Source organism: Phyllostomus hastatus, unplaced genomic scaffold, assembly GCF_019186645.2.
Source record: "Phyllostomus hastatus isolate PE091 unplaced genomic scaffold, TTU_PhHast_1.1 phas_contig_432, whole genome shotgun sequence".
NCBI lineage: Eukaryota > Metazoa > Chordata > Mammalia > Chiroptera > Phyllostomidae > Phyllostomus > Phyllostomus hastatus.
Window position 1 is genome coordinate 638,645 of NW_025333880.1, and position 1,153,433 is coordinate 1,792,077.

Here is a 1,153,433-nt window from a genome sequence, read left to right on the forward strand (position 1 = left end):
TTCTTGGATGATGCATCTTTTTCAGTTCACTCTTTACCCTTAATGTGCTCAGCATGAGGCTACATCCTCTAAGAAGTGAAAGACTTCCAACTCTGTGTACTAATTTCTAATCTCTTAACCACATTCTTTTAATTTCTTTTAATTACAAATCACCTATTAGATATTCCACTTGGATGTCTTACTGTTAGCTCAAAACCAAAATTTCTCAGACTGAATTTATCATATTTTATTCTAAGCCAGCTACTTTACTTAACTTCTACTTGCTGGTGACATCAGTATTATTCTTATCACTCAGATTTAAAAACCTTGTTTCATGCTTGACTTTTATTGTTTCTTCTTATCTTTTACTTTTTGTGTACTAATAAGTCTAATCTATCTTTAGGTGAATATAGCTTTTCTTAGAAAATGGCTCTGGTGGACATTTCATCATTTCTAGTCCTCAGACCAATATTAATACCTTTGCCCAGGTTTTTATTGAGTCACAATGACACCCACTTGGCAGACAGGAAACACATTTCAGTTAATCGGTGCATAGCAGAATATCCTATCAGAGTCTGCCCTTTTTAAAAGTGTATCTCAAGAGAGAAGCCAACATTTTGCCTTGGAATCATCAAAAGTATCATCAACCTTCAACTTCCTCCAAAGATGTAAGGGATCTTCCACAGCAGGGTAAAATTACCTTTTATTCAGAGTATTACCTTCCCCAGAAGAATAACAACTTTGTGTTTGGAGAATACAAGATGAAAAACTACCCAACACCCTGGGGACGGAAACTAAAGTGGTCTCTGGTGGCTGACCTTGAACCAGTCTGGAGCCCAGAATGTTGAAAGCTAACAGCTAGAGCCTTGGCAGCTCAAGTGAGGGGCACTCCTGGACTTAGCAGTGAGTGAGCAGACTCCTACTTCCCTGCAGTGTCCTGACCTTAGATCTGGATTATCAAGTCATTATTTTAGTGCTAGATTGGCACTGATTCTTGGATTTTGTAGAGCCCAGCTTCAAGAGGACTGAAGACATAGCAGCAAGAAGCAATGCACAAGACTCTAGTGTTCTTCCCAATTAGATGTTCAAGTTAGATGGGTGAACACTAGAGGTTTTGGTTGATGGAGGGAGGGTTCCAAAGAAGAAGGCACAGGCTGCCTGCTCATGGAGAAATTAGTGGCTCAAGACAGTATTCTGAAATGTGAAAGAGATTTAACTGTATTTACATTCTGAGTTTTTAGGGCACTTTATACCAGTTGCTTGTACAACCACATTATAATTTCTAGGGCAACACAGATTTGCTCAGAACAGTCTCAGTTTACATTTGTTATCCTGGTGTAATTTTGAACAACTTTCTCTTTCATCTTCAAATGTATCCTAATTTGAAAGGCACATCATATTGTTACCCCTTCCATGAACCCTTATTTTGGGAGGGGCTGTTTACCCCTCATAAAGAATTTGGATTTGGGGACTTTGGTCCTCAGACCAAAAAACAATCCTGCATATTTTGAATCTATTTGACAAGAGGCATCTACTAAACCAACAAGACTTCCAACAAGAACCAGGAGGCTGCAGCACATTTTCTTTTTTATGCAAAGCAGCAGAGGACACAGATTTCCAGCTTCCTTTACCCATGTTCCCCAGGCCCCCCGGATTGGTGGGAAGTATAAATTCTGCTTTGGTGTGTTTAGTGCACAAAACTAGAATTACAGGATAGTTTTTTAGTGAAGGAGCATCCAGGATAATTCAAACTTTTGAGGAACAGAATTCAGGTCCACTAGCAAGACACAGCTCAATGAATCGCATTCTCTGACCAAACGGATTTACTTCGCTCTCCTTTGCATTCAGTAAGAATGTTGCCTTTACCTCTTTTTCTTTATAGAAGAAAGGAATTGGCATGGTCAATCCCCAAAGTACACAGTTTTAGGCTTTTTTAGGCTATGGTTTCATAATTGGTGTTTTTGTTCCCCGTATACCTCCATTCCAATATGTCTTATCTTTGGTCACTGCACACATAAACAAGAATTTGGTTGAAATTTCAAAGCCCTTCACTATCTGTACTCAGTTTATAGCTACAGGTTTACCTATTTTATCTTTTCAGGCCCAGATCAAGGATTACTTCCTCCATAACAGTACAGACTCAGATTTAAGAGGTTATGATGGATCTTGGGATCCGGTGAAAATTAAGATTCTCATTCACAGGTCTGGGTTGAGACCTGGCCGAGTCTTAGGTCTCAACCCAGCTTCCAGCTGTTGCATTTGTCACTCTTGGTCTTTGGACCACATTCTGAGTATCAAGGCTCTATAAGTTCTCATTAAATGTCTCTAGCTCAGTTTAGCCCCAGTTCTTCAGAACATCCAAATTAAGGGTTGCAAAATTTGGTTTGGTTGTTCTTAATGACAGAGTACTCATTTGAAGCATATATATTCTCTAGTGTTACTGTTTAAATGTTTTATTCTCATGTGCTGTCATCCCAGGCAGACAGAAAGCTCCTTCGGTGCAACAATGGGTGTCCATCACTTCTGTAGTGTCTTACAGCGGGTTGCTCTGCCTCGATAGGTCGTCTGCATGAAATCTGCTGATTGATTAATTATTTTTGATTCCTTCTTATTGTTATATCACATGAGAACTCCTGAGGGACATTTAAACTTACAGTTTGACAAGAAACAAATGTTTTAAGCAAAATTATAAAATATCTTGGAATGAGGAACTCTGAGCCATCTGAAGAAAATGCTGTATTTGAATTGTTAAATTACAATGTTAAAGCAAGAAGTAAAGGCCTTTGCTATATAAATGGCAGTATAAATCTGAAGTTATTATGAACCATGTTAGGGAATAATATATATTATTGTATGATTATGTTATGGCTTTGATGTGTTATGGAAAAGTCACAGATCATGAAATTATAGATTATAATCCTGATAATTACTTCCAAACTTATTTTTTTAACATTGATTTCTTGGACACAAATATAATCAACTTGTATGGGTAGAATACATTCTCATAGAGTGTTCTTATTAAAGAGTTTTGGATAATTTCAAAACTTGGTCTATAGAAAAAAATGTGCTATGAACTCTCTTCTTTTCAGAACTTTGAATCAGAGTTGGAAACCTCCCACAGACATCAGGATGTACCAGCCTGTAGAAAGGCTAGGGACAATTTTAGAAAAAAAAAAGAGTAATAAAATGGTCATAAATCCTGACGACAGACACTGGATCTCAGTTTTCAAATGGATATATTGAGTCATCTCTTAACATTCTCAAAGGAAGTCAAATGCTTCCAAGTACATTTATGGATATCTGTGTTTCAAAATTTGTGCTTGCCAAGAGTTTGCACTTGCCTTCAATGGAACCTGCCTTCTGCAATCACTTTAAGCTTTTCCTCATGAAAATATCATTGCATCTTAATGATCTTAGGGTTTGGGAATTTATTGGAAGGACAATACATTTTCTCAGCATCTACACATCATTCTCTTTGAGATTTTTGCTCAATTTTGCTTCAATTTTAAATTAATGAAGTATTTTTGGGGCATGTGTCCTTATGACCAGCATTCAATTTATATTTTTCCACTCATACCCTAGTTGGTAGTATTGGCAAGAAAGAAATGGTTCTTATCTAGATGTTTCTAGAGATAGTTGTGCAATTTTCTTGTAAACAATCTAATCCTCTCTCTTCGCCAGCATGAGCAGAGTCGTTCTATCTGGACACTGTGCACCTCTAACAGTGGGGACTTACATAAACTTTGATTCCCAGGTAGATTAATGGTAACTGGTATTAGCACAAAACAGAGTAAGTAATAAGTGTTGCCCTGTTAGGCAAGATCTGATTAAGCTGGGAATGAAATTGGCTTTGTAAGTGCTTATGACTTCAACAGTTACTAGGAAAATCTCACTAGTCTGCAAAATATCAAGGAGACAGACATTAACATTTCACATCTGCTCTCCTATGACAGTTATTACAGTAGCTGAGATATGTATGACTCTGCCTTCTCTATCATATGTATGACTCTGCCTTCCCTATCATTCAGTCCTGCTCCTTCCTTTCAGGATCTCGGATTGCCGGTTGTGGCTTGAAACAGGTGTTTATGCAGAAGAGGGGTACAGTGAGTGAAGTGTCAGGGGTTTCAAAATAAAGTATCTCGGTTTGTCGTAAGCAGAGTTGGGTCCTTATTAAGCTAATAAGAATCTTTTAAAAAACAGAATGTTTGAAATAAAATTAATGCCTATGTGTACATGCATACTTTCTCTTCCACACATGCTTATGATACTATTTAGGTGCCAATAAGAAAGCACTTAAATAATGGATTTTAATGAAACAAAAATTAGAAATATGACAGCTCATTCTCAGCAGACATATAAATTAAGCCTCACATGTATAGTATTAAGAACTAAGAGGTTTAAAGGTTTTTCCTGTAGTAAGTCATACAATGTAGATTCAAATACCTTTGTATCTATCATCTATTATGTCTACATCTATCTATATAAATGTAATGTGTTTCTTGAGTATTTTTGGATTGCCAACAGTGATAGCTTTGAATTAGGTGAAGTTATGGAAAAAATTCTATCTTCATGCTATTTTTAACTGGTATTTTGCCTGAGCACTATATCTTTTATTTGTCCATCATCTACATTATTTGTATTAATAAGTTAAACTTTCTGTATTTGAATTCCCAATAGTTATGGTTAAGGGGACAATTCTGTGGGTGGCATAAGAAAACCAGTGAGCTGGTCTGTGCTGGTGTTTTAATCCCTAAAGGCACTTTGCCGAAAAGGTTAGAGGAAACCAAGAACCCATAGATGAATCTAACGAAGTTCCTCCCCAAACTGGCCCTAGTCAGTCCCTTGGTAGGAGAAAAAGGTGCACTTCTGTTGCTGTGCTTCATGGAATAAAAATGAGTAAACTTTCATGGCTATCTACCCTCCTCCAGTTACTATAATAATTCAGGACTGTTTCCTCTCTCTCCTCTTCCATATAACTTCCAGTGTTGGACTTGGAACTTTGAATGCATAGGAATAAATAAGATTCCCTTCAGGAGAGATGAACTTTGTAAAGATCTACTGATTTGAGGAACAAAGCTCACATGTTTCTGAACTTTTCACATATTCAGTTAGACTCTCTGCTGGCTTAATGGAGGGGTGACACTCGCTATCCATTTATGACTTATTTTGTACTTTACTGAGTGTTCCCCTGAGAGTGTGGCTTTGTAATCACTGATGAGAACAATGAAAAATGCATAATTCTTTTCCATATATATTGAGCTACTCAAATTGAAATTCCTTTACCCGATTCTTTTTTTCTGTAAGGAAAGGAGGACGTTCTCTTGGTGTCTCAACCTAGCAAGCACATTTTGAATTTTGATTTACGCTGTCAATGTGTGGCAAGAGTGATTTTTTTCTAACTTCGTCTTTTCTCTATATCCTCTGGCATGTGGAAGAAAATCACTCTCTGTTCCATTTTATTGTCATGCCAGCTAGTTCTCCCATTTTAGTTTGTTTTCCCCCAAATATAAGAAATCTGTGCAAGTAAGGGTTGATCAAGTACTGGAAGTCAAAATCTACTTTTTCCCCACCACCTAGAAAATCGGGATTATTCTAACAGAAATAAGGCAGTTGCCTTGAAGAAACTGAATACACCTGGCATTTTCTGATACAATTTTGTTGGTTATTTATGGGAATGTGTGTCTGCGGGGAAATTCTATGTCATACAGCTTAAAGCAGGTGCCTGCTTCCTCTCATTTCATGATCTAGGTGTGACTCAGGGACAAGGATTGTGTATTGCAGGGATTTTTTAGACAGAAGCTTAGTTTGGGTCAGTGGGACTAGCATTCATGTAAATGTATAAGGAAGGACATTTTTATGGCTAAAAATTTCATGAAATCACCAGGTAAAGGTGATTTAATGATATAAAACATCTTGATAGATCATGGTTTCGAGAGTTATGCACACTCCACATTTCCTAGAGGTTTATAGTTCCACTGTCATAATTCGTGATACAGAAAAGTATAAATCTGCTATTCACCTAAGTACCTCTGCACAGCTCATAACTGCTTATTGCTCTTAAACCCGTCCTTTAGAAGGTTCCTGGTGCTGTTGCTCTCCCGACCAACAATAATGGTTGTCATGAGGCCTCTGGGAGAGAGAGAAATGTGATTCTGGGCACCGATGAGCGCCGAAGTGGAGGACTCACAGCTGGCCAGTCTTGCTCATTTTCTTCTAGGTAACCAAGGCTATAAACAAGGGGGAGCAGAACTGGCCTGGAAACCAATTTGCAGAACATTACAAAGGTCACCATGGTACAGAGTCGTACGCTGCATTACTTAGAGTGTGTGATGTGCTAAAACGCATGCACCACATCTCGGAGGCAGTAATTGTGATATAGGAGGGGAACACGTCGCCAATATCCTGTTAATGGTTTTTCTTTTAGAACAGACTGAAACCTATTTTCAGGATTTTCATTTTAAGCTCTTTGTCTATTGTGCCTTTGTGTGACTTTGCAGAAATTGTATTAATCCATTTTAAATTAAACTTCTTACTTAGAAAACTAAAACTGCAGAGAAGTTGTGTCTGTTACAATTTACCTATCTTCACCTTTCCTTAACATTTGTTACAGTTGCATACTCTTTCTTCATATATATGTCCATGGATACACATTCCTAAATAAGAATAAGAAACAGACACATTTTTATTCTTACGCAAGCATTTATTATTTTTGTAGCCATTTCCGTATAAATTCAGCTGAAGTCTCCTAAGAATAAGGACATTTTCTTATGTAATTTCACTGCTACTTTCAAATTCAGGTACTAATCTATTTTTAAGAGTCCTCTGATTTGCCAATTTAGCTTTTTATTATTTTTTTTCCTAAGGAGATCATCTCCATAGTGAAACTACACCAGATGTCTGTCTACAATGGACACTTTCCAGACGAAGGCTGCCCTGCTGCCCATAGCGACTTCCCCAACTCTCCTTGAGTGTCCTTTCTTTTCACCATCTTTATCTGCCTTTGTTCCTTATACGTTTTCCCCTGACAATTGACATTTTTTAAAGGCCACTTATTGCTGTTCTCCATTCACCTAAGCAACTTAATTACATTTCTTGAAGCTGCACTGCTTATTTAAGTGTATATGTGTAGGAAAAGAAATCTAGTTGACATTTTGCAGTTTGGGGGTGACTGTTATTTCCTCCAGCTTTGGTAGAAGGAGACCTCATTCAAACCTTAAGACCTTTCTAGAGTAAATAGTTCAGTAGCTGCAGTAGTAATTAACATTGTGGCTATTTGAAAAGGCACAGGCTGGTTGATCACTCTTAAAGCTTTTTCTCTTGTCAGCAATTCACCCGATGCTTTGGTTGGCAACTCAGAGCTCTTTTAGGGTCTTCTCCCTGGAGCTCTTGTCTGTCAAAGCAGAGAAATGCCATGGATCCTAAAGAAATCTCAGAAAGAAAATGCAGTTTAGCAGTCCATTTCAGAACTTTTCAAAAGCAATTGCCAAGTAGAGGCAGGGCCTCATACTATAAAAAAGAGCTTATCCCCCAAAGATCCTTCCTCAAGGATCCAGGTTAGTAGCCTGAAATCAATTCAAGCAGCTGAAAGGATGAAAGGAGATTTCATGGTCCGTGGTGTCTGACTCCGAGTGCTCTGGTTGGGGGTTTTCTTTGGCCGTCTGACTAGAGGCAAAGATTAGTGACGCAGCGCTGGCTTTCAGTGATCTGTACTTCTGTGCTTTTTCTTGGAAGGAAGCCCGGGCTGTGGGAACCAGGGGGTCTTAAACGACTGCAGGTTGGGATGGACGGGGTTTACATAGCTACATTTGCACCAAGGCACCAAGATGAGCAGTATTTGCCTTTTGAGAAGGACGAGGTTATTTTTAAAAATTTTTAAAAATCATCACCGGAGGATATGTTTATCAATTTTAGAGAGAGGTAGGGGAGGGGAGGGGGAGAGAGAGAGAAAGATAGAGAGACAGACACGTGGGTGTCAGACAGAAAAATCAATGGGTTGCTTCCTGTACATGCCCCATCCAGGGATTGAACCTAGGTATGTGCCCTGACCAGGGATTAAACCCGCATACTTTTGGTACACAGGATGATGCTCTGAACAACTGAGCCACCAGCCAGGGTAAACATGATCAGGCTTTTCTTTCTTCTTAAAGCAAGGACAAGGGAAAGAGTAGCCTGTTTGGGAAGGCAAATCAGCTCATTTGTAGAGCCAGAGAAGACTAACTTTTCATCTGCTCTTTTCTTATGCCCTGGATCTGGTGGCTGGGTTTGAGGAAAGAAAGCATCGTCTTTTTTTCCTGAAGTTTTTCTACAGTCTAGTACACTAAAGGAACTCTTTTCAATACCATCCATAACTACAGTGCCCCTAGCTTTTAGCTCGGAATTCTGATGGTTTTTCTGATCAAGTCAGAGTAGTTAAAAAAATATATCACACACACAATCCTTCTGTAACTTTTTAGGGAATTGGGTACAAGAATTTTCTTCTTATAAACTCGATGGAGCCACAACACTTGTTTTATTTGGGGATAGGTTCCTTTTGAATACAAAAGGTAAAACACATCTCAAGATTTTTAAGACTTAATCCAGGGCCTGGCACATAATGGGACAGTGGTTCTCTGTGACCCCTGCATCTGCAGCATGAGCATCACTGGGACACTTGTTGGAAATGACAGCTAGAACCACTGCAGTAGGAGCTCAATAGCTGTTTGCTGGATCTAATGCCGATTTCTTAATTCTAAAGGAGAATGACACCATTAATACCGCGATGCAGGCAGTGGTTGCCATCTGTAGTGCACCTCAGAATAATCTGTTGAAGTGCGGAGTGCTGGCCCTGCCCCCAGCGTTTCTGATTCAGTACATCTGGGGTGGGAGTGAGAATGTACATTTCTAACAAGTTCCCAGGTAATGCTGACATTGCTGCTCTGGGGACCCCACTGTGAGAACCCCTGGTCTAAAATGGAGATTCTTAACTCTGGCTCAACACTAGAAACACCTGGAGTTGCTTTAAAATATAGAAAAGACTGGGCCAAACCCCAGATCAGATAAATCCAAAAATCTGTAGGTGGATGCGGGCATGGGAACCTTTAAAATTTCCCAGGTGATTCTTATGAGCAACCAGGTTTGACGTGCACTTTACGTCATCACAGAAGATGTGGTCCTCACACCTGGATGCCCATCAGAATCACCTGGAGGGCTGTAAAAACCCTGAAGTCTAGATGCCAGTACTTGGGGTTCCAATATAACTGGTTTGAGGTGCAAAAATTAAGATTTTTGAGAGCTTCCCAATTGATGCCAATATGTACCTAAAGTTAAGAAGCACTGCCCTAGAGATACCCTCCAGCTACAAGAATTTCATGATTTTAGTATAATCCTATACAAGGAACAGAACACTCAAGAAAAAAAACCAAACATTCCTATAGAGAAGAACTGATTTACTCCACAGTTTTTGTATGATTCCCAAGTTTATACTGAACTGATTTCCTTAGCAGTGCAAGTTGGTATATTTATAATAAATTAGCTAAATTTTTAATCAAAGACTTATCCCAAATGCCCATAACATCTACTTACTTTCAAATACAATTTTGTTTGGGCCACATCCCAGACCAAAGGGAATATGAATAACTAACTGCATCATCCTTTCAACTGACTCACACATTTTCTTGCAAGTTAGTGTTTATCTCTATTATAGTAAAATGTATGGGGGGAAAAGAGACAATCAAAGGACTCTGGCCCTGTCACTATAACATGTTTACTTGTCTGGTTTGGTTGATCAGTTATACATTTATATAGCATTAAGGATATGGTACATAGGTAGAGCACGACCACACAGAAATGACAGCAGCCAGAGGAGCCCCTGTCAGAGGAGCCACTTTTTCCTCAGTGGACTTGATTCAGGGAGGCATCCACAAAGCCTTAGCGGTCCCGACGCTAGCCTGTGAGACAGACCCCTTCTAGAGTGGAAGAGGGTAAGGGGTCAAGTGATGTTTGTCAGACTAACCAAAGACTTGCGAATATTTACAAGATACACATTCAAATTATTTATACCTGTGGAAAACTGCCTTTGTGTTACAGTAAAGCATGTCCTCCCTCCATTAGCTCCACAATAGCTGCCAAACAGCTGTGTGATACTGAGGAAACTCTTTAACTTCTCATGCCTTCAATTTCTCATTTGTCATGTAATGTTTATCTTGCAGGATAAGATATAGATATCTTAAGGAATGGATACGGTGCCATTGTCTTAGTCTTTCTGAGTGGCTCTAACACAATATGAGAGACTGGTTGGCTTAAACAACACACATGTATTTGTCACAGTCCTGGATACTGGGAATTCTAAAATCAAAGCACGGGCAGACTTGGTGTCTGGTGAGGATAAGGATTGTGGTTCTTCTCACTGTGTCTTCAGAGGGAAGAAAGGGAGAGGAAGCTCTCATTTACAAGGACACTAAATCCCATTTATGAAAGCTCTACTTTCATGATCTAATCACTTCCCAAAGGCCCTACCTTCACATACTACCACACTGGGGATTAGGTTTCAAAACTCGAGTTTTTAATTTTGGGGGGTGTGTGGTGGGGGGGACACAAACATTCAGTCTACATGCTAAACAAGCAAAGCATTTAACTAGGTATCTGATACATACTGGGAATTCAGAAAGAGTAATCCTCTCATTTTCCTCTGTTCTAATATTATTATGAGCTTCGCTTATGTCACTCTCTCCTTTGTCTTTTATCATCACCATAATCATCAACAACCCAGATGTCTTCTCTCTTCCTTTCCTTCTCTCTCCCAAATCCCTATTTATTGAGCTGCAGCATCATGGCCAATGTGCTAGGTGCTTGGGGTTACAGAAATAGTAAACTAAAGTCTCTGTCCTGTACATACTCAGTCTAGTGAGGAAGCAAACAAATAAACATGTCAATATTATACCTAAAGTAAGAAAAGTGAAGACACTGGAGTTAGAATGTGGCATCCTTGCTTTGTGCAGAGCTCATAAAAATATATAAGGTCTAAGAGGATAATACGTGACTCCTGCCCACAAGATGTTGATACTTGAGGTAGATTCATTCCTCCTGACAATACATTTTTCCGACCCAATAGTGTTCCATGCGTAATTATGGAGTGTCTATTACCCTATGCAAGAGTGACTGTGAAGTCAGTTGGGTTGAACTAGACAAGACCACACTGAGTCCCCTACTGCCTCCTGTCCACCCCCTGGGAAAAGTTTGGGGTTGAATGGGTATCACAAAGAGGCTGTTTAAGTATATAAATAAAACAGTGAAAAGTGATGGTTACAATAGCAAAATAAATTGTTTGGATCATAATTTCTGTACTCCAGATACATATGTGGTGTCATTAAACCATGTAAATTTATCAACACATTCTGTTTGGACTGTATGGTGGGAATAGCAGAAATCTGAACCTTACTTGCAACAGCAGTGAGAGAACTGCTAATTGAAAGATGCTTTTCAGTGAGGGATAGAAAAAGGCCAGACTAGATGTCCCCCCCCGCCCCCCCCTAGAATCCAGTTTATTCTCAGCCTCAGAAGCAGCTCCCATTCATAGCTTTAGAGAGAAGGTGCCTGCGGTGGGAAGGTGATGTATCAGATGATTCAGGACTAGAGGCTGGAATATACCTTCAAGCCTGTTCTTCAAGGATAGGAGGGAAGAGAAAAGGAGACGCTTCTTTAGTTGAGAGAGGAAGAGAAAAAAAGGTTTTTCAAGGTATTCAACAACTGTATCTTCCTGCCACCACCATCCCTTCAAACCCCTGCATCTCTGCTTACAGTGATTCCCATTTGTCTATGTGCTTTCAACGAAGAAAGTCGGTGCACAAGGACAGAAACGAGAGCGACTGAAAATAGGGGTATGACTTGTTGAGCATACAAATCACATCCCCCCATAATCTCCAAGGGATGGGGGGGATCCCTCTTACTCTCTCCTCGAAGCTTGTGTTCTGCATTACGGAGAGGAGGCTGAGGCCGGCCTGCAGGTAGGAAAGTTTTCTCACAGGGAATGCTGGATCCATTGAGCTCCGACCGAGACCGAGGTCGTCCTCCGTGCTCCTCTCTGGGCCAAGGGCCCTACACCCCGAGACGCGTCTGTTTCTTTAAATTCCAGCTGCGCGGTTGGGAAACAGCGCCACTCGCCGCCCGAGCCGGCTGGGGGCTGCGAGCTCGCTCGCGCTCCCGCTCCCGGCTGCGCGCCGGGGAGGGCTCGCTCGGTCCGCGAGCTGCTCGGCGGCGGCGGCGGCGGCGGCAGCGGCGCGGGGCGGGAGGCGCAGCCCGGGAGAGGAGAGAAGACAGAGCAAATCGGGCCGAGAAAGGCGCCGAGCCCGGTCCCGCGCCCTCGCTCCGCGGTCACAGCAGTTTTCTTCAGGGTGCCGAGGATGTGCCTGGCTTCTGTGTGTGTTTTTTGTCCCTCCACCTCTTTAAGACGATTTCCATAGTAACCTGATCAAGTGGCTCTGTATCGAAAACCTGAGGATCTCCGCGGCCCGCCGGCTTGACCCTAGTCAGGTAAGGCTGCGAGCTCCTTCTTGTCCATTGCAAACCGCTGCGCTCCTTCCAAACTTCCTTTTGTGGAAAATCGCCCAGCCCAACGCAACCCGGGGTATTTGCAACAGCGTGTCCCTTCCTAGGCGCCTGCCACGGGTCCTCTGCCCTGCTGGTCCCCCAGGACCTATGATCACATTATTAATTTTTTTTTTACCCACCCCCTTTTGATTTCCCCATCAATGCGCTGTTCTCGGCTCCCCCCCCCCGCCCCAAGACTGGTGATGGGGGCGCTGGGAGAAGTCGGGGGCGAGGTTGGGTGGCGAACGCGGTCCAGGGAGTGGCGGGCTCGTATGGACTGGCTGCGGTGGTTTACTTTGGGCATCTCGGTGTTGCCTGAGCCTGGCTGGGGTATCCGGGAGGGATGTCAGCACCGGGGCGGCGGAGCCCCGAGCCCCAGATCTCCAGACGAGCGAGCGAGAGACGCGGGCTTGGGGCTGATGGAGCGCTCGGCTGGGTGGCTGGCGAGCGTCCATACATCATAGCTTTTCTGCCTACTCCCCCGCCCCTCTCTGGGTTTCTCTCTTTCTCGTTTCCCGTTCTCATTTCTTTCTTCCTTTCCTCATCACCAGCTCCATTCTGTGTCCTCCCTTCTCTTTTTCCTCCCCTCGTTTCCTTTTAAGAGAAAGGGTAATCGTTTATAACCCGTTCGTTCTGCCAACATGGGAAGAGCTGTGAAACCCGCAGCGTGGCTGCCTCAAACTGGTCGCTTTCAGACTCTCTCCTCATCCATCAACATATTTGTTTCCTGAGTCTATTGATCTCCCTCGATTCTGCAGAAATGCATTCTAAGCTGGGCGTCTGTGTGTCAGAACCCTCGTTCTGCAGCTTGCTTCAGTGCTTCAAGTATTGTAAGGGTTGCATATGTTTTAGAGGGCTGCGTATGTTTTAAATGCCTATCACTCATGAGTATTAAGAGAAATCCAGCTTAAAAAATCTAGTCTAATTATGGAGAAAGTTCCCTCTTAAATTATTGATGTACTTTTTGAAATTTAATTTTAGGGGACTTGGGAGACAGCCTCCCCTCCAGTTTATGAGGAACGTGCAACTTCTCCCCTTAATTATCTCCTCTTTGAACCTCATTCAGTTTTGCACTTCCCAGTCATTGGAATAAGTAGATCATAATTAAGGTTCAGTGGCTTGCTTCCCAAAGTCCAGGCTGGCTGCAGAGGCAATCTCTGGTAGAAGGTGCTTCGAGAGAACTATAGGGGCCAGACAAAACTGCCAAAGAATAGAAAAAGCAGAGCAACTCTTGTGTGAAATACACAACTAGATTCAGACTTTAGTACTGAAGACATGAAAATGCAATAATACCAGACTTTTGTTCTTGGTTCTTAGCCTATGTGTAACTATACTAGGTAGGTATATGTTAATACTTATATAAAAAAACCTGAACCACTCTATTAAAACAGGACCCATTCCACCTTGTTTATGTTGAGATGCTTCCCCACTCCTTATTTTTCTTTGAAACATGTCTGTATTATGTGAAAACAAAGGGGAAAAAATAGAGGATGACTTGTATTTAACCACAAATAGGATTTGTATGTATTTTTGTTTGTTTGTTTGTTTCTCAAAATATCTAGTTGTTATGCTCTCAAGTTTTCTTGAGGCCAAAATATTTCATGGGTGAAAACAATAGTAATCAATGATTTCTCTCTGCTCTCCATCAGTGGTGTACACAGTGTATATAGAAACAGGTCTCAGATTTAGAGAGCCTCCTTTCCTTTGTCTGCACATTTGTTTTTCCATTCAACTATTAGTATAGAATAAAGAATCTTGGAGCACAGAATGAATCAGGAAGAAGAGAAACTACTGAAATAATGGAAAATGTACCCAAACCAAGGAAAGATAATTACTGCTATGCTCTTCCACACTATTGTATTTGTTCTTAGCCAATTAAATTGTAGGTTTTAAATACATTTTCATCTTCTTAGTCCCACACCTATTTCTTTTTATACTGGAAGTTGAATTTGTCTAGTTCAGATAAATATTTATAAAAGATGTAAAATTCCCTTGTCAGTAAAATCCAAAAAACAAGGTTTTTCTTCTAACATTTCCTTCTTTCTTCTAGTGAACAGTGATAGTAGTAGTGGTCCCACATTATTGTTTTTACGCAACTTCTGATTTTGGTGTTTCCTTGTTGTGTGGGTTTCTCCTGACAAATTTACCAGATGCTCTTGGCAGGCTGCATGGGACTTGAATACACAATTGATTGTAGATACAGTAAAATGTTCATTTTTCTTGTTCTTGGTTTAAGAGGTGTCATGCCCTCCTGGACATTGAATATTGTGGTGTGACTGCTCCTTTTTGTGTGTGCATATATGTAAGAATTTAACATCAAGTCTATTCTGACTAAACCTTGTATGATTTGAGGTTAAAAGGTATATTAGTGACAAGCCATAAATTACTTTCTGATTTACAGTACATTGATCCTGTAACTGTTTTTCCCCCCTTGTGATTGCATCTGTGTATGGATCATTTAATGAAAGGCTGGTAATGATGAGTTATCTACTTTATAAAAGGAAAAAAAAATCCACAAGTTTAATTACCTCAAGCACTCATTTTCATGCAGCAGGAATTAACAAATGCTTTTGATCTGATATTTTAATAGACTGTATTGCTGAGCACTGCTAATTACCAAGAATGTATTTTGTTAATTCTGAAATTGGTCTAAGATAAGATCTCTCCAAGTTGTCTGGAGGGCTCCAAGTGCTGCATCCTCGTAACCCATGGCAACAGGAAACAGGTTTTCTCGGGTGCAAGCTCAAGTGTGGACACAGATCCACACTTTGCGATCATTCAGGGACTCGATGTGCAAGTGTGCTGGCTCTTTTGCTAACACAGATTGATGCTAACTCCTTGACTTTTGTCAGACCCATGAATCCCAGGCCTAGTTTTCCCTTCAGCTCCTCATGTACTTAATTAAGAGTTACGAAATTCTCAGAAAACACATAAGTTAATGTTACTTTTTTAAAAACAGAAAATAATTCATAAGGAAGTGTGCCTATGCCTCTGACTTTGGGTATACTTGGGATAATTAGGGTGATAACATCACCAGATGGAACACAAGAGACTGTCAACTTTAGAAATGGTGGGAGTCAGGGAGCAGTGTTTGGAAGTAGGAGTCAAGAAGTCAAGGTTAAATTCCCACTTTTCACTGCATCACAGAGTTATTCTTGTGGTGGTCTCCTTACTACAAATGTCACTTAGTTGTGTTTTCTCCAGAAGAAAAATGGACATGGTAACCTTTTCCTGTTTTGAATTCTCAAGTGTATATGAATGTATGACATAATCACCTATATACACAGGTTTACATAGGAAGCAGTGGTAGATTCTGAAATACACACAGACACATACACATTGAGAGGCAATGGACAAGTCTTCTTTATAGAGAAAGGAAATATTTTCTTCTACCACTGACAGATGGGTAGTGATGCTGGATATTTCCTTCCATTCATGAAAAGGTGAACATATCATTCTCCGGGAATAGGTAGTAGATGCTCAGTGACTAAACACGTCACATAATATGCAGAACTGAATGCAGAACTGCCAGCAGGTATCACCCTTTTACTTCACTTGAATGCAAGTGAGGGATAAATTACTCACCCCTTTTTTTTAAACCATTAAAGTCAGTTTCTTCCCTTTCCCCCATTCTGTAAGGAAAAGTAATTTTCTGTAGGGTTAAGTGGACCACAGGGTAGGAAAAATAACCTGGGTGATCCTTCTACTCAGACCTCATTTTTCCTCCCAAGTCTGACCCTCAGCAATAATGTCCAAGAGGAGCCTCTGATGGTGCTGTTTCCGCAGGTAATCATACTTCTCCGTCCCGGGTGAAGTCCAGGACAAGCACTGCAGTAGCATAGATTCTGAATTTAAAGCATCATGTAAGCTGGTTATGTAACTCAATGGTCATGTAAAAAAAAAAAAGAAAGAAAAAAAGAAAGAAGAAAAAGAAAAGGAAAAGCTCCAGGTCTTTACATTATATGTATTTACTATTTTCTTGTTATAAAATGATTTTACAGTGTTCAGACAAAATAAGCCTGGTGCCGGTAATGATTTAAAAGCAGCTTTTTTCTGTCATTAGATTTTACAAGGTTTGCACAATGGTACTTTTTGTTAATCTATGCAACATTTTCATAAAAAGGATAGCAGTTGGGACAGTTGCTAGTTGTGCTTGCTTGGGTACTTTCTTAAGCTAATGGGGACCTAGAGATTTCTAGATCTGAAAACACTGCCAGTGACATACAGACGGTTTTCTTGAGAACAGAAGGGGAAGTCAGTATTTGGACAAGAAGTGATTTATAACAGTTCAGGTACAGTCAGGAAGATTTGAAACAAACTTTTGTGTTTCTTTCATCTTGCTTTGCATATATTTATATGTGGTCCATTTGTATATAGAACTGTAGGCCTCGTATCCACCTATCCACCTGTGTATTTAGGTGTTTTCTTTACTGGGGAGTGTTGTTTAGGTCCCCAACTTTACTTGGTGGCTTTTGGTAGGTTTGTAGGCATGACACTGAGAAAGAAATGGTACCTTTTATGTGATAATGTTGTAAATACAATTATGATCACAAAGTCAGACCATTGGGAGTTTTTTTCCCAGTCAAAATAAGCATTTATATTATTGAACATCTTCTTGTGCTGCTTTATCAAATAACATGGCTGTCTGGTTTTATTGATCCTTTTAAAGGTAGTATTGTGCAGTACTTAAAGACTAATCTGGAGTGGACTGCCTGAGTTTGAATCCCAGCTCTGCCAATTAAGTATGTTGGTTACGTTTGGTAACTTTCTTGATATGAGTCCCATTTCTCCCATGTTTTACATAGTTGTTGAGAAGGATTTCTGTGAAGGTTAAAGAAGAGAATATATTAATATGATATTTAAGAGTGGTCCTGCCATATGGTAAATATTAATTGCATATTCACTACTATTATTATTGCTCTTGCTGCTGCTGTTGTTGAAATATATCAGAAGGCTTCAGTTATTTTTCTGTTTAGATTTATTTTTCCTTCCAAGTCTCAATGTGAACCATAATGTCTACATATGAGCTGTGCCACCTTCTTCCTTCCCCTCCCTGTGCCCTCCTTAGCTTTTGCCTACAGTTTGAAGCTGAAAATAATGACCAGGTGCCTGAGAGATAAGAATGTATTTGTTTGGAAGGGGATCCATTCTTGTAGTTTCCAGGAAAGCTTATGTTACTTAACCTTTATTAATATGCAGTGTCAATAATACCCATGGATTTTTCCTCCATAAATTGAAACTCTAAATCAGGATTAGCGACAATAGTAATATAATATGCCCGTTTAAAAAACCTGACAAACATAAAACCTCTATCTTATAGTGTTGTTTACTCATAAGCTACATCTGCCTACTATTACCCTAATGTAATCTCAAAACTACAAGCTTTTGCTAAAGAATGTTGCTGAACAATTCTTTTCGTGTGAAATCACTGGATATCTCATGGTTGAGATGTCATTTAAAGAAGTGATGCTTTGTCTTTGCTTTTTTTCCCTTTGTGAGTTCCAATATTAAGAGCTGTATGGAGTAGATAACTCTGTTTACATGTTGAGGGGATGTCCTCATCTGGAAAGTGATGCAGTGGATTTGCATACCCTTTTAATTTTTTTATTGTGGAACATTTTGAATGAACACAGAAATAGAAGGGATGGGAGGATGGATTCCAATGGACCAAACATTGAACTTCAATAAATTAGGTAACCTTTTAAGATTTATTCTGCATCTGGGATTTTCTGACCATGGAAATTTTAATTTACATTGGCTCTGAGGATTTAGAATATATGCTTTTCAAATAATATCGGCACTACTATCAATAATATTGTTACTAAAATGATATAGTTATTAAATCATAATTCAGCATTTAATGGCAAGTCAATAAAATATGATAATTCAGCAAAAATGGCAACAGAATGATACATGAGAAATATGTTGGAACTGAGCAAGTCCAATGTCAGGCTTAAAAATTATGGGATTAGTTTGGTTCAATAGATATTTGTTCAATACCTCCCCCACAGAGTCTAGGATCTAGTAGATCATACTTAAGAATAATTTTCAAAAACTTGGGCTAAAACAAATAGTTCTAAAACTGTATTGAGTGTTAATCATTCTTTCACTTGGAAGCTTATCTCAAGGTTGTAATAGCCAGCCTCCAAGATGGTCCTCCGAGATCCTTGCCTGTTGCTGTTCACATCATGCCCTTGTGAAATCCCCTCCCACATCGCATTGGTGTGTTCTGTGTGATCACTGGGATGTGGCATATGTGCTGGTGTACCACTTCTGAGAATGACTGCTAATGCTAAGTCATGAAAGACACGGCCACTTTCACCTTGATCTCTTGGATGTTTTACCCTGGGTGGACAGATGCCGTGTTGTGAGGACACTCACGCTGACCATAGAGAGTCACGTGGCAAGGAAGTGAGGCCTTCTGCTAACAGCCAGCACCAGTTTACCAGCCATATGAAGGAGCCACTGTATCCTCTTAAGAGACCACAAGCCAGAATCACCTAGCTAAGCTGCTTCTGAGTTCCTAACCCAGAGGAACTGCATGAGTCATTGCATATTCACTGTTTGAAACTGCAAAATTTTGGAGTAATTTGTTATGTAGCAGCAATACAAAAACTTTAAACTCCCTCAGGGTTGTTGTTACAAATACTAGTTTTTATTTTTATATGTAGATAGGTAGAAGTGCCAGTTAATAGAGTTCTAGTTGACAGAATGCTGTGTAAGTCTGCACTTACCACAGTGAATTACTGGCATCCTAGTTTTATATAACTCTTCAGAATGAATCTTTTGTGGACATTATCTATAATTAAATGAGGGCAGAAGACATGATGTTTCCCATTAGTGGCTAACCTGGAACTAATCCCAACCCTTCCTTTTGGCAATGTATCTGTTAAAAATTCAGCTGTTGTGGAGTTTTGAATGAAAGCAGGGACTGAGGGTTGGGGACTGGGACATTTTTTGGTTGATACTTGGGTAAACTTTGAGATAGTATTATAGTTTACTTTCAGGTTACCCTCAAAAGAGCACCCCTACTGCCCAAACACGCATATGGAAAGGCCTTTATGATTTAGGATTTTATTGTCCTAGCAGCTATTCTTATGTTAGTCACTGAACTAGTTAACATTCAAATGCCTGAAATATACCCCAAACGAGGCCCAGATAATGTTGCCTACCGTAGCCATGCTTCGTGAATCTGACTTTGGCCTTTTGGGTATATCGCCAGGTTTCCCTGCGTCCCCATGGGTCTAGAGTGTATATATATATATCAGTCTTTCTCATTGTTCTCTTATAAGCTTAACAAAGTCTAAAAATTGGGTATTATTGTAGGTAGAATGGACTCTATATAAAGTGTAAAAGTTTTGTTACTACCAAAATGCTGTGGACCAGAAAATCAGAGAAAGACTATAGCCTCACTTTTTACTTCATAAATGTATTTAATTTTGTCTATATTAATTGCCTGCTATAAAATTAAAAAATTTAAAGGGTGCCTGCTAAATCTTTTATATATATTTTTTTACACAAATTAACCCATTTATTGTAGGCTACCAACGTTTCAAATTATGAAGCTTCTACTGGTTTTTCAGTTCCTTCCGTCTTGTGATGACAGAAGTGGTGCTGTCGGTCCAGGCTCTGGCAGCTGCTGTTTTCACGTAGGAACCACAGTGCCAGGTCCCACAGCTTGTCTCCTCATCTGGTTTTGCCACAGAAGCAGCAAGTGCACTTGGTGTGCTGGCTAGTTTCAGTTTTCTTCACCATTTTCCTGGCAGGCACCATAATGGGCCCCATATTTACTGATGATTCTGATCTTTTTGGTATGTTTTGCCTATATGTGTATACACACACATATGTACATATAAAAACTATATATAATATATTATATAATATACACAGTATTACAAAATCATAAGCACGTAATTCTGTAACATAACAATATCACACTCAAGCACACCATATGACATATTAGGTGAAATGTTCAAATTATACCTAGAAATTATTATACCCATATTATTACCCTACCAACCACACTCAAGCAGACTTTACTTCTGCTGGGCCCTGTATATGTAGGTGCTACCAATCTTGGAGAATACTAAAAAGTTATGTTTTTGAGCACAGATTGGTGTGAATATTAGGTCCTTTCCCTAAATAAACTACCAGTCTTATGGTCTAGAGTGTAAGGTTTTAGTACTTTTGCTGTATGATTTATTAGGTAGGGTAACTAATAAGATTCTTGCTCCTGAGAAGTTTTTTCAGATCCCTGGTTACCTTGATATAAAACAGTGGTGGTTTTCACTCACCTGCACCAGTATCATACTCTATGGAAAGTGAAATTGATTTTTTTTTTGGTTCTTGGCATATACATTGCTATTTGAACAAGCACTAACTGTGAGGACTCCAGAAAACCAAGAGGCAGTCATTCTGAAATTGGTTTTTATGACATCACAGATAAGTTGCATCACAAGCTTCAGGAGAAAGTTAATGAAGTCACTAGTTTTTTTTTGATATTTTTATGTTTGAGCACAATATGTAATAAGAACTACCTTGAAAGTTGAGGATAATCCACACAGATCCAGTTTTTCTGTTCTTTGTGAAATAGGTGGAAATAAAAACACTCCTGGCAGCTGGTGAAAGGCTACATGGAAGATTATATGGCGTCTGGGGGTGTTTTCTTAGATGTCTTCTGATAAGCATGCTTTTGTTTATGTGTTGAATAATGTGTTAATGTGTCCCATTTCGTGTGCTGTGTTATGTGCTTTGCACATTTGGCATTGCATTAATTTACCCGGTGAAGTAAGCATGGTGTTTAAACATAAATACATTTTATAGATATATTAATTGCCGTCTACATTGTGATAAGGATAACATGGCACAGAAATGAATAAGATAGGATTCTTGTCCTGGAGGAGGTTGGAATACAATTTAATTTTTAATTTTTTGTATTCTTTAGAGTGTTTGGCTGCAATAAGTAGATTTTACAATTTATTATGGTCAGATTGCTCTCAACACAAGATCGGGTTGACTCATGTTACCATAATTGAGCAGTTGCCCTGAGTTCTACATTGTTAATGAATGCTAATGTTCTTCTGAAGGTCTTCTATATATGGCCTCAGTAACCACAAAGGCTTTTCTGCCTACAGCAGCTAAACTCCCAACAGTGTCACAGGAAGCTGCATTAGAAATAATGCTACTACTTATAGCTTTTTCCTTTTTTTGCCAACTAACTGATATGTCTCTTCAGGGTATTCCCTGTGGGGCAAATGTCTGTATCATACTTTGAAAACATATTTTTCCCTGACAGAGTGGAAATGCATTCATGCACTTTTAAGTGAACTTCCTGATATGTGTGCTTGTTAATTGTGTATTTTAAGCATTGAGATGGGGTTTTGAGAGTAGTATGTTAGGGACCCAGAGAATACCTGCATCTGCCCTGCTAGTCACCCCTATCCCTGTGTGTGTGTGTGTGGGCGGGTGGGGGCCAGAGAAGATGCATGCAGCCAACGGCTGCCAGGTGCTAACCAGAGTAGCGCTTCAATTAGAAGCCTGAGGGAGCGCCAGCTACCCTCGATTCAGGGCCCTTTGGAAAAAGGTGGTTTGGAGCACACACTCTAGGCTTGAGTCCAAATACATATATTGCTGGTTTTGATACACTATTAGGAAGAAAGTCAAAAAGGGAAAGAAATGGTTATGTCCCAAGAGGGGTTCTAATTTCATCTTAAGAGCCGTAAAAAACTAGAAATTCGAAAGAGAAATAGAAAGAGAGAAAGCCTTGGTTGTGTGCTCTTTAAAGCATAGTGACCTTGCACAATCATTTTTAAGGTTCAGTCATTGTTTTTGGATCTGATCTATTAGTAGAGCAATTAGTCTTTTGAAGGGGTGAGCCGGTGTGGCTCTGTTGAGGAGGGAGAGATCCACTAGTGTGGATAAATGATGGTATAGGTCACAGTCTTTTTATCTGAAATCCTAAGGATAAGAATATTTCAGAATTTGGGCTTTTCATATTCTAGAAAAAGAATAGAATGTGTAATATGCATATATATGTTGTGTGCATATGCTCATATGTACATATATACATATATGCACACACAAACATATACATATGTTTTGTGTGCATACACACACACATTATCAGTGTGGCCTCGGGCAGTGCCTTTTGATCAGACATCTAGCTCTATAAGAAAATCTATGAATATTCAGAATAAGTGGGAGCAGGAGACAGAATAATGCCCTACTCTTAAAATGTCCACATCTCAATCCCTGGAACCAGTGAATATGTCACCTTTCATGGCAAAAGGGACTTTGCATTTGAGATTAAGTTTTGAGGACTTTGAGTTGGGGACATGATCCAGGATTACGTAGGTGGGCCCAGTGTAATTACAGGAGTCCTGAAAAACAAAGAACCTCTCCCAGCTGAGGGTGGAGGAGGTATGGTGAAAGAAACAGGGTTGTGGAGATGCTACCTGCTGCCTTTGAAATGGAGGAAGGGGTCCTGGGTGAAGAAATGCAGGTGGACTCCAGAAGCTGGAGAAGGCCGGGAAACAGGTGTCACCTGGAGCCTCCCGTAAAGACTGCAGTCCTGCTGACTTTCAGCCCAGTGAGACCTCTTTTGTACTTGTGAACTCTAGAACTGTAAGACAATAAATTTGTGGGTTTTTAAAAAAGATTTTATTTATTTATTTTTGGAGAGAACGGAAGGAAGGGAGAAAAAGAGGGAGAGGAACATACCTCTTATATGCCCCCAGCTAGGGACCTGGCCCAGAACCCTGACATGTGCCCTGACTGGGAATCAAACCAGTGACCTTTTAATTAGCAGGCTGGCACTCAGTCCACTGAGCCACACCAGCCAGGGCAAATTTGTGTTATTTTAAATGTTCAATTATTTGTGGTAATTTATTATAGCACCTGTGAAAAACTAATACAATGAGATAATTTTCCTTCAGGTCCAGTATGGAAAACCTTTGCATTTTTAGAGTTTTTGGGATTGTGAAATGCACTTAGGGACCCTGGATTAGTAGAAGGAATCAGGAATCTTGATATTTTTGCTGGATGGATGACCTCATGGTGTTTGGATTTTTAATTGTGAGAAGAGCTTTAGAAGAAAGCCTTTTGGTAGTTACCATCCTAATATCTGCACCTTTGCTGGTTTCTTAATGTTCACTTCCATTGTCTGTATGGATCTTACAGTGGTGGGTGATGGCTCGGGCCAACTTGGCTGACCACAGACTCACTGGGAGTCAGATTACGGTGATAATATAGGAAGGGGCTCAAACTGTAAGTACTATGCAAATGTACATTGATCCTAGGTGACTGTATTTATTATTAAGTAGCTGTCTCCTGTCCATCCCAGTTCCCCACATCTCTGCAGTGGTGTGTGGCTCCAAGGGTGGTAACGTTTGGAATGGTGTCTCGCCACAGAAAGGCTAGATACCATGCAGCCCAGCCATGTACCTCATTGTCCATTATTTAATTATATTAAAATTTCAATTGAGAAAGACTTACATTGTTCTCCTTTTCATGGTAGAATCCAGGGCAAGACTACATATGGAAAGTTTTCCAGAAAGTATCCCACAAACTATACAAACTATAAAGCATATTTTAGAATACAGGGCAAGAGTTGACACTAAAAATGCAATAGTTGTTTTTTGTGATCCTCCACTATTGTAGTATTGTGTATTCCATTATTCTCAAATGGTTGCTGTTCTCTGGCTCATTTTTGAAGGCTGTGTTTTCAATGAAATATTTCAGAATGATGGTACTAGCTCTGATTCAAAATAAAATACTAGCTCCGAGCATGTACGTTGCACTGCCCTTGAGCTGTGGCTGAATCTTCAGAGACATCAATAGTGCTATTGATTCTTTCGATGTCCAAGTGCAGGGCGAGTGAATCTTACTCTGCCTGGCAACTCTGTATGTGTGGTGTGTTATTTCTTTCCTTCATCTTAGAAAAAGTGGTAGGTTTGGGGCTGTAGTTGATGATCAAGTATGTGAATTCAAACTTTGTCCCTCAGTGAAGACATACATCCATCTCCTCTCACCCTGACGCCCACACTGCCCCTACCTGTAACACAATACTCTTCTTCACCCATGTTTTCAATACGATGCATTTGGAATATTTTCTTAGCTTTTGACAAGGGTGATTGTAACTCAAATACAATTTTACAACTTGTACTAGACAAATTATTGTTTTGAGACCTCACGTCTATATAGTCAATAATGAGATGACCAGCAAAGTTTTAAATAGTTTTTATCTAGATCAGGCCCCCAAATAAAAATCTAGCATATTGGGAACTCTTGAGAGGAATTTTCTCATTTGAAATTTATCCTGGAATTGCTATGATATGCAATCATAAGTTTGTTTTAACATTTATTGATTTTACAGAATTTTAATTGAAGTATATATTTAAAGTAGTTTCAGAACCTAGAAAGTGTTTTAGTCTTCACATCATAATGTACCGGGCACTGGGCTATGTGCTGGGTGGGGAGAAAAATTGCCCTTAATGATTTTATGTCTAGCAGGTAAGGTAAGACTCATACAAAGGAAGAAGTGACGTGTTCTGTAGACCAGTACAAATACCCGTGGAGAGGAGCAGACAAAGGAGGGGAAGGCTTCTTCTGGGTGGGGGAAATGCAGAGTGCTTCATAGAGGAAACGGCATTTGACCGTGATGCGTGGCATGTGAGGCAGAGGCGGAGGGCGGACCGGACCTTCGACCTGGGAAATGGGGCAGTAAAGTTTTCTCACAACATTCAGTCAGTTCCGTGGTGAATGGACTTCTGGGACTTGGCCCTGCCTCGCCTGGCCTCTAGCCGTCTTCACCTCGAGTTCCAGCTGGGCAGAGTGGTCCGCAGTGCCCTGAGAGTGTCACACGCTTTCTGCCTCGCACCCCGCAGCAGGCATAGTTTCTGTACAAAACTTTCCATGTTGGGTTTTTACAACTCTTTTTGAGACATAGACATTACTCCCTATAAATCACATCTTCATAGTTGTTCAGTGTTGCCTGCCATAAAGTCCCGGAATTCCAGACCCCTATGTAGGACATGTTTGTTGTTCAGCTCTACTAATGCCACTTATGCATGTGTTCCTTTGCTTATTCTTAAAACATGTCCATTGGTGATAATACAAGGATGACAGAAAAAGTAGTTGCTCTTTTTTTTAAAGATTTTATTTTTAAAAATTTAGTTTTAGAGGGAGGGCCAGGGAAGGAGAAAGAGAGGGAGAGAAACATCAATGTGTGGTTGCCTCTCATGCATCCCCTACTGGGGACCTGGCCTGCAACCCAGGCATGTGCCCTGACTGAGAATCGACTTGGTGACCTTTCGGTTTGCAGGTTGGAACTCAATCCACTGAGCCACACCATCCAGGGCCAGAGTAGTTGCTCTTAAGAAGCTCACTGCTGGTGAGGAGCTGACATTAAATGTATGAAGAAGGTGCATGGGAGAGCAAAAGTGGGAGTGACCATTCTGCCTGCAGGCTGGGCATTGGGGAAGGATGCCCAGAGAGGAGACACTTGAACTGAGTCATCAAAGATGAGTGGGAACCTGCCAGATGGACAAAACAGAGTAGGATGTTTCAGCATGTGATTTTGCAAGTGTACAAAGACATAAGGGAACATGAAAAGTTTGAGAACAATCAGTCCCCATGAACAAAAATGTGTGCATGGTGAAGCTGGAAGGATAAGCAGCCCAGAACTGTAAATGTTATATCAAGGGTATTGTATTTATTCTAGAGGTAGCAGTGATCATTGAAGAATGTTAAACAGGGATGCCATATATGTAGTTTCCTTTGAGAGCAGATACCAGGATTGTAACATCTGAATATAAAATTGATCAATGCAGAAGCAATACCATGTGTCAGCTAAGAGCCGAGTCTTCACAATGTGATAACACTTCATATAGGCTGTGTCAGTGTGGAAAAATTATGTAACTTCATATCACAGTTTCTTCATCTGCAAATTTGGAAGGAAAATTGCACCTGTATCAGAATTGATGTGAGAATTATGTGAGCTATTGTTGCTACTAAAGAACCCAGCTATTATAGTACATATATAGTAATTAAGTACATGTTTATGAGTTTTGACTTTTATTAAGAATAGAGATAGATATCAGATAAGAAGTTGGCAGTGAGGGAATTGAAAGGGTCCTTATTTTAACTTCATAATAAAGGCTGAAATCCATAAGCAGAATCTTCAATAGTTCTTGAAATTTGAGATTGTCTCCTTCACCCACCTGAGGAAGGATCCTTAGAAGATGAGATGTGGTAGAAATGAAGAATGAATTGCTAGGGTGGCAAATGGTGTGTGTGGGACCCTGACTGGGATTAGACAAAACTGGGTGAGGTTACTAAATCCTGTCTCACGGTGAGCATCACTGTGTCCCAATATGAGTGAAGGTAGAGTCATCTCATGAGGCAACCTGCCAGAAACAGGGGATGTCTGGGTCTAGAGCAATGTGAGCTGGACCTGGGGCACCAACCAGAGGTTTGCCATGGCCTCTGCTGGCCTGGTGAGGCCAAATGGCTGTCGGTGAAATGTGGATAACCAAATAACCATGAGAAAATTTAACTTGAAAATCCCTCACATACCATACATACTTAGATATTATGATTCAGCTAATAATAACCACTTATACATAATACAAATTTTCAGAAAAGAATGAGACATGGAGTTAGTGCTTCAGCTGGTAAAAAATATGTGCATTAGTGAGTACAAATTATTTCATAAACAAAAACATTCTAACAATATGAGGATTCATATACCAAGATGTATTGTGTATATACCCTTGGTCTTTCTGTTAGTTAAAAAAATATTTTTGTGAGATGATAGATTGATACTTTATAGCATAGATATGGTTTTATTAATTGATAATTCTTTTCTTTACTATGAAAAAAGTGTTTTGAATTAATCTCCCTATTACCATAGCAAGATTTTAAGGTAATAATCATGATAATTTTGGGGGGTGGGAGAGTCCTTTTAATTCACTGATTTTCCAATTAACATTGAAACATTCTATTTCATCAGATTAATGTAAACAGCAGGACTTTGAAATGTTTGTAACTTCTCATATAATGTGTCAGATGTAATACAAAGGTGAAGTCAGACATTGGCCCTTCCTGCCGAGCAGTTACTCAGGACTGGGTAGTGAATAATCGCTGCTCTCCCTGTCCTGTGAATCATGAGCGCCAAAGGAAAGCCCCATCTAGGGAAGTTCCTTGTGATGCGTTGGTGTTGTTAATGAAAAAGAAGTGGGTGGTAAATTATAGCTCTGAACCCTAAAAAGTTAACCTCTAGCACATATTAGTAGTTTCATTTTTGCTTACAGTTGCAGGTTAATTCTTTCATAAAGCTAATTATTACTGTCTAAAAGACACTTAAGTTAGAAAAATGCTTCTTTTGTGTGTTGCTCACCCAAAAGGGGCAATTTAACAGCAGCCATGTTATGGTTGGTTTTCTCATTTGCATTCTGAACCCCGCTGAGGGCTTTTGTTAGGAATCTCTACAGTATAGATTTATTTGTAAAGGAGGACTCATTGAACTGGACCTCAGGATTAAATGAATTCCATGAATTAGAAGGATGACCTTGTAGACAGAAAAGGATTTCATTATATGTCTTCTCTGCTGTCAGTGTAATAGAATTTGTGTTGTGTGCCTCATGTTTAGTCTTTGTGTGTGCGTGTTGCAGTATCAAAACAATAGATTGAAACTCAGTACCCAGGCAGCAGACAGTAAATTGGCTGAGTTCTAGTTGTGAGGATTATAGCGCCATGCTTTATTTTTCCTCCTGTCATGCTCAGGAAAGAAATAGTCCATTTACATGTCAGCCTTCAAATGTGCCTACATCTCTGGCATGATGGGAACGCCACACGGTCAGATTATGGTCAGAACTCGACTTGTATCGATTTTTATTTTCTGTGTGTGTAGCCAAGGAGTGTGCAGCCTGCTTTTGTGCAGGCATTAAAGCTTTGCAAGACTGAAGAGGATAAAATAGAAGGGGATGAAAGAATCAAACTGCCAGTGTCTGTTTCTTGTGGAAACAGTTCACAGCTGTATGTCAGAGGGGGAGGCTTTGGAAACTTCAAAATGATCAAGCCAAATGGTCAAGCCAAATGGTAAAGTTCTAACCATTTACTGCTAATTGATTAGCTTTATGTATAAGGAGGTGCTGTTACATGCTAGTCCAGCCAACTGTCTTTTTTTTTTTGTAAGTTTATTGGATTTTTAAACCAGATTCATTTGCTGCTGTTCAAAGCGGTTTTATTCTCACAAGGGCCTGATTGATTTGATCAAGGTCTGAGTCTCCAGGACAGCTAGCTGTGACGATGGGGGTAAATTAAAATCACCTATGGCCAGGGTCAGCCCGTCTCTGAGAGCTAGCAGAAGAGTCCCTAAGGCCTGATGACTGTAAGTGCTCAAATTCTATTTTCTACTCTAGTTAAAACAAGGTGAAAAATGGTAGTACTTAAAGTACATAAAGTACAATAAATCATTTCTTCTTTCTACAAATTGGTTTAGAGAAAGAAAATCTCTGTGAAGACTAAAAAAGGATATTTTATGGTTCCTGTGGCAATTTAATGTTAATAAGAAAAACCCATTTATTATTTATTGCATTGTAGCATTTATATAGCCCTTTTGATTTTTCTGAAGTTCTTTAGCATATGAGGGTTTCAAGTTTGGAAGGTACATAGTACCTGTACTTGCCCCCCAATTAACAGGTAGCTAAACTGAGGCTTAGAGTAAAGTTCAGTGATTTATTTGAATTCACACAAGAGATTAGTGGTAGAGTCGAATTAGACACAGGTTAACTAATGTCTAGACTTTTGAGCTGACATTTGCGATTAAGGAAAGCATGTCATCGCTAAGGTAATGGGGCAGGGATTCTATTCCTCATTTCTTTTGGGGCATGCTCAGCTGTGGTAGCACTCCAACACAGAGGGAAGCCAAACACATTTTAAAATCAACAATGACAGTTATAAGGGAAAAAAGCATGATCTTTTTAAATTTCATCAGGGAGACATGATTGGAAGGAAGTATCCTTCTGCAAAGCACTTCTTTTCTGCTTGAGTTTTGGGGTCAGTGTCTCCTCTTTGACATGGGCTGTTTCTGCAAAGTCAGCAGAGGTGGTGTAGTTCCTCGATGCAGCCTCTTCCTTGTATACATTGTAAGTGTATCAAGTATGCTATTGTTTTGTTTCCATTCTCACTGTAAATGATTGCTGTCAATAATTTGCCCACTTTTCTCAAGTGTGTATGATTTAAAGTATCATCATGTTATTTAATTCTTGAAAGGGACCAATAAAATCCACCTCCGGAATGAATAAATACATTATTATACATGTCAAATTGTTTAAATAGGAATGTTTATCCCTTCTTTTTGTAAAGATATATTACCCCTACACAAGCATTGTCAATCAAAGGGTTTGAAATTGTCCTTCAATGAGCTCAGGATCACTTTGGTCACATAGCACTGTGATCAGCCATTAACATAACTCCGATCAGGTTTCCCTGCCAGACAAGTGACTGAGGAGGAATAACCGCCAATGTGTACAGCCCTGAATGTCCCCTCCCCACCCCCAACAAAAAACAGTCCTTTCAGGAAACCATGCTAACATATTTAAACTTGTGTATGCCTTAAAGTTTGAAATAGTTGCCCATACTTTAGGAGGAATATGGGAACATTTGATTGTGTTCAGGAAAGAAAGTTAATTTGGCATTTCCTCCCCGATCCATCTCTGTCATTAAATCCTCAGATCTCCATGTGTTACTTCCTGCATTCACCTTTTCTCTCTACATCTTCAAGGGGTCCTGAGGCTCAGGAGTCCAAGAGTGCAACTTTTCTCCTTGGCGACATCATCAGTTTGTCATGGGGCAATTTCCTGGCCCTCTTAGGAAAGACTGTTCTACCTTCCCATGGTCCTTCCCATATCCTTATATATGGCTTTAGATATTTCTAAAGGTCCCTAACTTATACAGTTCTACAAGTTGGTAGTATATGTTTTCACCTCCTTGAGGCTCAGTGAGGCTGAGATTTGCACAAAGAGGTTATTGCTGGAATGCAGACAGGAATGCAGGTCTGTCTCCTTCCAGATCTTTGCATTTAACAAAGAAAATTCAAAAGTAATGCAATTACCAAGGTGAAATAATCATTTTTTCTATTTACAGTGTAGCCTTTGTTGTATCTTAGTTAGGCATCTGTTTATTGCATGAGCACATGCAATAAATATTGTTTAAAGCTGCAAGGGTCAAAAAATAGCATATTGTTCCAATCCAGGGACTATTGGAAGATATGCTATAGCTTTTCTCATCACTATTCCATTGTTTATTTACTACTTCTTCTATTTACTTTTCCTTCTGCCACCAGGAAGTTTTCATCTGAGCATTAGGAAAGTAGCACTGAGTGACAAGATTTTCTCAAGTCAACAACTTGGCATCTTGCTGGGAACCTGGGAGCCTGAAATATTAGGAATATACTGATAAGAGGCTTGTCATAATCCTTGTTCTTTGTTCCTGCATTTGCATTTTCTAAGTAGGCCTCTGATGTGCTGAGGTGAGGCGGCTGGGTCGGCATTTCTAAGGTAATGCTTAGTAGTCTCATCTCGAGTGAGTTTCAAAGTCCTTCTTTCCCCTGACTATCAAGAAGTCCTGTTTGGATATTAATGGCCTGAATGGGACTTGGTCTTAAGGGGTGAGGTCAAAAGCTGAGCCCTTTCCAGGGAGGCTCAAAATAATGAATGCTCTATAAACAAATGAGGTCACATTCTGAAAGGCAATGGTAGTGACTGCCGTGACAGGTCAGGGGGTCAGCCATAAAGAATTGTCATGAACACCCACAGAAATGTCCATCAAGTCTCAGTGCTCCTTAGTGTGGAAGAAGATGGTGTGTACATGCCCTCAGGTTTGTAGGGACAGTTTATAGAGACAAGTAGGAAATTGCTCTTAATTCTCACATTTGATATTAAAAGTGAATGTAGATTTTGCATTCAACTTTATAATTTTTGTGTTATTTATATTACTAAAAATATGTAAAGTTGAAACTGTAGAAATAAGGACCCCATTTATACTGGGAATTATTGTATCCTTTGGTACATGTCTCTGGGTTACTTCCCCCACATTTTTATACCTCACTTTAAGTCATAACTCTACTGAAAAAAAATCCAACAGTCTAATAACATCACTTTTCAAAAGGATTGTACAGACTTCTGGTCAAGATTGCTGTGTAGGTAAACACAGCTCACCTCTTCGCACAACCACATTCAACTTACAATTCAAAATTACAACTACACTGTAGAACAACCATCATTCAGAACTGTCAGAAATTGAGTGGAATGGAAGTTCTGCAACTATGGATTTAAAGAAGAAAGCACATTATGACTGGTAGGAGGGCCAGAGATGCTGAACAGGTTGGGTCTTACATCCATGGGTGGCAGATAAAAACAGGAGGGATATCTAAGGAATGAAGGGTCCCAGCCCCACACCAGGACCCCAACCCAGGGTTCCAGTGCCAGGAAAAGAAGTCACACTAACTCACTCACTCACTCACTCACTTTGAGTCCAGCACCAGGCAGCAGATTGAAAGGCATCAGAGACATAAGAGGAACTGAATTGTCCGGCATCAAGGTGAGAGCCCTGGGGCATCTTTCTCCCAGATCGAAGTGCTGACAGAAGTACTGTTCCTTTCCTGAGCCCTCCCCTCACAGAACCACAGAGCTGGCAGGCTGAGTGCCATATCTGAGACTCCATCAACCTGGATCATACTCTTTACCCCACCCTGGTTATTCTCTGAGGCCCTGCCCACCCAGCTTTCAGGCCCACCCAAGCTGTTTCCAGTGGCTTTTCTATACAAATGATTTGTCTTGGCCCATGCTTCAGATTTCCCTAAATTCTCTCAAACAAGCAGCATCTAGCTTCAGTGAGCCAACCCTGTACCTCTGGTTATGTGGCCCTAGGCCTGGCACTAATAGCTGCTGCCTTGGTTCACAGCTTGGCCTTGCCTGGGCATCTCCAAGCCCAGCACAAGTAGCAACCACCTGCAGATCACTCTGTAGCTTAAGCTGTGTGATCCTGGACAGAACACAAGCAGTGGCTGACTTGGAGGCCAATAGCAATCAAGGCTCAACTACAAGAGGAGAGTGTACACAGTCCACACAGTAGGTGTACCTCGAGTACCCAGCTTGGGGGATAGGGGAGGCTTTGCCACTAGACCTTACAGGACACCTACTACATTAGGTTATTCTGCCAAGCCTGGGAGACATGGCAGCTCTACATAACACATAGAAACAAACACAGGGAGGCTGCCAAAGTGAGACAAAGAAAATGGCCCAAATGAGAGAACAGAACAAAATTCCAGACAAAGAACTAAACAAAACAGAGCTAAGCAAGCTACTAGATAGAGAGTTTAAAACACTGGTTATAAGGATGTTTAGTGAACTTAGTGAGAACCTCAACAGCATAAGAAAGATCCAGTCAGAAATGAAGGATATACTAACTAAAATAAAGAGCAATTTACAGGGAATCAACAGTAGAGGGGATGAAGCTGAGAATCAAATCAATTATTTGGAATATAAGAAAGAAAAAAACAAAACACACAATCAGAACAGAGAGAAGAAAATATAATTAAAAAAATGAGAGCAGTATAAGGATCCTCTGGGACACCTTCAAGCATACCAACATTTGCACCATGGGGGTGCTGGAAGAAGAGAGAACAAGAAGTTAGAGACATATTTGGAAAAACAAAGACACAAAACTTCCCTAACTTGGTGAAGGAAATAGACCTGCAACTCCAGGAAGCACAGAGGAGTCCCAAACAAGATGAACCCGAATGGGCCCACCCCAGGACACATCATAATAAAATGCCAAAGGTTAAATACAAAGAGAGAATCTTTTTTTTTTTTTAAAGATTTTATTTATTTATTTTTAGAGAGAGGGAGAGGGAGAGAGAGAGAGAGAGAGAGAGAGAGAGAAACATCAATGTGCGGTTGCTGGGGGTTCTGGCCTGCAACCCAGGAATGTACCCTGGCTGGGAATCGAACCTGGGACACTTTGGTTCCCAGCCCGTGCTCAATCTACTGAGCTATGCCAGCCAGGGCCCAAAGAGAGAATCTTAAAAGCAGCATGAGAAAAGCAGTTAGTTACCTACACAGGAGCCCCCATAAGATTGTCAGCTGATTTCTCAAAATAATCTTTGCAGACTAGAAGGGATTGGCAAGAAATATTCAAAGTGATGAAAAGCATGGACCTACAACCAAGATTACTCTACCCAGAGAAGCTATCATTAAGAATCAATGGACAAAGAGCTCCCCAGACAAGAAAAAGCTACAGGAGTTTATCACCACCAAACCAGTATTATATAAAATGTTAAAGGGTCATTTTGAAGAAGAAGAAGGAGAAGGAGAGGGGGAGGGTGTGGGGAGAAGGAGGAGGAAGAGGAGAGGAAGAATATGAACAATAAAATGGCAACAAATACATATCTATCAACAATCGAATCTAAAGAAATAAACAAGCAGAACAGAATCAGATACAGAGAACATTTTGATGATTGCCAGATGGGAGCGGAGTTGGGGAATGGGCAAAATAGGTGACAGGATTAAGCATGAATTGGTAATTACAGAATAGTCATGGGGATGTAAAGTACAGCACAGGAAATAAAGTAGCCAAAGAACACATATGCCAGGCCCATGAACACGGACAGTGGTGAGGGGATTACCTGAGGGAGTGGGAGTGGGGCTGGGTAGAGGGGGGCTGAGGGGGAAAAATGGACAACCATAATAGCATAATCAATAAAACACAATTAAAAAAACGAAAGGATCATATAGACAGGCTCTGCAGAGTTTGATTAATACCCAAGGAAAAGAACCAATGTGGTACAAAATAAGGAAAAATATCTAGTGACCATTTCAATTTTTTTCATGCCTGTTATTAGGCTACTTTCCATTTTGGTCAAACAAAAACAATAAGCAAATAAAATATTTTTATCTGATAAGGAGAGTGCTATGCACTAGAAAGAATCTCATGAAACACATTCTGGTACTGGCTGAACCACCTAAGAACAGAGGACCTTAGGCAGATCTGTAACACCTCTGGCTTGGGTGACTATATAGTTCATTGTCACTTTGGGGAGGTGCTATTCAAAATGACAGTGGGACATCAGGCATAAACCTGAACTGTCTTGGGAAAACTGGTTACCACTTCTTCAGTTCTTCGTGTTTTTTTTGTGGAATGAGATATTTGGATTAGATTAGATGTTTTTAAGCATTTTTTTTTCTTCACCAAGGCCAAAATATAAAAGAGAAGTCAGGTTCAGTTTGAAGATTGGACCGAGGCAGGATTCCTTTTCCCTACCCTCTCTTCCACACACACCCCACCCAAAGATCCCGAGAGATCACTAGAGCACAGTTTGAAAACTCTGACATTCCATGAGTATGTTCCATCCATCATTTGCTCTCAGCTGGAACCCCATGCCACATCTTTATGTCCAGAAGATAGCAGGCAAATGCAAGTCCTTGCAGAAGAAAAAGAATGCAGTCTCACCTAAGATACAATAACCTTTTGGGTTTTACCTTCTTGGATGTGCCTTCTTTTTTTAAACTCATATTTGTCTTCCCATCTGGAGTACGTGCTCGGGTGAATTTCCTTTCTTCTAACCTTTTTACTGTTTCTTGTTTGAAAGACCTGAACCTGCAGAATATGAATTTAGGGGTGCAAACATAGATATTGTCTTTAAAAACACATATCAAATCAGAAATTCTGTGTATCCAGGAAAGTGATCAGGTTATTCCCTGACCCTCCATCATCATCAAGAATACCCTATGTTGTACACAGTGTGAAAACAGGGTGTTTTGGGAGGAGCTATATGAAGGTACTGAGGGAAGTAATGGCCCTGACTTGCCTATGAATTTCCCCAGTGTGCATTATCAGTTGATTGCACCTTGTCCTCTTGTTTCTTTGCTGTAGTCTTTTCCCTTCCCAGTGTCTTTATTGCGGATGTCCCATCCATCTTCCTGCACACAATTTGGCAGTGTTGCTTCTAAGATCACCTAATCATTGTGTCTATATACTTCTCACAATTGAAGCCTTATCTCCTGTAGGTCTGTAACATCCAGACAGCAGGAATCCAAGCTGCTTGCAGAGGAATGAAGTCAACACCTCCCCACCCCACATCACTGATACACTGGCAGACACACAGTTAAGAGCAGTTGTAATCCTCATCAATACTGGACATTTGCTAGAACAGAAGAGCAGAGAAATCATCTTTTATGTCCCCCCAGTTTTGTGTTTTTCCTCATTATTGACTAGGGCAGGCTCTTGAAATTTTGTTTCTCAGCCATTCTCACCTATCATCTAGAGGTTCTTCATCATGGATACCATTAGGTAGGTAGGCTCAGTGGTCTTAGACCTGACCTGAGGCAAGTAGAAAATGTTTTTTATTACTCTTTTCAAAGCACTATGTTTTTTTTCCTTCTTTGATTTGCATGACTGCCTTGGGTTAATGATATTTCTATCCAGGTTTGCTCCTCTTTAGAATTCAGCTGCTTGTGGTTGGTGGTACTTCCCTATCTGGTTCATTTAGTTATCTGGACTGTCTTAGGTGCAGTTATCTGGGAATGAATGGTTATAGGATGATATCTATCTATAACTGTTTGCTCTGTGGTAGGAAGCATATAGGTGGCTATAGGTAACAGATATTAGCTGCAATACAATACTAGATGCCTATGGTTTCTTTGAGAGGCAAGAAGTGTCCTTAGTAACTGATATCTGTCAAATATAATTCAACAGCCATCATGTACTCAGTGCCTACTATGTGCCGTGTTTTCACATTTAATGTATTGATGGGGTAGTATATAAGTATCTCATTGTGTCTGTAACAAATTACCACTGATGTAATAGCTTAAAGCAACATCATTTTTTTAATGTATTTATTTTTAGAGAGGGGAAGGGAAGGAGAAAGAGAGGGAGAGAAATATCAATGTGTGGTTGCTCCCTGCACACCCCCTACTGGGGACCTGGCCTGCAACCCAGGCATGTGCCTTGACTGGGAATTGAACTGGTGACCTTTTGGTTCGCAGGCTGGTGCTCAATCCACTGAGCCACACCAGCCATGGCTATAGTTGTAAATCTAAAAGGTAACAAAGTTCTTATAGTTTTAGAGGTCAGAAGTCCTAAAATCAAGCTGTCAGAAGGGCTGGGCTCTTTTTAGAGGCTCTAGGGGAGAGTCAGTTTTCTTGTCTTTTTCCAGCTTCTTGAGGCTGCCCACATCCTTTGGCTCATGGTCCCCTCCTCCGTCTTCAAAACCAGCAGCCTGTCATCTTAAAACCTCTCTCTGATTTCTTCACCTATGGTTGCATCTTCTTCTCTGACTGACCCTCCTGCCTTCCTCTTTGCCTTATAAGGACACGTAAGATTACATGGAGTCCACCTGGATACTCTAGGAGTATCTCCCCGCCTCAAGATCTATTATTTGATCGCATCTACAAAGTCCCTTGACATGTAAGGTAACATATTCATAGGTTCCAGGGATAAGGATGTGGCCCTCTTTATGTTTTCCATATATTTCCTGCAATAGGCAGAGATACCTCCTGTTATCAGAATAATAGCAATATCTAACATGTGTTAAATTCCTACTATGTTCCCGTCAGGTCTCATTTACCCTTCACAACTTAGGCATTATTCTTATTTACAGTTGAAGGTACTGAGGCTTAGAGAGGTCAAGTAATTTATATAAAGCCACACAGAAAGTTAGCCACAGACAAAGGATTACAGTCCAGGTTGTTTGATCCAGTGCTCCTACTCTTACCCACCACACCGACCCACAGTGGCTACTTCTTTAGAGCAGGCAGGTTTAGGTGAACAGAGGGTGCTTTGCCCAGGTCACCTAGGTAGTCAGTTATGGGGTCGGCATTCAAACCGAACCTCTTTGACTCCACAGCCTCAGTCTGCAACGATGTTCTACATGTGCTGCTGACATCAGACCCCTATTCTAACCTGAGAATTTGGCTTTCAGCTGTGATTTCCATGATCTTTGTGGGTTTGATTTTTCTTTCTGTGTGGTTCTTATTTACTGGTGAAGACAGGAGGAGCAGGCTGTCCTTCAAATTGTGATGTTGCAGGGATGGGAGTTAATGGGTGAAGGCCTTTGGCCTGGAGCCGCCGCTGTCACCTGGCTGGTGGCAGCAACTCGGCTCTGCTCAAGTGGAATTTGTTTCTGGAGCAGGGGCTTCTTGGGGCTGCACCTCATTTGGAGCAGAGACCCTGACTCACGTTGAATTTTAAACACAGTCCCTGTGATGGAAAGCTAATATTTTATGGAACCAGCCACAGTCTAGTTACCATAACAACTTGGTAATACTCATTCTTCCCCAGCGTACCGCCTCCGAGGGTGATGTACAGCAGTCATTCTGGCCAGCTGAAATGGGCACTCACCTTTTTCTTGTCAGGCATATTGATAAATGGCTCTGCTTCATGACACACGTTTCAAAGTCATCACTTTTTCATGCTGCTGACCTTCCCTTAAGCTGCAGGCTGTGCAGAGAGAAGCTGCTGGGGTGCCACTGGGATTGTGTTGCGTTTCTTGTCCTGAGCTGTTTTATTATGAAACTGTATGGCTGTGTGTTTGAGGAGGGCAGGAGTGGTGAGGAGAGAATTAGGTAGATGGTTGAGTCCATGTTTTTGGAGCACAGTACCATAGTGTCATAGTAGTCTATTTATGTCATCCACAAAAAGGCTTGAACTAGTGTTAAAATGAGTCTCATTTCTTTATGCAGTAAAGTACAGACTCTGGAAAAGGTATGGGTAATACAATCAAAGAGGGATCCTTTTTTTCCATTCAAGCATTTTATGTGCACTAAACCATTAGTGTCTGATGTTTGCTTGATGACAAGTAACCTGTAGTAGAATTTAAATTTTGTGAATGGGGAAATAGATGGCCTGGTGGGGATTAGAGGGAAAGCAGATATCAGGATTTTGTCTTGTATTCTAGTAGGTACAAGAGTGTTCTTTGCTGATTCAGAAAGGGTTAATAGGTATTCCTTGCGGGGCTGGAGCAAAAGGCAGGGTAATGATGCATTCTTTATTCTTCTCTCGGAGACACAGAACCTATATTCACATTTCAAGGCTCTGGAAAGTCCAGTAGCAGAGAAACCTATTAAATTAACTGTTTCACTCAGCCATGGGGGACCCTTTCCAGCAGAGCATCTGTGAACATCTCATAGAATGCTGTTGGGGAAATGGTCCTTTAGAGCAATAACGCTGAGGAGGAAACCAGTGTCTGGGTTGCACCTTCTGTTCCTGTCTCTGTAGCGATTCAGCTATGGGATAGACTCAGTGCTTTCATTCTTTATTGAGAGCTGATGCATTTTATGCTCCTCTTCCCAGATGTTACAATGACATTTCTTATGGCTTGTACCATTTAGGATTCCACCTATGCATGGATTTTGAGCAATTTATGTAACATTTTATTAAGCCTCTTATCCTCCTTTAAATATGTTAGTATATTGCTAAGGAAGATTGTGAAATGTCACTTGGAGAATTCTGAGCAGAAGTAGTGACCATTATTTTTTTCCAGAATGGCTAGAATTCAGTCTTCCACAAAATAGGAATACATACCCTAAAATCTTATTTTTAACCCAATTATTTTGTGTAGAAATGTGGAAGTCTAGTTATTAATAATATGGAAAATCTAAGCTCTTTGTATATGTTGGAAAGAATCTTAGACTAGATTAGTTATTCCTCTGTCCTGATGATGATGATGGAAAAAACTCCTGTTTAAAGAAATGGGTTACCCAGTGTCACCAAGTGAGAAAACTGGCTGCCGAACCTGGGTCTCTTGGCTCCTTAAGAATGTATTCCTGGGTCTTCTTATTGGTAATGTTAGGAAATTAAAGTAAGCAAAACTATTTAGGAAAGGAAAGTTATGAAGCTCTCCCTTGATGGCATCCTTTAAGAGGCAAGCAGGAAAGATCTGTGTCTGTGTTGTTGGCTCTCCAAAGCATAGACTATTCAAGATACACTCCACTTACTGAGGAGTGGAATTTTTAGTATGATTCTCTGTGTATATGCCTATCTAAGATATTCTCCAGTGTCAAATTATTTGTTTCATATCCAAATGAGTTGGGAGAAAGCGCATTTGAGTAACTGGGTATTCAGAAACAACGTCATTGACAACTGTTCACTTCATAGACATTCTGAGATGCATTCCTGGTCCAGCTGGCATGCTGGATATTTGACCACAGTCCCTTGAGTGCTGGTGGTCAGTGCATTGTATGGGGTCTAGCAGTCAGTGGCTTTTCTAATTCATAACAGCTTTTGTGTACTGTGTTGTCTGCCCATGTGTAACATTATCCAAGTAACAGTGCCACACTATGGTTCTGAGGCAATTGTTAATTTCTCTCTGATGAGGCTTCCCCATGTCCCGTTTGTTAGAACCCAATGTTCCTGTTTTTCTCTTTCTTTCTTCCTTAAAGATTTTTTTCTAGTTTTGAGGAAATTGAATTTTGCATTCATTCTAGTTAGAAAACAGCCATGGTTCTACACAAGGGTTTGGATTCAGCCATTGCTATCTGTATTGTGAGCCAAAGGGATTATGCTCTGGAATGACTTGATAATGATGCACTGAAATGTATGCTTTTATTTAAAATTTTCAAGTAATTTCTTCTTTGGTGATATAAAATTAGAGCTAGTGGCAATCAACAGATACTAATCGAAAATGTTAACCTAAGATGTTTTGAAATATTTGGGTACCATACACAACTTAGGGAAAAGAAATAGTGTTTATGTGTATGACTGCAGAAATGCTGACTTCTGTTTATTTTCAATAAACATAATAACTAGTTTCATATGAATACATAGCTTCTTGGAAGAAATTAGAAAGAGCTGGCCTAAGGTGAAACATATGTAAGATGTGTGTGTGTGTGTGTGTGTGTGTGTCTATATCCACTAAAATATAATTCCTGGTACACACTCACTCAATTTTCATTTTCAGGAGGGAAATCAGATAAAGACAGTATGTTAAAAATCCTTCTTGGCTTCAGAAACATTATACTTTGCATATTTTCTTAGGTGCTGTTAGAATGTTTACTCATTTCCTGGTATGGTGTGCTAAAGTATGTCTTAATGATGATTAAAATGAGAAGGAAAAGGAATATAAGAATTGGGCTTTTTGAAAATTATCTCCCAAGGCAGGGCAGACAAAGAAATCATCTATGTTGCTTCAAATAAGCTGTGAAAATAAGGCATGCTGTGGCATAAATAGGGTCAGAACCCAGTAAGTCAGTTAGATACAATAAAGACAAGAAGAAATTAGTTGACACTATAATTTCACATGCTTTATTTTTATCCTATTTTATTTTTTTCTGTTCAGATTAGCTGCTAGGCTAAAGACTTTCTCTTAATGTCATTTAGTCTTTGATTGGTTAGTAGTATGATTTAGCTTCTTCAGTCTGATCAACATTTTTTACTAAAGGAATTGAGCTATGTAAGGACCATATCCTGGATTGTGCTGAAATTCATTGAAGTTAAACCATGCCTTTAGGGTGGGTATTCCAGTCTTTCCTCTTCAACACCCCATACTCCTCACTTGACTTCAAAGAAGGGGCCATTCACTATGGGGCATGAAGAGGAAATGCCTACTTTTGGGCTGCCATTCTTGGTGGTGTGGTGGTTGCTGGTGGGGGAGGATTTGAGTTATGGAAGTCTTTAGAGATCTTTCAGTTGAGTCTCATAGAATTTTAAGAGTGTGTGAGAGTCATGGAGAGGTGAAACAGAATGACATGTGTGGGGTACTGGAAATATGCTGGGAGTGCCTCATGGCCAGAGCCCAGAGTGCACGGCAAGAAGGGGCACTCCTGAGGTGTCCAAGGGCAGACAGGGACCGCATCATACCGGTCCTCACCTGCTCACAGGATTAGAACCTGTGGCTCTGGAGAGATAGTGATAAGCTTTCATTTTAGAGAGGTACGTGCTCCAGCATGAGATCGTCAGTGAGAGGGATAGATCAGAAGAGGAACAAGACTGGAAAGTAGGAATTTAGTAAGGAGACACATTCAGCAGTTTATGTTAAAGGAGATGAGGACCTAAATGAATGCAGTGGTGGTAGGCCTGGAGAGAATGACTGATGAGAAATTTAGGTGCTATGATCCTCAAGACTTGGTAACAGAAATGGGGAGTGAAAGATTTCAGTGAGAATTAAATAATATATACATGTTTAACACAGCCCATGTTAACTGGTACATAGTAAGCACACAAGAAATGAGAATTTGTAATTCTCTTTGTTACTCATATTGAGAATAAGAAATACCTTGGAGATTTCTGTTGGTAATAACAAAAACTGAGGATTGCACCTCAGAACAGCCCCATTTCCAAATACACACCCTGGCAGATGTCATAGTCTTAGATTTTGCTTGTTAGGGAGACTGGCCATCTCATGTTCACTTTATGTTATGGCCTAACAGTCGTAATATTGAAGTATTTTATAGTTTTTAACAGTATCTTAACTTTTACAAGCCCTTATCTAATGACCTGACACATGTTTTAAATACGACTCAGATGTGGACCGCATCTGTTCACCTTTATGCTGTCATTAATGGGGAACAGCTCAGCCCCCCAACTCATGTTTGATTATTTTTCTAGGGCTTTATTCTGCAAGTATTTCCTTTCCTTCTGTGTCTTTAGACATATATTTTAATCCTTATATAAATGCTACAGTGTTTCTTCCAATTTAGTAAGTTAGGAGATCAGACTATTCTTAACTCTCGGTAATACCAGCAAACATTTTTTTTTGATAGGATATATTAGTATAAAAGTAGTGTATTAGTCTGCTTGGGCTGCCATAACAAAATACCATGGACTCATTGGCTGAAAAAACAGAAATTTATTCCTCACAATTCGGAAGGCTGGGTAGTCCAAGGTTGAGGTTCCCTTAGATTTTGTTCCTGGTCAGGCCACTGTTCCCGGCATGCAGGAAGCCAGCTTTTCACTGTGTCTTCACGTGGCAGAGAGAGATTCCTCTCTTCCTCTTCTGATAAAGCCACCAATCCCACCATGAGGGCTCTTCTCTCATGACTTCATCTAACCCTGATTACCTCCCAAAGGTTAAATACCAACACATCAGGGGTTAGAACTTCAACATACGGATTTTTTGGGGCGAGGGGGGGAGGGCACAATTCAGTTCATAGCAACTGTGGTTGGGAAGTATGACTTTTAGTGTGTTTTCTGCTTTTATGCCCTTCCTTGCATTTTGTCAATTTTGATGATTATCCTAAGCTGGTTGTTTTGGTTGTTTGAGATATCTTAAGAGTCATTGATTGACCAAGATGGAGGCATAGGTAGACACAGTATGCCTCCTCACACAACCAAAAGAAGGACAACAACAAATTTAAAAACAAAAAGCAACCAGAACTGACAAAATCAAACTGTATGGAAGTCCAACAACCAAGGAGTTAAAGAAGAAACATTAATCCGGGCCAGTAAGAGGGATGGAGACAGGCAGTCGGGTGGAGAAGACTCGTGGCAAGGCTGCAGCTAGTGGGCAAGGTGGCGGCTGGCAGACCCAGCAAGGCGGTGGATTGTGGACCAGGCAGTCTCACATTCACATGCAGGTAAACCAGGAGGAGCAAGTGGGGAGTGAGACAGACCCCACAACCAAGGGCTCCAGTGTGGGGAAATAAAGCCTCAAAGCCTCTGACTGAAAACACTTGTAGGGGTTGAGGCAGCAGCGGGAGAAACTCCCAGCCTCACAGGAGAGTTGGTTGGAAAGACCCACAGGGTCCTAGAACATACACAAACCCACTGACCGAGAATCAGCACCAGAAGGGCCCAGTTTTCTTTTGGGTAGTGGGGGAAGTGACTAAAAGTCGGCCAAGACCTAAGCAAGCAGCACTGTTCCCTCTTGGACCCCTCCCCACATGTACAACATCACAACACAGCGAACTGGGTTGCCTCACCCTGGTGAATACCTAAGGCTCTGCCCCTTACTACACAACAGGCATGCTGAGACAAAAAAAATTGGCCCAAATGGAAGAACAGATTAAAGCTCCAGAAAAATATAACTAAGTGACAAAGAGATAACCAACCTATCAGGTGCACAGTTCAAAACACTGGTAATCAGATGCTCACAGACATGGTCGAATATGGTCACAAATTAGATGGAAAAATGAAAGTTATGCTAAGTGAAATAAAGGAAAATGTACATGGAACCAACAGTGATGGGAAGGAAACCAGGACTCAAATCAATGGTGTGAACTAGAGGGAAGAAAGAAACATTTAACAGAACACAATGAAGAAACAAGAATTCAAAAAAATGAAGAGAGGCCGAGGCCTAGGGACCTCTAGGACATCTTTAAACGTTCCAATATCCAACGCATAGGTGTACCAGAAGGAGAAGAGAAAGAGCAACAAGTGGAAAAGTTATTTGAACAAATACTCAAGGAGAACTTCTCCAATCTGGCAAAGGAAATAGACTTCCAGGAAGTCCAGGAAGCTCAGAGAGTCCCTAAAAAGTTGGACCCAAGGAGGAACACACCAAGGCACATCATAATTACATTAGCCAAGATTAAAGATGAGGAGAGAATCTTAAAAGCAGTAAGAGAAAAGGAGACAGTTACCTACAAAGAAATGCCCATAAGACTGTCAGTTGATTTCTCAAAAGAGACCTTACAGGCAAGAAGGGACTGGAAAGAAGTATTCAAAGTCATGAAAAGCAAGGACCTATATCCAAGATTACTCTACCCAGAAAAGCAGTCATTTAGAATGGAAGGGTAGATAAAATGCTTCCCAGATAAGGTCAAGTTAAAGTAGTTCATCATCACCAAGTCCTTATTATATGAAATTAACAACTGAACCTAAAACTAAAACTAAAAACAAAAACAAACTAAGAAAACAACTAGAACAGGAACAGAACCACAGAAATGGAGATCACATGGAGAGTTATCAGCGAGGGAGTAGGTGGGAAGAGAGAGGGGGAAAAGGTACAGAGAAGAAGTAGCATAAATGGTAGGTAGAAGATAGACAGGGGGATGTTAAGAATAGTATAGGAAATGTAGAAGCCAAAGAACATATATATGACCCATGGACATGAACTATAGTGGGCGAATGCAGGTGGGAAGGGGTGTGCAGGGCGTAGGGGAATAAAGGGAGGAAAATGGGACAACTGTAATAGCATAATCAATAAGGTATATTAAAAAGAGTCATTTAACTGATTATCATACAGTCACAGAGCTAGGAATCAGAAGTAAATAATATAATTTTGCCCTTAAAAGTATATAAGCACAGCTGTAGTTTCTTAGCTGGGAGGAAAAGAAACACATGTGCAGATTTTTATGGCCGTAATTGTCTCTTAGGGGTGGGAATCAGGGAAGGTAGAAAATCGGGCTTTTGGCAGGAAGGATACTTTCCAAGATTCCTTTAAGACCCAATACAGTGCTTTATTTGCTGCTAAAGTTGATGCTGCATCATGCTGTTCTGGTCTGTGATTAAGTAAGTGGTTGAGTTAATGTTCACTACAAAGATGGATAATTTCCTTTCAGGTAAGGTCCTATACTTAAAAGAAGCTGTTAATATAGTTACTTGTAGTTAGTATGTTTTTTAATGCTAAAACACACATTTTCCCACATTTTAAAATTGCTGAAATCAGAATGTATCTTGCAATCAGTGGTTAAATCAGTGCATCTTGTTTAGTTGGCAGTCTTTTTTTCTATTCTTCTTTTTAATAGTATATTATTACTATTAGTATGTAATAGTATCTTTTCTTCTTTTTAATAGTATGTTATTTCTTTTATATTATTGTTATAACATAACAGTATATTTTACAGTTGGTTGCACTGAGTAGTCAATAAAATGATAGCTCTAATAATATGTGAGTGAGCTCTTCCCTTACTATCTCATTTAAGGTTCACAATCCAGGGGCGTCCAACCTTTTGGCATCTCTGGGCCACACTGGAAGAAGGAGCATTGTCTTGGGCCACACATTTGATACATTGCAACATGTAATCACAAAAAACACCTCTTAATGTTTTAAGGGAATTTATGATTTTGTGTTGGGCCACATTCACATCCATCCTGGGCTGTGTGCACCTGAAGGGCCACAGGTTGGACATCCCTGCTTATGGTGTTCAATTTATGGAAGCATTGGTAATATTAAGTTACTTGTCCAAGGTTGTTTTTTCTTTAGTAGTTGAAATTCATTTAATTCTTCCATGAAATAAATACATATTTTTTCTTAGTAAGCCAACCCACAAATCTTTTATTAATTCTCTAAGGCTGCATACTTTAGAGGAAGATATTGATGAATTTTGCTCTAAATTTCATATGAATTTAAATCACAGCTGTTGGGAGAAAAATCTAACTTCTTATATTTGCTGATGTTCCTTAGGAGGTATAATAGTTTTGTTGTGCAACCTTTGAGAAGATAAAGAGTTCTTTGAGAACAGCCAAGATGATGTGTCTGGATTCTTCCTCCTTTTTGAAAGTCTGGGATGCCTTAGTTCTTGCTTGCAGGCTTATTTTCATCCCAGTGTCTGAGGAGAATTTCTTTCTTAGTCAGAGGGTATTTCAGAAACCTGAGTAATTCTCTTGATTGGCTTAGCATAAAATTAGTCCTATTTCTGGTCTTGCTCTTCACAGTGTTTGTGTTTAGTTCATTGCATTCTCTTGTGAACAAACTTTGAACTTAGTGTCAGTTGCTGTGTCTGTGTTACCTCTCACTCCACAGCCTCTGTCATGGTTCCCTGCCCAGGTCTTCAGGACCAGGCTTTGCCTGCCTTGATACTCCCTGACTAGGCCTTGCACCTCCTATATCTAGACCTGCTCTCTGATGTCATACACTTGCGTCATATTCTGCCTTTCTTTGGGGCATTCCTCAATGAGCCGTGCTGGCATTACCTGGCCCTGCCAGTTGCAGTGGGGTCTGGGTTCTGTCTGTGGTCTCTGCTCTCTCTGTTCTCTGCCCTGGGCTCTGATTCAGACATCAGACACCATGCCCTGAATATACCTGAGGCTACGCTAAGCTCAGCCTTAGCCTGGCATTTAAAATCTCCAAAGTGGCCTCTAACTTTTCTTTCCATAATTTTGTACTACTTACTACTATCAAACTTACTGTCTTATGGTACGTTTTTACTATTATGACTTCTGTATTTGTGTAATCTTGGATAGTATACCCTTGAATAGGGGACCATGTCTTTTATATGTATATCTCCCCATAGTAACTTAGATATTGTAACCAGAATGAATGAATGGTAGAGTTAATGCTTATTAGGCATCCAACGCTTACATGATGATTAAAAGCTTGTAATAAACAGAAAATCATTCACAGGAAGTAGGCCCTGAGCATGTAATCTGTGCCTGATGTGTCCATGTGTCTGGACTTTGGAACAATGCTGTTAAGCTTCTGGGTATTTGGTTACATATTTCTCTGATTTATGTAGTATGTAATCTATTAATATTCTGTGGAATTGTATTGCTTTTTTCAGCTTCTGGGATTATATTTGACATACGATTTATACATGAAATGTACATATAAACATTGTATAACATTTCTATATGAAAGAGTTTTTCATACTTGAGCACTTTAGATCTGTTTAAATGTGTCACTAGAATATAGCAAGGTCAGTAGCTTTCTTTTAGTTTATTTCTATTTGCCCAGTTGTTAGAACAATATCTATCACATAGTAGGTGCTCAATAAATATTGAATAAATGAATAATTATAATATCCTCTACTTTCATGGGGAGGGGAAAATATCAATTTCAAAAATTTTTAGATCGGATATATTACTTATGGTTTGAATTCAGCTATAATTTCCAAGTTTCATGAGCTTATAGACTCTTAGGGTTGGAAGGGAACTTAAAGCTAAATATAGTCCAACTTGTCTACCACAGAACAGCTAGCAAGTAAGTATCAGGCATGTCAGTCAGAAATTGTCACAGGAAGCATGGCTGTGAAACAGCCATGAGAAAGGACTGGTTCTTCAAGCACTTCCCCCTCCCAGCCCCGTAGCCCACCACTTAAAGGATGGCTTATATGGAATCTGCAGAAAATTACATTATATTAAAGTGATTTTTTATGTCAGCTGAAGGGTCACAAAAGTGGCTTATTGTTGATTTGAGAGATCAGAACTAATTTTTCTGTTGTGTTTATTTAGCCTGTTTCTGTTCCATCTTCTCTGCCAGTGGAAAATGGCCTTGGGATTAGGAGAAGGAAAGGGAAATGAATTTTTGGAGCTGTGTTTGGTGCCATATTTAAGATTTAAAGCATTTTCCTGGTTCATCTGCTTAGCCCTCTTTTGATTAAAACCATATTTTTAGAAGAAAGAAATAAATATTGATAACCTAAGTTTTGTAGTTGACCATTTGGCATTAGCAGTGAGTAACCGGGTAGCTAATTAGTCCTTAGTGTATTTCAGATTAGAGTATGTGATTTTTCTATTACTGGTTAATAACATTTCCACTATTATTATGATGGATCAAATATCATAATCTGTCTGGTCCAAAAAGACCTGAAATGTTATGGAGTCTTTTTTTGTTAAGCTTGAATTTTCTCTATAACCTTCCTTTCAGGCGTTACTCTCTATATAATCCCTCTTTCCATCTTTAAATAATGCTAATGCTTCAAAATGAAAATTCCCCTTTATTTTAAGTTGCTGTTTGCCTGAACTTCCTATCTGTTACTGGTTTGATGTCTGGTGCCATCAAGAACATCTAATTCCCCTCACTGACATATTTCTTCTTGAGTTTGGTCGGCTTTCCCAGTTTAAATGGCCATAGACCCTCAACTGCTTTTCACCTGCTGTTGCTGGATCCCCGTGCCGTACTGGTGTCTTCAGATTAGATGCATCTCTTTTCTTCCATTACATGCTATTTAAAAAATTCTGGATAATGTGAGCACAGAGTAAGTTACATTCTTGTGTATAATCTTAGAACTTTGTCTTGAAGTAAGTGAAGTCTCGTGCATTGTGAAGTAAAAGTTGTATCTTAACAAATGAAGCAAAGATCACTTTTTTCAGTGTATAATATGTTTGAAAATGGTCGCTAGGCCTCTGTATCTACTATTATGATCATGAGTTTCCCCTCAAATATAAACATTTACAAACAGAAGGGACATAAACCTATAATTGCATAGCTGAGACTTAACGCTAGAAGGATTGTTTAATAATGTATTTAGCATACATAAATGAGATTTAAAATGAGAAGCTACATCATGTTTAGTTGCTCTAGCCCAGTTCTTGTTCATTAAAATGAAAGACGGTTCATTCTGTTTTTGGAGCATTGCCATTATAAAAATAAATGCCAATATGTTTCATACTTGCAAAATTTTAGCACTTGTCTACAAAATGCCAAAGGATGACTATACCAGGACTTCTGGATATGGGCCGTGTACTCACAGTAGAATGACATCAATTTAAAAATGTAAGATTCTGATGTGTCTTAGGGGAGTTTCCTAGTTGTAATTGTTATTTAATTATACTAAATGCCTTCTCGATTGGTGACTTCTTAGAAGAAAGGTAGGAACACTGTAAATGTGGAAGTATTTGGTGGTTTTCTCTCTACCACTTACTTGCTCTGATTCAGGTTCTATTTTTTTCTCATTTTTCCCTCTGGCTTTTCTAACTCCTTCTCTCTTTAATCATTTCCCCCACTTGCCTTGCACCGAGCAGTGATGGCATTACTTTGTCCCAGTGGTGGCATAGGGATTTAATAAGATTGCTGACCTCTGGACCAGAAAGTCTCTACCCTGGCTGACAGTTGTTAACTCCTAGTGGGCTATGTGGGTTAGAAAAGTGATGTGATAGAATTTGCAAGAGCTGCTGAAACAAAAGGTGTTGAAGACTAGGGACCTCTGTCAACACTTCTTTTTTCCTAGCCCTGGATCTTGTTGGGTGGTGAACTAATTGGTCCAGAATTAGACAGGAAAAGCCTGGTATATTTATTTGCATTCCATTTTGCTTTAAATCACCTATCTTCGCTGCCATGCCTTAGTGAGGTAGAAGGGAAAGAGAACAGGATAAAGAGGTGCTGTGGAAACCAGTTGCATTTTCCAAAACTGTCCCGTCCCTAGAGAAAGGCTTCTGGTGGAGGGTGTGAAGGTGGAGCTGCTGTGTTAGTGATGTGAATTGGGACCTGGAAAGTGGGTTTGGATGACCAGGTTCTGGGAACATTGGGGTTCGTGCCATTGTTTCTAGGATGGTAGTGCAGTAGAGACCTACAAGAAAATATTAGTTCACTGTTTGCACAGTGAAGGTCAAGCCAGCTTAGTAAATTGCACATTTGCCTAATTTATTCCTGTTTACAGAACTGCCAGGAGGCATATAAAAATGTATCTCTAATTTACAGACTTAATATCAAATAAATGGATACAGTTTTTTAAAGCAATGAAATATTCCATTCTAGTTGTTGATATCTTGTGACTTCTTGATATCTTATCATGTGAATTTTCACTCTTATGTATCTGATTTATAATAAAAAGATATTAATCCCCAATTGGTTTCATATGAGGTACCTGTGAATTCCTAGTTGTGGGAACAGGCAGATCGGATTCAATTAAATAGCTTGCTCTGTTCACTGATTCACAACCCTTTGCTACAAAGAGCTGGGGGCACAGGGGGTGGGGAGTTTTCTGTAATCTACTGGGTTTTCTTTCCCCAGTACAAAATCAAATAGCTAATCTAAAGCAATCAATTTCTGCCCATCTTCCACAACCCTACCAAAAAATGTATGTATTTGACTTGATTGAGATATATGATTGAACTTTGATAATGATTCTTGAGACTATTCTGCAAATATGTCTATTTCAATTATTTGAAAATGAGAGGGTCTTTTGAATTATTTGGTATTCCCCTGTACCCCATCCACCAATGAGACATAACAAGACTTAGTATCAAGTAAGTCTTTGGTTAGGCCAGCAGTGATTTATGAAGAGCCTGTTAATGTGCTGCACAGAAAGGAATTGAACAGATCCGATGAATCAACAAAGTGGAAAAGGGAGAATACATTTCCACCCCTGGTTTTGTGAGCCAGGAAGCACATATCCCTGGCTGTGGTTATGCTCTAATATCAGTCGTGCAAAACAGAGAGTAAACTGGTTTTCATTTGTGCTGATCTCTTATGCTGTGAAAATGCTGTGTGTGTTTAGCCCTCAGAAAAGCTTCTGCAAACAAAGTTCTAACAACTGGTCATAAGCGATTGGGGAGATTGTTTTATTTTTTCTTAAAAGCAGTATCCTTCCTGTCAAAGCAAGGGGTCTTAGATGGCAGAATCAATAACTCGGTAGTCTGTGGGACTTGGTAATATACAAATTAGTGCATGGCGTGTATGAGCTTGATAAGCTTGAAAGGCCATATTCTCTTAGTATTTTGTGGCCATGTAGTCAAGTGACAGAATAGACAGAAGCATTGTAAGGAAATGAAATGATATATATCATATTCTTTCTAGGATGTTAATTCACACGTGCAGTGGTGACAGCTGATATCTATGCACTACCTAGTAGCGTGACAAACTCCTGTGTCAGATCACTGGTATTGTGTATGGTGTGTTTTCCTAAAAAGCAAAAGTCAGATAAAACCTGATAAATATTTTTTAAAATAAGAGCTCATCATCCTTTGGCATGTATAAATAGGAAGTATTGGCAAATGGATACCCTACTGTCAGATTATTCTCTGAAATGCTCTTTTCAGGGTTCCGTGTGAAAGCATTAGCTGTGTCAATTAGTTGAGATGAAATGACATAATTTATTAACCAGGAGTGGTAACTTTCTGAATACATTGAACATTTGGCGCCACATAACTGAATGCCTTGCTAATTGCTCAGATGCATGCCTGCTTTCGTAATCAATGTGCTTCTTGAGCTAGCCTCAGCAGAATTTGTCCCCTCATTTTTTATTTCACACTACTTAACTATTTGCTGGACGGCATCTCTGACAATGACAGTCTCTAAGGAGAAGCATTCCTGTGTCAGAGGGCAGAGGTCTTCCTTTTTCATGGCGTTGGAATCACTCTTCCATGTTCTAAGAGGAAGGCAAAGCAGGCAATTTGCATTTAAAGCACGGCTCTCCAAGGTTACATTCTGTTGAGTATATCTTTCAGATAGTGGATATTTATCATACCGTAGCTCTCAAATATGAAATAGCTGCTAAAGGTATAGCTGAGGAGCCATCACAGTCCTCGGGAACAAGGTAATAAATCAAGCTGCCACACGATCACTATGGTAACCATCAGGCCCTGTCACACCTAAAGCATTATTGAAGGATAGGTACAATGTTCAGCTCATCAAGTGTTTGTGATCATAAACCTGTTGACACTATAGATTTCATACGACCATATTATCGTGTTTGTGAACCTAAGGGGACTGCTATCACACCCCATTTGGATGGAAAACAATATCCTATTTAAGGCAACATTTACCATTGCAGTGTTGAACTTGTCATTGTCAATTGGCGTAAGGCAGTAGTGTGAGGTTTTTATTTTCAAGTTAAAACCTAGTTTTTCAACACTGCAACTGAACACTTTTATTCTGAGATATTTCATGCTGTGCTAAACATATAGATGTATATAACTGTGTGTCCATATTGATTTAAATCACTTAGTTCCAGCTTCTTAATACTTAATATTCAATACTTCTATTGATGCAATTCCTTTATTATGATTTTCAGAAATAGAGATGTGGGATCTTGACAAGATGGTGTTTTCTGCCTTCTATATTTTAAATATATGCACATAATTGTGTTTTGAAATTTTATTACTTGACATTTAGATTTAGATATAGGTAGCATCTTGTTAAAATTGTTGATGAATTTGTTGTGAAGCATTAGAATATAAGGACAAGATTAAGAAAAGTGGTATTTTTATTGTAAGAACTAACTACACATTCTTAGAATTATAACACAACTTAGGTAAGTGAAAGGATATACTCCCAAAGAGCAAAGTTCCTACATTCAGTACATTCTATGTGAATGTAGTATTTTCAATACATTTATTCATAGTGGAAGGTAGTTCTCCCCCAAAGCTTTTAATATATCATTGTTTAACTTTTTATTAAAACACATATATTTAGAATTGTTTAGTAGGGGAGGAAATCCTCACATTTATTATTATAATACAGTTGTTAGTATTTTCGTAGTTATTATTTCATTTTAACATCTTTTTTTCCAACTGACTGACAGGGCATTACTAAATGTTAATGACAATAACTGGTAATTCCCTTGTGAGAGAGATCGTTACTCATTAAGATCATAATAAGGCAGTTGCTTCTATCCATTCCTCTTAAGGATCTGAATTTTCTTTCTTTACCTCCTTTCAAAAGAACGATCTAACATTAAATTAGTAAGCATATATCCATTATTACCTTCTTAAAAATGTCTATCCAACTATAGGCAGGAGGAAAAATTATAAGGGTTGCTCTGAGCAGCCCTTAGAGAGCAAAGTAGGTACGAGGAAGGGGAGAGGGAAGGAAGGAAGGGAGCGAGCGAGGAAGGGAAGGAGGGAAGGAAGGAAGGAAAACCCTCAAGCACTTCTGATCTCCTTTTATGCACAGTGCATGGATTTTGAATCAGTACATTTTAGTGACTAGCAAAGGAAGAGTCACAGCAAATGTTCAGCAGTTTTTAAAAGAAAGGTTTCCCCATGCCACCCTTTTAATTTGAATGACAGCCTGCAGTAAGATCTGCAGCTCTGGAAATGTAGTGCAGTTCGATGATATGGCCTGCATATTTGAGTGTAAACCGGATTGTGAGTGCTGCTGTTTCATGTGGGATGCTGAGCAGCTGGCAGATATGGAAGGAAGTACGTTGCACCTTTTGTGAGCTAGAGTTAAAGCAGCAGGCTGGAGGGGACGTCGACTGGGGGGCCTGTCAGCTATCCTCTGAGGCTCTGTCTGAAAGAGTGTTTATCAAGGCAGCAGTTATGTGCTACATTATATTCACTCAGTCCACATTTCCTAGTCTCAGTTTCCAATATTCCTTTTACATTAGATTCTTATTCAGAAGCACCTGCCCTAGCATTTTTATAAATTATAAAGAAGTTCAGGAAAATTATACACTGGAGAGGAAGGATAATATTTATGGTTCATATGCTGTGTGCTAGGTATTCTGGTAGGTATTTGCACACATACTTTAATGCTGAGAGCAACCCTAGGCAGTATGTGTTATAATTCCCATTTTGTGGATAAAAGGACTGAGCCTAAGAAAGATTAAAAAATCTTCTATTTTTATGTCCTGTTTGAATAAATGTTCAAGAGGGCATAATGTTTTTCAGTTTCTTTCTTTCTTTTTGTTATTGTGATAAGAACACTGAACTATGAGTTCTACTCTCTTAGCAAAATTTTGAGTAAATGATACAGTTTTGTTAACTATGGGCAAAATGCTGTACTGTAGATCCGTAGAACTTATTCATCTTATATAACTGAAACTTTATACCTAACTTTACATTTTCTTCTTCCCCTGGCTCCTGGCAACTACCATTCTATTCTCTGTTTCTGTGAATTTGACTACTTTTGATAACATAACTTATGTAAGTGGAATCATGCAGTATTTGTCCTTTACTCAGCATAATGTCCTTCAGGTTCATCCATGTTGTTGTATATGACAGAATTTCCTTCCTTTTTTTAAGTCCGAATAATATTCAATTGGCTGTATGTATGTGTATGTATATGTGTATTTTTGTATATACACATATATTGCATACAAAAGTCCAACCATTGTTAATATAATGAGAACGGTTTATGCAACATCGGTATAACCTGGCAGCCAAGGAGAGTGGACTGTAATGCATATGCTTGAACAATGATGACTTCACTGTACTGGTCAGTGGGTATGGTAGATGCCATTGAGTGAGCATGTGTACTGTGTGGCCATCACATTCAAAACTAGCAAGTAGAGCAACAAATCTGCATCAGATTTTGCATTGAGCTTGAACATTCCTCTGTGGAAACCATTAGGATGATTCAGAAGGCCGCAGCTATGGGCATCTGGTGATTGGCAGCTTCATCATGACAACACGCCCATTCATGCATCACATCACGTGCAGAGTTTTTTGGCAAAACATCAAGGCACCCAGGTGACTCAGCCCCCCTACAATCCAGATTTGCTGTCCTGTGACTTCTCAGCTTTTCAGCTTTTCCCCAAACTAAAATCACCTTTGAAAGGGAAGATTTCAGATCATCGATAAGATTCAGGAAAATACAATGGGGCAGCTGATGGCAACTGGGAGAACTGTGTAAGGTCCCAAGGTGCCTACTTTGAAAGGGAATGAAGCATCTTTGCCCTATGTACAATGTTTCTTGTATGTCCTTCAGTAAATGCCTCTATTTTTCATATTATATGGCTGGATACCTTCTGGATAGACCTTCTTTATGTATCTATATATTCATACATATGTATCATGTTTTCTTTATTTTTTCATCTGTCAGTGGGCACTTGGGTTGCTTCTACATCTTGATTATTGTGAATGATGCTGCAGGAAACATGGAAGGACACATGTCTCTTTGAGATCCCAGTTTCAATCCTTTGAATGTATACTGAGAAATGGGATTGCTGGATCATATAGGAGTTCTATTCTTAATTTTTTGAGGAATCTCCATATGATTTTCCATATGGCTGCACCACTTTTCTGCTGATAACGTGCAAGGGTTCTAGTATCTCTGCACTCTCTTGATAATAGTCATCCTAGTGAATGTGAGGTGAAATCTCATTGTGGTTTTGATTTGCCCTTCCCTGGTCTCAGTGATGCTGAGTATCTTTTCACATGCCTGTTTTGCATTGTGTGTTGTGTTTGTTGAAATGTTTGCTTAAGTCCTTTGCCAATTATTTATTTACTTTTTGCTATTGAGTTGTAGAAGTTCTTTATGTATTTTTGATATTAAACCCTTATCAGATACATAGTTTGCTAATATTTTTTCCCATTCCATAGGTTGTTTTTTCACTCTGTCAATTGTTTCCTTTGCTGTGCAGAAGCTTTTTAATTCGATATTGCCTGTCTATTTTTGCTTTTATTGTTTGCATTTTTTGGTGTCATGTCCAAGAAATCTTTGCCTAGACCACTGTCATAAAATTTTTCCCCTATGTTTTTTAATAAGGAGTTTTATAGTTTCATGTTTCATATTTAAATTTTTAATCCACTTTGATTTGATTTTGTGTATGGTGTAAGATACGGATCCAATTTCATTCTTTTGCTTGTGGAGATCCACTTCATTCAACACTATTCCTTAAGGAGACTACCCTTTCCCCAATCTTGACACCTTTGTCAAAGAGCAGTTGACCGACATGCCTGGATTAATTTCTTAGCTCTGTATTCTGTTCATTGGTTCATGGGCCTATTTTATTTGCCAGTATCATACTGTTTTAATTACTTTGGATTTGTAATATAATTTGAAATCAGAAGATATGATGCCTTTAGCTTTGTTCTTTCTCACAATTTTTGGCTACTTGGGGTCTTTTGTAGTTTCATATGAATTTTAGGATTTTTTTTCTTATTTCTGTGGGAAATGCAATTGGGTTTTGGTAGGGAATGCATTGAATTTGTACATCACTTTGGGTAGTATGGACATTTTAACAACGTTATGCCTTCCATCATGAACATGGGAGAAATAAAACATATCCAAATGAGAAAGAAGGAAGTGCTTATCTGTTTATAGATCGTGTGGTCTTATATGTTGGAAACCTAAAGATTCCATGAAAACTGTTAAAACTAATAAGCACATTCAGTAAAGTTGCTAGATATAAAATTACCATACAAAACTCAGTTTCTTTTCTTTTTTAAAACTGAGGTATGATTGACATATTAGCTGCTTTTCTGTGCATTAACAATGAACTATTCAGAAAAGCAAATAAGGAAAACAATGCTATTTAAAATAGCATCAAAGAGATTAAAATACTTAACTAAGGACAAGAAAGGATTGTACACTGAAAACTGTATAACATTGATGAAAGAAATGAAATAGACGTGAATAAATGGAAGAACTTATTTCAGATCCACTGGTGCGTATTTGAATGTTTCTACTGTGTAGTTCATCACTTCTTAGAATTACATTTAGACACTGAACCTGTTGCTGGGAAAGGTATCCAGGTTCAGGCCTTTGGAATTCCGTTTGTTGTCACTATAACTAAGGACATGTAAGCTGCTTCTTGGAATGGTACGCTTACACTGGTGCACTTAGGTGACCAAAAATAGAGGAGCCTGTGCTCTTCTTAGCTCTAGTGGAGGCAGATTAGAGTAAGAAAATCATGCTTTAGCAATTTTGTACTTGGAGTTTTGATTTCAGGCCTCATTCTATACTTTAATTTTGGGCAAACAACTTTACTTCTCTGGACCAGTTCCTGGGAATGATAATGATTACCTCCCTGTGTTATAGTGAGGACTGAGTGAGGTAACGGGTGCCGAGGACCTGGTGGAGTGGACTGCTCATCTCCATTCTTACTTGCTGACACTTCTGTTTCTAGAACATCTAAAGGGTTAGGTTAGAGTAAAGACAAAAACTTTTATGTTAGGGTCAGTGTTCATGTTCATGCAACTCCACTATATATAATATACCCATCCATAGTGTGACATTCATACTAATGGTATTTTATTTATATCTTATTTCTTATTAGAGATTATTTTTTCTCTTCATGATACATTTGAAACCGAGCCATTATCTTGACTACTTGAGGCAAATATGGAAGAGAAAATGAGAAACACTATTCTCCCCAAACTTTAATCTGCAACCCAGCCCTGAGGGTGTTGCATCATAGACCCTGGAGCCTGTGCAGAGGGGGTGATTACAATCAGGAAGGTAAATGCTAATGTGCTGATCCCTAACGTTTCCCCAGCAATCTGGTCATGCCTCTCTGTCTGCTTCTGTTTGCCTGCCTTTGCTTTCCTGTCACTCTCATCTTCAGAGCAACATCCTAGGATTCATACATTTTACCTCCTCTTACAGTGTGGTATAAACCTTGGACCCAAGGGTGGACAGTTGTTTCATTTCATCTGGTTTATTATTATTGTGTTGGCCCTTTAAATGGTAGTCTTCTGATTGTTTAGCCACCCCCCCCCCGCCCCCCCCCCACGCCCCCCAACACCTGGGCCAGCCCAGGGAGATTGGTGGTAAAGGCACAGCTCTGCCTGGTGTGGAGAGAAACAGCAAACATGCTGCTGAGGGCCTGTTACAACTTCATGTCCTTCCAAACTGACCAGTACTCTTTTGCGATAATAACAATTATTTGATAACTGAAAGGTACTTCTCATAATAAAGGCTTTGTTTTAGAAATATATTAAAAAGGCTTCAATATTGTAATAAACTTTATTTGTTCAAAGCTCTCTGTCAGCTGTGATCATCTGTGTTTTGGACTTTTCTTGTGTGTAAGCTTTTTGTTTCAAAGGCTTATTATAGATTGAGTGTAGAAAGCAGATAGAATTCTGTAGGTTTTCTGTCTCAGGCAATGCTTAAAGCAGAATTGCCATGGTTAAGGCATGTTTGGGTAGAAATTCTGATGGCATTGACTTTTTCTTTACCATACTATTCAGTTTGAACAGCAGATAGCTTGAAATTTTTGTGTGTGTTAGATGAAAAATTACCCTTTTACTGTAATGTTTTATTTATCTTGGTTTTGCCTTTCCAATGGTAAACAAATAAGCAGTATTGTTTGCAGAGCCAGACAGATATTAAAACAGGCTTTTTTTGAAAGAGATTTTATTTATTTATTTGTAGAGAGGGGAAGGGAAGAAGAGAGAGAAACATAAATGGTTGCTTCTTGTGCGCCCTCTATTGGGGACCTGGCACACACCCAGGCACATGCCCTAGACTGGAAATTGAACCAGTGACCCTTTGGTTTGCAGGCTGGCACTCAATCCACTGAGCCACATCATCCAGGGCAAAACAGGCTTTTATATTTAGTTGTCTTCTAAGTCTTATGAGTTCATATGTTTTACTTCACACCTTTCTAAGAAATTGAAATTGTGCATAATTGATGACCAGGGAATTAATTTTAAGATTAAGTGCCTGGTGTGTGTGTGTGTGTGTGTCTGTCTCTCTGTCTCTGTATGTGCTTGCTTTTTGGTTGTCTTGTTCCAAAGTGATTGCTGCATTTTCTCATAAGGTTTGAGAAACCTGTAGCTGAATGAGAGACAACAGGAGACTTATTGAGGACATAAAAGTTATTTGTTTTTGAAATTTACTTATAAGTCACTTTTATAATATATAATTTCATGAGTTGTGGCAAATTGCATGGGGCAGTGTAACCCATCAGCATAGTTAAGGTTTAGAACAGTTCCTTCCCTTCTAGAAATTCTCTCATGCTGCCCCTTTGTATTCAGACCCTCCCCCCACTGCCAACTCCTGGCAACCACTGATTTGTTCTCCCTCCATATTTTACCTTTTTTCAGAATGTGATATAAATGTAATCATATGTAGCCTTTTGAGCTTGGACTTATAATGCATTTGAGATTTATCTAAGCCATTGTGCATATCAGTTCCTTTATATTGGGTAATATTCCATTGAATGTGTGAACCATAGTTTTCTCATACATATACCAGATGAGACATTTGAAATGTTTCCAGTTTTTGGCAATTATGAATAGGGATGCTATAAATGTGCATACAAGTTTTTATGTGAACATGAGTATTTATCTCTCTTGGATAAATACCTAGGAGTGGGATTATAGGATCATATGGTAAGTTTATATTTAACTTTCTCAGAAACTGCCAAGCTGTTTTTTACAAAGTGACTGTAACATTTTTAACTCCTCCTACCAGCAAAGTATGAATTTCTTAGTTGTTCTCCCTCCTTGTCAGCACTTGGTATTTTCTTTTTAAGAAATGTTTAATTGTTCTAATAGGTATGTACTGGTATCTCATTGCATTTTTAATTTGCATTTGCTAATGACTAATAATGTTGAGCATTTTTTCATGTACTTATTTATTTGTATATCTTCTTAGTGAGTTGTTTGTTTAAACCTTTTACACATTTAAAGGGATGGCTGTTTTCTTATTGTCATGTTCCTCATGTATTCTGGATATAATAAGCCCTTAGTCAAATTTGTGAATTCAAAAATTTTTTTTCCCCACTCTTTGGCTTGTCTTTTAGTTCTCTTAACAGAGGCTTTTGCAGAGCATAGTTTTAAATTTGAAGTCAAGTTTATTTATTTATTTTTTGGTGCTATGTTTAAGGACTATTTGCCTAAACCATAGTTGAAGAAACTTCTTTCATATTTTCTCATAAATATTTTATAGTTTTACATGTTACATTTAGAGTTATGATCCATTGTCAGTTAATTTTTGTATAAGATGCAGGGTATATGGCAAAGGTCCTTCCTTCCTTCCTTCCTTCCTTCCTTCCTTCCTTCTTTCCTTCCTTCATGGATGCTCAATCATTCCAGTACCAGTTGTTGAAAAGATTTCCCTTCTTCATAGTTGCCTTTGCATCATAATCAATATTAATTGATTCTATTTGTGTAGTTTTATTTCTCATTTCTCCATTCTTTTCTACTGATATATGTGTCTATTCTTTAGCACTATCATACTCTCTTCATTACTAAGATTTATAGAACGCCTTAGAGTCAGATACAGTGAGTCCTCCAACTTTGGTTTTTCAGAGTTGTTTTGTATAATCTGGTTCTTTGCCTTCCCATATAATTCTTAGAATCAGCTTGTTGATAGCTACAAAAATTCCTTCTGGTATTTTTATAGGAGTTGCATTGATTCTATAATGCAATTTCTTTCTTTTTTTTTTTAAATAGTTAAGAGATTTTATTCTAATAGCTAATAATTACAGTGCTTGTTTTGTCGAAATGAAAACTGAAAACAAGTATACAAAAACAGTTGATTACTAATTGTGTATTGAAAGCAGTAAGAGGTTCCACGACACCAGATAAACCAGTTCTGAGGTTTTCCCCCAAGATAAAGTTTAACAGCTCCAGCTTCTTCAGTGTTTATCAAAGTATAAAAGAAAAAAAGTCGAGGTTGTTGATTTTGATGTCAAACTTGACCCTTGCAGGCTGAAGGAGTGAAAGCACATGTGGACAGGGGCTCTGAGGAGCTAGGCTCTAAGATGACCGGTCACATGTCCGTGCTCCTACTGGTGAGACCCAGACAACCTGGAGCAAGTGAGCGTGCATGGGGACCATAGAGGGGCTCCTGCTCTGCCAGAGTGATCCTGCCAAAGCACCTACACCAACCCAAGGGATGGCTGAGGTCCCTCCAAGGGGTCCGCCAGTGGTGGCCACAGCCCCAGCCCTTCCCTCGGGCAGTGGTGTAAGCACAGGTACAAGCAAACGCTATGGAATGCGGAAGACCCAGCAAGACAGCCATTCAGGGACCATAAGTGACCATGCAGAATGTTTTGTGGCTGGTTCAGCCCACCACATGCTCCAGACTCGAAAGAGACCATGGGTAGACTGGACTCAAGCCATTACTACAGAACCTACAGTAGGCACATTTCCCCCTTCTCTGTGTTCAAGTGTCTCTTTATCTTGTATTTGTAACTATTTTTAAAAAATGCACTGAGCTTGGGTTAAAAGTCAACCATCAAAATGGATCTCAACACAGATCTAAAGCCCAGAGGAGTGTTGGACTGATCTGACAGCTACTCCTAGAGGCCCTGGTGCCTAAAATCCCTTCTCAGTACTAGACAGTGGGTTGATTCTCATTTTACAGTAAAAAAAGCTGAGTCATATTGCATAGGCGTACCAGAAACTGCCTCATTGGAAACAAAAACTATTTACATTAAATAAAAACCCGGTTGCAGGCTGCGTCTGCACATGTACAGCATGGTGAAGCACACTGGGACCGACCATGGAGACAGCTTCTGGCACTCACACCACAGGGGCACGGCTGCCACATGAGAGGAAAAGCGAGGGTGCAGGAGGGAGTGAGGGGGGAGAGAAGAGTGCGGCTCACTTCTGGTTCCGGGAGCTGATTGGACAGCCAGTCCAGTCCCTCATAGAGCCCGTCCCCACTGGTAGCACAGGTCGCCTGAATGTACCAGTTCCTGTGGCGCAGAGAGTGCAGGCCCAGCTTGTCCGTGATCTCCGCTGCATTCATGGCATTGGGGAGGTCCTGCTTGTTTGCAAACACGAGGAGAACAGCATCCCTGAGCTCGTCCTCTGCCAGCATCCGCATGAGCTCCTCTTGGGCCTCATTGACACGCTCTCGGTCGTTGCTGTCAACCACAAAGATGAGACCTTGGGTGTTCTGGAAGTAGTGGCGCCACAGAGGCCGGATCTTGTCCTGACCGCCCACGTCCCACACGGTGAAGCTGATGTTCTTGTACTCCACAGTTTCCACATTGAAACCTATGGTGGGGATGGTGGTCACGATCTCACCCAACTTCAGTTTGTACAGGATGGTGGTCTTCCCTGCAGCATCCAGGCCCACCATCAGAATGCACATTTCTTTTTTGCCAAAAAGGCCCTTAAAGAGGTTTGCGAAGATATTCCCCATGCTGTAGACCGGAGGGAGACACACTGGCCGGAGAAACCCTCAGCGTCCGCGCCACTGCTGCTGCTCCGAGCCAGGCGTTGGTTTCGCTCCCACAAGATCTATAATGCAATTTCTATAGCTCAGTTCTGGATAATTGATACCAAAATAATAATGAATGTTTCAATCCATGAGCATGCTATATCTCCATTTTTAGTTAGATCTTTTTTACTTCTTTTACATCAGTGTTTTATAATTTTCAGCATATACACATTGAATATTTTGTTAAATTCTTACTCATCTAAGTATTTTATTGGGGGTGCTATTATGCATGATACTTTAAAATTTTTATGCTTTCTAATTGGTTATTGTTACTTATGTATTAGTTTCTGCATTTCTACCTTGTTTCCTGTGACCTTACACAAACTCACTTACTAGTTATAAAAGGTTCTTACAAGGATTTCTTGAGATTTTTTAACATAAGCAATCATGTTTTCTACAAGTAGGAATAGTTTTATTTCTTCCTTTCCAATCTGCCTGCCTCTTTTTCTCATTTCATCACACTGGTTAGGACTGTGAGCGAGATGTTGGAAAGAAAAGGTGAGAGCATTTCCCCAATTATAGAGGAGAGCAGCCAGTCTCTCATCAAGCTTGATAGTAGCAGTAGGTTTTCTTTGTCGATGCCCTTCATTGGGTTCAGAGAATTCCCTTTTAGTCACATTGTGCTGCTATTATGATTTTTTTCTTAATAATGAATAGATATTCAATTTTGTCAAATGTTTTCTTTTTTGTTGTAATTATATGGCTTTTCTTTACTAGTCTGTTAATATGGTGAAGTACATTTATTTTTAGAATGTTGAAATAGATTTGTGTTGTTGGAATCATCTGCAAATATGACATAATATGTGTATACATTTGGTGTATGAGGGGGGAAACAAAAAACCTCAGGATTTTTTATTAAAACTTGTGATTTTATTCTTAGATATTTAAACTTCAGTCATCTTCACAGTACTCTCCATTTGATGCAATACACTTATCAACACTTTCTTCCACTGACCAAAACAGTTTTTGAACTCATCAATTTTGATGTCTTTTAGTGCTTCTGCCATTTTTTGTTTCACCTCTTTCACATTGGCAAAACACTTCCCTTTGAGGACTTTTTTTTATCCAGGGAAACAAAAAGTCACTCAGGGTGGGATTGGATGGATAGGGAGGGTGGAGCATGGGAGTCATATCATTTCTGGTGAACAGCTGCTGAACACTCACCGTGGTATGGTATGGGCAGGTGTGCTTGTAAGTCACCCATCATGAAATAGGCAAAGGTGTTAAAAGAGTCTTCAAAAAAAGTCACTGAAGCAGAATACAGCCTCTTACAACAATGCCAGCTGGTGCACTGATACAGATGGGTTCCTAGAACAATCACCTAGTTGGGGAAGCCTGTACTACAAAAGGCCTGTAGTACAGGCCTCCAGATAATCTGGAGGATTATCCTCTGGAATTATCCTCCAGAGGATAATTCTGAATTTTGGGGGATATAGATATATGAGGTCTGTCCAGAAAAATCCAGCCATTGTTAATATAACAAGAAGAGTTTGCACAACATTGATATAACGTGGCAGCCAAGGAGAGTGGATCAGAATGTGCATGCATGAACAATGATGACTTCACTGTACTAGTCAGTGGGGCAGTTGACACTGTTGAGTGAGCATGTGCACAGTGTGGCCATTGCATTCAAAATGACTGAGTAAGTAGAGCAATGAATCTGCATCAGATTTTGCATTAAGCTTGAACTTTCCTCTGCAGAAACTATTTGGATGACTCAGAAGGCCGCAGCTATGGTCAACTGGTGGTTGGCAGCTTCATCACAACAGTGTGCCTGGTCATGCATCACGTCTCATGCAGAGTTTTTTTTGGCAAAACATCAAATTACCCAGGCCTCTCAGCACCCCTGCAGCCCAGATATGGTGCTCTGTGACTTCTTGCTTTTACCCAAATTAAAATCACCTTTGAGAAGGAAGAGGATTTTTGAGATTCAGGAAAATATGACAGGGCAGCTGATGGCAATTGGAAGAACTGTGTAAGGGCCAAGGTGCCTACTTTGCAGGGACTAAGTGTCATTGTCCTATGTACAATGTTTCCTGCATCTTGTATCTTCTTCAATAAATGTCTCTGTTTATCATATTGTATGGCTGGCTACCTTCTGGAAACACTTTGTGTGTATATACACATACACACAAACACACATGCATCCATATGATATGCATATACACAAACACACACACATCCATATGATATGCTAATATTAGCTAATATGCTAATATCTGGAGGATTTTTGCACATATGTTTGTGAAGAATAGCTGATTGTAGTTTTCTTTTCTTGTAATTCCTTTGTCTGGTTTTAGTTTAAGTATAATTCTAAACTCATAAAATAAGTTGGGAAGTGTTTTTTCCTCTTTTGTTTTATGAAAGAGATTTGTGGAATTGTTATGGTTTCTTCTTTGAATATATGGTAGAATTTCCTGGTGAAACCATGTGGGCCTGGCATTTTCTTTGTTGAAGGATTTCAATTATGAATTGAATCTTTAAAACTAGTGGTAGGCCTGTTCACATCATCTGTTTCAATTTGATAATTTGTGTTTTTCAAAGAATTGTCTATTTCATCTAAATTGTCAAATATGTTGTTCACAGTGTTCTCTTATTATCTATCCTCTTAATTTTTAAGTATATTTTATGTATTATGCTATTACAATTGTCCCATTTTTTCTCCCCTTTATTCTCCTCCACCCTGCACCCTACCCCACTCTCCAGCATTCACCCACCCTTAGTTCATTTCCATGGGTCATACATATAAGTTCCATATAGGATTTTCCATTTCCTATATTATTCTTAGCCTCCCCTTGTCTATTTTGTACCTACCATTTATGCTTCTTATTCCCTGTGCCATTGCCCTCATTCTCCCGTTCCCTTCCCCTGATAACCCTCCATGTGATCTCCATTTCTGTGATTCTGTTCCTATTCCAGTTGTTTGCTTAGTTTTTTGTTGTTGTTGTTCAGTTGTTGATAGTTGTGAGTTATCTTCTTAATTTTTGTAAGGTCTGTGTGACTCCCTCTTTCATTCCTGTTACTGGAAATTTGTGTCTTCTCTCTTTTTTCTTTATAAATCTGGATAGAGTTTTATGAACTTTTCTGGTCAGAGAACTGGCTTTTGGTTCCATTTATTTATTTTTTATTGTTTTCTTATGAGTTTCATTAATTTTTGCTCTTGCCTTTATTGTTTCCATCTTTTGTCATGTTTTAGGTTTAGTGTGCTCTTTTTGTAGTTTCTTGGCATGGAAGCTTATATTAATGGTTTGTGAACTTTTTTAATATAAGCATTTAATGTTATTTTCTCTCTATGCACTTCTTTGAACCCCACTAATTTTGATATGTTGTAATTTCAGTTTGGTTATATTTAGTTTAAAATGGATTCTAATTTTGCTTGAGACTTCCCTTTTGACCTATGGATTATTTAGAAATGTGTTGTTTAATTTCTAAATATTTGAGCATTTTCCAGATATCTTTATTGATTTTTAATTTAATGCTCTTATGGTTGGACAACACACTTTGTAGCATTTAATTTTTCTTACATTTGTTTGTTTGTTTTATGGCCTGTGATGTGGTGTGTCTTGGGAATGATCCATCTTCACCTGAAAAGAATAGACATTCTGTTGTTTTTGGTATAATGTACCCTACATGTCAGGTCATGTTGGCTGGTAGTGTCATGCTTCTCCCAACTTGTCATTGATTTTTTCCTAATTTTTCTTTCAGTTCTGAGAAAGCAGCATTGAAGTCTCCAAGTATAATTATGGACATATCTATTTTCTTTTTCTGTTCTGTTGGTTTTTGCTTTATGTATTTTGGTATTCTATTGTTAAATGCATAAAAACAATTAAATTTTATTATGTCTCCTTGTTGAATTGATAGTTTTCTCATCAGGGACTGTTACTTTTCATCCTCATCTGGGGTTCTGATATCTTCTTTGATATTAGCATAGCTACTCCATCTTTCTTTTGATTTGAGTTTGCATGATGCATATGTTTCTTCCTTTTACTTTTAACCCATGTATATCATTATATTTAATGTGGGTTTTGTATGTAGCTTATAGTAGGGTCTTTGTTGTTGTTTAGTCTCAACAGTTTGTCTTTTAATTTGTATTTAATGTAATTACTTGCTAAAGTTGAATTTAGGTCTAACATTATATTATTTCCTATTTTTATCTTCTATTTTTTCCTTTCTCTGGTACCCCTTCCTGCCTTCTTTTGCATTGTTTGAAATTTTGGTCGTTCACTTTATGAATCATCTTTTTGGTTTTATCTCTTTATATTATTTTATTAGTAGTTTTTTTTGTGTGTGTGGAGGGGCTTACAGTGTTCATAGATGACTTTCGCAGTCTACCATGTAGACTTTATCCACCTCACCCACACGGTGCTAGAGCTGTTGCGTTCAGGCGTCACACTTACTCTTAAAAACTTTGAGGAAGCTACATGATATTTACCATGCTATTTATTATTTCTTTTGCTCTTACTTTATTCCTGATATTTCTCTTCCATATGAAGAATCGCCTTAAATATTTCTTATATTGCCATTCTGCTGGTGAAAAATACTGTTTTACTTTTTCAGACAATGTCTTTATTTTATTCCTAAAGTATGTTTGCAGTGACTTTTAGTCCTGGGTTGATAATCCTTTCCTTCAGTGCTTTAAAAAAGTTGCTGCATTGTCTTCTGGCCTTCATGGTTTCTCATGAGAAATTCAGTTGGGTTCCTCTCCTATATGTAGTGTTCCTTTTTTCTTTAGCTGCTTTTAGCCATTGATTATAATGTCTGGGCTTTTTATTTTTTATTTTTTTAAAGATTTATTTATTTATTTTTTAGAGAGGGGAAGGGAGGAAGAAAGCGAGAGAGAGAAACTTAATGTGTGGTTGCCTCTCACATGGCCTGCAACCCAGGTATGTGCCCTGACTGGGAATCGAACCTGCAATGCTTTGGGTCGCAGCCCGAGCTCAATCTACTGAGCTACGCCAGCCAGGGCTAATGTCTGGGCTTTTAAAATTTATTTTATTTATTTTTTGAGAGAGGAGAAGTAGGGAGAAAAGGGGAAGAGAAACATCAGTCAGTTGCCTCTCAAACATGCCAGACTGGGGACTGAACCCTCAACCCAGGTATGTGTGCCCTGACTGGGCATTGAGCCAGCGACCTTTCACCTTGTGGGATGATGCCCAGCCAACAGAGCTACACAGTTCAGGGCTATCTGGGCTTGGTTTTATTTGAATTTACCTTATTTAAGTTTCACTGGGCTTATTGAGTCTGCAAATTAATGTGTTTCACCAAATTTTGGATGCTGTAAGCCATTATTTCTTCAAATATTCTTTTTCCTGGTCCATTATCATTCTCTCATTCTGGTGATTCAATGACACAATTGTTTGGACTTTTGATATTGCCCCATATGTCTGCGAGGTTCTGCTCATTTTTTAAAAACTGGTTGTTCTCTTTGCTTCTCAAATTGGATAATTTCTATTGATCTGTCTTCAAGTTCACTGACATGTTTCTTTTTCATCTTCATTCTGTTATGGAGACAACCCAATGAATTTTTAAATTTCAGAACTTTAAATTTCAGGGGTGCATGTGTATCTCTTGGGTTAAAACAAAGGAGATAAATAAAGAAAAACAAACTGGTAAACTTGCTCTTTTTTATGATTTCTTTGTCTTTACAGAGAACTTTCTTTTTCCATTCATTTTAAGAGTATGTTCATATTTATCATAGTTGTAATTGCTTGTTTTTTTATTGTTGTTCAAATACAGTGGTCTCCATTCCCCCCACCACTATAATCACTTCTTTAAAGTCTTCATTATTTAAAGGTCAGGGTCGTCTTTGGTCGGCACCTGTTGTTCGTTGTTTTCCTTGTGAATTGGTCAGAATTTCCTGGTGTTTTGTATTTTGACTGAGTTTGTATTACATCCTGGACTTTTTAATATTATTTTCTGAGACTCTGAGCCTTGTTAAAATCCTCTTGAGAATGTTGATTTCTTTTGTTTCTTTGTTTTGGTAGGCAGTCAACCCATTTAGTTTTGTGCCACTTCATTGGATGGGTTGCTTAATGTCAGCTCTGTTTTCCAAGCCTTTGCTCTGCTGCTTTGGGCTACTTTGTGCATTCCCTACTCTGGGGTTTATTTGGGGCTTGAGTGGTGGTTTTGATTATAGGAATTAGTTGTCAAAGCCTTTGCTTTGTGTGTGTAGGGGGGCAGGTCATACAAGTGCAGGTTGGGGTGGATCTGAGACTTGTGTTGGCTTATACACAGTGTTAGAGGATCCCCTTCTCTGGCTCTTTTCTCAAAGGATTTTTCCCTAACACTTTCTCACTCATACAGGTCTGTTTTGGTGTTTCTCTGGCTAAAAAGGCCAGTGTTTCTCTTGGTTGAAGACCATGTGCTCTTGTGTAGTTCTGCCCACCGGAGCTGCCCTTGGGAGGGAGAAACTGGATAGAGATTGGAGGAAAGACAGAGACAGAAAGAGAAATGCTGATACCCTCACATTTTTTGAATGACTTGGATTCATTTGTCGTAGTTCTTTCAATCAAAACATGGGCTTCCTCTCCAGATTTTAAATGCCTGTGTCACAGCTGTGGTAGTAGTGCAACATTATGACCACAGGTGGCCTCTGGGCAGAAATGGGAGAAGAAAAAAAGGAAAGATTTCATCCACACTCTCCTGGTGGCAGGGGTCCCTTTTCCAAGTCCTCTGGGCAGAAAAGGAGAGAGGGAAAGAGAGGGGCTTTTTTCTTAGAGTTTGTTTTGCTATTGATGCTCACTGTGTGGTTCTGGGATGCATGCCCAGTCATGGGTCACAGCAGGAACATGCAGGCTGGAAAAGAAGTCTAGGAAACCACCATTGTGCTGGTGGTTCTTTCAGTTTTGACTTCCCTCCTTGAATCACCTGCTCCTGTTTATTTTTCAGAGTTTTCAAGTACAGTTGACCATTGAACAACTCAGGTTTGAACTGCATGGGCCCTCTTATACATGGGATATTTTTCAATAAATACTGTAAATGTATTTCTCTTTCTTATGGTATTCCTAATAATATTTTCTTTTCTCTAACTTATATTATTTTAAGAATACTGTATATAATACATCTAATGTAAAAAAAATATGTGTTAATTGACTATGGTATCAGTAAGGCTTGGTCAGCAGTAGGCTATTAGCAGTTAAGTTTTGGGGGATCCAAATGTTATACATGGACTTTGAACTGCCCAGGGGGTCGGTGCCCTAACCTCCTATATTATTCAAGGGTCAACAATACTTGCATTTTGTGTTTGTCTAGAGCTTTTAGTTAAAATTGGTGGTGGAGAGAGAGGGCTTCCTCCACCTTGGCCAGCATTAGGAATTCTAAATAATGTTTTTAAAGTTAAATATTATTTTGTTTTCCAATAACCAAATACACATGATAGAAAATCTGAGAAATACAAAATTATCAGAAAAAACTATCCATCCTCTCCTGACTTAAAATTAAGTACTCAGCATTTTTATGTATCCCTAGTCTGCTCACTTTTTAAATGTACAGGCAGCTATTTTTTAGAGGCGATTGTATTATGTACAGTTTTTCATCTTGTTTTTGCTTTCATTTATTACAAAGGAAGCTTTTTTGTGTTATTAAAATTATACCTATAATGAATTTATAATGGGCATATGATTGTTCATTGAATAAATCCATTTAGTCATTTCCCTATTGTTCGCTATTTTTTCCAAATACTTGCTCCCATGAAATTGCTGTGATTAACATCTTTGTGTGTAAATATTTACCTAAATTTAGATTATTCTTTGGGCTGTCTTTCCAGATGCATAATTACTAAGCCAAAGGGTGTGACCATTTTTAAGGGATTTGTTGCACGATTACGACTTATATAATATCATCATCTTAGCGACATACTGTCCCACTGGCAATGTGTAAATTGTGCCTCATTCCTGGCAATTGAGGTTGCTCCATACATATTTTAAGGTTAGGAACCATTATTCTAATCAGGGTTCTTTTTATTCCCTAATCAGGACTCTGCTTGCTGCCCAGAACTTCCACATTCTGAACACTGTCGTGTTGTGCCTCACAGGCTTTCCCCCATGTGGACCAGGTGCTGTAATGACTGTGCAAAAGTCGTACCATCTGAGCCAGTCTCTTGACAAGCACAACTGTGACATCCTTGCTTCCCTGTTGAAAGCCCCCTGTTAGCTCTCCATTGCCCATGGGAAAAAGTCCAGGCTTCCTAGCATGGCATGAAAGGCCCTTCACCTTCCACCTTATCCATTTGTGATGCTCCATTTCTTACACCTCTTGTCTCACAATTGCTGCTCTCCAGTACTGACTTGTTTGTCTATACCATGCTTTTTCTCACCTTCATATCTTCTTCATTCCTGCCCTTCCTTCCCATGTCCTCCCTTCTCCTTCCTCCCCCCTACACCTGCCACATAATTCCCACCCTACTCAAACAGAAGCAGACTGACAAACTTTCTGGTACGTGTGTCCTTTATAACTTAGTTGATGTGTCTTTTCTTCCCTGAGGGTGTTATTTCCTGAATAAACCTCTGTACCGCTCAGCTGACCATACTGTGTTTGTTTTGGCTGTATTCAAATTATTTGCGTACAGACCTATTCCTTCAATATATTACATACCTTGCAAACTAAAAATGTTTTATTTCATATCCCTAGAAGCCAACACATGCCTGACACATGCTAGGACTTAAAGAGACATTGATTAGTTGAAATAATGCATATATGCATGAATGAATGAATACCCCTGAAATGTCCTTGCTTCTGTTCATTTTAAATGTGCTAGTGTCTTACGGGAGCAACTTGTTTTTCTGCTGTGTGTTTTCGAAGTGCAAGTATGTGTTACCGGTGATGGTGGTCAGTGATGCGTGGACAGTTATCCTTGTGCTCATGTGTTAGGAATGGTAGTTCTGAATTCACAGGGATAAAACAGAGGTAGATTCAAGTGGCTCGAGCAGCTATTTCAGGCTGGAATATGATTATAGAACACATATCCTTGTATATTTTATATTAACTGATATTGTGTACCATGAAGTAAATGCTTGTCTTTTTTGATTCATTTTTTCTACCCTTGCAAATTCAATATTTTTATGTGTATAAAAACTTCAATGTATATGACTGAAATGACTTTACAATTGGTCCATTAAAGAACTCAGAGAACCACTTCTCCTCACTCTAATAAAGTAAAAACAGATTAAAATGATAAAATACATAAGTGGTTACTTGGGGAGAAGAACATTTGGCCCAGCAAATTTGTTCATCTATAAAAATATTACCTTGGCTTTCTGCTCTTCTCTCCCCCTCATTACCTAGGCCACACCCAAACTCAGTTAAATATCGATTTTAAGGGTTTGCAAATAGGTATGCAGTTTAAGGTAAACAGGCCATGAAATAAAATGCAGGCAAATTAGTAAAGCATGATAGAAAGCAAAAATAAATCAAAAGAAAAATCTTACCTGATTATCCAGATGTGTGTATTTTCTTTGGATCTTAACCCGTAATATGGACTAAAAGTTATGTCAGAATTGTCATTGTTGCGTTCAACTTTTTTTCTGGTGTTTTCCACTTTTCCCTGTGAATAGTCATCCTTCTACATTCTTCCAGAAGTGCCATTACAGAGCCCAAACCCATCTTTTTCTTCCCCCATTTCATAAAATATTTGTGCTTGCTTCAGTTGTGCATAGCCTTTAGGTGGCCCTGAATATTTTAGGAGCTGACTCCAGCTCATGGTATGGTTGGACCCAAAGATGAGTTTAGGTTTAGAATCTGCCAGCAGGTATTATTCATTCATTCAAAAAATAATTGAGTGCCTATTGTGTGCTGAGTACAGGCAAGACATGGTGACAAGACACAGTGTCTGCTCTGACGGAGGTCATGTGGCAAGAGCCCAGTGATGAGGTGACCAAGGCTACAGGCAATTGCAGATCACAGTGTAATGTAAGGTGTGCAGGGTAAGAATGAATGAAAGGTTCTTTGAGGCCTCTGGAATAACCTTGGTGGATCAGGAATACTTTTTTGAGGCAGTGAGGACTTAAGCTGTTGATGATACTGAGTTATAATTTGGGAAATAAAAAATCCTTCTGTGCTTTTGGATATGGGTATTTAGCTTTTAGCACAGGGCTTCCAAGTATGTCCTTCCTGCTCTATACCTTATAGTCTAACAATCTGTCCTTTCTGTTTCTGGCATTGCATACTTAACACCATGGAGCATCCAAAGAACTCTTCTTGGAATCTGTGATGAAATCCATAATGCAGATTTATTCAGGGCACCTCGCTTTATCCCCTCCCTCTCTGGATCCTTAGGCCAAGTGGGAACAGTATTGTCATCAGCGTTTGCCAAGAGCAATTGCCAAGTATTATAGGAGGTACATTGTTAAGGTACGGTTTTGTGTGACCCACCTAGCTTGTTGACTGTTGACAAATTGTAGTTTCAATTACTTAGGGGCAAAAGAGGGAACTTTTGTCAGCAGTTTTGAATAGAGGGAAAGTGTTGTCTCTAGAGAAATGATAATTTAAGACACACTGTTTTCCATTTTGGAGTTGGTCCTAGTAGCTGTGTGCATTTTCTCTTCCTAGCTGGTGAATGACACGCTAGCAAATTGGGATGAGTCTCGTGGAGCCAGCCCTCTGGGTATAGCTGAGTAACTGCAAGTGCCCTGTTGGCTACAAATTCTCCCCTGGAGCCGTGGATGTACAATAGGAATCCACAAAAGACTCTATTCGTCTTGGGTATCAACCCTAAAATGGGTTCTAAAGTATAATGCTTTTGGGAGGATACATTTAAACAATTAACATTTGTTCATTGTTTGGTATAGTAAGTGGTAACTCGGACTTTAGATCCAGATTTGTGTAGGTTCAAATTCTGGTTCTGTGTATCCTTGCTAAGTTGGTTAACCTCCCTGTGCCTCAGTTTCTTCATGTGTAAGTGTGGGGACAGTAATATTTAAATCTTACATAAAATGATTAAGCCAGAATACATAAAGTACTTAAAACAGTACCTGGCATGGAAAAGTCCTCAAGTGATATTAGAAATCATTTCAAATCAACAACATTATATGGCAGCAAAGATTATCACACAGGGCCCAACACAAATAATACCTCTTTTTTATTACAAAATTATAAGACTGTAATTCTGTAAAACAACAGTATCACACTGAAACACACCATACGACACTTTAGGTGAAATGTTCAAATTAAAACTATAAATTATCACACCCATATTATTACTCTATCAACCACACACAAGCCAGCCTTACTTCTGCCAGACCCTGTAGATAGAAGTAGGAAAATTAGGGGTTTTCTGATAAAGATCTGCATAGCCATGGAGGACTGTTTTGTGGGGGACATTGTATATGTAAATTGGGAAAAACTGTTTGTGATAGCAGTTTCTTTATCCACTGCCGTCATTCAGTTTTCATCTATACCCTCCCTGCTTTATAGCCAAGGGAGCATTTCCGTCCCCTCTGAAATATCTCATTTCTTTATCCCCGTCAGTAATCATGTCAGTTAATTTAAACCACCATTTTGAGGTTTTGAAGTCCAGAGGTGGCCTGTGGCAGTTTTCTTGGAAGTCTCAGCTTAAATGGGTTTTATGTGTGAAGCTTGTTTCACAAAGTCTTGGTTTGTTTTCCTTCATGTTCCTTATTTACTTACTCTGCTATATCTTTGGAGTGAGCGCTTTTTTCTTTTTCTGCGTGAACTTACTATGTTTTGTAGATTGAGGTTGCCCCTCTGTTTGTAACATTGCTTTGTGATGTTCTTTGTCTTTCTGTTTTTTTCTATTTCATATCTTACCAATTGGAGGGAAATTTTTCTCTCAGTAACAAAATGAAAGGTTTGAAGCAAATTTACTTCAGTTTCTACATGGTCTTGTCCTTGTGCTCACAAACGGGCAGTGAATGGATCTGAAATTCAAGGACAGTTAGTTGCTCCCTTGCATGAAGCATGCAGCTTTAAAAACAACAAAAAGGGTAATTTTCATTTGGTAGAATTTGACTGTAGTTCTCATTTCTACTAAAGTTCTTTTAAGTCACTAGGGTTGGTATTCTTTTCTGAGTGTTTTGTTGTGTGCATGGGTTCTGAATCCATAAGACTTTTAACCTCAGCCTGTCTCATTGCATAGAGTGACCAACTAAAAGGAACTTTTTATTATGTCTTATTTTGGTCTCCAGGGGAGACCAGAAAATATGCCCTTTGGTTAGCTTAAACATACCTCATGTCAAAGTTAGTAAGCCTTCCCTGAAAAGCCCTTCCTACAGCATATATGGAAAATCTTACTTAAGAGTTAAAAGGGTGCTTAGCAAGGGGAAACCATTATGCAGGAGCTATTATGAAGTTTTTGGCAAGGGGTTACTGTGTAGGTGCAATGCAGTCTCATTCATTCTCCACTTATGAAACCCACAATTTATTTATAAACACACTTTCCCAATGTTTTCAGATACCATTTCCCTACATGTAGATGTGTTCTCAGTGGCATGGGTTCCTTTGGCATGGACTATTTCCATTGAGTTCTCTTAATTTTACAGCTTTTTTATTGATTGGGCAGATTTCAACACACCCAGCTTGTTTGGAATGATTTTTGTTCCTTTTGTTTTCTCTTTCCTTCCTTCCTGAGATTCTGTAGAGCATAGATATTGTTGCTGAGTTGTGAAATGTGGGTTGTTAAACTGTGAAATGCTTTGTTTTGCTGTTCCATTTATCTCAGCAAACGTATTAAGTGCACATACAAATACGTAAGATATTTGTGTCAAAGATAAACAAATACACAAGACAGGTCCCTCCTTTTGAGGTTCAAAACAGTGTTGGCGATCTTGGCAAACATATAATTCCTGCACGCAGTGCTCAGTTAACGATAGGGGCATGTGTGGAGAGTGCTGCAAGAGCTCAGAGACAGGACATGTGTGTAGGCAAGCCAGCCAGCCATGAAACGTTCCCTGGATGAGTTAATTTGTAAGGGAAGGTGAACATGAGCATAAGATGCAGGGTGGAACTCCAGCCATTGGGAACAGTTTTATTGTACATGGTTGTGTAAAGCATCAGAGTATATGTGGTCACTGCAAGATACAGTCAGTTCTGCTGTAACATGACATGAATTCCTAAAAGTCACTGCTGCAAAATTGTACAGAGGAAAAACCATAAGGCTTATGAGAAAAAAGCAGGGTGAGGATGAGGGGCAAAGCACTCAAAAACATCATAAGTGACATATAATGAACATGACAGCACAGTTTTACTCATGTTAAAAGGTTAAGAAATATATAAATATTGTAACAGATGTGGCACATTGCTTTGAAAAAGATCTGAAGTTTGCCTGTGGAAGTTGGCAGAGAAGGGGTGTGCAGTGCGAATTACTGCAAAGAGGTGGCAGCAGCGTTATCAGAAATGGGAGTGAACATTTTAAGTCCAGTCGTGAATCAGTGTGGCTCCTAGTAAGGTAGCCGAGGGAGCTGGTAGATGTTGGCATGTGCACGTACATGTTCTTTGCATTCCTATGGGGCTTAGTTCAGTTGGGAGCCATTCTCTTTGTTCGCCTGGTCTTTTCCAAAGGTGAAATTGCACACAAGCAAATGCAAAACTTGGGTATGCTTAAATTGTTTTCTAATGTAACCAGTCACGTTGGACCAAGTCTGAGTTTTCAAAACAAGTGCTGTAGCAGAATTAACTGTTCTAACCAGGGATGTCTGGAGTGGCAGGAAATGTAGGGTGAGTTCCAGGAAAGGCTTCCAGTTCCATCTCCATCTTTTTAATAACTCTGCCCTTTGGTTAGGCCACTATCATTTCTTTAAACCTCTAGCAAGTCCATTTGGTCTTTCATGGCCTTCCTGGTTTCCCTGTCAGTTCTGTTCCTTCCAGGGTTCCTCCTTGCACCCCAGTGGGAATTTTCACCAAGGTCATAATGCCTGTTTCGGACTCGCAGTGCTCCTGAGAGTTCCTGGCTTTGGTCTGTGGCCTGGCTTTTCCTTGGCCTCCCATCATCTCCTGTCAGCATTTTCTGCATTGATGCTGGGGCCGCTAGGAATTCAGTCCTGTGCAATTACTCAGCTGTGACCAGGACCTGCCTGCCTTGCTGTGGTTTGCTTTCTGTGCAGATCAGTCACTCTTGCACAAATGCTGCTGCTGCTATGGTTAGATGCCAGGCTTTTAGAAAATTTACCCTCAGGGTTCAGTGTTTGAATCTGTGTTTGGCAGTTGAAGTGGACCTGAGAATTAATAGTTCTTTTAGATCATTTACTTTTGTAGAAAAAGTAAGGCCATACATATCTCTCAGATGATGATCATTTAATCGCAATAAATAGCTGCAAAACATTTCCTCAGTATGTAGTGTAACATTAGGCATAATGTTACATAGTTTACCTGGATTATCTCATTTCATGCTCACAATTGCCCTAGGAGGTAGGTACTGTTATTATCTTCATTTTACACATAAAGCAACTGAAAGTGAAATGACTTGTCCAGGGTCACTCAGATGCTTGTGCAAGATCACATAGTAATCCATCTAGAAGAACCTGAGTAGTTTGATCCAGAACCCATGCTTTTAGTTGTTGCTGCATAATTGAAATGTTTTTTTAGACCTTAGTATAGGCATCTTGAGCTTGTACTTGGAAGAAGTCATACCTCAGTATTAAGGGCAATGATATTTAGATTGTTTTTAAATCACATCTACTAGTAACTAAGTCTCTACCTTTAACTATACAAACTTACCATTCCTTATGTTACATGTTGGGCACTCATTCATAGTATTTCAGTATGACTTGAATAGGTGTCAGCTAAATTTCCCACCCATATTTTTGTTGTTGTTGTTGTTTTTATTATTAGTTAAACTTGGTCAGTAAGTGGTAGCTTAGATGGGGAGGGGAGAAACGTGACCCCTTCTCTGTTACTGGTTATAGAGTCCTAATGGATATGCTGGGATGTGGGCATTTGTGTAATACTGTATTTTGCTGTGTATTACACACATACTTTTTTGCCCAAATTTTTGAGGGAAAAATAAGGGTGCGCATTATACATGGGTATGATGATTGCATGCCATGGTATAATAAACCCCTGTATAACATGCACAAAAATGTGGGTGCTCATTATACACATGAAAATACTGTATATCTCTGAAAAATATGCTCAAATGCGAGACGCGAGAGTTCATGACTATAAATAAGTGAGTTATTTGGTTCTCAGAATTAAGCAAAATAGTAAAGCTGGAATCTGAAAATGAGGACGCTCCAGCGCCATCTCATGGAAACACTGCCACAGTCAGGCTCTGCCACTTGAGTGGTTGCCTCCCCGGGTGGCACATGGTACACCACATGTATGGGGTGATGGGACACCACAACCCTGACTGCGTGTTGTGATGTGCTTGCTATTAAACAGCTATGTTTCTAACCAAATGTTTGGCCTCTAACAATTAGAGATGGATGAAATTGAATACCAAGCATAAGGGGTAACCTTAACAGATTACAGTGCCTTCCATCTATATTATTTTATTTATTGCATTTCTGTAAGGGCTGGTAGGGGAGCTATTATTCTCATTTAATAGGTAAGGGAATGTGTATTCTGAGAGGGTTAATTGACTTGTCCAGTGTCACTCCCAGTAAGTGATGAAACTGTGTCCCAACCCAGGGGATTCTACTGTGTTTTTCAGAATTCCAGAGACTGATTCACATGCAGGCAGCATCTGTTTGTTTAGGCAAATGCTTCTGCAGCTTTTTTTCTTACTATTTTGTAGTATTTTGATGCCTTTCAGCATTTTCTGTGTGACTGGGGTCTGGGATCTGATCACTTCAGATTTCTGTCAAGAAGGCCCTAAATCTATTTTCTCTAAAGTTGGATGGATAGAAAGTGATGCGTTCTTATAGACAATCCTTATTTGGACTTTGTCATCAAATATTCTTTAGTATGGAAAGAGAGCTCCTTCTATCTGAAAGGAGGAGAGAGGTTTTATTTTGGCCTTTAACAGCAGAGGACTCAACATGGTCAAACTATGCTTTCCACAGGTACTAGTTAAAGGGAGTCAAAATCTGTTGAACAAAAAAAGCTCTTGTTTCTGCTTCAGCCTTGTGGGCTTTAGGGGTTGCCCAGAGTCTGACTGAGAGAATCTCATTCTGGAGATGAATCTCATTCTGGAGATTCTCTATCCTCCATAATTTGTTTGTTGTCAGAGATCAAGGCACCTGTCTGTTCTCTTCATTGCTGTGTTTTCAGGCTCTTACAGAGCACTCAAATAATTAAGGGATAAATTAAGGAATTTTTTAAAAAAATTTTTTCTTGGGTAGGTAGTTTGATTCATTAGGAAGTTAGATGCTGGAGTCAGACGTAGCTAGGTTTGATTTCTAAATTTCTCTTTTCCTAACTATTACTTTATATTTGGAGCCTCAGTTCTTTTAACTGCAAAATGGATAGTCCTAGTTTCTGATGAGCGCATGTTGTGCATGTAAAGAATTTAGCATGTATTTGACAAATAGGAAATTTTGCGTTAACACTAGTTGCTATCATTGTCATCATTGTCACCTGGGTTCATATGGACTTCCATACTTTTCATAGAATGGGAAAATCCCAAGGTTATAATGTCTGCTTTTGTTTCATGTCTAAATATGGATGTAGTTATTAAGATTTTGGCACCTCTCCAACCCATAACTCTACATCTTATCAAACCACTTTGCATATTTGGTTGCTAGTGCTCTGGCTTGTGCTTATATTCTTTGGTCAGTTGGGGAATGAAGTCTTGGATGACAACTAGTTAGACCCTGTCATACTTGTGTCTGTATTTGTCTTAACAAACTTTTGGAGAAAACATAGACCTTTTTCTGGGCTTGGTAGATGGGCACAAGCAGAGTGAAATCTTCTTTGGATAACCTTTTCATACCTGGTCAAAGACCCTTGTTTGATTGTCCCTGCAACCATTTATCCTATTTTACAGAAGTCTAGTCTAGAAGTTCTTAACCTCAGCACCACTACTGGTGTTGTGGGTGGTTGAATGTTAGGTACTGTTCGGATGTTTAGCAGCATCCACTAGATGCCAGAAGCATTATCCCCCTCCCAATTATGAGCACCCCAGATGTCTCCAGATTGCCCAAATGTGTCCTGGGACAAAGTCACTCCTGGTCAGAAACCCCTGGTATAAACCCCACTAGGTTTGTTTCTTGCTGGATACCGCCTCCTGCAAGTGACTTTTCTTACCTGTTTCTTTTTTTCTCATAGTCATTCATTGTCTCAGTTCACCCCTTTTCCCTCTGAGAATACCCATTTGCTTCAGTTGAAGGAATTACTAAAATGCTCTATGTGAGTGCAAAGGTTTAGAATCAAAACTATTTCAAAAGTGCTCAGTGATTATAAAAATTCTCAAGGACCACAACAATCCCTAGAAAGTCAAAGTAGTACATATGTTTGCTTCTCTTTGGCAAAGGAAATCCATCCTTTTGAAGGAAGGATAGGGGTTTTTCAACATTGTAAGGAAAGTAACATTTATCTTGCTTTCTACTTTTTCTTTTCTCTTGTCTTTTAATGCTCCCTTTCCAAAACTTTACACGTATCCTGTATTTACCCCCTATACTGCAAAACATTTCACTCTCAGTTCTTACTTTATAAGGATTTCAGTATGAATTGGGTCTTAACTGTTTTTTAGGGGAGCAAAACGATCAATCACTTTTTTTCCATTTTGATGTACAGTTAAAAAGAATTTTTTTTCAATTACAGTTGACATACAATATCATATTGGTTTAAGGTACACAATGAAGTGATTAGATATTTATATAACACAGTGATCACCCCAAGAAGTGCAGTACCCATCTGAAACAATGCATAGTTACTGTAGCATTATTGACTATATTTCTTATGTTGTACTTTACATCCATGTGATTCTTTTTATAATTGGCAGTTAGTATATATTAATCCTCTCCCCCTTTTCAATCATCTCTCCAAACCCAGATATAGTATATACATACAATAACCAATCAGATTTATTTGTAATTGGAAGTAATTCATAGGAGTCACTATATTGCTTCTCTTAGAATTTGTTTTGTTAAAAGTAAAGCTTTCTAACTTAAATATGCCTCATGGATTGTGCTACAATACAATAAAGAACTTTCAGCAGATGGGTGAGATAGTTTTAGACATGAGTCTTCCTTGTACCCCATAAGTCACATCTCCCAGACAATTACTTTTTCTATATAGTGACAACCAACATTCAATTCAGGGGATTTTAAATGGAATATTCCACATTCTTGCCATCTTGGTAGCTTCTTATAGTCTTCTCCTATGGAGTATAGTCATTTCTTCTAGTTATGCCAATTTTATTGTTATTGCTTTTGGTGTGTTTTTTTCCCCCATATTCCTGGTCTGTGAGTGGACAAGGACATTGAGCAGAGGGACAAGTGGTGCATTGATGCAAGATGCTGGAAGACAAAAATCAGGTTTAAACATCAGGTTCACACATTTAAACATGTGTGAATTCTGTGGGAGGTGTTGTAGAGAATGGTGGGGTAGTTCTAGTTGTGGGAAAGAATTTATTCTGAAGATTTAAGTAATTTTAGAAGAGAAAAGGCAGCTGGAAAAAATTATACATGGCAGAGATGAGGACATTAAAAAGAAGAAGATTGAAGGAAGATTAGAGAGATTGTAGAAAACCATTTGATGCCTTGCATGTAAGAAAAGAGCTATGAGGATTTATTTATTATCTGTAAAAAGGGAATATTGACTTGCTCCCTTCCAAGTCTAATACTCTGTTATTACAAGATGGCATTCTTGAGAAGCTGGGAAAGTGGCAATGTTTGCTGTTTAATACAAAAATTGCAACAGGAGGACTCTCATTGCCTTTACAGTGAACATCCTGTAGCAGAGAAACAACTGCAGACCATGAGAGTTGATTTAGATGAAGACATGGACATATTTCCTCCTTTTCTTTTGTGGTTGAGTACATTCTGTGTTCATAGACATAAGACTCACAGGTATCTGAGCTAACATTCAAAAGTGAATTTTTCATTTTAAATATTTCACAAGATTAATTGGGTTTCTTAGGTCTTTCTGGATGTTATAAACTGTCATACAATAACATAGAGCACAATTTAGGGGATCAATATTCCATTTTATTATTTCCAAAATTAGTATGGGATTACTTTTACAAATATGTCAACAGAACTAGTACAGATGCGGTCAAAACAGGGCAATCACAAATAGAACACAGCATTAAAAAATAATTCTCCAAGAAGCCTTTATTGAATACCCACAATATGTGAAGCATTTTGCTACTATGTGCTGGGGCTATAGAAAAGGAAACAAATAATCAAACAAACACAGCAGCAACCATTTCCAAATTATAGTTTGCCTTTTTTAGTTTGCAAAAGCATGGCAATTAGCATGGAGCCAGCACACGATACCAGAGACCCACAGGCTTGGAATACAAATGGCGCGTGAGGGCCCTTTGCTGCAGATGTCTCTTCACGTGGGGTCAGCCACAGAAGTTTCTAAAGGTGGGAGGAGAAGCAGAAAATGGCACCTGCATGTGGGGGAGTGGCCTAGAGTGCTTTTGAATTCATTTTTATGTTGTTTTGGGTAGATTCTTGGTGGAACACCCTGCCCCATGTAAGTTTTCTGGAAGATTGATTGTGTGTTGAAGTTAGGTCATCTGGAGATAAGGTGGTTCTTGGGTCTTTTCTGTGTTTGAAATTCAACAAAAAAAAAAGATGGAAATTCCAGGGCAGGGTTTACTTTCCTGGAGGGTCCTCCAACCTACAAGTGCTTCACCTGCATGCTTTTGCTTTTGTGGATTCCTCAGACTGAACTCCACCCTCCTCAATCATCTTCACTAAAGTTCTGGGGATCCTAAATGTCTTGAGGTTCAGAGACAGCCTCAGGATAGGAAGGTTAGAGGTAGGTTGTATATAATGCAGTCAATCCTTATTTTGGTATAGCAGTCCTCTTTTATTTATGGGGACAATATGTTCTAAGATGCCCAGTGGATGCTCAGAACTGCAGATAGTACCAAACTCTTATATACTTTGTTTTTCCCTATGTGTACATACTTGTGATGAAGTTTAATTTATAAATTATGCACAGTAAGAGGTTAGCTAATAATAAAATACAATTGTAACAATGTACAATAATAGAAGTTATGCGAATGTGGCATTAAGTAAAATAAAGGTTACTTTAGCCATACACTGTGGTACCAGTACAGTAGATCTGATATCCCAGAAGGTTAGTAAGTGACTAACAGTTGGGTGTGTACACAGCATGGATTTGCTGGACAAAGTGATGATTCAAGCCCCACATGGGATGAAGGGGGATGGTGACAGATTTCATCACACTTTTCAGAACAGTACACAATTTAAAACTTAGGAATTGTTTATTTCTGGGATTTTCCATTTAATATTTTCACACCACAGTTGACTGTGGATGACTGAAACCAGGGAAAGTTAAACCACGGATAATGGGGACTACTGTAGTAAAGTGTGTGATTGGAAAATGGGTTGAGTTCCACTTCTGGCTTGCAGTTTCCTCTGTGACTTCGAATGAGTCATGCTTCTTCTCTAGGACCCTGTTTTCACATCTATAAAACAAGGTAACTGGGCTCGATAATTCATTCCTACATCAATCAAAGCAGAAATTGTCTATGACTGTATGTCTTCTTGCTATTTCTCTTTTAAGTTTCTTTTTTAAAAGGATAGGATTCATTCTGAAGCCATCTCATAAAACTGTAGTTACATGGATTTTGCTTGTAAAATTCTTATTTCTTCACATTAAAGAACATAGCCTTTTAAGGATGACAGTGAGCAGCCCACTTCTGAGTAAGATACCCCAATTAGTCCTACTTCCAAGGCTAAGATTTTTCAGTTTACCTATAGCATCGAAGAAGAACAGCAGCAATGAAATGGGAGAAAATAAATTGATATTCTTGCTGCATGAGCAGACACAGGAATAGAGCCTCAGAGTTCCTGGCCACACCACTTACCATCTTGTTCTTGCCACAACTACAGGGTAAAAGTGGGGGGTGGTGTCCAGCCTCAGAAAATACCAGGCTGGTTTGAGATGGAAACATCATGATGTCTGAAAAGAAAATATTCATGTATAAGTGACACATCCTGACTGAATTTGTCATCAGCCATGGTGTTTGTAGAGGAAAAATAAAAGATACATACACATTGCTTTTACCATCGAAGAGTCCATCCAGATCTAAAGACAAAGTTGAAATCTTTTTGTTGCGTTATCTCTAAGCTGCCAGTGATGTAAATTATGATTGCAGAACGCCTATTTTGGTGGCAGTATTATCAGGAGGAATACCATAGTGGTATTTCAGGTCCCAGGTGGAACATGTCCGGCTGGCACTTACCTCTCAGAGTTTGATTTATAAAGCAAGAACAAAATCGTGAGGGGAGTATAAGTGCTGCCTCACCTAATCTGTCATTTTGTTGAGTTGCATCCAATTTTATAATTTCTTTCACTAAAGCTTCCCCCATCCTTCTTACTTCGAAAAATGAATGCAGTGCTGTCATTTTTTAGAAAGAAAATTCCAGAGTTTATTGTATTTTGAGAAAACCATGAACGATTTATTTACATTGAGTACAAGAGTTTCCAGAAGTGGGATTTAAAATGTTTTAAAATTCTAGATTAGAAATGTGGGAATTTCTTAGCGGGCTAAACATTCTTTAAAAAGTTACAATTATAGGGCTCACAGGAACCAATTAAAATTAGGTCATTTGCATTTATTCTCCTCACTTCATGGTAGTATAAACCTTACATGTCGGTGATTTTTTATTTTGTTTTTTACCTCCAATCAGGATTCCAAACAGTTAACGGTATTTAAAACTGGTGGTTCTCACTGGTGCAATGTAGTTGACACTGTTCCTGAGAGACACACCTCTTGTCACCTGATTCAACTCAGTTTGACTTCGACCTTCTTCCAACTACTAAGTTGGAGGTCGGGATATTTAGACAGGAACGTAGCATATGGTAATCACCAGTAACCCTTTGCCAATATTCTGTGCTGGAAACATCTGGAACATGACTAATGGTTTGGGAAATAGGACCTATGAGTAAAAGTTAACAGGAGTTAAAAATTATCTCATATGTAGATAAATAATGATGATTTAAATAGAAATTTTAAGTTCATGAGGAACAGTTGGAAGAAGGAGAGTAAATGTCACCCATTCTTCTAAATACTAAAGAAGATCGTATATAACAGCAGGAGAAATTTGTGTGAGCAGTAAAGATGACTTGTAAGAAGGGCCCAGGGAGACTGCAAATTCCACAGTGCATTAGAAAAAGGACAAATAGGATTTGGGGCCCTGGACAAAATTATTTCCAAGGTCTATTGCGTATTTTCTTTCAGTTATCAGTGAAGTGTTAAATATGATCCCATATTTTTAATGTTTATATCACTTGTATCCATTATTCTGCAAAGGTGTGATGAGGGTCAGGTTTTCTTGGAAACAAATCTGAGGTACATAGAATTTGTTTTTTAGAATATAAATTCCAGGAGTTAGAGACTTTTCTGGATTCTCTACTGAGTATATTAGAGGCATTCTAGCAAGAAGCAAACTACAGTAAGTTTATTAATAGATGGAGTTACTGATGTCATGAGATATGAAAATATGTGACTAGGGAGTCATAATTTGATGTAGTGGAATTATGGGCAAAGAGAATTCGTGGGTTTAAAAAGTATCATTGGAAAGTGTGCACTTTTTTTGTAGTCAGACTTTCGATGTTGAAAACATGGCCTGAATTAGGGACTCACATGAAAATATAGCAAGAGCAAGATATTAGACACAATATATATTTCTGAAAAATGTTCAGTACATTGAAGGTATCTCTTGATTCAATGACAGGCTTTTTCTTTGTTTCTTTATTTCTTCGGATAATATTTTATGATGCATTCTTTTACACCATAAGCACCTCTTTGCTTCGTCTATGCTTTTGTCTGGGATTGAAATAAAACATTTAAGGCTACATAATGCTGTCAGGCCTATATGGAATCTAGCTTTATTTATGTGTGTTGAGAGGGTTTAGAGCAGTCGGAGCTGCTAACTGTGGTGTTAAGCATCGTTTGACACTCCCCTCCCTTAAATCTTTTGAAAAGAGCTGATTTTTTTTATGTTTATGCAAAAGAGCCCTGAGAGGACAGTGAAGGAGGTATGTGGTTTGCTCACTCATGGGATTATCTTTTTACTACATAAGTTGTGCGATTAATTGTTAGAGGAAGCAGCAGCTGTGGAGTAAGTAATATTGAACTATTTCCTATGTGTAGAGTGAAGTCGAGGTACTCTACAGCTTAGGAAGTTTATGGGAAACCTTGATCGTGTGTATGGTTTTCAGTAATACAAATATGCGACTCATATTATAAGATCCTAGTATGAGAATGAGACCTGGATTATATCTCTTAGTTTGTATACCTAGCACACTTTTGTTTTTATTTAAAGTACTGGGCAACTGAATATTTTCTAATTGTCCAACTGTAGATGATGATTAGTGTAATAACTGAAAATACCTGAACTGACTTTTTTCCATGGAAAATAGTTACGTTGGTATTATGTAATCACTGATGTATATTTGTATTGGGGTGTTAATTACGTGGGAAGGGACCAGCCTCATGTGTAGCAAGAATTCATCCATACTGCAATAGCAAGCGAGGCCTAACAATTAGGAATGTTAAGGTCTGGGACACTAAGAGGGATATGTGTAGAAATGTGCTATTCATATTAGCAAGACCTGCAGCCTGGGCATTCCCTGGGAGCTTGTTACAAATGCAGAATCTGAGGCACCATGCCTGATTCAAAAAATCACCTTTTTAACAAGCCTGAGGTTGCTGGTACATACTACAGAGTGAAAATGGTGTGTCCCTCACAAAATTCCTATGTTGAAACCTAACCCCCAATGTGATGCTATTTGGAGGTAGAGGCTTTGGGAGGGGTTTAGGTCATGAGGATCGAGCCTTCCTGATTGGGACTAATGCCATGTGAGGGGGCTCAGGGTGAAAAGATGTCTGTCCATGAACCAGAAAGTAGGTCCTCACCGGACACAGAATCTGCAGCTGCCTTAACCCTGGACTTTTAGCCTGAAGAACTGTGAGAAGTAAATGTCTGTTGTTTACATAAGCCATCTAATCTATGGTATGTTGTTATAGCAGCCTGAACTAAGATCAGGGATCTTGAATCTGGGAATTTCAAGCAAATTGAGGGATTTAGGATCAAAGGAGTGTATATGAGTTTGGGTTTGTTTGTTTCAGTGATGGGAGGGTGGGTTAGGCGAAAAGATGGTTGGTATTTTGAGGGATTGCCACAGTAAAATTATCATTTGTGCTTGGCATTTATCTTTATAGAGTATTCATAGCATGACCTTCTTTATGGCGAGAGGTGAAACATGTACTGGATGACTGTGGAACCTGGAAGCTACTAAAGGTCAGACTAGATCAGAGACTTGGAATCCAGCTGAGTCAAGTCTGGGGAAGTAAGTGTTTTTGGCTGAAGGTGAGTCATCCTCCCAGGGTGAAAACCAATCAAATCTTGCTCCCAAGAGAAGATATTTTATTGGTGGGATGTTTACTGAGCCAGGTTTAGCTATCTTCATCTCCCAGGTCAGGTCCTGTTTCATACAGGTGTTCTCTCTGGATGCCAGTGACCTGGGGCTTGGGGGGCAGGCCCAAAGATGGAAACACTAGCAAAAAAGCATAAGGTATGAGAAGCTGAGGTATATTAAACTGAGATATGGGAAGCAACAAGATACAATTCTCTGCTGGAAATAACAGGAAACCGCCTATCTTACAGTTGGAGAAATGTCAATAATTTTTCTGTTAATATAAAAAATTTTAACTTAATTTTAATTAAAATTAAATTTTAATTTTCAGTGTTTTTTTGTTCATTTTACTTTTAAAGTACACACATGGTAATATAAAAAGTTAAAGGATAATACAGTAAACATTTTAATCAAACTGTATTATAGTATACAAATATTTATTAGTCTGTACCTCTTTTTACACACTCCTAATTTCTGTTCCTTTTCCTCCCCATTGGTAACCACACTTGTGGCTTGGTGTGTAGCTTTCCATATCTTAGGAAGAATAAAGAATCTTACTCATGATAGCATTTAAATTTTCAGAAGACAACAAAGCATATTTTAGTAACAAATCTTCCGAATAAAAGTCATATAGGGCTTTTTAAGATTGTAGTAAGATCCAAATGACAAGATCTTTGTTTGAATTACTAACACTGTGGGCAGGAAATGATGAGATAGGTTGCAGTGTATTTTAGTGTGTGCCAATTATGCCAATGAGATCAGAGGTGTATGTAGAACATACTTAGCGGTTGCACAGAACTTGAGCTGTGGCAGTCTTCATCCTACACTCTTGTGGTTTAGCTTGGCAGATCTGAGGTGGGACATAAGCCACAAAGTGCCATGGTTCTTAAGACATAATGAAGTCATGCATTATGGTAAAGGGTAGAAAGAGTGAAAAGCAACATTTTCCGATAGCCAAGCTCTGCACATAGATGCTTCACATACATTTTACTCTTTCTGTATTTATATCCTATTTAAACTATAAAGATTGCCTTAATTTCTCCACCTATGAATTTATGGAAGTGACTTGTCTTTGTTCATGGCCTACTCAGGGTTATATGGAGCCCTCCAAAGCAGTCCTCTCTGACTGTTCTTGGGGCCAAGTCGGTGTTACATGATCAGTTCCTGTGTTCACCAGTATTGGGTCCTCATGGTGGAACTCAGCATTGTAACTAGTGAGGAATGCTTGTTGAGGTCAGTAGGTTGACTGGAGCAGTGAGTCTGGGTTGAGAGGTGACGGGGGAGGAGAGAGGAAACAGTATGGAGAGACTCCAGCCAGAGGTAGGAAGATGATACAGACCATTAGTGTGACCAGGCAGCTGGGGGCTGACCCCCCTGGTCCTTACTACTTGTGACCCGAGGAGTAGAATGTGACGGCAGGAAATGATCTCATCTTGTACAACTAGGAGGCCTTTGATCTACCACCAGAGTGTAACCACTGCTGGTAAGAATGCTTTTTTAAAAAGAAGTTAATTTTGTTTGGGTTTTATTACCTGTGCTAAAATGACATTATGTGCGATAATATAGAAATAAATGGGAATGTTCAATTTTTGGTTGCTTCCATTAGGTTTTCCATTCAGAATCATAATTATGCCTTTGATTTTGGCATCCACCTATGTTAGAAAAGGTATTAGTATGAATCCCTTGTAGAGAAGTGGCTACTTTTAACCATTTTTATAAAATCTGAAAGCATATTGGTTTTTTTAAGGAATAGTTTGGTTGGTATAGAAATGCCCATTCATTTGAGATATTTTCCCCTTGCATGCTTCTTGTTACTTTAGCTTCACTTGAGCTAGTAATCTGTGCTGTGTGCATTTGTGTGTTATTCCTTCTGATTTGGGGGGTTACTCTGAGGCTTAAATCTCAACTGTATGCATTTTTACAGGTTCAGGGAGGGGAGCTGGAAACTATCCTCTGAGTAATCCAGAGTTTTCTATTGTTTCTGTCTGTTTAAAAGCCACTAAAGCATTTCCTGAATTGTCTCCACAAAGATTGATTTTGTTTCTGAATGGTCATAGATAATTGAAAAGGAATACAATTACTATTGAATATGGGTTGTTAGGATGCACCTGAAGATATTTTTCTAGGAGAAAAAAATGTCAGCATTACAATTTGATGTTCAAGTAACTAACATAAGATTATACTGTGTACCAAATACTAAATAAATGTGTTATGTGTTAAAATTTAAAGGCTAAATTTATTGTGTATTAATACATAGTAGATATACAGTTGTTTGGATCAATACCACTGATATTTTCGTGTTCAGGTCAAGCCACTGATTTAGAATCTATTAGTTAAGTGTATATTTGGTTTTTAGAGGCAAAAGATTTTTCATGGGAGAGGCAGCCCTTTGTCTTTTGTGAATGAATCCATGGAATGCATTTTGGAAATGGATTTGCTGTGGCAAGACTTTATCCCACACATTGTTGAAACTTTTATTAGTCAGGCCTTATCAAATTTCCACTTAGCACATTCCCCCTCCATTGAAACACCAGCACAAGAAGGGAATTTAAATAGCCTAGATAACTTATATGTAGCTATTCATGGAATCAAAATACTGCCTTTTAAATTTTTGAGTTTGTCATGAAGATTTTGTGGTGAAGAGGGATAACTGTTAGTGAGATAATGTGGAGTAATGAAACTATGAGTAAAAAGCAGTAAGAAGCATAAGAATTTTAATGTGGATTTACTTTTTTTGAAGGATAGTTTTTAAAGTCCAATTTTTAAAAATTGCCTTGACATTAGCTTTTAATTCAATTATATTTCTGCCTAAAAGCCCTCCATTTAATAATCAATTAGGAAGCCAAGCTGGAGGAAACGTCACTGTGTAAATACAAAGAGATTGTGCCTATTTGTGTAAGCAGAGCTGAGGAGCTTGTGTGTGCACGTGTGGATTTGCCTGACTGTGTTGTGTGTGTGTTGGGGGCGAGGGTAGGATCTTTGCTCCTGAAGATGCTTTGTAAATGTCTTTTGTTTTCATGTATTTCTTTCCCTTTGTCTGCAGTCAGTGGGATTCTCCTCTGCACCACTGCCCTAAGTGACAGCCACTGGCGGTAATGAGGCTGCGCACTCCACTATAATTGAACCCTGTCAGCGCTGCCCATTAAGGTTGTGGTGTGCATGCCAGCTCATTAATCCAAAGCCCATTTCTTCTCCTCCGTCATTTCCCTTTTACATCATGGCACTCTTTCAAGTCCCGATTCCTCACTGTGCGTGTGAAGGTTCAGGAAGGGAGAGTGATTGGGGTTGTTGCAACCGTCTTGAGGAGTAACCCTTTTAATAAAGACATGTTCACATCTGCAAACTGAGATCATTGTGTCATGATTATGCATTGTTTGTGCTTCTTGGATAGCCTACTTGCAATCATAATTTTTTTTGTGTGAATTCAGATCAAGCATCTCAAACTCTCATAGTCCAATGATGTAAAGATAGGTCTTCGTGATTAAAAGCACACACATACATGTATACACTCATATGCACACTGGGGGGGGGCAGAAAAACCTGGAATTTATTTATAAAAAACTGTATTTATTCTTACATGTTTAAACTTCAGTCATCTTCAAAGCACTTTGCATTTGATGCGATACATCTACTGAGACTTTTTTCCACTGCTCAAAACAGCTTTTGAACTTGTTGATTTTGATACCTTTTAGTGATTCTGTCATTTTTTGTGTCACCTCTTCCACATCAGTCAGATGTTTCCCTTTGAGGACTTTTTTCATCAGGGGGAACAAAAAAGGTTGCTAGGGGTGAGATGGGGTGAATAAGGAGGGTGGGGCATGGGGGTCATTCCATTTTTGGTCAAAAACTGCTGAACACTCAGTGTGGTGTGGTCAGGTGAGCTTGTGAATCACCCATCATGAAATAGGCAAATGCATTGAGTCTTAAAAGAAAATTCACTGAGCCAAACACAACCTCTCACAACAACACCAGCTGGTAAACTGATACAGATGGGTTCCTAGAGCACTAACCTAGTGGGGCAGACCTATACTACAAGGGGCCCACCCTCTGGAAGATGATTCTGTTTTTATTATGGCCCCCCCCCCCTTGTAAGACTAATGGTAAATTGTGAAATCTCAATATGACATGAAACTGCAAGTGAGCATTAATTTTCTCTCATGCACCAGCATAAAAATAACAGGCTGCTTTATTATATGCTTGGTTAATCAAAATTTCAGAGAAAAAGTTCCCTCTTTCCCTAGATATTTTTATTTTATTTTATTTTACTTTTTATTTTTATTTTTTGAGTCTTTCTGGGCACTTTATTCTGGTGGCCAGCTATCTGAGAAGATGGGGGTTTGTACCCTAGCAGACCATCTTACATTCCATTTTAAACTGACCCATTTATAAGGAGAAGAAAGGTTTAGGTAAGGGGATTGGAATTCAGGGGAAAAGTTAACCAGGTAAAAGCTGCCGCATTCTTTCATCTGTGCCCTTGGCAGTGGTGTTTATCTGTGTCCTGTGTCCTGGATATCTCAGCCTGGAGCTCAGTGGCTCAGATACCATCTTGATGGCTTGCAGTCCTCCTGAGGCTCAAAGGTGGAACTGCTTGTGGTCTCCTGGAGTCAGGGTGGGTCATACTTTAGTTCCTGAAACAATGGCTTTTTATATACATTGATTACTAAGCTTATTGGCTGTTACCTAAACTAAAAATTTTCAACTCTTGAGTCCACCATTATTCCCCCACCGTTAGTCTAAACTCTCTTATTTCTATGAGATCAGTTTCATATGGAAGTACTCATTTTGCTGCTGAGCATGTGTCTTAGCATTAGACTGTCTGGTAGGGGGCTTAGGAATACATTTAACTGCAGATCCACATAAAGGGCACATTGTATGCGACAACAAGCTATGATAAAGCACAAAACAGTTTTTAGCACAGTTGACAAAAGTTGTACACTTTCCAGCTGGGGCTACATTAGTGACTTTTAAGGAAAACATTTCTCTGTCCTTTAGAGTTACCACAGGTCACCAATTATAAATATTGGAGTAGGTTATTTTCTTATTGATGTATTTAATATAAGTACAATTTTGAAGGCTTTCCAGGTGAGTCCAAACACCTATAAGACATGAAGTGAAAGTTTGTTCTACATCAGTTCCTCCTGCAAGACAAAATCAGAGATACTTAGAACATTTTTCTAAATGTACCCACATATTTTCATCTCATTTTAAAGGAATAAGCTGTCTGTAACATGGGGTTAAACAAAAAGTAATGAAGAGAGTAAGCCATTGTTTATGATAGATGGCTTTCAGGCCTTCTTGAGCTTTGGTGGTCCATTGTTCCTCGGGTGCTTTCTTTACTCCCGTGTGATGAATCCAAGGTTTTATTTCTGCCAACTTCACTGTGGTGGGGGTGATGAGGAGTGCATCCCAAGGTTCAGTTCACTGTTCTTCTAGTTGGCTTTCTGGAGATGTTGTCTTCCAAGTCTTGAGTGGCACCTCATCTCCAGGCTCAAAGGAAGGCAGTGAACCAGAGAGTCCCAAAGTCCAGCCCCGCAGAGTCACCAGAATATGAAACTGGAAAAGTGGGCATTTGTACCTCCTGTCACTACCAGAAACCAAAGAGCAGAGGCAGAGATTGAATCTTTATGGGCGCTTTATTCAGATGGCCCGTGATCTGAGAAGGCCATGGGTTATGCACCCTACCAGATATTTTTAAGTGTTTAGATATTGACATCAAAATAATAGCTGATTAATAACAGCATACTTTCATCTTCTTTATGTTTTTATACAGTGCATTCAAATCTTATAATTGTTTTCACTTTTGTGATTTGCATACATGGTCCTTTTGCATGTTCACCTTCTGTGATAGTATAAGCAGAAACAATTTAATTACCACTTACATGGTAAAGGTTTCTAACATTGTTATGTGTAACTGCTTAGAGCCCCTCTTTCATCTCATCACGCTAAATATACCTTTTTTAATACTGAAAAATGTAATTAAATGAAATCCCTGTTTGAATAATTTTGAGCCTATAATCTAATTGAGGCTTATCTTTTAATGTGCCTTCCAAATAGGAATCAAACAAAATATAGTTTGGGCCTTAGTCGGAAGGCATTTTAACTTAAGGTGTCACCTAATTCAATGTAGAAATGTTAGACTGGCCTAGCCTTTAGGTAGTAGGTGAGGGGAAGGGTGTGGGAAGTGAAATAGGAGGAGGTATCAACAAAAATAATTTAAATATTGAGATGAGTCCCTAGAAATTAAAAGCCTTAAATGAGTCAAATTTGTCAACATTATCATTTTCTTCTAGATATAATTTTGACTTTTTTTTGAAGTAATGAGGTTGGGAACATTTTAAAAATGCCAAATGAATAAAAATTCTTAATATTTGGTATTAAAATTACTATCTGTTGAGATATGTTGTTAGACAAGATAATATGGGTCTAAGTAAACTTCCTAGTATTAATTTTCTATAAAAGTAAAAAACAAAACAAAAGAAAAATAAAGCTAGTGGGAAAAAAATAAGTAAATTGCAACTTCTTGTGGGCAAGATTGTATTTTTTTTTAAAGATTTTATTTATTTATATTTAGAGAGAGGGGAAGAGAGGGAGAAGGAGAGAAACATCAGTGTGTGGTTGGCTCTCACGTGCCCCCGACTGGGGACTTGGCCTGAAACCCAGGCATGTGCCCTGACTAGGAATTGACTCAGCGACCTTTCAGTTTGCAGGCCGGCACTCAATCCACTGGGCCACACTAGTCAGGGCAAGATTACATTTTATTCCTTGTTATAAATTTGTTGTTTAGTTCAATGTCTGAACACAGTAAATTTTCAAGCAGAATTTAGTCTGAAGAATGAAAATTCTGTGTGGATAGAGACCTTGGTCTCCTTTTGTCTCTCTAGTATCTAGTTTGCAGGATGGTGCCTGACACAGAGGAATTGCCCAGTAAGTATTTATTGAATTCATTCATTGACTAATTTTAAAATTCTGAGAAAAAGATTACTTTTAAAACAAGAGTTTTAAATCTAGCTTCTCAAAAGATATTTAGGATGGTAGAAAGCAAAGCAGAGGCTGTAACCAAAAAACCGTAGTAATATACTTTTAGAAAAATAAGTATCCAGACTGAGTCTCCAAAGCAAGCCTTTCAACTTTCTTCAACCAGCTGACCTTGTGTTTGTATTCTTGTAAGCAGATGTCAAATTTATCTACTTTAAACCTTGCATTTTTCTGATAATTTTTACTTATTTGTCTCACAAAATGTTGTCAGTTATTTTTAAAATGTATAATGATGTAAAATCAAATTTTAGTCATTTAATCATTATTAAAGGCGACTCAACATATATCTTGATTTATTTTCTTTTTTCTTTTAGAAAACTGTTCAACAAGCTCTCTTTATGGTTATGCAATCAGTTTGAGCTATATTAAATTGGAACATTTTTAGATCATATGTACCAAGTCATCTTATTTCCAGATCATGAGATCAGAAGATACTTCAGTTTTTCTTTTTTCTTTTTTGGTTTGTGTGTGTGAGTGTGTGTATGTGTGTAAGGGGTGGTGGTGAAGTAAAATTTGAACATGGAACATGGAAGAAGATGCACACGTCATGTAGTTCTGAATAAATCAACTAAGAAACAGCATTGCTTTTAAAAACCTGTTTTTATGCTAAAAAGGAGTTAAGGTGGGTGTGGCAGTCAAGTACATCCCACCCAGCCCTGTCAGGGCCCTCACTGGCTTTGGTGTCATTAGCAATTTCACTCTTGATTATAACCACATGACTGGGATTTTTCACCAAGATAGAAAAGTGATCCAATTTTTAAAGAAATAAAAGCCCAATTATAGTGAAAGGAAGATAAAACCTGTGTTATATGTCTTACAAAATGCTTAAAGAATTTGTCATCGTGGAAGTTTTATACACTGTTTAAATGAAAACTCAGTATTTAGTCTTGGCGGCATTTGAATATTTATGTGGAAGAGGACATCAGCAGATTATTTCCCTTACTTTCTTTTTCCTGACATTCATTCTCCACATTTTCCCCCAAATTTGTGAAATCAGCCACTATTGTACTTCCTGCAGGTATCATATCAAACGAGGTCCTGACATAAATGGGTGTTTCATTCTTGTAATAAAGCCACTTCCAAAAGTTTATATACTCCTAAAAGGACTGCCTGTGTAGGCCCTGGGAGCCACAGACACTGTTTTCCAGGAGATGGGTGTATTCTCTCACAGGCAGGAGCCATGGCTCTTGAAGAAAAGATAATTACACTTAAGAAACAATAAAAACAAACACGAAAACTTAACTGACTTTCCCCTTTTCTTGCCTTTCATTTAGAATCATACAAAGACGCCCAAGGTCTCATTGAGTCCCAGTGCCTAAACTCCTCTTAGGCCCTCCTTAGGGCTTCCAAACCTGCTAATAGTTATATTTTTCACAAAAATGTGACCTAGTCTTGGGTCTGTTAGAAAGATCTTATAAATCAAAATGTAATTGTTTGCCTGCCAGCCAGGGTGGGGTACGTGTGGGGCAGCTAATGTTAACTCTGCTAGCAGATAACTGACGTTAGGTACAATGGATACCCACGAACAGACTTGAACAGGTGGGACTTTGGGCATCATAACCTAAAGCACTGTCGTGTCCATCAGTGTGAGTCAGCTCAACAGATACTGGTTATATTTATACCTTAAAATTTTGATGATCTTCTTACTGAAGTTTCTAGATGCATGCGTCCTTTTGTTTACTTTAGAATGGACATTGCCCATTACATTCATATATGATATGATTGTTTCTTGATTTGCCGATGTTCTAATTTATAATAGTTTTTCTTGGGAATATCCTCTAGTGTTCTTTGCCAAGAGCATTCATTACCTATGCATGGTTACATGGGTTCCTTCTACCTCAGAAAATATGAAACATACTACCTTTTCCTCCCAAGTACCTCATATTTACTCCTTAAAACACTACACAGAACCTGATTCTTCTGATTGAGATAAATTAGTAATTTTTCACTGTATTATTATTGCCTTGATACTCTCATTGGTGCAGAATTAACAAAACTCAACCTTTACCTGATAAAATTCATTCTGCTATTCTTAGTTTTTTATTGTGTTAATTTTTCTGTGTTGAGCTTCTGGGATTATTAAATTACACACACACACGCACACATACACACATAAAATCTGGGAGTTTGTTAGAATGTAGCACTTTAGGCCTCACACCAGACGAGGTGAATCATGAGTCTGGATGTCACCCACATCACAGGTAAGTTCTGTGCACACTAAACTTTGGGGATCTAGAGCCATTCTGTCCCAGAGAAATGGAATGCAAGCCACACATGTAATTTTAAGTTTTTAGTAGAATCATTCAAAAGGCAAGGAGAAAGAGGTGACATTAACTTTAATATATCTTATTTAATTTAGCACTTCCCAAATAATTATCATTTTAATGTGTCTGTATAAAACAATTGTGAGATACTCTTTATTTTTTAAAATTCTTTGAAACTTGGTGTGTATTTACACTTGTAGCACATCTCAGTTCATATTGGCCACTTGTCAAGTGTTCTGTGGGTACACGGGGCCAGTGGCTCTCGTGTTAGACAAGGCCAGCTGTGCACTAGCGACATTTCCACCTCCCACTTTGTAGGGTAGGTAGATTTGGTGGATTAGTACTGAACACTAGACCTCTGACTCCTTGGTCCCACGTGTTCTTTTTACCTCTTCACTGCCCATACATACATATACATACACACGTACACACCCACCCATACCCATACATACATATACATACACACGTACACACCCACCCATACATACATATACATTCACACGTACACACCCACCCATACCCATACATACATATACATACACATGTGCATACCCACCCACACCCATACGCACATATACATACATACATACACACATATACACACACATACTTTTTTTGTGAATCTCTTGGAGTGTTTTAAGAGTATTTTTCTATTGACTCTTTACAATACTGTACTTTCCTAAATATTCATGTGTCTATTTTAAATCCTTTCTAGAAAAAGTTCAACTTTAAAAAATCAACATTCAATGCCTACTGTACATTTTCCCCTTTGATATTTCCCTGACCATTTATCTTTTTCACTTGCTGCAATTTGTGACAAATGCACTTTAAGCAAATTGATCAGATATGCCTTCTATTCAAGAAATTCTTTTTCAAAATTTGGTGAGAGAAGTAAAGGAAATTGAAAACAATCAGTCAAATAAACAAAATACAAATCATAGCATTTTTCTATGTCATGTGGGGCAAATTTGATTAAAATTACTGTTGGTTCCTGGTATCCAGGAGATGCAGAGTTTGTTTTGCCTGGACAACAGAATAAAACAACCACAGGATGCGGAGGTTTGCTGTCCCTGCAGATTTCACTGTCCGAGGCTGGCAGCGGGCTGTAATTTTGAAAGTCTCCTAGCACAGGAGGGCAAAGGACAAGAACTTAGAAGTTATTTTTTCCTAAGTGTGGTGGTCAAGTTTTTAAAAACCTCTCTCATACTGTCTCCTAACACCTCCCATTTTTGAGGCTAGTAAGACTATTGACTCTGGGTATCTTATAAATAGAAATTCTGAGGCGACTATTACATCTCAGTATCTTTTGTGCTTTTGGTTCAGTGAAACCTTCCCAGACATCAGGTCGGACAACTTCTCAAATTTTAATTAAGGACCCACAGTATGTTGACTCACGTGGAACTTAGTGGACTGGAAAACACTTGAATCTAGGAGCTGGGTTTCCCAGGTTTTAATCTCAGTTTTGCCTCAAGCCAACTTTTCTAAATCTCAGTTTCCTCATCTGTTAAAGTGTGAATAACATGAAATTTATAGGATTGTGTTGAGAGGAATAAATTAAACAACATGTTTTTAGATCCTTACGTCAACTTCGGCTAACAAATTAGGTACCCATCCTTTTTCCTGAGTGAGGGCATGGGAAATAGTAATTTTCACATACCAATGGTTGGTAGAGCATTAATCAGGAGATGCTTTATAGAAGGCAGTTTGGCAGTCTTTTGGCATGGCATTATTGCCGTGTGTGTATTTGTGGAGCCAAAGTATACATCCTTAGGAGATGTGAACAAGGATGCTTATGATAGCATTGTTTGTGATAGCAAATCTAGAACTACAGACAGCTGACATGCTAGCAAATTAGGAACTGACTAAATCACAGCAAATCCATGTGGTGAAATGTACAGGCGTTACAAAGAGTGATATAGATACTTTGGAAAGATGTGTAAGATATATTAAGTGGAAAAAATGTAGCTTTCTCTTTTTTGCACAGAAAATATGTAAAAGAATATGTAATAAATTATTAAATGGGTCACCCTTGAGAAGTAGAAATGGCTGTGGAAGAAAAGAGTTTCAGTTTCCTCTCTCTGTGCTGTCTGAAATTTTTGTTATCAGCAGGCATTACTTGTCCAAAGTACTTATATCAATATGTATAACAGGGCACGTATTGCCTTCTAGCTAACTGTTCTGATTTTTGGATGAAAAAACAAATTTGGGGGAAGGGGCTCAGCATCTCATAGTCTAGTCATTTTGAAGTCTGGCTAGACACGTACCATGAAATCAATTCAATAGCCCGCCTTTTTTGTTGAATTTGATTCAGTATGTCAAGTTGGTCTAGAAGTGATTGTTCTGGCACTTTTATATTAAACAATCTAGTGTCCTACACAAAAATTCAAATGTTTTCATAACAACTTAATTTGATAGTTTGCAAGGATTCAAACGCTTTAAGTGAATGTGAAAAATGCAGCCTTAGAAAATGTCACATCAATTCAGTTTCTCCCTGCCCATCGATTTAATATAAACTAATTCGGTCTGACAGTCTTACTGGGGAAGGTCAGTTTCTAACTCATTTTATTTGCACTGCATGAAGAAACACGAAAGACAAATTCAAATTGATTTATTATAGGAGGGACCTATTCTCAAAATGAGCTTCATTAAGTAGCTACTAAAACAAATGTGGTTTATAAAAAATTTTTGATAAGGTAAGGATTTTCCTAATCCTGATTAGATTTTAAATTGTCCCTTCAGTAGTTTGCATAATTATAAGGCACTACTACAGACTGAGTAACAATAGAACACAACTCATCAGTGCCTGCTCCTCTTTGGCGTTGTTTCTGGGCATGCCTCTTGATGTTTGCAGAGGAGACAGTCTGCAGCATTTCCCTGTCTGATACGGAACATCAAAGATTGCTTGGATCTGTCTGTACTCAGACATTCCTGATTTTGTCTGAAGTGGTAATATCCTGAACAGCCAATCACAGCATGAAATTTTAAGTATTTTGGCACTTTCTGTTTCTTGTATTATTTTCAAATGTAGTGATATGAAAAAAGTAGATTGGGGTTTCTTGGCTTTTAAACAAAGCAAAACAAAATCTAGTTTTGGGGCCCAAGGTTAGAAGGTCATTATAGTGCTTAGTGCTGGTGAGCAAATGGCATTGCTTTCCAGAGCTAGGTTTAAATATCCACCACTTAGAAGCCATAGTGTGTGAGTCATTAGCATCAGTGTGTTTCAGTGTGGGGTCAAGACATTAGATATGCACCCCTGATTCATAAATAATGGGGTATTGAATCTAGAGAATTAGAATTTTACTCTTCACTCTGTAATGTTTTTCAGTACAGGTTGTGTCTAGTCGTGGTGTATCAGAGAATAGCTAGAAATACAGCTGATGACTTGCAAATGTTCACAGAGCTAGCAGTTCCTAAACCACTGACAGTCTGTGGGTTTAGACTAATCAGGCCCCCTGAATTAGAGGTGGGAACCCTTTCATATATGGACATGAATCTAAGTGTGGATCCTAAAATACATATTCTTCTTGAGACAGACACTGTGGAGTCAGTAAAGATACTTTTCTACTGATTTTGTGTGATGATATGGAGTAAATATTAAGACAATCAACCAATTATCCATTTATCCTGTAATTATTTACTGTTGTTTCTTAGTGATAAATGCTTAATTTATCAGTTTGAACCACTGAGCTAGAAATAATTATTTCTTAGTCCTATGAATTTTTAAAAATATTCTTTGGTTGATTATGTCCAATTAAACATTTTGTTTTACTATCACCCAAATAAGTTTGGACATTCAACAAAGATTGCATAGTTTAAATCACTAGATTTTTATGAGGTAACATAATGAAAAATATATCACAATGAGATACTATAAATGTGTGTATATATTTATGTATATGTATAGTTCTTTCACACAATAAGTATTGATATTTAATTGTAGTAGCAATTATAATTTCAAGTTGTTAGGGTATAGGTGATAGTTGAATTTGTTAATTGAACCACTGGAAGAGAAACATGCATCCTCTTTCTAACTTTTGACCTTGAATGGTGCATTTAGTGGTTTGTACAATATATATCCTCGAGAGTGTAAGAGAAAAATTGCCCTCTGTGTTCCTCAGCCAGATAGACAGAGGTGTGCTTTGTCTATCGCCGCTGCCTGTGTTTGGCCCTCTTGGTGGTGGGCCCTAAGTAAACACCGCTGTGGGGCCCTGGTTGCCAATGTCTTCCCTAAGGTTGGCGGTCACCACCTGTGAGATAAGACTAGTGAGACAAATGGTGTCCCTGGCGACCATACCTGAATACATGGTAAGACAATGACATTCAGGAAGTGCTTTTCCTTATGGACCTCTTTTTGAATTGTAGGCTCAATCAACTTTTTGGTCTGGATATGGATTCATCCACTACAATGTACCTTTCTTTGGTGGCTCCTGAAAAGTCAACAACTCTCAGGTTCCTCATGTGAGGAATTTCACTGTATGCATGAAAAGAACTTAATCAACATGAAGTAATATCTCTTTAGAATTATAATGGTGATTTTAGTTTCAAATACATAATTATGTTATTCATGTGACAATATCTGATTGGTTCAAATCTAGCTGATCATGACCTAGAATTTCAAAAAAGGATGCTTCTACCAACATTCTGCATAGCTGTTTTTTTCTGAAACATCCACTGCAGTATCTGGAAAGACTTAATGCTCGCACATAACTTTTCCAGATGTGGAAAGCATCAAGCGTAGTATATTCAATAAGAATGTTATGATATGAGGTCCCCTCTGTAGGGTCTTCCATTCAGAGAAATGCCTATCAGACATTGATTTATTTTTTATCATTTCCTCCACCCCCTCATTTTCCCTAGTTTTCAGATTTCCTCCAAAGCATAGAGATTTGCTGAATGACATCTAAAATTTAACTTGTGAAAACAGCACATGTATCTAAGTGAGCACTCTTCTTAATGAATGATGCTGTTAAGGAAAATAATTTATTTCTGACCTAGTTCACTACACCAAGCTCATACATAAAAACAGGTATAAAGTATATATAGATATGCCATCTCTATTTGTTTCCTAGGACTGTGCCCAAAACTGGGTGACTTGAAACAGAAGTTTATTATCCTTCAGTCTTCTAGGGAGATTAGAAGTCTGAAGTAATGGAGTTATAGGGGAGAATCCTTCCTTGGCTCCTCTAGTGTCTGGTGTTTGCCACAATCCTTGGCATTCCTTGGCTTCTAGATGCATCATTATGGTCACATGGCTATCTTTCCTCTGGGTCTTTATATCATCTTTTCTCTGTGCATTTTTAAATAAGCACAACAGTCATGTTGAATTATAGTATATTCTAGTGACCTCATTTTAACCCTATTTTTAAATAGGTTCATTTTAACCCTATTTCTAAATGAGGTATTTGTGGTTAAGACTTCAGCATTTCTTTACTGGAGGATACAATTCAACCCATAACACCATCTGATGCTGGCAACATCGAGGATGTTTATTTATTCACTTAGAAAATGTTTACTGAAGTTAGGGGATGCAGACAAATAAGCCAGGTAGTTGCAAACAACCATCTCATAATCTCTGTCATTATTCATTACTTATTCAGTTGTTTAAATGAGATCTCATGGATTGAAACAATAACATAGTTAACAGAAGAGTGAGTTTCAGGGTATCGGTGCCTCAGACACTGATCATATAAGAAAAGGTATCAAATGAGAAAAGGTTTCTGTGGCTAATAAATGTACAAAATTCCGGACTAGTTAAGAGGGTTCTTTACTGCAAGACTTCCTACAGCCTTGAATATATTATTTTGCTTTGAGAATATGCAACAGGAGGCCACAGTGCCCCCCAAATTTATGTGCCCATACAGATCTTCTTTACAGATCATGTCTAGGAATGATGTTCCTCAGAAAACACTGGAAACTGAGTCATTGTCAAACCATATGATCTTGTTTAAAATGTCACTACAGAGTTATGAAGGTTACAAAGATAATTCATAGCCCTTGGGACTGGACCAAAGGTTTTCAGAAATACACAAACTCTCATGTGGAGAGAGTCAGTCCTTCTCAAGAGAGTGGGAATTCCTTCATGACAGATGCAAGCACATACTGATTAGTGGACTCAATTGTATGTTTTATCCAGCAAATTTGATTTACTTTGAAATCTAGTTAAAAGCAGTGGCTTTTAACTTACAATTTATTGCCATATTTGAGACATAGGAATCATTCTAAACAACAAATGTTAAAGTCTGTCTGATATTTTCTGGGGAGTTTTAATACTTTATAAGGCTGTGGTCAGACAAGCGTGACACACAGATGTTGTTCTGGGCCTTACAAACACGTACATCCTGTAAACTTTTGAGACAGTACCACATTACTAATTATATATACTGTGGCAGAGGACCAGACTTTCCTCTATCCTCAGGGTTCTTCTGGATGTTCTAATAATCAAATAGACATGAGACAGACAGATTAGCAAGAGAAAATAACCAAATTTAATACATACATATGTATTGGAACCCCACACTCAAGGGAGAGTCAGAGACTCCACATGAGGGAGAAGTTCAGAGATAGAAGGGGTGGGGGGAAACATGGGTGGATAAGACATCCTGAGCCACGGGTGAGGTAAAGCACCTTGGGGGCCTCAGAAGGTCACTGCAGGGTGATAAGAAGAGTAGACCTTTGTAAAAAGAAAGTTTGCCCTGCCCTATAGGTAGGTGACAGGAAGTTATCTCTGATAATCTCTTCTGGGCCAGGCCTCTAATTCAAATTCATCTAGGTGGTTAACAATGGGGTAGACAATTTTTCATGAGCTGGCCTCTAAAGTTGCCCAGAACAATCTATATACCAAAGAGGCACATCTTGGGGTGACTCATTCTGGACCCCTACAATATCAACTTGAGGAAACGGGAAGCCCTTTTCCTCAAAGGAAATCCCATTAGGAGAAAAGTGAACCCACCTGTATTAGCATTTTACAGCTGGAACAGTATCCACACCCATTTACACTGGGAGGATTCTGGGAAATGAGGTGGTTGACTGGTGGTCTTTAATAGCATTAAGGACCACAGAGAAGGCCAGAGATGCTTAACTGAGTAACCTTGCCTCTCCTAATTCAGATGGGGTATAGGAGGGATTGGGAAAGTTCTAGGTCTGCCAGAGAGGAATAGTTTTATTATGATTATTTGCCCTATCTTTTTGGAAACCCATTTGGAGCCATGAAGTTATGGCCATTTTGAGGAATTGTGGAAACTCTTTGACCTACTTACTCTCCCACTATGGAAATGAAAGTTGAAGTTTCCTCCAGCCCTCTAGTGACAGAATCCCTGAAGAATCACTAAATCGCCCTGTGTGTGGTTTCTCAATCTTATCTATACACCCTCTCCTATTCTTTACCTTCAGTGTTCACACCTATGAATAGAGCTTGGTGATACCACTCTACCTCAGTAGCTCCACAAAAAGAGCAGGTGTGCCTTCTCTTTTTATGGGCCATGTCTAATGTCTCTAGATAGAGACATGCCTTTTCTCTAATTGTGGCTCAAATATCTATGCAGGGCTAAACATGAATTCCTTTGACTTCAAGTCCCAGAATAATGCTTTCCCAAACTTCCACACTCCACCATCTCATTAAATGTTTTGAGTTTTTTGAATGTTGTTACTATTAAATTTAAAAAGGGGGATCAGCTGTCATTGACATTTATTTTGCAGCTAACAGCGTAATACCCATGCCTGGCCGTGTTTGTTGAATTCAGTGAAGATGGTCCTGGTGTATAGATTTGTAGGAAAGCTAAGTGGGTGCTCTGTGCAGCCAGACAGCAGTTTGAAAGGTTACAATGTGTTTTAGAGATTGAAAGCCACTGCAGTAGACAATGGTTCTCCTTGGCTTCTTGGAGCCTCTGTTGGTGTTCTTTGGTTCGCAGAGTAAAGCTGTAAGGTTTGCTGAGTGCCTCTGTTCTGTCTCAATAATGGCTCCATTTCAAAATGGATGTGGACTCCTACAAGTATTTCTTAAACTTATTTTTCAGTCTCTTCAGATTAACAGCAGCATAGAAATGTGAAACACTGTGTTATTTTTATTGATTATCATCTTACTCAAGGCTACTCCGTGTAAAGAGGGAAAGCCAAGAACTTTCTATTCATTTAAGCTTATTAGAAAAAAGCAAAGTCGTGGACAGAGGGGAATTTCTGGAATGGATGCAAACTTCCCTCTGCAGTAGCCAACCAGTGTTCTCCTCTACTGAGCTCAACCAGCAGATGTTCTTAATATCTGACTGATAAAGCAAAATGAAGCTCATCATTTCAAAAATACACACCATAGACCAGTGTTCAAGTAATAGCGTTTGGGTGGAAGATATTTTACAGAGTATAGGCATTTCCTGACATTTTGGAAAAGAAGGCATACCTGAGGGTATATTAAGGAATACCATTGTGCTGCGCATTCGGCTTCTGGGAGGAATGACCACAGCATTGACTCAGTCTGAGCATGAATCCACAAGACACTGTTGTTTCTACTCAGGGCACGTGCAAAAGTTTTTGTTTACTTAAACGATCCTCATTTAATTGGAGCAGCTGCACTTAGGACAAACTTTTCATTAGAAATCCCATTGAGGACTGGAAGTGCTCTTTCCCCTTGAATTAGGACTTCCAATTTTAAATACAATTAATTAAACTGTGATTTTCAAGCCTTCAGGTTTTTCATTTTGTAGATAAAACTCATTATCCAAGGCATTTGCCATCAGGCAACTGCATGTCATTTCTTTGGGCAGCCGATTCAGATGCTTATTGTGGGCATCTTGATATGTCTTCTGCCCAATCTAGTAATGTCTTAAAGAATTCCAAAATTATTTTTGTAGAGATGGAAGCAATCTAAATCATACCATATTGTGCTGTAGCACTTTTGTCTGGCCAGACTAAAATCATTTGTGTGTATAGAAACTTTTACCAGGATGCTGAAGTCATCTATAAACGTACTAAGTGGATCGAGAAAAGGAGCTGACCCTATGACATGGAAATGATTTGTTTTCACCTCTGGACCACGAGTTCCATGAGGACAGGGATGCCCCTTATCGGCTGCTGTCTCTGACCCTGTCTGTTACCTGGCTCAGGTAGTTCAGCTTGAATAGCATTCTTGCTAATTTTGAGGTGCTTTCTCAGTAACCAGTGAAGTTTTACACCTGATTTATTACAACTTTAAAACCTTAGCTGCAGATTCACAGGATATAAATATAATTTGGGTGTGAGGCCTGTCACAACCCTGTGAAGGAGAAAAGACATATTTTCATCTCCATTTTTTGAAAGAAGAAAGACACAGGAACAAAGAGGGTGCAGAATAATTTCAGAAAGCCTTTAATTCTTTGGAATTGTCTGTGAATGATGGGGAGAAATGAATTCTGTTTGACTTCTGAATTTTAAATACACTAAAACTTGGAAAGTGAAAGGACACCAAAGTAGAATTTTATTAAAATAATGTTTTAATTTTGGTAGATTTATTTCTGGATTGAATTTATTTTTAAAATATTTCTGCTTGCTTCTACTTATGAGGTGTATGTGTGACAACAATTCTGTATTCTTTACAGAACTGAAGTGCTATAGGTAAGATACAATGTATAGGAAAACAGTTGGAAAAGTATAAAACCTCTCAACATGTCTTATTTCTTAGTGGCTTGCATACTGATGTCTCTTATGTTAGCTTTTGTACTTCTCTGGGTTTAAACTGCTTTTAATCCAGTTGGAGAATGCGGAGAAGTAGTGCCATGTGAGACCTAATCATTATTTTAAAAACGTACTTAGGTAAGCTGTACATACTCTAAAATTTACCCACTGCAGTGCACAATTTAGTAAATTTATGGAGTTGTGCTGCTATCACTACAATTCTTCCCTTTTAGAAAATTTTGACCAACTCGACGTTCCTATGTGGTGTTTGCAGTCAGTCTCAGTCTAGGCAATCACTGACAGGCTTTCTGTTTTTATTAGTTTGCACTTCCTGAATCTTTCATAAAAATGTTATGGAGCATGTAGTTTTTTGTGTCTGGCTGCTTTCACTTAGTATATAGTTTATATTATATATACTATATGTTATACAGTATAATGTTTATGAGGTTTATCCATGTTGTAGTATGGATCAGTTGTTTATTTCTCGTTTATTGCTAAATAGAGTTCCATTGTAAGGATATGTCACATTCACTGATGTGTGGTCATTTGGATTGTTTCTGTTTTTTCTTGGTTATTTTGAATAATGCTGCTATGCAAACTTGTGGGCAAATCCAGGGGACATCATATTAGAACTGGTATATTCATGCTTTAATATGTATGAAGTTAAGTTGGATTGAATTTGTACACTATTCTATCTTGGAAGTTGCATACTTGGGATTAAAATTCAAACTAAATATTAAAAAAATATTAAGGGAAGAATCCTGAACTGATTGTTCAAGTACAGGATGGTGCGCTCTGTGTTGGCACCTTGGTTAGTGGGCGCATCAGAACAGTAATGGTGCCCAGGGACCTTCTTGGTTCTGTGCAACAACTGGGTCCTTGTATGAACATTGACTTGCTTGAGAAAAATGATAAAACTGAAAAAATCAACTATATTTAGTCACTCGTATCATTAGCACTTTAATGGTCTATCTCTAACACATATAAGCTTACTTTTATAAAAGGCAATATATAGAATTTAACACCCTGCATGGATTATTCTGGTAAGGATATATTTCCAGGAAGCCTATGTTATAAAAGTCTTTAGGCTTTGTACTACTTCCTTAGTTATAAAAAGAGAGGTAAAATATATTAATGATCCTTGCGGCTCATTTACAAAAGCAAGGCTTCATATAATTTGATTTTACTGCACTTCCTGCACTTCTTACACAAAGTGACACCCTGCTGTAGATTTCTTTTCTCTTGATGTTAACAAGCACCCTGGTATTAATACCTGGATGGACTGTTGCCTCTCACAGTCTTGCTAGAGAGGTGTGCTGTGCAGCATGCTGTCGAGAGTGCTGCTGCTGAAGAGCTGTTACCATCAGGAAAGTGGGAGTGCTGGGGAGAGAAAATACCTGCCCTCTCCTCTCATCTTTCCCCTATTCCTTCCACTGTGCCCATATCACAGTTGCCTGTAATCCCTCGGTCTTTGGGTAAGGGCCCTGAGATAACTTTGATTTGATTTCTAGCTTTTCTGGTTACTACTAGCTGAATGACGTTGGACAAGGCTATTCAGTCTCCTTCAGCCTGTGATTTCATTGCCTGTAAAATGGAATGTCAGTACTTCCCTGTGCTGGATTGTTTGAAGGAGAGAAAATGTACTTACATCACCTAACATTGTGCTTAGCATAAGGCAGGTGCTTTACTGGGAATTATTGTTAATATTGTTTTACTCTCTAAATTCTTTATGATCCAAAGAACTTTTACATATAGCAGTATGAAGAAGGGAAAATGACCATATTGAAGGTGGAATACACTGAGCACCATAATGAAACCTCAAGTGTTAATATTTCTGTAATATTGCAGATAGGACTTCATGCCTTTCTCTCTCTCTCTCTCTCTCTCTCTCTCTCTCTCTCTCTCTCTATATATATATATATATATATATATATATATATATATATAACACACATATACACACACATATATAGACATACATATACGTATATATCCAAGATATATAGATATACCTGTCTTTCCTTCTAATATATGTATTTCTTCTTTTTATATTTTCAAACATAGAATGTCTAAGAAGTTTAGTTGGAGACAAAAAGACCATAGAGGGTAGAGCCTTCTGTCAAAGTTGTGGGGTGTTCTGAAGTCTACAGAATTTCCTTATTTGAATCATGTTTTCTGAGGACCCTCAAAACTTTCAACATCAGAAGAGCTGAGACTTCAATTTTTATTTTTTTTGAAATAGCACTTCATTTCTGACACTGAGTATGCAGCATTTTTAAGCCTAAAAATGGAACTCTCTCTCAATTCATAATTAAAAAGCACTAAGATCTTGCAGTTTTAACATAAGATCAAGTTAAAATTCTATTAAAATTGTCAAAGTTCAAACATTGACACTAAATGAATAATTTCTCTCTTGATATGTATCATTTAAAGCAAATAATTTCTTTAATTATTAACAGCTGCTCAAAGGATTGATTTTTTATGGGTCTTTTACATTATTTTTACTAAAAATGTAGAAAACTGTAAGATAAAATGATCTTGTGTGTTCTCATGCTTAAAATTCTTAATTTCCTTCCAACATGTATTTCCCCTCATAATTTCACATCTAAATTTCTGAGCTGAAGTACAGTTTTATACATGCTAATAGAAATAAAAATCTCCCCTTCTTCTGAATTATTGCCTCTTACTAAATATTATGGCATTTCAGTAGTTCTCATGTCTACTATTAAAAATACTGTTAAGATATCTTGATGACTAAGCCACATTATGTGTTAATACATTCCCAATTTGTGTGAATTTAATATATGTGTAAGTTTTAAGTATTAAAATCAGCTATTGTGATATGTGATCCACATAACCAGAAATAGACCTGAATAGTTTATACATGGGGTAAAAGTGTTACCTGGTGTGCACCTGGACATACAGAAGCCTACTTGTAATTTTCACTTGGTGCCATCTGGTGCAGGTAAGATTCCTTAACAGTAAGTATCTAAACAAGTTACTTTAATATTGAAAAGAAAGGGCCCAACATTTATTAACTACCTATAATTTATAATAGATGTGATAAATATTATATTTTTCTGGTTTCATTCATAAATACAGCTAAAATAATTAAACTCATATTTGATATAATAAAGAATTATGCTAAACAGCTCAAATGTGACAATATACTTAAAAATTAAAATGAAAATATAGTGTAATTGTTTATTGTTCAGTTACAGTTGTCCTGTTGTTTTCCCCATTGCTCTTTCCTACCCTGGTACCACCCCACCAACTCACACAGTCAGTCCCCCCACATTGTCCATGCCTGTGAATCCTCTATTCATGTTTCTTTCTTGTTCTTTCCCCTTCTTTCCCCCATTATCCCCCTCCCCCACCCTTCTGGTCACTGTCAGTTTGTTCTTTATTTCTGTGTCTCTGGTTCTGTTTTGCTTGCTTGTTTGTTTTGATGATTAGGTTCCATTTATAGTTGAGATCATATGGTATTTGTCTTTTACCATCTGACTTATTTCACTTAGCATAATGCTTTCCAGTCCCATCCATGCTGTTGTGAAGGGTAGAAGCTCCTTCTTTCTTTCTGCTGCATAGTATTCCATTGTGTAAATGTACCACAGTTTTTTGATCCACTCATTTATAATTTTGACATAGTTTCAACTCCTTCCTCTCCCTAAGAAACTGGTGACCTCCCATCTCCCAGCCTCATTTGGATTCATCTGGTCTTGATGCTTTTGGTCCCTTATTCAGCTGTTTTGTGTTTCTCATTCATTCTCTGCACCATGTTAACCTACGTGTCCATGATGAGGTTTGCTAGTCTTGTACTGTCTGATATGATATCTCTTAACCCCAATGTGGCTCTTTAAATTAAATTTACAATTTAGGCCCTCAGTTGCAGGAGCCATATTTTAAGTTTTCAATAGCCCCATGTGTTGGTGGCTATATTTTGGACATTGTTAAAACTAATAGACTAATTACAGTATAGTTTTAGTTTCTCTTCCTGAAAATGGTCAAAGTGTAAATATTGGTCTTTATTAACTTTTGTTTTATTTTTATTATTATTTTTTTTAACATTTGTTTTGTTGTCTTAACTGCTGCTCTATGTATTTCACTATTGCACTGCTTTGTGGAGTGCTAAGAAGTTAAGGTTGTTTTTTCCTCTCTATGCATAAAATATAATCGTTGCCACGTGGCTTGCTCTGGCTTCTTCAGCAGAGCATTGGCCAGAAGGATCAAACCTCTTCCACTGGCTCGAAAGATCAAATCTTTGCTTATTCTCCATGATTCTAGTCAGACTTTCTTTCCATTGAAGGATACTTTGATATTCGATAATTTTTAAGTTGATTTTTTCAATATTCAGTTCTCCAGGCAAAAGAATCAGAGTGTAATAGCATATATTTCTGCTTGTAATTGAGGTGAAACAGAGACCAGACAGGTGTTTGCTACTGTAAGTTCGGTAATGGACAGTGTTGTTTCTTAATGTCTCATCAGAAGCAATTATGATAAATTGCTTCATGCACTCATTAACATACACAAAGTATGAATATATAACCTGGTGGGTATCAGTAGACCACCAAAGATCCACTGACCATGTTTTGATAATCACTGTTTTAGAACTTCAGATGCCTTAGAAATGACACAAATAATTAAATTTTGATTTAAAAATATTTTAAGGAGCTATATAGCTGCCTTCTGTATTTGAAGTAGAATCACTTTCAGGGGTGTTTACAGAAGTTGGGTGACATCTTTACTGCATGCTTAGTGCTAAATTTTGCCTTTATGATATATTTATTTTTGGACTCTGAGCCCAAGATTTTTCTTGTTTCATTAGAGTGATACCATATGCTTAGTTTCCACCATATTATCAGGACAGTGTTAGTTAAATTCTTTTAAGTTGACTCCTGATAAAATTTCAATGAGCTAAGCATTTTAATGTGAAAAGAAAACTGAGAAAACTATGCAATAAATAACATTCAAGACATAACAAAGTGGCACCAAGAACGGCTGTAAATGCTTTCTTTCTATTTGTCCCTGAGTAGCTGAGATTGAATAGATCAAGCTCAAGCTGGAATCACTGCTACTTTAGTCATTAAACTTCAACGTGCTGATGCTGCTGTATTAGATGTGCTTTCAGGAGGAGACATCCAAGCAATTCTATACTATCAAGCACTTTTCAGACACATAGGGGAAAGAGATTACTTAATGTATTGTAAGATTAAAGTATTTTATTAAAAATGGCCTCTATAGAGCAAGCCATAACTCGACAAGTTTGGATCCACAAAGAGATGATATAGGAGAGTAAAATAATGACCTACATTGAAAACTGTTTCTGGCAAAGCAATTCAAAACATGGTAAACAGGTAAACACAATCTTTGGGGTCTAGGAAAAAGAAAGAGTATTAGGGACCTGGCAGGATTGCATCTAAAATGCACTTCATGCTTCAGGGAGCAGTCAATATTCCTGTCTTGCTTTTGGAAGCAGAATTTACCTACCTAGAATTTATCTACTCTATTAAAATATATTTTCCATAAATAGTCCCTAAATTTCTTCAAGTCATTTTTGGAAAATGTGTCAATGTTTTCCTACAAAGAAAATGCCACTTGCATAGGGATGGTGCTTATTAAACATCAAGTTCACACTGTTAAATAGGTAACCAGAATGATAGTTACTTCAGTAAGCATTGTTCTCTATGCCATACACAGGAAAACATGCAACTGCCCACTCCCCCCATGCACCTAGAAGACATGCTTAAACCCAGCTCTTTTCCTCTCTCCTTAAATATGGGCTCCTGCCAATTCTAGATTTTTGCTACAAGCAGTTCCAGGAAACATAAAGCACATTATACTTTTCCAAAGAAACAGCTTTTTAGTTGCATTTCTAAATAAAGACTATGTAGTTGTAACAAACAAAAAAGGTATAAAATGTTAAGAGGTTCAGCTAAAATTCACTATTGTGCTGTGAAATATGCTGTGAAATAAAGTTATGCTTTAAAGCCCATATACTTAATTTAAAAATACTGTATTTCTATTAAATATATAGGAAGTTTTAATATATGTACTCTAAAAAATTTGACATACTTTAAGTAAATATAACAGGTATAGTTGTTATAGTAAACATTTGATTACCAGTAGTTTCCCTGACTGAGAATTTAGAATGTTTAATTTAGGAATGATTTTAATTGCTCCTCTGAAATTTCTTTTAAAAATGATTATTCTCAAGTAGTTGTACATATTCCCATTATTTAAATTGCATAATCACCAAATAAGGATATTTTAATCCATTTCTACAGCTCCGAAGACCCAGACTCAGAGAGTAACTCACTTAAAATGCACATGTTTAAATCAAAATACTTTTAATTGCAAATTTAAAAAAAACCCCAAAAGCCTCTTGATCTAGCATCAGTAAAGAGAGATTTGTCATAATGCAATCTCATACAACATTGAAGGCTCAGAAGTGAAGTCTCTTTGGACCATATGGTGCCGGACCTTGCAGAGTGGGAGCTGGTTGTCTGAAATCACTTTGGTATAAAGATAAACCTCGCCCTTGCCACAAACATGGCTGCGCTTCCTCGGGGGTGGTAAGTTGGGGTCATTTCCAATTAAAGGAGTGTGGCTGGGTTTGGCATCTCAAACTGTACCTGCTGCAGAAGAGGACCAAAATCCATAACCAGGCCTCCTTCTACTGTATATGTGGTAAAAGTGAAGTGATTGCTTATTCATTTTAAAAATAGGAATAATTTAAGGATCCTAGAATTTCAAGTTTTAATCACCCTTTTAAATTAAATATGAGACCTAAATATTTGAAAAATTTTTAAGATTTTAGATGTGAAAGTTTGAATATGATTTATTTTCTCTTTTTTTTGACTTTCTCTCTCCCCACAAATAACATTAATAAAACCTAGGAAGGTTAAATTAAAAAATCCTAAAAGCAGAGAAAAATAGTCAGGGAGTCATACTTTTTGCTGCAGTATTTTGGCAGTAAAGCAAGTGTTTAATCTGAGAGGAAGATTATAGAACTTTGGAATGATTCTGTATTTAGCTTCCAAACTTTAGGCTCTGATGGAAACACCCCTATATTAGTCAATATAGGCTAGGCTATGCTGATATAATAACCCTAAAGTCATGTTAGATTACACAAGTAAAGGTTTATTTCTCATGCATATTGTGATTCAACTACAACAATATTCTGTATTTTCTTCTATTGACTCCCAGGCTAAAGGCAGTAGAGTGTTACTGATCTGTAAGAGATAGAAAGGATTTAATGCACAGTTTACTGGTTCTTAGAGCCAGAGATGGAAATTCATCACTTCTACCTACATTTTATTGGCCAAATAAAGTCATGTCGCTATGGCTGAGGTAAACATGGTGGGATGTATAATCTTCCTGCAGGCAGAGGTGTCACAGAGGGTGGACTGGAGGGAACAGAAATCCAGTCTACCACACCTCCTGCTAACATCTTCAGTTGTTTCCCAGAATTACCAGAGACAAAGGGACCTATGTTTATCTGTTTTACATTAGTGAAAAACAATATAATTGAATATATAAAATGTATACATGTATATGTACATGTATGCATAAGCATATATACATATACCCATATGTACATGTGAAAACATATATATAATATACTCACACATATGCCTGCATATGTATGCATATCCAGGGTGGGGTAAAAGTAGGATTACAGTTATGGTATGTGAAATGGAGTTTATTCTTATCTTATTATTTATTAATTATTGTATTAGTTTTCACACAAACAACTGTAAACCTACTTTTGCTCCACCCTGTATGTGTATACATATACATACATTCTTAACAGCTAACTTTGTTGTTTTGAGATCTTAGTTTCTCATTATCAGGACCCACTGGCTCCCATCATCAATACAAGTATTTATTGGGCATCCATAGTGTTCTAGATACAATAGAACACCCAAAAATATTATCCCTGCTTTTGAAGAGCTTACATTCTAAAAGGAAAAAAATAATTCTAGTTTTTAAAAAGTAGACTTTTTTTAGAGAAGTTTTAGGTTCACAGCAAAATTGAAGAGGAGACACAGCAATTTCCCCTTGCCTTACACATGCACAACCTCCCCCATTGTCAGTATTCCCTGCCAGGGTGGAAGATTTCTTACAAGTGATGGGCCTATGCTGATACATCACCATCACCAAAGGCCATAGTTTATATGAGGGTCACTCTTGGTGTTGTGCAGTCTGTTGGTTTGGACACATGTATAATGACACAAATATCTATTGTTATGGTATCAAGCAGAGCAGTTTCACTGCTCAAAAAATCCTTTGTGCCCCACTTTTTCATCCCTCCCTCCCTTGACTCCTTGTGACCACTGGTTTTACTGTCTTCCTTAGTCTTGCCTTTTTCAGATGTCATGTAGTTGGAATCATACAATATATAGTTTTTTCAAATTAGATTTTTTTTTTACTTAGCAATATAACTTTTGTTTCCTCTATGTCTTTTCATGGTTTGACAGCTCATTTCTCTTTAGCCCTGAATAATATTCCACTGTTTGGATGTACCACAGTTTATTTACCCATTCACCTTAAGGGACTTTTGGTTGCTTCCAAGTTTTGGCAGTTATGAATAAAGCTGCTTTAAACATCTGTGTGTGAGTTTTCATGTGGACATAGATTTTCAGTACCTTTCAGGAAAAGCAAGGCATATGACTGTTGAATCACTCGATCAGGGCATATTCAATTTTGTAAGAAATAACCAGACTGTCTTCCAGCGTGGCTGTTCCATTTTGCATCCTCACCAGTAATGAACGTGAGTTCCTGTTGTTCCACATTCTCACTGGTGTTTGGTTTTGTTACTGTTCTAGATTTTGTCATTCTGCATGTGTAGTGGCATCTCATTGATTTAGTTTGCATTTTTCTGATGATATTTCATGTGGAGAATGTTTTAATATGCTTACTTGCAATGTAACTTCTCTGGTGAGGTGTCTGTGAAGATCTTTGGCCTATTTTACATTTTTTATTTTCTTTGTTGCATACAAGTCCTTTACCATATGTCTTTTGCAAATATGTTTTCCTTGTCTGTGGCTTGTCTTTTCATTCTCTTGACAGTGGCTTTTGTAGAACAAAATTTTTAAATTTCAATCAAGTCCACGTTATCAATTATTTCTTTCATGGATCATGCCAGTGATATTGTATCTAAAAGGTTATCTGTCAAACCCTAGAGCATCTAGATTTTCTCTTATGTTATTTCCAGGAGTTTTATAGTTTTGTATTTTACATTTAGGTCTGTGATCTATTTTGAGTTAATTTTTCTGATGGGTGTAAGGTCTCTATATAGATTTATTTACTTGTTTGTTTGTTTGTTTGTTTGTTCATTCAATGGACATGTGGATGTCCAGTTGTACCAGCACAGTTCTTTTTGCAGAAAATGAAAGAAACCTCTTATGAAATGTCATTTGAAAAAAATATACAGGGTCTGACAGAAGACCTGTTTGAGAGTGGTTGGTAGGCTAATAATATGGGTGTAATAATTTATAATTTTAATTTGAGCATTTCACCTAAAATGTCATATGGTGTGCTTGAGTGTGATATTGTTATGTTACAGAATTACATGCTTATGATTTTGTGATAAAAAGGGACATTGTGCTGCACACTGTATTTTATTTATTATGCTATTACAGTTGTCCCAGTTTCTCTCCTTTGACCTCCTCCACCCAGTATCCCCATTCCCTCCAGCAATCTCCCCCTTAGTTCATGTCCATGGATCGTGCATATAAATTCTTTGGCTTCTCCATTTCCTATACTATTCTTAACCTCCCCCTGTGTATTTTGTACCTACCATTTATGCTTCTTATTCCCTGTACCTTTTCCCCCATTCCCCCCTTCCTCCTCCCAGATGATAACCCTACAAATTATCTCCATACCTATGATTCTGTTCTTGTTCTGATTGTTTTAGTTTGTTTTTTTAGATTCAATTGTTGATAGTTGTGAATCTGTTATTATTTTAATGCCCATAGTTTTTATCCTCTTTTTTCTTAGATAAATCCCTTTAACATTTCATGTAATAATGGCTTGGTGATGATGAACTCCCTTTAGCTTTACCTTGTCTGGTAAGTACTTTATCTACCCTTCCATTCTAAATGATAGCTTTGCTGGATAGAGTGATCTAGGTTGTAGATCCTTGGTTTTCATCACTTTCAATACTTCTTGCCAGCCCCTTCTTGCCTGAGTTAGGTATCAGTATACCCACACAAGATAAGACATTTCACAGATAAAGTTTAAGTATTGCTTCTAACTGAAGTCCCACAGTACAAACAGGAAGAACCTGTACTAGGAGAGAACATAAGCTCTGGAACAAGTTGCCTATGTTTGAATGTGAACCTTGGCACTTACTACCTATGTAGCCTTTCTCACATTCCATAAGTCTCCATTACAGTTTCTTTCTTAGTATAATACTGGTAATAATCATGTCTACTTTACATAACTTTTGTAAGAAGTAATGCACGTGATGTGTTTACTCCAGGCCTGGTACATAGTAATTGCTTGGTAAACTAGATGTTAGCTATCATTCAAACCCAAACATGTTAATTCTTTCCATGTGATAGATTATTCTGGTCTTGAGAAGTGAAACAGCGGCAGTCATTTAGGCCTGGTTGTATGGATAGAAGCTATGGGTTTCACATCACGGACGATGATACTCAGAGTTCTTTCCCTCGGTAACAGTGGTAGTAACAGTGGTGTAAGATGTGGCATAACACTTTGAGAAAATATGTTGCCATAATGAAATCATAAAGAAGAAACAGCAAAAACTGCAAATGGAGGATTAAAATTTAATGTGAACATAAGTCACGTAGCAAAACTGATAGGTCTATTCATCACAAATGAAAATGAACCTTTATCTTCTAGGGATTGCCAGCTGTTAGTACACCATTCCACTGAAGCCCTTCTCGTCATAATAAACTAATAGAAGGATGTTTGAATCCCATTTCATATTTGGGAATTGTTTTTATTTTTGAAAGATGACAATGTAGTGCTTTTGTTTACAGTCAGTCTGGGGACAACTAGGAGTCTATTGTGTTCAGATAGTAGTTGTATTAGCTCCTTTTTGTGAAAGACTTACTAGGTGCTGGGTTTTTCAACCCTCTCAACAGTCCTGTGAGTTGGGGTTGCAATCACCCCCATTTTATAGATTTAAAAAACTGAGGTACGTAGAGGTTAAGAAACATGTCCAAGATCATATATCTAATTCAAATATGATTTTTACTGAAATGAGATTCATATCAAGATTGTCTGGCCCCAGAGCCTGCTTTTAACTATTCTCTAATAGATAATTTAAATCTTTCAATAACTCGAAAAGAAAGAACATATTTATAATTGTTACTGCTGCATAAACTATTTTAAAAATCCTTTACTTTGGGCTGAAATTAGAGCAAATTCTTTAGAAATAAAGGGCCTGAGGGGAAAGGAACCAATGTGAGCTCCTTGGTGGGAAACTGTGAGATGAAACCAATACTAAAAACAGGAGACACACACAGGGTAAACTCAGTCTGGGGAGATGTTAGTTTCCATCAAACTCATTTTTTAAAAACTGCACAGTTGGATACCTTTGGTCAGGAAGCGCACTGCCCAGCCCACCTCAATTGCCTGTTCCTCCTCACCTCTTCCTTATTGAGTGTGTAGTCCCTGGTCTGAAGGAGGGCACCCAACTAGTTTCCCAAAGAGCAAAAAAATTAGTTTGTTCTATTAGTACTTCACTAAAAATCCAGCACTTCCTTTTTCCTATTTTTCATTTATTAATCTTTATTGGGACACTGGCTTAAAATACTGTATGTTGTATTTGGTCCTTGAGGTTAGAAAGTTGTGTTCATTGTGCATCTTTTGCATACAATGTGATGAGCCAGTTATTCTCAGGATCAGTTAATCTATTCAGTAAGGGTTGATCGTGTGTTCTATTTACAAATGGTACCATATATAACCATATATATTACACAGGTGGCAAACAGAAGCCCCAAGGGCTGAATCCAGCCCTCCACCTTGTTTTATCTGGCAGGGACCTTGTTTCTACCCAGTGGCAGTGCTGCACTCTTGCTTAACAGTTAAGGAGTAGTTCCATTTATACAGTCCTAAAATTACATTCAGCCCTTTGAAGGCAACTGTGAGGCTGATGTGGCCTCTGGTGAAAATGAGTTTGATGCCCCAGATATATAAGATGCTTGAATTCTAATAGTTGAAGTTGGATAATTCATTCTTATGTTCTGCCAAGTAAATGCTCCTGCTGGACCTTGTTCCTCGCCAGAGTAGTTTAGTAGAATGTAAATACAGCATTAGAATTTATAAACACAGAAGAGATGTTTACCATTGTATTGTTCTTGACATGTGCTTTGATTTTTGTGTAAAAGTCAAGAGACTGGCAGCATTTATTACTTTCGTCACCATGCATTTTAGAAATCGTTGCCTATTGAATACATTATCACACACTGTGGGGAAGGTAAGACTATAGGTGTTAATAGGCAGTGTGCGTTTCTCCAACACAGTAAGTATATAAAGAAGTCACTGAAAAATTCATAATTTTGTTTATGACATTGAAAGTAAGAAATAATTTTTTTTGGTACCTTGTTTAAGCTTTGACTTCATTGTAGAAATGTTTCTGACTAGTCTTCAGAGATGTGTTTTCAGGGAAGTTGTTAAGAAGTAAATATTGAACAACTGTAGTTCTAAAGACATTTTAAAAAATTAGTCCAATAGTATGTTCTCATGTGGTTTTTCTGTTGAGTGACATTAAGTGACATAGGGATGACATTTAGGATACAGTTGAGAGGCAGCATGAGATTACTGGCACAGACTCAACCCACATTGCCTGAGATTTAATCATGGGTCAGCCACTTCTTTGCTGTTTGTTTCAGTGCCTCAGTTTCTTCAGTTGTATGGTGAGGATAATAATAGCTCCTCTCCTCATACATTTGTGCTGAAATTAACCTGCTTAGAGCAATGCCAAGGGAACTCACTGTTAAAAAGATATGAGTGTGAACCTTTATTATTAATATTATTCTCATTGAGATCATCCTGATTATTTAGTACCAGAAAAATATAAACAAGTATTCAAATAATAGAAATTAATTTTATTTTTAAATTCCTCATACTGAAGAGTCTCTAGGGGAAATAATCTCTGTAGTCCTTGAGTTTGCATTTAGTGAGCTCCAGTTATTCATGATCAAATTTCAGCATCTCTGTGTGGAGTTCAAGGTTTTCATTGTGAAAGCATTATCACCCCTCACATTTTTAAGGAGTGCTCACCTATGCAGGTACTCTGAATGATGTGAAAATTAATTGAGCCTTCTTTATTGTTTTCTACACTGATTAGCTTTTCAGAAGTAACATTTAATGGAAAAATTCTCTACAGTTGTTTTTGTAAATGAGTGAAGAATGAACATAAAGGTTTGTATACAACACACATCAGGAGCACTGATACATCAGTTGTTCCACACTGGCACAAAGTTTCTCTCTCACCAAGAGCTGAGAGCTGGTCTAAAAACAGTTAGCCTGTTCTCTATTTCAGTGTCTTTGGTTTATTTTGCTTGTTTCTTTGTCTTGTTGTTTAGGTTCCTGTTAAAAGTGAGATCATATGGTATTTGTCTTTCACCACCTGGCTTATTTCACTTAGCATAATGTTTTCCAGTTCCATCCATGCTGTTGCAAAGGGTAGGGGCTCCTTCTTTCTTTCTGCTGCATAGTATTCCATTGTGTAAATGTACCATAGTTTTTCGATCCATTCATTTACTGATGGGCACCTAGACAGTGTCCAGAGGGGAGAGGGGAGGGAATTTCAGGGGAATTTCAGGGGAAAAGGGGAAGGGTTTACAGGAACAAGTATAAAGGACACATGGACAAAAACCAGGGGAGGGGGGTGGAAATGGGAGGGAGGTGGGGAGGGCTGAGTGGGTGGCCTGGGATGGGAGTAAAAGATAGAAAATTGTACTTGAACAACAATTAAAATAAAATTAAAAAAATAAAATGAGTTAAATGTTTCTAAAAAAATTAAAAAATAAAGAGTTAAACCACTATAAAGTTTTTCAGGTGTTCACTTTTTAATGGTAATTAATGCATAAAGTTTACAACAGGTATGTAATTTCAGTGCATCTGGAATTGGTAATTACATTTCTTACAGAATTTTGGATTTTGGATGTTAGGACACTGAGAATGTACACAGTGTAATTAGCTCCACACCCTGAGGACTTACAACAGTCCTTATATGTTTATGCAAAATCCCTGGTGTCCTGCATCATTACACTTGCTCTTGGGCCACAGCAGTACACTATAGTTTGCTCTGGTTGTGAACTCTAAATTTGGTATTTACTCTGTGTAGGAAGAATCCATGGGTGTTTTGCTTTGGGCCCAGGAGATAAGAAATGGGGTGCTGTTAAATAAGATAGAAATAGAGGATAAGTAGGAGTTTTCTGGCTTGTGAATTCAATGAGGGGAGTAAAACTTTTCAGAGATAAGTTAATTTTTTCTCTGGCTCTTCTGTATCAAAAATCTAAGCCATCTGCATAATCGGAAAAAATATATATAAGCTCTATTTTCACCACCTCTTCCAGTTCCTTGTAGACTCCTTATAGAAACAAGGAGCTCTTTAGAATTACATTATACTTTGCACTCCCCACATACACCCTTTGGGTGGAGGAGGTGAGAAAAGCTAAGAAAGAGGTGAAAATAACCACTATTAAATTTGCTTAAACCTTGCATGAATACACATTTAAAATAAACTTAGAATGTTCTTTCCCTATTTATTCTGTGGTTGGAATTCTCTGTGAGGGACTATCAACATTTGTTTCAAGTAGATGTTTTGCTATCTTACTGTGACTTGTGTGGGAGCTTGTAATTATAGATAGGTCAATGCAAACAATTTTGCGGTGTTCTTCCAAAGAAAAGAGTTTTTTCAGAGTAACTGCTATTTGTGCTGCAATTATTTGCACTTCATGACCTATGAGCTTATTTGTTGATTGTTTCTGGCCTTGTTTCTTCCATTTAGCAAGATATTTGGAATAAATCTTGATAGTGTCCTGTGGGGCACATGACAAGCTTTGTCTTATTTTTCATTTCCCATAACATCCAGCAGTATTGGGCACTTTAGCTGATATTCTATATATACTTGATTAATCCATTACATTGTTTGACTTTTCTATAGGGGAATAGGGATAACTGTTACCTTAGATTTACTATCCAGAAAACTGATTATTTAATTACTAAGGTCTCCATTGTAAATTAGGGGACCCTAATCCCCTAATTCCCATTTCCATCTGTTGTTTGTTTGTTTGTTTTGGAGTGGAGTGTAGACCCTTTGCTCATGATTATTAGTCTTTTGTAATTTAGAAAGGATTGGATTTGGATTCTGTGCTTTCCTCACCATTACATGGTTGCTTATTTCAGTTGAGGCAGTATATGGTAATGGCTAAGAGCTGAGACTAATCTTCCTTTGGTACTTATCAGCCTTATGACTTTGGAGGTTGTAATGGTACTTACCATATTTTGCCATGTATAATGAGCACTCACATTTTGGCCTAAACTTTCAGGAAAAAAGCTTTTGTTTTAATTCTTTAATGAAAATTTGTATTTATTTATATTTAGAAACAAAAGCGATTATTGTATTCGAGGGAATTATTTTGCATATAGATATCATTATTGCTTTCCAGAGTTATACTTTTAATGCATAAACATAAATAAAGTATTAAAAACATTTATATAGATACAGAGATAGCCCATGTATAATGTGCATCCTTATTTTCCCTAAAAAATTTGGGCAAAAAAATGTGCATTACACGTGGCAAAATATGATACTTGTTATTGGGACTGTTAAATAGATATAAATAAGGTAGGAAAGAGTCTGGAAACAACCATATTAGTGTTAGCCTTTATTAGTAGCTCACATTCCCCTTGATACTGTTTTTTTGTTTTGTTTTAATGAAATTTTGGGGGTGACATTAGGTAATTAAAATTTTCAGGTGTACAAGATTATAATTCTATTCTATTGTGTGTTCCCCACCCAAAGTGTAGTTTCCTTCTATTACCATATATTTGATCCCCTTCACCTATTGCATGCTTTTTCCTACTCTCTTTCCCCTCTGGCAACCACCTTTCTGTGGTCTATAGTATGAGTTTGCTTTTGTTTATTTTGTTAGTTCATTTGTTGCTTTTTTACTTTATATTGTACATATAAGTGGAATCATATGTTTTTTGCTCTTTTTCATCTGATTTATTTCATTTAGCAAAATACTCTCAGGATCCATCCATATTTCATCTTTTTTATGGTTGAATAGTATTCCATTATATACAATATATATTCAGAGAGTCTAAAAGAAGTTGGACCTAAGGAGGAACACACCAAGGCACATCATAATTACATTAGCCAAAATTAAAGGTGAGAGAATCTTAAAAGCAGCACAAGAAAAGGAGACAGTTATTTACAAAGGAGTTCCCACAAGACTACCAGCTGATTTCTCAAAAGAAACCTTACCGGGAAAAGGGACTGGAAAGAAGTATTTGAAGTCATGAAAGGCAAGGACCTACATTACAGATTATTCTATTCAGCAAAGCTATCATTTAGAATGGAAGGGCAGATAAAGTGCTTCCCAGATAAGGTCAAGTTAAAGCAGTTCATCATCACCAAGCCTTTATTATATGAAATGTTAAAGGGATTTATCTAAGAAAAAGAAGATCAAAACTATGAACAGTAAAATGACAACAAACTCACAATTATCAACAACTGAACCTAAAAAAAATGAAAACAAACTAAGCAAACAACTAGAATAAAAACAGAATCACAGAACTAGAGATCACATAGAGGGTTATCAGTGGGGAGGGGAGAATGGGAGAAAAGGTACAGGGAATAAGAAGCATAAATGGTAGGTACAAAATAGATAGGGGAAGGTTAAGAATAGTATGGGAAATGGAGAAGCCAAAGAACTTAAATATATGACCCATGAACATGAACTAAGTTGGGGGTTTGATGGTGGGAGGGGGCTACAGGGTGGAGGAGAATAAAAGGGAGAAAAAAATGGGATAACTGTAATAGCATAATCAATAAAATATATTTTTTAAAAAGGAAAAAATAAAAACAACAGATTTTTGTATATTGATTTTTATATCCTATGACTTTACTGTACATATTGTTTCTTTTTTATAACATAAGAGGTCTGAATTTTATTTAAATTTATTTCATCTAAATACATTTTTTATTGTTGTTCAAGTATACTTGTCCATTTTCTCCCCACCATCACCCCCTACTCCACCCATCCACACCTCCCTCCCTTGAACCTACCTCCTTTGACTTTGTCTATGTGTCCTTTATACATGTTCCTTGATGACCTTTCCTCTATTTTCCCCCATTATCCCTCTCCCTACTCCCCTCTGGTTACTGTCAGGTTGTTCTTTATTGCAGTATCTCTGGTTCTATTTTGCTCACTTTTTTGTTTTGTTGATTAGGTTCCACTAATATGTGAGATCATATGGTGTTTGTCTTTCACCAGCTGGCTTATTTCACTTTAACATAATGCTTTCCAGTTCCATCCATGCTGTTGCAAAGGGTAGGAGTTCCTTCTTTCTTTGTGCTGCATGGTATTCCATTGTGTCAATGTACCATAGCTTTTTTATCCATTGATTTTTTGATAGGCATTTAGGTTGCTTCCAGCACTTGGCTATTGTAAATTGTGTTGCTATGAACATTGGGGTGCATAGGTTCTTTCGAATTGGTGGATTCTTATGGTATATTCCCAGCAGTGGAATTGCCAGGTCAAAAGGCAATTACATTTTTAGTTTTCTGAGGAAATTCTATACTGTTTTCCATAGATGCTGCACCAGTCTGCATTCCCACCAACAGTGCACTAGGGTTCCCTTTTCTCCACAACCTCATCAGCACTTGTTGTTTGTTGATTTGTTTGTGATGGCCATTCTGACAGTTGTGAAGTGGTATCTCATTGTGGTTTTAATTTGCATCTCTCTTAAGACTAGTGATGCTGAGCATATTTCACAGATATAGAACAAACACTTCAAAAATTTACATGGAACTATAAACAACCCCAAACAGCTGCAGCAATTTTGAGAAAGAAGAACAAAGTAGGAGGGATCCCAATACCTGATATAAGACTATATTAAAAGGCCACTGTAATCAAAACACTCTGGTATGGGTCTAAGAACAGACATATAGATCAATGGAACAGAATAGAGAACCTAGAAATAAACCCAAGTCTCCATGGTCAATTAATATTTGACAAAGGGGGCAGCAGTGTAAAATGGAGCAAAAATATCCTCTTCAACAAATGGTGTTGGGAAAGCTGGACAGCTACACGCAAAGAAATGAAACTTGATCACCTATTTATACCATACACAAAAATAAATTCAAGGTGGATAAAAAACTTAAATATAAATGGTGATACCATAAAAGTTCTAGAGGGGAACATAGGCAGGAAGATCTCAGATATCCCATGCAGCAATATTTTCACCAATATGTCCCCTAGGGCAAGGGACATAAAGGAAAGAATAAACAAATGGGACCTCTTCAAAATTAAAAGATTCTGCACAATGAAAGAAAACATCAGCAAAATGAAAAGGGAACCAACTCCATGGGAAAAATGTATTTACAAGTGATACTTCAGACAAGGGATTGATCTCCAAAATATATAAAGAACTCACACAACTCCACTCCAGAAATACAAACAACCCATTTAAAAAATGGGCAAAGAACCTGAACAGATACTTCACGGAGGACATACAGAGGGCCCAGAGACTTAGTTATTGTTTCTAATAGTTCTTTTTTTTTAGTGGAGTCTTTAGGGATTGCTACATATGGAATCATGCTGTCATCTGCAAATAGTGACAGTTTTCCTTCTTTCTTCCCAGTTTTGATGGTCTTTGTTTCTTTTTCTTGTCCAATTACACTGGCTAGGACTTCCAGTACTATGATGAATAAGAGTGCTGAGAGTAGACATTCTTGTCTTGTTCCTGATCTTAGAGGAAAAACTTTCAGTTTTTTACTATTAACTGATGTTAGTTAAGGATTTGTTGTGCATGGTCTTTATTATGTCCGGGTCATTTTCTTCCATACCCATTTTATTGAGTTGTTTTTTTTTTTAATCATAAATGTGTTATATCTTGTAAAAGTTTACTTTTTAAAAAAGTGAGTTTGCGACAGGTTTTTACTTTCTGGTCTATGGAAATATTTGTAATTTAACCAGCTTTCTGGAAATGCAGCTGCTTATTTTATTTAGACTAGTTAGATCTTTTATCATTTTCTTTACTTCCCTTGACTTTGGGCTCCATTCTTTATCATAAGCTGTCTTCTTGAAGATTTTACTCCCTTAAAAGACAATGATTATTTCCAGAGGAGAGAGGCTAAATGACAAACAGAATATTGCTTACTTTCACCAGGTTTCTCAGTGCTATATTCAATAAAGGTGGTCTCTAAAGGGTTTGTGTGTGACCCTTGATAATTCTAATGTATAGTCCATTTAGATTTTCAGATTTTTTTGAAGGGAGTTTGAGGTTTTCTTTTTATCAAAAACAATTTACTTTATAAGAAGAACACTTGATTTTTTTTTGTTAAACATCTTTAGACTATTAGTTATTTAATTTTTTTGTATTGAAGTATTATAAAAGCATTCTCCTGATGTTAGCAAGTATGATCATATTGGACCAAGTACTACAGAAAGCCATTAACTGTTACATTCTAAAAGTCTGTAGACCATTAGTTGAATATTTTTAAAATTGACCTCTTAGGTTGAAAAAGTAACCCTCCCCTCCAATGGATCTACAGAGATTTAAATGACCTGCTTCTCATACTGTGTTATTTTTGAAATGTGTTTATTCATATCCATTATGAGGACTAGGGTTTGTAAGTCCTCTCTCTCTGACTCTGGGGAAATTGGCCTAACATTACCACTCATCTACAACTCCAAGTTATCAATTAGCTGTCAAGTTTGCTGCTTTAGAAATCAAATAGGCTCTAAAATCCAACTTTAAGTCTCTATAGATTTCTTTCTAACCACATTTGAATCATGGTCCACTGTTGTAAAGTGCTGAATTAAATCAACCAGATAGTATTTCTGACTCTACTCCTCACTGTCAAAATGAAACTTCTAGTGGATCAATTAGGAAACATTGATTTTTTTAAAGGTTCTTGTCCTAGATAGAACTTATAGACCACAAAAGTATCTCTGTGTATTTATATACAGACTTGATCAGTAACTCATACTGTCCCTTAATCTTAGCCAATACACTGTGGGAGTACAATTTATAGTGAACTCCGGTGTGTTTTATAAATGAGCCACCTATGGGTATTCATTTCTTAATGCAGACAGGAAATATGGGAACCATGTTTAGAGTGGACTTTCTGTTTTTGAAAGATTCATTTTAACATTGGATATGGTAAAGATTTTAAAATAAAGTCATGTCATTTACTTAAAATAATCTATATTAGTTATTGCCTAATTTGAGTGAATCAGCTCAATGGGAATTCTAAGTTACTCTTACCCCAAATTAAAAACTATATATGTATCTTGTGTTTTATGATAGTATTTAAATTCTTTTAAATGCATTAACAATCCAATCAGATTTATAAGTATTTAAATTAAAATATTTATTCAGGAACAAACTGAAACATAAACTGCAGAACACAACTGGATTGATTCCATTACATTTTAATTCTATTTCATGGGTGGTGCTTATATCTAGTTGCTTTTCACCATGTGAGTTTTGGCTTTATGTGATGCAACTATTTTTATCATGAACAATTTATAATAAAGTATACAAGTGTATATTGCTTTAAAATAATCATCATGTGTTGGGGGGGTTACATACTTATTCAATAAGTGTTACTAGTATCCCAAACATTTTTGTCACTTCTGTTTTGGAATTGCATACAGAGTTTAAGCCATACAGGTTAATGTTATAAAATTAAGCTTTTATTAAGTACAATGTTACACAAATTGATTACCAGCCTCATTCATGAACTTTTGTCTGAATGACTTGGGTGTGATAAAAAACTAAATAATGAACATATCCATGTGACAGTGATGCAGATTTTATAGTTAGTTCATCTTTGGAGCCATACTTATTGATGACTCTGGGGGCTTTTCTAAATAGAAACAGCTTTGTCATTGCCAAAGGAGGGAAGATTTTAAAAAGAATGGTGGAAATTTGCTAGATAGGAGAGAAGGGGAGACTAAATTGGAACTTACTATCTCATTCCAGTCCTGATTATTTCCTTCCTTCCTCCCACCCTCCCTCCTTTCCTTATATCTTAATCTTATTTACCAAGTTCTCAGAACATGTCTCAGTTCTCCTAATAAAATACTAGATTTTCTTTGGTAGGGGAATGATGGGCAGTCAGAACAGTCTTCTATACCATATGGAACTTGTTTATGTGTGAAGGGTTGATGACTATAGGAAGGTATGGAATATAAAGTTAAATTATCTTTCCTGCAATAGCTGTGTGGTGAGATTCAACAGTTAAATAAACAATGTAAAATATTTAATTAATACTAAATTTTCTAGTTATTATTGAAAATTCTCATAATCTGGAAATCCTCTTTGGTCTTCATATAATGAAAATTTGTTGAAAATGTGAATGTGTAAATTACATTACAAAAAGCTAAATAACAATAAGAGGGGACCTAGCAGAAGGCCTTTCGTGATTTATTGATGATACCTTACTTTTGTGTTTTGCAGTTGTCAAATACTTTCATGTACATCATCTTATCTACTCCCATCAAAACTACGAACACATATTATCATGCTCGTTAAATAACGATAAATAGGCTAGAGCTTAGGGGATTTACACGAGATTGTAATTACTAACTACATGTAGTGCCAGCTATAAAGTCAAGATATTTAAAAAATAAACTCTAGGATTCAAAATGACATAAATAGGAAATTTTTAAAAGGAATTAGAATATAAGGTGGATCTTGAAGACACAAGTAGGATATTCTGGAAAAATAGAAAATGATATGCACCCAACATAGGAGCACCCAAATACATAAAGAAAATCTTGGCGGACTCCAAGAAAGATATTGACAGCAGCACAATTTTAGTAGGGGATTTCAGTACCCCACTGTCAAAAATGGATAGATCTTCCAAACAAAATATCAACAAAGATAATGAGACACTGAACAATGTCTTTCTTAGATCAAATAGGCTTAACTGATATATATAGAGCCTTTCAACTCAAAGAAGCAAAGTACACATTCTTTTCAAATGCACATGGAACATTTTCAAAGATAGACCACACGGTAGGACACAAAACAAGCCTCAACAAATTCAAGAAAATTGAAATCATATTAAGCATTTTCTCTGACCACAAGGGACTGAAACTAGAAATCAACCTCAAGGAAAAAAATCAAAAACACTCTAATGGAGATTGAATAGCATGCTGTTAAACAATTAATGGGTCAAGAATGAGATCAAGAAAGAAATCAAAGTTTCTGGAAACAAATGAAAATGAACTCTCAATAACCCAAAACTTACGGAACACAGCAAAGGCAGTCCTGAGAGGAAGGTTCATAGAGATACAGGCCCACCTAAAAAAGATAGAAACATTTCAAATAAACAACCTAACCCTATGCGTACAAGAACTCGAGGAACAACAACAAAGACAGCCTAGAGCAAGTAGAAGGAAGGAAATAACCAAGATCAGAGTAGAATTAAATGACACAGAGACTAAAAGCACAATTCTAAGGATCAATAAATCCAGGAGCTGGTTCTTTGAGCAAATAGACAAGCTAAACAAATTGACAAGCCTTTAAGCAGGCTCATCAAGAAAAAAAGAGAAGGGACCCAAATAAAATGATTAAAAATGAAAGAGGAGAGATTACAATCGATACCACAAAAATACAAAGGATTGTAAGAAATTACTATGAAGAACTATATGCCAAGAAATTAAAAAACCTAGGTGAAATGGACAAATTTCTAGAAAAATACAATGTTCCAAAACTGAATGAAGAAGAAGCAGAAAGCCTGAATGGCCCAATAACAGCTGACAAAATTGAACCAGTAATCAAAAAATTCCCAGCACACAAAAACCCTGGACCAGATGGTTTCACAGGAGAATTCTATAAAGCATTTATGGATGAGCTAACCCCTATCTTTCACAGACTATTCCAAAAAATACAAGAAGATGGAACACTCCCAAACTCTTTTTATGAGGCCAGCATCATCCTAATTCCCATACCAGATAAAAACACAACAAAAAAAGAAAACTTCAGACCAGTATTGCTGATGAACATAGATGCTAAAATCCTCAACAAAATATTGGCAAACCGCATCCAGCAATACATTAAAAAGATCATACACTATGACCATGTGGGATTCATTCCAGGGATGCAAGGATATCACAATATTCACAAATCAATAAATGTAATACACCACATAAAAGCAAACACAAAAATTACATGATCATATCAATAGATGCGGAAAAAGCATTTGATAAGGTACAACACCCATTTATGATAAAAACACTCAGCAAAGTGGGAATAGAGGGAGTGTTCCTCAACATAATAAAGACCATTTATGAGAGACCTACAGCCAACATCATACTCAATGGGCAAAAACTAAAAACTTTTCCACTAAGATCAGGAACAAGACAAGGTTGTACACTCTCACCACTCCTATTCAACATAGTATTGTAAATCCTAGCCACAACAATCAGACAAGAAAAGGAAATAAAAGGCATCCAAATTGGAAAAGAGGAAACAAAACTGTCATTGTTTGCAGATGACATGATAGTGTACATAGAAAATCCTAGACTCCACCAGAAAACTGCTCGATCTAATAAATAAATTTGGCAAAACAGCAGGATACAAGGTCAATATTCAGAAATCAAAGGCATTTTTGTATGCCAACAATGAAATATCTGAAACTGAAATCTGGGAAAAAATCCCATTTGATATAGCAACAAGAAAAATAAAATACCTAGGAATAAACCTAACCAAGGAGGTCAAAGACCTGTATTCAGAAATCTACACAACACTGAAGAAAGAAATTAAGGAAGACACAAACAAATGGAAACATGTACCGTATTCATGGATCAGAAGAATTAACATCATCAAAATGTTCATACTACCCAAAGCAATTTGTAGATTCAATGCAATGCCTATTAAAGTACCAATGGCATATTTCACAGATATAGAACAAACACTTCAAAAATTTATATGGAACCATAAACAACCCCAAATAGCTGCAGCAATTTTAAGAAAGAAGAACAAAGTAGAAGGGATCACAATACCTGATATCAAACTGTGTTACAAGGCCACTGTAATTAAAACAGCCTGGTACTGGCATAAGAACAGACATATGGACCAATGGAACAGAACAGAGAGCCCAGCAATAAACCCAAGTCTCTATGGTTAATTAATATTTGATGAAGGGGGCAGTAGCATAAAATGGAACAAAAATATCCTTTTCAACAAATGGTTTTGGGAGAGCTGGACAGCTACATGCAAAAAAATGAAACTTGACCACCAACTTACACCATATACAAAAATAAATACAAAGTGGATCAAAGGTTTAAATTTAAGTTGTGACACCATAAAAGTCCTAGAGGTGAACATGGGCAGGAGAATCTCAGATATTCCACACAGCAATATTTTCCCTGATATATCCCCTAGGGCTAGGGACATAAAGGAAAGAATAAACAAATGGGATCTCATCAAACTAAAAAAGCTTCTGCATGGCTAAAGAAAACAGCATTAAAATAAAAAGAGTACCAATCATATGGGGAAACATTTGCCATTGATACCTCAGACAATGGATTGATCTCCAAAATATATAAAGAACTCATACAACTCCACTCTGAGAAGACAGACTAATTAAGAAATGGGCAAAGGACTTGAACAGACACTTCTCCAAGGAGGACATACAGAAGGTCCAGAGGCATATGAAAAGATACTCAATATTGCTAGCCATCGGAGAGATGCAAATTAAAATCACAATGAGGTACCACTTCACAATGGTGAGGATGGCCATCATAAACAAGTCAACAAACAACAAGTGCTGGTGAGGTTGTGGAGAAAAGGGAACCCTAGTGCACTGTTGGTGGGAATGCAGACTGGTGCAGCCACTATGGAAAACAGTATGGAATTTCCTCAGAAAACTAAAAATGGAACTGCCTTTGACCCGGCAATTCCACTGGTAGGATTATATCCTAAGCACCCTGAAACACCAATCCAAAAGAACCTATATATCCCAATGTTCATAGCAGCACAATTTATAATAGGCAAGTGCTGGAGGCAGCCTAAGTGCCCATTAGTAAATGAGTGGATCAAAAAGCTGTGATGCATTTGCACTATGGAATTCTATGCAGCAGAAAGGAAGAAGGAGCTCCTACCCTTTGCAACAGCATGGATTGAACTGGAGAGCGTTATGCTAAGTGAAATGAACCAGGTAGTGAAAGACAAACACCATATGATCTCACATTTAACTGGAATCTAATCAACAAAACAAACAAGCCAGCAAAATATAACCTATGACATTGAATTTGGGAACAAGCTGACAGTAACCAGAAGGGAGAGGGGAGGGGATAATGGGGGAAAAGGGTGAAGGGTTTACAGGAACAACTATAAAGGACACATGGACAATAATAAGGGGGAGTGGAAACAGGGGAGGGAGTTGGGGAGGGCTGGCATGGTGGGGAGGGGGAGGGGGGAAAGGCAGAAAACTGTACTTGAACAGCAATAAAAATCAAAAGTAAAAAAAAATAAAATAAAAAAAATAAAGGACTTAGGATGTCAATTAAAACAAGGACTCAGGATGTAAAAAAAAAAATGCAGGTGAGAAAGTTCAAGCAGTAGTGTAGACTACAACTGAGAATTAAGTTTTGTTAAATCAGAAGCTGTATGAGGGGCGTATTGCTAGACAATTCTTTGAAAGATGATTTGTGGCTAGATTTGATTTTCAACTAGGGGTGACATTTGGCCATGTCTTGGGGACATTTTTGGTTGTCACAGCTGGAGGGTTAAGGTGGTACTATTGGCATCCAGTTGATAGGGGCCTAAACATTATAAAATGCACAGGGCAGTTCCACACAACAATGGCTTTCTGGCCGCAAATGTCAATAGTGTTCAGGTTGGGAAACCTTGGACTAGACTGCAGAAGGATGAAATATACATTCAAGGAGTTAAAACTTAACCCTATATGCAATTAAGAGTCATTGAATTTTTTGTTTTGTTTGAAGGAGGGAGAGGGCTGTACTCAGTGAGAGTAGGTCAGAGATGGTAATCTATAAGACCAATTTGATTTTCCAAGTTTTTTTTTGTTGACCAAAATAAAGCTCCAAACTGCTACATTATGCATTCAGGAAACTACAGAATCACTTTGTGATAAGTTTTTCAGAAGTTCCTTGGAATGAATAGGTGGGTATTGAAAGCTAATGAAACCTTACAGGCAAATCCTTGCTAGTTGTGTGAGACAATGAAAATTCAGCTTTCAGAAAAGTGAAACTGAACCTTCAGTACAAGTTTCTTTTTCTTCAGTGACCTGGGAGGCTCCTGCTTTCCCCAGCAGAGGTGAAAGGGCACAATCAGACTGCCACTGCCTGTAAATCACAGAGATGGTTTATAGCAAGGGCAGACCATGTGGCGTGATCCCTGCTCTCCAAAGCATCAACGGGACATTCCTCACTGTGATGAGATGTGAATGCTGCCAGAGTCCATGGGAATCTTGGTTTTATCCAACAGTCTTCAGTCCTCAATTCTGACTAGATCACCAAATGTGTGTTTTCATAGCTCCAGCCCCCATTTTTAAACTGCAAGAGATTTTTTTTTAAAAAAGAAGGGAAGGGAGGGAGAAAGAGAGGGAGAGAAACATCAACGTGTGGTTGCCTCTCACATGCCCCTAGCTGAGGGCCTGGCCCACAACCCAGGCATGTGCCCTGACTGGGAATCAAACCAGCAGCCCTTGGGTTTGCAGGCCAGCACTCAGTACACTGAGCCACAGCAGCCAGGGCAGGAGATTTCAAGTCTATAAGCTACACATGTTGAAATTTAGAGGCAAGTGTCTGTGCCTTTTGTAATCATCTTCCATTTGCTGTTTCACTTTTTACTTTTCACTTACATAATGCTAGTTTTCATTCTGTCACTGAGATTCATGCGATAAAAGCTTCTTTGCTGTTACGTGTGTTTCTCTGTAAGATATTCTCACATGAGAAATTATACACTAACATTGTAAATCTGCTGCTTTATTGGGTAAGCAAGAAACGAAAGACAAATGCTAGATTATCGATTGATAGTGTGCTCGATATCAGGACTAATGAATGTGCTGCTGTGCTTAGCAGCACCTGTTTGGGCCTGTTGTCTGGCAAGAGTATGACTAATGTAATGCGCCTTCACCCAATCTAAAACCTGTAGGTTCTCAGTTATTTGGGATAGACTACTATTCGCTTTAAGTAAAAGTGCACCATTTGCTAAAGCTGTAAACTACCTTGAAGGCCAAGAAAAAAATTCAAACCTTATAGATTGCTTCTAACTAATTCAATCTTGGAAAAAGGTCAGCCTGCAAAAATTTTATTTTTTTTTTCAAAATTATGTGGCAGAGAATGTCTGTGTCCTGAGGCACATGCCTTAGCTTCAGGGCTAGGGAGATTATCATCATTTATTAATGATATTCCCAGTTTTCAGTGGCTCTCTTTCAGGTCTGGCCAGAATCATCCTCTGCACTAATGCTCACTACCAGGGGAATGTAAATGTATTTTTAGTGCATTTCATTTACTTGATCTTTAAGGAGAAAAAATGTGACATTACTCAGAGGGTATTTTAAACATTTTAGGTTGGAGCTTTAGTCAAGAAAAATACAAATGTTGTTGGAAAAAGACTTAGGAAAGTGTAGAGTGTGGTGGGTGACCCATTTTGTTGACTTGCTGCATCAACACAGAAGAAACATATGGTAATTACCAAACATTGACTATGAGATTATACAGGGCTAAACCTACATTTAGTTACTAGAATGAGGCTGCTTTCTCAATTTTATCAAATATTCTCATTTCTTATTGAATATATAGTTATAGTTACTAAATACCCTTTGAATATCAATATATATTACTGGTTGAATGTTTTTCTTAATAGTATGGCCAATGACATTTTCCTTATGTTCTGAATATATACTAATAATCTTAATGTACACCTTTGGCATTTTATGGTTAGGTTTAAATTTTATTTTGTTTGCTGTCTATTTGTATTTTCTAATTTTCTAGTGCAAGGAATTTAAGTTAATGGATTAGATAAAAGGCAAATGTAACTAGTCAGAAATTTATAGACACATACTACTTGGCAAACTTAAGAAGAGAGTTATTACACATTGCATAGCCAATTTTGAGAATATAATTCCTACTTTGAATATGCTTGAAAAAGACAACTTGATTTGGTAAGTGTAGGTATGCTAAAAGGGAATTTATAACAAAAAAAGTAAAACATTCCTAGGAAAAGTCTTAAAAATGCTCAAAAGGGTTGGAGTCACTTTGATGATATTTGTCAAAATATTGCTGAGGAATCCTTTATAAATTTTATCACATTAGGCCTAATGAGAAAACAATTGAAGTCTGGCTATATAACCCTCAGGTCATATTTAATAATATATAATATGATTGGTTACTAAATTTCTTGACCTCTGTCAACTTTGGAAATTTTTATGCTGGATAGTTTTGAAAATGGTTAAATATAGTATTTACGGTCATTTATATAAAAAGATGTTTGAACCTTAAACTTAAAGGTAGTCTCCAATTATAAAATAATGTCCATCTTCCTCAATTTATGCTTACAGTGTCTTCTGTTAGCCAAAGGAGTGTATATAGTGATTTTTGCGTTTGCCTTTGGTTTTGGGTTCTAAGATCTGGAATCATAGGAGAGATGAATAATACTTAAACCACATTGGCTAGTATTATTTAAACTATAGTAAGATGATCCAGGGCTATTAGATAACATAATTATCTACAGGATCCTCCCTGTGTCTTGTAAAATTCATGAAATGAAAACTAAGTTTTGGGCAGTTCATACCTATTGCGATATGACAACTTATTCATGCATTTACGTCCAGATTACTGTCAACATCTCAATTAAATAACATTCCATCTTTCACAAATAATAGACTTTCATATCTGATCACTTGCTAAATGATATTTGAATGTTTGCTAAAATTTAAATCAGATCAAAGGACAACCTTTGCCCCTGGGATAGCTTGGTTTATCTTTAAAAGTCAACTTTTCACTGAGAGTGTATTTTCTCCTTTTGCATTCCATTTGATAAACAGTTTGTGTAAAAGAATCATGATGTTATATTTCCTATGATACTAGTGCCATAGATATTAGGTAAGTAGTGCTTTGACCATGTGAGTCATAAGAATAATCATTTATATAAATTTCAATGCATTGTCTGCCAGCATGTAGTAGATAGATACGCAATAAAAAATAGTTTGGTATATTTAAATTACACTTTGCTATAGCTAAGTTTAAACATTCCTGAGCCTGTGCTTGTAATGCCTCTGTCCCCATAGGCAACCACCAACTGAAGTTGGACAACATCTCTTTTCACAGGGTGGCTTTGTTAGTTTTCTCTTGTAGCCATAACAAACTACCATGCATTTCAAGGCTTAAAACAACATCCCCAGTTCTGTGGGTCAGAATCCAAGTACATTGTGACTCAGCTAGGTTCTTTGCTTAGGATCTCACAAGACTGATGAGATGGTGTTAGGTGGGCTGTGTTCCTTCCAGGGGGATGGGTCCAGTGCAAGCTCATTCTTGCCCTGGCTGAATTCTGTCCCTTGTAGTTGTAGGAAAGAGCTCATTGTTTCCTTGCTGGCTGTCAGCCAGGGGCCAGTCTTTGCTGCTGGGGTCTATATGCATTCTTTCACAGGCTTTTTGTCCCCCTTCTCTGCACTCAGCAACAGTGGATTACATCCTTTTCATACTTCAGATCTGTCTAACGCCAGTCAGAGAAAGTTCTCTGTTTTTAAGAACTTGTATGATTAGATTGGGTTGCCTGGATAATCCAGGGTAAAATTCCTATTTTAGCTTTTGCAACATCACTACATCTGCAAAATCCCCTGTCACGTATTTACAGGTTCGAGGGATTAGTATGAGGGCATTTCTAAGTGTCATTCTGCCTTCTAGAAGAATGGCAGTAAAAGAAACTAAAGAACTAGCCAGTCTCCTTCAGTGTCCCTCACTAGCCAGTAGTGTGACCTTGGTCTTTCTGTTTGCTTATTGGATACATCAGACAAGGAAAACTTGAAAGTCCCTTCTGGCTATTTCCACCATGAAAACTCAGACCGATCTCTCTACTTTCCTTCTTTCTTTCTTTATTCTTCTCCTCACCCCCCATATCATATCATTTTTACTCAAACCTCTTCTTTTTCTATTATGATTGGTTTTGCCTTGCTCTTTGTTCTGCAGTGTTTGCAGGCAACTCAAAGGACTGTTGATTGGTGATGGACTTTTTTTCCATATTTAAGTGTAATACCTAACTGAATCGATGTGAGACTATTTATAGTCTTCATTCCAGTTAATGTGTGTTGTACCTTTTACTACAGGATGTTAATGTGTTTGGTTATGGCATGATACTCTAATACTGCAGACTTGTGTAATATATGGAATATCACCATTTTGCCTTCCTACAGTCTGAAAAATTCTGAGTTCTGCATCAGTTTGACCTCCATCACGTGGGATGACAGCTTTCTTAGTGCTGTAGTCCTGCACTATGATATACCATATGGTTTTATGACCTTCTCTCCACCTTTACGATGCGAGGCGTCAAATACTATTTATTTGAAATTAAAATGAATCATATTTGGCTGTGTTACATTTAAAGTACTTTTGAAAATTGCCCACCCATTGTGCCAATAACACACATCACTTTTGAGAACTAATGTCACAGAGCCAGGCCAGAGAAATACAGACTCCAAAAATGTGTTGCTAAAACTATTGAGAAGCAAAATGTACATTAAGCGTGGAGGGAGGAGACCTACTTCTTTCAGGGATATGCTTGGTTTTCAGTTAACAAAAAATTCTGGGCATTGTGCCAGAGTTTAAATTTACAGCATTGATAGCAACACATGAATTTGAAAGTTGGAAGATTATGCTAATCATGGTGGATTCCCCTAAGATACACTGGGCCTCTCCTGTTCTAGATACAAATAGTGAGGGGAAAATTTACTGTGTATACCTAGCAGTCTTGTTAATTTACTAATTTGTTTAATTTGTGATTCTAAAAATAATGCTTTTCCTTAGCTAATTTTTTAAATCTTGAAATTAGCTACTGCTAACACTTCATCTAGTTAATTTCTTCACTGGATTTTTAAAAGGCTAAAGAAAGCTTATTCAAAAATAAATCTAGGGCTGACTTTTAAATTGTTAATTTGAAGAAAAGTAATTGCATTTATTTTCTGGCAGTGTAACACAATGAATATTTAAACCAAGAATCTCATATGTTGGAGCTGTGTGTTCACATAGAGTCAAATGTCTTGCAGAAAAAGGGGTGATCAATATGTGAAAATTGCCTGCCTCCACTCCTGTTCTTTCTGGACTGTTATCAGGGAACTCCAGGTTACTTATGTTAGTAATAAGCCTTGGGCTCTTACATTTCTATTAGGAATTATTAGGATCTGGCACAGATAATGTTGCTGGGGTACTCTGAGGTGTAGGCTAAGACGATGAAAATGGGCTGTGAACCTGAAGCTGTTCTTTATTTATGGTTCTCCCTGTACTCAGCAAAGTCCCAAGGGAGATGATGAGGGTGTGGTTGCTGTTGTTAATGTTTTTCACATATTCTCATTATCTGATTTTTGGATGAAATAACCTATTTGGATTAATATGTATCTACTGTGGCAAATGAGTATTGCTTAAAATATGAGTGCCTCCATTTTATCATAAAGTTCTCTAACAGCATTGCAAATAATTTGATGTTCTGACTTTCCTTTTCTTGGCAGATTTATCTCTACTTTAGAAAGTAAATAGTAGGTAAAATGAAGGATATTTCTTTCTACTTGTCTAGCATATCTTCACTTCTTTTGGGTGCAGAACATTTATGGGAATGGAAATTTTGCTCTATACCCTTAGCTATCATGAATTTATTACCTACTACTATTTCAAAGTTTCTTAAATCAAATTCCTTTAAAAAAGGTTACTTTTTACCCTCTATTAGTTCAGTCTTAAGTTTATCACCTGATGAAAAAAGGTAGCACTTCCTTGTTTTTGTCCAAGATCCTTATCTTTTAAGCTTCAAGATGAGTGTGTGGGTTGGGTGGAAATTATAGTTCTGGTGGTGTTCTATAATTTCATTAGTGTTCAGATTACTGGATAATTTTTAACCTGTTTTTATATGACTTTTGGCCATATTCTTCTTCAGCTTTGAGAATAAAGAATACTCCCTTTACCAGTGGTTTTCAAAGTTTGGTCTGAGGACCTTTGGAGGTCTCCCAACTCTTTCAGGGGTCCACAGAATCCTCCCTTTTCCAACTACATGTCTTCGTGAGGTCAGATTATCTTTATAAATTTCAACTAAAACAATATATCTAATAGAATCCAACTGGCTGTTTAATTGCCAGACCATAAAGAGGTTAATAGAAATGTAGAACAGTGTCACTCTCCTCAGTACTATTATTTTGTTTTATAAAATATGGTTATCTCTCACAAAAGATGTTTTAACTTTCAGTGAGTACAATATTATTACTTAAAATGCATTGCACATATTTAAACACTTCTTAGTTTTAATTCTTTTCTAAAATTTATCGGGGTAACATTGGGTAACTGGATCATATAGGTTTCTAGTGTACATTACTGTGATGCATGATCTATATATGCATTGTGTACCCACCATGCAAAGTCAAATCATTTTCTGTCACCATATATTTTGCCCCCTTTACCCTTTACTACCCCCACCCCCTCTGCTGGTAACTGCCATATGTTGTCTGTGTCTATGAGTTTCAGTTTTATATCCCACATATGAATGAAATCATATGGTTCTTGGCTTTTTTTGACTGACTTATTTTGCTTAGCTTGGTATTCTCAAGGTCCATCCATGCTGCAAATGGCAGTATTTTGTGTTTTCTTATGACTAAGTAGTATTCCATTGTGTATACACACCACTGCTCTATCCAATCAGCTGTTGAAGGACACTTTGGTTGTTTCCATGTCCTTCCCACCGTGAATAGTGCTGCAGTGAACCTAGGGGTGCATATATCTTTGCAAGTAAATGGTTTTAATTTTGGGGGGTAGATACCCAGAGGAGGGGTTACTGGGTCATATAGTAACAAATTCTTTATTTTGGTGGGGAACCTCCATGCATTTTTGTATAGTGACTGTACCAGTTTATATTCCCACCAGCAGTGACTGAGGGTTCCTTTTTCTCCACAACCTCTCCAGCACTTCTTATTACTTGTCTTGTTGATAACAGACATTCTAACAGGTGTAAGGTGGTATCTCACTGTGGTTTTGATTGTGTAATAGCTATTGAAGTTGATCATCTTTTCATATATCTGTTGACCACTTGTATGTCTTTTGGGAGAAGGGTTTGTTAGGTCCTCTGTCCATTTTTTAATTGGATTGTTTGTTTGGTGTTGAGTTGTATGAGTTCTTTATATATTTTGGATATTAACCCTTGGTTGGAGCTGTTATTTGCAAATATCTTCTTTTTGGTTGGTTATTTTTCTGTTTTGGCAGTTTCTTTTGCTGTGCAGAAGCTTTTTACTTTGATATTTATTTTTGTCTTTACTTCCCTTGCCTTTGGGGTCAAATTCATAAACTCTTCTCTAATACCAAGTTCCATTGGTTTAGTACCTATGTTTTCTTCCATGTAATTTAGTGTTTCAGGTTTTATGTTTAGGTCTTTGATTCATTTTGAATTTATTTTTGTACACGAGGAAAAACTGTAGTCTAGTTCCATTCTTTTGCATGTGGCTTTCTAGTTTTCCCAGCACCATTTATTAAAGAGGCTTTCTTTTCTCCATTGTATGTTTTTGGCTCCTTTGTCAAAAATTATTTGCCTATGTACGTGTGGTTTCATTTCTGGGCTCTCAATTCTATTTCACTGGTCTGTATGCCTGTTTTTCTGCCATTACCATGCTGTTTTGATTATTGTTGCTCTGTGGTATAATTTGATGCCAAGTAGTGTGATACCTCTGGCTTCATTTTTTGTTCAAGATTGCTTTACCTATGTTTGGGCTCTTTTGTGGTTCTGTACAAATCTGACCAATATCTCTAATGAATACAGATGCAGAAATCCTAAACAAAATACTAGCAAACCACATACAACAATACATTAAAAAATAATACATCACGAACAGGTGGGCTTTATTACAGGAGCTCAAGGATGGTTTAACATATGCAAATCAATCAAAGTAATATACAACCTTAACAAAACAATGGATAAAAATCATACAATATTATCAATAGATACAGTAAAAGCATTTGATATTTTACAATATCCATTTATGATGAAATTACTTACTAAAAGGGTGACAACTGGGGGAGGGAAGTGAGGAGGCAGAGGGATTGAGCAAAAAAATGGAAAAAGGACTCCTGGACATGGATAACAGGGTGGTGATTGCCAATGACATTTTTAAAGAAATAGGACACAAAAAGTCAGTTTTATTCTTAATAGGTAAATGTTGATAGATATAACCCATATAAATAAACTATCACTGTGATCCTCAATAATTTTAAGGGTTTACAGGGGCTCTGAGACAAAAAATTTGGGAGGACCTGTTTTATACACCTTTTATAAGGTCTCCTAAACATGCATTTCCTTGAATGGTTTTCTTCAAGTTCTAATACCTGGGTACAGGACATTATATGTATTTTATATTTGGTTTCTGATACTTCATTTTAGTTTTCTGATCTAAAAATGATCAGAAAATCGGTGCTATATTTTCTGATATCTCCCCAGGGGCACTTGACTGGTTTGGGGACTGGCAATCTAGGCAGGGGGGCTGCAGCAGCATGGCCAGTCCGACACTCTAGAAGTCATCGGTGAGTAAAGGAAAGAGAATGGCAAAGAGCTGAAGACTTACACTCAGCTTTGCTAAATCTCTACATTTTTCTTTATTTGCTCATTTTGACTCTGACCTTTCTACCTTCTCCTTCTTGTAAGAACCTTTGTGGTTACTTTGGGCCTACTGGAGAATCTCCCCCATCTCAAATCCACAAAATCCCTTTTGCCATGTAATGTAACATAGTCATAAATTTCAGGGATTAAAAGGTAGATGTCTTTGGGGAGGCCATTATTCTGCCTACCATGGGTATATGTCTCTAACTTTACTAGGTGTTAATATGTTGCTCTTCAAAGTTGTTTTACCAAGTTTTCTTTTCCCATTAGCAGTGCGGGAATTGGTCAGCTTCCTTACTGACACCGGGTATCATCAGAGTTACTATTTTTACTACTTTTAGATATACAAGACTTTGTGGCTTCCTTAGTAATATCGATCCTCATTTCATTAGTATTATATATTATACTTTTTCATAATTGTTGTCTTCTTACATTGTAAATTGCCACCATACAGTATAGTTTGGTTATTTTAGCCAGGAATATTTGCTCACAGTTCTTCCCACTCACATTGCCTCATGAAGTCTTTTTGCAGTTAATTTCTGTACTTGACAAGTTTCTAGCCAGAAATAGTTGGCATCGCCTGCAAAATGAAAGACATTTATCAAGGTGTAAAATAAAAACAGTCTTAGACTTAATGATAATTGAAATTGATCCAGATACTTACCAGAACACTACTTTTATATATAATGCTATTTTGTAAGTGTATCCTTGATGATTTAAAACATATTCATATCACAGATCCATTATGGCTATACATGATTACAGGACATTGTTGCCTATTAGTTTTCCTCCACAGGGACTCTTTTCCTGTGCTGCCTGACATGATTCAAGTGCTGTGTGTATCCTTTTGTAGCCTGGGCACTTGGTATATAGTCTCTTACCTGATTTTTCTTCCTTTAGTATCATGTACTGTTTTCCCAATCTATATATAGTCCTGGAACCAGGCTCACCTCTTGAAAGCATACCTTGAGGAAAATTCTCCTCTGCAGATGCTTGCAACAGATTTTACAAACCTTCTCTATTCATGGACCCCTTTTAGAATTTAAGGACAGTTATAGATCCTTTTCCAGTGTGTATATGTGGGCACATACAGCACACATGCACACTGTAATCATTGTCCCAGAGTGTTCATTCCACATCTGTGGTCTATGTCTCCCATATTAAAGCATCTGAATTGCAGAATAAAGTTGAAACTGATTAGTCCACAGATTGAATTGTGATGCCACTTATGATCTGATCATATAGATCCCTGCCATTTGAGATTAATTTTTTATTATTGGGCTGGCCAAAATGTTTGTTTGTGTTTTTTCTATAAGATGGATCTAACTAGTGCTTAGTCATCTTTAATTTCATTTGAAACAATTTTGTTATATTGTATTGTGACAGCTGTCATATCAGTGTGCACTTAAAAAAACTTATCAAAGCTGGTGAATTTTTTCTGTAGCCATTTTAATATTGAAGATGGAAGGAAATATGCAGCATTTTTGTCATACTACTCTATTTTTTCTGTGTATAATGCACATTTTTTTGCTCAAATTTTGAGGGAAAAATAAGGTGCACATTATACATGGGTATATTGATTACACACCATGGGTATAATAATGGGTATAGTAATTCTATGTATAACACACACAAAATGTGGGTGTGCACTATACATGGCAAAATACGGTATGCTTTAATATTTAAGAAAAGGAAAAACACAACCTATATGCAAAAAAAGATTTGTGCAGTGCATGGAGAAGGTGCTGTGACTGATCGAATGTGTCAAAAGTGGTTTGTGAAGTTTCATGCTGGTGATTTCTGGCTGGACGATACGCCACAGTGGAGTAGACCAGTTGAAGCTGATAGTGATCAAATCGAGACATTAATTGAGAAAATCAATGTTATACCACACAGGAGATAGCCAACATACTCAAATATCCAAATCATATTGAAAATATGAAATGTGTCTTTTATTTTATGGAAAAAACTGAACGGACTTTTTGGCCAACCCAATACTATATCCTACATAAACATTCCATTTGAAATTCTTCAAACATTCTATGCTCTTATCATTTAAAGCTGATTCTCAGATTCTGGCTATAGGACCTGATACCTATTTCTGGATGTCTGATAACCATATTGACAAGCAGAAAACTGCTCATGTGTTTCCCAAATTCTTTAGATGGCTGTCAATGATTTTATTTTTCTCTTTCTTTGCTCTTGGTAGCCATTTATCAATGTTTTAACTTTAAATACCTCTTATGCCAATAGACATGGATGAAGGAAGATTATTTCTTCTGTAACGTGTAAAAAACTTTAAGATAGTTTTTTGCTTCTCATTGTCCTTTCTTTAAAAAAAATAAACAACAAAAACCTTATTTTTTGATTCCTAGAAGTGTTCCACAAGTCATAGCTTTTTGAGTGTCTGATAATGGGAAAAGCGAGGGCTGGCATAGTTAAGTGGTTATGAAGATGGATTCTAAAGCCAGATGGACTCTTTTAGTGAGTAACCTAACTGTTAGAAGTTTTAGAAAATGCTTTGCAGATTGGTTTAATTAAGGTCATTGTTTGACTCAGGTAACCGAAAGTCCAGCAATATGTTTTCTTCAGGTTGGGTTTGGTCTCAGCTTCAGCAGCATTTATCTGTGGTTGCCTTCTTTTAAGAATACTTTCTCTCATAGGAAAATGGCTGCCTCTCCCAGGCCTGCTGACCTATCTCTGACCATCCAAAAGTATAGAGAATGCTCTTTCTCAGCCTCATAATAAGTGTCTTAGGATTCACTTTATTTGGAAAAACTTAGGCTACATGCCAATGCTTGTGGTTAAGAAAATCTCATTTACTAGTGGGCTTCTAAAGAGGTTAGTGCTCATCAATAAAAGATTGTCTTTGAATAAATAAATAAATTTAGCATATTTAAAAATGATGGCCTGGACAAGAATATTTGGGACCAAGCCCAGGAGCATAGATTCCCCATACATCATATACCTAAATGTGTAACAGTTAAATCTACAGCTTGATTGACCAAAAATATTAAATGGGTGGTTTAAGATACCATACTTACCTTGGTAGAACCTCATCTGAAAAATGTCTACCTCAGAGGGTTAATGAGTATCAAGAAATGTGAATAGTCTGATTACCCTACTTGGCAAGCTAATAAGTTAGCCTGCCACAATTCATGTTTGCTGGCAAGACATGAGACTCCTGATTCAGATACAAAGGGCTCCGTTACTCACACTTTGTCAGTAGAAGAGTACTAGCACTTGCACTGGTTTCCTCAGCCCCTATTCCCGCAGGGCCATGCAAAGAGGCCCAGATGGTGCTAGCACAGGCGCTGGGTTACATCATAGAAAAGGCACATCCCAGCCAAGATTAGGGAAACTGAATTTTTTAAATAATATCCTCTCAGCAAACCATCCTGACCTCTGCCTTAGACAGAATTGTCATTTTTATTATATTGTAGAGTAAAGAAACCTGACCTTTGCTCCAGAGAGAGATACTGTTTCTATCTTCCAAGGCTATTTTCTACACAGACATCCTTGAAAACATGTTAGTGCCTCTGGTACAAGATGTGTAAATGTGAGGGACCCATGGAAAATTGCCTCCCCATAATATCTACCCCTTGTTTCTGCTCCATCTTGGCTTCTGGAGAATTTTTCCATGTGTATGTCTTGCTATTGGCTATTATAATTAATCTGGCTGACAGAAGCTGCATCAAATCTGTTTAATTTGTCTTGTACACTAATTTAGTCTTAACATTTAATTAGGGCTACTATCTGTGGGATTCCAAGCAGTATGATGAGGCCAACCTCATCCTCCGAGGGACCAACCAGGCCCTCCAGGGTCCCAAACCTAGCTAACTGAACAAATCCCATAAAACATCCGGGTCAATCCTAGAAAACCTTGTGGCTTTCTCCTTATGTGCCTGTGTTGACCTTTCCATTTGGCAGAAGGTATTAGTCCAGACCCAGCAGGATGTATTGGTGATTAGTGTAAGCACCTTTCTCATGCATGACAGCTTTGGCCAGTGAGCCGAGGCTGACCCTTGTGCCTTCCAGGGCCTAGGTGGTGTCATCGATCACTTCTGCTAAATTAAAGCTGGGGATAGATTTCACACCTTTTCTGATTAGATGGCTCCTGTTGTAGGGCAAACTGCCCACAGGATATGCATAAATAGCAAGTCAGTTATGCCTCTGTGAAGCCCCAGGTAATAAGGGCACCTTCATTTGGTATGGATTTCTGCAGTTTTCTGAGAACTACATGATCAGATGGTAATATTTCTAGAAGCAGGTATAGGGTTGCTTAACACCTGTGTCAAAACCCATGTTTAGAACCTGTGAGTCCCTATGTGATCTGGCCTTTGCCCACCTCACCAGATGTGTCTTGTCCTAGCTTTCCCTTCAGTCTTTCTGATCTTTAGTCCTCTTGTGATTGCCATGCTCTTTCTTGCCATGGAGCCCTTGCACAAGATAGGCCCTCGATATAAAATGCTTTTCTCAGCCTAATTAATTTCTATTTACCCTTCACTGTCTCTGCCCTCTCCTACCATCATTATCCTATTGTGCTATTTCTTGTATTTTTGAGATGTTGTGTTCTGCTTCATAGCACTTACCACACTTTTGATTTGCAGCTGTCAGAGTTGTTTCATTAGTACTTATTCAGTGCTGAACAAATGCTGGGAATGCATTTGTTTTTCCTTATCTTTATATTCCTTCACCTTCCTAGCACGATCTCTGGAAAGTAGCCAGTATTTAGTAAATATTCATTAAGTGAATTCACCCACTAGTGTATTTAAAACTTAAGCTCTCAGAAAGGGCAGTAGTGTCAAACCCTTGGGCAGTCATCCCTCATGCATCAGACATGGCTCAGCATACTTGGCTGTAGCTTAATTGACCAGGAAAGGAGGTCCAGTCACAAGACATCAGGTAAAATACAGATTGGCATGATTAGCAAAGGAAGCAGCAAGTAAGGTAGCTAAACAGACTTTTGAAGCATCTGGGAAAACATACCCTTGAAGCTGAAGGGTGTATGAACCTTGAAATCATCAGCAGTCCACTAAATGGGCAGGTGACAATCAATCAAGAGGTGACTTAATTTGTTAACAAAATTCAGGCTGCTTAGAAGGTTTAATAGAGAAGTCCTTCAGAGGGCCAGGGTACGAGAGAGGGATGTCAGCCTATTCGAGTCCTCAGCTGGTTCCTCAAGGGGTTCGGTGTGGGGAAGGCCTCAGGAGGTGCCTATGAGGCGAAGCTGTTCAGTCAAATGAATACTGACAGTGTTGACATGAAGCCACCATTCCAAATTTACCTGGAAATTCTTTTCATTTCACTTGCACTTTCAGTTTTTTGTTAAGGTGGCTTATTATTGGGGTATTCACTAGGGTAGTGGAAACACTGAAAATGTTTACTTTTAATCCATTCCCCAGTAGGCTATAAACTACTCAAAGTCAGGCACTCTCCTTATTCTCTCTGTCCTAGTCACCTAGCACTGTGCCTGGGATATACTGAGTAGCAAGTCCATGAAGTTTTGTTCTGTGGGCTCTGGAGAGAGACTTGTTAGTTTCAGCCAAGCTCTTCCTCTTTCGGCCATGTAACCTTGGAAGTGTATTGTGTATCTCCTAGCTTTTTCTCTCTCCTGGGGGTAATAAGGCCCAGAGGATTCTTGTGAGAACATGACATGATGTGTAGGAAGCACTTAGGAAGGGGCTGGCACATTTTAACACTTGAGGACTATTAGCTTTCATTGTTAGGAATGTAAAATCACTCCCTTCCAACATTTTGGTAGAGTTTGGGAATCTTGAAATCAGCTGGAACATTAATAGCTATGTTAGGACAGGTAATTAGTGGCAATGGCAAGTCAAGAGGCTCACTGGGCTGCTCTTTAAGGTGTGACTCAGGAGTTCAGAGTCCTTCCCTCCTGTGGTTCTGTCTGTGCCCTAGAGCCTCCTTGGGTTTCTAAGCTGCGTTTCCCTACCCAGCTGCTCAGTGAGTGAAGAGACAGCATGTGTAGAGTCAAACAGGCAGTTTTAGGGGCCAAGTCTAGCAGTTTTATAGTTGCCTTCAACTCACGTTCTATTGGACGGAGTTCAGTCATATAGCGCCACCCAGATGCAAAAACCCTGGAAATTGTATTCTTCTTGTGAACCAAGGAAACAGTTATGAAGAACTCATATTTCTATTGTAACAGATTCATTAATGATTACCACATGTCCATGATCAGCTTGAAATAATGTTTTCACTGCATTCAGTGTGGTTTCACTAATGTTATTTTCATCACATTTGCTTTTACAGTTTTCCTGGTGTGGCCATGTCCTGCCTGTGGGTAGATTCAGTTGGACAGCTGGACAAACTGTAGGAAAGATGGCAACAGCAGGAGCCTGCTGAAGTAGTTTCTATCTTGCAAACTAAAAGAACTTAGAGAGGTTTTTTAATGATATATATTGATTTCTCATTAAACTCTCTTTTGATTTAATTGTAGGTTTAAATAGATCTTATGTTAGGCTTCATATTTGACTTTGAGACTCTTGTTAACCTAAATATTTTTCTAGTAGATATATATATGTATATATATGTATATATATATATATACACACACACACACACACACACACACACCCACCTATATGACATCTTAGTTGATAGCTATATGAAAAGCTTTTATTAGTTATTTCTCAGGAGACTCCTGCTCTGTTGTTCAGACGTCATCTATTTCACTAAGCAGAGGTACTTAACTCTTAAACTTAAGGCAATTATTGACTATATCAGTTTGACATCCACTGGTTCTTTGGCACTATTTTTTGTTATTTTTTATTCTTTATATTATTAATTTGTTCTGTGAAGAGGGTTTTGGATTCCCCAAGCTAAGAAACAGAAGTGGCTGAGTGTGCTCCTTAGTGCTTTAAACCTGAGGGACTATCAGCTGCATTACAACTCTGTTAAGCTCAAGGAAATTTAATAACTTGCACACTCCAAATCACAAGAACATATAAAACAATTAGGACAGGAACAGCTTAAGTAGGACATTTTCTTTCTAAACACTGAGAAATAGTAGTGTTAGACTGAGTCATAATGAAACTAAAACTCAACTCCTGTGCCTTAAGACTGTGAAGTTGTAGTTATTGGCTAGTGTATTTTTGAGTCTCAGCAAGTACTTCTGCATATCATCAAAAGTGTGTGTGATACACTGATGGAGTCATATGTGAGAGACTTAGATTTGGGCCATGAGGCTATCTATGTTCACAATGCCCCTCCTTGGGAACACACGCCTTTGCTAATACTACTGCCCTTGCTGCGGGACTGATAATGCTCTGGGACCAAGAAGCATAAGAGTTGGATGTAAGCCTTAAGGTTTCTCCTCTACTTTTTAAATTAAATTTACTGGGGCAACATTGGTTAATAAAATCATATAGGTTTCAATGTACAGATCTATGACACATCATCTGTATATTGCACTATGTGTTTGCCATGCAAAGTCAATACTTTGTCATCGCACTTTTGACCACCTTCACCCTGTACTATCTCCATGATTTTTGTGAGCTCTAAATCTGGAAAGTAAAACTGCATTATTGCTGGTGGGTGTTCTTGTATTAGGATTCATGATAGTAGGACTAAAGCCTCATATAATTGAATTCATTTTCATCTAGGCCATATTCTTTCAGATTATCTGTCCCATGAACTACTGAAAATGGCCTGCATTGAAGTTCAAGTATTGTAACTTTTCTGTCCATGATTTCTAAGTAGCTCTTTATTCAATTGTATTTAGTGACCACATCTAGGAGCTGTTTCAGCCTGACTATGCATAACTAAGATTGTCTTAAATGGATTTGTTTATCAGCATGAACCTTGTACCATCCAGTAAGATGGCAGGAGCATATTTTCATCAGTATGACCTTTCTGGACTTTGGAGGGAATTTGAGGATTCAGAAAGAAAGGCAATGCTGTTTTTCTTTGATTTATTCCTTTTTTGACTGTTGTATTTTTGTGTTTTATGTGTGCTTAACAGCTCTGTGCAGTTTTATTGACTTCTAAACTAAGCAAATAGAACAGACTGTGGTGGTATAAAGTGCTAAGTGAGTGAGCCCCAGGGAGCCTATTATACCAGGCCTCTTCACTTACTGGGCTCTGGCTGACAATTTGCTTTCAAGTGCAATTCAGGAAACTGGTTATGGTCTATCAAGCCCTAAACAATCTTGGCCTTGTTCACCTCAGAAATTAGCTTCTTTTTATACCATCACCACAATTAATCATAACCTATCATTCTCCTGTCATATGTGGGAAGCTTCTGCAAACATTCTGTAGACAAGCTCTTTCTACAACATGTCTCCCTTGTTTATAATGAGTGGCTGGGTAGAAGAGTGGTTAGGAGCTGGACTTTTTGAGCCTGGAGCTCAACCTTCTGTTTTACTACATAATAGCTTTGTGATGTTGGTCAACATACTACAACCGATGCTACTTTCAGTTATCAGAACAGACACAGTACATTTCTATGTGTGGAGTAGTATTGTAAATTTTAACAAGGGTCCTTTGGTTACCACTCCCAACCCTGTCCTGCAGGTATTTTGTTTCCCCATTTTGTAGGTGAGGGCATCAAGAAAAAAAACACCGAAACTCTAATTCTCAAATTTCTCAGCTGGAAAATGTATACCCATAAAATGTTTCATAAACATCTTTAAAAAAAAGAGTCCTCAACTGGAAGTTGAGAATGACAGTACTAACTTAATAGGAATGTGGTAAGGATTAAATGAGATTTTGTATATAATAGTATCTTTCATTAAATATTTTCTAAGTGAATGTTAGCTACTAATATTACTGACCTATCACAGTTGTATTCAGGTTCTCCAGGGAAACAAAATTGATAGGATACATGTACATTTATATATATAAAAAATTTGGATTGATTATAGTATAATTAATTTAATATAGTTAGGATACATTAGGTCCTCAAATCACATCATTTCATTCAACATTGTTTCATTATTACATTGAGGAGATGCCACAGGAACTTAACTCTTGTTTATGTCAATTAGCCTATAGTAAAAAATGGTTTCATTGCATGTTTTTTCACTTAAAGTCAACAGCATTAAGTGAAGACTTACTATATATAAATTTATTATGAGGAATTGGGTCTTGTGATTATAGAGGCTGGTAAGTCCTCAGTCTTCATGGCCGGTGCTGATGGAGACCCAGGGAGAGCCAGTGTTCCAGTTCAAAGGCTGTCAGGTGTTGAGTCAGTGTTGTAGATGAAGTTCGAGGTAGTTAGCTGGAGAATTCTCTTACCTAGGGGAGGATTGGTCTATTCAGGCCTTCAGCTGGTTAGATGAGGCCCACCTATGTTATGGAGGGTAATCTGCTTTACTCTGATGATTAAAATGTTAACTTAATGTTAAAGTCTTACCATTTATTTGTTAACCTTATCTAAGAACACCCTAACAGAAACACCCAGAATAACGTTTGACCAAATGTCTGGGCACCAATGACTCAAGTTGACACTGCAGCTTGGCCATCATGGTGGTATATCTGATATAATAATTTACATGATAAATATATTTTCCTACTAAATAATAATTTCCTTAGGAGTGTGACCATGTCTAATTTATTTTTGATATTTCAGGGCTTTCTTTTTATCTGAGATTAAAAATAAAAACTATGTATGGGTGTATATATACATGTGTGTGTATTTAATATATCTAAAATCCATATTATTTGTGCAGACGAAGTACATTGCTGCTTTTTTTTCTTATTTGGGAGAAGGAATATCCTTCTTAATTCCTGGATTCCCCCTAGATGTGACAGTTGCATAATTGTCATTTACATCAGTGTTTGTTTTAAGGCTGAGACCCAACAGAGCATTCTTGTATCAAAAGTATAATTGACCAGGAGGTGGTTTTGTACAGTTATCTTAATATTAGGAAGAACTCAGTTGAAATCCATATGTTTAATACCCTATTGAAGTTCAATTTCTTGATTTTAGTTCTTAAAAAAAAGGAGAGGAAATTAAACTTTCATAAAACTCTAAATGGTTTGTCATGCTCTTGTCCCTGCAGCAGCATCTGGTTATTTCTAGGACTTGAAATGGACCCTGGGAGACATAATTTAACCTGCTTTGTGTACAAACATGCACCCATAATGAAATCAATGTGTTGTCTGGTTCTCTATAATCACACAGTAGAATGTATCTCTGGATGCAATTGGAGTAATTTGAAACAAAACACACTTAATCAGAAGACCTCTGATAATTAATCATTTCCTATATCTATGTTTTTTTCTCCATAGACTTGTTTACAAAAACTAATGCTATCAAATACTCACTTTAACTCTACTTGGCTCATTGTTTAGTAGCACATTTCCCGTGCTAAAGCTGCTCTTTAGTGTAATCTTTTGTGTAGTGACTGTTCATTTTCTCTCCATAAGCTGTGTTTGGACCTCAGAACCATATTAATATTGACATTGCTGGTTGTAAGAGAAAAGTCAGAAGAAGGGATGAAATATTAAAAATTTGGCTTCATGTAGCAGGTTGAAAAACTATTAAAATTAACAATAGAATGTGGCTAATGGGGTCACTGTCTTACTTTGGAGAAACCAGGGTAGAAAGAATATGGAGAGAAGCTGTAGAAGGAAAAAAAAAGAAAACAAAATTCCATAAAAATCTTAAATGAAGGGCCAGTAATCTTCTAATTACGTCAGTTTCTGTTTTATACAAAATGAATCTGCCTTATTCTCCTTTAAAATCCTTTCAGTGAATAACTATAGGAAACAAAAAGAATAAAAAAAATACCAATAATAAAGTTTCTCTCTAGCCTATATAATGCCCAACTTTGTTCCATTAGAAGCAATATGGTGCTCTTTTGTGCCTTTCTCTGTTTTTACACAGTTCTCCATGTGTAAGGATTCTCAGTTGATCCTAACTGTAGTTGGCCAAAAAGAATACTACTCTCTTCCTTTGAGACTCTGGTGAGATGTAGATTTAAAGACTTAATGCTCAGTGACTCTTGGGGTGATGCATTTGATGATTCTGCCTTTTGACTGTCACCCTGGAATGATGTCTGTAGAGTTTATCAGTAGTTCATTGTGAGCCTTTAATGATAAGCACCCTCTGTTGTTCAGGTCTGTAGCCTTGAGTAAGAATTAATGTATGTAGTTAAAAATGTGTATGATAGAGTAGAATCTATTTTTAGAGAATGGGCATAACCCTAACAATAATTTAGCAGGTTGACCTCTGTTGTTGACTTCAAAAGTTTTCTAGACAACCATCCCTAACAATCTACTTTGGGGAAACCTTAAGTATCTCTACTCCATTCTTTTCTTTTTTTTAAAGATTTTATTTATTTATTTTTATAGAGAGGGGAAGAGAGGGAGAAAGAGAGGGAGAGAAACATCAATGTGTGGTTGCCTCACATGCACCCCCTACTGGGGACCTGGCTGCAACCCAGGCATGTGCCCTGACTGGGAATTGAACTGGCGACCCTTTGGTTCTCAGGCTGGCACTCAATCCACTGAGCCACACCAGCCAGGGCCCCATTATTTTCTTAGATTAAGTCCCAGTTCACCAATGTTCTAAACTTAAATGCAGTAGGTTCATTCCCATGGTGAGAAAAAGCAAAACATCAGTGTTGGTAAGGTGAGATTGTTGTGGAGTTTTGAGATGGAATATACACATTGGCCCATTTGCTACACTCCACTGAAATGAAGGATGATTGTGCTAATTGATGTAGGCACTCAACTGGGAACTTCTGGCTTCACATAGAGCAACAAGAAGCAGAAACTTCTCCCTGAAGATTCATACTGCATGTTGGCAAAGCAGTTTCTATTGGTACGTGCTTTCCTGTTATGATCCTTCCAGAAGAAAAACTATTCCAATGGTCCCTGAGGCTCCTTTCTGCCTTAGGGCCTCTGAACTTAATACTCTCTTCCCTGGAAGCTCTTGACCCAGATCTTCTCAAAGCAGATGCCTTTTGTTATTTGGAAGTCAGCTCAGATATTTACTTTTTAAAAACTCTTTCCTGGCCCCAGGCTAAAGCAGTACTCCTTGTTACTCTGTTACTTCAGTGGTTTTAACATAACATTATCACTGTTCATTTGTGGTTAATTTGTGGTTCGTTTGTGGGTCTATTGTCTGTATTGTTCCATTCTATGACTAGAATGAATGAAAAATCCAGGAGTTTGTCTTTAAATTTTGTGTTGTAACATATATATATATTTACATTCATATATATATGAATGTGTGTATATATATGTTTTATATATGTTGTATATACATGCTGTAACATATATATATATGTTACATTCATATATATATATGAATGAATGATTAGGTGCTTTAAAAATATTTATTGAGTGAATTGTTGCCACCAAGAAAACAGGACCACCTTATGGTTTTAATTTACAGCTATTTATGAATAATAATAATAATAGCAATAGCAACATTCATGTATTTTGAGGATGGTTGGCCAGGTACTATGCCTCAGAACAGTGCTTTTCCTAAATTTTTTCATGTCAGGTTCAATGTAATTTTAAAATGTAGAAACTGTTATTATTCTCATTTTATTGATGCAGAAATTGAGGTCCAAGAAGATTCCTACCAATTGGTGAAGCTCACATAGCTGGTAAGTGGTGCAGCTAGGATTGAAACACAGGCCATCTGATTCTGAAGTCTTTGCAGCTATGTATTCAGGCCAGAGGCCTTTTTCTCTGGATTGTAACACAGTTACTGGGCTTTACTTTCAAATGAACAATTAAGAATACTTGATGTTTGGCAGTATGACATATTATTACAGTTTCGTAATTCCTTTCTGAGTTATATTGAATAACAGAGTCTAAGAAGGTGGTTCTTTTTTTCTTGCAGACTCCACTTCCGTGTTCTTAACCTTTTGCTGACTGTGCAAATGGCAATTGTTATTGTTCCAGGCATATTATGAAGCAATTGTTTCCTGCTTTCTGGCAATTGTCTACTGGCAATTTTTTCTGCTTACATATATCAATTATTTATACAACAGGGTGCTCCTTTACATTTTGAGTCTTGTAGTAATGTTGCCAGATTGGGTAGAAGTTTCTTTTTAGTCATTATAACTATTAAATTGGTCCAGTCCAGAACTTTAGGAAGAATTTACTTGTGATCTTCACATGTAACAAAAACAAAGGTAATATATTATGTTAGGAATCCCTCAAATTTCAGTGTGGAGACATGTGCCATGCCTGTGTCATAGATAAGTAGTAGTGCCCTAGAGTGGTGACTCTGTTTGACTGGTAACATGAAGTGAAAAATGTACCTTAGTTGACCTACACAAGCATCATGTGCCCTAATGTTTGGTGACACTAGGATGGTAAGATGGATTAATATGACAGGCATTTGATTTTGACAGACTCTCAGAAAAGTATCAGAGTAGTAGCTCTTCTGAATCACCATCCATAACCTTAAGTGTATGGAAAATACTGCATTTCTTCATATTGTAACTAACAGAATTCCAGTTTGCAGAATGTAGTGGCTCAGTGGGGAGTTCAGGCTCGCCTTAACGTTCTGTGCGCTCTCCTTGCTCCATGGCTGTGCAGAGAGGTCCCAGTGTTGTGCAGCTCAGTAGACAGTGGTGTGGCCCTCCTGTCATTGATAATCAATGTAGTCATGGTGTCTGTGAGCGACACCCTCATTTCCTTGGGGTCCCCACTCCATTATTTCCATGCTATCATTTGGGCTCAAAAATCTTAAGTAAAGTTGAGGGTCCCAGAGCCATGGTAGCTAGGACCTCCTATCTTTTTGTCTGCCACACAGCACTTCCCCCTCTGGGCTCTGTCACCTGTCTGATGCAGTGCTAGGTGCCAGTCCCCACACCTGTGTCCCCTTTCTCGTCTAAGGAAATCTTCCTTCCTCAAATTATTTTTAATGGTTCAGTCCAAATCTCTAAAATAAATTCCAAGAGAAGATAAATATTATCTCAAAAGACTATTTTATCACTGTAAATTGAACCCCTATTAGAAAATAAACCCCAGGAAGCAGTGTGATAAATGTTCATTTACCTTTTATAACAAAATAGCCATTTTGAAGGTAAGGTCTAGATTCAGGTAATGTCTACATTGATGATCACATTAAAATATTTACTCCAAATTATTGAGAGCAGGGTTCAGGATATTGTCTTAAAAATGCAGTTGTATTCAGAGCCCTGTTCTCATCATGAGAGAAGTCAATGCAGTAGATAGATTGAAAAGCAAATGAAAAACCAGGAAAAGCCCTGGCCTTTTAGCAAGGAGGCCTCATGGCTCCTATACTCTTTAGTCCAGTCCTCCCTGCCGTGAGCAAGCAGGCAATGAAAACACTCAAAGTGCTGGACACCCTGCATGAACACTGAATTTGGAGAGCTCCCTGGCAAGTGTCAGAGCAGCTGGGTGGTGAGGTGGGAAGAGGGCCCCCAGCACACCTGGCCTCCTCAGGAACAGCATGCCTTAGAGGAGTAATTTCTTCCACTTGGAGGGTTCAAACAGCAAGGCTTACAGATATTTAACAATTATAATGCCACACACACCAGCTGGCCATAGACAAGCATGCACTAGACCTAGAGAGAGGACTTTCTATTGGTGTTCATGCACAATTCATTAGAGAAGTGTCTTTTCTTTAAAAGTTGTTTTCATTTTAAATGTTCTCAGATGTGTTTAGCATTTGGATGAAAATGAGGATCATTCACATTGTTTACTTGTGGCATTTCTCTTGCCTTGCTTCAACTATTATTTAAGCCTTATTTCTAATTTTGCTTTGAAAAGCATATGATAATGGAATTAATTCTGCTTTGATCTGGGCCTTCTCTGATGACTGAATACTATAGTTTACACAATGCACTGACTTTGTTTTTCTTGGTTCAGCTTACACAGGTACTACATGTCACAACTGGTGGGGCTGTAATAATGTTACTGTTCACCGACTGTCAAAATAAAATGTATAAGGATCCTAACCCAGTAATTATTATTTTGGGGATTCTGAAATTTTGTGTTAATCAGCTGAAACAGTCTGAAGACCAAATGCCTGCATATTTTAAAAGGGAGTGTAACAAAACTGGCAAACAGGAAAATGCACAGGAAGGAAAATAAGATAAAAATAAGTAAATATGGTGCAGTCATTTAATTCTTTCCCTTTTTTAATGAAGTAGTTGCTTGCTTTTAGGGATGCAGATCACTCTTGCTATTAATCAGAATAACTATGTGTGTCACTGGCTAAAATGTTGCATGTACTGATATAGCCTTCCTGCAAAAACAGATCTGGCCTCTTCATTGGAATTACTGCATGCTGCCTGGCAGATGAATGAATGAATCAAAGAGCGAGCCACTAAGGTTCTTTAGTATATTGCTCTGAGTCATTCTTTGACTAATTGAAGTCTGTGGTTGTACGGAAGGCCGTGAAATGTGATGTCAGAAATCCAAATTCTTCTCATTACAAAAGTAGGGCAAGTCATTCAGTTCTCTGAACCACCATTTCATCATTTATAAAATCAGGAAAAGGATTCCCATGTCCTAGTGGTTCACTTACAAATAGGTTTATTTATGTATAATTGCTATGTAAGTTCTAAAGTGCTTTCCCATATTTTTTTAACCTTTTCATTTGGGTTGCTTAAATACTGTTGCAATTTCCCAGCATTCCATGGCCATTCTGATGCAACTGCAGGTGCCCCGTGTGGTGTGTTTGCTGTGAGGCCTGACCAGTTCGTCAAACGACAGTCTGAGAACTGCCTTTTCTATTGAGATATAGAAATAGTCACTGGGAAGTGTAGCTTTTATAATTTATATTTGGGGGGAAAAGTTGGCTGAAGGAAAGAGTATATTGTAAGAATTGCAAAGGTGTTAGGGAAGTTTGAGTTCAGTAGTCATGGCGATGGGATTTTTCTGTAAGTAGCCAGGTGGTCATGTGGCCAAGAACCAATCTAAGTGAAGGCTTTGCTTCTGAAGCTGCAGGCAATCTTCATTTTTAACCTTTCATTTATTTTATCATGCGAATCCCCAAAAGCTTTACTCAGAAATTTGTAGATCTCTAGGCTTGGCCAGACTTCTAAATTATACAAAATTATGATGTGTATTTTTGTTCTGAAAATAAATGTCACAAAGGAGTTATATGATGTAAGTCTATATATACCATTTCAGGAGCACTGAACATTTTCTTTTCTATCATTTCACTTTTATGAACTCTGAAAATTGAGTAATAGCAAAAGGATGGTAGAAAAGTTATATGGGCTTGAAGTGGTTAGGATGAGCATGGGCTAAAAGCTGACAGATCTTAGATGTCTGTCTTTTCTTTAATGAGTCTTTAAATGGGACACTAAAGAACTAGTCAGTTAAAGAAATCTAAAGAAGATTGAAGACCCTTTTTTTGCATAATCTGAATTACTTGTGAAGAGGAACCAGCACTTCACAGAATTCTTTTGCTTTGAATATCCCTTGGGGTCCAGGCTGCGGATGCTCCAGCATGACCTGTTTTTCAATGACATTAAGCTACATCTTTAGCTCCATTCTTGCCTCTACAGCATTCCTACTCCTTTACCTTTTAACTCTTGTTAAATTCTATGTAGCTTGGTACTCTATTTGAATCTTCATCTTAATCTGAATATGCCTGTGGTTACCATGCATCTTTTCCATCTTTTTCATCCATCTTTTCTCTTCCATCTTTTTCAAACATGTCTGAATTTTTTTTTTTTATTTTATTACCTTCCATTGAAGTTTTATATCTGTTTGAAAGCAGATTTTCTGTGAAGCTACTGACATTGAGCCTCAAGGCCCCTCATTGGCATAAATCTTTCCCAAGGCATTTATAAGGGGCTGGCTATACAATCTTATATAAATAAATTTGCTTTTTAAAAGGGGGGGTCTAAAATTAGTTAATTTTTAGGTCCCACCTAATCTGAATCTGCCACAACCAACATTGCCATACACTACTAAAATGTTAAAATTGTCAGTAACTATAGGATTTTAAGTTTTGCCTACTTGGACTTCTTGTACATAACACTGTGTAGTAATCTTTTTTTTTTTTTTTACAAACATCTCTTTTGTTTGGTTCTTATTTTTCCCAGTTTCTGTGGTTTTCTGAAAGTTTCTCCTCATCTCAGTGGTAAGCTGGTTTCCCATCTCTCTATTGGCATTATGCAGGTTCTGTTTTTAGTTCCTTCCTATTCTGTTTGCCCTTGCTGTGTGATACACTCATGTTCAAGTCTTCAACTACCCCTAAGTCTGCAGTGCCCAATAGTCACATATGGCTACATGGCATTTGCAGTATGGCTAGAGCTATGTGCTGAACCATCGTTTTGGATACATTAGTAAAATAAAATGTAACTTCATTTGTTTTTTTTCTTTTACTTTTTGAAAATATAGCTTCTAGAAAATTTAAAATTTTGCTATTTCTCTTTTGCTACTCTTCTATGATGTCTGTTTTCATTACTATTTTGGACTATAAATGACTAGAATGTGGAAAGTGAATTTGTTTAAACAACATAATACATGTTAAAAATTAATAGACTTATTTTAATTATGATGGTCATGTTGACATATTATTTATTAAGACAAGCACTAAGGAAAGTGAACATTGGCATCTTCAAATAGAAGTTACTTGGTTAGAAAAACTAAATAGCAAATCAACCAGCTATCTTCTTTAATGGTTAATTCCTGTTATATCAAAATGCCCTTCTTTAGCAATGCATGAATTCATCAATATTCACTAATTTTTTTCTTCAGAGTCTCTCTAGTGGTTAACATTCATTTTTGAACCTTGCTCTGAGATAACAATAGCACATGGCCTCTAACAATTAAAACTTCTTTGGGGTAAAAACATTGTTACCCTGATCAGTGTGGCTCAGTTGATTGGAGCATCATCCCGTGCACTACAAGGTTGTGGCTTTGATTCCTGGTGAGGGTATGTGCCTGAGTTGGGGATCTCATCCCTGGCTGGGGTACGTCTGGAGGGCACTGGATCTGTTTCTCTCTCATATCGATGTCTCTTTCTCTCTTCCTTTCTCTGTAAAATCAATAAATGTATCCTCAGGCAAGGATTAAAAAAGAAAAAAACAGAACATTCATGATAATGCACCATCCTTACCTGATTTGGAGAAGGAAGATTGCTTTATTTGTAGAAGATGCCCAGCATAGTAAAAACATTTAAGGAGCAGTCATCCTCAGATGTAGAAATGAATGATCTTGGTTATATGTCGTGAATACAGTGGTACATGGTTGCAGTCGTGTTTTGTCTTTTAAATGTATAAAGGATCTCTGTTCTCCATTGATGTCTCTCTACTTTGGTGTGATCCATTTCAATTTAATTTTTTATCAAATATGCATTCAATTATTTAAATTTCAATCCAATTTAATAAGTATTCTTATTAACGTTCTCTATTGTGAATGTTTCCATTTTTCTTCTGTGCTGAACCAGGCTTGCTGGGATGATTACATTAATAATACATTGCTCTCCAAAATTGAAGTGCTGAGTAGGTAACATGCTAATAGGTTTCATTGATTTCAACTTGGAAATGGGTGCAGGCTGGCAGAAGGCAGGTTCACACCGTACTGGCAATAAACTACTGTGAGAATACTGAGCTAAAATCAGTGGGAAGATTCATAGCTGTGATCTGAATTAGAAAAATGTTAAGCATAATGAAGTTGGAGCAATTAAAGCCTTCTAGGAGAAGTGTGCATGCTTCATTAAGGTGGCTTTGAGTGATGAGTTCTAAACTGTACGTTAGGAATTTTCTTGGTTTTCTCCTCTTTTTCCTTGGTGTTAACTGCATGCAGATTCATTCACTGTCATTTTAATTTTCTAAAAACTTCCACAATGAGGTTAAGGACACAGCTCAAAATATTCAAACATTGTAACACCAATGCACTATACTTGAAAATTAATTTAGATTTACTTTAACATTTCTAAAACTGCTATGTCATTAAGGCTAACTCTGTAATTGAGTGTGTACTCTTATATTTGCTTCTTTATTTCTGGCTTTAAATATTTGAAAGAATAGATGATATTGTACATAAAAACTGATTTTAGAGTTAGTTGGGAGGGGTGAGGGTCTCTGACAATGCAAGGCAAAAACATTAGTAATACTCCTAATCTCTCTTTTTCAGTCCTTAATCCTAGATTCCTTTTTTTCTTAAAAAAGTATGCTCCTTATGTTTGATACCCACACTTTCAGACATTGTACTTTTTCCTGGTCCAATCCAGGTAATAGTTAAAAATGGTTATTATCAGAAACCTTTAATAACACACAGAAATTGATTCACTCACTAGAAACTAGGAGGTTCATTTGTTTTTTGCTTGTTTCTTTTTTCAAAGAGATTTTATTTATCTTTAAAAAAGGGGAAGGAAGGGAGGGGGAGAGAGAGAGAAACATCAATGTGTGGTTGCCTCTTGCGCGCCCCCTACTGGGGACCTGGCCCACAACCCAGGCATGTGCCCTGACTGGGAATTGAACCACCAACCCTTTGGTTTGGAGGCCATGACTCAATCCAGTGAGCCACATGAGCCAGAGCTCATTTGGTTTGTTAAACAGTTTACAATGGGTAATGGAAGGAAGAGACTATTAAGGATTAGCCTTCTCTGTTCTGTACCTGAAAATGTCACATAAGGCAGAGGGGCTTTATATGTGCATTGTCTTTGGAATTTGGAGCATATGCATAGAAATCAAGGTAGCCTGTGTTTTAATCCCTGCTGCAACCACTTGCTAGCTGTTACTTTGTGTCACAGTTTTCTCAGTTAAGAAATGGAGCTAACATTGATAACTACATATAAAGTTGTTATGAAGATTATGTGAGTTAATTAAGTCTCTTGGAGCAATGCCTGGCACTTGGTAAATACCATGTAAATATCAACATGTATAGTAGTTGCTGTTGCTGCAGTAGTAAGTTGCTCTTGCTGTTGTTATTATTGTTATTGTTATTATAAGAAAATCCCTGGAGCTGCTTTCCCAAGAGTGGCCTTACAATAGGTGTTGCTCCATATATGACACAGTTTTCATTGTCATTTATTTTGGCTAAATCCTTTTCTTTTGCATTCCAGCCAGGATACCATAGTGCATCTAGTTACTTTTCATTTTTGAGAAGTGTGAATTTGACTTTCTGACTCTTTCTACCAAATCCTTCAGAGTGAGTGTGGATAGTGCCAGAGAATGCATTTTATTCACTTTATTAAATGGGAACACTGCTTTTGCTTGAGCAAGGACTAAATCTACCTCAGTGGCTGATTCCTATACTGGGAATGTTGGAAGTATGAAAAAAATAAATTGGTCACAGACAGGACTCTCACACCTGATGCTGCCTTCCTCAATCATCTCAAGTGTTATTCTACTGGTATAATTTTGGCTTTGATGGTCTTTTATGTATTTAAAGAATAGGAGATATCTTTCATTGCTTATGCCACCTACAGTTTCTGTGGTTTTATTCAAGTAACATAACCTCTCTGAGGCTGTTTGTTAATCTATAAAATAAAGGATAAAAATAGTATCTACCATATTTTTCAGGCTATAAGATGTACCTTTTTTCCCTCCAAATTTGGGAGGAATAACAGTTGTTAATGCTGCTGTTGACTTCTGTTTACATTTACATTGGTGAAATATTATGTTATTAAATATTTTACCATATTTTTTTGCTTCAAAATTTTTTTTCCTATTTTCCTCCTCTAAAACCTAGGCACATCTATGGTCTGAAAAATATGGTATTTTACAGGATTGTAGCTAGGATTTACTGATTCAATGAATGTGAAATGTCTAGTGTTAATACATTATACAATCCTAATCAATTATCAGTTATTAACCCAGAAATATCCTTGACAGTTAGATTCTTGGCAAGATTCATTCTGCCATGCCCTTCAGGGTGCAGCTCTGCTTCTGGCTGTGGCGTGAGAGCCACCAGGGGGACATCCGCATGGGCCAGCTCCAGGCTGAAGTCGGTGCCAAGCCCATTCTGGGGCCATGCTGCCTCCTAACCTGCTACCTCTCCATGGCTGAACATGATCCTGATCCCTTCTGCTTTCTTTATACTTAATTATGAATATTAATTTGTTTAGCTATTTAACTATAAACATTAGTCTTTGTAAACCAATGCTCAATCTTTGCTTTCTTCAGAAAGGGAAATAATGCGTTAATAGGAAATAACTGAAGTGAGAAAGATGTGAAGAGTAATCATAAATGAGAGGTAAAAGGCAAGCTTGATACATAGTGTCAGTAGTCTCATTTGTTCCACAACCAAAAGCAGCAGTGGAAAAGCAGAGCTGTCACAGATCCATATTCGTGATTAATGTTCACTGGAAGGCTGGAGCCATCCTGGTAAAACTTTTCACAAGTGTCTCCGGCCTGTTTTACCTGCTAATGACGAAGTAAAAGGGAAGATGTTGAGACCTATTCTCCCATACACAATTTTCACTGTAGCAAGGGTATAACCAGAAATTCAGCCATTAATTCACTGTAATCAAATTATACTCTTGTGAATTTTGTCTTAGTGCCATCATTGAGCATCTTATGAAACCCTGTATGTATCATTGCTACCTAATTCATTTGATGGCAATGTTCATTAGAGAGTTTGCGAGGTGTAGATGGAAGGTAAAATTGTCTATTGTTAAGCTGCCAATACACATGCCATAATTTTTAATTATATAGTAACTCCTCCAATTACTCACTTTAATTTTCTGGAACAAGGGTCATAAGAACACATTTTCTTTGAATGAAAAAGCAGTAGGGAAATCATTTGAGGCCACTGTTAAAATGCATGGTAACAGTCCATTTTTCTATAGTGCAGAGGATCTATGAGCTTCAGGAAATAACTGTTTGATTTTTTAAATGAATATCTGAAGGGGAGGAAAAGGTTTGCAAAGGATTGACACATATTTTCTTACCTACATTTGGGAAAGAACTTCAACTTGGTCAATTATGGATAGAGGTACTACTCAGAAATACTGTTCTTCTCTTATCCGCTAGATGCTGTGTGTACATATCCTCAACTTTGTAATACCACACAGTGAATTAAATGGAATTGTAGAGAACACCTCTGTAAGCCATGGCCACTATTAGAATAAAGATTTATTGCGTGAATGCATATATACTTATTTCTAATTTTACACTACCCATTATGAGTGTGTGTGTGTGTGAGTGTGTGTGTGTTTGTGTGTGTTATTTTGGATGCCCCTCCTCAACCGCAATTCAGTTGAGGGAGAATCTGAATATTGATTGATATTTGACTATTTCTTCCATTTTTGTGTCTTCACTGGTGTTTCCAGTTTATGTAGAAAGTATCATATGTTAAATTTGTTTTCCTTTCAAATTGAGTTAAAAATATGAAACAACAGACACAAAGCAGATTTGCTGGTGAGCTAATCACTGCTACAGGAAACAGATGTTATAAAATGGACTTGCTAAGTTTTCCTCCCTCCCAGCCTCCACCTTTCTTTACACTTACTGATCTTCAATTAAGAGATGTTTTAGGGAATTTCTGTACCTCATCGTCTAGGGGAAAAGGAACCAGTGAGAAACTACATTGTGCCTGCATAGCACAATTAATTAGTAGTTTTCAATAAACATTGTTTGAAGAAAAATGCAGAACTCCATACTTTGGCATTTATTCAAAGTTCATTCATTTATTCAACAAGCAATTATTGATTACTTGTGTATCACTAGGTATTACATAGGTAAAATTATATTTATGGAGTATGGCTACTTGAAATTCATTTCAGTACATTTGTTCTAAATTTTAATTTGTATTCAAAACAGTAAACATGTTTTGGGGTATATTCTGGTATAGAAAACTACAGGAATTAGAATATATAAATATAAGATTCATGTGTGTAGTAACAAGTATTATGGTACTTTCTCTCACATTTTCTTGTTTAATAATTTTGTAATATGTACATATAGGATATTATTGTGATTGCTGTAAAAACCTCACATTTGTAGGTTTCAAAAACTGGAAGTAATTTATCCTGTACTTTTATTTCTCTCTGTCATGTTTTTACTTATCTTAGAGTGTCTAAAGCTTTTTTGTTGTTGTTACCTTTATTGCATTTCCTTTTGTATGAGTAGCCCTTGACAACTACTGTTTCATTCCTGAGTACAAGGGTATAGACCCTATGCAGACTCTTGCAGATATTTCAAAAGGAGGTAATGAAAATAGGAGATGATGTGTGAAATGCCGCAGCAGTATTGATTGCCCTGCCACATGAGCAGGACCAAGTGGAATTACTGTCATTATCTGGGCCTTTTATAATTATGGGTGAAGGCCAAGGTTAAGCTGGAATGTGACTTACATTCAGAATATTATATGACATACGGATTTTTTAGAAAGGATGGAGATTGAAGAGTTGTCAAAATTGTGAACTTTGCCCTGTTACCTGAAACACATTTGTTAGACCGAGATTAAATATCAGTTTTAACTGGCAGACATACCCCCTTGTTAAATACTGTCCTTGAACTGTAAACAAGGTGGCTAAAAACTCCTTCTGTAGGAAAAAATCACATAATTGGTGATTAATACACATTAGTGACCAAAGTTTATGAACTGATGTGAGCTGACCAGTTCTAAGATACACCAAACAAAACTTTGGGAAGTAATGGTTTATCCACTTAGGCCTGTAGCCGTTAGAACTCTGGCTTGTATCCTTTTAAATTTCAAATAGAAAATTTACAGTGTCCTTCTCTGGAGTTTCCGCAGAATTTTCTTTTAGTTCTTAGGGACCTGAATTCTTCCTGTGTAAAACATTCCATTTATTTGCAATCAGTTTTTTAAAATCTTGAGTTTGTATGTGAGTATATAGGATCTGAGATAATATCCAGGTCATTGCTTACAGTCATCAAAATCTTTCAATCAATAAAATATTTTTAATATTTTGTTTTTCTGCAAATCAATACTTTCCTTTTTTTTCAATTTCAGTTAAATGCTTGGGACAGTATAGGAAACAAGCGTGTTGACTCTGTATGGTCCTATCAGTGACATTTAAGATGGAAAACCTGTTAGGCAGTAATTAATACTTTTTTTCAAAGGAAATCTTTATGAGCTGTGGTTATAGTCCATCCACACATTTCAAGGTTTGATTTCTTTTTCCTTCTTTCTTGTTGTTTTATATTTGAACGTCTTATCTCATACATGGTGGTAATCTTCTTTAGGGCAGGGAGCATGGAAAATCCCTTTATAATACTGTATCAGCTTTTCTGAGGCCATGTGCTATTACATACATCCTGCCATACTAATAAAAAAACCCAGAAAGTAAATGAAAGAATACTAAGTTCAATGATGTTTTAAATGGCCACATGGCCAAGGATTGAAGGGGCCTGAGGGTACGGATATTTCAGTCTTCTAGTGCTGGTCAGTGGTGGCAGGAACTGATGGGTAACATGGCCAGGAGCAGACAATGATGGAAGAAGATAAGGAGGTAAAGATAAGAGACTGAATTAGTGGTAGTAATGGAGGAGGAAAGGGGCAAGGCAGTGAGAGATAGCATTTTTCACATCCAGACATTAGAAATGCACTGTAAGTCAGTTATGTGATTATTGCCTCTAGGTGGAAGATTATGGCAATCCAAATGAATCACAGCATTAGGTGTATAATGAATAACTATTCATTTAATTGTCTAGACCAGCACAAACCAGAAATATAACACAAGCCACATATGTAATTTAAAGTTTTTTAGTAGCTATATTTCAAAAATAAAAAGAAACAGGAAATAATTTTGGTCATATAATTTACTTTATTCAATATTCCTAAAAGTTATTTCATTTTCTAGTTAAATGAACATTATTATTTGTAGATTAAAACTATGAGCTACTTTATATGTTTTGGTGTTAAGCTTTAGAAATCTCATTAATTAACACTTAATGCACATTGCAATTTCAGCCAGTCACATTTCTAGTGCTCAGCATCTCTGTGTGGCTAACAGTGACTGTATTGGGTGGTGGAGGTACGGATTTTTAAAAAATAAAAAGTATTCTTTCCCATATCCTAAAAATGGAAGTACACAGTTTCTGGGCACTCTCATATTTTTATGTTGCCACTTAAAGTTGTAGAAGGGTTCTCTGATGCACAGTGTGAAAGCCTGTATAGAAATTTGAACAAAACAGTCCCAGTGTCACTAATGCCATACTGTGACCTTGGGGTCTCATTCTGGCCATGAATAATGAGGAGGTCTGGGAAATTCCTAAAATTATAGCTAAAATTCTGTGTTTGTGTAAAGAGCCCAGAAATTAAATGAAAACAAAGTTGGTAACATGAAAATTGGCACTCTAGTTTAAATGCACGGTGACTAGAACTATACGTCTTTGCAAATTCATAATTAGGGCCTGTGTGTTTGTCAGATGCACAGAATGAATTAAACTATGAGGTTCTACAATACTGTAGTCATTATTAAAATATGACAAAGTGTAATAGTTTAATTCTTTACAGTTTTTACTGAGGTTTTGATATAACTTACAATGATACATTAATTAATGTAACTGGCCTGGGGGCTCTACAATGCTTTTCTTTAATGACATACTCCTGGCATACTCATTCAAAGAGTGTGATGACACTAACTTCAGTTCATCCAAGATGCTTCATTTGTGGTTTAGTCTATACCATGCATGTACCTTTGCCTCTAACCTTTCTGTGGGAGAAAGTGATAAATTCTCTCGTTGTATGATGTATGCTCTAAAGCCTATGTCATATTGTTTTCAAAGAGAAATTTTGTTTGTTTGAAGAGATCAGAAGTATAGTAGTGTTTCACCGTGGTGTATTTGGGATAATGAGAAGGCTATCTTCCATTATTTATGCACAAGAAATATCAGGTGATGAACCCTTATTTTCCTTTGTAAATAATTCTCCATTTATAGGCACATTTGAATTACAGCTGGAAAACATTTTTTTAGTAATTTGTAATTATTAATTGATTACTTCTATATAATTAAAACTCCCTAGTGACTTGTCTGGAGACAAATGTAATAAATCCCAGCATTAATATAAATTAATTATGAAAGAAAATGAGATATGTGAAGATCTGAAAATGAGATTGGAGGTGATATTTACTCTAGGAAATAGAAAAAAAGGACAAAGGTGTAGGGAGAATAGAGGTAGATAATCTCACTTGCAAGGAAAAATGAAAAGCAGAGCACGAAGGGTTGGCAACACGAATGGGAAGAACACGTGGGGTGGGCAGAGAGAGCTCTGGGCTGTGTGAACAGGCTGCGAAGGAGGTAGAGGATAATGAAATCCAGTTATTGGATCAAAAGGTGAGAAGTCTAATACAAAGCAATTTGGAAAGGATTAAAATGTAGGAAAGATAACTGTAATAGAGAAAAAGAAGGAAATTGCACAGAATAAAAAATAAAATTTGAGAAAAAGGAGCTAAGGACCACAGCGTGGCAAATGTGGGCGTCCTGGGGCAGAGCCCTGCTACCTTGCTCTGATGGGGCTCCCTTCACGTGCCAAGAGCCTCCTCCCCCTTCTCTGAGGGACAGGGGCTGACGTCACGGTTGTGATGACCAGAAATGGGTTTGGAATAGTATTTGTATCTTAGTCTGTCCTGGCTGCTGTAATAGAATACCACAGACTGGGTGGCTTATAACCAACAGAAATTTATTTCTCTCTGTTCTGGAGGATGGGAAGTCCAAGATTGAGGGGCCAGCAGACTTTTCGTCAGGTGTGAGAGCCTGCTTCCTGGTTCTCAGAAAGCCATCTTCGTGCTCCATCCCCACAGTGGCGGAGGGGCGAGAGAGCTCTCTGGGATCTTTTTTATAAGGACCCTAACCCCACACATGAGGATTCCGCCTTCATGACCTAATAACCTCCTATAGGCTCCACCTCCTGATGTCATAACATTGGGAATTAGATTTCAACACACGAAGTTGGGGAGGACACAACATTCAGTCTGATACAATTGCTGTTTTCCCCCCTGTAATTCTACTCAAGGGCTTAACTTTGAAAATCATAGAACATGTGAACAGACCTGTGCCCAAACTTGTGGGATTAAATGGATGTGAAGTGTCCACCGTCTGGGGAGCACTGCTATGTCTGCGTCTGACAGAATTCAACAGAGTCCAGCAGCTGAGGTGGCAGGGCCCTTCCTGTAACTCATGTGACTCTTTGTGGAGTGTGGGCTATGGGTAAGAATTTAGCTCTAAGGTGGCCAGAGTTATTAACAAGGGAATGGGGTTCGTTGACAGTTTAAACTTTATCAATGCCATCACAGTCTCTTCCTTGCTGACCCTTCTTCTGTGTGTGTGTGTGTGTGTGTGTGTGTGTGTGTGTGTGTGTGTGTGGGTGTAGGGTAAATAATAGCTTGGAAAGGGGAATGGACAGCTATATGTCCATCTGTTTCTCTAAACCAACACTTAGACAGATGGAGAATATGCCTGGGTGTTGATTTATTAAGAGGAGTTTAACAGGTTGGATACTCATATTTTTATAGCAAATATTGATGTATTAGAGTGACAGCCAAAGAACTCTGAATCCAGACAGTTCCTGTAGCCACAGTCAGAAATCGGTTGCTTCCCGCTCTGGGGCAGGCAAAAGGGAAGGCCGCCATTGAAAGTGCTAATTGTGTTGTGCTTGCTTGTTCCCTACTCCTCAAACACTGGTTTGCTTCATTTTGCTAAAATGAGCCAGCAGAGATCTGAGTAGATTCTCTGAAACTTTAACCTGACAGTTCCCAACAAAACCTTGGTTGACTTCTCCCTCCCCATGATGAGCATGAAATTCTTCTCCAGCTCACAGCACCTTTAAGACCCCAGCAGTGAAGTTCTGGGAGACCAGATGTGTACACAACCTGTTACAACTTGCTTGAGCATCAATTAATTCAGCTTCTTATGTCCAGGAGCTCCTAGAGACATTTATGCCCACTAAGTTGTTTTATAGTTGTGCTAGAGTTTTCAGTTATTTCTTTTGATTCTTTCCAGCTTTACTGAGATATAATGAACAGGTAATATTATATAAGGGAGATATAATCAATATAAAACATAATGTAAGTTTAGGGTCTACAACAAGATGATTTGATTTGAATTACTTCTTTTGTCATTTGTTTACATATTCTTCTAGCAGCTAGTATATTTATTTGAATATAGACTGTTAGAATATTCTGGAAGATGGACGCTTGTTGAATTGCCTAATAAAACATGCACATGTCAGTCATCCCACCTACCACTTACCGTATTTTTTTGGGCTATAAGATGCACTCCCCCCACAACTTTGGGAGGAAAAAGGGGATGTGTCTTATAGTTCAAATGCAGCTCACCTGGCTTGCTGTGTGTTGGAGGGGAGCAGCGGTGGAGCAGGGTCACAAGAGGCAGGAGCAGGGTCGCTGCTGCATTTTTCCTTCCAAATGGGGAGGGCGGGTGTGCATCTTATAGTCCAAAAAATATGGTATATATTTGACTTAGCATACCCAGAGGTGAATGATAGAGCTTTATTTTATTTTTAGCTACAGTCTGGTATTTTAAGAAGGAAAATGTGTGTGGATGAAGTCTATAAATTTTAAAAATGTTATAACAAAGTAAGTTTCTATCAATAATAACAACAGTAAACAAGTTTAGGTGTTCGGGTACACAGAAGTAACTGACCTCTGACATAGTCGCATGCAGAAAAGCAATTTTTGTCCCTGGTCACCAAGTCTGATGTGACCAGGTAATATGCATAGTCTTTAAAGGTGACATAAGCCAATAAAAGCCCACCTGTCCTTGCCGTTTTCATTGTCCAAGGCACAGAGTCAATGCCATGTGATTTGTTTTCTTCATTTTTACTGGGTAAGTAGAATCTGACTAGAATATAACTCTTAAAAATAAGATTAATGAAGGTTGATAATAAGTTTATCATACTCTGGATAATAGAGTTTGCCAATAGAAAATTTTCTTTCCAGTAACCTTGTCTAAATAATATTTATTAATTTCCCCCATGTTTGTGGTTTGTGCTATGGAAAAATTTTTTTTTTTGCTCAATACTTCAATAGATTACATATTTTCTACTTAGCATGTGGAATATTTTAGGAGAATATTGGTTTTGCTATTTTAAAATATTGTGTGTCTATAAATAATACAGTCTTCCAATTTAAGCCAAAATATTTGAATTTGAGAAATAGCCCATTTGTTTTATTTATTGTCTCCCATTTCGTCCTGATTGTATCTGGTTACTTACAAGCTCAGAGAAAAGGGATTAGTGATGGCACTAAAGTCGTGAATGTGGACTTCTCAAGCCAATTGGACTTGTGTCCATTTTGCTGTGCATTAGACGTGCTGTGTTCATGTTTCTAATTGTGGAGAAAGGACTGAAAATAATTTGAATTTCAAGTTTGGATAGTATCATTTCACTTCTAATCGAACCAAAAAGTGTGACCACTTGTACAATCTTCCTTTCACTGAATAAGGGAAAAATATATTGATTTTACTAAATGTCCAAATAAACTTTTGTCAGAAAAAAGTAAAATAAATTCACATCCTCCTCTGTGTTTCCACATTTTTTGGACAAGTGTGTAGTGTATTAGCAATTGTACCCACTGCTTTAAATTTAGAGATACTTTACCCAAAATGATTTTTAAGAGTAGAAGTAAAACACATTGAGCATGTAATATTTAAAATGTAGCTAACAAAATTTCAAGTTTTTCCTTTGTTTTCTTACTTTTCAGACACTGCTCGACATTGCAGAATTGAAAGATACTATCAAATTCTCCTCTTTATGTAAATTAGAATGGTAAAGATGAATTTACAAAATTAGTTCCAAGGATAACGTGGGCTGGTGAACAGATTGTGTTATGAAGGAAATTCAGCTTTAGACTAAACTAAGTTTGGTGAGGTTAGGACGGACTCGAGAGGGCTACTTCTGCTGCCTCCTACTGCTCACACAGCTGCGTGCAGATTTCCTGTGTGCTCCTCAGTGCCGCACAACTCCCTACACTGGGGTGCTTCTGGGTTCCCCCACCTTGCTTACTAATGGCACTCCACTGATCTAAGGATGTACGTAGAATCCCTAATGACAAGACATGCAGTGAGGTGGCTTTTCTGAGCCAGAGAGAATCCAGAAAACGGCATGATCAGAAATTAAAGGGACAGCCTGCCCATTGAGCATGAATATAAATTTTAGGGATAGGGTCACTTTTTGTGCCTCTCTTAGTATGAGGGGAGGCCCCTAGAACCCAGAATTTACTTATGTAAAAATCTTTATTCTTACATGTTTGAACTTCAGTCACCTTCAAAGTACTCTCCATTTGATGCAATACACCCATTGAGATGTTTTTTCCACTGCTCAAAACAGCATTTGAACTCATTGATTTTGATGCCATTCAGTGCTTCTTCTGCTTTTTTATGTTTTGTTTTGTTTTGTTTTCACTCTTCCACATCAGCAAAATGTTTTCCTTTGAGCACCTTTTTCATCCAGGGGGAAAAAAAAAGGTGCTCAGGGTGAGATGGGGTAAATAGGAAGGGTGGGGCGTGGGGTTCATGCTGTTTTGGGTCAAAAACTGCTGAACACTCAGTGCAGTGTGGGCAGGTGAGCTTGTAAGTCACCCATCATGAAATGGGCAAACATGTTGAAAGTCTCCAACAGAATTCACTGAAGCCGAACATAGCCTCTTACAACAATACCAGCTGGTACACTTATACAGATGAGTTTCTAGAACACTCACATAGTGGGGGAAGCCTGTGCACAAGGGGTCTGCCCTCCAGAAGATAATTCTGTTTTTTGTTGTTGTCATTCCCCCCTCATATATATATATATATGTATATATATATGTGTGTGTGTACATATATATATATATATATATATATATATATATATATCTCCAAAGGAAGTGAAATCAGTACCTCAAAGAGATATCTACGCTCCTATGTTTACTGTGGCATTATTCACAATAGCCAAAGTATGGATACAACCTAAGTGTCTGTCTATGGATGAATGCAGAAAGAAATTGGGATATATTCAATATATCATATTCCATCAAAAATATATATGTGATCAAATTTTATATATAGGATTATTCACAGCCTTAAAAAGGGGGATCCTGCCATGTGGCAACATGGATGAACCTGGAGGATATAATGCTACATGAAATAAGCCAGACACAGAAAGAAAAATACTGCATGTTCTCACTTATATGTAGAATGTAAACACACTGATTACATAGAAGCAGAGAGAACAGGGTTTTCTGGGAGTGGGGAGACAGAGGAGGTGGAGAGATGAAGGTCAAAGGGCCCAAAACTACAGTTATGTAGGATGAGTAAATCTAAAGCTATAATATACAACACAATGACGACTATAGTAAATGGAGTAAATGGTACCATACTAAACTAGAAATTTGGTGGAAGAGTAATTTCAGGTGCTTTCACCACTCACACAAAAAGGCAACTCTATGAAGAGATGCATACTTCAGTTAGCTCAGGAGCAATGATCTTTTCACTATGTGTATCAGAACATTATGTTGTATACCTTAGAAGTATATAAATTTTAGTTGAAAAAGAAAGTACAGTTCTCCAGTCTTACCAAGTTAAAAACAAAACAAAACAAAACAAAAACAGCTTTAAGTCCACCAGTCTGTGAAACAAAGTTGCAAACAATGCCTAAAAATGTAACTTGCAGCTCCAGCCACCAGGTAAGGGACCACTTCCAGTGTCTGTCATGTACGCATCTGTGGATCATACAAAAGATTCTTGGACTTCGCTACATTTTTGCAAGTAGTGGCATTATTTCCAGGAGAATATAACTTAGAATTTGGAATTAAAATTTAAAATTTTTTTAGCTGTTGTCATTTTTAGATAATAAAGATACTTCCTGAAGCATGATTAAAATATTTTCATGTAAACTATTCCACTGGGAGCCTGATGAAGTAGAGGCGAATATTAAAATCAGCTACCTGGAAGTCAACTGAAACTTTGTAAAATAATATGAATAGACTTTGCCTCACAAGGTATTTGGAGGAGGGAGGGTAAGACTTGAGTTGGACAGCCCTCCTAGTTAGGTCAGCACATTTCTGGCAGCCAGATAAACAGCCAGTGCTGCTGCTCCTGTGTTGAGTAAAGGGACATCTCCTATATGAGCAGTCCAAGGAGTTTCTTTGATACCTTTTGCAGAAAAAGAAAATTGAGACCAGATCTCTTGTATCTATGTTTAGTTGAAGAGGTATATAGGATGCTTACCCTTTGCGATGATACTTGGTTTGGACCAGAATCTGCAAACTTGAGTCTAAGAGTCCCAGTTTGTCTTAGGGAGATATCCAGAAAAAAAAATTAAAGGTGACATTGAAAAATTAGAGGTTTTAATTTTAATGCTTATGTGTCTGATTCCTAGAAGACTTGGAAGATCAATGGTGCTGAACCTGCATTCTTACGTGGCAATATTTTCCTAAGACTGTATCTCACTGCCACCTTTAAAGGAAATATATTCTCTGCAGGCCCCATAACTCTCTGTTGTCTCTGAAACTGAGGTAGTGTGCAGTGTCGTGCCCACTGCTGTTTACTTATGTGGCTCTCTAGGAAATCATAACTCTGTAGCATTTGCTGATTTCCCACCATGGCCAATTTCAAGTTACCAACAACTGAATAAGGGTAGGGAAGACACTCAGACCATCTGGTATTGGTCTGTGCTAGCATACCATGGGCAGTGTCATTTATCATCATGTCTATATTCTTTTTCTTATGGAAGAGAAATATTTCTCCATTCTTTGATCTATCAACATTGGAAACATGGAGGACAAATTGGCAAACCACATGTTCTCCCCATTACCCCTCAAATGGGAGGGTGTTTTGTTGTGGCCTAATGTGTAAATGGCTGTCATCATTTATTAGTTTGTGCTCCCTGTCCAGGCCTTCTGGGTATTTGTTTGTTACCTGTGGTTGAAAGGACTCTAAGGACAAAAAAGGATTCTCGGGAGTGTTAAAGAAACTGTGCTGTAGTGGAAAGAACACCAGACACGTTGTCAGGAATTTCGAGTTTCAGTCCTATGCTAACTTTCTGTTGGGTCTTCAGCAGGTCATTAACTCCACTGGGATGTTTTGAACCACAGGCCATTAGAGTTGAAGGAACATTGGTTGTATGTCCTGGGCCCATCTGTTCTTCCTTTTGGTAACTTGCCTAATGGAGGGCCTTGCCATCACTTCATCTCATAACGTCCTCTGCTGGGGTGAGGCCTGGCCACAGTGGCACAGTGGCACAATGGCAGGTCCAGCCTCTAGGTCCGGACTCATGCAGGGTTCTCTCACAGCTTCCAGGCTTAGACGAAGTGCTACCGGCACAAGTACATAGGATCTGGCTCCTGTTCCAGCAGTTGTGCAGATGGAAGGACAAAGGAAGCTGGCCGTGTTCGATGGTTCCCATGACATGGGGCTGACTTTGAGCAATGAGGGAAACATGACTGGAGGAAGTGTGTAGTAGATGGAATTCTCTCCTGATCCTGGTTGACCCAATGTGCCATGGTTCCAAGGGCCTATCTGAGGAACTCCCCACCGTATGCCTGAGTCACTGGCTGTATTTTTTTGTGAAGCCTTGGAATGTCTTCACATTGTATCTCCCTTCCCTGCTTCCCCCACCCCCACTCTTGCGGCATTGGAATCCATGAAGCCTCAGTTTGTGATGTTTGCCTCAGACTTGGATTTTCAAAGAATCAGGATCAAGATACTAGTTGTTTGTTAAAATGATCAGGTGACATCCTCTTGAATAAATATTTGCCGTATCTAATAAAACAGTTTTAATTATTGAGAAATCAGTTTTCCAAGAGGTACATATAATAAACGTAATTCTTATTTACATGTATTTAAAGATAAAAGAAATATCACAAAAATGGTTAAGAGTAGGGACTATTGGAATGAGAGAAGCCAGAGATCAAATCCTTGTTCCAGTTCTTGAAGCTGTGTGATTATGGGCAAATGTATAAAATCCCTCCAAGCCTAATTTATTAAGACATAAGCCTGTGACAATTTGACCTGGCAATCCCTGGCACTTGACCAAAACTGCCACAGGATTGAGGAAGCTGGCCTTTCCATGAACAGGAGAGTAGGGTGTGCAGTGGAGTGGCTGCTGGTGTGTGGTCCAGCTTGCCACTTCACATTCTGCATCAGGCAGATGGCTTCAAGTAGGACGATCATCTGATAACAGAATCCATACCGAAGACTGGAGGTAAAAAGAAATTGCAGTCAAAACTAGAAACCACTGTTGTGCTCTTAAGCTTGTGAGCTGAAAAACCAATCAGAGGTTAGTAAATGGCATTCAGGGATAAAGATTAGAATAGCAGTTTTGCCTGGAGATCTTCTCAGAGCTGTGGAAAAAGTAGCAACAAAGTAACACATCTATCTTAGTTTCCCTTTGGTCTCTTTTAGGCATAGCCTGGGGAGAGCCTGTGTGTTGGAAACATTGCCTGGAATACTGATACCTGTTTTTTCCAGACAATTTACTAATCACTGTTTTTCCATTTTGAAATGTTCAATATTTTATTTGACAACACCCCAAATCCTAAGAGTAGAAAAGGGATGAGGGAAAGAAAACTACTTCAACATAAATTTCTTTTTCTAGCTAGCTGATGTCAGTTAAAAGGAATCCTTTTGTGAAAAATTACTCATTATGTATTTTATAACATTCTTAAGTATTATGAAATTGGAGCTTTGTTACAAAACAAAATACATTTGAGGTTAAAATATCTTTTAGAAAATCTGTGTGTATATGTATATGCTATGTAGAACATCTTTGAACTATCTCCATTTTGCAGTATTTTAGTTTTACAAAGAAGGAAATATCAAGTCTGTATTTATGTTTATTGGTTGGTGATACTAGATATTTGGGTGCTATTTGGCAGGGTTCTTAAGCAAACTTCAGAATCCATTCTGGCAGAAAGGAATTTATTATAGGATATTAGGTCACCCATAGAACATTTGAGCAATTAGAGACAGAGAATTCAAGGCTGAACTTCCTGGGACACTGAATCATCAGGCTGCTTAATTGGCCTGTTTAGGAAGTTGCTGCACCAAGCAGTAAATGCCAGAAACTTGACCTTGTTGCGTTGATACCTCCGGAACATCAGGAACTTGACCTTGAAGCCACTGAGGCCCCAGGAAACCAAATGCCTACCATTCCCAGTGATGACAATATGGAAGCTGCCAACAGGGCCTGTTTTTACACATTGTTCACTTGTGAATTGATAGCTCAGAGGGTGCATCTGATGAGTGAGCCACAGGTCATATTTCTGGGATCTGGCTGCAATTTGAGTTTAACTTCAACATTGGGACATGAGACTGATTATATGGGAGTACACCCAAATATGGAAAAGTTATTTAAAGGAAGGTAGACCACTACTGATATACCAAATTAAATAGGGTTGGGGAACCCTAATCTAACCTGTGTGGCTTCTCCAAAGTTTGTGCTCATAATCGTGATGCATGCATCTTCAATACTGCCTCTGCCTTATGCCAGTGCTTCACAAAGCACAGTTTCTGGACCATCGTCATCACTTGAATACTTGCAGAATATTTGTTGGTGGTATCCCAGTTCTACTGGTAAGAGACTCTGGGAATGGACCCCAGCAATCTGTGTTTACATAGTCCCTGGGGGCGATCCTTAAGCCACTGAGGTTTGGAAGCTGCTGCCCTATGTAATACTCTACCACTTCACCACAGCTTTCTCCTTGTTGGAACTTAAGGAAGTAAAAAACAGTAACTCGTACATATGATGTTTTTATTTATTGGGACTTTATAAAGTTATAGTAATTTACCACTGTTGAAATACATTAAATGGCCAGATTTGTTGAGCTGAGCTTTTACATGAAGATAATGGAGTGCCTGAGACTTTTACCCTCTATGTTGAAGACCAGAAGTTCCCTCTGCAATTACACTTTAGTAGCCAAATCTTTTAACTTTGCATAAGCCCTTGAGGAATAGCTTGGTTACTCTCAGATGCTCTTTTAAAACAAAGGATATTTATTCAGGTCTTTTGCCAATTTTTCAATTGGGTTGTATTTTTTTTTTTTGGTATTGAGTTTTGTAAGTACTTTATAAATTTTGGGTATTAACCCCTTATCAGATGTATTGACGAATATGTTCAGCCATTCTGTGGGTTGTCTTTTTATTTTGTTGATTATTTCCTTTGCTGTGCAAAAACTTTTTAGTTTGATGTAGTTCCCTTTGTTTATTTTTTCTTTTGTTTCCCTTGCCTGGGGAGATATATCTGATAAAAAATTGCTATGAATAATGAAATTTTGCTGCCTATGTTTTTTCTTCTAGGATTTTTATGGTTTCCAGTCTAATATTTAACATACAGATGGCCAGTAGACATGAAAAGATGCTCACTGTCACAAATCATCAAAGACATGCAAATTAATACCACAATGAGATACCATTTCATACCTGTCAGAATGACCCTCATCAGTAAATCAACAAACAACAAGTGCTGGTGAGGATGTGGAGAAAGGGGAACCCCTTTGCACTGTTGGTGGGAATGCAGACTCGTGCAGCCACAGTGGAAAGTGGTATGGAGATACCTCAGAAAATTAAAAATGGATTTGCTTTTTGACCCAGTGATCCCACTTCTGGGAATATATCTGAAGGAACCCCAAACATTAATTCAAAAGAACATAAGCACTCCTATATTCATTGCAGTGTTTTTTACAATCACCAAGATACAGAAGCAGCCCAAATATCTGTCAGTAGATGAGTGGATAAAAAGCAATTATGGGATGTTTACACAGTGGAATACTACTTGGCCTCTTTTTTAAGGCCAAGTAGTATTACAAAGAAATACTACTGTTGCAAGGGAAAATTTACTCTTTGCAACAGTACGTATGGCTGGATCTGGAGAACATTATGCTAAGTGAAATAAGCCAGTCAGAGAGACAAATACCATGGGATTTCATTCATATGTGGAATCTAATGAGCAAACCAAACTAAGAAGGAAAATGTGGACAGACTCATAAATGGAGAGGAGGGTGACCGCTAGTGGCAGAGCGGAAGTGAGGGGGTAGAGGGATTGAGCAAAAAGGAAAAAGGACTCATGCACATGGGCAACAGTGTGGTGATTGCTGGGGGGAGGGACGTGCAAGGGGACTAAAGGATACTGGAAAAACATACAATGAAGATTAAATAAAATACAAAAATAATAAAGGGTATTTGTCTTCAAGGATGGTAATGTAAGAGTTGGAATTAAACATGTCTCTCCTACTTATCTGTGTATGTGTTTGGTCTTCATGAATTTAGAATTGCTGGTTTGCTATAAATTCTTAGCCACATCTACAATGAATGGGAGAGGAGATAATAGAGCAGATTGAATAGTCCTTATTCTTTCATCCATCCACCCACTATTTCTCAAGCATATGGTATTTGGAGAACTTGTTCTAGTGGCAACTTTTGGGCTAGAATTGAAACAAAATTATAGAACTGAATTATCCCCATATATATCATACATGACTTGAAGTTAAAAGAGTAAGAATTAAGTAAAATAATGTAAAATATACAGCTAAAGGCTTAGCTCAGTCTTACTTTGTGGAAAAGAAAAGGGAGGTATCATTTGAGGGGCACTGATACTTATTGAAAGTGTACTTTGGGCTGAGCTCTTTACTAGTTACTTTGAAGACATTTTCCCATGTGTTCTACAGTCCGTGTGCTGTAGGCACACTGCATGATGAGCACCGGTGGAACAAAGACGGTGAAGGGGCCACTGCGCCTGGAACAGTGACAGTGTTGGGACACCTACCAGTTGTTCTAGAATCAAAATTAGTAGGTACCCTGATATATAGAGATAAAGTGACTTGGCAAAGGTTATATAACCAAAAATTTGCAGGGCTAGGATTACTCTAGAGTGTCTGCTCTTAGGCATCAAATGAAACTGTCCATTTAATGACATCATCTTGCACCCCTTTTACAGGTGGAGGAAAGGGTGGTTTAGGGAGATTACAGGAGGCCTCCGGCTTGGGTCCGTACAGAACTTATGTGTCAGAACCTGCTGGGTGTAATTCCGTATTGATTTTTTCTCTGGGCCATATACCACATTTTGGCTAATGATTGTCAGGAAAAACATTTTTTACTTCACCTATGCCAAGTGTAGATTATTGTTTTTGGCATGAATTTTCCAAATTCATGTGGACAGGATTACCATAAACAATTCTTCTCAGTGGCATAGCTGGGAAGACAGCTCATGTGTCTCTTTTGGGGCTAATTCCTGCTGGCAGTCCTTGCAAGGGGTGGGACTGTGTGCTAGAGTGATAAAAAGGGAGGTGAGCATTTTCCTGGCCCGAGTCAATGTGTTTATTGTGTTCTCTGACATGGAACTGTGTATTCTCAGTTTAGTACTGGTCTTATTCCTTAAACGACTCAAACTTTTATTCCTTTAGGAATACTGTGGCCTTTTCTCCTATGTCATCTTGGCAACCTGTTAAAAGCTGAAATAACCTTTCATCTGGGTGGAATCAGATGCTATAGTTTTCACTGTAAAATGTCTGTTTGCCATTCCCCTTGTCTCTGAAGGCCTTTACCCTCCTCCTTTCAATACAGTATTATGTTCGTACTTTGGGTACTTACTAGAAACTATATCCTGAATTTACTCCTAGGTAGGTTACTTTAAACACATGATTCCCACAATATTTTATACAGGGCTGGCTACATAATTTGTGGGGCCCAGTGCAAAATGAAATCATTGGTTTTACTGTGTGTGTGTGTGTATGTGTGAATTCAAGATGATAATCGGAGGGTGTTAAACTCCAAGTGAAAGGTCCTTCTGAGTGTAGAGCCCTATGAGTCGGCACAGGGTACTTATCTCTGAGGCGGAACCTAATTTTAGAAAAATTGTGTAAGTGTATCCCCGCCCCCAATGTGTGTTCTGGTGCTATTCTGTGTCAAAGCTTTCACTGATTGTAGCAAATTAGGGGGGGTGGGGCATGTTAGAACTATGTAGTAATCTTCTTGTACATTTACTAGAGGACTAACCCTTTAACCTAATATAATCTACTTTTTTTTTTGCTACTCAAAATAGCCTTTCTTTTTGAAGTGATTATAATGACAAACATAAAAATACCCTTGGTAACCCCTTCTGCTTATGTTCTTTTCTTCTGTACCTTGATTTTTACTCCTTAGAAATTCCTAATATCTTGGAGTCCATAGTCTAAAGTATTTAATGAGAATATGTCATCATCAGGGTAGAATCTTCAGAAAGAAGCGTTTGAACTTCATGAAGTTATTTACTGTGTTGCCCTTAGTCTTCATCAGCCCTTGTTATAAGAAATGGCCATAAAAGGATACTTTTGCTATCCCAACGTCAAATGATATTTGCCATCGCATTTCATTATCCCCCTTTACAAATAAAGATTCACAAAATATATTCTTCCTCAGATTTAATGCCAGCAAAATCTGCATCTCAAATGAGCTTGGTTGCAAGGATAACTTTAAAACCCATCACAAAATTTTAGCTGAGTGCTAACTTTGATTTCCAATTACAGAACTGTTTTATACCCTTTTCCTAGGATCCCTCTTCCCTTCCTGTAAATGGTTTCTGATCTCTGAGATATATGTATTTTAACTGCTCTTATTCTATTGTAAATGGTAAAACTTTTCAAACTCATATTTTAGGCTAGGTTAACTACATATTGTAGTAAAAATACTATATAATGAGTGACAAGGGCTGTAAGTGTAGACAAACATTTGGTGAGCTTATAGAGCTTATCATCCAGAGGTGTAATACTCAAATCAAGGTTACACACTTCTCTTGGTCCCCTGACGCCTTCTGTAGTGGCCTCATCTGCATTTTCTCGGTAACAGAAGGAAGGTGAGGATGACTTGGCTTCCTGGCTCACATGTGTGTCACTCCCAGGCTCTGCGACATTGGCAATGAGGCTGTCGTTCTTCCTCTGATTTGTGGTGGGCATGAAGAATGAAGTATTATTTCTTTTTATTCTCTGGAATTTAAGCGGTTTCTCCATACTGCAATTTCAAACATGAACGGTAATCCTGCATTTGGCTTGAAAATGTATAGGCAAAAGTTAGAGTGTCTTGAGATTCCTGCAGGAGGACTCTCTAGCTAGGCTGGTGTTAACCTCACCTACCTGTATCTTAAACATAGGACCTTGCAAATGTTTCCTTTCATTGTGTAGTAGATGATTTGTAATTAAATGGATGAGAATTCAGTAAGCAGTGCTCTACATTCTAAAGAGAAGCTGATGCACATTTTTGCTTTTACTTTCATGATGGATTTCAGTGTGATGTCCATGAGGAAGCATTGCAGAATGCTGGCTGCACATTCCAAAAGAGACGGAACTTACTTTATTGAGTAACCAACCATGCTACATGTCAACAATTGCCCATAAATTATTTAATTTTTGTAATTTTATGAAAATGTAGTATCTGCATTTTTTGTGTATCAGGCAAACGAGGCTCAGAGCAGTAAATTGCCTGATGTGACACACTAGTGATTTGAAGAACTAGTATGTGACTGTCTGATTTCATCTGATTCCACAGATTGGGTTACTTAGTCCCTTGAATAATGTTGCTGTAACTGAGTTGGACACTTGAGGACTTCAGGCAGCCTGTAAGGAGGGCCTGGAAGCTGTGGGGCTCAAGTCCCAGAACTTCACTTTTGCCACATTCTGTTGGTCCAAAAATCACTAAGTCCAGCCCAAGTTCAAGGGAAGGGGAATCAGACTTTACCTGCTGGGTTAGGGGTGTGCTGGTCACACTGCAGAAGAGCAGGTGGGAAGGAAGGTGTTGTTGCCACTGTCTCTGAAAAACCCAGTTTGCCTGCTGAATAAAGGAGCTGGATGCTAGTCAGGACCAGCAGGCAGGAGTCAGGAGATAGACTGAGCAGGGCTTGTCTGTCTGCTTTCTGTGCTCTCAAGTTTATGATTTGATTAGTATTTTAGGAACTGCCAAGATTAGATATGTCTCCCTTCTTTTCATCAGACCTTACTCTGATTCATTTCATCTCTATGAGATGGCATTACAGAATACATCCTTATCAAGTATTTTGGTGAGCTTATGCTTATGTTCTTATACTTAAAAAAATTATTAAAACTCTGGACTATAAAAGATTCCTTATTTGCTGCAACAGGTTGTGTTAAGGTTTTCAGTGATTGCTCATTCAACAAACGACAACTATGACAGCAAAGCAGACATTTAGATGCTTAACCATTTCATTATTTTAAAGATTATATATTAGTCATTAGTAACGAGACTGAGACCAACTGAGTGTGAGGCAGCGTGCTCTGTTCTGGGGATGTAATCACCAGAGCCCTCATGAATTTCTAGTATAAACGAGTGGTTAGACTGGTTAAATGTTCACACAGACATGAATTCACATCTCAGACCCAAAAACACGTATGAAATTAACAACTTAGTCAAGCAGAGATATACAAGTACTGACTTTGTGCTGGCCCTGGGATAAACTAAATCAGCTGATGATGGTTCCTACTAATGGGTGATGTATGAAGGTCGTTACTTATGTGAGGGGGTTGGGGAATTTGGGAGTGACCTGAATAACTAACTGTGAGCTCCTGGATACGTAAACTTTAGAAAGAAGGTAAAATATGGATATAGTGATGAAGAAGGCTTTTAAGTGGTTTTGAGGACTTTGCTCCTTGCTCTATTAATTTGGATAGGCAGATATAAATGAAAAGCAATGGAAATTGCTTAAAAATAATGTTTCTTCCAAATTTTCTCATTCTTATGACAAATTTCCTATCCACAGAAAATAAAATAAAAATAAAATTATCTCTGTGGTTCCTTAAGTTAGAGAGAAATTTTTTCACCCTACAGAAGTAGTGAGGAGTGATACTTCTCTGGCCCTTTACTAAAATACTTATGATTAGTCTTTAAAAGGCATGCTGTTACCATTTAGAAAACCAAAACCTTTACATTTTGAGTCACAAAGGTCTGACTTTGAATTTAATTCCTACCTTTTACTAACCAAGCATCCTTGGGCACATCACTTAGAACATCTGGCCTTCAATTTTCACATATGTGAAGTGGGGTAATAATACCTTCTTAAATGAACAGCAAAACACTATGTAAAGCATTATGATATTGCTGTATAATTATCATTTACTACTATTTGGTAACTGTTGGGACTGTAGACTATTACAGTTTTAGCTTACACTAAGGCCTTTGTATCTCACATATATATTCTATTAGATTTTAAGATTATTGATTGAGGCTTGTCTGGTGTCACAGGTTTGATTCCCAGTCAGGGCACATGCCTGGGTTGCATGTAGGGGGCGCACAAGAAGCAACTACACGTTGATGTTCTCTCCCTCTCTTTCTCCTTCCCTTCTCCTCTCTCTAAAAAATAAATAAATACAATCTTAAAAAAAGATTATTAATTGATTCCAAAATAATACTGGACCTTGACATCAGTTGTTGTTAGGGCTGCCGGCTATTTTGTATGTGAGCTTGCCTTTTATGTAGTCCTTTGAGTAATTTACTAACTTGGTCATCTATAGTTTTAGTGACTAATCACCTTATTCTGCTCTGTGATAATAATTTTAGGGTAATATACAGAGATTTTTTGTTGTCCCTTTATAAGGTTGGGGGAAAAATTACTATAACATGAAGTTGTTTGTTGGTATTTTCCTGAATAATTAATCTCCATTCAAACATCTCACATGATGATCAAAAGATACCGTCTCATGATGCTGTATTTCCCTGCACCTGGTAGTAATTTCACAATGGGCAGTTGCTTGCTGAAATATAATGCAAATAAAATTTGAATCATTGGAAAATTAAATGACCTCTTTTTTTGAGTGAATTAAAAAATACAGTGAACAATGTGTTAGGTTTTCATGCATTTTTTTCAGAAAAATAATGCCTCTAAAATTTATATTTGAGTTATTTCTGGTCCATTTAAAATATAAAATAACTTATTATTTTATTTTTAGTTCTATTTTCAAGGAACCCTATTCACCCAGTTTTCTCAATCATTTACTCTAAGATTACAGTCCCCCTATTATTGGCTGCTTTTTGGAACCATTGCTCTACAGCAGAGATCACCTGTTGCAAACTAGAACTTAGCATCCAGTTCAACAGAAAGTGTGGCAGAAAGATGATAGCAATCAAGAAAAAAAAATTACCTGGCTGGCGTAGCTCAGTGGATTGAGCGCGGGCTGCGAACCAAAGTGTCGCAGGCTCAATTCCCAGCCAGGGTACATGCCTGGGTTGCAGGCTATAACCCCCAGCAACCACACATTGATGTTTCTCTCTCTCTCTCTCTCTCTATCTCCCTCCCTTCCCTCTCTAAAAATAGATAAATAAAATCTTAAAAAATTAAAATAAAATAAAATTTGAGGGCTAAAGTTATTTTCAGCAATTTTAAAATTGAATTTCTGTTTTTTTTATTTGTGTAAGATTATTAGTACCACGTATCAAAAATGGAAGTTTCTTAAAAAGTTATTAAACATAAATCATTGTTAATGAATTTGAATTGTTAGCTTAATAATAATCAGTATACTTCTGTTGATATTTGGGGTTAAAAGAAGTAATGATAACTTGAAGAAGACCCAGAGAGGAGTAGATAAAATATAACTTTTAGTTTTCATTCTGATTATTTTGACTTTCTTATACCTTTTGCCCTGTCAAAGACATTCATCTAAATTATACCATGATCACTAGTGACACTAATCAGGGGTTCACATCATAGAAGTACTAACACTCAGATGCAACCCAGTCCAATTAATGAAGAGTCTCTGGGGATTAAAGCTCAGGCCTGGCTTTTTAAAAAGAATTGTCCAAGTAACTCTAATGTGTGACCAAGAATGAGAACCATTGACTGAATTCCTGACACCGTGATCACTCAGGAGTGGACTTGGGATGTCAGTTAGCAAACTTCCATCTCCTGGAACCTAGTGATTCAGAAATGTCTGCAGCATGATTCTGTTCTCTGCTTTCAGCTGTTCGTTCTGTCACTCCCATTTAGAGGATGTAAAGTGTCATTATTTAGAGCACTACGGGCCCAAAGATGCAGTTTTTGCAAGATCAAGATTTCAGCTTGGCTGCCATTATTGAATGGAATTGCTTTCTATAGAGCCAAGCCATTTTTCTCTCAAACAACTTTAAACTTAATATCACTGTATATTTGCAACGGTGGACCAGCTGTCTAATTTTCTGTATACCTTAGACCCTGGTGAAGCTTTAGCTATTATGTATTGCTGTTGAAATGTAGCAATATGAGATCATGTTGGGAATTTTGCTGATTTTACATCAAGGAGCTGCCCAGACAGGCTGTGAAGTCAAGAGACCCAGCTGCTGAGAGAGATGAAGCTGCCAGGAACAGCTTTGGTGCTGAAGCCTGGAACATTGTCTGTCTTGTTCACTGCTGGGTCCCTGGCTCCTAGAACAGTTTCAGCCACAGAGTGGGCACATGATGAAAACTTGTTGAATGAAGGCATAAAGCATGAGAAACAAGTGTTGAACAGCTTTGAGGAAGACTTTTGCATACAATTCTTCCCTCTCCACCACACAGCCGAATGATAATAATAAGTTTTATTATTGAGTGCTTACATGTGCCAAACATTGCACTAAAGTTACACACACACACTCACATACATGGATACACATGTACAAATGAACATAAGTATATTCATTTCTATTTAAAACTCATAACACCAGCCAAGATGGAAGCATAGGTAGGTATGTTTTGCCTCCTTGCACAACCAAAAGGACAACAACAAATTTAAAAACAAACAAAAAAAAATAACCAGAACTGCCAGAAAATTGAACTGTTTGGAAGTCTGACAACCAGGGAGTAAAAGAAGAAATATTTATCTAGACTGGTGGCGGTGGGCAGCCAGGGCAGAGAAGATGCAAGGTGGTGGCTGGAGGAGCAGGTGGTCCCACATTTGCTTGCAGACAAACCAGGAGGAACCACTGGGGAGTGAAACAGACCATGCAACCCAGGGTTCCAGTATGGGAAATAAAGCCTCAAAACCTCTGGTGGTAAAAAGTTGTGGGAATTGCAGTGGCAGGAGAAACTCCCAGCCTCACAGGAGAGTTCATTGGAGAGACCCACAGGGTCTCCTAGAATGTACCCAGGAATCAGCACCAGAAGGGCCCAGTTTGCTTGTGGGAAGTGGGGGAAGTGACTGAAAGCTGGATGAGAGCCAAGCAAGAGGCATTGTTCCCTCTCTGAACCCTCCTCCACATACTGAGCCACAACACAGTGACATGGGTTGCCTTGCCCTGGTGAATACCTAAGGCTCTGCCCCTTACAACATAACAGCTGCACTGAGACAAAAAAAAATATGGCCCAAATGAAAGAATAAATCAAAGCTCCAAAAATAGAACTAAGTAATGAAGAGATAGCCAACCTATCAGATGCAGAGTTCAAAGCACTAGTAATCAGGATGCTCACAGAAATGGTTGGGTATGGTCACAAAATAGAGGAAAAAGTGAAGGCTATGCAAAGTTAAGTAAAGAAAGATGTACAGGGAACCAATAGTGAAGGGAAGGAAACTGGGACTCAAATCAATGATTTGGACTAGAAGGAAGAAATAAACATTCAACCAGAACAGAATGAAGAAATAAGAATTCAGAAAAATGGGGATAGGTTTAGGAACCTCTGGGTCAACTTTAAGCGCTCCAACATCTGAAACATAGGGGTGCCAGAAGGAGAAGAGGAAGAGCAAGAAATTGAAAACTTACTTGAAAAAATAATGAAGGAGAACTTTTCCAATCTGGCAAAGTGAATAGACTTCCAGGAAGTCCAGGAAGCTCAGAGAGTCTCAAAAAAGTTGAACCCAAGGAAGCACACACCAAGGCACATCATAATTACATTATTCAAGATTAAAGATGAGAGAATCTTAAAAGTACCATGAAAAAGAAGACAGTTACTTACAAAGGAGTTCCCACAAGACTATCAGCTGATTTCTCAAAAGAAATCTTGCAGGCAAGAAAGGGCTGGAAAGAACTATTCAAAGTCATGAAAGGCAGGGACCTACACTGAAGATTACTCTATCCAGCAAAGCTTTCATTTAGAATGGAAGGGCAGATAAAGTGTTTCCCAGATAAGGTCAGGTTCAAGGAGTTCATCATTACCAGGCCATTGTTATATGAAATGTTAAAGGGACTTATCTAAGAAAAAGAAGATGATCAAATATGTAAACAGTAAAATGACACCAAACTGAGAGCTATCAACAACTGAACCTAAAAGCAAAAACCAAGACAAACTAAGCAAACAACTAGACCAGGAGGAGAATCACAAAAATGGAGATCACATGGAGGGTTATCAGCAGGGAGAGGACAGGGTAAAAATTGGGGAAAAGGTGCAGGGAATAAGAAGCATAAATGGTAGTTACAAAATAGAGAGGGGAAGATTAAGAATAGTATGGGTCCCCTGGCTTGCGTAGCTCAGTGGATTGAGCCCGGGCTGCGAACCAAAGTGTCGCAGGTTTGATTCCCAGTCAGGGTACATGCCTGGGTTGCAGGCCATGACCCCCAGCAACCGCACATTGATGTTTCTCTCTCTCTCTCTCTCTTTCTCCCTCTCTTCCCTCTCTAAAAATAAATAAATAAAATCTTTAAAAAAGTGTTTTTTTAAAACAATAGTATAGGAAATGGAGAAGCCCAAGAACTTATATGTATGACCCATGGACATGAACTAAGGTTGGGGGGGATACTAGTGGGAGGGGCAGTGCTTGCAGAGGGGGAGAAAGGGAGCAAAAATGTGACAACTGTAATAGCATAATCAATAAAATATATTAAAAATCAAATAAAACCTCAAAAACACTCATGACAACCCTATTAAATAAGCACTGTTATCTATATGTCATAATCTGGGAAACTGAGACTTAGGCCAAGCAGCATTTCTGAAGTAACACAGCCAATTAATAGCGTAACTGTCATCTACGATCAGGGCTTCCAATTGGAAGCCTGCATGATAAAGTCACTATGTGATGCTAATGATATCTTTATGTCTCTAGCTTCATATTCCTTAAACATTTTCTCAAGTGTCATCCCTTTATGGAAGTTATCACTCTCAGAAGTCATGTTATTCCTGCATTTGTTCACTAGCCTGCCTTTATTAGAATATAAGTTCCATGAAAGAAAGGTATTGCATTTTTGGTTCAGCACATTAACACCTAGAGACTGGTTAAGGACTTTTTGGATGAGAGAGTATGTGAGCACACTCTCATCTTTAGTCCTTTGAATGATTAGCCCCACCATTCAGCTGCTCAAAGACAGTTGGGCATCATCTTTGATTCATTGTTGGACCTCATGCACCACCTATAACAGGTCAAATTATGTCCACTTTTCAGACTGTGTTCACAACTGGGTGAAATTTTGCCCCAGTCAGGTGAAATTAGCACTGTTCGGAGACATTTTTGGTTGTCACAGCTGGGGGTTGCTAATGGCATTTAGATTGGAGAGGATATGATGTTGCTAAACATCTTCCCAATGCGTAAGACTGCTGCCAACAACAAAGCATTACCTGGCCAAAATGTCAGAAGTGCAGATGTTCTGAAAGACTGTGTCTTAGAGAAAGCTTTCTAAACCCTCATCCTAATTAATGTATAGTCATATCTTTCCATGACTCCCCTCTTCCAACAGGGTAAAATACAGAGTTCATACTACAGCATATGGAGTATAATTATGGTTTGCTTCCTTACAATTTCAGCTGTATTTCTCTCAGCTGAAAGTCACACATTTTGGAGTTTGGATGTTTCTGAATGATCCCTTTGTCCAGATACATAACTCAGTGTCCTAGTCTACATGTTCTTTGTAGACTGGAAGTTAGGTAAGAAGATTCAATTAGATTTATGTATTTTTTGCATGAATAAGTCATAAGTGTTCTTTCTATTTCACATTTTATCACATTGGTGGGTAACAACGTCTGGTTGTTTGATATTTAATGATACATAGATTGGGTTTGGGTGATGACAGGGGATAGCCTGATCTCTTTATTATAAATGTTTCCATTTACTTTGTACTTAATGCTCTTACCACCACTGAGGACTCTTACATGAATCAGTTATCTTATTAGGCATGGAAAACTGATGGCAGTCTAATTCTTTCATTCTGTTTTCATTTGTTAAGTAGAATTTTGTTTTTATGTAGAACTGCCTCATAGCTACAAGAAATATACTTAAATAGGAACAACACATAGGTTTTAATTTTTTCTTCCTTAACACTCTCAGGTGGCATCTAGTGAGTTTTGTTTTATTTTCTTCTTTATCCTTCCTCTTCATTTCCCCCTGTAAATATTGGGTTGGCCAAAAAGTCCATGTAGTTTCTTCCACAAAAGACATATTTTTCATTTTCACCAACAATAGATTTGTATATTTTGAGTATGCTGGCTATCTCCTGTGTGGTATAATGTTGATTGCTCTCAATTAATGTCTCAATTTGATTGCTATCAATTTCAGCTGATCTACTTGACCACGGAGCATCATCCAGGGAGAAATTTCCAGCATGAAACTTTGCAAACCACCTTTGACATGTTGGAACAGTCACAGCACCTTCATACACTGCACAAATATTTTTTTTTTTGCATTTCAGTTATGCTTTTACCTCTTTTGAAATAATAAAGCATAATATGCTGAAAATGTTGCTTATTTTCTTATGGAAAAAATGACCTTGTTAGCCAACCTAATATTATTATGAACTAATGCTCCTTTTATATCTGTTACTTCATTTAAATGCATGAGGCTCTAATATTTAGTATATGCCTTTGCATATAAGCAATGAATGTTTGTAGTCTTTCCCCCAGCAATTGAAGAAATAATCTTTGTTTTAGAATTTGTAGACAATTCTATTAGAAAATAAAATAAAATAATTGTTGTTACTTAAGACAATAGATCTTATTGTGCCTGGCTGACTTCTTGCCTCCCCCCAGCAGACACTTGTTCCGCACCTCGTATGTGTCAGACACCAGGCTAGGCACTTTCTGTTGTGGATTTACTTTTGGTCATGATATCTGAGAATTATTTAGAATTAGATACCATTGGAATATGCAACTTACTGGATAATTCACAGATGTCTCAGGAACCTCACTCTTTGCAGGGCTCCTAGGGACCCCTGTGGGTCACATTGGAACCTCCCTAACATGTAGACAGTTCCCTCGTTTGAGCAAACATTAGAGGTCCTTGGACAGTGACATCATCAGAAATGCATGCGAGAGGGAGCTGATTGATATTTCTCTCTCACATTGATGTTTCTCTTCCTCTCTCTCTCCTTCTCTTCCTTCTGTCTAGTAAATCAATAAACATTTTTGAAAAGAAATGCTGATTAAAAAGGGTTTAGTCAAGTTAAAACAAGACCATTAATTTAAAGTAGTTATTCCAATTTTTTGTTTGCAGTTGATTTCCTAGACTTTCTTCATCACATTTCTAAATTTTCATTTTCCCCAAGTGTTTCACATTTAACAAATGGTATTTGAGTCTGTTTGTTTATCTTTCAGAGATATGGTGTTGTTTAATCAGTGTTATTAAAATGGATATCTTATAATTGCTTTCAAATATCCTATTCCGGTATATGTCTTTCTGCCATATAATTTCATGTCACTGAGGTACACTTGGAGTTTTCCTATGCTGTCGGTAGACTGTTTTAAAGTTGATTACAGCTTAAATTACTTTTCATTATTGAAAATTGGAGCACAAGTAACAAGCTAGCTTGTTGGGTTGTCACGTCAATTTTTAAAATTGTTACGAATAAAGTAGCTACTTGAACTGGTATTAATGATAGAATCCCTGAATGGTGCTTGTCCTTGTCTGATAGCTTACACCAGTGACTTTCTTTTTTTTTGGTATCACTAGTTTTCTCATGATTAAAATTGACTATGTCATTGGATTATCTGCTTTAAAATATTCTTAAGATTCACACAATAATTTTCATAGAAAATAGCTTCCACTTATTGGTTACTAGATGCTGGGTCCTAGGATCCTGAACTGTTTCCTTTTTAATATGCCTTGCATTATTTAATTTATAAGCAACATAATGGGTTTCCAGAAGAAAATTGAATCTTATGTAGGTTGAATGATTTCCCAGTGACTGTGTATAGTTAGAAGTGAAGTTGGGATTAACTAAAGTCTGCCTTACTCCAAAATTTATGCCCTTAGCTGTGAGCTACTGTCATTTCTAAAAAAAGACAAATTCCCTTTCCATGGAGAACTATTAAGTCATCTTTTCCAACCATGATAAATGCTTGTTTATATAAATGAGCATACATTTGTAAGTATGCACATACTATGTGGCCCTTAATAACACAGTACTTAGTACCAGAACAGCAGGGCATGTGAAAGTCAAAGTTTATAGTCTCAAATAATTGGAGATATATTTTAGTTTTTACTTTCTCTGACATTCATCAAACATTAAAATAACCTGAATGCATAGCTCACAATCAGCACTTATTAAATTTTTCTTTTCTCTCTAACTTATAGCACTCCTCTCTTCAAATTAATTTCCCAACTTTTTTCACCATCTGCCTTTTTAAATGATTCCCTCTTCTTCCTTTCAAATTCATCCAATTTAGGAAAGAATTCTTCCTACTTAGGAAAGAGATAAGGGAAAATCAAATTTGTGATTTCAGCAGTGGCTTTCAAACTTTCCTCACTACTATATGTAACAATTAAAAATTGTCAGAAAATAATGCAGTGGATTTTAACATGTCCGTTTTCTTATATTCCATTTTATTCCATTTCTCTCTTTTCTCCCCTGTTCAAAAATTCTGGTTATGACCCATATAATTGATTTTATGATCTATTAATGTGTCATGGGCAGCAATAAGAAACTGAATGACACAATTATCTTTAATTGGAGAAAGAAGAAAGTCTATGAACAAGACTAAATTAATAATTTTGCTCCTATCACCTACATAAATGTATGTTACATTAATTGCTTTGCTAAGACTTACTTTAGCAGGAATTCATATTTTATAAAGTCATATTAAAGTAATTATTAATGAAAGAAAGAAGGATAATGATTAGATCAGAGAGGAATGAAATAAATCCCTTTCAAAATAATAGGATTATAGGATTAAGTGGATTATGAATTTAATATATTTTGTATCATTTAAAATTTGTAGAGTTGTTTGGAAACAGGAGGTTCTCATGGAAAGGAGAGCAAAGCACAACAAACAATTTTAATAAGGAGTCAAATGAGACATTATAAGTATTAGAAATACATGTTTTAGGACTGACAGTGATAACTGTCGGTGAGAACATAGAAAAATTGGAAACCTCATATATTGCTGATGGGAATGGAAAATACTGTGGCCACTTTAGAAAGCAGTGTGGCACTTCTTCAAAATGTGAAACATAGTTACCACTTGATGTAGCCTTCCCACCCCTACGTGTACACCTGAGAGTGGTGAAAATATACATCCACCAAATAGTCATACAGGCATTATTCATAATAGACAAAAATTGGAAATAAGCAAATGTTCATCAACTGACACATGGATAAACAAAATGTGCTATGTTCATTCAATCTGATCTTACTTGGCAATGAAAATAGAGGGAGTGCTGATGCATTCTGCATCAGGGATGAATCTTGAAAGCATTGTGCTGACTGAAAAAGACCAGTCACAAAAAAACACATTTTGTATGATATTTTTAAATATGAACTATCCAGAATGGGCACACTTATAGAGATAGAAAGTAGATTAATGGTCAGCTGGGCTGAGGATGGGACGGGACATATGGAGTAGTTGCCATTGGGTGTGGGGTTTCTGTTTGGGATGAAAATAAAAGTTCTAAAAAACACAACTCTGGTAATATACCAACATCCAACGAATTGTACATTTTAAATGGGCTAATTTTAGAGTATATGAGTTATATCAGCAAAGCTGTTAAAAAAAGAAATACACATTTTAGGATTGAGTGAAAGTATTAAGTAAATTCTACCACGTGATGAATGAAGTGTTAGCCTCTTTGGGGTGTAGTTTACATGTTTGCTTTTCATGTTAGAGTCTTCGCCCAAGGTGTCCTCATGCTCTGCAGTACAACTAGCATGTCAGTTTGTCTCCAGTCTGCACCAACTCTGTCCAGAGGGTATATTTAATTAATAACTGAATGATATTTTCAGAAAGACATCTAGAACTAAGTCTGGTAAAATGGCAAAAATAGCTCAAGGACAGAAGGAGAAAACTATAAACAGGATAGCTTCTACAGTGTAGGCAGTAGATTTCATGTTACTAATTTTGATTCAAGATTTTTATAACTGCACTTCAAAATTAAGATTTTATTTTATTCTCATACTTTAACTGAGGACATGATTCCTCCTGTTTCAGCAGTGGTTTAATTGCAGTTTGAGGTAATTCAGAAATAGACACAGGGATTTTCATTTAATTTTCTTTTTGAAAATAGTTAATTTTAAAATGAACTTTGTATGTGGGAGTAGTTTTAGATTTGTAAAAAAATTGTGAACATGATAGTGTTTCCTTATAATTCTTGCTCATTTCCTCTAAGGTTAGCCATGGTATACTTGTCAATACTAGGAAACCAGTCTTATTACATTAATATTAACTAAACTCCAGAATTTATTTGGATTTCACAAACTTTCCTATTGATGTTTCTTTTTTTTTCATTCAATGATTCAATCTGGGTTAGTTCATTGCATTTAATCATTATGACTTCATAGTCTCCTCTGACCTGTGGCTTTTAGTCTGTTTTTTTTTTTTATGACCTTGACATTTTCAGCCATACTGGTCAGTTATTTTTTAGAATGTTCCTCTGTTTAGTTTTGTCTGAAATATGTATGTATATCTTATCATTATTAGACTTGAGCTATAAGGATTGGGGAAGAATGCCACAGAGTTCAAGTTCTCTTCTTCTCCCTTCATAACAGACTTATTCCTGGTGATATTAACCTTGATCACTTTCCTCAGGTAGTGAATGTTTGCTGGATTTCTTCACTGGAAAGTTACTATTTTCACTATCTGTATTCTGTGGAAGCAAGAAACATAATTATATATATAAAATGTGTTACATTTTGATTTTGCCCTTTTGTGTAGATCCAGTTCACCCTTGAATCTATCCATTAGGGATCTTTTATCTTTAATGAAAACATCTAATCCTTCAAATGACAAATTATTATGCTTTCTAGTCAAGCAAATTTTGATTTTTCGTTACAGACCAAAGGATCCAATATAAGTTAGGTAGCTTTTTATTTGTGGTAGTGAAGATGTTAATGTAAGATGGAAATCCTTGTACCAAAGGCATTTATTTCTAGGGCAATCCAATTAATGTTCTTTCATTGGTACTTTTTCATATATAAACAATAAAGGAAACATACTGTACTATAAATGGCATTTTATGTTTATCTGGGAAGACATGTGGCTTTACTTTTCATGTGTTTGTCTTTCCAATTATGATTTTTTTTATTCTTGGAAATGTGAGTATTTTACTTTCATTTACTTCACACACCTTTGAAGTTCTACATCAACAATTGTATTTTCCCCCAAATGCCTGTCCTTTAAATTACCTCCAGGACTTCTCCTCTCCAAGACTAATACCTCTTGATCAAGTTCCTTCCTTTCCTCACCAAGAAGAGATTCTTTCAGTTAGCTCTTCTTTTTACATAGTTTTTAATCTCTCCTTTATTATGGGTTTCTTCACCAAGGCTAGAAACAAGCTGTCCAACTCAGCTTTAAAATGTTCGAATATGTGTGCAAGGGTGCCTCGACATGTGTGTGCGTCCACACTTGCATGCACATGCATTCTCGCACTCTCAGGCAAAACACACGAATCTGGGGGGCTTAAGGGCTCATGGTCTGTCTTGGTGTCTGTCTTTGTCTATGTCTCTAAATATTTCATTCTTCTATATCACAGAAGAAAAGGCTACATTTACCCTATTTATGTCCTGATTTGCCATCTTTGATCCAGTTTCATTCTGATTGCTATCATTATCCCTTTACTGAAATTGTCTATGCCACCAGTCATCTCAGATTTTCAAATCAAATGCCTTTTCTTCTACTGAAGTACCACAGTCACTGACACACAGTGTTTATCACATAATTATCAGCTGATTGGATGTTGAAGGAACTTTGAATACTCAATGAAATGCTGGCATATAGAAAAATACTTTTTACAGTATTGTGCTTTCTTAGTTTGTTTCATTTACTGTAACTAATGACTTTGCCCTTTCTATGTATGTGAATGGAGCATGAATGTCTTGTATAGTTAGACATTGTGATAGCTTTTGCAATGTGTATGTGACTATTGTGTATTTTTAGTTAGTTCTTCATTGAGAATTTTAGTAACTGACTTGATGCCTGCTTGGTCAGTCCATACCATTCTTTTCTGCAGCCACATTATTCCTTCTTGCTCTACCCTTTGGGTCCTGAAAGGCAAACTTGTATGTTCCACACAATAGAAAATTGGACCAAGAGGAGTACATTTCTCCCAGAACAGGCTACTTGTTCTGTTCCCTGAGAGAGATCATCTGGTCACCTGAACTTAAGACATAAATGCTTAAAAATGAGGGAGTAGTCCTATTCCATGGTCACATACTGAAGGTAAAAGAAAGAAGGGGACAGAAGCAGAGAGAGTCGTCAGCCATAATAGAGAAGGGCTTTTAAGCAACGATAAGCCACTCTTTCACTGGGCAGCCCTTAACTTGATGAATCTTTTCCCCAACCCCAACTAAAGACCGATAAGAGGCGACTTCTGCATTTTGATATGAAGCCAGGGTGCTTTTTACAGTGGAGCTATATTTATCCTTGTGGGGTCCCAGTGAGTCTGTTTGGTGGTTATCTCCCGTTGTTCTCTCATGTTTATACCTTCATTTAAACTTCTTTTAATTGAAGACACATTGTGGAGAGCAATGGAATAGATGTTACTATTGGAGAGAGGGGCTGACCTCTCAGCTCAATGTCATCAAAATTTGTCTGGGCCCAGAATAACACTAATAAATATTAATGAGAGTGACAGTATCAGTCACCATTTATTGAGCACTTGCCATGCAATTGCAAAAGTCATCCAAGCATTTTGCAAACATTCTATTCTGAAGTCGGGGAGCATGTCTTTCCTATTACCTGCTGTATAACCATTCCTGAAAGAGTCCCTGGGACGTAGTGGCCATTAATAAGTGCTTATTAAATGAAATAATTATTTTCATCTTCAAAACAATCTTGAACAGGGCAGTGAAGTGTTTATTAAATGAAAGAATTGTTCTTGTCTTCAGAACAGTTCTGATCAGATCTATTATTACAGATGGAGAAATTGACGCTTACAAATAAATAACTTGAACAAAGCCATTTAACTAATAATCATCAGTATCAAATTTGAGCTCTAGTATATTAAGCTTCAAAGCCAGAAATGTGTCCACCATGTCATGGTGGTGTATCGGTAGATGGATAAAATAATGAAAGAGTGAGTGAATGAATGTATTTCACTAGCCCTTTTGTATTTCTTACTTAGCCACCCCTATGCTACCTTGCTTATAAGATATTTTACCTTTGGTTAGGGTGATAGAACTGCTCCTGCCACTGGGTAGAAGGTGGCTTTGAATTCTGCTTCCCTGTTCTCAAAATCCAAAGACTCTTTAGGGGTCAGAAAAAAACAATGGCACTAAGTTTGCAGATATACAAATACTATGGAGGCAGCCGGCTTAGGTAGCCACAGGTTCCCAAGGCTTTCCTTTTTATAAGACATGAGAGTTTGTCACCAGAGGTGCTCAGGAGTGTTTTGTCACCAAGAATGGCTGTGTGTGCATGGGTGTGTAGTCACCTGTCAGGGGCCCACATTATTTTATGGGCCTTGTGAGTTCAGGTTTCAAATATGTTGTACCTATGCATTTCTGCTCTGTGCTTTGTCTTCCCTAGAATCCGGTTAACTGTTCAAACTGGGGGAGCTCACAAATAAAACAGTCAATTTTCAAGAAAAATGGCCTATTTAAATTCAAGAGAGTGGTGGAGTCAGAGGGGAGTCTCTAAAAGGGCAGGTCAGAGCAGAAGACTGACCTGGGCAAGGATCGGAGGGCATTTCAGGAGGAGAATAATGTAGTCATTATCACACCTGGTTCACTTCAAATTTTGACCCTTTTATTTCCCCTTTCTACTTTCCCTCTAGAAATTGCTAAGGAAATTGGCCACAAAGTAGAGAGGAAAAGAGTCTACATAAATCATCTACAAGTTTCACATTTGGTTCTAAAACTTTGCTTATTTAAATTATTAGATATTTAGATGGAATAAATTATGTGAAAACACCTAAAGTAGGCAACAGCACTCTTAGAGTGCTTTCGAATAATCTATTCAGTAAAAGATAAGCTTTTGTGTCTCAGAATCTTTTGCAAATTTCCAAAGAGAGTTCTCGTGCTAACGAGGTGTATCTAATATTACTATCTCTGTATTAGAGAGTTGCAGTTGTTTAGCTGGAAATATAATTTTTTGGTTATCAGGCAAAAATATATCTGTTGTAAGCAATAATGCCTTAACATAAATTTATGCGAGATTTGGGAAGAAATTAAACCCAGCATATCTGCATTTGCATCTCTTATTCATGCTGCATGACTGTGCCAACTCTGAAGCACTGGTTGTGATTCTGTTAGAGTGTCAGTTCATACAGCGGCACACTGTTTATAGACCACTAGTCCCTGGAATTTGAGGCAGATTGAAGAAGAGCTACATCTCTTCTCTCTATAACCTCTTATTTAAAACAGTAAAATATTTTGAGATTGCTGAAGTAGAATGTTTTGAAGGTCATTAAGTATATCTTATTTTGTATTAAATCGTTAGCACTTATATTTGTGTCTTTCCTCACACATAACAGAAACACTTAAGGAAAAAAATCATTCTCCAAAATTTTGTTTTATATGTCACTGTTATGTCTACTCAACTTTAAAAAATATGATAAAACTGTTTCTTTCATAAAGGTCTCTTCAGCAGTGTTCTGTATGGTTGACAGCATGTTCTGTGTGTTTCTGCCCTGCCTTTCTTTCAGCAGGGTGGCCACCTGCCACCTGAGCCAGGGAGGCCCAGCGGGGAGGCAGGGTTTGTTCTAGGTTCAGCCACAGTCTTATGCAGGCTCTGTGTTCAGGGGCTCAAGGGTCAGCCTTTTCAGCACTCCTGCCAACTCCTACATCTTTCGCCAGAGTCTGCCTTGTGTCTGGGTAGGGTCTTGTTTGGGAATGTGTCTGGGATCCAGCAGGATCCTGGGCCAGGAAGGTTTTCTGCTCCCCTCCCCCTAAGTTGTGGTCCTCACCTGGAGGGGGAAGGGGAGGAAGTTGCTCCTCCCCATGGAGATTAAGGCTTTGCTTCACAAGAGGGAGGGGTTGGGGTGGTGGGAGGGGTGTCATGCCTGTGCACCTCAAGCTGGAGGAATCTGAGGGGTAACTAGTGCAACAACAAAACCCAAACCCCGCATGTGGGTTGAACAGACTGACTTGATCCCGCACTAACCACCCGTTAGAAGGCTGATGCCCATTTCTGGGCATGAGGACTATCTTCTGTGGTCCCTGCTGTTCTACAAAAAAATCTGACATTCAATCACAAATGATGAGACACAGAACAAAGACAAAACAACCTGTTGTCAGAAAAGAGAGATGCTGCCCTGAACATCTCTGTGGGGTCCCACATGACCCTGTGAGGGTGCTGTGGCAGAGACTCCACTTCCTGCCGAGCCTCTGGGGCTCCTGGCTGACTGTCCCAGGGACGTGTCCATGGCAGGATGCAGGTTTCCACTGGCACAAATACTCAATGCCACCTTCCTACCTTTTGCCTGGTGAAGTGGTTTTTTCTGTGTCTGGTGTTATGGGAGGCCCAGCACTTCTTGATGTGCTTATTGCCTTTTGAGTCTCCCTTTCAGTGAATCTCATGTCATTTTCCTCTTGATTTCTAGTCTTTTTCTTGTTGATTTGCAGGAATCCTCCTTTAACCCCAATTATAACCCATTAGTTAAAAAAGAAAGGGAAAGAATTCTCAGATTGTCCTCTGTTTATAGTCCATGGTGTTCTTCATTGAATAGAAATCCTCCCTTTAGATCTGGCCAAACCTACCAGTGTTTTGTCCTATCATCTGTGCATTCGGGTCTCAAAAGGTCTTTCTCACGCCAAGGCAATAAAGGTAAGTTCCCCATGTTTACTTCATAGTCACCTGTGACCCCATGATCCTCAGGCTCTGCTCTTAACAAAGCTGCCAGGAACATCCTGGGGACTGCATCCACATCTTCCACAGACACAGCTTCTCCTAGAAACATTGCTTTCTCTACGTCTCTGCTCTGTTCAGCCGGTGTTTCCTCCATCTCTGACAGTGTCTAGTTTACAAGCTTGGTGCTATGCTAACACCGCCAGCACATTAACCATCAAGGGCCTTACAACTTACTTCTGACCTGGACTGCTGTGTTGAGATAATAGAAAAATCTGAGTTAGCACACAACAAAATATTTAAAAAATATATTTGATTTTATCTATTAGCCATTTTCTAAAAATGTCTAAGCAACTAAGACATTAACATCATTAAAATGATCTTTTTAAAAAATTGTGTTCTGAAGATGGAATCTCAGGATTCTTATCCTACTTCATCATTTACTGGCTCTGTGATTTTTTCAGGTAATTCATGAACCTCTCTGTGCCTTAGATTTTGTCTAGCTTAAATGGTAACCCCCTCCCAGCCATGTTCTGAGGGTTCAATGAAATCCTTCTGATAATGTGCTTTCCTAGAATAATATCTGCCCCATAGTAAACATTATTCCTATTATGATTTTTGTCTTTGAAGTTTTATAATCTCTATATAGTTTTGATTGATAATTATATATCTAGTAATCAGAGTATTTGAATTTGTCTGCTTGATTCTTGATCAAGCAGGTTTCCATTTACTGTATTTACTTTGGACTCTTTAGCAATTTGTGGAGAATATACTTTGAGAAACCCAAAAGATATTGTATATGGGAATGAAATATAAATATATATATGTACATAGTACATAATCATTTGGCATTATTGTATTAGAAATGTTGTAACATTTCAACCTATTTCCCCTATTTGAAAAATTGTCAGGTTAAAGTACAATTCTGGAAAAATCCTGTTAAAACTCTATGCTGTACTATTTTCTTCTTTTCATCTTCAATCTAAGCCATGTTTTCAATAGATGGGCATTTCAAAATTATAAAAATCACTGAGCTAGAATGATTAATCTTTCATTTTGGCAATTTATATTTTCATATTTATACCCTTTTTTAGAGAAATATTAGGAAAGTTTTATGTTTGAAGCTGTGAAGAGCTTATTTTATTTCATTTTACAGATTTTATTTATTTCTGGAGAGAGGGTATAGGATGGAGAAAAAGAGGGAGGGAAACATCGATGCGAGAGGGAAACATTGTTCAGCTGACTTTCATACACATCCTGACAGTGGACCTAACTGTCAGCCCAGGCATGTGCCCTGACTGGTCGTTGAACCAGCGATCTTTCACTTTGCAGGACAGCACCTAACCAACTGAGCCACACTAGTCAAGGCATTGTTTTTATTTTATTTTAATAAGACATGGAATGAAAAGCTCTGAGTTATGCTAATACTTTGATATTCTGACATATTGTCAGGAAATGATATATTTCAGACAAATGCATTTTTCAGGTGATTTTCCCCCTGTAATGTATTTCTTCCTTGTCTCCTGAAATAGTGCATAATGAATATAAAATTTTCTTCATAATACAGGATCATCGTGAGGAATTTTTAGTATTATCCTACCCAGTGATATAACCCTGTCCTCAGGCTATATTAAAATATGTAGGCCTGCTTGACCATGTAAAAAATGGATCCAGACAGCTGCCTTTTATTTTGAAATCACATGTCTACTGTTATTCCTCACCACTGGCAATGTCCCTATTTCTAGAAAATCAGTCCTCTTTATTGATTCTGAATGCAAGCCATGCTTGCTGGAATTGTGTCTAAAATAACACTAGACTGGAGCTTGGGTGAGGACTTGATGTTTTCTCAAGTGCAGTTCAGTGGATAAGGGGGTGCCAGTGTATATAGATAGGCTACTGACTCCCTTAGAGAGCTCTACTGTAGGAACTAGTTTTGCTTTCTGGTACACTATTTTAATATACAATCAAAGGACCTGTATCTTTAATATTTTAATATATACCCAAGTGAAGAACTTGAGTGTAAATGCCAACACTGCACAGATAATTTTGGATAGGTTTGCTGAATCTGTAAAAAAAAGAGAAATAGAAGTCTGACTTCATAAATTATAGATCTTAAATATAATAGTGGTTATAACAGAGAAATAGAATATAAGGCAGGTCATGGAGAATTCTCTGTCCCTGGAGATAGTTCATGGCATAACTGAAGACTGTCAACTATTTTAGCCAGTTGTTTAGTAGTGGAGGTGATCATGGACAAAAGTAGACAGAGCCAAGATATACAGACCCAAACCTCAGTTTTATTTTCTATAAAATGGAGATAGTTGTTTTTGGTACAGTGTTAATATTAGCTATTATCATTATTTATATTATTGACCTTAAACAAATAGAAAGCCAGATATTTCCCAACAAAATGGGTTTATTTGGGAGCAACAAAGAATTGCAATTCATGATATGTGGTCTAGTGGTGAATCAGAGAAACAAAGGAGAAGAGTGCTCTTGTATGGACTTGGGAGAGACTAATGTAAAAGAAGCGTCCATTGGAGGAAATGAAAGTTTGAAGTAAGGTGACTTTTCAGTAAGGTGACCTGACTGAGCTATGGCAGTCAGGTCTTCCATTGGCTGAGCTGTAACTGGGCAAAGACGACTTTTCCTCTCAGCAATTTGGCAGTCTCGCTTCCTGTTAGAGATGCAGGCTTTCCTGTTGGGGTCAGTAGTGTGTGTTGAGGTGTATGTTGAGTGATAGGCGAGCTCTCTCTTCTAGCTTTCCAACTTTGTTTTAAATGAAGTTTCTGTTTATTAATGTTCACAGTGTTGTCCAATGGAATATGTACTAGTTGGTTAGTTAATGGAAAAAGCTAGTTAAGGAAGGGAAATACTGAAGAGTACATATGCAAGGTATAAATTTTATTTTAACTTAAAGCATGTAAACACTTATTGCCACTCTTTTGGTGCAGTGTTGGGAATATGTATTGAATGTGAATCTGTGATTGGAGTTATGAATTGATTTGGTTTGGCATGAACCATGCCCACAGTTATGTCATCATCACCATTATTATTATTATTATTATTATTATTATTATTATTATTATTATATTACAGTTGTCCCATTTTTTCCCCTTTGCCGTCCTCTGCCCAGCACAGCCCCCACTCCCTCAGGCAATCCCCACCCTGTGGTCCATGTCCTTGGGTCATTCATACATGTTCATTGTCTAGACCCTTCCTCTTCTTTCCACCATTTCCACCTCCTACCCTTTGGTCTCTGTCAGTCTGTTCCATGTATCCATGCCTCTGGTTCTGTTTTGTTTGTTAGTTTGTTTTGTTCATTAAATTCCTGTGATAAATGAGATCATATGGTATTTGTCTTGTACCACCTGGCTTATTTCTCAGCATTAATACTCTTCAGTTCCATCCACGATGTCCAGAAAGGTAGGAGTTCCTTCTTTCTTTTTGCTGTGTAGTATTCCATTGTGTAAATGTACCACAGTTTTTGACCCACTCATTTACTGATGGGCACTTAGGCTGTTTCCAAATCTTGGGTATTGTAAGTAATGCTGTTATGAACATAGGGGTACATAGGTTCTTTTGAATTGGTGTTTCAGGATTCTTAGGGTATAATCCCAGCAGTGGGATCACTGGATCAAAAGGCAGTTTCATTTTTAGTTTTCTGAGGAAATTCCATACTGTGTTCCACCATAGCTGCACCAGTCTGCATTCTCACCAACAATGCACTAGGTTTTCCTTTTCTTCACAACCTCGTCAGCACTTGTTTGTTGATTTGTTAGTGGTGGTCATTCTGATTGGTATGAGGAGGTATCTCATGGTTCTAATTTACATCTCTCTGATGGCTAGTGATATTGAACATCCTTTTATATGTCTATGGGCCCTCTGTGGGTCCTCTTTGGAGAAGTGTCTGTTCAAGTCCTTTGCCCATTTTTTAATTAGGTTGTTTGTCTTCCTGGCATTTAATCAAATGGGTCCTTTATGTATTTGGAGGTTAAACCCTAGTCTGATGTATCATTGGCAAATAAGTTCTCTCACACAGTTGGTTCCCTTTTTGTTTTTAATGATGGCTTCTTTAGCTGTGTGGAGACTTTTTAGTTTGATGTAGTCCCATTTGTTTGTATTTTTTTCTTTGTTTCCCTTGCCCTAGGAGATATATTGGCAAAAATATTAGTAGGTAGGATATCTGAAATTTTACTGCCTATGATTTCCAGTAGGACTTTCATGGTGTCATAATTAGTATTTAAATCTTTTATCCATTTTGAGTTTATTCAGGTGTATGGTGTGAGTTGGTGGTCTAGCTTCAGTTTTTTTTTAGTGAACCAGTCCAGTTCTCCCAATACCATTTATTGAAGAGACCATTTTTATTCCATGGTATGTGTGTGCACTCTTTGTCAAATATTAATTGACCATAGAGACATGGATTTATATTTGGGCTCTCTATTTTGTTCTGCTGATCTATGTGTCTGTTCTCTTGCCAGTACAAGACTATCTTGATTACAGTGGCTTTGTGATAGAGTTTGATGTCAGGTATTGTGATCCCTCCTACTTTGTATTTCTTTTTCAGAATTGCTGTGGCTCTTTGGGGTCATTTATGGTTCCATATAAATTTTTGAAATATTTCTTCTATATCTGTGATATATGCCATTAGTATTTTAATAAGGATTGCATTGAATCTGTAAATTGCTTTTGGTAGTATGGACATTTTAATGATGTTAATTCTTTCAATCCATGAACACAGTATATGTTTCTGTTTATTTGGTATCTTCCTCAATTTCTTTACTGTTTTGTAGTTTTCCGAGTACAGGTCTCTTATCTCCTTGGTTAAATTTATTCCTAGGTACTTTATTTTTCTTGTTGCTGTAGTAGATGGGATTTTCCCCCTAGTTTCCCTTTCTAATGGTTCATTGTTGGTGTACAAAAATACCATCAATCTGAGTATCTACTTTGTATCCCACTACTTTGTCCAGTTTACTTACTACATTGAGTAATTTTTTTGGTGGAGGCTATAGGATATCATAACAGCTATGATTTCCATTTTTGGTTCCCTTAATGTGAAGCAGAAGCTCAAAGACATCTGTGGATGTCTTTATGAAATAGGGGCAAGAATGAAAGTAGAGAACTTTCTATTTTGTCCTGTTATATAGAACCAAACTTTTTAAAATTCAAATTTTACCAGTTTATGTAATATTTAATTGAACTATACCATTTCAGTAATAAGTAAAACTTATATAACAGGTTTGGAAACAAATACAGCCAACTTCTAGAGCAGATATTATTTTACTAGAAGGGACCCACAATGTAGGGCAATACTAGAAATTAACCTTGTATTGGCTGCAAGCCTTCAGTGTGCCATGGTCATGCATCAATGTCCTTTAATAGAGGAAATAGAGAATGTCAGCAAATCTAGCAGTTGGTAACTGGGGAATAAAAAGTGTTTTACTGGGTTTTGGAAGTAGAATTGACAGGACAGGCCTTGGTTTCAGGTGAGGGAAAGAAGAGTCCCAAAGATGTCTCCATATTTGGTATAAGCAACTATAGGAAGAAGGAATTATTTATCAAGAGGGGTGGGAAGATGGGAGATAGGGTTCAAAGGTAAGTTTAAGTTTAAATGCCTGTGTTCAAGTGGCAGTATGAAACAGGCCATTGGCAATGTAGCTGGAGAGTTTAGAGAGGTGTTGGCGCACTTTGCTTGAGGAGCTGGAGGGCTTGAATGAAGATATAGTGGCCCAAGCCCAGAGTGAATTGTGCAGAACTAGGAGTCATGGTGGCTGGAGCCATGGGTGAGAGCAAGGGTCTGAATCCCATAGGCGCAGAAATGGCCCTGTCAGGTCCAAGGGTAAAGGTGAAGTTCCAAATGCAAAATCTAATCAGGAAATTACAACTATACAGAATTAGGAGATAATGAAGTATGGCAAAAAACTGATTAAGGTAAAGGCTTTAGCAGTAAGACTGTGAAAAATGCCAGGGTATTAGATGCCATTTTTATGTTGCACTGATTAGGGTGCAGACTAGCTTGGGAGTTCCTGATACATGGTCATTCAGGCATAAACATTAATTCGACTTTCTGGAAGTGTCAATGGACGTTTCATAATGCAGCTTTGATGCAAGGATACCCTTGTAATCAATGGTTGCATTTATAGACAGCTGTGTTAGGGGACGAGGCTAAAGAAGGCAATTTTGAATTTTCTATAAGAACTTAGCAGCTGACCTTGGCCTTATTAACATTATTCTGTAACAAAATAAACAGATTCTGATCTTACTAATTTATCATTGGCATGCACAACAAAAAAAGATGTTTGTTGTTACCAGTGGCCTAGATTCATATTGATGTGTGAATCATCCAGTTGTGCTGAATTCATATTGAAAACACAAAATGTTCAGAAACTGGTGAAATTATAATTAGATCTAAAAGTATTCTGTCAATCAAAATGAATATCGTGTTGTTTTACCCAGCTGAGTTAAGAGGCAAATTGTGGTAAAGAAGGAAGTGTTTATTTGCAGTCGATGAGTATAGCCAGTGGGCCTCTCAGTGTAGGGGTGTTGTGTTGTGATATGAGAGATGATTTGGCTCATTGGTCACATGATGGTTGTTAAGTAATTTCAAACACAATGGACTGAAGATTCTCATTGATTTCCCATTTCTGAAAGACTAGAGAGCTGAATCTGGGTATCTTTTCCTTTTAAAGAGGCAGTCTCTTAAAGCTTAGTTTTTTTCCTTCTGATGAGATTATGTATATATTGAATATTAAAGCTGAAGTAGTAGTCATTGATTGGGGGGCTTGATCCTTTTCCCATTTGTGAAATTCTTAAGGGTTTTAAATGTTAATGTACAAATATTTAATGCTTATTAATTCTTTAAGTATCTATTTTTAAAAACATCCATGAAGAAATATTCTTATCTGTGAGATATCTGTCCACTTCTCATGTTTATAATGCAACTTTTTTTGTTTTATATTTAGAAGGAGCCAAATACTTCATTATGATTTACCATATTCTTCTATCAGCTGCTGTCCTTTTTGATTTCATTTCTCAGCACTTGGTGCTTCCATTCAGTCTCTTGCCACAGCCAAAATGTTGGGCTTTATCCTTGACTCCTCCTTTTCTCGTTCTTACCATTTAACTTATTCTGGTGTCTGTTTGGTGCTGTCCATCTTCATAGCCACTGCTTAGCTCAGCCCACTGTCTCTCTGCCCTAGATCACTGCAGAGGCTTTCTGCATTTTCTCTGCCACTACTTTCAATCCATACTCCTTACTGTAGTCAACATAATGTGTAATCATGCCATCTCCCTGCTTAAAACAGCAGTGGTCTTGCCCTTGGGATAAGAAACAACTTGGCATGTTGTATAAAGTGTTTTAAGGCCTGACCTTCTACTTCTTTAGCATCAAACTCAGCTCTTCCTCCCTTATATTCTAAGCTCCAGGCATAAAGAAACTTAGTCTTATGTTTTTAAATGCTTCAGGACTATCTGGCCCCTAGCTTTTACATGTTATCTTCATTTGATTTAGAACACTGTCTTCCAACCTCCCAGTTCTCAATTTAGATGCCACTTCACAGGGGAAATCTTCCCTGAGCACCACAGATGAGAATTGGTGTTCATCCTCCACATGCCCAGTGTGGCCATTCTATTGAATGGAGGCACTTTTTAATTCTTTATTGCTCTTGCATATGCCCTTTTCTGTACTTCCCATTAGATTGTGAGGGCAGAGACCATATCCATTGTTCCGGTTATCTAATGCTACATGTTTTAGGTTTGTTAGGGCAGCACCTCACTTCCAAAAATCAAAATCTGTGACAGTTACTATTTAAAAAAAAAGTCTCAGAACTTAGTTGTGTATTTTGTATGCTGGTGATAATTTTGGTAATATGCTCATGGATTACATGGTCATACATCTGGACATGGTAAAGTGCAAATGTGGGATGGTTTCTCTCTGTCCACATTGTCAGAGGCAGTAATTAGGAAGACTCAAAGGGCAGGCATGCTTTAATGGCTAGGGAATGGAATCATCAGAAGGATTCTTAAACCTCTTTTTTTTTGATAAAGCCTAATTTATCTTGGTTACCCTATTGGTGTCGTACTTTTGGTGTCGTATCTAAGTACTTTTGGTGTCGTATCTAAGAAACCATTGCTTCACCCAAGATCATGGAAATTTACCCCAGTGGGTTCATGTGGTAGTTTCCACATACTGAACCCCCGTTCACACTGTGCAGGAAAAAAAATTTGTAACTTACCACTTTTCTCATTTTTGAATTGAAAAACACACATTTATATCCAGTTATTTCCTGGTTTTGGTGTCCACCAATAACTAGTATTCCCCTGAGACGTGCTTGGAAAGCAGCTTGGCTAACTTTAGGAAAAGCTGTCTGAGGAATGTACACCTGTGCAGAGCTCTATGTGTGCTCACGGGGTGGTGTTTCCCAGACAAGGATACAAGTTGCAATGATATTAATGACGTTAGAAACCACCTGCTTAAACAAACTTATTAAAGCAAGCAACTGTGTAATTTGTGCTAACGCAGCTATTAAACAGATCTTCTGAGAAAGTGTATCTGTTTTCATTCATGGAGATATCATACTGGAAAACAAGATCCAAATATCTAGTGATATCTTTGGAATTGACTGTATAAGTTAGGGCTCATTTTTTTTTCAAGCAATTAAATACTATGGCTAGCTTGAGCAAATTTATTTGAAGTTTATGGTATAATTTCCCGTACTGAAAGGAATACTGCAAATCAGGCTTCAGACAGACTAGAACCAGTCTGGCCCGTGGATGTAGGAACACTTTAATCATCTTTCTCTGGCAGCTTCAATTGTTTACCCTGCCTTGCATTACCTTACTTGAATTTCTAAGAGCCCACATTTCAGGTTGCCCCTACACCTTACTTGTATATGCCTGGCAAGATAAAAGAACCCTTATGAGACCTTTAGGCAGGCCTCTTGAGGCTGTAGTGGGAAAGTATAGCACCCTGATTTACTGCTCCACCAAGAAATTACATAGGAGGGAAACTTGTTTTCTAAAATGAAACTGGATACTGACAGCAAAGGCAGTGCCTACCAGGCAGCTCTGAGGCAAGAACTGTTTACCATGCTGGCTGTTTTCTTAAATTTAAGGGCTTAAAACCACTCTGGCTCTACACAATTGGTTCTACTTTTCCTTATAGTTCCCTTTAAAAAGAGTGAATAACCATAGTAGAGCTCATAACTAAGTGAATCTAAATGTTTTAGAACTTGCTTTATAGTGATATTGAAAAGAGTGAATATGGTATTATGCTTAGCACAATACCTAGCAAATGAAGATTAAATTTTAAAGCAAGTATCTTATAACTCCACAATAAGATAACCCAATTAAAATGAGTAAAATATTTGAAGATATATTTCTCTAAGAAGATATACAAATGTCCAGTAAACACCTACAAATATTTTTAGTCATCAGGGAAATGTAAATCAAAACAACAATGAGATGCCACTCTGCTCCCACTGGAATGGCTAAAATCAGTAAGATAGTCAATAACAAGTATGTGAGGATGTGGTGAGATTAGAAACCTTAAACATTGCTAGTGGGATTGTAAAATGGTGCAATCACTTTGGAAAACAGCTTAGCAGTTCCTCAAAATATTAAGCATCAAGTTGTTATATGACCCAGCAATTGTACCCCTAGGTTTATATCCAAGAGAAATGAAAACTTATGTAACAGAAAACCTGTACACAAATGTTTATAGCAGCATTATACCTAGTTTCCAAGGAGTGGAAACAACCCATATATTCAGCAATTGATTAATGGGTAAACAAAATGTGATATATCCATACAACAGAAGGTTATTTGACAATAAAAAGGAAGGCAGTAATAATACATACAGAAATACAGATGAACTTTGAGAACATTATGCTAAGTGAAAGAAAGCAGGCACAAAAAGCCACATATTGTGTAATTACTTATATGAAATGTTCTGATTAGGCAATTTTCCAGAAATAGAAAGTAGATTAGTGGTTGCCAGAGACTGGAGGGTGAGGAAATGGGGAATGGCTGATAAAGAGTAAAAGGTTTTTTTTGAGGTGACAAAAATGTTCTGAAATTATGTATTGCTGATGGTTTTGTAGGGGCAGAAAAATTTTCTTCTCCTCTTATAGGTTCTTCCAGCTAGTCTAATGATTAGATTGTCATGAGACAGAATGACAAGAGAATAACCAAATTTAATGACATATGTACCTATGGTAACCCCACAAACGTGAGAGGATCAGAGGCAGGAAGTTAAAATGAGATATATATGACTTTCTGAGCTAAGGATGAAGTCAGGCACCTTGAGACTTCAGAGGGTAGGAGGGTCATTTGCAGGATGATAAGAGCAGATGTGCAGTAACTAGAAGTTTGCCCTGCCCTATAATAGGTCATGGAAAGTTATTTCTAGTAATAACTAATTATGGGCAAGGCCCCAAATCCAAATTCTTTAAGGAAGAGGTAAAAAATTCTCTTTAGCCTGTAAGATCTAGATTGCCTTCAGCTCAAAATAATTAACATGCCAAAATAGCACATTATGGGGAGGCCTGCACTGAGCTCCTTCAGGTGCACAGCTCCATCAATCCACTGACTTGTATGCGTTGAAAGGATAGATTTTATGGCATGTGAATTATATATCAATAAAGCTGTATTCAAACAAAACAAAGAAGATGAGGGCAGTCAGTATCTGGGCTTGTCTTCCTATGTGATCATGAGAGAAGGACATTTTTGGCTTTGATTTTCATGAATGATGTGCTCTCCTGGCACATAGAGTGATTTTGCCCTTGTGCTGCTTTTGGATACAGTGCAGGGAAGTTCTGGGCCTTCCTTCTCACTCTGGAACCATGACCAAAGGAAGGAAGTACAGATTATCATTTAGCAAAAATTGGCATGTGGTTGAAATCAGAAAGCATTTATTGAACACCTAGTAGACAGCAGCCCGTGTGCTGAACAAAATATGCAATAATAGCTGTGATGCATTTTTATTTTATTTGTATTTTTAAGTATCAAAATAGTTTAATTATCTGAACTATTTTAAAAATTATTATTTGCTAATAGAGTCAGTTTTATTTAATTTTGACAGGTTATATTATTTTTTATTGTTCCCCAGGTTTTATTATTTTTTAGCTGTCCCCATTATTATTATTCAAGAAACTCACTTGCTTAGAACTTCGGTTCACATCTCTGCTGACAGAATTGCTAGAGGTCAGAGGAGAAGGACCATCTGTGTCCTAAACTAAAATCAGATGGCATTTCAACACATATACTAAAGGGCATAAAAACAGTCATTAATTTCCACATTAAGAATAACTTTATTCAATTAATTTGATAATTTAATGCTATAATTTTAAAGCTATGATAGCAAGTGGTTTGTTATTTGGAGTAATATGACAATAGTAAAGAACATTTTTCTATACTGTATTTTGTATATTTTAATAATAGAAATAATATATTTCTTAATATTTAAATAATATGAAAAGTCATGGGCTTTTAATATATGTTTAAAATAGTTCGAAGATAATCCATTTTGAGTTTATTCTCGTGTGTGGTGTAAGGAGGTGGCCTAGTTTGGCATGTGAATGGCATGTGAATTACATATCAATAAAGCTGTATTCAAACAAAACAAAGATATGTGTTTTTTTGCACATATCTGTCCAATTTTCTCCACACCATTTATTGAATAGACTATCTTTATCCCATTTTATATTTTTGCCTCCTTTATCAAGTATTAATTGACTATAAAGTTGTAGGTTTGTTCCTGGGCTCTCTATTCTCTTCCACTGATCTCTATGTCCATTTTTTATTCCAGTACATGCTGTTGTGATTACTGTGGCCTTGTTGTATAGCATGATCTCTCCAGCTTTGTTCCTCTTTCTCAACATTGCTGAGCTATTTGGCAATATTTGTTCTAAATACATAAAATACACCATGATAGCTTGATAGGAATTGTGTTGCATTTGTAGATTGCTTTGGGTAGTATAGACATTTTAATGACATTAATTCTTCCTATCTATGAACATGGTATATGCTTTCATATGATTTCACTTATATGTGGAATCTAATGAACAAAATGAACTAACAAGCAAAATAGAGACAGATGTATAGAGAGCAGACTGAAAGCTGTCAGGGTGGGGCTTGGGGGACTGGGTAGGAGAGGGTGGGGAGACTGAGCATAAAAGGGAAAGAGAAAAAAAACTTATGGACATAGACAACAGTGTGGTGATTGCTTAGGTGGAGTAGAGTATGGGGGAATAAATGAAAATGGAAGGAGACTTGACTTGGGGTGGCAAACACATAGTACAGTATACAAGTGATATGGAATTGTGCACCTGAAACATGCACAATTTTGTCAACCAGAGTCACTCCAATAACTTCAATAGAAAGGAAAAAAAAGAGAAAATTAAACATGCTTTCTCCATATTAAAAAAGTAGTTCAAAGATAAATCTATATTGGAATAAGGTGGTAACATCTTACATCTTGTTTGGGAGTAATTAACATCATCATACACTGTAATTTACTTTTTAAATTTTTTAATTTATTGGTTGATTTTTAGAGAGAGAGGAATGGAGAGGGAGAGGGAGGGATGGAAAGATAAACGATTTGTTTTTCCACTTATTTATGCATTTATTGGTTGATTGTTGTATGTACCTTGACCAGGATGGAACCCACAACCTTGGCATATGGGGACGATGTTCTAACCAACTGAGCTACCCAGCCAAGGCATGCATTGTAATTTAACTCAGCCAAGAGCAGCAAATTGGTTGCTTCCTATTCTCATACTTACTCTTTTTGGTGGAAAAATGTGTGTACTATTACTAACATAAAAAGATATAAAGAATGAGATATCAGTAGACTATTTTGACACATATTCATTAAATTGTCACAGAAAGGAGTTAAAGCAAGAAGTATAAATGAATTCAGTGACAAAGTAAGAACAATGAGTTAAGATAAATGTTAAAAAAACAGGTTTGGGGGCACTGATGTGTTTTTATGTCCTTAAGTTGCTTTAAGTTGCTATTTCTGCTAATAGAATTTGGTAGTTTTGAATTTTATGGATCTGTGATTCAGTAACTTTTGTTAAAGCTAAAAAATTAAGTATACCTTTTAATGAATATCCATGAATGCCATTGTGTGTGTGTATGTATGTAGTCATTAAATATAATGGCTTATATTATATGTAAGTAGTTTTATTTGAAATGCATATGGGAAACAGTAATTTCTATACTTAATACTATCACATGTCTGATTCTGTTGGAAAGAAGGAAAATTTGATTAGTTTTTATGAATCTCTTCTTTGAGATGACTGGATTCTATTTTTTTAATTGTTTGCTTCCTTTATAATTCTTTATAAGTAAATAAAGATTTTATTTACTTATTTTTAGAGAGGGAAGGGAGGGAGAAAGAGAGAAAAACATCGATGTGCGGTTGCTGGGGGCTGTGGCCTACAACCCAGGCTTGTGCCCTGACTGGGAATCGAACCTGCAATGCTTTGGTTCACAGCCTGTGCTCAATACACTGAGCTATACCAGCCAGAGCTGGATTCTATTTTTTTAATATTAATAATTCATTTGATCAAAAATTATCATGGCCAAAGATGCAAAATTTACTTCTTTTTTATAGCTATACTATAATCTAGCCTATGCTACTATAGAAAATGGTTATGTATTCTTTTTATATATGATGAGCCATAAAATCTCTCTCATTTTATATGGCAAGAATATAGAGGGAAGTTCTCAGTATTATTTCACCATCTATGCTATGTGATATTTTGTTATATATGTTGAGTTCTACCACTCCAAATTTATAGCAAATGTTATTAAATAGATACTCACTTTTAAATAATTTGGCATTTATCACAGGTTTCTTACATAGGCAAAAATATCCTTAAGGGTTTTTAAAATTCTGTTTTAAAAATAATGATATTAACACTTGTTAATGATATTATACGTGAAAGGCGAGTTTAACCAATTAATAGGGGTTCCATGCTTGATATTCTATTCAAGGAGGTTTTAAAGCAGTTATATGTAAACACTTTAAGAAGGATGCAAATGTCATTCCAAGTATTTTGAATTCATCTTATGTAATTTTTTGGATTTTGATCATTGCAATAAAGTATGATCAAATGCTTTTAGAGTGAATAGTTAAGCTTAAAAGTGTACTTAATATTTCTTAAAACCAGTATACATACATGTAAGTAAAAGGTAGGAGAGGCAAAGAGACGGAGATAGAGAATTAGAAGAAAGGGAGGAGGAGGAAGAGAAAAAGGAGGAGAGAGATTGATTTTGCTTATAAATCTACACTTTAGAGTTTAATATATGTTTACTCAAGATGAGGCTATAAGGTTTAATGTAGCTTGAAAAACATTATGATACTTGATATAATATTTAGTATAACCCAAGAAGTCTTATTTAGTTCAATCAGCTATGTTCAGCAACATTGACATTTAGTAACACCCAATATGAAAAGAAAAGAGGAGGCTGGTCAAGTCTCACCTTTGTGTGTGTTTAATCTAGAAATTGGAAGATTATTGGTAGGAAGAATAAGGCACATGGTGACCTATTTTACTGCATGATGTAAAGAAAAATCTTGTTATGCTAATATTCAGCACATATCAGTACAGTACAGAATGCATGATATTTTCATTTAAAAACATGGATAGTTATTCAAATTTCTGGTGACTCAACAGTACATTACTAAATTGGCATCTATACAGTCAAGATTTATTAGATATTTAAAAGAATTGAAAACAGGATCTCAAAGAGATATTTGCACACTCATGTTCATTGCAGCATTTTTTGCAATAGCTAAGAGGTGTAAGATAGAATTAACCTAAATGACCATCAATAGATGAATGGATAAAGAAAATGTAGTATACAGCTGTCCCTCAGTATCTATGGGGCATTGTTTCTAGGACCCCCCCATGTATACCAAAATCCTAGAATGCTCAAGTCCCCCCTATAAAATGATATATTTGCATATATCCTGTATTTATATATAGGCTACAGTGGGGTTGCTTACCTTTTACTTCATTTGCATAGATTCAGCCTAGTGTTTGGTGCATGGTGAATTCAAATTTTACTTTTGAGAACTTTCTGGGATTTTTTTCTTAATATTCTGAACTGTGGTTGGTTGAATCTGCAGATGTGAAACCCATGGATATGGAGGTCAGACTATATGCAATAGTATTCAGCTTTAGAAAGGAAGTTTTTTTTATATGCTAAAGCAAAGGAACCTGAAAGATGAAGTGCAGTAAGCTAGTCACAGAAGGATGAATACTTCCTGATTCCACTTAAATAAGATATCTAAAAATAGATTCGTAGAAATTGAAAATAGAATGTGGTTCCCAGAGACTAGGGGAAGGGAGAAAGTGGGAATTGTTCAATGGTACAGAGTTTCAGTTTTGCAAGATGAAAATGTTCTTAGATATATTGTATAATAGTATGTTTTTTAGTTAACTACTGTGTTTTACACTTAAAAATGGTTAAAATGGTAAATTTTGTTATGTATTTTAAAATTTTTATTGAATTTATTGGAGTAACATTCATTAATAAAATTATACAAGTTGCAGGTGTACATTCTGTAATATGTCATCTGTATATTGCATGTGTGTTCACTACCCCAAGTGAAGTCTCCTTCTGTTATCAATTATCTCCCTTTACCAAACTCTTCTACCCCCCATCTAATTCCTCCCCTCAGTAATCACCATACTGTTGTCTATGAGTTGTTTTCCTTTGCTTAATCACTTCACCTTTTTCATCCATCTTTCCCCAACTTCCTTTCCCTCTGACAGTTACGTATTTTTTATCATAATAAAAAACACATGATGATGAGATCTGTCTGGAAAAAGTGCAACCGTTGTTAATAGTACAAGAATGATTTGTGCAACATTGATGTAACCTGGCAGCCAAGGAGAGTGGACTGGAATATACATGCTTGAACAATGATGGCTTCACTGTGCTAGTCAGTAGGGGCAGCAGAAACCACTGAGTGAGCATGTGTACTGTGTGGCCATTATATTCAAAATGACTGAGTGAGTAGAGCAATGAATCTGCATCAAATTTTGTGTTAAGCCTGAACATTCCTCCATGGAAACTATTGGGCTGATTCAAAGCCACAACTATGGGCAATGGGTGATTGGCAGCTTCATCATGACATTGCGCCCACTTGTGTATCACGTTTTGTGTAGTTTTTTTGGCAAAACATCAAATCACCCAGATGACTCAGCCCTGCTACAGCCCAGATTTGGTGCTTGTGATTCCTGGCTTTTTTCAAAATGAAATTCACCTTTGAAAGGGAAGAGATTTCAGACCATTGATGAGATTCAGGAGAATATGATGGGGCAACTGATGGTGATTGGGAGAACTGTGTGAGGTCCCAAGGTGCCTACTTTGAAAGGGGCTCAGATGTCATTGTCTTGTGTACGGTGTTTCTTGTATCTTTTATCTTCTTCAATAAATGTCTCCATTTTTCATATTACATAGCTGGGTACCTACTGGACAAAAAGTAAATATAAATTGATCTATTTATATAAAATTATTATATATATATAAATTTTGAGCTGGAAAAAGTTTATTTTGTGGAACAATGACCAAAAACTAAAAGTAGCCATGCACCTTATTTCTTCAGGGAAATTTTCTATTATTAAAATTTGGTCAATAAGTAATATCACTATTTTTAAAATATTGGATCTGGATAGATAAAAGGAAATCCACACTTACTCCATCTTGGATGGCATGACATTTAGCGTGGAGACAGATGCCCAGGTAAATAATAGTGATGAGAGTGAGTACAAGGAGCTCAGATAGAGCTGTGATGCAGGAGCCCAGAGGATGGAGTGACTGCTGCTAGAAGCAGACCAAGGAGTCTCCACAGAGGCACTGGGACTTGAAGGATAAGCAGTAACTTCCATGGTGGAGAAGAAAGCCTCTATGTAAAAGAAAGAGCACAGATAAAGCCCTGGGATTGTAAAAGATGAACCTACCTTGAGCATGATGAGAGGTGCTGCGTGACCGGAGTTTGAAGTGCATAAGTGAGAACATTTGGGGCCAGATTTTAATGGGAAATCCTATGCGGTTTATGTTTTATTCTCAAAATGTTGAGGAACTGTGCTAACAGTGATTATACAAGGTGTTGCGCGTGGGTCACCGGCCAGCAGTGACCACGGAATGCTGTGGATGGCTCGACGATAAACACGCGAGAAAAAACAACACATGCATAGAGACAGACTAGTTTCTGTGGGGAAGTAGGGACAGAATGGCCACCCCCCCCCCTAGTGGGGGAGCGCGCTGATTTACCGTCCATACCTGCTTTTATTGGGCTCATTCTGCATAATAATTCAGGTAAAGTACAGTACTCATTAGGGGGAAGTAAGGAACCATAGAAAACAAAGAACTCTGCCGGTCTATTGAGTTGGGGGTCAAAGAGCTGTAAGACTGAGGACTGAGGAACAAACTAACTTCCTCCTAAGACCCTTCTCATTCAACTGAGAGCATTCTAAACAAAGAAGGTTTCACAGTAATTTACATGTTCTTTCTTAGGCCTGATCACCCTGGGGAATCCGCACTTCTCAGTACCAAGCTGCACCACCCTGTCATTGTTTCAGGCTTAGGTAGAGCAAGGGAACTAAGGCAACCAAGAGATAAGGAGATTTTCTTCCAGACGCTGAGAACTCAGGCTATGTCAAAGCCGAGGAGCGAGGGTCCATCACCCCCTTTTGCTGCAGCCCCCCCAAGTCCTTCTTTTGGGGGGCCTCCCAAAAGTGATCGTGCCTGTCTTAGGTTGTTCCCCCCGTGGGGAATCTTACCCGTCTTTGGCTAACCGACCAAGCTTTTTGGGGTTCAGTTATGAATAAAGCAGCAGAAGCAGCACTCCTGCCAGGAAGATAAGCTTTTGTCTCCTTGCTGGCTTACAGTTCCAAGGGCGTTCCCTTAGCCTTAGCTAGGCGGGGGTTTCAGCTTCTGATACCAGTCAGGGCGGTTCCCAACAACAAGGCACCATTTATTGGGGACTATCCATGTGCAAAGGATTAAGTTATTTACATATATTATCTTATTCCCATCTTGTAGACAAGGAAACTAAGGTTCACAGAGGTTAAGTAATTTAGCTAGAGTCACATAGCAAATGACTGGCAGAGCTGGATTTGGAGCTGCACAGTTGGATTCCAAAGCTCTGCTCTTAATGTAACACTCCACTGACTTCTATGATGGTTTTTAAGGAGGGGAAATACAGGTTGATGTGAGATATGTTCAAGGACGGTATTACAGTGATAGTGTGGAAGAAAGGTAGCTCTCAGCGCAAGTGGGACATAGTGAGTCTGAATAAAAAGCATTGGTGGGAAGTTGTTGCATCTGAAACTATGCAGATCTAAGCAGTTAATGTACTTGTAAGCTAAGGAGCTCACTTGCTATGGTAGTGTGTGCATATGTACACTGACAAACATGTGACCTCTGGATCATGGAACAGACATTTACTCATAGAGTGTCTTAGAGCACTAATGCCCATTAGGCAGTGCAACTCTGATGTGCTAATACATCTGTGCATACAGGAACTTCATCAAAGGAGAGGAGCCCCAAAATTATGGAACTCAGAGCTCATATAGGACAGCAAGCACATCTACCCTTCTACTCCTATGGTGAGAGAAATCGTGTCGGGAGTGAGTGAATAAAGGTCTCTAGATTTTTATTACCCTTAAATTGCAAGCCCTTAAATATCTCTGAAAATATTCAGGATCTCTAACTTCAAAGAGGTAGTTACCTTTCAGTCATCGTTGAACCTGGCCGGTTTCCATTAATTTTTCTCAGAAAGTCCTGACTATGCAGAAATGTGAAAACATTCATTAAACATGTACAACTTATTGAAAGTAGTAAAAATTTCCTGCACATTTTATAAGATGCTGGAATAAGTCTGTCATAAGCTTGTGTAGTAACACAAGCTGAAGTGGATAGTTGTTGAGGTCAAACTACCTGTGAAATCCAGTTTGAAAGGTATTTCGTCAACAAATCATCTGGATTATTCAGGTGATAGTTCTCATAGTTCTTATTTTGAATACCAATAGATTATGCTTGAAGAGAATTCTACTTATTCTGTGCTTCAGAAGCTTCTGAAGAAATACTGAATCATGGGTAAAAAAGGACCAAGGAACCCTGCTTTCATTCAGAAATCCAGGAAGTTATCACAATTCTAGCAGTACAGAAACATATCTCAGGAATAAATTCCATGTAATAAAAAATTGTATGAAATTTTAAAAAAGTTTTCTTTATTTTCAGCTTACAATGTATATCAAAGATTTTCTTTGGAAAAGTGTCACTCAGTTCTGTTTTTCTCAAAAAAAACAGATGTGAAGAAGAATTTTTTTATAATACTGTGTGCTTTTTAAAATTAATTAATTTATTTTCAGTAAGAGAAAGAGGAAGGGAGGGAAAAGAGAGGGAGAGAAACATCAGTGTGTTGTTGCCTCCTAGGTGCCCCCAACTGGGGACGTGATCTGCATCCCAGGCATGTGCCCTGATTGGGATCCAGCAACCCTTCAGTTTTGCAGTCCGGCACTTAATCAGCTGAGCCACGCCAGCCAGGGAAAATTTTTTCTTAATTCTTACTTGAGTATATGTTTATTGATTTTAGAAAGAGGTGGAAGGGGTAAGAGGGAGATATATATAGAGAGAGAAAAGTGGGGAAAAGGGGGGAGGAGGGCAGGGGAAGGAAGGGAAGAGAAGAGAAGATGTGCTCTGACTGGGAATTGAGCTTGCAACCTTTTGGTGTATGGGACAATACTCCAGCCAAGTGAGTACTAGGCTGGGGCAAGATGAATTTTTGTGTGTGTGTTTTATAGATTGTCTAGGCTGGTACCAAAAAAAAAAAGGAAGAAGAAGAAGAAAGACAATAACAATATTAAATCCAGACCACATTGAACCAAGCTGTCTGACATTTTGAGAGTTAAAAAAAACCCTGCTCATTAATTTCTAGTATAATACACATAAATATGCTAACTTTTCATTTCTGATATTTTTTTTCTGATTTTTTTTGGTGGGTTTTGGTCAAGGGGTAGATGTAAGGAGAACAGGGGTAGGAAATAAGCATGAAACTTCCAAGGATCTTCAAATGTTGGTATTTGACAGCAAGAAATTTTCCTAACATATTACTTACAAAATGAAATTTTAGGGATTTTTAAAAATTTTATGTTCATGTTTCTCCCTCCTTCTCTCATTGCCAAAGATGATATTAGCCTTGATTTTATCACTTATGTGCCAGAGAGAAGAAGGATATCAATAATACCTAACAATAAGCAATGCGGCTTGGTTGAAGATGAGTCTTCATTGTGTAGCTCTCACCTTTTATTTTGTATATATTATTAAAATGAGGATGGTAATGAAAAAATGTTTTAAAAAAACAATTCCCCTGTTCTGCCACCATCGGTTTGCTTTTCAGTATTACCTTATATTTTAGACACATATTTGTAGTCATCTACACACACAGCCAAGTTCCAGTACATATTAAGTAATTAATAACTCATTCCTATATGAATTATATTTGTTTATTCAAGGAGGTGTGAAGTGCACACAACAGAAAACTAAAAGTGAGAGTCAGGTGTAGTACATTTTTTTTTCTTTTAGGTTTGCCAGAGTAACCCTGGTACACTGTTAGTGACAAGGTGAAATAGTGACAGGGATAAAATGATCCCTTGTCATCTTTGTTAGGTGAGATAACAGTACCAACTTTACATTTTTATGTTGCTCATTTTATAATAGTGACTTCACAAGGACATTTTGTAAACTCAGTTGTGGCTTTATTGTAATTATTCAATTTGTAACTTCTATAATCAAATTATTTTTTTCATGTGTATTTATATATCCTTAATAATCATTTTAAGACATGATTTTGCTCAATAAGTCAAAAAGCTTCTAGAACTGTTGAAAACACATCTACATCTCAGTGTGTAACAACTCAAGTCTCATATTTTGTTGTATTCCTGGGAATGCTACTTTAAAATGGAGGTTCTTACTCATCTCTGACGAATTTGGTTTAGTAGTTCTGATGTGGGGCTTAATAAATTTGTATTTTTCAAATGTGCCCCAGGTGATTTTGATTCATGTGGTTGCTGGACTACATTGAGAAAATATCAACTTAGAGTTTGTCTGGTTGAAGCGCGTATTTAACAGATGAGTAAACTGTGGACCAAGAAAAGCAAATGACTGTCACAAAGGCTGCGGGTAACAAAAAGACAGTGGATGACATTTCTTAATGAGAAATGTTACTGGCTTGCAGGGGGATTCCAGAGGTAACATGGGCTTCAGGTATGGTTCTGTTAGGACCCAGCTCTGATCATTTTCAGTCCCTGAGCTTTTTCCTTCTCTTTGTGTGACATGTCCCTCTGCTCACTTCTCCTCCAGTAGCAAAATGGTCACATTGGCCGTCGGAATGATTTGATTATTCCTCATTCATATTTAGCAGTCACTTCCTATGACTCTCTTAAACCTCCTTTAAGCTTCCCATCTCATTGACCAGAATTGGATCACAGCTTCACCTCTAAAATAATTACTGACAGAGGAAACTGAATCACCATGATTGATGTAGACTCTTTCTTTCTCATCCCAGGAGCTGAAGTCAAATCTGTCATCTACCTTGCCTACTACTCAATGGGTAAAAGTGAAATAAATGTGGTAGAATTTGAAAGCTACAATGTCTTTTAAAGAAAAGGAACACTTATTTTGAATTTGAAATTGAAATTACACAAATAGCAGTTATCTCTCCTCTATAAACCCTTTCTGTTACCATTTTTATTTTTTTCCCAAATGTTATGCCAAGTAGCCTTATTCTAGGTTAACACTGTTTTCAATATGTAAGAAAACACCAAGAAGCAAGTTTTTATATTATCATTTAATGAAGGTTTTATTAGGAAATTTGATTAATATTTCACACTCATGTCACATCAGCTTGCTGGTTTTTGAGTCTCACTACTGCTGCATCAGAGGCCATGTCTGGGCTCAGAATAGAGTTTTGAACTCAGAAGGCCAAGTTCGTGCCTATGGAGAGTGCTTTCCAGCTATGGAGTCAGACATCAGTGGGCAATTACAATGTTGTCTTAGTTCAGGGTGCTAGAGAAATGCCTTAAATGGTATTAAATAGCAAACACTTCTGTTTTGGAGGCTGGCAGTCTGTGATCAGGTTGCTAGCACGTTCTTGGTGGAAGCCCTCTTTCTGGGTATGTCCTGTATGGCTTGTCTTGGTGCACGGGGAGAGACGGAGGAAATCTTTAAATCTTTTTATAAGGTCGCTAATTCCATTATGGGTGTTCCACCCTCATGACTTAGTCTAAACCTAATTACTTTCCAACGGGGCCTGCCTCCAAATACCATCACATTAAGGGTTAGGGCTTTCATAGGTAGTACATGATTTTGGGGTCTGGGGCACAGGCATCGAGTCCATACTGAATATGATCCAGGTACTGTGGGAGTGAGGTAAGGAGGAGCATCTAAGTAAGGATAAGAGGGTAGTGTCAGAGGAATCTGGAGGAAGTAATTAGCTGAAGTTGACCTTTGAGCAGAAATTAGGTAAAAAGGGAGAGAAAAGAGTTTCTAGAAAAACGTCGGCATGAAGAACACGGTGGGGTTGAGGGAAGCTGGCATTCAACACTTCACTGCTTCTGGAGGAGAGATGGTTAGGTGGGCTCGGAGCGTCAGTGATGTGGGTGGAGGGTGCACAACGCCAGTGTCCTCAGGGTCTGCAGAAATTATGCTGCCGGGTTGGGACTTCCTCCTGGAGTGCATAGGGAGCCAGTGAATGACATCTAAAGAAAGTTGCCATCACGGAACCTGTACTTTTAAGGAGTGACTCTCTCTATGTGATAGTGGATTTATAGAGGGGTAAGGTAAACAATTTGAAAAGTTCTTAGTGATCCACTTGAGGAATGAAGGTTGTGTAAGGTCAGATGGAAGCAGCAAAGGTATAAAAAAGTCAGGTTGAAGAGGAATTTAAGAGGGTGAAATCAGGTGGAAAAGTAATTTAAGAGGCTGAATTGGTGGGGCCTTGTGTTTAAGTTAACGTCGTAATTTGGGAACTGGGAGACTTTCAGGATTAATGGATAGGTGTCTGACCTGGAACACTGTCCAGCTGGTGGTGCTGGCCACTATAATGGCCATAAGGTGAATGCTGCTTATGCACCTTTTCAACCCAATAATACCTCTAGGACATGAAGATAAACATACTTGAGCCAGGGAAAATGATATGTCTTATATTATCAATTCTTTTTTTTAAGTTTTGCATTTTAAGTTTATGTCAGTACTGCTAATATATTTAAACATAAAAAGTGTATAAACATCTTTTCAGTGCCTCCTGAAGACCTCCTAATTTCTGTCATTTAAAAATTATCAACTTTCACTTGGGCATTTAAACATGAGCTACATGAGTTTTGAATTGTGCAGGTATTTTACTTATACTTTCATACATCTTTGTTTTTGTCATCTCATTACCTTTAAGCACTTGGGAGTGCTTTACCTTCTATTTCTTCTGTATCTTATTAAGATATCTGGTTTTGACTGATTAAAACATCTGTCACATAAAGTATAAATGTGGCTGCTGGCAAAGATACACATTAGGTAAAGTTAAAACAGCAAACACCCACCCCAGGCCTAAAAGATTAGATGTGCTGAAAACTATTCCTATTCTCATCATTAATATTTAAAGGAACTATCAGGGAATTACTATATTTGTAATTTTTGTTATTTATCAACTATATACAGAGCACCTTTATTCATAACTAAATGAAGTATTTGTTGATAAGAGTTTTTACACAGTAATTATTTTCTCATTACTGCAAAGAACAGAGCTTTCAGAAATAAAATATGATAAGGTCTCTATCAGTAAATTCAAACCAATCAGATTTGTCTCATGCAAGTGTTTCTTATTGCTGATTGTGATTTCGAAATTCCTTGCCAGCTGCAAAAACATTTTACTGCAGCATCAGGAAAAGTATATGAAGACATGAAGTGTATGTTAATTTCTTCAGTTTTCTTATTTGAGCATAAATGTTGACAGAGCTGACAGTCTTACATACACAAGCTCTTTCATGCAAAACATTTCTGGTTTAGTATTCAAACACTCAGTCTTTTTTTGCACTCTTAAGTTTTGCAGCTATTTTTCCATAAATGATCTCTTTTTTTTTGTTCATGTTATTTATTATAGGGTACCTGGGATTCCACTGTCTCCTAGGGTCTTTAAAGTATTGCTTTGATGTAAATCCTATGAATATTTTCATTTTTATATGAACTTGCATTACACATGCAGGTTGACTCGGTATCTTCAATTTTGAGTTTCATGCCCTGACTGGTGTGGCTCAGTGGATTGAGTGCCATCCTGCAAACCAAAGGGTCACCAGTTTGATTCCCACTTGGCACATGCCTGGGTTGTGGGCCAGGTCCCCAGTAGGGGATGTGTGAGAGGTAACCACACATTCATACTTCTCTCCCACTCTTTCTCCCTCTTTTCCCTTCTGTCTAAATAAATAAATAAATAAAATCTTAAAAAAAAACTTTCTGAGCTTCAAGGTCATACTTGGTATCATTTTCATTTTTTCTCATCTTATGTAAGGTATTATTTCAGAGCAAATGGCTATGGCTTGATTTTTTTCTCTTTTTTTTGCATATATGTTTATTGGAAGGATTCTCTAATTCAATTCACATCCATTATTCTGTTTTTTACTAATTTTATATTTGTATGTGCTGAGTCTTTTCAACAATTATGCAGGTCATTATTTAGCTCTAATTTTTAAAATATGTTTGGTGGGTTATTATATTTGTTTTATTTGTCTTTGTCTCTTCATCAAGAATATGCCTGCTATCCATATGTTGAAAATTAACTATCTTTAAGTTAATCATGAACCCTCTTTGTTGTAGTCAACTTTAGTATTTTTCCTTTCTGTTTTTGAAAGCCTATCAGATTTGACCCATAATTCCTGGTTTGAATTTTATATTTATTACCTACCATATCTAATGCTGTTTTTTTAAAAAATTCCTGAAACTTAATTTTTTTCCTTTTTATTGACTTTATTGGAGTGACACTGGTTAAAAGAATTATACAGCTTTCAGGTGCACAATCCACAACACGTCATCTGTTCACTGTGTTGTGTGTTCACCACCCCAAGTCAAGTCCCCTTCCATCTCCCTTTATCACCCCTCAGATTCCACCATGGCTTTATAAATGACCTATCCTTCTTTTTTACAGCTCCCCTACTATATTATTTGCCACATTAGCATTTATGCTAATTCCTATGCTGCAGGAATAAATCACCACCCCTGAAACGTCTGTATCTTCAGTGAAACAAAAGTCCATGTTTCTCATGGTACATACTCAGCTGAAGAGGATGTGTGCCCTGCTCCATGCAGCCACTCCGTGACGCAAGCTGACGGAGCCCCACTGTTACTTAGCAGCACCGTCTGGGACATGCCCCATTTTCAGTCAGAGCCCTGTGATTTAAGTTTTCCAACTTATTGACCAGAAATAGTCACTTAGCCCACCAACCTGTATGTGGCTGGAAGGAGAAGAGAACCAGATATGAGTGAACACTAGAAATTTTTAACAGGGTGTTTATGAAACCTATGGTTCTTTTAAAAAATTATTTTGAGTTTATAAAGCAGGTACTATTTAAACTTTATGTTTTTGGTGGTAAAACTTTTTCAGATGTATGATTGTTCTCTCAGAATATTGTGCTTCAATTGTAGTTAATGTATTTTAATATACTAAAATAAGATTCATGTTTTATAAAACATTTACAGACATTTTACATTATTTTCCCAGATTGAATACTAACCAGTTGCCCCTATACTGCTTATTGGGAATTTCTTTTCCTCACTGATTTAAGTTGAATGATTATCTTTGTATATTAAATTCTTATTTTTTAAGAAGCAACTACTAGGGAAAAGCATTACCTTTTAAAAAAATTTCTTTACTATTTATGTATATGTATTTGACCTTCAGTGAATTTTAGGATAATTTTAGCAGACTAAATTAAGATTTCTGTAAAAGGTGTATGAAATAGATTTACTTCATCAATATTATGCATGATTAGTAGAAAGCCTTAGGTTTATATTTTGTGGAGTCAGATTGCTGGGTTTTAATCTCAGCTTTGCTATTTAATAGCCATGGGACATTGGGAAAATACTAGGCTCTGTATCTCACTTTCCTCGTCTGTACAGTGGGGATAATAACATTGTCTAACTTTCATGAAGATGAGGTGAGTTAGTATTCGTAAAGCACTTAGTGCAGTGCCTGATACATACTAAGTTTTGTATTAGTGATTTTTAAAATACACATGAAGTAAATTAAAAACATCATGCTGGAATACAGTAGAACTGTGTGTGTGTGTGTGTTTTTGAGAATAATATATAAAGAGAAATGTAGCTGTTTACATAGGAGAAAAATAACACCACATGTGAGTGTAGGCAGCATTGTTCTTTCTGGTGTTGGTTATCAGGGCGGATGTTCTGTCACTGTACCTGATGTGATATGTGAGGTCATCAGAGATTTGAATATTTGATATTCCTGGAGAAACATTAAAAATCCTGCCAAAGGACCAGTACATTTGTTGGAAAAGGCTACTAAGATCCACACTCAAAGCATTGTTCTTCATAGTAAAGCTCGTCTGTAAGTACTTGTCTTTAGCAAAACTAAACTTGTGTGTTATGAATCCTTTTTAGCCAAAGATAATAGTTCATTAAAAAATTAGTGTGTGTAGGCAGTCATACATATTATTCTGAATGTTTTATGTCTGTTTGTTAGGGTTGCTAGAAATGTTGTGATTGTAATGCTATTTGAATGTAGATTTTTTTTTAAAATGGACTTTATATTTGAAGAATAATGAGATTTGCAAAGAAATTGCAAGACCTGATAACATCCGTCATAAATTAATATTAAAATATGGAGATGTGTGAACTGAAATGAGCATATACACTGCTTCCATGGGCAATCAAACATTCCGTGAATCATCTCACTTTAAATGTTAAAAGTCCCTGTCCTCACTGAAGTAGGAGAAAGTGTAGGAGATGAACTGTTATTACAGTGCTTGCACAAAGCAATATACCTTTCTTTATTACAGAATCAGGGAACAGCCCTCTGAGATTCTTATTTGAAGTAGAATCTAGTGAATTTTTATTGATTTGTTATTTCACTTAAGACATCATTTTGCCTTCTTGCTCTCTTGTAGTATGAGTGTTCAATGAATAATACTTTTTTTCTTGTACTTTTGACACTGAAGAATTAGTTTGGCTCAAAATAAGCCAGGTGTTTCCACAACTCACTGCTTGGCTTCTTTGTTGTTTTGTATAACAGCTGTAAGGACTGGTCTTCTTAACTGTTTTCTGTGACTTGAATTCAGGTTGTGATATCAAAGGTGGTCTGGGATCACTGGCTGACTGTCCCTTCCTGAGTGCCATGCTATGGTCATTTGCTTCTCATGTTGTCCCTGTTTGGTGAGTGATGATGGCGGCAGACTCCTGCCTGTTGTGGGTGCCTGGTAACTGATTGACCGCATCCACCTCGGAATCAGTAGCTGAGCCTGTGAGGCTGACAACAACCAGATGCATGACACTCATTTCATGGTCTGATTCAGCAGGGAGCATGGCTGTGACACAAGCTTTGCATAATTAGGGAAACAAATGACAAGACAGATCTTTCCAGAGAGGGTTATTTATATAATCAATGGTTCTGTTTGGTTTTAGTTAGCAATATAGAGGCATCACTTTCAGATTGTTTTAGTAGGCCTAAAAAAAAAAAGGGCAGAGATTCAATTTTAAAATGGCATATAGGATTTCTGTGAGTACTTAATTGAACTGAGGATAAAAGTAGAAAGCATCTTTGGTTATTTCCACAAATTCATTTCTCTGTGAAGCTGCTCTGTCCTACAGTGGAGCTGCCTAGATGGGAATGAATTTAAATGGAAAGTACCACACCTTTTCTCCTGTCAGGGTTTATAGTTCCCCCCTCTGCAAACCTTTCTTCAGGTAGGAACATTGATTATGGAGAACAGGGTGTGATTTGCCTTACATTGACTGCATTAAACTTAGAAGGTTAAATTTTTGCTGTCAGCTGACAATTCTTTAGAAAGAATATGTTCATTTTTATTCTTAGTATCTCACTTGGTCCTTCCTATTATTATAAGAACTCAGTTTACTATACTTGTACTGGGCACCTATACAGGTAGCCAGTGTTGAATTTCTACTTCAGATCTCAAATTTAACATGGCTTTTAAAAATCTTTTATTTATTGATTTCAGAGGGAGAGAGAGCTTCATTGTTCCACTATGCATTCATTAGTTGTTTTTTTTTATATGTGCCTTGACTGAGGATTGAACCCACAACCTTGGTGTATCAGGACGATGCTCTTACCAACTGAGCTACCTGGCCAGGGCCTTATTCTGATTCTTAAAGGGGTCCTGGCATTTTATGTTAACAAAATAATGTATATTTCAATTCCAAATAGTACTTTTGAATCAAACATATTTTGAAGCCACACGATGAATTGTAAATAATTCTCATTAGGTTTTAAATACATAAATACTTTGGATCATGTCCCAACATATGAATTCTTTTAAATTATGAAAAGGATTTGAAAATAGATGCTAAAACATGCATGATAATGCAAAGCAGAGAGGGCAGAAGGAAAATATACATCCAGCTATTGAAGAAGAAATCAGTATCTTTGCTGTGAATATTCATCTGTATTTTATGTGTTGTTTGCCAACAGTTTAAAGGCCTGTGCATACTCCCAAACTGTGAAAACATTGAGGTAAAAGGAAATTGAAATAGGAAATGTTTGTGAGAAATCTCCAATGCTAAGTCACCAAGTAGTATAGTAATGATCTGTTTTCCTAAAAATGGAACTGCCTTTTGACCTGGTAATCCCACTGCTGGGACTATACCCTAAGAACCCTGAAACACCAATTCAAAAGAACCTATGTACCCCAATGTTCATAGCAGCACAATTTACAATAGCCAAGTGCTGGAAGCAGTGTAGGTGCCCATCAGTAAATGAGAGGATCAAAAAATTGTGGTACACTAACAGTGTTAGAATTGTAGTCAAGATGAAGGCATAGGCAGAAACCCTTCACTTCCTCACACAACCAAAAGGAGGATAACAACCAATCTAAAATCAATAAACAACCAGAAGCACCAGAAAATCAAACTGCATGGAACTCCAACAAACAAGGAATTAAAGAAAAAATCAACCAGAGCAACCAGTCCAATAAGAACCCCCAATGAGGTAGTGTAGGTGGGGCTGGCTCAGAAAAACTGAGGTGAGATGGCAGACTGGGCAGTTGGGCAGGGTTGGCTGAAGGTGAAACTGAGATTCAGAGCTGACTGTGGACTACGGTGGGGGTTGCAGCAGTGGGAGATACTCCCAGTCTCACATGAGAGTCCATTGGAAAGTGTGCTCGAGATGAGCAGGTGAACTGCAGTATTCCCTCCCTGCCCCTCCTCCACAGGCAGCACCATAGCACAGCAAGGAGGGTTGCCCTGCCCTAGTGAATACCTAAGACCGCACCCTCTTACACTTTAGCAGATGTGCTGAGACAAAGAAATATGGCCCAAACGAGAGAAAAGAGCAAAACTTCAGAAAAAGAACTAAGCAATGAGGAGATAGCCACCCTATCTGATGAAGAATTTAAAGCCCTGGTAATCAAAATGCTCACAGAACTGATTGAGCTTGTTTGAAAAATGAAAAAACAAATGAATACCCAAAATGAAAAAAAGCAAAATATTCAGGGAACCAATAGTGACAGGAAGGAAACCAGGACTCCAATGATTTGTAACAAAAGGAAAAAAATAAACATCCAATCAGAACAAAATGAAAAAACAATAATTTGATAAAGTGCAGAGAGTCTTACAAACCTCTGGGACAACCTGAAACATTCCAATATCCAAAATATAGGGGTGCCAGAAGGAGAAGAACAAAAGCAAGAAATTTAAAACTTATTTGGACAAATAATGAAGGAAAACTTCCCCAATCTGGTATAGGAAATAGACTTGCAGGAAGTCTAGGAGGCTCAGAGAGTCCCAAAGAAGTTGGACCCAAGGAGGAACACACCAAGGCACATTGTCATTAAGCTACCCAAGATTAAAGGTAAGGAGAGAATCTTAAAAGCAGCAAGAGAAAAGGAGACAGTTAACTACAAAAGAGTTCCCATTGGACTATCAGATGATTTCTCAAAAGAGATCTTGCAGGCAAGAAGGGGCTAGAAAGAAGTATTTAAAGTCATGAAAGGCAAGGACCTGCATCCAAGATTACTCTATCCAGCAAAGCCATCATTTAGAATGAAAGGGCAGATAAAATGCTTCCCAGATAAGGTCAAGTTAAAAGAGTTCATTATTACCAAGCCCTTATTATATGAAATGTTAAAGGGACTTACCTAGGAAAAAGAAGATGATCAAAAATATGAACATTAAAATGACAGCAAACTCATAATCATTAACTACCACACCTAAAACAAAAGCAAAAGGAAACTAAGCAAACAACTAGAACAGGAACAAAATCAGAAATGAATATCACATGGAAGGATTTCAGTGGTGAGGGGGAAGGGAGGAATAGGAGGGGAAAGGTACAGGGAAGAAGAAGCATAATTAGTAAGCATAAAATAGACGGGGAGAAATAAAAAATGGTGTAGGAAACAGGGGACTGAAAGGACTCGTATGTATAACCCATGGACATGAACTAAGCGGGGGGAATGCCAGAGGGTTGCAGGGACAGGATGGAGGGGGGATAAAGAGGAGACAGTTGGGAAAACTGTAATAATATAATCAATAAAAAATACTTTAAAAAATAATGGTATACCTACACAATGGAATTCTATGCAGCAGAAAGAAAGAAGGAGCTCTTACCCTTTGTGACAGCATGGATGGAACTGGAGAGCATTACGCTAAGTGAAATAAGCCAGTTGCTGAAAGACAAATACCATATGATCTCATCTATAAGTGAAACCTAATCAACAAAACAAACAAGCAGGTAAAATATAACCAGAGAGATTGAAATAAAAACAAATTGACAGTAACCAGAGGGATGGGGGTGAATAACAGGGGCAAAAGGGGAAGGGTCACCAAGAAACATGTGTAAAGGACACATGGACAAAGCCAAAGGGGGGTAGGATCGAGGGTGGGAGGTAGGGGTGGCTGGAGTGGGTGGGAGTGGTTGGGGGAAAATGGAGACAATTGTATTTGAACAGTAATAAAAAATAATAATAAAAATATAATACATAGAAAAAATAACCTGTGTTCTTCTTTAATATTGGTTTACAATTGCTTTTTAGCCATTAATAGTCTCTTGGCCCTGCCTTGGACTCCATATTTATACTTGATAGCATTTATTGTTTGTTTCTAAAAAGAAGACATAGTGATGCTAAAATTTTTGGAAAATATATACAACAAATATTAATGAAAAGAATTTGTAATGGAATGATACATAATGAGATTTGCTTCAGATAATTTTGGGTGGGAAAAGAGGCGGAGTCTCGATGCAACTAGATTGGCCATGAAAAATTTCAGGTACGCAGAGTTATTATGTTTACTTTACTTCTGTATCCTTTGAAAATTTTTATAAGTAAAGTTAAAAAGAAAGGAAACACTCCCCAGTCCCGCTTCTCAGAGATAACTATTTCCTCTGCAGAGGTCTAATGGAGACTCCAAAGGAGTCTAAGGTTGCTCTTAAAATGCCCTTGGCAAGCTCACGTGCAGAGCTTCCACTTGAAATTTGCTGAGTTGTCATTGGCTGGTCAGGTTCCGTGAGTAAGTGAAGCCATTTTTGGGTTCCCTTCCCCATTTTGGGGGCTTCTGCCCTTAAAAACAATGAACTGCTACCTGCATTGACACTACACTATAGCTAAAACTTAGAATTTACTTGTGTTTGGTGTTGTGTTTAGACACGGCTTGAATACTTTCTGTAGGACGAGATATGGGGCAGAAATTGAAAAAACAGGGGAGGCCACCCCTTTCTCAACCTCTCTTCCTTTGTATCATTTATTCCCTCTTCCTCCGAAATAAGAAATGGAAGGAAAACTGAGCAGAACCTCAGAATGGCTTGAGTCAAAGTATAAGGAATGAAAGAACTGGATTACCACCTGCTTCCCCTTTTTCTAGCCCCTTCATATTTTCTACCCAAGCCCAAGCATGTGCCAGTTTCATTCATCATTTTTCCATACTCCAGGCAATACAAAAATATTTTTCTTAAAATTTTCAAAACAGGTCCTCAGATAACGACTCAGGGGATTCTCCATGTGCCACTAAGTCTTCTGGAATGATCATTTGTATGCAGACATTCAATCTTAAATCTTTTATTTGCTTCAAAAATAAAGGTTTTTTTTTTACACTTAGGTCCTTAGCAGAAATGCACATGTTTTCAACTTTGCATGAACAGCTTTATCCCCAGAAGTATGCGAGAGTCATTCCTGGTACAGTTGGCCTTTATCTACACTAATTTTCAGAATACTAGAAGGCAGTATAGGCCCAGGTGTGGGAAAGAATCACATTGATTATGGAAAATTTGTTTAGATTCATGAAGCAACTGGCTGCATAATTTAAAAAACTTTTCTCAGTACAACCCATGTTCCTAGGACTAGGCTCTTTTTGCATGGATAGTCATTCTTGAATAATTTTTGCAGTACATTAGGTAAATATGAAGTTTCCAGCATCCAAATTGTACCATCCCAGAAACTGTGCTGCTTTTCATTTCTATTCCTATTAAATATTTATTCCTTGTTAACATTTGAGTGTTATTTTATCCTTTCTATACTGTAATAGTAACAGTATTACACTAAAAAATTTTGTATGGTCTACATAACTAATTGCCCTTCATGAGATCCAGCTATCTTTCCATCCTCAAACATATGTTAAAATGTAAATAACATTTATCTATATACATATAAATAAAATTCAGACTCCATGTGTTTGTGTGTGCATATGTATATATTTACATACATGTGTACACTGTGATGTTTAATAGTACAACTATGGGAAAACAGTATGGGGTTCTTCAAAAATTAAAAATAAAATTACCATATGACCCTGCAATTCCACTCCTGGGTATCTGCCCAAAATAATTGAAAGCTGGATTTCAAAGATACATCTGTATACTCTTCATTTATAGCAACACTGTTAACAATAACTGAAATGGAAGCATCCCAAGTGTCCACTGACAGATAAATGGATATGCAAAATGGCATGTACATGCAGTAGAATATTACTCAACCTTTCAAATGAAGGGAATACTACAATATGCTACAATGTAGATAAACCTCAAGGACATTTTGCTAAGTCAAATAAACCAGTCACAAAAAGCCAAATACTGTATGAGTTCATTTATATGAGGTACTTAGAGTAATTAAAATCATAGAGACAGAAAGTATAATGGTGGTTGCCAGGGACTGGGGACAGATAATAGGTGGAGTTTTGGTTTTTCAAGATAAAAGGAGTTATGGGGATGCATGATTCTGGTGGTTGCACAACAACATGAATGTATGTTAAATCACTGAATGGAACACTTCAAATGGTTATGATGATATAACTTATGTATTTTTACCACAATAAAAACAAAAAATGATGGGGGATATTAAAAGGATACAAGTGCTAACCTAAAGGAGCTTTTACTAGTCAAACCCAGAACAATATGAACAGAAAATAAGTAATGAAAGCTCTGGATTATAACTCATAAAAGAAAACAAATATCCTTACTGATATAAAGAAATAACTGAATGTGTAAATCATAGAGAAGAGACAGCTTTTCCACTGAGTTCTTTCTAAAGCCCTCTAAGATCATTTTTAGGGGCCTGTGTGTTTTCAGTGACATGGTTAAACTATTTGTGTAAAAGAGAAGAGCAACTTGCTCTGTGGGAGTCATATCTTCTGAGTTCATCTGATCTATCTGCCACCAAAAAGTGAAATACCAAGGAAGTGTTGGCATGGAAAATTAAGCATTTAAGAGTAAACTTGAATCCTTGGGTACAGAAGATGGGAAAAAGAGATTAAGAACAAAAGAGCATTAGCTGGACTTGAACAGATAAAAACTTTACAGGAAGCAAAGAGTCTTGAAGGAAGATGTGTGGCTGAGGTTTGCATTGGAAAAATTTGGGATCACTATGGAAATATGCCCTTTTCCCTGGGAGCCAGGAACAAACCATTGTGATTTAGTGAATCACAGAACTGTAAGAGTCCTTTATAGGTTTCTTATTTTACTGAGGAATAACCTGAAGACCAGATGGAAACAACTTACTTCAATCATAACTATTTCCTGCTATTATATTGTTAATGATTGTACATTGATTTGTTTAAAAAAGGTTTCCAATGGCACAAGGGATGGAAAAATACCTTAAAAATTGTGACATAATATACAAGAGTGGTTGATAAGTTTCAAAAGCTAATTTTTCCACTACATCTCCCTTCCTTTCACGCACTCAACAAATATTCCCTGAAGGTTTCCTGTCCAGGAAGGAGAGTAGAGCAACAGCCCACTTTTAACTCAGAATCAAGCTGCCTGCTTCCATCATTTACTGTCTATACTGGCTTTGGTAAGTTATTTCACTTTCATATGCCTCAGTTGCCTTGTCTGTAAAATGGAAAGAATGGAAGTCTCAAATTCATAGCTTTTGGCAAGAAGGTATTGAGATGATACTTAGCACAGAGCATGGCTTACAGAAAATGCTGTATGTGTAAGCTTTTTAAAATATTTGTAGGCCATTTAAAAGGGGAGCATTAGGCTGAGTAACTTTCTGTCACACACAGCAATACAGAGTCTTCTGTAGCATTGCCATTGAAGCAGAGTTTAAATCAGAGAGAATTCAGGTTCCCTTCTTTGGGCTCACTGAATGTTTTTAGATCCTGGAAGAACACTTAATTAGCCCTTACAAACATACCAACGAATTATCTCTATTGAGGTACTAAATAGTTGGTCTGTACTATCACTGAGCAAATTGAGTAAGAAATTGACCCTATGAAAGCCATCTAAAGAAAATATATGTAGTACCTTAAACTAATATAGCCATTTTTTGTTCATCTAAAATGGTAGTCTATCATGTGAACTAATATTGCTGACATCATTTATGTAAATAGAATATGGATTTATATTTTAATGTGGAAGTAGGCAGGTATTTCTACAGCGTTTCCTGTTTGCAATTAAAGATAGTAAGATAAGCTGGGCATTGGAATCGGTATTTTCCTCCAGAGCGTAAAACCAAAGTCACCTGTTTTGGGATGTTCTTTGTTTAGTTTGTTTTGTTTTAAAATTTTATCATGTTAGCTACTCTCAATAACTTGATTGTCAAAGTTAAAACTGCACCATTTAATGAAAGTTATGGCTTTATTCTTCATGACTGTATCTAAATCCATGCAAGAGTTAATATCATCTACTCCTGTTCCCCAAACAAACCTCTATTGGAAAACTTTTCCTCTTCTCAATGTTTCTGAGTCAGGGGTTGCAATATCAAATCCATTAGTCATGTTTAGGAAATAGGCAATTATAAATGTATGAAATGATTAGTTGTAAGCCAACAGCAAGTGGCAAGGCTTGTGACAAGCTGAAAATGCATGTTTTGCCTAATAACACTTAAAACAAACAAAATATAAAAAGTAAAATCATAACATCCTCCCTCATCAGCCACAGCCCACACCCCCAACACACTCAAGGAAGCTGTCATAAGCCCTGCTATATGTCCTTTTCTTTCTTCAAGACTAAGTAGAAGGTCTATCATTCTCCTTAATTACTTCCCCATGGTCTTTTATCATTTTAAATTATGCTACAAAAATTTGAGCATAACAATTTTACCAACATTTTGCTAAAGTAGATAATTGGGATCAGAATTAGCTTGCCATTTTCAAGTTTTTTTTTTCTATATTTGAGAAAATGTCATTTTATCATGCCCTTATAAAGAAACAGAATTAATGCTTGGCATTGAGTAGGTGCTCAATGTATATGCATTGAATGAAGGAGTGCTTGGCTTGCTTTGAAAGATAATGAGTCATTTGTAATTAATGCATTCATTACTTTATACATTATAAAGTGATGTATAGGTAATGTTACATGGAACTGAAGAGCTTTGAAACAGCTAGTGCTTGCTGAAGTACTGTCTACAGTATTAATTTGCTCTTAAATTTTTTTCAAAGCTAATATTAAAGAAAAATTAAGTCCAGTGTAATTCTAACTCCTGAGTACAAATTATGTATTAGTGTGGATGGATTAATGGTGATTCAAACAGTTTTTAATACTGTATTTTACCATTGTTAAAATCTTTTTTGTTCAACGTCTGTATAGTATGCAAAGAGCTAGATTTTTAGAAACCCAAATGTAGGATAATCCTTCATAAAAGAATTGACTATTAAATTTCTTTGGTTGGCTGACATAGTCTTCCTTTTTTCCTATCTTCCTTTTCCTTTATTTCCACAATTATTTGTTAAACTGTGTACTAAGATAACTTACTCCTGAATTAAAAATATGATAATCCTAGCTGTCACTTAAGTAGCTTATTACCTAGTGGGGTTACTAGAGTGTATGTGAATGTATCTCATTTGACTATATTTTGTATTTCTCAAGATATTTATACTCAACTTATCATGAATGTTTAAACATATAAGAGTTTATCTTTATGTCTGATTTTTATGGCTTGATACCTAACATTTATGAGCACATTAAAATACATTATGTAGTAGTTATTGAAAACTTTATTATAATGATATTAGGACTCAGTATAAAACTCTAGCCCATTTGGAAATTGATCAACTGCATAAAACATACCATATATCTTCCTGAATACCTTTGTGCAGTGGCATGCTGTATATACCAGCATAAATGGAAACTTAAAACATTTTGGGCTGTTTTCTTTATTCTGACTTTATCATTTCAACCAAATTCTATTGATGTATGTGTAAACAAAAAAGAGAGGTTTTCAAGTGTGTGATGGCAACATTCTAACAGAGAAGAGGGGAACCCTGCGATGCCGTAGGGGGAGGGTGAGTAGGGCCAAGGGATCAGCTGTGCCGGTCGGGATGACTGTGGTATTAAGACGAATCCAGTGTGTGGCTTAACACAACACAGGGTTATTTCTCACCTGTATCACTGTCTGATGTGGGTCAAGCCGCTCTCCTGGTGACTGTCCTTCAGCCGTAACTCAGGGATCCAAATTGGCTCCCTTTCAGCTGCACAGAAGAGAAGGAGTGTTAGGAACTCACACTCACATATGTATTTAACTGTCTGTTTCCTGAGGTGACAACTCACTTCTGCTGTTGGTGAAAATAATGTAGCCCAAACCGTGATGAAAAATATATCCTGGGTTTGTACTGGACACAAAATATTACTGACTGCTTCTCAAAGGACATCTCCTCTGTATTTCAAATCCTACTATGTAAAGGACCTCCACTGAGTGCTAGTGTTTCTTTGATATCTATTCAAAATATACCATTGGTCCCAGTGGTAGAAAATTTGTCTTATATGCTGGCCAGACTTCTGATTCTCTACCTAACATAGAAGTTATGGTATTTAATAGATAGCATTTCCTATTTTCTGTTGCACAAAGGCCCAAAGGTTGGATATAATAGAAAGTAAAGTGTAGGTCAGTGGGCTGTAAAATGGTAACAAATAATGGCTTATCATCTGAAACCAAGGGGGCTGAGAACACCTCTGAAGGAGAAGGTGCCTCTACTCACTGCCTGTAGTGAAGAGCCTTGGCTAAAAAAGTGACAGAAATTAGGAGGCAGTGTGCAAAAGCTTAGAATATTAAGGTTTTAGGGATCCTTAGAGATTGAATATTTCACCCTTTTATACTGAAGATCAGGAAACTTAATTAAAGCTGATTCTGAAAGGCACCTTCGGAGTCCAAGGGAGGCCTTGACCCGATACTGGGGACCAGGTTCTTGTTACGGAACAAGAAAGAGTTCAATGAGCCCTGGCTGGCATAGCTCAGTGGATTAAGCGCGGGCTGTGAACCAAAGTGTCGCAGGTTCGATTCCAAGTGTCGTCAGGGTACATGCCTGGGTTGCAGGCCATGACCCCCAGCAACCGCACATTGATGTTTTTCTCTCTCTCTCTATCTCCCTCCCTTCCCTCTCTAAAAATAAATAAATAAAATCTTTAAAAAAAAAAGAAAGAGTTCAAGACTGAGACAAACATTTAGCAAAGCACAGCAATACATTTATTAAAGTGATAGGATGCACTCGAGAATTGAGAGAGCACAACTTCTGAGAATGAGATGTGTGGATGGGGTCTGGATGGAAGGTTTTTATTTAATGTTGGCAAGGGAGCAAGAGGGTGGTCCTTGGCTTCTGATGCTGCCAGGCTGACTGGGCTTGTCCCCTGTTCCTCCTCTCCAGGTAGCCACTTCTTTTTGGTCCTCTTGGAACTGTCATGGTGATTCAAGGATTGGGGGAGGTCCCAAAACCGTAATGCAAATTTATTATAAAGATATTATAATGATCCTGTTGGTCACTTTTAGGTCCATATAGCTGCCAAATCTGGTTGAAATTGGTTTTGTTTGTCTCAATTACAAGAAATTGGGGAGGGGGAAGTGAGGGAACAGTTTGGTCATTTAAGATCATATCTGAGATGTTCCAGCCAAGGCAGGAAAAGCTTGAGGCTTTTGTTTCTTATTGTAACTTTACTGCCTCAAAACCGTGATGAGTTAGCCCTGGCTCATGTGGCTCAGTGGGTTGAGCACAGGCCTGCGAACCAAAAGGTTGCTGGTTTGATTCCCAGTCAGGGCACATGTCTGGGTTGCAGGCCAGGTCCCCAGTAGATGACACCTGAGAGGCAACCGCACTTTGATGTTTCTCTCCCTCTGTTTCTCCCTCCCTTCCCCTCTGTCTAAAACAAAACAAAAAACTATGATGAGTTACACTTAAACATTTTTAGAACTTCTAATTTCAAATTTATGAAGTCCAAGTTGTTTCCTTTAATGTCATCTGATCTTTTGTTTTCAGTATTATGTATTGCTTTAATGACATTGCCTCACTACCCCCTATTTCCTTCCCCCACATTCAATAGCTTAGATAGAACAGGAAGCATTTATTTTCTGGTTGATGTGCCAGCTGTGCCTCACCTGGGCTTGACTGGACTTGGGCATCATGCTGTGGGTTACATTTAGGTCTTCTCCATATACTTCCCCTTTCTTCATGGACCACTGGCTACCTAAGGCATGCTCTTTTCATGGAGGAGAATAGGAGGGTGAGAGGGCAAGCCAATTAAAAACCTCTGCTTGCATTATTTAACTGTCCTCCTATTGGGGAAAGCAAGTCACATGGGCAAGTTCCAAGTCACTGGGGCTGGGGAGATGAGAAAATATTTCTGAAAATAAGCCAGTCCATCATGTTCTCCATCAGGCTGAGAATTCTGTATTGTTTAGGGTGAAAGCTAATTTCTCTAACAAAAGGAGTACTATGGTTCAAACAAGATTGTAGTTTGTTTTTCACTCTTGTAACAATTTACATATTTGGGAGGGATAAGCATGGATAGAAATCTCTTCCCCTAGGAGGAATTATGTAGAGAATAATCCTTCCACTGGAAAAAAAAACTAGAAAAAATTTTAAAAAACTTGTCTTAGTTAATCAATTTTCAGTGTATTTACTTTTATGATTACCCAGATTAAATGGTTGTCTGTTTGCTCTTGCAACAAGAAACAGATATGTGTTCCAAATCTCCTTATGAGTCTGTATTCTCTAAATAACTGAGTCCACGTATAGACCAAATGTAAGAATCTGATCAAATTGAAAGTTTGATTAAAATTACATAATAAGGCACTGCATGTTTATAAGCATACATCAGAATGTTATCTGCATAATGTGTGCCATATCATCTGGGTTATGACCTGAGTTATTGGAAATGCTGTGTTTTCCCCCTCTCCAGAGCTTAGAAATTCCATTTCAGAACTATTACTGCAGATCAAATTGCTGTCAGCCAGGAAACTGCAATTTCCTGTCACTTGGCCTTGAATTACTACATTGAATTTACAGGCAATAAACAAATTTAGCTAAAAGAGGCAAGCTTTTTTCCTACTTATCATTAGTACCTAAGACTATGTATGTTTTATGTTGTTCCATCTCTGTTACACATACATTTATTGGCTCAGAATGATATTTAACTCTCCTTGCATCCGTTTATCATGAACTAATCAAGTCCAAACTTCCTGCTGGAAACACATGTATGATCTTATAATTGTGGACTGCAGAGCCAATTTATATGATAGAGGCAAGTAACTTACCATTTCCAGTCTACAAAATGAAGCAGAGCAGCCGAGTTGTGGGGAACATAATGTTTTCCCTTGCTGTTTTTATTTTTCCTTCATGTCACAGGTGGGAAAGACTGAGTTGTACAAGAACTTAGTTTGTGAACCAAAATTGAGTTCCAGTTTTATAAAATGTAAATCATAAAATTTGTGTTACACGATTGTTGACTTTCTAGTTGCAAGGTTCTCTGTGATGTCAAAAACAGGAGGATATATTTATGTGCGGGGCTGTTTATGGAGCAACCAGTAGCACCAAGGCCCCATTAATTACTTGTGGCTGAATCAGGCAGGGCATAATAGTTTCTTGAGGTTAACCTGATGGAGCCCAATTCCTTGGCTGAGGGGATGATGAGCTGGCAACTCAGTTTAGGGATTATGGGAAAGAGTATGCATTATGCATCTTTTCTCTTCCTGGTCCTAGAACAATCTTTAGGACAATGGATGCTTTGGAAAAAAAAACATTATTAAAGGAAGGATCCTAAGGAAGAGTTGATTTTCTCATGGCGAGAGCCATGAGCTCCCACTGTGGTCAAGTCAGGCATGTTCTGAGGCTACTTGGTATAGTGACTGTGTCTGCCCATGGCAATCTTTCCTTGTGCTGGATTGCACCAATGCATCACAAGACGTTTGTCATTTTCCCCCTCCCTGTCGATAAATTGCCAGCAGCACTTTCCATTAATGAGACCCTATCCTGGCACACTGTCAAATGCTACCTATGGGGAGATCATAGCTCTGCAGAAAAACGTTTGCTGTAGTTCCATAGTTGGATGTTGGTTGATTGATTTATCTATTATATATACTTTTACATTCCACAAAGACTCACTTTTGTTGTCTCTTCAACATTTTTATTTTTATTGTGGACTATGTTAAGTGCTAAGATGGGCAGAGTAAGTAAGCAGAAAGAGTACACAAAATTAACTTCTGTGTCCTTAACATCTAAATTTGCCACATTTTAACATTTTGCTTTAGAAATTTTTTTAAAGAAAGAATAATGCATCATTGCAAAAACTTCCTTTGTAATCTTCCTAAACTTATTTACATGTCCTCACTGCAAAAGAAAAGCCCTGGGTATCCTGATTTGGATTGATCATCTCTTATGTGTTTTTATGCTTTTACTGTATTTATGTGTATTTCTGAATGGCATTTAGTATTTTTTTAAATGTATTTACTTTTATCATTTTTTGTTACTGTTTGAATATAGTTGTCTCCATTTTCCCACCAACCACTTTCCCCCACATCCTACCCTCACCCACCCCACCCACTCCCACATCCCACCCTCAATCCTACCCCCTTTGACTTTGTCCATGGGTCCTTTATACATATTCTTTAATGACCCTTTCCCTCCTTTCCTCTGTTATTTCCCTCCCCCATCCCCTCTGTCAGTTTCTTCTTAATTTCCATGTCTCTAGTTATATTTTGCTTGCTTGTTCATTTTGTTGATTAGGTTCCACTTATAGGTGAGATCATATGGTATATTTCTTTCACTACCTGGCTTATTTCACTTTAGCATAATGCTCTCCGGTTCTATCCATGCTGTTGCAAAAGGTAGGAGCTCCTTCTTTTTTTCTGCTGCATAGAATTCCACTGTGTAAATGTAACACAGTTTTTTGATCCATTCATCTACTGATGGGCACTGAGACTGCCTCCAGCACTTGGCTATTGTAAATTGTGCTGCTGTGAACATTGGGGTGCATAGGTTCTCTTGAATTAGTGTTTAAGGATTCTTAGGGTATAATCCCAGCAGTATAATCCACTCAGATTATATTTAGGGTATAATCCCAGTAGAATGCCAGGTTAAAAGGCAGTTCCATTTTTAGTTTTCTGAGGAAATTTCATACTGTTTTCCACAGTGGCTGCACCAGTCTGCATTTCCACCAACAGTGCACTAGGGTTCCCTTTTCTCCACAACCTTACCAGCACTTACTGTTTGTTGATTTGTTTGTGATGGCCATTCTGACTGGTGTGAAGTGGTATCTCATTATGATTTTAATTTGCTAGCAATATTGAGCATCCTTCAATATGTCTCTGGGCCCTCTGTATGTCCTCCTAGGAAAACTGTCTGTTCAAGTCTTTTGCCCATTCTTAACTTGTTTTGCACTTCATATCAATGATATCACACTCTATTCTTGTGTAACTTCCTTATTTGATACATAATCATGTTATTAAGATTTGCCCAAGTGGATACATGGAGCTTTAGATGTAGAGCTCCACATCTAAATGTGGAACATTTAAAAAATGTTGGGCCAGGGGTATCCAACCTTTTGTTGTCTCTGGGCCATACTGAAAGAAGAAGAGTTGTCTTGGGCCACACACTCAATACACACACACTAATGAAAACTGTTGAGTAAAAGAAAAGGTTTTAAGTAAATTTATGATTTTGCATTGGGCTACATTCATAGCCACTGTGGGCCACATGCAGCCCACAGACCGAGGCTTGGACACCACTGCTGTGTATCATAATTTACTTGTTTAAATTTCTGACACTGGGTATTTAGAATTTTCCTGTTTTACTTTTTTTTTTAACCAATGCCATGGATGAATATTCTCATGCATGTATTTTAGTGTGTGGTTTTCTTCCTAGCAATTCAATGGATGTATCTGAGGGGCTGTTGCCAAGTTGCTCACTATGGTGCTTGCACTGTACTATCACAGCAGTTACATACCCACTAAGCAGTTCATGAAAATAGAATTGTAACATCTTTTCCAAGAGTTGCTACTGGTAACAGTTAAAAAAATTTAACCATGTGTTAGGTGGGAGTAGTGTCTTTTTAAAAAATTTGTTTCCCCTCAGTTACTATTTTTCATATGCTTATTGGCCACTCATGTTTCTTCTTGTGGGAATTGTCTATTCATGTACTTTGCTCCTTTTTCTACTGGGTGGTTTTGTTTCTTTTGTTTGTAGTTTTTTGGGTAAGAATTCTGTTTTTAGGATATATACTTATATATACATGTAAACCATAAATATATTTTCTAGTCCTCCTGGGCTTTCTTTTCTAGGTTATATGCTCACTTTTTGTTATACAGATGGGTGCAGTCAACTTTATCAATCTTTTTATTAGATCATGTGTTTTTTATGTATTATATGAGAAATCTTTTTCTACTAGCTATATTTTTTCCCATGCAAATAACCTGTTGTTGCAGAATCATTTTTTTAAATCATCAATTGTTTCCTCATTGGATTCCATATCAATAGTCTATACGCATGTGTCTGTTTCTGTTTCTGGGACATGTATTTTATTCCAGTTATCTTTGTCATTCCCTTTGTCCATGACCTAGCTGTCTTAAATATCATTGTTTTCTATCGATCTTGATATCTTTGAAAGCATTCATTTTCAAAATGTCTTGGCTAATCTTATCCCCTAATTCCTATATATGAATTTAATAATAAGTTTTTTAAGTCCCATAATACATTTAGCTGTTGAAATTTTGAGTAGAACTGAATTGAAATTATGGAATAATGGGAAGAAGACATCTTTATGATACTGAATCCTCTCATCCATGAATGTTATATGTCTCCATCTTATATATATATTTACATATATATGTGTATATATCTCCATATATACATATAAACATTTTTATGTCTTCCAGTTGAAAAACTATATGTAAAATTCATAATATATTTTTCTAGTTTTCTTCTGAGGAGCATTATATTTACTCTTTCTCTTACTAATGGACTCTGTTTTAAAATTATGTTTTCTTTCATTGTTTTTATTGTTGTTGCTGATATAAAGTATACATTTTGCCAGCATATTATAAATAATAGTCTCGTTTATTACTTCTAAATAATTTGTTTATAAATTTTCTCAAACTCTCTATAATCAATAATACTATATATAAATAATTTTTACCTTTCCTATCTTTATATTTATTACTGTTTTTTGTCTTACCATGGTGATATGTTCCTATAATATAGTGTTTTATTGAAATGATAATAGCCTGCATCTTTATGTTATTACTGACTTTTAGTGATTTATAACTTGGTATGTGAAATTATACTTTTACTATATTTGTCTGCATTTACAAATGATACATAGTGATAATTTACATGTTTTTAAACTTTATACAAATAGCATCATATTCTATATGTTCTTCTGATAGTTTACTATTAAGTATGATACTCTCTGCTGTAGCTACTTGACTTATTTCTATTTCTATTTTTTTAGTTCTCTTTTTATATTTAAATAATGAGTAGGTATTCATGTTTGTGAAACATTTTTAACATTTTTATGACTGTCACTTTATTCCAAGAGTTTTCTAATATTTTCATGCTGGCAGAATCTTTTACCACATGTAGCAGTGGAGTGCTGGGTCTGGGACACCCTGGTACACTGGTGAGAGGGCAAGTGAACCTCTGGCCTGAATGTCCTCTTCTGTTGGAGCAACTTTTTACCCTTTCCATTGGGTCTGGATCCTTTCCTTTGCACTTTAGAGATACTGACTTACCCACATAGAGGTTATTTAACAATTCAGTATTATAATTCAAAGTGTATACAATGGCCACTTTACCTATGACTTATAATTAAAAATCCAAATGAAGTTTTCAGTCATTTTTTAGTGGTTTCTGGATCTGTGATTTATTATTTTGTCAATGGTCTGAGCACAGGAACTGTTGATTCTTTGTATTCTCTTTGACTTGAATAGAAGTCACAAAGCCTGGGAGAAATATGTAAAACAAAAGAAACATTTTTATTTTCTTCATTTTGAGCATAAGGGATCTAGAAAGCATGAATTAGATTATGGAACTGAGGATGATTAAAAATCTCAGTATTGAATTGGGCATTATTTTGTTCAATTTGTGACCTGAATTGTGACCTGTAAGCACAACCATCCCCACCACAGAACAAAAGAAAGGAATGAATGACTGCTAATTACATCTACATAGATGGGCCCTCTGGACTTAATGTTGAAAAAAAGAAAAAAACACAAATGAGTATATGCTTGTATGATTCCATTTAATATTAAGTTTCAAGAATAGAGGACATAAATCTATGGTGATAAAACAGTAGTGGTTATCTTTGGGACTATTAATGGAGAGGGGGAATGAGGGAGTCATCTGGAGTTTTGGGAATATTCTGTATCATGCATGTTGGTTAACTGAGAATGTAGACTGTACTCTTAAGAGTTTTGTACTTTATTGATGCATGTGGCACCTTAATTGGAAAGAGTATGGCTATACTGTATCTTCATCTTTACTGTGAATAGTCAAATAATTGTCTTATTAACAGATAGGGAAGAAATGGGAAAAATAAGAGAAAAAGAGCATGGATAAAATTGCAAATTCAGAAAGAGCCCTGTCTAAACTATATATATATATATATATTTGGTAGAATGAGACCATTTTAGCACAACTTTTTTAGGTTTATAGGAAATTGTTGGTTAGTGTGTGTGCATGTGTGTGTGCATCTCTTATGCTTTCTTCAGAATCATATGAATCACTTCATGAGTGATTACCAGCCTTCAGGCATTGTGTCATGCCTTGGAGGTTCAAAGATAACCACTGTCCTGACTTCTAATACCATAGTCGAGTTTAATAAGTTTTTTTAACTTTATAGAAAATGGAATCATATAGTATATGTTATTTTGGTTTGGACTTCTTTAAATTCTTAATATTTCTTAGATTCATCCATATTGATATGTGTGTCTATAGTTTGTTCATTTTACTTAAGGAGCAGTTAGTTACCTCCTATATAAACATCTTACAAGTTATTTATCCATTCTAATGATTATGGACCTTTGTGTTGTTTCTGGGGTTTTTTTTTTTGTTGTTGTTGTTGTTGTTGTTATTCTAAAGACATTTTCCTTGTGCATTTCTCTTGATGCACATATGTATAGATTTTGGAGTACATGCTTAGGGATATTACTGGGTTATACAATAGAATATGCATCTTCAAATTTAGTAGGTTAAGCTAAATATATATTTTTTTCAAAACATTTGTGCCTGTTTACACTTTGACCAGCAGTGTTCCTGTTGTTCCATGACTTTGGCAATATTTGGTGTTCTTTTTTTAAAATCCATTTAAGTAGATAAGAAGTTGTATCTCATCATGATTTACATTAGTATTCTACTGATTACTAATGAGGGTGTTCACTTTTGCCTTCATGTGTTTATTGGTCATTTATACATACTCTTTTTTCCCCTCATTTTTAATTTTTAAGTAATTGCAGATTCACAGGAAGTGGCAGAAATGAAAAGTACAAGGAGGTCCTATATATCCTTCACCTAGTTTCCCTAGTGGGTAACATCTTGTATAACTGTAGTAAAATATCAAAGCCAGGAAATGGACATTGGTAACCTTCACAGAGCTTATTAATATTCCACCAGTTTTATATACACTCATTTGTGTGTCTCTTGTTCTATGAAATTTTACCACATGTATAGATTCATACAACCATGTCCACAATCAAGATACAACATGGTCCTATTACTCCAGGGCTTCCTTGTACTCTCTCCTTTTTAGACACACTTACCCTCTCTCCCTACTCCTAACCCATAGCAACCACTAATCTGTTCTTAATCTTTTCTCCTCCTCCTCCTTCTTCTCCTTCTTCTCCTTATTATTATTATTAGTGCTTATTCAAATATTCTTGTCTGTTGTCTTTCTTTTCATGATTTTTGGATGGTTTTCTATATCGTGATATGTATAACAAGTGTACTTTTCCACTCATGGGTTGCATTTATATTTTCTTATTGATATAATCTGATGAATAAAAGGTTTTGATTTTAATATAATGATAGTTATTATTTTTTTCTTTATGATCAGTGCTGTTGGGCTTCTGCTTAAGAAATATTTCTCTCCACCCAGAACACAAAAATATTCTTCTAGAAACTTTATTGTTTTGTCACATGTAGATCTACAATCCACCTGGAATTGAGTAATGGTGTGAAGTAGAGGTCAAGTTTCATTTTCTTCCACATGGATGTCCAATTGACCAGAACTCTTTACTGAAAAGACATTTTCCCCTTAGGTTTATGACTATGCCTCTGTAGTAAATCAAGTGACCATATGTGTTAATAGTCTCTTTGGGTTTTCTGTGTTATATTGGTTAACTTATCTATCTTTATGCTAGTTATATACCATTTTACTTATTGTTGGTTTATAACATGTCTTGACATCTGGTAGAGCATATAATTACAACTTGTCCCTCATGAGTGTCTTGGATTTTCCTGTTTTTTTTTTTTCATTTTCGTATACTATATTTTAGAAGCATCTTCTGAAGTTATAAAACGAAAAATAAGGATTTTGATTGATAATGCCTTGAATTCATAAATCTTTTAGGCATGCATTGGCATTTCTACAGTATTCAATTTTATAGTCCATGAATATGGCATAGCCCTCTATTAATTATATATTGATTTCTGATGATATTTTATTGCTTTATCATAAAGTTAATACCATTTTTTATGAGATTTATTCCAAGATATTTCATATTTGTACTGGCACTGCAAATAGGCAGAAAACTGTACTTGAACAATTCAAAATGTTAAAAAATAAATAAAAGTTTCATTATTTGAATATTTGTTTCTATTGTAAAGAAATGTAAAGGAATGTTATATATTGAATTTGTATGTAAGTTATGATTAAACTTGTTCAGCTCACTTATTAATTTTAGTAATTTATCTCTTGACTTTTTAATATTTTATATAATATTTACTATTAATAAAAGTTATATTTCTTTCTTTCCTATGTTTATACTGGTAGCCTGTGTCCCTTCCCCTCCCTACCTCCCCCATACACACACACACACACACACACACACACACACACACACACATTTCTTTTGTCTCACTGCATGATTAGGACAATACAGTAATGAATAGAAATCATATTAGTAGGTGTTCATGTGCTATTCCTAAGCAAACACAAAGTCTAACCTTTAACCACAACCATGATGTTTGCTGTAGATATTTTGTGAATATACTTTATCACATAAAGTATAAGCTTTGTTAGATAAACTTGACTTTCCAAGAGCTTTTTGGCATGAATCAATGTTTAATTTTCAAATTATATTTCTGCATGAATAGAGATAAGCACTTTTTTTTTTATTTGCTAATGTGGTGAATTACACTGATTGATTTTCAAATCTTGAACCAATCTTTTATTCCTGGCACAATACCAACTTGGAATTGACGGGAGATTTATTTTATACATTCCTGGATTCAGTTTGCTAATATTCCTTTAGGATTTTTTCTTCCCTGTCCATCAGTGAGATTGGCGTGTAATTCTCTAGATTTTAGCAAGCCTTTGTGTTTGCTTTACAAACTCTTTTATCTTCTCCTGTTCAGAGTGCTTCTCTTGTGAGATTTGCTCCCTTAGATGATGATATCATCATCTGTATGCTCATGCACCCTTAAACCACACACTCACACTCATATTCGATCAATTTTGGTTCTGTCAGCTTCCACATTTTAAATACCGTATCTCTCAGTTTCATCACTCTTTCCAGTCCATCAGCTCCTTTGCCAGTTCAGGATGCTGTCGTCTCTTTCTTTTATTGTTCTCATGATTCCTGTAAGGTATCTCTGTTACAGTTTTGCTCCCTCCCATCTATTTTCCATATTGCAGTTCAATGAACTTTCAAAATGACAAATTCTATGATTCTACATTCCTTCTTAACATTTTTCAGTGACTCTTCATTGATTTCCTTTGAGCTCCTCAAATTAGCCACGTTTGCTCTCATGTCCAAGCCTTTGCCTATGCCATTTGCTTTGTGTGATGTTCATGTTTGTACACAAACTGAAATGACCTATGGGCAGAGCTGAGGAGCTGAAGAAGGAGTGGGGGTTGGCAGAAGGGTGGCTAGACAAGAAACAGTGTATGGAAACATACAAAAGGCAGTTCTGGAGCTGCTTTTCAAACACTATCTGTCTGCTCTATCATTTATTGTATGCTTGGCCTAGCATATTTTGTGGGGCCTGGAGGGTAGCTCTTATAGGAAGCATGCATGCCTAACCTTTTTCCTCACTCGGGGTAGCACAGTTTATGGATTATGTGCAACAGAAACCTCTTTTGAAGAAAGTAACCAGGGTGATGAAGAACTGTGGAAGGTGCTAGGGATCATGGACCTGGCTAAAGTGATACTTGAGGATGTCTCAGATAAAAAGGGAAACTAAAAATGTTTTGTGTACACTGATGGCTACAAAACCAAAACAATTACAAATGTATAGAAATATTTAGGAATACAGGCCTCATCTCCAAATTAGGAAGAATTATCTAAAGACTAGAGCTGCCTGAGTATGGAAGGAGCTTCCTCCTGAGGCACTGTGTTTCCTCTTGTTTAATGCATTCAAGCTGTGGTTGGTCAGTTATGCAAAGGGAATTTAAATAATATTAAGGCCATGGTCCCAAGACTCAGGCCACAGTCCAAACTAATTAAGTATAGTGTCTGGGGATTGGACACAAAAATCAGTAATTTTTGAAGCTTCCCAGGTGATTCCAAAGTGCAGACAAGCTTGAGAAGCCCTACATTAGAGAGAGGTTTCAACTCTTTAATGGTTTTCCTGCATCAGAATGTTTAGAAGAGATGAAAAAATACTGAGCCAGGTGCTACCCCTGTAACTTCTAAATTAGCACAGTTAAGTGGACCCCTGGAATGATTAAGATTATTTTATGATTAAGATTATTTTCAGGTGATTCAGTTTTTTATCTGGGTTTGGAAACCGTTGGATTATATGACCCTTTTAAGGATCATATATACATTTATACATTTATAACTCAGTACATCTCAGCCTTGTACATTTATAACTCAGTCAGGTACTTAACAAACTCATTTATGGTATCCTGTGGACAAAATATGCAATATAAATTGAGACAAGTATGTCTAGGACAAAAAAAGGGTTTTGGATTCTAATTCTATTTCTATTATTTACTAGACTTACAAAAATTCCCTTAGCCTCTCAATAGCCTCATTTTAAAAGATTAATGATAACCATTTTATAGATTGATTCTGAAGTTTGAATGAAGTTACTTATGAAAAGTGTCACTCTGTCATGGTGTCTGTTGGGCTCTTTTCTAAATTTTGTAGTTCTGTGAATGCTGTACTTAGTGAGTGGAATTGTGGAACATTTACACACATTTAATGAATATGCACATATTCCCTATTGATTTTTAGTCTCAATGTGCTGTGTGAATCTATGGTCTTAATATTCTCTTTTGGTTCAGGTATTATAACTGGTATTTTAAAGGCAACAGGGGTGAAGAATAATGCCTTTCATTTGGTATTACTTGTAAGCGGAATATAACCCATATCTAATTTTTTCTACATTAAACATTTCAGATAAGAATTTTTAATTAACTATTATATATGGTGAGAGAGAATTAACTGTGTGCTTTATTTTATTTTATTACAGGTTTACAGAAACTGTGTAATTATTTATGAAAATGGAAAACTGTGAAGAAAGAAAAAGATAGCAGTTGGAGTTAAAATTCCTGGAGGAATATTTTGCTTTTGAGACATCAGCATTTAAAAACGATATGTTGATTTGGAAAGTCCTGGGAGTAAATTGCAAAATTCATTTTTTCCATTCAATCAATGGATTTTTAATCATTCCTTGGAGTCAATGAAGTTCAGAGACGGTGTGTGATGGGAAATGTGACATGCGGTCTCTTCCTATGATTGCATCTTGGATTAGTTTGCTGCTTTTTTGAAGAGATTCCATTTTGAAGGGTACGAACCTAATGTGATGGATTTATCTTCAGAGATGAACAGACATGGGAAGAATCCAGTGAGTCACAAGCTAGAAGATCAGAAGAAGGTAAGATAACTACATTTCCGTTTACGTGGTCCTTTTTGTTTATGTTTAAAGAGAATTTTGTAAATTGAAAATGAATGTGTTTTAAGAGATAAAATAACATACCATTTCTTGGAAATAAATCCTGCCACATAGCCAAGTGTTGTTATGGGCCTGGATTTCATTACCGTTTGGTGGTTTTGTTTCTAAAGTCTTCCGAACTCATCCATCCAGTAGATTGACGAAGGTTCCACTTTGTCCTCTTACTTTTGGCCTCATTTTGATGACCTGCTGGCCTTACCTCATGTGAACAGTTTTCTGAGATCCAGGGTGAAGGTTGAGTCGTGGGGCACCCCTGGAGTAAAGGAGCAAGTTAGAGCTCTCCCAGAAGAAAACACCTGCCTCCCTGCCATCAGATACCATGGCTGGCATTTGAAATTCTCCAGTTTTATCCTTGGGGAACTTCAACCTAAGCCTTCTCATGTTTCCAGCAAGCCTGGAAAGAGAGTCATGAGGCATGTGAGTTTTGGTCTCACTCTTCAGGTGTGGTGTTGGAGAAACTAATGGAAAAATAACAAGAAAGGACTGTGCTAATATATTTTTTAAAAATGGGGTTTGGAGAGCTTCTGAGTGAGAAGCTGGGAATTGAATACTAAGGGTTGCACTTAAGTCTCATTTTTCTACCTTTTTAGAAACTCTTACCTGCTAAACTGTTGTACTATAGTGAGAACCATCTAGAGAGCACTTATCAGAAGGGTCAGAGATGGTGCCCAGGAGAGAAAGCCCACTCATAATGAAGTATATTATATTTTGTGGTGCTTCATTGACTCCATTAGTATAGGAGCAGTGTGTGGGGCCCTGGTGGCTAAGGCATCAAAGCAAGTAATAATGAGATAATAGAAAGGGGATTTTTGTTAGACCTGGGTCTAAGGGGCATGATTAAGGCTTGTTTTCACATCTGTGTTAGAAAAAAATTTAGTAGTCATTTTGTACTCCCAGAAGACAACTAGCTTTTCACAGTTTTGGAGGTGGGAAGTTTAGAAGAGACCATACAGAGTCAATAGCTTATTAATTTGTTCTGATATTATGACCAATGCCTCTAGAATAGGGGCTATGGTGGTTCCTTTGTATCAGTTCAGGCAGAAATGGATGGATTATTTATGTCCAGTTTGGTTCATTCATTGGGTTTACCTGTAGTATAAGTAAATCTCAGAAAATACTAAGTACTATAAATACAAGATGCCCAGAACCAATTTTTACATCAATGCAGGTATAAATTTCTATACAAATAAGGGTATTACCAAGTAATACTGTTGGTGTTTTAAATGGTCAGCATTTTTTCCCTACTGGCACTAATGGTGTGAATCCAAGAGAGATGGCAAGAAAAATTTCCATCTAAAGCTCTATAATTTCTTAACTACTGAGGAGCCATTTAATTCCTTTTCTCTATCTACATTCTTAAAATGTCCTTAAATCTGACAGTAATTTGCCTATTGTACTGTGTGAAAGAATAAGGAAGTGGGTAGTAGGTAAGCAATTAATATTCTGAGTTCTAATTTTTGATAAAAGTTCTGGTTTTCTGGCAGGAAAGAAAGGACCTCTGCAGGTGCTATTTCTTTATTTCCTGAATAAGAGGTATTTTGTGCAAACACAGAGATTACAAGCTGAAGAATGAGATGAATTGTAACAGACATTCTGAAAATTCCTTGTATGGAACTTTAAACAATGGTCTATGATGATGCTGAGTTTCCCAGGCCTATTCACAAAGGACTGTTCAGCTAATAGAAATAGTAATAGAGTTTAGACAAACTACAGAAAGCCATGATTCCATGAAAAGGTTAAAATACCAGCTTGGTATTATGGGATAAGAGGATCCCATTTCACTGTAGCCTCACCTCCCAGTCTGTAGGGAGATGGAGAGGAGGGGAAGCAGTGAACATTAAATAGTGAGCAGTAGCAAGAAGGAAGACTGGGTTGTAATGAATTCCTAGCCACCCAACTGGTATAGGCATTCACTCTGAATAAGCTTGAAACTCAAGATACTGATCGATCAGTCGATCAGTACTTAAGATGCAAATTTGTTAAGTGTCAGCAAAAGTATCTAGTCCCAGTGACAGATTTGTGAGTTTGTCCTACAGAGGAAAATGAAATATAGTGTCATCAATCTTTGCAGACTAAGTTCTGGGCACAGCCCTGTCACCACAAAATTGAGGTTACAAGACCATTCATGTAATTACTTCAAGCGTTTGTAGTCTTTCATGATGATTTAATTTAACAAGCACAGTGTTGCTCATCAGTGAAATAAAATGCATTTATTCTTAGTCATGACTTAATCCAGAGGTGAAGCATCTTTCTGGTATTTCTGAAAAAAAAATGTGTTCTTTTCACAGTGTTTGACATATGGCAGATATTCAAGAAAAGATTCATAGAGCTGGCTTCAGCATAGCTTCCAATTTTGAATGCTGCACAACTGCTTTCTTGTTCAGTCTACAGTAGCTCACTGGCTTTGTTCTCAATTTAAAATAGTGTGGTTTTGTACCTATGCTCTGCTTCTGAGTAGAAACCATTAGGACACTGAGCATGTGTTTGTGAGGATGTGTTCTGCTGCAGTGAGTAGGTGAATGCCAAGCAAGAGGTCAGTTATGGAGTGCTTACTGCATACCATATACCACATGCTTACACTTTGTGATTCATTAAGAAAATACCTCCTACAGAGATAAAAGCTGCTTTTACCTCCTTAAGAGATTTGGTCCTGTAAAAATGATGATAAATTCTTCAAGAATATTTATACTAAATAAAAGAATACGTGTGTGTGTGTGTGTGTGTGTGTGTGTGTGTGTGCATTTCAACATTAAAGCATTTAAATATATGTGTGACATTTGGGGCTTTTTAAAAATAATGCCTGCTCACCTTACAATATGTGAACAGAAGAGGACCTAACTTGAAAGTTAAAGGTATTATACTCACACGTCCTGCCTGGAGTACTCTTTATTATGGATAAGCCAGAGGTGTGGATGTTCTAGAAGTTGAAAATACTTCTAAGAATCTCAAATCAACCTGGGCTAGTGTAGGGCTAGGTGGAACCTAGCTGCACTTTTGAGTCCTGTGTTGTTGGTTTTTTCAGTAGAATTTCATTACTTTTACCCCTTATGGGTTATTCCTGTTCTTTCTTGTTCTTGGCATTCAGCTCTTAGATTTGTCATGGCATCTCAAGGCTCCTGAATGTGTTTTACTTTTGAAAACTTGACCTTTTTATCCTTGTTTTCTCATTGATGCCAGTGAGGTTGGTTTATTGCTTTCCACTAATTTTATTGCTTTGTGGGATTATTTCTTCAAAAGCCCCCAGAAGAGTGAAAGCTCAATTGGCACAAATGCCACTGCTATATAATTAATTGTGACCTTGAACTGAAAAGCAGAGCTCAGTAGACTTTACTGTCAGTCTAATTGCAAGCACTTTGCAGTTCAGATAGCCTTGGGGCACAGCTTTATTGCTTCACGAATATTTTGTGTGTTAAACCAAAGCATTTGTCATAGTCAACAATTTATTAGGTACTACGAAGAGGGCAGCAGGGTACACATCTTGAAATTATGGCCATGGTAATGCAATAAATATTTGGTGACCTGTTGGGATTATTTTGTTTCTGTGTTCTCTACCCAGAAAGGGATGAACAGTATTGCACATATGTAGAGATATTTACTTTTATGAAAATGTCTAAAATTGATGCCATCTCTGTTTTTTACTTCCCAAAGTCATGTCTTTTATGATGTTAAGCAGTCAGTATTATTTTCACATTGCCATGCAAACTGCTCAAGATAAATTCCAGAATACCATGTCTGTCTGTCTAAGAGATAGCAATTATTTCAGAAATGACACACTCTGAGTATAGTGAAGAAGAGCAGAAAATCAGGCAAAATAAGAGAAATGATTATATTAATTATCAGAGGAGAGGATATTGATGTGGAAAATGCCTATTATATGGTAGACTTAAAATCCAGCTTAAGTGGAAGGTTAGATAAAGCATCATCTGCAAGTGGCAATGAGTTCTTTATCAATATTTATGCACACAGAGTAGTTTTCTTCTTATATTTTTCAATGGACATCAAATGGAAGTGTGGTGCAGGAACATATTTACATACACCTGTGTTAGGCTACTCTAGTAATTTTTTTAATGAGTAAAAATAATTGATCACTTTAAAGGTGGTGCAATTCTTATTTTACAGTTTTAAAATGTACTGATTCTTTTAAGTAAGTTAGACCATTTGTTGCATTTTCTTGCAGTGTTGGAAAATAGTATCAGAGTCAAGCAGTGTATTGGGACTATTCTCACGGGTGTTAAGGACAACTTGAAATTGTTTCTGTTAGAAACTGACTACAGATCTGTCTTAAGAGCAAATATGAAGATAAATCATGAAAAAAGAGAAGGCTTAGTTTAGATTCAGCCCTTTCACTTTTTGATCTTCCTGAAGGATGGACTCATTAAATGGTACTTTATTTTTATACATCTCTTTTCTGTGTGCGTGTGAGATCAGTTAAAAGGACCATGAGGGAGAATGACGTTTCTGAAGCAAAACCACATCATTTATTAATCATCTGATCCTGAAACAAGACAGCTAACATGAATGGATTGCCTGGGGTTTTCAACAAAAGTGGTTGGTCATCCAGAACTGAGTATCCAAACTTTTAGTGTTTGAAATACAGTGAGCAGCCATTCTGCAATGTTATTACACAAGTCTGAAATATATGTCCAAACACAAAAGTGAATGTCCAGTTCACAAAAAACTAGTACTGGAACTGTGATCTTCTGTGATGCCAGTTAAGACTGCCCTACTTTCTCCCTCTGTTCTGTCGTTTTTTTATAAAGGGATTCTGCGAATAGCCATCTCCCAGCCGCTTTGCCTGGAGTTCTTTAAGGATACATTGGACTAGGTGAGCTCCTTTTGTGGCTCAGAAGTGATTCTAGAAAATTCTCTCTCAGATCTGAATTTGGATAGGCAGGTCTCAAACAAACTTCAGAAAGTTTGTATGGCCACGTGCTGTTTTGCTCCTGGCAGCACACATTTTCAGTGCAAACAGACTTGGGATGACAGAAACAACTGGAAATAGTCAAAAGCGAGTATGTATATCATGCTTCATGTTTCTACTCCTTTGTTCTGAACTAACCATGTTGTTTTTCTTCATTGGTGGATTTAAGGTGTCAACAGATAAAATGACCGTATAATCTTCATATCGACAAATAGGCCTGCGGTACATGATATTTCAGTTATGTGACATATATTTTGAACATCTGAAGGCAAGATACGTAAATTGTTATTAATGTTACTACTTTTTGTAAATTCGGGCAGTAGGGGGGCTGAGTCACCTGGGTGATTTAACATTGTGCCAAAAAACTTTGCATAAGACGTGGTGCATGAGCGGGCGCATTGTCGTGGTGAAGCTGCTAATCACGAAATGCCTGTAACTGCGGCCTTTGAATCATGTGATGTTTCCACAGAGGAATGTTCAAGCTTAACACAAAATTTGATGCAGATCATTGTTCTATTCTCTCAGTCACTTTGAATGTGATGGCCACACAGTACACTTGCTCACTCAATGGCATCTACTGCCCCCACTGGCTAGTGCAGTGAAATTGTCATTGTTCACACATGTGCATTCCAGTCTACTCTCCTTGGCTGCCAGATTACACTGATGTCATGCAAACCATTCTCATTATATTGACAATGGTTGAACTTTTTCCAGACAGATCTTGTTGTATATCTTTTTAAAGTAAATATATTTTGTGGCCTGTTTTGAATAGAAACCATATAATTGTCAGCTTCTCTACAATTGTATTTCTAAAGGGGCTGGAACTTTCCTCTCTTTGACTATATGGATATATACATTTCAACATAGCACAGTCATTTTAAAACAATGATTCAACCATGTCCTATCACCTCTCTTGAGGTTTCAGGTGAGTATAACCAGGTGGACTGAGATTCCACAAAACTTAACCCTGAGGCAGCTAAGTGGAAGAAAACCTGTGAATGTATGCAAAGGTACCATTGAAGAGTATTTAGTATCAAAGTCAGGACACCAGACTTCTGTCTGTTCTTTTCCCAGTGCCAAAGATTTGAGACTAATCACAAAATAAGAATATGAGTTAACACTAGAATGGGGTGGGGTACAGGAATAAGATGCATAAGCAGAGAAAGAGTCAGACATGTGTTGGTAATGAGCTGATATGCCTGATTTGTTTCTGTGGACAGCAGGCTACCTGCTGGTGAACAGAGCCATCTGATTTAATAGCATTAGTACAGAGTGGACAACAGTTTTTGCATCTTCCTTACGTAGGGGCTGACCAAAGATCTCCAACACTGATGATATTCAATGAATACACAATGGCTAGGATTAGAGTTACATGAAACAAAGCAGGCTTAATGATATTTTATAAAAACTGTGAATATAAGAAATTTTTCAATTTTATGTGCAAATTTAGAAAATTTGAATGAGAAATAAGCAGAAAACCATTGACAGCTTTGATCTTCAAAGTATGTTGTTGTGAGGAGCTGTATCACTTATCTGGGAGCATATAAGTAATGCAGAGTCTCTGGCCCTACACTAAACCTGCTGAATCAGAATGTACATTTGAACAAGATCCTCTGGTGAGTCTAATGCACAGCAATCTGGGTTCTTTGAGGAACAGTGCCCTAGAGACCATGTCCCAGAGCTCATCAGTGGGAGTAAACTTAATCTACTCCCACCGATTACAATAAAATGCCCTTTCTTTTCTTTTATAAAACACTTTTAACCTTTCTTTTTTTTCCCATTACCGTTTATCCCCCTTATACCCTCATCTATTTACACCCACCCTCTCCACTCCACTGCAAGCACCACACTGTGGTTCATGTCCATGAGTCCCTTTTCTTTTTTGCTCAATCCCTCTACTCCCTAACCACCCCCTCCCAGAGCTCTCAATCTGCTCTCTAAGTCTGTCTTTATCATTAGATTCTACATATGAGTGAAATCATATGGTACTTGTCTTTCTTTGACTGGCTTATTTCACTTAGCATAATGTTCTCCAGGTCCATCCATGCTGCTGCAAAGGGTAAAACTTTCTTTTCTTTTATGGTCAAATGGTATTCCACTGTGTAAATGTCCCATAGTTGTTTTATCCACTCATCAATTGACGGACACTTGGCTGCTTCCAAATCTTGGAAATTGTAAATAATGCTGCAATTAACAGAGGGGTGCTTATATTTTCTCAAATTAGTGTTTTGGTTTTCTTCAGATAAATTCCTAGAAGTGGAATTGCTGGGCCATAAGGCATTCCGGTTGTTTTTTTTTTTTTTAATTTTTTGAGCTAACTCCATATTGCTTTCTATAGTGGTTAAACCAATTTGCATTCCTACCAACAGTGCAAAAGGCTTCCTCTTTCTCCACACTCTGGCCAGCACTTATTGTTTGTTGATTTATTGATGATAGCCATTCTGCCAGGTATCAGATGATATCTCATTGTGATTTTAATTTGCATTTTCTGATGATTAGTGATGGTGAGCATCTCTTCGTATGTCTGTTGGCCATCTGTATGTCTTCTTTGGAAAAGCATCTATTCAGGTCCTTTGCCCCTTTTTAAAATTGGATTGTTTGTTTTTCTTGGTGTTCAGTTTTAGAAGTCTTCATAAATTTTGGATATTAACCCCTTATCAGATGTATCAGCAGATATGCTCTCCCATACAGTGGGTTGTCTTTTTTATTTTGTTGATTGTTTCCTTTGCTGTGCAAGAACTTTTTAGTTTGATGTAGTCCCATTTGTTCATTTTTTCTTTTGTTCCCATTGCCTAAAGAGATATATCAGATAAAATATTGCTATGAACAATGTCCAAGATTTTGCTGCTTGTTTTCTTCTAGGATTTTTATGGTTTCAGTATTTTCAAGTTTCTGTCTCTCTTCCTGACTCGCCTCTGCGTATTTACTGGAATAATCAACCAAATAAACTGTTTGCATCATTGTTTCAGGATATGCTATGGGGAAACCTAAGCTAAGACATTCTGTACTGATAATTCTGGAATCCACACAGTTACTCGTTTCAATCAACTAATGTTGGATTCTATGTTAACACAGCTCTTTGGAATTAAAATTTTTAAGAATTCTTTTTATCACTTTCATTCATTCTTATTTTATTCTTGGATATCCAGAGGGCATATCCAGATAGAAGGTAATATCAACACTTATACAGCATGGCTGACCCTGACTCATAAACACTCAATGGACAGGTGACTCACTCATAGGACAGCTGCTGCCAGCACCCATTCTAACCCTGTTGTTGATGGCTTCTGCAGCTGAAATTGTCCCAAGCAGGTGCTGAAGGAGCTGCCAGCACTAAAAAATGAACAAAGCACAGTGACGACATCTCCACTGGTGTTTGAGGTTTAGGATAGTTTTTATGTTAAATCCTCCTATTCACTCCTCTTTCCCTTTGGAGTTCCCTGCTGAGGCACTATATATACACAAAACAATAGCTAAATGGTAACAAAGGACTAGCATTATGAAAAGAATACGTATATTATAAATGTCTCCAAACTCTCCTAGAAATAGATGATCTTCTCTCAGAAGCTGTGGGGCCTTAGGTCCAGAAGCCAAATACAGTTTTTCTTGTTCCTCAAAGTAGAATCACCTCTCCACTGAGCAGACTTGAAAATGCTAATCAAGTCAGATGCGTAGATGAGGATGCACAGAGAAAGCCTTCCCAAAGAGGAGGACCCTGTTAGATGAGCTTATCACAAATGAGCAAAGCAATGGGAAAAAATGGTGATGCCCATGACTCTACCCTTAGCAGAAAGACACATTGCCCAGTAATAAAACATGGCCCACAATTTCAATCATGACCTGGCCAATAAGGCCACTGATGTCTTTGGGGAGATTTAGTAAAAAGAAATGTAGTAAATAGTTAATAGCAAACAATCCAGAATAAGACTGCTGGTGTTTGGTTCTTGGCTCTGGCACTGTGTCAAATTACTCAACTTGTCTTCTTCTACTTTTCTCACTTGTGTTTTTTTCATATAATGGGACTATTGAAAATAATTATATATAAAGCATTTGGAACAATGCCTTGTGCCTAGAAAACATGTAGTAACTGATAGCTATCAGGGATGAACTAAGGGGTTGGATGTGGTCTCCTCTCTGTGGGCAGAAGCCAGGATGTAAGTGGAAGGGAATTGTTCCTCTCCTCTCATCACCTGGCTTCTGCCCTGTGAGGAAATGCTGGTGCTGAATGATTTCCTGGTTAGCTCTAATCTCTCTCTCTCTCTCTCTCTCTCTCTCTCTCTCTCTCTCTCTCTCTCTCTCTCTCTCTCTCTCTCACACACACACACACACACACACACACACACAGATTTAGAACCAATCAACCAGTCCTGGATTATTCCCCCAAGCCCTAGGGCAGAATTTCCCTGTGGGTCTATGTGAGCATTCTCTCCTGATTTATATGGGACTTGGTGTTAATGGTTCACCTGATACCAAGTCAAGTCTAGGCTTGCTTATTTTCTGCAGTCACAGGGAAGTTGGTGCTCAGGATATTTTATCTTAAAATATGGGTATAGAATCAACCACATGTGACTGACTCACACTTAGAGTCAGTTAGAAGAGAAGTTTGTGAGTTTAAAGACATTATTCCCCTTAGGATAACAAATTTGATAAACCAAAATATTTTCTGGCCTTAGCATGCTGACAAGCACAAAGTTATCCTTAATTCATGGCACATTTTAAATAAGAATTTACTTTTTAAGTCCTAAATATTAGCATGAATTATATTTCTATTTTCAAGAGGAGAAAAAGAACAATGAACATGGAGAAGATTCCAAGTGCATTAATTAAAGCACGCCTTTCTTTTCCCTATTATTTCCAAAATAAGATTGAGAATGTAAAAATTGTATATAACAGTGATGTGTAATAAACTGTAGAGGACTTCTGGCCAACAGGGAGGCATAGGTAGATATATTTTGCCTCTTTGCACAACCAAAAGGAGGATAACAACAAATTTAAAAACAAAAAACATCCAGAACTGCCAGAAAATCAAACTGTATGGAAGTCGAACAACCAAGGAGTTAAAGAAGAAACATTAATCTAGACTGGTAGAAGGGGTGGAGACAGGCAGTTGGGGCAGAGAGGATGTGCAGCAAGGCAGCAGCTGGAGGGTTGGGTGGGTGAGGCAGGGGCAGGTGGACTGGATGGTCTCACATTCACCTACAGATAAACCAGGAGGAACAACTGGGAAGCTAGACAGATCACACAACCCAGGGTTTCTCCCCAGCAAAAGAAAGTCTCTAAACCTCCTGTGAAAACCTGTGGGTGTTACAGTGGCAGAAGAAACTCCCAGTCTCACAGGAGAGTTTGTTGGAGAGACCCACAGTATTATAGGACATATAGAAACTCACCCACCTAGGAACCAGCACCAGAAGTGCCCAATTTCAGAAGTGACTGAAACCTGGCAAGAGCCCAGCAAGCAGCATTGTTTCCTCTTGGACCCTTCTCCCACATACAGCACCACAATGCAGTGATATGGGTTGCCCTGTCCTGGCAGGTACATAAGGCTCTTTCCCTTATGATATTACAAGTGAACTGAGACAAAGAAAAAAGGCCCAAATGAAAGAACAGATCAAAGCTCCTAAAACAGAGCTAAGTGATGAAGAGATAGCCAACCTATCAGATACACAGTTCAAAACATTGGTAATTGGGATGCTCCCAGAAATGATTGAGTATGGTCACAAAATACAGGAAGAAGTGAAGGCTATGCAAAGTGAAATAAAGGAAAATGTACAGGGAACCAATAGTGAAGGGAAGGAAACTGGGACTCAAATCAATGATTTGGACTAGAAGGAAGAAATAAACATTCAACCAGAACAGAATGAAGAAAAGAATTCAAAAAAATGAGGAGAGGCTTAGGAACCTCCAGGACAACTTTAAATGTTCCAATATCTGAATCATAGGGGTACCAGAAGGAGAAGAGAAATAGCATGAAATTGAAAACTTATTTGAAAAAATAATGGAGTATTTCCCTAATCTGGCAAAGGAAATTGACTTCCAGGAAGTCCGGGAAGCCTAGAGAGTCCCAAAGAAGTTGGACTCAAGGAATTACACACCAAGGCACATCATAATTACATTAGCCAAGATGAAAGACCAGGAGAGAATCTTAAAAGCAGCAAGAGAAAAGAAGACAGTTACCTACAAAGGAGTTCCCATAAGATTATCAGCTGATTTTTCAAAAGAAACCTTATAGGCAGAAGGTGCTTGAAAGAAGTATTCCAAGTCATGAAAGGCAAGAATCGACATCGAAGATTACTCTATCCAGAAAAGCTATCATTTAGAATGGAAGGGCAGATAAAGTGCTTTCCAGATAAGGTCAAGTTAAAGGAGTTCATCATCATCAAGCCTTTATTATATGAAATGTTAAAGGGGCTTACCTAAGAAAACCAAGATAAAAAGTATGAACAGAAAAATGACAACAAAGTCACAACTATCAACAACTGAACCTAAAAAAAAAAAAACAAAACAAAAGCAAACAACTAGAACAAGAACAGAATCACAGAAATGGAGATCACATGGAGGGTTATCGGTGGGAGAGGAGTGGGGCAACTGGGGGGAAAGGTACAGGAAATAAGAAGTACAAATGGTAGGTACAAAATAGACAGGGGGAGGTTAAGAATAGTATGGGAAATGGAGAAGCCAAAGAACTTATATATACAACCCATGAACATGACATGAACTAAGTGCAGGGGTGGTGGGGAATGTTGGAGGGTCTAGGGCAGAGGGGATTGAAAGAGAGAAAAGAATGGAATAACTGTAATAGAATAATCAATAAGATATACTTAAAAATAAAATGTGTTACCCACAATAACTTAGAAAAAACAAAATATATGTAGTGAGGTGTTAATTGTAGGTATATGTGTTAATTGTAGATAAGTGTGTTGACTCTAAAATTTTTTCAACATTTCTGTATGCTTGAAAATATGAATAAAGCCACATCTAGAAATGCATTAAAAAGGTGTGATGCTTACTTTCAAGGTATGTACAATCTAGTAAACATCTGTAGGTTTTCTGCCTTACTTCCTTGAGCTTGATCCTCTCCTCAGTGTAACTTGGGCATCAAAAGAACTTTGAGGATTTTAGAGGAATTAGGGGAGGATGACTCAGGACTAGTAGCTAACACTACTAGTCTTTTAGCTTCACAAGGTCCTTTTTTCAGTGGGCTTGGGATTCTAAGCTGCTTTTCTTTTATATGGGAAGTACACACACAATTTTCAATAACCACCTTTAAAAACTTTAGGACTCCACTCCATGTGTATTCATTTTTTCCTTGACTAAAGACTAAACTCTGTGTATTCAATCATTTGTATATTTTTCAGAAGAGCACAATGACTGTGCTCCAGTTTGCATATGGAGATGTCATTTCTAAGCATTCGTACAATAAAAGCATATATCTTTTAATTATTTTTTGAATAATCATTCATGCTCAGTTTTTTCATACTTTGTAGAATAAACTATCCTTGATAAATGTTTCATGATACATATTACCCTGGACAGTATAATTGGTTAAAACTTTATTTAAAATGTGTAGTGTTATGTTGCCTGTTTAGAAGCAATTTTGGTGATTGTTTTTGCACAATAATAAAGTAGTTTCTTAGTGCCCAAAGGACATGCTTTTTGGCTAGGAATGTTCTACAGTACATTCTGAAGGCTCTGTGTAGTGCCTGCTATCTTTCAATTAACCAACCAAGTTTCCACAAGTCATTGTTTCAGAGATAGAGATGGAGGGTAGTAGATTCAGGCTAGTAATGCTGATCTTAATGTAGTATATGTTGTACTTTCACATAGTATTTTGTTTAAAGATGGAAATTATCAATTTAAGAATTGAAGAAAGATTTAAAGGATACAGTATTTTGGCTGAATTCAGTGTGTAATTGTGTATTTATGGAGTGCCTATATTAGTGCTTTGTGGTGGGTAACAGTAATACATTTCACTGTGTTAACCACATTACTGATGAGTTTATGTATTTATATCCATCACCCTCCCACACACACACACACACATAGCAAAGTGGGCTAGGCTCCTAATTCATATTTTAATAGCAACCTGTAGTTTGCAAAGCACTTTTTCTTGCGTTTCTGTCCACCCTTAAAGCTCTGGAGCTATAGATGAGATATTCTTTATGTCCAGTCTATTTACAGGCTTGTCCAAGGTTAGAAAACTCAGCAGACAGCATGTTTTTACTTTGCTTAGTGGTCTATGGTTTTACATTACATTTTTATCTACCTATGTTTAACATGTTTTCTCTGTATGTGGAAATTATATATCAAGTTATTTCTTTTTAAAAAACATAATTTATTAATACTTTGTTAAATATCTGAAGTACATGAATCTACAGAAGCCTTTCTAGTTTTCTTATTAAACTTTGATGCTGCATGAGTCTGAGTATGATATACTTACTTTGAGCAAATTTTTTTCTAGAGGTACTCCCAAAATGATTTTGAAAAGAGGTGAAAAATGAGAGTCCAGATTTGAGGAACTGCTAATTTTTTGTTGGCATTCAACCTGATTTGGTCACATTAGACTGTTCACATTTGGGAATTTAGATTCAAAGTTTTCCTGTATCTTATTTAAGGTGACTGATTTCATTACAGCGTATCAGGAAACCTCATTTAATTGTTAGGGAAATAAGCAATAAGGAACACAGGTCACATTGAAGTTTGATAAGCTATGCAGACAAAAATTGTCAGTCCACACAGGTAGGGCCACACTCCATCTCAGCTTCTCAGTTTCACCAGCTCATCAACCACCAGATAAAGCATAAAGCTTGGCTCCCTGCTCTCCTGGCTGTGCCTGTGAGACAGGTAAGTACACGCAGGTGTGTGAGCCCCCGTGCTGCCCTGGAGTGAGGCGGGATGTTTGATTGGACCAGGTTCACATTCAGAATTTGGTCACCATAGTGAATGTGAATGAGAAGTGGCCCATCCCAGAGGTAAAGTTGCTACCCAATTTCAAGGTATGTTCATATCATGTTTAAGGGAATGCTAGAAGATGAAATAAAATGGATATGTGTCCATCTTTGGACCTAATTTATAGTATGTTTGATTTATCTGATGTGAAATGAAGAAGAGAATAGTGTTCTATGCAAATGACCCTTTTGATGTTCTGCTGTGATAAGTAGTTTTAAATGATGCTATACTTATAAGCATCACATTTTTTTCATGTTCATGTTTTCACACATGCTAATAGCTATAGGATACTAATCAGAATGTGCGTACTCAGTCCTGAGGCAAGGCTGTCTCTTAAGAGTGTGACTGAAACCACGTGAGTTCTCCTGGGTGCTTTTCACATTTTGCTGCTGGTACTTAATTTCATACTTTATGTTTTTCATTAAAATTAGATGTTTTCCTTTGAAACTCTTACCAGCTGCTTGATTAAGCAACACTGTTAGGTACAATGTAATAGAGTAGTTTTACCTCATGCTATCTTGGTAAGAAGGGATTCTGCCTTTTAACAGTTATGGGTATTGGCAAATAGCAATGTTTGCAAATAGCTGATAAACAACACCTTGTATGTGTATGTTATTCTCTAATTAACACTGAGAAAAGATTTAGAGTTAAAATTTAAAAACAACATGAACTTTATAATTAATGTCTTAAATTAATCTACTTTTTGTGTAAAATATTTTTATAAACTGTATACTGATGCAGTGATATCCATATTGCTTTGGGGGAAATGTGCAAAATAATATTATATAGAAATGTAAATGTGTCATAACATTCTATAGAACTTGGAATTATACAAATGTCTTTAATATCCTTTATCAGTGACCTCCCTTATCCACAGGGGATGTTCCAAGACTCCCAGTGGTTCCCTGAAACCATGGATAGTACTAAACTCTATATATACTACTTTCCCTATACATACATACTATAATGAAGTTTAATTTATATTAGGCACAGAAAGAGATAAATAACAATAACACAGGGATGATCCATGTCCCAGGCAGCACAAGATTTTATTATGCTACTCAGAATGGTGCACAATTTTTAAAAGGGTTGAATTGTTTCTGGACTTTTCCATTTAGTATTTTTAGACCATAGTGGACGATGGGAAACTGAAATTGTCGAAAGTGAAACCACAGATAGTGGGGTCTACTACTGAACTTAATTAGTGGTCCAGATAAATACACGACACTGACAGTATTCATGGCTGTAACAATGATTGTTTTTTAAATGCACAGTACATTCAAGTTATTGCTCACCTTGCTAAAACCTTTTCATGACTTTTCTGTGCTTTTGGAGGATAGTCTGAACTCCTTAGCAGACCTGTGGGGCCCTGCACTGTCTAATTCTGATTCCCCCTTGAATTTGTCTCCTGCCTCTCTTCCTCTCCCTCATTCCATTCCAGCCCTACTGGGGATCTGTTTTTAAGTCTTTTGAACAAACTGAGGGCTTTCTCACTTTAGTCCTTTGCCTTGAGTGTTCTTTTTCCCTTGAGCAGTCATTACTCTACTTTTTTGCATGGATGGCTTCTCATCATTCAGGTCTTTGGTATTAATGTAATTTCCTCCAAAAGTGCCCCCATACTCCATCATTACATTCTGTTATAGCACCCTGTTGGTTTCCTTCTGAACAATCATTTCAATTTGACCTGTTAGCCAGGTATTTGCTTGCTTGTTCATATCTGCATCTACTAGGTCAAGGATGCTGCCTTTCTTGGTCATCACTGAGTTGGAAATCTTGCATGTGTTACAAATTCAAGAACTGTTGATATGGAACAAAGAAGAAAAAAATCTATGTGAATCAATGATCAAGCACTTATGCAGCAAAGATTTAATGAGCATTTACCAAATCTGAGTGTGATTTTTGATAAAAAGCTAAAGACAAAAAGTAAAAAGGTAAATACTCATCTTGCCCCAAAGAAGCTCTCAGGCTAGAATATTATTAAATAAGGAAATAGGAAAACTGTAACTCAAGACAAGGGATTTTTGGTTAGAGTAAATGCCCATGAGTATTCTCTGCCTATACATATCCTTGGATCTTTATTTTCCCCATGAGGGAAGAACAGAACTTTCAAAATAAGAATGTCTATGCAGCCTCTTGCATTTGTCACTGACTCTTTGAAGCCTTCCAGCTCTCCAAAGTGAGAGAAATGGCAGGTTTAAAAGTTTTAGTTTTCATTGTGAATTATCTAACTATAGTATTTTATGAATTGAGACATGATTTTTTATAGGCAGAAGTGATGCCATTTTGAGTATTTAAAATTGTTGGATACTGAGCAATACAGATATTTATGTGACATTTGGCCTCTCAATAAAGGCTATATTGAAAATTGAAGCCAAGATTTTTTAATGTTTAAGATTTGATTGTTTTCCCCCACAAATGTAGGGTAAAAGGATAGTAAATTTTATTTAGTTTTGAAATAATTATGACTTCTTCTACTGCCTACTAGTATCAACTTCTTGAGTAGTATTCAAGTACTCTAGTGATATACTTGAAGTGGAGAAGGATGGTCCTTCTTACACATCCACATGGAGATAAACCCAGTCTTCAGTTGATGGTGCTGTTTTTTGTTTCCAGATGGTACCAACAGGTGTTTCTTCACAGCCCGAGTGGTAATGGCCATCTGTTGCTGGTCCAGAATGTTCTCACAGAGAATGTGACACTGCTTCCTAGGGCTGAGATGGATTGCACTTTTGCCACTGTAGCTCCAGCGTTCAATGTCCCTTCTTTCCAGATCACATACATACCCACCTCCCAGGTAGCAGCTGGCACCAGGGACACTGCATCAGACCTGTTTCCAGCGTCTCTCTCCTCAGGCATTTATCCCTAGACATCACAGTGTACTTGATTATACTCCCTTTACCTGGGTAGTGGACTTCTCATACACCTTGGACCCTAGTCAGTCACTTTCAATGCTGTAAGATGATTTCTAGCAATTCCCTTGTTAGGGAAAAGACAAATATGAATTAATGAAAAGACAAATTTAAATTAGTCTCTGCTGTGCCATACTACCACCTGAGGTACATGATGTCAATAAACTTGTTGGTTTCCTTACCTCTAAAATATTATGCATGTCAGTTCTCCAAACTTGCTGTAATGTAATTTACACTAGCCAGTGGCTCCTTGTACATGAATTCTATTCTGTAAAGTCTTATAATATTGATTGTCCAAAAGTATAAAGATTCTTTCTTGAAAGAACAACTTTATTATTGGAGCTTGGGAGAGCACTTTTTCTGATAAGAAAATGTAATAAACCTTTTATATGCTTGTTTCATATGGCTAGATTCTTTCCAATATTCAGAAATGCTGGGGGTCCATTAGCGCACACTGTTGTTTTAACTATTTTTTTCCTCAGAGATAATGGGCTTTTCATACTCTTGTTTACAAACATGATTAAAAATAGGCTTTTATAGAGATGAATTTAATTCTAATAGAATGTTGATTAACTGAAGTGTTACTTAACTTTTTTCTAAAAATCTTAGCACCTGATAGAAACTTAGGATATCTTTTTATAATTTTTTTATTGTTGTTCAAGTACAGTTGTTCCATTTTCATGCCTCCATGCTCCCTGCCCCACCCATGCTTGCCTCCCAATCTTGAACCCACCCCCTTGGCTTTGTCCATGTGTTCCTTATACATGTTCCTTGATGGCGCTTCCCCTCTTTTCCCCCATTATCCCTCTCTTCCCTCCCCTCTGGTTACTGTCAGTTTATTCTTTATTTCAATGTCTCTGGTTATATTTTGCTTGCTTGTTCATTTTGTTGATTAGGTTCTACTTATAGGTGAGATCATATAGTATTTGTCTTTCACCATCTGGCTTATTTCACTTAGCATAATGTTCTTCAGTTCCATCCATGCTGTCATGAAAGGTAGGAGCTCCTTCTTTCTGTCTGCTGCATAGTATTCATAGTTTTCTAATCTGCTCATTTACTGATGGGCACTTAGGTTGCTTCCAGCACTTGGCTATTATAAATTGTGCTGCTATGAACATTGGGGTGCATAGGTTCTTTTAAACTGGTGTTTCAGGATTCTCAGGATTCTCAGGATTTCAGCAATTTCATTGCTGGGTCAAAAGGCAGTTCCATTTTTAGTTTTCTGAGGGAATTCCATATTGTTTTCTACAGTGGCTGTACCTCCAGCCAACATCATACTCAACAGGCAAAAACTAAAAGCTTTTCCACTAAGATCAGGAACAAGACAAGAATGTCCACTTTCACCACTTTTATTGAACATAGTATTGGAAGGCCTAGACACAGCAGTCAGACAAGAAGAAGCACTAAAAGGCATATAAATCAAAAAGGAGGAAGTAAAACTATCACTGCAGATGATATGATAGTATAAATAGAGAACCCTATAGACTCCACCAAAAAACTGCTCGACTTAATAAGTGAATTTGGCCCTGGCTGGCGTAGCTCAGTGGATTGAGCCCGGGCTGCGAACCAAAGTGTTGCAGGTTCGATTCCCAGTCAGGGTACATGCCTGGGTTGCAGGCCGTGACCCCCAGCAACCTCACATTGATGTTTCTCTCTCTCTCTCTCCCTCCCTTCCCTCTCTAAAAATAAATAAATAAAATCTTTAAAAAAATAAGTGAACTTGACAAAACAGTGGGAAATTTAGGATTATTTTTAAGAGAAAGTAGAGCTATAGCAACTATTGCAAAATGGCATCCAGAGCTTAAAAAAAGTATTTGAATCTTTGTGTCTACTGATACAGTATCCACTAGCCACTGTTGCTTTTTCAATATAAATTGATTAAAATTAAATAGCCATATTCCAAGTGTTCAGTCATCACTTGTGGCTAGTAGCTACCACATTGGACACTACACATGTACACCATTTCCTTAATTGCAGAAAGTTATATTGGACATCACTGATGAAATGTTATCCTCACTAAGATGTGATATATAATGGAAAATAAAGGGACACAGAGTCAGAATTAGGCCAATGAACAAGAGTCAGAGTTAGGAAGAACAAGAGCAGTGATAGAAGACATTCCGGGTTCTTTTCAGTGAACAAAATTGGAATGGAAAGCTATCATTGTTTTGTGAGAGAGAGGACAATAATCTTTCCTCCACCATAAATTTAGTAAAATCAAGTGTTCAGAAGGATTTTAAAGGTCAGTTAAACAAATTGTTAAATTAATGTCTGAACTGTTTTTATTGCTTATATTTGCTTACATGGAATAATCCAAAACTCCTACCATAAGAAGAAATCAATGTGTGAGATAATCAGTTTTGAATTTTAGAGAAAAGTGAATTATTTTGAGGTATTATCCATAATAAATTATTGGATAATGAATTTTCACTACTGAGCCAACATGAAGACTTCTGAAAATGCTTTCCATGTTCTCGCAGGCAACTAAATGCTGTTTCAGATCTTATCACACAATAAGGTCAGCCAACAAATGAGTGTTAGGGCAAAGGTATTAAGGTAAAAAATAATCATAAAGATACCTACAGAAATCCACGAATAATATTTTTATCATTTTAGCCAAAAATTTGAAATCACAATTGTATCCATTTATATTGTAGTTCAACTCATTCATCATAGATATTTAGTGTCTTGTTAAATGATTGGATCAGCAGGGCCATGTTTCTTAAGCCCCTCTTGGACAGAAGTTCTACTAAGCCTAGAACAAGTAAAATGTTAACCAAGTCAGCAGAGGTATCATTAGTTAAATTTGTGTTGCAGGCAATGTTTTTTTTAAATATGTTATGAAAGATCATTTGAAGTAAATTCATATCAGACCACATTAGGTACAAAATGCAAAACCACAGGGTCCCCAGAAAAGCTTGGTGAAACTATTATATTCATTAAAAATGAAAGGAGTAGCATGACATTTAAATAATAATATAAATGAGATTCATGAATACTTAATTTACCAGGAGTGCTAAGTCTTAACAAAGTTTTAAAACCAAAAGAACTTCAGAGATTGTAGAGTTCACCCTGAAGGAGTAAATCTGAGGCCCAAAGTGTCTGTGTGACTTTCTGAAGGTCACACTGCTGGATAATGTCAGAGTTTTGATCAAAGATGTGTAATAATACTTTTAATTCCAACATGCAGATTTTTTTAAAAAAATCAGGCTGTTCATCATAATGTTTAACAGCTCATAATTTCTACTTGATTTTTTACCACAGACTTAAATACACCAATCATTCATTCCCAAATTTAACACTCCCATCCACAGAAACCTGTCTTAATGATGTGAGCCAATACATGTTTACTGTGATATTGAACTAGTGATTGGATAGGAACAACCCAGTAGAGCACTTGACTTGAGCTCTGTATGCCATCTCCTTGGTGCTCTCAGACACTGGTGTTCATACCCCATCTTTTGTTGTAGTTCTTCATGGATACCTCTGCTTGAAATCACAAGGGTTAGTCACTTTAAGCCCCAGGTTTTAAGCATGTTTGGATCCTCAGTCCTAGCAGTAGGCATAGTACATACTACCTATACCTACCCTGTTTATTGAGTGAATGAATGAATGGTTATAATTTCCTACCCAATAAGGATCTTATTTTGGTAAGAACTTATAAAAAAGTAATTCACGTGAAAATTATATGTCTGAATTGTTAAACCACCTTTTTCTCCAAAAATTTTTATTATAACTCAATATTGCTATTTGTTTAATGAGAAAAACAAAATTAGGTAATGGATTTTCCTTTTCAAATTTTAAATTCCTTTTTGAATAGAGTTTTAGCTGATTCTCTGGACACTGAGCAGTAGGAGATGAGGGCGGTGGGCTGTCAATTAGGGCTGCTCACAGCAAAGTTAAACCTGGGCAAGACTGAAGAGATCTTCCAGATGGGGGATACACCACAGCTCTTTGTAAAGATGGTCCAGCATCCTTGAGTGTGAGCTTTTAGAGGTGGTATGAGGGTCAAGCTCTATCAGAGTCCAGCAGCCTGGATTAACCACTAAGATAATTGTTCATTTTAACTTATTTTTATGCATTTATTTTTAGAGAGGGGAGGGGAGAAATAGAGGTAGAGAAACATCAGTGTGTGGTTGTCTCTCGTGCATCCTCCGTTGGGGACCTGGCCTGCAACCCAGGCATCTTCCCTGACTGGGAACAGAACTGGTGACCCTGTGGTTTGCCGACTGGCACTCAATCCACTGAGCCACACCAGACTGGGCCTAAGACAATTATTTTTTTAGGAAAGAAACCGTTTATAACTTTTCCCCTATAGGAAGATCTTGGTAGCATGAAGTAGTAGGAAAATCATGGGCCTTGGAAAGAGGCAGATAAAAGTTCAAATTCTGGCACCCTCATTTAATAGCTCTGTGGATTTGATTCATTGGCTTAACCACACTTATCCTTAAATTTTCTCATCTGTAAAATGGGTTTGTAACCTTACTTCCCCTTTTTAGAACATGGCCTGCTCAGACACCGCTAGTCAGCAAGTATTTTCTGGCTAAGGAAAATGAGGATACATTTTTATTATCTCTATTTTGTAGATGAAACAAGGGACAGTAGGGTTTTCAACAACTATATTGGACATCATCTTGGAAAAAGAGAATCTGAAAAAGTATACTTTCTTGTAAGAAAATACGCAAATAGTGATGTTTGGATCAACAGAGTATATGTGTATATTGATACACTGTAGGTACTCAAATATGAGTATCTGAAAATGACAGCTAAATTATAATCAGAAATATCATGTACAGGGGTGGGCTGAAGTATCTTCACAGTTGTGAATATGCAAAACAGAATATATTCTTATATTTTTATTAGTTGTATTGCATATGAACAACTGTAAACCTACTTTTTCCAACTCCTGTAATGACAAAATATAGTCTACTGGTTTAAGATATAAAAGTATTAACTTATTTTTGTGTTGTAATTCAAAAGAAAATTATAATTGTACTCTTGTTGTAATTTAAAAATAAAAAATGATTTAAAAATCATTTCTCAGTGTTCTCATGGAGAGACCATCCTGCCTCTGGACTCTTGTGACACATGGTTGAGTGGCTTGTAGAGTGGTGAAGGACTGTAGTTACTAAAGTCCTGTAATTTTGGAAAAGGATAATTGTCCACAGGCCACTGAAAAGAGTCACAAAACCCTTGTGCCTGACATAGATGTCAGTGGTGTCTGGAGAATAGAGTTTTAACTCATAGTTAACTAGTTTAAACTTTACCATCAAACATACAGAGCAACTTGCTGAAGCCTTACTTTAAAACAATTTTTTTTATGTGAAATGATTTAGTTGTCCACCAAGGACATTTTACAAAGAATGGAAATTAAAAGCACAGACTCAGAGTCAGGTAGGCTGGATGTGAACATCAGTTCTCTCTTCGCAAGCTGCATCACCTCGATCAAATTTCTTAATCTCTTTTTTCCTTCAGTTTCCTCATCTAGGAAATAGGGTCAAAATAGTGTTTCCTCATAGGGTTGTTGAGAACATGATGAGAGATAACTCGTGTAAGTTTGGAACAGAGTGGGCATCTAGTACAGACTGGATTTATTGTCTACTGTAATTCCTGAGTGATACAAGACTAAAGCAGTCTTCACGCTCTACAGGGAAGAAAAGTCTGTCTAGGTATAGAGTTATCATTCCATAGAGTAAATAGCAAAGAATTCCAAGAAGAGGTCATGTACCCAAGCCTGCATTTGGCACTTTAAGTCAGGCAATAGCAGAACTTGGGCAGCTGGAGGACAGGGCTGTCGAGGATTCATCAGCCATGGGTTGTTTGCATACTGCCTTTTTCTCAGGCCCTCCATGATTAAGATGAGAAGACTCAACAGCAGACTCCCCAGCAGGGGGAAGGAAGTTAAGACCCCATCCTTGTGGTTTTAATTATTCACATCAATTTGCTCACTCATGGAACTTGATCATCAAGTTTATGTATAGAAGCTTATAGGAACTCTGTGCATAGACACAGGATTTTGTGGTGATTAAAAAGGAAGGTTGCAGAGTCCTACAGATCTGGGTATGCATGTCAAGGTTGCTCCCTCTTTTCTATGCAGTCATAGATCATGTAGCTTCAGTTTGTATGTCGGAAAGATTGGGTCAGACTAATTCACACCTCATTAGATGGTTGTGAGAATAAGGCTGGAGCCATGGCAGTAGAAATCCTACTGTGCAGTGCTCACTGTGTAGGAATGACTCAGGGAAAGAGGGAGATGAGGACATATTATTATTAGACAGGCAGTGGTGACTTATTGAATTGGTCCCTTCAAAGGCTGCTAATGGTCATCCAACTGAACAATTTTGGAAGAAAGCAGAAAGCATAGGAGATGCTGTTATCCTCATGTAGTTATCTTACCTCAATTCACTGCTCATGAAAATTACTGTCTTCTTATCACAATCTCTCAATGAATCATTTTCAGTTTGAGCTCTTATTTCTTAAAAGGAAAGTTGTGATTAATAAATTTGTTACTTCTATTCATCTCAAATATTGAACTTTATTTGTCTATTTTATTTATTTTTATGGGCAATGGGGTAAATCCTGTCAGCCAAATTTCCTTTACTGATTTTAGGATGGTTTCTTGTTGGAAACTTTGTAGCGTGGAAAATGCATATGAGACTTGTTGTTTAATTATTTTGTACAAAGTCCAAAGTTGAAGATGTTTCTGAACAGTACAAAAAAGTTACAGTTAGTAGTGTCAACTGTACATGGGTGGAAGAAGCTTATGCTTGGAGAAGAGCTGACTTCTTGAACCAGGCAACACAGATAAATTGAGTGGGCAGGAAACCTTACACATGACATTTTCATCACCCATATTCAAGAGTGTCAGTTGATTTCAAAACCATTTAAACGTAAGAAAATTATTCTAGGTTTGCATACTAAAAATGAGTGGTCCAGGATGCAGTTCTATATAAATATAAAAATATATGCACATATATTTATATAAGCTTAGATTTATATGTGTCTATTATGTTTATTTATATACAAGTAAATGTATGTGTGTGTATATATCCACATGTATATATGTGTATGTAAGTATAACATTTGCATGAGCATATTTATTGTATAATATTGTACTAATGATTAAGAAGTAAATCTACCCAACTTTTAGTAAAATATAAAGTAGATAATAAGTTTGAGATGGTTTGTGAATTGTAAAATATACTTTTCATTCTGTTGAAGTAAAGCTTCTAAAATAGGATTCAGTGGTAGGTTGCTGCATCGTTGTTAGTTAGAAACCAGAAATTCTGGGCCTCCTGATGGGCCAGCACTGTGGGTGTTTTGTACAGTGTCTGGCTCCAAAACCAGATTTGGATCCTGCCTAGCTCATTAGGCTTTCCTCCCAGGTTTCCTGATCAGAAAATTGAAGGCCAGCTGCTGCCTGTCATTAGGAAGCTTAGTGAAAGTCAACAAGAGGCTGGAAGCTGGCTGGGGCCTATGGGGCACCATCCATACTCGGACTAAAGGGTCATCCAGAGAGGGGCTTCACTAATGCTGCTTAGGACTCGCTGTGTGATGTTCCTGCTCTAAAGTAGCCCCAGGGAGGTTATAGATCAGTTTCAGAATGTTTTACCCTTGTAGATATATGTCATAATGGGAGTTTTTCAACAGGTTTGCGGTGAGAGAACGGGCATTCTTTGATCTCTTGTGAACACTATTGAGGCCAAATTGAGAAATTTCCTGTGTTAATCTGGAGCTTCAACTAAAGCAGCTCCCTATCCTTTCCCTCTCCAGTGGGGGCCTAGCCATGCTCACCCAATTCTTTTTGTAAGTAGTAAAGCCTCAAGGGTGATTATTTTCTGACCTCTGGTAATAAAGCTAATCGGATTATTCCCTGCAGCCTAACTTTTGTTGCTAATCTTTGGTCTGATATTTTGGGTGGTGGTGTGTGTTGTACTTGTTCACATGAGCTAAATTGCTAAACTCTCCTAAATTCCTTTAAATGTTTTGGCTGAATAATTTCCCCTGTGAATTACCCAGGTTGCCCATATACCGGTATTCTGAATTTGTCCTGTTTTATCAAATAGTTTCATACAGTGCCATATTTTTGTTTAGCAAAGCCTATTATATAAAAAGAAAATGCTGACATTTGAATGGAAAGGCCAGCAGGCTTAGGAAATGCCGGAGGAATTCTGCAAATATTCTTTGTCAGCGCCCTAGACAATTGGGATCCGATTGTTGGGCAGCCGTTGGAGGTGGTAACATCTGAGCTTCTAAATGGCATGAGTCTCTGATTAAGGGCTTGGTGCTCTGCCATGCAAACAGCCCTGCTTTTCCCAGCCTGCAGTGAGGACAGACGCCAGCTTTCAGAGAAGACTGAGCCTCTCAGAGGAAAGAGAAACTCAAACTGCCCTGGGGTGTCTGCAAATGATCACTATTTGAAAACTAATGGATCTGTTGAATAGGAATGCCACTGTTATACGCATCTGATGCTCTTTTCTCGGTATCTTACCTCCTCTTTAATATCACATGATTGTCCTACCTCTGCAGTCTCGAGCATATGAAACTTACATTTTTGCCAGCACAGCTTCTGTCACATGTTTAGTTACTAATTTTACATAATTAACAAATTTTACACAATTTTTATCTCTCCTCACTTTCAGTAGATCTACTTAATGCTAATGACTAACAAAATAATAAAAGGAAATCTTACTAAGTCTCCATACTGTTGGGACAAAAACAAAATAGATGCTAATAAATCTTGTCTTTTAACAGAGTAAGAGTTATGGGTATTATCTTATACATTTACAGTTGCAAATACTTTATTTAATAATTCATATTGCCCTTGGGGAAGGGGGCGTAGGAGGAAGTAGCTGGTCTACTGTATTGAAAATATTATCATGGACAAGAGAATATCCACTCAGAATTTTATAATCATCTTCTATTATCATCTGCCTGTACTAGGAAAAAAGAAAAACAGCTTAGCCATTCTAGAGTTTAAATAAATGTGCCCAATTATTTTAACCAGTTTCCACTGACTTGTCAAAAATCTTTGTGTGTAATAATGGTCTGCTGGTGGCAAGACTGGACAGAAATACTGTGTAGTAATCGAGTTTCTTAGTTGAACATCTGGCAGAACAGCCTGGATATTTACTTGGAAGGAATGTTCCCTGCCTGGAATATGTTTGCTCTTGGGTTTGGGGAACTAAAGTGCCAGATCAGGCTGTTCTGCGCATAAAACACATAGATGGTAACAGGGCAGTGAGTCGATGAAGGAGGATGAGGAAGGGATGAGACACATTTCACATAGGGACTGAAGATTAGATGGCATTTTTGCAGGACTTCCTCACTGGAGTTTAAAATGGAAAGTAGACATTGTACAGTAGGATCTTTGTTTTTCTTCACATTATTTGTAATTAGCTCTTCTTTTTATTAAATGGAGTTTTGCTTTTTAAATATATGCCAGTAAGATAAACCTAATTATGAGAAAAAGATAAATTGCAACAGCGTGTTTGTGGTATAAGATCCACTGATTGGAAAGTAATGCATTCCAAACACTGTCATTTGGCTTGTTTCTTATTTAACAGTCTGACATGTGTATCTGTATGTTGGATGGTTTGTTTTTCTCATAAATGTATGATTTTTAACAATCAGAAGTTCACAATGTGTTCTCCCTCAACTAATTTCACTGTAATTTACTAATTGTGCTTGTGCCATAAAATGTTGCTGTGGATATTTTTGTTGCTTATTTAATTCTAAGGATCTTGTGGTAGTGTATATTTTCTTGTGGGACATTCACAAAAAAATATACCAAGGAATTGGTGAGTTGTACTAAGCATGAATGGTAGGTTATGTTGCCGTGTCCTCCTTATCTGTATTCCTCAAATTGCAGCAGTTAATTCATTTACCTGATAAGAGGAACTCCCAATAGACTGAGATTGCATGTTAGGTAAGAATATATCCTACTGATTTTTATGTTCTAGCCCAGTTATTGACATACAGTAGATATTAAGTGAATATTTATTGAACAGATCCCTCCATAATTTATATTTATTTTCAGCACATCTTTCATCATGTAAAATACAAGTGTGTGGAAGAAATAAGCCATCACATATAGTTGACCCTTGAACAATGTGGGGGCTAGGGGTGCATAACCTCTGTGCAGTTGAAAATCTGCATACAACTTTTAACTCCCCAAAACTTAACTGGTAGTAGTGGCCTACTGCTGACTGGAACCATTACTAATACCATAAACAGTTGATTAACACATATTTTGTATGTTATATGTATTATATACTGTTTCCTTACAATAAAGTAAGGTAGGGAAAAGAATGTATTGTAATTAAGGGAATAAGAAATAGAAAATGCATTTATAGTATTTATTGACAAAATTGTGTATAAGTGAACCCACACATTTCAAATCCTTGTTATTCAAAGGCCAGCTCTACAAATGTGAAGTCTATTTGCTTTGCTTTGTATATGTTTAACTTGAATATTTGTCATAGTCACATAGTTTTAATTAGCTATATGACAAATACATTTTTTTCTGGTAGAAAGTAATAAGATAGGGAAGTAATACACTGGATTTTAAAATTGTCTTAAGTAGGGGGAAACTTACCTTAGGAACAGTAGAGATCTACTGAATTTATAGTTTTCATTCAACTGCCTGGTCCTTTGTGGCAATCTCTGAGCATCATGTCATTCCAGTCATGTGACTAGTGACTAAAAGGCTGGGCTCTGGGGCCCGGGAGATCCAAGTCCGAATCCAAACTCTGCCACTTTCTTGGCTGTTTGACCTTGGACAAGAGGCTTGATCCTTCTGAATCTCTTGTAGTCAGTAGGGATACTGATAATATTTACCTGGGAGTGTTGGGAAGATAAATGGGGCAATGTATTGTAAAGCCTTTAGCAAGTGCATAATGAGTGGCAAAAACTAAAAAAAAAATGGTGATTTTTATTATTTAAGCATATCAAACTAACTGGTTTTAGTTTGCACAGATTCTGGATTTGATCTAAGTTTAGCTTTTTATTAAATCTGTTTTAACATTGATTGATATATTGGGCTGTAAATATTTTACTCTTTAAATAAAAGTAACATAAACTTTATAGGTATGCTAGTAGGGTATATAATTCAAAGTTCATATTTTTTATATATGAAGTAAAATTATATACAATTTTATTCTCAGATTTATCTGCTAATCATATTAGGCCAGTTTCACAGATTGCATAGTAAATCAAAATATTTTAACATGCCTTTGTACTTTCAAATGAAAGGTTAAACAGTCTATTCATGGGGCCTTCATTTCCAGGTGCTGTACTATGTGCTGAGAATAGAGGATGCAAATGACATTTTCTGAGCTTTCAAGGAACTAGGGAGGAAGAGAAAAAACATTTTAACAGAGTAATCAATGGAGGAAGAGAAGATTGTGTAATGTACAGAGGTAATAGATGAGGTGGCAATTTATTATCGAAGAGATAGACTTAGGTGGCTTTTTTTGCGGGGAGGGCGGGAAGAGTCATCATTGTGTTTGAAGGTGCAGAGACCTGAACTAGGTCTGCATGTTTGGGTGTCCACATGTAGGTTGATGTTGCCAGTAAGTAAAGTTGATAGGTGAGACTGACTGAGGTAAAATAAAGTCGTTGGTGAAAGTGAGCTCTTGAAGGGTCTTACAGTCAAGGTGTGGTTCTTTGTGCATCTGTTGATTCCATGCTTGCTAATTCAACAGCATGAAATCATGATCACTTCCTTCAACTCAGAAATCTGTACCCATCAGTATTCTAAACATGGTCAACATTTGCTGGGCTTAAGGTAAATGGTGACATCCAACATGTAATGATAAAACCCTGAAAACTCTGTTAGGGTGATAGTAAGTGTTAAGTGTTAAGTGATATTTAGGGTCTAAATTAACAACTCCTTTCTTAAGTTTGTTCTCTCTTTGTTGGGATATGTTGTTAATTTGAGATAGGTTGTTACTCACTTCTCTGAATTCCCTTATATTTTAAAGGACTCTATTCAATACTAAGTTATATGATATGAAAGGACTTGTTTCTATGCCTGTCTTCTCCACTAAGCTAGGAAGTTTTGATATTTCCAGTGCACAGAGAAATTACTTAGTAAATTTCCAAGCTCTTTATTTTCTAGGCTTAGTAGTTTCCAGTGACATTAAGGAAAATAATCACTTTTTATCCATTGAGTAAGCTTTTGGCTACCATAGTGATTATGTAAATGATTAAAATTGATACCATCTTGAGTTACTCAATTATATTTTCAGGGAGGAATGTTAATTGAATATTAGGTGTTTGACACTGTCCTGAATGATGGAGATATTCAAATAGCTTCCAGTTTTTGTTCTGTCCTCTGATTCATGCAAATGATTGAAATACAGTAAGAAACAGAGGTGTGTACAAAACACAATAAGATAAAGATGGACCCAAGTCAGTTGGAGAGCACGAGAGAACTTTGACAGAATAGTACCAACATTTAACCTGGTAGCAGGATAATAGTTTTCAGGTGAATATGCAAGAGACTGGGAGTGTAATGGTGGAGTTAGTCTTGGAAAGAATACCTCCCCAAATCTCTGACAAGATAAAAGAAAAAATAAGGAAAAAGGCAGGACAAGGCACACATAGGTAGAATAAATTTATGAAGAAGGCTATTAGCACTGAAGAAACACATGCCTGGTAACAAGTGTATTTTAATTGTATAAAAATCTACACCACCTGGACTGGTTCATGCAAAAAAAGAAAAAAGAAATTAGACCACCAGACAGAATAAACTGAAAATGGATAAAGGACTTAAATATAAGTTGTGACACCATAAAAGTCCAGAAGAAAACATAGGCCATAAAATTTTAGATATCCCATGTAGAAATATTTTTGCTGATATATCTGCTAGGACAAGAGAAATAAAGGAAAAAAAATAAACAAATAGGACTACATCAAATTGAAAAGTTTCTGCTTGGCTAAAGAAACCATCATCAAAATGAAAAGGGAACTGACCATGTGGGAAAACATGTTTGTCAATGATAACCTTGGGAAAGGGTTTGATCTCCAAAATGTATAAGGAACTCATATGACTCAACACCAGGAAGACAAACCACCTAATTGAAAAATGGGCAAAGGACCTGAATAGATACTTCTCCAAGGAGGACATACAGAGGGCCCAGAGACATATGAAAGGATGCTCAGCATCACTAGCCATCAGAGAGATGCAAATTAAAACCACAAGGAGATGCTATCTCACACCTGTCAGAATGGATATCATCAGTAAATCAACAATCAACAAATGCTGGCCAGTATGTGGAGGAAAGGGAACACTAGTGCATCGTTGGTGGGAATGCAGACTGGTGGAAAACAGTATGGAATTTCCTCAGAAAATTAAAAATGGAACTGCCTTATGACCCAGTGATTCCACTGCTGAGGATATAACCTAAAAAGCCTGAAATAAACTTATGCACCACTATGTTATAGCAGCATAGCAGCACTATTTACAATATCCAAGTTTTGGAAACAGCTCACATGCCTGTCAGTAGATGAGTGGATTAAAAAACTGTGTTACATTTGCACAATGGAATACTGCACAGCAGAAAGAAAGAAGAAAGTCCACCCTTTTGTGACAGCATGGATGGAACAGGAGACTATTATGCTACATGAAATAAGCCAGTTGGCAAAAGACAAATACCATATGATTTCACTCATAACTGGAATCTAATGAACAAAATTAACTAATGAGAAAAATAGAACCAGAGACACAGAAACATGGAACTGACTGATAGCTGTAGGAGGGGAGGAGGGAAGGGGAGGAATGATAGAAGGGGAAGGGATTAGGCAAAGAACATGTATGAGTGACTCACAGATAGGGAGAACAGAGAGGGTGAACTGTGTGGAGGGGGGCAAAAGTGAAAAAATGGGACAACTGCAGTAGAATAAACAATAAAAATAAAATAGAAAAAATCTATGCCACATTCATATAAATAGCTTAAAATTAAAAAAATAGTTATATATATTCAATCTGGAAAGCTCGACCATTCTTTTAAGAATGTTATCTTTGAATATATTTGTGTATACATTTTCAGCAATTTTGTGATCATATCACACTTGCTATTTTGTCACTGGAAATTTTTATTTCATGATAAAGTGACAATTTTATAAATACCAGGTGGGGCAAAAGTAGGTTTACAGTTGTGAGTACACAAAACAGAGTTTATTCTTGTATTACTATTATTAATTATGGTGTTATTTTCCATGCACACAACTGTAAACCTACTTTTTCCTCATCCTGTATATATGAATTCTTCTACAACATCATTTAAAATGGTTGAATAGTCTCCTTTTAATGGATGTATCCCATTATATTAACCATTTTGTTATTCTTGGGAATTTAATTGCTTTTATTTTTATTTATGATACATCACTACATTGACATTTTTAATAACTAAACACTTGCTAAATATTTCAACATACCCTTCATTTTTTAGGATAAATAATAGAAATGGAATTGTTAGACAATAGTGTGCACATGTATTTGAAGCTTTTGTAATAGTTTCTAGTTGTCCTTCAGAAATTGAGTAACGATGTTTAAATCCATCTTCCTTCCCTCCTTCCTTCCTTCCTTCCTCCCTCCACCTCTCCCTCCCTCCATCTCTCCTTCCCTCCCTCCTTTTCTTCTTTCTTTCTAAGAGCTTTATTAATGTATCACTGATCTTCAAAAATACTAAATATATTAATGTATAAAAATTGATGAGGTTGGATATATGCATACACCCATAAAATTATCACTGCAATCGAGGCTGTGATAAACATAGTCTCAAGTGTTTCTTCATGCTATTTTCATGTTTATTTCTGTGTTAGGAACACCTAACGTGAGATCTATCTTAATAGATTTTAAAATGGACAATACCATATTGTTCTCCTTAGGCACAATGTTGTATAGCAGATCTCTAGAACTTATTCATCTTGTATGCCAGAAAACTTATATGTTGAACAACTCACTCCAACCTCCAGCTCCTGGAAGTCATCAGTCTACTCTGTGCTTCTATGAGTTTAATTATTTTAGGTACCTCATATAAATGAAATTAGGCATATATGTTTTTCTGTGATTGGCTTATTTCACTTAGCATTATGTCCTCAAACTTTGTCCATGCTGTCAGGATTCACTTCTTTTTTAGTGCTGAACAATATTCTAGTGTATGATGGTACAACATTTTCTTTATCTGTTCATCCATCAATGGACATTTGAGTTGTTTCTGTATCTTCACTATTGTAAATAACATTGCAGTCACCACAGAGTGCAGGTATCTCTTTGAGATATTGATTTCAAAATTATTTTGGATATATGTTTAGAAGTAAGATTTAAGTGTGGCTTCTGAATGTTCTACTCTAGGACCATTTATCTAGTATGCTACTTACCAGTAATGTGACTTATAAGAGTAATGCTGATTCCATTTATTAGATATATATTTTACATACCATAAATTTTCACTAATCAAAGATAAAACAAAATTCTGTAGGTTGAAAATCACTTCAAGATATGATACTTAATATTTTATAGTGATATATGTTTAAGCATTCCAAACACTTGTTTTTATCACCAGTTATCATAATCCTCATAACAATTATAATTTACAAAGTTCCAGTATTTTCCTCAGGTTTTCTTATTTACTTAAACATATTAGTATTATCAGAAGGAGATTCAATGCATAAACATTAAGTCAAAATGGGTGAAAGACCTAAGTACAATACTGTATGAAACAATGATTTACATAGAAGAAGATATGGGTACTTAACTCATAAACTGCAAATAAACAAGAAACCACCAACAAAACAAAAAGTAAACCAACCAAGTGGGAGAAGGCATTAAATGAATAAATAAAGATTCAAATTATGTCCTATTTTCTAATAAATAATGGTTTATATTGGAGAGATTGTACATTTTTAATCTGATTTGTTTTCATTTTATGAAGAAGCTAAGCAAAAAGAAATATGGTGCAGGAAGGAACATAAATGATTATCCAGGCTCTTATCCAGTCCTTTCACACTGTGCATAGAAAGTCAATTTGCAGAAAAATTTTGCTATTAGGCCAGTATAGCATCTTTTTAATTATTAAAGAAGCCTGTCAGATCTTTGAAAATTTATACAACATCACAGATTTTCTTTTCCTTTGTAGCTGTGGTTGCTGTCGAAATATATTTAGAAACATTGATGCTTAAGCAAATGTGTGGTCAAAGTAATGCAGCATAAGTGTAGGTTTACCCCAGGGAATGAAAAACTAGTTTTGATGTTTGTGCTTAAATATTTAGTACACAGGCCAGCTCTAGGCAGAATTAGTAAAGCTTGTCTTTGGCATTCTCATCTTCTTTGAGCTCCTTTCTATATGGAATTACTGATGCACTGGGCGGAGGTCTGTGATCTTACAGGGCCTCAATGCATCTCAACTCTCCCTCTTACTGAAGTTTCCAACACAGGTCCTTCTGCCCTCCTGACTGTTTCTTCTGCTAACCCATCTTGCTGCCTTAAAGCCTTCTCCAATCCTCATATCCAAAATCTGAAGTAGGACTTGGGTAGGGCAATGGGTTCTGGGCCATTCATACGGTGGGGGAAAGCCACAATGTTGATATGGACCAGAGGCAAGAGAACTTAGCAGAAACACATCCAGTACGTACATTATCTCAGAAGGGGATAAAAACACATCTAAGTCAGGGATGCATATGTAAATTGGGAGCTAAAGGAAAAACATCCATTAGATAGCAGAGCTAAAGAGGAAAGTACAGGAATTTGGTCAGAGAGATAAGTTGGATTCATGGCAGGATAAGTGATGATAGATGACCTTTAGATAGAGGTAAAAGTCTAGTTCAGGATCAGTTTAGCAGGCATTGGGCTGTGGCATCTATCACTATTACTTACAGGTATCTCTGCAAGTATTTTTACATATGCTGGACCTGAAAGTGGCAGGCTTCTTCCAGGTCCCTTATAGCCCTTGAAACTCAATAGATAATTTATATAGCAATTAGCCAGTTTTACAAGTGTATCCCTAGATAATAATGAGGAAAGATACAAATAATTAGGCATTATTTGTTCATCAAATCACTCAGGACCCTCTTTGGCCTCCCTTGTATCATTTTTTTGAAATTGTGATAACAACTAGCTCTTATGTAGTGCTTACTGTGGCTGTTTCTGTTTTAAGTGTTTTGTTTGTAAACTCATTAATTATCCAATTCATTTTATGCTTTATTACATGTTGACCTATTTACAGCTCATTACATATGCAAACTGATTCTGTCCTCAATGATACCGTATGAGGTAGGAGCAAGTATTATCCTCATTTCACATGAGGAAACTTAAGTACCGAGAGGGTAAGTGACATGTCCAGAGTCGTATAGCTGGGGTGTAGCAGAGTTAGGGTTGGCAACCAGGCACTGTGGCTTCAAAGCTCACACACGTAACAACTGCTAGCCCACTGTCTCAACTAATGCTCTCGCTTTTAGAAACCAAAAAGAGAGATTATGGTGGGGGGAGTCCCAGATGAATAGATGAGAGGGTTATCGCCATTGTATATTTTCATACTGGTAGGATGCTTCCTCACATTCATTGAATCAACCTTTGTATGTGTACTTGAATTTTTGAAAGTATTCAATAAATATTTACTACATGCCCAGGTGATAGAGATACAAAGACAAATAAGAAATCATTTCTATCTTTCAGAAACATAGAATAAGTCATATGTTCAAAGAAGTAAATTAAAACATGATTTATTACTGCTGTTACAAAAGTATGGGCAAATGTAATAAAGTAATAATATCTACCAGAAGATATCTAAGAACCTTCCTTGAAAATATGACATTTATTTGGGCCTTAATGGTTAAGGAAATGTTTTATGCCCAAGAAGAAGGAAAGGGTTATTTCAACTGAAGAGACTCCATGAGCAAAGGCATAGTGTCAGAAAAAGGCTGAGATAATTTTGGAAAAAAGTAGGGACTTCTGTGTGGCTGAGTGTGTGTTGCAAAGTGAGGAATGGTAAGGAGTGAGAAGGATTTTAAAGATGTATATATACATCTTTAAAGGATTTGGATTATATTTAGTAGGTAGTGGGAAGGTTTCCTTCAGAAGTTTTGATGCTGAACAGTGATAGAAAAAGATTTGTTTGATGGGAAGATTATGTTATAGGCTGTTAGAGAATAGACCACAGTGTAAGGAGCATAAGGTAGGAGACTTAGAAAATTCTAAGCCAGGGGCTTTGACAGCTAGAGCTCAAGCAGTGTTTGTGCACTTGCAGAAGAGGAATTAAATCTAAGAATTTTTACTCAGAATCAATATTTTTATTTTACTTTTTATTGAATTTATTGGTGTGACATTGGTTCACAAAGCCATACAGGTTTCAAGTGTATGACTCAGCAAAACACCTGCACACTGCATTGTGCGCCTATCACCCCAAGCAAAGTCTCTTTCCATCCCCCTCTGCCCACCTCCACTACCCTTCCCCTCTGGCTGTCACCAAACTCTTGTGTGTTTCAGTGTGTTATGTACATGTCTTTTTTTTTTTTTTTGCTTAATCCCTTTGCCTTCTTTTATCTAGTTCTCCAAATCCACTCCTCTGATGGCTATCAGTCTGTTCCATGTATTTATGCCTCTGTTTCTATTTTTGTCAGTTTATTTTGTTCACTAGAGTTCACATATAAGTGAGATCAGATGGTATTTGTCTTTCTCTGACTCACTTATTTCACTTAACATTATAATCTCTAGGTTTATCCGTACTGTTGCAAAAGGTAAGATTTCTTTTTTTTTTTATAATAGCTGGGTAATATACCATTGTGCAAATTTACCACAAACTTTTATCCACTCATCTACTAATGGGCACTTTGTACGTTTTCAGATCTTGGCTATTGTAAATAACACTGCAGTGAACATAGGGATGCATGTATTATTTCAAATTAATATTCCAAGTTTCTTCAGATATATTCCAGAGATGGGATCTCTGGGTAAAAGGGCAGTTTCACTTTTAACTTTTTGAGGAAACTAATATTAAGTGGATCAATTAGACAGGAGGATATAACCCTTGTAAACATACATGTCCTCAACATAAGACCCCCTAAATACATAAAGAACATCTTGGTGGACATTAATGGAGAGAACAACAGCAATACAGTTATAGTCGGGGATCTTTAACACCCCAGTGACATCAGTGGACAGATCTTTCAGACAAAAATCAACAAAGTAACAGTGGCTTTAAATGGCACGCTGGATAGATGGACTTAACTGATATTTACAGAACATTTCATCCCAAAGTAGCAAAATATATATTCTTTTCAAGTGCACATGGAACATTTTCAAAGATAAACCACATGTTAGGACACAAAGTAAGTCTTAATAAATTCAAGAAGATTGAAATCTTATCAAGCATCTTTTCTGACCATAATGGTGTGAAACTAGAGATCAGTTGTACTACAAAATCTGAAAAACATTGAGACAGACTCAACAAGATTTGATAAATGATTAAAGGTAGGGGAGGAGATATATTGAGGAGTTGTGCCCTTGAAGCTTGTAGCTTGTGAGATGGATTGTTCATTATTTAGAATTCTCATTAGCTGCTGCACTAAAAATCCAATTTGAAAATCGTAGTTTAAACAAGGCAGAATTTGATGGATGACTGCATCAAGAAAATGTGATATGTCTGTATACACTATGGAATGTTTTTGAGTTTTAAGGAAGAAGGGAATCTTGCCACTTGCAACAACATGGATGAATCGAGGAGACATTATGCTAAGTGAAATAAGTCAGGTGCAAAAAAAACAAATATTGTGTGACCTCAGCTATACATGGAATCTAAACTAGTCAAACTTGTGGAAGCGGTGGGAATGGAATGGTGATTGTTGCCCTGGCTGGTGTGCCTCAGTGGATTGAGTGCTGACCTGTGAACCAAAGGGTCACTAGTTCAATACCCAGTCACAGCACATGCCTGGGTTGTGGGCCAGGTCTCTAGTAGGGATGTGAGAAAGGCAACCACACATTGATGTTTCTTTCCCTCTCTTTCTCCTTTCCTTCCCCTCTCTCTAAAACAAACAAACAAATAAATAAATAAATAAATAAAATCTTAAAAAAATATGTAAAACAAATGGTGATTGCCAGCCTCTGGAGTGATGGGATTGGAGAATGAGGAGATGTTTGTGCATTTATGTACAATAGAATGACTAGAGTTAACTGATGCAGACCCCAGCTCATGGCGTCCGCCACTTTGTAGATGAGACAGGAGACATTCACATGAACTACTGAGTCCTGTGGAGGAAAAGGGACAGCATGGCTTTTCTCTCAAGGGGAGCAAAAAGCCTCAGCCCTTGCTCCAATGAGCTTTTATTGTCTTACTGGGCACATTACTAGAAGGTCCTCATTAACTATGCACAGGTTTGCTTTATTTTAGGTGGTTACCTTTTACAGAAAACAAAGGTGATGATGCCGCTAATCACATTACAGAAGAAGGATATTTGCAAATGCAAAAGGAAAAGTGGTTGAATTGGTTAGACACCATACTGAGGAATTTTAGCTTGGATTTTAGGAAGTTACAGTGAGCACTTGCTGTCTCAATTCAGGGTGAGGGAGTTTTAAGAAAAGCAAGTCTCAAAGCAGCCTAGGTACATTGCAGGCCTGATTCCCCACAGGAGAACCTATCCATGGGCGTGGGTCCTGTGCATCTCCAAGTGGGAGCTGGGCCCACGCCATGCAGAACAGTCTCCTATAGTTAACAGTACTGTTAACTATTGTATACTTAAATTTGCTAAGAGAGTACATGTTCTCACCACATTTGTTAAAAGGAAAGAAAATAAAAGGTACCTGAGAGGTGATGGTATGTAAGCTTGGTTGTGGTTATTTTCCACAGTGTATACACACATCAGATCATCAAGTTTTATACCTTAAATGCATATGATTTTTAATTGTTGAGCTTTAAAAAACAAGGCAGAAGTGTATTTCTCTTTCAGTTAAACAATCCAGATTTAGCAGCTTAGACATAATATATGGTTCTCTGGTATTACAGATTCCGATATATTTTTCCTTGTTGCTCAATTTTCCCTTAGGGTGACACAGTCATTCATATGGTTGAAGAGGTCTTATCATCAAGACAGTTACTTCACAGTCCATTAAATAGGAAGCAGTAAAAGGAAGACATGGCAATCAGGAAGTCTGGCTACATTCTCCTGGACAAAACTTAGTCACATTGCCATGTCTAGAAGTAAAGAAGGCTGAGAATCAGAGCCTTTATTCTGGATGGCCATTGCCTGTCTCACACTTGGGGATTATATTGTTAAAGGAAAAGATGGAGGTGAATATTGAGGTACAATTAGTAGTTCCTCTACAGAATGTCTGATGACCATATTAGTCGAGATGAATGAGGTAGAACAGATTTAGGGAAACGTAGTGAGATAATGAGTTCCATTTTGGATATATTAAATTTTAGGTGTCTGTGAGATCATCTGATAGCTGTGTACAAGAGGTAGCTTTTTAAGCTAAAATTCCCAACAATTAGGATTTTTATTGTGACAGAGATAAAATTGACATAGCAGTTTGAGCTGTGTCAAATGAACTCAGAAGGGCATTAATAGTGAAGATTAAAGACTAAGAACAGAATCTAAAAGATGCCAACCTTGGAAGGAAGGGATTGGAGGTAGGAAGAGAAGCCAGCCAGGAACAGTAATAGAACAGAGGATTAGATGGACAGAGAGATAAGGATGAATGCCCTTAGAATTCTCCTTTAAGGTGGTGGACCCAATTTAACTGCTGCTATTGGCAACAACCTATAACACCACGGCATAGATTACCGTGCCCATAAAAGTGATTCTACTCTGCAGCCTCTACCTATCAGAAAACAGCTTCCAAATTCCCTAAGAGTCCAGTCACAATGGCCTTTATATATGTCCTCATGCCAATGGCCCAGATGGAGTCAGAAACCATCAGTTATACAGCCAATCTGCATAGACAATTTTCTTCAGCAACACTTTTAATTGAAAGCATTCAGGACAGAATGGACACTTCTGTTTCCAGGGCAAAGGGGTCAATGGGCATAGCTGAAGGGAAAAAAATGTGAATCAATAATGCTGGAAAACTTGAGGTCCCAGACCAGCTAGGAAAATAAGTACAGTTTGGAATGAAAACATAAAAGTAACAGGAAAACGTTTAGCATTCTCAGAAAGATGAGGAATACTTAAAACCATATGTACTACCATCTTAATAAAACTATGAACTGGGGTGCTGATATAGAACTAAGAACAGTACCTAGCACAGAGTAGTAACAAATATTCTTTAAATAAGTGACTATTTTACCTGTAGGGATTATAAATTTATTCCTACGTAGCTTTTTGGTGGGGGAATTTTGGGAAAAAATTGCTCTCCAGAGTGCATTTGAGATGCAGATAGTCATTGGATTATGTACTGCATTTTCTTTGACGTTTTCACTTTGAGGGTTTACTTTGTGCTACAATAGTCCTCAGTTCATTTTTTAACCTTATTTAAATAGATTTAAATTTTATATGTACATGGTGCTTATTGGTAAAATTCCAGCTAGCTTAGGGATGTTTGGTTAGCTTATTAAGAGGATTTATTTACTATGTCTCACATCACTGAGTAGTTATCACTGTACCATTTACAGAAATAAACTTTGGTCCTTTACACTCTAAATTTAAATAAAGACTTAACTGTTTCAAATGGGATGCTGTGAAGTGGTTGTTTGCTTGAGGAGTTCAACTGATATTGCTGTTCTTTATTCAACATTTATTGAGAGCCTGGTATTTAAATTAAGCTATAGCTTAAGCTATGAAAAATGGACTGAAGACTCAATACCTAGGGAACAAGAACTAAGGGGCTATATTATCACTAACGTTGAATTATTTCAAAAGCAGTTCAATGTTCAAAGTAGTTCAATGTAGAAATGTCCCTTAGCTACAGCAATTATAAATAATAGATAATTTTTTAAAACATAGAATCATGCTTAGCAAAATGCCCTCCAATCATTTATTCAGTCCAGTCACTGAACTTTCATAGTTTCAGTTACCTCATCTGTAAAATGAGAATAATTGTCCAAAAGGGTAGTTATGAGAATAAAATCAACAGCACTTATTCTGTGATAATTACCTCTAAATATTATTTTTCTTGCTAACTTCCCTGCTACACTAAAAGACTCAATCAAATAATTAATTCTCATTATACTACTTTCTCAATGATAGTCAGAAGAACAAAGTTCCAAACCACTTGGTTGTATTTTACAAACCCAAGTAAGAAGAGTAGGATAACATTTTCTTTTAAATTTCAGCACATTTATTTCTATCAGGATCACATGAACATATTTATTTTGTCCTCTAAAGTTAAATATATAACCTTTTCCCAGAGGTAAGTGCATGAAGTCATAATGCTCCCTGCATCTCTGTTCGTAGTAAAAGTGCACACCCTGGAAGGACGGTGATCACTGGCGTTTGTCATGAATGCTTGATACTCTTAACTTGTTTTCCTAGCCTTTATTGCATGTGACTCCACAGGAAACATTTTGCTCACACAGGAATATATTTTAACATCCAACTACTATTTTATCACACTGGCTTTTTAAAATCACAGTTAACTTTTGTCCCACTGAATTTGTTGACTTTCAGGTTCCCAGAGATTTCTTATAAACAAACTCCTCGGGTAATATCAGTTATTCGGTAGTAGTTTAAGGGTTAATATTTTGCATTTTGTCCACTGAGTGTCTTTATCATGCCACACCATAAATAACAATTTGTATCAGGAATGACTTGTTGATTTCAACAGGCCCATGTTGGGTGAGAATATTAATATTTGGTATTTAAGCTACAGGAACTTCACATTGACTGCAAAGGCATAGCCACACTGTTAACTGGTAGATGTATACTATATAAAATGTTGATGTGGTTTAGTCTGGCTTTTTTATGTTAACTTTTAAAACTTGTTATTATACCAGTACTGGATTTAGGTTCCCTTCTTTTGTAACATTTCATTTTCTTCTGTTTACTTCTTAATTTATTATCATGCTATATTGGTTTATACTTTTTTACTTTTCTGGTACAAAATAGGCAACTTCAAGGCAGAAATTATGTCTCATTTTGTATTGCACCTCCAGAACCCAGTACATTGCATGCACTTAGTAAATGCTGAGTTTATGAGTCATATTTATTTTAGTTTCAGGAAAAAGTACCTTGAATGATAAAGGAATTTGATTTAATAATTTAGGCCCAATTTGACCAAGACTCCTACCACATCTCTCTGCAGTTCATTTAGCCCTTACATCTACAGGTTAGAACTTTACTCTTATGCTTGTTTCCCTCAGGGAGCAAAATACGGCAATGTGTACCCTCATATATTTAGGGCCAAAAATTGGGTGTGTGGCCCAAACTGCTAGGGACAGTCCTTAAACTCATTCCAGTTGGACTCTTTTAGGTCACATACTTGAGCCAGTAACTGTGGTCAGGAATAGAATGTACTGATTGGCTTTGCTGAGAGCATGTGTTCTGCCTTGAAAACTGATTAGAATCAGGAGACAAATGAATGCAAAGAAATTATAAAATTATTTACTAAAATTAATGGAATTCCAAGTCTGTGGTGCCCTTTAATAAGGTATAAAGAAATGAGACATTTTTAAAAAGTTGTTTTAAATCTGAAACTATCACTCTTCAATAATTCAAAAATAGTTGGACATGTTTACACAGTCTGTTAGTCATAAATCGGGCTGCACATAACTAACCGATATCCAAGATTTACCTTAGCAAAAATCATAGTGGGCATTTGTCTATACTGCAGTGCAGGAAAATCTTCTGACATTCCCAACTCCTATCAGTCTATCCACTTAAATCTGTGAGGAGTTTTAGCCTTCAACAACAAATGTATTTTCTTTTGGTAATAGGAAAGTGACTGAGTGATTGGATAGAGGAAGACAAACATGGAAAAGACAGAAGGAGGGAACCAAGCTTAGCAGAATTGCTTTTGCTTAGAGCTTTCCCTGAAGTTTCTGACTTCTTAAAAGGTTGATTTTGGGTGCACAATTACATTTTGAAAGGACATATGAGCGAATGAAGTGTCTAAGAGAGAGAATTATAGCTAGGAAGCTAAAACCAGTGTTATGGGGGTGGTGCTAACTGAGTATAAAACTGAAGTCAAGGTCTTTTGTATTAAACTTTTTTTATTGTTGTTCAAGTACAATTGTCTCCATTTTCCCACCACCACTTTCCCCTGCCCAACCTACCACCACATCCCACCCTTAATCCAATTCCCTTTGGCATTTTCCATGGGTCCTTCATACGTGTTCCTCGACAGCCCTTCCCCTTCTTTCCCCGTTATCTCCCTCCTTTGCCTCCTAGGGTCACTGTCAGTTTGTTCTTAATTTCAGTGTTTCTGGTTATATTTTGCTTTTTGTTTGTTTTGTTGATTAGATTCCACTTATAGGTGAGATCATATGGTATTTGTCTTTCACCACTTGCCTTAAGTCATCTTCCCATAGAACGTGTATTCATCACATATTTGCCTCCACGGCAGTTCCACTTTCTTATTTTTTAACCCCATACAAATGCTTTTGTTTGATAATTTTTTCTCTTATTCTCATGCTGCCTTGCAACATCATTTAACAGTTTTCATTTACATGTTTTATGACCTCAAATGGAATGTAAACATTCTTAGAGCAAGAACTTTGTCTTGTTTTTCTCTGGAGGTAACCCCAGCATCTCCTAGAGTGGCTCAGTAGGTAATAGTGCACGTGGGAGCTGGATCCAGTGATTTATTTCCCAGTGATTTGGGTAAAAGTAATTGGATCACAACGATGTGAATGTTTGCCTGACATTTTTTTTTCACTGCAAAACTCAGATGAAACCTTAAATATTGACATGCAAAGGAAAAGATCTGGTAAGTAAGGAGACTGTTGAAAGACTTTCAAAGGGAATATAACCATTTGAAATTATTTTCATTGCTTTCCTGATGCCAAGTTTCTAATGACTTTCAAGCAGATAATAAAGGCAGAAATTTTATGTGTGTGTCACTGAATTTATATTACTTTCATAAAATCCATAAAAAGTCAAGATATATGTACATGCTATAATGTTATTCAAACAATCTTCTTAAATAAATGCAGGGAAATCAGGAGGGATGGTGCAATATCAATATTGTTCCCATATTTGTTGTTGTAAACAGTGAAGTCATTGTCTTTTGTGAACTGTCAGCTTAAAATGTTCTGCCAAAACCCTTCTAAAGCAAGCCCCTATTAGAATTAATCACAAGTGTCGGCTGAGACAGTGTTACCTTTTCCATGTAATTTAAACAGACTGTTATATGCTATGTGCAAAATATTTGCTTTGTTTTAGATGTGGAGATGGGCCATAACAAGATGCTAATAAGAGAAAGAGAATCTTTTGGCCTTTCTGAGGCTCAAAATGCTAAGCAGTTGAGGTCACACCCTCTTGTATGTAGTAAGGATATTTTCTAGGTCCCGACCCTAATTTGTAAAGGCTGGAAGCAGCATTTTTTCTGTCATGTAGACCCAGGTGTGGGGGAGGGCACAGGGAGTAAGAAACTTTCCTCTCCCCTCAAAGTTCTTTCAGCTGATCTAATAATTAACTCTACATGAGACAGAGTCACGAGAGAAAAGGACCATATGTATGGGAACCCCACATAGGTGAGAGAGTCAGACACTCGACATCCACGAGAGGTTCAGAGATAAAAAGGGAAAATGGGGTACGTATGAAACTCTGAGCTAAGGATGAGGTAAGGCGCCTTGAGACTTCAGAGTAGGGGGAGAAGTTCATTCGCAGGATGATAACAAGAGCAGATGTTCATTAATTAGTTTTCCCTGCCCTATAATAGGTCATAAAAAGTTATTTTGGGTGATAACTCTTATTATAGGAAAGACCCCTTTAGATTCTTTATGGGGGTGGGGGTTAAGGTTTCTCCTGAGCCTGCAGGGCCTTGGTTGCCTTCAGCTCAAAATAATCCATATATATCCCAGAGGCACATCTTGGGGTGACTCATTCTGAACCCCTACACAGGGATTCCAGAGTGATCTGGGAATTCTCTGTTTCCTTTTTCTCACCTGATCGTTTGTCAAATCTTATCAGTCCTCTCTCGAAGATCCTGGCTGTGTCCTTTCCTGGCGTGCAGGGTGGTGGAGAAGTACCCCTGGACTGCAGACTGAAAGTCTGGTTTACAAGTGTTGCTCTTCCTCCAGTCATTTGTATGGCCTTGGTCAACATTTCTTAGCCTCAGTTTCTTTACTCTTAACGTCCTTCCAGCTTAGATTCTGTGATTTCTCTGCAAACATTCTCCCTGTCTTTTTGTCATATCACACAAAGTTGGTAATAGCCTTTTATCTGGTGCCTCTTCCTGAATTTTTCCTTCTAAGTTAGGATTCCTAACCACTGGAATATAAACTTTTCTGAAGTTTATCTTTCAAGTTACTTTATCTATTAATGAAACTTGCAATGGTGTTTATTTTTTAATAAATCAATGAGCTGTACAAGTATGACTTATGCACATTTGTATATATGGGTCTTATATTTCAACGAATAGGTTTAAAAACCCAGCACCTAAATGGTTTTCTTTGACCTCTTCCTGAGGTCTGACTCATCAAACTTGAATTTAAGGCCCCTCAACAGCCTGGCTTCATGTTAAGTTTCCATTTAAGTCCCCACTACTCTGGTACTAGTTGAACCTCACTACGTAGCAATGTTTCTTGGAGAATTTTCTCTGTGGATTGAGAAACTTAGAGGTGGAACTGAAAGGTGTTTTTTTGTTTTTTTTTCTAGATGATCCTGACTTTGCTAATCCACTTTTAAACATTTGAAAAACATTACCTTTTGTCTCACTATACCTTTACTTATATCCATGAGTCTCAAACTTTAGTCTATATCAGAATCACCTGGAGTGATTATTAAAACATAGACTGTGGGGTCTGACGCCAGGGCCCCTGATTCAATAAGTTAGGGGTTAGGCCTGAGAATAGGCATTTCTAATAATTTCCCACATGCGGCTGCTGGTTTGGGGTCCAATCTTTGGGAGCCCCCGGTTCATGTGAGGACCTGGCCCTGGAATGCCGCTTTCCCACACACGCTCTTCGCCTGCCAGAGCGTGAACCATCATTGCGATACTGCCTTCGTGGAGCAATCCCCCGCTCCCAGAGGAACGGGCATCTCTCTCTTCTGTGTTCTGCCCAATGCTTTACTTCTTCCTTTGTTGTCACTATTACATACTTAAATAAGGATTAGATTAAAGTCTTTGACACTTTATCTCAGTTCTGTACAACATCCTGTCCCCGTATCTGTGTCCCAGTGATTTGTACAAGAGAGGGAAATTTAATATGCTCATAGACTTTTGAATGAACATCAACCACTTGAAAATTTCTTCTTTAATATTTTTTCTACTTTTTACTCATAGCTTTACATTTCCCCTTCTAACTTATTTTTAAAAAATATCACACAGCATTCTTTGAGTAATATTTCTGTTTAAAATTTAAAAGGCTGTGCTGAATAATTTTTAGGAAGATAAACTCTGCCATGGAATTAGTGGTTTCTAAGATATACTAATTCTTGTCTACATTAAAAATAGTTTTCCTGTTAGTCCCTCTCAATTAACCTCAAGTGCAGCCACTTAGAATATATTTTGTCTGAAAGTGTCCTTCTGCTGTGGTTCTGATACGGCTCTAAAACTACAGCTTTCATTTGATCTCCCACATCTTCCTTGTCATGTATCAGGGTAGGTGAGAGGCCTTGGTATTATACGTATTTAGTTTAGTTTGTTAGCTAATGGGCATCTAAATAGAAAATAGCCACCACTGACATATTTCTCTCAGAGCCAGAGTTTTAGTGTTGGAAGAGATCTGTCAGTTTATGGGATATGTTCAATTTCACATTTCTAGGTAAACAGACTAATGCCAGGAATGATGAAAGAGTTGTGCTGGTCACAGATGGAACTGTGACGGAGCAGTAATTCTTACCCTAAAACTCTGTCTGGAATAGTTGGACTCCATTTATTAAGACCCAGAAGAAAATTTCAAAGCACATCTAGTGCTTGGAACTGTGGGACTTCCTCCTTCAGGACAGCTCTATAGGAGTCAAGTTCTGTTAAAAGCCCTAAGAACACGGAGCTGGGTGTTCATGGACTCAGAGAGAAGCAAAGTATCTCTTTTTGCCTTTTTATTAAAAGGCTAAGTATATTTGATCAAAGACATGTGTGATCTGTACAGTTTTAGAAATAAAATAGATAAGAAAGTAGAATAAAAGAGAAGTAAAAACTAAACCTATAATGACAGGGGATGTCCAGTTTTCAGGTAATTTTTAAAATCCTGTTTTAAAAAATCTTTAGCTCTGCTTAGTAATAATATTCATGTTTGATAATTATGAATGCCTTAATAATACTTTTTCATTTTAAATGTCAGTGTGAGAAGAGTTTAGTCTTGTACCTGTAACCCCATCAGAGGGTGAAAATGAAAATGCTTTACCAGGGTGCCCTGCAAGGCAACCCTTCCCAGCAAAATCTTTGTCCTAACAAAGCAATTTTGTTTTATAATTTTCTATTTATTTTAAAGGTCCATTTTGTTTATCTTTTCCTCCCATCAGAAAGCTTTTCCCTTGAGTTAAAGAAAATTGGTTATAATGGCTAGATTATTATTGCTCTACTTTCTGGGAAAAGAAATTATAATTTCAGTTGAGTTTGATGAGACTGGGCAAAAGAATGAAAGGCTAAATATAGCTATTTATTCTCCTATAAATTATTATTTTCTTGCTTTGAAAGTTTCAGCTATATTTTAAAGAAATATGTGCACATAATGGAAAATTAAATGCATAGAAATATATAAAATGAAAAGTCTTTAAGAAATCCTCTGTCAATTGCCTATTCTACTCCCCAGAGGCAACTACTGGTAACAAACTTTGTGTATCCTACAATGTATATAATACACACACAAAACAGAAATAGAATTGTGCTCTACATGTTGTACAAAGCCTTGATTTTCCCTAAAATATTTAAAAGTACATTTGTAAAATGATGAGCAAAACTGCTCTAGTAAACAGAGGAGAAATAGATAATTGAGGATAGTTTATCATATATATATGAGATATATACTATATATTAAATATATGTGTGTGTGTGTGTGTGTGTGTGTGTTTACCCAAAGCAGATTAACAGTACTCTAACATGTTGATCCAGAAGGCTGGTATTCTTTACCTAAAGATGTTTGCTACCAATTATTGCTTTTTTATATCCTGTAACTATTGTTATTAGCTAGAGAGATAATAACCCCAGACATTTTGAATATTGTTTATTATTATGATTTTATTATAAATGTTTAGCGTTGATTTTTAATGAATTCTAAAAATAATTTTTTATTATTTGTCAGGCTAGACCTCATGAGTTTATAATCCCATAGTAAAAAGTGTGGATAGACTTTTAGAAGTATAATTGATGGAGAAATACTTTTACATTATAATATTATTTTATATACACTGGACTACCTGAATTGGGTTGAAATACAGTCAGTATTTGACCCTGGTTGTGGAAGAATCACTCTTCAGTCACTCATGTGGAGGGTGCCTCTAGGAATGATCTGCCCTTGTAGAAAATATGCAATTTTGCTTTTTTATAGAAGTGAAGCTTCAATATCTGTTCTGCTGTTGGATAATCTGCAATGCCTATAATTATGCTCTCTTCCTGGTATAGGTGGTTCTGTGAAGGCAAATGGTGTGCTCACACAAGTGGGGAGCTTGTCACCTTGCCCTTGCTCTTTGCAGCCTCTTGTCCCCTGGTTTTCTTACCCACCTTGGAGCGGGGAGGTAGCTGGAGAGCCTGGGTGTCCCCTTGGTGGTATCATGGTGCTTTTACAGTGATTTGGCTTAATGAGGACATGATTTATCTAAACCTATCATGACTTTTTATAGATTTGGAAGTTATCACAACAGATTTTAGGATAAGGAGGTATTTTTCTCTAATGATGCTTTATTTTTTTATAGAATCATGGTTTTCCAGAAATATTTTTATGACCTGTTTTCTTCTCGTTTTAAAAATGCCAGCGCTTGGAATTAGAACAGTTTCTGTTAGCAACAATGTTTAATCTCTCATTGACATCAACTTGCCTTGGAAGCAGAATAAACTAGATTTTATTTATTTGTTTATTGGCTAGTTATCAGCATATTTTTCTCAGAATAGAATTCTCTAAATAGTGCACTGAGTGGATTTTGTGCACATATGAGTCCTCTACTATTTTAATTTTTCTTTGTTTTGAGAAGATCCCAACAACTTTATTTCCGTTTACCAGTATTTTTGGTGTCTAAGAAAGTTGATTATACTGGTGCATACTCTGGGAGCCTTGGGAACACAGTAGTAAAGAGAAACCTGGAAAATGAAGTTAATAAACTTTAGCCTCAGGGAGGGGAAATAGCCTTTTTCACATGAAAATTCTACTCCAGGGCCCTCTGTCCTTGACGTGTGCCATCTCCTTTCCCATTATTCTCTTCGCCATCATTTGGTGTTCACTTTTCAGAGATTAGTGGAGAGATATTCTTGGTATTCAGTGCAGCCAGTATTCTCCCAGCACTTGTGCCTGTGAGTTTGAAAAGGGTAATTGTTCTCAGTATTTGTGGGTGAGGCTGGAAGAGTAGTAGTATATGGAGAATGAATGGCCTTTCACAGTAGAAACCCACACTTGCTGTCATTTATGTTTGTTTCATATGGTAATTGACTCAAATTTGTTTTGTTTTACTTCACTTCTTTGTGGGTTTGTCATTTTGTCTGTTAGGAACTTCACAGTTTTCCTCCAAATAAACCATTTATTTAACTACAAACCAAGTTGGCCTGACAGCTGTTTGTTTGTTTGATACATGTGAAGATGAACCAGAGGGCCTGGTTTTTTCTTCCTCCCCCTGGGTTTTCCTTAAATAACATTAAGTGTTTGATCATGTAAAGGGGGAGCCTTGACCTTGGACCAGACACATATGGCTTTGGGTCTTGCTACTCCACTGCTACTCCATTAAACCTCTGCTGCCAGAAAAACCACCTTGCCTTCCTAAGACTCAGTTATTTCTTGAGTGAAACAACTGGGTATTGTGAGGTTTCTAGAGGCCTAGCCATGGCTTGAGCAAAATAGGCGTATTCAGTAAATAACTCTCCCCTCCACCAATGTTTGCTTTTGATATTCTAGCATTTTCTGAAGTCAGTGTTTATCTTCCTAGAAGTCATCATTTTCCAAAGCATTAGTAGCGCTCTCTTGATTTTTGAAACTATGTTTTTGTTATACTGCTCCTTAGATTTAAAACATGATGGAATTTGGAGGTTACTGGAGATTCCATAAATATTAATAAAGTATATTAAAATTAGAAGGAAATGCATGTATATGTTCAAGACTAGCTTGGTCTGTACCACTAATAACATCTTAGGCTGGACAATTCTTTGCTGTGGGTGGCTGTTCACTACACTGTAGAATTCTTAGCAGCATCCCTGGCTTTTACCCTCTAGATGTCAGCTTTTGGTTGTAACAACCAAAAGTGTCTCCAGCCATTACCAAATTGTAGGGGGGTGGGGGGGTTGGGGGCAGGGGGGCAACCTTTGGGAGGGCAGCATTGTCCCTGGAAGAGAATCACCAGCCTGTAGAAAAAGAAAGTCTGGACATAGGTAGTTCTTAAAACCATAGCCTTTCAAATGCAAGTATCATCTTCTATGGTGGCATTAGAAACCCTGTATCTTCTAGAAAACTTTTGTCCTCAATCTGACTATATTAGTGAGAGGAAACTTTGTTAATATTTAAGTTATTTATCACTGTAATCTATTTTAAGTCATTTTTAAAAATAGAGTGGAGGACCTATGTGGACCAGGCACTGTCTATGTAATGAGTATTTAAAATAAATAAGATGATGCAAGAACTAGTAGAACAACAACAAAAGAATCCCAGAGTAGAAGGAAGGAAATAATCAAGATCAGAGCAGAATTAAATGACCTAGAGACTAAAAAAGCAATTCAAAGGATCAATAAATCCAGGAGCTGGTTCTCTGAAAATATAAACAAAATTGACAAACCTTAAACCAGACTCATCAACAACAAAAAAGAGAGGACCGAAATAAATAAAACCAGAAATCAAAAAGGAGACGTTACAACCAATACTACAGAAATACAAAGGAATGCAAGAAATTACTGTGAACAGCTACATGCCAACAAATTGGACAACCTGGGTGAGATGGACAAATTTCTAGAAACATACAGTCTTCCAAAATTGAATCAAGAAGCAGCAGAAGCCCTGAATAGAACAATAACAACCAGTGAAATTGAAGCAGTAATCAAAAAACACCTGGCACACAAAAAGCATGGGACCAGATGGCTTCACAGGCAGATTTTACCAAACATTTAAAGAAGAACTAACCCCTATCCTTCTCAAACTATTCCAGGAAATTCGAGAAGAGGGAAGACCCCCAAACTCTTTTTATGAGGCCAGTATTATCCTCATTCCAAAACTAGGTAAAGATACAACAAAGAAAGAAAACCACAGGCCAGTATCTTTGATGAACATATATGCTAAAATCCTCAACAAAATATTGGGGATCTGTATCCATCAATATATGAAAAAGATCATATACCATGATCAAGTGGGATTCATTCCAGGGGTGGAAGGCTGGTAAAATATTCACAAATCAATAAATATAGTACATCGCATAAATAAAATGAAAGACAAAAATCACATGATCATATTAATAGATGCAGAAAAAGCATTTGATAAAATTTAGCACTCACATACAATAAAAACACTCAGCAAGTTGGGAGTAGAGGGAGCATACCTCAACATAATAAAGGCCATATGTGAAACCTAGGGCCAACATCATACTCAATGGGCAAAAACTAAAACTTTACTCTTAAGATCAGGAACAAGGCAAGGATGCCTGCTTTCACCACTCCTATTCAACATAGTATTGGAAGTTCTAGCCAAAATGATCAGACAAGAAGAAGAAATAAAAGTCATCCAGATTCGAAAGGAAGAAGTAAAATTGTCATTATTTTCAGATGACATGATAGTATACATACAAAACCCTATGGACTCCACCAAAAAACTACTCAACTGAATAAGTGAATTTGGCAAAATCGTGAGAAACAAAGTCAATATTCAGAAATCTAAGGCATTTTTGTACACCAACAATGAAATATCAGAAACAGAAACTAGGGGGGAAATCCCATCACTATAACAACTAGAAAATTAAGTACCTAGGAATACACTTAACGAAGGAGGTAAAAGACCTGTACTTGGAAAACTACAGAACACTGAAGAAAGAAATTAAGGAAGATATAAATAAGTGGAAGCATATAATGCGTTCCTGGATTGGAAGAACTAACATCATTAAAATGTGCATCCTACCCAAAGCAATCTACAGATTCTATGCAATTCCTATTAAAATACTAATGGCATATTTCACAGATCTAGAACAAATATTTAAAAAGTTTATATGGAACCAAAAATGACTCCAAATAGCCTCAGCATTCTTGAGAAAGAAGAACAAACTAGGAGGGATCACAATACCTAATATCAAACTATACTACAAGGCCACTGTAATCAAAACAGCCTTGTACTGGCAAAAGAATAGACACATAGATCAGTGGAACAGAATAGAAAGCTCAGAAATAAACCCATGTTTATAGGGTCAGTTAATATTTGACAAAGGAATGGGAGCATAGAATGAAGTGAAAGTAGCCTCTTCAATAAATGGTATTGGGAGATCTAGACAGGTAAATGCAAAAATATGAAATTAGGCCACCATCTTACACCATACCCCAGAACAAATTCAAGATTGGTAAAAGACTTAAATATAAGTTGCGACACCATAAAAGTCCTAGAGGAAAACATAGGCAATAAAGTTTCAGATATCCCATGTAGCAATATTTTTGCTGATATATCTCCTAGCGCAAGAGAAGTAAACAGGAAAAAAATAAACAAATGGGACTATATCAAATTAAAAAGCTTTTGCATGGCTAAAGAAGCCATTGTTTAAATGAAAAGGTAATCGACCATATGGGAAAACACATATGCCAATGATACCCTGGACAAGGGTTTGATCTCCAAAATACAGAAGGAACTCATATGACTCAACACCCAAAAGACAAACAATCTAATTAAAAAATGGACAAAGGACCTGAATAGATAGTTCTCCAAGGAGGACATACAGAGAGCCCATAGATATATGAAAGGATGTTCAACATCCCTAGTCATCACAGAGATGCATATTAAAACCTCATTGAGAGACCATTTCACACGGGTCAGAATGGCCATCATTAATAAATCCACAAACAACAAGTACTGGCTGGCAAGGATGTGGAGAAAAGGGAACCCTAGTGCACTATTGGTGGGAATGCAGACTGGTGCAGCTATTGTGGAAAACAGTATGGAATTTCCTCAAAAACTGACAATGGAACTGCCTTTTGACCCAGAAATTCCACTGCTGGGATTCTACCCTAAGAATCCTGAAACACCAATTCATAAGAACCTATGCATCCTGATGTTCATGGCAGCATTATTCCCAAGTGTAGAAATACCCTATATAGAAGTGTAGAAAACAGCCTACTTACTCATCAGTAAATGAGTGGACCGAAAAAAAGAATGTGGTACACCTACATAATGGATTAAATACTTTGCAGCAGTATTTAAAGAAAGAAGAAAGTTCTACCTTTTCAAACAGCATGGATGGAACTGGAGTATATTATGCTAAATGAAATAAGCTGGGTAGTGAAAATCAAAGACCATATGATCTCACCTATAAATGGAATCTCATCAACAAAACAAACAAGTGAACAAAATAGAACTAGAGGCATGAAAACAAGGAACAGACTGACAACAGCCAGAGGAGAGAGAGGAGGGGGATAATAGTGTAAAGAAGGGGAGGGGTCTAGTCAAGGAGCACGTGTAAATGACCCACAGACATGGACGACAGTGTGGGGATTGACTGTGGGAGCGGGGTGTGGGCTGGGCGGAGGAGGGTGAAGGGGGAAAAATCGGGAAAACTGTAACAGAACAACCATAAAATTTTAATGAAAAATAAATAATTAATTAAAAAAATAAGTACGTGGGGCTGTATTCACTTAGAAGTTAAGAATTTGAGTCAGACTGCCTGAGATTAAAGACTGGTTCCAGCATTTCTGGCTATGCGATCTTAAACAATGACTATATTTAGTCATACAAAAAATGGTAGTAATACTACTACCTACTTTCACATACTTGCTGATAAGATTTAAATGATCATAGATATAAAGCACTCTACATAGTGCCTGATATGTACTAAGTGTTTAAAGAATATCATTTGTAATAGATGTTATTATTATCTACATCAACAGCATTATCATCAAGGGTGCTGTGCTCATTCAGCATAGCAGCACCTAGTCCTGAGTGGAGGGGTGGGAACAACATCAGAAGACTTTTTGGAAAAGATGAGAACTGAGTGGAGCCCTGTAGATTAGACTAGCTAAAAGAGAGTGAGATGAGGAAGCAGGGGGAAGGGAATTCCAGCAAAAGTGTTACTTTTTTTATGTATAATCTGACAGAGACAGATAAGTATTCTTTGTGTTTTTGAAATACCTAAAAATGCAATAATTTTCAACCTGTGTTTCTCAGACTACAATTCTTTATACTTCATAAGAGTTTATTTTGCCATTAGAGAAGTTTCATGCAATGTTCCTTATACTATTTTAATGAAGTATTGATTTTACATAAACTCTTTTTCCTTGAGAACTACATGATCGTCTTGTCTAATCTTAGGATTCCTTCTGTTCATAGACCAAGAAAATCCTGGTTATCTTCTACTTACTTTTGCTTCTTTATGAATAATGTTAAAGCAAAAGTTTTATCTGATGGAGATTTTCTGTCTTTCATTTCCATGTTAACTACCTTATTTTGGTGAGAGTAGGGATTTAATCATCCCTGTGCATTTCCTCATGAATTCTTAGCTGCTCTGGTGATTCAAGTGTAATATTAAAAAACAAGCCATATCCCTTCCTAACATATATGACATGGTGCTATCTCCAACATATACACAGGCTTTTGTTACCCAAATAATAACCAAAGGAATAGGTACAAGTTTACAGGTGAGAAAACTGGGCTCAGAAATTGTGTTACTTGCCTAATGTTACTCAGTAAATATGAGAACTGAGAAGAGAAACTAGGTCTTCTTGCCTCTGAAGTCTTGTATTTTTACTTCATATACAATTGTGTATTAAAATACCCTTTGCAGTCATACACCTGTGTAGGTGGAATGATGTTTAGCAGAAAAGCTCAATATCTCTTCCTTATTTCTTTTATATTTTATAATCCTAAACTACTGCTAATACACTACTGATTATTTTAAGTTCTAACTAGTTTCATATTAATGCTTTTTTAATAATTCAGGAAGGACATAGTAGAATTCATTACAGCATTTACATGATTCTAAATAATTCCTTATCTTGTCCATTCTTGTGAGTTTCCTGAGAACGACTTCTGTGACATTATCTTTCACACATTTTACAGTTTCTCTCATTGAGTTCCACACCTATTGGAAGCTTTTTGGACAACTGACTACTGAATTTGCTAGGGTGGATAAGACAATTTTTTAATTTCAACCATTTTATAGGTGATCATAGTAACCAGCCTCCAGATGTTCTCCAGTGGTATTCTCCCTATGCCCTGGTATTCGTGCCTTTGAGCACTTCCCTCCTACTTGGACCAGGGGTGACTTATAGAACAGATAGGATATTGCTGGAAAAACAGAGTGTGACTTTCAAGGCCAGGTCGTAAAACCCATTGCAGCTTCCATTTTGTTCTTTTGAATTACTTGTTTTTGGGGAGGCCAGCTGCCACCTTATGAGGACACAGTCCTCTTATGAGGCAGCTCTGTGGAGAAGAGCACACAGTGAGGGACTGAGACTTCTCGTCCAGGTCCTGCAAGTGAGCCACCCAGGAAGTGAGTCCTCCAGCTATAGTGAAGCCTCCAGATGACTGTAAATCCTGGCCGCCATTTCGACTGCAGCATCTGCAGCATCCTGAGAGATGCTGAGTGAGAACCACCCAACTAAATGGTTACTGAGTTTATGACTCACAGAAAATACAACATAATCAATGTTTATTGTTTTAAGCCACTAGATTTGGGTTAATTTGTCACACTGAGCAATAGTTAACTAACATAGTACTTATCTGGAATGATTTTATACTTTTTATTAGGTGCTATTTAACATGCTCTGCATACTGTTTTGTCTACTTGAACTAGAATACCCTTTGTTCATCTATGCTTATTGTAATTAAACCATGATCCTATAGATTGATTTTGTTAGTTATTTAGTGTTTTAATTTAATATAAATGAGATATGTTGAAAGCAAATTACAAAGTAAGTGTTAGGCAATTGTAACCTATTAATTTCTAAACTGCTACAATGTATTTACGTGTGTGTGTGTAGATATAAAGGGTTAGTAAAAGTAGATTTATAGTTGTGAGTATGCAAAACACAGTTTCTTGAATTGTTATTTATTAATCATTGTCTTATGTCTTTGTATTACAACTATATACTTTTGTCAACTTTGTATATATGATTTCTCATAACAAAATAGCTTGAAGATATTCCCTCTTAATAAAAAAAGTTATCTCAAATGTTACCTTTATATTAGTATTTTTAAAGTTAATTCATTGATTTTGTACTGCCTCAGAGAAATGGTGACAAAAGGAACAAGAAAGGCAGATATGGCAGTAAATATTATTAGCTCTCATCTACAAATCAAGAATTGGAAGCACATAAAGTTTAAATTAACTGTCAGTAGCCTAGTAAGGGTTCCTTGTTATATCAAAGGGGCTTATAAGTTTTTTTTTTTTTTAGTTATATTGTCAAGATAAGCTTTATGTTACTTAATCAAGAATTGTATCCTTGAAATCTAAGGGGCATAAAGGTAAATTCAGGAGATTTGCTCACAACATAAAAATCTTGTCATAATCATTGAAAATATGTTTTTATAAACACCATGGTAACAGTATGCTGAATACTTTTAGCATATTATACTTCCTTCATAAAATAATTTTATTGTACTTTGCCATCTTTTGAGGAAGTGGTTTATTACATTGACATAACATAATGATTACAGCCAACCATGATTCTTCATGTTTCCTCAGAATATAAAGCTGTCTCCTTATCCACCCCCTTAAGTTTATGAATGCTGTCAAAAGGCACAAAGCTTCCTGAAATATTTAAGAAGAAGTGCATATACATCAATAATGTTTTTTAGATTCCATAAACTTCTGCTGAATAAAGTCATAAACCATGTCTGAAAGATCCAGAAATCAGAGCCTAAGTCTTTTCTGCTGGCCCTTTGTTCTGACCAGAGCAATCACATTTCATGATTTCCTCTTACTTTGACAATTTCCTCTGTTGGTAAAGTTCATAAAACTTATGTATTAAAATATAGCTATGAATCTTAACATGCTTTCTTGTCTTGAGCTTTGATTGCACGTGCACTTGTCCTTCTAAGCAGACGTTTCACAGACCTGCAGCTGGTATCCTGTTGGCTGGTGTATGCGTGATGTATGGCATTCATTGGTTTTGTACTACTGAAGGAATAAATGCTCTTCCTATCACAGAGAACACATGGGCATGGAAAATGAATAAGTAGAGCTGTCATGGTCTGAATTACTTTCTTTAAATTGTCATTTTTCTTTCAAGTGTATCTCTTTTTTTTTAAAGGAACATGAGGAGGCATTTCATTCTGAAAATGACTGAAGTAGAAGAGCTTTTTATGGGAGGACAGGAGTTGAAAATTTGAATAACAAATTGTTAATTTCTCTCTCCCTTCCTTACACCACCCATGCACCCATGCACACACACACATACCCCTAACTGTTTTGGAAGATTTCAAATGTTTCAACCTCATATTTGGGTAAAGGGTTTAATAAAAGGATGTGAAAAGCAGAGGATTCTGAATTACTTCCATTGCCTAAATACAAATTTTCTTCTTGTAAAACCAAGACTGCTTTTCATTGGTTGTAGAGAAACTTTTAGACCAAATCACAAAAATATGTGTAGTTTTTGGAAAAACTACAGATGTTGCAGTCCCACACCTGAGATTTAGCCTTCTTCTCCTCCAGCACTCAATTTGTCACTCAGTAGCTATGACACCTTGGGCAATTTTCTTAGCTCTCAGCACCTCATTTTTCTCTTCTTTATAATCGAGTTTTGTGAAGATTAGAGATGATGAAAACTACTTATCTTAGAGTAGTTGTTTAATAAATGTAGTTGTATTGGTTAATCTTGATGATGTTGGGCAAGTATTGTCTGAATCAAAAATACAGTAAAAAATATCCCAATAAAATTCATTCATATAAAGGCTTGGTGCTGGTGTTCAATGTTCTAAGCAACACATCACTTTGAACATACATTTTGTAAAATAGGGACCCAGACAACTGGCAGTTGAAAGAACACAAAAAGAGAATATTTTTGCATTTACATGAAGGAATTGAATGAACAATTGATGACTGAATGTATTAGGAAAATAGAAAGTCCTAAAGTATTGGAATCAATTACACGAGCTGAGAAACACAGGTGACACCATGGAGCACGGGTGCTAGAGAAGAGGGAGAGACGAGGAGGAGCAAACCTAGGGGCTCACACTGTTAATGCTTTAGATAAGCTATTATTGAAGAAGGATTGGACTTTTGATGAATTCAAGTTTCTTCAGAATCTCAGTTTTTCTGTGTGACATATTAGAAGTGATAAGCAAATAATCGTGTTTATCATGTCTAAGTTCATTATTTATAAAATTATTTTCTGTATATTTTATGAATCAATCATTACAAAATCCAAGTGCTGTTTAGTAAGAAGACTTCCTACATCTGTTGGGCCCTACTTTGTTGCTGTGATTATAGGCACTGACATACATAAGCCGTGCCCTCCTACTGAGCAGATCACTCAACAACCGATCAGGTCTGAGAAATGAACTGCTTTAGTTTGTCTCTGGGTAAAATCATCACTTTGTTTAAGCCCTAAGGAAGAAGCCTGAGCTGGTATAGCTGTCATTGAACTCTTCTCAACCACAAAGCTCCATTGCCTGCCACCTTTGAACTCAGAAGTCTCACCAAACCAACATGATTCTCCAATGACAGTCATCTAATTCACATTTCACTGCCCATTATACCACTTTATGTCTTAGAACCAGAGAAATAGTAAGATCTGGGTAGATACAGTATATAGGCTTCTATGGTGGGGGTGGGGAACGGTAGACACAGTCAATCATAAAATTTGTGGCCTTCTGACAAGAATGTTCTGGCTCCCTTATTTCTCCAGTGTAGTACATGCCCCAGTCATTTTTGAATGAGGCAGAGGGTGGGCAGGAGACCCACAGCATCTGATTCCAAGCCTTCAGTGTGCTCTGCATTATGCTTATCCATATGCGTTTTCATTGGAAGTTGGAAGAGAAATGATTACACAAGTACTAAGAAAATGTGATGCATAAGCTAGTTGTATTTGTTCCAAATTGTTTAGAAAATCAATGAAGTCCTTGTACTTTAGTTCCTGGCTTTGGCATATTATATTAACTACATTAATTTTGATGTGGAGAATTTATAAAATGAAGTTGGATGATATGTGTGTGCATATATATAATAATAGGTGTGTAGGTGTATTTTATATATTTTAGAAATTTATTTTCACCACGTTATCTGGTGTTGTTAACTGTACCGAGACTTAGATGCAGATGTGGCAGCCATCTAGCTGGGCACAAAAGTGCAGGTGTATATTTGTATGTGCCTGGAGAATGTGATAGTCACAGTGAGTTTTCATTGATCATATTGTAATAGAGTTTTCTGTTAGACATGTCATAGTAGAAAGTAGTGGATACCAAACCATACTGACAGAAGTGTGACTTGACAAACATCAGAGTAGGGAGAGGAATGATTCATCAGTGTGTCCGCTTTAGATGTCTTGGTTCATGAGGGCTTTGAGGCACTCAAAACACATTTGTATTAGCATGAATATGTTCTTTTCAGATTAAACAATAGTGTTTTTCTGTTACTGAAAACAGATTGAATCTTTATTAAAAATATGTAAGACCAAAAAATAAAATAATAAATCAAAATAAATGTAAATATAATAAAGGCCTGTTTTTACCTGGAGTCCCCTAGGCACCGGAGAGTTATAGGGACATGTTGGTTAGAGATGTGTTTCAAGAGGTCGATCTGGCTATAATATGTTCAATGGGTAAATAAAAAAATGGAGAATTTTGTCAAACTGCGAGAATATTACAGAGGAATCAGAATGAACCTCAAGGGCTTATAGTCTATTTCAGGTTCTTAACTGGGGGTGTGAAATGTTTGGAGACAATTTTAGTTGTTGCAGTGCCTGGGGGGGGGGGGGATGGCTTTGGTGCTGAGTCTGTGGGAGCCTAGAAAGTGAAACATTAAACAGTATGGGAGATCCCCTGCACCGCAGAGAACTTCCCACCCCCAAGAAAAGGAACAGCCCTTTGTGAATGGTGTAGTGGAGGCAGTGGGAGTTGAGAGCACATGTATCTAACAGGCAGCACGATAAGGGATAAGGGACTTCAGGGGAGTCTGCTTTACTTCTGCACACCACTACTAAGTTCTAGTATGCTCCCTGAGATAAATAGGTATCTTTATGTTTTTGTACTTAAGGAATACTCAAATGCCAGGATTTTCCTTGTTTTCTATTGAAAGACAATCAGGAATATAATTTTTAGCAATAACAGCATTTCAATTTTTAAATTACAGACAGCGTTCAATATTTAAATTATTTTCTGGGGGAGAATTATTGATTAAATTGTCTGTAAAAAACTTAGGGCATGAGTTTAAGACTCAGTTTCCTTAAAGACAATAAAATGGCAAAGAACTTGATTTATTTCCTGCTATGCTAGTGAAATGATCAGGAGAAGAAATTCTGTGTCTAAATTTATCCATTGTTTCAACAGATGTTTTTTTCAGCACCCACTGTGCTTCAGGCACTGCTCCAGGAAATTAGGCATACAGCGGTGTCTTAGGGGACTTACATAATATTCGGAAAGGCAAAACAAATAGCATCGGCTATATAGCAAGCACTAGGAAAGCAGGATAAGTGGATAGAAAATGACAGAACACACTATTTTAAATGGGCTGACCACCAGAAGACTGTCTGAAGAGGTGACTTTCTGAGTTAAAACTAAATAAAGGGCAGATGCCAGTGTGTGAGTATGTGGGGGGAAAGCCGTTCAGCAGAGAGATTAGTAGAAGCCCTGAGCATAGCTGGCTATGCATGGTACAGAGCAGTAAGGGGGCCAGGGAGCAAGGGAAAAGTTGTAGAAGTAAAGTTGGAGAGGTAGCTAAGTTCCACACTTGTGGGAACTCCATAGTAGTGCATAGAACATTTATTCAGAGCCACCTTAAAAGCCACTGGGAGATCTTGAATATAAAAGAGATACAATGTGACGAATATTTCCAAAGAATCATCCTGTACTCTTTGTAGAAAAGAATATGGTCCAGCAAGAGTGCAAGCACAGTCTATGAATACCATAGTCTGAAGGGTGAAGGTTGGCTTGGACCAAGAGGAAGTGCAGAAGTTGTGAAGAGGCTGTTAAAGGTGGAGTTTACAGGATATGCTGATGGATGGAACTGAAGCTGATGAAAAAGAGAAGAACCAAGGATGACTCCAGAGTCTTTGCATTAATCTCAGTTTATGGGATTTTTCATTTGAGAAACTAACCTTGGATTGCAAAATTAAAATTGGCATTGTCTATCAGATTTAACATCATTAAGTCCTTCCAAATTCAACTGTGTAATTCAAGACAGTCATCCCTAATTATCAGGGAAGTGTTAGTGGCTTGTTTTAGATAGTAGATTTGTCTGACCTTTGCCTTTGTTTCATAGTAAAATAGTAGATACATAGGATGTTTGAAATGCATATAAGAAATACTTCATGGAGCAATGAAGTTTAAGCAAGGGTAACATAATCAAGTGTGAATTTTAAAGCAGACTGCCAGTGCTTAATTGTTGGCATCACTATTAATGAGCTTTGCAACTTTAAAGAAATTAGTTACCCTATTTTTCCTCATTTGTAAAATGGAAATTATAATATTGCCTACTTTAGAGGATCATTGTGAAGATTTAATGGATTTTTATGAAAGATTCTGAGCAATACTTAGCACATAGTAAGTTCTTAATAAGTATTAATGATTTTATTATCTATTAATATCATTGCCAATAAAAATAGATATGCACTGATGTGAATATTTGAAAAAGGCAGTTCCAGAAACAAAAATCTGGACTAATCTAAAAATGAATAAAACAAAATGAATAATTGAAAACGAGCTTTATATAAAATTAATGAAATAAATAAAAATCAATAGATACACTCATATGTAAAAAGTTTAAAACTACATCAGATTATTCTTGCTTGACAACAAGTTGACATTTGAAAACTGAGAAAAGAAACACAGTATCAGCAAGAGAAAATGTTTTCAATGATTATTTATATCATTGAACTATTATTATTTTATACATTTGCTGGTTGTTTCATGTTTGCAAATTGCTTTTCTTTTTTTAAAAAGATTTTATTTATTTATTTTTAGAGGGGAAGGGTGGGAGAAAGAGAGTGAGAGAATCATCAATGTGTGGTTGCCTTTCACATGGCCCCCACTGGGGACTTGGCCTGCAACCCAGGCATGTGCCCTGACTGGGAATCGAACCTGTGATGCTTTGGTTTGCAGCCCACGCTCAATCCACTGAGCTACACCAGCCAGGGCTGCAAATTGCTTTTCAAGTATTCAAAATTTAAATGTATCTTGTGAATTTTCCAGAATTCTAAATTTCTTAATAGCATTCTCAAATACATTGAAAGTACTGAAATCAATGTATACATGCATAGTAAAATTTAGTTGTTCATATACTTGAAAATAATTTTCTCATTTGGGGAAAATTCTTTAGACAGCATATAACCATTGTAAGACATTTGTTAATACCTATACTCCTTAATAACAATTTTACCATGGCATAGAAATAATAAAGTTGTGAAAAATGGGGGCTGACTTCTTTTCTTTTTAAAAAATTTTTTTATTGTTGTTCAGCATAAACAAATCAACAAACAGCAAGTGATGGAGGGGATGTGGAGAACAGGGAACCCCAGTGCACTGCTGGTGGGGATGTAGCCTGGTGCAGCCGCTGTGGAAAACCAGTGTGGGCTGACTTATTTTCAAACCCATAAATACTGTCTATCTTTACTATAGTGGGGTTCCAACTGGTTTGGACACAGGTATTCAATAAATATCTGCAGCTTGATCAATATTTAATTATAAGTTTCATGTGCTAAAAAAGTGAAATAGCAACTCTGAAAATGTTGTTTGAATCACACAAACAGAGCAGAAATTAATGTTACTCTTAAAGTATAATTGTGATAAGTGACCATCAGTTTGACATTTTGAAGCTGACCAGAAAACATTGGGATCATTTTTCAATGTTTATCCAGTTCCTATTATTTAATGTGCATTGGGAATTTCACTTGCAAAGTTATGGGTAAGTACCTTTCTTCTCTGGTTCACTTTATCTCTTGCTTGGACTATTACAATACCTCTTACTCTAATTTTTCCCCAACATAAATTCCAAAACATTAAGTGTTCTCTGCAATGTGGTACCAACCTACCTTCCCAAGAATAATGCTATTTATGTAGTAATATCCTATATTATTCTCATGATTAACTATATTTCATAAATACATACCATATTAACTTTTGTACATTAATAAAAAACTTATCCTTCTACTTAAAATCCCATTCTGCTTGTTATTCTGCCTTTTATTTTGAGAGTGCCTATCATGTTGAAAACAGAAACAGAGCAAGTTTAGGAGAAGCTAGGAAGAACTAATCTTGTACAGAGTGAGACCTTGGCAGATTATTGCAAACAGCTTCACTAAATCCTTTAGTCCCAAAATTCCTGTTGTGGTGTACATAACCTAGGGCTTTTTAAGGGAGTGTGTACTGGGGCCTCTTTATGGCAACAGTGGTTACAGAAGTAGTTGTTGAATGCCAGGACTCAAGTGACCAGGGTCAAAGTTAGGGAGGGAAGCTGCAGCCACAGTCTCTGCCAAATACTATGGGACGTAGGAGTGGGAACAGCACCCCACCCCATACAGATTCCCCTCCTTCATGGTGAAGAAGCCTCCTGGTTCAGTGTCCATACCATCTTACTAGTGGAATTCAAGGGGCAGGCTGTACCTGCAGATTAGCAAGTTGTTACTGCCAAGAGTTTCACCAGCCTTCGAACTGTTTCCTCAGTCTTCTGGCCTATATTTAATCTGCTTATCTTCTTGTTCCTAGTAGCATTTTTTAAAACAACTCTTTTTATGGAACTTAATAGAGCTGGCTTTGTAACAAGAGTAAAATCATGTACCTTTAGAGCAGGCCTCCATTTCTACCCAGCATCTGGCCCATAGTAAGCATTCAGTACATGCCTTTTGAGTGTGCTGGGCATGTAAAATATTTGAATGAAGTGAGGGAAGAATGAGGTATTTTTTTTATGGCAGCCATTTTTCTGTTGTTGTAACTGCATATACTTAAGGTTCTAAGCTCCAATGTGCCTCCCATTTCTTCTTAAGATATATGAGAGAAAGACAAGTCTTTGATTGCTTTATTTCAATAAAATTTGCAGATTCACACCTGAGGATCTAATCATCTATTTTTAGGCTTCATTCACCCTCTGCATGCTGGGTGAACAACCTGCTACTCATTAAACAGATTGTACATTAAAAACTATAGAGTACAAAAGCAGAAATATCATACATTTGGTGATAATTAGTGTTTATTTCCTCACTAAGTACTAGGGTATACCACACTGTTTCCATAGCAACTTCTATTCTGTTCAATTAACTGCTTAATGTGAATATATGAATAAGTTTCTGTGTTTCAGAAAAAAGCCCCAAACAATGAGGTGATTTAAGTGTTTACAGTTATAGATGTAAGCATGTTTGTTTTACTTTATTTTCAACTTTACTTTTGGAAACACATTTTTGATGTTTTCAGGTTCTGTTCATAATGAGGAAAAGCATAAAGAATGAATGAATTTTAATGAATTTCTAAATGGCCTACTGAACCAGATTCTCCCCATCACTAGCTACTCCCTGGTTGTAAATTATGCAAATGAACAAGCTGCCTTAACTCTTTCAGGACACTAGGGTACCATTTTGCAAGGAGTTACTCCAGAGAACTAATCCATCATCAGCAAAAACAAAAAAAGGGAGAAGAAAATGCCATTTCGTAGCAATTAAATCAGTGTTGCTTTATTTATAAAATGGCCCTGGAAAGCAGGATTAGCATTATGTTAATTTTTCTGAAACGAAGAGCATAGATGTTTTTAGCAGTCTCTGACACTGTGGCCAACAGCATCCTATGGAGGAGTTAGAAGTGACTTTGGAGTCAGAGATCCAAGTTTGAGTTCTGGAGTTTCTCATTATGGAGAGGATGAGAATAATGTTGACATTTAGTAGGTTCTTACTCTGTACCCCTTTACATGACATTATCAGAGCAATCAGTTTCCCTCTTTATTTGGTGGAACCTTATTAAATGGTCAGTGTTGACCATTTTTGACCTTAAAGAAGTAATTCCATGTGGTTTAACTTATTAGAAGGGAGAGAGACACTGAGGCACAGAGAAGTCAGGTAAGGTGTAGAGTGTCCTGTGGCCAGTCATGGTCTATCAGAGCCTCCTTCATTCTCATAAAATACTGAAATGTAGTATTTGTCTAAACAACCGCTATAGACTGGCACATTTAAGGCTCCCAGGAATCATTAGTACCTTCTCTCTTTCTAATTATCAGCTGGGTAATGAGTGGAATGTAGAGAACAGAGTTGTGATCTGCCTGGTCTTGCCTGTGTATTTGGAGCTTTGTGGAAGGATAAAGATTAGTAGGGAACCTATAAAATTATTTTATATCCTATTCATTCAGCTAAGAGACTGTGTGTGTATCACTGTCAGATGTTTATCATTATCCCTATTAGCGTTACTGTACACTTCAAAGAAAAAATCTAACATCTTTTATATAAGTAATGAAGAACCATTTAAAAGTGATATATCAAATTTTGGAATTTCTTTATTCTTTAAAAACACATGCACATATGTATAGAATAAGTATGTGTAGATGTTTTCGAATAATTATACATGGAATATATTTTAGAAAATATACACATACATATCCCATAATTTAAAATGTTTACTGATGTTTAGCTTTATGCCTGGTAAGCATTCAGAAATGTTAGCTGTCATTGTACCTGTCTTCTCTTATCTTTCGCATAATTACACTAACATGAACACAATTATTTTCCTAAACATTTCCAATTTTAACTTAGAGGTTCATATTCAGAGAAAATAAAACAGGTTTTATCAGAATACATTCAATTATTGGGTGAATTTTACTGATTTATTATAATATGCTAGGTGGCACACCTATTATCTCATTGTGTCCCTCTAAGTTGTATTCCGTTGTTATCCATTTAGTATCTTAAGTTTAAAGTGAAGTTGTAATCTGAAGTTGTTTCACTACATTTCTTATAGAAGCAGACTAAAGGGCTCTAAGGATTAGTCACCATTAGACTCTTAAATATTTGTTTTCTTAATAGTTTTTAAAGCCAATGTATACCTAATATAACATTTCTTTTTTAAAGCTAATCTATAATTGTTGCATATCTAGTATTATTCTCAATAAAGAAATTAAATGATAATTAAAAGTCATTTATTTCTTTAAAAATTTATAATTCTGATGAAGTTTGTAAAGATATTCATACATATTTTTTGTATGAATATCATCATACTGGAAATAAAATTTAAACTGTTCAAAGCACTTTCCAAATAGTAAATAATTAACTCAAAATTTTAAAGGTTAAACTAAACAAATTTACATCTCAAAAATAACATTTTATGTTAGTATTGAAGTTGGGCATAATAAAAAATGATAGTATAATAGCATTGAACAGTTAAAATATTTAATTATACATCATTATTTTATTCATAAATGAGTTTGCAAGATGTCTATTTCCACTTACCACTTATTTCTTTGGGCCAGGACATGCTGAGGTAAGATAAATATGCTCATTTTACTCTACTTGAAAAGTAATAATACTGGAATGCTAATTGGAATTATATCAAATTTATATATTTATTTTGGAATATATAACATTTTTTGACAAATCTTCCCATCCCAGGATATAAAATGAGTTCTAATTGTCCAGATCTTCTTTAAAATTACTTATTTTTTATATGATCCTGGTGTTTTTTTGTTAAATTTATTTCTAGTTATTTAATGAATTTGTTGTTAATTTCAAATGGTATTTCTTATGCTGACATTTCTCATTTCTTTTTTTGAAAATATATTTTATTGATTATGCTATTACAGTTGTCCCATTCTCTCTCCTTTGTTCCAGTCTGTCCTGTGCACTCCTTCCCACTCACATTCCCCTCCCCTTAGTTCACGTCCATGGGTCATACATATACCTAAATTTTTTGGCTTCTACATTTCCTATACTATTCTTAACGCCCCTGTCTATTTTCTACCTACCATTTGTGCTACTTATTCTCTGTACCTTTCCCTCCTCTTTTCCCCACCCACTCCCCCTAATAACTCTATATGTGATCTCCACTTCTATGTTTCTCTTCCTGTTCTGGTTGTTTGCTTAGTTTGTTTTTACTTATTTATTTTTTTAGGCATGGTTGTTAATAGCTGTGAGTTCATTGTCATTTTGCTGTTCTTATTTTTTATCTTCTTTTTCTTACACAAGTGATGATAAACTCTTTAACTTGACCTTATCTGGAAAGCATTTTATCTGCCCTTCCATTTTAAATGATAGCTTTGCTGGATAGAGTCATCTTGATGTAGGTCTTTGCCTTTCATGACTTCGAATACTTCTTTCCAGCCCCTTCTTGCCTACAAGGTTTCTTTTAGAAATCAGCTGATAATCTTATGGGAACTCCTTTGTAGGTCACTGTCTCCTTTTCTCTTGCTGCTTTCAAGATTTTCTCATCTTTAATCTCAGGTAATGTAATTATGATGTGCCTTAGTGTATGCTTCCTTGGGTCCAACTTCTTTGGGACTCTCTGAGCTTCCTGGACTTCCTGGAAGTCTATTTCCTTTGCCAGACTGGGGAAGTTCTCCTTCATTATTTTTTTTCAAATAAATTTTCAATTTCTTGCTCTTTCTCTTATTCTTTTGGCATGCCTATAATTTGGATGTTGAAACATTTAAAGATGCCCTGGAGGTTCCTCATTTATTTGAATTCTTGTTTCTTCATTCTATTCTGGTTGAATGTTTCTTTCTTCCTTCTGCTCCAAACTGTTGATTTGAGTCCTGGTTTCCTTCCTTCATTTCACTTTTCATAGCCTTCATTTTTTCCTCTAATTTGCAACCATATTCAACCACTTCTGTGAGCATCCCGATTACCACTATTTTGAACTGTGCATCTGATAGGTTGGCTATCTCTTCATTGCTTAGTTGTATTTTTGCTGGAGTTTTGATCTGTTCTTTCATTTGGGCCATATTTTTTTTTTATCTCAGCACACCTGTTATGTAGTAAGGCATGGAGCCTTAGGTGTTCACCAGGGCGGAGCAACCACTTTGCTATGTTGTGATGCTTCATGGCTATATGTGGGCAAGGAGTCCAAGAGGGAACATTGCCACTTGCTCAGCTCTCTGATGGTTTTTAGTCACTTCCCTGCTACCCACAATCAGATTGAGCCTTTCTCGTGCTGATTCCCAGGTGTGTGGGCTTGTGTATGTTCTGGGACCTTTAGGGTCTCTACAATGAACTCTCTTGTGAGGCTGGGAGTGTCTCCTGCTGCCACCTCAGGTGTTTTCAATCAGAGGTTTGAGGCTTTATTTTTCCACACTGGAGATTTGGGTCGTGCAGTCTGTCTCGCTGCCCAGTTGTGGGACCACCAAGTCTGCCAGCCATCACCTCACTGGTCCGCTAGCCACTGCCTTGCTTGCCCCCATCCTCCAGCTGCTACCTTGCCATGAGTCCTATCTGTCCCTCCTACCTGTCTGAATGAATGTTTCTTCTTTAACACCTTGGTTGTTGGACTTCCATACAGTTCAATTTTCTGTCAGTTCTGGTTGTTTTTGGCTTTTAATTTTGTTGTTGTCCTACTTTTGGTTGTGTGAGGGGGCACAGTGTATCTAGGCACACTTCCCTCTATCTTGGCTGGAAGTTGAAAATTTTTATAAAAATTTGTAATTGTCAAACACAGGATATGCCTGGGAGCATTTTTCTCAGACTGAGAAAAATGCTTCCAATTTCTCATTTCTTTTGTGTTTTTTAAATTTTGGATCCAGTCATTATGGCAAATCTCATCAATTCAGGTTGTCTTATAAGAATCACTTGAGCTTTTGAGCTGATTAAAATGAGATGTGCTGTCAAAGAGCTTAAATCGTGGCTGACACACAGCAAGTCTTCTGTAAATAGTGGCTAGTTGCATGACCTGAAGTCCCGCTTTCAGACTGTGCATCCTTATATATAGAACACCTTCTCCAGAGCTAACTGCATGTATTGCTACTTTGGTAATTTGATCAGCTCATTTTAGTTTTAAAAAGCATTTGTTGAATATCTGTAATTGTATGTAGGTTCTTTTACATTGATTCTTGATAGTTTTGTGAAGCAGTATGAGCAGTAATTTCTTTGTTCTAATGGCTATCGTACCATAAATGTTACTATAAGAGACCACTAGTATAATTAGGATGGTTATGAAAATGTTCAGAAAGTGATGTGTTTCCCCTTGCATCTTCTTCACTTTTATTCAAGAATATTTTTTTTTGCATCCTTAAGCATAAAAACATGTATTTTACAGTGGAAAACATGAAACTTACTGTGTGAAACTTTGGAGTAGGAGTCACCTTTTTTACTATTTTGGAATTGCCTTAAAATATTCTTTTGTTTATGTGAATGATAAGAATTCTATGTTGCATACTGATGTATTCTAAGATTTCAGTAGTAATTAAAAAAACCACATTACCTATATAACTGATAAAATTTACTAAGACAATAAAGTCTAAAAGAAAAATGAGAACACTCTTATATAAAGATTTATCAATGCTGATCTTATATAATAATGCTAGAAAGTATTATTTTAAGGATAATTTTGCATTCTAAATGAGAGTACTATTTATATTAATATGGGAACTGTAATGCAAGTTGGGAAATATATGTAGATTAAATTTTCTCTGGAAATGTTTATATGATAGTTTTGTGTTAACAGCAGCAGGTGATTAAAAAATAAGATACAGAAGATGTTTCCAGATGCCATAATAAGTTGGGACCAATTAGCGTCTCTAACTTTCTGAACAGGAACCTTAAAAACTGTTTAAAGAGCATTTGACTGGAAAACTTAATAATAGCAGATAACATCCACTGAACACTTTGTTTCAAGCTCTGTGATTAAATACTATCCTTGAATTATCTCATTTAATCTTAACAAAAATATTATAAAGTATGAACAATTATTAGCCCTATTTTGAAGATGAGGAAAATAAAACTCTAAGAATTAAATAAACTTATTAAAGTTTTAGAATTAATATAAGGCTGACAGAATACTCAATTCAGCTTAAAGTCATTTTCTTATCCTCTATTTTCTACTTCTATAGTACAGCTGAAAAAAGTGGTATAACTATTTTTCTTTAAAGATATGCAAGTTTATAAATAGGGATGCAAAGTAGATTTAATAAGTAAAATAAATCAACTCTATAAATATTTGGGAAATTTCTAATGCTTGTGACAAAAAAATTAACCATAGAATTTATAATATTAAAACCATTAAGATACTTGGAATTGAAAAGATTAAGGATTTAAGAGCATTTTAGGGAGAAAACATTCATACCAATTTACAGTTTTTGGTATTTGGAGGCTAGAATTAAAAGAATATCCAATATTGACAAAAATATACATTTTCAAAGATGTTTATATTATAGGTCATTTTAATTAGACAAGTACATAGCAACTGCTATGTTCTAGAGAGTGTTCTAAGTACTTTATAAATATTAACTTATTTAATCCTTATATTCAACCCCTGTAAGGTATGAGTACTATAATTATCCTCATTTTGCAGAAAAGGAAATAAGGCATAAAAACTTCCTTATGTTTACTTAGGTACTAAGTATGACCATTGGATTTAAATGTAGGCTAATTCCAAAACATATGCTCAATGTTGCCTCTCACAAATATCTTCTAAATATCTAATTTAATATTTCAGTCAGTGTTTTATTTTAAATGTATTGTATATGTCTCATGACATTCTATGTTCTATTATGAAAATGTTTTGTGCCAGCCACAATTACAAAGAATATAATTGTTTTTTTAAATTGTGCCGTGATATGGTGGAGTCATCCTTATAAATACAAGTCATTCTTTTCTTACTTGGCTATTGTCATAGAAAATGTTTTAGTTAATTGATGCTTTAATTAAGAAGTCAAAGATTCTCAACAGACGTTATGTGATGCATCATAAAGCAACCTTTGTTGTGTACTTTGATGCCATTTGTCATCTTATTTGTGCAAGAAAGCACAGAACATAATGTTTCTTGTCTATAGGGATTTCTTTAGCAATTGATTATTAATTAAAAAACAGTATAGCTAAGTCTTATAAGAGAAATTAATGTGTTGTCTCAATTAAATGCATTAATTAACAAAATAGAATCTCTGAGTGATTTTTATGAATTGCCCAACTTCAAAATGCAGTCTCTTCCAAAAATATCAGGAAATAGTTTCTCCCTGCTTTGTTTAAAAGCGAAGGTTAAAGGCTTGGAATTTCTCTTTATGCATCTCACCAGTCCCAAGAAAGGATATGTGTTTGCTGTATTACATCACTATTCTCTTTAAAGACCAGAAATCCATGCAGTGTACTCATGTCAGCTTACTGCCACCTCGCACCTCTTCTATTTTTCACCTCTTCTTCTCTTTTCAGCTATGGCCAGTGTGGGCATCTGCCTTCTAGGAGAAGTCGTGGTCTCGTGTGTGTAATGGCTGTGTGTGTTTTTTCAAAGGAACCTACAGACCATGCTGGATGAGCTGCAATTCTCTCCTTTACTAAGCACCTCCTTGATATTCTGAAAATAACAATTGGAGAATAGAGCAAAATAAGAGGCTTTCACCCAGTTCTTTCAAATTATGACAGTTGTATAGTTTTGCCATCATACTTGAATAGCTTAAAACTCTCCAAACAGCAATTAAAACAGTAATATTTATAGTGGTGCCACCACAGAGATGTCTGCAATGGCCACATCATAGATATCACATGAGTTTCTTTATTCTTTACCTTGTCTTTCTATTTGACTACAACTATTTATTATGTTGAATTACTTTCTAATGTACTTATGAGACAAGGATGCAATATTTATTTAGATCCAGACTATATTTTTACCTCCACCATATTTCATGTAGCATGTTCAGAATTCCACTTAAACGATATTGGGGTAATGTTATGTACAGATTGAAAAGTAATTGGTGTTGTGAACATTGCACACTCATGTTTAGAACCACTGAAGGAGATGCAGGGACAATACCCACTGAAGTGAAGTGTGGGGTGGCTAGACCATCTCCATGTGTGTGTGGCTTTCCAACAGGTCTAGGATCTGTAAACAAATTTTTGTTTATTCTTATGTTATATGTATAAAGGGCTATGTGAGATTTCTTTGTGCATTAATTTAGTTAGCAATTTAGTTTAGATATGAGGCAATTTCTAGGTACAGGTGACTCAGAAATGTACAAGAAAGATCCATTCTCTGCCTTTATGCAATTTATAATCTACAGGGGAACATCAAGGCAGAAATGATACATCCACTTATTCAACGCACTATTTTTCTTTAGAGCACACTACAGGTTTACCAGTTTATTTATATGTTGGCTGTCTCCTTCAACCAGAATGTAAACTTCACAAGGACAAGGATTGTCTACTTTGTTCATTGCTGAAGTTCTACTCCTAGAATAGTGGCTGGCTCATCATGTGAAGTCAATGAGAAAAAGTAAGGGACACACATATTCCGTTCATCTATTAAGTATCAGGGTGCCCAGTGTCTAGTAAAGAAAGATAGGTACCGTAGGGAGTACAGAAGCCAATCAATGTGTGAACAGGCAGTCTCCTGAGAGGAGGTTACAACCACGGCAGACAAACCGGCTGCCTGGAGAAGCACAAAAAAGGAATAGCAAGCTGACATCAGAGCTTGTTAAAGGAAATGACCTTCTACTGCCCAAAGCAGTCATCAGCCTTAAAACCCAAGACTCTGAGCTTGTGGTGTTCATCTCCTCCTTGCCTGCACACACCCTACTTTCAGACACAGTTACACACATAGAAATGTAGCGCTTACACAGTTACTCAGAGGGCATAGAGAAAACAGATATTTGAGTGTGGCTAGAAGCCTAAAAAAGACCTGACAAGGAGAAATATTTGACCTGAGGACAAAAGGGAACATTGGTTAAATGTCCCCTAGGAAGAGTTGAGAATAACCTCCATGGCTGAAGGAATGGCCCAGATAAAGGTACTTGTATAGAATCTTCCTGACAATCATCTGAATTCTTAGATCCAGATTTTTAGGCTTGTTGATCATTCTTGTATCAGGCACCTTCCCACTTATACAGATATGTTCTTTGTTTCCTTTCTAAGGAAACAAAATTTCATGGTATTGAAATGTTCCAGAGGAGTAGAAGATTATAATTGCCAAGTGTACAAGGCTGTACAAAAGAAATGATGAATTTAGGAAGCTGATTACAGAGATGCAGAACAGAATAAAAAGACTTGCCTTGAAACACACAGAAAAAAGCAATTCCTTAGTGTGGGGTGAGTAATCACTTTGCAAAGAAACCTGGAGTAAAACAAAACTTAAAAAAACTCCTGATATATATTTCAAAACCATTTTGGAGAGCAATTTTGTAAGACCCAGTAATTCTGAAGTGACCAGGAACTGTGCTTTTATTAGGTTGAACCATCTGAAATAGCTGATACTTGGCTATTTTGACCTACAAAAATAGCAGTTTTGTATACTTATATACAAATATAGAGATAGATATTCACATATAGGTATCTATATATAGAGATATGTCTTAGGGAAATTTGTCCATATGCACAAGAAATACAATTATAGTAGCAAAATATTGGACATAATCTAAATGCCATCAAGAAGAGAATGGATACAATATGTCATATTTATATAATGAAAAGTGTTAAAAAGCTAAGCACTTATATACTATAAAAAAAAAGAATTAAGGGAGTGACGTTTTTGGGTAAAGGGAGAGTGCCTCCCCTATGAATTAGAAAGGCTTTAAATGCCTTAGCTGGTCCATCAAATTATAATTTATTCTGTTTCTGCATCAGCTAAAACCACGGTAAGCTAAAATCATCAGTCTCCTGGAACTGCTCTGTGCTGTAATCAGCTGTAGACTTGTGTCATGCTCTTCTTTGCTGAAATTGAGTGGACTTTTTTTAAATCTCAGAAATTTGAGAAAGTTTGGGACTTGAGATATCTTCATTTTATTGTCCTTCCATACTTCAGAAACACTTTTAAGGCACGATCAGAATATGTCACTGCTGGTTTAGTGCTATTTCTGATCCTATTCCATTTGGTACAAAATGAGGTGACTTATTAACCTTTCAAAGCTGGTACTATTGTTACACTATGTCAACGCTGAGGGATGGAACAAAGTAATACAGATGTATCACTTTTTCTACTGATGTTACTACGGTATCGTGTTTTATTACTGCTGAAAAAAAAATAAAGCCTGCCAGTCAGGAAATTGCTTGATTTAAAAGCACAGCTATACCATTCCTGTACCATATAAAAGAAAAATGTGGTTTTCTGTGCCTTAATTTACAGTGCACATCTCAATTTCTCCTAAAACAGATGGGGAGATGCAGTACTACATTTTGGGTCCTCAACCCCAGGAGAAACCTGGCAGCTATTGAAAAATAATGACATAACAAAGAGAAGAAAACAGATCTTGATCTTTCCCTGATGTGGGGCCCTCTGTCATTAGCCAAAAGAGATTTTGGCCTGTTTGAAAATCATGCCTATTTGGAAAGGCATACAAAATAACACAGTATATCAGCTTTGTCTGGTAAAAGTCCTGGTTTCAAAGGAATTTATTTGGGGGAAAATAAAAGCCAAGAAGCTGCTGGAATTTATTCAGACAGGGTCTGATCCTGAATTATGCTATAATTCAACTGTAGTTAGAGACCTGATTTTTATTATCTTTTCAGAAACACATACACATGTGTGCACCTACTGACACACATACACCGATGACACCTCTAATTTTGCTAATTAATTGGGCTCTTGGTTGGAGACTTTAAGACATGCACGGTGTTTTAAGTCAAAAACATCAAAGGTGGTGAAAATTGCAGACAAGCAATTTAATAGCTGTATTTATATCTCACAAATTGCAGTTTTAGAATATGTTACTGACTGATTATTAAATGGTAATAGTTGAATGAGGGCCAACCTGATTATTCTGCTTCTTGATTATGAGCTTGGCACTCAATGGGAGAGAGATTCTGAGCTCATTATTGTTCATCCAGTTACAGGGAAACTATGAAGAAATATATAGCCAGCAAAGTTCCTAATATTTGGCATTGTAAAATTTTTGGTGACTATTTACTTTATTTGCTTTCAGTATTTATCTCATTTTTGCCACGTGCATGAAGGGCAGACCTGATGAGGCCTGCTCAAGTTTTTTCAATTCTGCTTTCTGTGGTGCTAGAATCCTGAACTTTGTATCTCTGCTTGCAGATTTCATTGTTTAGGATAGCCACTGAGGAAATAAAGCTTTTGCTCTCAGAGTTCATTAGAAATGCCTCTGATAATACCACATCCTGTTTTGACATCATTAATTCTTCCAGAAAGTCGTGGAGTAAGCAATTTGGGACCTAGGAAAGTAGCAGGAAAGTGGTCCATATAAAATCAGACTCAGATTGTCTGCTGTAATTATAAATTATCTCTAATATCTGGGCTTTCTCAATATGGTTGTTTCCTTAGTTTCTTAAATAAATTTTAGGATATGGTTTGGATTAGACCTTGTTGAAGCCAGTGGGTATGCAGGGAGACTACTGCTACACAGATGGACCCAGATGGAAATGAGAGGTTCCTTCCTTCTTTCCTTCCTTCTTTCCCTCCTTCCTTCCTTCCTTCCTTTTCCTTCTTCTCTCTCTCTTACTTTCTTTCATCACATATTTATTGAGTGGTTACTATGTGGGAGGCATTCTACTAGGCACTGTGAATAATTTAGTGAATAAAACATAATTTGTTACTATAGAGAGTTCAAAGTCTGATAATATTTGAGTATTTTGATTTCTATATTGAGTGTTATTAATGAAAGATAGAGATAATTGGTTAGATATAACTCCTGTATGGTAGTACACCATATGCAATTATTATTTTTTATTCCATTGGTCATTATTCCAAGTTTTAATTTATCTTCTTTAATTAAAAAGCACAAATTAGCACATCATGTTGTTTGCATCAAATTATGCAGTTGAATTCTTGGATTATTTTTGATTCACAATTACAATTCAACCCTCCCTCCCTGGATTTTTAGATGTTTCTTAAGTGCCTTCTAAGTGCCTGGCTCTCTGCTGGCTTCAAGGCCTGCAGTGATGAAGCAGGCGATCACAACTCTCTTGGATCTGATGATAACAAAAAAGTTCCTTAAATAATCACACACAGTAATTGGATTTCCTGCTTTTAATATCTTGAAGGAGAAGTGTGAGAGATATTGAAAGGTGTCATTGGTAAACTTAACCTACCCTAGGCTGTAGGGTGGGGAGTGGATCAAGAAAGTCTTCCTTAAAGAAAAACATTAAAGCTGAACCTTGAGTATTTGTTTGTTGGAGAGAACGAGAGAACCTGATGAGAAGAATCACTAGTTACCACTTCTCTGCTGTCAGGAGCTTTTTCACTTGTTTTGAGTTTCCAGGAGGTGCAGCTGGCACCTTGTTATTAGGTATGCTAAATTAATCTAATATCACAATTTAGAGAGAAAAGATTTGTTTTAAGTGCAAAACTCAGATGAAGAGAATTTCATTATATGTTATGAACCATTAAAATATTTCTGTATGTCCTTGACTTATTTATTGTGGCTTATTACTTCAGTTCAAAATGATATAAATTGTAATTCACCTTTGCAAAAGGATGTTTGACTTTATGGGGGTAATAAACCTGAAAATGTTCTTGGAGACTGATATAAGTTGTAGGTAAACATTAAAGTTAATAAATTTTCCATTTATGGTATTGTTTATTAACAGGCTAGTAAAGGTCATGGAGATGGTCTTTATACTCTCTGTTATTAGGTCTGCAACAATAGAAGTAAGAATCAAAATAAATATACTGATAATGATAGGAACAGCTTCAAAACTTGCCAACTGTTTGAGTGATTTGGTCCAACTGAATGAGTCCTGAGGATCAAATACCCTTTTTCTCATAATTTTTTAGTAGATATTTTAAATCTGGATGAAATTCATCCAGACAGCTGACCATTATTAAAACTAGCTCGTTAGCATTTTAGACTCATCAAAATACCAGTATATTGTTCATTGCTGATACTTTTAATGAAAAATGCCTGAGGCAGCACAGTCCTTTTGAGTCAAATTAATTGTAAAACTCTTCCAGTTTTCAGCCCAGCTGTCTGCATAATTGCCCATTGGCAAACATAACTTTATCAGTTTCTTAGAAAATTTTGGCCATTAAAACCCAAGGGAATCCTGCACCATATTTATATTGACTTTAAAAAATACTGAAGTACAATGTCAACTGCTTTTTCTCTGTGAGCCCTTAATTGTTTCACACTTATGCTGACTGACCTATTCTTGTGTTTTCCTCACTTTTTTGGTGATTCAGTTTCCCAAAATATTTTCCCATTTCTTTTCTTTGCTTGAACAGTTCTTTCTGCTTATATGAGTGATGAGTAGATTATTTAACAGCCATGGGATTTTAAAATATCTTAAAAAAAAAAACCTTTCTGGCCCTGACTGGTGTAGTTCAGTGGATTGAGTGCTGGCCTGCAAACCAAAGGGTCACCAGTTTGATTCTCAGGCAGGACACAAGCCTGGGCTGTGGTCCAGGTCCCCAGTTGGGGGCATGCGAGAGACAACTACACATTGATGTTCTTCACCCACCCTTCCCCTCTCTCTAAAAATAAAAAAATAAAATCTTTTTAAAAAACCCACAAAAACCTCTGATACCTGGTCCATCATTAGTGCTGCCTTTGTCCTTGCCCTTAACTTCTTGAAGCCATGACTATAGATGGCACATTTAGATATATGATCAGGTGGTTATTATATATTAGGTGGTGGTCTTTCTACATTATAAGGCATTTTTTTAAGGCTACTTCAATTACATACAACAGACTAAAATGTGACCATTGAAACAAAAATCTAATTTAGTAAAAGGATGTCTGATGGCTCATGTAGCAGAAAAAACAGTGGAAATTCCAGGCTTTGGAAAAGAAAGGGCCACAGGCGCTCTGGGCTTTGAGTAGCAGCAACTCATGCTCCGTGCTTTGGAACCTCATTTCAGGGAGAATCGGCTTAGCTTGTCTTTGGTCAGTTCTCCACCTGTGGCTGGAGAACGGTGAGGGCACTCGTGTGCAGAGTTGCTTTGACAGTGGCAGTGGGTGTGTGATGACCCGAGGAAAGTGGAATGGTACGGGAAAGGCGAAATAGTAGCCTTCTTTTCTGCTTTTGGGGTTTAACCTCTCTCTAATTGTCCTTTTCTGTGAAATGGGATAATAATATTACGTGCTGTCTTACAGGCTGGTAATAGTAGTGAAACTCAGAGCACGTGAACACTGTTTAACAGCTAGTAAGCACTCTGTGTCATAATTATCTCGGTTTAACAAATGAGAAATTGTGGCTTGGAGACGTTTAACCTGCCCAACGTCACACTTCAGAGTGGAGGAGCTGACACTCAAACCAGATTCAAATGCTGTGTCTCATTATAGAGCATTCAGTCGTAAGTACAACTTTAACTTTATTGTAGTATTTCCTCTCTTCCCAGTGCCTAGCAGTTCTCACTGTAAAGTTTGAATCCTGATCCTTGACATCTTACAATCTTAAATCTTAACATTTTTTCCAAATAACATATATTGAACTTTATTAAATCTTTACAATCTGTCTTTGAGGCCAGTAATGTAATCCCCATTTTTTTGAAGATGGTGAAAATACAGCTCAGGCAAGTTAAATATTGTGTCAAAGTTCACAGGGCAAAGATTGGCAGCAGCTAAGCTTTAACTAAGTTTTGCCTGATTCTGGAGCTTTGCTCCTCTGATTGAAGTTTATCATCTTGGATGGCAGAAGAGCATGACAGATATCTTCCCCTCTCCTGAACAAGAACAATCTAAATATTTTTAAAATATATCAGTGTAAAAAGAACATATAACCAGCATATAGTGAAAATATGGAAGCTTCTAAAACAAAGTGGTATTTGTATATGTTTTGAAAATTCCAGGCAATATTCTAGACCTTCCGACATCCTAATATGATCATCCTAATATGAAGTATTGTACTGACTAAAAATATTTTCATTTTACAGCTAAGAGTACTTCACATACTAATTTCAATACTTCCTCAGAATTCTGTAGCTTATAGGTGATGGAGTCAAGCCAATAGGCTCTGTGAGGATAAATTCAACTACCAAATTTATTTACCACTTTGTGAGGGCACGCAGTAAAGAAGTTCTGTAGTTACTTTCTTCTCTCTTTTCTATAGCAGTAAAGATATAATCAGTTGACAGGAGCAATAGAAAGTCAAGCTCTAACACCCCAAAAAATGTAGGTCTGGAATACTAAGGAAGAAACGCATACCATCAAAGGACACCTAAATTCATAGTCCTGATGCCTTGCAATGAAAGACTTAACCAGTACTTAAGTCAAAAATATCATAATCATTGTTTTAATTTTAGAGAGAGAGATGTCATGGTTGTTCCACTTCTCTATGCATTCATTTGTTGATTTTTGTGTGTGCCCTGACCTGGGGCTGAACCCACAAGCTTGGTTTATGGGGACAGTGCTCTAACCAGCTAAGCTACCCAGCCAGGGCCTCTTTGGTTTTAGAAAAGGGTAAAGGGTAAATCTCAGGAAGGGCTAGGGAAGAGTAAATGTTATGTCCATTTTTGATAAAAATGTGGTTTGTGAAATTATAGGCTGTTCAATGTAATGTCTCATGGTTCTATAATGGCTGGCAGAATAGTAGAACTCATTATCAAGCAATCAGTGCTTGTGGATTCACAAATACTGTAATTACCATTAGCCTGAGAAGTGAAAGCAATGGTAAATATGTCTATTTTTTAAATAAAAGAGTTAGATTTTATACAGGGAATATCTATCATATTAGTGTTTTTCCAAAGTGTGTTCAAGTGGATGTTCATAGTTATTAATGGCTGAAAAAATTACATAGTCAAATAAATATAAAAGGCGAAACAGGTTTTGGTTTTTGTTTTTCCTTTTTTTTTTTTTTACTACAGGACTGCTCAAGCCTTTAATCTTGCTAATTTTCAAGAAGGGTTATAGAATGCAGCATTACTGAAGCTAACCCAGCAGTGATTATTCAGGAATGTATGTTCTGAATTTGCAAAATGCTTAAGTAGAATTATTTAAGCACTTACTTTGGACTCATAAGCTGTTTAAGGGCAAAGGCTGCCCTGTTTCCTTCTCTGTCACTGGTCTCTACCATAGTGCCTGGTACACACAGGGTGATCTGGGTGTTTGAGACTGAATGAATAAATGATTAAGTATTGGGAAGAATCTTAAAGAAAATGATAGACTACTTAATATCTTGAGGATATGATCTAACATACATTTGAAAAGAGGAGACTGACTTGGAACTGATTTTAACCTTTTATTTGAGAAAGGAAGTCTCTATTTTTAATTGGATTTCACAATAAAATTTAAACAAACTGAAGTTAATAAATTTCTTGAATTATCATGTGTTGGAAATATTTTCACAACAAAATTTTATCTGTTTTCACCAGTTGTTGCTCTTCCCATTTGTTGCCCCTGCTCGTCCCCATCTCTGGCAAAGTGTTTTCCAGAGTGAGCACAGCGTTATCCTTCCCCCAACAATGTGTGAGAATTCCAGCTTTCCATGTCCTCAACAAGCTTAGATTTGTCAGTCTTTTTGATTATAGTCATTCTCCTGTGAGTAATTGTATCTTATTGTGGTTTTAATTTGCATTTGATAATGACAAATGATGAAGAAATTCTGTGTACTTTTAGCTATTCATCTATTGTCTTTGATGAAATATATATTCATATTTTTTGTCACTTTTAATTGTCTTTTTATTGAGTTGTTAGAGCTATTTATATGTTGTAGATCAGGGGTGTCAAAGTCATTTTCACTGGGGCCACATCAGCTTCACTGTTGCCTTCAAAGGGCCAAAATAATTTTAGGACTGTATAAATGTAACTACTCCTTAACTGTTAAGGAGTTGAAATTACATTAGGCCCTTCGAAGGCAACCGCAAGGCTGATGTGGTCCCCGGTGAAAATGAGCTTAACACCCCTGTTGTAGATAGAGCACCCTTAGTAGATGTATGAGTTGTAAATATTTTCGTGGTGTTTTTTGGTGAGAAAGCTTTTTGGTTTTTGGTGAGAAACCGTAGTGTTTCATGATAACTTTCTGATGTTTTTTTGGAGAGAAGGCTTTTTAAATTTGCTGAAGTTCAATTTAACAATTTGTTCGTTTGATGGATCATTCGTTTGATATAACATGTAAGCAATCTTGGCCTAACCCAAAAGTCAGGGCTTTTCTTTTATATTTTTAATTTCATTCTCCTGTTTCTTTTAGATATTATATGGTTTTAGTTTGTATATTCAGATACATGGTCCATTTTGAGTTTGTTTTTGTAAATGGCGTGAGTTTAGATTCTAAATTTATTTTTTCATATAAATATCTGATCCTTGCAATATCATTTATTGAAATGCTTTCATATCCCCCTTGAATTGCCTTGGCACCACTGTAACAAATCAGTTGACATAATTAGAGAGTACATTTCAAGACTATCTATTGTGTTCCATTGATATTTATATTTATTTTGTGGAAATAGCATGCAGTCATGATTACTGTAGCACTGTCTTAACGTTTAAGACAGGTCATATAAATTTTTCAAATTTGACATTTATTTTAAAGATTTTATTTATTTATTTTTAGAGAGGGAAGGGAGGGAGAAAGAGAGAGAGAGAGAAACATCAGTGTGTGGTCACTGTGGGCCATGGCCTGCAACCCAGGCATGTGCCCTGACTGGGAATCGAACCTGCAATACTTTGGTTTGCAGCCCACACTCAATCTACTGAGCTACACCAGCCAGGGCAACATTCTTTTTAAAAATTATTCTAACTATTCTAGGTTCTTTGTCTTTACATATAGAATTTAGGATTAGCTTGTCAATTTCTACAATAATAATGGCTGTGGTTTTGATATAGATTCTGTTGAATTTGTAGATTAGTTGGAGAATTGCCATCTTAGTAACATTGAGTCTTCCAATCCATGAATATGGCATATCTCACCTTTTTTAGGTCTTCTTAAATTTTTCTCAGCAATGCATTATAGTATTCAGTTTAGAGGTTTTACACTTCTATTAAGTTTATTCCTAAATATTTTATTTTTAATGCTATCTCGAAATGTTCTCTTAATTACATTTTTAGATTGTTCATTGTATGTAAATACAGTTGATTTTTTTATATTGATCATGTATCCTATAATCTTGCTACATTTATGTATTAGTTCTAGTAGATTTTATTTTAATAGTACATTTAGGGTCTTTAAAAAGATACTCTATTCTGAATGTCTCCCAGAAATAGTTTATATGCTACCCGGGAGCAGATACTCATGTCTAGCACATAAGTGAATGTTTAATACATGCTTGTTGAATAGATTTTTGCATATATTTCTCCAAATTTGTATGCTTTTTCTAACTATAATTAATAGGTAATTTAGCATTACAAAAATGAAACTTTACACATCTACTTGATAATTATATATTTTAATTTTATTACAATTAAATTGCAATGTTTTATTCTTTAGACCATAGAGACAATGTGGGGGAAAAAGAAAAAAGAAAACAGGACAAGTTGGCAGTAAAATAGTTTTGTTTTATCCAGGAGCCTTTTGGTGATCCGATTAACATTTTTCTTTTTTCTTTTTAAAAGGATAAGCATTTTAAGTGAATATGTGATCAATACCAAATGCATTAAGTAGGCATTCCCTACAGTCAATCTTTGATTTCATGAAAGAAAAATGCTTATGCTTTATCATGTTTATTGCATAATTTGCAATTTACAGCAACAGTGCAGCTATTTAATTTTTACTTAAATTTAGTAAATTACACTTTTTAAGAATACATATAGTACAAATCTTTTTTTATTTACTTAAGTGCTCTTTTTTAACTTACAATCTGAGTCATTTTAAACATCTCACACTTTACAAGGCTTTTTTTCTTTATAAATTTGAATGAAGAGTTTTAACTACATAAAACACAAACACTTGTTTTCCCCACAGTATTAATTGGTATAATGATAAACATGCATTATAATCTGACTACTATGTGAGATGTGTGTGTCAAAACATACCTGCCTTTTCAAGTGAAGACAGGTTTATTGAGTTTTCAATTATTCTGTTTTGAAACTATCAGTTTGGAAATTAAGGTCACAAAAAGTAAACACAAACAAATAGATGCAGCCCACAAAGCTAACTTTTTCAACTACAAATAAGGATTATAGTACATACGAAAATACGTTTTTTTCAAATGTGTGGGGGTGACCCTACACCATGAATGTATGGGTATACTCACATACCTGTACCTGCACTCAAAAGCATGTATGTTTTCATATTGCACCCAGAGTATCTAATCACCATGAACTTGCTTCTTCCTGATACCTCACATTACTTCCCAAACAGCCCATCCCTCCTGACCAGCTGCATTACCTCTGTGTTACCGCTGCTCCCAGACACAGCTGTAAGCAGTGGCTAAGAGCCAGGACTCCCGCTGTATTCCCTAGGTTCATGTATCTTAACTGCCTGTGCATGTGCTTTCACTTGTTTAGGTTAAAAAGAAAAAGCCAAAAAGCACCCTAAACTCTTGTTAACCTGTGTCGATTCTTCTCTGATAACACATTATCTTTGTACACCACAAGTAAGTATTGAGTGACAGCCCCTGTAAACAACTCTGGGGTGCTCTGCCCTGCCTAAGGGCCACTATTTCCATCTACACTTTTGGAGTAGGGGCACTTGCCCTTTACGGATCCGGCGATGGACCCTTCTGAGAGTCTGTGGATGAATCTGTGAAAGCCCTGGTCCTTCTCCTCTGAAAAAAAGCATGTAGGCACACGTGTGGATAACACGTGTGTACAGTACTCTCCCCTTATCCATGATTTCAGTCACTGCAGTCAACCACTGTCTGAAAATATTAAATGGAAATATTGTTTCACAAATAAACAGTTTGTAAGTTTTAAATTGCACATTCTTCTGAGTAGCATGATGGAATTTTGCACTCTCCTACTCTGTCCCATCCAGTATGTGAATCACCCTTTTTTCCCAGTGTACCCACACTGTGCACACTCCCTTTCTGGTTCCTAGTAGCCATCCTGGTTGTTGAATCAGCTGTGGACTCTGTGGTATCACAGTGCTTGTAATTACTTAACAATGGCCCCAAAGCGTAAGAATAGTGATGTTGGCAATTTGGATATGCTCAAGAGAAGCTGTAAAGTACTTCCTTTAAATAAAAAAAGTTTGTATGTATAGGAGGAAAAAAACCATTTTCTGTATAGAGTTTGGTACCATCCATAGTTCCAGGCATCCACTGGGGGTCTTGGAACATACTCCGCGGCAGATTAGGGGGGACTTCTGTAGCTCCTCTATGTTACCGGATCCCCTAGAATTCAATCAAGGACACATTGCATAATAATTCTTGCTTCTTTAAGAAAGCCAAGGTTAATACTTCTGTGTAAATCAGAGATATTATTATAAGCCCACAATTTCTTGTATTCAGTCAGCATCACAGAAATCCTATTGCTTCTGTTTTGCAGTTTTAGTGCTATGGGCCAAATCATTATAGGCCTTGTGGCATTATTTCATATTATAGGTTTTGTGTGAGGATTAACACTTTTTGAAAAGTTATATATATCATTCTGAAAAAAAAGAGCAATCTTCTGAATCTGAAGATAATAATGTTTATACTTTTCTGTCAGGAAGTTGTGAAGAAGTCTCCATTATTTATCAAATGTCCCAGTATCTTGGGAAGATAAAGACTGTAGAGCTGACACGTATTTAAAATCTTTTATATTCTGAAATTAAATTATAAAATAAATACTGTTAAACATCTGCATGCTAGGTTTTTATATTTGGACCATTATTGATATAACTTCATTTATCCTCATAAAAATCCTAACAGTACTTCCTTCATCTTTTGGTTTGCTGTAACAAAAATGCTACAGACTGGGTGGCTTAAACCACAAATACTTATTTCTCACAGTTCTGGAGGCTGGGAAGTCCAAGATCAAGGCACCAGCAGATTCAGTGTCCAGTGCAGACAAACTTCCTGGTTCATACACAGCCTTCTTCTTGCTGTGCCCTCACACAGCAAAAGGGACAAGAGGGTTCCCCGGGGTCCCTTTTATAAGGATACTAATTCCACTCATGAGGCCTCCTCTCTTAGGATCTAATAATCTCTCAAAGGTCTCCCCTCTTAATACCATCACATTGAGGATTAAGTTTTAACATATTGATTGAAGGGGGTACACAAATATTTAGCCTATAATAGGTACACATTGTTAATCTTATTTTACAGATGGAGGGTGGTTGTGTGGGAGGGGATCCCTGTCAGTTTATCTGACTCAGCCTCTGATCCTAACCATTCCACAGTAAGTTAAAATAATTTACTTATCTCTGGCTGGCATGGCTCAGTGGATTGAGCATCAGACTGTGAACCAAGGGTCACCAGTTTGATTCCCAGTCAGGGCACATGCTTGGGCTATGGGCAAGGTTGCCAATAGGGGGTGCATGAGAGGCAACCACACATTGATGTTTTTCTCCATTTCTTTCTTTCTCCCTTCCTCTCTCTATAAAAATATAAGTAAATTAAAAAATCTTAAAAAAGTAGTTTGCTTAGAATTACCAGAGAAATGTTACTTTGATAATTTTTCACATTAGAAAATAAATACACATTATATGACATCTCAAAATCTTTACACATTTTATTTTAATTAATTTGTTAAAGAATATTTATCTAGTGCTTAGCATGAACTCTTCTTACTTGACAGATGGGAAAACTTGAGGAATCTATGAGTTTATTGCTTATTAACCTTTTGAGTATATGTACAGTATTTTTCTAATGATCTCTGTTTTTGAATTCCATGTTAAATTCCTTCAGAGAACTCATGTTGACACACCCAGCCCCCAGTGGTTTCAGTCAACTGCATGTTTAGTTTGTTATCTAGTCACCCTACTCTATTGAGTCTTTCAGACCACTGGTCAACTATTTTCAAAATATTGTAGAATAGTGGTCCTCGGTTTGTGATTTTAATAACTTCTCCTGTTAAGACAAGTGCTTTGTAAATAGCAGACAAGTACTTGTAGAATGAATGAGTAAATGAATGAATTTATAGTGGCTAGACTACAAAAAAAGTCAGAATTAAATGAAAAGATACAGTAGTTTAATCTGATGTGTGTTAAATAAGAATCAATGTCCTGCCCTGGCTGGTGTGGCTCAGCGGATTGAGTGCTGGTCTGCGAACCAAAGGGTTGCCAGTTTGATTCCCAGTCAGGGCACATGCCTGGGTTGTGGGCCAGGTCCCCAGTAGGGGGTGTGCAAGAGGCAACTGCACATTGATATTTCTCTCCCTCTCTTTCTCTCTCCCTTCCCCCTCTAAAAAATAAAATCTTAAAAAAAAAATCAATGTCCTGAACATTGTCTGTTAGGAAAAAAAATACTTCACAAGACAATGAGAGTTTCAAAATGAGAAGGAATTCAAAGATTGCAGAACAATTGGCTTGGCTGACTATGAATATTATGCTAAATGTATTGAGTTATGAATTAAATCTTCTCATTTAAAATGATGTTATTCTATCTGGATTAAGTATTTTTATTTGATTCAGAATTCTGCTTTGATATTCATATCAGATAGACAGATAGAATTCTAAGGTGGAATTAAATGTACTATTGAACATTTTTTATGTTACTTATCATGGTAGATAGTAGTGGGTTTCTTTTTGAAGTAGATTGTTTTCTGGTGTTTCATATTTAATTTCTTAAAACTTCCAAAAAAGTTAATGGTCACCTTAAAAATAAGGACATTCTCTAAATGAATAATTTATTAAGCACAAATTATATGAAATAAAGTGAATTCTATGATACTGAACACTTAATTACTCAGAAACAAATACTTGAAGATTAATGTTTAGAATGCAAAGAGGATTTATTGTCTGTATTTTTAAAAATTCATCGGTTCCATGCCCAAGTCCTAAAAATACATTCTTAATCATGGAGAATGTGAAATGGGAATGCAAGGAATTTTGTGGGAAAGTAGTTACCACTTTTTGTCAGTGTCCAAGTGGATTTAAATTTTTTATGACTATTTTGAAGGATAAAGAGAAAAGGAAATATGACTAAAGGCTTTCAAATAAAATGTGCTTTCTTCTTGTTCCTACTCTTTTTCTCACTTTTTAAAAGTTGATATGCATTTGCACATTAGTGATTCTCAGCTTTGTAGAAATTAGTAATTTTTACTAGTATTTGTTGGTATTTAGTAGTAATCGAGTATATTTTGCTAGTAAATTCTATTTTTTCACACCTAATGATTAAATCAGAAATATTAAGGGAATACCTTTTTTTTACTTACCCGTTTTGTTCAATGCTGTTTCTTTCAGTTTGATTTAAAAACTCCATTGACAGTGAATTTTAGTTTCACTATTCATACATATATTGAATTCAAATTTTACTCTTTTATAATCAGATTGCTTTGCAAGAGGCTCATACTCAGTGTGCTGTATGAATGATTCAATGGAGATTAATAGCTATTATAGTAATTTCTTATGATTCATTAAAAGGGGTAGCACTAGTAAACACTAGTGATAAATGTTGAGCTATTCTTTTAATATAATACCTAATATATAATACATTTTCAGGTTCCTACTTATAAGCATGGATTTTTTTTTAGTGAATAAGAAATATATAATCATTTATTGAACATCCATCCAAATAATCTGATTCACAGGTGGTATCAAATTCATTTGAAAGTATTTATTCCTGATTTTTTGTATGGTATGCTTGACTTTAACATTTTCTAAAATTTATCTACTTGAAAAAGAAATAAATGAAGGGATGATTGAAGATCCTTTTCTCATGGGAAGAATTTTTAACAGGAAAGATTTTCTTTCTTAAATTGTGAAATATATAGAAGAATTGTAAGTAGCTTATGTTTCATTTCTATTTTTCTACTTATTATAATAGATTATGATCAATGCCCAATGTAACGGTGTTTTCTAAAGTGGTAATTGATGTTTTGATTAAACTTTATTGTGCCAAAATCACAAGAATTGTTTAGCATTTAGAATGTGAATATAGGTTTTCCTTACAAATATTTACAACTCCCTGTATTCTCAACACCTAATTTTAACTTCCAAATTAATAGCCCCGATCATGAGATGAATCATTATTTTCAAAGAGATCTTAAAATACTATTAAGAATGTCATGAAATGTGCCATTCAGCAGTCACATAAAATGATAAAATCTGTTTCTGTGTAAATGTAAAATTGGCAAACCGATTTATGAGGTCTTAATGCAGCAGGGGCTTTGTGCCATGTGATTTGGATCATATTATCTAAAAAATTCATGATTGCTATGGTCTGAATGCATCCCTCCAAAATTCATACATTGAAATCTAACCACCAAGGTATTAAGGGTACTTTTGGGAAGTGATTAGGTCATGAGGTTGGAGCGAGCTCTCATGAATGAGATTAATAATCTTCTAAAAAATGACCTTGAAAGATCTTTTGCCCCTTTTACCATGTGAGGATACGAAGAAAGTCTGCGTACCGGAAAAGGACCCTCATATGACCATGCTGGCACAGGGATCTCAACATTCCAGCCTCTAGAACTGTGAGAAATAAATTCCTGTTGTTTATAAACTACCCAGTTTGTGGAATTTTGTTATAGCAGCCCACACTAAAACAGTGGTATTAATTTGGACTGCCTACACAGGCAAAGCTAATGACATCTGTATTTCTCACATTTAATTTCCACATTTTGAATCCCACACAAGTGTTCTTTGGAATATCTAACCAAAGGTCAAAAACCATGTGGAAGTAGTTTCACACTACATTAAAATTTTGAATGCAGAGTATTTTTTAAATTATACATTCATTTACGTCCATGCTTGATAATGAGGATGCATTGTTGACCAAGTCAGAACTGGTCTCTGTCCTCATAGAGCTTATACTGTAGAGAGGAAGACAAATGAGTGTCAAATAATTAAACATTCATGTCAACTCTAATAAGTGCTACAGGAGAACAGGTGTCATGAGCATATCTCACAGCAGGACCTGGATTTGATGGGTGGTCAAAGAAAGCATTCCTGGAGAAGTAGATCATTAGATTGGGACCCAGAAGGATAGAGAATAGGGTAAGTGCATTTTAGGCAAAGGGGGAGTGTGCCTGAAATTGTTGAGATATGCTGGGCTTATTTACACACATTAATTATTCAGGCAACAAACCAGATGGGAAGAAATATGCATTGTTACATAACTCATCATTATTTTGATTTTCTTCATGAATATCTGATTGTAATGGTCAGAGCTCAGCCAAGGAAACAAATAGTAGGAGATATGGATTAAGATATTGTGCGGGCAAGGCAAGTCCCTAGGTAAATCCATATAGAAGATCAACACAGGCTGGAACTTTGGCCAGGAGCTGTCCCAAGGCAGAATTTCCCTCAGCTCTGCTTATAGGACATTAACAGAAAGGTCCACCCAAAACATCTAGCGTAATCCCCCTACATAAAGTCTACTGACTGTGGATTTTAACCATATCCACAATATACCTTCACAGCAACGCCTAGGTTAGTATTTGATTGAATAATGGGAACTCTAGTCTAGCCAGTGTGACACTAGACTAACCAGCCTACCAATGCAATTTACATTTCTAGTTTGCACATTTAATTTTTTGACTTAATCTTTATTATATTTTTCCATTACCATTTAGTCCCCTCACTCCCTGCCCCCAGTAATCACCACATAGTTGTCCATGTCCATGAATCCTTTTTCCCTTTTTGCTCAATCCTTCCACACCCTCACCCCTGCACTAGCTGTCATCTGTTTTCCATCTGTGAGTCTGTCCCCATTTTCCTTGTTCATACAGTCTGTTCATTAGATTCCACATCTGAGTGAAATATGGTACTTGTCTTTCTCTGACTGTCTTATTTCGCTTAACATAATGTTTTCTAGGTTCATCCATACTGTCACGAAGGGTAAAACTTCTTTTTTATAACTGAGTAGTATTCCATTCTGTAAATGTCTCATAGTTGTTTTATCCACTCACCCTTTCAGGTAAACCTGAGCCTCTCATATAGATAAAAGTGTGTTGCTAACACTGTCTCTTTCTTGACCTATTTCTGTCTCTCTGATGGCATCCAGGTGTCTGGGGGTGAGAGTTCTGGGAAGGTTGTGCCTTGTGAGGCCCGAGGTCACAGAGGGGGTATAAGGCTCCCTCTCATGCTAGTCTTGTATGTATTCAGCTAGCTGGTGTTTGTGGCCTCCAGGCTCCTGCTCCTGATATACCTGGTTGGTGCATGCTCTTCTATCCTGTGGTTGACCCTTGCCAATGTTTCTGGACCCCTCACTTGCTAGTAATGTAGATCTCAAGTTCTCTCTTTTATTCCCCATTTTGACTCCTGGCCTGGAAGTTTCCATAGTCTGAGATTCACGAGGCGGGCTCAGTGGTAAACCTGTTGATTCTGGAAACAACCACTTCACATGGGAAACAGCTTCCAGATTCTAAACTTAAAGCTACCCAGTGCTGGGCAGGACCTCACCACCCTGATGTCCTGCTCCCCAGTTTGACAAGCGAGGTGTCCTCCCACAGCCTCCTTTAGGCAGGTGATCTATCCTCGCTACACCCCCAGCAGAGCCAACAAGCATGTCTTATTCTGGTTTTCATTTTTATTTTTCTTTCATAACCTGATCCTCCAGGGTTGGAAAGGAGTGGACTTTCTTTTCTTTTTGCAGAGCTCTTGTATGGCCTGGGAGCCTAACCTTTAATGTCGTCTGAAAGACATAGTTTAATATTGATCATGCTGCCCTTCACCAGGCATGGATTGAGGGAAAAGTATATTTTTTTCCTTTTTCTTCTGGTGCACTGTTTATTAGGAAAACTTAAGGGCTTCAGGGTGGGGTGAAGGTCATGTGTATTTATGGCCAGGAACAGGGGCAAGTGAGGAGTGTATTCTATAAGTTTTGTTTAGAGTCCCAGAACTTAAATGTCAACTCTAGATAGAAACGATAATTAGATTTTAAAATGGTTTTTACAGTCATAAAAATTCCTAAACCAGCACAAATGGAACATGAAGTGTTTATACCAGTGGTGTGGATGGATTCCTAATGATCCATTTATCTTTCTGAGCCCATCCCACATGTAACCACAGGCATTGTCAGCATGAGTTATTGAAGAGAGGGGTTCAGTTTGAGGCCAAGAAGTAAATTCATTTCTTCCACAAATGTTTATTGAGTGTATCTATAATATGAAATTTGAGTGCTAGTTTATAATTGTCTATTTAGCTATTAAAAAGACTTATTCTTTGAAGAATTGAGGTATTTGAAACAGTAGAATTTCCCGCATTTCTTTACCTCAAGGAGCAGAGGCAGAGCTGACTCCAGAGGTGTGCTTAGAAGGGCCCACACTTGGCCTGTCCTCTGCTGCTGCCATCTTAAAACCCTTCGTTTTTGAATGAGGTCATCACAATTTCATTTTGTGCTAGGCTGAGCAACTTGTTATAGCCGGTCATGAACAGAGGGACTTACCTTCTAGTCCTGACTTCACTTACAGCACTTAGGCAAGTTACTTAACTAATCTAAACCTTATTGCCTCGTCTGTAAAATGGGATATATCAGGGCCTACATCAGATTAATGAGATATGTTAATGGAGTTCTTGATGCATTGCTCAGCCATTAGCAACCATGCAGTAAACAGCAGCTGCTATGGATCTTACTAATACATAAATGAATGTGTTTTTAGCCAAACTATTTTTTTAGATCTGGACAGCCCACTAAAGTAGCAGATATATTTTACTATTCTAAAGTAAAAACAATAGGAAGTACTTTTTTAAAATTCCAAGCTATTACCTTAATACTGCCAACCTCTTTATTTTACTAGTCACTGGCTAGTTTTCTCACATCAAGTACACAGGATTTTTCTCCCCATAAATTTAAACTAAATTTGGAATATCTTTGCCTTACCACTTAATGATTACTAACTAGCATGATTTTCTGAAAGAGAGTAGCAGGCTCTGATATTATGCCTCATTAGCATTGGTTTGCTGTTAGGAGCTTGACAGTTTAGCTTTCATTTTAAGGAATTAATATTTTATATAGATTTATAAATAAATTAAAACACAAACTCCAATGAATTAAAAAAATGGAGCTGATGGACAGATGGGAGCGGTAGGCTGGGAGGAAGCAATAGACATAATACAGTAATATTATACATATTTTAAAGATGTATAACCAACCTTATTTGAAAAAGTATTGGAAGCAGAATACCTCATCATTTAGCATGTTAGGAGAAAGGGTAAGTAAACTTTTCTCATAACTAAAACTTAAGCAGTTATACTTGTAGTATTTGCTTTAAATTATTTTAATGGATATTATTGTTTCTGTGGAAATGTTAAGTATTATTATAGGCATCTGATTTGGAAAATAGAAATACTATATATTGTGTTTCTTTTATTAATAATTCAAGGTCATCACTATGAATGCCATGCCTTAACCATGTTTACCCTTAGAGGTACAGGAGTCCTTTAATTCTTTCAAGGAATCTCCCCAAGACTACAGAATGCTGGCTGGTTCTTATTTGTTTCATATGTTGGCACAACCTCTGTTTTCTAATGACCCTTTAATTTATGTTTCTACAGCTTTTCCCTTTCTCAGATTTTTTTTAATACATTTGATTCTGGTCAATTACTTTTTGTGGTTAGAATTAAGAGATCTGTAAAAACTCAGGAGCAGTACCTCAGCCATCTTATACTAAATGGCCCCGTAAGAAGTAGAGAAATCTGGTGTCAGAGAAATCAGAAGTATGCAGAAGGTCAGAGATGAGAAGAGATGAAGAGAACATGCTCAGATTCCTGACAGCTTTCTGTCGCCTGGTGAGGTTCTCCTGCTCCTTTGAGATTCTTTAAGTATCTCATTATCTTTTATCTGATTCCAAAACTTAGAAAACATACAGTTTGAACTTACAAGTTGTTACTTGTGAACAAAATCATCTTAAATATGATTGTGTCTATATTAGGCTTCTGAGCAGTAACTATTCAATGATAACTCATTTGAATTTTCAGTTTGCTAGCTCTGGATCTTTTTGTGTTTAACCCCAGTTCAGGACTTTATGTTCGTCTCTGTTAAATTGCAGTATTATTATTGATGTGATACATTTGAATGTTTCAATAATCCAAGTAAGAGATATGGAGGTCTCTGTTAATGGTAGGGCACTTAGAAATTCTGAAGAAACCATGAAGGATAGGAGGAGGCTTGATAAGACTTGCAAGTTGGATGTGGTGAGATGAATAGAAGAGTTGGATTCCAATCACTAAGACAGAACACGGACAGTGTGGTGAACCAGACGCTGAGTTCCTTTCTGGTCATGTTGAGTTTGCTTCACTTGTAGGAAGGAAGTGTATTTATCCTGCTCTCCCCAGAGGCAAAGACTCCTCTGATTTCTTGCTTTGTAGAATGGTTGTGTTTATTTTTGATCATTACAACCATGGGTTATGCAGTAGGTATGCTTTTATGCCTGGTATGCTTTTATCCTAAGCATGCTATTTTTGAGATTCATTCATTTACTGTACATCAGAAGCTTCTTATTTTTATTGCTAAATAGTATTCCATTTTATGTACGTGTCACCGTTGTATGTCCCTTACCCTGTTGATAGATGCCTGGGTTGTTTCCTATGCTTGTTATGAATAAGATTACCATGGGCATTTGTGTATAATATTTTGGAAAACATGTTTTTATTTTGGATAAATATGCAAGTATAGAATTAATTGATCATAAGGTGTATGTTTAGTTTTAAAAGAAACTGCTTGGTGATTTTCCAAGATGTTGAGTAGTTTTCTGCTTCCACCAATAATATCCTAGTCATCCCATTGCTCTGGACTCTCTCCTGCTTTAGATGTCTTTACTCTTTTTAATTTTGGCCATCATGTTGGGTGTTAAGTGGTATCTTGTAGTTTTATTCTGCTTTTCCCTGAACTAAGATGAGTACCTGATGTGTGTGTTTACTGGCATTCCAACAGACTTTTCTGTGGTGTCTGTCACTTCTGCTGCCCCTTTTTTAACAGGCTTGTTTGAACATCATCATCATCGTTATCATGATTTATGTGTAGCTATTATGTAGATAATGTGGATATAAGTATATAATTTATGGATTTCAGACATTTTCTGGTTTTGTGGTTTGTCCTTTCATTTTCTTGATGATGTCTTTTGATGAGCGGAAGTGTGAGGGAATCAGATTTATTATAATTTTTATAGTTTGTTTTTTTCTGTTCCATCTAAAACATTTTTTCCCAACTGGTCATGAAGCTATTCTCTATATTTTCTTAAATGAACTTTAAAGTTTGGCTTTTATATTTAGCTTTGTAATCCAGACCTAATTAAGTTAATTTTTCCAAATGGCTTGAGGTATGAATCAAGGTTCAGTTATTTGTATATAGATATACATTTAATCTAGTAAAATGTGTTGGAAAGATTTTTATTTCCCTCATTGAATTCCATTGACACCTTTGTCAAAAGTCATTTGGGTCTTTTGTGCACTCTGCTCTGTCCCATTGATCCGTCTGTCCTTATGTAGTACCAGACTGTCATGGTTATTTGAGCTTTATAGTAAGTTTTAAAGTCAGATAATATTAGTCCTCTAATTTTGTCATTTTTTCTAAAGATTCTGAAGCTGGAATTTTTAATTAGAATTACGTGGTGCTTATGTAGAGCTACTATTCTTCTTATGCTCTAATTTAAACATGACAACTTTTGAGTTACCAAAGAAACCAAATATGTAAATATGCGTCTTTTCACCAGACTTCCTAGAATCAGTGTGTGACGTGCCATGAAATTTGTAGTGTCTCAGAGCAGTTCCTGTGTGCAGTGAAACAGGTTTCCTGACATGTGTGCCACCTGCTGATCAGTGTTTCCAACTGCATTGTGCAATGATGAGCTCCTCGCCTCTCTTTGTCTCCAGTGACATATTCTCCAGTGCAGTGTGACATGCGTACAGCACACACACAAATATACACTGTTGTTTCTATATATTATTTATACCTTTTTTCCCTCTCTGCTTCTGTCCTTCCTACTCATGTACCAACTGTAACATTTTTTTCTTATCCCAGGAGGTTTTTGGAATGTCCCTGGAGATTTGGGTCTCCACAGAGTATACCTCAGAAAACTCTTAAGAATGGCTTTTTGTCATGTCATTGCCAATCTGTTTTAAACATCATTAAAGAGAATTGGTTTCTGTAAGCCTAATGCGGAGTAGGATCCATTAACAACTTTCAAAATTATTTTTGTACATAATAATTTATAAATACAAAAATTTAAACACACTGAATATATTTTCCTTCCTTATTCTATTGCCATTTAGAGTGCTTAAATGTTCTGAGTCCTGACCCGTGTGGCTCAGTTGGTGAGGCATCGTCCTGTAGAGCAAAAGATTGTGAGTCTGATTCCTGGTTAGGGCACGTGCCTGGGTTGAGGGCCAGATCCCAGGTTGGGGTGTATGCGAGAGGCAACTGATTGATGTTTCTCTCACATATCGACGTTTGTCTCCTTCTCTTTCTTCTTCCCTTCCCCTCTCTTTAAAAATAAATAAATAAAATCCTTAAAAATTTTTTGGGAAAACTTTGAAAATGTTTACTATAGACATGGAGCTCTTATTAAGCAGTATTATAGTGTGTGTGTGTGTGTGTGTGTGTGTGTGTTTTATCATTGCATACTAAACACAAATGTCTAGCTTTTGAAAGTCAGTATTTAATTGGAGAGAGGTTGACTGATTTAGCTATCTAGATATAGAGTTCTTCCTTCAAATGCCTGATTTTAAGAGTCCTGATATATGAATGTGAGGAGCCCACAGTGATTATGCTTAGTTGTAGTGATTAGTATGGATTTTTTTCTTGCATTAAAACCAGAGAGTTTGTTCTAAAGTTGGTTTTATAGTTAGGCTCTTTTTAACAAAGTTGTTTTATACCTTTTACATAAATGTAATATTAGCAGACTGTGGCTTCTAAAGCTGTTTAAGCCTCAGAATCAATGATGAGTCCTCACACAGCACCTCTGAGTGCTGAGTAACTTACATGTATTATTTAATTGTACTATTATCTCCACATATAGATAATGGCACTGTGTTTAGATGGCTGAAGTAACTTATCCCAGATCAGTAAATGGGGGAGAAAAGCCTATGGTTTAACCAGGTCCATTTGATTTTATAACAAGATTTTAATATACATTACTGCCTATTTTTCTATTTTGTAGATTTACTCTCTTAAAATACCTTCTTGTACAAAACCTCTGATGAAGTTTTCAAATATCAGTTCTTCTTGAATTAAGGTTGATGTTGTAATACACAGACACGGAGCTGTAGAACAATTTAAAAAACTGTATGTACATGTCCAAAATGCAATGCTGCCTCTTAGTGGGGTCTTTTCTCCATAACAGCCTGCATTTGCACTACCCTACTAGACATTTAGCATTGTATCTCAACTGAGCCCTTAATTCCCTGCAGGTGTTAACATGCACATTTCAATCAGGCTATAACATTTTATTTTCTTCTTTCTAGTTTTATTGAGATGTAATTGACTTATAACATTGAATAAGTTTAAAGTATATGACATAATGATTTGATATGCAGAATGGGACAAAATTAGGTTTATAGTTGTGAGAAGTGAAATAGCTTAATCTTATATTATTTATTAATTATTGTATTATTTTCCATGTGAATAACTGTGAAATTACTTTTGCCGCACCTGTATGGACAGACTTTGACTTTCCTCACCAACGTGTTCTGATGTCAGCCAGTTTTCTGTTCCCTGCCTCTGGGCTGGCAGGCTGTGGGGAGCCGGTGTGTAGTGTTCTCTTCTACTCCTGTGACAGACCGTTAGTCACAAAAACAGAAGGAAATCGCCTCGTGCATTTTATTATTGTAGGTCTGATATTTGATTGGGGGGGTATTTTATTATTTGCATTTACTATGATTTTGTATGTGAGACTATGCAGGTGCATGTGTGTGTGTGGACTTCAGGGGAAAAGTGTGTCAGCGGCCGTGTCTGTCCATGTGCACTTTACCTCCACACCTCGGTCTGTCTCAAACTCATTTCTCAGAATCTGAGATCTGAAAATTCCTCAAATGCCTGAATCTGCAGACAAGTCAGAGTTTGGAAATGGACCCAGGAAATGCCTGGAGATCATGAAATAGATTTAATTAATCAAGCTTATATCTGCCAGTGTTTTAAATGGACTGTTTAGTTGCTCAATAACAGGCCATATTTGAACAAAAAAGAACAGCATATGGAAGCATTCTGGCAGAATAAAAAGAAAAATATTCATGAGAAAAAATTGGATTCATAGACTCTACCACTGAATGGATAAATGAATTTAGATAGGTCCTATGAGGTCACTCTACCAAAGAGATGGTTATGCTTTTCTTGATTGTAAGGTACCTGAGGATCAGAATAGTCTTATATATCACCTTATTGTATAATAACAACTTAAAAAATTAATTATCAGAAGTTTTTCACCTTTTTGACTGAATATTCTCTGAAAATACTTTTATAAACAATGTAATCTAACCACATCTTAATTTTTCATTGTATCTTCATAAGAATAAAATTTTAGCATATCATAAGTATTGATGTTACGTATAACTATTATATCACACTTTTAATTATATCTAGTGGAATGTAAACATCATAGTAAATTGAAACCCACTGATAGCAATTTACATAGTGTATGTACCAACTCAGTTTTAATAAATGGAATTTTTAACTTATGGTTTCTTCTTGACATTTTTTTCCATTCAACTTCTCACCTACAATTAATCATTTCACAAAAGTTCAAGGCAACATCAATATACTTAAAATCTTGTCATTGCTAGAGGTTTATTTGAAGCACATCCTCCCCCCATGAGGTTGAGATGGTGCCAATGGAGTTTATTGAAGGGGGATTCAGGCCTTTCCTCATGAAGACTATCCCTGACCCTTTAGGGTAGGTTAGACATGCTTACCCTATGGACTTGTACCCTGTGCTACTTCTTTCTTAAAACACTGTGATTACTTTTTTATTCTCTGCTTTTCTCAGTGGATTGTAGGCACTGTGAGGGTAGGGACCTTGTTATCCTATTCACTGTTTCATTCCCAAGGACTAGCCTTGAGATAGGATAATAATAGATTTGCGATAAATGTTCGTTCAATTGATTTTTATTGGGGGATGAGTAGGTGAAGGAGACAGAGTAAGAGCTGACAGAAACATGGCCAGGAGAATATAGTGTTACATAAACAAAACAAAACAAAACCAACAAACAAATAAAATGGTGCTCAAATAAAGCCATTATTAAAAGAAAAAAATTATCGTGAAGCCAGCTGAAATTGGACAATTTGAACTGTCAGTGGGCCAGATTTGCATAGTCCCGTAAGTTTCTCTGAAAAGACTCAGCTGAAACTAGGATAATAGGATGTGGATAACAGGGGTAACCTGGAGTTTAGAACTGCAGTGGCATAGGCTTGAGAGCATTATTAAAGACCTCATCATTAGTATTAAATATAGAAGCTCTCAACACATTCAGCAGAATTTTTTCAAGTATTAACAAGTCTAAATAAGATAACATTTTCTGCTGACACTGCTTTCTTTTCCCAGCCAAATATGTTATTCTCATGTCTTGAACATCTGCTACTAGGAAGAAGGATCTCAGAAAGCTCAACATTGTATACCAGTGTTCAAGTCAAAGTGGTGCTAAAACCACTGAATGAGTCAAGATGAGCTCATCCAAGATTCCATTTTAGAACCTGTTTAGTTTTCTCCCAATGGCTGAGTGAGATGAAAGCTGTAAACTAAAGATATTAACCTCTTTTGATGTTGTACACTATCTAGTTTGAGATGCAGAACCAGTACATGAGAGCCCAAATTTCTTAGGTAGGGGCTTTCATGTTGTATGGTTCAGGAAGGTGGGCTAAGATGTTTATTAACTAGAAACTTTTAATGGACTAGCAGATGGTGGTTACCTTAGCAACCGTAGCAGTGCACTATACTTAGATGTTTTTCTCTGAGAGCTGATTGTACAAACACTTATCCTGGTGTTCAGATGTAGTAAAGAGGAAAATGGAGGAGGAACCTAAGCTGGGGCAAGGGTTCATCATAAAGGTAATTATTTCCAAGTCGCTATTGCTAAAGCAGAGTTTCACATTTAGCTATTTTTGTTTAAGGTAATACATAAGGAGAAGACATTTTAAGTAATGCATCTATTTTTGTACTACCAGAATCTTATGATAAAATTGAGTATTTTAATATTTTCAGAAATCTTATGGTAGAACTAACTCCACCCCATCAGAAGTTAGATTTTAGAATGTTAATTAGTTGTTGTCTCTATCCCTAAGAAGGATGATCCTATCAAAAATATATGTGATCATAATAGTTCTTTTCTATTTGCTCTTCTGAAATGAACTTAAATAATCACCAACATTGAGATGTTTTTTTTTCTCCTCTCATAGATAAGTGGTCTTGAAACTTTAGGGTATGTTAACATTCAGTTTTAGGAGGTCCCTGTGGGGCCATCTCTATCAGAATAATTTATGGTGCTTGATAAAATACAAATTTTCAGGTCCCTCTCTCAAGCATTTTGGTTCAGTGGGGTTTGAATACTTTTCAGTTTCACAAGTTTATTCTGATGCAGATGGCTTCTAGATAACACTTGAGATTCAAACTGGCTCAGCATGATGCCCCAGGGAAGACTTGGGTCACTTTGACAAATGAGAGACTCCAAAGGAGGCAGATAAATTTAGTGTTGACTGTATGAGGCTTGGAACACAAAAGCACTACTAAAATTTCTAGGAAATCCATTTTTTTAGAAAAGATAATGTTTAGCTGTCATTACTAACTGGGTAAGTAAAATGCAATAAGTCATTGAAAATGTTTTGTACTTTGGAAACATCTTTCTAATATAAATACTAAGTTCCAAAAGCTTACATTTTTATTTCTTTCTATTGTCAAAGACAATTTTATCTCATCTCCGCTATACAGGGCTATATGGTGGAATGGAAGGATCTTGGGTTATATAGCCAGACAGCTATGCTTTCCATTCTCCACTCTGTCATATAATAGAAGAATACTAGGCAAATTAGTTTATGTTTTAGAGCCTCAGTTTTCTCCTTTGTTAAAGTGGCGACTATCTTAGCTACAACCCAGAATTATTGTGAATAAGAAACAATGGGATATATGTGTGATGTGTGGAATCACATTCACTCAAAAACTGCCTCTTTCCTCCCTTCCTTATATGAAAAGGAGCACTTACTCTGTGTTAATAGTATTCTGAGTTTTTATGATTCAGTAACTCTTTATCGTTTAGGTGTTCAGTAACACCTAAACGATAAATTGTGCTCTCAATTGTTTTCTTACATATGTTTTTTATTGCACCAATTATTTTCTTTATATTAATCTTCCAGTTTTAAGCCAAACTATATAACATTATTTGTATGCTAATAATAGGATTATTAAAAGAAATAAATATTCCAGATGGAATATCAGAAAAATATTATTGAATCGCAATTGTCTTATAGATAGGCAAGAAACAAAATTTCAGAGGGCTCAGGTAGGCTTAATCTTTATTTTCCTAGCACCTGCAGCATTACTTGGTGTGTAGTTGGAATGAATAGTCAATCAATCCTTGGTAAGTAAAAGCGACATCAGATTAAGTGGCAACCTCAGTTTGATAGAGCAGAAAGTTAGCTTCAGTCACATGTTTACTCAAAGGTAGCACGTAATATAATCCTGATAAGGATTATATGAGTGAATATTTTTCCTATCATCTTTATAAAAATTCACTAACATTTAAAATAGTACTTACATGCACAAAATTATAATTTTGAGGTAAAACTAAAATAACAGCAGAGGAAAGCAAACAGTTGGAAATTGTAAGATGGGGCAGCAGGTGGCAAAGCCAGTCCAGAGGGACTTGACCCTCTAGAGCAAGCCCTCTCAGCACCATTAACAACTCAGTTATTGTCCTGAGTCATAACTTTAGAATTTGATTAGTGTATGACCTTCCTTTGTAAGTGGCATCTTTTATTTCTTCTTGGTTTACTTGAACCCGCATCTTTAACAGTGCAGGTATCACAAAGGCAGCTCAGGTGGTGGCCGGTGTCGCCTCTATAGGAGGTGGAATAGCGCTGCTTCCGGAGAGGAAGCACCAATACTACGACTGAGACAGAACATTCAGGACACTGTTGGGAAACTAAGAGCAGTTCTCTAAAAAATAAATTCTGTCTCATAATTTTAGTTAAAAAAATGTATAGTTTATATTTTCTTTTTATTTATTTTTTTTAAAAATGTGTAATACAACTTCATATGAATCATCAGACATTAATGACAATGAGTGTTTATGACAAATATAATTTTCCTCCCTTAGATTTTTATGTATATAATGTTGTACCTTTATTCAGGTGTATCTAACTATTAATTGTTTGCAGTTTTGAATGATTGCTTTACACTAGGTAATGCTGTGAGGCTGGCATCATTCTATAGTCCTTTATAAATGAGATCCTTGAGGCTCAGAAAGTAACTTGCCCGTGTCACACAGCTCATAAATGGAAGATCTGTGATGGAGCTCTGATCTGTCAGGATTCACATCACTTAGGCTCTTTAAATAAGGAATATATATATATGTATACATTATGTTTATATATATATACACATACACATAAAAACATTACATACATACTAAAAATATTAAACATATTAAACTCTGAGCACATTTAAAGATAGGGACTATACCATTTATATGATGGTATCACCTTTACCAATGATACCAAATGCTTATCTATGGATGACAAATCCTACACCTAAGACTGTGTCTCAGTCAACTTTGGCATATATAAATGAAAGACAGAATAGGGTTACCCAGAGTAAACATGAATTATATCTGTTTATATAATAGTATAGTATTTTATGTAGGGATACAGTAGGAATATGTAGGGATATTGTAATGTTACATGAGGCATCCGTAATGAAATATTTTACAATGACCTTTTTATTATATAAGGACTTATTTCATAACTATTAGTATTTTGAGTAGGAAAGGACTCAAACAAATTTGGTCAAAAGCACTACTTTACCATTTAATAACTTACGGCATTAAGTAAATCATTTCCTTTCTAACTCTTAGTAGGCCAAATTTGCAATAAAGAAATGATATTACTAGTCATTATGGGATTGTGGTAAGGATCAAGTGAATTTGTCCAAACACTTTATTGGGAATGGTGTCCTATGCACTTTGAATCAAGTCCAAGAGCTCCTTCCCACTACCATCCAGCACCATTATTTAGTGATAGTTCTGAACTACAGTCAGTGCTTCAGACAAAGAAGCATGTTAGCTCCTTATATAAAGGTATAGTAATTATATTTCATTAGCTCATTCAGATACTCATTTTTTGTTGTTTTGAGTGCTAATATGGTGCAAGGAAATAATAATAGGCAAATATATAATTTTTTAAAAGACAAAAATAATTTTCTCCTTTTATGTAACTTAGTAGTCTATTGTGAAAAACAGATGTTAATCAAGGAATCACAAATTATTATATAACTATTATAGGCTGTAAAAAAGAAGCACATACTTTTAAGAACATAAAAACAGAGAGGCCTTATATAATATGGGAGGCCAATGAAGGCTTTTCTGAGCAAGTTATGTTTGAATTAAAATCTGAAGCATAAGAGTTAACCAAACAGGTATGGTAGGAGCAGAATAAGGATTCTTGATTGGGAAATTGTATGTTCAAAGGACATAAAGAAAGCCAGAGTGTCCAGAGCACAGAGTAGGAGGGAACAAGGAAGGAGATGATGTCGGGGCCAAAGCATGTGGAACCCCGAGGTGCGCCTTCTGGATCCCTGCATCTTGTGAGCAAGTACCACCACATCAGTATCTCAGCACAATGCCCCCAATAGCAGGCCATCATAAGATCTTGTCGCTATTTTCATCCAAAAACTTCTGTACCTTGTAACTCAGTCTGTAATCTAGAAATCACTTGGACCAGCGTCATGATCTAGTATCAGTTGGATGCCGACTTAGGAAGATGCCATTCGTGACAACCATAAAATGACTGACAACCTATTATAGCTTCTAGTTACTTGCTGGGGACTCTAGCAACTCCTGTTAGAGTTAACCCTTCATACTATATATTTGGGTGTAATGTTGAGGCTGAACAAATTATTCCACCTGTTCTTCTGATGTGGGGCAAAACCTGTCATTATCTGCCACAGCTGATTAGCCTTGGGGACACAGTTCATAGTCTTCTTGTCCTAGAAGTTATGCTCACAACAATTATCTACTTTATTTCCTGCTCTGGATTTTCACTCTTCTCCCAAATAGCCATCATGCTCTATGACTTTCTGGGTCACAGGAGTCAGTTCATTTTCTTTTTCTGTCTGCCCCTTTTAATGTATTTCAAATGAAAGTGCATCTGAATATGTGTACAATCTTTAATCCAAACTGCCACAATGTTCAAACAGGATATATTAGAAATACTTAGGGTGCTATGTCTCTTATCAGAAGAATAATTAGGATACCTTGAAGTCTCTGGGATTTTGATACAGCAATGCAATCCCCTCATTTAATCCTCAATATCAAGCTTTATAGTACCTATGATCTCTGTTCATTTATATCTTCATTTCTTTTCTGTAAGTCTAGAACCTGCAATAGAATTCTGCAATCGAATGCCATTGTGGCCAATATTTTCCAACCCAGAGATGGTTATAAATGTGGTACCTTCTTTCTTTGAAGGTATAATCTGTCATACACACAAATCTTTACAATTCATTTTAGTGTCTTGACCACGTATTGACAGATTATCATCAGACTAGCTTTAACACATATGGTTTCTTCTTGAGCGTAGTCTTTTGAGATGATTAATATTTTTAAGTATAAAATTAGTTAGACACTTGTTAACATAGTAAGGCAGACTTTATTTCAGTACTATTACTATAGATGTCCAGAGTGATGCGATAAGGGTCGACTTTGAATACAGCAGGAAGAAGTGGGGATTTACAGCCAAGGAGTCAGTGGATGAAAAAGATGAAGAGGAGACATCAAGAATGGGGGATTCTACCAAGCTCTTATTATATGAAATTTTAAAAGGACTTATCTAAGAAAAAAGATCCAAAATATGAACAGTAAAATGACAACAAATTCATAGCTATTAGCAACTGAACCTAAAAAACAAAAACAAAAACAAACTAAGCAAATAACTAGAACAGGAACAAAATCACAGAAATGGAGATCACATGGAGGGTTATTAGTGGGGGAGTGGGAAAGAAAGAGAGGGGGGAAATATGCAGAGAATAAGTAGCATAAATGGTAGGTAGAAAATAGACAGGGGGAGGTTAAGAATAGAATAGGAAATGTAGAAGCCAAAGAACTTATATGTATGACCCATGGATATGAACTAAAGGGGGGGATGTGAGTGGGAGGGGGTATTCAGGGCAGTGGGAAATAAAGAGGGGAAAATGGGACAACTGTAATAGCATAATCAATAAAATGTATTTAAAAAAAGAATGGCAGATTCTCACCAAATTGACTTCACAGGATTCCTGCTGAAGTCAGGCTAGTGTGTTCAGACATCAAGGATTCAGGTATTCTCACTTATCTGACAATAGAATTCTCACTACACCTGGGCCAGGCAGACTGAAGACTGGGCCCAAGGACAAGTCCTAGTTGAAAAGATGGCTCAGAGGAGCCTGTCAAAGTTTCGTCAAAGAGAGAGTCTTTGTCAGTGTCCAATATTTTGGTCTTTTACCTGGTTTTATACCTTCTTTCCCAAACTGATGATTCTCTGAAAGAAGCATGATGTATAGTTCAAATTAGGGACAAAGGAATAAAAAAGACCAAGGGTCAAATCACATATCCATCACTTATTATCCAACTATTGGCAAGTTACTATAAACTGGACATAAAATAGTATCTGATATATAAGGGTGTTAAATTACCAATATATAATATATGCAGTAGGAGAGATATTTAAAGGTAAAATGCATGTAAAGCACTAGGCCCAATTATTGGGACTCAATAAGGACCCAATAAATATAACCTTCTATTCACATAATCAGTAAGCTCCCTCTCCTATTTGAATGTAAGCTTCTTAAAGACAAGGTTTTGTCCATTTTGATGCCAAAGCATTTCCTAAACTTAAAACAAATGTGTTTGTTAAATGAATGAATATAAGACTCACAAACTCACATTTCATCAATATAGAAATTAAAAGGAAGTAAGAGTATGGCCATTACTTACTGTAAAGACTTGCTACCACTCCACGTGATCAGAGCCTACAGATAGCCTAAAGAAGTCACTCTTTGCTCATACACCATCATTACTGGTATTGTTTTAAATTAAGATGATCCTGTGCTAAATGATCCTGTGATCCTTTGTTCTTGGTTGTGATGAAACATGCTGCTACATTAGAGAGACTCGTATCATGGGGAACTAAGGAAGGCTGCTGGCTGACAGCCAGCAAGAAATGAGGCCCTTAGTCTAAGAGCCTGCAAGGAACTGAATTTTGCCATTTACCATGTGAGTTTGGAAGCAGATTTCTCCCAGTTGAACATTCAAATGAGACCCTGCCCTCAGCCATGTCCAGATCCTTTGCTGCAGCCTGGGAGACACCGTGAATCAGGATCCCCAGTAACTAACCAATCCAAGTTAACTAACTCTGCCTGGTCTCCTGTCCTACAGGAGCTGTGGGATAATATGCATGTGGGTTGTATTTTTAGGAAATGTTTAATTTATTAACTTTTAAATTTTATTGGTATATAACTGACATATAACATCCTATTAGTTTGAGGTATACAACAATGATTTGTTATTTGTATATATTGTAAAATAATCCCCCAACATACACTCATTCTTGATGAACCCCTTCACCAGTGCTTATATTACAAGTTCCCAGTCTCTCAGGATAAGCACCCTGCCTATCAATTTACTTACTTATACTAAATTTGTTGGGGTAACATTCTTAATAACATTATATAAATTTTAGGTGTACATTTTAAAAAATACAACATCTTTATACTTTAATTGTACACTCACCGTCCAGAACTCCTCTTCCTCCCATCACCATATATTTGACCGCCTTTGTGTCCTCCCCCACCCCCTCTGCCCCTCTGGTGACTACCGTTCTGTTTTCTGTGTCTGTGAGTTTGTTTGTTTGTTTTGTTTAAACATGAGTTATATTTTAATCTACTAGGCTTGCGATAATTTAAGTGGCAATAGGTAATATGTCAGTCTAGCCCTCAGCAAAATTGGAAGTTTAAATGAGTAGAATGAAGTTGTCTATACTAACAGGGTCTCTCCCATCTTCTCCCTGTACTTCTGCCTCAGGTACTGCTGCTCTCCATGGCTGGTTACTCTCACTAACATCTGCTGGGACAGCCTCCTCATCCCTAGAGTAGATTCTGTTCTAGGCATCCAGCTGCTTACAGCCATGCCCTGGGTTTGGAACTATAGGTGTACAGTGGAGTGTAGGTGGTGCTCATGGGGCTGTTGTGTCTTTCAGACAATGAGAACACTAAATAGAATTTCCAGGTGATTTCATGTGTACTCTTGTGCATAAGACTTACACCTTCCATTAAAGAGCACAAGATGTAATGGAGTAAATGAGGGCTTAAGAGCCACCCATGGTCTCTGCATTTTCTGCAGAAACTGTGGCCTGTAGTAAGCCTCTGGGCTGGGTTTTAGAAACTGATTTTTTAGAAACTTGCTCTGGCTTCCTAACAAGGAGACTGACTATTCTAAGAAGAGATTGCTGGCAAGCCCTAGTCCTGAATATTTTAAAAATATCATAGACATAACTAAAGTAGCTTTCCTCTGTTGTTACTGAATAAGAACCTTCTGGTTCTCTAAGATGTACATACGATCCTCTTATTCATTATCCTTTCTGATGTGTGGCAAGACTCTGAGCTCCTTCAGTGCAGGGACCAGTGCCTCTTTCATCCCATTATCCCTAGTGACTGTCCTTGGGCCCCAAACATGATAGATGCAAATGCCTGAGCTGAATGAGAAGTAACCACTTGGAGTGATGTATGCAGAGGCTGCCTACATTGGTTTCTTCACCTACTCATGATTTAATGCTGCTTGTAGATTTTGACTCATATATATTCCCTAATTATTTTCAATTACTACCAGTTCAAAATCTGTGTGTGTGTGTGTGTGTGTGTGTGTGTGTGTGTGTGTATGCAGCTCATTAGCTTCATCTTTGGTGATACCATGGAAAACATCTTGCTGATATTTTCCATCTGTTAACTGGGTTCTTCACCTTATTACAGAGCTGTGTTTCTGTGCTGCCCCAGTTTCCTTCTCCTAGAGGACTCAGCACATCTTGGTATCTTGTGTAACTCTCCTGGCCTGGAGGAGCCTGGAATATGTAATTAACTCCCACCACCCTCTTACCTTCCATTCTCCTCTCTCCTCAGGCTGCCTTGAGCCCTTTGCTCTCCCAGCCCTCCCTGTGTTTCTAGATGCACCATCACTGTGTCATCATCCTTCTCTTCATTCTCCCTGCAACTGCCCTCAGGCTTGTCTTGGGGCATCTCCCAATAGTTCTAGACAGCAGCAATAGCTTCAGCCAGCTGACTAAGAAATCAGGGACACTGGAGTCAGGCTGTCCTAGATATAAATCCTGATTACTTGTAAGTTGTAACCGTGAATATGTTGCTTAATCTTTGAAGTTTCTTACCTATAAAATGAATATGATATTTTATTTTTGTTTTTGGTCCTAAGTTCCTATTTCTCATATTAAGCTGGCAGAAATGTCCTTTTAATTTCATAGTTTCAGAATTGTATACACCCACAGATTTGCATTTCACTGATTTATTCCCTTAATCACTTATACATTAAATACATTTTTAGTAAGTGCCTACATATGGCAGCTCCTGTTACTGAACAACAAAGGGAGTTTCACCTGCCTTCTGCCACAAAAACCAAACTTGTGAGGCAGGTACTGATGCAAAAAGAAAGAGGTTTTATTTGGGTGCTGCATGATTTGGGAGAATAGGAGACTCCCTGTCTCATAGTTTATCTTCTTTGCAAAACCCTGACAAAGCCCAACCATTCCGAGCAAGACCAGAACAAAAGGCAGTGCCCAGAGTTCCTGCTCCATTTTAAAGTACCATCCTTGGGAACCCGTAGGCAGTAAAATGGTCATCCAGGTAGCTTAGCCTGTTCCTAGCTGCTCTGCAGCTTCACGTTCCCTTCTGAAGGCTATGTATAGAGCAGAGATGTTCAACCTTTTCGCATCTCTGGTCCACACTGGAACAAGAAGAATTGTCTTGGGCTGCACATTAAATACACAAACACTAATGGAAATTGATAAGCAAAAAAAAGGTTTTAAGTAAATTTACCATTTTGTGTTGGGCCGAATTCATAGCTATTCTTGGCTGCATGTGGCCTGTGGGCCATTGGTTGGGCACCCCTAATAGAGCCTGACTGCCTTGGACATGTGACTGCTGGGGCCACAAGGTCCTGTACTCCCAGACTGGGAAGCATAAGAATGCACTGGTGAGTGCATTTACCAGTTAGGAGAGAGAGAGAGAGAGAGAGAGAGAGAGAGAGAGAGAGAGAGAGAGAGAGGGAGAGGGAGGGAGAGGGAGGGAGAGAGATATTCCCTGCTGGAGGCTATGGGCCACATAGCTACTATCGCCACATGGCCCATGGATAGGACTGGCCAGTGCACCATCTGAGTGCAGTTCCCCAGGTCCTGAGCAGTGAGTGATGAGCAAGAGAGAGCATTTATTTGTTACCATGGGACTATAATCATTTTGGGTGTGAAACAGACCAGGTGTTTTCCACAAAATGACCAATTAACTTTCTAAACTTTCATAGGTTTTGGGTGGGTCTAACTCCCAACCAACTCCTTCTTTCCCCAGGCTGAACTGATGGGCCTATCTGGTCCAGCACCTCCCCCTGCCACCATCTTGACTTCTGTGGCACATGTGCCTGCCTTCCCCTGGTCCCACCCGCAATCTGGTATTGAAGGGAGTTGGAGAGCATTTTCCTCCATCCAGTTATCTTGTTTAGCCTTATGCATGCTCAGTGTTAAGAACTTACCCCTGCAGCCATAATGACCAATAGGGGAGATGCCCTTGATGCTCAGTTAAGTCTGTACCTCCCATGACCTAGTCCCTGCATGCAGTGAGTTGTCCACACTTGGGGCAAAGAGCAGCCAAATCAAAGGTCCAACTAAAGGGACCCTGGGAACCCCACATGGTCTCTTAGGCAGTGTGGGGACTACCTCAAACGGAAGAGTGGGGCATCTGCAGCCAGGAGCAGGACCTATGGAAGCACAGCCTCTGCAAAGCATGTGCTCAGTTACCTAGGAAACGCAGCCTCACACACAGAAGAAGCTGTGCTTGGAAACTCAATGCCCTCACCATGGTCTCAGGCAGTTTGTGAAGGCATTCTTTTGACTGGCTGCACGCCTTCAGTACTCAAACCTGCGGACCTCCATCCCTGAACAGTATGGCTCAGTGTATAAGCAGCTTCTAGGTCTCATTACCATGTCCTAGCTCTGTTTCTCCTGGTGGCCCCTCCTGGTCCCTATACTCAGCCTGCTGCCAGCAGTCTGGACAGGCTGTTTACTGGTATCAGCATGGCAAACATCGTGGATAAAAAAGTAATATTTTATCCCTGTCCTCACAGCACTTACATACTAGGATTAAAGGAATAAAATTGTACACAATGCCATAATTTAAGAAACATGACACATGCCAAGTGCCTGAGAAGAAAGAGAAATGGGAACAATTACCTAGGAATAAAGGGACTCCCAAAAGAGGTGACAGTTGAAGTGGACCTTGAAAAACGAGTAGAAATTTATAAGTAAGCAAGCAGTAGAGATGATAGTCTAGTTAGAAAAGGATAGAATTTGCTTATCTGACTAATTTTTCTAGATTCTTATTTTAGAAACCGATAACTTATTCTAATAAAGCATTCAAATGTATAAATTTTCATCTATTAGTATTTGAACTGCAGCTACATATTGTTCTATGTTGTATTTTCATTATTGAATTTAAGCTGTTTTCTAGTTTCCATTGTGATTTCTCCTTTGTTTTATAGTGTAGTAAAGTGTTGTTTAAGTTCCAAATTTCAGTGACTTTGCTATATATCTTATTGCTAGTGATTCCTAACATTTAACTGTTTAATGGTCAGAGAATACATTTTGTAAATTTAAGTTTTTTGAAGTTTATTAAGACATTTTATGGCCCAGCATATGGGTTAATTGAGGAATGTTTCATGTGGACATGGAGAAAAATATGTATTTTTTAGTTATTGGATATAGTGTTTTTTGTGCATCAGTTAAGTCAACCTAGTTGGTAATGTTCATTCTTCTTATAGCCTTATTAATTTTTCTAGGTCTATTAATTACTGAAAGGGGGTTATTAATATCTCCAACTGTAATTGTGAATCTATTAATCTCTTCCTTTATTTCTGAGTTGTTGCTTTATGCGTTTTCAGGTTCTGCCTGTAGGTGTATATATACTAAGGTTTTTTGTCTTTTTGATGAATTGACCCATTCTTCCTTAACTCTAATAGTACTTCCTGTATTAAAGATTACTGTGTCTGACATCAGTACTATAGGTTCTTGAATAGTAACGTTGTTTTGTTCAATGTCCTTTCATCCTAACATCGATGAGAGAAAAAATATTGATTCCTGGCAGAGGCCAGTCTACATGTGGATTAGGTGCATTCTCCCCCTCTGTGGATTTTCCTTGGGTCCTCTGGTTTCCTCCAGCATCCCAAAGATGTGCATGTGAGATCCATTGGTGTGTCTACATCATCCCAGTCTGAGTGAGTATGTGTATATGTGAGTGCCCCCTGTAATGGAAGAGCATGCTCTCCAGTCCTGGGTGATTCCTGCTTCTTGCCCTCAGCTGGCAGCATAGGTTCTGGCCACTGGAGACCTTGAAGTAGAATCAATGGGTTGGAAAATAATTATCTTCCTTGTTTTTATTAATCTTTCATGTTTTAAATTTATAGTTTTTAAGATTTTTAAAATTTTATTTATATTTAGAGAAAGGTGAAGGGAGGAAGAAAGAGAGGCCAAGAAACATCCATGTGATTGTTGAAGAAGTCTGATGATGCTTACAATGAGTTGAGTGGTAAGGATTTGCTAGAAGACTGAATATGTATATGAGGTCTGTCTGGAAAAATTCTAGCCATTGTTAATATAATGAGAACAATATGCATGACATCAGTGTAACCTGGTAGGCAAGGAGAGTGGACTGGAATGCACATGCATGAACAATGATGACTTCACTGTACTAGTCAGTGCAGCATGTAGACACTGTTGAGTGAGCATGTGTACTGTGTGGTCATCACATTCAAAATGACTGAGTAGAGCAACGAATCTGCATCAAATTTTGTGTTAAGCTTAAACATTCCTCCATGGAAACTATTCAGATGATTCAGAAGGCTTTTGGGGACAATGAGTGAAGCACAAATAAAAGTGTGGCACAAATGCTTAAAAGATGGTTGAGAATCTGTTGAGAGTGATCCACTTTCTGGAAGGCCTTCAACAAACGACACCTGAGAATGTTGAACGTGTAACAGTCTGCAATCAACAAATGGTGGCGTACAGTGTGAGAACTAGGAGCTGATCTGGGGATTCCAAAAACTACTATGTCTGAGGTTTTAACACAGGATCTTGGCATGAAACGTGCAGTGGCAAAATTTGTTCTGTGACTTCTGCTGACAGAGCAGAAGGAACATCATGCTGCAGTTGATAATGACTTGATTCAAACCCCTACCAATACAGTAGATTTCCTCAAGAAGGTCATAACCAGAGGTGAATTGTGGGTGCCCACTTTGTAGGAGACTGAGGCATCATTGTCCTATGGACAATGTTTCTTGTATTTTGTACTTCTTTAATAAATGTCTCTATTTTTCATACTACATGGCTGGATACTTTATGGACAGATCATTTAATAGATTAGATCATAGCTTTTTGCACATCCCCAACTGGCCACCTGGCCTGTAACCCAGGGATGTGCCCTGACTGGAAATTGAATTTGTGCCCTTTCAGTTTGCAGGATGGTATCCAGTCCACTGAGCCATAGCAGTCAGAGCTGTTAATGTTTCTTAAATGTATGTATAACTCCCATTTATTACAGTGTTTAATATTTGAAGAGTTTTAGGTCTTTATTTAGAAGGTTTTGTGACCAAAAATATGCAATAGGAACTTAACTCTTATTTATATCAATTAGTCTGTGGTAAAAAATAGTTTCCTTATACCTTGTTGTGCTTAAAACCACAGTTCCAAGAACTTACTGATTTTCACATTAAGTGAAAACTGCTATTTATGCTTACCATTTGTATAGTACTTACTTTCTTCATTCATTCATTCATTCATTCATTCATGTTTTTCTATTTAAAGTGTATGTTTTACAGAGGATGTAGTTGAATCTTGTTTTTTTTTTAAATCCCGTTTGACAATTCTACCTTGTAGTATTTAATATATTTACATTTATTATATTTATTCTTTTACATGGGAACAAGTGTACTCTCTCTATTAATTTTCTGTGTGGCACATGTGATTTCCCCTGTCTGTTCTTTTTATGTTTTCATTCAGATTAATGCAATTTTAATTTTTTACTATTACCATTTGTTTACTGCTTTTTTGATTATAGTTTTCTGATATTTATTTCTGGTGGTTGCTCTAGAGAGTACAGTGTTTATCCATAACCATTATAGTCTACTTATGTTTAATATTATATCATTTCACCTAAAATCTAAGAACTGTCTAAAATTTTATTTTACTTCTTGATGCAGAAACTGGCCCGCAGTGTCCGTATCATTATGGATGAAAATGAGACATTCACATGGATTACCCAGTCTAGTGGAGGAAAAGGGACAGCATGGCTTTTCTCTCAAGGGGAGCAAAAGCCTCGGCCTTCGCCATGACAGGCTTTTATTAGGTTTCTCCGCCCACTACATGATGGTCCTCATTTACTGTGCACAGGTTTGCTTTAGGTGGTTACCTTTTACAGAAAACAAAGGAGCCAGTGCTGCTAATCACATCACAGAAGAGGGATATTTGCAAATGAAAAGGCAAAAGTGGTTGAACTGGTAACACTCATCCCTGGAAGGTTTAGCATGGATTTTAGGAAGTTACTTTGCAGTAAAAGTCCTCAATTCAGGGTGAGGGAGTTTTTTAGCAAGAGCAAGACTCAAAGTGGCCTAGGCACACTGCAGGCCTGATTCCCCATGGGAGAACCTATCCGTGGGTGTGGGTCCTGTGCATCTCTGAGTGGGAGCTGTGCCCACGCAATGCAGAACGGTCTCCTACACTTCTGTTCTTTGGCTATGATTGTCATGTATTTTAGTTCTATAAGCATTAAAAATAACACCATACAATATTATTACTTTTACTTTAAATAAAAAAAGTGAATTTCAAATGAATTAATAGGAGGAAAATAGGTAGTATTTAATATTTACCTACATAACCTAAATTTTAATTTTTATTTCTTCCTCTAAATCTGATTTTCTATCTGGTATCATTTCCTTTCAGCTTAAAGATCTTTAATATTTCTTATAATGAAATAGTCTGCTGCTGACCAATTTCTTCCAGTTTTGTTCATCTGAAGAAGTCTTTATTTCTCTATCTTTTTCAATATTTTAGTGATGGATTTATCCATGCATGCATAAAAGTCATTCTTCAAACTGTATAGTTATACTTATATATACCTATATACCAATATACCAATATATACCTATAATCCTGTATCCAGCACAGCAGTTTAGATCTAGACCATTCTTTAACCTCGAAGAGTTTTCTGATGCATCTTAGAAGTCAGTTCCCTTCTCCCTCCCTATCCTCTGACAACACCTGATCTTTTTCCTGTCCCTAAAGTTGTTCTTATTCCTCAGTGTTATGTAAATGGAGCACAGTATGTAAGATTGTGCCTTTGCGTCCTTTCACTAGCATAGTTTTTAGTTCACCCATGAATTGCAAGTGTGAGTGGTTTATTTACTTTTATTGTTGAAAGACTTCCATTCTGTAGATTTACCAAAATTCATTTGTTTATACATAGTTGTGTGTATTTGAATTGTTTCTGGTTTTGACTATTCTCAAAAAAATTGCCATAAATATTTGCATACAAATTGCATGCAATGTTTACATTTTGTAATGTAATAATACATGCAATGTAAATATTGATACACATTGGCAAGATATGTTTAACTTTATAAGAAACTGTCAAAATTTTGCAAAATATCTATAACATTTTTATTTCCACCAAGAAATTATGAAGGTTCAAATTCCTGAAAGAACAAGTCCAACTGGCCTGGTCTCAGCCATATGTGCATACTCTGGTCAAGAGGGAGTCAAATTCCTTTTCTGATAACTCTACAAAGTTAAAAGCATTGAAAAGGCTTCACTTTTCCAAATGAAAATAAAATTTTGTCACTAGAAGAATGACTGCTGAGCAGATAAAAACAGTGATATTTTCTGTAGCGTAAATCACAAAAATGCTGAAGAAGTGGAAAGACTGTCAGACCACTGGATTGGATTGTAACACTGCTGCTAACCTTGTCAGTCATCATGTGCATGACCTGCAGCACGTATGACTTCCCTGGGTGACATCTCTCTCACTTGTAATGCTGAGGAATGGAATAGCCCATCTTGATGACACCACTGCCATTCTGAGTGTATGTGACAAAGTAAGCCATAGAATATCAGTTAAACATGTACTGAATGAACAGATTTAAAAGAATGTGCAGCCAAAGGTCTTCTCTATTCTGTTTTCATATCTATTGTTTATTGTCACTTTCAAATTAGATAATGAACTATTTTCTCTGTTACTTTTAGTATTTAAAGCTATTATAAAGCTTTAAAGTTAGAAACTTACTTGTATATGTGTGTGTAGCAATGGAAAATAACTGGATTTACAGAGATTGGATTAGCAGCTGTAGTGCCAATCAGGAGTTTATAATATATTGTTAACAGAGCTTACATTTTGAAGCACAAATAAAAGCTGTCCTATCCCTAATCTTACTCAGTTAAGCAGCCCTGCTTTTTATTTGCTTAATTTTCAGAATAGTACTGGACACCAATACTCTGGGAATCCCATGATAATCCAGCATTTGTTGCCCTTTAATCCTTTAAAAATATTATGTCATACCATAAAAATTACCTTATATGAAGTAAACATATCCTTTTTTCAGGGGAAAAGTTCCCTACTTTCCCATAGTCATTAAGTGCTAAGGGCAATATTATTAATAAAAAACTAACCCTAATTTGCTAAACTGCAATGAACTGGACTCCATTTAACAAATTGAGCATTAGTAAACTAGACTGGTTAAAAGCTATGTTATTTAAAAAAATCTGAATGGATGAAATGAGATGTCCAACATAAGAAATTTTTTACTTCCCACATTTCACAGATGCATTCATGTATTTGTTCTGTCTGTCCTGTGCTATCAGATCAGAGACTCTTGGCATACCTAGTAATATCCTGCTCAAATGTGAGTTTCTGGAACAGCATTACTTCTCCATAGGATACTTGAATTTTAAATATAGTTAACATTTGTGAAATAAAAGATTTTATGGTACTATTTTAGAAACCTAACGACAAGTAGTCTTTTTTTTAAAGTGGAAGAGACAGACATAAGCAGAACAGATGAATCTTACTCTTGCCCTGATATTACATGAACCCTATTTCTATATTGGCCTAAAGGCGTATGTACCTTTGTCATATTTGTGGTTCATTCTTGGGCACCATTTTTTGAAGGGAAAAAAATGAGTTACATATCACTATCAGCAGCTCCAGCCAGGTGGGGCAGGTTAGTTGGTTTCAGCTGAGTCATTTGCATCCCTTGATTCAAGGATGGGTTCAGCCTGCCTGAAATCACAGGTACCATTTTACATGCTGAGAACAAAGTCCAAATTTATACCATTATGGAACTTATGTCCTAGCCACAGATTGGCAATATAAAGCTCTTTCTTATTAATAATGGAAATGTCTTATTATAGCTGATATATTGTTTTTAGTCTTATGTGAGTTCTCAGATATTTCTCAATAACCGTCTTACTTCTAATTTAAAGTTGCATGCATTTACACCTGTATTTCTTTTTCAGTTGGACTGGGTCTTTTATGTGTTTATCCACTGTGATTATGTTTTCTCCTCCAAAGCTATTATCTTAGAGGATGTTCTTATAGCCCATGATATCTGTAACTGAGAAAATATGATATTTTACAAAGTTATTGTTGAACAACCTCAGCTTATATTACTCATACTTCAAATCAAAGAAGATTACCCTTTTGTGTAGTTAAGAGATATGAATTAATAAAAAGTTAATGAAATTTCAGGTAGACTTACACTGTGTAAACTGTTTTGGAGAGGCCAATCATTCTGGGGAACTAAATTAACAATAACAGATCTTCCTTATGAGTGCTGAAAATACAATACTATAATTTTAATGAGTAAATTAAACTTCTAGAAGTTATTCAAACATTTTGAAATACTTCTCTCATTTCTGTAGAGAAAGGCTTTCTTCAAATTTGGGGCCAACTCAAATTGTTGATCTATACCTTCAATTTTTGAGACCTATTTTGAAACTCTTCTTATAAAGTGCGTGTCCTGATACTGCCAAGTGGTAAATTAGCGTGATTATCTAGCCTGGTCCTGATCAGTCTGCCCGCACTGGAAATGAGACGATAAAATGGACCCAGAATTAAAAGATCTGGTTGGGGAGCAGTGGTTGAAGTGTGCTTTTAAAAAAAATACTGATAACAAGGAGGCCTTTGTATGTTTATCCATTTGGGGTACTTTCCTTTCTTTTACTTACCTACTGAAGTTCTCCGTCCTTCAGGGCCCTGCATGAATTGTTCCCTTTTTCTTTAACAAGTATTTTAAGTTTTTTTCCTCTATGTTTCAAAACATTTTCATTTACAATGACTGCGTGCTTATATGCGTTTATTGTTTAAGACATTGAGTTTATAAGTGTGCAGTGCCTTTAAGAGATGTGCAACAGTAATGTGAAAAGGGAACAGTGTATATAAATGTAGTAAAGTATGTTAGGTACCATAAAGATACTTACTAGGCACAGTAAGGAATCACATCATACATAGGGTTTTAAAGTATGAAAATTCCTTTAAATTTAGGATCTCTGCTTATTTACTAAAAAATGGTGGGTTTGGTCTATCTACATTCGACAATTTAAAAACTGAGGCTCCGAGAAGTCAGGGAAAGGGCCGCTGGCGTGTCTGGCAGAGGGCTTCCCAATGCAACAGTTTCTACTGCCTTTTCCCAGCTCTCCTACTAAATCTCAGCCTTCCCATTATTCATTTTGTATTTCCAGCAATTAGCATTGTGCCTGACATTGAGTTAACACTCAGTAAATGTTTATTTAATTAAAAGGTTTATGTTTTTTCCATATATACTTTCCAGCTGTCTTTAAATTGTCTGGGTTTCAGATGTCAGTATGGAAGACTGAACCAAACCATGTAGAACCAGCAGTACAAAGTGAATGCAGGTGAATTATAGGGACCTTGGGTTCTTCTAGTATGAGCATCCATAGAGACAAATATAGGCTTGCATTGCTTTTAAAAATAATTACTTTTTTTAGTAGTACATGTCTTATGAAGCTGCATTTTGAAAGCCAGTAGTTAATCAGCAGATCCCAACTTACAACAAATCAGCCAACGATCATTCTTATCAGGGTGTGCACTTTTTTCTTTTAAATAACCTAGTATATTCCAAATATAACATACTTCAAATCATCAAAAGATTCAAGTCCACCCAGAACATTTAAAATCATTTCAGAAATCAAATGCTTTTGTGCAGGCTCTTCATCATGAAGCAAAATTAAAATCTGAACATAGGCTTAGCTCGTGTATCTAAACTGGTTGAGTTTTCTTGCTTGATTCTGGGTAATTGTGACCTGTTTGTAATGCTTGTCAAATAATGTTTTGGGTGCCCCATAGTTTACCAGCTCAGTCCAGTAAGAGCACGAGTGGAAAACTGAGTCAGGTTTGAATCTACCAGTTTTCTTTGTGATGTTAAAGCCCACTTGTCCCCTTTGTACCAACTTTTTCATTCAGAAAATGGATATAAATGTGATTATGCCCCTTTTCTCCCATAGGTACTGGTAGAAATTACTTAAAAGTGCTTAGAAATATAAATTATATATTAGCACTCAACTATAATTTAATGCAGAGAATAATAGAGATCTTACTCTGTAACTTTTAGAGACCAGAGTCCTGGAAGAGTATCTCCGACATGCACATCGATAAGGATTTGAGTCCTTTGTTTCTGTTCTCGTCATAGACTTCCACTGACATATTAGAAACTAGCGCTTCATGTTACTTGTATTTCTAGAAATAATTTAAGTGCTTTCCTTACTGTAGCTCTTGGCAGTGGATTAAATGAACTAATCAAATATGCTTGGCAAAATGCTCTTTGAATCAGGTTTTCTTTTTTTTGGCAGCTACCTTTAAACACAGATTTTAAAAATTGTTTCTAAGAATTTTAAGTTAATTTTTTTATGCTGGTCAGAACTTTTGTACTATGATATTTCTTAGTTCTGTCTCAAACCAGTGATCTTATAGAATAACAAACTGAATTAAAACACACTTCAAGTAGTATGTTACTTTGCACTTCTGAAAGAAATAAAGTTAACTGGAATTTGTGTACTTTGGAGATAATTACTGATGGAACTAAGTCTGTACACCACAACATTATATGAGTGCTTTGCATTTTGTGAAACATCAAACCCACTCACAGCCTCCCAGTCACCTGCAGTCCTTTGTGACTTTGAATTAGAATTCCTGGCATAAGCCTGAGTTTCATATGGTCTTCGCTGTCTTTCATGTGGTCTAATTCCTGCATTGATGAGGAGGGCATTCATTCATTCATTCATTCATTCATTCATTCATTCATTCTGGCCTCTGTCCTGGCTTCCACAGTCTGTGCATCAGCAGTCTGATGGGAAATTCCCAGTCTTTGCTATTCATGTTATGATTTTCCTTCCTTGCTTTCAGGGAAATCTGTCAAAGCTAGAAGAGTATTGTGCTAATTTTCTTTTCTCAACTCTTTACTTTCAAAATCTGGGAGAAGCGGCAAGAACTTTGAACTGATCTTGAAATTTTAGGTTGACTGGAGGAAATTACACACAGGATCTGATCCTTTTCTGGCTGTGGCATGGGGTGTGGTGTCAGGACCAGCTGCTGGGCAGGCCCACCTGGAGGCCTGTCAGTCTTGTTTCTTCAGCTACCTGAAGGAGAGTAGCCAGGATGACAGTGAGATAGGGAGTCTGTGAGGGAGGGAGGTGTCTGCAGAGTGGAAGGTTTTGGCTGGACTCTAGTGATGATTTTTTATCCCTATCAACTGGGAGCCAAAAGAGGGTAGCTCTCATTTCAGCTCTTGATGCCTGTCTATTTCTTCTTTCTATCTTCCCCTCCCAGGGGTCCAATGCCATTCTTTAATTTCTTGGACCTTTCTTCTTACAGGTGGGAGGACATTTTAGAGTAAACCCTGTATTGGCTTGCAGTGAGTCATATGCAGTTGCTTGGTTATACTTAGAATCAGGCATGAAATGTTTAACAGTCTATTTGGATGCTGCTCTTACTCCCTTTTGATCACTTCTAGGCCCCCATCTGGAACATTGGTCCAGGAGTAATCCTTTTCCAGCTCTAAGTTTTTTGAAGAGAAGTCTTCATTTTCTGACTTAAGTATCTATCCCATTTTAGCATGAGATAAAAGCTGCTATCCCATTAGCCACTAAGTAGCCACTAAATCTCCTCTCTGAAAATTTTCTGATTTGTCTTCTACTTAGGCTCTGTGCCAACTAATGGAGTTCAGGGTCTTTCCCCTTCGACTTGATCTTCCTGTTTCCTATTTATTACCTCCTGTATTTGGTTTTGTCTTTTCTCTGGTGGGCTGTTTCTATAGCCCTCTGCTTCCAATGAGCTCATTCTGCCTTCTTTCTTCTTCTTTTTTTTCAGAACCCACAACTCCATTAAAAACCTTTTAGTTCTTTTGAATTAAGTCTGTCTACATCTGTCCTTCAACCTCCAAGTCATTTAAACCACCTGTAACTTGAGCATATTAATAGCAAACACTGGTTTTTACCTGTCCTGTATTTTTTTAATATTGCATTTTATCATGTTTAGCTTCAGTCCACCCCTTACACCATAATCTCTTTTTCAGAAGGAGAGAGGGAGAGAGGGAGAGAGGGAGAGAGAAGGCAGTAGAGACTAAGTGGAGAGGGGAAAAAAGAAACCTCTGGACCATTAAAGATATTGCAGTTTAAGGAGATCATTCTGTATTTATCATGTAATATCTCCCTTCATGAATTTGTTCCACTTGTAAGAATACTCACTTCCAGAAAGCACCCATTTAAATGCACACAGACCCCCTCCAAAGTGAAATATATTTAGAGCCCCATCCTTACAGCAAAGCTTGGGAAACAGGAAGATGCCACTCACTAATGAATTCAGGACCAACATTTTCTGAGGTCCAAAAAGTGTTCCTAATGTCAAGCTACTTCTAATTAGAATTGAGGCCCCAAAAAGACAAGTATTAACCGGATGTCCTAGCCAGAATATGTTCATAGTGATTCAAAGGTGCTTACAACCTGTTTTGCCTGGTGGATTCTTATTAACTGGTAGTTGTAATAAGTTTCCAACTATTAACATTTATTTTCAAATGGGGCTTATTTAACTAATATTAAATGCCAAACAATTCATATCTCTCTGATATAATATGCATTACCTCAGGATTCTGTGAACTAGAGTTTGCATATTAATAAATAAACATTCAAATTGATGGAAATCACTCAACACAACCATATACAATAAAATTTTATAAATCATGATCTGTTCCTAATAGCTGGTTTTCTCACCAAAGTGAGCAGGTGACTCAGTCCTGTGATGATTCCAGAGCTCACAGCTGCTTCTTTGTGGCTCCAGCTGCCTTTAGTTCTGATGCTGATGGACCTACTTGCCCTCTGGAGTCAGGGTCACCATGGAACCTAGCTCAAACCCAGTGCTCTGCAACCGAGGGCTCAGCTCCTTTCAAATACAACCACACTAGGACCAAGAAATAGCCCGTTCAGTTGCTCACCCTTCACTTGAAGGGCATGCCTTTGCATGCCTATTCTCTGTGTTTGTACATTCATTTAGATGTTAAACAACAGCCAGTCGATTATATTAAAGAGAGAGGTTGATATCTATACACATTAGTTTCTATTTTTTAAACATCTGTTTTTCTATTTATAAAAATAATATACCTTCATTGACAAAAATTGTAGTGTGTGCAGAAGTGATCTATAGTACTATATCTTCACCTATCCCATTAGTGACTGAGTTTTAAAATTTTGGCTTATAATGCATAGTCAGTTTTATATATCATTTCTAATTTACGAAATGAATAATTTTTCCATCATGAAATGTTATTCCAAAATTTGATTTTAATAAGAGGTTCATTTTTATTTCCACATTTCAGTGTAAGTCAGTGAACTCAGAAGTAGCAATGGTGTTTAGTGAAATATAGTGAGCACTCCAGCTTATTCTATTTTAGTCTGTCAAGTTTCTTTACAATCTTCCTTAGATCTTAACTCTGGGATCTTGTGATGACTTTATTTCCCCTGTTGCATCCTTGCTTTTAATTTCCCTCCAATCTAAGATTAATTATGGAAATGTGCAAGCCAGAAATGGAGTTAAAACAAATGTATATAATATCTTGTAGTAGCGAAGGGCATGGACTTTATAGTCAGACACTGCATTTAACTCTTAACTCTAACATTTGTCAGTTCAGTGGATATTGTGTGCTAGGTAACTAATTGCTTAGATTCATTTTCATTATTTCTATATAAATTGGGGAGGATAATATTTCCTAGAAAAATTAAATACCCATTAGCTGCTATCATGATATCTTTTATTATTATACATTATTGTATTATTATAATATAACACTGTTACATTGAGGAAATACTTTTTCTGTGTGGTAGAAAATATACTGTTTTTTCAGTTTCCTTCTGGGAATATAGTGTATTATATGCAGAATGCATGGTTGGTGACTGACATTTGGAGAAGTTCCAAAGAAATTGATGTTAACATACTCTGCTATGCAAAGTCTTGCTCAGAGATTGAGGATATAAGGCATAGGGATGTAAAATCTCTATAACTTAGAAAATTGAGAAATGAAACTATGAAGAAACATTCAAATATCACATGAATGGGTAGAGAAGAGGGTCCAGTGCAACTTGAACCTGTACTCAAATTTACCTAGCGGAAACTCATCACGGAGGCTTTTATTCTGTTGTTGTGAGCTTGCCAGTTGCGTGCTTACTGGCACTGAGCCCTGTGCAGAATCACTGACTGATACATCTAGTTCCTGATCTTGTTTGACCTTATTCTACTTGGCGCCCTAGAGCCTATTGAATCTTTCTAGAATTGAAGGCACAGCCCCATCTGTGGGGTGGATTCTATTATTATTTTATTCCTCCAGTATGGATTTGAATAAGGCCTCTGCCTACTTAGAATATTCGTTTCTTTAGGGACTTCTCCAATAGGACCAAGCAAAAGACACCTGCCCATTTGATATTGAAAAATTATTAAACTATATTATATATCTTTGGGCAGGGGCTCTACCCGCAGAGACCTCCCCATCCACCATGGATGAGAATAAGTCTACCAAGACAGGATGTGCTTGGGGAGGAAAGATGGCCGATCTCTCAAAGGAGAAGGGCTGAGAGCCTTTTCCTCAATGGGCTTTTATTGGGTTCAATTTGCACAGGAATACAGGTAAAGCTCATCAATCATTTTCAGGCAGTAAGGATCAAACAATAGATAACATACAAAGAACTACGAGGGCTTATTCTGAGTTAGGGTCAGTTAGCTAAAGGGCTATAAAACTTTAGGAAACAAACTCATTTCCTGCTCAGACCCTTATCAGAAAATTGAGAGGATTCCTAGCAAAGCAAGTTTCACAGGATTTTATGCATTCTTTCTTAGGTCTGATCACCCTGGAGAACTGCCCGTTTCTGTCCAGGGATGCACTGCCCTCTGGCATTGTTTCAGGCTTAAGTCAGGCAGGGAAAGTAAGGCAGCCAAGAGATTAGGAGACTTCTCACAGACAGAATGAGACTCAGGCTATTTAAAAGCTGAGGGGTGAGGGTCCATCACCTCCTGTTTCTATAGCCCCCCAAGTCCTTCATTGAGGGCCCCCTTGTGACTGTGCCTGTCTTAAGTGGTCCCTCTCTTAAGGAATCTTACCTGTCATTGGCTAACCAGTTGTCTGCCTGGGGCCAAGCAAGGTGAAGTAAAAGGAGCAGAGATGGTGTCCCTGCCAGGTAGATAAGCTTTGTCTCCTTAGTGGCTTATGGTCCCAAGGTCTCTCACTCAGCCTTAGCCATAGGTCATTACAGTTTCTGAAACCAGGTAGTGTGGTTCCCAACATATATCAATATCATTTATCTATGCTTTTGTTTATAACAAATTCTAAATATCTATGAATTCAATTTTTTAAATGTTTGGATTAAAAGAATTTGCCTTCAAATCTTATGTACTATCAAAAAGTAAATTTGCAAAGACATTTAATTTGCCCCTTTTATAAAGTGTCCTATACAGTTTGGGAATCTTGGCCATTTTAAATAGATGCCGAAAGTATGTTTGTATAAATATTATTAAAAGGTTCACTTGGTATAAATAGTTTACATATATTTATATGTATAACATAGATTTTCAGATTCACAAAGTATCTTTACTAAAAATATATTTACTTTTCATGATTTGTTTAACCTACATGAATTTAATTTATATTAGTACTAGGGTATCAAATTCCATAAGTATAAATAAATGACAGGTCACATTTAATAGTGATTTGCCTCTCCCATTGAAATTTTAACAATAAGAACTGTAAAACATTAGTTATAAACCTAACTTTCAGAATTGTTCTGGTAAACTGGAAGTTGTGATATTGAATCAAGAGGACAAAAGGGGATATTTTTAGGAAGTATGATTTGGCAATGAAATTTGAGTAAAAAATACCCTGTGTTTGTCATTGAAAATGATATCTTCAGGTAGTTAGTTATCCTTAGTATATAGTTGTTATACAGTGTAATGAAATATTAGGTAAAATGTACACATATCAAGTGTTACAATTAACTTTGAAACCTCGGTTTTATGTACATTTTGTATTGTATCTACATCTTGTTTGTATTGCTTTTTGAATATGAATGTTTAATTTTTAAAAAAATGTTCAAAACAAATGTTTATGTAGACATGCAGACACTTATCGATATAATAGATTATTAAAATATTATTTTCAAAATGTGTAGGTGATAAAATATAAGTGAAACCTGCCATTACTAAGAACATTGTTTTCAATTAAAAACTTAAACCATTGATGATTTTTGAAGTACAGTCCTTTATTCAGTCTCTTGTCATTGGGGAGCATCTCATTACTGGAGGCACGTATGGGCGTGGTGTCAACACTTTGCTGACTCAGCCATTTTTTACTTCCTGTTGTGTAGTTTCTCTGCATGGCATGCTATTTTGCCCAGTGAAGGAAAAGTTATGGTTGTCTTCAATCATTGTTGTAGAATGCCATTTATATACATCATGAGAGCAGGAGGTCTTTATAAAATTACACCTTAGGTGCATTATAGGCACTATTTCATACCTACAGTGCAAATTTTCAGAGCTGTGGTATGTAGAGCTGAGGCCATTATTAGGATTTAGAGGCAAAAGGAAAATCATTGTACCTCACAAGCACAATATATCTCTACAGGTGTAGTTGGCAATGTGCAAAACCTATAACTGTAACTTTGAATCTCTGGTTTGTCAGAGTCTTAAAATGAAATTCAGTCTTGTTTTTCAAGTTTCTTTCCAAGCTATGCACATCTTGAGATTATCAATATTTTTTCCTAAAATAAGGGTTTAAATTAAATATTGGAATAGCAAAGTGGTTTTTAAAAATATGTTTGAATTTCAAGAAATCTCATTGTATTTTCCAAAAAGGAATAAATGAAATTTTCTTCATGCATTTAGACAATTGCATTTGCCCAATCTAGGATGCATTCATTGTTTTAGAGGAATAGCAGAAATTATTATGACCTTTAGTTTTCCTTCACATGCTTTAGTTATGACATAGAAACTTAGAAGCAGCTTATCTAAGCAACTGAAATAACTTTTTTATTTTATTTTAATTGTTGTTCAAGTATAGTTTTCTGTCTTTTACTCCCATCTCAGCCCACCCACCCACCCAGCCTTCCCCACATCCTTCCCATTTCCACGCCCCCAGTTTTTGTCCATGTGTCCTTTATACTTGTTCCCGTAAGCCCTTCCCCTTTTTCCCTGAAATTCCCTCCCCTGAAATCATTTCTTATATAAGTTGCCAGAGACAAAGAATGACAGATTCATATATACTAAATATTATTAAGGAAATGATTCATCATTTCTGTATCATATGACAGGGGATTTTAATTTAATCTGTAAGTTGAAGAAATGTGTACATTATATAAAAGTTTTATTTACATGTATTTAAACAAAACTATATGTACTGTATTTGTCATAGAGAGAAAAAAGAATGTATAGGAAATGTTCTTTGTCAGAGGGAGAAATTATTAACAAGTGATATAAGTGGTATACAGTTGTACAGATTATATTGTGCAAAAATAATAATCACTGATGTTTTGTGTTTCTGTAATTTTTTCAAATGATCAATTGTGTTTTAATAAAATTATCTTATTTCTTTATATTCTTATCAGCATATAAATACATAAGTTTATATATTACTCAGATTTTATAAACTGGAATACAGAAGTGAAAATAAAAGTTTTTTTTTCTTCCAGGGTCATAAAGACAGAATCTAAATTTTCAATATCTTCTATTGGATTAAAATCATACCTAGAATCCTAGACTTTGGAGTTTGACATACCTTATTTCTTTTTCTTTTTTTTTAATCCTCACCTGATTATATTTTTTTTTTCATTGCTTTTTAGAGAGGGAGGGAAGGAGCAGGGAGAGAGAAACATCAATGTGAGAGAGAAAAATCATTTGGTTTCCTTCTCATATGCACCCCAACCAGGGATCAAACCCAAAACCTGGGTGTGTGCCCTGACTGGAAATTGAACCCACAACCTTTTGGTCTGTGGGGATAACCCTCCAGCCATCTGAGCCACACTGGCTAGGGTGACATACTTTGTTTCAATCTAAACTGCAGTTGACCCTTGTACAACATGGGGGTTGGGGGGACTAACTCTGCTGTAGTCAAAAATCCATGTATAAACCACAGCTAACTCTTGATCAACATGGGTTTGAACTGCCTGGATCCATGTATAGGTGGGTTTTTTTCAATAAATATACAGTTGGCTCTCTGTGTTCCTGGGTTTCACATCCATGCATTCAACCAACTGTAGGTCCAAACAGCATTCCCTGTGGCTGAGGATAGGCAGATGCAGAGGGCTGACTTCGTGCATGGGTTTTGATATCTGTGGGATCCTGGAACCAGTCCCCTGTGGCTACTGAGGGATGACTGTACTCAAGTTTTGGGGAGTCAAAAGGTATATGTGGATTTTTGAAGGATTAGAAGTTGGAGCCTCTACCCCTGCATTGTTCAAGGATCGAATATATTTTTAATTTTTTGAGGAACTTTCATATTGTTTTTAATACTGGATGTACCATTTACATGACCACAAACAGTGAACAAAAGTTTCAGTTTCTACACTTCCTTGCCAACATTCATTATTTTCTGTTTTTTTTTTGTTTTTTTTAAATAATAACCACCTTAACAGGCATGAGGTGGTATCTCATAATAGTAACTGGTTTGCAGTTGCCTGATGACTGCTGATGTCGAGCATCTTTTTATGTACATGTTGGCCATTTTTATGTCTTCTTTGAAGAAATATATGTGTCTTCATTTTTGTAGGGTTATTGTTTATTTGCTGTTGAGTTGTAGGTATTCCTGATATATTTTGGACATTAAAACCCTTAGCAATATATGGCTCCATTCCATATATTGCTTTCTCAATTTGTTGACTGTTTCCTTTGTTGTGCAGAAGCTTTTTTGTCTGATGTAGTCCCACTTGTCTATTTTTACTTTAGTTGCCTTTGCTTTTGGTGTCATATCCAAGAAGTCATTGCGATTTTATATTTAGTTCAATGTTTTAAAGCTTTCTCTCTATGTTTTCTTCTAGTAGTTTTATATTTTCAGGTCTTACATTTTAGTTAATCCACTTTGAATTGATTTTTATGTATGGTATAAAATATGGGTCCAATTTCATTCTCTTGCGATTGAATATCCAGTTTTCCCATCATTTGTTTAAGAAACTATATTTTCCCTATTTTTTAGTCTTGGCCCCCTTGTCAAATGTCATTTGACCAAGCATGCATTGGTGTATTTCTGGACTCTCTATTCTGCTGCATTCGTCTGTATGTCTGTCTTTATGCCACTGCCACACTCGTGATTACTGCAGCCTCATTACAGTTTTGAAGTCTGAAGGTCTGAGACTTCCAGCTTCGTGGTCCTGTCTCAAGATTGCTTTAGTTCTTTGGGGGTCCTTTTTGTTTCTGTTTTCTCCCTGTTGATTGACTCATTTTGTTTATGTATCATTTTCCTGAGTTAATTAAGCATCTTTATGATGGTTGTTTTGAATTCTTTGTCAGATATTTCCCATATGTCTATTTTTAAGGGTCAGTTTCTGGAGATTAATTTTGTTCCTTTGCTTGGGTCAAGTTTCTTTGTTTCTTCAAGGATCTTATAAGTTTGTGTTGGGATCCACACATTTGAAAAAAACAGCTACCTCTCCAAGTCTTTATGGACAAGCTTTATACAGAGAAAGACATTTACCAATCAGCCCAATGAGGATTCTGGGGATCTCTCAAGCTTTTTCTCCGATGCATCATCTCTGGTGGGCATGTAAATTCCCAATTAGAGAAGTTTTCTCTTTCAGAACCTTTGATCTCCTGCTCCCTCTGGCGTCTGTCCTCAGTACTGCATATGCTCTGGAGCTGCCACAACTTGCCTAACTCCCCTTTGTTCTCAGTGGTTACCAGGCATGTAGAATATGGTGGCTCCCATCAGCACTCCAAGAAACAAGACAAAAATCGATTTCTTAGGCAGGCATGCCCCTGAAAACCAGAATGCTGGACTTAAACTCCTCCACGTCCTCAATCCACGGAGAAGCTAGGAATTTGGGGAGGGGGATTTTTTTTTCTTATTCCACATTAAGCATGGGAAAGGGGCCATGACCCCTGAATCCCAAGAATTTTCCTGTTGACTTTACTGTGGCTATATTTACTCTCACCTGTTGAGCAGAAGTCTCTTAACTTGTTTCTGAATATCTCACAAAAGGAATTGGTCTGTGTATTTTTGACTACCAGGTGGTATCTCTGCGAAGGGAAGAAAGCCCTGAAGCTTCCTGTTTTACTGTCTTGTATCAGAACACTTCCTCTCCTTCTATTTCTTAAGATATTAATGAACAGAAATAATTTGCACATCAATTCTTATTTTTTTAAGCCCATAGACATAAGTTGAGCAGTGCGGTTTGTGTCTGAATTGGAGACAGAGTTTGTTTTGTTTTGTTTGATAATAGAACAAGAGGATTATAGTCCACATGCAGACTTAGTGGATCCATTGTAAACTGAGCTAAGTTAAGGCCAGTCATGTAACATCTCTGAAACTCTGTTCTTTCCTTTGTAAATTTGAATAATAGTGAAATGTTCATGAGCACCTTTGTAAGTGCATTGTAAGGGCATAAAGCACTAAGCTAGTGTTATTTGTGTAATGTCTGCAGGGTATGTCCTGAAGATTTGGATGTTGGTTTTTTCCAACTCAATTCATACAATTGGCTCAATTTGGCAGTTGCTAATTTTTCCTAAGTATAACAAGCATAGCAAAGAAATTCAAGTCTACTGCCAATTCTGAGTAATTAAAATTTTGTTGTATCTCTGCTTTATATTTAGCTTATTTTCTTCATATTATATGAATACATTCATATCCACTTCAGAATACCCAAATCTCAAAATTCAATAACTTGGGTACACACTTAACACTTAAATTAGTGCTAGTTATAAGAAGGAACATGAATATAAAAACATGAAGCATTGAATCAAAAGTAAAGAGAATTGGTCTTATTTACTTATTTATCTTTTCCATATTGGTAATTCTTATTCTTTATCCTTTATATTGAAATATTTAAGACATTCCATTCAATATCTGAAATGCTAAAAGCCATATAGCTAGTTTTGGAAAGTACTTTATAGAAATGTAGCAATATACATAGCATATTTTGTCAAGGAATGTAAAGCAGTTTATGACCATTATCTGTTTTATGGGAAGGAAAATACATTCTTCTGTGTGTAAAATCACAAAGTGTGTTAATTAAAGGAAAAGTCTTTTCACAGCCTTTTCTGAATCAGGAGAGCCCACTACCTGGGCCTGGAAACTGCTGCACTGCCCGAGGTTTTGGTGGGCCAGAAACACGAGAATAGCAACCTGAAAGAACTGTGATTTCATACTGTGCCAACAGTGCCATAAACCATGTGCTCTATGTATTTAAATGGAACTGAAATCCAACTCAATTTTCTTTTGGACAAATGCTAGCATTGCAAAAAACAATGATGAAGCCCACAAACAACCATTTCAACATGATGCACATTTTTGTTTATCCTCTTGCTTTATTGTAAGAGTGGTTATTTCTGTAGACAAGGAAGGACCTGAAAATGGTATCAGTCATGTTTGATAGTATTTGCCTATGCTGTGTACTGGGCTGTGACTAACGTACTTTAGTTGATAGAAATTATAAACACCCTTTATTCAGAAAAAAAGAGATGAAAGACTTTCAGTAATTAATGTATTCTCACCCTTTCCAGAAAGGTACATGCTATGCATTTATATGTCAAAGCACCAGGTAGTACAAAAATGTTGTTGATTACGGTATATGATAGCTTTCAGCTTTTTGATGTTTGAACCTTTGCTTCTACAATGCATTGTACTAGCAATGCCCTTTAGCAGTAACTTGATTACTAAAGGGCTAGGAAACTTTTTTTTCTTTAAAGGGCCATATTTGTATTACACATAAATTATAGTAATAGGAAAAATGAAAAGTATTCTGCTATAATCTGGGAGAAATTTTGTTAAACAGTGTTATTATATGGGTTGTTGAGTGTTTGAGAGTCTTTTGAAGAGCCTCCAGGCTGTTTCCACGCTCTGTTTACATGGGGAAATGGTTTAAGTGAAAGAATGATCTGAACTATTCTTGAATTAAGCCAAATATTTATCTTATGGAATTATTGATATAAATGTTGTCATGTTCCTTGGAAATCGTGCACTGTTTATGGAGATAGCAGTTTTCTAGCCAAAACCTTAGTCATGAAGTGCAGCTCTTTAACTTTGGAAATGATCTCTTGTTCTCTCCTCTGTGCCATGCATGCTTGGCACACACCTCCGTGAGGCTAAGCCCCGACGCATGTGTTTAGTTTCTTTTTTCAATATGACTGTGTCTTCAGGCATGCCTGTAGCTTTTATGTGATCATCTATAGTGATTACTTATAAAATTTGTTGCTTTTCAGATTCTCACCCATTATTTTTTTAAATTTGTAATTTTCTGTAAAATATTCACAGTTTCATATATACTATGTTCTATGTTCTTCAACAAATATTTGTCTACTCTGTATCAAAGACTGAGCAGGACACTAGGTTGCAGAAATGACTGAGGCTTGGTCTCTGTCCTTTTGGGAGAAATTGTGTGATGTACCTAAACATGTCCCCCTCTCTGTGCCCCGCCCCACTCTTTGTTTGTGACCTAGCCCTGTCTTTTACTGTCGTGCCATCAGTAAACTGAGGAGTAGATCACTCTAGGCCTTAATGCCTCACTTTTGCAGAATTGGGCTACCTAACTGTTACACTTAATGCTGTTGAAGATGTTTGGGTGTATAGGATAGCCTGGCCCTAAGGGATTGTGGTGAAGACATGCTCCCTAAGAAGGCTGGCCAGCTCCTTGGGCCACTCACAGTCATTGACCAGTTTTTTAGCAAATCATGCTATGTGGCCAGCACTCTGTTGGCTTTTGGAAAAATCAATGATAAACAAAACAGAGATGATCTGTGTCCACTTAATGTAAATAATTTTCAATTATGACATGCCTGGAAGGGTTTGAATCTTCTGGCTCATGCATCTTCTCCCTGCAGGAAATCCAGGTGCAAAGCCACATTGTGATTCTTTGGGTGCTCAATGATTGTAGAAATAGACGATTAATGGGTAGATCCTGATCACTAGCTAGCTGATGCTCTTTCTGTGCCCTCCTACAGATTTAGGAGTTCGTCTTTTTGACAATCCTGGCATTTTGTACATATATCTCTGTTATAACAGTTCCCATGACATTCTAATTCCTTCATTTCTACCTCCTGCAGTTCATACAGTGAGTGCTTTCAACACAGCGATGAGCCTTTTTCACGTTAAATTCCAAAATGTTTGGTCCTTGAAATACTCATGATGTTAAGTAATGAATCCACCCATCCATTCATTTGTTCTTTGAACATGAAAGTAAATTTGAGTCTTTGCCTCTTCTTTTTGTTCATTATTTTAAAATATGCCAAGTAAATTATTACTTTTTTCTGCCCATTAAATGTGGACAATAACACTTATCTCATTAGCGTATTGTGTAACCAAGTGAGATCATGTATATATTTTAACATTATTCTTGGTATTCATGTAAGATCTCAGGAAATGTTAGATATTGCTGACCACATTCTCAACCTAATGAAGAAAAGTGTGGTACATTTGTCTTAAAGTTGTTCCGGTCATGTAAAATCCAGGCTGAGACCACATATATGAGTACTAGGGTACTTGTCTATGTCCTGTCATTGATCTTTTTCATTTTTTCTTTTGAGAGCAGAGGTTGAAAAAACTCATAGTGGTCTGCCAATAAATTAACTCAAATGTTCAATTTCGGAAGGAAAATTAAAAATTATCTTCTCTGATATGCTCATATCATGAATCCATAACTGGAACTACAGAAATGATTAAAAATACTGCATTGAAAGAAATCGAGATACTGAAATAAATTTGCACTACAGCCTTCCTATCAGTGCTGTAGGAGTCAGCAATGCACTGTGTTTGCCACCAGAAGGGGCTAGAGGGAAATGAAACCAGCTCTCTGCAGGAACACTTCAGACTGGTTTTTCCATTTGCTCTGGGTGTTCTGTCTCTCTAGATAATTCACTGTGCTCACAGACAGGTTTTGTATGGTTTAGTCATATCTATGAAATATCAGGGATTTGGCCATGAATAAAAAACAAAAGCAGATTTTAATCTGTTTCTTCACCGGAAAATAACTAGAAAAGGCTTTGGAAAAACGATTGCATGAATTATTTGAGAATACACTATTCATGTAATTAAAGATAAAACATTTTACTCTTATGCTTAAAGTTATTCTTTTTAGTCAATGTTATAAAGAAAGCTTCTGTTCTATGCTTATTTAAATTTTAGGTCTTTCAGAGGTCAGTTTAACCCCTTTCAAAATATGATAGAATTGAGAATGATATTGTTGATTACATAATTCTGGAGAAGATTTTCTAATCTTGTATGTAAATTTATGAAATTTGAAGACTTTGCTGTCCTCCAGCTTTCCTAAATATAAAGTGATATCAGGTGTTCATGTATATTTTACTCAGATAGTTTATTTCAAGATGATTTAAGCATCTGGGAGATGCTGGCAGTACAAAAAAATTCTATTGAGGATTTCCCTTGTCTTCCCCATTCAGGAACTACAACAAGCTTCCCAGATTCCAAAATCCTGGGCTTATTTTTATGGCTGCTATAAAGGCCCAAGAAGAGGATAAAATAGTAAAAGGATAATCATATTATCCTGGGAACCATTTCTGTCATTTAGTGCTAAATGTCATCAAGCTACATAGACATTTTCTGAAGTCCTTTTGTAATAATGAAAATTTATTCATTCATCATTTTAGGAAGAGAAATTATGAAATTTCTCTGGCTATTTATCGATATTTACCATCTATGTTTTCATTAAAAATGTCTTTGGGGGAAAATGCTTTTATATTTGAGCCAGAGAGTTTCTCCAGGCTATTTTATTATATTTCATGTGTTCAGAAGACGTGGAAGTCTTGAGCAGTGCTGCAAACCATACTGGTAAAATGGGGCTAAAGGAAGAGAAAATAGGAATTGCAGAGAGCTTACTTGCAAAAACATATAAACTTTGAAAAAGAAAAAAAAAACATGTAAACTCTCCTACAGTCTTGTATCCTATTGTATTAGTTTCTTATTGCTGCTGTAACAAATTACCACAAACTGCTTAAAACTGCAAAATACAGAGTCCAGCAGAAGTAAGACTTGCTTGAGTGTGGTTGGTGGGGTACATGAATGTCTCGCATGACATGGACAGCAACTTGAACGTTTCACCTAAACTGTCATGTGGTATGCTTGAGTGTGACATTGTTATGTTACAGAATTACATGCTTCTGATTTTGTAATGAAAGATTTTTATCTAATAAAAGAGGGCATTATTTGTGCCAAACCCGGTATTTTTATCTTATAGTTCTGGAGGTCAGACGTCCAAAATGTGTCTCACTAGAATGAAATTAAGAATGCAAGGCTGTGTTCTTTCTAGAGGCTCTGGGAAAATCACTTCCTTGCCTGTTTCCAATTCCAGAGGTTGTCCATGATCCTTGGCCTGTGCTGGTCTTTTGTCTTCAAGATCCTGACAGTGGCTGATTGAGCGTCTCCCATCCTGCTTCCTCTTGACTGACACTGACTCTTCTGCTCCATCTTTCCTATTTAAGAGACCCTTGTGATTACACTGGGCCCATGTAAATAATCCAGAGTCATCATCTTTTTCAAGGTCAACTGACTAGCAACCTTAATTCTCTTTCCCATGTAATACAACATACTCAAAGTTTCTAGGGATTTGAAACTGGACATTTTTTGTCCACAAAATGTGGAAGGGGGCATTTTTTCTGCTTGCCACATCTGCGTATATAGTTTATATTTAGCATTTTTCACCTAGAGTTGTGATTTGTATTTTTTCTCACATCAACACTTTTAGTATATATTTACACAGCCACAGAATACTATATTGAAATAATTTACCACAATTTACTCACCTACTCACTTAATATTGGCCATTCAGTTACCTAAGAACTATTTATTGTGTACCGATTATGTGAGAGGTATTCTGTAATTAAATGGGGCTCCAAGTTTAAATAAGACAAAGCCAGTGGCTTTGGGGAACTTATGGGAAAATGGAGGAGAAAGAAAAGTAAGGAACTAATCAAAGAATTAATTCAAATTCTGTCTTGGGCATGAAAATGAAGAACAGGGTGCCATAAAAAGGGGAGAGAACATTCCTAGAGGGGGGTTCAAGTGTAGTTTGTCCCTGAAAGCAAGCTGAATCCGTCCTGATAAAGTGACATTTAGGCTGGAACTGGAAGGGTGGATGGGTTGATACGCTTTAGGAAGTGAGGAGGAGTATTTGAAGGAAAAAGAATAGGAGTGAAGACAATAGTCACGAAGCTGCTGGGCACATGGGAGGAACTCGCAGAGGTCAGACAGACCCACAAGCGAGCAGTGCAGAGGAAAATGGCCTATGGTGAGGATGGAGGGTAAGCCAAGCCCAGAACATGCACAGCTTCACAGCAGCTGGGTCCATCGCCCTAATGGAATAAAGCAATGGTGGAGGCCTCATGGGATTCAGGAATGAGGAGCTCAAATGCAGAAGAGGGGCAAAGGTCGTTCTCAGGAAAATGAAATTTTTTAGACAAGATGATGTGTGCCAGGCCTGCAAAGGGGCCGGTCCTGCTTATTGGGGTGGAAGGGAGGGCTCCAGGGAAAGGGCTTTCAGAGTCAAGAAAAGTTAAAGTGATGTCTGGTCTTATGTGATATACCATAGTTATTTATAGAGGAATCAGTGACAGGAACATAGAAAACTACACAAGTTTTTCCAGAGAGACAATTTCAACTTAAATGAAAAAAATATTTTAAGAAAAGTTGACAAATGGGTGGGTGGGTAGGGGGCTGGGTGAAAAGGGGATACAAAATAACCATAGGGCCTCAAAGTACAGCATAGGGAATATAATCAATAATATTATAATAACTATGTGTGCTGCCAGGTGGGTACTAGACTTAGTGGGCGAATCACTTTGTAAGTTATGTAAATATCTAACTGCTATGCTGTACACCTGAAACTAATACAATATTGACTGTTAACTGTAATTAAAAAAACTAAATGCTTTCATGACATAATATATGACTTAGCAGTAAACAAATTTACTTAGTTACTATAATGGGAAGCCTGAATATTGACATGTGTCCATATTGTAAAAGAGAAAACTCCCTGGAGAAAACTCATCAGGGAGTAAAATTAGGGCTAAAAGAGAGAGGAACCCTCATCCTCCATATAGGAATTCAAGAGATTGTTGAACTTTGAAATAACAGGAAATGGCATAGATATTGTTTGCACATTTGAGATAAAGTCTAGCAGAATTAGCTAAAAGTGTTGAAATATTTGCCTTTCAGGAATTGAAGTTGATGTTGACACAAAGGACTACTGTTTTTATTTAAATCTTTCCAGTATTATTTAACTTAAAATAGTTTACATGTAATGTTTTGAATAAAAAGTTATATTTATATTATGTGAAGTAAAAATTAGCTAATGGAGGCTGAGGACGTGGAGACTGTGAACACAGCACAGCTGTAGCTACAATTAGACTCTGAGTGGCTGAGAAAGAGAAGTAAGGGAGTTGGATATTAACTGAACTTGAGAAGAACTTAACTTAGAGAGAAAACACTCCTATGCATAGAGAGATTTGAAGAGGCTCTACTCACTGCTTCTGAAGGCACCTCCATTAGAGAGTGGGACCAAGCTACAGGGAGGGTCTCAAAATTGCATATAAATTGCTTGATCAATTTTTGTGAAGTACTTCCCAAACTAGACAGAAATAAACATCCTGTAGACATTCATTTCACAAAAGTTTGGTAATTATTATTCACATGTATTGAAAGGTTATTACTGACCCTATTCTCATTGCTTCATATGGATTATTTTGTCGAATCCTCACCACAGCTGTATAGAAGTAAAAGTTATTTTCGTGTCATATTGAAGAGCTTTGGCCCCGATAGCTAGAAGGAGCTCGAAGGATTTTAAGGGAGAAAGTAATGTGATTGAGTATCTTTCAGAAATGGCCCTCTGACATTATATTAGAAGGTTGCTGGAAATGTCTCAGAAGGGGAAGTAACAATGAGAACATTTACAAGACTGACACTGATTCAGAGAAGTGTCAGTGGGTATAGTGAAGAGGAGACAAATATGAGAGGCATTAAGAAACTACATTTAATCAGATTTAGTGAAAGATTGGAAGAGAGGAAAAAGGGTATGATTTGTTCATTTTCTCCTCAGGTAACTAGGTAGCTGAAGCACTATTCACCATGTAAGAATACCAGGAAGAAGAGTATTTGGGAAATACAGGAAATAGAGTTCAGTATAAAAAACATCAACTCTGCAATTGGGAAACCTGTAGGTGGAGATGTGCAGTGTTTAGTTGCTTTAAAGTCAGAGGGATGGAGGGAGGGTGGAGGGGAGAGAGAGTGTGTGAATGGACGACCGTGGGTGGCCTGCATATCTGTATGTTTTGGTCTGGGTTTCATCCATATAAATCACATGTATAAATAGGACTTGGTTGGAACCATCTTAAGGACATATGACGAAGTTTCAGAACATCATCTGTGATCACTTGACAAATGTAAACTACATGTTAATGAGAAATGTGGTATACTATTGGGGGGGAATTCATATTTAAATGTTAGCTGGAGATAAAGACCACAGAGGAGATTGAAGAGGGGCTGAGTTCTGAGGGAAACCAATAAAGGACAGTTACATGAAAACTAAGAATAGTGTGCGTAGATTTTCATGGAGAGCAGTGATCGAGCTTCACTGAGAGGCCACTAAACCCTTTGGCTATTAGCAAGCCGTTCTTGACTTGGATTAGATTAGATTCTTTGAAGAAGTTGAATTAAGAGCTTCTTTTCAGTTTGTAAATAAATGAGAACTGAAAAAGTAAATGCAATGAATGCATATTAGACATTTCAGAAGCTAGGAGATAAAGTGAGAAAAATAGGATGAAGGGATTTTTTTTTAAAAAAATTAAGATTGGAGAGGCTCAAGGGAAAGAATCATAAGAGAGACACATTTGAAGGTGGCAAGGAAAAAAGGAATTGTGGATCAACACCTCAATGGGGAAGGATAGTATCCAGAGTACAAAAGGGGCCGTGTGACTCAGACAACATCTGAGGTATCTTCGTCTACTGGTGCTGTAAGGATGAAAGTGAGAACTTGGTGCAGAAAAATCTAGCAGTCTGCTAGCTTGATGGATTCTACTTCTACATCCTATCTTCTATCTTCAGTCATTTTTCCTGTCTTTGACCTGTTGTATTTTTCACTTGTGTACTTTTTATCTTCATGAAAAATGACCTTGAAATCACAGGCTACATTTGTTTGTCCTTTGAATTCCTCAGATTCTGTGTGTGTGTGTGCTAGCCACACAATAATCTTCAAGGAAAATCTTGCTGATATCTTGACTTATACATGAGAAATACCTGGTTTAGAATGAAACTGAGTTGTTAAGTACTGGCTGATGACCCTTATAGAAGCTGGAATCATGATAACTGAGCTTGAGGTTTTTGATTTACGTATTTGGATATAATTTTGCAGCCTGAGCAGATGATCTACAACATGGCCTCAAAGATCTGCATGCAGTAAATTGTAAGATGTGCCTTATTATTAGTTTTTTAACCTCCAAATAGAAGGGATGAGTCAGCCTGTCTGGGATTTTAAACTGTCAGTTCTAGGGACACTGCACAACCCAAAGCCATTGACTTCAGAAAAGTGCTATTAAAAATATTCTTTGCCAGGCTGGGCTGCCTAATGTGTCAATCTTGACCAGTTTCTTTAAGTAAAAAGAAACATTAACAATGAAAAACAACGGAATTGCCCCTGAAGGGAAGTAGCAAGCTTATTTACCTTTGAAAATTGGATGGTCTCTTTCTTTCTTTCTTTCTTTCTTTTCTTTCTTTTCTTTCTTTTCTTTCTTTTCTTTCCTGATAGCCTTGATGCTTTACAAGAGTCAGATACAACTCATTTTACCAAGGGCAAGATGAAGTTGAATCAGTTTTCTCTCTGAAAAGCAAATGTCACTGATATACAAATGTCAATGAGTGCACTGTGTATGTGCACTTGACGGTGCTGTAAGCCTTTCCCTGTGTAGATATAAAAAACATTATTATTCTCATAATTGAAAATATTTAAACACAACAATATAAAGATATTTTAAAGCAAAAAATGATAAATTACGCAAAATTTGACAAGGTCTTTTAAAGTCGTACGACACCTCAAAAATGAGTGCACTGAATATCTGTTTATAATATTTTAGTAAGAGTACTAGAAAATTATATTTATCTTTGAATATAAATGCTTAGTTTATTCTAGGGTAGGATTTGAATTTCAATACAAGTGAGTATTTGTAAAAAGTATTGTAACTATATGAATTAGCACAAAGGGGTAATACAGATCACTGTTAACAGTAGGAGCTCAACAATGGTTAGCTGAAGTGAGTGATATAAAGACAAGAGAGGAAACATACTAAACCTTCCTGTAAATAGCAGAGTTTCCCTGGCAGGAATCCATTCTTTTCTTAGCTTAAATAAAGACCTTCTTGTGCTGGCTGGTGTGGCTCAATTGCTAGAGTGTCCTCCTGTAGACCAAAAGGCCATGGGTTCAATTCCTGGTCAAGGCACATACCCAGGTTGTGGGTTTGGGTCCTGGTTAGGGCCATGTGGAAGGCAACAGATTGATGTTTCTCTCTCTTCCCCTCTCTTTCTTCCTTTCTCTCTAAGCAATGAAAACATTTTCTTGGATGAGGATTAAAAAAAAAGACCTTCATAATATTTAAGGTGATAATTTGGTTCTTTAATTTTTTTATTTTTCTTTAATTTTTCTGTATTATTAAATATTATATCATTAAAATCAGAAAAATATATATTGTTTGATTTTTGGAAATAAAAATTATAAAAATCTACTTTCTTAAATGTGGATTTATTTTAAGGTTTGCTATTTCACAGAGCATGAAATACCCATCATTTGAATCTGCTATTTTAACTCTAAACCTTTTATACAATGAATGAAGTATTATATGCAATAAATGATTGCATACCACTACTTAAAAATAAAACAAAATCTTTAAAAAGAGTTATCACAATCACAACAGAACATTGTTAACACCACCCTTCATGGTTTTAATTAGTATCCCTCTACCCTTCTCATATCCACACTTCCATCTGATACCTGAGAAATTCTAAAGCACATTTACCAAGCTTGTTATCAATTCATTTAATTTATGTCTTCTGCAGTGTTTCTTCATTACATTTTGCAAAGACTCTTGGAAAAAAATCTGTAATTGTTGACCACTGTCACATTCCTTATATAATGTATCCAAGTAAATATATTTCATTTCAAATGGATGATAAGATATTTCTCTTTTAAAAAATTACCAAATTCAGTCAAGTTTTATTAAACTACTTTTATTCTAGTGGAGGTCAACATATATACACATCTATATGAACAATAGATATGAAGACTGTGCAGAGCCAGAAGGAAACAGTTTTAGTTTTCTATTGCTATTTAATAAATACCCCCAAAACTTAATTTCTTCAAAACACAATAATTTGGGTTGGGTTCAGCCAAATGATTCTTGTGATGGTCTTGCTGGTAATAATTAATGTGGATGCATCCAGTTGACAGATTGACTGTGGGCCCCTGAGACAGCATGGCTTTTCTCTCTTCTGTGTAATTTCAAGACTGCTTCTCTTCATGTGGTCCCTCTGGAGGGGAACAGATATACTTCTTACGTGTCAGTTCAGGGCTCCCAAGAGTGCAAAGACAGGCTTGGAACTGTATACAGTTAAAGTGAAACAGATTCATGGGAAGAGGACTACATACACAAAGGTATGTATGCTGGAACCATTGGTTGATTGGAGGCCACCAGTGTCATACTCTTCTAAAAAGACTAAATTCAACATGTAGTACCCATATTTTTCAGACTATAAGATGCACCCCCCCGCCCAATTTGGGAGGAATAATGGTTACTAATGCTGCTGTTGAGTTCTCTTTACATTTTCATTGGTGAAATATAATGTGATTTATGTTATTAAATATTTTACCACATTTTTTGCTTCAATATTTTTTTCCTATTTCCCTTCTCTAAAACCTAGGTGCATTTTATGGTCTGAAAAATACGGTATGTAGTTCTCTTGGGCAGCACTGTGGAGGATGAGTTTCAGGAGATTAGGATTGGAGTTAACAAGCCCAATTCAAAAGTAGTGCAGTATTTGAAGACGGAAGTGATTTCAGCCTGCATTTACGGCTTTTCTTTTTCTCTTAAAATTTCTTTTGGCATCTTTTTAACTCTGGGATAGGGTGAAGAAATAAATATATGGAGGGAAAGAGAAATTTAATGATTCTGCATATTATAACAGCATTCACTCAGATGAGAGAGGCAGAGGGAACATTTTTAAAAAAATCTATTGACTTTGATGTTTCTTTGGATGAACAGGTATAAGTAAGTGCTAGTTATATGACTATGTGGGTTTAGAATAAGAAAAGGATCTAGAATGGAGATAATGGAGAGAAGACTTAGGAGTCTTTGGCACACAGCTGGTATTTGAGACCTTTGGAGAGATTGAGTTCACCCAAGAATGCATAGAACAATGTTGATTAAAAAGAAAGAAAGTTGCCCTGGCTGGTGTGGCTCAGTGGATTGAGCACCAGCCTGTGGACCAAAGGGTGGGTTGCCAGTTTAATTCACGGTCAGGGCACGTCTGGTTTGTGGGCCAGGACCCTGACAACTGAGCGATGTTTCTCTCACACATCAATGTTTCTTTCCCTCTCTTTCTCTTCTCTCTAAAAATAAGTAAATAAAATCTTTATTAAAAATTCACCAATTAAAAAGAGAGGAAGAAAGTATATTGGCATTTGTTAGGGATATTTTGCAAACTCTGCACTGTAATACTCAGCCCTGCCCCCAGCATCACTTGGGTGGAGAAGGAAGCATGTACACCTTGAGAACACTCCCAGGTGCTTCTTTTGTATGCCTTCTGTCCCAGAGGACGTGGACATAGATACTGTTTTCAGAGCTCTCCAGAAGATTCTGATATACACCCAGGCTAAAAACACTAAAGGAAAGTAAGAAGGGAACAGGCCAGAGCATTCCATCTAGGGAAACAAAAGTCGCAGGAGAAAAGCCAGAACTCATCATGTTATCTACAGGTGGTAGGTACAACTATGGAATATTAGCAACTGTCACAAATAAAAGGATAAGATTTATATATATCATTTATGGGAAGGACTCACAGCCATTCCCTGTGCTCTTCAACTACATGTTCTGTAAGAATTCAACAGGCAACTATTTTTCTAGAGGTATAAATGCTTGCAATATTTCACATTGATTTGCTGAGTGCACCTGACTATATTCTAGAAAGATTCAAAGATGCTTTCCTGTGTTTTTCTAGTTGCCTTTTTGGTAACAGTCAGTGTCTCTGCTTCTCCTCAATTCCATGGTTTTTCCATTGCCAGCTCTTCTCTCTTCTCCCTTGACATTCCACTCCATTCAATAATATTTCCTGTCTCCAACTCAGTGTCCCTCCTCAGATTCCTTGATGTTTACTTCAGCTTCCTTCTGTTTGTTCTGTCATGAATCTCTCTTGATTTGCAGTTCAGTCCAGGCCTAATTAGATTCTGGGAGTCAAATCACATTCAGACTGTTAATTACGGAATTTTTTCTTGGGCTTTTAAAATCTGTCTTGTCATTTGTTTTACCTCTTGACCTCTTTAATGGATAAGTTAGTGGAATGAAAATGCCAAGTCTTGATGCTTCCTACATAACCTTTCCATACTTTAGTTCCTCATCTGTAGAAAAGAGGACAGTGCACCATTGTCCTCATGGGCTAGTTGGGAGGGTTATTGAAAGCATGAGATGTGAAGTGCTTGCTACAGTGATGACCACTTAGTGAGTGCTCAGTAACTACTTGCTGTTATTGTTACTTCCCAATGACACCCCCCTTTTCTAAAGTTTATTAGCTTTTCTCAATAAATTCACCCAATTATAATTATTGGAAGCAGACCCAACAGTGCACAAGCAGGCACTCATGCATATGCACACACACGTATCTTGATTTGGGTGGTGGTTACAAAGATGTATACATTTGCCAACATTTATGGAGCTCTGTACTTAAGATTCATGCATTTTCGAGATGTAAATCATACCTCAATAAATTACTTGGGGAGAAAAAGTATAATTAGAAGCAGAATGGCAGAGTGGTTAAGATTGTGGGTTCTGGAACTGGATTGAGGTTCAAATCCTGGCTCCAGCACTAACTAGCTATGTGATTTGAGGCAGGATAGTAATTGGCCTCTGTATCTCAGCTTCCTCATTAGTTAGATCTGGATAAAAGTACCTATCTCAGAGGATTGTTGTGAGGAGTAAAGGAAGCAATTTCAAATAGTGTGTGGCATATCTTAAATAGCAGGTAAATGTGAGCTGTTTTAAATGTATATTTTGAAATGTATTTTTTTAAAAAAGGACATCACATATTTCTAAGCTATATATTCTTTTCTGCACATATTATATATCTCTACTTAGGTAGTAAATGATTTATTCTATGAATAAACAAGGAATTATACTTTTTTGTTACCCCATTATAGGTACAGCATTTAACATGATGCCACATTTAATAATTGCAAAATCAACATTCATTGACTGATGAGATGTTGATCACTAAGGTCAATTCAGGTTGAAAAAAGACACTTTTTATTGGAAAAACTGATTAAATTTTGTATTCCTAATTAGTAGTGAAAATTGTATCTTACTGATTTAAACCGAATCCATCCAAAGCATAACTATTCCTTTAGCAGCAAATTTTAAAATGATTGAAGTATAAGTTTGTGAAAAGTAAACAGATTTTATTTTAACCTCAACTATTCTATGCAACCTCCCAGAAAATTACAGTAATAATAAATTGGAATAATGTCAGATGATGGAAAATTCAAATCCACATGGATAATTGTCTCTTACAAGTAGAGAATGGCTATGGTTCTGGAGCTTTAAACATTTAAATCCAAAAGACAAACATCCTAGTGTTTTACAGTGACGCACAGTGACTTCTTTATTATAAAGTTAAATTGTTCAAATCCAGATTTAATGCCAAGTACAAATTTGATTGCTTTAACAATCACTTATATGGATTAAATAAATATCATCAATGCCTTGAAAGAAAATTTCCATGCAATAATTTTTTCAATTAATTCAATAATACCATATTACCAATTAATAGCATGGTCTATTTTTCAGCTATACAATAAAAAAGGATACCAATTTATTTTCAGTTACTGTATTGGGAACTGATAATGATCATTTATTGCATACAAATTATGTTTTAGTTCCTAGACTTGGTAGATTTTACATGTCTTCTCTTATTAAAACTTTTGCCACATAATTATTATTTCTATGTAGACAGAAGAAAAACTAACAATATGGCATGCAATTTAAGGCTTAAATATGCTTCATTAAAGTTTTAGACATTTTCTTCTTTAATGTGGCATTTGACTATATAGAAAGCTGGTATAGAATATCAAAATACTTTAAAGACTATAACAATAGCATCTAGAAAGTGATAAGGTAATTTCTCAGAATAAGGGCCATTATACAAATTGAAAACATATATTACTGTTTGAAAGAAACCTGATTTTGAAAAAATACATGGGGAGATTTATATGGAGGGAGAAGTTATTTCACTACAAATCAATTTTGAAACTACATTAAACAGTTTGGTTTGAAAAAGAATAATAATGGAATTAGAACTCATCATTCAGTAATAAAGGTGTATTTTAAGTTAAAGAAAGTATTTCACCCATGGCATTATACTGATAAATCCCATTCTCTGGTTAAGAGCACATCTGGAACATCAAATCCATTTCTGGGGGCCATTTTCTCAGAGGATACATGGGACAGGAAGAGGTTTGGTTTCCAGTGAGAATAAGCTGCTGTCATTCTCCTGGAAAAGAGAAGGCTTGCCAGTGTGCTACAGAAGGCAGAAGTAGGACAAATGGGTGAATAATGCTGGGAGGTGAACTGTGGCTCCTAGAAGAGCAACATCATCTCACATCAGAGTTTTCCAACAATGGTGTAAGTTGGTCTGCAAAGAAGTGAACTCCCAAACACTGAACATGTCAGCAGAAAGGTGGTGACCCCATGTCAAGGATGGGGTGACCAAAGATTTCTGCTTGGAAGAAAAGGACTGAAGTATACATTTGGAGAACTTCTGGCCATGATGGATGCATAGGTAGATATACTTTGCCTCCTCGCACAACCAAAAGAAGTAAGGACAATGACAAATTTAAAAATAAAAAATAACCAGAAATGCCAGAAAATTGAACTGTATGAGTTCAACCAATGAGTTAAAAAAGAAACATTCATCTAGACCAGTAGTAGGGGCAGAGATGGACAGCTGTGGTGGAGAGGACTCTTGGCACAGCGGCAGATGGAGGACCAGGGCAGGCAAGGTGGTGGCTGGTGGAACAGGCTGTTGCACATTTGTGTGCAGATAAACTGAGAGGAACAAGTGGGGAGCAAGGCAGCCCTAGCAACCTGGGGTTCCAGTGCAGAGAAATAAAGCCTCAAAACCTCTGACTGAAAATACCTGTTGGGGTTGTGGTGGCAGGAGAAACTCCCAAGAGTTCACTTTCCAATGAACTTTACTCACAGTAGAGTTCATTGGAAAGACCTACGGGTCCTAGAACATACACAAAACCACCTACCAGGGAATCAGCATCAGAAGGGCCCAGTTTTCTTTTGGGTAGCGGGGGAAGTGACTGAAAGCTAGCTGAGAGCTGAGCAAGCAGCATTGCTCCCTCTTGGACCCCTCCCCTACATACAGTGCTGCAATGCAGCCAAGTGGGTTGCTCCACCCTGCGAATACCTAAGGCCCTGCACCTTACAACATAACAGGCACACTGAGACAAAAAAAAAAGGCCCAAATGAAAGAACAGATCAAAGCTCCAGAAAAAAATACAACTAAATGATGAAGAGATAGCCAACCTATCAGATCTATCAGATGCAGAGTTCAAAAACTGGTAATCAAGATGCTCATAGAAATGGTTGAGTATGGTCGCAAAATAGAGGAAAAAATGAAGATTATGCAAAGTGAAATAAAGGAAAATATACAAGGAACCAACAGTGAAAGGAAAGAAACTGGGACTCAAATCAATGCTTTGGAGTGAAGGAAGAAATAAACATTCTACCAGTGCAGAATGAAGAAGCAAGAATTCAAAAAAAAAAAATGGAGAGGCTTGGGTCAACTTTAAACATTCCAACATCTGAATCATAGGGGTGCCAGAAGGAGAAGGGGAAGAGCAAGAAACTGAATGCTTATTTGAAAAAATAATGAAGGAGAACTTCCCTAAATAGACTCCCAGGAAGTCCAGGAAGCTCAGAGAGTCCCAAAGAAGTTGGACCCAAGGAAGTACACACCAAGGCCTCTCATAATTATATTGCCCAAGATTAAAGATAAGGAGAGAATCTTAAAAGGAAGACAAAAGGAGACAGTTACCTACAAAGGAGTTCCCACATGACTATCAGGTGATTTCTCAAAAGAAGTCTTTCAGGCAAGAAGGGGCCAGAAAGAAATATTTGAAGTCATGAAAGGCAAGGACCTACATCCAAGATGACTCTATCCAGCAAAGCTATCATTTAGAATGGAAGGGCAGATAAAGTGCTTCTCAGATAAGGTCAAGTTAAAGGAGTTCATCATCACCAAGCCCTTATGATATGAAATGTTAAAGGGACTTATCTAAGGAAAAGAAGAATTTCAAAAATACAAACAGTAAAATGACAACAAACAACTATCAACAACTGAACCTAAAAGAACAAAAACAAAAACTAAGCAAACAATTAGAACAGGACCAAATTCACAGAAATGGAGATCACATGGAGGGTTATCAGCAGGGCAGGGGGAGGGGGGAGAATGGGGGAAAAGGTACAGGGAATAAGAAGCATAAATTGTAGGTACAAAATAGAGAGGGAGAGGTTAAGAATAGTATGGGACTGGCTGGCATAGCTCAGTGGATTGAGTGCGGGCTGCGAACCAAAGTGTCGCAGTTTCGACTCCCAGTCAGGGTACATACCTGGGTTGCAGGCCAGGATCCCCAGCAACTGCACATTAATGTTTCTCTCTCTCTATCTCCCTCCCTCCCCTCTCTAAAAATAAATAAAATCTTAAAAAAAAAGAATAGTATGGGAAATGGGGAAGCCAAAGAACTTATATGCATGACCCATGGACATGAACTGAGGTGGGGGTATGATGGTAGGAGGGTGGGTACAGGGTGGAGGGAAAAAAGGGGAGAAAAAAATGGGACAACTGTAATAGCATATATATATATTACAAAAGAAAAGGACTGAAGGACTCCTGAGCAAGCTTCCAGCACTTAGCTATCTGATGAAAAGAAGTGCTCAGAAATTTGCCAGGTAGTTTACATGTTTTCAGATTAATGGAGTCCAGTATCAATGAAAAGAGAGTTTATGGGGAAAGTATTCCCTGAAATGTCATTTCTTGTGTGATTAGAGAATTGGAACTAATATTTGTTAATTTTATAAATGACAACAAAATCCAATTGGCAAAGAGAGTAAGAGAAAGAAAAAAATAGACAGGAAAAAAACAGAATACTTATAAAGTATGATACACTTGACACTTTTAAAAAAATTTTATTGATTAATTTGAGAGAGAGAGAGGGTGCAAGGAGAGAGAGAGTGATAGAGAGAGAGAGGGAGAGAGAGAGATGGATTTGTTGTTCCACTTATTTATTCATGTGTTAGTTAATTCTTGCATGTGACCTGACTGGGATGGAGCTCGCATCCTTAGCACATGGGGATGATGCTGTAACTAACTGAGCTACCCAGCCAGGGCCAACACTTTTTTCTTTCACTTCCCTCTGTCAACTTAACTATTGTTTTCTATTGTTAAATAGTATAGAAAATAACCTGAGGTTTAGATTTAGGTTATTACATGGAATATGTACATTCTATGCATATGTACTTTTAATTTTTTGTATTGCCTTTTTTTACAGTATTTGCTAGAATTAGACAACTTTTGGGGGGGCAGGGAGTGAGAGAGACTACAGTGAGGTCCTTGGATTGGCTACAGGGAAGCCAGTTAGGAAGTGGTTAAGGTAGCCCAGAGGAGGGGACAAAACCTAGAGAAGGGCAGTGTCAGTAAGATGGAGCGATACACACAGATGGGAGATGCTGGCACTCAGAGAGACTGGACTGGTGAAGGAAGAATTGAGTGTGAGGGCAAGGGCAGGGATGGTTGATAGGCAACTTTTATTAAACTGTTTTTTTCTCATTTCTAGTTATAAACCACCACTTCCTTATTCAAGACCTCTTTAATTTGACTCATTGCTCAATCAGCTGAGTACATGTTTAAATTATTTGTTTCACAAACAGATGATTTGAATAACTAGAAATATCTTTCTCTTACTTTTATACTTTATAAATAAAAATGTGACTAAATGTAGTTATTGGTTGGTCAATTATTTTCTTTTTAAAATTTTAAACATTACTCAATAATTGTTCAGGAATTTAGTTTTTTAGATGAGTGTGATCACAAATTGTCTTTCATTTTCCATTGGTAATTTTTTCTGCCTGCATACTTTTTTAATTAATTGATCCTTATAAAGAAAGAAAATCTAAGAAGTATCTGACTATAGGCTCTTATTTAATTAATTTGAATTTTTTTGTTAAGAAGACTGTGATCTCTTGAACTTCATAAACAGTTTCAGGAAGGTTTTTTTTTTTTCATTATTACCATCCATTCTTCCTCGATTCCTCACCCAGTTCACCTAAAAATCTTTGATTAGTGATCAGTTCTGCATCCTCTATAAAAATTGTCTTCTGGCATGAAGTTTAGCTCTTTGCTATTTTTCTCTCTGCTTTAGGAGAGTGTTTCAGGTTCGTCCTCTGTGTTATAGTTTTAACCATAGGATCAATCTAGTTCTTAGTTCAGCTGGTACAATTTTAGTGTCCTTTCAGCCCCTCCGCATTGAACTAATTTATCTCTGCTTATGGCTTTTGCTGGTGGCAACATAAATGTTGTAACATCATTAAAACATTAAGCACATAACTCCCATATAACACAGCAATTCACCCCTAAATATTTACCCAAGCCAAAAATGAAACATAAGTCTACACAAAAATTTATGCTCAAATATTCAAATACTTTGTTTAGAATTTCCAGAGACTAGAATGTGCCTAAATGTGTATCAGCAAGTGAATAGATGAAAATATGATATATCCATAACAACAATTTCTCCTCAGCATAAAGGAAGAAAAAAGGAAACAAACTATTGTACTGATATATACAGCAACATAAATGGATCTGAGAAATATGGTGAATGAAAAAAGCCAGATATAAGAGCACATGCTATATGATTCCATTTGTAGGAAAGTTATTAATAAGCTTTCAAATCTTATAAACAAGACAAAATAAATGTGGATGTAATAAAAATGTTAGAAACACAGGAAAAGGAACATCATGCTGAAAATCAAGATAATGACCATGTATTTGTAGACCATTCACTGTGGAATCTAGAAGTGTATTTTGAGAACATTATTTGGCACCATCAATAGAATATGAGACTAGAAGGTAGAAAATTTAAGGAAAAATCAGCTTGGATAAAAGAATAGCATTGTTCAATGACACCTGTTTATAGGGTGTCAGACTTAATGTTATTAAGATGTCAGTTTTAACCAAACTGCTCTGTAGGTCCAAAACAATTTCAATAAAAATTCTAGCTGGATTTTGTTTGTTGGTTGGTTGGTAGAAATAGTCAACAATTATTTGGGAATGCAAACCACTTAAAGTAGACAATGCATGTTTTTTTTTTAAATGCATAAGGCTATTTACTTATACTATCTGATTTTAAGACCTATTGTAAAGCTGCAGTGATTAAAATAGTGTGATATCATGAAAGGATAGAGATACCACTCAGTGGAAGAGAATAGAGAATCCAGGAATAGATCCACACACATACGGTGAACTGATTTTTGACAAATGTGGCTGAGGCAGCACAATAGAATAAGGAGAGACTTTTCAACAAATGGCTCTCTAACAATTGTAAAGCTTTGATTTTAGTTCATTGTTAAAGAGACTACTGCTCCTAGTCTGTAAAGCCTTTTTGTTTCCATCTTTTCCATTCCCCTTTCTTGCTTGGACTTTAGTCCCAAATGGAATATGAATGACTAGATAAAAGTATAGATTGTAAAGGAAGTTGTACAGCTGTATACATAATACTGAAATGGCTATCTAGTTTTGGTGTTCAAGGTCTTGGGTTTCTAAGCAAGGGGCTGTAGGAGTACTAAGTCAGATGCCTCTTGTATTTTGAATTTCTTTCAGAGAATGGTCTTCTATATTTACTAAGTGGAAGCATATATAGGGCAATGTTGTCCTCGGTGTGATTTCAGGGAACTTGTAGAGTGTGGAACTTCCTAAGAGTCTAAATGGGCTCTTTGCCATACTTAGGTTTTTATTTTTTCAATTGTTATTTTATTTACTTATTTATTTTTTAAATGTGGTGGACTTGTGATTTTTAAGTGTTTTTATTAGTACATTAATAAAAAAAGGTTGGGGTGCCTTGTGTCAGGAAACTAATAATATTTGAAATATTAAAAATTTTCATTTAAAATTTAGAAATCACAATGGATTTGTTGAAGATATGAACTAAAAAGAGTTCAGTTCTAAAATATGTCAGAAGAATGTCTTTTAATGCTGCATAACTCCTTTCTGTGTAAAATTTGCCTTTTGAGGGGTGAATTATAACCATATCTGTGCATCTCATTTTGGACAGTGACGAGGAACTTCCTACTATAACCTTATTTAATTTTTTTTTAAAATCTAGGGCTAAGGCATTATCTTTGGTTAAAAACTAGTGCTTCAGTAATTTTTGCTGATTTAGACTTTTTCACATGAGCTAGTAATTGAAACCAACACTTTGTTAGTGATAAGAACTGTATCATTCATTCTGCATGAAATTGAAGCTATTTCTGTTCTCATATTATTCCAATTGGAGTTTGGATCACTCAGCCAGATGATAATCATTGATTCTTGTGAAAGCTGGGAATGATAGACAATGATAAAAGAGCAAAGAGCAATTGAGGGAAGAAATTGCCTAGGAGGAGACTGGGGATAAGCCCCAAGGCATAGATAAAATATGTTGCCTTGGACAGTGGAGCTGAATGAAAGAATGAATGCGGATGAAGCCAGCCACGTCTTCAGGTGGAGAGGAGGGATATTTTAAGGTATAATCTCCAGGGGCCATCATCTTCTCTGTAAATTAAGAAGGGTCATCCATTCAGTAAGTACTTTTTGAATGAGTTGAAATCACTCAGAGATAAAAGAAAGTTGAATAGGTTTGATGACAGTAGGAAATTTGGGGCCACCTGTGGAGGAGAATGCAGTTAACTAGTCAATTAGGACTGAATCAAAGGCTTGCTGAGCAATAGAGAGGTCTCAGTGGCATTACATTTGTTCTTGGAGTCAATCATGATGGATTTGTAACCTTGTTGGGAGTCCTTGACAGAGGAGGGCAAGGAAAACTAAACTTGCAAAGTAAATTTGACAACAGTGAAATTTCAAGTGGATAGGAGACCAGGGATTTATATAGGAAAATGGAACAGGGATCAGGAGGCCTGATTATAAAAACTTAGGCTAGAAATCCATACAGATATACAAGACCAGCTAAAGACTTGAGGTCAAATTATAGGAACATATCATAAGATCCATTAGTAAGGACTGGTAACCTTATGCCTAGGTGGCAAGTAGATGATAAGAATAGTGAATAAGAGTCAAAGAAGATTTATTACATTAATATAGCTTCTACCACTACTGTTAGTTCTACTGTGCTGTGTATGTTACTTGTATCAGGGTGAATAGCATTTTCTTAAAGGGCTATATAGCATATGTTTTTGACTTTGTGGGCCATATTCTCTTTGACAACTACTCAAGTCTATTATCAAAACCTGAAAACAGCGTTAGTCAGTATGCAGACTCATTTACATGAAAACTATTGATGGTTGCCCAGAAACACTAGTGTCAAATCCCTTTAGAAGTCAAGAAAATAAGCCTCTGTGTAAACAGTGAGGAGGCCTTATAAAAGTAGACTTCCTAGCCTATTGGATGTTAAAGAGTTTTTTCAATCGATCTACAGGCTTCTAAATATACATACATGTGTATATATGTGTGTATATTATATTACATACCTAATGCTGTTTTAGGCTCTATGAGGAATATGTAGAAATTAAAGAAATAATATCTCTTCTAAGAAATACCAATCTATTTGGATGATATGGGGAAAGGAAGACTGGGGGAATAGAAATAATTGTAAAATATGATATAATTGTGCTGTGCATTACCACCAAAAAACAGTCACTTTATGACTTTGAGTGCAAAATGCCTGTATACCAAGCAGGAAGATTTCTAAGCCTTTGAACCTGAGATTTGAGAGAGCAGCCAACCGGGAACTCTTTTCTCACATACAGCATTTCAGCTACTCTCACACTTTTGGAAAGATGAAACAAGGACTCATTTTTCCAGGATTATTACTTACACTTCTTTCTTATGCTAAATGTCATAAAAAACTAAAAATGAAATGGATGCTTTTCATACTCAATCACACTTTGACAAGCTAGCATAGCATCCCGAGATATTTGGTTTACTGAAAGTAATGTCTTGCTATATTTGATACAGACTCCTTTTATTTCTTTTTAAATACACATTTTGTGGAATTATAAAATGTACTTATGTGGCAAGAGGTTAAGGCTGTTGGTTATATTTTTGTGAAGTTTCACTTAAGAAAATCGAAGATAGTGGATAAATTCTACTTAGTGTTTCCCAGATTAAAACAATCACTTTAAATTGCTGAATCATATTTTAAAAGTAATTTAATATAGCATGTAAAATAGTATTATATATTTGCTTAATTTTGATCTCATAGAATAGTATCTTGGGAGATCCCAGTGCTATAAGTTCCTACTAGTGATTTACAAATAAAACACAATCTGTGATTCTAGGTGGAAAATGATGGCGTCCATCATTCAGTGTCATGGTGGTATCTCTAGTCACCACAGTCAGTGTGCACACTCCATTTTTGTTTTGTTTTACTCATTGTCAAATCCCAGATTTCTGTTTTTGATGGCAACAAAATTTTGTATGCCTAGCTTTCAAGGTCTTGGGTAAGATTCAAGCTGGCCAGTTAAGTTCATAGTGACGTCAAGCCTATGTGAGCAGCCATCCTGCGTTGTTGACAATGAATTCACTGTATCACAGAGTGAAGTGAGAAAGATTCTCTCCCCACAGTCTTACTCAGAATTATTGAAAAGAGATGTTATTCTTTAATGAAAACCAGCATGATGAAGAAAAACTCAATAGGAGCTACATTTCTAAAGAGTGATTCTGACCAGCCAGTGCTAGTAGATAGCAGATGAACAGGAAAAAAGGGACACAGTTAACAGAAAAGGGATATCCCATGTCTAATCATTCTGTTTTGTTGATATATGAGGATCAGTCAATAAAGAGCTCAGCCCTGATACTTGGTTTAACATTAAAATTTTTTAAAATATTAAAACTTAGATGAAGTCATAAAATAGACATAATCTACTTTTGCAGATGATGAAAGTATGGGAGGGAGCATTAATATGATGAATGAGAAAATGAGTGCCCAAAGTAAATAGCTTGAGTTGATAGATTGCATCAAATTATGGGATTAAATTTAAATGTAAATATTTATTTAAAAATAAACTTGGACAGTTGTAAGGTAACGGAAACACCACTTGATAGCAAATACTGTTTTTTAAAAAAGGTTAAACTGGGGCTTTTCAAAAATATGATTATAAAGTTAATATGAGCCAGGAGTATGAAGTAGCTGCTAAAAACAAAACCTTAGGCACTATAGAAACATGCTGTAGTGAGGATCAGAAGTCACGGACGCTTTACACTGTGTGACATTTAGCCCTCTGCATGAAGAAGGTTGTGCTGCTGTCGATGGGCATGTTGTGTTAAGAGGGCGCATGATATATCTTAGTGGGTCCAAACAGGGCTGACCAGTTTCCTTCAAATATTTGAAATGTCAGTGGAACAGATGCTAGAATTTATTTTCTTTCAGGTAAAAGCTTCAAGAAGTGGACTTGATTCTCCTGGGAAGTCGTGGGCAGTAGCTACCAGAGAGATAGAATAATGGGGATTCTTCAGTTTAATAAAGATTAAATGGAATAACTTCTTTTTTTTTAAAGTTAAACATGCATAATTATTTTAATATAAATTAACATATTGAGAAGGTGGAAAGAAGACAGCCCTGGTTGGGTGCCTGCTGAGATGTGATGTGAGTGGGGCTCACATTCTTCATGAGTTGCTGGGCCTCCTGGGGCGTGTTGTATGGACCTCAGGTCTCCACTTAAAAACTGAAGTGCACTAAAATAATTGTGATAAACTGTGACAAGTGGTAAAATAGCAAATTCACAAGGTATGCAGTTAACATTACAAAGGGAAGTTCAGAAATAGTTTCATGTAGATTTTATTCCAAATCAGGCAAAAAGCAATAAACAAAAAACAAAACAAAACAAAACAAAAAAAACAAATGCAGAACCCAAAACTCACAGGAAGTGATAGTTTACCTGCTTTTTTTCATGAGCGAGCAGTATTACAGTTTTTGTACTGTAGTTCACTAAGAATTGAAAATAGAGGTGCCTCTGGCTACACAGTGGCCCTGATATGCTGAGTGATGCTTGTGATCTCCCAGCTAATTGTAAGACTTTTTTCTCTTTCCATTTACTTTAGGGGAGATCAGCTAAAGGGTTCTGTTTTTAGAGCTTCACAAAGATTAGTAGACCTTAGCTTGAATGAGTTGGTCCTATTATTTCTTTAGAATCTGTTAAGGTTATAAAAGTTTGGTTTGGTGTGGGTCAGGGCAATGAAAAAACATAAGGACACTGGATAACAAAGGAGAAAAAAGGATGTTTTACACCCTTTGAGCCTCTCTACTTCAAAAACTTGTGTAGAGCTGTCTCTGAAAGAACTCTTTTTCCTCCTCAAGTACCCTGTTTACCCCTATCCAGACATGCACACATGCATATGCTTCTTTCATAATCTAGAAATGTTATATGAATCTGAGAATACACTGTATATTATATTACATAGTATGAATTATATTTTTCTTCTTCCACAGCTGAATTTATCGTCAGTTGTTCTGTGCTATTAACACATTGCAGTTATTCTTAGTTTGTTATTAAAGAAAATATTGGAAATATTAGACATCTTCAGGGAAATTTTTAAAACATATTACCAGATGGGTGAACATTTATCCTTTCCAAGAATATAAAATTTGTGACTCATTTTTATCTTTGGTTTTCCACTGTAAAGAATGGGTGTCAGCTTCCTATGTAATTTTGATTTGTTTATCCAGCAGTTTTGTTTGTCCATGCAGTTTTCTGTGTGCCAGTTGTGGTCAATATTTGGTTTCCATAAAAGGTATGAGTTTTCTTTGAGGCTATTTTTCCTTGCCACTGCCAAACCCACAACTGATGCACCATTACTTTGACTTTTGTTCTTAATTTAAACTTGGCGCAGATCCTCTCTTTGGTGTAAAACATGAAACAAACTCCATTTTGACATGGAATCTGGGGAGGAAACTATTTGTTTGACATTCTCTAAAGGTCTATGTAGACAGGATGTTTGTGTTACTCTCCTACAGACAGAAATGCTACCTGATTATGCCAGGGCCCATAAGTTCAGGATTGGCACTGCTACTAAGAAAGAAAGCTTGCCAAGAATCCTTTTTTTTTTTTTGTAGCGGGGAGACTTATAGGTAAAAGCAGATAAAGATAAAGACAGGTTAAATAGTCTCAGCTTCCAGGAATGCAGAACAATCCAGGACAGACACTACCTTGAAGCCCCGTGGTGGCTTTTCACTGTTGCTCTTTAAGGACTGACTCAAGGCCACGTAGGGTTTAGACCCATGCTGCCTGAGTGTGAGCCCTGACTCTACCACTTACATGCCTCAGCAAGTTGTTTAATTTCGCTTGGTCTTTGTTTTCTCCACCGTAAAATTAGATATCAAAAGCTTTGACTTTGGAGAGCTCCTGTGAAGATTAAACTCACAGGTCTAGTGACAGCACAGTGATTGGTGCAGCATCCTCCTCCCCTCCTTGTCTCTGAAAGTCATATGTGTGAGTTCCCTTCCTGTTTGGCAAGACTGTGGCATATAGTCTTTAAAGTGTTAGCTTTGGACATTCTGGCCTCATTACCAGCCTGCTTTAATGTCCTAAGTCAATGCCATAGTCTCCTACTTCTTGTATAGCAAACTTAGTGTTTGAATGACCTGAAGGTGCTAATATGCATTTAAGATGTGAAACTTTTCATCGTATATTATGAATAATTTAGGTCTTGTAAACTTAGTTCACCTACATTTTGGAAGATTTTCAAACTATCTTCTGTAAGAGCTATACAAGGCTAGAAATTGAAAACACATAGAAACAGTAAAAAAAAAGAATCCTATGAACTTTTACCTGTCAAATCAATCCATTTATTCATATTTATTGGGTGTCTAGAACCTACACAGTAGAGAAAAGTACTTATCATTCTCATGAGCTCCCTGCCTTGCACATTATAGGCACCTAATAAAATAGTTTTTTTTTAATTGAAGTTTATTACCAAGCTTTTCACAGTAAGGTTATCTTTAAAGTATTTCTAAGTCTCTTCTTTTTAAAGTTGATAACCAGTCAGAAGTAGAGCAGTAGCAATTGCTGAACTAAGCAGTAGCCAAAAGCAAACTTCATCCCAAAGTCTAATGACAGCTTCTTGGATGCAACTTCGGAGCGTTTCTTTTCTCCCTATTCTTAAAGACAATCCGTAGGTCTGGATCCACTGCTGATTTTGCAGTTTTTACTGGTTAGGTCATATTGAGAATGATGATAGCATTATAAATGAAGTGTTATATTTTTTTATCCTTTGCCACAGTTTAGTAGGAAAGGGAAAGAAAAGAGGGGTGATCCATCACTATTGTCTTAGAACATCAAACTCTCTGCTTTTTAAGAAATGGCATGAGAGTTGTAACATTATATAAAAAATTCTTGTCTAAATTGAAATTGTTTCACAGATGAAGATAATTAGTGTTTATTGAGGCAATGGTGCATGGGATTATATTTAAAGAAGAATTAAATGAAAGATGTTTTGTCATTTCACTCATGGTTCACTGCCAAAGATCCAAAGTTCTTTACATTAATCAGACCACCACTTTAGTGCCATTAAATTTCACATAATTAACTATAATTTTTGAGTCATGACATATAGAGAAAAATTAGGCTAGGTACACTTGCATTTGTTTCAGAATTATGAATAATTTTAGGTTTATCACTGAAATTATTTTATAAATATTCCTACATAACCTTCTCCAAAGGCACCTCATCTCATAGGCATCTCATCGCTCAATATCACTGTATCTTTCCGTCAGCTTCATCCGTGTACACACCTATGTGGCCAGGTCCTTCACTCTCCTCAAGTTGATATTGACATAGGATTAGGAACACGAAAGTCCCCAGTCACATGGAACCAGTGTCAAAGAAGTTAATTGAATTGAATTATTTATTGGCCTAATTCTCCTTATACTCACCTGATAAAGGGATAACTATATGTAATAGTTCTCTTAAAGCTATACCCTGGCTGGGTAGCTCAGTTGGTTAGAGCATCGGTCCCCATACACCAAGGTTGTGGGTTTGATCTCCAGTCAGGGCACATACAAGAATCAACCAGTGAATAGATCAATAAGTAGAACAACAAACCGACATTCTCTCTCTCTCTCTCTCTCTCTCTCTCTCTCTCTCTCTCTCTCTCTGTTTCTATATCTCCCCCCTCTTCTCCCGCTTCCTCTTTCTCTTTAAAATCTATCAATTAAAAAAATTTAAAAGCTATGCTCCAATACAAGCTATGGCTATTACTATTTTCCCAGAGTATTATTATTAATATGGGGACCTTCACTGCTCCTAAAGAATTGCTTTACCTAGTCTTTCTCTTTCATGGTCTCTATTCATAGAACACAAATGTAGCTCTTTCTGTATAGCCAAGACTTTGAGGTTAACTGAATATCTAATTCTTACCCATAAATTTTGGGCAGATGCAGAAAAGTTTCTTGATCAATTTCGTGTTTCTTGCTGCTACTAAAATAGGCAGGAAAGCATCCATGTTGGCTAGTATTAATGAAACTTTATGAAGATCCTAGCAAAATGTTAATGTTCCTTTTGGCTTTGCTTCCAATTAATTAGCTGTTTTGTGAACATTTGCTTAAACTGCTCATGAGACCACTGATTCTAGGACTTTCCCCCTGCCTTGGAGAGTAGTGTTGCCATTGTCATGCTCCTTGTAACACTGCTGTTTTGCTCCTGGTTTTGTACTAAACTCAGAGTTAGGCAGGTAATGTGGTGAAAGAAGAAAATAAACTTATAATTGTTGGCATGAATAGTGAACCTCTTACCTAGAGATTTCAATATGACATTCTAAATGATGTTCATCAACATCAGAGAAAGTTTCCTCCTGAATTAAAAACACAAAATCTAATAGTTTAATTTTGCCTATTTCTGAGCTCTAACCTAAGCCTACAGGTAGAGCTCTGCATACAGTTGTGAACTTCACCATCTTGATACGTCTAAGCCTCTCCTTCTTTTCCTGAAATCTGTTATAGTCACAGAATATTTTTTCTCATAGGCTCTTTCTGAGATTGATAGAGATCCTTTATATCGCAATTAATAATTTCCAGTTTATATTTGCCTAATAAGGCTTTGTGTTAAGATATAACATAAGTTAAATACATAACTTTAATTTGGCTACAGATATTTTTATCTTGTTGTTCATTCATATCTATCGTATACCAACAATGTGCTGGGCATTTGAGTGGCATGAAGCCTTCTGCTTACATCAGGTGGGGTTGCAATCTCTTTTTGGAGAAATGGTTGGATAATAGTTAATAGATTAAAATGATCAGTCAAGTTAGAAATCATTTGAAGAAATATTTAAGGATAAGATTATTTAGAGTATAATATGCTATACTCTAAAGTCTCTTTAGAAAAAAGTCTAAATAACTAACTTAGAATTGGCTTTGGAATATTTGTGTTCTGATTTTGTTCTCAGTAAAAACAGAGGTAAGAAAAGTATCATCCTGATAGAGGTGTGTGAGGACTATGTGAAATAACACATAATGAACACTGACAAATATGTTCTTCATGCATTTTACCTTCTATTATTATCTCTAATAGCATTAGAAATAAGAGATTATAGAAATTAGAATTATAAAAGTTTGAAAATCATAGGATAGAATGATCTTTCAGAATGTTGGCTCAGATGGCTTTTGGAGTTTATGCAATGCATATCATGCTTATTTAACTGTCAAATTTATTTTTAAAATTTTAATTTCCTCTCCTATCTCCAGGAAGCATGTATTTTTATTTTTCCACCCAGTATGTATTTCTACTCATTATTCTGGACATGGGAATAATGCAGTTCTTGGAAAGGGCTAGATTATCTTGGCCATACTCTTATTACATACAGTGATGTCAGTAAGACAAACTTCTTCAGGAGCTGTGTAGTTTATGAGTCTGGAATGCCATAGAAAAAGAAATATCCATAACTCTAATTTTATTGCTGAAGGTTATATAAAGATGCTTGATAGGCTTTCTTTTCAGATTGTCTTTCAGTAATGGTTTAAATTTGATATTCTAATTATTCTTATTATATTGTTATTCTTATTTTTTTGTTTGAAAGTAAAGAGTTCCTAATAATTAAAATGTAGATGTACTTTGGAAGTCTTTGAGAGACACAGTATCTCCCCATCTATATTTAGTTTGTACATTTTAGCTAGGCTATTTATTTAACTGTTTTCTGCCATTGAAACAAATATATGTATTTATTAATACATATATTACATATATTAGATTTATCTCATTCCCAAAAAGATTCTTTTTAGTCTTTCAACTTTCTAGGAACTCCTATTTCACTCTTAGCATATGAATTTAGTCACCACTTCCATAAGATGAAGACCTCACAGTTTTCAACTTACTCAACTTTCACCTTTAACTCTATTAGGTGGCTTTTATGAACTGATGTGGCTGTAACAACAGCAACAAAAACCTGCATGAAGTCAAAGCTTTATTTCTTGCTCATGTAAAATATTGTCTGAGGCTCAGCTTCCTGACCTCTTCATCCCGGAATTTCAGCTGAGGAGCTACCTTTTTTCAGGCTATGTCAAGATCACAGAAAACTCAAAGAGAGAGGGCGAGAATCCATGCTGGCTGCTATAGCTTCTGCTCACAGGAGGCACATGTCTCCTATCTCTTCCACTGATATTTCATCAGCCAAAGTGAGTCACATAGGCACACCTGAAGATAATGTAATAGAAAGTATAATCTCCCTGCAGCAATGGGCCTGGTGGGAGAGTGGGGAGGAAGCTAGAATATTTAAACAAAATTACAGTCTACCACACTACCTTTATATTGTCTTTATGTCTTGGAATGTACTTTCCTCTCTCTAGTTACAAAATACCATGTAGTCATTTCCTATACATATGCTGAGCATCAGCTATTATCTCTTTCCCAGTCAGTGATTTTATATACTTTAGTATTAAAAATCATAAACTGAAAGAAAAGTCTTTTGACATTCTTAGCTCTTATCTTCCTGTTATTTCTATACATATTGAATAATTTTTAAAATGCTTTCCTTGAGTCTTTTTTCTCACTTACCTTTTATGATGTCAAATTTCAGACCACTTGTACTTTTTAAGTAACAGAGATGAGACTGGAGTTCTACCTCTGTAATTCATTAGCTATGTGATCTTGGGCAAGTCACTTGTTCTCTTTGATCCTGAGTTTCCTCAAGAATAAAGCAGATAGATTAGAACCTCTGGGATTAAAGTGCATTAAAAAATGTGAATCACTCAGTACAATGCTTGATGTATTTTATAAATCCTCATGCAAGTCATATCTTGTCTCACTTAACATCAAAATGTCCTAAGACTTCTCAGTTTACTCAGAATTACAACAGAAGTCCTTTTAAGATCTATACACTCCAAAATGACCTGGCCCCATTGCCCTCTCTCCCTTGCTTACTGTGGTTCACATGTCTTGGGCTTTTTAATAATTCAAAGCCCCCAAAGTACACTCCAGACTTGGTGTCTTTGACACTGCTGTTTCCACTAGAATGTTCTTTATTTAAATACATATGAAAGGATTAACCAAAGAACATTTATGCACAACCCACAGATACAGACAACAATATGGGGATTGGCGTGGGGAAGGGAGAAGTTAGGGCAGGGTGGAGGTGGAGAAAGGGAGAAAAAAACAGGAACAGCTGAAAGAGCATGAACAATACAAATTAAAATAAATATCTATGAGGCTTACCTCATCATTTCATTCGATGTCATGTCATCAGAGAGGCCTGCAACCACTCTATTTAAGATTCAACCCTTCCACTATTTTCTGTCTTCTCACCTTGACATATATTTTCCACTTTGATTTCTCATCACTTGACATATATATATATACACACATATATACATATATATATATACATACATATATATATGTTGTTTACTGGTTTATGATTTTTTGTCCCTCTAGAATTTAAACTCCCCAAGAGCGGAGTATTTTGTTTACTGTCCACCATTGCACATGCAGTGGTGCCTGGTCCGCAGGAGGAGCTCAATCAGTGATGAGTAAAACAATGTATCTTATAATCTGCCATTTAAGAGAGGAAATAATAAAAATAACCAGTGAAAACGAGACAGGATCTCCGTATCTTCTGTTTAATCACTGTGTGCACAAAAACTGGCATAGGAAAGAGGACTGAGACCTAATTATCGAATATACACATTTATGTTCCAAGTCACTAACCAATTGGATGCAATCTAATGGCTAGAAATTGCTGACAATATAAGGAACTGTAAAATATACATGATTATAATACTTTCTAAAAGAAGTTCTTTTAAATGTTCTTATAGGTAGATACTGATATATTTAAAATGTGAACTGCACTTAAGCAGGTAGGTGAAATATAAGAGTTAAATTGCTTTCTTCCTTGGAAAATAGGTAAGAAGGAAAAAATCAAACAGTACTTTTAATTCAGAGCAATGAATGTAATAATAAGGATGTTAATTTTAATAGTATTTGAAAAGTTTAAGAATCTAAGGTATTTTAAGAAGCTAAAATTTTTCATTTCAGCCCATTTCATTTCAGCATATCCCTGTAAAATTTGTTAATGAGGCCATTTACATTTGTAATACTACTTCTTTGAAATTTGATATATGTTTATACTTACCACATATCTCAGTTTGGACTGACCAGGTTTTAGTGGTCAGTGGACAGACACTGTGGCTAGTGGTTACCATGTTGGATACCACAGTCGCCATCTAACCTGTGATGCCAGTATATAAGGGTGCTTTCTCATGGCGCCTTTTATCCACCGTTATCTTTTTATTTTTCCAAATTTAAAATACAAAACAGTATTTCTTTATTTTTAATTAGTAAGAAGATTTATCATAACTAATAGTGATGGGAGCCACCTGTGTGCTAGGAAGGTAGTAGGTGCTTTTTAAATATTATCTAGTTCTTCACACACAAAAAAGGAAAAGGTGTTAACAAGAGCAGGGGGCCCAGAATGGCCATAAAATCTGTCTAAATTCACACAGCTTAGAATGGTGGGGCTGGGACTCAAGCTCAGATAGGTCTTAATTTTTGACTGACTTAAGAATTTGTGTAGTATCATTGATCTTTATTTGCTAGATAACGAAAACATGCCAACGGAAATAAATGCGAAGCTCTAAACATCATCCTCGGACTCTTACATAACTTGTCAATAAACCATTCCTTGTGCCCAGTGTAGCTAAAGTTAACCTTAGAAATGTGCTCTAACTGGAGTACATTTTATTTTGTTTATCTACCTTGTTTGAATGAGCATGTTGTGGGTATTCAGCCATCTACTAACAAAAGTGCATGTGTTGAAATAAGTTTGCTTTAATGAAGGTAGTCTGATTTTTTTAAGTATTTCTGGATTATATCCCAGTTTCATTCCATTGTTGTGAGCAACTTTTTACCCTTTTTACTAGTAAAGTAGGTGGTCTGCTCAGTAGTGCTATTTTTTCTGGATCTGAAGCTGCCACTTAGCTTCTGCTTCCATTAGGCCTCAGTGCATGCACTGGGTTTCTCCATGTGGCAGATACCCACGTATATATATATTAGTGTCTGTGCTGCTTTCCCAGGATCAGTTACCAATCTAAGGGACCTGGAACCTTTTTAATGATGACTTGAATATCCTAGACTTTTGAACATTGTAGACATCAGAAGGTCTCCAGGGTAGGATATGTTTGGTGTTTTGAATCTCAATTAGAACAAATATCAAACTCAGAGATGGCAGGAAGTACTCATGTGTATGAGGAAAGCAGTGTCTTTTAAGTCACTGAATAGCTATGTAAATATCTTTTGAGTCTTACTGAAAATTTGAATCTTACTGAAATAATTTTCTTTTTGTGTGGATTTTAGTTACACATTCAGGTAGAGATCACTTTTATACTAAAGAAATATCTTAGCCTTGGTCCTACTGTCCCAAATGGAGTAGGAGTGGATTTTGGGGGGAACCACAGAGCAGCATGCAAGTTTACTTTGGAGATAGGGCTTCTTGCCATACATGTAAATTTCAAAGTAAAACGTTAATCTGCATTAGCATCTCTAAGCCTTCACTGTGGATTTTGGCTATTGTTTAGTGTCACTTGTACTAGCAGCAGTTGGAAAATTTGAAAAGGCGTTTGTAGCCTTATTTTTCATATTACACTAGCTGTCAGTAAGTAGAACTTCAAAGCCATTATTAATAAGTTGTATTGAAAATGAATTCCATTTTAGATGCAATTCTTGGAAAGAGCAAAAGAAACATCAATCATATAGGGTTTATTATGTGGCTTTTGTCATTGTTGACTTACAGGATAGGCCTCATATGAGTTAAGGACAACACAGAGCATGCAGGGAGGGAGAAAGGTGAAGGATTATAGCACTGGATCATTAGAGTGCAAAGGCTCTACCAAGCTCAAGTGTAATGCAAGCAACTGTGAATCCTAGGAGGTAGAACCATAATTAGTTATGAGTGACAGGGTTTTCCTGGGGTACAGGAATTTTGCAAAATGTACTAAAGTAATATTAAGGCCTGGCCACTTTAAAAGCAAAATAAAACCCATCCTTCTATTGCTGTCTCTCTGAATGAAGTCTGAAGCTCACCCCAGGCCTTGGGTCAGGCTTCTTGGCACCAGAACAGATGGAAGAAACTAGAGTTCAAGCCAAGAAGAGGCCACATCCTCTCCAGTGCCTCTGTGGGCTTCCTCAGGAAGCCAAAATTGATAGTCACATCTCTACAAGAGCCCCCCCCATTTTTTTTGATTGAGCACAGCAGCAGTAAGTACAGGAATCCAACAGGTGGCAGGTATTTACCAGAATAGGGTGGATCTGATGGGGGTCATATTAGAAGGAGAATGCTAATCCATAGATAGTGCTTCCTACGAAGCAGAGGGGGTTCTGGGTGCCCATCCCTGGATGCATTTGAAAATAGGATCCTTGTCCAAAGAAGGTCTGAACTCTTAAGCTTGGTAATGAGTCAGAGGAAATGGGGCAGTACCCCCAGTTCTTTTTTACAGACTTCAATCAGGAAGCCCAGGAAGAACATTTCCTGATGCATGGATGTTGGGTGATGGAAGAGAATTAACAGATCCTTCAGGACTTTGCATGATATGAGGAACACCATATCTTGGAAGTGGATCATGGGATTGCAGGAGAGAGCATCGCTGTGGTGCTAGTAATCTGAGCCAAGACTGACCCAGGCACAGAACCTGCAAGTCAAAGGTAACAGTGAACCCTGCTTTGATTGGTTACTATTGACATAAAGGATGTGTCGGCTCCTTATGAGGCCTATTAGGGAGAAAATGAGGTTATTTGTAGATTACCCCCTAAGGTAGCTCCTAAAGACAATGTAATGAGGAAAAACGATTTATTATTTTGAAAAAGCAACTGGTCAGAGATTATTTACTACAGTGCCTGACATGTGCCCTTGTTCAGCCTTCCCTTCTTCAACTCTACTGATTTCTGCTACTTTTTTTCATGTAAAGAGAACAACGTAGAGTGGCACTTTTAATAATTTCATTTAAATTCAAATTCACTTAGAAGTCAAATAAATAATAAAAGTAGAGTTTTTAATAACATCTTAGGTTTATTAGTAGTGGTAGTAATATTGTCCAGAATACTTATTCTTCTACCTGTAAAGTAGTAGAATTACATGAAGGTAGTGATGGAACTGGATGGTTCAGAGGAGAGAGAGTGAAGGAAACAGGAAGCAAGGATCACAGAAACTACACTGCGTGGTTCCCTTGTTACCGCAGTGGGAGTGCTCACGTTCATTGCACAAAACCACATGGTTTAGTCAGCATAGCAGAGTAACAGAAGAACAATAATCTTGTGAGATTTAAAAAATTCTATTTCAAGAAGATGTTTTTAAAACTTGACAGTTAATTACATATTTACATGTGAAATTCAGAAATTTCTATCAGCTTCATGCTTTTATTTTGGTAACCCTAAGCAACAACTTGTAGATACCTGGAGTTACATAGAAAACTACTTCAAAACTATGTGGGGAAGCCACTGTCTCTCACCAAAGGAGGAGCCGTCTAAAGACCTAATAATCCACCACCACCTTAAAGATCATCTGTTTCAATCTGCTGCACAGTGCAGCTCTCATCTCCCAACGTGCATGACATTGAGTCAGTGTTGCTGGAACTCTCTTATGGAAAATGTTCAAAAGATGACTATCCAATGTATGAACAAGAATGATTGTTACAAATTGCTTTTTAGTCCACAGAATTCATCCTTCTTAAAATTTCACCCATCTCTTCATGTTCTTTATTGTTCAATGCCCAATTTCAGGCTAATTGGTTTTTTTGCAATTACAAAAAAAAAGTAGCAATGATATTATTATTTTCAGTGTCAGAATTCTTTAGAACATATTAATATTGAAAAAAAAATACATCTTACCTCTGTAGTTCCCTGGTGCCATTTACTTAATACCAGTTAGATCATTATTCATGACACTTCATTATCCATTGTTCTTCCCATTAGTACTGGCTACTGGGGGCTCCCTCAGAGGTTTTGCCTGTGCACAGTCATAACCACAGATGGCTTTGTTGTTCAGTGTGTGAAGGGAAATGTGACTCATGGTTTGCTATTCACTCATGTTAGGTTTACTGTTTAGAATTTCAGAGGGTGAACATAGGAAAAGACACCTTCTAACCATATCTTTTCTCAAACTCTTGAGGTCATAATCACTGCATTCCTGGGGTATGATCTTTTAAAATGTAGATCATGGCCCTGCTTTATACATATGCCGCCAGCATGGAGGGTGTTGAGGGACTCCTCCTGTAAGGACTATTTGTCCCTTGACTATACAGCTTAGGACTGGCCTGGGGAAGCATGTCTTTACATCTATAGGAGGCAAGAGAGGACTTTATCAGAAGGGTTCATTAACATTAGGTGAATGTGGTCTTGAAAGACCTCCAGGGAGAAGATAGACATGGCCACCCCCAAAAGACCCCCTGACAGTGAACATGGAACACGTAAAGGTGGACGGATGACAGCCCTGGATGCAGTGGGTGAGGAGCCCATGGGATACGGAATGCCTATAGCTACCTGTGCCACCCTTAAGTGCTGTAGACCAGCAGCATCTCCATGGTTGGAACATGGGCAGGCTGATGCATGGGCTTATGAAGCTAAAGCCCTAAGCCTGAACCATTGATTGCCTGGAGCCCTGAACTTGCTCTTTGTCCTACATGAATGAACATCACTCAAAATCAGTTATGTATGCACCATTCTTGTGTCCTAATCTTTTATAATCCTGTGAAGGAAATACTTCACTGGCCAGTGGAAGAAATCCTGTGGCAGGATGCTCTCCTGGAACTAGGGCAAGGTCTCTAAGCTCTGACAGGGGAAGCCCTAGCTCCTCAGAACATCTGGCTGATGTTTGGGATAAAGCACTGGAGAAGACCTTGGACAGAAGGAACAGGAATGATCCCACACAGTTCTGGTCTGGGTTTGGGGTGCCACACCCAGATAGAACTGTAGCCCCTGGTATATTCCAGGTACCACAGAGGGACTAAACTTCTGCCATGATGATAATTTTATGTTAGGTATTCTTAACACACACACACACACACACACACACACACACACACACACGAAAAACATTTAAAAAGACGAGGGAACTTTTGGAGGGAAGGATATGTCTAGTATTTTGTGAATGATGGTTTCATGGGCTTATGCGTATATCCAAAGCCATCAAATTGTATACATTAAATATGTACTGTTTTTGTTTGTCAATCACACTGGAATAAAGCTGTTTTTTAAAAGCAAAGAACAGAAAATGTCAAGGAAGTCACTTCAAGTGTGGAAGCCTCTGATGACTGGGGCCCAGGACAGGGCCCTCCTTTGCCTAGTCCATTCCAGCTGCCCATTCTAGCTGTTTATTTTTGTAAAACCAGTTTTCTTCTCTGCCCTAAGTGGTCTCTTCCTTTCCAAACTCACCCCCCTGGGTTTCTCTAACCATTCCCACCAGTGGGTGAGTGCCTTAGATGCCTTTGTTTCATGCGTGTGGCCACCCGTGCCATAAGCACTGTCTTTTTTAATGAAGTTGTACACAGACCATCTGCATTGTTTATGTGTTTGTTTGGCACTCCCATACTGAGTAATAGAATCTGTTCAATATCAGTAGAGTCACCCCAACTGTCACCTGTCAGATGCAAATACTACCACACAGGCAGTCAAAGTCATTTTGGTATATAGTTTAAGGCCCACGCATAGGACTCTGGCCATTGCAGTTATGACCAGTTGTTAATGGTTCTGAAAGGAAGACACAAATTCAGTCATGAGACATTTCAAGATTACTTTAATCAAGTTCCAAAATAGAATTTAACCTCATTTAACTTGACATTTCATTGATTTAAACATGAAATTAATTAATTTTATTACTTCACATAATTCAGAAAAGAGAGACTCTTTATTAAATTGGCTTTACACTGTTTAAAACCCAATAAAATATCATCTTTGTTAGTATTATTGCATTTTATTTTCTGGAACTATTTTCCCTTCTTACAGGAGGTCTGTGCCTCTGAATTATCTACCAAATCTGTCATTCATTAGTGGAGTGACTAGGTACATAAGTGTCAGTGTATTCATGTCAGTGCACAGGTGGCGTCTGTAAAAACAAGTCTGCGTCATTGTTTTGAAAGCATCCCAGTTCATGTAAGAAAGACCTCGCCCAGGAGGTATCTGAGGAGGTATCAGTAGGCCAGCCCTCCTTGTCTGCTTGTAAAATCTCTTAATGATGTGTTGTCAGTAATGTTAGGTTAAGAAAACTGCTTAAAGTTTTTATGAACATAAAACATTATGAAGGCTATTAAATAAAAAATGCTCTTTGGAAAATGGAAATCCCCAGTAATTCTAATCCTTTAAACTTTCTTCTTTATTCAAATCCTGTTGGAAGAGCATAGTATTTTCCTACCTGTGTCTGAAGGAAGACTTCTGGGAACAGTCTTGCTGCCAGACCTGAACTGCTTAGGACCTAAAGTTCTCTGACCTTTCTTAGACACTCAGCCGTAAATCTATGGTCCAGCCACTGTGGCCTCAGCTCTGTGCTCTTTTACCTCTTCAAATGTCAGTGTCAGCTGCTTGCCTAATAACTCCAAATTTGTTTACTGATCAAAATATGAAAAACTAATTATGGGAGAGTCTACTGAATTGCAGGCATGGTGATAGTACTAAGGCTCTGAAGATAAATGATGCATTTCAGGGAGGGATTTTTGGAGGGTACAGTCTCCTTGAGAAGTGCAGTTACAAAAGAATGTGCAGTGACTCACGAGAACACAGAAGCAGCAGCAGCTGACTGTGTTTCAGGCACTTGAAAAAGAGGGTTTTAGGCTACATTACCAGGAAGCCAAGGAAGAAAAGGACCATCCAAGTGAAAGGAGCACATGGAGAAAGACACGTTCTAAAGGAACATGGGGTGATGCAGGAACAGTATGGCTGGAGCTGAGACTGGAAATGTAAAGCATGTATGGTTGAAGCAAAGGAAACTCAAGTTAGGCATGTAGACCGAGAACAGCAGGATGGCAGAAAGGCAGAGAGTGAGACCGTGGGGAACCTGACTACATAAAAAGAGGTTATCAAGGTCAAGGGATGAGAGAAGAGAGAGAAGCAAGAGAAAATTATAATACAGAAACAAGAAAAAATGGAATGAAGGAGGAAGACATCAATGGTGAAATTCATAGGAGGTTCATGAAACCAAATGAGAAATGTGAAATGATTGTTTAATTTCAAAGCAAGATCTATTTCAGCGGACTGGTTGGGAGAGAAGCACTGCCATAGGTGGAGAAGTTTAGGGATGTGATGAAGAGGACATGTTGCATGGTCAGAGTACTTGAAGGAGAAAAGAGAGAAAGTAGCAACTGAAGACATTTCTAGGCGGGCTTTTTGTTGTTGTTGTTCCCCCCAGATAGAAAACCTTAGATCACATGTATCACACAAGGGAAAAGAAGGAGCTAGAGGAAAGGAGGATGATGAAGGTACAGGAAATAGAGGAGATTATAATTACTTTTAAAGGAGGTGTGGGAAATCTGTCAGTTCCTTTCACACATCAACACCACCTTTTTCTCTCCCTCCATTTCCTTTTCAAGTGAAACTTAATTCGCTGTTTGGCACAGCTGCAGTTCACCAGCAAAGCTATTCTTTTTATCTCAGTGTCAGAACCTGGCTCACCCTTTCCTTAGTGGCTGGCCTATTACATTCCACAGGTATCATGGCCTAATACATATTCATCAAATTGCTGCCTAATTGCCAACAGAATGCCACAACATTTGAAGATGATGATTTTAGCATAAAAACATTTTGATAGTTAAAGAAAGAAAAAAATCAGTGGCTACAAGGTCTCAAAACAAGTCACTTAAACACTGAGTTTCAATCTCCTCCTACTTTTTTTAGAGTTTTTTAGAGCAGTTTCAGATTTACAATAAAGTTGAGTGAGGTACAGAGATTTCTCCCATACCCCATACCCTTGTCCCCATGCCTATAGCCTTCCTCCTTTACCCCCATACCCATAGTCTTCCTCATCTACATCTTTCACTAGAATGGTACATTTTTTTTTTTACCAAGGCTAAAGCTACCATATTTTTGCCATGTATAATGCGCACCCACATTTTTGTGCACATTACACATGGGATTGTTATATGCTTGGTTATGTGGTCATTATACTCATGTATAATGCATATCCTTATTTTCCCCTCAAAGCTTTGGGTTAAAAAGTACCCATTATACACAGCAAAATACAATACATGGACACATCATATCACCCAAAGTCCATCCTTTACAAAGTGTTCATTTTTAATGTTATACACCCAATAGAAATGGATTTGCAAAAATGTATGACATACATTCAACATTATAACATCATATAGAGTATTTCTGTTGCCCTAAAAATCCTCTGTACTTTGCTTATTTCTCTCTCCTACCTCTAATCCCCAGCAATCACTGATCTTTCTACTGTATCCATGGTTTTCTCTTTCCCAAATGTCATATAATTGGGATCTTACAATATGTAACCATCTCAGATGGGCTCGTTTCACTTATCAATATATATTCAAGTTTCTTTTAGGTATTTCCTTTATGTCTTGATAGCTCATTTCCTTTTAGTGCTAAATAATATTCTGTTGTATGGGTGAATCAATTTGTTTATCCATTCACATATTAAAGGACATCTTGATGGCTACCAGGTTTTGGCACTTATGAATAAAGCTGCTATAAACATCTGCATGTAGGTTTTTTCACAGACATAAGTTTTCAACTCCTTTGTGTTACTACCAGGGACAATGATTACTGATGGCATGGTAATAGTATATTTAGTTTTGTGAGGAACCACCAAACTGTCTTCCAAAGTAGCAGTACCATTTTGTGTTCCCACCAGCAATGTAAGATGATTTTTTTAAAGATTTTATTTACTTATTTTTAGAGAGAGGGGAAGAGAGAGAGAAAGAGAGGGAGAGAAACATCAATGTGTGGTTGTCTCTCCTGTACGCCCCACCTGGGGACCTGGCCTGCAACCCAGGCATTATCCCTGACTGAGAATCGAACCAGCCACCCTTGGCTTTGTAGGCTGGTGCTCAATCCACTGAGTCACATCAGCCAGGGAAAATTTTTCATCTGTATATCTTCTTTGGTGATGTGTCTGTTAAGGTTTTTAGTCCATTTTTTAATTAGGTTGTTTTCTCACTGCTAAAATTTAAAGATTTTTTTGGTATATTTTATATAACAGTTCTTTATCAGATAGGTTTTTTAAAGAAGATTTCTACTAATCTGTAGCTTGTCTTTTTATTCTCTTGTTACTGTCTTTTGTAGAACAGAAGGTTTTAATTTTAAGGAAGTCAGCCTCTCAGTAATTTCTCTCATGGGCTGTGTCTTTGGTGGTGTACCTAAAAAGGCATCAGGATACTCTAAAGGTCCTCTATGTTTTCTCCTGTATTATCTTCTGGGAACTTTACAATTTTGTATTTTATATTTATGCCTGTGATCCATTTCGACTTATTTTTTGTGAAAGGCGTAATGTCTGTCTCCTCATTTTTTAAAAATATTATTTTATTAGATTATATCTAAGCTGTATTTTAGTTTAAAAATGGAAGTTTCTAAAATTAGGAAATACAGAATTTTATTCAAAGGGAAGAAGACTATTAGAAAGTGTGTTGGAAGGTCAGAGAGTCAGAGATGTAGATCCGAACTTGGCTTCTTGTATGGCAGTTTTGTACCCTTCCCTGAGTCACTTAAACTCACCAAATCTCAATTTTGATCTCTCCGTAATGGGTAGCCTTATAATTTTCTACAAGACTGTGGTGAGAATGACATGCGATGATCTTTGTAAAATAACACAAACGTGGCACATGGTGGCACCTAATGACCATGTGTGACTCTCTTCTTCCTTAAATTCATTTTGCTCGATGATATTGCCTTTCCTCAAGAAAATACTAGAGCAGACATTGAATGAAGATTTGCTACGAACCAGGAATTGTTTGAATTCCTTTACATGAATTGATATATTAATCCTCATGTAATACCCTTTGAGGTAGATACTGTTTTCGTTGCCATCTTACAGTTGAGGAAATAGGCATAGGGGTTAAGTGACTTGCTCAAGGTAACTTACGTATAAAGAGGAAAAAAAAACCAAACTAAGCCCAAGTTTAAATCCAGGCAGGTCAGTTCCAGAGTCTGTGTTTTTAACTGCTATATAGAGTTGCTATATATTTATGAAATAGTCCTTAGTCAAATCTGTGTTTGATATAAATTGCATTTGATATAAAGCTCAGCTATATATGGCTTCCAAACATTCAAATGCAATTTCTGGTATAACTTTTGACAAATGTAAAATGCCCAGTTTGTCAGTAATAGCTAACAGGAGAGCCAGCTCCCAGAGTGGTCATGCCATCTGTCAGAAGCACTTTCTAATAGTGCAGCAGTTACTGCACTGGAAAAGAGGAACGTCGATCTGCTGTGTACAGTGAGCCAGAAAACTACTTTTACATCTGAAGCTTTCTCTGTACGTGTGCTTGCCCTGAAAGTGTAATTATATTAAAGTCACAGGAATGTTTGAAGGGAAATTCAGATCATGGGTTAATAAACACAGGTTATTCTTGTAAATTAGTAAAGTAAAACTTGAATTATTGTAATAATTTTATTCAAGTGGTTTACTTGTGTAATTTAATTAAAATCCTTGATAGCATTGTTTGAAATATACTGCCATCATGGAAAGTCAGTTGTCTGACCAAGGATTTTCAAAACAGTTAAATTCATGATTATTAGACACTAATTAGGCATACCCTATATTGATTTTTTCCTGTTAACCTGGTAGTGAATATTTTTAATTTTAAAAAAGTGTCAGTTCCTATTTTGAGATAGTAACTTATCATCAATATGTTTAGTGAAATGAAAGTTCGACCAGTAACTAGAAATATTTGGATTACTTTGAAAAAAGAAACAGTTAAGGAAATAAGAGAAAGAAATAGTCTTTTTAGAGAAAATGATGGCTTTGAATTTGAGTATGTTGTATTTGAGATGCATATGAAAACATAACACACCAGAGAGTTGTCGAGACTGGAGTTCTAGACATTGTTATTATTATTACTGTTTCATTGGCTGTATTATAAGGCCGGGGTTGGGGGTGACATTGTCTAGTTTAGCGATTTTCAACCTTTTTCATCTCATGACACACATAAACTAATTACTAAAATTCTTGGCACACCAAAATATATTTTTTGCTAATCTGACCAAAAAATAGGTATAATTTTGCTTCATTCACACTGGGTGGCTATTATTGTGTTGGCTGTTGCCATTTAAAAAAAATAATATAAGGGAAAGAGGTCAGTGCCCCTGACTAAATAGTCAGGTATTTCATGTTTTAAAAATTCTTGGGGCACACAGTTGAAAATCACTGCTCTAGTTTATGAGGAAGAATAGTGGTACAAAGAACATTCATACAAGTGAAGAAATCATAAATGAGGAGGCTAAAATGCCTGCAGGAGGAGTCTTCTAAATGGAGAGAAGTCTGAGTTAGGGACCTCCCAGAGGCTGGCTGCTGCAGGAGATGTAGATACAGAAGTTACTGGGGTTGAGCATATCAAGTAAGCCAGTCAATCAGTAAGTTGCTTTCCCAAGTAACCTGGAGAGTGGTGTTTAGTAGGGACTTTTGCCTGAATGCTCTAGAGCTTCTGAGAAATAGACTCGGAAAGTTGAATTTGACTTAGAGGCAGCCAGCCAGCTTCAACAGTTACCAGGAGTTTCAGATCTCAGTAGTTAATGAAAGGCTTGGCGATCACACCTATGTCACAACTTTTGGAGCCTGCCATTCTTTCTTGCTTTTATCTCAAATTGGAGACTTCACCATTTGGATTTAGATTACCTCAGAATATGACCAAATATGAAAAATTAATACTACATATTGAACATTCATATCTACTAATACTAGCTAAAGTTTATCATCCTATTATGATGTGCCAGACACTGTGCAAGGGCTTTGCACGATAGTCACATCTGGACCTTACATCAGCTCTCAGTTTGATAACCTCAGTAGCTGCACTCACAGACGAGGATGCTGGGGCTCAGAGAGATTGTGTTTCTGGCTCCACGTGACAATGCTAAGGAGGGGCAGGGCCAGTATAGAAACTTAGGTCTGTCTGATCTCCAAGTTACACTGTTCCTGTGAAGGTTTTCAAAACTTTGTATACTTTGTCCATTCTGAGCTGCAGATGATAAAACATAAAGATGGTTTCAAAAGAAAATAAGGAGACATTGATTTTATTTGACATATTTTAGTTAATTAGGAAAAAGCAATGACAGCATCAAACTAAATACTTTTATTCATAAATCTTTGATTTCAACTCTACTTGTCACTACTTTTATGAATATATGTCTTTCTGTAAGGAAATCTCAGAACCAAACCCTTGCCAAGGCTAGTGATGGTGTTAACATTGGCATTGGCTTCACTGAGCAGAATTACAATAGTAAGGAGATGCTATTTTGTAAGAATTTTCATATTATTTGAAAGCTAAACTGTGTTTTTTTTTGTTTTATTACCCTTTTATCTTAAATTTCAATTCTTTTAGATTCGAGAGATTCTATTTCAATGGATAAACTCACAGTCACATGAGAAGCTGTTTTAAAAGGAAAATCCTTGATGGCTCAAGCAGTTGCAGTCTGTGTTGAGTTCTTACTGAGGTTTAGGAGGACTGTTGATGTCCAAATGTGCCTGTGGGACACACGTGTCACATGATAGCACCCAGACCTTACTTAATGCACTAAACAGATTACAAGTTCTTTCCTACCAGCTGTTCTGCCTCCTTTTGTTGTTTGCATTATGAATCTTTGTGAACAACAGATATATCTGGACATTTCAATAGCATATATAGTATATGAAGACATACTAATAGTGAAACAGTGAAATAGGCTAGTTTCTGAGACTCAGCCCAATTTGTGAATCATCCTAAATAGATTAAACAGATGAGTGTTTCTACAGGCTACAAAAGCATCCAATGACATAGATATGATGACATCATTATGTGATATATGAATATATCTGGTTGGCAATCAGAGGTTACTTTACCCCCCCAAAATGTTGATTATTTACTGTTATCATATTATCAGAACCCCCTGTATGAAAGCCATCAGTTATTCATTATTTTCTCTAGTGATAGTCCTCAGAGATAAGAATGTGTTGAAATTATTGTAGACAAAAGCAAAATGATTGTGATTGTTAGCAACAAAGATTTCAAAAGTGATGCAGACACCGGCCCGCAGTGTCTGCATCATTATGGATGAAATGAGACATTCACATGGACTACCGAGTCCAGTGGAGGAAAAGGAACAGCATGGCTTTTCTCTCAAGGGGAGCAAAAGCCTCAGCCTCCGCCAAGACAGGCCTTTATTAGGTTTCTCCGCCCACTGTATGATGGTCTTCATTTACTATGCACAGATTTGCTTTAGGTGGTTACCTTTTATAGAAAACAAAGGAGCCAATGCTGCTAATCACATCACAGAAGAGGGATATTTGCAAATGAAAAGGCAAAAGTGGTTGAACTGGTAACACTCATCCTTGGAAGGTTTAGCATGGATTTTAGGAAGTTACTTTGTAGTAAATGTCCTCAGTTCAGGGTGAGGGAGTTTTAGCAAAAAGCAAGACTCAGTGGCCTAGGCACATTGCAGGCCTGATTCCCCAAGGGAGAATCTATCCATGGGCGTGGGTCCTGTGCATCTCTGAGTAGGAGCTGGGCCCACGCCATGCAGAATGGTCTCCTATGCAAAAGAAATGCAATATTTACATTAACATGTTCCATTGGAAAAACTCTATTTAATTTCTCTACTATTTCACTTTGTTTTTTGCATGGCCATGTATACATTTTCATTTTCAAGAACATTCTGTTCATTCATTCACAGATGTTTATTGAATACTCACTAAGTGCTGAGAAAATTTATACCCATAAGAGAGATTCAGTCCCTGGCTCAGTGCAATGGAAAAATAATTCTTATCCTAATGAGTTTAAAATCTAGTGAGGGAGTCAGACAATACATAATATAAATATCTAAAATATGTAATATGTTAGATGGTGATAAAAGCTAAGGAGAAATGTAAGACAGAGAAGACAAATGGAAAATGCAGTTGGGAGGTATGAGGAGGTACAATTTTAATAGAATAATTCTCAAAGATTATCTCTCAAATATATATTTTGACAACCTTATATGAATTTCACCCAGTGTAGGTAATATATAGCTTTGATATGTTCATCTACTTAATTATATAATTATATTATATTCTATTTTTAAATTTATGTCTACCAATCCCCTCTGTCATGTTAATTAATTAAAAAGCTATAGGATTTGGTAGATTCCCAAGCACCTCTTGTATATCAGCAGCTGGTGGACATTAGATATGTTTATTCTGCTATTAAGCACTATTATGTTTTCATTATGTTGCTGAAAACTCTGTTAAAATTTTATAGTCCTTGCCTCCTTGCTTGTTAATTTCATGATCAGAAATTGGTCATGGGTAAAAATGCACGTACACAACATTAAATGCATTAATGTTACTGAATGAGTGTGATTGAAATAGTTTTCCTGAGGATGAAACAACAATTTCTAGTTGTGATTGTCACACTCAGTTGAGCAGCATGAAGGCTTGCCCAGCTACTATGTCATGTTCTCCTCAGATGCTTACTCACATGGCTGTCCTCTCACAGACAAGGAAGGTCTCGTAGGTGGTGCCTGCTGTTTTCCATGCATCGCCCTCACTCGATTCCCTTCCATGAAGCAGGGAGGGGAGGAGGGCTTATTAGCTCTCGTAAGTTGATTCTGGTCATATCTTTACTTGCTTTTCTGTATAACCACTGCTCAATCAGCAATATATAAAAGCTGTATCAAAGACGGTTCTCAGAAGTTGTTATTTTGATGTCACTGTTCCAAAATGCTTACCAAACCTGAAATGAGAGAAAGAATATTTCTGGAGGATTTCTTGAAAGAGATGCAGGTCCTCCACTCCTCCAGGCTGGTAATGACCAACTCAGAGGATTAGAGAGGCCAAAAAACCCCACAAAATTAAATGAAGACAAATATGTAACCTATGACATGCTTGAGTCACATGCCATTTAAGGTGCACTTACTCTTCAGCTCCACAAAATACTCTGCAGGTGATTCCTGAAAGCAGATGACAACTTTGAAACCACACATTGAAATAGACTATAATCTCCTTCTGATTGAGCTAGGCTGGCAAAAGGCCATATACCCAAACCATATTATTATCATTATTATTATTATTATTATTATTATTATTATTATTAAAGTTCTTATTATTTATTCTTAAAGAGAGGGGAAGGGAGGAAGAAAGAGAGGGAGAGAAACATCAGTGTGTGGTTGCTTCTCATGTGCCCCTCAATGGGACCTGGCATGCAACCCAGGCATGTGCCGTGACTGGGAATCAAACCGGCAGCCCTTTGGTTCTCAGGCTGGTGCTCAATCCACTGAGCCACACCAGCCAGGGCAGCCAAGGTATATTATTTTAATCTCTGTTAAAATATAATATTCTGAATTGTAATGTAACAGTCAACATTGAGGAAGTTAAATGATAAGGATTTACGAAGCATGTGGGTCTATTAACCATACTTACATATTACAGAATCCTTTTATGAGGACCCCTGGAAGAAATTGTCTGGTTTTAGTAACAAGATTAGTTGTGCTTCTACTCCAGACAAATGGCGAACTTTACTTTATGAATAAAATAAGTCGATTTGTAAACTACCATTCTATACCAGCTACCTACTCTATAGGAGCTGGTGGCTTTAGATGTGGATATCCCATTTAAAACAGTCTTTCTATCAATATTTGTCTTTTTGAGCTATCTCATTTGAACTCATGACTGAGCTCTAGCCAATATACCTCATCTTGCAGTATGTACTTGTCTATTAACACTCCAACTTTAATTTTTTTTATTCTCATTTTCCCTCTGATCCTTCTTCATCCATTTTATTTATTTATTAATCCTCAGCCAAGGATATGTTTATTGATTTTAAGAGAGAAAGGAATGGGGAGAGAAAGAGAGGGAGAGAGAGGAAGAGGGGGGAAGAGAGAGAGGTGAGAGAAACTTTGATCAATTGTTTCCCATGTGCTTCCTGACTGGGGATCGAACCTGCAAAATTTTGGTGTACAGGATGACGCTAGAACCAAATGAGCCACCTGGCCAGGGCTCCATCCATTTATTTGTAAAGTTATACCTCATTTTAATTGTATACAACTATATAGGTCCCCTTAGAACTTTTGGGAACAGGAGAGATTAGAAATAACTGAATAAGCAACTTACAAAATCTGTGTTGTTCAAAAATTTTCTTCTCACAATAGCATTGCCCACTAGATATGAGGTAGGTCACAAATGCCAATATTTTTGTTACCAAACATAATTAAATAATAATAGCAAAGTGTTTACATTTTGACATGAGTTGAAATAACTAGATTGTCCATATAATGAGATCTTAAATAAAACTATTGCTCCTTTTTTTTTTTAACATGGTAAGGGAGGTAAATCTATGCCTGATGCTGGGAGTAGGATGCAAACAGGAATTTGTACTTTGTATGTGCACATGACTGACACTGGCCTGTGTGGTACCTTTGTGTGAATAAACAAACAACCAAACAAAAACACGACATCTTGTCCTTCCAGAAGATACAGCCCAATGTCAGAGTTTGAGCCTTTGTCCTCAGAGCCTGGAGGAGATTATAGACCCCATCTTGTTCAGGCCAGGAATTATTGGAGAAGGCAGAGCTGCTGGACCTATTCATGTGTTACATGTGAATTTCATCTGCCACATGTGTCTCCAAGGAAAATGAGATTGAGAACTTATGGGGTAAATTCTAGGTTGGAGACATTTTATAAACATGTATATAAAAATAAGCAGCTATAGTCTCACAGAAAAGGAAGACAATGCAGTAGGACAGACAGGTGTCATATAGCAAATTACTTCCTTTTTGATATGTATTGAACTCTCCTGTGTTTAATGGTTAAATACTTTTTGGCAGGGCACAGTCCTCTTGTGAATCCAATGAAAGCTATGCTTCCCCTGTAGGAAAACAGGAAAAGGCATAAACATATGAATGTTTTTATTGAATTTCTGCAAGTTACCAGATGTTAGGAGACAGACTCCAGCTATTGATTATAGAGAGCTCACTCATTCATCCACTTAACAGTTTGTTCCATAGAAGGGTGACAGTGACCTTATGAAGGTTCTGTACCTCTTGGACCCTGTGCTTCAAAATCACCAAATCCTAAGTTTACTAAAGCCGTGATCTGTGATTACGTCAGTGATAGATATGGCTTCTGAATAAGTCTAAATAAGAGCAGAGAATATTAAAACAGCAATCAATAGGATTGAATGTGAAGATTCTTTTCCTTATCTATTCAACCCAGCAGTTCAGATTCTATTAGCATATTCTGGTGCTTAAATACATGTTTAATAGGAAAGCAAGGATTAAGTACAGCATTATACATTTATTGAGTGAACTGCTGTACAGTCACTTAAAAGGATGTTGAAAAGAACTAGTAATCATGTAGAAAAAATTACTGGATTATACTGTTAAGATAATAAAGCAGACTGTGTAAGAGTTTAATCAGTTTGATTGCAGTTTATGTTTGTATTTCTTTAAAAAACTATGTTTAAAAAGAGTGGAAGTTCTATATCAACAATACTAGTGATTGTCTTTGGTAAGTTTATATGTCTTCTTTTTCTTCTTCTTCATCTTCTTCGTCTTCATCTTCTTTGTTTTCATCTTCATCTTCATCTTCCTTCTTCTTCTTTCTTCTCATTCTCCTCCTCCTCTTCCTCCTTCTCCTCCTGTCTTCCTCCTCCTTCTTACACTGTCTTATTTTCCTGATTGTTATAATGAACATTTTTTACATTAAACATGGAAGAAAGGCTTATTTTAAAAATAGAAAGTAGTTTGCTAGATAAAGGAAACTATATATAGTCAAATGGAAAATTGTTATTTTTAAGCAAAGATTTCTCAGTCTTCACTTATAAAAGTATGTAATTATGTAACATCAACTGTTCTCTTTCGGACAGAGACACAATCAATTTGCTTAGTGATTTTTTGTTATGAGAACCCCACTGTTTTTCCTTGAGTTCACCTGCCTGCATGTACTGGCCCAAAGAAATGCATGAACAAGAGTTTGCTATAGAAAGAAAGAAAATAGTTTAATATTGAATTGACCAATTCAGAGGCGAAGAGCTTATGCTCTAAAACAAACAAACAAACAAACAAATAACCAAACAAACTGACTCCCTGATGGTGAGTAGGTCATAGATTACATAGGGCAAAATCACAAGACTCTGAGTTAGGGTTTCAGGGTTGTGCTGGGAGCTGATTGGTTGGAAGTGTGATAAGGATAATAAATTATTCTTTAGGTCCTAAGGACAGTTCTGAGATCTTTTCTGGTATCCCTATATCTGGTCTCATGGGAGGTAGCCAAGAGGTCATTCCATCTTAGGGCTCAGAAGCTGAAACATAACTTGGGTCAAGATGTTATCTCTTGCCTTCCAGCGGTCCAAACCCTGTGACTATTAGTCAAATCCAGGCTATTGTCCTCAGTAGCCAGGAGGGTTCCTGGTTCTGTGAGGGAAGGCTAGGTCTCTGAGGGGTATACAATATAGGGAGAGGGTTATGATATCTAAAGCTAAGATTTGAACTAAATTTTTTAGTCCAAATCATAAAATAAGGACCCTTGGTTTCATATTGCAATTGAATGTCTCAAATGACTAAAATAATTTGTTATATATAATGTGTATATCAGTATTTATAATGTTAACCATAAACCAAAAATCAGCCAGATATTTTTCCAGAAAAATAGGTTTATTTGGGAACAATAAGGAGTCACAATCTGGAACATGTAACCACGGTGGGTCATGGGCAAGGCCACTGAAACAAAGATGAGGAAAGTCTTTTACAATGGGGAAAAGGAGGTTGGGAAGGGCTGTTCCAGTTTCCTCTACAGTTCTGTGAGATTTATGTTGGGTGTGAGAGCTCCCCCTTCTGGCCTTTCTACTTCATTTTAAATGAGGTTTTGGTTTAATTTTTTACAATAATTTTCTCAAATCATCAATAAAACATTTATAGGCTTTGAAAATGTAAATTTTAAAAGTCTCTTAGGTACAAGCATCATGCCACTCTATAAATGGGAGAATAAATTATTGGTGTCTATACTTAGATTTTGTTTTGTAATGACACTTTTGTGGCAGTTGGTCACATTACTTAGTTCCGCTGCAAGTGTTGGTTTTGGGTAAGTGTCATGAAACCACTGAGATTTGTGGTTTTGGATTGAAATTTTGTCACAACACTGAAAAATCTCACCCAGGGTATAGGAATTAATTTTTTTTACTTCTGCCCACATGTTGGGTGAAACCAACACTAAAATAACATCTCAAGGGGTATAAAACCAACTATTCTAATAAAATGGGCATACTCCAAAATTGAGTTCTCTCTGCCTTGTATATATGCAGATCATCCAGGACTGCTGAAGGAGAGAACTTTCAACTATTTGAAACAGCTCAGTGGCAGGAACTGACATGTACAGCTGAGCCACCATGCGGCACAGCTCCATTGAGTTCATGTGGGTAAAGTGTGAATGGTGTCTCCTGGAACTAGGCAAATACTGGATGAAGTTCAACAGGCAAGGAACACTTTATTCATGACTATTACAATGAGATTCAAGACTATACAGTAAAGGAGAGAGGTTGTTTTACTTTGCTAAAGCAAAACACAGTAGAGTGTTTAAGTATTTGCTTGTGGAAAAGTCTTGGAGGACTTGAGTGGGTAGATTGGTCAGTGTGTTTGCTAAATGGCAGTTGATCTAAATTAGGCTCCTGCTGTCTCACAGAGACTGGGAGATTGAAGCTCTCAATCTCTTTCTTGCTGATTCCATTTCAAAGGCACGACTCCCAGATCCTTGAGAAACACATTCCTAACTTGTAGAATGGGCCAGAGGCTGGGGAAAGATTTCTCTCTAAAAGGGGACAGAGAAAGAATTTACACTCACAAATTTTCTTGAGTAAATTCTGTAAGAAATAGAGAGCAGAGGCTAGTAGTCATGAAGAACCTGTGTGTTTAGTCAAGCAGAGGGAGTCATTGAGGCCGTCTCAGTCACATTCATTTTCCTTGGAGGCAGCATGGAGGTAGAGAATTTTAACCATAAGAAGTGGGTTTAGTCCATGGCTCTGTTTTAGATATATTTTGGGGGTGTTGGTTCTTCTCTATAGACAGCAATTCAAATTTTTTCAGTTTTTCTTCTCTGCGTACCTTTGGGTCTCTCATAGCTGCACCTTCTCCAAAGGGAGCATTTCACTTGCAATAGGAAAGTCTAAGAAAAGTCTTAGTGGAGCTTAAAAGTGATATCCAGATGAAAAGGGACCAAGTCATTTGTTGCTGTCATTGTAGAATATTTATTACTTAGCTACGTTTTCCACATTTGAAAATGTACTTTAATTTTTTTCTTCTTTGCCAAGTTATCTTTTCTGTCTTAGTGTGAAAATGGAACCCGTGCTGACAGCATGCCTTGGGCTGTGCTTCCAGACTCCCACAGTGGGATGGAGCCCGAGTGGGGGGGTGGGCGGGGAGCAGCAGTCCCTTAGCGCTTGCTTTTCTCATTATGGAGCTAGGCAGCCCATCACAGGTCATCCTCAGAACATATTTTTTATATGTGCTTGCACTATCGACTCTCTATGTGGTTCTTTATTTGTTTTTCTATTTGTAATATTAAAGACACCATTTTAAAAGGTGTTGTATTAACTTCAGTTTCGGGTATAGATTCCAGCTGCAGTTTACTGTTTTGCTTACTAGGACTGTTGGAACCAATCCCCTCCTTTGTATTTGTAAAGTGCAAGCACATGACCTTTCCAGGCCTGGTAGGAAAACCTCCCCAGATGCAGCACATGGAGCCTGCAGTTCTGAGGAAAGGGAGCAAGGGCAGTTTCGGTGGCCTCTGATTGCAAACATCTGACAAGCACATTCCCTCAGGCTGTGGTGGGAATATGATCAGGCATCAGTATATGTAGGTGAATTCAACAGCTGAGTCTACCACAAGGGTGCAGTGCAGTTAGGTTGGAGGGGTGGGGATTATGTAATGAGTAAATAAAGTAATGTGGGAATTAAAATAAGGGGCCATTTAGTTGCAAGTGGGGGAATGGGGCAGGCTTTATGAAATAGGGTGCATTTGATGTGGGTCATTTGGAATGAATAGGGCTGTACCTGGAATTTATAAAGGTGATAATATTAGAGGAAACCACATTAATAAGTGTATGGCTCATTTGTTGATATGTGCATTTTAATTTGCCTGGAGTTCAGATTCCATGTGACTAAGGGGGGTACAGGCAAAGGGAAAGATGACTCTGGAAAGGCAAATAAAGGCACACATGGAGGGCTCAATTAACAGGTTAAGTGTTGTTGCCTTTTTCATGGGGGTGTGTGAGGGCACAGATTGGAGTTATGGTGCAGTGGTTAAAAGAATAGGCTTTGGGATCGGTAACTTGGGGTTCCATCCTGAGTCTGCCATCCACTAGCTATGTGAACCTGTATGATACATAATGCCTCTGACCTGCAGTTTTCTTGTCAATAAATAAGAAGCAATAGTGCCAATTTAAGAGGAAAATTATGAGAATCAAATAAGATTGTGTACCTAAAGGGCTTGGGCAAATGCCTGCACTCAGTAGCTACACTCTGAGCAGTACCTGTGATCATGTGAAAGAGAAGGATGGCAATGCCCTTGACCTCAACACAATGGCCCATTGTGGACTTGGATGGAACAGTCTTACTGGGATAAGTAGACATTGATACTACTGGACCTGGTTCGTTGCCAAATGAATTAGAACATGACTCCGATGATCTCATGGGAAGAAACTCAAGCCAAAGTCAAACAGAATGTGCAACAGAATTATCAATGAAGAGAGGAAGAATTGAGAGAGAAAACAAAAAAACAAATGGAAAACTGAAGGAGATAGAAGCCTATGGAATTTAGCCTAGAATAAATTCCTTGAGGTGATGAGGCTGGGAAAGATTTTTTAGGAGCCTAAGGCTCTATGTTGGTCAGGAAAGAATGTATTCAGGCATTTGACTGGTCTGGACAGGAGAAGGTGATGGTTCTATATCTCATCTATTAATCTATGATTTTTATTCTGAATAACAGTAGGAACTGAAGATTATGGAATTGATAGACTTACTAATATATATATTATATATATAATATATAAGTATCTTAGAATACAAATTTATGTACACTAATATATATATATACGGTCTATCTAGAAGGTACCCAGTGACATGATAAGAAAAATAGAAATGTTTATTGAAGAAGATAAAAGATACAAGAAACATTGTACAAAAGACAGTTACTCCTCAGTCCCCTTCTAAGTAGGCACCTTGGGACCTCACACAGTTTTCTCAGTTGCCATCAGCTGCCCCATCGTAATTTTCTGAGTTTCATCAATGGTGTGAAATCTCTTCCCTTTCAAAGGTGGTTTTAGCTTTGGGAAAAGCTGGAAGTCACAGGGCACCAAACGTGGTCTATAGGGGGGCTGAGTCACCTGGGTGATTTGATGTTTTGCCAAAAAACTCTGCAGGAGATGTGATGCTTTAGTGGGCACAGTGTTATGATGAAGCTGCCAATCACCAGTTGCCCATAGCTGCAGAGGAATGTTCAAGCTCAACACAAAATCTGATTCAGATTCATTGTGCTACTCACTCAGTCATCTTGAATGCAATGGCCACGCAGTGCACATGCTCACTCAATAGCATCTACCGTCCCCACCAATTAGTCATCATTGTTCACACATGCACATTCTAGTCCATGCTCCATGGCTGCCAGGTTACATCGATGTTGACAGACCATTCTTGTTATACTATTAACAATGGCTGGACTTCTTCTAGGCAGACCACATATTTTGAATGAATGGAGGCTCAGTGTATACACTGATTAAAGTCATAATCTAGATGTGTTGGTGGCTGGGCAGATAGAGCTATCAAAAGTTAGGCCATGAAGGAAATATAAAACTGGGACAATATACCTAATACAAGGACAATATAACTAATATCCTGTTATCCAATATAGGAAGTTAGAGGTGCAGGTGAGAGTCAGCAGTAAACTTAGCCCATGCCAGTAATCAGTCAATTTGGTCATGAAGCAGTTCTTTGAATTACTATCCTGTGTTTTCTATTATTCTTATATGGATGGAGAAGCAATATGTTGGAAGGATAAATGTGGGTGCAGTTGACATTGGGAGATGTATCCACCAGGGACATTAGTATCAAGTCACAGAAGTTGACTTGGAGAATGAAAATGGGAATCAGTGAGGAAAACGCAGCTTCAGTGAATCAGCAGGAAGCTCGAGATCTACACCTGAAAAATGGATAGAATCATGTGCACAGCAGAGGGCTGACCAGCAGGAGCCACAGTGAAGGTCATGTGGTCTTCGTTCCTCTGCTCTGACCCTCAGTTGTCCCCATATTAATCATGGTGTCACTTGTTCAACATTTAAAAACCTCAGAGAGCCTCAGCCTGACCCCTGCCATTGTTTGTTTATCTGAACTGGGTAGTAAAGGTATTACCCTCTGGCTTTTTTAGTGAGAGGTTGTCACTATTTCCCAAAACAAAGTGCAATGGGAGGAAATCTCCTAAACTGAGATTGGAATGCTAACTGGAAATGGGTTTGGTAGTAGGCATATAGATATTTTCCCAGGAGGCACTGAGATAAAGTAGGAGGAGGGTTTAAGGAACAAGAGAGGGTAAAGGGACAAAGAAAGAAGGTAATCTTCTGGGAGACTAATTCGAGTACTAATAACACATTACTGTATTGGGATGGGTTTGAGGAGAAGGTAGAAACTGAGCTGATCTTTGAAGGATCAATGGAGGAGAAACGAGCAAGAGCACATTTCAGAGAGTAAGACAGGTGTAAGTAGAAGCACTAAGTCTCACCATAATTCCTACCTTGTGTGTAAGCATGTTAACACTTCTGGAGTGCTGGATATGTGTGGGCTGCTAACAACATGGCCTTTCTGATGAGAGGAAAGGTGGGCTGCCTTCATCCAGGGTAATTTACAGGGGACACACTGGAAACCCATAAAACCTGTGGTCATTCCACCTCCCATTTTACTTCTGGTACAAATCCCTTAGTAATGGAGCCTGTGTGTGCTGAGATGAAGAGATGTTTGCCATAATAAACCTTAAACAAGTAAAGGATTAGAAGGAGCTGAGTAATCTTATTTGGTGAGTATAGATTTATAAGAATTTTGGCATGGGACTTAAGATCAAATTCTCTCACCTAAGCTGTGGGAGCCCATGAGGTCTTTCCAGTAAATATCATTGCAGTAGAGATTCTGGCCAAATAGTGTCTCTTAAAAGAAATCCCTATTTAAGTCATTTCTCAAAAATAATTGAAAATGTCTGTTTTGTTATGCTCCTAACTGCAATGTGGCACTATTTATTTCTTTTTGAGAGGTATGGTAGAGAATAAGATAATTCTGATTGTGGTGAAATAAGAGAACCCTGATATTATTTTATTTGGGTTTTTTTCTTTTTTGAGTTAAAGCTTTATGTTTTTGGATTGTTCATCATGCACCCCTTTGCCTGCTATCATTTCCAAATGGTGACTATTATACATGTGTTTTAATATTATTCATATGTCATTTTAATGTTGTTCATATGTTAAAACTGAAGTAACTTTTTGTTTTGAAACACTAGGATAATTTAAAGAGAATGTTTTGAAACATCATTCTATTTTGTTCTGTACTGGGCCAAATAAAATATTTTTGTACATTTGGGCAGCACATCGACAGCCATGTAGTTCAAACAGGAAGTGTGATTTCTTTCAACATTTCAGATGGAAGCAGTTCAGATGGAGGCAACATTCGAGGCGGACCCTTGACGCAGGTCCTGTTCAACTGCTGCTGAGAGCTGGTGTTACAGATGAAAGTGTTATATAGACAAAATCCCTACATTTTCAACTCTGGCCTCCTTCCTATCTTCACGTTGTCAGCTTTCATCATTTCTGACTGCTCAGGGACTCTTTCCTCATCCTACCAGCATTGGAATTAAGGTCGTAGAGGGTCACATTGTTCTTCCAAGGCTGTCTTGGCCCTCAGTCTCTCAGAGCACATTATCCCCGGCTCTGTCATGCCATTTCTCTGCTCAAACCCCACCGATTGCTCCTCATTGTGTAAAAATCTCCAAAAGAAGGGCTTTGATGTTTAAGAACTATTTACTACTTTAAGTTGTTTGAGAAGTACTCCCTTTACCTTCCCATCTACTTATACTATAACATCTGAGGCTGAGGGGCTGAGAGTACTAGTGACAACTGGGGAGAAACAAAGAAGTTCTTGTCCCTTTGGCTCACCTGCCCCACCTGTCCTTCCAGACTGGCATCACTGGCTCAGATGCCTGGAGGGTGAGTGAGGCCCCAACCCTGATGTGACCAGCATATTTTACTGGCATTGCTTCCTTTAGGAGGTGTTCTTTGTCTGCTGGGTCTGAATTCATACATCTCCACTTAGTAGTGATTTCTTGACCTAAGTTAAGTAGTTTTAAAAATAACCTCATTTGCTATTTAGCACTTTTGGAAAATATTTTATGTGGAAATGAATTACCAGACTTGTTTGGTAGGTCACCATAAAGGTAACATGCAAGGTACAATGTGATAACTCTACAAATATATACGTTTTAAAAAGTGTATCTTGATAATGCTTAGGTCTAGTTTAAAGAGCAACATGTTTGTAGATATTTGCAGTAATATAGTGTGTTACTACCTGTTGTTTTGGGGCAAAAAAAAAAAACCCCAAACCTCCAAAAAACAAAGACAAGGGTGGTTGAAGGACGGCACATTATAAAGTTGAGTTCAGGCATATGGACTCTGGGGCTTGATTACGAGGGTTCAAGTCTTAACTCCACGAGTTATTCACTTTGTGACCCTGGATAAAACATTTAATACCTGCGCCATGGTGTCTTCATCTATAAAACATGGATAATCCTCAAGGGATTGTATGAATATCAGTAGACCTCAGCAATGTCTTCACCATGGACTTTATGGAAGTAAACTCCTGTATATATGTGTCTTTCATTCTGTTATTGGAGATTATTCAGAAAGATGTTGAGATGTTTCTAGTAAAATTAGGAATCCTGAATGTTAGAAAGTAAAATAACAGGTAAAAACATGCTGCATTGAATTATTGGTCTGTGGTAGCTTTTGCCTTAAGTCCGTACTGAGTGTGGTCAGTGGAGGGGCCACAGAGCCTCCTGGGAAGAACAACCCTGTGATGGGCCCTCTCCTGGGAGATTGGTCAAGTTTTTTAACCCCTTACACCCCTGTTGCCTCATCTATAAAAATGCTAACTTGGATTACATGACCTAGAAGGTGTCTTTCGGTTCTAAAAGTCTATGAATCTTTAAATATACTTCAACTTAACGAGTTTTACACATGGAATACTCTTTCTCAAAAGCACTTAGCTTCTTTTTTAAACAAAGACTTTTTCAGGTGTTTCCTCCTCCTCCTCCCCCCTCCCTCCCTTCTTCTTCCTTCTATTATGTCTAATCTGTAGAGATTCCAGGCATGACTACTCCTTTCAGGATGGTTAAATAATAGGATTTCCATCTCTAAGACACAATAATTAAGATTACATGAGGTTAAATCCTTACAGTAGGTTGAAACAATAAGAAAACAAAAACTAAAAATAAACTTAATTTTGCCTCCTAACTGAATTTGTTACCTTCTCCATTCCCTTCCTCTCCAGACAGAGTCCTTTCTCCACTTTCCCTCCCCTCACGAAGGGCACCCCTTTCTACTCCATCCTCCCAGCTGCAGCTCTGGAGCTGTCGCCAAAGGGTCCCTCTCATCCCGACTCCACCCATGGCCATGACTACTGGATGCACCTAACACACCTAATAGTGTATCCTCTCAGTATCCACTGAATAGTGGATACTGAGGTTCAGTATCCACTAGTTCAGTATCCACTGAATAGTGGATACTGAGGTTCAGTATCCACTAGTTCAGTATCCACTGAATAGTGGATACTGAGGTTCAGTATCCACTAGTTCAGTATCCACTGAATAGTGGATACTGAGGTTCAGTATCCACTAGTTCAGTATCCACTGAATAGTGGATACTGAGGGTCAGTATCCACTAGTTCAGTATCCACTGAACTAGAGCAGTGACCTCATTCCCATGGTCACTGCTGTAGTTCAGGCTTCAGTCCTTTCTTTCTTAGATTATTCCAACTAACCTGTTTTCCTAATTCTGATCTCAAAACCTCCAATAAGTTGTCCAGTTCTCTGCCAGTTCTCTGCATTCCTAGAATGTATGTCTGATTATCATATTCTTCCCCCAGTAAATTTTTCCAATTTCTCATCAGTTTTTCATATACTGCTTCCTGCCTACATTATCAATATATATCAATATATATCAGGATATATATATATATATATATATATATATATATATATATATATATATATATATATAATATATAACTCATATAATTTGTACCTTGACTTGGTGCTTTGGGCAGGGCCTGCCTTTGTACCCTGGGTGACCAGACCTTACTTATGTTAGAGGCTGGCTGGCCTGTAAGGCTCTTTCTGGTTCTGAGGTCCTGGACACTTACCCAATCCTATGGAAGTCACCATTGAGGGGCCCTCAGCATCCCCAGCAACTCTCCATTCATTGTCTAGGCAATAAGGAGCATCCGGGAGTGCAAACTGGAGCCTCTCTATTGAGCTGCTTCCCTCTGGACTGAGGTCCATGTTATCCTTATGCTTTTGTCCACTTATTTCATGATGTTAAAGGCATTTCTCCCCATCATCCTCTTCTCCGCATATACCCCATGTCTTCCTCGAATGAGTAGAAAAAGGAAAGGAGAGAAAAGAACAAGAGGTTAAATCCATGAGGTTTTGAACCTGACGGAACCTGAATCTCAACTTGTGCTTTCTGGATTCCTGTAGGACAATAAGAAAGTTTCCCTTTAAATTGTCATCTCTTCTTTCTTGACTCATCTTCATGGATAAGATCTAATGGTAAAATAAGGTATTTTTCTTGCATTATGGAACAGGTTCTGTGATAAGAGTGAGCAGGCTTAGCTCTTAAAAACTTCTATAATGCTTTAAATATATTGTCTCACTTAGTCTTCATAACTACCCTATGTCCTGGGTGCTATTATTATTCCTGTTTCACAGAAGAGGAGCTGAGCTCACAATGATAAAGAAGCACTCCCTGGTTCCCCACAGCATGTGGTAGAACCTGCATCTGCAGGAGGCAGTACCATACAGGCCTCCTCAGTGCATCTTACGGTCTTTCATTACCAGCTTCTATTATTATTCTGACTCTCACTCCATATGCTACAGCCAGTGAATTGTCTTTTTTATCCCCCCGCCCCTGGACCATCTGTTTTTCCCTCTGTTTGGAATTTTTTTATCCCTCTATGTGCAGCAAGTACAAATAAAGCTCATTTCACAAACTCAGGTGGCAAGCAATAAAACAGTCAATTTTGTAATTCAATTTAATTTCTATTTTAACCAACCCCCTGTAATGCTGGCAAAAACACAAAATTAATCTTCAGACATTTTTAGAGCCTTCTCATATACCCACCTACCATGGCACTAAAATATCCCAGAGTGGATGTGGGTTGTGGCAGCCATAAAAATCCAGCTCTCAGACCATAAGCTGTGGGGAGCACCCTGGCCCACTTGCTCTGCTGCTGTGCCCTGAAAGCCATCACCACAGTTACACAAGCTGCCCAGAGGCTGCTGGCAGCCACTTACTAAGCATGACAGGAGTACTAAGGCAGGTCTGCTCCTAGAAGATATGGGATTCCTTTGATAAGCAGCTTTGGTTGAAGGACTCCCCACGACCTGCTGAACTATCATTTGATTGCTCAGCTATTCGAGGTTCTTGCACTCTCAACCTTCCTTCCCTTGGTCCTGCATTGGGATCAGACTTGCGTTATAGACTGAAGGCAGTCACACCTTTAAAGGTTCCCTCCCTGTTTCCTCTCCTAAGTGTTTGCCTTAGTAAACTCTTTGCACATTTAATCCTGTCTTGCTGTGTGTTTCTAAGGAAACCCATACTGATGTATAGATGATTTGGTCATCTGTTATCTCTTCCCACCAATTAATACTCACAGGCATGTATCTCAGTGGATGTTACCATGGCTTTTCAAGTTAGCTGTCTCTCGGATGGCTCATTCCATGAACCCAGTGCAAAACCTTCTCAGAGGCTCCCTACCATCCTGTGTGACTGGTTGCTCTAGGAAGTGAAAACCTTTCTTAGGTCTTGCTAATGCCATACTGCCCCACCTGTATACTGCCCCTCTGCCCTAATAGTCTCATGGGAAAACAGACAATAATAAAATGAAATAAAATGAAATGAATGAATGGATAAGTAACATAATTACAACTAATAATCAATCTTATGAAAGAAAAAGCAGTAGAAGTATAATATAAAGAATTAGATAATAATCGTACATTGAGATCAGGAAAGTTTCACTAAGAAGGTGATATTTTGCCTAAATTTTGAAAGAGAAATAGTAATTATCTTTTAGTGTCTCCTATTTAAGGTGTAGCTAAGTTGTACTGTTCAACTTATTATATCAACAGGAAAAGCACTGTTTTATAGCAAATCGTCCTTTTATAACTATCAGTAAAATCTTGGGCAAATAAATAAACTTCTTAAGGTCTCCATTTTTTTATTGTACTTAAACTAGTTGGGTTTTAAGATTCCTTTATCTCTAACTGTACCAAAGCAAAGTTCGTTCTACCACCTAGCTATTGGTCTGGACTATTGAGTTGTCTGTTATCTATCTAAAACTATGCTATTTTAGCATCAACCTTTACATTTTTCACAGCACAATACAGTAAGGTCAAAGATATTTGGATTTGAGTAGTGATTTGTTTTCAACTAAGAGGCATGACCTTGGTAAAATTTTCAACTCCTTTTTACTATAAAATAAAAGTATTAGTCCTTTTACATGTGGTGAGCATGCAGATTATATATGTACAATGCCTAGCACGAGTGAATTAGATACAAAGGAAAAAGTTTCTCACTGGTTTTTGTTACTTCATTTATGAAGAATTGTTGGAATGTGCACTGATGTCCTTATTTTACAGACTAGAAATCTGAAGCACAGAGAGCTCAACTTGCCCAGCGAGGAAGTAGCAGAGCCAAAAACAGGACTCACTGAGGTCATAGGACTCTGCTTTGTTTTTTCTAATATCTAATTTTTACATGTGGTATTCTATACAGGCAACATTTGTGAGTTCTCAGTCTATACATGTTTGTATCTATTAAACTGTTCTAACATTATTTGACTATTATATGAATAAGTCAATCATAAACACATTAGTTTATTGTTCTAATTTTTTGTTCCAATTTAAAAATAGAAGGTAATTTAAAGATCACTTATTCAAATACCTTTATCTGATGAGGGAGAAAGTAGGGTCAGAGTAGTTAACAAAAACTACATATTTAATAAATTTACTTTAGTAAAGGTAAGTTGAAATTAATTATTTCTATTGATTTTTTGAAACTCATTACTGTGAAATATAAATGGATTTAGTCAATCTTGTCTTAAAATTATAAACATAGTGAAATACTTAACCTTATATAAGTATATGGATGTAAAACTGAATGCGGAATTATGGAAAATACTCCATGTAATAGCTGTGTAGTGTTAGACAAATTAAGTAACCTCCTAAGCCTCACTTTTCTTATATGAGGAGTAACAATAAAATCTCTTTTACAGGTTGTGAGGAAAAATGAGATGACGTTTGGTGCTTGAATATGTAACGTTAGTTTTATTTTACTATCAGTTTTATTTGAAATATAATAATTGCTACAACTACCGTTAGAGGGAACTTCCTGTCTTCCAACCTCATGCTGCCCTGAGGAGGGTCTTGAGGACAAGATTCACACATGATTCACTGTTTTTTACACTGTGTTTATCACTATTGATGCATCATAAATGTAGATTGATTAATGAATTAACAAAATGGAACTATTTTTTCATCCAAATGAATAACTTAGAAATTACTTCATTGGAGGAAAAATATTGTATCAGTTAGCTTCTTCTACATAACAAAATAGCCACAAACCAACATGTATTAGCAACTTATTTTGTGGCTCAGCTGAAAGGGCTTTTCTCAGCTGCATGTGCTTTGGCTGCATTTGTGCATTTGTAGTCAGCTAGCTGGTCTCTGATGGCCTCACTCAAATTCCTGGCCATTGGTATCAGCTCTCAGCTGAGTTACATGTCTATAGCAGCCTAGCTTTGGCTTGAGCAGCAGGAGAGACACAAGGCACACCCCAAAGTGCAAGGGCCTTAAGCCATCTGTTTGCAGATAATTTTCCACTGGCCAAAATAAGTGTGGGAGGAGGAGATAACAGGAGGGTTTAAATACCAGCAGATGTGATTCACTGTGGCTTTTACTGTAATAATCTACTAAAATATATAATTTTTGTGCCTCCTTTGTGTTATTGAATTTTTCATTTGATAAAAATTATTTTGATAAATGCTTTGATTTACTTTTCTGTTCATGAATTTGATTTAAAAAATCTAAATCAATACAATCTCATAAAAAAATTGTCTAATTCTATTTTTTATCAGAATATTACTGAGCTACACTTTAGTAGCTTTGATTGGTAGTAAATGCTAAGAGAGTTTATTCTCCTTGATGCTGATGATGCTAGTGATGGTGACAGCACCCCACATCACATGGACTCTTTGCGTGTGTCATGGACTGCTCCAAGTTTTTTTTCATAAAGTCACTTACTTTATCTTTAGTCTATCCTTTTTAATATTTGAAAAACCATAGAGGAAAGTAAATGCTCAGAGACTAATGAACTTCCCCAGAGCCAGGTACTGGCAAGTGGTACAGGTGGATGGTATTTGTTGGTCTGATGTTAGAATACAGACTTACTGTAATATACAGCATCACAAATGTTATATGAGTGTATGTGTATGCCATATATATCTTAAATTTTAAATGAGTATATGTAATTATAATGTTTTATGTTATATGTCTTATTAATTAGAATGCTATGGTATTATTTGATTCTCCCAGTATCTCAACAGTAATCTAGGTGAGTACTGGGAGTCAGTGACACAAAAGATTAATGACACAATTAAATTAATGTGCTAAGAGACATTTCACCATCCCTTCCACTCGTGTTCCAAGAGGTATAGCTCAGTTAAAACATGTCAAACTATGGGTGAATGGTAGTTTAATAATAGTAGACTTAGTCTCACATGGAACATCAACAGTACTGTCATGAAATGGCTTCCGAGGCCTTGAACTTGGCAGCCACTGTGAAGATTCAGTTTGGCTTGCTAAGCATAGATAAAGGCCAAATGGGAGAAGGTATAGCTGTAAGAAGGGACTGGCCGTATTTATGGGTGGACTTTAGAAATGAAACTGTTCCTAAAGCAGAAAGGGAACATGGAACTTGACTCCCAAAGCTAACAAACAGAAGTAGTGAAGTCTGCAAACCATACCATCTTCAGTTTGGCTCTTGTTATAGGAAAGTGTTTTCTCCTATTAAGTAAATGGGTCCTAGTGAGTGTACAATGGTTCAGTGTTCTTGGGGCTCATGTTCTTCATGAGAGAATGTGCAATATTTTATGGTTACTGAATATTTATAAAATAACTGCAGAGCTTGCCTCACAAAAGTCATTGGCTAGATATTAGCCTTAATTTTCTAATATTTATTAACAAAGAAAATAGACATTTTTCATGGTTTTTAAGTACAAAAAAAAGCAACTACTGGCTATAAACAACTTATAATTTTCTTAGAAATGATTATGTAACTATACTTTAAAAATTTGAAGTAACAACACACTCTGGCATCTGTAAAATTGGCTTATCTATCTGTTTATAGCAGAATGAGTTATGAAGAATTAATTGTGGGGATATTTTTAAGATCTACTTTTTTATTGGATACAGATTTGTGAGATAAAACACATAAGTAGAAAAGTTCTCGATTATTTCTATGCTTTTTATGGAAGGCAAAAGCTAGCAGTTACTGGATTTTTTTTACTCTGAAGTCCTTTTATTCATCTAGGTTTTCCCCATCATTTTTTAGAATATTGAAATTATTCAGAGTAAATTTTATGATTTCATTAAAGAGCCAATTAAAGAAAAACATGGCAACCATTTTTTCTCAACAAAACTGATATATTTCTTTACTTTGCTTACCTGAGAATTAGATTCTGAAAAAAAGATTTTAAATGCAGATTCTAATCCAGATTGATCTTGGGCACAATATTGAATCTCATTGAGTCTCAGTTCCTACAGTAAAAACTGGCATGATTCAATGAAAACAGTGCAAAAAACAGTGCAAATTCAATGATATACATATATGACAGCAACCTGGCAGAGTGGCTGGCATGAAGATATTACTCAGGCTATGTTAATTCCCCTCCCACATTTATATGAGCACATAACACACTGGGTATATAAGTGTGTATAATACTATGTATAACATGCATTAAATACACTATTTTTGTGAACAACACCAAACCTTAAATGGATGTGGTTTTAAATATGTAATGGATTTTTAAAAATAATTATGACATGAATGTTAATTTCCTCTCCTATTTTTTAAATTTACACCCTCTCCATTTCTTTGTATCTCCCTCACACAAATATACATCTAGAGGGGGAGGGGACTACTTGTTTTTCCCGTGAGTTCAGAATTTCTGTTCTGACAAGGTGTTCTTACAGTTTGATTTTCAGCAACAAAGAAAGAATTAAGTTTTTCCCCCATTCTTTCTTTCCTTCTTTGATGAATAAAAATGGAGCTTAGGATATTTAATTACATTAAAACCCTGAAAAGGTAGTGCACTTCATCTAAATTGGAAAACATAGTATGTAAAACTTAAATCTTTCTCTCTTGGGTTTATTTCTTACTAATACAACAACCTGGAATGCTTGCTGTAACTTGCCGCCTAATACTTCAGTTTATTGCCTGGAGAATGAAGAGCTGCCCATGACATCCTAGCTTCTCCATTCCCACTTAGCACATTAAAGAATTCATCCTTACTTTTTTTCTTTATTACTGACACTATTACAGACGTCCCCATTTTCCCCACCTTTGCCTACCTCCACCTGTCCCTCCGCCCCCCTTTCCTCTGGCCATCATCACACTGTTGTCTCTCACTCTGGGTTATCCATAAATGCTCTGGCTAATTATCTCAACTCCTTTCATCCAGCACCACCCCCTTTTGACAGCTGTCAATCTGTGCCCTGTATCCATGCTTCTGTTTCTATTTTGTTTGTTAGTTTATTTTGTTAGATTCAACATATGAGTGAGATTATATGGTATTTTTCTTTCTCTGACATGCTTATTTCACTAAGCATAATGTTCTCCAGGTCCATCCATGCTGTCACAAATGGTAATAGTTCCTTCTGTATTATGGCGAGTAGTATTCCATTGTGTAAATATAGCACAGTTTTTTTTATCCAGTCATCTACTGATGGGTACTTGGGCTGTTTCCATATCTTGGGTATTGAGCATAGGGATGCATATATTCTTTCTGATTATGAACATAGGGACATAGGGATGCATATATTCTTTCTGATTAGTGTTTTGGGATTCTTAGGATATATTCACAGAAATGGGATCACTGGGCCAAAAGAGAGTTCCATTTTTAATTTTGGGGGGAAACTTTATACTTTTTTTCCACAGTGGCTATGCCAATCTGCATTCCCACCAACAGTGCATGAGGGTTTCCTTTTCTCCACATCCTTGCCAGCATTTTTTGTTTGTTGATCTATTGGTGATAGCTATTCTGAGAGGTCTGAGGTCATATATCTTTGTGGCGTTAATTTGCATTTATCTGATGATACGTGATATTGAGCATTTTTTCCATATATCTGTTGGCCATCTGTGTGTTCTCTTTGAAGAAACATCTACTCAGGTCTTTTGCTCATTTTTTAAAGTATATTTTATTGATTATGCTATATAGTTGTCCTGATATTTCCCTGTTGCCGCCCCCTCCAGTATCCCTCTGTACTCACTCAGGCATCCCCCCACCATTCTTCATATTCGTGGGTCATGTGTGTAAGTTCTTTGTCTACTCCATTACCTATACTGTACTTTACATTCCCACAGCTATTCTGTAACTATCTGTTTGTACTTCTTAATCCCCTCACCTCTTCATCCATTCTCCACAACCCCCCCCATCTACCAACCATCAAAGTGCTGTCTGTATCCATGAGTATGTCTCTGTTCTTGTTTGCTTAGTTTGCTTTTTAGATTCAGTTGTTGATAGATTTACATTTTTGCCATTTTATTGTTCATAGCTTTGATTGTCTTAAATAAGTCCTGTTAACATTTCATATAATAATGGTTTGGTGATAACGAACTCCTTTCAGATTTTTCTTGTCTGGGAGGTAATCCCTTCTAGCCTGCAAAGTTTCTTTTGAGAAATCAGCTGACATTCTCATGGGAACTTCCTTGTAGGTAACTAACTGCTTTTCTCTTGCTGCTTTTAAGATTCCTTCTTTATTTTTAACCTTTGGCATTTTAGTTACGATGTGTCTTAAAGTGGGCCTCTTTGCATACATCTTGTTTGGGACTCTATGTGCTTCCTGGACTTGCATATCTATTTCCTTCACCAAATTAGGGAAGTTTTCTTTCACCATTTTTTCAAATAGATTTCTAATTTCTTGTTGTTTCTCTTCTCCTGGCACCCCTATGATGTGAATGTTGGAATGCCTGAAGTTATCCCAGAGGCTGATTATACTGTCCTCATTTTTTTGGATTCTTTTTTCTTCTTATTGTTCTGATTGGTTGTTTTCTGCTGCCTTATTTTCCAAATCATTGATTTGATAATCAGCTTCATTCAGTCTCCTATTTTTTCCCTGTAAATTGTTCTTTATTTCAACTAGTGTATTCTTTGTTTCTGACTAGATCTTTTTTATGCTGTTGAGGTCCTCACTAAGTTCTGTGAGCATTCTTATGATTAGTGTTTTGAATTCTGCATCTGATAGATTGCTTATCTTCATTCATTTAGCTTTTTTTTTGGAGTTTTGATCTGTGAATTTATTTGGGCCAAATTTCTTTCTCTCCTCATTTTGGCAGCCTCCCTGCATTTGTTTCTGATTATTAAGTAGAGCTGCTTTGACTCCATGTCTTGGTTATATAGCCTAATGTAGTAGGTGTCCTATGGGGTCCAGTGGCACAGCCTCCCCTATCACCAAATCTGGGTACTGGAGGTACACCCTTTGTGTGGACTGAGTACACCCTCCTCTTATAGTAGAACCTTGGTTGCTGTTGGCAGATCAATGGGAGGGATTTACTCAGGCAGTCAGCTGCAAGAATTTGCTGTGACCACTTACCACCAATCTCTGCCCTCCATGTAGGATCAGCTGTTCAGGGGCATGGTGGTGGTGCACTGACATGGTCTGTAGCTGCCCACTGGGTGTGCTGTCCTAGGATTTTTGCAGGTGGTGCAGGCCAAGGTCAGCCCCCACTTATGTTTTTCCTGGAGCCAACCTGCCTGAGCTATAAAGCAATCTAAGATGGCTTGTAGATTCCCAGGCAAAGCTAAGGTGTGAATCTTGGCTGCCTGCTGCTAGTGCCGGACCTGGAGCTCACTTAGGCCAGCTCATGCTTGCCTGAAAGGATTTAGGAAGTTGTGAAGCAGGAGCCAAGAGCAGCCATTCATATGGAAAAGCAGCTTGGGTGGGCCCATAAGTTGGGTGGGACAGAGTCCCTGGAGATTTCCAAGGTTGGTCAAACAGTGTTAGCCAGGTTGGTAGTCTCAGATGTGGCACCAGCTTGCCAGGGCGAGGGTTTAGAAAAGAGACAATGTCCTCTGTTTGCCTTGATGCCAGACATTTTACTTTCTCCCTGTATGCCACTGGTGCCTTTCAAGCTGCTGCCCCAGAGATGGAGTTCAGATGGAGTATGTCTGAGTAGGTCTGTGAGTGGATTCTTTAAGAGAAACTGCTTGCAGCTCCAGAAGTTTCTTCCACGTACTCAATTGTTACTGGCTTTTGCAACCAGAAATTGTGGGGACTTACCTTCCTGGAACAGGAACCCTGAGCTGGGAGGCCTGGTGTGGGGCTGGAACTCCTCACTCCCAAGGTATCCCTCCCAAATATTTGTTCACCACAGGTAGGTGAGAGACCACACCATCCCACTTGGGGCCTGTGTCTCTCCTACCAGTCTGGATGGATGTGGTTTCTTTAATTCCTTAGTTGTCAGACTTCCATTCAACTCAATTTCTGACAGTTTTCAGTGACAGTTGTTGTATATTTTAGTTGTAATTTTGATGTGGTTGTGTGAAGAGGCAAGCAATGTCTGGCAATGCCGCCATCTTGAATGGAAGTCCTCCCTTTGCCCATTTTTTTTAATTGGGTTGTTTGTCTCCCTGGTGTTGAGTTACTATTTCTAAATGAGAAGGTCCTTATCTTAGATTCTATTTCAGTTGGTAAACTACTGAGTGAGAGATGCCATCTTACATCTTTCTAATCTTGTAACACTTTTGCTCATAGCTGTTGCTGACTAAGTATTTAGTAGATAAAGGGACGTTTAATTTCTCAGGGCCCCATATTGAACATCCTTGAATTGTACATTAGATATAAAAGTAAGCTAAACCACTGCTTAAAAATAATTTATTTTTTTAAAAGAAGCCTTTGGCCTTAAAGTACTTATATAAATACAAGAAAACGAGAAACAATTCTAGCCCAGTGGATTTGTTATATACAGGGTAGGGCAAAGTAGGCTTACAATTGTGGGTACACAAAACAGAGTTTATTCTTGTATTATTATTTATTGATTATTTTATTGTTTTTCATATGAACAACTGGAAAACTACTTTGCCCCACCCTTTATTTTGTTGCTACCTATGCCACTTTTTCTGTTATTCTGTCCTTTCCCAACTTAGCCAAGATGTCCAGGGGTCACAGGGCAGGCATCAGCTAAAAATACAGTCATAACTTTCTCTAACAAATATATAAGAATTGACTCTAAGAAAACCAAACATAAGTGATTTGAGAAGTAAGATGTGTCATAAATTTCAGGTTAAATTAATTGTGTGGTTTACATTTATACCTCAATCAAGTTAATCTGTGATTTTTAGGAAGGAAAAATTGAAAAAGGAAAAAAATGTTTAATATTATCTCCAGATACTCAAAGGGAAAACAGAACTATTCCTAAGAAATTCAAATACTTATTTTCGTGAAATGGATACTAGAGTAATATAAATCTATTTCAAGTAAATTATATTAATGAGGCCCAAAACAGCTTGAAAAACTACATTTTTCTTGTGCACCCAGTACTTTGAAAACTCCTTAAGATAATTTAAAAGGATACATTTATTATATAACATACTATATTCAATGACATTTTAATGGCAAATATTAAAATGTATCTAGCTTTATTTCCAACTCTATTTTTTATGTTTTAGCCAATGAACTTGAAGAATGAGTTACTATATTTTTATTTCTTTAGTTATATTAAAAGTTCAGCATAAAATACTTTGTTAATGAAAGTTATTTATTTTTCATATTTGAACTCTGTCCTTTAAATTGGGTTAAATTGCTAATTTCCATTTCATAGCAAAAGCACTGTTGTGTGGCTTTTTCCACGGTGAATTACAAATCAGTTTGGCTTTAACGTTTGGCAGATATGTACTTGGTTTGTGTATCAGATCTGTCTTTGGTTGGGTTCCTGGTTGCTCCAGTGCAGCAAAAATTGGACTGTCAAGTATTTATATTGGCTTGTCACCTTTGCTGTTGTAAAATATTAAATCAAGGGTCTATTAAAACCAGATCCTTAAATGCCTATTTGAACTGCTCTGCACAAGGCTGATTGTGGTTTTGCCTTTTTTCAGTTGAATTTCTAATTCTGTTGGTCAGTTTTCTAAAATTATTATTTATTTTACATAGTTTTTATTTAACATCCATTACATATTTTGTATCAATAATATAATATTACTTAGATATAATTGGATAGTTTATAGTGATACTACATGACTTCATTAATAGACTGATAACTGTTTTAGAATCAGAAAATATTTTAAAACTTAGGGCAATCTTGCAGATCCAGAAGGATTGAATAGATTTCTTTTCCAGGATTAAATACTTTTTGGAAATGTTAACTAAGATAGAACTAAGAAATCATAATGTTTTAATTCTTTTTATTCTTTAACAAATATTTCTGCCTAACCACTATAAATAAAAGTAGGCCAACATTCAAGTTAAGTGGTTTATTGAATTTTCACTTAAATGTTTTCTATGTCACTTTATTAAGTTTTTATGTTAATTTTAAAATATGTGCTATTTTAAAACATACAAAGAGTGATAAAAATAAAACAAATAGCTTTATAGTCAGATTACCCTGATATGACTGGTAACACATATTCAAGGAAATGATAGTTATTAAATGAAAAATTTTAAACTTTTCAATGCAAAAAATGTCTCTCAAAATATGTAAATATGTGTAGCAGGTGAATTTTTAAAGTGATAATAATGTGTTAATAAGCAATGTAGTTATTAGGTCCTAGTACAAATTTCTCCACCTCCATCTCTCTCACCACATGCTCTTGTTGTCCACAAATATCTATGCATTCTTTATCCATTCTTCCATTCTCTCAGTGGCACTTAAGAGCAGGATAATTTGCACAGTATCTGGACGTGTTTTGTAGCATATAAAAGTCCCTGCCCTCAGGAATTGTATGCTATATATCCTTTGTGTCAGACTTCTTTCACTTAGCATACTGTTTTCAAGGCCTATGAACATTGCAGGACATGTCAGTGCTTTATTCATTTTTATGGCTGCTCATTGCACTTTATGTACATACCATACATTGCACTTTTTGTACATACCATACTTTGCTCTGTTTCCATCTTTGGACTCTTCTGAATAGTGCTGCTATGAACATGTATGGACATATAATACTTTAGTATGTGTTTTTAATTCTTGTGTGTGTATGTCCGAGAGTAGAATTGCTGGATCATGTTTTTATGGGATTATAGTGGTTTAGAGCAAATTATGACCTAGTACTTATTTGTTATTTTAAGAAGATATTATTTTGTGAATATTAAAACTATTTCATTTGCAAAATTTGTGCAGTAAGGTATTTTTTGAAGTTTATGATTGTTTCATTTACAAACATACCCCATTATAATTATTTTCTACTATGTGTAAGTTTAAAATAGTAATTTAATTATTTCTTTGTTTTAGCCCTTAGATTTTTTTATCTTCTTACTACCACAGATCAATCACAGGTTAAAGTGATTCTTGGCTTTGAAGATGCTGATAAATTCCATGACCAGACCTAATTCTATCCCCATATTTTTATTTACCCACAACCTTGGCATTTCATGATAATGTTCTGCAAACTGGTAAACATAGGCATAAAAAATTTTATTCCATTTTTCTTGGAATCCTTCTTTCAGTGAAATGAGTATTTTCCACTGTGTTCTTTTACTTCCATTGCCTGAAATAAAAACCCCATATCCTTTGCTAAACTCCATTATATTCAATTTCTTTAATTGGAACAAATTTCACATTTCAGTTTTATTCCTTCAACTTCTCTTATACCCTCCTTTGACTGGATATCTATAAACCTTGTTCTAATGGAAACCCAACTGATTAGTGAAACGTGAAGATAAGTAACTTAAATAATCTCTTATTTCTTCCCACCCTAACTTTCATAATTACTTTAGAGATTAGAGATTAGTTCCAATAAAGGATTCGTGAATTTTATTTCTAACGTAATAAAAATCATGTTTGATCATTGAGTAAAACTCAGGGATTGACACAGACATTGTTAGCAAACACTTAGGAGTAATGGGTTCTCTCAGGCATCAGTGACTGGGCACATTTACGTTCGAGCCAGGAGCCTGTATGCAGTGGACACCTTTTGCTTTTACCTGCCCGACATTCATTACTCCTTTTTTTCTGCTGATCACATACTCAGGTCACTTTCAGTAACCAGCCATTGCAATTAGATACTGCTCTGGTGGAGTGATGGATATATCAAGGTACTCTCTCTACTTTTCCTGGGAGGGATAGAGGTGTGACCCACATTTATGTGAATCAAATTTCTTCCCCAGGAATGTGATCCTTGAATAGAGTAATAAATCTGGAATTAATCTTAGAAGGCCCTAAAGAAAGTGCCCATTAGCACCTGCCACTCAGATCGCCAGACCTGGTTGATCAGTTATCATCTCTGTATCCTTCTCCAGATGGTTACATTCACACATGGAGGAGCTGTCCCAAATCCTAAAGCTATTCCATAAAAAATAGCCTAGAAGAAAGGAGAACCCATCAAAATAAAAACACTTAGTGAAAACAGAATAAATGTGTACCAAAGAGATGGCTCATCCAGTACTGTGAGGGCAGGGCTGGTCAACAACCACACAGCTGGTGCTAGTTCCGTTCATGTGAGTAAGAAGATGCAGTCAAATTATTAGGATATGGCAGTAATCCAAAATATTTTAGTGATGAGTGCTAACTGTGAAACTTCCAATGCCCTTTTTTCTTTCATAATTTTTTTTCTGCATCTAAGGTAAATATATCTAAGTTTTTCTGAAAAGTAAATCCTCTTCCTTGCTCTTCTCTTTATTGTCCACTACAAAACAGTGGTTCCCAGAGTAAGGGCCCCAGATCAGCAGTCTCAGGAGCATTTAGGAACTTGCTAGAAAAGCAAGTCTGCAGCCCCATCCCAGATCTCCTGTTTCTGAAACTCTCTAGATGGGCCAGCCACCTGTTTCTCAGGCCCTCCAGGTGGTTCAGAAGTCTGCTCACATTAAAGAGCCTGATTTAGCATCATGTCAGAGGTTGATGGACACTCACCCATACAATCTCCCAGAGGAGGTAATGTGTCAATGCCTAAGAATTATGGCCCTTCACATGTTGAGGGGAAACTCTGATTTTGGGAGAACATCCCAACACCTCCTAACATTTCCTGCCTTGTGACAGATTTCTCAAGAATCCTGTGGGAAGACATGGTCTCCAAATCAGACATTCTGCTTTCTCTCCCATGGTCTGGCTTTGATCTCTACATCCACCACATTCTACACCATGCAAATTAAAAGAGAAATAAATAAAGCAACAACAAAGCAATGGAGATCTTTATTTGAAATGTTATACCAAGAAAACAGCAACAGGGAGAGGAGGTTGAATTCAAAGAGAATGACTGGGGTAGCGCCAGTAAAAACAGTTGATGTGTGGTGGGTGAGCAGAGGCAGTTCCAGAAGGAGGGGAAACCCGGGTCCCGTGGAAGGGACTCAGACACTGTGGAGAAGCAGTTTGTAAACAAAGAGAGTCCACGGTAGTGCAGGCCTACTTTCCTCCTTAATTAGACTGGAATTACCCATTAGTGGGACTCACCTGTAATTAAAAACCAACAGCAAAAGAGTAAAACACTGGGTATATAAGGTTTAAAATAGGTTAAGAATGTTTCTGAGCTTGTTCATGGTGTTAAAGTATTGATTAGAATTCTGCTGCTGCTGCTGCTGCTGCTTCTGCTGCTGCTGCTGTTAATCAGTGAGGTTGGAAACCTCAAGATTCTCTTGAGTGTTAATCCATAATTTGGGGGAGAGGAAGAGATATTTTTAATCACAGCAGGATGTACTGACCTTGCTGTCATTGAGGGGTCCGTGAAAGTCCCTTCAGTGGGACCTGTTGTGAACATTAGAGTATTGCTGTGTAAAAAGACAAGGTTGTTGGCCCTGAAAATGGAGGGGTTACAAGCTTCTTGAATTTTAGTTCTGGCTGTATTCACTCCCTATCAGACATTCTTCATTCCAAAGTAAAATTATAGGCTGAATAAGTAAATAATGCAAAAAGCGAATAATTTGCAGACAGAACTTCAGTCACAACTTACTATTTGGCTCAGTGCAGTCTTTATTTATGGGATTACATTCACTTACATTGTTTATACTGAAGCACATGCAGATCTACTTTGTTCAGGAGGGTACTGGAGTGGTCACTGATGCAATTTAAAACTCCAAGTGGTGAAACTTGAATATTTTGTCCTGTGAAGATACTGCTGTTATTATGCTACTATTTTCTTATTACTAGAATGACAGCATATGTATTTTCAGGAGCACATACTAAAATATTGGCCTTTCTTTTTAAATATTTGGGTAGGCTAAGGTTTGTACTATGATTATATAGTTTAAATATAGTGTATTAAAAATTCTGATATATTCCCTGATGAATGGCTTTGCAAATTATCATGGATATCATCTCCAATAAGTTTCAGCTTTTAAAGTTACATCATGTTCTGATATAATTATCACTTTATATTAGAACATTTTAGTTCTTATATAAAATGTGGTCATGGCTTCCTGAGATGTCATAATTCATCAAATCTTTTTCTCCTTACATCTCATCTCCACATCCTTTCTGAACTACACACTGTAATTTTTATATTTATATTGCCAAGTATGATCTATCAAAACTAGAACTTGGGTTTCTAGAACTTAGAAATGTTTAGATATTGCAATAAAATAATAATCTGATGCCTAGGGAAAACTGGATAATTTTCTATTAATATTTTCTTGTATTTTGGAACCTCTTAATGTATGAGTTTGCACCACAGGAGGTGAGAAATTGAAATGCATCTGTTGTGTGTCAAGCTGGTCTCATATATCAAATGATTTTTAGAGGACAGGGAGTAAGAACAGAAGAAATGGGATATATAAGATAGAATTTCAAAGGCAGGAAGAAGCTTAATGGGAGAATAATGAAGAATGAATTGGTGGAGATTTGTGGATAATTGCAAAGCAATTTAAGAGGGAAATGAACATGGTATTCATTGGAAGGGGTTAAGGGCTGAATTAAGACTTAAAAATACTAAAAGCAGAAAGTCTGGCAACAGACTGTTATTTTATGATGTACTATAGTATCAGTGTATCCTCTAATATATTCATCTGCATTTTCAGACTTGTTGGCCACACTGTAATATGATCAATATGTAAATAAACATCTTAGCTTAGCCAGAGAAGTTGCATTTTTGGAGAGAAGAAATTTGATGGAACTAAACTTCAGCAAAGTGGATACAATGGAAAACTGTTCACTTTCTGGATAAAATTGGCTGGTACTCAGTCAGAATTATCAGGTAGACTCTGAAATGATGATACTTATTTCTGTTTGCTGTCTTTCCTATGAGTTCATCATTCAGGACTGTTTAGAAGTTATTTATCCAATGTAAGCATAAATGACTAGAAAAATGAAAGGTGAAGCTGCCAGGTAGCCTCTGACAAACCCTATTATCTGCAACAATCTTTCATGGTACCGAGCTGTGGACCCTACATGTGCTTACCTGTCTTCTTTCATGCACCCCTCTGCACCCAGGAGGCTTTGAGCATCACTTACAGAAACAGTATCTTGTCCCATCTAGCTTTGTGTTTACTCCATTTTATTATATGTCACCCACTATCCCCTTCCTGAGCCAGAATTCAAGAAAAAAATAAATTCTACATCAATAGGCAAATGTGTAAAAAGTTACTTGAGTTAAATAATGTGGGTTTAGAAATTTATATTTCAGCTCAGTTCTAAACATTTTTATGATCTATAAACTATGGAGAGAATGTGCACTGTTTTCCACTGACCATTTAAAGCTAAAAAGCTCAGCAAGAGTAGTAGTTGCCACGTGGGTATATTAACAACCCTATGAATTCTTGCTAATTGACAGACTGCAAGGTGAAGGAGTGCCTAAACAGCTGGTATTTTACTTGTTCCAATCAAACTGTGGTTGCTTTTAAAAATTTTGATCTTTTTATCCTGCTTTCTAGTCTATTATACTCTTTTTATCTTCTGGGTAGCTATTTATTGACCCTTATTTGTAATTTACTGTAACTTTGGCGATCAGTTGATGGAAGGGTTCTTGCAGGGGCTCAGATGCCAAGGTATGAATTGCACCCTCCACACCCTCCCCCAAAATAATAAATGGGTGAAAAGAGAGCAAGCAGATTTTCAAGCTTATCTAAATGGAGCTTACTATTTAAAGATTGCCTGGATTTGTAACACTCTCTCTAAGATTCATGTGTTATTTTACATTTCTACTGAATATTTTGTGAAGGAATAATCAGCCCTGTTTTATTTTATTTTATTTTATTTTATTTTATTTTTTTTTTTGCAAGAAATGGTTTGTTTAAATCAAATACCCTGGAGAAAAACTCAAGAGGAAAAGCTACTGAGCTTACCTAATTTAAAACATTTCTTTCTTTCTTTTTTCTTTCAATTTTGTTGATTAAAAAGCATTGCAAAGTTGTTCTAGTGATTCTGTGACGACCACACTCTACTTTTATACTGCAGACCTGAATGGTAACCTCCCTAGAGGTTTCTCTAACGAAGCATTTTCTCCTTCTCAGCTCTTAGCATTACCAGGTGTGTCATCAAATGGTCACTACACCTTTATTATAGTTTTTGTGGCCTGTTTCTCTCAATATTTTCGTTTACATACACTGCAGCAATTATGGTCTCCGTATGCTTGTTAGGTAAGATAGCTCCTAAAATCCAGCTGAGAAGTGAAAGCTGGTGAGGAAGAATTCACCACTGGTCTCCCAGTGTCTTATTTTTACACTCAAAAGTAAATTCAGCTCTGCAAATGTGTTTCTCAGCATCTTTCCACTATCAGGCAGTATTTTTGTATAGTTCTTCAATAGCATGAAGGAAGAGATCTATATATGTTAAACCTAACCTTATCACTTAATAGCTTTGAGCTATTTATTGATATAGTACCTTTTATTTTATTTTTATTTTTAATTGTTGTTCAAGTACAGTTTTCTGTCTTTTACTCCCATCCCAGCCCACCCCACCAGTGCTCCCCACCTCCCTCCCATTTCCACCCCTCCTAGTTTTTGTTCATGTGTCCTTTATACTTTTTCCTGTAAACCCTGATATAGTACCTTTTAGATATGATTTCATAAGCAAAAGATTTAGAAGCTGAGGTGTGGTGAAATAAATATGCATAGAAACTCGGTGTTTGTGTTGATGTTGTGGGGGTATGTAGGAATTCTTCCTGATGAGTATAAACAAAACCAATTTCAAAGAAAATGGGAGTTTAATAATTTAAATAATTTTTAATAAGCCAAACAACTGAATTGAATTTATTTTTCCTAATGTTATTTTAGGGAAGCCCCAGATATCTTGTTTCATGAGAATGTAGGATATATACAGTAGAAAATGCAAACATGTCATCATTGCTCAAAGAATTGCAGACATAGAACTTCAAGAGTGCACATGCTTCTGGGCATGGTTTTTGCAACTGTCCTATAACAATGATATATTTCTAATGAACAGTTTTAATGTTTAATAGGAAACAGGGAAGTGGGCTTTATGGGACAAGATTCTATCTCATCTAATTAGAATTATGAAATTTTCCATTTATGTTTGTTCACAGTGTTTTGTTTGGTGTGCCTGTTTTTTGTCAGAGAGTGTAGAAAGTTGGCAAGTTGGCAATGTTGTCCCCTGGACTGAGTATGTGAATGCGAACACCCTTTGTTTTCAGTGACCTTGCGTAAAAGTTAACACTTCCGTTAGGAAAGTCTGGAGTAAATCAATGCAGTTACAAGAATCCCTGTGAGTATCTAATGGTTTCTATCAGCAAGTGTTTAGAGTAGAGCAGACAAACAACAAATTACTTATCTTTAATATTTGTTCTTATAGCCTTTCTGTATTTGAGAGAAGAGACTTTTGTTCTATCAATTTCAGAAATATATGAGATTTAACTTACGATAAAGAATATGAAAATAAATGTATTAATCAGCTAAGTTTAATGAAAAATTAGATTATTTTAGCTCATTTCCCTGATTCTACAATATATGTTCAGTTGTAATATGTGTTATACCAGCCCTCACTGGTGTGGCTCAGTGGGTTGAGTGCCTTCCCAGTTAGGGGCCCTCAAGAGACAACGACACATTGATCTCTCTCCCTCTCTTTCTCCCTTCCCCTCTCTAAAAATAAAAAAAAAACTCTATAAAAAATGTGTTATACCAGATGTTGATAGATTTCAGCCCATTCCATTTTCAGCAAATCTATTGGTAGTTTATTTCATTTATTTTAGCTGTGCAAATTTCCTTCATATTCTTAAAATCCATTGCGTTTATTTTCCAGTGACTAGATAGATACTTGTAAGCGATAGTGGAATTGATTGATTTCAAAGCTTCTTGTTGCTATTATAGAACTTGGCAAAAAGAGGACTGACTCATGGCAACAGTGGATATTTCTGGGAACTTTTTATGAGACCAGTGGGAACCTCATAAATATTTTTGGTGGTTCCCCCCACCTCATCCTCTTTTTTCTTTATGTCTGAACTGAATACTAGTGTAACTACAGTATAAATATGCTAGTCATCTTGAAAGTACAAGAGTTGACTAATAATGAGAATTTTAAGCTGAGGATATTAGAGTTAAGCTTCCTCTTTTAAGGGATAAAAATCTAGTTTATCACCAGATACTTAATAGCAGGTTATCAGAAAAATGTTTCTACTCTCATTTCTTTTAAGTTTGTGGAATCTCTTTTATTTATTAAATATGACTATTGAATAAAGAAAAATAGACTAACATTTTAATACCAAATTTAGTTATACATTTTTTTTTCTATTCTCATCGTTGCCCATCCCCTAATGGTTATAAATATTTTGTGGAAGCATTGTGGAGAGATAAGAAACAGAAAGCTTTTGTAATATTTTGCAGGAGAATATGTGTACAGGGAAAGAAACGAAGAAAGCAAAAGATGTTAGCCTTTGTCTAAATTGTCAACTTTGTTAAAAATTAGAAGCTCCTCATATATATCTTATGCTGATAATGATGAAAAAATTTCATGAGTTAAAAGTCATCTTTACAGAAATTATGTACTTTTTCTTCTTTTTATTATTTTTATTTTTATGCTTTACATTGGTTCCAATGATTTCTCCCTTTGCCCTTTCCACCAAGCCCACCCCCCACTTTCGTAGTCAGTCCACACCCTGTTGCACATGTCCATGGAACCCTCATGTGTGTTCCTGGAATAATCCCTTCACCTTCTTTAAAACAGTCCCCTTACCCACCTCCTCTCTTACTGCTGTCAGTCTGTTCTTTGATTCTATGCCTCTTGTTCCATTGCTGATTCATTTATGTAGTTCATTAGATTCCTCTTACAAGTGAGATCACATGGTATTCGTCTTTCACTGACTGGTTTATTTCACTTAGTATGAGAGTCACCAGTTCCATCCACGCTGTCTTGAAATGTAGGTGCTCCTTCTTTCTGCTGTGTAGCATTCCATTGTGTAAATGTACCACACTTTTTTGATCCACTCATCTACTATTGAACACTTAAGATGATTCCAAGTCTTGGCTATTGTAAATAGCCCTTCTATGAACATTGGGGCACATAAGTTCTTTCGAATTGGTGTTTAGGATTCTTAGGGTGTATTCCTAGGAGTGGAATCACTGAGTCAAAAGACAGTTCTTTTTTAATTTTTTTAAGGAAATTCCACAGTGGCTGCACCAGTCTGCATTCCTACCATTGATGCACTAGGGTTCCCTTTTCTCCACATCCTCACCAGCCAGCACTTGTTTGTTGATTCATTTATGATAGCCGTTTTGGCAGGTGTGAAGTGGCATCTCATTGTTTTAATTTGCATCTCTCTGATGGCTAGTGATGTTGAGAATTTTTTCATGTGTCTACGGGCTCTCTGTATGTCCTCCTTGGAGAAGTGTCTGTTCAGGCCCTTTGCTCATTTTTTAATTGGATTGTTTGTCTTTCTGGTGTGGAGTTGTGTGCATTCTTTATATATTTTGGAGATCATACCCTTGTCCGAGGTATCATTAGCAAATATGTTCTCCCGTGTAGTCAATTCCCTTTTCATTTTGCTGGTGTTTTCTTTAGCTGTGCAGAAGCTGTTTAATTTAATGTAGTGCCATTTGTTTATTTTTTTTCTTTATTTCCTTGCCCTAGGAGATATATCAGCAAAAATATTGCTACATGAAATATCTTAAATTTTACTGTCTATGTTTTCCACTAGGATTTTTATGGTATCATGACTTATATTTAAGTCTCTTACCCATTTTCAGTTTATTCTGGTGTATGGTATAAATTGGTGGTCTAGCTTCATTTTTTTTTTTTGCATGTACCAGTCTAGTTCTCCCAACACCTTTTATTAAAAAGATAATTTTTACTCCATTGTATCTCTTGCCTCCTTTGTTGAATATTAATTGATCATAGAGACATGGGTTTATTTCTGGGCTCTCTATTCCCTCTCATTGATCTATGTGTCTGTTCTTATGCCAGCACCAGACTATTTCAATTATAGTGGCCTAGTAGTATAGTTTAATATTAGATATTGTGATCCCTCCAACTTTGTTCTTCTTTAACAAGATTGCTTAAGGTATTTGGGGTCATTTTTTGTTCCATATAATTTTTTGTATTTTTTTCTAGATTTGTGAATTATGACATGGTTTTCACTGCCTTAGCATTACAAACTGAAAATAAGAAGATATTTTAGGACAACATATGTGTGGTTTATAAAATCAAGAAGTATGTGAGAGTTAGGCAACAGCTTATATTGCTGTCACAAGTCCTTCTATCATGGTGAAATTTCAAGAAAAAAGCAAAACAAAACAAAACCTTGGTAATATGGAAGTAAAGGATTATCTGGACATCAGCATTTTACTAAGAAAATGGACAGCAAAGTTAGGATGGATATAATGTCAGTAAAGGGAAATATAAAAAGAAATCTTTCTGGTGAAAAACAGGTAAAAGAAAAGAAAAAAACTTTGAGGTGTTCACTCAGACTTTTTAAAGAGTGCATTTGAATCCTACGTCTTTTATGGTATGTTTTCTATATATTTCTGAATCTAAAGGGTGAGATGTCTCTGAGTGAGAAACATGGTTTTCCAGTTACTGATCTCAGTTTATTCCAGGCTGCTGAGAATAGGGCTGTTGCATACCATTGGGAAGATTGCACAATGCACCACGCTGGAAGTGAAAGGCATTACAACCACAAGTGGCAGCCTGGATCGCTATTTTTGTTCAATGGAATAAATGTATATGTAATTTTATACTGCTGACTAGGCAACTGAATAAAATACTCAGGACATAAGAGTCACCGTTAGACCCCATGCTTTCATTCTCACCTTCCTAATTCCACATTCGTGTGTTCACTTCTTCAGCCAGTGTTACTCTCCCACCTCTCCCCGCCCCCCCCGTCTCTCTCTCTCTGTCTCTCTCTCTCTCTCACACACACACACACACACACACACACACACACACACAAACAATCTGTTTTGAAATATGCCCAGAGTTCCTAGTAAAATGTTGCATAATCTGATAAAGAACACCTCTGTGAATCCATTGATTTGGGTGGATTTCATGGGTGGTCTCCTAGAAATGGACATGAAAGTTAATTATATATGAAAATCAGAACTTTGTTGGAACTAAGGTAAGTATCTCCTGATCATAGGCAGCAGTTAATTTAATTCACTTTCTGGGTTAAAATCTAAAGTGATTATATTTCAGTAACCATTTTTTTATTGTTGTTCAATTACAGTCGTCCCCATTTCTCCCTTGTTACTTTCCCCTGCCCTACCCACCACCACCTCCCACATTCAGTTCTCCCATTCATTGTCTTTTTCCATGGGCCCTTTATACATGCTCCTTGACTTTACCCTTCCCTTAATTCCCCTATTATCCTACTTCCCTCTGGTCACTGTCAGTTTGTTCTTTTTTTACATGTTTCTGGTTCTAGTTTGTTTGCTTGTTTGTTTTGTTGATTAGGCTCCACTTATAGTTGAGATCATATGGTGTTTTTCTTTCACTGCCTGGCTTATTTCACCTAGCATATGCTCTCCAGTTCCATCCATTCTGTCAGGAAGAGTAGGAGTTCCTTCTTTCTTTCTGCTGTGTAGCATTCCATTGTGTAAATGTACCACAGTTTTTTTATCTACTCATTTACTGATGGGCACTTAGGCTGCTTCCAATACTTGGCTATTGTAAATTGTGCTGCTATGAACACTGAGGTTCATAGGTTCTTTTTAATTGGTATTTCAGGATTCTTAGGGTATAATCCCAGCAGTGAAATCACCGGGTCAAAAGGCAGTTCCATTTTTAGTTTTTTGAGGAAATTCCATACTGTTTTCCACAGTGGCTGCACCAGTCTGTATTCCCACCCACAGTGCACTAGGGTTCCCTTTTATTCACATCCTCACCAGCACTTGTTTGTTGATTTATTAATGATAGCCATTTTGGCAGGTGTGAAATGGTATCTCATTGTGGTTTTAATTTGCACCTCTCTGATGGCTAGTGATGCTGAGCATCCTTTCATATATCTTTGGGCCCTCTGTATGTCCTCCTTGGAGAAGTGTCTGTTCAGGCCCTTTGCCCATTTTTTAATTGGATTGTTTTTCTTTCTGGTGTGGAGTTATGTGCATTCTTTAAATATTTTGGAGATCAAATCCTTGTCTGATGTATCATTGGCAAATATATTTTCCCATACAATGGTAGTCTTTTTATCTTACTGATGTTTTCTTTTGCAGAAGCTTTTTAATTTGATGTAGCAATATTTTCACTGATATGTCTCCTATAGCAAGTAATGTAAAGGAAAGAATAAACAGATAGGACTACATCAAATTAAAAAGCTTCTGCACAGCTAAAGAAGGCTACCCTGTCTTAAAATATAAAAATAAATAAAGTTTAAAACAGAACTTTGAATTTTTTTTTTTTATTTCTTGAGAGAAACTTGATGCATCCGCAGTATATCTGAAATAAAGCACAGGAGAGTTAATATCATTCTGAAAGAGTAAGGGCAATAGTTATATTTCATGTCACAGGATGCTTGGCATATGAGAATGTGTAATATTCTGAGTGACATTCCTATAAATTCTTTGCAACTACAAGATACAGCTTTTACAAACTACATATTTATTTATACTTTTTAAATAGATATGTTTTAGTTTGTCTCCCTTTTTATTTTAACCAGTTCTTATTTATATATAACATATAAAAATAGCTGAAAAATGACAAAAGTGGCAAAGGAACCACAACTATTAAAAATGATACTTTTATAAAATAGTGTTTCAATATCTCATTATGCCTAAAATTATTTGGCTGAATTTCCCAGGAGCAAATTGTCATGACTTGGTTTAGGGTACCCTTCTTTACTTTTAAAACAGTATATTTGTGCACATGTATGCCAATAGGAATAGTTGTTTTAACAATTTTTAAAGTTATTCATGTCCTTTTTGAGTATTTGTTTAAACTTATAAGGTCCACAGTCCTGTTGGAGCACTGAAATTTATCTGGCAAGACTATTGAGATAATTTTGTTTTAATAAAATATCTGTCCTTTCTCCAGATGTGCGTGTTTTGACTCTGGGGGTTGGTGTTTCTGAAAGGGAGAGTATTGATATGCAATGCCTTTTCAAAGCTCTCTACATTTGCTTTTCATTATACTTTATGGTTAAGAGGCCTTAGGAATTTGATGGATTTTATTTGCTTAATTAACTACATCAGTAGCATATTGTAAGGAAGCCTGTAAAATGGTAAATATATGCCATAGAGCAAAAATTACTGGTTTCTACCTCTTCTGAGTTGTTCCTCATTTCAGTGGGCATTGTGTGCACTTCCAAAAGCCCATCAGCTGTTTCATTATTGTCTCCTTTGTACTCGTCATCTGACTTTCTATTTTAGCCAGCTGGTTTACCTATTTTCCCCTGCTCAGTACCACAATAAAGGCGTATCTTGGTTTATTGTTCCCTCAAATATACTGTATAGCTAATACTTCTCTTTGCATCAAATTCTTCCCAGATATCAGAAAAAAGTGATGCCAATGGGGATTCTGGCAAGAGAAATTCTAAAACAGACCTCAGGGCTGTAAGTGTTTGAAGCCAAGTCTGGAAAGTGGTTTTAACTCCATGCTCACTATATCTTATGCTATTTTTTGCTATTTAAATATACTCATTAGATCTGGAAGACAGTCTAACCCAAACAACCAAACATTTTGCAGGCAGTCAGTACAAATTATTTATTCTTTAAGGTTTAAGGAACTTTCTCAGCCAGGTGACGAGGAGACTGACACACCAAGGAAAGTTCTTGAGATCTAATGTGAAAAATAGATTACTCAAAGTGTTTTTAGAATAGATTGGAGAAAAAAAGAGTTAAGAATCTGACTCTTGCTCTGGCTGGTGCAGCTCAGTGGATTGAGCATGGGCCTGCGAACCAAAGGGTCACAGTGTCGATTCCCAGTCAGGGCATATGCCTGAGTTGCGGGCCAAGTCCCCAGTAGGGGGCGTGCAAGAGGCAATCACACATTGATGTTTCTCTCCCTCTCTTTCTCCTTCCCTTCCCCCTCTCTAAAAATAAATAAATAAAATCTTAAAAAAAAAAAGAATCTGACTGTTTACTTGTGCTTCTAACCATTATAGGCTAACAAGGTTCTGATTTAGTCTCCTATCTTAAACTGTTAGAAACTGGAAAAAAGTATAACAACATTATTCAGTCACTGGACAAAAGGCAGCACAAGTCTATAATCCCTGAGAGAAGTACAATAAAAGGGGAGTCCTGTTGTGGTATCAGCTTACTTCCTAGAGGTAGTATCCAGGTCACAGATTAGGTGTGGAGAACCCAATGAGAGTCCAGCTGTTTTGCTGTGCTTCAGAGACTGGAATCAAAGTTAATGAAAGCCTAGAGCTGCAAAGTTTCTGAGATAGATTACCACAAAGGAAGGAACTATAGAGAGATAAAAAATGAATAACAGAGAGGTGGGAGCGAGAGGGAGAGGAAGATGAGGCAGTGAAGGAGGAGGAAGGACAGGAAGAAGAGGAGCAGGAGGAGGAGGAAGAGAGAGAGAGAATGAATCAGTGAATGAGAATAAATACTGAAATTTACAAAGGCAGTCACTTCAGTTTTGGGAGAGGATTTATAGGTACATGTAAGAAAGAAACAACGGCCAAAAAAAGAAGCACTAAAAAGGCTGTGTCCTAGAACTCACACAAGACTGGGAATACTTGGTATTTCTCCAGCTTCAGTGGAGAGACCATTTAATACATGAGATATTTGTTAGAGTTTTGAAAAGTATATTTATTGTATGAATGGTGTTAAATTAGTGTTAGACCAAAAGCTGCTCTGTGTCTTATTTAAGCTTGTAATAAATTCTCAAAAGTAACTTAATTGTGTGCCATTGCAAAGTCAAACAGACTTGAAATCCAGCGCACAAAATTGTATAAATCAAAATGTCTACTATTCAGTAAAAAATTGTGAGGCATATAAAACATAGTATAACATGACTAGGAGAAAAAAAAGATTCCTTAGTGGAAACATGCCCCCAAATGATAGAGATGATAAATTTGTGGATAAGAATGTCAAACAATTATTATAATAGCTTTCATTTGTTCATGAAGGTAGACAAGAACATAAATGTGATGAGAAGAGAAATGGTAGATATACAAGACACCCAGTGGAACTTGTAGAGACAGAAAATGCATTATCTGAAAATAAAATACACTAGATAGGATTAACAACACACTACATACTATAGAAGTAAAGATTGATGAGCTGGAAAACATAGTAATGGAAGTTAATTGAATGCAAAATGAAGAACAGAGACTTAAAAAGGCTTAAAGAATAAACAGAGCATTTGTAACCTTTGGTACAAGAACAAATGGCTCAACACATGTATAACTTTTTAGCCCCAGAAGGAAGGAGGGAGGCAGACCACTGTTTTTAGAAATAATTGTCCAAAATTTCTCAAATTTCCTAAAACTATAAAGAAAGCCAATATACACAAAACAGAAGAAATGTAACAAAAATCAAATTGCTAAAAATGAATAAGAAAGAGAAGATCTTAACAGAAGCTGAATAAGATAGCCAGAAATACATAAAGGAGCAAAGATCAGAATTACAACAGAATTCTCTGTAGAAATCATGCTAGCAAAAAACAATAGAGTGGCATCTTTAAAGTACTCCATAAGGAAAATTGTTAATGTAGAATTCTATAGTCAGAACAAATTTTTTTCTAAAAGGAGGTGAAGTAAACTCTTTCAGCCAAACAAAGGCAGGGCCAGTTAATCACCAGCAAATCAGCAATAAAATAAATTACAGGAAGTTGCTCAAGGAGAAAGAAAATGATACCATATGGAAATTTGCATCTGCACAGAGGGGAAAGGACCACCAGAAACAGAAAGTATGTGAGTAAATATAAAATGCACTTGGAAAATTTTTCTTTAAAAGGAATTGAGAGTCTTAGAACAAAATAATAATGCTAATATGCTATTTTAAAGTATGTAGAAGAAAATGTATGAAATAATAACAAAATTGTGAGGGAGATATGAAAATAAAATATGAGGCTTGTACATTACATATAAAGTAGTTTAATGTTATTCAAGGGTATACTGTAATAAGTTAGTGGTTTATATGATAAGTCCCAAAAATGTTAAGAAAGTGGTATATATAATTAAGTCAATAGTAGGGATAAAAGGGAACCATAAAAATTTTAATTGAGCTGAAGAATGCAGGATAGGAAAAAAAAGAATAAATAACAAATAGCAAACTAATGGTAAGATAGCAGTTTTAAACCAATTATATCAATAGTGAAATTAATTTGAAATTAAAAGGCACAGTTTGTCACAGAGAATGAGTATGAAATAAACATGTATCACCTATAGGAAATCCATCTTAACTATAAAGACACAGATTAAAAGTAAAAGATGGAAAAGTTATACAATCACTAATCTATCAAAATATCACACATAGTCTTTAGAATGGTTAAACATATAAAGAAAAGGTGTATTTTTATTATGTATATTAAAGGAGTCCGTTCAAAAGATAAGACAATAATCCTAAATGTGTAGGAAGGCCATGATAAACCTGTGAAATATATAAAGCAAAAACTGACAATGTCATTAAAAGACAATGTTAAAATAACAGAAGAGTATCAAGAATTGTGAGGGGTCTGAGATTTTATCTTGTTGACAAACTGACAAGTTAACCTGGCATATATTTTTGGGTTCTGGCTGAAAACATTTGACTCCACTATTAGAAACTAGGGATAGTTTGTTATTCACAGCATCAGCAGTAGCCAGAATACCATTATTTGCTTTTTCTGGTTTCTCAAACCCCACTTCCTATAGGACATTGTGACAGGAACCAGGTGATGTCTGTATATGCAGTTGGTTGGGTTACGGGAGAAGAACTTTGAGCCTAGGGAACATAAATCTTTTACAATTAGTTGTAAGCAAACCTGCTTCACTTTTTTCTTTTTTTTTTCTTAGTGGGAGACGTTATCTTTATTATAGTGAAAATTCAAAAAAAATACACAGCTACTTCTTTGCCTTAGAGAGAAACACCATTTTTATCTTCCAAGGCTCTTTGCTTTTATCTTCCAATATTCTTTACTACTTAAAATTCTTGAAAAGATAGTTTAACATAACAGGACAGTTAGTCAGGGCCTCTGATCACAAGACTGCAAAAGTGTGAGCAATATATTGAAACTTGTTTCCTAACAAAAGGTAAGCTGCAACTAGGAGAAAGTGTTTTTAAAACACATATTTAAGAAAGGGCCTGCATCTGTTATGGAACAGAAAGAGTTCCTTCACCTGGGCTGGCAGAGACAAACACTAAACACTGAGAATTGCAGTGGAGGAATATCGGCCATTTTATTATGAATGGCGCCATCTGGAGAATGGGAGGCTGATGCTCAAAGCTAAACTCCTCAATAGCGTGTAGGTTATAGATCATCTAGGGTAAAATCACACGACACCAAGGGTTAGAGGGTTCAGGGACATGCTGGAGCTGATTGGTGGGAGATGAGATGGAAGTACTGAATCGTTTCTTGGGTCATCTCACCTTGGTGCTCAGGAACTGAGACATAACTTAGGTGAAGAAGTGCTCTCTAGCCTGCCAGAGGTCCTGACCCTGTGACCAATAGTCAGATACGGCTACTGTCTTCTGCAGCCTTGGGGGCTGCTGATTATTGCAGGGAAATGCTAGATTTCTGAGGGAGTTTCTCTCTTGAGATGATGATGATTTCAAGAGCTGTTTTAAAGCTAAATTTAATCAAAGTCACAAAGACTCTTTTTTTAAAAAGACAAAATATGTGAAGAGCTATTACAACTCAATAAAAGACAAAAATGGGCAAAGGTTTTGAACATTTTACCAAAGATTATATATGTGTGGCATAGCAAACAAGTACATAAAAAGATACTCAGCATCATTAAATTATTAGAAAAATTCAAATTCAGACTGCAATGATACACCACTAAAATTAAAGACTGACAAGATGAAGTTTTGATGAGTATGTGGGACCACTGGGACCCTCAGACACTGCTACTGGATTGCTATTGGACATCAGAAGGTATGCTTTGGAAAACAGTTTGGCAGTTTGATATGCAATTGAATATAAACTTATTTAATGACCCAGGAACCCCTCCTAGTTATTTATCCATGAAAAAAATAATATAGACACAAAACTTGTGCAAATATTTATAGAGCTTTATTCATAATACCCCCAAACTGGAAATAATTCATGTATCCTTTAAGGAATGAATGAATAAGTAAATTCTACTCTCTATATACAGTGGAATATATATCAGCTGTGCAAAAGAAAGAACTGTTAGTAAATATAACATGGATAAATCTTAAAATCTAAGTGGAAAAAGTAAGACACAGAAATACTGTATGATTTTACCTGAATGTATACTAGAAAGGCAAACCCAGTGTCAACAAATACTTCCTGGATGCCTGAGTTGGGAGTGGGAAGTTGACGGCAAAGGACCTAAGAGAAGTTTGTTAGAGTAAAGGAAATATTCCACCTTTTGATTGTGGTGCTGATAAAGTTGAATCATTGTTTTAGAATTCAACAAACTCAATTGTTGAATTTTATTGTATAAAGTTTGCTTTAATCAAGTTGCTAAAAATAGGAATAGGATTCTATTTTTATTTTGTATCTCTATTTTAGCAAACACCAGAGTTGACTAACCAGTTGTATTTTGTCTTTTCCCTAGCATGTGTATAGTGTTAACTTTAGTTGCCTATTTTATTTCTCTCCCTTTCTCATAAATAAATAATAGTTAACAAGTTGTCATTTCGTGAGGTTTTATAATTTGTTTTTAAAAATCATTTATATTAAAACTTAGCCAAGGTGGCATTGTCTTATTGCCTGAAACCCTAGCTCAGCTTTAGAAGGCTCTGTGTTTCAGGAGTCATTGCTGCTTTTTCTGTTAGATTTGGTGGGAAGAAATGACCATTGATCTTATTTTTATTTGCAGGGTTTTTCCCTCTGAATTGTTATTTTAACCCTTATGATTCTGGCCAAACTCTTCAATTATTCTTCTTTACCTTTCCCCAATAATTTTCAAGGCTATATTTCTTACAACATTAATAGCTCACATTTATCGAGTACTTATGAGGTGGCAGACTCCATTTAATTACTTCATACATTTATTTTCTTTAACTCTCACAGCTACTTTGTGAAAGGTGTACAATTACTTCCCCCACCCCTATTTTACAGCTGATGAAACTGAGGCACAGCATTTGCAAAAATCATATGGCTAATTAGTGAGAAAGCAGAGATTTTTTAAAACTTTTCTTCTTGTTGTTGTTCAAGTACAGTTGTCTCCATATTCCCACCACTACTTTCCCCTCCTCCCCCACCCCCTTCCCATTCTCAATCCTTCTGTCCTTTGGTTTTGTCCATGGGTCCTGTATACATGTTCCTTTATGACCCTTCCCTTTCTTTACCCTATTATCTTCTCCCTTCTCTCCTCTGGTTACTGTCAGTTTGTTCTTTATTTCAGTGTCTCTGGTTATATTTTGCTTGCTTGTTTGTTTTGTGGATTAGGTTCCTCTTATAGGTGAGATCATATGATATTTGTTTTTCACTGCCTGGCTTATTTCACTTAGCATAATGCTCTTCAGTTCCATCTATGCTGTCTCAAAGAGTAGGAGTTCCTTCTTTCTTTCTGCTGTGTAGTATTCCATTGTGTAAATGTACCCCAGTTTTTTCAGAGATTTGACTACAAGCAGCCCAACTTTAGAGTCTGTTCCCTGGATTGACATACTACAAATCCATTAAAATATGGGTCTTAAATTTTAGTGCATAGGAGAATCAATTTATTTAAATTCAACTTTCGGATTTCTCCCTGTCCCTCACAATTCTTATCTGGTAGATTTGGGAGGATCCAGTAATCTGTATTTTTAGCAAGTGTTCCAGGTGGTGGTTTCTGGAACCCAGTTTGAGACACTCCGTTTTCTGTGATGTTAACCTCATTACTTACCTTGTCAGGGCCTTTATCTTTCATTCACAGGTGATGCTCTTTTCCCATTAAATGGGATGACAGCCCCTGGCACACAGTAAAGCCTCTATAATAAGTTCACTTGTGTTCATTGTTCTAGGTGGTGGGTGTTATTTCATAGAATTAGTCGACAGTGACAGCTGTTTTCAACACTGCCTTTTCTTATGACTGAAAAGTCATAGAGAAATGGTATTGTCTAATAAGCAAAAAACTTTTCAAAGTGAAAATACAGTTTATTGAGTGTGAACATTTTTTCAATTTGATTATATCAGGAATCACAGTGCGTTCTGTTCCAGCATATGTTTCTAGATTTTATTTTTATTTTATTTTTAGGGAGGGAGGGAAGGAAGGGGGGGGAGAGAGAGAGAGAGAGAGAGAGAGAGAGAGAGAAACATCAATGTGCGGTTGCTGGGGTTATGGCCTGTAACCCAGGAATGTACCCTGGCTGGGAATCGAACCTGGGACACTTTGGTTCCCAGCCCGCACTCAATCCACTGAGCTACGCCAGCCAGGGCTCCAGCATATGTTTCTGAAATACCAATTAGCTCATTTGTAATTGGTAAATAGAATTATGTTGGTATAACGTAGAAATTGTCTAGCTTTAATATGTGATTTTTCTAGGCCAAAGGAGGCAGAATAGTCAGAGTAGAATTATTACCTTGGGTTGGAAAAGAAGCCTTCAGCTTTGATATGATACAGTCAACAGGTACCCCTTTGTCTCAGTTTTAAGAAAAATTTAAAAACAAACACCCATGTTTAGGGCTCCCTCACTGAAGGGGTAGGCCCTTTGTCTTGTGTCGCTTTTAAATATGTGCAGAATGCGCTGCCCCTGTGCGATCTGTTGGCAAGCCTACTGGCTCACAGTTGGCCTTCCAATTGAATTTTTCTCACCAATTCTAATTGAAGTATTGTCAGCACTTCTATTCAATTTTTCAAAAATTCTGAGCTGTACTGCTTGCTAGTGTGGTCCAAATTATTCCTGAGTTACCAATATTGTTTTTGCTGGTGATCTGCTCACAAGGTTGCACATGCTCTGAATGGTCCTCCCAGAACCAGTTTTCCCCACAGACCCTCTTATTTTAGGTGGGCCATTCTGTTTGCAACATGAGGGCTACAGGATGCATTTGTCTTTTCATATAGTTTAAACTCTATTTTAGGAGCTTGAACATCTCCAGATTTGCAATATCTGATAGTCTCTGGAAGGAATAGTGTGTTAAGTGGTTTGTAAATTATAAGTAACTTTCTTTCTCAGAGTGATCATGTAATTGCTTTATCACCACCAGTGTTGTACTTATTTCTTATTACTGCATTGGGTAAAGCCCACTTGGGTTACTTTTTTTTTAAAGTTGTCGAGATTTTTAACTTGTATTTGAATTTCTGCTGTACTTGTGTCAAAAGAACATATAAATTTGACTTTAGCCATTGAATCTTTTACCTGTAAATCACTCCTTTTTACTTAATATACATTATTTTAGAGCTGAAAATAGTAGACAAAAAAGTCATTTCTTTACTGTAGTCAGATATTTTCTGCAATAAACATTTGTAATTGTCATAATCACTGTCATTTATTGAATACATGCCACATGTCCACTCATTTTTCTAAAAACTTCACTTTTTATATTAGTAATTCTTAAAATATTTGATGCACATAAATTTTCTAAATAAAATAAAGAAAAAAGGAGTAAATTTGTCTTACAGAATTCTTAAACAAAAATATGTAGAGGATGGAATCAAATAAATTCCTGTTATTAGTTAGGAAATTGCTAATGAAATCCCAACACTGTCACAGAGCATTATATTCACCAAACTGTGTGGGACTTTCTTGGGCACCCATTACCTCTGTGTTCCTGCATTGCAGATAACAATGCATACTTGTCAGATGCTTTCTTAAAAACCTACCCCTACCCCGTGCTTGATTGTAGATCCTGTCATACTTTTATCAGAAATGGAATATTCTCTGATTATAATAAAATTCTTTTATGGACAGAAGCTGCATTGGTCATATTCATTGAGTACATATTTGGACACTTTTTAAAAGCATAGGATTTTAAGTAGTATTTAATAAGCTTGAGTAGTAATGTTGTACAATAAATTATTTCTAAGACAGTTTTTAAAATTACTCTTTAGATTTTACAGGCTCTTCGACTTTCTAACTGGATGATTCTGGTCAAATTACTCAAGTGAATGAGAGTTATCCTCTCTATAAAGTGAAGAAAATAAATGTGCCTATGCTTGAGCCCTCCACTGGTTAAATGTGACAGCAAAAAGTACTAGGTAGTATATTCCATGTATGTATGAGCTGTAAATATTTTTATTGTCGTTAGTAAATTTAGATACAATGATTACCTTATCTGTATTCCCCACTGTTAGTATTTACTATATTTTTATAACCTATGCAGACATGGTCTGCTGAATGATTTAGCAGCTTTAGCTAGTTGCACCATTGCATGCATTGAACCTGATTTCATGGGATAAAACAGAATGAACACCGTGGTTCATGGCTGTCAGGAGTGAAAAATAGCTGGAAATCAGACAAACAGCTTCATTGCTGAGATTGTTTCCGGGCTAAAAGTTCTTCCAACAGCTGTTTGTTTTGGCCATTAATCGTGTCCATCTTTTTTTTTTCTTTTCAGCTGGAGGAAATACGATTTTCTTTAAAAAGAGAATGCAGGCTGGCTATTTCTGAAATCAGGAAGAATGCCTGTCTTTCCACTATTGTAGTCTCTTGCCTTCTTTGACACTTGGACTGAAGGGCTTTTCCTTTTGTTTTTCCTTCTTTTTCATCCTCAGTGCTCAGGCTCAGACTGCTGTAGTAGGAAGGAAAAGTACAACTGGGAGTTCTTCAATCCTAAAGAGAGAGCTTTGTAGCAGTTACCTTTAAGAGAAGTTTACTCCCCAAAGGAGTATTTAGTATTACATACATACTGACTCACTGGAGAGAGAGAGAGAGAGAGAGAGAGAGAGAGAGAGAGAGAGAGAGAGAGAGAGAGAGAGAGAGAGAGAGAGAGAGAATGAGAATGAATATGAGATTTGAGCCAGCAAGAAAGAAAGATACTTAACTAAAGATGAAGGGAAGTTTTGTTGCCTCTTCCTGAAAGTTATATTATTAGCTGTTTTTTTTTCTTAAATCATGATGACTGCTAGTTTTGTTTAAAATATTTGTTCTGGAAATACTGAAGTGGAGTCTACCAGACTGAGGTTAGAAGCATTTTCTTTGGCAGCAAGAAGATACTTTTATAGAAGCCATGCCTGTACTTGGGGTTGCCTCAAAACTGAGACAGCCAGCTGTTGGGTCAAAGCCTGTTTATACTACTCTTCCGATACCAAATCTTGGTACTACTGGGTCACAGCACTATTCTTCAAGACCTTTGGAACTCACTGAAACAGAGAGCTCAATGCTTTCTTGTCAGCTCACATTAAAATCAACCTGTGCATTTGGAGAGAAGAATCCCCTCCAAGGGAAAGCTAAGGAGACAGAAGACAGCAAGGTTAGTGGCTGAAGGTTACCTGCTGATTTATGTAACTAAAATGCAAATTTCCTTTTAGGTGGAATATAAAGCAAGTTCAGTTTATGTACCTGAAAGGCTGACTATGTCGCCTATTTAAACCTGTACTTACAGTTTATTGTTGTTATAATAGTCATGAACGAAATTCTCTAAATATGCATGTGTTGTTCTCACCTAGTACTACTCACGGATGAAATACCTAGTTAGTCCTAGGTGCTGCTCTGTTGCTGCTAACCAAAACCAATCACAAATATGAGAAAGAGTGGAACTATTTTTATACATATTGTACTATTAAAGAAGAGTTCTTTGTAAAAGGTCCTAGAGATACCATCAGTTTTCTCTAAATATCATTTGCATCTTAAACACTTTCTGTTTGAATATGTGTATCCTAGACTGCTTAACTCAATGCACTATGAAGGAACATGAAATACTATTTTCCTTGATACTGTACATTTGTCTGGATTTTCACTTGTAAATTGAAACCCTACTGTTTTACTTATTACTAACATCTTTTTTAGTCATTTAATTTATATATTTTGTGAGCAGTAGCTCATACTCTTGGTTTTTAAGCGATGCTACAATCATTTTCTCCAGATGCTGTGGGGAAGCCTGGCCCTTTGGCTGAGGAACTTCAGGGGGATTCTTTTGTACCTTGATAAACATCACTTTTCACACAGCTTGACTATGATGTCAAGCTTTCCAAAGTAACCCTTCTCACATCTGGCTTCTTAGGGAATGGTTTAGATTTTACTGTCCCAACAAAATGTAATTTAAAAATAACTCAAGAAAAACATCTCATGTAGAAATCAACTCTACCTACTTAAAAGAAAACCACCCCTTTTGTCTGAAATGTTCATTCTATCATCACCTGTTCAAATCCTCCAAGGTCCAGCCCCAAATGCAACTTTCTTCACAAAGTTTTTGCCAGCTACCCTTTTTCCTCCTTTATTCTCCTATGAATCTTTGTCTGTAGTAATACTTACAGCACGTTGACCTATACTGTATTTTAATCATCTGGATAATTTATTTCTCACCACACTAAATTGAAAATATAAATAGCAGGGCCTTGTTCTATGCTCCAGCTCCTTCTCCTCAATGCTTTATTCATAAGTCTTAAAATTGACTAGATTAATGCCTGAATTAATTAATTAATTAATTAACTACAATTGTTTTGAGAAAGACTTAGTTCTAAGTTCTTTAGTCTTATTGGATAACTTAATCTATAAAACATAAGGTTCAAAATGAATGCTTTTTAAAGTACTTCTAGCTCTAAAATTATTCTTTGGTGTTTTAAAAAAAGCATTGCCAATGTAAGAAAAGTCAGTTAAAATAATTAATTACAGGTTTATAGTTCTCAATATAATGTATGTAATTCAGGGTAAAAGTAGTGAAGTGTAAATTACCAACAAAAGACTAAAAATATTGAACTAACTAAATGGTAGGAGAAATAAAGAACAAATTGACAGTGGCCATAGGGGATGAGGAGGGAAATGGGGGAAAAAGGGGAAGGGTCTAGTCAAGAAACATTTACAAAGGACCCATGGACATGGACAACAGGGTGGGGACTGACTGAGGGAGTTAGGGGGTGGGTGGGACAGGGTAGAGAAAAGTGGTGGTGGGGAGGGGGTTGGAACAACTCTAATTGAACAACTATTAAAAAAAGATTAAATTAAAAATAAAAATATTTAACTTATGCAAATAATTCAGTGTGCACACCGTATAACTCTGTTCTATGTACCCACAATGATTTGTCTGGATTAGATGGAAAAAATAGATGGACCCTTTTTCTCTGCTGACCATGCTATTATCTCTGCAGGTTTAGTCAAACATTCATAAATGGTCTTGGCCTAAGACTTGACCACTATAAATACTGTTTTCAATAGAATTTTGGTTGATCTCCAGTTAGCAAACATATCAGTCACACATCTGATATTCCAATGAGTCTGTGGTAAGCAATATTGTTTTTATAGGGATTTTTATAATGCCACTGATCAGATTAAAGACTTTTTCAAACAAATGCAAAGAATGCCTGGTCAGCACTTCAGAATATTTTGAAATGTTATAAAGTATATTGAAAGATATTAATAAACATTTACAAAATAGAACTGAAGAGATAATATGATCAAGGTGGTTGTATTAGAGATAATTAGACTTGGCTGAAAATAGTAGAAGACTCAACTTAACAATTGCTTGAACAAGGTAGGAGTTTAATTTTTCTTCATGTAAAGGGTAAATGTAAGTGAGCAGCCTATGGTCAGTGGGGTGGCCACACGAAGCTGTCAGGGAGGCCCTCTCTGCTTGGTCCACCATGCTCAGTTTGGGGCATCTGTCTCTCAGTCCCTAGTGGATAATTGAGTTCCATTCAATTGAATAGGCATATTCTATTTCATTAAGGATTCCTCCACACCCCCATGGCCTGTCTGTAGTTCTAAGAGCTTATCTAGCTGGACAATGGAAACTGGAAAATGTAGTTTTTATTCTAGGAAGCTATGTGCCCAGCTAAAAATTATGGGTTCCATTTCTAAGGAAAAAAAGAGACCATGGATAGTACCCACAATAGATGACAGTCATTAAAATACATTTATGTGGAGTTCTCTGCTAGCCCTTGCCCCAAACAGCCTCACAATCTAGTTACAGAGAGCAAACCTTTGTATGTGAGGGACAAACATGTGTCTTCAACCCAGCACTCCCTTCTCCTCCCCTTGTATTTCATTAGTGTAAATGCCATTGTTCCAGCCACCTAATTTTGAATTCCTAATTCAATATCTGGTGATATACATCACTAACTCACATCCCATAATTTCTAGAAGTTGAAGATTTTATACCTGGGATTTATCCCCTTACATACATCCTTGTGTGTTGGCCCATGTTAAGTCTTCTGTCAACTATTGCAATAATGCCTCTCCTTTGGAAGCTCTCCACCCCATCCACCCAACACATTCACCATCCTGCTTAATGAAAAGAACTTCGGTTATTTTTCATGCTTTACTGTTTTTTCACTGAGGCATTCTAGTCCCCCAGTTGTTACCCCCTCCTCTTCTACAATAGCTCCAGATAGCTTCACGACTTTTACCCTGAATTCTACCTAGCTGCTCTGTCCCAGGTGCTTCAGAGTGCTAAGTCCTACTGGATCTATAACCAACAAGTACCTTTAGTTCCAGGTTCCATGTCACATATATGTGGAAACTCCACCGCAATATCGCAACAATTCATGTTTTCTCTATCTCTTGTTCTGATTTCTTACTTTGCCTTGAATTTTCTGTCTCTCCTAATATGGTTTCATTTTCCCTTTCTTCCTGGGTCTTTACCCAAAAGAGGAAAAGAGTCACTTTGCTTTGGTATCTTTACTTAATCTGGAGATTAAGGTTAAGAAAAAGGGGGCTATTTTGTCAGAGCTCTGCAAAAACATACAATTAAGCATTGGATGTCCCTGTTCATGGAAGTTCGTGGCCATGTTACCACTGAGAACTTCTTTTCTGTTCTTCACTTTTCAGTCCCTAGTGTCCTTTCACCTGGTTGGCCACCTCTCGTTTTCCTCCATTTTCATTTCTGACTTCTTTGCGATGTTGGGCTCGCCCATTCCTTCCCTCTTGGATTATCTATGCAAATTCAATCTTTTTATATTATTATAAAAAACAATTAATTTTTTAGCATTTACCATTATCTTATAGGAAATTTTCTGTTTTATTCTCACAACATTTTAAAGAAGGCATTATTTCCACATTTTCAGAGAAATATAAGGCTTAAATAGAATGGGAAATACTCATAAAATCAGACAGTTTATTAATACCAAAATCCAGAACTTGAACTTAGGTTTCTCCCTGTAGAGCCTTTTTTGTGTGGTACATTACACTCTCTTCATGAAATAGTTGCTATGTTTTTAAAAAATTATACCCTATCTTCAAAATCTCACTCACTCTTTAAGACTCAGTTCAAAAGTCAAAGAAAAGAATAAACCAATTGCTGTAGAGGTTAAAAAGAAGGGAGATTTAAATCCAGTTGGGGAGCTCTAAAGAAAATTCTTTAAAAAGTTGTGGCATTTATATACATGGTAGAATGGATGCTTGTTTAATTTTATTACTATATTATTGTAAGGACAATCAAGGTAGAGATTATTTCTTACTATTTCATTTGCTAATGCTTTGAAAACAGAAGAGACTGAAAGGCATTAAATTGAATATTTTTAAAACATAAATAGTGACATATACAAGTAAATATGTTGTACAAATAATATTAGTGAGGGCAGTTCTTTTGTAGATTTTAGGTCTGAGAGAAATTCTATTTGGATGAAGCATTCAAAAATAATCTTCATCAAGTAGTTGGAATTTAATGAGTAGATATGACTCATACAGAAAGGAAAAAGCGGTCTTTTGAGGAGAGGGTTGCATAGAAGAATACCCAATAAGTCATTCTAATTTGAGCAGCTAATGGAAATGAGCATTTTTGGTTCAGATTATAGATGGGGACAGTCTTCATTATAGGAAGGCTCTTATGTAAGAATGAAACAGAATTATGCTGTCAATGATATTTAGGAAAAATCATAGCAGAAAGGTACTAATATTAACTAATGTTTGTAGAAGCTTGCTGTATATTAGCTACTGAACTAGGCACTTTACAGAGTATCCCATTCAGTCCTCACAGTAGCCTCATGATGTAGGCACCGTTATCATTCCCATTTTACAGATGAAGAAACTGGCAGTGGTTAAATGACTTGTAATATCTCAATGCTAAAGCATGATTGAATATGAATTCACACTAATGCTATGTGGCTCCACATGTTACTCTTAACCAGTAACACTGCAACAAGGAAAGACTTCTGCTGGAGTCGGGGAAGAGAAGAAGGGCTATTGGTCGACTTGATTTCTATATATACTAGTATGTTTTCTTTTGAGTATTGAATTAGCGTAGCTAGTGAATTATAAATAAATCATTGGTGTACCCGAGTACATGGAATTATCAGGAGAAGACAATTAAGTTGACACATGGTCTCTATCGAATTCTTTGAATAACAGAAATAAATAAAAGAAACCCCAGGATGGAAATATAGAAGCAGATGTCAATAGAGTAGATGACTGGCTCTGGCCTCCAGCTGTTTCCTTCTTGGAGAAGATGTCTGATTGCTGAAGACTGTTGACAGTCCTGTTGGCTTGCTCACATGGTAGCACGTCCAGAGCTGGCCAGGCTTCCTGCTGCATAGGTCAGCCCTCAGGTCCCTAGATGATTCGCCTTCTTTGCCTGTTTCTGCTGTGCTTGCACATTCAGTTACTGTATTTGTATTTAAAGAAACATGATTATTTCTTTTCCTTGTTATTGCTTATGCTCCAGGTTTCATGGTTAAACTGTTAGTGGTCATTTGCATTGTTTTTGCCTTCGTGGTAGAAATGAGGTGAAGACTGTTGTAATGATTCTTGAAATTTACATTGTCTCTGTTGGCAGAAGGCTATACCATTCAGTGTCATACATATACGAGTATTTCCCTTGAGTAAAAGTTTGTAGACATGTGGCATTCTCATGCTAGTGTTTATTATTTTAGATTTTGTTTTACAGAATGTTTAAAGAATTGCATGTCATGCCCTGGCCAGGTGGCTCAGTTGGTTGGAGTATTGTCCCATACACCCAAAGGCTGTGGGTTCGATTCCCAGTCAGGGAACATACCTAGGTTGTGGGTTTGATAACTAGTCAGGGTGCATATGGGAGGAAGCTGACATATGAATGTTTCTCTCTCATATGAATGTTTCTCTCTGCCTGTCTGTCTGTCTCTCTTTCTCTGTGTTGCTCTCTCTCTCACTTCCTCTCTCTCTAAAATCAATGAATATATCCTCAGATGAAGATTTAAAAAATTATATAGCATAGAACTTAAAAAAAATTCTTGTGTAAATTATATGTGTTAAATGTTACTGAAAATCTCATACAATTTTTTAATTGTTTTTCAAGTGTCAATATTGTGTTTATATTTGATTCCAGTTTTCCAAACACATTCTTCTTAATTTCTTCCTTTACAATCTACAGACATCTTTCCTTCCTTAAAAAGGAGGATACTAAATATATTGCTTATGGAAACATGAAGTCAATAGGCATGCCATGAATCTTTAAGCAAAGTCATGGCTCATGGCTGAAATTTATGCTATCACATCTCCAACAATTATCCTCAGTCAGTCTTGAACTTAAAATGTTAGGTGGTATAGTTAAAAACAAAACCAAAAAACACCAAGTTAGGGACTCAAAGATTTGAATGAAACTTCTACTAGATTCTAAAAAGATAAATCATTTAAGCTCTCTGAATGTCAATCTCTGTATTTATTAAAAAATAAAATGAGGATAATTGTTCTTTATAAAACTTTTCTAAGGATAACATTTTTATTATCTATTCCTTTTCTCTTCCCACTTTTGTCCTATCAGTTATTGTATTTCTCTTCTTTTTTTCAATCTCTTCCTCTCCAGTGCATCCTTTGTAACACAGCTTTTTAACCTTGACACGAGTGACATTCAGACCTGACAATCCTGTACTATGAGGGCAGCCTTATTATTGTTACAGGATATTTAGCAGCATCCTTTAGTTGTGACCAAAACAAAAACCAGCAATGTCTCCAGACAGTGTGAAATGTATCTATGTGGAGGGCAAAACCAAACCCCATCAAGAAACACTGCTTTAAAGTCAGCTTCCAAAAAATGCTCAGGTCTCTATTATTTAATAATAATAATTGACAATAATGATAATTTTCTTCACCCCAATTCATTTGATAACTCTGTCTTTCCAACTTTTCAGATATATTTCTTGAAAGAGTAGTCTGTATTCATTGCCACTATTCCAGCTTTCGCATTTGCCTTACTTTTCTTGACCTCTGACTTTTATTTTGTTTTCCTGCAGGTTACCAATGACTTTTGCAAAGATGTCTCTTCTTGGTTAACATTTTAACCTTTGCTCTCATCCTGTTTGCAGCATTTGACATCTGTTGACCACAGTTCTCTTCTTGGAATGCTCCAGTCTTTACTGGCAAAGTGACCTTGGCAACCCAATTAATGCTTAAGTCTCAGTGGGTTCATCTGTAAAATGAGGACAGTAATATAAACTATCCCATAAAATTGTTTGAAGATATATTGCATATAAACTATAAAGTATGTGCCAACAGAGTGACTAGTATATACTGTAATTAGTGGTCAACATTTGTTGCTTACTATAATATTATAAAAGTATCTAATGGTTTAATCCAAAAAAACATTAAGAATTGGAAATAGAGCAGAGGACGCAGTGCTTAGTATTCTATCCATGAGGGAATTAACATTTCAACCATGTTTTAAAGAATGAATTTTATTTAGCCAAATAAATGGGGGGGAAAGAACTTAAATAGAATAATATTTACTGAAGTATTTAATACTGTGCTGTGTTTAGAAAACTACAGAGTTTTCACCAGTTCTAGGAGGTAGGACATAAACGAACGAAACAGATGAAGTTGAGCTGAGGCAGGGAGAAGATGAAAGTTAAATGTCCGGAGGGAGATTGGACTGTAGAGTAGATAAGGAGAGGATGTCAGAGTGACATGATTAAGTCTGTATTTCTGAAAGATGATGATGAAGTGAATCACAGAAAGGTCCAGTAAAGGGAGAGAAATTAAAAATATGGAAAAGAAGAAGGGTGTGATGAAGCAAAATTTTGACTAAAATCCCAAGCTCAAGCAATGGAAAAGGGACACGTTTAGTGAAGGAGACTAGATATTCATACTCACTTAGTAAATATCAACAATCCACAAAATTCTAAGTCTTGAAGGATAAATATGTTTTTCTTCAAAAACTTACATTTTACCTGGAAATGATAATTTGTGAACTTGGCAACAAGTAGCCATCGAAATGAATGATAATTACTAACACTTCTTGAGTACCTACCACAAGCTGGATACTATACCCAGTTTATTATTACTTCAGTTAAATGTATGTAGAAACTGAGCTCAGATCGGTGCTAGAGTAGAGCAGGAATTCCAACCCAGTTCTGTTTGATTCCTGTGTTCCTAACCTTCATCTCCCTCTCTGGCTCTCTCTCACAGCAGTTTATAAACCACAGTCAAAATCAATGTTATCCTTGTCTCTTTTTGTGGATACTGAGTCACATAATGGGAGAACAAAGAAAACCACAGATTCCTGCCAGGAGTACTGAATTAATCTTTGACTAATTTCTTTGAACTCATCCTCTGCCCCACTCTCCACCATTGCTCCATTTTTGCTTTAAGAAATACTTTCCTTTGGATTCCTAGTCACTAGGGCCCATAGAGAAATTCAGTATCTGTGGGAGAGTTCATTAATTGGATACATGGCAGGATTTCCCCATTTTTCCCAGAAAAATGGAATGATTTGTTAAAAGATGTTGCAATTCTGTCTGGAGATAAAATCACCAGATGAGAAGGCAGTGCAGAATTTTACCTGATTCCCAATAAAATAACATGACAGTGTCCATAAAAGAAAAAAATCCAAGCCAAAGGAAAACCACAGGCCACCTCTTTTTTATGTATTTTGATGTGGGAAGGGACTTTTTTATAAAACCTAAAACCTGTGGTGGGCAGGTTTGTAATTTTCTGTCATGAAATGTGTTAGAGTACATTTTATAAATGGTCAAAATGGCATTGAGTCAGTTAGGGTAATACTAACTTCTACAACAGACAAACTCAAGGTTTCAGTAGCTCAACAGAGAAGGAGTTTTCCATCTTTCAACTGTTCCATTTGTCAGGGGTTGACAAAGTGTGCCCTACAGGTCAAACCCAGGCTGGTGCCCAATTTTATTAAGCAAAGTTTTACTGGCACACAGCCTTGATGTTGGGTTGTGTTGTCTGTGGACACATTTGTGTTAGGGCAAAGCGCTGAGTAGTTGCAATAGAGACTGTGTGACCTGCGAAGACTGAAATGCTTACCTCTGGTGTTTGTAGAAAGAGCTTGCTTTCCTTCCAGCTTGTGATTCTATCATCCCAACTCTAGCCAGCCATCAGTCAGTGAAAGAGAAAAAATGGAGGATTTTATAAGAGGCTTAGAAATTTCATATGTCATTTCCACTCAGTTATATTGGTCAGAACTCAGTCCTATGATGACACCTAATTACAAGAGGGACTAGGAAGTGTAGTCTAGCTGTGTACCTGCAAGTTAGGGGAAATGGTTTGGTGAATTATTAGTGACCATTTGGTTGACCAGAGACTGTCTAATTAGTCAGACATTGAAGATTAAGCAAAAAATTGACCATACTAAAACTATTCTGAGGTTCCCAGAAGTGTCTTCCAGATCATCTAGAAGTTGTCCTGAATTATAGGGATGTGTCTTTAAAAGCAAACCATTGAATAATTGGGGGACCATATTTATACTCAAGTTGATAAATGTACAGAAAGAAAATATCTTGCAATTAACCCAGTTTTTTTAAAAAATAGACTAAGCCCATCTACTTAAAGGTATCATATAAAATTCACTGTGGTCTCATGACTCTTTCAGCTGCTCCCCTCCTTATGATTTGACTAACCATCTTCAGTTTCTCCTGTTCCAACTTGTTTATCCAAACTTACATCCTATGCAACTCTCTCTTGGTCCTGTGCCCTTGTTTCTGCTTGTTTGACTACTCAGTTTTTAGCATTCTTCTTTTGCAGGACCTGGAAACTGTCCATCAAGCTGGCAGTCAGAAAGGCCAGGGCAGTGTAAGATCTGAATTCTGGAAGTGAAATTTAAAGAATCAGGGTCAAGTCAGGCGTCACAGTGAGGAGGAAGCATTTGCCTTGCTTCTAGATGTTGTCAAATGGTGGCTGCATAGTTGTGTGAGGAAGTTAACTGCTCTCTTGGTCTGGAGCTACTATGTAGCTTCTGTCAACACATTGCAAATTGGTTCCAAAGTGACCTTCTGGGAATGCATGAATGGGCCATTGACAAACCCACTGCCAGTATTGACAGAAGGAACTCATACTACAATTCTTTCAGACCGTGGTAAGCAAATATGAAGATGAGCACACAGAACAACTTCATTTCGAGTGCAAGGTAAATTTCTAAAAGACTTAATTGGTCTTTAGATTGAGTTGTGCATCTGGGACTATCGCTACTCAGGTTCCTACTTCTCTTTGACAGTATAGCTTTTACTGTATAGCTTTAACTTGGGTCAATTTAAATTGCTCACTTTTGGGACTCTACAAGAGTATACTGATTATGTATTTCTATTTATTGCCCATGATGCCTATATTTTTAATATAATCTTGCTGTACCTTCTTTTTTTGAATAATTTATTGAATTTCTACAGAGTGATATTTTTTTTTTTTGCCAGAACCTTTTATGTTATTATTTTGACCCATATATTGTTTGGATCCTGTTTCACATTTCCTTTCTCGTAGAACCATCTGCTTTGTATAGCTGTTGCTTCCTTCCTCTGGCTGGCCTTTTGATATCCACACTCGTGTGTTGCCTTCTCCCACCAAACACAAGTTTTATCGTCTCCAACAATGTGTTCTCTCCTCTCTTTTCCTCTGATTCAGGAGAGACCTATTGTATTCTAACATGAGGCTGCTCTTTCACAAATGTAAACTCTTCTGATTGCCCCTTCTAGGTCTACCTCATGGGTTCTCGGTGACTTATTTTTATTAATCACTCTTCCAGTCAGTCCATCATCAACTATTTATCACATACTTACCATGTATAAGGCAAGGTGTATACATTTCATTCATGTAAAATAGTTTATTTTAACATGATAGGTTTTATGGAAAATTTACTTGCAACAGCTGGTCCTCTTTTTCAGAAATTTATGTTCATTCTTTTTTGGCAATGCTAAATTCCTACTTAATATTATCTAGAAATATCAGAATCAACTATAATTCAGATCTTTAATAACCCAAACTTTTATTGTACATTTGGGGTGTACGATTGTTTCTTTTAGAACAGGTTTGCCCCCTCCAGTCATGATGGTCACGTTGTCTGTCCCTTGGTGAGGGGACCGCCTTCAGTTTAGAACCACTGATTTAGATCCTGTCTTGTTTGAAAAGGGATTTAGTAGAATTAAAAAACATAAAACTGCATATAAGATTTCAAAACATATGCAAATAAAATGGCATTACAAGAAGAAAAGAACAAAAGGATAATGCTAGAGTAAAGGCTGGTGTATGAAATTTTTGCCATGAGGTTCTGTATAGGTGTTAGAAGTCCCCCATACATTTGGTTCTGCAGTTTTGAACTGCTGATACTTAAAGGTTAGGCTAGTGATGTTTTAATCAGTGTCCAAAGCATCAGCTAATATTTTCTTAGGAGATTCACATCTTTATCTGTTTCTGGGTATGTGAAGAATATTTCCCAGGGGTATTTATAGAGACACTATATTATTTAAACAACAATTTTCTCAATAATACTTTCATTCCAGATTTTAGTTATTATTTTCTCCCCATACCCCTATCATATGAAACCATTAAAATCATTTTAATTAAATCTATACAGGATGACCAACTGTACTGATTTTCCCAGGACTGCACTTATTTTAGCACTGAAGGGTTATTGTTGGAATCTCTCCATCCAGAGCAAACCAGTAGGGTTGGTCACCCTAATTCTGAATCAAATTCCTTGTTTCTCTCTTCAATTTTATTCCTTTTTTATTTAATTGTCTAATTATTCCAATTTTGTAGTAGTTGAAAATGCATTTTATATGTATTGATCTTAAAATCTTACCTTAAGGGGTTATTGTCAGATGTTGTCAATTCTCTCCTCAGATTTAACAGAACGTGTTCTTTCTTTAACAGCAATCATTCAAGTCAGAAGTAGTTTCTGTTACAGAACAGAAAGAGTTCATCCGCCCCATGCTAACAGAGCTAAACACTGGACACAAAGAATTACAGTGGAGGAATATTGGCTATTTTTATTGATGAGTGACACCATCCAGGAGAATGGGAAGCTAATAGTCAAAAGCCCAGATTCCACAATGGCATGTAGTTGACATACCATATAGGGAGAAATCACAAGAAACTCTGGTTTAGGGGTTGGGGGTCATGCCGGGAGTTGATTGGTTGGAGGTGAGGTAAGGATAATGAGTCATTTCTTCAGGTCTTGACAGCTCTGAGGTCTTTTCTGGTGTCTGTGTGATCTCCTGAGAAAGTAGCCAGGGGTCATTCTACCTTAGGGCTCAGGAGCTGAAATGTAACTTAGGTCAAGATGTTATCTTTAGCCTGCCAGAGGTCCAGACCTGTTGGCCATTATCGGGGGAAAGGCTCTGTCTCTGAGAGAAATAAACTGTAGAACTAGGATTTAAAACTAGATTCAATCAAAGTATAAGGACTTTTCTGTGAAGCTTTTAGTTATTCAGAGAAGAATTATTTTTATGAGACTCAAATATTTACATTTTCTCCTTCCTTATCCATACCATTTTAACTAGAATTGGCAATAATGGATGTTTTGCTCTTTCCTTTTGTGTAAAAAGCTTAGAGTTGTCAGTAAATCAAACATAGCTTAGCTCCCCGAGTTCATCAGGTAATTTCCAACATAAGTTCTGTGGGCCTTGGGTTGCATGTAGCAATATCTTGAGATACTGCATTTAGTTTGCCTTTTTCTTCACCTTCAGAGACTACACACACACACAAAAGGCCTTCCATTTCACTTCAACAGCATGCTTCTCCATGAGACAGACAGGACGTGGTCTGAGACAAAGTCCACACTTTAACAATAGACCATTGACAGAATGTTTGGGGAGTAGAAAGAGGAAGAGAGCATCAGTCTACACCAGAATTATCAGAGACGGCTGTATGTGTGAGGAACTTAGGTTTCAGAAATATGTTTTTTAAGGTCACCCATTTTCTGTCTCTGTTTTTATTGGATGAGGAAAGTTTCTTTTGAGATAGCAAAACAGTTTAAATTCAGAGGAGGAATTGCATCACATTTTGTCTAGTTATCCCAGGCAGAAAATTAATTCCCTCAGGCACTGAACACATTTTGTTTAGCCCTTATGTATGGTCTATGTGAATCAAGCTGAGAGAATTCAAACAGTGAGAAGAGAAATGCCAACTGAGAGATTATAATAAGGGGGATGAGCAGGAAAGAAGTCCTTCTAGACAGAGTAGCTCAGGTGCTGACTTTACCTACAATTTGTTTTGTGAGAAATCTGAGAAAAATGCCACACGAAGTGTGGGTTTCATAAGCACTGATATATCACTTTCTCTTCTGTAGACTTGGTCAGATCATAATTAAATTTTAAAATCATAATTAAATTTTAATTAAATTTAATATTTTAAAAGTTGTAAGAAAATCTTTGACATCTTATTCCTGTGTCTGTCCTGCTGCATTCGTATCCGGTTTCACCCTCCCTAGGGAAGTTCCCATACCAACAATACCTACCACCCTATCACAGTGTCGACCCCTACGGACCTACTGAGCTGGTACAGCTGCCATTGTGTTGAAAAGAGAGTTAGAGTGAGTCCCAGTGTCTGCCTTGTCTTTTGCTTTCTTCTTTATAAGTGCAGTTGTGTAAATTTTTGTTCAAATGTCCTACCCCTGGATCCTCTTCTGGATGTGCTGATGCTCCCCAGAGGACTTGGCAGTAGGCGCTTCCTGTTGTGCAGCGGGCTTTCATTTATAGGACATCTGTAAAACCACAGCATGAACAGTCAGACTAACAAAAAGGGCCTTCTGAGCAACATAGTAAAACTTCAGATCACATTCTCCAGCCAGGAGAAAGTGCCCTAAAGAGCTGATGTGATTTAGGGTGAGCAAAGCACAAGTCAAGGTGTGGGGCTTTTCCTCTCTACCAGAAAACAACACTTGGATTTCCTGGCAATGCAATTATGTAATGGTTGTGGTTTCTTTTTGTAAACTGTGTCTCAGACAGGGAGGAAGAAGGAACCAACTGGATTGTGTAACTTTATAAATAGAAACAGCCATGTTAAAATAACAAGGCTGCTCTTAGTTAAGCCAATGAAATTTTGCTACTAGCTGCAAAGCTAGGCCACTGAATGAATATAAGATCCATACCATGGAACAATGTCTGAGGTTTGCCCAAGAATGTTTAATGGGTAAAATCAGTGAGAAGTTCTTACTTCTTCCATTTACTTCAGAGTATTTTAGTCCAAATAAATCAAAACCTTTTCTCTGCTGGAAATAGTCAAGTTGGAGACACATAGGAACTTGCCCTCCACTACAAATAATGAATAATGAGCTCATACCATTTTTAATACCACACATAATTTACTAAACACTTGTAACAGTTTATCCTGGCAATGGCATAAAGGATCCAGAGGTACCTCCCTTATTATCTGTTGAACAAAATGTGTGCTGCATTTGCCCTATGTTGTGGAACACTAGATGATTTAACTTTCATTGCTGCTCTTTATTTTAGAGGGCAGAACCCAGGTACATGGAGAGAAATCTCCTTGACAAAGGCCAAAAACATCACTAATCTCAGTATGATTCCATTCAATTTAATGTATAGTCCGAAAGAGAGATTGTGTTGCGTTTGCCAGTTAGCTGAAGTTTATAGACCATAGGTTTTGAATCTCTCAGGGACAAATGTATAGTAGGAATGTTTTCTTTGATTTCTTTGTGGCTATAAAAGTGACACTAGTCCCTCCTAGACACTGTTGACAAATTAGTCTTCCCCGGCATGGCTGTAACCTTGGCAATCATTCAAGGTTCTTCCTAATCTCAGAGAAATGAATTTCCTCATTTAAACTCTTACTTTAAGGAGAAGCCTATTTGACTCATGTTTATATCCCCTGAGATCTGTAACACATTCTCTTGGATACAGTAGGAATTTGAACATATTTGTTGAATTAAAAAAATAATAATGAATTTTTGTATTTTTATTTCCTTCATGATTTGCCTCATGCTTATGTTTAAAAATGAGCTATCCCAGACTCTATTCATGATAGCTTGGATATAAATGTTGGCTCTGCTGTTTGGGTACATTTCTACTCTTTTATTGATTCAAAGTCAACTCTTACTCATGTCCTGGCCTTAGTATACAATCATGCCCCATTTAATGATGGGGATATGCTCTGAGAAATGTGTTGTTAGATGATTTTTTTGTTGTGCAAAAATCAGGGTGTTGCCCTGGCTGGTGTAGCTCAGTGGATTGAGCGTGGGCTGTGAACCAAAGTGTCACAGGTTCGATTCCCAGTCAGGGTACATGCCTGGGTTGCAGGCCATGACCCCCAGCAACCACACATTGATGTTTCTCTCTCTCTCTTTCTCCCTCCATCCCTTCCCTCTCTAAAAATAAATAAATAAAATCTTAAAAAATCAGGGTGTTCATACAGAAACCTAGGTGGTAGAGCCTCTTACTATAATTACATGTGCTATGCTTTTACATAACTGGCAGTGCAGTAGGTTCATTTACACTAGAATCATCACAGACACATGAGTAATGTGTTATACTACTATGCCCTGATGGCTGCATCATCAGGTGATGGGAATTTCTCAGCTTCATGTTAAGCTTATAGGGCAACAATTGTGTATTTATGCAGTTTGTCATTGACTGAAATGTCATTGTGCAGCACATGACGGTAGTGTATCAGTCCATCCTGAGCAAATGTGCTGCAGTTCAGTGGTGGTCTTATCTGTCTCCGAGCCTTTCTCATCAAATGTGGAATATTCATAGTGGAGGGGACAGTGGAGGCTCATCTAATGTGTGTGTCTCTTATGTACATTGGTAAAATTGACTAAGCAAATTAAAATGGAATGTTTTCAAACCATATCATCTTCTACAGTGAATATAAAAGTTATGACCTGAGTGTCCCATTTGTCGATGACTATTACTTAGGTTACTTTAACAAATCTGCTTGGGGAAATAAGTGTGACTTTAACATCACATCTGAGACTCATAGTCTCGTAGAAGCCCAGCCATAGCTTCAGGCTAGAGAACCACTGAGAAGGTGAGATGTGTCCGAGTCATTCTCTGGCACTAGAAAGTGTCCTGGCTTCCTTTGATTTGCTTGTCAGCTGGACCACAGCCAGTGAGATCTCTCTAATCAGCAACAGTCGCCACACGCTATTGCCAGGTAGGGTTGTCGACATTAATAGAGTCTGCTGGTCTGGGGTGATGTATGATCTGGATCTTCCTCCTTGCAAGTCCATTATAGTATAGTAAATTCAGCTAAGTGCATTGTAATTTATGTGTTCTACCTAAAGGGCTTTAAGACACACTACTTCTCAGATGTAAGAATATATTACTCAGTATTTTCTATAATATATTTTTTCTCACTCTTAAATGGTCATCCCTGCTGATGGTGGTAGAAAAAGATTGGTGAGGATGGGAGAATTCTAAATTAGATTTTTTTCAGTTTAAGAAATACTCATTAGATTAAATATTTAGCCATTTGAATATTAAACTTTTTGTTGGTGCTGTTTTCCTTTCTCCATAAAACTTGTCTTTTCTCATTTATAAAGCAGCATCTCCAAATGGGTAGGTGCAGCATGTTTAGGGATGTCTGTGTGTCCTCAGGGTACTAGGGAATGGGGTGAGAAAGGACCTCTGGTTTGCTTGCTACCATCTGGGTTCTTGCTGTTCTGTGCTGCAAAGGACCACATAGTCAGGCCCCTGGGCAAGCAGTGCTTCTCTGCTGAGACTTGACCTTTGGGTCCTGTGGGAACACCCACTGCTGATGACCATTGCCCAAATTCCACATCTGCCTGGTCCTAATGTCAGCTTTCTTTGGGCACACTAGTCCTCTGCACATTTTTGCATACTTGCACTGGGATACACAGAAACTTCTGGATTCATGCATGTCAGGAGTACTATGTCAAGTACTACCTGCCTCACCATGCCCTGTTTCCATTTTCCCTCCACTGTGCTGGTCAGTGTTGGCAAGGGAAACCCTGTGTTGTGGTCCTCCCAGCTCCTAGCTACCAGATGGGATGTGGGACCCAAGGCCTCTTAGCTTTCACCCTGAAAATTTTTCTTATCCAGCTGTCACTCCCGATTATGGAGGCACCAGATTTCATCTCAGATTCTAATTGTGTGTTATCTTAGACACATCCCTTCTGAATCTTGCTTCTTTCCTGCTATTTGAACTTTTATTTATTCTCACCATCACAGTTAACTTCTCTGAAAATATCTTCTGCAGGCTCTGCATTGTGTTTTATAGTACAGTGGTTTTGTACTATAATTCTTGTTTTCAAGGGCTTTTCTTGATAGGTAAAGGGAAGCCTTTGCAATCTGGGAAATTCTTTCTCATTCATTGAATCCTGACTTTGAAGAATATTTTGTCACTGAGGCTTAAAATATATTTGTAATAAAGTTGAGCAATGAGTTTTTTGTTAGAGGCTGAATTCTGTCTTGAAATAATAAATGTCATTGTTTCAATGCATGGAAGACCCTTAGTTTCCATAGGTCAGCTAAGAAATAGAAATAAATAAGGACAAACTTTCTCTTTTTTATGTCTCAAAAATTCACTCCCTCCAACATATATATATATATATATATATATATATATATATATATATATATATATATATGGTGAAATTCACATATATATGATATGTGAATATATATATATATGTGTGTGTGTGTGTGTGTGTGGAGAGAGCGAGTGTGTGTGTGTGTGTGTGTGTGTGTGTGTGTGAAATATATATATATGGTAAAATTCACAACCATTAATGTGTATTTTTCCTGGAATATTATAAGCATTTCCTAATACTGACCTTAATGTCTATTATATTAATCATGAAAAATTAATAATGATGGATATCGCTTACTAAATAATACTTTCTGACACTGTTGGAGGTGCTTTAAATACATCTCATCTAGTCTTCATGTGTACTACTGTTAGCCCCACTTCACAAAAAAAGAAGAAAAAGAAAAGAAGAAGAAGGAAGGAAGGAAGGAAGGAAGGGAGGGAGGGAGGGAGGGAGGGAGGGAGGGAGGAGGGAGGGAGGGAGGAAGGAGGCAAGGGAGGAAGGAGGGAGGGGGGGAGATGCAGGGGAGCCAAGTGACAGGAGTAAAATTGACTTAGCTTCGTATGTAAATCCTGTGGTTGTAGCATGGAGCAGTAAGAACTATTACCTCAGTAGCAGGAATTGAGAAGTGACTGCACTTGGGACATCAGATCAAAAGTATAAAACAAATGATGGCTCTTAGGAAATATAAAGTGAATTTTGAAAGTGTGGATAGATGAGGACTTCTCATCACAAAGTTTAGATGTGATAAATGCACTGATCTTCCAAATAGCAGTTTAAATCATAAAAATTTCCTTTATACTTGAGTATAATAACACAATATCCTTTACAATAAGTTTGTGAACTTAGTAAAATATGTAGCTAGTTAGGAAACATTTAAACTTTTATTTTTAAATTTGTAATGAAACATAAAAAACACAATACCAAAAAAGTACACATAACTGTAGAGCTCATGAGTTTTCAGAAACAGAAATTACCTGTACAACTAGGACACACCAGGAAATAGGTGTTGCCAGTATCCCCTTGGGTTCTGGTGGTAGAAACCCCTATCCCAATTTCTGACAGCATCGATTAATTTTCTCTGTTATTGTAATTTATATAAATGAATGGGATTGTGAAACATGTACTCTCTTTGTCTTGCTTTTTAAATTAATCACTATGTTCATAAGATTTACCCATATTGTTGCATGTGAATTCAGATTATTTATTCTCATGGATATATGTTATTCTAGTGTATGGGTTTTCCCACAGCTTGTTTTTCATTCTGTCGTTATGTGACCATTTAGATAGTGTATAGCTGGGGCTATATGAATAATGCTTCTGTGACCATATTTGTAATGTGGTTGGTTTTATGATCATATCAAAGAATGGCTGTTGGATAGATACCTAGGAGTGAAATTGCTAGGTGGTAGATAGTAAGTCAGTGAGTCAACTCTTACAGGTTTTGCTGCAGTTTTCCAAAGTGGTTGTACCATACTGCTTTCCTAGCACCTTGTACGTGTCTCTGGGCACTCCACCTCTCTGCTCATGTTAGATATCCTGACTGCTATGAGGTCACCATTCTTAGTATTTTCTGTGTAGTGGGATTTCATTGTAGTTTTGATTTATATTTCCCTGATGACTAATGGAATTGATCATATTTTCAAATATTGAACATTTGGATATCCTATTTTGTGAAGTGTCTTTGGGTTTCTTGCCCACTTTTCTTCTGAATATTGAATTCCTTTCCTTAATGGTCAGTAGGAATTCTTTATGTTTTCTGAGTATGATTCCTTTCTTGGATACACCTTGTCAATATATGTTTCCACTCAGTGGGTTGCTATTTCAGTCTCTAGGAATGGCTTCATTTGCTGAACGTAAATTCTTAATATAATCCAATATGTCATTCCTTTAGTTTTATGACTTTGCCTATTTCAAGGTCACAAAGCTATTATATGTAGAAAAATATTATTTGAGTTATGAAATTGAATATGTATAGCATATTCAATAACTATTTTTATTCTATATATGAAAACATGCAGAACTGTTCATTGTATGGAATAGAGATAATCTTAGCTATATTAAAAATTGTCAATTTTATTTTGTCAATTTATTTCTGAATTCACAAAGTAATCCAGTGAAACTTCTTATTTTAATGTAGGGTCCTTCTACAGTTATTTGGCACAAGCTTTGTAATAACCTAGAATCAGTGTTTCAAAAGGTGTATATTTTTTTCTTGTACTGGGGTAAAAATTGTCTCTGCATAACATTCATTTACTGGTTCTAGTTCACTGGAATATTATTCCATTCACTTATTTATTCAACACACGTATGGGTCCTACAACAGCCCAGATTTGCATAGTTTCAGGGATAGAAAGAAAAATAAAAGTTTTGATGAACTCAGAGTTAAGTCTTGGAAGCAGGTATGTTAAAAGGTGTATTTTTCTTTATAGCTCACAGCTGAACAAGGTGGTAGAAAAATAAAAATGTCTCACTTTAATGTTCTATGAGCAGAGGGCTTCAACTATTCTACACATGATATAGATTCTAGACTCCTTATTATCCTGGCTATTCTTCTTTAGACATAACCTAATTGTTTACTGCCATCTTTAAGTTTAAAAAAGTAAAATATTTGAGGAAATATTTTTTCATCTAAAAGTAAATATTTGAGGAAAGCAATAGTTCCATGAGGTTTTCCTGGCAAAAAGACCGTGGTTCCATTAGCTCCTACAAGTGGAAGATAGCTTGTTTCTGTTGATTTAGCTTAAAGCTGATTTATCCTTTTTTTTGGCAAGCTTCACATTATTTGCACATACTAAATAGAATAAATCTGAATAAGTCCCCCAGATCTTAGTCTTATGACTATTGTCAACCCAAGTATTGTCGAACATTTTCACAATAAAATACACTAAATTGCTTGTTCTTAGAAACTGTCCAGGAATATTTAATGATATGGGGCTGTATTATTTTCATATGAAGGTAGGTAAAAAAGACAGAATATGAAGTTTTATAATTACCATAACTCAGTTATATGTGTGTGCATATTGTATATGTTGAAATAACTGGAAGTAAACTCACCAAAATGTTCATAGCATTTATCGGATAATAATGTGCAATTTTAAGCTCAACTATGTTAATTTACAGTTTGTTTTCTTCTCAGTCATGCTAATTATTCCTTTTGTTTTTCTAAATCTTTAAATTGAATGAGACAGCTTGTAAATCTTTTAAGTGTAAGCATCTATTACTTAGCAGTGCTGATCAGTACATCCTTTTGGATGCACACTAAAAATACTCAAGTAGACAGTGATTTGTTAATCAGCATTCTTTAATTATAATTGTCTAAATATTTGTGAATTACCCAGTTGTTCTATTGTAAGCCTGAATTTCACTACATTTTTGCCAAAAAAGTAAAATTGTTATTAAAAATCTGCTAAAGTCACAATATCTGTCTTTGTTATTCTTTTGACCATTAACTTAGTAACACTGTCACAAAATGAAAAGTTAGTTTGATATAATCTATTCTTAGTGAATAGATTTCTCCTCCCATGGGTGGTGTAGAGGCATTTGTTTCCTCCCATCTTGCACCTGGGCTGGTCTGGCCTTGGAATTTACTTCAAGAAATAGAATGTAGATGAAGAAATACTGAAAATTCTGAGCCTAGGCTTCAAGAGATCTACAGCTTTCTCACTTGCTGCTCTTGGGAACCTTATGTAAATAAGCCGTGGCCAGCCCACTGGGTAATGAGTGGCACACGACCCAGGGTCCCAAACAGTAGGTGGCTCATGTGGAAGATATGAGTGAGTCACAGGTAAAAATCCCTGAGTGAACCTGGCCAAATCAGCTGAACAACTGCTCAGCTGAGCTTAGCCCAGATTGTCAACCCACAGCCTCATAAGCTAAAAATAGTGGTTTCATTTCACTAAATTTTTGTACATTTTATAAAAATTACAGATATGTTTTAGATTTTCATGATAAGGCTATAAAGTTCATTTGCATGCAAGTTTTATTATTAAAATTTATGTTTTTATAATTTTTGTAATATTGTTATCTTCACAGCAGTATTATTTTTCAGAAATCTGTTTCAGCCTCCCTGACACATGTGCTATGGAGTAAAAGCAGTACTATGTCATTATTTTTACAATGGACATCTATTAGTAACCTACTGCCCATGCTGTTTTATCTCCTTAAGGAAACAGTGGGGCATTCAGGTTTTACTCACTTTACCAGCACATCGTTAGTATTGGATCCTGTAACATGTAGCTGTTTAAGTCTGAGTATAAATACCTCTCGAAGAAGTGTGATGATGACAGAATGAAAATTAGGAAGAAACACTGATAAATGGCTCGTAAATTCAGAGTGCTGGCTCTTGGTGTCCTCTGAGTCCTGGGGGCTATTTTTTGACATGGAAGGTCCATTTAAGATTGGTTGCCTTTGTTCTAAGGTGTAAAGATACACATTGGAAATCTAGATTTATTTCATTTAGGACTGTATTTGGCTTAACTCAATCTTTTAATAAAAGTTTTTTAACTTCAAAAATAATTTAAAAAATATTCTCTTGGAATAGTTTCTGATGGAAAGAATATCATGGAGTTTTGAACTGATGTAATAAAAAGTAAAATAATAAAAATGAAATTATTACTATTAAATTATTTTACAGTCATTAAATTGAAAAGAGAAAAAATATAGTTAATTATCACATGTATATATTTTAAATAACATGATATATTTGAATATGAGGAAATGTTTTGTTTTGTTTTTTTAATTTCCTCAGATATTGTGGAATTATACACCTTTGGTTCCCAAGCCCAAGCTCAATCCACTGAGCTACACCAGCCAGGGCTGGATTATACACCTTAAAATTCAAACAGTTTAGATGGACAATAAGAAGGGATATTTTCTAAAAATAACCTTTACAGATCTTGAGTCATTCTAAATTTTTAGACTGACTTTGGACAATAAAAGGACAAGAATGATTAAATTCTAATTTTTTAGACTTAATTCATCATTTTCAAATATTTAAAACTGTTTTTCTGACTTCACATTGAATAAATTTTTAACTTTTAAAAAACAAATGTATTCATTTCTGGCAATCTGAAATATTAGATATCAATTGGAGGAAATGCAAATCTACATAGTTCTGATAAATTTGAGGAAGAAGTAAAGTCTGAACGTTAGTATCTGTTTCTTATACAAACTCCAGCTCAGTCACTTACTGAGGGAGTAACCTCGAATGCATTACTTTACGTCTCTGGGATCCATGTCCTTTGTCTCTAGAATGAAAGTATAATGTACCTTCACAGAGGTTTGTAGGCATCCTTTTAGTTTTGTTAGATATCTTTTCACAGTGCCTGGAATACTGTGGACCTTCAATAAATGATAACTCTTATCATATACTTTAAGATTTGTTTTTTATTTTCTTTAAAATCATGGGATAATTGTAGGGTTTTTGTTTGTTTTATTTTTAATGGGAATGTTTGAATAGAATAGGCAAGTTGAAACAAAACATTTCTAAAATATTAGAAATTTAACCTAATTCTAACACTAACCCTGATAACAAATATTAAAAGTCTTAATTCAGCAACTGAAATAGAAATGTAATCAATTTTGTTACTTTTTAATATTCAGTAACATTTGTAATGATGAATGTTAAAATAGTGTTAGTTTGGTTCCTAAAAGTTCCCTTTGTCTGAATTTTAAACCATTATCTTTAGTTATATGTGACATTTCTTGGAGTTCCTCAAGGATAAGAAAGAAACGAGGTTTTGGACGAAGTCTGTCTTAGGTAATCTTTTCCTCAAAGGAATTAATCAGATTTGAATGTTCTTGCAAAAAGTGTAATTAAATATTCAGATATAAAACCATGCCTTAAAACTGGGGATAATAAAAATCTATATTATATAGATAGAAATGACCTCCTACTGACTCATATTTACAATGCCATGGAGCTGGTTATGTTTTTATGACATAAAGTTAATGAGTTTTATTTCTTTATTTTCTATTTTTGCTTATTTGTTTTAGGTACCTTTGTAAGGACAGAGATTACATGAGTAAAAAGAAAATTCACATAAGGTCTGCAGTTTGCCAAGAGTAAAAATACAGTTTGCATTTGAGACAAAATATAGTCCATATTTATTTCATGGGCTTAGGGATTTCAAGGGGTCACTTCTATAGGAGAGTTCCAAGGGAGTTAGGAATCTGGCCTGTGATTTTTACTTTTGGCAGTGGCTTCTGAAATAAAACACAATACCTTATAATATTTCAAAAAGTTATCCATCATCCACATTGTAGAGTACATTGCAGTATTTTAAGCTCTGGAGTATGGCCTGAAGAATTCACTATTCATGGGAGGTGGAAAACATGAAAAGAAAATGGAAATGGGAGACAGGGGGTTTAAAGAGTATTGGGTTCCATGTGTGGGTGAAGAATTTAACTCAAAATACATATGTTCCAGGAAATGTTTTGTGAGGACTGTGTTGTTAATTAAGGTTTCCTGAGGTTCAGAAATACCTCAGGTTCTCAGGAAGTATAATGCTTATAGCCACCATGTTAAACTTAATACCTAGGACTTCAGCCACTTACATACATAGTTTTAATAGAAATTTACCAGAAGAACTAGTGAGAAAGCAGCTGTTGAAGACAGATTGGGAACTCACAGCCATAGTTTATTACTGCTATCTCATTGTGGTTTTGTATACTGTGGGAATTCAGTTTCCAGAACTAGAGGAGTCTCCTTAATTTCATTGTAGTCTGTCCTCTTCAGGGAAAGCAGAAGCTAACAAATCAAGCATTCGCTCATGCTAAATTCCAAGAAAATATTTAAAAAGGAAAATCCCACTACATAAGCATGCTTACCCATATAACAATAGCTGCTTTACCAAAACCCAAACCAATCCAAATAAAATCTTAACAAAATCTCATTCAATATGTAACTACATGCACAGTGCTTAATGGAGAAGTTGCCCTGGATAATCCGGTGGTGGTGCGTACTTCAAGAGATGTGAGCTGCTTCACCCCTACCTAAGACCCTAAACCTTTTGTGCTCATTGACTGTCATTGCAAGTCAAGTGTTATTTCTTCCAGTTTATTTTCTTTACTCTATTTTTACATGAGTAAGAATGTGTCATTCACAATAAAATTGTTTCCGTCACCCCATCAAAGAATGAGAAGCAGAAGCCTGTGTCACAGCTGGTTGAGGTGAAATCTTTCTTTCATCTTTTATATAGAAAAGAATAAAATTTGTTTAGTAGTGATATTCTTTAAATAATGAAACCATTAGCATCATTCTTCATACTCATACACTCTCCTTGGGATTCATTTATGTTCCCAAGTTGCCACCTTAGAAACTCTATTGTAAAGACCTGGAAACTATTACTGCAAATGTTTCTCAGAAGCAATCTAATATATAAATCCATCTTAAAATTACTCAGTTCTGTCTAAGGGAAGTCTGTATCCTTGAGATACGGCCTTTGGCCCCCAGGGCAAAAGTTTCATGGTGCAGGAGTAATTTTTCAGGCTTAAGGAAAATCAGATGTGACTCCCTTGGAAGAACAGGTTTCTGGGTGCTTCTTTCTGCTTTCCAAGGAAATACTTAGAATGATAATCTTGCCCTGGATTTGAACCCTGACATGCCTCATAATGATTGCATGTTTTCTTTTTTTGTTCACATTGTTACAGTTCATTTTTTTTTTTTGTACTTAATTCTCTGTCATCCTAAGTTGAATCAGCTTCTGCTAATGTGTAAAGCACATTTGGAACATTTCCTTGTTCATTAAAAAGAATGTGGTAGCTCTACCTGTATTGATAGTGACTTAGACTTAAGGTGTGTTGAATGGACAAAGTAGAGTGTGAAACTTGGTAGGTAATATGCTTCTACTTTTGTAAACAAACACAACAATATATTTGTATATGTACATAGGCATTTATGCATAAACCAGAAATGGAGGGAAACATAGAAAATGGTAGCAGTGATTGTCTCCAAGGAGAAAAGAAAAATTGAGAAGCTTAGGAATCAAGAGTAGAAGTGGGCTTACTTTACTTCTATATATCTATATCTATATCTATATCTATATCTATATCTATATCTATATATCTACATATCTATATATATTTGTACATATATGTTGTATATATGGGTTGTATGGATATATGTGTGTGTTTATACTTCTATATGTCTATATATAGAAGTAAAGGTATATATATAAAGTTATGTATAAAGGTATGTATATATACTTTTACTTCTATGTAAATATATAGAAGTAAACTATAAACACACACATGCATACACATGTGTAACTTATACATGTACAGTTATTCTTGTGCGTATATAAAGAAGTATATAGACATACACATTACATATATAAAAGTACAGTATATATATAAACATATACATACATACATATATATACTTTGTATTATTTAAACTTTTTACTATGTACATTGTTTAAAAGTGAAGAATTTCTGCTAAAGTGTTGCTGAGGTTTAAATGTTGCTGCTCTATCTTTTTCATACCTAAATTAGAAATAGCCATTTCCCAAAGTAGTGCTACACCAAGCCAGACACGCCAACTAGTATCCAAACAAAAAAACAGACAAAATTTATTTGATTTTTAAATTGCTAGACATTTTTCTCTTGTTAAGTGTTTTCTGGGTTTGGGCACAAATTGCAATTATTTAATAAAGTGTTATTACTTTATGGTTGGGATAAATTATCTTTATTTTATTTGAATAAAATAGAAAATCTAAGATTGTATTTGATATTCAAATAAAAAGCAGTTAGCTGTTAATGTCAAAATATTAGATGCAGATGTGAAAGCCTGAAGTCAGGTTTGTAATTTTAAAGAGAGTTCCACATGGGTTTAAAACCAAATGGGAAGGGTGCTGGCAGTGTTTTATATGATTTTGAATGGCAATGAACTTAGAATTTCAGTAATTCTTAGTCAAGCTGTTTCAATTGTCCTACAAAAGGGAAATAAAGAGCTTGAAAATCAAAACTATCCATCACAGAGTAGGTAAATTTGATCATTTTAGATTGAATTATTTGTATACACTCTAGAATATTTATTTTGTGCATGTTTGTGAAGAAATGACAAAGAGTCATTTAAAAGCATAGCATTGGAAAATCTCAGTTCCTTTCTTATCATGGAGACATTTGTCTTGAGTATATATATGCCTCAGTGGAGAATTCAACTTGACACTCTAACCGTGGTTGTCTCCTACATAGAAGAGAAAAAATAGCAAGCAATTGCAAAACCAGGTAGACCGGTGGTATTTGCAGGTTCATTATTAATTAAAACATTTTTCAGCTTAAAAGGAGGAACTATACATCCTTCTTCTTTTCTTTTATTCTCTTTTGTACAAATAATTGTATGCATCTGTCTCGTGAAACTCTCTTATGTAATCAAGCCTGACCAGAGGTTTTAGGACATTTTGTTTAGCCTTTCTGTTATTATATGGTGTTGCTCATGATTAGAAAGGATGACATTGTGTGGGTGAAATTAATTTTATTTACATTCTGGTCAAATGCTGAGAAATTTGGAATGATATTTTCATGAAACCAGCTCATATACATTTCTTAAAAGCATATTAAGAAATGCTTCAGCATTGTAAGTAGAGTTTAATGTTGTATCATGAAAAAATAAAGCAGACAGTTAAGTAATAAATTGAATATGGCCCAGTGAACCCCCTAGACTTTCACACCCTGGGAGATAAACAATAGCATGCATAACTAGGAGTTTGCTGTTACTTTCTGGCCTGATATGGAAGCTGATTTGGGTTTAAGTTGGTGTTGGGAAGGGGGCATTTTATGAAAAATAAAAACATGGAAATCTTGCAGAATGCTATAAAAGAAGCTTCCTAAGGTCTTTAAGTAATTTCCCTGAAGCTTATTTACTATTCTATAGTCTATCATATACTATGTTTAAATTCCATTATTGAAAAAATGAAATTCATTTATTTGTCCCATTAAAAAAACAGTTCCTCTCTTGCAGGGCTAATATCAATGATATCAATGTGAATAAACATTAGGTAGGGTTTTAATCATCTTTATTGATTTATATAAATTGTGTTTGTCTTAAGTACCCTTAAAACATACAATCAAAGGTCAAGAAGGAAAAAAACATACAACACAGAGAAAAAACATACTTTTTAAAATTTCTGACATGTTTTCTAATCTTTGTAATGGATAATACTGTGATGATTATTATTTTAATTAACAGACAAATACAGCTCTTCTGAGGTCTCTCCAGATGTGAGATACACATTAAAATGAATTACATTTCTATTCATGGGTCTTCGAAAGAATGCTGAGTAAAGTAACAGTCTATTAATTTTCTTATTCATATCATGACAGTGTTTTTCAAATGTTTTTAAGTTAAGTGTATAGAAAAGAGCTGTTCATCAGTTGTCCCTGAAGAGCCTTTGGTCCAAAGGAATATTTGGTGTGACATTTTAATTATCTACGGTTTAATGACAAAGATAATGAAGTATTTTGCTTTCCTTGAATCTATTTTTCTTGTCAACAAGATGAATTTTCTTTGAGTTCTGTAATATCAAAGTGCTTTCAGGGAGGCGAAGAAAAAGTTGGAGGGTCCTCTAACGCTGATGCTGAATGTATTATGGCCAGATGTAGAATCTGTTGAATAATTTGAAAATGTTTACTTTGGCTTGATGTTTTGTTTTGGGATGGAAACAAAAGAGAAAACATTTATTAAATTAATAATCCTTCCTGTACCCTTCCTAGCAAGGCCCACTGAGTGTACCATGGATATGATAACAAAAAAATAAATAAATGAAAAGGCAGCATCATTATTAGCTTTCTGTTTGAATTAATCAAATAGATGAAAGCCCAAAGGGAATGCATTGTTTCATTGGTGTGATATGTGACCTTTTTTTTAAACATCAATTTGATTAAAAATAGCTTATCTAATGTTTCCATATTTATCTGGCAGTAGTTACTTGGATGAAGCAACTATTTATTTTAAAACTTCAATGGGGACAGGATGAGGGAGGATACTGTCACACTCAATTTTAGAAAGTCATCAAAGCTTCACCTTTTTTTCTCATCTTAAAAAAGGGGACTAAAGTATTTAATTTCTTTATATCTATCATAGTAAACACTTTGTGTTGTATTCTGAAATCCCTTTCTTTTTTGCTAATGAAAACATTTTGCCAGTGATGTGATTAACTGTATGCATATCCTTAAGGAATTGACATCTTGAAAATCTTTGTTAAATTATTTGCAGCTGCTCATACCAAATACAACAGGTTTACATTTAAAATGGAAGGGCTGGGAATGCCAACTGTATAAATACTAGAAAAACGGAAATGCAAAGTGTAAACAAATAGCAGTTCTGCTAGGTAGGTAGATCAGAATACACGTTTGTTTGGAAATTTAGCTTTTATGTATCTAAGGATGTATCTGAAGATAGTTAAAATGAATCATCTATATTTAAAATCAATTCTCTTTAGCAAATGTCAGGAGATATGCTGGGAAGATGCTCTGACTACTGGTTAAGCTTTTACAAACCATTCAGGATTTTTTTTATCACTTTACATTTCTTCTTTATAGTCACTGTTTGAACTATTTTGTGGACAACTTTTAAAGTCTTCATAACTGTTTTACCTACTTTTTTGTAAAAACAAATATTACCATAAGTTATTCTCCTGAACATTTTAACAAGATAGTTTAAACATCTATTAGTTTGCATTGTGATATATGTAACCCTTCAGTCTTCATTTTACTGTGATCCCTTTCTTTGCCCACTGACATAAACATGTATAGGTTCACACAGTTAGCAACACTCCTATCGTCTTCAAGTGTCCTTTTGGACCAAAGAGCTTCAGTTGATGACATGGGGAAAAACATTCTTGTAACCACAGAGTCCTGTTTTAAGGCAACACTATGTATATATGACAAACCTTTAAAAGTAGGGAAATTTGGAGCTAAGGTTAAAAGTGATTTAAAGATGGGTTTGTCACAATTTTGTTTTACTAAATCTTTTATTTAATAAAAAGCCTATTAAATTAGAAGACAAGAACAGGAAACAAAAATCATTAAAGCGAGTCATACAGGGCAATGACGTTAATAGTAATCGCAAAATTCTCAAATTCCTGTATAGAAGTTCCCCGTTATCTTCAGTTTCACATTTGGTGGTTTCAGTTACCCATGGTCATCTACAACCTACAACTAGTCAATGGAAAATTACAGAACTGAACAATTCCCAAGTTTAAAATTGTGCACCTTTCTGCCTGGCATGATGAAATCTCGCCAGTCCGGCTCAGTCGCTCCTAGTGCGTGAATCATTCTTTTGTCTAGCGCCTGGGCGTCTCTGCTCTGGGTGCACTCGCCCATTTGTCTGCGAGCTCTCCCTGGGCTATTGGATCCTCTGCCTGGCGTCAGGGTGCTGGTGTTCTAATTTGATTTAATAATTGCGCCTAAGTGCAAGAGTGGTGATGCTGGCAATGGAGGCGTTTCCAAAAGAAGCTGTACAGTTCCTTTAAGTGAAAAGGTGTAAGTTCTAGGCTTACAGGAAGAAAAATAGTATGTTGACCTTGTTAAGATTTACGGTAAAAACAAATCTTTTGTCCGTGAAATTGTGAAGAAGGGAGAAGAATCCACACTAGTTAGAGAGAGATCACATTCCCATAACTTTCATCACAGTGTATTGTTGTAGTTGTTCTATTATTAATCTCTGAATGTGCCTAATTAATAAATTAAACTCGGTTCATGGGTTTTTATGGATGGCAAAGAAAACATAGCCTATATAGGGTTCCGTGCCATCCATGGTTTCAGAAATCCATGGGGCTCTTGGAAATGCCTCTTATGGATAAGGGAAAACTAATGTATTTTAATTTAGTGTAACTGTTAAAACATGCTTTTTAAGACAGATATTATAATATAAATGGGGCAGGAGAGGTGCACATTTTTGGTACATCTTAGAAAGTATCTCAGACATGAAGGTTTATTTAAATATTGTGTTGAAGTATTCTCTAATTTCATTTGTACTTGAGTCATGCTATTGCTTCTTCATGTACCTCTTATTTACCTCTTCTTTATTATATATATATTTTTTTTCAGTCCTTTACTGGGTTCTGCCAAGTTATGCCTCCCTTAACCTTCAGTCCCTTATCTTCTGAGGGGGAAAAAAAAAAGACCTGATAGTTTGCAAATGCATCTGTGCGAAATAGTGAAATTGGTTTAAACATACCTTGATATGAGGCTTTGGGTGCTTTTCACATCAAATAATTCTTATTTTAACTACCTTTAAAAATATGACATGAACACACTAGCATACATCCACTGTAGGAATTTCTCTGGTACAACAGGATGGGGGGCCTTGCTGTACAAATGACACTCTACATAATAAGCATTTACAGAGCTCTGATGCAGATGTAGTGAAGGGTGTTTTCTGAGGTGCCTGGGAGACCTAAGGTTGTATGAATTCTGGAGGCTAATCTAAATAGAAGTAGACTTCCCTTAGAGAACTATTTTCTGATGGAGTCTCTTAAATACTCCCTTTTCTATCTAAAGTCTCCTCTGCCTATCAACTATGTATCATGTTACTGATTTTATATCCTTCATAGTATGTATCTCAATCTGTAATTCTCTTACTCATTGGTTTATTTTTTTTTTAGAATGTATGTACCATGAGCAAGAGACCTTACCTACCTCATTCATTTTACCTCTGAACCCCTCTATGTCTTGAGTAGTGTCTTTCACAAAGTTGGTCTTCAATAAATATCTGTTCAAATAATGAATGAATGAATGAATGAACGAACTAAATAATGAGTGACCCCACAAAAGTGCATAAGATATATGAGAAGGGGTTTGTACTATCAATAAATTATGAAGTTTGATTAAATGTGAATGTGTTATTTTTTGTTAGCTTCTTTTGCAAACACAGATGATTAAACTAAAATTTATTCACTTTACAGTTCAGAAGTGTTTTGTAGTTCACATAGATGAGTCTGTATGTTATTCTTTTTTATTTTATTTTTCTTTGAAGTGAGAGGAAAAATGATGGTAAGCATTTCTATTTTAACAATAATTGACACTTCCCTTTCCCCTCAAAAAGTCTACAAGGCCACTGAATATCCCAAGCCCTTTCCAGCAAATATAATGGAACTTGTTTTGTTATCCATTCTTCTGCTTTACAGATCTATTTTCCAAAGGAGAATTGGCAGTTCTTTGAAACTATGACTTTCTCAGAAATATAGGAAATGCGTCCATAAGTTAATGTGTGATCCCTTGGAATCCATTCAGTTACTTCTGTTGTTAGTAGTAACATAAGTAATTTTGTTTAAATGTTCTGTATATTATAATTTAAGGCAATGATGTTAAGAGCAAATTCAGGGATGTTTATAAGTTGTAAGATAATGTACTTAACAATGAGCAAATGAACCAAATTTCTGCTGTATAACTCTCTGCAACCTAAAACAACTGATCCTCTCCTTCTGTATACATGTGTGGTTGTTCTGGTCTGTTTGCTTGGTCACTGCTATGCAACAAACCTCCCATGTCCCCTTTTCCCCGTACTTTGACATTCCTTACTTTAGGCATAGTAGGTAGTCACTATGTATTTTTCTAAATACATGATAACACAGCCTGCTATTCTTAAGAATGTTCCCGTTGACCTCACATTATGGGTGTTTGTCAGCCTGCCATCAAATAACATGTAATAACATTTTTTATTATTTGTGAGTCAAATACATTTTATGAATAATAATTAATAAAGTTCTAAGCATATGGTTTGAAAACAGAAAATATTTTGCCTTTACCTAAAGTGAAAATCCAAATCCTCAAGAAAAAAAGTTATTGAATACAGCTATATTAATGTTGAATGATTGGTCAACTTAGATAAAATATGAACCATTATGTGGATATGAGGATATTGTCTTCCTACATCTCTTGAAGAATTGAGCTTGAATACTTAAGGCTTAAGATTTCATTACAATGGTTTTTAGTGTTCATATAATAATGCTAGATACAAGAAAGGAGTTTTTGAAAGACCTTGGTTTGCAGGAACAAGTTAGCCCAAATAGATGCTGGCTCTTGCAAAGCCCACAGGCCTTTTGGTCATTGTAGCCAGAGGCTCTTTGATTTGAATCAGGGAAGGCAACCTTTGGACACAACACCACTTTCTTCTGTCTCACATCAAACCAATTACTAAGATTTTACACAGTTTAATTATGATTATAGAAAAATTTTGAGAAGGGACTTTAGACAGGTTTACTCTTTGGTTTGTTATAAGAAGTTTGCTGTTTGATTAGGATTTAAAAATTCATAAGACTGAAACATAGATCACTGCTCTGTATTCTTCTTGAATAACTCCATGAATAACTTGAATAACTCATTTAGTGGTTTTAAATGGAAAGAAGTCCTCTTAATATCCAATCAGAATATTGGCCTATAGCTAAATTCTCCACTCCAATAACAAGAAATATCCATTCCCAATACAGGACATTCTGGAAAACCTCTCACTATACTTAGCCTCCTCTTCGATGTAACCAAATAAAACTATGAACAGACACATTTGTTCTTTAGAACATTCAGATAACTTGGTGAGAATTAAATTTAGTAAGGTGACAGTCAAAAAAAGCAGTAAATTTAATTTTAAAAGGTAGCTAACATTTAGAAATGATAAATGCCATTTTTCAATATGGAAGTGAAGTCTAAGATACACAATTTATATTTGTTCCCCTTAACATTATTTTTCTCACTACATGTTGATTTCCAGTAATCTTTTCTCTAACAGGGTACCTGGCATTTTCTAATGTGAAATGCATGTACAGGGCATAAATATATTTTAAAAACATGTAGGAGTTGTTATTAAAACATAGGTTAGTATATAAAATCCTAAGGGATATAGTTAGTGAAATTAGCGTATAGCTGAGCTTGATAGTTACAAAGAGATGAGAGTCAAATGGCCCTTGAAAAATAATGAATGGATGGTGTGAGGAAAGGACTGGAACGGGTGATATGTTTTTAAACAGAATCAAACGTGTAGAGTATTCTAGGGTATAAAAATAAAATATAAATGTTTCCAGAGCTGTGACATTAAACCTTTGAGTAGACCCCAAAGAATAATTCAAAAAAGTAAAAACACTGAAGTAATTAATTTCAAGTAACAAGTATAATAAGTGATTTCTTTCATAATAATAGAGTAGTCCCTAGGGTATGTTGTGCCCCCACATCTCAGGCCCAGAACAGTATAAAAAGTAGGCAGCCTGAAGTTCTGGACCTATTGGATTTGAGGGTGCCGAGGCCCCTCAGGTGTGGATGTGTCTTGGTGTGGCACTAGGGAAGGCTGGAGAGTGGAATTGGCTCACACCGGATAATGTCCTTCATCTCAGGCGCTGGCTCTGCAGTGTGGATCTGATGGCTCTGTTGTAAATCAGAGTAGATCATTTTCTTTCAGTCTGCAGATTTTGCATATGGCTCTAACTTAGCTATTGAAATTAGGAGGAACTTGAAAAAAACAGTTGCCAAGATCACTGGATAATGATATGGAGAGAGAGCCAGGACATATGTTTCTATGAACTAAAAACAGATCCTCCTAAGAAAATCTCAACTTTTGCATGAAGCCTGGTTTATTTAAGTAATTGTATTAGTGCCTAAAACGTCAGTATGTGAAAACTCCCTTTGCAGATTAGTATAAGAAGAGTGAGAAACTTCTTCTATACTAGCTGAGGATGTAAGTCCTAACTAATATGGTGGAAATGAGGTCAAAGGGCAAATGAAGGCAAGAAGCTGGGCTTGAGGCCTGGCTGATTCACTTCTTAGGTTTGCCCCCTTATGAGCCCTGTGACCTTGGGTCAACTGCCTAACCTCTTTAAGCATCAATTTTCCAGTCATTATAAAATTCAATTAACTAATGATATAAAGTTCTTGACATAGAGTAAATAAGTACACTATGTGAGGCAATAAATGTCAAGTAAAAACAACTTTGTATTGAAAAATATGTTATAGTACCTATGGTTTTTATGAAATGAATCATCTGATGCAAAGACACATCATGTACACACTCATTTATTAAGTAAACGAAATTTTGTGTTGATGGATGTGATCCTGATTATGTCAGCCAGTTTGACATGGCATGTTCCTCCCTCCTCATGATATTTGGAAGCATCATTTCTATTTGGAGTTTTCTTCCCTCGATCTTAACCTGTTTAACTTTTACTCATTTTCATATTTTATTTCAAACATTCTTTTCTTGGGTCAACATCCATGATTACCTACCTCCACCTTCTATATCTAGATATACCTAGAGTACTTTTCTCTGCTTTATACTCATTTTTTAAGCATTTTATTTATTTATTTACTTTTGGAGAGGAGAAGAGAAGGAGAAAGAGAGGGAGAGAAACATCAATCGGTTGCCTCTCGCACACCCCTGGCTGGGGACCTGACCCACAACCCAGGCATGTGCCCTGACCAGGAATTGAAACAGCAAACTTTCTATTCGCAGGCCAGTGCCCAGTCCACTGAGCCACACCAGCCAGAGCAACTTTGTGCTCATTTTTGATATGTTCCTTTCATTCAGAGCCCTTATCTCAATTTTGAGTAATATATTTATTGTAATTTTTGTTGAATATCTTTTTTTTCTTGTAAGGCCACATGTTTTATTGGAGAAAAGCCTATGATTTTCCTTTTTTCTTTTTTTTGCTTATCAATATGTTTCTAGTGTTTAACACGTACTAGGCATACTATATGATAAATGAGTTAATGTGTGATATGGGTGCTCAATTCCATATTGCATATCATTTTTATAGTGGGTAGGAAATATGTTAATATGTATAGTGGGTAGGAAATAAGTAAATACTTATGTTGTTACCTGATTCAGAATTTATGTTTATGATAGTTTACCAAGAAAATATTTAAATATGCTACTGCAAAATAATGTATAGAAATAGTATGTATAAAAGTTTCTAACAGTCATCACAACTCTAAAATTTCAGGCAAGAATATATAGGGACTAAATAAGTCAGAACATAGCCTAGAAAATTGGAACACTTTTTTTTAAATTAGTGAGACATTTAGGAATCAGAATCAGGGGCAAATTTTTAGGCTGAAAATGAGATTTTAACAAGTCAGTAAGTCAGTTGGTGATGGTGCTCCTGTTACAGACGCTGGAGAATGTGTGGATGGGGAGCTTACCGCACACTGGGGACAGCAAAGGAAATGAGTGGAGTGGAAAAAAACAACCAGTGTTTAAGGAGAATTGGGAAGAGGAAGGAGGACAGTGGGGGACCTGGCAAGACTAAAGGCTAATACATGAGATCTTACAGAGAGGGGTGGGTTTTCATTTGAATTCAGAAAACCACTGGTCATTTTTTATGAAATTCAAGGATGTTCATCATCTTCAATCTGAAAGCAAGTGAAAGCCTAAGTAAATATTGCTTCATTTTCATCATTTTTACCATTGCTTCATGAAGGATTCTGTTCTGTTAGGGTTTCCTGGAGATGACAGGGATTAAGACTACACACATGTATGCCTATGTGAGTGTGCCCACATGTGCCCACACACAGTCACCCAGCACATGAAAGTGACGGACCAGGATAGGAGGCCCATTTACAGTAGTCTTAGACCTTGAATCTAAGTGTTTCCAAGGGTATCAAAAACATATATGCTCAACTTCTTAGTAACTTTTCAATGTAAACATGTACATGAAATACATTTCTTTTCCCCCCTTTTTTACTCTATTGATTGTGGTGTCACTGTTTAACAAAGTTATACAGGTTTCAGGTGCACAGTTTCACAACACATCATCGGTACACTGGGTTGTGTGTTCACCACCCCATCTTCTTCCATCACCATTTGTTCCCCCCGCTCCTCCATCACCTCCATCTACCCCCTTGCAGTCCCTGCACTATTGTCCATGTCCATGAGTTTTTTTTTTTCTCTTTTTATTCCTTTTCCCCCAATTCCTCAGCCCCCTCCCAGGAGCCCCCTCCCATCAGCAGCTGTCGGTCTGCTTTCTATACGTCTGTCTCTGTTTTGCTTGATAGTTCGTTTTGCTGATTAGATTCTGTATGTGAGTAAAATCATATGGTACTTGTCTTTCTCTGATTGGCTCATTTCATTTAGCATAATGCTCTTCAAACATATTTGAATACTGGTCTCAATGGACAGACTCTTATGTGAGAAATAACTCTTATAGATTAGCATGTCAGTATATAAGTAGAAAATAAACTTTCTAATTGCCTTTGAAATTTTCTTCAATTGAAGAATAACAAGATTTTTTGTGTACTATATTAGCTTGCAATTTATTGGTCAAGTTTTTCCTTGACCAGAGTAAAGATTGGTATTTCTCTAATTGAACATGAAGTAAGTTGAGCCTATGTTTGACACAAGCTACGATGAAAAAAAAATGCCATGGTGATGCCTAAGTGGAGTGGTACTTGTGCTAATGTTGCAAACACTATAACTTCGCCAGAAGTGCCACTCCTCTGAACACACATACAGACAGAGAAGGAAGAGACTGATGGGGGAGCAGTTAATGGAAATGTGAACATCGCAGCTGGGGATGAACATTGAAATGTTGGAGTTTCAGCAAAGGCCCTGGTCTTAGGGAAGACACTGCTTGGGAAAGCTGTGGTTGGCAATTCTAGGACCCAACGCCAAATTTCAGGATAGAATCACTATTTCATGACAACCCTGGGGAACCAAAAAAATGTCTAACAGAGGCACAAGTACTGAGAAGTTGATTAAAACTTCATTGCTTCCAGCTGAGTTTTCAGTCACTACATTTTAAATCATGTTTGCCTAGATTTAAATGTCTCTCCATTGTAGACTTTTTAAAATTTGGAATCCCTTAAATATAAAGAACCTGTGTTTATATCATTTCTCTTTTTCTATGGTGTTGAATATACATAAGTACTCTCATTTCAGAGATGAAAAATATAGAAGAAAGTTTAAAAAACCTCTAATCCCACTTCTCAGATATTACTCTTTAATACATTAGTGTAATTACTTCCAATTTTGATATATATGAAGATATGGATTTTGTAGCTTATTCTTTTAAACTAATATTTCTTAACTATTTCTCCTTATCAATACATATGCTGAGGATCTTAATTTTTAATCATTGAAAGTATCCTTTGCACATTAATGTTAACATTTATTTTAACATATGCTTAGTGTTTTACATTTTTATATGTAATTTTTGTTTGCAATTTTTTATAATGTCTTAGCCAAGAATTGTGACTGGTTCTTTACTATAGTGTAATTATCTAGAAGAGCAAATGTTGACATTTTTGACTATATATATATATATATATATATATATATATATATATATATGCATATATATACTACATTATAACACATTATGTGAAATTTCTCTCTTAATATAGTATCAAATTATTCTTTTAATAACAATCTGTAAGAGTGTTTCTCTATAATGTAGTCAACCCTAAGTGTTAACATTCTTTTTAATCTTTGCAAATGGGTTGGGTAAATTTTAAAAACACCTGAACTGAACTTGCACTATTTATTTTTTTCGAACATAGGCTTATTTAGATTACACCCACTGTCTCTCTCATGCTCTGTAATAGGAATTTTTCAGGTGTGTGCTCCAGTCCACGGCCCCTGTTGCCTTTCATTTCCCATGTCTTTGTAGCCTTCCTCCGTCCAGACTGTCTTAGTCTCACTCATCTCTCAACTTTGACATTTTGAAGCAATGGGGCCAGCTACTTTGTGGAATGTCCTCAGTTTGGGTTTGTCTGATACTTGGTTAGATTCCAGTGGCAGGAACACCCTAGAAGTGGTGCTGCATTCTTTGCATAGGTCCTATCAGGTGGCAGGTCATTGTGACTTGTTCCCATATAGGTCAACCACCAGGTCCAGGGCATGTCCTCCAAGTTTCCCTACTGCAAAGTTACTATTTTCCCAATTGTTGTAAATAATTAACCTGTGGAGAGATTATTGGAAGTTGTGTGAATATCCTGTTCCTTATTGATGGCTCTTGACTGAGTCATTTCCTATAGTGATTGCCAGATAGTGATTTTAAACTTTATCATTCCATCTGCATTTATTAATTAACATTTTATTATAAGCAACCTTCTCTTTTATTTACTTCTGTCAGTATGGATCCATGGATTCTGATGTTATTCAGTTGGTTATATTCATTATTATCATCATTTATTTTGATGCTCAAATTGTCCCAGATTTGGTCAGTGGGAGACCCTTCAAGCTGGTTTCTGTGCCTGTCACGCTTGGCGCACATTTTTACTTCTGGAACCAGGTGGCCCAGGCTTACTCTCCTAGCTCCAACCATGGACTCAGCCATTGTTGCTAAAAACCTCTGGTTCTTTCTTGTGGAGAGTGATACTAGAGTTCAAGATGTAGAAGTCAGATGTGCTCTTCCCCACTATGGTGTCTTTGTGCATGGCCCTTCCATGGACAGACTGAGGAGCATAGCTGTTTTATGTCATTCTTGCCTTTCAACATTTTATATTTGTAGGTCCTTTCTTTCACCATGAGAAGCCTGGCTCCCAATGAAATCAGTATATTTATTCCTTTGCTCAATTCTGCACTACTCATAAACCTGTTTCAGAATTACTATGCCCACACAATCACTAACAATGAAACTACTAACTTAAGTTTTCTTTGCAGTCCTTTTAGTCCCCCTTATCGTGAGACTGGGCACAGTGAAAGTGCCGCAGCTAAAGTTACTGGGAGTCTTCCTTTTCCATTTTTCTTGAATGCGGGTTTTGCCAAATGGATTAAAATAGTTAAATGTAATTGTTCCTGGTTGTTTCCAACTTTGAAGTTAAGAAAATCCTTGTTGATTTAACTTTTGGCATTTTAGTTATGATGTGTCTTGGTGTGAACCTCTTATAGGGCTCATCGTATTTGAGACTCTCTGTTTCCTAGACCTGAAATCTGTGTTCTTGACCAGGTTGGAGAAGTTTTCAGCCTTTATTTCTTTAAATGGGTTTTCTGCTCCTTTCTGTCTCTCTTTTCCTTCTGGGACCCCTCTGGTCTGAATGCTACCCTGCTGGATGTTCTTCCAGAGGCTCCTTCAACTATCCTCATTTTTAAAAATTCTTTTTTGATTTTGGTGTTTCAGTTGGGTGTTTGCTGCTACCTTGATATCCACATTGCTGGTTCAGTCTTCTGCTTCATCTAATCTGATATTGATTCCATCAAATTTATTCTTCATTGTAGTTACCATATTCTTCATTTCTTACAGGCTCTTCATGTTTTTTTTTCTTTTTTTATGTTTCCTATCTCACTGTTGAAGTTCTCACTGAGTTCCTCTATATTTCTCCTGAGCCCATTGAGTATTCTTATATCCAGTGTGTTGAACTCTTTATCTGATAGATTGCTTATCTCTCTTTCATGTAGTTCTTTCCTGGAGTTTTGTTCTGGTCTTTCATTTGGGACATATTTCTCTGTCTCTTCATTTTGTCTGTGTCTCCGTGTTTGTTTCTATGAATTAGGTAAACAACAGGTTTCCTGGTCTTGAAGGAGTGACCTTGTATAGGTGACGAGGACACCAGCCCTCAGTGTCCGTGGTGTTATGGATGAGACGAGATACATTCACACAGACTACCGAGTCCTGTGGAGGAAAAGGGATGGCATGGCTACTCTCTCCAGGGGAGAGTGTGCTGACCCTTGCCTTGACAGGTTTTTATTGGCTTTCAATTTGCACAGGAATGCAGGTAAAGCTCATTAATCATTGTCAGGCAGTAAGGATCAAATAGATAACATTCAAAGAATTCTGAGGACTTATTTTGAGTCTGGGTCAAATAGCTAAAGTGCCACAAAACTTTGGGGAAACAAACATATTTCAGGCTTGGACTCATATCGTTTAAATTGAGGGTATTTGCAAAGCAGGTTTCACAGAATTTTAAGCATTTTCTCTTAGGTCTGATTACCCTGGGGAACCTACCCTTTCAGGGTCACACCCACCTCTGGCATTGTTTCAGGCTTAGGTTAAGCAGGGGAAGTAAGGCAGCCAAGAGATTAGGAGACTTCTTGCAGACAAAATGAGAACTCAGGCTAAGTCAAAGCCGAGGGGCGAGGGTCCATCACCTCCTTTTTCTATAGCCCCCCAAGTCCTTCCCTGAGGGCCTTCCTGTGATCATGCCTGTCTTAGGTCATTCCCCCCTTGAGGAATCTTACCCGTCATTGGCTAACTGATCAAGCATTGGGGGCCAGTTATGGATGAAGTAAAAGGAGCAGAAGCAGTGCTCCTGCCAGGGAGATAAGCTTTGTCTCCTTAGTGGCTTGTGGTCTGAAGGTCACTCACTCAGTCTTAGCCATGGGGGTGGTTACAGCTCCTGAAACCAGGCAGGGCAGTTCCCAACAGCATAGGACCTACTCTTTCGTAGGCTGTGTGCTGGGTCCTAAATGCCTAGGAGCTGGCACATATGTAGGCCACAGGCAGTCCCAGGGGCAGGCCTTACCCAGGCTTTCAGCTATTGCTAGAGTAGAGACAGGCCAGGAAAGACCCATTGAAGTTGTAGCTGGAGAGGGCTCAGGCCTCAGGCAGTCCCAGGAGCAAGCCACACCAGGACCTGGGGCTTACATTGGAGCAGGTGGGATCAGTAGGTATTCCTGGAGGTGAGCTGCTGGCTATTGTTCAAGTGGGTGTGGTCAGTAGGAAGTCCTCAGCACAAGCCACACCTGGGCAGGAGCTGTAGCTAGGGCTGGTGTGAACTACTTGTCACAGGACTGGAAGCTGGAGTTTGAGCAGGCTGCAGGGAGCTTCTGAGTGATCTCTCTCTCGATTGTTGTGCAGAAGCTGTTCCGCCAGCCTTCATTTTTTTTTTCAGGGGGAATTGCTTTGTCTGTAGGTGTAAATTTGATGTGTTCCTGCGAGGAGGTGAGTTCAGGGTTTTCCTATGTCCCTACATTGGGCTGGAAGCCTACTTGCATTGTTTTAATTACTAGTGAATACTTGCATGTGTGTAAAGTATAAGCTTTGGTATAAACTTTTGAAAAGGTTTATAAACTATGATAGCCAGTTGGGGGCTTTTCTGGAGCAAGCGTGCAAGTCTGTGATGCTTTAGATTTTTGATCTGTAAATGAGGTTAATAATACCTACCTTATTTGTTATTATAATGAGTAAAATTATTCACACAGGAGCAACTTGATTAATAAATAATTATTTCATTCTTCATACTCTCTACAAAGCTTGCTACTCTGAAATTAGTAGCTTTCATGAAAAATGTATAAAATATATTAGAGGAAATTAACCAAAGTGGCACAACGAAGTTATACTGCATTTCATCATAGGAAAAATAGTTTTACACTAGCCACTTGGCAAGAGTAAAGTTTTACATGGCAAGACTTTAACTGCCACCAACAGAGGTAAAACAGAGGTTTTTATGGTTATTTGTTTGATTTTTATACAAAGGAAAATATTTTTTTTTATTTTTCCAAAAATATGTTTTGGAAGTCCATTTACCTTCAAACTACCAACAGGACTATAAACCTTTAAAATGCTTTCTTTGAGCACTCCATACACGGTTGCCTCAGGACCTTTGTACTTACTGTTTCTGTATCTAAAATGTCTTACCCCTCACTGTTCGCAAGGCTCACTGCTGACTGTTACCCAGCTTTCTGCTCCAATGACACCTCTTCAGAAAGATCACCTTTGAGTATACTTCTCAAGAGAACACCTTATCACTCATCCCATGACACTGCTTTTAGTGTTATTCACAGCTGTTATCGATGAATTAAAATGACTGGTTTTCTGATTAGGAGGTCAGCTCTACGAGCACAATGACTCTTTTCATTTCCTGGTGTGTTCTCATTTCCTGTGGAACATGCACGGTCAGTATATACTGAATGAAAGAATTTATGAAGGAATAAATTGAATCTAGTAATAAGGTTAACATTTGATTATGTAAATAGATATCTTTTAAATTTTCTGTAAGTTTAGAAGTTTTTTTTAAGTGGATGTGACAGTGAGATTTCTAGCAGGTAGAGCTTAGACATGCTAATTATATTTGCTTTATTTTCATTGTATAATGGTTCTTAGGGTTCCCATTGTACCTACGCTTTGCTCTAGAAACAGCTTTTGGCCATCTGTATTGTTTTCTGAGAATGCTGGAGAAATATCAATCAGTAAGGTGTTTATAGGAGAGACACCTGAATTGTAGGTTTTCAGTCCCAGTAGAGCAGGTGCGTGTTTGTGCCTGCACCTCCACACACTCTGCCCCGTCGGTCCTTCCTTAGTGTCCCCGGCTCTTCCAGGGGGATGCAGCTCTCAGCAGGAGGAACGTGACAGGGCTCGGAGGTGGGTAGCTCTACGCCACCCTCCAGAGCTGATGCTGGAGGAACTAGTTATGTGTTCATAAGGGAGTGTGACAGTACAGTCCACATTAAGCAAGTAACCCTGAGAAGTTCCCAGGCTCAAAAATTTCTCCTCTACACTATGGACTTTTAAAACAGCAACTTGTTTTAGTAGATACCTAAATCAATTCTTTATATTCTGCAAGATTCAGATTCCCAGAATTCACATTAAATAGGAATTAAAATAATATTTGACCCACAGGGCTATATAAGCTGAATAAAATCATGTATGTGAAAATTATTTTACAACTATAAAGTGCTCTGCATATGGATGTACATAATTATTATGTATAATTATCACAGTTCATGGTCTCACAAGCCAGAATTTTTTTTAAGTTGATTAGCTATAACATTTTAAAAAGTATTTTCTCATGTTAAGCCAAAGTCATCTTCCCCATAATTCTGTAGCACAAAGCAGGTGATAATGAATCTCGCAGATGTGGGTTCAAACCCTGCCCTTCCTACTTACTAGACTGGACCTTGGACAGAAGACATAAATTCTCTACTTTGATTTTCCTCATTGATATATAATGGTGATAAAGTCTTCCTTACAGGGATATTGTAAATGTGAACATATTTATAAAAATGTGCCTAACTTAAGTGCCTAATAAATGGTTGTAGTTATTATTAATATGAGCTTTCCTTTTACTATTCAACGATATGTAAGAATGAATAGAAGCCCCAAGCCTTTCCAACTTTCCAATGGCACTTCAAAAAAATGTGTCTGAACCTCTATTCCCAAGTAATAAAGACATAACAAGTGGCATAATTCTGTTCCTCTTACTATACTTCTCATTCTGAGAAGACACCAGCAGGAAGCCTGAGGGGAGAAGCCTTTCTTTGGCAAATGGTTTATATCTGCTAGTGGAGTTGCATAATGTAAAATGTGATTCCCCCTAATTGTCAGGAAAATCTACAAATCTTTGTGAAGACTCAATATTAAGTAGAAGGTGGATAGCCCTGAAGGCAAGTGGGAGTCCTCCAAACTGCTGAATCCAGAGCCTGTATGAAGTGGGTTCAGACCACATGGGACAGCTTCAGGAGATGCCATCTACACAGACAGCATGAGAGTGGCGCCCTCTGGAGTTGTACAGTGTATCGTGCCCTGCCGGTAATTGACCGGTTCTTTCTTAACTGTCTTTAAGGTAGACTTCCTAGATATTTGTCTTTTCATTTTTCCTTCCTGTTAACTTAGTGGATCTCAAATATAAGTGTGCATTTACATGAGTTTTTAATGGGTATAAAATTTTTAAAGGAACTTTTGTTATAGTATGTCGAACTTAGGAGGTAACTTGAAGGCTGGCCTCTCCCCCTGCCACCCTCTAGCACTCGACCCCACCATGTTCCGGGTGAACTCTCAAGTCACTGCAGTGTTTGTGAACGCTGAGCAGCTCAGCCGGGCGCTTCCTTGTGGTGTGTATCAGTCAGACGGAATCACCCATCGGCATTCACTGAAAATACCGGTGGTCTTTTACAGCTTTGCCACCGGTCAACAAAAAATTTGAAATTATGTTTGGTTAAAGAGCTGTTTTCTTTTTACTAACCAAGAGAGTGCAAGAGAGAGAGAATGTGCATCAACCAGCATATTTCACATTGAAGAGAGTTAATTCCTATTTTCTTTCTCTCAAAGATGGTCTCTGCTGCCTTAGATTTTTGCTGTGACCTTTAGTTACTCAGCTGTTTTTTGTTTGTTCGTTTGTTTCTCTTAACTTGCAGTTCCTCACAGGGAAATCAGAAATCACTAGTCCAGCTTACAATCTTTCCTAGAAAAGATTGGTTTTCCTGCTATTGTTTTCTAAAAGACACACAAAACAAGTTACATTTGGCCACCTAAAATGTATTTTAGCATGGGATCTTTTAGTGATTTCGAGTAAAGTCCAAAGTAACTTCTCTGGGAGGCCCAGTCCCCACAGTAGCTTTGGTGCTTGTCTGTCTCAGCCCATTCAAGGACAGGAAGCAGAGCTGGCTGCTCAGGCCAGTTAGTTCACTTGATAACTGGGTGCCCTGCAGCACGGTGCCTAGAAGCAACTCCAAGTGTGCGTAAATGGTAGCTGATTTTTCCTTTACTTATGTGGTTCTCAGATTTACCATCATTTACTAAAACTTGCAGGGGTGTCCAGCCTGCAGCCCGCAGGCTGCATGTGGCTCAGGATGGCTATGAATGAGACCCAACACAAAACTGTAAATTTACTTCAAACATTATGAGATATTTTTGTGTGTGTGATTACAGGTCACAATGTATGTGTGGCCCAAGACAACTCTCTTTCCAGTGAGACCCAGAGATGTGAAAAGTTTGGACACTCTTGAGGGAGGAAAAGAAATATTGATAATATTGAAATATTATGAGATGCACGCCATTTTAAGAAATGTTATTACAAAAAAATATATCTTTTGCCATGATAAGGATGGTGATGATGATGATGATTATGATGATGATGAGGAAGTATTTCTGGATGCTTTATCATTGAAAAAGTTTATATTTATGGAACATAGCTTCTGTCATGGCTAGTGTGTTATGTCAAATGTGGCATTTGTTTTAAGGTAAAGGAATCCAGCAATTTAACTGTGTCATCATTGTTTCTGAAAATATGAGACAATCCATAATGTCATATTTTAGAAAAAAATAAAATATTAAGCTTTCTATGAGTTAATAAGTGTTTTATTATAGTGAAATATGATTAGGTTTTTTCATTTGTGTCACAGGCCCTAAAACTTTACTGTTCTAAATATGCACACAGTCAATCTGAAGTCTGGAGAACCTGGTAATTTGCCAAAGGCTCTGCTGCTACTCGCCTCATGTTTTCAGGACAAAATTGATAGCAGCTCACAGCAGTGCCCTGTGCAGAATAAGTGCAGAGTAAGTGCTCAATACATGCATGTCAGTTGGTTGTACAATAAAATCAACCTAGAAATAAAGTCATGTGATTATGTATGGAAGTTGGTTGCTTTTTGTAGTTGATGCAGGTGCTCATTTGTTTAACAAACATTATCGACGCCTCCTGTGTGGGAACACACTGGACTTTGCCGGCAGTGACACAGCTGCAGAGAGATGGGCGCAGGATTGACACCAGGATCGCCTGACTCCAGAGCCAGCACTCATTTTTTTTTTAATGGAAGTGCTGTTGACATACAATATTGTATGAGTTTCAGGTGTACCTTTATATACCTTACAAGGTGATCACCACAATAAATTTAATAACCATCTATTACTGTACAAAGTTAGTAAGATACTACTAACTATATGCTTTATGTTGTATGTTGTACTCCATCACTCTTCTTAATTTTACAACTGGAAGTTTGTACCTCTTTCACCCCTTCATCTGTTTTTGCTTATCTTACCATCCTGTCCCCTCTGGCAACCATCCATTTGTTTTCTGTATCTAGGAGTCTGTTTCTGTTTTGTTTTGTATGTTTGTTTTACTTTTTAGATTCCATAGATAAGTGAAATCGTATTGTATTTGTTCTTCTTTGTCTCACTTATTTCACTCTAGGTCCCACCATGTTGTCGAAAACAGCAAGATTCTATTCTTTTTTGTGGCTGAGCAATATTCTACTGTGTGTGTATACACATACACATCATATACTTTTTATGCATTCATCTATCCACGAACATGCAGCTCAGGTCCATGTCTGGCTACTGTGAACAATGCAGTAATGAACATGCAGGACTGCCTGCTTTCTACTGGTTGTATCTGCCCCAGAGAAGTGCTTTCATGAATCAAAAATTTTAAGAATACACTCTGATCTTCCATTGGACTTCCTGTGTTCATTCTGAATTTCTCTGTCTATGCCTATATTCCTCCCTTAGTTTCTCTGTTGAGGGAATGATCTGTTTACATGCACTTAACTACAGTGCAGTGATCACATTCCTAAAGGAACACAGCTGAAGCAAAATAATCCACTTTCAATTTGCATCATTCTCTGTCCTGTGACTTAAAAATAATTTTAATCCAAAGTAAGACTGCTCTAATTTTATGATCGTTCTCACCTTTCTTGATCACAAGAGCAATGAAATCTTTGTTTTGAGAATATTTTTATTTAAAGAAATATGCAATTGGAGGGGAAAGCAATTCCTCCTTCCTGTTAAAAGCAACAATACTTATCTATTTACATAAGATAAATATCTATTCCTCATTCCTGGTATCAAATCTGCCACCAGGTCATGCTTATTTTATGTCTTATATGTTCCTTCAATTCCTTCTTACCCTACCCGTCTCTGCTTTCACTGTCCTGGTTCCAATCACTATTATCTTTTTTCCCTGTACTCTTGAAAGGCACCTTGTTCATAGTCCCAATCCAGTCTTACTCCCAACTAATCTTCCACTGCTGCCTGAGAAATGTAAATATGACATCTACGTGAAGGCTCCCTCCCTCCCACTGCTGCAGGGAGAAGTTCCAACTGCAGAGCATGGTGCATACAAGTGCATGGTCTGATCCCTGCATTCACATAGGTGGCCTCATTTCTGTGCTCTCATAACGCTGAGATGCAATGCTGAGATGCATCTGCTCACATAATCTGCAGTATGGTGGTTCATTTCCCCCCAGCTCCTTTGAACTTTCATGCCTTCCCCAACAATCACTACAATGTGTGTGCCTCTGTTCCATATCAATGTGTGTTCCATACACCTGGTATGGAACGTACATTCTCCAGCTCTTTGTCTAACACGTTAGATTCAAAGTCCTTCACGGATAGGGGCCATGCTTTCTTCATATTTTATCAATGGGTTTAATTTATCTTAAATTAAAAATATTTCAAAGTATACTTCATATATTTATAGTGAAAGAAAAGTCTAGTCCTCACATGAGCATGTGAAAATGTGTTCAGTAGTTATAACATGCACATGCATCTAGCATCTTCTCCCGTCTATATAAAGAACAGCTATTATAAATTTGGAGCTATATACTATGTTATACATTGTGTATTATAGGATATAAATGGGGACTCTGTCCAAATACATGCAGTAGTGACCACTCTTGTCTGGTAAGCTGTGTGAGGCCTGGCCTGGGTAGCAATTCAGAAGTGAAACCAATGGGAGGGGAAAGTAAATGAAAGACCTAAGAATTAGAACAGAATCTTTGAATTATATTTACATTGGTCTCATAAGGCTTTGTTTTATAAATTCTTATTTAAACAAATAATAATTCACATTCAATTAAATGTTAGCTGTTGGCTAAATTTTTTAAATTATTTTATTGTTGTTTAATTACCACTGGAGAATTTTAGTATTTGCGGCCTATTTTAATTTCTTTAACTGTAAAGACTATACAATAAAGAAATATAATTTTTATGCCCTAGCTCATATCTACTTTATATCTGGTTATCCATGGTTCGAATTAGAAAAACATGTCTGTTTCTTTTGAACTTAGAAAACATGTTTGGCCTTGATATTTATGCAGTCCCTCATACAGTAAATAGTCTGTTCTATTTTGACTTAGAAAAATACCCCAAAAGAAGATGCCACAGTTAACATCACTATATCAACTACAGGATTAGAATTTAAAGTGTGTAGATGACTTTTTGCACAGAACAGGTGCCCCTCTGTAAGTGTTCGTTGATTGCGTCCCAGAGTGTCTTCAGCCACTGTCTGTGAACTCTGTAGGAAAGCCTCAAGCTCTGAAAATAGCTTCAAGTCACATCAACATCTAAAATACCTCTAACATTTCAGAAAGCAGTTCAAAGGGAAGGAATTGTGCCCAGTATTCTGATATGATAAATGATTTAATGATTTAGACACAAGAGCACTCTATAAAGCAGCCTGCAGTTGGTCAGGTATTTTCCACCCTTTCTTCTCTTAAGCAGGAGAACCCCATCTCATACGCAGGACTCCCTGTTAACATGGTGTTCATGATGAAAGATGAGAGCTTTCCCTCAGTACTGCTGCCTTAAAAATTGGCAAGTGAAACAAATGAAAATAACAAAATAAATCAAATATGTTTTTTAGTGATTTAGAGATGGTCTTTCGTATCTCTGCTACAATTCAGTGTGAATTTACTACTAAAAATTATTTTGATATTAACTCAGTAAATGTGTCTGGTGAGCATTATTTTCATATTAAATTGAACTCAATATATTTCATAAACTGCTTTCTCTCACATCTTCTTGTTTATATTCTTGGCATCATAATATATATCATCCATTTGAGCTAGTGTCCATCTTGCTCTTCTTACTCTCAAATCTAGATACTTTTTGAGGATTAACAAATTTCTAGTCCTCTTATTTGTGGCTTGTTACATTTGTTCAAACAGTAGCAACCTAAGTTAAAGTGACTAAATGTGATAAACTATATCGTGTAAAACACAAACAGAGCTAGCTGTTTAACACTTGTGCAGTAAAGCAAGTAGAGCTGAAGGACCTGTGTGAACCCTCCAAAGCCCTACAGAGATGGCATTGGAGCCTTTTCTTTCTGGTCCAAGGCACTTCTGTTAGCGCTGTACTACCATTTGAGGCAAAGAGCATCCTAAGTGCTGGTGGTCTCTTGTCCAGTTATTTTACTTCACATTAAGGGTGCCATTGGCCCATTCATTCTCTCCTCTTTGCCGCTCTGTGACCTACAGCCTTGCACATGTGATTCTTCATCTAACAGTCTAGCAGAGGCCTCTGAGAAAACAAGTCATCCACTCTGTCAGTTTTATGGGGTTAAAAGAATTCACCTACACAACAGTGTCTCAAACTTATTGACCATGGAACACTTCTATAACGATAACTTTGGGTCAGGTTACTACGTGAACAAGGTGCTCACAGACGATAGGTGACACCAAACAGAAGGCAAATATGGTCTTATTAATTAATTGCTTTATAAATTTTCAAAATGTGACTTCTGTTTAATACACAATAAAGATGTTAAAGCTGACTGAATAGAAGCATTCGGTACAATGGTCGGTTGGTAAATACCGTCTATATCTTCTTGCTGATGGAAAATTAGTTCTTTGTGCATCAAAGGATCGCCAGGGATTTCCCTGAGTTCATCGAGGAGGCAAACTCTGGAATCATATTCACTGGATTTAATTTCAACTTTACCACTTATTGGCTGCATAATTTGAGAAAAATTTTTAAGTCTGTTAAGCCTCATTTTTTTATTCTTCAATGTGGAGTAATATGAGAAAATAGATATGAATTGCTTAGTACAGCACTTGATAAAAGAGTAAGAAGTATATCTTTTTTTTTAAAGATTTTATTTATTTATTTTTAGAGAGGGAAGGGAGGAAGATGGAGAGAGAGAAACTTCAATGTGCGGTTGCTGGGGGTTATGGCCTGCAACCCAGGCATGTACCCTGGCTGGGAATCGAACCTGGGACACTTTGGTTCTCAGCCCGCGCTCAATCCACTGAGCTACGCCAGCCAGGGCTAGAAGTATATCTTAACTAGTAAAAGAAAAATAGAGGGAGGCAATGATTATTGGGTAGGTTATGTATGATATTGGTGAAGTAAGTAAAGTAAGAAGGTCTATAGTGATGAGTTCCATGACAACCATTCTTTCTGACTGAGTGGAAACTATTAATATTTCACTGGATATTAGTTTTCCAAAGAACAATGAAATACAAATATATTTGTAGAAATACAAATATAACAATGTCCTCTGTATCTGATTATAGCATTTTCTTTACAAGGTGTAAAAAAGTTCTTTAAAAATATAAGATTCAAAAGAACAGGGAAAGACTAAGAAAAGAATGTCAGTAGCTTTAAGAACCTCAGGAATGAGTTAAACAACCAAGTAAAACTAACATTATGACATTAATTTTCTAATTTCAAAGTCTCTGGAGCCCTACTCTGTCAAATTCAGCATTTCCTTAGGAGTTTACTTGTCAGTCAGACTTTTCTGCTGCTCATTATGGAGTTTTTCCTCGAGCATGAAAATGAGAAGAGTAATTACGATAGTTAAAATAGAAGAAGAAAGAAAGAGCCCACTGAAGTTTACAATAATATTTATATGAGTTGCGCTGCACAGAGTGCTTATATTAATTTGTCATATAGATATGTTAATAAAAAGGTCATTTTATTCAAAGTGAAGTGATAAAAATAAAGTCTACTAGTATCACAACAACAGATAACTGATCTATGTAAAAGGAGGAAATCGATATTATGTTGACAAGTTTAATCTAACTCTCAAAGGATGGGGTTTGGTCAAAGATAAAATTAGGTCTCCCATAAGGTTTTAGAACAGTGAATTCAACAACTTTGATCAGAATTTTGTCAGTGGTATGCAGAGCAAAGCAAGTGTTTCAGAGCTGGTATAGCATCTTCAAGGCACTCTCAGAACATCTTTTTAATTGTTGCTATTAAAATAAAAACACCAATTGTAAAGATGATATTCCTCTCCCCTATTTAGGCATACCAATGTAGTCTACAAAGTAGATCAAAAGCTACCCATTTGCTCTAGAAAATATCAATGATTACAGGGGACAGTTTATTTTTGCCCATTAGTGCTTCTGTCTTCCGTTGCCTAACTCTCGACACCTGTTTTCCCCTTTTAAATGTGTGTGGTTTGATCTCCTGAACCGCAGAATTTCAGCTTCCCTCTTAGCCCTTGACTTCCAGAAACTACTGCAGTTCGACCTTGGTCTGTTGACTTTGGAACTTGGCCCAGCACTTTCCCAGATGCTTTCCCCCATGGTGTTGCCGCCACCCTCCCAGTGCGGCCGTGATGAACAACACCTAGAAAGGTTTCTCTCCCTCAGTAAGACTCAAAATATAAGTCAAGGTAAAAGTTAGGAAAAAATACACATCTGTTATTTATCTTTACATCTTTCTCTAAGTGTTGTATCACGTTCACATCAAAATGTCAGTAAGTTGAGTGTGGAAAACTACTGACCGTAAAGCAGGCTTGATTATTAAAAAATGAAAATCCTTGGGGTTTCATTACTTTCAGCAACACTAGCAACTGCAGCGAACAGGAAGAACTAGCCATTATCTAGCATAAGAATGGGAAACTGAAAAGAAATGTTTACAGACGCTAGGCAAGAAGAGTGAATATGCACAAAGAGCTGAGCGTGCCAATAACAGCGTGGGTGAGGAGGGCTGGTGAGGGCAGAGGGGAGAGTATGGGCTCCGTGTTAAAGGGACAGCTCAGCTCACTGTTGAAATGCAAGAAGATTGGTCCAGTGTTGCCAGATCTGCCCATTTCTCAAAAGAAATCAGGAATTTGGAATTTTATGTGAAATACTCTGATTTTCTAATGCTAGCTAGAATCTTTTTCAAACACTCTACTTGCCAAACAAATCACCTTTGGAGAGCTTGGTCCAGGTTAGTGCCTCTGCAGGCGTATCTCACATATTGCTATATTCTGGACACCTGTAGAGGAGTAACTCATTAAAATATTCACACATTAGCATGCATTTGAAGGAGATTTGAAATGATGAGTTCCCACAGAAGAAAGAGATAAAGAAAGGAATGCAGTGTTTCTTGAACAATGTTTTCACAGATTCATCCACCAGAGGCCTTGCATTCTGGAAACCCCAGTGACAGAGCGCAGGGCAAGGAAGGGGGATGTCAAATATGAATGCAGAGAGCAAAGAGCAGCAGGAACAAAATAACTAAAAAGTGCAGAGAGACTTGCTGATTTGCCTGGGGCTGCCCCACTTTAAAATAGATTTTAAGAACAAAGGGTTGGTGGTATATGTGTGGGTGTGTATTTTTTTGTGGGAAGGAGGGAGGGAGGGAGGGGATAATGGATAGTGGATGGTATAATTTTCAGAACTTGCCGGTCAGTCATTTCATGGTAAACAATTTAGGGGACATTTTTTGAGTCTCGGGCATGCCAAAGTATATAAAACTTAGAATACTCATATACTTCCCAAATATGAGATAAGAACCTGCTTTTCTATTATTTTGGTTTTGATTTTATGTGGTTAATGTTCTCAGCAGTTCTACTGTCAATGAAAAAGTTTACTTCTGGGCTTTGTATAAAATCATATTAACAATTTTATATTTTCTTTAATATTTAAAAATGTTAGCTTTAAGTAGGCATCCTGATTCTATCTCAGATGCCTTCCTTCCATCCACTCCACCCTATACTTTTATGTCTGTGTGTGTATGTGTGTGTGTGCGTGTATATATTTTTTTTTTACAAAAAAAGTAATTGATGTCTGGAAACATTTACCCAAATGTTTCTTTTAAAACAAAATACACAGACTTGATAAGAGAGGTCATGTTTCCCTCCTTTGCAAACAGTGCACATGAAAGTATAAATTATGATTTATAACCACTGAAAGTGGGATTTAATTTTATTCTGACCTTCTATGTCCAATTGGTTTGCTTTTTAATCTTTATGTCCTGTAAAAAATAAGGAAAACAACTTTGCTATTTTTAGGACAGTGGAAATCTGTCACAAAATTTAGAAACTGCTAATGTTAACAAATTAATGAATTAAGCTATATGTAGTAAGGTTGCACTTTCAATTTTAATTTTATAATCATTTTTAATACACGTAACCAAACTTTTTTTCGAGAGGCAGATCGCTATAGCCCTATTCTCTACTTTGTCAGACTACAAAATTCATCTAAAAGATTGGCTGTAAACCTAAGGGTTCCCTATAGATAAATATGAATTTAGCCCATGGATCTGACTGACATTAAAATGGGTTTAATAGTGGAAATATTTATGTAACAAAATAGGCTACTGGTAAAGGATTCCAGGAGGCCCTTGATTCTGAGTCTTTGTTTCCATTTAGAAAGTCAATTCACAGTACTGTTTGCCAGCCTCTGTCTTAGGTTTTGGAAGTAGATAATTCAATAAGGTAAGGAGTTACTAAGTCAAAAATTTAAAGGGGATTGACACTAATATAAATGGTTAGCATGGAAAAAGTAGACAAAATAATACAACTTGCTCTAAATTTGTTTTGTCAGTTTGGGCAGAGACATGACTATGCAAAACTATTTCTCTACAAAACAAAATCAACAGAACACTTGCATGTTGAGTATCATATGGTCTCTGCCTTTATCAGAGATGTACTTGGTTGGGATGGGGGCTGTGGGAGACTGGGAGGATCATGCCTCCTCTAAGAGGGTAACTCTCACTCAGCTCCAGCTGACGGTTAATGTGTAAAACTTCAGACCCAGTGATGCCAGCTGTCCTCATATTTTAAGAGAGCCTAGACAGCCAATCTGTATATGAAATCCATTTTTTACATGTTGATTTTAAATTGTGTGGGCCAAACAGGGCAAAGCTGTAGGTCATGGCCTATAGGAGACCAGTGAACAGCTGCAAGTTGCCTAGACCAGCACCTCGTGGTTAAAACTATGGACCAGTAGCAAGGCATCACCTGTGAGCTTGTTAAAAATGCAGAGTCTCAGGCTTTTCCCAGACCTACTCCAACAGAATCAGCTTCATCAAGTCCCCAGGTGATATGCAGGCTCATAAACATTTGACAATCTCTGGTCTAGGAATTCATCAGAAAAAACAAATGGATTTTTCTGTAAAGGCCATGACTTAATTCTTGGCCCTTTCTTTTTAAATTGTTATTGTGGGTTTCCCATGCCCAGTTTTGCCTATCTTTGATAGTCGATCTGTCCTGGAGAACAGCTTATCTAAACTCTCTTGGAAGTAAACCTTCTGAAACCACCACGCGGTGTTTGTATGCATGACGAGCGCACACCATCCTGCCACCTCACAGCTTTAACCTGGTCGGAGGTTTGAGTGTTTACGGGCATTCCCCATGCAACCCTGGAGCTCTGACCTTATTCTCTGTGGCCCTTTCTTGCCACTTTGCCTCATCTCCAATCCCTCCTATTTCCATTACAGAGGAACAGAGTTGTCTTTTCCAGGTTAGGCTGTGGTTATACCTCTGCTGACTGCTGTTTCAGCTTACTTGGTCACAGAAACTTGAGCTGCAAGCCTGTAGGCCATGCTGGGTTTAGGACTCAATGGGCTCCGTGGCCTTTTCTTCTGCTTTTTTCCACCATGAACTGTCCCTGTAGTCTCCATCAGCCAGTCTGGGCTTTTATTTTGCCTTTTTCTTCTTTTACCATGGCAGATTGTGTAGGTACGGTCGGGATGCAGGGGGATACAGGTATAATATGGCTGTGTTCACTGGTATTCAAAGCATTGTGGTGATTGTGCAGTTCTAATGAGGTCTCAAAAGAAGACATTGATGCATTTACTATGGATTCTGCTCTTATGGAGCTCAACTTCTGGTCTCATACCTCTGTTTCTTCATAGCTCTTTTCCCACATGGCCCATATGTCAACTGATCTAATACTGCAGTGCTGTAACTCGCCATTAATTTTTGTTATAAAGGCTCACACATTTTTTATTTGGCATTTCACTACTTTTGAAATTAATATTCCATTTGTTATAACAACCATTGTATCTCCAGTGTCTTCATTCCCTTTTCATAAGAGAAAAAAATGGTGGTTGTGGAACTGGTCTGTCTAGATTAAGGCTGCACACACTGGAACCGGCACTGGGTTCTTGGACTTCTGTCTTTTTCTGAATCATGTTATATCACTATTTCTCTCCCAAGCATGATAAAGAAATCTTTTTATAATATATTTGCATTTTATTTCAACTTTTATTAGTCAAAGCAGCTGAATATGTTTCATCCTGTTAAAAACCTAAGATAAATATAAGTTAAAGCATAAAGTTACCAGAATTTTCTGACAGATCATATGTAGAATATAAAAGTAAGAGGGGAATCAAGGATGACCCTGAGGTTTTAGATCGATCCATTGGAAGGATACAATTGCTGTGAAATGAGATGGGGAAAAATGTGAGAGGGGCCAGCTTGGGCAAGGGAGAGATCAGTAGTTCAGTTTAGGAAATACATATTAAGTTTGAGATGTACATTAGTCAGAGTTCTCCAGAGAAACTAACTAGAAAGATACGTATGTAGAGATTTGTTGTAAGGCATTGGCTTATGATATTATGGAGGATGAGAAGCCCCACAATCTGTCTTCTACAAGCTGGAGACCACAAAGCCAGTGGTGGAGTTCAAAGGCCTGAGTGCCAGGCAGCTGATGGTGTGGGTTCCAGTTGAGTCTGCAGGTCTGAGAGCCAGGAGTGTCAAAGGCAGGAGAAGATCAGCCTCTCTCACCTTTTTATCTTCTGCAAGCCCCTAAAGGACTGGATTCAGCCCACCACCATGTGGAGGGCCATGAATTCAAAAGTCTCTTCAGAAGAACCCTCACAGACACACTCAGAAATAATGTTTTATTTGATATATGGGTATCTTGGGGCCCCACTAAGTTCACACATAAAACGAACCATCACAAAATGCTTTTTGGATATTCAAATAGAGATATTGGGTTCACAGTTGTAAATGTGCATGTGGAATTCAAGGGGGATGATAACTGTAGCTATAGTTTTGGAGTAATAATGAATGGATAGTATGTAAAGCCATGGCACTTGATGAAATCTCTGAGGAAGAGAGTGTGCATTGGGAAGAGAAGAGGTTTACTACTGATACTGGAGGAATGCCAATGTTTAGAAGACAGGGGGATGAAGAAAAACAACAGCGGAGACTAAGACAGACCAGCCAGAGGGGTAGGAGGAAAAGCTGGAGACAGTGTTATCCTGGAAACCAAGTGAAGAAGAGCTTCAAGGAGGAGAGAATGATCAGCTACATCAGATGCTCCTGACAGGTCCAGTGGATGAGAACTAAAAATTGGCCAGTGAACTGACCACTTGGAACGTCATCACTGATCTTGACAAAGACAGTGATGGCGGGGAGGGAAGATGGGGTCATGCACTGTGCTGGACAGAGTTTCATGAGGATTAGATTCTGAGGAGGCAGGATGACCTATCCAAGGCTAAAGGAGTCGGATTTGAACTGGTTATTCCTGAAAGTTTAATGTGAATTTTGGAGCAAGGACGGGTATGAAGTCTAAATTTTTAATATCTGAATCATAAAGTGAGGTATATTTTATGTGTTCAGAATTTTAAAGTTTGTATAGTTCTTTCAAAATAAACTGTTTTATGCACTAGTTACCAGAGACTTATAATTTAGTCAATTTAATTTCTGTTCCTAATGTCCCTTTTTCTTCTGTTTGTTCTAATCTTTTCTCTACTAGGTACTAATTGTGCTTCTTTTCTTTAGCTACTCTCTTGAAATCTTGACCATCTTTTTATTCCTTTCACCTCCAAACCTGCTAAATAGACTTCTCAGTGGAAGAAACTATTTCATTCCCATCAAATTTCTTTCATGCTGACTGGGCCTGGTGCCTGCCTTTCTGCTTCTTTATGGAAGGACAACCTGGCAACTTTATTTCTTGATTTGTTTGCTTTTTTTTCAACTTGCCATCCTAAACTCTGCTTTCACAGACTACTCATCTTGAGGGCAAGAGAAGGCAACGGTTCTTCTCTTGTTCTAGTGTTTCCTTGACTAAGCATTAATCTGTGCCTCTACTGAACATGAAGAAAATTTAACACAGAAAGTGTTAGCCATTGAAAAGGCCACCTGACTTGAATGTGGGGTGTGGAGCTCACTTGGAGATTGCTCACTCTGCATACCCAGACCTGGATGCCATTGCCACAGATCCTCTCTTCTCTCATATTTTAATCAGCAGTAAAACTTTTTCAGACTGAGCTTCTTGTTGCCATTTCTCCCAGTCTCATCTGAGCCACTCTGGCTCTTTAGACAGGAAGCTTCTCTTGTTTGGTTTCTGTTTGGAGCTCCTGGGTTTGCTTGCAAATACAGCTCTGAAATTCTCCAGTGATAGCTTTCAGATGTGCCCTCTGGATTTAGCAATGATCTTCCACTGTAAGTGTGTGTGTGTGTGCAGTGCTTGGGGAAGAGGAGGTAGGACTGTTTGAAGTAAGTGAGTTCATCATGCATGGCTTTACTTTTATTCCTATCTCTGAAACAAGTGATGTGTATTCTTAATTTTTAGCATTATATTTTAGTTGTTAATACACTTTAAAAAATCATCTCCTGAAACTTCAACTACATATTTTATTGATGATAGAATTTCTCTGAATTTTCCTCCTTAATCATCTCTAATTAGGACACAGCTATACTTGAGATTGGCTTCTAGACTTACGGTGCTCACTCCATGAATTGATCAGTCCCACTAAACTAATAGTTTGACTGATAAGCCATTTCACTAAATGAACCTATTGTTGTGTTTATGTTGTGTAAAGAACCTCTATGAAACTGGGCCCATGAGAAATGCAACAAAGATTACCCTCAAAGGAAGGTGGTCATGAAAACCAAGCTGACAGGGAATGGAAAGGCACAACAGTACTTTGTAAATTTACTTCAGAACTATTGCCAGATTTTTAAATTCTGTCTCAACCTACTTTGGGCTTAAGACCAAAAGTTGTTTTTATACTATTTCATTATACTTCTATATACTCTAATTTTCCTTCTACTCCTTATCTGCACAAGAATTGGTGTTTATTTTCTTGCTATTCATGTCCTATGGTTGCATCAGCTTAAGTAAGTATCTTGTTTTTAAAAAGACTAAGAGACCTAAAATCATTATGTATTCAATGCACAAATCAAGAAATGAAAAGTTATTCCCCTACTTTGTGCTCAGTGACCATAAAGTATGTTCTCCCCCTGGTCACTAAATGCCTTTGAATATATCTGAAATTATTTTATTAACCCTCACCCTCTTTGTATGACAAAATGTTATACATGTCTTCAGGGACTTGGTTGCTTTTTAAATACCAACTTGAATCTCAAGATTCAGCTTCAAGATGAACAGATGTATTATAAGCTGTAGTAATTACTTGAGGGAAAAACAAGCCATATCATCTGTATTTACAGTTGTTACTGATAGTATACAAGTGGGTAAAGTGGTTTTTTCCATGCATTTATTTGTATAATTGGTGAATCATTATTGTGAAAGGAATCTCTTTAAATTTTACATCATTACCTCAAATACTATACTTATGGTGGGGCGGGGGGAGTGGCACAATTTTAAAAGTAGAGATCGCTGTTCCCCAGAGTAGGCAGCATGCCATGAGACCGTGTCCCCTCTGGTCACTTCTGATTAGATGAAGAGTGGATTTTTTATCCAAGCTGTCAATTCTGTTTCTTCTTCTTGGAAACTGTGGACCATGAATGTAAGTAGTTAGCTATAGGCACTGTATATATGAGTTCAGAAATGTCAGACCTGGACTTGCCATGGAATCTGCAGAGCAGAGAAAGCCAATTTACCCCGTAAGAGAAGACAGAAGTGGAGAAAAGCAGGCACAAAAGACTTTAGAGACAGGGAAGGGAGGGGAGGGGAGGTGTGGGGAGGAGAGTCAACACAAACCAGTGTTTATTCCCAGGGGCTTTCCCATTCATTTTAATTACCTGCTTCTGGTTCTCCAGACCCAGCAGACTACTCTTAGGACAGACAAATCTCTGAATCTTCATAATAAACTTTCTTTTCATCTAAATCTTTTTTGTATGAGCTTATATTTATTGCAGTCCAAATACAAAGAGCACTTTTTTTGTTTTTAGTAGCACAGTAAGACAGTAGTTGTGCTGCTAGAAGGAAAGATTACTGGAGAGAAGGATCTTGGTTGAAGGGCCCGAAACATAACCTTCAGGCAGTGCAGCAGACTGCTACCATCCTCCCGGAGCCACGCAGCCTGGGCTGAAATCCCAGCTCCACCACACACCAGCTGTGCATATAGACCAGTCTCTTGACCTCTCTTTCTGAGTAAAATGAGATAAAAATACTTCCTATCTCACAAGTTGTTGGGAAGATTTAATGATTTAATTCATATAAGGGTTCAGGTGAATGCTTGGCACATAGGAAATCTGCATGTGTTAGCTATTAAACTATTGTTTCAAAACATTTTTATTAACTGGGAGTAAAATAGCTAACACTATATAACTTAAAAAAGTGTAAATATTATACTGCGGTTGCCACCTTCTATCATTACTCAGTAATTAAATCTTTCTTCACTTCACCACTATCCTGGTCCATCTATATGGCTTTCGCTACTTCCAGCAGGCTTCTAAACTCCATTATCTCTACTCTCTAAGAAGTTATCTTGATTGTCATTCATTCACCCCAAAATGTAAAATCAGAATTCAACTCCAAAGCTCCCTGTCCAGCTTTCTGGACGTTTGCAGTCTGATGTTTAGTCAGCCTCTTCTCTGTCCCCTTACAGCAGTTTTCCTTCTGGTCCCAGGCACATCTTTCATCTCTAACTTTTGTAAGCTTGTTTTGAGTTTCCTGTGTGGCTGGCTTGTGATAACTACTTGGCACACAAAAGTAAAGTGCAATTCCTCACATCATGGAGCTCAAGAATGTTGGAGAAAGGATGGGCACTACAAGTGTTTTGGCATTTGTGTAAAAGGGATCCTAGGAAGGTCAAGAACATGGGCTCAGTGGATGTGAAGAGGATATGACTTAAAGAATGAATTGAAACTCACTAGCTGACCAAAACTGGGAAAGGGCATTGACATCAGAAGGAACAGCATGTCCAAAGGCCTGGAGTCAGGAGAGTTGAGAGTTCATTCAGGTAACCTGTATTTACCTCTGTCTGAACCTTATATCCGTCTCAGTGGAGAGGACTTCCTGTTTGTCTTGCTATAGGCCAAGCCTTGGTTGGAGTAGTTTCTAGCAGCCACCAGGTGAGAGCTCTTAGCAGACTTCTCATAGCTGAAGACCCAACTCAGTTCCACCTCTTCTATGAAACTTTTCTCACACACTCCAGACCTCCTGGTTCTTCTACTGGGATAACTACTGGGTTGGCTGAAAGGTCCATTATGTTTTTTCCATATGATGGCTCCCGTAGCACTTAGTTGTCTTTAATTCCATTCGAAACAATTCTGTTAGATTGTACTGTGACAGCTGTCATATCAGCATGCATTTAAAAAAATCAAGATGATAACTTTTTGTGCAGCCATTTTAATATTGAAGATGAAAGAAAATATACATTTTTGGCACATTATGCTTTATTATTTCAAAAAAGGTAAAAATGCAACTGAAATGCAAAAAAAGTTTTGTGCAGTGTATGGAAAAGGTGCTGTGACTGATCAAATGTGTCAAAAGTGGTTTGTGAAGTTTCTTGGCACTCTTGACATTTTGACCAAATAATTCTTTGCTGTGGGGCTGTCTTATGAATTGGAAGATGTTTAGCAGCACCTCTAGCCTCTGCCCACTAGAAGCCAATAGTGGGAGATAGCCAACATACTCAAAATACCCAAATCAGTAAAGTTATTGGTGAAAAATGTGTTTTTTATTTTATGGAATAAAATGTAAAAGATGTCTCAGCCAACCTAGTAGTAACACAAGTCACTGGTTATTTCTGTCATACACTTTTTTTGTCACACACTTTTTTAAATTAAATGTTTTATTGTTGTTCTATTACAGTTTTTCCAAATTTTCCCTGTTTGCCCTTTTCTGCTGAGCCCATCCCCACTCCCACGGTCAGTCCCCACACTGTTGTCTATATCCATGGGTCACTCACACATGTACTTTGACTGGCCCCTTCCTTTTTTTCCACTTTTACCCCTCTCCCCCTCCTCTCTGGTCATGATCAGTCTGTTTCTTGTTTCCATGCCTCTGGTTCTATTTTATATGATATTTAATTATGTTTATTCATCCATTTTCTATATATGAGTCTTTACAATACTGTATGATAGATGATGTTATTATTATTTTTAAAAATCCTCACCCAAGGGTATGTTTTTATTGATTTGAGAGACAGAGAGAGAGAGATCAATGTGAGAGATAAATAGCTATCAGTTGCTTCCTGTAAGTACCCAGACCAGCGATCAAACCCACAACCCCTGATTGGGATACAACCTACAACCTTTTGGTGTATGGACAACGCTCTAACCAACTGAGCCACCTGGCCAGGGCAGGTACCATTATTATATCTGATTTTCAGTTAAGAAAACTAAGGCTCCAGCACCATCTCTTAAGACTATAAACCCTAACAGACAACTGATATATACAGTATATTGGACACATGCATGATACTAGGCATGGGAGGAAGTTCAGTAAACATTAACTGAGTATAATATTTCTTATCTGAATAGCTCATGAGTGTCACATACTTGCAAGTAGGTATGGATGTAGATGAACTTTTCTTTCTTGTTATGAGTGGCTGAGTAACATCTGTGGCTTATATAGTGCCACATAATTTTCTTCCATAATGTTCTGGAAAGTCAGAATAAACCACCCCCAAGTAGAAAGTACCGTATAATGTTGTGGTTAACATTGGTTTTTAGCATGTTTACTTATATTTTATTCTTATTTTAAAACATAATGAAGTCTTTTATGTAAGTAGCAATCGCAAATTATATGTTTATTTTTCAGCAGGATGTTACAAGACAACTTATATTCAGAATTACTTGTTGTCACATAGACTATTTATTATGTATTGGAAAATATACATAAATATTAAAATCACTGTTGTAAATATAATATAAAATCAACAACATATGCTTCTAAAAAGTATTGGAGCTGACATATTGTTTGTGATTTCTTATGGGCTAAATATATTTTGCTTCACTGGAAAGCTTAGAAGTTATTTATTTATTTATTTAGAAATATAACATGGTTTTTAAATTGGCATGATGGACCAAAATGTGCACAAATGTTTGTTAGAAGAAAAAGAAAAAAATGACACCAATATTTTTAAGATGGGGAAATACACTTTTAAAATACTCTACCCTTGTTACTCTCTACCTCTAGTATCCAAACATCTTGTGGCAATCATGTAAATTTCATTTTATAATGTTTGGCTTTTTCACTATTTTTTCTGAAAATAATATTTATCATAAAAATGCATGCTTTTCTTTGGTAGCTGGTTTAGATATAGTTAAAAGACATTGATTAATGGATGGGTTTTCCCACTGATTTACTAATGACAATATTTCAGAGAAGTGTTCAACATATTATTCTAAGAGATTTTTCTCCTTTGCATAAATTATAGATCAGATTGCTTCTTCTGTATAATAATGGTGCTTTATCCTTGCCTATGAAAATAGATTGCATAGTTTAAAGAATTTGAAAGTAAAAACAAACCATAAATTCTATAGTTCAGTGAAAGGAACATAGACGTGGAGTTAGGCAGACTGGTTTTAAATCATGAATCTTCCACTTATTTTCTGACCCTGGTCTAGCTCCTTAATTTCTCTCAGCCATAGGTTCTTTATCTGTAAAGGGGGATAAAAATATTTTTGAGGATTATATACTAGATATAAAGCCCTTAATATAGGTCCTGGCATGTAGGCAGTGCTCAAAATGTGACTATTGTTATTATTAGATTTACATTTGAAATTACAGAATTTTAAAAACAATTGGATCATTGAAGATGAAATATATTTTTTAAAATATTTTATTTATTTATTTTTAGAGGAAGCAGGAGGAGAGAGAAAGAGAGAGAGAAAAACATTAGTGTGTGAAACATTAATCGGTTTGCCTGTTGCACACCCCTATCAAGGACCTGGCCTGCAACCCAAGCATGTGCTCTGACTGGGAATCAAACTGAGGACCTTTTCATTTGCAGGATGATGCTCACAGTTCACTGAGCCACACCAGTCAGGGCTGAGATGACATTTTAAAACAGTAAATAAAAATCAATAAATGAATCAGAGCAAATGTAGTTGATAATTTTTCAGGGACATTTTTCTTCCTTGCTCTTGTTAAAACATCAGTTCCATTTAGAGAGTCCTATTCTGTCCAGACAATGACTCCAATCCATCCTGGTCAAGGGCGATCACAGTGAATACCTATAGGAGGAAGGAGCATAAGAGAAGACAGGAAGCTAAAAGTCTGTAAAAGAGAAGTAACACTGTGAAGAGACTGTGGCTCTAAATGCTGGTGCTTGTAGGCCTGGAGGGAAGGCGGACTGCTTGTTAGCTAGCAGAACTAGTTAACTGGAACATTAGCAGTTCTACCATGCTTTTGTCATTTAAAATAAGTCTCTGACATGATGTTTAGCTATCTTTTGAATGCATCGCCCATTGTAGAATATGAGTCAGTGGAAACAGGGAATTTATTTTACAGCTTTCTTATACAAACAATATTTTTATGAGTGCTTTATATATTAATAGAATAATGTGACTAATCTTTATGACTATCACAAACTCTATTGAAATGATTGGACCAGCATCAGAGTCTACAGTTACATTGTACATATTTAAAGATATCATAGTTTAAACACACAAAAATGAATGTATAAAAGTGAGTCTATTATACATTTCCCCTGATGGGATAGATATCTTTACAGACTAAGATATATCAAAATACATAAACGGTCCTTTAAATATCTTGCTGTTGTCATTCCTGGGGCATCTTTACAATGTTCCTACTACTTTTATTTTAAACTTCTTTTCAGAATAGCACTATTTTACTGTTAAGGCATTCAACTATGCTCAACAGGGAGTTCAGTTACAGAGGAAATTTTGGGTATTATGTTTAACATATTGCTAAAAAGTTGCCATGATCTAAAAACCCTTTCTTGCCTATGCCTATGTTTATGTTTATCCTGCACTTCAGCAATTTGCTAGGGGCTGGCCAGAAGAAGCATTAAATCTGCCTGCCTGGGAGACTGCCATAACAGCTCCCTCTCCACCTGACACTGGTGATGTGGAAAACCCTGGCACCCCACCCCAGTGGCCTCTGTGGGAGCACTATGCTGAAAGCATTCGGCTCTGCCTTGGCATCTATGTTCAGGAGGTTCCCCTAGAGCTGAGAGAGAAAATGTGCACCCCAAGAAGCTGGTGATGTGCCTCCAGAGACATTTTGCTTGAAAACTGAGGCATGAAAGGAAACGTGGGAGATAATAAAGTAAAATGCAGAGAGACAGAGAGAGAGAGAGAGAGAGAGTGCGAGCACAAAGTTCTGAGGTTGTGTAGATGCTAGTCAGTGGAGACAAATAACGGAAGAGCAGAGATAGGGAACCCCAAAACTTCTGTATTTGAAATAGAAATAAATGGCCATGTTTTTGTACTTCTACCAGCCTGTAGTGCAATACCTAGCAAATAGTTTGTGTGTAGTAAAATGATTCTGAATTAGTGAAAGAAAGAGTACCCACAGGGCAGTGCTGTGTCATTTTGAGTAAACACTAGCTGTAGAATAACTAAGTAGGAATGAGTCTGGGAAGAAAGCAGAGAGCCATGGGATGAGAAACATGCGTAGATGCTTCAGGTGTCCTGGTGAAAAAGAACGTCAGGAGCAGAGCATCTGTCCCAGACTTTGGAAGTTCTAGATTTCCCTTGAGGAAGTGGGATTAGAATCTGGCATTTTCATAAACTGTATCCAATTTGTTGACTAGTGGAGCATGAAACGGCCACCAAAAATTTTTATAAAACTGTTGCTCCATCATACCAGATTTGTTAAGGATTTTTACTCTCATTATTATGTCTGCATGTCCATTAAAAGGCCAACTACTAAGAACAGATTATGGGATATTTTGGGTTATTATCAATTTAGATTTAAAGAATCGCATCCTATCCTGGACTTTTTCCACAATAGTCAGGCAAATAATTATCTATTCCATGTACAAAAACACCTCTCATCTAACACTGCTTCCCTAATTTTTTTTAATGTAAAAAATATCTATAGGCTGACAGAATAAATTTACTCATGAGAGTTTGCGACAAATCAGTCTTCCAGATTTCAGAAATATATTTGAAGCTTAAACTATTTATGATATCCTCTATTTCCATTATAAAATATATTAATTTTATTATAAAATTAATGTTGTAAGTCACTTGCCATTAAAGTTGATTTCTGTGGAAGATGGAACACGTTATTCAGAAAGATTCTTATATGATTGATCACACCTTTTTTTCCCATTTTAAAAAATTTTATTGTTGTTCAAGGACAGTTTTCTGCCTTTTCCCCTCACCTCTCCCCACCCAGTCATCCCCACCTCCCTCCTCTAATTCTACCTGCCTTAGTTTTGTCCATGTGTCCTTTACAGCTGTTCCTGAAAACCCTTCACCCTCCGCCCCCATTATCCCCTCCCACCTCCCCTCTGGTTACTGTCCATTTGTTCTTAATTTCAGTGTCTCTGGTTATATTTTGCTTGCTTGTTTGTTTTGTTGATTAGGTTCCACTTAAAGATATTATCATATTGTATTTATCTTTCACTGACTGGCTTATTTCACTTAGCATAACGCTCTCCAGTTCCACCCATGCTGTCGCAAAGGGTAGGAGCTCCTTCTTTCTTTCTGCTGCATAGTATTCCATTGTGTAAATGTACCCTAGTTTTTTCTGATCACACCTTTTGTAACTCAAGAGTGTTCATACCTGTGTCTCAGAAACTTGGGCTTCATAATCAGGCAGTTCCATGTTTAAAGTGAAACTCTTTCTCTTCCTTGCTGTGTCATTCCATAAAAGTAACTTAACCCTAGCAAGCCTTGTGTTTCATCAGAGAAGAAAAGAGAAGGATACTTCTCTGAGTTTATGGCAACCATTAATTGAGGTGATATAATGAAAATTGCCAAAATGTAGTGCTATTGGGGGTTGTATAGTGTCCCCTCCAAAAGATATTGTGAAGTCTTAACCTGGTATACCTGTGAATGTGACCTTACTTGAAAGGGCCTTTGCTGGTATGATTGAGTTAAAATGAGATCAGATTGGATTAGGTTGCGCTCTAATGGAATGCCTGACTGGTGCCTTTATGAGGAGAGGAAAATTTGGATACAGACACATAGGGAAAACTCCATATGACCATGGAGGAAGAGAATGGGGTGATGAATCTACAAGCCAAGGAATGACCAATAACTCAGTTACAATGCTGTCATGCTGATTTGAATTAACTTGTTCCTAGTAAACAAAATCTGATGGGTTGAAACATCTTGTAATTTGTAAATGCTCGCAGATCAATTGTTCAGTAATTCACAGTAGACTTTTTCCATAAATTGGCATCAAACTAATGATTTTTGGAAATACATATTTTCCCCAATTTGGAAAAATGGATTAATCTCTATTTCTTAAAAGTTTATTATTCTTATATGATAATGTCTGTAGTTCTTAAAACATACATTTTTCCCAGAACTTTGGTAAATATGTAATGTATACTTGAAGATTTTAGTTATGTTTAATGGGCCTAGATAATTTTTTTACTGTACTTTCTTTTATCTTCACTTATTTCAGTGACTTTTAGTGTTTTCCATTTCTACGTTACTAGTTTTGTCTGAGTCACTCTTCTGTTAAAGTAACTTCTAAGGTCTGTTTATGACATGAAAAAATAGTGAAAAAACCCTTAAATAACTTAATTGATCTAAAAACATGTCAGCATATATGGTAAACATGTATGGTTATGTGTCATTTATATATACATCCTTTTAATTTATATATCATGTACATAGCAGTTCTTATACCCAGAGGAGAAACACTTAGCTAATCTAAAGGAAGAATCAAAAGGAAAGTCCAAATGCATGTATCCAAAGCAGTTAGTCAACTCACAGTGGTGATTGCTATATGGGTAGAACATTCTAAACAGTTCCTGTAACATTTACTTCATTCAATAAACCACTATAAGACTTATATAATTTATAACACAATAGATGGTTATGATGCTGAAGACAGCTAACATATCTGGTATTTAACCATGGTCTAGGTAAGCATCATTCCAATAGTTTTATATGTATTGTACTAACTGTTTAGTTGATTTCTTTAGTAGGACGATCTTAGGTTGTCATTCGGAAGACTGAACTTGAATGCAGGGAATATATGTGTGCCAGATTACCATACCATGTATGCTCAGTTAAGAGGCTGGAAGAAAAATAGGACTTGAATGTTTTCACCCCTTTTCACTTATTTTAAGTTCTATATTTATAATATAACTAAAATGTTTACACAGTTCTTAGCTTATGCCGTGCTTCATACTATTTTTAGAGGATTTTTTAAAAGCATCATTCTTTAATTATGTGCCTCCTTTTCTTTCTGTCTATTGAATACATTCTTTTTTTCAGTTTGATGTGAATCTTCAATTTCTCATCTTGTTTTTTGTCTGCATGAGAGTGTACTATGCTTAGTATATTACAGTCATTGAATGTTGACTTTTTTAAAAAAAATTCTTTTTGGGTCTTAATCATATTCAGAGCAGAAGTCCCCCTTCACCTCTGAGCCATGACATTTTAAGGAAGCCAACTTGAGGTTTTACGATGCTCTGCTTTTAATTGAATAAAAATTTCAGCAGATGTTTTGCTGGTTAATGCTTCCCATAATTTTTACATTTTGTCTCTATGCCAACTTTTTAAACTGTTTCAAGAGAGAATCATCTAATCTCTTCTGCAGACTAATACTTATTAGTCTTATCAACATGTAAACAGATCTTGCTTTTGATTCACTATCAGGAGCTTCAGTCACTTATTCACTCATCCAGCAGTCCATCCATCAATCGCTTGGAGACGTAGACGATGTTTTTGGAGGTACACAGATAATTTATACTGCTTGTACTTCAGCTGGCCTCTGAGTTTAGCAGTTACTTTGATATTGCACCGAGGGTTGCTCACTCATCTTTTCCTGCAGATGTTTCTATGTCATGAAATTGTAAGCTAGATGATTATGCTTTTATGTGAAAATCACACTTGAAGGGCAATTTTTTGTTTTGGGGATTCCATCAAAATAAATTAAGGTCATAGGTATAGATTGAATTCTTCTGAAGGCTTTGCTGCTGCTGTGGTATAACCTCTATGTCTTGCTTTTTTTTTTCCTTGCATGAGTATGGAGTGACAGTCCATACATAGGTCCTGCTCAGTCTGTTGTGGACTAAAGTGAATGTCAAATAGCTTGTAAGAAGAGATTTTCAGGTATCTATTTTCATTCAGAAAACATTTTCAATGCAAAATAATAAATGAAATCTTGTTACTGGGTTGAGAAATACATAGGTGCTTTATTTTATGATCAGTATTTTCATTTTATGTGTAATGCCTGGGTCGCAGCATATATATTATTTACAAAATAACCATTTAAATTGGTTTTAAAAATCCAAGCCAAATGTAGCTCATTAATTTCTGAAGATCATGCAGTTTAGTTATATAAAATAAGTGTAAGAGATATGTTCCATCTTTTGATCCCAGCTGTCTGAATCTCGGAAACACCCTAACAAAACCTAAATGTCTTCATGCCTTCCAATCCTCCTTTCTTCCTGAGCTCTGCAAAAATTTCTCCACCCTGGATTTACTTCCTGACCAGCTGCAAATTTTCCTTGACTTTTGCCTCCTCCCAGAGTCAAGTGGCTTAATTTCAATATTAACTAATTTTTGTTTTCAAATACAATTGTGGACACATCCTAAATCTTCACACTACATATTTTATGCAGAAAAGGGCACCAGTAGAGGCCATTTGTGTGAATGATTAAATTAAACCTAACATTTATAGAATGGTTAAAAACTCTTCCTGGCATTGCATAATGTGTGGAGTTTGTTTAGGGCTTCTCCAAAATTTCCACTTCTATGGCCCTCTGGAGAACTGTCAAATAAATAACAGATGTAGAGATTATCAGTTACTGTTGAATGTTTGACAAAAACAGGAATGCAAGCCAGGGATTTCATACTGGGTTTCTTTATGTTAAAAGAAAGAAAAGGTCTTCCAGCCAGAATCCAGTAATTCAACTAGATAGTGTATTCTTTGCTTCTTTTTATGTAATTTTTGCCATTTTATATCTGCAAATTTTTTTCAGTATCAGAAGAGTGAATTTTCTATGAGCTTTGAATATAATCACTTTATGTCAGAAAAAGAATTAAATTGACTACAGTATTATCTTCTTTCTTAGAGCAGTAAAGACAAGCAAGTTGTAAATTGATAAAAAACCTTTGCTATGTATGCTCATTAATTGCTCATTCAATTTTATCTCATCAATATGTATTGAGCATTTCCTATGGGCTATACCTTGTCCGAGCCGCTGGAGACACAGCAATGAACAAGACAGAGTGCTGAATGACCTGAAGCTTAAATTCTAATGAGGGTGTGGCGGTAACTGGGAGACAAATCTGTAGTGCATCAGGTGCTGATAAGCACTTGAAGAAAATAAAGGCACATATGGGGTTAGATGGTGATAGAATTGCAGTAAGAGGAAAATACCTTCTCAAGAAATGAAGGAAAGCCTCTCTGAGATGGTGATGTTTGAGCAGAGACATGAATGGAATAGTTCAGTGAATAAATGAATGGTTAAGTGAAGGATTTATCTAGGGAAGAACTTTATAAGCATAGGGAACAGTGAATGCGGTGCCCTAAAGGTGGACTGAAGTTACATGAGATGTAGATTACACCATTTTTTAAAAGGCTGAAATAAAGGAATGTTTATTATTTGAAAATCATGATGAAATATATACATCTGGTTCAATATTTTATTAAGGGGAGAGGGAAGAAAAAAATCCAGAGACTGTTTTGAAGCTAGAGACTGAAGCCCCTTTCTGGTTGCATGTTGTGGGAGTCCTGCTCCTTCAGCTCAAAGGTGCAGAAGCGAAGAAGGAGGAATGATCAGTTCTATTAAAACAGCCACAGGTGGTGAGGAGATTCGATTAGAAACAAAGTTGGGGCCTTTAGGCCTTAGGAAAGGCAGGTTTTCTATAGTTTTAGTGTACATTTTAAAAAAAGTCTAAAGTGAAAAATGTACCTAATGTCTTTTGTTGTTGTTGTATTAAAAGGTATTTTAATGTATAAGTGCTCTGGGGACATAGGTTGGCCTTTTATGTCGTGGGTGGGTCTCCTCTATGGTCTCAGGCCCTGCCAGCTCTGGCTCCCCAGCTTCAATCTGGCTTCCTGAATTCCCCAGCCACACACCCTTTTCCCTCCTGTGGTAGAAGTGATAGCTGTGGCTTCCTGCTCTTGCTAAAATCTGGGTTAAACTTTCCTTGTTTGTCCTTGGCTGTTCCATAATTTAAATCAATGGCTACAAATAAACACTTTTTTTTTAAATGTAAAGCACCTTTAGTGTTTTCTGTTTTCCTGGCTGATCTTTGGACAGTGGCTTTTTACATACAAAGGCAGTGGCCCAGTAGACTCTTTTAATTGATAGTTTCTATTGTTAAAGGTGGAAATAGCATCTGGGAAATGGGATGGCATGTAGGAAACTTTCATTCACCCACACAGAATCAGCACCATTGTTTTCTTATAGAAGTATTAACAAACTATATAAAGTTCACATTGAACTAATAAAAATCAAGCCTTGGCCTTAAACTTATACCCAAAGATTGATATTCTGGCATCTGTCCTGTATGGGAACATCAACTGTGATACTTCTTCTCTGTGATACTCTTCTCTCTGAACCCTAGGGATCCCTTTGATGGCATTGTTGAAGAGAGCTCTTCCTAATTGAAATATGTGAAACACAACTTTGTGACCTTTCCTTTGAACAGTTTTCATAGCCAAGGCTGTTTTCTTTTAGGAACTGTAAGTTAGCATGCTTATTCTATCTCTATTCTGTTAGCCAGTGATCCATATACAGAAACCATTTGGCTGAGTGTGGTCACTGTCTATGCTATGGGTACCTTTTACACCAGCTAGTCCAGAACTGTTAGGTACTGATTTTGTTAGCACATCCCTACCTGTCTTAAATTGTTTAAAAATGTATCAAGTAGCTTTTTGCTACAAAAACAACCTAAAACTATACATACTGTAAGACAATAACCATTTCTTTAGTTCACAAATTTGTGGGTTGACGATTTGGACTCGGCTCATCAGGGGTGGTTCATCCCTGCTCTGTGGGCTCACTCATGTTTCTGGTCAGCTGCTAGTGGGCTATGTGACTTGTTTCTGAGGGTTGGGTGGCTCTCCACTGGTGTATGATGGACGCATCTGCCATAGCTGGGATGGCCTAGCGGACTAATGCAAGCTTGTTCACATGGAAGCATGGAGTTCCAGGAGCAGCAAGCAGGCAGGAGGCATTGTACAGTGCTTGTCCAGGGTCTGATGCATCACATTTGCTGTGGTCTCATATGAAAGGCCAGAGAGATAGGTTCCATGTCATTATGGGGAGAGTGGACAATTGTGACTGTTATCAAACTACCACAGAAAGTATATGCAACTGGCTAGGTGATTCATTCCAGGAAGGGTGAAGAATGGACCAGAGAGCTGGTTTGAAGAGACTGTAGGAAAATATTTTCAAAGACAAGATAGAGGAAGAATTGGAATCTTGGTGACTGAAAAGGGAGATAAACATAGGTTTGAAATGAGTATGAATACTACAGAAAGACAACAAGCAGACAAATATTTGGTGTCCATGGGCAAAAAGAAATGGATGCATGGAGAGTATGCTTTTAATCATGGATTAGTCAAAGGCAAGGGTCAAAGTGTGGTCAAACATTGCTTTAGCTTCAAGCTAAATCTTGACCAGGCATCCACATGAATTGAAACAATGGTCACACCAGCCCTAACTGGCATGGTTTAGTTTGTGGGGCATCACCCCACAAAGTGAAAGTTCACCAGTTCTGTTGCTGGTAAGGGCACATGCCCAGGTTGTGGGTTTGGTGTTCTGCTGGAGCAGGTACAAGATGCAACAAATCAGTGTTTCTCTCCCTCTCTTTCTCCCTCCTTTTCCTTCTCTCTGAAAAATAAAAATAAAGAAAAAGAAACATTGGTCATACCAAATAAAGTAAATGTATGTGAATTAGTATGTTTAGAACTTACTTATTAAAAGGCCCACGAGAATGTTTTTAAATTAGATTTCAACTGTTAGGTTGCAGGTGGAAGAGGAAACCTCAACTGTTGGGTCACGGACTTCAAATACTGGGGTCCAGCTCACATTCTACAAATGTTTATGCAGCACTATTGCAACTCTGTATAAGTAGAAATGGGACTATATCACAGCAAGGGGTATATCATGGCAAACAAAGTCATTGCTTTGTGCCTTCCTTCATTACCACCCTGTTTTACCAAAATACGTAATTAAGAAAAAGATTTCAAAGTCTGTAATTTAACCTGTTTCCTAAAGTAGAGGATGTTACCTAGCAACCACTGAAGGACATGTTTTTCAAGGCAAAATCAATCATATTAATTTAGCAAACATCTGTTTTCTTACGAGAATAGATGTGTGTTCATTGAGACAATCTGTTTATAGAATGTTCTCAATGGCAGTTATACTCCCTTTGCTTTATATTAAATCAGATCAATAGAATTCTGGCTTTCAAAGGGCCACTGTTTATTAAGTGTGATGAAAACTTAATTGAACTGGTCATTTTGGTGGCCTTTTGTCATTGTTGGGGCTTTGTGATTCAAATTTGAAGGGAACAACCTATTATTTCTATAGAGTACTACATAACAATTTATATTGTGGTTTTGGAAATGACACTGTAAATGTAGCAGATTTAGAACTTGCCATAATTTTAACCACTATCATTGTAAGCGTGTAACCTAGAACATAGTATCAGAGCTCCAGGGTTTGTAAGGCAAATTTAATAGTCCAGGCTTAGCCACTTTACTGTGTGTGTGACCTTTGCCAAATTCCTTAGAATCTCTAAATCTTAGTGTCCTTATTGCAAAAAAAAAAAGAAGTAATAATAACACTTTCTTTAATGTTGTTGTTCTAAGAATTGCATTAATTGTACTTCTATAGAACATAGCACAATGCATAACATAGTAAAAGCTCAATACATTTTATTATTATTATTACTGTTACTCAAATGTGTGTAATCAACACACTAAAACTCACAATTAATTTTGAATAAAGAATACCATACTATATATTGTACTTAATTTTCACAGAGAATTTTAAGTACTTTATTCAACTCACCTTTATTCAATTTTATCATATTTGTCTGAAACAAATGGATTTTCTTTTAAGGATGGTCTAATAATTAACATGAAAATGGAAAAAAACAGATTTAAGAAGCACATGATAAAAAGTACAAAAACTGTAAAATGAATTAAGTCTTAACTGACCTTTTTACTTTTAATTTCAAAGAACAAAATAAATACTTCATTGTGTTTTTCAGAAAACACAATTAATTTGGAATTGTGTAAAATTAAGGTTTTAGAGAAATATATATGGTGAAACTTAGAAAGAAAGACACCTGTTAGACATCGAAAAGACAAACACAAATATTTTAATTTACTTTTAGGTACCAGAGCTCAACTGCCTTCTAGCTCAAGTCGCCAAATACATGCCATCTCTTTCCTCTTGATTTGTAAACATACATCCAAATGTTAACCATCGATGTTTGTCAGAAAAAGTAACATATAGTTTTTAAAATTATAATTGAGATGCTTCTTGCTTTGGGAAAGAGAAGGTTGTCGGAGAATAAGGTGACATGAATGACTGTTTTGCCTTGTTGGTGATGTTAAAAGTTAACCATTCTGGTCCTCAGGGATTATCTGCCTACAGTCTTGCCAAAAAACCTCAGAATGATAGGGCTGTAGACATTTGAGTAGAGAATCTTGGTTAGAAAAGTGGGTTTTTAGTTATTTCATTATAAGAATGTTTAAAAGACCCATACCAAGGGCTCAACTGCCAGTGAAACAGCTGAAATTTAAGGCTAGAGGTATGTGAAATATTTAACACATGTTTTGAAAGGCTCAACCTTAAACTTAGGTTAGTTTGAAAAAAGATGTGAATTACATTGTAGTTTTTGTAAACCTAGTAACTGAGGACATGCATCTTTAAGACATAGAATCCTATAAATACTAATTTTTATTCAAATTTTAATTTGGAATTTTAGAGGTTAATAAATGTTCTTCTGCCAAGTCCATACCAACAGCAAAATAGTTAATGGAGTCCTAGAAATGAAGACCAGTATTTTATTTCTATTGCTGTTAGAACTGATAGAGAATTGTAGCCATGTGGCACAATGTACTTTATAATCCTGTACACTGCAATTAGCCATACTGTACACACTAGCAGTCTGCAACCTGTAACCAACAAATTGCAATATTATTAACCCAGATATATTAGAGTCACAAAACAGTGCTGTGAAGAGCTGCAGCTTGGAACTGACTTGGGAAATATTGTCTAATTTTTTTTTCATAGCTAAATACATTTTCCTTGGCATTAACATGAACCTTCTAATGTGAAAAAAATGAAAAACCTATGGGAACACATAGGGTTAAAGTGACATGTTCTTATGGAAGACAGTTATTTTATGGGTATTTATGAAATGGTACAAGGATAAATAGCTTAAAAATTTAATGTTACCATTTTTATTGTTTATACCCACAGAGAAGAGAGTAGAGTGTCATTGAAAATATATAGGTATTGAAGAGAAAGAGAAGCAATTGCAAACCTCAATCTGTGACTTGATATTTATTGATTTTGAGCAAATTAGGAAACTGATCTGATCCTCAGTTATCTTCTGTGTAAAATGAATACAGCAATGCCTACCCATTCACGGAGTCTTTTGGAGGGTAGATGAAATAATACTCACCAGGTACCCAGCACATGGTAGTAAATATGTTAATGGGAACTCTGGTGATTAGATCAGAACTCCACCTCTGTGACACAATCTTTGTGTCAGTGACCTTGGAGTGCAATAGCTTCTGATCAAATTTTGCTTAATGCAGTGATTTTCTACCTTTTTTAAAATCTCATGACACACATAAACTAATTATTAATATTCTGTGGCACACTAGAAATATATTATTTTTTTTGTTGCTGATCTGACCAAAAAATAGATGTAATTTTGATTTGTTCACACTGGATGGCTATTTTTGTGTTGGTATTGTCATTTTTGTTGTTATTGTTGTTGTTTTTATTTGACAGTCTAAGAGAAAAGAGGTCAGTGCCCCTGAATATTGATTCAGGTATTGCATGTTGTAAAAATTCTCATAGCACACGGGCTGAAAATCTCTGGCCAAAAGAAGGTACTTCTTCTACCAGCCCTAAGACACTCCTTAGTTCAGCCATTAGTTCCAAATTACCTGCTCTCCCCGAAGATGCCAGAATAGCTGCCCTGGGAGAGTTCCCTGCCACTGTGCTTTAAAATCTCTGAGCTGTGAACTAGTGCTTTGTATTCAGTCTCCTAATTGCTTTTCTGGTCACTGGGCTCCAGTGAACGTCCTTCTTTTCTGATCGCTTGGTCTTTTAGTTACTCGCCCACCTCAGTTCTACTTCTGAGAAAATCCCTCATCTGTGCTAATTCTGCCATTTGTAATTTCCATGTGCCCCCACCCCAGCCCGCCTCTGTTGTGCTTCACAAGGGTTGGCCACACTTTCTGACCTGAATAGGACACCCTGAAGTGTTTTCCTCTTTCGGACCATGCGTCAGTTCTTGCCCTTACCTTTGTCCAGCTTCTCTTGTCCTCTTGACGCGTGTCCATCAACCTAAGTGTGGCCCAAACCCCTCTTACCTGTGAATCTCTCTGTTGGGGTGATAAATAATAAAGAATCTTCATGTTATTGATTGGAGTACAAAGTCTCACAGGGTCTTTTTTTCCTAGAAGAACAAAAATTGTTTTTTAAGTGTTCTGTATAATTTTTTAAAATTACCTGTGCTATAATGCTTTGAAATATATTTTAATTATGTGACAATATATTATAGAAAACTTTTAACAAAAAATACCTATAAATTATATCACTCTCATTACAGATAATTGTTATGTCCTGCATTTGCTCAGTATTTATATGCACATCTCAAGATTCTTTTATGTTCTCCTTTTTGCATCATACTTTTTCATTTTCCTATATAAGTATCATGATTTTTATTTTTATGGATATTTAATAGTTCATGGGATGAATAAACCATATTTAATAATGTTTCCTGTTATTGGATATTTATATTATTTCTGATTTTTAATACTATAGTTAATATTATAACTGACCATTTCATGGCACATAAAAGAGAATAAAGGACTGTCCCAGGGCTGGATGGCAAGCCTAGAGCCAATTTGAAAAATAAAATAATATATTTTCTATTACTCAAAAATTCTACCAACTAAAGTATGATAGTGAATAATTCTGAATTTTAAAAACCATTGTTTATATTTTTATATACTTTATAAGCCATAAAATTTAATTTTACTCACACACATGCACAAATGTCACAGCTAAACTAGAAAAGATGCTCTTGATGGATTTAGAGATTGATCATCTTCCAAAAATTTAAGAATGTATTATACTGAAATTTGGAACCACCAATGCCATTGAAACCATGCCATAAGTAACAGTTGTTTGGACAGTGCATCTAATCCCATATTATTACCTCTTCCATAGGTATATATACCTATGGAAGTAGGACTGTGATTATAACACCTATTGTATCAACTGTAAAGGGACCAATGAGATGACCCATTTGTAAATTGTAAAGTGAAATTAGGATAGTAGATATATTTAACATTTAATCCTGTTTTTATCATTATTTAAAAAAACCCAAAATGACATACAAATTTCAACAATCCCAGCTATGGAAAGATTTGACCAACCTATGCCTACACCTCCACCCCAGGACTAGTAGTAACGAATCTAGTAGAATTGCTGAGGGTCCAAGCTGAGACCTTCAGAAAGAAGGGGATTTGTAGCTATGAAGAGCTCATAACAAGTATTTAAGATGTATACTAAATGACTTAATGAAAAGATAGTCAGGAATGAGGAGAGAGGCCTCAGTAAGGATTGTGCGGTACAGGGCAGTGGTCTCTGGATGGGAAACCAGAGTGTTGGGAATGGACATGAGTCCTCTGTTGGACTCATAACTGAATTCTTAGACATAGGAGAATTGTTTTGTGAAGAGTCTTTGGCTGCAAAGAGAGTATCTCTGTAATTTAAATCAATACTAGCAGTGACACTCCTAGGTTTCAGGGGCTCGGTACAGTAGCTGTTTATTTCTGTCACACAGTCCAAGGCATTTCCTGGTTGTTGAGTGTAGAGTGGGATGCTCTGTTTTTCATAGTCAGGAGCTCATACTGATGAAAGTTCTGCCACTTTCATCCTGTGGCTTCCACACTACAGCTGCCCCGAGTGTAAAAAGGATGGAGAGTAGGGTATGGGATATTTTTATAGTCCAGGCTTGGAAGAGATGGACATCACTTTAGCTCACATTCCAGTGGTGAGAACTAGTCCACATTTCTCCACCTAAATGAGGGAAAAGAGAGCTGAAATCAAGTTCCTGTGTAAGAATCTGTTTGATGTAGGATATTCTAGCCCATGGAAGGGAGAGAACTAATTTTGGCAAAATACAGCTGAAATGTAAGAGGTTCTCTGGCACTGGGTATGAGTGGGGTCTTCCAGTCATGAAGCAGCTGGAAATGCATCTCTGGTTGGGTCAACTCGTCCCCAAAAAGTAAAAACTCATCCATTGTCAATATACATAGCTTATGTATATTTAACCTTCCTTAGTATAGACTAGGTAATATACATCAGACATGGACTAAAGAGAAATTCAAGATAAGCATATTTTATGTAAATAAATTTGTTTCTGTGTCTTATTAATGAAATTTAAAAAGCAAAAAGTAGTTGACCTTAATATGCATGTACAATAGTTATTTGAAATTATTGTATGTTTGTTATTGCAATTCACAAGTAGCATGTTTCATTGATTACAATAGTGATGCCTTTTTCTGTATAACACGTCTTGTCTTTGCAAATGTTTCCCATAACAGTTAATCCTCACAATAATCCTGTGAGGTAGGCAGGGTAGATAAGGATGCAATCCCTGCATTAAATAGGAGAAAACTCAAGATCTGGTAGTCAGTGGCAGCACTGGGAACAGAGCCCAGATTCTCTGACTTCAGTCTCCATTTCTGAAACCCTTCAAAATTTTAACTCTTTTTTTTTTTTTGGAGGGCTTGGGAATTGGAGAATAACTACATCGACTGAGATCGACTTCCCTGTCTAGTGAGAAGTTTTATTTCCTGACTGTTTCATGTTGGATGAGTGTTTTAGACCATGTTTCACATGCCTCTTGAGGAATGACTTCGATCGCAGGGATAGGTTTAGGAGGAAACAGACCGCAAAATTTGGTTTGGAGGCTTGGATTTGAAATATTGGTCAATTTAAAATCTTTGATTTTTATTTTCTACCTTATATAGGTATATAAAAACAATATGAAAATGTAATGAGCATTCTGCATTTTTCAATTTTTTAAAAATTTTCATTTAATTTAATACCCAATCACTTATAAGGGATTCAAATGGAGTCTTTAGCAATCTAGCAATTGGAGTACATTTAAAATAAACAGATTTCAGATGAAATTTGGAGATTTTTAGGGTGACTGTTAATATGATGACTTCTAAAGTCTTGGTTTTCTTTTAGCAGTCAAGAGATGTATGTGAGCAGTTTGCCTTTGCAGTGTCACAAAGCTGCACAGAAGCAGCCAGAATTGGCTATCGGTCTTGCAGTTACTTATGTGGCTCTAGCCCCTACCCGTGGTGGTTTGGAGCTATGGCATGTCACTGAAGAGAACCCACCTGCAGGAAGCTCATGAGTAATTGATTGGAATATATTTTGGATTTTCAAAATGTCCTTAACAAGCTAGATATCAGATCTTACCATGTGACATGCATGTGCATATGTGTGGTGTGTGTGTCTTATTACAATTTATGATAGCTTCAAAAATTTCAAATATTTATGAAAATAGGGTGAGATGTAGTGGGAATCAAGAAAATCTTCCAAATAGTGTTGAGTTTGCCTAGAGTTCATGTAAAGGAAAGAAATATGACAAGAAAACAAAGATTTTGAAAAGTCATTTCCCTCCCTGTCAATGACTAGGTGGATTTGTTAGTAGCCCTTTTATTCCCATTACTTTTCACTGCTGCTTCTTAGCACAGCGGGAAGTGTATTTTCTCTTAACTTCCAAGCTCTCTGCCTTTAGGCAAAGTAAATGTAAACTACTCCTTGCTCACCTCTTTCTAAACAAATAAATGCATGATTTTCTGTCTTGAAAATACTTAGAAAGAGATGCCCAACTCTAGTGATTTCTTAAATCACTAATAATTTAAAAGATTTAAAATACAGGAACAAGTGGTTTGCAAATAACTCTTCAAATCAGTATTTTGTGGGCTCAGTATGATTCCCTGGTAGCAAGAGAAGTTTAGGAGGTAATGGTAAATACTATATAGGCCACTATTCTTTTGTTATCTTTCCCTTACACTGAAATAACATTCTCTTTATATCGAAATGCAGTTTGAAGTGTTAGAAGTAAAACCATTTTTTATTTGTGAACAGCACTGATCTATGCCAGTGGTTCTTTTATGTTAGCATACATCAGGACCACTGAAAGGGAAGCTTGTTAAATCTCAAATGTTGGCTCCACCTCCAGAGTTTAATAATTTTCATTTGTAATAAGTTCCCAGATAACTCAGATGCTATTAGTCCAGGGACATACTCTGAGAACCACTGGTTTATACTAGATGTTTCTATCAGTCAGTTCTTTGCTGCTAATTATCAGCATGTGAGTGGAAAAACCCAGCTCAGAAGCTCAGAAACTCTGAAATGCTGAAACTTATACATATTTATTCTCTTTGAAATTTGTGTTTTGTTAACATTATATTCCTACACAATTTCTGCCATATTATTTGGTCTTTGAAGAATGGTTGCTAGTATTTACCTTACATTTATTTGCTCTATTTATGTCAGTTATCACATTGAGATAAAAAGAAAGTAAAGAATATCAAGTATGCCTTTTTTTACCCTTAGAAAATTATGAGAATAAAAAGTTCTCTTAACTGTTTTTCTACAATACTTGTTGGCAGAGTTTAGTGTCCAGATTTTGCCTCATGTTGTCACCTGCATTATTAGAATTTTGCAAGCTGTTAGGATGCATTCCCCATAGAGCACTCCATAGATGCCAGGTGTTGCAACACTCAAATGAAGCATTTCCCCCACATTTTGAAGTGGATGTCAGATGCAATGGAAATAACTGCAGGAGGCTGGAATTACGGAAAGCTCATAAATAAAACATTTTCTTTTGTGGGAGCTAAGGGTGTAGCTTCTGAGCCAGAACATCTGGGTTCCATGCAGCTGTTGTGACCTGGGAAAAATACTTCAACTCTCTGTTTTGATATTCCCATCTCTAAAATGGGATAGTAGTACTTTCTTATGGAGATTTGAGGATTGAATGAGTTAACGCTTTTAACGTGTTTAAAACAGTGCCTTACTCTAACACCATTATTAGTTAGTAGACATTATATCTTGGAGAAAGAACACTATATAGACAGACCCATTTTTCATGCTGCTGGTAGCACTGAAAATGCAATTGAAGTTAAGTGAAATAAGATTTAAATTATTACCAAAATTTTGCTATATAATTATAATATCCAAATTCTTTCTCAAATTTATAAACTGCCTGCCATATTCTGCCATATTCTGCCACATTAATAGCATAGTGGCTATTAATGATCTTAAGACAGTAAATGGTTCTTTGCTATATTTTTAATTTTTGGCAGAGTATCTGATGGATTGTCCACACTGATGATGAAATTGCCCAGGATGATTCTAAAACTTAAGGCTGGAGAAGGAATAGCGACTCAGGAAACAAAGCATTCAGTGTATGTGGAGTGGGGCGGCGGGGGCGGGGGGGGGGGGCGCAGGATTAGAGAGTGACACCTATGGCCTCACGTGGATGCTGAGGAGTCTTCCGAAGACTGTGGGAAGTGATGATTTGGATAAAGAATGAGGCAGTTAGAAGCCGCCTGATAGGCAAGATGAGGGAGGCGCTAGGTAGTCATCATTGCAGAGAACCTTGTGGGTTCTCAAAATTGGGTCACCTATTCCCTACCCACTCCCACTCCCACCTCATGGACAAACTACATGCCTTATCCTTTTGGACTTTGCCCATAATACCCAGAGCAGTGCTGCTCCATCAGTGTTGGCTTATTTGATTTGGTTATGTGTGCTGCAGTTTGTATTAGGACCTCAGTTTTTTCATAAGGAAACTGCAGGTGAAAAAATTAGAACATACTGTAGTTAGCACAGCAAACCCATTTTTTTTTCCTATCAGCTTACATTTAGGTCTATTTTTGTTAATCTAAAAATTTTCTGTCCCCAGTATAAAAATAGATGTCATTATGTTCCAAGCAAATAATTTGTGGCTACAAATCTAAACAGACAAATGCAGTTGTAAATGAAAATATAACTTTTGTTATTAAGTGAAAGGCCATGTTCCCAAAATATAAATTATATTTTGTGATAAATTTATATTTGTGATAAATTATAATTGTCACAATAACCCCATTCATAGATAACACTGTTGCTATTTCACAGCTGAGAAAACTCTGGCATTGAGAGAAAACAAATGTTCAATCAATGGATATTAAGTAGCAGAGCAGAAATTTCAACAATATAGAATGACCCTAGCCCCGGCAAGTTGATTAGAGTGTCCTTCCGATATGCCAAGGTCGTGGGTTTGATCTCCGCTCAGGGAACATACAAGAAGCAACCAATGAGTGCATCAATAAGTGGAACAACAAATCAATGTCTCTCTTTCTCTCCCTCTCTCTCAATCTCTCTCCTTTCCTTCAATATTAATAAATAAAAACATTTTAAAAAGAATGATACTTAAAGAATGCGTGCTATTGTCTAATAGCCCCTATAATTCATGCTGATAAATTGAAATATAAAATATGTCATGGTACCTTTTATCTTTATTATTTTTAACTACTGTAAATTAATTATGCATACAATTATGCTAGAATTTATAAGTAGCCATTTGGTAAATGTACTATTCTTCTGAATTAACTGAACTATAATTATTGAGATGGCATTTATATTCATAATATTGCAGTGAATACGATTGAGGAAAACTGGCCAGAACCTCGAAGACTAAAATGCTCATTAACACTGACACAGAAAATACTAACATTGATTTATCATTTATTTTGTATTGTTCCCAATTATTTCAATTTCTTCATCCAAAAGCCTGTAATTCTTACCATAATCCTTACAAAATACATTATTTCACATTTTTCAGCTTATTTAACTGAAGCTCAGAAGTTAAGTGCTGTGATTAATATCTTTTGTGGAAATGAACCAAGGACAACTTTGGAGTTCAAATCCAAAATCCAGATGTGATTTCATCATTCTGTTGTATTTATTTCAATAGATTTGAATGACAGTTGATAAGGTTGTTTGCATCCTCTCTCATCAAAATATTACATTTATTAAAGAGTGTTAAATACATTTATATTCTGTGTGTCCTTTGACGACTCTCATTAAAGATATAGCTTATATGTCCACTTTTTATAATTTACTTATTTTTATTTTTTAAAAGATGGAAATAATAGTGAAAGTGTACACCCCTGTCTTGTTCCTGATCTTAGAGGAAACACTTTTAGTTTTTGCCTGTTGAGTATGATGTTGGCTGTGGGTTTATCATATATGGCCTTTATTATTTTGAGGTATTATCACTTTATTCTCACTTTGCTAAGAGTTTTTATCATAAATGGGTGCTAGATATTATTAAATGCTTTTTCTACATCTGTTGATATGATCATGTGATTTTTTACTTTCATTTTATGTGGCACATTTATTGATTTGTGAATATTGTACCAACCTTGCATCCTAGGAATAAATCACACTTGATCATGAAATATGATCTTTTTAATGTGTTGCTGGATCCGGTTTGCTAGTATTTTGTTGAGGATTTTGGCATCAATGTTCATCAAAAATATTGGCCTATAGTTTTCTTTCTTTGTTGTGTCTTTATCTGGTTTAGGAATTAGATTAATAATGGCCTTATTTAATGTAGTACTGGAAGTCTTACCCACAGCAATCAGACACGAAGGAAAAATAAAAGGCATCCAAATTGGAAAGGAGGAAAAACTGTCATTATACTCAGATGACATGATAGTGTACACAGAAAACCCTGTAGGCTGCACCAAAACACTAAAATAAATGAATTTGGCAAAGGAGCAGGATACAAAATCAGTACTCAGAAATCAATGGCATTTCTATGCATCCATCAGAAAGATAAATTAAGAAAATAATTCCACTTACTACTGCAACTAGAAAAATGAGGTAACTGGGAATAAATTTAACCAAGGAGGTAAAAGACCTGTATTTGGAAAACTATAAGACACTGAAGAAGATACAAATAAGTGGAAGAATATACTATGTTCATGGATTAGAATAATTAATATCATTAAAATGTCCATACTATCCAAAACAATCTATAGATTCAACACAATTCCTATTAAAATACCAATGGCACATTTCACAGACATAGAACAAATGTTCCAAAAATTTATATGGAACCAAAAAAGATCCCGAATAGCATTGACAATCTTGAGAAAGAAGAACAAAGTGGGAGGGATCACAATACCTGATATTAAACTATACTATAAGGCCACTTTAATCAAAAGTTTGGCACTGATGTAAGAACAGGCACATAGATCAATGGGACAGAATAAAAGAGTCCAGAAATAAACTCATGCCTTTATGGTCAATTAATATTTGATAAAGGAGGCAATAAATGTTATTGGGAGAACTGGGTGTTTTTGCAAAAAAATGAAACTCTACCAGTAACTCACACCATACACCAAAATAAACTCAAAATAGATAAATAACTTAAATATAAGTTGTGATACCATAAAAGTTCTAGAAGAAAACACAGGCAGTGAAATTTCAGATATCATGTATAGCAATATTTTTGCTGATATATATTCTAGGGCAAGGGAAACAAAGGGAAAAACATAAACAAATGGGAGTACATGAAATTAAAAGACTTCTGCACAACTAAAGAAACCACCAGCAAATGAAAAGGGAACCAACTGTATAGGAGAACCTATTTACCAATGATACATCAGACAAGGGTTTGATCTCCAAAATACATGAAGGACTCATATCACTCAACACCAGCAAGACAAAGAATCCAATTAAAAAATGGGCAATAGATATTTTTCCAAGGAGGACATACAGATGTTCTATAGACATGAAAAAGTGTTCAATATCACTGGATATCAGAAGGGTGCAAATTAAAACCATAATGGGATACCACCTCACACCTGTCAGAATGGCCAACAAGTGCTTGTGAGGATGTGGAGGAAAGGGAGCCCTAGTACACTATTGGTGGGAATGCAGACTGATGCCACCACTCTGGAAAACAGTATGGAGATACTTCACAAGTTAAAAATGGAATTGCCTTTTGACCCAGCCATTCCACTTCTGGGTATATAGCCAAAGAATCCTGAAACATAAATTGAAAACAATATATGAACCCCTATGTTCATAGCAGTGTTATTTATAATAGCCATGATTTGGGAACAGCCTAAGTGCCCATCAGTAGATGAGTGAGTATATAAAGCTATGGTACATTTATACAATGGAATACTATACAGAAGTAAAAAAAAGGAAAGAATTCTTATCTTTTGCAACAGGATAGGTGGAACTGGAGAATAGTATGCTAAGTGAAAGAAGCCAGTCAATGAAAGGCAAATGCCATATGACCTCACTTATAACTGGAATCTAATAAACAAAATTAACTGATGAGTAAAATAGAATCAGAGGCACAGAAACAAGAATCAGACTAACATCTGTAACACGGGAGGGGGAGGGCGGGACTGGATGAAAGAGGATGAAGGGATTAGTCAAAGAGCATACAAGAGGGACCAATGGCTGTGAACAATGGTGTGGGGATTGACTGTGGGATGAGGGGCTGGGGAGGGTGTGGAAAGGGGGGAAACTGGGACTGTTGTAAGAGTATACACAATAAAAACATTCAAAAATGAAAGAAAAATATATTTATATAATGTTTGAAATACACATTTACAAGTTTTTTCATCATTTTACATTTCCTTATCTAGATTATAAGATCCTTTGAAATACTTGATACAGATCCACTGATATACTTGAAGGGTCTTAGGTATCTTTTACATATGTTTTTTAGAATAATTTGCATGGTACTTATTTTTAATGGAGATTTATTTTGCATTCATTCATGCAGCCTGGATTGATTTCTTTGATTGTAACTAAAGTCAGAGCTATTGCCTGAGCAAAGTTTCACATGTTAGAGGTACTGAACAAGGCAGAGCGCTTAAATTTGGGATTCCTGGTCCATATAAAATTGTTCTGTAACTATATCCTAGGCTTTGTCCACAAGGTCTTGAAGCTTACCAGCTGGCTTCCTATCGGTTTTCTCACCTAAGTCCCAGGAGGGATTTGGATAGAGGCTAAGGCACTGTGGACATGCACTTGGAAAATGAAAATATTTTGTTTTCCTTTTTAAGATATTTCATTCTGTGTATATTTAAATAAATACATTCCATAATATAATACCTCTGTAAAACAAAGTCTCTGTGTTATGGAGTTTTATGGAGATGATGTCTTGATTGAGGCATTGCAGGTCTGGACAAGAACCTGGCAGCCTTGGAATTGGACCCATTCCTCTAAGTTTGGTTGGTGGACAGATCTGTGGCTGCAGTGAGTCAGAAGTCAGGAGGAGTCAGAGATATGAGTAGTGTCAGAAGCCAGGAGTACAATTTCTTCAGTCTCTACTGCCCGTACTCTCTAATTTTTAACCTCTGCCAAATGATAACTTTAACAAAAATTTGTTGGAAAGTCATCATAGCAAATAACGCTAGATGCCATAATAATGATAATACATTTATTATTTCTTCAGGGCTAACTCTGTGACAGGTACTGTACAAGTGCTAGCTTAGTTCTGGCGTACTCCTATAATGTAAGCAGTAGTATTTTGATTTTGCAAATGAGAACTTTGAGGTTTAGAAACAATGAGTGACTTGTTCCAGGTCCCAGTGGTGGTAATTGGTCTGCAGGACCTCCAAGGCAGGCCCACCTGACTCCAAAATTCATGTCCTTCATCCTTAGAGTCAGCCAACTGACCCTTGTAACTCACTGCCTATGGCCAGGTCAGCCTGAAGCTTCTACTAGAAGGCCAAACAATGAATGCTGTCCTTTGATTGGTGTATAGGTAAGGGGGAAGTACTCAATGTTCTGGATTCTAACTAGTACAAATCCTTATAAAAAGAAAATTTATAATAATACAAGAAGAATAAAATCTTAATTGAGGAGATCATCAAGTAACGGAGTGTCCATCTAGAAATCATGTGCCTATTTTCTAATTCAGGAGGCAATTGTACAAGTTATTTTTCTGACACTTTAGCATCTTCAACATAAAGACCATGAACATGAGGGAAGGAGGTGAAACTTTGCTCTCACATACTTTTCTTATGCAACGAAATGCTCCCAATTGTTTATGCCTTTCAGGAAACTTAATCACCACCACATATGCATTAAGATACAGCTTTGTATTTTGTAAAATAAACACTCTTTCTTCTCTTGTATTTTTGAATATTTGTGGCTAGGATCCATTAAGAAAATAGTAGCTCCACTTTTAGATTTTGATCCTAGAAAAATACTAACATATGAGTGTGCAATGATAGGTATATAAGGATGTCTCTTATAACTTTAGATGTAATTGAAACATACTTAAGTCAAATATCCTTCAATGGAAGGATCAATATTATGTGTAATAGAACATCAAAGACAGTGATATAAATATATGGAAATGGTTTTAGAAGTTTTATTAAAACATTGCTACATAAAAAGTTGATAAATGCAGAATGATATGTAAAATTTGAGCCAACTTTGGCTTAAAATCCTAGTGTGTGTGTGTATGTGTGTGTGTGTGTGTGTGTGTGTAATGTTGTGTCATGTGGTAAAATATAAAGTTCTAGAAAAATTCTAGAATTATACTAAATTATTCAAAAGTGGGTGGGGTTGCAAGTTGTCAGGGGACTTTCATTTGTGATTTATATTATTCTTATAAAAAAATGTGTACTGGGTCCTGGCTGGTGTGGCTCAGGGGATTGAGTGCTGGCCTGCAAACCAAAGGTTTGCTGGGTCACTTCCCAGTCAGAGCACATGCCTGGGTTACAGGCCAGGTCCCCAGTGGGGGGCACACGAGAGGCAACCACACATTGATGTTTCTCTCCTTCTCTTTCTCCCTGCCTTCCCCTCTGTCTAAAAATAAATAAATAAGATCTTTAAAAGAATGTGTATTGGTTTTGTTAGATATAAAAGAGTGTTTGTTTATAGTTTGCTTGGCATGCAGTCCTTATGATTTAGAATACAAGTTAGCTTTCTAGTCTAATTTGTCCTAGTTTTAGAATCCTATTTTAGTTATAGATTTATGTCCTTGATTTATTTTCCTCTCTGTTGGTCTGTATCTCATAACTTCTGTGAGGAAGGCCCTTCACTTCTCATGTCCTGGTTCCATTATGTTCTCAGTTCTAATTCCAGTGCTCTTATAACACTTTTTTATGTACACACTTCTTATTTAATTTCCCTTCTCAATTCTCATTTTGTGTTCTTCCATTACACTACATATCGTAGTGTGCCTTGCAATAAACTTACTGATATGTTTATATGAGCCACCTATGAAATTGAAAAGTCTGAACACTTATTTATTTCCTTTCAGTTAGGTTACATTAGTAGGCGCCCCATTACATTTGAAAAATTGGTAACATTTTATTTCCATGAAATTTCAAACAGTTCCAGCTTTTCCGTGTATCATAATCTGTTATTGAAGAGTCACCCTTACTCTATGTCAAATTGCCAACATTCTCAATTCTATATTGTAATTTCTGTTTAATAATTGCATTTGCTTCTTCTATTCTCTTATATAAACACATTTCAAGAGGCTGAAATGGAAGATGACAGTCCAAATAAAGTATCTTAGGCATTTGCAATTATTTCCTACAATGATGCCAAAACATTGTCACATACAGTATCACATGTGACAAATTTAATAAAGTCTTTGCAGAGAAACACACATTTTTTATAGTAAGGTTTCTGTAGAAATCAGTCCAGGTGGCTTCCTTCCAGGGGAAAGAGAGTGGAATCCCAAGCTGATTTGCAGACAAGAGTCAACCAGGAAGGGAGTTTTGCTGTGTCACAAGTGACTCGTCCCCGGTTTTGAAAGACAGTGAATCATCTCCCTGTGAAACAAGAGATAAGTGGAGGAAAGAGCTGTTTAAAAATTATTTTACAACTATTTCCTTTGGAGCTCTGACTTTGTAAACTGGAATGTGATTCAGAATAGCTTCCCTTGGAATCCAGTGTTTGTCTTAGGCGTTTTTATTACCTCTTTCACTCAGCTCATCTCACTTCTTCCCTCCCTCTGTCCCACAGATTTACACCGACTGGGCCAACCACTACCTAGCAAAATCGGGCCACAAGCGGCTGATCAAGGACTTGCAACAAGACATTGCAGATGGAGTGCTGCTAGCCGAGATCATCCAGATCATCGGTAAGCCCTGCCCTCCGAGAGAAACCTTGAAAGCCTCTGCTCACTCCTTTTTGTAAGATACAATTTAAGTTAAGTGCATAGAAATTTGGTCCCTGTGTCTCTGAGATTAATGTAGCTCTCCCATGAATTAATTAAAAATGTTTTTGTGAGAATGTTTGAAAAGGCAGTTTAGCCATACTTTTAAATGATTAGAACTATATCTTTCATACACTGGAGTGTCAGAAATGAATGTTTCATTAAACCATATGTCTCCCATGTGTGCATATCATTCGTTAGAGCAACTTACACACTCAGAGATTCCTTGAAACTGTATCCTGACCCAGCAGGGACAATTGTGAAAGGTTTCATGTCAGCAGTCATTTGGCACAGGCTAAAGAATTAGCAGCAACTTCCTTCTCACTCACTCACTCACTCACTTTTTTTGTCTTTAATTTGCCTGACTTGTGCATGTGGAAGTGGTGGCTGCTAACAAGTGTGTCCTCTTGTCACAGGGCTTGGGAGATAGAGTGAATGTAGAAGCAGCATTTTGCTGGTGTTGGTTTTTTTTTTCCCCTTTAGTCTTTTTTTTGTGTTTCACTTCATTGCTTAAGCATTATTCTTTTTTATTCTCTTTTATTTCTTGGCTTTAGCAAATGAAAAAGTTGAAGATATCAATGGATGTCCTAGGAGTCAATCTCAGATGGTAAGAATCTTACTTATTCTAAACACAATGCTTATCTTCACTTCAAGATTTCACTGCATTTGTTAGTGGACTAGAAAATTATTTTTGCATGTCTTGCTTGTTGTATAAGAAACCATTTGATCACATTCTATCATATGTATTTTTGGGGTGCAATTTATGAACAACAGATAGCATTACAATTGAATATGTATGACTCCTCAGTAAAATTTGCCCAGGTTTTTTATCACATCCTTGACATCTTTTTTCATTTTATGTCTGAATAATTTAATTTAAACTGATTTTGGTGCTAATAAAACCCATTTCCAATTTTAAGTGGAGCCTTTTTTTCTGGACAATTGGCTTGAAGAATAGAACTTACCACCCACATTCATATATATGTATATATGTGTGTGTGTATGAATGCACATTTATATTTATATATATATGAACATTTATATTATGTTTTGTTCTTTACAAAGTCCAATAAAAACACATGGATTCTTCAGCACTGTTGGAAGTGGCTCTAAAGGCATGTTTCTGGAAGCTTGCTGAGCAGTGACTAATTGTGACATATGAGTCATAGCCTTTTCCAGAAAGTCATCAATCTAGAGGTCTTCCTCAGCCTTCTCTTTTCTTTACCAAATGGTAAAACTTTTAAGTTTTATAATAAAATAATAGGTTGATAAACTGCTGAAATAAAAACTTACCCCTTTCTTAATGAAACAGCCACAACTTAATGTCGTAGGACAACTGGAAACACAAAATCCTTTAACTGAACTTACATTAGAAGATATAGTCAAGAGTGACAGCTAAAATCCACAGTATGAGGTTTCCTCCAAAACTCTTTTTAGCACAGAATAGACATTTGATATAAACTTTATGAGTTCTTAATTGTCAGAAACAGGAAAAATGAAAAAATGAACTTTTTTGACCTGCTAACCTACTTTATTTAATATGAGAAAACTAAAATCCAAAACGATAAAAGGAATGTATTTTTAAAGTGATTAACTAGAGCATCTGTGTGTGTGTGTGTGTGTGTTTAATAAGCACTCTAAGGAACTGGTACAATGTTGTGAACTCTGAGTAGCTGTTGTGAAAAAAAAAATCACTATGAAGAAAGACTCTGTAAAATACTGAAGTTTTAAGTGTAAGGAAACTTCCTGATTTAATTACTCTGGGCACAAACATGACTCGATGGAAATTTTAATTATAGTTGTTTTCTGAAGTTTTACCAAAAGCATTTATGGTGCCTTCACACCCTGCTACAGTGAGAGCTACATGGTGTTGGTAAAAACACATAACCTTTCTGAGCCTCAGCTTTCCCATCTACAAAGTGACCCCCAATCAGGATATGACACCGATGTATAATTATGGACATTTTTTACTACCTAAACTGATATGGCAATGCAGAATAGTATTGCTACAAACTTTACAAAGAGCACATCCATGAATTAACACCTGCTAAAAATTTTTAGGGCTTTAATATTTAAAATGCGTATAGTCCCTGTATATCATATCTTATGTTTCTTAATCCCAATGACACTGGTTTTGCTTCCATTATTTCAACCATAAGATAAAGGTGTTAGATACTAAAACTCTTACCTTCTTGCTATCATTCCAATTTTGATTCTGATTACAGGAATCTGATGAACAATCAAGCTAATACTTATGACAGAAAAAAAGAACAAAACAAAAACCTCCACAGCTTATAACTGGATAGAAATGCAGTCCTTAGATAGTTATCTGAAACATCTGTACCCAATATTCTATAAGTCTATAAAAATATCCTCATGAGTATCAGACTCTATTAATTTTTTATTACTTCCTACTCTTTATTAGCCCCCAAATGTCATCTAACATCTAGAATGCATGTTATGTTGATATTTCTGCTTCTGATAAAAACTGAACTAAAAAAAAACCCCAGAAGACAGAAAGCCTGAGAAATGTAAATGTTATGAAAAGGTAGCTTTTCCAGCCAAAAAGTATTAGCTGGAGTTTGAATAAGAATAACTTGTATTCTAATTTTTTTCTGATGTGGTTGAACTTTGAATAAAATTGGCACGCCCTTACTATGTTGACTCAGAAGAATACACATTATTTAAATGTAGCTTTTTTGGTTGAATTATTTTTGCCTCTGTTCTTAATTGACATTGGCACCATGTTATTAATGAATCAAAATTCCAGATCTTAACAGAATAAGAAAGTAGAGGAAAGAGAGTATGACAGCATAACTAGACTTATGAATTTCATCTATCTATTCCACACAGGATGTTTCCTTTCTCTTTATTGCAGAACAGCCAAGAGGAGCTGTGTCAGGAACACCGAGTGCTATTGTTACTCACAGAACTACTTTGACCACATTTTTTAGATATCTGATCTTTTATGGCCTTTGGCTATTGTTTGTGTTTAATAATACAAGGTGAGATAAAATCAGGTCGGCTACTATTTCTAGTCACAAATTGTCTTGATTTAAATTTCAGACCTGATAACTTTTATTGGATTATTTTAAGCCTTAAGAGAATAGTTCTTTTGTGGTATGACTCTACAATGTACTGACGGATTCCTGCAGCAGTCATATTTAGCTAATATTAACTCAGCACCTAGGGCATCAGGTATACAGACACTTGAGGATCCCAGGAGAAAATATTTAAATAAATAATAGCAGCAGTGTTACACAGACAAGAACAAAAGGACTGTGAAGGAATCCTCTTGGTGTGCCCCTGAAACAGAAAGTGGACCCAGTGTACGTTGAGCACAGTGAGCGGTGTTTGGAGGGGACCATGGGGGCCTCAGCAGGCAGTACCAAAGGAAGGAGTGTGTCGGCTATTTTTTGTTGGTTCGAGAGCCTTTGGAAGACTTAGAGCTGGGCAATGGCACGATCTGATGTGAATATTAAAAGGGCCACCCTAGATGCATTCTGGGAACTGTAGAATATGTGTTGGCCTCAAATGAGACATGAGAGATGAAGAGTATAGAGAGTATAAAGTGGTCCCTCACTTGGCCTGAAGGAGTAAGTGATTACCATTAAACAAGATGATTAATAGAGGGAGAAAACAGGCTAAAATGTGGAGGGGGGAAAGATGACAAATTAATATTTTGACAAAGAGAGTTTGACGTATCCGTTGGAAAAGCAAGCAAGGGGTGACATCAGGTATTAGACATGTGTTTCTGAAGGTGAGAGTAAGGTATTGGTTAGAATATACCAAGTGCATAGGTAATGGTGGACACCATGGACAAGGATGTGATCTCACAGGTCTGTGTCATGTCAGGAGGGGAGAAAGCGAGGTTCTCCTGTTGGGGGATATCAGTATGTTTGTGATGAACAGGTGTGTAGGAGTCAGAAAAGGAAAAGAGTGGCGAAAAAGTGAGTCCATTATTGAGAGATAGGGGATCAACAGATGCAGATTGTTAATCCTTAGCATAACTGTGGTAGCTAAACTGTAATACTTGAACTAACCAAGTGAGACAGGACAAAGTAAGATAAGCATATGTGGCAGATGCTCCCAAATGCTCCATTGCCAGCTAGCCGGTGAACTGGAATGAGGAACTTTGCTCTGGTAGTTAGACAGGCGTCAGGGGCTTTCATGTGAATGTCTTCTGTAGAGTGCTTGTGTGGTGAGGAGCAACTAAGGGCTGCAGATATCCACTGAGTACTGAATAATCTTTCTAGGAGTTTCCTGTTGAAAAAAGAATAGAAAAACATATAGTTTGAGAGGAAGGTAAGATGTGGGGAGTATTTGCAAGGGGCGAAGTAAGCCGAGGAAGGGGAGGCAGCAGGCAGAGAGGAGGAGGAGCCAGGGAAAAGGGAGACCAGTGATGATGCCAAATTCCACAGCAAGTGGCAAAGGAGGAAATGTAAAGTCTGTGTGGAAGTAATGCTGGAAAAGGGTGGTGGTACGTTTTCCTTTGTGCCTTGTCATGATGGGGTATGATTGCATGAAGATGTGGGTATTTCACAGTGGGTTACATAGAGATTGAAGGAATTAAAATTGATATAACAATTTCAAGTATTTGATAATATGATTGTGCTCATTTCCATGTGATTCTTTAATGGCTACATTATAATGGAAAGAAAAATTCAATCATAGTGTCTAGTAATAGATAAAGAACAAGCAAAAATAATTTCTCAAGTAACATGGACTGAAAGAGTACATATTTAAGAAAAATATGAACTTGTACTTTGAACAACTTATTAACACAATTATCGAGAGATTGTGATTTATATTTATTCTGAGTTTTAAAGTCACGGCTATCTTCCCTTAACAAGCTTGAGACTAAACTCATCCTGGAAAACAGACCTTAGTTTGTAGGAGCTTGTTCAGCACGATATTTAACCTCATCTAAAGATGAAGTTACCAGTATGGGCAACACCTGTTAAGTAATTTCTAGGTGGGTGGTATCAGGATTCAAAATATATGCTGCATGCCACAACTTTGGTGAGATTACATGAGGAAATAAATTGGTAAACTATAAATACCAGGAATGTCCAGAATGCCCAGTGGATTAAAAATAGCAGGAGAAAATGCCCAACATTTCTTTGAAAGGCACAGGCACAAGTGCAAGGTTCTTAGACAAAAATGTAAAGCACGCAGGGGAAAAGCTGTTTTGAAGACAAATTTTTCTTTATTTTAAAATAGACCATTATATTTAAGGAGCTTCACACATGCAGAGAGGGATTAGGAAATTTAACTATGTGAAATAGTTGCAAACCAAGTATTGGATTATGTGTTTTAGCTCAGGATCTGGCATATATGGTCGCAGACGGTCCTTCCTCTTTGCCTCTTGCACTCCTTACCTCGCCCTGGTTGCTCATTGTTTTCAGCCATGACCTTCGACCTTGTTTGCTGTCACATCATGTTACTGAAATCTTACTGATATGAGAATTTTGGAATTCTTCTGCCTCTTTTCTCTTTTATTTCTACAAGATGGAAGATTAGGATCCTGTCTTACCTTAATTCTCTGATTTCATGAACCACAAGGTCGTGACTTCTGGACTAGTTACTGTATGGTTTTCATAGGCATCTTTATTCCATTACTGTCATTTACACTTATCTGGACAATGAAATTATTCTCGATAGTAACAGTGTCCGGTACTTTTACTAGCATTCTGTTCTTTAAAGTTTTAATTCTTCCAGCCACTGCTTGTAATTGCTGCTGTTTTAAAAAACCTATTTAGTTAAGATAAGATGAGGTTTCCAACCAAATAGGGAAGAGATAAAATATTGGAATGCTCTTAAAGGTTTAATAAAATCTTACAAATGGCATACTGCAGGATTCTAGCACTATGACTCAGAGGAGTGGAATATGACTAAGATAGTCCATTCACATGATCCCCTGACATTTTTGAAACTGTTCATCTCTTGGAATGGCTAGAAAAAGATAACACAGTGGGCAAGTGCTTTATACAAATATAGTTCTGATCTCTAAAAAAAATACCAAGTTAAATCTCTACTTTGTAGTTTCTTCTTTTCATATAGGTTCAAACTTTGGAAAAGTAATCATAAACTACTAGTATTTGGAACTGTAGAGTTATATTTGCTGATTTTCAAAACTAAGTTAGTCTCTAAAGGTTGTTCTGTAAACCAGTAATTTGAAGTTAAAATGAAGCAACTGAAATAACATGAGGACGCTGGGAGAACTGTGTTGTGTTGAAAGGGCAATGGCCACTGGAGTTCTAGCTCTGACCGTGTCACAGGGCCCAGGAAAAAGAGTTCGGAGAGCGCTCAAGGCCTCCGCCCAGTCTGCAATGAGGGCATCAGACTCTGAAGTCCATGGGAACTCTGACTTGCTAGGCTGATTTAACAAAACACCGAAGACCATGGTTTCACCTTGGTATTTTATTTCAAAGAGATATTTGGATTTTCAATCGTTAGAGCTTTTTAAAACTACATTCATAGGCAAGTGAGAAAGATATTTCCTAAAATATATTGTCTAATTTATAAAGAAAAACAATAACAACATGGAAATTCTATTTTTTATGGAAGTTATGTGGTCTGCCATTCAGAAATTAATTAAATCTTGAAAATACAAGAATGCTTCTGCATTAATTTTGTATCATCTTCTGAGGGGTGACCTATTTAAATTGGTTTGTACCATTAGTAGAACAAATAGAAATTGAAATAAAGTAATTAATTTTGGATTAGATTCTAGATCCAGACTCCATGTATATATTTTTATTTCTCTTTAGAGAGAAGATATGAGATTTTTCTTTTATTGGAAGTAAATTCATAACCTTTATGTAAATGCATATATTAACCATTGAGGAATGTTATTATTTCTACTATGTACTTTTTATTTTTTATTGAATTTAATGGGGTGACATTGCTTCACATAAGCATGCAACTCAGAAAACATCATCTGCACACTGTATTGTGGGCCCATCACCCAAGCATTGTCTCTTTTTGTCCCCATTTATCCTCCCTTAACCCACCTCAAACCCACCCTCCTTTTCCTCTGGCTGCCTGGTTACCACCACACTGTTGTCTGTGTCTGTGTGTTGTGTGTGTGTGTGTATATTATATATGTAGTATGTGTGTGTATATATAATATATATACACATATAGTATGTGTATATATAGATAAACACACATGTTTGTTATATCATAAACGTACATGTTATTTTTGCTTTATCCTTTTACCTTCTTTCATCTAGTCCCTTCTGTCAGCTATCAGTCTGTAGACTCATCTACTGTATATTTAAATACCAACCGCTTTCCTTAACATATAGCATGCTCTTTATCCTGATAATTTACCTTAAAATGCTATAAATTGTTTCCCACTGACAGGCCAGTTCCTTGTAAACAATAAGTACAATCAAACCTAGTATTATAAAACATACTTTGTATCAATTCTTTCATAATTTTAGTTTTTTTTAGTAAACTTACTGCTCCATTTTTTTCAATCTCCCTTTTGAAATGTAATAGAAAATTATCACTTATACTACTCTAGTAAAATTATAACAATGGAATCATTTTTAAAACCTTTGGAAAATAATATACTAAGATATGAAACCATTTTAAATATGGTATTATTAGCTTCAAAACCTATGATGATTAAACAATGTTATAAAAAATTACTTCTCTGAGGAGAGAAAAAGGAAACAAAATAATGGGGAATATTGTTCACTTGACCTCAGTACAATCATTTGAAAAGTTTATCTTTGATGAGATAAATTATTTGAAAATCAGTTGACATGTTCAAGCTAGTTGCTTTATGACATTATATTTAAATGATTGTAATATGAGTTAAATTATCCCTGACCAGTGTGGCTCAGTTGGTTGGAGCATCATCCTGTGGACCAAATGGTTGCGAGTTTGAGTCCCTGTCAAGACACATACTCAGGCTGTGGCTTCGATCCCTGGTCCAGACATGTATGAGAGGGCGACCAATTGATGTTCCTCTCTTCGCTCTCACATTGATGTTCTCTATCTCTCTCTCTCTATTTCTCTCTCTTGTCTTCCTCTCTCCCTCTTTTCCTCACCACTTCCTCTCTCCCTCTTTCTCCCACCACTTCCTCTCTCTGTAAAAGCAATGAAAAAAATGTAAGGTGAGGATAAAAACACTTAATATAAGTTAAATTAAACTGGCTTGTGTGGATAGGCACAGATAAAAATTCATCACATGCATGGTTACACTGAAAATTGTATTGCCCTGTTGATTTGCATTAGACATTGAAACAAAAAATATTGTGAAATCATACCGTTGGAAACAACAAATTTTAGAGATAGACCTCAGAGTTCAGCAATATCAGGATCCCTTACCAATTCACCTGTTGATTGAATGTCAACCACATATATCTGGTGCTGTATGAGATGCTTTCTTGCGTTTTTCATTTAGTCATCACAGTAAACCTCCAAAGGAATGGCTCTCATGGAGGTTGCCTGTGTTCCTATTTAGTAAATTGAAGAATCAGTGTTTGGTCTAATGTCTATTTGAGTCTAGGCCAATATGTTTTTACACTTGTTAACAAATGTATTTAACAAAATAAGGCCTAGGATACAAATCTTTATGTTGGAATCATCATTTCTTCCCCTTCTTCCTCCTCTTCTTTTTCCCCTACTCCTCCTACTTTTCCTCTTCTTTCTTCTTCAGTGTTTTGGACCATTCCCCTCCCCTTGGCTGACTCCCTTTCCCTCTCCTATTTCCTATCTTGCAATACAATAGGCATTTTCTTGACTGTTATACTTATTTTTTCTATCAAAGGCAGGAATACGAACTTTCATTAGGTTGGAAGAGATAATGGGCATGTGAGGTAAATAATGATTTATAAATTTTGTAGTGAAATTATGCATTTGGCAAATAATTAATTGCATATCTAACTTTGACCCCAAATAAAAACATTATTCAAGTATAGAACACTTTTATGACTTCATAATAAAAAAGTAAGATTCCTTGTTTTGTTTTATTGTCTAAAACAAACTGAAGAGCAGGAATTTGTTAAAAACTCACAGAGTATGTCTTCAAGTCAATTAATACTGATGTAATTTTTAATGTATTTATAGCACTTTCTATTGGCAATTAGAGTTTATAATGAAGATTTAATATCATCTAGAACTGACAATGAGATTAAACAATGTTCATTATCATCTAATTACCAAGTCAGTTAAAGTAGAATAGTAGAATTTTTAACAAAAAAAAATTTACTTAATAAAATCCTAATGAATTTTCCATATCTATGTCCATAGCTGTATATATACATCTATCTATTCACACATACAACACACAACTCTGTTACAGCATATGTGTATTTATATAAAGCATTTCTAGTATGGATACATATGAGGTCTATCTGGAAAAAGTCCAGCTATTTTTAATGTAATTAGAACTGGTTTGGGTAGAATTGATATAACCTGGCAGCCAAAAAGAGTGGACTGGAATATGCACTGTGAACAATGACGACTTCACTGTACTAGTCAGTGGGAGTGATAGATGCCACTGGGTGAGCTTGTGTACCATGTGGCCGTCACATTCAAAATGACTCAGCAAGTAGAGCAATGCGTCTGTATCAAATTCTGCATTAAGCTTGAATATTCCTCTTTAGAAACCATTTGGGTTATTCAGAAGGGCATAGCTATGGGCAACTGGTGATTCCTGGCTTCATCATGACAATATGCCCACTCATACATCACATCTTGTGCAGAGTTTTTTTTGTGAAACATCAAATCATGCAGGTGACTCAGCCGTCCTACAGCACAGATTTGGTGCCTTGCAATTTATTACTTTTCCCCAAACTAAAAATCACCTTTGAAAGGGAAGAGATTTCAGACTGTAGATGAGATTCAGGAAAATACAACAGGGCAGGTGATGATGACTGGGAAAACTGTGTGCGGTCCCAAGGTACCTACTTTGTAGAGGACTGAGGCATCATTGTACTATGTATAGTGTTTCTTGTATCTTATATCTTCTTCAATAAATGTCTTTACTTTTCATACTATATGGCTGGATACCACCTGGACAGACCTCATATGTATACTCACACATATATGCCTATTGTGGAGCTAACCCCTTTATAAACATCCTCAATCCTCACATAATATATTATGTAGGAACTAATTCACTCCCATTTTACAAATAATGAAGCTGAGGCCTCCGGCATGTAAAAACGTTCCCAATTTCTTATGTAAGTTGCAGAACTAGAATGCACATCCAGTTTTATGTGACTGCCAAACTTATAATATTATACAAAAGTGCTTAATAAACTGACTCCTTGTTTCTAACCACAGACCAACTAAACAGAAAGACCAACTGAGGAGAAATATAAAATTATTATCCCCTACCCCTCTTCCTATCCCACAACACAAGCTATAATATCTTGAAACAGAAAGGGAAAATATGCAGCTTAGCTTTACAGTGACACGAGGCATATAATTAATTTACTAAATAAACTGTACATTTCACCTCCCCTCCTCACAAGCTTAACAAATCAAACTTAGAGGCAAGGCCTGGAAATCTGTGTGCTCACAGAACCCAGTTGATCCCTGCTGTAGTCTACTGCTGTACTGAATAGATAATTGTATTAATTTCCTGTGGCTGCTGTAACAAATTATCATAGACTTGGTGGATTAAAACAATAGGAATTTAATCTCTCATAGTTCTAAAGTCTAGAAGTCTGAAAACAGTATCACAAGGCCAAAATCAAGGTTCAGCATCCTGATATTTCCTCCAGAAGGTGCAGGGAAAATCTGTTCCTTGACTAGTTTGGTTTCTGGTGATTACAGGCATTCCTTGGCTTGTGACCTTTTCAATCATTCTGTATATTAATCGATCAGGACATAAAAATGCATCAGCTATTTGAGAAATAATTTGGAAACATTTAAATCTTGTAAACTTAGAATATGAATGAAACAAGTGGATTTTGTATACTACCTCTGTCTTTATCATCACATTACAGAATTCCATCTTTATATACAACCAAACATTTATTGAGCACCTATATTGTGCCAGGCACTTTGTCCTAGCTACCTCCCAGTCATGTGGAGAGCTGGAGTCAGAGGCTGGAAATGGCTCAGTCAGAATGCCCAAATCACAGTGGTAGGAAGCATTGTGTGGCAGAAAGAGCAAGTTTATTGGGCCCTGATGGGGTTGAGTTTTATTTCTGACTCTGTTTTTTATTGATTGTGCAAATTTATAAAAAGTATGCTGTCTCTGTAAGCCTTTATTGAGTAGGAAAAATAATATCTGATTTACCAGAGTTTATGATGAAAGAGAAAACTTTTTTTTTTTGTATTTGGAATAAATAACATACATGCTTAAAATGCTTTATAAACTTTCTTCATGTGCTAGGTTGTGGAATAGGGGGGAAAGAAGTAGCTTCAAAACCATTTTCCTACTTCTGTTCTTGACATATAATATGGGGTATTTTAAACTGTAGCTTCTTCACCCAGTATGTGAAGAAGTAAATATGTTACAAATGCCACTTTAAAATGAAATACACTAAAATTGATTTTTTTAAAAACAGAGTACCGTGTAAATCGTGTGGTAGAAATTGATTTCTGAAACTTTTATTACTATTAATAAATCTATGCATGTACTGTGTGGTCATATAAAATATATGCCTTCAATGCAACACTTATTATTTCTTTCTTTTACTTGAAATGCACCTTTACCTTCCTGTGATTTAAGTTCAAATGCAGACCCTCGTAGGGTGTTGTGGGCATTCATCCAACCCTATTTATCTCTGTGGCCTTGTCTCCTGCCACTGCTCTTCTATAGGTGTCAAGATTTTTGTTTCTGGAGTTTCCTCCTCCTGCTCTCTCCTGTGAGAGTACATAAGTTCTTTAAGCTGAGGGAAGACTATACTGACCTTTGGAGAGGCCAGTTTTTACATCAGCCAACAAAGAAGTTGTAGAGAAAGATTTAAATAAGTTTCAACTCTCAATATTCCCAGCTACTCTGAATTCCTAGCATGGTTTTCAGCCGTGACCAGCTTATGTCATGCTCCTTCTTGAGTTCACCTTATACCACATCCTCTTATTTGATTCACTCTTCCTTATCTTTTAGGGACTAGTTCAGACTTCCTTTTAAGCAGAAAAGATCTGGGGGTTCATGTGATGAACTCTGGTTTTGACATATTCTGTCTGTGTGACCTTTAGCATGCCAATTTAATTATCTAATAACACTTTTCTCATTTTAAAACAGTACAGTAATGCCAACTTCAGAACAAAATGTCTTTATAACTCTGTTAGACAAGTCTTAGATAATACTTTCTCCATCTCTTGTCCCTTGATCTCTGAACAGCAATAAACCCTTCTGCGCGCTTCTCTAGGTGTCTGTGTTTCTCTGACTAGAACATTTTTGCATTATGTTGGAATTCTCTCTTTCTCTCCTGTGAAACTATATATATTTTAAGGGCTTGGCAGTGTGTTAATCAACTAATAATTGTTTTTTCCTGGTTTGACAATGACTTTTCACATTTTTTATATTTTTAAAATTATATTTTTTATTTACAGTTTACGTGTAATGTCATTTTTAGGTATACAGCATAGTGGTTAGACAATCATATTCTCACAAAGTGACCTCCCTGAGATCACTTCAAGTACCCACTTGGCACATACATAGTTATCACAATATTGTATTCCCTGTGCTGTACTTTACAGCCGCATGACTATTTTGCAAGTACACATTTGCAATGAGTACTTCTTAATCCATTCACCTTTTTCACCTAGGCTTCCCCTCCACTCCCTTCCCTCTGGCAACCATCAGTCTGTTCTCTGTGTTTATGAGTCTGTTTCTATTTTGTTTGTTTATTTTGTTTTTTTAGATTTCACATACAAGTGAAATCATATTGTATTTGTCTTTCTCTGTCTGATTTATTTTACTTAGCTAGGTCTATCCATGCTGCTGCAAAAGGTTTCATTCTTTTTTATGGCCAACTTATATTTCATTGTTTATATGCATCGCCACTTTTTTATCTGTTCATCTATTGATGGGCACTTGGGCCACTTCCACAGCTTGGCTATTGTAAAAAACACCGCAATGAACATAGGAGTGCATATATTCCTTCTGATTAGTGTTTCAAGTTTCTTCTGATATAGACCCAAAAATGGAATTATGGGTCATAAGGTAAATCCATATTTAATTTTTGAGGAAACTCAATACTGTTTTCCACAGTGGCTGCACCAGTCCACATTCCCATCAAGAGTGCATGAGGGTTTCCCTTTTCTCCACATCCTCACCAACTCTGGTTGCTTGTTGATTTATTGATGCTGGTCATTCTGACAGGTGTGAGGTGATATCTCATTGTGGCTTTAATTTGCATTTCTTTGATAATTAGTTACATTAACCACTGGTTCATGTGTCTGTGGAGAACCTGAATAACCTCTTTTGGAGTGCTGGCTATTCAGGCCCTCTGCCCACTTTTTAATTGGATTGTTTGTTTTTATGGTATTGAATTGTATGAGTCCCTTATAAATTTTGGATATTAACCCCTTATCAGATGTGGTATTGGTGAATATCCTCTCTGATTCAGTAGCTTCTCCTTTCATTTTGTTGATAGTTTCCTTTGCTGTGCACAGACTTTTAATTTGATACAGTCTTGTTAGTTTAGTGCTTCTTCTGTTTCTCTTGACTGAGGAGATATATGAGAAGAACTATTGCTAGGAGAAATGTCAGTGATTCTACTGCACATATTTTCTCCTAGGGGCATTATGGTTTAGAGTTTTGCATGTAATTCTGTAATCCATTTTGAGTTTATTCTTGTGTATGATGTAAGAAGATGGTCTAGTTTCATTTTTTCCATATATCTGTTTAATTTTCCAAACACCATTTATTGAATAGACTGCCTTCTTTATTCCATTGTATGTTTTTGCCTTCTTTTTTGTATATTAATTGACCATTCAGGTGTGGGTTTATTTCTGAGCTCTCTATTCTGTTCCATTGTTCTGTTTCTTCTGCCCATATCATGCTGTTTTGATTATTATAGCCATGCAGTGTAGTTTGATATCAGGTAGCATAATACCTCCAACCTTCTTCTTTCTCAAGATTGCTGTGGCTATTCAGGGCCTTTTGTGGTTCTGTATAAATTTTTGGATTATTGTTCTAGTAATTGGGTTATTTTTTTGTGAAAAAAAAACACCATGGGTATTTTGTTAGGAATTGAGTTGCATCTACAGATTGTTGTGGGTAGTATGGATATTTTAACAATATTAATTCTTCCTATCCATAAGCATAGTATATGCTTCCACTTATTTGTATCTTCCTCAGTTTCTTCCTTTAGTATTTATAATGTTTTGAATACCAGTCTTTTACTTTCTTTGTTAAATTTATTCACAGGTATTTTATTTTGTTTTTGATGCTATTGCAAATAGGATTGTTTACTTAGTTTCATTTCAGATCATTATTGGTGTATAAAATGTAAACAATTTTTGAATATTTTTTATCTTACTACATTATGGAGTTTATCAAGTCTAGTAGTTTATTTTTGGTGGAATTTGGTTCATCATGTCATCTGCAAATAGTGACAGTATACTTCTTCCTTTCCAATGTGTATGCCTTTTATTTCTGTGGCTAGGACTTCCATTTCCCGTGCTGTGTTGAATAAGAGTGGTAACATGGGCATCTTTGTCTTATTCCTGATCTTAAGGAAAATGCTTTCAGTTTTCTCCATCCAGTATGATGTTAACTTGGGTTTATTATGTATAATCTTTATTATGTTGAGGAATATTCCCTCTTGTCCCACTTTGCTGAGAGTTTTTATCATAAGTGAGTGCTAGGTTTTATCAAATCCTTTTCTGTATCTATTTTTCCCTGATTTTGAAGGAAATTATTTTTCCTTCATTTTGCTTATGTGGTGGATCATGTTAATTGATTTGTGGATATTGAACCAGCCTTGCATTTCAGGACTAACTCCTACTTGATCATGGTGTTTGATCTTTTTGATGTATTACTGAATATGGTTTATTCATATTTTGTTGAGGATTTTAGTATCTATGTTCATCAGGGATATAATTGGCCTATAATTTTCTTTCTTTGTAGTGTCTTTATCTGGTTTTAGAATTAGGATAATGCTGGCCTCATAAAATGAGCTTGGGAATCTTCCCTTCTTTTAGATTTTCTTTAATAGTTTGAGAAGGGAAGGTGTTAGTTCTTCTTTGAATATTTGGCAAAATTTACCTGTGAGGCCATCTGGTCTAGGACTTTTGTTTTTTAGGAGTGTTTTTTTTTTATTTCTTTGATTTCATTGGTTATAATTGATCTGTTCAGATTTTCTATTTCTTTTTGATTCAGTCTTAGTGTATATTTCTAGGAATTCATTAATTTCTTCCAGCTTGTCAAATTTATTGGCCTATAATTGTCTATAATATTTTCCTATAATCATTTGTATTTCTGTGGTGTTGGTTGTTACTTCTCTTTCATTTCTGATATCATTCATTTGGGTCCTCTCTCTTTTTTTCTTGATGAGTCTGGTTAAAGGTTCATCAGTTTTGTTTACATTTCCAGTGAACCAGATCTTGGTTTCATTGATTTTTTTTATCATACATTTTCATTTATTCATACGAAAGTACATTTTTTATTGCTTCTAGAAAAGGAAGAAGGGGGTAAGGGGGAAGGAGAGAGAGAGAGAAAGAGAGAGAGAGAGAAATGTCTGTGTAAGAGAGAAAAATTGATTGGTTTCTTCCCATATGTACCCCAACCAGGGATCAAACACACAACCTAGGTATGTGCCCTGGCCAGGAATTGATACACAACATTTTGGTGTATGGGACAATGCTCCAACCAACTGAACCAAGCTGGCCAGGGAATTGTATTTTTTTTTAGACATGATTCCATTTATTTCTCTTAAAGATTTTATTTATGTATTTTTAGACAGAGGGGAAGGAAGGGAGAAAAAGAGGGAGAGAAACATCAAAGTGTGGTTGCCTCTCACATGCCCACTACTGGGGATGTGGACTGCAACCCAGGCCTATGCCCTGAATGGGAATTGAACTGGTGACCCTTTGGTTCACAGACTAGCACTCAATCCACACCAGCCAGGACTGATTTCATTTATTTTTTTCTCTGATCTTTATTATTTCCTTCCTTATACTCACTTTGGACTCTGTTATTCTTTTTTTTTTTTTAGTTCCTTTAGGTGTAAAGTTAGATTGTTTGAGAGTTTTCTTTTTTCTTTTTTTTTTTTTGTTTGAGATAGGTCTGTAATGCTATGGATTTCCCTCTTAGGCCTGACCCATTGCTTTTGGGTTGTTACGTGTTGATCTTCATTTGTCTTAAAGCATCTTGACTTCTTCCTTGATCTCATTGTTAACCCATTCATTATTTAGTAATGTATTATTTAGGCTCCATGTGTTTGTGTGTTTTTCAGATTTATTGTTGTAATGGATTTTCAGTTTCATACCATTGTGGTTGGAGAAGATGCTTGATATGATTTCAATCTTCTTAAATTTATTGAGACTTATTTTGTATCCTAACATGTGGTCTGTTTTGAAAAATGTTCCATGTGCACTTGGAAAAGAATGTATATTCTGCTGCTTTGGGGTAAAATGCTCTAAAAATATCAATTAAATCCATCGGGTCTGATGTGTCATTTAAGGTCGTTGTTTCCTTGTTGATTTTCTATCTGGCAGATCTATCCATTAATGTCAATGGAGTGTTTAAAGTCCCCTACTAGTACTGTATTACTGTTTCTCCCTTTATGTCCATCAATATTTTCTTTGCATATTTAGGTGCTCCTATATTGGATGCATAAATGTTTACAAGGATTATATCCTCTTGTTGGATTGATCCCTTTACATCATGTAGGGTCCTTCTTTGTCTTTTATTATAGCCTTTGTTTTAAAGTCTATTTTGTTTGATATAAGTATTGTTGCCTCAACTTTTTTAGTCCCATTTGCATGAAATACTTTTTCTGTCCCTTTCAGTTTGTGCGTGTCTGGGTACAGGTGGGAGAGACCAAGCTGCACACTGAGGCCAGCTGCCACCAGTACTGATCCTGGGGCAGGTCAGCAAAAGGCCCAAGGCACCCCAAGACTTAACCATCACCTGCCAGCTATCCTTTAGTCTCAGCCACCAAAAGAACCTGGGCAGTACCTGAGTTGCATGTGACAGTTTCTCAACTAAGCTCCAAGTAGGGGCAGGTGGTAGTCACCAGGTTAATGCAGATTTGAACTTGGTGACAGTTCTGGATCTGAGTCCACTGGGCAATTGTCTTATGGTACACTGAGGCCAGCCACCACCTACCTGTGGCCTTCAGACCTTTGTGTTGGGGCGTGATCTCAGGGAGTCAGCAGGGTGGAGCTAGTGCAACTCCCCAGGCTAATGCAGGGGGGCAGTCCCAACACAGGAACTAGTTGGAAGCATGGGAAAAATGGCCTCCATTTCAGTCTCCTGTGTGTTTCTGGTGCCACCCCACCCCTTTTTGCCTGGAATTCCTCAAGAGTTTTTCAGGAAAGACTGCAATGTGGGCCTAGACTTGTGGCTGCAAGCAGAGCCCATAGCCTGCAGGAACTTGGCAGGGAAGGGCTGCAGCAGGGAGTTGTCAGGGTGGGGTTAGTTTAGCTCCCTGGGCTAAAGCCATGTGAAGGGAGTGCTTGACCAGGAAAGATGGCATCTGTGGACTGTGTGAGTGAGGGACTCAACAGGGACACTGGTAGCCATCCCTCTAACCCTCTCCCTGAAGCCTCATAGCTCATCCTCACCCTGTATGACTCCAGCACCCTCTGAGCTGTCATCCCTTCACTGGAGCCAGGGTGAGTGTCTACCAGCAAGATTTTGTGTGCTTTCCCTTTAAGAGAGTACCAGGGTTTCTGGCAGTCTCTCATCTTACCCAGGTAGACAGGAATCCCCACTGATTTTCACTGCCAGATGCTATTTGGGCTCTTCCTCCTGGCTCTGGTGTTTCGGGCTGGTGAGCCTGACTTGGGGTTGAGACGCCACACTCCTCAAGGGGGATGTTTGCAGCTGAGGTATGTCTCTGGATTCTCAGCCACTGCACTTGGGTGCAGGGCCAGCCCTTCTCCATCTCTGACCACCCCCTGCCCCACCAGTCTTGAGGTGGCTTCTTAGTTACTTCTGTTCAGTTAGTCTTCAGATGGTTATCTAGGCTGATTGTGTTCTCATTTAGCTATAATTCTGATGTGGTCCTGGGAGGAAGTAAGTGCAAGCTCCTCTTAATCCACCATCATGGATCACTCTACAACGTGATCCAGTTAAATAGCATTCTTTTGTGGATATTTGGGTTGTTTTAAATGTTTGGTATTATTAATAATCTTGTAAGTAACTTTTTTTGGTGAACTTTCAAGTACTTTTGTAGACCTTGGAGCACTTGTCTAATTATTTGGAATAAATTCCTTAAAGCAATGGAATTTTCTGGAGAGGAAGTTCTCTTTCTTTGCAGCATGAACCAGGCTTTGCCCAGCTACACAGTCACTTCTGAAAGAAGGAATAATAACTCCTTTATATTGTCATTTTCTCTGTTTATATGCAAGAAGTGTAGTGGGTCAGCTCACATGGGAATAAATGAGAAGCCAAACAAACTGCCCAGCAGCCACCACGTGAAAAGAAAAGACCTCTGCAGGGCACGAGGTGATTTCTTTGTGGAAAGGAGAGAGGACTGAACTAATAATTATGTGAATGAAAATAAACACCTTAACCAATTTTATTTAATGCAAAAATATTACTGCATTTTATTTTAATTCACCAGACAACTTTATATCTGGGTAATACCTTGGGCTAAAAATCTATATAACTCTTTGAATTCTATGGTAGGGTAAGAGTTTGCCCAAACTGAGTCATCTTACCTATATTTTTAATTGAAATCACAGTTATTAATTTATATAATGGCACCATAGCACAAGTTTATAATGAAAAATTGGAAGTATAAGTTAATCAAAAATAGCACAAGTCAGAAAACAATTCACCATCCAGAAAAGGTTAAGAACATTTTATATTCTAGACCGTTTCCATGTACAACTCACAATAGTAGTACCTAGCACCTAAGACGTGCCATAACCATGATGCGTTATGTCTTGAGCAAGGACTTAGTCTGTGAAGTTTTATGCCTGCTTCCTGGTTTACAATTACTTAACTTTTTGTATTCCAGTAGTTTTAGTTAGAGAATCCAAGGGGCAACAGAGCTGTTTAACTGGAGGCTAAATTTAGCCCTATAAACCTAATTGCAGAAAGTAAAGATTGGCATGATCTCAAGCATCCTTGTGAGTACTTTCACTCCTCGTTGCTCTCATAGGCATACCCACCTCTCCTTCAGATGCCTGTTTCACCGTATGAAAATCAGACTTAGCGTTTGAGTCTAAATGATGCTCCGTCTGTGAAGCTTCCCCAGATATGTAGTGAAAGTTAGTAAGTCCATTCTCTTCACTGCCATACAGTGTTGTTTATAATTCCCTTTTGGAGTATGTGTTGTGATAATTTAGGAATCGTTTTTGTTTCTTCAGCTGTTTCAGAAGCTCGCATAGGCAAAGACCTATAGTTCATTTTTATATCCCTTCACTGCCTGCAGAGCTCTTTCCTCATATCGAAGAGTCAGTAGTTGCTGATGAATTTATTAACCATTGTGTTGGTGCTGTGGTTTAAATTGAATCAATAACTATAAAGGTAATATTAATTATATCCTCATATTTAGTACCTAAATATAATTTCTATTAAGTACCCATAAGTAAAAGTGAAAGAAACCTGTGAATGAACAAGATACAACTTTGTTAATATTGTGAAAGATTCCTCCAGTGACATTTCCCAAAACAAGTTATATCAATATCATAATAAAAATATTATAAGGCTCAGTGTCATAGAATATGCAGGTTGAAGTGTGGGAGCTCAATGAAGAGCTGTACTAATTAAAAACTCTGCATTTTGTAGGAATATTTTATTCCACATTAAAATGAATAAATGCTGGTATTTTCAATACATATTCTAACTGTTCCTCATTTGAAGCCCAATTTATAATTGAGCAATAGATATGCTAATACTTACCAAGTTTATAAGAGTCAAGATAAATATACAATTATGAAATTAGACAGGGAAATTTTTTGTTTTGAAAAATGGCTCCCAGTTTTTCATGGGAATAGTGGAAAATATTAGAAATCAATAAATATTCTTTAGAAAATATAAGAATAGTGACTCTGCCTTGAAACTTGTATCCATAGTACTGAGCATAATTCCAGGATTAAAGTAAGTTTAATAAGTGAAGACTGACTAAATGAATGGTTTGGTTTTATAGAATCTCATCAAAATTAAATGATAATGTTTCAAGACAAATATTAATTATTCAAGTAGAAACTACTCGGTTGTAAAATATGGGCCTTATATTGAATTTGTTTAATATCTTCAACAAAGAGAACAAAGAGAGCAGTCCATTTTCAGATCAACTCCAAAGAAATTGTGTTTTTGGTTCGGCCATTGCATAACATTAATGATTTCCATAGAATCCCCAAAATGCTCATGGCTCAATGTGCCCATACATTTTGAAACTTCTGAAAATATTGACTATATCTATGACTATATCTAGAACTTAGAATTTTTTTGTTTTGTTTCCCTTATAGAGTCAATATTTTGTAGTTATCTAACCATGTTTAAACTTAACAAGAAAAAGAGAGGCAACGTAGGTGTTCCGTGCCTGTAAAATGTAAGCTACAAATAGAAGGACCCAAGAAATCGTGCATGATGCAGTCATATGCAAGTAGCAGTCCTGGAGTGACTGTCCATGCACTATGCATGTGGCTGTGACCTAGCCAAGTGAGAAATGTGCTGCCACAGCACTTAGAATGGATTTTCTTTTATTTTCACTGTAAATGGAGCTCAGTCTCTGGTGGTTCCTTCTCTTTTTTCCAGTGATAGTCTCCTAGGGCTCAATGTTTGTTTCTTCTTCATTTTTGTATCTGCACCCTCTTGGTGATTCAATGTGGCCTCATGGCTTTAATTACCATATGTATGAAGATGACTTCCAAATTTAGAACTATACTCCCAAACCTCTTCAGTGAACTCCAGCTTGTGTGTCCGGCTGCCTACTAAGAATCTCCAAGTGTGTGTCCAGTAGATGAGACAACATGTCCAAAAGTCAACTCTGTGTATTTATCTGTCTTTTTCCATTTTAGTGGACAAAGACTTCATCCATCAATTTGCTGAGGCCCAAAACCTTAGAGTCATCTTTGACTCCTCTCTTCTTTTATGCCATATCTTCCTGTTAGCTTTCTTCAAAATGTTTCCAGAATCAGACCATTTCTCATCACCTTTATCTGGAACACAATAATCTTCCACTTTAGTTACATGCAACACCCACCTGACATGTTTCCATACTTCTATCCTTGTATGCCAAGCGTCTGTTCTCAAAAAAAATGAATGGTCATCATGTTACTCTTATTCTTAATTCAAGTAAAACTTATGTAGGAGAGTGTAAAGTACTCTAATGGAAATTGAGGTAAAGCAAATGAAAGTATATAAAGCCCTACAGTCTTCACTATATAGCGGATCAGTTTTTTACATTGTGTATACCCCAGGGTTGTCATCATTCAGATCCCAGCGAAGGACACTGCCAGCATGCGTGGTCCCCAGTGCCCCTGTCCAGATGGTGTCCCTCCACAGTTCATCACTATTCTAACTTTTGTTTTCATGGTTTAGTTCATATAACTTGAGCATCATATAGTATATACTACTTTCTTGGGTTCTCTTGCTCATCTTTATGTGAGACCATCTCTGCAGGTCATTTTTACTTAAGCTATAAAGAGGAAGATAGGCTGAGATTGGTCATGTTGTATTCAGCATCTTCAGCTCCATTGTTTTTTCAATAGAATCATTTAAGTTAAACTCATTTTGAAATGAATCAACATAAAAATGAATTTTTCTCAGAATAAATGTGTATACCCTGGCTATAATCATTTTGAAGCAAAGACCATCTCATGGGATATCATTAATTTTATACAAAATTAATTTTAAAAAGAAACATAAATGGTTGTCTATTTTATAAGATGGGTCCTCGAATCTCTTTTTTCTTTTTATTTTTAAGAGCCATTTTGACCTTGTTATGAAGGTAAGCTAGAGAGGACTTTGGCAGAACTTCGTTTGTCCTCATGCATAGCTTTTGATGAGAACTTAATGAGACAGAAAATAATACCTTGGCAAGCATTAACTTTAAATCTCCTAATTACTTTAGAATTTCAATATTTATGGAATACCAAAAAACCCAGGGAGATAATCATAAAGAACTGGAACTGTATTCTTTTAAAAAAGACTTAGACATTTAACTGCAGTATAACACCATGGCCAATGTTGAGATCAGCCTGTGAATCAACATAAATGATTGGGGTTTTCTGTCACGCTAAGTCGTTAACAAGCTGGTTATCATATTGAAACTATTTAAAAGCCATGGCATCAGTCTTTTAAATTACAAAGGCAACACATGTATTTAATCAGAGAATAATTCAACCAGCTATAGAAATACAAGTACAGTTTTGCCCTTGCTGGTGTGGCTCAGTGGACTGAGCACTGGCCTGTGAACCAGAGGACTCCGGGTTTGATTCCCAGTCAGGGCACATGCCTGGGTTATGGGTCAGGTCCACAGTGGGGGAGGAGGGGTGCGGGAGGCAACCACACATTGATGTTTCTCTCCCTCTCCCTCCCTTCCCCTCTGTCTAAAAATAAATAAGTAAAATCTTTAAAAAATACAAATACAGTTTTAAAAATAAAGACTTGCCATGGTTTAGGATGAAAATATGCTTCATCCCACTCATGTTGTATCAACTCCTTGTCCATCTTATTTATCTTTAGGCATACTTAGCAGATATTACTGGTTGAATCTCAAATACCCACATCCTAACATTCCAAGACTCGCACAAGCAACTGTGTCCTCCTGCATGGGTGATTTAGTTGAGACTCATTTGTGAAGCCATCTTATTTGTGGATCACAACAATTGGGTTGTATGAGTAGGTGGGTTGCTAATCTGTAAGAATGCCATTCTTGACCAGGCCTTTATGAATTGTTTGTAAGTACCAAACTGGACAATGCACGCTTTATATTCACTCTGCAATTAGCCAAAATAATTCTAGTTAAGCTCTGGTAGAGATCTCTAGTATGAAATGAATGTAAAGCATTCATTCTTTCCTTATCTTTCTCTCTGGTTTTATTCTAGCTCGTTTATTTATTTAAATATGTTGCTCTAAGTTACTTTTTCCCTGCTCTCTGTGTTACAGATTGAGAATGTTGACGTCTGCCTTAGTTTTCTAGCAGCCAGAGGAGTCAATGTCCAAGGTCTATCTGCCGAAGGTAAGAAAAAGTGTGGTTGTCACAGATGACGCCCAAGTTTGTAAAAGATGTTTTTTTTAAAATGCAAGAAATGTAAGTTGAAAGTGCAGAGCTCCTTAGTACAATAAAGAAAATGAGTAAAGTTTCTAAACTAATAGAAATGTAAATGCAGTGGTTATTAATGTATGCTTTAGTTAACTGCTTTTTATATTACTAGGTATATGGGAGGGGGGCAAATTAACAGAACATTTTTATTATATCACCAATGTACAGTATTTTTAGAGTCTTAACTAGAGTGATTTTGGTGGATAGATAATGCTGGATAATAAATAGATTTAAATACAGGTAATGATAGTGTAATGCTCAAATATTTTATCAATATGATCAAATTGGCAAGTCTAGTTTAAATATTCCATAATTTTAAATAAGTCAGCATGAGTTCTTAAATAATTAGCATTAACAGTATTTAATAACTGTTATGTATAAAGACTTTAAGTCATTAAAGTTTAAAAGATCATCATTAAAACTGAATACAGAAAAGCAGAAAAAGGCAACTAGTTTTGTCATCTTTTTTCTGAATCTTTGTCTCCCATATATATATATATATTTCATATATATATGAAAAACTGTCAAGTACTATTAACAAAAACCAATTGCTAAAGTTATGAAATGGCAAGATCTGTATAAATGACAACCATTTTTAATTAGAATATTAACCCTTATATTTAAAAAATTTGCTAGCTACTGTTAAACACTGTGAACATTTAGATTGCTTAAAGTTTCCACAATCAGTTTGCTCTGAAAAGGCCTTTTGTCTCACAGGCACTAGAAATACTAGATAATTCTAAGTTTTTAAACGTTTGCTATCATTGGAGAAAGAGGAATTGTGTGGCTTTTCAAACATAATGATATTTGGTAGAATTACTGACTGACTTTTCTCCATTTTTCTTCTATATTTAGATTTTCTTTTATATTACACTTCATATATAATTAATATGACATTAATTATATTTTTAATTAATTTGTATTGTTGTTCAACTACAGTTGTCTCCATTTCGCCCACCACTCCCCATTTTTATTATGTTTATATTTATAGTGTCTGATATTAAATTACCTATTTAATAGCCAAAAAGCTTAGACTCAGACCTCACTGATTGTTCTGTTACTTAGAATAAAACTTGCTAAGATTCCCCAGGATGGTGTTTTACTTTCTAAGTGGTTAACAGCAAGCTAAAAATGCTACTATTTTATATATATATCTTCCTTCTCATATGACATTCTTTATTAACATAAACCTTTGGATTTTTATTTATTTTCTAAAATATATGAATGCTCAAAATGACTTTCTAAATTAATTAATGCTGCATTGTAATAAAAGAAGAAACACTTTAAAACTCTAAGATCATTCAGGTTTATGTAAGAAAATACTTTCTCACTGTAGCTTCATACAGATCAAGCCCACTCTTCTATATTATGCCAACTGTGAGGAAAGTTTGGGTGAATAAATAGAAGAAAAACTTAGAGCCTCATTTCATATGAGTAATTCTGCTGCACAGTTTGTATGACTTTTTAAACCATCAGAGAGCAAAGATTCTAAATAGCTTATTAATGTTCCTAAACTCCTAAAAGACATAAAGCCTTGACCTCACAGTAAGGTGTGTTTTATTGTCAGTAGCAGGTTTTATTTAAAATATGATTACTGGTTTCAAGCTTTGCTCTCTCTCTTTTCCTATTTTTTTTTCAATTATAACTTCAAGAGAAAAATCTTGAAAAAAGTCTCAGTTTGCAGTTTATACTGTGCATTTAAATTTGTTGTTCCATATTAGAAAAATTTATACAGACCTGTCTTAGAATTAGGATTTTCATTTTATCTAAAGTCATGAGTAAACTGATCTTTATTATTTATTGATATATATCTTGAATTAAAAATAAAAGAATTGGACCACCTAAAATTGTACCTATGATGTACTCAGTTTTTTGGAGTATATATAGTATGTGTGTATATCTGTATGTATGTATTTTAATAAGTTGTGTGGTGGATGTTTAGAAGGAATGTTGACTGCTATAAATTCAATTGCTATTATGAGTTGCACCCAACCCATCAGTATTTATAATGCAGGACAATGACATTTAAAGTGGCTTTCTTTCTTCGGTTCACAGCCATCGCTTTGTGGGTGACAGCTGTGTATTTGTGAGGGAACCAGAGTACCAAGTCAAATGATTAGCACGAGACAGAGAGCCCATCCATTTCCAAGAAGAAGCTAACTCTAGAAAATTGTAGTTCAGGGTCAGCAAACAGCATCACTCAAGTAAACTTTGTTCTCTGTACCCTCCATCCCTTCACTTTCTCCCTGAAATTCCAAATATTTGGAAATGTTAGCATGGTTCAGAAGTTCAGATGTGCTTGCATGTATGACCGAGAGACTCAAATTACATTTCTACATTCATAGATATACCATCGAAGAGACTGGCATCTAGAATTTCACTTGTAAAAAAATAAAAATAAAAACCACATTCATTTCACATGATACTGTTTTTATATTTTCCCTTTGATACAGAAATAAGAAATGGAAACTTAAAAGCCATTCTAGGGCTGTTTTTCAGTTTGTCTCGCTACAAGCAGCAACAACACCATCAACAGCAGTATTACCAGTCCTTGGTGGAACTTCAGCAGCGAGTCACTCACACCTCTCCTCCGGCAGAAGCCAGTCAGGCCAGAGCCCAGCAAGATATGCAGTCCAGGTAAGGAAGGGTAGCAGGGGATATGTTTAAAAGCAATTTGTAGAAACTTGTTTTTAACAAATTGTCATTTATGATTTTGAAAAGTGTATTTCTGTAGTTCTGTCAATGTGATGGGATTATTTGATGTGTGTTATCGAAGTTAAAACCTCTTTTGGTTGAATGAGCAACACATATCACTTATTAGCTGAAGCATTTGTGTTTGTTTCATAAAGATGATTATTGTTTGTATCGAAATGTGTAAAATGTCTTTCTTGTTAAGTAATATGACACACTTACTTCCTTCTGCACATTACTGTATGATTTAGAGTGTGCTATTGAATTGTTGAATCCCAGTCTTCAGTTGTGTAGGTATCTTTTGTTGATGCTTCTGATTAATTGAATCACTAAATGTCAAAAATTTCAGGTCTAAAACACACAGGACTTTGAGTGTTTGGACACTTACTGTTTCTGATGTGAGATTGGGTGTGTGTGAGTGTGTGTGCATTATGGTGTGTGTGTAGGCATACACACACACACGTGTTTTGTCTGACTCGAGTCTGTTGGTACATGTAGACACAGCCTGGGGCGGGTGTTAACAAAGCATGCCAACTTCCTTCCCTCTTGCATTACTGATTTTTCTTTTTTCCCCCAGTTTGGAATTTTATTAGTCAGAGTCCAACCAGAAAAGCAGAACCAGTAAGAGATATGTATTAAGAGATTTATTGTAAAGAATTATTTTACTTGTTCATGGGAACAGGCTAGGCAAGTCAAATCCTAACACCAGTGCAGTGGGAAGAACAAGCTGAAACTCAGCATGAGCTGAACATGTTGTGCAACTGGAATTTAATCTCAAGGAATCCTCAGTTCTGCTTTTTGAGACCTTTCGAGGAATGAATCAGACCCACTCAGATTATCTAGGATAAACTTCCTTACCTAAAGTCAACTGCTGTGGACTTGAACCACATCCACCAAATATTTTCACTGTAACAGATAGATTAGTGTTTGATTGAACAAGTGGGACTGAATAAACCTAGCTGAGTTGACACATTGGTTCCTGATCAATGACCAAGGTATCAGGTAGTTAGCTTTATAATATAAATAGCTATGGTTATTTTTCTTAAGGAGGGAGAAGGTATAATATGAAAATACTCTTCATTGTCTTTAAAAATATATACACATAAAGAACATACATAAATATTTAACTTTTTTCATCTGAGAAGCAAAACTTGAAACTTAATAATAATTAGTTTATCTCAACTTTGTTTTTGGTAATTAGCATTGACTCAAAAAGTTAAAATGAAACTCCAAAATACATTCACAAATCACACCCCACTTATTGTCAAATATTCAACAATTCAGAAATCCCTTTCTCTTTCATCTGTCAACAGCTCTCACTTAGTTAATTAGTAAAAAGAAAAATTATAGTTTCACTGAAAAATATGGAGATACTACAAAGTCCATGGAGTAACAAGGGATATTTCTCAGTACTCAGTAATGCAGGCGTGCTTTGGTTTAAGCTCATATTGGCTTTTGTGATGTCAAGTGAAATTTTGCAGCAAAGTGAAAAAAAAATTCTCTACTGTGTAAGTTCTTTGAATTTCTTAAGAATATAGAAGGAGAAAAAAGGAAACATTATTTCTTATTTTTTATGATTAATTTTGGGCAGACGGTTAATAGAAAGAGATCTAGGTTTAGAAAACTGCCAGATGTAATATTTTCTAGCATTTGATTTAAGCTGCTTGAATTCACAAGAAGCAAGAATAGTAGCTGAAAAAATATAGGAAGTTAAATGGTCTTATACAAAGCATGTTGAACCTGGAGGTTATGTGGAATATCATTTGTCTTTGACCTCACTCATTCTGTTTCTGTATATGCTGTGTGGTTTCTTGCCCAGGATTTTTCCGTGGTTACAGCCATTTGGGAGATATTTTTTTTTCTATTCTTGCTGAATATGCATTGCTCTTATGGAACTGTGTTACATTTTAAAATACAGAGCTGTGCATAAGAGTCATGGTAATTTTACACCATTTGGGGGAATACTGTCTTATTTCTTTTATTGATAGTATATGAAAAGTATTCTTTTTACCCGTGACCCTTTTGACTGAGGTAGACTCTCCCTTAAAATTTCCTTCTGATAAATTGGATTTAATTACTTTTTGGATTGATTATTAATTAATAAAAGTAGATTACTTGCTATTGTAAATACAATATTGAGGATCTCATCTTAACTGTAATAAAATTATTATATGATTTAGAGAATATTATATTTAAGGCATTAATATTTATTTCAACTTGCATAGATTTTTCATAGTGAAATCATCTGTGAATTAAAATTTTTGTGGACTTACATATAATAATCAATGTATTTAAGCATTTTTCAAAAGCCCTCAGTGATAATATATATAGGAAAGATGTGTAATAGAACCAAGGTAATTTATGCAGAAAAATAATTCCAGTGACACATTTATCTTCATTTGCCTGGGATGTGAGTTATAAATCATAATTTATGAGGTCTTTCTATTGATTCCAAAACACTTTCCAAGTAAATAATATAATAAACAATTAGTTGCTATATTATTCAGGATATTTAGCCAGAAAATGTTCTTATACTTTTCTCTGTAGATTAATAAAAATATTAGGGTATATTGTTTCAATTCAGCATGAGTGTTTTGATATGTTCTCTTTGTTTACTTAAAATAAATAGGCATAACTGTATATATTTCCACAATATTTATTTTACACATTAAGAATGGCTAATTTGGTTTAGCTCTTTTGAAAATAATAGCATGTACTTTCAATCAATTTGAACATCTTTCATTTAAACAGATATTTTGATCTAAAGACTAACAAGTAAAATATCTAATGCAGAAGAAAGTAAAATGTGGACCAAGAGGAATAGAATGTAAGGAACAAACTCTCCCCTTCTGATCTCTCAGCTTCCTCTGTACTCTTGTAGGTGTGTGTTTGTGGGCGTGTGCACAAACATGTGAGCATGCATGCATGTGTGTGTCATGTTCAAGGAACAGCTAGAGCTCTACTTAGTAAGAGCTCATCCCTGGAATCAGAGTGCCTGCAATTAGATCCAATTTTACCACTTCCCAATTGTGTGACCCTGGGCAACTTACCCAACTCCTCTGTGCTCCATGTTTTCATTTTAAAAAGAATAAAAATGGCCCTGATCACATGAGGTTGTTTTGGGGGTTCAGTGGGTCAGTACTCATAAAACACTTTGAACTTAACTGGCACATTTCACTCCCTGTTCAAAGGCTTGCAATGGTTTCATGTAGCCCAGTCTTGCTCCCATCTTAGGAAATGGGTGCAGACCATTTGCCTGGCATGGTCTCCCCTGACTGCTTCTTGGCTAAATCCTCACCTTCTTCAAGTCACCTGCTCAAGTGTTGCCTCTTAACTGATGCTTACTTTAACTAACCTTTTAATGCTACAGGCTGCCCATCTTCACTCCCCATTGTAGTACTTCATTGTACTTTTCCTTTTTCTGCAGCTCTAATCACTCTCTAACTTAAAATTTAGTTACCTATTATAATCATAGCTTATTATTACCACTTTCTACTCTCTTGAATGTAAGTACTGTGGGGACAGCAATATTTTTATATTTTAGTCATTGTTGTAGTCCAAGGAATTAGTACAGGGCCTTGCATATAGTAAGTTTTCTTATTTATTTATTTATTTTTATAGAGAGAGGAAGGAGGGAGAGACGGAGAGAAACATCAGTGTGTAGTTGCCTCTTGTGCTCCCCCTACTGAGGACCTGGCCTGCAACCCAGGCATGTGCCCTGACTGGGAATCAAACCTGCAACCCTTTGGCTCACAGGCTGGCACTCAATCCACTGAATCACACCAGCCAAGACAGGTTCTTAATAATTATTTTTGAAATGAGTAAATGTAAGAATTTGTATTATAGCAGCTTCAAATTTAAAGTAGGAGCTCTTTATAGATTTACACTTACAATTGTAAGTCATTTTAGGTTAAACTTGTGTATATTTATATAATTTATATAATTAAGATAATTAAATGTTCTCTTGTTTATTGGTTGGTCATATTGAACTACAATTAAGTTTCAAAATGACACATAGTAGAACCATCAGAGATTACCCAGGTGTATGGAACTGTTTGCTTCTGTCCTAATGATCACTGATTATATCTTTTTTTTTTGGTCTTTTATGGATTTGTTATAGCTATCAGATCCTTTTGCTTTCTGGCAGTCATCCATTAATTCACTGCTCTCTGTGTGGCTAACTCTCTGCAATAATGTTCCTTTATTAATATGGGATTTCAGTGCTGTGGGATGAGGAAGCAGATTACAAAGTCTGTTAGCAGTTTGGTACTGAAAAAGTAAATAGGTGATATAGTGAAGGGCTTGGGCTTTGGAATGCCACTGATAGTTTAAAGCTACTTGTGTTTCTAGCTTTCTTTCTTTTCAGTCTTGTTTTGCTCAGACAAGCGAAATACAATAACTGAGCTAGTATTCAGAAATTATTGCTTTGGCTGGTATGACTCAGTGGATTGAATGCCTGCCTGCGAACCAAAGGGTTGCTGGTTCGTTTCCCAGTCAGGGCACATCCCTGGGTGTGGAACAGGTCCCTAGTGGAGGGCATGTGAAAGGCTAGCACACACTGATGTTTCTCTCCCTCTCTTTCTCCCTCCCTTACCTTCTATAAAAATAAATAAATAAAATATTTCTAAAAAAGAAAAAGAAATTATGTATCTAATTTGTAGCTAATAAAGCACAGTCTGTCTTTAAAAAAAATTTTACATAATGGTAGAAAATATCAATGCTACAACTAATCCAACATAAAAATATTGCCTTTAAGATACCCAGATTATTAATTCATGTTGTTAATTAATAATATGAAAATACAAAAATTGCCCTTGTCAATAAAATTTAATCTTGCAAAGGGAATATACTATTGAAACCTACATACTTCTGAATTAACCCTGAAATAGACTTGTTTATGTGATTTAAATTGATGAAATGTGCAGGCAGTCTTGTTTCTTTATCACCAGTGTCTCTTATCATTTGACCTGAATCACCCATTGTGGTATCTGTATTAAAATAAAGGTGGGACTCTTAATTTTAAATTTCTTAATCCTTCACATGGGAAAACGGTTGTATTTGGATAATAAAGACTTAATTAATCAAGTAATCAATTCTCAACAATTTGAATATATTGAATATAAAACTAGATTTTCTCTATCTCAGTGATCTCTAGAAGGATGTGACATTGGTAAAGATTAACTATCTTCCTGTATTACATAATGCTTTGCCTATTTGTATTTACTTAATACAAAAGATAAAACCCATTTGTTCAGTCTTGAAAAAAGTACATTAAATACCCATTCTCCAACTAACTTGGAAAGTATGAGAAATATTTTCATATAAAGTGATGAGTTAAAATCAGAGTTATTTCTATAGATATTAACTATGAGATGAGGGAAGCACTATTCCTTTGTTGAAAAAAAGGTGGAAATGAATTCTTTAACTTTCAAAATCAGAAAACTAATTTCTATCCATAAGTATGTCTTAGGTATTCAGAATATTTCTGCTAATCATATTTTTCCCATTTTTTTGACAATTAAAGTTTTAGTTATAACAAAGTTCAACTGCATCAAAACCACACACAATGCGTGGCACGTGAGAGCTGCCAGCAGTGAGCAGAATTCATGTGAGAGTGTTTAATTTTCCCAAAAAGTATCTGGTAAAGTATTATAGTGAAATAAAATTATAAAATTAAAATTTATTCTTATTTCATACTAGTCTGGTTATACATGTGAGTTGTCAGATGATAGTATGTGGAAAAGATACTTTTTATTTGTTAAATACTTTTTAAAAAGGGAGGTGATTTTCCTTAAAATGTGGGCTTTCTAGTTTAATTTTGAGCCAGATTAGTAAATGTTTTTTATTCTGCTATTAAACAGTTTGAATTCACGAGCAAATACTTTAGTTATAGGTTTTATAGAATTGAAACATGTAAGTCAGAAAATAATTGAATGTGAGCGGGAAGTAGATAAGAAAAGTCACACTGATAGATGATAGAAATGTTAAAGGCAGTGATGATGCTAACACTCTGAACTCAGACGAGAGTTGGTTTAGGACTATGAGAGCTCATGATCTGCGCAGATGATCATTTACGCTTCTGCTTTTCATTTCGTAGGAGAAAATCAAGACCGTGTCAATGCCCAATGTAGATAAACTTGCTCCTGTAGAGCCCACAACTCAAGTTGCAAATCTTGGGGTACAAGCTTTTTGAGTGACTGGTCTGTTCCCTTTGTAGCCCTGTCCCAAGGTTCCTGTAACCCCACCACCCACGTTGCTCTTGGAAGACTCTCCCATGGAGGATTTCGCCTTTCTTTTACAGGAAACATAATTTCCTTCTGGGAGATTCACTCTGAAACTGGGACAGTTTACAGCTTTTCAGCCTGGGGTTATAAATCTTGTAAAGTACATGAGGAAGTTTAATTTAAGATGACAGGAAGGCACTGGTAATATAAGCTCTCACGAACCTGGCTTCTATTAGTTGCTGAACTCAGCTCTGTGTTCTGGCCTACAGTGTGGTATTAAAAAAAGTCAGTGAATCAGTTAAACTTTAAACAAAACAAAACTAAAAGGACATTTATGAATCTTTTTTAAAAAGCAGGATAATTTCCCCTGGCCATGTGGCTCAGTTGGTTGCAGCATCACCCTGTACACCAAACAAGGTTGCGTGTTCAATTCCCAGTCATGGCACATACCTAGGTTGCAGGTACAGTCCCTAGACAGGGTGAGTACAGGAGGCAGCCAACTGATGTTTCTCACATCTCTCTATATATATATCTCTGTCTCTGTCTCTGTCTCTATCTATTTCTTTCTCTCCCTTTCTCTCGTAAAATCAATAAAGATATCCTTGGCTGAGGATTTTACAAAAAGAGTATTCAGAAAAGAAAAGATCAGGATATATTATGCCTAAAGAGAAATAATTGAAGGGAAAGAAATTATTCTTTAATTAAGAAACTTAAGGGGATATAATATAAAAAGAATGTATGTACACACACTTTGGTCATATTCTATTTTTTTCAAAGCTTCAAAAATGATTTACAAAGCTTGACAACCACTCATTCTCCTGTTGTTATAGATGAGACAGTAGCTGTACAGTGCTGGTTATTTTAGAGTCAGGCAGACATGGCTTTGAATTCTGCCTGCCAGCTCCCAGGGATGGGACATTGGGCACGTGATTTTAGCCTGCTCAAATGCCAGTGTTCTTCCCTCTAATGTCAAAATGATGATAACTTCCTCATATGGATATCAAAAAGACTACATGAAATAATTTGTGCATAATGTGGCTCTTTACCCTAATACTCAGCATACGAGTATAGTAGACATGCAAAAACTACTTTTATGTTCTCTTCTACCTTAAGATCATATCACATGTGTTAATAAAATAGATTGACTCACATTAAAAATTTTGTCAACCTCATTACTTTCTTCCTTTCTCACTTTTTCTGATCCATGTTATTTATTAAATGTAATTCAAAATAATAATATCCTTATGATTAAAAATAACAGCATAATGATCAGACCTTTCCAGGCTCAACCTAGCTGCACAGCGGTAACTCCTTTAATTATTTTAGGTATTTTCTTTAGTAGTTAATACCACACAGCTAAATAAAATACTTCTATTAGTTTTTATTTATTGATTTGGTCATTGTGTTTTGATTCACTCCCCAGGCCCTCCCATCCCCTTTAATGTAGTCAACAGATATTTATGTAGCACTGCGTCTGTTCCACACACTCTTCTAGGCAATAGAGATACAGCAGAGGACAGAATACACAGAGAATCCTTGCCTCTTGAAGCTTTCATTCTGGTGATGGTAGACCAATAATAAACAGTCAACTAAAATACATAACAGTAATTGGATAGCTGATAGTGGAGAAAAATAAATCAAAAAGGGGGGCAAAGAGGTGTACAATACTGAGCAAAGGAACTGGGTGATTATCTTGTGGTAGGTGCTTCAGGCTGACAGACGAACAATAGCTAAGGGCTTGATGTGGAAGCCTGTCCCAGTTAGGTTGGATTAGAGGAAAAGAGACAGAAGAGTAACATAATTCAGATAAAGAGCAGGGAGAAACTAGTATGACCCTGTCATCATTGTAAGGACTTTGGATGTTGCTCCGGGAGAGATGGGAAGATACGATGCACCATAAAGAAGGACATAAGCAGGAAGACAAATCAAAGGGCCGCTCTGGCTACTGTGTTGAACACAGATTGTGGTGGGTGAACACAGAAAGGTGAAAGCTGTTGTGGAGTTGTGGAGGAAAGCTCGAACTTCCATGGTGAAAGTGGGCAGAGGAGGATGAATTCCAAATATATCTTAAGGGTACTTAGCTCGCAGGTCTGAAGTACGACTGGGAAACAGAGGAGACTCTAATGTTGTTAGTATTAACTATTAGAAAGATGGTGCTTCCATTTACTGAAAGAGAAAAGAATGAGGACTAGCAGGTTTGGTAGGGAGAAGGCCATATATTCACTTAGGACATGTCAGTTTTGAAATGTCTAGTAAGTGTATCTAATTGAAGATAGTGAGGAGACAATTGGAGTTCCAATACTGGAGTTTAAGGGACAGGTGTAGGCTATCAACAAAAATTCTGGAAATATAAATGTATAGAAATTATAAACAGTTATGACACTAGACATAATAAAGCCATCAAAATCTGTGTGTAGATGAAGAGAAGAGGATTGAAGATGGGGTCAGGGGCCCACCAGTGTTCATAGAGAAGGCAGATGGCAAGACCTGGTAGAGGAAGCCGAGAAGAGGCCACCTGTAATAATGCAGGAGGAGAGCCAGAACTTGTCTCCCTTGGGAAGGAGTGAAGGAAGTGGTCTGAGCGGCAGGGAGCGGTCAACAGTAATAGTTTATGTGTGGCCCCTGCTATGTTCCAGGCACCATTCTAAGTACCTTATCCACACCTTCATTCCTGCAGTCCTTACAACACCCCTGTGACATGGGTACTATTATTAATCCTGTGTTCAGATGAGGACACTGAAAATGGAAAAATCTATTAAATTGCACACACCATAATTAATTCGTAAATTAAATCCAGACAATGTGGCCACCAAGTTTATGTTTCTAGCCTAGTTACCCACATGACCCCAGCTGCATTAAATGTTGCACTTAAGTAGAATGAGTGCTGCAGATTAATCCATGATTGGGCTTTGCACTGGAGACTTTGACAGGAGCTATTCCACCGGAGTAGTGGCTGTGATAGCTTTCTGCAATCTATTTGATATAAAACTGGAGGGAGGAATTGGAGATCGTAAATAGAGACAGTTCTTTCTAGGAGTGCTACTAATGGTTAAATTTTACTCTTTTGTTCTTTTGCTAGTTAGGTTAGTAACTTTATATAATGAAATTAACACCTTTAATTCTTTCTCAATCAACTGTAGAATATGTTTTGACATTGTGTTTTGTAAAACAGGATATCAGCACTTCTGTGCAGTTCTCTCCCACCCACTAACAATTTCTAATCTTAGTCATTTGCACTTTAGTTTTTTACTAAGTTTCAAATAATTTATATTCTATGTTGTACATATAGGATTTTTCTGAGTTCTTAGAATAGGTTGATTCCAATAATTTTAAAACCAATGGAATATTTATATAATGGCAATTGTAAGGATGTTCTGCAGAATTAATACATAAACTCTGATTCTTCACTATTCAAGCCCTTCTGTGAATGTCTATTGAAAGCAGATATTTGATTGAATTGTAAGCATAAACTGATAGAAAACTTTAAGAATGGACCAAGGTTCATTTACTGAAGCCTTAGAGGGATTAGTCCAGGTAAACTGAGGGGCCCTTCTATGCCAGCATCTCTTTTTCTGAGATTACTCAGTTATTATAGTTAAAGTAGCTGCTGCTGCTGCTGCTACTTCTTCATCTTCTTTCTTCTTCTTTCTTCTTACTCCTTCTGTTTTTTGGGTGGTTAATTAATTGGTTTCTTTATGTCTGGCCATAACTGGTCCTTGATAGTGATTGAAATAAATATTTGATTAAACTCCCTTTTACTCATAGTCCTGTCTTTTTGTCTATCGTTAGCTTGTCCATTCTCTCTCCATACTTTTCTATATTTAACCCTCTCTCCAGGTATACACTAGAATGAGGCTTCCCTTACAATGTGTTTTCCATTAACATGACTGGATTTATTTTCAGATCTCCAAAATCTCTTGAAGACTAGTCCATTTATGTCCTCTGTCTCTATTCAGTCATCCTTGATATTATGAACTTAAAACTTTATTATTCCTTTATCAACATGTTAGTGACATCATGTTAGGGAGAAGGCTTGGACAGAATCATTCTTAGTTCTGATAACTTTATTTTTTTCTTTAACAAAATAAAAATCAATGAATTAAACATAATTTCTCTAGGTGAAAATGAAAACATTATAATTATACTCTATCTTTCCAAGGGAGTTGTGAGAATATAATATATATTTTAAAGAATCTGACTCCTAATTTAGAGAATTTAAATTATAACTTAGGCTTTTTGATATAGATATCTACATAAAAAAAATAGCAAGCCAGTTTTTATGTTTTGGTCTTACAACTACTGAATCTTTTTAAAAATATGATTTGTGTATCATCACAGAACTGTGATCCAGGATAATTGATTTGCATTTATTTCTTTAATATTTCACCAAAGGATATTTTGAGATACTTTATGTATTTTATGAACATTATCTCCCAGGTGCTAGAAATTATTTGGTTCTATTTTATTTTTAGTATTTACAGGGCACTCTCCTCTAAATAGAGCACTGGTAATGAAGATTTGATTATATACCTGCAATTTTAAACTGTATGAAATTATTATATATTAATGTTTTCTACTAAAGATTGTACTTTAAAATTTCAACTTATTGATTTATAGAAAATGCAACTGTCATAAAATACATAATGATCTTGTCAGTATGATCATTGAATTATTTTCCTGTATTCAGATTTCCATGGAAGACCAGACTATATTCAGGGGGTGACAGGGTGACACTGAGGTATATTTAAGGGACTTACACATTTCTGTGACTACATCTTTGCCAGTGAGATTTTCACCATTGGCCATGGGTCCTGTTTTATTATAAAGTACACTGTCAACATTTGCTTCTTCATATTCTGTTTCCTGTGCTTCCGCTTCTGACCACCCCTACTGTCTCCCCCTTCCTGACTAACCTCTTAGTCTCATAAAATATATAAATGAAATTGGTGTTCTGTCCCTGCAGAGCTGAGGGACAGGCTTTGGGCCAAAGCTCACCCTCAGATGTTTTGAGACTCCAGCCACTCCTTAATACTATGAGATGGACCATACTGATAATCACATTTACTTTGCTGTAAATTGAGAGTAGCTCAATTATAAGAACTCTATAAAATTGACATTCTAACTGGTCTTCAAACACATTAAAAACATTCATTTATATAATTACTTTGTAAGTATTAAAATTAAAGGTCATTTCCATGAAGTAAGAAAGAATTTAATATATTTTGTGCTTACTACATTTTTTAAGTCTTTAGAAGTATTAATCAATATTTTTCACTAATCAGGGTAGTAGTCTTTGCAAAAGCTTGTTCAGATTCTCAGCTTAACAAAATATTTTTGTCTACTAGTATTCAGAGTCAAATGTTTTGAGTTGGTTACATTACAGTTAACTTTTATAATGGGGCACTTAATATATTAGGATATAATTTCACTCCATGCTGAAAATTGTAAATGTAACAATTCATGGAAGAGCATAATGTTTTGAGCTACATGTAAGTAAGAGCACTGTGGAAAATCTAGTTTATGATAATATGGTGAAAGAAATATGGCCCCAGATTCCCAAGTTCTTTATCTTAAAATTCTGCATTCCTGAAAGAGCACGAGACTTCCATGTGGGCCTCTGTTACACAGGCATCTCCCTCCTTAGTTCTGCTTTGAATTCCCACAAGAGCAGACTGTGCAGGTGGCCTGATGAATTGTCAGTCGAAATTTAAGATAAGACAGAGGTCATAACATATTTACATATCATAATTCACTAATGGGATAAGTTATCATGGTAACCTGTCTTGCACATGATTGGGATGGTATTGCAGCCACCCAGCTGCTAAAATGAAACACATGTGAATGAAAGCTAGTTTCTGACTCATGTGTGAGTTAGGCAATAGCTGTTTATAGTGAAGTCTCAGCAAAATTTAAATTGAACAAGAAAGCATGTTGATTACATTCTCTGATGTAAGTATAGTTGTTGCAAATGTCATAAATATTTTTGAAGGAGCGTATATGGTTTTGAGATACATAAGTACTTTTCAGAAGTAACTGAAGACCTCCCTCTTTCTTAGAGTTATTAGCTGGTCAGCTACCATTTGTAATATTACACAAGGATCATACACACATAAAAATCTTCATACTTTCCCAGTCAGGGTGCATGCCTGGGTTGCAGGCCATGACCTCCAGCAACCGCACATTGATGTTTCTCTCTCTCTGTTTCTCCCTCCCTTCCCTCTCTAACAAATAAATAAGAAAATAAAATCTTTAAAAAAATCTTCATACTAAAGGAAGAATTTGGTTAAAAGAATTCTTCAAATCTTAACTCTGAATATATGGTTTCATTTTCATGCAGCAATCACAGGACATATCTTTCAATATATCTGAGTCTTAACATTTTAGTAAGTGTGCTTCACTGTCTTCAAAGTTTGTTTTGCCAAAAAATCCTCAGTTTAAAACTTTATTCCCATGTATTTAATTATAGTGTGTCTTGGGTAACTCATTTTTAATTTTCTCTCAAGTTATATTCAGTGAATCTCAAAGGAAATAATTTCTACCCTTGTAACATACCATCTTGAAAAAGAAAAGTACAGTTAGGAGGTAAAAAATGTTCACTAAAACCCATGCCCAGGAAATTTCTTACTTCAAATCCTGTGCTTTCTTGCTTTGTGCTCCTCCTCGGTGCCTTGGGCATAGTGCTGTCAAAAGGACAAATGTGATGTTAGGGTTAAGCACATTTTTCCCTTTCTTTGGGAATCAAGAGTACTAAATGTTTGTATACGTTTTCTGTATAGGGATTTCTGTATATGCATTTGTGTGACTTCAGAACTGAAGGTAGATAGACAAGGGAGGAATAAAGGTGATTCTAAAATAATTTTCTATATGATTTCTTAATACAGATGGAGTTATAAAAATCTACACAATATGAAAAAGTGCCTTTATGTTCTCTCTTTCTCTGATAGACATAGTTTATTCTATTAGATTTATATTAAGTACAAACATTTTAAGAATAATGTTTTGTGCCTAATTTTTGTGTGTTAATTAGCCAATCGCAATGAAGTTGGGCATAGTTAATGAATACCACATGGACATAAAATGAAATGTTTTAATGAAAGATGACATTGTTCTTGTGATTCTTTACCTATTACATTAAAGCCCAGTGTTTTTCCCGCCATGAGTGACTTGAGAGTTCAAATGTTACCTTTTCACAAATAAAGGTTCAGCACCCACCACGTGCCAAGAACCATGCTAGATGTGTGGCAGAGAAATGGTGGTGCTTTACCTTTCACTTGCCCACACTCGAATGTGTCTAACCAGATAATTCAGCAGGGTCTGCTAACCAGTCTAGCAGAGGACGGTACCCAGTGACCACAGGGGGAGGGAGGCCCATGCACTGGGGAAAGAAGCTCTGTTTTGCAGTCAGAAGATGGCAACTGTTCGGTCAAGGCAAACCTGAAACTGAAAGTGTGTTCAGGGTATCTATTGCTGTTTTAAAAAAACACCTAAAATATAGTGACGCAAAACAATAACCATGTATGATACTATGGATTTTGTGGGCCTAGGAATCAGACAGGGCACGTCTCTAGAGGGAACTTCTGGGAAGCAAAACATCTGTAGCTGGAGAATCCAGTTCTAAGGGAACTTTATTTCACGTGCCTGGCAGCTAAGCTGGAATAGTGACTACGCAGGGCCTCTCCAGCACAGCAGCCTCCTGGACATTCTACTTGCTACATGGGGACCTGCTGGTTGAGGAGTGACAAACCCACCCAGATTCAAGGGGCAGGGGTGGGACAAAGATCCCACCTCTTAATGAAAGGGGCATCAAAGAATTTATTATAGTCCTGTATTTAAATTGCAACAGAGCATCAAAGAGTTTATTACAGTTCTGGGTTTAAATTGCCCCAGGGTCTGATGAGAGATAAGACTAAAGAAGTAGACAGAGGTCAGTTTCTGGAGGCTCTGCATGCTGCGTCTAGTGGGTGAGACTTATTTCTTGAATGTCAAGGAAAATTGCCTGTTTTGTTTTTTTTTTAACAGAGGAAAAATGATGCCGTTTTTAACTGAGGAACATAAGCTTGGTGACAGAGTAGAGTTGGGCTTTGGGGAGCAGTGAGGGGGGGCAATGCAGATACAGAGGCAGGAGAACCAGCAGGTCAGTGTTAGCAGGCATGGGGTCGGACTGGGCGAATGGGCTTGGGGAGAATAAAATAATAATGTAATAGTGAAAACAGATGTAAAGACGGAGGTGGAGAGAAAAAGTTTAACTTTGGTTTTCATGAATTTGATATTTCAGTGGGACTTTTTCTAGTGTGTGGCTCTGGGGCCCAGGGGAACCGATAGGGCCAGGGATAAAGACCGGGGAACATTAGCTTAACCATGTTTTATTGATTGAAGTGACAGAAAGGGAAGAGATTCCTCAAGAAAATTCTGTAAAGCTTGGGGGAGGGGAGGAGGAGGGCTCAGAACAACACTGTGGCGACTACATTTGTGAGTGAAGTGAGCAAACAGAATGTTCCTTTCGTTGTCTTGCAACATATTTAGAGCTATGGTAGCTTGTTTGCTACCTTCTTAAAGGCAAATTACTTTTTTTGTTATTTTTGTTGAAGAATGTCTCATTTTCTGAGACATTTATCCTTGTCTTTCAAACTAGTCATGAAATCTAGAGTATAAATCCAACATAAAACTCTGGTTGAAACAGTAAAGTAAATATACTATATCTTCTAAACATGTCAAAACTATATTTTCATATAATCATACATCACAAAACAAAACATTTATTAAATTCTACATTTGAATACTTTTTGAATTCTGTTCAGTGCTGAGAATTATGGGGTTCAGAAGGCTCACTCAGTGTGTGTTACTTTGGGAATAATGGTTGTTGCATGTTCTTTGGGACAACTTCTTATGGCTCTTTATAGGATTGGGACCTATAGGGATCGATATTGCTGATTTCGAGAAAGAAGAGTGAGTAGTGTCCAGGAAGGTTGGAGAGAGAATAAAACTTCATTGTAATCACTTTCAAGAAATCATGGTTTTATAAACCTGAAGGCTGAGAGCAAGAGTTAAAAGCTCAAGTACTGTCCATGCTTGTGGAGTTAGAGCAGGTAGCAATCTCAAAAGTGATAGGTGAGAACCAAAGGGTGTGGTGTTAGTAAGACTACCAAGCTCAGGAGGGCAGGGTAATTATAGGCATTGAAGAACACAGGAAGTTATGTTGTACTAAATTCACCTGAATATTTATACAGCCTCCTGTGGGGGATTACTTAGTGTAGTTGGGGGTTCTCTAATGTACATCTAAATCCCACAGAATTTTTTTTAACTGTAACAACACTTATTTGTACATGACAGCCTTCTAAGCGATTTGCAGTTTAATCCTCATTAACCAATGTGGACAAAGGCGGAGAACAGCTGAGCTGGTCTTCAGGTAGAGCTGCTTAGTTCTAGATTCTGTGTTATTAACCAAAATACTAGATTTTTACTGCCAGCATTTCAATTTAATAATCCACAGAAAGTAAATATTTCAATGTGACACTTTTTGCACACCTACTTAGCATTTTTGTATTTCCCCAAGCTTGAAGTAAATTCAGGTTCTGTTAAATATCATATTATAGTTGTTAGGAAGGGTTCTGAGTTAGTAAATATGGTTTTAAAGGTTACCATATTTTTCAGACTATAAGATGCACCCCCTCCCCCCAAATTTGGGAGGAAAATGGGCTGTGTCTTATAGTCCAAATATAGCTTACCTGGCTCACTGTGGGGGCCGGGCAGAGGTGGAGTGGGGGTCACAGGTTATGAAAATTTTTACCACATTTTTTGCTTCAAAATTTTTTTCCTATTTTCTTCCTCTAAAACCTAGGTGCATCTTATGGTCCGGTGTTTCTTATAGTCCTAAAAATATAGTAATTGTATTCACTTTCAAGAAATCACTTCTCAAAGCAAAACACTAATCCCTGAACATTTAAACCTAATTTTTCCAAATTAAATCTTTCCAAATTAAATCTGGCCCTATGCTGATAGGGCCAATAGTCAGCAAGTCTTTTTAATAATTCATTAATTGGTTGATTATATCAATGAATATATGCTGATTAGAATTAAGAAACAATCAACCAAATCAGTCTCTCAATATCTGTGTCTATCTGTAAAAACTTTAGGCATATGAAGGCAATTGCCTATTTATTCATTTATTCAACATCCAGAGGCATTCATGTACTTTATAAGAGAACCATTGTTACTACTATAAGATCATAAAGTGATTTTTGCTTTGTACTATGAAAGTGGACCTAGTCACCTGTGAAAATCCATCTTCCTCGAATTTCCTGTTACTTCATTCACAGTCTGGTGACATAACTTAAAAAGTGGAGACTTGATTTTTTTAATCTTTGTACACTATACCAAGGATGTTCAGTCCCATTCTACTACTACATAACTTCTATGTAACTTTATTATGCAACTCATGCCAGACACCCTGTAGCCACCTTGGGTCCCTCTCTTTCCTACACTTTCCATGGCCATGGTTGTAACGTCTCTAATTAACTGTTGACTTCTATTTCCTGGGTCTCTCCCTTCATGTAGACCATCATTGAGTCTTGACTAATTATAGCAATAATTTTCTATTTGGTCTCTAGGCTCCTTCCTCCTCCAATTCCACTTTTATATCTCTCAGAAAAGAATCTCTCTAATTAATCTGAAATTTCTTATTTATTCTGCAATTAAAACTTTTGGTGTTCCCACTGCAGGCAGGAAAAAGGCCCAGTTCCTTAGCAAGTTGCTGTGGCTTTCTAGGTTCTGACTTGGGAACCTAGTCAGTAGGTGTTAAAAAAAATTTGCAGAATTAATAAAAAAGAAAAAATATTTTAGCCCTGGCTGGTGTAGTTCAGTGGATTGAGCCCAGACCTGCAAACCAAAGGGTCGCTGGTTTGATTCCCATTCCAGGGCACATGCCTGGGTTATGGGCCAAGTCCCCAAGTAGGGGGCACGTGAGAGGCAACCACACATTGATGTTTCTGTCCCTCTCTTTCTCCTTCCCTCTCCTCTCTCTAAAAATAAATAAATAAAATCTTTAAAAAATATTTTTAAATATTTGTAATTAAGCAAAAATCAAGACAATTCAAATACCAACAGTTTCCACTGAGATTTTTTTTAAAAATAAACTTATTACTAGTAAATGGAAATAAAGAATGATAAATTGTGTGAGGCTCAGATATTACATTTTGGTGATTTTTAATGATGCACATGTGCTTTATGTCTGGGTTTAACTTTATTTTTGAAGATGAAAACTAAGGAATAAGATTACATAATCTTTACTTCTCATGGAAGTCCACTGATGAAATAACTACAACAGAAATAGAATCTTCTACAAAATTCCTGCACTAAACCATTAAAACTTAACAATATTTTGATGAGAACTTAAAGAAGAGATGAAAATAATTTTCACTCTTACTCTATTTTTTTTTATTAAAAGGTGTTACATGCGTCTTGGCTGAGGGTTTTGAGGCCCATATAGGACTTATCAGAAAACAGCATGCTGTGATTGATTGGCCGTGTGTTCAATGGGCGGGGCAGTGAGAGGTTATAAATAATGTCCCATATTTGCTCACTCTGACTAACGTGCTGCTTAAAGTTTTTAAAGATAGAGTTTACTTGGAAGATATTTGAGGAGAGCTGCTTAGATGCTAAAAGTATCTTGCCATTTAACATTTGTTATTGCCTATTCTATATTTCTATGTACAGTAACTGACCTGTTGAATGAAATTATTTAATGTTATCTATCTGAATGTTGCAGAGTATCTATTGAAAGTAGACATATTTGACATTAGAAGAGATGATTTTATGTATGGAATATAAAATTACTATTATAATGTCTATGAGACATTTGTAGATTCACAAGACAATTAATAGTAAAAGAAGCATTAAAATATTGTAATTTGTAATGAATTTGCAACAAGATGGTATTATATGCTAGAACAGAGTACAGAGTATAGAAACTAACAAATCAAAGTTTAAATTTTAGTACTGCTATTTATAAGAGGTATAACTGGTACTAATGAATGACTTAATGTTTAAATGCTACCAGTGTCACCCAAATTAATTCAATGAAGAAAAGAATCCCTGAAAATCATCAGAAGAAAGAAAGAAAGAAAGAGAAAGAAAGAAAGAGAAAGAAAGAAAGAAAAAGAGAAAATAAATGTAAACTGCTTGTCATTTAATAAGGATGCAATAAGATGAGAGTATTTCTTTAGTATACTTTTAATAATCCCATTCTTGAAACAGTTCCCCTAGTTTAAATGATGGTGCTGTAACATACCATTGTTTGATAATACTATCCAGTAAACATCCATCAATCATTTAGTTATTGAACACATACCAACCCCATGAGAGGAACTGAAGATGCAAAAAAATGAACATAATATATGAGGTCTGTCTGGAAAAAGTCCAACCATTGTTAATATAGTGAGAATGGTCTGTGTGACATCATTGTAACCTGATGGCCAAGGAGAGTGGACTGGAATGCTCATGCATGAACAATGACAACTTCACTGTACTAGTAGGTGGAGATGGTAGGTACCATTGAGTGAGCATGTGTACTGTGTGGCCATCACATTCAAAATGACTGAGTAGAGCAATGAATCTGCATCAAATTTTGCATTAAGCTTGAACATTCCTCCACTGAAACTATTCAGATAATTTAGCACCCTGCAAAATCTGGCTTTTCCCAAAATGAAAATCACCTTTGAAAGGGAAGAGATTTCAGACCATTGAGGATATTCAGGAAAATATGACAGGGCAGCTGATGGTGACTGGAACTGTGTGAGGTCCCAAGATGCCTCCTGTGAAGGGTACAGATGCATCATTATCCTTTGTACAGTATTTCTCATATCTTATATCTTCTTCAGTAAATGTCTCTTTTTTTTAATATCATGTGGCTGGATACTTTCTGGACAGACCTTGTATTTCTGTCTTGGACAATAAACAGTCAGTTCGGGAAACATTTACCATGACAAATTCCCATATGAACTTAATAGCTACAGATGAATGAAGACCTATAAACCTGTGGAGGAAAAACTAACTCTGATTTTGAAATATGCTTCAACTTCAATTGATATCTGGGCAAGATTTTGAAATGCAAGTATGATTTCATAATGTGAGAGAGAGAAGGAATGTTTTCAAATGAAGGAATCCTCATGAGAAAATCAATGGGCCCATGAGAAAAGAGGCTACAGGCAAGAGGAAGAGGTGGTGACCATGGAGAGCATGGGGTGCAATGTGGCAGAGGAGATGAAACCATAGGAGAGGATGAAGAGACATGTTGAATGCTGCATACACAAACCTCAGAGCTTGGATTTTATCCTGGAGACAATGGAGAGTCAACAGCAATTTCAAAGAAGGAGACTGGCTTCCATTCTTTCTTAGGGGAGTTAATTCTGTTGGCTGTGGGAAGAATAATTTGGTTTGCCTGGACATAAAAATAGACTGATAACAAAGAATCTAGTGAGGAGGGATTGTTAGAGTCCACAAAAGAAATGACAAGGAAGTTAAAAAAAAGCCTGAGTAATTATTAGGACAACTCCATATTGTTCAGTGGAGAAAATGTTAGTGACGCTGAATTTAAATAGCAAAATCAAAGAGAGAGAAGGTGGTCTGAAGGAAGGAAAGCAAATGAAGTTTCTAACACATTTGGAATGTCTGGAAGAAATGTAGGTGGTAGATCCTGGTGGAGTATGTAAGAAGTATCAAGGAAACATTGAAAAGAGGCTCTGAGTTTAGGATTGAGATTTGAGTACAAAATAGAATGTGATGTGATGTAAAAGGAATGGAGAGAAATTCTTTCTAGGCATAATCCTGATGCCTAGGATTATAATTTTGAAATATTCATCATGGTAGTCCAAAATTTACAGGTGGGGATAGTGAGTGGACCCGTATTTGGGAAACAGGAGGAGTAGCTGGAGAGAGAGCTATCACATGGAGAAAGGTGAGACCTGGGTCTCTAGAAGAAGAAAGGTATCAATGGTAGCTGGATGAAAGGACTGGTTATGGAAGTGGGGGACAGGCTGTGTGGAGGGGAGTTAAGGGGGAAAAAGTGGGACAACTGTAATAGCATAAACAATAAAATATTAAATAAAAAAATGAAGCAGCAGCTAGATAGAAGATGAGGTGTGCCTTGAGTTAGATTATGCTGTTTGATTTAGGAAACTATAAACTTTTTTCCTCCAAGGGGTTGTAGTTTGTGAATATTCTGCAGAGTGTAGCTCCTTCAATTTTATTATGCATAGGAATCACTTAGGGACTCTATTAAAATATTTCTGCTATTAAACAGCAGATGAGTAATATCTGCTGTTGAGTAATCAACTGCTTTGATTTTGCTATTTAAACAGATTCTGACTCAGTGCCCCTTTTGTTGGTCTATGGACAGCATTTGTGAGTAGCGAAGCTCTAGTGGTTGTTAAAAATGGGTGATGGCAATTCAGGATGTTTGCTTTGAGAACCTTTCTTTCCTTATACTAACTGGACGTTACAGTCCCACATCGAAACTTGCACTGATGCCAGATTAGAAAGTTCTGTTTAAAGAACTCAGTTTAAAACTCTCTGTGTAGTGGACCCCAGATGAGTTTCATTCCTCCTCCCCCAACCCCCACCATTGGCTGTCCCTAGTCCCCTTATCCCTTCCAAGTTATGGGAAATGAAAAGAATTCCCTTAATGTTCCACTCTATCAGGTAGAGGAGCTGATACTTCCTTTAGTAGAACCCACAGTGAATCTCAAAATATTTATTTCTTTTGTTCTGTTACTGATATTTTTGCCACTCATTAGCTATAGTCTCATTTGACAACATTTCAGGAAAAAAATATGCAATCTTCATTGAGTCCAGATGTGTGAAAAGCCTTGGTTTACTGGTGCCCTGACTTTGTGTTTCTACCCCACTTGCCTCAGTGCTGTGTCTACATGTTCTTTGTGTCTGTTTTACTAATAACTTGTGTTAGCTTACCTACTCACCTGCGGTTTACTAGTGTTTATAAATCTGAAACTTGGGAAATGGTATTTCAAGCACTCTGGAGAAAAAAAATGTTTTTCTGCTATTTAGGAAGGCAGAGTCAGATTTTAAAAAAAAAACAAAACTAAGAAAAATAAAGGGAGCTAGATGTTTTAAAGAAAGTGTTGAGATCATGAGTTTAGTGTGATTAATATGGAAATTGAATAAGAACATACATGCAAGTGACATAGTGATGACTGAAAACCTATAATAATTAAAAAGAAAAAGGGAAGAAACAACTATAGAGGTTTCAGCTCATAGGACCAAATGGTGGTGCTGCGAGGAGAAACCAAGAAATGAAGGGAAGGATCTGACTGGGACTTGGGTGATAAAAGAAGGAACATGGTGAGTTTAATATGGTGATTTTGAGGATCATGGAAAGGTGCCTCTTTTACTCAGTGGATATTGATGGATGGGAGTGTGTTGTAGACATTAATTCTAATTTCTAGTAGATTTTACTTGAAATCTTGGGTAAGAAACAAATTGCAAAGTAAAAGAACGCATGCAAATATTTGAGTAAAGAGGACATAAGAAAACTCATTTCCTTAAGAGATGGATTAAGGAAGAGGACCTTTGAAACAAAGATGGTGGGTCAATTTGGTGAGCATATCTGCATGAGAGAGAGAGCCTGAAAAGGAGAGAGAGAGACTGAAAAGGGCAAAGGGAACAATGCGGTCAAGTGCAAAGATGTTAGAGTACGATACGAACTGAATTCAGGTCTATTCTTCCAGTAACAGTTTCACAAGTGTAGGAAACCAGGGCAGAAGTCTCATTTCAAAAGATTGAAGTGTGAGGGCATATTATAAAAACGTAGGTGGCAAGGACTCTCTGTAACACATTAGAAAACACACATGAACCATTAAACCAAGTTGATTTTGGCCACATCAGTTGACCTCTCTACATTTTTTTTTCATTTCTATACTAGAAATTATGATATTTCTTAAAATCATGGAAGAAAAACCAATGAGGTAGCTTCAGCTTCATGAAGGAAAGTACCTTGTTTTACTGTCATCTCTCCTGCTAAAACTGGTCAGAACTACCTTTAGGCAGTTCTGACTCTTGGATTGACAAAGCAGGCTGAGTTCACAAAAGATTTTCTTTGGTACATGTATTCTTAAATTTAAATTAAAAAAATAATTTTCTAATTTCATTGAGACACTTTTGGTTTTTATTTTAAATCATCCTCTGTTATTACTATTATTTGGGTAGTTTGGTGGGTTATGGCAGCTGACTCAGAGTCCAGAGTACTTATAGAAAGCAATGCTTTATGCAGATAACAACATATCTCAAATGAAATGTGAAAAACAAGTGCTCTGTGAACCTGAAAAGCTTCCTAGACATCAGGATTGATTCCTGTCTAACCAGGTGGTTTTAAGGACCTGCGTGCTTCCACCACAGACTCGCTCAGTGGAGTGAGAAATAACTTAGGAAATATGTCATCATCTTGAGAAATCCATCCTTTGACTGAAATACCCTGTGGTTGGCAGCAAAACAACTGGATCGACTGCAGCAGGGCTCCAAGTGCCCCTTCTTCCCTGATTCCAACACCCCTACGGTGCTCCTGTTTCCTTGGAGGCTTTGGAAACTGTATGCAACCCCTGGGTTCATGCAGAGCCATCATGATTCACCTGCGAAGTGATTGCCCACACAGGCATCAGTCAGCCCGTGGCCATCCCAGGGTGTGTCAGCATCCTTCAGGGCTATCGGGTGTCTCACCACACCCTTCAGAGCACCGGGTTCAAACCCCTTGGGGAATTTGGAAATCAGTTTAACTTCAAGTGCAACTTTTCATTTTGTTTATAAAGTATTGACTGCTCTTCAAAACTTGGTTTAAATAATGTGTTTTCTGTGTTTTTTGATCCATTTTTTATTATTAAGAATTATAATTCAAGAATACTCACTTGTCATTAGTAGTCATTCACTTGGTTTTTGAAGAATTTAACTGCACTTTCACCTCAATTCTTGTGTAACTCTTTCTTCAGGAAAACGTCTGTGTAGTTGACTTCTTTAAAACACTCTGAGATGGAAGATCAACAATAAGTTATTAGAAAGCAGATATTTTAATCATGTGGTTTTGAAGAAAGCATTTAGGTGAAAAGAGCAAATTAGAAGAGTTTATTAAAGAAAATGATGACTTATTTCATACTCTAATTTTAATTTTAGCTCTTTGAGGAAGAGATCTTTCTACTGTATGCACCAAACTAGCTTTCCTGAAGTTTTCCTAGTCATTTACAACAGTTAAATATTTTATAAGGTGAATTAATACTACTTGAAATAACGTGAATGATGTTGCACAGGCTTACCTTTAGAGCCAGTAATGACACCCTACGTCACAAGGGGTGCACCACCGCATTACCTCCCAGCGCGTTCACAATCAAATACCATGGTGTATCTGTTGCATTATCATAATTTTCTAATTGATTTATTCTTTATCCATGTGTATACATGTTCCAATTGCATTTCATTAACTCATAGTTTTCTTGTAAGTTTGTGCTTTCTTTTCATGTTCAAAAAATCTCTTTAATTCAATTTCTCTGTTTCTTCTCATACAGTCTGGCAGCCAGATATGCACCTCAGTCTAATCACAGTGGAATTGCAACCAGTCAGAAAAAGCCTACTAGGTCAGTTAATGTCTAATTTATTGCTTATTAGTGATGATAAAGTAAATTCCCAGTGATATTTTGTCCCATCATTCCAATTTTTTTCAAAAAGTACACACTTCTGGACGAACAGTTTAGAGGACTGGATTCTTCCAGGAGGATATCCTTGTGCAGCCTCAGGGATGAGCATGTTTGAGTCTGAGCACTAAAATGGGGTTTGGCTTCTTTAACTGAGCTTTGTCAGATGCAGTGCTTTAACTGGGCTGAAGTCTAGGTTCCAGGCTTAAGGAAAGTCAAGGAAAAAAACTGCCTTGAAGGTCCCATTCCAGGTCTCGGAATCTGAAAGTTATGCAGCAAAATTACAAATGCTTTTTGAGATGGACATGCATTGATGATTGCATTTTCTGAAGCAGAATTAAGAAACAATGGCCAACATTGATTTATTTGTTTGTTTATTTATTTATTTATTTATTTATTTATTTGCTTAGAAGTTAGTGCTAAGTCAGCCTGGACTGTTCGGAAAGTACTGGTATATAAAAACATGTTGAAAGTTTTGGTTCTCTGTTAAATGTTAAGTTGCTGAAGGCATGAAGGTGGCGTGGAGCAGCTGAGGGCAGCACAGTGCATGTGTCTGTGCCCCTGACTCTATGTGGTTCCAGATGCTGTCTCACTCCTGGGGAGGTGTCTCAGGGGCTCACTGGGCACTGCTGCAAGGATGAGTCCTACTGTGCGACGTTTGACCGCAAGGCCTGCTCATCATGGTGCCTTGACTTGCAATATGTGCTTTTCCCCTTGCCTGGGTTCTCTGTAGTAATTAAAATTGTTCTGGAGAGACAAACTAAAAGGGTATTTAATTAAAAACCAGAAGGCATGTTATAAGTTAGGATGTGCAAGAGCAATGACCTGCCATGTGCATGAGCATTTTATTATCACTTCTAAGACTTGTGCATATAAAATATATTTTAAGGACTTTGATTCAGTAGAATACCTCTATCTCTTCTTTTTTGGGTCTTTATTCTCATTTCTTCTTATTACTTTGATGGATGTTCTGGAACCCTGGCTGCCTGTCAAATTAGGGTAATGAGGAGAGCAAATGGATTTCTAAAATTGTTTTAATTTGATCTTCTCAGAACTAAAGATCACTTGGCCTCATGGGTCACAGTAAAGATTAAAATGCATATTTCAATTACTTTTTAGAAACAGATCAACTTTTACCACAAGCACAGCAAGCTTTGCAACAAAATTCGTGTAAATCTGGAGATGGATTTCAACAAGTTTAAATGCTGGAATCATTTGGAAAAAATTCTCATCTTGCATATGACACAACCTCTAATTAGCAAAATAGCTGATGAGATTCTTTATTAGCCACATGTACTTAAACTCCAAAATACAGTCAACATTTTGAAACTATTAACTATTCTAAGAAATCAACACTTGTGTTTTTAAGCTGGTATATGTGCTTTCCTGATGTCCATTCCATTTTACTGTTCTGTTACTACTAAAAAGTATTTATTGGTATATTATGAAGCATTCAATCTCCTAATAATCTATGGAAATAATATATGAAGTAATATTATGCATTGAGTTTAAATGTGAATATTGTCACAACCAACTGTGAAATCGTAATATATTAGGCAGTGATATAACAGATATAAACATTCTTTTATATTTGAAAAATTTAAAAAGAGAACAGTAAAAATTCAGTAGTGTTTTGTAAGCTGTGGGTTACTTTTATTTTTCTTTTAAAATAGAAATTATCACAGCAGTACACAGTGGCAGTCACATGGTGGCAGCAGGCACTACTGAAATGGCCAGCAACTTTTCATATCATGTATTTAAAAATGTCTCAGAATGCGAATATGATTTCTTAATTTCTAGCTTTTAATTTATGCAGATTGAGTCTATTATGTATACAGTGAATGTTAGTAGTATAAAATAAAATAGTAATTGCACATTTTAGGCACAATTCATTGAAAAAATTAAGACTTGAAATTTTAACATAGAAACTGTTTAAACAGTGAATGATCCAATCTATTTACAGTCCCAGGAAAATAATCGCAGATTAGTACTTCCTGTCAAGCTTCTAGTTTTAAGATAGTCTGCATTATTTTCTAATGTTCTGTCCTTCATACACAAAGAATAGCTGACGCTACTGAGACTGCAGGTGTATTTTAAACTGTCCTTCTGTGAGCAGAGACTCTCTCCTGAGACCCGAGTCCCTTCCCGGTACATTGCCTCTGTGATCGCTTAGCCGCCCTTCTGAGATGAAGCCTAGGTGCTTCCTTTTGGAAAGAGAATGGAAGTCTTCATGAGAGTCAGACTGGTCAAAAATGAACCAGCTCACAACTTTGCTCTCCATTGAGTGTTTGGAAGCAGCTAACTAGCTCAGATGGTCAATAGGTATTTACCGTTTAGCCGTTTAGCTGAGCAATGCCCTGAGAACATAATAAAGTTAAGCGTTATTATTTCCCTTGCTTTTTATGTAATTGTTACAGTACCTTTAGGTCCAATTTTTATTCATCAGGGTGTGGTAAGTATGATTTTTTTTCAGTTACAGGTGACTTTATTTCTAATTGCTCTATATTATGAATATACTTTGGAGCCATATTTATTAAAAAGTGAAACAAGATTTTTTTCTGAAGATTCTCAAACTTTATGTTTAGCTATTTATCTGTCACTTAAAGCAACAGTTTTTGCTAAGTAGATTTTAGAACATTGTGTATTGTGTATTGTGCTTTCGCGTTAACTTTTCCCTGCTTAGAACCTCCCGCTACCACCTCCCTCCCCCGTTTTGGTAATGCACAATAGTGATGTCCTTTTTCTTACACTGCTTCAGGCTTCCCGGGCCCTCCAGGGTGCCAGCTGCGAGCAGCAGCAGCAGCAAGGTCCAGGGAGCCTCCAACTTAAACAGGAGGAGTCAGAGCTTTAACAGCATTGACAAAAACAAGCCTCCAGCATATGCAAATGGCAATGAAAAAGGTAAGCCCTAGCCTGTTCCCACATGAGGGCGCCCGTCTGACCTATGTGCTTTGTGAATTAAATGCTAAGTCCAATATTTGAGCAGTGTTCCAGCCTTTGGAATGGAAATGCTATCAGTGAAGTTTTCTGTATTTTCTAACTGTCCCCTCCTGAATTCCAACTTTCTTCAGGGTTTTTTTATCCGAAGAAAATTTTAAGGAAACAGACTCATTTATGTTACGGTGGTTAATTATATACAATATAAAATCTATTTCTCAGAATTGTTTCTCACAGATGTACTTAAATAGTATTATCTTTTGTCTTATGTTTTATGAATACTTCTCTGGAAATCATAAATCTCTGTTAAGTTTATTTGAATCCTAAGCTTTAGTTAACATAAGTACCATAGTGTTTAGGCAGCTAAGGTTGGATCATCAAAATCTGAGATATAATTATGGGCATTTAATCTTTGAAAACAGCAATACACAGACATATTATGACCTTCATTTTTTCTAAAGAGACAAATTACTTATGTTTATTTTACTTTATTGAAGGGATGTGTAATAGAACTGTCAAAACTCAATGTTGTCAGGGAGAAAGAGCACAGAGTGGAAGTCTGTGCTAAGGTCAGGTTATATGTTGACTACATGATGCACAGTTCTCTGTGATGTACAACCTGTGCATTTAAAGAGGGGCGGGCTTGCTGCATCTATCTCACTGTGGATTGTGGTCCAAACCAAAGAGTAGGTAGTTCATGCCTAAGCCCTGAGAAAACCAGGAACTTACACTGCTGTGAGGAATGTGGGTGAGTGAGAGACTAGGGCATTCTGCTGATTCTGAGGTCGAGTCTCCAAATCAATGGAATTTTAACTTCTCTTCATGATACTGAACTCTACATGCAAAAATGGCATGAAATTCAGAAGACACAAAAGATAAATATATGCTTAGTTAATATAATGGCTGGCAACTTTGGTTTAAACAGTTCAACCAAGCAGGAACTTTTTGCTCAGATTAGATCATCTCAAATTATTTCCTATAGATGACCTGATCAAAAAACTGTTTCTTACTCGGACCTGAATTGACAGGGGTAATCTATGACTTAAATACTTTTGTGAAAATTTCTCATCCACTCACACAAAATTGTGCAGACCTTAAATCCCTGAAAGCAAAGCAGTGTGTCTCCATCCCTGAAATATCCGCAGTTTTTATGGTTGAATGGATAAAGAAGAAATTAGTGTGTATTTAGAAGTTACATATTTGGCTTTAAAATGTAGAATAAAAGCATTGACTAAAGAACCTAAGATGTATTACTGAATACTTACAACTTTCCTGGAGAGAAGGGAAAAAACAATTTCTTATTAGAAAAATATTTCCCTCGTTGTGTAACTTTCCCAGAAAGTATCATACAGGGCCTGCATGTGCTATGAAATTCTAAGGTAAATGAAACATATTTACACATGGAGTTGTCTTGAAGAGACTGCTCAAGTATCCAGTTTAGCTATGTGATGCTACAGGTATATAATGCTTTTCCAAGCAATTACTAATAGCATTGACAAAGAGACCTAGAAATGCTTTAGATGACCTAACCTGATAGCATAATGTATCTGAATTTTTCTGTCATGTGTAATAATTTTTTAAAAATTTCTGATGTTTAAAAGTAAAAATCCAAAGGTAGGCAAGGAGTCATTTTTTCATTCCTTCAGTCAAAAGTAGCAATATTTACAGTAACCACAAGGTGGAGACAGACGACCTTCATTATGAGGTTCTTGACTATGAACAGCAGATCCAAACAGTAGGTCCAAATCTAGAGCAAAAGACAAGTTTTCCTGGTGAGTTAGCCATTACTTCTAATTCTGACTAACTAAAAATTACAAAATATTTAGTGTGTATGAGCTCACATTCACAAATATTTATAATACCTCAAATAGAGGCATTAAATGCTTGAAAACTACCAGTAATAACTTAAGCATAAATTATATCACATGACATAATATAACCATCTGGAATTTGTTTTACATGCTGCATGGCTATTTATATTAATATGTGTGTTACAGATTTATGTCAACATATCTAATTTTGATGTTTTTAAATTAATATTTGTGTCATGATATTTTATATTTCAAAAACATGATCTCAAATAATGAGAGCAAACAAAACAATAATAAACATTTCACATGAAACAATTTATTATTTGTCCTTTAGCCTATTCCAGTGGTATATCTTTTTTGGTACAAATATCCTGTTTTAATCCCTTTGAGATGGAGATTTGTGGTGGGGCCATCACTTACATGAAAATGCAGGATTCATCTGGGGACACATTGGTCACTGTCAACACTGACTTGCATACAACCCTGGGCATAACTGAGAAAAATGAAAATTAAACAAGAATTGTCAAAGGGTACAGTATTCTAATGACAGTGTTCAGAAAGTACTAGCTTGAGTATTCTAATTGTAAGTGCTATTCCTTTTAGTTATTAGGAATTGTAACATTTAAAATTAATGAATTAAGATATTTTACTTGTAGTCTAACCAAATTATCTCTAATGTGCTCCCTGACTCCTTGTAAGTAGAAATATACTTTCTACCTTCTTTAGCAAGTCTAAGTTGATGACTTACATGAATCAATTGAAAAATCTCTAGAATTTGTTAATAGGTAGTACAGGTTTATTCACAACTAAAATAATTTTATCTCCCTATTTAAAAAGGGTTGTTGAGACCCTAGCTGGATGATTAGAACATTGTGCTGATACATCAAGGTTGCAGGTTCGATCCTGTCAGGGCACATACAAGAAATTGATTTTTTTCCTCTTTTTCCTTTCCTTTTCCTCTCTTTCTAAAATCAATCAATAAAAAAAAATTCAATGCCATTGAAAACAGTAGCTTTTTACATGTTTGGGATTGTAAAATAGCTCATGTGCAAATTGTTTGACATCCAATGAAAGGAAATCATAGAGAATCATGAACTGCACTTCAAAAGATACATCTAACATTATTTTAATAATAATGCAATTCAAAAAATAGTGTGCTCATTTCCCCATGTTACCAAAGAAATTAAAATATCAGTGAACATGGCCGTAGGTTGTCGCTCGCAGAGAAGGCTGAGATAGACATGTTACTGTGGTAGGAAGCAGTGTCATCTCGTCCTTCTGTTGAAATGGAACGTGGGAACAGATTTCTCAGAACATGTGGGAAAATGAAGATAGCATCATTTTTAGAAAAACATTTCTTTTAAGAGTCCACATTTCCTCTCTTGGTGGCCTGCCATTTAGAAACTAACCATGAGGAGCACGTCCTGACACCAGCGTGTATCCGTCTGCCCATGCACCCAACAAGAGCACTCCAGACGAATGTACGCTCTCAAGATTAAGCACCTGCTCGCTGGGAATCAGGGATGCTCTGAAAACGATGCCCTGGTTCATTTGGGCATACACTTTACATCCCCGAGACAAATTATCTTAAGAAATCATTCTTGGTTGATAAAATCTGGATACATACATAAAAAGTTAAGCAGATTAGAATTATTAGGAATGTTACTATTCCAAGCTATATTTGGAATTCAGTTTCCAAATTACGATCCTTCACCACTTATCACTGGACAGAGGTTGTTAGCAGAGAGCTGTTTCTCCATGCTGCTATGAGGTTGCCACAGAACCAGAGAACCATCTCTTTACTGTTTCTCTGGTGCGATTTGTCCCTTGTACCCATCCATCTATGGGAGAGGAGACGTCCAGATTCTCTGGGATCCAGATGAAGTGTCTTCTGGTGTGTGAGTGTTTACTTTCATCAACACTCAATGTAGGTCTACTAGGATCGATGCTTAGAATTTGGCAATGTTTTCAATTGAACTTTTTAAAACTATAAGGTATAATGTGAATGTTGCATTAGCCATGGAATTTTGATAACTAAAACATAGATATCTAGTTCTTAAATATTTTCTCTCTCTCTCTCTCTCTCTCTCTTTTTTTGGGGGGGGAGTGGGGAGCATAGATCCTGTGACATTTTCTTCCTGAAATTAACTAATTTGGGGAATATTTATTTTTTTATTTAAACTTTATTTTCGTCCATGTACATGGACAACAATGTGGTGATTGCTGGGGGGAGGAGGGTATAAAGGGACTAAATGGTAATGGAAAAATACAATAAAGATTAAATAAAAAATAAAATAAATAAAATAATAAAATTTGGAACCAAAAATTAAAATTTTTTCATTTTTAAAGATTTTATTTATTTTTAGACAGAGGGAAAAGTAGAGGGAAACAGAAGGAAACAACAATGTGTGGTTGCCTCCTGAGTGGCCTCCTGGCCTGCAACCCAGGCACATGCCCTGACTGAGAATTGAACCGGCGAGCCCTTGATTTGCAGGCCAGCACTCAACCACTGAGCCACACAAGCCAGGACTAAAAAAAAAGTTTTTAAACTACAGCTTACATTCAATATTACTTTGTTTTAGTTTCAGGTGTATAGCATAGTGGTTGGATAATCATATACTTTACAAAGTGTTCCTTCTGATATTTCCAGAACCCAGCTGGCACCATACGTAGTTATTACAGTATTATTGATGATATTCCCTGTGCTGTATTTTATATCCCCTTGACTATTTTGTAGCTACTAATTTGTACTTTTTAATACCTTCATATTTTTTACCCATTTCCCCAACACCCCTACCCTCTGGTAGCCATCAGTCTTTTCTCTGTATCTATGAGTCTGTTTCTATTTTGTTTGTTCATTTGTTTTGTTCTTCAGATTCCACATATAAGCAAAATCATATGATATTTGTCTTTCCCTGCCTGATTTATTTCACTTAGCATGATACCCTCTAGGTCCATTCATGCTGCCACAAATGATAAGAATGGCTTCCTTTTGTGGCTGGGCAATATTCTATTGTGTATGTGTACCACAGCTTTTTTATCCACTCATCTGTTGATGGGCACTTGAACTGCTTCCAAACCTTGGCTACTGTAAATCCTGTGCAGTGAACATAGGGGTGTGTATATTCTTTCAAATTAGTGTTTTGGGTTTCTTTGGATAAATTCCCTGAAGTGGAATCCCCAGGTCACAAGGCAGTTCCATTTTTGAGGACCCTCCTTACTGTTTTCCACAGCAGCTGCACCAGCACAGCACATGGGTTCCCTTTTCTCCACATCCTCTCCAACACTTGTTTGTTGATTTCTGTTTTTTTTTATTATTATTATTCTGTAATGACTGTAAAATTAATGCACTGAATTGTTTTTCTTTTCAAGGCAGTGCAAGTATGTTTTACGTATATCTTTACTGGTGATTTAATTATGTATTCCTTCATGACTTCTATTTTCTTAATACTTACATAAGCCTGAAAAATAATGTTTACATGATAACTTCAAGTTAATCTTGGGGATTTCCATGAGGCAACACAATTAGGTATATATGGCAGGTGATATTGTTGTGGAAAATCCACCCACACTCGGGGAGATAACGAAGCACAAACTTTATTACCCGGGGGCTCAAGGGGGGTTAATTCTCAAATCCTGAGCCAAAAAAGCTGGGTTTGGAGTCCTTTTATATACCAGTTACACAGGCAGAAAGGGAGGGGGAACCAGCTGCTGAAAGCAAGCATTCAGAAGCAGGAGCAAGGTTAGTGGCCTTCAGATAACATTACATAGCAATGTCTGCTAGCTGGCTCCTTAACCTAAAAATAACTTTTACTCAGCTTTTGTCCCGACAAAACTTGTGTTACAGAGAGCAGTTTCTTTTCCTTCCACAATATGATTAAATAGAGTTGGGAATATATGCTGTTTGCTTATGTATAAATGCTCATATTTAGGTTCACACATATTATACATGCCTGTACGGAAATCACATACTTTTTGTCAAACTGGCTGGTGAATGGAATCTTCCCTAAATTTTACAATACTCTACAGAGTGGTACTCTAACCTTGCAAGTGGTACAAAATAAGCATGTGCAGAATGGACAGGACCTCTAGGATTCCTGTGATAACATTTCATGTTTTGCTGAGTCATAAAATTGATAACTGGGCACTGTACACGCAATTGTTTGGAGAAGAGAGTTAGGGATGTGAACAAGGGGCCAGTGGGTAACAACAGCATGTATTTGAATATGAATGCTACTTGTTTTAACCTTTTAAAATGTTCAAAGGTATTTTGGAGTATATTGTGAAATGAGAGTCTAAATTTATTATTTACCAAACTAATTGCCATGGCCCCATTGACAAATCATTTTCTCTTTTCCACAATGTTTTTTGAGACTGAAATTGTTCAATTTTGGCAGGACACACATATAACTGAGTATGACTGCCTGCTACACAGTCAGTACTTTGAAAACAATCCCGTGTTGTTATCCATGTTGTAACCTTCTGGTACCTTCTCTATTGTTACTTTGTTGTTGTTGCCTTGAGTTGAAAGCTGGTTTGCTTCCATTTAAAAAATACACTATTCCAAGGAAAAGCGGTAAGTAGTTGTAGATGTTTCCTGTGTCTTTTCTGAGCCTGACAACACTGTTGGCGGTGCAGCGCAGGCCTTGGAAGCAGCCTGGAGTTCCACACATGAACCCCCTTGTCTGATCTCCCCGTACACCTCCTGTGGCCGCCACAGTTACCTCCATGCATTAATTTTAGAGCTAGATTGACAGTGTCCCCAAGTCATCAGTGTTATTTTTTCTGCAAGATGAGATAATACAAATTTAGATGTTTTCTAAACATGAAATCTTTTCATACATCAACTCAAAAGGGTGGTGCAAGCAGGATGCCCACGGGGACAGTGTGCAGGCACGGGCAAAGGGAGATTTACAGTTGTGAGTATGCGAGACAATATAGTGTCATATTGTATTTTTATTATTAATTACTGTTATTTACTTGTATTACAACTGTAAACCTACCTTTGCCTACCCATATATACCTTACTGAGTAGAGAGTGTCTTTATGATGTTCCCTCATTTATATTCTGCTCATTGAGGGAGAAGAAAACCACACTTCAAGGAGTCACCCAGTTAACCTCACTGTTGTGACGAACACGGGCTGTCCCAGAAGAACTGGGTGTGCAGCTGGCATGAAAAGAAGCATCAAAAGCCCCCAAATTCTGGAGTCTGATGAACCCAAGTTCCAATTTTTATTTTGTATTTTATACTATATGTATGAATTAGAACAAGTTACTTTCTCTTTCTAAGCGTCACTTTTCTTATTTATAACAAGAGAAGTCGTAAGTATAATGCAGATTATTATGGCTATAAATGAGATACCATATATGAAGATCTTTAAATGTGATATTCTGTGTGGAAGAAAGTACTTGGAAAAATTAGGCAGTTGATAAATTACATTGTTTGGTTATAGTGGATTTGGAAATGGAAGGAGAAAGGAAAGAAGAGGACAGGGAGGGGGTGGGAGAAACTTTTTTTGGAGGTCAGAGGTGAGAAACAGTGCTGTCAGCACAGTGCAGGTGTGAGATGCGGGTCAACTGTAGGAGCGCCTGTAAGTGCAGACACGGGGTATCTCTTCCTTCCCCAAACCCCACATGACAACTCATTCACAATCAAAGCTGAGTTATCAACATTCAGACACAGATCAGTTTGCCCAGGGACTTAGCATTGAATGTGTAAATGGCCCAGAGGCTGGAATCTGTGGCTACACCCATTGCACAGGAGCAACAGACGCTGCTCAGCCGAGGTGGTCGTGTAGCCTTTATTGTGAGGAGTCCAGAGAGACTCCTGTTGTTCCAGTGCCCTCCCGAAGCACAGCAGCTTATGGTTTGCCCTCTTAATGAAACTTGAAGCACCTCATCACTGCTGTACAGAGACAGGCTGGGGACAGATTTAAGTTGAGCTTAGAGAAGTGTCTTATATGTGTGTACTCGTCTGAGGACAGTTTTACAGCTGTTGCTGGGACTGGGGCTGTGGATGTTATCATTTGTTGTCCCTGCTGTCTCATTTTCTAGGGTAGTGATATTGAAGTTCCTCTTCTGCCCTTGAGCTCCTATAGCAGCCTATCTAGCTGCTGTCAGCACATTTATAAAGCACCCCGACTGGGCTTATTTTTTTACCTTCTCCTCTCATCCCCACCAAAGCTCCCAGGCATGCAAGGGTAGGCATCACCTGCCTTCTTAACTTAGTTGTATAAATGTGGAAGACACATGTTACATATGTAGGTAAAATGAAGAAATAAAGAGCATTAGGAAAACCTGATGGTAGGCTGCTTTTTTCTGTGGTCCCTCACCAAAAATGGTCAACCATCGAGGTGAGTGTGGAACTGGTGAAGGTTTCAAGTATTCAAAGAGGAAAGAGTATTAATGCCACACAGCTGTAGAATGTCTAACAAATTTAGCCAATGTGGGTACTATAATAAAAAACGAGCCTTTAAAGCTAATAATCAGCAGTTGCCATGATTTCTGAGTCTGTTAAACCTTTGCTACTCAGAACTTGGTCTGTGGCCAGTGGCTTTAATGTCATTTGGAAGCTTCTTTACAATGCAGCACCTCAGGGCCACTGCGGATCTGCTGAGTCACAATGGGATGGGCATTCAGTGAGACCTCAGGTGACTTGTACGCACAGTACAGTTTGAGAACAGCTACGTTAACCCCTTAGGCTGGTCTACATTCAACAGATTGTAGAGCTGTGGCTCTAGAATCACAGGATGTGGGATCACATCCTCGCTCCACCCCAAACTCCTCACTCGCTGCAGACCAGTGAATGAGTTCTTTAGGCTCTCAAAGCTTTGCTTTCCACATATGTGAATTAGAAATCAGAGCCCTTCCCACCTTACTGGTTGTTGTGAGCACTGATGCGAAATAATGCAGTAAAAGAACCTTCAATAAAATAATGCTAAAATACAGTTAGCATTATTATATTTGTCATAATTGTTAGCATTGTTTTCATTATAGAATAAGGAAGATTACAAATAACTTTCAAGGGAGGTCAGTGTAAGAAAGTGAAGATGAACTCAATATGAGTCCATTATGTTCCCCTTCATATTCACAGCAGACGATGCTTTGATTTGGGGAAAGGGGAGGGTGATGTTTCTCTACAACCCTGTGCCCCAATATATGTATGTACATATTTTCAGATATAAATAAATAGAACAAAATTTTCACATAGCTCCCTAAAAGAAATCTATAAAAGTTTCTCCTGCTTTGAATCCTTACGTCTCTCCCTCATAGCATCAGTCTTGATTTCATTAGATATTGTGCACCCCAGAGGGGTGCAGCTCTGACCACCACCATCTTCCTTCCTGCATCCTACTCATTTAATATTTGATATATATATACCTCTCATCTTTTATGAGTCTGTTTTCTTTCCTCTGACTAGATTATATGGTGTCTTGGTGTGTCCTGCATGGACTAGATACTCATTACATATTAACCGGTGGTGTGTATAGATTCACATTCTATAGATTGTAGGGACGGAATAGCAACAATTAATATTGCTGGAAATAGTAGAAAAAATAGCCATGTATGTTGGACAAAACTGAGCAAAACAGTAAAGTCATTATATGAAATATGTGAACATGATCATAATTCAATGCACTTGAGAAAATTTATTTTATTCAGAGGTATTCTTGATGTGCAGTTGAATCCAGACAATTAGGAAATAAAGTTCACTTGATATAATTCAATTAAAGGCATTAATTGACAATCTTTATTTTCTATGTTTCTGTATTCAAGGAATAACATTACAATTAATGAGCCATTGAACTTATCTTTATACGTTTGAGAAATAGTATAGTATAGTTGTTGATAGAATTAAGTTAGAATCCAAGGTAAGCTTAGCTCTCAGGTTTGTCCCTTCCACATCGAATAACTTCGGCCAAGTTGTTTAACCTCGTGGTGCTTCAGTTTCTTTGTGTATGAAATGACAGTATTGATGAAACTTGGTGCAGTCATTGGGAGGATTGAGTTCATGTAAGCCAAATACTTAGTTCAGTGACTGCCACATGTGCAGTCACTGCACTGGACTGTGAGCATGGTGTGTGTGCGTGGTATAAAACTGCGTGATTCAGGTGAGGTCTTTACTCTCATCGGATATGCAGTGTAGTGGACAAACAGGCCGCTGCATTGGAGTTACTGTGGCTGTAACAGAGGAAATAATAAGCTATGAAAGAACCCAGAGTAGCTACCTGATCCAGACTTGGTGTTAGGATGGTCAGAGGTGGGCATGGGGATAAGGTTTTTGGTTTTTTCCTCTAGATGAAATGAGGCCAAACTTGAGACTTAACCAATAAATAGTAATAATTCTGAAGAAGTATGTGGTAGGCATTTCTACCTGTAGGTCATAGATATACTCTATCTGCTACCAAGAATTATTTAAATTAGGAAGAAATGTTATCAATCTCTGAAAGGGACCTCTCTGTAAGTGAAATAGATTTAGAATTAAATATGCTGAAACAGATAGAGGCAGAAAATTGAAATCCATTCTCAGAGAGTGAGTGTATTTGAACCATGGCGTATTTTGAAGCTTCTTGTCTGTATTTGTCTTAGTCAATACTACTGTTTAGAACACCTTAGTGTTTGAATATGAACCTAGATTTCTCAAACTATTGTAGAAGTTGACAAAATTGCCAACTTTACATGAATAGTGAAAAATTAATTCATCATCATATGCTTTAAAATTTAAATATACCATGTAAGCATGTTGACTTTAGGGATTCACTACACTGTAATCTAGCATATGTATGCACAGTTGTCTGTTGTGTTTGCTGGTTGAAATGTGGAATTGTAGAAAGGTAGTAAGTTTGAAGTCAATGTTGGTGGACAATTTGTTTAAGAAAATTTATATAAATGCATTTTTCTACACTATTATTGTTGTTGATACCAGTTTTACAAATCCATTATATTATTTCAGGCACACTTATTTTTAAAAATCTAACTGAAGCAAATTACAACTAATATAACCTTTTTCCCTATTCTTTATTTCCTCTATTCTTCATTTTCTTTTTTCTATGTCAATTTCTTCTGAAAAATGGATGAGACTAGTACAGGGTACTAATTGCCTTGATTACATATTGTTTCTTATATATTTTCATGTCTTTGAGGACAGCATTTAAAAGTAAAAGCATTGTATTTCTATATTTATGCATATTTAATGAAACTTAATGGGCCCCAATCCTGAATATTATTTGTAGAATATTTCCTTTGGGCATTTCATCAAAAACAGCTTTGCATGTATTTGTTGATATCTGGTATATTAATACTACCAAGTGACGACTTTTACATAAATGTCTAATGTAATCATCTATCATCCCATCTCTCTAAGAAAAATAAGAGTATGAAAGAGGAAGGCATTTATGGTAAATGACTTGATCAGAATTATACAGTTCCCACATGTTAACATTCACACTGAGGTCTTTGAATCCATGCTCAGTTCTTTTTTATTTATACCATATTTAAATATCTTTTTTATTTAGTTTTTTATACTTAAAAGTAAGGCTTATAATCAAACATTAATCAGTGCTAGAACAATCATATAAAATCATACAATGAGATTTCTGACTGGAAATGTGTGCAGTATAAAGTAGCTATATGACAAAGACCTTATTTTCCTATGGCCTCTGAAATGTAGCTCAATTTTTTATTAGAATTTAAGGTTTAATCAGACCACTACAGGAGGCTGTAGCTATGCTAGTTAGAAACACAGGCTTTGAATTCAGTTTGAATCCAGGCTGGGTGACCTTGAACATGTTAGATGGTTTTTCTGTGCCTCAGTTTTTTAATTTTAAAGTGAAAATATAATAATACTAACATGCCTTGCAAGATTATTATAAAATTTTATCAATACATATATTTATATTTCATAGTAGATTATCTGACCCATATAAAGCACAAATTTAAATGCTTTTTATACAAGTAAAAATAAACAATATTAAACAAAAGCTAAACCATGACTCTTGAGCATGTTGAATCAGATAACAATAAGCTAGGCCCCCTGTCACTTAAGCAATTTCTCAGTATTCATTATGTGACATTTTTATAATACTATGTGGAATAACAATCGATTACATCAGTAATTGGAAAAAATACACAAACTTGCTTAGGTGGAGGGACAGTGTTTTATTCATCTTTAGATATCTGTGACTAGCAATGTTCATTTCGATAAGAGTAATTTTAGAAGTTAAAATAAAGAAAAACAAGCACACCACAAAAGTGACTGATGCCACACAGCAGGTCTGTTTTCAGTTCACAGGACTGCTACGTGTCTGTCGTTAGAAGTACTCTGTGCTGTGATACAAACGACCAAAACTAATGAGCTTTTTCTTTATTTCTTGATGTCCAGATTCCTCTAAAGGACCTCAGCCATCGTCAGGTGTAAATGGCAACATGCAGCCCCCCGGCCCTGCTGGGCAGCCCCCTGCCTCTGCCATCCCTTCTCCGAGTGCCAGCAAGCCCTGGCGCAGCAAGTCCATGAATGTCAAGCACAGTGCCACCTCTACCATGCTGACCGTGAAGCAGTCCAGTCCAGCCACGTCTCCCACGCCACCACCTGCAGACAGACTGAAGCCCCCTGCCTCAGAAGGGGTCAAAACAGCTCCCTCGGGACAGAAATCCATGCTTGAAAAATTCAAGCTGGTCAATGCCCGGACTGCTTTACGCCCCCCGCAGCCTCCCAGTTCAGGACCCAGCGAGGGTGGGAAGGACGACGATGCCGTTTCTGAGCCTGGTGAAATGGAAGGCTTTAGCAGTGGGCTAAACAGTGGTGGCTCAACAAATAGCAGCCCCAAAGCATCACCTAAATTAGCCCCTCCAAAAGCTGGAAGCAAAAATCTCAGCAATAAAAAGTCTTTGCTACAGCCAAAGGAAAAAGAGGAAAAGAACAGGGACAAAAATAAAGTTTGCACTGAAAAACCAGCCAAGGATGAGAAGGATCAGGTGACAGAGACCGCTCCAAAAAAGACTTCTAAAATTGCAAGCTTGATCCCAAAGGGCAGCAAGTCGACAGCGGCCAAGAAGGAAAGCTTAATCCCATCCTCCAGTGGGATTCCAAAGCCAGGCTCAAAGGTGCCAGCAGCAAAACAAACCGTTTCACCGGGCAGCACAGCAAGCAAAGAGTCTGAAAAATTCAGGACTGCCAAGGGAAGCCCTTCACAGTCCTTGCCTAAGCCCATAACCACTGAGAAAGCAAGCACATCAAATTGCCCTGTTCCTACGGAAGGAAGGGAAGCCAGCCAAGCTTCTCCCCCTGGCCCCTGTGCTGGGTCAGTGGCGCAGGGCAGTGGGCAGACCACGGGAAATGGTGCTGTCCACCTCCCTCAACAGCAGCAGCACAGCCACCCCAATACGGCCACGGTGGCTCCATTCATTTACAGGTGAGCTGGCCTCCTAGCATCCACAGGGTAAACGCTTGCAGAGCCTTACACTCAGAATGTAATAATGAAGGTTGCCAGGCTCATGTTTTGCATCATCATTTTGGAAAAATGATTCATTCTGAAGACAGAGACCTAGAATTTAACTTTTCAAGAAAAAAAAAACCTTCAATATTCTTTAGTCTTCCCCTTACCTCCCCACTCCTTAAGATTTTGAGGCCTTCCAAGTTAACCTGTTTGTTGTCACAGCCCTGGCTGGGTAACTCAGTTGCTTAGAACATCATCCCCATATACCAAGGTTGCAGGTTTGATACCGGGTCAGGGCACATACAAGAATCAAAACAAATCAACATATTTCTCTCTCTCTCTCGCTTGCTAGCTCACTCTCTCTCTCTCCCACTCTCCCCCTTCCCTTTCCTCTATCTCTCTAGAATCAATCAATAATTTTTTTAAAAAAGGTTAACCAATTTGTTGTCAAGGGAAAAATAGAAGCCAGATGCTTTGACTTTCCCCTGTAACTGTTATTACTTCTACTGCAACCATTATTTTTATTATTAGTCTTTTAAAATAGTTCTTAGTTTTATAGAGTTTACAGATATTTTTGTCTTCACCTGTAAGACAGAATGTCATAAAGGGGCAGGCCCTGGAATCAGACTGTTGGAGACCACCCTGAGTGGTCTCAGGAAGCTGTAACCCCCCATGACTTAGGCTGAGTGAGAGACCTCCAGACCAGGAGCCACTGAGGAGACAAAAACTTATTTCCCTGGCATAAATGCTGCCTGTTCTGTGCCTAAACCTCCTAAGCTTGATCAGTTAGTCAATGATGGGTAAGATTTCCCATGGAGGGAATCATCTAAGACAGGCATGATCATGTGGAGGCTTCTAGGAAGAGACTCGGGACTGTGGAAATGAAGGAGTGGTGGACATCAACCCCTGCCCCCTTGGCTTTGTCAAAGCCTGAGTCCTTGTTCTTAGAAGTGAGTAATCCAAGTCTCCTGGCTGCCTTTGTCTCTGTTGACTCAGGCCTGTGGAAATAGCAGGGGGGTGCAGTGCAGTCCAGACCAGAAACGGCGGACCCCCAGGGTAATCAGGCCTGGGACATAGAATATGCAAGATTCTGTGAGATCTGTTTGCTGGAGGATGTTATTATATTAGAATTTGAAGGTATAGACAGGAAACCAAAACTGCCCTTTGAGCCCTGTTACTCCTTTCAAATGTTAAAACTCCAATGTTAAAACTCTCTGCCCAGAATCACAGCGGGGGTTCTGCCTGTACCTTTGTAAGTCACCTACTTCTTTTGATCTTTTCTGCCAGACTGTGAATCCACAAACTAAGTCTGTATTCTTAATAAAAATCTGCTTGGGAATGGAGACAGGCGCTCCCCACTAGAGAGAGTGGCCATTCCGTTCCTACTTCCCCATAGGACCTGGTTGTCTCTGTGTATGTTTTTCTCGTGTGTTGATGAGCTATCCGCAGCATTCCACACTCACTGCAGGCTGGTGAGTGCAAGTCATCAGACAAATGTAGATTTGATGCCCAGTTCTGCCGTTTACCAGCTGTATGACTTTGGGCAATCAAGTCGCTATCTTGCTTTCTTCAGCTGTCAGTAGTATCTACCTTGTGGAGTTGGGAAGAATAGCAGGGATAATGCATATAAAATATTTACTATATCTCCTGGCACATTGTAAATGTCCAGTATATGTTCTTTACAGGCCTTGTTTTCCCAACACAGAATTTGTATTTATTTTCCACGGCTAGGCATAAGTAGCTAGGCAAAAATAATTACCTCTAAATTATTATATTTGTACTTCATTTTAGATTTATTTTTGCATTCTATATATTATTTTATTTTATATGTATTGAATTTATAGTGTGTGTTATATTTTAAAATATGTATTTTATACAGTTACAAAAATAGCACATTTTGTCTATTGTTCTGAAGACTGTTTGTCCAGAGAGGAGATAGCCTTGGGAGGAATAATGTTTGCCCTTTTAGCAGGTCAGCAATTCTGCAACAGGGAAGAAATTTTCTGAACAGGAAGTAGCATCAGCTACAATTAAGAAAAAGTCAACATTATATAGTTTAAAATTTATTAAATTTATTAAGTGTATGGGTTTTTAAGTAAAGAAAATTAAAATGATTTTTTTCACATATAAAATCTAAATGCTTTCTTCCGAGGCTTTATAGATTCAACAAAACAATTTTATATTATTGCATTTCAGCCCTTGGGACACATCATTTACATCTGCTACTCTGACTCTAGTAGCAGTAATTCATTTAAAGTCTTTGTGATTGGATCAGGGGTACCTGTTTGAAAAAGCAGAATTTAAGATGTCAGAATCATATTCAAAAATAAATATAATAAAAATCATAAAGATTTGAGTTTGTCATACAGAGCATACTTGTGAATTCCGTGATATTGGAATGATGGCCCTGAGCACCAGTTGCCTTTGTTGGAATCTCTGTGCCACCACGGATTAGTCGTGTGACTTCATGTAACCTAGTGTAAGACTCTGAGTCTCAATTTTCTAATCTTCAAAGTGGGTTGATAATCATAGAAGCTTCCTTATCAGGCCACTTTGAAGAGTAAATAAGTTAATATTTATACAGGGCTTAGAACAGTACCTGCCACAAAGTAAAAGACGTTCCCCAAACTTCAGTTTTTAATCCTGTAAAATATGGTTGACAAGAAAATCTAACTCATTTGGTTGTTTTAAAGATTAAATAAGATCATTTCATGTAAATTTTTTAGCACAGAGGCAGATAGGAGTGAATGATTTATAAATGCTAGTAATTATTTTTATTATTACCAATAATATACATAGTTGAAAATAAAACCATCTAATAAGAACATTTTATATCATAGTCTATATACGTGAGACAATAGCTGTTTGAAGTATTTAACAATTCAGAATAATTTTATAAATGATAATGCAAATCTTCTAAAGGTGGAAGTCAGTATTCAAGCTTTTTAAATGTTAGTGAAAGATTCATCTCACAGAGTCATGTCATTTGGACCAGGTAACCCCTGATACTCTCAGCTTTGACTGCTCCAACCCCATTAAAAATCTTTTCTGCAAAACCCCTGACAAACTTTTTGGAATTTCTAATCATTTGGTAAATAATAATAATTTATGATTTTATAATATTATTCTCATTTGTTGTGTGCTTACTTAATGTAAGTCTCTGCTACAAGGTTTATGTGCACTTTATGTGCATTTTCTTAAACTTTTTCAGAAACCCATAAGGAAAGAATGTTATTCCCACTTTACAAAGATGAAGAAGCAGAGATTTCAAGTCAGATTAGTGATCATTTCTTACAGTGCAGGGCTGGTAGGAGTTTGCCTTTGAACCCAGAGCTGCCAAGTGTGCAGCATGCCCACCTTTGCTCGTCGGTTCTTTCTGCAGTATAAAAATGAGAGGTATTGTTACTGGGAAAATTCTGGCTGGGAAAATGTCAATAGTAGATTTGCAAAATTATCCATCATAACTCATTTATGATGGTAAATACATAATCACTTTTAATTAGTATAAATTTTAAAAACATATAAAGATAATGTATTTTAAAATAACCTCTATATAATGGAAAGATTGGTGGCTTGTAGTGATTTTTTCCCCTTTTCTCAGCCCATTTCTAGGTCATGCTAGGCTATTCATTATTTCCTCTGTAACTCTTGCAAATTGAATGTTCAGAGTCTTAAATATATAATGCTTGGTCCTGGAAGTTAGTGGATATCTTATTAGTCCTACTTCCTATATAATGTAAGGATATTCTATATTAAGTTTTTATAACCCATTTATCACTGAAATGTGAAACATTTCAAAAAGTAGTTTTAATTTTGGTATACCTTTGCTCATTTAATGAGTAGGTATAACTAAAATCAAAGATGAAAAAGTTTAAGAAAGACAATTTTAATTCAGTGTGTGTAGTTCCCATTAATTAGACCTATCCAAGTGAAACAGGCCACCTTGTTAAGTGTTCCGGTGATTGCAGGAGGTGTTTAAGAAGTGGTAGAATGACTTTTTTTTGATTTTTAGTCTCTAACCTCTGGGAGTTCAGTCTGTTGTGGATAATAAAAGAATATAATAAAATATTTAAAAAATGTTGCCATTATGGAAGTATACACAAAATATGGAAGTAACGTAGAAGAGTTTTCCTAAGTCTTACATGAGGTTGGTGTCAATAAAGGCATCACAGAGGAGCTAAGATAAAAGATGAGATCTAAAGGGTGAGTCATAATTCCACAGGTGAAAAGGAGAATGTTGAGACACCACCTAAATTTGACATTTTACAATTTTACAATCCTAGCATGATGGAAAAAATAATAGGCAAATTACAAAGTGCTGTGAAGACGTGTGTCTTCGATATGTAAAATGGATTGTTAGTGGGAGAGGTCAATGTAGGATGAACCCCTTTCAATGGCTAGGTGAAGGAGAAAGTTACTAACTTTTGGAGGTTTCTTTCTTAAAACTTCAATTAAAGGTCCCAATTATAGAAATAAAGAAAGAGAAAGGAGAAGAGCAGAATTAAAGAAAAAAAGCCTACCCTTAACTGTTCCTCTTATTTCTTGGTATCTTCCCTTTATGTTATGTATTTTTCAACTTTGTTTTTCTTGCTTGAAATTCAAAAATTGTTAGCTCCTTTAGACCTTCCACAAAATGCCTCCTCTCTTGCCATGAGTCACTTTTCTTCCATTGCTTTTGCATTCATTAGTTTAGAGCTATATTCTTCATGATTGCAAAGATATGTGAAGTATAATAGTGAATTAATTGGTGAATTAAGGAGGAAAGAGGGATCTGTACATTTTCCTTAAACTTCAATCTTTTTAGCAGCTCCTAATAAATTTCAAAATATCTGTTAACATGGTTCAGAACTTAAAACTGTTTTTAGCTCTACATTTTTTTTTAATTTTCTGACCATTTGTAGTAAATAGTAAGGGACCCATGCACTGGGCATAAAGCAAACTCCTAAAGTCAAAGGGCAGTTTGCAAGAGAAAAAAAGAAAACCAGTCCTTAGATACGGCAAGGCAATGCTGTACTGGGAAGAAAATCACCATACTTTTTAAACCCATTAATCAAACAAGCAGAGACCCTTTACCACATACCTGATTTGTAAATTTAGGTCAAGAAAGTCTGAATTTATAGGTTATTTTTCTCTTTTGATATATGATGTATCTTATATAACAGCTTCATGGGTTCTCAGAAGAGGTTTTTGTTGTAACAACTTTTTGTGAAATTTCAGATTTCCCTGCAAGTGGCATGGGGAATTGATGATTATAACTATCTTCTAAAAGACGAAGAATGCAAATATATTAGATTTGAAAATATTTACTCACGTGGTTTTAAGTTTGGCTTATTTCTTGAACCAATACATTGAGCAGGAGCATCTGTGAGTTTACCAAGATTGAAATGTAGAGCATATAACCATGATGCAGACAAAGCTTTTGTAAGCCTTGCAGCTACTATTGCAGATTATGCTACAATTGTGGTTTTATGGGCACTGGGCATAATTGGTCATCAGCACAAAAAGCTTATTGAATGCTTGCCTTATGAGCTTAAATTTTCCAGGTTTGATGTATATCTGTGCATTTGGCAGCAGTTTGAACTCCCTTGCACAGCAATATTTTAAGAGGGAATACAGAGACCCGTCTAGAAGAGGGCCTGGAGTGTAGAGCACTGCTGTGAGTTGGCATTCGCTCAGCAGAGAAACTTTATTTAAGTGCCCTTTCTGTACTTGGCTTACAAGCTTCACTGCCAGATTGCCTAATCAAACCTTTGCTGTTTCTTCTTTCTACAATTTATTTTTTCTTGGAGGAAAAAAAATTAACTTGCAGGAAATTTGCAAGAATAGTACAAAGAACTCCCGTATACACTGACTCACTACATCCAGTTGTCATGTCTTCCTAACATCCCTCAGTCTGGAATGGCTCTTCAGTATTTTCTTGACCTTTAGGACATTGATATATTGAAGGCAGGCATTTTATAGAATGTTTCTTAATTTGGGCATGTCTGATATTCCCTCATAATTTTATATATGTGTGTGATATATATGTGATTATATATATATAATCATATATATACACACATGAATATATATATATACATACATATATATTAATTCATCTGGAGTGTCATAGACATAGTGCTGTGTTTTTTTCATTGCAGCCTATAGATATGATGTTGATATTTTCCATTCTGGTGGTGTTAAATTGGTCACTTGATTAAGATAATGTCTGCCATGGTTTTCCACTCTAAAGTTACTTTGTTCCATTTTTATCTACTAAGTATTTTTGTGGAAAGTATTTTGAGAGTGTGTAAAAATTCTATTATTATATCTACTTTTACCCTTAAATTTTAGCATTCATTGAGATTTCTTGCCAGGATTAATAATTTACTCCAATGGATGTCAAATGATTTCTAATTTGATTGTTCCTTCTACATTTATGCCCTGGCATTCTACTTTGAGAAAGAGATCTCTCTCTCTCTCTCTCTCTCTCTCTCTCTCTCTCTCTCTCTCTCTCTGTCTCTGTCTCTCTCAACTGTGTGCACTAACGGATTACTATTGTTATTACTGTCTGCCTTCCCATGAGGAAAGAGAGAAAAAAACAAGCCTATTATTGGTTTTGGACAGATATTTATTTGTTTCTCATTCCCTTTTGTTAGGTTTATAATGACAGAACTACAAGACCATTAGTTAATGTTGACTCAAACCAGTTCTATTTGTATCAGCATTTATGACTATAATCATATCAAGGTGAATCCACCAGGAGATATATTTTTAATATAAATCAATATGTAAATCCATATTTATGAAATTTGAAGATTGATAGTATTTCTGATTTATTGCTGAATTCCTTTAAATGACACATATAATAGCTTATTTTACTTATGAGTAAAACTGAAGGTAGTAAAGAGTAAAATTTAGTATAGACCAAAGGATATTGTCACATGCAAATATTATCTGTTATTAACTTCATGACTGAGCTATCTCTCAGCTAAGGGAACCTCAAGTGCAGTAAAATACCCAGTGTCCAGAGGCTTTTGGAGAGAGTTAACCTATAGAGTAGTGGTTAACAGAAAAGTGTTTATAGTTTTAAGTATGGGTTCAGTATCAACTAGCTTCTTATGTAGGGCAAAATATTAAACTTCTAGAAGCCTTAATTTATCCATAACACATACAGGTATCTTAATCCATTCTGGAAGTCATAACAAAACTGCCATAGCCTGATTGGCTTAAGCAGCAAACATTTATTTCTTACTTTCTGGAGGCTGGGAAGTCCAAGATCAAGTGCTGGCAGATTCAGTACCTGGTGTAGCCTTGCTTCCTGGCTCAAGAGAACCGCCTTCTCACATGGCAGAAGGGATAAGGGAGCTCTCTGATTGTCTATTTTATAAGGGAGCTAAGACCACTCATGGGGGCCTCACTCAATGACATAATCAATCACCTCCCAAAGGCCCCGCCTCCAAATACTATTACCTTGGGGATTAGAGCTCAACATATGAATTTGGGGGGAAGCAAATATTTAATCCATAGCAACAGGCTTGTTGTGAAGTTTGAGTGATAGGCGTAAGTGAAACCCTAGGCGTAGCACTTGGCCCACAGTAAGTACCTACATAAACAACTAATAGCTTTTGTGTCAATCACTGAAGTCTAGACTTTTAACCACTACAGCTCTTGGTAACAGACACTAGCCCTCAGGACCTGGCTCATTAGAGCTCTAACTAAATCAGATGGCATTTTCCTAAAGCTACATATCTTATAGTTTCAAATAGGTGCTTGTGACATGTTGACCATCTGGTAAATGAGCAGTAAGATAGTGAGTGCATGACTGTGTCTGCTAAGTATTTTGAAGGAAATCATCATGGTCATTTTTCTCTTCTAGTAAATTTGAAGGAATTGCAGTATCAGTTTACATGGGACCAGTGGATGGTCCCCCTGCAATATGTCTAAATGCACCTTATCATTAGAGATTGCTACTGATTCCAGTCTTCATATGCTGTTTCAGCAATCCACCCCTAAACCTTTTATTTTACTAGAAACAAACATGCACAGAAAAAGCGGATGTGTTTTGGGTCTTCAGCTTTGTAACTGAACTTTTTTGATCATATGTATAAATGTTAAATCTTTACCAGTTAGCAATGCTTGTCCCTCTACAGACAGGAGTTAAAATCTGATTCCAAATAATGTGGTGGAAATGCTGGAGAAATGGATGGCTTGTAGCATACACAGAAAAGAGATGTGGGCCCATTTAAATGTGTATACAAACTGAAGATGACTTCTAAGTCCTTTTTATAATAATTTGAAGTTTAACTTCTCCACATTCCTTTCCTTGATAAACCTGTTTCCCTATCATCACTAATGTTGGTAACTCACCTAGGGAATATCATGGAAAATATTATTTACCATAAATATAAGGTAAATAAGATTGTCTCTTGTGACAAACTTAAAAGCATGTTAAAGAGTGAGTCAGCCAGAAATAAGCCTTGCCACATTAAAAAATACAATAAAACAATGACTTCTTAGAGAGGACTAAGCTCTCAGAGGCATGAATATTTTTTACAAAAGAGTGCCTCAGGCAGGAGAAGTGAGGACTTCCATTGAACCCAGTACTACGTTTCCTACATTGGGAAAGATAGCCAGAGTTAGCTCCTGAGGAATACTTTTTAAGATGGTTTTTTGGAGCAAAGCAAAAACTCAGCTCCCAAAACACATTCTGAATACTCTTTTTCTTCATACAGATTTTCCTAGAGGGAAATACTGTGAACGTTTACCACCAGCATGGTCTCACGTGTTCAGGCCCTGTGATGGCAGTGGGTCTTGTTCAGATAAGAGGCACTTGCTTCAGGCTTTGGACAGCCACCTCCACACACTGCGGAACATGACTCAACCTCTGAGAGATCAGTCCTTCCCTACTGAGCCCACGTGACTGGCACATAGCCTGTTCACCAAAGCACCTGATGCTGAGGCTTTCTGGCACGCAGCCAGGAAGCTTTCCCAGGGGCCATCAATCTCATTATATAATCTCCACTTAAATTTACTCAGCAAGTAATAAACATCTTCAGAAAACTTAAGAGGATTTTTTCCCATTCCTTTATAGACAGCAGGCCAAGGAAGAGATGAGGAAGGTACAGGGGCGCACAAAGAACAAGCCCAAGTACAAGAAGAGAATACAGTGGACCTTCCTTGGAAGTGAGCAGGGAGGGGCAAGGAAATTCTCCTATAGCCAGAGAGCTTTGGAATGTCCCAGTCATGAAGAGATGCTTACTTACCTTGATAGAAAACTTTTAATATGTTGACTTATGATAGAAAACTTGAATGAGTCACTGGTCACAGCAATTGCTATTTGTTTCTACTTGTTTAATTTCAGAGCACATTCGGAAAATGAAGGTACTTCTTTACCATCTGCCGACTCCTGTACCAGTCCTACTAAGATGGATTTATCATACAGTAAGACTGCTAAGCAGTGCCTAGAGGAGATATCTGGTAAGTGGCCTGTCTGGTGGGTAGGTGAAGCCTCAGAATTTTTGTAATCTCTCCATAATTCTTTTTATTATATCATATTTGTGCAATACTGCTCCTCTTAAGCATGACTGGACTGTCTTCATCTCATGCTTCAGAGACTCTCAGATACTCTCTGTTCTGCTTAGGGTGATCCTTTGTTGCTCTGTGAAGACTTCTGTAAAGAATGGGAGTGATTTCAGAGACTGGGATTTAAGTCATTGTTGCCCTTGGTCAAGTGGAATATGATCAGAGAAAACCCTGGAGAATCTTCTATTGTTAATAATGTAGCCCTTGAACAAGTTTGGAGATTCAAAAAGTATTAAGGATCAGGTGTCAATGGACATTTTTCATGGCCAGTCCAGCCCTGCTCTGGCTTCAGTTCTGTACTGTGGAGAACACTACAAATGTGTATTCTGAAAGAAATCGGATTATGGCAATATTTAAAAAAATATAAACAGTATAGTAAAACAAAAACATATACACACCCCAGACAGAGGTTGTCAGGTGCTGGTGTGTATAAAACAGGATTCTCAGCTTAGGCCAGTGCTGTTTCCTAGGACCCAGGTAAGCCCAGGCATATATGGAGGGCCGCTGGTATAATTTGTTACATGCAGGTCTGCTGATGAGCAACTAAGCAAGCTCTCAGCAAAATACACAGCCCCTAAGAGGAAAGACAGTTTAAGAACATTTTATCTGTTTCTAAGTGTAAGAATGCATGGGAGTAGAGGTATGTCTGTTATTCCAAAATATATCTGATTCATCACTTGTGTATTCTAAAAGAAAAAATTAAAATAGCTGCTTCATTTAAAATACTACTTTAGTACTCCAAGGATTCAGAGTATTGCTCTGCAGCTCATGAAGGTAATGGTGTCACAAATTTGGGGGTAAAGAAACTTCTTACCTCGGCAGACTTGACACACTGGCAAGCGTCAGCCATTACTGCACTACTGACGGACGGGTATCGGCAAGGACAGTGCAGCATCCCAGGGGTTCCCCCTGGAATTATCATCAGAGGGATCATTTGGCACCAGGGGTTTCATGTGGCTGTTACAGTGGCCCTGTGCAGGGCAGGGGTAGAAATGCTGATGCTCAGGCATAGCTATGGAGATGGAATTTGTAGATTTTTCCAAATAATTGGGGGAAGTGTTAGCTTTCCCATAGCTCCAGATAGCCCCAGGGACAGAACGCTTATGCATATCTGCATTATGACTAGATATTTTTTTAAACCTGGTCTGGCGTGAAGAGTCATACCTTTCACGTATTTCTTTTTTCACGAGTGTCTTCAATTAGGATCAGTACACCTGTAAAATACTACAGCTTACATCGGTGAGGGAAAATGCTTTAGTGCAGTCTGAATTCTAATTTTTATGTACTTTCACAAAGCAACATTGTTTTTTCTGAAATTAATGTATTTCTGATTAAATACATAATCTGTTTTTTATCTAGTTTCTTATTCTGTCTCCCACTTGATCATTTTTTCATATTTCACATTAATATTTTCATTTAATGCTCTGATGTTTTAATGCAATACTACTCTAAAGTGAAATATAAATTAAATTTTAACATAATCTAATAATATTAGAAGGTATTTTGTAGCACCTTCAATAATACCTTCTGTTTATAATTAGTTTATATAGAACCATAGATTTGAGTCTGTGATTTAGATAGGGATATAATGAAAGAAAGAAAACAGCAAATAAATGCTGAAATTAGGCCTATCTGATTGCGTCATTTTTACAATTATTTGTTTAAAATTAGCCTGTAGTGGGGAAGTGAAAATTCCTCTCCATGCAAACTTGAGATTTGTGGAAGAAAGACAGTATTAGTTTGTGGTCAGTAAACTGTAAATTGAATTCCATAATCTGAGCAGTCTGATGCGCATGGCCAGCTACCAGTGCTGAAAGGACACTGGCACATCCCGACCTTGTTTTCAGTGACCTTGTCTTCCAGTCTCTCCTAAACTACTTAGCCTTGTGGGCATACCCTGTATCTGGGCATTGTCAGAAACTATAACTTAAGTTCCATGCACCCCAATTTTGGCTGGTTGCAACCACCTATCTATCTTATCAGTGTTCTTTCCTTCCTCCACCACTGGTTCTACTAGGATTTCCAATCTGTTGATCCCAGCCCCTTTTACTGACCTCCCCAAGCTCTGCATGTGTTTCTGCCTCCTTAATCTGCTGAATTCCTATGGAAACTGAATGTCATTTTACTATTGCATATACCCTTAACTTCCTTGCTTCTTTCTCCCTTCATTGTGCTCATTTGATGAAGTCACAGCCCTGGTTACATTCGACTCTCCACTTAGGCCATGCCAGGATGATGATGGATCTGGAGAAAAACACATCACGTGTTGAGGTGACTCGCTTTACCTTCATGACTACAATCTCAAGTGAATATTTAATGCTGCCCAGTGGTCATTCTATATTTCCCTGGTCCACTTACTCCTTTTTATACCTTTTATTTTAATTTCAAGTCCACAGTACCGCCTCCCTTATTCTTTCTCTTGACCAATGACCTTGATATGGATTTCATTGAAAAAATTAAAGCAGACAGAAAAGAATTTCACAATCCCCTGCTACCATATCTACCTTTGTGCAACATTTATACTCATTTGCTCTGCCTTTCCTTGGATTCCTTTCTCTCCTACCATTTTAATATCTCCCTCTTCACCAAAGCATTCTCTTTACCCCACAGGATGCTACCGTCTCTCCAATCTTAATTAAAACAACAATAGCAACAACTTTTCCTAATCCCTTTTACAGTTTTTCTTTTCTTTCTGATTTCTGTTCTTGCTACTTCATCCTGGCTACTAGAGAAGCCACAGACCACATATGCACTTGAATGTATTGCCAACCCCTACCTTAGACTGGCTCACAGGATACTCTTTCAAAGACTCTGTGATCTGGAGAGCAGTATGCTAAGTGAAATAAGCCAATCCGTGAAAGAAAAATACCATATGATCTCACTTATAAGAGGAATCTAATGAGCAAAATAAATGAATGAGCAAAATATATCCAGAGACATGGAAACAGGGAACAGACTGGCAGCTGCCAAAGGAAAGAGGGGAAGGAGGGAATGGTGGAAAGAGGGTGAAGGATCAAAAAACATGTATGAATGACCAACAGTGTGGGGACTGACCGTGGGAGTGGGGTATGGAGCAGGATGGAGGAAGGCAAAGGGGGAAAAATTGGGACAACTGTAATAGAATAAATAGGAATAAAAAAAGACAATGAAATATTGGAAGAGAAGTGTTCTAGGAAGAAGAAAAATTAATTCTGGCCTCTGCACTGCCATTACTTAGCTGTTTGAATTGGCCCTTGGTTCCCGTTTTTTGTGAGGTGACTATTATGCTTATTAATCTTACAAGATTGTGGTCAAATTTGGTTTTATCCTCCCATCCATCCTTCCGTCATTCTCATCTGGTACCTTATACATGCCAGGCATGCAAAGAACTGGGAAAACAAACACAGCTAAGACAGGAGTCTTCCTATGGAAGAGTAAGAGAAGTAAACTTTAAAACCTCAAATAATTGAATTATTAGACATAGAGGAACAACTAACTTAGCTATAAAAAGGTGTATAGGGCTTAAAAGAAAGTGAAACATGTATATTGTGGAATTCTAATGGACAAATAAATCAGAGAGTTAATATTTCAGAAATAACTTCAGTGAAAATTATTTGGGGAAAATCTACTTACCTTATTATTTTCATTAGTTTTGCATTGCATACAGAATTTTGCCTAAATTCATTCAAATATTTGTAGCTCATGGGTTTTCTATAAGCCAAAGTTTCGATGTTGTTGCTATTGTTGAACTCTTATTGCAAATAGTTGGTGTGGGTGCCTCACCGGGGGGTAATTCTGTCCTGCTCCCCGAGTGAATTAGCCTGAATGATGTAGAGCTCTGGTGGAGTCAGCCTCGACAGGATAAGATCCAGGTTCTGTGAATTTTTGAAGCCTGTACAATTTAGGGGGATCTGAAAATAATACAAAAATAAAAATACAAAATGACACACAGTGTTAGGAAAGGGACCTAAATGTGTTAAGAGCTCCGTATATTAAGCACCATTGGCTTCACAGTGGCATACCTTGAAGTCCAGTATAGTTTTGCCTAATTAGCATCCATTGGCCCATCTGCTAATGAGCACCTTGATCTGGGGGGAGAGGAAGTGAGGGGGAACCATGACCCCATCCTTTTCTGTTTCATGTGGGCCAAGTGACATTGACCCAAGTGGATTGAATCAGAACAACCTATTCCCTTCACCACAGTGACTCTTTCAGGAATGGACATGTGACCCAACTCAGTTTATTCAGAACCAGTGGGAATCAATCTCAGAACTTTTCCTGAAACTGTTAGGAAAGAAATGCTCTCTTTTTTTCACTAGACCTGAAGCTAATCAAACTAGAGCTTGGAGCTGCTGGTGGTTACCTTCTCCCTCAAGTGAAACAAACAGAGAGAGAACATAACCTAAAGCAGGAGAAAATCAGCTCAAGGTCATACTATCCCCACACCCCTACCCCCTGTGCCTTCCCTTCAATTTTCTGTTGTGGTTCTCCAGGAAAATCCCTTTTTGTGCTTAAACAAATGTAAATAGCATCCCTATTGCATAAGCTGGGAGAAGCATAACATGTAATGATTTGTGTTACTGTTAAAGAGCATGCTTGAATGACTCTCACCACAAAGCAGATTTGTTAGAGGGATTCACCAAGTTAGCTGGGAAGAAAGCTTCACTGTTTACATTTTCAACTGAGCAGTAACTAATGTGATGTTACCAAAACACAGTGGAAGTTAAAAATGTAGTTACATTATGGTGTGAAGATACAAGCATCAGAAATGAGGGACACAATGAAATGGCATACTGGAGAAAACTCAAGACTTCCACTATAGTTCTACTATATCCCTCTAAAGTCCTTATGTGTATCACTCAAATTTCTTGTTTATTGTGTTCTTAGGAAGGAAAACTAGTGATATTTACCTGATATGAAGGCGGTGGTTTTCTTAATTATTACATGCAGGTGAAATGCATTATGTAATTTGTGTCAATGAATGAAGAAGCTTAGCCTTTAAGATTCCTGCTATGACCTTATCATTACAAGCCTGGCTGAACTGGCAGTTCCCATTTCACAGCTCTGGCATGGGTTTTATTCTCACCTTCATCCACAGAAAGATTCTGGCCCCAGAGGCCACCCCTTTCATCAAGTAGCAACAGAGCCTGCTAAATGGAATGTGAGCTTTATTTTTCATTCCACTGGAATCATTCAAGAGATTTTAGACTTTTTTATATATAAGTTCACACTTGCCCTTTTTTTGCATAAGATGATCTACCAACATGTATGACATTTGTTTAATGCACTTTTTAACCTTTATCTAGAATTTATATTTAACAGAAAAACATTAAGAGATGCCAGGCTGACTTAGTATCAGCAAAGGTGGTGTGTCATTTGTAAAATAAAATAAAATAAAATAGTCATAAAATATTGGAAAAATTCAGGAAATCATTTTAGAAGTGAGAATTTAGTTTAGACAGCAGGATAAGCTAATGGTTGCATGTGTTATTTCTGCCTTACTAGACTTCCTACTGAAGAATGGGAAATGTCTGGTATTTAAGACTCTTGTAAATGATCACTTAAGTTGTCTTTTTCTTGAATGTTTACAAAAATTAAGAAGCTAGAGCTTAGGTAACTTAAATCAATTAGGATCTTTTACTTAAATAGCCACTTTATAATTATGTTTACTAAATAGCTGGAAACAATACCTATTCAGAACAAAATAGTTTGTTTCAGGTCTTGGCAACATTAGAGTGATTTGTATGTTTTGTATTGATTGAGCTTATTTGTTTCCTGTACAGTAAGGTTTCTTCTTTTACCTGTGTAACATATTTATATGTATAAATCCAAATAAACATAAATATGCTCATGTATGAATATACACCCAAAGCAAGCAGAGATAGCTGCCTCTACAGAAGCAATAAGTAGGTTCTCTGCTATTGTTCAGTGTAAACATATGGACTGGTGTAGTTTCAGGGGAAAAAATTACTGTAATTACAAATTGACAACAATATCCTTAGACAAAGAGCCAAACCAAAATACCCCTTTGATGTTTCCCTAGCAGGGTTGTTTCTTCAGAGTAACCTCCCCTCCTCGCTGGCTCTGTTGGAGGTAGCCTCCTCCTCCCTGGGGCGACCTCTGCAGGAAGGTTATATTTCCCGTCCCACTGAATCAGAGTGGACCGTGTGATTTGATTAGATCAAAGAAATGTGAGTAGAAATATGACATGGGCCATTCCTGAGCAGAAGCTTTAAGATCCATTGTTTGGATATCTCATTTCTTCCCTCTGTCATGAGATCAACACATCTGAGACTGGAGTTGCTCTGGTAGCTTGAGTCTTAGAATAACGGGTACCTGGATCAAATATGCAGCCAACATAGAGTGGACATTAATGTGCCTTTTTGGGGGGTTTTTGTAAGCCACTGAAATTTGTAAGTTGTTTGTAAATGCATCGCAATTTAGTCCAAACCAGGATTTCCCCACCCCGGCACTACTGACACTGTGGTCCGCAGAATGCCTTGTTATGCGGTGGGGTGTCCTGTCATTGCAGGGTGTCCAGCAGCATTGCTGGCCTCCACCACTCAGATATCAGGAGCATCACACACCATATATGGCAACCACAAATATGTCTTGATATTGCTGAAGGTATCCCTGGGGGGGCAGTTAAAAGTCACCCCCAGTTGAAAAGCATTCATCTTAGCCCAATAGTTCTCAAAATGGCATCCCAGAGCCAGCAGTATCTGCATCACCTGGGAATATGTAAGAAAGGTAAAGTCTCAGGCTCCTTTCAGACCTACTGAATGAGTAGGGGTGGGGCTGGGGCCCAGCAAGCTATATTTTAATAAACCCTTCAAGAGGTTTGAACATTAAAGTTTAAGAACCACTGGCCTAAACTGAATGGTACACAAGCACCCTTGTACAAAGAGAAGGCATAATTATTGTTTTTACTTACAGGTACAGAAAGGTAACTTTTTGGATGTTTAAAGCATAAGAATTCCCTGGCTATGAATCTCTAAGACCTTAGAGTACATGACAATATACTAGTGTAATATCTCCCAGACAAATTGAAGTCTTATAACTTCAACAAATTTACTGTGGTCTCATAACCTGGTGATTCACTGAGTCACAATGAGTAAAAATGAAGAAAACATTGTTCTAATTAGGAATCCATAAGGAAGTGGCATTTTGATCTTCAAAAAAAAAACCACTTACAAAATGATGTTTTTAAATGGACAATTGTTCATTTCTATGATTTGACATTTGTGTCTCCATTGCATTTGAACACATTTTATATAAACACAATTTTTTAAAGAGCAAATAATTGAGAATCAGTATTTATTTGTTTTGTTTAATTGCAAAATTTTTACCACAAATTTTCTCTGTTCTTTCCATCTCACTATGTTTTATGCATCTGTGTAAAACGGATCTTGGGATGATGTGCTTTGAGCCCGAACATAAGGAATAATTAACTTTGCAAAGCAGATTTGTATCATATTTAAAGGTATAGGCAATAAACATTAAAATTTTAATTTATGTAATTAAGAGATTGAGTATTTCACTTAGTTGATTTTTTTAGAGGTGAAATATCAAAATTAATTTAATCATATTAGTTCAGAAAAGAATAGGGATTTATAAATCAATTTTAATGACACATGAATATTTTTATATATTTCTCCATTTTTCCCTTTTAATAAGGAATGTTTGTGGAGAGAACACCTCCAAAGGTTTTCATTAAGTACTTTTTCCTTAGCTCTCATGGTGCGCCTGGTCTCTACTACACCTGGTAGGTGTTTCAAAAGTTTTCCTAAAATTGGAATTTCAGGGTAGCGGTGTAGTACAAGATAAATGCAAGATACTTTAATTTTCTGTTTTTACCAAAATATTAAAAACAAGAAAGCTGGTTATGCTGCAGTAGATTGTTGAAACAGACTAGGAAAAATGCTCAATATCAAAAGACATAATATGCACTTTATGGTTTCTGTCACATCATTATGTTTTATGCACTTGGCCATAAACTTTCCATTATATGCTTTGGGTGAAAATATTGGGGGGAGAACCCTTTCGTGTATGTGGGAGTCTTTTTTTGCTATATTTTTTACAGAGAGAAATAATTTTTATTGTCACATTAGGATTTTCCTAAATATAGCTCAGAATAAAAAGCCTTTGAATTTATAAAAATGAAGTGAAGTCTTTTCCTTTAAAGCATTATCTGTCAGCCAGAATGTCATGCTCCGTTTTTTAGGTCCTTTACACTCTTGAATTTGATTTGTGCTTTTACAGCACAAATCCCAACATTCAGAAGGCAGATCTGCCTGCTTCAGCTGCCTGGAGCTACAGAGAATTAGTCTGTCATTCTCGGTGTCGGGGAGTGTATGCTGTGTATGTGAGTATTGTGAGTGTGTGTGTCCTTATCTGAGACCGGGTGGCCGAGAGTGATTTAAATGTACATAGGATTGATAGCACAGACTCTCATTCAGCCTGGGCTTCGAAACCTGTGGCATTCGAGGCTGGACAGGCGCCTCTGTGCCTCTGTTCTAATTGAGCAGCATGTTTGCTGCCATGGCAGCCAGCAGCATCCACTGCAGCAGCGAGGAAGAGCCATAGATCTGAGAATGCAGGTGGAATACTAAAATGCAAGACGCTCGTGCAGGGCTGGGTTTCAGTGCTTCATTTCTGCTCTTACGGGGCTCTGATGAAGAGGCTACACATTATGCACCCAGTCAGCTCATCTAGAGTCAAGGGCTGCAGACCTAAATCAGGGAAGGGCTGGTGAGAGGTGGAAAAAAAAAAAGAAAAAAAGCAAGAGACATAGCCGGTGCTTCGCTACCTGGCATTTGGGAACACAGAAGCAAGAGAGGGAAATGTGGACCCATCACCCTGCTGAGACATGTGATTGGAGGAAGATGGGGAAACGTAGTTGGCTTCCTGTGTTACTTTTCAGCTGGAGCAGCATCTTTGGTGAACTCTTTTCTGCTTCCGATATGTTCAAGCAAAATGTTTATAAATACTGCTGATTAAGGAACTGAGGTAGCAAGCTGAATTGTGGCCAGCTACTTAATTGTACTGTAGCTCTAGAATCTTGTTTGAATGTTTGAGCCTGTCTGAGCTTTTACTGAAGTGCATGTGCTAATTAAAGCCAAAAGGGCAGTTGCTATCTCAGTGCAAAAAGACAATGTGAAGTCCAATTGAAAAGAAGAAACAATTGGAAGAGCCATGCAGCGGCCGGCAGAACTCTCTGTGTTTCGGAGCAAAGAAGTAAGAAGAAGGGGAGCTTGCCTTCAGAAACAAAAGTCGCTGACCAATCTTTCCCTCACCAGTGAGGGGGAGAGGAGACCCACTGTGCGCATTTCTAACTGGTTTGGAAATGCTGCCAGGGCCAGCGAGAGAGAATCCCACTATGCAGAAAGGCACTCACTGTCCAGGTTCCTTTCTCGGTCCATGCAGTCACTGTACCACACCAGCGGCGCTGGGGCCTGGAACCTCCTGCCCGCCAGTCAGTCTGGCAGTGGGGGCTTAGAGGACTGGTCTTCCAGAAACGGCTTGGAAGGTGAGAGTGATGAAGATAGCAGGTCTGAAGATGAAAACACATCCTCCAAGCCAAGCAGCATCAGCAGGAGCTGGGCAGAAGAGGAGGGAGAAAGCTGCCTGCGGGAAGGCACGGCCCACCTGGATGAGGATGTGATCCTCACCATGCTGGGTGACCTGGAGCAGGCACTGTACACAGACTTACTGGGTAAGTTGGGTTGGCTCTTCCAACTGGGATGGGATTTGGAGCAGCTTCCCTTTTGCATTAGCCAAATATCTCCCATGTTTCTGGCTGATCTGTTTAAACTGTAGTTACTTAAAATTTTTAAATTCCTTATTTCTTGAAACTATTTTCTTTATAAAGCCACACTGTGGTGACCAGTTGTGAAGTCGCAGAAAGTAACTAGCACCAGCCTGCCCTGGAAGTTACTGGCTTGGTGTCCAGTACCTTCTAGACACCCAGAAATAAGTGTTAATGTATTAAGACTCCAAACATGTTTTTTACTCAGTTATTAATGGGGTCTTTTTACTCAGCCTCCCTCGAGGCAGCCTCACCACAGATGTATAATGAAGAATGAAAGGCCTCTGGAGTGAATTTCTGTGTGGTCAAGTGTTCCCTCTGCTGCCTCAGTGGCCCCTGAATAAGCGGGCCCTCCTTTGAACTTCAGTGATGAGCACATGTGTCTAGTGGCACTTTCAAAAATGCGGAGGCCTCTTCTGACAGCTTGACTCACATACTTTTTTGGGGGGTGTGTGTGTATGTGTGTGTGGCAAAAAATGCTTGGTGTGTACATTTAAACTGCTTATGTAGACAACTGTGAACTGTTTTTATACTTTACAAACTAGGCCTTTTTGATTATATCAGCCTCACTGGTAACTTCTGACATTATCTTTAACTCAGTATGAAGATGTCTGAAGTAATTTTTTTCAGTTTTGTGATTAAAAATTAACTGTCAGTTTTACCCTTGCTTGAATAGCTAAACTATATACATTTTAATTTTTATACCTAAATTCAGTGCTTTACCAAAGTATATTTACATCATAAAGTCCCTTATTCAAAAACCCGCAAGTATTAAACCATTGGACACACATTTCATATCAATGTGTATTTTCACAGAGGACTTCATATAGGACTCCTCAAATTTGAAAGAATTTAGCCTGACCAGTTATTTTTTTGTCTCTGATTCATGCAACTGATGATAAATATAGCTTTGTTTTTATTCTCTGTGTGGACGTTCTGTTGTAAGATGTTTTATGAGCTTTTCTTGAATCTTGGTGAACTAGCTTTAGAAGCAAAAAGCTTAAAGAGACAGCAGAGGCAAATATTGCTCAATCTTTAATGTTAGTTTGGCTTTAAAAGAGTAACATTTCCATGGTTGTGGGAATAGTGATTTCTGAATCTGAACACACCTGGTGCTCAGATGCTGAAGATTTCATCCTTCACCACTGTGTGATTTCTGTGATGAACTGCTTTTCATAAAAATCCTGTACGCAGTACAAAGGCAAGAGAGGGAGTTGGAGCCTTAAGAATCTTTTTTTTCTTTTGTCCTCTGAAACTGTAGTATCAAATGATGTCCATCTTTTTTGCCTTTAAGGTGGTAGCATTTATCTTGTTTTAAGTACTTATGTAAGTATTTTCCAAGATGTGAACAGAGTGCTTCCTCAACAGTGTTTGTCGGTTGCTCTGTTAAAGTAGAGCATGCTGTGGGTGGGTGTGTATGTGACACATGTCTTCTTGTGCAGAAATAACTTGGAGCATTACCATCAGGAGTAATCTCTCAGTAGAAATCTGTGTATCCCATGGTTTTTAAACTGAGCATCTACTTATTGTATTTATGGGATTTTTCTCTTTAAGCCATTTTTTCTGTTTATGCCACTACTCAAAAATGCATAGGAGAAAGTAGGAGGAAGAATTTATTCAAATAGCTCTGATGTGAATAATCATATCAGGACAATGGAGCATTCCAGTGCAGTTCCCTAAATAATGGTGCATGTTAAGTTGGTGAGTCTTTGCAAGCCCAGCACCCACAGGGATTTCAGGATTTCTGCCACGCGCCTGGCAAGGGTTTGCTTCTGACTCAAAATGGCCTCTTCCAAGTTAATTTTCAGGCAGGGTTCCTTGAGTTCAACTCTACTCTTGGATATCCTAATAAATCAGACAGACTAGGGTCTGTACTATAATTCTATAGGAGAATATTTAAAAGGCAACTGATGAGTTGAAAAATTTCCATCCAAACCACTGCTGGAGTTATCCCCCAAATTAGGAATATTTCTCAAAATAAATCAGGGAGCTGTACTGTAAACAATAACATTTGTGATGTGGACGGTATGGAGGACATAATCCTCTGTGAATCAGGTTCATTCATATGCAATTTGATTTCTTATTAAAAGGTGACAAGGCTGGCAGTGTTGATTACAGTGTGTATAATTAAAGCCTACAAAATAAGAGCCAGATCACACAGAGTAAGGAGTTTGTCTGCCACTAAGTAAAATTGCAAAAGCACCAAATTAAGCCTAGTAGTCTATGCCCTACTCATAGAGGAAACAAGCATGAGAAAGCAGTTTGCACCAACGTCAAAAACTCCAAGCGAATTGCAGAATGCACCATTCTGGAAAATAGGTGTAAACCCTTACTATTGTGGCTGACACGGCTTTGAGATGTGGAGGTGGGAGGGATACAGCATTTTTGTGACTATGTAAATTTTTCATGTTCAATTTTCTGTTAACTTTGATTACTAAATGTTTATTTTACTTATGCTCCTACATTTGAGCTTTTCATTGTAATTCCCTCCCCAACCCCAATCCTCTAGACAGCATTTGGATACAGGTTTACAGGATGTTTCAGACCTAAGCAATCCTTAGGGGTTATAAGTGTGTTTAATTGTATCTTGTCTTTTGTATGTCATTGAAGACATTTACTGCAATAAATTTTATTTTGGTTATTATCTTTCATGACATGAATGAGGCAGGAATTATGTTTTGCTCAACAAGTGCTGGGAGGAAAGGATCCATTTGTTGGATTGTTCTGAGCAGTGCAGTGTCACGAGTGGGTTGATGTTTGGAGAAACACCGAAAGGGGGTTGGGTTTTGGTTCTGAAACCTGAGGGAAGCTAAGTGAACAAATACTGAATCCAACTGGAAAACTCCAAGGGTCTAAGATGCCTGTTAGACCAGAAGAAGGATGTTTAAAAGATGAACATGTGAAAAAATATTTAGAAAAGTAGAATATCTGAAATACAGTGTTCTTAAAGTTTATACAAAAAGGTATTGAAAATAATTCAGATATCAATGTAATTAATACTGTGCCAGTGGCAAGTGGTGGAGATTCACTGAAAAGTTCTCCTGGGGGAAGCGTGTCGGGGATAGAGGACACGTAGCGGCGTGTTCCAGGAGCTCATGTGAAGTCGATGACTGCACTCTGCCCCTCCAGAAAAAGATAGTCTCAGCGCTCTCCTCCTGGAAGATGTCTCGTCTCTTGTCACCACTTAGAATCAAAGGCTTCTAGACTGTATGAAGTCTTATGAATATCAGCTTTAGCGCTTCTCTACATTTGTCTCTTCACTGTGTCTTTTGTGTACTTTGAGTAAAATCTCTTCTTTGCCTCTGCCTTTCCTTCCACTGAAATGATATTCTTTTTATGCCTTTTAAGGTTTTCCTTACAAAAACCTCCTTTTTCTCCAAGGTTCTGCCGGATGATTTGAAAGTAAAAGGTAGACTTCTTTCCAGCCACTTCTCAAATATACTGTGTTATTTTTATGAAGAGAAGGATGGAAAGAATTTCCAGGGAGAGTACGGCTAGAGTTCTGAGTCTGAAGGAATGCAAATGTATGAGGTTCCATACTGCATGGCTCGAGTCAGTGTAGGAGAGGTCTGTGCCACGTGCACGAGGGCACAGCATGGGTTTTACTAGTTCTTAAAAATACATTTAGGGAGTTTTTCTGTCCTTTCTAAGTTTGAAGCAATAATGCCATTATTAAGCATATTTTAATCATTTGAATACTTTGTAAATTGAAAGGGGGAGATTTATAGACTGGCAGCAGAATGGTGGTTGTCTTGGCAACCAGCCAGAATGAGGAATAATGAACAATGTAGTGATGTTTGGCCAGAGAAGACAATAGGAGAATCCGCAGGTGCTCTCTTCCCACATGTGAGGGACTGCCACGGTGAAGGGAATACCAAGTTGCTTCGCTTCAGAGCCACTGGCACACTGGGTGGAAGTTAAAGAGAAGCAAATTATTACTTGTCCCTAGAAATGTTTTCACAATGAGACATATCTAACATTGGGAGGAGACATCTTTTACAGGAAAGGAAGGAGCCTGGGAGGCTTTAGGCAGAGGCTTGTGGCCATCTCCAAAGGGAGATGAGTTCATTTACTGGCTAAGAGGTAAGGCGAGACAACCTCTGAAATCCCCACAGGCACTACAATTATATTAAAATGTTAGATGGGTGCATTTGTTATGTATTTCTAAAAATCTGACATGAGTACTGTGGAAGAAAGTGAACAGATTGAATATCTACCTATATTTGTAAAACAGATTATAGATATTCATCTTGAGTTTCTGCGTGACAGTTTTCATAGTGGAATGTAATATATCCCATTTTTTAACTTCATATTTCCTTCTCTTTTTCTGTTCCTTCCATCACCTTTTTATTTCCTCCCCTTCCTTCCCTTTACCTTGCCTCCCCTTAATTTATCCATTCCAATTTCCTCCTTCCTTGTTTTCTTCTTTCTTATTAAAATTTTTTATCATTGGAAATCCTCTTGAGCCTAAATGAAACAGAATAAAAACTGTTTTCTCTACTCTCTTGCCATGTTATCATTATCCAGACGCATCAGCTTCAAATGGGCACTGGCCTGGGCAGTTTTATGTGGCCGCAAACAAAATGGTTTAAGGTCACTTCTGCCCTCAAATGGCAGGCGGTGGTTGTAAAAGGCCAGCATTGGTCACGCCAGCAGGGGTGTTTGTTTCCTGTGCATTAATCACATTCTAGGTTTAGATGCCTAGGACTTCACTGGAACCCTGTGTAACATGTGGGTGGATGATTTGGTTCCCTGCAGGAAGTAGAGACATAATTAAAAATAAAGCCTTTCAATGTTGTAAGTCTTGGTCCATGAATCTACCAGATTAAAGGACTTAAAGAGGTATTGCCTTGGCGTGGGTGCACACCCACTGACTCTGTGCCTCCTGCTCCAGAGGCCCGGCTGCTGCCCTGCACCCTCACCCCACTGGGTGTCGTGGGCCAACGTGGCCCAGGAAGAGGAGCTGCTGAGAATGGCCAAAAGGCTGGACAACGTGGTAGCTAGGATGCACACAGAAGGCGCTCTTGACCTTCTGAAGAAGCTGAACAGCTTCCAGATGTCCATCCAGCTGTTCCAGACAACCAGGCTTGGAGTCGCTGTGAACAGGCTCTGCAAGCACTGCTCAGATAGAGGTGGCAGCCTGGGCCAAAGTCCTCATCAAAAACTGGCAGCGGCTACTGGACTCCCCTGGCTAGCCCAGAGGAGAAAAAAGAAAGAAAAGAGAAAAAGCTGAGAAGAAAGGAAAAGGGCTTGACTGTTCCACTGGGAAGCCAGAGGCAGACTTCTCCTCTAAGGTAAAAACTAGGGGAAGAGCCCAAAGACAACAGAGACTCTGTGGACTCAGGTCCTCTGTCACCTCCTGTCCTAAAACGCCATCATCGATGGAAAGATCAAACAGCCGCAAATCAGAGGCAGGGACCCCACAAAATACCCAGCAACCGCTCAAGCTCCACCTTTGCTCCCTTCGTTGGTCTCTTGGCAGCTTGCTCTCTCACAGGGGACCCTGTCCTGGACAAGTGTGTGGAGATGCTCTCAGTGGCCATGAAGGTGGATGATACTTACAGGGACTATGGAGTCAGTTGTGACAAGATGACATCAGGTTTCGAAGATGATATTTAACAGGAGCTCAAGAGCACAGACAGGAAGTACTGGAACTGCATGCACAGCCGAATCAGCAAGCTCAAGGATGCCAGCACCCATGTCTGCAGTGGCTGCTCAGTGAGGCCATCACTGCTGACCTCATCGCCAAGGTGACAGCAGAGGAAATGGCCAATGATGAGTTGAGGGAGTTGAGGATAGCCGTGACCCAGGAGGCTATGTGGGAGCACCAGTGGCCTAGAGAGAGGGCACCAACACTGACTACTTGCAGTGCACCAAATGCAGGAACGGTACCTACAACCAGGTGCGGACAGTACTGATGAGCCCATGACTACCTTGGTCTTATGCAATGAGAGCATCAGTCTTCGGAAGTTCCACTGATAGAATTCCCAGCCAGGACTTCAGAGAACAAGGTGAGGAAGAACAAAGAGAAAACACTAAGCCATTGTAGCTGGAGGAGAAAAATAAAAATTAAAATGAAGGGGGAAGAAAAGAAGACCTTGTGCCTATAAGAAAAGGCCTCCATCCTTTTTCTTATCTCAGAGTCCAAACGTATACTTGATACATAAGGCAAGTTTATCTCAACTGTTCTAAGTGCTCTTAGAAACAAATAGCTACAGAAATAATTAGTGTTCAAATAATTTCAGATTTTTAAATCTGAGCTCAGTAACACAGAGTAATATACAGTGTATTTCCAAATGGCTCTCTCATTTTGCAGTGATTAAGGTCATAGACCTACAAAGTATTATTCTATTACCATCACCTCAAATTATTACTTACAATATTACATTTGTTTCTGTTCTCATTTTATTTGTAGAAAGAGTGATAATTTTAGGTGATAATATTCATTTGGAATTTTCTACCTATCATTTTACTTTTGAAAAAAAGAATTTACATTATTTATATATGTGTACAATTATTCTCAGGACAGTGAATGACATGAATAACAAGTGAATTATTGTGTTATTTTTCTAGGTGAAGACCCTGAAACAAGGAGAATGAGAACAGTCAAAAACATAGCAGATTTGAGGCAGAATTTAGAAGAGACTATGTCCAGTCTTCGAGGGACCCAGATAAGCCACAGGTTTCTTCTCAATTCTGCATAATTTGGGGCCAGTAAAGAACTTAACTTCTCATGATGATAGAAAAGGAATTTTAGCTTTCCTTTCTTATCTTCCCACTTAAATTTCACAGGACAATCAACTGGTTACTTCTGAGCACACAACTTCCACCTTTTTCTCCTATCCACCTTTTTTATCAGTATAATTTCCCATTTAAACTGAATTAGCTGCTGAAACTACCATCATCACGACTAAGTAGATTGTCATGCCTGCCCTTAAGAATAGTTGCAGAAGTTGCTGTTGAAATGCATCAGAGGCGTGGTAGAGAGACTTGCAAACATCACTGTAGCTAACTTCCAGAATAGTTCCAGGAAGGCTGTGGATAGGGTAAATTAAGATGGTTGAGAATGTGAAACAATGTTTCATTTTATCTAAAATGTAATGATAGCCTTTCTTTTGAAGCAATAAAGCAAAACACATCTAATGAATGCTCTTTCCCACACTTTAACCCCCACAGGGGTGTTTAGAATCTCATTATAAATATATAATTTGATTTTCATGAAAATCACAGCCTTCTAAGAAATGACTCTAATTCCAGCCTTTTCTGTCTTCGTGCATTCTTCATAAATGTCCCCAGTGAACCAGAGTCCAGTTATTTTTCCATTTTATTTGACAGCACCCTGGAGACAACATTTGACAGCACAGTGACAACAGAAGTGAATGGAAGGACCATACCCAACTTGACAAGCCGACCCACCCCCATGACCTGGAGGCTGGGCCAGGCGTGTCCTCGACTGCAGGCTGGAGATGCTCCCTCCCTGGGGGCCGGCTACCCCCGTAGCGGTACGAGTCGGTTCATCCACACGGACCCCTCCAGGTTCATGTACACAACGCCTCTTCGCCGAGCCGCCGTCTCTCGCCTGGGAAACATGTCACAAATTGACATGAGTGAGAAAGCAAGCAGTGACCTGGACATGTCTTCTGAAGTCGATGTTGGCGGGTACATGAGTGATGGAGATATCCTCGGGAAGACTCTCAGGATGGATGACATCAACAGTGGGTGAGTGGCCCTGGGCCTGGCTCTCTAACAGGATCATGTGACCAGGAAAAGTGGTCTGCTGAGAGGCGTCAGTTATGACGGGCCTGTGGGTTAGAAAGTGCGAGAAATCTAAGGTGCTGGGGTATTTCAGGTCCTCTCTTCTGCTCATTCATGAAAAGTAAAAGATCTCTAAAATCTCTTTATTAACAGCCTTTAATTTTTTCTGTTGTTGGTCTAGATAAACACGTGTGCCTTGTGTTTCACGTGCTTTTTAGATGACAGATTTCATAGTGAAGGACGTGGGAAGAAGACCGGAGTTTTGCTGAGCTGAGCTGCTTGATTTTTTTTCTTTCTTTCTTTTCTTTTTCTTTTTTCTTTTTTCCTTTTTTTTGTGCTTCTCAAAGCTGCCTGTAACTGTATTAAGAAACAAATATTTTTCTAGTGTTCTTAAATTATGTACCTCCAATCTAACTTGGGGGAAAATCATGTTAGAGTTGAATGTTTCCATCTATTTATTGTGATGATCTCAGATTTGCTTCTTTATCTTAGCCCCTGTTTTCTTTCTGTTTCCTAATAGATTCAAAAAAAATGTTGTGATTATAAAAGTCTTAAAGTACTTTGGCAATTTGGAGTATTTATTTCAATCTGAGGGTGAGCCTCAATGGGCACAATAGTATAGTTCTATTAAAACTACTTTTATCAACTATTGTAATTGCTCTTTTGAACACATCCTATGACCTATTTACACTGTTGTTAAGTATGTTAAAGACACTGATTCATTTAACCTTCCACCACCAGCCCTTATGAGGTAAGCATTTTTATACTTGTCTTACAGATAAGTAAACTGATCCTAACTGGCCTAATTGTATACATTAAAAAAGACCAGACTTACATTAGAACTCAGGCGGTTCTGACATTAAAACCCAGGCTCTGTAATGCCAGGAAAAGCTTCCTAATTAATCTTATCTGCATTATTTTCATGTGAGTCTGGGTTTTGACCTACTCTTTCTTTGTCCTTGTACATTTGAAGACCATTGTCAGAAATCACTTTTCTACAGGACTAAACCCTTCCTGACTTTACATGAAATGTTTGTTGGAGGGTGAAAAGACCTAAAAAGTATAGAGGAGATTGTAATCAGATGTATAGCTCTGCTCTGATAACCACCAGTGCATTCCAGGTAGCCATGTTACCTGACTTTCTAATGATTTATAATCAGGGACACAGATTATGGTTGATGAAGGTAGGAAGAGATTGAGTTTCCACTGAACTCAGAGTTCCCCATTTAAATCCCTTTCTATTGTTTGCTATTTGTGGACTCCTTAGAGGCTTAATTTATTGAAATTCATTTTTGTCACCTGTAAAAGTGATAACATTGAAGAATCTCCATGAAATTTTTTGGAATGAAGCAAATAACCCACAACATTTTACATAGCACAAACCCTGTCACAATATAAGTGATCAAATAAGTTTATCATCATCATAATTACATGTATTATTAATAATCATGCTAATTGATAGTTGTTATCATTAATTATGGTGAGTGTTTAGCATCACCTAGAAGGGAAGACCCAGTTCAGGGAACATGGCAGCAACACAAGACTGAGGCAAGGACTTTCTGTCCTCTGTCTATCCCATCTTTCTTCTTCATTCTTCTCTCCCTTAATACCTTCCTCTCTTTTTTTTCCCTGTTTCTTTACGTGGGGGCATATGTGTGTTCTCACTTTTATATTTACTAGTGGATGAACATTTACTTATATACATCAGTGTGCATGTGCAGTTATATAATTCAGATATATACATATATCTACATACTCATATGCACATACGCAGTCAGTCTCATTATTTATGGTAGTTATATTCTATAAAGGCACCATAAACACTGAAGTAGTGAACACTGAATCATTCCCCCAGGTCATAACATTTTCATCAATGGATCAATATGTAATCTTGTTTTATGTGTATTTCGGTTGAAAGATACCTTATTTATTATTTAATATGTATTTGTCGATTAATTAACATTGAACTCACCCCAACAGCAGTGTAACTCATGCCTGAATAAAGTTTATCTAGCACATATTTTTCCATAGGACGCATCACAGGCTCCTTGCACTTAGGAACACAAGACAACTTTTCAGCACTACCCTTGGGGGCCATTTGAAACAGCAAAATCTCCAACAGAAGGCATAAAAATTTAGAAAAGGTAGCTCTAAATAGACTGAAAAGGCACTTATTTGAAGTGGGAGAGCAGAAACAGGAAGGCAGAGTGTGGCCTTGTTCGACCTCAGCTGGAAACACCCACAGGGCACCTCACACTTCTCACCACCTGAGTGGGTGTTGCAGGGCTGCAAGTCTTGCTTCAGGGGCTACAGACTTTGACAGGAGGCAGATTCCCGAGTATGGAATTTGAGAATAATGAGGGTTGACTGGGTTTATTTATACACATGGAAAATGCTTAGCAGGTAAAAAGGAAGTGTATCTTGGGAACAGTTTAAATCAGACATCAAGGGACATTTACCATACATTGTGTGAGTAATTTCCAAAGGTCCACACAAATAACATTTGAGCTGAGAGTTCAGAATAAGGAGAAAGCACTAAATCCTGGCATGAATTAGAAAAGAGTGAATAAGGAAACAGTTTAATTCTGGTCCTTGATTTAGATAACTAGAGAGGAGAGAACTATATTAAGAGAAAACTTGTAAGGAAAATATAAATATTGCAGAAGATATGTTATTCAGCAACCTTGACAAAAATATAATTTTCAAAGCAGAAGGATAATTAGATTAGATAACATTCAATTACCTTTCCCTTAACTGAGATGCATAGAACCTGGATATTTAAAGATAAGATCTGAGAGATAGAGACTGTTGTGACAGCCCTCACCATTAAGCCAAGAGGTTTAAATTATGTACTGCAAGCACGGAAGCACTGTTTCTTAGAGGAGATTACCTAATAGTCACAGCACATGAGGATGATGATGGTTTTTGAATGACCACTTTAGGGGAAACCTGCAAAAGGGATTGAGGGGAGAAGATCTAGGGAGAGATTTCAGGCACTATTGCAAGAATTCAGGTCCACAGTCATAAGCCCAGAAATAGGGAAGTGCCATTGATAGGGGTGGAGGGGTGTGAGGATTGATATGAGAGGTACCACCAAGGAAAAATTTACAAACACAGGATGGGATACTCATGAAGGTATAAGAGAGGCAGAGGATTCAGACAAGATGCCCATTTAGGGCTCTTGATTTAGATAACTAGAGGGGAGAGAACTATATTAAGAGAAAACTTGTAAGGAAAATATAAATATTGCAGAAGACATGTTATTCAGCAAATTTAGGGCTCTTGGAAAGAGCCCTAAATAGGCTCTTTTATAGGCTCAGGAAATAGAAAATGATACCAGCAGAGAAAATAGGTGAGAAAGCAAAGAGAGGAGATGATTAGTACAGAGGTGAAAACTCAGAGTTGGAGACAGGGGTGTTACTGGACTGAAGGGGTCCAGTTGCCTGTGTGCATCAAAGCCCAAGAAGACAGGAATTTGCAGCCAAGAAAGGAAGGGTTTATTAAGGAGAAAGTATCACACCCGGAGTCACAGGTAGCACATGCACAAAGCCCTGGCTCCTCAATGGCTTCTTCAACATGAGTTATATTGAGGAAAAAATCATTAGTCGTGGTGGCTAATAGAGTTAGGGTCATGATCTCTGCTGATGGGCTGGTGCTAGGTTGTGGTGTAACTCTTCATTGCATCTGGTCTGCCCGGCAGCCATGGAGGTGTTCTGTTTAATTTCACAAGGATTTGTTGTGTGGGATCATCCTTGGTCCAGAGCTAAAGCACAACTAGGCCAAGATATCATGTTTAGTTTGATTGAAAACTCTGTCTCAACAATCAATAGACCCATGACCTTGTTTCTAAGACTACGGGTACTGGTCAGAACCTCACTGTCCTCAGGGGTTAATGATCAAGCAAGGGAGAGGTAAGTGGGTGAGTCAGGGCACCAGGTGAAGCTGGTTTGTGTCAAAGGAAAAAATCAAAATAAAAGTCCAGATTAAAGGTTTCTGCACCATTGGGGGGATAAAGCAAAAGTAGTGTCCAGGGTAGAGATATGATGGGTGTAATCTCATGTAGGAGATAGTAGGTGATGGGAGACATAAGGACTCCTGGGAAAAGAATATAGAGAGGAGAGGAATAATGAGCTTATGTATGTATGTATGTATGTATGTATGTATGTATTGAAATTTTTTCTTGAGCTCATCTTATGTGTCAGGCAACATTCTAGGTATTGTGTGTGCAGTGGTTAATCATTAGATGCAGGGCCTTCTCATATGTGACTTACATGCTGGTGTTTTTATATTTTTATGTACTCATTTATTCAATAAATGAATAGAAATACATAGACATATATATATATATGTAAGTGTGTGCATATACTCTTAGATAAGTATTTTTAAGGAAATTTTTAAACAGCCGATTTCTGTATATGATTATATATCATAGGCACACCTATGGTCACAAGCATTTTGTATTTTCCAGGACCCTATCTGTATATTAGTTAACACTAATTTCTGTAACAGAGAAATCTCAAAGTCTCAGTAACTTAACACAAAGTTCATTTCTCCTTTGCATAAAACCCTCACTGGTGTTTCTTACCTTCAGTTGGGGAATGGGCACCATATAGTCTTTCATAGACTAAGGTGGATGGTCAGTAATTCTGCTTTATCCAACCAGGTTTCCAATGTCACCCTGGGCATTAATATTCAACAGGCAGATGGCAAAGAGAGGAAGAGCCTTGGTGTAAGAATATTCCACATATACCAGGCCTGGAAGTGGCGTATATGACTTCTACCCACATTCCCTTATCCAGAACAGCTACAAGGCCACATCTAACTGTAAGCCAGGGCAGGGAATATGGGTCAGGTGTGTGCCCAGGAGGAAGAGGAAGTTGCTTTGATAAGAGCTGGCTAGTCTCTGCTCAATTCACTAAAGAGAAAAAAAGTGTTATATCCATTGTCCTTCCTACTTACTTCATGCCTTAATGGAAACCCAATTCAGACTTCTGTTCTCCAGTTTTGTTCCTTATCAGTCTTTCAAATGAATTCTTGGAGAGGTCAGCAAATGAAGTCCTTTTAAATATGCATTAGTGATCCACATGTTTTCTGTTGACCAGTGGTCATTCATATTCAATGTCTAAGTAAATAAGTAAAAAATAACATGAATCCTTTATGAAAATTTCCTCTGGTGATTTTTACCACTTTCTCTTTTCCATGATAGAGTATAGGATGGTGAAATTTAAACAGTGACTCAGAGTTCTGTTCCCTGGGTGGGAGGTGAGTAGATGTGGTCAGCAGGTGATATGGCTGGTCTCAGCTCATGTGTCATGTGCAACTTAGCAGGCACTGTGTGGGGACACCCAGGATGTGCTTGTACATCACTGTTCACCAGGTGATGTAGTGAGTCACTGTTGGTATCCTGTGGACTCTCAGCCTAGAACTGAAAGCTATAAAGATGACAGAGCTAGAGACTGCATAGGGAAAATTTAATTTAATGATGTTTTCCTTAATGAAGAAAAAAGGGTCACAAAAAATGTCTGTGCTATAATCTTTGAAAAAATTGAGTCACAAAGTTAACTTCTTATTTCCAAGTCTTGAAAGTATGGTTTAGTGATTAAAGGGACAAAGGGCTCACAGGACAGTGATCCATGAAAATGTTCAATTTAGGGTTTTTTTCCCCTCATGTAACCACAGGAATGTCATAAAGTAAAAGGAATAGAGTTTCATTTTTTTTTCATGTACTTTAGATAGAATTCAGAAAATTAATCAGCATTTGGAGAGTTCAAAGTTTCTTGAATCCATGCAAAGGCTTAATTTGTATCTTCTCTTGAAAATTACTTTAAACATAAGGATGTGAGTCTGCCAGTAATTAGGAATTAGTCCAAGGAAGGCCTCTTACTTAAAATGAGTCTCTTCGAAAAAAATATTTACTTATGAAGCAAAAAAAGGCACACCTTGGAATATTGGGGGCAAAGTTACATATTTTAATTGGGTGAAAATTGAAATTATCAGCAGGTGTCATAGTGATAAATAGTTAGGCCAAGAAGATGACCTAAAATTCTCCTGTAAGTCACATGGCCCAAAAACAAAGAAACTTAATTCTGTGGAATGAAATTTTTAAAGAAGGTTTTTAAAATTTTGCTTTTCCCTTGATCCACCCTCCACTCTCCTTTGGTAAGCTTGGCGATGACTGAAGGGTGCATAACCTTGGGAGGGGCAGGGTTACCTGAGCTGGTTACGAGGACTTACATGGTGAACCAGAGATTCCTAACTCTAATGCTCCTACTAATTTTATATTCTAGATATGAGCTTTCTTTTAGTGGAAATTCTAGTGGAAAAATAGCTGGTGACTCTAGCCAACAGTTACAAAGCACTTACTACATGCTAGACAATGTTCTGTGCATTTTAAGTTTAAGTTACTTTAGGTAAAACTCAGGAAATTAGTTAATCTGCTTTCTGAGAATTCAAAATTTCTTGAAGCATGCAATGATGGACTTGAAACTAAGCAGGTCAGGCTCCAGTCTGAACTCCCAGCCATCCCACTGACCCGGTGAGACTGTCCACTTGTCTACTGTATACACTTCTCTCTAAGGAGTTGGTTTTGTGTGTGTGTGTTTTTTTACAAACAAATATAACAGATCTTTATAGCAATCATGAATTATTAATGTAGTTTTCTTAGCTCGTGCATTTGATCTAGGGGACAATTCTTAATGTTATCTGTTGAAAGGAAAATGCTGAACTAGAGTTCCTTTGAGATTAAAACAAAACAAAATAAAACAAAACAAAACATCTAAACTTCAGATGCCCTGTGTCTTCATGCCACTGAAAAATAGCTCATTATAAAGATAAAAATTAAATAAAAAATAGCTCACTGTAACAGACAATGGGTAATATGAGATATGGAATGTGAAAACATAGTATCCTAGGAATATAAGGTAGAAGCATAGGTTTGGAATCTTCCCAGATCCTCACAAAAACAGACAAAGCAACTGGATAACAAAACGAAAAAATCATGATTACTCTTTACACAAACACAAAAAGATGACGACAAGGTATCATTTCAAAACCAACGTATAAGCAATTAGGGACAAACAGCCATGGGCCAAAGGACCAGCATGGTCTCGGCATGTTTGTGAGAAGTTATAGAGGGTAGCAGTGGGGCATCTGATAATGCTGAAAACAGGAGAACCCAAGAACAGCCAAGAGAAACTGAGGAGAAAGCACACAGGGCTTTAGATCTAAAGACAGCCGCTGAAGCTCAGAGGGGTTTTGACCACGTGACCAGCTGGGAACAGTACGGGTTGAAGATCTTGTCTGAGGGAATGGAGCAATCTCGCTCCTATGAATTTATTAAACTGCCCATCTGCAGCTCCCTTTCAGGGCAGTGTCCCAAACTGAACAGAACACGGCATAAGGCAAAAAGGCAGTCGGCATAGAACTGGGAGATGGGAACAGAGTCAAAAATGTCAAAAGCTAATTGCCATATTTTTAAATGCTACACAAAAATAATAGAGGCCTTTACTGTGTAAAATCAGGTTTTTAAACCAAATTTATTTTATTTAGAAAAATTAATTTCATGTAAAAATAACCAAGAGAAAATATCTGTATGAAACCTCATATGCAACACATATAACTAATAATGGATTAGTATCAGTGAGGAAAGAAAAAACAAACAAACAAAACAAAGCATAGAATCTAATAGTAAGATGAGCAAAAGGCATAAACAGACATTTCAAAGATAAAACAAAAATGGCCCATTACAAAGTAAAACTATTATTTACCTGCTTGGTAATCTGGATGGAACTTGAGAATTTTCATCCATTGGCAACCAGGAGTTTACTCTGAAACTAGTTTGAGAACTATTTATCAGTGACTAGTACAACTTAGCACCTGCATGTGTCTCTTAGGACCTGGTGAGTCTCTTCGTAGCTACAGACTTCAGATAAGCGCCAGCCTGTAACGTGTGAGCGCAGATGTTCAGGGCAGCATCGTTGTAACAGCAGAGGAGGAAAGACAGCTCAAATGTCCATATTATGGAGTGCATTGGTAAAACAGAGCTGCATGCCTGTAAAATGAATAGTACATCAAAATAGATAATTTGCAAAAATGTAATTTTGAGTGAAGGAAAGTAGTCACAAAAATACATATATTACGATTCAATTTATTTAAAGTTCAAATCCAACAGATGCTAAGCAATGTATAGATATTTAAGGATCCATGCCCATGTGGTAAAACTATAAAGAAAAGTAAAGGAATCCTTAACACAAAGCCCAGCACAGTGGATTTCTGTGGAAGGGAGATTTGGGGATATTATTGGAAGGAGCCTATATGGGCATTGAAGAAGTAGAAAATGTTCTGTTTTGGATACCAGGTAATAGACATGTGAAAATTGATATTTTTATTATTTAAACATATGTGCATAAACATATTTCTCTGTAAATCTTTCTTTAGGAAGCATGGAGTAGCTGTGATGGTAGCATTATATATCTTTATGTTGATATCTTTTTTTCCCGTTTCACTGATTTCAGACAAAACTAGAGCATAGTTATGCAGATTCACAGATTTGAACAGATGCCATCTTGTAACACGTAGGGGTGGTGACTGACAAGAAGAGTTTATGCTATTGTTGATAGGCCTGTGGGAAATCCTCACATTTATGCATAAGAAGCAGTTGAATATCTCATTCTGGAACAGGGTGGCTCCATAGGGCCTGGAAGTACTGATTTGGAAACAGGCACCTAAAGGAAATATGCCTTAAGTATGTCAGGTTTGTCTATGCAGAAGAAAAAGAGAGTTGACAGTGGAAGGGAGGAGGATTGGAAATGCTTTGTGAGACTATTGGGGTTTTTAATGTGAATCATTTTATAGCTTATAGAATTTGAACATGGCAAAAATTAGCCTAAGACTTTCATAGTTGGAGAGAAATCTTTTTAAAGATTTTATTTATTTACTTTTAGAGAGAGGAAAAGGGAGGGAGGGAAACATCAATATGTGAGAGATACATCTGCAGTTGCCTCTCACACACCCCCAAGTGGGGACCTGGCCCCAAACCCAGGCATGTGCTCTAACTGGGAATCAAACCAGCAATCTTTCAGTTCTCAGGCTAGTGCTCAATCCACCAAGCCACACCAGCCAGGGCTGAGAGAATTTAATTTTGTCTTTAACTTTCACAAGTTTCCTTTAAAACATTTCTTTGTACCAGTCTTCCTTATAACTATTACTTCTTCTTAAACTTATCTTAGCTGATAGTTTTGAAGTTAAGATATAACATTGTTAAAAAATACTTCTTAAATTTTCCATTATTCTTTCAAAATGATTCCCTAACATTTATAGCTCCCAGATTATAGCATAATTTTTCTAGGGGAACAATGAAATTTATGTTCTTTTAGATTTTTAAATCCTCTGGAAAGAATGAAAAGAAGAAGAAATTACCAAGAAAAATTTAAATTGGAAATTTATTTACTCATGTGATGCCTGTTTTAATTTTTCAAATAACAAACTCATGGTTCTATTGTGAAAATGCCACACCAACATTCAAATGACAGAGTACATGTAAACAGAGGAATTTATACACTGACTTTTTGGGGGTTCAATTAATACCTGTCCTAAACCTATTTGATGTTAACTGGAAAATCGGAGGGGCCAAAGAGAAATAAATGTCCTTTGAAAGGCTTCCTGAAAAAATAGTTTTTTTTTCTAATTGGAAGTTTTATATATTTTTTTAATTTTGAAAATTAGTTTTAAAGCAGTTAATCTTTTTCTATAGAACTTAGCTTTTCTCTAAATATTGAATAATTGAAATGTTATGTTTCTAATAGAAATGGTCTTTTATCTTACTTCCTTTCACATGCATCACGATTACAGGGTAAACTTGCTGAGACCAGATGTGATGGTTCCTTCCTACAAAGTGGAAGCCTTTAAAATTCAGCTGAACAAACATTTAATATATTTGTTGAGCCCAAACAATATACAAAGCACTTTACTGAACATTTTTGGAGATACACAGATGACTAACAGACCTATAAGATGTAAAACATAACATGTAATGTTACAACTTCCTCCAGAGGTTAAGTTTAGGATTAAGTACATTGATAGCTTAAAAAAAAAATCTCATTTTCTGGAGAAAGATTGCTAAAGATTTGCTCTGATCCTCACCTTTTTAAAACACAATTTTAAAAAGAGAGTGAATGAGAAAAATATTTGCTACTAAACACTTTTACTTTATCAGAAATTCCATATACTCCACCTTAAGAGAAGAGGCAATAACCACGTTGAGAAGGTCAACTATCCCTTTACTCTTTAATTGTACCATTTTGTATCACTCAACAGAGTACAGGGAGTGGTGCTCATAATCAGGAATTCATGATCAAGAAAAGTTAAATCTCATCTAGTACTCTCTGTTTAAAAGAGTATGTCAATGTTCTATGCACTTTGGAGCCAAAGTCCCCTTTTTGCTTTTTAATTTTGGTGGAAATAAATTCTTCACTTATCAGGAAAATTAACCATGTAGAATGCCTTGTAAGGATAATGCATTATGACTTAGTGTTATTGTTTTGTATATAAAATTCATGTTTTCTTTTCAAAATGTACAGGAAAGATTGGGAATAAGGTAATCTAGAGGGCTCGCATATGTATTTCTTCTTTAATCATCACCAAACCTACCTGCTGGAGCTTTTATTCTTCCCATTTTCAGAGGAAAAAATGGATACACAGTTTATGAGACTTATTCAAGATCCTTCAACGAGTATTACAGAATATACTAATCATGTAGATAATAAGCCAATTTCATAATCCTAGTATAGCAATTTGGTGAATGTTCAGTATGATTGTGATTAAATTTTTTGATACTGAAAAGTGAAATCAACTCGAATTTAAACAAAATGGGCAATGATTATCAAGAAGCAAGGATATCTCCTAGAGCCAAAGGGCGAGCTGTGAGGCTGAAACCACGTGGGCAAGCTTGTCTGCTTTTTCGGGTGCACCTGCATCATTCTTTTTACTTTGCTGACAAGCTTTCTCTGAGACTCTTTGCATCTAGTGGAGACAAATACCCACAACTTCTGGGTTTTCATTGTTATTAACTCTATTCACATAGATTGAGTCTTTATCCCAGTTGTCAAGAAAAAAAAATTCAACTGGCCTAGCAGGTGGGGTGAGATTAAACACCCTGTTTTAATCCTCCTTGGTCAAGCAGGATTACGTAACAGCAAGCTGGCTGAGGCTGTGCCAGACCGGGTGCTGGTGGAGGTCCTGTGACAGGAGGGACCTCGACCTCAGAGACAGGAAGTGGGGCAGATAGTGTGGCCCTTCAGTTCAGATAGCAATACATGGCTAAGATCACAGTTTCTGGAGCAAACTTTTTAGATCCATTTCTCAATTCTGCCAGGACTGGTTGAGTGACCTTGTATAAATCCTTAACCTTTTTGTGCATACTATTTTTATCTCTAATGTGGAGATAATAATGTTATTACATGTAAACTATTTGAGAAGTTCCTGGCAACATATTAAATACTTAATGCATCTTGGTTACTATTTTATGATAGTGGCCAATTGTAGCCTATTTTCTACTTATCAAATCAATTAATCTTAGTTCTACTAATGTTCATACCCCTTGGCCATCAGTGCTTCAAAAATGACATGATCTTACTATAGTTTGCTAAGAGCTATGTGATTTACAAGCATGTTCAAAATATTGATGACAAAAGGGGGAAAACAGAAGGTTTTGTAATTGGCTCTAGTTACTTGTTGTAGTGAGGAAGATTGATTTTCTAATAAACGAACATATTCTGATTTTTCCTGGTGAGTATAATGTTTATGTAGAAGAAACTATAATAGAGGATATTTGCATAATTATTGAAAAATGTGAACATGATTTGCTTATTAAGTGCAATTACACAGATGATGCCATTTAATTTTCTGCTGATTGATCGTATGTTTATTTTCAGGTACATGACAGATGGAGGACTCAACCTGTATACGAGAAGTCTGAACCGAATGCCAGACACAGTGACTTCCAGGGACACCGTTCAGAGAGGGGTTCACGACGTGACAGTCGATGCAGACAGGTAATGGCATCAGCATATATATGATAATGAGGGGCGTATCGAGCAATTTCATAAATGAGGTCCTAGGAGTTTTACAGTACAAATGAAAGGGACTTTATTTTGATACAATAATTATTTTGGAACATTTGCAAAACACTAAGGTGATTTTGCTTCAAGACTTCAAGACTCTTAAAACTCTATATACTAAAAAAAAATGGCATTGCTGGTGAGAATATTTAATTTTAGGTTAATTGGGAGCAAGATTTGATATATGGAAAGCAAAATTATAAACCAGATTTATGTTCTTTACTTGAAAAGAACTCTGGCTGATAAATTCCTTTCAATTTGGATACCCTCAGATGTACCTGCAGGCTAATGATGTAAAGATTGAAACATAATTTAAATTATCAGGTACAGTACAGTACGCTCGATGCTTTTCTTGTGGGGTTTGTTGAAAGCATATAACTCTCACTTTAGGCTAATTTCTGATTCATAATTATTTCAAATTGCCTGAAGGTAGGTGTGTGTTTCTGTGTGTGTGTTTCATACAGTAGTTATTATTTTGCTGGAAATTATTTTGTCAATTTTGTTAGAATCACTGCTATTAGTGAATGTTGTCTGTGTAAAGTAATGCTGTAAGACACACTTCTGACATAATTTTGCTCCCTCTTCACTCAGAATTTTGACTTGATTGAGTAGGAAAGCTGTACCCATCCTAGCACTACTATGTATCAATACTGAGAGTGGTCCCTTAACTCAGCCTTTATAAAAAGGGGGAAAGGTTATGTATGATTTAATGTATCCAGATTCGAAATAAGAGCTGTGTACGATTTCTTGTGCATTGTAGTACAGCCAGCTCCAAAGGCTAAACAGTGAATTCTGATATTGCTCTGCAGTTTCTCCTCTATCAAATGCTGCTGGCACTGGCCAGGTGGCTCAGTTGGTTGGAGTGTCATCCCATGGCGTGTCATACACCCAAAGGTTGAAGGTTCTGTTCCTGGTCAGGGCACATACCTGGGTTGCGGGTTCAATCCCCAGTTGGGGTGCATAGGAGAGACAACCAATCAGTATTTGTCACATCTCTCTGTCTCTCAAATCAATAAACATATCCTCAGGTGAGGATTTTAAAAAATTCTTCTGATATTTTAACTCCTGTTGGTCAAAGGAACTGTGTTGAGCCTCATACCAGTCTTCTAGGCTGTATGCCAGGTGTGTGTGTGTGTGTGTGTGAGAGAGAGAGAGAGAGAGAGAGAGAGAGAGAGAGAGAGAGAGAGAGAGAGGAACATGTGGTTATAAATGCCTTATGAAAACTTTTGCCACCCCACCCCCGAATTCCTCTTCAGCCCTTTCCCTCCCTGACTCCTTCACTGACTTCAGCCATCCTGGACTTCTTTCTGTTTTGGAACTGATGCTTTCTCTGCCTGGAATGCCCTTTTCTACATTCATTGCATTGCTGCCTCCATCACAACAGTTCTGTTGCAGCTTCATGTTACTTCCTCAGAGAGATGTTTCCAGGGTAGCTAAAACACATTTCATTTCCAGTCACTTTCTTGGCCATTACCTTATATTGTTTTCTCCAATTTACACATCACTTCTTGAACATACCATACTTACTTATTTCCATGTGTATTTTATATCTCCCTCATGACAATGCAATCCCATGAATGCAGAATTTTTGTCATAGTCAATATATGCCAAGCCTTTAACAAATGTCTGTGCAGTGAATGCACTCAGGAGCGAGTACAGGCTCCATTTCATACGGATCGGGCTAGCAGTGCCGACCCATTTGGTGGAGAGGCAGATGCTGCTGGGAAAGAGCCATGGTCCTGAAAACATGCTGTGTAAGAGAGGGACTGAGTTATGTGGGCAAATAAAAGGCAGTGACTAAAGAGAAAGAAATCCAAAGTGTGGACCACCTGTGTAATCTAATGACCCACACATTGTTAGCTGATAGTGGAAAACATTGAAGGACGGGAATATTTTGTTAGTTTTTGGGAAATGAGACTATTGTGGCAGAACCTAGGAATTAATACAAAGGTGACTTATTTTTGAGACAGTGGAGATAGCCAGCTCCCTTTGCTCCTGTAAGGTTCCTGATGGGGGCCTGACTGAGGAACCTCAGCCCACAGAGAGACCCAGCCACGCGCTCATAAATCGGAATCTATGCAAGTAGTGATTCTTAAGTGTGCTACCTGGACCTGCAGTGTTAGCATCACCCGGTTAGGCCTGCAAACTCTGCTGCATCTGAGGCCTAAGGAGTTCCAAGCTGTGGGTGGGGCCCAGCAATGTGAGCTCTAACCAGCCCTCCAGGTCCACTGTCTTAAAATTAATTAAACAGATGCTAGGCCTATGAAAATATAAACACTTAACATAGAAAAAAGACATTTCAAAGTTTCTTATCTACTGTATTAGATGTGTTCAGCCAAGGGAAAGAGAATATCAAAGTAACAATGGTACTAATTTTAAAAATAGATCAACTACTGATGTGTTGCACCTGAAATAATTGTCTAAGTTAGATTCAGCTTCTGAGGTTTATATATTTTCCAAAAGAATTATGCAATTTAAGAAATACAAAAACAAAGTTTAGTTGTTTCTGTATATTGAACAGCAAAAAATTAGAATGAAAAATCCTACTATCAGCAGAGAAAGGAGTTTCTCCTTTATTATAGATGAGTCTGAAGTTCTTTTAAAACCCAATATTCAGGAAGTGAGTCAGGGTGCATAACTTTTTTAAATGCATAGTCTTAAATATTATAGTTGTGTAAGTCCTTCTGTTAGTTTAAAACACCTCCTTATATGTTGGTTGGTTCACAAAATGCCCTTAATTCTGATGTCCATTCCACGTAAGACAGACGAGAATGGCTACAAGGCACTGCCCCCTTGTCAGTTTACTCAGAAAAGATCCGGGGAAGTCCTGCAGTTCAGAATCAGGCCTCCTTAACTGTATCTAATCTAGTGCTTTTCCCAATCACAGATGTGTCTATGATGCTATTTAATGTAATATTTTGAGAAATGCTAATTTAGACTAATGCCCTCATTTCATGGCTATAATAGCACAAGGATTGGGTCTTTTACCTCCTATACTTCCAGTTTCCAGCTACCTTAAGTGAAGATCTTTTAAAAATATGAAACATATTGACTCATTCTAGCAATTATTAAGTGATAAGGCTTGTGATAATTTACTGATAAGAAAGCTTAAAAGCAAAAAAAACAACATTGTCTTATCAAATTTTCACATTTCTGAGATGCAAAAGCTGCATCAAGTGAAAATGCACTTACATAATGGCAAGGTAGCCAGCTGGCTGGGACAGCACTGGGCCAGAGTTACTCGTGTTGCTCTGATGGATGGTATACGTTCCCCTTTGATCTAACTGGTTGAAGTGGCATGAGCAATGGAGAACAGCTGAGTTCCTCTTCCCAGCAAATTGAAATGACTCCAAGGAAAATAGGAGGGCTTTCAGCAGCCAACTGGAGTGTAGTTTAAGTATTTCATTACTCAAAGACATTGCAGTTCCTCTGCTTTCCATATTGATCTACCACCAACCACATTTCCTTACTAAACTAAGAAAAGATTAGAGAATGTGGCTACTCCTTGTAGACATGTTGGAGACTCTGGGAACTTTATAAATAAACTCATAACAGACGGTTAGAATGCGTGGACTTTATCCATTTGGCTCTGATTATAATGAGGTTAACTGTAATTCACATAGACTTAAATGGATTGTGCTATATTCAAAAGGTAATTTGGGGGGACAGGTGAGGGGATGTTGTTGTTTTGACCTTATTTACTCCTATTAATGTCCTTACACTGACTTCTATGTTAGCATTAATAAACTTTTGATTAATAAGTATATAATTACCTTCTAATCACCTGATAGCATAACAGCACCTTGAGTAAAAACAAAATAAATAATAAGATAAAGGGCTTTGAGTTTATTGGTCAGAGAGAATCATGTAAACAAAAGATAAAATGATAGTTAAGTTGACCAAGTAATAATAGATGTATATACAAAGTACATTAGAAGCACCAAAGGGAAATAAATAATAATTTCTACTTTGAAGACTTCAACAAGCAGTATGACTTGAATGGGCCCATAGAGAGAGCATAAGACTTTTTGATGTGTAGCCTGGAAGAAATCAGAAGGTTTGTGGGAGTAAAAGCACAGAGGCATGGAAGAGTTTGGTTTCAAGGAGATGTTAAAGAAAACAGGAGGAGGACAGTAGTTAAAGCCATAAAAACAGATTGTATAAGGAACTACTGCAGTATGAAAAAGAGAATGCAGTGTAGAATTGGGCTTACTTTTGAATTCAGCAAGAAAAAGTGGGGGAGTTATAGCCAACAATGTGGCGGTCAGTGGATGGACATATCGGGGGGTAAGAGGACATATCAGGGGAGGGGCTTCCTGCTAAACCTACTCAACAGGAGCTTTGCTGAAGGCAGGCTAGGGTTACCAGCTACTGAGGGTCGAGAATGAGGAATTTGCCAGCATTGAAGGTGGCCAGATATCAAGGGTGGGGATTCTCTCTGAGCTGACCCAGCAGGATTCTTACCAAAACCGGGCATGGAGGCCCAGCAAGGGGACAAAGTCAAAGCTAATGGGATTTTGCTAGCACCTGGTAATGTGGATACAGATGACAAGAAACAAAATATTTACAGGGCCATTCTCAAGTTCAACTAATTTTAATTAGTGCTTTTTTTTTTTTACTTCAAAGCAAGAGCACATGTTATAATCATTGCATTTAAACAGAACTCTTCCAAAGCAAATATTGAAGAAGGGTGGTACAAAGACAGGCAGACTGTTTAGGAAGTGACTGAAGAAGTCCAGGTGAAAGAATGAAAGCACCTAATTGAAGAGTGGATATGGAGACACCATTTCCAGAGGAAGGTGGATTTAATCTGTATGTGTTACTCTGCTAAGCTGCTGTAACAAAATATGACAGCTGGGGTGGCTTAAACAACAGATATTTATTTTCTCACAATTCCGGAGGCTACAAATCCATGATTACAATGATAGAAAATTAATTTTCTGGTGAGGTCTCTCTTCTTGACTTGTAGACAACCACCTTATCACTGTGTTCTCATGTGGCTTTTCTGTGCTCTGTCAGGGTCAAAAAGCAAAATAGCTACTGTCTATTTCTCTTTTGATAAGGATGCCAGTTGTATTGGAATAGAGCCCCACCCTTATGACCACATTTATTCTTAATTATCTCAGTAAAACTCTGTCTCCAAAATAGACACATTGGAGGTTAGGACTTCAACATATAAATTTTGGAGAGGCGGGTGGGGGCACAATCCAACCCATATCACTGTGTAAATCCCAGGTGGTTTTATTCTTGGAGATACAGTTTCAGTCACTGTATACATACTAGATTAAAGTAGTGAGTATATATGTCATATGCACATTACAAGCTCAGATCCTACAGGAATCAGGAAGATGACATAAAATGAATGAAGCAAAAGAGAGATGGTAAACATGACCTCTCCAAAGGGTGAAATCGCCCTGAGGTCCAGAGGTTGCTTCCTGTAGAAGTGTACCAATTTGGAGAGGAGGGCTGAGGGTTGCCAAACCATTGGAGTTTTCAAGTGATGTCAAGAGTCTGGGCTTTTGTGAGAAATCTCCTAATTTTAAAGTATTGTCAACTGTCTTAATAGAAATATGGGCTCAATAGGCAAACATACAAATTCCTTCAATGGCAAGTAATCTAGAAAATCACAGAGAGCCCTATATACAGTAAGACACAAGAGCATTCTCATGTATGGTCCCGTAAATGTCCCAGGTCCCATAAAGTTTCCCACAGAGGTACGTTCATGCTGGGAAACTCTCATTCTGTACACTGCCCACTGTACAGAATGAGAGTGCACCAGTGTGAGAAGCTGGCCCGTGAGGTGTAAAAGTACCTGAGCACATTTTCAAGTTTTTAGTGCAAGACAGGACAAATCTAAGGGCCACTTTCCAGCCACAACATCCCTCAGTGGAACTGGCCTCAGTAACTAATTAATTTTGTTTAAACAACTATATGAATCAACATTGAAGGCTAAGCACATATTTATAGCTGTGATGTAGTGTGAGAAAACAAGCCCTAACCCTAACCCTTGACATTTACAAAGCAAATAAAGGAAGCGTAGCCATTGGAGAGACAAAGAAATCAGCTCTAGCACAATGTCAAGAAACAGAGTTAACTGCTCACTTTGAGGTGGAGAGAAGAGGAAACAGGCAACAAAGTCAAATTCCATGGACAAGTGCAGTTAGGTGAAGAAGGCTTATGCTAAAAAGTAAAGAAGAGTAATATGAAATTTAACATTTTAAAGGTAGAAGTCTCCTGGATGATTAAGCAAGGTACAAGCCCCACCCCGAATTACTAAAATAGAATGGCCAAAGACATCAAAATTTGGTTATTCAGATGATGTATTAGGGTCGTCACTAAGTCAATGTGATGACATAATGAGTCTCAAAGCAGAGGGACCTGAAGCTCCAGACACCAAATTCTGTATTAAATATGAACAAAATTATGTAAAATGTAATAGCAAAGATATCTTTTTAGGTCTATTCTGGATTGTCTATTACACTGTTATCTAATTATATTCCTAAATATAGTGATAGTTGATTTCAGTTATAAACTAATCAATTTTACTATTGGTTTTTAAATTTTTAATTGTGACCTTTTGATAATGTAAGAGCATAATGCATCATAGAAATTAGTATTTTTGTACTGTAGTAACTGACAAATTGGTTTGATTTGCAGTACTACAATCCAGATGCTGAAATCAAGTTGAGGAAGGAGTTTGCAGAAGGCCCTGAGGAGCTGCCCTGATCTCAGGTGCCTCTCAGGTTACCAGTCACTGCAACTCTGACAACAGTAGGGGAAGCCTTAACACAAACATCCACTCAGACTGAATCCCTTGATAGGGTTGGGGAGAGAGACTTTTTGTCTGCCCTCTTAGGTTTAGTGTTTGGTGACATGCAAATTACACTGACAAAAGACAGATTATCAGAAAAAAGACAGATTTTTAAATTCATGTATGTGTTTGTTCACAGAAAATGTGACTCAAGGATCCAGTTAGAATTTGGGGCAAAATAGGGGAAGGAGGGTGGGAGAAAGGCACTTGTGCAGGGGAAGCAAATGCCTTCTGGGAAAGGTAAATGGTCCCTTAGAGGGAGAGATGGGAGCCCTGACGGTTGGTTGTGAGATGTCTGTTGTGGTGACGTTTTATCCCGACTTCTTATTTCTGGTGATAGGAGGCAGTCCTCTCTGGTTGTAAAATTCACAAGGAGCAGGTATATGATGGTAGAATTCTTTGGTGATGCTCTACTTTTAGGCAGATATAGGAGTTTAGAAAACAAAAATTTAAAAAGGCCCAACTCTTCACAGTGGTATATGTTGAATCCCTTTACCCTACATCTACTGTTGTTAGCAATGTGCAGAAAATTTCACTGAGTCCATAAAGAGAACCATGACAAAATCTTAGAAAGTTAGCTGGGGAGTCAATTCTGAGGGATGGAGGTCTTTCAGATTTCCATGACCTCACCAGATAGGAGAAGTGAAGGCAACAGATATTCTCCTAAGCCACCAAGCAAATATCTCCAGGGTTTAGATTCACGATGCTTGCCACTAGTCTGTGTACATTCTAATAATGTATTCCATTCTGTGCTGATTTGTTCCAGCATAATCACAGAATGAGTATATTGCCACATCTTAAGTATTTCCTTCATTAGCTTACTGGCTCTCCATAGTAATTAAAAGCAAACACAAGGAAGAGTAAGAGGCTGAGATAAAAATAGATAAAATAAAGATAATTACTTCATTTCATAATAAAATGCCCTGCAATTTTCTTCTCCCTCATTTCTTTACTTTAAGTAGAAAGATGGAAAAACTGGGGAAGTAGAAAATGCTTTAGTTGCCTTCTCACTTTCCCCAGGTACCTGCTCACCAACACAGGCTTGGGAACTGAGGCTGAACTTTGTCCCAGTTCTCAGAATTAACTGACCTCATTGTAAATAATCTTATTAACTTCCAGTAGTTTTAAGTAATACCTCTCATAGAATGAATTCACAATGAAGACATATATTGAGAACCTTTTGTCTGCCAAGCACTGTGCTCAATCCCGTGGACATTCCAGTCAGAGGTCTTAATTAAGACATTAGAGAAGGGATTGTTAAAGCCGAGAGAGAGAGAGAGAGAGAGGGAGGGGGAGAGGGAGAGGGAGAGGGAGAGGGAGATACCCAAAGAATTCTTGGATAGTACAAGTAGCACAAGTTGTGGATATTCTTGGTTGGGACACCTTTTAATATCTTTCAAAACATACACACAGGTGGCTCTAAGCTCTAGCACCTCCCTTTAAGATTGCTCCTGACGTTAAACTTGACCAGAGCTAAACTTTACCATTTTAGAAGTGATCTCCCAATAGAGGAGATGGTTCTCAGCTCTCTTATTGTGCAGTATTTCTACCATATCTCTTTCCAAAACAATTTAGTAATGAATCTTATGAAGACGACGACGACGACGATGATGATGATGATGATGATGGTGGTGGTGGTGGTGGTGGTGGTGGTGATGATGATGGAGTCAAGACAGTTACAATAAAAATAGCTATAGTCACTACCAATAATGAGGGCATAGTATGTGTAGACAGCATGCCATAGTATTTAAATACATTATTTTATCTTTAAAACAGCCCTATGAAGTGGGTTTTATTCCTGCCATTTTGGGAGACAAAGAGTTCTTTGACCAACTGCCTTGCCCATAGAGTCTCTGTTAATAAATGGCAAGATTTGAATTCAGTTCTTATGCTCTTACTATTTTTCATAAAGTTACTAAGGTAATGCAGATGAAGGTTTTTTATATTAGTATATGATATTTTCTGATTTTTAGAGTTATTTAATTTTTCCATTTTGGTTAAAAATACACATAAAATATAAATAGATCTTTTTTATTCAACTTCATTGATGTCAATGATTATGTTTCTTCAGTATGCAATCATATTCTAGGTCTACTGCAGATTGCCAATAAACCTAAAAACACAATTAATGGAACAACATTTTCACATTCATTAGAGCTTCTAAAGCACTGTTTAAATTGTAAATACCAGTAAAGCAATTTAGCAGTATTTTGTTATTTTATATATATAATTCTAGCAGAGTCTGAAATTTTTCTACTGAAATACCTTCTAACAGGCTCAAGAAAATCACAGAAAAATGGAAAGAGGTGAAATATGTTCAGCTTATGTGCAGAAAAATACTAAAAGAGTACTCACATGAACAGAAAAGCAATTTGGGCCTTTTATATTACATGACTTTTTTCTACAAAGAAATAAAACTGGAGACATCGTGTCAGCTAATTGTTTGATTAGATTTGATTTAAGAAGTTACATCTATACATGAAACATTTGTTTTTTTCCCTGCAAGAACAAAGGGTGAATTTTTTTTTAATAGGCTAACAAATGGGGTGAGACATTCAATTTGGAATAATTGAATTGAAGGCTTCCAGCTGACAGCTGATGAATTCTGCATCTTCACTCTAGCTACATAGAGTGGGTGGCATAGCCTTATTTGAGTCATATGTGCTCCATTTATATTCTTTTTTCTTGCTTGACTTAATTTGTGTTTGAAATGGTTAAATTATTTATGTGTGCTGGATTATGTTATGCATTAACAGAACTGCCATATGTTTTTTCAGATAAGTTGCAAGTGAAAGTGTATTCGTTACAAATCAGTGCTTATTTTCTGAATTAAAGTTATCTAGTTATTATAAAGCTTTTCTGTGATTATTGAAGAAAATTTACAGAGTAAATAAAAGTATAGAGAAGAATCTAAAAATAATCCATAAATCTCCCATCCTCTAAACAACTGAGATTGTTGCTTTGATGTTTTTCCTCCCAGGCTTGCTTACCAGCCCTCTTTACACAGCTTGGGTTATGCCACCTACACATATTACCCTGCTTCCTTTTCTTAACTTACATAGTGAACAATATCACATAGTATGAAAGATTATTTTACATTATGAATTTTAATGATTTTATGTTATTCTACTATATGGAAAAACTATATATAAGGAGGTTGTTTAGTCAACCATTACATTTAAGAAATTCATCAAATTTCTGATTTTATTGGCAAAGTCATTAGCAGAATTTTTCTGATATGATTATAGAACTATATCCATGTATTTGTTTTCTAAAACACCCCAGAAATTTGAATAAACTGAGAGAATGCCTCACATATATTCATGTGCATATTTGTTTATATGTGTCTGTGTTTATATATATATATATGTTATTTATATTAGGTAAAAGAAATCACTATAGAAATTATAAAATATTTTGAACTGAATAATAACACTACATATTAAAATTCATGGGATGTGGTGGAAAATCATGCTTAGAGGAAAAAAATTTAAGCAAATTTTATTTTTCAAATTTTTATTTATTGGTTAAGTTTAGAGAGAAGAAGGGAGAGAGAAACATGGATTTGTCGTTACACTTATTTATGCATTCATTGGTTGATTTTTTTTAATAGAATGGCAAGCTCTGCAGCTATGGAGTTTTTTATTTTTTTCAGTTCTGATTTTATTTTTTAGTATATTTTATTGACTATGCTATTACAATTTTCCCAATTTCTTTCTCCCCTTCTTCCCCCTGTCTGCCCTGCACCACCCAGCCTTCCAGCATCCCCCCTCCCCCTTAGTTCATGTCCATCTTGTCCATGGTTTGTACATATAAATTCTTTGGCTTCTTTGTTTCCGATACTATTCTTAACCTCCCCCTGTCTATTTTATACCTACCAATTATGCTTCTTATTCTCTATCTTTCCCCCCATTCTTCCCCTCCCCCTCCCCACTGATCACCCTCTGTGAGATAGCCATTTCTCTGCTTCTAGTTGTTTGCTTAGTTTTTGTTTTTGTTTTAGGTTCAGTTGTTGCTAGTTGTGAGTTTGTTTGCCATTTTTCTGTTCATATTTTTTATCTTCTTACTCTGAGATAAGCCCCTTTGACATTTCATATAATAAGGGCTTGGTGATGATGATACCAAGTTTGAAGAAGCAGCCAAGTTTCAGCCAATAGTTTTTACCATCTATTTATCAGCAGGAAAATTTAGCTGACAAAATACTTTAAAATTACAACAAGCTCATGAATCCTGACAGTTTATATAAAACCATAAATGTATACTTGAAATAAAAAATCTAAAATTAAAGCTAAATTATAAATTAATCTTAAGGAATGAGATTTACACAGAAAATTACACAGAACTCCTTTAACTTGACCGTATCTGGGAAGCACTTTATTTGCCCTTCCATTCTAAATGATAGTTTTGCTGGATAGAGTCATCTTGGATTTAGGTCCTTGCCTTTCATGACTTTGAATACTTCTTTCCAGCCCCTTCTTGCCTACAAGGTTGCCTTTGAGAATTCAGCCAATAGTCTTTTGGGAACTCCTTTTCTCTTGCTGATTTTAAGATTCTCTCCTGATCTTTCATCTGGCTAATGTAATTATGATGTGCCTTGGTGTGCTCCTCCTTGGGTTGAACTTCTTTGGGACTCTCTGAGCTTCCTGGACTTCCTGGAAGTCTATTTCCTTTGCCAGACTGAGGAATTTCTCCTTCATTATATTTTCAAATAAGTTTTCAATTTCTTGCTCCTCCTCTTCTCCTTCTGGCATCCCTATGATTCGGATGTTGGGATGTTTAAAGATGTCCTGGAGGTTCCTAAGCCTCTCCTCATTTTTTAAAATTCTTGTTTCTTCATTGTGTTCTGGTTGACTACTTATTTCTTCCTTCTGGTCCAAACCATTGGTTTGAGTCCTGGTTTCCTTCCCATCACTGTTGGTTCCCTGTGCATTTTCCTTTCATTTACTTTGCATAGTGTTCACTCTTTCCTCAATTTTGTGACCATGGTCAACCATTTCTGTGAGCATCCTGATTACCAGTGTTTTGAACTGTGCATCTGATAGGTTGGTTGGCTGTCTCTTTGTTGCTTAGTTGTATGTTTTTCTGGAGTTTTGATCTGTTCTTTCATTTGGGGCATTTTTTTTGTCTCAGAGCACCTGTTGAGTAGTAAGGGGAGGAGCCTTAGTTGTTCAGCAGGGTGGGGCAACCCAGGTCACTTCGATGTGACACTATGTTGGGAAGGGGTCTGAGAGGGAACAATGGCACTTGCTCTGCTCTCTGCCAGATTTCAGTCACTTCTCCCACTACCCACAATCAAATTGGGTCCTTCTGGATGCTGATTCCCGGGTGGGTGGGTTTGTGTACATTCTAGTACCCTGTGGGTCTCTCTAACAACTCTCCTGTGAGGCTGGGAGTTTCTCCCCCTGCCACCTCAACCCCCACGGATGTTTTCAATCAGATGTTTGAAGCTTTATTTCCCTGCACTGGAGCCCTGGGTTGTACAGTCTACCTCACTCCCCAGTTGTTTCTCCCAGTTTATCTGCATGCAAATGTGGGACCACCGCCCAATCCTGCAGCAGCCACCTTGCCTCAAGTCCTCTCCACCTGGCTGCCCTTTTCCACCCCTCCTACTGGTCTGGATGAATGTTTCTTCTTTAACTCCTTGTTGTGGGCCTTCCATACAGTTAGATTTTCTGTCAGTTCTGGTTGTTTTTTGTTTTTAAATTTGTAGTTGTCCTTCTTTTGGTTGTGCAAGGAGGCACAGTTTGTCTACCTATGCCTGAATCTTGGCCAGAAATAGCCCTCAAATTAGGTCGCATTTTGAGGTGCTGGGGGTTAGGACTCTGACATGTGAATTTTGCCTGGGATAGAGGAGTAGCATACAATTCACCCAGAACACTCTTATTCTCTTTGTACTATGTCTAACTCTATAGCTATGAGAAGATATAGTAACAAGTATGAGAGCTATATATATCCCTCTTCCTGTCCTAAATTTAAAGCCATGGTTTCTCAACAACCCTGCAGCATAATCATAGACAAATAGAACTGAATTGAGAAAAGAGAAAGATGATGCCTTGTAAGAATTTCACCTCAAGCATAAAATGCCCGGAAGAAAATGTGGAATACTATCAATCATCTGAATATTTAACATTTTAGGAAATGGGTAGCAATGTTTAGAAGAAACAAATTATAAGGAAAATTATTAATTTCGATCATATCTCTAACAAATATTCTGCTGTTCAACTGATTCCCTAATATATCAAAAATAAGATTCACACAAGCCATGTACATCCTCCTGAGTCCAAGCAGCAGAGTAATTTAGCTGTCATTTGAAACCCCCAGCTGTGAATGGGCCTTGTTACCAGGAGGAATCCCCCCTCATAGCTGCGACCATCACAGCACACAGAGCCGAGGGGCCACTGAGTCTCACAGCCAGGGTGATGATGAGCTAGCAGCGGAATTCTGAAGAGGATTTTTACACACTTATTTTTCAGTGAAAAGATTGTGTGAGGTTCTTAGATATAAATGCTTAGGTTTGTAGCTTATGTGTCAAAAACTGTCCTTGGAAAAAGCTCATCCATAGTCATCAATTTTGAAAGACACATGCTTTAAAACAGAGCATGCTGTTCTATCTCTTTGAAATCCTATTAGTCTACTGTTGATCCATGCATTATTTTCATGACTGATGGCATTTTTGTCAGCAAAAGGAGGCAGTAAATGTTGGTATATGTTGCTTGATATTTGGCATTTGATAACTCCTTCATTATGCCAATTCAACTTTAATAAAACTATTATAAAGAATAGGCATAAGATAAGAAAAATTTTCTACTACAGTGCCAACTACAATTCTCTTTTTTCCTTCTTTACACAGAAGACGGTGTTCAGTTAATTTTTAAAAACACTCACTTCTTTACAAATAAGCAAACAAACATAAGACTTCTTTAATTGACTAGAGAATGGCTAGATGCTCTGGAGCACTGACAATACCTCTAGAGTGGAGCCATCCTTCACGCAAACACTGGAGAAGGGATTAGGCCAGTCCTCCAAACGGAGTTTCTGACAGTTCCATACAGGCTAAGCAATGGTTGCTCCTGTGCTGACATACGGTAGTGGAGAAAGGGAAGGGGACCTCCATCTGTTTAACTGTGTGAGAGATGCTGTCCCAAGTGCTTTATATTTGTCATCAAAGGCACTGTATTCTGAATTTGGAAGAGGGCAACTACAGCATGGGGAGTGAACAAGTTTACCTAAATATGTTTTACCTCAATATTTTACAAATGTGCTTTGTTTGTATTTTAATATCTTATGAACATGTTCCTATCCCCCACCCCCACCATTTTGTTGACAGTAGAAACTCAAACTGTATCCACATGGGCTTTTGTGATTGACATTTCAGACTGGAAGAGTTTAGAGATAAGGTGCAGTTAAGATGTCTTTCTAACTTTAAAGCACAGTAGTATGTGTTCCCATGGTGTGATGAGGTTTAAAAGTGCAAAGCCAGAAGGAAGTGGAAGAGAGGACTGTCACACTACCTGAGCCGGCAGGCAGCAGGAGAGCAGGCCTCCCGCTTACATTCCCTAAAGATCAGTAGGAACCCTTTTGTGAAGTTCAGCTGTCTCTGTGACGGACAGAGTGAGCCTTACATTAATTGTTGAATGTTTTCTATCTTGAAACATGCATTTCAAATAAATTTTTACCTGCGTAAATGTTCTCTTTGGATTAAAGGCTTAATCGCTGCACTTTAGAGAGAGACTTTTCTTCACCTTCTGATTCCATTGTTATCGTAATTTCAGCAACTCGTTAACTCAGTGGGTGACAGTATTGATTATGACTTTTAGATTGCATTTTTTTCTCATTACATTTCTATCTAAAATGCTGGTGATTCTAACTCTCAATAGGTGGCCACCTTTGAGTTTTTCTAAGATCCTGGATTCATGGTAAGATGATAGTGTTCAAATTGACACTGGTGGTCACTAAGGAGCCTGGACTTTTTTCCAACTGTGATGCTCTCTGTTTGGCAGACACAATAGTATGTGTAGCCTTCTCTGCAGAACTAATCATGAAAGTCAAGTGCATGCTGCAGGTACAATCAGCACCATCTAATTATCTCAAACTTGTTTGTCTTATGACTCTACTTAGCTGAGCACATGCGTACAATAATAACAAGTTGGCTAATTCAAAATCCTGTCAACCGCAGGCAATTTAGTTATTGTAAATGGAGTCTGGTGAGTTTTAGAGATTGTATCTGTGTGACAAGCTAGCAGGTATGAAGAGGAAAGACAAAAAGGCAAGAAACAGAAGCAGAATTTGATTTTTTTTCTTTAGGAGAAAAACCTATCAATCTATAGCAGTATTTGTTTACTGTGTGTATGAAACATTCAGTTATTTATATTGTTATAACCCATTTCTGATATGCTATGAACTATATTTTTTTTATAAAATACTAAGAGAATGTGAGGTCAATGTTTCAGACTCACAGGAATTTTTTTTTCTTAAAGGAATCTCTGTTGGTCAGTCAACAGACACTTTCATGCCTTTTATTATTCTCCATGAATAGGTACAACTAATGAGCCTATTCAGCTTTGCAAGGCGCATTTGGACCTAGTGCCTACACAGGTCTCGGTGCCCAGCCTAGCTTGAGGGCCCCAAGGCAGTTGCAGCTCTTCATGGGTGTGAGCAGCAGGAGATGAACAAGGGAAGTGTTCTCTGTCCCAGGTGCTCCTCTCAGCTTATATCAGCTGTCTGTATCACTGACAGCCTCTTGCTTACTGTCAACATCTTTCACTCTCCTCCTCTCTTAGTGCTTTCTTTATTAAAACCTATTTACTCACATGGGAAACTTGATAGGAACAGGTCTTGAAGTGGGAGAGAGGCTTGTCTGAGGTGCTCTGCTGGTCCTCCGAGGTAGAAATAGTATTTCTCCCAGTCCCAAGAGAAAGGCTTAGGGAACCTCCATGGGTCAGGCGTTCTCAGGGCCCAGCCTCCACATGCCCCTCTCTCATTCCTTTTGTAACTCCAACTCTGTATTTCTGCCCGTGACCACACTATAAAGATAATTTTTCATTTAAAAATGCTAAACTTCCTAAGGGTAAAAGTGTTAATTAGCAGTTTTCCTGGGAGATCTTTAATTTATGTCATTCACAGGCGTTTGTACATTTTCCAATGTAAATATATGGGCCGATGAATGATTTCACCCTAATTGTTTTGTCTAATTAATGACCTGTTTTGAAAATATATGTGCATAAGTTTTGATAAAAACATGTTCTTTCAGATCGGTTAACTCTTTTTCTGGTAAGTTTTAACTTGAGGATAATACATTGTGTGTTGAATACTTTGGTGTTTTGTTTAAGACATGCTAGGTATAATTTCTGTTCATTTATTATTAAGCAAAACAGTGTATACTATTGTTCTACTGGTAAAATTTTAACAGAAGATATTTTATTTACAAACTGTGGTGTTACATATGTTAAATGTTTAAGATGTACACTTAATGTAATAATGAAAAGCTTTTCCCTCATACCTAGACCCCCACATCTGTGCAGTTCTGCAAGTCTTCCATATTGAAACTCCCTTTCCCACACCTTCTGAATATCTGAACCCTTTCCCTGTGCTTCCTAGAAGTCAAATTTACTGTCAGCTAAATGGCTGCTCTCAGTAACCTCTTCTTAAGTAACACCTTTCTTGTTTTCCCTGTAAACTGCCTCTCCCTGCCTACCTCAGGCTTTTGATTCCCATAGACCACTTTCCCCACACCCTCCTCCCACCAGGCATGGATGTAGGTTATAATGATCTCCTTTCTCCAACTCGTGTTATTACCCCCACTTCCCTCACATGCAGTTTGAAGCCTGTACTATTAATCTACACCACCTGCTACCACTCCTTGGTATTGTCATTCTAAGAACCTTAAGCCACACTCCCTCAGTTTCTTAGTAGTTTAACTCCTTTTTTAAAATTTTTTGCGACATGTTCCCACTGTTGCGTCCTAGAACTCGTCATTAATAAAAGCTTTACCCTCTCCTTTGAAACAGTTTTGACTGCCATGTTCTCTGACAACTACTCCTACTTTTCTAGTTTACTCTTTTTTTAAAAAAAATATGAGCTTCAAGAATAATGTAATTCTACCAGGAGCTTCAAGCCATTGATTCCAAACTTGTCAGAATCCCACACCTTCATTGCATATTTTAATACAAATTTTTATGAATATAAAAATAAAATATTTTTATTTGTACAAGTTAGATACGATAATATATTTAAAAATCCATTTATTAGATGTAGATATCCCTTCTACTCCACTGCCCCTTTCTCTTTTTGCTATTCAAATGCAATAATAAAACTTCAACCTTTACTTCAGCCCAACATTTCATGTACTCTGTACCTACCCAGCAGAAAGTGACAAGAAAATTTCAAAAACCATGCAGATTAATTTCATAGTAAGTTTATAACTAGTGCTCTCAAGTAGATTCCTAGTGTGCCCAGAAATTTCATATTTCTCTGGTCTCCTTGCTGTTCATTCTCTTACTTGCTGAGTAAATGCTTACTGAGAAAATGGAAGCAAACCAAATATAATTGTAATCATCCTCCCCACCTCCCTACTCACAGCATTTGCACTACCTCCTGTTACTCTGTACGAGACATCTTACATTACCCAAGGCTGAATATTCACTTTGGCACTGGGTCTCGCACCCCTCTTCTGTTCAAGGCATAGTCCCATTGTTTCTAAGCTGTCTGAATCATCTTTTTGTGTTTGTTTCCCTAATTTATTCCCACCAGCACACCAATATGTTTGAATTTCTCTCGTGATAAACAAAATAAGACAAAGCAAAAGCCATCCCCCAAATTTCACATTGCCCTTAACTACAACTCTCTTTTTCTCTTCTCCTTTACATCAGAACCCTTAAAAAGATTTATTTTTTTAATCTCGTGACATCTCTAGTACTCTCTTTTGTTTCTTTTTTTCACATTTTTTTACTGTTGTTCAAGTACAGTTGACTCCATTTTCCCCCCACCACTACCCCCTACCCCAGCCTTCTCTACATCCCACCCTTGATCCTGCCCCTCCTTGGTTTTGTCCATGTGTCCTTTATACATGTTCCTGGAAACCCTTCCCCCCTTTCCACCCATTATCCCCTCCCATCTCCCCTCTGGTTACTGTCAGTTTGTTTTAAATTTTAATGTCTCTGGTTATATTTTATTTGCTTCTTTGTTTTGTTGATTAGGTTCCACTTATAGGTGAGATCATATCGTGTTTGTCTTTCACTGCCTGGCTTATTTCACTTAGTATAATGCTTTCCAGTTCCATCCATGCTCCAAAGGGTAGGAGTTCCTTCTTTCTTTCTGCTGCATAGTATTTCATTGTGTAAATGTAGTATAGATTTATGATCTACTCATTTATTGATGGGCACTTAGGTTGCTTTCAACTCTGGGCTATTGTAAATTGTGCTGCAATGAACATTAGTGTGCATAGTTTCTTTTGAATTGGCATTTCAGTGTTATTCTTCCAAATCTGATCTTATTTAAGTAATAAACAATTTTTTTTATTAAGGTGAGCAATGATTTTCATTGATGTCAAATGCATGTTACTAAATCTGGTGGTCATTTCTTGTTCTTCTTCTGACCTCTCAGCACTATCTGATAAATTGGTTACTTAGCCTTCTGAGACCTTCCCCACCTCTGCACCTTGAAGAATCATTTATGATGTTTGAACAGGGGAGTGACATAATCAAAGTTCATTTGAGGAAGAGTCACCTTGATAGACCAGAACTAGAGCAAAAGACAAACATAAGGACTTGCAATCATCAGAGGGATAGGTAATGACAAAAATAACTAGGGTAGTGCTGATGTAAAAGTAAAGAAAGAAAAGAATAGAAGATACTTCAAAAATGTAGAACTAATGAAAATTGCAGTGGATTTAATATTAAGGGGAAACTAAAATGAATATCTATATTTGCAATAATAAGAAGCAGCCCCCTACCCTGGCTGGTGTAGCTCATTGGATTGAGTACAGGCTGCGAACCAAAGAGCCACTAGTTTGATACCCACTCAGGGCACATACCTAGGTTGTGGACCAGGTCCCTAGTGGGTGGCATGTGTGAGAGGCAACCACACATTAATGTTTCTCTCCCTCTCTTTCTCCCTCCCTTCCATTCTCTCTAAACATAAATAAGTAAAATCTATATAAAAAAGAAACAGCCACCTAATATCAGTGGCTTACAATAATACACATTTCTTATTTACAATACATGCAGACCTATGGATTGGCTGCTGTGGCTTGACTCAACTTTTTCCTATTTCTAGACTCATACTGATGGAGAGGCCTTGTTTGGAATATCTTTTCTTGAGACAGAGAGGAAGACGGAGAGAGCTGGCAGAAACTTTCAGTGCTCCTTAATAGACATGGCATATGTCATCTCTGCTTACATCGCATTGGCTAAAGTACATCATGTAGTCAGAGTCAAAATCAAAGGGATAGATGTGTATAAGCCACAGAATGGAAGAGGAATACAATATTTCTGAACAATAATGCCATTCAACATGATGGTGATTCAAACTAGTTTCTGTCCTTTTAAGTGACTGTGAAAATAATAAGCAGAAGTAGAAAGTATGCCCTGGCTGGTGTAGCTCAATGGATTGAGTGCAGGTCTGCAAACCAAAGGGTTGCTGGTTCAGTTCCCAGTCAGGGCACATGCCTAGGTTGCAGGCCAAGTCCCCAGTGTGGGGGCATGTGGGAGGAAACCACACATTGATGTTTCTCCCCCTGTCTTTCTCATTCCCTTCCCCTCTCTCTAAAAATAAATAAATAAAATCTTTAAACAATTAAAAAAAAAGAAATAGAAAACCTAGTGGAAAAGATAGATTTGGAAAGGAAGAAGATGAATTCAGTAAGAAACATGTTGTGTGTGGGCTGAACACCCAGGAGGAGATGTCAGGCAGACAGTTTGAAATGGAACACTGGCTTGTAGGAAAAGGCCAGGGCTGGAGATTTTTCATAGAGATAAGAACAGATCATTTTGGAATACCACATTTGGGTGAAGGAGGGAGAAGGATATAGTTATAGGAAGAAGAATTACGGAATTCACAAATTATAAAAATCCAAGCTCAAGTGTTTAGTAATATGCATCTTGATTAAACTATGAATTGGTGATCAACTATTAAGTTGCCCAAAGTCATTCAGCCATAGGTTCTGACTTCTGTGAGTGTATCAGAGACAGTATAGCAGAGATATTAAAAATACAAGCTCAGGAATTCAAGATACGGATTTGCTTTTCTCTCAGCCATTTTGTAACTCTGAGATGAGGCAAATTACTTCCCTTCTCTAAGCCTGTTTTCTCTTCTGCAAGATAGTAGCAGTAACATTTACTTCACAGGATTGTTAAGAAGCTAAATGTGATTATGCCTGTAAAATGTTCAGACAGCTCCTGGCTTTTTTTAAGTATTGAATTGGCATTAGTATTGCTGCCCACATTACCAAAAGAAAAGTTTGACTCTGGCTTTGTTTACCTTTGCCCTTTTTAGTCTTTTCTTGAAGCATATGTTCTTTATTTATTAGTGTTAAAATTTTTTTGACACCTTAACAAGAATGCCTGGGATGTGAATTATGTGAAAAACGCAAATAAGAGTAAATTATAAAATTTATGCAACACTTTGAGTAATAATATATTTATGTGGATTCATTATGCCCAAATGCTTCCTTCTTGTTCCTTGCAAGAGTATGGCTATGCAGCATGCATGTTTATTACTATCAATATTTTTATCATGATGTAAATATGAAAGGCTGTTTGGACAAAGTTGATACTATTTATCATTAACTTTGCAAGCTTTTATGCTTAATGAGAAGTCATATGGTAATGAGAAATTTTTAAAGGGATTAAACAATAGAGAAGGGACAATTCCACTTAGTTTTAATTATAAATGGTGGCGACCCTGAAAACTGGCTAGAATTGAAAACTTGGAATGCTGTATCTATTTCACTGTTAGTATTTCTGCAGCCCACTTGTGGCCTAGCCTCACTCTGCATTTTGTTTTCTACTAGTGCTTTGTTCCCACTGAGACGCAACTGCCAGTGAGAGAGATCTGTGTGTTGGGGCTATCCTGGGTTCCCTGGCCATCAGTTCCTACTTGTAAAAAAGGTTATTGTATTTTAGGACTATAAGGTGCACCCGACCATAAGACACACCTAGGTTTTAGAGGAGGAAAATAGGGAAAAAATTTTGAAGCAAAAAATATGGTAAAATATTTAATAACTTGTGACCCTGCTCTACTGCTACCCCCCACCCCACAGCAAGCCAGGTAAGCTATGTTAGGACTATAGGATACACCCCCCTTTTCCTTCCAAATTTGCGAGGGAAGTGTCTTATAGTCCAAAAAATACGGTACGTTTTAGTAAAGAAGATTCTCTTTGTGTCTCCAACACTTTCTTATTTTGTAATTAATTGCCTTTGAAGACAATAGTTGTCAATGAAATAGTGTGTATTCTAGAGCCTATAGCCCATATTGCTCTTTGAGTCTATCTTGTGGTTTTCCTGTGAAATGGTTTTTGGTGTTTATTTTCTATTAGCATCACTAGACATGTGTTAGACTGCAGGGCTGATTAAAATCCAGACTCCCATATGAGGCTTACAGATGTTGTAGAATTAAAGGAAATTAGCTTCAGGTCTGGCAATGATTTTTCTAAAAATGGTTCTGTTGATCTTAATGAATTGTTGATTTTTTTCTTTTTACTAAGCTGCCAAGATTAATAAATCATCTGTGAGAGCTGATTTTATAACAGACCTTGACGTGTATGATCTAATTCTAGAAATCAAACTTTCAGTCACAAATCAACAGCCTCAGGGAGGATTAGAGGTTACATTGGCATCCATATGTGTGTTCTTTCCTGTACTGCAAAGATGAGTTTGGAAGTTATTTGATACATTCATAAAGACCCAAAGCATCTATACATTACCACTGTAAATTCCCCCCAAATCTCAATGCACAGTCAAGAAATGGGTGCTTAGAAGGTAGGGTGGTGACTTGGGTTGAATTTAACACGTACTTTTATGTTGTTTGACATTTTAAAAATTTTGATGACAGCAATGTTAGTGGATGGTAAATAATCTAGCAATGTCCAAGTAGATTTATCATAAAGTGCAAGGTCTCATTTTCTTATCCGTTTCTAGAAATAATAGATTATAAGTGCAGCTACTGAAGTGAATTGTCCTCTTTGGAAATTTTCCCCTGTATAGTATGCAAGGAATGTTCTAGAATCAAAATAGCTAATTATTTTTATAGTCCTAAAGATAGTTGGTATGTAATAAGAATATATTTATTGTCTTAGTTTAAAAGATAAACTCCTAATAGAAGATTAATTTGACCATTCACTTATAGATCAACATGATTAATATGAACTGTTATTTTTTGTTGCACGAGCAATATAACATCATAAAAAGCTTTGCCTCAATAGAAAAAATCCCCATCTCTCAAAGCATAATTTGTCACCATTTTTCTTTTCTAGTCTTTTGTCATAAGCATATTTGTTTCTACTTATGTATGGGCTCATTCAGTCTTTTATACTGCTTGTTCACTTAATATATAAAGTTTGTTATGATAGCAATAATCTTTATTATTATAGCTGTATAATACATTAATATAAATATACATTATCATTAATTAGTTAATGGTTGTGAAATGGATATGAAGAAAAATAAATCTATATAGCATATTATAAATAAAATGTTACAGGTTAAAATAAATTCATTCAGTCCTTGTCTTTTCTTTCTATACATCTTTCCAACAATAAATAAAACACTATTATTATTATAGAATGTGTACGTTGATTATCACTGAAAACAATATTATTTTAAATAGATTGACAAAGAGGGAAGACCTAATGATCAAATTTGCTTTGCAACTTGTCCTTTTAACTTTCAGTAGTACTTTGTTGAAATGTACTATCATATCAGCATACAGGTGATGCTAATAGTGTTCTCTCTGGAACAGAAACTCAAAAGACCTTCATCCCACTTCTTTCTGTTTTTATTCTCCTCTCACAAGAGAAGCTCGGGAAGCAACTAAAACAAGTCATTTTGTCCAGAACTTTATATACATGCTACTGCCCTGTGACTATTGAACTCTCTAGATCCTGCTTCTCCTATGTGGCAAATGCCTGATTTTAGAGGGGACCCCAGAGAAGTGGAAGCTGGGACAGCATAGCCAGAACCTGAGGGCTGGAGCTGCACCACATTGCTGACAGTGGGACCACAGACAGGCACACTGCACAAGCAAGGTGGGGCCCCAGAGAACATGTGCACACATGTGCACACCACCTCCAGACATCGGTTCGTACTGGAATTCGGATTAGTGGTTTTAGCTTTTGACCTTTCATAAGAAGCTGTGCAGTCCATTATTAGCATCTGCTCATTGATCTCTTTGAATTTGGGATTATGAATGGACTCTATTCTCTACACATTTTGAAATCAGCACAATAGGTATGTTTGTGCATTGCACTCTTTGCAAATATGGCAGGCCACGTATTTTGTATTTATGATTTAGTCAACCAGCTTATCATTCTACTCCCATCACCACTCCATGCTCTCAAGAAAACAAAAACAAAAACAAAACTTCATTGAATTCAAACTATTTACAAGGTCAGATTTCTTTTTCCTTCTCAGGTTTTAATAAAAGTGAAGATAAATCTAACAGAGGTGAACACCTGAGGAAGCAAGTGCTAAACCATGTGGTGAGGTCATAATTATTAATAAAACATTTAGATGAACATGTTACCATATTAAACAAGCACCATTGTAATATGTGGAAAAAAAAAAACCCAAGACACTTTGTCTTGGTTCAACAGGCATGCTGTTGTTTCTGAATTGTCAAAAAAAAATCTATAAGTCTCTGGAATACTTAGCCTTTTCAAAGATATACAGTATTTGGCTTTTCAAATGTTTCCTTTCTCTAGTTTTTGTTTCTTTTTTTTTTAGGATGAAATAAACTTCATCTCAGTTATTTTTATCATATTGGCTTGGGTGGTGGTCTTTAGATTTAGCATTCGGAATGAGTTTTGAAATTTTTATCCAGTTGGAATGCACCAGTTAGTGACAGACTCCAGAGCAGAAATCAGGACTCTGGAGTTATGATGAGGTACTCAGTGTTTTATACCTTCTCCCTCCTCACCCTATGTGGGCTGATACCTGTAATCACCAGTATACATCTCTCCTACTTGAGAATACTTCTTTAGCCACTACATTTAACTGGCCTAATGAAAAACAGTTTCAGATCCCAACAGCTCCAGTGTATCTATCCAACCTCACCTTCCATTCTTCTTCAGCTTATGACTGGATTCCCACCCGGGCTGGTGTCTTCAGCCTTTCTATTCCTTTTCTCTCCCTCCCACATCTATTCAAAATTACCCACTTCTCGAACTCTGGTTTAAGCTCTCTCTCTTCTCCTTGGACTGACTGACTTCTGCAATTTTATTTCATTATTTTACCAATTCCGCTTAGAATCATAATCTAGGTTTCTCCTCTTGTGTCTTCACTAATCACTGGCTACTGTACTTTGTAGACCGGTTCCTCCAAAAACATTTTGAAAGTTGAATTTCTTTGTAAGTGTTCCTATAACTAAACTTCTTTGGTTCCATTACTGTAAATGAATGTGGAGGTATAAGACTAAGCAGTGGAAAATTCAAAGGTGTTCGGAAATTGATCTTAGATTCTAATTTAAGCTTGTCTATAATTTCAAATGAACCATGTTGCCTAAAGACACCTGTGCATTCTCATCACAGGAACTGTGCCTTAAGTGATTCCAAACTGTTAGATAAATATAAAGTATGTGATGAGTGAACTTTCTGGAATATGTTACCCATGATCATGGTACCATTGATATTAAATAGAGCTTTGTATGAGTATTACAGAGTAACCCTGGGCACTTCTTTTGTAACTTCTTAAAATTACCACCAAATATATTTTAAAATTTTCTCTAAAAAATAAACTGCTGTGGTTGACACATCATACAACTGCCTTTATGACCTGTCCTTACAGTGATAAAATGAGATCATACAGTAGCTGCTTTCATGGTTCTAAAATTCACCGATGTGAGAGAGAAATGTTCAAAAGATGTGAAAATTCTATAAGTCCTTTCATAGGATTCATCCTTTCACTTCCAAACTCTAACAATGAAAGTGAAAGATAAATGGTGTCTTGCAAAGTGTCAGAACTATTTCTGTACTCTGTATGTGTCTCTGTCTCTGTGTGAACATATCCAGAGAGATACAAATTCAGTTTTTTACTCAAGTAACTATTATAACAGAAAATGGCTAATGGAAGGAAAAAGAGTATAGTTTCCATTTTGAAATGCCTTTTTGAAATACAACTGACTTACAAACCTGGATGATTAAGGGAACTAGGTTTAAAACATATGCTTGAGGGACTAATAATCATAGAAATAACATATGCTGATTGTTATTGATGTTTTGACATTTAAAAGCTCATTTGAAGAAATGATATTTAATAATCTCAGTTTTGTAAACCTAAATTTGGCTTCAGAAGAGGGTTATGGTGGGTTCTTTGGAGGTGCATTATTGGTTCTTTCTTGCTAAAATGCATTTTCTTTGATTAATGTTGACAATTTTTAAAAGATTTTTTAATTATTTATTTTTTTTTAGAAAGAGAGGAAGGGAAGGAGAAAGAAAGGGAGTGAAACATCAATGTGTGGTTGCCTCTTTTGCACCCTCTACTGAGGACCTGGCCTGCAACCCAGGCATGTGCCCTGACTGGGAATCAAACCAGTGGCCCTTTGGCTCACAGTCTGGCACTCAATGCACTGAGCCACACTAGCCAGGGCTAATATTGACAATGTTTGAAATGTTGAAAATTGGTAATTAAGAACTGCTCCTGTGATGAGTCCCTCTTACTCAGCAGGTTCAACTGACCAAACTCTTAAAACAAACTTAAAATTAAAACAGTGTAGTAATCAGGCAAGTAATATATCTGTTGATGGGCTACATTTCTTATTCAGTTTCTCCTTTTCTTTCTTTCTTAGTTTTCATGTTTAAAATTGGATATAATATAAAGAATCACTATTCTGCTCAGTCTGTTTTCAAAATCGCACTCATTCTAAGTTACAGAGCAGTCACAGTGGTAAAAACGAAAATGGTGATTTAATTTTCCTCATATACTTTTAGCTCGTAGTATCCATCTATTACCCTTCAAGCATGCATCCAAACCTGCTGTGTACAAAGCTCTGAGGATACAATAGTGCACACAATAAACCAGGACACAGATGCCTCACAGTCTAGATATTTGCAGAATTTCTTGAATTTTTAGAAAGTTCACATTTGAGTTCAGGGCAATTTTAAGTAACATTGCAAATTGGTACCTGTGTAAATTGGGAGTCTCAGAAGTAAGAAGAGGTCTGCTCCATAAGAAATAGTTGGCTTATACTAAGGAAGCTTTGCAGTATGTAAAATAAATACATCTTTAAACATGTGCTTACACTTGGCATGGTAATATTTTTCTAACTCCAGAAAACAAACTTATGTCACCTTTTGAAAGTATTCATTATTTTCTAAACTGTTTCATCCATATTCACCTGGGCCTTAAACCAAATTCTAAGGCTGTTTTATTTTAAGGAGATGCAGACATTTTTGTTTCTCACTGTGACATAGCACAGAGTAAGGGATGTATTTGGCTTTTGTCTAGTGATTTAGTACAGAAGCGGGCAAAAGTAGGTTTACAGTTGATAGTACATGAAAGAGTTTATTCTTGCAATACTATTTTTAATTATTGTGATATTTATTTGTAGTATTTTTCTTCTTATTGTTTTTATTATTTCATATTCTTATGATTTAGCTTTTAGGTAATGACAGTTGGTAATTTAACCTACTTTTGCCCACCCTTGTATTAGCTTTGTTGGTTGGTCAAATCCGTCAGAGAAACTTACCAAGTCATGTCTGCTTGTTGCGATAGTTTTCATTTAATCAGATCTTAGGTGGCTGGATTTTGTCCTGTTCATCTTCATAGGCTGAGTAAACACCTCAAGAATCCTTGGAGGAAGAATGAATACATGCCTTTGAGATTATGAGACTGACGCGCTGCCTGCTGCCTCAAGAGGGCCACTAAGAATGAATAAATGAAAAAAGGAAATTATCTAACATTAAACAATGAATATGATTTATTGAGTAACATTTTAAAGTTTCTGTGGCTATATCTGTGACTGCCTTTGGTGGGAACAAGCAAATTCAGGCATATGTTTTACATAATGCATTCTTATTTTTCTGTTATTTGACTGAAAATTAGCTAAAATTCAGGTTCTTAGTTACTGATGGTTACCTATCTGTCTTTTTCTGCATTTTATATTCAGACTGGGGACAGAGTTTAAATTTATTTACCCTGTTGGTGTCAGCCTTTAGTGCAGGGCCTGGGATACAGAAGCTGCTCAACAAATCAAGAACGGCCAAAAAGAACAGAAGGGCACATTAGGATTTGATGAGGAAACCTGACGTGCCCTTACATCTCATAACATGTGCAGCCATGCTGGAAGCAGCGCATCAAGTGCCAGTGCTGTGTGGGAAGTGAAGCACACAGGACTATGGTGCAAAGACCTGCAGAGCAGTGCGGGAAGCTATAGGGATGAGAGGGCAGAAACCCTCTGTTTAGTTTGGCAAACACAGGGGCTACAGGGACTAACAAAAGCAAAACAAAACCAACGGGAGAGCTTTATGGAAAAACAATAAACAACCTTCTTTTTTTCAGTGAACACTATTTTCTACCCAAAATCATCTTTGCTTTTACATTAGGGGATGTATTAATTCCAGAGCATATTCAAAAGACTGTTGTTTATTGAGATGAGCCTAAAAATCATAATCATCTTATTTTATTCCTATTTTACTTTTTAAGGAGAAATTCTTACATACCAGTTGTGAGTACCTTGGAGAATTAGATGTTTTAGATATTCATGCTATGTCTGTTCACTTAAAAATTTCTAAAAACTGTGGGGAGATCATTGTTTGTGAGTCTTGAACAGGTGGGAGGGAGTTTCCATCTAACATGCAGTGATGAAGTCTGCTGTTCTTTATCCCAAAAAGCAACCTAGAAAATATCAATTTCAAATGCCTGAGGCTTAACATATTGTTCAGATTGTTAAGTAATGGGTTGTTTATTTTTAATTGAAATGATTCAGTAGATATAATGGTATAGCATTTTAATGAGAAGAAAAAAAATTCTCCAAACCAAAAAATATTGCAACTGATAAAGTAGGAACAATTACTGAGATGATGAAAAATTGCATATTTAAACTTTGAATATGACATTAACTCTGTCACATTATTATGAACATCCTAAAGCATTTAATCTTTTGAGGTCATAGTTATAACATTTTGTGAATATAAAATTATAAATGTGTACTATTTAATTATTTAAAAAACACTCAAAAGTATGGTGAAAATTGAAGAAAAACTACAGGTGTTTCTAATTACCAAATTATAAACCAGAAGCATATAACACCTAGTTATAGTGATTTTCACTTACAACATTAAGAAATATTTCTTGATACGACTGGGAACATAATTGATGTGTTTCACACTATATATTTACTTTGTCAGCACCGCAGCACAGTGTCAAGGCCTCGTTACAGAGTCTTGCAAGTTCCATAGGCTCCATAAGAGGACATCTCAATTCTAGAAGCATCTACAAACTTCCTCAATCAATTCAAACACAGATCTTGAAGGAAAAATAAGGATGAGGAGAAAGGGAGAGAGAAAGAATATGAGTGAACATGTTCATAAACGCAATCAACACATTCCTGGTGTTCATTTCACTACTTTACTCAAAGAGCACAGATGGGAGAGTTATATTTGTGTTTTTTTCAGTCTTATTGTCCACATGTCTTCTGTAGAGGGAGAAAAGCAATTATTCTGGTATTGGAGATACATTTCTTTCATATATTTTGGCCCCTCAATAAAACCTGGCTGCTTTATATAGGGCTACATTGAAGACACTGTAACATCTTGTCATGAGACTAAATGAGACCCCCAGGGAGTAATTTGTAATAAAGAAAGATCTGTGGAGGATTTTGGCTTAAAAATGCCAAAATCTGCATTTTGTTGCCTTATTTGAATTTGCTTGACCCAAACCAGTTTTTTAATGTGTTAACATTTGATAAGGAAAAAATTACCAAATTGCTACATTTTTTTTCATAAATTTTTGTGTAAAAGACAAGTAGAAAGTGGGGAGTTTATACTTTAGCTTTATGAGAATTGAGTCCTCTAATTTTGTATAAACCTCTTGTTAATATAGCCTATGCTACATTTCCAAATTGTATTATGTAATCAGATATTTGTTCATAACTAACTTCAAGTATATTGCATTCGAATGAGAAACATAGATAAATAAAGTAAGCAATAATGATTTGGTGAGAGAAGTGCTATACAGCAGATTACCAATATTTGAATTGGATACTCACAGAATATAGAGGAAGGTTATTTAAAGGCTTCAGGTGTTTGAAGGAGGCCTTTGAGAAGGGAGACAATGTAACAGGAAATGCGACCTTCTGGGAGGAATGCATGGAGAAACACACTAAGGAATGCATGGATTCATGGAGCTGAGAGGGCACGCGAGGAAGTGCAGAGTAGCTCAGCACGACTGTGTGTAGAGGAACAATGGGAAACTAGTGTGAAACACAAGTGACAGACTTCAAAGAGTCTTGCACCACGCTAAGCTTTTGGTCATTTATCCTGGCTCTCTGAAGGATGCATAGGGAACCCAGGCCAGAGGCAGAGATGTCATTTAGGAGAAAGCAATAGCCTGTTGAGAAGTGGTGAGGTCATTAGTTAAGACACTGACCACGGGGATGAAGAGATGCAAATGGAGGGAATATAGATCAGGTGGAGCTTGGTGACCAACTGGATATGGATTGAGGTTTTACAAAATGGAGAAATCTGGTTTTTTCTTAGGCAGTTGCTTTCATAATACTCAGGATGGGCACGTATGATTATGCAGGTTGTGTACTATTCAAGTACACACAGCTAAGTGACTGTGTAGTGGAAATCCAGACCGCACTCTGCTTTCAAAGCTGTGGGCCCATTGAAGGCACTTGCTGGGTAGGCTACCAACAGCTCTAGAAGTAACGCATGTGGAATGCAGGAGATGGGGTAGATTTGGTATAAACCCTACTGATAAAATTCATTTTCTGATTCTAACATTTCAAGTCCTATATAAATAAGCCCAAGAAGAGTATTCCATATTTCTTAATTTTGAAGGTAAGACGGGGTGGTATTAAATTCACTATTTGGACAAGAGATATGAGTCTCAAGATGAATCCCTTAAATCAGCACCATGTAGGATATGCCCCAGCCAATTATCTGACTTTCCTCGAGCTGATAGAATAAACCCCAGCTCTCCTCTCTTGACAGGAAAAAGTAATAACATCACAGCCTGCATCCCAAACTGTCTAGAAAGGAGCTGTTTTTCTCCACGTCTTTACATCATTCTTTTTGTCAGGCCCGTCTGTTTGCCTTCCCCATATCCTGGGAAATCGATTTCTGCTCCAGTGATATAAATGCTCCCTGCTTGAGATGAAAGACTTCCCTATTCATCACAGTCTTTTTTTTTTGATATCATATCTTTTCTCCTGTTTATGTCCTGAGACTTTTATACTCCTGTGAACCCCTAATTCTGGACAGTGCTAGGCCTCGGTGACCTCTCTCCACTTGTTTCTGTGTGGCCCTGGCTCCACCTTGCCTGTTTTCCAGCCAGGAGCTCATCTTTGAAGGGCCACCTTTGCTGATCCTCACTTCCTACTGGGTGAGACACAAGATGAATCAGGTTAGATATCATAGTTCAGCAGTAGCTACAAAAACCTATGACTGAATTCTTCATCTGGAGTGAAACAGAAGTCCCATAGAACGTGCTAAGCAAGGCTCAGAAACAGAGACCAGGGTGTGGGAAGTGAGGCAGTAGCCTGAGAAGAGCTGGTGGCGGCAGCTCAAACCTGGAGACGGGGTCAGCCAGACAGCTGTGAGCCTGCCTGGGGCATCTCAGGGAGTTGAGACAGGGCCAGGGGCGTGCCCTCACCTTACCCCTGCCCTTCAGGTGGAATCCTCTCCCTGTTATGACAATGCAAGGGCCATTCTTGCGTTTTTTTCTTCTCTTCTATATCCATGCATACAATACAAGGAGACAGCAGCTGGCTGTTTGCAATAGGAAATATAAATGGTCACTTTGAAAGGGTGCCAGGCAGGATCCACTGCAAGTTTTCACTGTTACTGCTGCCATCTGTTGTTTTGCAGAGCGGGGCATGGATGTCCTGGCAGACAGTTCTGATTCTGTGTGCTCTCTCACGCCCTTCCAGAGACAGTCCCTCACTGAACTGACTTTTTAAAGAAATGTTCTTTCCCATGGCAGTGTTCCAAATGTTTTAAAGTGAAAGAATCCAGAGTATTTTACATAACATATTTTATATATCTGTGAGCAAAAATATTTCTTCATTGTTAATAATATTTTCTCTTAAAAATATTTTACTGAATTCTTGTTACTTTATGCTATTTCAAGCAAGATAACATAGAATAGGTTTCTGTTTTCAGTATGGTTTGCAGTTAAGTTGATCTAAGTGTTAAGCTTTATCTAAGCTCTTTTATTCCTACATAATGTTTCTTTCCTCACTCAACCTTGAAATTATAGTAATTTGGGTATTTTCATTCTTCTGAAAGACATAGTTAATGTCAAAAATATTTCAAGTGATAAAGGTGGGTTTTTGAGAGGGGGCATAAGTTGCTGAGAGTTAATACTTCTTGTGATTGCTTTTTATTAAGTAAAATGCTTATAACTACATGTTCAGATATCAAAAAATAATTTGTGAATTCTCAAAAGTAAGAATTACACATTTTTTACATTAAAGTAAAAGTTGTATCTGTAACTTACTAATTTCTACCTTATTATCATTATCTGCCATAATGGAACCAGTCAATAAATATTTCATGCACTAATTAGTGAATAAAACTATTCATGGTAATAATTTTATAGAATAATAACTAATTTCTATAATTTTGAGATTTTTGAATGGCTTAACTTTTTAGTTAAGTATATTTTTTAAGTTGTCTTCCTTTTAAAAAGTTCTCTAAACATTGCTATAATGTTTAGAACAGCATGATATTTCTATAAATATTAACAAATAGGTCAATGGAACAAATATGATAATCATTTAAAAATACTAATACTAATAATTATTAAAATACTAATACTAGTATTAGTATATATCATATATTAAGACTTGATAAGAGAACCATAATAATAAAAAGGAATCATTATAAATAAGTGGTCTCTAAGAAATTCACCAGCTGTTTGAAAAAAAAGTTTCTGACTTTACTATAACAATAGACTATAAAAAGAAGGAAAAGAAAGAAATATCAAATTATATATCAAAATTTCCTGGCAGAAGAAAAGATCAAAGATTGATAGAATTGGTTAAAACATTTTTGGACCTTGTACATGAAAATATGAATAAAAAGTAAAAGTTAAGAAGTAGATAAACTACATGAAACAATTTTAATATGTAAATATCTAACACAGATAAGTTATTTAAACCCAATTGTAAAATATACAAAGGACAGAGACAATTTACATAGATGTAAAAGTAGTTAGTAAATATATAGCAAATTTAATCTCACTTATAATTTGATAAATGTAAACTAAAACTACAATGAGCAACTATGTTACATTGCAAATTTTTTTTACTGCGGAAGGGAAACATTACCTGAAAGCATCCAGGGTTTTGTATGATAGACACTCTCACATGGCTGGCAGGAGCATAAATTGATGTGTTTCTCAATTGTTATGTAGCATCTGCTGCCTTGACAATGTTTATCTCCTGTGAATCACTATTCTCTCTCTAGGACTTAATCCTAAGAAAATAAGCATAGATGTTACCTAAATATTTATATACAAATGTATCTGTTGCAGTATTATTTACACTAGTAAGAAAATTGAAAATATTTTATATCTCCTAAAGCAGAAATGGTTAAATATATAATAGTTCATGTGATATAATTATGCCAAAGTAAATTTTTAAAGATTTTATTTATTTTTAGAGAGGGAGGAAAAGGGAGAAAGAGAGGGAGAGAAACATTGATGTGAGAAACACCAATCCGTAGCCTCTCATATGTGCCCCAACCTGGGGACCCACCCTGCCACCCGGGCATGTGCCCTGACCAGGAATCAAACCAACAACTTGGAGCTTCACTGCACTATGCCCAGCCAACTAAGACACCCAGTTAGGGCATGTCAAAGAAATTTTAAGGATAATAAATCACTATAATGTAATATAAAGAATGAATAATGTACAAATAATTTAATCAGCAATATCTCAACCAAGTAAATTAGCACATGTATGTAAAATACATCCAGAAAATGACTGAACAGAAATCATCAATGGTGGCAATTTCTGTTAGGATTACAGATGATTTACTTTGCTTCTTTTATTTGTTCCTGGACTGCCTAGTTTTCAACACTGAACACATGTTAGTTTTTGAATTAATATAAGCTATAAGGGACACCACATGGACATTAATGAATCTTTGAGGTAACTTCCATGTGTCATATGTTACACTCTCAGCTTAGCACTAATAGAAAGCTTTTAAATAAACCCATATGTATTTTAACCATATAACAGCATCATGAAAATGAACATTGGAATAAACTAGCAAACTGGTAAACATTGTTTAAGCAAAATAATTTTTAAAAAGGTTATTTTATCACTTGTTATTTTAGTCTATATAATAATAAAAACAAAAATAGATGTTTTTCATCTGCCTCAGATATCATTAAAACATAAAAATCTTCCTAAATTAATTTCAAGCTAACATTGTTCATCACACTTAACCAGGGCTTTCTTCTATAAAGAACAAGAGCTTTTTCTTTTTTTATCTTACCCTATCTGATGCCACAACAGAATAGCTGTAAATCTTTATTATTTGTTTTCTAGAGGAAATAAAAGGGAATGAAAAGGTCAGTTCATAAAGTTTATTGATTGTTCTTCTAACCCCAAACCTGCCAGATATTAACAGTAGTCTCTATCAATATTTCATGTATAAGTATATAGCATTCTGTATATACTAAAAATAATGAAATGGAAAGACCTTAACCTTATGCTTGCATGAATTACCAGTTTATGAAGAGTTATATACCTAAACTATGATATAATAACTCATATGGGCTTTCCTTCATATATGAGAATAATGGTATGAACTGCAAACAGAGCATGGGATTAAAATTTTATTTTTAGTGCTGCTGATGTATTCTTTATTTATACAAAACCCATTTATGCCTTTATAGCCGGTGGAAAGTATATAAGAGATCTGGAGTCTTTTTTCTCATTTACCACATTCCAACTAAAAGAAAAACTTATGATTTCTATGTACTCTACTGACTGAACACTCCTGATACCCAATGTCTGGGATTTCCCCCATACCATCCCATTATCCAGAAACACCAACTATGTGCTCTAAAATTCAATACAACTTGATTCTGACTCTCTGCCTGGAGTTAGCATCAGAGCACACAAGTGAAGGGCTCATAGGGTTGCCCCCACTTCAGATGCCGACTGCAAGTCCAGGGTTACTGTGTTTCTGAATGACCATCTGTAAATTGAGGGTTTCCACAACCCTCTCCATAGGTTTAACAATTTGCTAAAATGGCTCTCAAAACTCATAGAGACATTTACTGATATTTCCTGGCTTATTGTAAAGGATATGACAAAGGACACAGGTGAACAGATAATTGAAGAGGTATATAAAGCAAGGTCCAGGGAGGGGCACAGAGCTTCCAAGCCCTCTCTGGGCACACCTTTCTCCTAGAAACACCAACTCTCACCAACCTGGAAGCTCTCTGAACACCATAATTTACAGACTTTATGGAGACATGATACATTATTAACTCAACCTTCAGCCCCTCCCCACTCCTAGAGGGTAGAGGTGTGGGACAAATTAGTAAAAGATCTAGTCTTACCTTGTCACAAGCTGAGGCCTCAATCTGCAACACATTTACTCCTTCCAACATTTAAATGAACAAATAATTATGAATTGTGATTTTCAAAAAAAATTAATGGGCCATCCAGGAGCCAATCAAGAGTTGCTTTATTAGAACAAAAGACACTGTTATCACCTAGGAAATTCCAAAGGATTTGGGAGTTCTGTGTTAGGAACTGCACTCAAAGACCTAGCACCCCCATCACTCAAGAAATTACAAAAGTTCTAGGAACTCTACATCAGGAACCTGAAGCAGAGACAAAACATGTATGATCTCTGCTTATTCTTATTATGTCATACCAACCAAGAGCAAATCCTGTCATTTCTACCTCCAAATGTATCTGGATGCTGCTGTTTAATATACTTGTAACCTCCTCATCACAAACTGAAGGATGTTGCAACAGCCTCTTCATTGAGTTTCCCACTTCCACTCTTCCTTACCTCTAATATATTCATAAAACTGAAATAATGTTTGTAAATGTATATCTGCTTATATGATTTCATTACTTTAAACTATTTGATAACTCTCTAGTGTACTGCTAAGGAACTTTAATTTCTTCACATTGTCTATCACACCCTTCAAGGGCTGCCTTGCCTGCAGAATTTACCCTTTCCCCTTGCCTCCTGACTAATCCACCAGTCCCTTGCCTTTGTTGCTTCCAGTTCTTTACACTTGCTATCTCCTCTTTTTTATGGCTTTCTTCCTAATCCCTTTAACAAATGGTTTCTCTTCACCTTTTTAAAATTACCTCCTCAAAGAAGTTTTTGATTCACCCAACCATAGTAGTTTCCTCTCATTACTTATACTCTTAGGTCATCTCATTGATTTGTAATTTATTGAGTTATTCCGCAAACAGTAAGTACTCACCTCGGGCCAGGTGCCAGTTGGGCCCTGAGACTGGGAGAGAGAAGCCGCTCTCTTCGCCCTCAACCACACAGGTCTGTGGCCTGAACAGACAAACCACAGACAAACCACAGCACGTGGAAGTGCACTAGTAATAAACACGGACATGGAGGAATTCAAGTTTTCTTGGAAATCATGGCAAGATTCATAGATGAAATGATGTTTCAACTGGATTCTAAAATGAGTTATTCAAACTCCATTAGACTGTGGTCAATGAGAAGTGGCGAGGTGAAACACCTTTGCAGGTAGAAGGAAATTATTTTGTTTAACTGCCATAAAAACCACATGTATTTTATAAGTTGAAAGAAATATTTTGACATAATATTATTTTTAGTATATTGATTTTTATATTTTCTTTTAATTCAAAAATCTCTCTTAATCCTTTTTATTTGTAATAGAATTTTTCCCCTCAGGGAAATGCTGAATAAATTTTTGCTGTAATATACTACATTGCTTTCTATTAATGACCCTGAATTTATACATATTTACACTTCAATAGCTGCAATGTTCAAACTTGACAACTTGTGTATTGTGTTTGCTGATAAAAAAAGGTACAAATGTGCTCATTTAGTTTTTAGGAGAAATCATTGATTTAATATATTGTTACCAATATATAAAGTCTAAACAGCTGATTCACAGTATTATCTTTTATTATTACAAGAGTCATTGTGTCTAAATAGTATTTTACAAAATATTGGTGTCTTCTTATGTTTATTATTTAAATTGTTATAAACAATAGAAATGATAAGGACCCTGGAATGTGATAGGATTTTTTTTTTAGGTGATACTTTCATTTTGTTATGCAAATGTTATCTTCCCCTTGAAACAAGAAGCATATCCAGAAGTTTTCACAAAATGATATGGATAGCTAAGGTTACATAATTTTTTCTTTTTATGAAATAATTATTAATCTTAAGAAATGTTTAGTAACACTCTTAGAACTTATGCTTTATTGTATATTATGTTTACCAATTTTTGGTTGGGAGAGAACATTATTTTTCTCAGTATGTTTCTATCATGGGCATTTTGACGTTGGCATGCCTATGAAATTTTCGTTTATATCCCCTTTTCTTCCAGCCTCTAGCTTTTTTGTTTCTGCTGTCTTACTTATACCTTTTAAACAACACCCATTTTGTAGTAGACGCTGAGGGATAATGGAAGCCCCACACTCCTCGCAGTGTCTGACAGTGCCTGACAGTGCCTGAGTGCATCCAGCACTGACATCCTGTGTATTTGCTGACTGTCTGCAGGCCTCAAGCAGTTACATTGTTTGCCATTATCTACATTGTTTTCCAACGGCATACTTGATTCCAGAATTTACATTTAAATCATCTACTTAAAGTGTTGAATTTGCTTAACATTTTTAAAATTCTAGTATTGTTGATGTTCTTAAAAAGGAAATCAAGGATATATGAGCTTTCATTTAAAATTTAAAGTGAGAGTGTGGTGGGGGAGGGACTAGGTTCAGATGGGTCCAATAAATCAGAGAGATGTCAGAGGACATAAGTGGAGGTGGCAGCCGGCGTCTAAAGCAGTGCACACCGATCTCTCCATGGTTGGTGACATAAAGTCTAGCTCGGTGATTACTGTCCGCATTAAGAGCTGAGTGTGTATGTCAAGGATCATAAGGAATAAGGGAACGAGATGCCGGAGGAAGAACATTGTGTTCTCGGGCCACTATTGGCATACCTGGGCACTTGTTCCCTAGTCTTCCAATGGCACTGGCCCAAGAACACTCAGATATTATAATACCCATAGTTATGGTTTTTAAATAACCATACAACCATAATCAAAACATTCAAAAAGATACACAAGCATTGTTTATGTAGCTATTTCTTATTTTAACTTTTAATAAAACAAGCAAACAAAAACGTATATTGTTAAAAGGTTAGGACTAAGTTTTTTTTAAAATACAAATCAAAATAATGTCTGAAGTGTAGGAAGTTTATTTACTGAAAGAAAATCTCTGTTTTACATGTCCATTTATGGTAGGACAGCTGACCCTGCAATGGGAACTGGCAAGAGCTTGGTTAATACCTGCTATGTGAAGTGCCACTACCTCAAAAAATTGGAAGATGTTGAAAAATTACCAACAAACATGACTAGCATTCTCCTCTGGAATTAGGTTTACATGTGAAAAATTATTTCAACAATTATTTAGTTAATATTTCTGGATTCCTCCTAAAGAGTAGAAAGAAAGAAAAAAAGAGACCTCGAATATATGACATTTGTTTTCAGGCAGACAGATCTGCTTCTGAGTGTGCATCCAGAGGTGAACATTGGCAGGCAAATAAAACAGACCTCTGGCCCTACCGAGTGATTGAACATTAAGAATATAAGCAGTAAAATGTATGCCATTTCTTACCATGCTTCTCAGAATAGTGAGTAATCTAATGTATACCCAAATCCTAATTTGCCAACAAATTGACTTTTTTTACTTTACGTATAGTGTTTTTAAAAATTTTTCTACAGATCTGCATTTTGACATACATACCAAGTCACACAGTAGCCACCACAAATCTCCAACATTGCTAACCTCCAGCAGTCATTGCTCTGTCCCGTGTACTTACAGTTTAGCCTTTTCTAAAACACCACGTAAATGGAATGCATGTGAATGCTCTTAGCAGGTTTATTCATAGTATTTCAAAATGGGGAACGGCACAATATGTAAGTGCAAGCTGTGTGTAGAAGATACGCAGATTTGTCATTTATTGAGCTGTCCTAGATTCTGGAGAAAAATTTAACAGAGTGATAAATCTGTAACTTGGAGTAGAAAAAGAGTTGCCCTTTTATAAAGCATATAGTCAAGAATTCTTAGCACATCATAATGAAATTAAAAATGAAAAGATGGAAAAACTATATTGATGAGGTATGAGACCTACTACTCAGAGCTAATTATGTGAGTAAATTATCTCTTTTTTTCAGTTAAAACCTATGTTCCATGAAGCTTTTTTAAACTTAATTAAATGTGCTATAATAAATAGAATTAATTGCATCCTGGCTAGGGAGAATTCTGGTATCTGAAAAGTCAAAGTTGAATGTCAAAATCATAGAACTTTAAGATTAGAAAAACAATGGTGCCATCAACCAAAATTGTTCCTTTATTACTTACCAAAGAAATATGTGAAACAAATTTTTCCTAAAACCTGCACTTATTGGACATAATCCAATTTAACATTACTGGATAGAAGCAGCATTTTCAAAAATAAAACTTCCATTCATTTAACAAGCATCCACTAGTCACCTATTCTGTAGGAGATAGCATGTTCTATTGTAAGATTATAATAATTAGTAAAACTCAGTTCCTGACTTTAGGTAATTTAGATTAGGACCGATAAGATTGAAACCGCACACAAAAGTGGTTCTGACAAGTGATACATGCTGTAATGCTGAGATTAACACAAACTTTACCTGGTCACTCCATAATGTCCCTATCATGAGAAACTCTTTAACTCTCAAAAAAGTTCCAGTAGCTCTGTCCTACCATGCATTGAACATTCACCTCTATTACAACACTTGCCATTTTCTATTAGAACCGTTGGTTTAATTTTTTGTCCTCTACAGTAAACACCGAGCTCTTCAAGAAGAGTTATGATTTATTCATCACTTAATGAATAAGAGCATACACTTACTAATAGCTGTTATGGAAAGAGGGACAAGCAAGGGCAGCCAAATGCAGAAACACAGGGTTCGGTATGTTACCTATAGCCGAGATGGACTTCCACGGATTAGAGACAACTTGACTAAGAACGGAGCTAAGCAAGAGAAGAAAGGTAATAACACCAATATTCTATGGCAGAAGAATTGACAAGGAATGTAAATAACAGAGAGGGAAAAGAACTTTTAAAGAGAAGTTGTGTATTCTAGGCAGCATGAATTTGAGATGCAGACAAGACATCCTTGAGGAACCGTTCAGTTGGAGGGTGGTGATGCCAGTCACATGGTCAGGAAAGAAGGCTGGCTCGGTGACGGGAGTTTGAGTGGCGTGGTCGTGGAAGTGATACTGAAGTAGTGGAAGACCAGGGAATTTCCAAGGAAGAATGTCTAAGGTGAATTAAGATTAAGTTCTGAATATTGAGGGATTCAGAGGAATCCCAAAGAAGAGGTAAAGTAAAGGATTCTGAGGGAACTCCAGTGAAGTTTGCAGAGAGCTTCTATCAGATCTTTACTGATGAATTTCAACAGAAAAAGGTCAAGAAGATGGGAGGCAAGGGAGCATAGTGCTAACCAAGCTTTGAGGCATAATTCCTGGGTTCAAATTTCATCTCCACCATGGGATCCTGGGCATGCCATTTGACTTACCTGCACCTGTGTTTCCCTGCAATTCCGGACTCATGGACTTGTCTGAGGATTGGAGGATATTAGGGGAGCAGGACACATAGTTCATGGATGTCACTGCCCTTTGTGAAAGCAATGTCAGTGAAGTATTAGGAGGAAGATCTTAAATCCAGAGGAAAAAGAGAGAAACAACACTATGCCTTTGCAATTTGAAGAAAATTGCTTTTGGAGAGAACAAAATTTCTAAGTAGCCCTGAGATCACCTGAGGTCGGATAACTTGACTCTATATGCATTCAGTCATTATAGTTTTTAGATATAATAAACTATATAATATTATTACATTAGTCATTATGATTAGTTAACTTTCTTGTCATTCCAAAATGAGAATGGAGAAAGCATATATTTAATTAATATAAAGTCAGGACAGATATAGGGGACTATTAGGGTGCAAGAACTGGAATATAGTACTGGTTAGACTGTTATTGTAACAATCCTTTTCCTCAGTGTCTTTGGATCCCGGATCATTGGTAAAAAATTTAGTGGAATAAAGTGCACAAGAAGACTTAAAAACAGCCCTGGCTGGTGTAGCTCAGTGGATTGAGCGTGGGCTGCGAACCAAAGTGTCGCAGGTTTGATTCCCAGTCAGGGTACATGCCTGGGTTGCAGGCCACGGCCCCCAGCAACAGCACATTGATGTTTCTCTCTCTCTCTCTATTTCCCTCCTTTCCCTCTCTAAAAATAAATAAATAAGATCTTTAAAAAAAAAGATAAAGGTCAAGGAAGGCCCATTGTAGTATGACAAATCGAACAGATTAAAAAAAAATGCTCACTATAAATTTTATCTTTGAGTTCAATTGATTATTTGAATGAAGAACATATAGTGTGCTAGGTACTTTTTAAAAACTCACTTAGTAAAAGTGAGAGATACTACCTCCATAATTGCTTTTCTCTTAATCTGAGTAAAACACAAGACTTTCATTCAACACATGGGTGTTAATCATTCCCCTAGACAGTAGAAATTCAAAGAAAAATTACACATGCTCTGTGCTTAGAAAACTCACAGGCCAGTGGTCCATCTACCTGTTTTTATCGATGTATTAAACAATGGACTAAATCCAGCCCTGTAAGACTGCACTTAGTATTATGGCAGCACAGAGGAGAGGTAACTCATCCACCCTGACAGCAGAGAGTAAAAGCAGCTTCCTAGACGATGTGTTACAATGTAACTATTGGTTAGTCCGGCAGGCAGAGGGGAAGCTAGAGCAGAAGCAGAGGTTGGAAATAAGGTCTTGCTGATGGAAACTCAATGCAGCTCTGAGTCAAAGTTCAGAAAGTGATGCAGGGCGTGTAAAATGCTGGTGCTGAAGAGGTGGGCCAGAACCGCGTAATAGAAAGCCCTGATGTCTTCAAGGAGCCTGAACTGTGCTTTAAACTAGTGGTCATTAAAAGGCATATATTTGTATTTATATAATTTATATGTATGTATTACTGTGAGAAGGTAGTATATGTATCATACAACATACACAAACATGAAAAAAACTAAAAGATGTAGTAAAGAAGGAATAATAGTTTTGAATTACTAATGTGTTAATTGAGGATCTTATTTGCAAACTACAGAACCTATTGTACTTTGGCTACTTTAAGGAATGATAGGAGATGAGAAGGCTCTCTGCATCTTTTCTGTGATTGGGAAACCGAGGTCTTTGCAGGCTCTTAACAACACAGCCACGGGGCATCACCCCTTCCTCCACTGGGCACCTCTGACTCCCGGCCAGATAGCTGCCACTGCTGATAGAGAAGAATTGAGTCACTCTGCTACTGTTTTCCAGAAGACTGTTTTTCTCGTTTGTGACTCTGTGGTACATGTGCTAGACAAGCCCTGTGATACATGCCATACCCACATATCAGGCAAAGTGGAAATGTGGGGTTTTTTAATAGTCTGCCTTGAAAGTAAGACTCGTGGGTAAGATAGTGGGAATTATTGAAACTACATGTAAGGAGAGTATTCTAAAGATTTGAGCAGCCACAAATAACAGATATTTGCAACAGCAATACAAAATTCCCCTTTGCTCTCATGAAAAATACAATTATTATTGACAATAATCTGATTTATAAATGCCTTTGGTAATCATGATACTTTATGCTATCAGTACTTAATATTACACGCAGGGAAAGGTCACATTAACAAGATTTGGTCTAAATTCAAATTTCAAATTTTCTTCTTGACAATGACTTTTCTAGTTGGTTTTCCATGTGATCTCGGTGCATCACTGTTATTTTGAATTTGTATGACTCCTAAAGGGCACATACCAGAGTAAGAAAAGTATCAGTTCACCATTCTTTGTGGTTTGCTTGTTCTTTCATTATGGACATTCTCTTCAACGTGTAGATTATTTGCAGATCTTTTAAGCCACTTTCCCATTTTGTGAGACTAGCTTCTGTCTCTATCTAATATTTGTATCCAGTGTGCATTCATCTGTTTCATAGAGCACAGGTAAACAGCACTGCATCACAGCAGACTGAGAACTGTGGTCTCCCCGTTTATACTCCAGAGCCCCGTTCTCCTGCAGGGGACCCTGCTCAGTCCTGCCTCACTGCTGGAGAGTGCCCATGCTGGCTTATGTGTTAGTATCCATGTAGCCTATGTTGTTTACTCTTCTGTGGATTAAAACCAAATATGCTCAGAATTTCAGAATATTTTTTATAATGCAATGGATTTCCCATGTGTCCCGCAGGGTCAGCACATTCCCTTCAAGAATTTCCTGCTTTGGTAAAAAGAACTCTTTGAAGTGTGTTAAGGAGGGAAATGACATGGCCGAATGTGGATTTGTGATCATTGACCCAACTTTATTTTGTCTTAAGATTTTATTTATTTTTAGAGAAAGGGCAGGGGAGGGAGAAAGAGAGGGAGAGAAACATTGATGTGTGAGAGAAACATCAATCAGTTACCTCTTGCATACCACCAACCAGGGACCTAGCCCACAGCCCAGGCCCTGACAGGGAATCGAACCAGCAACCCTTCACTTTGCAGAATGACATCCAACCAACGGAGGGAGCCACACTGGCCAGGACTGATCATTGACCTAACGTTAGCCAGCGAAGTTGTAATAAGAAAGGCCAAAGGCAAGAAGGCCAGATGTACAGGCCAGAAATTGAGGTGTGGCAGGAGGGATGCTATGGTAAACTGAAGCTCAATGTTCATGAGTTAGTGAATGATTAGAAGTAGTACTAAGGTAGGACAAAGAATGAAGGACAACTTTATGGTTTCCAACTAAAGCATAGTTTTGTATTCTTTATATTTAGAACAAAGCGTGAGTTCTTAGATCCTGGTTACTGTTTGCAGGTGAAAAAAGTCATCAGTAATGTTATTATTTCCTGATACTGATAATATTTGGGTCAGGGTTTCTATTCAGTCTATAAATATTCCCCTGGAATCTGGATCTGCTTTAGACTCTGGTTCTTTGTAAATATCAGATAAGGTTATTCTCAGGTCTGCATTCAATTCCTATTAATATTATTTTCCAAAAATGGAAAGTGAATAATTTTTCATCATAAGATTAAAAGAAAGGTGGGGAATGGGATGGGCAGAGGAGGGAAAGAGGGAAAAATTGGGACAACTGTAATAGAATAATAATAGGAAAGAAGGAAGGAAGGAAGGAAGGAGGGAAGGAGGGAAGGAGGGTAGGGAGGGAGGGAGAGAGGGAGGATTGTCTTTTCAAAACATGGTAATGGTTACATGGAAATGAGATGACTTGTGTCATGGCGTTCACTGCTGCCACCTGCCTTGCCTATAGCTGGGACGACAGCAGCTCCGTGAGCAGTGGTCTCAGTGACACCCTGGATAACATCAGCACCGACGACCTGAACACCACGTCCTCAGTCAGCTCTTACTCCAACATCACTCTCCCTTCCAGGAAGAACACTCAGGTGAGAATCACTGGCTTCCCTTTTCCAGTGCTTCTGCCAGTTACCCCAAAGTAGTTTATATTACAGTTAAATGTAGCCTTAATCTCTTAATTTGAAATGATTGTATAAACTAAAATAGCCTGTGTACATATATATATATATTTTTCCTACTGATTAAAATCTAACCAAGAAAGACTTATGTTGCCATCTCTATGTAATATGGATATATTTGTTTAAAATCTAAAATATATTTTAATAGTTTAATTTGAATAATTATTGATTAACTTTACATTTATCTCTGAAATAAATTACTGGATCTCTTGAGGATGGTAAATCAAGAATAGATATTGGATAATTAAATTTTTATATCTTCTTTTCCTAGTTAGATTTGACATAGAAAAAACTGCTTCCTCTCTAGAGTGCTTAATTGGGGTTTTCTGCTCATATATTTTATCTGACATTCTCTAATATGTACAAGTGAGAATTATGTGGCTAAAACTAATGAAATTTACATGAAGACATAGAAAAAACAGAGAACTTTTTGGAATTCTTTTGAAATCGAAGTCAGTGCCTTTTTTTTTAACCAGTTAACTGAAAATAAATTCCAGTGCCTTGTTCACACTTAACAGATTTTCTGCACAACACTTTTCTGTAATATTTCCTCCTTAGCTGAAGACAGATTCAGAGAAACGTTGCGCCACTGATGAGACGTGGGACAGTACTGAGGAGCTGAAAAAGACGGAGGAGGACTTTGACAGCCACGGGGATGTCAGTGGCAAGTGGAAGGGAGTTTCCCAGGGACTTCCTGAAGACCCCGAGAAGGCGGGGCAGAAGGCCCCCTTGTGTGTCTCTCAGACTGGTTCCTGGAGGAGAGGCGTGTCTGCCCAGGGAGGGGCCCCATCTAGGCAGAAAGCTGGGACCAGTGCCCTCAAGACCCCTGGTAGGCTTGTCAGTTGGCAACTGTTATGCAAATGTGTTTTAATTTATTGTTTCCATTTCCTCTTTGCTCTCTTTAATGATAGCTTTTTTATTAAATCATATTATTCTTCATATAGTTAAATTATTTTAGGGTAAATTTACATGCTTAAACATATAAACCCACATGTCTATAACAGTCTAGGCCTTCTCTAGAACGCACTGCCATAATTTGGGGCTATTGAGTGTCTTTATTTTGCTACAGCTGTGCCTTATCATATGGAAATAAGATGAGGCTGTTTAATAAAAAAAATTTGTTTCTTTCTGACTGCCTTATGAAAGTTTGGAATATTTATGTTAAGTATACCACAAAGTTTCAATACCAACTCTGAGAGACAAGATCAATCCCATTAGTCTAATGGCTTAGAATGGTGGAGATTTGAAACATCATTTGTGAATGAGACTTTGTGAAAGAATTCTTCCAAATTGCACCATCCTTTTTTTATCCTTAAGACTCTCCCTGCTTCTAAAATGGTGCTTAATTTTAAATAGTGTCACACAAAGTACTGATGTAACAGGGTACTTGAAATGTAATCATCTCACAGATATTCATCTCAAATGAATTATTTTTTGTGGTACTTAGCTTGATAAGAGTAAGTGTTATCCTTATAAAGGAAGAGTTGCAAGATATAAAGCAATAATAAATAGCAAATTATGTGTTATTTCTTTGATCTCTCACCACATCCCTCTACTAGCCATATTTTTGCACCTTTTTACCCAGTATATTAGAGTGCATGCCTGTTTATATCTAAAAAGGTAAATATTTAGGAACTGAAGTAATATAAAGAGGTATTCACCTTTGACACACTCTTTAAATAAACATTATTACGAAATCAAAATGTGCAGATAAATAAATGTGTGAATTTCTCATTAATTAGGGAAAACTGATGATACCAAAGCTTCTGAGAAAGGGAAAACTCCCCTGAAAGGATCTTCTCTGCAGAGGTCTCCTTCAGATGCAGGAAAAAGCAGCGGAGACGAGGGGAAAAAGCCTCCCTCGGGCATTGGGAGATCGACCGCCACCGGGTCTTTTGGGTTTAAGAAACCAAGCGGAGTCGGGTCGTCTGCCATGATCACGAGCAGTGGGGCGACCATCACCAGTGGATCGGCCACGCTGGGTAAAATCCCCAAATCTGCTGCCATTGGTGGGAAGTCAAACACCGGGAGAAAAACCAGTTTGGATGGTTCACAGAATCAGGACGACGTGGGACTGCATGTTAGTTCGAAGACCTCCCTGCAGTACCGCAGCTTGCCCCGCCCCTCCAAGTCCAGCACCAGTGGCATTCCTGGCCGAGGCGGCCACAGGTCCAGCACCAGCAGCATTGATTCCAACGTCAGCAGCAAGTCAGCCGGCGCCACCACCTCGAAACTGAGAGAACCCACGAAAATTGGGTCAGGGCGCTCCAGTCCTGTCACTGTCAACCAAACAGACAAGGAAAAGGAAAAAGTAGCAGTCTCAGATTCAGAGAGTGTTTCTTTGTCAGGTTCCCCCAAATCCAGCCCCACCTCTGCCAGTGCCTGCGGAACACAAGGGCTCAGGCAGCCAGGGTCCAAGTACCCTGACATTGCCTCGCCTACATTTCGAAGGTAAGAATGCGTGGAAGGATGCTGGGAAAACACAAAATGCTGTATTTTAAGATACACACACACATGTATATTCTAAGAAACATATATCTTAGATTCTTTTATTCAGTTTTTGAGTACAGTGAGTTTTAAGAAGCTGATCATATAAAACAGCTAGACAAAAAATGTACTCATTTTGAGAAATGCTCAACTTTCCAATTTTACTATTATTGTAATATTAGCAACACAAACAGCATTTATAAGATACTGAAATGCACTAGGGGTAGTGAAAAAATAAAGTAACACCTTGTAAATTTCCATAGATTTTCATCTCTTTTTCCACAATTAAAGCAAAACAAAATAGGTCTTTATGACTATGGTTATTCATTTCCAGTGTTTGTTATCTTGGTGGCTCTTAATGAGTCGCTGATCATGAAGGTAGATGAAGCTGTGTTCCTTGTAACAGGTTATGTCGGACACATTTATATACTACTGTATCTTGACCTATTGATGAAAATCAGGGTATGGTACGACTGACAAAACTTGGAAACATTTGGATGTTGGGTGTAGGACAACAACTGAGGAATGGGCTAGGTTTTCCAGCTCTTCATCAGCTCTCTCCAATGAGCCCAGTGAGCACAGTGGCTTTCTGCCCTAAGGCTGTCTTTGTTGCTGAACATGTGGAGTTCTGCTCCACAATATCATAGTTTTTAAATGCCAGTATGTTCTAAGTGAGGGGAAAATACATACAGGTAAAGATTCAGGACAAAGAGGTAAACCTGTGTGGATCTGTCTCTTTGTCTGTGAAGTGATAAGAGTGTGATTTATAGTCTGTTACCGGTTAAGTATTTTTAATGTTTATTTTTATGATACTGACTAAACCAAGAACCTTGATATTTGCGGGGAGGTGGGAAAGGAGGTCTTAAAACATTTACATTCCAAGCAATCTCGGATGCATGATTGTTTATGAAACCTAGAGGGTATATTCCTCAGCAGAAATGTTAATCCTGAAAACTGGCTTTTTGAAGTGTTGTCATTGGAAAGAGTAAATTGACTCTCGCTATGGCTTGTAGAGAGAGTAAATGCTTCTGTCGCTTAAGTGAAAGCTAATAGTGCCCTCCAGTGGCCCATTACCTATGAAACAATTTCTCATATTCGTCATAAAATATTTCACTACAGGAAATACGGATTTCATTGCAACTTAATTAGTAATCATTACGCCATTACTTCATATCACTTTATTTCCATATTTACATAAATTTGACAATACCATCTTCATTTACAAAACTAAAATGTTTTCTGATCTAAGCTCCAGCATCTAACTCAGCACCAACTCTATTTCAAATCACTAACAAAGATACACATTTAAACAGCTCTGGCAACTGATGTATGACCCTTCGGCCTCTTTTGGGGAAAATAAAGACAAACTGATGTGTTGCCAGCAGTGTCTGATGTTGTTTCGAACCAACTACCTTCTGACAGTCCCTCAGGCCACCAGATGTGCAACATAACCTCCCAAACCGTGCCTTAAGCATTCCTTTTAGATCTTGAATAAAACATTAAAAATGAGGGAAAAAATGTTTCTTATATACCGAATGCGTAGAAGTTGTTTCATTATAATGGTTCTATAAATAAGTAACAGCAAATACCATCAAACTAACAAAACTTAATTTTTGTGAAAGATTTTTACAGTCACTTAAATTGTGAAAGGCAGGGATTTTCATGTTTGATTTGTTTTGCCCAGTCCCCCCAACCCCCTGGGTGGCAGCCCAGCATCGACTTACCCTAATGGCGATATGAGAGATCTTTAGCAGTAGATCAAAAAGCTCAAGCTTATCATGTTCATTAACACAGAGACAGGAAGCGCTCGGTAGCTGGGAACATCGAAGCACGCTTGGCTCTGTGTACTGAACCCTCAATATTTAATGTGGATGTCAGTTTCTTGGAACAACTGAAGTTGTTATTTGTTTTTCTTTTAGGTTGTTTGGTGCCAAGGCAGGTGGCAAATCTGCCTCCGCACCTAATACTGAGGGTGCGAAATGCTCCTCAGCCATGCCCAGCCCTAGCACCACATTAGCGCGCCAAGGCAGTCTGGAGTCGCCGTCGTCTGGCACGGGCAGCATGGGCAGTGCTGGCGGGCTGAGTGGCGGCAGCAGCCCTCTCTTCAATAAACCCTCAGACCTAACTGCAGATGTCATAAGCTTAAGTCACTCATTGGCATCCAGCCCAGCATCGGTTCACTCTTTCACGTCAGGTGGTCTCGTGTGGGCTGCCAATCTGAGCAGTTCCTCTGCCGGCAGCAAGGACACTCCGAGTTACCAGTCTATGACTAGCCTCCACACAAGTTCTGAGTCCATTGACCTCCCCCTCAGCCACCATGGCTCCCTGTCTGGACTGACCACAGGCACTCACGAGGTGCAGAGCCTGCTCATGAGAACGGGTAGTGTGAGATCTACTCTCTCAGAAAGGTGAGCTTTCCTGGAGGCATTGATGAAGCCCTCACCCCTCTTCCCCTCATGGTGCCTACCCCCTGCCCCATTAACCCCCTGATTCCAATTCCAGTGGGAGTGCCACATTGCAAAGGGGCGTAAAATTGATGCCAATGGGCCTGTCATTTGCTCTTGTTACCAAGTTTGCACATGAAAAAAATCTTTAAGGATAGGATAATTGGATAATTAAGTTTCTCAATTTGAATGCATACACATCTATTCCCAATAGGCAATGTGGTTAAAATTCAAAGCAGGCATTTATGTATTAAATGACATCTTCTCAAGCCATTTTAATGGTTTGGCTTGAGCTGCAGGACAACACAGCTCTTTATGATAATTTAAGCATTTTTAAAGAACAAATTTAAATCAATTCTACAATTATGCTCTGAGCAATATGTTAAATTTGCTTTATTAGCACTTCTATGGAAAAATAGCAAATGGACCATTGGGGAATCCTAGTTAAATTGGAAAAAATCACTTGTCAGGTATGAATTCTTAAAGAAAATTATAACATCAGTGCCTATTTTTAATAGGCCCTTTCAAAATATATCACATTACAAGCTGTTTCCCATTGGTTTAATGAGCTATAGATTTTTTAAATTTAAATGAAAAACATAATGAGGCTTTCCTTACCTAAGTTATGTACCAGAAAACATCACTGTTGACTAAAATGGCTCTAGATTCTGTTCCCACAAAATTCCTTTCTCTGATATTTTGGTACTGACTCTTGCCCCCAGGAAAATATCTTAAAACTGCTCCCTTTTCCCTAATGAATTTAATTTTATTTGTTTCTTGGCACACCTAAGATCTTCAAAGAAAAGGCCTTGGGCACATACCCTAATTGTGCTATTTGTAAATGCACTACTAGTGTCTGAAAATGCCTGATTCCTTTCCCCACATATTCAGTCTACTATTGATGCTGACATATCACCTCTTTTCCAGACTTCCAGCTGTACTCCTAGAAAAATTTTTTTAAACATCAACTAAACTAAATGCTCGCTACCGTGTACCAGTTGTCCCTTAATGTGAGATTTCCAAATGCTGTTTTCTGTTTCTCTTGCCTTTGTGAAATGCAAAACCCAGAGCAAAACATTGCTTCCATCCCAGTTACTTCCCACTCCCTTAACAATGGTACATGGGCAGCCATGCAAACCAGACTGCTCCTTAATGTAAGAATTTGGAACCTAGTTGTAACATTGATGCTTGATACTGTTTATGGTGGGCTGCTAGTTACAAAATAGATTTTTCCTCATTAAAAAAAAACTTGCCAGGAGAAACAAGGTAAACAGCTGAGTAACATTTTCCCTCTGTTTTGGTATTATGAACAACATATAGAAACTCCAAGAGCATACACAAAAACACTGGTATAAGTACTGTTGCATTTAATTTTGATCTAAAAAGTTAGGCTTCCTGCAGCATCTTAGATATGAGTTGAGGCACTTTATAGGTAAGTGGGTATCCTCATATGTCATTTTCAAAACTTTTAATAAGTTATATTGAATATATATTCTGTGGACTAACATCTCCGCCTCACTCACTTCCACTGCCTGGCATTGCAGAGCATGGATTTGTGACATTGCAGGGCCTGTAGAAAGTATCTATGTTATGAAATCATTAATATTTTGATTCAAACAGATACTTCTACTTAAAGTTTTAACTTACATTGGTAAATGTAAATATATTTTTTCTGATTTTTATTTTACTAAGTCACCTATATCATAAAATATATAATTTTTATATAAGTAATAACATTGACAAAACAATGCCTGTATTCAATTTCTTCTACAATGTTAAACTTTAGCAATGCTGCACATGTGAAGAACTTTACAATGGCCTGTGACCATGTTAATGCTTTACCACGCTGTAGTGCACATTTAGAGGTTTGTCATATTTGTTCAGTGTGATTCCTTTTTGGTTGTTTGTTTATCCTCATTACTAAACAAAACTTCTGTAGTCAAGATATATATTAGAAGTGGCCTCTATATGACACAATAATTACCTTATGTGAACCTTCCCGTAAGATAAAATTACTAAAGTTCTGTAATACCTCAGGATGCTTTCTATTGCAGTGCTAAATAATGGAGTACACACAGAAGAAAACATTTTAGCTTTGATTTTGAGTGATTAAATTTCAAGTCAATGTGAATTAAATTCCATTCATGTTGTATCATCCCCATTAAGCGTATATCCTGTGCATTTAATTTTGGTCATCTGATGGAAGAGAGCCATAATTCTAAAAATTTAAATTAATTTTATTACTTGTTTTTCCACATGCTAGAAGTTGTAACAGAAAACTCAAGACCTGTCCCACTTACTTGTTGAAACCTTCCTCTGCGAATTTTAGAGAGGCCATTTCTCATTTTCTCCAGACACATTCTTTCATCCCTTTCTATATCCCAGTGAGGGTCTTATTGAGAATTCTTTAAAATAGAGAGTGATAAAACATATACCTTTTTAAATACCTAATTTATAGCTTCCAAAAACTGGCATAGTTTAATTTCATTAAAATCTGTAAATGAATGATGGCAGACCCATTGTGTTTCAGGCAGATATTTATTATGTATTATTTTTTCTCTTATATGTAAGTGGGAATAAATCTGCCTTCATTTTTATAAAAAATAATTTGAAGACAAAAATAAATACTAAATGGTATTTATATCTTCTCTGCCTATTGGAACTTGTCGATTTCACATAGGTTGAGTATATCTATCTCATTTCTACCTTTGGATTCTCTTGCATAGCAGAAATCAAGTGAGTTGCATGTGGAGGAAAAAACTGCAAGCCATTAGATAAATAGAATAGAGAGAGGAATTATTCTAACCTGATTAAAGCTATCTTCTAATAATCCTGTCACTAAATTATAATGAATTCAAACTGGGTTAGAAAGGAGCTCACATGTGTTGCAACAACAGACACCTGGTTGTTCTTTCCCCAAGAGTGAAGTGTCAAATATGTGTTACAAAAGTTTATTTTTTGTAGTTCAAACAGAGAGCCATTTTTGTTGGGTGTGTAATTTGGAAGTTTTGTTTAAATTATGTCCTTAGGGATTTTCTTTTGTTTTAACAGCATACAGCTTGACAGAAATACACTACCCAGAAAGGGACTAAGGTATATATTCTTCTCAGCACATTTGCTGCCTTTCTTTCTCTGTTGTTACTTAAACTTTGTGTGCTGTCTTTCTTCCCCTTTGTTTGCAATGAAGCACCTGATATTGAGGATGAAATCACTTTTAATCCTTTCTCCAGCCTGAGGAGTAGGTGAGGTAGCCCTCAGGTAGGGATGCTCATAGAGGACAAGACCCAAATTAAATTCAATGTAAATATCATTTATGGAGGCAGCAATTTTTGGTAGGATGCAGAACTCACTTCTGAAAATTTAGATAAAATTAATTTATCTAAATTCTTAATTTTTGCATCTTGGAGGCATATGCTTGTAAATCCTCAAAACCTTTCTAGTCTACAGATGTAGCCAGTTACCATTGAAAGGATGCTTTAATTTGAAGCAAAGAAAATATTTTTCATCTTTAGGGGACACATACTATAATTAGGTATAAACCTTTAATGAATCCTTTCAGTAAAAACTTGAGTTTTAATTTCTGTTTTTTTAAGAGTGTTTGTATCTATCAGATCAATTTAATACGAATCTGTCTAGTATTACATAATCTCAAAATAACTTTTCAGTTGTCATAAAAAATAAAGTGAAAATTGCACACTTATATCTGAGGAGAAGATACAGAATGACCCATTAATGAGGCAGTAACCCTGCATGAACATACAAAGTTGATTGCTCTTTGGTGCTGAGAATTACTTACTCTGGCAAAAATGAGTCCTGGCCAGCTAGGTCTTTCCACATCACCCCTTTTCTCTCCAGCTCTTTAGCAAACAGTGTGCAATTATTCCATTCCAAGATTTGGTTCTGGAGTGTGTTTTCTAATAAAGTAGAACATTTTCCCTACTTAAAAAAAAAATCCAGATATGATGTCAAGTGGCATTTCAACCAAATGAATATTTTCCTTTATTAAAAAAAGAGGGTTGTTAATTTATGTTCCATTTCCTCTGCCTTTCTGTGACCACCACTCTGCTCCCCTGGCTTCCAGCCTATCATTGTCCACCACCTGAGTCCCTGTTTTCACCCTTTCTGCATCCCCCTCTGCACTGAGCTTCCGAGTCCTTCTCAATTAACTTGGCTGTCTGATCATTGTTTATGATTTTCAACTACATATCTCACAAAAGCATAATTTTCTGTTCAAAATTCTCTTTTCTTTCCCTGTGAGATTCAAACAGATGGTGTCAAATCATCTGGAAGAACTAAGCAATCATAATTAGATTTAATCTGATTGAGAACATTGTTTAGTCTGAAGAGTAAGCTCCTCTCCTCTGCTCTCTTGTCCTGGCCGGGCTCTGCCCCCTGAGAGGTGCTCAGGCGTCTTAGCTGTGCTGTTTTGCAGATACACCCCGTCATCTCGGCAGGCCAGCCAGGAGGAGGGCAAAGAGTGGCTGCGCTCGCATTCGACCGGAGGCCTGCAGGACACCGGCAGCCAGTCGCCTCTGCTCTCGCCTTCCGCCATGTCATCTTCTGCCACCGGAAAATACCACTTCTCCAACTTGGGTAACATATTCTGAAACATCTGCTTCATCTCATTTCTTTCACCACCACCCTTACAGGAGCCCTGGTAGCTCTCCATAGAAATTGTTCATTTGAAGAGGAGACAAAAGCACCCTAACAGGATCTTTTATTTGTGTGGTTGCTTATTCTTCATGAAATAATTTCCAAATGTTATGCTGGTGAATGGTCATGACAACAACCTGACACAGGTGGTTATTTTATGGTCTGGGATCCAGAGGTCCCAGAGTTCAAATGACCTGAAAGAAATCCCATGAGTGGTAAGAAGCAGAGGCAAATAGTTCATTCCAGAATACCTGACTTGTTCAAATCTAGGGATTTTCTTAGAGTCTTCTTAAAAACAAGTAAAATATCCCCTTGTGTTTTCTTTAAAATATATCTTTATATCCTTATAACAAAATTAATCATCTATTTGCAGAAAAATAGAAAATAGAAATAATTATTAAGGAGAAAAAATATGTGATTGTATGACTCCAAAATCATTTGTTTTGATATTTTAAAGTTAACTGTCTCCTTAAAACGCACATGAGAATTTTATTAAGGTAATGCCCTGTGAACATTTTTGGATAAATATGATGAAAAATAAATGACTAACCAGCTTAGTCATTGGGTTATTGTACTTTGTGCTTAGCATCATTTATATAAAATATAAACCATTTGTATAAACGTCATATAGAAAACACAGGGGAAAGTGACAAATAATGAAAGACATCTAATCATGCCAGTTATCATTTAATAGATCCAATGTTTGTCACCCAAAATGAATGTTTGGATAAAACCTTATTTACTGATTATAACAGTGTGATGAGGCATCTGAAACCAAGCGAGACTCATTGTCACCTTCCCATGAATGACAGCAATTGCTCAGACTCATTCTTCACCTTGCTGCAAGGGCTACCATGTGGAAACATCACTATCAACCTATGACTTCCAAGTTCTATGTGTTTGACAGACCCTTCTAAATGCAGGGTGATGTTTAAACAAACTCCCATGCATGGAGTTTCTGTATTTATGCTTCCAAGGGTCCTGCCACCTTGAATGACCTTCTACCGCAGTCTCTGTATTCACCCTTCAGACTCTTCAGAATTAATACCTTTCTTCTATACTCATGGAAGGATAGAATCTGAGTTGGAAGAGACTTACATCAAAACACAAAATGATTGAGAGTCTTTGCCTGCAAGCTTATAAAGTGTTTTCTTGGGAAATTTAGATCTCTTGTATTTTCTTTTCCTTTTTTTGAATTTGCTTTCCCATTAAAGTGACGTATTCTTCTCTAAAGAGAAACCTACAGACTCTAGGAAGACAATCTTTTCTTCACAGTGGTTAGCATAAAATACCATGTTACTATATTTCTAGCATGAACAGTAGAGGTAACTTGCTGGTTTTGTTGGAAATAATTTTAGAAATTGACATACTGCGGTCATGAAAGTGCTAGAAGACCAGAGGAGTTCCACTGTAACTGTCATTGAACATTTCCGAGGCAGACTCTTGGCTTACCTTAAATAGGAACTCCCTGTAAACTCATGTTTCCATAAGAATTGGACTCGTTTTCAATTCTAATCACCCACTATTTTCATCATCCAAGCCCCAGAACCATGTGCTGTGTGTGCTCTGTTTTTCAGTAAGCCCAACCAATCTGTCTCAGTTTAACCTTCCTGGGCCCAGCATGATGCGCTCCAATAGCATCCCAGCCCAGGACTCTTCCTTCGATCTCTACGATGACTCCCAGCTCTGTGGGAGCGCCACGTCTTTGGAGGAGAGGCCACGTGCCATCAGTCATTCAGGCTCCTTTCGAGATAGCATGGAAGAAGGTATGTGTGCAGGGAAAAGAAGATGAAGATTCTTTAACTCTGAGATGAAAACTGTCACATCACTTATATCATAAGAAGTCCTGAAGAGTAAATAAATAAGTGTAACTTTTGTTTAAAGAGCCTTGAAGCTTGAAGCAGTTTTAGTCAGCATTGGTTTTTCTTTCTTTATGCATTTGGAAATATGCCAGAAATTGTTCAGATTAATACCAGGTTATAGAAAAGTTCAGAATAAATTCTAATACAAAAATTTGTATAATTTTAGAGAATATTTGCCCTAATGTATCAAATGTCAAAATGAATCTTTTATTTGACATCTCATGAAAGGGTCATAAGGTATATGAGTCAGAAAAAATTATCTTATGAAGCTACCACATGCTGCTGGCTTTCATTCTTAGAAACTCCCTCTTGTGTTAGTTTTTATGTCATTTTGAATTCATACTGTGTCTACTTTTTGCTTTATTAGCTACATTTCCTTATTTAATGCAATGGAATTCTCATCTGTCCTCATGTATTTCTTTGTAGTTGTAAAGTTCTACCAGAACACTTTATAATACATCTGTTTGAAAAATTCAGGAAGCTTAATTGATTTTCAAATGTGTATAATTTTCTAACCTACATAACCTCAAACATCAAATTTGATAGTAACATTTGGGAGATTTTCCTCTTTGATTTTAGTGAATGATTTTAAGTAGCCATAAAGGAAAATTGTGGCATTCACATTATGAAGCTTATCAGTCAGAGATGAAAGTAAATGTAAAAATTCAAATTGATTAGAATAAAATCGAACATGAAATCAGCCATCCTACCCTAGTCCTTAATAATTACATATAAAAGAACGGACTCCAGGCCTGGAAACATACTAGGGCTTAAGCCCCTGGCCATCCCTTTCTTTGTGGTATGAATTTGAACAAATTTCCTAACTTTATTACTCCTAATTTCTGCACCTGTAATTTCACAGGTTTGTCATGAAGATGAAATTAAAGAACTTTTGTTCTTTTCTCTTTCCCTTCCCTACCTTCTTATATAAAGTATCTTCTGACGGAAAGCTTAGGCAATTTTAGAAAATTTGCTCATGATTTTCAGATTACCACTGTACATTTAACATGCTGGCACTGAATCAGTTAACAATTGCCACTGTTTTTTGGGATATTAACCAAACCACTGAGTTCACCATGACAAAGAGTGAGTTATACCCTGTGCATCTGCTGATTATTGCAGTGTAGGTAGAAAACAATGTAACTAATCTGAAACGTTGTCATTGCTTTTCTAAAGTGGTTCTATCACTCTCTTCATAGACAGGCCTCTCACAGTACTGTAAAAATAATACGCTAAGCAAACTGAAGGATATCTAGAGTGCCTTGTTTACAGATAGAATGCTGTTGTTCATGTGCTGGGAAATTTGGACCTTCCGTTTAAGAGGATTAAATAATCTGAATTTTGGAATGCCAGCCTGAGTGGGCAAGTTGGCTTTTTGATGGCCACTCACCAAATACTGAACTGTTATAATTCTTAAATTGTAGTCTAGAATCAAGAAATTATTGGACTAGAGAGATGGAAGGGAGTTTAATGGCACACTGCCCAGTGCTCAAAGTGAGAGATGAGGAAACTAAGCCTTTAACTTTAAGGTCATAGACCTATAAATACTAAGTGATCATAAGTAATAAACAGCAAAAGTAAGGCTGAAGATGGGATCTCCCAGTTCATTGTCCATCTTCCTTCTACCACACTAGTTCATACCAGTGTTATATTAGTTATTAGCGGTTAAAAGAATGTGCTTTTTTAAGAAAAAATGACCAACAATTTTGCGTATCCCACAGAGTGGTAGTGCTTGCGGTTTTCCCATCCTCTCCAGACCAGGCTGTAAGCACCTCCCATGTGCTCTGGTAGCACCCAAGACATCGCTTTTGATAGTACTTCTATTACCCTATTGTAGTTATCCTTTTAGTTGTGTGTCTGCTTCTTTTTGAGCTCCCAGGATAATGTCATTCATTTCTGTTGTCCCAGGATCAAGAAGGGGCCTATTGCATTTCGTGTACTCAGCTGATGTTTATTTAATGGACAAATAAGCAGAAATAACTTTACATTATCCCACAATGAAAAGATGAAGGATTTTTCTACAAATATAATTAAGCACATTTTATTCACATTTTGGGCTTAATAAATTGGACATGCACAAATATAAAGCAGTCTATTTATTGGTTGTGATTGTGTTTTGATATATCCAGATGAAAGACAGGATATGATCTCCGTTCTTAATTTCAGTGAGACACCACCTTGAAATGAGTATTTTTCTATCATGAAAATTACAAAAGAAACAATAATTCTCATTTAAAAAACATAATCAACTCATTGCAGATAATGTTGAACTAGCAAGTTGGATAAAATGTTTTCTTCCCTTAAAGTACCTGGAGAAAAATATTAATAGTTGTATAAAAATAAAATCAAATGAATAAAATACATAAAGCTCTTTAAAGTTTAAAAGTTTCTGGCAACTATAGTTAAGTTTTCATGATTTTCTGATTATTAATTATGTGGGAGTTTTACCCTAGCTTCCAGTATGTGCAAAGCATCCTCTCTGTAACATGATGAATGAGGTACATTAGGGGGGTAGATATGCAGTCTTTCCATGTCTCAATGACTTTATGTCCAAAAAGGTGACAGCAGACTTCTTCTCAGATTCGTATGTCAGGCAGTTACTATTTTATTTCCCTGTTCACCACTCTTTAGTGTTCCTGAGAGACTTCTTCGTTTGACCTCCTCTTCTTTTTTGCTTTCTCCAGTTCATGGCTCTTCGTTGTCCCTGGTCTCCAGCACTTCTTCTCTTTACTCGACAGTAAGTATTGGCTGTTAAGAAAAAGCCTTTGCCAAGCCCACGATTAATTAGTAGACTTACATTTACACAGAAGATGCATAGCGAAATGAGAACTCTAAGTGAAAAATTCTATGGTACTGCATAACCAATGAGCCGGCGAGTGTTACTGTAGCTCTTCTCTTGTCCACTCCCGTGCGCTTCCACTTGACTTTCATGTACTCATTGTAATCAGTTTATGGGAGAAAAACTGAACTTCACAAAACCTGTTGGGGTGGAACTCGGAATCTCTGAAAGCGTGCGCTCTGCTGTATCATAATTTGATAATATTGAATAGTTTTCCTTGTTGGTTCCTTGCACCTTGACTGATAATTGTTTCATGGTACTTTTTTCATTTTATTTTTTAAGTTTATTTTGAGAAGATTATGCCAAAATGTAAAGACCTCCGCAACTTAGAGATTTTTTAATTATCTGAAACAGAATATGATTTCTAAAACCTTATTTCTTAAGAGAGAAATGCCAATGTGCTAACTTATTTTTCCATATGTTAAACTGTATTTCATTTTTGCCAAAACAAGTGTTCTATTTAATATAATTTCATCTTTTTAAGAAATAGTCTTTAGGAATTTATTTCTTACAAGAGGCAGCTTTCATGCTTAGATAAGAGTAAGGTGTATTTGGTTTATTGAATCTCACTGAGACTTGGATATTATGAATAATCCTTAGTCTTTCATGGAAAGGTTCAAAAAAAGTTCACAGCCTTGGCTGTTAACTGAGCAATCAGGTTCAAATGTTATGTCCTTCTTTTTATAAGTTCATCTTAGTGTTCATTGCTTTACATAGTTACTCAAAATTAGGCTATCATTGGCAGAGACAATATTTTTCTTATCATTTCTCCTTTTAATGATTAAAATTGCCAGTAGGTTCTATAATGGAAGAAATCAGTATTAGTGTTTAGATAAATCTACTGTGTTAAACAAATGGATAAAGAAGTAAGAGATGTGAAAATATACTAGAAAAATACATAAGAGAAATACGTTAAGAGTTAGTGTTCCTCCCAATAGGCCAGCGCTACTGCCTACCAGGAAGATGTATTCTGGCCAAAACCATTGCAAATGAAGTCTCTGTGTAATGCGAAAAGATGCAACACCATTATAATCATATTTTAAATATGTACAAAAGCAACATGTGGATAAAACAGCCTTTATGAAGCCTAAGAAAGACTCAAGAATAAAAAGAGCACAGGTTGAAAAAAAACAAATGGCTAATCAGTATATACTAGAGTCCAATAGACCTTTCTGCAGTAATGAAACTGCTCTGTAACTGCTGTCTGATACCATAATAAGCACATATGGTTATCAAGTATTTGAAGAGTGTCTGGTGTGACAGAGGAACTGAATTTTTTGTTTTAATTAATTTGAAATTAAATAAGCACATGTGCCAAGTAGCTACTATATTGGATATTGCAGGTTTATTGAGAACAGGAGGTATATTTTAGAATGCTAGCTATATGACAGATAGAGGTAGAGATAGATATGGTGAGTACAGGGTGGGGCAAAGGGAGGTTTACAGTTGTTTGTATGGAAAATAATACAATAATTAATACGGAATAACAAGAGTAAACTCCATGTTTCATGTGCTTCCAAGTGCAAACCTACTTTTGCCCTACTCTGTATATATGTCAAAATAGTAAGGACAATTAGGAAACATAAATGAGAAGTATTGTTTTAAGAGTACAATATAAAAAAAGATGAAAATAAAGAGACTATCTATACATATTTATAAACCAACATATAGAGATGAATTAGGCCCTGGTATTAAGTGTGAAAAGGATGGCTTAGGTGATAGAGACACATGAGAAGATGATACTATTAGTAAATTCATAAATTTAAATAGTTGTATTAGAAATGATATAAGTTGTATAGTTGAATTAACAAATAACCTATAATAAAACAATTCAAAAATGCATATTTGGAGGACTAATAGAAGAATTAAAAATGATAAAGTCTTCTGTCTCTGACTGCCCTTACCATGCACTGAGATTTAATTGGCAGTGATAAAATATCTGTGAAAGTCCTTTCCAATATGAAGTGAAAGGCAATTTATTGCTGTTCTTTATGCCTTCTTAAGAACTCTGGATAAAGATTCTATTGATTTCCATTCTTGTTTGACTATATCAGTAACTGCGGTGTGGCATCAGTCAAGTTGCTACATTTCCTTGAATTATACCTATAAAATAAAATTGGAAAAAAAAACAGATTTATCCATGTTTTTTCTGAAATAACTAGAGATCAGGGATATTGCATACCATAAATTACAAAAAAAAATGTTAGTTGCATGGCTCTAGGAATCACCATTCACATCTTAGTCTGTGTAACAGCATCTTTTTTCTGAAGCATGCAGTGCACAACTAACACAACTCTGCGGGATGTTCCTTCTTAAAATAATTCGTGTTTAGGGGGAAAGTGTTTCCTTTTGGGGAGAATGTTAGGTACTCTCTCTTCTTATTAGGTAAAATACTGCTCTTATTAAAACCATGGGTATAAACCATGTTTACTCTAACACTCACTCTATAATGCAAATTGTGGAATTAGATGTTTTCCTTAAAAATATTAAAGCAAACTAACAAATATGGTTTGTTGGAAAGAATATTTACCTGTAAAATCACCACTCTAACAGACTCCATTGGAAGAATTCTTTCTCCACATGTAGTTCTGTTAGAACCTCCACCAATTATGATTTGGTAAAATTTTTCCAATGCATTTGTTATAAGGTTGTATGAATCACCTTCTAAAACCCTGAGCAGAAAGAGTCAGGAGGTGGCATACTGGTTACAAACTACAGGCCCAGTCTGATCTGCCAAGTTTCTACCTTCAGGAAACTTAGAGTTTCTATGTTTGTTTTTTAATATAAACCAACACTGTGAAATCTGGGGCTTTTACCTGAAAATAAAAAGTTTTAAATTTCCTTTTCAAATAACCGGAATATCTAAAGACACTGAAATGAAATTCCTCCAAGTTTACAGTCCCCTGGCATCGCCCCCTTGAGGTATTAGAACATGCTTTCAGGCAGGTCCCAGTCTCCACCATCTCTTTTTTCCTTCCTGGAGCAGAGTTTGGGTGGTTATTATTGTGCTGGAGATTTCTCACAGGGGAGAATACTGCCATTATCCACATGAAAAGTGAGAAAATACAAGATACTCTAGGGAGCTATGCGATGTTTTGTTAAGGACCCAGAACTCTTTTTACTCTTTATATGCCAAAATCTGTAATGCATTTACATATTTTATTCTTGCAATAGTTGTTTTTGATTGGATATGTATTAAAAATTTTATGTAACCTGGTTTGTACTTGGAATCCAATTTATGTTGGTTTGATAAAAGCAAGGGTCCTGTTTAGTTTATTTTAGATTTTTCTAGCATTTTTCCTAAACACAGCTAATATAAGGTAATTTTTAAGTTTGAATGGACAAATGGCCAATTAATAGCTTCAGAATAAAGCAAAATTGAATATAGTTTTATCTGGACAAGGCGTTTGGTAATGCTTCCCATCCTTCAGAATGTTGGGCTTGCTTTAAAACCACCATTTAGGGGCGTTCTGAGGATGGTGGCCTAGGTAAATGCTGTAATCACCTCCACATAACCACACCAAAATTACAACTGAACTACCGAACAACCATTATTTGGAACCACCAAAAGTGGAGCTGAATGGAAGTCCTACAACTATGGAATTAAAGAAGAAATCACGTCTGGACTGGTAGGAGTGGCAGAGACACAGAGCAGGTTGCAACCACACCCAGAAGTAATAGATAAAAATTAGGAGGGATTTCTCAGGAGCGAGGGGTCCCAGCCCCACACCAGGCCCTCCAGTCAGGGCTCCAGTGCCAGGAAGATAAGTCTCCATAACTTCTGGCTATAAAAACCAGTGGAGGTTGAGGTATTGGAAGACAGAAACTGCTGGAGTCTTAGGCAGTTCCACTTAAAGGGCCAGCACATGGACTTACTCAGGCACACTCCCTCTGAGCTCCAGCACAGGGGCAATGGATTGAAAGGTACCAGAGATATACAAGGAAGAACTGAAGTGTCCGTGATCAGGACATGAGATGGGGGATAGCTTTCTCCCGGACAGAGTGCTGGCAGAGGCCATTATTCCTTTGATAAGCCCTCCCCCACGCAGAACCAACAGGCAGGAGCCATCTGAGTCTCTACCAACCTGCCTACACTGTTTGCCCCACTCCAGTGATTCCCTGAGACTCTGCCCCAACCTATTTTGGGCCCACCAAGCTGTTTCCAGTGGCTTCTTTATAGGAATGGCTTGTTGAACCTCTAGTTTCAGACTTTCCTAAATTCTCTCATACAAGTAGCATCTGGTCTCATTAAGCCCCATACCTCTCACTAAGTGTCCCCAGGCCCAGCAATAGCAGCAGCTGGCCTTGGTTCACAGATTGGCCATGCTTGAGCTCCAACAAGCCCAGCACAAGTAGCAGCCATCTGCAGATCACTTTATAGCTTAGGCTGGGTGGTCCTGAACAGAACACAGGCAGTGGCTGACCTTGGCCTGTACCTCCTGGGAAGCTCCACAGCCTGCACACTCAGTGAACAGCTTCAGATCACTTCAGAGCACCATCAACAAACCGCCCCCACAAGTGATAAAATTTCAAAGGGCAGACTCAGTAGGCACCAGAGCCCTACTGAAATAAGTACAGTTCTATTTACAGCATCCTGCACAGCTGATCTTCCACGGAGGGCAGAGGTTGGTGATCAGTGGTCACAGCTAGTCCTTGCAGCTGATTGGCCTGGGTAAGTCCCTACCATTGACCTGCCAACAGCAATCAAAGCTCAACTACAAAAAGAGGGTATACATAGTCCACACGGTGGGTGTACCTCAAGTACCCAGCTTGGGTAATAGGGGAGGCTGTGCCACTGGAACCAACAGGACACCTACCACATCAGGCCATGCTATAAAGATAGCCAAGGGAGCTCTACCTAATACATAGAAATAAACACAGGGAGGCTGCCAAAATGAGGAGCCAAAGAAACATGGCCCAAATGAATAACATAACAAAACTCGAGAAAAAAGAACTAAACAAAATGAAGATAAACAATCTACTAGATGCATAGCTCAAAACACCGGTATAAGGATGCACAATGAACTTAGTGAGAACTTCAACAGCATAAAAATGGACATGGAAACCATAAAAGAGAACCATTCAGAAATGAAAAATACACTAATTGACATCAGGACAATTTACCAGAAATCAACAATAGAGTGGATAAAGCTGAAAATCAAACTAGCAATTTGAAATATAAGGAAGCAAAAAACAACCAATCAGAACAACAAGAAGAAAAAAGAATTCAGAAAAACAATGATAATGTGTGGAGCCTCTGGGACAACTTCAAGTGTACCAACATTTATATCATGGGAGTGCCAGAAGAAGAGAGAGAACAAGAAATTGAAAAACTATTTGAAAAAATAATGACAGAAAACTTCCCTAACTAGGTGAAGGAAATAGCCATACAAGCCTAGGAAGTGCAGAGTCCACAAGATGAACCCAAAGAAGCCCACACCGACACATGATAATTAAAATGCTGAAGGTTAATGACAGAGAGAATCTTAAAAGCAGCAAGAGAAAAGCAGCTGGTTACCTACAGGGGAGCTCCCATAAAACTGTCAGCTGATTTCTCAAAAGAAACTTTGCAGGCTAGAAGGGAATGGCAAGAAATATTCAAAGTCATGAAAAGCAGGGACCTACAGCCAAGATTGCTCTACCCAGCAAAGCAATCATTTAGAATTGAAGGGCAGATAAAGAGCTTCTCAGACAAGACGAAGCTAAAGGAGTTCATCACTACCAAACCAGTAGTATATGAAATGTTAAAGGGTCTTCTTTAAGAAGAAGATCAAAACTGAACAATAAAATGGCAATATATACATATCTATCAATAATGGAATTAAAAAAAACAAAATAAATGAACAAGCAAAACAGAAATAGAATCACAGATACAGAGAACATTTTGATTGCTGCCAATTGGGAGAAGGGTTGGGGGATGGGCAAAAGAGGTGAAGGGATTAAGAAGTACAAATTGGTGGTTACAGAATAGTTATGGGGATATGAAGTACAGCATATGAGATATAGTAGCCAAAAAATATATATGCATGATCCATGATCATGAACAATGGTGTGGGGATTACCTGAGGGAGTGGGAAGTCTGGGTGGAGGGGATGAAAGGGGAAAAATTGAAAGAACTTAATAGCACAAATAATAAAATATAATTTAAATGAACAAAAATTCATTTAATATGGCAAGTAATCACATATCATGCTTAACCTACTGAAAAAAATATAATATTAATATTCTGGTTCATTTCTTCAACTTGATAGTAATACCTACCCTCTGTTAACAACCAAGTGTAGGAAAGAAGGCAAATATTAAAGAAAAAGATAATTCTGAAAAATCAGCAACAAGAAAAGTCATTATATACAGTATGTAGAGAATTAATATGTGATAATTATAATTATAACTAGTATAAGTAACTTATCGAGGGCATTTTTAATTTAAAAAAGTGATTATTTCTTGACCAAAAGAAATAGTTCACTAAAGATAGAATACATTGCCTGTTTTAAACACACAAATTATTTTTAAATATCAGTTTTCTATAATCATAGCAAGCCTAGAAGCAGGATTTGGGCAGAATAAACTGGCAAAAATGATGCAAATTACTAGAGAAACCAAATAGTTGTAGTTAATTCTGTCATATGTCTTATGGCAAACAACCTGAAGCTTTCTCTTGATTTTATGAAATTTTCATTTTGAAATTTCTTCCCTACTTATGATTCAAAAACCAAACTTTATATGAAACCTTGAAATTATTAAAATTAAAATGTTTTTACTTATAAATCTAAAGTCAAGATGTAAAATATTCAAGCTTTATGTTAACATTTGTTTTTAAAAGAATTTTCTTATAAAGGATATTAGGATTGTACTTCTTAAACTCTTTTACTTAAACACTATATTACCAACTGTGCATTATTTTTAAGAGTAAAGACAATGTAGGAAAGACAAAACTCAAGAGATGCATACACAAAAAAAATATTTCAGTGTTTAAAAATACTTTATTTTATGTCTTCTGGAGGAAAAGACTATATATAAAAAGGTGGTTTAGGTATATCTGCATCAAATAAACAGACCATATGCCAAAAAAGAGAAGAGATTGTTTTTCAGCTTTGGATCTACTCAAAGCAGTGAGCAGACTTACATTGTTCACCAATACTATACACTCTCCAGCTTTCTCCAGAATGGCAGAGCTTCCCAAATGTCATGGTGCACACAATTCATTCCCTGGCATTTTGCAGCCCAGCACCCGGAAGGAAAACAGAGCGAGGAATCTTCTGTGCCTGACGTCAAAACACCCTGCGCTTTCTGCGGCAGCCCTCATTCGTATAATCCCCGTGAACCGAAGGTGTTCTCAGCCACTTTGATCCCCACTGTGACCCTAGACATTTTCATGTGTTTCTGACTTGCAGCCATGCACACTTAATTAATAATCACTAGGAAAACTAAAAGAAAATAGAAACTAAAAACCTGACTTCTGTGGTCATCAGTAGAGGTCAATATTTTCCCTCCAACCTTCCCAGGCATTCTGTGTGATCTGTAAATCACAGAACAAACTTCTGACTCCTAAATCTTGGGTGAAAATCCCTATATTTTCACAGAATGTGTTTCCTACAATTGGAATTAAAAAACCCAATATTCTTTTCCTGTACCTATCTTTTTAAGAGTATAATTTTAAAACTAATTTGGTTTTGGTCTGGACCTTACAGTGAATACTATCTCTTACTTCTACCATTTGCTTTTAAGGCATTCTATACAAATAACCTATATTTAAAAATACTACATGGTTTATATATAAAAAATATTCCTTTGCAATTCTACAGGCTCCTGTTTATGCCGTTAATTTAATATTACGCATTTTACTATATTTTTTTAGATCATAACATTTTAAATACACAGTATAACTGTTTCATGCATATATACTTGTCAAATGAGTTGACATTATTTATAATATATTTTGTATTTTCTCTTTTACAGGCCGAAGAAAAGGCTCATTCAGAGGTAAAAAGCTTGTAGCATTTTTATATTTGACCATTGTAGTGTACATTTATGGTGAAATAAGTTTTTCTCCCACTAGAGGGCTCTGTGTTACAGGCCTATAATCCTCCAGTACCATGGATACAAATATCCAAAATCGTTGATAACAGGTCTTGAATACTTCCTCTTGAAAGAAAATGAAAGGCAGTTTATAGAAGCAAACTCCTCTCACATTGTAAATTACAGTCTTAGCTGATGAACTGTCTAATAGCAAGCACTCATAAAATCTTTGGCGGTTGAATGAGTGTGTGGTCTTTTTTACTAGAATCTCTTTCCCCACTTCCTGTTGAAACTACCTGCATAGAATTAAATAAACTATTGAATCTTGGGCACCAGACCTCCACAACACAAGCCACTGAACATCCCAGCCCATCTCTTTTGTGCCAGGACTTGCCTGCCTCTAATCACCACTTTATGTCATGTGGTATATTGCTCTAATCACACATGCACTTCAGAAACACATGCTTCCATGCAATAACGTATAAATCAGAATTCAACCTGGAGAGAATATCCTTTCTCTTTCTTTTTGTATAAGAGTTGTCCTATCCAAGGAGAGCAGAAGGGCTTTAATTAGGCCTTTATTCAAGGTACAGTAATGATTATTTGATTTGGTTTACACTGAGGCAATCAGACCACAGAGAAAAATGTCCTGGCAAGAGTCTCTACAAAGGAACTCTTTTCTTTGATGTCATATTTTATTAGCTTTTAATGTAAAATTTGTGATGTACTTCAAAATATTGAAAAAGTATTGATTATACCAATATGACCTTCGTAATTGCTAGATCAAGAAGTGATTATGTTTTTTTAATTAATTTATTTATTTTTAGAGAGGGAAGGGAGGGAGAAAGGGAGAGAGAGAGAAACATCAATGTGCAGTTGCTGGGGGTCATGGCCTGCAACCCAGGCATGTGCCCTGACTGGGAATCGAACCTGTGACACTTTGGTTCGCAGCCCGCGCTGAGCTACGCCAGCCAGGACTGATTATGGTTTTTTAAAAACCTGTTTTATTTTCACTGTATGGACATAGCAAGGCTTCTAACATTGATCATAATATAGCTTCTGAAGGCTACAAATGCCACATCTACTTGTCTCACTGGTAGTTATGAGCTCCCCTCTCCTCATTCATGCCCCATGATGGGTCATGGTTTTTCAAAAATAGTTTTCAGTTCTTTAAGTTTACCTGTACTATATTTAAAGGAAGTAGGATGTGCAATACAGACTATTAATTTGAGAAAGCCTCTTTGAATTTGGTTTAAAAATAAAATGGATTTTCTGGTTTCTGAGAATATTTGTGGTCCTCATCACAGGATTGTAACTCAGAAGCTAATTGGGGCTGGGATGTATTTCTTTTTAAAAAAAACAGGAGTGAAAAGGAATTGCCTTTGCTGACATTGTAAAAATGCCCTATATCTTTGCTTTCAGCTTCCAGCTCACTCCTCTCTTAGTCTCTCCATATTGACCACTGTTTCTTCTCCAGAAAAGTCTAATGTGAAGGAAAAAGAAAAAAGAAAAAGACAAGTAATGAACTGGGGCAAGAATGCTCTTTCAAACTGAGATAATATTCTAAAAGTCCAAATACAACAAAAGAAAACTTGTTTTTAAAGAAATGAGAATCATCAAAGTAGAATGTTTGGCATCTCAGTAACTAAAATTCCTGGAGACCAGAAGTATACTTGTCAACTTATAAATGTTTTGCCTTGACTAATTGCTTTATATTCCATGGCAACATGAGACATGCAGATTGAGCTGTGAAAGTGCTTAAACTAAAATTTTAAGTATAGGGTCATATACTCATATTTTTCTGATTCAGTTTTATTCAAGTTAGAACTTAACTGAAAAGGAAAACATTTTACCATATTTATTATGTTGTTTTATCTTGTTATTTGCACAGTGTTACTGATTCCCCCCCCTTATTTTTAAACTACAGATAATCTATAAAGTCTTTCTGCCCTGAGCTAATAGTAACTCACGGAATAAAGGGCATTATAATCAATATTTGGGAAGGCTTCTCGGAGTGTTAGTCATTAAAACTCCAGCCAGTAACATTATTTGCAAATGTGGACTCATTCAGTGTTGAGTCAGTGCCAGTTCTCAGCGCCTGCAGGGTATTTCACAGCTCCGAGAAGTCGCCAGCTTACAGAAAATTAAAATCAACAAGCAAAAACACTGATAGAATAATAACACAGAGTGCTTTTCACTCCAAAGACCCAGAGAAAATATGTATATGTATATTTAATTAAAAAAAAAAGATTTGACTACCTGAGTTTCATTACCGAAAATTTCTGTAAAGAATGAATAAAAAGTACACTGATTATTGAGACGGGCAGGGATGGCAAATGAGCAAGTAAGCACGCCTTCGCTGGCAGACCGGACCCCCAGTGTCCGGCACAGGTGCTTCGCCCCTCTCTTACCGGGGCATCTGACTGTTATACCGTGCAGCCCGTATTCACATTTCTTTAATTTTCAGAAAGTGGTGCTGATACAGGGTGGGTGGAAGGGCTGACTATAATATTTGCTTTGCGTTCTTGGGTTGAATTTTAGTTTTAAGTCAAAATCTACTAGCATGTTGAATTGATTTGTTTAATTACATTCAGCAAATTCATAAACTGCGGAGAGAGCTGGTCGCATCACAGGAGAAAGTGGCTACCCTCACATCTCAGCTTTCAGCAAATGTAAGTCACTTCTGATTTGTTTTGATACACTAAAACAAATTTTTATATAGTAAATGGGATAATTTCAGTAACAGGCTTACAAAATTTAAATGTCAAAAAATTATACAGACTTAAGTCACTACATAGTGGGACTCACATAACAGTAAACTTTCCTGTACACTGGCTAATAAAATGTAAAACCAAATTGATAAGGAATCATAATGTGGTTAAAATTGCTTTTTGTTTCTTGGAAAAGATTGAAAATATTAACAACAGCTACAGGGGTTATTTCTTTTATTACTGATTTTCATCACACCCCATAGGTAAGACTTTCTCAAGCCACAATGCTACTAGGGATTGATAGTGATTAACTTTGGAAAATAAAAAAATTCAAGTGCCCTGCCTCCTTCAGTGCAATTTATTAGACAATTAATTAAGCATTCAATTAATTCTAAAAAACTAACTTAGCTCTAAATTTAGGTATCTTAGCTATACTTGAAATAAGATCTATTTCTCTCAGCCACCTTGGCAGCCTTCTCATTGTTTAAGCAGCTGAGAACAACAATGATGGCAGTGACGACCATCAGTTATATCAGCATTCACTGGAATTCTTTCGATGTGCCAGGGAGTGCACAGTGTAGCATAATAAAGAACACGTGGCACTGCGCCCAGTCCTCAGGAACAATGATGCTAGAAACAGCAGTGAGGGGTAAGCAAGCCCCTGCTGTTTTGCCGTATGTCCTGCCACCTTTGCTCAGCGTTAATCTGCTTGGTTCCACTGTGCGGCTTTGGGCCTGTTGCCTGCCTCACCTGTCTGTGCCTGCCATTGAGTTTTTCCATCTCCCACACAAAGCTTGACATAGCAAGACTGGGCAGGTGTAGGCCTCCTAGGTATGACATGAATAAGTGAGATTTTAAGATGAAAATTGTGGTGTAATAAAACTTTCACAGTATATAAGTAAGTCATTTCATTCACAATGTATTCATTTTAGCATTTTATTTGAATTGATTTTATCTTTTTGACTTTGAGAGAATCTAATTAATTTTGGATTGACTATATTTATTTATGTTTTTATAGATAATGTTAGGGGAGTCTTAAAAATAATAGGCCTTAGGGAATTGTTTAGGCAATATTGGAAGAGAACAGTATTATATAACCTATATTTTTTGTTGAAGTCTAATTCTTAAATAGTTCAAAAGCAATTGTAAATTTTATATGATAGGCTAGCTGTATAGTAGTACAAAACACTCCCATCAAGGTTCCTGGATTTGTATCCAGAGGACATACTGCAACGCAAATGCCAAAACACTCTGGGTCGTGTTTATCTGCAACCAGGAAGGCTCCATGAGAGACCCCATGCATTGGGTAGTCAAGATTCTTACAGATGTCTTGAATGATTACTCAGGGTCTCACTTTGCTTTGTAAATGTCTCTTATATAGACTTATATATTCAGATACTGCAATAATAAGTGGCTGCCACACATAATGGAGTTTGGGCTTTTACACAGTAATTTTTAAACTATTTGCATTTAAAAAGTAATACATGCTTATTATATCAAAAAGAAAAACAAACTAAAAAGAGTTTAATAAAAAAGGCATTATTTGTTTTCCCTCTGACACTTCATTCCTGTTCATGATTATTGGTTTCTTGTGTTTTCTTTTCACATTCTCATTTTATATACCCATGTGTATACACACACACACACAAACAATACACACTTGCAAAGGCTGAAAATGACAAAAGATGAAAATGAAATCTTCATGTAATGAATATACATATGCATTATCCCCTACTCTTCTACAAAGAAGTTTATTAACATTCACTATAAAACTAGTATTTCAGTAGCTGAGAATTTGTATGAATGGATGCATAGGTAAATGTTTATAAAATAATTTTTATGTCAATTCTATTTTGAACACTTTAATAGTATGATTACAATGACAAAGAATGGAGTCTTGCATAGTTATGTTCATTTGTATTTTTAAGGCTATAATCTCCTTTACACATTCAGAAGTTTGAATCAGTCACAAGTCACCTATTAACTACAAATCATGTTGAACTTTAACATTTGGTTTATAATGTCACTTTAGATTCCATAGACCATAATGAGTCAAAAGGGCTTAGTTAATACTTGATTTGTTCTGAATTCTAAAAACTACTACATTTAAATTTCATTCAGAATGTGTTTTACTTCATCTCCCCTCACTTAATATCTGGTGTTGTAAATAATATGTACATATATTTTTAACATACATGCACAGAAATTAATCACAAAACAGAATAAAATTATTTCTGTATTGAATTTCTTCAACATAAGTCAAAAAAGCTTTTTAAATCTTGTGTAATTCCTATTTGGAGGTAGAAATAAGCCTTTTATTTATTAATTTATTCAGACTACAAGTAAATTTTTTACCTTTTGGTTATATATGATCAATACAATGAGTAATTACTCCTTTGGCTGTATAGAAAATCTCAACTGTTATTATTTATTTAGTAGTCATTTGAAATATATAGCTATTCAATTTTACTCAATATATGAGAATAATTCTATCATGATTTCAGTGATTTTCCTTAATTTGGGACATGTTTTCTAATTGATGTGTTGTATCACGTGTTTGGACCTGGTTTGATTATATTTATATGGACTCCACACATAATAAGCTGTGTTTTAACATTTAAACTTGAAACTTACATGCTTCTCTACTAAAATGCTTTTTTACCCCTTTGTTAAAAGGGGCAGTGGTAAGGCAGAAAAGTATCCAGTGAGCTCACTTCTCCTTTGACTGGCAGAGCCTAGCATTCAGTAGAATGAGCACTCAGCCCTCCCGCCCACTTGAGAAGTTCTCTGAACAGAGCTGCATAAAGCGCTGGGAAGGCTCTTTGTAAAGCGGTTTCTACTAGGATGTCTTTAGAAAGGAAAGCGGGTATGTTGGCAAGCGCTATTGCCTGGCCTTCCCTGAATCAGTACCCCACCAAAGCACAGAAAGAAAACAGGAGCCCCAGAAGCAAAGGCACCTGCGAATGTGAGGTCACATCACGCAGTCAGCCAGGTGTCCTCTCGCCTCTCGTCTACCCCTTCATGCAGCCAAGTCAGGTGGGATGCATTTGTTTGTATTGTAACATGTTCTCTTTGTACACCTCAGCCCTCAGATAATTTGGAAATAAGCACCAAGGCTGGTTATTATTACTATTTTTCAAAGACATCACTGAATGGACTTATTTTTTGCCTTTCAGCATATAAATCTTTTAAACAAAAATCTCTTAGGTATTATTTCCTTTTCGGATTATGTCCTGTTTTATTTGCTCTGTTTAATATTTTAGATACTCTATTTACACCTGCTTTCCTATGTCTCCTTTAAGAGAAAACTAGTCTGCACATGTTGACCACGGCATGGCCGATTGTATGCAATAAAAAATGTGAAGCCTTATTTGTGATAATTTCAGAGTCATTTTCATTCATCTAACTATTGATTTTCAAAAGTAAAGTCATATCTATGTATACATTCATCCTTATATTAATCTATGTGTAAAGTACCTTTTTTATTTGGGTGATATGCTGTCACTGAATTCTAAATGAACAAATGCAAGGTAGATGTTTGCCATAATGCTATTTCATGTCATTATTCAGTAGCAGATGATTCTCTTTACATGTCTACTCAGATTATGTTGTGTGATTTCAAAACTAAAGATAGTATGTGTTAATACCTTCCCTAAACTACTATTCAGTCTTGTCTAATTTATTTACCTTGACATACTCCACCAAACACAAGTTGGGACGGTTCATCATTGTACTGATAAAATTTTGCTCTGGCTTAAAATTATGCAAATATTGAAAGAAAATCCCGAACCAGGTAAACTGTATTAACAGCCCTCCTAAAATTCCACAACTTTTTTAAAAGTCATCATTTTACAAAGTTTTTTTCAGACAAGATGTATTGTCCTATAGTTTAATCAGTTTTATTTTCCATTTTCTCTCCATTAAAGTGAAAAAAAATCCCTGGTAGATATTGTTTCCCTTATTTGCTTCTTGTACTCCCAGTCCATTAATCCAACTGGTGGGAAATTTAACCTTTCATTATCTTCATACTAACAAAGTTGATCTGATAAACTAAGCCAAAACAATGTAAATTTAAAGCAATATTCTACTAATGTACTTTTCACATATTATTTCATTGAGAACAGTGTGACTCAAATTAAAATGTTCTTTTGTAACTAGTTTTCTTATGAATAATTAATGAAGAGCAATTTTCCCCAAACTGAAAACTGACATTCCAATGGTGAATATTTTATACTTACTCACAGCTACAAAATATAAGCAATATATTTATACAGCATATTCTTCACAGTTTAGCTTTCTGTCATATTTTAACCCCTGTTGAACTGGTAAAATATGTGCAAAGGTGAAGGAATTTCCCCTGTGTTTATATACACAAGGGCTCACAGTCCAGCAACTAAAACTTACAATTCTTTGGAAGAATTAAAACTTTCAATATTAAGTAGAACCTTGCATTTCTTTTAGTAAATGTTAACAAAGGTATTCTGCCAAAATTTTCAGTATTTTAAAATAAAGGAAGCAATTTTAGTTTTACAGTGTAGTAAGCTATTGTAGGACCATAATGTGATTATTTCTGATAGTCTAAACTGAAATCGGTACCAGTTGTTATCATGGGCAAATAGAATGCCACAGAGCACTCTCACCCCTGCATGCAGCACACGGATGAGTCTGAGAAGCACAACATTGAGGAAAAGAGAGCAGTCATGCAAAAATCCTGCCTTTGGATTCCACTTGAATGTTTCAAAATAGAGCTAAAACATAATCTTTAGGGATTATAAGATTATGTGGTAAAGCTGTAAAGAGAAGCGAGAAATAATTATGACAGATGTTACAACAGTGGCTATCTTCAGAGAGAGGAAAGGGGGCAGTATTAGGAGAGGGGCAAGAGAGGACTTCTAGGGTGTCCACGTGTCCCATTTCTTGACTGGGCTGGTAGTTCATCAACATTCACAATGTGATAAACTGGTGACCTATACATTTTCATTTTGTCCACTTTTACATGTATTTTTACAATTAAACATACGTTATATATAGAAGAAAGTGGGGCATTACCTTACATTAATTTCTGGGTACTAAGTCTGATTAATGATGTTTCTTGTCATTGAAAACATTTTAATCTATAAGATAATATTTCTTTTTTAAAAGTCTTATTTGTCCCATTAAATCTGCTAACAAACTTCCGAGTATAATTTTCATGATATATGTGTATGTAGGTGTGTTGAGGGGGAGAGAGAGAAAGAGGAAGAAGAAGAGAGAGAAGGGTCAGGGGGAAAGAGGGAGGAGGGAGTGGAAAAAGAATAAAGAGTTGTACTGCTAGACTAAAGATTAATTGACTTATTCTCTACAAATTATCTTTCTCTATGTTACAGTGACAGGAAAAGAAAGGCAGCCCAGGATAAATTTAGAGCTTGGAACAAAGACGCCTTTGTATCATGATGCTAATGGAAGGCACTTGTACATTCTCACTGTTACCAATAATGGAATAAACTTCTAGCCGTTACTAATACTGGAACAAACTTGTAGTGCCCCACTTCTTAGCACTCCAGTGATCCATTTGATAATAGGTACCTCAGCCTTTTAGCTCTGCTAGAGTTACTTACTATGTGATGTGTTTTGAGTCCTCCCACTCCCTTCCCTCAAAAAATTAATCTTTGGCCAAAGATTGCCGAACTTTACCCCACATAGTTTATTATAGATGTAGGTTGTATCCTTTTAAGAGTCCAGTAAAATTGATCAGTTTGACATGACATGCCTGGAGTTCCGCCTCAGCCACCGTGTGAGCTTGCAGCACCTCCTCATGCTTCACCTTTGATGGTCAAGCTGCTCCAAAATGGCATGTTAATAAAAACTGGCTTATTTTAGAGTTATAGGATTGCCAAATATTTAATCAGAAGATTCATGGTTATCGACTTCAACAGGTATAATTCTCTGAGATTTAAAATAAAACTACAAAGTCATAAAAACTTAATGTTACATAAAATATGACTAATTATTTTTTCTAGCTGGCCTGCTGACACATTGTTAGTTGAAGCAGATAAGGTAGAAATAAAAACCCTTTTATTGAGAAGAGTTTGGAAAGTGAAGACCACTCTTTTCAGTTCAGTTCTTTGTCAATAGAAGAAGGAAAGATAATGTTATAGCTGTCCGCAGATGCCTGACACTTGAAGGAGAGTATCCTTATAATCAGGGAGCTAACAGTATCTTCAAAGGTCATCATGCAGGTGTAAAAATGAGGAACATTTGTCCATCGACTACTGTACTGACCTCTGCGTGGGCTTTAAGTCTAAAAGCTTGGCAACTCAGAGCTCTATTCAGTGTTTTATGTGTCAAACCCTCCAGGATGTGCAAGTTAGAAGGTGTCATTATTTGCAAAATGCCGTCCCCTTTCAGAAGGTGAACTCACTTTAAATGTCAAGAGACTGAAATACTGATTTTAAGCTGAAGTTTAAAAATAAATAAAGGTTTGTGTTAATGGAGAGTCACCAGTGAAAGCTAACTATGATGGCCGTAGTGTTTAAAGAGACGGAATGCCTGATATAAAGCAGGTATATATGAAAAAGTGAGGCATTTTCATCTATCTGTATAAGTTTCCAATATTGAAAATGGGTTCCTTCCATTTTATTCACAGGCTCACCTTGTAGCAGCTTTTGAAAAGAGCTTAGGGAATATGACTGGCCGACTGCAAAGTCTAACCATGACAGCGGAACAAAAGGTATGTCCAGGCATCGCCATTGGGGCTTGAAATAAGACAGCGAGTTGCATAGGGTGTTTAAACACTACCTGAGATGCTGCTCCTTACAAATAACACTGCAGAGCATCCGTCCTGTACTAAGCTGGAACAATGACAAGGTAATGCCTTTTCTTTTTGGATTTTAATTTAAGGACTTGTGATTCCTAGCTGTCCATACTGGGACACAACACACACACATGTAGACACGTACTGTTCTTTCTAGGCAATCTACTGTTTTACCCCTGACTGCAGTTATTAAAAGAATGCCAGATATTAAGAAAGAGAAATAATTGTAGAGGAAGAGAGTTAGAATGTTTAGGAACAGCTTATTATGTGGTTGACAAGAATTGCACTTGGATACAAATTGTCACAAATGCTATGCAGAAAACCATGAAGTGGGCCTGCAGCAGACATTAGGGTTCTAAAAACTAAGGGCTTTGAGTTACAGCTTTTCTGGGACAAGGGAAAATCCTGTGTGAAAAGGACTAGTTGGCATCTGGGGATGCTGTCTTTTAAATAAAGTTAAATTATACCGCTTAAAAAAAAGGGAACGATTTTATGAAGTAGAAAAAGGAATGCTAAAAAGAAAGAAAAGGAAGGAAGAATTTAGTTCACAAAGCCAAAAGTATCAAAAATTCCACAATGTCTATAAACAACCTGGACACTTATCTCTCTGCCATTAGCTTGGTGACCCCAACCTAAGTCTTTGGATGGATCAGAGACACATAAAGTCTCTAAAATTGTGTGGATTTTTTAAACTGCATATATGTATACTATGAGCAAATGCCTACAGTTTTCATCTAATTCTTAAAGAAATCCATAGTCTAAAAGATTTTGGATATTTTCAGAATCACTACCTATATCTCTCTATAGGGATGGCTTCAATTTTGTATTGAGTTCTGTAAAGTATGTCATTAGATTTAGATTTAAAGAACTAGCATGTATTATCAAGTTGTGTCAGTTTACCAGTTTTTAAGTTAAAAAAAAAGAAATGAAGAGCCCAATTAAACCAAAAGAGAAAATCAAGTAGTCCTATGATTGCCTGGTACAAATAACAAACTGTATTCTACTTGCCTTTATCTTCCATTCTCCTGTTTCAAAGATATCTCCTACCCGAGAAAGAGAACACTCTCTGTCCCTCTCAAACCTGTTCTGTACAGGAAGACAACAAAGTCATTTTAAGCTCATAAACTTTATCTTAATCTTTTTTGGGGTGGGGGTTACCATTTCCTACTTCACTATGTAACGTAAGTAGTCAGCAGATATAACTACAAGGCCTTTTACAGCAGCTGAATAGAAAAGAATATAAACGTTAGAGTCCAGTGGCCTTAAGTATGAATCTCAGTGGGATCTCTTTAGATTAAACTGCAGAATCTTTCTTTTCTTTCTCAAATTCTTCATTTCAAATTGGGAATTAAACAACTACTTTGTAGAATCATTATGAGGAATAAGTGGGATGCTATAATAATTTCACATGCAGTGGATATTCAACAAAGATTACCTTCCCTTATGTTTTTCTTTTTTCCCCTTTAAAAATGTAAGATAAACATTCATCAATGGCCATGTGCCAGGCACATTGCTGGAAATTTTTAAGTTAAAATTAATATATCTCCCCCATATTTCCTTCAACTCTTTATTTGTAAGTAAAATCTCATAGAAATTGGAAAAATATGCTTGTTTGTTAATTTATAATGCCTATGAACAATGCCTGAATATGCTAAAATATATCTCCATAATACCAGGACTCTTAGAATTATATGCACATTATCCTTAAATAGTGCTAAATCTATTACATTGTCTCAGGAGGTATCATAATGTCTAAAATTGCCCTCACCATTTTTTTAACTGATTGCTCTTTTAATTGCAAGGTGTACACACAACACGTTAGTAACTAGTTTACTTTATTAATCTGAGATTTATAACTTGCCCATTTCCCGGCGGTTCTGAGATTCTTATAAAATTAATTGCAGTATGCTCTAGCACAACTCAGGGACAGGCTCTGGTGAAACCCAGCAAACGAATGTGTTTAACAAGATGCCTGAGCCCGTGCAGTTACTGCTGCCAGGCACTGAGCTGCACTGCATGTCAAGGACACGGAGACACAAAGGAGGCTGCTTGGCATCTTTAGTTCTCATTCTCTGACCAGAAAGAACGTAATTTAGATCGAAGAGACAAACTTTTTGCCACTGAATTCAAAAACAAATGTATCGGCAAGTTTCTCAAATGGAGGTCACAGAATAACAAAAGACAAAATCACTGTTCAAATAGGCATTTCTCTAAAAGCTGAGGGCATAACATTTAATCACATTTCAGTAAAGCCATTTCTTCAGGGAGCTGAGATAAAAGGGTATATTGCTCTCTGGTGATCCAACAATCCTGAGGAAATGATTAGAGAGTTTAGAGAAGAGGTTTTGAAACTGTGTTCCTGGAGTTCCAAGGTTTGTTCATTGTCCATTTAGTCATTCGCCCAAGTTATACTGGATTTCTGCTGTATGTGAGGTAGGTACTATTCTAGCTATTGAGAATTCAGTATGGAGGTAAATATATATTCATTCATACATATGTGTGTATACATATATTCATATCCATGCACATATTGTTTGTATCCTATTTTTACCCCTGCCTGGAGCTTTCATTTTTTTTTAATTTTTTATTCTTACTCAATTACAGTTATCCCCATTTTCCCCTATTACTCTCCTATAACTGGTTGTAATGTAAGATAGAATTTATGTTCTAGTAGGTAACAGACTAAATAAAAATAGGGCTAAAACATATAAGATTTCAGGTGAAGATAAGCAGCACTGACAAATTGAAAGCTGGGAATGCGCATACTGGGAGCAAGAGCGAGGTAGAATGCTAACCCCTAAGGGAACAAAGGCCACGGTGCTGACTTGCTCTTGGTTACATTCTTAATAGAGAAACTAAACAAGGACTGAAGTCCAAGTCTTCTGGCTTGTTATGGCTTCCAAGTGTGATTTTCACAGTTAGATGGTAGTAATAGTCTGAAAAATATAACAAAATTTCAGTTTTAGACCCAAATCACTCCCTTGAATAGTGTCCTAAAATTGTTCCTTGTTTCCAGAAGTCAAGTCACACTATCTTTCTTGCCAAATTTATGTGCCAGAACACTGCTTTTATCCACTTTCAGCCTGGTAAGAAAGAAAAACACATGTATGAATAATTCAGGAAGCAGAACACTTGGGGGACAATTAGAATACAACAGCGCCACGACCTGAGCGTTCGTTCTCACAGGGGACCTTTGTATCTCCACACTGCTTTCAGAGCAGATGTGGCACAGAGAAGCCTCCTCAGGCTCTGGGAGGATGGAGATCATCTCAGGGGACATGGAGGACTATGTCATACAGGAAGGAGCAGCATCAGTGTGAGAATCCAGGAGGGAAATAATCCAGGAGACATCAAGGGAAAAAGCAGGAGTACGGAGGGAAATGTGGAGCTAAAGCTAATGCAACACTGTGGTGATGGCCAGAGGGGAAGGGAGGTAGGGGGAGGTGGAAGTGGGCAAAGGGGGATAAGTAGAGGCAGAAAGACACTTGATTTTGGGTGTTGAGCCCCTTAGGCAGATGATGTTTTATTGAGTCGTACATTTGCAACCTATATGGTTTTATTAACCAATGCTACCCCAATAAATGCAATAAAAATAATTAAATAATTTTTTTAAAAGATGTCTAAATAATCTGGTCATATGAAAAAACAAAGAGCCAGTCAAAGGTTTTTGATGGTAGACTAACCAATAAAGGTTAGTTAATGAAAATCAACCTAGCAGCATTTCCCAGTAGTTGAACTGCATTCTCTAATAGCCACTGGAAGAGCACATGTTATATAATAGTAAGTCTAGAAGTAGGATATCTGTCAATAATGCTGGCTGGAGGGTGAAATGATCTCTAGGAATTGCCCTGTACTAAGGCTTAACATGTTGTGATAGTGACGTAGTTTGATCAAGAATTATACCTGGATTTCAAATGGTTGTCCCTTTGCCAGCACTTCTCCACCAGGATTTTTTTGACAGAATTAAGATAGAATGCCCTGAGGTTTCTATGATGTGTGATGAAATAACTTCTTTCTTTTGTATCTAGATAGGTACTAGTCATGTTCCATTTTTGTCAGGATTGAGGAAATGTCACTCAAATTACTGTTTAGAGCCTTATTTTCTTATAGAATGCCAGATGAGAAAGGCTACAAGACAAGTCAACAAAATGGCAAGAATTCTACAAATCTAGATTTGTATGATTTGCAAATCTACATTTTTATAGAACCACTGCTCAATTATTGCAAAATTACTAAAACTGTCCCTATACTAAAATTACTAAACTGTCCCTATTACTAAAATTGTCAGTTCCCTATAGCTGTAGTGCCGCCGGGAATTAGAACATACGGTACGGTGGGCCAGGTTGGTCTTGTTAGCAGGTCAGAGCCCACTGGGATTGACTTTGGTGTGAGTGCTGGTAGTGTGATGCTGATCCTTATGTTTCCTAGGGTTTGCCCTTTCTTACCTCTGTGAAACCACTTTTTGGGGCAACTAGATAAATAGAAACTTAAACCTTAAAAATGAGAAAATTCAAAGCCAAATCTTTGGAAATAGCTAACAATTGAGTAATGAAAGTGGATCTTGACATTAACTCCTCCAAATTCACATTAAAATATTTTTTATTTAGAAGTGTTTTTAAATTTTTACTTGTCATAAAATATATTCTTTAGCATTTTATGGTATAGTTACTGGAATTTTTGAATTTTGTTCATTTAGTTAGAACCAGAGCTAGCCAAGTTCTTTCTGTAGAAAAATTCACAAGATTTCCTGGCACGATGGGGTGGGGGGAGTGGGATATGTTCCGAGAAACTAGAGCTCCATAGTGTCATATTAACTAAGTGTTGATGTGAGGAAACAAAAAACAGGTTTAGTAGAAAATTTTAAGAGCCTAGCCTAGAAGATCAAGTTGGTTGATGAGAATTGTTGACAAATTTGTAGGATTTTCAACAAAGCCTGTGTCCAGGAGAGATTTGCAAAGATGTCAGACATAGTTAGAAAATTAGGTTGAAAAGAACATTAAGCAAGGCTTGTATTATAACACAATGTTTGATCATTTTAATTTGAAGCATTTCAAGTCTGCCTTCATGCCTTGTTTAGCCTCAGAGATATATACTCTGAGATTTGACACTGTCCATCTTCTTTTCCACAAGAAACTCTAAGTTAACACTGGAATCTTACATAGTCAAGAGGTCTGGGGGTCATCATAATCTTGAATGGCTCATCATACATAAATCAAATTTTATTTTTGGTTCTCAGATTTTCAAATACCACTTGACCTTTAAGAGTGAGGAAGGATATTTAAAGCAAAAGGGAAAATCATATGGAAAGACACAGAGAAAGGTGTTTCTAGTTGGAGTGATGGTGAAAGTGGATCTCAGCTGAAATAAGAAAGAAGGAATTTTTGCATATATGGAGAATTAACTAGTTCAGGCTTGAAAAGATTTTCAATGTAGAACTTAACTATATATTTTTAATTAAAGAGCATGGGATCTTTTATAGGTGCTTGCTTCTACTTATAAAGCTGTCCTAAAAAATTACTAATATGAATTTGCCTAAACTAATATGTTCACAGATATGATTTTTCCCAAGTTCTATAATGACAATTTTTCTTCTCTAGTTTTTCTCCCTTTGGGTTTATCATGTCACACTGCATAACAACCAGCCCACTAATATCTCTTTTTACAAAAATACTTAATATTAGAAAGTGATCATTCTTCTATCTCATATTGAACACCATTTTCTGAAAAAGCAACATTCCCTGAACATTACACTCCTAATCTTTTAAAAATGTTTCTAGATGAGATTTCTCTAGAAAAGATTAATGTTTTGACACTGAAATAAGTCAGCTAACTCATAAAGTTAAGCAAAAATTTTCAGACATTTGCATAAGATCCCATTTCCATTTTCCTCTTTAAACCTAAAGCCAATGTTTTAGCAGATTTTTAATTCACAGTCCAAGCACTATTGATTTTAAATTCAAAGATAAAAATCTGATTTTTATTAATATTTAACATGTATTTCAGTCTATAGATTATAAAATTACCAAATTATGTGATTCATTAAGTAGGCACCATAGATATCTTTTTGTGAATCAATTCCTGGTAAGAGCAGAATGAATTTTCAGTAAACGTAATCTCTCTTGGCAGATACATTTTAAGTGGACAGGAAATTAAATTTTGGTAAACATTCTGTGACTTGTTGGGCAAGGACAGACTATAAATAGAACTTAGAGAGACTGGAAAATTCTGCTGAATTAGGTCTGAATTTTGTATATAATATTGGAAACTTTCCATGAACTTGATCTTCTTCTTCTTGATAAATAAATGCGAGTGAAATTATAGTCAGGTATTTGAAGACCCATCTGTGAATCCAGGAGGCTGCATTTTCATTATGACAGCCTTTAACTTTTAAGCTATTAGAGGTCTATAAAAGGTTTTGCTTTTAAATAAAATCTGTCACCTGTTAGAAATATGTCAGATATCTAATGAAAATACATACAGGGTGTACCAGGTGTCTGTTCTAAACCTGAATATCATTTCAGTTAGCATTGTCTATCACCTTTTTAAGTGTGTAAGGTTCCCATGTATGAAGCAGTTTCCTACAAAGGCAGTAGTTATGATCCTACTTTTTTGTGTTCTGTCTGGGAGGCCTCTAGGAGGGTTAAATGTTTACCATGGAATGAAAAACTCATGCCTCATTCTTTGGCTTTCTGCCAGAGATGCTAAAGAAAATGATGAATGGCAAACATATTACCGAGGAATTCTCCCTCTGAGAGGCTGAGGGGGATTCCAATGTTTAGAGGCCATGGCCTTCCAATCATGGCCAAGAGGATGTTGCTTATTTTTGAGCTCCTGATGGAAATATTGCATCTGCTGACAAAGTACCCTCATTCTTTTTTTTTTCTTTGTTTTCTTATCTTTCTCATGGTGAGCCATTTCCAGCACAAAGATTTTCCTTGGGACATATCTTTAAATTACCTAAATTCAGAAATTAGATGTTTTATAAAAATCTATTTTTTTGTCATTTAACTACTATTTAAGGACTGTATATTACACAAATTTCTATTCACTTTTTAAAAATTCCTATGTTGCTTTGGCTTGGTGAAATTGAGTTTATACAAGGAATTTTATTAAATGAAAAGTATCAGAATCTAAGATGAACTTGATATGCCAGCAGAGTTTAATAAGATTACACTTAATAGGAGTGAGTTATGGACGAGTTCCAGGTTTTATACTTGAATGTAAAGAATTCATCTGCAAGTGCAAACCACAGGAGACAAAATCTGCAGTCACTTATTTGACAGAAACTCAGGGTTCCCTGTTGACAGGAAAGGCAATCTGGTGCACCAGAGCATACTGATGTCCAATTATGTGGTATGACCGCAGATAGTGTTAGGGGTTTAATATAAAATAAGCAATGCATTATCATGCTTTGCATTGTACTGGTCAGCTCTGGGTGTCACCCTTTGAGAAGAATAAAGACTATTCACATCGTATTTATAAGAAAATAACCAAGAAAAAAATTTTAATTTTCATTTACATTTGACTAAGAAGTAGATACAGCTTGACAAGATCAGCCAACTACCCCAATCTCCCAGGACATTAGCATGACACGAAATCAAACCATTTGATAGTGAATTTTGAACAACAGGGGCGGTTAACTTTTCTCTTTAGGTATTAAAGCTTCTAAATTGTTTGTTTCACAGGAGTCTGAACTCATAGAACTAAGAGAAACCATTGAAATGCTGAAGGCCCAGAACTCTGCTGCCCAGGCAGCCATTCAGGGAGCGCTGAATGGTCCTGATCACCCTCCCAAAGGTATACTTAGAAATATTGCCATTTTGCATCCGATATATTAGTCATCTACTTTATTTACTAATTAGAAAAAAGCTGTGTTTACTTAGTGATGAGTAATTTGGTGTTAATGAAGTCATTATCATTCTCAAAATTTAAGAACAGTTACTTTCATTATCAAATAATTTTTAAATTGACCTTGGGGAATTGGCCTCTATAGTTACCGTACTTTTCAGACTATAAGATGCACTCCCCCCACAAATTTGGGAGGAACTGGGGTGCGTCTTATAGTCCAAATATAACATACCTGGCTAGAAAATGTAGTTTACATTCACACTGGTGAAATATTATATTATTTATGTCATTAAATATTTTACCACATTTTTTGCTTCAAAATTTTTCCCTATTTTTCTCCTCTAAAACCTAGGTGTGTCTTATAGTCCTAAAAATATGGTATACACACATTTCTCTTCACTTGATTTGGTGAAGGTGGGGATGAGTGGTTGGTTAATACATTCATATCTGACATCCACCAAAGAGCAAACTCAATAAGGAGGATGAAAATCTAGCTCTCTATAAAAAATAAAATCAAAATACAAAGTAATAGGTATGAGGAGCAATTCACCCTAGGGGTGAGGGCATTAAAAAGGTTCACTTACTGTAGAGAATTTTAAAACAGTGAGAAAATGGTCTAAAAGTTATTGTGCTTTTCATTATTAGTATGCTTTAACAATTCTAAACAATGACAAAAATAATTTTCTCTGCCACCACACTCACCCCACCCCTTAGTTTCCCACTGAAGATAATGCTCTATATTAATCTCTTGTTTCTTTTCTTTACACAAGTTCTACTTATTCATGTTCTAAATCTTTTCAATAGCATTCAGTATGCTCACTTATTTACCAGTTTAAAAATGCTTTCCTAAACTCCAAAAGCCTGTCACCTCTCTTCCCATTTCCAGATGAATTCTGGGAAGTTCTTATGGAATCTTTCAATATCTTCAGCAGCCAGTCGCGTACTTCAGACCACTGGAGTGTTGCTTTTCTTCCCACCACTCCACCAAAACTGTTCCCTTCAGGATCAGTAATGACTTGTACAACATTAAATCCAGTAAAACATTTTAAATTCTTACTGCATTTGACATGTTAACAGCATTTGATATTAATGCCTATTCCTTTCTACTTGAAGAATTCATTTTTTCCTAATGTATCCGTATTCTTAGTTTTTCTTCTGCTTCTTTAAATCTCTTTCAAAGTTTCTTTTGTAGACTCAGTCATTTGTATCCATTTGTTAATTGTTGGTATTTCTAAAAAGCTGAGTAGTCCTCAGCTCTCTTCCATTATGGCTTTTTACATTATGATTCTCTCCATCTTGCCTAACATTCTGTACAAACTCAACTAGTGTTCTAGCTTTAGTTATCTTCTATGTGTTGACAACTGTCAGGTCTATCTCTTCAGTCTAGGCTCATCTCCTGAGTTCCACATCTGCATATACAGCTGTCAATGAGGGAACTCCATCTGGTTATCTTTGAATGTTCGTGTGTCCCCTTTAACTCAACATCTCCAAATCGGACATTGTCATCTCCCCCGTCAGATCTGCTGTGCCTTCAGTGTTCCTTGCCTCAGTAAATGGCACCTTCCTTATCGCCAGAAATCTATATGCCACTTATAAATCCTCTCTCCTCACTCAGAAAATTGCCAAGTTCTATTGATTCTACCCCTTGAATATCTGTTGGATCTTTTCTCTTTTCTCTGATCCTACTATGCATACCTGTTATCTCTTCCCTGAACCATGGCCAGAAACACCTACAGCCATCCTGCCCGTCACCTTAACATCACTTTACCTCATTCTCCACACTGAGAATAGAGCCATTGTCCAACAACATATGCGCACACGTGCGTGCATGTGTGTGTCCATCCCATTTTGCCTTTAGGATGAAATACAAACTCCTTAACCAGACATAATCTCTCTTCATCAGCTTCATTTATTCAGCAAATATTGGTAAGTTACTATGTGCTAGATGCTGTGCGAGACCTTATATCTTATTTTTTGCACATTGCATATTTTACATTTTGGCTACCCTGAATGTCTTTCAACTCTTTATTCTGTTTATTCTGTTTGGAACTTTCTATCCTGTTTGTTCAGCATAAGAACTTTTTGAGACCTTGCAATAAGCAGCCTAAATATGCCTCCTTGACCCTTAAACTGGATGAGATACTCCTGTGATGTATTTCTGGAGATAACTCTACTTCCCTTATCAAAATTTGCCTTATACTTTGGTCCCTTAATTTGTTTAATGTTCTGCCTTTTCTGATCTATGGTAGGGCAGTTTGTTTTTTAATCCTAGTGGCTATGACAATGTGTTGCCTATAAAAGGGGGTTATTCAAGTTTTATAGAAAAAGAATAATATAATTTAAAATATTTTAATTTAAATTTTAGGAAAATAGTTGTATAAACTGAGACATACTTAAATTGAAAGACAAAGTAGTTCTCTAGGGACTACTTCTGTTAAGAATTTAGCAACTTTCCATGTGGGGGAGTTGACTTATATGCCGCATGGAAAATTACTGCATATTTAAAGCTTATCTTACAGCTATAATAAAGCAGCTTATGTTCTAAATCTTCATGTTGTAAATAGGTCCAGAAGGGATTTAAAAAGGCTTAATCCTTTCTTTACCACAGTGCCAGTCACTGAAGTAAAACTTTCTGGAAGATTTCCTTTTATCTTAGGCAACAGGTAGCTTAACATATCTACTGGAATTAAAAAATAGGAATTCCTTTGCTAAAAAATGTGGAAGGGGTGCCTAATGTAAACAAACTGATAACAGTTATTTTAAAAATTGGACAAGAAAGATTAAAAATCATTTTGTAAGATTTAAAACTAACAAAAATAATTATAAAGTGTTGGTTGTATATAGGATATTTAGATTGCTTTCTAAAATATTAAAACTGAATATTTGATTGAGGGAACACAAAATGTTGCTTACTATATTGACCATTGGGATAAAATGGAGAAATTAAATAGTCTATTAGATTTATTATGTATCTTTCCTTGGGTTATTAAGGTGACTGTATAGGGTATAAATTTGCACTATTAAATAACATTGAAATTTGGTTTTTGAGGCCTTTAAAACCTTTCTTTCAGGTAAAGTTTTATCATGTGGTCTTAAGATACATGTTTGGAGTAAGGCAGTACTTTTACAGACAGCTCGAACTGCGGCAAAATCGCACAGCAGTCCTAAAGTGACATCACCTTTGCGTTTCTCCCTATTTATACATCACGTTTATTTATGCACCCTGATACATAGTAGGAATCTATAATAGGCTGCATTTAGTTATTTATTCACAAACATTGTTTGGGCATCTGCTATGCATTAGGCACTGTTTTTGATCTTGTGACACAAAGATATAAAAAAAGAGCCAGTGCACTTGAGGGCTTGCAGTCCACTTTAACAAAGGGCAATTTATGTATATCATGTATAACAGCCATGGCTTTGTAACAACATAATGGCTGTAAGCCTGAAAGGTAGAGGAAGTGGAAAATTTTATTTATAATTTTTGAAATCCACTGTTGTTTTTTAAGTTACTACCTCTGTGCATAAACATGGAATAGTTTTTCTTTCAGATATACCAAGTCCAATGTGACAAAACATGTATTAAGTCGAGGGCAACCGTAATAATTTTTAAGACTCTTCAGCAAACATAGTTGTGTTGAATGACTAATAAGAATAAATTTATTCAACAAGTACTTATAATTACCTACCACATGTGATACACTCTATGTAAGGGCCCGAATATAAAATGGTAAACAATACGGACTTAGTCTTAGTTTCCGTCAGTTTTTAGTCTGTAGGAGAGCAGAAAATACACAATTATTGTGATCATTGGTGTAGCTGAAAGTGCATGCCCAAGTAGTTTTATGCTCTAAAATAGATGAGAATAAGTGTCACAGAGAATGAAAACTCCAGGGAACCTGCTAGGGGTGGCAGAGTCAGGAAGGCCTTTCCCAGATAGCAATGCTTAAGGAGAGGTCCAAGGAGAAGAATTGTACCAAGTGATACTGCACAATGAATATCTAGAGAGGAACACTTGAGACGGGCCTTGAGACAGAAAATTGATTAGTGCCTTTACAAAACTTACACAAGAAAGGTAATGAACAGAGGTCAAATAAATAGATCCAGGTTGGAAAGGTCAGTACTGACCAAATTACTGAGGAACAGCTGGACTATAGATAGGAGCTGAAATGGTTTTTGTCTCTACCAAAATGGGACTTGGTTGAAAAGTCTTAAGCAAGGGAGGGAAGATGCAGTTTTTTCTTTGAAAAAGTTTCCCAGCCACTGTGTCCAGAGTGGTTTGAGGGTGAGTAGGTTGGACAGCTACTGTTGCTGGAGAGCAGGCAGGCAGGGAGGTAGTTCGAAGTGGGGCAGTGGCGGCACAAAGGGCGGGAAGTGGAAAACGGGTGCAGGGACAAACTCGTACTGACACGCCCACTTCTCCAGATTCATGCGCTCACTTGGTCAACCAAACTTTACCTTGCTCTGTGATGTTCCGTGTCCTGAATCACATACTTAAAGCACAAGAAAAGAATTGTTAGAGAAAAGTAAAAGGCATTATCTGCATTCTAAGGTATTGCTGAAATTATGCCTTTGCCAAACTTTATTGGAAATAGAGTCACAGTTAAATGCAGTACCTCCAAAGACTACTTTTGACCTATAATTACAAAAATGTGCCTATCTTTTTGAAATGGGGGATTAATCAAAGTCAAATACAATTTATTATCTGGATGTAATAAAAGTCTGGGATATGTTAATGCTTAATACATCTGCTCTATTTGTGAAAGTCAGTTATTAGGGGAAAACTAGCAAAACTACATTTTGCACAGAAAAACTTATAGTCAACCACAGCATATATTTACTAGACAAATAAATACCTACACACATTTTTTTGAGTATTCATATAACCTCCATATTAGTTGATTAAGAGATACGATGTTCATATTGTTGAACATATATATATATATATATATATATATATCCACCTCGATTTAGCTTTTGGCATTGATAATACTTTTGGCATGCAAAACATTAAATATTCTCATTATTTTTTTCTTTTATTGATTCTAGAGGGGGGGAAGGGAGGGGAAAAGAGAGGTAGAGAAACATTGATGAGGAACATCGAGCAGTTGCCTCTGGCACACACCCTGACTGGGTACCAGACTCACAGCCCAGGCATGTGCCCTGATGGGGAATCAAAAAGGTGACCTTTCAGTTTGCAGGGCAACGCCCGATCAACTGAGCCACACCGGCCATGGCTGTTATCATTATTTTTTAAATTTCTTTTAAGAGACCATACTCTAGGGATTCTGAAAAATAGCTCTAGTTTTTTCCTCCTATAAAATTTGTCAACATGTTATTATCTCAGTGGAAAAGTTGAAGTGCTTATTGGTATGTATGTATATGAGTATAAGGATGGAGATATGTATAAATATATTATTATACACCCACATGTATACTCACTTATTATATGTTTTGAAAGTAACCATTTACAGTTTCACTGGCATGGGTCATTTCACTGATGGATAAATCAGCCAACTGGAAAGCTTTGATTTTATACTATTATTTCTATGGAAGCATCTTGACAGCCATATAGTAATATCCAGTATCTTATAAGTTCCACTTTTTTTTTTGACTAGGCTTCTTTAAGGACAATTAAACATAGTAATATAAATAGCCTAAAAACAGATTTGACCTTAAAAATAATTTTATAAACTCTTAGTGTCTCCACTAACACTTAATATCAGTTCACCATAGGTACATGCAATTTTAATTTCAGTTTTACTTTTAATAACTATAATAAAACTTATAAGCTGATTGCATGAAGTAAGTCAATATCTTCAAAAAGTGGTTAAATATAAAAATGCTCTCCTCTAACCAGAGAAGAACCACCTGCTTTGTGGAGACAGAGAGAGGATGCATTCATGGCCATTAGCACAGCAGACATTGGAATCAGTCCAGTCTCTGGTTGGCTTCGCTGATTTTCTGCTAAGGGACTATGGGAAAATTACATTTAGTGATTAAACTCATTTCAGTGCTTTACTTAAAGATTAAAATTAGATGCTCTGGAGCAAAGTAATCACAGAGTAAAAGCTAGGCTTTATTATTGCCTGTTGTTATTGCTACTGTCATATTGTCCCAAGTCATCGACAGGAATTAGGGGTGTGATGGAATGTTCTGTTTAATTCACAAACAATCTACCCATACTCTCTTGCTCTTAAAGCTCTTCCCTCTCGCCTCTCCAACCTTGCTGAAGTCACTTAACCTCTCTGCACTTTAGCTGCTCCTCTGTTCTGTGAGATGAGGTGCTTAGGTGATTTCCCAGGTTTGTTTTGGCTCTAAATGGTATGATTCTATGAAGTGGAAAGTTAATATATTTGGCTTCAGTAACTTTATTTAAAGTACAAATATTAAGAAGACACAATTCCCATGCTCTTACGAGTTTCCATTTCCTCCGTGAAACTAATCATTTGAAATAAATCATTTTAGAAGCACGGTTTGATCCAGGTACTCAGTAGAATTACTACCATAGCATTTTATTTCTGGACAAAACCCAGAACTCATTAAACCACCAGTGCTACAGACTTATATGAGATTCTCATTGCATCTTAATGCAGATAAGCCAGTTAATTAAAGCAAATACAGTTGTCCTCTATTGCAGTTACTAAACCAAACTGCATTGAGATGATCTTAAAAGCCATGTTGACTTTTTCTTAGCAGATTGCCTCTCAGAAACCTACATTCTCATTTGTTCAGAATTACACTCTGGATGAGCAAATGTGATTCTCTCTGTCTGTTGCTAGATCTCCGCATCCGAAGACAGCATTCCTCTGAAAGCGTTTCTAGTATCAACAGTGCCACCAGCCATTCCAGTATTGGCAGTGGCAATGATGCTGACTCCAAGAAAAAGAAAAAGAAAAATTGGGTAAGCCACCCTCCTTCATGTAATTCAAAGACTCATTACTGCACAGTGAGTCAGGCTTTCCCCTGTGGGGCTTTAGAGGCATGCAACAGATTACAGAGTCTCTCTCATTCAAGTGACAGCACCTCACTCGCTGCACTCCTCACCCAAGTCAGGAGGGCATGGTGCTGAAGAGCAGCTTTAGAGTTGGGCCTAAACTTGGGTGTGAATCCTTGATCAGCCACGTAGGACTTGGATCTTGGGCTGATTACTTCACCTTTGGCAGGACCTAAATTTTCTCATCTGAAAAACTAATACTGATTTTATGCAGTTGTTGGAAAGAAAAATAACATCTGTAAGTAGATGACTTAGAGTAGGGGTTTATTTTGCCGATGAAAGATGATGACTGATGATGATGATGAGGTGATGTTGATAATGCTGGTGATGATGGTGCAGAGATGATAGTAATGATGGTGATGGAGGAAGAGAAGAAATAGAGTTGGAAAAAAGGAGAAAAGAGACCTTGAATCTCCCCACCCCTCACATCAACAGGGCTTTAGTGCAAACAGTTTCACCTTGTAAGAAATCAACTATCTGAATGTCTGCTTTATTTTTCTTTACTAAGAGAATATAGCAGGAATATAGAAATGTACTTTAATAGAACTATAAGTTTGGATAGAGATATTTTTATGATAATATTAAGCAATTGGTAAAAACTGAGGGGAAGATGCAAAAATGTTTAAAAACCATAAAGTGAAGAATTTCCTTTTATACTGTAAAACAAAGGTAGATTTTAAATAAGTACAACTGTTGATGAAATCCAAAACAGCTATCAGAGGATTTTACCAGAGTGCCTTCTATAAATAATGAAAGGAGTATTTTTTGTTTTAAAAAATGTTTATGCCTAATATTTTAAAATACTGATCAGCCTTCATTCCCTTGATTTGTAATTGCACACTCTTTCATGTTTCTGCAAGGTGAACTCTAGAGGAAGTGAGGTGAATATAAACCATGGACAATTTGGCATGCATCTATAGAAAATACCCTACCTTGGCATGAATGCTATTTATTTTGGCAGTAGGCTTTTATACCTTTTAAAAGAAGATTACCTTGTATGTCTTTTCTTTGTGTCTTTTCATTTTAATCTCAAATTTTAAAAAGAAGTAAAACCATTTTCTGAACAGAGCTGTAGGGGATACCAATTCTGGTTTTGAATAGTATGGGGATTGAAAATTTGAATAGAAAACCACAGTTAATGAAGTGTTAGGTGAATTTGATTTAATTTTGCTTTTTAAGTTTATCCTGTCAGCAGGACATGACTTGATTGTAGTGCTAAAGTGGCCATTTAAAACAAATTGCCTTGAAGAGAGAAGCATTGGGAATAAAAATCCCTTCAAGGTACTTGGTTTTAAATGAGTGCTCTGACAGCCATGCCCTTGACCCTGCACTATTTAAAAGCCTCCCATGTTTGCGCTGCGCTGGATTAATACAAGAATAAAACAAAAACACAAAACACAGTATCATTGTTTTAGAGATACTGCGCTGCAACTGTTAATACCCTGCTTATCCGTACTGACCCCAGGCAGTGGCTAGGACGGCACCTGCAAACTAACGCCCCAAAGTAAAATCCTCTGAGTGCAAGTAGACAAGAAAGGTAATTTCTGTCCTTTTTTCAGCTGAGAAGCTCATTCAAACAAGCCTTCGGGAAGAAAAAGTCCACCAAGCCCCCTTCCTCACATTCGGACATTGAAGAGCTCACGGACTCGTCCCTGCCAGCCTCCCCCAAGTTGCCCCATAATGCTGGTGACTGTGGGTCGGCCTCCATGAAGCCCTCGCAGTCTGCCTCGGCGTAAGTCACTATCTCTGCAGAATGCTGAAGCATTTCCCAAAACCAACCTGAGGCCAAGCCCATGCTTGTGTTCTAAATGTCATGGGGTTGTACTGCCAAACTGTCTCCAAGCCAGTCATTTTCAGACCTCCCTTAGAATGTCAGCATTCGTTTCACTTTTTCCATATATTAGAATTTGAGTGTCTCTTGATCTCATTCTCCAGCTTTTCTCAGTTATTATTCTCACTTCTTTTCACTTGCATTTGTCCATGTATCTGTCTAACTGTGCGTTAAATGCAGGTCACCCCTTGTCTGGCCACCAAAGAAACGGCAAAATGGCCCTGTGATCTACAAGCATAGATCCCGGTAAAATGGAGTGTGGTGCATGAACTGCAGAGACCTGAGTTCTAACCTAGGCCGTGTTCGCTTTTGCTTTTTCTAAAATTGCTCGCATGCATTTCAGCAGTAAAAACCCCCTCTGTCTGTTTTTGAGGCAAATTTTAGTTTCCTAAAGCCAAACCACCATCCATTTTCTTTAATTGTGTTAGATAACGTAGCATAGAGTTTTTATCGTCTCCCACTCTTTGAGGTGACAACAAAGCACACAACATTTGGAATGTAGAAACGTGCTCTGATAAGTCTCTTTGTTTTATATACTGTTTAAATCAGATTGCCTTTATGCCCATGGCAGTGACTAGCCTAAGACCATCATATTGAACAGGGCCACGAAGGACCCTTGTGCATCCTATGAAATGTGCAGGCAGTTGTACATCCCATGAAATTTCACAGCTTGCACAGGAAGGAAGAACACATGGCACTAACATTTTGTGACCAGCAACCTAGACCTCACATTTTAAATGGAAATGATATTAGTTGTAACACAAATTCTTTCGACACATTTCCTACAAAGCTGTCCACAAAGCAACAACAACAACAACAACAACAAAACAACAATAAGGATATAATGTATATAGCCTTTAAGCAGCCCTTACCTAGTCTTCTTTTATGGATTTAAATCTGTGATTTAGCTTCATTAACGGTGACCCCATGAATCAGCTGAGCCTAGCAGAAGGATTACATAACACTCATCCATTATTTGAATGTGCAAAACTAATCTCTCTGATTTATTTTCTACAATATCTATGTTGAATTTTCATGGTACCTTGAAGCTGATATTGTGGCAAATAAGGTTATCCTTTGCATATATTTATAAAACAAGAAATCAATGTTTTAAGGATTTAATAACTTTGCTTTAAAAAGGAATATTTCATATGTTGCAAATAGATTTAAGTCCCTTAGAAAATGGTAGCATTAAATGTAGTATCACTATAAATCTTCAGCCCCATAAACATCAGCAACAAGAGAATTTTGAGGATCAGTTTATATACAGTAATAATAGACTGTTTCATACTTCAGAAAATGGGAAGAAAAAGATGAAAGGAAAAGATAGTTACTATTTCCAGTTTCGAAGCTATGAATGTATTACTGTTGGTAAAACTCTCTTCTTTTCTCTAGATTTTTGCCAGCAGCAAATAATTTCTGTACCTGCTGGATAAGATTACACTTCAGCCTTTAAAAGAAGCATTACTTTTCCTAATCCTCTGGCTTCCCCCAACCACTGATGTTGTGTTTGTTCCCTTTTTTTAGGATCTGCGAATGCACGGAGGCTGAGGCAGAGATAATTCTGCAGCTGAAGAGTGAGCTCAGAGAAAAGGAATTAAAATTAACAGATATCCGGCTGGAGGCCCTGAGCTCAGCTCATCACCTGGACCAGATCAGGGAAGCCATGAACCGCATGCAGGTCAGTACCGATGCACCTTCCAGGAGCAGCCTGGATAGATGAACGCACTGCGAGTTTTCTTCTCTTAGTTATTACAAAAACAAATCTCCCCATCGACAGTCTTTGTGCTTTGTTTATCCGGTCTTGGCAACTTGTTTCCTAACACCGAACGTGGAAGTCCCAGGTGTCGGCAGTGGGAGTGCACGCTGGCCAGTCTTTCCCGAAGGCCATTACCCTTGTGATTGCATTTATGCCACAGCTGTGTGTAGAGAGGCGGCTACAGTCCTTGCTTCTTCACTCTTCCACGACTTACCTTTATGTTGAATTTTCGTTGTTAGTGTTTTGAAAGCTGACTTTCAAGTACCTTTTCCTATTTTCTATTGAAAAACAAAAGTAATGAGAAAACTACAGAAACATAACTCAAACCTTCCCAATATGAAAGTAAAGTGATGTCGAATGCCATCTGTAAAAGTAAAGCTTTTGTAGTTTTTTTGGAAGCATCTGAAGGCTAAATTCAGAACCAGTCTGTGCTCAGACTAAGTTCTCATTTTATTATTGTAAATCAGTAATCGTTTGGCACCACAGATGACTGAAGTAAGAAAAGCTCATTGCTGAGCAGATTCATCTGCCACTGTGTATACTCATCAAAAGGTTTTTGCTGTATTAAAGAGCTTAGTGCCCCATTTCGAAGGAACAAAAAATTTTCAGATGTTAGCTATGATTCTGAAGTAATTTGAAATCATTTTATTTGCATCGTTCTGCTCTGAGTTTCAAGTGTCTGTGAATTCGGAATATTAAAATTGTCACTGCTATGAGATTTCAACAATACTTTTAAAATGAGAAATGTTCTGAAATGTTCTAAAATGAGAAATTGTTGAGATTTCAACAATACTTTTAAAATGAGAAATGTTCTACAATGATAATATTCTTAATTCAAATGAGACCTGGAAAACTCCTCAAATATATGATGTATTCAAGAAATAATTATTAAAATTCTAATGGTTAGTGTGTCTATATTTGTGAGTACATGCATATATGTATGGGAGAGACAGAGAAAAGATTACTTTTCCTAATTTGGGAGAAAATCTGTTTTTATAATTTCCGTTTGTTTATTTTACATATTACTACATGCTTTATTTAGTAACAAACTAACTGTGGTAAAAAAAAAAGTGATACCATTTTCTCAGTCAAACCTGTTCAATTTATCTCATGTTTTCCATCTTCACAAAAGAATGAAATTGAAATACTCAAGGCTGAGAATGACCGGTTGAAGGCAGAGACGGGTAACACAACGAAGCCCGCTCGGCCGCCCTCGGAGTCCGCAAGCAGCACCTCCTCCTCATCCTCACGGCAGTCACTGGGGCTTTCTCTGAACAACCTGAACATCGCAGAGTCTGTTACCTCAGGTGATTGTGTGCACACCCCTGCCTGAATCAAAGCATGCATCTGGCTTAACAGGGTGTGGGAGGGTTGGGGGGTGCAGGTACTGGAACTTGGAGAACATTGCCCACCACTACTCCCACTCATACCCTCTTAAAATGTAAACACTCTAATTCTCAAAAATAGTCCCATTTTTCTTTTATAAATTTATTCTATGTCATTATCATTTTTAAAAGGCATTCCCTGGAAGCCTTAGAGATGGGGTTTTCATATCCTTTTTTTGAAAAGTATTTTCTCCATGATTGCAATAGGATAAAGAAATCTGATGAACACTGGTGCTCATGAATATAATACTAATAGCTCCATGCAATTTTGTAGTGTTTTAAGTGTCCAGGGCCCATGGACAAGTGTATCAGGCCCTATCCCAAACTTTGACTAAATGATCCTGCGTGATGTTGCTAAGAGAGAGCACACTGATGCTAATCACTTAGTCTGCAGACGTATTCAATTTTCAACAAACGAACAAAAAGAACACACTGAATTCTGTTATTGTATTCAGTGGTACTAATGGTGGAACAAAGGTACAGTTTTATTCAATTGCAAATAGAATCATGTGACATAATGGTGTCAATATCTGATGAACAAGTCAATTAAAAGTATAACTGCTCCTAGGACATTAAGCTATTTTATGCACATAAGCTTTAGTGTAGGAAGGTTGGGTGTGTATGTGGTAATTGCAAAGCACAGCCACCAGGTGACGCTTGACAATCAATAATATACATGTTCCTGGGTAGCTTTGGACTCCATTATAGAACAGAGAAACTTAGTTCCTCAGCTCTGTAATGAGTTGTCTGAAATTACACAAAAATATAGAAGATGATGATGAAAATAAAGAAGAGAACCAGAGACACAGCATGCTAATAATATAGATGACATTTTTAGTCAACCACATCTCTTGCTTCTAAAATGTCAGATTTTTAAAAATTCTATTAGATCTGCCCTTCATAATGTAAAATGAATGATCTAAATGTGTACTTGGTTCCTTTTTGTGAAAAGCAAGTAGGAACTCCCTGAAAATCAGGAAAACAGTGTTTATAACATTTGGTGGGGGCTGGGGAGGGGAAATTAACCCTAAGAATGAGCATCATGCAAAACAAATACTAGAAGCCAAGACAAAAACAGAGAGAAGTCATAATGAATGAACTCACAAATCGGTAGGTAAAACAAATCTATGGAACTATGGTAAGAACTTGAATGTATGAATAGTCTTTAAATTTGTCAACACTCTTCAAAGATGCTTAAAAAGAAAGAACAAAAACTTCAAATATGTAGAGTCAGAGAATCCTGAGAAATATCTCATGTGTTGACTTGGGGGGGAGCCTGACAGGGAAGTGAAGCAGGACCCACACTGAACGGCCCTCAGTGCCTGTCGGTGACCCAGGGCTCAGCTCCCAGGAAGGGACAGGGATGGCCCCCTAGAGACGGCTGGATGGCAGGACTGCACTGCCTGTCTCACGGTTTTGTTTTATCCTGGGGAAATAATGGTATGGCTGAGAAAGGCAAGGTTAGTATTGAAGGCAGTTTAGAAAGAACAGTCATGTAAAAATGAAATGAAAATGCATGTCTAGGAAAGACTAGAACCCATAAAGATTAAGTATGAAATTAAAGAAATCACATTTACAATTTTCTGTTCTTTGATATTACTTTCCCCCTTGCTTAGTGAGTTCAGAATTGGAAATCAAAAGGCATTCATGCTGGGGCATGCTAACAGAAGAGCTTTCTAAGGTTCATGATTAACTTTTTTACAAAAGAAAGAAGTAGGCTGGAGAGAAGATAGTTGACAAGTGTCCGGGTCCTGAAACATAACTGCAGATTTCATACGTCCAGTGAAGGCATACATTTGAAAAGGTTTTGTTGGGTTTTGGGTTGTTTTTTTTTTTTTTGGTTAAAATTTTATTTTAACCAGAATGAGAGATCTATTTGTTCTTCCCTCCAAATGTTTAGAGAACCATAACTAAATTTCCATAACAAACCACAGAGGACCCTTAACTCACACGTGCTGTTTTTTGTTTTTCCTTGAGTTATTTCTTCAGTGGTCAGCCTGTCATATACTGGGAATAGGGAAGACCCAGAGTGGGTCACCATGTTCTCCTCCCTCTGTCAATGGAACTGGTTAGAATAAGCAAGCGGAGAAAAGGAATAATAGAACAGCTAAATTTCTTCAACACCGCGATAAAGTGCGTTCAAAGCATCATCTCTTCCAGTGGTCCCAAACCTTTTTGGCACCAGGGGCCCGTTTCGTGGAAGACGGGGGTGGAGGGGCTGGTGGGAATGAGGATAGGCAAGAGGCAGAGCTCAGGCAGGCGATAATTCGAGCAAAGCTTTGCTGCGCATTTGCATGATGCTCACCTCCTGTTTTGTGCCCCAATTCCTAACAGGCCCTGGACTGGTACTGGTCTGTGGCCCCGGGGCTGCTGAAGACCTTTGTCAGACCCCTGTTTATGCTCTCAGCAACTTGATGAAACAGATGCTATTTGGGCCCCATTTTACAGTTAAGGAAATCAAGACTTAGGAAAGTGATTATAATAATTTGTTGAAGATCATGCCGCTAGTAAATGGCAGAACTAATATTTGAACCCAAGTCTGGATGAATCCAGTGCCTGAACTTTTAACTGCTATATTCATTTTGCTTTAAGTAGGCACACACATGAAAGCCAAAGACAGTCAGTCACACTTGTTCGTAAATATTTACCATACTGCCGTCAGGAGGCATTTCATATTTTAAGCATAGGTTTTAAGAGTAATCATGACATAAAATGAGGAACACCTTCTAAGGCATACTTGAGCGGACAAGTGCATCACAAATAAGGTTAAACCTCTTATGATGGACTACTAGGACATACATCATCTAGCCCTTACTCACTTCAACATCATTTCATACACTCCCCACTCTTCCCTTAGACTCCACACTGCTGCCTTCCCAAACATCTGTCTGTTCCTTGAACACACCTAACTCTTTCATCACGATTTTTCCACTTGTTTGTGTTGACTGGACATCTTTTTCTAAGTCTTCATTTGTATAGATAGCACTTCTCAGCCTCCTTGTCTTATCTTCAAACACTACCTCCTCCAGGAAGCCCTCCATGATACCATATCTGTCTAGAGCAGACTCTCTTCACTTACTCTATTTCACTGCCTCATGCCCTTTACTTCTTGCACTTAACACATTATACAATTATCTTGTTGAAAATGTATACTACAACCTGGCTGGCATAGCTCAGTGGATTGAGCACGGGCTGCAAACCAGTGTCGCAGGTTCAATTCCCAGTCAGGACACATGCCTGGGTTGCAGGCCATGACCCCCAGCAATCGCACATTAATGTTTCTCTCTCTCTTTTTCTCCCTCCCTCCCCTCCCTAAAAATAAATAAATAAAATCTTTACAAAAAAAAAGAAAATGTATACTACAAAAAAGTAGAAAATTCATTTTCTTTCTCACCTTGGTATTCCAATCCCCAGCACAGTTTCTGATATATTTTATGTGTAATAAATACTTTTGAGTATTTATCAACATTTACCAATAGCTTTAGAAAAGTACTAAAAAGTTAATTTGGTCACGAACTATTAGAAATTGAGGTGTGAACAGCTACCAGTAAGCCACTATTAACTTCTGAGGAGCAGGAGAATGAAGATGTGTAAGGAAGTGTTTCACTGTTTAGTCAGATAGGCAAAAAGGTGAGAGACTGTGAGGATGCAAATTTGGTAAAATAATTAAATTCCAGTGAGGGAGATAGTCTTTGATAATTAAGAATTTTCTAGCAAAAATCTTCATATTCCTCAAATTCTAAATGTCGTTTTACTCCTTCCTTTGCAAAATCATATATTCCTACTTATTAAGATAATGACACCATTCCATTTTTAGGAGCCATTTGATGACATTGTTGTTTCTTCGATAGTACAGTCACAGCCCTTGTTTCTCTATAGTCACAGTCAGAGCAGCTCAGTCTTCTCGTCACCAGGCGCATGTGCCTCAGCTCGTAACTGAGTTGCCTTTGCCCACAGAACTCAATCTTCATATTAAATATGGCTCTGTAGAAATATCACTGTCAAAGGAAAACATTTATTTGGGGTAGTTTGCCTTAATAATTCTCCAAACTGGACATTAATCTCATATAATATATTTTGAAAATTATCTTTAATCACATTTAAAGACTGGTGCTTTAAAGGTTAGCTAGCTTTATCATGATTCTGTAACTCTTAGCTGACTATTAGAAATCCTATTCTAGTTTTGAAACTATAAGCGTAAAGAGTACAGGAGAATAATAATTAATATACTTCTGGAAGAAAGTATTTATATGCCATGGTTGAAACTCAATAACACTGTAGTAATTATAAATATAAGGAAAGCAATGATATACCTGGATACCTGCCACATGCTTGAAAATAATTTCGGTTGACAGTCAATTCCAGAACCTTTACATTAATAAATTACATGGGTGTTGAGCTTGGATATTTTATATTGGATTGAAAAATCAGATTGCTTTTCAGTTTGTCACAGTTATAATGGTAGCTGAATATTACTCAGGCATTACTCAGATCGGTGTGTAACAGAAAAGGATCTCTTCACCTGAAGACAATGAATGGCCCAACACTTGGGTGAAGATCTTTGGGAGCAGAAATAAAATCTTAGATTGAAAACTGTAACCCACAGGTGGCAAACACCAGGCCCGCGGGCTGAATCCGCCCTCCACATTGTTTTATCGGGTCAGCACCTTGTTTCTACCCAGCGGTGGCGCTGAGCTCCTTGCCGCTAGTTAAGGAGTAGTTACATTTATACAGTCCCAAAATTACATTCGACCTTTTGAAGGCAACCTCGATACTGATGTGGCCCCGGTGAAATGAGTTTGACACCCCTGCTGTAACCCATCTGCAGCAATTCATCTTCCTGAAGACTGAGGATTTTTAAACCAATCAGGCTAGAATGGGAAGCAGAAAGGCTACATATTCCCATTGAAAGTTATAAAACTAACTCTGAGAGAGAAAACCATGACAATGGACAAATCTGAGCTCATGTGACTCCATGTGTGTTTGTGTATGTTTTTTTAATTTGGTAGATATTTTGCTAGATGATGCTGGTGATGCAAACGGACATAAAGATGGACGCAGTGTGAAAATTAGAGTCTCCATCAGCAAGGGCTATGGTCGAGCAAAGGTATTTCTTTACTCTTAAGTTCTTTATTACTAAAGGCTATGTATGACCATGAATCAAATGTATTTTATATTTGAATATTTGTCCTGGTAAATGTATTATCAGCAGTGTTTCTTGGCTTTACTTTAAAATGTTATAGAAGAATAAAAGTTAGGGGCTAGACGAAATGGCATCGTCAGTAGGTGGAACTGTCTCAGTGGGTCGCGTTCACTCACTGAATACAGTGTTGATTGTCAGCCACCCTCACTTTCAGAACTGAAGAAAAACACATTGCCTTCTTGGACAAAACATCTTGTCTGAAATATTCTTCAGGTTTTACTTGTAGAATACAGGTGATGTTCATGATGTTCAGTAGTATGTTTATGCAGCTGTCGATTTGGTCTTTGCACAAAGAAGAGACTATAAACTACATAAATAAATATTCTAGACACTGGAAAGACATCATACTGAACTCGGTATGATAAATTCTGCCGATGCATTTGTGTGCATCATTTTTAAACAGTGTCTTAGCTGAATAGCCAAGTATTTTGATTTTTCTGGAATCAAATGTCGCCTTCAAATCAACAATGTCATGCTGATTCTAGCCCTCTCTTAAAACTAAAAATAGCGCTTCCAGCTGAATTTGTCATTGAGTGGCCAAGAATACAAATTTATAAGAATCTAAATTCTTTCAATTAGGAAAACAAAAGATACTTCAGAACTTTAAAATAATTGAAATATTTAAGTTTGAAAAAAGTGGGATGACACTTACGAAGTTTACACTGCGCAAGTTTTCCAAGAATTCCCATGCCATAACCTCTCTGCTGTAGCTGCAGATTTGTCCCTGACTTCCTGAAGTGGGTCTTCATGGGAGCCTATTGTTGCAATGAAGCTTAAACTGTCTCTGACTTAAAAGCAGCTGCTTATAAAGCATTGTGTGGGTTTCCATTTTGACTGGGTTACAGTAACACTAGAAAACAAGTTGTCTTTCTTTTTTTGTTTTTCAAAATAATTTTGAAAGAATTACTCTAAAAGACAGAGTCTTTGAACATTGAAAATAGTTGTCTTGGTCTCCTTGGGCCGCCGTAACAAAATATCACAGATTTGGTGGCATCAACAACAGAAATGTATTCCCTCACAGTGCTGCAGTCCAAAACCAAGGTGCCAGCTGCTCTGGTTGCCGGTGCAGGCTCTCTCCTCCAGTTGCCGGCCTCCCTCTTCCCACCACATCCTCACACGGCCTTTCCTCAATGTGTGTGCCCAAGGAGAGAGCCCTCTCTTCCCCTACCCCTGAGCCCGCCAATCCCATCATCAAAGGCCCACTTCAATGCCCTCATCTAACTCCTAAAGTTTCTCTTTCTGAATACCATCACATTGGGGGTTGAGGCTTGAACATGAATTGTTTTGGGGGGGACACCAACATTTACTCTATAACAACAGTAAAAAAAAAAGCAATAGATTTACTGTGAATTTCTCCACTTTTTAATGGTAAACATATTGGCTTCTTAACAGGTTATATCTAAATAATGGTGATAATCCCAGAAAAAAAGATAAATTTGGGACCATTATTTGTATTGGAAAGGGATCCTTTGCTTGCTAAAATGAGTCCTGGACGTGCCCTGGCAAGTCCTTTTAAATTGGGAATCTTATGGTGAACTCACGATGGGTCCTGTTTTGTAAGAATGTGAATGCCATACTACCATGGATGACTTATTTTTAAAGCTGGATTAGATTTTAGAGATAATCTAAGTTAACGAATGAAAAAAGACTTAACAGAGATAAAGATCACAGAAATAGTAAGATGAAGTTCTAGGACTCATATGATATAGTTCTATTCCATCTCTATCACCATTTCCTTCCTACCAAGCTGCTTCTCTTCAGGAATGCACCCACTGCATTAAAACGGAAGACTATTCTCTCCTGGCCCTTACCCTTCTACTGAACAGGTCATGAATCAGTTTTCCTTGACCATACCATTTCATCTAATCTCCTTCTTTCTTGTTTTGTTGCTATTGCTGTTTCTTTCTTTGGTTGGTTGGTTGGTTGGTCGGTTGGTTGGTTAGTTTGTTGGGGTGTATTTTCTTTTATATAATCCACCGTGTGTATCTGTTACTATAAAACCCATAGGCTTAATAAATATTTTAGTCTTAATCATCACTACATTAATACATTTTAGTAGAAAATGTAGTAATGAGACAAGACACACAGTTGGGTTTTTACCTTGTTGTATTTTGTTCTTATTTAGGATCAGAAGTCTCAGGCATATTTGATAGGATCCATCGGTGTTAGTGGGAAAACCAAGTGGGATGTCTTAGATGGTGTAATTAGACGTCTCTTTAAGGTAAGTTGAGCAACATATCTTGATAATTAATTTTCAAATGTGTTTCATTTTGCATACTTCTCTTAGCTTTAATAGCATAGACACAGTTGCTTTTACTCTCCTTCATTTCAAATATCAAGGAAAGCTTTCTGCCTTTCTGCTGTTCAATAGTAATAGTTCTAATATTACCCATTTCTAAAATTCTTGACAGCTCCTTCATATTCCCAAGAATTTTGTATTTTTTGTAGACGAGCCAAGCCTGGTTTTGACATTCCTTTTCTGTGTGTACCATTTAGGAGTATGTGTTCCGCATTGACACGTCCTCCAGCCTCGGTCTGAGCTCCGACTGCATCGCTAGCTACTGCGTCGGGGATGCGGTTAGATCCCACAGCCTAGAAGTGCCTGAGCTGCTGCCTTGTGGCTACCTTGTTGGAGACAATAACATCATCACTGTGAATCTGAAAGGTAAAAATAAAACTGAAAAGAAAAGCACACTGCGTTTTTTAACCAATAGTTCCGTTTTGGCAGTTTTCATATTGTCATATTTGAAAATGATGACAACTACTTTGATAGTTTTGGTATGAAATAAGCCATATTTATATGTTAAACATAGAAGTCCTACTTAAAACACTAAAATCCAAATAAATGAAATTCTTTGGATTTGCAGATATGAAACTTGGAATGTAATTTTGAAAATTCTCCAGGACTTACAAAAAAGGAATGTGATTTAGGGAATTTCAAGTTTCTAGGTTTCTTCCATTACCATCTTTCATGTAGGGAGGATCTAAAAAAGTTATTGTGTATTCTAAAGTAATATATTCATCACTGTAGCTTTGATTTTAAAATATGTATACCCAATAAATATCCACTGGGATAGAGAATGGAAATTCAGAATCAAGAGGGAGAAATTCTGTTTTCTTTGTTTTGGATGATATGATTAATTATAGGCAAGTAGAAGATCTAAATTATACTTGTCTCATTAATTCCTTGTTCATACATGTTATAAAATCAGAACCCATTTGTATAAACTATGAATTAATAGAGGAATGTGTCAATATTTGATTTTATGATTGAGGTAATTGAATAGGTAAAAGGAGACGCTGTTTCCTTCTTAATTCGTTGCCAAATACCACAATTTGTGTTCTTCAGAAGCTCAGGTGGGTCATACAGCCAGGACGTGTAGTGAGAGCTAAATGGAAATATGGAGAAGAAACCAGAGGAAAAGGGGAAGAATACACACACACACGTATTTTATGTTAATTTTTTACATTTATTCCTTTCTAACTTTGTTGTTGACACTGTTGCAGATATACTCATTTTCCCCCTGTGCCCACCCCCACCCAAACCCCACCCCCCTCCCTCAGGCCACGCCACGCTGTTGTCTGTGTCCCTGGGTCACACACCTGTGTGTTCTTTGGCTCATCCCTTCACGTCTTTCCTGTCCCCCAGCGCCCTCCCCTCTGACAGCTGCCAGTCTGTTTCATCTACTCATGCTTCTGTTTCTGTTTTGTTCGTCAGTTAATTTTGTTCATTAGATTTCACATGTGACTAAGATCATATGGGTAACAAAACTACCATCTTCAAAGGGAATAAGATTTTATAATAACGCTTCCATTTCTCTTTGCAAACTTACGAGGGAAACATGAAGCAGACAGGGGAAGGAAGCCTGAACAAAAGGAAATGGCTTGTTTTCCTTTGGATGTTTACTGGGTCTTATTACTAAGGTCTTAAAATGGCAATAAATTCAGTAAAAAGGAAAAAAGCATATGTCTGTAGGATAGAATTATCAAAGACAGTATTTTGCAAGAACTGCACTCCTAGGAATAACAAAGCTTTTTTGTCAGTTGACACTCTATTGTAAGTTCTAGCTTGTGGAGAACAGTAAGGCATGCTGTTCCCTTTGTTTCTTTCTTCAGGGGTAGAAGAAAACAGTTTGGACAGTTTTGTTTTTGATACGCTGATTCCTAAACCAATTACCCAGAGGTACTTTAACTTGTTGATGGAGCATCACAGAATTATACTCTCGGGACCCAGTGGTACTGGAAAGACCTATTTAGCAAACAAACTCGCTGAATATGTAATAGCAAAGTCTGGAAGGAAAAAAACAGAGGATGCAATTGCCACTTTTAATGTGGACCACAAGTCAAGTAAGGTATGTCACAGATTCCTGTGAGAACTGCTGCTATTTATCGGTAGCATCTTAAGCAATTAAACATTAAGATTGTGTAAAACTTTACCATATTGTACATGGAAACATATCCATCTTTTTGACTTAAGCTGGTATCTGGTAGATGACTAAACCCTGGTTCACAAGTTTGAACAAGACTGCTATTCAATACCATTAAGTTATCACAAGCACTGGGGATATACAGAGTAAAACAACAGAGTCCTTATTTTCTGATCTCTCTTAGGAAGTATTAGAGCAGAAAGAGATCCATGCAAAGTGCTATAGATGCAAGAGGGGGGAAATAGCAATTCTTGGAGGAATAATAGCTTTATAAAAAAGTCAATACTTGATCTAAGTCTTAATAAGTAAGGAAGAATTAGCTGAGATTGGTAGTAATGGAGACTTAGGTATAGTTAGAATATTTCAGGCAGAAACTGGAAGCAGCAATTACCTACATCATATTCCTATAGGATTTCTGCTTAGGAACCTTGGGAAATTGAACAGTATTCCCTTTTAGCATCAACTAAAATCTCATGTATCGTGATAGTCAGCTTTTAAATAGGTATGAGAGGCTATAAAAACCAATAAGTACTTTCATGTATTATGAGCAAAATAAAAAATCCTAAAAAGGAAATAGTTTATGCCTAAAACTAAACTCTGCCTATAATTATTCATTACATTCTCAATTAATTCAAACTAAGTTTTTCTCAGGGAACTGCACTCAATGTGAGCATGATTGTGGGTCGTGTTATTTTTCCAAGAGAACCTGGTGAGGTGATCTAAACCGACCCAATCTCTCAGAAACCTCAGGCCTGCAAATTTTCAGAAATAAACATGATCCCCAAAGCATCCAAAACCCATGGATTTGTGAAATAAACCATACATGTAGCTTAGTGAACAAAACATTCTTAATTGTATGGTCAACTATGTGCTAAAAAACTGGACAACCTAGAAGACATGGAAACATTCTTAGAAACATACAACTCACCAAGAATGAATCAGGAAGATTTATAAAATCTGTGTAGATCAACTACTTGTAAGAAGATTAAATTAGTAATCAAAAATCTCCAAATGAAGAAAAGCCTAGAACCAAATTTCTTTACTGGTAAGTTATATAAAACACTTCAAGATGCATTAGCAACGATCCTTCTCAGACTCTTTTAAAAGTCAAAAAGGAGGGAGGAACACTTCCAAACTCATTTTATGAGCCCAATATTATCCTGACACTAAAACCAGAAACTGGCACTACTAGAGAAGAAAACAAACTGAATTCAGCAGCACATTAACCGGATCCTTTACAGGAGTTAAGTAGAGTTTATTTATCCCTGGGATGCAAGAACAGTTCAACGTGTGAAAATCAATCATGTGGGACAACATACAGAATGAAACAAAAAAAAAACATATGATCATTTTAATAGAAGCAGAAAAGGCATTGACAAAATTCAACATGATGAAACTTTTAATGTGCCAGGCATCTAAGGAACATACCTCAACAAAATGAAGGCCACAGCTAACATCATACCCAATGGTGGTGAAAGGTGGGTTTTTCCTCTAAAAGCAGAAACAAGACAAGGGTGTCCACCCACACCATGGCGATTCAACACAGTACTGGATGTGGTAGCTAGAGAAATCAGGCAAGAAAAAGAGATAAAATATATCAGTATTGAAAAGGAAAAAGTAAACAGAGAGAATCCTAAAAACTCCACCAAAAAACTGTCTAAATCAATGAATGTAGTAAATTTGCAGGATACAAAACTAACACACAAAAAACTGTAGCACTGCTGTATACAAACAATGAATTTTTCTAAAAAAGAAATAAAAACATCAATCCCATTTCTAACAGCATCAAAAACAATAAAATATTCTATGCTGTATACCTGAAATCAATACAAAGCAATATTTAAAGTAAACTAATTGAAAAAATTTTTAAAGAAATTAAAAAGAATATTGCCATTTGAAGAACAGAGATACAAAGGAAGAATGCCACATGAAGACAGGGGCCATGTGAAGACTGGAGTTACCCAGCAGCATGCCAAGGAATGCCGAAGATTCCTGGCAAAACACTAGGAAGTTTTTTTCAGAAGCTAGAAAGAAGCCAAGAAAGACTTTCACAGGTTTCAGAGGGAGCAAAGTCCTGCCAATACTCTGATCTTGGACTTCTAGCTTCCAGAACTATGAACCAATAAATTTCTGTTGTTTTAGGCCAAAACAAACAAACAAACAAACAGACAAAATACCTAGTGATAAATTCAAATAAGAAGGTGATAGATTTCTATTCTGAAAACTACAAGACAAGGAAATCAAAGAAGATACAAATAAGTGTTCATGGACTAGAAGAATTAATATTGTCAAAATGTCAATTTTGGTAATCCCTATCAATGGACAAATGTAATTGAACAACAATAAAATAATTTTAAAAAAGATTCCAATGGCATTTTTTTACAGAAATAGAAAAATAACATGTGTAAGAGAGCAGCATGAGTAACAAGTGCAGTGCGCGTGCTGCCCGTGGTTGTTGATGGCAGCCCTTGCCTCCCAGTGAAGTTTTTTGAATACATGCAGACCCATCCAGACACTCCACCCCCCTGCACACAGCCCTTTGTTCAATTGTCTTATATGCATTTTTCAAGAAAAACAATGATGGCATAAGCATAATGGGATCTCTTAAACTTACATAAATATACTACATGTATTCCAAATATTTCCTTGGAACTCAGCACTATTCAAATTGTGGTTGAACAGCCCAAACTCATTACAACTAAGAAAGACATGAAACCTGAGGCAAAATATTTGACTCCTCTTTTCTTTTTGTTGTTGCTCGAGTACAGTTGTCTCCATTTTCCCCCCACCACCCCTCCCCACCAGTCCCCACCTCCCTCCCTCAGTCCTACACCCTTTGGCTTTCTCCATGTGTCCTTCATACATGTTCCTTGACTTTAAGTTGTAGGAAGAGCACAATTGTTTTTTTGGCTTCAACCAACATTGTTTAATGCCAACTGTGAATTCTGGGTCTCCTCAGATCTTTATTTAAAAGCCTTTTAACAGATTTTTTTTTTCTTTTCAGCCACAGTGATAAAAGAATTGATATTTCTTAGTTCTCAGTGTGACTTTTGGTATTCCCTGAATGTTGATGTGATAGAACTCTTTAAAAATTACTTTCTTTATGAGAAAACAAAAACAAGTGGTTAGAAAATAGAAAAATACATTTATTATAGGAAACCAAGGCATTTTGATAAAGTTGGGTATCACTTAAAATCAAGTTTTAAATCAGATTGATTTGAGCTTCATTAAGATGTAGTTTTATTATACTAAAAACAATAGATTAATTTATATTAATTATAAAATTTGCCTTATACCCAAATCTACTTTTTTATGTAAATTCTTTTAATTTCAGTTTAAAAAATGTTTAGTGCTTGGAGCTGTTCTTATCACTATTATATGTGTCTTGTAATACTTTTTGATCGAATATTTACAGCACTTTTTACTATTTCATTATAGAATAGTTTATGTCATTATTTTGTCAGTTTAATTTTTGTATTATTTCAAAATAATGAAAAAGAAAGCATTGCCAAGAGTGTTTGAATATAACTAATCATGCTGGGAAGAGGTAATAGGAAAAAAAAAGCATGGACAAATCATGTGGCATTCAGCACCAAGGAAGCTCAAAATACAGCTGACAAATCTTTATTCTTCCTTTGTGTTTGTAAGACATGAAGGAGCTGTCAGTAAGGCTGGACATAGAATTGTTGCCAGAGAATTTGGACAGTTCTTGCCAAATTGTGAGAGAATCTATACTGGTGTTTTATTTTTTGTTTTGATTTGTTTTTGTGGGAGTGGTGATTGTGGTCAGTAAGAATAGTAACAAAGGAATAGAGATGACAAAGTGACATTGTGTGAGAGATAGCTGCTAACAGGATAGATTTATTGAGTAAAGTATAAATAAGGCATAAAATAATAAATCCTTCCCTTGAAAAATGGAGCTTTGTGACTGATGTGTGTTTCATACTATGCCATAGCTAGCACGGCAGAGACGAAGCCAGAAAGCACTTACTGACTCAAAAACACCGAACGGTAAACCATCAAAAGAAAAAATCTTTTCATGCTTTTGGTACGTCTGCATTTTACATTCTGTCCCTCTTCCCACTCTTCAAGCCCGCCTTCAAGCTGCCAGCTGGAATATTTTGATTGAGAGCCGTACACAAAAACAATTATACTTGGTGACATTTGATATAGCGGGCCCAGAAGACTGGAGATGGATTTAGTAAAGAACGTGTGGCTGTCTGAAGCCACTTGGAAAGTTAGGTGGGGAAAGATCAGAAAACTGGCCTTGGCAGATTCATTTTCACTTTGCTGAGACCAAAACCAGAGAAAGCAGTGATCAAGTTTTTATATAACTGCTGATTTCTGGGTATATTTTCAAAGTATGGGATTGATCTCATTATCAATGTCCATCTGGTAGATGTACCTTTTTCATATTGTCTGCTTTGCTCTTGGACATGAGACATTTAATAAGGCATCTAAGACTTCAATCTAAGATTTTGCCCCAATTAAGCTAGGGTGGAAATCATGAAATGATTTCCAAAAGTCTGAAAAACTCTTAAGTTATATGACAAAATTATTTGTGTAGGCTGATTTCTACTAGCAGCTGATCCATAGCTTTTATTAGACTCCTAGGGGTATCTACTAATCTACTACCCTTGTCAAAATGAGAGAGAACTGTAATAAAAACAAATGGCCCCACTTTTATCAAAATCACCCGGTGATTTCTTAATTACCTAATTCAATGCTCTTTGCTACTGCTGCTGCTTCTCCTTCTTCTTCCCCCCTTCCCCGCCTCATCTGTTTAGATATAGCAAATTGCTATAGTTCACCTCTCCTTTCTAGAAATTCCTCTGATTGTCATTTTTTTCTTTGTTTCCTTCCTACTGTACAGAAGACTCCTTCTTACTCTCTTTCACTGACTGCTCTTCCTTCACCTACCAGTAAAAATATTCCCACACATCGAGCCCTGGCTGGCATAGCTCAGTGGATCGAGCGCGGGCTATGAACCAAAGTGTCGCAGGTTCAATTCCCAGTTAGGGCACATCCCTGGGTTGCAGGCCATGGCCCCCAGCAACCGCACATTGATGTTTCTCTCTCTATCTTTCTCCCTCCCTTCCCTCTCTAAAAATAAATAAATAAAATCTTTAATATTAAAAAATATTCCCATACATCCTGCTCTCTTCCACATCTGCCCTCACCTGGATGACTCCCTTGGTTTCAACATGTGTTGGCTCCACTTTGAGCCATCCTCACTCTCCCAAATAGCAGGCCTTCCTATTAGCTTACAAATATGTTTATATTAGCATACATGCACTATACATATTTAGAAATGCCAATCTCAACTCTGAAAAAATATCATAAATTCACCTTCCCTCCCTCCATCTTCACTGGGACCACCCTTCCACCCAAATTAACATTCTATCACAGGGATTACTACAACTGCTTGTCCCACAACTTATGTTTCATTTCCCTTCTCTCTAGTCTTCATCCTTTCACCTCATGAAAAATAGAGTATCTTTTCATAATTAAAATCTAACCATATTAAAATTCTGCATTTTCCCTATTGCTTTCTGCACTAGATCAAATATCTTCCCACACTTCTATCTGTATTGAGTCCCATAGTGGGTTTTGGCTTCAACAAATTCAGTGTTCTTTTGACTTTGAAATTATGATTTTGACCACATTACTCAGATTCCCATTACATTCAATGCCTTGTCCTTGCCAATAGGAGAATTCCAGTAACCTTAGTAACCATAGTTGCCCACTTTTCTGTCCAGTTTATTAACCACTATTCACATGCACAATATTTATACAACTAGTTCTTTCCTATATGGGTATCATTTTTTGTATGTTTCTGCTTTTGATTGTTCTTCTCTATTTGGAAAGCTTGTCCATTTTTAAGCCTCAAAACATTACCCAATTTAAAAGTGAAATGTTCATAGAAAGTAATTCTGCCACCAGGAAGTCTCTCCCAGCAGCTGCATGTAATCCTTACATGCTCTGAACAAACTCTTTGGTTTACACTTTTTAAAAAATATTGTATTGATTATGCTCTATCAGTTGTCCCATTTTCCCCCTTCACTACCCTCCACCCTGCATACCCCCTCCAACCCACATTCCCCCCCACCCTTTAGTTCATGTCCATGTGTCATACTTGTAAGTTCTTTGGCTTCTACTTTTCCCATACTATTCTTGCCCTCCCCTGTTTATTTTCTACCTACCATCTATGCTACTTATTCTCTGTACCTTTTCCCCCTCTCTCCTCCTCCCACTCCCCTGTTGCTAACCTTCCATGATCTCCATTTCTGTGGTTCTGTTCCTGTTCTAGTTGTTTGCTTAGTTTGCTTTTGTTTTTGTTTTAGGTGTGGTTGTTAATTGTGAGTTTTCTGTCATTTTACTGTACACGTTTTTTATCTTCTTTTTCTTAGAGAAGTCCCTTTAACATTTCTTGTAATAAGGACTTGCTAGTGATTAACTCCTTTAACCTGACCTTATCTGAGAAGCACTTTATCTGCCCTTCCATTCTAAATGAAAGCTTTGCTGGATAGAGCAATCTTGGATGTAAGTCCTTGCCTTTCATGACTTGGAATACTCCTTTCCAGCCCCTTCTTGCCTGTAAGTTCTCTTTAGAGAAATCAGCTGACAGTCTTATGGGCACTCCTTTGTAGGTAATTCTCTCCTTTTGTCTTGCTGCTTGTAAGATTCTCTCCTCATCTTTAATCTTGGGTAATGTAATTATGATGTGCCTCTGTGTGTTCTTCCTTGGGTCCAACTTCTTTGGGACTCTCTGAGCTTCCTGGGCTTCCTGAAAGTCTATTTCCTTTGCCAGAATGGGGAAGTTCTCCTTTATTATTGGTTCAAATAACTTTTCCACTTCTTGCTCTTCCTCTTCTCCTTCCAGTACCCTATAATTCGGTGTTGGAACGTTTCAAGATGTCCTGGAGGTTCCTAAGTCTCTCCTCATTTTTTTGAATTCTTGTTTCTTCATTCTTTTCTATTTTGTTGTTTCTTTTTTCCTTCTGATCCACTCCATTGATGTGAGTCCCAGTTTCCTTCCCATCACTATTGGTTCCCTGTACATTTTCCTTTATTTTACTTAGTGTAGCCTTCATTTTTTCATCTCATTTGTGACCAAAATCAACCAATTCTGTGAGCATTCTGATTACCAGTGTTTTGAACTGTGCATCTGATAGGCTGGCAATCTCGTCGCTTAGTTGTATTTTTTATGGAGCTTTTATCTGTTCTTTTGTTTAAGCCATTTTTTTTGTCTTGAGGCACCTGTTACATAGTGAGGGGGAGAGCCTTAGGTGTTCACCAGGGCAGGGCAACCCAGTCGCTGGGTTGTGACTCTGTATGTGGGGGAGGGGTCTGAGAGGAAACGGCAGTGCTTGCTCCGCTCTCTGCTGGATATCAGTCACTTCCCCTGCTTCCCCCAAGCAAACTGGGCCCTTCTGGAGCAGATTCCCAGGTGTGTGGTTTGTGTACCTTCTAGAACCTTGTGGGTCTCTTCAACGAACTCTCCTGTGAGTCTGGGAGTCTCTCCCAGCAACCCCCACAGGTGTTTTCAATAGGTGTTTTGAGGGCTTTATTTCCTTGTGCTGGGACCCTGGGTTGCTTGGTTTGTCTGGTTCCCCAGTTTCACCTGGTTTATCTGTGTGCAAAATCGGGACTGCCTGGTGTGCCAGCTGCCTTACGCACCACTACCCGCTCCACAATCCACTGCCTGTCTGGGTCCAGCAGCCGCTGCCTTGCACGTCCAGGGTCCGCCAGCCACTGCTTTGCCATAAGCCCACTCTGCCCAGGCTGCCCGACTCCTCCCCTCCTACCAGTCTGTATGAATGTATCTTCTTTAACTCCTTGGTTGTTGAACTTCCATACAGTTCAATTTTCTGTCAGTACTGATTGTTATTTGTTTTTAAATTATTCTTGTCCTTCTTTTGGTTGTGTAAGGAGGCACAGTGTGTCTAACTATGCCTCCATCTTGGCCAGAAGTCCTGGTTTACACTTTTCTAAAGCTATGTATTACTTTTTACTGTGAATTATAGTTATATACATATACACAAGCCTACCCTACTTTTCTGGGCGATATGCTCCTTGAGTGCTTTTCCATTTATAATTAATCATCATATCCTTTACATGTATGTTTCCTTTAATAAATAAATTGTTTTTCATTATTTAAAAAAATCAGTAGTTTACAGTTGCTTCTAAAGTCCTCTGACTGAATTCAAAGTCATTTCTATTTTCTCTTCAGGTGGCCACCTCCACCATGCATCATTTCTGTTGCAAAAACAGAACAGTTATTTCCCCACACACATCATGTACATTTGCCTGCCAGCTTTCACTCTTTAATCTTTAAACTTTGATAGTTTTCCCCACTTTACCCTGTTGTTCTCTGAATTGCAAGCCTGGGTTAGATGCCCCTATTAAGTTTCCCTACAGTGTTTTGTGCATTTCACTTATCACACTGCATCATGATTTACTTGTTGACCTGCCTTGCTGTTTATCAACTCTAAGTTCGTGGAATACAGAAACATTCTCTGAATCCTTGGTGCCAGAGTACTTGATACAGAGCAAGTACTTGCTAAATGTGTGTTGAAGGGATAAGCAACTTCATACTTATCATTTGGAATTCCACTTATTATTCAAGATCTATCTAAAATTCTACCTCTCTGTGAAGTGCATCAGGACCACTCGGAGTTAATCCTTCTCCCTCCTACGAGCACTTCTCTTCTTTAACCTCTCATGGAATGTTTCATACTGCATTTGTAAGTTCACTAGTTAACTTGTGCCTACCACCCTCCCAAACTCTGGCATTAGCTCCTCCAGAAAGCTTTCCTTGACACCCACCAACTAGGCAAAATCTCCTTTCCTGACCTCTTATAGCTCCTAATACACTGACATCAAATGATTTATCGTATTTAAATTCCCTAATGTGACAACTTTTAAAGCCTATGCAAGAAGACAGTCCAATTACTTTTTTTAACTCCTATATCCAGCACAGTACTTGACTCAGTTCATAATAAATGTTAAACTTACATGAACTTATTTGCACAATGTGTCATTATTTCTGTACACCCTCAGGTTTGAACATAGTGGATAAACAATGAATATTTTATGAATAAGTGAATAACTCAATATACCTAGATCATTGATATAAATAAAATAAATGAAATTCTGCAGACTGTTCACCAGTTTATCTGTAAACATCCTTCTCTGTAATCTCTGATTTAGTCACTATTTATTCTATGTGATTGGCTCAGAGCAAGATAGTGTATTAGTTCTTTAATAAGTTTTATATTTGAACTTCAATATAGTACTAAATACCGCAAAACTCTGGTTACTGTCATTTATCCCTTTCTACTTCTAGTTTTAAAAGTGGAACTGCAGATGGAGTTGCATGTAGGTTGAGCAGTTCACATATTTACCTGGCTGCCAGAAATAGGGATTGTGGAATTGTTTTTAACCCTGAGCAAAACTTGCAAATTGAAAATGTCATTGTAAATATGCAAATGTTATGGAAATGTTCTTACTGATTAAGATATTTCTAGGAAGCGTAATTATGTTTTTGGCCTGCACATCTGCGAGAGCAATCAGTGAACGTGTTATCCTACTTACATTAAAAGCTATTAGAAAAGAATAATGCCTGTAAAAGAACCAAGAAGCTCAAGAAATGCTAAATGCTAATGTCCACTGACCCAATAAAATGTAACAAATTTTGTGTTTATTTAAAATTACAGTATTTGTGTACAGATTATAAATAAATAAATAAATAAATAAATAAATAAATAAATAAATGCCACATGTTTATCTGAGTCTCAGGGTAGCACTTTCAGATGCACCCCATTGAAATGAGTTGGAATTCAAACTTATTTGGAGTTTAAAATATACATGGGCATTTAGGGGTGCCATTCTGGATTAATGCTATACTTATAACCATAAGGTTTGCCAGCATCCATTTAGATCATTGAAATTTCAAAAACAAGGAAGAAGTCTCAATATCATTTATCATAAGAATTCACTTCTGGAACTCTTGTTGCTTTTCATTAGGGGAGAAGACAGCTGAGGAATACACCTTGGTGTTCTCGGTTGTCCGTTTGTTGTGGGTGCTCTGTACTGGCTGCATAGATAAGGTTTTATGTCAATAGGATAACCTATGAGTTGGAATCAAAGAGACTGGATGAAAGACAATGTCTGCTACTCTTGAAATATGCATTTCTTGCCAATGACATAAACGTATCATGGATGTGTTTGTGTTCTTTACTTTTGTAAAGGAATTGCAACAGTATCTAGCTAGCCTGGCTGAACAGTGCAGTGCTGATAATAATGGTGCCGAGCTTCCAGTTGTAATAATTCTCGATAATCTTCATCATGTGGGCTCTTTGAGTGATATCTTCAACGGTTTCCTCAACTGTAAATACAACAAATGGTACGCTTACAAGATATTTTGAATGATGAATGATTTCACGTAAAAAAAAAAAAACATTGTGATCAAATGTGCTTTCTTATGCCTTTATAACTTTTAAGCCTTGTAATAGATGTCATCGATTTGAGAAGCCTTCATTAATATTACACATTATTTCCAAAGAATCTGTTTGTACTTCTTAGAAAATCTAGTTGTTCATTCAGCAACTCTGTCCCAGGCATGTTTATGGAAACATGATTTACCAAATGATGTTAGCTCCAATAGATCTGCGGTTAGATCCAATAGATATGGAAGACCATTATCAATGGCAGAATGTTTGAATCAGGGAAATTAAGAACTAGAGTGAGGCTTTAAAGCTCTGGTTTCATTCTTAGTCCACATCAAAGTTTAAATTTAACCTTCCTGTAGACAGCAATATAACATATTCAGATATACCTCTCTCCATTAGTGAGTCTAATTTTTAACTATTTAAAATTTTAAAAAGCTTAAAATAGGGTATAAAAAGCTGAAAACCCACTTAAGACTCATAGTAGCATGGCATCTAAAAAAGATATTTAAGTGCAGTAATATAAACATTAGTTTTCATGGTACAAGTATTCCAATTAATCACTGCTAGAGACTTTTAAATTTTTTAATACAGATTAGCATAAAATAAACATTGAGACAAGAATACAGATTCTTTCATGCTATTAAGAACCTTTAAAATAACTATGAAATAATAAAAGATGAGAAATTAATCAATTTGATTATAAGCATGAGAATCATAAGATGTTACAGTGGAATGAGACCACTGTGGTTATGCTGTCTAATCTTTTTATTTCACAGATGAGTAAACACAGGCTCAGAGGGGGAAAATGATTCCCCTAGACTTCCAGAGCTGAAATTAGAGTGCCAAAGCCTAGTTTCTAGTTCAGTGGTATTTGTCATTTTGCAACCTAACATTACAAATTACCCTTTTAAAGCCTAATTATAAAATGGAATATCATATTTATCTAAATTGTTTTCTAAGAGAATTTAATACATAAATCTATTTTACGTTCAGTGCATCTGCATATTTCTACTCTTTTTTTTTCCCCCAGTCCATATATTATTGGAACAATGAATCAGGGAGTTTCTTCATCACCAAATCTAGAGCTGCATCACAATTTCAGGTGAGATAAATTGAATGTTTTGTTTTTTGGAGGTTTTTAGTGCATTGTCTTTTTCCGTTTGCTTTTAATTGTTGTTCATGTGTTTGTACATTGGCAAATCCCACCTGTGGTGACCTGTGGTGGGAAAATAATTCTCTCTTCTTAGGACACTTCCTCAAGCAGCCATACTGTGATCCTCAATCTGTGTCCAGAAATGTTTCTTTAAAAAAAGAAATGTTTTTCCTGCTCACTATGCCACCAGCTAAACTAGAGCACTTTTCTTCTAAGTGTGAGGCCTGCGAAGAGAGTTCCTATTTCAGGATTTGTGATTCTCCCACAGAAGAGTGCTGGGTGTGTACACACCCACTCACTTCTGACGCACATGAGCTTCTCTTTAGCTCCAAAAGAAAAGTTAGTTACATAATAGCTCTAATGCTAATAGACCTCTTCACCCTTTTGATCATTAAATTGTGGCAACCAATTGAATAGGAACTTTATATTGAAAAGAGAATTATTATGGACTTAAAATTTAATTGTGTAAAGATTTCTGATACATTGTTTTTCTTTTTGTAGGTGGGTACTGTGTGCAAACCACACAGAACCAGTAAAAAGCTTTTTAGGCAGATATCTTCGAAGGAAGCTGATAGAGGTAGAAATCGAAAGGAACATACGCAATAATGATCTAGTCAAAATTATAGATTGGATTCCTAAGGCGTGGCATCATCTCAACAGTTTTTTGGAAACACACAGTTCTTCTGATGTGACCATTGGTGAGTTCCAAAATTGCAATATGCCATTTTCCAGGAACAAGGAGTACATGGTAAAGATGGCCAGATTGGGTGGTAGAAAATAACAAGTAAAGCTTATGTTTTTCAAGCTTCCAAAGATTTGTTTTCTTTTCCTTTTTTCCTCCTTCTGAAAGCTGGCCTCCTTCTAAGCTTTGACTCTCCAATTTGCCTGACAATTACAGCTTATTAAGATCTTACTGAGCTCAAATAAGTTTAATATACACAGATAGCTAAAAATCAAATAACCATTTAAAATAAATTGTATCTGTTTAGAGTAACTTTTTATGCTGAAAACAAGTTTTAGCTAATGGTTCATATCAAATATAGTTGTGAGGGAAAATTTTAGAGATAATTTAGGTGTTCTATAGATAATTGATGCATTTTATATTTTTCATGAAGACGGACTTAAATTATTTCTCTCTAGCATAAAAGAGGGTTTTTTAATACTTCTTAAGTGGCATATGTAAAAGTTCCTTTCCCATTGCATGAACCATAGAGACACTCACTAATGACATGGTGTGGATTAGAAAAAACGTGTTTTATATTTGGCAGTTCACTTCAGCATACGTTTCAAATGGGGCAAGTTGACTAGATTATGACCTTTATGGTTTCTCCTAACTCTAATATGTAATGTTTTTTTAATTAAGATTTTAGTGTCAAAAGAAAGGAGAGTCCAAAGGACATTGGGTCCTTAGTAAAACATACCTTAATAATAATCAAGCTGGCCAAGATTAAAGTTTCTAAGAATTCTGTAAGAAATATATTCCTTCCCCACCGTATCATGTCTAAATATGTGTTTAGATTGTTAAATATAACTTTTCTCCAAAATGTTTTGTTATTTTTTTCTTCTCAGGTCCCCGACTTTTCCTGTCTTGCCCCATGGATGTAGAAGGTTCTAGAGTGTGGTTCATGGATCTCTGGAACTATTCTTTGGTCCCTTATATTTTGGAAGCAGTGAGAGAAGGTCTTCAGGTATAGAACTCAATTGTATTTACTGCTTTAAAAACATCATTAATTTAAAAGCAAAAGCATTAATTTATCTGGATATTTATGCAGAAAATTAAAGGTATGACCTATGTAAATATAATGTAAACTTTTAAAGAACAACTAGTATGCAATACCATTTCCTGTTCTCAGAATAAATAATTAGGAAGAAGAGAAAGCATGCTTATTTTAACACACATTTAAGGCCACTTTTATTGCAATGGGTGTTTGCAGACTGTTTAAGCAGCTCATTAAAAGCAGAGCACTACCTCTTATAAGACAGGAGCATTTACACAAGCTTTGATCATTTATACTCTTATCGTGTAGTTGGCAACCAGCAGTTTTTGCTCATAGGCTCCCTGTTTTCAGTATGCTGTGCCATCTGAAGCCCTTTAACATCACTTGCAAGCTTCTTTACTATTTTTGAGAGTCCTCTCAGTTCTGAGGCAGTTCTATGACACGTTGGTTTGCAGCATCTCTGCTATTCCTCTCCCAAGGCCCTGTAATTAGCCCTTCTATTTACTCTTAACTAAAAAGTCAAAACATATTACTAATAAGAAAACCTTGTTTCTTTAACCAAACGTATTACCCCTTTTCCATTAGTCACCCTACATCCTTAAATTAGAGTTGAAAGTCCTTAAATTAGAGTTGAAATTTCATGAAATTGTAGAATTATAAAGCTCCGGGTTGAAAAGTTAAGATTTGTGTCACCTAATTACCTGACTTATTATAGAAGAATCCAATCTTCAATAACTCAGCCATGGTTTAGGCAGTTTTTGCGTAGGCATAATTATTTCTGGTAATTACAACTGCTACCAGGATTGTGACGTGGCTTTTCATGTTTTGTCATCTCCAATACTGTGTTGCCTTTATTTTACTATCTAAAGAATTTGTTATCTCTTTTTTTCCCTTTTCCTGCCTTGTTATCAACACATTCCCCGCACCGAACAAACACATCACAGCAGTATTTACGCCTGTCACAATGGTTCTGACGGACGTAACAAATGCTATGAGGATGCTCTGACCACTCGATCCTAGAACATGTTACCAATTGGTTCTACTCCAGATGTAAATAACCTAATTTCATATTTTTAAGTTCATCTAACCCAGAAAGTGGTTCCAATGAAATAAAAGACTATACCAAAAGTTTTAATTGTTCAGGTACAACATATCACCTTTCAGATTTCTCTGAAAGTATTATGCTGCCTAAGATGTGAGTTAGGTCTCTCACTTTCAGTCATTTATACAAAAAAAAAAAATCTCTTTTTGAAAATTTACTTCCAATATTCTAGAAGTCATCATTTTAAAACTTAATATTTCAATGAAGTATTTGTTTCTTAGATACTTTTTCAAACATGAAGCATTCCATATACAAAGACTTGGATAATAGCTTATTAATATCCAAGTCTTTGTATATGAAATACTTATTTCATGTGTTTGCTTATACATAGAAAGAGAATGAAGCTCTTCAGAAATTCAAAGACCTTAAAACAACTAGATTCTTAATCTCATTTTTAAAGTGCAGGCATTTTTTTAAAAGTTATTTAAATCAATATTACTTATAAAACATTATCCTGAGAATTATAATTCCTTCACTTCCATTTGGACAAAAATATAATCACAAAAGTAGTACCAGTTTCCCAACTAAAACTGAAAAATATTTCAAAATTACTTTTCTTTTTTAAGTTATATTTTGTTGATTATGCTATCACAGTTGTCCCAGTTTTTCCCCTTTTGCCCCACTCTACCCAGACACGCCGACTCCCTCAGGCAATGCCCACAGCACTGTGCATGCCCCTGGGTCATGTGTGTAGGTTCTTTGACTTCTCCATTTCCTACACTGCACTTTACACCCCCATGGCTATTCTGTAACTATTTGTACTTCTTACTTCCCTCAGCTCTTCACCCATTCCCCGACACCCTGCCATTTGGCAGCCATCAAAATGGTCTCCATATTCATGATACTGTCTCTGTTCTTGTTTACTTAGTTTGTTTTTTAGATTCAATTGTTGACAGGTATATATTTATTGTCATTTTATTGCTCATAGTTTTGATATTCTTCTTCTTAAAGAAGAACCTTTAACATGTCATGTACTACTGGTTTGGTGGTGATGACTCCTTTAGCTTCTTCTTGTCTGAGAAGCTCTTTATCTGCCCTTCAGTTCTAAATGATAGCTTTGCTGGGTAGAGCAGTCTTGGCTGTAGGTGTCTGCTTTTCATGACTGAATATTTCTTGCCAGTCCTTTCTAACCTACAATGTTTCTTTTGAAAAATCAGCTGATTGTCTTATGGGAACTCCTTTATAGATAATTATCTGCTTTTCTCTTGCTGCTTCTAAAATTCTTTCTTTATCTTTAACCTTTGGCATTTTAATTGTGATGTGTCTTGGAGTGGGCTCTTGGTATCAATCTTGTTTGGGACTCTCAGTGCTTCCTACACTTGTATGTCTGTTTCCTTCACCAAATTAAGGAATTTTTCTTTCATGAATTTTTCAAATAGATTTCTAATTTCTTGCTCTTTCTCTTCTCCTTCCAGCACCCCTATGATGTGAATGTTGGAATGTTTGAAGTTGCCCCAGAGACTGCTTACACTATCCCCATTTATGGGGGGGGGGGTGGAGTGAGGGATTCTTGTTTCTTCTTCTTGTTCTGATTGGTTGTTTTTCACTTCCTTCTGTTACAAACCATTGATCTGATTCTTGGCTTCATCCACTCTTTTGTTGTTTCCTTGTGAGTTGTTCTTTATTTCAATTAGTGTGTCTTTCATTTCTGACTAGATCTTTTTTATGCTCATGAGGTCCTCACTGAGTTCCTTGAGTATCCTTATACCAGTGTTTTGAACTCTGCATTGGATAGACTGCTTATCTCCATTTTGTTTAGTTCTTTTTCTGGAATTTTGATCTGTTCTCTGATTTGGGCTATATTTCTTTGTTCCTTCACTTTGGAAGCCTTCCTGTGTTTATTTCTATGTATCAGAAGAACTGCTATGACTTCCTGTCTTGGTGGCATGGCCTAATGTAGAGGGTGTCCTTTAAGGTCCAGTGGCATAGCCTCCCCTACTACTTGAGCTAGGTATTCTAGGTGTGCCCTTCATGTGGGCTGAGTACACCCTCCTCTTATAGTTGAGTCTTGGTTGCTGTTAGCAGATGAATGGGAGGAATTTACCCAGGCCAGTCAGTTGCAAAGTTTGGCTGTGCCCACTGACCACCAACCACTACCCCCTGTGAAGGATCAGCGGTGCACAGGCAGGGTGGTGGTGCTCTGATGTGGTCTGTAGCTATCCAACTGGGTGCACAGGTCCTGGGTTTTCCCAGGTGGTGCAGGCCAAGGTCAGCCCCTACCTGTGTTTTGACTGGGCCCACCCTTCCTGAGGTATAAAGCATTCTGAGATGGCTGCTACTTGTGATGGTCTTGGAGATTCTCAGGTGAAGCCAAGCTGTGAATCTAGGCTGGCTGCTGCTAGACCCAGGCCTAGGGCCACTGAGCATACTGGGCCTGGGATCTCACTGAGGCCAGCCATAGCTTATTTGAAAGGATTAAGGGAGTGTGAAGCTTGAGCCAAGACCAGCCATTTCTATGGAAAAGCTGCTGTTGACAGCTGTAAGTTGGGTGGGATGGAGCTTTGTGGGATCTCCAGGGTGAGGCAAACAGTGTTAGCCAAGTTGATGGAGTCTTAGATATGGTACCCACCTGCCAGCTCTGTGGTTCTATGGGAAGAGAAATGGATGATGGCCTCTCTTCACCTTTCTGTCTGGGGGAAAGCTGTCCTTCAGCTCTTGCCTTGATGCCAACCCCTTCGGTTCCTCCCTGTATGTCCCCAGAGCCTTTCAAGCTGCTACTTTGGTGCTGGAGCTCAGAGGGAGTGAGTCTGAATAAGTATGTGTGTGGGTTCTTTGAGAGGAACTGCTTGGTATTACAGCAGTTTCTTTCACTGACTCAATTCATGCTCATCTTTGTAGACAGAAGTTATGGGAATGTATCTTCCTGGCACTGGAACCCTGGGTTGAGGAGCCTGTTGTGGGTCTGAGACTCCTTGCTCCCAAGATATCCCTCCTGGATTTTTATCCACCACATGTATATGTGTGACCAGCTCATTCTGTATCTGTGCCCTTCCTTTCAGTTTGTATGGGTGTGGTTTCTTTAATTCCATAGTTGTCAGACTTCCATTCAACTTGATTTCTGCTGTCTCTGAGCAATGATTGTTCTGTAATTTAGTTGTAGTTTTGATGTGGTTTGCAAGGAGGCAAGCTGTCTTTACCTATGCCACCATCTTGACCAGAAGTCCCCAAATTTGTTTTTTTAAAAGGGATAAAATGTTCAAGTTTCTTGCTGGGTGTTTCATAGTAGGTTAGTGTGAATGCTGAATCAACTGTGATGTAAGGAGTTTGGAAGGAATAATGAGCACATGGGAAATATAATAAAAGAAAATGCTTTGGTGAATAAACAGTTCTCATTGCTGCTAAAGCTGGGCTAATCCAGAAGTCCATTAGTAGATGACATGACATTCTTGAGATGGTCCATATATGCCTTCTGGAAGAGCGAGAAGAAAAGGAACCACATATGTCATGAACCATTTCCTTGATCTACTACTGGCAGCAAAGAACCTTGAATTGGAGCAAGAGGTGGACAAACAAAGCCTAATTGCAAAGATGAAAATCTGAGTTGAGAGGAATAGAAAAATACCATTTTAAATGGAAGCTAATGCTTTGGTGAGGAACCATGTGGGAAATACTCTCTGCTAGATGTTCCGGTTAGAAAAAATTCTGGTGATGCACAGGTTCTGATTTTTGTTCTGGCAATTCTGTTTTTTTTGAAATAGCAACAGGGAGTTCATCTCATTATGAGTATTTAAATTTCTTTTTTTAATTGTATTTTAAATCTGTTGAATTCTGAAATATAGAACTGGGGGGTGACTATTTAATTGGTCATCCCTCCTATTTTGCTGTCCTTGATGATTCTTTAAAAGGCTGGCACCGGTTGGTTCTAGACTTTCCTATTCTTTCCATAACATTTACTTTCTAAGAATTACATGTTTTCTTCAATTAGTTTAAGTTGTTTAGCAAGCTATGTTTTACATCTCTAGAAAGTATGTTTTTTTCTCTTTTTTAAATTTTTATGTAATTGTTGTTCAAGTAGAGTTTACTGTCTTTTACTCCCATCTCAGCCAACCCCCCCACCCTCCCCACCTCCCTCCCATTTCCACCCCCCCCCCAGTTTTTGTCCATGTGATACTTGCTCCTGTTCTAGAAAGTAAGTTTTTAACTAAGAGAAAATTTCTGCTCCAAAACAAAAGAACTATTTTAAAAATCTAATAATTACTACCCTCATCATCATCTCCTAAGGAAATACTCAGATATCAGGACCTGGAGATTTTTTGTAAAGCAAGTCTTCAGATTACATACATCTTGTCCAGGGAAAACCCAAAAGACACTTCCAAGGCTTTATTGTCCAGTATTTTGCTTTTGTCTCGTTGACCAGCAGCAAGCCACATAGAATACCTGGCAGTGTGCCATCTGGGACCAAACATGTACCTGTAACCAGGGTTGCCCTCCGTAAAGCACATCACAGGGAGATGGGAAGCAAATTAAATAACTGGTGGACCCATGTTACTGCCCTCTTAATTTTAACTTTTCTTTCTCTCCCCGTGTTGCCTTATGCTTTTTTTTTACAAAGTCCCTTCAACCTCTGTCTCCTCAGTGTGCCCTTCCCAGTATGATTTTAACATCTCTTAACATTCATCTTCTCGCTGCTACTCCCCTGACAGTATTTTAACTAGGCTCTGTCACCCTTTTATTATTGACCATATGAGTCCTTACAAAGTTGATGCTTTTATTTTCCAATTTTTTTCTCTTCTTTTACTACTGGCCTTATAAATAAATATCGAAAACAAGTTTTTACAGGAAATGATGAGATTATTAGATGAAGTTAATCTGAGGAAGATGGTTATCAGAGAAAGTATTCTTATTCTCAAAGGAACTGTGAGTGGAGTGAAAAAAGACAGAAAAAAATCTCTTTTCTTTTATTAATCATCTTTCCAAATTGCATTTTTGCAGAGAACTCTATTTGGTATCTAGCATAGCTTTTTCAATTTTCCATAATTGGAATATTTTTTCTCAATTTTGAGTTTTCTTTTGGTTTGTAAATTACTAAGAAATATAAATGTGAGCAGTCATTTCAACATGTTATTGAAAACCCCCCTCATACTTTCCCCTAACTGCTGATTATCTTTCCCTGATGTTCAGATTTATTTTGTCTAGCCTTCAAGTTTAAAATGAGCTTTGTAGACAGCTATATGTTGAAAATATGGACAATTGTATAAGCACAGTAATTCCCTTGAAAGTCCCATAAAAACTCAGAGTGCAAAGGAATCTCTCAATTATTAGCCATCTTTTTAACTAAATAGAAATGCATTTTATGTGTGCTAAATATGGGATCCCCTTTTAGATGTATGGGAAACGAGCACCTTGGGAAGATCCCTCAAAGTGGGTGCTGGAAACCTACCCCTGGAGCTCAGCCTCTCTGCCTCAGGGGGGCCCAGCATTGCTTCAGCTGCGACCAGAAGATGTTGGGTATGAGGGTTGCATCTCCACTAAGGAAGCCACAACCTCAAAGCACATTCCACAGACTGACACGGAGGGGGACCCCCTGGTAAGAGGCTGATGTGCGATTCTTTCTATGGAATCTTGATTACAGTGTGTGGTCATTAGTATTTAGTCATTTGTATCAAAGGCATTAGTTATATTAAGTAATATTTGGGATTTTTTTGAAATTGATACTCATTTTCAACTCTTACTCTTGGCCTGTTTTCATTGGGTGAATATCTTAAGATGAAAAACCAAACTCGTATGCTTAAAAACAATCAAGAAACACTGAAACCAGGCTGTACTTTATGACCATAATTTTTCTCTTATTAAGCATAAACATGTGTGAAAGGATAATTAAAAATTTTAAATGCATGGCTAAATTCACTCACTGTTTAAGAGAAAACTGAATGTTTTTACTAAATGAAGAAATAAAAAGAGTATACTCTAATGTATATGTGAAGAACTAGAGAGTATTTTACATATATTATCCAGTCTGACTAAATATAGAATTAGTCTTTTCTTGCCTACAGTAAAGAAGAACAAACTGACTTGGAAATCAAAAGGAAGTAATTCTCTCTGCCTTATTCAATTTGCAATTGCATATGGCTTAATAAAACTTGACAAAACCTCAAAGTATGAATACTCAGAAGGTATTAAGTACATGGCATTATTAGGAAAAAGACTTTAATTTTATGTACTTATTTTTCTAGATCACTTTCTATGGATCGATATCAAATATAATGTGTTTGTTGATTTACCATCTGTGACTAAAGAGATTATTGAACTTGCACAACCAATACAGAAAGAAAACATAATGAAATAAATGCCATTACATTGCTTAAAACGAATAAAAAGGAAATTACTAAATTCATAATCTAAAACTATAGCCAAAAACATAAAATGGCTTCATATGCATGGAATACCCTCACCCCAGCAACCTCAGCTCTATGTCATCATCACTTCAGTTGATCATCATTAATGTTTGGGAGTTACATGTAAATAATCTGGTCAATTTTCAATACCCTTTCCCTAATAAAATGCACACACAGAAAATTTTGCACATGATCTCAAAGAATTCCATTATGTCACAGAAATATATACTACATCTCCCTGGAGTCTAGGACTATCCTGTTTAGGACCTTTGATCTTCTAGACTGTAAACTGCGAAAGGGCCTGGACTTGCATTTTTATAGTGGGCACCTGACCCGTTAGCACATTCATAGAAATTAACAGTAGTGGTGGAATTGGTTTGAAACTAGCGTGATTGTGAACATGCACTAAATAATTGCTGATCAGATGGTTAAAGTTTCATAGAGTAAATGTAAGCCTTGGGGTACAATTATGGGTTATTTCACATAATTTTTTTTAAATAAATTCCAGTTCTACCTTTGTGGTTTTGATATAAAGATAGCTGGTGATAACTTCTTAAACTCAGTCAGCCACAAAGCCAAAATATCTCCATCAACAAAGGTTATCTCTCTCCCTCTCTCTCACTCCTTGTCTGTCTCTGTTTCACACAAGGAGAAATGTTTTTCACAGTTATTATCAGAGTTACTGTGTAGAGTTGGTACCCTTAGGGATGCCCTCAGCTTTCCCATTTCCACAGTCTTGATTGGCCAAACCCACTAAACACTCTTTTCCCTGGCACTGAATGCACTCGTCTTCCAGTCTGCAAAAGACATCCCGAGTCTCCCATTCTGAGTGAAGATTAGGGTAAAAACGTCCCTGATTCCTAATCCGCTGCACATCTGAAGAAACAAGGGGTTGTGCTGTATGACGTACTAAAGGGCAAAAGACTTATTGTCTAAAAATACTTCTTTGACCAGGCACATTCTGGTAGGAAAGTAAACATGCTGAATCTATCTTTATTTCTCTATTTCTACAATTACAAACATAAGGTAAAAATATAGTTGTAGATAATCTAAATCAAATATTAGGGGAAGTCCCCTACTTAGTGTCATAAATATGATTTTAATCTGAACAAAGATGCAGATTTTCAGCATATCTCACTGTATTTAAAAAATATAATGTGTATTCATCATCAACAAACTTAATCGTGCATACTACAATTGCTAGTATGGGATAAGTATGTACTCAGGACTAAGACTTGCTGATCAGGAGATGAATAAGATACCATTTTTGATTGCAGGAAGCTCACAGTCCAGTAGTAGAGAGAGACATCTCCCTATCTAAATTGCAGTAAAATAATGGTGGAGGTACCTGCTAAGTAGTTGTAAGTCCATTGAGGAAGTTGTAAGCTTCACAGAGGGGATGCTTGAGCTAGGTCTGGAAGGATGACTAGAAGTTCATCATGTGGTTGGACAGAGGACATTCAAAATTAAGGATGCAGCAGGTAAACATTGTCAGACGTATAAGAAAAACAATGAGTTTAGGGAATTATATACATATCAGTGAGATTAGAACAAAGGGGAAAGAGGAACTGAAGTTTCCGAAATCTGCAATTGCTAGATCACACCAAGCTAGGTTTAGCTTTGTAGGAAGTTAAAACTTGGTCATACAGAGAACAGAGAGACACCAAATACTTCTGAGCAGGGAACTTACCTAGATTTGAAGTTTATAGGATCACTTTGTTGACAGAGTAGAGGAAATGTTAAAGAAAAGAGGGTGGATGCTAGTAGACTAGCAGATTTGTAAATATTATGGATGATAAGGTCCTGAGCAAGATATTACAAATGATAAACATTGTAAGTATAACTCTGGGTATGGGGAAAAAGAAGGGAGAAGGGAAATGCTTTTGCAGAGAATAATTATTTATCCCAGTCAGTATTGAATCATATGTAACCTTCCTTTCCTCTTACAATGTCCTTCGACTTGAATGCACAAAGCAACACTATGAGAAGGCAAAGTAAATCTCTTATATACATTTACGACAAATCTGAAACTTGGAACTTATTCTAATGGAACATATTTACAATATGGCACCTTTTTAAAAATTAAGACTTTAAGAACACTGTTATCACAACATAAAAATTTTACAATATTCAGCATTCAAGTAATTTCAAATGTTTGTGACTAGGGTAGAATCATAACCCTTTAAACAGACTTCATTGGCCATTTCTGCTCTTGGTAAATCAGGAGGGTACTTGAAACAGAGATCTATTTTACAGATTATCTTCACCCAGATGCTTGACCATATAGCGAGCCCACTATTAATGAGGGAGGAACTGACAAAGCGAAGGAGGGAGGGAACACGATTGTGCATGAAGGTCTGGGGGTGTGTGTGCGTGAGAGAGACAGAGAAGGAGAAGGAGAGAAAGGGAGAGAAAAAAACTTTGCTGATGGAGACATTTTAGCTTTGTGGCTTACTGAGTGTAGGAGGTTATCACCAACTACTTTTATTTAATATTCTTATGTAGCTGATATAAAAAATTCAGAGAGTTAGACCGAAAAGTGTATTGAAAACTATTTTCCTGAAGAATATTAAAATATGCTATAATTGTAGCCCCTTTGCCAGAAAGGCATCATTGCTAAAATTGATGACAACCATTTTATCACTTACGTCACGAGCATTTTTCAAACACATTCCACACTGAACACACAAGCACGCACAGCCTGATGTATGACCAAAGAATTCCTTTTTAGATGTCTCCTTTCCAGGGGATCAGGTTACATATTTCTTGAGGTGAAAAAGAAGAACTTTTATTATTTTATAAATTAATAAAATTAGTAAGCATTAAATAATATAAAGATGATTAGTTTATAGAAACCCTTGATAAGAAAGCAAGTCCACCGTCTCATGAAGAAATGTGCCAATTATTCTGTGCTTTGTTGAACCACTTGTCTACAATTTGCTTTTAAACCAATCTTTCTTTTTACTTCCCTCTCCTACAGAGGATCTGCAGATCTATTGAAATCCAGGCAAGGCGGCTGCCTTTTATTTGTAATACATGGAAATGTTAGCTGTCTTTCTCCCTGGGTGCTTTCATGCCTATGTCCTTTTACTGAAACAAATATTGCCATTGTTCTATAAGGCTGGGAAACTTGAGACAGCTGCTATTGTTCCAGAAGGTGGTTTTTGTTGTCGGTGATATATCAATCATATTTTAGCCAGAAACTCAACAACAGAAATTTGACAGTGATTGTTTCCTCCTCCCTCTTCCAACACTCATGGTTTGCTTCCTTCAGTCACCTCCCCTCCAGGGCAGGTCCTAAGCAGCAGATGGTGTGCTTGCGTGTAGCAGCTGGCTCCATGCCACTGCATCCTCCCTTCTCTCTGGGGACTGTGCACACGAGCCTGTGTGTGCGTCTGTGTATGAGCACTCACGACTTTCAGTTGCCATTCAGTGCTTTCTGCTGCTCTGGCCAAAAAGCTGGGAAGCTTGGCACACTCTCCAGCAATGAGCCCAGATGTCCAGCTGTGATACAGTTTCCTTCCCAGTTTCCCTGCTGGAGCAGTATTCATTCACAACCCCAAATAAAAGAGTGATCTAGAGGCTTTATTTTGTCCTTATGGTTTGGTGTTGTAGTCATATTTGGGAAAAATAATGTAGGAGCCAGGGGCAACTTACAAAAATCTAAGATTGTTTTTCCATTTCACTCGTATGGGATGAGACGGTTCCTCATCGCATCGTGTGGCTCCGGGCCTCGTATTCGGTGGGGCTGGCATCCTGGGTGCATCACCGCCTGCATCCGATGTCTCTTTTTCTTTCTTCAGATGAATATGCTAATGAAACTCCAAGAAGCAGCCAATTACTCGGGTACACAAAGCTGCGACAGCGATAGCACCAGCCACCATGAAGACAATTTGGATTCATCTCTCGAATCTACCCTCTAATGGGGGAAAAGAGTTAGGGGGGAAGACTATGCCTTTTAAAAATGTTTAAAACACAAGATATTTTCACTAAACCACTGCCAGTATGAAAGCACCTATCAAGGGTCCTGACCCAGAGTCGTGGTCTCCAAGGAGGCAGAAGAACTAAGTCTGAACCACCAAGATGTTAAATGGAAATGGAAGCTTAACTTTATTTTACTTCTAGGCATTTTTATATCTGTGGAGTGATACAAAGCTCCGTTACACAACTGGAGAGGACCCTGGTGATAGGCAGCTGAATAGATTGCACACAGGATAGCCAAACTGGACTTTATGATTTTCCTCTTTAAAAGTTTACAATACAGACCTTTTTTTGTCCCTTCATTTTGTTTCCTCTGACAAGCTGTTCTCCCTGAGCAGGGTCCATTCTTCTGATCCGTTCAACCTCCTTTGTGCCACATGGTGCTGGTCACAGGGCTCCAGTAGTGTTGTGTCGTGCGCTCACCCTATTCCAAAAAGAAGCGGAGAGGCCAGCCCTCCGTAAGCACAAATGGAATTGTGCAACCTCCAGAAAACACTACTGGGGCGAGCTGGAGAAGTGCCAACTTAGTTCTCAACTGCCATGTCCCCATGACGTGCTCCACCAACTGTCTAGTATCTGAGTCACCGGTTTTATAAGGTTCTTTTTACCACCGTGGTCTTTGTAAGCCACCTGCCCACTCCCTTAACAAGAGTTTTATACCAGTTATTAGTCAACACTGAAAAAAGGCTTTTTTAGGGCTTTAATTGTTTGAGCCTTTTCAGTGAAAGAAGGAGCATTTCCTATGGTGCTGTCTCACTGCCTTAAAACAGATTTCTACAACAGTTTAACAGTCGGTTTAAGTCCTAAACCATCAGTAATTTCCACTGTCCTTTCATTTACAACCAAGCAACACCAATTAACACGGTAGCCTCATCTCTATAGATATTCTTTTGAAGAAATGGATAGGAGAAAGATCAGTGTTTTTGCCTTGTGAGTAGTTTGCTTTGCCTATCCTCCAAAATACCCCTGTAACACAGAAACCCTCTTTGACTGTCACTTCACAGCTAAGACATGTGGCTGAATTCCATCCAGGTCCAGGTGAGAGAGTTTCAGAAGGTGGGAGAGTTTGAATTCTCATCCAGCAGAGCTGGACGCACTAGATGCAGCGTGAGCACAACCATTTGGCTTTCCTCCCCAATTCTTTTTTTAATTAGTTTTGAGCATGTTGTTTTGATTGCTATTGTTGTACGTGAGAAATTCAGCATTATAGAACACTGCAGCAGTGACGTCACTGTGGAAGAGGAGGCGTTTATACTGTAAAAGAAGGTTAGATTTGCACAGTCTACTGGGTAGGTATTGTAAATAATAATTTTAAAAACTTGCACAAATCAAAACAAACACAAAAAATTGTATGTTATCCTGTTGGTGTTAAGAGGTGTTTCACTTGCTGAGATTTCCTGTACGTTGCAAACAAACACAGAATGCAACCCCTCGAAGCTGTTATTACCTGGTGTGTTTGTCCCGTATTCACAGTTGTTATGACCATGCAGGAGCTGTCAGTGCTAGCGTGAGCATGCTTCCGAACCGGACATGAGCCAGTACATTTTTGGAAAAGTGAAAATGTCCCAAAGTGCATCTGTCATGGCAGGCTTTAAAGAGAGTGTGTGAAAACCGATCGAGGTCATCGGAGAAGTTGCCAGCACACACAGAGGAAAGGTTTGCAGCTGATGGAACCCAAGGGCTAGGCCATGGTGTGGACTTGTCCTGTGCATGTGAACCGTGTTACCTTCAGGATGTGTACTTGGTGCTACTCTCTGCAACCACCATGGGTCCTTGGCTCCGGAACAAAAACAACACAAGACATCCGTGCAGTTTGAGAGTGTCACTGAGTCTCTAGGTTCCATGTGGTGCTATTGCCCTAAGGGAAATCTGAACGGAGTTTACGCACATAGAATTGTCACCCTGACTTTGAAGCCTCAAACGTGGATCGAATCTGTTGTGAAACATCGATACATGTAGCTGGATGAGTGACTAGTTGCCCTTGTACAATATGTGATCTGAGAACACCACTCATCTTTCCCTGCCATTTTGAGAAACAGCCCCAACACAATCATAAGCCAATTCCTGCAGCACATCCCAGTAGGTCCACCTAGTTTACAACTTAAACTAGTTTGTGAAACATTTGTCTGTACACATTTTATATTTTGTACATTTTTGATGTAACATATCATGTAAATAGGCAGAAACAGTGAAATAAACCATCTGAAAAGTTTTGTAGTCTTTGTAAAGCCCTGACAATAAGTACTTGGTGTCAATGGACTTAACTGGATGATGTATTTTCTATTGGTTTATTGTTCCTTTAGCTTGTAAACCAGCTTGCATATATTTTTTTGCCAATGTGCACCCTGTATCTGTCTAAATTATTACTTTGCCATTAAAGTGGAATTATTTATTGACAACAAGGTGTGGCGTCCATCTGTGGAGAAAACCTGAGTAGCAATGCATGAAACATCAGGCTTCCAAATGTGCGCACTGCTGATGTGCCAGTGAGAGGGGTGTCTGCGGGTTTCTGCTGTGCGTGCCTCACAGAAAGGGCCTCATAGCTCTCACAAGGATTTGATTTGTAAACACAGTGGACCTTTAAATGTCTGGGGGCTTAGGGGCACTGACCCCATGCAGTCAAAATTCCGCATTAACTTTTCACTCACCAAAACCTTACGTTATCTTTTGTATCTGCTGGGGATTGGTCCCAGGGCCCTTATGCCAGAATCTTATATAACATGGCACAGAACAATACATACAGTTGGCTCTCTACACCCTCAGATTCTCACCTGTGGATCAGAAGTACTGCTCCTTGAATCCATGCATGGGAAACTCAGGGATAAAGGCGGGGGTGGAGGGGTGGAGGCTGTATATTTATTGAGAAAATCCACATATAAGTGGACCTGTGCTGTTCAAACCCATGTTCAAGGGTCAACTGTATATTCAAGATAATACTGGAGTCTTATTAAAAGTATATCTTTCATCCAATTCCCTCCTCTATAAAATGGGATAATATAGTATCTCCTTATAAGATTGTTTTTAAGATGGAATGTTTTAAAGTATGTAAGCACTCAGGAAAGTGTTACATCTTAAGTGATATATAAGTGTTAGCTATGATTATTTTCAACAAAAATTTATTATGCAACTAATAGGTGCCAGGCCACTTGCTTAGCACCAGAAGCAGTGAGACACAGGCCAGGGTCCCAAGGAGTGTACTTTTAGTGCAATTGTATCTCTGCACTTCTTTGCTTCTTGGGACCCTAAGTTCTCTACTACAGGGGTGACGGGGGCAAAGTCCACTGAATAGTAGCTACAGGAGAGGTTTTAGACACTGGCTGAATCAACAATAGCAGAAAATTGTGTTTGAATTTGGAGAAATTCAAATACCTTTATTTCCATTTTTTAGACTTTCATATTTTAAAAAAAAATTTATAAGGAGCCACCTTACATAATGTTCGGTTCTATGCTTTGATCAGTTAAGATGTTTAAAAAGAAGATTTAATTGTGGTTTGCTTTTTGTGGGTGGGGTGCACCAACAAATAGGTAAAAGTTGCAGTATTGATTCAGTTTTTAGTTTTGGTTCAGTGAAGATGATAAGTAATCACCAGAAGATCTGTTCTCCACATGAAGTATACTTATCTATCTCTTAGTTATCCAGGAGTTCATCAGTAAGTAAGAAAGTACATTAACAGAAATTAAATGTGTGTAGCACATTCTGATTCAGAAACTTTTTAGAGAAAAATAAACTTCTCAAGTTGTTTGTTTTTCATAAAATTGTAAAAAAAGTATACCTTTCCTTTTTCATTGTAGTTTTTAATACTTCACCTTAATTTTCTGCATTGGTATGGTAGAGTTGATGTTGATGAACAACCAACTGAATAAATAATTGTTTACAGTGATTCCATGTTAAAATAAAATATTTTCACTATATTGGGTTATATTAATTTTAACACTATAGTGTTAAAATTAAATGACCTGATTCTTTTCACTTTTTTAATGTGGCTACCAGACTACTTACAATTAAACATGTTGCTCATGTCTGCGACTGCCTTCCTATTTCTATTGCTGGTGAACAGCGCTGCTGTGGAAAGACTGGTCTTTATGAAGTGTAAGTGCAGTCACCTCCCTCCTCTTTTTCTTATTTTAACAATAAGATTGAAACACTGAAGGACAAAAATTCCTTGCTCAGTCAGGGCCTTGCTTATATCCCTTGGCATCCTTTTTCACCATGTCCACTGCCCTTGTGTAATTCTCCTCTCTAGGAGGGAACGCTATTTTAGAACCTAGAATTAATTGTTGGAACAATAACAACAACTTCCCAGACAATTCAGCTACAAGCCTGTGTCAAAGTTTCATTACAGTCTTGCTGTGTGGGAAAATCCCTGTTAGGTCAATGTAAAGCTTTCTCACCTAGTGAAGACATTTATAGAAAACGTAGATTACACCAAAAAATGTTTTGTTTTGTTTTTTGGAAATCCCCAGCCTCTGGCATGAGTAATTGGTTTTCCAAGTCAAAAATCCCGTAAGTAATTAACCAGTTATTGAAACTTGCTAAACATTTTATCAGAGTCCTAATTTATTTTTTAAAGGAGATTACTAATTATATCCAGAAATAATGTTTGTCCCAGACTAGGTTTGGAACAATATTTCTTTTACAGTAATTTGCTTCTTTTTACCCCAAGGCCCTTACACCTTACACATTCTCAAATGGCATTACCTTAGACAAGCCTTTCTGATCCTGCAGAAGAGGTAAAAATCTGAGTTATTTACTTTTCTAGAGGAGATAAATATATCTAGATATATTTATATCTAGATCTCTCTCTCTCTCTACATACACACACACACACACACACACACTCACACACCACCCACATATATAAAATATGTCCCCCTTATTGTGTTGCAGTTTTGCAGTTTCAGGGCCCAAAATATAGTGCAAAAATAAATAAGTATTGCATAAAAATAGTTCTGAACATGGAGACAGTAACTGATCCTTAGGCTATGTTAGAACATTAAACTTAAGGAGAGGAGTCAAGCTCCCTGGAAGCCCGATGAGTGATTAGAATGCGGTTCAGTGACCGGGAAAGGAGGTGGACAGAGGGCCAGTGTCGTCCAGTACAAAGTCCTGCCTCACAATGCGGACTTTTCACCCTTTAGATGTCATACTTTCTACCAACTTTTCTTTTTCTTTCTGCTTTTCAAGTCCTCTAAAGATACCTTAGGTAATATATAGTGTAATTTAAATGTGTGGGGGTTTAGGGAAACAGATAAAATACAACCCGCAGTTAGAACTGTAATACTACAGCCTAGAAGAGAGGTGGGAGCGGGGTGAAAAGACTAGAACAGGAATGAATCCCTAGGATAGAAATAAGCAGTGAAGATGTCAATTCCACTTTGGTATATTTCCCCACAAGAAAGATCGTGATCAATTAGAGAAGACTGAGAATAGAACTGGAAAGATGTTGGTGCCATTTAATGCGACATTTCCAAAGGGGGAATATGAGAAACCATTGAATTCAGTCAGGAAATCTTCTCTAGTAATAGTTTGTGGTTTCTCCAGGAAGAAGCAACCAATCCATCACCCGAACAATGGCAACAGACAACAAAGTGCACCCAGTGTAACTGAAGTGCTTCTAAACGCCATTTGTGATACAGACAATGTGTACCTACCAGTTCCCAGAGAGCCATACTTCCAGGGAAGAGTGCAGTCTAGAAGCCCGGTCAAAGCCCATCCAGGCATGCCTGAATGTGCATGCATCTCTTCAGCAGTTGTCTCCAGTCCAGTCTGGTCCTAACTTGGTGTGCCGAACAATGGGTGTTGAGTATGAGCTCATTTTAGAGGATGGTATTCAAAATGAAGACGCTGGGTCAAATTCTCTTATAGACCCTTTGGTTTTGGTGGAATGTTTATTTGCCTAACAGCAGCATCTCTGAAGGTGGGCAGCCTAGTTCCGAGAAAATTACTTTTCTGATACATCCTGTAGTCCAGCCCTTGCCCGGGTCACTGGACTGAACAGCAGAGAGTAGGCTGGCTCTTCAGCTGGCTGCTGGTGGGGCTACACACTCAGACAGCATTGCCCAGAATCTCGTATTAGTTGAACTTCTGAGATGAAAGCCAGCACAACGAGCAGGCAGTTGGGCTGATGGTGGTTTGAGATAAATCCCCGCAGTAGGCCACTACATAGAAGCTGGAGGAGATTCTTCTCTAACATCAGTAGTTTCTCAGGGCATGGGAATGCACCTGGCCTGTCTTATTGTGCAGCTTCTTATTCTGCGGGCTGTCACAGTACTTCCAGTTGAAATAGAATGAGAACTACGTGTGCAATTTTTCATTTTCCAGTAGCCATATTAATAAAAAGATGAAATTAATTGTAATAATGCACTTTATTATCCCACTATATCAAACTATTATAATTCCAATATGTAATCAAGCTAAAATACTTTTTAATAAGATATTTTGTATTCTTTTTTTTGAAGTCTTCGAAATCACGCATGTATTTTACACTTACAGAACATCTCAATTCAGGCACTAAATTGTCACCAGAACAACTTCATTTATCAGAATTCAAAAATTTATAGTTAAAAAATAGATTCATGAAGTTGTTCTAAACATGGTTAATACACAGTGAATACTAGTTTTAAATTTAAATTTAAATTACAGATAATTATCTTGAAAATTGCACGTTGGTTTCCCGAGCTGCTATCCCCATCAAGTGCCGCACAGCTGCAAGGGGAGAGTGGCTGCTGCTGGGTCAGCACAGCTCCGGTGACAACCAGTCTTCTCAGGCCACACGCAGTGTGCCCTCCCAGGTGCCAATACCAGCCTGGGGCCTTGATTTGGAACTTTCCTGACTCACGTGACCCCGAGACCCTCACAGGTCGTGCTGGGTCACAGCAGGTCATTGTAACCACTGCAGTGAACCTACTACCTTCTCTGTTCTCACGCTTTGATAAAGGTCACCCTGATCTATCTTGTTAAACATGTTTCCATAACATGAACCACTGAGTGAAAACCATGGACTCTTCAATACATGTGTCCATTCTTTGTCTGGAGAAGCTCATTTTGTACAGATATATCCCTATCTACATGTCTTAGTATATATCGATGTATATCTATAGATAGATAGATAGATAGATAGATAGATAGATAGATAGATAGATAGACAGACAATCTTACTCTGGAATCTCAGGTAAAAAGTTGCCTACTCATCCTACATTTGAATAAAAATTGACCTCTATATGCCTGACCTGTGGGGCCCAGTTGGGTGTCATTCTGCAAAGAGAAAGTTCTCCAGTTCCATTCAGGGCAGGCAGTGCCTGGGTTGCGGGTTTGGCCCCCAGTTGAGGTGCATAAGAGATGCAGAAAAGGGGCAACTGATCAAGGTTGATGTTTCTCTCTCACATTGATGTTTATCTCCTTCTCTTCCTCCCTTTCCCTCTCTCTAAAAATAAATAAATAGAATCTTTAAAAAAATGACCTCCACTCAAATTTCCTTCTGCCTAACTGGAAATGATTCTCTTCTCTAGATCAAAAATAAAAAGAATAAAAACAAGATAAAAGGCATAACATCCAAAGACATTTCAAATAGCAGAATGACTTCCAGAATAAGATCAAAACTTCACTGCAGAACTATGAACAATATTAACATGCACACACGTAAAGACAAAGTGTTTTAATAGATTGGAGGCAGCAGAATGAAAAAGAAATATCTACAAGGACATTAAAAATGGTCATGCAGACTGAATATGAGAGGAAAAAACAGATAAAGAAGTGTGTTTCCTGATCTGATTAAACGTTGTCTCTCAGGGCTATCCATCTCTTTTGCCCAACCTCAACTGTTTACCAAACAACAATCTAATTGTTAATCCAGTTGCCGAAAATCTGCTCACTGCAGTAGGCCATTAGACGGGGCAGACACCCTCAGGTGCCTAGCAACAGGCAAAACTGAGAAAACAAGGATCTTTTCCCCAGGGTGACCTTTCCTCCCTTAGCATAGCGCTAGTCATGCAGTTTAAACACCCTGGCCTTCCATATTGCTGGTCATGTGGTTCAGAATCTCCCCGGGCCTTTCCTCTGCTGCATGTGGCTAGTCACACAGGTTAGACACCCTTGAAGTCACACCCTTGGTGTGCCATACTGGGGCCATGCTCAAATTTGAAACTAATACCTAAAATACACATTAGGGTTTGAGTAAAATGAATTAATTATCCTATTAAATAAAATATAGTTGGTGCAGATGTTATCTTAATTGGCAACCTGAAAATAACATTTCTGTATGCCATTAGCATAGGACAATGGTTGGGGAAAGTTTTTGAGTGGCCATCTGGTCTGATAACTACATGAGAGCGATTCCTGTGTTAGTCCTGCGGGGCACCGTGGATTTGCAGTCTGCTCTGGAAATTTCCTTCTCACAGGATGAATTGCCAAAGATATACAAGACCTCCAGAGAACTAGAAAATAGATCATGTGCAAACAGATGAAAACATTTCTCCAGCCAAGCAAATATTGAAACTGCTAGACTCTGACTTACAGTTCCTGTGTGATCATTAATTTTCAAGAAAGGTCAAGTTGCAGATCTCAACATCGATGAGGCAAAAATGGAACTATGTTTTGTTCAAAACATAGGTTTGAACAAACTATAGAAAATGCTAAAAGCAATGTGCATCATTACCTTTTATTGGGGAATTATCCCAAGTGTTAATTTGAAGAAGAAAACATTTTGTGGCTAAATAATTCTAGAAAGGAGGGGTGTAGTGAGGGAAATAAGCCAGAGCCCAAATATATTTTATTTGTAAAAGTCTCATTTAAAAATTACTAGCCAGTCTTCCTCTGGAAGGGGTCCAGCACCCTACCCTATTCTTCAAAGTCCTACCCTTTACTCAAACTTGCCTAACACAGGAGCAACTTACATGAGCGGTAAGACGTGTAACTGGTCACATCTATATGCCTAAGGGGGCAGGATGTTCTCTTCTCTTAAGTCTTCTTGCGTTCAGATCCAGTTTATCAATCCTCATGCTGTAGGCACCCTGGGCAGGGGCTCTGTGAGCAGTGGGAGGTGGTGGAGAGCCTATTATTGCCCAGCTTCTCCATCTGCAGCTGAGTGCATCCAACTGTCTTTTGTCTTCAAATTGGTGTCTGTGGTATGAAGGAGGATAATACGGAATTCTTGGTAGCATCTTTAGTAGAACCCATACATGCCTGCTTCTCACAGTAATAGAAAGATTTTAAGGAGAACATAGTAAGGTATGAGAAACTAGCCAGCTATCACTTTTTATGATCTGTATTCTTATATTCTATTCATAACACAGTATCTGCAACATACTGTCCATTCCATTAATGATGCTGAATAAAGAGAGACCCCTAAGGGCTGACCAAGAAGGTACTTATTAACCATTTTTGTATTGAAGAACCACATTAGCCAATGAATGTTGTTATTGGAGCAATGGAATGAGAATAAATTTATTCTGAGAACCACTTGAAATAAACTTCCAAGCTTTGTTTACCAAAGGGAAACTACTTCTTTTGAAGTGTCTGAACTTGCCTGTTTTCAGTTGCATGCTATTCAAGTTTTGGAAATGCCGATATTTGCCATGTATTTTAAAAGATACATCCTCAATCAAGAATAAAGGAAACAGATTTATGGCGGTGTGCAATCAATAGTTTAAGGAAACACTGATCCTCATTTCATTTTTAGGAAAAAATATAAGAAAATCTTCTTTTTCTTGAGTCACATGAATGATCTCAAATTGCTGAATGCAAATACCCACAAAGCCATACCCACAATGCCTCTACTGCTTTCCACCCATTAGTACTTTGTGGACAATTTTTTTTTCATTTACATCAAAAAATTATTTCCTTAAGAGTGTCTTCCTCTGATGGCTGTAAGATTAGGTGACGCACATTGTCCTGCTCATGACCTTCAAAGGTGAAACGTGACTCAGGCTCCCTTTCACCTGAACGCTCTCGCTTCACCCTCCTTGTGCCCCAGGTTGCTGACTGAGGCCTGTTGACTAAGGTGTAGTAATCAGCCTCCTGGAAATTTTTAAATAATTTCTGACTGCATTAGTTTTCTATTGCTTGGTACCAGATCACCACACAGTGACCTAAGACAGCACCCACTTGTTATCTCAGTCCGTATGTCGCAAATCAGGAAGGGCTCCATTGGGCTCTCTACTCAAGCTCTCACAAGATCAAAATGAAAGTGTTGGGTAGGTTGAGCTCTTACCTGAGGGCTCTGGGGAAGAATTCACTTCCAAGTTCATTCACTTTGTTGGCAGAATTTGGTTCCTTGTGGTCGTGCAGCTGAAGTCCCTGTTTTCTTGCTGGCTGCCAGCCAGTGACTGCTCTCAGCTCCTACAGGCTCCTCGGTCCTTGGACATGGCCTTCCGCCACTTCAGAGCCAACAGAGGTCTGTGGTGTCCCTCTCATGCTGCCCCCTTCTGTCCCTGAGTGATTACACTAGGCCCCTTTAGATCAACCACCCTTTGCCACCAAACATAGCAGCCATGGGTGTCATGTCTTGTCACATTAACAGATTCCATTTACATTCAAAAGGCAAAGGATTACACAAGGAAGAAAGCCATTGGGAGTCATTCTAGTCATTCCAACTACCACACTTACCAACATTTAAGCATCAGGGTATGTCATGTGGATATCCAGAAATCGAATCCTCTTGAAGTCCGAATTTCCAGCACAATGGGCCACGTTCTACCATGACAACAGCTGGCCAAACCTGATAAGGGGCAGGCTCTTTCAGAGCACTCTCCAGCAGAATTCGCCATTCCCTATTAACGTGCATCTGCCCCTGTTCACTCTGTCCGTACTTCTGCTTTCAACAGCCTCACAGGACAGACAGTGCTGCAACACTGCATTTCTGACAGGGCTCATATTCACACCTCTTCAAACCTAAATTTAGCCAGGAAACTAATCATCTCAATGATATCTGTGCTTTGAAGATAATGAGACAATCTCAAGCTAAGCACTGATGTTCATTTTGCCTCTCAAGCCTGATTCTTGTAATAACATTTCAATAAACTTAGTAATTCTGAGCATGTACTGTCTTTGGGACTGATAAGTGAATAATATTGCACAAATTAAATGCTACCACTGAGTTATCCCATGCAAAAGACACAAATGTACTCTCAGTGGACCAATGTATTCCTGTGTAATCATGCCAGCAGCAGAAAATGGAATCTGTCACAAAAACTAAATTATCCAAGAGTCGGACCATGTTCACACAGCTTGACACCAAATTTCATTTTCCTTTTTTTTTTTAAAGCTGAGAGGCTAAATAAACATGGATAACATGGTCTGAAAAATCACATTGTTCATCAAAGTTGGATTCTACAGCCTCGGAATTCAGATGTCTGTAACCCCGGCTGTTGGGGGGGCCTTCTGCTTTTCTTGTCCCTGGTTTCTCTGTGGTCACACCCTTACGCAGTTAGGGCTTCCAGTTTCGGAAGGTGCAAGGTGCAGAGCAAGGCAGTGCGAAGCCTGCAGGCTGTCTGCTGTGGGAGATGCTTCCAGGGGAGGCTGGAGTTGATCTGGCTTGAGGTACTAATAAAATTGGCTGGAGATTGCTGTGGGCTAGATAGTGGAGGCCTTACATGGCAGGGTAACAAGTTTGAAAATTATCCTGTCACAAACAGGCAGTCTCATTTAGAGCAGGAGAAGAATATATCAGGTAGGAGTGCCGTGTGTGGAGTCAGGCAGTACGGGTTCAAGTACTACCTCTGCTACTTATTAGTTGTATGACTTGGGGCAAATTATTTTGATACTGTGCCTTAATATCTTCGTGTAAAATAGGAATAATAAGAGAAAAGTGCTCATATATTCACAGCATTTACAACAATGTCTTATACAATAGTAACCATCTAGTAGATGTTAGCCAGCATTATTACTCTAACAATCTACATCAGGGCGAACATTGAGTGTTTTTTAAAGCAAATAATGAGCCCCAAGTAAAAGTTGTTACAAGCTAGCAAACACAACTCCTTTCTTTTAAAGTAGGTCTAGCAGAGTCCTCTGGGTTACAAGTATGACACCCACTTGAGTTGTCTCAGTTAATTAGACTTTATTTTCAACCTATTTTCCTTCTTTCTGCCTCAAGTCTATGGTTTATGCAAGGCTTAGCTCTTCATCTCTTTGCTTCTCTTCTCTAAACTAACATATTTTCTTGCTAAGTGTCACATATTTAAATTTTCTAAAAGAAGGTGAGTGGTTTTCCCAATCACCATTAAGTGTGGTTTTCTCGGTCTGAGCAGCTCTGCCAAGCCACTTCTCAGATCCTTGTCCAAGCTGTAGAAGCTGCCTTGTGTCAGGCATCGATTCCTGGCTCTGTCAGCTGCGCCCCGGGTGGCTGAGAAAACTCCCCTGCAGTCACGCACCAGCAGTCTAACGGTGCTTCATTCAGTGGTAGGCTGTGTATACAGCAGTGGTCCCATAAGATTATGACAACTTAGAGGCAAAATGTTTGTGATGTTGAAAGAAAAGTCTAAACCTGACTACCATGTTGAATTTACTGCTAATTCTGGGTGGTTTAAATCATCAAGGAGCCCTGGCTGGTGTAGCTTAGTTGATTGGGTGTCGTCCAGCAGACAGCAAGGTCTGGGGTTCAATTCCTAAGCAAGGTGCATGCCTGAGTTGCAGGTGTGGCCCCACTTGGGGCACGTGCAGGAGGCACTGATCAATGTTTCTCATATCGATTATTTTCTTTCCTTCTCATTCTCCCTCCCTTCCCCTCTCTCTCTGATATTAATGAAAGAAAAAAAAAATAAAAGTGAACTGACAAGGTGCCTGAACATGCTGTCTTGCCCACCTGCAGCCATGGCTCCTGAGTTGGCAACAGAGCCCCACCCATGGCCACCTATGCCTGCCCCCATGCGCACCCCACCTAAACCCACACACACAAACTTGCTCTCCTTCCCTCTGCTCCCCTCATCTCTCTTCTCTCCCAGTCCCTTTCCTCTCCCTGCCCCCCCGCCACCCCGACGTTCTTTCTGCTCTCAGGCTTTTCTCTTTGGGTCTCTTTTTCGATCTCTGCTCTCCTGTCCTCTTCCTTCCCTCTCTCCTTTTCTCCCTCCCTCCACCTGGGAGCCTCCCTCCACAGCCCTCCCTCCCCAAGCCACTGCCTATGCACACACACACATGTGCACACACATACACACTGTCTTTTATACCATATTTTGACTCTACCTCCTCTATATTTAAATACACAAGTACCATTGTGTTACAAGTGCCTACACTCCTCAGCATAGTAATGTGCCATACAGGCTTGTAGCCCAGGAGCCATAGGGCACACCCTACTACCACATTGGTGTGGAGTGGGTGTACCATCTAGGTTCTTGTAAGTGCACTCGGTGAGGTTCACACAATGACAAAATCACCTAACAACCCACTCCTCAGAATACATCCTCCTGTGAAGTGGTGCATGACTATGTTGGCCCTACTTGGTGCCTTCCAAGGTAAGTTGTGAATTAGTCCATTATTTTGCTGTCTCTTCTATTCCTAAGGTCATGGGCTGCGACGGTGAAGAGTCTGTGAGTGAAAAAGCAGAAGGGACAACAGCCTCATCGGCAAAGTTTGCAGTGAGATTAGTGTGGATACAAGAGCTAATGTACTCAGGGGCTGGTTGGCTGAGAGAGGGGCTCACGTGGAGATGCCTGCTGCAAGTGGAGCTGGAGAAGCGGGGGAAGTGGGGCACTGAACCCCAGAGAAGATGGAAAGAGTTCTTCTGTCAGAATAATGAGAGGCTCTGGAGTGTTTCGTGATATCAGAAAATAGAAGAAGGCTGGGCCTTTTAGTAAGAATTCTTGTTGACGATGTACTTGGCCCTCTTTTTTGCTCTTGTGGAAGTCAGGCAAAGACTAGAATCATCATTTGAATGGTGCTTCCTTGATTATTAGACTTCCCTGAGCCTACCCGTGTCAGACACCTCTCAACTAGGGCTAAGTAAGGGACTGCCACAGAGGAGAGTGGGCGGGGCTGTGGATCTGTGACTTCCTGGAGGGAAAATTGAGCTAATTTTCCAGTACAGCCATGGACTCTGGAACTCCAAACATTTGCTGATTGCTCAGCCTTCTTTCTGAGCATAAGATATATCTTATTACTTAGGAAAGAAAAAAATGTTTAAAAGATGATCAAGTAAAATGGTATTTGGGAACTAACATAGATTTTTTATATGCCTACCTTTTGAAATGAAAAAAAATAATAAGCCACCTACTTGCATTTAGATTACACTTGGTTTCTAAACACGCCCTCAGAAAACCATGTATTTGCCTGTGTGATTGCTCTAGGCAGTGGAGAGCTGAGATAGAAACATTGGTCCAGACTAAGATGGAAACAAGTTCAAATGCAAACTTCACCACATATTAACTCCATTGCTTTAGATAAGTTAACATATCTATAGTGGATTTAAATTATGTACACAGAGTCTTTGATATTTTTCCATTCAAGAGTTGGAGACTAATTCCCCTCCTGTTGAGTGAGTATCTGCTGGACATGGTGATTTATAGATTAAGCAGATGAAAGGAAAGCGAAACTGTTTGAATTTAGGATGTAGGTCATAGAAAGCGTTTCAACTTCTCTTGGATTGCATGCTCCAGACAAAGTCAGCTGCCACATTGCGAGAACACATCAAGCCTTTTGGAGAGATCCACTTGGCAAAGAACCAAGGCCTTCTGCCAACAGCCCTGGGAGTGAGCCATTTTAGAGCTAATCTGTCAGCCCCAGAAGAGCCTTCAGAGCAGAGCAGGCCCCATGAATGTCGTGACTCAGCCTCACGAGAAAGCCTGAGCTGAAACCACCCACCTCAGTCACTCCCAAATTCCTGACCCATAATAACTGTGGGAGCAAATCAATACTGGTTGTTTTAAGTTACAAAATTGGGTGGGCAATTGGTTATATACAAAGTTGCTTTTGTCATATTCTGGAAAGCCAGCATTGGAGGGCAGCTCAGATAAGATGACAGCTGTGTTGGCCATGACAGGAGCTGCCAACCACACGTGGCTATCTAAACCTATATTAGTTAAAATTGAGTAAAATTTAATACTCAACTTAGCAGTCACATTGGCTATATTTCAAGGGACGCTGTAGCCACACACAACTGGTGTGTGCAGATTTGGGTGGCGCAGAGTTCAGGTAGAATGTGCTGCTCGAGACCAGTCAGCCTCCAAAGGCCCACCCAAGCAGGCCACTGTAAATGCTGGGAGCTATGACACATGTGTAGGGTAGAAGCCACTGCATAAACAGTGGGCACTGAAGGTGTCTGCCATGGCAGCCCACAGTGCCCAATGCTGAGTGAGGAGCTCAGGAGGGGGGAAAGTTGGTTCATCGAAATAACCTATTGAGTGTTCAGTTGTTTGCTTTAAGCAAATGGCGTTCTCTTCATATGAAATGTATGCTCGTGATTTGACTATTATTTAGTATATATATTTTTTACAATTGTCTTTGAGCTTATAAATGGATAGTGATTATAAATGCAAAGATGGTGTTATGCTTATCCATGGCCAAGTGACACTGTAAAAAGTTTAGTAAGATCATACTGGAATTCCATGATATTTTCCTCCTTTAAAAGTAGAGCCTGCATAATTCAGATTTGGGGGGAAAGTCTGAGATATTTTATTCATCTCAGTTTGCAATCTCTCATTTCTGTGTATCTCAGTTTAAATTCTTCAGCAAAAGACCCTGGTTAGCCCAGCTTGTATCATGTGTCCCCACCTGTCCAGTGACCAGGATAGCAGGTTCTCATGAATAAGACATTTCTCTCTGGCCAACTCATATTAACTGGGGCACTTTACAGAGAGGGCAGCTGGGGAGAGGCCCTGAAGTTGCTGTCTGCAGTGCTATCAACCAATTTCTATTGTCTAGAAACGCACTCTGGATTTCTTTACAGTTAACAGACTCACATATCAACCTGGGCCTTCAAAGAAAAGAATGTCTCAACCTGAAAGACCCTGCTGGGGAGAGGGGGGATTTCATTTTATTTTTTATATTTTGCACAATAGCAAGCCCTTGAGGAAAGGTATTTTTAAATGGGGGACCTCACCTTGTAGTTCATAGCATGTCCAGTAGGTGGCCCTGCCTACACTTTTGCTGTTGCAGGTGAGTACATGTGCTTCTGTGATGATGTGTTAGCTTTGTGAGACACCTAACTGCTTCTGGAGAACAGGCTTCTAAAGAGAACAAGGCTTTTGATGAACGCAGTAGAATTATATTAAGTAATCAGCACACCTTTTGTTTTGTTGACTGTGTCCTGGTTTTTATTTGAACTGACTGAAAAATAGAGAGGTCTGAATTTCTCTCTCAGCTATGCACATGCAGGATTTTTTTTGTTATTGTTTTGTTTTGTTTGTTTTTTAACAGCTTGCAGAGCTCTAGGTCAACCCCTGCTGGGTAAACAGGTTGGCCTTGGGACATGCTGTTTTTTCCAGTGCCCTCTCTTCCGATTCCAGGGAGTGGCCTTGAGAAATGCTTCTCCTTGTCAAAGATGGGAGCAACCAAGATGCCTTTAGTAAATGCCAATCTGAACTTCACTGTTTATTCTTACTCTTTTCCTCCTCTTCTCCCTCAAATCCATTTGCAAAGGTCTGCTGTCATCTTTCCCTCTGTCTTGTCACCTCCCCACATTCCTGCATGCTTTAACCTGGCTTAATTTTTTTCTTTCTTTCTTTAGTTACACTTAAAACCACAAGTATTTTTCATGTAGCATTCAGAGATGTCTCTCCGGGTTTTTTTCTCTTAAATGTATTAAGTGCTACTGACTTCCCATTGATGAGATCACTTAACTGGTAATATTATGTTCATGATATGTTTATCCACAGAGGAAGCAGGGCCTGCCTTTATGTGCCTGAAAAGAGGAAGTTCCCATTTTCTCACTAAATTATTTCCTGGAGATCACAGAATGAAGTAGGTCTCATAAAATGTATCATATTTCCCATAGGGACAGTTCCAAGGCTGAAGAGGTCATGTGTGTGACAATAGACGTTTAGTTATATGTAATACATTTGCGTCACATCCACTTTCAAGCTCCTACCTTCTCCATAAGAGTTAGGGCAGATACATCTGATTCCTTGGGAACCCCAATAAGAAATGAAATCTTATTGTGCTTTATATATTAGCTATCTTATTTCTGTCTTATAGATATCTAATATTATTTTGTATGTGTGTCTCAGCACTCAGAACCAGCGCAGAAGCACTCAGTGGATTAAGTTAACGTGCTTAGCGTAATGCCTTCTACCTCCACAATTTAAAATAATAGTTAGGTGGCAGTGCTCTAAAAGGGCACAATTGTATCATGCTTGTTTGTGGTACAAAGATATCTGATATTTCTTAAAATCCTGTCAAAAACCAAACTCTACAATGAGTAAAACAAAGTGAAAATATGTGTTTGTTGCAAAGGTTTAAACTTGCAAGATGGGAAACTCAAGCCTATGGGAGTGATGAGTTCCAAGTTGCTCACAGACTCAGGAGTGTTTAGGGGGTGAATCAGGAATCAGAAATTATTTGGCTGTTTCAGCTGGTTGGTTGCCTGGTGTCTTCCTCCTTATTGGGGCCCGGGATGCAGAGCCATGGAACAAGGGGGTACACAGATGGCGTAAACAGGCTTGGCGTTTGGGGCTTGGCTGGTGATGTCCTCTGACAATTTTGGAGAAGAGCTATAAACTCCTACTACAACTTATGTTATATAAGGTTCAATTTAATTTTCTTTGACTGCCTCTGTTGCTCAACTCTATTTTGTCTCTGATGTATATGACTTTATTTTGGTTTGTTTCTCAATGTGAAAAAATAAAGTTCTACCCACATGTATTGATAAAATTGGGTCACTGGGTAATAAAAGCCCTATTGAGATTTCATAGTTTAAAAAACAAAATTCAACTGAATACATTTTAAAGAACTGTTTGACTTTATTCAATGATTCACAAATTGGGCAACATCCAACCTAGCAGATAGAAAGAAGCTGCAAGGAGCTGCACAAAATGAAAGACTTTTAAAGGTGGAAGGGAGCATGAACAAGGAAGTTATCCTGGGTGAAAAAGTGGATTTGGTACTATAGCCACCGTCCTGTAGGGGGTGGTAGGTGTCAGGCAGATGGCCTGACCCGTCCATTTAGGAAGTTCTTGACTGACTCCTTTAAGATTCCTTTCCTGGGGCAAGCATGAAACTGTAAGGAAGTCTCCATATGTTGGCCTGGGGCTCAGCAAAGCAGCTCCATTTTGGGGCCAGTTTTCTTGTTTTTAACAATATGCTTTTTAAAATAAATGTCAATTAAAAATCACAAATAATAATTTTCTTGACATTTTAGCATACAGATTTATTTTAAAGGGAAATATCTTTTGATCATTGGTTTCTTTTTAAAAAGCTGTCCAAACAAATTTGTACAAATAATTTCCCCTTAGTCAATGTACTAAGTTCTTTTTTGACCTTTTAGTGGTGTTCATATCTGTGGCCATGCTTTTCAAAAGAATCTCTAAAAGACCAGATATATCAATTTTAATAGTTAATGTATTTATTTATTTCATAGTTAATGTGAGTTTCAAGAATGTCTTTTGGCAATGAATATACTTTTACATCTTGCAGTTATGCTGACAGTCAATTTATTAGAGTTATAATTTCAGAATTCAATTTTTCCTTAGGACTGTAAGCCATTTTTCAAAAATTTTATCATGTCATTTATAAATCTAGTAAGTTTTATTTGAGAAAGAACAATCACCTTTACTCTTTTTACATATTCTTCAATTATCATTGGATTAGTTCAAGTCTAATGGTTAAATGCTTTTAATCAATTCCTTGAGCAACTATTCAATTAAATTAAACAGAATTTATAGGTTTAGTATCTTCAATTTTTTAAGCACTAACCTGGCAAACTCTTAGCATTTCAAGATGCCAAAAAGATCTTCCTGCTCCTTGTCTGAGTTTAAAACATATTTATTTTTCAGTTGATTAATTTAACAAACACTTTTATAATGCTTACTCTCAGGCTGCCCTGCCAAACTGGCTACCGAGTCAAGCCGATCTCTTACTCCCAGGGTTATGAGGTAAACAGTTTTCCTCATAATGATGGTGTTGCTGGAGGAAGTAGGGTCCTCCACTGTACTGCAGGAAATGCATTTCAGGGACACACACATAGGAAAATTTGAGGTATAGAGGCAAGATTAACTGGAATGAAAACAAAGTACTGCCCACAGGTCCACCCTGCCTGATGTGTCCTCCATGACCAGGTAGCCTAGCTCTGTCTCACTGCTGAAGAAGTTCAGCCCCTAGGGCTGCAGCTCGGCACTTGTCCTCAGCCAATCCAGGAGCAAGGCCAGGACCCAGGGCTGCCGTGCCATTAGCCACAAATCTAAGGCTCCACTAGTTTAGAACCATTTCTGTTCCCATCCAGCCTATGCAGCTGCTGAAGAGAGAAAGCATCAAACTTGGGCCTTGTTAAGCTTTGATTATATTTCCTTGGGTTTGGGAAAAGGTCAGCCTTCTTTCAAACTATTCATCTTTTTCCTGGGTCTTCCCAGGGTTATGTTGGTGCTTCCCTCTATCCAACCCCTTTCCTGGATCTCCTGGGGTTTTGTGCCCTTATCCTATCCATTCTCTTTCCCCAGATTTCCCAGGCTGGACTTCTCCCCTTTATGATCACCACCTTAGCCTCTACTGCCCAAACACCCAGCAAAGGAATTTCTTCCTCACTGTTTATCCTTCCCTTGGGTAGTCTGCAAGAAGGTTGGTTGTTCCCTGGGGATATTGGAAATCCAGTCTTTCCTGCCCTCTCTGATGCCCATAGTGACTATGAAGCTGCTTCTTCCCAGTTAATCTGGCTAAATATCTGATTCCATTCTCTCCATTTGTTAATAACTAACTAGCTGCCTATGCTAACTAGTGGGCATAGGGATGAGGAAATTAGCTACTGGAGCTTCTATAAACAAGAAGATGAAACCATGGAAAAGATGTTCCCTCATGCACCCAGCCAACACAAACACAACTATAAAACTCCAGTTTTGTGTTCCTGATACTCTTTCAGCGTAACCACTAAAATTGTGCTCAAACAAAACTGTGACCGTCTCCCTCAGTGGAGGACATGAGCCTGAGACATGTCAAAAAATTGTACCTCTTGCAGTTAGCAAGGCAAAGAAGTCTTTATTCAAAACTGTTTCAGTAAGAGTCAAGACCGTTGTAATGGGGGGAGAGAATGAATGAAATTTCACTGACACAAAAGACTGGAGAGTTTTACATGCGGGTTGAGCTAAGAAAAAAGTACTGATGATATTAGATGAGGCTGGCCAATGTGATTAGGCCACCCGAGTTCCCTAGTCAGTTCTGGTCATGGAGTTAGGCTGCTACCCTCCCTCAGAAACTGGGAGATGAAAGTGCTGTCTTTCCTAGTGACTGCACTTCAAAGGGATGGCTCACAGGTCCCTGAAAGAGACATCCCTAGGGCCCAGAAGATTAAGTTTCAAGGGATCAGAAAAGAATAAGTGCTCCAAGAAGAGGGATGTTGGGAGCGTATAGTTAAGAAGAAACCTGTCTAAAGTTTGGTTGAGCTGAGAGGTCACACCTCAGGTGGGTGGTGTCAGTTTTGCACCTAGAAGACTTATAGATAGAAATAGATAAAAACAGTACCTCAATAAATCAAATCTGAGTCACTCTGTATTCAATGATGAATAATGAGGAGGAGGCAACCATTCTCTTCTCAGAACTAATCTTCAGGGATCCCTAAGAGCTATTTGTGTAATAGATCACCTTAGATTTAATCTGCAAGGTCTGCCCAGAGGTATCCAGCCATGTAATCTGAAAAATAGAGACATTTATTAAAGAAGATAAAAAATACAAGGAACATTGTACATAGGACAATGCCACTTCAGTCCCCTTTAAAGTGGGCACCTTAGGACCTCACACAGTTCTCCCAATTGCCATCAACTGCTGCCCCATCGTATTTTCCTGAATCTCACTGAGGGTCTGAAATCTCTTGCCTTTCAAAGGTGATTTTAGTTTTGGGAAAAGCTTGAAGTCACAGAGCACCAAATCTGGGCTATAGAGAGGCTGGGTGATTAGATGTTTCACAAAAAAAATCTGCATGAAACAAGATGCATGAGTGGGCGTGTTGTCGTGATGAAGCTGCCAATCACCAGTCGCCCATAGCTGTGGTCTTCTGAATCACCCCAATACTTTCTGTGGAGGCATGTTCAAGCTTAACACAAAATTTGTGAAGATTCATTGCTCTACTCTCAGTCAGTTTGAATGCAACTACAGCACAGTACACATGCTCACTCAGTGGCATCTACCACCCCCTCTGACTAGTACAGTGAAGTTGTTATTGTTTACACCTGCATATTCCAGTCCACTCTCCTTGGCTGCCAGTTAACATCGATGTTGTACAAACAATTCTCACTATATTAATAATGGCTGGAATTTTCCCAGACAGATCTCATATTCTTTAATGTGTTTAAGTAATAATTACATTTTTGTTTCTACCATCTCTAAAATATTACATCATCTTCTTCTAGAAGGTACTTAAAAATGATAGTAATACAAACAGAAATGTATATTGATATTTGTTATTCTGTTATATTTAGTGAGTTTCATAAAAAGTGGAATTTTGCCTCTTGATTATAACATATTACAAATTAACTTACTAAGTTTGTGTTCTGGAGAAGAGGAGAACAATTCACACTAAGGAAAGTCATGCCTGCTGAGTTTTAATTTTCAGGAAAAAATATTTAGCTATTTTATCCACGATATACCCAGCTTTTGTACCAACTTGTAATTTAATTGTTCATGTTTTTTTTAAGGCAGTTAAAATTACTGAGGGTAACCTTATTAGTTTTGATTTAATGAAAGCAGTGGGTATTATGCAGAAGGTGAGAAGAGGTGGACACTATTCATATGAAAAGAAATTAAATTTTCAAATTTTGATTGATTCTGTGACTCACACTATTTTTGGTGATAAGTTGATAAGATACATTGCCTGAAGAAAATCTGAATTTAATACAGTGCAAATATAAGTATACCAATGGAAAAAAGTTAGAAAGTGTTAGAAAAGCAATTCATTTTGTAAGTGTTCTGATAAGGTGCAGCAAGGGGATTTATGCAAATGTAACAAATTAAAGCATTTATCTTGCAAACCTGATAAATAGTGGTAGGCACTTTAGAGGGTGAAGATAATTAGTTCCTCAGCTCCCACATGTGCACAAATCATTGCTACAATTATATTTACTACTTCAAAATGACTTTTTATTTCAATGCAACACAGACTTAGAAATCTATAATCATGCCACTTTATTCCTAATAATTTTTGTCTGTATTTAATGTAGGGATGGATCCCCATGTAATAATGTTGTTGGCCTTTTTTCTCTCTCTCCTTAAGAAGTCACAGTAACACAGAATATTATCTTACTGTGAGCAAGGCCACTTAGAAGCAACCCCTTCTCTCCCTAGCCCCTCTCTGATACAAGATCTAAATTGCAGTTTATGATTTATAAATGAAAATAAGACTTTGTCAGACCCCATTTAAAATCTTTCAGTGTCTCCCCATTATCTAGCATAAAGTTCTGATAAAGGATTTTATAATTAATTCCTGCTAACCGATCCAAGCTCATCCTATACTAGTTGTCTTCACCTTGAACTTTGTGTTTTAGTCAAATAAACCCTTCTGTCTCCTTACAGATGTTGTCTGTATACCCCGCTGCTGTGTTGTTTCTCCAGAGAACTCTAACTTGTGTCATTGTGAAGGTGACGGCCATGTGAAGCTGATGCTACTTGATCTTGGATTTCTAGAATGTTAATTTTTTGTTAAGTCACCACAATAATCTTTGTGACATATATTTGGACTCAGATCTCTGAGATGTGCATATTTTGCTCATTACATGTGTTGCTTTATGAGAGTCTTTCTATATGAGTTGCATATAGATTGCTTTCCTATTTAAAAAAAATTAGGGGAGTATGTAAGAAGGTCTGTATTTTAAGTAATCATGAACTTAATAATAACGCTTTTGAATGCCCCTTATTTAACTCTTTTATCACATAGTTTATCAAATTTTGTTTTATAAGTAATCTGAGGCACCCATACATTATATCTACAGCAAAAAGCTTTTTATATTTTCTTCTTTCCCCTCCTTTATTGTCCCATGTTCAGTCACAGTATTTCTGCTTTATCACAATGCACAGCAGCTGCACAGTAGTCTTCCACTCACACCTCCAGCATTATTTTAGTATTCTATGTATGTTCCTACACTTTAAAGTGCTTACTTTCAGCCCTTTTGCTAAAGCTTATCTCACCATTATTTGTTTGGATGAAACTTATCCTCTAGTCAGCAGAGTTAACAAATTTGCTCTGTAGAAGGCCAGGTGTAAAATATTTGGGGTTTTGTAGATCAAGATGCCACAGACTGTTTCGGTCACAACTGCTCTATGTCCGTGTGGAGGTAGCCACAGCACTATGGCAGGAAGTGAGTGCAACTGCATACCTGCTAGCACGGGACCTTGGCCATAGTTTGTCAAGTAGCATTCTGACAGATTTCTTAAAGGGGATGGTGGGCACAGAATTCCCTTAGTTCTTGTACATGGAAAACTGTTGATTTGCTCTGTTTCTTATTCTTGCAACTTGAAGGTCAACTTAGCTGGATACAAAAGCCTTGATCCACACTTAATTTTGTTGAAATTTTAAAAAACAAAGTCCTATTGTTGCCTTGCTTGATATGTTTTAAAACATCAGATGCCTTTATAAATTATTTGAGCATTTTGCCTGCATGCCTTGAAGATTTTATCTTCATCTTTGAAATATAATAAGTTTAGCTAAGATGTGTCTCAGAATTGATTGCTACGGGTTAAATTTTCCAGGTAATTTCTGCACTCTTTCAATGTGTAGGTTTTTTAAAATATATTTCTGAAAAGTTTTCCGGGGTATTGTTTTAAATATTAACTGTTCCATTGTCTGTTTGTTTTGGTTTTTTTGAATTTTTCAATGACTGATAATACACCCACTATTCCTTCTCTGCCTGTTTTTCATTCCACAGCTTTTTTTTTAATCCTTTTTATTTCTCTCTTTAGGTAATATTTATTCTCTTGGTTGTTGGTTTTTTGTTTGTTTATTTGTTTTTGTCTTTCTTGAATATACCTTAATTTTCTGTAATTTTTTTTATTTTTCAATTACAGTTCACATATAAGTGTCATGTGTACACACAGTGATTAGGCATTTATATAACTTACAAAATGATCACCTTGGTAAGTCTAGTGACCATCTGACACAATTGTATCTCCTATACTGTGATTTACGTTTCTCTGACTGGTTTTGTAACTGGTGATTTGTATTTCTTAATCCCTTTTCCCTTTTCCCCCACCCCTAAATCCTCCTCCCATCTTGGCAACCATCAAAATCTTCTCTGCATCTATGAGTTTGTTTCTGTTTTTTAATAGATTCTAAATATAAGTGAAATTATATAGTATTTGTCTATGACTTATTTCACTTCCCATAAAACCCTCTGTATCTACCCATGTTGTTGCAAGTGGCAAGATTTCATTTTTTATGGCTGAGTAATATTATATTAATGTAGTACATCTTCTTTATCCATTCATTTATTTATGAATACATGGTACTTCATTAAATTTTTCTTTCAGTCTGTTCTCCCTTGAGTATTTTAATGCATTGTGTTTATTCTTTACAAGGATTTAAGTATTTAGGTTACTGAAACAATATCCATATTAACACATAAGTAAACTGAGCCTTTACACAGAATAGACTATAGACCTGCTAAAGGAAAGTTTATAAAGTAGAACCCAGGACTGTTGAGTACTAAGGAACAATGTTTTTCACATAACAAGATGCCATGCTGCATGTTAGCACAGAACAGAAGGATCAGCATGGTCACTGTATGTGCATGCACAAATACGAGAATGTGAGTTACAATATCTGGAACAGAGGCTGGCCCTATATTAGTTGCCAAAAAAATTGCTGAGTTAATATTGAATGAGTTGTGTGCATGTTAAAACTGCAAAACACCCGATCTTCGGGACATCAAAGAGCTGGATGAGATTGTAGATTGCCGGCTCTTGCGATGGTAGATGCCTATATCCACCAGGCTGACTAAGCCTCCCTAGTCTCCCCCTACACAGTTCATTTCTCTTAAGTCAGTTCTGTCCTCTGTCCCGACAGACATATCCCTCTAAGCCAGAGGATAACCGAAGCGCTGTTGGAAACTTGGGGGTAAGACTGGGATCACTAACCAGATGATGGTTTTGGGATTTACTCACATAGATTGTTTTAAATATTTACTAATTAAAGGGGGAACCCTCCTAAAAAGATCCTAAAGATCAAACATTTTAGAAAAAACCATTTAAGATGATGTGTGGATTTATCTATTCTCCCAAATAGTATAAAAGGGGGCAGAAAACATGTTTGGAGATGGGGAAATAGAAATAACCAACAAATTTTACAGATTTTTCTACTTCCCTCTGAATTTTAAAAGATCTTAAGTATTCAGACCTCTAGAGCAACTGTCTAGTCTTCAAATTTGTTTCTTCTTACTTGTTTGGTCATCTACTTAGTCACTGCTTTCTGGAGAATACATGCAATGAGAACTGTAGATGCTTTATGTGGCAAGATATTACATTAAAATGTTGAACATGAACTTCCTGTACATGATCCTTTCCTCATTTGGTCAGAAGCATGCCTGTGGCCTGGAGAATTCGACTGTCGTGGCAGGAATGCAAAGAGAAAGAGACGAGGTTCGGTTTTTGACTTCCAGATTGGCAGGCTACCTCAGAAATGATAGTCAGCCCCGGGAGACTTCTGAACCGTCTCCTGTTCCAGGAAGCCGTGTGGGAGACAAGCCAAGGCTTACAGGCCACTGGTGCCACTTGAACAAGCTCATTTTGTTCCTGGTGCAGGGAAGTCTCATTAGCAGTTCTTGTCAATGCCGGATGAGCTTTCTGTCAGAATCTGACTGAGCTTGTCCAAGAGATGCCTGTACACTTTGCTGACACCTCTTCGAATGGCTTCATGTAGTCAGCCTCTCCCCTCTTTTCTCCCTTATCCCACTCCCCTTTTCAATGACCCAGCATCATTGTAAGTCAAATGCTCAGAAACAGAACGCAGTTGGCAATGAAATCCAAAGAGTTAATGTTATAAAGAGCAAGTGCATGATGCATTGCTTGGGGGAGATCAAGCAGTGATGAAACCCTCAACTGTTATTTTATAGGGCTTTTAAATATTGTTAGGTGAAAGCAGGCCTTGTGGGAGGTGGCTTTCAACCTATGATAATCTAGAAAAGAGAACATTTTGAGCATGGATATGTGATTTGGGTAGGAGTAAAGAGAAAAATTGAAAAGGAATTATAACACTGTCATGAGTTTGTTCCAGTGGCTGGTGCAAATTCCAGTCCAAGTCCAAAGGCCAGGAGAGCCAATGTCCCGTCTCAGCAGTCAGGCCAGAGCAGTGTCTCCCACCTCCGCCGCCTTTTTCAGCTTTTCTATTCTATTCAGGTCTTTCATTGGTTGGGAGAGGGCTATACACATGAGGGAGGGCAATCCGCCTCACTCGGTCTACTGAGTCTAATGCTAATCTTATTAAAAAGCATAGTCACAGACATGCCTAGACATACCAAATGTCTGAACACCCATTTTTTTCATTTTAAAATTGTGCATTATATGCTGTGTGGATTTTGTGGGGATTGAGAAGAGGGACTACAATCTTCCTAGTACTAAGAAATTGTAAAGATCTTACTTAATCTAGTTTATGGGCGGTATAAGGTATGGTAGGTTTAAAAGGTGTTTCAGAAAATCTTTTATTTAACAAATACATGTTTTAAATCAGATACAAAATATACCGAGTATTGTATTTTTGTTGTTGGGTGGATTAAAAAATATTGCTTACATTGAAATGGATGAAACTAAATATTAGTGAACATCTTTAAATGCACTGACAGGGTAAAATTAACCATCAGAAGCCCATGCCTTTCCAGCTCATGCCCAGGTATATATCCTTAGATAGTACTTATTATCCAAATAAAGATAATGATAAGGTGACAAAGCTGGTGAACATTATACATCTATCCGGTGTACTGCAATCTGCTTCACTCAGTCTACTGACCCAAATATTAATCGCACTCAAAAGCACCCTCACAGACACACCCAGAATAGTGTTTGACCTAAAGTCCAGGCACCCTGTGACCTTGGCAAGTCGACACATAAAGTTAACCATCATGGAGCTATAATAAAACGTCTGGATATAGTGAACCAAGATGGGTGTTGAGGACTGGCGGGAAGGTAAGTTACACAAAACAGAAGATTTCCACTTTCCCTTTTTTTACCATTTTTGTTGGGACATTTCTAAAGATAGATTAGCTCAAAATGGGGAGAATTAGGATAAATTCTTTAGGCGAAAAGGCAAAATAAGTAAAATAAATTCTCATTTTTTATAGTTTTAATTTTTTTGAGAAGGTGATAAGTATGAAATTTGCATAAGAAAGAGTTGAAGCATACAAGCTTTTTTTTAAAGTAGCAGAGGGAGGTAAAATTGTGTTACTTTAAGGGCCGACACAGAACTCCTAGGGTGAGAAGAGTCATGTTTGGTCATAAATACGAGGATGAGACCCTTTGGGCATGAGCAGATGGTTTGCGATAAAACAGAGGGCTAGCTACACTGTGCGGCAGCAGCAATTATCTGAAACCTTGGGTGGGAGCGACGGATGAGTGAGCTTGGTCTGAGGAGGCAGGGGTGGGCAGCAATATGGTGCAAGGCTGAAATTCTAGTAGAAACAAATAGCCACCACCAATTCCTTAGGTTAGTTCAAGGGTGTTCAAGGCCAGAGATGTCAATCATCTATGTTGAGTTGTTGGTGCTGCTGCACAAACTAAGTAAACCTACTTCTTCCTCTTTTGTCTCTAAATGCTTTTTATTAATTTTAAAATTATATTTTATGATTATGCTATCACAGTTGTCCCAATTTTCCCCCTTTGCTCCCCTCCACCCAGCACCCCCACTACCTCAGGCAAAGCCCTCCCACTCCCTCAGGCAAACCCCACGCCTTTGTTCATGTCCATGGGTCATATGTATAAGTTCTTTTGCTACTCCATTTCCTATACTGTACTTTACATCTCTATGGCTGTTCTGTAACTACATATTTGTACTCCTTAATCCCTTCACCTCTTCAAACATTCCTCAAAACCCCCTCTAATCTGGCAACCATCAAAACATTCTCCATATCCATGATTCTGTCTCTGTTCTTCTGGTTTGCTTAGTTTGTTTTTTAGATTCAATTGTTGACAGGTATGTAGTTATTGCCATTTTATTGCTCATAGTTTTGATCTTCTTCTTTGACTTACATAAGTCCCTTTAACATTTCATGTAAAAATGGCTTGGTGATAATGAACTCTTAATTTTTTCTTGTCTGGGAAGCTCTTTATCTGCCCTTCAATTCTAAATGATAGCTTTGCTGGGTAGAGCAATCTTGGCTGTAGGTGTCTGCTTTTCATGACTTTGAATATTTCTTGCCAGTCCCTTCTAACCTACAATGTTTATTTTGAAAAATCAGCTGACAATCATATGGAAATTTCTTTGTAGATAATTATCTCCTTTTCTCTTGTTGCTTCTAAAATTCTTTATCTTTAACCTTTGGCATTTTAATTATGATGTGTCTTGGAGTGGGCCTCTTTGAATCTATCTTGTTGGAGACTTTTTGGGCTTCCTGGACTTACATGTCTATTTCCTTCACCAAATTAGGGAATTTTTCTTTCATTATTTTTTTTCAAATAGATTTCCAATTTCTTGCTCTTTCTCTTCTTCTTCTGGCACCCCTATGATGTGAATGTTGGAATGCTTGAAGTTATCCCAGAGGCTGCTCACACTTTTTATATTGTTTTTTTGGAGTGGGGGATTCTTTTTTCTTCTTGTTCTGATTGGTTGTTTTTTGGTTCCTTCTGTTCCAAATCATTGATTTGATTCTTGGCTTCAACCTTTCTACTGTTGTTTCCTTGTAGATTGTTCTTTATTTCAATTAGTGTATCCTTCATTTCTTACTGGATCTTTTTTATGCTGTTAAGGTCCTCACTGAGTTCCTTGAGCATCCTTATCACCAGTGTTTTGAACTTTGTACCTGATAGACTGCTTAGCTCCATTTTGTTTAATTGTTTTTCTGGAGATCTGATCTGTTCTCTCATTTGGGCCATGTTTCTTGGTCTGCTCATTTTGGCAGCCTCCCTGTGTTTGTTTCTATGTATTATGTAGAGCTGTCATGACTCCCTGTCTTGGTATCCTGGCCTAGTGCGGTAGGTGTCCTCTAGTGTCTAATGGCACAGCCTCCCTTATCACCCAAGCTGGGTATTTAAGGTATGCTCTTTGTGTGGGCTAGGTACACCTTCCTCTTGTATTTGAGCCTTGATTGCTGTTGGCAGGTCAATTGGAGGGATTTACCCAGGCCAGTCAGCTGCAAGGACTGGCTGTGACCACTGACCACCAACCTCCACCCTCTGTGGAGGGTGAGCCATGCAAGGGCATGGTGGTGGTGTTCTGACATTGTCTGTAGTTGTCCACTGGGTTTGAGGCTCTGGGGTTTCCTGGGTGATATAGTCCAAGGTCAGCCTCCACCTGTGTTCTGCCCAGAGCCACACTGCCCGAGCTATAAAGCATTCTGAGATGGCTGCTACTTGTGCTGGGCTTGGATGTTCCCAGTGGAAGTCAAGCTGTGACCCTCCTAAATTTTTAAGTAAAGTCTGAAATACACATTACTTTGTGCTAGAGGAATTGAGAGGATAAAGATACATGTGTGTAACTCAGTGGGACAATGGGATATAGAACAAAGGATTCCTTCACACACAGGAAGCATAACCTGGAGTGGAGATTGAGAATTCAACTGAAATGACATGGAGAAATGTGAACTTGCTCACTGTATCTTTCCCTCACTCACCGTAGAGGATTTGAGGGATTCAGGCCAACTTCATGTAAATATTAAGGATGTGGTCACCACAGTCAGCTGAAGAAATTATGCATGTCTAGATATTTGGATTACAAGTCTAACAGAAAGCATTCCTATTGTACTTCTTTACTTGGCTTTCCAAACCACTACTGGCCTATATAAGAAGCCAGGCCTGTGGTGCAAGTTGAAAGGACCTTGCATTAGATATTTTGGTCCACATTTATCTTTGGTTCTTTCCTCTTAGAAACTAAGCTCTGACACATTTACTTCAGAGTTGTTTTCCTTTCTGTGGCTCTGTGTACATGCTGCTCCTTTTATATTTGTGCTCAGTGGTGTGTTCTCTAAGATCTGTAGCAACCAGAGCCTTCCTTTCCAGACAGAGCTGATGTGGAGAAGATCTGGAGGTCCGCAGGGGAGTCTCACTTTCAGATGGACTTGGAAATCAAACAATAAATGCAAACCATGTTATTAATCAAAACAGGCTCAAAGGATATTTGCCTGGCAGCACTGCAGAGAACAATAATAAAATTAAATTAGCACCTGTGGGTAGTTACATATGAAAAAGTATTTCTTTACTTGTGTAATGATAGATAAATGGGGAAACACATTAGGGTTTGAAAGCCCCTTTTAAAGAAGGGCTGTATGCATGGCATTTACATACCTCAGCTGGTTGTCAGAGTTTTCTGTGCATCCTAATAGCTCCTCTGCTGTGGCTGCCAGGAACTATCATTCACATCTCATAAAATAAGCTACAAGTCAGTATCTCTTCATGGTTTCAAATTGGAGGCTAAACACTCTTACAGGCAGTGGCACCTGGAAACAAGTACTAAAGATTATGTTTGGGATTTGGATGAGAGTTGAGTCTTGGTGCTTTGACTCTTTCATTGGTTCACTCATTTGACCAACAAATTCTTAATACACTCATCATAGGTGCCCAGTACTACATGATACAAACAGGATTTAGATACATCTCCTTACATGAAGGAATTTTTCATTTAGAATGGGAAAGAAGGTATATACACATGTAGTCCCAGGCCAGGAGTGTTATACGAGAGTATTATTATGTGTATTACTGTAACTTCTGCCCTTATTTTGTTCTTTAAGGACTGTAATGGATAAGGCACTATAGATAAGAGGTCTATACTTCCTACCTCCAATTCTTCCCTTCTTACCCAAACCTTGATCCACTGTAATCTGATTTCACCCTCACCAACCAATAAGAAATGTTCTTGGCAAACATCACCAAAGAGCTCCTTATGCTAAAGAATTCAAAGGATCTTCAGTCTTCAAGCAACTTGATGTTGAGACTTTCACTTCCTCCTTTATTTTCTGTTCCATACTCACAAGATGGATCAACACTTTAATCAGAAAACTGATTTTACCCTAAACTTCTAAGATGGGCCTCTGCTAGTTTTCCTCCCTGTGTTACTTCTTTCTCTTTTCTGGGCCTTTCCACTGGCTCCTCTTCCATCCAGGAAAGTGTCTCTCAAGTTTCTATCCTGGCATCCTTTCTTCCACTCTTCTCTTTTCTACCTGCTTCCTTTGAAAGCCCTCACACAGGAGCACAGCTTCTTCTCTCAGCCTTATGCTGTACACTGCCAGATTTCTATCTTTAGTTCCAATCTTTTTTTTGTGCTTTCTACTTCTGAATACCCAGTGAGCAAATTCTCCTGAATATTCCTCAGGCATCCCAAACTCTTGTGAAACTGAATTAATGAAATTCCTTCTGCATGCGCTGCCCATTTGCCCAAATTCATCCTCATCCTCTTTTCTTTGTATCAGAATGATTCTACTATAATGATATTAAATGGATAAGACAGAAACCCAGGGGTTACCCTTCCCTCCTTATGCTTCTTGACACTTTTCAAATTTTTAAAATCATCCGAACCCACCACAGCCTCTTCCACTACAAAAAATGGCCTTCCTTATATTTTACTTACACTATTAAAATAGCCTTCTATTTAGTCTTTCAATTTGTTTAAGATTTCTTCCAACCTATTCCCCAAACTGGTTTCAGAGAGTTCTCTCTAAATAATTCCACATAGTTCACCATATTGGTGTCTGCCTTTGTCCCTCTTTCCCAAAATTTCTTCCAAAAGCAGTGGAGACCAAGAAGAAAAGAAAACTAAAACTATACCAAGACAATAGCTTTAGCATAATTTAGAGACAGAGTGCTTAATATACAAATTCTGAGATAAAAAGCAGAAACAGCAAAATCCAGGCTGGGTTCTCTCACACTAACTACTTTCTGCACCAAGGCCTTGCAGTAAGTGGAGGAGGCCTGGGATCATTATGGAAGAGAGGACATTGGGGCTAGAATTGGCCTAGAGTTGGTACAGACTTGGATCAAGCCATCCTAGCAGACCTGGAAATATTAAAACTGTGCCTGGTAGATTTGAGCATGACTGTAGGTAAGGGTTTGAAAGCATGTAGAATTTGAAGGAGCAGACTTGAAAGTCATACATTTGGGGGGAAAGTAGCAAAAGGGAAGGGAGAAGCAGCACTTGGCAATTGCTTTCATTTGAGATGCTCTAACAAAATACAACAAACTGGGTGGCTTATAAACAACAGGCATTTATTTCTTATAATTCTGAAGGCTAGAAGTCTAAAATCAGGGTACCAGCTCAGTCCAGCGAAGGCCCTCTCCCAAGTTGCAGACTCATTGTGTAATCCTCACGTGGTGGAAAAGGTGAGGAAGTTCTCTAAGGTCTCGCTTATCAGGGCACTAATCTCATTCATGAGAGCTCCACCCTAATGACCTTATCACCTCCCGAATTCCCCACTTCCTCTGCTATCCTCACCTTGGGAGTTAGGATTTCAACCTACAAATTTTGGGAGGACAGAACTGTCGTTCCATAGCAACATGTGTGCATTATTTTTTCAGAGAAAATATCTATCCCTTTTGTCAGGTTTTCCAAAACACCTGCCAGCCAAAACAATTTAAGAAGCTTTGTTTTTGATAGAGGTACTGAAAGTCTGTCAAGATATGTCAGTGCCTTGGGAAAAGGACTATTAGATAGAAAACACCATATGTGCTTTGCAAGGAAGTGAATGAGTGGGAGCACTTGGCCATGCAAAGAATAAACATATTCACACTAATTTGACTAAAGGTATATTAGTGAGGATGGATAAAGTATGGTATTATTTGAGAAAGTCTGGATTGTTCTGTCTAGAGAATGATTAACAATGAGGAAATAATTCCAAAGCACAAGAAAAAAATGAAACAGAAAGATGATATATTTTTGAGTCAGACCAAATAATGGAGAGTTGAAAGTAAGAGATCGTATTTTGTCACAGAGATGGTGAATAACAGTGCTGCCTACTGGACTATAGCCACAAGGACAGACCTTGGATAATTGGTAGTATCCTATCAGATAATGAAATTGACCCAACAGATGAACCAAACTTAGCCACAGTTTTTGAGATTTTATTTATTTGGGGCAATGTAGTAAATTCTTCTTGATTTAATAACATAGTAAAATAATCATTATTTAACAACAATATTTTGTAGATACCAAAAGCTGACTGGATTTTCTGAATCTAGTTTTATTATCACCATCATTGTTATCAGAGCTAATGTTTGTTTGCTCCCAGTTTCTTATTGTGCTAGGAGGTTCCCTTCATTACCATATTTAATCCTTAACAAAAGTCCTTGATGTAACATACGCTATTATTGCACCAGTTTGGGGGAAAGAGAAACTGAGGCTGAGAAAAATTAATTCACTTCATGAGGCAGCACACGCCTAGGTGTCTGTGATAGGGAAATACATCCTGCTACCATGTTCCCCCGCAGCCTGGAAGGCTTTTCATTTCAGTTTTGAGAGTGTATCAAAAGAGAGAATTAGAATTTAAAGTACCTGGCATCTTCTTTTGCCTGGAAACAGTGATTCAGGGTGATGTGCACTCTAAAAAGGAATAAAAGACACTGATTACAATTTGCATCAACCCTCAAAAACATTGCAAAGTAAAACATGACAGAACAGCCCCAGAGGAAAATGCAAAGGGAAGGAGAAAGGAGATGGAGACTTAGATCAAAAGAGAGAAAGGAAAGGCTGGAGAAAATAGAAAGTGAAGCGTCAGCAAGCAGCAACTAAGGACATCTGTGGAAGAACAGGCGCTGTGACTTCCGCTTCGCTCTCCACCCACACGAGCACCGTGCCAAACTGTGAAAACCTGTGGAGCATTGAGGGAGAACTCGCGTTCTATTATCATCTCTAAGTTACTTATTGAGAATTACTCTAGAATTTAAGGAAACCGTTTTCCTCCTCATTCTATACAGTTGTCTAGCTTTGGATCTTTTCTTTAAAATTTTTGTTGTTGTTGATTTATAAACTCTCAAGTATAACTAGTGGCTTAAACTGCTTTTCCTATACATTTTGTCTATGACTTTCTAAAAACATTTCCTTTAAAATTTAATCAGTGCCAAATAGGACAAAGAATTTACACCCTGCCAAATTACAGATAGTTTCCTTCTGAATGAGTTCTAAATAATAGAATGTTATGTCCCTGGCTATTGGCTAATAGTAATATGATAGCTTCTGAGGGAGTGAATCAGTCACTATGCTAAGAGTTCAGCATGTATTAACTCATCGAATTTGCACTATAATCTTGTGAGGAGCATTGTGGCAGAGACAGGTGGTTGCCTGCTACCCTAATTTTCCTTTTGTTTCTTGTAATCATATTTTACCTAAAGTGACATAGTGCCAACTGCAGACTCCATTTCCAGGCCCACCTTGGAACTTCATGCGGACATGTGGCTGAGACCGGGTCCATGAGGTGTGCCCAGCACTGTTGTGTGGAAGTTAGGCTGCTTGGAGATGCTTTATTTTGAACCCACCCTCTACCCTACTTTCTCCTTTTCACTCTCTGGAATGCAGACATGATGCCTAATGATTCAGCAGGCAGCATGGACCATGGCAGCTTGTGGATGGAAGCCGAACAGTGCCGAACACCGGGGAGCTGCAAGAGAGAAGGATCCTGGGGGTCTGAGTGAGTTCCTGGAGCTGTTCTACCAGCTTTGGGCTGCTTATATCTGTACTTCTCTTATGAGACAGCATCCAGTCATATAATAGAAAAATAGAGACATATATTAAAGATGATACAAGATACAAGAAATATTGTACATAAGACAATGATGCCTCAGTCCCCTTCAAAGTAGGCACCTTGGGACCTCACACAGTTTTTGCCATTGCTATCAGCTGCCCCATTGTATTTTCCTGATTCTCATCAGTGGTCTGAAATTTCTTCTCTTTTAAGGTGGTTTTAGTTCTGGGAAAGGCCAGAAGTTGCAGGGTACCAAATCTGAGCTGTAGGAGGGCTGAGTCACCTGGCGACTTGATGTTTTGCCAAAAAACTCTGCACGAAGCATGGTACATAAGCAGGTACATTGTCATGATGAAGCTGCCAATCACCAGTTTCCCATAACTGTGGTCTTCTGAATCATTCCAATAGTTTCTGTGGAGGAATGTTCAAGCTCAATGCAAAATTGGATGCAGACTCTTTGCTCTACTTGCTCAGTCATTTTGAATGCCATGGACACACAGTACACATGCTCATCCAGCAGCGTCTAGCACCCCCACTGACTAGTACAGTGAAGTCATCATTGTTCATGTATGCACATTCCCGTCCACTCTCCTTGGCTGCCAGGTTACATCAATGTCACACAAACTGTTCTTGTTATATTAACAATAGTTGGACCTTTTCTAGACAGACCTTATATATAAGATAGATGGTTAAGTGAACAAAGGAAAAGACCAAAGATCTAGAAAAGTGGAAATGTCATGTGAAATAATAGCAGATGTTCAGTTCATTCATTGCTATTTGTTCAAAATGAGTGTTATTACAATTTTTGTGATAATACTATATCAAGCTCCTCTTTTGACCAACAGTTGCAAGAATATCCTTTGACACCACACTACTTTTAATAAATGGGGAATTTCAAGTTGAAGAAGAGTGTAACTTTTCTTCACCTACTTTTTTTCCTGAAATAAGGAAAAGTATAAGGGTTAGCATTGCCAGAGTAAGTATAAAAAAGTTATGGGAAATGCTGTTTTATGAGAAAGTTCATGTGGGTAACTGGCATGTCCAAGAGAACCTCCTGATTGAAGAAAATAATGTTTTAAAAACCTTCTATTCAACCTATTAACTCAATTGCAAATTTGTATTATATTCTGTGAGTTCATTTAGATGCAAAGTACAGTAATAAAAAATCACAAACAAATCATGGTGGCAGACAGAGAATAAACAGGTTTGTGTCTAGCACTTTGGAAGAAGGGGTTGCCTAGAACACCTTAAGAGATGCCACATCAGTGCTTTCCTTGAAATCACGCTTCCTAGGTAGCAGATGGCACAAAATCAAAAGCTGTTCAGAGAATAGCCTTGGCATCTATCCTTTGGGTGGGAGGAAGAGGGTATTTTAATTTTAAGGAAGAAAACATAGTTCATCATCTGCACTGGCCTATGAAAAGTTGAGAGAGAAGAATGCTAAGGGAACAAGTCACTTTCTATCCATTCACCGTCCAGAAAAGCAGAGAACAGAAATCTGTTTGTCAGAGCTTAAGAGAAAATGACAATTTCACTTGGTCTTATTTCCTTATGACTTGGTTTTGAATTTCAAATTACTGCTACTACTAGGCACATGTTCCCTCCTTCCTTGAGCAAACTTAAGGTCTATTTCTTCCTCATGGGACTTTATGTGTGAAAGGAAATCAAGGACTGAGGAGACAGGTGGTGCTCAAGCCCCCTTCCCCACCACCACCAAGGGGCCTATTTTGTCATTTTGCTTGCCATGTTGGTATGTTAAATTATGTCATCAGGGGGAAAATCCTGTGGTCTCTTCCCCTGTCCTTCTTTTCTCATATCTTAGGCTATTTATGCTGAGTTGATATGAATCAGATCTCCCAGGTGTGTTGCACTGGTACCACCTCTAACTTGTCACTTGCCTAGATCTGAATTCTGGCACCTGTCCCCCCGTGGACTTGATCAACAGACACCAAAGATAGAAGAGAATATTGTGAGATATTGAATGATAAATGGCCTCTAGACTCACTCACATGTGTGTGTCCCACTGCTGCTAATCCCTTCCCCTCAGAAAACTTTTCACAATGAGATTTACAAAACTGTTACCCCTATAGATGAAAGATGGGGATGTGGAAGGCAATATGAATTTTTGGAGCTGGTCATCAAATGGATGTGTGGGAACAACTCCTATTAAGATGTTAAGCTCTTGCTGGTGAACCAGAAACAATGTTTATCATTTCAGGGTTGAATCTACATTGCTTGTAGGTCTTCCAATAATTGTCTTAGTTGTCAGATCCAAGCCCACCTATAGATAAAGGGGATGATAGAAAGTTCTCAAAGTTCCCTGGCTGGTATGACTCAGTGGATTGTCAGCCTATGAACCAAAGGGTCGCTGGTTCAATTCCCAGTCAGGGCACATGCCTGGGTTGCAGGCCAGGTCCCCAGTTGGGGGTGAGCAAGGAGCACATTGATGTTTCTCACAGTCTCCCTTCTTCCCCTCTGTCTAAAAATAAAATCTTAAAAAATATTTCCCAAAGTACATGGAGTTGCATCTTATGTGGCATAGGCTCTAAAGGAAGATTTAAAGTGAACTTCTCATATATTCAAATTTAGGCAAAAGTAATCTTGGATTTTTGTATCAGTCAGCTTAGGCTGTGTCATCCTACAATGATAAACAGCCCCCAAATTTCAGCGGCTTTGCTGGCTAGTTTTATTTGCAGGTTGATTTCCCATGTCTTCCCCTTTCTGGGGTCCAGACTGTAGGAGTAGCCCCTCGTACATGCTATTCTCATGGTAAGAAGGTAAAAGAGTGAAGGGGAAACCATTTGATGGCTCTTCAAGTTCAGATGTGGAACGTTTCAGTCCTGATTGCATCCCACTGGCCAAAGCCAGTCACACGGCCAAGCTTACAGCTGATGACTGAAGGAAGTGTATTTCTTCCCCTAGGAAAGGCATTGCAAGTCACATGCAGTGAGTGGGGTGAATGATGCCACTCTTGGTGGTGTGACAATAATAGGAAACAAAATTAAAACCTGTGACCTAAATGGGGACAACAATGCAGTCCCTTGAGGTGTCCCATTAGCAATACATGTGTGATTTCTTACTATGGAGGTGGTGTGAGCAGCCTGCCTTTCTCCACATGTGCACCTGATGAAGTAGTTACATTTGTGGAGAGGGAACATGGGCCTTAACATGAGAATCACTCTCACCTCTGAGAGAGATGCACATGGGGAGGCAGTTAGGGAATGAGACTGTCTGAGTTTATCGTAGACACATTTTCCCACTTTCTACTGACTCCAGGAATAAATACTATTAATTAGAACAGCAGCAGAAAATTGTTGATTTGTTGTTCCTTTCCTCTTTCTTTTTAGTGTCACTCACAAATACTTCAATTTCAAATGTTAAATATTTGTATGATGAATCTCTGTAAGTGTGTCAACTGTAGCATTTATTCACCCTCCCTACTCCATCCGACTGTGGAGTGCAGGAGGTTGTTTGCTACGCCTACTGGCTGCATATTAGTGCAGTGATGCACACTGTTCTCTAGTGTAGCATTTAAATGCATGAGCTCTGGAGCCAGTTTCCTAGCTCCCGTTCTAAATGTACTATTTACCAACTGTGTTTCTTAAATGTTTATACCTCATTTTTCTCATCTGCAAAATGGAGGTAATAATAGTTCCAATTATGTAACATTTATTAAGGGTTCAGTGAATATATGCATATTCACTGTTCTGGAACAGTGGCTTTATTTCAGGTCCAATCATCTAGGAGGATACTTGTCATGCAGCAAGTATGTTCAAAAAAATGTTTGTTGAATAAATGCAAAGCCCCATTCACGATCCAGGTCATTGCTTCTTCATCTTGCCGTTGCTTAAGCCAGAAATATGAGAATCATCCTTGATATCTTTTTCTTTCTTATTTTTTTGAATTCCATGTGTTTGCCCTCTACAAATGAACATTTTAATCCATCTCCCCTCCTACTGCATTGGTGCACAGTGCCACCATCCTCTCCCCGTAAAGGAAAGGCTCCTGTTGGTCTCTCTGCTCCCCCTCTTACCCCGCCAATCAATTTTCTAAGCAGCAGGAAGGGAGGTTTTCTTAAAGAGGTAAATATTATGATAACAATAGCATGATAACAGATCCCCTATCTCCCTTAGAGTCTGACATCCCTAACACTGCTGTCAAAGCCCTGCCCCTGCCACCACCGGCCTCCTGTCAGGATTTTCTCTGCCTGTGCTGTCTCTGTCTGGACCACAGCGACTTTTATTCCATTTCTCAAGCATTTCCATGGCATCTTTCTTCAGTTTTCACACCCAGTGTTCTCTGTGGCTGCATCACTATTTTCTTTATCCTCTCTACCTGTCCCCCTCTCTTAGCTGATCTGTATTAATTTAGAAAGTCTCAGGTTAAAAGTTGGTTTCTCAGAAACACTTTCCTTTCTTGCCAAGTAAGTGCCCTTGTTCAAGTTAATTAGATATTTTTTATGATTCTCTTCTCAGCACTTACATGAGAAATATGCATCTCAGTAGTTTTTGAAACTTATTAGATATATGAGTGTGGCTTTTTTGCCATTATTTAAAATAACTATATGGGGGAAAGGAGACCCCCCAAATCCACCTTAAAACCTGCCCTCCCAGTTATAAAGCTCCTCTGTGGACTCCCCAAAAGAGTTTGTGCTGAATGTTGTAGGGCTCCTCAAAGGAAACATTTACTACATCGTTTTATTTATTTCAAAATGAATCTTCTAATATAGCACTTTGAAGACAGTTAAGATGTAGTAGTCAGTGCAGATAACTTCTAAAGAATCATTTTGTACTCCTGATAGTGCTTACAAGTTCGGTAACAGGAGATAAATAAAATAGATTTACTTAGTAGAATTACAGCATCTCCTGGGTACGGCACTGGGTTACAAAAGGAATCATCTGGATGCATTCTGAAATGTCTCAGGAAACAAGGAGAAAAGACTTGGCTAAGAGACTTTAGGTGCTACATTATGTTTCTTTGACCTTTAACATTACCTTTTTCAGAGGTTTCTTATAGGATATGCACTTACATTAATCAGTATTCATTAATACAATGCATGAGCATTTTGCATATGTCTGCATTTTATTTCCCAAAGCAAGAGACCATGTCTGAGGTTTAAGAGCTAATAAAGCATTTCATTGCTTTTGGAAACACTGGAAACAGTGGAAACTGGCATGAATTAGTGCATGTGCTCGCTTTCTCCATAACCCACCTTTTCTTAATCAACAGAAACATCAAATACATTGTTTTTCACTATACTTGCAAATATGAGACATATGGGTTTCAAATGAAATTGTCTTGCAGCACAGAAGTAGCAATAATTATGAACAAACTTTTTAACTTCTGAGAAATCACTGCATGCCAAGCAAGACATGACAGCAAAAAGAAAATAAAGCATACCGAAAACAGCATCTTTAAGGCATGATCCTTCAAGTTCTCAAATATAGTTTACTGTGGAAATGCTGACAACTTCGACATTTTAGGACATATCCAACTGATGCTTGGTAAAGAGGTTTCACATCCAAACTGTATTACTGTTTTATTTAAAATTATTTTCCCCCATCTTTGCTTCTTATGCTAAAAGCCCCTCAGTATATGCTCCCCCCTTAATAGGATACTCAGTTGATTTACGTTCTAAGTACACAGGTAGAATGTTCCTGTGAAAGAAATTGACTAAATCCTGTAAAACCTTTAATTGGTGCTTAAATTCCAACAGCTGCCTTTCTGCAGATAGCCTGGGCCCCGGGGAAACGGACTAATGCGACGCGCAGGCTTTGTTCACAGCAGCCTCCTTTCCTCTATCCCGGGAGCTAAGATTTGCATGTTTTTCCCAGCTTTACTTCCTCTTTCAGAAAGCAAAATACGTGTGAGAAACTTCTAATATAAAATGTCAATCTTCTTTTCTGAGCTAAAGTCAGTCGTGGCTGAAATATTAGTTTCTGAGGTTGTATGGGCAAGCTGATGGAGGACAGAGTTCAGCCCTTCAACCCAACGGATTGCAGACTTCTGGACGCTTGCTGTCTGTCACCCTCCTCGTCATTGGAGAACAGTCATCAAAACACGATGCCAGGTGTGCTCTACTTTTAGAGAGCACACAGGTAAAGAATACTTTTAAAAGTATATGAAAACCATCTTTTGCTTGTCTCTAGGTGTTAAACCACATTGATTTAAGAAAGTTTTATGGATTTAAAGGGGTTATACTATCTTGTCTAAAGTGAAGTTATAGATGATTTTGCTGGGCTGATAAAGTTTCTCCTGTTTTAAAGGTCTTTTGCAGGATCATTTCCATCTCCCCACACATGGTCTATTCCATGGTCTGAGGACCAGTAGGATCGACATCATTAGGAAGCTTTTTAGAAAGGCAAATTCTCTGACCTAAGGAATCTCTGCTGGCAGGCCAGGGTTCGTGTTTCAATGAGGCTGCTCAAATTTGGAAAGTCTTGAACTATACAGTACATCAGTTGTACATGGTGGGCGGTTAAAAGCGTAGACTGTGGTGTTAGACACCCTGAGCTCAAATCCTGATTTGAATCTAATTTAGGTAAATTATCAATCTGTATCTCATGTTCGTCATCTGTAAAAGTGAGTTTTAAGAACACCTGCACTCACAGAGTTAGTCTTGGGATAAAATGAGTTAATGCACATAGAATATTTGGAATTGCACTTGGTACATAGTAAGCACTGATAAACGATATTCATTATTAGAAACTTGTTTTATTGTATGCAAATATTTAAGATTATTTTTGTGTTCACAAACATTTACAGGGTACTCAAAAGTAAAACCAAATCTTTACTAGACACTCAAAGAAATAAGAGGACTTTTTGAGGTAGGAAAAATGTTTTGTCATTATTTATTCTAATCAAGAATTGCTTTTGTTCTTCACATCCTGAAGTTCACATGGATGAGAAAAGGAAAGAAAAAGGAATATGAGGGAAAGTATGTATAATGTTATAGATTTAGCTTTGAGAGTCAGAGGAAGTAAGTTTGAGAACAAATTCCATAATTTAACTGTGAAACTTTATTTTTTATGAGTTCTTTCTGTGTCTTCGGAAATATTTATCTTCTTGGTTCAAAGATTCTTGTCCCAAAAAAAGAAAAAAAATGAAAACAAGATTTTTGCCCTGTATTTTCTTCTAACAATTTTATAGTTACAGTTTTTTTAGATCTATAATATATTTCAGTTAATTTTCATGTATAGGTTGAGGTAACGCTTACTGTTCTTTTTAGCGATTGTGAATATGCAGCCCTTCTAGCACAATTTATTGAAAAGACTTTCTTTCCCCCACTGAACAACCTTCACACATTGCATCCTCAGGTGACTATGTGTACAGCTCTACTTCTAACCTCCTTGTTCTGTCATCTATACTTCTACTTCACAAAGTACCACCCAGCTTGAATGCTTTAGCTCTCAAGCTCTCTTTACTTTACTTTAGCTCTCTTACTTGATAAGTAAGTTTTAAAATCCAGTAGTATAACTCTTCCAATTTCATCTTACTTTAATGTGTTTTGATGTTATCCTGCAAATTTTAGAAATCAGATATTGAGATTAAACTTAATTTCTACCAAAATGCTGGAATTTGATTCAGTTTACTTTGATTCTAAGGATCAACTTGGGAGGAGTTGCTGTTTTAATACTATTTTTTTCTTCTAATCCATAAATATGCAAAATCTCTGCAATATAGATATTCTCTAGTTCTGTCAGCAATGCTTTGTATTTCTCAGTGAGTATCTTTTTTGCATATCTTGTTAAATTCCCCTTTGTACTTAATAGTTGGGATATGTGCTATGTAAATGATAACTTTAATTTTTCATTTTTCAAACATTTGTTGCTAGTTTATATAAATGTAACTGATTTTTTTATATTGATGTTCAAATGGCTAAATGCTAAGCTCATTTATTTGTCCTGTTTTTTTTGTAGAGTACTTAAGATTTTCTGTAAATACAAAAATGTCATCTATGAAAAAACTATTTGACAATTTTACTTTTTCTTTCTAGTACATATTTTTTCTTGCAGGTAAAGACTTTTAGTACAGAGGTTAATGAAATAGCAAATAGATATCCTTATCCTCTTGTGTTCTCATTTTAGGGCGTAATATTTTCTTTCCCTATGAAGCATGGTGTTAGGTCTAATTTTGTTTGTTTTTTAGATTCTTTTTCAGTTTAAAGGGATTATCTTCTGCTTTCAGTGGAGAATTTTCAGTATTAGTGCTGAATTTTGCTACATGTTTATTTTATTTTATTTATTTTTGCAAGGACTGAGGTAGCCATATAGTTTTTTTTCATTCTAGTCTGTAAATATGATGAATAACATTGATTGATTTTATAATGTTGAACTAACCTAACATTTCTGGAATAAACCCAACTGGTTCATGATATGCCTTTTACTGATCTAAAGTGTTCCAATGCATAGTAAAATTTATAGGTTGCCAAAATGTTCTGCTATGATGTATTTTCTTTTTTATTGAATTTTGGTAACTAGAAAGGTAATGTATTTTGCAAAAAAAATGATATAGCTACAATCAAAAGCCAGGCAAAATAAAAAATAGCACATATATATTCTAAAATATTAATAACTATTAATAACATTCTCTGCTGAGATTTATAATGTATCTGTTCCCTTTGCTATTTGGAAAAAATAAAATCACTTGAAAACTTGTAATCTGCCATTTGTTGGAGACATACGATGTCTTTCCAGAAGATATCCAGCCATGTAATATGAAAAATAGAGACATTTACTGAAGAAGATATAAGATACAAGAAGCATTATACATAGGACAATGATGCCTCAGTCCCCTTCAAAGTAGGCACTTTAGGACCTCACACAGTTCCCCCAGTTGCCATCAACTGACCTGTCATATTTTCCTGAATCTCACCAACATTCTGAAATCTCTTCCCTTCTGAAGGTGATTTTAGTTTTGGGAAAAGCCAGAAGTTGCAGGGTACTAAATCTGGGCTGTAAGGGGGACTGAGTCACCTGGGTGATTTGATGTTTCACCAAAAAACTCTGTACGAGACGTGATGCATGAGCAGGAGCGTTGTTATGATAAAGCTGCCAATCACCAGTTGCCCATAGCTGTGGCATTCTGAATCATTCCAATAGTTTCTGTGGAGGAATGTTCAAGCTTAACACAAAACTGGATGCATATTCAATGCTCTATTTGCTCAGTCATTGTAATGCAATGGCCACGCAGTACACATGCTCACTCCACAGCAACTACCGCCCCCACTCACTAGTAAGGTGAAGTCATCATTGTGCACACATGTGCATTCCAGTCCACTGTCCTTGGCTACTGGGTTACATCAATGTTGTACAAACTGTTCTCGTTTTGTTAACAATGATTGGACCTTTTCTGGACAGACCTCATAAAACTTTCAACATAACTGATCACTATTTGGGACAAATCAAGTAAGCCACAGCAATTGATAATCATCAGTTTTAGAAAAGGATTGTAACTTCATGCCATGACAATGTTTGTGAATTCATGACAAGCAGTGTGATTTGGAAGAAAAATAGAATTTTGGAATATTACTGGTTAATGTGCTATATAATATTGCATAGCAACGTTCTCTACTTCGTTTCACGTAGAAATTTGAAACAATAAACCTATTATTTATATCTTTGCCCTAGCCATTGAGAAACAAACCAAACAACAACGCTTAATAGATTTAAGTAGAGAACTGAGGTGTGCAATATTTCCTCCAAACACCTTCTTTCAGATTGATATCAGCTAATCTACATGTTGTCATAGAATTGTTGACATCCAGATATAAAATGAAAAAAAGATCCCTTAAAAGAACTAAGTGAAGTGAGCTGTAAATAAATAAAGTTAGCCGTGTATGATTTGTTCCACTTTGTCACAAGCCATCACTTTAAAGACGGATCATACAAGTTTTGATCCAATGCCTGCAGGTTGCGTCACACTTGGATTATAAGCCCCAAGAGCAGTGACTGGGTTTTTGTTGATGCTGGTGTTGATATTCACTGTTGCTTCTCCAGCAGCTTGCAGTGCCTGGTACATGATGGAATTACAACAGATATTTATTGAAAAATAAGTAAAAAATCTATCCCCATTTTCTTTTTAAAAACAGAATATTATTTGCCAAATTTCAGGTTCTCAGTGTCTTTCCTGGTCTCTATAATTTTATTAACATTCATAATATTTCAAGGGTATGGACAGTAAGGTGTAGATAATAATGTAATGAATATTCAAGGACCTACTGTCAAAATCATGAAATAAAACATTAGTAGTATAATTGAAACTGAACTAACAACTGTGCTGAATGGGTTTTCTATTTTATTCATTTTTTAAAGTTTTATTGCATATACAAACATTCATATGCAATATGTAAGCATTATTTGCCTTGATTTGATATTTTAAGTTTGTATAGAGTTGGCATTAAATTATATAAGCCCTCAATTTCTTTTATATTTTCCTCTCAACATTATATTCTGAGATTTACCCATGCTTATAATCATAGGTCTATGCTTTTAATTTTTATAGCTATACACTATTTCATTGTATGGATATTCCAATATATTTATGCTTCTCCTTTGATAGTTTGCTATTATAAACCATAATGAAAAAACATTCACAAATATATTTTCTGGACTAAATGTATGTAGGTTTCACCTGGCATTTTCAAACTTATGTCATTGCCAAACTGCTCTCCAAAGAAGTTGCCCTAGCAACACTTCTGTGAGCAATATGTGAGAGACTCCACCCTCTTAAAACTTGTAGGATCTTCAGATGACTTAAAATGTGCCAAATTATTGTTTTTATTCATTGTTAACAGGAAAACTAAGTAACCCTTAATTTCTTTAATGCACATTTTGGATTTCCCATTCTTGTCTGTCCATACTGTTTGCCCATTTCTCTGTTTTATTTTTTATAAATTTAAAGATTCTAAAAAATATATTTTTGATAATAATGCATTTGATGAATTGTTGTATATGCATTCTCCTATACTGTTGCTTGTCATGTCCATTTCTTTATGGAGTGCCTGGATGTACAGAGGCTTACAACTGTTCATGCAGTCTGGTCTGGCAGTCTTTTCCTTTACTCGTTTGCTTTGTGTTCACCCAAAAGCCTTAAATATATTTGTCCTGTCTTTTACCTAAAATATTTCAGTGTTCTACTTTATGTGATTCTCTAATCCATGTTTAGTCTATTTTCCTCTGAAGTGTATGATAGGAACATGCTGACATACTTTCTCCTTCTGGAGAAGTGACTGTGTCACAACTGTGGCCCACCCTTTCCTCCCCACTTAACAGTGGCTCTTCTGTGACTTGTCAACTTTGAAAATGTGCAAGCAGTCTGCGACCTTCCCACCCTGAAAGTGCCCGATCTTGTCTGAAAATATGCCAGTGTTTCTAAACCCTTTTTTTCCATTTGTTTTCATTTATTCCAACGATATTACCACATTGACTTAATATCTCTACTTAGGTCTTAATATGTAGTAAAGACCCCAAATCTTGTCCATCTTCTTCAAGTTTGTCGTGGCTATTCTTATTGTTGCTTTTTTTTTTTGCTTCTTCTTATTAATTGTAAAATTATCTTACCAGTTTCCATGGAAGACCATATAGTAATTTTGATTGAAATTTCATTAAAAATATAGATAGATATTGGAAAAATTATTTTCTTTGTGGTACTAAAAATTCCCCATTTGTTTAGATCTTTTAAAAATATCTGCCAGTGAAATATTTTAATTTTACTCAAGAAGGTTTGTGAATACATTTGTTAAAGATAATTTAAAAGTTTTGTGTTTATGGTATATAGCAAATTTATTTTTATGTACTAATTTTATGTTTAGATTATTGGTCATGATGGTTTTGTCCTTATAGTTTTTATTCTCTTAGATTTTCTATGTATGTAATCATATAACCCTTAATTCATCATCATCATCATCATCATTTTTCTCCTATTCCTCATTTTAATAGTATGATGGATAAAATCTCTAATACAAATTTGAAATAAAGAGGCTGTGATTGATTATCACAAAATGACCCTCCCATGAATCACACTTCTCTGTGTTTTTACCTGTTGAATCTCACCTAGCATTTAGCTCGGTTTAGGTTATAGAATATTGTAGATTTGGTGGTGTCTGAATTCAATCCCCTAAACTTTAAGAAGCCTTGAAGTTCCTACTTTTGCACTCTTGAGGTTCCTGAGATGGAATGTGAGTAAGCCTGAGCTGTCCTACTGGAGAGGGCACGTGGAGAGAAAGAGTCCAGAGAATAAAAGTCTATAAAGGGAAAGAGGCTTTGGAGAATGAAGGTCTATAAGTAAAGAGACAGGCCCTGAGCATCTCAGGTTAAGAACTAGCTACGTGAGTGAGAACATCTTGAATTGTTCAGCTGAAACTAAAACCACATTAGCAAGCCCAGTGGAGACTGAAGTGGGGTAGACAAGTCATCCCATCAAATTCTACCTAATCAGTTTACAGAAGCATGAGAATTAATAAATCATTGTTTTCATAAAGCTGTAAGTTTGAGGGATATTTATTTCATAGTAATAGATAATAACTATTTCAGTGGTAATGAAGAGGTTTTCTTCTTTGTTTTTACCTTCTATTGACTTTGAAGATACTGCTTCTAATGATATTACTATTAAGCAAAATGTTTTTCTGTACTTTTTTGGCAGGTATGCCATCAGTTTAAGAGTTTCCATTTGATTGTAGCTTTCAGAAAGTTTATTTTTTTGAAATCCCTTTCTCATATCTATTGTAATGTGGCTGATTTTTTTCTTTTATCTGTTCACATGGCTAGTTGCATTTTTTATTGTTGTTCAACTACAGTTTTTAAACAAATATTCCTTGCATGTCTAAGATGAACCACATTTTATTATAAGTTAAAATGTACATTGCTAAATTTTCTTTTCCAATATTTTATTTAGAATTATTATATCTGTGCTTATGAATATGAATATGAGTTCTTGCATTATTTTTCTTTCCTCAGTTGTTCACATCTAGACTAATATCAAGGTTTTTATTGTCCTCATACAATGACTGTAAATACAGGCATCCTTTGTGATCAGTATCTAACATGTACCTGGAAATATGTTGGATACAACATTTTTGCATATTATGTGCATATTATATTCCAACTTTTAAATGGTACCAAAATGCATTATTGGGTCATCCAAAACCCTCCATCAAGTTTATCCATCTATTACTGAAACTTTCTTAATGCAAAATTTTATTTTTTTAATGGTGAATCTTAGAATTTTTTTTAGATTTTATTCATTTATTTTTGGAGAGGAGAAAGGGAGGGAGAAAGAGAAAGAGAGAGGAAAACATCAATCAGTTACCTATCTTGCATGCCCTGGTGCCCTGACAGGAGACCAAACTGTCAACCCAAGCATGTGCCCTGGCTGGGAATTGAACCAGCAACCTTTTGCTGTACAGGATGACCCCCAACCAATTGAGCACACCAGTCAGGGCAAGTTTTTTTTTTTTTTTTAATAATAGCATATAAATAGTTCATTCAATTATTTTCACTCATAATGATGCAATGTCAAATGTAAATGACATTTGTAGTATGTACATGAAAAGATGTTCTACTACATAAATAATCAATGAAATAGTATTTTAAAGATACTACAGTAGTCCCATCTTACCCATGGGGCACACATTCCAAGACCCTCAGTGGATGTATGAAACCATGGATAATACCAAACCCTACATATACTATACTTCTTCCTTAACATACATACCTATGATGAAGTTTAATTTGTAAATTAAGTGTAGGAAATGATTAACAGTAATAACTAACAATAAAATAGAATAGTCGTAGCAATGTACTTTAATGGTTTGGGGGGTCTCTTTAAGCAAAATCAGGGTTGCTTGAACTAACAGGCAGGTAGCACATGCAGGATAGGTGTCCTGGACAAAGGGCGACTCGCATCGTGGGTGGGATGGCACAGGATAGCGCGAGATTGCTTTGTGCTACTCAGAATTGAGAGCAATTTAAAATGTATGAATTGTTTGTTTCTGAAATGTTTTGTTAAATATTTTTGGAAGCAGTTGACTACAGGTAACTGAAACCGTGGAATACAAAACCACTAATGAGGGGAATTACTGTAACTTCAAGTGGACACAGGTTGGTACTATGCCCAGTTGTCCAGCACATGCAAACTGAAGTACTCTGGGAATATAAAGGAATATGTAGTGATTACAGAGTATTTTAAAAATAGCAGGAGCTCAGAGTACTATCCTTGGGAAATTATCCAATATACACTGAAGCTACATTGCCTTCTATGGCCCCAGGTGGCATACAAATTCAACATTTTTCTTAATGTACAAATTATATTTTTAATAGGAAATTTGACTCAGTAAATTTCAGCAAAAATTTGTAACTCATCATAGTTACATTATATCAAGGAAGGATGTATGGTGAGGTATACTTGTAAATCTTTAGCTTGTTTCATAAGTTTTAATATGCAGCATTTTCACACAATTTCTATTTTTTAAGTTATGAGTTATTTAGAAATGCTTTTAAAACTTTTCATATGTGTTTCTTCCTGTTATTTTAAAAATCATCCATACTTAAATGAAGTGCTATGTGGTTAAAAGGTACTCTACATGTTTATTTTTTGGTATTTGTTTGAAACTCATTTTATTGCTCAGTACATGATACATTTTTTGTAAATTTATCATGTGACCTTGAAAATATTGTGTAGCCTTTAACCTTGGCATGCATAGTACTAAATATATATTATCATACCAAATTTTTTATTGATATGTTTAAATCTTTTATATTCTTGTAACAAACTATAGAAATGATCCCTGAAAGTATAGTCTTTAAATCTTTTATATTCTTATTGACTATTTACTATTTAAATTACTAGAGGAGGTATATAGATAATTTTAAATTTCTCACTATGGTAGTGGACATTTTAATTTTTCCAGTTAATCATCTCAGTTGTATTCTGGGATTTGTTAGTAGATATATGCTGGTTTTAAATTATAACATTTTAGTATCACGTATTATTTTTATTATGTAATGACCATTTTTTCTCCTAATTGTTCTTTTTACCTTGAGGTATATTTTGCTTAGTGTTAACTTAGCCTTACCAGCTTTCTTTAGGTGAACATTTTCATGGTATTTTAATATCCTTTTATAAGTTTTACATCTGATTCATTTTACCATCCAATCCTCCTTATTGGTCATAATTAGTTTGTAAATATCTTTTGGTTAATGTCTGCTCTCTCTGAGAATTTTAATTTTCAGCAAAGCTAATATAGAACTTCTCCAACACTCTGTTTTGAGTCAAATGGTTTTCTCAATACACTACCAAAGTCTTGCTTCTGAGGAAGTTTCTTATTCCCCATCTGGTGGCCCTAATCAAAATTTTACCCCTTAGCATAATCCTTACTCTAACCCTAACCCTAACTACCATCTGATGTCTAAGCCCATCGCTAAAGTTCATTGGTCAACCATTGCTCTTTTAAAACCACCCTAAATGTTCTTTAGTGATTCTTACTTCATAGGGTCTTGTTTTTTTTAGGTGGATCTAAAACTATGCACCTCTTAGTAGGTCCATATGCCCTTCCAATATTGTATTACCCTCTTACAAAAAAAAGTCTACAAAGTCTACAAGTTAATTTTAATTGTTTTTTTCCTTAAAATTTAAAATTTACATTACTTGGCAACTGCACAATAATACATATTTGCAGTTGGAATTATAAATGTCATTCTTGTCTCAGTCCCATTGCCGTCTCTTATCACTCACTGGCACCACCCACGATGTTTTCCTTCTTTGAAAGTGCTAGCACTGTTTTTCATAGCAAATTGATTTCCATATTTATTTGGATGTTTTTCTCCTCCCTCATCACATTTAGTTTCATTTCCTTTTGATTAGTTTATCTAGCCTCTGGGCAAACACATTCTCCAAAGAGAAAATAGTGCTTAAGCTTGACAAAGCTTAGAAAATAAGATGAAAACGGGAGGCATTCTAGGTAAAATGAAAGGTACCACAGTAGAAACATAAAAATGTAAGTAGAAAATATTATATGGATAACTGTGGGATTTCTGAAGGGAAATAATAAGAGATTAGGTAGAAATAGTAGGTAGAGGCCCCCCAAAATAGCCTTATTTTTCAATTGTAAAAGTTTAAATTTATTCCATAGGTTTTAAAATTTCATTTGAAGTTCAGAAGTGCTGCTCAAAGTGACATTTTAAAAAGATCACTCTGGAAATGACAAGTATGAAACATTGGAATAGAAATCTGACACACAAGTCTGCATAGAAATCTGGATGATTATTCTAAATAAAGTGGACAAGAAGTGAGAGGTTTAAGGGGTAATGAAGAGAATGGGCAAGACCAAAGTCAGACTGATAAACAGGAAGACATTGGTAAAATTGTTTAGCTTTTGAACTTGAAGAAAATAGCATTACTGATACTCATATGCAAAATAATTGTGGGGGTGGGGGGCGATGGATGTGTGTTATGCATGGTGAGCACATTCAAGTAGCCTTGTAAGAGAAGTTTGTCAAACAAATCTCCATGAACCTGTTTGCATCTCAGAGTGACAGTCAGGTCAGGGTGCACTTACTGGGGAGCACGAGATGTGGCAGTCTGAGAGCAGTGCCACGTTATGACTCTATCAGGACAAGGGATAGAGACTTAACTCAAATTAGTGTCAGCCATAAAGAAGATTAATTGGCAAGGTACTTGTGTAGATCACAAAATAAAAGAATAACATCATACCTGGAGAATTAATGAACAAAGTAAACTAATGAACAAAACAGAACCAGAGACATGGAAACACGGAACAGACAGACAGTGACCAGAGGTGAAGGGAGAGGAGATAACGGTGGAAAGAAGGGGAAGGGACTAGACAAAGAACATGTACAAATGACCCATCGACATGGACAACAGTGTGGGGACTGACTGTTGGGGGGGAGGGTGGGCAGAGGAAAGGAAAGGAAAAATTAAGACAACTGTAATATAACAACAATATCAAATGATTTAATTAAGAAAAAAGATGGGGCTTGGCCATAACCAGAAATTTTTTCTTCTTCCTATTCTCTTTGCTTTTATTTTCTTCTACGGTAGACAGATGTCTTCCCTGTTGTAAAACCGTGATTACTGCAAAACTTTGGAATCATATCATGAAAGATATTTTTCTAAAGAGGAACTTGTTGCCTTGGTTTCATAAAATCTGTGTATAGGCTCTGATTGATTTGTTTGGGTCATGAATTTATTCCTGGGCCACTCACTATGGTCAGGGGCAAGAGATAGTGTGGTCAAGATTCACCTCTGTGGGCAGAAAGGTGGGTCTATCATTAGACAAAGTGATAGCAGGGAATATTATATCTCTGGAGAAAAGAAACACAGTTTCTACTAAGATGACTCAACTTGCATCTCCTGATTTTATAAGGCAATAATGACAAAAACATATATTTACAGTGTGGTGATAACCAGAGGGAAAGGGGGGTGGAGAGGTAGAAGAGGGTATAGCGGGGATAACTAGCAATGGACGCAGACTGGACTTGGGGTGGCGAACACATAGTACAATATACGGATGATGTGTTACCGAATTACGCACTTCAAACCTACAGAATTTTATTAGTGTCACTGCAATAATAAAAAATAAAAATAAATGACATCCTTTTCTAACTTAAAAACAAGTATTTTACAACTGCATCACTGTGCTGGGTGTTGAAACCAATGAATGCTACATTAGTCAACTGGCAACATCACTGATGATTAAAACAAAACAAAATGAAAAACTGATAGACTGGCACTGAAGTAGAAAAACACTAAATAAAATGGCTACATACTGTGCCTTTTGTCAAATCTATACGCATCTGAACTAAGTAAGGATATCATCAAAGGCATTGTCTTTCTTTGAAATAATTAGAATCAAACGTGATGAGACATCAAAGGATGGGTTTCAGTATCAACAAAAGAAAGTTTGCTTCAGGAAGAAAACTGCTTGGTGTACATCATTAGAGAAGAAAGAAGTCAAAAGCATGAAAACAATAATCTATCAACCTGTGGCATCTTGACTTGGAACAAGTCAGAAAGCCAATGATGTTGTACATTGGGCTCATCTGTACAAAAGCCATCAATGTACATCTAGAGAAAGCAGAAGTCATAAAGAAGAGTAAACACAGCCAGGAGCAGAACAGGAAAAAAAGAAACACATGGAGAGAGAAATAGAAATGGAGCTGTGAGTCCTAACTACGGCAGGGCATGAGGTGTGTAAATTAATTGAGGTGCTGCTGACGCTGCTGAGCGGCACTGAACAGTGTCCCAGTTCTCCACGAGGTTCGGCTGCACGGCAGTTGGACGACTTCAGTCAGCTCTGACTTTCCTGTGTATCTGTAGGGTATACCTCCAATTACTGAAACAGTCTCTCTGTATCTGTGTTCCTGGAAACCTGAAGAATCCTCATTTTATATTTTTCTTTTAGACAACTACTTTGTTTAAAAACAGTGGGTTCCTGATAAAAGCTCTGGTTTTTGTAGTGCCCGTACCCTTGCTTAATGTGCATGTCTGTGCACATCATTGAGATTTGAGCAGCAAATACAAATTGAATTCAGCCAAATTTATTTTCCAAATGATTCTCTAGTTTACCAAGAACATTCTGGAAACTATGATTTGGATACAACATGGTATAATTTTAGAGCACAAGAACCTTGAGGTCAAAAAGACCTGGCTTTCAATCTTGAAACATTATGTTCTCAAACAGGTTTTCTAAGATTGAATTTAACACTTTTAAAGGGGAGCTAATAATAGTGCCTCTCATTGGGTTGTTTTAAAGTTTAAATTAGGTAGTATGTTTTAGTAAAATTATTAGCATATAGTGCCCCAAATTGTTAGTTATCACATTATGTTTCAGACTGTAAGATGCACTTCCCCCCAAATTTGGGAGGAATATAGGGGTGCATCTTATAGTCCAAATGTAGCTAGCTGATTTGGCTTGCTGAGGGGGGTGGGGTGGTGGTGGAGCAGGGTCACAGGTTATTAAATATTTTACCACATTTTTTGCTTCAAAATTTTTTCCCTATTTTCCTCCTCTAAAACCTAGGTGCATCTTATGGTCCTAAAAATACGGTAATTATCATTTGACTAGTATTTTAACTATTAGCTCATATTAATTTATTGCTCTGAGATTAATAAAATAACTTATAAATACTAATATTTATTATATATTTGGGAAAATTATTTCAATAATGCCTTGTTTGATAAAACACTTGTATGATACTCAGGCAGGTCAAAAAAGTGAGAAAAGAATGAGTATTTGCCAAGTCCCTTCATTATTCCAAACATACAGTAATAATGTTTGGATTATCTTTCTTAGCACATGGTAAATGAATTGCTAAGTAAAATATAATTTCTTTAAGCATACTAGAGTTTGGAGAGTCTACGATAAAAAAAAACCCTATTAGTTGCCTACATGTGTCCCAAACAACTGAGATAAAAGAGGAAAGAGTAAAGCTGTGTTGTTGGTAATGCTGCCATTGCAGATGGCAGCTCGTGTCTGCAGGAAGGGAAATTCCTGACACAGAACCAGAGAGTGAGGTGGCCACAGGCAAACCTGACTTTGGGGCCAGGCTTCAGGCTTCGGGTCCAAGCACAGACAGCAAAGCAGGATGCATATTTCCTGCAAACACCCCGGCTCCAAAGAAGGGGAAGTGACTAGACTCCTGGTTTTTCATTGTAAAATCACTAATAATTTTTTGTTTACACCTCAAGAGAAGTGAGTGAGGAAAAGGCTAGAAATGTTATACCATTGGAGTCCCCTCCCATATGAAAGGTAATACCAGAGGAATGAAAAAGGTTACTCCCCAACCTCCCCCACATAAAACACATTTATTTACTCTGTTTTAGTTAATTTTACAATTTCTTCCTAAATAACCTATCTTGTATTATTGACATGAGTAACTGCTAGAACATTATAGTATTATTTTCAGACAAGCCTGAAAGACTAACAAAGTATCAATTTCTTTTTATATTTTCAAAATATGCATAATTCGCTGTGTAGATAATGAATGAAAAAGTGAATCATTGTTTAGAAAGGAAGAAAATGGATGGTAATCTTACTAGCAGAATAAAAGAACTGCTTAAGCCACGTGGACTCTGGAAAGATAACATAACACCAACGGCAACAGCGCTGGGAAGGCCTGTTGTGGAGGCGGAGGGAGCCCCGCGGGTGAGCAGGGTCAGGGCAAGCTCCGGTCCAGCTGTGCTCCCACCTGAAGGGGGCAGGGGTGGAGCTACACCTAGACAATAGAGTGAAGTACGGATGGCTGAGCTGGGAAGATATTCTTAATTTTGAATTCGCCTTTGAAAAATTCTTTTAAATGTGCTACGTTTTAAATCCATTGTTTTTTCTCTCTGAAATCTGTCATAATATCCCTTTCCTCTCAGGCCAAGACTCCACCAGGGGCATGGGTCCTAACAGACCTCTGAACGGGTAACGATGTGCACGCAAGCATGAGGTGGTGTAGAAATTCACCGCAGAACCACTGAGATGTAGTGTTTTAGGGCAGCCCGGTATTCATGCAATGCAAGTGGCTAACAGCTATAAATTGCCTGAGTGTGCTATTTTTTAGACTCACAAAGCTTGGTGCTTCTTCCACCTAATAAGTGCTATCTTTGTTATAAGTTGTGAAAATGTGATCAGATGGTGAGATCACAGCCGGAGGAAGCCTGGCTCCAATGAAATAACCGCAACGAGGTGGAGTTTCCATCTCAGGCTTTGTTGGAAATCGTTAATAGGTGAGCCGGGGCACTGCTTCTTAACAGCATAACTGCCCCTGACCGTAACAACGTAAGCTTCGATTCCCTTCCAGTGAATTCAAATCGAAATGTTAAATTCACAGAGAGAAAAATGGAAAAGTTATATGTGAATTAAAATCTAAATTGAAGTCCTGCAGGAAATAAGAAGGTGTTGTGTTGTATGCAGTGAATTTTTAATTTTTTAAATTTTTTTCAGTGACAGTTAAATTGTTAGGTAATTGCTGTATTCTAACAAAATGATATTGGAACAAACTGCTTCCCAGAAATTGCCTGGTGCATATTGCAGACGAAGACGTGACCACTCTAGAAAAAGAAACACTACTGGAAAAAAAACATTAAATCTTTAAGAGCATTAAAAGGAAAGTTTTGAAAGTCAAAGTGATGTTCCCTTGTGTTTTGCTTGGCTGATGATTCAGGATTCTAGTTCTTGGGTGTGACTCATGGTGTTTATTTTAGAAACGGACTATTTAGATATGGATGGGATGCAGGGACTTTGAGTGGAGGATCTGTTCTAACACCTGAACTGACGTGAGAATTACTGTGTTTTCCTCAATAAACTGGATATTGATGATGTTAAACCTTTTTTAAATTTATTTTTCCTCCAGATCCAAAGAGCTTTTCTTAATAAATTAAGGCAGGATTCAGAAGGGGCCCTCCCCAGAACCTCCTTATAACACCATTTAAATACTGATTATGGGGCTTGTGAGCTTGGGTTCAGGTTACTGAGCTAGAGACCAAGCCCATGATTCACTTCCCAAATAATGGCTGATGTGAAAGTGGTGATTCTCAAAAGCCTTGGGAGGTATCCATTTCTAAATTTAAAATAATCTCCTATCCTCAAACAAGAGTGTTAGGATCTTTTTTCCTCAAGGGCTCTAAGCATACAAAGTCCCTTTTCCTGTGTGGCATTTGAAATTTTGACATATAAGAAAGAATAAAAATAATATTGTATGGAACTTGATTCAGCTCTAGAACATTTCAATTCTGTTTCAATCTCAAACTCCCTTCTGCATAGAGTGGTTTAACTTATTACTTCACTGATCATGTCACAACTCAAGTGATACTTTCTTTGTATAATCTTCCTGTGTACTCTAAAGTTCTGTTCCTAGCTTAGACACTGCATTACAGCATCTTGTTTTATTTTCATTCAGAGTATTTATGAAATTATCATCTTTCCTTGTCAACTTACATAGTCTGTCTTCTTCCTGTCAGTGGGAATTCTCGGGGTAGGCACTATTTCTGTTTCTGTATTCCACTCTATTCAGAACCCCCAAAATGCCTATGAATCAACATGTTATCAATAAATATTGTTGGATGAATGGAAGAATGAATGAATATGTGAATGGGTCATCTACCTGAAAAACTGACAAGTATGTATAAATTCTGAACCTCAATTAATTTTTATAGCAAGAAATCAATCTTTGATATATCCTTATTGAATACTTAGAGTAAATAACATATAAGTTTCATTTTATTTTCAAATAAGGATATTGAAGTAAAGGGTAAAAAAAGAATATATTGTTCTCACTTTTATGTGATTTTCTGTTTTTGTTTGTGAGAGACTTACTTTGCTTTGGAAGATGTAGTTCCTAGTATACATATAGCACTGATGGGGTGATGGCTATATCAAGGAGTACTGGCTGGAGAGAGAAAAAGCCAGCCAATGGCCTGCTTTCTTACCATGATGCCACAGAGCCATCAGAGAGAATGGGTGCTGCAGCGGCCGCATCCCCTGGGGGCATCAGAGCACACCTGCTCTCTGTGCCCTTTCAGCAGAGCACTGTCCTCTGAGAAAGATGCCAGAGAATGGGAAAAAGAAAAAGAAAGCAATAACAAGCAAATAAAAAACTTGTGCTAAGCTTTCTAAAAATTTTTTTGGATGTTTCCTCTGTTGAGACAATTGTGAAGAACTTGGTACCTTTTAATGCAGCTTTTAAGTCTATGTTTGTATCTTTGAGCACCCCTATACCCATGTAAGGCCAAGTCCATGTAAGGATCCATTTAAGGCCATGTTCATGTAAGGCCATGTCCATGAAGGGCCATGTCCATATAGGGCCATATCCATGGAAAGAAAACACACAGTTTTGGGGGAAAATGGAATAAGTTGGCATTTTCAGCTACTTTTGTTAGTCATTTTAAATTTCACTAGCATTTGTTTAACAGCATAAATACCTGCACTAACCCTAAATGGGTCAATTCATAATCAGGCAGTTTCATGTTGTGATTTCCACTGTACTGAGAAGTTGAAGACAATAATAATGATTCTAAATTTTCAGGTAAAAAGCATTTGAAGCTGAGCTTTTATCAGGAAAGACCTTTTAGTCACATGTAGAGTGCAAAAATGAGGGTGTTTCTGTTTTAACAAAGGATAATTTTAGGAAACATAATAGTAGTAATTTAAAACAACATTTTCCAATGCCTGAAGTTTTTGCAATTTTGGAAGGTGGGGAGGCCACTATATCTCAAGACTATTGACTAAGTGTATTGGGCAACTAGTAATGTTTGCTCTAAATTCTCACAAATATTATTTTTGCTGTACCAAAATGTTGAACTATTGTGATATAATGTGAATTTGTGTCTCAGAAAAAACTATTCTTACATGTAATAATATAATCTAGTATGTACATAGATGTCCCTCAGTATGGTCGGATTATGTGCTGATAAACCCATTGTAAGTTAAAAACATCATAACTAGAAAATGCATTTAATAAACTTGACTTACTGAACAGCATACCTTATCCTCACCTACCTTACATGTGCTCAGTACACAATATCCAAGCAGTGCAAGACACGACGCCCCATACATGTAGGGTGCTGGTTCTTTACCCTTGTGATCTCGTGGCTGACAGAGCTGCAGCTCACTGCCGCTGTCCAATGTCATGGGAAAGTGTTGTACTGAATGTCCCTAGTCTGGGGAAAAGATAAAAATTCACAACTTGAAGTGTGGGTTTGCTTTTGCACCATCAAATAGTCAAAAACTCATAAGTCCTGCCATCATAAGTCGAGTATCATCTGAATATGGAACATACCAAAAGATGTGAGGTGGAAGAAAGGGAAAGACATTTTAATATTAAGATGCTTGAGGAGGTTTGAATTTGAATTTCAATTCAAAGAACACTATAATATTTATTCTTGAAATATAAGCAGCAAGATATAACATGACTGTTGAAATGTTTCAAAAGCCATGATATTTAAAACAAAAGAAAAAATGAGAAATGTTTTTTGGCCAATTCAGTTTTGTAAAGCAGTGATGAAACTATAAAGGTTTATAATTGGGCATTGTGAGTTGTTTTGCCCTTTACTGTTTCTCTGTAATACTAAGGAGGATGTGGAAGCATGGTTTCAAATGAGAAGGAATTTATTTCATTCACACCAGAAATCAATTTCAAAATGTTTGCTCAATCCAAGTTTATTAAAAGCTAAAGTCAGCTCTTAGTTGTTCATACTCAGTATCTATGAACATCTTTTAAATCACTTGGAATTTTAATTCTTAAGCAGAAGGCTTTATTGGGAATGCAATTTGGATGAGAACTCTAGAAATCAATATGCTAGCATTGAAACAGGTCTCATCTTTCTTTTCTTAGATTTTGTTTTATTTTCTCTCTTCTTGAACTTGTGGTTTTTCCCTTTAGCTTATGTTATTTGCACATTGTTTTAGGAAATGGTACTATTATTGGAAGAAACATGGCTATGCACGTTAAGCATTCCTGTGTCAGTTGTGCAAGCTCCAAGCTTTAGAATGTCAGCCTGCCCTCAGCTCTAAAACTGTGTTTGTGTCATTATGTTATTTCTCTTTCACAAGGACCCTGGTGCCAAACTACAGCTCCAAGATGGGAGTTTTGAAACAGCTAATCATGAATCAAAGTGGTTGGAATCGTTTAGAATAAATTGATGAAAACATAGCAGCATCTCAGGGTTACTATAGAAAACAAGAAGTGGTCTTTGTGCCTTGGCTGGTGTGGCTCAGTGGATTGAGGGCAGCCCAGCGAAGCAAAGGGCTGCCAGTTCAATTCCCAGTCAGGGGCATGCCTGGATTGTGGGCCAGGTCCCCAGTGCGCGAGAGGCAACCACACATTGATGTTTCTCTCCCTCTCTTTCCTCCCTCCTTCTCCCTCTACAAATAAATAAAATCTTTAAAAAAAGATAAAAAAAAAGAAGTGGTCTTTGTGTCTCTGCTTTGATGTGTGATTCCAACATTGATTGATGATAAAACAGTCACTAGAGCTAGAGGGTAAAAGGTGAAAAAATAAGTTTTGCCCTTAAAATCTTGGCGAGCTCAGGGAGGAAACTTGCATTTTTCTCAGCATTCATGGGAAAGCATCATGACTTGCTCACAGGTTGGTGGCTATTTTACAATGCATCAATCACTCAGTGTTAAAGGGCTGTGGAGGAGCAGAAGGAAGCTGGGGTCAGCCAGCCAGCAGGCAGCTGGGGATAATGCCAGCGGGCAGAGGTCCTTAGCAGAGGGCAGCCAGCCCAGGCACAGGGACTGATGGGATTAGTCACCAGAACTGGCTGAGCTTGCTGTGCCCTCTGCTTTCAAAGAAAGCAATGCTGAAACGTTCAAGTCCCCTGATGTAATTATTTAATACAAATAACATATTTTTCTAGATTTTTCAAAATTATAGAAGCTGAGAAAGATGGAAGAAATAAAGGCTAAATCAAAATGTACAATCATGTTTTCTCTCCTTAAATAATTACCAGTTGATCAACAAAAACATTGCAGATTTGTCAGAACAATGATCACTTGTTCAAAGTTAAAGATACAGCTCAATTATTGTGTCACAAACGTTTTTTGTTGTTGTTGCCCTTCAGTTTCTTCCCTTTCTCTCTTATTCCTCCCTGAACTCAATGCATACGCCTTGGCAATAAACATACATAAAATTGATTTGTGGAGATGCTTCTGGTCAGAAGTCTTGGCTACAATGAGGGCCAGATTGAGCTGTAACTTGATCAATATAGTAGTTCAGTACTGTTTACAAAAACAAATGAAGGAAAATCTAGCACTTTCTTTATAAAGCCTGGTAAGAAAAATTGTTCTTTCAGATAGAAATTATTTATAAATTACAGGAAGTGTTCAGAGTTGAATGTCCTTTATGTAACATCAGGCATTTTCTGATATGTGATAGTTTTATTGAAAGGCTTTGGTGATAGTTTTTATGTTTTAAAATTTTAGCACTAATAATTTTGTTTGTGTCTTTACATGAAGAACAGTATAATTTGTTAATAGAGAACTCAGTATTACACAATTTGAAATTTTATTAATTTAGAGTGTATTATCTTTCATATATCATCTAATATGAAGCCTCATTTTGCATTCCATAGTAAGAAGTTTTGCTAAACAAAATAAATTATGCAAAGCAAATTGCCAAGAAAATGTTTTAAAATAATTAAAATATAACAAATATTGTTTTTGGATACATGAAGCTTGGAGCATCCATTTACCTATTAATAATTGAATTTCTAATTATATATCATTTTCTTATGCATTTCAAATACTATAGTGGACAGTGTTAACCCTTTGTGGTCATTCAGTGAACCTGGAAGATATAATTTTTTGATACATGCTAAACTTCTGTTTCCCCTCTTTGGATTCATCCTTTTTCTCATTGAGAATGCAAATAGATCAGTTTACTTACAAACACATTTAAAACTTACTGTGATGTTTGTCTTCCCTAAGGGCATTCGTTTACCTATGACAGTGATAAGATATATCATCTGGTCTTTGCTTTCTCATTGCCCTTTATAACACCGTAGGGACCCTAGAGGATTGTGTCTGAGGTGGTATCAAGCCTGGAATCGGGTTCTCTGTTCACCAAAACGCTGATCACCCACAAATGCATTGAGGAAAGATCTGATAAAAGGGAATGGGTATACTTCAGATCTCAAATCTTCATACATATAAGGTGGATTGTAATAAACCAGAAGAGATGCAGATTTATGTAAAGGATGAGCATTGCATAGATCATAAAGTAGGACCAAGACTGACCTTGGGGAAAGCTGGTCAGTAAAATCAAGCTGCTTCTAGCTAAAAATAACCTTGTTTACTAGAATTCGTGATTGGAAGAATTTTGGAATTTTTTCTTCAGAGCTCCCCCTTGCTTCCCTTTTGTCTCCCTGACAACTATTAAAACTGTTTGCTAACACCCTGGTTTAAGATTATATAACTTATTGTAGCAACTGCTAGTAGCTTCCAAATTCTGCCTAGAGCAATACAAAAACCCAGCAGATAAATAATGGGTGAATAAAGGAAAACATTATATTTGTAAAGCTTTCACCACAGGATTTCTTTAAATATTGTACTTCCCTAATGCAATTGAAATAATTCAATTAAATTTATAAAACACTTTCAGAAAGATATCCAGTTTTAGTTAATTCTTGTCATGTATCTATTTAGCACAGTGGTGATATTTTGAAATGCCATTAAAACTAAATGAGCTTTCCAATTCCTCTAAATGTTTATAATTTGTCAGCTTTAGAAATCTCATGAAATTACTCAAAAATATTTATGAAATATCTACAAAGGCACTGAGAGAATTTAAAAGAAAACTATGCTTACATTAATATTTGTCTCCTTATTATAAAGATGCATAAGATACATATATAATCTTTAATAAAGATCTATTTTACTAGAAGATATGTAAGTGCTAATAATTAGAGAGGCAAAATGTAAAGACCATAAAAGAAATGCATATAAATGCATAAGAATTAGGAAAACAGAAATAACCAAGAATTTTTCATTTTTGAAAATTATGAAATATCATTGAAAATCAACAGAACTATAGATGTGAACACATGAGAACTGGCTGGGGTAGGGGGGAGTGGTGGGGAAAAATGCAGACAACTGTAATTGAACAACAATAAAGTAATTTAAAAAACAGTATAATGGAGATATTAGAAATCTTAAAAAATAAATGGTGTCGGGGGAAGACTTTTTAAAAATAGATTGTTAAACATCTTATTCATATCAGCTAATATTGTGTTCGACTACAAGTAACAGAAATCTGATTATTGTTACCTAACCTAATAGCATTTCATTTCTTCACAAAGAAAGAAGTCTCAGCCAGTTCAGACATTTGTGCTGACTCAGTGATGCCAACTCAGTGATGCTGACAATGATCTGGCTCCTTTTCATGTCAATCTTCATTTGTGGCTTTCTTCCTCATATTCCTCAGATTGCTGTTCTACTTCTAGGAATCATGTTAGTAAAAGATGTTTGCCGGCCCAGTGGGTCCCTTTTAGTTGGGAAATCTTTAGCCAGAGGACCACCCTCCAGATACTAATCATTGTTTCTCACCAAGTTGTCACAATTCCCCATTTTTACACCTTCCCTATGTCTTGACCATACTTCATCGGGCATCTCTCTTCTACAGAATGCCCCGGACATCAACTTGCCTCCAACTCTAAACAAGCACTAAAATGCAGAACACACCCTGTGAGCCTATCCTGGGAAGTGGCTGACCACCCCAAGACACATTCCCTGTAAAACTTCACTAAATATCTTTCTGCTTAACTCTCCCCTCTTTTGCCAGCTTCCTTATTTATTGCTTACCTCTCTGTATAAAAGAAAAAGTCTTTTTCTGTTTGATTTTGTGATGCAAGTATGTCTCTGAGACTGGGGAGTTCCCCCTATTGCAATATTCTTCTAGAGTATCTCCTTATCTACATCTGGACTTGTTTTTATGACACTTCTGTTTCTGGTTTGGGGGAAAAGGCAGCAAGGGGAGTACTGATGTTGGATATTAGCTAGGCCATGAGGAGTGTCTGCTGGAGCCTGTAAGTACTTAGCAGGGTTTTGGCAGAAGCTGGCCTGTTTGCCAGTGTTGTTACGTAGTGAAATCATTTATTCATTGGAAAGAGGCTTGACCTAGATGATCTGAATGTTCCTTTCCAAATCCAGCAGTGTAATTCAAAGCATGGTTTACACACATCCCTAAATCACCTGTCAAGCAGCTATCACACCTAATTTTAATCAGTTGGGAAAGCATTTAGACACAACAGAATTTAAATTGGACTTTAATCATGGGTAGAATTTTGGAGTTGAAAAAAATAGTGGTACATGTTTAGTCAGGAAAATATATATTTAGTGTTTGTAACTCATTGACATGAACCTGTCTGGATTCTGTATTTAATCACCAATAATTTCCCAAGCTCCCAGGTTTTATGAAGGGAGTAACTAAATTCAAGTTGCCCGTACATGTTAATATTTCACACCAAAAGACACGTTCTTTGATTTAAAAATTTTTATTCCCATTTTAGTTTATTCTAGTCTTAGCAAGAAAATAAAACTAATATGCAATTTTCTCTCCTCTTGGTTCAAGAAAGCAATGTGATAAAACTGTATTTTGAGCTCATCAAAAATAATTTAAATAATCCAAATGTGTTAAATATCTAATCATATTTGGAAATAGGATGAGAAAAAATCCTTTACTAATTCTCATGGAAAAAATATTTCTGTTTTATGGATACACTCAAAGATGTTAATACAACTTTCAGACAGAAAATATAGAATTCATTGTCTTAGCAGAAATAAATGCAATACTTATGAATAAAACAGATGTTAAAGAAAATACATTGAAAAAAACTTAAAAAACTATTTTCCTTTAATTCACCTCACTTTGCTTTAGAAACACTTTTCACTCATGTAAACTTATTTGATTACTTTCTGAATGAGTGAAAAAAATATATACGTTGACCTCATAATTTGAATTAAAAAGGAAGCAGAAAATATTTAGGTAGTTCCTATTTATGATTCTCCTTCCATGCTATATAATTTTCTTTATGTACTTTTAAACAGAGCAAATATTTTTAGGCAGACATACTATGTGGAACACTTCTGCCTTGCTTCTAGGAATGGAATAATTGTATCAAACATTTACTCATAAAAAACATTAGTATAAAATGTATGTCATTGATTCATATAGTAAAATATATTTTGCTGTGTAAAATATGCTGCTTTGTTTTTGTTTTGAAAAGTTAAAAAATATACAGCAAGGTACAACAAATAATATGAAAAGTACCAGTGTATCTAACACAGAATTAGCTAATATTGACATAGTAAATGTTTTGCTTTCTATATAAATATGAATCTAATGATTTCTTCACTTATTTATCTCATATATTTTAATATTTTATTTTTCTATGAACATCTTAAATAAATTTTATTAGATTTATTCTTTTTATCATTTCTGTGAATGTTTTGTATAGCATTTTCTAATTTGTTATTATGTACATATTTATAAGAATTCTAGTGATTTAGTGTGTTGGTTTCATATCCAGCAAATTAATTAAACTATTAGGTTAAATGTTATCTACAATTGTCTTGGATTTTCTATGTAAATAACTATTTTTTTACTTTTTTAAAAATTTGTATGCTTCATATTTATTTTTCTTGAGTTATAATATTAGCTAGGACATCCAATGCAATGTTCAATAAGTCAATGATAATAAAACACTTGTTTCATTTCTGACATATGATCCTTACATTTACTTTTAGAAAACAAGGGGCATATATGGTCATGGAAAAAATATAGTAAAAAACAAACTATTAAAATAAAAAATGGGCAAACTAAAATGACAAATACAGTAGTCTCCCTTATCTGTGATTTTGCTTTCCACAGTTTTAGTTATTGATAACTGCAGTCCAAACTTATTAAATGAAAAATTCCAAAAATAAATGATACATAAAAATCAGTAAATAAATAAATAAAAATAATAGTTTTATAGACTTTGGTGTACTTTATCAGGTAAAGATGTTCCCTTTGACTCCTATATTGCTGAGAACTTTTTACATATGAATGTTGAATTTTTCAAATGATGATTTCTGTACCTATTTGTTTTAACGTGATCTTTTAGTGTACTAGATCAGTGTTTTATAGTGGATTGCTAATTTAAAAATGTATCAACCTTGCATTCTAAGAATAAACTTTTTTTGATATTTTTTAGTTCTTTTATAGGCTATACTGAGTTGAACTTAATTTTTAAAGGTGAGATTTAACTGTAATTTAATTTTTATACTGTTGCACAAGTTTCCATGTAAAAGTAAGGATTATCTATATGAACTATTCCCTTTTTATTCTCCCCATTTATTTACTTTATTTTTAATTATATTTTATTGATTATGCTATTACAGTTGTCCAAATTCATCCCCTATCCCCCTTCCACCCAGCCCCCATATTCTCTCAGGCAACGCCCACCCCATTGTCCGTGTCCATGGGTCATATGTATATGTTTGTTGGCTCTTCTATTTCCTAGGCTGTACTTTACAAGCCCATGGCTCTTCTGTAACTGCCAATTTGTACTTCTTAATCCCTTCAACCTTTTGCCCATATCTCCCACCTCCCTCCTGTCTGGCAACTGTCAAAATGTTCTCTATATCTATGATTCTGCTACTGTTCTGCTTACTTGTTTATTTTGTTTTTAAGATTCAAATTGTTGATAGGTATGTATTTGTTGCCATTTTATTGTTCAATTTTTGATCTTCTTAAATAAGACCCTTTAACATTTTATATAATGCTGGTTTGGTGGTGACGTACCCCTTTAGTTTTTTCATGTCTGGGAAGCTCTTTATCCGTCCTTTGGGTCTAAATGATAGCTTTGCTGGGTAGAGTAATCTTGGTTGTAGGTCCTTGCTTTTCATCACTTTGAATATTTCTTGCTATTCCCTTCTAGCCTGCAAAGTTTCTTTTGAGAAATCAGCTGACAGTCTTGTGGGGGCAATCTTGTAGGTAACTAACTGCTTTTCTCTTGCTGCTTTTAATATTCTCTTTGTCTTTAACTTTTGGCATTTTAATTATGATGTATCTTGGGGTGGGCTTCTTTGAGCTCATCTTGTTTGGGACCCTTTGCACTTCCTGGGCTTGTATGTCTATTTCCCTCACTAACCTAGGGAAGTTTGTTTTGTCATTAATTTTTCAAATAAGTTTCCAGTTTCTTACTCTTTCTTCTCCCTCTGCCATCCCCACTTTGCAAATGCTAAGACACTTGAATTGTCCCTGAGGCTCCTTACACTATCCTGATTTTTTTTTATTCTTTTTTTCTTCATGTTCTGATTGGTTGTTTTTTGCTTCCTATGTCGCAAATCACTGATTTGTTTCTTGGTTTCATCCACTGTACTGTTGATTCCCTATAAATTGTTCTTCATTTCAATTAATATATCCTTCATAACTGACTGGTTCTTTTTTATGGTTTCCATGTCCTTTTTATGCTGATGAAGTTCTCTGAATTAATATATTCTTCCCCTAAGTTTACTGAGCATCCTTGTAACCAGTGTTTTGCATCTAATAGATTGTTTATTTCCATTTTGTTTAGTTCTTTAGTTTGAGCCATGTTTCTTGGTCTCCTCATTTTGGCAGCTTACCTATGTTTGTTTTTATGTACTAGGTAGAGGTGCTACATCTTCCAGGCTTGGTAGAGTGGCCCAATGTAGTAGATGTCCTGTAAGGTCCAGTAGCACACCATCCTGTTATCCAAGATGGGTACTCAAGGTGCACCCAATGTGTGAGCTCTGTATACCTCCTCTTGCAGTTGAGCTTCAATTGCTGTTGGCACATCCAAGGTAGCCACCAAATTGTTCTGTCCAGGGTTACACAGCATAAGCTACAAAGTGCTCTGCAGATGGCTTCCACTTGTGCTGCTGGCCTTGGAGGTGTCCAGGAGAAGCTGAGGTATGAACCAAGGCTGGCTGCTGCTAGTGCTGGGCCTGGAGCAACTTAATGAAAGGTATGGGGGCTTGCTGAAGCCAGAAGCTGGTTGTTCAAGAGACTGTAGGAAAATCTGGAACATGAGCCAAGGCAAGCTAGTTGTATGGAAAAGCCCCTGGAAATAGCTTGGATGGACCTACCTACAAGTTAGGTGTGGTAGGGCCTCATGGAATCACCACGGTGGGGCAAACAGTGTGAGCCAGACTAATGGAGTCTCAGATATGGTGCCTCACCTACTGGCACTATGGCTCTATGAAGGTAAGGCTTGGAAAATGAACAATGGCCTCTGCCAGCATTCTGTTTGAGAGAAAAGCCACCCCTGAGCTCTCACCCTGTTGCTGGAAAGTTCAGCTCCTCCTTGTATGTCTCTGGTGCCCTTCAACCTACTGTCCCTATGCTGGATCTCAGAGTGAGTAGGTATAAGTAAGTCTGTGCATGGGCTCTTTAAAAGGAACTACCAGGGATTGCAGCAGTTTCTGTCTTCCATAACCTCAAGCCCCTGCTGGTTTTTACAGGCAGAAGTTATGGAAACTTCTCCTCCTGGCACTGGAACCCTGGGCTTGGAGTCCTGGTGTACGGCTGTTACCCTTTACCCCATAGATATCCTTCCCAATTTTTATCCCCCATATGTGGGTATGGGACCAGCCCATTCTGCATCTTCACCAATCTTGATGTAGTTCCTTCTTTAATTCCTTTGTTGTAGAACTTCCATTCAGTTTTTTTCTGGCAATTCTGGATGGTACTTCTGTAATTTAGTGGTAATTTTGATTTGGTTGTTGGAGGGGGTGCTCATGTTCACCTATGCTGACATCTTGACCGGAAGCCTATACTAACTATTCTTGAATGGTTTTAAACTCAGGTTTACTTATTAATAAGTCCATACTTATTACATAGACTTGTGAGTTAGAAATGTTTTTTTCTCTATAGATCCTACATTTAGTGAAGTCTCTTAAGACTTTTAAAAATGTCAGGTTGCTTTTGGACAGAAGTATATAATTATATTAATGTCTAAAATATGTTGAAAAATTTTTGAAAGATGGGAAATAATTTCTATGAGAAAATGTAAAAAGAAATAACATTTAATTCAGTGAGAAATGGGGGAAAGAAAATGTGGATTTTTTTCTGATTATATAAAGCATTTTAAGAAATTTATCTCTCTTGAATATATCAAGATAAGACCATAAACACCAATATGCTCATAATTCAACTTCAACAATTATCAACATTTTCAATGCATTTTAAAATTCAGATGCTAATAACAACATGTAATAAGACAAGCTAATAGAAGCATAAAAAATTTAGTTACCTATTGATATGTAATAAATTGCCTCAAACTGCTGTGGCATAAAACAACAGATATTTATTATTTCACAACCTGTCTGTGCTTAAAATCTGAGCACAGCTCAGCTGGTGCCCCTGCCTAAAGTCTCTCCTGAATTTTCATTTGCCTGTCAGTTATGATCTCATCTGAAGCTCAAGTCAGGGAAAACTTCCTGCTAAATTCACTGAACTGGTTGTTGGTTGGATTCAGTTCCTCGCAGGATTCAGTAGCATGACGGTTTGTTAGCAGGGGACTTTCCTCATTTCAGTTGACAGGATTTAGTTCCTTAAGGTTTGTAGGCCAGAGACTTTTTTTTTTAGGCAAATTTTTTCTCTACTATTTACAATAGCATGGGTGGACCTAGAGGGTATTATGTTAAGTAAAATAAGTCAGACAGAGAAAGACAAATACCACATGAATTTACTTATATGTGGAATCTAAAGAACAAGTAAATGAACAAAATAAATAGAGACCTTCATTTCCTTGCCACGTGGCTCTCTCTGTAGGGCAGCTCAGTGTGGCAACTGGCTTTCTTTAGAACAAATGAGTGAGAGAGCAAAAGAGAACAAGGATCCAAGATGGAGGCCATAGTCTTTTCTACAATCTAATATTAGAAAAGACAGTTTCATTACTTTTGCTGTATTCTGTTTGTTAGAAGCAAGTCAATAAGCCTAGCATTCACTCAAGGAACACACAGTTATGAATAACAGGGAGTGGGATGTTGGCAGCTGTCTTTGAAGCTGCCTCTCTCAGGGCTGGTATAACTCTAAAACCAAAGATGCTTAAGATACCAGTTCTATGAATACAAGAAATAGGCATTAATGGAAATTCTTCTCTGACTTAAATAACAACTGTGTGTTTAGCAGGTTGCAACAGGGCTGGTCATGGTATCCACATTCACAAGGTCTTTATCAGGATAACATTATTGATCTTACATCAACTCTACTAGTGTTTTTCAGTAGGGGTCCACGAAAAACTTGGATGTTAAGAAATATTTTCAGAATTCTCTGCTTTTAGAAACATGAGGTTAATATGATAGTTTATAAAAAAATCTATCCTTTTCTAGGCTTCTTAAACATGTGAATCTAAAAAATTATTTAAAGAATAAATTAATTAATGAAACTTACTTGTTTGCCTATCATGCATGCTGATATGACTGGTATCATTTAGGATTCTTAGCTCTGACATTAGCCATCTGAAAGACAAGGTTCTTCTTGAATGAAAATAAATTCTGGTTGCTATGCACTCTCTTATGTATTTTCTATGGGCTGAAATATTTAGTAACTGACTTTGTATTTAGAAAATTCTTTTTCCCTAACATATACACTAATTTTGTCTTTGCATTCCTATGAGTTCTCTATCCAATGATATTGAAATTTTGGTTACATTTGAATGACTTGAAGAATTTCTAAGAATTATGAATGCACAAGGTTTGTATTTAGAACTTGGTTATGTTTTACCAATTATTGATGATATTGTGAAGTTAAATTTTTACTTTCCAGTGCAAAATCAATTTTTCAACTAGAGTAACCTGCAACGGTAATAAGTTTAGAAAAATCTTTTCTGTGTTCAAGCTGAGTTTCCATTAGCTGCATTTAGAGACTGTTAAACAAACACAAGCACAGTACCTGAGGAATACTGTTTTTCTGTAGTTGCCCTGAACCATTCAGTGGCATAAAGTTTGAATGAGTGCCCTAAAATTATAGCCTCGGAGAGCCTTAACCAACTGGGAACAGATGTTGTAGTGTCAAGTAATGTAGATGACTTCAAATCTGCAAGTTCTTACTCCAAAGTAAATGTTTGATTTGGGGAACTTCCAGAAATAATAGGTTTTGATTACTCGGTGCATTTTCCAACTTAAAATGTTCCCAAAGTGTGTCTATGTTGAGAGGAAGCTAACTAATTGTTTTTTGTTTTCTGGATGTTTGACAATGTCAAAGCAAAATACATGTATTACATTTCATAAACTAAAATTCAGTTAGTATTAATTTTTATTTGAAAGTTGTAATATTTTAACAGTAATAATTTTATTCATAAAGCCATATTCTTTAGTGTGAATTAGTCCATTCAAAAGTTACTTGAGGTTCATTGCAGAGTTATTTACAATCACCAAGACATGGAAGCAGCCCATGTGTCCATCAGTAGATGAGTGGATAAAATAACTATGGGACATTTACACAATGGAATACTACTTGGCAGTAAAAAAAAAGAAAGAAAATTTTACACTTAGTGACAATATGGATAGACCTGAAAAACATTATGCTAAGTGAAATTAACCAGTCAGAGAAAGACAAATCCCATATGATTTCACTCATTTGTGGAATTTAATGAACAAACTGAACTAACAAGGAAAACAGGGATAGACTCATAGATAGAGAACAGGTGACAGGTAGAGGGGGAGTGGAGGGACTAAGCAAAAAGGAAAAAGGACTCATAGACAACAGTGTGGTGATTGCTGGGGACAGAGGGTTATAAAGGGACTAAATGGTAACAGAAAAAAATACAGTAGAGATTAAATCAAAACTAAATAAAGTCCTGTGACACACCAAAAAATAAAAATAAATTACTTGAAGCTGAGTCAATCAAGGGTTATATTAGTAGGATTAATAGTCACATTTATAATTATCATAAAATCATATTTAATAAGTGAAAGCTCAAATCTATATAGTTATGATAAGATTTTTTTCATCTCTTTTCAATACTGTCTCTCTTTGGTTGCATCCACATTTCACTAATGTGTGTTTAAGAGCAAAACAATATTTATTTGATCAACTAATTTCCTTGCTTACATAGTGACAAAGAATCCACTATTTTTTATGCAAAGTTCTCAAAATCAGCAGTATTCTGCATCTCACATATTCACAGACTTGGAGTGTATAAAAAACTATTCTGAAGATGACAAAAAAGAAGTCAGTTTAGTACCTCTGAGGGGGAAATAAATCTAGTGAAAAGCGTGCAACGTGAAGGAAAACTTGTGAAGAAATAATGTTAAAATATACAGAGGTGAGAACAGAGAGAAAATTGTATATGACCTTGCATTAGCCATCCATTTGTAGCAAGGCTGAACAAAATGCCACTGAGATTTCCCAATGGATACAACTCCATCATCTTACCTATTAGGGAGGTGACAGACTTTCTACTTATATTGCCCTTGTGAGAAAACCCCTAAAGCATTAAATTCAGTCCTGGCCAACTCGATACTAAAGAACTGGGAAGACTGAAGGGGGGTTGAGAAAAACAACACATTATAGGAAATATCGTAAGATCATAGGGTTGGAAGGGGCCCAGAAAGGTCATCTAATCTCCCAGCCTGCCTCTGGCCATGATTGCTTTTAAACCATTGAATCTCCTCTGAGAAAGGAAATTGTGGAACATTTTTACTCTTTTACTATTTCAGATATGTATTTGGAATATTTAACCTAAACTCATCAGACTAAACTTTTTAATCTTTTCTAAAATTGCAGTAGAGTGCACAAATTTTAAGTTTAAAGCTCCATGAAGTTTTACAAATAAATATGCTAGTGATATTACATACCACATCTAAATATATAATGCTCTCAGCATTCCTGAAAGCTTTTTCAATCCCCTAAAAGTCAGTCCCCTCCCCCCCCCACCCCGCAAACACCCTGGAATTAACTATGGTTCTTATTTCTATACCTATAAATCAGTTTGCCTGTTTTTGAACTTCCTATATGTGTAATTACATATGTTGGTTTTGTTTCTTGGCTCTTTTTTTGTTCTATAATATATAGTTCAGCCTTGAATAAAGAAGTTTGTTTTTTGTTGTTCTATAATATTTCATTGTATGAATCTAGCACAATTTATCCATTCCACTGTTGATGAATATTTGTTTTCTTTCCATTTTGTGTATTATGAATAATGTTTTAGTGTTCTGTATATATCATTTGGTAAAACTATATATACATGTATGTTGGGGAAATACCTATGAATTTCTAGATAATAGAGTATGTATATTATTACTTTCAGCAGTATCACCAAATTCTCAGTTTACATTTCTATTATCGGTGCATAAGAATTTCTTTTTTTTTTTCACAGTCTTTCCATTGCTTGGCATTGTAAGTTATATTTAAATTGTAACCATTCTGGTAGTGTGTAATGATATCATACCAAGGTTCTAATTTGTACTTATTGATGTCTAATCAAATGGAGTATCCTTTCGTACACTCTTTAAATACCTATTCATGACTTCTGCCATTTAAATTGTGAGTTAAGAAAATTATATATGTATATGTGTGCACATGTGGTATCATGTGTAACTTTTTATATGAGTCTACATTTTATATTCTCCTAGGTTTTCCTTGGAGAATATTCCATTATAGCCCATCTCAAAAAAAGAAAAAGAAAAGAAGTGAAATGAAAAGAAAAAAGAGAATGTAGGATGACATGAGTATGCATTTATGGGCAAGGCCTGAAATAGATGTGCATCACTCCTACACACATTCTATTGGTCAAAATTAAATTTGGTTACAGCAACATGTAATCTTATTGATTAGCCATGATGTAGAGACTATAAATTTGTTTGAACCTAGTTAGTCTCTTGCACATAATAAAAAAATATTCTACAGAAAAGTTTTTAGCAAGCAAAGCATCTCAGAGTCTTAATTCAATCAACCTAACTTTGTAATAGATGTTTAGATTGTCCCTATTGGAATCCAAAACAATGTCTTTGCTTACCATTCATTTTTTATTTTGATTATATACATTGATATATATTAATGAATTTATTCCATCTAACATTTTGTTACATTAAATTCATTTCATACAAATTTATGTTATATTAATTTCTCAGTCTTTGGTAGAATCCCAGAGTTGAAAAAGAACACAGAGGTCATCTGGTCCAGTCCTTTTCCAATACATAAATCCTCTCCATCTGGTTGAACTCATTTTTAATTCCAAAGCTATTCTCCAAGCTTCTAGTCATTTCATCAGCAAACTTAATTAACAGGGACTATATTCAATCTATGGACTCATGAGACCAGCCTAACAAAATTAATAAATATATAACTTGGCTGACTGCACAGTGAGGTGAAAGATGTGGAAGTAATGCGCATTACTTCAGTGCCTGTAATTCCTTTCATAACATTACCAAGCATTATTAGGTAATCTTAAATTCACTTTGTTGTGAAAAAAAAGTCTGCCTAGTTATAACAGCATGCTACTGGGACATGAAAAATAAAATATTATGCTTGTAAGTTAAAATGTGCTAGATGGGCTAATTAACATTTTAGATGAACCATGCAAAGTAAAGAACACCTAATTCAGTACTGTTTTAAAATTTTTCTTGTGAAATATACCATTTTTGGAAAAGTTACTATGATATGGACCATCAGTGGCCAAGCTGCATACCTTAGGTGGTACTTTTATATAAACTGTATATGAAGAAATATTCCCTGGGTTTGTGCTCTTCACAGACCTTTGGTCTTAATCTGTTGATTCATATGCCAATCTCAACAAAAGGAAAATTTAGTTTTAATATGCACTATGTAACATTTGAAATTTAATGATGGTAACAAAGATATCATTGAAAATGTCTGATCTCCATTTATAAGGTAGATTGGGTACCTCATTTTGATGGATTCTGTTCTTCTACCATTAGCACTGTAATGAGAGATTTCACAGGGTCTGCCACACCCAGTGAAGATTACTGATTTATGGATTGCTTGTGTAAACTTGTTTCCCTATGGAGGCACCATGAGGCCCATACTATAATTGGTAATATCTGTTATGTTGCCTATTGTGCAAATTATGATTACGAAAAAACAATTTCTACAACTTTCAAGTTTTGTATTTGTAAGTGAATTTTTATGGATTCAAAGTGGCTTTTGCAGTCACAACAGATTTTCCAGAGGTAACCTTTGGTTCTTAAAATTTATATTTTATTTATTAAAGAGGCTAGAGCTTCCTTAAGAATTTAAGCTTAGTTTACAAATACTGTTATTTTGTTTGTAACTATAGTAAATCTGAACAGTAATTTTTAGGGGGATTTTGATTAATTGTGGTCCCCTTCATAAATCTTGAAATTTAAATGCCTTTACACTGTAAATGTAAACTTTAAAATATTGTATTTCTTGTTTATGTTCTACAGTTACATATGACATCACTTTTCTAACTCATTCCAATTAAGGAGTGTTGCCACAAGGGAATTTTTTAGGGTTCCCTCCTTAGGTAACTGATATTGCTTATCAAGCAGAGATCTAATTCAGAGACACACCCTGAAAATGATGAGAACCAGGGTGATTTTTTTTTTGCATTCTTCTGACTGCTCTAGTGAAACTTCTTCTTATAGCCATTCATCACACACTTCAAGATATAAATAGAACATTGGTCAGGTAGCAAAAAAACAGAGGGCTTGAGCTGTACTGTTACCTGATTTACAAGTCAGATTAGAGTCTGTAGCCCTCAATGAGGTAACTGTGCCACTGATTGGCTATAACTATTCTGTTTTCTAAGTCATTCAACTCTGAATTATGTTTACATTTTCTTTCACATCTGCTATGACCATAATTCCCACAGATAATAAAATATCTTTCTGAATTTTGAGTATTTTTCATTGATATATCTCTGTCTTATAATCACAACTTTTAAAGTCATGCTACTGACATATAAAATTATTATGTATTAATTTAATATATAATGATCTGATTTATTTATTTCATATCCTATGCACCAAGGTTGTTGGAGGATGGGGACAGGAGTAAGGCTACAAAAATGAAGATACTATATTGATCACCAAACACCTCCCAGTTACTGTCCTTAGATTTTCCTGGTATTTCATCTCTTACTGTTCCAGCTATATTTTACAATGAACTTTCTTAAAGTAGAATGAGTTTTCTATCAAGTAGCAGTAACAGCTGGAACACATTCAGAATATATGCTCACATCTTCCCAGTCTATTCAGGGAAGGCATTATATCAAAACACAGTTTAAAAAAATACCAAAGCAGACCTAGGGAATGAATGTATTGCATGCAACCAGTTCTCCAGGGGTCTGGCTTAGTGTAGGGGCAGATTTCCGAGCACCCATAGTTATGTATCTCAAACTAGAGCACCTTCCAGATAATAGCCATGGTGGTTTTCCAATGAACTACAACTGTAAGACAATCAAGGCAAATTTCAGTTAAATGCCAATTTTTGGTAAATATTTGGGAAAAATGGACTTGAATGTGTGTACTTTAAGAAGTATTTCAGTGCATGATCATATGTAAAACCAGTGAAATCCCACTTTATTATTTCAACCAATCTAATAGATATTTTTGACAGTGAGTTCTTTTGTGACACTAGAGAATTCCATGATGTAGTTTACTGAGGTGAACAGGGCATACTAATCTAGAATGAGCTTAGTTTAGTAATGCATGGTATGGATGGTATAATGATTTTTGTTGAAGTTATGTAAGATTACACAAAATCTCTTTTCAAAATTTTATCACTTTATGAACCACTTTAACTTTTGTTTTTACTTTAATTACTAAAAACATGGCTCAAAGATCTATTCATCTTCCCACAATATGATTGCATCAGACCTTTTGGTTACATGTTGTGTTGCTTAGTTTCACTCTGTGAGTAAGAGCAACAAATAGTCCAAGTTTTGTGATTTAGTCCTACTCATAAATTACCACTTTAAAACACTTTATTTTAAAAAAACATGTTAACTTGAAACAATAAATCAGAAATTTAAAAATCAAGAAACATTAGAGGTATGAGAATGAATCTAAAATATATAATACAAAAAGTTCAAAGGAACATTAAATTATTAAGAAAGCAGCAGAGAAGACACTGCTGTCACTCCAGTCACAGCACGTGACTTGATGGTAGGTGGCCACAAACAGCCAAGAAGGAATCAGATCTGTTTACATGCTTGTTTACAATGTAAATACAAAGATAAAAATAAAGTGTCCGCCAGAGCAAAGATTATAAAAATTCAAGTCTTTTTGTACTGTGTACATGATAATCATTGGCAGTTTAAATGAAAATCACCAGAAGATTTTATAGATAAAAATGGAAAAGTATATTTTGTAAGACAAAACTAAAATAACTTAAAGCAACATAAAAATTACTTAAAACTGTAGAAATGGTCAAAAACAGGCAGAAAAACTGATATAAAAAGTTTTTATTAAAAAAACCTTGCTAATTATAATGTAAATATGGTAAAGACTTGTGGGTTCAAATGTTTGAGAAACTGCAGTGAATCTGATTCTTCACAGTTGGGTTACCTATTAATATGAATTATTCATCCATTTTATTTATCTCAATATATTGATGTTTCTATGATAATGTTTGTGAGTCATGAAAGTTTAAAGAATGATGGGTGATGAATTACTTGGTGAAAAAAGAATAAATAAAGATGATATGGTGATTCTTTAAAAGCTTATTTTCTACTTCCCGCAAGATGGAGGAATAGGTAGACACACCGTACCTCCTTGCACAACCAAGATTACAACAACAATAATTTACAGATAGAATAACACCTAGAACTGATAGAGGATTTATCTGAATGGAAGTTGGACAGCCAAGAAGTTGAAGTAGACCCATACATCCAGACTGGTAGGAGAAGACGAGCCAGGCGGGTGCGGAGCTGGCGCGGGTCGGTGGCGCGCCAAGGTCGGGGAAAATTTGGCGCAAAATCGGCGGGACAGCCATCCGGGGCGCAAGAACACAGCGGCGATCCCTGAGTATGCAAGCTGAGGCTGGCGGACCCAGTAAGGCAGCGACTGCGGACCAGGGCAGAGCTCGCAGCCCAGGATCCCAGAGATGGGACTGAGATCCCAGGAGAACGGAACTACCGCCATTGTTCTCTCCCGCCCCTGCCCCCACATATAACGTCACAATCTAGTGACTGGGGTGCCCAGCCCCAGTGAACACCTAAGGCTCCACCCCCCACTGTAACAAGAGCGACCAGACCAGAAAAAAAAGATAAAAAAAAAAGGAGAGACAGGGAGAGAAATGTTTCCAACAGAACAGATCAGTCCCCCAGGACTCATCCTTTTGAGCGACTAAGAAATAGCCAATCTATCAGATGCACAGTTCAAAACACTGGTGATCAGAAAGCTCATAGAATTGGTTGATTTTGGGTGCAAATTAGATGAAAAGATACAGGTTACCATAAAAGAGATGCAGGAAGATACACGGAGGAGAGCCAATAGTGAAAGGAAGGAAACTGAGTCTCAAAACAATACAGTGGACAAGAAGGAAGATAGAATCAACCAAGCAGGAAAGCATGATGAAATAAGAATTCAAAAAAACGAGGAGAAGCTTAGGAACCTCCAGGACATCTTTAAACGTTCCAACATCTGAATTATAGGGGTACCAGAAGGGGAAGGGGAAAAGCAACAAATTGAGCCTGTATTTGAACAAATAATAAAGGAGAACTTCCCCAATCTGGCAAAGGAAATAGTCTTCCAAGAAATCCAGGAAGCTCAGAGAGCCCCAAAGAAGTTGGACCTAAGAAGAAACACACCAAGGCACATCATAATTACATTAGCCAAGGTAAAAACAAAGGACAGAATCCTAGAAGCAGCAAGAGATAAGGGGACAGTAACCTACAAAGGAGTTCCCATCAGACTGTCAGCTGATTTCTCCAAAGAGACCTTACAGGCAAGAAGGGTCTGGAAAGAAATATTCCAAGTCATGAAAGACAAGGACCTACATCCCAGATTGCTCTATCCAGCAAAGCTCTCATTTAGAATGGAAGGGCAGATAAAGTGCTTCTCAGATAAGGTCAAGTTAAAGGAGTTCATCGTCACCAAGCCCTTATTTTATGAAATGCTAAAGGGACTTACCTAAGAAAAGAAGATAAAGAAAAAACATGTATAGTAAAAGGACAGCAAACTCACAATTATTAACAACCACACCTAAAGCAAAACCAAAAGAAACTAAGCAAACAACTAGAACAGGAACAGAACCACAGAAATGGAGGTCACATGGAGGGTTAGCAACAGGGGGGTGGGAGGAGGAGAGAGGGGGAAAAGGTACAGAGAATAAGTAGCATAGAATGTAGGTTGAAAATAGATAGGGGGAGGGAAAGAATAGTACGGGAAATGTAGAAGCTAAAGAACTCATAAGTATGACACATGGACATGAACTAAAGTGGGGGGGAATGTGGGTGGGAGAGGGGTACAGGGTGGAGGGGAGAGAAGGGGGAAAATGGGACAACTGTAATAGCATAATCAATAAAATATATTAAAAAAAGCTTATTTTCTGAGAAAAAAATAAAGTCAAATTTTATTTTAAGAAAAAGATTGGGAATGGTAAACCACATTAAGGTGTTCATTTTTCTTCAACATTGCCTGGCCATTCTTGTCTTTCTGCATCTTTATATCACTTTAAAAATCATTTTTTAAATGCCATGAAAAAGATGGGGTTTTAAGTGACATTTTATTGAAATTGTATATAAATTTAGAAGAAATTTCTATCTTTACATTATTGACTCTCCCAATCCAGGAAAATCCCTCCTACTATTTATGCATTCTTTAATATCTCAATAATATTTTGTAGTCTTTTATGTACACTTTTTCCTTTTCTTTTTTTACATCTTTCCATTTTTAATCAACTTTCAGAATACTGAATTGCACAGCAATCTCCAAAAGTCACCAATGAGGCTTATTTGTTGGATGATGAGTATTGTTTTAATTGTTGTTCAAATACAGTTTCCTGTCTTTTACTCCCATCCCATCCCACCCCCAGCCCTCCTCACCTTTCTCCCATTTCCACTCCACCCTCTTTTTTGTCCGTATGTCCTTTATACTTATTTTTGTAAACCCTTTCCCTTTTCCTCTGAAATTCCCTCCCCTCTGTACATTTATTTTCTATGTTTTCCTTTCTTTTTCTGTCAACACTTTAAATATATTATACTAACTTACCTATCTTCTAACTAGTACCCTTGTTAGCTGTGTCAAGTCCATGTGAATTACTTATTTTTTTATATTCAATGTATTCTTTAGTTCTAGATTTTTCCATGGTTTCCATAGTAATTCTTCTCTGTAAATCCTGGTTACATGCTTATATTAACCCCAATTTTCTTGAATATATTAATTATAGCTATTTCAGTGTCCATGCTTGATATTTCTAATATTAGAATATCCTTTTGATGTTGTGTTTTACTCTTAATTGTAGTAATTCACTGTGTCAGATGCACTGTGGTCTATTGCTGTATGTGCTGAATATTGTATGTGAAAAATTATTAATATAATTTGAATCTTTTGAAAATGTTATTTTCCTTCATTGAGGATTTCCTTTCGCCTCTGGCAGGAGTTTGACTAGGAGAAGGTCATTCAATCACAGGTAAAATTGGATTTCTGTCATTGTGAAGACTATTTCTGATTTTCCATTAATTCTTTGTTCTTGACTTTTGAGCATCTCAATTGAAAATTTAAGAATTTCACCAGGATCTTTCCTAATTGATAGACTCTGACTATACTCTTTTTTCTTTCTATGCTCTTGAAACTGTGAAATGTTATTTAGTGGCTTGTCCATCACTAACAAACTGTTAAGTGCTTCCAGGACAAAAGGTGTACTTACTAAATGCCAGACTGTGTCCTTGTACTTCTCTCAGGACCTGGGTTGTAAGTTTAGGTCCCTTAGTAGTGCCCCCATGTCTTTAAACAGATGTTTTTAACATATGTTACCCAGCTCTTTATGTTGTTATTGGTGAGAGGATTGTTCTAATGTAAGCTAATTCATCAGAGCCAGAATTAAAAGGGGCACTCTTACCTCTTTATTTGGGCAAAGAAATAACTTCAGAGTGTTTCTGTGAAACTATTAACACCACTAATCAATGGAGCCTAAACACTCTTAGCAGCTTCTTGTTTCTTCATCTCCCAACAAGAAGATGCACATAAAAAATGTAACCAGTGTTCTGTTGCACTATGTAACAGGCATTTTTCCTTTGCGGTCACATTAACTGGCTCATCAAAAGGTAAAAAACACTTGCCAATTTGTCACATACTATATTTTATTGTGTTAAAGATGACATTGATTTCAGAAATAATGTTATATATCACAATTTAAAGAAAAATGCTATTAATTATAATCATAAAGTGTCAAAGACTTTCAAATGCTTCTTGATTTAAAAAATTCCATTATATTAATAATATAAAGCTATGAAATATAAACCAGGGTGTGGTTTTACACAATAAGAAAAATAGTTTTCTTTAATTAAACTTGGAATTTCAAAATACTTAAAAACAAAGAAAAATTGCCTATCTTAAAAATCTGATTCATAATGTGAATTTTTCTCAATTTAGTCACAATTTTGGAGTTGATATATATGATAAAAAGCACAACTAATGAATAACATAGATCAGAAAATGTAAAAATTATTTTACAATAATATAAAATTCTTATTTAAAATAAACATATACACATTATGTAATACTATACACACATTTTTAGATATGATACACCAAAGGTTTTTTGTGAAGGGCTTTAGAATTACTGATTGTGAGTAATGGGTAAATTTGGCATCCATTTAGTCATTCTTAGTATAGTGGTCCTTTAATCATGGCTTGTTAAAGGATTATTATATACCCTGATAAGTGAAAATTTGAATGAGCCAGGGAGGATTGTGAGCATGTATATATAATTTTAGTTTCTGATTTTCATTACTACAACAAGTATTTATCACCACTGTGCCAAGTAATGTAATGAACACTGAAATTACAATTCTCTCTGCACTACCTGATGTTGATGTCTAATTGATGCATGGTTTTTGCCCTCAAGGAATGTAACAAATAATAATAGGAGAATACAAGTGTAACTATGTCATTTAAAAAATCATATCATAAAAGGTAAAAATGGCAAAAGAACATGATGGTAAAATAGTATCCGAGGTATAATCACAAGCCAGTTTAATTGTTATAACCACATCAAGAGGTTGAGGCTTTACTCTGCAGGTTTGTTTACTGTGCTGGTGTTTTCTGAGATCTGCTAATAATAGAATTTGGACCATGTGGCAAGAGGTCTCTATTCAAAGAAAAATATTGCTGAAAAATGTGTCATCATCATCATCATCTTTGGTTTCATTGTAAGAGCTAACATTTATCAAGAGTTTAATAAGTGTCAAGTATAATCCAATGTTCTTTTAACACATGTTTTATCTCATTTGTTCTCTGTAACAGTCCCATGGAATATCCCATCTCCCTTTTTTGTATTGCCCCAGTTAACAGATGAGAAAATAGGCTGCAAGAAATTAAATAACTTACTAGGAAATTCACACTGCTAAGAAATGGTAAAGCATATTTCACTTAGCATAATATTCTCCAGGTAATATTTCCTCCTTTTTTTAATGTCAAGTAGTATTCTATTGTGTAGGTTCACCACAGCTTTGTTATCCACTCACCTACTGAGGGGCACTGGGGCTGCTTCCAGATCTTGGCTGTTGTAAGTAACGCTGCAGTGAACACAGTGTGCACACATTCTGTCAAATCAGTGTTTCAGATTTCTTTTGGTACATCCCCACAGGTGAAATTGCTAGGTGAAAAGACAGTGCCATTTAATGTTTTGGCATAACTCCACACTCCATTTCACAGTGGCTGAGTCAATCTGCATTCCCACTAACAGCGCACTTTCTCCACATCCTCCCCAGCACTTGTTGTTTGTTGATTGATTGATGGTAGCCATTCTGACAGGTGTGGCATGAAGTCTCATTGTGGTTTTTAATTTGCATTTCTCTGATAATTAGTGATATTGAGTATCCTTTGATATGTCTATTGGCCATCTGTATGTCCTCTTTGGAGAAGTGTTTATTCAGGTCCTTTGTCCATTTCTTAACTGGATTTTTTTTTGGTATTGAGTTTTACAATTTCTTTATAAATTTTGGATATTAAGCCCTTATCAGATGTATTGATAAATATGATGTTCTCCCATATATATGTGGAATCTAATGAACATAATGAACAAAATAAACTAACAAAGTGGAGACAGACTTATGGATACAGAGAACAGACTGGCAGATGTTGGAGGGGAGGAAGTTGGGGGCTGGGTGAGAAGGGTGAAGGGATTAAGCAAAAAAAAAAAAAAGAAAGAAAAGAAAAAAAGACTCATATACACAGACAAAACAGGATGGTGTTTGCCAGAGGTAAAGAGGGGTGGGGGAGGTAGAAGGGGTAAAGGGAGGATGAATGGTTATGCAAGGAGGCTTGACTTGGGGTGGAAAACACAAAATACAATATACAGATGCTGTATTGTAGAATTGTATACATACTTTTATTAACCAATGTCACCCCAATAAATTCAATAAAAAATAAATTATATGAGAAAAAGAAATGGTCAAGTTGAAACTCAATGGATATTAGAACTCCATAGTCTGAATCCAGATACTGTGCTGTAACAAGCTTTCAGTACTCAATTGCAGCCTGCTAAGCAGTATCACTACTGTCATTTGAAAGCTTGTTGGAAATACGAAATTTTAGGTCCCACCCAGACCTGCATTCTAGCATCTTCAGGTGATTCACACAAACATGAAAGTTTGAGAAGTACTGTGCATGGCTTCTGCACTCAAGGCTTTTTGGGGAGAGGTCATTGTGGGATAACAGGCCTAGAATGTCTTATGTTCCTATGGCCTTTGTTACAGTTTTTCAGTCATAGCCAGAGGTTATAACTATGTAATGTCAATAAATCTGATGAACTTGGAAAACTCATGAGATATTTTGCCTGCACAGTAAAAATGGTTGTCAGTGCTACTACCTGATGCTTTTAAGTAGGAACAGAGGAATTGGAAGTTAAATAGGCTCAGAAGATGAGTTATTTAAAATATATATATATATACACACATATATATGTACATATATATACATGTATATATGTGTATATGTTGATATATTTATTTATCACTGCTGTTTCCCAAACAATAGTATCACTGGATGTGAGGCAGATCTTTCAGGTGGTACATAGTCATGGTATTACAGAGTAATGACTGAGAAGTTAACTCAATTTTTATTCTCTCTTAATCCTCTGATCAATTACAATCAAGCATTTTTTTAAGATTACTTTTTTAGCCCCTGGCTGGCGTAGCTCAGCGGATTGAGCGCGGGCTGGGAACCAAAGTGTCCCAGGTTTGATTTCCGGCCAGGGTACATTCCTGGGTTGCAGACCAGAACCCCCAGCAACCACACATTGATGTTTCTCTCTCTCTCTATCTCTCTCTCTCTCTCTCCCTCCCTTTCCTCTCTAAAAATAAATAAATAAATAAATAAAATCTTTAAAAAAAAAAAGATTACTTTTTTATTTTTAGAGAGAGGGGAAGGAAGGGAGAAAGAGATGGAGAGAAACATCAATGTGTGGTTGCCTCTTGCACACCCCCTACTGAGGACCTGGCCCACAACCCAGGCATGTGTGCTGACTGGAAATTGAACTGGCAATTCTTTGATTTGTAGGCCAGCACTCAAACCACTGAGCCACACCAGCCAGGGCAAGATCAAGTATTTTTGAGGCCCTGTTTCTCTTAACACTTTTCTATCACTTGTAAAAAAGAGAGAGGTAACCCTTTATGCCCAAGGTAGAGGAATAAGATTGAAATGTTATTAGTATTTTCAGATTATTTTGACTTAAAAATCAGTGCTAAGAGCTGGAGTGTCTAGTTCTTGGAGGTAAATGCTATTTAGAATATGTAAAAATAAATGATAGAGTGTAAATATTTGAAAAAATATCAAGTATTTTAACTGTTTAATAAAATAAGTAGATGTTGTATCATCCCTAAGGCACTGGCTGTTACCCATTATTTTCTGGTTTTGTGATTGCTATATATATTACATTTGAGTAATAAATAATTGGTAATAAAGTGAAAAGAGAGAGAGAAATAACTTTTGGCAAGCAATAACAACAAAGTTGAATCGTTACCACTGTTTTGTTTTTGTTGAATTTTTATTTGTAATTATTTTATATTTATAATTTTTAATGTATGATAAATTGAAAACTTCCATTAAAATAAATTTTATGTACAAATCTGTTAATTTTAACTAAGCAATTAAGACAATAGTACAGTTGATACATACTTATGGCAAACACTATGATGGATGTGTGTGAATACTGAGGATTAAGACCACTGATATAAAGAATAATAAGTATTAGAATGATTTTTAAAACTAAACAAAATGCATAAATGACAGAGTTTAGTTTCAAAGAGTTTTGAGCAAGTTTATGAATCCTTTTCAATTTATAGTGTCTTTTATTTCTCTCTGTTTACACTAGGGTATTAGTTGGATGCCCTCCAGGGGAGGTCCATATTAGAGGTCTGGGTCACTCTCTGACTCTCTGCCCTTCCCTCCTATCATGGTGACACCTGGATGGAAGGAGGAACATGATGTAGTCATTTGAGATCAGGACACATATTTCCTTTTGACAGGACCACAGGTTTTTCTCTCTCTGTAAGGCTCCCTAAAGAGAGCAGGTAGTGACAACTCATTCTCACCTGACCTTGACCTTGTCCCCTTCAGAGGAGGACCAAACAATTTCGGGATGGGGCAAAGTGGGAGATACATTATATGAAAGATACTTAAAATAGAAAAAGTGCTACACAGATATTGATGAAACATTATTATTTTTATTTTAAGAAGAAAATTGCCTTCCTCATATATAGGTACCAAATGGAATGAGGGGAAATTTAGACTCTAACTTACAGTCTTTTTAAAAAAAGTTTATTTAAATAACAACTAACTCCTTCTCAGAGCTGCTAAGATCTATAAATCACTACAATTTTTTAATGCTGAGGAAAAGAAAAGATTACCTCTAAGTGCTTCAGATCCAATCCCAGCAGTGTTTTTAATGAACCAAGTTTGTTTTTAATCAATACTTAAGCTGCGGGGTTTTTTCTTTTTTTATGGTGGTGATTTTAGATTTCTGTGCTTGTGAAAAGATTAGCAAATGTCATGCTTGGGAACAAGAAGTGACTTTGATGCCGCAGATCAATAAGAAGCATTGTTCAGCTAAGTAAGACAGATAAAAGTGAATGCCATTTCCCATTTCATAAGAAATCGCCATTATGATGCATCATCTGCAGGTGGGCACTTTGAGATGTAGCCTCTGAGCCTGGGGCTTTAGGATGTTTGCAGAAATCTTTTCAGGTTAACATGAGTTGAGTGTAATGCATTCCAGAACATTAAACCTGTCTTTAATTGTTAATCTCTTTTATTTGTAGACCATTTTATTTTGCACAAATCACTTTTTACCTCACATTGTGTTGTTTAAATCTCACAACAGTCCTGACAGGCAGGCAAAGTGGGGTTTTATTACACTTATCCCACAGATGGAAAATTGGAGATTCAAAGACACTAAGCAATTAGTCTAAGGTCATAAAAATGATCAATGGCAGAGCACAATGGGTCCATAATTCATATGGAGGGTGAGGAGAGAGAATTTTTGCTCATTTACTAGCCAAATTTTTCTCAATGGTTATATTGAAGAGAAGGAAGTAACACAGATTACAATGAGCTTAATATAAAACTAATTAATTGCAAATAAAATTCTTTAAGTCCAGTTTAGTCATTATTAATTTATTCAACTAGTATTTATTGTGTGCTCACACCATGCTAACAAACAAAACAGAAATAGACTCATGAATACTAGAGGGGAGGGTGTTGGGGGCTGAGTGAAAAAGGTGAAGGAATTGAGCAAAGGGAAAAAAACCTCATAGACACAGATAACAACATGGTGGTTACCAGAGGGAAAGGGGTGAGAAAAAGGGAGGTAGAAGGTAAAAGGGGCATAAATGGTGATGGAAGGAGACTTGACTTGGGATGGTGAACACAGATGACATATGCGGATGATGTATTACAGAATTGTACAATTGAAACCTATATAATTTTATTAACCAGGGTCACCCCAATAAGTTTAGTAAAATTTTAAAAAAACAGACATATTTCTGACATTGAGTATAGGACAAAACCAAGATAACCTCTGAGTTTATGAAATTGACAGTCTAACAAACTATAGTGAAGCATTTTCTTTAAACATTTATATCCAGTTTTCTTATTGAGTAGTTTGTCCTTTACATTCAAATTTAAAAGGGATAAACTTGATATCACAATTCTACTTTTAAATATTTATCATAAAGGATATCAGGTATTTATACAAAGATGCATGCATACATTGCATGTTCTCAGAATTTTACAGTAACAAAAACTGGAAATAAGATTGGTGTAAGGTTGCTTGAATATATTATGATACAATCACACAAGGGAATATTATTTCACTATTATAAATAATTATGTTGATTGATAGATATAGATAATAAAAACTGCCCATATTATATTATTAATTTTAATAAACAAATTAGAGATGGTATCTCATTTTATCAAATTTATGTATTGCTATTAGTGTATAAGTATGAAGGATTTTCTGAAAAAAATAGCCAGATGTTAGGTATTATCTTTAAATAGATTTCTACTCATCTCTGTTTTGTTTTTAAGCTTTTTTGCATTTCATTTTTAATAAGTATGTTGTATTTTATGGTTATAAAATGATACCATTTTATTTAAAATACTTTAATTAATATCAGCTATTTAAATAGCACACAGTCTTGCTATGAAATGTGTCATTAGAAAAATTTGGGAACATATCTTTATGATTTGGATATGTAGGGCTTTTTGCTTGTATTGCCTTGTTCCATTTGTCAGATTATTGTGTTACTTAGATTGCTCTGTTTGGAGTCGGTTAGATTATAGCCTATATTTGATATTTTAGAAGCCTATATTGGTATCATTCTTTTATTTGAACTTTGTTATTCCATGGCCCACATTCTAGTCGCTTCTTATGGTTGGTATCTGTCAGAATTTTCTAAATGAAGTAAAAACGGCAGCTTCTCTCTCTGTTTTTTTAAGATTTTATTTATTTATTTTTAGAGAGGGAAGGGAGGGAGAAAGAGAGAGAGAAACATCAATGTGCGGTTGCTGGGGGTCATGGCCGGCAACCCAGGCATGTACCCTGACTGGGAATCGAACCTGCGACACTTTGGTTCGCAGCCCGCACTCAATCCACTGAGCTACGCCAGCCAGGCTATGGCAGCTTCTCTTTTAAACCACTACAGAAGAACTATGCTAAAACCTTTATGAAAGACTTTTGATTCAGTGTTTAGTTTTTATTGCTTCTCAGGTTGAATTTGTCTTCAGTAAAACAATTATTCTACCTAAACTCCACCTAAGAGCATACCTTTTTTTCCACATTCTGAGGCCTGATCTTAATTTACATAATAAAAATGCCAGTTTGCTTTGTCTGCAGTGAATGGAGAAACTAAGGTAATCTCTTTAATGCCTTGATTCATATAATTGAGATTTCCTGAAGCTTTTATTCCCCTTTTGGAAGTCTGAGTTTGGGGGAGAAATTCTATACATCTGTTTAGCAGAAACTTCTGCCAGTTCTCATGTACGGTGTTTAGATTGTGAAAGGCAAAGGCTGTGCCATTCTTGATGTAAATGAACAGACTCTTACTGACATGGGACTATCACCAAAGATTGCCTACTCTATCAATGTCAGGGACAGAAAAAATAGGAATGCAAATAAGACTAGAGAAGTCATAACTCTGAGCTCCCAACCTCAGGACTCTGGTCAGTGAAGTTCTTTAATTTCTGTGTTTAGAAGAGTCATGATAACATTGAGGAGAAATTAGGAACTGCTAATTCCTAATCCAGGGAGTGATACCTATTTCGTATTTTAACTTGGTCTAAAGGGTCATTTCTGGGGATAGCTTTTTCATTCATTATGTGTGCTTTAAATGGGAACCAGCAATCCTCTCTTGACTTGATCAGAGCCATTTAATCTTAAATATACACACAATCACCTTTTTAAATAGACTGACATTGCCAGCATTTTCTGCATGGGGATGATGACATTGACATTAATGGTGGTCGTGCCAGTTTGCACGAGCTCATTGGCAGAGTGCTAAAATCCATTGGTGGTATCTGCCAACTGCAAAAACACCTCACATTTGCCCTCTGTTGAAGGTTCCAACTGTCACTCTGCATTCTGGAAAGCTACATAAACCAGGCTCCTCTGGCTACTTTATAACAGAAATCCTTAAGAATTAAAATAGTGATAATTCGTATTTTATGGGGAAGATGAGGCTGTTTGCTATGGTGATTAAGAGGACTCCAACCCAGGTCCATGTAATCTGTGTGATTGAATGGTTATTAGAATTCTGTGTTGTTTCCTCATTGGTAAATCAGGATGGTACATCTTCCCTCAGAAGGTTTTTATGAGGTATTTTCAGCCTTTCATTTTGAGCCAAGTAAATACTTTTCGACACATGATATTTAGTCTTTACAGTGAATAAGGTAAATTCTACTGGATAAATTAGTTTTAATGGGTTAAGCAAGGGTGTCCAACTTGTGGCCCATGGGTCGTGTACAGCCCAGGATGGCTATGAGTATAATCCAACACAAAATCATAAATTTACTTAAAACATTATAAGATTTTTTTGTGATTAAGTGTTGCAATGTATTTAATGTGTGGCCCGAGACAACTCTTCTCCTTCAAGTGTGGCCGAGAGACGCCAGAAGGTTGGACACCCCTGCTCGAGTTTTGGTAGACTGCATACCTCCTTGAGTACAGAAAGTGCACAGAACTTCGTCGTGGCTCCGCGTGTGCATGTGTGTGTGCGTGTTTTCAGTTTGGGGAGGTTTGGGAGTGGTAATTACCCTTGAAATGGTTACCCTGCCCACCCAGACCTGTTCACATAATTGATGTCACAGGCTGCTGGTTGTCATTGCCAGACCCCTGAGACATGCTTCTTCTTAAAGTCATGTAAGTGAAGACACTGCAAGTTTAATTCCTCTTCCTCCAAGGAAACTTAGGCACACTTTGTGGGTCAGGAAAAAAACAGCCTCCCAGACAATCTACATTTTCTCTTAGAATAAGAAAGTTTAGAGCACATTAAAATAGTACTTTATTAATATTTCAAGTTGGTCCTTGATTGCTTAAATGGCGGTATGTGCTTGTTACCCTGATAATGACAGTGAGTGAAATATAAAGAGTCCAGCACTTACCCTAAAGATGCTTTGCACACCCAAGGACACAGAAACCCTTGGAGGGGCTGGCAGCCAGGCTCCAGAGCAGCTCGGGGTTGAGTCAGCACTCCTGCCAGCAGGTTGGCATCAGGACTTGGCTTGTAGGTGGCAGTTGGGGAAGAAATACAGATGCTCAAGTTTTATGTAATTTGTTGAGTTACCTCTCTCTTTCACTGAGCCCCAGTGTCCCTTTTGTGTTTGGTTCTTTTAACTTGCAAAGAGAAAGGGATATGCAATGGAGACTATTATGAGGATACAAAAGAGAAAAAGACAGCTAGAACTTGTGAAAGCCAGCAATTGCCTTTCACAGAGGCCTCATGGAGACTGGGTTGACATTTGGAAGCTGGAAGGTCATTCAGGGGAGCTCACTGATCACTCAGAAGCAGGCATTTGGGCATGGTGCTCCAGTGCACTGTGGCTTGGGTAACTTTTTTGTCCTCTCAATCTCTCTGTCTCTAAGGTTCTGGGATCTCTAAGTACCTTTTCACTATTCATTACCTTATGTTTTTCATAGCATCTGCTTTCTCAAGGGTTTTGCAACTATCATCATAATTTCTCTGCATGCCTCATAGTTAACAGAGAGTCTCATTAATTTGGAACTTCACCATCTGGTTCAAGGAATGGTTGTTGGGCAGGGCTTGTCACCTAGTAAACCAGTGGCCGTCTTACAGTTTGGAAAAGTCAGTGAGTTTAGTCAATACGCTTGTCAAAACTGGACAGTGTGGGCTCTCCATGCAAAATAATTCAGATGAAAAAATTTCAGATTGATAGATTGATTCCCGGCCCCAGGCAATAGTTAGAGATACCCCGTGAGTCAGAAAATGAAGAAGTCTTTTAGAGGCACTCAATTTTGGTTAAAGGGATGCACAGCACTCTATTCCTGGGTGTCCCCTGCCTAGGATGCTGCCCTCAGCACGAGACAGCAGTAGACATGGACATTTACCTCTTCATGTTTGTTCAGTTTTTGCCTTCTTCTCTTAGCCATTCCTCCCCAGACAAGAAATAATTCAATAGTACAGTAATGAAATGTTTATAAAGTTTAAGAGTACAGACATAACTATACTTACAGAAGAATTTTGTGCTAGGTGTACAAAGAAGCTTGGAAACCACGTCTCTTGGAAAGTTTAAGTAGCAGAATGGCCCTCTGGGCATGTGAGGTAGGTATAGCTGGAGAGATGCACCCAGTAAGAGGTTTTCTCCTTTTTTAATGTGGATTTCTGCCCCCCCCCCTTGTTTAGTCATATCTCTTTCATTCACGTCCTTTGTGTCACTGGAAGTTCATTTCCAGGTCTCCCTTAACTCGGAGACAGTTCCTTGGCAAGTCACAAAGGCTCCTAAAAATAGCACTGTGACTTAACTTTTTATCATTTAATTTCAATACTTATTAGACTGCATTTTTGTGATTGCAATGTTTTCTTCCATTTCATACCCTCTTTCAGTGTGAGTTTGATTCCCTCTCCCTTAACATATGACCAACACTGGTATGCACCAGGAGAATTTTTGTTTATATTTTAATTAAAAATATAAAAATGAAAACAATTTCCACTCCATTGTTACATAGTATAAATATTGGGATTGTATTGAACCATGCTGGACAAATATGCCTTCTAGACAAGAAGCTGCCTGTAATAGAAATTGGTTTCCCTCATGATTTATATCAAAGAACACCAAAATCAATCTGCAATTTGAAAGGAAGTCACAAAAGAATGACCACTTTCTACCAATTCCATCTAAATTATACTCTGTAAAATAAGGCATAAAATTTAAAGAAAAATGTGGTGCTATAAGGTTCTATATATATTCAAGGTATTTTGGACTAGCTTGTCATTTTTCATAATTGAAATTCTGATGCTAAAGATGTATTTCCATATTTTTAAATTTAAAGTTATTCCAGTAAAATTTTTTATTCCCTATGATGATAAATTTTTGCTTTTCACTTTGATCTGACTATGGAGACATGAATCTCTTCATTTCTCCTTTAAGACATATTCTGTTTTACCACAGCTCAAAGATAATAAAGACCTCAGGCAGTGCAGCATTTACTAACCTATTTTGTTAAGCAGGCTGTATCACATATGAGTTTACTCGTGATTTTTTATTGAAAATATATAATAATTACTCTTATTGTTATTGTTATTTTTAAGTTGAGTACTTTGACTCCTATTAATCACCTCATATTAAACACAGGGTATTTTCAAAGTCTTCATGGATGTGCTTTGTGTTTTAACTATATAGAACATTTAGATAGACTATTTAAATGGAGGAACTGATTGGATCCTATTCCTTCTAAAATGGTATTCTTCCTAAAGCTCTTTCTAGCAGTTCCTTGTTATCTCTGATAGCTAATATTTAATTTGTATTCTCAAGCACTTGGCCAAGGGATAGAAACATTTCTGGGCTCAACCCCACAAATGCTCTAGTTCTAAAATAGGAAACTATGCCAAGTTTTATGTGTTCCCACTCAGTTATTTCACTCATGCCCTTCGTTCTGTTCTCAGTGCCACCAACCCAGTTCAGGTCCTACACCCCTGACCTTGGCATTTCAGTAGCCTCCTAGCTGAACTATCCAAGTTGTTCTACTAGTGGCTTTCATATTAATCTTCTTCAAAGCACATTTTCTGATCACACCACTTTCTTGCACATGCAGAAATGTGTAAGTCATTCAATTAAGTCGTTTTATTCAATTCAATGACTACTAATAGTCTTACAGATATATTAAGTATTTACTAAATTTAGGAATTTGCTAGGCCTGCCACCAACTCCTGCAAGTCAAAGACTCCAAATCATGGCCCTCCTAATGTCACTCACATCAATAGGACAAAACACTATTCGGTAAATCTAGTCAGAAATATTATTCCTGAAATGAAGAAGGATAATTAATGTGTTAATGATTCCTTCTCCACAATTCTGGGGAATTAGGAAAGTATTAAAGGATCTTGGGGGAAATAGGCAGTTTCAGGAGTGGGGATTCTTGAGGAAGGTTGGGGAGTTCTCCTTTACAAGGGAGCATATGCTGTTCTCAAACATCCTTGGAACATGCTTAGCCATATATCACGTCTCGTTTTAATGTTAAATCTCTGTCCCTAGCTCTGATTTTAGTATGCTAATAAAGAAAAGTTTATCAAAAAGTCTCTTGGGAAGGCATTTCAGGTGCCATCTTGGATTTTTCTGGTACAAACCAGTTTCTTGGTGGTAGTCATTTTGTTCCTTATCTGATTTCTGCTGGAAGACTTAGCTAACCCTGGCATTCTAATCTTTTCTTCAGGAGTTCAGCCTGCTTTTGTCAGGAATTTTGTTGGAGAGAGTACAAGAAACTCAATAGAAGCTTAAGGATTAACTAATGATGTGGTAGCATAACTCGGGGATAGGTCCTGAGGATATGAAAATGGATAAAATGGACTTGGAGACATTTACAGTTTCCTAGGTAAAAACTTTATGTGGTATTTACTATGTAGATTTTACTAGAAATTAAATGCATAATTTATAATCATACTGATATTATCTATATGTGTTTAAATATACACATATACTGTCGCATCACACAGAGCTAGGATGTATAGAGTGGGTATAAACCTGGGTCCATGAATGTGGGTTTGAAAAAAAAACTGCATTTCATATAAAAATTCAGTTTCCAAACTGAGCCTTTGTCATACTCAAATGACAGAAATATAGTAAGTTTGGCCATACTCCCCTTCACTAGGATTGTGGCTAAATTCTGGAAGTTTATGTACTGTCTCTGCTATAGACTCGCTGTGTCTTCCCAAAATTGCTGTGTTGAAACAATTCCCACGTGATGGTATTTGGAGGTGATGGGATTAGATCAGGTGGGCAGAGCTCTCAGGAACAGAATTAGTGCACTTATGAAAGAGACTCCATTGGAAACACCTACAAATCACGACGACTGGAAAGGCCCTAAGGCTCATAAGGACAGCAGGGCTGGCCATAAGAGGTCTGATGGTAACCACCATCCTAAACCTCCTTATCAATGGCGCAAATCTGGAAACCACTGGCTCCAAGAATATGGCCCGGCAGGACCTATGTCACCCACCAGGAGGGCCTAAATACCGAGGGCAGGTGTGGGTGTGAACTGCGCATGAGCCTTCCTGCTTACTCAGCATTTAATTAAGCACAAGATCGGTCAGAAGTCTGGGTGGTGTAGGAACAGGCTTACCAAATGTGAGGGCTTCTGGGGACCACACAGGGTTGCTAGGGTCCATAGGGTCTAAAAAGAAGAAGGAGAGGGAAAAGGAGAAGGAAAGAGATGCGACAGAGCCCTGTTTTGCTTTCTGCCATATGAGAACACAAGATCGCCAATTAGGAACCACAAAGCTGATTCTCCCGAGATACTAAATTTGCCTGCCCCTTGGTCTTGGACTTTCCCAGTCTCCAGAAATGTAAGAAAGAATGGCTTACTTCTGTCTACCGGGCTATGTCAGGTTTGGACCTGCAGTTCTCCAATTTCTGTTAGTATTTGTTACTCCCAATTCTGGGACATCTCTATTTTCTTCAGTCTGTCTTTCTCTAATATTTTGTTTGTGTTTAAAATGCTCTCCCTTTCCCTAAAATGACTACTAAGCTTTTGCAAATGAAAGCTAAGTTCCTCCTGTTTTTGCTTTACCTCCCACTCCCCCACTGAGCCTGAGCAGCCCAAACACGTGAATAGAAGGTCCAGGGAGGCAGTGTGTGAGGTAAGAGCAGGAGCTGAGCAGAGGGCAAAAGACGAAATTAACAGGAAAGTTCTTTACTATTTCAAAAATTATTATTCTATCCCTTAAAACTTGCATGATATACGTTGGAGATTTAACCGTACACTGGCCCATGTGTACTCACAGGAGTCAAAATGCTACCATGTCGCATAACACTTTCTAGAGCCCATGGTCATGAGCAGCATGAGCAACGAAGCTAAGAGGACTCTGAACATTTACAGTAATGCCAAATAGTGACGGTATTTATGAATTTCCATCTAATTATATTAAATGTAGTGCTATTTGTTCTAGGCTAATCTAGATAGTGTCAAAGGGGCTTTTTTAAGAATCCATATTCTGATGTGGAATTCGAACATTTCATTTTAAACCACTGTCCATCCTTGTGTGTTCTGAAACATCTGTCAGTAACCAGAAGTGGAGTTTTTAAAGATCCTCATGCTCAGCATTGCTGTCTAATCAGCCATCTAACATTGGTGATGACAGTAATGCTAATAATGCTTGTATTGGGCTGGCCAAAAAGTCTGTTTAGATTTTTCTATAAAATAAAAGACATGATTTTCATTTTCACCAATAACTTTATTGATTTGGATATTTTAAGTATGTTGGTTATCTCCCATTATTGGCTTCTAGTGGGTAGAAGCCAGGGCTGCTGCTAAACATCTTCCAGTGCATAAGACAGCCCCACAGCAAATAATTATTTGGCCAAAATGTCAATAGTACCAACAAACTTTGCAAACCACTTTTGACACATTCAATCAGTCACAGCACTTTCTCCATACACTGCACAAATCTTTCTTTGTTTCAGTTGTTTTTACGTTTCTTGAAATAATAAAGCATAACATGCCAAAATGTTGCATATTTTCTTCCATCTTCAGTATTAGAAAGGCTGCACAAAAATTCACCAATTTTGATGAGTTTTTTTTTAAGTATGCGCTGATATGACAGCTGTCACAATACAGTCTAACAAAATTGTTTTGAATGAAGTTAAAGACAACTAAGTACCAATAGAACCATCGTATGGAAAAAAATATGAGCTTTTTGGCCACCACAGTAGTTTATTATTTAGTTTTTTACTATTATCTATGCCATTTTTTCCAGTCATAAATAAAATATTTATGTGTATTATCTTATTTAATTCTCACAACAATACTATTATATATTCAGTTCTGTTTTATCCATTTGCAGATGAAGAGTTAAGGCTTAGAGAGGTAAAATACCTTATTTGAAATCACACTGTTATCTGAATCTTACTTTTAGACTCCAGGACTTATGTCAAGTTTTGGGGAAGCAGAGGAGACCAAAATGGAAAGGAATATGTTGAATTAAGCCCTGTTTTTTTAACAATCCCTTTTATAAACTGGTGTAATGGTAGTATATATCTCATGGCATTTTACATATTAAGAATGGATAATGTATCCAAACCATTTAGCATGTTGACTGGACCTACAAAGAACTCAAAAGATGTTAATTATTATTATTAAAATTTTCATGAAATGATTTCGGAGTACTATATTTGGAATAATAGATGTGCAAGGATTTTATAATAGTGTAGTGTCAGCAGAGTTAAGGCATTGATCTCACAAATTACTGGTTACCAGTAGTGTTACAAACTGGTCGTTGGTGCCAATGACAAGAATATTTTTTGATTATCTTTTTACTCTCTAATAACTTCACTTATCTCTTTTCTCTCCCACACACATTCTTTATGATCCTCTTACACCTGCTGTCTTTTCTCTGTATCTTAATCTCCCCCTACTCCTTCTTTTCATATTTCTTCAAGTACTTCAGCAACTTTTTTGCTTGTTTCTCCTTCTATCATTTATGTCCCATGCTCATAGCATTGGCTATAATGCTGCATTTAGGGGCATGCCCAGCAAGTGTTTTCTCATACAGGGCATTAGGACTTGACCTCACCCACCAAAATGTTATTTGAGCCATGTAATTTTTAACATGAGTAGGATGAAAATAGGTAGAAACACTCTCCTGGCCCCAAAATTCTGAAATTAAGAAGGAAACAATTTATTTGTAGGGAAATCATTTTTCAACATAGAATCACTTTTCCCAAAATTATATTTATGTAAAAATATAGTTGATAATCAGAATGTTTTGCAGTGATGATGATGATGATGATGATGATTCTTCTTGAGGATATGCTATGGTAGTTCCAGCTTTTAGCATAGTGACTGACAGATAGTAGGTGCTTAAAAAACTTGTGTGGAAAAGAATAAATGAAAATAAACTTAATAATTATATAATTATAATATAATTCTGATGTATAAATCAGTACTCCTTTTTGGGGACAATATACCTGTTGAAACTCAGGTGTTTAAACACAGCTTTTGTCAATTCTGAGAGACTTATAGACAGAAACACATACACACCTCACAAATATATAACAAACCCAGCTCACTCTGTAAGCCTAACATTGAGGCTGTGCACAGATTCCTCTCACTCTCCAAATAGACCAATGACAGTTTTCAAACTTCTTTTTTTTCACTCATTATAATCTGTTTATTAAGATTATCTGATTTTTTAATTTTATTGTCATTCAAGTACAATTATCTCCATTTTCCTCCCACCACTACCCTCAACCCAAGCCATCCCTGCCTCTCACGCTTGGTCCTACCCTACTTTGGCTTTGTCAGTTTGTTCTTTATACATGTTCCTTGAGTGCCCTTTCCCCTAATCTCTCCAATAACCCCTCTTACCTTCCCTCTGGCTACTGTCAGGTTCTTAATTTCAATATCTCTGGTTATATTTTGCTTGTTTGTTTTGTTGATTAGGTTCCACTTGTAGGTGAGACCATATGGTATTTGTCTTTCACCACCTGGCTTATTTCACTTAGCATAAAGGTCTCCAGATCCATCCAAGCTGTCACAAAGGATAGGAGCTCTTTCTTTCTTTCTGCTGTGTAGTATTTCATCATGTCAATGTACCATGGTTTTTTGATCCACTCATTTACTGATGGGCATCTAGGTTGCTTCCAGCACTGGCTATTGTAAATTGTGCTGCTATGAAAATTGGGATACATAGGTTCTTTTGAATTAGTGTTTCAGGATTTTTAGGGTATAGTCCCAGCAACTGGAATTGCCAGGTCAAAAGACAGTTCCACTTTTTGTTTTCTGAGGAAATTTCACACTGTTTTTCCTTAGTGGCTGCACCAGTCTGCATTCCCACCAACAATGTACTAGGGTTCCCTTTTCTTTACAACTTTGCCAGCACTTGTAGTTTGTTGGTTTGGTTATGATGGCCATTCTGATATGTGAAGTGTATCTCATGGTTTTAATTTGCATCTCTCTGATGGCTAGTGGTGCTGAATATCCTTTCATATGACTCTGATTCCTCTGTATGTCATCCTTGGAGAAGTGTCTGTTCAGGTCCTTTGCCCATTTTTTAATTGGGTTGTTTGTCTTCCTAGAGTAGAGTCCTGTGAGTTCTTTGAATTATCATTTGCAAATATATTTTCCCATATGGTTGGTTCCCTATTCATTTTGCTGATATTTTCTTTAGCCATCCAGAAGCTTTATATTTTGATGAAGTCCCAGTTGATTATTGTTTCCTTTATGTCCCTTATTCTAGGGGAGATATCAGTGAAAATATTGATGTGTGAGTATCTGAGATTTTCCTGCCAATGTTTTCCTCTAGGACTTTTATTGTGTTGCAACTTACATTTAAGTCTTTTATCCATCTTGAGTTTACTTTTGTGTATGGTTAAAGTTGGTGGTTGAGTTTCATTTTTTTGCATGTAGCTGTCCAGCTCCCCCAACATCATTTGTTGAGGAGGCTATCTTAACTTATTGTGAATGTCCTAGGGATGAAGCCATAGTGGACTTTCTCCTCTGTTTTCAGGGGTTTTGTTTTTTTTTTTTTTTTTGTTTGTTTTTTTTTAAAACTGGTCTACTTGAAATACTGTTAAGAAGCTTGGGAAATCCATAATTATTATCTGAGAATTCTATTATTGAATTTTTGGTTATAGCAAAGGGGATTTAAAATTTGACTTATAAAGGACTCTGAATATTGGATGATTAATATTTTATAAAAACAAAGATCAAATTGAGAAGCAAAGCAATTCATTACCCTTACTAAAATAAAATCACTAATGTGCAAATATGAGAAAGGTCATTGTATTTGATACTTGCATTATGCATAGAGAGATGAAGCTTCTTTTGAAGTGTTTATTATAATAACTTGCCATGGGACTGAGTTATGAAATCATGGTGCATAATTCAAATGCCAAGTCTCCAAGTCCTGCAGTAACACACTAATGGTTTTATACAACCTAGGACACATCCTTGGCTATTTATGAGCATACTTTATGTTTAGAGCAGAAAAAGGAATTAGCTGTTTATGTACCAGATGAGTAACCTCATAATAAAATATAATTGCTGTGAGACGATTGACAACTCAATGTGATTTGGTTTCTTCCTCTCTAGTAAACGATTATTTCATAGCCTTTATTATGTGAATGTTAATGTAGAAGTTTATAAAAGTGTACATAGAGTCATGTAGTAACCTGATATATGGATTTAGAGTCAAAACACACGAATTCACATTTTGGCTTCCTTCCTTCTCCTTCTGATAAAACTGAGCGGATGTCAACCTCCCCGAGTCACCAATTTCTCATCGTTAAGTGGTGAAAAAGTATCTACCCATCTACCACAAAAAAAAAGGTTTTTAGACTAAAGTCTAAATAAATAAACGTAAGACATAAAATGCTAGTTAAGCTTCAAAAATAATAATCTTCATGATTAAAAAAGGATTAATAAGAGATATTCTCAATGATCACACAGAGATATTCTCAATGATCACACTGTGATTAAGATGGTTCTTAGGATGCTTCTGACTTCTCCATGGCTTTTGCAGGATCTGTTACAATTCTGAAACAAGTTTGTGAAACTGTGACTTTTGTTTCAGTTCTTAATCTGATGAGTTCATTATTGTATTACTATCATTTTGGGTGGCCAGACAGACTTTTAAGCACTTTACCAATTACCCTTTATGCATATATGCATAATAGTTATGTATGCTATTTTTGAATGGTTTTTAAGGAAATATTTGGAATAATTTTATATTTTCTATTGAGTATTTGACTTAGTTAATAGGTTGCCACATTACTTAGTGAGTCTAAACTTGACTGTCTTATTTCTATATCTGAAGTTGGCAATGGGTAATAATTATCACCTTGAGACTGGCGTATTTGCTTGAGAGAGAAAATTACTTTGATTCTCTGACTTAAGTAAAGATTCCTTCTACAGAAAATGTGTTTGACACTTTCTTCTGCTCTTCCTTTTTTCTCTTTATTACTGTCATATTTCAGATCCACAAAAAATATCTTACAGCTGTATTGAGGACAATTATCTCCAAATATTATTCTGTTAGTTATTTAAATCATTTCTGTACTTGTGAAGATGTGGAATGGTTTTCATTAGTAAAATAATTTTCTATGTATTTTAATAAAATAAATATCTACATGCAGTTTTGTATAGCTAGATTATTTAATGAAATATCTGGAGAAAATGGATTTGGCAGTCCTGGGCTACCAGCTGTGTAGCCATGGGGGAGTTAGCTAGCCTCTGTCAGTGTCCTCTTCCATAAAATAAGAAGAGGAATAATAATACCTAATCTAGTCACACAGATTTTTGTTGGAGATCAGATGATGCCTACACAATGTAGTTCAAGGATGTACTATAAAGTGTTAAATATTATTTATAGTTTTTACATTAATATCTTTATCACAATAGAAACATTTATATACATTTTAATATGGCAGACTTTCCTTTTTTTGTAATGCCTTTGTTGAAAAAAAAAGGCTACCACTTTCCGGCCATCCCTTTGTTTTCCTTTGTTGTACTGTCCTCCTCTCTATAGTTCTTCAGTGTAGCTGTTTGCATGATTTGCTATCCGATCTTCTCTCTTGACTTCATACAGTAGTTAACTGTTGGGATTTTTCTGTAATTCACGAGGTAAGGATGGTCATGATTGCCTCCTGAATTACATTCCTCATTGGGGAAAACTGTAACAGCACTCACACCAGAAATGCCAGAAATATTTCCTCTTCTTTAGCTTCTACATTCAATAGATTACAAAGATTTGTTAAATTTACCACTCAAAAATTGCCCAAATCTCTCTGTAGACACTGTCTTTGTTCAAATGTTTCTCACTTGCACTGTTAAAATAGCTTCTTAATTTTCACATCTTCAATCTCACCTCAACCCAAACGAACCCTCCTGTCTTCTGTTCAAAGTGATCTTTCTAAAACACCTCTTGGACTTTGTTTTCCCATGGTTGGTTAATTTTTTGATTGGTTCCTGTACTCTGAGCTATAAACTACAAACTTCATATTATGGCAAACCTTTTTCCTACTGTTTTATCAAGTGCACCTCACTCCAGGTAGACAGAGCTGTTGGGATTTTCCAGAATAGAGTATGAATTCTAAAAACCTGTGCCTTTGTACGTGCTCCTTCTTTGAAATGGCCCTTCTTTCACCACTCATTGTCTGCAGAAATACTCACCTCAAACAAAACTTCCCCTCTGGAGTTTTACCGGTACCAACAGGCTCTGAGAACTACATTCCTTTGTGATTTTACAGAATCCTTTACATTCCAGGGCTGCAGCCTTTAAGGAGATTCTTTTAAAGGGTTTTTTGTTTTTTTTTTTACATTTTCCTCCCTCACTAGGTGAGTTTATTTTTCCCTGGTCTCTTTTTCTGCTAAAAAATAAAAATGCTTTGTAAATGTTTACTGAGAGAATGAATTAATAATAATGCAGGTTAGTCTTTTGTTTCTTATCAACTTCAAAATAATAAGAAAAGGAGGAGACAAGGAAAATCGCAGAAAATGGGAATAAGGTGAGGGATTAGTCATAAACTGCCATCAATCTTAGATCAAAAAGAAACCTCTTTCCCTGCTTGTTTTGTGCCTCAAAAGAGATTCTTTTTTATTCATGTTTTTTTGTGTGTGTGTGTGTGTGTGTGTGTGACAAGTTAGGGCCTGTCCTCTGTTTCTCTGTTTTGTCTTTTAAAACATATATGTAGTAATTGCTGTATAATGAAAAATACATCACAGTAAGTTTTTCTGGGATTTCAGATTAGAAAATGGCTTTCTTTTTATGGAAGCATTAAAAACTAGTGATTCTGATAAACAATATTTCTCATTTTTTGAACAATACTACCTTTGTATCTTTAATTTAAAACCTTGTGAGTACATTTATACATGTTACAAACATTAGATGCAAATATATTTTGGAAAAAGTCTATGTAACACTTTTTCATTCATGCTAGGTCATTTACCTGCAGCCTTATATTTTTAAGACTAAAATCAAACATCTGAGCAATGAATTAGTAAGATTTAGTGGCAGCATGTTGTTGTCAGAGAACCCTGAAGTACAGCAGTGTGATCGTGTTCCCAAGCCCACGATCCATCCTGGCAGGGAGCTAGTGTATCATATTGTCATGGCAACAGGATGTCTTCCTAGGTTTAAATGTGTTTGTGTTGCAGATCTGTAACTTTAAAAGCTTATCCGAAGCTTTTAAAGTGAAACTTGTGTTGCTTCCATGGTTCATGGTGTATACTAAAAATTCATGGCTATTTTGCAAATGGTAATTTGAGTGTTCTTTGCTTTTGTTCTTTTTGTTTCCAAAGTGTGCCATTATCAGACTAAAATGGTTATGCCTGAGTGTTTTTGTTTTGTCATTCAATACAGAACTGCAGGGGTAAAGATCTTTCTTCCCTATATTTGCTATACAAAGAATCTGCATTTAGGTTTTTGGATATTTAGACATGAAAATACTGTATATATGGAAGAATATATATATATTCTTTCACTGAGCCAATCATGATGAAAAGCAAACAACTATTTTAACCTGCTGAATATTATGCACTTAATAAGCTTAACATGTTTCTCCAAAAAGCCAAAACCTGTGACACTGTCAGTTCCTTCTGTGTGGGAAGGACACTTCTCTTACCCAGAGATTCTCTGCAAACAGTGAGAAAAACAATGATCAATGGGCCTGTTTGTTGCTTAGGAAAATGTCCTTGACACCCCTCACACTGCAGCACAATGCAAACGGCTGGGCTCTCATTTGGAAGCAGGGGGGTGGGAATCACAAAGGGTGAGCAGAAGAGATCACAGGAGAATGGCAGGGGTAGTGGAGAGACAGAGAGGGAGAGAGAGATACTCAGTTTGTTATTGCTTTCTTTGCAGTCCTGAACCCCTTAGAGATGGAAGTTTTCCACATCAATATGCACTGTATTATTCCCTCCAGTAAAGCAAATTGTTTTTGTAAGTTAACTTTGTGTTTAAAGAGGCATACAGATGAAGGTTATGGAGAGAATGTGAAATAGAGATGGCACTCTGAAGATATTAATACTGAATTAAGAGGAAAGACATCTGCAGATTTTAAAAAAATAACTAAACTGGAAACTAAAATCTACAATGTATTATTTTTTCCTATTGCCAATTATTTGTCTTAGTGTATGCATAAGGGGCAACAACAAAGACAATGCAAGACATTCAATAATTCAGTAGATTTTTAAAGCAGATTTCAGGTGTTTTTGTTTTGTTACAATTTTTGTAGTTGATTTTTTTTATTTTTTATTTTTTATTTTTTGCTGCTTCTTCCTGAGTATGATATACATTACAGGAGTTAAAATCTTGGAGTTCTTATTGTTCACTTATCTGTGATCAGTTTTCCTAGAAATATGATAACTTGCATAAAGACAGATTGACAAATTTATTTTTTTAAACCTCAAATTGTGTGTCTTATTGTAATTGGTATTCATAACTCCTGTAGTCCTAAGCTATATATGCTTTGGGAAAGAAAATGAAGAGTGTTGTGTTAGATAAGAATAGAGAAACGGTCCTTTGTTTGGTTAGCAAAAATTAGTTTTTCACTTCTGTTGTTGGAAAACTGACTAAGCTTCTAACATCCCTGGTGATGATACAGTACGCCTATTGCAGAAAGATAAGCAATACCATTTTAATATCACACCATGCCAGATGTTCAGGTCATGATTTACTCAAGGTTCTGTGCATAGATTAGACATTTATCTTGTATGTTGCTCAAGCCTGGAGTCATTTGTGAGTATTACAGACAGTAGATCCCAGTGAATTGAAAGAGTAAAGACTTGCTCACACTTCCACCTTGTCCTAAGAATATTGCTTTTGGTGATAGAAAGCTTTTTTCATATGTTTCTGTTGGTAATGTGTCATAAAATTAAGTAAACATCCTTAGAACAATTTTAAGTATATTTTATTGCTTATGTTATTACAGTTGTCTCAATTTTCCCCCTTTCCCACCCTCTGCCCAGTACCCCCTTCCACCCAGCAATGCCCCCCTTAGTTCATGTCCATGGGTCATGCATATAAGTTCTTTGGCTTCTCTGTTTCCTATACTATTCTTAAAATCCCCCTCTCTATTTTGTACTTACCAATTACGCTTTTTAATCTCTGCACCTTTTCCCACATTCTCTCCCCCCATCCCAGCTGATAACCCTCCAAATGATCTCCATACCTATGATTCTATTTCTGTTCTGGTTGTTTGCTTAGTTTTGTTTGTTTGTTTGTTTTTTAAGATTTAATTGTTTATAGTTGTGAATTTGTTTCCTTTTTAAGGTTCATAATTTTGATCTTCTTTATCTTAATTAAGTCCCTTTAACATTTCATGTAATAATGGCTTAGTGATGATGAACTCCTTTAGCTTTACCTTGTCTGGGAAGCACTTTATCTGCCCTTCAATTCTAAAGGATAGCTTTTCTGGATAGAGCAATCTAGGTTGTATGCCCTTGCTTTTCATCACTTTGAATACTTCTTGCCAGTCCCATCTTGCTTACAAAGTTTCTTTTGAGAAATAAGCTGATAATCTTATGGGAACTCCTTTGTAGGTAACTCTTGCTGCTTTTAAAATTCTCTCTTTATCTTTAACCTTTGGCATTTTAATTATGATGTGTCTTGGTGTTATCATGTTTGGGTCTAACTTGTTTGGGACTCTCTGTGCTTCCTAGACTTGTATGTCTATTCCTTCACCAAATTAGGAAAGTTTTCTTTCATTATTTTTTCAAACAAGTTTTCAATTTCTTGTTCATCTTCTTCCATCATCTCTATGATTCAGATGTTGGCACATTTAGAGATGTCCTAGAGTGTACTTATACTGTCCTTGTTTCTTTGAATTCTTGTTTCTTTGTTCTGTTCTAGTTGAATGTTTATTTCTTCCTTATGTTCAAAATCATTGATTCAAATCCTGGCTTCCTACCCTTCACTGTTGGTTCCCTGTAGATTTTTCTTTATTTCACTTAGTGTAATCTTCATTTTTTTCTTGATATTGTTGCCATACTCAAAGAGGTCTTTAAGCACCTTGATCACCAGTGTTTGCAGCTCTGCTTCTGATAGTTTGGCTATCTCTGTTTCATTTAGTTCTTTTTCTGGAATTTTGTTCTGTTCTTTGATTTGGGCCATATTTCTTTTCTCAATTTGGCAGCCTCCCTGTGTTTGTTCCTGTGTATTTGGTAGCACTGCTTTGACTCCCTATAAAAGTCACCTGTAAATTGTGTGGGTAATCACCAGAGTGGGGCAACCCACTTCTCTGCTTTGTGGCTCTGTGTAGGGGTTGGGCTCAGAGAGGGGACTGTGCCCACTGCCTGGCTTCTGGGATTTGTCTGTCATCTCCAGTCACTTCACCCATTCCCCTTATGTGACTGAAACCATTTCAGGTGTTGCCCTGGTGTTGAATCCCAGAGTAACTAAGTCTGTGTGCATTTTAAGACCATATGGGTCCTTTAAGTGAAATTCACTGAACATCCTATAGTTTCTTCTACTGCCCCAATACCCACTTATTTTTACAGCCAGAAGTTATGGGAATTTATCTTTCCAACCTTGGAACTCTGGGCTGTGTGGTCTGGGATTGCTCACTCCCAAGGTATCCCTCCTGATTTTTATCCACCACACATGGATGTGAGATCACCCATGTCAATTCCACTCCTGCCGTCACCTCTCTTTGCCACATTGGGTGTCCTAGCCTCTCCTCCCCTTTCTCTGTGTCTCTGCCCCTCCTAACCATCTGGATGATTACGGCTTCTTTAAATCATTGGTTGTCAGATTTCCATACAGTTCTATTTTCTTACATTTCTTGGTGTAATTTGTCTTGAGATTTGGTTGTAACTCCTTTTGTGGTTGTGCAAGGAAGCAAGGCATGTTTACCTATGCCTCCATCTTGACTAGAAGTCCTTAGAACATTTTTCAAAGAACCAGTAGTTTACTTGAGATGGTTTTGAGAAAAGTGCCAATCTTTGTGAAGCAGGATGCCTCTTTATTCCTCCCCTTTACAGCTGGATGCCTCTTTATTCCTCCCCTTTCCCCGCCCCCCACCCCCACTCACACTAAAAGAACACTAAGCTCAAACTCATTTGAGGGACAGAGAATCATGACCAGGAAAAGAGACTGTTTCACTTCTTTAGAAATCATGTTTGTGAGGAATATTTAATGAAGGTGTGGTTGGTTGAATGATGTCTACCACCCCCACTTCATAAAGATACCCCCATTGTCAAATTCTTGAAACCAATTCATGGTACCTTATTTGGAAAGAGAATTTTTTTTGTGGATGATTAAGGATCATGAGATGAGTTCATCCTGGATTATCCAGCTGAGCCCGAAGTCCAATGACAACTGTCTATATAAAAGAAAGACAGGGGAAGATTTGAGACAGACAGAAGAAAAGGTGATGTGATATTCAGATTTGATGCCTGCCTGTGCCACAAAGGCTGCATGAGCAGAGGGCTCGACACAGGGACAATGATGGACCTCATGCCAAAGCCACATATCTCAGTCTCTCCCTGTATGTCTCTGGCACCTTTTGAGCCACTGTCCCCTCACTGGAACTCGATATTTGTGTCAAAATTCTGAGAGAAGATTAATTTTTCCAAGATCTACACAATTAGTGAAGTAGATGGTGCTTTACAGAAAAAATATCTAGGGATGAATTGTATTAGTTGTATATACCAACCAAGAAGATCCTCAGACAATTTCAGAATGTTACCAGTTTCAATTCAAGTACACCAGTAATGGGCCAGTCATTGGATTCATAATTAAAAACTAAAGCATTGAATATAGTATGTCATTACTGACACCAAGAAAGCAAATATTCTTATTTGCATGGTTTATATTCTACTGCAAAATCTGGGATCTTTACCTAATGGTATTTGACCATGAAACATTTTTACTACGATGAAGGTGCACCCCCAGATTACCAACCTCCTGGTTTTAAGGGTGGTGATTTTGAAGGAGTGATATTTGAAGGGGACCCTATGCACTAAATGTGGGAGCTGTCCCAACACCTTTTCACACCTTTAAAATAAAAGTGAACACTGAAATAGGATGAATGGAAAGTATTGATTCAGCTATACTATCATTGTAACAATTAAAGACACCATTTCAAAAAAAAACCTCTCATGAAAAAAATGATCTAGAAGACAAACAGGATCATTATATAAGTGATGATTTTGATATTGAAACTAAAATGCAGAGCAGAAGATAAACCTGGATCTCCTAAACTTGGAGAAGCAAGTTTAGCTTATGAGGAAGATGAAATTAAGAGGTCTTAGAGAAAGTTTAGATCTTTCCTTTTCTCATTCTCAGATTGAGCAATTAGTCAATGAAACATCTGAACTCGAGGTGCCTGAAAGTTAAACAAGAAGTAAAAGCATCTTTCAGAATATTAGGTATATGGCAGACAGATAAGGAAAGAAACCTAATGGTTTACAGGTCTGCATATTGAGAGAAGCTGTCCCACAGGTACTGCACTGGAGACTGATTTAGCTGAGATCCTGGGCTTCGAGCCACTTCCCTAATGGGATGAGTCTTTAGGACTCCTGGGAGGAGGATGAGTAAATTTTGCACATGGGAGGAATGTTAGTATAATGGCCATAGGGCATACCATGGTCAATAATTTTCAAAAGGGTTGCCTCTGAGTTTTTCCCTGTCTGTATGTGCATGCTTATCTTCACATCAAGATCTGGAGTCTAATTTTCCTCCTGTTAAATCTGGTCTATCCTGAGTTACTAGCTTGGTCAGTACATAGTTGAAATGATATGTGGGTACTTCCAATGTTAGTTCATAGGAAACCTCATTTCTTCTACCTGGGCCTTCTGTAAATTCTGTGCTTGAGGCAATCCCTCTTGGAATCTAGTGTCAAATGCTTTGAGAACATAAGCTACATAGAATGCCCACAGCTGATAGCCCTAACTGAGCTCCCTTCCCTGCCCATAGCCAGCATCTACTGCCATGCGTATATGTAAGTCATCCTGGGCATTCAGCCTAATGAAGTCTTCAGGTGACTGCCTGCAACTCTTGGAAGACCCCCAAGTGAGAACTGCCAGTTATGCTCCATCAACAAACATAACCAGGAGAGAAAATCATAAACTATTTTGAGCCCCCACATTTTGGGATGGTTTGCTGTATTGCAACAGGTACTTGGAAATACCATCTTATACTTGAGGTGATCTAAAGACACTAAATATTGTGTTGGAAGTAACAGAGTAAATCACAGGGCCTGGATTTTAAGTCATATTTCATTCTCCAACATCTCCTCTTATTCAGTATATTTTATTTCTTCCCACTGCTAATATATCAGATATCTGTTGTGTGACCTTGATCTAGCCCAATTCTTCATGTGTGAAATGAGAGATGGTGGACTGAAAAAGAAATGGCATGGTAGACTGAAAAAAATATTGGTAACTCTTTAGAGAAAATTTTTGATGGTCTATTCAATGCATATATTTTCTATATTGGTCTTTATTTGATTTTCAGTTTATAGGTTGATTTATAAATGCATATATTTTTAATGCTGCAATGAGCCAGTCCTTAGACTAGGTAAATAAATCATTTTTTTCCTTTAAGAATTTTATAGTACATAATATTGTATTGATATAGGATGGTGATAGTTGTATTCCTTAAATCTAAGTTGCTTTTACCAATGAGATCCCCAAATATAGTTATTTAAATACAATATAATTCAACTTTTTTAAACTTAACAGTCTGCCTCATCACAGTTGATGAGGCAGGCCTGCTCCGGGAGGTATCTGGGAACTTTCCACCAAGTTCCTCCACCTTCACAGGTAGTAAGTATGCTGCCTGTGTGGTTGGAACTGGGTCACCTCCCACCCGTGGAAGGTGATAAAAAAAAAAACACCAAATGATGTGCATCAATTTCATTTTAATTAAGTGATGAGGGGGTTGCCATTAACCTCACACTCCTGTTGTGATTTTAGTCTCATGACCACACTTAGTTGTAGGGGGAGGGGGCTGAGAAACATTGCCTCTAGCGGGGTAGCCTTTTGTTCAGTTACAATTATGTTATTATGGACAAAGAAGAGGAAGGTGTTAGGAAACAACTAGCCGTTGTGCATAGATAAGAAATATTAGCATAAATATTATCGTATCTGTTTTCATTCTTAAAATTTATGTGGAGGGCAGCCAGTAATACTGCTGGATAATTAAGATATGCTTTGCCTAATGTCTAAAGGGTGAGTTAATCATGTCTTATAATAAGTGTGAAAGTGGTGGGGTTATTTTTGGGCATTTCTAACAACTTGTTTTTTAAAAAATCTTTTTACCTTTCAGGATTTTTATATGCAAAAATGAGTACCTAAATTTTTTAAAATTCTGTTAGTGAAAGATATGACCACAGAGCATATTTTGTCTTCAGTTTCTATCATTATTTGCTTGCTCTGAGGCCTCATGTCCTGGGAAAACCTCTTTTCCTAATTGCTGAAAGACCTAGAACCATGTTATGCTCTGTTCACTTGTTTTTGTAGCAAACCACCTGAGTCAGCATAGTTTTAAATATCTAATAAAATGCAAGCATAGAATTTTATTAAAATCTGACTATAATGGATATCCTTTATCTATATATTTAGCTTAAATTTTTTTTTTACAAAATTCTATCTGGTTCCAACATCATAGACAGTGCATTGGCAAGGTCTTATATCATTTGATAACGTATAGTATCCTACCCTATCCACTATTGTGTCTCTCTACAAATAGGAAATTTACATATGCATAGTCATGCAATTTAGGTGATACCAGATATGGATTTACAGATGTAATGTATTTTTATATCAAAGTGTCAAATACCCTGACTGTCTTTTGGGCTGAATCCAATAAGTCAAGTCTAGGACTTGAATTTTTTCCCTCAAATCACCTTTTCTTCCTCTCCCTGAAAAAGGAGAATGTGATTTTGAGACAGGGCTCAGAAACACTTGACAAACAAGACTGAAATCTAAGTGAAACGTTTTAAAATTAATGGAGGCACAATATTCCAAACCAGTGTGGGCATGAAGACTCTCTAATTTAATTGGTCAGTTTATGAGTGAAATTTTGATTTCTTATGTTTAAACTTACAGTAAAGCATATGATGAAGAGATATAAAGATGATCGATAACGCTAGGCATGTTTATGCTGCAGGAGAAAAGATTTAGTGGGAGGCAGGAAAAAAACAGTATTTTGTTAATTACCATGGGGATGAGAAACTAAGCTTACTCTCCATGGCTCCTAGGATTCAAAAAGGAAACTAAATGGGGGGTGGGGGGATAGGGGGTGCAGGTAGGGCAGATTTAGCCTTCATTTAAAGGAGAATTTTCTAACAGAGCTGTCCTGTCCTGAGATAAAATGAGTCATTCGAGATAGTAATCAATTCCTTATGTGGGAACTTTTCAATAACAGGCTAGACCATCATTGGCTAGGCCATCATTTTGGGAGCTGAACTATTAAATAGATGGTAAGGCAAAATGGTAATTGACCTGCTTTCCAATACTCTAACATATACATATTTTATAAGATTTTTCCTAGAGATTGACTGAAATACTATACATAGATGTACTTCAAAAAATGTGTTTTGGGGTAAAAAGTTTATTTTAGATATGCCAGGGTACAGTCTTACTTGAAAGGTACCACAACTCCAGATCTTGGATGACCATCAGTTAAAAAAAGAGATGAACATACAATAAATACAATTTATTTTTTTTTAGTTACAAGGTGTTTTTTTCCCTGATATTATTAAGTTGAATTTCCATGAGATGGATTTTGGGGGGGGAATGGGAAAGACAAATATAAGCATTAATTATATTTCTTGCACTTGCCAGGCAAAATGTCAGCACATAAAGTTAGGCAATATTACTTTCCATTCTGGAGATCAGGCATTGAAACTTGGAAACATTTCAAGACTTATCCAAGATCACTTAGAGGCAGAGATCACATTTAAACATGAACTGGCTTGATTCCAAAGACCACGTTCCATCTAAATACACTGCACTGACTTGATGCCAAATGTCAAGAACTGAACTTTTACCCTATTTGTGAACTAATAAGTCAGTCTGCCCCAGCTTCATGGATGCTGGGAGAGGGCACACAATGTCTGGGTCAGAGACCAAGGACAGTGTAATTAATATTCACTAAACCAGAGACAGCCAGATCATACATTTTTCTTGTCCCAGCTGCCCAAGCTGGCACCTGCAGGGGCTGTGCTGCAGGCGGGGAGCCTTCAATCTTCTCAACAACACAAGTTTTATAACAAGCAGTGAGCACAAGACCATCTTCTTGGAGGGGAACATTACTTTGATGATGCTAAACACTACAAAGGCACTAATCCCATCTTCCAAGATGTTAGCTATTAAATGTCCTTAAAAAGATTATTCACAACAAAGGTGCATCTGTTCACAAGATGTACAAAAGGGAGGGAGGACTGTGGAGAAACTTCCCTCCATACCAAAGAAATGATATTATATATTGCTTAACAAACACTTGACAAGTTTACAATTACTTATAGAGAGTGTATATGTATAAATTCCCAATATGTTCATGTGTACCTGGGTACAATCATCTTTATAATACTGTTAATTTAGTAGGTGCAGTAGTATTTCCAAAGTTGATTTATCTAATATTTCATTTATTACTAAAAAGTAACAATTTCCATGGAACTGAGTTTACTATTTGTATTTACTTCTGTACATATTGTATTAGACTTTGCATATTTATCTCTAAGAATTTCAAAATATATCTTGTGTTATATATTTGTGTGAGCTTTTATATAACTTATACATATTAACTGCTATGTAACATAAATGGTTTTCTGTTTTAGGTTACTTTAACTTTAGTATGTCTCATTAAAAGAATTTAGAAGTTTTTTTTTTAATTGTGAAAGACTACCAACACTTTCTTTCATTATTTCTTCTATAATACATAGAAAATATTAAAAAATATTAAAGCTATCAAAGCTAAAAAAGTTATTACTATTAAATTCTAATTTCAGCTATTTTTTCATAAAATTTATGAATGAAATTAAAATTATTATGGAAAATAAATCTATAAAATAAACTTTTTACCCCAAAACATATTTTTTGAAGTACATCTATGTATAGTATTTCAGTCAATCTCTAGGAAAAATCTTATAAAATATGTATGTGTTAGAGTATTGGAAAGCAGGTCAATTACCATTTTGCCTTACCATCTATTTAATAGTTCAGCTCCCAAAATGATGGCCTAGCCAATGATGGTCTAGCCTGTTATTGAAAAGTTCCCACATAAGGAATTGATTACTATCTCGAATGACTCATTTTATCTCAGGACAGGACAGCTCTGTTAGAAAATTCTCCTTTAAATGAAGGCTAAATCTGCCCTACCTGCACCCCTATCCCCCACCCCCATTTAGTTTCCTTTTTGAATCCTAGGAGCCATGGAGAGTAAGCTTAGTTTCTCATCCCCATGGTAATTAACAAAATACTGTTTTTTCCTGCCTCCCACTAAATCTTTTCTCCTGTAGCATAAACATGCCTAGCGTTATCGACCATCTTTATATCTCTTCATCATATGCTTTACTGTAAGTTTAAACATAAGAAATCAAAATTTCACTCATAAACTGACCAATTAAATTAGAGAGTCTTCATGCCCACACTGGTTTGGAATATTGTGCCTCCATTAATTTTAAAACGTTCTTGACATTTGGCATCAAGTCAGTGCAGTGTATTTAGAAGGAACGTGGTCTTTGGAATCAAGCCAGTTCACGTTTAAATGTGATCTCTGCCTCTAAGTGATCTTGGATAAGTCTTGAAATGTTTCCAAGTTTCAATGCCTGATCTCCAGAATGGAAAGTAATATTGCCTAACTTTATGTGCTGACATTTTGCCTGGCAAGTGCAAGAAATATAATTAATGCTTATATTTGTCTTTCCCATTCCCCCCGCCCCCCCCAAAATCCATCTCATGGAAATTCAACTTAATAATATCAGGGAAAAAAACACCTTGTAACTAAAAAAAAGTAAATTGTATTTATTGCATGTTCATCTCCTTTTTTAACTGATGGTCATCCAAGATCTGGAGTTGTGGTACCTTTCAAGTAAGACTGTACCCTGGCCATCAGATCTGTGAAGAGTTTTCTTACCATTCATGAATCAGGTTCAGAAATGTTCCTATAAAGTGTTAAGGCCAACTGCAAAGGTGTCTGGAGAGAAGCAGAGCTTGGCAATCAATCAGTTCAGTCAGTGTCTTGGTAAATCTATCCTATCAAGATTAAGGATGGAGAGGAAGATTGAATTTGCTTGTTTGCTTTTATACCACCTTTGCCTGGGGTATTTCTGATCTTCTCCAGTCTCTGATATTACCCCCAAATTATCCAAGGCAAATTTATCCAGGAAAATTATCTGAGGCAATTTTCTCTTTCTCTTCTTTCTTACCATCTCCAAAAGACCTGGTGTGGTTCAAATGATTCTGCCACCTCCCAGTGCCGTGACCATAGTCCTCTTTCTTCGAGTAATATTTCCCTTTCAATGCTAATTACTGCCTGGGACCTGGACCAACTTAGCTTCCCTGTCTCTGACTTGGAGGCTGTGCTGTGCCAGATGCTCTCTAGAGCAGGGATGTTATGTGGGTTCTGTTCTGTTTCCTCAGCAACCTTAAGTTGGTTCCATCTGGGTCTCACTTACTCCCAGAATTCCACGTAATCACAACCTAGTTTATGTCATTTCCCATCTAAGGTGAGGCTGGGACAGATAATACTGGGTGGGGTGGGGGGAGTGAAATCTAACTATAGTAAAGTAAGTAGATCAATTATGTCATAAACCCCTATTGATAGATGTTTTTTATTATTCTTCCTCCTCAATCGTTTGCTAGTACAGAAAAATGTTACAATGGATAACCCTGTAGATACATCATATTGTGCATATACATGCAGACTGAGAATAAGTTCTCGGAAGGAGAGGTGGGTCCATGGAACAGTAAATGCATTTTTGTTTTAAGTCATTGTCAAGTTGCCTCCACAAAGGTTGTGCCATTTTACTCTCACTGGCAGCATATTAGAGGAATTATTTTCTCACAAACTGGCTGTCAAAGGTTTGTTGTAAACTTTAGATTTTTGCCATGTTTATATAGGTTAAAATTATGTTTTAGTATAGTTTTTAGTTTGCTATTTTTTCAATTTTATTCTGAAAGGTTCTGTTTTCATATTTTTGAGAGACTTCTTTTTCTAACCTGTAAATACTAAAGAGCTCATATTGTTTGCCCATTTTTCTATTGTATTTTGGCTTTTTACTTCTCTAGGTGTAGAAGCTTCTTATATATTTTTAAGTGAAATACATAATTTGAAGCTTTTCTTTGTTGTAATTTTATTTTGCTTATAGTATTTTAATTATGGAAAAGTTGAATTTATGGGATTTTTTATGTCTTCTGAATTGAGATCATAATAGTAATCAAAACAGCATAGAACTGGCATAAAAAAAAACAGACACACAGATCACTGAAACAGATTAGAGACCCTGGAAATAAACCCATGCCTATATGGTCAATTAACAGTTGCCAAAGAAGGCAAAAACATACAATGGGGTAGAGAAAGTTTATGGGATAAGTAGTGTTGGGAAACTTAGATACCTGTAAAAAATGAAAACAGATCACCATTTCACACCATATATAAGAATAAACTCAAAATGGATTAAAGACTTAACAGTAAGACTCAAAACCAAAAAACTCCCAGAAGAAAACATAGATAGTAAAATCTCTGATGTCACTGAGCTATATTTTTTCTGATAATATCTTCTTGGGCAAGAGAAACAAATGAAAAAAAAATAAACAAATGGGACTACATCAAAATAAAAAGTTTTGTACAGCAAAGGAAACCATCAACAAAATGAAAAGACAACCTCCTGAATGGAAGAAAGTACTCACCAGTGAAACATCTGATAGGGGATTAATGTCCAAAATGTATAAAGAACTCATATAACTCAATGCCCAAAAACAAACAAACAAAATTCAATTAAAAAATGGGAAGAGGATCTGAATAGACATTTCTCCAAAGAGGACATACAGAGGGTCAATAGATGTGTGAAAAAGATGCTCAGTCACTAATTGTCAGAGAAATGCAAATTAAAACCACAATGAAATGTCAACTGACACCTGTTAGAATTGCTATTATAAATCACAAGAAGTGCTAGTGAGGATGTAGAGAAAAGGGAACCCTTGTGCGCTGTTGGTGGGAAAGCAGATTGGTACACCCACTGTGGAAAACAGTATGGAGTTTCCTCAAACAACTTGGGACATTACACAACGAAATACTACTCAGCTGTAAAAAAAAAAAAAGAAAGAAAAAATTAACCTTTGTGACAATATGGATGGACCTTGAGAACATTATGCCAAGTGAAATAAACCACTCATAGAAAGACAAATACTGTATGATCTCATTCATATGTGGAATCCAATGAACAAAGTGAACTAACAAGGAAAATGGGGACAGACTCATAGATAGCAGATGACAGCTAGTGGATGGGGGAAGTGAGGGGTTGGAGGGACTGAGTGGAAAGGAAAAAGGACTAAAGGACAGGGACAACAGTGTGGTGATTGCTGTGGGGAGGGGTATAAGGGGACTAAAAGGTAATGGGAACAACACAATAAAGATTAAAGAAAAAAACTAAAAATGAAACTGCCTCATGACCCAGCAATTCCACTTCTGGGTATATATCCAAAGAAACCCAAAGCACTAATTCAAAAGAATCTATGCACCCCTTTGTTCACTGCAGCATTATTTACAATAGCCAAGCTCTGGAACCAGCCCAAGTGCCCATCAGTAGATGGATGAGTAGACAAAAAAGCTGAGTGCATATATACAACACTAGTCAGCCATAAAAAAAAAACAATGAAATCTTATTATTTATGATGACATGGATGGACCTAGAGGGTATTATGCTAAGTGAAAAAAGAGAAATGAAAATACCATATGATTCCACTTATATGTGAAACCTTAAGAATAAAATAAATGAGTAAACAAAATTTGAACATCTGGACCAGTAGAGTATGACATCAGTGACACAGTGCCAGTTTCTCTACTCAGGCCCTAAGGAAAAGCTCCTTCCATTTCCTGCTTCTTGGAATCTTTGCTCCTAGAACCCAGCCGTGCCATGAGGGGAAGCCCAAGCTATGTGGTGGGACCATGTATGGGTGATCCACCTATTGTCTCCTTCCGAAGTCTCAGCTGACAGGCAGGGGCAGTGCTAGACATGTGAGTGTGGGGGCCTTTGCAGTGACTTGTTATTTAGCTGTGGTGTAATTACACTTGTGTGAGACACCCCCAGTAAGAATTTCCCAGTCAATATGGAAAATCCTGTGTGATGCATATACAGCTGAGTTCAGTCAATGTACAGAATTCTGAGGGAGAACAATAAAATGAGGCTTAGCCATGATGCGATTTAAAAAAAAAAGTGTGATAATTAAAAAATAAAAATAAAAAGAAGGGTGCCCACATTTTCTTCTAATATTTACACAGCATGGCCTTGTTTTCCTTCTAGACTTATGTTACCCCCTCCTGTGTTGTTCTGTGACGGTGTGACAGTCTACTTCTGGCTGCATGTGGATTCTCAGTGACAAAGAAATCAGTTCACAGTGTAGAATAAACACATAATAAAATGAGTTAATTAATAAGTTTATGATTTTAAATTCATTTGGTACTGGAAAAATAAGGAAAGACTTCAGTATGTTATAACAACAAAGGAAATAATTTCTTGTGGATCATCCTGGACAAGTTGGGGGAAGATAAGAGAATCTTTGTTGTATAAAACTATATTCCCTGATTTTTTTTGAAGTAACTGTTTCCTGTGAAAGAAATGGTAGTCTCTTTTCAAGAAAAGACCAAGAACACCTTTTACTACCTTCAGGTACTTTCTGAACTAGGCACAGAAGAGAATGGCTGAGAGCTTGGCATACCAGGCACACTTCTCTACCAGCTCACTGCCTCTCGGCTTCAGTTTCCCCATAGGCAGACTATGGAAGGGAATGTCTTTTTCTTAGTGCCGAGGGTCTTAAGTGAGTTAAAATGGGCATGGTGCTTGGCACATATGTAATATATTCAATAAATAGCAATTATTAATTATTGAACTTGGATTTTATTTTAGATGATTCCATAATTTTTAAATGATTGGAATAGTAACAGGAACATAAACATTTATGTTACCCAAAAATAAAGGCAGCATTGAAGAATATGATAACATGAATCTTCAAATGTATTGTTTAATTTCACTGATAGAAAATGGCAACATTGCTCTATTATATGAGGCCCTGGAGATATTCATCTTCAAGGTGTATGGAGAATAACTTTTAAAGAACTCACTGGCTGATGACAGTAATTCAGCTAGTTCAACATCTTTCTGGAGGAATCTAGAATGCAATACACAAAACCAGGTGACAAACAATGAAAAAGGCCCGGTGTGGTGGCACTGTGCATTTTCAGTGCACACCTAGCTTTGTGGAGATGTGTCGAAGTGGATGTTTAGTGTGTTGGTGCCACATGTCCCAAGGTCTCCCTATTTGTGTTTTTATCTGTGCTCGTCAGCAACCAGAAATGACTTTGCCACTGCAAAACCCTGTGATACCTCTTTAATGTAAATTTAGATTTTAAATGCCATTGCCAGTTTCTGAATGCAGTTATAAGAAATGTGCAAATCAGCAAGTCTTTTTGATATGTATTTTGGCTAAATGAGCATTACTAAATGAATAGTTTCAAAACAAAAGGCGTGGGTGATAGCCATTACCTACTTCTGTTCTTGCTACCTTGGCAAAATGACAAGAGACCATTAAAAACAATCAACTGTTCTAATTTATGAGTAGTAATGATTTTTTTTTATGATGGCTTCTAGAATTTGGCCTTATTCAAGCTACTGTTGGACAGTTAGAGCTACAGAAATATATGTAGTAAAGTAACATTGAAAATGCATTCATAAATACATACAGGCAATACCTTATTCAGACAATGATGAATTATTTTCTGTTAATAGAAATGTTACTAAATATCCCTATTGTAAGGAGGTGTGTCAATTATTACTATTAATCAAGAAGAATGTAGTATTTTAACAATATGAGTTGGATAAATTTGAAAAAATGATTAACAGCTTTAAGCCTCAGTTTTCTCATGTGTTGAATGTGGATAATAGTATCTGCTTCATTAGATGGTTATAACAATAAAATGAGATTATGCATCTAAAGCTGCAAGCACCATGTCTAGTCTATAGTAAGCACGTAACTCTAGTTATTAGCATACAGATAGAAAGAGAATGCATGCTTATTTTATTGGCCCAGTATATTGCTTTATATCTCTATATGTGTGACTATGTTATTGTAAACATGAAGATTACTGCTGTACTTTTATATGTATAGATTAACTGATGGCTTTAATAAAAGTTATCAAACAAAAAACCATACACATGTTTATGTTTACAACCAGATTTTTGTTTTCAAAGTTTGTTTATAAATCAGCTTAGAGTTCAAGATTTACAAAATTGATATAATCTTATAGTTCTTTCTTTAAGTACAAGAGTATGACAAGAGTATTTGGAGCTTTAAAGAAATTCATAGTCTTTTTTGTCATAAAAAGGGCGAGGCAAAAGTAGGTTTACAGTGTGAGTACGTGAAACATGGTTTCTTCTTGTATTAATATTTATTAATCATTGTATTATTCTCAGTACAACCAACTGTAAACCTACTTTTGATCCACTCTGTGTATGTTCTATCCAGTAACTTTATCGAAAAGAGGCTAACAGCAGGTTGACAGCTAGTTGCAGGGTAGTTGAGGGAGTGGAGGGATTGAGTAAAAAGGAAAAACGACTCACAGACATGGACAACAGTGTGGGGATTGCTGAAGGGAGGGGGAGTATAAGGGTACTGAATGGTAATAGAAAAAATACAATAAAGACTAGATCAAAAAGAAAAAGAAAATTTGTGGATTCAGGCAATACTCTAACATGATGTTCTTTGAGGCTGTGCTATCCAATAAGGTTGCCGCTTGTGGCTATTTAAATTTAAATATAAATGAATTAAAATGCAATTATAGTATTATTTTAAGTATACTATTAACTAAGTGATATTAGAAATGTAGTTCCTAATTTTCAGTAGGCATGTTGCATTGGACAACACCGATACAGGACATTTCCATCATTGCAGAAAGTTCCATTGGCCAGTATAATTTCACAGAATCTTAGAAGCTGCTCCTCTGCAGAGGGGTCATAGGTTCTGACCTTCTGTGGCTTGAAATATTTTTGTATCTCAAATCTTTGTATCTTAAATTTAAGGTTTTGAATGAATTCCCAACCTTATCCTGTATTAACATTGTACTAGTCGGCCTCTGGCATTGAAGCTATCACCCTAATTTTGTGATCCTCAATTTTGGCTGCACATTAGAACCACTTTGGGAAATTTTTAAAAGTCTGGATATCCAGGCCACAGAGCAATTAAATTAGAACTCTTGGGATAGACTAGTAGATATCACTATTTTTAATGCCCTCTCAGTGAGTCCAACACCTGGCAATGTTTGTGAAATACAAATCCAGCCATACAGATCTGATTTTCCTGTTTTTCTCATTTGGTGGTTGTGTCCTGCAAAAGCATAAAGCTCTCTTCATACATTGCATGATTTGCTCTTTTCTTTAAAGGTCCTATTTCCCATTATTACTTCTTTATGTGTGTGTAACATTATTTTCTTGCAAATTGCTTAATTGTATTATTACTGTTTTCATTCCAAATCAGAACTCTCATTTTCCAGGCACTTTCTTCATTATCGCTGCTTTTGCATTTCTCAGATGTTGGTGAAAATAAATACGTGAAATAAATTAAACCACCTCTAAACAAGAAAAAAAAGCCAAAACTAGGTGGAAGAAAATAAAATGACCTTACACCACCCTTTCTGAATGCTGGTAAAATGGAAGTTGAGGTATTTTTGCCTGAGAGTACTGCTTATTAACATGCACGAAACTTTTTAATTTGGAAGTTATAAATGTAAGCTTCTATACTGACATCTTTCCAACCCAAATGATTTTCTAGGAACAAGTCTAAAAGTACCTGATTATTTTGGGAAGGCTCATGGTGCAATAAAGAGTTTATAGTGAGAACTTTAGGCAAATGCTAACATTTTCTTAAAATAACAGATGAGGAAAATCTGTGGTGATAGTTGGGAAATATACTTAAGCTCACGTGGCAGTGAAACTATATTTTGTTCACTCACCCAAATAATTCAATATGTCAGCTAGATGTGCCCCAATACCTACTTTCTTTTTTGCATAAAATAATTTTTGCAGTTGAGTAAATTGTGTTTTTTAAAGAAGGAATAAAAAATAAATGAAAACTATATATTTGAGGGACCAAATATATAAAGAGAGTAAATGAACATAATAGTCTGACTATTGTTTCAGCTCAATAGTACAGAGCAAAGATAATAGTGGCTTGATCAAAAGGGACTTTTTTTTCTCTTTCATGTGAAAGCCTAGGAAATTGATCCAGGCTAGCATGGAAATTCCATAAATATCAAATATCCAGTCTCCTATTTTTTTTGCTTTTTCATCTTTAACAAGCAGCTCCCATCTCGTGGTGCAGTACATTTTTTGCTAGTTAGAGGAGAGGAGAGTAAAAATGGAAAGTAGAGAGAGTGCTTCTTTCCTTTATGGCCATAATTTGGAAATCGCACATAGTAGCCCTATTCACATTTCATTGTCCAGAACTTAGTCATAAGGCTGTATCTCCTTGTAAGGACAGTTGGGAAATTTTGAGTAGCTTTGTGCTCAACCAAAATCATTCAATAACTGTACAAGAAGGGAAGAATGAATTTGAGAGGCAAATATTAGTCTCTACAGTAAGACATTAAAATATTCAGACACATACTCCTCCTCTACTTCAACATGCTCCTCCCATCAGTCATCAAATGGAACAAGTGCTTACTGAACCCAGCTCTAAATCCAGGATCCCTACATGATGTACACATAGTCTTCCTCTTTAGATCACAAACCAGTCTTAAATGATTTTATCCATGGATAGTTTTAGAGTCCAGCTTTTTGTTAGGAAGAACCTGTACAGAGATAGAAAGAAGAAAACACTGTGTTGTTGTTTAGACATCTTCCCAAAATACTGTTTTGCTTGAGTCGTCATTTTGTATGTCTCATTAGAAAATGAAAGTTATAAAGAGTGACAGTCAGATACCACAAAGGGTTCAATTGTCAGATCACATTCACAAAATCCAGAGATCTGACCAGTATCAAACTTTACTTATAGTTCAAAGGAAATAGAGGTAAAGTATGGTGAAGCCTGAGACTGACAACAGTTTTCCAAGTCTTTTCTTGGAGCATTGGTATCCAACCTGACCCAGATTTAATGTATGACTCTGAAGTGGTGCATGTAGTTCAAAGGAAATAGAGGTAAAGTATGGTGAAGCCTGAGACTGACAACAGTTTTCCAAGTCTTTTCTTGGAGCATTGGTATCCAACCTGACCCAGATTTAATGTATGACTCTGAAGTGGTGCATGTAGGGCACTGTTGACCGAAGGGAGATGTGAAGGTCATAAAACTCCTCATTCACACTGTGTTAATTATGTAGCCAACATGGCATTTGTAGCTAACTGTGCCTCATAAATCCATTAGATTCAGGTTTGTTTACCATTAACAACCTGAGTGACCAAGGTAAAGTCTGTTAAAAAACATCCAGAGGTAAGAAACTCTCCATTACCTTCCTACTTGTAACTACTAGTGAAATGTTTAATTACCATGTTTACTTGGAGATTGAATCAGGTCATTTTTCCCAGTAAAGATGACTTACATAAGGGGAAAATGTAATAGACCGTATAACAAAGTATGAATTAGGGTGGCTGCAAGTTTGATTCAGAGACGTTATTATCACATCAAAGACCCATGCTCTTTTCTTCCTTATGTTCTGCAGTGTCCATGTGTTAACTTTAATCTGTAGGTTTGTTTTCTCTTGGTCACTAGAAGGCTGCCACAGTTCCAGGCATCACATCCTGTTTTTACAAAAAACAAAGATGTTTTCTTTAACCTTGGGTCACACTGAAGAAGATTGAATCATCTGCCCATGCTCTGCCTGAGAGATATTAGATGGCTATCTGATATTAGCTGATTCTATAGTGAGGAGTAGAAACCACAAGCAAAAAAAAAAAAAAACAAAAAAGAAGAAGAGGGAAGAGAAGGGAGTGGCCATTGTTTAAGCAACTGAAAGTGTTCTCTTCCAGACCTTTAACATTTATTTCTTATGCAAAACATAAAGAGCAAGACTGTTATCTTTTCTATATTTCTAAATAAGTCTTCCTAGCCCAGAGCTAATATCCTATACCAAACTTTAATGAAATTTTATTTAAAACTGCTGATGACTGGAGAAATTGAAGGTTACACAGGAGAAATCACTCATGGATTTAACTCAGGAGAACTTTAAACCAAATTAATCTCCAGGCAGAGCTAAAATGCAAGTACCAAAAATGGTTCAGAGGGATTTTTGGAATAGTTCTATTATATTGTCCCTATTAGTATTCATTATCACTATGAAAGACCTGTAATTTGAAAATCATGCTGATATAATATGTGTGCACCCACTATGCACATTATATGAAAAATTAAAAAGTCTACGTGGTGGTGGTGTTGTTACTGAACAAAGTAATCTGAAAACACGTTAAAACTCACCAAAATTATTATGCTTCAGGGTAATGATACATACATTGTAAGAGAACTGTATAAAAATTATTGTTACAGTTTAAATTATATTTTGACCCTTTTGTTTCATCGTTAGCATTTACAGCACAACTTAAGAACTTGATTAAAGCCCATCATATAGCATTTGACTAAAGAATTTGACTAAAGAATTTGACTAAAAACTGTATGAGTTTTTCGTTCTATATGTAGGGCTCTGAACTACATATGGATATTTTAGATCAATCTAATGTTTACCAATGGGATATTGCTGAAAAACAAAATCATCAGCACACCATTGTTTTGATAATTCTCACATTGGTAAAATTATCACGGAAATTAGTTCTACCTGATTGCTTGTAAGCAAATGATAACCTAGTCTTGGGGCAATGTGTCAAATTGATCTCTGAATCCTGTCCCCCAGACGGAGGGTTTCGTACAGAGCACTAGCAGGAGAGGTAACTCTAGTGAGTAGGCCATGAGAGACTTACTGGAGATGAGAAATTCAGAAGCAAGAAATAAATAGTGGAGGGAAAGGGCTTAAGTTCTGAGCATTTGGAATCCTTGGGAAAGCTAAAGAGAAGATAGTAGTTAAGATTTAGTAAGAAAGTCAAATAAACCAGTATTGGGTTTGGTGAAAGGAAAGCAAGGGGAGATTCAGGAATGGAACTTAATGGTTAGAATCTGTGGGGCATAGAATTGCAAGGCAGAAGAATTAAATGATAAGACTAAACCAGACTTACCTCTCCAACTTGTTTTCATATGTTCATATTTTTGTCTTTCAATGCTTACAGCACTTTTTTCATGTCTGTCTAGTTCTCTGTGGCTCCTTTAAGCGACCATAACATGCATTTGGTTCCCACTGCATATAAAGGAAAACCAATCTCTCACCTCTGGCTGTTTAAGTATGAACTTCTTTTTTAATGTACATCCGATCACATTACATCTTTCCTGAAATGATTTTAATGGCTTTCCATTGGTCTTATGTTAAAGATCGGAATTCAGAAAATGATGTAGAAGGTTCTGCGTGACCTAACTCTAGCCTGTCTCTGCACCCTATCCCTCCCTCTTTCTATCACCCTTCTCTCCTTCACTTCCTGTGTCCTGCCCCACAGGCCACTTTTCAGGTCCTCTCGTGCCTGCTGCAGGGTCTGTGGGCATGCTCATGCTTTTGTCTATCCCCCTTCTCCTTCTGATCTCAGCTCAAATTGTACTTCCCCCTTTCACAGCATTTAGCAGTGTATTGATAATTACATATTTGTGCAGTTTTAGTATTTGTCTCAATTGTAACCAAGACTTTCATCTATCTGTAGGAATCGGAAAAGCCTGGACATGTCTAGCAAGCAATCAGGGCAAATCCGGTAGAAACATATTTGCAGGCAGTGAGTATCCTGAGAAAACTAATTCTAAATAATAGATCCCAGTAGAGATTGGATGAGGCAATGCTTCTCCAAGAGGGCACATTTGAATTACATGAAGTGGGGGTTTCCCCTGCCTGTTGCATATTCTGTGGCATTCTCCTCCAGAGATGTGGTCCATTGGTTGCAAAAACTATGTTAGTTTTTATTTGTCCATCATGGGAGAGTGGCATACACTTCAGGGGTGTCAAGTGGAAATGATCTAATACCTTATCCTCCTCCCCAATCCCAGTTTGCCCTTATGCCAAGAACAATAGAAAGGCTTCAGAAAACAACTTCCTCCACATTCACCACATTGTACCTGTACCCGACGTATATTCCACAATCCCTGATGTTACTGTGGATAAAATGCTCCCGCTCCAAAGACTGGCTCATGTCTGATCACTTGATCTTACTCCCTCTTAAGACATTTCTCTATTGATTTCCCTTCTTTATCCATTATGTTTGTTATTACCTCTTTGGTGACTCAATCTCATCATTGTCAAAACACACTGTGATATCAATGTGTTGAAAACAAGACAACTTCCTCAATGCAGTGTTCATCTCCAGCTGCCCCCTACTCTTCTCTGCTTTCCTGTACAAGACAATGCTTTGCAGAAGTCATTTATACTGTTTTAAATTTCTCTCCCTCCATCTTCTCTTGAATTGTCTCCAATTAGTCTTTTATCCATACTACTCCACTAAAATAGATCTTATCAGTCACCAAAAACCTCCGAATGGCTAAATTCAGTCATTTGACAGACTTCACCTTTTTAAAAACATCACAAGCGTTTGAAACTTGACTACTCAAAACAGGCTTTTCTCGGAGCCTCCAAACACTATGGTTGGTTCTCTTCTCTCCATCTGACTGCTGATTCTATTTGATGGGTGTCTTCTCCTTACCCTCATCCTGCAGTGCTGCAGTGCCGCAGAGCTCTCTCATTGCACTTCTCTATCTGTGCCCACTTTCTAGAGGGACCCCATTTGGTCTCATGGCCTTAAACACCATCTGAAATACACCAAAGATTTCCAAATATGTAATTAGAGACAGACTCATATAACCTACTGGCCTTTCAACACCTGTACTGGATGTCTAATAGATACCTCGGATTTAATAAGTCATTTGTCAAACTGCTAAAATTCTTCTCTCTTCCTGCAACCTGTTTCTGCCACAGCAGCACAGCAGCCACAGATGTCCCTTTAAAAGGTAAGTCAGGTCGTGTCATTCCTCTGATCAAGATTTTTATTTTCACCTACAGTAAAATCCCCAAATACAATGGCTTATGCACACTTACATCAATCATCTGCCTCCTTTTATTTTTCTGGCTTATGTCCTACCACTGCATTAGAACTGTGTCTTCCTAGATTATGTGTTTGTCTATTTTGCATTCATTAGTCACAGGTCCAAACTAATCGCCAAATGTGTTAACATCCCCTCTGTGATCCTGTTTTTGTAGGCGCAGGAAGATCCTATTACAAACCCTCCAATTAATTTTGAGCCCACACTACCAAACACCTCATTTGTTTAACTCTCACGGACCAAGCCAATATTTTTCCTGCCTAAGTCAACCCAGGGCCAGATACCAGACAGCTATGGGCTGTTCCATGTTCCAGAGTCCACTGGAGTTAATGAAATTAGCTATTCCTAAACCATTTACCTTGCTTTGCCTTTCTGATGGGGATCCCAATAAAGGCTGTCACTGCTGTAATCATCCCAACTTGCCCCTGTCCCCTGTCACCCATGGATAGGTGTATGCTTCAGTCTGATTCGGGAGAGGGTTGAATACACTTCAGTGTGAAAGAGAAAAGTCAATTTACATAGAAAAATATGTTATTAACATAATAAAGGAAAATAAGACGCAATAAATTATAACCACAAATGGAGACAGAGAGTCCTGTGGGGGCCATCCTGAGCTGCGTGGTGCAGTGGCAGTAGTGTCCAGTGAGTGTCCATGGGGTGCAGGTGACATGAAAGTACCAGAAGGTACTCTATTTGTTCCAGTATTTTGCAGCAGGGTGTTGAATGGTGTTCAGAAATATTACATACAATGAAAACAAAATCTGGTGGAAGTCTTGACATTACATAGTTTATTGAGAACTTTCTTCTCATCAGCCATGTTGGCCTCTGTGTCATAGAGAGAAATTAAAGTACTTTGATATTTTCTTTCAAATATTTATGTACTGATTCATATATAAGGCACTTTGTACTCTTTCTAGATGGTAGCAAATTCATCATCATATAGTACCTTCTATTTTTTTACTTAGATAAAAATTTTATTTTTAGATTAATTCTCCCTCTTATGCAAGAAGTCTTTTCCAGTTTTAAGATCTTATGCTGTCCTCAAAAGATATACATTTTCATATATTATTTCTAGCCATATAATTTATGTATGAACATGGAGTGGTTCTGTAGATGGATGTGCAGCTATGCTTTTTAATGGTTGGGGTCTATAGTTGTTACTCAGCCAGGTCACTAAAACCTAAAACCAGGGCAAGTAAATGTCACTAATTATTAGTTAGAGTTAATGTAGTGTTTGCAGCCCACAACTTTTCACATTTGACATTTTAAAAAAATCCATTAAGTAATTATTTTGAGTCAGGCACTGGTAAATACCATTTCAATGGAAGAAAGAAACAGTATACATGAATGCTATTATACAATTGATATAATTCTTATGGTTTTAAAATTATGTTATTTAGAAATTTAAATAGAAGTTTAAACACAAAAACATGATTAATGAAACACCAAATTATTGCAACAGGTGGGTTCAGCTGTTACAGTCATGGCCTCGCTATTTGTTTCTTCAGCTTTTTTGTTCATGTTCCTCTTCCTACTTTCATTTCCTAATCTGAAGAAAGAGGCTGGTTCATTCTCCCCCCAACTACCTCTACTCTTACTCCCTTTCAATGAGTCTTTGTTACAGCTGCTAGAAGAAACTCTACATCATTGTAGTAAGAATGTGTCCCTGCTAAAAAAAAAATCCTCTCATAGTGTTCCATTGTCAAGAAAATAAAGTCCCATTCCCTAGCTTAGAATCCAGTGCACTCTCAGCTTTATACCCTGCTGAGCTTTTATCTCTTGCTTTTGTCCTTCCTCTATGTTACTCTTCCCTCAAACCAGGATATGTATTATTCTCTCTAGATGACCTGAACTTTTTAAAAAAATTTCTGTGTTTTGTTCATGCTGTTTTCTTTGCCTAGAAGACCTGAATCCTATTTTTTACCTTTTAAATTCCACCTCCTTCATGAAGTCTTACTACTTCTGGGTAGAATTAGCTTTCTAGAGTTTTTACCTAAAACATTTTAATAGCACTTATAACAGTCTTCACTTCATTTAAATAGTTTATGACATTTCTCATCAATCTGTGTGGTTGAAGTCAAAGACTATTTCTGATCCCCAGCCACGTCTTCTGTAGCACCAGGTTAGATCCGTGAATGTACAAACCCTCAAATATTTATCAAGCCAGAATTGACATGGTTGTATTTATATAAAGAAGTTAAATAATCTTTCCTGTGTTCACGAGCATCCATATGTTTGATTTATTTTTTACTCTTTTTCTGTCTTTGAAACAGCCTGGCTAGGAATTAGTGCATACATCTCCCTGACAGGCCTTCTGTCCACATTTTCTCACAGAAGTCTAACTTTGAATTTTTAATGTCTTAGTCTAGTGTAGCATTGGGCCATACTACACTTTTGTGTACAGATAATAAAAATCTTAGTGATTAATTATAAACCAATCAGCATAAACACAATACCCAAAGATGACTGCCTCATTTTTATGTTTCTCAGTTTGGGTCTCAGTCTCCTCTTTCATAATATGAGGATGACTCCTGCTGTTACTTTTAACCTGTGCATCCTGTTTTTATAGTATCGTCCATCAAGACCCAGTCCAATTTCCCCACTTCAATTTTCATACTTTGAAGTTGTTTATTAAAATTGAGTTAGCAATCTCTGGTAGAAACATTGAATTCATTAAAGAAAATCACATTATCAACTGTCAGCCCCCTTTTGCTGGAGGACAACAGATGGACACTCAGGTAGGCGTGCAGCTCCACATGCATTCTGGATGCATGAGCCATCTTGCCAGCATTGCCTCTCATCTGTCTTGAGAACTGAATGAAATTATGGATGTGAGACTGCTTTGTAAGGTCTAAAGCATTACTCACAGCTTAGGGATCATTATCATTTTTGCAACCAGGTTTATAGTGTGTTAAGGCCATGACATTTTTTGTTTTAATTAAATTTACTAGCAATTATACATCTGAATGAGTTTTGGCCCCTTCAGATAGTATTTGGGAAGTTATCCACTTACCGCCATGATGCTGCTATTGCTCAACCATGATTTACACTCCATTCAAAAGTAGAGAGAGAATCATTGATAATGGACCCACCACGATTTTAGAGAAAACTAGTTGTCATTTTGGCATACTTGTACACACTAAAGCTACATAATGCTAAATACATAATTTTGAACAATTAGACATTTAATGAAGAATGAAGCAAAGATGGGGGTATTAACTTCACAGAAAAGAGACTGCTTGATATATATATATTTTTTTTTCTTTTGCCTTCAGGTATAATGCAATAAGAACTAACTATACAGGAAAGGATATGGAATGTTTTTTGCCAAAATGTGAACTTGAGTCTGTTCAACATCTAGGTCTAAATACCAAATTAAAGAATATACATAGGAGAGAGGAATGTTAAATGTTAAGGTGATATAGTTAGTAAAATCCATAATTTAGAAAATTGTATAGGAAAAATAACCTAGTTTCCTTGACCAAAGGGACTAGGGAAAAAGACAAAAGAGAGAACAGGGAATCGTTGTAGTTTGAAACAGATTTACATGATAGATTAACAAAATGCTAAATGTTTAACTTTAGGGGGTCTAAATCAATTAAACAACATGAGATGATCAAGGACAGTTGAATATTGATAGGATAATTTTATCTTTAATTTACATGTGACAGTGATATTATGGTTATATTACAAAATGAAGATATCTTTTAACAGCATATGCAGAAATATTTATTAATAAAATGTTATAATGTCTAGAATTTGCTTTCATTAGCTCCAATAGTGTAGAGTAGAAGAGGGAAGAGATGAAACAAGAATAACAGAATATTTTTATTGATAAAACTAAGTTATAGTTTAATTATACTTAAACTGGTGTTATACTCTCTCCTAATTTCATATATAAATGAAAATCTTCAAAGTAAAAAGTTCAAAATAAAAACATAAAGTAGTCATTTAAAGAGAAATAAGAGGAGTGAGAATATTTCTGGGCCTCAAAATATGACAGCTTATAGAAGATAGCTGAGCTGCTTTCTTGCCCCTGGGTGATACGAGAAAGCCTTGAATTCCTCTCTAAGTTAAATTTACACTGAGATTCTATTTGTGACTGAGATCCCTAATGCAGAGAGCCAGCCCCAAAGAATGCTAATCAGCGTCCTTAGTAGCTTTCTTAGAGAACTAAAAATGTTTCAATTTATTTTCAAAATGACCTGTAAAAGCTCTGGCTGGTGTGGCTCAGTGAATTTGGGAGCCAGCCTGTGAACCAAAATGTCACAGGTTCAAGTCCCAGTCAGGGCACATGCTTGGGTTGTGGGGCCAGGTTCCCCAGTTGGGGGCATGTGAGAGGCAATGAACTGGTGTAATTTCTTGCACATTAATGCTTCTCTTCCTGTCTTTCTCCTTCTTTTCCCTTCTCTCTAAAAAGTAAAGAAAATCTCTTTAAAAATGACCTGTAAAAGATGTGTTTTATCTAGAGAGTTAAGTGTCAATTATTGTCTTGGATAAAGTTTCCTGGATTATCTGTTGGGCATACTTTTAATCTAAAATAAAATTAAATAAAATTGAGGCTATTGAAGAAGTATCACTAAGAAAAAATAAAAGTGAGCTAGAAATACTCTAAATAAATCAGTGATTTTTCAACCAGGGGTGATTTTGCCCCGCAGCAGACATTTGCCCATTTGTTGTATCACAATGTTGGAGGGAGATGGGGAGACAGGAACCAGGGAGGAGATGTGGGCAGCCAGTTGTTAAAAGTCAGAGTGCTGTTAACACCCCGCAGTGCACAGGGCAGCCTCCCTCCCTCCTTCCCCACACACAACCAAGAATGATCCAGTTCAAAATGTCCTTAGCGCTGTAACTATCACTTAATCATGGGGCAGTCAACTATTCCTTAAAGTTTTTTAACTATTTTAGCACTTCCTCATGTATTTAGCACTACTTACATTATGTACATCATGTTTTTATTAATGTTTGGGAAACAGGTATAGTGTAACCCTGGACAAACTGAATTCATCATGATTGTTTTTCTAACAAATAAAAAATGTTGTTTTCATTTTTTAAAATTATATCTTTTCATATATTTGGAGTCATTCTTTTCTAGTTTACTGAGTTGTAAATAGTAATTGCTCTATTAAAGTTATATGATTCTTACATTAATTGCAGCTGACGTAGAACATGATTTATCAGGAAAATTGAAAATATGCATTTTAGATTCCTTAGTTGGAATTTTATTTTATTTTCCAGTCTCTAGACAAATACTATACTAATAACACTCATATCAAAGTTACTTAAAAAGTTGTCTCTTATTGTAACAGTATAATACTCATTTATACTTAGTACAGAAAATGTGCTATGAAGAAAGCAGTTTTTTGTCTTTTGGAGCCTCGGTGTTTAAATTTAGGAAGGCAAATTTTAAATTTAAAAACTCTATGTTTTTGAGGTACTAAAACAAAAAGAAAAAAGGAGCTAATGTTTTCTCTCTAGTTACTATAAATAACAGAGGCCACATTTTAGTGGGATGGGAAATGCTATTATTTAAAATATTTTTAAGAAATAATGTTAAAATATGCCATGGCATTTTAAAGACCTACCCAAAGGGTATTTTCCTCTGATAACCACTCCTATAATTGTCTTTTAATTCTTTTTTCAAAATGCTTCTTAGATGTTCTTGTAGGCACCTGGTTCTATGTAAATATGCCCATCTAGCTCAGATGTATCTTTTGTAAATGATATTGCTGTATTTTGCTTTTTTGAGTCTAATGTATCTTTACCTGTCAATTATTGGATTTATTTAGTTTATTTAATATTTATAAATGATTTGTTAATATTTATAATTACTTCTACCACTTCTTTGTGTGCTTTCTTATTTTCTGTTTTCCCCTCCTTTAGATATTTCCTTATTCATTGTAGTTTTTTATTAAATTGAAATTTTATTTTTATGTTTTAAAGTTTAATTTTTTTTATTTTTAAGATTATTTGTTTACTTACTCTTAGAGAGAAGGGAAGGGGGGTAGAAAGAGAGGGGGAACAACAACAATGTGCCACAGAAACATTGATTGGTTGCCGCTTACACACCCCAACTGGGGACCTGTGTGTGTGATTAACTTAATATGCGATGTTACTATATCTCTGATATCCTTGGATCTTAGAAAGTTTAACATATCATTAATTGCAAAATTGTAACTCTGACCTTCCTTCTTTTAAAACCACAATGTGGATGGCTTCATAACAGAAATCTGTTGTCTCCCAGTGTTGAGTCCAATTTTCCAGAATCCAGGTCTTGGCCGGGTTGCCTCCTTCTGAGGGCTCTGAGGGGAGAGTCTGCTCCCTCCCTTGCAGACGGCAATCTTCGCCTTATGTTTCTGCAAATCATCTTTGCTCTGTGTCTGTCTCTGTGTTTAGATTTCCTCTTCTTATCAATACTCCAGTCATATTAGATTAGGGCCCACCCTAATGATCCCACTTTACTTTGATTATCTCTGTAAGTCCCTGTCTCAAAATAGGGTCACATTCTGAGGTACTAGAAGTTACGATGTTAATATATGAATGTCGGGGACCCAATCCAACCCATAACATGCCTAAAATTAGACAATATTCTGATGATCAATTCTTACTGTCAGTTTGTCCACATTTGTTTACTGTTTTCTTTGTTCTAAATTGAGATGTTAGATTCTAAAATGTTTCTGCATTGGATTCCTTCCTTCCCCAAAACAGGTTCTTTCAGCAAGTTTCTATTTGCAATGAGCTACCCACCTTTATCTGGAAATGTCCATATTTGCCCCAGCTCTTGACCGATAAGTCATATGTGTACTCCAGAAGTTTGAAGGTATTTTACTGTCTTGTGGTTCCCTTTGTTGCTGTGGGAAGTTTCTCCTCAGTGCCATTTTTATTCCTTTGTGCATATTATATAATTTCTGCATAATGGCTTTAAACCTCTTCCCCCTTTTTTGAACTGTTACAATTTTAGGTTTCAATTAGTTTTTGTGTATCCAGCTTTGAATTTTTTGAGCTCCCTGAACATGAAGAGTATATCTTTATAAATTCCAGAAGTTCTCAACATTGTTTCTCTGAAATATTTGTTGCTCCCCTTTCCCTTTTATTTTCTTCTTTGAACTGGAAGACATTTCTCTTTAATCTTTTGTCTTTTCATCTTTCTTTTATACTTTATATCTCTGTTTTTCTGTGACTTTGGAAACATCCCTTACCTTCTTGTGAAAGCGTCCCTAAGTATGTTTTTGAATTTTATGCAATGTAGGAATTTTGTTTGGTAAGGATTTTCATGAAAATTCAGTGTTCTGTAAAGTTCATACCTGATCTTTGTGGGGCTCAGGACTAGTATGCAAATAAAGGCCTACGTATCATATGTCTACGTGTTTAAACATTTGGGAATGAAGTCATTGAATGAAATACAGGGTCCAGCACAAATAATGCCCCCTTTTTTTTTATTACAAAATCATAAGCATGAATTCTGTAACATAACAATATCACACTCAAGCACACCATATGACATTTTAGATGAGTCATTCAAATTAAAACTATAAATTATCACACCCATATTATTACCCCACCCAATCACAATCAAGCAGGCCTCACTTCTGCCTGACCCTGTATATTCTGTCTTCCAATCTTGACAAATAAGCCTTCATAATGATCTAAAAGGTCAAATTTGAATTTAGATGTCTTAAACTCATCTTATATCTCTTCTAGGATATGGTTGTACACAGAGAGCCTCTGAGCTGCAGCTTGGAGCCTGCTCTTCTTCTCTGCCCATCCTTGCATCCATCCTTTAATATAGGGGATTCCCCACTTGCATCCATGCATCTGAGCATCATCCGAGACCCCATAAACAGCTCCTCCTGTTCACCCCTCCAGCCTAGAGATGTGAATACCAGTGGCTCACTCTGCCCTTAGGATGAGCAATTTAGGATGAGGAATCCAGTTCCATGGGATTTGGGTTCTGGTCTATCAGGAGCATGTCTAGAAGAGGAGAGCTAGAGATCTGACTGGGTAGGTCCTTTTGAATCCATATTTCTTACCCTTTGAAAATGGGCATGGCCAGAGAAGGACCATTTCAGGCTCCTCAAAGTGCAGCATTCAGGCACAGGCCTCTCATGCTTAAATCTCATGTTACATTGCTGGAAGTAGAAGCATTCTTAGCCCTTCCTTAAATAGTAGGGAGCTTTTCCTGAGCATGTTATGTTACTAAAAGTTATCTGCTGTGAATGATAGCTACAGCAACAAATACAGCCGATATATATGTAGTGATTTCTATTTGCAAGGAACCAAGCTAGTGCTAATATATATTTACTCATGAACATCTCTTGGGTTTACCTCTTCCTCCCATCCTTACTGTACTGATTCAGTCAGGCCTTTATTATCTTTCACATGGGCTACTGAAATACTTCCCTGAAGGGTCTCCTTGTTGTCCCTATTTGCAGGCTCTTTCTTGACTTCAAGACGAGATGCAAACATCAACTGTGATTTCAAGAGGCTTCTGTGAGATCAGCCTTTACTGTCTTTCTACTTCACTCCTGACCAGCCCTCCCTTATATATTCTAGCCATATCAACAAATGTGTAGTTCCTCAAACATCCTATTGCCTAACCCCATATCTTTCTTTTCTGTGCCATTTCAACTTTTCTTTATGTGTTTTGTGAAGCTTTCCCTTGACAAGCTGGTAGAATTCTTTGTCCCCACTATATGCTGAAAGACTGCAACCTGAGCCTTTAAAAATGGATTACCATATGATCTCCCTTATACGTGGAATATGAATCTAATGAACAACGTAAACTGATGAACAAACTAGAAACAGAGGCATGGATACATGGAACAGAGGGAAGGGGGAAATGGGTTAAAGAAGGAGAAGGGATTAGCCAAAGAACGTGTGTGTGTAACTCATAGACACAGACCACAGTGGGTGATGGCCAGAGGGAATGGGAGGCAAGGGCTGGGTGGAAGTGGGCAAAGGGGGGAAACGAAGACATCTGTAATAGCGTCAACAATAAAAACAAAGTTAGAAAAAAGAGTAGAATACATATATTGTCTCATGTTTGTCTTCCTCTACTGGATTATGAGCAAATTGTTTTGATTGGTAGTAGTAGCCCCAGGGGCTACTTCATTGAGGGCTACTCAGCAAATAGTAAATATGTTCTGAACAAGTGAGTAAATTAGCAATCAAATTCTGTCTTGCTGCTTGATTAATCCTAAAGTAGAGCATTACACCTGTTCTTTGTCTATTCAAGTTCACCTTGTAGGGAGTGTGAGGTGTAGGAAAAAACACCAGGCTACAGAGAGGGCTGAATTCCTTAGGGCTTCTTCCACCCTGTGGGGTTGGTGTTGGCTTTGTACCTGAGTCAGTTCCTGCAGGCACTTCTGTGAACTATTATGTTTATGATCCATGTTTTCTCTGAAGTGATTGTGGTTTGTTTGTTTGTTTTTTCAAATAATCACTCTCTAATATTAAGAAAAAAACCCAGTGTTGTTAGAAAGAAGAGAGGAATGTCACCTGTTAGCAGTCTGTGAGGCCTCAGGCAAGTCCTCCCAAGAGGCAAAATTCTAACAGTCTTCAAACTTTCCCCAGAGAAAGTGAGACCCAAGTATAGCCTTTCTATTGTTTTCCTTTCTTTTCTTTCCTTTTGTTTTTTTCTGTTTTTCTTCCTTTTCTTTTCTTCTGTCTCTCTCTATTTTACTCATATATTGTGTGTGTGTGTGTGTGTGTGTGTGTGTGTGTGTGTGTGTAGTTTGTTGAGTGCTTTCGCTATGGCCCACATCATTTCAGTTCAATGCTAGAAGTCTTAGTTTTTATGGATTAAAGGCTATTTAAGAGAAAACAATGTATACATGAGAGCTGTAACTGAAGAAGCTGTAGAATTAACTTTTAAAAATATTTTCTGTTCAAGGGTGTTAATTGTCAAAAAATATATTTGTTCTTTTCCATCGCATATGGTATTTTATTAGTAAATTCAGTATTCAGCCAGGTACATTTGACCCTTGAACAACACAAGTTCCAACTGTGCAGGTCCACTCATGCTCATGTTTCTTTCAGTAAATACTGTAAATGCATTTTCTCTTCTTTATGATTTTCTTAATACTATTTTTCATCCAGGTTACTTTATAGTAAGAATACAGTGTATAATAGATGTAACATACAAAATATATGTTAGTGGGTTGTTTGTGTCACCAGTAAGGCTTTCAGACAACAGTGGTCTATGGGTGTTTAGGTTTGGGGGAAACAAGTTACATGTAGATTTCAGCTGCGTGAGTGTGGGGAGGTTGGTGTCCCAAGCCTTCATGCTGTTCAAGGATCAACTGTTTAACTTTGCTACGTTTTTGTCAGGGCTCAAAGGACTGTTCTGATGACCAATTCTGGACTCTTCTGGTTCTGGAAGGTTTTTTGATGGCTTGGAGACAGATACCAGTCATCAGAACAAATTCCATGTAAGTTGTGCAGGCATGTCCAGTCCATAAAGGGCCACAAAACTGGGGTTAGCATCAGATCCTTATACTTAAAGATATCTGTTACTAGTCTTAGTCAACATCTTAGTCTTTGCATGTTGAGAGAATGATGATGTTTACCAATTCATCACTTCAGTATTTTGTAAATACAGTTGTCATTGGAATTACGTGGTGTGAATGCTGTGGTGACATCCTGGTAGCACAGTTTGTTCAGCATTCTCCCCCTTACTGCTCACTGCCTTTCCCTCCTCCACTCGCCCTCCACGGCACTGTGCCATCTGACCGTTATGAGCACTTTCATATTATTGAATTGATGAGTTCATGATTTAAGCAGCCTCATTAAGGTGTTATTATGCATGGCACTGTTCTAGATGCTGGCATAAACAAGATGAACATGATGCAGGCAATATCCTTATGGTGTTCGTGGTATGAGGGAAAGGGCAGCGATGGACACAAGCAGTTACAGTGCATGTGTTAAGTGCAAACTCTAGGTGAGACTTTAAGGGAGCATGCAGGAGGGGAGGTACCAGTGGTTTTTTTATTACTATGGTTCTTCTTATTTTTTTAATCCTCATCTGAGATTATGTTCATTGACTTTAGAGAAAGAGGAAGAGAGAGAGAGACAGAAACATTGATGTGAGACAGAAACATTGATCAGTTGCCTCCTGCACACACCCTGATGAAGGTTCAAACTCACAGCCTAGGTATGTGCCCTGACTGGGGGGTCAAACCTGCAACGTTTTGGTGTAGGGAATGACACTCCAACTCACTGAGCCACCTGGCCAGGGCAGCAGTAAGATTATTAAAAGGAGAATACCAATTCCAGATAAAGCAGATACCATGAACAAAAGTTTGAGCTAGAGTCTCATAATGTTTAGGTTGATTGAGCACAGGTTAGGGTTCAAGTACCAGATAAAGAGGAATGGGATCAGACATTAAAATTTGCATGCATAGATGGAACTAATGTGGGTCACCGTGCCAAATAACACAGCTAGGTCAGCTTGACTCTATGGTGCCCAGAGGGAAGTATGGGGCAGGGGGAGGGGGTAAAGGAGAGAGTGAACCTAAAAGAGAAAAATAATTCTGAAATACAATCTGTTTTTGTAAATGTCATCTGTTTGGAATTACCCTTTTGTTTTTTAGTATATGTTAGTAAAAAAATCCATGTATGCATTATGAAACAGCTTTTCTAATGGTTTATGGTAACATTGTTTTTGGATAGTATACTATTTTATGTGAAAATATTGGTGATATCTGACCAGTAATAACCAATTACCGAGTATGAATGAACCCGAAGAAGAAAGAAAACTGATAAATCTGTGAGATACAGTCCTCATTACAGAGGGGGTCTGCTGGAGAAGGAGCAGAGGTTCTTTGTTAGCTTGTGATGATAGGCAGGACGACACCTTATTACTTGGAAGTGAATTTGCTCTTTTATATCTGCCTTGGAAATGCTTATGGGATGTTGAGTTTGTTATTTCTGTGACTGAAAATATTAATGGTGTATGTTATTTACAAGCATTTTTATTTAAATAACAGTAATTTAAAAACCCCAGAAACCTCAAAGATTAGCACCACCACCTTCTCTGAAGAGTCAATAAATTGCTCCAAGCCACGTTTTAAAACTAAAGCTTTGTCTAAGATTCATTTTTGTTTTGAACACTTGCAAAAAACCTTATTCACTGTTGAAATTTTTACTCACTGAAAATTGCTGTTTTCTCCAGATTTCATGTCATTCCAAAACTGAAATTAAAAGAAAAATTTAAAAGAGAAATAATTAATTCTTTTTTTAAGTTACAGTTTACATTCAATATTATTATGTACTACTTACTGTCAGGCATACAGACAGCATATTCATAGTGTAGTGATTAGACAATCATAGACTTTACAGAGCCCCCCACCGATATGTCCAGGGCCCAACTGGCGTCACACATGACCATCACAATATTATTGACCATATTCCCTGTGCCGTACTTCACATCCATGACTGTTCTGTAACTACCCATTTGTACTTCTCAATCCCTTCATCTTTTTCACTCAGCCTGCCTAGCCCTTCTCCCCTCTGGCAACTATCAGTCTGTTCTCTGCAGCTATGAGTCTGTTTCAATTTTATTTGTTCATTTCTGTCGCTCTTTAGATTCCGCATATAAGTGAAATCATGCAGTATTTGTCTTTCTCTGACTGACTTATTTCACTTAGTTCTTCAGAGATGCACATTTATGGTTTTCCCCACTGTGAAGCCATGCCATATGGAGTATACCCTCAGACCTGCCCTGAGAAGAAGACAGGCTGCTATCTCCTGTCCTGGTATGTGCTGGGGAGCAATGCAGTCTGAACGGGTGTGACTGAGCTCAAAGGGACCCTAGAAATGGAGGCAAGGTGGTGGGGGCTTATTATCCATTTCAAATAGCAGGAATAGTAAACCTCAGGGTGTGAAAACAGGTAAAACTCTTTCACTTTCACCACTTTCAGGTGCTTTCCATATTTAAGCTTTTTATGCCTATTTGTGAAGGTCTCCAGTTAAAGGCTTATAGAAAAGATTTATTTTTTCTTCTCTTTTGCCCTTGTTGTTTTGTCTTATGTCTAGGAGTGGGTTTGTTTTTGCTCTTGCAATCATCCTGCATCTGAGATTATCACTAAGTGAAAGCTTCCTTTAATCAAGGATGCAGAATTTGACTGAAGCAAGTAAAGCTTAAACTTGCCTTCTAGATCCACAGATTTAAAACTGCTGGTTTTGATGCATTAACAAATGGAGAAACTAATTATGTGGGTTTGACTAACACTTTTACTAGAATAGATTCTAGAAGAAAATATCAGAGAATATTACAAATAGGGTACTTTTCACGTTGTTAATTTTTTTATACATACAAGTGAATGGAAAAGACTTCTGAATTTTCCCCAGATACCCATTCACATCTTAATAAATCATACACAACTACCTTTTATCTACATTTCCTAGGTACTCTTCAGCTGTCTGGCCATATAACTTTCAAGGGTACCAGAACATGCCACCTCAAAATATGCCTCTTTGGCATATGGTTTTTTGTTAAATTAAATCAAGGCCACTGAAAAGGCTGTTGCAGAAGCAGAAAAGGCTCTAAGAACAGACCCACATTTTCCCTTTGTGAAGGAAATTTCCATGTATAAAGATGCCCCTTTCTCTTGTACCTAGAAGAAGAGGGTTGTTAATGGAGAAGGTGTCCATCCATGTACCATATTTTTCAGACCATAAGATGCACCTAGATTTTAGAGGAGGAAAATAGGAAAAAAAATTTGAAGCAAAAAATGTGGTAAAATATTTATTAACATAAATAACATAATATTTCACCAATGTAAATATAAACAAAACTCAACAGCAGCATTAACAATCATTATTCCTTCCAAATGGGGGGTGGGTGCATTTTATAGATTGAAAAATAAGGGTAAATCTGCATAGTAAATCTTCATAAACAACCTTTGTTTACTTATCTGCCCACCCTCCCATAACTTGCCTCCCCTGCTTGGAATCCCCCAAACTCTCTTCCTTTGTTTTGCCTGAGGTGGTGTGTGAGCCCAGGTTCCCACCACCCTTTGGGGTGTGCATTCCTGAGTGCTCCTTCCTGTGCATGCACAATGCATGTGTCAGTGAACTTGTTTGTTTTTCTCCTGTTAATCTGTCTTGAGGAAGTCTAATTTACAGCGTCTCAGATGGAAAATCTCAGATGGGTAGAGGAAAAGAGTTTTCCCTCATCTACAACCTAGATCTCGTAAAGGGATATGAAGAGTATGAAGTATTCTACCTTGGGTTGTGCCTTTGAGGGAAGGCAATGGGACCTCTTCTTCCCACTTGAGCTGGAATGCAGAGTTATTGATCACACCTGAGTAACCAAACCACTGGCTAGAAATCACATATTGATAATGGCCAGGCAAGGAGATCTAATGAGCCTGGATCCCTGAGGATTATGGAGCCTCCATCTCAGCCATGGACTCCCTAGCTGACTTCTATTTAAGAAATAAACAAACAACTCTGTTGTTGAAGCTTTTATTGTTTTGGATTCTCTCTGATTATGGTTGTCTTGCTATTCCAGTTAATACAGACCATGGTACCTGGGAGTTGGACTGTAGGAACAGCACCTAAAATTGCTATACTGGCTTAGTGGTTAGATGGCATGGAGTAGGGACAGAGAGATTGGACTGGAAAGCCATTGACCATCAGTATACTGTCACAGAACATTTGCCAGATTTGACTTGGAGGGGTCTTGTATGTAAGACCATGTGCCGACCAGAACTTTAATGCATGCTCTTATTGCCTGTTAGCCGTTAATTACTTTTTAAAATTTAAATTTTTGCCACATGCCAAGTCCTATCAGAGAGGTGATCTCAAGTTAGAACTAGCCAAAAAGGAAGAAAAAGAAGCACTAGCAAGGCAGGCTTTCTGTTTCTTTGGTCCAAAACCTTAGTTGACTGAGTCTTATAACACAGGGCCTTATCAATTAGTCCTGACAGGAAACAAAGGCATTTGTATCCACAGTGAGGCAGAGATAAAAGGAATCTCTACTGTAAATCAAACAACAGCCTTAGCAGGGGATAAGACTGGAGGAAACCATTAAGACTAGGTGACTTGGGGGAACATTAGAGTAAGGACATTGACCTCCAACTGAAGCCAATTGTTCTATTAGGCCTTAAGGTAGTCCCTATTTAATTTAATCACTCCTGTCAAGGAGTGATTGACAAGGCAAAGGAACAAGTAAACAAAAGGTCAAGTAAACAAAAGACCAGAATTATCAGGCTAAAAAGCAACATAGATAAGAGGGGAGAGAAGAGGGAATTTCAGGGGAGAATGGGCAGGGTTTACAGGAACAAATTTAAAGGATACATGGACAAAAACTAGGGGGAGGTGGTAATGGGAGGGAAGTGGGGAGGGATGGGTGGGCGGGCTGGAATGGGAGTAAAAGGCAGAAAACTATACTTGAACAATGATTAAAATAAAAAAAAAAGAAGAGTAAAGTAGAAGCCCTCTCATCTAGTCTAGAAGATTCATTAATTTGTTGATTAATAGAAAAATGTTATTAAAGTGGGGAATCATTAAATTGATATATACATGCCTAAAAAAAAAAGAACTTTGTCTTTATTTCCCTGGTACCAGAATTGATAGAAACAAAGAGTTCATGCATAAAGGTTTTTGCATCATTGTATTACCAAAGAAATTGTGGACCAGGCTTGCAAAATTCTTTTCTAGTTCACCACTTAAAAGCAAACTTTGTTTCCCTAAATCTGTCCAATCAGAAAGCAGCAGCTTGCCAACATTCTGGAGCTCCCCACTTGGGAATACCCTCCAATGTCTGCTTCATATGTGGCCATGGAGATAAAGAACATGCAAGAACCTCCCTGGAAGCAGAGTAAGGAATTGGCAGGACAGTGACTGAGGAGTTTTGCCTCATAGAGTAGAACCAAGGGCTGCCAGTTAGCTTAAGGTAGGAAAGTACTCTACTGCCCTGATAATGAATCCAATTACTGTGCTTTTTTTTTTTTTTTACTTTTCCCTTTTCAGAATTCAGTTTTATATTATGTCTCTCCTGTTCCTGTTTACCACTATGTGTTAGGTTGGGGGATGGGGACATGTAACTCAGTTTAGACTTATAGATGGTCAATTTACTCTCGGTTTTGATACAATGCACCTCACTCAAGGATGCCAGACTTCTAACAGGACGGAGGATCTGGATGGGACTTGGGGGTTGTCTCTCTGCTGGAGTATGTCATAACTCTGAATGAAAAGGAAAATTTGACCTCAGTGGGCAGTAGTGGCAAAGACTGAAGTAGACTTCAACATGCATTCTCCTTTTCTGTCACAGAGAGAGCTCCCTTTCTACTTACATTCATGCTCCCATTTACAGCGCAGAGTCAATCTTGGGAAGTGGGTGCTCATCCAGGGCCTGCATTGTCTGGCCTCTCTTACACTGAGGTGGATTCACACAACAACTTGCCAATGAATTCAAGTCCACATGACACATGGGGTCAGTCATTTTTTGGCCAATTTGTTTAAGAAACATGAATACCTTCTCCATCTTCTGTTCTCACTTTCCTGTGACTAGGAGGAGAAGGCCTCCTTCATCCCAGCAATGGAATCTGTGTATTGGAGATGGCAGGGCCACCATCAGTCTGGGTCTCTGAACAAACACCAAACATAACTGACGAATAAACTTACATTGTGTTTGACACATTTGGAATTAGGAAAAGCTCTCTCTTTCTCTACCTTTCTCTCTCTCTCTGAGTAGCAATTGTTACCCTAACTCACCTTTTTCCATGTAATAGAATATTAATTTTGCACATGGGCACCCAGCTAAAGCCCACATTTCCCTGTCTCTTTTACATCTGTATGTGGCCACATGACTAAGCCCTACCAGTGGGATACAAACTGAAGTGACATGTGTAACTTCTGTGGCATGCCCTGTAAGAGAAGAGGTATCTTAGACAAAACAGTGGTGTGATCAGGAAGGCAGGATACCAAGGTAGAAGGAGCCTAGGTCAGTATTACAGGCCTGGGCTTCTAATTTGGAATTTTAGAGAGAAAAATTAACTTCATTCTTAAATCATCATTATATAACAGGCTTTCTTACAGCATATGAACAGATAGCTTACCTCATGCATACACGTGTGTGATTGACAATAAAATTTATTTTCACCGTGGGTTGTTGTTAAAGTTTAAATAAACTGTTCCATTGCATTAATTCTATTAATATTCTTTTAACTGGGTATCTGTTAATTTCTCCTAAGCATTCCCTCCTTGCCACCTCAGTATTTCACCGCCTCATGAACTCACTGACTCTTTATGGTAATGATGCTGTCTTCTTCCCCTAGAAATGACATCTGTTGTCACTGTAGGGGAGGAAAAATAATTGTCCCTCTACCCTTCCTGGTTCTTGTCTGAACCAATAAAAGCCAGTGTAAGAGGAGAACTACAAACAAAACAGCTATACCTCCTGAACATGTGGGAGATATCTAGGAAAACTAAGTAATCATTAAATACTATCTCTCAAAAGATAAAAGATGCTGGTGGTGGAAAGGCCAGTTGTAGGAGGTTACTAGGAGCACAGTAAACAAGGTTATGGATGTTAAGCATATTTATATCCTTTCCTTCTCTAATGATAAGAATTTCTAGAGATTTGGCCATCATCCTCTTCTTCCTTGTACTGAGAGGGAGACACCCTGGTAAATGGATGTTTCCCTTACAAAAGTAATTAAGTGTCTCTTACACTAGGGTAAGTTTTATTATTTTTTTAGAGCTTCTACCAGCTGATGATAATCCTTATGCCAAAGAGGCATATTTTGGGGGTGACAAATACTGCTCCCCTTTATCAGTTACTCCAAATTCAAAGTGCCCTGCATCTTTGGCATGCAGACGTGTGTAGACTTGGGTAGGGAGTAAGGTACAGGGGATGAGGCAGATGTAGGAGACTTAAAGTGAGTCACAGGGAGCCTCAGCTGTCCCTGGTATGTAAGGGCAAGACCACTGGGAGTCCCATTCAGTGGAGAGTAAGATTTAGGACTTTTGAATTTTAATACAAGTAAGGATGAAGATTTTATCTCATATCAATAAATTGCTCAGTCCTTTTAGAATAGGAATAATGTAAACATTGATGAATAAATAAATAAATGAGTAATGTTATTCATATAGAGTAAATAAGTAAAAAATTAATGGAAAAATGAAAAATGCTTGACTTACGTGAAGCTATGTTTCTTGGTGATATATGATATATTTCAATTTCCCACTTACCCCAATGATTAGCTATCTTACTAAACAGAGGTTAAAAAAATGTGAATTAGTTTTTTATCATAGTTTTTTTAAACTATGCATGTACCAAAATTATTTTCTTTAAAATTTCCCATTTAAAATGCACCAACAGCCTAGGACTTTATGGGAGTTAAATATAAAAGACTAATAAAGGATAAATACCCCAGTCTGTAAAATAAGCACACAAATCAATCAGCGCCACTCAGACTTCTACCTTTCATCTTATTTATTTGCCTTCCACCAAAGGAATGTGTGTAATAAAACCTTAAAATTACCGTAACACTGTTGTTGATTCACTTTTACATGTATTTTACTCTTGGGAGACAGCTGAGTGACTGCTTACATGGTCAGGAAGTACCTGTGTTCTGATATAATTGGGAACAGGATCTTGAAGCAATGAAGGCATTTAATTAGGAGACAGGGTATTTGTGTCTCTTGGACTTACTAAGTTATATGTTAGGGAAAATTGTGGAAATATTTGGACTTCTATTCCATCACCTCTGTAATGGGGACTATATTCGAGATGAGCCCTGAAACTCCTTCAGGTTCCAGGTATGACTTAAAGGAAATAGAATGTAATACAAAAAATGAAAGTGACACATCACAATGACTGATTCCTATTTTGAAGGAAAGGAATGGCTTTAGAATTACATATATTTTGCTTTTGAGAAACAACCCAAAGTATAGTCCAGAACTTTACACCCTATCTCAGAAACATTCTCATTGCTCCCAATTTCTTCAGATTGTTGAGGCATCTCAGGGCTTCAGCTCAGCTCAGCAGCAAACGACTGTTACAGTTCCATCCCCCAGGTGGCAGTGTCGCATTCCAGGATCAGAGTGGTCTGGTCCAGTGCTCTGGAGAATGGCAACATGAGCTTGCTGCTGGCACATTTATGTGCTGTGCTTCTTCCATTTGGAGGCAAGATGCTGCAATTATAATGTAACAAGACTTGAGGAATCAGAGACAAATAGCTCATTCTGAAGTGAACATAGCAGCTATCCACTTTCATGCTTGCAAAGCACCACGTTCAGTAAACAGCAAGTAAAACAACCGTACAAAGTAACCTAATGAAACAATGGGAGGTTAAAAAGGAGTAGGTCAAAGAAATCGCCTGCATTTTTAGTTTTTATTTTACATGTTATTCTATCAGAGTTTGAAAATATTTACTGAATGTAAGGAACAGCTTAGCAGTTGTTTTAAAAGATATAATGAGATGGATAACATCCACTATAACCTTCATTTAAGGAACTGTAAGCTACTTATGTTGTTATGGTTGCTGAGACTTGCTTATGAGACATATGAAGACAAACAAACAAAATAGCTTCACATGGTGAGCATGGAAACAAGCCAGGAAGGGGCCACATTTCAGTTTTATGATAAAAAGATGGTGGAACCATGTGGATTAAAACAGTATCAGGTCATTTTGTGATGGTCAAAGAGATTCAAGTGAATCCTTTAAGTTTCTACTGTGCGTTGTAGAAACTACATTTTATAGATTCATAATTGGTAATATATTACTAACAGTGTCATGAAAGGAATATAGGCAAAGATGAGAAAATAGAATTTAAAAAGGCTCTGAAGTACTATCTTGAAAATAAGAAATATTTTATTTTGATGGGTTGTGGAATGTGGTCATATTTTTATGAGGTCTGTCCAGAAGATGTCCAGCCATGTAATATGAAAAATAGAGACATTTATTGAAAGAGATACAAGATACAAGAAATATGGTACATAGGACACTGACTCCTCAGTCCCCTTCCAAATAGGCACCTTGGGACCTCACACAGTTCTCCCAGTATCTCTTCCACTGTCCAAAATACTCTGCAAAATCCTTTGTTGGAAGTGCCGTCTTATTTTCCTGAATTTCACTGGTGGTCTGAAATCTCTTCCCTTTCAAAGGTGATTTTAGTTTTGGGAAGAGCCAGAAGTCTCGGGACACCAGATCTGGGCTATAGGGAGGCTGAGTCATGTGGGGATTTGATATTTCACCAAAAACTCTCTATGAGACATGATACATGAGCAGTTGCATTGTGCTGAAGCTGCCAATCACCAGTTGCCCTTCGCAGTGGTCTTCTGAGTCATCCAAATAGTTTCCATGGAGGAATGTTCCAGCTTAACATAAGATTTGATACAGATTCATTGCTCTACCTGCTCAGTCATTTTGATTGTGACGGCCACACAGTGTACGTGCTCACTCAACAGAGCCTTCTGCCTCCACTGACTAGTACAGTGAAGTTGTCATTGTTCATGCATGCACATTTCAGTCTGCTCTCCTTGGCTGCCAGGTTACATCAATGTCACTCAAACCATTTTGTTATATAAAAAATGGCCAGGTGTTTTCAATGGCAGACCTTGTATATCTAATGAAATATTCAGCCATAAAAAGAGGAAAATCTTGCCATTTGCAACAACATGGATGGACCTAAAGGGCATTATACTAAGTGACATAAGTCAGACACACAAAAAACAAACACTTTATAATCTCTTTATATGTGGATTCTAACCAAAATAAAGAAAAACATGAACAATGAACTCATTGATACAAAGAACAGAATGGTGGTTGCCAGAGGTGTGGGTGCGGTGGGATTTGGGAAAAATGGGTGAAGGTGACTGAAGATTATAAACTTTCAGTTAGTTCTGGGAATGTATCATGATGACTAGTTAATAATACTGTGTTGCATACCTGAAACTTGCTACCAGAGTAGATGTTAAAAGTTCTCATCACAAGAAAAAACAATTTTGTAATTATGCATGGTGATGGATGTTAACAAGACTGATTGTGGTGATCATTTCATGATATATATGAATATCAAATCATTGTTGTACACCTGAAACTAATATAATGTTATATGTTAATTATATTTATTTTTTTTAAAAGCAGGTTATAAAAAAAGAACCTACTTCTTGGGTTGTTTTAAAGAAAATGAGTTAATTGAGTGAAGTATTTGGCATATAGTAAATTCATTAGTAGTTAAAGTTCTGGAGTTAAGAGAAGGGAAAGATCAGTAAAGGAAGTGACACTTGAGATAGCCTTTAAAGATACCCTTTAAGGGTTGTTGAAGTTATATTAAAGGGTTGTGGGGAGTAGGGAAGGAGGAGTGGGAAGGGAGTTTCAGCCTGAGATAGCAACAGGCCACGTGCTGGAGGAAAATGCAGTAGCCTGGTTTGGCTGCAAATTGAGTAAGGAAGAATAAAAATGTAAGCTCACACATGTATGTTAGGGACAGTTTGTACTGGGCTACATAGATACTGCTTAATCCAAAAATGTGGAATGTCACTGAGGATTTTGTACACAAGAGATAGATAGTCAGATACATGCTGTAAACATGTCATTCTTGCAGAACTATGAAAGACAAATGGGGTGTAGAAGGAATGGGAGTCAAGGAGATCAGAGATGAGAAGGACAACAACCCAGAACAACTGGAGTAGCCATCAAAATAGTGACTGGTTGGCTTGCCCATGGATTTAAAAGTTGTATTATCCATAGAAAGGTCATTTCAGTAGCCTGCAAATGTTTACATGTCTCTCAGAGCAGGATGTAGACATCTACTCCTCCCCCCATATACACAGCATTTCAGATGCAAAGTTTAAAAATTCTACACAGAAAAAGCTACACGAATCAATAAACCCTCTCCCCTGCTCCCTGAACACTCTAGACCCAAACACAGGAGGAAATTCATCTTTTCCTTATAACTGCAGTTTGTTTTGAGGAAGATTGAACTCACTGAAGCTTGTAAGTGCAACTATTTTTTCTATTTAGTTCTTTTCTGATGCCCCCATCAGTGATAAACTTGATGAGCCGGCAAGAGGCCCATTAGATGGAGACCGTACAGTGTTTGTCTTCCCCCTTCTCATTTCCCTGTTCTCTTTTTCTGACTTATTTTCCTGTTCCATCTGCCTCTGATCTGTTCCTTACCATCCACCACCCTCATTTTATCTTTCTTACCTTCCTTTTCCTAAATTAAATCAAAATAGTTGAACACTTTCCTTTCTTCCTCTCTTTCCACCACTGAAACCAGAGGGGTCTTCATTTAGCTAATGGGCCTGACTGTTTTGAACAAACAACATGATCTGAAATAAAGCAACAGGCAGTCCAGATGGGGTCCTGATCTTGCTCTCGGCTGCAGCTATGGAAGAACAACCACAATTACTGAACAGAAACAACATCATCATTTGAACTCTTGAATCTTCAGTAGAATAAACTCAATCCTAAGTCTCTGGAAGATGAGCAATAAGTGGCTTTGATATGAGGCTTTCTGTAGGATCTTTTTCAACTCCCAGCTTCGATCAGAAGAAGGAAGCTGTTAGTTAAACGAAAGGATTCATTTAATGAGAAAAGAAATCCAGGAAATAGTAAACTTTAGGAAACCAAACTGTTCCTTCACATCTTACATTATATATCTGTGGTCTCACGGTCTCTCTCCTGGGTGCTCTGCCTGGTTACTCACTTTGGCAGTCTGGCTTTATTTACTTCCACTGAAGGAGACTGCTCCAAGCTCCTAAACTGACATGTCCTCAATTCCAGAAGTCAGCCGCAGAAGAGAACTTGGTCCAGAAAGAATGAGCTACTTACTCTTGGTACCACAGATGTGGGACCCAGAGACACAAGACATGGCTCACAGGGACTAGGAGTTTTGCTGTGATGCTGCTGCGTATTTTGTGACCTTGATTTTTCCTGTGATATAGAAGTTCTCTATTGGATCCTCTGCAATGGGGATGCCCATGGGTAAAGATAAGGACTTCCAGGCACTAAGCCCAGAAGAGGTATTCATTACTTCCACACACTTTCAATTGCCAGAACTCAGTCACAGGACCCATCTAAATGCAAGGGAGATTGGGAAATTCTGTCTACCCATGAACCCAGAAGTAAAAGACAGGTAATTATCTTTGTCACAGGGATCTATCCTTGTTGTTCAACAAGTAAGGTATCAGATGAACAATGCTGGGTGCGGGGCAAATATCCTAAAGATGCCTTCTATTATGAACTGTCCAGCTTCTCCTGGGACTTCAGCAATGCCTTGGTTGGCTTGCTCAGTTCCTGTAGACTAGTTTGAATTGTTGTTCAACTGAATGATGTTATTTCCTGACAGTATTCATGAGAATTTTAAAAAATGATTTTCTTCCTTTTACTGCTACTCATCTAGGTTCTCTGATAGTTTATTGATAATCTCTATTTCTTTTTAATGTCATCTCTGGGGGAGAAAATCCTATTTCAGCCAAGAGATTTCATTCTGTAATTACATCACAAAGAATCACTTTATAAAGTAGGCTTTGACTTTGAATTTCTGTCAGCTTCAATTTAAGTAGATGGAAAACTATGGAATATATACCATAAACAAAAGTCTTTTTTTAAGCTTTACAACCAGGAATATTTCAGCTCCTTAAGGCAGCTGACAAGCCTAGGTCCTGCCTATGAATCCTATCCCTGATAAGTTCAACAAATCAACCCTTTGTTCATAAAACACAAAATGGATGTGATCTTTCAGACAGGAGAGAACAGACTTATCTCTTAAAATAAGGTTCTGTTGATTCATATATCAGCTTCGCCTCCTACCCTGAACTATTCTAGCAAGGCCGATGCAAATGCTATGTGTGCTAAACTTCAAAAGATCTATAATAATCAAACCCTTAAATTACCTCTTCTGTTTAACAGGAAGCTGCTAGGGAATGTGCTGTGGGAGTGTCAAAGGAATCCCAGCATCAAAAACTCCGTTGGCCCACCGCAGAACTGTGATTTCCATTAGTACTACCACACCCATAGTAAAACATTAGGAAATGAGCCTTTCATCTCTGGTTACCCATTTCTGCTGCTAAAGCCAAAAGAGACCCCATTGGTATGCGAGCCACTGAAGTCCACAGTGCACTGTAGAAATATAGATCTGCCCGCTGTAGATACTGAATGCTCACACTGCTATGTAGATGGAAAGCTAATCCCCAGATTGTTTGTATTTAAAGAACCCAAATACCATTATCAAGGCATTATAACTCAGCTTATGCATTTTCTAAGCCACCAAACTCATTTTAGAATAAATATTTCAGATTTCGTGGACCAGGGACAGCTGGCTGGAGAGAACTTGTTATAATTATGTAAGATTGAAAATTATTGAGAGTTTTGTTTTGAAATATAAATAATATGTTTAAAAACACCAAAATCCCCAAATCCCCATTTGCTAAGCCAGAAACCCGGGAGATACTCTTTTCTCATGTCCCCCACCCAATCATTATGAAGACCTGCTGAGCAGACTTTCTGAAATGCACCCAAATCTGTCTATTTCTCTCCCAAATGCACTGCTGTTACCTCAGCCAGTCTCCATCATTTCTCACCTCTTAGCTTTTTACTTGTTACTCAAAGTGAGGACCTCTGTTCATTAGCATCAGCATCACTCTGAAGTTTGTTAGAAATACGGAAGCCTGGATCCCACCCGAACCTACTTATGATCTGAATTTTGGCAAGATCCCCAGATGATATATGTATGCGTGCTACATTTTGAAAACACTGACAGAGCTCCCTGCCTCCAGCTTTATTCATCTCCATTCCATTATGAACAGCAAAGCCAGAGCAACCATTGTATTATAGAGTTAAAATCTGATCACATCACTATCTTGCTAAGACCCTTTAAATTTCTTCTTCTGGTCTTTTGGCTAAAGTACAGAAGCTTCAAATGAAATTACAAAGCCCTTCACGACCTGATTCCCAATGATCTCCCAACACTTTCCCTTCCCATACTATGCTATAGCTGTCTGTGTTCCAAATGTGACTTTTTCTTTCTTAAGTGCAGTCTTTGCTCTTGTTGTGCCTGAGCCTGGTATATTCTTTCCCCAACTCTGGTCAACTTCAGTCCTTTAGATTTTAATTTCAATGTCAGTTTGTTAGGAATTCTATCTTCTGACCACTTGAATTACTTAATATTGGGTGTTTTTTTTTTTTTTTGCCTTGTCATGATACTCAGTGCTGTGTTAACTTGTTCGGTGTGTACATTTCTAAATAAACTTTAATTCCCATGAGGACAAAACCCTGTCTGCCTTGTGCAGAGCAATATCCCCAGTGTTTAGGATAGCAGCTGGCATGTGGCAATTGTGAAAGAGTGACCAAATGAAACAACTTCTCATGAAGATGAATGGGCAGTTGTCCACATCTTTAAGAATAACTGTCTTCTCAAACTGGGAGGTGCTGTCACAGGGAAGATGGATCAGACTTATTCTGATGGGTTCCAGAGGGCAGGATGATACAAGCAGGGCTCGTGAATGACTCCACCACTCCATTCCGGCATGTGGTTGGACCAGAATTGGTAAATGGAAGTTTAGAAAGAGGGCAATCATTAAAGAAAATAACTGAGTATCATTTACCAGCTACTAATAATGGAGTAGATTACTCTCTGGGGAAGCTCAGATTATATGACATTTAAAGGCAGGATGTGAAATAAAAAATCTTGGCCTAGAAAATGGTTGCAGAAGATTAATCTGTCAGATTCTTTGCACCTGCAAGTGTCCATTATTTTTTCAGTTCCTCTGCAAGGAGAAATGGTGTTACTCATAAGTGCTAGCCTTAACTTTTTAAAAAAGTGACTCATACTTGTTAATGATCGTATCACTGGTTTTATGCAGAGGCTGGTAGTAAGTTGTCTTATTATTGGGTGTAATCAAAAGGACACTGGCACCAAATATCTCCCTAGTGGGTTTTCAATAGTCCTTAATCTCCACCATTAGAGAGTCACTTCTTGGAAAATGTTTTTTCTCTGGGCACCAATGTTAAGAATGAAAATGTCACAGGAGAGGCAATATATGTGGTTATTACCCATAATTTCCATCCTTGTGTGAGATATTTTATGAGAACCTGTTATTGTAGTTGAGAGTGAACGATGGAGGGGACAGGGACAGAGTGGTAGCATTCAGAAAGTGAGATGGCTCTAGCTACAGCCTCAGCTAAAATATATCTCCACAGAGACTTTTTTAGATACCTCAATCTAAATAATGTGTTCCTCCATGTGATTTTTCTCCTATATCAACTTTCATTCATTTGAAATATATTTAATGGGTGCCCGTTATGTGCTAAGCATTGTTCAAGGTACTTTGGATACAACAGGGAACCAAAGAGACAAAGATACCTGCCATTGTGACTCTTGCAATTTAGTGAAGTGTGGTCCAAGAACCAAGAATGCCAGCACCACCTGGAAGCCTGTAAGAAATACAGAACATAGGTGTTGCCCAGACCTCTAAATCATGTTCTGTATTAACAAGATCCTTGGATTACTCAAATGTATGTTTAAGTTTGAGAAGTATTCTTCCAGTGCACTTGTCCTTTATTTCATATTATTTTTACATTTTAAATGACATACCTATCTAACTATAATATTTATTTGGTGAAACCCTGTTGGCTCCACTAGACGATAAGCTGTAGGAAGTCAGGGACTAAGGGCAAAGATGGAAGAGATGAGAAAATGTCAGTGACAAACTTCCTCTGTCGTATAGCTCTGCCAAGGCAGAGACTTTGCTTTTCAGTTGTGCCAACTGATTTGCCTACTGCCTAGTGGGCGGGGCAACTGAACCCTACCAGAAAAAGTAGGTAACATCTGTGAATTCTTTATCTTCTGTCCCAGCTTCATCATCTCTAACATTTTTTAATCTTTCAAGATTAAAAAATTACTATCATAAGAATATTTAATACAAATTGATGGTAATCATTCCCATGGATGAAAATAAATACATTCTTGTGGTTTTTGGTACTTGCAAAATTAATCCAATAGCCCTGCTCCTTTATCCCTGTCTTTTTCTTTTCTATTCTAGTTTTATAACATAACTTGGTCCTCTTTAACATCACAATGGCCTTTGATGGATGATGAGACTGTCCCTATGTTGCACTTTCTGTAACCTACAATGTGTAGCAGGGGCTGGCAAACTGTCCCATGGGCCAAATCGGACTGACCATCCCATTCATTTTTATGTGACCTGTGAAGAACAAAATCTATTTTACATTTTAAGTGATTAAATAAATCAAAAAAGGATATTTTATGACACATGGAAATGATATGAAAGTTCCAGTGTATATAAATTGAGTTTCATTGGCACAGAGCCCCGCTCACTCACTTGCACACTGTCGGTGCTTGTGCTCGTGCTGTAATGGCAGAGACGAGCAACTGAAGCAGAGACCATATGGCCACACCACCTAAAATTACTGTCTGGGCCTTCACAAGAAAAGTTTGCCAACTTTTGCTCTGTAGTACCATTAGAAATATAATGAGCCACATGTGCAGTTCTAAATTTTCTGATAGGCACATTAAAAACAGTGACAAAAAGGTGAAATTAATTTAAAAATATTTTAGCATAGTATATCCCAATTATTGTTATTTTGATATGTAATCAATATTAAAAATTATTAATGAGACTTTTGCATTCTCCTTTTCCATACTAAGTCTTTAAAATCCAGTGTGTATTTTATATGCACAACACAGTTCAATTCAAACTCATTTCATTTTGAGTGCTAATAGGCACATATGGCTAGTGGCTACCATATGAGTCAGTGCAGCTTTAGAGTGTGTAGTTAGAAGCTGAATAATTTAGGAGGCTATCCTAGAGACTTGTGCTGGCCAGGGAGCGCACCAAGACAGCCACGGGCAAGTCAGCTTCCAAATGGTTTAATAATGGTGTCCTGGAGGCCCGCAATGAGTACCAGCAGCAGCATGGCGTCCCCCCACTGAAGCTCTGTCAGAAGCTCAACCAGAAGACTCAGCAGTATTTAGAGGCTCTGGCCAATATGAGGATCTTTGAGCACAGCCCTGAGTCCAGTTGCAGCCAGTGCGGAGAGAACCTGGCCTGGGCATCCTATGATCAGACAGGATAGGAGGTGGCTGGTAGATGCTACAGTGAAATTAAGAACTACAGCCTCCAGCAGCCTGGCTTCTACTCTGGGACTGGACACTTCAGGGGCATGGAATGCAAGAATACAAAGAAGATGGGAGTCGGGAAGCCATCTGCAAGTGAGGGCTCCTCCTTCGTGCTGGCTGAATACTTCCCAGCAGGGAATGTTGTCAATTAGGCTTCTCTGAAGAAAATGTTCTGCCTCCAAAGGAGTAACTTGCCAGATGCAGTGGGCAGGTGGCAGACTTAAGAACATGCATATGAAGTACCTAGAACAACAAAAACACAGCTGTGTGTCTGTCTTTGTGGGTGTGTGTGCTTGTGTGTGTGGTGCATGTACGTGTCTCTTGTACACACACTTGGATATGCAGTTTTGCATGAACTCATTCTTATCAAAGGAATGAGTCAATGAAGCCTTTACTCTGATGGTTAGACCACAATTATATGGACTTTGGAGAAAAACAAATTTTTAAACTTTTTTTTTATTTTTAAGCAAACTTTGTACCTTCCTTATTTATAATATCATCCCTGAACTTTTTGTATTCCAAATGTTTGTGATGCAGAGAAGTGAAATTCATTTCCTGTGATCTTCATGCATTATAATCTACTTGTGGTAGATATTAAAGAATTCTAAACCTTCATTTAAATGTGGCATAAAACACATACACACCAAGTTGAATAATTTAGTTTATCTTAATGGTAGGTATGCAATTATAATATGAATAGCAAATAGTACCAAAGATAGGAATATGTCAAAAGGAAATCATACCTCATAGCTTAAAAAGCAGACCTTCTCTGATGTATCAAGCAGGCAAAACATTGTAGGCACATGGAAAATAACATTATAAAAGAAAAGTATCCAGATTTCTTGACCTTCAACATTGCATTACAGAAGAATTTTTTTCCCTAAGGTTTCTGGAGAGAGAGAAACAAAACCTTAATAGAATATAATTTAATTCCCAGGAAAAAAATGATGGACTTAATTTGTGGATTAGATTTTTGAATGTTCTGTAGAAATAAATGGAAAAGAGTGAATGAGTGAGTACGCTTGAGAGAGAGAGAGAGAGAGAGAGAGAGAGAGAGAGATCCAGAGATACTTCACCTAAAAAGTGCAATTATAGGATATTAGGGTAATCCATCTTAAACAGAACAGTGAGAAGACTACCTGCTATGGAAAAAAATTGTTTGAATTGAATTCCCTGAAAATAGGACACTGATGATATTTTAAATATAGGCCACTGCAATATTGTGATTCATAAGATATATATATTGGTCTTTCAGATAACCAAATATGTTTCTCATAAATAGCTGGTGTTCCTCCATAATTCCTGCCTCATAGTCTTGGGAAACCAAGGCATTTCTTTAAATGTTAATCATGAAAACGGGTGTTGTGTTATGTTAATGAGGTACTTAAGAAAGCACCTAAGGATGGGGCTGGTTGCCAATGGAGCCAACCAGGTGATTAGAGAGTTGGAACTTTTAGTCCCACCCTCAGACCTCAGGGAGGGGAGAAGAACCCTCAGTTGAATCAGTTGCTAATAGCCAATGATTAAATCAATCTGACTATGGAAGGAAGTCTCCATAAAAACCCAAAAGGACAGGGTTTTGAGAGCAACTTGGTGAACACATGGAGATTGGGGCAGATTGGTGCACCTGGAGAGGGCATCAAAGCTTCAAGCCTTTCCCCTCACATCTTGCCATAGGCATCTCTTCCATCTGGCTGCTCCTGAGTTACATCATGTTTCAATAAACCAGTAATCCAGTAAGTAACTTATTTCTCTGAATTCAATTAGCTGGTCTAGCAAATTAATTGAATGCAAGTAGGGGGTTGTGGGAACCTCCAATTGAGAGCCAGTAGGTCAGAAGCACAGATAACCTGGGTTTACACCTGGTATCTGAAGTGTGTGGGAGGGGAAGCAGTCTTGTAGGGCAGAAACTCTTACCCTGTGGAGTCTGATGTTATTTCTGGGTATATAGTTCAGAATTGAGTTGAAGTCTGGATGCTCTGTTGGTGCTTTAAGAATTGTTTGGTTAGTATAGGAGACCCCCCCCCAACACACACAAATGGAAATTGAGCCTCAGGGCACCCTTTTTGGCCACCCTTTCTAAAGAAAGCTATTTTTACAGCTTCAAATAAGGCAGTATGGCTTGTTTTCAATATCTGGAATTTCTTCCCTATTTAGCATGCAGAATAGCACCCAGCAGCCTTCCAAGTTACTAAAGGAAGGCCTCTATCTTAGTCTTTGCCTTCACTTACCATCTGTTCTTTTTCAAATCCATAGTGCCTCAGCTGTGCTGTGGAAATTACCAAAGTAAATGACTTTTAGCTCTGGCTTCTATTTCCTAGCACTAGGTAGCTCCAATTACCTATCACTATCTCAATTTCTCCACCTGTTAAATGGGGGTAATAATGATCAAATGATGAGCACAATATAAACAGGGGCTGGAAGTGTTCTGTTTTGTCTGTTTGCTTAGGGGGAAAGAACAAGGTATCATTTCAGTGCAGCAGGAAAAAAAACAACAGAAAATGTCCTTTGCTATTTGGCAACTCATATGCTTTTCCTGCTCTAAAGATCCAACTTTCCTTAATTAAGTTTGGCAACAAATGGGCATCTCCTTCAGGTAAAACCTGCTTCATAACAAAAATAAAAGGATTTGACAAGGCACTGGGACAGTTCCCAGTTCAGGGCAGGGCATTAGAGGATAATTCAATGAAAGAGATAGAAGGTCTGAGGAGGCAAAGGATGGCTCTTAATTTTACACAGCAGTAGAGCATGTTTGCAGCAGACGAAAGTGGGCATCAAACAGGAGAATTTTCATCAAGAAAATGTACCTCTGAAAAACAATTCTACTTGTTTGTTTGTTTGCTGGAGCTCTATCATGTGCTGACAAAACACATTCTTTTCTATATCACTCTTTGTGATTCTTTGCTCTATGGCCCCGAGCCCTGTAATAATAGGTTATTTCTACAGAGAGCAGGGTGTGCCTCAGGATGGATGAGAGAGCCCACAATGAAGGAGATCCATCATCTGTTCCAGTGGAGTTAATTGAAGTGACTCGGCCTGTGTCCAGTTGCCCGAAAGCACCCTTTAAAAAAGAATCTGGATATGGTGTGACATGCACTTTATTTCTGGAATATGGCTGATCCTGCCACAGGAACCTTGTTAAAAACCTCAACCAAGTGGCCAACTGAAATGAGAAACAAAATTGGGAAGGTGTCTCATGACAAACTTGTACATGTGTTTGACTTCAGGAAAATAGTAAAATGTGAGCGCTGAGAGTGCCCATGTCTCCTAACCAGGCTATCAAGCTGCTAAATATGTCATAAACAGCCCCATTTGTAAAGTTCTGAGTTTTATAGCATAATCAGTGATTTAATTTTCATTGATCCAAGTCATTAAGTAATAAAAACTAGAGATAGTGCTCAAAGTTGTCTACTTTGGTACATAAAGTTTAAATTTAGCTAATTTAAGTTTAACAAAACTTTACATAGAAGAAATATCGTAATCCTAAGGAAAATGTTCTAGTGCATTTGCACCCCTCTCTAACTGGGTGGCCACGAGAAGATTGTTAACCTGATCTGAATCTCCCTTCCCTTAACTTCCATGTGGGTGCGCTTTGAGCCTGACGTTCTCTGAGGCTGCACGCTCCAGGATGGCAGCCAGTAGGAGCACGTGGCCATTGAGCTTTTGAAATGTAGCTTTGAAATGGAGACACTAACTTCTAAATTTTATTTAATTTTCATTCATTAAAATTTGAATTTCAAAACAAAGGCACTGTAAATTTGTTTTAATATTGATTACTTATTGAAATGAATTTAAATGCCATTAAATTTCATTTGTTTCATTTTGCCTTTCTTCAACTTGACTATTAGAAAAATTTAATTAGCATGTGTGGCTCTCTTCATATTTCTTGTGGATGTGCTATTCTAAAGAAATAATTTCCATTCACTATCCTATTTCTATGGACATTTAAAAATACTATTAATTTCAGTAGAAATATTAATGAGCTATATTTGCCCTACTTTCTATACATGAAATTTTTTCTTTTTAAATGGTTTTCATAAAAGGTAACCTATATTCTAGAAGAACAGAGGTAAAAATATCACCTTCCTTAGGAATATAAGCTTTACACATCTGTGGTTAATGAGTGTCTTCTCTGCATCTCCAGGGCCATTTAGATTTAACTTTCTACTTTTAAGGCTATGCTTCAGAAACGTCTTTTGGAAATTAAAGACCACCTCTAGGAAAGTTGCTAAATATAATTCTCTTAGTTGAAGGATGAAAGAGATAAATGTTTGCTCATACCATGCAATTTGAGGAGTGTAAACTTTCGAGATTTTGAAAGAAGTTAGGTGTTTGCTTTGTTTCTTCAGCAGGGGAGATCTTGGTGCTGCTAGATCTTTAAGAGGAGTGTCTTGCCCTTTCCTGTATAGCCCCTGACATTTAAAGGCCAGGGCAATCAGGCCTATGCAGAGGTGAAAACTGCCAGTTCAAGGTTTCACTGCCAACCTCTCCTGGTTGCCGTATTCATGGCTGGGGATAAAGATCAGCACATCATAATGCCCTAAAGATAGTACAGAAGAAAATGCATTTAGATAGATGGTTCCACATGGGCTGTATCTTTCCTGAATAGTAAGAGTGATGTTTAGGCTGAGATGGGGCATGCTAATCAAATGGCTCTACTTATTAATTAAGGTATTATTGAAAATAATATTGCCATAATGATCAAATGATGAGCATGCCCCATATTGCCATATTAAAATACTTTCTTGGTTACAGAGTAGGAAAACCTCTTTATTCTAAACTTTTCATAGTTGATCATCCAAACAGGAAGCTTTGCTCTTTTAGTTCAGTGTACTGTATTTACATTTAGTGTATGTTTTTGTTGGTTGAGACTACTGTCTCACTTTATTTTCTTCATTGTTATCTCTGTGCTTACAAAAACCTTCAAGTTTCTATGCCTGCCCCATATAGTGTCTTATCAGCATCATTCAACTTTTATCTGGTTTTTGGCTTCTCATGGCCTAGCTTCCCGCGCCCCGCCCCCCCCCCGCATCTATTTTCTCACTTCCAATTATTGTAATTTCAGCTAATTTTATCAAAGACCAAGACATTTCCTTCACCCCAACTGCTTTTGAAAAGCTTGTGAAGGCTAATCACTCGGCAGTGAAACAGTGTTGCATAGCCAACTGCCTCTCTATCTTTCATTCATGCGTACCTTATTTCTCTGGAAAGAGAAAAGATGAGAACTGAGAGTGTCTTCTACCTTCTTTTTCCCTTCTTTCTTAGAATGATAATCCCTAAAAATGTCTTTTTCTGGGACAAGATATTTGTGTCTTCTTGACATTAGGCCTCTCCTCCCCTGCTGATGACTTCTGTCTGGGGGAGATGAGCACAGACTTCTCAAAGAGGAAATCATTTCTCACAGTCAAGTCACAATGACAGACCTCGCAAATAAAGACATCATGTTGTAATGGATATGAAAACAAAGCATGCCCACAGTCAGGCCATTAGGTGCCCGGTGCGGTAGGACATCTAGCATAACCTTCTTGAAGACTCATTTGCCATCTAAAGGTAGAACACAAAAGTTATTGGTGGCACAGACCATCGTTTTAAACAGCATATGATTATGGGCCCCACAGCTAGAGAAAATACCTTCTTATTTTTATTTTCTTAATCTGGTTCAATTTGCTATTTTATTACCTGATATATTATAAGAACTTTGAGCTGGAAAATATAATATTTTATTATTAAAAAAAGACTTCTCTAATTCTAAATCATTCTCAGAAAGATTATTCTGAAGTTCTTTGTAATGTTTTTAACAGGGAAGATGATAAAATAAAGCATGTCAATTACCTTCCAAGCTTCTGGGAGGCTTATTGCTATGGTTATTATCTCTCCTCTCTTCTCTCTGTCTCTCTCTCTCTCACTCTCCTCCTCCCCCTCTTCCCTCTCTTTCAGGATTACTGATGCTTGTACCAGTGCTCATCCACCCTGTATAATTGTGCATATATAAGGGTTTGGGAATTTATCATTGATACCATGGCACTGAGTCACCTCTTTTTAGTTTAGATGTGATCTATCAGACATATTTTCCGGCAGTAAGGAGTTTTCATAAATCACAATAAAAGGCTGATAGCAGCTACTAGAAATGAAGGGAATACTGAGCTGTTTGTACTGTAAAATCACTCGTCAGAACCAGCACTTCAAGAACAAAGTGAGAAGTGAAGTGGGAAAATTTGGGCTTTGAACCAAAGAACATTATTTCTGGCATTTGATTTTTCTCATTGGATCAGGGAGCAGTGCGTTTTTGTTGTTTGTGTTAGGGAAACATGTAAATCTATGTGCTTCTTCCAGAGAGGGGAATAATTATATGTGGTTTCACCAATTATATTCTTCTCTCTTGGTTCTCTATGTGAAAACATTCTAAAAGGAAAAAGCTCACATTATTACAGTCATGGATTAAACTTTGGAATGAAAGTTTTGTTTAACAGACCTGACTAAAATCTGGTTAACAAATAGAATTTTTAAAGCAAAACTATTTCTGTTTTCTGTTATGTGACTGTAAGAACAAGGATTCATTCATTGCTTACAATTAATTCCTTATGATAAATTATTCTATTGACTAAATTCTTTTAGAGATTTTGATATGTGAGTAAGGGCCAGTCACTCCCTCAAAAGAAATCATAAACTATTTTCAAGGCATATTGATAGAGGGTATATAAGATAGAACAGGCTGCCCTGGCTAGTGTGGCTCAGTGGATTGAGCACTGGACTGTGAACCAAAGGGTTGCTGATTTGATTCCCAGTCAAGGCACGTGCCTGGGTTTCAGGCCAGGTTCCCAGAGGGGGGTGCATGAGAGGCAACCACACAGCGTTGTTTCCCTCTTTTTCTCCCTCCCTTCCCTTCTCTCTAAAAATAAATAAATAAAATCTTAAAAAAATAAGATAGAATAGGCTAAGTAATTCTGTATTAACAACAACCACAAACTATTAATGGCTTACTAAAAATTTGTAGAAAAGGATTTATTTCTTTTTCACATCCATTTCAGGGCAGCTATGTCTTTATTCCACATTATCTTTACTGTAAAATTCATGATCAAGTAGTCACTCTCTGGAACGGTGCCGTTGATTGAGTTAACAAAGACAGTAGAGAACTTGCGAATCTTGTGCTCACAAAGTTTGTTCAGAAGTGCTAACCCTTACCTCTCTCACATTTCATTAGCCCACACAAATCACGTGGCCAAATTTGTTGAACAGGGTGGGATGTAACATCCTTCTACAGGGAGGATATCTGAAAGGGCGCTCCAAATATGTTAGAACAGTAACTGAATCTGCCTCAGATATTATACATCTCCCTCATAGAGGGAGATGGGGACAAAAATATAACTGACGCCTTTATAGTTTTACAACCAACAGCCAGTTTCTTTGACCATTTTACATACACCTCAAAGACCTAATTGCGTCCATTACACATGTGAAAGGGAAATTAGCATGTTTATGTTTTTAGAACCTGAAATAGAACAAAGTGTATATAATATCCAAAGGCTTACACTAGAAAAAAAAACCAAGTTGAAATGTGAAGAAAGTGACATAATTTTATTGTCCCTTAGGATTAAAATCAGGATCAATTGTTGCTGGACCATTTACCAAATAAAATCTTAGCTCATTTTGTGCTAAATTAGCTAAAAAGCTAGGCAAAATTTTCATTATTAACAGAATTTTACTGTAGTTCAATATGTTTTGGGATTGAAATATGGATAACTTGTGTAATAACATTTATTTTGAAGAGACAGAAATAGGGAGACAATTTCACAGGAGTTTCTGATGCTTTGCCCTAAATACTTGGTTTGATAGTTGAGAAAGGGGCTCTAAAGAATTTATATATGAACAGGCATTTCTTAATAAATCACCACTATATTTTGTACAGCTATGCCCAACACTGGGAGACTTTAGAGGAACTTAAATTATGAAGGAGGAATATTTTCATACACTTCTCTGTTTCTTCATCTGGAGGTCACTTTATGTCATTTGCCATTAATATTCTAGGCCCCGGTAACCTGTATGAGTGCTTTCCTGGAAAACTCCTTTTCCAGTCTGGGTTCTTAAGTCTTCACTTATTTACTTACCTTCATGAAACCAGGGCATAATGTTAAAATTGATCAATTAAACTCTAGTAATATTTTTTCACTACTTGTTGGAGTAAGGACCTGCATGTGCATTATAAATTGAGCACTAGTAATTGCTGCTATTTCATAATAACTTGATAACAATTAGCCAATGTCTCTAAGTGCTGGACTTGAAGGTCAAGGTCAGTCCTCAGGTATATGGAAAGAGCTGCTAACTGGGGAGAAGCTTGAGGTCCTGAGAATTGGAATTGGAGCCAAAAGAAACACACGTGAACCAAGAGGCTGAATCTCCGTGGATTTCATTTACTTGCTGTGATGTTTGAACTCCTGTTTATCTTATATATTTATGGAGCATGTCTGCGGTGTTTGGCGATTTTTTTTTACAGCATATGTGAAACATGACTCTGTACTCAAAAGAGCTTAGAAACCAAAAATGAATGAAATGAAATGAAATAAAATAAAATCACCAATGTATAAATATGCAATATAGTAGGAAAATGGTGCCCCTTTTTACTTACTTTTAATTTTTAAATCTTTATTAAATTTTTGTGCAAATTATTCAATGTTATGCTTTCCCTCTGGCATACCTTTACTCTGGAGTTGTGGAAAGGACAAATAACTGTTTTATTTTTTCACAATGCCCAAGGCTATCAAAGCAGGGCCTGAACCTGTTATCTTTAATGTCAGATTTAGAAGTTGACTCCCCTTGGAATAGTATTGCTTATCTTACTTTGCAAGAAATAAAACTCTGATTTTTAAACTGTCAAACCCCTTCACAAGCATCTAATCTTCAATACCTAATTTGTCTTTAATATAATGGGTGAACATTTGTTATCTTGATTGTTTTGGTTTGGATTATTTTATTTTATTTATAAACATAGGATCAAATGAGGTGTTGTGACAGATGAGGTTTAGGTTTGAAATATTCAAAACAGGCTAATTAAGGAGGGAGACTTCACAGACGAGGGTGAGGTGTGTATTTTAAATTGTGAAGTTCAAGAGATGTTGTGGATACTGCCCTAAGTCTTTGTACCAGAGGGACTGGGGAAATCTATGTCCTATGGATATTTCGATTTTGCTTATCTGTTTGAAACCAAGTACTTAATATCAAATTCAAAAAGTTAAAATAAATCTCACTGAATAAGCAAATGAAGCATGATGTGGTATGGGCACTGGCAGTTCATTTTCAGAGCTCAAACCCTCCCTGGAGCTCTGCAAGAAGTTCATACGATAAAGCACTTGGTACTTAGTAAGTGGCCATTTTCTAAGTCGTGTAACCTTGAGCAACTTTTCCAGCATTTCTGAGCCTCCTTTTTGTGCCTATTAAATTGGAATACTAATAGTCACTTATCAAGATTATTTTGAGGATTAAATGAGTATTGACAATGGCTAGTGATGTTTCTCAGTTGTAGCTACTACATATATGTTAAATCCCTTGTTATTGATTATAAATTTTTGAATCATTGGCCTCACCATCACTTTCAAAAGTAGATTTAGGGTCAGAAGTTTTGGTTTTCTATTTCAACTTGGTCACTTTCTAGTTTCATCTTCTAGGGAAAAAGATATAATCATCTCATTTACAATGTGGCAGTGGTAATAACATATCTCAAAACTCTGTCCAAATATGGCGATGAGGTATGAACATTTGTCCTTCCACAAATGTTCATTGAATACTCATTATATGCTGTGACTTTTTTAGGTTCAGGAAACAGAAGAGTAAATAAGACGTGATCATTCACCTTAAGACATGCTGTAATACATGATCATGAAGGTATGTTGAGTCTGACCTCATTAGTTTATTCTTTCTTTTATTAAACAAGTAATATTCTAGTGCTTCTGATTTGTTCTCTAGTCCTAAGTTCAAGCTAGAAGACACTTCAGTAGGTGATGGCTAGGTCTGCCTAACAAAAACATTCTAGGTTGGAAAGATTTTATGCAATGTGATAAAACTTGATGTTTGAAAACTCTGGTTCGCAAAGTCCTACTTCCTGTCACATGGATGGAAACTGCACTTTGGGAAAGACCATTGAGTTGCCTCCAGGTAGCTGGTGGTTAGATCACTTGTTAATTGATTGTCATAGTGATGATGTCCCTTCTCAAATGAGTAAAGAATAAAAGTCTGAGATTTAAAAGATTTGATGTTCCTCAGACTCATCAAATAACTGTTTAAGCCCACCATTCAGGGATAAGGGAAGTTCACCATCTCACCCTTTGTTCTAACTAGTAACAGTGTATTGGCTTTCTTTGCTGGATAAACAGTTGTTTATGAGCTTAGTATCGAATTGAGAGTGTTATTTCTGCTGATTTATTTATTAATCTTGGACAGCTTGGACTCCCATAGACATATGTGGAACTCAAATTGGATTCCTTATATATGCCTCACTCTACTACCATTAGGCATCCAAGGATTTCTTTCTTGGACAAAAAATAAATGTACAGTATGCCCTTCATTCAAATTCTAGTTCTGTTCTTGAACCAGGTGTATGACTTTGGACATAGCTCTTAATTTCTTTTAGCCTTGAATTTTTTCATCTGTAAAAAGAGAGAAAATAAAAGTAAAATGTTACCAAATGCTTAATATCACACATGGTACAGATTAAAGAATCAGTAAATGTTAGCTAGACTATTCTGATTCCTGGCAGAGTAGAAAAGAAAATGGGAAGACCATAATATACTTGTGTTCTTAGTTACAATACATATTTAGACATAGTGGTATTTGTATGGTTTAGAGTTAATTACTATCGGTCATAAGAATTTTTAAACTGACTAATAATACATAATATATTTGATCCTGCAAATGATGCCTGAGCCAGAACATTAGCTCTGTGTTATCCTAGTGGACACTGTTTATGTTATAGTCCAAGCAAACCTGTCCTCCTGGAGTTGGCAGTGTGCAGCCTGAGCGGCTGTGCCTTGCGGGCCTGTCCGTGACAGCATTCACCCTGGTTATGCCACACCTGTCTGCAAGAACTGGCAGAAATATCTTGATCGATTCAGGAAAATACAGCTAGTAAATATATTAGTTTATGCAGGCTCATATGCTTTCTATCCCACAAAAATGTCCAGATGTGAGAATATAGGCATTTAATTTTATATTTCTAATAGAGAGCATATAAATTTTCTTGATGACTGTACTAAAATAATATGATCACTGCATGATAAAAAAGAAAAAGATACATCCCAAAGATAGTAAAACATAAAAATCTCTGAAAATTATATTTATAATCAAGGAAAGGAAATTAATTAATATGGGTTGATTGTCAAAAACTATTGATTGTTCCCTTGTATTGTAAGCAATGGAATTTCATATTCTTGAAAAAATTAAATTCATGTGTGTTTTGTTGTCTTATGAACATCATTGACATGATCTGGCTTTGTCAGAAATATAAATTTCAAACAAGTGTGATGTATTTCTCCATCTAACTGTAAAGGTTTGTATTTTACAACCATATGTGTGGACCAGTAAGTAGCATTTAAACCAAGATACAGCATTTCTCTCCTGCTTACATGATATTTTTATTCTGAAGAATAAGCACTGTTTGATGGGCCAATATGTTTCATGAGAATGGGAAGCTACTGTTTTTGCATTGAAAATCACTTCCATGACAAGCTCGATCAACCCAGAACACCCTTCCCAGAAGGCCCCACTCACCTGACCTCACTCTGTGCCACTGCAGGCTTCACCCACTGCCTGCGCATGTGTGCTCCCAGCATGCTGTGCGTGCCTTTATTATGTAATGCACATGTTTTATTATCCATGTGTCTTTCTCCTTATACTGTGAGCTTAGTCTTATTTTTAACTCTTTCCTTTTGAAAATTATTTCTTTGTTTCTTGAGTTTAATGCTATTATGCCAACTAGGTTCCCAAGAATGCTGATGGATTAATTAAATAGTAAAGGATATATATGCATGCATATATGTGTGTATACATATATACCTATTATACATATATATGCAGGGTGGGTCAAAAGGAAATTTATAGTTGTTTGTATGGAAAATAATATAATAATTAATGATAATACAAGAATAAACTCTGTCTTTAATGACCCACAACTGTAAATCTACTTTTTCCCCACCCTGAATGTACTGGTTTTATCACTGAGAAATTTTGTAGATATAATAATCTTTTAATTATGTAATTATTATTACTCCCATTTTAGAGAAGAAAAATCTGAAAGTTTTGGGGGACTTAGCAAAGGTGTAGTGTGTTTTGGTTTACATGGTTAGTCTGTACATATTTAGGACTTAGATTTACATACATTTTGTGTCCCTAAGGTCTTGTTCTCTAAGCAACTGAAATATAAAATGTCTTAATTGATGGAGATGTTGATACTTGAATCAGAAGTCGTTGGTAAAGTAAACATGACATTTGGTTTCTTTAACATGAGAGAATGTTAGATAAGATATCAAGACAAATGGAACAAAAGCTATTGAAATTGAAATTTAAAGGGGCTCAAATTGTGGGGTAGTTTGGATTTAGACCGATCTGTTATTTTTACTTTATAAAAGGAACATTTCCAAATTTGGTGAGAAATTATTGCATTGTTTTGTTAATTATTTAATTTATATACTGCCTTCATGTATGTAAAGTAAGAAAAGATAATGACCTTATTGTATAATTTACTTTCTTAACTTTCTCTAATATGTCATCAGGTTAAAATGTTACTGCAACAGGGAATTAGAAGAAAACGCATTCCTTTGTTCAGTGATATCTTTGGGTGGTGCAAGAGATTCTAACATGGAATGAAAATGAGAGCTAGTGAGGACCCTAGAAGTGCCAGAACATGTTTTGTGTATCTGTGCACATGCAATTGTTCCGTGAAGACATTCATAGCTTTGATGAGATTCTTGAAGTTGTTCATGACCACAAAGAGATCACGTACAGGAAAGAACTATGGAATAAGAACTGCTTAAATTTTATTTACAGATTCCTATATGTGAATAGCTTACCTTCTGGAGCTAATGAAGCTCTAATTAAATGATAGAGCTTAAATTAAGAACTGATTTTGAAGGTACCCTGCCTACAACACCTAGTAGTTCTCATTCTCCTGCATTGCTTGGGGAATGAAGTCCAAATTCCTTAGGTTGGCATTCAAGAATGTGCCTGATTTTTATCAAACTGTCTCTTCCATCTTTCTTTTCCCACCTTCTGTTCTCTAGTCAGTCAGACTGTATTATTCATCCTCAAGGACCATACCCACATTCTTACTGCTCTGGGTTCTTAATGTTATTCACTCTGTCCAAAGTCCTTCCTGCCAATTTGTCTCAGTTAAATGTCGTTCAAATGTTAGGGTCCAATTCAAGGACTACTACCTCAGTGAAATCTTTGCTAGTTTTTCCATGAAGACTTTTTTTTTACTCCTTTTAATTCCATAGCATTTTTATACAATTTCTAATGATTTCTAATACATTTTATTTAACACAAAGTTCATGTGTGTATTCCTTAACTTATCTCTTAGGGTATATGCTGCTTGAGTCAAAGACCACATTTTCCTCATTTTTGTGTGTGCCTAATACCCAGATAAAGGAAAACACTGCGTGTACACTTGTGGAATTACTAGGCGATTCCAGTCAACTCCTTACCTGCAGCCAGAAATAAATCTCTAATATTCTAAGCATGTACAAATCTATATTATCCTATGCTGAGAACTTACAATAGCTCTTTGGCATGAATGATACAGAAATTCAAACTCAAATAAAAAATACTCCCTTTTCCCTCAGAAGGAAATACAATGGGCCTCATGTAGTACCTAAGTCAGTGTCTGAGTTTATATATGCATAAAGTGTCCTGAAATAATTCAATTTTTTAAAAAGACATTATAGTATATTTTATAAAGCTAGTTAACCTTGCCTTCAAAGTAATAAAACTCCCATTGATATTAACTACAGAACCTATAATTGTTTTCCTCTTTTTACTTTTGTTCCATTAAAGTGATTCTTTTGTGAAATAACTTCTGTTTCAGAACTGGCTGTCCTGACTGCCTAGTCAAATTACCACCCACTCCCTTCTTCACAAACTAGAGCTCCCTGATCTGCCCAGATTCTCAACTTTCTTTGTTCACAGTAGCTGAATATTGCAGGAGAAAATGTCCCAGGGAACACTGATGTAGAATATTGAGAAGAAATACGGTGCCAGTGGGAAGTCTGTAATGTTTTATTTTTCCCACTAAAAGGTCTGTAATGGTTTTTTCTTCATTAAAAGGAGATCTGTACAAGTATAAATTGTTAACAATAATCAGTATTAACTGCATATATTGATTATTTGATACTCTTTAGATGCAATAACTTACTTGGGTGTTGACCTTTTGTTTATGTAAAAAGTCTTCACTTCTGTGTAACTAGAAAGCCAGCTTTCACTTCATCCCTACTCCCCAGAGGTCAACATTTGGCAAATAATCACCCAACAGAGTTCTTAATCACCTTTATTCTGGATTTTTCTCTTTTCCTCTAAAATACTTCACAAAAAGAGAAAGAGAGAAAGAGTAAAAGACAGCAAAAATTGTGTTAGGGATAGCACTCAGTGAACTTAAGTAGAATAAATTTCTTGCCTGTAATGAAACCAATCAATCTCAGGAACATTGAGAAACTTATTTATCGATCATAAAGAACATTGCAAGGGAAAATATATTAGGAGAGATTAAAGTTATCACGAGATAGTTCTAGAAAGAGCTTCTGTCTCCCAGTGATGTTGCTGTATGTTGTGTTTATCCGTTATCAAAACGCTTCACTTGCAGCAACAGAAGAGGCTGCAGGAAACAGAGAAAACTGAAACTTGTATAAATACCAGACACACACAAATCCAACAACTTCTTAATGGTAAATAAAGTATTTTGATAATTCCCACAGATATTTACACTAAAATAATGGTTTGTTTATGAAACATGATAACATTTTTATAAAGCTTGATAAGCCTAGATTTCACCTGAGTTAATCAAGTAACCTCTGCTGAAATGTGAAGACTGCACTAGGATATTTTTAGAACCATTTTATCATAACATTTTATCATTTCATGCCTTTACGGTATGTAGTTGCTAATTTTCCTAATAAGGTCACCTTTCAGTAAATGGTGTGTGTTTTCAAATTTATGTGGGGTACTTGCCTAAAAATAAGGCCTATTTTGTGTGAGCTAAGGATCCTTATTTTATCCCGTGTCTTTCTTATTACAGTATACTCAAATCAGAAAAGGAAAATGGCTTTGGCAGCACTTATTCATATTAATGTCTCTGCCTTTCTTTGTGCAGTCTAATAAAAGAATTCAGTGATGTTAGAATTAACTTCTTCCCTACATTCCTTGCACTTGGAGATCTTGAAGGCAGACAGGTTTCCCCCATTCTTTTGTATTGACACGCAGCACAGCGGCACAGGCTCTCCGGGGAAAAGAGGCTCCGTGGCCTTGCTGACTGGCATCTTGGGCCTGCTTGTGCTTTCTCAACTCAAGGGTAGGGAGAGTGAGAAAGTAAGCCTTGTAACCCTAACTGGCGAGGGGCTTAGGAATCAAAGGTTCTCTCATTTGAAAAGCTAGCAAAGTGTATTCCTAGCGCTTTAACCTCAGCTATTCCCTAATACGTGGGTTTAGCTGTTTTGCTAAGCGGCAGGAGGGACCTGTGATCCCTTTCTCTGAAAGTCTTGACTGAGGTCTTCCTCCACTTACAATTTTCATCCCTATATGAGTCCCTTAATAAAAATCCTGAACCTTTCGCCTCTGAACAGTCAAAAAAAATTCAAGCTGAAGTGTGTTATGGTTTCAAAGACAGTTTCTACTAAAGATAATGAGTGTGCTAGAGTGCTAATGGAAACAGCTGGAGAGAATGGTTGCGTCCCAAACACCCCAGGGGAGCCCTGCGAGCCACGGTGACAGCTGACAGCGTAAATGGCTGAACTCATGGACTTGGGTTTATTAAACCAGAGAACAGATACAGAAATTTTAAGGAAGAAAGTGTTTTTGTGCCTTGAAAAATTGATAAGCACCATTCATAAATTAATATAAAAACGTGTTTAACACAGATGAAAGTACTCTACCATATGTTAGTACTTCATTTGTTTAGACTCTGGCTGGGGTGTAAATGCTGTTATTTTGACACACAAGTTTTCTTTGATGTGAAATAATTACTTAATGGATTTTTCTGATTTAAGTTACATATTTGTACATTTCTATTTTTATTTTTAAGTATATTTTATTGATTATACTATTACAGTTTTCCCAATTTTTTCCCCTTTATCCCCCCTGCCCTGTACCCCCCACCCTCCAGCATTCTCCCTACCTGAGTTCCATTTTTAACATCTGAGTGGTACACAGAAAACTATTTTGATTTTAATTCATTCATTTGTGAATTAATATTTATTGAGCACATACTATAAAGAAGATAAAGTAAATTGCAAAAAATGAATTAGATGTGAATTTTAAACTAAATAATTTATAAATATTATAGGAAAAACATGTACATATAAAACTATAGTGAAATCAGGACATGATAAATGCCACATAAAAACAAAATGCTATTTATTTTGACATTTTTGGTCAAAAATTTGATCAAAACATGTAGCACCAGTTTCTTGACTTATAAATAAAGCTTACTGGATACAACTGGGCTTTTTGATGTTAGAACATGTGGAATCTCCTCACCCTAAGCATCAATTCTCATTGAACAACAATATAGAAAATAGAAATTGAAATGAATTGGTTGTAACCCCAGAACAATAAGTGGAGCAGTGTCGATGCTGAGAGTGGCAGGGTTCTGCATAGATAACTGAGGTGTTTGCTGTGTTATACCTGAAGCACTGTAAAATAGTGAATAGCAATGTATGCCATTCAGTTCTAACACTCAGGTCACCAACTCACAAGGTCTAGTGATCTTAGGGTTTTGAGGAGCTAAATTAATTGTCATCATAAGAACAAAATAATTTAAAATTATTGACAGTTAAGAAGAACTTATCTAACACATAGTATTGCCAGCATTTCCATTTCCTAAAAGGAACATGGTCTTTATTAAGGCAAAAAAAAAAATTTCTGAACTTCCTTCACTAAAAGCAATAAACACTAAAGAAATTAAACCCAGGTAAAAATAGTATACAGAGGTGACATTGTGGTGGAATAGAACTTAAAATGAAAAGACTTGGGTCCCAATCCCAGTCATATGTACTGGCCAATCTAGCCATTTATGAATGAAGGACTTAAACCCTTGGCTGCTTTGGCCAGAAGGAGGCAACAAGAAGGATTTGCTGCTGCCTTGAGGGACTGGAAGGACCCTGGGGGCATGTTTTCCAGAGTGAAATAGCACCACTGAGTGGGCACTGACTCCGCCTGCCCTCTGCAGCTGGGATGGCTTAGGAAATGGCTTTCCCCCGATGACCATAACTAAAATAGTGGCTAAGAATCATTTGCCAAGAGTGGGTTAGGTTTGATTTGTCAGTTGTGTTAATTTACATTTCAGTAACAGGTATGAGAGAAAAGGCATTATCTGTCCTCCTTGGTATAGACCAGAAACATCTCATATAGATTGTACAAATAAAGCTTGTGTGGTGGTAAAAAATGTCAACCTGCAGGTGGAAATTTGCAAACCCGCTTCATAAGGTTGGTAATATTGAGCAAATAATGTTGGCAAAAGTACACTGACAACATTCTTTTTTTTTAAGATTTTATTTATTCATTTTCAGAGAAAGGGGAAGGGAAGGAGAAAGAGAGTGAGAAAAATATCAATGTGTGATTGCCCTCTCATGTACCCCATACTGGGGACCTGGCCTGCAACCCAGGCATGTGTCCCGACTGGGAATCGAACCAGTGACCCTTTGGTTTGCAGTCTGTGCTCAATCCACTGAGCTACACCAGCCAGGGCCCAACATTCTTCTGTTTTATATTTATCACTATTTTTTGTTTTGTGTTTATCATTATTTCTCTGATATTCTTTTAAGTTTAATATCACGTTTATCTTTATTCCTTAAAACGGAGTCCCCCCAAAAAAATATATAGTGGCCTCTGATTATTGCTGTCTTTGCAGGAGCAGAAATCCCCTGTCCTCCATCATGTACTTGTTATCCTCAGTTCCAGAAGAGACAGGTTTTGGATTCTCATGTATTGTATGAGTCTGCTACGGCTGTCCTAACAAAGTACCATAGACGGAGGAGCTTAACCACCAGAAAGTTTATTTTCTCACTGTTCTAGATATTAGAAGTCTAAGATCAAGATGTCTATAGGGTTGATTCCTCCCAAGAGCTGAAAGGAAAAAAGCTGTTTGAGGTATCTCTCTTTGGATTGTAGATGGTTATCTTCTTCCTATATTCTTCCCCCTGTATGCATCTGTGTCTAGATTTCCTCTTCTTACAAGGATACCAGTTATATTGGATTTGGGCCCACCACCATGACCTCATTTTAATTTAATTACCATTTTAAAGACCCTATCTCAAAATAGAGTTACATTTCAAGGTGCTGGAATTAGGTCTCCTTCAAATGAATTTTGAGGGAGGGGGACACAGTATAGTCTTTAACATGTGTTACGATAGATTGAGAGAGATTTATATGATTTCTGTGGCAAAGGTCAGCAAATGATATTATGTAAGCCCTAGAAATCAGAATATATATAAAATACTGAAAAGTATTTATTACTTGAATACATTCTGTTCTATTCTGTCTTTTAAAGTGAAATTATTGTTTCAAATCACAATTTCCTTCAATGAGCCAAGGAAAGAAAGGCATCAATTCAAATAACAAACAAATCAGCCAGCATCTAATGCCAGTCTAGTGCCCTCTGGAGATGCTCTATATTGGCTAGTAGTCTATTTTCTTCTAACCATATGGTTTTGTGCAGATGATTTAGCACAAAAATAACCTTCTTCAGTGAATAGTGGTGCTGTGTGCAGAAAGCTCGCCCTTCCTTTCATAACTGCTCACGGAGGGGTAACCCCCACAGAAAGGCATCTGTCCTCCAGCAGCAGCTTAAAAATGGAGGTTATAGATTTGACAACTCACTGAAATGTCATGGAGAATCATTTTCTGAACAGAATCTGCCATTCCTCTATACCAAAGTTCAGAACTTTAGCAATGAAACACAAGCTATCTCCAGATTTGTGGGGTTATTTTTATATGCAACACTTTTGTTTTTAGCATTTTAATATTTTATTCTGGTCCATCAGAACATGCAAAAGGATATAGCCAACTACTCACCCCCCCCTACTTTTCTTCTTTTATTTGTTTTTATTTAAAGAATGGAGACTTGTGGGAGAGTAAACACTTTTCAGTATCTAACACTGTTTTAACAAGAAAGCATACATAATAGTGCAGTATGGTCCTAAGTCTGTTTCTCACTTTATTGCATCATTCCTTTGAAACTGGAAAAAAATGCAATAGTTTTTTTAAATTATAGAATTTATGTTTGTGAAACAAAGGCAGGAAGAGTAACTATGGCCAAGAGCTAATAACAGAGATAAAACATTATAGCCAACACTAAAAAGTAAGCCAGCTCCCAGTGGGCTGATTTCTGTATGACAGGAAAGATCCTGATTAGTATGTGTCACAGTACTTCTCACTCATTCATTCACCAAATCTGTTGTGCTAGACAGTATTCTAATGGGCTATGCCACTGAATAAAACAAAGATCTTTGCCATTCTAGATTTTATATTTTAGTAGGAGGAGATCTCCAATAAGCACAAAAATATGTAAATAATATAGTAGTGTTAAAACATACAAAAGGGAGGAAGTAGAATAAGTTAAGGCAAATCAAGATGCTGCGTTGTGGATGCAGGGCTGGATTTTAAATAGTTGGTCAGGATAGGGGCTCAAAAGCTGTTTAAGCCATACCACTTATATAACAGAAGAAGTGTTGCCTAAAATGAATCACTTTCTTAATTCTCCCTTAAAAATAAAATCAGCTCTCAGAGAAAGGTATAAAAAATTTAGCAAAGCACAGGCAGTATTTAAGATATTTTATTGATAGCGTGTTTCTTTGTTCATCTGTTTCACAAATGGTAGTGCTTTATGCCTGTAGTTTTCCATTGCCCCTAAGAAACCTGACTTGAACGAGCCACCTAGTTTCCCATCTCCCTCTCCTAACAGTAGACCCATGCCGCACATTTTCAATTCTGTATCTTTAGATATGAGAATGTCGCTGATACTGCAAAATCACAAGGCATTTTTATCTTTCAGGCAACTCTCCATAGTCTTTATTTTTGTCTAGATGCCACATGACATAAAAGGAAAAGAAAGCTAAACAAACTTCAATATAAAATTTATCCATGGTAATAAATTTATCCATGTTACTGAATAACCCCAAGGTACATATTGTTCTAGGTTAATTTGCTGTTAGCAATGCCAGTGCCGCCAATTCAAGGTTTTGTGGCCAAGTCTTAAAAGGAAGTCCCTAAGTCCATGAAATGTTAGCAAAAGGGCAAAATTATATTTTTAACAAGAGAAACAAATGAAGATAAAGGATCATGAAGGCAGAGAAGGTACCTTGAAGATATACAGTGCTCCATGAAGCTGGCAAAATATTATGAGACATCTAATTTCAGCTGTCAAAGGGGCTCACAATGATTTTGTTTGTTGTTTGCATTTGTAGGGCCCTCTAAAGGGAGTTTTCTTTGGCTCTTATATAACTGATCTTTCTCAGGAGAAAGTTAATAGTACTCTCTAGTAGGAAAATAGGAGCTTATTTAGATTGGAATAGTTGAGAGTCCATTTTGCTTTGGTTTAAATTCAAGAAAATAAAAAGGCTTAGACTTTTTCAAGGTAAAGAAGGTAAAAAAAATCCAGGAACCCTAAATCACCACTCTAAATGCTGGCTGCCATTGTCCTCCTGCAGCATGCTTTTGTTACTCAGTGTCTGATCCATCTATTTTCGGCCTCCCTAACTCAGACTGTCCAAAACTTCTTCTGAGAATGAAAAGAATATCATGACTCAGTTAAAAATAGTTCCTTTGTAAGAAAGCATTTAAAAGGTGGCCCTAAATCAAACCCAGACCCTGACCAAAAGAATCTGTTTAGAAAATATAATCTGTACTTATGGATGACTCAGTTCTGTTATCACAAAATACTCTTTCCCTAAAATACCTTGGTAATAGCTTATTAAACAAGCCATTTTACTATCTTACTTTCACAATATGACATAGCTATTCTAATGGTACTCATAAATAGAAAATATAATTGTTTCATTTGGCCTATATGTTTTCTTTTGTCAGGTTCTATTAAGTCTACTTATTGTAGATTTAGGAGTTTTGTCTTTAGAACTCTTGTAACGATTGTAATGGGTTATATCAATTTCTGATTTGGTGTATAATGTAAACCTAAATGTTAAACTGTATATTCTAATCATACGTTCACTGGTCTAATGATCTAAAGATAAACAACGGTCAGGTAATAGTTTAATGTTTAGTTAACTATACCAGGAAAGAAATAATTTTGTAAAGCTCCAAAAATGATGGATTGTCTGCAATCAACCAAGCCTTCAGATTGGTGGGAGTATGGGTTACCGTTGTGTTTACTGAGTCAAAAGATTGAATCTGTGAATTTTGTTGTATACTGAGGGTCTGTCCAGAAAATATCCAGCCATGTACTATTAAAAAATAGAGACATTTATTCAAAATAAAAGAAACATACATAAGAAAATGATGCCTCAGTCCCCTTCAAAGTAGGCACCTTGGGACCTCACACAGTTCTCCCAGCATCTCTTCCACTGTCCAAAATACTCTACAAAATCCTTTGTTGGAAGCACAATCAGCTGCCCTGTCATATTTTCCTGAATCTCATCAATGGCCTGAAATCTCTTCCCTTTCAAAGGTGATTTTAGTTCTGGAAAGGCCAGAAGTCACAGGGCACCAAACCTGGGCTGTACAGGGCCTGAATCACCTGGGTGATTTGATGTTTAACCAAAAAATTCTGCACAAGATGTGATGCATGGGCGGGAGCATTGTTTTGATAAAGGTGCCAATCACCAGTTGCCCATAGCTGCAGCCATTTTCATCATATTTATCTCTCAACCAATGAAGAATATTGAGGTAGTATTCTTATTAATTGTTTGGCCTGGAGGGGTGTACTCATGATGGACAACACCTTCCCAGTAGAAGAACACAGTTAACATGGTTTTGATCTTGCTGTAACTTTGCTGTACCTTCTTAGGGCATGGAGAACCAGGTGACTTCCATTGCAGAAGGAATGCCTGAATGACTTTCAATACCTGAAAGCCTTCCAAATCATCCGACGTTTCCATGGAGAAATGCTCAAGCTTAGTGCAAAATTGGATGCAGATTCATTGCTCTACTCAGTCATTTTGAATGCAGTGGCCACACAGTACACATATGCTCACTCAACAGTGTCTACTACCCCCATTGTCTAGTCAATGACCTTGTCATTGTTCATGCATGTGCATTCCAGTCCACTCTCCTTGGCTGCCAGCTTACATCAATGTCAGGCAAACCATTCTCATTATATTAACAATATAAAATGGCTGGACTTTTTCCAGAGAGATGATATATACAGTAATTTTGGGGTTTGCATTGTATCTTTCAGATCCCCAGAAGTATGTTTCACGTGTTCTATAGTGTAGCTCACTTGGGTGGACTCTGAAAAAGATTTATAAGATTAAAGAAAGAATAGACAATGCAGAGAAATGTCTCAGAATTCCTTAATTTTGTGTCACAGAAATCTTACAAGACTGCCAGCAGATATAATAGAACCTCTCTGAGATGGAGTTTACCACCTATTTTGGGCTGCATTTCCAAGCAACAGGACCTCTTTTAAATGTACAACAATTCTACAATGACAGAAAAAAACATTTTGGGAATGACTTCGTGGCTCTTTGAAGTCTTTGAAGTCAGCGACTCCTGGGACAAGGATGATATGCATAACTCTTGGAAGATAAAATAGTGTAAAGAAATTACAAACCAAGTCCAATAATTGATAACAGAAAAATACGCCTACTTTTTCTTTTTTTAAATATTTAATTTATTTTTTTAGAGAGGGAAAAGGAGAGAGAAAGAGGGAGAGAAATATCCATGTGTGGTTGCCTCAGGTACCCCTACTGGAGATGTGGCCCACAACCCAGGCATGTGCCCTAGACTAGGAATCAAACTGGTAACCCTTTGATTCATAGGCCCGCATTCAACCACTGAACCACACCAGTCAGGGCTAGCCTACTCTTTCTTTAAGGAAGCAAACAGATGCAGCCTCTTTCCCTGAAAACCATTCTATACCAGTGGCCAGGCCTAGAAGAGGTCAAAGAACTATTAATAGTATCCAGATAATTGGACCAATATAAAGTGTCTTTTTCTTTCCAAGCATTTAAAGCCCCACATGAAACTTTATATTACGGTAAGGACTATTTCATTTGCTCTTTACAGAAACATTTGGAAGAAAATATATGAATACAATGTGTAAAGTGCTATTATATATGTTATCAAGTTTTATCCTAAGATTAATTCTATGAGTTAAGCCCAGTTTTTTTGAGATTAGGAATGAAGAAACTGAGACTCAAAGGTCATGTGACTCAGTCAATGATAAACCTGAGAAATGGTACAAATAATCATGAACCTGGTTACAAACTTGTACTTCTACTACTTGAAAATATTGGTATTGTGCTTGGGACTTGATTTAGATTAAGTTATTGATGACTTACAACAAGTTGTGAAACAGGTATTATGGTCTTCTTATTATCACATCATTCTTATTTTACAGAAGAGAAAACAATTTCTACGAGGTTTACAGGAGTGGTTCCCCAAAATCACTCACCTTCAAAATTACATGACAAGTTCTAAGAAATGTTGAACCAAGGTATCTATGCCCAAATATTCTTATTTAATCAATCTTTCCTGAGGGGTTTGTAATTCTTTTAAACCTCTTCAGGTAATTCTAACATGCCAGCAGGGCTCAGAAACACTGATTGATGAACACTTCTAGTAGTTGAAGAGCAGGGCTTTGAATTTCTGTTTATCCATGTTCCACACAATGTGAAGCTGGGAAATAGGTAAGATTTGTATGTTGTTATCCATTTATTGACATTATGTAATTTAATGCTTACAATAATGCTCTTTGGTAAATATTTACCTCCTAGTGCTTAATGAGCACATAGAAGGACATTATTTATTGTTGCAAAGCATTCTGACTACAAATTTATTAGCTTAAAATAACACACTTTGAGGAATTCTACTTTCAGAAAGATGGACTAGATATATTTTCTCTTCTCCCTTCTGCTAAGTACAAATAAAACTCCTGAATATTATAGTATATAAATCAAACAGAAGAAAACTGAAAGGTGGAGAGAAGGTAACTCAGGACCTGAAGAATGACAGATTGTGAGTTCCCTGGGTTGTCTTTGTTTATGTAGTTATTTTTTGAAATAGCCATCACCTTAGGATATGATCACTGATTTGAAAGAGAGAGGAATGGGGTGAGGGGTGAGGGTGGGGAGGGAGAGGGAGAGAGAGAGAGAGAGGGGAGAAGGAGAGATCAGTTGACTCCCATACGTGCCCTGGCTGATGATCAATCCCATGACCTAGGTATGTGCCCTGACCAGAAACCGAACCTGCAACTTTTCTGGTGCACAGGACAATGCTCCAACTAACTGAGCCACCCAATCAGGCTTTTTGTTTTTTTAAGATTAAGTTCTTTGTTTCCCAATCTGACATTTGTAATTTAATCACATTGACTTTTTCAAAATAGTTTTATCCTTAAGGTACAGCTTGCTTACCATACAGTTTACTCACTCACAAATGTGCAGTTCAGTGGTTTTCTGTATACTCACAGATACGTGCAAGCTTCACCACCATCAGTTTTAGAACAGTGTAATCAGCACAGAGAAACCCCAGATCATTCAGCTGGATATGCACTGTGTCCCTACCCCCTGAGCCCTAAGATACTACTATTTCATTTTTTCTCTATAGATTTGCCTATTCTGGATAGTTCATATAAATGAAATAATATAATATATGGTTTTTTGTGATTGGCTTCTTTTACTTAGCATAATATTGTGCAAGTTCCTTCTTGTTGTGGCATAAAACAGTAGCTCATTCCTTTTTTATGGCTGAATTATATTCCCTTGTATAGATACACTACATCTTATTTATCTATTTACCTGTTGTTTGTACTTTGGTTAATATGAATAATGTGTGGCGCTAGGAACATTCATTTATAAGTTTTTGTTTGGACACTTGATTTCAATACTTTTAGGTATATACCTAGGAGTAGAATTGCTGAGTCATGTGGTAATTCTATTTAATTTTTTAAGGGACTGCCAAATGTTTTTCACTGCAGCTGTACCAGTTTACACTCTCACTAGTGATGTATGATGGTTCTACTTCTCCATGTTATCACCAGCACTGGTTTTTGTCCATTACAATTATCATTAGTATGTCTACCACCACCACCACCTCCAACTCTGCTGCTACCACCACCACTGCCTCTCTCCCAGTGGGTGTGAAGTGGTGTCTCATTGTGGTTTTGATTTTTATTTCCCTAATGATTAATAATGTTGGGCATTTTTCATGTTCTTGTTGGCCATTTGTTTATTCATACCCTTTGTCCATTTTGATTGAGCTGTAAAAATTTTTTATGTATTCTGAATAAGGTTATCAACATATAATCCATAATGAAACTTTAAATTGATAACAGGAAAAGTTGAAAACACCTGGGAAATTAAATAGTACATTTCTAAATAATTCATAGAGAATCAAAGAGAATATCTCAAGGGAAATTTTAAAATATGCATTGAGCTGAATGAAATGAAAATCTTAAAGTCTGTGGGGTAAAACTAAATCAGTTCCCAGAGGGAAATTTACAGTTTTGAATGACCAGATTAGAAAAGAATAAAATTCTCAAATCAATAGTCTTTAAACTCTTCCCTAGTGATCCTAGGAAAAGAAGAGCAAAATAAACCCCCAAATAATCAGAAGGATGGAAAGAAAGGTGAGAGCAGAAATGGATGAAATTGATTGAAAACAGAAAAACAATAGAAAAAAATCAATGACACAAATAGCTGGTTCTTCAAAAAGATCAATAAAATTGTCAAATCTCCAGCAAAACTGACTGAAAACAAAGCAAAGCATACACAAAGACAAAAATTACGGATATCAGGAATGAAATAGCGTATATCACTGCAGATTCTGAAGACATGACAAGGTCAGTGAATCCATGAACAACTGTGCACATACACATTTGACAACAAATTTAAAAAATGTACAAACTATCACAACTCACTCAGTATGAAATATATATCTACAATAGCCCCACAAATGTTAAGGATTTTGAATTCAAAATTTAAAATTTCCAAAAAAGAAATAATCTATTTCCAGATGGTTTCACTGGAAGATTACACCAAACTTCTAAAGAGGAATTAACATCAATTCTAAACAACCTCTTACAGAAAATAGAAAAAACAGGTATCACTTCCAATTTATTTTATGAGGTAGGATACCTTGATACCAAAACTTGACAAAGATAGCACAAGGAAAAGGAACTACAGATGGATATCCCTCATGCATTAGATACACAGTTTCTTTCCTTTTAAAAAAGTATTTTATTGATTGATTTTAGAGAGGAGAGAGGAGAGGGAAATCTGTTTGTAGCTCCACTTATTTATGCATTCATTGGTTAATTCTCGAATGTGTCCTGGCTGCAAGTCAAATGCAACCTTAGGGTATCAGGACAAGGTTCTAATCAACTAAGCTACCTGGCCAGGGCTCACAATTTCTTAAGGAAATATTAGCAAATAGAACTTAAAAATAATTATACAGGGTGGAGCAAAACTAATTTTACAGTTCTGTGTATGTGAAACACAGAGTTAGTTGTTGTATTATTTATTAATATATTTTTCCAAATGAATAACTATAAACTTATTTTTCCCCAATCCTATATGTCATGACCAAGTAGGCTTTATTTCAGAATGCAAGGCTGCTTCAATATTTGAAAATAAATCAATATATGCCATCATATTAACAGGCTAAAGGAAAAACCACATCATCGTATAATTCAGATAAGATCGGGCATGTTCAGGGTGGTATGGCCATAGACTCATCATCATCATGTAATTCAATTCAGAAAAAAAATTGATGAAATTTAGCATTCATTTATGCTAAAATCTCTCAAAAATTAATTAAAAGGGAGAACTCCCTCAACTTGATAAAAGAATATCTATAAAACTCCTACAGCTAAAATTATACTTAATGAATACTTCCTTCTTAGTTTAAGAACAAAACAAGAATATCTGTTCTTTCCACTTCTATAGCACATATAGGAATTTTAGCCAGTGTGATAAGAAAATTAAAAGAATACAGATTTTTTTCTTAAAGAAAACTGTCCCAAGTTACAGGTGCCATGATAGTCTACATAGATAATTAAGAGAACTTTTAAACAAACAAAAAACAATTCTGGCAATATCACAGGATGTAAGGTAAATCTACAACAATCAATTTTATTTCTAAATATCAGCAATTAACACATGGATAAGATTACTAAGAAAGAGTGACAGGTGTAAATCTAAGAAAACATGTAGAGGACTTGTGTGATGAAAATGACACATGCTGATAAAAAAATTATATAATTTAAATATAGGAATCTACATAAATAGAGAATATATTGTCTTAATGGATCGGAAGTTTCACATAGTAAGGATGTCAATTCTCTATAAAATGATATATAGATTTAATGTAATAGTTATTGAAATCCCATCAAAATATTTTATAGAAATAGACATGATTATTCTAAATTTATATAAAGAGGGAAAGGAACTAAAACAGGTGAGTCAATTTTATAAAAGGTGAATAAAGAGGAAAAAATCTGCCTACCAGATTTTAAGGATTATTATATAGTCACAGTAAAAAAGATCAACATGAGGATCTTTATAGTGATGGAAATTTTTTGTATCTTCATGGTATCAATGTCATTATCTTAGTTGAGATATGATGCTATTGTTTTGCAAAAATACTTTCATTTGGGAAAGTTGAACAGTACAGAGTACCTCTCTATTGTGTTTCATACAACTGCATGTGAATCCACCATTATCAGAAAATTGAAAGTTTGATTTAAAAATTTCCATGTATTCTGTCACATTTTCTGTGGGTTAGACATCCAGGCTAGCTTAACTGGGTCCTCTACAGGACTGCAATCAAGGTGCCAGGCAGGACTGGGCTCTTACCTAAAACCCTGCCTTGGGATGAATCTGCTTTCAAACTCAGGGATCTATTGGCAGCATTCATTTTTTGTGGATTGTTGGATTGAAAGCTTCAATTTCTTGCTGGAAGTTAGTCAAAGGGCACCTTCAATTTCTTGCTATGTGGCTTTCTCAACATAACCACTTGCTTCATCAAAGTCAGTAAGGGAGAGACACTCTTAGCTAGACAGCTGTCATAATCTTATGTAAGATAATCATAAAAGTGACATCTTGCCTTGGCTGGTGTGGGTCAGTGGATTGAGCAGTGGCCTGTGAACCAGAGGGTCACCAGTTTGGTTCCCAGTCAGGGCACATGCCTATGTTGCAGGCCAGATCCCCAGTGGGGGGCACATGACAGGCAACTACACATTGATGTTTCTCTCCCTCTCTTTCTCCTTCTCTTCCCCTCCTTCTAAAAGTAAATAAATAAAATCTTTTATAAAACTGACATCCCATCATATTGCCATCTTCTATTGGTTAGAAACAAGTCAATATCTCATCACATGCAAGGGGAGGGAATTTTATAAGGTCATGAGTACTATGAGACAGGGATGATTGGGGCAATCTTAGAGTTTCTTTCTCCTGCACATACATTTATACACATTCCTTTCAAAAATCATTAGTTTTGATTTAATTGGGAAAGTGTTCACTACTTTCTTAAATACTTGGCAGCTGTACAATATGATTTGAAGTATTGCCAGCTGTGTCCTACATTTATAGATCTTAGAACTTGAAGGAGTCTAGAACATTTTTATCATAGGAAATAAGATGTATTCAAGCACGTTGGGAAACGTCATCATATTTACATTAGATATTTTTAGACCATGTGTTAAATCTATTAGACTTCTAAAAAACTTGTTATATTGCTATGATTGTAATTTAGTAATCTAAAGAGGTAAATGCACTATTCCAAATAACAGCATTATTATTTAGGAAAAGTTTATCCTTTGAAAGAAACTTTTGCTACTACATCTTACCTCTGGAAAAAATTCTTCTCAGAAAACTTCTCAATTGCTTTAAAAAGCTTCGAAATATTTTCAAAATAGAAAAAAATATCTCATATGACATTTTTTTGTAGACTGAATTCATTCAAGTTACTAGTGACCTACTAAATATATTCAAAGAAAAATTCATCAATTAAGTAATATATCTTAGATTCTTGTGAAGATTTATATCATTCACTTGTCTTTACTAGAAACTAAAATATTCCCTTTTTAGACAATTACAATATGACACTTTCATTCTTCTTGTAGTTCCTTTGTGTGCCAAAACTTCTTAAATATGCCTTATGGTACCTCTGAGAATAATTTTCAAATATTTTATAATGCTCAAATAATGTAGATCATTTAGAAATAATAATGATAAAACCACCATCATCATTATCATAACATGAATACTTCACAAAAAATGATACATACTGTCAGAGTAGCTCTCATCTCTGTAACAGAATATGTGGGATCAGAAATAAACACCTCCCTTTGCTCTCTCCTTCCTATAAAAAGAAAAGAAAAGAAAGAAAGAAAAACAAGATTCCTCTTCTTTTTCTGGAAAGAGATCTGCCTCACCCATGATGAGTCACTCCCCATATGTCCCTTCCTTCTGTGTGTTGCCTGAGGTAACTCTGCACTGCATGCTCAGGCCTCTTTGCCCCTAACAGATCACTGGCCTCTTTTATACCCTCCCCTGTGGAACCACTAAAAGAAGACCACTGATGGGAAACACCTTCCATTAAAATTTTAGGAGGTAATAAAGGGGTTATGGCACAGTACTGAACAAAGAACAATGCATATTTATTGTAATCATCAGGATCCTTGAAAGTCTCTTGGCTCTCTCTGAGCTGGAGAATATACCATATATCATTGACCAGTACTGTTATCTGGCCTCTGCCCTTTGTTGTGATGCTGGCCTTGTCCTTTTTCACAAAATTTACTACTGTTTCCAGATGTGTTTCTTTATTATGCAGAGCACTCTACTGTCCTCCTAGATCACATAATCAGGCCTTAGCTTTCAGAATTCTGAAAGCATCTAGCTTGATATTTTCTACATATTTTTCTATGTATAAGTATCATTCTTTGCCTAAAAAATAATTCTGATATATTCCCAAGGATCTAACACAAACTCTTGGTAGCTATAAAAGGAACAACTTTTCTTACACCTTTATAATAATCACCACTACCATTCACTGAGCATAAAATACTCATAGTTATCATTTACTGAGCTCTTCCATCATGCTGTGGACCATTCTGTGTGTTTGGCACATTACATATTTTCAGTCATTTAATTCTTAAAATAACTTAATTATTATTCCATTTTATAATATAGTAATTATGAGAAAAAGCTATATGCTTTAAAAGTCTATTCTAACAATACTACTAGATAAAAACTCTAATTTTCCCCAGGTTTCAAGATTAGGGAGCTTGAATGATTTTCCTAGTAAATGGGAGAGCCAGAGGCTTCTGAGTCCAGAATCTTCCAAATTAATCATAAGACCTCATTATATACAAACCTGGATTGCTTTGAAGAACGATGTATACTGTTATAATATTATCTTTTTTGGTACCTAGAATAATGCCCCTCCTCAGATGTTCATATCCTGATTTCAGGAATCTATGAATATATTGGATTATGTAACAAAGGGAAATTAAGATCATAGACAGAATTAAGGTTGATAATCAACTGATCTTAAAATAGGGAGATTATTCTTGATTCTTCAGTGGGCCCAGTGTAATTACAAGAGTGTTTTAGAATGCGGTAGAGGGAGAGAAGGGAGACCATGTCAGAGCGATTCTGCATAAACAAGACTTGACTGGCCATTGTCAGCTTTAAAGCTGAAGGGAGAACAGGAGCCAAAGAATGCAGGTGGCCTCACGCAGGTGAAAAAGTCAAGAAAATAGTCTTCCCTGGCCTCCAGAAAGAAACACAGCCAGCCCTGCTGACATCTTGATTTTTAGCCCAGTGGGACCCATTTTTGGACTTTGGACCTCCATAGAACTGTAAGATGATACATTTGTATTGCTTGAAGCCACTAAATTTAAGGTAATTTGTTACCGCAATGGTAGGAAACTAATATGCCCTTTCCTTCAGTTGGAAAATTGTGATGCTTGATTGATGTGTCAGTTGACACATGGCATTGGCACTATCTCTTTTCACAATTTTCCCTTCCTTTGACACTTCCAAGTAGTGGAACTTGTATTTTTGTTTCTTCTTTATTTGTCATTAAAAACAGCAGTCTTTTCTGGAACATAGGCTTCCAAAGTTTATTTTAGCCAAAGGAAATAGAAGGTATGGCAACAAATAAATCTTTTTGTGGCATAAACCTTGGAGGAGGTGAAACATAAAAATTGAGTGTTTTAGGTGGCAATTGTCTAGGTAAGAGGGGTGAGTGACAGGCAGCCTCAATGACAAGGCCCAGTGCATAAGCGCTCCAAGTCAAAGAGTGCTGGAACAGACAGTGTAAATGCAGTGTGTATGAGAGGTGGACTTGGAAAGGGTCATAAGCCAGTTTGTAAAGGGTGTGATTGCCCTTCTAGAAAATTTGAATTTTTACCTTGGAGGATGTGGAGAATCTAGAGAAGATTCCCAAGAAAATTCTCAAGAAGAACTTGATCATACTTGAGTTTGGAAAGTAAATGGTGAAGACAACACAGTGAACGGAACTATGTAGCAAGCCTAGAGGCTGGGAAATAAGTTAAGAGGCTTTTTAGTCCAATAGGGAAAAGATGACAGTAGTTACAACAAATATATAGCTGTGGTCCTGGGAGTGGAGAGAAATGGAGAAATTCAAAAGCTATCAAGGAGACAGAATCGGTAATACCCATGGACTAAATATGGACTGTGAGAAAGCAAAGGAAGTCATGTTGCTGAAGTGCACAGCGGGATGTATGGTATGTCCACCCATCTGGGAAATATAGCAGATCAGAGATAGAAGATGTGGTGTATGGTTTTGGTTAACTTTGAGTTACTCTGAGTCATTCTGTTGGAAATGTGAATTAGTACCCACGTTCTCCTGGATTTTTGCTTTATGTTCCTATTGCAGCCTGATAAACATTCTAAGTCTTTCTTTGGTGTGTGTTGTGCCAGCCTCTGCCCAGTAATCTGTGATCTTTTGTAGACCTCTTTTATTAATTCAGTCCACTCTTGTGATGTGTTAGAAAATGAACAAAATAATTCAATATTGAAGCATCGTGAAGACATAGTGGGGAATCACATGGAGATCTGATATTTAATAAAGAAGTAGTGGTGAGAGAGACGGGTGGGGTGTGGAGAGAGAAGACAAAGAAGAAACAAAAACAGTGGTACAAATGAAAGCTTAGGAAATGATATGGCTGAAACAAATACAACAGACAATGGCATCCCAAAGCCTGTAAGAGGTCAATATGACATTTGGGACAATTGGTGAAAAGGTTTTATTGACTGCTTCAATGTTGTAGTTTGGCCCTAATAAAAATCTGTGAATGATTTAATAATGTCAGATCAATGAAAATAGAACCTGTTAATATAATCTAGTATTCTGTTTATTGAACTGACTGAGGCTATTATTTGCACCTCACAGAGTAAGAATAAATTGTAATCGGACTTGTTCTAGTATTAAAGGCTATTGTTAGCTATTAAAGGCTAAAGTATTTGTTAAGGATTACCTCCTAACATAATACTTTGTGCTAAATGTGGTGGGGGCATTAAGGAAATGTAAGATAGGATCTCTGTCACCCGGAAGCTTACATATCCTTTAGGACATGCAAGGTTAACAAGAACAGGAAACCATTAAAATTAAAAAAAAACAACAACAACAAAAAAACCTAAAAACCAAAACCCCACCACAAATCAATTATCTATGTATCTTATACATGAGGAATTCAATAAATGTTAGTTAAATTCACCTAGAATATTTTTATTTAATTTGAAAATTCTAGATAGCAAAATATTATTTACATTGTGGAAATGGTACAACTATTTGTAAAAAAAAATGGAAGTTTCCAAATGGTAACGGCTATTGGCTGTCCAGCTAATCAACCAAAGTATCAACAAGACACATCTACTAATTACTGATTGTTAGAATTCTAGCATGTAACTTTTGTGTAATTCAAAAATACCATGTAATAAATGAGAGTATGTACTTAATCCAGCATGATCTTAATTGAGTCTTTGGGGATTTTAAACATTTGCTTCTATCAATAGTCCTTGAAACAGTGACTTCTTGCAAGTGGAAAAAACAGTTAATTTAAAGATTTTGGGGAGCCTGTCTAGTACGTTATTCCCTACTTTGCAGAGCAAATCCTTTGCATGCCTTAAAAAAGATTGAGTTTTGATGTTAAGGCACATTTAATCATAGCTTTGGAAATCTGAAAAGTGTAAGGCTTTGCTTCTTGGTGGATTGGAAATCTATCAATATGTAGCCAAGAGGTCACTGAATAGCAGAAATGAGGCTTTTTAAGTGTTCTGATGCAAAATTTGATGGAACATACCAAAGAACTGTGTTTCTAAAAGTGTAGTACTGAAGCTCTTCTAACAGAGATAAGACTAACAAAATATATTCTCTTTAGCATATTGCTGTGGTCATTGTTCCTCCATGTTGTAGTAAGTTAATTAGCCTTGCAGACATTTTAAAAAATACGTGAACTTATAAAAACATTACCATGTAGAAAATTTTCATGGCATTTGCCATCATATTCACTGATTCTGTGTTCTTTCTAACCCATCATAAAACAAAGCATGTGCTTAATTGTCTATCATTTAGTTAAGCTTTATTCTGCACTTTATAGTGTATTGATAAGCAGTCTTCGTAATGACAGAGTAATTCTTTTTCCATCTTCTCTCATTTGGTTTGATACTGCTAATCCCTAATGTGTTCTTCCTACTTTTTAATCCCATTTCCCTCCATTTCCCACTCAGCCACCACAGTGAATGCTTTAAAATGCAAACCATAAAATCCATCAATCATCACTATTACCAAAACATTGTTACCAACACCAGAGCAGTAAATGAGCTAGGGCAAACCAGTTGGAAAGGCCGGAAGTGTGCATACACCAGCTGCCCTGCTGGTCTCCACACTGGCCCGCCCCTCTCCCCAAGGAGATGTGGTGCAACAAACAAATTGGAATGCTGATTTGAGGATGACCGTTTCTAAAGTGAATTTTTTAAAACTATGAGTCCAGATTATGCTGATTAGTTTTATAAACATGCCCTCTATTCAAACTTTTGCTCTATTTGTTAGTTTTATATCTCATATAATTAGACTATGTTGATGATTGCTACTCTAACTCAAGGAGAGTTAAGTTTGCTTATGATATATTTTACAAAGAACTGTTAAAACGAAGACAAAAAGAAAGATTAGAAACCTTGCATAAGAGAGTATATTATTTCAGTTACTTGTTTGTCAATGTACCCTGATTCTTCCCTGTTTCTCCAATCCTGGAGATTAACATGAATGTTACGAGTGGCATTTTTTTCTTCTCATTTCCCCTAATTTTTATGTCCAGAATGGGCATCCTTTTGTACTAAATTATTTCTTTTTATTTCTAATGTCCTCAATGCTAATTCCTTCCTTTCAAAACTTGGGGTCCACATTCTTCCATGAATGCGTAAATAAGTCTCATTAATCTCCACAGATACCATGTCACTTGAGTTTCCTTCTTCTCAAAGTCACTAAAACTCACACTATCAAAAAAAGAGTTCAGTATTTTCAAGGAAGAACTGAGGGACTTTAATAAAATTTATGCACTGAATAGCACTTTCTTCACTCCCTTGAAGACACCACCTACCTTCTCAGGAAGATTTAAATACTTTCCTCACTGACTTCAACATTTGTTTCACAGTCCTTATTTCTATCCTATATTTTGAATTTGTATCAGAGACTGCTAATTACCTCACAATTATGCAGGATCCCAATATGCAATCTTCATCTCTTCTTTTTAATAAAGAGCCCTGTTACATTGATCAGAATATAGTCAACCAGCAAGAGACTGTCTTATCTGAACCTCCCTTGAAACTATTCCTTTCTTTCATCTTTCTTACATGTGCCATTTGACTAAGCTGTGGCCAGTGGGCTGTGAGCCTAAGAGCAGCACCACTTCCAGAGCAGCTGCTTGCCTTAGACTTCCCCTTTGCTCTTCATGTAGGTCACTTTGTATATGCAGTGCTGGAATGAGTTGGGACTACTTAGATGTGAAGAACACTCAAGGAGATGGAGGAGGTACAGTGTAAAGATGACCTTGATTCCTGGATTACTAGATGGATCTGAACAGTCACAGTACCTGCCTACATTTAGGCAGTAACATTAGAGAGAAATATAGGTATTTAAATGAGTATATTTTGGGGTGTGTTGTAGCTTGCACACAGCCTAAGAAAGCCTCTTGGTGACACTTCTAAAATCTCTGAGAGCATATTCCCTCTGTACTCCAAGAAATCAAATACCAAAATCCTCTCTCTGTGTTATAATTTTCTAAGCACATTAATCTTTGTATATTTTAACCATCTTCTAAGCATAATAATTCTAGACCTGAAAAGTAAACACTTGACTGCTCATGAGGAACTTTCAGTTGCATGAAGAAGTTTGGGCTTTATCAGAAGGACAAAGAGAAACAAATCATGAATTATAGGATTTATTCAAAGGAGTGAAATGATTTAAAAAATGGCACTTTAGAAAAGATTATTCTAGTTGCAATTTGGAGAATGACTTGGAGGAATAAAAGATTGGATGCTGGGAACATTAAAGAAGGTTATTCCAGTAATCTAGAAGGGAAGTAATTATGCCCGAAGCTATGTGATAGCTCTAGGGATAGAGAGAATTGAAGCATCCAAGAGATGTCATGGAGGAAGAATTTCATCTAAATGGAGATTCTGTCAGCAGTTAAGTATATGAGTATGGAGCTCAGAAAGGATATCTAAGAAGTACATCAAAATTTGACAGTCATAAGCATGTGTGATAAATATTAACTGGAGCCATGGGGCTGCATGGATAAGCTACCCAAGGAGATTGTGGAGAATAGAAGCTCTAAGATAAAATCCCCAGGAGTGTCAACACTTATAGATTTAAGACAGTGATTCTCAAGGCACAGGGAAGAGTGGAGGTGGTGAGGTCAGGGATTCCCAGGATAAGAGAATGCCCAGAGAAGGACTAGCGAATGTATAGCTTTAAACAAATAATACATAATTCCTTTGATTTGGTTTCTTTCTATTCACATTTCATTTCTTAAATATTTTTGAAATTGAAATAACATTAGTATTAAAAATAATAACAAGGAAAAAAAAAGCCCTGGCTGGTGTAGCTCAGTGGATTGAGCGTGGGCTGCAAACCAAAACATCACAGGTTCGATTCCCAGTCAGGGTACATACCTGGGTTGTAGGCCACAGCCCCCAGCAACCGCACACTGATGTTTCTCTCTCTCTCTCTCTCTGTCTCCCTCTGTTCCCTCTCTAAAAATAAATAAATAAAATCTTTAAAAAATTAAAACAAAATAATAATAACAAGGAGTGAAAGATTTAGGCTAATTTTAGGAGCTAGGTAGGTTTTTAAGAGTTGAATAGTGGCAACTTTTTATTGGATATATCTCCCCAGGCAAGGGAAACAAAGGAAAAAATAAACAAATGGGACTACTAAAAAGTTTTTGCACAGCAAAGGAAATCATCAACAAAATAAAAAGACAACCCACACACAGAATGTGAGAACATATTTGCAGGTATATCTGATAAGGGTTAATATCCAAAATTCCTAAAGTACTTATAAAACTCAACACCAAAAAAACAAACAACTGAATTAAGAGGACAAAGGATTTGGATAGACACTTCTCCAAGGAGGACATACAGATAGCCAATAGACATGAAAAGATGCTCAATGTCACTAATCATCAGAGAAATGCAAATTAAAACCACAATGAAATACCATCTCACAACTGTTTGAATGGATATTATCAATAAATCAACAAACAACAAATGCAGGTAAGGATGTGGAGAAAGGGGAACTCTTTTGCACTGTTGATGGAAATGCAGATTGGTGCAGCCACTGTGGAAAACAGTATGAAGATATCTCAAAAAATTAAATATGGATCTGTCTTTTGACCCAGCGATCCCACTTCTGGGATTATATTCAAAGGAGCCCAAAACACCAATTTGAAAGAACATAAGCACCCCTATGTTCACTGCAGCATTATTTAAAGTAACCAAAACATGGAAGCATCCATCAACAGATGAGTAGATAAAACAACTATGGGACATATATACAATGGAATACTACTTTTCAGTAAAATAGAAAAAAATTTTACCCTTTGTGACAGTATGGATGACCTGTAGAACATTATGCTAAGTAAAATAAGCCAGTCAAAGAAAGACGAATACCATATGATCTCACACATATATGAAACCTAAAGAACAAACTAACAAGTAAAATGGGGAATGACAGATAGATGGAGAGCAGGATGACAGCTATTGGTTGTGAGGAGATGAGGGGATGGCTGGATTGAGCAACAAGAAAAAGGATTCATGGACATGGACAACAGTATGCCAATTGCTGGTGGGGAGGGGTTATGAAGGGAATAAATGGTAATGGGAAAAATACAATGAAGATTAGATAAAAAAAAAAACTTGAATAGTTTTTTTCAAGAGAAGCCAGAGAAGTTTATACCAGAGAATAGTAGGATTGACTAGTCAATGGGAGATAAAGAAATGTTTGAGGGCAGAGTTTGGCTATGAAAAGAAGGAAGTGATTATGAGGTAGCTGAAAGGAGAAAGCATTACATAGGGGAGTTCATTCATAAGTTATACATTCCCAAGAATTCAGTAGGTGAAGAGAAGAATTCAGTAGATGGAACTAAGTTACAATCCATTAAAGAAGTCACTAGAAAGAATAAAAGGGGTCTCCCAGCACACATCAGCATTGTCCTTAGACCAAAATTGTGCCACTTCATCAACTGTAACAGGAGGGAAGAAAGAAAGAATCATTAAGTTATATGTGGGTTTTAGGTTTGGGACAAGAAGTTTAGAATTATATTTTGCTCTTCCATTTTATCTTAGATATTCTGCCTCTTATAGAGAAATTTAAATAATTTTTACTATTTCCAAATGTTCTCAACTTTATTAGAGTATGCATGTGTATATACAGGGGTCTATCCAGAAAGTACCCAGCCATGTGATATGAAAAATGAAGACATTTATTGAAGAAGATACAAGGTACAAGAAACATTGTTCATGGGACAATGGCACCTCAGTCCCCTTTAAAGTAGGCACCTTGGGACCTCACACAGTTCTCCCAGCTTCAGCATGATGTTCCTTCTGCTCTGGTAGAAGAAGGTGCCATGGAGAGAATTTTGCCACTGACATGTTTCATGCCAAGGTCTGTGTCAAAATCTCAGACATAGTAGTTTTTGGAATCCCCAGATCAGCTCCTAGTTCTCACACTGTCAGTTGCCAATCTTTGTTGATTGCAGCCTATACATGTTGCAGGACTTCCAGAACATGGATCACTTTCAACAGATTATTGACCATCTTTGAAGCATTTGTGCTATACTTTATTTGCACTGCACTCATTGCATCATCCCCAAAAGCCTTCTGAATCATCCATATAGTTTTGAGGGAGAAATGTGCAAGTTTAACACAAAATTTGATGCAGATTTGTTGTTCTACTTGCTCAGTCGTTTTGAATGGAATGGCCACAATGTACCCATGCTCACTCAGCAGTGTCTACTGCCTCCACTGACTAGTACAGTGAAGTCATCATTTTCATGCATGTATATTCCAGTCCACTGTCCTTGGCTGCCAGTTTACATCAATGTCATTAAAACCGTTCTCATTATTATATTAACAATGGTTGGACTTATTTTTATGTTTATATATGCATGAATATGTGTCTGTGTGAACATAGGTATTTATGAATGTGTGCATGAATATATATCATATATATAATAGCACATACATGTGTGCAAGTGGTAGAAATATATTTTTTGTTTGCATTTGTGAATGTGTGCAGGTTCCAAGCAGCATAGTTTAGAGATTAGGAGTAAAGACTCTGACTGAGACCATGTGTTTCTCATCCTGGCCTCACTATTTATTAGTTGTGTGACCTTGGACAAGTTACTTTTCTTTCTCAAAGTTTACTTTTCCATCTGTGATGATAAAAATAATAGTGTATATTTCTTAAGGAAATTTTGAGGATTAAATGAGATAAACCACATACAGAAGGCAAGACATGTAATAATATAATCAGTATATTATAGGTGTTAATATTTTTAATTTTTACCCTTTCTATATTCTTCATTTTGATGCTTCCACTTATTTATTTTTGTTTCTTTTTAATATTTTATTTGCTTTATGAAGACATTTGTTTTCTATATTGTGATAACAATATAGTATTATTATTATATTGTTTGATAACAGTATTATTATTTTGATTTATTATTATTATTTTGATAACAGTATCTTATTTCTAATCCAGATTTTAAAAATAATCTTAATTCTATCTATCTATCTATCTATCTATCATCTATCTATCATCTTATTTTCCACATTGAATAAATATTCTTTGGTGCTTTGGGATATAAGAAATTTAAAGCTTCTGTTTTCTTCTCCACCAGCTCCTGCCTGGTTTCAGGTGATTTGCCCACCTTTAAAAAGTGCTACAAGTCTCTTTCAGCCCTGACTAATGTGGCTCAGTTGGTTGGGCATCGTCCTGCAAAGCAAAAGGTCATCGGTTCAATTCCCAGTTAGAGCACCCACCTGGGTTATGCTTTCAGTCCCCAGTCAGTGTGTGTGCAAGAGGCAACTAGATGTTTCTCACATCAATATTTGTCTCTCTTTCTTTCTCCCTCCCTTCATTGTTCTCTAAAAATAAATAAAATCTTTAAAAATATCTCTGAATAAAAATCATGCATGTGTAATATTTTGCAAAAACATTTCCCACACTTTTAATTATTTGTACATATTTTCTGTCTGTTTAGCTTTGCAATGCCCATCACTAGCTTTTCCTCTCTCCGTTTACCATTCTTGCTCTTGTTTATTTCATATGTTATATGAATCTTAGAGAAACTTTTTCAAAAATAATGTTTTATTTTATGAGACCTTGTCCAGCTGTTGCTTCACATTTGAACAGCAGCTCAGCAGAATACAGAAATTCTGGGTCATAATCTTTCCCTCCAACACCTAGGGTTATCGTTTCCTCGTGTGCTGACATTTGGTATTTGAAAGGAGTGTTGAGCCATTTTTTGCATCTGCTTCTTCTGTGTTTAAAATGTTCTTTATGCTTAGAATTTTCCAGCATCACCAAGGTATTTTTTGTTGTGTGGATTTTATTAATTTTCTTGGAACATGAGTAGTCTCTCAATGTTCAAATACAGATTATTTTTTAAAGCTGTATGATTTTTTCTAATTCCTTTTTGATGATTATTTATGCTCTACATATTCTGATTTCTTTTTGAAAATCGCTCTTATATAAGCTGTATTTTCTGTTGGTTTGCCTTTTTTTCCTCATTTTCTGTGATGGTACACTCTCTTTGCCCTTTCACTCTGAATCCCTCAGTTTCTTCTCAGTGTTGTCCTGTAAATCACTAATTAAATTTTCTGTGATGTCAAGTTTGCTAATTATTGATTCAGGCTAAAGTGTTTTTGTTTTTCATTTAATACGTGGGCTGCTTATCAACAGGTTTCCCTCACCTTTGTCGGCTCTTTCTGTTACATAGGGGCAGTGTTTCACTGATTTGCCTTTCTGGCTTCTGTTCCTTAAGGAGAATGTGAATCTATCGAGTCAGACAACATTCTCCTTTTCTTGTACTGAAATCCCTTCTTATATACTTTTTGGGGTTCTTTTTTGTTAATTATCTTTCTTACAAAATAAATATATATTTCATATATTTTACAAAGATAAACTGCTCTGTATTTTGTCACAAAATGTCACAATTCTCTATCCAAATCTTTCACTGAGGTTCTCACCAAGTTGTCAGTGCTTTATTTACTCTTCCTCCTGAAAATCTTAATAGAGCATCCCACTTCTCACATGCAATTAACATGTCCAAATTAGACTACAAATAGTCTTCTTCCCCTTCTGAACACCCACAGCAGCCACACTATCATTCTGCCAGTCATCCAGAATTAGAGTATCATTTACTCATCTTCATTTTGACCCGTCCTTAAAGACAGAGTTCCTAGTTTCACAATGATTCATTGGTGTTCCCTTTACATTTGTGCTCTTCCTTCTCATGTTACATATGTGTTACTTTAATTACTTGGTCTTATTCTATTTCAAAAGAACATTGTGTAACATTGTCAGATTATTCCTTTTAAAGCTTAGCTACAATAATGCATTTCTTCAGAAGCTTTCAGTAACTCTCACTTACTGAATTAAGTACACATTCCTGCTATGGCATTCAAGATTTCCCCAAATATTACCCAATATTGATCCAGTATACACTAAAGCCTTATCTTCTACCACTTGATGCATACTACAGTTTAGATGGACCCACTGGTCTGCAGGAATGTGCAGCCCTCCTATATTCTTCTCTAAAGTGTTGCCTTATTAGTTCATTTTAATTATGCAAACATATATTGAACTTCTATTACAATGTAAGAACAGATTTCAGATTTTAAAATATAAATATAAGATATCTCCTTAACTAACAGATAACTCTAACATCTACAGCTCATAATACAAGGTGATAATGTGCTGCCCCAAATCAATAAAGTGCAATGGGAACACAGAATAGAAAGTGGTAGATTCTATCCAGGGGATTCAGGGTAGGTTCTACAGAGAAGGTGATTTTAGACTAGTAATAGCAAAGATAAATTTGAGTTTATTATCCAGACAAGAGTGAAATGGTATTCCATAAAGCAGGAACACCATGAGAAGAGAGGGGGAAAAAGATATAACAATTTGTGATATATTTGGGAAAAGAAAAATACTCTGGCATGTATTTGTCTTTGATGTACAATGATAAAATATAGAACACAGCCTGGGATGTGGTATGTGCTTAATAGGTATTTTTTTGATAAATGAATGAAAGACTCTGAGACCTAGAAGTATTAAAGGTGCATAATGGAAGACAAGATTGGAAAGCAAGCATGAAGCTGTACAGTAAATGTGCAGATGTTAACTCAGAAGGTTAGATTTTATCTTATGAGCAATTGGGAAACATATAAAATTTTCCTTATAGAACTGGATGTTTAAATGGAGGTTTTAGCCAATGTTTTTAAAGGTGCTTTTCCTTCACTTCAAGTCAAAAAAGGGGCTAAGACCATGCCAATGATTTAATAGATACCTTTTGAGATTTTGGGAGGATAGAGTAGGCAGATAGTTGACTCCTACATTCAAGATTCTAAAAGCAGAAAAATGACTAAATAGCTATTTTAATAGCTAGAACAAAGGAGAAGCTGTTTTTGTTGTAGCAAAGAATGATTATTCTTTCAGGGTTTCCATGGGCCACAGATAGGTCAGGAATGAAAGGAAGTCTATGGGTATGATGTAGGTCCTGTGTAAAGGGCTGCCTGCAGGAGCAGACAGATATCAGTTTCTGAGATCTGGATGATGTGGACTGTGGAAGGAGTAATTGAGCACTCAGAACAGAGATGCTTTTGTTTAGATTTATGGAACCACAGACAAGAGATCATCAGTGATTGAGCAGTCTTCTGAGACCACTGATGAGGGAAGAGTGTGCCCTACACAGCTGCCAGGACCACTGAATGCATCTCAGTGAGGTGTGTCCTGCCCTCCATTCCACTCTGCCACTCCTGGGCTCTGCTCTGCAGTGGTCAGAAGCTGGTGTTTTCAAGCTGCGAAGAGGAAAAAAGCACGTATTATACTTTAAGTATTGATCTGATGCTTGGAATGCATCAAGGGATAAAGCATAAACATCTCTATTTACGTGGGATTTGCATTCTAACTGGCAGAGATGAACAATAAACAACACCGTGACACCTGAGAAACTGTCACAATATGCCAGCAGATAGCAGAGTTTGCAATCCCCAAAACACAAGGTATGCCTTTTGGGATATCAGTTATTTTAAACTGGTTATTTTTAAGAAACAAAAGACTTAGGAGGAAACTTTGACTTCCCCTGTAACCGCCGAAAGAATGTAGATGGAGGATCTGTCCCAGGGTGGGAGACTGCACACAGACAACTGTAGTGTATCATGGACCAGTGTGCCAGACAGGGAGGGACCTCGCCAGGCTCCTTTGATCAAAGTCCTCTGTGTGTCCCTTTGTTAGAGATGGCCCAGCAAACATTTATTTATCAAACATTAGCTTTTCTGTCTCCATATGAATTGGCTTGGCTTCCTTACCTTTGAAGTCCCTAACCACTACGCCCTTCTCCTTAGCTCAACATGGCAGATAAGCCTCAACTCAGGCCTCATATTTTTGTGGAACTTTGTATATATGTAATAAATTTGGTTATTTTCTCCTGTTAATCTGCCTTATGTTAATTTCATTATTAGTTAGTCCAGCCAGAGGAACTTAAAAGGGAGGCAGAAAGATTATTTTTCAGCCCCCACAACAGTAAGTACAACAAAATTTTTTAAAAAAGCAGTAGAGTAGGGTAAAGAAATTTGAAAAAAAACTGAATTGGTGATAGTACCTCAGTTTTTATGAAGGGAGTCATGGGGCTGCTTGTAGAAGGTAAGTTTTGAGCCCAGTCTTGAGGGAGGTGAAAGAGGTAGCCAGTGGCTGTCGGGAGGAAAAGAGCAGTTTCTGAGCCTAAGGGCAGATGGTGCACAGCGATTTCTGAAACTGCAAGCAGTCCTGTGTGGCTGAACAGAGTGAGCTAGCCAGAATAGTAATAGGAGATGAGGTCAAAGATGTAATAGCAGCCAAATTGTGTATGGCCTTGAAGCTCATTGCAAGGACTTTGACATTTATATTGAGTGAGGCAGGAAGCCATTAGAAGAACCGAGCAGAGGAGTGACATAATTTGACTTCATGTTGTAAAAGAATTATTCTTTGATCTTCTGTAGCTGTTTTTCTTTTTAATGTTCCTATGACATTTACCATAGCTGATTTTTTGTAATGTAGTTATTTGTGGGTAAGTCTCCTCTTCTGAATTATGAATTCACGAATGAAACATTCCAGGTCTTACTCAGCTTTGTATCACTTACAATGAGTAAACAGTACTTTGTATATAAATGATAATCAACCCTCATTTGTCAGAAGATTGTTTTATATCCCTGTCGATGTAAGAATATCCAACCCTGTAGAGAATTTTTATAGTAATTTATTTGAGCAGAGGATATGCCTGGAAGAAGGATTGCAACAGACTGAAAAAAAAATGCTTACATGAAAAGAATTTGCAGCTTCTTTTATGCATTTAGAATGAAGGGAGGGGATTTAGGAAGATTACACAAAGGTGAGAGAAAGCAAGGTGGGGATCAGATTACAGGATAGTTAACAAGATGATGTGCTCTTAAGGGTGGTTATTCTTTAGAAGGAGTGGTCTGAAATGGCGGTTAAGCTTTCAGAAGGAAAGGTCTGAAAAGAGGCATTTCCGAGTTGTATTAACCTAATGAACAGGGTTAAACAATTAACCTAAACAATGCTTTCCTTAAGGCAAAGATTGATTAAGGCAAACAATGCTTTCTTACTAAGGGCTTATCTAAAATTAAGCAAATGAAGTTTCTGTGTGGTTCCAAAAGGAAGAGAAGCAAGAGAGAAGAAAGTAAACAAAGGAGAAAGAGAGGGAGGTGAAGGGAAGCAGAATATACTACTTGAAAACATTCCTCTTCGACATGAAGATTATTATGACCTGGTTATTTTTTAAAAACAGCAGACTTGGGAGAATCTCTGAAAACCAAATATGCTTTTATAAGAGATGTTTATATTTATATGGGAAACCTTTATGTGTAAAATCTTTACATGGGAAATTTTACTTATTAGGTAAATAAATATTTATCTTTATTTGTAAAATCTTTATTTTACATGTAAAACCTTTATTTGTAAAGGGTATCTCTTTCTCTATACCAGGAAAAGAAGGGTAGTTAAAATGGTAGAAAGTTATCAGTGGAGCAGCCCACAGCCTAGATCTGCATAACAATTATACCCTCTTTTACAGTGCTTTGCCCAGATAACCTTCCATAACTGGCTCCCCCCACCCCATCATTGTTTTGAATATTTTGTCTTTAGTTAAAGATGGGGTTTAAGGTGATGGCTTGGGCTGTTTGGGGGAATTATTCTGTTTTTTTAGGTATATCCCATGAATACATAAAATTAACTTTTCCATTTGCTTTTCTCCCCTTAATCTGTCTTTGGTTAGATGATTGTCTCAGTGAAGAACCTAGAAAAGTAGATAAAAAATTATTTTTTCTTCCCTTACAAAGAAGGGAGAAAGGAAGGAATAGAAATTGCTCATTGCTGCTTGTTAGGGTGATCAGTGACGCCAGCTGTGAAAGAATTCACAGAAGAAAGTGTAGAGAGTAAAGTTTTTATTCATTCTTCAAGAAAGGAGAGGGGCATGGTGGGAAGAGATATATCAGTGTTGAGGGGTGGGGGCTTGAGCTTTTACTGGATTGTAATTGGGTTAAAAAGGTGTGGGGGGGTGCTGTTGTGAGGTCCTTGGGCTGTTGTGGCATTTTAACAGGGGGCTGCAGTTTGCTCCAATATTATCTTCTGCCTGTGGCTATAGGGAATGGTTAGTCACACTCGGTTTTTGCTTCCAGTAATTTCCAGTCCTGGGACATAAGCTCAGAGGAGTAAAATGGCAGTCATGTTCAACAAGGTCATAGAGCTGCTCAGCAAACAGTACCAGGATAGACAATGGCTCTGATTTTATCCTTTCACTGCTGGGGCCTCTTTTTTTCCCACATCATTTTAAGTTGTCCGCCTTATCCTTTGCAGACAATTTGTTCCATATTTCTTTGCACCTCACCATTTTTAATTTTTAAGCAATGAAAGGTACATTATGAAATAATGCTTTCTGTCTTGCTTGATCAAAAAAATTCATTTCTCAGTGGAATTTTTATTTCATAATAAAGAATAAAAATCTATAGCTGCTTGTAAAGGAACTAGTAAGATTTACTTCACCTCTTTCACGTATTAGGCAGCAGTCCAGCACACAGCAGCCAGGAATGTAGTGATCAATGTAGCTGACTGGAAATCAACTCCAGTGATCTCACTTCATTGTAGAATGATTCTAGACCAGAACTTAATAGGCCCTTCCTGTGCTTTCATCCAGTCAGCCTGCTGTGTGCGAAATAAATGCAGGTTCAGATAGATTCATTTTATCATCTGGAATGTTCTGATCCAGAGAAGTCCAAATTTAAGATTTGACAATTCAGGTTCATATGAATGTAGTAGAGATAGTCAGAGATGGTAAGGCACTATTTCTAGGGAGATTAAAAAAAAAGCAGACTTCATGAAATCAGGTATTCTAGGTTTCTGACCATTAAAACTTCTTATGTAAAAGAAGGCACCATGACCATTATTTCAGTGACAATGGAAAATGCACAGTTTCCAAAAAACACAGAACTGAAATCTTACCCTACGAACAGCTCACACCATCTTGTAAGGTGTCAAAAACATGTTATCTGTGGTTCTTTTCAAAATCTTGCAGGATAAATATAGCATCAGCTTTGTCTAGGAGGTAAGGAAGGAAACCTGCAACAAGGCATAAGAGATGGGCAGAAACAGAGAGATCAACAGAACTGCTTTTCCTTGGCAAAACGTGTAATTCAGACTTCACGAACTGAGTTATCATGCACTGATAATTTGCTCTGTTATGTATGCATTAAAATTAAAAAGAAAAAAATAATAATGAGCATTTTACTGAGATCTCATCAACAAAATGTTGTCATGAATCCATTTCTTTTCATAATGTAGGGGAGGAAAAATAATTTTCCTTCCATCCTTCTAAGTTCTTTGGCTGGTCTAATAATCAAATTGACATGAGACAGGGTAACAGGAGGAAATAACCAAGTTTATTATGTATTGGATGTGGGAAGAATACGGGACCCAAGAACAAATTGGGCAGTTATGGTGGAGCTAAGGAGAAAAACTGGGTGAGTAGTGATCTGGGACTTCAAAGGGGAGGAAGACAATTCACATGGAGATAGAAAAGCAAATGTTGGTAAATAAATGTTGGCTTGGCCATCCTTAACAATAGGATACAGAGTGGACTTTGATCATATGGGCCTGGCAAAGTTCCTCCCTGTCTATCACATTTAGTTCATATTAAACTATAATTATCTATGATAATAGCTCCCTTCCTAGAGCAGGTCCTCTATCTAAATTCTTTTAGGTAGTTAGGGGGAAGGTTAAAGTTCTCCCCAATAACCAGCTTAAACTAATCAGTTACTCAAAGGGCATATTTGGGGTAACAAGATCTGCACCCCCCCTCAGTATTGTGCAGTTACTGCAAAAAAATTTTTTTGAATGTTTTTGTCTGTGTTGCATAAACTCTATTACTGATGTCACTTATCCAACCTTATTGTATTTATTAAGACACCAACTTTTAAAAATGTCATGTCTTTGTATCATATGCTGCAGAGAAAATTTCTCTTAGGTTAGAGCAGCGACATTCAACCTTTATATCTCATGGCATACATAAACTAATTACTAAAATTCTGTGGCACACTAAAAAAATATATTTGCCAATCTGACTCCCCAAAAAAAGATATAGTTTGGATTCATTCACACCGGATGGCAATTGTTATGTTGGCTGTTGTCTTTTTTTTTGTATTTGTCAATCTAAGGAAAAAGAGGTCAGTGCCCTGACTAAATAGTCAGGTGTTGAGTGTTTTAAAAGTTATTGCAGCACACTGGTAGAGAATTGCTGGGTGAGAGCACTTGTCTGGGAATCAGGCAACCTGGGTTCCAAGGATGAGTTAATGTCCTAACATCTTCCCTTGGTTTGATTTTATTAAGCCATTAATTGTTCTTCAGCTGTGTGGTCTGTAAATTGACAATAAGGGTAAAACTATTTTTAATAGATGTTATAAATATTGAAGAGAAAATTGATGTGAACCCCTTTTTAAAACTATTTAAACAACTACATATAGCTATGTGGCCAAACCTTAAGCTAATATTATTTGTGATTTTGTTACAGAGCTTGCCAAAACTAAGTGAGCAGACTGGGGCCCGCCCAGGCAGCACCTTGGTGAAAGACCTGACAATTAATGCTGGAAGGATCAGATCTTTATTTACAACATTCCAACCTTTGGGGGTACTCAGAGCACCTCAACTGAAAGCCCTCCTTTCCCATGACACCCAGCACTTCCCATGCTCCTCACCAGGCTACTGGCCAAAAGTTCCCCGTTTTCTTATTTGTGTAGGATCTGGAACACGTTGCTATCAGCCTTCATATAATAGTCCAAAAAAACATGTTCTGTGTTGTTCTGGATAATGGTAAAACTCAGGAAAGGCACAAGTCTTAATAGTCTAGGTAAAATCCTGGTCTAGCAGGACAGCATCTTGCAAGGAAGTCCTTTGCAGCTCCCCAGGCCACATGACCTCCTTCCTCACTATAAACTATATCCTCCTTTCCTTCTCCTTTCTAAGCTTCGTGGCAGAGAGAGAGACTCTCGTGGCTCTCCTACTCTCCTTCCAAGCCACATGGCCAGAGGCCCCAACATGGCTGCTGCACTTGAGTTTAAATCCTCATCCTGCTCTTCCTCCATAACCCCATTTCTGACTCCTCCCACAATTGGCTATCTCTGCCAGCTCTCATGTATCTTCTTCCTTTCATGGCAGCCATTGTTAGTCCAGGCAGGGATGGCCCAGTAAGATAGGGGAACCACCTCCTGGCTTCATCACCAGTTAAAGACATGCCCATTTCCCTGGCCCTGAACTTTGTAAGCAAACTAGTTAGTATAACTATAAAGCTAGCCCACTGTTACTGTTATGCAAAGTAACTCTCAGTGGTTGTACTCTGTTTCTCCCTCCCCCAGGCCAGGTTAGTGGGGGGATTTCCCTGCTTTGGGGACCTCCATATTCCCTGTTACAATTGTATGGAAGTTACCACTTTTTTTTTCTTTCTTTTAAAACAGATCATTGCTATGATGGGTTGACTAAGGCCCCTAAAACATATATGGCCAAATCCTAATCCCTGGAATTTGTGAATGTGACCGAATTTGGAAAGGGGTCTTTTTAAATGTGTAATTATAGATCTTGAGGTAAAATCATCTTGGATTTGGGTTGGGCTCTACATCCAATAACAAGTGTTCTAATAAGAGAAGGATAGAGTGGGATCGGAGATACAGAGCTACGCAAGGTGAAATGTGTAGGCCAATATTGAAGTTCTGTAGATCCGAACCCAGAATCACCAAGGATTACAGACAGACACCATGCACTGGAAGAGAAAGATGGTACGGATTTTTCCTCAGAGCCTCAGAAGGAACTAACTCTGTATTCACCGTGATTTTAAACTTCTGGCACCTAGAACTGTGAGACAATAAGTTTCTGTTGTTTTTTGTTTGTTTGTTTGTTTTTTAAATATTTTATTTATTTATCTTTAGAGAGGGGAAGGGAGGGGGAAAGAGAGGGAAAGAAACATCAGTGTGTGGTTGCCTCTCATGCACCTCTCACTGGGGACCCAGGCATGTGCCCTGACTGGGAATTGAACCAGTGACCCGTTGGTTCACAGTGTGGTGCTCAATCTACTGAACCACAGCAGCCAGGGCAAGTTTCTATTGTTTTAAGCTATCAATTCACTCATCCAGAGTAGATAATTCATATGTTTATACTTTCATTTTTGTATGCATAGATATTTTAAACATTGTAATGGTTTTATTTACTTGAAAATATATTATTTGCAAAAATAATTTTGAAAAATACATTCTTCAGATCACATTATCTTCATAATAGGCTTAACTATTAAATATAATTTATTATAGATTTAACATTTAATTTTTTAAATATCTGATATATATGAATGAGTAAAATATATGACCTACTAATATTTATATTAAAATATTCATACTTTATATTATCTCATAAAATGAAAGAGAAAAGTACTTTTTATATTTTCATAATAATCCATGCTCCTGATTCTTTTTTTACTATGGGTAAAAACTAATAAATTAGGTAGAAAAAATAAAAGGGAATTTGCTCTTTCACAAATTATAGTTTCTTTCCTTCCTTCCTTCCTTCCTTCCTTCCTTCCTTCCTTCCTTCCTTCCTTCCTTCCTTTTCCCTTTTCCTTTTCTTTTCTTTCTTTTTATATTAAAGTATTTTTATTAATTATGTTATTACAGTTTTCCCAATTTTCCCCCTGTACCCCCCCTCTGCCCTACCCCTACAACCCTCCAGCATTCCCCCCTTCTTAGTCATGTCCATGGGTTACACATACAACTTCTTTGAGTTCTCTGTTTCCTATACCATTTTTATCTCTCTCCATCTATTTTATGCCTACTAATTATGCTTCTTCTTCCCTGTACCTTTTCCCCCCATTCCTCCCTTTTCTCTCCCCACCGAAATCCCTCCATGTAATGTCCATTTCTCTGATTCAGTTCCTGTACTAGTTCTTTGCTTAGTTTTTGTTTTTGTTGTTTTTCTTTTCTTTTAGGCTCATTTGTTGATAGTTGTGAGTTCATTGTCATTTTATTGTTCATATTTATTTATTTGTTTGTTTGTTTAAAATTTTCTGGCTTTCCCCCCTACCCCTCCCCACCACCCCAGCCCTCCCCACCTCCCTCCCCTGTTTCCACCCCCCCTTGTTATTGTCCATGTGTCCTTTATAATTGTTCCTGCAAACCCTTCACCCTTTTACCCTATAATCCCCTCTCCTCTTCCCTCTGGTCACTGTCAGCCTATTCTCAATTTCAGTGTCTTTGGTTATATTTTGCTTGCTTATTCATTTTGTTGATTAGGTTCCTGTTAAGGGTGAGATCATATGGTATTTGTCCCTCACTGCCTGGCTTATTTCACTTAGCATGATGCTCTCCAGTTCTCTCTATGCTGTTGCAAAGGGCAGGAGCTCCTTCTTTCTCTCTGCTGCATAGTATTCCACTGTGTAAATGTACCATAGTTTTTTGATCCACTCATTTACTGATGGGCACTTAGGTTGCTTCCAGCACTTGGGTATTGTAACTTGTGGTGCTATGAACATTGGGGTGCATATGTTCTTTTGGATTGGTGTTTCAGGGTTCTTAGGATATAATCCTAGCATTAGAATTGCTGGGTCAAAAGGCAGTTCTATTTTCAGTTTTTTGAGGAAATTCCATACTGTTTTCCATAGTGGTTGTACCAGTCAGCATTCCCACCAACAGTGCACTAGGGTGCCCTTTTCTCAGTGCCCTCTTTAACACTTGTTTGTTTCTTTGTTTATGATGGCCATTCTCAATGGTGTGAGCATATTTTTTATCTTCTTTTTCTTAGATAAGTCCCTTTAACATTTCATATAATAATGACTTGGTAATGATGAACTCCTTTAATTTTACCTTGTCTGGGAAGCTCTTTATCTGTCATTCCATTCTAAATGATAGCTTTGCTGGATAGAATAATCTTGGATGTAGGTACTTGCCTTTCATGACTTCAAATACTTCTTTACAGCCCCTTCTTGCCTGCAAGGTTTCTTTTGAGAAATCAGCTGACAGTCTAATGGGAACTCCTTTGTAGATAGCTGTCTCCTTTCCTCTTGCTTCTTTTAGGATTCTCTCTTTATCTTTAATCTTGGGTAACTTAATGATGATATGCCTTGGTGTGTTCCTCTTTGGGTCCAACTGCTTTGCGATTCTCTGGGCTTCCTGGACATACTAGAAGTCTATTTCCTTTGCCAGAATGGGAAAGTTTTTCTTCATTATTTGTTCAAATAAGTTTTCAATTTCTTGCTTTTGTTCTTCTCCTTCTGGCATCCCTATAATTTGGATATTGCAACATTTCAGGTTGTCCCAGAGGTTCCTAAGTCTCTCTTCACTTTTTTGAATTCTTGTTTCTTCATTCTGTTCCAATTGAATGTTTATTTTTTCCTTTTTTTCCAAATCATTGCTTTGAGTCCTGGTTTCCTTCCCTTCACTGTTGGTTCCCTGAATATTTTGCTTTATTTCATTTTGGGTACCTTTCATTTGTTTTTTTTCATTTTTCCACTAAGCTCAATCAGTTCCGTGAGCATTTTGATTACCAGGGCTTTAAATTCTCCATCAGATAGGTTGGCTATCTCCTCATCACCTAGCTCTCTTTCTGTAGGTTTGCTCTGTTCCTTTATTTGGGCTATATTTCTTTGTTTTGGCACATAGGTCTGTTTGTTCTAGTTAATTTTTTTTTAATTCCTTGGTTGTCAGAGTTCCATGAAGTTTGATTTTCTGGTGCTTCTGGTTGTTTATGGACTTTAGATTGGTTGTTATCCTCATTTAGGTTGTGTGAGGAAATGAGAGGTTTCTATCTATGCCTCCATCTTGTCTAGAACTCTTTCTTCCTTCTTTTTTTCCTCCCTCCCTCCCTCCCTTCCTTCCTCTCTCTCTTTCTCTCTTTCCTTCTCTCTTTCTTTTCTTTATTCTTTCTTTCATAGAAAGCTCTTGTTGACTGACCTGTATTTTTAGCTCCTTACTAAATAGGGAGGGCAGGGATAAGAGAAGTCCATAGAGTACAAAGACATTCCACAAAATCACTACAAAAGTTCTCTTGCTATTTTTCTGGATAAGAAGAGGAATTATGAGTAAAACCAAAGTAAGAAAGATTCTCAGAGTTTCCTGAAAATGGACCTGTTTGAATCTTACCTACTCAGAGGAGCTCTATAGATGGTACCCAGGCCTGTCCTAGGGCCTGTCCTTTTTCTGTGGTTACCAAGAAGGATTAGGGCAGGGTTCTTAACCTTTTTGTACCATTTTCCCCTTTAGCACCCTGAAGAGACATATGGATTGCTACTCTGAATTATGCTCTTTTTTTGTTTATTTGTCCGTTTTTACTTTTCCATTTGAAAATTATTATAGACTCACAGGAAGTCACAAAAATATTTCATAGACTGTTAATCATTCATCCAGTTTTCTTCAATGGTGACAACATATATATCTGTACTACAACATCAAACTCAGGAAACTGATATGTGAACAAAAATGTTGATGAGGTTAAAGGACAATTATTCAGCTATTATAGGGTTTTACATACAATCATTTGTATATGTGTATCTAGTGTATATCACTATTTTTCAGCATTGTTGAGGTTGTTGACTTTGAATGTATTATCTCACACTACATTTCTCAGACCAGATCAATATTTTTCATGATGCTATATCTTATGCCTTTTTATCCTAATATCTTTTTAATATCATTTCTATACTTGTTTGATAAAACACTCATAAAGTTTTACTGATGATAAAATAATAGGAAAAAGTAAAATGTGGATTAAATCTTTAGCCCACCAATAGTTGTGGAACAGTTGGTAGTTAAGAAAGGTTTTGTTTGTTTGTTTGTTTGTTTGCTAGGACCTGGGAGATTTTTTCCAAAGAAGCAAAATTCAGCTTTTATGGCAAAAACCATTCAATATAATTCACCAAAAAGAAAAGGAGAGTATCATAAGTTTACTGTAAGAATCATTCATTTTTTAAACAATGTTTAGAAGTTTAGAAGTCAAAGAATATTATTCTGATTGAAGACTTAAATTCAAGACCCCATTTGGCTCTCTCTCCTGAGGTAAATCATTTCACTTCTTAGAGTCTTGGCTTATATAGCTGCCAGAGGGGAAACCAGATGATCTAAAAATACTATGAACACCAAATAGTTCTTTTCACAGGTTGTGACAGGTGTGAATTAAGCAAAACTATAAAATGAGATACTTTCTCTTTCTGGTTCCATGTCCCTTTGCATTGTGCCACTTTGAATTAGGTTTCTCACTGGGTTCCTTGCTGTTCCTACATCCCTCCCTCTAAATGGCCCACATTTTACTCTATTGTCTAGGTTGCCTTTTCTTAGCATGATATGCTCTTGACAAGTATTTGCCCATGTATTTGACTATAGACCTTTGTACCCTTTTCACCAAAAACTGTTAATGATCCACTTTGGAACACTTTTCTCAGCCTTTAGCATCAGAATATTCCTATTTTATGTATCTATCCTACTAGACCTCTTTTTAGAAGATATTGATAATCCTATTTATTTTATTCTGATATAGGGTTTTGGGGACTAGTGTTTCTTCATACAGTTAATATATTAGAATTTTTTAAGATCATAAATTAAAAAATTTTAAATCTCTAAATAATAGAGAAATCTTGTTTTCCATGATTGGTATTCTATGGGATACCAGTCTACAGGATTTTGATTAAATGGGCATTAACTTCTCTTACATTATGCAAGACAGTCTAAAAATTACTGTCTACATATTGATCTATTTTTTATATGTATTTACTGGTATAATCTTACAAAACATTTCACTCTCATTTTTGAGATTAAAAATATTTATTTTCAGTCAATTATTTCAGCTAACAAAAACCTATTTTCTAGCCTGAGCAGGGACAGAAAAAGTCAAATCAAACATCTCCATAATAGCAAATATTCTCTTTCTTAGTTTTCCTAGGAGCTAGCACGGTCCCTTAACATTGGTGACATGCTTGACTTGGGATTGAGCTTCTCCTCCCACGATGTGTATGCCACTTCTGAGTCTTCCATCTTAGAGGTTCATCTGACATCTACCATGGTGGCCTCCAGTCAACGTCTCTACTACATTATTATTGTAAAACTCTTGCATACACTTTATATCCTATCATTCTCACAGCTATAATGATCTGGAATTTTGACTTTTTAGCCTTAGCATAGACTCTCTGGCTCCTGACAAAAAGGACTAACTGTTATGACAACCAGAGTATACACAAGATCGTCATCAACTCTTTAGTGATAAGACACCCAATATTGATCTGACACTTATTCTTTCTTTCATTATTTCCCCAGTTTCTCACACCATTCTGAGAGTTACACATGGCAGGTAACATTATTCTTTACAAACTCTTGGAGGCACAGAGAGATTAAATGACTCTCCCATAACTCAGGTACTCGTTGGTTCTCCTGTGTTTATAGTACTCTGTCTCATATGAGACAAGTCATGTTTCATATAGGAAAATAAATTTCAACTTCTAAAACACTCACGCCTTCTCAAAGCAATATGCTCCACAGCTCCAATACCACTAAATGCATCTATTCAAAACCTGTCAGTGGGTCTGCATTGTTTTCTCAAATTATTTCTCTAAATCCTTACATGATCTCTTCCCTTCTCCCTTAATTCATACATTGCCTGCTACTGTTAACCACACTGAATCTATGCCTACCCCCAATTATCATGGCCTCCATGATAGTTTCCAAATATGCCAGGCACGTTCCAACCTCAGGGACGTGGCTAGATGTGAACTCACTGTTCCCTCTGCCTGAAACATTCATCTTCAGGATATTAACCCCTCACATAATCTAATGTTTTCTTCTCAATGAGGCCTAATCTTTGGCAATTTCTTTTAAAATTATAACTCCCACTTTAATCCTTCTTACCTTGCTTAATTTTTTCCATTGCACTGATAATCTCTAATATGCTGTGTTATTTACTTATTTGATATTCTCACTGTCTGTTATCTGCCTCCCTCAACTATAAGGTGCTCTTCAATAGTAGGAATTTTTGTCTGTTTTGTTTGCCAATATATCCACAGCACTTAGTAGGGCTCAGTAAATATTGGTTGAATTAATGAACACACATTCTGCCAGGTTCTCTCTGTTTGCAGTGCTAACTCCCCTTAGACTTGGCCTTGGGGTATTGTCAGTGTTTCCTAAGGTAGAGGGTTAATAACCTTGGGGCGGCCTCAGAGGAGATTGTGGCAGAACAACAAGCTCCCTTTTGCAGCTTGAGGGAAATCCAATTTAAAAAGCTGCCATGTTCTATAATAGAATATAGTTTGATAAAAGGTTTTGAAAATAATGTAAAAGCTTCCTGGTCAGCATTACTTTTATCAGCTGATATATCTCTATACTATAGCTCTTCTTTTCAGCTTTGGTATTGTAAAATTCTTTTTTTCCTGAATACGGGTCTGAGGGAAACAGTACCTCAGTGCTATTTCTCACGATAGAGTGAGTAAGCTACAGAGAAAGTTACCTGCAGCATTCTAATTTTTACATTTATCACTAACTGCATTAACTCTGGGGACTGTCTTGCAAATATTGAGCTTTTTCTAGTTAAACATACTGTATGTGTGTAAATGCCTTTGGTTTGTGTGGGTTCACGTACAGGTATGTATGAGAGGTGACCCCCCAAAACAGAATTATCTTCCAGAGAGCAGGCCCCTTGTAGTACAGGCTTCCCCTGCTGGGTCAGTGTTCTAGGAGCCATCTCTATCAGTGTACCAAGTGGCATTGTTGTGAGAGACTACGTTTAGCTTCAGTGGAGTTTTTTGGAGACTCTCTCAATGCTGATTTACAAGCATACCAGCCCACAGTGCACTGAGTATTTAGCAGTTTTTGACCAAAAAATGGCATGACCTCCATGTCCCACCTGCCCTATTCACCTGATCTCACCCCAAGCCACTTTTTTTGTTTCTCCACATGAAAAAAGTCCTCAAAGGGATATGTTTGCTGATGTGGAAGAGGTGATACAAAAAAAATGGCAGAAGCACTAAAAGGCATCAAAATTGATGAGTTCAAAACCTGTTTTGAGCAGTAGAGAAAATACCTCGATAAGTGTACTACATCAAATGAAGAGTACTTTGAAGGTGACTGAAGCTTAAATATGTCAGAATAAGTACACAATTTTTTATAAATAAATTTCATTTTTTTTAGGGATCCCCCTCGTATATATTTGATTAAATTGTCACTGAGGACTTTAGTACTTGTTTCAGTGCCTGGGGGAATGTTTTAGTTGTTTTCATCCTGAAGGGGTACAAGTTCTGTTTAGAGAGGTGTTTCTTACTTCTCACACAGGGGGCAGTGTTCAAGGTCTAACATCACAAAGTGGCATTTTCTATCTATGTGGGCAGTGATCACTTAAAAAAATTTGGAAATATTTTAGACTTTGTTTTTAAGAGTTAGATGGGAGAAAAGAGAAGGGCATTTAGTTATTATCCTAATAATTCCAATCCAAAAGATTTCTCTCCCTTTCATCAATTGACACCTTGCTTTCCTTAAGATGTCACCTGGAGACAAAGTGAATTTCTTTTTAGCAGTTGCCTGGAGGAGATGTTAATTGAGGGCAATGGTGTTTGTTGTGTAGCAATTCACTGGCTCTGTCACCGATTCAAATTTGTTGATTTACTTGGAAAATGAGAAATGTAAAAAGGTGTGTTTGTGGATAAGCATTTACACTTTTCTGATTTTGTGCTGGGACTGAAAATGGAGGTGAGAAAGTCAGAGAATAATAATAAGAAAAAAAAATACAAAAAGCACAGGCACATCTCAGGAGGACTATCTGGTATAATAAGTAACATGCTAATTGTCTGAGTGTTACATTTTTGTTCTCTGAAGTTTATCATGAAGTAAATGAAACAGCACCTTATTCCAGTGTTTCATGAAGCCTAAGAACAAATATGTCTCCCTCTCTCTCTCTCTTTTAGCAAAGCTAAAAAGATTATTGACTTTATTTCACAATGTGTATCAAGCGGAGTACACTGTCTGGGACAAGCATTAGGTTCTCTTTAAAGCTATTTCACAGCATAGCCCATTTTCATGAAGTCAGGTTAAATTAATTAAATAATGATAAGGAGAATGCCTTCAGTTACAGTGATTCTGAAGCATTCTTACAAGTATAGTAAATTAGGAGAGTGTTGGATTTAGCCCCCTAATGTAACACATGGCATTATTTTGGAGAATAAGGCTGACATAGTAAGCTAACAAAGTCACCTTCCCATGTGAGCATCTGAATAAGTGATGAGTAACCTTACACTCATGAGGTTGGGGTGTGGGTTGAGGCAGCTGGAGGAGTTTTGGGGACAGCAATCCTTTCCCATAGTGCATGAGTGTAAAGATAATCCTTTGCTTTTGAGTAAGAGTTGACATACCTTTTCCACAGAGGGTTGGAGAGTAGAGATTTTAGGCTTTGCTGGCCATAGGGTCTCTTACAATTACTCAACTCTATCAAAGCTATACAGCAGAGGTTGTGTTCCAATAGAACACTATTTATGGGCATCAGAGCTTGTATTTTATATAATTCTTATGTGTCATGAAATATTCTCCCTTTTTTATTTTCTTCAGCCATGCAAAATGTACAAACCATTTTTTAACTCATGGGTTGTATAAAACCTAGGATTTAGACCATGAGCTAGGGCATCAACATATTTTTAAACTTACCTGGGCATCTGTCAAGGTTTGCTCTTTTTGTTTTTATTTTTGAGTTTTTTAAATACTCAGTTCAGCATAGGCAGTCTATGTCACTGCTAGTCAATCAGGCAAAGGTTAAAACTTTCAGTGGCCCAATAAAAATAATAGCAAAAACCAAAATTCTTGCCTTTTATGGATAAAGTCGTCCATGAAAGGCAAGATGTCCATGAAATTGTCTCTTAATATACAGAGGAATGCTCCTCCTCAACACAAGTCAGAACTTTCAGCTCCACTTTCTTCTTACAGGAAATAATTACATTCAGTCTCTTGTATTCAATGCCACTCATTTAAGATACACACATAAATTCCTTCTCTACCTCTGTAATTACAGTTGTCATTGTGATTTAGTGCTTACGATGTGCTGGGTACTGTGGTAAACACTTCAGAGCTGGAATCTTGCTCAATCCTCACAGCAATCCTTTAGGGATGGTTTTACATTTTCACTCTAGAGATGATGGAGCTGAGTCTCACATGGGTTACTTATGATCTGCTCAAAGCCACACTGCTGTCGAGGGGTGAATCTGGTTCAGAAAAAAAGGCCTTTCCACTTCCCCAACCCAAATGTATGCTATATTTCTCCCTCTAGACATCAGCTCAATATTAACATATCTATAGATCTCTAGGGCCTCTGAATGTCCTCGGACTGTGAAAGTCTAAAGACACATCTCATTTTGAAGAATGATTGACTATATGTTTTAATTAAAATGTTTGATTTCTACCATGTAATAGGGCTAGGGCTAGACAGATAAATGAATATGAGTCCTGTCTCAAAGGGTTTATCCATCTAGTACAAAAGACAGATACCTAAACAGTTAACTATAATTTGCCACTCAAGCAAAGACAGGTATAGAAAGTAGATGTAGAAACTTAGATTCTAGTGATCAATTTAACTGAGAGGAACTGTGGGCTCTGGGGATGCTTCACAGAGTTAATGAGATTGAGCAGGACCTTGTACAACTGGGGCATGAGAGGGCGATTTCTACCCACTAGATTGATTTGTTTATAGTTGTAGTTTCTAAAATTCCATAGTTAAGGCAGTACTTGGAGCTGTAATATTTGTTTCAGTTCTTCTGTGAAAATTGAATTGTTTTCTGGGCATGCATTTTAGAGGATAACCTAATTTTTTTCCTGCCCCCAAAAGATAAAATACCAAAAGCTTTCTAAACCAGATCAGATATTAACTCCCTTTGACAGAAATCAATTAGAACATCAAATGAGTAATAACTTACACTTCTGAAAAGCACCATAAATTATAATGGGAAGAACAAGAAGGCTAAAAAAATAAAATTTTAGAGAGAGTTTCTCCATCCATTTGACCATTTATTCAGCCAAGTATTTACCACAGTAAGTTCCTGTTGGGCACCAGTGACAGCTTTGGGTGGTGGAGATACAGTGGGAATGAACACAGCCCTTGATTAATAGAGCTTACCATTGAGGGTACGGCAGATAATAAATGTAAACACAAAATAAGAATTTAAAGAATAAAAAGTACTCTGAAATTTTTTTTAAATTAGCTAATGTTATGGGATAGAGAGTGAAATGGAAGGAGAGCAGCACATTGGACAGCCAGAGAAGGCTGTTCTGAGAACAGGATATTTCAGTTGACATTCCAGTGGATAGAAATCAGCTATGGGAATGGCTGGAGCCAAAGAATTCTGAGCCAAGGGTATAACAAATACAGGGGCAGGAGCTTGGCCGTGTCTTCCAGAACCAGGAAGAAGACCTGCTTAGTGGAATATACATACTCAAAAAGAGGGAGATGGTGATAAACTGAGGGATATTGGTAGTATAATACCAATCTTTAAAATTATGTTAAGTAGTTTTGATTTTATTCTAAATCCATTAGAAAGTTATTGACGGGTTTCATGCAGTGAAGCGACATCCGATTTATAATTTATAAACTCTGCTCTTGTGCAGAATATGAAATATAGTTGAGCAAGGTAGAAGTCTAATTCATATGACTATTAATTCCCATTATGTAAGAAATACTGTGTACCCATGTCTGAAGTAAGAGTGGCAATAAGTTCTGTGTTTCTAAATCAGTCTATATGTTTTCTTGAATTTTGAGGTAGAGAAAAGGGGCCAATTGGCAAACACATTTTCCAATTGTCAAGTGGACCAATTTGCACACAAGTGCTCTTAACATTATAAGAAGAGGGACCTATATCTGTATCATATCTGAAACTTCACTGAAATGTTTATTTGAAGCCTATCACCAGTCAAAATCTTATTTTAAAATGTCCATTGGATGTCTTCTTTATGCCAGTCACTTTGTTTAGGTCGGAAAGAATGTGAAACTGCTTGAGACACGACAATCCCATCATTAAAAGTGGTGTGCTGTTCAGGGGGCCAGTCTTAAAGAAGCACATTGTCGCAGAACTTATGCAGCCCATCTGAGGTGCTGCTTTTGTCCCCATTGCTGCCACTTCCCCGCCCCCCCCTTCCTTTCTTGGTAAAGGAAACATTTAGCTGGCCAGTTCTGAGTAATGGTCCATTTCCAATAACATCTTTTGCTGTGTTAAGTGCCACTTTAATGTACTTTCTTAACCCTTCTCTTGTGTTAAAATTGTTTTGACAGCTCATTATTGCCACAATTCAGGTTTCTTTATAAGTCCTGGTCTTACAGTGTCTTAGCTGAGTGCCTGGTGCATAGTTAGTCATTAGTAAGAATGAATCAATTCCAGAGGTCAAGAAATAACAGCTAATGTGTATTGTATGCTTATTAAAAGTCCGACACTGTCCTAAATGCTTTTGCAAGTCTTATATTTTTTACAGACAAAGAAACTGAGGCATAGACCACATAAATAACTTTCCCAAGGTCTCACAATTAGTGAACTAATGGAGCAGATATGGAACCCTGGCAGACTGACCCAACAGTCTGCACAGACCTGGCTCCTCTGTCTGTTGTCTCTACAGACCTGAATTGGGAAGATTTTTTTTTTAATTATTTTGTTGTTGTTCTATTACAATTGTCTGCATTTCCTCCCACGACTCCCCCCACCCCCTCCAAACCCACCTCCCTCCCTGCCTTCCACCCTCCCCCTTGGTTTTGTCCACCTGTCCTTTATAGTAGTTCCTGAAAACCCTTTTCCCCACTGTCCCCTCCCACCTCCCCTCTGGCTATTGTTAGATTGTTCTTAATTTCAATGTCTCTGGTTATATTTTGTTTGCTTTTTTCTTTTGTTGATTATGTTCCAGTTAGAGGTTAGATCATATGGTCTAGGAAGATTTTCTTTCCTCTGAATTACTAAGACAAAGGGAAACTGCCCGTGGCTACCTCTCAGGCCACACTGTGCTCCAGGCTCCCTCATAGTTCCCAGAACACACCTCTTACTCATGCTTTTGTGCATTAGATGCAGGGCATGCTGCATGAGCATGCAGTCTGTGCAGTCACGAGGTCACACACAAAGTAGGTCCCCATGCTTGATTGAATACTGCTGTAGTCTGAAAAGTCGTGATAATATTATCTTTGAACATGAGTTTCATTGATGAAGTTCAAAGGTGCAAAGGAGTGTGAACATGAGCAGAGTGAATGTATATCCAACTTTGATTGTTGCTGTGTTTGCCCATGGGTTCAACATGCTCCATAAATATAGGATTCTGGTAGACCCACAATGTGCTAAAGCTCAGTGCAACTTCAAGCAAAGTACAATACATGTATTGTCTACAATTGAGTCAGCAGGGGCACAGACAGCCTCAGAGACCACACTTTTCCTATTGAATCTGAACTTGCTTCAAATGCAAAACAAAAACAACAAACAAACAAAAAAACAGACAACAGCATTGTAATAAACTTGGAATACCAAGAAATATTATCATGTCATCTTGTACTTGTGCTACTTCCCCATAACAGACAACTGCTTATGCTGAAAATTATGATACAGAAGGAAAGGGAAAGACAACCCACAGTTCCTTTCTCTTCATTCTTTCCTGTCTCTTCAGTAAGCCTGAGAGCAGAGAGTGTAAGAACAAAATGCGTATACACACATGAGCTACAAAATACAGATTTTGTGATTGATTCCACACACAAGTTAAATGCACTTGTGTTTTCATTTAAAACTGATATTGCAAAAAACAAAGATGAAAGGCACAATAAATGCTCATAATTTAAAAGTTTAATTTTTTTTACTTCAAATGACATTGAATAATACATATTAAACAATGATGATGAGGGGAAGAAAGATCATGGAAGAAAGGAAATGCTTCATATGTTAGTACCTTTAGCAACACTTCCCCCACACTTTTGAACAAGGTACCTGACCCCACATGTCGTTGTCCATGGGGCCCCACAAGTTGTGTACTCTGCTTAGCACATATTGTTCCTATAGGCAGTAAGCCAGCCTTCTGCGGTCCACCTGGCACATGGTGAGACAACTTCAGATCTGTCTTAGAGGACACCTGCTTAGTGATTCTCCCCCTCTCTTTGGAAAGATTGTTTCATTTACTGTGAATTCTAAATATTAGTGTCTCCTTACCCATTCATAGGCATTGATTCCACAAATATTTGTTAAATACTACATGCCAGGCACTGTTCTGGGTGCCTTTTATACCTTCTTAAATGGTACTGTCTTCCTAGTGGGTTTGCCTTCCTATATTTCCTGCTAAATATAATGTCTTTGGAGAGAAATACTGTGTTTTCCATCACTGATCTGTTTATTCATTTGAAAACACTGGTGAGTGCCTGCTCCGTGTCAGCTACTGTACTTCATTTATATTTTTCTAATCCCCTGGCACAAGTGATGTGTTAAGATAAATTGATAATAGATTTTTCATAGACAACCCAATGGATGAAATAAATAGGAGCCATAAATGTAACTGAGTAGAACCCAGTCATCATTGTGGGCTTGAGTGGAAAGAATAAACCTAAAGTAATGAAATACATTTATCCGTAATAGTTTTATCAGTTATCTTTCATCTACATTTCTTAGTTCACTGTCAGGGACTTCAGATAGGCTTCTGAATGAGTTATATGAGTTACCTCCGGCATGTCATCAAGCAGCAAACCTGGAACAGTAATGGCAGGGTCCCGGATGACAGTGCCTACCAGCTGAGAGGCCAGCCCTGCCGGCCTTTAATTTCACTGACCTAGATATGTCACCAGCAAGATACCGAAAAGTAAATACATAGGGAGGGAAAGTCATTTTAAATTAAAAAAAAATCTCCTGAGGACATTCTGGACCACAACTTAAGGGAGTAAAGCATAGCTGTGCTGTTTGGCGAGGAGAACAGCAGTGTGCACAGTAAGCCAATATACGTGATCAGAACGAGAGCAAGTTTTTGTTGATCAGAGGGTCCAGCGATGGATAAAAAATGATACAACCACAGGCATGGAGTTGCTTTGAATTTAGGCCCTGTAATTAAACCCAAAAGGATTTCTTGCAGTCCTGGACAAAACTATCATAGAAAGAAGAAAAGCAAAGTGAAGTGAAATATAGAGGGGATGGATAATGGAAGGGAGTCTGAACAGTTATATGGATGTCGGACTGTAGACCCTCTTATATGGTACACCACATAAGATTTATTATGACTTATCATAATATTTATTATGAATAATAAAATATCCATCTGCATTCTGAAATCAGGGAAGGGATTAGCAAGCTTTAAATAGCAGCATTAAGTGTTTATGTTTGTGAAAGGACAGAGTGATGGAGTTCTGTTTTAGAGCTGGATGAGCTGGAGTGAGCCACATAGATATTTTGGGAATGGCATTTTAAGCAGGGGGACAGTAAGTAGAGTTTAGAAACTGCATGGGGGTGGGGTGAAGTGATTAAAGTGGAGTAACTGAAGGGGGTGTTTGTAAGAGATAAAGATCATGGAGGTCGTTCAGAGGGACCAGACCATAAAAGAGCTCATAAATTTCTGTTGGGACTTTGGTTCTTATTCTAACTGCAAGGGGAAACCATAGGTGTGCTTTGAGTGGGACAGCGATGTATCTGGGCACATTGGCTGTTCTGCATAGACTCAAAAGTGGATGGAACAGGGTGGTGAGATGGTGAGACACAATAATGGCTGGTGTCGAGGTTTGTATCACAAAAAGTGGTGATAAGTAGTAACATTCTAGATCTATTTTGAAAGTAAACCTAACAGTGTGTATTGATAATTAAAATTAGAAAAAGAAAAAGTGGGGGTAGGTACAACTTTGAAGCTGTGAGCAGCTGGGTGAGTGTTGGAGCTGGAAACACTGGAGCAGCGGGGTGGGCCACCACATGGAGGGGCCAATGCTGCTTTTCCCACGTTGTGTCTGCAATGCTCATTAGGCCACCCAGCAGAGATGTCAGCTGGACAGTTGTATGAGATTCGAATTGAAAATGAAACTGTAGGCAAAGCAGATCAATTAGAGAATGTTGTGGGAGAAGACCACACACACACACACACACACACACACACACACACACCAGAAAGATCGTGTGTCTTAAGTATTAGGTATACTTAGGTATACCTAATTAGGTATATTACGTATGAGAATAGACTTGGTACTTAAATTACAAGACTTAATTCCATTATAGCCCTCTAGGGGAAAACAGTATCCCTCTATTACAGACAGGGAAACTGAGATGCAGGGTGGCTCCCTACTATGAAGTGGTAGATTGTTATTCTAAAATCTGTGTTTCTGTCATGGCACAAACTAACCTTAACAATGAAGGAAAGCAGCCATTGTGCCATAGCTGGGAGTAAAGTGAAACATGTCCACCAAAAAGAACAATTGTTATAAGTTTTGGGAAATCTCGCCCATCCTCATGGGTATGTATTCAGAGTATGAGTCTTTCGGGGGCATGTGGAATACAGGTGGCTCATTCCTGGGTTTTTCCTCTAAATAGTCTCCCTGACTAAAGTCAGTACTTTCCAACTTCTTAATGGCCCTTTACGTTCCAGAAAAGAACAATAATCATTGTAGAAAAAACAAAATTGAAGGGCATAACATGGATTATGTAGCTAAAAATTAGGCTCTTTCTCTCTTCACAGAAGTCTCTCTGTTTTATAATGAGATATTTGTGATATTATTTGATTAATTCCTGCTTCTTTCACCAGAATTTAAGTTGCCTGAGGGTAGGGTCTTTTTCTGCTTTAATCACAATAATAGCCCCAGCCTGCAACATAGCATCCCATCTATTGTAATCATTTATGTGATGTTCATTGAATGAACTAGTGAGTAAACAAAAGACTGTGGCAAAATTCAGTTAGGTTTCATGGGGCAACATGACTCTGCCTCTCTCATCTTGTCCTTCTTTCGAAGGAGCTCCATATAGCACACACTTTCCAGTATCCAATTAGGTTTAAGTCAGTGACCAGAAAGAAACTGAGAGTAAGTAAATTTTCATTTGGGGACTATGAATGATGGTCTTTCTAGAAACAAATTTAATAATCTCTTTATGCATATTCTTTTATTTTTTTCTTTAAATAAATGTTCAACTAGCACCACGAGCTTGACTTCTTCCTTTCTTTTGACCCTTCTCTAAAAGAGGGCTTGGTCTGAGCCTCATAGGATAGTCATTTGTTAAATGAGGGAGTAAATCCTGGTAGGATTATGTACTGCTTTAAAGCTCTGAAAAGCACAAAAGCTGCAAAAGAATAACAGGTTAAATAATGCAGCTTCTATCATGGGGCATACGTTAGCTTTTATATAGTTCTTTGCCTTAGCACTTCGATATTCAGGTGCTTTTTTAGACCTGTCTGAACCTTCTTTGATGTGTGAAATTCTTCTAGCCATTAAGTAAATCAAAAGTTTGAATGTAAGTTATTCAAAGAAAAAATGTAACTGTGATAGGACAGCATGGGCCTTGCAGATTTTTTTTTGGTAAAGTGAAAAAAGGCATTTCAAAGCTCAGCAGTTGCTACTATGTATTTGACCCCTGGTTTCAGTCTGCAATTTCAGATGTTGTGCAAACTCTGATAGAATATAACATCACCAAAAGAATGGTGTTCTCTCCCTGAACCTTGCCTCTTGCTGATAGAATGTAAAGTGTAATAGCAAAGAAAATTTTAGGGTAAGCCTTTAGCTTCAAAAGACAAAACATGTGGGTTGTTTCTTAGCAGGAGTGAAACATACATTTCAATGGGAAAATGGAAAGTCAGAGGTCACAGTTGCTGTGAAACGCATCTTAAGGTGGAATCAATACCAAAATGATCACTAAAGGTACCATGGAGGGCACAGGGGCCAGAGCAATAATGCTCCAGGAGGCTGAAAGGAAAGTGGAAGGAAAAGCTTTTTGTCTGTCACACAAATGTGTTCTTATTTTTTAAAATTTTCTATCCTCAAAATATAAAGCAGTGTACTCTTAACAGCCGTAAAAACATTTTTTAAGTTAAAAATTGCTAAAAGGGGTATATAAATACATGTATTGTCTTATCAAGTAATATTGCCCCAACAAGTATTCATTAGGATGTAGTCTGTTTTGGAAAATCAACTTTCATGAGTGATGAAGTTGATTTTATGTGGGGTATTGGAGGGTAAGGAAGAGGAGTTAATTATGTCAGGCCAGATTCTGACTTGGGTAACTGGTTGATTAGTGAGGCCATTCCCTGAATTAGGAAAGACAGGAAAATGAATTGATTCTGGTAAAAGATGATGCCTTTTTTAAACATGTTTGGATCAGTGTATCTGTTTTTCTTTCACTATGAAATAACCAATGCTTAGCAGAGATCTGACACCTAGCAGTTGACAAATGAATACTTGTTGAATGAATGGCATAAATGAAACTGTTAAAAATAAAGCTGGAAAGATGTGAGTTGGTGAAGGTTTGGGAATCATCAGTACCTGGGCGGTAATTCACGGGAATTTAAAAAGAAGGTGCTTAGAGAGAGGTTAAAGGAATGAATGACAGGCTTTTGAACTAACCTATGATTCTTACAGGCTATAATTATTTATCTATGATAAGTTATTTAACTATGAATATATTATCTGTAGTTTATCTGCCCTGGAGGTGGCCCTCATCCAAGTATAGGACTTCCTGGAAGTGGTGCTAGTGAGATCAAGATGACGTGCTTGGAGGCAGTCGTGTGCATTGAGGGAAGGTCCAGCAATAGGAAGAAGCTGGAGAACAAGATATGTATCTTGAGCTCCTGTTGATATTGTGCTGTTACAGTTTCCACAGACATCTCATTTAATCCCCATCTCAACTTTGTGGGGGGAAGGAGGTAAGATACTAAGCAGGCATTCTCCATCTATGCCTGATCTAATTGTCACGGTTCATTGCTGAGTGGTTAGCACTTGTGCCTTACTAATTGCTATATTGAATATCATCTTGGGAGGTTGGCATTATAGTCATGCCCCGCTTAACAAAGTGGATATGTTCTGAGAAGTGCGTTGTTAGGTGAATTTATTATTGTGCATCATGGAGTGCACTTACACAAACCTGAGTGGTATAGCTTAGTGCACACATAGGCTCTGTGGTGTAGCCTATGACTCCTGGAATATAAGCCTGTATAGGATGCTACTGTACAAACCAACACAAGGGTAAATAAAGCACAAGAGAAATGAAGCAACCAAGGAATAGGGTAAACACGAGATATATGAATCTGCTGCCTGCATAACACAACATACTGTTTTACAAAAAACCTGATTTTTGTAAGTATAAAGAATACACTCTAAGATAACAATGAAAAGTATAGTATGGTAAATACAGAAACTGGTAACAGTTGTTTATTATCATTATCAAGTATTATGCATTGTGCATAATTATACATGCTGTACTTTATACATCTGGCAACCAGCACCACAGACATGAGTAGTGAGAGTAGTGAGCTGTGCTATGGTGTCCCTAGGTGATAGGAGTTTTTCAGTTCCATTACAATCCCACCTGACATAAATTCTTGTTAACCTGAACATGCTACATGACATGTGACGGTGTTGGCCCCATTTAACAAATAAGGAAAATGAGGCTCAGAGACAGAAAGGTCAAGTCAGCCAAGATATGAACCTGCCATCAAAACTGGAGCTTCCACCTTCCCATTTATTCCAACCCCAAAGGCAGGGAGGGAAGACACCTGAGCACCAAGGGCCAGGAACTCTGTGTGTACAGACTGTGGCCTCATCATGCTCACCTCCTGGACGAATGGCGACCCAATAGGACAGTGGTTGTTTCTAGTTGGAACTCCCAAGAAAACCCCAGGGGCATCGCCTGTTTCCATGCAGGTTTGTGGAGTCTTTGTGCATCCTGGCAAGTCTGCCTTCTTACTTTAGCTTTTAATTCAGTGAATCGGAAGAATGTGACTGAAACCCATCTCCTGTCTTAGGGCTTGTTTTGCCTCCTTATAGTTGCCCTCAAACCAACATAAAACACATTTTAAACACAAGTTTCCTCACGAGAGGAATATATTTTATGTAACAAATAATAAAAAGCAGATGTGTTTTCTCTGCTCTTTGAATGAAGTCTAGAAGTGGTAAGTTTTAAGTGTGTAAACAGTCCTACAGTGGTGTGTCAGTAAAATACTGAACCGAGTAGTTAAATGGGATCTGAAATTGCTCTGACAGGGCATGTTCGGGTACAGATGACAGCTACTTAAAAGGATTCATTTAGGTGATTTAAATTGCTTGCATATTGTACATAAAACATTCTATCTTTTTAAATAATGAGCAACAAGTTGAAGGACTAATGGAGTAGGCAAGATTGAAAAAATTCCATTTCTGATGAATCCTTTGATAAACTGCATCTAAAATTCATATTTTTTTTTTAGTATTCTCAAGAGCATACAAGCAGGTAGAGTTTTTCAATTAGTTTTGTTCTAACAATTCCAATTTGCTTAAAATATCTTTGCTGAAACTTCTTTCCGACTGTAATTAAGGATATTTTTTAACGGTGAAAATCAAATAATAGAAATACCTTAGATTTAGAGTCATTTTTTCTTTTAAGGGGCCTGTAGAACTATCTTTTTAAAAAGGTTCTGCTGAAAAATCAGCTATCAGGCAATAACAGTATCACAAACTCACCATTTTAATTAACATTGCATTAATTAGCAGCACATAGATTAAAATCCAAGAAAATGTATGCCTATGTGTTTCTGTGAGGGTGTATGAGTGCAAGATTCTTGGTGTTTTCATAGTTTTAATTACTTCACAGAGATTTAGCATTTACTCATTTGGGTCTTATGAGCAAAGAGACTCTGGAGAAAGTGTGAGTTATATCCTGAAAATATCTCTAACATCAGGCCCAGTTGTGCATATAAATGATGGTTTTAACTGCAGTGAAAGAAAAACACCAGAGCTAGCGTCAACTCTCTGTCTCTCCTCCCTTCCACACCCAATCACACAGAGGCCCAACAGATTCCACTAAATAAATGATTTCATATTTTATATCTCCTCTTGAACTCTATCAGTTTAATTCAGGCTATCTATCATCTTGTATTTTAACTCTGCTATCAGTCTCTCCCCCAGCCCCATTCAGTCTAAAACTTCTGTTGTGTTAATATATGTGTTTGTTTCTGACTCTCAGCCTTCAATTGTCCATGCTTTGGCCTTTCAGTGAAGGCACCAAATTCCTCTAACTACAGGATTGTTTTAGATTGGCGTTCTTCCAGCCCTGACCAGTCGACCTCTCCATGCCACCCCCAGCCGGTCCCCAGCACACTGCTTTGTTCAGGGATGGGACTCTAAACCAAGTTGGTACAATCGGATTGAATCTTGGAACGTGTAATGTAGCTAGTAAGAAGAGAAACTCTTGTTTAGAGTAGTGCCTGGGAGAATGTGGTGCTGAAGTGGTTTGTAGCTGTCTGGCCACTTGAAAGAAACTTGAGTTTCAAGAGAGCTATGGAAAATTGACACTGTTTTCTTTTGGATTAGTTCTTGGAAAGAAATACAGTTCTGATGCTCTGACAACGTTCTTGCCACCAGGTGGAGCCTGAAATAAAAGCAGCAAAGAGGAAAGCAGAGCCGGTGGGCGTCAGTCCTGGGGGAACAGTTGGAACTCCTGGTTCCACCAGCTACTACAGCTACCCCCATGAAAGACGTTTGCATTTGACGTTTCGGCCCCTGGCTGCCCAGCAGACCCTAACTGGTCCCCTTTTACACTTAAGGTATAAGCGGCTTAGCAGGGCATTCAGGTCCCTTCACAGCAAGGCTTCACTCCTGACTTGTTAGAGTCATTTCTCTGTTCTCTCTGAGCTATAGCTCTGCTGTCCACTGCCCAGATAGGCTGTACTTTTCATCATTTTCTGCCTGTTAGTAGTATTTGTTTCTGTGTATTTGGTAAACTGCTCATCCTTTGACCAGTTCAAATATCACCTTTTCCCACTAACATTTCCCTAGTTCCCCAAGGAGGAATTAGCTCTTCTCTCTCTCTTTCTCTCCCTTTCTCCTCCCCCTCCCCCCACCCCCCGTCATTCCTACAGGTCTTTGCTCATGATAATTTTATTGTGGTGATTAAAATTCATCTATTCCTTATTATTTTTCCCTATTTACAGTCCTATTATTCCAAAAGCAACACCTTATTCATTTTCATATCTCCACTGACTAGTATAAAAACTAGGAAAGCTCAATATGGTACTCCATAGGTGTCTGATGAATAAGTAAATAAGATGTCCAAAATATCCAAAATAATCATCTTACTTTTGAAATGTTGCCATTGAATGCCCTGTTAAAATGTAAATGAGCCCTGTCTGGTGTGGGTCAGTGGATTGAGTGCTGGCCTGTGATCTGGAAGGTCGCTGGTTCAGTTCCCAGTCAGGGCACATGCCTGGTTGTGGGTCAGGTCCCTGGTTGGGGGCATGCAGGAGGCAGCCCATCATTTCTCTCACATGATGTTTCTCTCCAATTCTCCTTGCCTTCCTCTCTTTCTAAAGATAAATAAATAAAATCTTTAAAAGAAGATGTAAATGAGATCTGGAAAAATACAAATTGAGCAATTAGTATCTCTGTGGATTTATTTTTTAAAATTTGTCAACTATCTCAACTGGTTGACTATAACTTTGGTCTTCCCCAAATTTGGTTATTAGAATAACTGGGAGAAATTATTCAAACACTGGGCTTTACTCTTAGCCATTTGGGTTCAGTTCATCTAGAGTTGTACCCACATATGTGTATATTTATTTATCTTTATTTCATATTGTTAACACTATTATACATGGCTCCTGTTCACTCTCCCACCCCTTTGACCCCTTCACCAAGCCCCACCCCCAGCCCGCCTTTTACCACATTGGCGCCTGTGTCCATGAGCTTTGCATATGTGCATATATGTTCCTAATCTCTTCCAGTTCTCCCCACCCACCTACTCTCTGAGATCTATCAGTCTGTTCCATGTATACATGCTTCTGATTTTATTTTGTTTTCCAGATATGTGTAAATTTAAAAAGATGCCTAGATGATTCTGATTCTCAGACATGTTTGGGGAAATACCACACCAACATATTTAGAAAGTGGCACATCAAATTGGGAAGCTTAGGTGGTTGAGCAGAGGGGGTTGAGAAAATCTTGAGACAGATTGATTTGGAGGAGTGGGGGAGGTTTGCAGAGAATCATCACTTGGAGGAAAAGAGGAAGCAGTGAGGAACAAAGGGGAAGCAAAATGGAATTGGTGTCAAAGACAGACTTACGTCTCATTTTCCCCTATGAAATTGCTTTTGATTTTGCCAAGAATAATAATATTTCATAAAATTAGCAAAACATGACATAATTATTCTGTGTTTTGGATTAGAGAAGTACCTTATAATACCTTATAGTACCTTATTTTACTTGCTTACCAATGTTTTCTATATAAATATTATAAACTAAGCTGATCACATATTTGATCAATAGAGTGTGTGATTTTTTTTTTTTTTTGTTTTTGCTGTGTTCTGCATTTGTAAACTAGAATCTGTGTTATAAAAGATACTGGTGGTTTCAATAATACTATCAGAGTAGCAGGAAGAAAAGTCACTGAGTCTCTAATTATGTATTGATAGCTTCAAACTTGAGAACTCTTCATGAATTACGTTAAATGTGCTAACATTTGGAAGAAACTGGAGGATTAACTTTTAAGCTCATTAGCTCTGCAGAGCTAAGAAATAATGCCCAGCTGCTAAAAATAGATCAATTTCTTTTTTTCTAAAGTCTTCAAATGGCTTTATGTCTGCACTTAGAATTTTTCTTCCTTTGATTTTCATTTATGTTTATCTGGTTTTCTTTTGCCTTTTTAAAGGATTTCTGAAACTGAACACAATTTTGATATAGAAGTATTGGCAAAAGCAAATATGAACTCTTACATCTGCAATTCCTCGCCTTTGAAAGCAACATTAAAATAGTACTTATGGTTGACTTAGTTGCCTTTGGGGGGAAAAAGAAGTATTCTTCCCAAATTCATAAAATTTTTCTGTGACTAAGAGTTTGGATGGATTAAAAGATAAAATTCTGAACAATCAATTTGTACTGTTTATTATGAATGGCAATAGAGTGGTGTGTTAAGACTTAAGAAGTTCACAATTGATAATAAAGGGTCATTATAAATAAACATACTGAGAAAAATATAGGCCATTCATGGAAATAGATGCCATACACAAGCCTTTTCCATTTATACTTATACCCACTTAAATAATTTTTAATCAGTAATTGGTTATAAAAGTGTTAGAGTATTTGAAAACTATTTATCTCACAAGATTGTTGCATAATACTTTCTGAAGCTAGAATTATTGATTTATGACATATATTTCAGTAGTAAGAACACCTCTATACTTCAGGTTAAGCCAGTTTTAACTCTTATCCCAAATCATAGTTGTTTGCTATAACTACCTCCATTTTATTGAGATATAATTGGTATATAAACATTGTGCAGGTTTAAGGTATACAACATGATGATTTGAGATGCATATACATGTATTGTGAAATAATTACCACAATGATTTTAGCTACACCTATCATTTCACATAATTTTGTGTGTATGATGAGAATAGTTTAGATTTACTCTGTTAGCAGATTCCAAGTATGCAAGGCAGGTTGTCAGCTACAGTCACCAGGCTATACATTAGCCCCTCAGGACTCATTTGTCTGTAACTGAAAGTTTATGCTCTTTGACTAATATTTCTCCATTTTCCCTACTCCTTAGCTCCTGGAAACCACCAATCTGCCTTTGTTTTCATGAGTTGGCCTTATTATATTATACACATTAGGCAAGATCATACAGTTTTTGTCTCTTTTTGTCTCACTTATTGCACTTAGCATAATGCCCTTAAGGTCCATCCATGTTTGTTGCAAATAGCAAACTTTTCTTCCTTGTTAAAACCAACTAAATATATATACATTTATGTATATATTTAAATATATGGGTATATCCGTACACCACATTTTATTTATCCCTTCATCTACTCAACACTTAGTTTTCATGTCTCGGCTGTTGTGAGGAATGCCGCAGTAAATGTGGGGGTGCAGGTATTTCTTCAGTATAGTGATTTCATTTCTCTTGGATATATACCCAGCAGTGGAGTTGATATATGGTAGTTCTGTTTATAATTTTGTGAGAAACGTCTATGCCTTTTTCCATGATAGCTGCATCAATTTACATTCCCATCTGCAGTACACAAGTGTTTCCTTTTCTCCAGATCCTTGCCAACATTTGTTATATCTTGTGTCCTTAATAATAGCCATTCCAACAGGTGTGACATATAGGTCACTGTGGTTTCGATATGCATTTCTCTGATGATTAGTGACATTCAACCCCTTTTCATGTACCTGTTGGCCATTGGTATGTCTTCTTAGGAAAACTGTCTATTGAGAGCCTTTGCCCATTTTCTAATTAGATTATTTAAGTTTTTTCCCTATTGAGTTTTAGGATGTCTTTGTATATTTTGAATATTAACCCCTTATCAGATATTTGATTAGCAAAGAATCTTTGTGGTATCACTGTAATGTCTCTTCTTCCATTTTTCATTTTGTTTATTTGAGTCCTCCTTTTTTTGTTAGTCTTGGTTCTTCTAGCTAATATTTTGTCAATTTTGTTTAGCTTTTCAAAAAAACCACCTCTTGGTTTCATTGTTTTTTTCCTATTGCCTTTCTAGTCTCTATTTCATCTATTTTGCTCTGATGTTTATTATTTTTTTTTCTTTTACTATCTTTGGGCTTAGTTTATTCTTTTTGTAGTTCCCTGCGGCATAAAGTTATGTTGTTTGAGATCTTTCATTGTTTTTTAATGTAGACATTCATCACTATAACCTACATTTTTAAACCTGCTTTCCTGCATTCCACAAATTTTGTTATGTTGTGTTTCCATTTTTGTATGTCTTACTATACTTTTAGATTTCTTTTCTGACTCATTGATTGTTTAGGAGTGTATTGTTTAGTTTCAATGTATTTGAAATTTCCAACTTTCCTCCTCTTCTTGATTCTAGTTTCGTTTAATTGTGTTCAGAAAAGATACTTGATATGAAGTCAATTTTAAACTTGTTAAGACTTTCTTTGTGGCCCAACAGATGCTCCGTACCAGAGACAGTTCCACGTGTCTTGAGAAAAATGTGCATTCTGGGGCTGCTGAGTGGAATGTTTTGTATATGTCTGTTAGGTTGATTTGATCTATAGTGTTATTTGGGTTTACTGTTTCCTTATTGATTTTCTGCCTGGATAATCTATCCAATGTTAAAAGTGAGATAATGAATTCCCCTATTATTATTGTATTGCTATTTATTTCATCCCTCAGTTCTCCCTTTAGTTAATATTTGCTTTAAACAAAGCTGTTGTTGAGTCTGCAGTGGGGTCAGCAGTTGGCAGGCTTGTTACTGGGGGCTCAGGCTTTCATGTAGCATGTCTGGTCCTAGGTATTAGGGACAGACTCCAGGACCTTATTCAGTAGGGTGGTTCAGGGACAAGGATCCACTGCAGGGTGTGTGGTTAGGTCTTCAGACATATGTGGCTCCTGTCAGGTCACTGCATGTGTCCCTGGATGGGTAGGACTGGATCCATACTATGGTGGAGAGAGGCAGAAACTGAGTCTCAGGGCTACTTTGGGTCCTCAGTCAGGGTTGAGGTCTGTAGACACTGCCCTCCAGGCATGGATGCACTTGTCTGTCTCCTGCCAGGCCCTTGGATGGGCAGGACTATTTCCTGGCCAAGGGCCGGGAGGGGCAGGAGTTGAATTAGATGGCCCTTCCAGGATTTGCAGTCAGACTGATGTTGGCAGGCTTACCTCTAGGGGTATAGGTGGCCATGTCTTCTGGTGGGCCTCTGGGTGGGCCAAACTGCTTGTGAACCCCAGTTGAGAGAGACTGAAGATAACGCAGGTCCATTTAGGATGGCTCTTGGGCTGGGGTTGGCTGGCCTGCCTCCTGGAGCATTGTCAGGCATGCCTCCCAGCAAGACCCTGGGTCAGCAAGACTGTTCAGGACCTGGGACTGGGAGAGACTGGAGCAGAGTACAGCGCCCTTTCAGGCTCTCTAGGGGCCCAGGAGGCAATGTCTTCTGCCAGGTTTCTGTGAAAACAGGACTGCTCATGGACTGTGGATGTTTAGTATAACTTCCAACCATATTCTCTGTTTCCATAAAATAACATTTCACTAGACTAAATATGGCATTAATGAAATCATATTTGACTCTACTTGCTATAAGTTTGACTTGAGAGCCAGTAACAAAATGAGATTCTCTTCTCCCTTGCTCCCTCCCTGTCTTTTCTCTACACATTCACTGTGCCATACCCAAGCCAGTATAATGTTGTTTAGTTTGAAGGATGAACATATATCTTTACTTTTAGTTCAGTGGATGGCATTTCTGGTTGAGTGCATGGATAAATCAGCGCAGAAATGCACGAATGAGATGAATGTTACACAACAGTGGTGGATGTATTGCTGGATCCCATTTTTTGTCTGGCAATACAAGGACTGCAGTATTGATCAAGGAGATCTTGAATTGCTCTTTCGGTATGGGAGAATTTTAACCCAACTGCTGAAAACCTGGCTGAAGATGCATCACTTGGACCCCACCCTGCCTTTGATATCAAGCTCACTTGACCCACATGATGAATTTACACTGATTGAATCTAAGATGGTATGTGTTAAATCATGGAAATTGGCTTTCAGAGAATATGAAATTATTTTAAGCATAGAAATCAGATTATTAGAGTGTGTGAGAGAGAGAGAGAGAATGTTTCACTTGAGGAAAGGCCTTTGGAAAATGTATATTAAGAAAAAAGTGTATCTAAGGTTTGTGGCCATAGTAGTAGCTATAGCTATATTTCAAATAAGTTTTGTTTTGTTTCTTTTGGTTTTGGATTTGATTGATTTTCTATGTTTTTCTTTTATAATTAGTGAAAAGTAAAATTGAATAAAAGTATTTTGAATCAAAAATATCTGCTGTTTCGAAAATAGTTAATAAAGGCCTGATGGTTAACAAGTCTTGTTCTGTATTCAGAACACTTTCTCTTTTAACTTTAGCAACAAAAATGACAGTAGACAGGCATAGCAAGGAAGAAATATTATCTGGGGCATTTTACCTGAAGAATGATTGAGTACCCTTTACTCATAATATACATTAAATATAAATAGCTAAGGTATTTCTCCCTTAGTTATGACTCTAGGAAATAAAAGTTTAGGGGGATATTTCCTAAACTATGTTGAATGCAACATTAATATCCTGAAAACATGCTAGTAGGCATTCCTTAGAAGGGTTTATAATCAAATGAGTTTGGGAAACTTGAAATTAAATGAAATTAAACATTTATTTTACAGCTGGTTTCCCAGAACTATTTCATGTAATAATGAGCCTTGTGATTCTACAGGATGAGATACAATGTGAAATGTTTCCTAAATGTTCACTGATAATTCCCACTAACACATGGCATAATACAGTTTGGGAAACATAATGGAAGATTTCTTCTGCTACTTTCAAGGACAAAATATTCTGCAGTGGTTGGTTTTTGCTGATTTTACTTTTACATTGTTTTGGTTCACCTTTTAAAATTTATGTCCTCAAACATAAAATTACCTTCTATAGTTTGGTTTTGTTTTTGTGGGATTAAACCAGTATATCCTTTTTGCAAGAAAGATAAATTGTTACAAACTATATTCTTTCACAATAAGAAATACACAGAGCATTTACTTATTTATTAGTTTGTTTTTTATTATAAAATTTCCAGGCATGTAAAGAGGCATAAAAATGACATCATGAATGCTTGTGGAAATAATAGTTTTAAGAAATAAAACAGCACAATAAAGCTGAGTTTCCCTGGTCTCCTCTCACTCCTCATCAACTGGATCTAAGAAGTATCATCTCTTGAATTTCAGTATTTCATATACTGGCCTTTCGCTGCGTAAGTCCCTTGTGTGAATAGTTCGATGCTGCATATGTCCATCTGAACTCTTTTCTTCCCCCCTTGATATTGCATTTGTGAGTTACATGTTAATGCTTTCAAGGAAACAATAATTGAAAAAAAAAACTTGGGGTGAGTGGAAAACTCACACTTCCTAGAAGTCTTTTATTGTTAAGGCTTAATTTATGGCCTAATATGTGGTCAGTTATCGTAAACGTCTCATTTGTTTCTGAAACATGTCTGTTCTCTAATTTTTCAATGTTGTTCTTTATATGTGTATGATATATGGGCATATATTTTTATCCTACTGGTTTTATCTTCTACAAACTCACACACTTGTTTTGTCTACTGATCTCTCAATTCCTAAAAAAGATGTTTTAATATTTTCTGCATCCAAGTCCATACAATTTTCTTAATTTAACTTAACTTTGTCAATTTCTTTTACTTTTTGCTTTATGTCTAGTTTGTTTTGTTGTTAGGTGCAAAGTAATTTAGAATTGTGTCTTCCTGGTGAATTAAATAGTTAAATTATTATATGTATTCCATTTTAACAATGTTTTTCTCTTTTTTAAACATTTAACATCCATTTTGTTTGATAGTAATACAGCTAAATCTAATTTTAACAAACTGAGTTTTAAATATATTTCTGGGTTCTTATGTTTTAGACATGTCTCTTTAAACAATATAGCCAGAATGTTTCAACACAATCTGAAAATACCTTTAACTGACAAATTATTTATATTTTGAATGTAGTTGTACTTTTTTCTAATAGATACTTTTAGCATTCAATTTATCGTGCTTTTTCTTCTTTTTTAATGTTAGACTGATATCTTTTAGAATGATTGAGATATTTTTACATTATATGTTTTCTATACTGATTTGGAAGTTATACCTTGTTCTAATATTAATAGTAACTCTTAAACATTTAACATGCATATTTAACAAATTCTGAAGTTAATCAATATCTCTGTATTCCTTTTGAACAATTCAGTATGCTTTGATTTCCATTAATTGCTTCAAATTTCCAACTTACAGAGTGTTGTTTTCCAGTATTTTAGTTCCACAGAGCAATCTTAGTTTTTACTTCCCAAATTTATTACTATTACCATTGTATTATACAGTTACCATTTGCACATATTCATTCACATATTTATGATTTTCTTGGTCACCATTTTTTCCTTTTTGGTTTAGTTTCCTTTCAGAAGTTTCTTTATTAAAGGTCTATTGGTAGTAAATGCTCAGCTTCCCCCCACCAAAATGTCCTTATTTCATCTCCTTTCCAAATTAAAGTTTGCATTAGTACATAATTCTAGATTAAAAGGTATTCTCATTCAGAACCATGTAGCACTATCCCACTGTCTTCTGGACTCTAGAGTCTGCCTTGGTCTGCTTGTTTTTATGACACAACTGGATAGTGACAGAGAAAATTAACTCTCTCTCGAGAAGCTGCAACTCAATGCCCAATTCTCTATCCATTACAGACAAGTCAATACTACCTCACTGCCCTGAAAACCCATGGATTTCAAAGTGACTTAATCCTTCCAGTACTGAAAAATTTAGTTAGTACCCTTTGCACCTTTAGCTCCACTTCTTGCCTCCCACACCACCCCCCTTTATAGACACTGAGAAAAATGAAGGAACTTTAGATCAGAAAACTCAGAGAAGTCCAGGTGTTGTCTCTCCATTGGACATTAGAGTGGGAGTGAATGTCCCTCCAAAATGTGACAGTCAGGCCACAAAGATGCCTTGGACCTTTGGCTACTAAAGAAGCCTGGAAAATAACCTTTTCATCTAGGGCATGATTCCCTGGCAGCATTAAGAGGACAAAGCTAGACTAGAAGGACCCTTCAGCTATTTAGAAGAGCTAGATAAGCAACCTGGAGGTTTGGGAATGAGATAAAGGAACTAACTGGGCTTCCCTAGATGCAGTATATAGACAACGTAGGCATTTACATTCTGAACAATTAGGGCATGTTAGGTTCTGTGTAGGTGGAAACTCACTAATGCTGCCGTTTCTCATGACTGCTGATCCAGGGGAAGAGTACATACTTAAATTAATAACAAGATTAGTTTGAATCTGGATTCCTTAAAATTCTTCCTTTTGTTTCCAAAACAATCTATATAAAGTGGTGGGGGATGGAGTGAGATGGGGTGCATGGAGATCATTTGAAGTATCTCACAATTTTTACCTTCTTTCTGTCTGTTATGATCTTTGGCTCTCAAGTGGCTAAATTGATGCTTCCTGTCTTTTCTCAATAACTGACATGCCATCCAGGGACTTCATGTTGTTTCTAAGAAATTCTTTGTTGAGTATCAGAATTCACTGCCTGAAATATATAGGTGCTATTTTTATTATTTCAACTACACATAGGGCCAAGCTAACACGGTGTCATAGAGAATCCTCTCCTCCTTGGAAAAGGATTTGGACATCAGAGTGAACCTCAACTAACTGCAAACTTTATGTCAGTTGGAAGATTGTCTTTCCTACTGCAACAATTAACCTCATCTGTCTCTTCCCTATGGAAGGGGTAGTTCTGGTCCAACTTACTGTCCATCCATCATGCCATCCTAAAACCTTTCCTCAGCATCATCCATCCCTGGCCAACCACAGTCTCTTACATGTCTTTTCTCCTCCCCTCAGTGGCACAAAAAACCCCTGTTTTATCTTTCTGGACCCTTCACCTATCTCTTGGGTTGCAATGAGTATTGCTTCTCTTGTATTTGAGCATTTGCCTTAACTGAGTCACCAATTTGTTCTCATCTGGATCAGATTTGATCATTTATTCACAGGTGTCTTCTTCACTTCCAGAACACCTATCATGTTCACCTGTCCAGTCAGGCCTATTCAACTTCCTTGGCTTATTTTCAAAAATAATTTGGCTTTGTTTATTTGTTTATTTGTTGCTTAGGGAGAGGGAATAAGGAAGGGTTCAATAATTTCTATAATCAAAATTTTTGGTTATCCATGATGTTTATCATTTGTATTATTGTTACATGAAACACATGAGTTTTTACATTTTTCAGGCAACTTGAATAAACAGCACCATTCTCTGAGTGAAAGACTTCTTTAACACTAAGCTGGAAGAAATGATATTGAAAAATGACCTGTCATGTCTCTGAGTAGGGCAAAATGCATGCGAGTTTTATTCTGAACATCAAGAAAGAATGAAATTTAGTCAAATCAGGGTCAAAGATAGTCAATCAAAGCAATCAACTAAATGGAGGCATTTTATAGGACCTGTAACAGTAAATAAAGTAGATACTGGTATACATTTAAGAGATGTGAAATGGAATGCTTTAAAAATTAAAAATACCTCTTGAAGCATTTTTTTCTCTCTGGCTAATGAGCGCCCAACTGGAATTTTTGTGGCACATTTGCAAAGTAAAAATGGAATTCCATGAATTATGTACAATGTTCTTAATGGCATATAGTCTCTGCCACTGGAACAATTGTCACCCACCCCCACATCTCATCTCTCCATCCAAAAACGAGAATATCTGTGCTGTTAGACATTTCATATTGAATTACAGGGAAGAAATATGCAGAATATCCAACTCCCTACATTCAAAACTGAAGCACAAAAATTGCACATTGAATGTGTGTTCTTTAGATGAAAAACACTAAATTCCCTTTGATTTTTACAATAGTTTATGCTGTCTGGAAAGTATGGGCTGACATTTCAAAGTAGTATTTTAGAAGAGGAAAGTGGATGTTTTAGAAGAATATTTCTTTTGGCATACACTATGTCAGAGTGGATTTGTTTTTCAAAAGGTGGAAATCCTTATATGGCTACATTCTGTCTTTGAAGGCAGAAGAGAAAGGATGGAAAATATGGTGTGACTTAAATGCATCTTTTGGTATCTTAACTCCCAATTGTTTCTTTAAGAATGGCCTCAGAAAGATTGATTTTACTGCTACTGAAAACTGTCTGAAGATGAGAAGCCACTTCAGAAAGAAAAGCAGAGGGTAAACAAAGCTAGGATACCAAAAGCGAATGCCACAAATTCTGAATAGAATCCGACATGCTCCACTTCATTAGTTTACACTGAAGTTGGAGAAGTTTGTAGGACTCTGCTTTATGTGGAGGTCAAAGTTGTATGTGTTTTTATCAAAATAAATTCTAATTGTTCAGAACTGTGAAAGTGAATAATGGCAATATAGCAGAGTGGATAGAAGAGTGGGAGCTCTGTGGTCAGACTGAACTGCCCTCAAATCCCAACTGTGTCATTGACTAGTTAAGTGCACGCAGGTTACTTAATCTAAGTATTATTTCCCACATCTGTCTATTTCACAGGGAAATTGTTTATTATTATATGAAGAATAAGAAGTAAATAAATTACCATCAAAATTAAGTAAAATGAAAGCACTCAGCACAATGCCTGGCATACATATATTAACTTCTTATTTTTATTTATCATTATTATAAGACAAAAAAGTTACCATATAAGAAACAGCCAAATTCTGATTTTATATTTTTCTAAAATTTTACTAAATAGTAAATTAATACTATTTACTAATAGTAATACCTCACAGGTGGAAGTTATAAACTTTGGGCAATTATAGAAAAATTATTTTTAAACATTTTTATATTATACAGTACCAACTCTGTTTTATCCACTTCCCTGATTATTCATAATCTTTGAACACTTCTTCCAAAAGTATTTGTCAGTCTTCCTAATGGCCTCCAAGGGGAGAGATATCAAGAAATTCATTTGGAGCCTATTTTGGTTTTAAGCCTGCTGAGCCTGTCCAATTTGACACTCAGTGGAAGCAATACATGGTGATCTGATCATCAAGAAATCAGATCCACCCCTCAAAAAATCCCAGTGAATAATTCCTCTTACATTTCTGTGTGAAGAGATTTATACTAAGAATGTGTGTGTGTATGTGTGTGTGTGTGTGTGTGTGTGCGCGCACACGTGTGTACACTCAGGATGCCATGCCTGGATCTTTTAGTGATCTGAAGAGGAATCTTCTCATGAAGTAGTCCTGGGCTAGTGCAATTGAATTAACCTTACCATTTGGTCAAACATAATGTATTTAATCTATGTGCTACTACCTCAAACAAATCCAGCACTTTTCCTTGTTTGATTATGTATGAATATGGAGAGACTTATCTGAAGGGCATATCTTTAATTGCATATAAAGTTGTACCATACTAGATTTTCAGTTTCCCCTAAGTTGGTCATGACTCTTGACTATAAGTAAGTAAGTAAGAGAAATCAACTTCAACACTAAGAATAGAGGAAATTTCTTAAAGTATAAGACAGATACTTTATGCACTCAAAGAAAGGAAAACACTCAAGTCTCAAAAATAAGGATTGCCATAAGAAATTGGCTAAACTTTAAAAATCTTGTAGCTTACCTCTATATACCTTTTATATTATTTTACCCTTAGAAGTTGATCACTTCTGTTTCTTGGCCTATATATTTTGTGGAAGACAGCTGGCTTACATCTGCTTGTTCATTGTTAGAGAATTTTTTTAAATTGGCTTAATTTAAACTAGAATTCTTTATTCGATTTTATAGTTAGAGGGGAGAGAAATTCAGGAGAGAGAAGCTTGGGTCAAGAATACAACAAATTGAATAAAATTTGGATATAGAGGTAATAGGTACTGTAAACATGATTCCCTAGTTATTTCCCTTTCAGGCTTTTGAAGGAGTTAAATTAAAGGGTCATAATGAGTTAGGCTGATGCCATAAAGGAAATTTACTACTCTCCCTCTCCACCCCCCAATGTCTAAACATGAGCTCTGTGCCTCCAAATATCACAGGAGATGCAAATATGTTTCACATCCACTTCGAATCCTCCTTCAAGTTGTCTTCCCAGTATTTGTGCCTTAATCTTTTGTCATAGTTATTCCTTCTGAAAATTAAGCTGATTTTTTTAATGCAACCCCTTTCAGAATTAACTGGAATTATTTTAAGTCTCATTTCTGCATTCTCTTGATAGTGTATTTATACCTGAATGTGTGTAAGTCGTAATTTCAGTAAGATATTCCATCTGATATCTATGACATTCTTAAATAACATCCCTAGCTTAGCTTTTAGACTATTACTCAATATATTGTCCTGTATAGGTGTACATATACATAGCTATAACTCACCAGGTGGTACATTTTAAACTTATTAAACAAAAGCCATGGTATAATAAAATCAGTGGGGTATGTGTTTTTGTGTGTATGTTTGGTGGGAGATTAATGAGGCACAGTGTTTTGGGGAAGCTGTCAAACATTGAAGAAATATAGTCTCATTCTTCAAATATATGTACTTCTGATAGAAATAGGGAAAAATATTTCCCTTCCTTTTGTGCTTTCCCTCTTCTTTTCTCACACGTTTGCTCTTTGGTTCATTTCTGTTTCCCTGTATTCTCACTCTTGATTTCCAGTACCTCCTAGAATTATTGTTGACAAAACCCAGTCCCCTTAATGATGAGAAGATCAATGTGTTTTCAAGCAGAATCTCTAAAGTTTAGATGTCCTAAAAATACTCTAAATATGTCATCTCATCAGTGGTACATCTGTGGTCTTTGAATATTTCCTATATGCTCCTGGATGTAATCCTGTTAAATATTTGTAGGAGTCAAATTGTAGAGTCATCAAGTTACAAATTTGCCACCATCAGGTTCCTGGGAATGGATGGGATGAATATTTCGTGTTAATGTTAAGAGGCATGTGCCTGAGTAGCAGCATGACCCTGGATCCTGGGCAGAGGAACTGGGACACTCACACCTCATCCCACGATTCTCTGTTTGGGTTTCTCCTCTTTCAGACTGTTGGGAATGGGATGATGAAGCACCTGGCCTTATGTTTTATTTCTTCTTGTATCTATGGCAAGGACACATAGGCTGGATGAGGTTGATGTTGACTTAGGTTTGGCCTGTGTGGCCTATCTGAGGACATCATATTGGAAAAAAATTTTTTAAAGAAAAAAAAGAAACAGGAAAAAATACAACCTGTGCCCACATTTCTTAGGATCTTGAGGATCTTGCATAGGTTTAAAACATAAGAATCAGCTTATATGAATATAATTGTGTATCGCAATGTCTATTTGAGCACAGTTTTACAAGTTTAATATTTCATTCCTAGACTTCTATTAATTTGCTTGGCACATTATTTCCCTAGACTATGAAAAGGTTCCTACTGTCTACTTCAATCAGCTCCCTATTTAACAGGAGTTGGCAGTCAACACACAGCTTGAGCTAGTGAGACTCCCAAGAGGACTCTAAACAACATCTGTTGCTAATCTCCACTTCCTCAATATCCCAGACTCAAACCCCTTCCCCACTTGTTTTACTCTTAGCAAATGATTTTACTTTCAGCTTCCTGAGATTAAGCTCATCTAACATGGATGGCATCATTTTGTATCTGTATTCCTGTTTTTATCATTTCCTACATATTCTGAGACAGTACTTTATCAAGTTGTCTATCCTTCAATCTTTTTCCTTTTGCCTAAGAACATGAATAAAACCTTCTACTTTAAAAGAGATTCTCATTTAATCCCTGAATTTACTACCCTGTCTTTTTCCCTCCCCTCTCCATCAAACATCTTAACATAAATATCTATGTTTCCCCTACTTCCTCATTATCAAAAAGCCTTTACAATCCAACTTCTACTTCTCTCAATTGTTTTTAGCAGGTGACTAACAACAGCCATAATTTTCCAATCTTCAGGAAATTTATAAGATGCATCCCAATTTGACAAGAATTTCATTTTACAAATAATAACTGGTTTCCATGAAAGTGATTTTTAAATTTGCCTGGAATAAAATTATTATCTTATCAATTTAATTATATTTTAAAATTAAAATCAACAAGAAATCAAAACTTCTGCCTAAATTGTAATAGTCTATTGCAATAAACAACTAAAAATAAGTAAAAACAGATAATGGAAGCAATGACTATCCATCCTTAAGAGGGTTCTAATACACACACTGGAAGAGACCTGGAGGATCAAGTCCCTTGCATGCCTTTGGTAACTGCTGTGGTTCCTTCAACATCCTCTTGAACTTGACCTTTGCCCCTAACTATTCCTTCCACCTTCTTGATAAATCAGATTGCCAAACCCATTACTATTCAACTGTAAGAACAATTCCTTCCTCTGTGAAAGCCAATTTTGACCAACTGTTTCTGAAACTAGCTGAACTTCAGACCACTCTCTGGATAAGGACTTACAAATTCTTTCTTTCTTCCTAACAGCCCCTGGCCTTCTGAATAAGGAAAGGCTTATAGTTTAATAGGGATCTGTTTGATTTTTTCCCCCACAAAATGTAATGATGTAATTATTTTATGATATGGCTTACAGCCAGGAGAGATCAGAGGAAGGCTGGGAAGATCAATATTACAAAGTAATACAGAGGAGGACAAACCTGGATAGGAGAATCATGGGAGCAGGAGGAAAGTGGTATCCTGAAAGCTGCAGAGAAAGAAGTTTCAGAAAGGAGGAAGTGGTTGACTATTGTATGCTGTAGAAGAGTCAAGTAAAAGAGGAATAAAGAAGTATCATTTTGATACATACATGTATTAATGCATCCTAAATACACAATAACATTGTGAATGTCAAATTGGTGTTCATTAGAGTCTTGGAAGCATAAAATGCTAGGGAACCATAAGACTTATCTCTTTCCCTTTTTTTTAAATCCTTATGCAAGGACATGCTTGCTGATTTTAGAGAGAGAGAGGGGAAAGGAGGTAAAGAGAGGGGGAGAGAAATATGGATGTGAGAGAGAAACATTGATTGGTTGCCTATGTCATAAACATATCTATCTCCTCCAAAAAAATTTCTCCTACCTCCTTTATTATCTTTTATTGGAACATAGCATAGGGTATCCTCTTAGAAAATTTTTGAGTATATAATACAGTATTGTTAACTATGGGTTCTTCACTGATTAGGTAGATCTCTAGGATTTCTTCATGTTGTATAAGTGAAACTTTGTATTCTTTACTTGTATCTCTCCATTTCCACCCACTTCCGACATCTAGCAACCACTGTTCTACTCTGCTTCTATGACTATGACTATTTTAGATTCCTCACATGAAGGGTATCATGTACTATTTGTCCTTCTATGTCTGGCTTATTTCACTCAGCATAATGGCCTTCAGGTTCATCTATGTTGCAACATATGACTAGATTTTCTTCTTTTTTAAGGCTGAGTAATATTTCACTGTATGTTAATACCATATTTTCTTTATCTGTTCATCTGTTGCTGGGCGTTTAGGCTGCTCCCAAGTTTTGGCCATTGTTAATTATACTCAACACACATGGGAGTACAGGTGCCTCTTCAAGTTCATAATTTCAATTCCTTTTGATATATACTTGGAAGTGGAGTTGCTAGATCACATGGTAATTCTATTTTTAATGTTTTCAGGAACCTCCAAACTGCTTTCCATAATAGCTTCCTCAATTTACATTCCTGACCAGAGTGTATAAAACTTTCATTTCCCCCATTCTTGATAATACTTACCTTACTTTTAAAATAATAGCTATCCTAACAGGTGTGAGGTGCTATCTCACGGTGGTTTTAATTTGCATTTCTCTGATCATTAATGGTGTTGAGCACCTTTTCGAATACCTGTTGGCTATTTAAATGTCTTTTTAAAAAGACAGGTATTTGTCTAATCAGTTCCTTTTACCACTTTATAATGGGGTTATTATTATCATCATTATTTATTATTGAGTTATATGAATTCCTTATATGGTTTGGATATTAACTGTCAGATATAGGGTTTGCAAATTTTTTTTCTATTCCATAGATTGCCTTTTCATTTTGTAGATTGTTATCTTTGCTGTGCTAAAGACTTATTTTGAAGCATTTCACTTGTTTATTTTTACTCTTGTTGCCTGTGTTCTTGGTGTTATATCCAAGAAATCATTGCCCAAACTAATGCTTAGAAGCTTTTCTCCTATGTTTTCTTTTTGGAGTTTTATGGTTACAAGTCTTACATTTAATTTTTTAATACATTTTGAGTTGATGCTTTTGTATGATTTACACAAAGGATCCGATTTCATTCTTTTGGTTGTGGATATCCAGATTTCCTAACACAATTTATTAGAGACTATTCTTTCTCATTTGTATCCTTGGTACCCTTGTTAAAGGTCCAGTGATTGTACTACATGGGTTTCTTTCTGGGATTTCTATTCCGTTCTATTGGTCTATGTATGTTTGAATGCCAGTACCATACTGGCTTGGTTACTTTTGCTTTGTAATTTATTTTGAAATCAGGAACTGTAAGTATGATGCCTCCACTTTTGTTCTTCTTGCTCAAAAGTGGTTAGGCTCTCTGGGATCTTTTGTGATTCCATATGAATTTTAGGATTTTGTTATTTTTATTTTGTATTAAATATTTTCTTGTTATTTTATTACAGTTACCCAAATTTACCCCCCTGGGGATTTTTTGTTTTTGTAAACAGGATACATTGGGATCTTGGTAGCAATCACATTAAATCTTTACACTGCTCTGGGTAGTATGGATATTTAAAAAACATTATTTCTTCCAATTTATGAACATGGAATATCCTTCCACTTATTTGTGTCTGCTTTATTTTCTTTCATCCATTTTTTTATAGTTCTTAATGTACAAGTGTTTCATCTTGTTAGTTACATTTGTTCCTAAGTATTTTATTTTATTTATTGTTTAGGTCTAATGTTATTACTTCTTAATTCCTTATTGTTATAATGCATGGGAGGTTATCATCCTGAACACAAGAGGACAGGGAAGCAGTGACTTATCCCATATTAACCTGGGCACTTTTATCACAGTAACTCAAGTTTCACTTATTTCTCTTGCCTTGTTAAGGGCCCGCAGAATAAATGCCATCTAAGTATTTTACTTTTTTATGTTTTTGTAAATGCAATTGTTTTCTTAAATTACTTTTTGAATAGTTTATTGTTAGTATATAGAAAACATGACTGATTATTGTATTCTGATTTTGTATCCTGAAGCTTTTTTGAATTCAGTTATTAGTTTTCAATATGTAAAATAATGTCAGAGATAAATTAACATCTTTCTTTCTGATATGTATGTCCATTATTTGTATTTCTGGCCAGATTGCTCTAACTAGAACTTCTAGTGTTGATAAAAAAGTAGTAAAAGTAGGTAGGCATACTTGCTTTGTTGTAGATTTCATAGGAAAAGCTCTCTGTTTTTGAACAATGAAAACTGTGGACTTATTGTATTTATTGTGTTGAAGTCAGTTTCTTCTATACATAATTTAAATGTTTTTATCACAAAAGGGTGTTGTATTGTGTCAAATGCTTTTTTGGCATCTGTTGGGATAGCAAGTGATTTTGTTGATGTGCCATAGGTCACTGATTGATTTGCATGTGTTGAACTATTCTTGCATTTCAGGATTAAATCCCACTTGATCATGGTGCGTTCTCTTTTTAATTGCTGTTGAATTCAGTCTTCTAATGTTTTGTTGAAGATTTTTACATGCATGTTCACCAGTGATATTGATCTGTAGTTGTATTTTCTTGGATTGACATTGTCTAATTTTGGGGTCAGTGTGATACTGGCCTCATAAAATGAGTTTGGATGTGATCCCTCTTCATTTTTTTTCTTTTTGGCAAAGTTTAATAAGAATTGGTATTACTTTTCTTTAAATGCTTAGTGGAATTTACCTGTGATGCCACCTGGCCCTGGGATCTTCTTTTTGGGGAGTCTTTTGATTACTGATTCATTCTTCTGATTTGGTATTAGTCCATTCAAGTTTTTTAATATTTTGTTGATTTGATTTTGATAGGTTTATGTTTCTTGAAATTTATTCATTTCTCCCAGGTTTTTGGTCTATGATTATCAACAATAGTGCTTTATAATCTCTTAAAAAATTTCTGTGACATTGCTTGTATTGTATTTTCTTCCATCTCTGATATTATTTATTTGAAACTTCTCTCCCCTTTTTAATGTTATTCTACAGTTTGTTGGGTTTTTTATTTTTTAAGAAATAGCTCTTTTAATTTTTTTCATTTTTCTATTTTTCTTTTGAATTATTTCTTCTCTAATGTATATTATTTCCTCCCTTGGCTAAGTTTGAGTTTATGTTGTTCTTTTCAATGTTCTTTGGGGTATAAAGATATTGTTTATTTGAGATCTTCTTTCTTTTAATGTAAGCATTTATCATTAAAAACTTCATTATTAGTACTGCTTTTGTTATACTCCATAACACTTAGTATATTTTGTTTTCATTTTCATTTGTTTTGCAATATTTTCTAATTTCCCTTAGGGTTGTTCCTTTGACCTATTTGTTGTCCGAGAATGTGCTATTTAATTCCTATATTTGATTTTTTTCATTTTCTTTTTAGCTACCTATTTCTAATTTTATTCTATTTTGGTCAAAAAAGATACTTGAAATAATTTCAATCCTCTTAAATTTGGTGAGAGTATTCTATGACCTAGCATGTGGTCTACCCTGGAGAATGTTCTGTGTGCACTTGAAAAGACCTTTCAGTGGATATTTCTGTACATGTTGGTTAGGTCCAAATGGTCTGCAGTGTTGTTAAAGTCTGTTGTTTTCTTACTGATTTTTCTATCTGGATGATCAATCCATTATTAAAAGTGAAGTATTGGAGTCTCCTACTGTTACTGTGTTCCAATGTATTTTCTTTTTAGATCTGTCAATAGTTTACATATTTAGGTGCTCTGAGGTTGAGTGCATATCGATTTATAATTATATCTTTCTATTGAATTGACCCTTTTATTATTATATAATGACTGACTTTTTCTTTTTTCTTTTTCTTAAGATTTTATTTATTTATTTTTAGAGAGGGAAGGGAGGGAGAAAGAGAGAGAGAGAAACATCAATATGTGGTTGCTGGGGGCCATGGCCTGCAACCCAGGCATATGCCCTTACTGGAATTGAACCTTCAATGCTTTGGTTTGCAGCCCGCACTCAAGCCACTGAGCCATACCAGCCAGGGCTTGACTTTTTCTTTTGTGACAGTTTTGACTTAAAACTCTCTTTTGTTTGATACAAGTGTAGCCACCTGTACTCTCCTTTGGTTATTATTTACACTGAATTTTTTTTTCCATTTCTTTCCTTTCAGCCTATTAGTTGTCCTTAAATCTAAAGTGAGTCTTGTAATCTGTATATAGTTTGATCTTATATTTTTAACTCCATTCACCCACTCTAAATCTTTCAATTGGTGAGTCTAATACATTTATATTAAGAGTGATTATTGATAGGTACGGACCTACTGTTGCCATTTGGTTGTTTTCTGCTTTATAGTTCTTTGTTCTTTTCTTCCTCTCTTGCCATCTTCCTTTGTGACTTGATGATTGTTTGGTAGTGACATATATTTTCTTTCTCCCTATCTTTTTGTGTCCACTATAGGGTTTTTTTTTGTGTGTGTGTATGTGTTTACCATGAGGCTGCATTAGAACCTCATTACAATCTATTTTAAGCTGATAACTTCAACTGCATACAAAAACACCACACTTTTCATATTTTTCCACATTTTATGTTATTGATGTCAGAATATAGTTCTTTTTATATTGTGTATTCATAACCATTTTTTTGTGGGTATAGTTATTCCTAACACCTTTGTCTTTTAACTTTTATACCAGGGTTAAAACTAATTTATGCAATATCATTACAATATTACATTTTTGTTTAATATTTATCTTTACTAGTGAAACTTATCTTTTTATACTTTTGTGTTGCTTTTTAATATTGTTTTACTTCTAAAAAGCTTATGCACAGCTAAAGAAAACAGTATAAAAATTAAAAGAGAACCAACTGTATGGGAAAACATATTTGCCAATGATACCTCAGTCAAGGGTTGAATCTCCAAAATATATAAAGAACTTGATTCCACTCTAAGAAGACAAGCAACCCAATTAAAAAATGGGCAAAGGACTTGAACAGACACTTCTCCAAGGAGGACATACAGAAAATCCAAAGACACATGAAACGATGTTCAATATCGCTAGCTATCAGAGAGATGCAAATTAAAACCACAATGAGATACCACTTCACACCAGTCAGAATGGCCATCATAAACAAAGCACAAACAACAAGTGTTGGAGAGGTTGTGGAGAAAAGGGGATCCTAGTGCACTGTTGGTGGGACTGCAGACTGGTACAACCACTATGGAAAGCAGTATAGAACTTCCTCAGAAAACTAAAAATGGATCTGCCTTTTGACCCAGCAATTCCACTGCTGGGACTATATCCTAAGAACCCTAAAACACCAATACAAAAGAACCTTTGAACCCCAATGTTCATAGCAGCACAATTTACAATAGCAAAGTGCTGGAAGCAACCTAGATGCCCATCAGTAAATGAATGGATCAAAAAACTATGGTACATTTACACAATGGAATTCTATGCAGCAGAAAGAAAGAAGGAGCTCTTACCCTTTGCAACAGCTTGGGTGGAGCTGGAAGCATTATGCTAAGCGAAATAAGCCAGGCAGTGAAAGACAAATACCATATGATCCCACCTTTAACAGGAACCTAAACAACAAAACAAAGAAACAAGCAAAATATAGTCAAAGACACTGAAATATAGGACAGGCTGACAGTGACCAGAGGGGAGAGAAGAGGGAATTTCAGGGGAAAATGGGAAGGGTTTACAGGAACAAACTTAAAGGACACATGGACAAGGGGAGGGTGGTAATGGGAGGGAAGTGGGGAGGGATGGGCGGGCCGGCTGGAATGGGAGTAAAAGGGAGAAAACTGTATTTGAACAATGATTAAAATAAAATTAAAAAAAATATATTGTTTTATTTCGAACCAAAGAACTACCTTTAGCATATCTTGTAAGGCACATTTGGTGGTAAAAAAACCCTTCAGTTAAAGGAATTCTTAGTCTGACTGAATTAATTTCATTTTTTTTAATGCAACAACTCTGTCTGTCAAAGCATTTGAACAACTCATTATTTCTCTTGGCATCCAGAAGGCTTCCTTCAAATTCATGTTTCTAAAGTGTTCTGAAAAATAGTAACCTCTTGGGCCAGTGGCATAAAGTGTGTATTGGATTAAGGTCTTACCCCAACTTATTTTTAATAAAGTTTTTAAGAGATTTTCCTTGTATCCCCAAAGAACCCAGAGAAATGTTTTGGGGTATGTGTGTGTGTGATGATAAAATGAAATGCTGTCCCCTGTACACTATAGGGAGCAATAACATGTTTTTCACCAAATATAGTTTCTCTTCCTTCTTTGTTGGTTTTCATTATGCTTCTCAACTTCTTTGTTGGTTTTCATTATACTTGTTTGATTTTGGGGGGATTTCTTTCTGAGCCTATTTTCACACAATTATAGCTTTACAAGAAAATTAATTGCAATACAAGTAACTTTAAAATACATTTTTGTACTCTGTAAAATTATTTTTATTGCAGTTTCTCAAATCCAATTTGATAACATAAATATTTTATCCAGATAACTGAAAAAAATGTCTTTAATAATGGTTGTCAGTCCACACTATGGGGAACAATATTGGTAATATCTTTATTCCATTGTTAACCTTGGCTGTTTATCAGGTAGGGCAGTGATAACATTTGGGCAGATCCTGAGCCCCAACAACTATTGAAGACAGAGGAAAGGAAATAAAAAAGCCATAAAATTTCTGACTTCCATTTTTCTCTTTTAACACTTTCTAACTCTTAACTATAATTATTATCTCTTCCTAAAATTAAAGGTGAGAATAAAAAGGCCTTGACTACTTCAGGAAGTTCATCTATCCTCCAACTAATTGTTTTGCTTTGTTTTCTTTTAGATAGTATGTGCACTTTGCAGATACTAAGTAAATAAATGTCAATTTCATTTTGAGAGAGTTGAACTTATTTATTATATCCTCCATTTATTCTTAAAATTATATGAGAAAAGAGTTAGAGGCTTCCTTCTTTTGCTTCCTGAAATAGTCTATCTTCTTATCTGGAAGCATTGGGTCAACTGCCTGAAGTTCACTCTTGCTTCCTTATCTCTTGAGGCAGAACTGTACATTTTTGTCATGGATTCTTTGTAATTTCAAAAGAAGAAGCTCTCTTCCCAACCCACTTGTACCATAATTAAAGAAACAACTCAAGAAGGTAAAATGAAGGTGATTTTTAAACATTGAATTCCATAGAGCCTCTATTCCAAGACTTGCTTCCGAATTTAAAAACTATGTGTTTCACTTGGATCTGCTGAGAATAATTATTTCATATGAATCATCCATATACTTCAGACAAGACATGGAACAGCTTGTTTTTCTTAGTAGGGAACTTCACAAAGTTTTTGTTTCTCCAACAGTAAAGAAAGAGGCCATTAAAATTTTCATAATAAATTGGTTCAATTTAATTGATTAATATTGTTTACAAGTTAACTTCTATCCTAGTTGTATTAATCATAAAGCTCTTAATAAACTCCACAAAGGAACAATATAAATTTTAATATTTATATGAAACATGACCTTAATAAAAAAGAATTCAGCTTTTCTGCACCCAAGTAATAATTTTCCTAATGTAAATAAATGACAATCAGGTCTATAGATGTTAAAGAGAAAAAGTCACTACAAAATAATCCCTGATATGAAATTTTCTAAGCTGCTTTCCTAAAATATTTTCCACATAAGGATCTTTCTTTCACATCCTAGTTTCAGGTTAAAACCAACATAATTTCCTTTTGAAATAAAAGCAAGGATTTCTTAGAAATTTGGAGAATTATTAAGATGAATATACTATTGATGTAGGTGAAACTATGAGCAACTTTATATAATTATATAAAGAAAGTATTATATTAGACTTTAACATTATGCACAAATTAGTTGGCTTTTAACTATATATATTGTTAAAAATTACATATATATATAAAGTAATGGGAGTTCGTTGAGTGAAAATTGTCAGCTTGACTGTGTGGTAGCAGATGTAACTGAAGGGGAAATGAAATAAGGCATATGTACAAAGGTTTACATTTAATGTATGAGAAGGAGAAGATTCCTTCCTTTTCAACACATAAATATGTGGTCCTTGTCAAGGCAAGAGAATGAAACACCTGGTCTTCTTCCTCATAAACAAAGGCCTTGCTCTTTCACCTTTATAGCAGTTTTCTGAGCTACACTATTACTGTTTTTGAAATAGAAAAAGAAGGGTATCTGGTATATTCCTGAAAGCAGGAGAAGTGGTTTTTTTACTACAAGCATAGTATATTACCAATTTGGTGTGAGGCTTGGAGAAACTGAAGTGTGTCACTTCTTCTTTGTGCAGAAGGGAGCAAGTTCCCCTAAGTCTGCACAAACAATTGTTGTTTTCATTATTTATAGAGCTACAAATAATCCATAAATCTGCAGGAAATATTTGAATCAAGAATGCTTATTTTACCTTTATTTTGTTATACTAGATGGATATTTTTAGAACATTTCATGTTATTAACACTCTATAAACTGATTGTCCTTATGAAGACTTCCTCAAACAGAAACATCATTTTGTTTTCATTTTTTATTCAGTCAATGAGGGTTTATCCCAGCTAATCAGCAAGCAAATTTGGGATGTCTGTTCTGTACCAGTTTAACTCAAGGTGTGATTCTTAAACAATAAAAATTTTATATATAAGGGAGACAATACAAAAGAGCCTGAAGAGATTGACACAAAAGTCAGGAGTATATGCAAATTATGCAATTTTTATTTATTTTCAAATGTTGTATTGTGCAATACAAATATATGAGTATATGTTGCAAAAGCAAAATCAGAATCTGTGTTCCAATAAATCATTTTTTGTTTCATTACTGGGTATGAGAAACTGGGAAAGGTAATTTAAGTGCTTCAGTAATGGAATTTTCAGGAATTTTAATGGACATTTTAATAGTTTAATGGTGCAGCAAATGGGTATTTGAAATTAGATTTGTCCCCCAAAACCTGAGATATAAATGTACTTTCAAAATTCAAATATAACACATGATAATGAAATCCAGAACCCTCCTACTCAGGCCTTTATATTCATGGATGGACATGTAAGATTTTTTCTCATTTGCCCTTAATGTTAGTGAAAAATTTATGATGCATCTACATTTGAGAAACTGGTGTTGAAGTAATTCAATATGACTTTATAGAAACAAAAGCTGGATTTATGAAGCAAATTGGATTTTGATAAATGGAGGAAGGAGCAAAAGGTATTTTGGTTCAGGGAATAAAATCTTTGAGGAAACTGAATCCAGGAAGAATCTAGTATATTTGTAGAACTATGATGAAGGCATTTAAATAAAACGTACATAATATTGATTAGTGGACATGAGGAATCATCAGCAAAATGAAGACAGGATTATGGAAGTCTTGGAAAACCAGACAGTCTAGGCATAATGGATTATCTGAATTTTTTACACACTCCTATTGCTGTATGTAATGGCGTCAAATATAGGGCAATTATGATGACTTTCTTTAAAAATTTACATTAATGACAGATTGGCATATTTCATAATGACTACTTTTTTCTAAAATTTGAGTTCCTTTTTTTCTAACCATTTAAAACACATAGAACCAACTTCTCCTCCTCTTCTTTCTTCTCCTCCTCATCTTCATCTCCTGTCTTTCTTTCTCTAAACACACACGTGTATACATACACATATATGATCATCAGTTAATAGATGACTATAAGGAAATCAATTTATTACTTTTGTAATGCTTCTTTTATTTTCCCTATGATACTGTAATTTTCCCCCTTGTTCTTATGTGCAAAAAGGGTTTTGGAATAATAGAACAAAAACAAATCTGACCCTAATTATTTGAGGTGGTGAAACTTACTACATATTAAGTGAAAACTACTTGATAGTCAGTGATCTGGATTCCTTACATGCACACATCCACTGAATCTTCTAAGAAACCATAGGAAGAAAAGATTATCTCCACATTACGGTTGGGAATATTGCAAATCAAAGACATTAACCCTCTTGCCCAACAGCACACTATAGGTAAATAGCAGGGACTGGATCTGAACCAAGGTCTATCTGGCTCCAAAACCCTTTTCACTCCTCTGTACAACTGTTTACATAAATACTATGAACATAGAGTCAGTGGGCTAGAAGATTAAAATTGATTTGACCTTTTCAATACATTTGTTTGAGATTATTCAGTGAATTGTGTTTCTTTTTACCTTTCAATTATGGACCATGAAACAGTCACTTGTTGGTTATTGGATAATGGATAAAAAAAAAACAAAACCCACAACTGATTAGTGTCTTTATTTGTTCACAAGAAGCCATAAGCTATGTCAGGAAACATGGATCTTATAACTACTCTTTGTAGTCCACAGAGGAAATAAACTACAGACCATTTTCTTGATAATAAGTGAAAGCAATGATTCTTGCAGAAAAAAGTTAGCCAAAAGGAACTGGCCCTTTTTTCCTTTGTCACTCTCAGCTATCCTCATTCTTACTTCTAATTCTGTCTTAGTGTCTGAATAGTGAAAGGGATAATCAGAAATCACAACCTAATCACGTGTTAATCTTAAAACATGCTGCCCTGACCAGTGAATTTTCTGAGTTAAAAATGCTTCCCTTGCCTACCTTGCCTCTACGTTATCAGCCATTCCTAACCACCTAATAGTTTATTGAGGAAAAGAGAAGGCTCAGCTTTTCAAAGCTCTTTTGTGCTATTCAGTAATTATCGTTTTTGTCTTATTCACCTACCCCAGTTACTTCTATTGCTTTTGTTAGAGAAATAATATCAGCTAGCGTTTGTTCAGCCCTTACTACCTGTGAAGTCCTGCTTGAGCATATTATAAATGATGACTGACCATACGAGTATGCTCTCATACTTCACAGGGTGAGGCCTGTTCTCTTATCCCTGCCTTTCAGCTGTAGGACCTGAGGAATAAACTGGTTGTATGGGGGGGATTTGAACACAGGCAGTCTGACTACAGAGGCTAAGTAAGCACTTAAGCCCCACATTGTACCACTCAATGTCATAAGGAATTTAAAATGTACTAACTCTCATTTTCATTATTGGTAATATGTGGATAATATTTTCTAACTTTCAGAATTGTCAAGATTAAATTAGATAATTTATTGAAATGATTAGCATAGTGCCTGACACAAAGCATTTTCTCAATGGAGTAGTTGCTATTAATATGTGTTTTATTTAATTATATGTTAAGCTCTGTTATATATTTACCTATGTGAAATATGAATTATATATTACCACTACCTTCATTTTTATTGTGACATACTAGTCTCCTTCTATGATAGGTGAAGGACAGGATTTGTTACTTACTTATGTACTCAAGGTGCATAGTATATAGTGTCTAAAAATTAGCAGCTAGTTAATGCATATTTATTGAACCAAATAGAAATGTACAAATTGCTTAAGTATTGTCATGTGTTTTGAGAACTCCATATTACAACTAAACCATTGTAGAATGGAAGAATTTCATGCCCCCTAAAATTTCTTCAGATAAGGCCCTGGCTGGTGTGGCTCAGTGGATTGAGAGAGCAGGCCTGCAAACCAAAGAGTCACCAGTTTAGTTCCCACTCAGGGTACATGCCTGGGTTGTGGGTCAGGTCCCTAGTTGGGGCAACAGAGGGGGCAACCTCACATTGATACTTCTCTTCCTCTCTTTCTCCCTCATTTCCCCTCTTTCTGAAAATAAAAAAATCTTTAAAAAAATTCCTTAAGATAGGATATACCAACAATATTTTACAAAAGATATTTGGAATAATTTTAGTACTCTGAACAAAATAGCATAAGGTATACTCATCTTTCTTAAAAGTGTACTCCAAAAACCTACTGAAATCCGTACCACATACCCAGAAATGCAATTTCATAGCTAATGAGTACATATTTATATTTAGTCACTTCTTTTAAGGAAGGGGATTCTTTGTAATGGGGGGATGAAGAACAATAAATTTGGATTATTAAATTAATTGAGGAATGCTAAAAATTGATGAATATATTGAAATGTTCCTGGTGCTATTTTCTACAACAGATCTACCTAACAGTACAGCTGTACTGTACTGTTTTGAATGCATTCAAAAACTTACAGAAATGAAGCCTAGATATTTATTTCATGATGGTTGCAAGGAAAGATCTGTTTGCCCAATTATAGCATAAACATTAGTAATGTGTTTCCTAAGAGTATTATCTTTAAGGTCAAGTATTCCACACTGGAAATTGCATTTATTTATTTTTTGTACAGTCATTTAACAAACATTTATTGACTGCCCACTAAGTGGATGGATTTTGGCATGAGACATTAATGGGTTCAATTCCTGTGATCACATAGCAGCTGTGTGATTTTTTTTCTAATTATCACTTCCTAGCCTGTATACTGGATATAGTGATACCAAATCCCCAAGGTTGTAAGAAATAAAATATTGTGAAAAAGGCCACTTGAAATCAGTCTTGGAGATAAGCAGAAAATACACAAATAAACAAATATAAAGGTAAGAATGCATTCTATAAACAGTACGACACAATACAGTATTTGCTGTAAAAGAAGTAGGGGTATCTATCTATTTTCCAGGGATATATAACATTTGCTACTCCAAACTACTGTTGACAGTCTGGGTCAGAGATTTCTTTAAGTAAGGAAGTGAGAATTCTAAGGAGCAAATTTGCTTGGGGGAAATTAAGGTATTTACAATAATCTGGTATGTAAAGCAGGATTTAGATAAAGCGACATTGTGGAATATGCAAACAAATCTCTTACACCAATGGAATTCAAGTGAAAATAGCATTCTAGTTCCTATAGAATGTGTTCCTATATTTCCATTTTACAGTCTCATGGTTCCTATTAATTTAATTCAACTAATTCAGTTCATATTAATGGGGACTAGTGTGAAAGTTGGACTCCAGCAGGATTACAATGGGGACATTTCCACATTACAATGAGGAAAACGGTAGTTTTGTTTGTTAAGTAGATAGGAACATCAAGGAATGGATGAACTCAACAAATTTAAGAGATGATTGTTGATTTACCTTAAAGTGTAAAACAATATCCAGTGTCCATTTCCAAATGGACCTAACAGATGCCTCTTTTGTAAAAAACAAGGATAAATATGCCTCTTGCTCTTTCCTGTCTCACCTTTCTGCCCTTTTCCCTTCTCTTTCAGATACCCTGGCATGAACACAGGCATGTACAACAATATTTTACAAAAGATATTTGGAATAATTTTAGTATTCTGAACAAAATAGCATAAGGTATACTCATCTTTCTTAAAAGTGTACTCCAAAAACTTACTGAAATCCATGACACATACCCAGAGATGCAATTTTACAGCTAATGAGTACATATTTATATTTAGTCACTTCTTTTAAGGCAAATTGTTTTATTTGCCTGAAGGCACCAGAACCCATCAAAAAGAGCCTACCAATATATCCTGATGCCCTGAAAAAATCTCGTATTTTTCTTTTCTTCCAAAGTTGTATTCAGATTGACCATACAAATTTGATCATAAATCCTTAGCATGCCTTTTTACCAACAGGGACGGCATCTTTGGATATGGAGAAATATACTTTTTAAGAACATATCATGGAGTAGACACCACAAAAAATAGAGTCAGGAACAGGGGAGGAAATTATATCTCTGGAACATGACTGGATTTTATTGTTTCTAGTGCAAGGACTGATTTTCATGCACAATTTAGGCCAAGTTGTCAAACTCATTTTCACTGGGGGCCACATCAGCCTTGAGGTTGCCTTCAAGGGGCTGAATTTACTTTTAGGACTGAATAAATGTAACTGCTCCTTAACTAGCTGCAAGGAACTTAGTGCTGCTGCCAGGTAGAAACAAGGTGCTGGGCAGATAAAACAAGGTGGAGGGCCGGATTCAGCCCATGGGCCTTGTGTTTGCCACCTGTGATTGAGGCTTTTCAAAGAATGAAGTATAAAAATTCTAGATGACCCACAAATCAAATGGCTTAATATGAACATGGAAGACACTGCCTTCAGACAGATAACAAGAACATATCTTATTTAGAAAGATCTGGAAACATCAAGAAAGGGGTGAAGGAAAGAGTGGGAACAAACTGCCATATTTTAGCAGGCCTGGCAGTAGTGTTACCTGTTAGTCTTCCTGCCTTCTCTTGAGTTAAGAAATCCCCCTTTGCACTTAATGCCACTTGCTGCATAGGACTTACCTACACATCCTTGTGGTCAGAGTCAACACAAATAAAATGGTTGACAGTAAAAGCCTGAAGAACAGCTAGAAAAGTTCCACTGACTTAAATGACCACTTCCAGAATTCTGTCTTCAGAGATTCAGTTAAAGAAGGAGAAGGAAAGGAGGAAGGGAAAGAAAATTTGAGTTTGATCAATTGTCAGGAAGAAAAGGAGATTTAGAGATGATAAAAAGATTTTTGACATAGTGGTTTTTGAAAAATATTCAGCATTCTCCGCCTTCTCTTTTTTTTGAAATTCAAGTCACAGTGATAGAAATCACAGAGAAGTTTATGAAGTTCACAGAATTAAACAGACTACCTGGCTTCCCAACCTGTAAACCCAGGAGACAATAACTCTTGCAATACAACACATGAAAAATAGGGGTATTCCTAAAAAATAGGAAAATCCAGGCTGATGGAAGACTGACACATTCCCATACTCCCATAGTGTGGAGTCTTTAAAAGTAGACCAAAAATAGCAGAGGGTCAAGACAAAAACAATGTGACCACAAGCCATACTGAAACAACATAATAACAGTAGTTATGTAATGATACTGAGTAGAAGAGGTGAATTTTACTTTGAATGGAAACCAGGAAATTCAGGTGCCAGAATTTGGATCAGATTTCTCCCTCAACCGTGGCCCCCACAAAGATGACCAAGTTGCCTTTACTTAGCACAATTAAATTTTCCATAGTAGTTTGTAAATAGAGGGATTCAGGAGTTATATTTAGCTCAATGAATTGAACCACTATATTAAAATTAATAAAAAGTATCAAATGGCTTATTCAATGTCAAAACACTAAAAACAGTTTTCAATACATCCAGCAAAAAGACAAGGATATTTACCATCACTAAAATTACTCAGTATTGTTCCAGAAGTTCTGTATAATGCTATAAAAGATGATATAGAAGTTAGGCCACCCATTATTATTAAGATCAAATGATTGTTTTCATAAGAAAACAAAATGATCAACTAAAAAGGTGTTGGAAATAGTAAAACAGACCCTAACGTGGCTGGTTTCAAAGTACACCTAGAAAAATCAATGTGTGTCACACTATTCAAAAGAACGTAGTTAAAGACCTAAATATAAATAGCAAAGCTAAAAATATTAGATAAAATAATTGGAGAAAATCTTTATGACTCTGAGTAGAGAATTCTTGATATAAAACTATATGTGTCTTTAAACATTTATTATATTTTTATTTAATCATACATAGTATTTTAGCCATATATATATATATATATCAATCTAATTATGTATGTCCATTTTAGACTAAACATGATTAAATAAAAGTAGACACATAATTAGTGGATTGATATAGGACAAAAACATAAATGACGTTCAAAGAAATATACTGGAAGAAAATATTTGTGAGATACATAAAAGGTATTAATATACATCATACATAAAGGACTTTGCCTCTAATATAGTAGTTAAATGCACAAACTCTGGAGCTCTCTCCTCACCCTCTGCTGGAACTTGAACCCCAGTTCAGATCCTTCCCAGTGAGCTGGTGGCCATGGGAAAGTGCTTCAGCCTCTCTACGCTGTCAGTGCTCTCCGTGATACCAGTGCATCAGTATGTGAAGAGCTCCCAAATACTTAATAATGTATTCAAGTAGATTTTTGAAACTCACCTAGTATGGAGACAAACCAAGTTTCACCAGAATGAAGTTGGAGGTAGTAAAAGACATATTTACAGTTCACTAAGATGGTTAGGACTTTGGATCATATGAATAATAAAATTAACCTTCAGGGAAAGTGATATCTTGTTTCCTAAGAGTTTCATTTTATTTTTTCTTTTATGTTTTCAGAAAACCCTGAACAGTAATTGTTCATCTGTTTCATGGCTGATTTCTTTTGACCAGAAAGAATCATATTTATTTAGTTTGTTATTTAGTAATTTGTATTTTAGAAAAGAAGATGGTTAAATCCAGTTTCTTTTTTCTAATCAATTATCTATTAATTACCAGACAGGGTGTTATAGTATTTAGTGTTGCTGGTAGAAATATAATTAAATTTCCTCACTTTGGGGCAATTTAATTGGAAACTTAACAAAACAAGTACAGCTATTCATCACTGCTGTCTTGAGCTGTTTTGTGTGTGTGTGTGTGTGTGTGTGTGTGTGTGTGTGTGTGTGGTTAACAGGTAAACAATGCTACAAATATTAAAACATGACATTTTAATGCCTAATCTTCAAGAGCAGATGATTATGAAATTAATGTTATACATGGTCAAAAATTCATTACCAGACTGAGATCAAAGAAGACCATGTAATTGGAAAGGTTTGAAGTCCCCAAAGCAAAGGCCACTTCAGCTATTTCATGAACCAGTCTGTTCAAAGGGTAAAATGAAAAGGACAAGTCAGTAGATGCAACTGATTGTGTCCTCTGGGCATTTTCAAATGCTTCTGACTGCTGTGTCAGCTTCAAAAGACACAGAAGTCACTGAAGATATGCTTCCCTCTGCATGTTCTCCATTGCTTGACAAGGACAAAGTTATTTCCCCCCAAAGAAAGCAACTAGGGAAAAGACTCACTTTTTATTCATTAATAATTCAGCACACTTGGCTTAAATCCCTGCTAGCTGCTAGGTATTCCCTGGGATTTCTCCAGGTGCAGTACCCAGTAGGTCAGGGCCTTCTGTCCACTCCACCTTAGAATCTTTCACACTTGGCTGCTGAGGCTGGTGACCAGGGCAGCCATAGGGAAAGTACATCTGCCTCCAGGCCTCACAGAGAAGCTGGACACGTCCCCTGAGGACATGGACCACATCCAGGAAGGATCTCGGTGGCTCCAGTACTGGCTTTGGGTAAGCTCTGGCCTCCTGGACTGCAGTGGGGCAGGTGCCAAAGCTCCCTCAGAGACAGTGGCCAGGCAGGGTGAAGTCTGGCAGATGGAGCCTCAGTGGTCTAAGTCAGACCCCTCATGGAGGGCCAGCAGGTGGCAAACACCTGCCACTCATAGCTGTAGGCCCCAGGTGCTAGGAAGTCATGAAGGGATTGGCCAATCATTGAGGACCTACCCCTTGCCCTTTGATCTCTCAACATCCATTGAAATTTGCATGTAGGCGTCAGAACATCCTGGCTGAAGTCAGTTCAGTGTGTGCTAGAACTCCAGAGGAGTAGGGAGCCAAGGAGAAACTCTCCCTGTTTCCACTCTATTCTCAGTTCATTTGGCACAGACCTGGCTCTACATGGGCAATTTCCTTTCTAAGTTTTGTCTATGATTCTGCCACTGTTGCTTGCATGGTGGCCGTATCCAGTAGTTTTCCCTATTATCTATGATTATGCCCCACCAGGCTGGGACTACCCCACTGCTCCTGTACTTGCTGTGGGCCCTTTTTGCCCACTATTTCTTCTGGGTCATGCACCTGGAGCATCTGGCTTTCGCATTGCACCAAGAAAGTGATGTGCTCTCCCACAGACTATGTGCTTCCCTTTTGGGGCCCTCCCCTCAGTGAACTGGAATGAACCTCTGAAGACACCTGTGCTGTCTGCTTGGACATCCAGGATGCTTGGACCCTCAAGAATGGTCTATATTCCTCCTCTGGGGCTCATATTTTCTCTCCTGGGTTCACCACCTGAGCAGGTAGGCGAGGCTGAGAAGCTGGGACCATCTAGTAACATCCCACTTCCTTGCCCAAAGGAGATGGTGGTGAAGGTTTGAGAATAGTCTCCAGAAGGGGTGGCAGAGAGCAAAGACAGGTTCAGAACAATGGGCAGATTCATCGGGACAGCCCCCATAGCAGCAGAGATCTACCCCGGTTCACTGACTGTGTGAGGAGAAGGATGCTGAAAAGTCATCAAGGAGCAAATCTCCCCTGGCATCTGCCAGCAGGAAGCCCCGTAAATGAAAACTTTCCATGTCACTTTTGCTGCTGCTCTCACCACTGCTGTGGGATCAAGGTGAGCTGCCCCCAACTCCTAAGTTGCCTTGCCTTACTGTGGACAAAAGCCTGGACACCTTGGAGAACACCGAGTGCCCGAGTAAAAAGACCGTCGAGGACAAAACAGAGGTCACTCAGCCTGCCCCTCTTTCTCTGCACCTGTCTCAGTGACTGCAGACACCCTGCCACTGGCCACTCAGACTAAGCAGGTCCCTGCTACCAACACTGCCATCTACAGATTTGACCTCTTGGTTGACTTTTGATGATGTTGACATCAAAATGCAGACCATGCTCCCTTGCTGTGCTACCACAATCATATCATCTCCAAACTGTAATGGAAGATTCATGCCAGTTACCCAAGTCCAGTACAGCGTGGAACACAGGTGCCCTGCCATTGGCCCTTCTGGTGCTGATTCCTGAGTGGGTAGGCTTGTGTATGTTCCAGGACCCCAAGGGTTTCTTCAATGAACTCTCCTGTGAGGCTGGGATTTTCTCCTGCTGCTTCTACCCCCACACGATTTTTAAGTCAGAGGATTAGAGGCTTTATTTCCCTTCAATGAAACCCTGGGTTGTGTGGTCTCTTTCACTCCCCAGTTGTTCCTCCCAGTTTATCTGCACTAAAATGTAGGATGGCCTACTCTGCCAGCCGCTGCCTAGGTTGGTCAGCTAGCCACCACCTTGCCCTCCCTAGTCCTCTAGCCACTGCCTTGCCATGAGTCCCCTCTGCCCAGCTGCTCATCTCTGCCCCCCCCACCAGTCTGAATGAATGTTTATTCTTTAATTCCTTGGTTGTTGGACCTCCATACAGTGCGATTTTCTGTCAGTTCTGCTTGTTTTTTGTTTTTAAATTTGTCACTGTCCTTTTTTTGGTTGTATGATGAGGCACAGTGTATCTACCTATGCCTCCATCTTGGCTGGAAGTGCTATTTGTTTATTTTTTAGACAAAAGCATCTTGAACTGATGCACAAAACATTTTTAAAACCTGTAAAATTGTATAAAGGAGTATATTACTCCTTTTGATGCTATATTTCTTTTAATATATAGTTTTCATGGAAAATATCCTATGATGTGAGAATATTTTTTAAGTAAAATCTTTAAATAACCTCTCTAAGTTTTAATGAAATGTACCATAATATGTGGTTTCATTGATAGTAATTACATTTGCAAATACACACTTATAAATTTTTCTCATGAAAGTCAAATTTTGAATGTTATAAATTGATACAGTTTGATTAGTCTCTTTGGTCCCTAGGCAGTATATTATGAAGCCTGGGCCATGCTGGGAAAGGAGCTCTTTCAGGGGAGAAAATTAGTTTGATTCATATAGGAAATTTCATTAAGAAGAATTTGTTACTCAAATGAAGATTTTGTTTAGAAGCAGTGCTTCATAAAACCAGGGGGAGTGTTATTTACCAAGAAATGAAATTTTAGGAGCTAGTTTAATACGTTTATGAGTAAACAAAGATGTAGTTTTTTCATTTTTCTTTCTCTTTTTACTGTTTTATCATGTTATCTGATTTCCTGTTGGTCCTTTTTTGCCTTTAAATTTTTTTTTATCATATTCTGTTACAGTTGTCCCAATTTTTCCCCTTTTGCTCTCCTCTGCCCAGCCCACTTTTTGCTCCCACAGTCAGTCCCCACCCTGTTGCCCATGTCCATGGGTCACTCATGCATGTTCTTTGACTAGTCCCTTCCCCTCCTTCCATCATTATCCTCCTCCCCACTCCCCTCTGTTCAGTGTCAGACTGTTCCATGTTTCTATGCCTCTGGTTCTATTGTGCTTGTTAGTTTGTTTTGTTCATTAGGTTCCCTTACATGTGAAATCATATGGTATTTGTCTTCCATGGACTGGCTTATTTCACTTTGTATAATATTCTCCAGTTCCATCCATGCTGTTGTGAATCGTAGGCGTTCCTTCTTTATTCCTGCTGTGTAGTATTCCATTGTGTAAGTGTTTCAGAGTTTGTTAATCTACTCATTTACTGATGGGCACTTAGGCTGTTTCTAGCACTTGGCTGTTATAAATGGCACTGCTACAAGCATTGGGGTGTATAGGTTCTTTTGAATTGCTGTTTCAGGATTCTTAGTGTATAGTTCCAACAGTGGAGTCACTGGATCAAAAGGCAGTTCCATTTTTAGTTTTTTGAGGAAAGTCCATACTGTTTTCCACAGTGTCTGCACCAGTCTGCATTCCCACCAACAAACAGCATCCTTGGCAGCACTTGTTGTTTGTTGATTTATTTATGATAGCCATTCTGACAATTGTGAGGTGATATCTCATTGTGGTTTTAATTTGCATTTCTCTGATGGCTAGTGATGCTGAGCATCTTTTCAAATGCCTATAGGTCATCTGTATGCCCTTGGAGAAGTATCTATTGAGGTCCTTTGTCCATTTTTTAATTGGATTTTTTTCCCCAGTGTCGAGTTGTATGAGTTCTTTATATATTTTGGAGATCAAACCCTTGTTCAATTGTATCATTGGCAAATATGTTCTCCCAAATGGTTGGTTCCCTTTTCATTTTGATGATGGTTCCTTTAGCTATGCAGAAGCTTTTTAATTTGATGTATTTGATTTAATTTGATTTTCCCTTAGCTGTATCTTTAGTGTGTCAGTGCAGTGCAGGTCAAACAACAGCAGCTGTAAAGCCAGATTTTTTGTAAGTGTCCCATTTACTAGGTACATGGACTTAGGCAATTCTCAAAGACAGTTTTCTCAGTTAGCAATAATACCTGTCTCTCAGGGCTGCAATGAAGATGAGTCAAAATGGCATATGTAAAAGGACATGTATAAAGTACCTAACATAATTTGACTCATAGTGATATTCAATAAATGTACTTATATTGCTTTTTTTCCATTTCCTTTCCCTCCCTCAAATTTATGAAGTCCTTACTAAAATAAATTATATTAATTATCAGTATTCTGTACTAGGCTTAAAAGTTGGTCGATGTGTTCTCCACCTCCTTCAGATGCACATTTTCTTCTGTGTTGAAAGAGGAAAGAACTCTGGTCCAATTGTGAATCATGTTAAAAGAAAATGTTTCCTGTGCATGTGAGGAGAAATTCATAAACTTTCTCAAATTGCATGTTTTATTTTTTAGCATAATTTTAAATATTTATTAGCTTTCCAGTTTCAATTAATTTAATTTAGTAAAGGATTCCTAGTTGTTTTTATGTTGATGCACTTCAAATTTTTCCCTGCCATTTCTTTTGATATAACAGTGGACTTGTCTCAGTATCTTTATCTGTAATACTTTATAGTGCTATTTTGATGATAAGACATTTTTATACAGACTATTGTTAGGTAAGTATGATGACATTCCTGAGAATGTCTGTATAAAAGCAAAGTATTTTGATAGAGTAAAAAAGGCTAATGTTACAGATTTTCCTCCCACTAATGCAAATCAGAGAGGAAAGAGAAATCTCCTTCTTTCTCATTTAAGACTCAGTTGTTTTCAGTTCCTGCGCTCACCTAAACTGAAGAATCTGGAAAGAAAAAGAAGAAGAAGAAGAAGAAGAAGCAGCAGAAGAAGAAGCAGCAAAATACGCTCTCAGTTCCTGGGCTCACTTAAACTGAAGAATCTGGAGGGAAAAAAGAAAACGAGGAAATTAGGACACTTCTACTCAAACAGCAATAGAACCCATATCTCTACAGATCCTCTAGAAACACAAGATGAATTCATATATCCTTTGTTAACTCATTCGCTTAAAAATGCTTAATGAACCCCAACTATGTGCCTGATATTTTGGGGACACTTAAGATATATCAATGTCCTGAACAGACAATCTCTGGCCCTATAGAGCTTACATTTTACAAGAAGATTTGGTTAGACTTCAATACGTATAAAACATAATAAATAAATAAAATATATACTTTGTTTAAAATTGATAAATGCTTTGAAAAAGAAAGAAAAGCAGGTAAGAGGACACTCAAATATTGTGAAAGAGGGTGGTTGTTTTTGACCCATGGATAATTATGTTAAGACTATACTAAACAATGGACTAAGGTCAGAACATAAGATCAGAAATAGGAGAACATTGTATTCAAATACAATGAGAAGATGGTTGCTTAGTGTTTTAGTCATGTTCTTAGGTGAAAACATAGTAGAAATTCATTAAAGTTCTTTAGGTGGTTCAAGGTATCTTCCAGGGAACCAAAGATTAGCCAGAAAAGAAATCCCCAACTATGCCATGTCAACTGTTGTAGAAAAGAGGTCACTGTCATCCCCAGCCTACACAGGTAGTGTACTGTCTCAAGTCAACACACACACTCCCCTCATCGCCACCCTCAAAGGGCCTTACTCCATTACCATGTTACTTACTGCAAGGTGGATTCTGCCCATGCCCACTTTTTGTTTTTCTACTTGTCTCATAAAGATTTCTCTTGTTCTTTCTAGCTCCATGACACAGATGTGTCCCTCGGTAGAATCTAAGTCACCTGTCTATGCCCTAGTTGGCATTCTGCATCCTTGGGATTGACTTTGGAAGGATAGGATTCACAGTGTGGGAAATCCCCAAATATGCCAAAGGCATGATTTAGGAAAAACCAAACATGGCAACTGTACATTACAGCAAAGAATCATTGATTAGATTCTGAGCCACATAACCTGATTTTTATGTTATACATTACTGTAAATTATTGTTTTTTCTCAGATTCATAAGAGTATAGCTCTGTATCTTTCCTTTTTAAAAATTATATTGTATTGTTATGCTATTAGAGTTGTCCCAATTTTCCCCCACTAGCCCCCCTCTACCCAGAATCCCCCACCCTCAGGCAATCCCCATACCTTTGTTCATGTCCATTGGTCATGCATATAAGATCTTTGGTTACTCTTATTCCTCTATTGCACTTTACATCCCTATGGTTATTCTGTAGCTACCAATTTGTATATCTTAATCCTCTCCCCTCTTCACCCAGTCCCCCAAAGTCCCTTCCCACCTGGTGACCATTAAAGCACTCTCATATCCACAATTCTGTCTCCATTCTTTTTGTTCACTTAGTTTGTTTTTCAGATTGAATTGTGATAGATAAGTATCTATTGCCATTTCATAGTTTTTATCTTTTTTTAAGTAAGTCCCTTTAACATTTCATATAATAATGGTTTGGTGAAGATGAATTCCTTCAGTTTTTTTTCTTGTCTGGGAAGCTCTTTATCTGCCCTTCCATTCTAAATGATAGCTTTGCAGGGTTAGAGCAATATTGGCTGTAGGTCCCTGCATTTCATGACTTTGTACATTTCTTGCCAATCCCTTCTGGCCTGCAGACTTTCTTTTGAGAAATCCACTAATGGTCTTATCAGAACTCCTTTGTAGGTAATTGTCTGCTTTCTCTTGCTGCTTCTAAGGTTCTCTCTTTGTCTTTAACCATTGGCATTTTAATGATGATGTGTCTTGGAGAGGGCCTCTTTGCATCCATCTTGTTTGGGACTTTCTGTGCTTCCTGAAATTGCATGTCTGTTTCCTTCACCAAATTAGGAAGGTTTTCTTTTCATTATTTTTCCAAATAGATTTTCAATTTGCTCTTTCTCTTCTCCTTCTGGAACCCCTATGAAGTGAATGTTGGAATGTTTGAAGTTGTCCCAGAGTCTCCTTACACTATCCTCATTTTTTTTAATTCTTTTTTCTTCTTATGTTCTGATTGGTTGTTTTTTGCTTCCTTATGTTCCAAATCATTGATTTGATTATCGACTTCATCCACTCTACTGTTGCTTCCCTGCAAATTGTTCTTTATTTCAATTAGTGTATTCTTTGTTTCTGACTGGATCTTTTTTATGCTGTTGAGGTCCTCACTGAGTTCCTTGAGCATCCTTACAACCAGTGTTTTGAACTCTACATCAGATAGACTGCTTATCTCCATTTTGTTCAGCTCTTTTTCTGGAGTTTTGATCTATTCTTTCATTTGGTCCATGTTTCTTTGTCTGTTCTTTTGGACAGCCTCCCTGTGTTTGTTTCTATGTATTAGGTAGAGCTACTATGACTCTCTGTTTTGGTAGCATGGCCTAAAATGTAGTAGGTATCCTATAGGGTCCAGTGGCACAGCCTCCCCTATCACCCAAGCTGAGTATTTGAGGTGTGCCTTTTGTGTGGGCTGAGTACACCCTCCTCTTGTAGTTGAGCCTTGATTGCTGTTGGCAAATCAGTGTGAGGGATTTACCCAGGCCAGACAGTTGCAATGATGGCTGTGACCACTGACCACCAACATGTACCCTCTGTGGAGGATAAATGGTGCAGGGGTAGGGTGATAGTGCTTTGACATGCTCTAAAACTGTCCACTGGGTGCACAGGCACTGGGCTTTCCTGGGTGGTGCAGGCCAAGGTCATCCCACCTCTGTTTTCTGACCCAGGGCCACCCTACATGAGCTATAAAGCAGTCTGCAGATGGGTACTAATTTTGCTGGGCTTGGAGGTTCCCAGACAAACTTCAGCTGTGAATCTAAGGTGGCTGCTGCTAGTGCCAGTCCTGGGGCCACTTAGCTAGAGGTATGGGGACTGGGAGCTTACTGAGGTCAGCTGTTGCTTGTTTGAAAGGATTTAGGAAGTTGTAGAGTGTGAGCCAAGACCAGCCTTTCATATGGAAAAACCACTGTTAACAGCTTTGGTGGGTCTATAAGCTGGGTGGGGTGGAGTCTCAGGGGATCTCGAGGGAGGGGCCAACAGTGTTAGCCAAGGTGATGGAGTCTTAGATACAACTCCTGTCTGTGGGCTCTGTGGCTCTGTGGCTCTGTGGAGGGAGAGTTCAGAAAAGGAACAAAGGCCTCTGCCTGCCTTTCTGTCTGGGAGGAAACTGTCCCCTAACTTTTGCCTTGATTCCAGACACTCTCTGATTCCTGTTCCTTCCTGTGTATGCCACAGGTGCCTTTCAAGCTGCTACTCCAGTGCTGGAACTCAGAGGGAGTGAGTCTGAGTAAGTCTGTGTGTGGGTTCTTTAAGAAGAACTGCTCAGGACTCCAGAAATGTCTTCCATTGACTCAATCTGCACTGGTTTTTGGAGCCACAAGTTATGGGGACTTATCTTCCAAGTCCAGAACTGGAAACCTGGACTGGGGGCCTAGTGCAGAACTGGGATTCCTCATTTTCAAGATATCTCTCCTCGGTTTTTATCCACCACACTGGGTATGGGACCAGCTTGTTAATATCTCTGCATCTTCACCCCTCCTACCAGTCTGGATGGATGGGGTTTCTTGAATTCCCTGTTGTGGGACTCCCATTAAACTTGATTTCTGATTGTTCTGAATGATGGCTGTTCTATAATTTATTTGTAGTTTTGATGTAGTTGGTGCAAGGAGGTGTTTACCTACATCTCCATCTTGACCAGAAACTAATGTATTCCTGGCTCTGTGTCTTTCAAGGGCAGGATTTTGGAACATTTTAGTATTTCAAGCACCATGGCTTTTTTTCACATATGGTGAAGACAGAATATTCATTATTTTTGACAATGATGGTTTTATGGTGGTTATGTTTGAATATCTAGTAAATAGAGTTTTCCTAAAGATTATAAACCAGTTACAGTTTTAAACACAAAACTCTAGATTTTGATATACTGTGGGAAGAAGTATACTCTAATTTAGCTATCTTTCTTTAAATATACTTATTCCTTCCTAGAAAAAGATTGAAAATACACTTCTGTCTCTTTTATAACTGGTAAGATTAGTTGACGAGTGAATGAAATATTGTAAAAAGTATATGCAACCTTGTGATAAATCACAATTATAGAGTTACATACTGTAAACATCAATATAGGCATTTTAATTATGATGTATGAACTGTATATTTTTATTTATGATAATATTTTTGATTAGCTTTTCTCTCTTAACTTGAAGCTAATTTTAATAGCTTTAATCTATAAAGTATCTACCAAGAAGTCTTAAATATATACATTATTCATTTAAATACTTACATATATTTACAAAGAATTCAGTCCCATATAAATAATTGGTTGTTTTATAAAAAATTTTTGCCTCATTTAAATAAAATAGAACTGAGCAAAATGCTCTGAATAGAGTTTTCATTATTTAGGTCATCATTAAAGAAGGGAGGAAATGAGGCTGCAATCCTGAGTCAGAATTAGAAGGGGTGATATGTGTGAATATTGGAAGAACTGCAGGTAAATTGTACTGGAGGAAGGAAGATCATTAAAGAAAACTCTTTGGCATAAAGTGAAGATGCTGAAGGAAGGGGTCCATGTTTATTGGAGACAAAGTCTTCCTTCATTATAATTTTCAGGCAATATAATAAGGGTCTGCTAATGTCGACCATAGAGTCAGCCCTTTACTCTCTGGGTTATTCAGTGCATACACCTGCCTGTGCAGGAAGGAAAATTCCTAACCAAGACCTTTGTGAGACTGTAAAGCAAATGTTACTTCCATGGGTATATTACTGGGTGTTTCTATGCAAGGCTGGCAGAAAATTGGGCCATGCATGGGTTCCTTTTGAATTAGTCAGCCAGGCTGTAACTTACCACGATTGAAAAGACTTTATAACAGTTGCCAAGGATGTTTGGACAAGCTGGATTTCCACAGCTTCCCACAGGGGAATCTTAACACATTTGTCACTTCCTGAATCAATCAGTGGCCTTGTTGTTTTGCTAACTTTACCAATGGCAGGTCTACTCTCCCTGGAGATTGTGGGAGCCTGGCCAAGGGGGCTGGGCAGTCTGCAGGGATATGTACCACAGCCAGGAATGTCGAGTTGCACAGATTTCTCCCCTGAGCTAAGGAATTTCAAACTCTATCATCATGAAATTGCTTGGACTATAAGCTAAGTAATTTTTCAGAATAAAGCATCTTTTTATGCTTGGCAGTGTGATAGATACAACATACAGAGAGATTAATCTGATCATTATGCAAACAATAGAACAGAAGGGAGAGCCAGGCCTGGCACACCTTTAACTATGTCAAACACAAAAACAAAATAAAACAACAGCAATTTATTTGCAACATACATCATCCTTTTCAGTGCTTTCTCACATGTATTAGCTCATTTGACTATAACAACCTTGCAAGTCTTGGGACAATGGGCAATATGGCTGAGCACAGGATTGGGAAGCCTGAAATGTGCATCCAATCTACAATTAAATCTGTGTCATTAGCATCCAAGTGGTATTGTGTGCAAGATAATGTGAGGATAAATGAGACGATGAATGAGCATGTGCTTTGTAAAAGGCTCTGTAGATATAAAGCAATGACATTATCACTGAAGAGGACAATATCAAGTAAGCAGGGTTGTATACCCTTATTTATCTGACCTAGGGCGTCTGTGAAAAGCCCCAGAAATGTATGAAGTAGGAAACCCAGTGAAAAACCAGAGTCCCGTGGACAAGCAGGGTGAGAATTTTGACTATCTTTATTTGGGCTTTAAAGGAAAAGATGACCCCTGAAACCTTAAGAAATCTGGGACATCTGGGTTATATAAGCAACTGTTTGAAATGCAGCAATTACTTTTGGTCAGATAACACCAGAGGGAAGTTTTTATGATTCTTTTGTATGTGGAATGAGCAGTACCTGTTCAGGTACTGGAAATTGAATGATGCTGCTTATTTGTAGAAGCAGCAGCTATCAGGTAGCAGTTGTGACATGACTAAGAATCTATGGAAGAGAGAGGGAGAGAAAGAGAGATTATTATCCAACAGACAAGAGACAATAATTTTATTTTCAGACTCTGGAGCAGCTTAGTCTCAGTCCCCCATGAAAGATTAAATGTGTGTGCATATGCATCACACGTGCAAAGAAAATGCTTACTATAGGGCAAGGCTCAGGAATTTGGATGCAATTGTGAACAGCACTATTGAAGTTGCTCTAATTTTAAATTTCCTCTTGCAGCTGCAGCATTCTGCCCTATTCTCTATGAACACAACACATTGATTTAAATAAAAATAGTTATCTGCATCACGCTTCCCTTTACCAGCTGCAGAGCTATCATAAGCCTTTGATTTACTCCATGTTAGAGGTATAGAAATAAGTATTTAAGATTTAAAATAGTAATGTCCCTAGATTATGTCAAGTTTGACCTAAAGTCAATTAATATGACTGGTTTTATATTTAACAAAGTAATAAATCTGGTTCTTTCTGTGAAGTAAGAAGGGAAACTTTTTGAACAATGGCCCTTTTCTCTGCTCACAGATTCTGTCCTACAGTCATTGTATAGTTGATGATCTTTGTAATAGTTTCTGAGCACCCCCTGGGCTTTCTCTCATCCTTACAAAGCTTCTCCCTCTTTCTCCTATTCATTATGGAAAAGTCTTAACAATACTTTTTTCCTCTTGCCTGCCCTTCACATAGATAGTGCACAGAGAAAGAAATCACTTAATGCCCCTCCTTTGTGTTTCCAAAGCACAATAAGCCTCTCTCTCTAGCACTGTGTTTCATCAGAGCCTAAGCACAAGCCATATCTGTATTTCCCCATCATGGTATCTGTAGCACAGATCACATAGTAGATTCTTAATAAAAATTAATGGAACAAATGGAAGGAAGGAATGGGTTTCTTGCCTGTATTCTTACTTGTCTCTTCTAATGCCTAATACTCTGGTTAGCACAAAGGTGCATAATAAGAAATGTATGTTGAAGAAGTAAATCCTATATATTACAGTGATTTCTACTTGTCTGTGTTGACCATAAGAGGAAGAGAATAATAAAGGCAGGAGAGGAGTTATTTCCTTCATTGTTCTCATTGTTCCTAGAATAAATTTAACAGTACCCATGGTGGTTAAAACCTATCTTGGTTCAAACCTTGCTGCTCACACATCCCACTTCATCTCTTGCCTCTTACCAAACTCCTCCTTTCTACCCAACACTGCAGCCCACTGCATAACTGCAGATCTAATGCAGCCAGCTCTGTCATTGCCAGACAGTCGCATGCTTTCCTTCCTAACACAAATATCCTTCATATTTCTTCACCTGGCTTCTTCAGCCTTCAGGGCTTGAGATTGACATCACTTTCTCAGAAGACCCTTTTCTGGTATATCAGGTTGACACTGGGTGAGTTTTTAATGTGTTGTCTTGCATATTGAACATTCTCTGCTTTAACAGCCATATTTTGTTGTAAGTTATGAGGTTTCTGGTTCTTTTAAAGACCTTTCTGTAAGATTCAAAAGGTCATTTCATTTGAGATAAAGCCCTAGATTCTTAAATATGGAACACAAACAACCAGGCAATCAAACCACTATTTGCCATTCCAGCATCATCTCAGCCTTAGGATCTTTGGCCATAATGTTTATCTAGTTGAAAAATTCTTCTACTTTCCCTGAAAATTCCTTCTCATCTTTCAATCCTCTCTGAGCACAGAGCCTTTTCTGTAAACCCAGTAACCAGTTAATCCCTGGTTGGGAATATTTGTTGCACAGATTAATGAACTATCACTGTGCAGCTATCATGTGCTGACCATAATGAGGAACACAAAATGTAAGCACATTACAGTTCAGTTAAATCTATAATGCTTTTACAAAGTATTCAGTAGTTACGTGCTTTAGAAAAAAAAAGGTCTAAAACTCCAAAGATGCTTCATAAATTCATGTGCATGGTATATTACTTCTCTCTTCTTTTTCATTAGGCTGTAACATTTAAGACCCAGAGGTTTGTTGTGTTCTTGTCTCCTTGTATCAATTAAATCCTTCAACAAGAATATAAAGGTAGTATTTAAAAGGGAAAATATTGCTTAGGCCACTACAATTGAGAGTGCATAAGTTTAATGCTCACATCAGTAAATAATCAATGTAAGGTTATATTATTCACCTGGACAAATTATATAAACTAAGTAGTCATTGTTTTAGTTAAGCTCCAGAGCTATGCCAATTAAGATAGCTGTTGAAAGATATGAAGGAAGAGAAAATGAAAGTAGGGCATTTAAGTGTCTGAGCAAAAAAAAATGATGGGGAAACTCAACAATCAATCCTGTATTATACAATGAAGTCAATTTGAGAAGTCAAATTGCAGGAACTGCTTTTCTCAATTTTCTATATAGCATCAAGCATACTGTTTGTCTTAATGAACTGAGTACTCCTTGTGCCCAGGGAACCTGTATAAGAAGAGCTAAGGCTGCCTGGTAAGCCTGCTATGTAGATAGATGAAATGTTAGGGACAGAAATTAAAATGTTACACAGAAGGCACTGGTGAGTCAGTGAAGGGATTTAAAAGAAGAAATGAATAATGTGTGATTATTTCATTTGAGGTGTAGGCTGATTGAAGTTTGGGGTAATTAATGCCTCAAAAAAGATTTAGAAATAACATGTTCTCTTTTTCTTATTGATGTAGAAAATTGATAATATTAAATATTCAGATCAACTATATATTAAGATCTTACTTTATGTTGATTGTTCAACTACAAGCTTTCTGAATTTTATCTCTAAGCTTCCCATAACTGTAGGAGATTTAGGTTATTGTTATTGCTGTTTCAAAGGTGAGGAGGTCAGTAACTGCCCTTTGTCACATCCACATTAGATGTCTGAGCTAGAATCCAAACCCAGGCCTGTTGTGCCCCAAACACAAGGCAATTTCCTAGCCACTTGGCACATATTTATTCTAAAGCTAATTCTGTTGAGACACTGTCATTACCCTTGTTTTATAGATGAGAAAATAAAAACCCAGAAAAATAACTAACATAAGGCCATAACCCAGTCAATAGTAGAGCTGGGATTAGAACCCTGGCCTTTTTTCCTACTAGATTTACTTTGATGTGTTAATACTATGTCATACTTGGGTGACTTTGTGAATGAGGAAGCAAAGCATCATTTTGTTTTATATAATTATGAGAGTTATTTTCAAATAGGTAAGTAAACAAGGTACTTGGAATTTGTGGCCACATATTATGGGGATTTCTTCAAACCAAGCTTAGAAAGGCTTACATTTCAATATGATTTTGCTGTTTGAAAATTATTTCCATTTAATATCTATGCATTTAGAATAAGTTGTCGCCGAGGACTATTTGATCAAGTTGCTGAAATTCTAAATTGATTTGTTAATTGATTAATTTACTTTAGCAAAATCTAGTCTATCCTGACTTTAAAAATCTGCCTTCTTCCCAGCTATGCTACTTTCTAGTTAGGTAACACTGGGCAAGTTCTTCAATCTTTTCGAACTTCAGCATCCTTTTCTGCAAAAGGTGGGTAATGATAATGCCAATCTTATAGGAGGATTGTAGAATTAAACTAATTAATATATATTATTTATGATTCTTAGACCATGTCAGTACAAAGTAAAAACTCTTCTTTAGCTTCAATCCCCCATTCTCTTGGATGCTTGCAGGTAAAAAAAAAAAAAAAGATGAAACACTTTATATAGTGTAAGAAGTTAGCCATGCTCTTCAAAGTAGTTATTTCAAAGCTTCTGTTGAATTTTTAGACTTGTAAAGGGGGAAGTCTGGACCTCAGTTGACCCTCAGAGGGGCCATGGAGAGCTGAACTGCTTTGCTTTAGGAAATAGAGACAGTGTTGTAAGTGTCATTACTGGGTTCATGTTTGAATGGTCTTTTATCAGGAAAGAAAGAAAAAAGGAAGAATAAATTATATAGAATGAATAAATCTCATAGTTGCCCAAAGACAAGAAATAATAATAATATTATTAATAATATTAATAATAAATTTTAAGATATTTTTGCTCCTCTGAGAGAAAACCATATTCATCTCCCCCAAACTTTTAGTTACATAAAACCTTAATAAATATTGTTTTCATTGCTTCTTTGTTTTTGTGTTTGCCTTTGGCATTTATTTTATGGGTACAGTTATTTCTTGGAAGTCAAAACATGGTGTTGAGGACAATGACATAGTGGAGATAAAGAAACATAAATGGTAGAAACAGAAATAGGAGCCAGAGAAAAATGTTGTGGAATATTGTCTGTGGCCTAACTACAATATATTCATAGTCAATTCTAATGTTAGCCACTAACACCCCAGCCTATCAGTATCAAAAACTAAGTTTGTTTGTTGGATGAGAGATGAAAGAAAGAAAGGAAGGAAGGAAGGAAGGAAGGAAGGAAAGAAGGAAGGAAAGAAGGTTGGTTGGTTACCAGGGACTTCAAACCCATAGAATCTTTACTTCTCCATCCTTTGCCCCAGAGTGGAAGCCTCTCAGAGGTCTGGTATGCTCCTGCTAGGGATAGATGGAGCTTCTAGGCCATACCTCAGTCTTAGAAGTTTCCATCTTTCTACTCAGGAGATAGCAGACTCTCAGTGAATCATAATTATGGAATGAATGTACGGTCACCTCCCAAAGTTCCTGACTGTGATCACTCAGCATTTTTATTGACCTCTACTTCCCACCTTCAACATAAACATCACCTCACTTTCCTTCTACCAGAAGATAATGAATTCCTCTTAGGCTGTTTTTTTTTTTTTAAACAAAAGACTAATGTCTTACTGGTTTATGTATTCCTCAGTTCTGACACAAGAGGGAGTGTCTGACATCTATGGTTCAACATTTTTATTGTCTTATGTAAAGAAATAAGTTTGTTGAAATAAAATATTTATCTAGTTGGGCTGCTTGATTATAAAAGGATTTTTTTAAATTCACAAAACATTTCACCCAAAGAGTGGTGCATATTAATATGCCAGTTACTTATTCTAAGAGGAGGAAAGTCATATGCAAAAGAAAATTTACATGCTCAGTGTTCAACATGCATTTCCCATTTTAGAGGAATATTAGATAATAGAAAGTATAACTTCAGTAAATATCTTCTTTGATGATGTTCACATACCTTATCTCTTTTCCTCTCCCGCATTGGTCCAAATTTAGTACACATGTTGGTATAAGTATGTGTACTAAAATTGGGGAATCACTAACAAAGGATGGATGAAGCCATGGGAACTGATAATCTTTCTTTGAGTAGTATACAAAATGAAAAGGTCATCCAGATGTTCACCAGGTAGTTCCAAATGATGGGAGCAAAACCATCAGTATTCAGTGTCACTGAAGCCAAGTGAAAATAAAGTTTAAAAAGGAAAAAGGATGGATAGCATTGTTTTAAATGAAGTCAAGAGAACAAGTATAATCTATGATAAAGTAGAATTATGCCCAAGGGAAAGTAAATTATTAACATATTTTAGAAAGGACTAGAAGAGTTACTTTATATGTAGATATGTTTTAATTTCCATATAAGATTGAAATTTTTGTCTAATGCACAAAAAATAATATACCATAAAACTAGATATGGTATAAGACAAGGCTGCTATACTGAAAACTTAAATCACCTTAATAGTTTACTATCTTTACCTAAGGCCAGATGTAAATAAGAAACCATTCCCAAAATGACACTTCAGTTGTTGGGTCATAAAACATTAAAAGAAATTTTCTATGTTCTGTCACTAATATTTTCATCAAATTTCTGAACCATCAAGTTATTTCAGCCAAACATCATGGTAATGCTATGGTGAAATACACTGTAAAGACAATGAAATATAAAAGAATTAAAAGTCATATAATATATCAAGGGATAATAAAGAAATTCTTGGCAATACATATCAGTACATTTGAATTCAAGAGTAAAATATAAATATAAAGGTGATAAGTGAAAAAGCAGATCTAGAGATGATATTAAGTAATGAATAAGATTTGATTAAAATACACAATTTAACTATGGAAAATATCTCCAAAATAAGAGTAAATATTCTTAAATTACAACAGATGAGATTTTGATAATACAATTTATAAAAGTAATTTCTCAACCATTCCAATTTTAGCCATAAACTGAAATTGTCTCCCAAGAGATATTTAAAAGAGAACATGTCTCTGACTTAGAAATAGAAAGCATCCATTGTAAGCTCTAAAGTATTTTCCAATCATATTTATCAGCTATCTAATAGCATAATTTTAAAATAATTATATTCTTCCCCCTTTCTAAATATTCCCATTTCCAGAGTACACAAATATAAATTAAAAAAAAAACTCTAAGAAAAAAATTGTTTGTGTTCTTTCCCAAAGAAATTCATAGCTTACATTGTATTTAGTTTCTCTTAGATTTCTCCACTTGGATATTCTGCCTAACCCTCAGACTTAGTATATATCAAACTCAGTTCTCTTTCCTCAACTCTTTTCATTTTCCTGGCCTCCTTAATTTTATTACTGATTCTGGGATGAAGTCATCTTTGACACTTTCCTCTCTTTACTTTCAATTTGTAATAGGTGACTTCTGGCCAAGATGGAGGCATAGGTAGACACACTGTGCCCCCTCGCACAACCAAAATAAGGGCAACAACAATTTAGAAACAAAGTAACAACCAGAACTGACGGAAAATTGAACTGTATGGAAGTCTGACAACCAAGGAGTTAAAATAGACACATTCATCCAGACCAGTAGGTGGGGTGGAGTGGGACAGCTGGGCAGAGAGGGGTCGCAGCACAAAAACCAGTGGCACCAGGTGTGCAAGATGGCAGCGGGCGGACCCTGAGCATGCAGGCAGAGGCTGGCAGACCCTGGGTGTGGGGTGGCAATTGTGAAGTGAGGCACTGTGCATGAGGTGGCTGGCTGACTGGGCACTCCACATTTGCCCACAGATAAACCAGGTGAAACCGGGGAGCGAGACAGACTGAGCAGCCCAAGGTTCCAACACCAGGAAATAAGACCTCAAAACACTGATTGAAAACACCTGTGGGGGTTGAGGCGCAGGGAGAGATTCCCAGCCTTATGGGAATGTTCGTTGGAGAGACCCACGGGGTCCTGTAATGTACCCAGGCTCACCCACATGGGAATTGGCACCAGAAGGGCCCGGCTTGCTTGGGGGAAGCAGTGGAAGGGACTGGGACCTGACAGAGAGCATAGTGGCCGCCATTGTTCCCTCTTGGACCCCACCCCCACATACAGCATCACAACCCAGTGATTGGGCTTCCCTGCCCTGGCAAACACCTAAGGCTCCGCCCCTCATATGTAACAGGCTCGACAAAACAAAACAAAAAAAAATGATGCAAACAAAAGAACAGATCAAAGCTCCACAGCAAATACAACTAAGTGAGTAAGAGATAGCCAACCTATCAGGTGCACAGTTCAAAGCACTGGTGATCAGGATGCTCACAGAATTGGTTGAATTTGGTCGCAAATTAGATGAACAAATGAAGGCTATGCTAAATGAAATGAAGGAAAATACACAGGGAACCAATAGTGATGGGAAGAAAACTGGGACTCAAATCAATGGAGTGGACCAGAAGGAAGAAAGAAACAAGCAAACAGCAAGAAATGAAGACACGGGAATTCAAAAAAATGAGGAGAGGCCTGGGAACCTTCAGGACACCTTTAAATGTTCTAGCATCTGAATTATAGGGGTACTTGAAGGGAAGAGGAAGAGCAACAAGTGGAAAAGTTATTTGAAGAAATAATGAGGGAAAACTTCCCCAATCTGGTGAAGGAAATAGCTTCCAGGAAGTTCAGGAACCTCAAAGAGTCCCAAAGAAGTTGGACCCAAGGAAGCACACACCAACGCACATCATAATTACATTAGCCAAGATAAAAATGAAGGAGAGAATCCTAGAAGCAGCAAGAGAAAAGGAGACAGTCACCTACAAAGGGGTTCCCATCAGACTGTCAGCTGATTTCTCAAAAGAGACCTTGCAGACAAGAAGGGGCTGGAAAGAAGTATTCCAAGTCATGAAAAGCAAGGGCCTACACCCAAGATTGCTCTATCCAGCAAAGCTTTCATTTAGAATGGAAGGGCATTCCATTCCCAGATAAGGTCAAGTTAAAGGAGTTCATCATCACCAAGGCCTTATTTTATGAAATGTTAAAGGGACTTATCTAAGAAAAAGAAGATAAAAAACATGTATAGTAAAATGACAGCAAACTCACAATTATTAACAACCATACCTAAAACAAAACCAAAAACAAACTAAGCAAACAACTAGATCAGGAACAGAACCACAGAAATGGAGATCACATGGAGGGTTATCAACAGGGGAGTGGTAAGAGGAGAGGGGAAGAAAAGGTACAGAGAACAAGTAGCATAGATGGTAGAAAATAGACAGGGAGAGAGTAAGAATAGTATGGGAAATATAGAAGCTAAAGAACTTATGATGCATGGACATGAACTAAAGGGGGGAATGTGGGTGGGAGAGGGTGTGCAGGGTGGAGGGGAATGAAGGGGGGAAAATGAGACAACTGTAATAGCATAATCAATAAAATATATTTTAAAAAATTTGTAATAGGTGGCCAAGTCCTATTGACTTTCATTTTATTCCTCATTTTCTTCTCAAATCCTTATTCGGATTCTTTTTAGCTTTCCCTCAAAATGTTGTCCTACTTTCCTAACTTGTCCTATTTGGACTCTCCCCATTCCATTCAACTCTAGACCTTATTTTAGATTAATATTATGGAAGTTCAATTCTCACTATGTAAGTACTTTGTTCAAAATCTTCAATGGCTCTCCATTGAATACTGAACAAATCCAAATGTCTTCACTTGGTAGTCAATATTTTTCCATTTTTTCCTAATTTTACCCCCATTACTTCCTTTTACATATCTCAGTTCCCAGTGACAGCAAAATATTGCTTCCCATATATGTATACTTTGATTCCTTGCTTCTGTCAATCTACTCATGGCTCATGCCAGCAGTGTTCCCAGCACATCCACCATGGATCCAGACACCATGTAACCAGTTGAAATGCCATCTCCTCAAAATGATTTCTCTACTCTCTATCACATTCCCACTTTAGAAGACATAAATTTATTTTCTGAATTCCAGTAGCACTATTTTAATTGTTCAGTTACACTCATCACTTTTACCTTCCCTTATAGTTATTTGTACACTTATCTCACCTATAATAATGAAAGCTTCTTAAACACAAAATGCTTGATTTATCCTTAGAACAGTGGGTACTTAATATTTCCTTATTATATAGGAATTGATGTGAAAGTAAAATGACTTTTTTTCTCCTGTTTCATATTTAAAGTGGAACTTTGTGTCACTCAAGCAGCAAAAGTATAGTTATAAAGCAAGATGACACCAATATTAGTGCATTTAGGGTATCAGCAGAATCAAGATTTATTAAAAATGAAAGATAATCAGCATCCCAACTTTTGAGGGGAGAGATTCCTGAGAAGTGAAAAAATACCTCAGAATCTCAGAGAATGCAACTTCCCAGAAAGATCTGGTAGGCTGAGAGTAACCTGATGTTTTGCTGTTGAAACTTTGAATTCTTTCCACTCTACCTGTGGTGAAGTGATCTCATTTTTTCTACAAGAGACTGTAAATGCCATTTTGCTGTGGCTTAAAACAGGGGTAATAAAAAAAGGCCAGAAACGATGATAGTTTGATAAAATTGAAATTTCTGAGTGGAGGCACCCTTTCAAATACTTGAACAGGTAGAAAGGAAGGAACAGAAGCATGACAGTGTAGCAACAACTTCCAAGGAGGATTTTAGGAGTTAAGGGATAGGAATGGGAGGTGGGAAGAAAAAATGCAGGTTGTAGCTAAAGAGAAACTTTGGAAACCAAGAGTTGTAGATTTCACTCATAGCTACATTATCTACTGGCTGTGGCTGTATGACCTCAAGTCTCCTTAGCTGTAATGATCAAATAAGGTAAGTATTAATACTTAGTATACTAAAGTAAGAGAAATGACTACTACTCCAAAGGTTGTTCTGAAGGTCAAATGAGATAATTATCAAATAAAGTAATGATTATATAATTGGGGCTTAATTAACAGGAAGTTATTACCGTAAGAGTCACTACAGCAGTAATATAGACATAGATCTGGGTTAAGATCCTAGTTCTGTCCTCATTAGCTTGTGATTAAAAAAAAAAAAAGAAAACCTAAACCCACCTTAATCTTCAGTTTCATCATCTATACAGGCTCCTTGTAAAGCTTAAATTAAATAATGCATACTTCATACACTTATCAATTTCCTCTTGAATGTTAAATGAAATTCGCAAGAAATCCCATACTATGCCCTATGAACAATCTGTTGTACCATAGATCGTACTTGTTTTCTTGACATTATTTAAAACAATGCTGTCCATCCTTTTTCTTTTTTAAACTTTGTTTTCACTTGACTTTAGTGGCATTGAATACCGATGAGATAACTGAGTTATCTTGACTTTTTTAGAGCAAATTCAACTCTTCTCCCCCTAACATATGTACTCTTTATTTATGAGCGTACCTTCAGCTTCTTTTCTGTATTTCTTTTTCTCATCATCTTCCATGTTCCTAAAACATACTGCTACTCACACTGTACTTACAGATTCTTACCAATTGCTAAAGGTTTGGCACAAGTATCACCTCCTATAGTTTTCCTTGATTCCTCTGTCAGATTCACTTTTTATCTTCATTTGAGTTTTCATGACCTACTACCTGTGTATACACCTCTCTTATAAAATTAATTTTGCTGTGCTAGAGGGAATTGTTTTTGTACCTGGCTGCTTTTAAAAGTCTGAGAGCTCCCCACAGGCAGATGTGTGTATTTCCCTATGTCCCCAAAGCCAAACATCATACCAGAAATTAGCAGGCTCCCAATAATTGTTTGAATCACTATTTTATCACATTGAAAGGAAAAGGAAACTATTTCAAGGAGAAAATGGATGAACAGATCCAAGAGGATTAGAAACTATTGAACTTATTTTTTTCTTATAGAAGTATTACTATAATCAAGACAAATGTCACTGGCAGGGGACAGAGAGTGAAAAGGCAGCCCTCCTGGAGTGCAAGCTGCACTTGGGGAGGTGGTTTCATTGCTACATGGCTGGTAAAATGGGCTTGATGAACAGCTACCCAGACTGGACTGATGAGGGTAGAAGTGAAAGCAGTACATGAGTATTAGCTACAGTAGTATTAGCTACAGGTACCTAGGTTAAGAGTCTAGAAATGAAAGCTTTACCTACAGGACATATAGACTTCCCCTGGGTACCTACTGGATAAGATAAAGCCTCTTTGTACTCACACATCTCCCTTCCCTATAATATGTCTAGTCTTATTTCTTTGTTGCCCTTTCTTTTTTATTCACAGTCTTCTTCCAGGTATACACAGACACAGAGTGAAGAGAGAGTAAGATTAGGGACAACAACTAATAAGAAATAATTCCTTGAGCTTTATATGTGTTGGTCTCAGATGCATGCATGTTCTATATTAGAGAAAGAACTGCTAATAATACAGCCAGGTAAATTCCAAAGTCTCAGTGATTGAATACAATGAAGTCTCCTTTTGGCACACAGAGATCGGCAGTTTGTGTGTTGGAGGTGAGGTTGAGATGAGTGTGTGATGGGTTTGGGGGAGGATAAGTGTGGACAGTGTGTGCTGTAGAGGGGATTTCTGCACTAGGGGGTCACTCAGGATTCTATGCTGATAGAGACCTGACTCTGTTCTGCATAGATCTTAATCAAATGGTCATTTCTAACTTGAGGTAGTCTGAAATACACTCTAGGCAGAGACCCAGGAGAAAATGGAGTTGGGGTATTAAACAATAAGCCCATTTCTGCCACATAAAGTACAAATGATGCTGCCTAGAGGTGGCAAGAAGGCAGCTTTAGCTGTTATATTTATATTCATAGGTATATATACAAATGTGTGTGTGCACATATAAAGCTATGAAAGAAATTCTGGTATAATATTATTTTAAAGCATAACAATAGCTAATCACATACTTTTCAAATACTCCATATGACATCAACAGGCTCTGCTTTAGTAAATTCATTCTGTAGTTTGGAAGCATTGACATATATCATGACTAACTAACTATAATATTGCATATATATATTGTTTTTGCTCATTTTTCTAAGTAAAGAACAGTGAGAACTTTAAATCACACTTGTCTAAGGTTCAAAAGTAAAGAGATTTGTGGGTGGAAGTGATTTACAGTCATATAAATAACCTTATTTCTGTTTTGAGGCAACTGACAGCAGCATAGAAAAGCAATGCATTCTGCTGAGTGACTGCTGTGGGCACATGTATTGCTGGAGAGCTGAAGAGGAAATAGCATAGCTTTGCTTGATGTTTGTACAGTTTGGGCTGTACTTTCTACCCTAATGAGATATGTTACAGGAAAATAAGATAAATTTCAAAATTAAAAAAAATATATAGCTTTGTCTAAGTTGGATGAATAATATGTCAACTTAATTCATTTCTGTCTGTGTACAAAGCATTTGCAAATACAGCATTCTCACACCATCCTCGTAATTACTAAATCTTGAAAACTCTGGGCAACAAACTCTAGTAAAAGGAGACTGCATCCTTTGTAGTTGATCAAATTACAGGCCTGAAATTATTTTATGTTTCTTAGGGTTTTAATTAATGGCAAATAAAGCCTTACTTCCTTTTTAAGTATGGTCCTAGGATTAACAGTTAGTTAAAACAGTTAGCTAGTAAGTTTGAAGTGGCATATTTTCAATATCAGGTATTGTCATAAACATGGTATACCTCTTTATTTAGGTCTTCAATTAAATTTTATAATTATATTTATAGAGATAGAGTATATATTTGCAGATATATTCACAGATGTTTTGCATTTCTGATTATATTATAAATGGTATCTTTAAAAAACTTCATATTCAGCCCTGGCTGGTGTGGCTCAGTGGACTGAGTGCTGACCTATGAACCAAAGGGTCATTATTTCGATTCCTAGTCAGGGCACGTGTCTGGGTTGGGGGCCAGATCTAGGGGGTGCACAAGAGGCAACCACACATTGATGTTTCTCTCCCTTTCTCCCTCCCTTCCCTCTCTCTAAAAATAAATAAATAAAGTCTTTAAAAAAAACCTTTATATTCAAAGTAGTTGTTGATGACTTATACAAAAGCAATACATGTTTATATTTCTATTTTCCTGTAGTCAATCTGCTAACCTCTTATTAACTCTAACTTGCCTGTATGGTCTTTAGATAATACAAATCACAATCACAAAGTACAGATACCATCACCAAACAATACAAGTTCTGCATTTTTCACTTAATCTTTAGTCTATTTATTTATTATTTTTGCCCTAGTGTGCAGTGAGGAGCTCCAGGTAATTGTTGAATGGAAATGTTGCTGACAGAATTCATTCATCATATAAAGAGAAAGCTTTCAATATTTTACTGTTTAATATTTGCATTAATTATAATGAAGATACTATTTAAAAAGTTAAGGGAGGTCTATTCTTTTCAATTTTGCTAATCATGAATTAAAATTTATTCAATAAATTTTATTAACTTTTCTGTTTGTAAGTCCACAAAAGAATCTTGGTATCATCCTTTCTGCTCTTTTTCCCAGATTCCTACAACTAGTTTTTCTGATGGTTTTTACCTTCCAAAAAGAAATTTGACTACTTTTCACTATCCCTAGTGCTACTACCCTGGCTGATATCATCAATATCTACCACCCAGTTATTAAAAAAATCTGCAACCTAATTGGACTTGCTACATCCACCTATTTGCATTGAGGGCAAAATTTTTATCATATGAATTAATCAAAACCACACAACTTTTCTTTATATGTATATAATTTATTTTTATTTTATATATTTATTATATTGACCTGAGAGAGACTGAGAGAGAGAGAATGACAGTCTAACTGACTGGGTTACCTGGGCAGGGCCACACAAGTTTTCAATTCAAATCCCTCGACTACTACCCCACTGACTCAGGATAAAAGCCAGGGTCCTCACAAGGACAGTCAAGATGCTTCAAGACCTCTTTCCCCCTGCACTGCCCCATACATAACAGTCTTACAACCTTCTCTTATAGTCTTCTCTGGCTCTCTAGACTCCAGCACAGAAGTGTTTTTATCCTGTTCCATGGATATACCAGCACTTTGTAGTCATTAATCTACTACAAGACTTAGCATGTTCTTTTATCTATCTGCATGCCTGACATTCTCATTTCCTTGGAGTCATAAAAGTCACACTTTTATTGCTCTCTTCTCTAAACACTATAACTAAAATTATATATGATACCCATTCATACCTTCATTCCTTATTTCATAGCACTTATCAACATGCATCATACCGTAAATCTGACATATTTTTGAGTTTTCTACAAACTAGAATGGAAGCTCCACAAGGACAGAGCTTTCTGTTTGCTTTACTCTACTATATTCTCAGAGCACAGCACAATGCTGGCACTGCCCCCACCATGGAATACATTAGTTAATTATTACCTTTTTAATTTCTGAAATTCTACATTTTAAAAAATAAACAATGTCATTTTGTATAGTTTCCCTTCCCTGTGCATACTTTCACACTTGTATTTTATTGATTCAATTCTATTAAGCATACTTACAGTATAATCTATGTCTGATAATTCTAACATCTACAGTCTTTTCTAGACTCTTTCAGCTCCTTCATTTTTATTGGTTTTCAAAGTCATTGTCACTTCCTCGTGTACTTAGTTTTGGTTGTAAATTCCACCAAGAGACATTTGCATCCTCTTCTGACAAGCTCTTATGACGCAATTTCACTAAACTTTATTAAACTTAGGGTACAGTGTGAGAGTTTACTTGGAGTATATAGTGCTATGATCTTGTTATAGAGATCCATGGAACACCATCTGAAGAACATTTCTCCCTTCTGCTCTGCTTGGAGGCCAGGTGATTTTTATGCAGTCTCCTGAGGAGTGACAGAGGAGAGGGAAGGTTTATTTATGGTTTGTTCTTTCACTGGACTGTAGACATTTAGAGTTCCGGTCTTCTCTTCATTGGACTCTCAAAGTTAGCCAGTGATTGTGTTTGATTTTGGTTCCCACGCTCTAACAGACCATCATCAGGAAAACTAGAACTAGATTTTGCTAGTCTGATGATTGCTCAAAGCAGGTGAGGCTTCACTGATATATTCATCTCACTGGGTTCCTACCTTCCCTTTCATTTACTATCTTGTCACATTTTTTACAGCTTAAGAAAAGATTTTACAGACAATGTTAAAAGCATTTTAATCATTTTCCAAAGAAGGGATAGTCCAAAAAGCTTCACTCATCATATTAATAGAAGTAGGATAGAAACATTTTTTTCAATCATATTGTAAAAATTACATAGAAAAGTAATGAAAAATTTAGAAATTTAAGTAAAGGAGAAAAATCACCTAATGATGTACCATACTAATATAAATCCTATTAGTCTTTCAATTTGTGTTATATAATTTTAAATTCACATTAATAACTATCAAACTTTATGCATGATTTTGCATTGTTTTTTTTTAAGATTTTATTAATTTATTTTCAGAGAGGGGAGGGAGATAGAGAGAGAGAGAGAAACATCAATGTGCGGTTGCTGGGGGTCATGGCCTGCAACCCATGCATGCACCCTGACTGGGAATCGAACCTGCGACACTTTGGTTTGCAGCCCGTGCTCAATCCACTTAGCTATGCCAGCCAGGGTGATTTTGCATTGTTTTTATTATTCAGTACCTTATCAGAAGTAGTGAACCTTGGTGCAGCTTTAATACATAATTTTTATATTGTAAGGTTAATTAAGAACTCCATGCTTGGACTACAGTAAGCCATTTAAATTCTCTTTCTTAGTTTTCTCATCTCTAACACTGGTCTTTCTCTCAGAGATGCTGTGAGGAAATTACATGAAAGGAGTGATACATGTGAATAACTTAGAACAATACAGTCACAATAAATGTCTATTTTTATAATCATTTTAATATTTCAATGGTTATATTTAATCTACTATGCACTGTGATAACAACCAAGTTATTTATAATTATTTTTAGTACTAGTTTATTTTGGATCACTTTATATTGCTTTAACATAAATAATACTATGATGGATATCATTAAATATCACTTTTCTCCATATTTAGATTATTTTCTTAGAAAAATGTCAAAACAGATTTATTATCCTCCTACATGTTTATATTTTTTGTTTTGGTACATAATGCCAAATACAAATTCAAAAGGATTATACCACTGTACAATGAAGGCTCTTCCCAGTTTAAATTTTAAAATGTTTATTGCTACTAGACAAATATGATCTTTTGTGGTTATTTTAATTTGTGCCTAATTACTTATAAGAATAAATATTTTCTCATATGTTCATTATTATTTGTAATTCTGCTTTTTGAAATTACCTGGGATTTTTTCCCACTTCTTTTTTGATATAAACTTTATCTATTGATTTTACTAGCTCTTTTATATAATAAAGATATTAACATTCGGTCTATCATATTTTTGCCACTATTTTTCTTATTCTGGCTTTTAGTTCTAGTTTTTGTTATTGTATGCAGAAATTTACCCTTTTTATATCTTTGAATCTGTTGACAGTTTTCCTTTGGGATTTCTCTACTTGCTTCTAGATTAGAAATTTCTTGGCCTAAAGATATTCAACAGACAATATTTTTTTCTTGTTTGTCTAAAGTTTAGTGTTTACATTTGGCTATTTAGTTAAAATTTATTTGGTATGTGATGCTATATAAAGAACCAAATGGAATCTTTTCTAGATTGCTTATTATATGTTTTAAATCCATTTATTAAATAACTGACCCTTCATTGATCTGAGATGCCTCTTTTATATTTATTAATTTATTAACTTTGTTAAAATTTTAAAAGTGATCTTTAAATTTTTCTCCTTGATATAAACAAATACATTTATGATACTGGACTATCTTTATAGCAAGATATATCATATTTTGAGATAGAAAAGGAATTGCCTTTAAATAAATTTACAATGAACACATTCTGAGGTTTATCAGCAGCTTTGTGCTGAAGGGTAGGTATCTTGATTCTTTAATAGCTGCCAAATGGAAAGGGGATCAAGTCACTTAGTTTGTCTCTAAAATTACAGTAAGTAGGATTGAAACATAATGAAGAGCTCTCACAATTAGAGGTTTTCAAGTGGAACTGACCATCTCAGGAAGCAATGACTTCCCCTTCACCAATTGCAGTTAAAGAAAGTAGTTAAATTAGAGCTTGTTACCAACTAGAGGATTTTCATAAAGATTCTTATTGTTTTTACCTGATGATTCTGCTTTAAGATTTCATGTATTTTTTTTAAATTGTGAATACATTATTTCCACACTGTAAGATTTAGGGGGTTAGAATATTTTTGTTAACTTTTAAGTTGTTCCTAAAGCACAAAGCAAATCAATTATTTCATTTAATTCTATTTGAAAAACCAAATTTGCATAGATTCTCATCAAGTTTAATGTCTACACTAACTCTACTCTTAACAGTAGATAACAGAGTCCTAAGGAATAGGTTCATTCCTAAGAGAAACACAAAGCTTATTTCAAAATTCTCCAGGTAGTTTTAGGAGTTGAATAGTACAATTAACTGGACTTACCCAACAGGAGCTTTGTACCATTATTGAGAGAGTATATAGAAATTATCTCATTTTAAGGAGTATGATGAATTTATAAAATCATATGTAAGTTACATTGAAGGCAAAGTTATGTCTTACTTGTTTAGATAACTGAGGAAAAAATTAATATTGAATTATAAGATATTTAAAATAAAAATATACAAAGCAATAAATTAAAAATTTAATAAAATATAACCCTGGTAGAAGAAAAATAAATAATTATATAATATAGGTATTACATTTAAGTGAATGTATTTAGGACTAAAATGTTTTATTTCTCTCATAGTTAGAAAAGTATTGATGGAATTCTAATCTATTAATATGCCTATTAATCTCTATTCTGTGATAATCTACACATTTTTATCTGAACACTAATAAAAAATTAATAAATTTAATAAGTAGGTGAGTCTACTTAATCAAAATGTAATATACTAAGACATTTCCTGTAAAGCAAAGGGAATGCCATAGAAATCTACATCACAAAAGAGGTAAGAATCTAGGACTCTTCACATAACTCTCAGAAGTTAATAAAATTTACACAGTGAATGACATTTCCACATTTTCTGACTCCAAGAAAGTCTGCAGAGAGATTATGACAAACCGCACACTTCGGCATTTCCTCTGTGGCTGTCTGTCTACCAACATGACCTGAATTGTTTGTATGGCACAGCTGATTCACAGCTCCTGGAACAATCACAGAGGAATTTGCAATGTATGACCATAATTTCAAAAATTTTGCATTTATTTTCTTTTGTGAATCATTTAGTATAATGTGCCTACTGAAGATTATTTTCACTGTAAAGCACACAAATGCATACACATACATACAGTGGTTTTATACATTTAAAAAAACACATTCTTGGTTTCATAAATAAATTGGTGTCAGAGTGTAGGTTAAAAATAAAAATAATAAATAGTGTTTCAACATGACTAAGTGCTTTACAAGGAACAAGATGAAGATTTTGCTGTGTTTCAGTTTATCAAATTATTCAATTAGAGTGATAATAGTACCCACTTCATTTGGGTATAGAAAGATTAATTGTCATATTTTGCCATGTATGTTGCACACTTCTTGCCCAAATTTTTGAGGGAAAAATAAGGATGGGCATTATACATGGACAGTGTGAATTCCTTATCTATATAAATGTTTTTAATTATTTTATTTGTGCTTATGCATTAAAAGTGTAACTCTAGAAAGCAATAATAATATCCATATGCAAAATAATACCATAGAATACTATAATAGGTTTGGTTTCTAAAGATAAATAAATACAAAATTGAATTAAAAACTTAAAATGAAAGATTTTTTATGAAATTTTGAGCCAAACACATGGGTGCACATTATACATAGGAGCTCATTGTACATGGCAAAATATGGTAATAAATATAAACTGGAAGTGCTATGTTACATAATACATGTTTATTATTTTTTGGTTTAATTAAATAATATACACTTATGTTCAACTTGATATATGTTTATAAACTTGTCTAAGTACAACAGAGAGGACAGGGTGGATAAGATTGTGTACATGAAGAGAATGGCATGGGTTCACCAGTTATAAGATTGACTGTGATGTTAGAAAAAATTTGACTGGGAGGATGGGGGGATGGTTGAGGAAGGCAAGCTGGGGGATAGCTTTAAGCAGTTATCTGTGTTTCAAAAACGCCGATCCCCTGACCAGGAATTTTCCTGATACACATAAACCAAACTTTCCCATTGTGCTTTTTCAAGTAGCCCCCTATTGTCTACCACTAGAGACAACCTTAGTTAAGTTCAGAAGCTTTTAAAACGTACTTATTTTCCAACCATCTTCTAAATATGTTATGCCCTTTCATATCTCTAGGCCTCTGAAAATGCAGTCTTTGCCTGGAATGCATTTTCTCTTCCTCCCTGCCCTCAAAAAGGTTATCTGCCAAACTTGTTCTCACCCTCCAAAGCCCAGCTGAAAGTTACTTTTCCCTGTGGAGATTTCTTCCAACCCTCCCATAGGGTGAGTTCCCCTTCCCTTAGCATTTTCAGAGCTTTGCTTTGTGTCTTGTAATGCACTTATCATGTGTCATAATTTGTATATACGGCCTGGAACCAGTTTCTGAGGTACTAAAACAGAGTTGGGCTACTCGCAGACAGGAACTGTATCTGGCCCATATTGGACTTCCTAAAATTCTAGCAGGTACTGTGTCTCTAACATATTTTTTCTTGGATTGGGATGTAATAATATTCATATCATAACTTGCTAAAAAATAACATAGAGACAGAAATATGACTGAGGGAGTAAGAGAGGGCAGTCAGAGCTAATGAGAAATCTTTAGGAATGCCAGTTCTAGGAAGGCTCCAGTAACTGCTAGATGAGAGGAAAGGATTCCAGGTGTCAGAAGTGGCTTCAGACTTTGAGACAAAATTAAAAAAAAAAAAGTGGCCCTCAAATTCAAATTGCTGTTCCTTCGAATTGTACCCCTTCCAAAAAGCTATCAAAAACACATTGTAATACACCTTATTAAATTGTACTATTTGTCTTTTTTACTCTTTTTCACTCTTCAGAAGTTTAATTAATGTGCTAAATTTAGTCTTAAGTTTTCCTGCTTTTTACAGTGCATTTTCCATTCCAGGGAAATTTTGTTTAAAAAAAAACTTCTTTACAAATTTTAAAGCAAAAAACATATATTTCTCACTGTTAGTTCAAAAAAACATGTATTTCCTCAAATCTGAACTTTGGGGTTTTTTTCACATTTTTTTATTGTTCAACTACAGTTGTTTCCATTTTCCCCCTACCCTAGCCATCTCCACCTCCCACCCTTGATCCTACCCCATTTTGGTTTTGTCCATGTGTACCAGATCAGTGCTAAGCTAAGTGTGCCTGTGAAGGGGGAAGAATCATTCAAAAATGTCAAAATATGGTGTCTGCTCCCAAGGAGCTCACAGGATAGTAACCTACTTATAGCATTTTATGGGTTAAAAGAATGTTCCATATGTTGAGCCTTATTTCACCTTCCTTCTAAAACTTACTTATTATCATTATCCTTTACTTTTTAACAGATGAGGAAACTGAAGTTAAGATATTAAATGACAGTCAAGGTCACAGAGCTCTTAAGTGGGAGCGCATGGACTTGAAAATGGGTTGTCTGACTACAGACCATGTATCCTTTGAATGCACTCTACTTTGTTCTTTTGCAAGACTCATAACCCAGTTCAGTAGGCCTGATGTCAGGAAGCACAGTTTAACATTGGAGACAGACACATTTCCAGTGTTTATACAAAATTGAATATAATACACACACACACACACACACACACACACACACACACACACACACATATATCCCCCAAAGGAATGAGCTATAGCATTGGGGAGTAAATGAGAAGAAAACTTCCTGAAATAATTGATTCTTAGACTGAATTTTGAGGAACAAGTTAGTGCTAGATTGAGAAAAATTGGAGAGATTGCCCTCATGTAGAGAAGACCAAGTACATACCTGTATGGAAGTAGGAAGAGACAGGATGCATTTGGGGAATTAGAAGGACAGTAGAGAATGAAACAGAGAATGAAGGAGTGCAAGGAGCTCAGCTAGAGAGCTCAGCTAACACAGATGTTAGCTCCTGAAGACATTGACAAGCTCTGAAAATAAATCTAGTTTCTGTTTTTCAGGGAGTAAGGACCCCACAAAAGTGTGGCATGACCTAATTTGTAACATGAGAAGTTCTTTCAGTGAGCACAGCAGATGATTGTTTGGAAGGAGAACAAGATTGTTTGGGGGCACTGACACAGGGGAGCCCCCAAGTCACCCAGGGGAGAGGGAAAGAAAGTTTAAAACACAAGAAAAGCAGTACAAATGGAAAGGCAGGGACTGAGGGATCAGGCAGGTTACTGTGAGAGCTTGATTAGTGGTTTTAGGTTGAGTGGAAAAGTTGCAGGATCAGTGGTAATTCTTGGGGTTGTGGCTCGGAAAACAAAAATGGGTGATATTGCTATTTAGGGAGAGAGACATTCTGGGCAGGTCTGAAGAAAAGACCATGAGTTCAGGCTGGTATAGATTGGATGTGATGTATCTTTGGGGCGCTCAAGGGTAGGAGTCTAGGAACCATTTGTTGTGAAGAAAGCAGTAGAACCCAGGATTTAGGATCACAGTCTGTGAAGCTAAAGTGACTTACATTCCAAGCCTTGCTTACCACCTTTCAGCTACATGACCTTAGGCAAATTATTTATTTAATATCTTAAAATATTTAAAAAATGGGCTTAAAATAACTAGCTTAAATTTTGTTTTGAAGATTAAACATGAGTGTTCATGTAATTATTCATGGTCTACCTTCCCAACTCAATCGTCTGCTCTTTGAAAATAGGGACTGTATCACTTTTGTTTGATTGTGTGTCTTAGTACCTAGGACTGTGCCTGGAACATAGTAGCTACTCAGTAAATACAGAGTCATTTGAACACATTGTGACCAAATGTGTAGTAGGTACTCAGAGTAAATAGCAGTGTGAGTGTCCTGTATGGAGTTGGAGCTTAGCAAAGAGGGTTGGGAAAGAGAATGCAGGTGTGTGTTTGCCTCTAGGGATGAGTTCAAAGTAGGTCGGCCATGCTGTGGAGTATGTACACAAAACATGTCCCTGAGGAAAGGACATTTTAAGGAGCAACTGGGGGAAAAAGAATCTATGCTGCCATTACACTCGACTATGCCCAACTGTTTTTTCCCCCTAAGGTCATTAAATCTTATATTCTTAACATTAGAGCTGCTTCCTGGAGACAAAATTTTATTTGTTAACACCAGGTTCAGCATGGTGAATTCTCCCATGATATGCATTAGTTGATTGAGACGTGTAACTGGAGATCCTCTAGGTGGCCTATCACCCACTGCCTTCTGAGTTGCAGAGTTCCACTGGCAGCATTCAGGGCTGCCATGGGCTCTGGGGCCATTTAGAGCATGGGCACAAACAGCTGCTCCTTCCATGCACTCCTGTATATAGCAAGGTGTAGGTGTCCCTGCTGTCTGGACACATCTCACAACTCCTGTGCTGCTGCTGTTAAAACATGAGACAACTGTGGTGTCTTTGGATGGGAAATCAAATTTGTTTCAGGATTTATTCTGGATTTAAGTTCTAATTAGACTCGGGAAGGTGACAGCATTGTGGGTGTCTGAAATTGCCTTCCTGCCAGCTGAGTGTTTCTCCTTTTTGCTTGTGTGCTTTGCTTCGTTAACACTGCATGACAGATGCTTTCTCAGGCTCTCTGTCAACAGCTGGCCATTTGATGTACACTCAACTGTTCTTCAATCAGATGACAGAAATGTCTTAGCGTGATTCTCTGACCACAACCAAAACAACCAAAATAGTTTTTCTAAGTGATAGCCACAATAACAATCATTTACCCAATTTCTATTCCATTCCAGAACACAAGGAAGGCAAGGAGGGTGAGGATGAATGTGTGTTAAGGGGCTGCTTGTTGTGATTGAAATACCAGGTGACAGTGGCTTGAACTAAAATGGGACAGTGGAATTAGAGGGACATGAAGGGATTTAAATAGAGGGAGCTATGAATTATGGGACTTGATGCTAGACTGTAGGGTAATGAGCAAGAGGGAGAATCAGTGATGACTCACTCCCACCTCCAATAATTTTAAGTACCTATTTACATGCCTTATGCATCTTTCCTTTTGTAACAGTCCTAACATCCATTATTTCTGATTAAGTTTTATTCTTCACTATTGGGTAGAACCTGAAGGCAGAGGCACCCCTGTTTTTGTATCACAGTATCTTTAGCAGCTGCTAGAGTGAACAAATACCATTCACCAAGATGTGGAGCACAGAAGCAGCAGCAGATTGGAGCTGGGTGAAGAAAGTGATAGTTATGGGCACATACAAAACATTCAGATGCAGCTGTGTCATAACAAGTCTGAAACAGTCTTCTGAAATGAGGAGAGTCCTTTGCTGGACATTTAGCTGAGGGAGCCATCAACATTGAGATAGTAACTGAAACTATTAGAGGCTTTGTAATCTATGGAGATTTTTAGGGTGAGAGAAGACATTAAGAACCCTGGGGGCACTGGAGATTAAGAATAGATAGAGAAAAACCCACTTCTCTTTAAAGAAGTTAAGGAAACTGAAGAATTAAAAACAGCCCTTGATTTTAATACCAAACTTTTATTGGTTACCTCATGAAGTGTAGATTTGATGGGGTGTTAGCAATGCAAACAAGTTTGTGACAAGTAATCTGGTCTCTGCCGCTGTCTGTTTTGGAATGACTATTTCCTTTTGTGGGAATTTAGAATATTTGTCTTTCTTTCTCCACAATTCCTCAGTTTACTCTTTCAGTACAGAACTTGCATCAATTGTATTGCAAAGAGATAAACTTTACTCCAGGAGAAATATTTTCAACTGCTGACTAAATTTTTACCTGTGACTTTTTTCTACTGCTCTGCACCTTTCCTCTCTGTCAGTTCATTTGAACTTGTGTGAGGCACTATAATAGTGAGACAGGTTTTCTGTAAGTTCCTAATAAGTTTGGTAAAAGAGAGAAGCATTCAAGCCAAACTACAAATGACTTGCGTAGTTGTTATAAAAGTTTGGGTTACAATATCAGAGATAGCCTTGGCTTTAGAAGCTCAGCAATTTTCTATCTAAATTTTCATGCTCCCATAGATGAAGGCCATACAAATCCATCACAAATTGATTAGGCTAGAGGCAGAGAAATGGACAGAGGTAATAATGCACCACTGTGCCAGTCACACCTGAACTGAAACAAAACATGTCTTCAGTAATCCTGACCTGACCTTTCAGACATCTCCACAACCAAATTCAAAATAAACATATCACCTAGTGTTGTGTGCATGCAGCTGGAGGAACTGGTGCAGGCAGCAATGAGGTCCACATCAAAGGGCTAACCGAGCATGGCAGAGGAGGCCGGGCACAGTTCTGCAGGCAGAGATCTCTGAACAGCAATAATCTTTGCTTTGATACACAGCAGGTGTGCACATTGGACGGGAATTAAGTCATCATCTGATATGCCAGCAAAAGGCCTGGTCCCTCCACTCCTATAAGGGAGCACTGACCTCCCTCAGCTCCCTGGAATATTGCTAAATTGAATCCTGACTGCCATTGTAGCAGATAAAGCCTGAATTATTTGTAGGACTTCAGTTATCATGGGCATACCGCTGGGGTTGAGGAATAGATTATTTGACTTCTAATGTTGTAAATTTAATTTGCTTCTGAACACCTGCTAAAGGACTGACTAAATCATTTACCAGTGTGAAATACATCACCGAAAGATGATAGTGGCTGTATTTATTCTCATGGAGCCATATTTCCCGAGAAGTCAGCCTTATTCTGTAGAACCAGAAATGAATTTCTTAAGGAAGGTTTTATAACAGTTGAATATTTCCAGGCTAAAATGATTTGTTGAGTATTTGCAGGTTATGCAGTAGTCAGAGTATTGATTAAAATGTAGAAATACTTCAGATTGTTTTTTTATGGTACATTTATTTCACATTTTAAATCTCTTCATTGTTGTGAAACTCATGTGCATTTGCCATACATTTACCCAAAGAAGTTCTGATTGCATTCTTGCTGGCAGTCTCCACAGACACATCTAGTAATTAATAAGTAAGAAACCAAACTATCTCCCTACCACTAAAAGTGGGATTAGGGCATACATGGTTTTCCAAAGAAATCTAGGAACTTTATTTTGCTTTTGGAAAGAAAAATAAAATGTTTACTGTGCATCTCCTTGTTACTTTTCTAAAATAAAAAGACAAGAGCTACTGAGGTGAACATTGGAGATATAAATTAATAATATGTACATTAATTAATATTTGCATTAATTCTGTAAATATTCCTGTTAACAATAGGACAAACCTATTATATTTCCAAAGTATCATATCCAGTATGGCCCAAGTGGCTAACACAAAAAATCTCCCCCTTCCCTTGCCATTTCTTAAAAAAAAAAAAAGGATCCAAACTCCATATTACAAAGGGTAAGACAAACCTAACTCAAGGTATATCTGAGTCATCATCACTTTTTGAGTATTCTGCCGTAACTCAATAGGACACCAGTACAGGACCTCTGCGTGGCAGTGGTTTGGAAATTACAGCAGTATAGCAGTGACTGTGGGAGATCTCCCTGCCATGACACCCGGGAAGCTGAGGGCAGGGGAAGTACTGGCAAGAGCATAATTCCAGTCAGTAGAGGGAAATGCGGCAGAGCCCTGATGATGCTCCTAGTTTGGACTCTCAGTATTTACAAATGAAGAAGAGATAGGATCGCTGTTGTCTACAGGAAGATGAGGCTGGTGCACAGAGAGGCAGAGGCAGGGGATAAAACTACCTCAAAAGATTTAAAAATAATGTGCTGTAGAACAGAAAGATAGCTTTGAAAGAAGTGTTTAAGGATAGTATTTGAATGGAATTATTTTTTAATTGGAATCATTTTCAGACTTGCATAAGTGCTTCACCATCCATCTGGAAGTATAACTCTCAATATGTTATTTAAATAATGGTGCCCTTATCTTTTAAGATCAAAATGCTTATGTTTTTATGCTTATTGTGGCTGGATTCTAAATTCTCTGCATATTCAAGTTTGGAATTCGCTATAAGGAATCATAGACATTCACGACTCCCATGCCCAACAGACTTTTTCACATTTGTTATGCCATTGGGATAAAATATAAGGGCATCCTCTGCATCTGGTGAGCTCTGTTTCCTTCACAGTGAAAATTTAGGATGTTTGAGATACCAAGATTCTGTGTATTTTACTAAATACATACCCTGTACAATACTACAATAGGCGAACTAAGAAGAATTAGTTCTACATTAGGTAACTTCTTTTTGACTTTTGTTCTCTTCCTTAATTAACTGTGTGTATGTCTGTCTTCACTACTAGATTTTAAGTGTTTGTACCATGTTTCATTGAAATTTATACGCACCATATAACTTAGGACAGTGTTTTGTATTCAATCATTTTTATTTTTAAAGTTATGTGGATATAAGCACAAAGCACAAAGAGGAAGAGAAATATGGGAAGGTTGGGTCGCAGCCTAGAGTTCAACACAGGCTCTTTTCCGAGGCAACCCAAAGAAGCATTGGGGATTGTTTTCCTGAAAGAGCTGTGCTATTTGTAGTTGCTCCTGTGAGTTTAAGAAGGAGAGGGAGCTCTTAGGAGATGCCCTAAAATTATTGCAGTGAAGTGACTGGAAACTACCTTATAAGATGACTCTGCTATAGCTGAGGGTAAGACTGTAGTAAATGGACCAATGACCAAAATGAATTATTGTTAACATGAGGACCAGTAATCAATAGGGACTGATGAGCTGAGAATGTACGTGCTAGAGGGAGAGGGCAATGAAGCTGCTGTTGTACACAGAGTTGAACAAAACTGGGAGCTACTAGACAGGTGTGGAGTAGTCCCCCGCCGCCATCTGGTTAGAGTTTTTCGTGCTGTGAAGGCTGTGCTAACAAACAGGTAGGACCATGAATTGTTTATGTTTTAAGTATCTTCAGGCAGAAATCAGAGATGATTTAAAATATTCATGCAAAACAAGAATTAAAAACACTTACTAAAAGGGTCAAGTAGCATTGACATTGAAATATGACCAGTTCTGCAGTTTTCAGGTGGAGAAAGAAAAGGGAACTTCTACAGGAAAACATTGGGAGTTGCATGTCAAGCTCATTTTCACCAGGGGCCACACTGGCCTTGCAGTTGCCTTCAAAGGACCGAATGTAGTTTTAGGACCATATAAATGTAACTACTCCTTAAGTAGGTGCATGAAGATTACGCTGGGTAGAAACAAGATGCAGGGCAGGATTCAGCCTGAGGGCCTTGTGTTTGCCACCTGTGGGGTACAGAAACAAAAACACAACTCTTTTTTAGAAATGTTTGCTAATGAAGTGCGAGACTTTAGTCTTTGTAGTTTGTCCTCTGACTCCTTAATGAAATTAAAGTATTTAGTAGGTTTCAATGTTTATTTTTAATTGCATTTCCTTTTATTTTATATTTTTAAAAATAGAAAATATTAATTGTTATCTCCTTGCTCTGTTTTCAAAGCCACTAAACTTACTTCTCTTTAAATAAGAAAAAATAATGTAGAAAATAGCTGAGCTTATATTAGTTTTCTTATATCTGCTAAAGCAGATTGAACACGAATTTTGAAGTTGTTCACAAGCAACTCAATATCCCATCCTTTGTGAAGTGCTAGCTTTGGTTATTTAATTTTGTTGCAGGCATTTACACTTATTCTGTAGGCAGAGCACCATGGCACAAGTAGTTCACATGTGCAATTTCAAGAATACCCTACCCTCAATCCATGTTATAAGGCCATTGAAAATATGTTTTTTTTTCCCATTAATGATCATTTTCCTTGCTTTTCCTTTTGCTTACCTCTCTGGAATCTTTGCTAATGTAAACCTAAATAACTGGTAGTTCTCCCCGCAAACATTGTATGAATAGTTCTGTCTGAAAATGTCATTGTTTCTTAAGCTTTCAGTTTCCAATACATCCCTGAGTTCCTCACCCTCTATCTTTGAAACATTCTCTCGCTTTCAGTTTATGTCAACAGCTCACCCTGCCTAATCAATCTCTCTTGTCTGTTCGTTGCAGGAACTGCCGTGGCTGAATTTGAGCTTTAATTTCCAATTCCATATGCTCTTTGACCACGTCCTAAGGAAGCTGTGAGCTTTTGGTGTCCCATTTTTTAAGCAAGCATTTGTTGTAAATATGTCTGGCAGGTGGCCACAACACCTGGGACAATTAAGCCCTAGGGATGGATGAATAGTTTCTAAGGTGAGCGGAATTTTTCCATCTGCTCAGATGGTGCATTGGGGATTTAGCAAGCCAGCATTGGCTGCCGGGGTCTGTACCTGACATAAGCTTACTTTTTGGCCCTCCAGATACTTTTTGGTCATTCCTCAAAAATATGGAAAAGCCAGAAAAGAAATATTTACTCTATTTTACAGCTATCTGGCTGCTGTAAATGGATAATTTAGCTCCTTTGGGTTTATCTTTAAGAAACAAAATCACTTTTCATAAAATTCCACTCACATTTTAAATGCATGACTTATTTTGGTTTATTCTGTTGTAGAATATTCCAAAACCAGAATTACATGCTAATGAGTAAATTAGCCCATTTAAAAGATATTGGTGTACCACGTAACAGATTGGGGCTACCAATATTCTGTCAGGCCCTCCTCTCCAAATGCCCCATCATCCCTACATCCATACAAGCTACTTATTAAATGTTGTATGATGAAATCCTACCAAATCACATCAGGAATATGTTGTTTGGAACCTAGCTTATTATTTTGAAGGTGTTTCTTTCCATAAAGCCACAGGAAATCTTTTGCAAATTGGGTGAGGTTTTTAGTTTGTTTATTTGTTTTCTGTTTGAGAATGTATAATAAATTGGCTAGTACAGGGATGCTCTTACATGCCTCCAAAATTTAGTCACATCACCATGTGAAGTCATTGCCAAGTTTTCAAAAATGAATCTGGACTGCTATTCCAATTTACCACTGTTCCTCTTCTGTGGCAGATGGCATTCGCTTATGCAGGCGACACAGCTGAAACTGTGTGGTGGAGGTGTCATCCCACTGCTAAGATTTGGATTTTGTTGCTCTGAAGAACTTGTATGCCAGAGTAATGGCTCTCAGTCCTCTTCACTAGCCATCACTAGTTGGTGATCCCCTTTCTACCCATTTCGTCTAGACCATCCTCTCCCCAGCATCATTCCTAGAACACCACTGTTACCCTTCTGATTTTTTTTTGTAAACACATTGACCTATATGCTTTGCTGCTAATTCCTGAATAGGCATTGTTAATTTTGAATCTTAGTACCTTTCTGGCTTAAATATGTGGGCAATCTATGGCACTACTTAGAGAATCCTCTAAATATGAGACTCAACCTGTCAAGAAGTTGAAGTGCCACAAAGGACTAAAAGAGCATGGCTCTTAATTCAGACAGACCAAACTGGGACTTCCCTGTGCCACTTGTTTTCAGTGCCATATTAGGGTGTGTACTTGGCCTATGCTACTTATAAAATGGAAATGATAATTATTTAGAAACCTCATAGAGTTTGGGAAATTAAATGAAATTGAATGTTTTAAAAATATATTTTATTGATTATACTATTAGAATTGTCCCATTTTTTCTCCCTTCTATTCCCCTCCACCCTGTACCCACCCTCCCACCATCATTCCACCACCTTAGTCCCTGGGTGGTACATATAAGTTCTTTGGCTTTTCCATTTCCTATACTATTTTTAACCTCCCCCTCTGCATTTTGTACCTACCATTTATACTTCTTGTTCCCTGTACTTTTTCCCCATTCTTCCCCTCCCCAACCCCACTAATAACCCTCCAAGTGATCTCTATTTCTGTGAATCTGTTCCTGTTCTGGTTATTTGCTTAGTTTGTTTTTGTTTTTGTTTTATTAGAATGGACTGTTAATAGTTGTTAAATTTGTGTCATTTTACTGTTCATATTTTTTATCTTCTTTTTCTTAGGTAAGTCCCTTTAACATTTCATATAATAAGGGCTTGGTGATGATGAACTCCTTTAACTTGACCTTATCTGGGAAGCACTTTATCTTCCCTTCCATTCTAAATGAAAGCTTTCCTGAATAGAGTAATCTTGGATGTAGGTCCTTGCCTTTCATGACTTGGAATATTTCTTTCCAGCCTCTTCTTGCCTGCAAGGTTTCTTTTGAGAAATCAGCTGATAGTCTTATTGGAACTCCTTTGTAGGTAACTCTGTCCCTTTCTCTTGTTGTTTTTAAGATTCTCTCCTTATTTTTAATCTTGAGTAATGTAATTATGATGTGCCTTGGTGTGTGCTTCCTTGAGTCCAAATTCTTTGGGACTCTCTGAGTTTCCTGGACTTCCTGGAAGTCTATTTTCTTTGCCAGATTGAGGAAGTTCTCCTTCATTATATTTTCAAATATGTTTTCAATTTCTTGCTCTTCCTCTTCTCCTTTTGGCACCCCTATGATCCAGATGTTGGAATATTTAAAGTTGTCCTGGGGGTTCCTAAGCCTTTCCTCATTTTTTTGAATTCTTCTTTCTTCATTTTTTTCTGGTTGAATGTTTATTTATTCCTTCTGGTCCAAACTGTTGATTTGAGTCCCAGTTTCCTTCCCATTACTGTTTGTTCCCTGTACATTTTCCTTTATTTCACTTTTCATAGCCTTCATTTTTCCCTCTATTTTGCAACCATACTCAACCATTTCTGTGAGCATCGTGATTACCAGTGTTTTGAACTAACTCTGTATCTGATAGGTTGGCTATCTCTTCATTGCTTAGTTGCATTTTTTCTGGAGCTTTGATTTGTTCTTTCATTTGGGCCACATTTTTTTGTCTCGGTGTGCCTGTTACATAGTAAGGGGTGAAGCCTTAGGTATTCATCAGGGCAGAGCAACCCAGGATGCTGCGTTGTGATGTGATATGTGAGGAAGGGGTCCGAGAGGGAACAGTGCCTCTTGCTCAGCTTGGGCCAGCTTTCAGTCACTTTCCCCACTACCCAGAAGCAAATTGGACCCTTCTGTTGCTGATTCCCAGGTGGGTGGGTTTGTGTACATTCTAGTTCCCTGTGGGTCTCTCCAAGGAACTCTCCTGGGAGGCTGGGAGTTTCTCCTGCCATCTCCACACCCATAGGTTTTTTCAGTCAGAGATTTTGATGCTTTATTTCCCTGGGTAACCCTAGGGTTGCATGGTCTGTCTCGCTTCCCATTTGATCCTCTTGGTTTATCTGCATGCAAATGCGGGACCGCCTGTTCTGTCAGCCACCACCTTGTCTGGTCCACCAGCTGCTGTGTTGCTGAACATCCTGTCTGCCCTGGCTGCCTCTCTCTGCCCTTCCTACTGGTCTGGATCAATGTTTCTTCTTTAACTCCTTGGTTGTCAGACTTCCATACAGTTTGATTTTCTCGCAGTTCTGGTTATTTTTTATTTTAAATTTGTTGTTGTCCTTCTTTTGGTTGGGCAAGGAGGCACAGTGTGTCTACCTACACCTCCATCTTGGCCAGAAGTCCCCTGAAATTGAATCTTTTTGTTTAATGTAATACATAAAAAACTACTGTGTTTTTCTCACTGCCAACTTCCTAATAGTAGTAATCTTTCAATGTTGGAATTAGCTTTAATTTTTTTACTCTTTTACTTTCTGAATAAAATCTATTGTCATGTTCTATAAATTAGACTGCTCCTCTTTTTCTGTGTCCATAGCCACATTAAAGTTTTTTCCTCAATTTCTCTTATAGTTGACAAATAGTATTACATTAATTTTAGGTGTGCAACACAGTGACTAGACATTTATATAACTTATCAAAGTGATCTCCCTGATAAGTTTACTACCCATCTGACACCATGGTTTATTGCAATATTATTGTGATATACTGTATTTTGTAATACATCTGCCCTATGCTGTACATGGTTACATTTTTTATTGATTCAGATCATCATTGCAAAACAGGAGTGCTGCTGTATTTGATATTCAAATTTCTTCACCTTTTTGTTATTCCATTTCATATTATTAAATTTTCTTTCAATTTAGCAAATTTAGATTTGCTAAACTTAGATTCAAGTTTAGATTTGAACCTAATGCGTATTGTGAAGATTGGTAGGCCATGCCATAAATGGGGCTGCTACACTCCTTTGTAAGTCACTGTGTGTCAAGGCTTGGTCTCTGGAGCCAGATGCTTGGGTTCAAATTTTAGCTGAATAATTTATTAGCTATGAAACTTTGGACAACTTACTTAATATCTCTTTATCTCAGCTTCCTCATCTCTGATAAGGATATAATAATAGTATTTTATGTCAGACTACTTTTTATAAGACATAAAGAAGATAATGCATCTAAATATGCCTAACATATAGAAGGCACTCACTCATAATTGTCCATTTTTATTATTAATCACCTTCAAATATTTTTTAGCATTAGCCTCTATTTTTGAACACCTACAATGACCACCTCTTCATTTTATATAAAATTTAAGCTTCTTTATTTCAGTTCTCTATTAACTTCCTTTAAATAAATTCACAGCAAATTCTTGATACTTGCTAAATGCATACATTCTGCCTGCATATACACTAATTTATTCTCTCTCCTGTGTCATTCCTAGACCTTCAATCACCAACATGATTTTTCTACAATATAAGCTCAGGCAAACTATTCCACTTATCCATATTTGTTCATTTTGATTTGAAGTACCGATCCGATGACTCACTGCACTTACCTATGTCATTCCTGTGTCCCCCCCACTTTTTTTTTGCTAATTGTAGACATTCTACTTAGAACTCAACTTTGCAAGACTCTTTCCCTTACTAAGTGCTCGTAAACTAACTACTTTGTATATTGAGCCTTTAGAACAACTAGGTTCTGTTTGTGCTATGGTCACTCTATTACTCCATAAGCCTGCTTAAATCTTTCTGGTCCAGCCCCATTGGTTTCCTGCTACTCCTGAGGCATGCCATGCATTCACCCATTTTAGGACCATTGCATTAGCTTTTCCCTTTAACTGAAAATAATGTCTTTTTTTGTAGACATCTGTATGGCTTATGCTCTTACTTTCTTCAGGCCTCTGCTCCAATACCACCACCACAGAGAATCATCCCATCATTTTTACATGGTTTGATTTTTCTTTGTAGCATTTTAAACAGGTAGTTCTGATGCTTGTTTACTGTCTTCTTTTCCACACTGGGTGGCAGGGCCATTTTCTGTTTTGTTCCCAGTTCTGACCCCAGCTTCTAGCAGTGTCCTGTATGTAGTAGATTCTCAATTAATATTTATTGGATGGATGAATCAATAAGTTGTAACCTGGCATCCTCCACCAAAAATAATTCTAAGTACTTAAAATGTTGGGACAATATCTTTGATGTTAAAAAATATCAATCACTATGTATTGTGACATAGAGGAAAACATGCCTAAAACATTCCAGTACATGACAAAACTGGCCCCAATACCCAAATTCTTAATTTTTGTCTGAATGAATCCCAATAAATATTTCTCTGAGCTTCAACATCTTAATGTATAAAATATAGCAATATCCACTATGATGATTAACTTTATGTCATCTTGCCTGGAGTAAAGAGCCTTGATGTTTGGGAAAATACCAGTTCAGACTCTGCTGCAAAGTCATTTTACAGATGTGGTTAACATTTAAGTAAGTATTTGAATAAAGCAGATTACCTCCCATAATGTGGGTGAACTTCATCCAATCAGTTGAATGCCTTACAGGGAATAACTGTGGTTTCCTAAAGGAGAAAGAATTCTGCCCCAAGACTGCAACACAGAAACCTTGCCTGGGTTTCTAGGGGGCAGAGTTTAGACTCGAGATTGCAACATCAACCCTTTCCTGGATTTCCAGCCTGCTGGCCTACTCTAAAGACTTCATATTTATCAGCCCCACAACTATGTGAGCCAGTTTGCTAAAATATCATATTCTTTCCCCTTCTCTCTCTGTCATATCCTCTTTCCATATGTGCATGTATGTGTGTACCTATATACATACATACCATATGATCTTGCTTTTTTTTCCTCTGGAGAACTGTGACTGATAAACCTATCTAGCCTGGTTATAATTAGGGTTAAATGAAATAATATGTTTATGGTGTTCACTATGACGAATGAATGAATAAATGAATATAAGAAATTGGGTGCCCTCTGAATAACTATTATTCCAGATGGCTGTAAAAACACATATGATTTAGTCACCTATTAATAATCTCTGAATAATTTTTGAGGCTGAATGTACAGCACATTGCATTCCCAGTGAAGGCCTAAGGAAGCCTACTCATTGGCAACATCAGTTACTGGAAAGGAGTCAGTATTTCTTTTATGATGGCAAAAGTATTGTTTGAGTAAAAGGAAGTCATATGCCAAATCACTCCATGAATCTTGCAGCAGCTTTGAGATAAACCTTCTTTTCTACATGTGAAAACACTTTCTGAGAGTGTTTTGACTACTAGTTAGCTAACTGAGGCAATGTTCTTTGAAAAAAGTATGTACATATCATATAAATGTTAACTATTTTAGTTCAGATGGAATTCCAAGGTGGTAAAGCACTTTTAAAGCATTTGAGCTTCTGGAAATTACACAAATTTTAAGAATATATAAATTCAGGTGGTGTTCTAGGAAAAATATATTATGCTCCAAAGAGCTGAAAAGATTGAAATAGTCACTATAGAAATTTAACAGATTTGCATGTGTTGAAAAGGTATTTTGCAGTATATGGACTTGGAGGCTTATCAGATGCGCTCATATTGGGATGTCTTTGAAGGTATCACTTAGAAGAATAAAATGTAGACCCATGTGTCATGGAAGGCAGAGCAAACACCACGACAATGGTAGAAGAATTTAGTGACAAGCATGCTCACCAAAGCCTAGGCTTTAGGGAGAGATGAGAGGAGGATAAAATGATGAAGAGATCCAAAATGATATGCTAGAAATCAAGTTGTCTATCCCCAGTTTTGCTTAGCTTCCTGACCAGAGCCCTTGAACAGAAAATGATATTTTTAAGTTCCATTGACATTCTTACTGTATTGGATATATCCTGAAATTCAGCAGCAAGTCTCCAATGCTATGCTACTGCCACTTTCTTTTCAAAGCCTCCTGATTTGCTGGCTGAGGATAAATGCCCTAAGGAGAATGGTTTGCTAATTAGGGCAGGAATTTGTCTAAAACAGGAAAATATATCTACTACTTTAAATATGCCTGTGTGGTAAACCTACTCACTGGCATCAGCAGCTCCTCAGACATCATTAAATACTTATTTTTAAAATTAGTTACAGGGGAGAGAAGATGGCAGCCAAGTAGGTAGAAGCTGAGTCCACTTGCTCTTGTCCCCAACTCAGATACTTGGCAATCTTCCAAAAAATAAGCTGAACATTCAATGGAATCTTAGCTGATACAAAGTTTGGAAGCCAAGCAGTACAGAGATACTTCACAATGGGCAGTAGGGAGGTTTTAGAGGTCGAAGGGGAAATATGCCTGGGGTCTGCAGCCATGGAGAGCCTAGTCAGAAATTGTAGCTTTGTGGCTCCTGCTTTCCCGAGGAAGAGAACCCCCAGATCCAGTCTGGAATTGGCTTGGATACACAAAGTTGGGGAGATCTAGACTACACACACACACACACACACACACACACACACACACACACAATGAGCACCACTCCTATAGCTGCAGCAGCAAATGCCAACTGAGAAGGTGCCAGGGAGAGAGAGATTCTATCTGTACTTGGTTTGGGCAGAGGAGGCAGGTTGCAGCCATCTGAGACTATGAGAGACTTTTGGCTTTTTGGTGAGGTGGTGTGTATGGAAAGCCAGACAGTGACTCAGTGCTGCAGTAGCAGTGCCCGCAGAGACTTTTTAAAAGGGGAGCTGAGGCATGCAGGCCAGGGACCGATGTGCAGCTGCCCTTCCAGCCAGGGGAAGGGATTGAAGTTGTGGTTTGCTCCCACTGAGTGCAGCTGGGCAGAGATCAGAAAGGTGCACAACGAGGAGATTTCTAAGCCCCAGCCCTGCCCAGCTGGCAGGGCAGAGGCAGCACAGAGTGAAATGTTTGGGACTGTGTCTGCTGCCAGGGTAGTGGTCTGGGAACTGGATGAGTGGGAGGTGAGCACCTGAGATTATTTACAGCCAGGCAGAATTCTCTTCCCTGGCAGAGATGGAACCTCTGGGAAGGGAAGGACACACCCAGTCCCCGCCTCCTGCAGGAATGCAAGCATTGCCAATGAGGAAGCTCTGGAAAGCAGGCAGGACAGGCTCAAGAACCCCTTGCAGGGTGTATATCCACAAGAGAAAGACAGAAAAGGCCTAAGGGAATGCCTAAGGGGACAATGTTTAATTTCTCTCAGGGAGACAAAATACACTGGTTCATAGGGCCCTATTCCACTGAGGCCAGCAAAGCAGGGAGATCAGAGATTGGGCAGCAAGGGGGAACCAGGGCCTCACCCAGCCTCTCCTAGCACACAATGCTGCCATCAGCACCAAGCAGGAAAGAGCTGATCCTCTTATACAGATTGGCCTCTCCCTTGAAATAGACAGCTAATTCATCAGAAACTACACATTATTGGAAATAAGCTGGAACAGAACAAGATAGGTGGTTCAGGGGCAGGGGGAACACACCCACAATTTTCCCAGAAGACTTCAGTGCTTCCCTGGGGAAACACAAGGGTCCCCTATTTCTGACTGCAACAGAAGCTCCTTCTAGAGGCAGGTGAAAGTGATGCAGGTGAAAGTGATACAGGTGGTGCTGCCAGAAGTTGGACAACCCAGCCCAGGGCCTTGAGCTAAAAAAAGCCAGAGGTGGATTCAGAAAGAGAAGACAGAAGGCAAATAAACTCTGCTGAGATGAATTCCACCTTGTTCTTCAAAATTTGCATTATTTTTTCTTTCACATAGCCTTTTAATATTTCTTCTTTTGCTTCATTTGTATTTCAATTAATTTACTATTCTTTGTCTTTTATTTTTATTTAGATTTTTATATTATTTTAATTTTATTTTTCTTTCAAATCTCACATTGTATTCTTCCCTTATCTTACTCCATTTTGCCTTCATCTTGACCTTTCTTATTTTTGTTGTAAATTTTTTTGTCAAACTATTCCAAAAAATTCAAGAAGAGGGAAGATTTCCAAACTCTTTTAATGAGGCCAACATCATCCTAATTCCAAAACCAGGTAGATACAACAAAGAAAGAAAACTACAGGCCAATAACTCTGATGAACATAGATGCTAAAATCCTCAAGAAAATATTGGCAATCTGGATTCAGAAATACATTAAAAAAATCATACACCATGATCAAGTAGAATTCATCCCAAGGATGCAAGGATGGTACAATATTAGCAAACCAATAAACATAATATACCACACAAATAAACAAAGGACAAAAATTGCATGATCATATCAATAGATGCGGAAAAAGCATTTGATAAAATCCAGCATCCATTTATGAAAAAGACACTCAGCAACCTGGGAATAGAGGGAATATACCTCAACATAATAAAAGCAATATACAAGAAACCTACGGCCAACGTTATACTCAATGGGCAAAAAATAAAAGCTTTCCTCTTAAGATCGGGAACAAGACAAGGGTGTCCATTGTCACCACTCTTATTCAACATAGTTCTGGAAGTTCTAGCTGCAGCAGTCAGACAAGAAAATTAAATAAAAAAAATCCAAAATGGAAAGAAGGAAGTAAAACTATCATTATTCAGACAACATGATAGTATACTTAGAAAACCCTATAGTCTCCACCAAAAAACTACTCAACCTAATAAGTGAATTTGGCAAAATAGTAGAATACAAAGTCAATATTCATCAAAGGCATTTTTGTACACCAACAATGAAATGTCAGAAAGAGAAACTCGGAAAAAATTCCATTTACTATAACAATGAGAAAAATAAAGTACCTAGGAATAAATTTAACCAAAGAGGTAAAAGACCTGTACTTGGAAAACTATAGGACACTGAAGAAAGAAATTAAGGAAGATACAAAAAAATGGAAACATATACTGTGTTCATGGATTGGAAGAATTATCATCATTAAAATGTCCCCACTACCCAAAGAAATGTATAGATTCAATGCAATTCCTATTAAAATACCAATGGCATTTTTCACAGATCTAGAACAAATATTTCAAAATTTTATATGGAATCAAAAAAGATCACAAATAACCTCAGCAATCTTAAGAAAGAAGAAGAAGTAGGAAGGATCACAATACCTGATATCAAACTCTGCTACAAGGCCACTGTAATCAAAACAGTCTGGTACTGGCATAAAAACAGATCAATGGAACAGAACAGAGACCCAGATATAAACTCAAGTCTCTATGGTCAATTAATATTTGAAAAAGGGGGCATGAGTATATAGTGGAGTATATAGCCTCTTCAATAAATGGTGTTGGGAGAACTGGACTGGTACATGAAAAAAAAAATGAAACTAGACCACCAGCTTACACCATATACCAAAATATACTCAAAATGGGTAAAAAACTTAAATTTAAGTCACAACACAATGAAAGTCCTAGAGGAAAACATAGGCAGTAACATTTCAGACATCCCATGTAGCAATATTTTTGCTGATATATCTCTTAGGTCAAGGGAAATAAAGGAAAAAATAAACAAATAGGACTACATCAAACTAAAAAGCTCCTGCATGGCTAAAGAAACCATCATCAAAATGAAAACAGAACCAACTGTATGGAAGAACATGTAACAGATTGCAAATGACCAGAGGAGACAAGGGAGGGGAATAATGGTGGAAAGAAGGGGAAGAGACTAGACAAAGGACATGGATGAATGTCCCATGGACATGGACAACAGTGTGGGGATTGACTGTGGGAGTTGGGGTGTGGAATGGACAGAAGAGGACAAAGGGAGGGAAATTGGGACAGATTAAATAGAATAACAATTTTAAAAAATGTTTTTAAAAGAGAGCTTTTTTATGGCCTTTCTGCATCTTTGCTTAGAGAACAACATGAAATGTTTTCCTAGCCCATTACTTGGTTTGGACTACCTAAATATGACTTACAATTAAATATTTAAAACCATAAAAATAAAAATTAGTTTCGTACTTTTATATTTTATCAAATTCTGTTTATTTCAACAGATGCTGAAGTAATCCTACCAGTTCAATGGGAATTTAAACAAGATAAGGGAAAAAGATTTTAGTTTTTTCTCAGTATTTGAATTTAAAAAGTCAAAAATTTTTGAGTGAAAATTACACAGATATTGGAGATCTTTGAAGGAAAGAAAGAATGCATTAAAAGGGTCAAAATGAGTTCATGGACTTTCCCACTGGAATCCTGGGGGGGGGATTGTGGCTATGTGTGGCTGCATGTTGCTAAGTATATGACATTTTTGACATCAGTTGAATTCCTTGTTTTAAAGAAAGAGATTTGTCTTAGAGCATTGAGCTTGCAAAAATGCAGTACCATAAGCTGAACTGTATTAGAAATTTATACTAACTTTTGTGTCCCATATCATAAGCACTCAGAAGTTTTCTACCACATTGTCTCTTTGTCCCCAACATTGTCTTTTGGTGTTGTCTTGCTCTTTTGATTTGTAGTGAGCAGATGGCTGGGAGGCACCAGTCAAGAGCACACCACTTGGGAAGCAAAGGGAGGTAGCAGTAGCAGGGTAATAACAAGAGTGGCCTTGATGGGGAAGGCCTGAAAGGGGACTGAGAGAGCCACATGCTGACATATGCTGCAATATGAGGAAGGGGTCAGGGTGACCCAGGAAGAGCCACTGAGGGTTCTGTTGTAATCCAAGTGATCTGTAAAATTTGAGGGTTCCAGTCTCTGGATGTACTTGCCTAACTCATTGTTTTTCTCTAAGTAAAATGTAATTTGTCACTGTTCTGTTGATATGCACAGTTCTGAATTGACTTCAGTCTGATAACATTATTAATAACCTGTGAGACACCGCAAACCCTGTGCATTTTGGAATAAAAATTAAAATAATTGCCACCAAAGCTTTCAACAGTGGGAAAGAACCTTCTCCTCACCCCCATCTCTTCAGGTTTTGCAAGCTCCATTTTACCTTGTTCTGAGCACAGCTGTTTTATGGGTCTTTTCAGAAAGTCATGTCACCAAAGTTAAAAAATATCTGCCAGTTTGGATTTTAAGAACAATGCTTGTCTTTACTAATTTTTTTGGCTTGTTTTCATTTTTGCTAAATTGCAAATACATCATTCTCTGCACATTCTCTGCACACTGTACTCTTTCAAATATATCCCCCCTCTCAGAAATTAAAAAAAATATATATATACACATATATTTGCCAAATTATCTTTCATCCAAACACACACAAAAAGTCATTTCATTGACTTGCTATGCTTCAAGGTGACAGATCTAACTTACAGAAACCTATCACAAAAGGGCTAGAAAAGACAGTATTGTTTCCGACAGGCAGCCAAGATTTTGACCACAGGTTTTATTGTCCAAATCTGCTCAGTGAAACCCCATATCAACAGTGGTCATTATGCAATAAGGCCACAGATATTGTCAAAGAATCTAAAGACCATAAAATCTGCATATTATATACATAAATTTGCATATGGAAATAAAGAGGTCTTAACTCCAAGTGGGAAAACTAACTGATTTTCTGAACTTAATGCTTTTATGTTTCATCTCAGTGGTCATGTCTGGACATTTGAAATTTACAACTGGTTGTGTCATGATGCTTGGGAAGAGTAGGGTGGGAGTGAGCATGTTCCTAGCTAATAGCAGAGAATCAAGCACAAATGGATAGACAAGGTCTCTGGTCTTTTGTCTCCTTTTTCTATAGGGTAAGTGAGGTTAAAACTTTAATTTTACATTTTTATTCATCTGGTACCCACAGTTCACTAGCTAGTGACAGGGAAAGAACTGGACAAATCTTTTTGATTTGTATTATTTTGATACTTCTCTTCTATGATATTGTCTTGATATAATGAACCATAGCTACAATAAAGAATTTGGAGACAACTTACATCCTTTTACATGTACTTAGTAAATCTTTCCTTGTCTAACTCCACATGAGCTATCTGAGAGATGTTCATGGAAGCTGAATATAGCCAGTGACTTGTTACTCATATAAGTCCACTTCTGAGAAAAATACATTAAGAAAAGGCTTGTTCTGGCTTTTGTAGCATGCAAACTCAATCATATCATTTCAACATACAAAAAAAATCAATAAAACTCTTAAAGATTCACAGGAATGTAAAGCACAGCATAAGGAGTATAGTCACTGCAGCCTTACTGTGTAATGGCCACTGTTGATACTGGCTCAAGGTTATATCTGTGTAGAATTGTTGCATTAAAGGTTTTTCCATCATATTACTGATTTTCAGTCATTTTTCACTTAGCCAAACCAAGTAATATTGACTAAATATAACTCTTAATCATTAGGATTGTTATAAATAACATATTGACAACTTTTGTAAATAGAGATTTGCATTCCTTTTTATTTTATAATTATAAAAATTTTATTAATTTAACATACACTTACTGAAAATGAACTGTGCTTGAGGCATTATGAAAATCTTTGAGAATGTAAAGATAAATAACTGACTCCTTTCCATAAGTAGTTTAAAAAGTCTCAGTGCTTGAAAGAGATTGCAGAGAGCTTTTAACCCAGTCTATTTACAATATTCTTCACAGCTGCTGCTGCACATTTCATGAAAAGGCTGGTGGCAAGAGACCGTGTAGGGAAATCAGGGGACCTGAGTTAGCATCCTGGCTCTGTCATCTGCTTGCTGAGTAGCCTTGGGTAAGTCAATAAAGAGTTAAACTCTTTTTAAAAAATAAATAATTACAGTTGACATTCAATATTATTGTATATTTGTTTCCGGTGTATAGCATAATGTTTAGATATTCATATAATTTAAGAAGTGATACCCTAATAATTATAGTAACCACCTGGCACCACACATAGTTATTACAGTATTATTGACTATACTCCTTATGCTGTACTTTCTATCCCCGTGACTATTCTATAATTACCAATTTGTACCTCTCAATCCCTTCCTCTTTTTTTTTTTTACCAGCCCCCAAACCCCGTCCCATCTGGCAACCATCAGTTTGTTTCTTGGATCTGTAAGTCTGTTTCTGTTTTTGTTTGTTTGTTTATTTTGCTATTCAGATTCCACATGTAAACAAAATCATATGGTATTTGTCTTTTTCTCTGATTTATTTCACTTAGCATAATACCCTCTAGGTCCATCCATGATGTCCCAAATGGTAAGACTGTATTCTCTTTATATGGCCAAGTAGTATTACATTGCATATATGTATTACATTTTCTTTTTCCAATTGTCTACTGATGAGCATTTAGGCTGCTTCCGTATCTTGGCTGTGGTAAATAATGCTGCAGTGGACATAGGGGTACATATATCTTTTCAAACTAGTGTTTGGATTTCTTTGGATCAATACTCAGGCTCTTAAGCTTGTGTCCTAATTTACAAAATAGGAATGTAATAATACCTATCACTTAGGGTTGTTATAAAAATGAAATAAATTGATACTCATGTCAAGTGCCTAATATAATGACTTGCATAGGTTCTGTATTATAAATAGTAGCTGTTTTCAAAGAATCAACATACAAATAAAGCAGCTCATTCTGTTTTTCAACAGCTCTGATTGTCACAAAATCCTGAAATCTGCCTCCCTGCAAATTCCAGCCACTGGAACTCATTGTGCTCACTGGAGCAGATAAGCGTGGTTCTTTCTTCCACATGAACACCCTTAAGATATCGGAACAGAGTTTCCACCCATCTTTATTTTTTCCAGTTGAGCAGTAAACATTTTTTGTTACCTATTTTTTCTTAACTATAATATATATATTAACACTTTCAAAAAACATTTTTGCTAGAGTGGAGATCAGTATAGGATGTAACATTTTTTACTAACTTAAATCTGCTTAGTAATTGGAACTAGAAAATTATCTGTCCTCCAAGTTTTACTTATGAGATGAAACTCCATGAACTTTCACCAAAGTACTCATTTCCTAGCCCTTTTTCAGCCTGCTTACTAAGTTGTGTTCCAGATGCAAATCTATTTTTATTCATTGCCATGAATAAAACCTCAGCTAACTTAGTAGTGGTTTGCAAACTATTTGATCTCCTGACCTCTTTATACCCTTACAATTTATTAATGACCGCCAAAATCTTTTGTTTATGTAGGTTAAATCCATGAGTATTTACTGTTCTAGAAACTAAAGCTGGGACAAGTATTTACTAATTCATTTAAGATAATGGATCTATAGTATATTAATACAAATAATATATTTCTATGGATAGTAATACATTTCCAAAACAAAAAGAAATGGTGGACAGTGACATTGTTTAAAATTCTTAGAAATAAATGTTCAATGTTTAGCTTTATAAAAAACAACTGATTTTTTATATCTGCTCCTGCATTCAGTCTATTGTTATATGTTGTTTTGATTGAAATATGTGACAAAAACATAAGTCACAGAGATGTACAGTTGGAAAGTAGAATATTTTAATAGTATTTTTCAGGTCATTGTGAATATTCTTCTTTGATATTATACCAAATCTCTACAAATGGTAGTTCCGTACAAGGTAGTTGAAATATCTGTTCTGAAATGATATTAATGACCTTTGTTACCTGTTAAATTAAAGTCTAACTTGAACTTTAAAAGGAACTTTTACCCCTGAATGATTTTGTAATGTCTATCATGTTCTGGTTATATGGAAAATATTGGTTCACTGAGTTTTACAGTATTCTAAAGATTGATGCATTTCATTATATACTATCAAAAAATCATATTCATTGATACACCCCAAATCTCATAAAAATATTAACTATGAGAAAGCTGTCAAGCTTATGGTGGCAGATACAAGTTTACCAAAATTTTAATTTTCTCTAAAACTTGAATTTTGTCATTGGCAATAAATAGTGTCAGTTGCTTACCTTATACTGACAAATTCACTTCATTCATTTTCAATAAAATGTCTGCCTTAGTAATAATAAAATTTGTTTGTATGGAATACTTGATATCGTCTCGAGGACCATGGGGTCCCCAGATCACACTTTGAGAATTACTCTCTTACCCTTTAACAAGGTTCAGTAGTGTTGCACCCTGCCTTCCTCCCCAGGCATATCTGCCATATAATCTGCTCTGACCTGCCCCTACCTGCTCTCTAAAAATCCTGAATTCTCTTAGTTTCCTGAATATCCTGGGCTTCCCTCATACTTCTCCTCTACCTGTTATACCTCACTAAAAACTCCTTTGTGCCCAAGATTCATGAAAGCTTTCCTGAATTATTTCATTTATTATTGTGATATTAACTACTGCCTCCATGAGTCTTTACTGTATATACTTTGTACTTCCTTTTAGCATTGACCTCACATAATTTCATGTGTTTATATACCTATATTTTACTTTTATACAGTTAACTCTAGTATTGTGACTCTACCTTAGTATTATCTGTATCAGAATGGGTATCCTAACTCTAGCAATTATTAACTTGAACAAGTTATTTAACCACTCTGCCTCTGATTTCTCATCTGTGAAATGGAGTACTCTTACTTTTCCCAGAAAACTACTGTGAGGACTGAATGAGAAAATGCATAGATTGGCTTAGAATATATGCCATTTTTGGAGCAATTACCCCATGGACGACATAATTATGTTTCAATTTCATAATGATTAGTTAGAATTGAATCTATAAAACTGAGTTTATAAGGGTTTCTTGTCTTGGTTTTTTTTTTAAATTTTTTTTATGCAGGGCCTAAATCCTAGACAGTAATTTATTTGGGTAAGTTTTGTTCCTTTGTGAACCCCTTTTTGGTAAACAAACATTTTCAGATATCATATTCCTGTCAGTGTTTATTCCATGAAGCTCCATTTTTTAAGCACATGCCTGCGTTTCAGGCTCTCACTGTTGGAATCAGTCTACACTCTGTCCTTTGTCCGATCAAGAAATCCATTACCTACATCCTGCTGGCTCTCATGAAATTCTTCAGCTCTTATTCCTACAGCTCCCATTTCAGTTTAGATCCTATCCCTTCTCACCTTGACTATTCTGATAGTTTCCAGTCTCTCTTATTCACAATTTAATCTCCATTCTGATTCCAGAGAGATCTTCATAAAATGCAAATACAACTAAAACCTCTATTTGCTACCTGTCAGTCACCAAATGAAGTCAGAAGTCTTTTGCAAGTCACACTAAGGTTCTATATGCTCTCACCTCTTTGTTCCTTGCCAGGTGAACTTCCCTCTGCCCCACCCTCTCATGCACCTGCTGTACTGAGCAATTGCAGTTTCTAGAATGTGAAATATCTATATTTTAGGACTCCATTTTTTTTCTATTCCTGGCTGCCTTTCTGAACACTACCACTAAGCTTTCCAGAGTAAGCTCTTCTGCTCTGATGTCATTCTGCCATGACTTTCTCCTCTCCAAATTGTTTATTTAAGCTCTGTGTCCTATAATGATTTATGTCATAGCTCAAGCACTTTATCTATTTGTGTTTATATCTATCCTCCTTCACATACTAAGGCATATTTACAGAGCCCACCAGTCATAAACAGTTTCCAAAGGAAACTGTTCTCCCTCTATCCTTGCTGTGTGAAGATCCACAACTTGCACCACAGAATTCTGTTCTCCTAGAAAGGTCTCCTGACCAGTAATGTTCAACTGACAAGAATGCAGATAAACCAAAGGAGGCTCAGTAACCTATGACCTTTGACCAGTGGCATACCTAGCATGAATATTTAAGTTAGGCTGATCAGATTCTGTTTGGCAAATGGAGTTGAAAAGAATTAAGTCATAACCTGAACGTGAAAGAACTTCTAGGAGTACTGTCACTAGTCCCTACCTCTGTGTCTACTCGCCTGCCTACACCTGTGCCTGTACCCTCTGCCTCCCCACCTTTACCACAGATGTATTGTACTTCCTCACCATACTTACTTAAGGCCAGTGCCTCCACTGTACACAATCCTCGCCTCTCTTATTTGTTCAAGAACCTCAGTCCAGCAATTCTTTTCTCTTTCTCCTAGTTATCCTTTCCTTCTTCTAATAGACTATTGTTGTCAACAAGTAAATATTATGTAATTTCTTCTATTTAAGAAACAGTTTTCTTAACTCCACATTCACCTCTAGTTAATGTCTTTTTTCTCTTGTTTTTTTCCATGACAAAATTTCCAGAATAAAATTAACTATAATACATGTCATAATGAAGTCCTTTAATTCCCTGAATCTGTTTTCATCAAGCTTTAACTTCACCATGGCAGAGAGTTTTATCTTCCTCTTCCTTTGCAAATCAAAGGTTTTACCCTGGTTCTCAAGCCCTCGCCCTTAAATCACTTTCTCTACCTGTCCTTTAGGAAATCCCACTCACCAGGGTTTCCCTCTACCTGATTGGCCTTCCTTTGGAAATTCCTTAGCTGTTTCCCCTCATTTTCATACATTAAGGCGCTTCTTTTTTTCTGTGTAGACTGGTCCTATTTGGATATTCATCTAGTTAGTTGGTTTTGTATAACACCTATATATCGAAGGGTCATGGATTTTAATACCAGTTCACACCACCCCCTCAACTTCAGATTCCAAATGTGCCCCAGATATTTACACCTGTATTTCTCCCAGCTTCTTCATTTACCCATCCCAACAACACTTCTAGTAATGCTGTAGCTAGAGTAATCTTTTTATAAGGTTAGTCAGGGGATATTACTCTTCTGCTGTAGCCTTATAATACAAAAAGATGTCAGAGACCTTGCTGTGATGTGAAGACCCCTAGCTGATCCGATCCAACCCCTCCCTTTTCTCTCCTGGACTTATCTCTTGCCACCCTTCTCTTTGGTCTTGAGGCTCCCATTAAGCATCCTCCTGACTCAGAGGTTTTATACTTATTCTTATGTCTGCCTGGAATACTCTTCCCTTAAATATTTCCTTGGCTTAATCTTATGCCTTTTAGAACTTTGCTCAAAAGTCCATGCCTGCATTCTACTTTTCTTTCTAACTATAATACTCACTCAATCAGATACACTTTTCTGTTTGTTTACTTAAACTTTATTTGTTTATATTTTACTATTATAGGCCCATAGAACATAAGCTTCATGAGGGCAGGAATTTTTGTCTAATTGCTTTTTTTTTTTTTTGCCTGCTGTATCTCTGACCAATAGAGCTTTAATAATGCCCCTTAGCTTGGTTCAACTGTAGACCAGTTTACTTAACTATAGGCCCCTGATCTCTGTTCTTTGATAGCATTTACTTTAGAAAACTTGCAATTATGAATTCTTTCTCTGCCCCTTTGAGATGTAAATTATCTCCCAGCCTCTTACAAGGTTTATAACCCAGGGATGCCTTTCTCACGGATCTGGGAAGCATCCCTTTGAAATGTGAGCATCATGGGAAAAAAAGGATGATTTCCTAGTCTCAGTAGGAGGGTAGGAGCCTAACTTCAATAAGTACCAATTAGCAAACACAGATGGACTAATCACATTGACCAGCTTTCCCCATAACTTCCTCTAATACTTTTCCACTAGCTCACTCCAGTACTTAAAACTCTACTGCTTTCTGTTTCAATGACATTGAATTCAGTTCTCTACTGAAGTCCTCTCCACTACTGCAGTAACTTGAATAATCTGTCTTGCTATTTTTAATGTCAGTGCAGATTGTCTTTATCATTCCTGTAATTTCTCTTTAACATCCCATACACTGTGCCTGCACACAGTATGTACTGAAGAAATGTTTGTAGAGTGAATAAATGGATTCAAAGACTCATAAAAGCTATAACTTTGGGAGGGTAGGAAAGACATGGTAGAAGATGAAGACTCTAGTAGGCAGAGGGATAATGAAAGAATATATGTTTAGAGAGTAGAGAGGCAGAGAGAAAGTGAGGAGGCAGAGGGCAAAGCAGAGTGCACCTCTGGGCTACCTCTGTTAGTTCCTCATATATAATTATATATGTAATATATATAGTTCCTAATAAATATATATAACTTTCATACATATGAAAGTATTAGAGTATATATATGCATACATATATATATATATATTACTATTGTTATAAGAAAGCATTAAAGTTTATATAATACATAATAAGGATATAATAAGTATATCCTCACAATAAACCTGCTTTTTAAAAAAATTGAGTTGAGTGATTTTCCTAAATCATTGATCCTTGTTATTAGATGAGGCCAGTTAGAACTCTCCATTAGACTGTAATTTCTTATGTAAGATCTCATCCTTGACTCTGGGGTGCCTGCCATTGTACCTACTGCATCAGGCATTCACTGGAAAGATTTTGAATAAAAATATAAATATATCCATATCTTAGTGTTCCACCCTCCTCATAAGTACTAATAGTTTTTGAAGCAATTATGAGCAAAATATATTCTATGTGGTGAGGATTGAAAGGGAGTTATATAACTGTATTATTTTGGGATAGAAATAATCACTTCGAATACCAGCAGAAGGATATCAAGTTCTTTAGGAGTTGGTAATTGTTTATTGATGCCCTCACAAATTTCTGGTTGTTAGAAATCAGACTTAAGGCAATTTGGTAAACCTCGAGACCTACTAAGAAAAAACATGTATTTAGATTTTAAGCTCTGATTTAATTATCACTTCTATACATTTTGCCAGCAGAGGGTGCCTGGTTTTACTGGAAAACCCAATTGAAACTCTCAGAAAAAACAGCAAATAAATGTGTAGTATAGAGCCACATTTTCATTTGTATAATTCACCTACCTTTTCAATTCTAATCTCCCAATCAAACACATTCTTGGATAAACTGTCTTACCTTGCTATTTTCTTCATAAGGCAGCAGACCTTGTTCCCTTTTCATATATATTTTCAGTCTAGGAGGCAGAGAGGTGTTCTGCCTAGCTTCACAGAGTCATCTTTGCCAGTTGACTTCAATGAAGTCTGTGTTGACCCACCACGAACACATATTCCTCAGAATATGATAGTTTTTCATATGCTTAGACCTCTTTCTTGACCTCTAAAGCAAAACAAAAAGTATCTGAAGGATTATTATATCCTCTGTGCTAATTATTTTAGCAATTTGGTTGAAGAGGAAGCATATTATGCTTCTATTTATCAATTTATTTCAACTGAACAAGCTTTTATGTGAAATAATTTTTTGAAGCAGTTAAGTGAGATGTGAGGAATGCATCTGTTTTTTATGTAATTCAGGGTGTTTTTTTTAGGACCAGGTCTAAAAGAATGTGAATGATTCATGATTAGACTAAAGATATGGAATTTGGTTCTTTTTCTAAGGTCCAAATGTCAAAGCCAAATCGAAGTTCTTAAGGCAGTCTTCTGTCATAGGGCTCTTAAAAACAATACTCTCTATCCAATTCTCTACAGGTTAGACCTGCCCTTGCTAAATGTTAAATACAAGCCAAGCACAGACTATACATGAAGAGGAGCCTGAGGGGATATGTTGTTCTGTAAAGGGTCACGTGCATAGTTCAAATCAGTCTCTCAGCGTCCTGGTTTCTTAGAACAGGCAAGTCTCTGTATTGAGTGCAATGGATAGTCCAGTGAGACTAAAATATGTTTTATTCTGCAGCTTTTATGTAAAAGGATTCAAGGAAGGTTGGAAAGAAAATATGATATATACCACCCACATGGGTGCGTGTACACACATTCATTTAATCATTCAATGATCTTCTTTCATTTGACAAAAGCAAAACTATTCAATGCTAAAGATCGAAGAACCTCACAGGAGACAAGCTTTGGAACATCATTTATTACCATCACAGTGAGATGCTCAAGTATCTCATGTTTTTCATGCTTTATGGGAATGTGATCAGATGGTAAACATTAAAAAATGGGATTATCCAGATTCTCACTACAAACTCATAGTTTTGTTTTGCTTTAGTTTTTAATTATATTTAACACTTATTGCATATTCACAGTTAGGTAGGACCTCTAACCTACTGAGACATATTACATCTGCCCTTTCTGAGGAGGATTTCATCAGATATTTCAAGTGAATTTAGAAGATTTTCACTTTTAATCTGGGGATTAATTATGGAAAGTCTAATTCATTGTGGCTTGATTGAAGGTTTGGGTAAACAGAATGTCTCCTAGAAAATATGGCTTGCTTAGAAAGTTTAAAAGGTGTTATTTATTATTATTACTTTTAGAAGGAATTGAACTATAGTAACTACTGTTTAATAATTATTGTTATAAACTATACTATCCTGGAAAATATGGTAATCAGGCTTAGAATATTTATCTGTGGTCCTGATTACCACTCTGGAAATTACTAAGGAGTCTAAAAACCAACATGCCGAGAAGTTTTAGAACCATATGGCTGAGAAGTAAAAATATTACCAGTCATTTAAATATTTTTACATTAGACATTATACATGAAAGTATTGATTTCTTTGTTCTTCATGCTGATGGCATGTCACATTGGTGCAGAAAATATAAAATCTGCTACATTCCCTATGGAAGTCATTTTCCTCAGTGATAACACTTGACATTTATCTGGTAGTTGATGCAATTATTTATTCATTAATTATAAAATGTTGTAATAGAGATCCTACTGTACATCAAGCAGCATATCAGACCTTAGGGTTTAAAAATAGGTAAGGCAGCTAAAAGGAGCTTAGGCTTGCTAAGGAAGGTGGAATATGTTTTTGAAGTTATACAACTATGTTATTAGTACTGAGATAAGCAAACAGTGATCAGAGAAAGGAGAGCTCTCTCAAACAGATTGAAGGGTTTCCTATTGCATTTAGAATAGTCAAAACTCTTTAACATGGTCTTCCTCTCACAAATAGTTTCCTATACCTTTCTTTTTTGGCCACTTGACTGCAACTGCATGGGTCTTTCAGGTTTTTGATCATTTCAAGACTTGTCTTAACTTAAGGATTCTGATTAGTCTTGTCTGTCTCACTGGGCCACTCCTGCCCAGCTCTCTACAAAGCACTCTCACCCTTTAGCCCCAAAGGAAATAACATGGCCACACTGTGGTTTTCCTTGACCACCTTACCTAAGCTGGCTTTCCTTGTGTGATCCTATTTTTTTCTTCATGTATTAGTTTTATGAACATAATTAATGATCCTATGCTTGCTTATTTATTTATTTACTTATTTATTCATTTTTATGTTTTTTCATTCTAAATTATAAAATTGAGGAAATCCACTATGTAATACATTAGAATAAAAGAAGGTACAAAAATGCATTTGTTACTCCCAATGAGTTCTTATTGATCAATGCTTGATGATTTGGCAGGTAAGGAAGTTCATTTCTCAGATTAGTAGGTCCACAGACTAGACAGAAATAAATACCAAGTGTTCCAAATCACAATGTTTCCTGTTTTGGACTACAGGGAGTTTCCACATCCAGAAACTCCATACCTGATGATAATTGGAAACTTCAGCTTGGCAGTATGCAGAAAAACATGTGGAATATTAATTTGAAAAAATATGTAGATATCTAGGCATTATTTAGCCTAAATCTCTATTTAAACTATATAGAAATAGTACTTTAATTCAATTTATTAATTAGATTCCACATGAGTGAAATCATATGGTATTTGTCTTTCTCTGATTGGCTTATCTCACCTAGCATGATACTCCCCAGGTCCATCCATACTGTTGCAAAGGGTAAAATTTTCTTCTTTTTTTATGGCTGAGTAGAATTCCATTGTGGAATCGAATGAACGAACTGAGCTAACAAGCACAACAGAGACAGACACATAGATGGAGAGCAGGATGACAGATAATTCGGGGGGATAGGGGGAAGGTTGAACAGAAAGGAACAAGGACTCATGGACATGGACAACAGTGAGGTGATTGCTGGGGGGAGGAGAGTATAAGGGAACTAAACAGTAATGGAAAAAATGCAATAAAGGTTAAATTAAAAAAGAGTACTTTAGAATGTTTTTCTCTGATGAAATATTTATAAATGCATAATATCTTCATACCTTTTAAAAGTTATCAGAAACTTCAGAAAACATTAAAGGTTGTGAAGATTGCATATCCTAGTTATATAGGGTATGGTTTTGGCATTTTTGTATACATTTAGTTTATTACTTCATTGTCCTTTATATTGCATTATATAAACCTAAATTACAATTTCTTTATGCTCCTATTTTTTCTCTTTTATGATAAATGACTTTATAGTTCTTTGTAAAAATCCAATCATCTCACGTGTCCATATAAACCATTTTCTCAAGAGAGGCTATTTTGCTTTGAGAGGTCCCATCATTCTTGAAAAATTCTGCTTGTTTCTTCCTTGAAGTTAAGACAAACTATTGTACCTCTTAGAAAACAAAACTACTGAAATCCTACCTTGCAGGTCAAATAGCAGGACACAGTGACTCTCCAACCTGAATGATAATTTTAGCATAGCTGATTTCATTGGGTATATAGCATCTGGATAATTGAAATAAAGCCCTAAATAACAAAGCAGCCTGTTTTTACATTTATAACATAGAAGAATGGTGTTAACTGTAAACTAAAAATGAGTCATAATGCTAGTTTTAAAATCAGCATGTTATGGGATATAAAAACAATTATATAATTTCTAGAAGCCACAAAATATTTGTCAGGACCTTTGATTCCTGAACTGACTTTTTAGAATTAAGAAGTATGAGTGTTTAGGAATCTCTTTTCTTATGTTTGTTTAAAAATATGCTATTTATAAATAAATTTAGAATTGCACAAAAGAGGTTAAAAATAGATTTTATGAGTTAGATTATACTATGATTTTCAAGGCTTCAATGGGGAAGGTGGTGGATACACAATGCAGATTATCTATGGAAATGTGAAACCTGGTATCAAGGATTTTGCTAAAAGTGGTAGGTTGCCATGGTAGCAAGAAGTAAATGTAGATACTAATGGGGGCAAATGCTACGTAGTGATATCAGACAGGATCAGAATGGCAAGAGAGACTTTGATATTCTCCTAATTTGGAAGGAAAACAACAACAACAGGGTGAAGAGTGAGGTTGGCTAGGACAATTAAGTACCTCATCCAAGGCCAAGCCTCCAGTATGTGGAAGAAACAGGACTTCTGCTGAGGTCAATGCCAGAGCTCCAAATGCTTTGCTGTCCTGTTGCTGCCACTGGGTTCTTTTGGTGGTCCTTCTATATATTAGTTTCCTATTTCTTCTATAACATATTACCACAAACTTAGTGGCTTAAAACATCCCAAATATATTGTCTTAGAGTTTTGGAGGTCAGAAGTCCAAACTGGATCTCACTGGGTAAAAATTCAAGGTGTCAACAAGGTTTTCTTCCTTCCTTTCTTCCTCTGGGGTCATACACCCAGAAACATATGAAATGTTTTGCCATTTCAGAAAAGTCACATTGTCAAGGGATATACTTAGGCTTTCAAATTTTGCTTCTGTAATAATACAAATCAAAGACATAATTTCCCAAGTGTGTGTGTGTGTGTGTGTGTGTGTGTGTGTGTGTTTGGGGGTGGGAGTGCCATCCAAGAATATGTTACCAATCCTAATGATCACTCATCAGTGAAAATCAAATGAAACAGAAAATATGCTGTGAATATACTATCAGTTATATAGGGTAGACTTTATTTTAAGAACCTGAATGAAGAACAAAAAAATAAGAATTAAAGAACATGAGTAATAATGTAAAAAAGGCTTGAGGGTCTTCCCTAACTTAGTTTTACTCTCTACCTAAATATAGTACTGGTTAGCAAAGAGTAGCAGGATTCTGAATAATTTTTGTTTATTAATTCAAATTTTGGAGGGTATGTTTTCCAAAGTTTAGACAATAAATGTGTATTATCTTTACATTTTTGCTATGGCCTAAATGATTATGTTCTCCCCAATTGATGTGCTAGAGCCCTCACATACAAGGTGTTGGTGTTGGGAAGTGGGACCTTTGGAAAGGAATTAGGTTTAGATGAGGCCCCTGGTGTGCTGGAGTTGGGTGGCATCAGTGCATACGAGCTGACTGTTAGTGGGATGTATTCCTGACCTAACTCTGGGTTCAGTGGCACCATGTTGTCGGGTCTTGAAATCAGCCATGTGGAAGTAAAAGTCAGCAAATCCTTTCTAATCAGGACATTCCCTCTGACCAGAGAGCCAGTGATTAACCCATGATTTAAACCAATGATTTTAACAAAATTCAAGCTTGTAAAATGTTGCCATTCACATATTTATCTAGCATTTGGGCTTGAATAAAATGTATGTCTTTTGCATATATAAAATAAAGTCTTTTCCTATGACCAGATTAAGACACTTTGAAGTGCTAAACCCTGAAAAGATTACAACACCCAACAATACTAAATCATGAAAATATGTGTGAGGAAATCCAGCTGAGGTCTGTCTCATCTCCATACATAAGAAAACACTTTGATACTTTTTCAAAGTAATCATTTTTTTAAAAAATGTGTCTTTGCCTTGTTAGTGACTAAAATATCTGGTTATGAAACTGGAAAAGTCAGCGTTTGTGATGCCTGTCACTACCAGAACAAATAAGTAGAGATAAGGATTGAATATCTATGGTTGCTTTATTCAGATGCTGGTGATTTGAATAAAAAACTGTCTTAAAATCTCATCTCAAGCTAACCTTTTTATAAGGGGAAGAAAGGTAGATAAGGGATTTGAAAAAATGATTAATTGGTTAAGAGTTTCACTGATTTTGCTGGTACTTATTTATCTATTGATCAACAATTCTTTATCTGCCTCAGGGGGTTCCCTCCTTAGAACACAATGAACGCCCCGAGAGCACAAAGTGTGAATTGCTTTTAACCTCCTGGAATCACTTGGTCCTGCATTCTAGTTCTTGGGAAACAGCTTTCAATATGCATTAAAATCATTTAAGCCTATCAACTATGACAGAAGCTAAAATCTTTAACTCCTGAGTTCCTCTGTCAATTGGCTTGCATTTTGAATTATCCATCTAGGCCTTCTCTTTATATGCTCATTTTATTGCATGCTATTCATTACTGTACACTAACAATTAAAGATGTATTTAGAAAGGGAATACTGGCTCAGCATTTTTTTTCCACCATACATCATGGTTAGATAGGTATTGTGTCTTTCAATTTTATTTTAAAAATAACATTCTAGGAAGGGTGTTATGCTCTCCATTTTTATATTCAAAGACAGAGACTCGAAGAGCTTAAGTAAATTATCATTATGTGTTTGCAGCTTCAATTTTTATTCCATCTGATTGAATGCAACTCCTGTTATTTCTTGAACACATACTACATGGGGTGTAGTCCCTTATAATCTCTTATAACTGGAAGAATATGGTGACTGACTAGTACACAGAATAAGTTAAAGCTGAATTGGCAAACTGACATAGCATCATAATGAATTTTTATGACATTTTATATACACATATGGCACAAAAAGCCTGGAATACAGGCACATTTCTTTATTCATTATTGTTTGGCCCATTCTCTATTCTAGCTCTCACCCTATTTATGATATCTAGAAATATTCAGAGTGAATTTGTTAATATTCAGAGTGTAATGAATGGAAAATTAATAGTGTTCTATTTCCTTTCAATGATTACTTTATAATAACACTGTTTTATTTACTATCTATAGATATATGAAGCAAATCCACATATACTACCTCATTTTACTCTCAGAACTGAGTAGAATTGATTCAGCTCACTGACGGAGGACAAATGTTTTGTTTAAGTTCACTTAAGTAGGAAAAATATTCATTCAAATTGTTAACAGCAGGGACACAATTATAGAGCCAGATGACTTCTCTGTCATGTTCTACACATGCACTTTTAATTAGATAACCCATGAACAAATTCTTTTGAAATTTTATTAAAACTTGAATATATACTTTTACATCAAAAGTATTACTTTAGGCAATTAATAAAAGGAGTAGCATTTTATTAATGCTTCATTTTAATGAACTTAGATATGCCTATATGCTTAATTTCCTCAATTAATGCAATGATAGTTTAAAAGTTAAATGAAAATAAGCACAAATCTAAAAGTGGGAAAAATATTCTTTTCTTTCCCCATTTTATATCAGTCTTATTTTGAATTGGGTAATAAAATTTTCAAGATGAAATTTGATTACAGTCAATTCTAGATTATCTGCAAATGTTTTTACTTTTAAAATTACATACAGCCTCTTTCCTTCCACTCCGAAGCCTGGTGACAGGACCCGGGGTCCAGACCTGGTAACAGGAGATCTATTTTGGAAGATCAAGACAAGGCACAGAAGTGTTTAAAAATGAGCACCTGGGCAAATGCTCTATTAAATCAATGTCTCAAAAATCTATTAAAAATTAAAATATTATAATTCTATAAAATCAGAAGTATGCAAGTTTGGTTGAATAAATAATGGTGCATTTACAACAAAGAATATTATGTAGTGATTTAAAATAATGAGGCTGACTCAATGGCCTGAAGTGATTTGCAATTCTTACATCCTATAAGATCTGTCCAGAAAGTATCCGGCCACAAAATGTGGAAAAATAGAGGCATTTATTAAAAATGAAAGATACCTGAAACATTGTACATAGGACAATGACACCTCAGTCTCCTACAAAGTAGGCACCTTGGGACCTCACACAGTTCTGATCACCATCAGCTACCTTGGTGTATTTTCTTGAATCTCATCAGTAGTCTAAAATCTCTTCCCTTTCAAAGGTGATTTTAGTTTTGGGAAAAGCCAGAAGTCACAGGGCAACAAATCTGGGCTGAAGGGCAGTTTGAATCGCCTGGGTGATTTGATGTTTTGCCAACAAACTCTGCAGGATATATGATGCATGAGTGGGCACATTGTCCACATGAGCCTGCCAGTCACCAGTTGCCCATAGCTGTGGCCTTCTGAATCATGTGAACAGTTTCCATGCAGGAATGTTCAAGCTTAATGCAAAATTTGATGTACATTTGTTGCTGCACTTGTTCAGTCATTTAGAATGCGATGGCCACACCATCTACTCCTCCCACTAACTACTACAGTGAAGTCACCGTTGTTTACACATTGGCATTCCAGTCCACTCTCCTTGGCTGCCAGGTTACATTGATGTTGTATAAACTTTTCTTGTTATATTAACAATGGTTGGACTTTTTCTAGTCAGATCTTGTACTTCTGATCGAAAGTAACACACAGAGATGTGAGATAATTATTTTGAGTATATCCTTGTAAATAACAAAATATCTCATGCAAGTTCATCTGTGTGTGTAGGCCACTTAGAGTGTGAAAAATACATATTTTTATGCTCAGATGATTTAGATCCATTACTTAGGGCTCTGGTTACAATGGTGGTGAAGTGGAGATATAGTGGAATATGGGTGGGGATGGAATGGAGAGAAACAGTAAGGAAGAGGCAACTACATAAAAGAAAATAGCACCAAAATTGTATATAGATCACATTTATGTAAAATTTTGTGTGTTTGTGTATCAGTATGTATGTGCATTAAAGGTAATAGAGGTACAAAAAGAGTTAAATAAACAAGTTAGGTTTATATCTACTGACTACTAAGAAAACAGGTTGAGAATATTAGCATATGAGAATATTTAACAATGGTTGTCTCACAGTTCTGTGAGAATGGAAATAAGGGATGTATGTGTGAAGTAATATTTAGCCTTGTCTTTGTATCATTTAATGTATATTATTTAAATGAAGATATTTAAATATGATAGAAGTTGAAGGTAGTCAAAAGATAAAAGGAAAAAAATTCTTATACATACATCATTTATACAATCAAAAGAGAAGCTGGTTATAATTATTTTTTCTAAGCAATTTTTCATGCATAGCGTACATAAACTTAGGACTAATTACATTTTGATATACTCTTATTTTTGAAATCAAAGAAATTATATTTATATCATAAAATACCCATTAATACATGAATGTTATCTGTATCACCTATAATCTTTATTAGGTTTTGATAGTTTCAGGTTGGTTGGATGTACTTTTTGAAGAAACTAATTGGTAACATATTCTTTACCAAGTTTTGAAATGATTATCTAAGGGAAGAACATGAATATTAGTCATAAAATATTAGTTTTATGTTATTGAATATACTCTAATTATCTCTATGTTCATTTCTTTGCTTGGAGCATGTTTTTCTCCTTACACAGTGATTAATTTTCACAGGTATGAATTTTTAAACCATCTCAAAATTATTTTCTTATGATATTCCCCCCTCCTCTGCCTTATCTTTCAGTACTTGTTTTTAGGGGAAGAGGCTCCATGGTGCAGTGAAATGAGTACAGGCTTAGGGATCAAAGTACCTTGTTAACACTGATTCAAGGGCAAGGCACTTGATCAAGTTTCATAATCTGATTCAGTAGCATTTTTTTTGCTTGCCTGCAAAATGGGAACAAATAATATCTACCTCACATGGTTGTTAGGACTATTAAACACTGTAATGTATCTGCACAAAAAAAACCTGTTATTCTCCATCTTAACTAAGCTCTTTCTCTACTGTACTTCCACTTCTACAACATCCCCATTGACAGCAGCTCCCAGAAAGAGATTTCTATATTTGGAATGTCCAATTACTCTCCATTTTCTCTTAAATTCCTTCCATTAAGGCTTGCACCCCTCCACAGGACCTACTTCTGTCCTATCTGCAGCAATGGCCACGTTGCTCAAATCTCCATGGTGTCACAATCAGCATGTCCTTGTTCTGGAAATACTTTTATTTATTTTCCTTCCATGACACCAAGTTCTCATGACTTCCTTCCTATATTACAGTCTTCTTCTTAATATCTTTTGCTATTTCTTTTTATCTCCCCAATTTCTTAATTTTGAAATGCCTCCAGGCTCAGTTCTTGGACCTTTCCTTCATTCCCCTAACCACTTGATGGCCGCACCCAAAGACATAGGTTTAAATATGGTTTGTAAGTTCACAATTTCCAAGTATTTTCATTCTAGTCTTTATACCCTCCTGAACACTCCAGATTTGTTCTGTATTTCCATTGCTGTTTAGACATCTCTAGTATGTATTTACTGTATAACTTAATCAGGCCAAAATGAACTCCCAATCTTCCCTCCCATGCCTTCTTATCTAGCATTTCCCCTTAGCTACTGGCCACAACAGCTGTCCAGCTCTTCAGGCCCCAAAGCTTGAAGTGATCACTGATATATTCAATCACTTGAACATCCATTCAACTTTAAAAATAGCCAAATTAGTCAAATCAGTACTTGCGCTGCTATCAGTCTAGTCCAAGTTACCGACTTTCTCTCTTGGATTATTGCTGTATCTGCCCAATTGGTTTATCTGTTCCTACCTTATCCTCCTATGTTTCTTCTCAATTTAGACATTCAGACAATTCAGTAGTATTAAAACAAACAAACAAGCAAATGAAAAACTATGACAGATGATGTTTGATCTGCTCTGATCCCTCCAATAACTTCCATGTCACTCAGAGTAAAAAGTAGTTCTTGAAATGGTCTTCAGTCCTACATTATCTGCTCTGGCACTAATTTTTGGACTTAATCTTTGCAGCCACTTTTCCCCTTCTCATTTGTCTCCAGTTACATTGGTTTCCTTGCTGCTTCAAGAATATCTCTAGCATGTTGCTACCTAAGACCTTTGTAACCTTGTTTTTATTCTCTGGAATGCTTTTCTTCCAGATGTCAGTGTAGCTTGCTTCTTTGTCTCCTTTACATATTTCCCCCTGACTTTCCTCTTTAAAATGCAAATCTCAACATGTCTTTTGTTTCTTTCTCTACTTGATTTATTTTGGTTGCACCCCTCACCTTGTTATACACTGCATTATTTACTTCCCCAAGGAGAATGAAACTCTAAACTCCATCAGGACAAGGATCCTAGTCTATTTTGTTCACTGCTGTATTCACAGAACAGTATCTGTCATATAATAAATGATCAACAAATATTAATCAATGAATGAATAAATGCATAAGAAAGCACTTTGTGAAATATAAAGTACTATAAACACAGAGGCTATTATGTTTTTCCTGGTAATACAGGAAACACTATTAAAATAACTAGGCATCCATCTAAGTGTAGCAATCAGCTCTGGAGGATACATAGGTGTCAGGGATGAAACTATTTTTATCTACTACATTTATACTCAATTATTATGAATAATTATACGTAGTATACATATTATATATTTTGTATACTATACTGGCACTCAGTTATTATCAGTCTGCCCTGTTATTAAACTATAAGCATTTTGGGTGCAAAGAAAGACTGAAAAACAGGCCAGGTCAGTGTCATGAGACTGTGTCATTAGGATCTAGCTGCTGTGCCCCACTGAATAGGATATATTAACAAAAATGCTCAGAAATTAAAAAACGATTAGAAGAATCAAACTAAAATTTGTGGTAGGTTTAGAGGAAGGCATGGGTGAATTTCCTTAAAAGTCTGACTTAAATTGTTTTTTTTATGAAAACTAAACCCTTTGGAGAGAAACAGCACTGTTTACAACAGAGGGTTTGTGTAGCCATTGTACTCTGCATAAGAATGAAAGTCCCAAGGGTGAATGAAAAAAGGGGTTTCTATGGAAAGTAACCTCACAGGGTAATCTGATCATAATTTCCTAACTGGGCAGGTTGTAGTGGGTAGTCACATCCCAAGCATGTACAATTCAGTACAAGGTTTATTTTTGCCTGAAGAAAGCCTGTCCATTGTTTCTGTGCATCTAGGCTAAGATACCTTTGAAAAAATCCATAACTACCCTCAAGAAAGCACGTAATCTTGTTAACTCTCCTGTAATCCAATCCCTACCTTTTTCACATCTTCATGTAATCTCCTTTATGTTCCCTCCTTAATATCAAACACATAAAGAAGCTGCAAACTGTTATTCTCTGGAGCATTTGAAATCTTTCTCCCTGGCATATATCATCAGTTTGGCTCAAATAAACTCTCATAAAAATTCTCTACAGGTTTGGCTGTTATTGAATGATGACACCAGCAACCACATTCAGATTTTTGACTATTTATTTTTTTAACATTTTTTAAGTTTTAAATTTATTGACTGATATTTAGAGAGAGAGAGAGAGAAACATTGATTTGTTGTTCCATGTATTCATGCATTCAGTTGATTCTTGTATATGCCCTGACCAGGAATCGAACCTGCAACCTTGGCATATTAGGACAACACTAGCCAACTGAGCTACCTGGCCAAGGATGACTATTTCTCATCTGCTATTACATAGCTCCAAACTTTCTTATCAGACATTATGAGGGGGGACACAAAGAAATTTCAGACCTATCTTCTGGAGGGCAAGCCCCTTAGAGTATAGTCCTGACCCACTACATAAGTATTCTAGGAACCCACCTCTATCAGTATACCAGCTGGTGTTGTTGTGAGAGGCTGCATTTGGTTCCAGTGATTTTTTTTAAGCTTCTGTCAACACATATGCCCATTTCATGATGAGTGATTTAGGAGCACAGCTGCCCACACTGACTGTTCAGCAGGTTTTGGTCATGGCATGATCCCTATGCCCCCCTCCCCAATCACCCAATCTCACCCTGAGCAACCTTTTTTTTTTGTTTGTTTCCCTGTTGAAAAAACTCCTCAAAGGGAAATGTTTTGCTGTTATAAAAAAGGTGAAACAAAGAAAAGGCAGACACATTGAAAGGCAATAGAATCGATGAGTTCAAAAGCTGTTTTGAACAGTGGAAAAAATGTTTTGATAGGTGTATTGCATCAAATGGAGAGTACTTTAAAGGTGACTGAAGTTTAAACATGTAAGAATAAATACACACTTTTTTATAAATAAATCCTGGAGTTTTGGAGTCTCCCTCATATTTATGGAATCTTAAACATCATGGATGAGAGCAGGGAGTAAGTTTCAAACAACAGGCTTCCATTTATGTCTTAGATTTACTTTGATAGTTTGAAAAGAAAACTTTCCTGGTGGAAGTTTGGCTATAACACAATATTCTGAAATACAGTGTGATAAAATTACTGTTTTAAGAATGAGAGAGAAAAGATCCACAGTATATTCATTCTCCTTTTCCACTGTAACCACAGCAATTCAATAGTGACTTTGTATTTGAAGCCTTTCATAAACCACTTACCCTATGCATGCGGAAAAAGGAAAGGGGGAAAGCAGACATAGTAGCATTCTCTGTCTCCATCTCCACACTTAGTGTCTTTGTTCTGCACTCGTATTTATGGAGCTTTTGTCACTACCTGCTGATTCCAGGCTTGTTCTTCCCATCCTCCAGGATGCTGTCAGAGTGATTTTCTTAACACATGAATCTGAGTTTGTTTTCCTCTGCTTTAAATCTTTAAATATCTCCTATATAGAGAATCAGTATGGAACACAAGTCCTTCCAGGAGCCTACTTTTCCAGTATGATGATGATAATGATGATGACAATGATGAGGATGAGGAGACTAGCTATCATTTATTGAGCATCTATTTACCTAGACACTATGAAGATATTTCAGATTCCTGTTGTATTTAACCTTCTAGAATCCCAACAAGGTAATTATTATTCTCTCCTCCTAACAAATGAGACTCAGATGAGTTATTTAATATGTTCAAAGTCACACAGCTACTTAGGAGTGGCTCAGGGCTATGAGCTTGTCTGACTTCAAAGTTCACGTTCCTTCCTCTGTGATCATAACTTACATAACTTACAGCTTATCCAGATGAATCTACTTTGCATTCCCAGATGATTCTCCAGGTTTGTATACTACTATGTCTTTGCGCAGTTTGCTTTCACTGTCTGAAATAATCTCTCCCCCTTGATCACTTGCAAAAGCATTATCCATTCATCAAACAACTAAGGCGCTCCTTTTCCTCTGAAGTCCTCCCTGCTCCCCTTCCTGCCTAGAGGCATTTAGGTAATCGTCTCCCTCTTCTGCTTTCAGTGAATCCTGTGTGTAACTCTATTACAATGCATAGGTTATCTCATTAATGATTAAGGTTTGCATATCAGACTCAGTTTTTGGACTGTAATTTCACTTAGGGAAAGTATCGAATTATTTATTGTGCATTTTATGAGTAATTTAAAGTAATTCTAAAATATTATAATCAATGTATAAGAAAAATACTTTGGAAACAATTGCATTTTGTATGTTTTGTGCATTGCACCACCTGCTGTTGAGAGATATTTATCTCTATTTAGTCATGCAAACACCTATTTATTTTTTGTAATTGACTCACTTGGTATCTCTGAATTGATTCTCTGACGTTCCATTTCCCACCATTTTAGCTCACCACAGTGTTTCCTTTGCGTCATTACATGTTCCTACTTTGACTCCTGTGGCTAATGACAGGCCTGAGATCCGAGGTCTCCTGGGGTACTGAGGCTCATGGGTAAGTCTGGGTTCATGGAGGGAAGAAGCAGGATAAAGAGGATGGTACCAATTCAGTTAGCACAGAAATTTCTGTAAAAGTTGGGAGAATGAGCAACCATTACTGGAGGTAGCAGTTGCCCATGTGAATATCTTTCAGATGGTCGAGGCAGAAATGAAATGTTGACTGTGCTCAGTTAACATTGTCATCTGCTGCTTGTCTAATAAAAGGATAGTGATTTTAGAAGGCATCATACTGGTTCTTCTTTTTCTGACCTCCTTGACCTTCCTTGGTTTAGCTTACCCTAAATTTGTATTTCCATTGCTTCTATTTTGCCAAAAGAATTTTCAGATCCCTAATATCTAAATTGTCTTGCCCCTGTGATTTGAAGCAGGAGAGAATAGATTGAGTTACTAGGGAGACCACCCCCTATGATTAGCAAAAATAGCCTATGATCTCTCTCTTTTTTTGCCTCAAGTTTGAAAACTCACTGTACAGCTGCTGGGCAAAGGATAATATATTTAATGCAGAAAATGAGACTTGCATTTTAACTCCTACTTTACAAAAGTAAAAAGAAAACTCAACTTTGAACTTTAGTATCATTGGATACTATTTGAGGATTAAATAGACAGGCATTTGTAGTGTTAGATATGACGCATGTATTCAAGAAAAAATTATAATACTTTAGGAGTACTTATGAGCCTACTAAAATAAATAATATTAATTTATTCTCTCAACAATGTTTGGATTCTGGTTGAGGAAGCAGACACTCACAGATAATTATAATACAATGTACAGACAATTGAAGTATACTACTTACTATAATATAGATTAGTGCTTCCAGAATAATCTTTAAAAAAACCCAGCCATATTACATTCTAGTATTAAACCCTTGAATATATTCATCTAATGCATAATAGTCACACTCATCACGAGATCTCCTGTGATCTAGCCCTGGAATACTTTTCTAAACTTATTCATAATATTTTAACAGTCCATGCTTTAGTCAAATCAAGATATTATGCTTGCAATAATATTCTTTTCTCTAAATGTAGTTTTGTACAAAATTATTTGATATAATCAGAATATATATATATGTATATATAATGTGTATATGATTTTTGAACCCCCAACTAGATCTTAAATGCTCAGAAAAATAAAATCTATGACTTAGATTAATTCTTTGCCCTGACCCAAGAGATAACAATGCTAAATCAGTATGAACTTGCATGATGCACATATTAGAGAGTGAAGAACAAAAGGAAGGAAAGAGAAAGGAAGGACAAGTTAGTAGAGAACAAAGGTGAGAGGGTGAGAGGATGGTGTTTGGCTCAAAAGACCAACATGAAACTGCTACAGCTGCATGTGCTGGACTCTCCAGTTGCCACTAGACACATGTGGCTACTTAAATACAGATTTAATTAAATAATTAAGTAATTCAGTTCCTCAGCCAACCTAGCCACATTCTATGCCCTTGCTCTCTATATGCGACTAGCGGCTGCAGTGCTGGAAAATGCAGACCGTTACCATCATTGGAAATAATGCTATTGAACAGCACTGAGACGTGATATATAATGAATGCTGCTCTTAAGTTTAGATATATCCCCCAACTTTTAGAAACGTTCAGACATTTTAAAAGTATATAATATTAGAATTTCAAGAGTGTCATAAAGGAATCATATACAGAAGAGAAGTTACTGTGTGCTGATTAACCCTATATTTGTGGTAATTACTAACCTTTCTTTAATATGGAAAGCCATATTTTATTAACACAGACCTACTATGTAGTCAGTTACATACCTCTTAAGCACATACCTACTTTGACTGGCTAAACAAGACCTTAGGGCCAAAGGAGGGTTGTTAGTCAATGTCAATCATCTCTAACCTTTCACTGTTTAACAGGTTATTGACTATATGGAATTTAATATCCCTGACATACAAAGTTAATGTTAAGGTAACAGATTTTTTATATATACAGCAAGTTTCATATTCATTCTATTAAAATGGATATTTAACCCATCAGATAATCTGTCTGTAAACAAATGAAAAGTAATAAGTTGAAAGTCTTATTAAGGTAACAAGATGATAGTGATTTCAAATAGAAAAGAGATAAAATATAAATCTTGTAAGAACTTTGTAAACAGCATTTATATACATTTAGGTGGGTATTCACTAAACCAATATTTTTATTTCCTGATATATTTAAAACTAATACCATGTTTAATAGCGGGCATGATTTATAGAAACCAAATCAGTTAACAGTAATTGTTTTGTTAAGAATGATTCCAATCTTGGATGATAGCAAATGTGCAAACATTTCCAAAGGATTCTCATCTTACTGAGAAAATGTGATTTGGACACACAAGGTCCATCCAGAAGGTATCCAGCCATGTAATATGAAAAATAGAGACATTTATTGAAGAAGATACAAGATACAAGAAACATTGTACATAGGACAGTGATGCCCCAGTTCCCTTCAAAGTAGGCACTTTGGGACCACACATAGTTCTCCCAGTCACCATGAGCTGCACCATTGCATTTTCCTGAATCTCATCAACATTCTGAAATCTCTTCCCTTTCAAAGGTGATTTTAGTTTTCTGAAAAGCCAGAAGTCACAGGGCACCAAACCAGGGCTGTAGGGGGACTGAGTCACTTGGTTGATTTGACCAAAATACTCTGCATTAGACATGATGCATGAGCAGGTGTGTTGTGAGGAAGCTGCTAATCACCAGTTGCCCATAGCTGGCAGCCTTCTGAATGCAAATAGTTTCCTCGGAGAATTGTTCAAGCTTAACACAAAATTTGATGCAGATTTATTGCTGTACTCATTCAGTCATTTTGATGGGACAGCCACATAGTAGACATGCTCAGTCAACGGCATCTACCGCCTTCCACTGACTAGTATAGTGAAGTCATCACTATTCATGCAGGTGCATTCCCGTCCACTCTCATTGGCTGCCAGGTTGTATCAATGTCATGCAAACTGTTCTCATTGTATCAACAATGGCTGGACTTTTTCTGGGTAGAACTCGTATATTAATAAAGTGTTCATATTCAGTCCATTAGATGATTGAAGTGCTTATTCTTCTTTGCGGAGAGTTTTTGTAGAGCAAGTTAAAGCAATATTGGTCCTATGTTATTTAGATGAATATCATTTCGAGGATCACTAGTAGACAAATGACAGATTTGGGGTTTTCATAAATATAGTTCTGCTTACTCTGATGGTTTTAAAATCTGCAGTAACTATTAATGTGATCATCCTAAATCAGATACCATTTTTAATGTTGAATGCAGCTCTTATAATTTGTGTGTACTATATTACACATTAGAAAAACTAAAAGGCTAAATGTGCATATATTTTAAACATCTAGGATGAGTATCTAGAATTTTTAAGGTGATTTTTACTTTATATTAAAATTTTATGAACCTTCTGTTTTTCTCTAGAAAAATGTATTCCAAGGTAAAATTTAAAAAAAAATAATTGTGGGTATTCTTCAGGCTGTTGTACAATTTTTATAACATTTTAAAAGTATTCACTATAATCTAGTCTCCTGTACTAATTCCCTGTCTCTGAATTAGAAGTAATGTTGGACCTATTTTTTTCCTTCCTTCGTCACTTTTTTCTTCCTGCTTTTTACTGAAGATTTAGTGGACACCTACTCTTTGCCACAAACTGTGGTCAGTGTGGGGTCATCACAGTAAACCAGAGTTGTTCTTTACCTTCTGGGAACTTACAGCATGGAAGAGACAAATTAAACTTCATGATGCAATTCAGGTGTAATTCACAAGTTATATTATATTATAGAGGCAAATTATTGTTGCAATTAATATAAGTTACAGCTGCCAGGATAATCTACCAATACTTTCTAAGTTGGATTCTCCATTTTTATCACTTAGTTTGCTACTATTTACAACTAAGAAAACATTTGAGTCAATTTGTTTTAAAAATACAGGGTTCCACTACCTTCACAATAAAATGTCCAAAAGGCAGGTGTGATCCTATCAAAGCTCTTAACTCTGCCTCTCCCCTCGCTGGCATCCTTCATGCTGTAGCTATGCTGGCTCAGAGCGGCATGTCAGCCAACAGAGAAGACTGCAGTGTTTTCAGACACCCTGAGCCATTTTTGTAATTCTCATCAGTCTGAATTATGTCAAATACTTACCAAGTATTTTGTCAATTCCAATAAAATGAAGGGCACCACAGCAAAGAAAGGAAGTTCTTTGAAGTTAACAGGGGTACACTTGGCAGTAAGAGGAGCCAATGAAAGCTGGGGAGGCAACCAAGACCCTTTCCTTTCAGCACCCCTTACATTACACTTAAACATCAGGTCATACAGGCTGGGCTAACTCTGAGGGTGAGGAAATAAAAGGTGGTGCTTTTTATGGCTTAGTTTTATAGTCCTTCTTTTACAGGAAAAAAAAGTATAAAATGTTATATGCTATTCAGAAAATTGTTTACCATTTTTATAACTCTCCTCCCCACCAGGTTCACAGGCAGGTATTATATGTACAGAAACTCTAATTTACCCAAATTCAAAACCAGCTGATCCTAGTATTTTTAATGAGTTCATATTTTGCAATATGTTTCAAAATCTCATGGCCACATTCAGACTGAAAATGAGGATATACAGCCAGTGCTTCACATATGGTAGGAAACGACATACATTGGCTGCTGCTGACAACAGTTGTTGTTCTTTTTTGGCCATTCAGTCGCTGCCTGACCTGACTAATTTACATAATAACTATGTGCCTCAATTTCTTAGTCTCAAAAATGAGGCTTCTGAGGCCGTGTTATATAACCAAAAACATTGCAATGGGCATAAATCAGGATAACATATATCAAGTCACATGAACAAATATACAAGTATGAAGTAATAATATTATGTATTGATTAATAGTACAGAGCTGTCATTCTTGGTTAGCAAACATGGAGACATGTTTTTCATATATGAAAGATTATATATTGTAATGGAAGAGTTGACAAAAGTGGTTAACACATAGATGCCTTAACTTTCTCTCTTATCTGGAAACTTTTCCCGTCAATCTTACTCTCAAAGTGTTCACTTGGTAGCTTTAGATGTTTAAGTCTGAGTGATATTTAGTATTTTTTTCAATGTAAAATATTCCGTTCAAGGAGCACGAAGACACCCCTTTCCTACAGACCAGGAAGAGAAACAGGAGGTCAGTGCTCTGTGATGAAGTGGGCCAAGGGGTAATTCTAGCTGAGAGCTTGTTCCTAGGTCACATGCCATATGGGCCTTCTGACATGTGAAAATGTAGCTTCCCCCCCGCCCCACACACAGCTTGTTTTTATTTTTATTTTTCTGGCATGGAAGGGTTATATTCATTTCCCTAAAGAAGCAACAAGGAAATGAACTGTAACAAATATGGTTTATTTCTGGAATGAACCCCTCAGGTTCTAGAGAATGGTCTGGGATTAGACCATTCCTGTTTGATTTTTGATTTTGAGAGTACATTCACTAAAGTTGGGGACAGTGAAACAAGGAAGAGCTTAGGATAGAAGAGGCAACAAGAGAGAGACTAAGTGGGTATGCTTTGTCCTCTAAAATATTATAAGAAATGAGGCTAGGTGGGTCTTGTGTTGTCTCACTGAGAAGTCAGAAAAAGGGATCTTGGAGACAAGTTCAGGGGGTGAACCCAGGATGAGCTGCTGCTGCCCACTATTGCCCTGGTTGCAAGTCTCATTGGGACCCTTAGAGTTTAGAAGATCCATGCCTTTGGAGTAAAAGATGCAGAGGGGAAAGACCCAGGTGTACTTCTGAGAGGGAAAGCATGCAGGAATCACCAATATTCTTAAAAGACCTCATCATCTTCTGGTCAAGATGGCAGCATAGGTAAACACGGCTAACCTCCTTGCACAACCACATCAAAATTACAACTAAACTATAGAACAACCATCACTCAGAACCATCAGAAATCAAGTTGAATGGAAGTCTGATAACTATGAAATTAAAGAAACCTCATCCATCCAGGCTGGTAGGAGAGTTGGAGACACAGAACACACTGGTCCCACATCCACGTGTGGTGGATAAAAATTTGGGAGAGATATATTGGGAGCAAGGAGATCCAGGCCCATACCAGTTGCCTCAGCCAATGGTTCCAATGTCTGGAAGATAAGTCCTCATAACTTCTGGCTGCAAAAACCAGTGGATATTAAGTCAGTGAAAGAAACCTCTGAAGTCCCAAGCCATTCCTCTTAAAGAACCCACACACGGACTTACTCAGATTTACTGCCTCTGAGCTCCAGCACCGGGGTAGCAACTTGAAAGACACCAGTGATGTACAGGGAGGAACTAAAGTGTCTGGCATCAAGGACGGTTTCTCCCAGATGGAAAGGTAGACAGAGGCCATAGTCCCTTTTCTGAACCCACCCCCTACAGAGCCAAAGAGCTGGCAGGTAGATGCCATATCTGAGACTCCAGAAACCTTGCTAACACTGTTTGCCCTCCCTGTCCCTGAGACTCCACCCCACCAATTTATGGGCCCACCCAAGCTTTTAACCATGGCTTTTCCATATGAATGGCTGGTCTTGGTTCATACTTTATAACTTTCTAACTCCTTTCAAATAAGCAACAGCTGGCCTCAGTGAGCCCCTAGCCCCCATACTTCTTACCAAGTGGCCCAAGGCCCAGCACTAGAAGCAGCCAGCCTAGATTCACAGCTGGGCTTGGCCTGGGAATCTCCAAGCCCAGTACAAGTAGTAACCATCTTCAGATGGCTTTATAGCTCAGGCAGGGTGGCCCTGGGAAAAACACAGAGGGGGCTGACCAGGTGTGTACCAGGAACCCCCAGAGCCTGCACACCCAGTGGACAGCTACAGACCACACTGGAGCACAACCACCCTGTCTCTGTACAGTTGATCATCCATGGAGAGCAGAGGTTGATGGTCACTGGTCACAGCCAGTCCCTGCAGCTGACTGGCCTGAGTAAATCCCTCCCACTGAGCTGCCAACAGCAGCCAAGACTCAAATACAAGAGGAGGGTGTACTCACCCCACACAGAAGACACATCTCTAGTACCTAGCTTGGGTGATAGGGGAGGCCATGCCACTGGACCCATCAGGACCGTGTTACATTAGGCGATGCTACCGAAACAGGGAGTCATAGCAACTCTACCTAATACATAGAAAAAAACACAGGGAGGCTGCCAAAATGAGCAGATAAAGCAACATGGTCCAAATGAAAGAAAAGATCAAAACTCCAGAAAAAAAAATCTAAACAAAATGGAGATAAGCAATCTGTCAGATCCATAATTCAAAACACTGGTTATAAGGATACTCACGGAACTTAGTGAGGACCTCAGCCGCATGAAAAAGATCCAATCAGAAGCGAAGGATACACTAGTTGACATAAACAACTATCTACAAGGAAACAACAGTAGCTGAGATCAAATGAGTGATTTGGTTCATAGGGAAGCACAAAACAACCAATCAGAACAACAAGAAGGAAAAAAAATCCAAAAGAAGATAATATAAGCATCCTCTTGGACAACTTCAAACATTCTAGCATTGGCATAATAGGGATGCTGGGTAGAAAGCAGCAAAAGGAGAAAAATTGAGACAACAGTAATAGCATAATCAATAAAATAGAATTTAAAAAAAGATATTTCTCCACTGAACAAAAATTCAGGAAGTGTGATAGATACTGAAAACAATTATGATTTAATATATAATTGCCTTTTTTAATAGGTTTGAGTTCTTTACAGAAGTAACTCACAAGTTTTGACTAAATAAATCCATAGAGATAAATGTAGTTCTAAAAATATTAAATGAAAGATCTGAGAAAAGGCTAATTACATGTTCCTCAGATGACAGCTTTTAGTCAGGTGCTTAATATTTTTAATTGATCTTTGATGAGAACTCCAAGGCATAAATCCAATTAAAATTTACATATGGATGTATGCATAGAAGTCAAATAAATTTACTCTATATTTAATCAGAATGAGAATCTTCTGGAATATAAATATACAGAAATTATTATCTTTACATTACCCAATTATGAATTGCTTAAAATAATTTAGTAATAACACTATTTGCTTGCCACATGTACAGAATGCTAGTATATCTGGTTGTAAATAGTTCAATTATAATTTAAAAAGTATTCTACTAAAAATTCATTGTGAAGATGATATGCCCAAGGTAGTCCCCATTTTCTTGCATATTTTTTGTTGATAGTTGAATTATTTTCCCCTTCTAGTATGACTACAATATTATTCAATAATTCATTGTTAAGGAAGTAGCTTTTTTAATAGCAAGAGATAAAGGAAGTTAAGGCTCAGAGCTGAAGTACCTGACCTAATTTAATCAGCTAGTAAATATCATAACCAGGACTAGTTATTTGTATGGTTGTTAAATACTCTTCTCAAGCACATGTTATAATACATAGAATGGGCTGAGAAATAATTTAGAACAACCTTTCACCCAATATATGAATCCAGAATATAGTAGCTTTGGCACACTATAACCCATTTCATTTTTAGGCAGTTGTAAGTTAAGTTCTTTTAATAGTAAGCTGTACTTTTGCACAACTTTCCTTCATTGCTTCTGCATTTATGATGCAGTATAAAAAAAACATACTTTTCTCAAAAAGTAAAATTCTGCTCTTTTAACATCTCCACCCTCAACTGTACAATTCCATTAATCATTCTCTATGCATTGAATGCAGTAGGTGTTCAAAGAAAGTCAATTGAGATGAATTTATATGAACTGGGTTTTTTTATGGAGTTTTCACCATGATTTCTTAAATATAATTCTTTAATGGCCCAATGAAATTTTGCATCTAAAACAACAACCAAAAATAGCCTGCAAAAAAAAACACACATAAAAACAAACAAAATTCTAATACAGTTTGACCACTAAAAAGGATAGTGAGAGTTTGAATGAACTTATCATAGTTTTGTATTATTGTTTATAAATTGTTCTTGTCTCATATCTTTGGAGCCATTAATGTACCTTTATCAGATGACTTGTGTTTACAGGGATGGTCTTTTGGCAAAGGACAGAGAAGATTCGGCTGAGAAGTCTCTCTTAAATTTATCAGCTAAATTACATCTGATACCTTTCAATGTTTATTACAGTAAAAATCTACAGTCGAAGACCATTCTAAGAGGCATGAGCCACTGGGGTTTGTTTGTCTCTTTGTGCTTCTGTGAATTCTCTCTCCCATGAGCTAACATTAGAATGTGGGCAGCTTGCTTGACTCAAGCTTCTTCCCCAATTCACCCTCCATATTGATAACAGGGTTAAGTTTAAAATATATACCATCTTATATTTTTGTTATAGGTAGAACTTTAGTTAAGCTTACATAAAAAATGAAATTTAGAAAACTGATATTATTATATAGGGCTTTGCATATTTGGTCAAAGAGTGAGAAAAGTCATATACATAATGGAAAGTCATTAAAAGTTCTAGAAGAGGAAATGAAACTAATAAAAATTTTGACCTAAAAAGATTGTTCTAGCAGTGCCTGGCAGAAAAACAAAATTCATGAAATGTAAACTGGGAGTAAATCAAATGGAAAATTTTCACTTTGCTTTTTGCTCTGTTATGACAAGCTGGGGAAAATAATATAAAAATTTAACCCTCTTCTTGCTAGCCTATGAATAGATGATCCCACTATTTTATGAAAAACAAACATATGAATTTATGTGATATTTTAAAATGTTATACCTCTAAAGGAAAGATAAAATAACAAAAATTATGGTGAAAGGACATTATCTGTAATATTATATAAGTATACACAGGTAGTACTTTCAACATTATAGCTTCTCAAATACTCTTAAAGTTGAAAATAATAAAAACATAAAAATGATGTCCATATTAGTACATCAATTAAGATATGTGATGTTCAACAGGCCTAACCTATTGTTTTGTTGATGGTAATCAGCAGTTGGGAAGTTATAAGTTCTGTATGTGAACATAATAGATAGAAAATAACCAAGATAATGAAACCTCAGCATGACAACTTTTATAGGCATTCAGTTATTAATCTCTGTTGAATTTAAATCAATACACAACACAGTAACCACACCAATTCATGGTTACCATTGTAAATTCAAACACATAGAGAAAGCCAGCTGTGAATCACTATGACATTCAATTATTAACTCAATCAGCTTTGGTTAAAGAACAAACTACTGTATTACACAGGCAGTTAATAGCTACCATAGAATAGCCAATTGTTTTGCCTACTGTCTCATTACTCTGTGTCAGGAAATACTTTGAATAGTATTATCCATACAACATCACCCACCCCAGGGTCACCAGAACTGCAAGGAATTTCTTAGGCAAGAGTAGCGAAATATTTGAATTTATAATATAAAGTAAAAATTAAAAAATAATAATCTATTATCTTTTAAGTATATTTTACATAAAGAATTATAGTAATTCACAAATAATTATAGTGATTTACAAAAATTACTATTCTCTTGTCTTAGTCACAGTGAGTACTAGTATGTATAAACAAATCCATCAGTAGTGCTGAATAACAGTAGTAATTCAAATTTTATGACTAATTAGTAAAAACTGCTTTTCTCAATCAATAGGAATGTATTGATTTTCTTTACTTAAGTGTGCCAATATCAACATGGCTGAGAGTTCAGTCCATACCCCACCCACTGTGTGCACACATGTGCCCACGTGCATGTGTGTGTGTGTCTGTAGGTTCAGAGCAGAAGAGAGAAGGCAGACGTTGAGCATTGTTAGAGAATAAACACTTTGAAGGCAGAGGATTCTGTTCATTTTGATCACTGTGTTTATTCCCAATGAGACACAGAGTAGATTTATACAAAAATGAGTTCAGCAAATTAAAAATATGGTATCCTATCAAAGAAATGTATTTCTGGAAGAAGTAATAGTGTTGATTCCTTTTGGGATTTGAGGTTTTATCAACAAAAATAATTTTAAAAGGGGAATTCCATAGATGTTTTAAGCAAAATAATCTGGGTGCACACTTTGGAAAATCAATATCATTTAGAAATGTAGGCTCTCACAAGTGCATTTTGTAAAACTCAGGCCTCAGTTATATTTGCACATTTAGTTTGTAAAGTCCAGAGTTTAAAAAGGAATACAGTCATACTCGGTACTTGTTGGCTTCAGAACTCATCAAAACCTGTACTTGTTGCATTTTGGTGAGAAAAAAATGTTTCAGCACTCAGCACTTGTTTGGTAGTCATCAAACTTGCTAGAACTTGTGTGAGTCATGCTGCCTCCCCATAAGAGAAAATGCTTCATCACTGGTTGCCTGCTCGGCCCTTGTCAGTTTCAGCACTCATCATGAGTTCTGGAATGAATTAACAATGAATACCAAGGTACCACTGTATTTTAAATCCCTTACAAGGGAATATAAGTGATCTGGCAACAAAAAATGAGATTACCTACTCAATAGTCCAGGTGTTCAAAATTATTCTTCTGGTTTCTTTGATTTATTTGTACATAAAGCATCAAGTAAGTAAACCAATATCTATTCTTAAAGTTACATGTCTGAATTGTACTCAAGATTTTAGTGTTCAGGAAAGGTAAAATCCCTTTCGGAATGCCCTTACAGCCGGAATTTTTGGGCTAGCTTCTCAATTTATTTCATCAGTGTATGAATACTTGTCAAAATTTTCTTATTTATAAGAAAAATAAGTTGACTAACTATGGGTTTTGCCTTCATTTCTGATTTGGGAATTTGTTCATTCCTTGTTTATTTAATGAACAGATATAGATCACCTCTTCTGTAGCATCACTCAGCTAGATGATACATATTTAAGATGAGTGAGATCTCATGTTATATAGTTATATGGTTTGGTTATATTTTGCTTGTTTCTTTGTTTTATTATTTAGGTTCCTGTTAAAGGTGAGATCATATGGTACTTGTCTTTCATTGCCTGGCTTGTTTCGCTTAGCATAATCTTTTCCAGCTCCATCCACACTGTTGCAAAGGGTAGGAGCTCCTTCTTTCTTTCTGCTGCATAGAATTCCATTGTGTAAATGTACCATAGTTTTTTGATCCATTCATTTTCTGATGGGCATCTAGGTTGCTTCCAGCATCTAGCTATTGTAAATTGTGCTGCTATGAACATTGGGGTTCAAAGGTTCTTTTGTATTGGTGTTTTAGTATTCTTAGGATAGAGTCCCAGCAGTGGAAATGCTGGGTCAAAAGGCAGATCCATTTTTAGTTTTCTGAGGAAGTTCCATACTGTTTTCCATAGTGGTTGTACCAGTCTGCAGTCCCACCAACAGTGCACTAGGATCTCCTTTTCTCCACAACCTCTCCAACACTTGTTGTTTGTTGCTTTGTTTATGATGGCCATTCTGTCTGGTGTGAAGTGGTATCTCATTGTGGTTTTAATTTGCATCTCTCTGATAGCTAGCGATATTGAACATCGTTTCATGTGTCTTTGGATCCTCTGTATGTCCTCCTTGGAGAAGTGTCTGTTCAAGTCCTTTGCCCACTTTTTAATTGGGTTGCTTGTCTTCTTACAGTGGAGTTGTGTAAGTTCTTTATATATTTTGGAGATTCAACCCTTGTCTGAGGTATCATTGGCAAATATGTTTTCCCATACAGTTGGTTCTCTTTTTATTTTGATACTGCTTTCTTTAGCTGTGAAGAAGTTTTTTATTTTGATGAGGTCCCATTTGTTTATTCTTTCCTTTATGTCACTTGCTTAGGGTACAAGTCAGTAAAAAAGTTTCTGCATGAAATATCTGAGATTTTCCTACCTACATTCTCCTCTAGGACTTTAATGGTGTCAACATTTTATATTTAAGTCTTTTATCCATCTTGAATTTATTTTTGTATAAGGTGTAAGTTGGTGCTCTAGTTTCATTTTTTTGCACATAGCTGTCTAGTTCTCCCAACACCATTTGTTGAAGAGGCTACTCCATTTTATGTTTCTGCCTCCTTTGTCAAATATTAATTGACCATAGAGACTTGGGCTTATTTCTGGGCTCTCTGTTCTGTTCCATTGGTATGTGCCTGTTTTTATGTCAGTACCAGGCTGTTTTGATTACAGTGGCCTTGTAGTATAATTTAGTGTCAGGTATTGTGATCCCTCCTACTTTACTCTTCTTTCTCAAAATTGCAGCAGCTATTTAGGGTTGTTTATGGTTCCATATAAATTTTTGAAGTGCTTGTTCTATGTCTGTGAAATAAACCATTGGTACTTTAATAGGTATTGCATTGAATGTGTAAATTGCTTTGGGTAGTATGGACACTTTGATGATATTAATTCTTCCAATCCATGAATACGGTATATGTTTCCATTTGTTTGTGTCTCTAGAAGCATATTCTTATAGATAAGCCAAACAAGGATGAAAGCCTGACTTATGTAGATGTAGTGGAAATGAAGAAAAAAAGATAACCAAGAGAACTGATAAACTGATACAATACACAGTAGTTGTTCATCATTGGATATTGGTGACAAGGAAGAGTCAGAAAGGAATATAAAATAACTGGAAGACTGGATGAATAACAATAATTGTCAGTAAAAAGGGGAAAACAGAAGAGAAATTAAGGTTTGGAGAGAAAAATATCTACTTTGGACACTAGATTTAAGTTGCCAAATTGCAAGTAAAAAATTTCAGGATGCAGATAAATGTATAGCTTTGGAATTTAAGGAAAGTCTGGGCTACAGATAACATTTGAAAGTGGTCACCATAAATATTAAGCAAAGCTATGGATATATGAAGTTATACTGGGAGAATAATGAAAAATCATTCATATCTTTGTTTTTGTGGAAAAAAGCCAGGAAAAATCATGTAGAAGTCAAACTTTAAGAAAGTTGTGTGCCTCAAATGTTAGGAGTGCTCAAGCAAATGATTTAAAAAATCTGTGTGAATCATAAGTGGTTTTGGGTTACAGAGAAATTGTTAAGAGATATTTGTGCACAAAATGGCATGCAGTTGACTTAGCCCATTCTTCAGATTCCCTCCTTACTATCTTACCACAGTATCATGTTAAAGAGAAACTCTATATATGCATAAGCACTTCGCTTCAAGTTGGAAATGGATTTATAAGGTTAAAATGTTTAAGACAATTATTTATGTTTTATATTTGCTTAAATTATAATCTTAATTCTCTGCACAAATTATGAGTTAGTACTCTTTTAGCTGCAATGAATAGAAAACTGAAGTCAAAGTAGTTTAAACAATACAAAAAAGTATTGACTTACATCACAGTACTAATGGTGGGGAAGACTTATTGATCCAATGATGTAGTGACATCATTGAGTACCATGTGTCTCCATCAGTAGACTTTGTGCTTGGCTTCATCCTGAGGTTGTTTCTGGAATGACTCATGTGGTAGGATGTCTTGTAGTCGCAAAGTTACATGTGTTCATGCTCACATCAGTGGTGTAAAGAGGGGCTTTCTATCTTTTTTTTTTATGAATGAGAAAGATCAGTCTCAGAAGCCTCCAGCTAACCTCTGAGTAGAGGTTACTATCAGTGGCCAGCATTGGACAATTTGATGGGAATTAATCCAACACAAATCAAATATACTCTTAAAGTTTACAGGTGAAGTCAGGTTTCCTCAGACATATAGATTTTTGTGGGAGAGGGTAGAAATGTATACAAAATTGAGTTCAGAAAGCATGAAGTTGTTGTCTAGGGGGGTCAGTGTCAGCAACGTGTGCTGCGAGGTGCTTTAGCTCTGTATTATTAATATTCAGAATGCTAATAGTTTTAAAGAAATGAATCAAGAAAAGTGCTGGGCACTTTATATGAATTATCATATAAAATTGTCATAGTACTACTTAGGTGACATGATCATTTACATTTTGCAACTGAAGAAATGGAAGTTTCTAGAGATTGTGTAATTTATTTGTTGTCTAAACAAATTTGTAGTGTAACAAATTAGAGTTTTGTTGCCTCCCTAGGTATTTACAATAGCATTTCATTTCATCTCAAGGACAATTCTTTATCTTTCTGCCTCATTTCCCTTTTGCTGATGAAGATATTGTTTCTTTCCAAACAATTTGCCAAGGGTGACTTGGTGACCTCAATCATCAGGTTTCTGAGAAATGTCACTCATATAAGAAATCTCGCCCTGGCTGGCATAGCTCAGTGGATTGAGCGCGGGCTGGGAACCAAAGTGTCCCAGGTTCGATCCCCAGTCAGGGCACATGCCTGGGTTGCAGGCCATGACCCCCAGCAACCGCACATTGATGTTTCTCTCTCTCTCTCTATCTCCCTCCCTTCCCTCTCTAAAAACAAATAAATAAATGAAAAAAAAGAAATCTCCCATTTCTTATTGTGACCCTCTTCCATCCTAGAGGTCCAGGAGAATATCATGAAGTTACATACTCAAAAACCAATGTTATTCCTGAGGTCTCTTGTATAGAACAAGATACAGACAGCAGTTATGCTAAGAAGCAGGCATGAAAATAATCCTCTCACAGCTCCTGCTTTATAGAGGTGCTCAGAAAGAGGAACAAAGCTAAAGCTTTCTGTTGGAAATCAATTCATTTTACAAATTAGAACCAGCAAACTGGATCAGAATTTAAACTTATGCTGCTTCATGAAAGAAAGTCTTCTAATTTAGCAAAGCTACTTGGGGAGGCCAGCCTTGTAAATGTCATGAGATAGCAGCAAAATGTTATTTTTCTTCACTGGCTATAATAAACTAGGCAACGTGAAGAACATCCCTTTTATATCTGATCTGAATAATGTGGGTGTAAGTACAGAGTTTCTTTTGTGAAACATGTGTCTCCATTAATAATTTTCCCTACTAGATGCAAGACACCTAAGAAATAAAAAAAAAATAATGCTGACTATCAAAGCCTTCATTTTAAGATGCTTGTTATGTTCTAATTTAATTAAGGGTTCATTTTTTCCTTGATATTATTTAATCAAAAGTCCATATATCAAGAATTTGGATTAAACAGTCTTGGTTTTGATTATAATTTTAATTGCATTTATTGGATAATATAGGAAGTTATAATTACTAAGCATATATACAATTCCTGATTAGGAAAAAAGTAAAAATCAACATAAACCAATGTTAGGGAGGAAAATAATAAATTATTTTCTCTTTTGAGAAGCTATTTAAATATAAATGCTTTTTCTAATGGAAACTATGCTTATTCGTTTATTTAAAATACATATTTAGTGCACTCAAGAACTGTTCATAGAATAAGGTGTGAATCTTGCCATAAAGTAGCTAGCTGAGTTTGGAATAGGGAAATATGATTTGTATTTGAATAGATATAAAATGTAAGTACCATCAAAAGTGATGGTATTGCCAATGGAAAAAAAATACTACATTTAATTAAATAATCAGGGAAGATTTGGTTGTCAGATACTTCTTGAGCTGAATTTGAGGAGTTTGACTTGCTGGTAAGGAAATGAAGGATCTTTACAGCAAGTAGGAGCATCACAATGATCAAAATGAGAAAGCAGGAAGTATGAATATCTATGAGCTTGTAGATTAATTTAAATGAAGGAGGATTCTGCAGGTCAGTGCCTGGGTCCTTGTTTCTTTTTGGAAAAGAAGCCTGACCCTACCCAAGAGTAAAATTTTTTTCATCTGGGGTTTAAGAACTGATGCATAGCTTTCCAGTCTTGAGAGTTCCTTCCCTTGGACACAGGAACAAAACCAACATAGCCTTTTTGTCTGAAGCATGAAAGGAATGCTGAGAGTGGCAGTGAGGCTGAGCTGTGTCCAGCTGAAAGTGAGACTGGGCCCAGTTATTTTATTGTGGGGGTAGGGGGGAAAGAGGGACAAAGAAGAGGAAGTGAGAGAGTGTAGTGGGAGTGGGGAAGAGACCCGGCATGGTGTTTCTGAAAGCCTGTATATCTGTCTTATAGAGGATTGTTTGTTCTATTTTACTAATATTTTCAAATGTTGAATTTGAAAATAAAGGTCATTTGAGTAAAAAAAAAAAAAAGGGCTAGGTAGCTGCATGAAGGGACCTTAAATATCCTTAGAAAGAATTGGTACTATTTAGGAAGAAATCAGTTAAGTGTTAAATGTTCTAGGATATTATACTGTGTGTTTACCATTTTTGATATACTGTAGAATTGTATACCTGAAACCTACATAATTTTATCAACCAATGCCCCACCAATAATTGAATAAAAATAAATAAAAAACTAAAAATAATAAAATATAAATATGAGTGTATATATTTGTGTATACATATGTATATATGTGTGTGTGTGTGTGTGTGTGTGTGTGTATTCATTCTGGGAAAAGGGATTGAACATGTTTGGATTTCTGAAAAGTTAGGATTTATGGTTCATTTGCCTTTAATTCTTTAGTATTTAAGCATAGCCTTGCAAAAATTGAATGCTTACTAAAAGTTTTTATTTTTAATTGACAGGCATATCAACAGACAAGATGAAATGAATAGGAAAAAACTAGTGACTGGAAAAAATGATTTACATGGGTTGCAAGAGACCAGCAGTGAATCTAATTGGCCTTGGCTAGGGCAGTGCTGTTGGCAATAGGGAGAGACTGTGAACAAGAAATATTTCAAAGATAGAACTGACCAGATTTGCAGATTGATAGGCTATTAGAATCAAGGAAGAGATCAAAGTTGATTTTCTAGTTTTGAACCTGGTGGTTATAAATTTGGTAGTGAAAAGAACCTACTTATAGAAGGAAAACAAAAGGAACATTTTGATATAAGATGCAAAGTTTAGTGTTGAACACATGTTTAAGGTGACAGATATGTTGGAAGCTTAATAATTAGTTAGCCAAGTCTGGCTTTTGTGTGAGATAATAGCAAGAGGTAAATGCCATGGAAGCATTTGAATCTTGGTGATTGAGAAAGAAGAGACTCAACAGATGATGAGAGCCAAGGGCATGTTATGAGGAAATCTTCATTTAAGGAAGTTCAAGGAAAACCTGGAGATGTTTTTATTGACATGATTTCAATAAGGTATTTTGTTTAATCATAATATTAGAAATTAATGAGATAATAGGAAGCAGAAGTGCCAGGACTATACTTGAACTTCTTGCAGAGAAAGAAAAATCCAAATTCAAGCTTAAGCACCAGTATGCAAGTCCACAACAGAGTCATGTTGGGTTGTTTACCACCCTTTATTCAGTATGGTGGACATAGTAGTTGTTCAACAGATATATAAAGATATTTGAATTAAATAGAATAAATAGGTCAAAGCTAGTTAACTTATTGTGGAATAATTACTGTGTTCTTTTTTTGGATTTTCCCTTTATAATTATAGGTAAATATATGCTTATTATTAAAAAATTAAACAAAAGTAAATATTAAAAAGTAAATTGTAAATTACCATGAATGTTTTATATGTATATTTTAGGCATTTTGTATGAAACAAAAATATATACATATATATTTATTCATATTGGAATTTGCTTTTTACCCTTCGCAATACTATATATTATGGGAAATTTATCATTTTAATACATGTACCTCTATCTTATTGTTATTATTTTTTATTTTTAACAAATCTTTTTTATTGAATTTATTGGGATGACATTGGCTCACAAAACTATACAGGTTTCAAGTACACAACTCAACACATCATAATCTGTGCACAGTATCATGTGCCCATTGTCCCAAGCAAAATCTCTTTCTGTCCCCATTTTCCCCTGCTTTGCCCACATCTACCTAGGCCACACCCTTCCCTCTGGCTATTACCATACTATTGTCTATGTCTATATGTTGTGCGTGTGTGTGTGTGTGTGTGTGCATAATGTATATATGATTTTTTGCTTAATCCCCTCACCTTCTTTCATCCAACTCCCCCTCCTCTGATAGCTGTCAGTCTGTTCCATTTGTCCATGTCTCTGTTTCTATTTTATTCATCAGTTCTTTTTTTTCATTGGATTCCACATATAAGTGAGATCATGTGGTATTTGTCTTTCTCTGACTGGGTCATTTCACTTAGCAAAATAATCTTTGGGTTTATCCATGCTGTTGGAAAAGATAAGATTTTTTTCTTATTTATAGCTAAGTAGCATTCCATTGTGTAGATGTACCACAGCTTTTTATCTACTTATTTACTGATGGACCATTAAGGTTGTTTCCAGATCTTGGGTTTTGTAAATAATGCTGCAATGACCAAGGGGGTGTATATAGCCTTTCAAATTAGAGTTTTGGGTCTCCGTGGATATATTTCCAGAAGTGGGATTGCTGAGTCAAAAAGCAGTCTCATTTATTTTTTAAAGGTTTTACTTATTTATTTTTAGAGAGAAGGGAAGGGAGGGAGAAAGAGAGGAAGAGAAACATCAGTGTGTGGTTGCCTCTCATGTGGCCCCCACTGGGGACCTGGCCTAAAACCCAGGCATGTGCCCTGACTGGGAATCGAACTGGTGACCCTTTGGTTTGTAGCCTGCGCTCAACCCAGTGAGCTGCACCAGCCAGGGCTCATTTTTAATTTTCTGAGAAAACCCCATACTGTTTTCCACAGTGGATACACCAATCTGCATTCCCACCAACAGTGCACTAGGGTTCCCTTTTCTCCACATCCTCTCAAACACTTGTTTTTTGTTGATTTATTGATGATAGCCATTCTGACAGAAATGAGGTGATATCTCAATGTGGTTTTAATTTGTGTCTCTCTGATGATTTATGTCATTACTTTTAACAGCTGTGTATAATGTTATATAATATAATGTGCAGTGATTATTTTTACTATACAACTACTAATGGGCACTTAAGTTGTATATAATTTTTTTTATATTTAATGATGATGATACATTGCACATTTTTATACAATTACATTTGTGCATAGGTGTGAGTAATTTTACAAGAGAGATTATTTTAAATTTTGTTAGGTATTACCAAATTGTTGTTTAAACAGGCAGTATCAATATAACTCTACAAATATACAAACAAATACATAAAGCAAATATATAAACCACAGCTTCTTTGCTCATTGCTACTTGGACAATAAGAATTTAAATTCCAAACATAATTTTTATTTTAAATATTAAAAATATTTGCTTGGTGAAATCTGCAGCAATGAACAAATATTTCCTGCAGTGAAAATATGCCAGACTATTCTCCTCCTTCAGTCCCCATCTCCTGATTCCACTGCAACATCCATGTTCACTGGAAGTGTTGAGCTGATTGCAGTTGAGTTGTGTAGTGCGGGTAGGGTAATGCTAACAGGAGCAACAGCCCCCCTATGTCCAGGGGACAGTCAGGTCATAAAAATATGTGAAGTTGGCCATGTTTGATACAATTGGTATTCTGAACAGGAAGGAGTTGTACCTAACAGAGCAGGGACATTTCAATTTTATTTTGTTTTATTTTATTTTATAGTAATTTTCATATTAATATTCCAAATTCAATGTTATTTAATATATGTTTTTAATTTATACACATCCAACATAGCTCATCTGTGGGTTAGATTCTATCAGAATGATGCTAGTTTTGATTCAGTTCCTAATGGCGGTGCTGGGACCCCCAGTTGGGCCTGAATGGATGATTCACACCCTGTTCCAATACCTGTGATCTGGAAGAGCCTTGGCTACTAGAGAGGAGGGAGGTTCTAGAGAACTTATTTCATGTCTGCAAAGGGCAATGGATTCCTCTCTGAATACCTAATCCTTGTGCTACATATCTTCTATGTATAAAACAGTTTTATTGAAAAATATGTAAATCTATTACTTAAATTGCATAACCCCTCCATAAGTTATTGTCAACCTTTTATAGATTGACAATTGAAGAAGCCCAGAGAAGTAACTTGTTCCACATTTATATACAAGTAAATGGCATATTAAAACTCTAATTTAAATTTAACTGCAGATCTAGTGCTCTTTCAAAGATACCACAGTTATTCCTGTGAGTACCTGAACTGATTTCTAGAGTGAAATTCTTTGGAGAATCCAAGACCATATCTCCATCTGCTCTGAGTTGTAGATTTAGGCATTGGATGATTAAAAGGTCCAAGTGGTTCTGTCCTGTCACATTAGGGGCACATAGGACTGACAAATAATCTTTCAGGGTAATTCATTGCCTCAGTGTGGGCACTGGAATGTTATGCAACATTACCAACTAGAAAGAACAAGCTATGAATAGTAAGGGCTCAACATTTAAACTGTGTATTCCTGTGGAAAGTGAGAAATAACAACCAAGTTAGTAAGAATACAAGTGACCGTGTATATCTGAGAATGTCACAGTCCTTTGAAAGGGCAGTGGCAAAATTTTGTGGAAGTCACTAGAGACTAGTATTTTTCATGGGTAATAAAAAGAACATAAATTCTAACTAGCTCAATAACAGTGACCAAATCTTAAATTGTAAACATTTAAATAACTTAAAACATATGTTGAAGCTCTTATTTATATCATCTCAACAAATGTGCTACATCTGTTTATTCTAGTTTTATAAGTAATTCTAAACTGTTGGTTACCCAACATCTACAAAATCAGCATCATTTCTTGCTGATGCACTCATGTCACCCTATCTTCTTATTCATCCACGTGCTCTTCATATCTTCCCATATCATTGAAATAAGAAGCAGCAGCAAAAACTTGAAGTGAATTAGAAAAGTAGAATAAAAATTTATTTCATTTCTTAGTCTTGCTATGTAATTCTCTTTAATGACAAACTCATTTATTTTTAAATACACTCATTTACAATTAGGTACACTTGACATAGGTAATTTAGTCACCATATGCTAACTGCTATTACAAACCATTCCAAATTCTCAATGACAGTACAATAATAAGGTGGTGTTTCTTTCTTGTGTCACAGACTATTAGTTGGGAGAGGAGAGGCAATGCTCAATACAATCATTTAGCCTTCTGGGCTCTTTGCATCTATGGCCTCATGATCCTCTGAGGCACACAAGTCCTCCAGAAGTTGAACAAAATCCAGGCAGCAGAACAGGAAAGAGCACAGAAGGTCACAACAGGAGATGCTGGGGGACCAGGCATGAGGATGGTTTTCACTGCTTTAATTTGTGACAATCCGTTAGCCACCAAACCTAATCATGTGGCTTCACTTAAAACTTAGAGAACATTTAGAAATATAATTTTAAAGTATATCAAGGAGGAAACTAGAACCATTGACCTAAGTTTGTGCTAGCAATCTTCACCACACATATTACCTGACAAATGTTTCTCAAATATCTGTCTCATGTATGCTTTACTTTTAACCAGCACTAACAAATATTCTACAGATTCATTGAGAAAGAATAAAGAACTCTACTAAAAATATGTAGCTATTTTTCTATATCTGTTGTAAAACAACTGCTAGTTTCTCTAAATATGAAAAGCAATCTCCTTTGTATTATTTTGTTTTCTTAAATTACATTAGTGAATAACATAAATTAAATATTAAGTAAAAGTTTTTAGATAAATAGGAGAGTGGTTATATAAATTATAATTTATTCTTGTGGTAATATATTATACAAGATATTTGGAAAAATATTTAACAAGATGGAAAAATTTTCCTAGTATATTTTGAACAGTTTTATTGGGGTATAACTGATATACAATATACCACATATATTTAAAAGGTACAGATTGATAAATGTTGACATATGTGTGTATCTAAGAAACCATCACTAAAATCAAGAAAATAGACAAATTGAAAACCCTGTAATATTTTTTCTTACTCATTTATAATCTTTGTCCTCTGCTGTCCATGTCCAAGCAATCGCTCATTAGCTTTTATCACTATGGTTCTCACTTCATATGGTTTTATATAAACGAAATTATACAGTTGTGTGCTCTTTACTTCCTTTCACTCAATACACTTAACTTATCCTTAGATTAATCCATATCTTAGTAGGTATCAGTTCATTCTTTTTAAATCCTGAGTAGTATCCCATCATAGGGATATACAGCAGTCAATTTTTCTGTTCATTGATTGATGGACATCTGGGTAGTTTCAAGTTTTGGACTATAACAAATGAAAATGCTAGCCCTGGCTGGTGTGCCTCAGTGAATTGAGTGCTGGCCCATGAATCAAAAAGTCACTGGTTCGATTCCCAGTCAGGGCACATGCTTGGGTTGTAGGCCAGGTCCCCAGTAGGGGGTGTGCAAGAAGCAACCACATGTTGATGTTTCTCTCCCTCCCTTCCCCTCTCTCTAAAAATACATTTTAAAATCTTTTTTAAAATGCTATCAACATTTATGTACAAGTCCTTGTATGGACCTGTGCTTTTTATTCTCTTGAGTAAATATCTAGGAGTGGAAGAGCTGGATTGTATGATAGGTGTTATGTGTAACTCTTTAAATGAAACTTGACTAATGGCTTTTCAAAGTGGTTACAGCATTTTATATTCCCACTAGCAGTTTATGAATTTCTAGCATATTCGCATCCTCACCAACTTTTTGTGTGGTCAATCTTTTTCATTTCAGCCATGCTAGTAATTTCATAGTGGTACTTCATTTTGGACATATACTCGGATAGGCTGGTAATTTTCTAAATCATCTAGTTCTTATTCTTTTTCAATGTATCTCTTTTCTCTCACTTTTACCACAAGCAGTAAGAAGCAACAGGGCTGAATCTTTAACACTTTGATGGGAAAACTCCTCAGCTAATTAAGTTCATCACTTAAAAGTTCCACTTTTCACCCAACAACAGAAAATAATTCAGCCACAATTTTTGCCACTTTTCTCTGTTTTTAGTTTTTTTAAATTTTATTTTAATCATTGTTCAAAGACAGTTTTCTCCTTTTTACTCCCAATACAGCCCCCCTCCCACCCCTCCCCACTTCCCTCCCATTACTACCCTCCCCTTAGTTTATGACCATTTGTCCTTTAAGTTTGTTCCCGTGAACCCTTCCCACTGTCCCCTTAAATTCTCTCTACTCTCTTCTGTGGGCACTGTCAGCCTGACCTCTATTTCAGTGTCTTTGGTTATATTTTGCTTGTTTCTTTGTTTTGTTATTTAGGTTCCTGTTAAAGGTGACATCATATGGTATTTGTCTTTCACTGCCTGGCTTGTTTCGCTTAGCATAATCTTTTCTAGCTCCATCCACACTGTTGCAGAGGGTAGGAGCTCCTTCTTTCTTTCTGCTGCATAGAATTCCATTGTGTAAATGTACCATAGTTTTTTGATCCATTCATTTTCTGATGGGCATCTTGGTTGCTTCCAGCATCTAGCTATTGTAAATTGTGCTGCTATGAACATTGGGATGCATAGGTTCTTTTGTATTGGTGTTTTAGTATTCTTAGGATAGAGTCCCAGCAGTGGAAATGCTGGGTCAAAAGGCAGATCCATTTTTAGTTTTCTGAGGAAGTTCCATACTGTTTCCCATAGTGGTTGTACCAGTCTGCAGTCCCACCAACAGTGCACTAGGGATCCCTTTTCTCCACAACCTCTCCAACACTTGTTGTTTGTTGCTTTGTTTATGATGGCCATTCTGTCTGGTGTGAAGTGGTATCTCATTGTGGTTTTAATTTGCATCTCTGATAGCTAGCGATATTGAACATCATTTCATGTGTCTTTGGATTTTCTGTATCTCTTCCTTGGAGGAGTGTCTATTCAAGTCCTTTGCCCACTTTTTAATTGGATTCCTTGTCTTCTTAGAGTGCAGTCTTGTAAGTTCTTTATATATTTTGGAGATTCAACCCTTGTCTGAGGTATCATTGGCAAATATGTTTTCCCATACAGTTGGTTCTCTTTTAATTTTGATACTGTTTTCTTTAGCTGTGCAGAAGCTTTTAATTTTGATGAGGTCCCATTTGTTTATTCTTTCCTTTATGTCCCTTGCTCTAGGGGACAAGTCAGTAAGAAGTTTCTGCGTAAAATATCTGAGATTTTCCTACCTACGTTCTCCTCTAGGACTTGAATGGTGTCACGTTTTATATTTAAGTCTTTTATCCACCTTGAATTTATTTTTGTATATGGTGTAAGTTGGTGCTCAAGTTTCATTTTTTTGCACGTGGCTGTCTAGTTCTCCCAAAACCATTTGTTGAAGAGGCTATTTTTACTCCATTTTATGTTTCTGCCTCCTTTGTCAAATATTAATTGACCATAGAGACTTGGGCTTATTTCTGGGCTCTCTGTTCTGTTCCATTGGTCTATGTGCCTGTTTTTATGCCAGTACCAGGCTGCTTTGATTACAGTGGACTTGTAGTATAGTTTAGTGTCGGGTATTGTTATCCCTCCTACTTTACTCTTCTTTCTCAAAATTGCAGCAGCTATTTGGAGTCGTTTATAATTCCATATAAATTTTTGAAGTGTTTGTTCTATGTCTGTGAAGTATGCCATTGGTACTTTAATAGGTATTGCATTGAATGTGTAAATTGTTTTGGGTAGTATGGACATTTTGATGATATTAATTCTTCCAATCCATGAACACGGTATATGTTTCCATTTGTTTGTGTCTTCCTTGATTTCTTTCTTCAGTGTTGTGTAGTTTTCTGAATACAGGTCTTTTACCTCTTTGGTTAGGTTTATTCCTAGGTATTTTATTTTTCTTTTTGCTATTTCAAATGGGATTTTTTCCTTGATCTCTGCTTCTGCTGTTTCATTGTTGGTGTACAGAAATGCCTTTGATTTCTGGATATTGACTTTGTATCCTGCTGTTTTACCAAATTCATTTATTAGGTCAAGCAGTTTTTTGATAGAGTCAATAGGATTTTCTATGTATACTATCATGTCATCTGCAAACAGTGACAGTTTTGTTTCCTCCTTTCTAATTTCGATGCCTTTTATTTTTTTTTTCTTGTCTGATTGCTGTGGCTAAAACTTCCAGTACTATATTGAATAGAAGTGGTGAAAGTGGACAGCCTTATCTTGTTCCTGATCTTAGTGGAAAAGATTTTAATTTTTGCCCATTGAGTATGATGTTGGCTGTAGGTGTCTAATATATGGCCTTTATTATGTTGAGGAATGCTCCCTGTATTCCCACTTTGCTGTTTTTATCATGATTGGGTGATGTACCTTATCAAATGCTTTTTCTGTATCAATTGATATGATCATGTGGTTGTTGTCTTTGCTTTTGTTTATGTGATGTATTACATTTACTGACTTGGGAATATTGAACCATCCTTGCATCCCTGGAATGAATCCCACTTGGTCATGGTGTATGATCTTTTTAATGTATTGTTGGATGTGGTTTGCCAATATTTTGTTGAGGATTTTAGTGTCAATGTTCATCAGTGATATTGGCCTGAAGGTTTCTTTCTTTGTTGTCTCTTTATCTGGTTTTGGAATTAGGATGACGTTGGCCTCATAAAAAGAGTTTGGGAGACTCCCATCTTTTTTGGATTTTTTGGAATAGTCTGTGAAGGATAGGGGTTAGCTCTTCCTTAAATGCTTTGTAGAATTCTCCTGTG

At 36.9% G+C, this 1,153,433-nt stretch overlaps 2 protein-coding genes and 4 pseudogenes across 4 annotated transcripts; 4 read left to right on the forward strand and 2 right to left on the reverse strand.

Moving 5' to 3' along the window:
* Positions 1-12,415: 12,415 nt before the first annotated feature.
* NAV3 (neuron navigator 3) lies at positions 12,416-799,054 on the forward strand. Of its 3 annotated transcripts, XM_045844968.1 has the most exons (40): positions 12,416-12,486; positions 248,890-249,294; positions 561,116-561,233; positions 561,863-561,915; positions 584,530-584,602; positions 587,140-587,323; positions 611,163-611,231; positions 614,047-614,189; positions 626,419-627,448; positions 636,816-636,931; positions 653,397-653,505; positions 654,159-654,542; positions 666,509-666,628; positions 710,456-710,588; positions 711,237-711,507; positions 712,421-713,129; positions 715,085-715,573; positions 718,661-718,702; positions 720,042-720,202; positions 721,840-722,028; positions 724,809-724,861; positions 732,923-732,946; positions 735,577-735,654; positions 742,319-742,402; positions 750,172-750,283; positions 757,117-757,238; positions 758,891-759,063; positions 759,343-759,408; positions 760,690-760,843; positions 762,054-762,228; positions 767,316-767,413; positions 769,635-769,730; positions 770,006-770,174; positions 771,626-771,861; positions 782,190-782,344; positions 783,421-783,492; positions 784,045-784,241; positions 785,113-785,231; positions 791,687-791,890; positions 796,502-799,054. In XM_045844968.1, the coding sequence occupies exons 2-40, from the start codon at positions 249,223-249,225 to the stop codon at positions 796,619-796,621; spliced, it is 6,972 nt and encodes a 2,323-aa protein (XP_045700924.1). In that variant the 5' UTR covers positions 12,416-12,486; positions 248,890-249,222; the 3' UTR covers positions 796,622-799,054. The 3 variants fall into 3 exon arrangements, with proteins under 3 accessions (XP_045700924.1, XP_045700922.1, XP_045700923.1); XM_045844966.1 differs by lacking the exon at positions 759,343-759,408; XM_045844967.1 differs by lacking the exons at positions 718,661-718,702; positions 759,343-759,408.
* Positions 60,206-61,944, reverse strand: LOC123822820 (ADP-ribosylation factor 1-like). Its single transcript, XM_045844969.1, has one exon. The coding sequence runs from the start codon at positions 61,910-61,912 to the stop codon at positions 61,196-61,198; it is 717 nt and encodes a 238-aa protein (XP_045700925.1). The 5' UTR covers positions 61,913-61,944; the 3' UTR covers positions 60,206-61,195.
* LOC123822825 lies at positions 646,211-652,802 on the forward strand (annotated as a pseudogene).
* Positions 799,055-823,886: 24,832 nt separating the features above from the next.
* LOC123822828 lies at positions 823,887-903,824 on the forward strand (annotated as a pseudogene).
* On the reverse strand, positions 846,335-846,403 carry LOC123822854 (annotated as a pseudogene).
* A 43,382-nt stretch (positions 903,825-947,206) lies between the features above and the next one.
* Positions 947,207-950,054, forward strand: LOC123822829 (annotated as a pseudogene).
* Positions 950,055-1,153,433: the final 203,379 nt, after the last annotated feature.

Bases quoted from the DNA above. Each gene is read 5' to 3' on its own strand.
- LOC123822820 (XM_045844969.1), bottom strand. From the start codon at position 61,912: ATGGGGAATATCTTCGCAAACCTCTTTAAGGGCCTTTTTGGCAAAAAA.
- NAV3 (XM_045844968.1), top strand. From the start codon at position 249,223: ATGGATTTATCTTCAGAGATGAACAGACATGGGAAGAATCCAGTGAGT. The intron at 561,234-561,862 runs GTAAGCCCTGCC...TCTTGGCTTTAG, and splicing joins CGAGATCATCCAGATCATCG to CAAATGAAAAAGTTGAAGAT. The intron at 762,229-767,315 runs GTGATTGTGTGC...TTAATTTGGTAG, and splicing joins CGCAGAGTCTGTTACCTCAG to ATATTTTGCTAGATGATGCT.